Source organism: Rhinolophus sinicus, linkage group LG02 (genome assembly GCF_036562045.2).
Source record: "Rhinolophus sinicus isolate RSC01 linkage group LG02, ASM3656204v1, whole genome shotgun sequence".
Classification (NCBI taxonomy): Eukaryota; Metazoa; Chordata; class Mammalia; order Chiroptera; family Rhinolophidae; genus Rhinolophus; species Rhinolophus sinicus.
The window spans coordinates 188,452,839-189,522,562 of NC_133752.1; the positions used below are offsets into that span (position 1 = coordinate 188,452,839).

The 1,069,724-nt window shown below is 44.3% G+C and overlaps 1 protein-coding gene, 1 non-coding gene and 2 pseudogenes across 6 annotated transcripts; all 4 read right to left on the reverse strand.

The window, feature by feature from the left end:
- Positions 1-14,325: 14,325 nt before the first annotated feature.
- On the reverse strand, positions 14,326-501,291 carry LARGE1 (LARGE xylosyl- and glucuronyltransferase 1). 5 transcript variants are annotated; one of them, XM_019728420.2, is made up of 15 exons: positions 501,140-501,291; positions 368,657-368,844; positions 284,540-284,841; positions 269,955-270,037; positions 254,520-254,643; positions 220,492-220,663; positions 120,295-120,399; positions 84,447-84,559; positions 82,482-82,607; positions 62,578-62,733; positions 47,387-47,550; positions 36,435-36,713; positions 21,086-21,232; positions 18,230-18,425; positions 14,326-15,841 (listed from the first exon to the last, which is right to left on the reverse strand). In XM_019728420.2, exons 2-15 carry the CDS (start codon positions 368,760-368,762, stop codon positions 15,644-15,646), a joined length of 2,271 nt encoding a protein of 756 aa, XP_019583979.1. In that variant the 5' UTR covers positions 368,763-368,844; positions 501,140-501,291; the 3' UTR covers positions 14,326-15,643. The 5 variants fall into 5 exon arrangements, with proteins under 5 accessions (XP_019583979.1, XP_019583978.1, XP_019583976.1 ...); XM_019728419.2 differs by lacking the exon at positions 501,140-501,291 and adding an exon at positions 498,595-499,450; XM_019728417.2 differs by lacking the exon at positions 501,140-501,291 and adding an exon at positions 458,047-458,182 and having other exon boundaries at positions 36,459-36,713.
- Positions 332,382-332,519, reverse strand: LOC141570297 (small nucleolar RNA SNORA76). Its single transcript, XR_012494302.1, has one exon. It is a non-coding gene; the product is annotated as a small nucleolar RNA SNORA76 (small nucleolar RNA).
- A 139,227-nt stretch (positions 501,292-640,518) lies between the features above and the next one.
- Positions 640,519-641,090, reverse strand: LOC109445807 (mediator of RNA polymerase II transcription subunit 28; annotated as a pseudogene).
- An 82,697-nt stretch (positions 641,091-723,787) lies between these two features.
- Positions 723,788-723,856, reverse strand: LOC141570326 (U4 spliceosomal RNA; annotated as a pseudogene).
- Positions 723,857-1,069,724: the final 345,868 nt, after the last annotated feature.

A 1,069,724-nucleotide genomic window follows, 5' to 3' on the forward strand; every position in this document is an offset into this window, starting at 1 on the left:
TGGTTCAAATGTCAACATTAGCCTCTATGGCCTGCTCACTTTCTTCCAACTGCTGTCCCACCTCGGTGACAGGATCCTGCACATTTTTTTTTACCTCACTTCTCCCCACCATCTGTAAAACAACATATCTGGTCTTCCAAAGAAGCTCAGACTATGGAAAGACTGACAATTAACCTGCAGTCTCTGTGTATGGTGATGTAACCAGTTATGAAAACATTTGACAACTACCAGCCAGTCCATATATCTCTGTCTTGTCCACAAGTCACGTCAATGCACTTGCTGAAATCTAAATGCATCCCTATATTCTACCAGACTGGCAAAAATACCAAAAAAGAACGTGAGGCTAGTTTGGTCTGTATTTTTGTTAATTTTCCTTAATGCTACCAGATTGATGGTAAAGCTAAATCTTATATATTGTTATAAACTCTGCATCTGGCATGTAGTGCATACTCAATAAATGTTTTGGCAAATAAATTAATTAATCAAATATACCTTTGTTAACTTCTAATAATGATATTTTTAAGTTATAACTTTGTAAACCATTTTTCAAATGATAATTCCTTCAAGTTTTCTTTTTCTTTTGCTCTAATTTCAAACTCATTCATACATCTTTCTTGAATCCCTCCTTTTTACCTCGTTGGTAAAACAGAACAATATTCTCCTCCCCCGTCTCCCAGTCTAACTTTCCTTCTCTATCATTTCTTAAAGAGCAGAGATATCAACTCCATCAACATAGACACATTTTATTAATACATTCTGTGCCCTGAGATGTAATTATCCTGGTCCTGAGAATTTAAATTCATTTAGAGCCAATTAATGCTCTATTATCATTATCTTTTATCTTTAGGGAAGTGTCCTCTTCAAGACAGTTTTTCTAACATTTATTGTTAGGAATTATTTCCCTTGGCAGTAAAGCAAAGTAGGAATTGAGTCATTTACTTTTCTCTTTCATAGATTCACATTCTAATTTCTGCCCAAAGAAGTGAGTCTGTGCCTTCCTTTATTTCATTTGTAGTATTATTTACAACTTGGCTAGCCCCTGCTCTTCCTGGCAATATTCTTTTGGATTCAGTAATTTGTTGTTGTTTGGCTATGATTCTTTTCTGTATTTTGTACATATGCTTTTACTTTTAAAAACAGAGGCGAGGAGAAACTTTTCGAGGCACTCCCTTTCTCTGAGAGTGCACAGCCAGGCTTAGGCTTGGTACAAGGTCATCTTCCTTCTTCACCTTGAACAGTTGATTGGACAAGGGATGGACACCTGGGGAATCAGACTCTCCCAGCCGTTTGGAGCTGACACTGAAATGGTGCTTAGTCTAGGTTGGCCACTGAGTTGAGAGATTAGGACCTCGGAAGTTGTGGAATGGGGCATAACGAGACTATACTCCATCCAGCAGGTGTGGAGAACGAAGCAGTGACAGCCAACCAAGGAGATGAGCTCCTGATGGCTTTTCAGGTCCTAGAAAGTCATGGCAGGATAATTTCTCGAAATTTCAATTTGTACTCTCTGCTCCTCGCTGTTCCCATTATGGGGTGGTCGCTGGATCACGGGTCTTCCCTGGCTCGATGTTAACACAGAGACAGCAAAGGCTGCTTAAAGACAACACAGAGAAGCAAAACAGGGCTGTGGGGAGGATCAAGAGTTCTCAAGCCAGGTCGTCTGGCTTAGAAGAATCGTATGTCACTTCTTGGCTATGAGACCCTGGGCAAGTGGCTTCATCACCCTGTTGTCCCAAGTGTAAAACAGGGTTAATGCTGCCTGCCTCGTAGGGTTGTTGTGACAATGAAATTAACTAAAAATGGAAAGTCCTGAGAACAATGACCATCGTGTCTTAAAGGAAGTTATAAGTGCATGCTATTTCTATTATCTTAGTTTTTCTTTCTTTTTTCTTTTTTTCTCCAAAGCCCTAAACTAATTGAAGAGCAGTACTACGTGTCCCAGAGAGTGAAATAAGAGAGAGGAGACCTCTGAGGACACGGACGTGTCTTGAGAGGAAGCAGACCAGGTAAAGAATAGAGATTTAGAATGGCCTGGAAGAAGGGCAGCTCACGCCGTGCTCTGAGGCAGTGTCTAGAGACAGAGCCCAACCTTCTGAGTCTGAGAAAGCAGGACCTGGCTCCCAACCTTCCTCAGATGTCCTCATGCCCAGAGGATGGTGGGATGACAGACTGCTTGCTAGCTGCTTCCCAACTTCCATTCTTTCTTCTTTAGTAAAAGAATGCCAAATGTTAGCTGGCCACCCATGTAAAACGTGGATGGATTATTTTGTATATATATATATGTGAGAGGGAAATAGACTTCTATTTCCATCGAGCCATTGCTATTTTGTTTTTAATTTTTCTGCACAGCCAAATCGAATCCTATCTGATACAGCAAAAAAGTAGAGTTTCCAGACCTGAAGCATTGGTAAAAACACTGAGACCGAGAGCCAAAGATTGGCTAGGCCTCCTCTCTTCTCTGGTGCCCCTCGGACAAAGGTGGGCAAGAATGTCCCCCAAGTAACCAAGTTTTTATATCCCTTCAACTTGGAAAAATGGGAGACTTAAAACATGATATAAGTTGATGGGATTATGTTTGTATATCTGAGTTTATTTTTTAGATTCACAACCACTAAAGAGGCTTAGCTGCATCTTGGGTTTTGTGATTTATCTCAGAACCCTTTTCATACATTCCTCTTCATTTGGTTTTTTAAAAGTTAAATCAAAGTGAAGTTTTACTTGCTCCCAAAAGGACCCTCCCTAAGACGCAGACCCTACCTATGTAGCCACATCAATTACTTAAGGCCTCTCTTCCATCTCTGGCTATCGTAGGAGGAATATTTTAAATTATATTGTCAGATTTCATATTTAGGGTCCTTCTATCGTAGGCGCTTTGCTTTTCTGAAGACTCAGTTCCTGGGATCAAGTCCATTTCTTTGCCTGGTCCTTGACCTCTGCATTATCACAGTTTAGAGCCTGGGGACGTGGGGTGGAGACTTCCTCCCTTCACCCCCTGCTGATTCCATGCTGACCTTTTCTTTCATTTTATTGTCATTCCTAGACAAGCAGTCAGGTGTTTCTTCTTGATCTAAGTCAAGTCCAGAATGGCTTCCTCTACCAGCTGAGCAGGGAATTGTCAGGAAAGGAAAACCAAGAATTTATCAGCAGTAATTCTACCAGCTAAAGATGTGTAGCACTTTGGATCTTTCAAATGTGGTTTTTACCTCTCTGGAGCACATTAGAAGAGATTCTTAGGCACGAGGTGGATAACTCCTATGGGGACCGCCTTTGTTATTTAAACCACACACAGATCCCAGTGTTCTTTGAAATTGGTTGACTGTTAAAACTGAAGTCAAACATTGGTGAGGATTAGCTGGAAAGGACAGAGAGAGAAATGGGGACTAGGAGTGTGAAACTCAAACCCCCTGCTTTGCTGCTGACTCAGTCTATGATCTTGTACAAGCCACTCCAACTTGCTGGGTTTTACTCTTTTCATATAGAAAATGAGGATAATTACCTCCCTTCTGGATAGCTCATAAAACTGTCTGCTACAGTGTTTGGACACGTAATTAAGTTCTGTTCGAATGTGTGGTCTTTTCAGGATCTGAATGTGCCCCAAATCCAAGCCTCTGTATTATTTATTTGTTCAGCCATGCAAAGGAAGGAGAGGAAAGGAAACCAGCATCCATTGAGCAGCAAGGATGCAGCAAGAACAATGCCAAGGACATGGCCTGTGCATTTTTAGTTAGCCTTCCCACCAGCCCAAATATATGAACATATATTTCTGCGTTCATTTTGCAGACAAGGTTCTGGGAATTTACGTGATTACGTGCTCATAGTTAATCACTTTCAGAGACATAATTCAAGTTTTAGGACTACTCCAAAGCTGGTGTGTGTTTGTACGTGCCATAGACACAGAAGCCATTGGACAGAGAGTGAGGGAATGGAGAGTCGGAATTCCAAGGCTATCTTACTTTTTTAAGGCATGTATTTGTTTTCTTGAGTAACTGCAGTATCTTTATAGCATGACATGAATTTATGGAAATGGAGCCCCAGAAAATGTACACCCTTTGGGAACAGAAACTCAGTTTACAATAGCTCATCTTTTTACTGCTGTCCAGGAACCCGCTGAGCTCCTAAGTGCACGTCACTCTTCTGGTCCAAGCCCTCCACTGGTTTCTCATCCCCCTCTGAGAAAGGTCAGTCTTAAAGTGGCCTGCAGGCCCCACGTAGTCCGTCCCCTCCCACTCTCATGTCTGGGTCCTCACTGCTCGTCATCATTTCCCAGCCCACCCTGCTCTAGCCACCCTTGCCTTCTCGCTAATCCTCCAGGCTGCCAAGCATTCTCCTGCCTCAGGACCTTTGCATCAGCTGTTTCATTCTACCTGCACTGTTCTCTCCCAGATAGCCACACGTTTCACTCTCTTACTTCCTCCAAGTCTCTGAACTTATCTTAGGGGCCTTCCCTGACCACCCTTTTACATCACAAATACCCTCTCTCTCCACTGCCGTTTTGCCTTGAGGAGAAAATAGACCTCCCTAGGAGATAGCACCCCCTCCCCATAGGACACAGAAAGCCTTTTCTTTTCTTTCTCTCTCTCTCTATTCTTTTCTTTTCTTTTCTTTTCTTTCTCTCTCTCTCTCTCTCTCTCTCTCTCTCTCTCTCTCTCTCTCTCTCTCTCTCTTTTTTTTTTTTTACCGGAAAGCTTTTAAATGGCCCTTAACCGCACAGACACAGGAAAGGAAACGGCCCTTAACCGCACAGACACAGGAAAGGCTTTAGCAATCATTGCAAACAATTCTCCCATATTACAGATGAAGAAAAGAAGGCTCAGAGAGGGAACTGACTTGCTCAAGAAGGAGAAGCTGTGCAGAGACGGGTCTGGGAAGAGCATCCAAGTTCATCCATTTATTTATCCATCTAACAAATGTCTATTCCAGACCCATGACATGTTAGGATCTTGCGCTATCCTGATGCATAAAAACAGTGTTAGTTCTTACCTACCTCCAGAGTCCACAGCTTCATGAGAGACGTAGCCATTGAACAAATCATTACCTAAACAAATGGGAAATTCAATTGCAATAGGTGTTACAAAGCAGAAGTACTTGTGCTATGAGAGCATAGTTTGGTTTGGACAGAGAGGTCAGTGAGCACTTTCTTGATGGAATGATGCTAAAGATGACAACCAAAGACTGACTGACAGGCAGCGGGATGAAGGAGCAAAGGGTATTACAGGCAGGCGGGTAGAGTGTGGTGTGAGATGAGGTTAGAAACAGAGGTAGAGGATAGAGTCTGTACACCTTATAAGCCACGATAAGAAATTTTATCTTTATCCTAAGAAATGCTGGAAGGTTTATCTGATTCCTAGTTCCATTCCTTACCTTTAATCGCACTGACAAATAATGTTAAGAGTAAGTAATAGAGGAGGCAGATTCAATTTCTATTTATATCCATGAACCATCCAAAGGGCAAAAACTAAACTTGGAAAAACAGTCCTTCTGTCCCTTGCCACATTATACTTTCCTGGCCAGCTAGCTAGTCAAATGCCTTCTGTTTCTCTACAAGCCTGATTCGTGTGTGTACTGTATACACACACACACACACACACACACAAACACACAGACACACACTTTACACGCACGTCTTCATTTTAGCAAATAATGTCTTGACATTCCTGATACAGGGATAACAGAGCTTATTTTGATTAATCTCATTTAACTCCAATTAGTTTATCCATGTGGGCCATTTGATCTGCAATTACTTGCTGACAGGGTGCTGAGAATAATGACCATCCTGACTTCTCCAAACGATGGTAATTCATTTGAGAGGTCTCTCCTGGTGTGATGAATGAAGTTCCACCCTCTGGTTTCAGAACATAGAGAAGACCCAGAAGCACCATGGTTGGCCACTCTGGGAGGTTGGTGATGTAACCTGTTTGCCTGATTGAATGTTGCTCTTCTGTAAGAATCATGCAGAATGTGTTGACTCTGGAGAGATTGCCCCACCAAGGGCTCGCCTTCCATATGGAAATGAGCCAGTCCAAAGCTCATAGCTGCTACCACCTCCTTCACGGAGAGACCTTACCCTCTGGGCCACTACCGTGCTCCAATCATCCCAGGGCTAGGTACCAGACACCTAGCGACAGCCCCTCTTCTGGAGCCCTCTGAAATATTACAACTAGCTGAGCCTCAGCCTGCTCACCCTGCCTCCACTGTGCCTTCCCGTGGAAACCATACTAAAGGCTCTTGCCCATTTTTCTCCCTCTGACTCTTGACCCACCTGGTGCTTCCCCACTTGGCCCTGCCTGGTGTGGTGTGCCCGCTCCTCTTGGACACTGTAACACTATCTTTTCAATGACCGTCATCTCCTGACCTATTGGCTTCACCATCTCTGAATAGTCACATAAACCTACATTTTAAAACACCTCCCTAGACTCTCTTCTTTCAGTCCCTTCTGAGAAGTTCCATGTGAAGTCCCTCTGGTCACCTGGGCGTGTGCTAGTGGAAAGGCAGGGACTCCAGGGCCTGGCTGACCCCTTACCAGCTGCAGGACTGCCTGCCGTTTGCCTCACGTCCCTGACACCTTACTCCCCTGGGCACAGCCATGTGGATCTCAGCATCGATCTCACAGGGTTGGCTGAGGATGAGATAATACAGGTTGTCCGTCTAGTACATCGTTGCTGCCTAATACACAGTAGTTCCCATCTTCCCTCAGTCATCTGAGAGCCTCCTTTGCTGTCTGTTTTCTGCCTGCCAGTTTCATTGTTCAGTCAACCACGCAGTTTGAAGAAAATCCCTGGATGATTTATTGTCAGCTTTTCAACCTTTGCTTCCTTTATTTCTTCACCTCCAGCCAACCAGTGCCTTTTATTTTCCCCTTCATAAGCCCCCTGCAAACTCTGACAGCCTCTGAGTGTGTTTTGATGGACTGCTTGGACCCTGCACTCACTCTAGCTGCTCTCTTGCTGAATGCTCCCGAGAACACAGAACTTGGAGTCAGGCCTGAGTTCCAGCTCGGACTCGGCTTCTTACGATGTGGGGCACACGGCTTAGCCATGCTAAGCTTTCACTCCGCTCCCGCATTTGCACATCGGCACACACATGTGCACACTTCCTGTATCTCAGCGCTGATTTGTGAGGCAGCGGGGACGGTGACCATGAGAAGTGTAAAGTGATGTAACACAAGAAGGGGCCACAATGAAACACAACGAGAGGCACTGGAGGCGGGCCCTGTGCTTTTCCTCCTTGGTGTATCTTGTACTTCCTGGTATCTCTATGTCCTGCCCCTGGCCTCACACTGCCCAACACTTCCGTCTCCCTGCCGTCCCTCACCCCCTGGGACCTCTCAGAATCCAGCCTCACAGACCGACCTTCCTTTCTCCCTTCTCTAAAGGATTCACAGAGGAAACATTTGTGAAAGGGGTCGAGAAAACTACAGGGAAGATAAAAGGAAAAGGATCAAGTGTGAGTGTGAGTGTGTGTGTGTGTGTGTGTGTGTGTGCATACCATGTCCCAGATGCGCTCCCAGATAAACTTCTTAGCCCTGGAAGGTAGGAATCCTTCATGTCATCACGTGACAAATGAGGAAATGGAGGCTCAGCGAGGTGCAATAATTAGCTGGGCAGTGGCTCAGCCTGGATTTAAAATGAGGACTTTCTTGAGTTTGAGCTCTTGACTGCTATGGTATCTTGCTCTCCAGGCAATAAATATTTCTTGTGCATCTCCTATGGGCCGAGCACAATGCTAGGTGCTGGGGACGTACTTTGTTTCAAGAGGAAAACAACTTCCAAAAGACCACCCTTGGGTGCTGTTACAAAAGTGGTCCCATTCAGCCAATCACAGGAAGGAAGCACTGGAAGGAAACAGCCAGTACTATTCCCGGTGTTCACCTCTGTTCTCCTACCTGACTCTCATGGCTTCTGTGTGTTCATCTTCTGCGTGAAGCAGTGAGCTTCTTCTCTGGGTCCTCTTTCAGTGTCCCTGGGACTAAAGCCAGCACACACAAAAGGTTCTCACTGAATGGTGCGTTTAATTAAAGACAAGGAACATGGCTGCCCCACTGTAGGAAGAGAATGAACACAAGGGAACTAAAGATGTCTGTCATAGAACGGAGAGACCTCGCCTTTCTGAAATGTCGGTGTTTTCAAAAGGAAATGTTAGTGTCCAATGCATGTTGGTAGCACACCTACCGTTGCCCGAGCCTGGTATTACCCACCGTAATTTACAGTGAGTGTGTACGGAGTGCCCGTTGTTGCTGGACAATGTGTCAGTGATGGGACACCATGGCCACCCCTCTCTCAAGGAGTGCCCGGTCCAGCCTAGAGAGATGGGGTGATGGCAATCCCTTGGTTTGTGGCAAAATTCTAAGGTGGCCCCAAAGATTCCTGCCCCTTGGTGACTACCCCGTATAACCCTCTCCCCTTAAGCATGTGTAGCACCTGGGAGTATGATGGCACATTGCTCCCGTGGTTATGTTACGTGATATAAGACTATCTTAGCAGGATAGAGGGAGAGGTTGTCAGGTTGGCTTTAAAGAAGTAAACCACTGTGCTGCCGAGAGGACCATGAGCCAGGGGATGGCGGGTGTCCTCTAGGGGCTGAGAATGATCCCAAGCCTCCAGCCAGCAAGAAAGCAGGGCTCTCAGTCCTACAAGCCCATGGAACCGAGTTCTTCCAACAGTGAACTTGGAAGAGGACCCTGAGCTCCAGATGAGAACCACAGCATGGCTGGCACCTCAACTGCAGCCTGGTGACCCCAATCAGAGGACCCAGGCATCTCATACCTGGACTCCTGACCCACCGCAACTGTGAGATAACAAATGGGTGTTGTTTTAAGCCACTTAATTTGTGGTAATTTGTTACATTGAAATAGAAAACTGATACACCGCCCAAAGATATTAAATGCACAATGTGGGGTCTGTTATAACGGCATGCCATCTCATTCCCCATCAGGGAAGCAGCAGAGCAGAGTGGGTAAGGTCACTCTGGGGTCAACCTGCCTGGGTTTAAATCCTGCTCTGCTACTTACTGTGTAACGTTTGGAGAATCCCTTAACCTCTCTGGGCCTCAATTGTCCCCTCTGTAAGATGGGTCTAGTAATAGCACCTACTACTAAAACTAACTGGCTATTGAACTTACTAAACGTAAAACACAGAACTGTGACTGACGCGTCGCAGGTACTACCCAGGTGCTTCCCAACTTTATTATATCAAAAACAAAATGGAATTTGTGGCTAGCATCACAGAAGATAGATGGCCTCATAATATAAACAAAGAAAGTGAGCTTCACAGAGATAAAATGCCTTGTTCAAGGCCAGAGGGTTAGTTCTAAGTTCACAAACTACACTTAATCCTGAAGGTATTGGTGCTTAAAGTGCAAGGATAAAAGTCATATTCTAACCCACTCATGGGGAAATCAGGCCTAAATCATGGTCAGGAAAAACGGGGCAGTTTCAGGCCTTTCCATCCTGGTGGGACACTTAAATCAGGTTTGAGAATCCCCCTTCTCTTGATGTCTCCTCTGGGTAATATTCCAGCCCTACCCGCCCCCCCCAACTCTGCTTGTTGTCTATAAATCTCCTGGGGCGCTCTGTATCATTTATTATATATGATCTTAATATTCATGGGGAAGGGAACCAAGTTGCCCAGTTCTACCTAAGTATTAAATAATCTTTGGGGAGGGTGGAAATATTAATGAAGTAGCTAATGTGGGTCCATATATCATGAAGTCGGAGAGAAGGTAAGAATTCCCTCGTTGTTTCACCTTTTTCCTGGTAGGTCTGGGAAACGAAAAAGGTTCACATTTACATCTACACAAAGTATATGTCCAACGTATTTCAATTAATGAATGTATCTTAAAATTTGCTACAAAACTTTTAAGCAGATAGAAAATGATCATTTTTTATTGTCTGGTGATAAGGCAACTATCGGGTTAGTGATATGTCCTATGATAGCATGTACTGCTGTAGGGTCCCACCTGCTGGACTGTCCAACCAATTCCTACGCACACACACGAATGGTGAACCTTCTCAGTCCTGGCTTCTTTAACACGATCTGCCATAACATTTTATGTTACATAAAATGCTGTAATATTAATGCACTCAAAATTCACATGTACATACATTCCTAGCCAATGACTTGGCCTGTATATGTATCCCTATTTCTCATTCAAAACACTCAACTAGCAAAATAACTGTCTACAATCTTCAAAAATGTCATTGTCAGAAAGTGCAAAGGAGGACCAAGGACTTGTTCCTAATTAGAGACAATAGGCAACTAAATGCAATATTTGATATTGGACTGGGTCCTGGAACTGCGGGGTGCAGGGCAGGGTAGAGCTGGTTACTGCTATACAGACAGTATTCAAACAACTGGCAAATTATGAAAGTAGACGGTGGATTAGATGATAATATGGTACCAGTGTTAACTTTCTTGAATTTGATCATTGCATTGTGGTTATGTAAGAGAATGTCCTTGTTTTTAAAAAATAATACATGCTGAAGTATTCAGATGTAAAGGGGCCTGACATCTACAATTCACTCTCAAATGTTTTAGAAAAAATATTATAGACAGAGAGATATGAGGCATATATGGCCAAATGTTAACAACTGGTGAATCTAAATGAAGGGTATACAAAAGTTATTTGTGTTATCCTTGTAACTCTTCTTTTCGAAACTATATATAAGTTTTAAAATACACTACAATTGTTTGCACAAGCGCAGTAAGGTGAACCCTATCTTAGCATTTTCTGTTTACTTTTCAGCTATCTAAGTAACTGTACCTTACAGGACAGGTGATGTGACTGGTTCACTTCTGTATTCAGTGCTCGTCACAGAGATGTTCAATAAATATTTGCGGAATGCAGAAGGAAATAATGAGTGCAATGAAATTCTGGTGCTACTGCAGCCCTCCCTTTAGAATCAGCAGCATCACTTACCTAGGCATCGGTTGAAGAGTTTTGTTCTGAGCAAACCCTGCCCATCATTGCATGATATCAGCCAGCTTCCCTGATCAGATGGTCTTGGTACCACACCTTGGGAACATTTCCCCAGAACTTCATTCCAGAAGACATTGTCTTTCAAGATGATCTGGATGTGTTGGAACAAACCAATGACCAACTCCATTTAAGATTCACAATCGGAAACCCTCCATTTTTGTGGCGTTCCCATTATCTCCTTTCAGATATCACCAATCATTATTTGAAACTGGAGGGCACTTACTAAAAATGTTTTTGTTAAATGAATGAAAACAAAGACGCTGGTTTCTCTCTGACATTCGATTATATGGATCTGAAACTACTTAGAATGCATCTAGCAGGTAACTGATACTTCATAAACGTCAACGGCATTTAAATCGGAAAATTAACCCTTAGGATTAAACAGCGTTAACTACAAACTACATGAAGATATGAACCATGACACAGACTATGAAATGAACTATAAACTAAGACATTAACTATGAACTAAATGAGGATATGATTGCATAAGCTGGTTTCAGTATCATAGGAAGAGACAGCAGCAGATAGTGGCAAGAGAAGGGTTTTTGAAGTCAGCCCGATTTTGATTCAAATTCTGGCACCTCCATATAATTTCCCTGAGGGCTGGTGCCATTAGCTTAGTAATAATACCTTCCTTATATTAGAACATTGCTGTGTGTCATCAGTGCCAGCTACCAGAGAAGTCGTGGAGCCGTAAATGGTAGCTGTTATTATCTTCACCAAGAGTGTGCAGAAGCCGTGTCAGAGGGGATTTTAATCACATTTCTTCCACTAACACAGAGTTCCCTAAAGGCCTGGTGACCACAAATGAAGCCTTAACTCAAAGACAGTAGAGGCTTTGAAAGAAACAGAATTAAAGTAGGGTCTGTCCTTTCATGATGGGGTACAAAGAAGCTATTAGTCGACTCTGCAAATATGTGCTCTGTGAATCAGCTCCGCACATTCAGAGGGATTATGGTGAAGCAGTGTGATGAATTGAGGTCCAAGGGGGAGCTTAAAATGCAGGGTCTCTACCTGTGCCATGTAATCGAGGAAACCACCCAGAAGTATCCAGGGAATCAATGACTGCCCCTTAGAGTTGATCTACCGTGTTTCCCCAAAAATAAGACCTAGCCAGACCACCAGCTCTAATGCATCTTTTGAAATAAAAATTAATTTGAGACCCGGTCTTATATTACATTATATTATATAAGACCCGGTCTTATATTATAGTAAAATAAGACTGGGTCTCATATTAATTTTTGCTCCAAAAGATGCATTAGAGCTGATGGTCCGGCTAGGTCTTATTTTCAGGGAAACATGGTAGATTGCCCAGGTCTATTTTGAATGAATTTCCAGCAAGTCCATGAGCATAGCAAGACTTGGAGCATCTAGGAAAGGTCACTGTCTAGACTGTGTGTTATTGGATGGATATTAAAGGAAGACTAGAAATCTAATATCTTGCTAGTATGTAGGTTCAAATCCTTCTGTCTGCCAATATTTAATGTGTTTCTTTTTAATTGGAGTAAGGAGCAGCATTGCAGGCTATGTGGCTTTGGATTCAAACAAGTCGGCCTGGGTTTTAAATTCTGGTTCTGGTACGTATGAACTATGCGAATTTGGGGAAGTTACTTAATTTCCCAGCGCTCACTCAGTTTCCTCATCTATAAACAGTAATTTATCTATAACAGTAAAACAGCCGTCCTGCTACAAGGATTCAATGAGCTAATGCATGCAAAAGGTCCTTTCACGTAGTGATTACTCAATAAATCTTAGCTCTCTCGGACACTGAGTATTTTGGTTGCTAAATGAGAGAATCCTTTCTTTCCTCCCAGCCAAAACCCAAGATGGTATTAGCTTATAATTAAGTACGAAAACACCAGTGTGACACATTTACAAGCTTGTTCTACCCTAAGGAACTGATATGAAGGAATGAACATGCATTGCAAGTGCCTCTGCCCAAATGGCAGTGGTTCCCCACACATCAGCTGGGGCTGACATTGAGCTGCTGCTCCCAATGATAGTTCTGGGAATTTGTGCTGTTGGCTCTGCAGACCTCAGCCTCCATGTGGAAGTTGGGCATCAGTCAACATCTGGGCTCTAGCCTTAAGTATCTGGCATCTGTTTTGGGGGAAATAGGAGTTTTCACTATTGGTGTGGAGTGCCAGTGTCTGACTTTTATAAATTCAGTGTAAATGAAGCTACATTGTCTTTCCATTTATACCAATTGTCTCAAAGTAATTAGCACTTTCTTTCATGCCCAGAGGAGATCCAGTTTGGATGATAAATTATATGGTCACCACTATACCCCTAGAATTGCAAGTGAAATCAAGGTAGCTGGGCAGGACTCAGGTATCATGAAAAGTTAAAAAAAAAAAAAAGGTTTTAAGGAATTAAAAATTGATTTTTAACACCAAGGAACGAATGCTACCAGCACATTTTCACTTGGCTCAAGTAGCCGGTAGTGATTAATTCAAAAGCCGTACCAATACATCTATTACAGTGGCTTTCTCTAGAGGAGGAAAATTTTTGAGTGCCTGTGTGTGTACCCAGGGAAGAGGAAAAGGCACTGGTGTGCTGGTAAATGGTTAACACCTGGCTCTTGGGGTGGTGGAACCCTGATTTCTGGTATTTTCTGATTTCCATGGTGTAACGACTCCCATCATGGCCAATTTCAAGCTACAAATGCGATGTCACTGAACACAGAAGAAAAACAATACACACAATAAGTTCTTGGGAGCTGATAGGAGCTGGCCCCACACACCAACGGAGAAAGGGGATTTAACATGTACTTTGCATACTTTTGTCACGTTTTCCTTTTTACAATATTCATGTATTAATTTTGTAATATACATGCTGCATATATGCTATATGTGTATTATATGTACATGACATAGACACACAGAGACACACATATACATATACAGACATATATAAACTTATTTATATCTGTATATGGATTAGTTCTAATAGCTGTTTTCCTAATTTTTAAAAATAAACCTAGTGAAATATCCACGAGAGCATATAACATATTAAGGGTCGCATTGCTGTGGGGTTTCATTTGACCACTACGAGAAGGGGATGGGGGGTTCACTGTACCATCAGTTACCATGATTTACCTTGCTAGCCCACATCTGCTACATAAAACATCTGGCTTCTGTGTTGAGATAGAAACTAAATGGGAAATGTGAAAGTGCTCTGCTGGGTAGAAGGTAAAGTAAAATCTAACCTTAGACAAGGAGAAAAAAGGTTAAAGATCAACCGATGAGAAACATAAAATAGGAGGACAGAAAGTGTCAAGTTGCCATTTATCAATTTTGCTCTCTACCCTGAAGTGTGTCTCGGTAGCATCTTACAAGAATGGGAAGGGTGTGGGGAAGAAACAGTCCGTACTTTCATTTATTGAATGCAGCGTTCGCTGGTCACATTGCAACTCAATACAAACAGCCCAGCAGAGTAGGGCACTGACTCTTATTCTCATCAATGTAAACACAACATTAATATTGAAGATTCAAGAAAATGGGTAAAAAGTCCAGTGTCTCCTCAATCTGTGTAACAGTGAAGGTGCTTGCCTACCCTCTGAACAGGTCCCAAAGGGAGCCTGAGGCGGTCACCTCATCCCAGCCACAGTCAAGCGGGCAGGAACACAGAGGAACCCGACACGTTCGTTCATGCCGAAGGTCTCCAAACGGACGTGTGACTTCAGAATCGGGTTCGCCTGAATTATGAAAGTTCTTCTAAAGGCCTGAGAGCTTCGTACCTTTCATGTGCACTGACACAGTCCCCGCAAAGACCCTTCCCCAGGAATCAGTCATTGCCAATAGAAAATGTGACTGGTTGTAAAACAGTTGGTTTTTGAATTTCCATCTTAGCCCCTGGATTCTGGGGAGTAGGGAATTCAAGGTCATGGGCGCCTCAGTGATAATCCTGAAGAAGGACGCCCATATTTAACTATTGGCTGAAGACTCTTCCTCCTTGATGGGCCACTGCTGATTTACAGGGGTGTTGGTTGGGGCAGCTGCTTTTCCTTCAGTACCTTAAAAGATCAGATTTTCTATTTTGGATTCCCGGACCAAAACCAAACAAACAAAATCCCCCAAAACAAAAACAAATCAAAACAAAATAAGAGTGACCTTGAGGATAAGAACCAACCAACCCCTCCTCCATGTCCCGCCAGGTACAATGTCCCCACTGAGTTTTTACAAATGGTTGGTTCCAATCATTGGTTTGCTCTCCCCTTGGATACCCAGCTAGATGGCAGGGCTAAGAAGAGTTTTCTCTCAGTGAAGAGACATTTTTGCCTTTATTCCTAGGAGGGCTGACCTCCAGCACTCTGACTTCCCTTTCTTAAAAAGCAACAAAAACATCCTAAAGACCTGCTTGGTTTTGCGGCTTTGTGGTAGGAAATCCCATTGCTCCCTCTCATCCCTCCATTTCCCATTCTTTGAGATTCTATGTGGATGAACTACTTTTCCACATTCTGGAAATGCCAGGTCGTGGGGCCCAGAGGGGCTGGCTGGATCCTTGTCTCAGATCTCTGTAGTGTGGGGAGCTTTGTTGGGCCAAACAGACAAATAAAAACAAACCAAAAAAAAAAGCACTGCTCGATTTTGAGTTGGAAGGCTGGGCCCCAAACAGCAAGTGGCTCTCCCCCTGCAGAACGTCTCTCCCTAGTGGTGGCTTCTTGATGCTAGCTGTTGTTCTCGGCCGTGAGATATTTGAGGGCGGCAAAGCCATAGCGGCGGGACATGTCCTGCTGGAATTCTTCCTTGAGAGTTTTGAGACAGATGCGGTATTGCTTGTTGGACCGGAACTTTGTGATGTCGAAGCTGGGGGCGTGAGGCATGTGGATCATGTAGGCATTGGGCAGCACGGTGAATTCATATTCCTGGAAGAAGATAAGAGCAGCCTGAGCACTTGCAAGAACCTTTGGTACTGGACGATGAATCCAAGCAGATGGCCGAACGACTTAGTGAATGAATGAAGTGGGGCACGACCTCAACAAGGAGGTCAGCACCATGGACAGCAAACCATGTTGTTTCCATGACCTTGGGCAGATTGCTTGGCTTCTCTGAGCCTTAGTTTTCTCAGCGATACAGTGCAAGGAACACTACCTACCTTGAAAGATGAGTAACAATGTATGGAGAGTGCGTGCTGGGCAGAGCTCACGGGCCATGGAAGGTTCTTGATAAGCGTGAGTGCCTACCCATGTGCTTGCTCTAGAACGATGCAGACCATGAGAGATTCTCTTGCTCAACTAAATGACGTCAGTTTATGCGATTTCTCCTAGTGCTTGCTGAGATCTGACAGCCTCAACGGAGAAGTGCAAAAGAGGGGACAGAAAAGGAAGAAAGAAAAAAAAGGTTCCCCCGGATAGAAGCTCATGAAGAATAAAACTCTCACCTACACGTCTTATTACAAGTCACACCATCATGTAGCATCCTCCACATGGCAGCATACAGACAGGAACTCAGACAAAAAATAAAATGCTTCCGAATAGCCAAAACAGGTGACGTAAACTTAGGACATGTAACTCAAAGGAGAACTCAGCACACCTTCACGCAGAATCTGTGTGTGCTGATTTTGGACATAATGTCTGTTAAGCTTTGGTCATCTAGTTTCCCAGACCAGAGCAGAATAAACTCAGAAAGGGAAAATCGGGAAGGGGGAAGGTAGCTGTTATAGACGGAGGAATACTGACGGCAGCAAAAAATGAGAGTTGATGGTGGGGAAGGAGTGAAAAAAATCATGAAAAGAAAACTCAAGAACTCCCAGAGTTCAGCTGTCTGAGACATTTCAGGTGGTGACAAAGAACTCTACCAATCCCACCAGCCCCGACAGGTGTGGCTGGATTACCTGTCAGGTGTGTACTCAGGATTTCCTTAAATTGCTGGAAAGGGTAAAATTAGGTTTGGCATGTGCTATTGGCAAAGAAAGGAAAATAAGCAAGACAATTTCGAGAGTTCTGTCAAAATTGCCTAAAACAAACAAAGCTCAGGTCTCAGTGCTGGAAAATTCGCTTCATTTGAACCAGTGCACCTCACCACCCTGCTGCATGCATGGATAGTACCACCTTTCTTTTCTTTCAAGCAGAAGCTGAGGCAGACTAAACATTTCTGTCTGTGAACAGAACTGGACTCAAGTATTATTGAAAATATGGCTACGAAAGGTCAAACTTTCTGCTGTTAAATACGCACACCATTCTACCATCTTCTATCTCTATCAGTGGTTCTCAGACCTAATGTTTATGAAAATCACCTGGGACTGCTACCAACATACTGGAACTGTCAGAAAGCTCTCCAGGTGATTCTCTGGGCGGCCAGCACTGAGCATCCTTGCTTTTCCTGACTTTGGGGTGCTCTTGGTGAGAAATATTTACGCTGTGCTCCATGAGGAGGAGACTTGGAGAACAGCACACAAAAAGGGTGGGGCTGAGGGGGCCAGGTATCCCTACTAACTTAACCGGATTAGCTTTGCTTTCCTTTGTTTAAAATAGAACTGACCAACTGCAGCACGTCGGGCCCACTGCATGTTTTTATAAATGAAGCTTTCCTGGAACACAGTCACACCCATCTGTTTAGATATTGCCTATGACTGAACTATAAGACTAGAGTTGAGTAGTTGAAAATGAGACTGATAGGCTCCACAACCCACCCCCCTCCCTGCCGCAATTGACTGTCTGGTCCTTTACAGAAAAAATCTGCAGATTCCTGGTCTGCTTTAACCTATTAGAATTCTACAGGAGATTACGTTTGAAGTAGGTGCTCAGCAAGTATTAGCTGAATGAATGAAAGGGTTTCATGACTAAAGACAGCAGAAAAATGTCCAATTTTTAGTTATAGGATAGAAGAATCAGTTCCATCTTAACTGCATGCTTTTGTATCATTTACATGGAACTCCTAGAATTCTTTGTGTCGATTATGTGACTCTCGGGCTGAGAGATGAATGGTCATCACTTGCTTCTCTTCGTCACTGGATTGATTAAGGATGAGGGGGTGAAATTGTTGGTCACAAGACACCCACATTTGCCTGGGGCTTGGCCTGGAACCGAAGTCTCATCCAAGGGTAGAAGAAAGAGGAACGGTTTGGGAAGCCACAGCCTGGAGAATTAGTACTGCCATGTTCTCATTCTAGGTCCCTGAACACATCTTATCCCCTGTGAGGTCTCTGCTTTCTAATCTCCAAGGCCCCTTTCAGCTTTCAGCTTGAGGTCTCTCGTCCCCGCCCCTCACCCGCCCCTCCCCCTCCCAGGTCCATGACACTCCACGCCTCTCACCTGTGCATCCAGTTCCATGATGTGAGCCACCTTGTTCCAGCCAAAGCCCACAAACCTCCGGTCATACTCAGGGCAGTCCCGTCTCACGACAACATACGGCTCAAAATCAGCTTCCCATTCAACCCGGTAAGGCGTGGTGGCGGTCCGCCACTTGGCGAAGTTTGTGGGCGCATGGCCTTTTGTCCAGACGTGGTACCTGGGACACATGGAGAAAAGCCACTGAATGGGAAGAAGGAAGCTGAGCTTTCTAAGTCTGCTGATTTAGAGGAAGGATTATATGCTGATATAGTTCTCATTGCGGGTTGAATTGTGTCCCCGCAAAAAGATACATTCAAGACCTAACCCCCAGTGCCTGTGAATGTGATCTATTTGGAAATAGGGCCTTGAAGGTGTAATCAAGATGAGGTCACAGTGGAGTAGAGTGGGCTCTACTGCCAAGGCTGGTGTCCTTATAAGAAGAGAGAAACTGAATACAGAAACACGCAGGGTAGAGGCCATGTGAAGACAGAGGCAGAGAATGCAGTGAGACCACAGTGATGTCAGCGGACGGACAGTCATCTCATTTGCCCTCCATCTTTGGACTCTGAACCTCTTGGACTATTGTAATGTGAACTATGAGGGGAAAAAAGGGGAAGGAGCAGGGACTGCTGGATAAGGTCTGTCCCCCTGGGTGGGGAGGCAGCTTCCCTTAGCCCAGCCTGGAAGATGGACAGGACGTCAAATAGCTGGTCAGCATGGAACCCGGGGGAGCCACAGTTAACCTGCCATTAAAACAAGCCACAGCCTGAAAATGAGCCGAGGAACCTGCTGTCAGACGAGTAGACACTGGACCCTCGCTATCTGAGACGACCCGCACCAGGCAGCCTCCCGGAAAGCAGTGATGAGAGAGGTTTCCTGAGCACCCCTTATAGGATGCTGCTTAAAAGAGACTTTGTTTCGAGCAGTGGTTCTCAAACTTGAGTGTGTATCAGAATCACTCAGACGACTATTTTCTAACAGTCCGTTTTCTGATCCAGTAGATCTGGGGTGGGGCTTGAGACTGCATTTCTAACCCGTCCCCAGAGAATGCTGATGCCACTGGCTCAGGGAACACACTCTGAGAACCACTGCTCTCGAGGACTGGTGGGGGTGGGGGTGGTTTCCCATCCCAGGGGCTGTGGGACGCAGGCTTCAGCTGCTAGGAGGCTTAAGAGTTCATCATTTGGAGAGGAGGTGACAAAAGCAATTTCTCAGAGGGAAGTTCTGTAATTTAGCACGCGGCACGGTGGCTTGCAAGCTGTTGGCCAGTGCAGCAACCATGGACCCAGCAGGACAAACCCCAGCTCTTGTGGGAGACACAGACTAAGGTTTGTTCTTGGAGTCTCAGTTTTGCCTGCAGCTTCAAACACTCAGTGATGAGAACATTCTGGACTTGAGCAGTGGTCCGATGGCGTTTAGGTTAAGAGCAGAGGCTCTGCAAATTCGTCAGACCCAGGCTGGATCCAGGCTCTGCCACGTACTGGCTGTGTGTCCTTTAGGCAAGTTACTTAGTCTCTCAGAGCCTCAGTTTCTTTGTCTGTAAAATGGGGATAACAGTACCTGCCTGATGGATTTGTTAAGAGGATGAAATGAGCTGGTCACAGTGCCCACTACATGGTAAGCACTCAATCAATGGTAGTTGTTATTATTTCTTTCTGAAAATAAAGAAGGCTTGCTTTAGGGGGATAATAACTCTTTCAGGCCACTTTCTAAAATTCTGGACAGAGGAAGAAGGCTGGAGTTTGAGTCCTGGCTCCACCAGGCGTCCCTCCACTCCTCCGTTTAGTGATCTCTATAAAATGTGAAAAAGGATCATCTCTGATTTGTTGCATGAATAACCTGTCTCATAAAGTTATTGTCACAAAATAAAGTTTGAGAAAACCTTCTAGAAACTTCCAGTAACTCGACAGTGGTATGAAAACCTGTTGCTCTTACAATCTTTTCAATAAAATTCAAACTGCCTACAAATGTATGTTTTCTTTTCAGCTCCAAGGAAGTGTTGGCCATGGGTACGTTGTTCAAAATGGAGGCTTGTCTTTAAAATAGGAGCAGAAGGACGCAGCGGCTCTGTCTTCAGACTGCTCTGCCAAGAGACCCAGCAGGATTCCTATTTGTCCCCGGGGTACCACCCTTAATGCCGCAGCCTGTCCCTGGGGGACGGAACCCACTTGCACCTGTGCAGTCGTACAGACTCCCTGGGCATGTTGGTAGGGGGGAGGGTAGGTCCCCTGAGATGTTCCTGCAGGACTTAGGGGCCTAGGAGACCAGGAAGGTAGGGCTTTGTCTGAAACTATCACTTGGGCAACAGGAAAGTCAGCTGCCACATGTGCTATGTCCAATCTTGGAGTCATTTTGGTGACTTTAGTTAATGGAGTTACTGAGAACCTTGGAGAACAGACCACTCACAAAACCACACACACACACGCAGAAAAACAAAAGACAAAAAAGAAAAAGGGAAGCAACAGCCATGGTGCTAACAGGATGAAACCCACTGACCAGATGAATGAATGAACAAGCAAACGAAAGACAGAATCCGGAGCCAGCAGACAGGAGCAGGAGCCTAAACTGAGTCAAGTATGTACAGAATAAGCTGACTTTCCCACTCAACATTCCTATCCTTCCATCTGGACGCCTAAGGCCTATCACCCATGTTCAAAACAAAGTACATGCATGTGGGAAGAGAAAACAGTCTAAGGATACAGTATGGGGCCAGGGATCCTTTTGGGGGCCTTAAAATTGTCTAACGCTAAGCAACAAACTTTGGGGCCAATAGCATAGGAACCTGGGTTTCCCAGAAGCGAGCAGGCCTTCAGGCACCCCCAGGAGGCAGCGACTCACCTGAATGTGAAGAGCGTCCCCATGTCCAGCATGGACAGCAGCTCTGCTTTCGACTTGGGGAAAGACAGCCGGTAGCGCAGCGTCTCAAATGCAGGGATGATCATTGCTTTCTTGGTGTTGGCGAGGTCGAGCTGGATGACAGACTTCCTGAAAAGAAAGGGCAGGTGGAGACCGGGTCCCTGTGAGGCCAGGCAAAGGCCTTGCCCACACGAGGGCAGGGAGGTGGAGGAGAGAAAGCCCAAACCAGCCTCTCAGTGTAGAGATGGGGAAACTGAGGCCCAGGGAGGCCAAGCAGCTTGCCCAATACCACTCTGGAGTCCAGAGTAGAACTGCTGTCTCTGAGCCAGAAAGTGGAGTCTTCCTGGGGAGTGAACAGAGGGCAGGCTAGATGGGAGGGGTCCCTCCCTTTTGTAGTGCATGCCCCTGTCCAAGCCAAGTATGGTAGGCAGGTCTCCAAGGAATCACAGGGATTGGAGCCCAGCCTGCTGGGTCCACTGGGCTGGCCACACACTCCTACTGCACCACTGGCCACATGGGGACAGCTGGACACACAGTTGACAAGAGAATCACTAACTGGGGCATTTCTGGGTCCCATCTCTGTGACTCCTCAACCTCTTGAATGCTCATCCTCCAGACCGTGAGCCTTTAAACGAGCCACACCCACCCCATGGAACCAGTACAAGAGTACTGGTGTCCCATGTACTGGTGGAAAGTTCTCCAAGTTCTCCTTCACTTCGACCTTTGAGCCTGGCCTGCTCTACTCCTGGGAGACCCAGTCCCTTCCCCTCTGGATTTGTCTGCCAATTCCCAACTCTGTGGCCATCACTTGGATAGGGAGAAAGGTCCCTCTCCAGAGGGCCACAGAGCAGGAGGCTTGTAAACAACACAGACAGAACTTGAATCCTGGCTCTGTCGCTTTGTAAGTCTTGCCATAATTTAGCTTCTCACTACGTCAGGTTTCTCCTCCCTGAAACAGGGCACTGCATCTGCCTCCTGGAGCTCCTGGGAAACTGAACAAGGCAACATGCATCCTGGCTGGCACACATGGCACGTGGCAGACTCATGGCCACAGATGGTCACTACTGTGCTGCAGTGCTGTCATCATGCCCTGGCTCGACCTTGCCCGATCTCTTTTGGCCATGACCTTGGTACTTCCTTCTGCCTTCCTGCTCAGACCACTGATGAAGAGCAGCATGGGCTTCTGCTGTACTCTCTGAAGTAGAGAAAGCTGTCTACTCTGGGTTAATGCAAGGCATTGGAAGCCATTTTGCAAACTACTGGAAGCAGCAGCGCTCCGTAACAATACACCTGTACTGTGAAAGTACCTTGACGCAACAGACTTCCACCCTGTGCGAGCCCAGGCCAGTGTGGGGCAAGAGCAGAGCGCCCGGTCAAGAAGGACGTCAGCAGGTTTGGTATCAGTGAATGAAGACAGGGGCCCTGGACCCAGTCAGAACAAGGAAACCACCCGTGGGTCAGGGGTTGCACCAGTTCCCAGTGGAGAGGGGATAGTTACGAGATGGACTGCATGTTGAGGTTAGAATCCTCTGATTATCATTCATAGGTCACTCTTTACAATTATGTTTAAGTTAACGATATACCAAATGACACATGGCCCTCGTGTCATTATTTCAGGGGAGAGTCATAAAGGATAGACACCAAGATAGAATCGGGGTGTGCTATACTCGGCCGGTTGGAGGGCCAGAGAGTTCTGGCTCGCACGCTTTCCCCATTTGTCTCTCTGATAAATGACTTCACCATTTTCAGACATCCAAGAGGCCCTCATCTACGGCCAGGCATTCTTTTTCACATAATCCTTCACTCAACATAGGCAGAGTTGGGGATTGTCACTTTTGCCCCAGGGAAGGTGTGTACCTCATCTATTGATTCTGGGTGTTGGGGACAGAACACATGTATCTAAAGAATATTCCTGGACCAAGATGACCAAGCCCGAAGAGTAGGGAGGGAAGGTGTCCCGGCACTGATGGGTGGCTGCTATTCATTCAACACTCGCTGAGCACCTACTATGTGCTGGGCACCGTGCTAGGCACGTGGAAACACTGAGTGAGCAAAACAGCCAAAGTCTTTTCCCGCCCGGTACTTACATTCTTATCTTAAATGTGTCAGGATGTTAAAAGCCTACGATTGCATATGCAGCTAATTAAAGACATGAATGCTATGGAAATAGAGTGGGAGGTTAGGAGGGCTGAATTATAAAGGGAATAGGCAAGTGTCTACACACATGCACAACAGAGATGTAGCAACGTGGAAGTCTCTATCTATAAAAGCCTCAAATAACTATCACAATCACGGTTATTATAGTAGCTCCTTCTTCGAGTGCCCTGCTCAAAGATAAGACCCCTTCTCATGGCCCCTGTACATAGGGGCAGCTCCCAGAGTGATGCAGTCCCCCGGGAAGCCTAGGGCAGGGCAGACTGTTCAGGAGAAGAGAGCTGACTCCCGCTGAACAAATCCATTTCTCACTCTCGGAAATTTGGACGAAGAAGCAGAGACTGGAAACCACGGGGCTGACCTGCAGTAATACGGGCCAGCACTCCAGAGCCTTCTGCAATTCTGCTGCAAAGGGGTCCAGAGCTGCGTGGGTTAATTAAGGTCTCAAGTGTTGGTTTTACAAATCCTACGTTGATCTTAAAAGATTTACCAGTCAACCATTTTTTGTTCTGTTTTCCTTGGATTCCGTTTTATTTTAATTAAGCTGCCTACTGTTGGTTTCTGTTGCTTGCAACCAAACAATCCTGAATGACAGTGCGAGGCCCAGAGTAAATTAGACCCGGTAAGCAGCATGCCTTATGTGGAGTCCTAGAAAGCCTCATCTGCCTTCTTCACAGACAGCATCAGACTCTGGAGTGCTTTCTGCAAATTCCCTTTAATCTCACTGGAACACAAACTGCCAGGAAGATGGATTTGTCACTAGATAGGTCCATTTCAGACTCAGTTGAAGGAGGTTTCGATATTGATGTCCTGAACACGTCTCATTATAAAGTTGTTTCAGCAATAAAGTGGATTCGGGGACCAGCCTCTGAGCACATCTGCTCATTGAGATGGTAATGGCAGCCCGGGCCCTTCTGACTCTTAGTACACCCCACCCTGGCTGGGGCTGACCACCTAGGGTTGCATAATTAGCTGCCACCATTGATCTGGAAAGCGAGTCCTGCAGGCAATGGCGTGTTTCAAACGCAGAATCTTCTGGGAACAGAGGGACAGTCTGTAGTCTGGTGAGGTGAGAAGGTTGGACTAGGAGCCAGCCCTGACAAGCTGAGTGACTTTGGGTCACTTCATTCACCCCTCTCAGACTGCTACATCTAGATGATTAAAACGGAAAGATTTTGGAAGGCAGTCGGGCATAGTAGCAATCAGACTAACCTGGTTTCTATCTCTGGCTCCACCACGCCTCCTGGGCAAGTCTCTTTAACCGCACTGAGTCTCAGAGTTCACGCTCTTGTTAAACATTGTGACGATGAAAAGCGCCAGAGCATGTGGAAGTGCTTGGGGCCACGCCTGGCGCACAGTGAGTGCTGAGGACATGATGGTCACTACCTACGATGGCTAATGGTATGTGTCACCTTGGCTAGGTTATGATGCGCAGCTGTTTGGTCAAACACTTGCCTAGGTGTTGCTGTGAGCTGTTTTGTGGATGTCATTAACATTTACAATCATTTGACTTTAAATTATGGCCCTTAGCTGCCATCACGCGAGTGGGCCTCATCCAATCAGTTGAAGGCCTTAAGAGCAAACACTGAGCTTTCCTGGAGAAGGCGGCATTCTGGCTCAAGACTGTAACACTGAACTTCCAGCCTGCTGGCCTCTCCTATGGATTTCTAACTTGCCAATCCCCACAATTCCTTACAATAACCATCCATCCATCCATCCATCCATCCGATTGTTTCTGTTTCTTTGAAGAATCCCGAATGATACATTATCTTTGCTTCTTGTCCAAGAATCCGTCAGAAATATTTACAACCTACCACAGCATTTTTGGACTGAATAGCTCTTAAAAGAAACTCTAGGTATCTACTGAAGTAATGCAGACCCCTGCTGCTGTGATGGAAGGTACAGCGAACACAAGTGACTTGGAACCAGCCAACACTGGGTTCGAATCTTGCCTGTCACTTTCTCTTATGACCTTGGGCACGATGCTCAAATTCTCCTGGCCACAGGTTCCCTATCCGTAACATGGAGATGATAACGTGGATCTCTTGTCAATCAGGGTTGCTGTCAGGATGAAATGAGAATTGCCCTAGAGCCTGACAACAGCGTCTGACTTAGAATGACGATGACCAGATGAGCCCCCTCCCTCTTTCCTGGGTCAGTTTCCTGGTGGGCCTGTTGCAAGAGGAAGAGAGGGAGCAGAGGACTCAGAAAAGGCAACAGATTGCTCTAACAGGACAGATTTTTGGCTTGCCAGCCTGCTTGTCTATGGAAACAGTTTATTAGATCGTAGGCTCCAGCCAGCTCTCCGAGTCTTTCCTCGTGTCAATCACAGTTCCAGTGTCCCTGACAGAGCAAATTCACTGCATCCCGTCTGTGGAGCTGACCAGGGGAAAAACTGTCAGCTGGGCAGTGTCTATGTTTGAAATCCCCCGGTCTCCTCTCCTCCTTTGGCCTCTCCTTTCCACTTGCCCAAGTGTGGAAATAGTTCATCGCCTGTTTGGTTCCCCCTCGGGAAAGCTGGTAAGTCAGTACCTGGCTTTCCCTGCCAGCCGAGGGGGTGGAGGTGGCAGAGCCTGGGGGCTCTCATGAGGCTCAGTGTTAAGTCAAAGAAACAGCATGAAAGGGTGGACTGTTAGGTAAATGCGCTTCCTGGCGCTTGAAATTACCCAGCTGGTCCTGGCAGTTGATCCTGTGCACACACACTAATTGTGTAACACACATACAGACACCCTTCCTCCCTCCATCTCTCTTTTAACCCCATCCTTTGCCCCAGAGGCAGGTTTCTATCACCAAGAAAACAGCCCAAGTGTTTGAAGAGATTATGGGAGATTGTGAAGAGATCATGGGAAAGGATCTCAGAGAAACAAGAAACAAGGACATACTGCGTAGCTCTGACGAGTTCACCTCACCAGTGGGGAGGGCGACGGCCAGGCTGCGGAGGTTCACACCTGGCTAATTACTTAACCTCTTTGTTCCCGTTTCCGTATCTGTAAAGACGGGGATGGCGATAGCGGCACTCATCTCAGAGGGTGTTTGTGAGCATCAGATGATGTAAAGGAAAGTGAGACAGCAGAGCTGAGTTTCAGCAGGAAGAAGAGGTGTTGGAATCATTTCCTGTTTGGGTCTGTCTATACTGGGAGGTATAGCCAACGCAGATGGCTGTGGGGCTCGGCCAGTGCTGGAAGGGCCGGTGTGGGCTTGTGGAGAGGCAGGCAGGCTGGTCGAGGCAGTGGCCACAACGCTTCAGGTTGGGGAGACGAAAGGGCAGTGAAGGGCGGGGACGCGAGACCTGGGAAGCTGTGCCAGCATCTTTACGCGCTTCGACTCCAGCCGTGCGGCTGCCACGAGGGTCTCCACGTGGCCCGGTACTCGGAGGTTTCAGGAAAAGCCCACTAAAGTGCTTTTCAACACATTTGAGGGCTGGCTGTCTCTCAGGGGATGCCCGTTTGAAGGGAGGCTGAATAGTGAGAAAAAGAACATAATCTTTGAAATCGGATGATGTAGAACCTCTCTTAACTCCACCGCGTCACTAATTGTGTAATCATGGGTAATTTTCTGAATTCTCTTTTGTTTCCTTATCTTGATAATAATAAATACTTCATAGATTTGGTGATTAAGAGAAGCAAGATAAGATATTCATTGATTAATGAATATTTATGAAGCCAGGCATAGCTATTGGGTACAGAGCTGAATGAATAGATATAACCGCTGTCTTTACAGAGCTCAGTGCAGGGAGGTGCGGAGGGAGGGAGACGGGCAGGACTCGGGTATAGTCATGGAGAATTTCCCACCACCGAGCTGTGTTCTGACTAAGAAGCAGTGGTTAGCCAGGTCAGGAGAGGGGGTTCTAGGTATTTGGAAAGCTCTGAAAAGAAGAAAGCATATAGGGTTTGGGGAAACTGAATTTCTTTGAGCATGCCTGGTACATTGTAAGAAATGGTCATAAAAGTGCTTCCATGTATTCAATATTCACTGTGCTAAGTGCTCTGTATATGTTCCTTCTTTAATCATTGCAACCTACGATATAGGTACTGGCCTTCCCCGTTTACCAAGGAAGACATTCAAAGCCTGAGAACTTCAGTAACTTGTCTTATAACCGTTAGTAGTTATCACCATTATCATCATTGCATTCATTAAGGCTGTGCCAGCTTAGAAATAAGCTGGAAAGATAAAAAATCATAGGGTCTAATTGAGCCCAATCTGTTATGCTGGTGACTTTACAGTTGGAGCCAGAGGCTTTTTGGAGTTTGTGGAGACGGTGGGGATGGCAGAGTGGCAGGGGAAGCTGCTGCCTGCACGCTATACGTCTTCATTGGCAATCTCGTCCCCATGGCACATACCACCTCGGAGCAGCTAAGTGGGGCAGAGGCCAGAACACCAGCAGTGTTTGGAGATGTGGAGACACGTGCACCAGCCTATTGGCTTACTGAGTCTCCTACACTAGCCATTTCCTTTTGTTACCCGTCCCCCTGTTGCTTCTCAAACTACTAGAGTCTGCCGTTAACTCCCTGGATCTAGCCAAGGTCAGTGACGTCCCCCTCATTGTCAAATCGAACAGAATTTTCTCTCCATTGTCATCTTTCTTGACGCCTCTTTCTATGTGGTGCTAAAGACTACTTCCTCTGTCCTTAGCTTGAGAACACCACCCCACAATTCTGGGGAGCATCTCCCCACTCTCTCTGGCTTAGATCAGGGTAGCTGCTTTGTGCATCAGCCCTCTGGATGCTGGTTACCATTCGGGTACCTCTTGTTGTCTCTACCCCTGGGGCAGGCATAGGGGACCCTCACGCTGTGCCCATGTGAGCTTCTGCTCCTGTAACAGAATTGGCTGAGTCGATTTCTCTGTGGAGGTGCCATGAATGGCTAGGCTGATGCTGACAAGTGACAAACTGCTGGGAACCATGGTGCTGACGGCCCTGGGGCTGCTGTCAGGACTCCAGGAGAGAACGAGACTTGTTGCCTCTGAGAGTCTTGGATTTCCACATTCCGGCCACAGCATCAAATGTCAGGGAGCTCATTGTTTAATCAAACCCAAGTTGTAAGGAATCCAAGCTTCTCTCGTCCAAGTTCCCAGGGACTTATATGAAAGTTATATTCAAGGGGGATGGGAGGAGGGAAAGACACTTGTGCTGGAGTGTCCATCTGTCCCAGAAATGGCAGAGCAGTGTCACTCTTTGCTTAAGGCTTTGTGAACAGCCAATGAGCAGCCTGCCGCCCTGTGTCTCCCTTGACCACCTGTGCTGGCCTGGATGCGTCCCCTTTGATGACGGGCCTTCTTTAGGATGCGTACATCCCAGGCTATTTATGTCACTGGGGATGGCGGGTAGTGATAACATGCAGTTTGCCTGTGTAGGTACCTGTCAGCTCTCCTAGGCTTGAGGTGAGGGAGAAGCCTCCTTCATGGCTTTGTTTCTAAGTCTGGTCCACTGCCAGGCACACAGGCGGTGTTCAATAAATACACAGGGAATGAAGGACTCAATCTGTCATTGTCATCTGTGGCAGAGGGGATGGTACTGTGAAGAGGGCCTCCTGGAAATGAGAGCTGGGTTGAAATTGTAGTTCTGCCACTTAAATACATAGGGCCTTTGGGAAAATTGAGCTGCATTTTAATCTTCTCACTTGTGTAATGGGAACGAAAGCACTTATTGTTGACTAGGTTGTCATAAAAAGGTAAGGTTTGTCAAACGCCTAGCATAGTGCCTGGTACACAGAGGGCACCTGTAAACGTCTCTTCCGTCCTGGGTCCTTCATGGACTGCCTGTGCGGAGAGGTGGGCACAGCTGGGTGGTCCCTGTGTGAAGAGAAAGCTGAGGCCCGGGCCTGAGATTCACCCGTACTTTTCGGATTTCAGCTTTTTCCTGGAACTGGCATGTGGGCCTGGTGCAAACTGAACCAGGGAGGGAGCTGACATGGTGAGCAGCAGCGGGACGAATGTGGCCACAGGTTCAATCAAACAGTGAGGGGCAGGGAAGGGCATTCCTGTGTGCATGTGTGTGTGTGTGTGTGTGTGAGTGCACACGTGTGTGCGTGACTCAGGGAAACTATGAGAAACCCTGTTGTCGTCAGCTGCCCCCTCACCCACCCCTTTAAATTACCTTGATTCCACAGTACTAGATGCAAGCGTGGCTTTCAACCACAGCAATGGGAAATCACCTGAATAACACCTCTGGGGACTCAGCCACTCACCTCAGGGTGGGGAGGGAGGAAGGAGCAGAGTTATGCTGGGCTCATTAACTGCTCCGGTAATGGTGGAGGCCCATCCCACCCTTCTTCACACCCCTGAACTGGAGGCCGGGTAATAGGGTTTGCTTGGATTCTATTACAGCTGCCTGGAAAATGAGCTCCTGACAGACAGGCTTCCCGGAGGTGTGTGAGGACAAAAGCCAGGACTTGCAAATGAGGGAGATAAGGCTGCCCACAGAGTATATAGGAAAACGCAGGCATTATGGGAGAGGCCAGAGCCGGCAGAGTCAGCTGGAGAGTCCAGCAAGAGGTGAGCCTAAACTGACGGCATTAACATACCCAGCAGGAGAACCTGTCCCTCAGGGAGGGGCAGGAAAGGAACAGGAGCTAGGAATGAGCTTTGGGGGTACATGCAAACACACACACAAAAACCAGCTCCAGTTTATGGTGCCACGCTCTGTGCTAGCGACTCTGTGTTCACTATCTTATGTAATTCTCAACCTCCTGAGTCACCCCTGTGTCATGGCCCCCTTGCCCAATGTTTACTGTTAGCCACCATGGCTAGGCATCGGGAGCGCTTTCTCTGGGCTGGCACTGCACTGTGGCACATGCTGGCTGTGGGTCACGGGAGGGGTGGGCACAGCTCTGAAGTCAAGAGGACGGCCCTGGGGCGGACTGTCCGGATGTGGGTCCTACCTGGACACCACCACCAGCATGTGCTCTCCAGCAGGTTGCATCTTTGTGCCACAGGGTCTGCACCTGGGCTGTCAGGTTTGGGGAGGAATAAAGGAAATATCTCATGGAAAGGTTAAGACAGTTCTCCAGTGCACAGAATGCAGTTGATAAACGTCACCTGTGCTGACGATCATGGCCATCATGACGATGATGGAGACGGGCCCCACAGGCAACTGGGTCAATAAACAGAATAAACACAGACCGCCTCTGGATAAGCGTAGGAAAAGCTCGTCCACTCGGTAATGCTGTGCTTAGGGGCATGTTAGTTAAGCTAAATGTCCTCACCTGTACCATGAATGGTGCTGTTCAATGACAAACTACACGGGCATGTGCTTGTAACAGCCTGGCACATAGTAAGTGCTCAATAAACATTAAATGCTAGATGCAGAATTAAAATGATGAATTAACCTACGGAAATGCCACCTGGTAATGTTTCTTGGGAGGCAGCCAGCGGGCCTTGCTCAGTGCCACCTCTACTGGCCTTGTCTGAATGCCTCACTCATTCAACAAGTGTTTATAGAGCAGCCATTATGTGCCAGGGGAAATGTGATGGGGGAGGGCGGTTAGACGTCATCCAGGAGAGAAGCGAACAAAACGGAAATGTGTCACTCCTGTGCTCTCTCAGAATGTAGTCTCCGCCCAGGGTGGCACGTTAGTCCCCTGGAAAGCAAGGACAATATCTGCAAAGCACAGCAGAGACGTTTTAAGCTTTAGGCATTGAACAAAGATGAGGATTCTGCAGGGTTGGTGAAAGAGGTGAGAAATCTGCCCCGTCGGACGGATGTGGAAGTCCCAGCTGAGGGGAGCAGTTTAGGCTCCCCACTTTTGATCCCTCTGCCATGCTGGAACATTCCTCAAACAAACCACGATACTTCATGCCTTGACACCTGTTAATACTTCAAGCCTGAACTCAACTACCACCTCTTCCGAGCCTGCCCTGCCCATTCACACTGGGTTACCTGCTTATGAGTCTGAGCTCCTGGATCTTTTCTCTCTGTATCTGTACTGCTGACAAAAACAGCCCCAGCAGCCCCTCTGGGGGGGGGGCGCCCCCTAAATGTAAACCCCAAGAGGGCAGGAATCGGGCCTGCTCTGCTCACTGTGACAGCCCCAGCACCTAGGACAGCGCCTGGCCACAGCAGACATGCAATGTACATTCGTGCTATAAGGAATGTTCCAGGCATGGTGGTCGGTGCTTTCTGAATATGACTGCATTTAATCTTCCCAGAACCTTAAGAAGGAAGAAATAATATGAAAAAAGTGAGAGGAGTGAAGTGCCCTTCCCAAGGTCGAGTAAGTGCTGAGTAGAGTACTCAGCATTGAAATGCAGATCTGAAGGACTCCAGGGACAGCACTGTCACAAAGCAGCACACTGCCTGGCACACAGTAGGTCCTCACAAAGTATTTTTTTTTGAATGCATGAATATGAGTATACAGTTTCTCACTGTATAAGAAAGAAAATCGAGAAGGTTAAACAAAGTGACCCAGGCTGTACTCGAGGTGGCAGGGTCTGCAACGGTAGGGGGTGGGGGTGGGGGCCTGGCAAAGAAGTTCAATCCTGAGTGCTGGGAATAGGTCAAAGGACAGAAAACTCACTTCTGCTGAGTACCTACTATACCCCGCAAGAGGCTATTAGCCGCTTTAATAATTGAGGAGACAGAGGGTTGGGGGACTAAGTACGCTCCCCAAGTCACATACTTGATATGTACGCCAGAATCTGAATTCAAAAGCAGGTCTGCCATGCCCTGCTGAATTTCACTTGACATTTCTGAAATCAAGAGTGAAAGCTGCACACCTCCAAGCTCGTTCTTTAAAAGAAAAGGTGAAGGGGTGGAAGAGAGATTTTCGTGAAACTCTGTAGCTATGCCCATGCATATAACGGATTTCATTATTTTCCAATTGATCTGTTTGCTTTTGCTGTGATATTACCCGGTTGCTAAGCAGCTGCTCAGGGAGCTATGATGCTGAACTTTTTTGGTACCCAAGCAGGCCCCCAAAAGGGTGATATGAGTAAGTGTTTGGGGGTCCAATGAGAGAATGCCAGTCGGCCTGCTCTGGCATCCTGGGGTCTCATAGTGATCTGGCCCCTTCCATAAGGGAGCAGGTTGCTGCGGAAGGCAGGCCATCTTCCTCCTCTGACACTTACAGTTAACTGCTCTGGGGCCTCACTTTGGTCACCTGTAATAGCACGTAACCTCACACACAAGTGTGAGGACTACAGGTAATACATACAAAGCAGCTGGAAGAGTTGCTGGCACGTGATAAAGATTCAATAAATTATAACTATCCTCATTTTAAATAATAATGGTTTAACAGTACTCAGGTATTATATTTTGTTGGACATCTATGCTAAAGAAGTCAGTCTCCAGGAGGGTCCACTGGCCTTTTGGGGTCCACGACCACGTCAGTAAACAGTACCCTTAAACACATCACGAACCAATGCAATAACGCTGGTCACGAAGCACATCTACTTTTAGTGTTTGGACCAGAAACAAATCTATCCCACCCACTGGAAAAAATTTTCCCTTAAGCCCATGGCAAGTCAATATGCTTAGCTTCATATGAAAAGGACAGTGCATGCTTATGTGGGCTTCTGACAGAATCATATCCCCTACCAGTTCTCAAAATTCCAGTGCCTAGGAATTACCTAGGTCAGAGGTCACAAACTAGTGGTCTGGAGTGGGGTGGGTGGTGCCGCTCAGTCCAAGGAGATGTTGGTCTGGTTTAACAGTGTTCGGTTTTGGTTTTTTTTTTAATTAGTTGCCAACATTAAAAATTAAAACATATGAAAATCTAGATTTCTAGCTCCTCTTGGAAAATATGAAGACCTCAGCCCTGCCCTCCACTCCCTCCAGAGCAGTAATTCCACAATTGAAATGGAGAGACGCCAGCTGCCTGAGACGGGCGCTGTAGTCTCCCTAGTGTATGACACTCAGCATTCTTGGCTCTTTTACACCAAGGTCCAGGCCCCTGTGGGCATGTGAGTTTGTGACTCCTCATAAAAGTCCATTCATTCATTTTTACAATGAGGACACAGGCTGAAAACAAGAGAATTGCTGGAAGTCACACAGTTTGCTACAGCACAGAATCCTTGCTCCAGCTCACAAACTGCAGCAAGGATTCCAGGGTCTCAGCCAGTGCCCTGCCTGCCGTAACACTCAGAGTCAATGCCACGATAGTCTCCTCAATCCAGGAATGACATGGGTACACAGACCAAGAGGGGCCAGCAGGAGAAACGTGCCAAAGCAGGAAGGACTTCTGGGCAGTCGGGGCACCTCAGAGGAAGTCCCACGTGGCAACATTTGCAAGAGCTTCCCTTTCAGAGTCCAGACTCCTCTGCAGACTGTCACTGACGTCAGCAGCAGAATCGCTCCCTGGTCCCTCTACCTGTCTCCGCTGCTACTTCTGATCCCATCACTGGGCCTCCATCATCTCTCTGTCTCTCACCTGGTGAACGCAGCAATCCCCTAACTTATCTCTCTTCTTCTGGTTCTACTGATTGTGATGCTTCCATGATGGAACCGGAATGTTCTTCCTCACATGCACACCTCATCATGCCATTCTCCCAGTGATTTTCCATTGCCCCTGCCTCATGAAGTCCAACGTCCTTAGCGTATTTTATGAGAAGTCCCGCAGGACCCACCCTGGCTTACATTTCTGGCCATGTCATCAGTGGATATCTCCCTTTAGCTAGAACATTGCTATCTCTACTGGCTAACTCCAATTCAGCCTTCAGGCCTCTGTTTCGATCTAACTTCTTCAGGCCATTCTTTCCTAAGCTCCCTCCAACCCTCAGATTAGCTTAATAATACCTGGACACCCTCATCACAGTACCTAAAGAACTTGCATCTTTAGTTTATTCTTTTTTCTGCTTTCTATATGCTCTGTGATTCCTCACTGAGTGGTTCACAGATCTGGGAGCACATAGTAGGTGCCTTATAAATGTTTACCTACTAGATGAATGAAAAGATGAATAGATACTATGGACGGGGGAGAAGAAAAATCAGGAAGGTCACACTATCTTGTCACTTGGGATGGGCAAGTCCCTCCAGTTCTCTGGCCTCCGTTTCCGCATGTGTACTAAAAAAGGACTGGGCATCATCAGCTGTTCTCAACTCAGGGTCTCTGGACTTCTAGAGGGCCTGTGACGAAAGGAGTGGAGTTTTAGGAGCAATGTGCAATATTCCAGAACCCCTGAGCCATATACCCTGTGAAGGCGGCTCAGGGCCAACTAAAACGTCAGCATTGAGTAAGGTCTCGATTAGCATTTAGTCATGTCTTTGATCAACACAACATAGGAAGACAACGTAAAAATACAATTTGCTCATGTGTAATGTTTTTCAAAATATGACGCCATGAGGTAAAACAGTACCACAGTGCTTGCATGGGGAGAGTAGAGAACACAGGCTTAAGATGGCGTCAGTTCACTCTTCCTGCGGAAGAGCCCCAGAAGGGTGGAGGATGGGCCACGGTCCAATCCTGAAGCCTCTTTCTTCTTGGTCAAGGCGGTCCTCATCCCCACCATCTGTTCCTTTGAGAGCCCTGCCTGACACCCAGAACCTATCACCTTGCAAGGCATCTGAATCTATTAGGAATCCGAGGCTGGAAGCCCTATCTGGCCACATGAGGGCGCCCTCATTCCACACACAGGGATTCCAAGGCCCAGCTAGAGCAGGAGCAAGACAGGGCCATTCCCAGTGCCCTGAGTGGGGGGCAGGAGTTGGGGTTCACAGGGCTCTGTGCCCCAGCGCATGCTGTTTGGGAAGATGAGTCCCACGCTCCCTGATGGAGAGTTATGTTGCCAAGCTGGCTCACGCTGCTGTTCTGACCAGAGAGGCTGGAAGCGGCTCCTCCTGCTCACAGGGGGGGGGCTCTGAGGCCATGAACCCCCAAGCAAACCCCGGAAGCAAACCTGGTTCAGAAGTGGACAGAGAACCCAGCTGCCTTCCCTAGAGAGAGCGGGGCAGGGAGGGTGCCCACACCACACGGACACGGGCTTCGGTACAAAAGGTTTCAACTCTTTAGGAAGTTATTTTAAGAGTGAGAGAGACAGAGACAGCAAGACAGAGAACGACTGAGAGACAGACAGACAGACAGACAGACACACAGAAAGGGAGGGCAAGAGGGAGAGAGCAGATTCTGCCCCGTTTGGGATAGTCAGAAACCTAAAACAGGCAGATACGCATGACGCAGAGCGGCCTTGTAGACTTGGAGTCTGGCAGATGCTGGTTCAAATCCGGGAGAAGCTATATGGACTTGGACGGGCTACTTTACACCTCTGAGCCTCACTATTCCCGCAGTAAAAGGAGGTCACCATGCCTGTTTTGGACTTGATATGTGGATCCAGCCAGAGAATTAATGCGCAAACTCCCTCTCATAGTGCCTGATGCAGAGAAGCACTGACTCAGTAGCAGAGACCAGCCACGCTGACTGACTACAGTAACAAAGGACAAAAAAACTATTTGACCATTTGCACCTGTGACTTTAGTTTCCTCATGTGGGACTGTAGGGCTATATGAAGTCATAGCCCCGTTCAGTTCAGATCGTTTGTTATTCCATAAAAATGTCACTTCCCACATGGCCACGTAAGCCTTTCATGAGCCCAGTGCTTTCTCCAGCCCTCTGCCCGGGGACAGACGGGGAGGGTCACTGGAGAGTCAGAGAGGTGGCCGTGGTGGCCAGGGAGCACAGGCCTGGAGTCAGGCTGGCCGTGCTGTATCCTCAGGTCCCATTTTACCTGGTGTGTCACCTTGGGCTAACGGCTTTCAGTCTCACTCCTGCAGTCTCCCATGGGGACAATGAAGATAAGTAGTCCCCACGGCAGGGACTGCAAGGGGAGGGACGCAATCCTACTTGTCAGTCACTCAGAACAGTGCCCGACACTCTGCAAGCCGTCATCATCACTTTGATTTGTTTCACAGAATAGGCAATGATCTTTCTAGAATGGCTAGAGGAAGGTCGTCTGACCCAAAACTAAAAGACAAAAGGGATGCTTCTCAGACCAAGCTCTGCCACTAACCTTTCATGAGGCAAACTGGGGTTCCAGTCTGTTCATTAGGAAAATGAAGATGATGGATTGCCTAGAGGTACCCCCAAGCCCGGCAGTCAGGAGCTCTATGTCTGGGTGGATGTGGGCAGGCCCCGCCCCTTTCTGGGTCTCCGCGGACCCATCTACAAGAGGAAAGGGATGGACTCGAGGATGCCCCTCAGGGGCGGCCTGGTCCTGGCAGGCTCGCACCTGTGCCCCGCGGGCCCTCACCTGAGGTACTCATAGAGCCCGTACATGGGCAGGAAGTCGATGTCAGACAGGAACATGTAGGGCGTGCCGACGTGCTTCATGGCCACGTTGCGCAGCAGGTTCACGGGGTAAAACTGGCCCTCCTTGTACACGATGTGGTAGGCCACGTTGTGACGGCCCATGAGCACCTCGGAGCCCTGCGCATAGCGGAGGAACTGCTGGGCCTCGGCGTCCGACAGGTAGAGGGCCAGGCTGATGGGCCCTTCCCAGTGCTTGCAGATGGCCTCCAGCATCTGGAGCCTGGAAGAGACAGGGAAGGTGAGCTGCGGGTTCTGGCCCCACCCACACATCGTCCACCTGGCCTCCTGGGGGGAACGCCACCTCCTTGGACATCTGGTCAACCCGCCTGAATCCCAATCACTGTGCAACTGGGGTGAATCGCCAAACCTCTCCTCCTTTATCTATAAAATGGGCACAGGGACACTTACCTGTCTGCGTCCAGCTGAGTGAATGGTATTGAGTCACATCCCACCATGAGCCTTCTCTTTTCAGTTCCCCAGAAGGTTATACTAAATGATATATTAAAGATCCCCTTCCAGCTCAAAACTGCTACGCCTCTCCTCTGTCAGCAGAGATCAACAGCTCTGCTGATCTCCTGAAGCAGTGACCAGCCACAGAAGATTTAGCCAAACCGAGGCTGTTACAAGGAGCACTGAAGCAAGCAGTACAAACAAGAGTAATAACAACTACAGTTACTTGACTCATTACTATGCGGCAGGCACCTTCCAGACTTCTCTGAGCAACCCTGGACACCAGCTACCCTTCTCCCCATTTTCCTGATGAAGGAACTGAGGTGCCAGATGTCTAGTCAGCTCTGGTTCTTGGACTTGGACCCAACATGGGTAGACAGGTACCTGGACAGGGCCTTGGAGACGGTGAGAAATACTGGGTGTTTGGCAAAGGGAACGGAAAAACACATGTGTGCTGGGCACAAAAGTGGGCCTGGGGTGCCGTCTTCATTTTGCAGAGTTCTTATTGTCCTAGGGCTGGAGCCATTTTTCAAGGTTACCTGAGAGGCACCAGCCAAGGAGAGCAGGAGAAGAACAAGGAAAAAAACAAAAGGGGCTTCCGAGAGAGAGAGGGCTCTGTAACAAATGTCTGAAGGGAAATCTATTAAGATAGTTTTTTTGTTGTGTTTTGTTTTGTTTTCCCCAAAGGCATTAGAACTACCTGTTACATAAAATCTATGGTTAAGAAAGAGCGAAAGCCTATTTCAATTTTTTTCCCTACCGAGCAAGAGGTACATAATCAGCAGTCTCCCTCCTGTTCAGAATGTCCACTTTATTCGGACAATTACCAGGAAATAGATGCGGGGCATTTCTATGCTTCTAAACAAAAGAAGATGGGTACACCTATCTTATGTCAATGGCTTTCTCGAAGGACTTTCAGAGCTTCCTCTCAGTAATTCTGTGAATTGGTATTGCCCGGATTTGCTTCCTCTCTCTCTTTGGAGGATTAAGATACTCATGGGGTAAAATGCCATCCAGTTCTTACTCTTTATGACACTTGCTAATCAAATTGACCAGAGCTAGGTTTTTTAGAGGCATTACATTCTCCACAATGCCTGATCTCACTGAAATTTGTGCTCGGCCTCTGCTGCAGGCCCCTGGGCTCTGCTGGGCTCTGTGAATCTAGGGTTTTCAATGATCCTGCCTCACCTCAGTTTCATCTTCTGCAAAAGGCAGGGGGAGGGGGGCCCCCTCTGCACTTGGAAGGGAGAGGTCTTTGTACAAATCCTTTGAAATTTGGGGAATAAAGGGCAAGAATCATTCCTAATATGTGGGTATAAAAGCTGCTAGAGGGAGTGGGGTGTGGGAGGCACGTTTGGGTGTGCAGAGAAGCCAGCTTCTGCTGTCAATTCTCCGACTGGCTTGGTTTTTGATTTTTTGACTCTGTGTCTGAGTTTTCCCAGCAGGATACAAGCCCCGCCTGGACAGCCCTTCTTCCCAGCTCTGAGAAGAGTTTAGAGTGAGAACAGAGACACAAAATGCTTAAGGTTCTCAGGAGAAAGGTGCTGCTGGTGTGATACATGTCACGTCCATGTGGGCTTTACAGGAAATGGTGCTGGGTGTTCCATTGAACCTCAGGGAGCGAGAACTAATGATGACACAACCCACTTCTGTTTCTCTGCCACCAGCCCCCATCTCTCCCAAGCTTTTCTCACTGAGAACCAAGCTTTCTGACAAGACCTCACCAATGGTGGCAAACTGAGGTTCATCGTAATGATGATTAACATATAAAATGTGATAATGGTACAATGAATCTCTATCATTCATCTGTTACTTACAATGCACCGGCCCCATTTTGGCTAGTATCCTGTCACAATCACAGTAACTGTATAAGGTTGAGAGTCTCAGCACAGTTATCCTGGCGAGGAAGCTCAAGGAGGCGACGGGACTTCTTTCAAGTCATGTCGCTATGAAGTAAAGCAGCAAAATTCATACCCTCATCTGTCTGATCCCAGTACCCAGGTTCCAAATCATTATTCAATATGGACTAGTGTTAAGCTGAGAGAAATGTCTCCCAAATATCTTCTCACTGCCTGTTTCCTCAGACAAGAATGTGTTCTTCCTTTGGTGTCGTCTTCTCCCTATTCCTTTCTTCTCCTCAGTCTCTCTTGGGGTCTGCTTCAAAGAGCCACCATCTTCTTGACCCCTCTCATGGCTGTCTCTCCTCACACCTGTTCCCAAGGGTCGTCCCTGCGCAGCTCTTTCTGATGCGAAGTTCTGTGCTGAGTCTTTCTTTGGTCTCAGGCACATCAAGTACCTGGCACAGTGGGGACCTGGGCCAGCGGAGAGTGTTTCAAGGGACAATGATTAATTCTAAAACTATAGAATCGTCGGCTTGGGAAGAATCTCAGAGATTCTTTTTATTCTGATTATATCATTTTTATGATGAAAGAGCTCAGCCTCAGAGAGGGGCATGACTCGCTGAAGAACAAACGCTGGGTGAGCGAAGAGCTAACTCTAGGACCCACAGGCCTGACTGTTCCATGTTTCTCCAGTTCCCCATAGAGCCCACCATCGCTTCCTGCTGGGATGAGGAGGACAAAGGCTCAGGGATGGCCAGCGAGATGTCTGGCAGAGGTCACCTCAGGGAGTCCTAAGGCAGGAGGCCTCATGGTCTGTGTTGAGATAAGGGAGTCAGAAACCTCAAAGACCAGGGTTGGAAGGAATTCGAGAACGTCAGTTGGCTAAAGCAGTCCTTGCAGGTGCCACTCAGCAGGAAAGGGGCACTCACTCCGTACAAGGCAGCGGTTCCACTCTGGTACCCCGGAGCCAGACAGGCTGCATGGTGCGAGCTGCCACTGTGGGTTCTGGGGCCAGACACTCTGGGGTTTGAACTCTCAGCTGTCAGTATCCCTGATGGTGGGTCTTTGAGCTTCCATTTCCTCAGATACATAGTGGGGAGAATAATACCTTTGTAGATTACAAATGGCTGTAAGTCAGTCCTCTCCGTCTATGCACACCCTGTGGTAATACCCTTCACTGATTCTGGGCTGGCCCTGTGACTTGCTTTGGTCCATGGGACATTAGCAAATGGGACACATGCAGGGGTTGGGACTGTCGCCATATGAACAAGCCTACTTACGACACTACTACGAAGTATTTGATACAAAGGTAGCTCTGCAGCAGGAACTTGGTATACGCTAGCTGTAATTTCCTCCCACGGTTCTATTTCTGCCTTTCAGATACGCAGGCACCCCACGGCTATTTATTGAATGTCTACAACATGCCGGCATTGTGTTGGGTCCCCAGAATGAATAAGAAAGATAAGGTTTCTGCACTTCTGGAGCTTCTTTCTAGTGGGGGGGAGAAGACAAACACAGCAAGATAAATTCTGAGTGAAGTGAGGGCCAGAGAGGCAATAGACAGGACACAGGATAATAAAGAGTAGTTGTCAGGGCTTGTCAGGGAGGCCTGCTGAAGAGGCCACATCTGAGACCTTGATCATGAGAAGGATCTGGCCTTGAGAGTGTCTGGATAGAAAGCTTTCCCATATAAGGGAACAGCCCTTGGGATAAAAGTGAGTTAGGACACTCAGGCCAGAAGAAACAGGACCAGTGTGGATGGAACATGGGAGTGAGGAGCAGCAGGAGAGGACATGTAGGGAGTGGCAGGGAGCTTGTCACAGGGGGCCTTGAGGATCACAGCAGGCCCCTGTATGACTAGTCTAAGCAATGAGCAATCACCAGCATTTTAATGATGTCACCTGCTATATATTTTTAGAAGATCACTCTGGCTGCTATGTGAAGAAAGAATTACCTTTCATTTGCTAGACTGGTGCTTGTCAGGCTGGAGCACGCTCAGCATCACCTGGGAAGGTTATTACAACACAGGTCCTAGGCCCCACTCTAGAGATTCCGGTTTCGTAGGTGTGGGGTAGGGCCTGAGAATCTGTATTTCGAACAAGCTGCCAGGTGATGCTGTGCTGCTAGTAGGAGCAGCGTGGCTCTACGGTGTGGGACCTGGGAGCCGAGCTAATGTTCTCTTTCCTCCACTGGCAGAAAACAGACAGAAGACCCACCAGCCACATGATCTGTAGTTAGTATTCACCAACTTTGTCAAAGGGACAGGTAAGAGTAGGTGTCTCCTGGCCAGGTGGCAAGGATGCTGTGGTCAGGATCCCTCCTGGTCATCCCACTCTGTCCTCCCAAGCATTCATGTCCGCTGCCAGGATGGGAGGGAAGTCTCCTGAGAGGCTGGGAGAGGAGCGGACCTGCCAGCCCCACAGCTGTGGCTGGCGACATTCATTCTTTCTGAACAGAATTCCAGGGGGAGCCGGGCTAGGGAGCCCGCACACCGCCTCCCCTAATTCATTGTGGCATGCACGTAGGGCCTACTTCTGACTCAAAGGTTTACAAACACACCCGAAATGTTTCTTAAATTAAAAATCAATCCAACAGGCGCCAGTCAGCCTGCTGCATCATAATTGGATGTGTAGGATGGAGTGCAAGGAGGGATTTCTACCGTCTTCATCAGCTTGCGGTTTAGCTTCCATCCCACCATGCATCTCTCGTTAGGGTGTGGAATTCCTGGGTTCTCTGAGGTATTGTCAGGATGGTGATACTTGTCACTGCATTAGGGGGGACCATGTGTTTGCCACACAGGGGGATGTGTGTGGTTTGAAGGAAAGGCCTCTGTGCTCACTGCTTGCAGTGGATGTGAGAGGTGCTGGGGCTTTCTTGGGAGCGGGCTGTGAAGAAAGGTCCTGCAGGGTCCCTTAAAGCCACAGCCAGGAGGATGTTTCTGGCTGGCATAGGAAGAGGGGCTCTATTTTGCCTGTATTCTTTTGTTGATAACAAGTGTATATAAAAGGACAGATTTGGGTTGTTAATCATTGTAAAAAATTCTTTCTAATCGTAAATTACAGATAGCAAATCTCATAGCCAGCATGGAGGTAATATATATATATATATATATATATATATATATATATGTATATATATATGTATATGTACATACACACACACACACACACACACATATATTAAGGGAAGGGAAACTAACATTTGTTGCACACCTACAACTCACTGGGTACTTTCTGGACTCTTATTTTATATAACACAGACGACGGTCTGTGAACTTGACAATATTACTGCCACTTCATAGGTAAGTAAATTGAGGCTCAAAAACCCTAACTAACTTGTCCAAATTCACGCAGCTACTAAGTGGTGCAACTGGACTTTGAATCCAGGTCTCTCTCTCTCTCCTCTTTTTTTCCTACATCATCTTACCTCTCCTACATACCTACCATGTGCATGCAGGTACTGTGGTCAGGGTGTTCACATCTAGCAACTATTTCTTGAATGTATGTGCCAAAGGCTTTCACAGAGAGTCACTCATTCAACCCTTTATAGAAGGAGAAAGATACACAGAAGTGGTAAGTGACTTGCTCACCTGGCCATAACAGATCACCAGGTAAAAAATAAGAGAGCTGGTGGGATTTGAACCCAGAACTCTTTGCAAGTCTAGTGTCCTTTTGTGCATTAAGGTTAAGATTTTGACCAATAGTGCTGGGATCATTTAGGGAGCCTTTGAATGGGTGCCAGGGCTAAGTTCCAGGCATGCGTGATTGTATCTGATCTTTACAATATCCCTACGGGGTAGCTACTTGTAGGGTAGATGTTGAGGAAAACTTGCCTTCATTGGTTGATGTGAACTTTTGTCTATTAGCTTTTATCTGTTCCTGTATGTGAGGTGATTTCTGTGCTGTGATCAGGGGTTGAGTAAATTCCCCCTTTGGTCTCATCCTCTTGAGCAGGGGAGATATCAGATGATGTTTGTTGTTCTGTGTTGTGAGGTGATGGTTAACCTAGGGTTAAAGAAATTCTTGATCAGGGGTTGAGAAAATTCTCTCTTTGTTCTGTCTGTTTCGCCCACATCAACAGATGAAGTGAGGAAGCAGCTAAGTTATATCAGGACGACGTGACATGCACGTTGCCAGGCTTTGGAAGACCTTGGGCTGATGGTCCCAAGCAAGAACAGTAGATATTGCTTGTCCGGATGAACTAGCCCTTCAGCCGGATAAGTAATAGATTTTCTTTTTTTATCATTGACTGCCAGACCCTCCCGGAACTGGTGATTCCCGGAGGGGGAGGCAGGAGCAAGAAACTTGGCTGTAAGGTACGTCTGAGAGAATATATAAGTCAGACCTCAGTTGGCAGTGTAATAATTATTTCATCATTTGGTCATTTGTCATTCGTGATTTCTCATCATTCTAACATTTTGAAGACTTCCAGCAACATGCAGCTTACAACACCAGGGGGTGTCCTGACTTCCAGCTGCGAACCTGGTGAGGTCTGGCTGGTTCCCGGCCTCTCCTGTGTTGTTTCCCACAGTTACCCTTCTTGAAAACTTATTAACACCTTGAAAACTTGTATGCAGCTTGCAGCTTACAACATCAGAAGATGCCTTGATTTCTAACAACAACAACGCCAACAGCAGCAGCAGCATTCTGGGGAACTAACAAACAGCGGTGTGGGAGACGCCTGAGTTTCTCTCAGCTACAGATGTGGCAAGGTTTTGATTTATGACTTCTCCAGTATTCTTGTCCCCTGGCTTGGTGAGCTTTTGGCATCTACTGTAATAGTTACTATCCTGTAGAGCTTATTACTGCTTTTAGATACTCCTTACTGATGTTACTTGTGTATTTAGCCAAGTGACTTTTGATCAATAGTAAACATGTGTTGGGATCTCTTAAACCTGTATGTATGTGCACTCCTTTGACGTGACATTGTTATCAATGTATAAAGTTTAGTCTTAACCACCTTTACTTTTTGACATCAACATGTTCTATTAATTGCCTTTATCGTTTGCTATTGCATATTGCTAAATAAATTGATTAGATCTTGCTACATAAATTAATTAGCCCCATTCTAGCCTGTGTCCCTCCTCCTCATCATTACGCCGCTATAATTATCCTCCTCAAAATTCAGATGAGGAAACCAAAGCTTAGAAGGTTAAGTGACTTGTCCAAGGGTTGTACTTAAAACGTGGCAGAGCCACCAAGACCCCACACTGTCTGAGTCCAGGGACCAAGCTACTCACTGTCAGGCCACTTTTTATTCTGATTAGAAAGGATGTCGGAATTCTTCGTTCCTTACATTTTCTCCTGAGCGTGTCGGTAGTCACTGCCTGCTAATTTTGAATCCGAATATTTTGCTGACAAACGGAATGCATTAACAGGAGGCATGAGTGGGACCAAGGAGAGCCGGGGATGCCCTGGGAGATGGGAACCTGGGATTATCTGGAACTCACTCACCTGGGCAGATTATAGGACCTGAGCTTCAGGTACCTCCTCTGAGGGGCCTGAGGTGTATTGATGCTGCCTGGGTAATAGAAGACCAATCTGGACCATCACTCAGCATGAATAGGAAGGATTAGATTTTACTGCCATTTAAAAAGCCATAGAGAAGGAGAACGAGAGAACTGCTCTGGCCAGGTGACTTACTACTGTGTTGCTCGGTGGGGGAAGAGTGTGGGCACCCAAACTGAATGCTGGGTGAGAAGCCAAAGGGACACCAAGGATAGGGGTGACTCTGGGACACTGGTCTAAGTCAGTCCCTTGTAGAGACTGACTGGGAATCTGACAGGTTTGAGCCAGAAGGGCGGGCCGCCTGCCATGGTTTCCCCAAGGCCCTCTGGAATCCAGCCCCTACCTACCTGGCTACGTTCATTTGTTCTCCTCTTCCTCGCTCCTGCACCCTAAGCTGAGCCACACTGAACCCCATGTGCTCCCCAGTGGGCCCGGTATCCTCTCGGTCCCATGAGTGTGCTGCACGCTCCGCCTTGGCGAGCCCTCCTTCTCTCTCCATGTGGCTCCTAACGTCAGTCTACTTAGACTGACAATTTAATGCTGATGACACCGTCCCTCGGACACATTCTGGGTTGTCTTTTCTCCACCCCCCCACCGGGTGGGGGGCTCCCCTCCTGTGGGCTCTCACAGCATCTCTCTAGTGTAAGAACCTGTGACCTGTCTGTAGCAGGCAGAACTCTAAGGTGCTCCCCAAGACTCCTGCCCCCTGGAGTACACACGCTGTGTAATCCCCTCCCTAGAGTGTGGCCAGGACCTGGGAATAGGATGGAATGTCACTTCTGAGATTACGTGATACAACAGGCTGGACGACTCTGCTGCTGGCCTTGAAGGAGTCAGCTGCCATGCCATGGCAGGACCACGTGACCAAGACCTGAGGGTGGCTTTTTAGGAGCTTAGAAGAACCCTGGCCAACAGCCAGGAAGAACACCGAACCTCAGTCCTGGAAGAGAATTCTGCCCAAACCGGAACGAGCTTAGAAGTGGACCCCAAGTCCCACAAGAGCGATCACAGCCACAGCCAAAAGCTAGATTTCAGTCCTGAGACTGAGCAAAGGACCTTGCTAACATATATGCAGATTCCTGACCCACAGAAACTGTAAGATAATCATAAATGGTTGTTTGTTAAGCTGGAAATCTGTGCTCATCTGTTACACAATAATAAAAAACTAATACACTAAGTGCTGACTACACTGCATCCTCCTGGAAGGCAGGAATAGGGTCTTATAAATATTCCCAGCCCCTTAAGAGCCTGGTACATGTAGTGATAGAGGCTTAAGGAAGATTTGCTGAGTGAGCACATGAAGTTTGGAGATGAGAAACTGAGGCCACGAGGAGGGAAATACCTTGCTGAGATCACGCAGCAAGTTACGGATGTTGCTGAGGCTAGAATCTGAATTTGCCCCCTGCCCCCTCTGCTTCATTTTGTCTTTCCCTGTTATCTGTTAGTCAGCACATTCTCTGTGTTTGTGCACAGGGGACCTGGAGGCCGGTGGAGCTCCGGGAAACCACTAGCCAATGAAACCATTTAACTCTACGAGCAGTCATGTGCTTACACGACTCACAAAGCAAGGGACCTGCTTCCATGAGCCATGCTCCATATCAATCTTTCCCAGATACGTCTGGATGCAAGGTTCCGCTCACCCCACAGAAACCCCAGGTGACTTTACGTAAATCTTTTCATGTCTAAGTGCTTATTTGTTTGTTCATTCGTTCATTCACTCATTCATGACTAATAACAACTGACATTTATCAAACATTTATTAAGTGTGCCAGGTACTGTTCTCAGCACTTTATAGGCTTTAACTCATTTAATCCTGAAAAGGATCCCATGATACTGCATCCATATACTGAACAGACATGTCTGAGGTGGCTCAGAGACAGAATCTGCCAATCAAACTCCATTCCTAACTGTGGGAGCTGAGGGGGGATAACATGCAGAAAGCTGGTGCAAGAGCAGCCACTATGGTCCATGTGTAAATCAAAGAGGAAGCTGATCAGCTGAAGTGGGAAGGAAGCACATATGGCAGCAGTTACAGAAAAGGGGGGCCCAGAGTGACTGACTGTGGGGGCTTTGAATCTGTTTAGCTCCTGGCACCCAGAGACATGCTTTCAAAACCATAAATTACATCAAATAACTTTGCATAAATTTATTCAATAACTTCTTACGATGTTTACAGTAACGTCCAAATATTCTGAGTTTCTAATGTCTCATCACCTTAATCTCAAGCACTTTCCTCTTGATCCCCTGCGATGCTGCAGCCGCACTGGTCTCCCAGCAGGTGTTTGAACGGACAAGCCCCTTCCCACCACAGCGCTTTTGCACCTGCTATTTCATTTGCCTGGAAAACTCTCTCAGCAACGTGCACGCCAGACTCCTTTTCTCACTCTCCAGGTCTCTCCTTAGAAAGGCCTTCCTGGACCACACCACTGAAAGAAGGTCCCTCACTGGACACTGTTATTGGCTGTCCTGGTTCGTTCAAAGCTCTTACCACAATTAAAATCATTTTACTTAACTGTTTACTGTTGCTCATACACCAGCCCCACATTCTCAGCCCTGGCGGATCATTGCAAACTCAAAACAATTCCAGGTCTCCCCACCACACACACCAAGATTCCTACTTAACGGGGCTGCAATGGCGCCTGGACGTGAATTTCAAAGCTCCCTATGCAAGGCTGAGAACCAGTGCATTAGCCTGGGAGCCACGTAAGAGCAGGGATCACATCAGCATCGCCTGATAAAAGCTGGAGGGACGTTTGTTGCATCAGTACATGTGGAAGGAAACACAACAGGAACTGTTTCCCAGCGGTGACTGTGGTTGCAGTACGTGATCCCCCATAATGCACCTCCGTTTCCTTTAGCAAATCTCAGTACAGCTCCATTTCCTAGAATCAATCCTTCCTTCCATGCAAAAACCACCCCCACCATGGAAAGACTCGAGTCCTTGGTTTTCAGTGCTGGGGCGGGGGTGAGACCCCAGCCCCACCACGTCAGGCGTCCATCACCTCACCCACAAGGCCATCTCTCCCTTCTCCATTCGACCAGGGGACGAGCCGCAGTGAGGGGACAGTGTGCAGCCTGGGGCCCGTCTGCCGTACCTGTCCATGGAGAGCTGAGCGACGAGGGTGACATCCGTGTTGTCAGAAGCGGACTCATACTCATAGTGCAAGAAGTACAGGTGGGTCCGGTGGACGGTGAAACGCTCTCGCCGAAACTCGTAACATAGATCGTCCTCATCCAGCTCTGAGAGCTGCTTCTGGAGCTGAAAGGTAGGGGGAGGAGAGAGAGGCTTGGCAACAAGAAGGAAAGCCCGAGGGGCCCAGGAGCCTGACCCTCGTACCCTGTCCCCCCGAGTTTGTCACCATTGGATGTTGTTGATGGTCAAACACAGAAGGGCAGGTTTGCTGTTTTCAGTTTCCTCCACTATTTAATTTCCAAAAGGCGCTAATGATGGACAGCTCTGGCATTACTTTTCCAGGTGTGAGTGATGGCAGATGACGACATCCGTCGCTCCAGTTCTTCACCCCTCCCCTTTGTCACGTGACTTCTAGTGCCTTACTTACTGAAGAAGTGCATTACTTCCAGAGCCTTATTTCCAGCGACTTACTGAAGAGGCAGAGCCTACTTCCCTAATGCTTGAATCTGGGCTGGACCTCAGGGGGAGGACACGTTTGCCCTACCTCCACCACTGCCAGGACAACATGCCTGGGTTAGGCAGCTGGGGGATGACACCTGGAGCAGGCCATGGTGTCCTCAATCGGCCCAGACATGGGATGGAGCCCAGCCAAGATGCACAGAGCTGCCTCAATAAACAATGCCCATACACCACTGAGGTTTTATGGGTTGGGAGCAACAGGTAACTAACTGATAGGGTGTCATTGGCATTTTGTGTGAGGCGCTTCTTCATTATGGGAGCTGTCCCACACATGAGGGGACGGGTAGCCCCAGCCCACTAGCATTCTTTGGATGGCCGCGTCCAACTCCAAGGGCATCCACATATTCCCAAATGCCACTTGGAGAATCACTGAGATCCAGTGACCTAGGAGACATTCTCAGCTATCTAAAAACTTTTAATTTAAAAAGGATGTCATCAGGAGACTCTTTAGCTTTACAAGTCCACTTCCACGTCCTTGCCTGTCTGGAGACTGCCACGATGCCAGCCCTGTAAGGCCAGGACACTGGAATTCTCATTCCACCTAAGATCCTATGAGCCAAGTGGCCCCTTCTGCTCTGCAGGATTCAACCTAGATCCTCGCTGACCCTACTCTTTCTCTAATTCATCGCCCCCCCATAGTTACATGAGTGACGTTCTCTTTGTCCCCCAAACCTGCCTTTCCCTGCACACCTCCACGACTTTGCACACGTTCTTCCCTCTGCCATGCATGCCCTCCCTCACCTCACCCAGTCTTCTCCACCTGGTTACCTTTTATTTATTCTACCAGTCAAGATTCAGCTTAGATGGCACCTCCTCTGTGGGACCTTTCCTGGCCCTGCCAGCTAAAGCGGGCCCACTTCCTCTCTGCTCCAAGAGCACTGAACTCGTAAGTCCACGAAAGCACTTGTCAGCTTGAACTGAAATTCTCTAAGGACAGCTTTCCCGGCGAGGTTGTGACACCTCCCCATGGCCCCTAGCACCGTGCTGAGTATATGACAGGAGCTCAGTATTCCTGTGTTACATGCGTGAGCAATACCTGCGGCACTCAGGAACCCCTGTGAGGTGAAAGCCTGGCCTTCTAATTTTCCTTCTGGATGCTTACTGTCATGCATAGAAGGTGATCATTCTTAAGCCATTATTGGGTCCACTATTTGCCGTTCAAGGGTCTGTGATGACGGACAAGGTTTTGGACAGCAAACAAGCATATGCCCGGCTCCGAGCAAGGTGCTGGGCACACATGATTCCCTTTCCTTAGAGCTTCCCGTGAAGCATGTGAAGCCTCATCTGACAGCTGAGAAAGCAGTTTCGAGATCTCGAGGTCACTCAGGGAGGTCAAGCCGGGGTCTGTGTCCCTCCACCACCAGCTGCCTCTCCAGGAAAGACGCTCATTCAGTCACCGCAGCACAGTGGTGAGGTTACTGTGCAGTACCATCTTGGGTGCGCACACTAGTGACTTAACCCTTCTGAGCTTCAGTTTCCTCCATTGTCAAAAGGGGATAATGATAGTCACTCCCCTAGGGGACTGGGAAGATTCCAAGAGACTCTGCACATAAAGAGCTCAGTGTTTGGAGTGAGGTAAAGACTCAACAGACTCCATCTATTAACATGGTTGTTATTACACGTAGCAAAGGGAGACACCTGGGCCCCTGAAGACACCTAGGTGGGTGCTCTCCATCCTCAAACATCACCTGAAAGAGATGCTGGCAAGGGTCTGGAGGGAAGGGAAGGCAGGGGCTGGCTGGGCCCGGTAAATCCCTGTTTCATGAGTGTCAGGGACAGTCCCCATTCTTTCTCCTTCAGGAGCCCAAATATGCCTGGAAACCATAACGCATCCTAGCAGGATGGCTAACCAGCTGATATCCTCCCTCCCTTTCTCACCCGCACTGCAAAAGAACACATGCAATTATTCTCCTTTAGAGAATAAACATCTGCAAAGTTCTTTGCAAAAGCAGGGTGCTTTTGGGGGGGGGAGGGGCGACAGTTGTTTTGTGTTGTGTTTTTAATGTGTTGACAGCAGTGCCCGGCTTCCAGTTCCATGGAGAGAGGAGTGGGAATGTGTGAGGATGTGTGCACGTGCGTGGCCAGGCACACGTGCGTGGAGAAAAGGGTCTTTCTCTGATAAGGCTTCAAAGGAGAAGTTTGTCATCACGTGAGAAAGAAAAAGAGTAACCAGAACAGGAGGCATGCACGTGTGTATGGGGTTTCGCTTCCCCTCTGTACATACACAGGCACGTACCCTTGAGTTGGGGGAAAATGATATTCCGAGGTAAATGGCCCCAACAGCCATTTTCTGAAAAGTACCCCTATAGTGGGCTCCTAAAGGCAGGCGCTGTACCCCATCCATCTAGGCAGCCTCCAAACCTAGAACATCTAGAGCATCATGTGGGCTCAATAAGCCTGTAATAGATGTCTCGTAGCCACTGCATGTTAAGAAAGGGAATAGTAACCAATGAAAGTGCTCCCGAAACTACCAAAGTATGGTCCGCCCTAGGGGGGAGGGTCTACCAGAAATCCTGGGGGGATAAATAGCCTGTATCTATGAACTTCATGGTACCAATAATGAGGTTCAGTGGCATCCACATCCCAACGTCACCTGTGGCCATCCCAGTGCTTAAGAGGCAGGGTCTAAGGAACATGTTGTCTACCAGCCACACTGGATATTGTGGAAAGCACATCAGGTAAGATGTCAGACATTCGACGTCAGAACTGTGGGACTCTGGACCCACCAGGTACCTTCCTTGAGCTTTAATACATTTATTATCAACATGGTGGACTGCATCTTCGCTTAGCTACTCTGGAAGAAGGACCTACTATGTGCCAGGTGCAGTGCCAAATGTTTTCAAGTGCACTGCTTTACTAATTTAATCCTTCAGCACACATTTCTGTTTTACAAAGGAGGAAACTGAGGCTCAGAGCATTTCAGAAATCTGCCAGCTACATGGCTAGAGAGATACAGTCTGGATGGAGAATCGTCTTCAGACCTCAAACCAGGGAGCTTTGTACAACACAATTACTTCTCTCCCGGGGGATGGATGTGAGGATCAAATGAGCTGGTTGAAGATACATAATGCTCGCCGAACAAAGCAGGCCATAAAAACGTGTGTGCAGTATGGTCCCAATACAGCAAAGAGAGAAACAAAAAAACCACACACGGAGAATAGACCAAAGGGAACACATTGCAATGGTAACAAAGCTTCCTCCACGTGGTGTATTTGCAGATGAATTTTATTGGCTTCTGTCTACTTTTCTGTATTTAACCAAGTCCCTGTAATTTTCTCAAAGGAGCAAATGCATGGAAACGTGCTTTGTAAACTATACCGTGCTACACGGACCTAAGCAATGTCGTCAGGATTACAATATGTACATTTTCAAGTTCTAATAAGGACTGCTTATTGCCGACTGCATGGCTGATGTTATCTCAAGCGGAAGACTCGGAGCAGCTTAAAAACTGCCTCCTTTCCACCCAGGTTACTGGTAATTTCTCCAGGGAGACATAGAGCCAGAGTGGGGCTTTCGTGAACAGGACCTGAATTCTACCACACTCCACACTCCGGCCACGGGGGGAAGCTGGGAGCTCCTGACAAGCAAGTCACAGAAACAAAAGACTGATTTCTCCGGAGATAAAATACATTTGCTAAATTGCTTCTTTGGGCAACCAGCTGAGGCAAAGGGAGATTTGGACTCCAGGGAAAAATGATCCTTGAAGCAGTTTGCATTTATTTCTTCCCGTCCTTAAGGACAGCAGCCGAGATGGACCTCACAGCTGCCTGAGACGATGGCTGAGGATTCAGAGGGGTTGGGGGGTGTGTCCCTGGGCTCTGGCCTCACCGACTTCTGTTCAAAGTCAGGAGAAATCACAGAGAGAGTTTACGGGGATAACTGGAAACTGAGACTGGTCCCTCTGACACTCATGTTCTATGTGACCTTGAGCGAGTCATTTCTGCCACTCCAGAGCCAGACAAGGCACTTAGGCTTCATAACACAGCTCTCGAGGATCACGTGCTCACTAGGCCAGGTAATGTGCTGTGACAGCTTTGCAGGCACGTTCTCCTTTAATACTCTCACCGACGCTATGGGTGAGGGACGACTATCAGCCCTGTTTTACAGATGAAGGCATTCATCGCCTGGAAGGTGTAGCTCCTTGTTCAAGGTCAGATGATGAGCGAACTGAGCAGCTGAGATATTTCCTCCAGGCGTACGTCCTCCGAGGTCTTGTCTGTAATGAAGGTAATCTCCGGGGCTCTGTCTAGTTCTAACACTAGATGGTTCTGTGACTGTAGAGGACTGAACGCATGTATTTGTCTCGGTGGCAGAGACCTTCTGTGTCACCAATATTCACGTTCCCCTCTCTTCCTGGGGGCACAGCCAGGCTGTGTTTCCAACGTTCCTACAGTTTAGGGTAATTGTGTGGTTGAGCTCCGCTCAGTAGAATGTGGGCAGATTCTGGCTGCCACAGGAGCCACATTTAAGGCTGTCTCAGGCACCATCCTCTCTCTGTCAGGCAGAGCAAGAACATCCAGGACAGGAGACCAAAGCTCCATGGAGGGCAGAGCCACAAGATGGAAGGAGTCTGGGACGCTGTAGAAAAGCCACCTGCCAATCAGGAACACCCTTGGCCTGTATGTAAGTCATATGTGGCTAGCAGGCTGGGCCCGTCTTGTAATTGCTCACGTTACCTTCACTAACACACCCACTTGAACTATACAGTAAGTGATGGAGACAGAGCACAGTGGACCAAGTAAGGCGTCTGTCTGAAGCCACCCATTTCTCCTTGTGACACTTCTCCTTCTGATGCCTCGAAACAATGGGTAGAACTATCTGGTGGGTAAAATAACACTAGAGAATATTGCTTTGTATGTTCAATTTACTTTCACTCTTCAGTGGCCTTGACAGCAATGACCTCATCTGTTATCTCTGGATCTGTATGAGACACACAGGGCTGCCTGTTGCTCTTAGCTGACGGATAAAGAAACTAGGCACCAGAGATTGGCTCAGAGAAGCAGGGGTTCTAACTCACATCTCCTGAAACTTACTTCAGGGCTCTCTCCTGTGGTTTCCACGAAGCAGTTATGTTTTATTAAACCACACAGGTAGAGGGCGGTGGGATGGGGTTACAGAGCACGCTCTGAACAACAGGGTTGCAGGTTCGATTCCGACATGGGCCAGCGAGCTGCGCCCTCCACAACTAGATTAAAGACAACGAGCTGCTGCTGAGCTTCCGAAGGGGCGGCCGGATGGCTCAGTTAGTTAGAGTGCAAGCTCTCAACAAGATTGCTGGTTCAGTTCCCGCATGGGATGGTGGGCTGCACGTCCTGCAACTAAAGATAAAAACAGCAACTGGACTGGGAGCTGAGCTGCGCCCTCTACAACTAGACTGAAGGACAATGACTTGGAGCTGATGGGAGAAACACACTGTTCCCCAATATTGCCCCCCCCAAAGAAAATTAAAAACAACAACAACAAAAAAATAAAACACACAGGTAGAGAGGGATTACAAACTCATTGGTTGCCTGCTGTGTGTATTAACCAGTGAAAGTTTCAGGAATCCAAACCACATTTTTTTTTCAACAAAAGAAACCCAACCATGGGCCACTTTCATTCTTTCGTGGGATAGGAGAGGTATGGGTTTAGGTTTGTTCAGCAAAGGTTCAGCTCTGCCCAGTTCCGACCTAAGCTCTGAGGAAATAAAGAAGAAAAAGGCCTTGTCTCCCTCCCGGGTATCAGTATTAATTTGTACCTCACACACAATTATTAATAAAAGGCCCTTATTTTATGCTAAGCCCTGTGCTAAGGATGGGGAAGGTATCCCAGTTTCTGTACTTAAATTGTTCATATAGTCTGGGTGAGGGAAACAAAGAAGCAAATTTATAATTATAATACTGTGTATTTAAATACAAACAAAACTTAATTTCGGAGGGCATGTGCTATGACCCACACTGATCTAAGCTCCTGACCTGTCTTACCTTATTTAGTCCTCACTGAGCCCATGAGGTAGTACTAATTATGTAGGATTCCCATTTCATAGATGGGAAAACTGAGGCACAGAGCGTTTAAGTAAACGGCCTGAAATCCCATAGTTAGGATACTTAAGATTTTTACATGAGGTAGTTTTGCTCCAGAGCTGCCCTCTGACGTACGGCATGAGGAACCAGTTAGTGGAGGAAGATCCAGCCGAGAGGAGAAGAGGACAGGAAGCTGCTGTAAAGACACAGGGGGCAGAGCACCTGGTGCGTTTGGAGCCGAGGGGCGTGAAAGAGGGATGTGTACAAGCTGGAGCTGGACAGGAACACAGCACACAGGTCACAATGGCGCCTGTGGTGCAGACATGTCCACTGAGGACCTTGACGCTGGGTCCTCTTTTCATCCCCTCCCCGGGCCTCCCAGCAAACACTTTGATCCTTCAGGCTCCGGAATGTAGCACGCCGGAGGAAGGTCACTGGAGACCGGCCTTGGGCAGCAGCCCGTCTTGGGGCTCTGGGCTCTGCTGCCCACCGTGTGATTAAAGAGCTGGTGACATGCGGCTCACACGTGAGAGCAATAATACATTCTGGTTTTCCTCTGGGGTTTCTCTGGCATACAGCTGTTTCCACAGAGCCATCTGTTCCCTGGCACTGCCGTGCAGTGATGCTGTAAAGTGTTTATAGAATCTGTTTATATGTGTCTTATTTTTAACTTCTAATTGAGTCATGGTGATGCTGTTGTCTTTTCTTCTTAGTGAGCTCAGTGTCAGGGGACGGGGCCCTTCAGGCAGCTCACAGCCTTGGAGCAGGAGGGAGCTGAGCTTGGAAGCCCTCCTCTTAGGGGGTGAGGCAGGGATCTCAGAGCAGCTGGAAGGGAAGGCAGCCAGGACAAGCTTTCTGGCCAACGCTGGTAACAAGACCGCCTATGGCTGACAGCACTTGGCATGCCTTAACCCCTTCTCCCCTCAGCCTGGCCTAGGTTTATCTATGACCATTTGGTAGGTGAGAAAACTGTGAGGCTGTGGAAGGTGAAAGTTATGCCCAGTGTCATAGATCGAGTCCTGGAGCCAGGCTTTCTGATTTCAAGTACAAGAAACTTTCTAGCACACCACAGATGCTTCAAGAAAAGCTCTTGTAATAGTTCATTTGTTCACCGAAATTTGCTGAGCACATTTTAGGTGCCGGGCATAAAGATCTATTGATAAATAAAACAGACAAAAATTCATGTAGTCACAGAGCTTTCATTCTAGTGGGGGGAGACATGATGGACAAACTAAGTAAGTCAAAAATATATCAATTGGTGGTAAGTGCTATGGAGAAAACTAAAGGAAGGAGCCCTAGGTGTGCCGGGGTAGGTAGGGTAGGGGGCAGGTATTGCAATTTTAGGTGGGGGAGGAATACTGCTCAGCGGTGGGTCAAGCTCAATACCAGTTCCAGTGCTGCCACCAGCCCATTCCATGATTTCAGTTCTCTGAGCCTCCATTTCCTCCTCTATAAAACGGAGATGATAGTAACCACCTTGCAGCGTTCAGGAAAGAGCAAGAACGATTGATTAAACACATAAAAACAACTGGGAGAACTGCTGAGTGACTTGTCGTTACGATGATGTTCATTTTCAATATGGCCTTGGTTTGTCACTTCAGAGTTAGGTAGACCCGGTTTCAAATGGTGGCCCCACCACCTAAGCGTTGTGTGACTTTGGGCAAGTAACTCATGTCCTCTGAGCTTGGGTTTCCTTTTCTGTGAAGGTGTGATGCGAATGCCCCCCACCCCTCTCGGTCGGTGAAGACTGGAGTTATATTTCCCTTTCTCTTTCTCTGCAGGAAATTTCCAATTGTCAAAGGTTAGAAGACGCAGAGACAGGCCTTGGAACAGCACGGAGAGCTGCCCCCGTGCGGGAGAGAACAGAGTGACTCGTGCCTAGGACACAGCTGCGCAACAGGCTATAGCATCTCCACTGTCATCGCTGGGAGACTGGTACTGGTTCCTGGGGTACTGTCTCTGCGAGGATACTGGGGTAGGGATGGAGCGTAGGTGGAAAGAGTGGGGCCATCGATTAGTGATGTCTGCTGTGGTCATGGTATAGGGGAGCTCTAAGTCTGAAGACACTGTCTACTGACTTATAATTCCATATAAAAGCAAAAACTATTTGGTGTCCAGTCTCCCCCCCACCCCCCACCGTTTTTCACGCTTTTTGGATATTTGCAATTTTTCCTAATTTAACTTCTAACACGGGAGTGGATAATTTCTTTACCATTGGTTTTTCTTTTTTTTCCTTCTTTTCTTTCTTTCTTTTTGGCTGCCAGGGGATGGATGAATGGGGAGGTGAGCGCAGAAAGGGTTGTTCTGAAGCTGATGCACTGAAAGTGACAGCCGTCAGAAAGGAATCTGCAGAATAAGCAGCAAATAGTCCAAGGCCATTTCCTGCCAGGATAAACAGCCTCTTCCCTCCTCTGGCCAATTCCTGCCTTCTCAGCCTACTCTATGCGACCGTAGTCATTGAAAACTGTAAATTGAGTTGAGCATACTTTGGTGACTGAAGGAAGGGCATGTACTTTAGCAAGAGTCTCACCCCAATTGGTTAAAACATGTATGCTTTAATGGTTTTGCACTTAAAATGGTGAGCTTCCTCTATCTGGAAAATTCCCTTAGGTGGAAGAAGGCTGCCTTAATGATGAAGCATTACTCTATAAATACAGTGCTTAGGGAGAGTTGCATGTTTCTGAATAATACACTGAATGGAGACATGCTACACTATCTGCCAGGCTGTCACAGACAACAGGGGGCGGCCTCAGTTTGCTCCAGGGACAGGACTCAGATTAATGGATTTCTTACAGCAGGGAAGATTTCAACTCAAGGTGGGGGAAGAATGGCTTCGCTCTGGAGCTTTCTAGCAGTGGAGTAAGCTGTTGGAGGTGGTGAGCTCCCTGTCTCTGGGAGGATTCCAGCAGAAGTCAGATGCAAGCCTGTTAGGGATGCTGGTAGGGGGTGAAGAATACCCGTGATTATCCAACTGTGTTCTGTGGAGTCCCAGGGTTTCTCGGATATGCTACAGGGGCTGGGTTGCTGAGGAAAAGGGAGAAAAATGCTAAGGTATAGAATTCTAGCCTCCATCACCATGTCAATAAAATAATAATAACTAAAGTCTATTGGATGCTTTATTGCTTTACACAAATTAACTTACTGGTTCCAGGGAGAGAAGCCTGGACGCACCAGGTCCCATCAGCTACCGTGACGCTACAACACTGTCGGGGCCTGAGCTCCTCCAAATCAGACTCTAAAACAGGGGCTTGCTCATCACATCTCAGCTCCTCGCTGAGGGGATGAATCCTCTGACTTCCTGAATTTATTTCTTCTTTTGGCAGCACGTCCCACCAGGGGTCCTCTCCTTCCTACCTGCAGTCTCCTAATTGGAGGAGAACCTTCTGGGATTATTTGACCTAGAGCAAATGTGACATCCCTCACGGCCTCAGAGACAGAGTTCTAACGACTCTCTAGGTTCCTCTCTCTGCCAGGCCTTTCTAGAAGAAAGGCTAACAAAACCTGAAATCCATTGGTGGTATAACAGACTGTTATCAGATGGGAGGGCACGGTGGCAGTTGGGGGGGGGGAACATAAAACCAAAACAAACCCCAAAATGCATCCGAGCGAACACAGTGTTCCTGGTGCCGAGTCCCTGTTTCTCGGTGATTTAACATAAATTAGCCATGAAACGCTATGACAAAGACATCACTGTCCCATTTATCAAGTGGTCACCTGAGGCTCAGAGCATTCCTATGACGTCCCTGAGGTCATGTGACTCTGAAATGCGTGTTCTGGGATGACCAGAAAGCGCACAGTGAATAAATTATAATAATGCAAAAAAGAACTTTCCAGCTCTTTCTGTTCTCACCTTGTCTTCATTTGAATCTGAATGGGCCATGCTTGAATTTATCTCTGGTCTCCACTGTTTGTGCTGCTGCCTCCCTCCCACTCAGAACACTTTCCATACCCCTCCCTCCTCCTCAGTTGTCCTCTAAATCTCACCTCCTCCAGGAAGTCTTCCCTGATACACCTTCACGTTCCTAGTGTGTGCAATGCCCTTCCGTGTGCTCTCAGAGCACCACTTCCATCTGAGCACTGATCACACACCCCTGGCTTGTCTGCATCCCTCACTAGACAAGCATTGTGAGAGCCGGGCTTGGATCGGCAATGTTCCCTCTGGATCACTAGCCCTGCGCTTGGCAATGGTGTGAATCACTGTACGTCAAGTGGCTGAACGAGTCTTGAGACTTCGTGCCATTGGAGCCTGTTCCCATCTGGGATCTGCAGTCCATTGAAGAGGTTCCTGACTTCATTTCTTCGAGATTACCACCATCTGTGCACTTATCACAGCGCTAATGACCTGTTCCCACAGAGCTGGGGCATCCAAGACCCTGCCCTTTCTCTCTGGTTGTACTTGCAGATAACGCTTGATACGCTGCAAAGGACCAGGAGGTGAAACTCCCGACAGAGACGTGGTTCTGGGGGTGTGATGTTGCCGTCCCTCTCCTTGCCCTGTCCCCTGCCCTTGCCCCTGCCGGCCGGCGCAGCCAGAGGAGCTTGGCTAGAGCAGGGCGCAGGGACCTGCTGTCTTATTCATGAGTGTCAATGGCACCTGCTCCCCTGTTCTTGGTGCCCACAAAACAATCCATTTCTTCTTTCTGTCCCCACTGTTGCTGCCCTTAGGTCACAGGTCCATTGTCATCTTTTTGCCTGGGATGTGGCAACAGTCTCTAAGTGGTCTCCCTGCCTCCAGTCTTGTCCCTTTCATTCTATTCTCTACACAGAGCGATTTTTCTCAAAGGTAAATCTGACCAAGATTAAAGCCCTTTGGTGGAGTCTAAATTCCGGAGCACAGCCACGGCCCTTGTGGCCAGCATCACGCTTCACCCCTCTCCCAACGGGCCCAGGTGCTAGTATCCACACTGCCAGCAGGTTCTCTCTGCAGACTCTACTTCTTGTCTGCTCTGCCTTTACCGGAAACTTTATTCTTCCCTCTTATTTATTCAATTCATTCAATAACTATTTATTAAGGGGTTATTATGTGCTTGCTTCTATCCTGGGGGAGGGGACCCCAGAGGCAAACAGTATAGGCAGAGTCTCTAATCAAATGGTCTTATATTTGGGGAACAAATCCTAGGGAACAACTACATGAACTGAAAAAAATGTGGACAGTGTATATACTCTGATGAAAAGAAAACAGGGCACGTCATAGAGTGACAAAGGGTTCCTTGAGGCTGAGGAGGGTCAGGGAAAGTTTCGGCAGATGTCACATCTGAGACGTTTGGACACGTAGGGGCAGGGTGGGGCCGGTGGTGGGGAAGTAAGCACAAAGGGCCTGTGGTGAGTGGGAGAGCCTGGGAGGGAGAAGGAACAGAAGAGGCTGTGGGTATGGCTCCTGCAGTATCAAGGGCACGGATGTTTGGGGGGAAGATAGCTGTGGTGAGCGCTCAGAGGGCCGCTCTCTCATTCACGGGCCTCCCTGAAACTGGACCCACTGTCCTCTTGGCATCTCTAACACTTGTTACGTGGCAAGCAACTCACATACAGGGACAGGGGTCAGCCTCTAAGTTCAACCCCAGTGCCCTTTACGGTACCTGGCAGACGGCAGGCACACACGCATGCTTACTGAGCAAACAGACGCAGTCACAAATTCCGAGAAGGACCACGAAGGACTTCTCCCCCCTCCCCGACCCACCAGGGAGAGCTGGTGTTAGAAAAAGCCGGTGAGTCATTCATAAAGGAAGTCCCACTTTGGAAGACACTGACAGCACATCGGGGAACCCCTTGATATGACGACTAACTGATGGCTTCATCCTGCAAGGCTTTTTATGAGCCTCTTCCATGGAGGAAAAAAAAAAAGAGGCAGGAAGGCAGTCTTTATGTAGCGGTTGGAACCCTCCAACGTTGACGATAATGACAAATACTAACTTGAGTAAAGAGAACTGAAGGAAAACCCGAAAGAACACAGTGTTTGTGGCAACCTCTAAACGCTTCCCAGCATCTGACAGAGTTCAAGTGCTTAATGGTTTTCTTTCCTCTATTGCCAGTGGTATAAAAAAGGGCAGACACTGAGAAAGGCATCCGGGGTGACGCAGAGAAAAGGCTGGAGGAAGAGGCGACTCCGCTGTGACTTGGGGGGCCAAAGGCTGGGTGCTCAAGGACAGAGCGCAGAGGTGGCCTTGTGACCAGTCATCCTGGTCTTTCATCTTGATGAAGGTCAAGGTGAGTGCACACCTCCAGACCCTCCCCTGCCATTGGGAGCCTAACAGCTTTCTCATGACATCCAAGATAAGAATATCAACAATAGCAATACTAGTAACAAAACAAAATTCTGACTCTCTAACCCAGCTCACAACATCCTTCCAGTCTGATTCCTGCCGACCTGCCGCTCAGCTTCTCCCACTGTCCTCTTCCCTCAGCCCCCGGGCCCATAGGCAATCATCCTTCAGTTCCTCACATCAAACCTGCCCTGCCCCAGGGCTTTTGCCCCAGCTGCGTTCTCCACTAGGAAGTACTTCCTTTGCTTGTCTCCTTTTTCTCCTCAGCTTTATTGAATTATACAATTGATATTCAAAAACTGCAGGTAGCTAATGTACACCACATGGTGAGCTTGGACATATGCACATATCCATAATTGCATCATCACAATCAAGGTAATAAACATACCCATCCCCGGCAAAAGTGTCTCTGTCTTCTCGTGTGTGTGTGTGTGTGTGTGTGTGTGTGTGTGTGTGTTAAGAACACTTAACATGAAATCTACCCTTGGAAAAAAATTTTTAAGTGCACAATACTCTGTTGACTATAGGCGTTTACTCACCTTGTATATGTAATTTTACGCCCACCGAACAACAGCTCTCTATACCCCTGTCCCCAGCCCCTGGTCACCAGCCTTCTGTCGTCTACTTCTCTGTGTTTCCCTACTTTAGACGCCTCACGTATGAGGAATCACACAGTATGTGTCCCTCTGTGGATGACTTGTTTCACTTAGCATGATGTCTTCCAGGTCCATCCATGTTGTCACAAACGGTTAGATTTCCTTCTTTTTTAAGGCTGAATACTCTTCTATTGTGTAGATACCACATGTGTTTTATCTATTCACCTGTCAGTGGACACTTAAGATGGTTCCATGTCTTGGCTATTGTGAGCAATGCTGCAGTGAACATGGGGGTACAGATATCACTTTGAGATCCTGTTTTTGTTTCCTTTGGATATATCCCCAGAAGTGGACTTAGTGGATCCTAGGGCAGTTCTAGTTTTAATTTTTTGAGGAACCTTCATACTCTCTTCCGCGGCTGCACCATTTTACATTCTACTGACAGTGTACGAGGTTCCAATTTCCCCACATCCTTTGCCAACTCTTGTTATCTTTTGTTTTTTGATAATAGCCCTCCCAACAGATGTGAGGTAAGCATCTCATTGTGGACTTGATTTGTATTTCCCAGATTCTGTGTCCTTCCAAAGCTGACTCTTTCTTACAGTCAGGTCTCAGATTAAAGGGCACCTCTTCAGAGAAGTCCTCCCTGGCCCCCCAAACCAATGGAGCTGCCCAGGGGCTCACTGATATGCTTGTGTAGGTATTAATTGTGTCTCCCCGGTAAAATACAAGCACCATGACAGCAGGGACCACTGTCCTTTCTAACTGATGAATGGTCGGTGCTCAGCATAAGACAACCCTCAGTAAATGTCGCTGACTGAGTGAATAGACCAATTTCTTCTGTGTCTCATTACTAAGGGTCAAGGAGAGGGTAGGGGACAAATATTTATCAAGTATCTAACATGCGGCAGACGCGGAGCTGGTGCTTTCCATGCAATTTCTCACTTAGCCTCAAAGCCTCCCTGTAACAGTGTTTCATCCTCATGTGACAGCTGAGGAAAATGAAGCACAGGGAGGTTGAGTAACTTGCCTGAGGTCACACAGTGGTAACTGGAAGGGATTAAAGCCAAACCCAGGTCAGCCTGACACCACATGCCCTGCTTTTTCTGCTATGATGTGCTGCTCCTCAGAACTTCAAATCAGCCTCAGCTTTGCTCCTTGCTTGCTGTGTGACTGTGAGATAAACCTGCTTAACCTCTCTGAGCCTAAATTTCTTCAGCTCTAACTGGGGGAAAACAGAGGATGTCTCTGAGCATCAAATGAAGTATAGCATATGCAAAAATGGGAAATAGTGAAAACACAGGAAAGTACTGATGTTGGCTATGCCTGTGACGGCCACCTAACACTCTTGACTCATGCTCACCGCTACAGGAGTCTGCTACTTGCGAAAATCTCTGGTATCACCCCACGCACGGACCACACTGAATCCTGGGTCTCCTGTGGGGGTGCTGTATCCACAAAGACCCCAGAGTTTCCTGGCTATGCAGAGCCCCTTTATCGTCGTTTCACTGGTGATTTTGCTCATTTTGATTCCTCTGCTTGGAAACCCCCTTCTGACGTCCCCTAGTCTAGGCCAAGTGTCCCCCCTCTGAGTCCACAGCGACGAGCACAGAAGCCATCTGCCTATGTGCCCGTCTCCCTCGCCAGATGGTGGACTCCCAGGGCAGGGGTGGGGTCTGGTTCTTCCCAGGCAGGCCCCGAGCCTGGCACCTGGGAGGCCTTGGCAGACCGGCAGAGAAGCTGCCCCTGCGCTGTCGAGCCCCGTGAGCCACTTACGTTTTCACTGTTGACGTCCGCTTCACTGGGGCAGCCAAACAGTTCCCGCCGCAGGAGGTTCCCATCGTACTCCAGGAAGGTCAGGTAGAGGTTGCGGAAGAACTCCACGTGCTTGTTCTTCACCCGCAGCTTCTTGGGGGAGTTCCAGTGGATGACCTGGCAGGGTGACAAGGAGGCTGTCAGGCAGGGCTGACCTTGTGCTTGCAGGGAGCCACTGCTGGGCACTGGTCGAAGCGTTATTTGTGGGCTTGCCCATTCATTCATTCAACATTTACAGTAGAGGGGTAGAGAGCAAGGGTGCCGAGGCCAGGCTGCCTGGGGTCATACCCTGCCTCTTCTCTAGGTCACTTAACCTTGGGCAAGTTCCTTAACCGCTTTGTGCCTCAGTTTCCCCATCCGTGCAATGGGACTAGTAACAGCTCCTCCCTGTGCCAGTGGATAAGCTTTTGTATCTCAGCTCCAAAGCTGCTTTGTGATGCCGAAGCTGGGACTCTGCAAACCCTATTTCTGCTTTGCCAGCTGCTCCATGAGGCGCTGCCAATGGGGGCCATGCGAGGGAGACTGAGAGTCTGGAGGAGGAACAAGGAACTTGCTCCTTCCTGTTGCTTTCTGTTTCTGGGAGCACCACCCCACCTCCTTTCTTCACGGCGGTGCTGGCACGGCCTTCCTTTAGCAGCAGCTAAAATCCTTTTTTGCAGTTTTTCCAACACTCAGAACCAGCTTCATCTTCCTCCCATCCGGCCCAGGGCTACTGCCTCTGGGGTTGCCTGCAACCTCAGCCCAGGTCTCAGTTCCAGCCCCAAGTTACAATAACTGCCACTGCTTCCCTCTGTTCCTGCTGCTCCAGGTGTGGTAGCTGTTTCCAGCAATGTTCTGGTTTTGCTTTTTTAGGGACCAAGTGAACAGTCTGTGCCTAGTTATCATTTTTAAAGATTAAATGCTCTATTCCAATAATTGATATGGTTTCTGCCTCCAGCCAGGACAGAAGGAGACACTGTCTCATGGAGCTGCTAGGAAAATCGACTAGTTAATACCTGTAAAGCATGTGGGTTGTGTCTGGCATAGGGTGGGTGCTCAATAAATGCTGACTCTGGCTATTAAGTGCCTGCAGTATACCGCGTTGGGACATGACCAGAGGGCCCTGTTGGCAGTGCCTGCCCTCGGCCCGTTCATGGTCTGCTGGGGAGACGTGTCTGGATGTAACAATGGAGGGAGGAGATCTGGAATGCTCAGAGAAGCATCGCAGGAGAGGCCTGTGCTGGGGCCTGCAGGGTGAGTGGGAGCCTCCTGGGGGGACAGGGCCTGAGGCAGAGGGGATGGTGGGGAGACAAGCCAGGCAGGGGGAGGACCCATGAAAGAGTGCGGCCCATTTGGGACAGGAGAAGTCATGAGTTGCCGCTGGAGCGCAGCAGCATGGGTGGGGGATGTGGCTGCAGAGCTGGGCAGGGGGACACCCTTCGAACGTGGGGACATGTTCAAAACTCAGACTGCATCAAGAGAGATGTCTAAGCACGGGGAACTTACTAACTCTGGGGTTTAGGAAGATTACTCTGATTGTAATGAGACGAGGCGAGTGGTGGGGTGGGAGGGCCGCAGGTGGAACCAGGGAGGCCAGCTAGGCCCAGCTGCCATTTCCAGCGGCACGGCTCACCCTCAGCCGGGAGCTCATCTATTGGACACATCCACCATGGGCTACACATTCATGGCCTATTGCAATCCTCACAATGACCCGGACCAGGAAGGCAATTTGAAAGAAAGAACTGGGGAGATGCAACTTGCCCAGGACCACCACGCTGGCCCGTCAACGCTGGAACTGGCATTTCAAACATGAGTGGGACTCAGTGTGATTCCCAAACCCCGGTTCCTTCCTCTGTACAACCGAGTACAGGAGAGAGCAGGTTTCAAAAACTTTCCTTTCCTTTTCCTGCTCTGTCACATCACAGAGGAAACGAAATAACGCTCACCTTTCCCCTCGTCCTGGCTTTCTCCTCCCATGGTGATGAGACTGAGGAAAGGAGCTGGGCATACAGAGCTCAGTTGCTTCCTGGCTCCCTCCTTCAGCACAGTCTGTCTGTGAGAGCCTGAGCAGGCCCCAGGGCCTGTGGGCTGAGAGGTCTGGCTCCCTCAGGGGCCCATGGCTATATGGCAGCGACAGCCCTTGCAGCTGGCTGGGTATGTGCCGCTCTGCAAGACCAAGGCCCTCTCTCAATGAATAGCAGGAAACCTGTTTGGCCCAAACCGTATCCCTGCCCTCCCACACCCAGCAATGGTGTAGCTGCAGAGAAGAACCAGGGCCGTCAGACCCGCTGAGGTTCAAATCCCAGCTTTGCTCTTCACTAGCTGTGTGTGTCCTTGGGCAACTTGTTTCTGGGGCCTCAGTTGGCTCAGGTGCAAGGTGGGGATGAGTCACCCGACTTCACAAAGTAGTTAAGAGGGTTAAGCAAATGCCTAGCACAGTACCTCAGTGTCAGGGTGGCCCCACATGTGTGGGTCTCTTCTTCCCTGAAAGATGGGGCCACCAGCCTGCACTACTAGTGTCAGTCCTCCTTTCCCGGCTGCCAGCGTGAAGTCCGCTGTGGCAGCGAGTAAGGAAGTGGGCGTTTAGCCTTCAGGAGAGAGCAGAAAGGACCTGCCAGTCCTTTGGAAGGAGGCCACGTGGTGGCACTTGCATTTAAAGGATGAAGCACCACATTTGCGGGTCTCTTCCTGTGCCTTCTGAAGGGTGCGAGAGGGAAGGAGAGGGAAGCCTCTCCCCCGAGAATACACCTAACCCGGACATGAGAGGATCCTGGGCCTGCATTACAATAATTACATGTGAGCCGGTGTCACTCACATACAGTAGGGATCACGTCTTTGCTGCCAAAGAGTTCGGTGCTTGCCAAGTGCTGAGGCAGCGGGAAGGCTGATGGGTGGGCACATGAGCCAGGAAACACGGGCTTCCTCAACAGGGGGGAACTTGATCCAAGGGAAAATAAGGGCTGGCCGATGCACCACCAATCTCAGCTTATTGTGCACCAATCTGCCAGGCACCTGGGAGACACTGTGTCACTCACTTCGCCACATAAACCCAACTGAATCCCACTGTCCAGTTTCCGGAAATGGTACTTGACTTGCCTGTATCCCACAGCTGGTAAGTTGCACAGCAGAGATACCAAGTCAGCTCTAAACCTGAACCCCAGGTTCCTAACCACTGTTGAGTACTGTGTTAATGGACGGAGCACTTGACAGATGAGGAGAAGTGACACGTATAGACGAGAGGTGGCTTGTCCAAGGTCACATGGCGAGTTTGGACCAGGTCGGAGCTGGGACTAGGGCTCTGGTGTCCGCACCCACCCGAGGTCGTCTCTTATCCCATTCATATCTCCTTCTGTTCTGTGTTTGCCTGGGGAGCAGGGTTTGGGTATCACCTACAGGCAAATTACTGGGGTTATAGAAAAAGCAGCAAAGGTTAACGGAAGGGAGGAGAAGACGGTGGGGTCATTGGCAGGCCGAGGGGGTTTTAGAAAACCCTTTACGACTGGGCTTCCCAATGATAGGTCAGCCCACTCAAAGTCTATTAATGGATATTTAGTTACCTTTTTTACCTTAGGTTTTAATTATCAGAACACAGAATGCTCCATTCGCCTGTGCTAGTGTTCAGAGAAGTAAATAATAACTATTGCTTATCTAATACCCATTATATGCGACATATTAGACCGTGTGTGTGTGTGTGTGTGTGTGTGTGTGTGTGTGTTCACATTCAATCCTTAAACAACCTGGTAAGGCCGGTTCTATTATTATCCCCATTTTACAAACAATAATCTTGAATCTCAGACTAGTCCAGGCCAACTCAGTAAGTGGCCAATCCCAATACAAAATCAGGTCTTCCTTGCTCCCAAATCTTTATCTTTCTACCACATCATTCATTCATTCATTCATTCATTCAGCAAATATTAAAGTGAGCACTGACTATTGCCAGGTGCTGAGAGGGGCTGTGAATGCAGAGGTGAACACTAGAGCTCATGCTCTCTTTCTGGAACTTACAACTGAGAGCGAGAGGAAGACACTAAATAACCGTCCATGTTAAATTGCAAGTATGATACGTGCGTTTAAAGAGATGTGAAAGGGAGGCCGGGCTACTTCAAAAATAAAGGAACCAAGGCCCAGAGAGGGAAAGGGACTTGCCTGGAGTGACACAGCAGAGGGAGCACTCATGCCTCGCTTGTATCTCCCGGGCCACTGCTCCTTCCACTAAAACCGCGTGCCTGCCTCTGAAAATCGGATTCAGAGTCACTAGTGCTGGTAATTTTGATCAGTGCTTGTCTGACTACTGAGAAATGTCATTTGCTGGTCCCCTGAGGGACAGAATGACCCATCATTGCTGGCTTGGGGACAGCAAGCTGGTGGTGTAGATGACATTTACTGACAAGCTTTCACACATGAGATGGAGTGACACTGGAGAATGTGTCCAAAATAGATTTTTACGAGGAGCTGGTAAGTACACGTGAGTCTCCGAAGCTCATAGTGAAAACCTATCATAACTTACTCCACTTGCCGAGGCACGCTAGCACGCCGGCATAGTAATAACAATAATTATTACTAGCAGCGAACATATACTGCATGCTTGCTATGCCCAAGCCCTGCTCTGAACATTTCACTTGTCATAGCTCACTGATTTTTTATTCAACACGCTAAGTGATATTCTCATTATGCCTTCTTACACGTGAGAAAAGTTCAGCAAATCTCCCCAGGTACACAGCTAGAATGTGGGAGAGTCAGGATTTGAATCCAAAGAGACAGAGATGTTAGGATTCTATCCGTCTAACTTCTGCCATGTCTGTAATCATTAAATGACTCCGTTTGTAGAAATGAGCATGAGATTTACAGAAGATTACAGGAATCAGAAATGAAACCTACGTTCCCCTCCCAAATACAGAGACCCCAGGTATCCCTGGGATACTAAGGTCGCAGGTGATTTAGGGCTTCCCAGAGATGCAGGGTAAACCTCCAGCTCAGCAGGAAGCAGAGGAGGCATCCAGGTTGCGTGCCAGGTGGGCTGTGGAGGCTGTGCCAGGCATCAGCGCCCCATGGGTGTGATCTAATTGGATCTGAAATATCTGTAAAGGCTGAGTGTATGTGCAGACTTGGAGTCAGCCTGTAGTGAGCCAGAAAAATTGATGGAAATTGATTACTGTCCAGGAAACTTAAACATCATCTGGGAAGACAGCAGAAGTCAACAACATTAAAAGAGAAATAAGAGACGCTATCACCCCCAAGGACACAGGAAAAAGCATTACCAAGACAGGAACAAGACCTCGAAGGACATGGCTATGGGAAGAGGTCAGCCAAAACTTCAGCTTCTTAGAACCCTGAGGGTTCATAAAAATAATTCATGGTACAAAAGTGCCATGAATGGCACAAAAACAGGAGCCTGTGTGCAAAATGCCAGGTGACTAAGAACAAGGGTCTTATGTCTTCCAAGTCATTGAGGTAAGGGGTTTCTGGAAAACGGATCTCTGCCTCAAGACCTCCACTGACTCTCTATGACCTACAGAATAACATCTATGCTCCTTAGGCTGGCAGTTAAAACTGGCGTGAACTGGTTCCCACTTACAATCCCAAGTCGATCTCCAGGCTAAAAAACTTCCTGGCATTTCTTGAAACTGTCTCTCATGACTCAGAGCCTTTGCATATGCTTCCCCACCTCCCTAGAATATCCTTATTTCTTCTCTACCATGTGAATGCCTGCTCAGCCTTCATAGCTGAGCTCACGTGCACTGCTTGTTTCCCAGACCACCAGTGGCAGAATGTTGCCTCCTAGTATGTCTCTCTCTCCACGCCATTATTCATTTCTAAATTTTATTCACTTCTAATTTTATTTAGAGTTGCAATGTCCCCAGCCCCTGTGAATAGCTCATGATCCCTTTATAATTTAGCCAGTCATGATCCCACTCTCTGATTCCCCAGACTCCCTTGCAGCTAGTCGTGCCAGTGTGACCCAAGATTACCCAAAAAGATACACGGGGAGGCATGATTCTGATTTCCCCATCATAAAGGGCCATCCTCCTCCTACCCTACCCACCTTTCTGACACAAATAGAGATGTGATGACTGGAGCCACGATAGCCATCATGTGACTGTGAGGGAGAGGGCAACACATTTGTGTCTACAAACCAATGTCTACAGCTACCTACTCCAGAATTCTCAGCGAAGAAATTCAAACTTCCTGTTTTAGTTTCAGCCTCTGCAAATTGGGTATTCTGACTGTCATTGTAAGCATTCCTAATATTAACACCCGAGGCAATTGCTGGGCCCTTCCTCATGTTCTAGACTCTTGCATTTAACCCTATTGGAGAAGTTATCATGCGCTCTTATAATGATTTATTGACAAGCCTGCACCTGGCAGCATTGAAATGTGAATTTCTGGGTGGGCAGGGAGCATGACTTATTATTATTCACCCTGAGTGCCGCAGTGCCTGGCAGGTAGTTAGTATTCAATAGCTGCCCTTTGGTGCAAGAACGGAAATCATGATGATGACATTCTCAATAATCTTCACATTCTGTCTATAGCAAATCAGTCATAAAAGCCCTATTAACGTGGGCTTTAGGATGGAGAAACATATTCCTTTGCTTTGTCTGAGGGCCAAACAGCTTGTCATTTCTCTCTTGAAGGAGTTTAAGCTCCCTGTTTTCATCCTTGTTTGGTATTTCAAGAAAGACAATAGTCTCACAAGTCCCTTTCCTTGCCATTTTCAGGATTACAATGCGTGGTAGAAAGGGACGAGTAGACGGACCTACGAGCCAGCTCCAGCTCTTATCAGCTGGGTGGCCTGCAGTAGGTTGCCTAAAATCACAGAGACAGTCCCTCATATGTAAAAGGGACGTAACAGCAACTGCCTTGCAATGTGTGGTCAAGACCAGGACCGATGGAGTGATGGGCATGAAGGCACATCACACGTGTTCACTAAATTATGCAAGAAATCTGGGTTTCGACTTCATGAAACAGCCATCTAACCAACTAGGGAAGTTGGATGAAAACAGAGTGTCTGTGTGTAAAGGAGGAATAAAACACAAGGTTTAAAACGAGGGACTGCAGATTGTCACAGCCTGGGGCAGAAAGGTAGGATGGGTACAGACATACAACGTGGCCCAGAGAAGAAGCTGGGCCAGGGCAGGCTCCTCCTGGCTACATCACAGGAGAGGCTCGAAGAGGGGGCTATTCAGGAAGGCAAACACTTGCCCGTGGGTTTCAGGCACTGAGCTGAGATGGGAGAGTGCTACAGGCAGGGAGGTAAATGTCACCCTGCTTCTCCCCAACTCTGTTCCTCAAACAACTTAATGTATTTGAACCTCTGTTTTCCGACCTGTTAAAAGGGAATAACAATACCTGCTTGGGAGGATCAATGAGACAAGAGAGGTATAAGTGGCTACCGCGGAGCCTGGAACAGACTGGTGCCCAGTCCACGTGAGTCTTGGAATATTGCATATTCCATTCCCATAGGATGTTCTCTAAAGTAACACTGTCCTTCAGTCTCTATTTAAGACCTGGATTGCTGGCTCCTTGGATGCAAGATCCGTGCATTGTCCAGCTCTGCACTCAGTGTCAGGCTTAGGCAATGTTTGCTGGCTGCCAAAGGGATCCACTTCAGCTTTTTATTCCCCCATTGACTGCTGAAGATTCTGTTCCAACTCCCTTCCTTCTTTTTTCCCATTCCTGACAATACCTGGTGGCAGCTATTAAATAAAAACAGTATCCTTGATTTGCAGACTCCGAGCACAAATGCTCTGTGACTCTTTCCTCCTTTTACTCAGCTTTTTATTGCTTCTTGGTTTTTACAACTCCCGGGAGGCGGGAGGGGGGATGTTCTCAGACAAAAATGTACCATTGCTCAGGAAAGGAGAAGAAAACATACCAAACTCAGTGATTATTCAGTGCCCTCAGTTGGAAAATGTAGACACTTAGGCCAGTGCGTGGATCCAAGGCCCAGTCCTGTATCTTATCATTTCTTGTTCTGTCATCTGTAACATTTCTTATTTTTCCCTGTCTGAGGTAGAGGTTGGGGAGAGGAGAAAATTGACAACAGGAAAATGGATACCTTTGCTAATACTCAGGGCTCTTGGAGGATCATAAATCCATCAGAAGATCCAGCTATGTTCTCTAATGTTTGTTATGTTCAATATTTTGGGTTCTTTTTTGGTACAAAATGGGGGTAAAAATCCAATTTGAATTCTGGTATGTGTTGAGAATTCCTGACAGACCACTGATAGTGGGAAATGGAAACACGATGCAAATGGTGTAAGACTCCTCCGTGAATGCTGCCTCAGTGTGGCTTCTCCTGTGACACCCTACATACGACCTGTGGGTGATAACCCTCCCTGTGTTCCTCCTGCCTCTACGGAAGTAATTACTACGACTTGACTCACGTCATAGAATCCACGTAGTGTTCTCCTGGGGAGTGCCTCTGTGGATCTGGGGACAAGCAGATTCCACCTCTAGAGATGGGCATGGAGTCTTTAGCTGAGGAATTCTACCAAGGCTGGTGGAGGAACTGCAGGGGGTGGAGTTCAGTAGGATTTTGCCAATTTAGCAGAATTCGGTACTGCCCTTGGGGGTGGGCATCATATGATTCACTGCTTGGCAACTCTGGGAAGGGCAGCAGTGCTTTCCGTTCCCAGCGCACCGAGCCGCACCTGCCATAGCGGCCCACTATTGCTTCTCTGTGCTCTGCATGGTTCCTTTGCAGACCAAGACCCTGCCTTCTTCCTACGATCCTGACAGCACCATCAGTCATGCCCGACGTGCCTGAAGCATGGGCACAAGACTCAGGGTGATGAATGAGTCATTCTGAAGAACACCGAGATGGGGTCAGGCATGGGCATGTGTCCCATGAAGGGTAAACACGGTCTTTCTGCAGAGTCATTGAGAGACAGGGGGCCTCTCTCTTCAGCCTGGGATCAGGAGTGCCAGTCACTCTTCCCTTACTCTGCTCTGATTTCTTCACAGCACGTTCACCACCCAAAACGACCAATTTCGTCATTTTGATTTCTTGTTTCATATCTGTATTCTGCATTAGAAGCTCAGGGAGAGCAGGGTCTGCACTGTGTCGTTCAGTGTATAACCAGTGCTTGGAACAGTGCCTGACTCATAGCCAAGTATGCAATACCTACTTGCTAAATGACTAAGCTCTATATACTGGCAGAAGGAAAGGGGGGAGAGGGAGGGAGGGAAGGGAGGGGAGGGAGAAGGGGAGAGAGAGAGAGAGAGAGAGAGAGAGAGAGAGAGAGACAGAGAGAGAGAGACCTGCTATAACATTTGAGCACCCATATCTGTGTCGGTGAAGAGGGTGTGATATGGTGCCTCAAATACTGAGATGTACTGGGTTTCAATGTGCCTGGGTAACTGTTCTACCAATCATACATGTATCTATTTTTAGTGCATTTAATAATATTAACAGTAGTAACATTAAACTAAAATAACCCTCACAAATGAACACATGGCTCAAAAAGAATCCTATAGTATAACCCAAAGTATAAAATAAATACAAATGAGTCCATTTGGATACAAATGGATAAATAAATAAATGGGGGAAAGAGACAAATCTCCTTACAGAAGAATCCCAACAATATATACAGGGTGCCAAAAAAGTATACACATTTTAAGAAAGGAAAACTATTAAAATTGTAATAATATATACTGCTAACAAAAGAAGAATACAAGTCACGTTTGACTTCTGCAATTACAAGAGGTGCTCAGAGTGGTTACCATAAGTGTCCAGACACTTCTAATTATGGCGAACTGCTGCTTGAGCAACATTGACCAAAGTGTCCACTTCTATACATTTTTTTGGCACTCAGGTATATATTCCACCTCCTTCCAGTGTGGGTTGGATGTAGCGACACACTGACACACCGCTAAACAATGAAGTATGAAAGGGAAAAATAGTAACTTTATAGTAGAGAAAGCTGGCAAACATCGCCTTAACCAAGGGAGGACAGTTAAGCCTCCAGAGTGATGCCCTGTGTAGAAATCAGGCCCCTCCGAATACAAGTGACAATAAGTAATTTGCACGTCACCTCTGTGATAGTCTTTCCAACCACCTGTGACCTCAGTCTAATGATGAGAAAATACACCATACAAACCAAATTCGAGGGACATTTTATCAACTACCTGACCAGTATGCCTTAAAACTATCAAGGTCAGTCATGGAAAACAAGGAAAGCCTAAGAAACTGTCAGAGACCAGAGGATGCTAAGGGAACAACAGCACCTTAATGGAAAACCCAGTAAACTGAGACTAAATCCTCAGTAGTTGATAGTAGCACACCATTTTGGGTTTGGTAATTTTGACAAGTTCACCTTGTTATGTAAACGCTAACATCAGGGGAAACTGAAACTGGATGAGACGGATAGGGACTCAGAACTACTTTCACAACTTTTCTGTAAATCTAAATCCTTTCAAATAAAAGTTTATATGAAAAACACAAAAGGAGCCCTACAAAGCACGGACAGATTGAGAATACCAATAGGACCAACTCACATGACTGACAAGAAAACAGCTGAGCTGACAATTCTGCTCCCATATGAGCTCTTCCTGAGCTCCTTTACCAAGTACAGACATGCCCAACTAATTAGATCTGACAGGAAGTTGGCAAAAAAATTTAAACTCTCAAGACTATTTCAAATATGGATTTACAATCACAATCACTAAGGAAAAACTTCACCCCAAGTGTGTATTATGCCTTCAGATATTACTTAATGTTCAGTACAAAAATGCATGATTAGCAAGACATTTAAAATCTGAGTACCCAGAAAATGAAACTAAGCCTCTAAATTTTTAGATGACATTTAAAGTCTTGTGATACTCCAGAACTTTACAATGTTTCACTAAATCCCACAGAAAGAGAATAGCAGTGTCTTTGACAATTTCGTACATAAAAATGAAAGATAACGAAATCCAATAAGATAAACACTTGTTTTTCCTGCCTTGACAAAAATGGCTGAAAAAAATACACAAAAAAATATGGTAACAAAATGAAGTAAATCCCTTTGTCAGCAGATACTGTGGGAAGAGTCACAGAATACAAACGCTGAAGGCCTGAGGACACTAGTATTAGAACAAATTATACGTGAGATTTGATACGGAGTTAAATCAAAGGATTTAACTCCCAACGTCCTCTTGAACAGAGGATTTTTGACACGTGTCCGTCATGCTGTTTGCCAGATTCTGTGTAGATAACAAAATATACAAAGAACAACTTTTCAGTGAGCACTAAAGGAAAGGTGTCCCGGAGAAGTTATATCCTGAACAGTAAATTCCTACTTGAAAGATGGCAGTGTTTTACGGACAGTATGTATGTGTAATCACCGAAGGTACAGTTCCGTTAATTGGAAAAACGAAAGGTTTCCAAGTAAGGTTACAGAGCGAGCAGCCATATCGAATTCCTTTACCGGATCACTGACAGGCATGTTTGCAACAAAGCCCTGGAAGCCAGCGTGCTCAAGTGCCATTGACTTGGGTTATTTCATAAAGGCAAGACTGAAAACATCAGAGCAGTTTTACAATAACTTTCTAAGGACATGAGGACTGACCATTCAAGTCTGGGCAACATAGAGCTTCCCTGGTTAACTCACGGCCGAGGATACACGGCATATGTGAAGGTGATTTACACATTTCTGTTTTTATGAAAAAAGTGGATGTTAGTGGTATGCTATCTCACACTTTTGAAAAAAAAAAATAACACACTTTCAATCTGACCCTTCCCTGTGAAGGTGGTGATCGGGAGAGCGCCTACTTTGAGAAAGAACCTATGATGTCGAGATAGAGCTTTGAGAAAAATGAATATATGAAATTGTTTCCATCGTTATGGGATTTTGAGGTAAAAAATGATGCCTTGCCCTCATTTCTACATAGAAATGTCAGTGTTTCAACATTCATAACCAACATCCATTGGTACTTCCCTCTTTCAAAATTCTTAATAGATCTGATTCTCCAGGGAGGTTTTTCTGACAATGGGCGTCTGAGGAACCCGTCCCACAGGTATTCCGTGGTCAAAGGGGTCTGTGCTGGGTGTTGACATAGAATACGTGTGGGAAAGGCTCGGGATCAACAAAATCGATCATGTTTCCTTGCTGTAGCACTTCACAATACAGTATTTGGTATAAATAGTACACAGAACTCCCCTCTCCCCCAGCTCTCCTGTTTTAAAGAAATCCCATTAGCACTTCTCTTAGAACTGTTTGGATACACACACCAAAATGTGCTACTGTAGAGTAAATTTTCCAGCCATCCCTTTCCTTCTAGGAATCTTGATAGTTCCAGGAATCATGGCGTCTGAACTTTGTCAGCCATGGGTAACACAGCCAGTGATGGATAACTTACGTCACTAATGCCCAAAGGAGTTAAGTTCTGAAGATCACCCAATGAGCAGAGGGGTGACTATTGAGGAAAGACAAAAATAAAGGTAAAATTATCCCAAGTCCCCTTGGCTGAGCATGCCATTTTCCTGCACAATATTGCGGCACAAGATGACGTGCCACAAAGCAGTGCTTACCCTTGGGTGAGCCACTTCCTGTCTTTGGGTCCCTACTTCTTGTCTGTGAAATGAGAGCACTAGAACGCATGAGGAAGAAGATCCCTTGTTACACGTTTTGCCCACCGGCCAACTGCAAACTACTCTGAGAGAGTGGTAATAATACTGATGTATTACTAATAATATGAACGGTAGGCTTACTACGTGTCTCACAGCCCGGTACCAACTCCTTCTAATCTTTACATCTCCTCATCTTCTCAGATGAGGGTTCTTGGTCAAGAGGGGTTAAGGACCCCAACGACAGCCCTATAGCCTGGCCCGTGGTGGGTGCCCTGCAGTGTTTTCTGGGTGGAAGAGTGATGCCAGGCATGAGCCATACAGCAACAGTGCCCAAAGACAGGCTACTTGAACAGGGGCCAGCTGCCTCATATTTAATCCCGGGACTCCTCGAGTTTACAAGCTGCAGCAATGTGCAGAGACAATAACATGCTCACAGCCCTTGAACTTGGATCATGCAATGAAATTAAACAGGCGCTGGCCTGAAGTCAAGAGAGGTCTGGCTAGGAGGTGGTAATTCTGGATTTTAGATCTTCTTCCCCAAAGCAACCGGTTTTCCTTCCTCGTTCCATCCTAATCCGCCAAAATCAACCTTACCATTCATCATTTTTATTACCCTCTCTCCGGTTTCCCCTGCCTCATTTTTCACTAGCGTCTGCTTAGCTATATAACATGTTCAATCTGCTAATATATGGCGGCCCCCCATCTTCCTCAAAAGATGTGAAAACTGACACCTCTAAGTATTATAAAATGTTTTAAAACTTGAGTTATGTGCTACTCCTTTTATGCAAATACTACAGACTGCCTCTAGGAACTTACATCATTTCCCCATATGGATGGTGTGTCTTCATTTGGTTTTTCTCTTCTCCTTCAGGATTTTTTTTTTAAGTGCGCTCAGTTCCCAATTTATGAATGGATGACATTCAAAAATTCAGTCTCTGAGTCTGTTGCTTAAAATTTAAATGTTCTTTCAAGGAGACAATGTTATATTTAGGGTCTCTGTTCTGAGGTTAGGGCTTCAAAAACCCAATGAACCTAAAGAGGGCGCAGATAGAATAATCCTATAGAACCATTGTCTCACGTGAAATGTTTTCCTGGGAAAACATATTCAGGTAGTACCTCAGCCCGGGGTCAGAGCAAAGAACTCTGGACTTTGAGTCAAATTGATGTGAGTTTGAACTTCATTGCTGTCGCATGTAGCTTTGTGACTCTGGGCAAGTACTTGACTTATTGCATACGATCCTTAATTTTCTGATGTATAAAACAGACCCAATAATATTCACCTTGTGAGACTTTTGTAAGATTAAGTGAGGCCACGGTTGGAACACAATTCTCATCCAACCTGCCTGGAAAACCTCATCTCATCCTTTGGGGGCTGGTCACAGCTCACTTCCTCTGAGATGTATTTCCTGTCCACCCCAGGGAGGCATGTGCATCCTGGGAAGACGAGTTTGGAGCAATGGCGTGGTGCCCGCTGCTTGCCTACCAGGGCCCAGTTTCTGTTTCCAACTTGCATGTGGGTCTCCACTCCTTTCCACTCTCCACAAGCAGGGGAGGAGTCATGGTTTCCACAGGTCTGGGGAGATGGGGGGCAAGGGTGTTTGGGGGCTGAGGAGTGCGGTGAGGGCCGAAGACAAGTTTGGACGTCAAGATTCAGCTCAGATGTCCTACAGAAATCCCTCCTGGACACAGACTGTGTCGTGTCCCCAGCCAGGGGTCTTCCTCCGGCTCTCTCAGCCCCTTTACTTCCTTAAGTCACAACACTGAGCAGTCTGCATTGGAATTTCTGTTTACGCACTGCCTTGCTGAGGGCAGGAACCTTGGTTTACTCAGCTCTGGGGCTCTAGTAAGTCTTACAGACCTGAGGACTGGACCCTCTGGTCTGGCCAGGGCTTGCTTCTCTAACAGTCTATTGAAGACGCAAGGCCTAGAACACAGTTTTATAGACTCTCGCCCATTTCCCCTTCTCTAAACCAGCAAACAGCCCCGTTGCTGGTCCCCTAAGAGTCTGTGCTCCTGGTGAAGAGAGTCAACAATGGCCCTTTTTAAGACTCAGCCAGGGAGGGCAGAGTCATCCAGCTTTAGGACGGAAGGCAAAAAATGAAGGTCTTTGAAGCACAAAAGACTGAGGTAAAGTCAAGTGCATTTCTTCAGAGCACTCAGGGGGCCTGGCTGAGAAGGGGGCCCAGAATGACGGCCTCCATTTTATGGAGGATGTAACTGAGCATGGGAGAGGTTAAGTGATTTACTCAAGTCCTTCAGCCGGTAGCAATGTCAGGGGAATTTACAGGGTTCCTTGGCTCCAAGAGGAGCCTAAGCAATGAAACCTCAATGAAACCATTTCTCCCCTTCGACATTCTCTTACCTGACCTATACTTAGCACAAAGTTCTCTGCTGACGCCCACGGCCAGAAGCCCCAGACCAGTGAGCTACTCTCTAGTAGGAAGTGGGAACATGTCTGCTCCTATACATAGTGAACGCTATGCTCACCGCGAGGGAGCTGTGTTTATTACCAAGTGTGTTTTTGTGCCATTTGTATTTGCCATGTATTTGGAAGTGTAACTAAATAGTTGTGTGTGTGTGTGTATGTGTGTTCCTGTGATGGAAGGGCGTTCTGTCCAGCGTGGGTTCCTGCCTGGCGCCCTTAGCTGTCAGGAGAGGTTCCTGTCATCCACAACCCTGCACGGGAATAAGCAGGTTGGAAAAGAATTATCTTGCTTGTTTGTAGGAAGCTTTCTTAAATGTCTGTATAGCTCACATTTATTTCAATGTTTAATATTAATTAGAAGTTTGGTGATGTTTTTATGTCCAGAAATATGACCTAGGAACTTCTATTTGCGTCAATTAGCCTACGGTAAGATTCGTTTTGTTACACGTTGTTTTGCTTCAAGTCACGGTTTCCAAGATCCCATGGACAATGTGAAGTGAGAACTTACTACATTCCCCAGAACTTATGATAGTCTCAGGAAGGAACATAATAACTAGAAAGTAGGACGTCCTTCATAAATGTTGAACATGATGGACAAAATAAAATGAAAAAGGGGAGGAAGAAGAGAAGAAAGGTAAGGAAATGACAAAGATGAACCTCTACCTGGAATCTGAGGGGCAGGCTGGCCTGGAGGGACCTACAGAAATGCTGTCTTGTTGGACTAGGCCTTCGGGCTCCACGGCAACGTCCAGGCCCTGATATGACCCAGAGGGTGGGGTTTGGATCCACCAATCTCGCCCCCTCACCCCTTGACCCTCTCCCCACCTCCAAGGCAGCTCCCCTTTAACATATTGGCTATATTTTAGGGTTCTGTGTAAGATTTTGCTAGAAGATATGAGTAGGTAAACCGATTTCCGGGTTCTTTTTAGGTTTATCTACTTGATAAACCATGACTCTACTTCATGGCTTTGTTGAAGCAGAAATTCCTCTACTTACACAATAGGTTGCCAAAGGTCACAAATTATTTTGTTTTATAGGATCGAAGTGACAATAATTAAGCGACTGCTAAGAAATGCCAATGTGGTGTAGCCATTGCTGCACCAACACGTAAGCTCTCCATGACCAACGGCTTGGTTCTGTTTCCCACAGCACCACTAGGGCCCTAACAGTGCCTGGTACATAGTAACCACTCCATAAATACCAACACAGGCATGTGAATGTGTAGGTATGTCTGTGATGGGCAGACGTGACACATTTGCACTTGGAGACCTAGCTCTGTTGGCATCTATAAGATGTTGAAGCTGAAAGTTCACAAATGAAGAGTCTCCTCTCATTTATGATGCCTTTTCTTTACTTTCCTGTGGCTGCCAATTTTGAGACTCTCAGATATCGTGCCCAATATCCTGGCACAAGAAGACCTGCCTGGTTTCTTTAACGAATCTCATACTAAACCTCCCAAGAACAATCAATTTCACAAGATACATGACCTGCCATGTCCCCCTTCCCTGCCTTGCTTTTATTTTTTTTTTTACTGAGGTAAAATATACATAAAACTTACCATTTTAACCATTTTTAAGTGTGTAGTTCAAGTGAATGACACTAAGTATATTCACGTTGTTATGCAACCATCATCACTGTCCACCTCCAGAACTTTTTTTATCACTCTATGCTGAAATGCTGTACCCCTAACTCCACCTTCTCCCCGACCCCGGCCCCTGGTAAACACTGTTCCACTTTCCATCTCAGTGAATTTGACTATTTTAGGTATCTCATATAAGTGGGATCATACAATACCTCTACTTTTGTGACTGGCTTATTTCACTTAGCACGTCTTCAAGGTGTGTCCACATTATGGCATGTGTCAGAATTTCCTTCCTTTTTAAGCCTGCCAGAATTTTCAGTTGCACTGATTTTTGTGGAAGTTTGCTGTTTTTATTTTTTGATATGAAGATAAGATTTGAGACTTTAGAAGTCTCTCGTGTCCAGGGTTGGTTCCTGCCTGGCGCCCTGAACTGTCGGGAGAGGTTCCTGCCATCCACAACCCTGAACTGGAATAAGCGGTTTGGAAAAGAATTATCTTACTTGTTTTTATGACTCTTTCTTAAATGTCTAGTCAAGAAATGTCATTTATTATGAGGACACAGGCATTGCTTCAATCTGTTGTCATTTGCCCACTGAAGGTAAAACAGGAATACTTTCTCCAGAAAGTCATCCACTTCTCAATTTTTGACCAATTACATCCAAGCCCTAGATTGTAAAATATGCACTGTTTCAATTTATAATACAGGGCTAAAGTGTTAGTTACGTCTCTTGTAAATAGCATATGTTGGGCATTGTTTCCTATACAATCTGACAATTTGTCTTTACTTTCCCAAAATTAGTTTATTTGATAATTGATATACTTAAACTTATTTCTACCATCTTGATTGCTTGATTTCTACTTTCCCCCACTTTTTCTGTTTTCACTTTTTTCTTGCTTTTTCTTTCTTTTTTTAAACGATTGAGCTATTTTGGTTGTTTCGGTTTTTCTTATTCCATTCACCATCCCACTCATCATGGACTTGTAAATTATGCACCCTTTAAAAAAATTATTTTAGAGCTTACCTTGAAATATTAGCATGCCTATCTAGCTTAGGAGCTAAAGTTAATATCTTGCCCCCCACAACAAAACAATGATCTCAGAATACTTTAATAGTAATCACTTCCCTTCTTATGTGATGTCACTGTCTGATATTTTAGGTATAACCTTTTTAAACCTACAAATTATACATTATTACTATTATTTGGAAATTGTTATTTGGACTTCCCACATGTTTCTAGTTTGTTTGTTCAACATGCCTTCCTGAATCTGGACTCACATGCCTTATTCCTAACGAATGTCCTCCTGACGTGATGCCAGGGTCCTCTAGTTGTCCTTCTTCCTGTAGGATCCTAAGTTCCCATGCACAACCTTTCGATAGAACAGTTATACATGTGGTTTGCCTGACTGTGGTTTAGGCCTATTATTTCAGTGTAACTCATGGCAGCATTACCTCATTTGAACAATAAAATACAGTCACCTACCTTTAAACCAAGCTCCCAGCCACCGAGGAGAAGCAAATGGCCCCAGTAGCAAATGCCACATCTAACTGCTTTTGGTTTATTCTTTCAATTCACACTTTATCATTCTTCTTGGCCTTTACTTATTTACTACATGGACTGATCAACTATGCTTTCAAAACATTAAAATAAAAAATTTTATCCAGCATTTTAAGGTGTTCTCTACAGGGCTGGTTTTATTTTCCTCCCCTTTAAACTTCTAATTCATGATATTCTTAGACACATTCCTGTGTATTTCATCTGTTTTCTTTACGTCTAACAAGTACATGACATAGTAAAGGAATTTCATACATGCGGATTGAAAGAATGAATGACGCAGGTACTTCTGTTTTAAGTAGTTTCTAATATTTTGCAGTAAACTTTAAGTGCATTAAAAAAAAAAGTTCTTTCTTTTTGGCTGTGATTTCCTTGCTGGGAAGGTTTGCATTTTATTTAAGCTGTTCATGACAACACAGTCTGTATTTGTGAAAATTTGGGAACTAAGGTAACAGAAATGGTAAGTAATGGAAGAGCACACAATCCCATATGCATTAGGACTCCAAATAAGATAAAATATGCACATGTGGATGGGCATGGACCAGAAACCAATCAGAAAAGACTGACTTACTAGGAAAGCAAGGTTTGCACTCCTGTTTTCCTTTTTACACTTGCAATTCTCATTACTGTAGTGTCACATGGGCAATGAACATAAATTTTAAATGAAATAGACTCCCTATGAATGCATGTATCTACTTCCTCTTTGATACAGTTGGAGCAGCAAACACAGTTGATGTCAGACAGGCCTGGGTTCAAATCCTTGATCTGTCATTTAATAGCTGAGGTCACTTCTTCACTCCTCCTAGTGTAGGTAGCGAATTCTGACACACCTCTTAACTCTGGGCTCAGCCATACGGCTACTTTGGCCAACAGAACGCTAGCAATAAGGACCCAAAGTTTCCTTGCATGCACTAGCCTTCCTCTTCCAAATCTCTGCTTTGCCATGAGAATAAGCTGGACAGGCCTACTGATGGGCTACGGGAGACCCTGGAGGACAGCCAAGTTGCCTCAGCCACCAGCCATCCTATCTGAAGCTGACCAGAGACCCTTGGTTAAACCCGTGAAAATCAGACAACCATCCAGCCAACCCATAGACTCATCAACTAAATAAATGCTTGTTGATTGCCACCACTATTAGCACAGTTTGTTATGCACCATGGTCTGTGGCAGTAGATAACCGATACACCCTGTCTTCTTTGTCTTTCTACTGCTGGGTCCACCACTGTTTGGTACCTAGAGACCAGTGAGGAAGGCTTTTCTGTTATGTCCTTTCTCCCGAGGTAGAATGAGACATTTATGCTGCATCCACCCCCACCCCCACACACACCTATCCTAGTACCTGTCTTTTTTTTTTTTTTTCCACTTTTCCTTCTTCTAAGTCATTGAATGACTTGAAAGTAGGAAGTACGTTATTCATATCCATATCTGCAGCATCCGGCACAGAGTAGGCCCTCAATAAATGTTTGTTTGAATTATACGACTGGGTTTTGGGAGCTGACATGAACCAAAACAGCTGGCAGCAGGTGGCAAGAATAACCACACAAGCGGGTTCTTATGCTGGGAGGCCGTATGCTTTTCAGAAAGCCCAAACAAGAGGAGGGGAAAAAAAAGAAGAAGGAAAGCACATTCTTTCTGCTCTCTGCACCCTTATCGCTCTCACCACACTGCACACAAAGCTCAGAGACATTCATCCCCCTGAAGGGTGCGCCCCAATCCAGCTTCCCTCTGCCGTGGCAGGGCACCTCACTCCCCTCCGGGGACACGTCCCTACTGTACCTTTAGATCAGACACGTCTCTGTAGCACTGCTCAGAGCGGGTGTGGTCCGACAGCTGCACGTTCCAGAAGCAGGGGAGCTGATACACGAGGAAGGGGTTCTGTTTGATGACGGCGTTGAAAATATCCTGGGGGATAAAAGCCAGAGACACAGTCAAAACGGTCAGGTGAGCTCCGCTGATGACGCTGGCTCTCTAGGTGCTGTATCACCTATGCAGGAGAGGATTCCTCATGAGCCTCCTGCCCAGAACACAGGCTGGCTTCCACCATGGGGCACTTCCCTTGCCTTTTATCTCTAGGAACCAAGGAATAATGTTTGGATAGAGACGGGGGAATGCCCCATGCTGCCTTGGAGCTCATGGGTCCTGCTGGTCTCATTACGTGCCACATGGCATGTGTATGTGGGGCTGATAAGGGAGTGTCTTTCCCATCGGAGCCGGCGTATAATAAATGAAGTCACTTTTCCGCCCCTCTTCCCACCTCATCGAGGAGCCCCGCGTTATTCATCCTGAGCCTCCTGGAGAGGAAACTGCACGATGGATGACAATTTGCTCTGCTCATTCTGGGGCTGAGACAAATTATAGATCCTGTTTCAGCAGCTCTTCCTGGGGCTTTTGGCGGACTCAATGATGGATGTGCCTTCGCTTCCTGTGGGCCATGGTTCCTGGGTAGGCACCCCCATTTCCCAAGCCAACCTGGGCTTCTGCTAAAGGGGCTTTACCTCTCTCGAGCTCTTCTCCGAGCTCCCTCACCAGGCCGTACTTATTAACTAGCTGCTGACAGGAGGTGCCAGGAGGTGAGTCATGGGCCTCCGCAGCAGGAGATGGCTGAATAAACTATCCTCATGGGGCATGGACATCTGATTCTAGCTTTTGGGGACATACTCAAGTCATTGTGACCTGACTGAAAATATGATGATGGAGGACGAATTTCCCCTCAGGTTTAAAACAGCTACCAGGGTAATTTTTAACTCATTCATTATACCATAGCTCATGTTTGAAACAGGAAATTAGTATCTGGCTACTTGGGAAATACTGCATAATAACAATGCTAAAACAAAAAAATAGTAAAGTAACCCCAAAGATTTTCTTGTTTCCTCTGCGTTAGAAAACTTTGCAAGAAATCAACGACTCAGACAATTGAACACTGAACAGAAACACAGAGAGGGAGCTTGCTTCTTGGATGAATAGGAAAGGATAAAAAGCAGACAAGCCAGAGAAATCACCGTTACATCTCACGATGGCCATTTACACCATCGGAAACTCAAAGTCTAAACATGTGAGCCTGGGACATCCAGGATCAAAGGCTCGGGCCCCCGCATTTCCTAGCAAAAATGAGAAACAGGGTTTTTATGATTCTATGTTAATAGTTTGGTGGAGTTTATGGACTTTTTCAGATTGCTTGGCTTAAAAACTGGTTCCTCCAGCCAGGCGATTTGTCCCTTCTATTTAAATGCATTTCCCTTAAGGATCGGGTCTAAGCAAAAGGCTTTGCTTTAAAAGTTAGACTTTATTGCCAGAAAGACAAATGAAACCTTGTCTGGGAGATATGCTGTGGCATTCTGGAGTCGCAGGGGGCAGGCAGGCAGGGTGTTCTCTACCCTGAGATGAAGATGGCGATCTCCTCATAACACATCAAGTGATCATTTCCTTATGTTTGCCTCCATCAACTATGAGCTCTCGGAGGCCAAGGATTGCATCCTTATCTCTGTAATCCTATTTCTGAGCACAGTCCCTGGCATACACTTTGTGCCATGAAAGTCTGCTGAATGAACAAATGAATGAACGAAGGAAATAAACTGGTAAGTTGAGCTACTGGCTTAGACTGGCTGAATAAAGCAGAGCTATCCAAGTGTATAGTCACACAATGGGCAGAAAAATAATGCAGGCTCAGCTACTTTCAAGTTTCTTTGAGGAACAGAACCAGGGTACTCAGGAATAACCGTATCTTCTAACCTGGCCACTTACCTGGTCAGCCAAGGACGTGGAAAGCATGCCCATCAGCTCCCTCTCTGCAGTCAGCCTCCACATCTGCTCCCACTTCATCTTCCGCAGCTTATCCAGAAGCAGCAAGATCACCCCTGGGCAACAGCATAGGAGGGAGGATGAAAAAACCAACAGTAAGACAGAGCTAGGCTCACCTGTCCACCTGTGTTGGAGATTAACACACCTGGCTTCGATTCCAGGCTCTGCCAGTTACTCATTATGAGACTTTAAACAATATCTCGGCAACACCTCATTGTATGGAGAACATTCATGCAGACGTCAAAGGCTGGTGCAAGGACTAAATGAGATGGACAAAGCAGTCTAGCATTTTCTGGAGATGGATAGTGGTGATGGTTGCACAGCCATGTGAATATACTTAATGCCACTGAACTGTAAGCTTTTAACAATGGTTAAAATGGTGTACCTATGTGATGTGTGTTTTATCACAATAATTTTAAAGAAAGCCTAGCATTGCACCTGAAACTCAGGACATTCCATATGCATATGAGGTTTTCTGCTATGTTTTCCCCCAGAGATATGATAACCTACCTAGGTTTAGCTGATGGATGGTATTTGTACAATACATGCCATTTATCTTTATAGACAAAAAGCAGCTCCTCTGAGACTTGATTCTGGGTGAGTCTTGCTAATTTGCTCCATACTTACTGACAAGCAATAGGAGCGCATTTTCGTGTTCCTGGTTTTAAGACTCTTCTTTACGTAGATCAACACATACGTAAACTATGGTGAAGGCAGTACTGATGTGGGATCTCGAAGATGAGCTCCGAAAGCCTTCGGTGTCATGAAAAATTGATAAGAAGAGGTTGTTTCCTCTTCCTCTCCACCTTCTTTGTTTTTGTTGGTGTTCGTTTTTATGGGGAGTGACTTGGATGAATGGGGAATTGTGTAGTCAGGGAAACTGCCATTGTATACCCTTTTGCATTTTCCAACATGCTAAAACAACTAAATGTATTACTCAGGCTAAAAAAAAAATGAACTAATAGAAGTCTAACAAGGAAAGTGCATTCTGGCTTAGCTAAATGGCTCACAAGCAGCTGTCTTCCACCAGGTCAGTTGGAGCAAGTAGAGAAAGCACAGAGCACAGCATTTGGAAGCCAAGAGAATTTCCCTGGAGGCCACTGCAATTAATTTGGTGGATGGAATTGTCGCACCCATGGGCTCCCAGATCCATCCTCCTCAGGATGCTTTGCTCAGCGGAACGTTCCAGTCAAGGGAGAAAAAGCCAGGTAGTTGAAAAATGATCTTAGTTGATACCTAGTATATACATATTTCTAAGATTGCTGGAAAGAAACTGATTCCCCAAATCACACATAAATGTTAACACAGAGACGTTTTACTTATTCTAGTGGCACATATTTGGAGAAAAAGTATATTCACCATTTCACCATTTAGTGAAAGGTGTTTGGTCAGTTAGAGTTGAAATTTTAAAAAAAGTTACACACACACACACACACACACACACACACACACACACCATGTTTCTCCCAAAATAAGACCTAGCCGGACCATCAGCTCTGATATGTCTTTTAGAGCCAAAATTAATATAAGACCTGGTATTATATTGTATTAATTATATTATATTATATTAGACCCGGTCTTATATTATATTAAAATAAGACTGGGTCTTATATTAATTTTTGCTACAAAAGATGCATTAGAGCTGATGGTCTGGCTAGGTCTTGTTTTGGGGGAAATATTGTATATACATATATACGTATATACATATACTCACACACACACACACACACACACACATGGTTATGAGAAGAATGGGATAATACAGAGATCTGAACTTGTAAGTCAGAAAGGCCAATTATACTTATTGCTTATCTCCTTTGTTCTGTTAGGTTTTTTGCACATATTATTTCACTTAACACTCACAAGATGTGTACAAACTATATTTTGTCATCCTTATTCAATAGGTGGGGACACTGAGGGGCTAAGTCAGAACTTACCAATTCACAGTACAAGACTAGCTATACTAGACTCAAACTCAGATCTGCCTGACTCCAAAGCCAGAGGTTCTCTGACTACACCACGCAGATGTAAGGCCCAGCAATGCCTCTTTGGGGCTCGGTGACGCAGGCCACAGACTTTCTCCTTTTTGGTTTTTGCATGTATGTTTGCCCTGTACAATTCAGAAAACTGTCATACCCCCTCGCAGGAGGCTGGTGAATGTTTAACCACCAGCTCTCCAAGCAAAAAACAAAAACAAAAGCTGGATTTGTAACACTTGCCCATTTCCATGGTGTAAATACACCCATCATGGCTGATTTCAAGCTACCAATATGATGGCACTGAACACCAACTGGGAGGAAATGTGTATAGTTGGCCCTCCTACGTCAGTGGAAGCTAGCTTCAGCACACAAAAATTGCTCCCCAAACAGGAAAGCAATTTTGGGAATAGTGCAATTCACCACAAGCATATTATCTGATGGCTTCTTCTGGTGGGAATGGAAAGAAAAATTTACGAAGTTACAAGCAAAGAGAATATAGTGATGGAGTCAAGCAAAGAGATTCCAGTTAAACAAGTGAAAGAGAATTTCATTAAATCTTATTGCAGAAACTAATTCCAGTTAGGTTGGATAGATGCTCCAATACTTAGGAAAGGATGGGTAATAGAAGCTGTAAACAATGGTGAAAGATATTAATGAACATTTGGAAGCCTCCAAAGAGGTCCAAGGTAGATCTATTCATCTCTGGAGACTGAACTGAGAATTGGTGCTTTTAAATCGTGTTAAGACTTGGTGAGTTCTAAGTGGCAGATGGAATTCCACTCTGTTTGCCAGGCTAGTTGAAAAGAGGGGGGTGTCCAGAACAGAAGACTAAATACAGAAATCACTCTGCCAGCGATCCAGCCTTTTCTTTTGTGATTTTAATTTAATTTTAAAAGGATGAACTATTTCAAACCAGCCTAAAAGTGCAGAAACTAATAACAAATCCACACCACCTCGATTTAATAAATGCTAATATAGTGCCACATTTGCTGTTAATAATGAAACATTACAGACAAATCAAAAGCTCCTCTATTTCTTTCTAGTCCTCCAGTCCCCCAGGGTAACCTCTATCCTGAGGAGGTTGGGTTCCGTTTCCATGTGCACTTTCATACTTTTATTCCCCATGCATATATTAATAAACAATATTTGGTGTTTTTAGAGTGTTTTGTAGTATGTATTTTCTATTCTAACTTACCTTTTCACCCAATGTTATGCCTTTAGGTTTTAACCATTTTAAGATGTCAATATCTAGTTTATTTACTGTAAGCACTTTACTCATCATGTAAATATACCACAATTTACTTCTGCATCCCCCTCCCAAGGGATATTTCGCTGTTTCCTCTGTTTCTGCTGTTATAAACAATGCTGTAATAAACACCCTAATCCCAAGGTACAGCTTCCAACGCTGCATGAGGACTGCTGTGTTGATGGCACTACTTGTCTTGAAACATCTAGAATCACTCCATCTCCCTTCTCTCGTGCATTCAAGCCATCACCACGTCTCAGGGATTCTCCATGAAAACAGCTTTTGCGTCTCTTCTTTTACTCATTCATTCAACAGTTGTTCACTGAGCACCTATTGTGCGCAAACTAAGTGAAACAGACTTGTGCGCGTGTTTCTTCCCTACGTTTTCTAATCTCATGGGTTTTATTTGACGTATAAATTCAGCATGTACTTCCTGCGTGTATAACACAGAGTTGTTGCCAGGCCCGCCTGTGGGAGACATGCAAACCATTGCGATTCAATGAAAGGAGTGCAGACACTGAGGATGTGTACTGGTTATTAAAGGAACACAGGAGGGGCATAGGTCAGGCTGGGCTCGGATTAGGTCAGGCAGACAAGGTGGGGACGTCTGCGGAAATATGGGCGAAGGCAGGGTGGGGACACTGGGCTATGCAGGAACGACAGTGCATGACGGCTAGATGGCTTAAATGGAATACTTTGGGGCAAATGCCAGGATGCGAGTGTGAACAAGTGAGCAGGGAACGGATGTTGAAGGGCTTTATATCTATGCAAAAGAGATGCTCTCCAGCCATTTTCATGGCACTTCCTAAACAGAAGATGATATGCTTACAACCTATTGGGGGCTAAGGAGGAAGCTGCTTGTGGCTGGAAGGGCTGGTCCAGGGGTTCCAGATGCCCCAAGTCCCACTCAGGTGCCCCCCGGTTGAAGGCATCACTATTTTGGCACATCTGTTACCCATGACTGACACACTAGTTGGTAAGTGGTACTGAGGAGAACCGGGAGCTAGTGAAGGATTCTAAGCAAGGGAGCGACCACAACCGAATCTGTTTCAGAAAAACCAACCTAAACCGCTGCTTTGTCAGGTCACTTCACAGGCTCAAAGGCCTCCAGTATCTCAGCTGGTCTAAAGAATAAGCCACACATGTCCTTTGCCTGGCATGCCAGGTCCATCTGAATCATTTCCCCCTTTCATCAGTCCATTCCTTCCAGCAGAACTGGCCCAATGGCACTCTGCTACGTAACTACCTCTGTCTTTGCAAACTCGACAAAGCCCATACTCATCCTGGTTCCCTCTTCAGAACCCCAGAAAGTTTACTAAATATACTACTCTCGATTCCCCGATTCAACCAAGAATCTGAATCCAAAACGAACATAAAAATTCATGAGCAACCATGTCACAAATCTCACGGAGTTCCCGCTCCGCTTCTGCATCCCTGAGCTTCAGTATCCTTGTCTCTCCTGATGTACAACCTCCTTAGAAAGGAGGCAGGCTCGTGGTTATCGTGGCCTTTCGATGGATACAGGAGCTGAGGTGCTAAAAAGACTGTTCCAGTGTCATCGTGCGGGCAAGTGATTCCCACTGCTCCGTCTGCAAAAGGGTCTTCCTCTAGAACAGGAGTGTCCAAACTTTTTTCAACGTTTTTCACCAAGGGCCATATGCAGTAAAATACACAAACAGCCGGGCCACTCACTCGAGGCGAAGTACGTATTGCCTCACCTGGTTTATTTAAGTAAACTAAATATATTTTTGGAATTTGCTGCGGGCCAATTAACAATGGATTGCGGGCCGCAGTTTTGACACCCCTGCTCTAGAACATCAGAACCAATGAAGGCTGTGTGTCCCATGCCAGCAAGGTCTATGGGATGCATTTCCTTCGTGTCTCGATGTGTTGAAAGAATGCTTCATGCTAAACATGAAAGCCAAACGTGTACCCAGCCAGCATGAGGTCATGGAATCAGGGCTGCCAGGACCCACCGCTTGGCCATATGCAAACTGCCCTTGACATTGTCCAACAAACCCATGGGGACCCTGTCTGGACTTCAACCACGTGTCCTCATTCAGAAGTGATTTCTTCTGTAATTCATTTCAGAGGTATGTTTTGAGCACCTCCTAGGGTTCTAGTCACTAGCTTAACTGGGGACTTAGTTTATAAAGCACAGTCCTTGTTCTCGGGGAGTAAGGCTTAATAGAGAAGGAAGACGCGAAACCCAGAAAATGCCAAACACGGTGACAGATCCGAGATGTGGTAAGAACCATGGGAGCCGGCACAGGCAAACGGACTGAGATCTGAGTGTGTGTGTGTGGGAAGCATTAGAGGAAAGCTTCCTGAAATAAACGATGTCTAAACTGAAACATAAAGGATGCAGAGGATTATGTGAAGGTCAAACCAGACAGGCTTCTCCCTCCAGGGCTCTGCATGCCTATCAGGTAGCAAATATTTTCCACCACATTTGAACAGCAGACCTTAAGAGGTAATGACCCAGTTCTCCGTCTTCTCCCCAAAAAAGAAAATAAAAAAGAGGCTGCGTCAACTTGTCTACACGGGTGAAAACATTTGTCTTTGCTCCTAAACTTATAAGTAACCACAGGGCATTTGTACAATAAACATCCTGGCATCCTCATGCTGCCGATGCAGTAGAAGGAATTCTGGAACTCCGGCATTTTTGTACCTATCACGGAAGAGGAAGCCGCATGTAACATGACAACTGCAGTGGATTTGGAGACGAGAAACCTCGGCTTGCGTCCTGACCGTCTCACATACTAGCAATATTTCTTAAATAAAATCACTGGGCTTCTGAGCTCCAGTTCCATATTTGTATAATAATACGGGCAACCCCAAATCAACTTTAAGATCACTACGACGACTAAAAAAATGTATCTTTAGAAGTAGCTGGTACATGCCGTGATCTATTGTTTCTTACCTCAAAGTAAAAATCCCACGACATAAAAACAAAAAGTATCTGGTACAGTAGGACCAGTACTTACTATTGCTAAACTGAGAAATGTTAATTGACAATAAACGTGCATACCTAGTAATTCACTTACTAGGGTGAATTCACTCATCTTTCTAAAAACCTTAAAAATCCCGTGTGTGGAATGCATTAGACACTTAAAAATTGTGAACTGTTTCCAGGCTCGTATTCCTTCTCAGTCTTCTGTCAGTGGACAGCTTGTGGTGTCACAACCAGTGTGATTATGATGTCCCTTGGGGTTATTGCAAGTGGCATCTAAGGGATATAACCCACAGGAAGAAAAAAAATGTTAAAGGAAAGAAAATCCACCACAAGGAAAATTATGTGCATAAATTATGCTCTCAAGCAGCTACGGCTGTTAAATATAACCACACAGATAGATGCTTATAAAAGAATCTGCTGGTTTCTTCAAAGGTTAAAAGTTTGCACCCAGATTGTACAAGAGCCAAAAAACTACATTTCTAAGAGAAGCGTAACCCTATCTATTGACCTTACTCCTATGGGGCTGGGGAGATACCCTAAATACGATTGTCAAGGGCTTTGAAAATATGAAGTGGTACATGAAAGCTCAGATAAATAAGGACGACTAACACCATACATTTCCTCATTAAGGTGCCTAATTATCATTTACTCAACTTGCGTAACTCCCACTAGAATTAATACAGATTCTGTGCATGCGTGCACTGGGGGAGCAAGCTTTTTAGGTGAACACTGGTTCAAATGACAAAAATGGTTCCTTCCGAAATGGGGCCCTTTCAAGCTGACACAACACAGATTTGGCTTCGGAACGCATGTCCCAAAGGCAGCCTGTGACACGGCTTTCCTGCTGTCAGGGGGAAGGTGATGCCAAAAAGCTTGACTTTGGCCTTTGCCTGGCATTTGCTGCTGCCTGGCCCACCCATCTCCATCCTGGCTGTCAGGGTCTGGGTGGGCGGAACGAGCTCTTGGTCCTGGACACCAGTGCTCTCCACAGAGGCAGGTGCCTGCCGTGTGACAGGAACTCCCCAGGGAGCTGGCTGGGTGCTCCGGGCGGGCAGGGCTTTACTTTCCGCGGTTGTGCTGGGAGCCTAACAGGCCAACACTAAATAAATAAATGAATAAATTAATTAAAAATCAAAGACTTCTCCTGTGAACATCTGGTTCAGTGGTAGGGTGTTTCATCTGTGGATCAGAGGGTAACGTCTCTTCTTCCCTAAAGGAATATGTAGCAATAGCTCAGAAGCCAAGATGGCAGGGAAAGAAAGGTGGATGTCAACGCAGAGAGGAGAGAGGAGTCATGATTTTTTTACGAGCCAGATAATGATTTTTAACCAATGCAACTGCAAAGGGGAGAACTGCAAATACACCTAAAATGACAACCATGTTGATGATACCGTCCGTTTATCAAGCAACTGCTGGACACTGGAAACAAGGTGCTTGACCTAGATGGCCTCGGATTCTTACAACAAACCTGCAAGGTAGATGGAATGATCTCCATTTTAGACATAAAGAAACGAAGGCTCACGCATGGCTTGTGAATGGCAGGAGGAGTCTCACTCTTTGATCTCTGGTCTTCCAACCAAGCCAGGCTGCCTCCTGGTGTCTGTGGACATGCATGTTATTAAAAATGGCAAGACCTAGTTGAATCAATGGCTTAAAGCCAAAACAAGTCAGGTAATTCCTAGAGGGACAGTAAGTAAATGTCTGAAGGACTCCGAGAAGACCACAGGCCATAACCAGAGAGCCTGTGCAAAGTTCCGGAAGGGAGACCAAGCATTTAAGGCCAGTAAGGGCAGGGCAGTCCTGTGTGACACTGAAGCTGCATACATAAGGTGGGGCCTGACCTGACAGACATGAGCTTGGGTCACCAGCTGAAGCCAAGAAACATTCAGCACACTGTTTCAAAGCTACCTTATGTCCACCTTCCCTCCTGCATGGCACAGAGATCGCCTTTCTTGGGCATCTGAGCTCATCAACTAATTTCTCAGCATGTGTCCTACCACAAGCAAGGAGGACCCATGAAAATTTTTATTTTAGCAAAGGGAATACCTTAAGCTTGCATTATGAAAACCTCCTTTTTAAGGGGAGGCTCTGCAACTACTCTCATTCTCTCTCTCTCATTCTCTCTCTCTCTCTCCCTCCCTCCCTCCCTCCCTCCCTCCCTCTCTCAGCAGCCTGCTTTCATTCTTTAGCCAAGTTAAAGAATACAGCTAGAATTGGCTTGGCCAATGCAGACCACGTGCTTCCTTAATTCAGAAGGAGAAACTGAGGTTCAAAGTGACAATGAGCCTCCTTTGGACCAGTTCAGAGCCGGTTTCAGATTAAAGTTTTTATTACTAAACTCGAAGTTTCCCCCAGTGTGTTCCACGGCTTTCTGCAGAATGCTAATAGGTGTTGTGGGAAGCAGGGTTAACTTAGTTAATTAACTTTAGGAGATGCTGGTTAAATAAAGTTAAACAGTGTTGGAAGTATCAATGCGCATGACCCCTCTTCCCCCCAGGAGTCTGGTACCATATTGCTTCTCCCTTTATGTTTGAGTCCTCACTGGCTTCTGTCTGCATTTTCTCAGCTCTCCACCTGCCCTGCAAGGAACAATCCATGCAAAAGGAAATTTGTTTCTTAGTCCTTTAGTGTTTCCTGTGGCTTTGCTGGTTTGAAGCAGGGAAACCTTAGGTGGGCCCTGAGCAGGCTTCTGTGGAGGAGTCTCAGAACACCGGGCTCTCATCCTGGAAATGTTTATGAGAATGACCCTGCTAATCATGATTATTTTCCTCTGTTCTGCTTGGAAGTTCTAGAATTCTCATGCATGACCCAATAGAAGGTGAGTTTATTAAAAACCACTTAATTTAAAATCCTCTGTTGATTTCAGTTGGGGCTCACTTTTGATCATATAAATTAAATGTTCTACTTTTTGCTCTTTACATTTTTTCCCCTCCTTCCCAAAAGTTCTTTATCAGAGAGAGAAAATGGAAATCCTTCCACCCGAAGCCTTCCGTGACTTGGCTGGGATTTTTGAAAGTGTGGATGGATGGAGTAAAAAGGACTGCTCAGATCTGATAAAAGGCTGGTGCTCGCTCACGCCTTCATTCCATAAATATGTATCCAGTGACTTCTACGTGTCAGACACCAGATATACAGAGATGGGAAACACAGCGGATCCTGCTCTCAGGAGTTTGGAGGTGCTATGGGCACTCAAGCAGGGAGGGGTGCTCCGGACAGGCAGGGTTGGTTCGAAATGGGCGGGAGTCAGCTCTCCCGTCATGGGGTGTGGTCCTTTAAGAAAATAAAACTTCACCCTTCCTCTTCTTTCACTGGCCAGAATGTACTTGGCCAAGACTGTGACAGGACTAAGAACGTAAAGGGTTTGGTAACTGGCAAACGCTTTTTAATCAAGACTTGCAGAAGATTTGTATTCTTGTGCTTCTACAGGCAAACTTCTTATCTAAGTATAATATACACTCAGAAAAGTACAGAGACGATAAGCGGACGGCTTGATGAATTCCTACAACGTGAACTCACTGTTGTAACTAGAACCCAGACCAAGACACAGAATGTCACTAAGAAACTAAGAGTCCTGTCTCGGTCAAGGGCCTTAGACTTACACACGAGCCACTAACCTTTTATCCCGGATTCTCACACCATAGTTTAGTTTTATCAGTTTCTACATTTTACGTAAATCGAATGGCCTTTTGGCCCACAGCTAAGTCTGAAATCCATTCACATTTTTGCATGGAGTTGTAGTTTGTTCACTTAATGCTGTGTAATAACCCATAATATGACTATAGCTCACCCTAGTTACCCACTACATTGCTGGTGGATATTTGGGTGGTTTCCAGTTTCAAAGCTGTTATCACCATTCTCGAACATGCCTTTTGGTGTCATATGTATGCCATTCTGATGGGTGCACACCTAGGAGTGGAATTTCTGGGTCACACAGGGACTGCATATGTTCAGCTTAAGTAGACATTGCCAAATGCTTCTTCCTATTTCTCCGTTCTAGTAGTTGTGTATGTGAGGTCCAATTGATCCGCTCTGAGGAATACTAGTGCTGGCCTGGGAGTTTGCATTTTAGACCACTGGGTAGGTATGTAGTGGTATCACATTATAGATTATAATTTGAATTGCAGTGATTAATGAAGCTTAGCATCTTTTCAGATGTTAACTTCCCATGCGGGTATCCTCTTTTAGGAAGGGCCTGTGCAAGTCTTTTCCTATTGGGTTTTCTTGCCAGTTTGCAGGAGTTCTTTGTATTTATTGGCTAGAAACCCACTGCTCAATGCTGCTGGACTTTCCCGGATGGGTGGTGCTCGCTGCCCACTTTGCTGGGTTTTTTTTTTTTTTTTTGTGGAATCAAAGAATATTATGGTAGAAGAAACCTCAGAGGTTCACAAATCCATGTCCCGCGACCACCCTCATTTCCCTGAGGAAACTGAGATTCAGGAGCTAAGGAATAAAGCTTAAAGAAAAATAATGAACATAAGAAAACCAAGCTTAGGGCCCCCTGAGACCCTCACCTTTTCCCTGTGCTTTATTTCTCTTCCTCCTCTCACTCTCCACATCCCTCTAATAATCATCCCAGTTTTCCTTCCTCCTTCTAGACGCATTTGTCCAACGAGGGGGAAAATTCCTGGTCAACTGTGCAGACCGGAGGAGGTTCTACAAACAGTGCCTCTTAACCAGAGGGACTGGTTGTTTGCAAACAACAAGGTGAGGAAAAGTGCTACTGTGGACTGCGCTGGGTACCACCACAACCTGTGTTCAAGTCGCACTCCCAGGACCTGTGAATGGGACCTTGTTCGGAAATCGGGTTTTTGCAGATGTCATCAAGTGAACATGAGCCCTGCTAAATTAGGGTGGTGCCCTTATAAGAAGAGCTAGAACCAGATGCCGAGAGAAGACGCCACGTGAAGATGGAGGCAGACGCTGAAGTTAAGCTGCTATCCGCGAAGGGACATGTGGGGGGTCCCAGAAGCTGGAAGAGGCGAGGAAGGATTATCCCTTAGAGTCTTCCGAGGGAGTGTGGTCTGGCCAACACCTTGACTGTGTTCTTCCAGCCTCCAGGACTGTGAAAGATACATTTCTGTGTATGCCATCCAGTGTGTGGTACTTTATTATGGCAGTCCTAGGAAGTTGACAGAAGCGACAACACCCCAAGTCTCCTCTGTCTCAAGGAATCACACAAGGGTACCGTGATTCCCAAACACCCTAGGCTGTTGTTTTAGGCCAAAATTATTATTGCCATTTTCCAGATTTGGACAATTTTTCAGATACTTATTAAATCATAGAAGGTAAGTGACTTTGCCCATTTCAGGTGGCCAGCGGATAAGAAAAACCTAAGGCAGGAGCAGTGCTCATGGGGCTGTGGTTTTGGGTGTCCTCCCACGCAGGGGCAGATCAAATCTCGTACAGGACCCGCGCTGAGCCAAGACAGCCTGTCATAGTAGTCCACCAGAAAGCGGGAGATCACAGATACTGAACAGACATTCTGGCACCCCCAGGCCGCTGTAGTTAAAGTAGTTAGTTATCAAAGGCTCTCCAGTGCGTCTCCCCAGTAATATTTTCTGGAGCTGTATAGGAGAAAAAGACATAGAGTCCAAGATTCTGGTCTTAAAATGAGCACTAAACGAAATGGAGCATGTTACGATGCTTAGAAAAGCCAGAGGCAGATGCAAGAGGTGAGGACAGGCCTGCAAAGCCCTCCAGGGGGTGGGGGGTAGGGGTCTGGAGCCCCACAGACCTTCTATCAGGTACTGAAAAATAACTACTCTCTGAACAGAAGTGAGATCTGCTGACCAGCTTGTTGGCATGGAGATTTTAACGTTTTACAAATAATGAGCCTGTCTCTTTCAACTAGTCTGGCTGGATGCTCTGCTGCACGAGATGATGTCTCATTTGCTTACCAAGAAGGGCGAGACGGCTGCAATGGCCAAGCAGTTCTGACCAGCTGAACGTGAGCTGGAGCCTGCATGAACTGCTGAGCTAACGGACTGCACAAAGGGCAAGCAGCGTTTTGCAATTTCAAACTTAAACAAAGCAAGCCCACACGGAAGGGCATACTATGTATCTTTTCATCTTTTACTCGTTCACAGGCTCCAAGAAAATGCATGCACGCACTGCAAAAAATCCAGTGAGGAATGCAGAGCTCACAGCCTTCTCTGCTTTCACCCCTTTCAGCCCCCCATTTATGACGTGGACAGAACTACCACTTCAGGAGCGCCTCATTTGTGCCCGGTGTTATGCTGTGTATTCTCCGTCTGTCTACCTCAGGTGCACTTTCTGTCCTTCTCTGCCTCCCTCTGTGCCCCAGGAGACTCATCCATTCAGATCCAATCACCTGGGATCCCTGGGGGCTGCTTCCTGGTTGGAAGCATGAGCCAGACTAGTGCGTGGGAGGAAAGGGAGCGTGCACTACCAAGGTTGGCGGGGTTTCCAGAGTGCCTGTGTCCTTTCCCACTTCCGTTTCTGCTGGGCAGCCCTCCTCCACGCTCCCAGCTCTCACTGGCTTCTGGCAGCATTCTCTCTTCCCTTTGACTCTTGTCATGGGCTGAACTGTATCCTCCCCAAATTAATATATTGAAGTCCTAACCCCTCCCCACCCAGTACCTCAGAATGTGACTGCATTTGGAGACAGGGTCTTCAAAGAGGTGTTACTTTAAAATGAGGTCATGAAGGGGGGCCTTAACCCAGTATGACTGGCGTCCTTATGAAAGAGGACAGTTGGACAGACACGTACAGCAGGACGACTATGTGGAAACACAGGGAGAAGACGGCCCTCTTCCAACAGGAGAAGACAGACCTCAGAAGAAACCAACCCTGCGAACATCTTGATCTTGGGCTTCCAGGCACCAAATTGCAAGAAAATTAATTTCTGCTGCCTAAGCCACCCTGCCTGTGGTACACTTGGTTATGGCCGCCTCAGGAAACTAATACACCGCTCTTGGCCCAGAGCTGGTAGCAGCTGGCTGCCCCTGCTCGTCTGTGGTGTGTCAGCATCCCTGTTCACTCGGGCGGCCCATTTACCTCAGCACAGTGCCTTTGTTCAAGTACCTTGAATTATCTGATGAGACCTATTCCTTGATGGAAAGCTGACTACTCACTACGTAAATGTTATTTAATTCCTTGGACTCTCCCACGAAATTGGGATGATTACGCTTATTTTACAAGTAAGGAAACTGAGCTAGTGAGTGGCAGAGCTGGGATTTCAGCCAAGGTCATTCTGACCCCAGTGGGATGGTGTGCTGACTCTGGTAGAACTGCAGCTGAATGAACGAGCCGTCTCACACAATCAGAGGCCCACGGAGTGGAAAGGACCCTTGGCCACCATCAAGAGCAATCTGTTCATTTCCATAGGTAGGGAAACCAAGACTCACAGACGTGAGCTCAATGGGCTAAGGTTAGGAAGCTTACGCGGTAGCAGAATTAGGAATTGCGTGCAAGTTTCTTGACTCCAGCTTTGGTACTTTTTGTTGCTTTCCTGACTGGTTTGAGAATGGTGACAAGTATACAATCACCTCTCAAACCCCACACTTGGATTCCTCTTAAGTCACCAAGATTAAGAGTATTACCCCCCATGTCAGCTCCATGCTTACTAGCTGCACGACCTTGAGCAAGTGACATAATTACTGCTCTTTGGTTCCATGTACTCTTTTGTAAAAATGGGTTTTAATAATGCCTCACAGGACTGTTGTGAGGAATACATAAAACATTGAGCATAGTGACTAACATATTGACTAGTCTTAATCAAATAATAAACTACTGTTATTACCTGGCATAGATTTCTAAACCCAAACTACGTTGTTCTGATTGACCTGTAGGCATTGAATTCATTGCTCAGCCGCTGAACGACAGTGACAAATGATGACACTGATAACTAACAATGATGGCAGCAGCCCCCTACTGGCAACTCCCAGGACCCACACACGGTGCTACGTATGTCCATTACCTCTACTGCGTAGAACATCCCAGAAAGGCTGAGGAAGTAACGACAAATAAGTAAGAGGAAGCCAGTTTCATCTGGCTCCCAAGCCCACGCATTTTCCGATACCATTGTCAATGAGTTGAATTAGAACAAAAGGAGTACAGGTAACTGGCTGCAAAACAGGACTATGTGACTGACACTACACTGGGACTTTAAGATTTAGTTATTGTAGATGCTTTGTGCCACCAAGCTGTGAGCTCCTGGAGGGCAGCTGTATCTCTCATGGGCTCTGTACCCACGGCTTCCGCCACAGTGCGTGACACACGGCAAGTCTGCTCAACACAAGTAGTAGTAGCAAGACCTGCATTGGTGTCAAACTGGAGTGAACGCTGGACAGTTGGCTAGAGCAGAGGGATGAGAGACAACCTGTCGATTAACGTGAATCTGTTACACTGAAGCCAACCTCCAGGGAACATGCTAATGGGATGAAGAGGCAGTTTTGTCTCCTTAGTTCCCAGCTCGGCCAAGTGCTGGCAGTGGAGCGTTGTGAAGACTTGGAGTCCTGAGATGCAGAGGAATTCTGGATCCATTACTTGTTTCCCGTGTAACGTGGGGCACCTTAAGAATTTCTGTAAACTTCTCTTTCCTAGCCTGTAAAATGCTTACGGTAATATTACATTTATTTTTGTCTTCAACCAATATCTGTTGAGAGTCTCCTAGGTGCTGGACGCCTTTCTGAAAACAGAAGTCTTTGTCTTTATGGAGCCTGTATACTAATAGGAGAGGAAAGACAATACACAGAGGAAGTGGGGCTAAGTGCACAGTCTTATATGATGGCAACAAGAAGGCAGGGAAGGGAGATAAAGAGCTCAGGCGGGGGACCTGTTGCAATTCGAAATGAGCAGTTGCCGAAGGCTTCTCTGAGAAGGTGACATTTAAGCCAAGACCTGCAGGAGGCAGGGAGCATGTCACGCTGATACGGGGGAAGGACTCGGGCAGAATCAGCTATACGTGCAAAGGCCCTGAGTGAGCTGATATATGGCAGGAACAGCAAGGACTGCCTGCCTTCCGGGCTGCTGTGAAAGTTCAATAAAATAATAATCCGTTCGAAATATCACATTCATAACAAGTGTTCCATAAATGTTAGCCAGGACTATTAACATTATTTCCATAGGCACACAAAGGCCCCTATTTACGAGAAAGTGACTCCAGCAGTCATGGTAACCCTTTGGGGTCTGAACCTGTGCTAATGAATGAGCCTATCTGCTCTGGCAGCCTGGCTCGGGCAAACCCACAGGCTGTCTTGTTTGTGGGAGAGGACTTCTTACCGACTGGATTAACAGGAGCTACGCCACCTAGGTGTTAGAAGGAGCCATGAGGGGCCAGAGCGAGGGGAAATGAAAGGATACAAATATTTCTTTAAGAAATACTGATTGCATAATAAAGGCCACTAGCACCCCCTTTTGCGCCAGTTATCCAAGTCCTCAATCATGACTATTTGGAGACAGAATCAGAGGTGTGTGTGTGTGGTTACTCTTACTGTGCTTACCAAGCAAAACGAAACGCATTAATAAACAACTTACTGAATTGCAAGGTGGGGTCCTACAAAATTAGCATTGGACAAGGAATGATACATAGAAATGAACTGTACAGTAGTCACAATTGCTGCTATATACTATACAAAAGGTCCTCGATGTTCTCAGCCAGGTGCTGTCTTGACTACGTGTTACAGAATAAGATCCAAACCACATAATATCATCATGAAACAGCCCAGGAAGCCTTTGCCTAACTCCCCAGTAGCCAGTTCAAGTAACGCCTGCCCCTGCCCCTCCAGTCAGTTCCAGAATTAGGAAAGCTAGTGCCCACATCTTGGCTGTTGTGTTCTTGATTCCAGGCTAGGTGTATGGCTGGCTCCAGTTTACCCTTCAGGTGTCAGCTAACATGTCACCTCCTCAGAAAGGTCTGTCCCTGATATGCTCAATCACAGAATCCTGGTTATTATTTAGGGTGTAATCACAACATGTAACTCCCTCCCTCCCTCTCTCCCTCGTAGGTGGGGAGTGACGATTTAACAGATCATATACATAAAGCACCACAGGGTTAGGAACCATCTGCTTTCAAGACAGAAATATCTGTGTTCCAATCTTGGCTTTGCTTCTGATTAACAGTGAGATTTTTTAATAAATCATGTAATCCTTACAAAGGTCGGAGTAAGAATTAAATGAAATAAAGCATGAAATTTCATGTACTTAGCATAGGGCTTGGCACGGAGAAACTGCTCAAGGCCTGACAGTTGGTGATATTCACACAGCACTGGGCCCTCGATACATGTGAATTCCTCCCATTGCCCTCTGTGAAGATGGATGGTCCCTGTTACCCATCTATGGTTATGTGAACCACTAGATTAAATGAAGACCAGTAAAAATCACAGTGTAAGGAGTCTTTGGGAACATTCATTACTTCAATAGGAATGAATCACCATTACTCTTGCACATATATTTCCCTGGCCTTATCCAAATACAGATGCTCCTCGTTTTAGGATGGGGTTACGTCCCGATAAACCCATCAAAATTTTAAGTTGAAAATATCGTAAGTTGAAAATGCATTTGATACACTACACTCACCTACCGAACATCGTAGCTCAGCCTCGCCTCCCCTATGTGTCTCAGAACACATACAAGCCTACACTTGGGCAAAATCGTCTGACACAATGAATATACGGTAGAGTGCTGGTTGCTTACCCTCCTGATCACGTGGTGTTTTGCACCTCATATCGTTAGACTGAGAAAAGATCAACATTCAAAATTGGAAGCACAGTTTCCACTGAATGCATATCACTATCACACCATGGTAAAGTCGAAAAGTCCAAAGCTGAACCATCATAAGTCGGGACTGTCTGTGCAAACTCAATGGCTTGTCCCCCTCTATAGGCAGGTTTTCCCAACCCATTCTTTTCAACAGCCCATGCGTCCACTTCCCTGAAGACACAGCTCATAAAGCTGCCCTTAAATTTTGACTCCTGCCACTACGCCAGATTTGCATCTTGGAATTTTTCTCATATTCTTTCCCTTGTCAGACCCTGCTAGGGTGTCCTGCTTACCACCACACCAACAAGACAAGATGTCAGATGCCTGTGTCTGCAAACGTCAGTGTTCTGACGTGGGACAGAGGTCATGCCTTGCTGAGTTGTCGTGGCTTCCCTCCTTTGGGTCACAGTTACCTGGCACGCCTTCAGTCTTAGCCATTCTTTGCAACAAGCCCATGCAATCTTTTCTCATTACCGACCGGCATGTCTTGTTTTATTGCACTTCGCTTTGTTGCACTTCACAGATGTTGCATTTTTTTCTTTCTTTTTTAAACCAATGGAATGCAAGACCTTCCACCAACAAAGCGATTAAGACCCATTTTACTGCGATGCTTTATTGCGGTGGTCGGGAACTGAACCTGCAGTATCTCCGAGGTTGGCCTGTACGTGCATTTTCAGGTGAGGCCATTGGCACAGAGAAGTTGGTGTGCCCAAGGTTATGTGGAGGAGCGGAATTTGATACATAATTCTGAATGCCTGATTCCATCAGCCAAGCTTTGACAACCATGCCTATTACTAGGAGGGCTAACTGTGAAAATGCATTCCTGTATTCAGTAATATTTACTGAACCCCCACCACATGCCAGGCACTACTCTAACAGCATGGTAAGACTCGGGTATACATAATGCATCTAATATGGGGTGACGGGCACATGAAAAATATCCAATCAATATATCAGTTCCATTCGTTTTCCCTTTATCTTTTGTGCACAGCTCTCTCCAGTTAAGAGCAGGATTCAGTTTCCTGCGACGTTGTCCTTCTTTTAGCACCTACATAGGAAATTATATCTGCATAGAATCGAGGTAGGTGAAAGCAACCAATATTTATTGAGCCTCTATCCTCGTCCTAGATCACTGGGTGTTAAATTATATTTACAACAGCTTATTTAATCCCCACAACAGCCTAGTAAGAATGTATTATTTCTATTTTCCAAATGTGGGAAGCTAAGTGGCACGGGAGAGATTCTACTTAACCCAGGGTCTGCTGGATTCCCCAAGCCATGTACTTTCTGCCACGCTGCAAACTGTGGTTGGTCAACTTTTTCCTACAGGGACAGACAGTGTATGTATTTTTGGCTTTGCAAGTCAAAAGGTCTATTGCAACTACTCAGCTTCTGCCATAGTGGTCCCCAAACAGCCATAGACAAAACAAAAATGAATAGCGTGGTGGGGCGACAAACTATTAATGGGCCCTGGGATTTGAACTTCATATCAGTTTTATGTGCCACACAATATACTTGGCTTTGGATTTTTTCTTTTCTCAATTATTTAGAAATGTGAAAACCATTCCCAGCTCGACACGAACAAAAGCAGGTGGTGGCCAGATGTGGCACGCAGCCAGCCCTGCTGTAAATAGTTAGACCTTCATTAGGAAGATATTAAATCGACTTTGAAAAAGATTAAGAATTAAATGTGTCCTTAATATATTTGCATGGCCGCTCCAACTTGATCCTAGGTCTGTTGAAGACAAGGGCCATGGTTTCTACAAGGGCCATTATTTCCACTTCTTTTGCTGCCTGCGTTAAGCATAAAGAGTGGGCAGCGTGCACTGCGCTGGGCAGCCGGTGCCGAACACAGGTGGGCTCGGTCCACAAAGCCTGCCTTGTGGGCTGGGCGACTTCTCGGATAACTCGGCGTCCTCTGTGCCTTTCGGATTCAAACACATCTGACCCGCTGTGGTGAAATGTCAGCTCTAAAAGGAGATCCAGAAATTGAGATCTCAGAAGGTTAAGGGGTGGGGGGAGGGGGTGTTTAAGAATAAAGGTGGATGACTCTCAAGGAGAAGGAAAGACTAGGAGGCTGGTGTCTCTCTGTCACTGGCATTTTTTCTGGGTTGTGCCAGCCCCAGGGAAAGTACAGGATAATGGGTCTCAATCCAGGCAACAGGGGTGCACATAAACCACTGCAGGAGACACCTCCCTGCACCCTCTTCTTCTCTGTAGCCCCCAAACTTTCTCCATCTGGGCATGTATGCATTACAATTGTTTGCAATTGCTTGCTCCTGGATCTTTTATTTTAGAGTTATTTTATCTAACTTTATTGAGGAATAGTCAACACATGTATCTGTATATATTTAAAGGCTACAGCATGATGATTCGGTATACATACGCACTGCAGAATGATTACCAAGATCAAGACAATTAATTACCACATCCATCACCTCACATGGTTAACACAGGTAACTGTGAAGGAACTGAAGTCAGTGTCTTTTTCCCCCTCCTCCCCCTCCCCCCGCTACTTCGGTTCAAGACGTTGTTTCTCAGTCTGGTTGTGTAGGACACAGCTCCCTGGCCCATGCTGGTGTTATGAGCCTTGCGCCCCACTCCCCCCACTCCCGGCTGAGGCAGTCAGTCGCCAGTTGGCACTCACGGCAGCTCTCGCCGGCTGCTGGCCGCTCATGGCAGCACACGGTAGCCCACGGCAACTCACGCAACCTCCAGCTGCTCATGGAGACCTTGGCATTAGGAGCATGGCGCTCCAACCACCTGAGCCACCGGGTCGGCCCTGAAATCAGTATCTTTTTGGAGCAATATTTGCACACCTATGTTCATTGCAGCATTATTGTCAATAGCCAAGATATGGAAACTTACATGTCCTGTGACAGATGAAAGGATAAAGAAAATGGATGGTATATACACCATGCAATATTACTCAGCCATAAAAAAGAAGGAAATTCTGCCATTTGTGACAGCATGGATGGATCTGGAGGGCATTATCCTAGGCCTGTCGTGCAGTCTGAGGCCAGGATTGGGGTTTCCCTCGAGCATCCCCACAGCCTAGCATGGGGTCTGAAATTATCCACAGCTAATACTCAAAATATCTTGCTGAATGAATGTGCACAAATTCAAACAGCTATGCAGTCCCTGAGTTGGTTAGGAAACCAGGGAGAAGGGAGAGAAAATAGAGATAAAGAAGGTGCAAAGAAAGGTACTAATGTGCCAGCGGGTGTCTTTGTAATGCAGATTTTGGAAAGATAAGAGAGAATTCCTATCAGGTGGATAGGGTATCTAGCAGACAGCAATCACCTACAGGATTTCAGAAACCGCTGACGGAGGGGTCTCATATCAGAGGTTCTAATCAATTTGAGGTGAGCCATGGACATCACAGTTTTTCAAATCTCCCCAGGGGATTTCAGTGTGCAGCCATGATTCTGAAGTACTGTTCTGAAGTAAGATTTTGACTAATCATGGAAACCTTACAAGGGATGTAATGAGAATTAAATGAGATAAAGCATGGGGCTTGGCACAGAGTAATAAAGCTCAGTGAATGTTAGGGGCGACAGCCACACAATACAGGAACCCTCGATACATGGATGGCACCAGGTTAGAAGATGGTGCCCTGCTGCCAAGTCCTGTGTACTGGGGAAGGGCTGGACTAATCCCCTCAGTAGATCTCAGCAATGCTCTACCAATCTCAAGCACTGAAGCCCCAAGAAGAGAAGGGAAGGCCTCCCAAGCACTGGGTTCTGTCATTGACTGGCTCTAACTTTTGAAATCATGAAGCCTCTCTGGGCCTCTATCGGCTCCTCTGTGAAGTGGAGATTACGTGAGCTCATGCACATGAATGCACAAGTCCAATCTAAGAGATGGATACCGTGACCTTGAGAGACCTCCAAGAAATGAGATGCGTCTTCTCATCATAAATACGTCTTCAAGGAAACTGTGCATTGAATGAATGCCAGGTTAGTTTCCTTATGGCAGGACGAGTTAGGATCGCACCCCCCTTCTTTCCCTTCCACTGCACACTGAACCGCACAGGTGTCTGGGTGGCTGGGTCACAGCTCCTGTTGGCTCTTGCTGCGCTAAGACCCAAGTGAGTGACACAGAGATCACTGACCTTGAATGGGTCAGCAGAGCGGGGCAGAAACATTTTCAGGAAATGGCCACCCGTGTCCACTAATAGGCCAGGTCAATTCACTTAGTTCCAGGGCTGACATGCTAGAGCCAGGAAGTTACCCACAGCAAGGAAAGGGCTCTGTGTCCCTTGGCCACTGGTCCACGCTTCACGGCTTCAAAGGCCTGGCTGGACCTTTTAGTCAGAGATCAGCTGCCTCATCGAAAAAAGCTGAAATTGCCTTCTGGTTAGGCGGCTCAGGTTGCTATAACAAAATACAATAGGCTGGATAGTTTAAGCAACATAAATTTATTTTCTCACAGTTCTGGATGCCAGAAGTCCAAGATCCAGGCGCTGACATAGTTGCTTTCTGGTGAGGGCTCGCCTGGCTTGCAGATGACAACGTTGTCACTGTGTGCTCACATGGCAGGGAAAGCACACGCTCTCTAGTGTCTCTTACAAAGGTGCTAATTCATCAGGAGGGCCCCTCCTTCCTGACTTCATCTAAACCTAATTACCTCCCAAAGGCCACATTTCCAACTACCAACCATCACATTGGGGGTTAAGGTTTCCACATACAATTTTTTTTTGGGGGGCACAATTCAGTCCATAGCAGGTTCCTATTAAGTAGACACTCTGCAGAATACTGCTTCTGCAATTTAAAGACTGTTTCCAGCAAAGAAAACAAAGAAGCAAAACACACACACACACACACACACACACTCATTTAATTTTAAAAGTTTACTTTTAAATATTAACTTTAAAATAAATATCAAACTTGAATTAATCTGTTAGAATTTACTAATTTAGTTTAAATGTAACTAATGTACAATAAATAAATATTGCTTTGAAATTTGCCAATCTGACCTCTGACAAATTTGGCATTTTCTAATCTATAAAATTCTAAAATATCAATAGTTTGATATGTCAGTACCACTTCTTAAAATCCACTACATATGAAACTTGCATAAGCAAACAAACATGAATGTAAAGGATGTTTATGTGTGGTGTTGTTTATAATTGGGCAGGAGAGAACAAGGAACAACTAAACTACCAATTAATAGGAAACAAAATAAACAAACTGAGGTACAATCAGCTAATGGAAAAACTATACAGTTCTTAAAAAGAAGAAAATACATTATATGTATCGATGTAGAGAGATACTCAACATTTTATTTTAATAGAGCACACGACAATTAAAAAGGAGATGGGTATATAGAGAGAAATCGATAATTACATCTATGGAAAAAGGAAAGTCAAGAATATACTGCAAATTGCTAAAAGTGTTTAACATGGGGGAACATGATGAGGAGAGTGGATTTCATATATTACTACATTTCAGTGGCATGCTGGTAAATGTTTAACAACAGGATCTACAGAAAATAAGAAAGAAAAGCCCTGATTTGTAGTGTGTGCCAATTCCCATGGTGTAAATAATCTCACCATGGCAGATTTCAAGCTACTAATGCAACGTCACTGAGCAGCTCGAGGGAAGTACAGTAGCACATCATTTCACAGTGTTTCCACCAGATACTGCAGACGTAAATAACCTTACGAGCAGTAATACGATTAGGAAGTAATGACTTTTGAATACTCATTACCTTTGCTTTTAAAATAATTTATTGGTAAGTTTATATAATTTGATTTTTAATAGTAGCTGTGTTTAACAACCAGATCTTATATTTTCTGAAAATTTAACAATAGGCTCTCCCAAGCCAGGGCCCCAGTACAGCATTTCTATACTATTTGTCCTTTACAACAAATGTCCACATAGACATTTAAAATTTTTTTAAATGTAGTTTAAAAAAGATCTTATTGTTTGGCACTATTGGTAATCTAGCACTGTTACAACACCTGGCAAAGTCTATAACAGAATTTTAAAGTAACTGAAACACTTTCTGAAGGGCCTACCGTGTGCCAGGTAGGTTCTCCAAAACAGCTACAGTTTATTAAGTGCCCAAACGATGGACTTTTTATACATATATATTATATTCTACTTTACAATATCTCCACTTCTCCCCAACACACTCTAAGGGAGGTATCGTGACGTGGGGCTTTTTGAAACTGCTCACTGCCCTCTCAAACATCAAAGCATTGCTGATGAAGGGTGAATGTCATATGCCTTGGGGACAAAGTTTCCAGCTGCAGGTACAATGAAGACAGGCTGAAGATAAGCTGAAAATACAGGTGGGATCAGGTTGGAAGGAGCAAGTGGTAGTAGGCAATGAACAAAGTGGTCGTAGGATTGGTGACGTGTGTATTCGGATGTTAAGAAAATGCTGCTGGTATATCTGTACCCTCTTACCTTCTCAGCAATATTGTGACATTTCAGGGAAGGCATTTATGATAGACTGAATGTTTGTGCCCCCCATTCATATGTTGAAGCCTAATCCCCAGTGTGATGGTATTTGGAGGTGGGGCTTTTGGGAGGTGATTAGATCACGAGGGTGAAGCCCTCATGAATTAGTGCTTTTATCAAAGAGATCCCAGAGAGCTTTCTTGCCTTTCCACCACGTGAGGACACAACAAAAGATGGCCACCCATGAACCAGGAAGTGGGGGGTCCTCACCAGACCCAAATCTGCTGACACCTTTGATCTTGGATTTCCGTCTCCAGAACTGTGAGGAATCCATTTTTGTTGTTTACAAGCCACCCAGCCCGTGGTCCTCTGTTATGGCAACCTGAACAGACTAAGAGCATTATTACATTCAGCTCACAGGAAAGGACACTGGGGCTGGGAGAGGTTGGCTGGACTACCTGAAGTTCAGGTTGCATGAGCAGGTAAGTGAAAAACTCAGGAGGAACAACCAGCACACTGTTTTGTGGTTTGACAGATGAGGCCATTCTATTATAGTTCACCTGGATAGCTGCAGGCGAGCCCCAGCACAGTGGAAAAGTTTTGTTTTTGCTTTTGGTTTCCATCTATTCAGCACATGCAGCAGCTTTGTGATTTACTTAGCAAGGAGGGAGGAAAACCATGAGACTTTGTTGTCAGAGTTATCCAGGAAACAGAAAGAATCATTTATAAGGAAACTAGTTGAAGTCAAAAGGTCTCTTAGAGCAAGAGGAGAAGCTGGGAAGCACTTCAGGCCAGATTCTGGAAGCCTCACATTAAATGCACAGTGTCTCCTGTGAAGCCACGTCTGGGGAAAGAAGTGAGTAATGACAGAGTAACTCTTCTAGAACCCTGGCTTTTGCAGGCGGCTGGGTGATGGGAAACCTTGCCAGTTTTCCAGGATGCAGATGGGTAACTCTTTAGAGGTTCAGTTTTATCAGAGGCCCTCCCACCAGTCTGATAAGCAGGAGGTGGGGGCTCTCGCCTGGCTGCCTTGCTGGGGTACTCAGAGAACTCCAGCGCCCCTGACGGCAATGGGGTGGGTTAGCGTCCTGGGCCTGCCGATAGGTGCTTTTGCAGTTTGACTAGGTGGCAGCCACGGTGGGTGTTCAGATGAAAATGTGGCTCAGGGACAAGACATAAATGGAGAAACTAAAAAAGGGAAGAGGAGGTTGGGTGAGGATGGTTTCTTTCTAGGACCGGGAGTGAAGCTGTGTATTGTTTAAAATCCTCTGAGCCTGCTGGATACAAAGCTGAACTGCCTCCAGCATTCAGACCGGAGCCCTACCTAGCGCTCAGCCTCACTGCTCACCCTGCGTGTCCCTCCGACCCCACACTCTCTACGGTGGTGCCAGGAGTCTTAGGTACCATTTACTGAGCGCTTACTGCTTGCCAGGCATTTTTGAGCAATCCTGTTGAGTCTGTATGGATACTGCCATTTCATAAGAAAGGGAAAGTTAGGCAAAAAAACAAACAAACAAACAAATAAATAAAATGAAGAGATTTGCCCAAGGCCACTGTACTTGAAAGGGATGGAGCCAGAACTTGGGCTCCTTACATACATACTGGGCATAGAGCCCATGAGTAACACACCTTTGATTGAACTAAAAGCCCAAACTGTGAGCTCTTTTCTGATGGGCCCCAAATCCCCTCATCTCCCAGCCTGAGTCTGGGGGCTTGCTGCTCTGTTGGCCTGGAAGATCCTCCCCACCTCTAGTCCTCCTGACACTCAGACCTTTCTCATCGCTTCCAAGCAGTCCTCTACTCCAGCCGTTAGTCCTGTGCCTGTGGGCATCTCCCGTGCCTGTGGGCATCTCCCGTGCCTGTGGGCATTCCCCTCCATCATGGCAGCAACCCCAATTCATTTAATGCCCTTCATCTTCTGATCTTTAAGTCTATAGCGGACCACCTGGGGGGAGGGGGAAGTATGGTGCAAGCGGAGACTACATCGTATTTTTCATTTCTGCTCCTAGTGCAGGGCCCAATGCCAGGCAGCCGGCACATGCTGAGTGCTTGCCTACTGAACGGGCACAGAGTGAGACTTGGTAACTATGTTTCCCACCTGCAGCTTTTCAAGCTCTTCCATGCCCAGAAAGGCAGAAGTGAGGGAAACCGGAATTCACTTATTCATTGAACAATTATTTACTGAGAGCATTCCATATCCTGGAAGGGGACATCGGAGTACACAGAACAAGATCCTGGCCCTCAAGGAGCTCGATTCTTGTGGGGAAACACAGAGATGTCAGTTTCCTAGTGCTGCCATAACAAATTACCTTCGCAGCTTACAACGTATAAATTCGTTATTTTGCAGTTGTGTAGGTCAGAAGTCTATGGGTTGGGTTCTCTGCTTAGGGTCTCACAAGGCCAAAGTCAAGGTGTCGGCCAGCCTGGATGTTACCCGGGGGGAGAATCGACTTCTACCCTCATCACATTGTTGCAGGAACTTAGCTCCCTACGGTTGTAGGACTGAGGTCCCTTCTCCCCCGCTGGCTGTCAGCTGGGAGCCTCTTGGCTCCTAAAGGCCACCTGCATACCTTGTCACTTTGTCCTCTGCGTCTTCAAACCAGCAATGGCATAATGACTCCTTCTCGTGCTTCACGGCTCTCTGACTCCCCTTCTGTAACATCGGTTCTGTTTCCAGGTGTTGGAGGTTCTGAGCTTTTAAGGCTCCAGTGATTAGACTGGGCCCATCGGCTACTCCAGGCTGATCTCCCTGTTTTAAAGTCTGTAATTGCAGCTACAAAGTCTCTTTTGCCATGTAACACGACGTAATCACAACTTCCGGGGATTAGGGTGTGGACATCTTTGGGGAGCATTTTGCCGAAGAATCAAAAACGTATTTTATAACACTGACAGAAAGTGCAGTGAAGAAAAATAAAGCAAAAAAAAAAAAAAAGCAGAGTGGGGAGATGGAGAATGCTCCTTTGGCTAAGGTAGTCAGGGAAGTCCTCTGTGAGGAGATGACACCCAAGCTGAGGACAGAGGAAGTGATGGGCTGAGCTGGGAGCAGCTGCAGAAGAGCAGTCCACGCAGAGGGCTTGGGCGCAGGGATGGGGTGTCTTTGGGCAACAGACAGGAGACCAGCCTGGCTCCACAGGACTGTGCAGGGACGCGTAGGGGCCATGAGTCTGTGTCTGGAGAGTTAGCCAAGTCCGGATCAGGATGACCCCCTGCCCCAGACGCTGCATTTCGCCACGATTTACTCTGGGGTAGTGGGGATCTTTACAAACCCTGGAGATACAGCAGGAGGACAGAACCCGATGTACGGCTCTAAAGCCTGTTAATGTGAGTCGGAGAGCTCAAAGCACATGGAGGAAGGACTCTGATGGCATTCGAAACACTTGGAGAATCTGCTTTGAGCATTACTAGGCTGTAGGCGAGCGGGGCAGAGTCTGTAGGGTCAGGGATGGCTCCGAGATGGGCTAATCGGCGGAAGCTTGGTGCAGGCCGATTTGACACCTCTGACACATCCAAAAGGGGAGTGTGGGACACGATCACGTGAGGGGGACAGAAACATCCAGGTCTATTCCTCCTCAGATGCCTTTGCACTTGCCGCTCTCTCTGTCGGGAACGCCATTATTCTAGATCTCAGCGTGGCTGCCATCTCCCCTTCCTTCAGGTCTTTAGCTAAAATGTCACCTTCTCAGAGCATCCTTCCCTAAAGAATGGCTCTTTCTAGAAGAGTCCAATTCCCTTCCATGATTCCTGGCATGTCCCAGTACGTGAGGGTTTCTCCAACTCAGAAGTACTGACATCTTGGGCTAGATAACTCTTTGTGGTGGGGGACTCTCCCCATTGTAGCACATTGGCAGCATCCCGGGCCTCTACCCATTAAATGCCAGGAGTGTCCACCCCTAGTTGTGCCAACCCAAATGGCTCTGGACATGGCCAATGTCCCACGGGGCACCAAGTTTCCCACCAACTCCTGTTGGTAACTGCTGCTCTATGTTATTATCTTCAAAACACTATCTTTCAAAATTATTTCATTCCACAACAAATACTTATTCAATGTCTACTATGTGCCAGGTATACTTCTAGGTACAGGAGCTAAAGCAGGGAAATTAGTAGACAGAAATTACAACCCTTCCGGGACTTACATCCTCATGAACAGAGAAACTTTAAAAAAAGAAAGTGAGCAAAATTACTGTAGGTCAGACGACGATGAACACTATGGAGAAGAATAAGGTGGGTGGGGGGCGGGTAGAGTGAGGCTGTCGTTTGCAGATGGAGGACCCACAGGTTTAAACAGGTGTGTTCAAGGAACAGCAAGGAAAGCGGAATGTCTGGAGCTGAGGGAGTGTGGGGAGCACCGGAAGGGGCTGGCGTCCCAGGATGCAGGGAGGACTGCTTCCCTCCCCCTGATAACAAGCAATAGGGCTCTTCCCATGAACAGGGCTCCCTTCTGTCGTGTTCTATGGCAGCCCCTTGGCCTAGAAAGGAACCTGGCAGGTCACAGATGCTGGATGCACGATGAATATCCCTAACAGATGAGTGAACAAATGGAAGAACAGTCCTGGAGAGGGAGCTCAGCCCCAGGTATCCTCAATGGACAGAAGACAATTACAGTCACAAGATGCTGAGGAGGTACCACGGCCTTTCCCATTTGGGCGACAGTCAGGAGGCCAGCGGAACCTCAACTATAAACGGAAAAGGAAAGTACTAACAGCTGATGTTTACTAATCCAGACATTGTCCCAAGAACTTTACAAATACTATCTCATTCTCTCCTCAAAGCCACCCAGTGAGATGGAAACTCTGCTTGTGCCGATATGATAAAGATTGTTAGTTGCCTGTAATTATGAAGCTAGTACCAGATGAGGGCAGGACTTGAACCCAGGACTGTTACTCTCCAAAACATAAGAAATATGTCTTTTAAAAGGAAAAATGAAACAAGAGCTCCAGGAGCACAGGATGACTGATATGGTAAGAGGCCAGATGTCCTGCGGTCCCTTAGCCTACCTTTTAAACAGCGACAACAGGCGGCAACGACTACATTCACTGAACACTAATTATTATACATACTCAATCTGTCTCATCATATGAAATTTACATTCTTATCTCATTTACTTCCCACGACAATCCTTTGTGAGGTAGGTACTACAACTGACCCCATTTCATATATGAATAAACTGAGGTTCAGAGAATCAGTAACGTGCAGTGAGCCAGGGGCGGGAAGACCACGGGAGAGGCGACTCTTTCATGTAGATTTCTAAGGGGTTATCAGGTGGCGGAGGGAGCAGATGTAGTCCATGGGAACCCACGAGGGGGAACTAAGTCCGAAGGAGAGTCTGGTTCAGGATATGAAGTGGACAAGTTCTGGGTAACGTGACTGAACCCCGATGAAGCTTAAGTGGAGAGAAGTGGCTGGATGGCAGCACCGCTACGTAGACTCCAGCTGCCTGAATACTCAGAGCAGGGAGCGTTCTCTTGTTCACTGACACCAACCTCGGGGGCGACCTTGAGGATATCATGGCTTTGCATTTGAGTCGGCCTTTGGAACATCTGTAACGCTTTGGACTCATGACTCTCAAAGGGGACAGTATCCCTTCTCAGGACAGTCTAACACAACGGAGAATATTCCCGCATCCCACATGGGTCCCCCTGAACATTTCTGTTTAGAATTGTATGTAACTGTTACAACTAGCTAAGCCTGAAACTAACACTACTTACCAAAAAACGCCAAGTGCTTTTTCTGCACTTTTTTAAATAGACACTGAACTTGGGAGTACAAATCAAGGGAAGGTGGTATTTCCTATTACCTGATACTTTACAAAGAGCCGTTCACGAGTTTGGAAAAACCTCTCACAGATGGCCAAGACCACTCACGGATGTGGGTTACCTGGATGCCATTGGTACCATTCAGCATCGGCAGCGTTCCCACAGAAGACCATTCTGTCCTGAACACAGGTACAGAAGCACCTGACTACTTCGTCAGGTTGTCTGATTGCCAAGCCTGAGCAATTATATGCTGAAGTCAATGTTATTTTATAGTAGATTAATTTTCTTTTATTTCTTCTTTCTATTACAGTCAGGCACTATATTGATTTTCTTGAAATTATATTTGTAGACCGGTAATCTCTGAATTTTATTCCAGGATTGTAAAGGAGGCATTCAAAACATGTGTTACAAAAATGGGGCATGGCCACTGGCTGAATGAACAGAAGGCATTTTCATTATTTTTGTGGATGACTCTAAGTTGAGAACTAAAATGAGGTCAAATAACGTGACACCAATGTTGGCCTAAATCATATAAAACTCACCAGAGATAAATATAAAGTCTGTGCTTTAGGCTCAATAAATCTACTACAGAAGCACAGAATGGGGAACCTTTGGCTGAATAGTCATTCATGGAGCTTTCAAGTTGAACTCAAGTTCAACTTGAGCTTGATGTGCAAATGGCAATAACAATGTGTACTAGGAGGCTGGTTCTCACACATTGGTACGCATCAGAAGCATAGAGGGAACATGTTTAAAACAAGTTACCTGCCCTGATCTCTGTAGAAATTCAGAGTCACCTTCCTGGGTTGGGGCATGAAAGCTGACATTTTAAACAAGCGTTCTGATTCAGAAAAGTGGGAGGGAGTGCCCAGGTGAAAGCACAAACCTCTGATCGTTTACTAACGTCCAGAGTGTATCGTTCAGGTCAGAGTGTCACCCTCAGAAAGAGAAACGGGAGCTACCTAGAGGTGGTTAACCAATCAGGATGGCAGACGGTCCAGAGGCCATCTCACTTAGCACTACTGCACAGGGAAGGCAGGTTTTGGAGGGCTGCTGGCTGGTGACTGGCTTCAGATATGCAATGACACACAGGATGTTGGCTAAGAAGGTGCTGTGCTATGGTGTCTACGTCCTTATGGAGGAAGATGAATGAGAACCCATCGTACAAAATAGAGTAGACATTTCTATTGTGTGGTGTCAGATGCACCATGCTTAGATGACAAGCATCTTTCAGTGGGATTATTCTACAAAGTCCATTCAAACACTCCTGTGCCACCAAGAGCCTGGGATACAAAGCCCCAAAAGAGGTACTCCCTGACCCCAGACTTGGTCTAGGGGCAGTTTTTTCCAAACTTGTTTTCAAAGCTCTAGATCAAGTTAAGAGTGGGCGATGCTGCTGGGTTTACCAGCTTTCTCTACTTCGGGAGTTCTCAGGAGTTCTCAGGGTCTCTACTACGTCAACATGCCATTTGAATCTCCAAGGGAGGAATACAGTATGCAGATTTTTCAACCTTATCTTCCACACCGTCTAAACACATATTAATGTCTCCTGCAATGTCTTCTGGAATTAAGTCTAGAAAATGCTGATCCAGGGTTAATGCAGAGCTGACGTTCAACTCTATAAATCTCAGTCATGCTAGGGGCATATCTACAACTTTATTTGTAGATCTGTAAACTCTCCTCTACTAGACTATAATCTCCGTGGAGGAAGGTTCTTGGTATCATTCATTCTTTAAAAATCAGGGGTATGTGCTGAATGAATGAATGAATGAACTACATTTAAATCTAGTTTCTCTAGATGCAGTTATTACGGACAGAAATCATCCAATCACATTTCTTCAGAGCATGAAGTGATAGTTCTTGAGCCAAGAGGTGGTGGAGGTGGTGGTGGTGGTGGTGGGGTTCAGAGAAATGAATGCATGTGTCTAGGCCCGAAGAATGGTGGATGGCAGAGGCAGAGTGAAGGGTAGACTTATATCCCACACTTCTAGTTGTCTCACTAAAGTTATTTGTTTAACAGTTCCTTGGCAAGTTGTCAAGTGTTTGCTGCTTTTGAATTCCCACCATGGAATCCACTGTGGTGTCCGACTTTGCCATGTGTCGCCTTCCACTTCTTCCCACTCCAGAGTTTGCTCCAGCCTCAGAGGTGAGTCAGTCCTTGAATGTCCTAATTCTGTAGTTCTGCGAACAAGGATTCCTAGAGAAATGACGCCTCCCTCCCTAGAGAGCCAGGTCTCCATCTGCCTGTCTCTGGCCTACTTGGGGGACTGAAAGGAACAGGATACATTTTATTTTTAAATTGTTTCTTAAAGCACATGCTCTAGTTAATATTATGTCCTTCATCTAGGGGAGGACCCACCTTCTCCTGGAGTAACCTTTGGGATCCTACACAAACAAACCTTTCTGTACACCTGCCCTCTTGGTTCTACTTTGCCTAACCTCACTCTCCAGTCACCTGCTACTTTTAGCTCTCCTTTCCCAAGTTTGTTTGTAAGATAGTCACTGTCAGCACAAGAACTGAAGTGGGTTGAATCTTAATGAGCCTGTAAGAATCCTTTTTTTTTTTTTTTTTCAAGTCCTACAGACAGCTGAAGGCTGAATGGATGACAGTTTCTTACACCTAGGACATGATGACCAGACAGAACAGTCAGGAAGGAGCCCATCTCTGTGCAAGGATGCAGGAGTTGCCCTGTTTGTCACCTGAACAGTAAGGCAAATGCCCTGGGCTGGGATCTGCTGGGTCATCGCAGCTGCTGGCTGTGGTTTAGCAGCTCTCTGAGGATGGATTGAGTTGTAAACTGCTCTAAAAAGAATACAGGGGGTGAATGGGAGATGGTAGACAGATCCGTCTCTAACCTTATAGGGCAAGCTGTGGGTTTGTGCAAGCTGACTTGGAAAGGAAAACAAAAAGGAAGGGGGAAGCTGGCTGGCTCTTTCAAGGGGAATGTCAATCTATGAGATACGTAATTCTATGAATTAGCAAAGATAATGCATGGTAAGGTACCTGGAACAGTGTCTGGGGAATGCAGTTGAACTCCATAAATGTAGCTGAATCAAAATTACTCAAAAATACTTACTCAGCGAGGCTGTGGTCAGGGGGGGAAATAAAAACGACAACCACCTTCCGAAAGCACTTTGATTTACCAGCCCTTATAGCTGGTAGTACAGAGGGCGTAGGGTGGAATCATCATACGCAGTTTACAGGGCACCTCAGGCTCAGCGAGCCCTGGGGAGCTTTCCAAAAGGCACCAAGGAGAAAAGCGAGAGTCAGGTCTTGGAGACAGATCTTCCACCTCAAACATCTCATGCTTTTTCTGGGGATTTTCCAAGTAAAACACAGTCAGGAAGCTGACATATGAACTAAAAATCATCATTTTCTTTTCCTGAAATAATATGAAAAGTTAACCTTTTTCCAGGTCATTGAGAGAGGAGAAAAACTGCTGGGTGATTGCATTAAAATTATGGAATAGCAAAAAACGTAGTGGTTCTTTCTGCCTCGAGTGCTCAGGAGTCCTTAGCAAACCTCAGCCAGTCACGTAACCACCATTTTTAAAGCAGGTGGACCCTTTCCCTGATACAGCAAATGGCAGAAAAATGCAAGAGGACACAGATGAAGATTTACTGAGTACCTATTTTGTGCCAGATACTAGGCTAGACTCATTACCCAAGTTATCTGGTCAATGCTCACACACTAGGTGCTGTTATTGTCCTATTTTATGGGGAGAAAACTAAGGCTCAAGTAGGGCAAGCCACCTGGCCAAACTCACAGAGACAAAACAGCTGAATTGCCTCAGTTTCCCCATACAAGCTGGAGGCTCACACAGGGCTTTGCTGGAGCTCCTTTTTCTGGAGGCTTGAGATGGGATTCTGGGCTCAATTTCCATGAGAACCTAAATGTCTGGATGACACATCCACCGATAGGAGGCACAATCCTTAGCGTTAAAAGAACAAATCCCCGTGACGAAAGCCAATGCATTTCGATGTCGCATATAAATCCTTTCCTAACGACTGCTTGCTGTCACTGGCTTATTGAAATGGACACATCACTTCTAACAGAGCTTTTTACCATCTGCTCTGTCCTGTCTGGATCAGCTAGAAAGGAAGTAACTCATTGCCTGGGCATATCAAGTAGGCGCTAAAAGTGGTTTAGACACTTGTCTGTCTCCTGACCTCACATTCTGAGGCAAACGAGGAGGGGCGGGAGAGGACACGTCATTTCTGTCATAATAAATCCCCCAGCGGGCTACATTTTTCTTCTCCCTGCAAACCCCCATTGATGACCGATGGTTTTTGTTTTACGCAGATAGTCGTGACCCAGACGTCGTGTCCTCGAGGTACTGCAGTTTATCTCCACGTGACATTTCCTATTATTCTATGTTCCGGAAGATGGAAACGACACACATGCCAGGGCTTTGCTCTGATGTCCCTGCTGCCAGCGACAAACATGGGTCTCTCCAGCTTTACAAAGGCCTGGAGGGACGGGCTGGGAACCTGGGCAGCAAAGGCTAGCTGGGGCTCATCATCTACTCACAGCAGGAAAGCACAGGGCACCCTCGCACTAGCCCACTGTGGGCTCCTCAAGGGTCCAGTCTCCAAGCACTGAGAAGATGGCCCCCGGGAAGGTGTGCTGGGAGGGGAAGCACAGAGCCACATTCTGCCAGAGCCGACCCTTAAATTAGACATCCTGGGGGCTCCTTATAGGGCAGAACCCAGGGCAACACCCCTGCGAGACCCTTTAAGGGCAGAGTCTGGGATTCGCGGTGTTTTAAAAAACGATTCTTGAGCCTGAAGCTACTAAAGTTTAAGCTAGGAAGGTTAGGTTAGTAGTTAGCACCACAGGCCCTTCCTTATCAGTAAACTCTCTAAGCATTAGCTTCCTGTGTATAAAACGGAGATAAGAATAGCACCTGCCTCCTGGGGTGAGTGTGAGGAGCAAATGAGCTTAACGCCTAGGAAGCAGAGGCACAGTGCCCAGCCAGTACTCAGCTGGTATGCAGAGGCACTCCCCCCCCACCATTATCAAAATCCTGAATACTTCCAAACCGGCTAATAGAGAGCTGCTGCCCGAAGACCCATCGGCCCCCTTCCCCACCTCGGCCCCTCAGGGACTCCTTAGCATCCCCCCCATCCCACAACTCAAGGGTTAATGCCTAGCACAGCAGGAGAGCCTCCCGCAGGTGTGGGAAGCGCAGGTGCTTGGATTTCTTCACTGGTCACCTCTGCAGATGATAAAGCCTGACAGGAGGTACAGGAACAAAATTAGAGCGAGAGCACCTCGCTGCTCTGGCAAATGGCGGCAAAAGAACGGCCCCCATGTCAAAGCATGGCCTTCAGGACAGGGCTCCCTAACTGCCACCTGTGGCCGCTCAGGACACTGACCCTGGACCTTTCTTTCCTTGTCCTGGTCCAGCGTTGACCCTCCTCTGAACTCTTCCCTCTGGAAGCTTGACTCTCATCCTTTTTCCTTTGGCCTCCGGGGCCCTGACCTCTCTGGAATCTGACCCTCAGCTCCCAGGTTGACTCTTTGGCCCTGTCCCCCACTATAGCCTCCAGGACAGGTGTTCCCTGTCACCTTCAGGTGGCGCCATCCCCTGAAGACACTGGCACCAACCCAGTACAGCTGGTCTCAGACGCCGGGTCCCAGCACTTCTTGGTCTGACCCACCCTCCTGTTCCCTGAGCTCCACGTTCTAGTCCTGACCCAGATCACGGGTCTGCATCCTCTGAGAACAGGGTACCAAAGCAGTGGCAAAGAGGATAAAGGGGAAGAGGCAGAAAGATCCAGAGGCATCTCAGAGATAGGACCCTGGCAGGACCTGAGCCTATGGAGAGGGGCTGCTCTGGCTCCCTGTTTATGCTCCTGCGGTCACACACAGGCTGTGTCTGGCCCACTTAGCCTGGGGCCTAGTACACAGGAAGCATTCAACGGACAGGAGGTGAACGATGAATGAATGAGTGAATGAATGATACTACTAACGGACACAGAAAGAAGAGACACAAGTTTGGGGTTACAGCAAGGTGGAATAATAGACTTGATTTTAGGCGCATGGTGTTTAAGGGCTCTGGGGCTCTCCTAAGCACCCATTACCAAATATTTCTGCCTTTTTTCCTTACTGGCACATGGTCAGGTTACATTTGCCTACAACCCCTGAAGGTAGGCATAGTCACATGACATACATTAGCCAATGAAATATAAGCAAAAACCATGTCACTTCTGATCAGAAACATTCAGAGTCAATAGGATGGATGTCTGTTACTTTCCTCCCTAGACAGGGAAGTATGCATCCCAACGAATCCTGAATGCCTACGGTGAGCGCAGGTCCTGGCACGCCTAAACTGGACGCGGAGTGTGAGGAAAATAAATTTCTGTTGTGTTAAGAAACTGGAATATTGGGGTTCTTTGTCACTGGAGAATGGTCTCTAGTCTATATTAACGGAGCCAAGGGGCCCACAGGCGATACTCATACTCTGATGGGAAGGTCAGTCAGGAGAGTGGCTTTGTGGTGAGACCGCCCCTGACTGCCAGCATCCAACAGCTACTTTGCCTGTAGCTGCAGCACTAAGAAAGAACTGGAAGGTGAACTGCCTATACCGTCCCCTGCAGAACTCATCCCACCAGATGGCCTTCTCCCAGCTTTGGCTTACCTCTTCTCCCAGAGGAAGGAGCATGGGTCCTCACATCGCCCTTTGTAACCCCCATCCCACCCGGCCCCCGTCATGACTTACCTGTGTTGTAGCCTCTTCCAAGAGCAGGCCAAGGGCGGTGATTCTTCCACAGGTTTCCAAGGTACCAGTCACTCTGGTTCTCTACCAAGCCCAAAACCTGCTGACCTGTGAAGTACAGAGAATGCAAAGGTCTTAAAAGCAGCCAGTGTGGGTCAGTGAATACTGAAGAGGAGACAGAGTCACGGCAAATCCTAACCACAGCTTTCATTATTTGGAGCTTTTATTAAGTGCCAGCCTCTGACTTAGGTGCTTAAATGGTATTAACATATTTAATCCTCACACTTAGGCAGCCCATCTGTTTTTATTATCCCCATTTAATGGAGGAGAAATGAAGGCCGCCCAGAGTAGTTAGCTAACTTGCCCAAGTTCACCCAGTTAATCTGTGTTAAAGCCAGAATCCCAAACCATCCATCCATCCGTGCATCCATCCATCCCTTCCTTACCACTCGCAACATATATTTATTGGCTGACATACTCTTCTTCAAGTGTTCCGGTTCTAATATTCCCATAGTATAGTAATTTACTGGCTTTCTAGGCGTGAGCTGAGACAGTTTTCTCAGATCAGAGAGGAAGAAATGACCCTTGTTTAATGAGATGGGAACCCACAGAGAAGAACCATCTTTTGGCCACATTCTCACAGTGTTTTTACTCTCAGAGTCACTTTATCTTGTGGTGACAAACATCATGTCAGCACCATATCAACTCAGGAGTACCTTGTAGAGAACAATTGCTTCTCTGTCCCCAGAGCAAATCTCTGGGCCTTCTAAATAGGGTAGATCAGGTATCAGATCCAATTGCCTTCCACTAGATAGCGCTATCATGCCACGCAGACAGTATTCTCTTGGAATTATTATCAATCCCATTTTATAGACTAGGACATTGAGGCTCACACAGGACTGTAATTTGCACAGCGACTGATGGAGCCAGCATATAATTCTCTTTTTGTCTGACACCCAGATCTTTCCACTGTCTCAATGTATTATTACTTACCTTTAGGACAAAGGTTTAAGATAGAAATGATAAATCCACATTTTATAGAAAAGAGAAACTGAAGCTTAGAAAGTGTAAATAATTTGTTAAAGGTCACACAACTAATAATCACTGTCTTCCACAGCCAACCGATGCCTTCTGGAGCTCAAACCCTTCTATTGTTGGCTAATTTGAGAAATAAAGACCTTTCTGACCCAAAGAAAACACAGCGGTTCTTCTAGAACAGCATACTGGGTGACAGAGAACCTCCTTGGGTGATGACAGCTCCCTGAAATGATGCTGTGTGGGTTTGGTATAATTTATTTGATCAATTTATCGAGTTCCTATCTAAATCAACACCCCAGCACAAATACATAAATTAGAGGCATGGAAAAAATACTACCACCCACTTTGTCACTGTGGACGATCACATCCAAAACTTGTAGAATCTCCCAGAAAAACATATCACCAACTCAGGAAGTGGAAGAGCCAATCAATCCCACACGCAACAAAGCCTGGGACATTCGTGCAAAACAATTATAATAGCTCTGAAAAGCATGGTGCCTTCAGCTGAGAAAGCTGTATGCCAAGTCCTGAAGCTGTGACCTCATTATACAGCAAAGGGGATGTGGAGTCCTTGGCGAGGCTGGTTTATAATTACTATTGACCTCAGGTTGGTGCTACCACTTTTTTTGGGGGGGTGGGCATGATGTAGGGTGTCATGAGCTCAGAAATGACAAAAGGGGAACAATCTTGCATTGAATGTAGGGTGGCCATCTGCATTTCCGGTAAGGTAATCTTCAACTATCTGAAAGTCCAAAGTCTGTATGCTGGCACTCCATGAGTTATCTTCTGCCTCAACTTCTTCAGATGGATTCTCTATTACTCACACTTCACTCCTGACACATGCATAGGTAGTTTTGTTACTTGCACCCTTACCACTGTGTCTTGTTCAGATGGCTCTTGCTCAGTGGGAATTGCCTTTGCCCCCTGCTAATCCCCACGGGGCATCCTTTTGGGCCCATGTTTAGCAGGAGGTCACCCTAAATACCCCGACATCTAAATGATCACTTTAGCATCACTGCACATGAGATGGGCGACATGAGCTGACTTACGCCCTCTAGAGGACAGAGTGGGTGATACCCAGGCACGGCTGGCCCCTCATCTGTAAGTACCCATCTCCTACATTAGGTCCAAGGGCAAGGGATGCGTAGTAGCTAACAACACAATGAACACTAATCAATGTCCGCTCAATAAATGATGTCTGGTGGGTAAATCTCTCCCGATTTGGAGACCACCGATGTTAGCGTATGAATGTCCCCACTTTTCTGAAGGTACAAAGCATTTCACCTTCTCCCCATTTACCAACATGAATACATTCCACACTCAGCTCTTAGCACGCTGGCATCTTCCTCACCTGCATGAAAAACTGCAGAGATGGGGTGGCAGCCCCGAAAACAACTCTTACATCCGATGCTCTACCGAAGGCCTGAACTCAGGTCTTCATCTCCAGAGGAGTCCTTTGCACGGTTCACCTTAACTCACGTTATCACAAAGGAAAATATCCAAATTGCCCTTCTCTCAGTTAGCACTTGAGCTGCATTTCTCATGCTGGTGGTCCATAGCCCTTTCATGCTAAGCCAGTTGTCTTTAAGGTTAAGAAAACTAATATCCACTGGGTGAGAAAGCAAAATAGTAAACCACCACTAAGACTTCTTTTTGCTTTTTTAAGGTGGATTCATTAACTGTTCAGTTGACGATTAAAATGGTAGCTGGGTTTTGCACCTGGCCTTGTGAATCCTGAGCTCAGTGTAAACCCCAGCCCCCACCTGCCGCCACCAGCACCAGAGCTTCCGTGCACCAGGAACCATGTGCCCAGTGCAGCCAGAGGTAGAGAGCAGACTGGAGTCACACCACCTGGTTCCAGTTCCTGACTCTGCCACTTTCTGGCTGCGTAGCCTTGAGAAAATTACTTAACCTCTCTCTGCTCAGTATCTAACTCTAATGGCTATTGTGTGTGTTTCAATGACTTCATATGTATTAAGTGCTTAGAACTAGGGCCGGCACATACTAAGCACTATATAAAGTGATAGCTATTTTTAAATATCATCATCCAAGTCGTAAGCTTCTGAAAGAGAGCAAGCCCATGCCTGTAGTTTTCTTTGGAGGTCATCTAGCACAACAACTGGGTCATTTTAGAACTGTGTCTCTAAGTGGGGTCTGAGGGTAATTGGCTTCGCAAACACCTGGGTTCTCATTAGAAGTGCAGGGCCTCAACCTGAAAGTGAATTGTGACCAGGAGGCAGCTTCCCCCAGGAGGCAGCTTCCCTCTATGGGTCTGGTTTCTAGGAGAGATTTCCAGGCTTCTTGCCCCAACCCTTTCTCTGTCCCCATGGGCCAGGGACGAGTTACCTGACTGCTGAGTTTCAGAGAGAACAGATTACTGGTAGTTTATCCCTCTCCCATCCCTCCCCTGAGGGGCCAAGTCTGCCAATTTAACTTTTCTCAGTAAAATAAGGTGACATTTTGCTCTCATTCCTTCATCTTATCTCTAAATCAGTTCAGTATATGGGGATGAGGGACTAATATCATATTTAATTCCCTGGGACCCCAGCACTTCTAAATAAGAATTCTGGCCACTGAGTCTAGTAACCTGCACTTAAAAAAAATCCCCGGGTCATTGAAGTGTACATTAGAGTTTGAGAATTACAGATTCTGGTCTGAAAGCTCTGTCCCCGCCTTAGTCAGGGACAAGCTTCACTTGTGGGGTCACTAGCACTCAATAACCTCCTCTGGTGTCTAAATCAAGCTCATAAACCAGCAGAATTCAGGGGTGGCGTCCAGAGTTACACTTCTTAAATAAGTGGTGAAAAAAATGAATGCCAGCACCAGATTACTCAGGTTCAAATCCCAGCTCCTCCACTTATTAGCTGTGTGACTTTGGACAAGTTACCCAACCTTTCTGTGCCTGTGTCTTTATTCATTTGTAAAATGGAGTTAATAAGTAGTACATGCATCAGAATTATTTTTTTTCCCCTCTAGGCACAAGTTCATTTGTGAAAATAAAGCTGTGTTCTTTGCTTATTCAAACATTACCACTGTCAATGTCTACAAAACAGTAAAATGTTTAGTAGGTATTTGCTGTTATCATTACACCCAGAATTCCTCGGTCCTATAGTCTGTCCCATCTACTTGGATTTCTGGCGTCCGCAGTCTCGGCCATCTCCTTAGCTGACATGATGTTCACTCTGCCCAGACTTTGGTTCAGTTGAATATCGATTGAGAGTTTGCTTTGTGTCAGACACCACACAAAATACTAAGGAATCAAAGACAAATAAAATATAGTCCTTGCCCTAGAGGCAGAGCGAGAGGAGAAGACAGATAAACAATTCAGAAGCAGTGTGGTACTACTTGCAGTGACAGAGACACTGATAAGCCAGAGGAGTGGGGGGCAGGTTATAATTGATTCTGTGGAGGAAGGTCAGCGTCTCTGGTGGAGCCATCTACCATATCCCCTCCTGCATTGCAGGCCACCTCTGCCCCTTCCACACGGACCTCCCAATTCCCAAGCTTCCCCCAAACCTTTTCTAGCAATGGTGCTGTCCTATAACACCTTTCTAAGCAGAGAGTGTGTCCCCTGGGGCCCCAGTCACAGTGCATGAGACAGGTCATCTTTTACAGCTCGGCCAACCCCAGCCCATCAGCCAGGTGGCATCTACACTGCAGCCGGGTCCGCAAAGGTCCAAGTCTAAATCCTTCACCTTGATGATGCAAACACATCCTTGGCCTGACATCCCATTAGGAGGTAATATCCCAGGGGATTCCTCCTGGGGAGATGAGAGGGGTTGCCTGTGTGCTGCCTCCCTCAGCATCTCAGCATTCCGCACCGACTGTCTCATCTTCTTAGGAGTTATTATAATAAAACACCGTGACTAACAGAAAAGGCTTTGTCATTGTTTTCTGTGCTGGCCCTGTGGTTATGATTAAGTGCACTGTTGCCTGTATTCCTTACTCTAGGCACAAGTTAACTTATGAAAATGAAGCTGTCTTCTTTGCTTATTCATACATCACCACTAACAGCCAGACAAGAGCCAACAAGCTTGCTATTCTGCTGGGGCCCTGGTGTCAGTGTCACCAGCCAGCAGACGGATGGCTCCAGGCTGGGAACTCCCCTCCTCCCGCCTGCCCCAGCTTGGGCTCCAGGCGGGGCTCCTGTTGTTCAGAAGCTGAAGCCCCAGGAACAGAGACTGGTGCTGCTTGCCTGTGGCACAGGGGCGTGGGAGGGGCAGGCTGGGCAGTCCCTTACCCCACCCCCAGGTATGAGGATTAGAGAGACAAAGGGTAGATTAGAGAGACAAGCGTTTTTAATCCAGACAAAAGAGCGCCCTAGCCCCAGCTCCATATGGCTGGACCAGGGCACCACTTCTCTGAGCCTCAATTTCCGTATCCTAAGCGGGCAAGAATACAAGTCACCTCCTGCCTCCAAGAAGGGATGTGCCGATCAAATAAGATACTATAGTTTAGTGGTTACCAGAGGGTAAGGGGGGTCGGGGATGGGAGATGAGGGTAAAGGGGATCAAATATATGGTGATGGAAGGAGAACTGACTCTGGGTGGCGAACACACAATGGGATTTATAGATGATGTAATACAGAATTATACACCTGAAATCTATGTAATTTTACTAACAATTGTCACCCCAATAAATTAAAAACAAAAAGACACTGTATGGAAAGCACCTGGCTCGTGGTAGCTGTCCAACTGAAGGCATTTCTCTTGCTCCTTTTAGCCAGTCATTACTCATAATGTCTGAATCTCCCTGCGTGCTGACACGAGCTGCAGCGACTGCCATTTTGCCCCCAACCCTTCCCTGCTGGCCCTTGTCCCCACCGCACTGGACCTTTCTGAGCCCTTTAGCTTCTGTGACACCAGTCTCTTGTTTTCCTCCCTTTGAACATTCTCTCCCTGCCTCCCCTTCAACGCTGGGGCTCCCCAACTCCCGTCCTTGGCCCCCTCTTCCTCTTGCTTTACATTTTCTCTACTGGAGCTACTCTAATGGCTTCAAACACCACGAGTAGGAAGATAAGCACCCATCTCCATCCCCAGCTGAGATGACTTTCCAGTGCTTCGGACTACAGCCATCTGCTCCCCATCTTTACTTGGCTGTTTCACAGTGACCTTTAACTCAAACTGACCAGGACCAAATCCATCACCTTCTCCCATAAATAATGAGCTGAGCCCGGCCTACTCTATTCTTTGGTAGCACCAAGATCTAACTTGTCACCGATGCTAGAACCTCTGAATCAATTATGTCACCTCCCTCTCTTCATTCTCCACACGTTCGCTATAACCAAATCCTACAGATTTTACTGACTGTTTATCAAGTTCTCCCCCCTCCCTTGCTCTACCACGTCCACATCATGTCTCTTTCCTAGGTCACTGTCATGCATGGTCTCTGGTCCCGCTCCCCGCACAAGAACGCAGGATGGCCAAACAGGAACACCCACGGAGCCATAGGTAGGGGAGTCATACCACTATAGTCTCGCTGGCGGCTGGGCTGGAGACATAGGAAGTAGGGGCCGCAGAAGCCGCAGGAGCCACACTATCCGACCCGCAATCTGCAGTTCGCTTCTCTGCCAACCAACCAACCCCACTTGTTTTCCTCTCCGCTTGCTAGCATAGCCACTGGCAGTTATATTCGTGGCCAACAGCTAACTGGTAACAGCTGATGGCCAACTAGTTATAGCTGATGGCCATCTACTACCCGAGCCAGCACTTTCCACATGAAGCCGAGAGCCTGGAAACTGCTCTCCTGGCTCTGTCCCCACAGTTACCTTGGCAGATTCGTACTTGGTCACCTTTCCCCCAGGTAAGCCCCCTTGCCATTCATCTTGCCCAGCCAGAGACATATTTTTAAAGTGAAAGCAGAGAATTTTGCTTCCTTGATTAAAAACCTTAATGCTCTTGAGGCCCAGTACAGTGTGACTGGATGATGGATGGATAAATGAATGGATGATTTAATGACAAATAAATATTATCTAAAACTCACCATCCTAGCCCACCTGGAACTGGCGGACTCTTTCAGACTGGGGTGGGAGTGGATGCGTTAACCTCTCCAGGTAAACACCAGGAGAAGGGGCTCCAGCTCTGATCACGGATGCTTCCAGTACAGTCTCCTTTGTCCCATTCCCAGAAAAGGTCCTGGGTGCACAGAGCGAGACTGCCAATCACCACTGCCTCTCAAACCAGCTGTGGGTTCACCTTATCCCAGCAGGTGAACAAGACAGTGTTATCACCAGGGGCCATTCTGAGTATCAGCAGACAAAGCAACGATGCCCTTCCGGCCTCACATTTATTCTAATAAGCTAATTTAAAATAGCAAAGTCTTGAATAGTCATACCATTCTGTGCATGTCTGAGGGCAGGATGGCTATAATAAGGAAAACATATAGCATTAGGTTACCATTTACAAAACATCCTGAAAGAATTGCTCCACCGATGCCTCTGGTTAGTGGGTGCAGAAGAATGAAACATTCCCTGAGGAGATGCAACACAAAAAGGTATTTAAACAGCCCTGAATGGGTTGAGAGGGATTGTTTCTGAACGGTGCATGTTTCACAGAAGTTCATGAGAGCTGCCAAGATGTTCGTGATCACTCTGGAGCCACCTATTTTCACAGGTGAAGCCCAGAGAAGGGGGGTGAGGTGTGTAGGAACATACCGTCTGTGAAGAAGCTGGGACTCCATGACTGACGCTACCTTTGGGGATTTCTTCCACGTGCAAGCTTCTCCAAGCTTACCCAGGGTTGACTGCGTACCCTTGAGATGGAATCCCTGTGCTCTGGCTGAAAAGGTTCTTTTGCCAATCATTTTGTTTCAGTGACTGGAGGAAGGAAGTTGATTCATGTTCTGCCAGCCCTGATTTCATTTGGAGATAAATACTCTGTCCTTGTTGACCTGCCCAGCTGAGGGATTATCCCTTCTAAGGAGAATTAGAATCTGTGTCACTCTAGAAGGTAGAATTAGGCTGAATGAATGAAGATGGAAGGAAGACAGATTTTGCTTATTATAAGCCAGCACATAAGCAACCATTCGAGTTCACAGGGAGATGAGCTGCTTTCCTGGGGAGAAGCGTCTAAGCACGGGAATGGCTCTGGAAGAGGCTGTGTGAGTCAGCCTTCCTCCAACAGGAATTCACCAAGTCCCCACTGGGCACGAGGCTGTGCCAACTGCTAGAAACACAGCAGTGAAGAAGACAGAGCCAGTTCCTGCCTTCTGCATGCATGCTCTACAGAGAGCTTCTCAAATGGCTTGGCTAATGTCTCCCAGGCCCCACCCCGAACCGCACTGAAGCAGATTCTCTCAGGGTCAGGTCTGGGGATTTCTTTGCAGAGGACAGCCCCATTAATTCTGATGCACAGCAGAGTTGGGACCTTGGGAGTGGGCGGTCACCTAGCAGGCATGCTGTGGTGTGCGGTTCTGCACCAAGTAGAAGGCTGGATCTGATGCCCTTAAAGGTCCCTTCCAAACTGACTGTGAGATCTCTTTATTCTAAGCCAACGCCGAATTTTCTTCATATCGTCCTCATGCTGAACTGCCCCCACACATTCTGCAGCTACGTATGCTGCGTGTGTATGGGCATGCCTGCCCTTGACAGGCACCTACTTTTCTGAGGGCAGCCCCCTCTGACACAGGTTAGTTAACATGTTGTTAAGAAGACAGGAAGGTCCCTGGTAGAATAAACAAAAGATAGCCATAGCCGGAAACTCCAGATTCTGAGATAAGACTTTCACTCCAGGACACAATGTAATGGAGCCTTGAGATTAAGAAGTTATCTCGTAAATCCCTTTTGGCTGGACAAATAGAACAGATCTGATAGATAGAAATGGATAAAAATGGGTTATTTCTCGTTAATCCCTTCAGGATGGGCAAACAGAAGAAACCTGACACGAATTCCATTAGAAGGTGCCAGCTCCCTTCTCCAAGCAAGCAGGGGAAGGTATAAAAATAAGAGCCCTTGCCTCAGTCACGGGGCACCCAGTCAGGACCCACTTCTGCTCGGGAGCTGCAACCCTTTGCTTTAAATAAACTATCCTCTTTAACAACTCCTCGCCTCTCCTTGGTCCCTGCTCCCATTCTTCGGTTTCATAAGACACGATCCCGGCACTCACAGAAATTTCCTATGTCACCTCTTTCCAAGCACTTTGCCCAAGCACTGGACGACGTGTCTTCCATGCGTCGTCGCAGACTGCCTTACAACAATCCCATGAGGTGGGCACTCTGCTGAGCTCTATCTTCTGGAAAGGAAACTGAGGTTTAGAGACGGAAAGTCACTTGTCGAGGACAAATGGCTGGGAACCAAAGAGCTGGGGCTTGGGTTCAAGTCTCTCTGTTGCAAAAACCCATGTTTTCACACCTAGACTCATGGTTAGGAAAAATGTGCAAAAGCCTTTCTCTCCCCAGGGGAAGGGCTGTCACTGGTACCGTGTGGACAAGGCTCCCAAGGACATGAGAGGATGTGTAGAAAGGCTGGTCAAGGCATATGTGACCAGCCCTCCTCCTGTTCCTGCTTGCAGGGCCACCTGGGGCTGCAGGCAGGGGTCCAGGACACTGCAGAGTCCTCTGGTCCCCATCAAGGTGCTGAGTCTAATTTCCTCGACCACTAATCCCAGGGCACTGAGCTGAGAGCACATCCTACCCAGGGGCATGTAGGGAGAACAGAAAAAAAATGCGTGAGACTCAAAAAATGCTCTGCAATCCAATAAAGGTCCAGATAACAATTCCATCTGCTGAGATGCACAAACAACACCTTCCCCCACCCCCCCGCTGCCCGCCGTCAGCTCCGAGTAGGCCCATATTAATTTAATTTACGGTTTAAAAACTCCTGCTCAGTCTTAAATAATGATTTCTCTCTGCTTCTTTCTGTGATCTTTGGTCTTTGGAAATAGGAAAAACCAAAAAGGAACGCAGAACCAGGTGCTGGGCTCTCTTCCAAGGCTGTTTTTATCACATCACTCCCAGGACACTCGCTACCGTCACCTCTCAGACGAGACCTCTGCTAGGGAGAAGAGCTGGCCTGGGTCCAGCTACAACCCCATCCGTGGATTTCTGGATGTGTCTCTAAAAACACAATTTATTGGCATCTTTCAGCTACTTCACTCACACACACCCCTTTGAACCTCTAATAACAGTGCCTGGGAGCAATCGTCTAGTAAGTTTTTCTACCGGGGATGCAAAAAAAAAAAAAAAAAAAGCACGTGTTTGCAGGAAGCTAAGGACAACATTTAAATTCTGGCTTTTCCAATTATGAACTGTGCCATCCGAGCCCACACGACTTGATTTTTTGAGGGTCAGTTTTCATTTCTTTAAAATAGATGATGCTAAAGTTCACCCTGTTTTCCTCATAAGGTTGTTTTAAGAGGGACATGAAATGTAAATGTAAAAATCTGTTCAACTTTAAGTATAATTATTATTACCAAACATTTCTGGGTCTTATGTAGCTATTAGGTTGGTGCAAAAAAGCCATTGCGGTTTTTGCCATTATTTTTAACCTTTTAAACCGCGATTACTTTTGCACCAACCTAATATTACTTTTTTTTTTTTTCCCCTTTTAGGATTTCTTAGGTCATAGCATTATTACTCACTGAAACTATGCAGAGACCAGACGTTGACCAAACTTGATTCTCTCTGAAACAGTTCAGAAGGTGGAAGTTCCCAGTAGAGGCCCCTGCAAAGCTGAGAGGCGTCAGGAAGCTTAATCACAAAATCTCTCTGTATTATTAAGTCTGGTCCTGGGGCAGACGAAGTAATGCTCATTCAACGAGGAAAGACAGGGAAAAAGAACTCAAAACAGAGGTACTAAAAGGCTAAAGGATCACTGGCCTGGGAGTACTCAGTACAGGGTTGATGAAACTTCCATGTTTCCAAAATCTCTGTCATCACTGTGACATAAGTCACTCATCCATTCGACAAGTATTTACTGGATACCAATGAGCGTCAAGCTGCATGCTGGGCTGTGGGGGTGCCAGGATGGGTGATTCCTGAGACGGTCTCTGCCCTCACTGGAGCTTACACCTTGTAGGAATTAGTCTGCTAGGGCTGCTGTACCAAGGACCACAGACTGGGTGGCTTCAAACTCCGAAATACATATTCTCACAGTTCTGGAGGCTGGAAATCTGAGATCGAGGTTTCAGCAGGTTTGTTTCTTTTGAGGCCTCTCTCCTTGGCTTGTGGATGGCCGTCTTCTCCCTGTGTCCTTACATGGTCTTCCCTCTGTGGCCTCATCTCCTTCTTACAAGGACACCAGTCGTATCCGATTAGGACCCATCATAATGACCCCATTTGACCGTGATTAACTCTCTCAAAGACTCCATCACCAAATACAGTCACATTCTCAGGTATTGAGGGTTTGGACGTCAACATCTGAACGTTGGGAGACACAATTCAGCCCATAACATTGGGTGGGGTGAGTGAACCATCATGGTAACAAATGTGGACCTGTGACTGCACGGGCTGAGAGGGAGCGGTCCCAAGTGACCACAGCGTCCACAAAAGGGGATGTCAGCCAAGGAGGGTCTGAGGAAATGCAGGTTAATTCAAGGCAGGGGAAATGGTGTGTGTTAAACCTGACAGTGGGAAGCGTGACAAGGATTAGGCCTGTGGTGTGACACAAAGATACTTCATGTTTGTCCCTGGTTCCTGGCACACAGTTCCTAAAATCACTGGAATTTCCTTAATGATAAGAACACCTTTTGTTCTAATAAGGAAACTCTTGGAAGGACCTTGGATACATACCATGTTCCACCGAAAATAAGACTTAGCCGGACAATCAGCTCGAATGCATCTTTTGGAGCAAAAATTAATGTAAGACCTGGTCTTATTTTACTATAAGACCGGGTATAATATATAATATAATGTAATGTAACATAATATAATATAATGTAATATAAGACCGGGTCTTCCATTAATTTTTGCTCCAAAAGACGCATTACGGCTGATTGTGCAGCTAGGTCTCATTTTCGGGGAAACATGATAGTCCAACCTTTTCCAGGTGTAACAGATGGAAGTGAGTCACAGTGAGGGGAGATAATAGTCTCAAGATTACAGCTGAGTAGAGGCCAGAACCCTTGTTTCTTAACAAAATTGTGCTTCCTACCACTTAATAGCACCTTGGAAATGAAAGCTGCTGAAATTAATCTCTGGAATGGTGTATACGGACGGACCCTGGCTTCCTGCAGACCCTGACGGCAGACTTTTCTCACTTAACACTGAACAGCAAGCATGACACATAAACCGCTGGGGTAAAGCAGATGGTGGTTCTGCTAGCGAAGCCACCCTCTCTAAGCCAGCTCACCGCTGTCTTCTTTGGAGAGAGAGTCCTCTCTTGGCAAACCAAGGGCAACACACTTTATAAGTCAGCTAGTCGCCGGCTCCTGGCAGGGTATTAAATCACCAATAATAACAATGCATAAGACCTTGTCTTTTAGTAGTTTTGATACCTTTTCTGATGGAGACTAAAGGGAGGTTTCCCAGATCAAGGTAGACAACCATCTGATCTGGCAAAGTCACAGAGACGGGTGGGCAGTGGTGGGAGAGAGGAAGAAGGGAAATGCACGTGTGTGTAGAGGACCACTAAGAAGTTATTTTTAACAGGATGTCAGAGACTGCATTCCAGTCTAACTTTGCTCGTCCATCCATCCGTTGTTCATTCATCTACTCATTCATTCATCCAACAGTTATTTATGTGCCGGTTATGTGCCAGGCACTGTTCTGGGCTCTGAGTCATAAACAACAAGAACAAAGCCAAGAAACAAAAGTCTCTGTCTGATTGGCACATTCACTCTAGTGGGGAAGCTAGACCACAAAGAGAAAAAATGAAAAGTGACGTAGAGGAAGGGCTAGCGAGTGATGGGAACGGGGGAACTACTAGAGAAGATGGGCGGAGCTGGAAAAGCTTTGCCGAGGTGACATTTGAGGACTAAGGAAATTTTCCCTTGCTCAGAGGAATGCCAGGGACAGAAGAAAGAGTGGCAGATGAACAGAAATCTGTGGTCCGGAGGTCCCCAGGAAAGGGACTGGTGGCACCTCTGACACGTCTGTCCCAGGTGAACTGGCTGCATAAAAAAGCTGTTGTCGCAGATTTATCTGGAAAAGGTCACCGATTTTGTAGCGAGCGGTGAGGAAAAGTAGGCCTGGGATGACATTCTTTACTTATTTAGGGCTCGAAACTGCTTGAAAATGGACGGGTTGGGGAAGGCATCTGGCTGCGCGGCGGCTATGTCAGAATAACATTTCAGAGTCATCAAAAGAGGGAAAAAAAATGCTCATCTTGGGTAGAGCAGGAGAACTGCATAAAACCGACAGGTTTCGGTGGCCCAGGGGTTTAGGGATTTAAGATGGCTGCAGCTTCCTGTTCTCTTTTCTTACTCAAAATTATTACTATTTCAATTAATGTGCACTATAGCTTGCCAAACGCTTCTTCCTTTTGTCACAAGACATTGACCCTGATATATCGGGTCTTGCTATTTGGGTCTTGCCAAAAGCCCAGTAGAGGTGTCACAGTGATGAATGCCAGTTTGAAGGCCAGTGAGGGAATCGCACAAAGCTGTGTGTTTCAGCCACACGGCCTGGGCTTGTGTTGAAGTCCCATGTCTGGCCTCCAGCTTCCCCCGAAGGACACTGAACAGAAGAGCTTCATAAAACTCTCCATTGCATTTATTGTAGGGATGTCACTGAGAACATTGTTCATTGTAGCACTCGATCAATATTCCTTTTAGGAAGTCCCAGGTGAGAAACTCCATTCAAAACTATTAGGTTGGTGCAAAAATAATTGTGGTTTAAAAGGTTAAAAATAGTTGCAAAAACCGCAATTACTTTTGCACCAAGCTAATACATATATATATATATATATATATTCTTTTGAAGCAAGAATCCTCTAACTGACCAAGTAGACTTTTCACTTTGGCTGCCAGGAAGCTCAGAGCTCAACTTTAAAAACAGCGCAGGATCCAATAACCCTTGTACATAAATTATGGTATCTTTTCTTATAAGTTGCCTGAAACCTTTTGTAGGATAAAGTAGGCTTTAGTGGAACAATAAATAACAGTGTTTGTACAAACACAGGGCCTGTTCGACTCCTGTCTGTTTATACGCCTTGTGTAGCCTCTGACTGTGATTTGTTGCCCATGAGTTTTTGAACATTACTTCCCACTTTCCATTTTCTACTAGTGGACCAGGGACAAGCTGATTGCAGATGCTGTCCTTTCCCTGACTTACAAACTTGGACAGCTACTTATGCTCAGTGTAGCCTGTCTCCCAGAGAGCAGCCGAAATTACCCCATCACAACAATCGATGTACAGAGTCAATTACAGTCAACGAGAGGAGAGTTCACTTTTATCACTGAGGGGCCGGGTGACCTTGATCTGGACCACCTCTGACCAGCAGCCTGCGGCCAGTCCATCCTCATTCTGTCTGTGTCTGTCTTTGGGTCTGCTTCTTTCTCTCTCTCTCTCTTTCCTGGATCCTGGTTTCTCATTGGTTTTGGCTAAACTCACAGAGGAGTAACTTTGTTCTGACCACCAGCTGCTATTACTATTTTACTTCCTGTAACGTCTACTACATGTCTGGGTTCTCTCAAAGTTTTCTCAGAAACCTGAGACATGGAAAAACCGCTCATTTTTATCCTTTTCCCATTGTATTTTGAACATACAGCAGAGGCTCTCTTCATTGAACTAGCCCTAACCAATGCACTGGATGAGGCAACTGAGATAGCACAGAGGGCCAGACCCACAAGAATCAGAGTTCCTACCTAACGTCAGGTAGTCATGAGGCACAGGTAAAGCAAAACAAAGCCAGGGCTGCCGATGTCATGCCCGCATTCCTTGCCACACTGAAAAGTGCTCTGGGCCAGATACAACACACAGGCATCTCCAAGGTATGCATCCATTGTCACTTACCCTACAGGGAGCCGTGTCCACCACGAACCATCTCTATTTTATCCTCCAACAGTTACAAAGTTTATGTGCTACTGTCCAGGGAGCCATGCCCCATACATCCAATGATCACCTTTATTTACCATATGCTAGAGACTGAATATTTGTGTACCCCCCCAAATTTCTATGTTGAAACCTAATCACCGATGGGATGTGAAGGTGGGGCCTTTTGGAGGTGACCAGTTCATGAGGGTGGGGCGCTCGTGAATGAGATGAGTGCCCTTATCAAAGAGACCCAGAGGGCTTTCTTGTCTGCTGCCGTATGAGGACACAGCAAGAAGTCTATGAACTAGGAAGTGGGCCCTCAGCAGACACCCACTCTGTTGGCGCCTCTCAGGCCTCCCAGCCTCCAGAACGGTGAGAAATAAAAGGGCTACTTCTAAGCCTCCGAGTCCATGGCGGATTATAGCAGCCCAAATGGACGAAAAAGCCCTGCCACTCCTAGACAGACCAGGGACGTACTGCTCAAAGCAATCCAGGTAAGAACGCTATCCTAGAAAATACTATTCGTGCGTTTGAGAGAGGGCTGTCATTACTGTAAGACTTGACCCGGTCACCTCTCTCTCTTTCCTGGGTCCATAAAGGGAGGGAATGCAGTGCAGTACAGCGAGGGTCTGCGGCCAACACCTAGCTCCTTTTCCAGAACTGTTTTTATATTGACGGATGCACAAGGCACGCAGAAGGAAGCCGGGAGGTCTGCACACGCCCGTTTCTGCCCATCTGCCTGTGTGTTTAGCAAGAATGAGTTGAGGTTGCCTCCAAACCTGTTTATGCCAGGTCTTGTTGTTGCAATTAAACATGCTAAGTAAATATTATGTAAATTGACTAATTATGAGTGTGAAAAGCGTTATTTCTCTGAAAACGAAATTGAATTCTTAGGAAAGATTTGATAACGGCGAGTTGCTAAAAAAAAAAAAAAAAAAAAAAGCGATGGTCGTAGACAACTCAGAGGTAGCGAAAATCTAGTCGGATTCTGCATTCCTGTGCTTGAAGAATGTCTAAATACGAACTCTGCTTTAAATAGCTGAAATTGGAAATAACATTATGGGTGTAGGCTACATAAGAAAAATGACTCATAACTCTAATCAGTGGGCTCTTAACTCAAAGAAAAGGCTGTGGCTCTATAATACCTCTGCGATTCTCCCATCACACAGCAATGATTTGTGGATATGTTTCCCTCCCTATATTATGGCCAGCTTTGTGACAGTCTGAGCAATTACTGCAGACAGTATTAGAAATAAGCAACAAGAGGCCTGAGTTCTAAGCCAGGCCCAATTGTTCTGAGCCCTGGACCTCTAGTCCTGTGAAATATTTCCTCAGGACAATCCCAAAGGCTCCACCAAGTTCTGACACTCTAGGAGTCTATGGCTGTCAATTACTTTACAGCTGCTTAAAACCTAGTACACCCAATCACCAATCCACCTATACCCAAAATCTCCTATATGATCTAAGGACTCTGAACTACCTTATATGCTGAACGAATGCTCCCCACGTTGGGTACTTTGAATCTTTCTTAGACACAGGAAGATTTTAGATGTATCATTGCCTTAATGGTTTTCAAACAAAGTTTTTGTTTTGCCTGTGACTTCTAAATCTATGCTTAATCAAAGTGTAGAATATGCCTAAACCTCTTATGAAGTCTTTTTTTTTTTCTTTTTGGTTTTGTACTTGGTTTTCTATTTCAATTAACTTTCTATTGAAGTGTCATTGAATGAAAGACATCAGGGAAATGGAAGAACCCGTTATAGATGCAACCTTTAGCCCTTGAGAGTTTCTAATTCCATTCCTCTAATGCAATTTTGACTGATGGTGACCCAGTAACTTCGGTATAAGGTTCCTCCTGATGAATCATTTTAAAGAGCTTGTACCTGGGGGCAGCGGCAGCTCTGAGCTAATAGAACTCAACGTGCTGTCCAGTTAACTTTCACAGATTTGGAATCATCTACAAGTGAGAATAATGAAGTCAAAAGGGGCCAGAGAGAAATACTGGCCACAGGAGACCTGATCAAGTCAAATAAACTTTCACAACGTACAAAACTTGGGTAGACAGAAGACCCTTTACTCGTGTAATTGCAATTTGGGAACTTCCGTAGGCACCAGGGCAGAAGTATGTCAGATTTGTCCTTCTGCAGGCACTTGTATAGCATGATTAAAGATTTAAGGGAAAACAGACCTAAGAATGTAGCTAGTAAACAACCTTTCTGGATGCAATTTTTATTCTTTAACTCAATAAACATTTAATGGACATGGATGAAGTGTAATGCATGGTTCTCACTAAATAAAAAATGAGTACAGTATAATTGCTGACATCAAACATATTACAAATAAATACAGGAGACATTTATGTGCATGACAGATAACACGGTAACAAATGTGCAAAAAAAATAGTACCTAAGGAAAATCCCATGAACATATAGCAAAAACAATAATTCTTTGTGACTGAGGGATCAGGGGAGGGTCCACAGGGAAGGTGGCATTTATATTGGGTCTTAAAGGATGAGTAAGATTTTGGTGGGCAGAGTAGGAGATGGAAAGCCATTCCAGGGTGAGGAAAGGCCTTGGGCAGAGGAATCATGATAGAACTCCGCATGGAGAAGGGAAGGCTGGATGCATATTTACAAGAGTACAATCCTGGTTTAAAGTCCCAGCTGAGCCACGGGCCACGTAGATGACACTGCAGAGTCCTTTATGCTCAGAGCGACAGTTTGCTGTTTCTCAAGTGGGATTCATAAAACCTACTTGCAGGTTACTGTAAGGACTAGAGATAGCATGCGTACAGTAGCTTTAGTGCCTGCTCCTTACAGCTGTTCGATAAATTCACTGTGATTTTTACTGTCATTATTGGGAATTGAATCGAGAAAGCTAGACTGGGGTCAGTGTGTGGATGCAGAAGTCTGGTCCTGACATGGAATAGGCATCAAATTTGCTAAACAGAAGAACATGAAAATGATCCTCTTCCTGGTCATCCCTTAGGATTTTTCAGAACCATAACAACAACAGTAAAAATAAACTAAAGTATCCACTAGACATTGTACAGGACATTTAAAATACATTGCATCATTTAAGTTTTCCAATAACCTTAGAAGATGCATATTTTTACCTTCCATTTAGCAGAAATGGAAACTAAGGCTCAGAGAAATGGAAGTCCCTTGCCTGTGGCCACGCTGCTAGTAAATTGTGGGGCTGGGGTTCAAACCCAGGTCTTCCTGACTCCAGGTAAGGGTCTCTCTCTCTCTCTGTGTCTCTTAATTCATTTATGTTTTTCAATTACAGTTGACATTCAATATTATTTTATATTAATTTCAGGTGTACAGCATAGTGGTTAGACATTTATATAATTTACAAAGTGATCCCCCTGACTAGTCTAGTACCCACCTGGCACTATATATAGTTATTACAATATGATTGACTACATTCCCTTTGCTTTACTTCACATTCCCATGACCACTTTGTAACTACCAAATTTTACTTCTTAATCCCTTCCTCTTTTTCACACAGGCACCCAACTCTCCTCCTGTCTGACAACCATCAGTTTATTCTCTGTACCTATGAGTCTGTTTCTGGTTTTTGTTTGTTTGTTTGTTTGTTTATTTTGTTCTTTAGATTCCACATATAAGTGCAATCATACGGTATTTGTCTTTCTCTGTCTGACTTTTTTCACTTAGCATAGTACCCTCCTCTAGGTCTACTGATGTTGTTGCAAATGGTAAGATTTCATTCTTTTTTATGACCCAGGAATATTCCATTGTAATGTACCACATCTTCTTTATCCAGTCATCTATTGATGGGCACTTAGGTTGCTTCCATATCTTGGGTATTGTAAATAGCACTGCAGTGAACATAGGGTGCATATATCTTTTAGAATTCGTGTTTTGGATTTCTTTGGATAAGTACCCAGAAGTGGATAAGCATGTCTCTTGAACTATTTAGCATCTCCTCTCAAATGGATCTACGGAGGTGAAAGTTGGTACACGCTGGTGAAGGCAAACTCAAACACATCTCTTTCGACATGACAGGGTTTGGTATAGCTCAGAGTCATGAAACAAAGGGATCCGACCTCCTGAGAGTTGTTTTCTGCACAGAATTCCCCTTGCCCAGCCAGAATAGCTGCAATTCTCTGACTTCTAGGCCACATCTGTCGGCGCTGACAACCCTTGCCACGCCCTCCCCAGGACCAGGGGACAACGCAGGTAGATTCTTGCTCAGTAAGCCGGACGACTGGTGGCTCTGAACCCATGTGATGGGCAGACGTGTGGATGGGTATCAACAAGGACCGGGGAACCTAAACCACGAGGTGGTCCAGGTCACATGATCTTGTTACACACACAGTGAAAAGATGGCTGCCTTTAGACATTCCCCAGCAGCTTTCAGATACATGGACTGATGTGGACATTGGGTGCTCACATACCATAGAGCTAAGGGCAGCAGTTAGAGGATGGGAATACACTTGAAAAAGAGGTAAAAAGTAATTTCTTTTTCTATAAAGTCTTCCACAACTTCGTGGACCAAATCTCATTCTTCTACCGCACTTCACCGCTTCTGGACCCCGTCTTCATTATAATAATTATCTCGTAGCGGTGGCTGGCACCAGGATCCTCCGGGGAGGTTTTTGTTTTTTTTATAAAAGATGTACTTGGCCCCATCTCAGGAGATTCTAATTGACTAAGTGTGGGCTGCGCCAGGGAATTCATATTTTTAAAGAGCTCCCTCGATACATCGGATTCTGACACCATGGAGGCGAACATATCAAGAAAAACAAAACAACACCCCAGTAGAAAACACCTAAAAATTCTAGATCCAAAAAATAAAAATGTATATATGTATGGGCATGTGTGTGTATGTGTGAAAGAAAAAGACAAGTAGACAAGAACATAAGGCAAATCCTCAGAGTCAGTAAAGAAAATGGGTAAGAAAGCACAAATGCAGCGACATGAACAAGCCGAAGACAGTATTTGAATTAGGGAACCCACCTAGCACTAACGTCATTAAATATTGGTTTCAATGAGCCAAACAGGAAAAGGAGACAAGGCAAAACAGGAAGAGTAGGACTATGCAACAGCAGCCTAGAGAACAAAACCTAAAGCCAGGCCCTTCCCAAAGTCACACCTTTGGTGGGTGAAGTAGCAAAATGCCAGCCCTAAGGAAACTTGTCTGTCGTGGCTTTGAGCCTGGGGAATAGAAACTGACTGATGATAAAGAGGTCTTTACTGAGAATTCTTCCCTTTAGGTCCATCCTCAGGTCAGAATTCATAGCTACCTTTTTGGTCTAAAAACCACGGTAGAACTTTTTGCTTGGCAGAAGCAAACACAAATCCTCTCTAGAGGACTGTATTTTAAAACCTGGCATTAAAGAATTCCCACAGATAAATTTCCAAGGAACATGAGCCAATCCTCCCCTTCCCCCCCCCCACCCACACTTACAAAAATCTATCAGGAAATAAACCCTGCATTAGTAGCAAGGAATTTGACCCCAAAAGATGCATCAGTGGAAATATTTTATGTAGAACATAAGATAGATCTGTCTAATATACTTAAAGAAATAACAGGAAATAGGTGCTGGTTTAAAAATAGATCCCCAAATTCTCTCTTTCCCTAAAAAGGTGGAGTTCTAATCGCCCTCCCATTGAGTGATTCATTTCATTCCTCCCCACCTCGTTGTTTGCTCAGTTTGAGAAAGGCAGGTCTCCGTGTCGTGAGGACACCCAGATGCACTGTGGAGAGGCCCCTATGGAGGAAACATGGAGTCACTAGCCTACAGCAGGCACCAGCTTGCTACCTATATGTGAACATACATTAAAACTCAATTATCTAGTCTCTCTAATAGATGGTGTTGGGAAAACTGGATAACCACTTGCAGAATGAAATCAGACCCCTGTCTTATATCACTCACAAAAATTACCATGAAATGGATTAAGGACTTAAATATAAGAACTGAAACTCCAAAGCTCCTAGAAGAAAACATTGGGCAAAAGCTCCCTAATGTTAGTCTTGGCAAAGACACCAAAAACATAAGTAACAAAAGCAAAAATTAATGAGCGGGACCATATCAAACTAAAAAGCTTCTGTAGAGAGAACAAAACAATCAACAAAATGAAAATGCAACTGAGGAAAAAGGAAAGGGGAACATATTTGCAAGTCATATATCTGATAAGGTTTAATGTCCAAAATATATTTAAAAAACTGATACAATTCAAGAGCAAAACACAAACCATCTGATTTAAAATGGGCAGAGGAAATAAACAGATTTTTTTCCCCAAAGAAGACATACAAATAGCCTACAGGTACACGAAGAGGTGTTCTAAACCTCTAATCATCGGGGACATCCAAATCACCACAATGAGATATCACCTCACATCTGTTGGCATGGCTATCATCAAAAAGACAAGAGATAAGTGTTGGCCAGGATGTGGGGAAAAGGGAGCCCTTATGCACAGGTGGTGGGGATATAAATATGTGCAGCTGCTATGGAAAACAGTGTGGTAAAAATGAAAAACAGCTACCATATGATCCAGCAAGCCCACTTCTGGGTATACATCAAAAGGAAACGAAAACAAGATCTCAAAGAGATACATACACCCCCATGTTCATTGCAGTATTATTCATAAAAGCCAAGACATGGACATCTCCTCAATGTGAATGTAAATGTCTATCTACAGATGAATAAAGAACATGTGGTGTATATACAACGGAATATTATTCAGCCATTGCAAAGAAGGAAATCCTGACATTTGCAACAACATGGATGGACCTGGAGGGCATTCCGCTAAACGAAATCAGTCAGACAGAGAAAGACAAGTACTGTAAGATCTCACTTATATGTGAAATCTGAAAAAGCTGAACTCATAGAAACAGAAAGTAGAATGGTGGTCACCAGGACTGTGGGGTGCGGGGAACAGCAAGATGTTGGTTGAGGGGTGTAAATTTCCAGTAATAAGATGAATAAGTTTTGGGGATCTGCTTCTAGTCAACAATACTGTGGTGTATACATAAGAGCTGCAAAGAGGGGATATCTTACATGTTCTCATCACATAAACATAAATATAAGAATGATATGAAGGAGGTTTTAGCTGATAGTATAACGATACCCATTTTACAATATACGTGTGTATCAAGTCAACGTACTGTACACCTTAAACTTATACAATGTTATATGGTAATTCAATCTCAATAAAGTGGAAAAAAACAAAAGAAACAAAAACAAAATACCAACACCATAGCACAATCAAATATCATTTTTTGTGTTAAAAAAGTCAATTATCCAGCTCAAGCTGACCTATGATTGCAAAGCATGAGAGTTCATAAATGAAAATTGCCCTAGGTGAGCCCTTCCAGAATTTCCATCTCACAGAACTCAGGAGACATAGTGAGTTGTTTTAAGCCATTAAGTTTTATTGTAATTTTTTATGCAGGAGTAGATAACTATACAGACTAAAAAAGTCTGATAAAAGAACAAGCAAACTGTCAAAATGACCAGGCATATTTGAAAAGGAACCAAGTAAAAGATGCAGAAATGAATAATGACAGACAGTTGATTTATCAAAAGAAAACAATGTAAGCCTTAAGAGAGTGGAGTAAAATCTTCGGGATGACAAGAGAAAACAACTGTCAACCTAGAATTCGAGATCCAGTGAAAACATCCTTCGGGATGGCAAAATAAAGACATTTTTCAGAGAATCAAAAACAGATTTTACTGGTAGCAGACACTCACTAAGGGAAATTTTGAAAGATATATTTCAGAAAGAAAGAAAATGATCTCAGATGGAGAGTTTGAAACGTGAGAACAAATTGTGAGAAAAGAAAATAGCAAACTTAGAGAGAAAAATGTTAAACCAGACTAACTGAAAATCAACAATGCTATCTAATTCAGGAAATCAGAACAAATACGAAATAAACAAGCATACTTTATAACAGACATATAATTCAAGAGGAGGTGATTATGCATAAAGCATTATAAAGTTCTCACATCGTTTAGGAGAGGGAAGATATTAATTTTAGACTTTAAATATTCATGTTATGATTTCCAGTATATTAACTTTCATTCTTGTAGAGGTCAAAATCGGAATGAGAAATAAACACTTACAGTCAATCCAAAGAAGGTAAAGAAGAAAAATGAAGAAATCTAAAAACTGGGAGAAATAGGAAGCACAAAATCAAATGGTAAAAATAACACCAACCATATTGGTAACAGCAATCTACATAGACTATACTTTTAGGGTGAAAAGCAGATTTTTATAATTCAGCTATATGTCATTTAAAAGAAAAATGTGTGAAAATAAAATGATGCAAAAATATGGAAACGGCAAATCTGTAATATGCCGAACTGAGGTCCACTGATAAATTATTAGAATCAAAAAGAGAGCTTAGTAGGCATATAATATCAATATATAAAAGTTAATGCTAAAAAATACACTAAAACATCATTTGCAATGGCAACAAAATACATTAGGAACTTAAGAATACATCTAATGCAAGATGTGCAAGCCTTACGGGGACCATTGTAAAATGTTATTGGAAGATATTAAAGAAGAAAAAAACCAAAAGAATAACAAATCATATTTATAGATAAAAAGACTCATTATTATCATAAAGATAATTCTCATCAAATTGATTGATGGATATTTAAAATCCCAACCAAAATCCCAATGTGTGTGCACGTGTGTGTGTGTGTGTTTGTGTACATGCATAGAACTTGACAAGCTTATTCTAAAATACATACATTTAAGAATAGCTAAGACTGTGATAATTGATTGAGCTACACACCGATAAGCATGGTAGTTTTTATAGTTCCCTTTTAAACACAGTTTAAAAGGGAGAACAGGTGAGGGGACTAGCACTACTAGATATCACGATTTACTGTAAAGGTAGAGTAATGTAATGTGGTACTGACATACAGATACACAAACAGACCAATGAAACATAGTCATGTATATGCAGGAAATAAGTGAAGGAAAGATAATTTGCAAAATTATATCTGAACAAACGATATCTACACAAAAAATAAACTTTATGTTTGTCATGTATGACTCAATTCCATATGAATGAAGAAGTTAAATGTGAAAGACAAAACTAAAAAATTTAGAATAAAATATGGAGAATATTTTTATGACCCCAGAGTAAGGGTTTTCTTAAAACATGGGAAAAGATGCAAGGCATAAAGGAAAAGCCTGATACATTGAACTATATCACAATGAAGAACTTCAGTATATCAACTGAAACCATAAAAAACTGGAAAGACATGTAATAATCTGAGAGATAATATTTTCAGCACATAAAATTGACAAAGGCTTAGTATCCAGAACATGCAATGAGTGGCTACGAATCAATAAGGAAAAGATGAGGAACTCTACAAAAAAACAGGCAAAACATATGAACAAATATTTCTAGAAAATTTAATCAACCAATAAACATATTAAAAATGTGCAACCTTATGAGTAATAAAAATGCAAATTAATACAGTGACATATCATTCTTCACCTACCAGACTGGCCAAGATTTAAAAAAGGAAAACAATAACGAATAAATACTGGTGAAGATGGGTGGCCATGGGAACTGATAGTCAGAAGGTGGGAGTGTAAATTTTAACAACCACTTTGCAAAACTCCTGGCAATCACTAATAAAGACGAGCAGATTTACTCCTACGTATAACTTCTCAGTAAAAAATCCAGGAGGTATGTACTCTAGGAAACATCTGAATACTAGTCATAAAAATAGTATTGGAAATAGCCCAAAATGGTAAGTGATCTGTGATCTGTGACAAAAGAATGGGTGTATTGTGACTTATTCATACGTGACAGTGAAAATAAAAGAACTGGACTTACAAGCTGCAACATGGATACATCCCACTAATAGCACGTTAGCAGATAAAGGAAATCTCAGAAGTATATATGTAGAATGCTTCCAATTCTATAAAGTTAAAAGAGGCAAAATAAATAGCATATTGTTCAGGAATGTGGATGTTAAACCACAAAGAGGAGCATGGGAGGGAGAAATCAAAAATCCAGAATAATGTTTCACTCTGGGACAGAGTATGCAGGGCTTCAAAGCGTCTGATGAAGATTTATTTCTTTAGCTAGATGGTGATACATGGATGTTGGATTTATGATTCTTTAAATACGACATAAATATTATATATATTCCTTCCCATGGGGAGTATGTGTCATATATTTTAAATATATAAGCAAAAGCAAAAATGAAAACAATTGCTAGAAAAACAAACAAAACTGGAGGGGGCAGGAAGGTAAGGAGAATGAATTTCGCAGGGGACTCTGCCAAACACCTCCAGTCCTGTATCAGCATGTATTGTCCTAGTAAGTGTTTATTTACACATCTGTCTTCCTGTTTCAACTGTGAACTCAGTGAGGGCAGGGACTGCATTTCACCCAGCACAGCTGATGTGCCATAAACACCTGTTGGAAGGAGGACTAATCGTGACCACATCCTCCTTGCGTTGCTCAAGCCAGAAAGCTGGAAGTCACCCCTGATTCTTCCCTCTCCCTCACCAAACACATCCTAGCTTCCGAAATGTATGGAAGATCTAGACCCCTCTCTCTGCAAATGCTGCTACCATGTACTAACTGGCCCTAACTGGTGCTCCCATGTTTGTCTCTTCCAATCAGCTCTCCACATTTGTGCAAATGAGTTTCGTTTTTGAAATGCGAATCAGATAGCACCAATCTCCTCTAAGACAACACTCTATTTAAATGTAAAAAGCAAACTCATTATGGGGCCTCCGGTACCTACAGGTACAAGCCCCTGCCCATCTCCCTCTTCCCTCCCAGGACGGCCCATCACTCACCACGCTCCAGGCGCATGGGACTTCCCAATGGCCATCAGCTCTTTCCCACCTCAGGTTCGGCACCCTCCCCTACTCTTCTCCAGTTCAGCTCCTTTGCACTCTTTCAGCTTAAATTTCTCCTCCTCAGAGGAGACCTCACGTCCCTCTCTCCAAAGTCGTCCCGCCCCTGACCTTCTTCTCCAATTCTCTGTCATGTTTCCTTCATAGCACCCATCACATTTGTTTTTCTCTTGCTTGTTCTCTTGCCTCCCTCTTCTCTACTTGGACATAAGCTTCTGAGTGAAGGCCATGAGTTGTTATATATCTAGAACCCAGTAGTATCTGGAATATAGTAAGTGCTCAATAAATAATGATTGGGGGGGGGGAGGAGGGGAGCCTGGATTAAAAGTGAAGATATGGCTTGAAAGAGCTGTGAGCCTTAACTATGATTCCAGATGTTTCTCCTTTCCTGACCCCCTTGCTTAAATTAAACACTCACTTTTCCAAAGAAAAGATACTTCTCTGCAGGAAAGGGCAGCAGAAAACCTCAATCTCTCTCTCTCTCTCTCTCTCTCTCTCTCTCTCTCACCTCTTAAGAGGTACTTCTCTCACAATGATCCTATTTTTCAACACTTCTAAAGGAATGGCATTATTCTTTCAATGGTATCTTATGTTCTCCAAGGGGCAGGTGCCAACTCCAAGGAAAAGACTAGAGACACCCGCCCTTCCCTCGGCCACCGGTCTTTGCTCACCCACATGGGGGCTGTCCCCACATCTGTACAAAATCCTGACACTCAGCTCAGTGTGCTCAGTGCTGAGACGATTCTCAAAAGGAAAGAACAATTCAAAGGAAATGATGGAGGCTCACTAGGGGCCCTGTGATTATTAGAAAAGGTCCTCTAATCTCATGAACCATTTTTCTAATCAACCAGTCACTTTTTCCCTTAACTGACGCATATTCCAATTTTTTTTAAAATTCTAGTTCATTTCATAAAGAGGCAGAATCGAAAGAGAAGGCCTTCTGCATTTTGTTCAAAGGATTCAAGTTTAAAAGCAAACAGGTGAAGGATTAACAGAAGGTTCAAGTTTCATTAAGTAGATGTGTTGATGTTCCGGAAAGTGAAGCACAGAGGGCCAAGCCTTTCCATCCCTGGGAACAAAGCGCTGCCCGTAATGAATTCTGTACAGCATCGCTTTCAACCCCGTGATATTTCATTCATTGATTTTATTGTCAAATGAAAAGGCACTGGTTCCAAGTGGCATTTAGTAAGACAGACGGGGAGTGACCTGGACTTCATTACTCGGTACTTGCTCTCTGGATAATTTTCATGCTCCATGGGTGGAAAGCAACACAAGAGCTGGGTGCACTAATTCCAACATCTGGAATTGCTTTGCTTGAGTTCCACGCCGCCAAAAGCCTCGCTCTTTAATTCCATCTGTCTATAGAACAGACGTAGTTCAACCCACACTGGGTACCAATGAGGTGCCTGGCGCAGACCTCTCTCCTGTCACGAGGAGGCTCTGAGGGGTGACCCGCCCGTGTGGCCAATCGTGCTGGCGGTGGCAGCTGATGAGGAATCTGCAGACGCTCAGAACTTGACAGTAACATCTGGGAAGTGTCACGTCAAATGGAATTAAACGGCCCGTTTCCTAAAATGTGGCGATGCTAATGCGTGCACTAAGCACGTTTTGAACTTGTCACTCTTACATCGGAAAGTTTGTTTTATGCTGAGGACTCGTCACATCAACGTCTCCAGTGCTACTCATGCCTATCAAATGTCATCTGCGTTTCAGTCCCTGATCACCAACTCTATGGCAGATATTTCAATGAGGCTATCAGTCAAATTCAACACGTCAAAAACCCAAACTCCTAATTTTTCTAACACCGTCCCCATTTTTAGGCAACACTTCTGGGGGCTTGAATTTAATTCATTATCAAATTCTGATCAATAATTCCTTTGAAAGAAAGGACAAAAAGCCCTAACATTTGCTGACTACTACCTGGGAACAGGCAGTCTACACTTATTCTCTATTCCTTTTCCCCACTAACTCTCTGAGGTTCCTATCTTAATCCCTGTTATTCAAGATGAAGAAAGTGAACCTGAGAGTGAAGCTACTTGTCTAGGGGTGCACAGCTAGAAAGTGACAGAGCCGGGATTCAAACCCAGGTCTGTGTGAATGCAAAGCCCAGCTCGTTCTATTATGTAAGGTGCCTCCTGAAATGTCTCATAGAATCGCATCTCTGCTCTTCTCTAGCGGACGCCTCGTAGGCTCAGACCTCTGTCAGGACCTGCCTATGATTTAGAACCCTTTTCCAACCTATACCACTGCCAGATCACTCTTCTTGTAATACCACGTTCACCATCCCCCGGGAGCTATGAGTTTCATTAATTAGAAACCTCAGTATTATTAATTGGCTCATAAAGGAAGACAGGCCCTCTCTTGCTGACAGCTTCAAGCCTAAATTCCTTGTGGTTTCGACCTGCCCATACAGCCTTCCCGTGAACATTTCTTAGACACCGACGTCGTTTCCCACATCTACGTTCCAGGTCCTCAGAATATAAACATAAATGGACAATCTTTGCTTTTTTTTTTTTTTTTAAGTCATATATATATATTTTTTTATAATGCAATCTTTTTTTGGGGGGGAAGGGGAACAGGACTTTATTGGGGAACAGTGTGTACTTCCAGGACTTTTTTCCAAGTCAAGTTGTTGTCCTTTCAATCTTAGTTGTGGAGGGTGCTGTTCAGCTTCAAGTTGTTGTCTTTTCAGTCTTAGTTGTGGAGGGTGCAGCTCAGCTCCAGGTCCAGTTGCCGTTGCTAGTTGCAGGGGGCGCAGCCCACCATTCCTTGTGGGAGTCCAACCGGCAACCTTGTGGTTGAGAGGACGCGCTCCAACCAACTGAGCCATCCGGGATGCAGCTCAGCTCAAGGTGCCGTGTTCAATCTTAGTTGTAGGGGGCGCTGCCCACCATCCCTTGCAGGACTCGAGGAATTAAACTGGCAACCTTGTGGTTGAGAGCCCGCGCTCACACTGCCAGACCAGAGGACAAGGAGAGGCTGAAAACATTGGGATGATTGTAGGATCAATGAAAGGAAAGAAGTAGAGCTTCCGCTGAGTGCCAAGGGAAGTGATGGAAAGACCACCTCATCAATTCTGCTAGTTAGAAATGAGCAGACATTCCTGATTCAGGGCCATGGGTCATTTTGGAGGGGATCCTTTGGGTTGGTTTTATATGCCCAAGCATCCTTAAAGCTGTTTGGAGACAAAGATGGTATTTATCTCCAGACTTTACCAAGCACTTTGGAGGATGAAAGTTTCATCCTACAGGGAAAATTTCAACAGTTTTAGTTGATAAAAGAGGAAAACAAGAGAGAAAAAGGAGGGTACAAGAAGCATCCAGCTGTACCTTATCTCTTCTTAAAGATTTATTTCTTCTCAAATAGCTAGTATAGTGGTTTCCAACAAGGGCAGGACTGCCTCCTAGGGGGTATATTGAAAATCGGTGCAGGTGGTTTCTGTTGTTGCTGCAGTTGGAGGATGCCGTAGGCTAAATTCAGCCAGTGAAATCAACAGATAATAAATATTCTGCAGTGTACAGGGCAATTCCACAGCACAAGAACGTTCCCAAACATCTCACCAGGTATTCACTTAAGTTAAAAAGATGTCAATACTCATCTGTGAATAAAATCTAAATCATATTTTACATTTAAACTCCAAGTGTTTCTGCACGTGTTAATATAGGCTGAATTTTCTAATGATGCAACTGGTATGTAAATTGAAGGAAGAACGTACTTTGTTTTGTTTAGAGTTTTACCAAGAATTCTTTATGATTTTGTAAAATAATACCAACAGCAGTATCACTTGGAGTATCTGAGTCACCAATACAGCATACGAAGTGTGATCAAGCGATACAGTGAATGGTCAAATAAAAAGAAATTATTACAGTAAAAGGCACATTGCCATTAATCCCCCTCAAAATACTCCCCCGTGCTCTGAATACACTTATCGCATCGTTCTTGCCATTTTTCTGAAGCAGTTCTGGAAGTCCTCTTTCGTGAGTGGCGCTGTCGTGGCTGCCTTGACATCCTGAATTGATTCAAAACGTTTCCCTTTCATGGCCATTATGACTTTGGGGAAGAGCCAGAAGTTGCATGGTGCCAGATCCAGTGCATAAGGTGGATGAGGACACACCGTGATGTTTTTATTTGACAGAAATTGCCGTACCAGAAGCGATGTGTGACATAGAGCGTTGTCATGATGGAGGATGAAGTGAAGACACTCACGAAAGAGGACTTCCAGAAATGCTTCAGAAAGTGGCAAGAATGATGGGATAAGTGTGTTCAAAGCGAGGGGGAGTATTTTGAGGGGGATTAAAGGCAATGTATCTTTTACCATAATTTTTAAAAAATTTAGACATCCACAGTATCTTTTGATCACACCTCGTACCTGCGTCCTTTTGCATTTCTGGCTGTCACACACAGAGAAATTCTACCTGTTGATGCTAGCACATGACCCCTCCATCATCACTTCTAGAGTAGTCATTGCTCAGCAATGACTGTCCTGAGGGGGGTTCTTGGATGTAGGACATTTTATGTTAAAATTGGGAAAGTTCTAGGTAATCTGGGATGAGGTGGATACCCTATTGAACACGAACATATTAAAATACACTGTACCTTCATCATACGACCTATTCTTTATATGCTCCACACACACTGAGTGCCTGGCACATGGAAAGTGCTGGAAAAAATACTGTTGGATGAACAGGAGGAGAGGGAGAATAAAAGAAGAGGTCACTTCCTCAGAGTTACAAAAATTAATTCACTTCCATATTCATGCTCCTTAGTAGAAACAGGGGGCTGATATCAAGGCACACCTTCCTGTCACCCTACAATTTGAAGACATGTCCTACTCTTATAGTTTCACAGTAGCAACTCAACATTTCTTTGGAGGGGAAGGTAGGTTGGCCTGGCCTCTGCAAAGGAATCATGATATCACAGGATCACACATTTTCAAGGGCACTTTGTGGTCATTAGACACGAATAATCTTTTTGTATCCAAAGGGTCTTCAACATGTATTGGTGGCCACTGGGTTTAACCTACTTTGAAAAAAGGCAACATACCTTGACAGGTGACACATTTGGTTAAAATTCCTGAGACACAATGCCTACCAACTGACACTTGGGAAGGTTTGTGTATTGATTTACCTGTCTTCTGCCTACATATGTATAAGTTTGAGACCTTGTCCTATGAGTTTGGAACACAGATACATTCTATATTTTTCTAAGTGATCCGGAGTCTCACTTTCAACCTCTGCTTTGAGATAATAAGGTATAACTGAAAAACTGGTCTCTGTTAGAGTAAGTTGTGGTCACAAGAGGAAAGCAACTAAAGCTCACAGAAAAATAAGGTGTGCAGAAAAAGAGCAGGGGCTGTGGCTTAGCAAAGGCCCCAGAGAAAACTCAGCTGTCAGCAAGATGCTACAGCTCCTGCACCCAAAACACAGCTGCTCGTCTGTAATCCTGAAGCAATTTTGTTCAAGGGAGGCCTCGTTGAAAAAGAAGCCAGGAATCTCAGTTTCAAGTACTATCAGGATATGCTGAGCTCTAATGTCTTATGTCAAACCTCTCTGTACCCCCCACCCTCCTCTGGGAACCACAAGCAGCGTGACTAGGTAAGGACCTGAATTTGGGGTCAGGGAATGGTAGAGTCTTCTCACTGGAACAGAGCTTTGGGGTGCAAAACTGTGTTTAGAAGTTTTCTTGGTAATGTTGCCTAATCCAACATAAGAAGGTGGGTTCTGGGTTCCAATGCCTGTTTCATCTCTTTGTATTTGCATATTCTTACTAGTCAAGGACTTGGCCTCCTCATTTGGTAGGTAAGTATGATAATGCAATGAACATTGTAGAGATTGTTACAAACACAAATTGAGGGTGATAATTCCGAGAAAATGGTCCAGGTCCTGGTCCATTTTGGATACTCATTACCAGTTCGCCATTATTTGTCTCAACTTTATGGAGGTAATTCTCATACCGAACAATTAGCCGCTCCTTTTTACCACATTTCTGTTGCCTATACATCATCCACAGCCCATAGTCTGGATTGCAGTGATTAGAGTACGTTGTCACTTACATAAGGTAACATTTCATTCCTATTCTGTTCCACGCCGCCACCCCAGGGGAATAATTGGGTATTGATCATGCAGGCCCCAAATGCATGGTAAGGTCACGAGCAACGAAGGCAGATCAGAGACCCAAATGGCAGTGATGGGGTATGGGAAACACAGAATTTCCTACATCAAAGCTGACATCAAGCTTTAGTAACATTACTCAGAAATGCAGTATGTGCTGCTCTGCTGTGATATCCCAAATTTTGTGTGTTGAAGCCCTAACTCCCAACGTGATGGCATTGGAGATGAGACTTTTGTGAAGTAATTTGGGTTAGATGAGGTCATGAGGGTGGGCCCTGGTCTGATGGGTGCTGTAAGTGCCCTTATAACCCTCTAAGAAGAGACACCACAGAGCTTGTGTGCTCCCTACCCTCCCAATGTGCATGCAAAGGAAAGGTCACGTGAGCTCACAGTGAGATGGTGGCCACCTAACAAGCCAAAAGAGGAGGCCTCAGAATAAAACCACCTTGACCTTACCAGCGCCTTGACTTTGGACTGCTCAGAACTGTGAGGAAATAAATGTTGTTTAAGCCACCCAGTTCAGTATCTTGTTGTGGCAGCCAGCGCTGCCATAATACACCTGCTATTCCCCAGCTTAGCTCACTTTAAATGAAGAGCAGTGGGAAGGCTCGGGGCTGCCCAGGACACAAAGAAACAATTTCTTGTAGAGGCTGCCTTATGAGCCTGTCACAAGTTCTCTTTTCTCAGGTCATGCAGAAATAACTTTCCTGGAAAAAGTGTTCAAAGTGATGAAAAAGAAGAGATAAGCGCTGTACTGCAACTCACAGTTTTCAAAGTGCCACCGGTGACAAGTTGATTCTGTAAGGAATGTTCTTAGAAAAACCCCTACCTGGGGCTTGAGAGATGCTGATACTTGAATGCATAGATTCTTCCTTCTTATGCGAATCAGGAGGAGACCCACAGACTGTAATCACCATACTTAAGAAAAGAGCAGGCCAGGAAAATGGGTCCTTTCCAAGAAAGCATTTGCTTGTCAGTTGTAAGGAAAGGGGAATTTTGCAATCCCTAAAGGGCTCTTTGTTGAAAGTTTCTATTTAATAATTATGCCATCGAAAGAGTCTTTGTCAAAAGTCCCTCTTTGTTTGGACACCATCAGGCTGGCTCTTTTGTGTTAAACAAAAGATTAGGGAAATTTTTGTCTATCAGTAGAGTAAGGTAAAAGAAAGCTGCTGGTCTTCATGGAATCTTAATTTTATGTCTAAGAAAAACCGTAAAGGGGTTCAGAAGATACCCCCGGAAGTTTGTGCATGGTCATGGACAAGCCCCCCTACTCATAGATAGACATCACCACCACCGAACCCCAAAATGCCATGAGCTCCTCCAGTCCTAGGACTTGGCTGAATCACCCCACCTTCAAGCAGTGAACTAGAAGCAATATGGCCGTGACCCCAGTAATACTAAGAATTTCAAAGAATCAGTAATAAATGGAGAATGAAAGCCTGTGACTGACATTTGTCTTTTGATGTCTGGCGAAGTCCATTTCAGTGCAATAAAAAACAGTCCAAATGCCACAGAGTCTAAAATACTCACCCTCTGCCTCACCCAACACCTCTTTAGACATTTTCCCAACATGTAGCACCTCCATTTATGCATCTGAGTCACAGGTGACTTCTTTATTCTGGAAGCTCTCTTCTAAGTCCACAGCTATTTCTCCTACCTTCTTGGTCAAGGTCAGGGCCATTTCACTTACCCACTCAGAAACCGGTTAAGCTGTAATTATGACAAGTTCAATGGACCCTGGGGAAAGGGAGAGGAATAAGCCCAAATTTCTGCTCACAGTTTGAAGGGAGGTAAGAGTACAAACCACAGGTACCATTCTCGGATAATAATCTCATCAAATGATCAGTAGTACTCCCCGAGGTGGCTTCCACGGGACACTCGTGCCACGAGACTCGGTGTGTTCACCTGTGCCTGCCACACTTCCTCTTTGAGCATCACTGTACATGCAAGTGTACTGAAGGTGTTCCCTACTTACAACCATTTAAATCCGCATTTTCTCAACATGTTTATCCATGGGGGCTTTTTCTGGCTAGAACACCTATTAACATCTTGTGTTCTATAAAGTAGTCTGGGAAACAGTCCTGCATTGCAAAGTAGGATGAAATAATCGCCAGGAGAGAACTTCAAATAAAAAGTGACCAAGGGTGAGCCCCCTCCATGCTGCTTTCCTAACTGCAGAAGGGTGAAGCGGTCAGACAGCCCTGCTCGGGAACTCAGTTTGGCAGTTCGCTACCTGTGACCTTGGCCAAGTCAATTAACCTCTATGAACCACAATTTCGTCATCGGTGAACACAGAATGAACTGTTTGTCACAGGATTTCTGTGACAGTTAACTGAAACAGCACATGGAAGCAGCTGGCACAGAGCCTGGGAGGACTCAAATAGTTGCTCAATAAGAGTGTGTTTCTCCCCCTCTGATTTCACCAAATTCCTGTAATACGGACAATCCAAGTCTGACTTGGCAAGCACTGCTAGCTAGCTTCTCCAGGGGACGGCTCCTTAGGGCTGGACCCTGGGGTCTTCGGAGACTTACACCTTCCCTTGAACCCCCAGAACAGAGCAGGTGGCTCAGTATGTGCTTTACAACATCAAGGATTTTACCAAGACAGTGGCTATTTCCTCAAGGAACCTTACTGTTCACCACCATGGTCCTGGTAGCCAGTGGCGACTCTTGATTTCTTTATGCCTGATTTGTGAGGCCAGTTTTCTTCCCAGACCAGGGGAGCTGCAGAAGCACGAATCAGATAAGGACAGGTACCCCGGTGGCCAGGAAAGAGGTGACCTGCAGCTGGGACAGGGTGGGGTGATCCCATGTACCTGCTCCCATCCCAGTCGGCGCCCTTGAGTTCTGCCTGGCATAGCACTTACTGGATGGTCCTTCCTGATCGTGTCTCATTTCCTCACTGGTTCCTAGGCTCTTTCAGAACAGGAACAGGGTTTTGTTTTTTTTTTGGTATCCTCCAATGCCTAGCACAACATTTGGCACCTGATAAGCACCCAAGAAATGATGGGTGGATGGATGCACAGACGAACGGAAGAAGGAAGGAAGGGTGAGAGAGAGGAGGAAAAGACGGAAAGAAGGAATAAATTGATCTCAATTCTACTAGAACATAAACTCCATAAAATCAGCATCTTTGTCCCTTGTTAGCTACCGCTGTATCCATTATGGCCAGAATAATGCCTGACACAACTAGAAACTAAATAAATATTTGTTGAATGAACAGATGAATAACTGAATAAACTAAGCCAAGCTACCATTAGGAAAATTGACCATAAAAAATTGCTAGTCACTGGCAAATCAGATTACTTCCTGGTCTGTTTATTCCCCAAATTATTAGGGTATTTTAATATTCATGCAATTCAAAATGAGTGGTGAGAGAGATTAACAAAACTAAATGTGTCCTACAGACCGAGCAACATACAAAGTTCAGGGGATACAACAAGATTCTATCTCTGCCCTCAGAAGCTATGAATACCTAGAAAGCAGCCTAAAGGGAACACAGTGGGGTGACGGCTGCAGGAGAAGGAACAGGAACACTCAGTGGCTTCCAGGGTTGCCAGCCAGGACAGCACCAACCCAGCTACAGTGAGCTCTGATAAAAAGGCAGAGTGACAGTATCAATTAATCCCTTTGTGATCCTAATGTCAGAAATGTAAGCCTTTTATGATGCAGTAAAACATTTTTTATGGGTTTTTCCATCCGTCTCACGTCTTGGTGTATCTTTTAATCAAAAAGGATAAGAACAAGAAGTCAAGTGGGTATAAATCTCCTGCTCATTTTTCTGGTTCTCTGCCCAGGGAAGACTGCAGAGGCCTGCCGTGCTCACAGATTTCACAGTAGAGCCTGCCCTCCCTGGGTGCATTTTTCAGAAAGAAGTCTTATTCCAATTGTGGACAGCGGGACCTTGCTTTAAACAACAGACACATTCTCAGAAGGCTGCATATAAACAGAATCGCAGTAAATCAAATCTCTTTGTCTCCAGTAATTTAGATGTGTCTTATCTTTATTTCTGATGAGAAAGCAAACAACAAAAAAGTGTTCCTTGCATGAAATGTGCAAAACAGAAAAAAAGCACAAACAAGAAAATAAAAATTACTTACAGTCTTATCACCTAGAGGTAATTTTAGAATGTAATCGCAGACATGGATTCCATGTGTAGATATACAAAAATATATTTTGACAAAAGTGGGATAATGGTAGAATTATCATGCAGCGTACTTCTCAGCTGCTGAGTAAGTATGTTGTCAACATTCTACATTTTATTTACTAGTTCCGTACAATTCTGTTATGTGGATGTACCAACATTTAACAAGTCCTTGTTGTTGGAAGTTGGGTTTGTATTACATTTTTTATCATAAATAATGATAAAAGCTCCTTCTTCTCATCTGCAATTTCCTAGAAATGAAACTGCTATGTCACATACATACATATTTTAAAAATTAGATAGTTTATCAAACTGTCCTGCAAAAATGCTTTTGTGATTTATACTCCCTCCAGCAAGAAGTGTTTACATTTTTCTTATCTTTACTATAACTGGCACTATGTATATAAATCAGAGCCAGTGTTTAATTCCTGTTTTATTTTTAATTGTTTGGATTACTTGTGAAGTAGCATTTTTTTTACATGTATTAAATGACCTTTTTGTTTTCTTTAGGGATCTAGAAACTCTGAGTCTCTTGAGGGACTTGAAATTCTTGACCCTGTGAAGAATGTCCATGTCCTTTGCCCATTCTTGTCCTTTTCTTTCCTTATTGATTTGTAGGAACATTTTACATGTTGAAATACTGGTCCATTATATTCCACCTATGATGTACATTTTCCCTAGAGTAGTTTGTTTCCCCCTCTCTTCATCTACCTTCCCCATTTTTAATTTGGCATTTCCCTTGTCAAAAAATAATTGGTTGGGGCGGCCAGTTAGCTCAGTTGGTTGGAGCGTGGTGCTGGTAGCACAAGGTGGCTGTTTCGATCCCTGCAGGGGCCACTGAGAGTTGTGCCCTCCTTAAAAATAATAATAATAATAATAATTGGTAAAGTGACACTTAGGCAGAAGGGATTAACACCACCATTCACTCCAGCCATGAGGTGTGATTAAAGAAAATGGTGAATGCTTAAGTAAAGAAAAAGTATTACAGTAAAAGACACATTGCCATTAATCCTCCTCAAAATACTCCCCCTCGCTTTGAACACACTTATCCCATCTTTCTTGTCACTTTCTGAAGCAGTTCTGGAAGTCCTGAGTGTCTTTAGTTGCGCTGTCATGGCTGCCTCGATGTCCGAAATCGATTCAAAACATTTTCCTTTCATGGTCATTAAGACTTTGGGGAAGAGCCAGAAGTTGCACGGTGCCAGATCCAGTGAATAAGGTGGATGAAGACACACTGTAATGTTTTTATTTGAGAGAAACTGCCATATACCAGAAGTGATGTGTGACACGGAGCGTTGTCCTAATGGTGGATGAAGTAAAGATGCTCCCAAAAGAGGGCTTCCAGAACTGCTTCAGAAAGTGGCAAGAACGATGGGATAAGTGTGTTGGAAGAGAGGGGGAGTATCTGAGGGTGTTTAATGGCAATGTGTCTTTTACTGTAATACATTTTTTAAATTTAAACATTCACCATAGTTTTTGATGATACCTCGTACACCATGCATGTTTCCCTGAAAATAAGACCTAGCTGGATAATCAGCTCTAATGTGTCTTTTAGAGCAAAAATTAATACAAGACCCATATTATATTATATTATACTATATTATATTATATTATATTATATTATATTATATTATATTATATTATATTATATTATACTATACTATATTATACCTGGTCTTATTTTATAGTAAAATAATACTGGGTCTTATATTAATTTTTGCTCCAAAAGACGCATTACAGCTGATTGTCTGGCTAGGTCTTATTTTCGGGGAAACACGTTATCACTAATTTACCTATTGGATGATCAAAGGAATTTTCTTCAAGGTGGTAAACCTTGCCCTTTAGAGCAACCACCAACCCAGGCAGAAGCTGGCACTTATGGAGCTATTGGTCCCAGAGAAACCTACCAGTTCTTTTCGCAAAGTCAGGCAGTGGCAGCCTCATTTAGGGCAATAACATTTTAAGTGACATTGAGGTCACAGAGAGGGTCCAGAAGTTGGAGTCCTTCAAGAGACTCATCGAGTTTCTTGATCCCTAAGGCCACTTCCTGCGTGTAAAAGAAGGGTCTGGCCAGCAGGGAGATGTCAATCAATGGGTTACTTCCCCTAAAGGAAACTTCTTCCTTTAGAAGGGGCACCAGACTAAAAGACCCTTGTCTCTATTTCAGGGTGGGGAGGCAAAAGGGAAAGCTGGCTCTATTGCTCCTGGCAATGACCTTGCTGAGACCTTGAGCATTGGAGCAGCTCCTGGATAGGAGGACGGGTAGGATGCCCTCCCCATGGTGCTGAACGATTAGCAAAGCAGAGATGGCAGCACCAGAAACCTCCACCCATTCATCTTCTTTAGGTTGCTGTCAAGCTTCTTGTGTTCATTTATGAATATTGTTTCCACCCTACTTTCTAATTATAAAATTTCAATCTTTTTGAGAGTCTTGGCTGCATTAGATTTGGTTCACACTTGAGCCAGAGCCTCGGGGTGAAGTGGTATCATCTGAGGGCCATCAACGCGGCTGCCGCGAGAATGGAGAGAAAGGCCCCATTGCTGAAGGTCAAATTCAGAGGCCGCGTCTCTCTCTTCTTAGAGAAAATATGGGGTTTTTTGTTTGTTTTTTGTTTTACCTCCAGAGCCACTCTGGAGATCCAAGATTTCGCTTTATTAATGAAAATGACTTCCTGCACAACCAGCAGTCCAGCAAAGCTTGGGAATACATTGATCTGCTGGGGAGGACAGGTCATATAAAACGAGCTACTGAGTTCCCAGGTCCAGAGGACTATGGTGAACAGATGGGGGAGGAAAGGATGGATGATAGGAGGATAAGGACAGTGAAGAGGGAGGTTACAAACTGTGAGACAGACGCTCTAGGCACTTAAAGAATGACAGAGATGGGTGAGAGTGGGCCAGCGAAGTAGCCATGGGGAACTAAAGAGGGAGGTGACTGCACCAGGATAATGGATGCTTATAACTATCGCTGACGCTCTTAATTATAACCAGGAGGCACTGAAGATCCTGCCTCGTTAAAGAACAATTAAATTATCTTCACTCTGTTAAACTGATGGAGGCAGGACAGGGGGCCACCGGGTTTTATAATCCTCTTCAGGAACAGGGATGACACACTCCAGGGTTGGAGGTCTAGAAGGGGTAACGCGCTAGGAGAGAAAATCCTGTTAGACAGTGCAGCCCATTCCTTGAAAATTTCAGTCTGCTGCTGAGCATGGCCTGGTGGTCAGCGCAATCATCACGGTGGTTTGTCAAAGTGACACCCACAACCAAGACGGCTGGAAGTTGAGATTTTCTGCTAATCCTTGAGCATCTGAGGAGGCAGTGGGTGCAAAGAGTGGAGAGCAGAGGTCTGGGTTGATGAATACTGCCTCAGTCCTACAAATATTATACACTTCTCTCTCCAGGCTGTAAACAGGACATCTTTCAAAGATGCTCTTCACCAAATACACAAAGAAATTGGGGGTAATGGACAACTCAGGGAGATTTTGATGCCCTCGGTGTTTAAAAAATTAGTTAGCTACATTTCCATTGTTCTTCTTACTTTATCAAACCCTCTTTTCTAATAAAATCTATAATATTTATGGGGCTAAGTGCTATGGGCGATATAAAGAAAAATGAGCCATGGTCCCTAACCTTGAGGAGTTTCAAGTTAACGACTATTTAAGAGTCATTTTGCCCCCTTAAACCCAGCGCCATGATTTAAATGCAGGAACAGGACTTACTCAGTAAATCTTATTGTGAATCATACTTGGAAAGGAAATAATGTTTCTGCACAACAAACGCTAAAGGATGATAAATTCCTCTTTTCTCATGTTCTCAGAGTTTCTGCATCTAAAGGTGGTAACAATGTTAAAGGGGCCGAGGACCCTCCCATCTTAAATCGAGGCAGGAAGGCTCTGGAAGCTTCAAATGGGGAGCACAGATATAGGAGAGGGCTCAGCCCTACTCTCCTGCTGATGGTAAATTAAGGGTCCATCCTAATGGTTGCTTTTCTTTTCCTTCTCCCAAATTCTTTTAGTTAAACCTGTCAACAGCGGCAGTGCCAGGACAAAAAGCCACCCCCGCCCCCAAATCTGTTGATTCTTATCCAGTCTCTCTCTTTCCTGACACACCCACGCCTCTCACTCACCCCCGTTTTGGCCTCTTACAGTGAGATCCTTTCACATATTTCTCACAGGAAATATTATTATCATTATATTAATTACAAAAGTAATCGATATTTCTCATAGGAAATTCAGGAAATAAAAATATAGAAAATAGAAATCATTGCAATCCCATGAATAAGAGATTGGCACTATTAACATTTTAGTGGGGGCATCCAATGGCCTTCTGTCAGATGCTCAGTTTTTTTGTGTTTTTCTTTAAAAAAACGTGTCCCAATTTCCACCAAATTATTACTTAGAATTTGGGTTTTAAGTTAGACCACGACTCAAATTCAACCATCAGATGCTACATGGTCAGTGAGGTTCCCTGGCCCCACCCACCGCCAATCACAACCCCTCTCCCCGGGCATCCTGGGGCTCTAATGCCCCACTAGCCGCCAACGCTGCTTTAGTTTCCACCGAGGTACCTACCACCATCTACATACTATATAGTCATGTGTTTCCCCAGGGGAGAATATGAGCTCCCAGAGGACGGGGATTTTTGTCTGTTTTGCTTGCTGCTGTATCCCCAGTGCCCATGGACCAGGGATGCTGAAGGAATCAGTCTGAGTTATCTCAAGGACAGCAAACGCGTCTCTTTTCTGGTAAAGAACTGTTAGGAACAAGGACCGCGGCCGTAGATGATGGCCTTTGTGGATCTGATTCTCAGAACTTCCGCGAGAGGGAAAGACGGGATGAGAACAAGAAAGAGAACATGCGACACGGCTGCCGGGGTTGGCTCGCCTGCTCATTTGCTGGCTGAGCCTGGGCATGTGGTTTGTCTACTCTGAGCCTCACGTTCCTTTTCTGCAAGGAGACGGCTGGGTGGACACGATGCCCAAGGCCCTTCCCTCTCATTGTTCTTTGACATCACACAGACCATAGGGAGGAAATAACCCGAAACAAAGAAAGCAGGTGCACGTCCACCCACTACCGAGCAACCAACCCACCTCCTTCCACGAGCACAGAACTTGATCGTTTACAAAGTGCTTTCATTGAGATGATCTCATTAATTTTACCTATTGGCTGATCAGTGTGAGAATCGCAAACAGAGAATCAAAATCAAGCATGGAGTGCACACAAGATGCCCTGACAAAGTCAGCAGGACGGAACAGAAGAGACAGGGAGAGGCAGCCAGAGATACTGAAACTCTCCATCAGTGAGATTAAATGTAACTTGGGAGAAAGAGAGCACCAAAAGGCAAGGGAGCTAATTTTCACACAATTCACCCAGATCTTATTCAAATACTCCTCAGAGAACTGTCAGACTCCACCAACCCAATGGGGGTTGCACAAACCGGTACCAAGCCAGCGGTTCTCATTTACTTCTGGTGCTTCCTCCTGCACTCCGCTGATGGAGAGGGAACTGGGGAGGGGGGTGTTTCCCTAGCCCCTACTCCCTAACTTTGGCTTGAGATTTGTAGGTGCCTTACAAAACTGCTGCTAAAACTTCTGGAACTCGTTTTAGGAGAATATATCTAGAGTCCTACCGAACCTGTTTACTGGGTTATATAACTGTGCTCATATTGCAATTCTGTGACTTTTATCAAAAGGCTAGATCTGAATTGCAGACGCAAAGATTCCTTTTTACATTCTCTCCGGATGAGTGACTGCAGCCCGAGTTTATTCTCCAGTCCTTCTAGATTGCTGTAAGCTTGCAGGAGAAAACACCGTTTTCTGTTGTTGTTTGTATATTTGTTCGTTTTGTTGGGTGTTTTTTTTTAGGAGTGCTTTAGGGCAACAGTAAACTTATGCTCATCAAATTATTCATTCATTCACCTGTTCATGCACCTGACAGATAATTACCGAGCATCTCCTATCCATAAGATATTGCTCTAGGCAACGAGGATAAAGAATCTCATTTAAACTGGAGAGAAAGCTGTAATTCACCAGCACCAGGCGTGAGAAGGTGCTTCCTATGTCACAAGTCTGCTGGGCTCTCTGGCCTCCACTCCACGTTCGGGATGGAGACCATCAATTCCTCTGGCTCTGATTTCCATCATTCTGATGGGTTTCTCTGCGGCAGCCAAAGCTTTCTCCTTTTCCTTTCCCCCAGTACACACCCCTCTGGCTGTTTTTCTGGCTCATGAGGTACTCCAGTCGGGACCTCTGGAGAGCATGCTGGTGCTAAAGGCCTTTCCCTCCAGCTGCCAAGCTGAGTAATCAGAGAAAGTGCCTATCCATCTCACAGGCTCAGCATACGTATCGAACAAGAGAGATGGGAGAATATGTTGCAAAGGATGCAGAGTTTTGCAGTTGTAAACAGGTGACTTCATTTAGCAGAGTAAAGGGATAAAACTCACCGAAATCTGGAAAGTAAGTTTGCTTTCTGGCCTAGTGTACAAGAAAGCACAGGCAATTTTGGGTGAGGAACCTCTGTTCTGTTACTGGCTGCAAGACCGTCTTGGGCACTTGATTTACAATTCCGTGTTTCAGGTTCCCTATCTGCAAAAGGAGGTAGTGCAATCTCCCCCGTAGGGTTACTGCGAGAATTAAATAAATGCTCCCTACACCGAGCATTCCCTGTGAGTCAGGCAGCATGTAAAGCACTTTTTCAAATAGGGTCTGATTTAATCCGGTTGCTTTAACTCATGTGAGCCTTAGATCAAGATACTGGGGAAGGATTTGGACATTTCTGCTTCCTAGAAAGAGTTTTTCTGTTTTTGTTTTCCCCACCCCTGGAATAACTGGGATAGCTATGCTGGGCCTAAATACTTCAAACGGTGCATAAAAGACGTGGTGCAATTTCAGACAGAATTGACCCAAACGTCTAGAGCTGTGCTGTCTAGTACGGCAGACACCGGCCACGTGTGACTACTCCAATTTATCAAAATCAGATTAGATTAAAATTCAGGTCCTTCGTGACACTAGCCACATCTCAAGGGCTTCATGACCAACGTGGCTAGTGACTCCAGTATTGAACAGTGCAGATGAAACATCATTCCATCGGTGCAAAAAGTTCTACTGGACAGAGCTAGGAGACGGAACGTAAGTTACGGGAGGAGAAATCAAAGTCAACACAAGGGCACGAGGGAAAATTCCACGGAGGCTGGTGAAATTTCGGCCTGTTTTCAAGAATGTGTCAGGGCTGAGAGGGTGAGGTTGTTCTCAGGTGTGAGCTGTCCTGACAAAGTACTTTTGGGGCATTTGGATGGATTTATAGGGCAGCTTTGCTAGCTGTGCTTACTTCCAGTTCAGCACCATTCAAAGGTATTAACATTCGCAGATCTTTTACTTACTAGCACAGATCAATTAATGCTTAAGAAGTCACACAGAATCTACTCCCACAGGGCAAATTGCTCCTTACCATTTGCCCTACAATGTGAATAACAGTAACCTAACACTAAGGAGCCGTTTCCCCAAAATAAATCGTGCACTAATCATCGTGACCTGGGAAAATGCTCTGCAATATTCCCAGACACAATGAGACATTGCTGGTGCTTTAACCTGCTCCCCTCTCCCGTGCCACACCCTATGCTCCTTATAAAATGCACATGTGATCACCCAGCTCCAAAGTTTTCACAAAGCACTGATTCCCCAGAGTACCAGTCAAAAGCCCTTGGCTTGGGATGGACTCCCCTTCACAACCCAAGTATAGTTTGCCAAACCCAGCGCAGTGCCCTCACGCACCTCTCCATTCAATCCCCCCACGTCGTCATTCAGTCAACAAATAATTATCAAGCTCTGTGATGTGCCAAACACTATCCTAGGTACTAGAGCGACAGCAGTGAAGAAACTAAGATCAGATTCCTACCCCCATGGAGCTTACATTGCAGAAGGAGAAGCCCGACAACAGAGAAAGATATTACAGAACACCAAATGGTGACAGGTGCTACCGAGACCAAAAATGGGTGGTGGCGGTGGTGGTGCAGGGGGAGGAGGGGTACTTTCCTTATATTTATACATTATATTAATTATTGTCATAAATCCTTTGAAGCTGTCATTTATTCCTTCATTCACTCAGCACATTTTTCTTGAACACTTACCATGGGCTGGGAGGTATTCTGGGCTCTGGGGTTAGAAGCGTGAACTCAACAGACAAAAGCCCTGACCGGATGGAGCTTACTTTCTAGTGGTGGAGAGAGACAATAAACAAGATGCCAGTGCAGTAGCTCAGATGGAGGTAAGTACCAAGGAGGGGAAGGGAGACAGCAGTGCCTGGCGGGGGCTGGGTGGGTGGGGTTCCGTCTATAGAGAAGGCCACTGCACCCAGACACACAGGGATTGTACCTACATGTCTTATTGTTTGCTGAATGTGCTTTCCCCACTCTGCACACGTGCCACTTCCTCCTCCTCTGTTTCTGCCTCCAAGCCCCGAACGCAATGGTACTTTCTGGAGTTTTTCTGATTCTCCCTCAATGGGGCCTCTCCTTGTACACTGTAAATACCTTGATTTCTCTAGTATCGGTCGATATTACATTATCTTTATGTCTTTAGGTAAATGTTAGTCCCACTGGGTTCAAATTCCGGAAAGGAAGGGATTGTGTCTTATCCATCTTCATTTATTCATTCCAGAAGCTTCCATGGAATGCCAGTTGGGAAGCTTGCCTCGCTTCCCTACCTCAGAGGATAAAAGAAGAACCCCTGCCATTCTGTCCTTATTTGGAAAAGACCTGCTTTTTTTCCCACCTCATCCATCTATAACACAGGACTGATGTGCCATTTCCATGAAACAGTGCATGCAAAAGTGTTTAGAAGAGTACCAAGAACACAGAAATTGCTCAGTAAATATGAGTTGTTGCTATAATTATTATTGCGACTCTAAATCAACTTTTGTACGTCTGCTATAATCCATGTACTGTTATCCAGTAGGCTGTTGAAATGCTTCTGATTTAAGTCTGACTGGAGTGAGATGAACCCCTAGCACGCCCGCCCCATCCATAGACCTGACGTGGGCGCTACATGACACCTGGGCTCCTGGACAGCGTATCTGCCCACTAAAGGGACAGTTCATATTTCAAAGCATTGCACCACCTTAGAGGTGGTTACTGACCCTCTACATCATTTCCAACACCCCCAATGCTCAACTATGGTAGAGACTCTGTTTTCAAAGCCCACGTTACTGACGTTTTGGTGGCTTCCCCCCCCCACCCCGTGCTGTCTGAGTCTTCTCTGCCGCTCACCTCTTCAAACCACTGCCACCAACTCCCCAGATGCTTTTCCTTCTTATATCCATGTGTCTTCTCTTATGTTGCCTGTATATTGTCTGTGAGACATAGAAAGAACCTCAGTAGCTCAGGTAGACAAAACTGCACCTTGTACTCATAGGTCCCACTTAAACGGCTGTGGGACTGAATGAAGCAGGGCCCGGTTAGGACTCCCGTGGGAGAGGCCTTCCCCGTCCCTGGACTCACCTTTCCTTGACCTGTAGCTTAATAATAGATTGTCCTCCTCCAAATTGAGCTGATTGTCCCCTGTCCCAGTTCTCTACTTTAGAAAATACCCAAAAAATCTGAAAACATTTAGAGATAAAGACACGTGTGCTCCAATGTTCATTGCAGCTTTGTTTACGGTGGCCAAGACATGGAAACAACCAAAATGTTAGATGAATGGATGAAGAAGTTGTGGTATATATACACAATGGAATACTATTTGGCGGTAAGAAAAGATGATATAGGAACATTTGTGACAACATGGATGGATCTTGAGAGTGTAATGCTGAGCGAAATAAGTCAGACAGAAAAAGCAGAGAACCATGTGATTTCACTGATATGTGGTATATAAACCAAAAGCAACAAAAGAAAATTGCCCTGCAATTTACGATTAATACCTTTAGGCTTATTGATCACCATCTCTATGGCCTAGCATTCTTTCCAGGCTCCTCCTATCATTGTTGCTGGGTTGTTGGAGAGCTGGAGAGCCACGTGGCCAGAGGGAAGGCTGCATGAAGCAGAACAGAACCCTGGAACTCTCACTTGGCCTCTGGAGGAATGCCCAGATTTCCCCTTAAATACCCCAGCCGGTCTGAGAATGTTAAGGCAGTTTTTGGAGGTGTTAACACACTGCCATCTCTGATCACTGGTGTCCGATAATAAATGCTTATTCTATGACTCAACTCCTGTGTCGGTCTATTGGCTGAGCAGCGCAGGCAGCATGAGCCCCAGACTCGGTTGCCCTCTGACTTCAGGACCAACTCGGGCAGGTAAGTCACTGGGTCTCAGAATGTTCTCTTGTACAGAGGGGACAGCACTGGCTTTCAAGGCAGTTGAGAGAACATCCACAGCGTAATACAATTCCCAGCCTCGGGTTGCTAGTGCTGAGGTTGGTCTAGGTCTCACTCCCAGTTCTGAGATGTTCTGGAAGCTGAGGGCACAAGAATGCTCTTTTCTGAATAGCTGGCCATCTGCTACAGGAGGGTATGAAAGACACAGTTCAGGACCTAAGGCACGAGCAGGAACCACGTGTTTATAAACAGCCCCACGCAGGGAGGGAGACAAGGACGTCATCAGACCTGCATCCCTGGAGGGTCAGACAGGACCGCTGATCAAGGTAAAGAGATGAATGTTTGGTGGGGCTATCCCAGCCAGCCAGGACTCAATAATTTAAAAGACAATGTCAGATGCTCATTTCAAGGTGAGAGAAAATTCTGACGATGAAAGAATCTTCTCAAAACTTCCTTTTAATTAAAGTGTTGGTTGGCTGCATTTCCGCTGAGCTTAGCTCTTTGTCTAGGAAAGGGAAACTGTACAGGGCTTTGTTGAGACAAAAAGCTACTTAATCTGAAACTGGAACACCATACAAGCTTTATAGCCCATGTATGTGCCGAGCGTTGGGTGGCTTTGAAAAGTCTCAATGGCATATATTCATCAGTCTTTTTTGGCTCGTGCTACCTGCATAGCTGAAAACTAAGCAAAATTGTCAAATTGACACAGAAAAGAGGAGGAATTCAAGATGTGCCTGAATTACGGTGAAAAGCGGACAAGGTCAGGGGCCAAAGAAAACCGCTCCAGAGCCAGCTGTAATGCAAAATTTCTGCTGCGGTGTAGGCTGACCCACCGATGGGGGCTGCAGAGCTCCCTACATGACAGTAAGAGTTTCATGGAACATTTGAAAACTGAAATGATGCAGAAGATGCTGTGTTCTGCATAGAGTGAGTGCCAGAAAAGTGCCGAATCACTAACTGGGTGATGACAGAAAAGAGAGAAAGGCGGGCAGATGACTAGGCAACAGTAAGACTGATGAGGGCTGGCCGGCCACTGGCAGGTGACAGATGAGTGAATGCGTCACACAAGAGAGATACGAGGGAAAGGCATCGAAACACTCCAAGCTTCTAGATGAAGCCTCTTTAGCTAAGAGGCACAAAGAGCCAGCAGCTTGGGCTGCAGAGTCCAAGGCCTGGGGACAGAGGGGACCCACCTTGATTCCTGACTGCCAGGTGAAGTCACAGGAAGGTGCGAGATAACACAGGGTACCAGCCACCTGCTGGCCACTGGACTCTACACCTTCACACATTACCTCCTTTGGTGCTTCCCCAAATCCCTGAGTACAAAGCAATGTCATCTTAATTTGACAGCAGAGGAAACCGAGTCTTTAAGTAACCCCCTCCGGTCACACAGCAAGCAGGAAGCACAGCAGGGACTTAGGGCTCGTCTGTCCGAAGGCACAGGTTATACACTCCCAGAGCTTGGCAAATACTTCCACTAACATAATTCCTAAAAAGCCCTGGGGAAAACGAATATACAGCCCAAATGAGCCTGCCAGTAAGCGAGTGATTTCTATGACGTCTCAATTTTTACCATAATCATTTGTGCACACTTAAAATTTTCTCTCATAATATACTTGTGTGTGTTTTACCTGAAAGGTGATGTGTAATGTTTTAAATTCCTTACTGTATGAAGGACATACTATCCTTGTCGTGGGGGCTTGGGACAGTGGCTAGCACAACAGCAAATACCCAAGGGGAGAGGGGAGGGCAGGGGGTGGGTGATCGGCCCCCTGTCTAGAAAGGCAACATATTCTACCATGCTGCCTCCTTTCCAACATCCCATTTCAGGGCAAAACAGGAAGTATCAGAGTACCTCATTCAAATCAAACTTATTTTTAATGGCTGGGTAAGTGAGGAGTAGCAGCGCTCTGGCAAATGACTTGTGCGTCCTCTCAAATGCAGAAACAACCTATCAGTGTCACCTTCCTGGTAAGAGTTATCTCTGTCCAAAGGCATCTGCCTGTGGGCGGGGTGTTTTCGTACACATGTCCATGTTGGTCAGTGTCATTTGTGGAGGTGACACGGTCATCAACCTAATGGTGATGACAGTCGACTCTGAGTGCGGCTCCAAGTCCGGGCCACAGGGCTGTGTACATGGATTGCCTCCCACGAAACATTCTCAACAACCCTAAGAAGTAGGCAGTATGATGAGTCCCATTTTGCAGATGAGGAAACTGAGGACAGAGAGGTTGAACCGCTTGCCCATGTTGACCCAAGGATGTCTGGGGTCTCGGATTCCATTCCATAATTAAACTCAAGAACCTTCATTTTTAACCAGTGGCCCCAGGCCTCTGTCAAAAGACCATTCAATTTAAGCTTTGAAACATGTTTAGGCAGCAAAGGAAATCGCATGGCACTTACTTCAGCTCAGTCTCCCCAAACCCCGAATCTTAGCTGTCCGACTACAGGTACAAACACTCTTTGAGGACCATGATGTTGACCATTAAAGCGAGGGAGAAACATGATTAAAGTGCAGACTCTCTCATAGGATCCCATTTGGATATAAAACTTCTAGTGTGTTTTTGTTAATAAATCTCTAAACTTCCTGGTTTTGAAGGTGGTTGAGTGCATCACTAACTGCAGAATCTCTCCTTGCTGACCCGGTAGCTTTGGGCAAGCTACCTAACCTCTGCAAAGCTCTGTGTCCTCACCCATAAAACGGGGATAATAAAAGCACCTTTTCTTACACGATTGGCAGGAGGTTATATAAGGCAATATGCACGAAGCCGTGAGTCTAATGACTGGCATTCTCAATAAAGGGAACGTAGCATTATTACTAGTTATTGCTATTGTGACTATTACTGTAGCACTTGCTACCACAGAAGCTGATCCAAGCAAGTAGCTTAATGGAAATTCGCAGCTAAACTACAGGGAGCGTTCCCATCCCCAGAAGGAATGGAGGAGGCGCGTGTGTCCTCAGACAGGTGTGTCACTGGAGAGGGACAGACCATCAGCGCGGGACCAGGGAGAAGACGGAGGCTTCTGGCACTTCCACTGACAAGCCTATAACGAGGAACCAAGGGAGTGGGGAAGGATGGGGGCTGGGGGTTGCAACACTTCAAAGAAGCCCCAGGGCTGTGTGTGAGGCACAGGATTGAAAATGATACATTGGAGAGCCAGACTCAGAAAGCGAGTGGATTAGAGCCACTCTCCAAGTCAGGGACGAAGCTAATGAGGCTTTTCTTGTCACCATCTGTAGAAGTTTATTACTTATACTTCAAAGGCAGCGAGCAGCAGAGGGGCTGGGGACGGGAGCTATGCCTCACAAGAACAGGAGCAGGGAACAGAAGATGCTGGCTTGGGAAGAGGGTGGGAGGTCGCCCTTCATCTTTGCTGCGAACAGAGCCCAGCCCCCGGGGGCGTCAATCTGGATGCCTGCACCTGTGAGGTTCAAAAGCTGGCTGTGGTGACCAGGTGGGAGGAGGATGGGTAACAGGGAGGATTCATCACCTGGATTATGGACGCGGAGATGGGCTGCTTTCCCTGAAATGGCCCTCGCAGCCCTCGATTCTGACGTCACACACTCGGGATTTCTTTCCTGGAACTGGTAGGAAAGGCCCAAAGTCTTTCTTAACCTCAACCTGATTAACACCTGGCTGTCCATCCACGTGTGTTCTAATTGAACTCGGTGGTCCAGATGGGGTGGCAAACAGCCTGAACAATGACGCTTCACTCACCCAGGCATGATATGGATGATGCCTTCCTTCAGCTCAAAGCAAGTTGCTTTCGATAGTTTGTAGTTACAGGGAAAAGGACGCTATTCGTTCCACCATTAATATTTATTGAGTGCCTGCCTGCTTCTGTGTGCCAGATTCAGGGGATACATGGATGAACAATGGCAGCCCAGGCCCTGCCCTCCTGGAACTCAGAGCCTAGTGGGGGCCATGGACATTAGTTAGAGAACCATGAAAGTGCATGCAAATAAATGTAAAAGGACAGCCCTGATAAGTGTTATGAAGGAAAATGCATGATGCTTGGGTAGGTATGAAACAGGAGGAAGTGACCTGAAGAGGCGGGGCTCTCCTGAGGCAATGACGGCAGGGCTGAGGCAGGAAGGACATGTAGAATCAACAAAGCAAAGGTGGGAGGTTGTCCTAGAAACACAGGGAAGAAAATTCCAGTACAAGGGAAGAACATATGTAAAGGCCCTGGGGTGGGAGGGAGAATGATTCACTCCAGAAACACACAACACCAATACTCCTAGAGTGAGCCGGGGGAGGGAGGTGTGGAGAGATGAAACTGAACAGACAAGCAGGCATGGACTTCTGTCTGTGTTATTCACGCCTTACCCCTCCGGCTCCTGCTCCGTGCTTATCTAGTGCACAGTAGGAGTTCAAGTACAAATGCTGAGTGAATGAAAGCGTTCCTACGAAGCCCTAGGCCTTGTGCCAGGCTTTTATATACTGTAGCTTGTGGAATCCTTCAACTCACGGATTCTCACTGAAACAACTCGCTTTGCTGATAGAGGAAGCCTAGTCAATAAACCCAAGGTTACAGAGGTGGTAAGTCGCAAAGTTGTGATCCCACTCAAATATGCTTCAGAAACTTTATAGCCAGGCTGCTTTGTGCAATGGAGTAAAAATATCCCCCGGTGAGTTACTGAGCTAGAATAATGAGGTGGGAGGATGTACCCAGAATACCTAAGACATGATTCCGTCACTCAAAAATGCACTCAAGAACAGTGACTAAGACAGCGCAGTCCTTTTGGAAAATGGTTCGGCAGCTCCTCAAAATGATACACGTGGTGCTAACACTGACCCAGAAAGGCCACTCCGAGGTACATACCAAGAGAAATGAAAACCTGTGTCCATGTAAAAACTTGTGCACGAATGTTCACAGCAGCCTCCTTCATAATAGCTAAAGAGTGGTATCAACCGAAATGTCCATCAGCTGGTGAGCGGATCCATAAAACGCGGCATAGCCACACGATGGAACATTATGCAGCCAGGAAAAGGAACGGCGTTTGGACACACACTAGAACACGGATGAACTCGGAAACATTATGCGAAGTCAAAGAAGCCAGTCACAAAAAGCAATATACTACGCAATTCTATGTATATGAAATGCTCAGAATGGGCAAATCCATAGAGACAGAAAGGTTAGCAGTTAGGGCTGGGAGGATGGAGGAATGGGGAGAGACTGCTACTAAGTACAGGTTTCCTTTTGGAATATTGCAATCGTTCTAAAATTAGAGTGTGGTGATGTTCACACAACCCCGTGATTATACCAAAAGCCACTGAACTGTACACTACAGATGGGTGAATTTTATGGTATGTGAAAAAAGAGAATACCGACTAAGAGTTCAAATATTAGAGTCCAACAGATGGGGCTTTGAATCCCAGCCCTGCTAACCGCTGAGCCATGTGAAATCGGGACAGGTGAAATTTTCTCTCCAAGATTTAGTTTCCACATCTGTGCAAGACGCATACCACCAACTCACAGGGCTGCTGTGACTACAAAATGAAATAGTTCCCGGGAAGTGCTAGCATCCCATCTGCTGTAAGGAACCCACAGTTAGCAAAACTTAATCGCGTATGCGGACGCTGTGATGACTGAAACAACCCAATGGCATTCAGAAGCACAATTAATCCCATTTCCAGGCAAGCACCTCATTACCCAAAGGTTTGCCATCTAGCCTCGTTTGGATGTGGAGACAGAGCTCAGGTGGTTACCCCAGGTGAGAAGGTAACCGGTGGCCAACGGCATCAGGTGTGAGGAGGCAACGAGTGGCCGGCGGCCAGAACCAGACAGAGCCATTCCATTTCTAACGGCTCACGATTAAAAGTTTGAAATGCTCAGAACACAGAGTATTCCTCAAGAGCTATGTGTGTCGAGATTGAACAGGTACACAGCTTCAAGGGCCTGTCCGTGTCCTGTCGTGCCCTGTGACTGCGATGCCCAGACGAGCCCTGGAACTGGGCAGGGACGACAATGAGGGGAATGAGCAGCCTGCAGGGGCAGCTTGTCCTTCCTGAGGCCCATCCAGGAGCTGGGCTGAGCCAAAGCTTCGGGCTGTCAGGTTTTCAGAGGCATTCCCGCCTTCCCACTGGAGTGTTGCTAATAACATTATCATAGCAGACAAAGACGGGAGGATACAAACGAGCTTTACTAATCCCATGCCAGACCACATGTCATCCCCACCCTGAGGAGGGCGGCAGGAACTGATGGTCTTCCTGGAAGAAGAGCATCCTCACCAGGTCCATGATACATTCCCCAGACATCTGAAGGGCAGTGCTGGGCAGAGGGGTTTATGCTGCACGGTAAGGGATAAAACCCGGAACAAAGGAAGACGTTATAGGAGGAGACCTGGGGCTGAATAGGAAGACCTTTCACAGGCCAGAGCTCTCTGGAGGCACAGTGAGCTGTGGTGATAGGTAGTGAGTTCCCCGTCACTGGGGCTATGTGAGTGCCCTGGCTGACTGATGACTTGGCTAAGGTGAGCAGGTATCCTAGGCCGTCAGGATTCCTTGTTATGCTGCAACTGTGTCGTTTTAGGCATCACCTCTTCGTTCTTGTCGTTTTGAATCAATTTCCCTTCTGACCCCTCACTTACCAATGCTTGATAAATAATGGATCTGACAACAAGTTCATTCCCAGAGCAACCTGCACTCTGCTCTACAAAGCACTGACCGTTCTATGGTGGATAGAACTGTCATGCCATCCTCCTTGCCAGGGGCTGCCCTGCTCATCCCAGACACCAGGGCTCTGAAGCACAGTGGGGACTGAGTGCAGAGGTCAAGGCAGCAGCGGCCCTGTGCTTCACTATTACCAACAGCGCTCACTCAGTGATTATAATATAATGTACTCACTGCCTGCTTTCTCCTGGACACCTGCCTGGCTGGCTCCCTGTGAGGTCAGGCTTCCCTGAAGGGAGGGGGCGGGTCTCCCTGCAAACCTTTTTGCCTCACATGGTGCCTTGAATATAGTACGTGCTGGACAGCATACATATGCATTTTTTTTTTAATCAGAGAAAGATATTTTTCCTCAGGGCCGGCGAGGCAACTGCTGCTTCTCGAACCATTTTCCATTGAAACCCAGTGAATAAATGACTATTTCTGGACCAGACACAGAAATCAGCCAGCTCCTGGGGCCAGAGAGCAAGACCCCCAGAGATGGCCTCCGGCACCGGGGAACTATAGCTGCTGATGTGTCCTAGGGGGACCCCTCCTCTTTGGCTACACTAGACCCCCACTTGCAAAATTGCACGTGGGGAGGTGCTGAGATAGTAATGGAGCGAGATAAAGTATCTGTGTGGCCCCCAAAGGGACCTGCTTCTTTAGTGAAAATTCTACTCCAATTTCTGGGTTTCTGGCCTCTGTTTAGCAAGCTGCTCAAAATGATGTGAGCACAACCCTGTACCAGGGAGATGCTTTATTTGGGAGATGCTAGGTCACGAGTCCCTGCCCTCAGGATGCGCACAGGCTGAAGGGACCGGGAGCAAGAAGTCAGGAAGAGATCAGGGACTGGACGATTATAACAGTGCCACGTGCCACACTCCAGGTAAACAGAGGACGGTGAGTACCGAGCCCAGGGTGACACCCAGGGAAGCCTTAAGAACGAGCTAGAATTTAGCAGGCTGATGAGATGGCTGTCCCAGGCACAGGGACTAGCTTTTGCAAAGGCATAGAGACCTGAGAGGTATGAGCTGTTTGGCTCGGTAAACTGCAAATAGTTCAGTGTGGATGACAGAAAGGGTCTGCGTGGGCACCTGGGCTGGAAGCTTACCCTACAGAGGGGCCTGGAACACCTGGCTAAGGATGCTGCCCGTCGTTAGGTATATGCCCAGAGGAATGAGACTGTGACATGTGTCACAGCATGGATGAACCCCAAAGACATTACACTACGTGAGGTAACCCAGGCACAAAAGGACACAGATTGTGTAATTCTATTCACATGATGTACCTAGAGAAGTTAAATGAATAGAGACGGAAAGTAGAATGGTGGGTGCCAGGGCTAGCGGGGAGGAGACAGGGGGAGTTATTGTTTAGTGGGTACAGAGTTTCAGTTTGGGAAAATAGAGAAGTTCTGGAGATGGATGGGGGGGATGGTTGCACAGCCATGTGAATGTACCTAATGCCACAGAACTGTGCTCTTACAAAGGGTTAAAGTGATGAACTGTGTTATGTGTATTTTACCACAAAATATTTTTTTAAAAAAGAAAGAAAAGAGAATGTCCTGGAAGCGTGGTGTTCTGGGAAACACATGTTCAGGCCCATCCTTCTCTCATCTGGAAGTTCTGGAATCTCAGCTTGTTCCACACAGACGTGGTGGAGCAGGAAGCACACACCTGTGGAAACGGTCCCAGACTCACCCTTTCCAGGTAATCCAGCAGTTTTAAACAGCTGCCAGCTCCCGACAGAGGGGAACCTTTCTATCACACCATTTCTGCCTCCTCCCCAAGTTTTTAACAAACTTCCCTGATTTTACACCTTTGGGTTGAGGGAAGAAAGGAGACAGAACCGAAACAGGCAGGCTTCCCTTTGATGACTTGCTGCCTCTCCTAATTAACAAGAACCCACACAACTAAACATCTGCCAACTTCAAAAACTTTCCACGATGAGCTTTGATCACGGCGGAGCGCAGTGCCTGTACGGAACAGGAGAATTCCACACAGCAGAGATCTGACACCGGTCAACGCAACTCCACTCAACTCAGTCCAACTATGTGAAGACCGTTGGGGACAGTCAACCCTGGGCCAGGCATGTGGCGGGGTGCGGTGTGTGTGGCAGAGAACGGAAAGAAGATACAATCATCACCAAGTGCAATGAGCATCATTGGCACCAAAGCAGGCTTTCCCCTCTTCCAACATCCATCATCCTCCCGGAGAAAAGCATGGGAGGGGCGTGTGACCCCTATTCTGGAACATGTCTCAAAAGAGTTCTCTGAAATCAACGTTCGGTAATTGAGCACTGACGTTAACATGTTTGACGTTCAATTTGAAAATGATCCTTTCTTGGTTTCTCTCCTTTCTCTTTGGTTCTCTTCCCACAAAGTTTAGAGAGAACTGTCATTGGGTGAGCTCATCCAACAATGTCTGTCACACCCATAAATCACTGTCGGCTTCCCAGAGAAAGTGACAATGTACATACGGACATCACTATATGAATTACGCAGGTGCATCCAAAAACTTGATTCACAACTTTCACCTCCTCCCCTCAAAGGAATCAGCTCATCCTGGCAAGCATTAAAAACACCACCACATATTATTACTTCTTCTTGTCTCAAGAGAAGCATCCATCCAACTACGATGGTGTTCGCTGTCCGCATGTACGTAAAAGACAAATGGGCAGGAAAATGTTGAAAAAACTCCCAGTGAATTCAAATAGTGGGGATGTCTTTGAACCACAACTGTTTTCCTCTCTAGAGTCATTAGTGCTAATTACTAACAACTACCCTGGTGACAAGTGCTGGCAGTATTTAGCTGCTAATTGGCTTCAATTTACCGCTCTGATTGTGTGGTCACAGGTATATACTTGCTTGGGGAGTGAGGCAAAAAGAGAAGATATAGCCTCACAAAAATGCTCAGCCTAACCCAATAGGTCGCAAACTTTCCCACGCATCAGACTCAGCTGGAGGGCTATGACAGCACAGAGTGCTGGGCTCCACCCCTGAAATTCTGATTCAGTAGGTCTGCGGTGGAGCCTGAGAATCTATCTAACACGTTCCCCCATGATGCTGCTGCTGCAGCTCGCAGGCCACCTGTTGAGAACCAGGGGCCTCGGGGATACTCTGCTAACCTGAGCCCAGGTTTTGCCTCTTTCGCCTCAGGCGCTCCCTCTGCAAAACAAAAGCAGCGGACCAAGAACAGGTGCCACGTAGGTCTCAGTGCCATGTGGAACAGGACATCTTTTTACATGATTTTTAGTTTTTCAATTACAGGTGACATTCAGTATTATTTTATATTAATTTCAGGTGTACAGCATAGTGGTTAGACATTTATCTACCGTGTTTCCCCGAAAATAAGACCAGGCCTTATATTAATTTTTGCTCCAAAAGACGCATTAGGGTTTATGTTCAGGGGATGTCATCCTGAAAAATCATGCTAGAGCTTATTTTCCGCTTAGGTCTTATTTTTGGGGAAACACAGTAATTTATGCGTGATTATCCCCCCGGTAAGTCTAGTGCCCACCTGGCAATATACATAGTAATTATAATATTATTGACTATATTCCCTGTGTTGTACTTTACATCCCCACGACTGTTTTGTAACTACCAATCTGTACTTCTCAATCCCTTCACCTTTTTCACTCACGTCTCAAAGCCCCCTCCTACCTGGCAAACATTAGTTTGTTCTCTGTATCTGAGTCTGTTTTTGTTTTGTTTTCTTCTTTAGATTCCACATGTAAGTGAGATCATATGGTATTTGTCTTTCTCTGTCTGACTTATTTCACTTATCATAATATCCTCTAGGTCTATCCATGTTGTCGAAAGATAGAGATTTCAGAAATGAATTATTTGTCCCCCCCCCCCTGCTCCCCCATCCTATCCGGCTATTTTACAGTTTCTCTATTCTGCTTTCCATTTGGACAGAAGATATCACACCGAGAGTAAAGGAAAAGTGAGTGATGCTTATTTACCGAGGCTTTAGCTAGCTATGACGACTTGGCAATTCGAAAAAAGTCCCATGGTTCACTGCTACGACTCATCTCCACCCCTGGTCTTTATAAACATTTTAGACCTAAAGATCTAGAATGTGTGAATACAATAATAAAATAAAGATTCCAGCCCCCTGCCTAACATATTAGACTGCAGGGGTGTCCAAACTTTTTTCAACGGTTTTCACCAAGGGCCGTATGCGGAAAAATACACAAACAGCCGGGCCACTAACTCGAGGTGAAGTACGTATTGCCTCACCTGGTTTATTTAAGTAAACTAAATATATTTTTGGAATTTGCTGCGGGCCAATGAACAATGATTGCAGCCGCAGTTGGCCCGCGGGCCGCAGTTTGGACACCCCTGGATTAGAGAATCAACCTGAGTGAGCTCATTCTGCCATTTACACTAGATAAGCAGGCAACGTGCTGGGAGTTAAGGACAGAAGCATGAAAATAGTAACTACCGTTTATTTGCGAAGGCCCACCTCACACCCCACAGTGTCACGGTATTACTCCTAATAGCTTGCAGCTCCCTGGGAAGGGAGTGGCAGGGTGGTGCTACCAGCCAAGGGGCACACAGTGCCTGCTAGGTCCTGTTTTTTTCCTCAAAGCGCTCTGCACATGTTTACTTATTTAACCACCATAACAACCCTGTGAATTAACAACTTCACAGATGAGGACGCTGAGCCACAGAGATGAAACAGGTTGGCCAACGCCACTCTGCTAATAAAAGGTGGAGGGAAAATTTGCCCCCCCCCACCCCCCCCGGGTCACCTGGTCCCAGAGGATGTGTTCATTACTATGCTATGGTCTACTGCCTCTGCTGGGGAGTGACAGTCACCCAGGTTTCAACAGATGAGAAGACGAAAGCCCACAGAGGTTACAAATGGACTTAGTTTTTGAAGGTGAAATCTGTGCTACATGCCCCGGCCTCTCTGCTGATTGGCATGTGGCCCCTGTATTGTGACGAGGCAGGAACAAAACAAATGAACGCAACTCACGGTGGTGGGTGCCACAATAGTGCCATAACGTCAAGCGATGCATCACATACAAAGAGACTTTTCTTCCTGTTCCACTGATGGGCTATTAAATGACGAATGCGACCGATCTGGGGCAGCCAGATTTTGTTCCCATTTGGACAGATGTTTCCACATGTGGCAGCTGTACTCGGTGTCTCCAAACGCTGCTTTTATTGCCATGTCTTCATTATGTTGCCAGTGTCACCCCCATGAGCCGTACCTGCAGATGTACTACCTGATGCCTTTATGTGGAGTGACCTGCCAGCTTAACGTCCTGTGTGGTGACATTTACTGAGCATCTTTTAAATGATTAAGGATATGTGAAGGTTTTGACACAGATGACACGGGCGGCATTTCCCTGGCATTTAAAGAGGTTTTCTACATGTTATCCACGGGACCACGGCAGAGAGCAAAGCAGGGATCAGCTTTGCATTATAAACCCCCCAGCATTTCCGGCTCTCTTATCATCTAGTTCCCAAATGTTCTAAGGATTTAGGTGAACTAAGCAGTTCCACCACTGAGATTAACCCCACAAAGACAGGACGACTCCAGTCTAGAAAATGAACTTCTCCAAAGCTGGGACGTTTGCAGGCCCCTGGGACAGGGTTGGAATGCTTCACTCTAGAAAAGGACTCTTAGAAGAAATGTGTTTAGGAGGAGGAGAGTGTTTCATCTCCAACTGCCTCGATTGCATCCTGCATCTCTTGAGAGGCATTTTCTGCACACTCCATCTTGAAGACAATGAATAAAGTCAAGGTTGCTTTTCCCCCCCATGAAACGAATGTCGTTTTTCTACTTAGTGGTTAATCTTTCCTCCTTTGGATGGAACCCACACATATGGATGAACCATGGTGTATCATCTCATCTGATCGCTTTCTTTCACAGGTAGGAAGATGAAGGCCCAGGAAAGGGAACCATTTCTTTGTGGGTTGGCGGGCAAGTCATACAATTAAAATAATTTTTTAAAAAAGTGCCACTACTCTTTCTTTAGAATCAAAAACGTCCTGTGAAAGAAAAATCACAGTCATGGGCAGAACTTCATTACAAGCTAAAACCTCTATCAGGGCCTCTCACATCGCTCGTTTCGTTATAAAGTACATGCCTTTGAAAAAGAAAACTGACAATGCAGATTAAGAACCTTAGGAAAATTCAAACCCTTTGACTCAGAAATCACACTCTATTAATTTATACTAAAACATGAATCAGAGAGAGGGAATGCTCTATGCCAAAGAAATGTAACAAAGTCTTAATTCAAGCTTCAAAAACTTAGAAACACCCTAATTGGCCCCAAATAGGAGACTGTCTTAAAAAAATAATGATGATATATCACTAGATGGAACATTACCCAGCCAGTGGAGTGATAATTCTGGAAGATCAATAGTGATAAGTGAAAATGAAAAGCAGGCATCAGAATTGCATTTAGAATGAAGACAACTGTCTTTAAAAATGCAGAGAAAAATAAATTGGAAGTAACTAATCAAATAATGATGACCCCGAGGTAGTAGGAGATGTATGATTTCTGTCTCCCCTCTTCTAATTTTCTCTAGTCTCCGACGTATTCTGGGACGCACAGGCTTCATTCCATAATGAGGAAGCACATTCCCTGTTATCTTTTAGTGTCACTTTTATATGCCTGGGTCAGATGTATTTTATCACACTGACCAAGGATTTTGGAAAAAGCGGGACCTAATACCCAAAGAACCTAGAAGATTGCATCCATGGGACTTTGCTGGAGAAACTCAGGCAGAAGCATGGCTGTCAGGGTGTGCTTTGGTGTGACCATTAATCAAATGCTCAAATATAAGTAAGGAAAGTAAAAGAAAGGCACTGCAGGAGAAGAGCCTTTCTACAGAAAAGAAATCATGTGCTGCCTAGGAAAAAAGATTTGTAACGAATGCAGCCAGTTAGTAAGATTAATGAAAGGAGAAATCACTTTGCATGGTGGTCAATCTGAAATAATTTAAGGGTAATCGAGACTAATTCCAAGATAATGGGAAAAGCTACCCATGTCTAAATTTTGGCTGAGATTCCTCTGTGTGTGAAATGGGCTAACCTTTGTGAAATCAGAGTATTATTGAGCACAGAGCAAGACAAGTACTTACTGGTTCCCATTCCAGCCTGTTACATGGCCAGGGTCCGAATCTTACAAATGGCATACAGATGATGGAGACCAGCAGTGAGAGAATGTTTCTGCCCAAGGAAATCAGGAAGTGGTAAGCAGTTGATGAGGAGATCCAGGAAGGAAGAAAGGAGAGGCAACTCTTAAACAGAAATAAAACAAACACATGCAAAAAAGGGGAAATTAAGTAAAATCTCCCTGGATTGCAACAGGACTGATAGAATCTTTTTAGTAGAGGGGCAGGAATTCATTTTTCTGACCTTGGACCACTTTCACATATGTAAAAAAGTAGCATGTCTCAGGGGCTGGAAGAGTGGCTAAAACATTATTATGACAGATGTAGAAAGCTCGAGAGATTGAAAAGCTGATGTCCATTTATTTATATATCCAAATGATGGTGCATCTACATCTACATATGCCTATGTATATGGACGCATAGATTTATGTTACACAGATGACATATCTAAATAGACAGCTCATGTAGCCATATTTCAGTCGGCCAGTCTGTATGTAGAGGAGAGACCATCATCCAAGTTCTAATACTACTTAAACTGAGCCAGAAACACAAACCTATACAGAGCTGGAACAAGCACTCCATTTTATACAAGGGGACAGCTAAGGTCCAAAGAATGTAACTTGCCTAAGTTCACTGAAGGTGAGGATAACGTACATGAACAGAAAGCATCCTGAGAGCAGCACCACCCAGGCCCTGGGCTAGGTGCTTTCGGTGCAGTACGTCCTTAGAGGCAGGTGGTGTTCTTATCCCTATCTACAGATGAAACAACGACAAAACAAACTGACGTTGAGGTTATCTGCTCAAGGTCTCAGCTGACAGTAGAGCCAAGATTGGACCCCGTGTGGAATGGCTTCAAGACACAAAGCCACTCTTAGTGGGGGTGAGGCCTGGACATTTAATCCAGGTCTCTAGCCTTTGAGACCAAACACTCCTGCTTTTACACTGTTACCAGTGGCTTTTCCAGTGTTAACTGATGCATGAGATCTGAGCAGATGGGAAATCCATCCATGCCAGGTCATTCATCCTGGACATCTAGGAGATGGTAATCTCCAGAGGCCAGAGGTTTGGTTTATTTTCACTGCTACACTCTGAGAGGCTAGAAGAGTCATCGGCATGTGACCGGCACTCTCTCTATGTGTTGAACACACTAGTTAACTTTGACAGGGAGAGAAGGAGAAGAGAAAGCCAGATTGTCTTTTCTAGAATGTTGGAGTTGGACGGAAACTCTAGGCTCACCCAGCACACATTTAATAGTAAAATTATTAGAAAAGCTGCCCTTGTTTTATAGATTGAAGAGCCCAGGGAGACAGCCTGGTGGTCGGCCCCTTGACTTAATCTGCCTAGAAGCTTCCAGACGTGCAGGCCAGGGCGTTTCCCACAATTCCACGGTGTCCCAAGGTGTACCGCACAGATGAACTGTGCCCTGCTGAATCAGAGGTCCCCGTGGCCACATAAGTGTGTAAAACTCAGGGCGCATGAGCCTATGAAGGGCTCTGAGCAGTCCGCACATCAGGAAATGAGCGCTTACCTCATTTAACCCTCACTCCCACCAGCAGATTTGACCTCAGCACCCTCCTACGCAAGAGCTGTTAACATGCATTGGAAAGTGGTGCATTTTAGCATATTCTCAAAAATCAGTGATGAATGTGGCCTCATTCACACCAAGGCCTTTTCTCTGTTTCATGGTCAGGTCCTGAATCTTACAAATGGCATCTAGAATGATGGAGAACGAGAGGAAGACAATGCTTCTGCCTGACACGAGCAGCAATAAGCAGGTAGCATTGAGAATGCACCCTCACTCTTCCCTGAACTCTCACCCTTGACTTTGAGGGATGGCAAAGAGCATTCCCACCTGTGCATTCCACAAATACTGGACAACAACCTGTGCCTGGCCCTGTGCTGGCCCTAGAGCGTCCAGGGGTGAGCTCGGCCCTCCAAGACCTCACATTTCACTAAGGAGAGGACGGCAATAAATGATAACCACAGAGGACCACGTCTTTGCCACAAAGGGTGCTGGGAGATTGTGAAGGGCGTACTGCTGGAAAGAGGGCAGTCAGGGAGGCCCTTCTGCTAAGGTGACATCTGAGCAGAAACCTAAGGGAAAGAAGGGCGTGAGCTACAGGGGATCTGGGACACAGACATGAAGGCAGAGGGACAGCACGTATGACACCGTGAGGCAGGCGTGTGCCTGGCATGTACCCGGTGTGGTGATGGCGCAGTGAGACGCCCAGTGGGTGGGAGTGAAAATAGGGGAGAAGTCCCTTGTCCCTGCATCCTTGCCAGGGCCAGCTTCATGGTCCTGTGACCTGGGCAGTCACACAGCGCCCCAGGCTAAGAAGGACCCTGCACTTAGCTTAATGCTCTGCTGTTGCTGTTTTGCAATTCCTAAGAATTTTTGTAAAGGGGACCCCACATTTAATTTTGCAGCGGGCTCCATAAACTATACAGTCGATATGCTCCTTGTCTTATCATTCATGGAGGACGGGCCAAGAACACCCTCAAGGACAGTGCACTGTGTAACGGGGGGAAGTATCCCATTTCCTCCCAGGTAAGCACCTGTGTCCCTTGTTTGCTGGAGAATGATGACAAGAATGTCACAGAGATGCCCTCGGGGAATGCCATCACTATCTTTTTAAATGTTTACTGGAGCTTTAAAAAAAACAACACTGTCACCCCAATAAATTTAATTTAAAAATAAATTTAAAAAAAGAAAAAGAAAAAAGAAAACAAACATGCTTGTGTTGGGTCCTGGGCCTCAAGAGGCCACCAACTCTCTATTATCTATCTTAATAAAGGGAACGAAGAGTGTTTAATAATTCAAAAGAGCTGACAGAAATCCCCAGCTCTGGAAGGCAGCACGTGGCTTTTAATTCCTGCATCTTCCCCTGAATTGTGAATAATCATCGATGGGTAATCCTGAGGCCTTACAACCCCGTGGGAAAGTGGACCCTAGCGTACTTAGAGAAGTGGGAAACGGCGACAAGCTTCTTTCCCTCACTACCAATTCCCCCCCCCCCCATCACTACCCATTAAGTGTTAAGGACACATTCTAACCTCTAGGACAGTTTCCCTCTAAGAAAATGATGACATGTGTAGAGTAGTTCCAACAGCAACAGCAAAAAAGCAAGCACCTTATACACAAAAAGTTTTGGACGCAACTTCTGAGGGGGTCTGAGAATCGCTAGGATCTATCTATAGACCCCAGGTGAGAACCCCTGACTCAGGAGTGGGGGTGTGTGGCAAGGGTCTGGTGGGGGGCAGTGCAGAGAAAGTGATGTGGTTGTGACTGCGGGCAAAGGTTTAGAATCTGGTCACATTCTGACACACCCAGCAAAAATCACATAGATGCGCACACAGAACACTCTATTTGGTCAGCTAGTGGTAATGCTTTTTAGGAAAAGGAAAACTAAAGGGTTCACTTGCGGCAGCCCAGTACCACGGATCAAAGGATATTTTGGTTTTCTGCAGGAACAAGGAGATTCCCTGGGGATGCTGAGGATGGTGAGTGTGAACCGAGACTGCAAAGTCGTCAGCAGTGATCTCCAGCAACAGTCCCAGGTCCCTGAGCTGCCTCCATGCCAGGAGGACGCGGGTCTCCAGAGAGGAGCTCATCCCAAACAAAGGACACCTGCTAAGGCATGGATTCTGCCCCAGGGACAGAGCAAAAAAAAGCTCCACTGGGCTCAGGATTTGCCAAGTTATATTTGAAAAAAACCTCTATGTGCCAGAAGGGGGCACTGTTACCTCTAAAACACACCTTCTGCTCCAGGTCCAGAGGCAGGTTACCAGAGCTGATAAAATAAAGCATCAGACCCTGCAGAGGCTGCCTGCAGATCTCCAGGCTTCCATATCAGACCCCAGTCTCCCCCATGTCCCACACCCGAGGTGTTTGCTTCTTACAATTATAAAAGGAAAAAAGGAAAGATTCCTTCCCAGATTTCTTCACAGCTATTTGGACATGCTCTACTGAAGAAAGTCTGTCATTTAACCAAAAGAAGAAACTTAGCATTTTAGAAGTGAAGAACAAGGGAGAAAAATGAAACATCCTTTTGGAGGCCTGATCTGAATGGCTACCCCACCAAGCCCACAGTCTGTTTTTAATGTTCGGCATAAAGGAGGCCATTTCCATGTCATGTTACGGAAAGGGGGATTTGTTTCTTCTTGACATTCATTAAAAAAGCACATTCTTCTCCTGTGAATTAAAAAGTTGCTCTGTCTGGCTTCCCGTCGTAGAGAGGCTAAGAGATTGTCCAGATACTCCAGTGGTGCTTAAGCTGCGTGGTGCCTGAGACGCATGCGGGGAGCTGTCCAAGCATCGTTTCCTGGATCCCACAATCGTGCAGGGAGGAGCCTCCAGGCTCTGTGTTTCTAAGAAGCATCGCAGGTAACTCAGCCTCTGTCAGCTGAACACAGCAGTTCTGAACTGTGTCATCTCTCATTCACAGCCCCTAACACATGCACACACTACTTCCAGGGCAATAGGCTGCACCGTGCTCAGTTCCCCAACTGCTTCCCCAGTCCTAGGGGTGCTCTGTCTGAACCCCAAAGTTCTCTGCATCTTCTATCCTGCTTTGGGTACCTCTCTGTGAAACATGGTCCAACAGAAATTCTCAGGATTACGGTGCAACATGCAAGCTTTCGTTTTATGACTTGTTCTGTGTGGGTCTCTCTTCCCTCATTTGTAAAAGGTGAGTGTTGAGTTGCTAAGCGTCCAATCTCTCTCCTTGGTAAGGCATACCAACCTTCCCGCGTTATTCTCATCGCTGAACATATCAGTGCTTGAACTAATGTTTCTACTTGTCTCTTGTGTGGTTCACACGCATCCCTCTTTGTTGGAGGGAGGGTAAGCTCCTTGAGGCCAGGGCATCTGACTTTCCGTCCCCAGCACTTGGCAAAGTGGGGTCTTGATGAGTATTTGTCGGTACTGCATGCCTGACCAAAAAATGAGATATTCCACTGGCTTTGAACTATGTGCTATTTCAGGAATGACGATGGCATGGTGAAAAGAAAGCATGGAGGGGGCATATGTGGTTTTTAGAAACCTTGTTCCAGAAGTTGCCCACTGTATCAGTGAGCACTGTTGTGTAACAAATCACCCCAAAACATAGTGGATTAAAAGCGCAGGTAGGCCATTTGGCCAGACTCAGCTTGGCTGTTCTGGTTCAGGCCCAAAAAGATGGCTGTGGCCCATCTCTTGGCTGGGCTGGCTCAGCATCTGTAGTCAGCTGTGGATCGGCTGGGACTGACTACTACACAATGACCTTGATAGCTCTCAGAGGACAGCTCAGATGACAGGGGTTTCACTCTGCGTGCTCCCTCATCCTCTGGTAGACTAGCCCATGCTTGTTTAGATCATAGCAGAAGGCTTCCAAGAGCAGCAGAAGGGTGAACTGCAATGCTCGAGCACTTTCAGGTCTCTGCTAGGAGGTGGGTTTGCTACTGTCCCATTGGCCAAAATAAGTGACAAATAGGCACTCCAGATTCTGGAAGTTAAAATAGACCCCTCCTCTTAATGGGAGGGGCTGCAAAGTCATGGCACAGGTCATTGGTGTAGGGAGGATGGAAACTTGTGGCCATTTTTGCAAACGTGGGCGTGTGTACGCATGCACACACACTTTTATCTATTCACACGCCACTGGAAAGTATTAACATGTCTGCTAGAGGAACTGGGAAGTGTAGCCCTTAGTTGCTTGGCCACATTCCAGCTGTAACTGTGTTACTGTGAAAAAGGAAAACTAATTTTGGAGAAGTCAGCCATCGCTGTTTCTGCAATTTTGTCAATATTGCCCAGTCACCGTCTACAGAGGCTGTCCCCATGTGCGTTCCCACCAGCAAAGCCTAAGAGAACCTCTTTCCCACAGCCTCACCCACAGAACATGTTACCAAACTTCTAGATTTTCACTAATCTAAGAGTTAAAAAATGGTGTCTCAGTATATTTTTTATGTGCATACTCTTTAAAAAATTTTTTTTGACATGAGGAAATGAAGTCTCTTTCTATATTTAAGAACTATTTGTATTTCCTCCTCTGTGAACTATGTATTCACATTCTTTGAGCATGGCTATTGATCTTCCTCATATTCTTTTCTAAGAGTTGTTTGTATATAATTTTGAGATTAGCCCATTGTCTGTGACATGAGTGACAAACATTTTCCTCTTGGGAAATCCTAATGACGGTTCCTACATTAGCCACAGTATGGCGGCCCTCCTGTTTTAAATGTCACCATTTGTCAGACACCTATTAGAGGTTACACCTACTTAGATGTCCCACCATTATTTGCACTATCATATCACTTACATTTTTTCTGTTTGCATTACTATTTCTTTTTTTTCCTTCCAGGTTACAAATAAAACTTTTATTTTGAAATAATTACAGGAAGTTGCAAAATAGTACAGAGAAATCCCACGTACCCTTCCCCAATGGTGTCATCTTAGATAACAGTAGTACAATATCCAAACCAGGAGACTGACACTGGTACAGTGTGTGGACAGTCCTATGCCACTTTATCCTGTATGTAGAGTCATGCGACTACCAATCAAGATACAGAACAATCCCATCACTACAGTGATCTCCCTAACGCCACGCCTTTCAAATTCAGAGCCACTCCCTGTGTTCCCCACCCCCACCATCCCTCACTCCTGACAACTGCTAATACGATTTCCTTTCTGATGCATTTGTTTTTGCTTCCTACTTTCGTCATCTTATGAACTATCCTCTAATGCTCCATGTATAGGAGCAGATGCAAAACTTGTTTACTTGAGCAGGGAAAACTTCGGACTCAGTCCTGGGGCCACAGGTCATCTTGCCCATCATCTTTCCTGGGCCCTCCCATTCTGTCCACCACCCCTTTCTGGAATTACCTCAGGTGCCAGACAACTGCCTCCCATCCCAGCGGTCTTACAGTCAGCTCATCTCTTTTCACATTTCTACATGGGTGGAAGGAAACGGAAATGATGTGACCCTGGAGGTCTAAGAAAGCCACTTCTCTGTCCCTGGGTGCCTGAAGTCAGTGGTCTACCAAAATTTGCCAGGTAGAGCTCAAACAGAAACCATAAGTCCAATTCACTGCCTTAGGGCACTGGAAAAGACAGAGGATGGGTGGTGGTTGGGGGGCTTTCTCTCCTGGTATATTTACTGAATTTATCTCTGGTTGGTATAGGAAGTTTGTTGTGGCGAAGACAGCAGGCAAAAGGGACTCCTGAGAATTCTATCTGTAATGTAACAAGGTTGCTACCACCGAGATGGTTTAGTATGTATTCATTTAATGCAAAGATCGTCTGGTTTTGGAAGGGCCTGAATCTTTTGTTGAGAATCTTTCCATTAGGCAATGTGTTGTCATAAATAATAATTAGGGCAGGCAGGAAGGAGGACGAGCGTCAAACCTGACCTCCTTCCGCAGAAGGTCTCATTACAAGCTCTGCCACCAAGAACAGAGGGACCCTTGACCTTCTGGCAGTAATATGCTCAGCTTGATCCTTGAAGATTGAGGCCCAGAGAAACATGTCTTCAAAGAACCTGTCTCCTATGCAAATTCTACCACTACCCCAGAGCCATAGGATCAGGCTGATTTGCAGCATAGAAGGTGTGACCTCCCAGAAGAGATTGGCAGTATTAAGAATCTTGATTGTGGCTACTGTGCAAAGTAGAGAAAGAGCCAGACGCAAGCTGAAAGCTGCAAAAAATAACCTCTCAAATAATTCTGTTGCATGTCACTGAAAATAAAGAGAAGCAAAAGCAAGTGATACATGATATATGATTAGGATGCTGGCCCCAGACATGGAAATGTAACGATCAAACATCACCCTACCTTGAGCGTTCATGGTTAAACAACTTGATCTGTTCCTAAGGGACTACCTGAGCCCTGCATCCTCTGTGTCTCCATCCAGCACACTGGACCCCCTCATTATTTCTGAATCGCTGCCCAGAGTGGCTGCAGGGATGGGAAGATTCTGCAGTTCTTTGCGCCACATTCATCACCTGTGCTTCACCTGTCCTACGAGCTGGCTTTCAGTGAAGACACATGGTATTGGTATTCTCAGCACATGAATGGCCACGTCTCAGGTACCAGCTTGCAAATGCAGTCATTTTGGAAAACAGTTTGGCGGTTCCTCAAAATGCTAAACATGGAGTCACCATAGGACTCAGCAATTCCACTTCTCAGTATGTCCCCAAGAGAACTGAAAATACAAGTTCACACAAAAACTATGTATGCAAATGTTCCTAGCAGCAATATTTATAAGAACCCCAAAGGGGAAACAACTCAAAGGTGAATCAGCTGATGACTGCATTGAAAGATGTGGTCTATCCATGCAATGGACTATGATTTGGTCATAAAAAGGAGTTAAGGCCAGTTACACGCTACAACATGGATGGATTCTGGACATTATGTCTGGTGAAAGAAGCCACAAAAGACCACAGATTGCATGATTTTATTTATAGGAAATATCCAGACTAGGCACATTCTAGGGACAGAAAGTACATTAGTAGTTGCCATGGGCTGGTGGGGAGAGGAGTGAGGAAAGTGACTGCTAATGAGGAAGACGTATCTATTTGGGGTGATTAAAATGTTCTAAAATTAGGAAGTGGTGCTAGTTGTACCATCCTTGGAATATTTGAATATACTAAAAATCAACTGAATTGCATACTTTAAAAGGGTCAATTTTATGATGTATGAATTATTTCTTAATAAAGCTGCTTAAAAAAATGCATTTACTGAGTAAAATGCTTGAAGAACACCCAGTAAATGGATGCCTGCTAAAAAATTAGTATTGGCGGGGAAAGAAACCAAAGCAAAGTTAACTGACATCTTTACAACTTTGGAGGATGAGCCAAAGGAATGTTTCCCTACTCTACGTATTTTAAATGATAAAGAAAGACCCTCCAGCCCACCCGTTAGTATTTCCTCCATTCACAGCATGATCCACTGCTTAACATTCATTTTCTGACACTCAAGAAAACCAGATGTAGGCAGAGGAACTCAGATAGTTTCTAGAAAGCAGTGCTGATATCAGAATCTGGTCACTCCATGAACCAATTGTTCCAGAAAGATTTCTATGCCTACTACGTATTCATGCACAGCGCTTGACATTCTCTGCCTAAAGAGTTTCTAGAATAATACGGGCAATACACCTGTGAACATTTTAAATCAGTGCAATGCAAAGCCCTTAAGGAGGTCTGTTGAAGAATCAGATGACACTCAAATAAGGGAGAGAGGGACCCTGCTTGGCTTTGGGGAAAAGAGTGGACTTTGGAGAGGAGACGATGCTTAATCTAGACTTGGGGCCTTGGAGGTGTTTATCAGATGATTAAATCCAGCATAGGCATCTGCTCACATTTCAGTTAGGTTCCCTGACTACGGGTTTGGCTTGAGATTAAAATTCTGCACAGTAAGATCCGAAAAATGCAGTCGCAGTGTGCGTGACTCAGGGGTACACCTGCGCCGGATGGGACCCTGGGAGGAACTCACGCAGGAACCCTGAATGTAATTCCTTAAATTGCAAAGGCCATTCTGACTTTACAGGGCAACTTTGATTTATTCTGTTTTCCCTCAGTCTTAGGAAATTAGGCCTTTCCATTTCCTGGATTTCCTCCTGTTCTCTTTGTATACTAATTAATCAAATGCTCAATTAAATCCACCACTTAATTAAAAAAATACACCAGGAGAGGTGCTGATAATGCAAAGATGCAGCCACAGCTTTCCTCCCTGGCAGCACAGGATTGAGTGCAGTGTTTCTCAAAGCATGGCCCAAAGATCACATCCGTGTCACCAAGGAAGTTGCTCAAAGATATGGAATGGATCCCAACCCCAGGAGGTCTGGGGAGCTACACCTGGAAATCTGCTTTCGCGAGAATTCTGCTGATCCTCAGAACATACCTTGAGAAACACTGGCACAGTGACAGTGACACTGTCATGCAGGGGCTCCAGAGGGTCAGGCAGGTGATGCAGTGGGAGCACAGCGCAAGGGCAGGTGAGAATATGTTCCCAGGAGACATCAGTTCTCAGAGAAGTCCCTCCTGGTGGGTGGTGTTGGCATAGAGATGAGTTCAGAGACCCCCTTCAAAGGTAAGTGCCAATTCTAACCACGATTGTCATCTTTCTGCCCCTGGATCCCATGTGACACCTTCTGACCCCGACTCTGAGTGTCACAGGGTCTGAGGCTCCCTGGCTCCTTTTGGGAAGGTACCACCCTCTTGCCTGATGCTGACCTCATTGAAGGAAGGTGACAACACAAAGAGAAAGTGATTGTCTGGCCACTTGGCCAAAAGGAACTAGAACAGCAAAAGGAAAAAAGTAATTGGAGAGAGAAGGCCCAGGAGAGAGGAGGAAGAGTGAACTGGTGTTCGTAAATGAAAATCTACTCTACCCTGAGCAGGCCTTAGCCATGTCTTAGCAGAGGGGGGTTTCCTGTATGGAAGAGCAGAACAAATATCAATGTATTTCTGGACTTCAACAAATTTTTTGGGGTCTCCCATATTTTCTGCTCTCTGAAATCAGAATATTAATATAGATCCCTGAGGCTGTTGGAAGGATTACATAAGGAAAATAAGTGTTCTAGTAACATATCCCTGTATAATTGCTTTCTTCTTCAGCAAATCATGGGTTCTAGAGGGTCAAATCTTGCAAAATTTCCAACATTGATGATAATAGTAGTTAATATTTATGGAATGTCTATTAAGTGCCAGGAATTGTTCTAAGCATTTCACACACTGGCCTCTCATTTAGTCTTTAGAACGATCCTGAGAGCCAGTTACTGATTTTTCAAGGTGGAGAAACTCATCAACTATAGTAATTATCGTCTACCATAAAAAAAGCTGCAAAGCTCCACTTCCCTTAATTGACTCCCTAAATATAGAACGACATTTTTTTCTCTACCTATTGTGTCTCTCTTTTCCTTCCCTAGTATCTTTCTGATCAGCCATGCCTTGCCAAAAAAGAACTCTCCAAAGAGTTGTAGGAAGAGAAACGTCCAAAGTTATCTTACACATTTACAGAAGAAATGGTGATCCCCTTCTAAGGATATTGCTGGATGTCTGCACAGGCCCTGGACTCCCCGTCTCCTTACGGCTTAAGGCACTGTCACGTGCAGGCAAAAGCTCTCCTAACTGACATGACAGAAACGATATTTGGCCCAGAATGTGGCAAACCAAAGATGTACACTTGCTACTGTGAACAATTGTTCTGCTGAGGCACTTTTTAGGCTACCAGACCAGCATCCTAATGACACTGTTTTTACATTTTCCCACTACACGAAAGATGAAAACAAAACAAGCACGTGGAAGGTTTCATTCTTTTCCAGGAACTCTGCCTTCTCCGGCCTTCCACGATTCAGCTCACGTAGGCACTGAGAAGCTAGCTGTGTTTGCCTCTCGTGCCTCCTTGAAGACAACTACGTTGGTTTCACAGGAGAACAGGCCCCACTCCAGTACCTGTGGAATCTGACTCTTCAAGGACGGAGAGCATATCTGAAAGTTCCCAAGGGACAGCTTTTGATGCACATTTAAATATGAGACATACCACGACGGGATGGACCCAGGATTCTGATGCAATCATTTGGTTACCTGGCCTTTCTATTAATATTATCGGAAGGATGGTGTCTTCCTGACTGGCCACTAAGTACCACACTGTGCACACCACGTGTTCACTACAGAGACTGACCGCCCACCCTGTCATCCAATGGGGACAGAGCACGGATATCTGGTATCACTCCTGATCTTCTTGCTAACAGATACGCCACTCTGGGAGTCACTAGTCCTGACTGTACTTCAGCCTCCTCGTCTATAACCTTGGACCTGACCACACCGAGCCAGAGCACTGCCCCTGTGGACAAATGGAACCCCCCACGCCACACTCAGCACTCTTATGTGAAATTCTGTCAATGAATCCTCCAAATACCCATGGCTAGAGAGCACCGTGACCTCCACTTCCTTTTGAGGAGCCTAAAGGAGATTAACTCAGTGGCTCAAGCCAGTTAGCTGATTAACTCACTTGGCTAAGAAGATGGCAGAGTGGAACGTGAATAAATTCCTATGCTGGCTTTGTGATTGTGTGCTGCTGCCCCCAGACGGAGATTCTGGTGACTGTGGAATCCCTTCTCCCAGAGGAATCCTGACTGTTTTGCCTGGAGGAGAGAAATCTCACAGGCAGCTGGGAAACCAGCCTTCCATTACCTGAAGGACAGTCATACAAGAGTCAAGCCACCTCGGCTGTAGGGTCTCAGGGCCAGAACTCAACTCAGGGAGAGCAAGTCCGACCGACATTGGTTTAGGCTTATGCAATGTTTGCTCAAGATGCCCAGAAACAGAGAGAACTGTCTGGGCTGGTGAGCGTCCTTCCCATGGATGTCTGCAATGGAGGCTGCACAACTGCGAGGCAGGGACTGCAGGGAAGGGCTGGAAGCCTTACGCGCACCAAAATGATCCATAAAGATTGTCTTCCCACAATTTTGCAATGAACTTAGACACAGCAGTGGTATGTAACTCTGACATGCCCAGCACATAGTAGGCATTTAATTAATACTTGCTGACTGAATGAGTGAATGTAACAGAGACAAGGAGGACCAGATATATCTATTATTTTATCTCCATCCTGAGCTAACTGTATTAAGCTCTCTTTCTTTTCGTGTACAGTGAGATCCATGGGTTTGTTAATCTCTCAGTGCCCCATTTCCCCCTCTTATCACACCTGTCATACTTGTCTCTGACTCCACGGACTTTAGGCTGTGTCTGTGCCTAAACAGGGGACGGCATAGATGTCCAGTCCTGCAAAGGGGGAGACTAGGGAACAACCATTCACTGAGCCCCTACTCTTGGTGTCAGATGCCAATCTGTGTGTGTCACATGGATGGTCTCAAACAATCTGGACACGAACAGTCTAAGGCAGGGGTTTTTCATTCCCAATTTACAGGTATAAAAACTGAGGCGAAGAGAGGCTGACTGCCATTGACGCGACAGAAGACAGCTAGTGGGTGGCATAGTTCTTGTTTGCAAATGATTATCCTCCTTATTAATAGTTGCTTAAAGTCTAGGCTTCTTGGGTCCTCCTAATAATTCCTAGATACAACATTCAGACTGTGCTGAGTTATTAGAATGAAAGAAAGAATTCAGTCCTCAGAGTCTTTTCCCTCATACATACAACAGGTGTGTGTTCATTCCTCCATGAGTTTCAAGCATTGTGTTAGGCACACCTGGCCTAAAAACGACTGCTAGATAATGCTCAGTTATTGGTTCACTGGAAATAGCGTCAGAGTGTATGAACTAGCGTGCCGGGCGACCAGCGCAGAGCAAGACATATCACAGGATAGCGCTCAAGACATGCTCGCTGTACCTGATGCGTGATTCCAAGGTCTTTCAGTGGAAGTAATATAAAAAGGTAAACATATTTATTTTTTAAATAAGGTTTTACTTTTTCAATTACGGTTGACATACAGTATTATACTAGTTTGAGGTGTTCAACAGAGTGATTAGACATTTATATAACTTGTGAAGTGATCCCCCCGATTAGTCTAGGACCCACCTAGCACCATATAGTTATTACAATATTATTGACTATATTCCCTATGCTGTGCTTTACAACCCATGAATATTTTGTAACTACCAGTTTGTACTTCGTAATCCCTTTCCCTTTTTCACCCGTCCCGCTGAACCTCCTCCCATCTGGCAACCATCAAAATGTTCTCTGTATCTATGAGTTTGTTTCTCTTTTATATGTTTGTTTATTTTGTTTTATAGGTTCCACATATAAGGGAAATCATATGGTATTCGTCCTTTGCTGACTTATTTCACCCACTATAATACTCTCTAGGACCATCCATGTTGTTGCCGATGGCAAGATTTCATTCTTTTCTACAGCCCAGCAACACTACATTGTATATATGTACCACCTCTTCTTTATTCATTCATCTATTGATGGACACTTAAGTTGCTTCCATATCTTGGCTATTGTAAATAATGCTGCAATGAACATATAAATGCATACGTCTTTTCAAATTAGTGTTTTGGGTTTCTTTGGATAAATACCCAGAAGTGGGATTACTGGATCCTTCTTTGTCTCTTGATACAGTCTTTGTTTTAAAGTCTATTTTGTCTGGAATAAGTATTACTACCCCAGTTTTTTTTGGGGGGGGTTGTTTGTTTGTTTCCATTGTCATGAAATACCTTTTCCATCCCTTTACTTTCAGTCTGTGTGTCTTTCCATCTGAAGTGAATCTCTTGCAGGCGGCATATGTAAGGGTCTCATTTTGTTATGCATTCAGCCACCCTATGTTTTCTGATTGGAGCATTTAATCAATTTACATTTAAAGTAATTGTTGATAGACGTGCAATTATTGCCATGTTATTATTCATATATTTTATCTTTTTTTTTTTTTCCTTCTTAAAGAAGTCCCTCTAACATTTCTTGTAATACTCACTTGGTGGTGACGAACTCCTTCATCTTCTTCTTGTCTGGGAAGCACTTTATCTGTCCTTCGACTCAATATTTGGAACAAAGAAACATCAAGGAGATGTCTTTACTGTGGGGACCATTTTAGAGAAGAAGGTAAAAACCCGATACATAATTGCTGATCCTAGGAGGAATGAGGGACAGGTCCAGCCAGCCATGGAGCTGGGATATCAGTCTTAACAGATTTTCGCTTTATTAGCAAAGCCAAGAGCTGTTCGGCCTTTTTAGGTACCTATACAAATTTGGTTAATTTTAAGCTATTCCGACAATTTTGTTAGTATTGTCAGCTGCTGGGTGGCCCTGTCGATGCTTGAAAGAATGAGGCCTCACTTGGGACTCTTCATGTCAGCTGAGTTCTATTCGGAACACCTTCCTGTTTTTAAATTAGCTCCACGGTGGAGAGGCTGTCCGCCCATCTGGCCCCTCCGAAACTGCAGCAGACGCCGCCTCTGCCGGCAGGCGATTCCCTTTCTCAGAGGTGGAGAGGCCAACGGGAGTTCTGAAATCGGGTATGTTCGTCAAGCCTCCGTTTCACGATACGATGGATGTAAAACACCCACATCGTGTGGATCTTTATCAATAATTTATCTTGTAAAATGAAGCGCAGAAAAGTTAGCCTGGAGAGTGGCATTTGCTGCTCAATAAATGTCAGTTTGTGTTTCTTTTCTCCTGAGCCTAGTCATTTAAAAGAACGTAGACTGTAAGGCTCCCTCCCTATTGAACAGTAAGATGAAGCTAAAGAAGCTTCTGGATAATAATGCTCTTTATTCGTGTTATTAATAACCTGTTCATGTAATGCTGTGTCAAGAACTGTACTGAATGTTTGTATGTATTATATGATCTAAGCTCACATCAATTCTATGAGGGACTATTTTCATCCCCACTTATTTACAAGAAAATAGAATTCCAGAACGACGTAGTAATTTCCTGTCATGCAGGGTGTCATGTGGGGTCTCTAGTCCCGCTCCCTGCACAAGTGCCCTGCAGGATATGGCGAGGCCGGAAAGGAACACCCACGGAGCCATAGATAGGGGAGTCATACCACTATAGTCTCGCTGGCGGCTGGGTTGGAGACACAGGAAGCAGGGGCCACACGATCTGCAACCTGCCGTCCACTTCTCTGCCAGCCAACCCCACTTGCTAACTGCAATCGTGCTTGCTAACTCAGCCATGGCAGTTACATTAGGGGCTAATGGCTAACTGGTTACAGCTGATGGCCAACTAATCACAGCTGATGACCATCTACTACCCGAGCCAGCACCTTTCCACGTGAGACTGAGAGCCTGGAAATTGCTCTCTAGGACTCTGTCCCCACACTTCTTTAGGAAAAAAGTCGGTTAAGTGCCACAGTCAGAATTTACCACTATCGTGCTGAGGGTTTGGTGAGCCCATTGAATCTAGAAATGCATACTTTTTAAAAAAAATATAAGATTTCCTCATCTCCTATTAATCAGATGTGGGAATGTTTAATTGATCCTCTAATGATCTTCCATCTCCTATTGTTTAGATCGTTGTGATTCTGTGTCATTTTAAAGAGAACTGCCCAACCTTGTCTTCTAACTTTTGACCTTTTTTTTCGAAGCAGCAGTTCTCATATCTTTCACTTCCTTAGGGCTCTTCCTTGTTTTACTGAACGTTTCTTTATGTAGGATCCTATTCAGGGTTTATGACTGAAATAGCGGTGTTATCTCTCTCTGAGGACATTAATTTCAGCTTTCTAAAGTTTCCTGCTCCTCTGTGCCTTATCTCTGTTTCTTACTCCTTTTTTTCAATTTGTCAAAACTGACCTCTGACTTTCACATTAAGAGTTTTTCCTCCAATGTCTCCTGACCCTTCACAATACACATGAATGAGGCACGTAAAAATGACTTGGCAGCTTTGAGTTTGTGGGTGGGCTTTTTTAAAAGAATTTTTTTACCTTAGTTTTATTGGTATACATTTGACACGTAACACTATGTAAGTTTAAGGTGTACAGTGTTAATCTGATACATTTGTGAATTGCAAAATAATTACCACCATAGTATTAACTACCACCTCCATCCCATCACAGTTACCATTTCTCTTTTTGGTGGTGACAACATTTAAGATCTACTCTCTTAGCAACATTCAGGTAAGTATATGACACAGTATTATCAGCTATGATCACCACGCTGTTTGTTAGATGCCCAGACTTGTGAATCTTATCACTGGAAGGTTGTACACTTGGACCAATATCTCCTGTGGGTGCGCTTTTGGGTTGTTGGCCTTCCCTAAGGGGTAATGAAGCAAGTCGTGGCCTTTTACTGGGTCATGGCCATCAGGGGCCAGTTAAGAAAGAGGAACCCCATGAAGGGATTCTTAATAAAGCGTTGCTAGCCAGGTAGAAGCTGAACAGGAATACTGAGAAATCTCGTCAATAGCACCCATGTGAAAACTGCTATTCCTATGGCTGGGAAAACAAAGGGAAAGCACCAGAATTGCTAGACTTTAGGAGCTTTGAAGGGGGACCCCCCCCCAGATCAGAGGCCCAGTCCTCTGAGAAGGTGGCACCCCAATGCGGGTGTGGGCAAAGACTGGAATGAATTGTACAATGAGGTGAGGAAACACTGCTGGAATGTTTTGCCAAAAACAGAAAGTAGACTAGCAGAAGCAAGTGCCCTCTTCCCTGCAGCCTCAGTTTCCCTCTAATGCCCTATCTGTAGAACCTCACAGGAGCCACTGGAAATACTGAACTGTTAGCAAAGTCCTAGCCCGAGTTACTCAGAGCCAAGTCCAGAGGGTGGGGTGGAAGCTGAGAGTAATACTTTACAGTTACTTCACATGAACACAGTGGGCTGTCCCAACATCAGTGCCAGACTCTTGGTCTGGGCTGTTTCCCCACAGACATCATACAATTTCTTGTCTGGAAGATACAAAACCGGCCTCAAGTCTTCTGAGCTCTGAGTACAGGAGGGGGCTACAGGGGCTGAAGGGTCTTCCTTGTCAGGACACAGACTTCCAAGCAATCTCCCTATCTTTACTCCAGTGCCTTGCCCCGACCCCATCTGTGCATGATGAGCTGTGTCTAGAGCCGCGTGGGTACCGTGTGTCCCAAGAGCAAAGGGGGAGGAATGTCCACCTGCTCCATGGGCTGTAGGAAGGGGTACGGTTCCAGTTGTTTCTTATATAGATTATTGACCAAACGGCTCATCCTCAGACCCAGTCCACACCAGGTTTGCAGGTACCTGGAGCCTCTCGTGGCTGAGCCTCGTCTGGGGTCAGCAGACTCCAGCAGCCCGTTTGCTATCTTGCTGCCGAACTGGACCACTGCTCGGTGACGCCAGCTCCCCCTCCTCCCTCTGCATCCTGGCCCCCAAACTTATTGCGGTCCCTTGTCTGCTGTACTCCTCTCCACTTTCTTTGTCCTTGTAAATATGTGTGTGACTTTTTAATTTAATTTTTTATTTTTTTATTCCTTTCCTTTCATTTTAGTGGACTTTGGAAAGGGGTGGAAATAAGCTCATGTGTTCAATCTGCCATGTTTTATAAATCACGTTGCTGTTTTTAGAGAAAGGATGTGTGGGTCACTTCAAAACACGTGTGCAAGCCAAATCTGTCCTCTGGGCTGTCGCCTGCAACATCGGCAAGGCATTACAATACTCTGAACAACAGAACGCCAGGATAATTTGGGTCATTTTGCTTGGAAAGAGAATGCTGAAGAACAAATTAATGGTAGAGAAGAGACCATTTGAGGACAGTGTGCAGCTGTTCTCTTGCTCCGAGAACAGAATGAAGGGGCGCGAGCATAAAAGCGCCATGTGAGGGATTTTAACCAAATCATCTCTCGCCTGGGATTATGGTGGTGGCCACTCTGGCCTCCCGACCTGTAATCTCTCCCTCTATAAACGGCTTTCTGTTGTGTTCATTCCCTTCCCTGATTTACAACCTCTACATACAACACAGCATGCATTGGATCGTTTATCAATTAATTATGGAATGCCAAACATGCTGGGGCCCGTGCTACTGGGGAGATGGTGATAAACAGGACAGATATGGTCCCTTGTCGTCAGTGCTGAGAGCTTAGCTAGAAACAAAGACAAGCCAGCAAGCATTTCTGATAAAACATAAATCCGATCTGTGACTATTTCTCATCTCATCTTTATCTACTCCTATAAACAAATCCGGCCTTACTACATGCCAGGGAGTTGGTTAAACCCCATGTTCAAGTATTCATACACAATTCTCACCACAACCCTACACAGTTACGACTTCACATGTGACTATTCCCATTTATCCCCAGTTTTTACACGAGGCTTAAAGAAGTGAAGCAAATTCCAAAGGCTATTTGGGTATCAGTTTCCTAATCGCTATACCAATAACCACAAACTCAGTAGCGTAAAACCACACACACTTATGATCTTACAGTTCTGGATGTAAGTGTGAAATCTTACTGGGCTTAAGCGGAGGTGTTGGCAGGGCTGGTTCCTTTGGAGGCTGTGAGGGGGGGATCTGTTTCCTGCCCTTTTCAGCCTCTAAGCGCTGCCTGCATTCCTTGGCTTGGGGCCCCTTCCTCTATCTTCAGGGCACACCCCTCCCTCCAGTCTCTACTTCTCTCTGGGGTCAGATCTCCCTGTATCTCCCTTGTATAAGGACACCCTCAACTGTTTTTACTCAAAACACCTCGGGCCCCAAATTTGTAGGATTTTCCTCACACCAACCAGTTTTCCTGCTCTCTGGACACCAACTGGGTGTCCTACAATCTAATTCAATTCTGACGTTAACTTCCAGAGTTAGCACAGACCCCATCGCTCTAGGGGCACAGGTCCACAAGACCGCCTTCACTTCAGACACCAGTTGCAAGTATTGGGTCCTCAGGTTACCCCCACTCTGTCAAACTTGGAAATAACATCAGGGGTTCCCACAACCCTCACCTTTCAGGTTTGATAATTTGCTTGAACTCACAGAACTCAGGGAAATGCTTTACTTACCATGTTTCCCCAAAAATAAGACCTAGCTAGATAATCAGCTCTAATGCATCTTTTGGAGCAAAATTAATATAAGACCTGCTATTATATTATATTATATTATATTATATTATATTATATTATATTATATTATAATATTATATTATTATATTATATAAGACCAGGTATTATAATATAGTAAAATAAGACCAGGTCTTATATTAATTTTTGCTCCAAAAGACACATGAGAGCTGATGGTCCAGCTAGGTCATATTTTCAGGGAAACATGACACTATCACCAGTTTATTATAAAAGGTTCAACTCATAAACAGCCAAACGGAAGAGAAGCATAGGGCCAGGTACATGGGAAAGGGTCACAGAATGGCCATGCCCTCTGGTGTGCCACCCTTCCAGCATCTCCAAGTGTTCACCAAGCTGGACGCTCAAAGAATCCCCTCTTTAGAGGTTTTTATGGAAGTTTCACTATATAGGATTGATTAAACCATTGGCCAATGGCGATTACCTCAATCTCCAGCCCATCTCCCCTTCCTGGAGTGGGTGGGGGTGAAGGGGAGCTGAAGGTGCCAACCCGCTACTCATAGTCTTTCTGGCAACCAGCGCCATCCTACAGCTATCTAGAGGCCCACCAAGAGCAGCCTTATTAGAATCAGACACACTCCTGTTACCCAGGAAATCCCAATAAGTTCAGAGACTCTTTGTCAGGAAACAGGGACAAAGACCAAATGCATATATTTTTTATTACATCACAGACACTCATTACATTTAGGGCTCACCCATATCAGCCAGGATAATCTCCCCATCTTAAGACCCTTCACTAAATGCTTCAGTAAACTCTCCGCGTGAGCAATGACCACAGAACTTTGCCGTTGCGTCTACTTCTAATCCTTCCCTGTCTCCCTTTCTACAGGAATTCCTTCAGAACAAGAATCCCTGCCCTTTCCTTTGCATTGTTTAGCATCTTTCACGTCCTACATTACCTGGCACAGCGCAGGCATTCGATACATGTTCCTGGGTTGACACGACTTAAAAAATAAATGAATGGCTTTATCAAAGCAGACTTTGCAATCTTCCCCAAAGGTAAAAAAAAAAAAAAAAGAAAAGAAAAAAAAAGAAGAAGAAAGCGAGAGAGAGAATTGAACCACGTTTTTTGTGTTTTTTTTTTTTTTCCATTTTTTCCCCTATTAATTTACTGAGCCCAATGCTGAGCATTACACTAGCTGCTAGGAATAGAGATGAATTAATACAGGATGCCTGCCTGGGAAGACAGGAAAATGAGACACATGGAGCCCCCTACTATGTGCCGGCCACTGTGCTTGACAGTGCCACACAAATGTTAGCTTATTTAAGTGAAGAGCTGCCAGGCAAGAGGGAAGCGGCCTACGGGAGATCCCCATGGCCCTTTCCAGCACATGGATTCTAGAAAATGAGTGTACGATCTCTCTGATTACTGGCAGCCTTGCTGAATTTTAGAATGCTAATACAGAGTCAAAAGACAGCTTAAGAGAACTTCTAGTCCAATTTTTTTTTGAAACTAGAGTTTGTGATGCATTAGGGGCTATGAAAATAATTTTGTGGGTTTTGAATAGCATTTTTAAAATGAAAATATGCCAAATAGGTGAGAGACATATAAAACTTCATCGACCACAGTAAGGTTAAGTATTCTTTTAGGAAGCTACTGATTTAACTGTTCATCTACATAGTGTGTCTGTATAGATGTGTGTATATGTGTGTATAGGTGTATAGGTGTATGTGTTCACACACATCTATTTTTTAGATTGTGATGTAAAATGCATTTCTTACTATGGGATACAGTTAAAAGGTGTGACGAGAACTTATAGCCCTACATCTACACGTAGACACAAAGCAAGGCCTGGCAATGGATTCCTGCCAGCTCTTTGAATAAAAGGCCTTGCAGGTAAACTCCCCAAATCCGTGGGCATCTATACTTCACTTACTCCACTGCCACCCCTGAGGACTGAAATGTTCTTTGATTAAAGGAGCCAGTGAGGTTCCCATGTGGGCCCACTGAAGGAAGTAACCCGCTCAAGTATATCTTGTTCTGTTACTTAGGCTGGAATTAGGTGGAAAGTTCCTTTAAATAGCCTACAATGGGATTTCCTTCTGATTGTCACAATCAAGAACTGGTCACCCAGAAAGGGTCTAATTAAAGGCCCTGAACTCTTAAGATGTGTAGTCCTGAGGAAAAATTACAGGCTTTGACGTTCTGCTGACTGGGATGAAATTCCCACCTCTGCCACTGCTGGCCATGTGACCTCAGGTCTCTCGGCTGTCCTATGGGCGGTGGGCCCGGTGTGAGGGGACAGTCCTCCCATCCCCTCTGCACAAAATAGGAGCTCAGGAAACATTAACACCTCCCACCTTCTACTCCCCTTCTCTTTCTATGAATATTTGCAGAGAAGTTACAGAATAACCACATGCCAACTACACGAGAGTCAAGGACAATGACTGCTGAGAAAATGGCATTTCTCCTCCTTCGGCAAAGGCAACAGAACCATGTGAGCCTGTTCTGGGGTTGGGGCACCCTACGCCAAGTCCTCCCCCTAACCCACCCCCCCGCACTGTGTGGCAGCGAAAACAGGAGACGACCAAGTGCCACTCCCAGCGGGGTTGCGTGCGCCTGATCCCACGACCATCCCCATCCTGACCTTTTCTGGTATTTACGATGTCCGATTGGATTTTGATCATTGTTTGAGCTCTTGACATAAAACAAACAGGTCGGCACATTTCCCTGGGAGGCACAAGTGCCAGGATTTTAATCCTGTCTCCAGACACTTCTCCCAAATCCTACCCTGCCCCACCAGCCCCGTGACGAAACAGCCAAGACACAATGTCTCTTTTGTTGCAGGAGCCAGCAGATCCCGGGTCAGTAACTTTTGAGTCTCAACCCCGACTGCACTCTGCATTCCATAGGAGCTCATAAAAATATGGACGTCCAGCGCCTAGACCAGACACTCTTTGTTGGTAAGGGGTGGGCCTGGGCATCCTTCTTCCTGAAGGATGGTAGTAACTGGAAAACCACTGCATTTGGGAGACGTGACGGGAACAGAACGCTACATGATATGGTCCAAGCCTGAGGCCAGCCTCTGAGAACTGCTAGAGAAGGTGCCCAGTTTTCCCTGTACAGCAGGGAGAGATTGACTGGCACATCCATGGTCACACAGCCATGGCTGGGACTTGAACACGGGGCTATCTGATCCTTTTTGTAGCCATGACCCTGCACTGTTGAGCTCAGAGCGTCTATACACGTCTGTACGGGAGCAGCCTTAGAGGCACAGCCTTACAGGGTTCAAAAGACGGGGCTTGCATGTCGCTCTTCTTTGAGAATACCCACAACAGCTGCAAACAGCCTCAGACTCTGTAACAGAAGGCCTGACTTCTGTTAAATAAGAACACAGCCACGCCACGGAACACCAAGAAGCAGCAAAATGACACAGTGCCGAACATGGGAAAATGGTTTCAATATGTAGTTAAAAGAAAAAAGAACGAGTATACAAACAGTATGATAATATGACCTCAATTTTATATTAAGAAAACAATTTTATATGCACAGAAAAGTGCCTGGAAGGAAATACATTAAAAGGGTAACAACATTCAACTCTAGGCATTAGAAATACAGGAGTTTTATTTTCCTCTTTGTGCTGATATGTACACGCATTGTTTTATTCATGATACACACGTATCAAGTGGATCAGACTCCCAAACCTTAACGGAATCCGTGACAGAGCAGTCTATTCTTCAAAGCGTCTAGTAAATTCTTGTTTTTGCCTCTGGAGTTAAAGCTCTTTACCTTTTATGCTGCCCCACATCCCCCTCCCCATCCACCACCCCATCCTGTCTGGAATTCTCTTCTTCCTGTTCTACAAGGAAAACATATTTCATTCCCCCATATTATTATTTTTTTAAAATTTAGAGCTGATTTCACGGACTATGAGTATATCTCTAAAAGCCTAAGTCAGAATCAAACATTTAGGGATGTGCACCTATTGGGGGCTGCTACGAAAAGCATCAAGAGGTATTCAAAAGCCCCCCTCCCATTGCAATGGCTTCCACACCTCTCTCCAGAGACAGAGATTTGGAAGCCAAATGTTACGTTTTGAGATTCTCGCCGGGCTGAGCCAGCAGGGCACCGTTCATTCTTAGGACGTCTAAATTCTCTTGGGATCATCATTCCCTTTTACTCTGTGTCACCACTGCTGCCTTAGATAGTATTTCGAGCCTATGTATAACCTCAGCGTTGAAGTTCCGCTGGTGACTCCAGGGCATTGGTGATTTGCTACTTGACAGGAGCAGAAAGGGAAAAAAAGATTGTAGAATCCAAAACCATAGAGGCTGACAACCTAATTTTGTTGACTCTAGAACTAATTTTTTTAGCATCTACTAGGCTTGGATTGGGCTATACTTTGAAGCCAGAGCCAGCAGGCTTTACTAGCAGATAAATGCAGTGTGTGAGGGCAACAGAGGCATCAAAGACGCTCACTTCATGTGATTCTGGCTCTGACTCTGACAGGATAAATTTGTATAAGATTCATAAACCCGAAAGGAACATTGCGATCACCCCGTCGAACCCAATTATTTTACAGATTCATTCATTCCTTCACCAGTCATTCAATACATACTCATTGAACAGATATCCTTGGATCCAAAAGGTAGAGTGACTTGCTTAAGGCCACTAATGACACAACAGAGTCATGCATCACACAACATAAAGACCTTCTGGACCTTTCCTGACCTTGGCAACACAAAGCACTGAACTAGTACAGATCCCTTCCGGGTCGTTTTTCCTGCATGTGTGCAAGTCAGTGAAACCACTACTTAACTTCCTTTATTTCCTACTGCCTCTGTGCAAGACTACAAAGAAAATTTGTCTTTCAACATGCCACCTTTCTACTTTGACAAGCAGTGATTTGTTTTTTAATGGATGTCCCAGGAAGGCACATACCTAATCTGCTTGAATGATGATGACACAGTTAATTAGGCCAAACCAGGACAGAGCCCAAGCTGCAGACACTGTTTCCCATGAGCAGTGGCCAATTTCTCAGGGAAGAGTCATTTGCAAAAGGAAGATCAAGGAGATATTCAGCTAGGTCAAATTTTTAATTTAGGTTACACTTGTGGCTGAATAGGCTCCTCCATCCACCTTTATCTTCTAGACGGAATAATCCTCTAAAATGCTAAAGAAAATTTATCCATGTACCAAAAATTTACAAATGTCTATTCGCCAGTCCCGGTCACTGAAGAGGACGCCCTCTGTTTGAGAAGGGCAACGGTGATGGGGACGTGTGGGAAAGAAGTTAAAAGAGTACACTTGCTTATTTAGAATATTAGCCAGCGTGCTTCTTACGGGTGCAAGTGACAGAAATTTAAACTGACTTAAGAAATTTTTAAAAAAGCGAAATTTTCCTTCCAGATGGCTGGAACTAGGGACTCTAACACAATATAATTTGGCATCTGTCTCTCCTGTCAGGCTCTCAGGTTTGCATTCACTCTCAGACAGCGTAGTTGTGCAGGAAGAGTTAACATAGCTGGCCTGAGACCACTGTCCTTTGAAAGGCTTGCTTGCAAAGTTGGCCCTTCATTGGCACGTGCAAATTTGGGTTCCCGGAAGGTTCTGACGATTCCCTGGTAAGAATGGCCCGCCATGTCTAAATTGTTTGTACAAACATTATGGTTTATGATGAACACTCGCTTTCCTTCTGGAAGTCTGTGATTTGGTATATGCTAGGTAGAGGGTGCCTACGGGACCAGCCCCCAGTAAAAATCCTGGGTGATGATTTTCTAATGAGCTTCCCTGGTAGATAGCATTTCACACGTTGCCACAACTCATTGCTGGAGGCAATAAGTGTGCCCTGTGTGACTTCACTGGGAGAAGACTCTGGAAGCTTGAGACTGGCTACACAGGGGCTTCATCCTCTGCTGGTTTTGCTTTCTGTCCTTTTGCTATAATAAGTCATAGCCATGACCATGACTCACACTGAGTCCTGTGAGTCCCACTAGCAAATCACTAAATCTAGACGTGGTCTTGGGGACCTTTGACACAGTGGCAAAAAACTAACGGAGGTTCCAGTCTCACATCCTCAGAGTTTAGCAACTGCAGTGGAAAATTTTTCCAGCAAAAAAACCTTAGCCTAAGGCTCATTCGTTCTGATTGGCTTAGCTTGGGTCACATGACCACCCTGAAGCAATCACGCTAGCCAGGGGGGTCCTGTTGCTGGCTAGGACTGGGTCATACCTTTTTTGTCCTTGTACCCCCTATGTACACTGAAAACCAAGTGAGTCAAGGAGAGACATGCTTTTTAAAAGAAAAGGAGATACTCTGATGTTTGTGGAAAGGAAACATGAATGCCCAGCAGACAAAACAGAATTTCTATGACAGTGGAGCACTAACATAGTATATTATAAAACAGCCTTTGTTATAGTTAAATATCAACCACCGCCACAATAACAACAAAACCACAGAGGCAGAAGAGCTCAGTGCATTATCTCACCCTAAATCAATGCTTCCTCTTGCATTCCGCACCCAATCTGCTAAACTGAGAAATAAGGGTCGTCTATAAATCTTTCCTCTCTGGTATCATATCTTATCGGGACATCCATTTCGAATTGATGGTGTTGCGGCATCCTACCTCCACCTTAGTTCAGGCAGTGATCATTTCTTTCTTGGGTTACTGACACAGCCGCCGAATTGGACTCTGTGTTTGGTTTTGCACCATTCAACCCATTCACCCACTGCAGCACAATCACCTTTCTATACTGATGACTGACTGGTCTGACTAGAGCGGTCTTCTCCTTGGAGACTGTCCATGGATTCTTACTGTCTTCTGGAAAAGCCCAAACTCCTTGGCATAGCAGACCTTCCAGGACCTAGCTCCTGCCAACTTTTCAATCTTCCAGCACCTTCCCAATCCATCCTCTCATATTTAACACTTTGTATGAAATACACCAGCCACAGGGGATCCCTACGCCCTGAAGTTTGGGCACTATGACATGCTTTTTCATGTCTTCATCACTTTGGCCCATTCTGTGTTCCTGCCTGGAATGGCCTGCTCCCCCTTTTCCATATCTCCAGCCAACGTACACGACCAATTATCTCCTGTTGTAGGTGATGTCGTTCCCAGTCCCCAAAGTGAGTAACTGACTCCATGGTGGAACCACTGTGCTTGGTACATACCCCTTGTCTCTCACAATGGTCCTTTCTCAGTATTGTGTGTCCTTCTGAATTCTCAATTCCAGTGTCATTTCTATGATGGTGGATATACCATACCTCACCCACATTACAGCGCAAGATCAACTCAAAGATTGACAAGGGGCAATCCTTAAAAACCTGCGGACTGAACAAACAAAGGAAAAGAGACAGGCCGGGATCCTGGCTCTGCCACTTATTAGCTAGATGATGTGGATATATTATGTCACCTTTTTAAGTGTTGGGTTTTCTCTCTTCTAAAGTGGGGATTGGACTATCCATTTGTCAGGATTGTTGTGAGGATGAAAGGAGCTAATGTATGGAGAACATCCAGACTACATGCCCAGTCTGGGCTGCAGCAGACATCTTATGAAAGCAAGTTTCCCCCCAAATGTACTATAAGATATTAATAATAAGGGAAACGGTGCAAGGTATATATGGGAACTTGGTACTATTTTTTAATTTTTCTGTAAATCAAAAATTGTTCCAAAATTTTAAAGTTCACTTAAAAAAGAAAGTAACTTCCGTCGCTGCCCCAAACCCCTTCCTTCTCTCCTCCCCAAGTCCCTCCAAGTCATGGGCTGCCTCCTTTCTCTTTTTTTAATAGCCTACTATCACATCATTTCAAAAATAAAAAGAGGATTATTGGCTGGGTTTAGGGAAATCTTATTTTTAATCTTTAAGATTTTTTTGCTATTATGGGGTCTCTTTGGATATCTGAGCAGCAAAGAGAGGCCCCAAATTGTCATGCTTTCTTTGTCCCTAAGACCCATCAAATGGCAAATAAGAAAACAGAAACCAGAGCTTCCTTGTCTAATGCAGATGACTGTCAACGAAAAAAAAAATACATATTATATATATACATATTATATATGTCTCCTTTTGCTTCTAAGGAAGCTGGTAATTTCACCTGGTCCGACGCTGGCTGATGGTGTTCCCTTAAATGGCCCCTCCATCCATCTCAATAAGGAATCTGCACATTCGCTCTGCCCACTACACTCTTCCAGATGGGTAAGCCCAGTGCACTGCACAGGGAACAGAGCAGCTATTTGTCTTCCTTGACAGGCCACGTCCGTCCTTGTCATATATTAGATGCTGCTAATAATCTATGTATATGCTCTTAGGAGGGAAAAAAAACTGTGTCCTTGTGATAGAGAATGCCCTGCTCTGATTTTCTCCCTTCATGAGTTTGTCGATGAGCGGCAAGGTGGTCCCTCTTGCAATTTGGAGGAAAAGCTCACACATTCTAGTGGGTTCTCACTGAATCCATAGTCTTCTATGCATATGAATGCTTTTGAGTCTGGTTAATTCAATCATACTTTCGCTTGGTATCACAGATCCTTCCAGGTACAGGGGCATGAATACACTTATTTATCTTTCAAAAGAAGAACTTCACTACTGCCTGTTTCTTTTTGGCTCTAGAAGTGGAAATTCACAGTTCACGCATCCATGAGGCTAAGGTAGAGTAAAACGGAGAAGGAAGAGGTCTGAAGGACACCCAGTAGGAGCTTGGACACAGGGCTGATTCAGAAAGTCATGCAAACAGTACATGGTTAAGGAGTCGCCACCTTTTAAAGTGATACACAAGCTGTAGCAGGTTCAGATTCCATTTCTTCTTTGGTGCCAGCCATTATCGACCACTTGAAACTACCACCATACCACACCTGACTGGTCATATGGATTTTCATCAGTAACAATGATGGAAGTGGTTCTCGACAGGCAACGATTGTGCCCCGCAGGGGACGTGTGGTGATGCCTTGACATAGTTCTGGTTATTGCAACTGGGGAAGGGGGTGCTACTGGGTAGAGGGCAGGGACAAAACTAAACATTCTACAATGTATAGAACAGCCACCCACAATGGAGAATTATACAGCCCCAAGCAAGTGTCAACAGCGCCAAGATAGAGAAACCCTGCACTCAAGCACTGATTCTCAAGTCACTGGTGGTTCCAGGCTGTTGTTGGGGGGTGGGAGTGGACCTTGGACTTGAGCAACTTGGAAAGACCCAGCAGGTAATTCCGATACTGAAAGCCAACCGCCATCATGCAACTCAGAATTACTGCTCAAAGAACACAGCTGTAAATGGTCAACAGGTTGTGGCTTGGCTCTCACATGCCTATTCATCCAATTAGATAGGCTGCTATTGACCAGGAGTAGAACTAACCTGTACGTAAGACCCCTTTGGCCAAGATACTTGTAGAGCAAAGAAGGAAAATAAAATGGCTTCTATACTGAGCACATGATTCTAAAGATGGGCTTTATCTTTGTCTCTATAAATTCATTCAAAAGTTGTTTGTTTCCTGTCTATTCCCACTACCTGTCCCGCTCCTGTCTTTCACTGTCACCTCCCCTAAGTCCCCCAGGCCTTTATTTGGTCCCAACCTGCTCTCTCTGCCTCCCTCCTCTCAGAATGACCTAGGACAGCTCTGTCCCCTCTATGCATCCACAGCAACTATGTTCATGATCAAAGTGTCCTTGACACAGGCAGCTGATACCACCTCAATGTTAGAAACGCAACCTAGCAAAATAATTCACATTCATGGTAAGCAACCCTAAAATGCTCCCAGAAGTTATCTGATTTTCTCAAAGACGGATGAGTCACGTGCATGTCTAATGGACTGAGAATCAGAGAGCATAACTCGTACATCTGGTACCAAGTAGTTGTTCAATACATATTTACTGAATGTCTGAATGAGTGAGGAAAGACTTCTGGGCAGAGCAGCTTCCTGCAGGTCTGGGTTTGATGCGTTAAGCTTCTCGGTATCTCTTCCTGCATCTATTCCGTGACTCCAGGTCCCTTGAATTCCCCTCTCTCCAGGTCCGGAATACATGTAAAGATTCACTTCTAAGAAACAAGCTGTTGGTCTCCACAATGGGAGGGCCCATCAGGAAACGGTAACCATTCCAACATGAGACACAAGTGATGTATTTACCAAAAATGGTAACAGCACAAATGTCAGGACCCTGTGGTCATACAATAAAAAGCTAAGACCCTAAAATACTTCCCTTTTACCGACCTCATCAGCCTCCCAATTCAGCTCTTCTTTCCTCAGACTAGAGCCCTCCCCACCCTGCAGCTCTCCTCAACCACTCCAAGATAAAAGCAAAAGCTGGAGAAATAATACTTATAAAAATAATCACACCACATTCTCTGGATTCTAGGAGGCCACTGATTGTAGAATATATCAAAACATTTTCCAGGAGAAAAAGACCACCTGTCAAGTTGCTTTTCTAAGTCACATCTCAACTTCCGAAACCGTAAAATGTGAAAACCCTATGTCGGAGTACAGAGCTAATATAACAAATAGCTGCAAAATACTAGGTGAATTACAGTATTTTGCTTCCAAAATATTATTCGTATTGAGACTGAGAAACTGAAGTGTAAGTTACAGGGACAGGTCCTGGGACGGTCGCATTTCCCAGCCTGTGCTCTCCCCACTGAGATGGACAGCCCACTCTTCCCAATTCGGACAAAATCCTGACTCTGACTCTTACAAGACCCTCCTCTCAGGTCCTCCTCCTCCATCGTGATCAAGGTTGTTTGGGGGACAGCCTCTTGCTCCCAGAGGACTAATACTGTCTCCTCTGCTATCAAAGCCCTCCCATCCCCAGGCTTTTAAGGACATAGACAGGTGCCTTATTGCGATGACAAGAAAATGACTCTTACGTTATGAACAGCGGTGGCTAACACTGTCGGTGCTGACTCTGTCAGGCGCTGCACAAAGAGCTGTCTATGAATCCGCTCACATTACCCTCACGGCAACACCCTGTGAACGTTATTGGCTCCATTTTGCCATTAAGAAAGAGAAGTTCAGAGATCTGAGCAGTGTCAGGGTTATAAAGATGATAAGAGGGTGGGGAGCAACCCAAAAAGAGCGCCTGGACTTCTCTGTCCCCCTACCCCACTAGTGGACACCTGAGCTGGGTAAAGCAGAAGGGAAAGACACACTTCCCAGCCACTTCTGCAAATCTGGTTTTCCTCGTCTTCCTGAGGAGCCACAACGTGCCCTCGCGCTCACGTCGCAGAGAGCCCGGCTCCCTGTGCATTGAGGCGAGCCACACAATTGCCAGATGTCCCGTCTGCCCAGTCGGGGATCCTAGAAATGTATCAGTGTGGCCGCTCTGCCCACCCTGAGAGCAGCACCAGGACACGGCTGGCTTGACGATGTGGCTGCGATTTGAGACCAGAGCCATCATCACTCCTTGGGTATAACCTGCACAATCGGGGCTCCTGACACAATTAGGGTGAGTTCAGTGATCCTTCCTCTGATAAATCTGCTGGGCATTGGCTCTGCTCCTCCTCCTCGCTAATCACAGCGCGCCTATCACAGCTCGCCAATCACAGCTCACCAATCACAGCTCGCCAATCACAGCTCGCCTATCACAGCTCGCCAATTACAGCTCACCAATCACAGCTCGCCAATCACAGCTCGCCTATCACAGCTCGCCAATCACAGCTCGCCAATCTCACCTGGCCCCGCCTTCGCACTGGCTGATCACACTCTGCCATGGCCCACTTAGCCTTCTATTGGAGACAGCAAATCTAATCACTCTGCCTTCCAGACAAGGAGGCACAGGATTACCACCCCTGCTCTCCACACTGGGACACACCTGGAAGTCTAGAAAAGGAAACTAGTCACCTGGTCAGAACATCTATTTTAATTCCACAAAGCTCTATCTTAGTTCCAAAAAGAAAACACCTCAAGTTACCTCCAGCCCAGACTTTTTGTGTGAAAATACCGACCTGCTCATCTTATGTCCAAAACTGGACTCGTCACCCAGTGCTACTCACACCACTTCCAGTTCACCTCTAATCCGTGTCTGTTGCTTGGCTCCAAGGGCAATATCCTCCTATATTTAGGCCACTATCATATCTGGCGTGGACTGCAGCAGTAGCCAACCCCCTACCTGCTGACAGAAATTTCTTTTAAGGAACAGGTTTCCTGCCTCACCTTTCAAATCCCCCCCCCCCCCCAACTTCAGCCAAAAGGATCTGTTCAAATCCGAAAATCTGAGCCTACTTCTCTGCACCTGAAACTCTGAACTGTCCTTCAGTTACCTTTGGGTAACACCTAAAGCCGTGACTCATAAAACCCTTCATACTTCTCTTGCCTTACTTTGCACCCTCAAATCACCTAGAATCATATGCTTTATTTGTTCATTTATTCAACAAATATTTACTGAGCACCCACGCTCTGCCAAACATTGTTCAGGTGCTAGGAATGCCCCAGAAACAAGATGACAAAGATCTCAGTCCTTGCGGTGTTCATGTATTAGCAGGAAAGACACACAATGACCAGGTAAAGCAGCCATGTCTGGTACCTGGGTCCCTGCTACTTACTGGGTTGGGCACAGCAGCCATCTTGGAAAGTAATTATAAACCAGATTAGAAGATGATGAGTCCTGTTAAAAAATGAAAGAGCAGGGCTGCAGGATTAAAGGGGACAGTCAGGGAAAAGCTCACTGAGAAGCTGAGATTTGAGCAAAGACTTGAAGGGAGTCACGACAGCAAGACAGGGAGAGGTCTGGGGGAGAAGTGTTCCCGACAGGGGGACAGCAGAGCAAAGGGCGAAAGCAGGAGACCGCCTGGTCTGTTTGAAGAGCAGAGTTCATGTTTCTTTCCATTCTTGTCTGTACTGTTCTCTCTCTGGACCTCAGGCCTCTGCATATGGCATCCCCTCTAAGTAGGACCACGGAAGATAATGTCTCCGTGCCTCCTCCCTTCAGAAGTCCTCCTGACCCCCCAACCCTCCTAACCAGCACTGTGTTCCCTAAAACACGATTCTACCTCACCCTAAATTCTCCTTTTTAAAGTACTTTCCACAATTGAATGCAGTCATGTGTTCACGGGGTCTAGAATCTAGTGGTTTAACAGTGTGAGCTCTGGGGTCAGCTTGAGGTCAGCCTGGCTTCGATCCAGGCTCTGCCATGAACTTGCTATGTGATCTTGGGCAAGGTACTTAAAGAACTACGAGGGCTAAATGCGACAGCCCAGTGCCTGACACACAACAAGCCTTTAACAGAAACTAGCAACGTGAGGGCAGAACTGGGCCTGTCTTATTTACTCTTGTACTCCCAGGGTCTAGGGCAGGTCCATGCGCTCAAAGATAATGAATTAATGAAAGAATGAGTGATTGAATAAATGTGGAAGGCAGGGAGGCAGGGCAGGAGGCAGAAGGGAAGCAGGGACAGGAAGGGGGGGGTAGAAAGGGACGCAGGCAGGCTTCGGTTCCCCTGACTCTCAGGAGTTCCAGCTTGAAGAAGAAGAAAACAAAGATAGAGACGGAAAGGGCGGGAGCTCTCATTTATTAAGTACCACGCAAGGCAGAGCCATTTCCTGACTTCCCACCAAAATAAAGCTTATAGGGGAGTTATTCCCCCAGTTTTATAGAACAACAAGAAAAGAGGCTCAGGGAAGTTAAATGATGTTTCTAATATAGTAAAGGGAGGCAGATCCACTTCAGAGTTAATCTGAAAATAATTAAAACCTCTTCACCAATTTTGCCAGGAATAAAATTCTTGATGTTCCCCCAGTGGTGAGCATCTTGGCTTGTCAAACGGAAGAACTGGGAGCATCTAATGAGAGACTCAAAGTGCTACTTTCTGGATTCTGAATGGGAGGCAGCGTGGATAACAGATGTGAAGAAAAAGCAGGAGCAGATGAGGAGGAGAGAGGCGGAAATAAACGAGCAGGCCATCGGAATTTTCCAAGAGGGAAAGCAACTAGGAATTAAGAAGTTAAAAAAGAAAACAATGAACACTGGCGGTGAGGAAGACGCTCCATCCATACTAGGAGGGCAGGAGAATGTTTAAGACCACAACACGGATGAAAAAGAAACGTCCGGCCTTTTCTGGGAACCTCGTGATTGATGTCGAAGACCACAGGCCCAGCCGCCCTCTTTCCCAGCAGAATTCTAGCACCTTCTGTAGTAACAGCGCGTCGTCACCCGTGCAGACACTAGCTGCCGGAGTCAGTGTAAAGCATTTTATTTGAGAACTGATGTCTTTCTAAATTTCCGTGTTCCTTCCCTGCGGCAAAACAGTCTCTCAGGTTTAGGAACTGTCAGAAGCAGATGTGAGGTGAGTGGAACCCTGTCTGCAGTGAGCCCTGCAGAGGTCACACCAGGCCTGGCCACGTAGGCATGGAGTTAATCAGGGAACTTTGACTGGCAGGAGGTGATAGGCTCTTCCTGAAAGTCCTTCTTTGATTCCTTTCAAACCAGCTAAAGGGGGGGCCTGGAGGGGGGAAGAGGGAGGGACAGACGCAAAGCTTCCTTTGGAGGTAGGTGAAGGGAGGAAAGAAGGAATGAAAGTCAAAGGGAAAGAGATAAATGGGGTAAGAACTAACACAGGAGAGAGGAGGAAGGAAAAGGGGCTCCCCTAGCGGGATCAGTGAATCACCCCCCCAGACCTCACGCCACTGTGAGAAGATGTGGGTACGTTCTTTCTACCGGTGTGGGAACAGGAACAAGGCTGAGGGAAGTTCAATGAGCACCCCCAAATCATCCCACCGATCAGACCAGCAGGGATCTGAAATCTAGTGTCTTCCTTTGCCAAGCTTGTCCTACTCCACCACTTTCACTGTGAGACTGAGAGATGGAGAGAAAGAGAAGGGGGGAAGGAGGGACTTAGAAAGAAGGGGAAGGGAGGGAGCGGCAAGCCATGGCAAGGTAAAAAATAAAGACAAGACCTGAAGAAATGTCAAGGAACGTTTAAAACTCCTTCAAGGCAGGTGATTATAATATAATCGCCAAAGTCCTACAGATGTCTTTTCAAGAGTAATACTTTCAGGGTTCTTCACATCCAGCTTTCCTACATTATTTTACACTTATAGCCACCCCAGCCCCGACGGCTTTATGGACAAAGCTCCAAGGTAATGGAGCAGACACACATTAATGACCGCCATTATTTCATGCCCTCTGGGGGGAATCCTTGGAGAAACTGGAATATGGGAAGAACAATCCACGTTATTTTGTGCATTTCTCACAATGACCCTGCTGGTATGGTTCATAGGATATTTAGGCTCAGAGAACCCACGGGTCATGATGGGGTGAGCTCCGATTCTGGCTTACGCTCCTGAGCCATGCTGAGTGCATGGGCAGAGGTCTTGAGGCTCACAGCTACTTTAAACACATGTCCTAGGAAGGCACAAGCAGGGCCAGGATTCTGAAGACTGTGGCTTTATTTTTCAAATCCAGGGGAAACCACACTTCCCTCTGCCTCTGATTTTGCCTGTTTTCTGAATGCCCGGATCACCGAGAGACTGCCTTCTCTACAAACTGGCATATATGGTTTCCTATATCTAGCTCTGGTCTCTCCAAAGAGACTCTAAGCTCCACCATCTCCTCCTCTAGGGAGTGTGGGGTGCAGGGGAAAGAGTATTGCACGGAGACTTGGACTACTGGAGTTCAAATCCCGGTGCCACAGCTTAACAGGGAGACACTGACCGTGCAAGCTTCTCGGCCTCCCTAAGCAACCGTTCCCAAATCTTTAACAGCGGACCACTACCAGTAACGCCTTCATGGGGAGGATTACATGAGTTCACCCATAAAACGCTTGTTGGCACGGAGTAAAGGACTTAAAAACGTTAGCTATAATTAATCCATAGTGAGTCCATTAGGTTCTTAAAAAACACCCCCTGATGTGACACACTGACCCACACGGTGGCACTCTGACTGGATTCGGAGCCAGAACTTTACACTATGGCAATATGCTCTTCCTAAAGGGAGGGCACTGTCCTTAAGAATAACCATACTATCTTGAATATTTCCATGGCTTTCTTCTAAAAGCTCCCTATTATGGGCGAGCATTTATTACTTATGCCTTCAGAACAGCTTCTCCAGATTGCGGAAGTCAGACATTATGATTTCCAAATTTTTGTACAGTGTACTTACAGCACTCAGGGGTTGTGGGTGACCATGATCAGCAGTTGCACCTGAACTAAATGCAGACCCTGCCTCCCAGGTGGATGGGCAGCCCCTCCCCCACCCCATCAGGACGCCTGCAGAGGAGGCGGGAAGTGGCAAAAAGAGCACAGACTCCAAATAAAGCCAAATGATTTGGGGCTCATCTCTGCTGTGAAACACCTCTCTTTAGGCACAAAAAGTTATTTAACCTCGCGTGGGCTCAGTTTATGTTGCTTTTCAAAAGTGCAAAGCTTCGAGCTCAGGAACTGGAACAGAAGTCGTACTTAATATTAGTTACTTTGCTTTACAAACACCCATTTCTGTGCCTGCCTCCCACCATGTCCAAGTTTAAAATGCCCCCAACCAAACTCCTGATCTTCCCCCATAACCTGTTCTTCTTGCTGTCTTCCCCATCTCACCTGTCCAGCCACCTCGGGTCATCTTCGATTCTGATCGCTCTCACTTCCTACATCCAATCCATGGAACATCCCGCTTCGACCTTCAAAGCGTATTCCTAACATGATGATGTCTTTCCCCTGCCTCCACTGATCCACTCAGGTCTAAGCCAACACGTCTCACCTGGATGACTGCAATAGTCCCCTAAATGGTTTCCTGGTTTCCTCTCATTCTCACAAGGGCAGCGGGATGATCCATTAAAAACACAAATCAGATCACATCACTCCTGCTGAAAGGCAGACAATGGCTGTTCATATCCCTGAAGGGAAAGGCAAAGGCCCTGTACGTGAGGCCCCTGTGATCTGACTTCGTCAACTCCACACCTCCCTTCCGGGCTTACTCGACTGTGTTCTGACCTCCATCCTATTCCCCCCAAAACTAGGCCACATTACTTCTGAAACGTCACACTTCCTTATGTCTGGGGCACTGTTCTACTCTTCCTAGACACCTGGCATGCTTGCTTTCTTAGCTCCTTCAGGTTTTTGCTTAAATGTCACCTCTCTTGTAAGGCTTTCCATTACCACTCTATTTGCATACTAAACAATGCACGTGCTAACGCACACGAGCTCGCAGACCTCTTATCTCCTTTCTCTAATTTCCTCAAGAGCACTAATCACTGTCTCCCATACTATAATTTCACTTGTGTGTGTATTGTGCGTCTGCCCCACTCAAACATACACGCACAGGGTAGGAATTGGACTTGTTTTATTCTTGCAGCATTCCCAATAATCAGAAAACGATTTGGCAACCAGTAAGCTCAGTAAATATGACTGAATGTGCGACTCCAAATTCTAGCCATCTGATTCTGTCTGCTAAGAATTAGTGCCTCTGAAAATACCTCCACTGGTTGGAACAGGCCTGATAAGCGCATAGACCACTGACGTAGGGAGGGAAGCATTTCTATTCAGGTGGAATCGAGGCTCAGGGACTAGGAGGACATTCCCAAGAGGCTCCCCGAAAGCTGCACCCCGAAAGCTGCCACTGGTAGAGGCTGAGGGTGAGTCTAAGCCCCTCCTAACAGGCTTCTCCCTAGAGTCTCCACGCAATGAATTTAGGTACAGGGGATTGCACAGTACCAGTAAGGAGTCAGGGCTATACAAGATCTGAGCATAAGAACTGCAGCCCCAGATAAGCAGCTGCTCCAAACCAGATAAATGAACAAGGCCAAATCGCATCAATGTCACTTAAAACATTGACAGTGAAAGATGTCAACTGCAATTGCCTCTAACAGAAGGGAACTCCCCCTCTTGGATCTTAACATTCTGTGTTTATGGGTCTGTCCTAAGGGGCTTTCTTCCTGTTCCATGCACTGGTTCTAATTGGTCCAGTTTAGATAAAAAAGAAATTTCACACACCCATGAGAAACCTCTAGAAACAGGTGCCATATGGAGAAGAACTACTTATTTTCTTTTCACCTCCATATTTTCCCAGAAAAGTGAGGGTGGGCCTGGAAAAACCTCGGATGTTTTCATACACCTTGGTTGGTGCTAGATAAAAATGTAACGCAATCTGCCGTGTTTGTGAGCTCCTGGAAGGCAGGTGCCGCGTTCGCGACAGTTTTAGACAACACCACCACCTAATATATTCCTCTGCACAGTGGGGAACTAACAAATGCTAGAAATAAACCTATGAAAGGATGAACAAATAAAATGCAGCCTGTGATCTCAGCTCCTTGCCTTTAAATTCCCCCTGTCCCTGTCCTGACCTTGGCTCATCTACTCTGCTCTGCTCCAGGAACAGCTTTGAATGGCAGAACCCTCCACATCTAAATCCTTGGACCGGCCATGGGAGCAGCAAGAGCCTTGGTAACTCTTCCTTCCACAGATGACATCTGACCACCATGATTATACTTACTATTGTTATTGGCTGCAGAATCCCACTTGGTCTATGTCAGGTCCTGGCTGGGCCAGAATAAATGAGTTCTCCTAGCTACCACGCCACAGTTACCATTTTCCCCAAAAATAAGACTGGGTCTTACATTAAGTTTTGCTCCAAAAAACACATTAGGGCTTCTGTTCAGGGGATGTCATCCTGAAAAATCATACTAGGGTTTATTGTCTGGTTAGGTCTTATTTTCGGGGAAACACGGTAGTGACCACCTCTTCCAGCGATTTTGCTGAGTTACCACTTGTACAGGGAGACTTGTAGCTCTAAATGCACACTGCTGGTTGGATTTCTCTGGGAGCAGACTCTGACAGTGGGAGTCAGCACGCAGGAGGTTAATTTAGGGAGAGCTCTTGGGAACAGCACCTGTGAAAGTGAAGAAAGCAGGACTGGGCAGAGGGAGAAATCCAGCTGCAAGGCAGTCTCTAGGGAGTGCTATAGCTGATGTTGCAAGATTCATTGCAGGTGTGGGGTGCACCAGGAAGGGGTGTGGCCACGGGCACGTGACTTTCCTCACCTGAGGCCACCCCCAAAGGAGGCTGAGAGCTGAGGGCCATCTGCAGGCAACACTCTTCTCAGCTGGATTAACAAGACACTTATTCCAAAAGGGGAATGTGGGCATCTATTGCACACCATCACTGCTCCTATCTGGCAGGACAGAGCATGATCACCTCCTCTGTGATGCCCTCCCAGCTGCCTTCTCCAGCCCCTTCAGGAGAGGTGGGAACTCTCACTCCCCTTCATGGCAATAAACTCAGTCACTGCCTGACACCCAGCAGGGACGCAAAAAGCAGCTGTGGAATAAATACATCACTGAACAGCAGCACAAAAATATGAATAGAAATCCACCTGATTATTAAAACAAAACAAAACAAGACAAAAAAACTTGCCCCCAAGGAGTTAAATTTGATAAGAAAATCAAGCAGAAATGATTGAGGAACTTGCAAGGAGACACAGAAGGATGCTAACATCACCTGTATTCTGGCCTCAACTCTGGGCACCGCCCTGCATCCTGCCGAGCATCAGTTTCTTTATTTGTGAACTAAAAGGACAGACCCCAACATTCGATGAAGAAGAGATCAGAGAGCAGAGAGACACGTCAGTAGTTTTGCTAAGTGATGTCTTTATTGACACAGGAAAGGAAAATGAGTTTTCATCTGACAAGGGGAAGAGTCTCAGGGTGCCTCCCCATGATCTACTGAGGACTTTTTCAGTTAGTCCAGAGCTAAGTGTTTCCAGGAAGGAAGGAGGCAGAAACCAGAGTGGGTGAGGAACTTAATCTTCTGTCCATGAATGGAAACAGAAAGCAACGGGACTATCCTGTGATTGATGAAAATGTCATCATTGAAAAAATCACTAAAGGGTAGCTCACCTTCATAGAATAAGGAGCTGGAGAGGAGGCGGGAGGGATTTTAAACACAGAAGCCAGGGTGCAATTTAAAAAAAGAAAACGCAAAAAATAAAGAAAAAAAATCTCACTGCTAAATTTGTCTCTCATTGTATTTACTTAATATAGAGAAGAATTTCAAAAATATTGCAATTTTAAGGACGACACCTGGGAGACGGGTGTTAAAATAATAGCCAGAGTTTTATGCTAACCTTTCACTTCTCTCAGAGTCAAGGACACCTACTGGGCTCATCATTTCCCACCAGATACTCTCACATACGGTGGGGCCGAGGCAAGAGCTACAGTAACAGCTAAGCAGAAATTCACCAGACTAGAAGGAATGCCTCATAAAGCTAAACTTACATACCCCTTTAAAATGACACATCACACCATGAGGGAAAGCAAAAGCCATTAAGAACATTTCCAAATGCTCTGTAATTAATATGCATCCCCACCACCTCACAGGCTTTCTCGGCAATCAAAGTATCATTTGATGAAAAGAGAAAACTGATAAGTCAACACTCAATTATCTGCATACAAAATATACACATTTCATACTTATCGCTTACAAAGCATCCTAAATCAGATTCTTCCTAGGAACACAGACCTTCACTCTTCCGTTCCTGAAGAAATGCGAATTCCAGTTTAACCTGGCTCAGGTGCGAAGAGTGGATGCTTGACCGCATGTGTAATTACTTATCCATTTCATTAACAGGACCTCATTAAGAGTTAACCTCACATTGAAAAACACATATAATCACTATTCTTGGCATGACGACACCTTCAAAGAGACCAGGGAAAAAATGGGCGACACGTACCTTTGAACTTGTGGAACACAGCCCACAGCTCTGCAATGTCGGTTGCAAAGGTGATGTCCGTGTCAAGGACGATGACCCGCTCCAGGTTGGCAGGAAGAGTCTTGGTCAGGACGAGCTTCATCAGACCGTAAATGCCGGAGTAATGTTTGTTGGGGATCCAGGAAACTTCAGACTAGACAGGGCAGCGAAGAGAGGGCGTAGGAAAAGAAAAAGAAACTAGATTCATGTTTCGCACAAACATACAAATAATGCCTGGTGTGTGTAAAAAGTATCTAATAAAAATGTGTTGAATGAATGAATGACTGTTTTCTTAAAGATACGTTCGCATAATTTTCAGTTTGGCATGTGAAGTTTTTTTGGGGAAGAAAATGTATCTGAACCAAGGAAGAGGAAAAGCCGGGTTTATAAAATGACGATTACATGCAAACACTGTGCTCGGATCTTTTAAAATAACATTTTTGTGATTACAGAAATTGTGTAGGCTCATTGGAGAAAATAAGAACATGCACAAAGGAAATAAAAGTACAAAAATTGTACCAGATTATATACTATGTATTTTGCAAACAGTACCTAATTGTTTCTAGGTAAATATATTTCTTTAAATCATATTCAGCTTCTGTGTGTTAAAGATGGCCACTTAATGGTATTATTAAAGCTTACGTTCACTTATTTTTTAAAAGCAGTAATTGGACCAATTAGTGTTGCTGCCTTCTCTTGGTTCTCAGATAAGCACAGGAGGCAGACCTAGTTATAACCTATGCAACACTCTTCACTGGGTACGCACACATGCACACACGTATGTGCACACACACACGTGCACACATGGAATCCCTATATGCTATAATAGAACAACAAACATCCTGCAGGTGTGTAGAGTCCAAAGCCAAGTCACACTTCTTGGTGCCACCTGGCACACAAAGTCAAAGCTAAAAATAACACATCACACCAGCATGATGAAAGCTTTCAAAGGTACAGGTTATATAGGAAGGTCACCGTGGGTGGGGGCCCCACCCTCGCTGCCATGGGGAGTCTGCATGTAAGCCAAAGCACACTTCGTATTTTCATAAGTTAACACGTGTAATGGAACTCTTTAATGGAAAATTGTGGTCAACTTATCAAGATTCTACAAAATATCCATCCCTTTTGCCTTTATCATTCCATTTGGAGGACATTATTCTAAAAGAAAAAATAGTAAAATTTAAAAATGAGAAAGCAGAGCTTTATTCTGAAACACGTGTATCACCATGTTATACAAGTAACAGAAACAATCCAAATACCCCCAAAGTGAACAGTTAATTAAAACACGGTGTTTAAAAATTTTTTTTCAATTACCGCTGGTATATTTTTTCTTTGATAGCACACTATACAATCTACAGTGTAGATTAAGATGTACTTAAAAAAATAACTTTCAGGTGGCTGGTTGGCCAGGGGTTAGATCGCAGTGCTCATAACACCAAGGTCACTGGTTCGATTCCCACATGGGCCAGTGAGCTGCGCCCTCCACAACTAGATTGAAAATAACGACTTGACTTGGAGCTGATGGGTCCTGGAAAAACACCCTGTTCCCCAATATTCCCCAATAAAAAAAAGTAACTTGCATATGCTAAAAGAAAGAAAGCAAGTTTTAAAGTCGCTTTTGTTTATTAACCCCTATGTGCAATCAAACAACATGAAAAGACATCCACACAAATTTATGCAGACAAAGCAGAAATGAAAGCACAGCTTCAAATTACTAATGGTGATCATTTAGGATGATGGGTTCCTCTCTCTCAGAAAGAAATGTACAAACATATGTATATACACACATACATCTATTTAATTAATCCATATTTTTCAACTTTTTAAAATAAACTACTGTGGTAAAGAAAAACCTAAGCATTACATTCCTTTTAACGTATCACGATCTGGTGCGTACGAACACAGAAGCTGACTTAGGAAAGCTGTGAGGAAGGATACCCTGCGATGACTCACCCAGACCCATTCCATCTCGCCAACCCACTCCATCTTAGGCTTTCATTTTCAGTTTATTTGAAAATACTATTTTAGCTGCTCATTTTTCTCAGTTTTACAACGTCCTTTGCATTAAATGAGTACAATTTTTACCAGGAGAAAAACAAAACAAAATTGACGGATTATACTATTCACCACGCGTCAGTCTCAAGAGAAAGAACCTTGAACTCTATGCCTGTAGTCCCTGGACAGCATGGAGGAAGGAAAAGTGGCAAAAGTTAAAATCTGGATTCCGGCCCCATAAAAGGTGTTGCCTTCTCTACGCCTCCGTTTCTTTACCTATAAAATAGAGATGCTGCCCATATCACCTGGTTGATGTAAAAATTAAAGGAGGTTAAAGGACTCCAGTGCTTCGTACACAGAAGACTCTCAACGAAGCCCCTACCTGCTTCCTGATTGCCCCTCTTCATTTCAAGTATTTAGGGAGCCATGTCTCTTTAACTGCTTCCTTTTGAGGGGGGGGGTCTCTGGGAGACAGTACAGCATGAAGCCTTGGGGTCTGGCGTCAGGCACACCTGGATTCGGATTCTGGCCTTGTCACTTAACCGCCATGTCACCTTGAACAAGTTTGCTTGCCCTTTCTGAGCTTCTGCCGTTTAAAAAAGGCAGTGACTTCTACGTGCTCACTGCACTGTGTCAGTCAGGCTGTGGCTGGGAACAGCACGCGCCAAATGGATCAGCTGAGTTAAATGGAATTATCAAGGGCTATGTACTGAAGTGAATGCAGAACTTCAGGGCAGTAACAAGGATGGTACAAGCACCTGGGGAGGGGAAGCGTGGGGGGCGTCACCACCACGGCCTGTAAGGTCAATGCCAGCAGCTGCTGGAATCCAGAGGGAAAGCCACATGAATCAGCCATCTGACAGGAGCAGTGACCTTCACTACGGGACGTGGCCTGTGTGTGTCAGTCCCACAGGATGGAACAGGAAGCGAGCTCTCTGCCTCTCACTCTTTCTACCTACCGGTCTGCTGCGAAAGCGCCCCTGGACAAACCCAAACGGAAGCCACAGGGGCACTGAGCTCGGAGATTCGGCCCTCATGCATGGTCCTTATGAGGCATAAACCAGGGTGAAGGGACAGAGACGACCTGGAGGGACTAACCCAACACAACCAGCCCCGTCATCAAATTAAACGAATGGCAGCAAGATCAAAGCACAATGCCTTCCTTATACATTATAGATGCAAAATGCATATCTGTGGGATGGTGGGTGGGTGGATGGAAGGAAGGAGGGACGGACAGAGGAATGGAGGGACGAATGGCCCAGGAAGGTGAGTGATGTGTCTACACAGCACGCAAGATACAAAACCACAGATGCAATCAGCCAGGGGAAGGTCGGTGTTCTTTCCCCAAACCACGGTATCCTCCCTTTGGAGTGAGCTTTCTGACTAGCCATCACCTGAAGATCTGAGGCCTCAGGACTCCGCCCGTACTTCCCTCCGGCGGACTTTATAAACACTCTTCCTCATGAAAACCCCAGCCTTTGGATCTCAGCTTGGTTTCTTCTCTCCCCTGAGCATTCGCCTGAACTGAAGCTTGGCAATCATCGCTTCGTGCTGCAGAGCCACGCTGTTTCATCAGACCTTTGATTAACTTCCTCACCTATTTTGGTTTCCATCAAAGCAGGAGCGCTTGGTAAAGACAGAACCCCAGAGCACGGGGTCACGCCAGCGAGTTAAATAGTCCCGACTCCCGGGTGTATTTTTAACACGTGTGTGAGACACCCGGACGCACTGCAGGACAGAAGGACGACAGGGATGAATTAATCTCAACCTGAGCCCAGGTCTGAATGTCGCCCCACGTCCCCAACTTTATACGCAATCAATTAAGTCAGACTGTCCAATTAGAGGTAACAGAAACATTCAAATGAGCTTGTATTCAGAAAGAAAACTGCAGAAAGAAAACTGAGGAATCTATGGGAGCAAAGAACGTGTGGTGAGAAGCAGATCCATTTATTATGAATGGCTCATGCTCCTAGAAGTAGCATGTAACATCTACCCCACCCCCATCCTCATCCAAATCCTGAGCTTCCCTCTTGTCTCAGCTTAGAAGATAACCAATCACCCTCTGGTCCCCACAGTCCCGCGGCCCCAGGCTGGGCGAGGGCTCCAGACATGAGCTGTTTCTCTTCCTCCAGCACAGCACTGCTGTCACGCTGTTTCTAATTTTCCATGTCTCTCTCCGGCTCTGGGCTGGAACTCCTTGAGGCAGGGATGATGCCATTTTTACTCTGGTAACAAGTCATTGCTCAAAAAATGCCTGATGAATATGCATGACCGCAGAGTCAGCCAGGCCTGGGTTCAAATGCTACCTTTGACCTTTTCTGCAACTAGGAGCAGAAGCATCCATATTTGCTGAAGTCCAGGGTCATACGGTACAATGAAAGAGGCATGGTTGGTTGAGCCCCAAAGCCTGGGCTTCGGAACCAGTTCCACTTCTAATAAGTTGTGTGACCTCAGGCAAGTCACTTAACCTCTGTGTGCCTTAGTTTTCTCATCTGCAAAATGGGGGCTTAGAACAATCACTTCAGCTTGATCAAAGCAAGGAATTATGGTACCTTTGACAGTCCCGGGGAGGTTGGGAATAGAGATGGTTTTGTCAAGGGAAGTCAGTCCCCCATCACCTTTTCCTATATTTCGACAGAAAAGATGAACAAAATCACAAGTGGAGATCTACTGGGAAACTCAAAGTCTCCTCTGGTGCGTCTCCAAATGAGACAGCCCATCTTTGGTTTTCGGAGGAGGAAAAGTGGGTGGCATTGGTAATCCATGTAACCTTTTGGGGCAGACTATTGGTATAACCTATTGTTATAATTGGTATTGATCCCATTACCACCACACAATAAATGTCAATCCAACCAAGCACACATAGTAACAGGGTCAGCGGAGAGAAGAGAAACCCTGGAGGGCACCAACAGGTTGACCCCAGACTATCCTACAGACATGCCAGCACCTGGCAGGCAATATCCTCGTAATGTTCTTTATCATTACAAACACGCCAAAGGGTTCATGTAATTAAAATGATAATAAAAATGAAAGTTAGGCTTATTTTAATGGACATATTATCCTTGCAATGGCTGTTAATAATTCTAAGCAGCATGTTGTAAGATTTAATTAGCAAAAATGCAATCGTGCTAAAGAACACCATCTAATGCACTTACATAAAGGAGCATATGCAATCCCAGGTTCGAAGAGTTTCGGTTTAAAGCGGCGGGGATTGAGAGATGCTCTCGAGAGGAAATTCACCTTGCCAGAGTGGCGAGGTCCTTGACAGATGGACCCGAGGGGAGTTTCTGTGAAGCACTGCAAGTGACTGATCAGATGCTGGGTGGTCCACAGGCAAGTTACTCAGGGAATCTGACCAGGGCGGTGACATAAGCATGGAAGCACAGGTTTGGACAGAGGACACAAATCCAAAGGTGACTGCTTAAAACACAGGGCATGAAGGAAAGTGATGTCTCAATGGTGATGCCAGGTATCTGACCTCTGATGGACAAGGAAAATACTGGAAAAGAGGCGGGTTTTATGAGGTAATAGTGCCCATTTCTTCTTGAAGATGTTATTTTCCGGAGGCACTGGGATGCCCAGGAATGGTACCAATAGAAAATACCATCCAGTAATTTTTGCCTACTGGGTATCCGGTATTGTGATAACAGCTTTCTACGGGCTACCTGAAGCCCTTCCCAACTAGTTGAAAGGTCAGGGGTTGTTATCCTAGTACCTGAAGTTTGGGGGATGAGGACTGAGTCCTTTCCCGCACCCCAGCTCTCAGGCCCCCTGCCCTAGATATTGGCTCTGAACTAATACATTTCAGGTCTAGTCATATGTGCTCTTCATCGCTCTGCATTAATGTTCAGTCATAACCGAGCCCGACTCTAGCCAGACAAATCCTCATTCACCATGAAGCAGTTTTTCACGGCAATTGGGTACAAAGGCCTTGGAGTTGGGCATTCCTGGCTTCTAAGTCTCTCTGAGCCTGAATTTTCTCATCTGTAAAATAGGGATAACAATAGCATATCCTGCTCCCGTCCTAGGGAGTTCTTCTCTTGGCAGTCTGCAAGCTTTCCTCTGTCATCCTGGAAATATTTATTGCCCAAATAGATTTCTTACCCATATCAACATTTTCCTGTAGATTACAAATCACCTTGACATGTTTTTTAAAATTTAAAAAAGTCATCCTAGCTGCAGAATGTTTGAAAAGTCATTTACCTTTCATGTTGTCTATGAGTGGTCGTCTTGGCAACCAACCTGTGTGTTCACAACGTAATTGTTGAGCAATGGAGGGTGAGGCGCTCGGGTGGGCGGGGACTGTGGGAGGTGCCAGGGAGGGGGGATCATGGAAAGAACACAAGCCCGAAGTCCGACTGGCTGGAATCCAAACCCCGACTCCAACACCTCTGCACTGGCAAGCTCGTTTCCTTGAGCCTCAATCTCCTGACCCATAAAACAGAGAAAATAATACATAGTGCACAAGACTTGGAAAAGCATTAAATGAGACAGAACCAAGGCACCTGGCACAATGCTTGCCACACCGTAAGGGCTCAACATTCGTTTTTAAACTGGTTAACAGCACACACTCTGGAGTCTGCCTGGGTTCAAATCCTGGCTCCAGCGCTCACTAGGCTGGGTCACCTTGGGCAAATAATTAAACCTCTATGTATCCCAGTCTTCTTCATCTGCAAAATGGGCCTCTTTATAGCACATACTCCATACGTTGTGAAAATGTTGGTGCTTTACATAAGTACTGGCTATTATTGTTAATAGTTAATGTTATTGCTAAGGATGTTGAGAGCAACAGAAAAGATGAGATTGGTATCTATTAGATAAAATCATCTGCATTTGTATTTACCCTTGCCAGCAAAGCAAAACTCCAGTTTAGCTCAGTTGGGATCATTTACATAAGCATTGATGAAACACTCGATACAGGCCAGGTGCTAAGGAGGAGCTAGGGACCAGAGTCCATGATGAATAAAACATGGCCGATGCTCGGGAGTCTAGGGTCTAGTGGATATTCATTATCCATTACTGCATAACAAGTTACCTCCAAACACAGCAGCTGGAAACAGCACAAATTATTTATCATCGCACACAGTTTCTGCGATTTCTCATGAGATTGCAGTCAAGACAGCAGTGGAGCCTTCAGACTTCAGTGCTTGGGGTCTGCTTCTAAGATGCCTCACTCTCCATGCCTGGTAGCTGACGCTGGCTGTTAGGAAGCCTCAGTTCCATGCCATATGAACCACCCCATAGTACTGCTTAAATGTCTTGACCACGTGGTAGCTGGCTTCTCCCAGAGCGAGTGATCCGAGAGAGCAAGATGGAGTCTGGGATGTCTTATGACTTGACATGGTGTCATTTCCTCAATGTCTTCTTGTTATAGAAGGTCAGCCCTAATGCAACGTGGGAAGGGACTAGACAAGGGTATGAATGCAAGGGATGGGGATTATTGGGGGCCATCTTGGAAACTAGCCACTGCATCGGTAATTATAGAATATATGAGCTGTGTTATGCTCAATTCCAAGTACGTGTATAGCAGCAGTCTAACAGGACAATCAGAGGGCAATGTTGGGAAGGGAGTGAAAATATTCCCTTAGAGATACCCGGAAGAGATGAGCCTTACCTTTGCTGTGGAAAATTGAGTTTCTCAATTATTGGGAGGAAGGGAGAGGTCTGAGTGGCAGCATTTAAGACACAGAGCTATAAGAGCAACTATGTGTGAGTGTGCATGCGTGTAAAGTAACTGCAGTCTGATACACTGAGGTATAGCTTAGAGTTGGAAGCAATGGAGAAGAACGTGGAAAGGCAGGACAGGGTCACACATTGGAGACTACTGCATGCCATGGTAAACATCACTGAGCAATATCCTAGAGAGCGGGAAGAAACCAAAAGGTTTTCATTAGCAAAGAAACAATCTCAATTTTGGAATATACTCTAGTAATCCATGAAGGGAAAACATTAACAGAAGGCAGCCGAGAGGCATGGGAAGCTTGGAGGATGCCCACAGAGAATACAGGTTCCCAGGATCATATCCAGAGGTCATGATTCATCCGCTCTGGGGCAGGGCTGAGAAAACAGTACGGTTAATCAGTACCCCATGTGGTCCTAAGGCAGGTGTCCCAAGACTACGTTCTAAGAAACACCAAGTTAGGAGATACAGAAAGCACTGTGTCTCTCAAGGTTTTGTTGGCTGAGTCATTTACACTGAGGTTTTGTTGGCTGAGTCATTTACACTGGGTCACCAACAAGCTTCCTGTTCAGAAACAAGATATGAGATAGCCCCAAACTTAAGGGTCCCACTTGAACTTGACACACAGGGAAAGACCTTTGGATGCATAGGGAAAGACCTTTCTCAAAGATTAATAGAAGACAGTGTTGATGGACAATCAGGAATTCTTCAGCCAACCCTACACCTCATGGGCAGTTTATGACTGTGAAACCGAAAACATTTCCCTGGCTGTCCTTTTTAAACATAGAAATCCCATTAGCTCTAGGTCAGCTACTAGGAATTCGTAAGGAACCAGGATCCACAGGAGAGCTGAGTTACATATTTCACATCTTCTTGGAGGGAAACCTTGTAAAGGCCCCCAAGCTGGTCTTTACAGGTGCCAGCGATCTACGCTAAGCATCAATGAACATTTATTCAGAACAAACAACCCCTGTCTCACATAAGTAGCTGCCTTCTATCTGAAATGCTCATTATTCAGAAATCTACTGAGAAACCATCTTTCCCAAACATAATTAATTCTAGAATGATGACAAAGGTACAATGAGCCGAGAGGAACGTGGTCACGGATCAAAACCCACATTCCTCCCCCTATCAGTGGCAACCAAACCCCTTCCTCTAACATGCCTGGCAAGAAGCATCCTCCACGTAGCTTTGTGAAGCTTGGAGGGATCGGTCGCTGGAGCATTACGGATTCCCTGAACGTCCCTCAGAACTTTCTGTTATGAAATGAAGCATTTCAAAGCACTGGGAGTTCTGATTTGTGAACTGGACTGTTACAGTGGTTTAATTTCCTGAAATATAGCTGCCTTCTTAACTAATAGATTTTTCAATGCACCGAGGAGAAAACTGCATTAGCTCCTGCTTAGCGTGGACTTAATATTTTTAGAAGCTGCAATTCTTCTTATTACAGAGCGCAGTATGTATTTCTGCACGTATGCTTAGCACAGTATCTGACACACAGAAGGCACTCAATGAATGGTTTTGAAAAAGTAAAATAATATATGTACACAAGCAACGCTCACTGAGAAGCATTCCTTGTGAGGGAGACATACTGGAGAACCTACTTTATTCATTCTCTCATTCTTCACTCATTCAAACACCAGATGACTACTTTGCGGGAATTAGAGTACAGTCTGGGTACACATAAAGACAAATAATTTCTAAAAGCATTAGTGCAGCATTCAGGATAGTGGTTTCTCTTGATGGGGATTGGAAGAGGTGGGGGGATGGGATGGGATGGGAAGGACATCCCGGGGGCTTTGGGGATATTGGTCTAGTTCTAAGTTAGACGGGTGATGTTTTATCAATGTGTATCATATAATGTGTTTATCTGCAGTCTTCATATAGGTGTCCAGAAAGACATCATGGGTAACCTAGGGGCAAGAATGTGACCTAGACAGAACACAGGACTTGGAGTTAGGGGGACTCAGCTTAACAGCTAAAAGTAACACACACACACACACACACACACACACACACACACACACACTCAAGTCCTGTGCCAAGAATGGAGATAATCATTTTGCTAGTAAATGCAAGGGGATAAAAAGGAAAACTCTTATTTCCCTGTTACTATAAAGTTACTCTTCATCATGCATTCTTAATAGGGCAAAAATTACTTCGTGTGGGACAAAAAAAAAAAAAAAAAAATCCTGGACATTACTATGATTTGTTACTAAAATATCAGGGGAGAGGTATTATTAGAAAAAATATATCTGAAAAGGCTCCTGGGGAATAGAGTGACAATATATTTTTTAAAAGGTTGAGAAACTTTGCTCTGCAGGATTATACGACACCAAACTAGCCATAAATCAGAGAAGTGTGCAAAAGCCACAAAACCCAAAAACCTGAACCCAGTTATTAGCATCTGCTCAATCCACCAGTTCTTCCCGTCTCCCTGAATTTCATCGGAAGGCAGTCAAATCAGAAAACATTATAGTGTGCTGTTCTCCAGTGATCCAGCTCACCCAGAGATTTGGGGGGGCACCTGGCCCATTCTCTGCTCTCACCCCCATTCCTTCTTTTGCACTCTCACCACCTCCTTTGCAGGGAACCATCTAAAAGGCATCTTCATCCCAGAATTAAGGAGGAGGCACCGAACTGCTCTGCATCAATGAGGTGTTTCTCATTTTCAGAGGGCTTTGCAATCTTCAGGAGGTGAAGTGCTTGCCTCTGACACTCTCCGTTCCCAGCTTCCCAGATCCACCCTGCAGGTCAAGTTAATTCTAAACACATGGGAGAGCAACCCAAGCAGATAAAGAGGGTCAAGGGGGATGAACCAAAGGTGCCACTTAATTAATTTCTGGTTGGTTTCAACACCGTTTTCTTTCACGAAACACGGAAGGTGAAACTCTCTTGGTGTAGTAAAGAGATCCAAAGAAAAACCTTGTCAATGACAGTCAGAATTTCTCCTGGGTAACGGCCAAAATGACCCTCTTCACCGGTCACCCCTGAAAAGATGATGCTTTGACTCAGCTCTTGCAATATGTCTAACAAACATTAACCAAGGGTCTTAATTGTCATTTCAAATATTTTAACCTTGATGCCTTGTTTCAAATGCCTTGCACTGTGGTTTTACTGACACTCACCCCCCCACACACCAATAAGAGGCCATTTTATTAATATGAAGGGTTGCTAAGGAAACCAGGTACTGAGGATAGCTGTCTAACTTGACTAGATTTAGAATTTATCATGCATGAGAATGCAGACAGAAAAAGAATGTCACCCTTAGAAAGTCCGATAGGAGATGGGATGAATGGTACAAGATAATGCCACTAAGCCTTTACTTCCACTTGGGGATTTGGTTACTGATCAAAGGAATCCCTAATGCACTCCATCCTCCTTCAAAAAAATTCTGAAAGCGACTCATTCACTTAAAAACATGCATCGTGTGTGCCAAACTCTGAACTAGATGCTAAGGAAAGAACAGCAACCGTGGAATGCTCCTAGTGCTTAGATCATAGTTAAAAGGGAAAGAGGATCATTATATTTATAACAATAATATCATAATTGTTGAATGCTCACTCTGTAACAGACACTCTAAGCAATTTACAAATACTGTCTTTTAAGTCACATCATAACCCTATAAAGTAGACATCAAGGAACTCATACAATATGAAAAATTTATAGGAGCTGGGACTGAAAACCAGATTTGCCTCATTCCAAAAATTTAATCAATTTGGAAATGGACTCAAATAAGATATTTAAATGATGGGTAGGCAGGGAGAGCTCTATATGAAGTCTTACTAGAATTCTGTAGCTGGAGAAACTAAGTGAACCTAGAAATAAGAAGCGGAATCAGAGAAGGTGAAGGGGTCTGTTATATTGAGCACGTACTTTTAGCACAAAGGAACACTCCAGCATAGTGAGTGCAACTAGGGAAGAGGCACGTGCCTTTTTAGGACAAATGTTTCTCTAACATCTACAGGAGGGCAAGTGGCCAATGCAATTCTACTAAGAAGACTGTTCATAACACCAAAATCAAAAGCAGAAAGGGAAGCTTGAAAAATAAGTCTAAATCCAAAAGACTGTCAGAATGGATTCATAATTTCTGTTCCTTAGCACCTAAAGAGTGTGCCAGAGAAAAGCTTAGCTTCGGGCTCTCAGCCTTTATGGAATAATGTCATTGGGGGCCCAAGGCAAAGGGCAGCTGGATGCTGGGTGTCCTCCTCCAGGACACAGACGAGGAGCAGCGGGAGCCAAAGCCCAGCGCTGGCTGCACATTAGAATCACTGGGGCCCACTGATGGGTCCGCCCCAGAAAAAACGAATTTGGGATACCTAGTGGTAGGGCCTGGTTTGGTAATGATTAGAAGATACAGCCACTAAGGAAAACAGTATGTAGAGTACCCCAAAAATTAAGAGTAGAATTACCGTATGATCCAGCAATCCCATGGCTGGGTATTTATCTGTAGAATACAAAAACACTTAATTCAAAAAGATATCTGTACCCCATATGTTCATTGCAATAGTCAAGATCTGGAAACAACCTATGGGTCCAACGATAGATGAATGGATAAAGAAGGTATAACTAACACTAACACAGACATACACACACAGGACTACTACTCAGCCATAAAAGAAAACTGGTGAAACCCTGCCATTTGCAACCACATGGATGGACCTTGAGGGTACAATGCTAAGCAAGTCAAATACAAAAAGACAAATACCATATGATTTCACTCGTATGTGGAATATAAACACAAAAAGGAAAACAAAACAAAAACAAACTTGTAGAAGCAGACAGCAGATTGGTGGTTACCAGAAAGGCAGGGGAGTGGAGGGAGGGCGAAACGGGTGAAAGGGCTCCACTGCGTGACGATGGAAACTAGAGTTTTGGTGGTGAGCATGACGGAGTCCACACTGACGTTGATTTATGATACACACCTCAAACTTACGTGTTGTTACAACCAGCGCGACCTCGGTAAGAACTAAGTTAAAAGAATTAAAGAAAAAGCTCACGTGTGTTTCTTATGTGCATCCAAGCCTGGGGACACGGCGGTTGGGGAAACGAACCAACCAATCACATCTAACTTCTAGCTGGGAAAATCGAGCCCCAAATTCAATGGCACAGCTGTGTGACTTCAGTTCTGTTTTTGTTGTTCCCATATAGATAGGAACAGACAGTGTCAAGTTCATACATGAGCCTGGTTAATTCCCTTCTCAGAGTCTCCATCTGAAAACCAGAGACAAAGCCACTTGCTTGTTCTGGGAGGCTGAAAATGAGCTGGTGGGTGTGTGTGGAAACACCTCTCAGAGGGCCTGCCAAAATCTGCACTCATTAGCTGCTAAGCTAATTCCGAATCCGGACGTAAGGATTATTTCATTACATGACAAGTAGACTAAAGGTCTGATCACGGTGAGTGAGCTCGAAGTGCCAGTGCTTTGCCATATGGGCCACCACTGGCGGCTTCCATGCTTCTTTGTAATGGCTGGCTTTGGAGGGTAGGCCTTATATAGTATGTATATATAATGTAAAAGTGACAAGCCCACTCTGGGACACAGTGTACATTAAGTAATAACACCACATTAATAATAATAGGGGGTGGGAAAGGGGAGTTTTCAGCAAAGCTTTTACGCCTATGAATAAGATGTTGGTCATCGCATGCTATTTTCCCTTCAGACCTATTATTTAGCCAGTAGTGAGCAGATTTAAAACTCACCGGGGTTCTTCAATTCGGCCTGGCTAAGTGGTTAAATCCAAGGAAAATATCCAAGGTAGATGAGTTTTTAGCCAAGGGAGTTGCGTATATAAAAGGATATTTAACAGGTCAGCTTGCGAAACATCCATCTTTTGAAAAAATAATTGGAAGGATGACAATAACCGTGTATGTACAGCATTTTCTAGGTTATAATAGTTTCCAATCTGTTATTTTATTTGATTGCTGAAATAATTCTGTGAATTAAGGAAGGAAGGAATTCACATCTCCAGTTTACGTGTAGGGGAGTAAGACTTTAAAATAGCATTGTCCAAAGTTACACAGCTAGTAAACGGTGGGCTTGAAACTCACCTCTTCTGATCTTCAGGAAAACCACTTGTGTGAGACCCAGGGCTTTCTGATGCCATGTAATGCTTTGACTTTACCATGGGAAGCAGATGGAATTATTAGACTGTGAAGTACTGTCCATTGTTCTTCAGCAAGAAAACTCACATTTTGACACCTATGTGCCCCTCTTCCCAAAATCAATTTGGTGACGTGATACCATAAGGGATGAAAACTTGAAATGTTTCCAAGTTTCCTATTCAGTGTTCTTTGTGTGAAAATAACTCTGGCTTGCCTTCCAATTTTCAATTAGGGAACAAAAAGAATCTGGCCTCTCGGTGTCCCGAAGGAGGTTAGAGTTATGAATGGCTAGCACCACGGGACCCACAGGTAATGTCTGGATATTGCTCACGTTTCATGTGCCTGGGAATAAAAAGATGTAAGTCCATGTGGCTGGTCTCTGACTCAGTGGCTTGCATTTTCCATCTATTGCCTTCAAATACATCAGAGCCAAGGCTTTGTAAACAGTGGAGTCGCCCTGAATTTGTCAGATTCTAAGGCGCTGGTTCTGAACCAGGGGCGACTGTGTGCTCCGAGGGGAATTTGGCAATGCATGGAGACCATTTTTGTTGTCACGATTTGAAGGGGAGGTGCCACTGGCATCTAGTGGGTAGAGCCCAGGGATGTTGTTACATATCCTCAGAGAGGACGACTTTCACTACAAAGAATTATCAACAATAATTGAGGCACTTCATTTGAAATTTCTAGTGACAACTCTGGAAAACTTATATGGATGAACAAGCAGAATTTTGATTTGATCCTCGTACCAGAGGACAAATCTGTCTTAGAATTGACCTACTGGAAAATACTGCATTATTCAGAGGTGAGAAAGTATCTCGGAGGAAGCAGGAGGCAAGGTTTTCTACTCCTCTGCATCATAACCTAAAGAAAAAGTGACAACTCCATACCCCTACAAATAAGAAAGAATCAAATGAGGCTTCTAAATGAAAGAATATAAAATTTAAACAAGCAAGATTGCCCAGTGGCAGATTCACAGAGGTCTCTCTTGGCCAGTGGCAATGAGCTAGCCTGGCCCATGGCTGCTCCCAGCAAAAGGAATCCACCTTTGCATTGCACCGAGAACCCACTTCCGCCCAGCAGGTAAGCCTCATCCTAAACTCAGCTTCACACTGAACCAGGGATTCCAAGCTCCAGCTGCTGGACAGCTGTTGTCGCTTAGCATTCTCCAAAAGACTCCCACTTAAGCTCTGCCTCCCTGGTGTCTGAGCTGCAAATGTTAACTTCACCAGGTCAAGAGCTCTCTCCTGCCTGCCCTACACAAAAGGAAGAGGAGATCCCAGCCCCAGGATGTACCTAGCTGTGCCCCAACCTGGGCTCACCTCTAAGTTGGATGCGTAGAATGGCACACTTGTGTACCTGCCGATGCTGCAATGCTGGAGTTACGTAGGGGGGAAATCACAGTAAGTATAAGCACTTTTCCACGTTGGACAGCTCCCTGTCTGCCATCTCTAGGTGAATGTCAAGAGGACATATAGAACTCTTGCCATTCCCCCTAAAGCTTGCCTCTTCCTCAGTTTCCCCCAATTTGGAGGCCATCCCCATGCACACACCAGTTTGTACCAGAATTCTAGATGTTGAACTTGCTCCCCCTCTGCTGCCGTATCCAACAGATCCAAAAAACCCATCGAGTTGGCTGTTAAAATCAATCTGCCTTTCCAGGTCGTCACCTGGAGAGGGTGAAGGCAGTCTATGGAGGAATCTTTGAACCAAAACATTTCTGTGGCTTCTCGCGGGGGGAACTGCCATCATGTAAACCAGTAAGTAGGGTGCAAACGAACCAAATCTATTCTTTCTTAATTTTCTACTCATCTACCAAGACCTCCCTGCTCCCAGGATCCATACTGTCACTAGCTCGCTGACCCCGAGGACCTTACGACCAATGTCTTGGACTTCTCTGTTCACATTAGCAACACCCCACAGGGCATACAGCTGGCAAATAAGAGAAACAGAACCTCAGGGAGAATTTAACCATGCTTGCCCTAACCAGCTCCCTTTTCTGCCCTCGGGTCAGGGACACTGCTTTTCAAGGGGATTCTGCACACTTTCAAATGAAAGTTCAATGTTCCAAACCTGAGGCCAGTTAGGTCTGCGCCCATCCACTACTAAGCATGCTTCTCTCTGCCTTGTTTTACTCGGTGGCTAACTCGCTCGGGTGCCCATGCGTTTCCTCCCCCTCCTCCCCCCCATGAGCGTCATTTGTGGTGGATCCACTCTTTTTCACCTCAGAAACTACACTGGTGCTTTTCGAGATGCTCTGTTTATAGCAGGCATTCAATCTGCTTGTTTTAATTCAAATGTGTACCTAGTGACGGTGGGTCCTGAAGACTAGAGGTAAAGATAATCCAGGTTTTTCCCTATGGGCATCTGGAGCAGTTGTGGGTGATAAGATAGTTTTAGTGATCTGGTTTATTAGTTTCTTCTGCCATCAAAAGGTGTAGCCTTTGTGAGTGAAAAACAGAAGGACAGTGCCGGCAGATAAAAGAAATGCATTTCCTTCTTTTCTGACGAAGTGCAATGATAAGGGTATTAACTTTTATAGCTAAGCTCAGCAGATAACAAGCAGACACAGGAGTTCTGGTTGGGAAAAGATATTCTCTTCTTTGGGCAACACAAGCCTGTCATTAATACACAGAGCAAGGTAGAAAGCTCGATGCCTTCTCTTCACACTCTTCCCAAACCCTCTGTTCCAGATAATGAGGTACCTTGCTCCCTCTCCCCCCTCCGCTTCTGGAAATCACACTAGTCCCCCAGGCCCAGCTCCAAGTCCCATTTCGCATGGGAAGCCATCCCTGATGCTCCAGTTGGTAACTGACGGATATTGCACTGTAACCAATTTCATTAGTTTTCACTAAATTCTTGGAGAAGACATTAGCTTTTCCACATCTGAATTCTCCTGGAATAGTGTGCACTCAGCAAGTCCTATCTATTGATTTATTTCTACCAAGGACAGACCTGAGTTGCTCCCTCTTAATTAGGAGACAATTCAGCTACCTATTAATTAGAGTTAGCACCAGGTTTTCCAAACCAGCCAGTTTCCCTGTGCTACTGAGAAAATGGAAACTATTGGCAGTCCTTCCACCTTGATCTTGGAAGGACTGGGAACTCCCCATTTACAGACTAAGCGCCTTGGAAAATCTCAACAAATCTATCCAACCCCAAGTCCAAACTAGTTAACTCAGAAGCCACAGATTAAAAAGAGAAAGTGCGGGGAGGGCATTACTTCTATTGATTCTCCCTGCTCCCTAAATATGGATTTCCTTCTAACAAACCTACAAAGGGAAGTGTGAGAGACACTGGTGGCTGCCTACCTAGAGTCACTCTTCCAATTTTCTACAGTGAAGACAGAAAACACACACACACAGAGACACGCGTGGGCACAAAGAAACCGTCACTTGCCTAGTCTCCCCTGTAGACAAGACATGGGCATATGACACAATCCTGCCCAATGCACCTGAGGGGAAGGATGTCTGCTGGGAGATTTTAAGGAGAAGATGCCGAGAGACAGAAAAAGAGAGAGAGAGAGAGAGAGAGGTAAAGCTTTCTATTTCCTTTCCCTGTCCTGTGAGAAGATGGCTGCTGGGTTTGCCATGACCACTGACCATGAGGAGCCCAAGAAAGCACCCAAGACGACAACCACCTCTCATGGAAGTGCCAACCTTTGGCCTTCTAGCTATGTGAGAAAAATGAATAGGTTGGTCAAGCCATCTTTACTGGGTTGCTTGTTTTACTTACACCAAAAGCAAACACTTATGTTTTAACGAAAACATTTGAGCACCTTCTTCTTGGGAACTGTCATCGTATAAAATGGTAGTCTAAAAAAAGAGGAACTAATCCTATTCTGACCACACCAATAATGCAAGAATCACTGGGGCTGCATGAAAGGGTGTGGCGTGAATCCTCAGTGGCCTCTCTCTCCTTCACCTGTCCTCCAGACACCGCAAATATGATGTGTTTTGCTAACGCATGCAAAGCTCCAAGAAATTCTCGGGTGCTTTTCCAAACAGATTCTCACCCACAAGCCTTTCGTGCAGAAATGGCAATGTCCCTGACAGCCATGATTCACACACAGCCGCATTTACACCCAAAACACGCAATGCTGCCCACCTCACTGGCAGAACAAGGTTTCTCTTCCGGTTACCTACCTGTCTGAGGTCACTATTTTCTCCTTCCATCTTTCCCTTCCTTCTCTCAGAAGGAAAAGCATTTTTTTAAAAACTGTCCTACTATGGAAATTGTGTAAAATGTAATAAAAAGGGGGGGAAAAACTGCACTAGAATCCATTTATCCAGAGGGAACCTACTGTCATATGGTCTTCCTTTTGAAATAATTACAGAACTATACAGACACCGTTAAATTTAGAGGAAGTAGCTTTGTATCTTTTTTTAACACTTAATATTACATGAAAAGTATTTTCTCTTTTCATTTTTTCAAGCAACATTCAACTTTTATATTAAATCAATAAAAATCTTATTTTAAAAAGCGATTTTGAAAAGCTTTCAATATCGGTTTGCAAGGATGTACCATAATCTCTCTACCTTTTTCCCACTGTTAGGATTGAGGTTGTGTCTAATATTTGCTATTGTTAAAAAAAGCAAAAAACAAACCATGATGAAATCCTTTGACTTGATCTCTATTTCTTGATACATATTACTAAACTATTAAAAAGAAAGACTCTTTCTGACATTCATTTACAATAGACACTCTCATGAGAGTTGTTCCCAGTGGGTATTTGCCAATATTGGCTAATAATTTTTTAAAAGCCATTACCATTTAGGTATAAAAATCTTATTCTTCTATTTCTTTGAATACTTAGTCACATTGTTGTATCACTACTTATTTTTTTTTTTTTTTTTTTTACCATTTGCTTTTCTTCTTTGGATAAGAATTCCTTCATTCTTATCCTTTGGCCATTTTTCCATTGGTTTATTTTTTCCTGCCTTGATTTGTAAGAGCTCTTTATGTGTGGTATGTTATACCCGTTTCAAGTATAATTTTCCCAATTTATCACTTGCCATTTAAATTTGTTTTAGTTGCTTACTGACATTTAGCATTTTACCTTTTTTCCTCCCCATTTCAATTAATTAAATCTACCGAAGTTTTTCTTGGACAATTTTTTTTCATTTCTCTTGTGCATATGCTACAAGCTTTCCTCAACATAAGATGAAATTTTTCACATTTTTTCTACTAATTTTGTTTAACATTTCTATTTTAGAACATAAGTAATCAAAAAAAAAGAGAAAGAAAGAAATTTTGTATCTGGCGACATCTTATTTGATCTTTTCCCAAATGCTTACTCTTCACAATAATGTCTTTTCCTGAAAAATCCATTCTTTCTTTACATGTTGGAATTCTTCTTTAAGCAAAGGTTGATAGATACTTAAAGATATCATTCTTCCTTTTTCATATTCACAGAGATAGAAGTAAGGCTCCTGGGACTCTTCCCTGCTGAGTAGAGAGAGGAAAAGCCCCAGCATCCTCATCAAGACCTCTTCATTCAAACATTTCCTTAGAGGAAATCACGTGCAAGCTCTGTGCTAACGACAGGGGGTGGGGCTGTAAAAAGCAGGGGGTGTCTGTCCACAGGGGCTTCCCATTGTAGGGATGAGTCAGACTTATAACCCATACTCAGGCATCGAAGGTATTTAACAAATAATTATGCAGGGAAAGTGTTTACCAAACAATTACACAATGAGTGTTACGAAGAAGGAAACAGAGTAGCATGGCCACCTATAGCAGCGGAACCCAAACGTTAACAGAATGGTGGGCCAAGAACAGTTTCCTTAAGATTGAAACTGGGCTCTAAATGACAGGTGGGGAGGGTAGACTTCTATTTCAGGTAACATGGTAAATTAGAAAACCCAAAACCCTTCTCAGTGAAATGTAATGTAAGCACACGGTGGAATATTTGCGAACATAATCATCTGACCCTGCGCAGATGCGTGCATGCGTGTGTGTGTGTGTGTGTAATATAGGTATATATAATACGTACATACAATATTATATAGTATCTATAATACATAGAGCATTTATTAAAATGTGTATTATATATTACATATGCATACATAATACATACGTATATATAATTATCTATACTGTATACTTTATATATATATCATATATATAAAACTTAAGTTGGCATAAAAGCAAAATTACAAATACGAGCAAGTCAAAGTTGGAAAATTCGACTATAAGTAATTCCTGAACCCAAGTATTGCCCTGAAGGAAGGAGCCCTTGAACGTCCCCTTTCATTGCCATGGGTTGGGGTACAGGAGAGAGAAGGCCCGTGGCCTGGATTAACTAGGAGTCAGAGAGAAGACATGGCATAAAGTTAGGACCCCAAACCCTATACGCTCTGCCTAAAGGTGATCAAGAAACAACTTCCACCACACAGAAGAGAAAGGCCAGGAAACACACTGGTCCTGCGCTTGATGGTGAAAGGTGGCTGGCTGTGGGGGGAGGGAGACTTTAGACCTTGAAGCTACACCATGACACGGTGTGTGATCTGAACTCAAGCTACCTGTTAGAACTGAGAACGTCAAAAAAAAGAATTTAATTCAAAATAATTAGGGATGACGGTGCCTCAGGCGCTTGCAGCCTTACCTGGTTTTACTGCACTTCGTTTTACAGCACGTCTCACCCGTTGCATATTTTACAAATCGAAGGCAAGACCCTCCACAAGCAGAGAGATTACGACTCACTTTACTGTGGTGGTCTGCAGCAGAAACCGCAAAATCTCCGAGGTGGGGCAGTGTGCAAATATTATTTTAGGCAACACAGGCGTACACCTCAGTGCTTTCATAAATCAGCGCGGATTTTACACAATGGTATGTGGCAGGTCTCCGTGCCTGCTTCCAGCCCTTCCTAACAGAGATGTCCTAGCCAAATTGTCTCTAGTCTCAGGTTCCTCATCTGCCAAGTTGGATCATAACAGCACTACTTTCAAAGGGTTGTTGTGAGAATTAAATGAGATAATCCATAGTAAATGCTTAGCGCTGTCTCTGGTGCGTGATAACAAATAAAGGTTGGCTATTATTTTGTGACCATTTTGTATGTATGTTGTTGTATACCATCTTATTCATTGTTCAGCTTGTTAATATTTTCACCATGTTCATTGTTAAATTTGCCAGAGGTTTCCCATTTTCTTATACGTAGAACCAGCATTCAAATTTTTTAGTTCAGTTTTTATTTTTTTTTTACTTCATGAACTTGTGCTGTTAACTTTTTTGTTCCTTCGGCTTTCCTCAGATCCACAACATTGTTCTTGTTTAAATTACCAAGTGGAATGTGAGATTCATCTATCATTATCTTTATTTTTGAATAATGAAGGCACTGAAGGCTATTAAGACATCTTCAACTGACAGCTTTAGGCACATTCCATAAACTTTAGTGTGAAATGTTCCTCTTCTGCTGTTTTCAAAATAGGCTATAATTTTTTTTATTTCTTTTTGGATTAAATAAACATTTAGGAAATCTTCACAACCCCCTAATATCTGAATATTTTTGAACCTCCATGAAAGTTTGTTTCTGATATGTAATTTTATTGCATTGGGATCAAGAGGGGGGCCTATATAATTTTTATGGTTTGGAATATAATGAGGTTTCCTTGTGTCCTCGATTTACATAATTTTTTTCATGAACACTTGGAAATCCATTTGTGTTCCATTTTATGGATATAAAACTTGATAGCTATTGAAATCGATTGTATTTTAAAAACTGTCTTCGTCATCAACAATATGATTTACCTTTTCAGTGGCTGAAACTCCCGATATAGCCTGTATTTCTATTAGTTTGCTTTAAATATTGAAAGCTTTAGGCTTGGGAAATAGCTTGGCTATTATATCCACTTATGGATATCACAGGGTGTGTGGCGCCAATTCAAAATTGTTAATTTTATCTTATTAAATCTATTTTATTATATTTAATATATTTGTTATGTATTATATTAGTATACATTATTTATATTGCATTATATTTATAGTATGCATTACACATTGCATAAACATTATATATTTATATATTTTATTATATTTATTATCTGAAATTAAAATATCCACACTATATGTGTCTTCATATGTCTGAGACATCCTAATATAAATTTTATTTTTAAACTTTACGAGTTATTTTAGTTATGTTTCAGAAAGACAGTAAGCACACAATTAAGATACTGCTATTTAATCAAGCATCAGTTTTCATCCAATAGAAGAATTTAAAGCAGTTATATTTACTAAAATAAATGATGCTTGGCTTTGCTTCTGTAACAGTATTCTTGTGCATTATTTTTCAGCTTTGAGGAAAGTGCACATACATTGCAATCACCAATTTTCAACGTGCAATTCGACAAACATATCCAGTCTGCAACCACCACAGCAATCACGTTATACGGCAAGTCCATCACTCCCCAAAGTTCCCTCCTGTCCCTTTTCAGGCAATCCTCACCACACCACCCTCTGGCCCTAGTAACTTCTGTCCTGCTTTCAAGAATTTCATATAAAAGGAATCATAAATGCAGGCTTTATTTCATGTAGCATACTACTTCTGAGTTTCATTCACATTGTTGCCTATATCAGTTCGTTCTTTTTCACTGCTAAATAACATTCCATTTAATGGAATACCACTACTGTTTACCAAATCTCCAGTTGATGGATATCTGAGTTCAATGAATGTTCACGAATAAATGTTTGTCTGCCCACGTTTTTATTTATCTCGGAGGAATACCCAGAACTGCCTGATTTCAATTGCACAATTCCTAGTGGAATTGCAGGCCATATTTTGAGTACGTGTTTAACTTTTTAAGAAATTAACAAACTGATTTCCTAAGTGGTTGTACCATTTTACCATCGGCAATGTCAGAGAGTTCTGGTTGTTCTGCATTTTCACCAACACATGGGATTGTCACCCTTTTCAATCTTAGCCAATGCCGTGTTTGGAAGTAGGTATCTCATGATGATGTTAATTTGCATTTCCCTGATGACTAATGATGGTAAGCATTTTTCAGGGATTTACTGGCGATCCCTATCTCTTCTTTGAGGATGGGTCTCTTAAAATGTGTTGCCCATTTTTCGATGGGGTCATTTGTCATATTGTTACTGTTGTATGAGTTCTCTACATATTCTAGATGCAAATCTTTTATCAGACAAGTGCTTTGCAAATATTGTCTCCCAATCTGTGGCTTGTCCTTTTATTGTCTTATTACTGTCTTTGGAAGAACAAAAACCATCAGTTTGGATGAAATCCAATTTGTCAATATTTTTTTTTCTTATTTTCTTTTTGTATCCTAAGTAATCTTTGCCTAGCCTAAAATTGCTAAGATATTCTCTGTTTTCTTTCTCCTCTGTTCTACAGGTTTAGTTCTCACATTTAGATGTAAGATTAATTTCAAGGTAATTTTTATATATGGTATAAAGTGAGGATCAAGGTTCACTTTTTTCCCACATGGATACCTAATGTTCCAGTACTATATTTTTTCTTTCTCATTTTCTTTGCTTCCTACGTAATTAAGACTTTGCTTCATTTGCAATAATCATCTCTAATAACTTAATTTTAATTCTATTTATAACTTTACCAGTGGTCACATTTGAGCTTCTAAGAAACATTTTATCTTTTTTCCCTGATGATCAGAGTGAAGCATTAAAAATAACACCTGAGTTACCACACAAAACACAAGAAACTTAACAACTTTTAAACCCAGCCCACAGTTCCCAGGTTGTTTTGAAATGTGATCAGCTGGCTATTTGTATGAGGTTTGATCAAACAATACAGTGAATGTTTAAATTAAAAAAGTAATTACAGCAAAAACATATTGCCATTACTGTCCTTCAAAATATCACTCCCCTCGCTTCAAACACACTTATCGCATCGTCCTTGCCACTTCCTGAAGCAGTTCTGGGAATCCTCTTAAGTGTTTTTAATTGTATGGTCGTGGCTGCCTTGATGTCCTGAATCAATTCAAAACATTTTCCTTTCATGGTCAGTTTGACTTCGGGGAAGAGCGAGAAGTCGCACGGTGCCAGATCTGGTGAATGAGGTGGATGAGGACACACCATAATGTTTTCATTTAACAGAAATTGCCATATACCAGAAGTGATGTGTGACATGGAGCCTTTCCGTTGTGATCATAACATATGGTGAACACTGCTGCCGAGAGCCATCCAACGGAAAGACAGGGATCTTAAATATGGGAAGCAGTGCATCGAACCTTAGTAACAGTGTGTGAAAATTTCAACTTGTTTGGTGCAGTCAGTTGGGTGTGAGCTACGGTTGAGAGAGGGTGTGTTTTAAAGTGTGCTGTAAATCCTCCTCCATCATGACAATGCTCGTGTCACACATGGCTTATGGGACGGCAATTTCTGTCAAACAAAAACATTACGGTGTGTCCCCATCCCTTATTCACCGGATCTGGCACCGTGAGACTTCTGGCTCTTCCCCAAAGTCAAAATGATTCAGGACATCACGGCAGCCACGACACCGCAACTAAAGACACTCACGAAAGAGGACTTCCAGAACTGCTTCAGAAAGTGGCAAGAATGATGGGGATAAGTGTGTTCAAAGCAAGGGAGACGTTTCTCTTTTTCTTTTTTTCTTTTTTTTTGAGAGGGATTAATGGCAATGTGTCTTTTACTGTAATACATTTTTATGTAAACATTCACTGTATTGTTTGATCACACCTCGTATGTATTCAAGAACAACTTTTGGTGTCTGCATTCAGCATTGCAACTAACTTAAAACAAGTAGCTGCAGGTCATTCCATGTGTAACTTCTTTCAGTACAAACTGCCTGCCCCTTTAGGGCAAGACCGCTTCATTCTTGAATATTCATTTTAATTACATTTTCTGGTTGGCTGGTTAATGACTTTTGAAGCTTTCTTCAAGAAGTATACACTGGTGTATATTGTGTGACCGCTTGCATAGTGCATCACTTTCTCTGTTGTTTTTATACATGAGAGACCTTGGCTGGTTGTCTTGGGTCTCTTGTCTCTTTTGGTCAAAACTCTGCAGGCATTTTATTAGGACTTTTATTATTCTAGTGGAAAAGGCTGTGGTAGTATTTCCATTCTTCAAAGATGGTAAGTTTCTCTCCACCCCTTACCCTTACATTACAGTGTAGCCTTAGCAAGCAAGTTCTACATCCCCAAGGCCACCAATCATATGTGTCTATTGAGCACCTGAACACAGCATGTCCAAACTGGAGTGTGTGAAATATATACCGGATTTCAAAGACTAAGTACAAAAAAATAAAAAGGTATGAAAAAGGTTATGTAAAATATCTCATTAGTAATTTTTAAAATACTGATCACACGTTGAAATAATAATAATTTGGATATATAGGATTAAATAAAATATATTATGAAAACACACTTCCTTCATTTCATTTTGCTTTTGTAAACGTGGCTACTAAAAAACTTAAAATTACCGGATTTATCATTATATTTCTATTGAACAACTGCTCAAGAGTTGGACTATTTGGATTCATATTTTGATTCCACAATGCTTAGCAATTTCAAGTCTATTTTAGAAGCTTCCATTTCCTCATGTGGAAATGGGTGAAAATAATTATACTCACCTCAGTGCTCACTGTGGGGACAAAATAAGATTATGCAGGTAAAGCTATTATGTTGGCACATAATCAATTCTTACTAATGAGAGTTATTATTATTCTCAATGGAAGGATTTTTTTAATCCTTATAATTCAAATATTTTCCTAGCATGTACCCTGATATGGACAACTTATCAGTAATTTTACCTGGACTGCAGGTGCCCTCCCCACCTCCCTTTTTTTTTAAGGAGGGCACAGCTCACTGTGGCCCATGTGGGGATTGAACCGGCAACCTTGGTGTTATCAACACCACACTCTAACCAATGAGCTAACTGGCCACCTGTAGGGGCCCCTTTTGATCTGCATGCATAAGATTCTTTTCAGCTCTTGAAAATTTTTCTTGTATTACATCATCTTTTGGATGGACCATCCAACATCTTGGCATTGAAATGCCTGGAGCCCCTAATATTTATTAATTTTTCACTACATTTCTATAGCTACTCCATCCCAGGACAAAAAAAAAAATGTATCTGATTTAAAACACAAGTGCTCTAACATTTTACTCCCCAAACCTAGCCTTTTATCCTTTTCAAAACATTAGGACGAAGACTTCTGTTCTCACTGCTACAATTTCCTAACCTCATCATAACTTGTACTTCACTCTGCCCATTACTTTCTCCAGACCCATGAAATACCTCTGGTCTTTCTTTTTGCTTTTGTTTGGTCCAGCTTACATTCCAAAATCTATCACTATAGCAAACATACCCTTGCATAACTTAAGTTATTTTTAAAGTCAAGTTCTGGAAGGGTAAGATTTGGGGTACAGAAACTACCCTGATGGCCTGAAGAACTAGATTTTAGCATCACTTCCCCCTGGGATTAGCAGTACTCTGCCAATTCCTACGGTAAAATCCTTAGTAGCAAAAGAAAGTACGTGCTGTTTCTATAGCATGGGATTCTTGAGAGGACATGATGAAATAAGGCACATGAAAGCATTTCCTTCTTTATCAAGGTGAATGAACCATGAATGAGAAGATCACAGCAATGAAAATGGGAGGGACCCATGCTCAAGATGGGGAAAAGATGGGTCAGGGGACACTTAACTGCTTTAAATGAGTTTAAGTCTCCGAGCTGAGACCAATTATAGCTCCTGGTGGGGCATGTCAGTTATGTATGTCTGGAACAACTGCTGTATTGTGAAGAACTTCAGAGAATGGTAGATAATATGAGACAGAGACAAAAGTGAGCACATTCCAAAAGGGAACTTGGAAACCATTTATGATATAGGACATGCCAGAAGATACATGTAAGTATCAAAGTAGGCTGTGAATATCGAACTGCCATTCAGGACATGGGGGAAGGAATGGGGATGATGAGGAGAGAACTCAGTAGATACGCCAGGTCTTCAAACACCTGGATGAGTCACTCTGTAGCCCAAAACACAGAACCCATGCACGTGTTAGGGGCCACTACTGGCCAGGTCTTGTCCTAAAAGCTGGGTATAGTGATAAAAGTTACAGGCCTTTACCTCCTGATTCTCAGTCTAGTGGGGAAGGCAGGTGAGTTAACAAATAATCATATGTACAATTGCATTTGGTCCTTATTAATGCTCAGGACCAATGGAGAGACTTGAAAAGATGAAGATTTCAGTACAGCACAAGGCGAATATGTCTAATAGCGTCTCTAAATATGGAACAAGGTCCGTCGGGAGGTAATAATCTCTTATCTCTGGAAGCATTCAAAAGCAGAAGATTAATGACCATTTATATAGAATATTAGAGAAGAAAGTGAAAGGTTATGCCGGACGAATGCCAAGTTCCTTCCTAATTAAGATTCTATGACTCTCAAAAGGGGACAGGGCCCATTCATTAGGACACTCCATTATATAAAGAAACATTTGCCAGTGTATAAATTGAATTGTAAAACTGACACAGATTCTTTTCTAATGCAAATTACAATTTCTGGCGGTTGTCTACAATTTTCCATGTCAAATATTTAAAAGACCAGTCTTCTAAATACAGGCAGGTATGTTTTCAAATGCACTTCATTTATCCATGTCAATTCTGTGATCCAGCCCTTGCTAACCGAGAGAGAAAAGTCTACTAAGAGGTCGGCTGGTCTTAAAAAAACCAGCCCTCATATTCACTAACCACATGGATAATACAGGAACCAGTAGAGCAATAAAGAAAATGGCAGAATGCTAACTTTTCCAGAGTTGGACATAATATTTAACCTCAGCTAGCCCTCCTGCATAATATGAGACCCAAAAGGAGAGAAGGAACGAGAGCATAAATCCATAAGCTGTTCTAGAAACACAACCCAAAATATGTACTCTCTTATGAGAGGTAAATAGTCACTTGCTCTTTTGTCGGAAGGAAAGAAAAGGTGCGTTGGTTGACACAGTGGGTTTAGAGAAGATTTAAGAGGTTAGTCACTGCCATCCTTGAATATACGACAGGGAAAGGGAAGGAAAGAGAATTTGTTGAGGGCCTACTACGTGTTAAGTACTGTGCTTTCCATTATAAGACCTCATTGACTGCATTTAGTCTTCACCAATAAAGGAGATCTATCCAGAGCTATCAATTTTGAAAAACAATTAAGCTCTGTGTGTTACTATCAGTATTACCATACTATTAGTGAAATTGCGCAAGGCAATTCTGAAGGCCACACAGAGCTTACCTTCCTTCTCATTCTTCTGCAGGGCACCTCACAGCAGATCACGCCCTCCCTGAGACGCGTCCCAGGTCTTCTGTCTTTCCTCCACAGGCCAAGTCTAACCGGACCTGCTCCAGCCCCACGGGGATCTTGGATCCCAGCACTTGAAGCTCAACCGTTGTCAAATGTGGCCCCTTGGAACTATACCCTGGGCCTGACAATCACAAAACCCAGACCCAATTTTGGGAAGAGGACTGTGTTGGAAAGAATCACCTGTGAGGTCTTGGGCGACGTGCTTAACCCTTCTGGGTTTCATTTGTTCATAAAACGCTATGTGTACTGGGTTCCCTTCCGAGACAGAGACTCTGATTTCATGGTACCATCAGGCCCTCTGAGCGGAAAATGTCCATCACTCAGAAAGCATATCTTCCCAGGACACAGACAGGGTAGTGAGTGTTCATCTAGCTCCCTTAGTGAGAAGGACAACGGGAGTTTGTCTCCCGAAGGACAGCAGGGTGCGGGGAGTTTGCCGTTAGCTAACGAGAGCCTCTGTAATACTCTATGGGGACCAGTACAAAGGCAATTGAGTATGAGCAGGAAGCCAATCTTTAGAGTCAACCATCAATATTTTCTGGAACCACAGTCTTGAATCCCACTTCATAATCTTCCAGATGTTGGTAACAAGCAAGCCTCAGGCGTAAGAGAAGAGGAGATAAATTAGGGCTCCCAGCTGGATAAGTGAATCATGAAACAGCCCCTCCCCGCTTCAGAACTCAGGAACATCCTCACCCCAACAGTCTCACAGGGGTGACTTTCTGGGCCAACCGGGGACAAGATCAGAAGGCTGACAGGCAATGGAGGGCCTCGTCAGAACCCTGGCATGAGATGGATTACTGATTTCAGGTAAACTGTCCAGAATAATGAGTTTCATTTAGAAAGCGAACCTTGGACGGGGGTCATTGGGCTGTCCCAAATTCAGCAGCAGCATTAGTGCGGTTCACATTTGTCCCCAGCAGGAAGCTCCATGCCCAGCAAGCCTTTAAATGGAGGGGTCATGTTTCACGCACATGTTCTCCATAAACAACCAAAGAACACCATCGAGAGCTTAGTAGACCCTTGTCTGGATACAACTACAGTATCTTAGCTTAAAAACAGGGCACAGAGAAGGAAATATAACATAGGAGAAAGACCATGGATTGTGGAGTCACATAGTTTTGGGTTTTAATTCTGGCTCTGCCATGCACTACATGTATGTGGGTTTTGGGTTACTTAACCTCCCTCATCCTCAGTTTCCTTATCTGTATAATGGGGATAATAATAAGACAAGCTCCATAGGACTGTTGTGAGCATTCCAGGAGAGAACCGCATGAACTAAAACAAAGTCTCTCATAAATAAAAGATGTTACACCACAGCCTGTGGGCTCCAAAGTCACTGAAAACAGGAATTTGGAGTTCGAGTGCCACTCAAGTGCGGTGGCAACTGCATTCCCCAGGGGCAGCAGCCCATGTGTCCCTCCTTTTCATATCTGTGTCCACTGAATTACACAATCCCATGTCTCCTACCATTTCACTCGTAAAGGAAAAAGTCAAACATCAGCCTTGCCATTCATTAGCTGCCTGAGCTTAGGCAAACACTCTCTAGCTCTGTGCTTCAATTTATACATTATCTGGGGGGTGGAGGTAATAACACTTCTCCCTCCACCCCACGAGGTTGTCGTGAGAAGTGAGTGACAGCCTGCTACCTTCTACAAAGCTCTATGCAAAAAATAAGTCCCCTTGTCCCCCCTCCTCTGATGGTGGGAGCTGCATGTCTGGCATGGAGTCTGCAGCGCAAAGATGGCCTCAGTCCTGGTGGCCTGTTGATACGGGGACTTGGAGGCTGGAAATGAACGAGCCGTGTCAACAAGAGGAAGGCCAAGGAGCATGTCACAGGCTGCAGAGCGATGCAGGCTGAGCGATCACTGTTTGCAAACCCGCACTAATTGGTCATTACGGAGAGATGCGCCTAGGTCCACCGCAAATTCCCACAGTTCGTTTAGAATCATGCACCGATCCCTCATAAATTTCCTTTTCCCTATTACTCCATTCTCTAGCACTAATAGATATAACAAAGGGCCCACAGGAGTACTTCTGAGAAATGTCATTCCCAACCGCTATACAAAGCGATTCTTCGGAGCTGTACTGGGGAAGGCCATCACGTGTGTCTGCTGAGGCTTCCGACGGACACGCTTCCCGAAAGCGACTGCGGAACCCAGCGCCCATCCTGTTCTCCCTCCTCCTCCAACGTCAACACACGAATGGATGGTGTTTTAGTGCGTTCTCCTCCTGGTGTACCTGTTATGGAAAACACTCACCTGTCCTGCTCTGGGGACTTGATGCCAGTGGAACAGATGGAGCTGCCTCATTTATGCCCCTGCTGGGTCACTGGCACAACAGGACTCAGGAGCGTGGGGGGCCCTGACAGTGATAAAGAAACCCCTTCCTGATGACTTTATTACTCTTGGGGAGCCAGCTCTGAGTTTACTGTGTACCATTCACTTTGCAAACATTTTCATAAACCGGCATCACACCAGGCACAAGGATATGAGGGTGAGGAAAACAGACATAATGCTGGCCCTTTGGGAGCTTCCTGTCTAGGGGAGAGACAGATGTTTACCAGCTCACCACACAAAGGCATAAAAGATTACACTCGGCAATGAGTTGACTGAAGAAATGGATGTAATCCTATGAGGACATATAACAAAGGACCCCCGACAAGATGATGAAGGCAGGGAAGGTTTCCCCGAGTACAAGCATATCTCAGAGATAACTGTGGGACCGGTTCCAGACCACAGCAATCAAACACGTATTGCCATCAAGCGAGTTGTAATATTTTTGCGGGGGGAGGGTCTTGCCTTCAGTTTGTAACGAAAAAAAACAACACATTTGTGAAGTGCAATAAAGTGAGGCACAATAAAAGGAGGGATGCCTGTCAATGCAGCTTACGTGAAAGAACTCGGAATTTATTAGCCATGGGGAGAAGGCAGGCTAGGGGACACAGTTTAACAGATAGAATGATCTGGGCAAAGGCCCCTGAGGGGAAGGGAAGGAGCAAAGCCAATGTGAAGGTCTAGTGAGTGAGCGATGGAGCAAGTGGTGTGAGATGGAGTCAGAGGAGGCAGGAGCCAGACTGTGGAGGAAGATGTGACTCAGTTTAAGGACCACTGACGGTTTTATGCAGAGGAAAGGGGACGGCATTGGTTGGGCTTGCTTTAGGGAAAGCTGATTCATGCCACTGACGGCGAATGGATCTGGGGGTGGAGAAGTGAGCAGAGCAGAAGAGAAGAGACTGGCATGGGAAAACACTGCATTGTGCTGGGGAAAGGTCGCAATGCTTCAACTAGGAGGCTGGTAGGGGAGATGGTGACAAGCCAGGATGTGGAATGGTCGGATGCAGGGTAAGCGAAAGGGCCCTATGTATCAAAGACGAACTCTTGGCTCTGGATGAGCAACAACGTAGGCAGACGGTGGTGCTACGAGCCAGGAGAGGTGACAGATCATGGTTTTGGAGTTGTGGGGCAGGGTTGCATGTAAATTATTACAGTTATGATCAATTATGGACAAACGATGTTTTATAAAAAACCTTCGTACTCATTGTCCTTACTGGATTCTAATCACAGCCTCCTGGGATACAGGACTGTGGGAGATAGGTTCTCATTGATGGGGAAATCAAAATGCAAGTGCTGGGGACCTGCAGGATGTAGTCAGTAGCAGATGTCAGGCTAGAGAACAGGACACTGGAGACAATATCCTTCAGAACACACCAGATTGTATTCCTTTTTTTAAATTCTTATTTCTTAAGCCACAGAGACTTCAATTCAAATGGATAAAAATCCAGTACATAAAATAATAAACAGCAGGTCCACCGAGATTAAAGGGGGCATGAGAGAATCAGAACACCAGTCTCTTTCTCCCACTCCCCTTTCCTCTAAGACCTCCTAGGGTCCCCAGGAGCAGGTTATAGCTAGCACTTTAGTGCCTTGCTCCCCGAGCCTCCCAACTGTCCCCAGATTTCCTCACAGGCCACACCAGAGCACGTTAATTTTAGCTCTGTTGCTTTGGCTGCACACGGGAGTGGCACATTTTCAAGCCCCTGCTATGTTTCAGGCACTGCCAGGCCTTCACGTGAGTTATCTCATGGGGTCACTTCCTTGGCGCCTGGCACTGCCCCACCCATTTGACACCTGATCGAGCCGGGGCTCAGAACCCAGATCAGATAGGTCTCCAGGGGCAAGCCAGGATATTAACTTGGGGCTTTTCCCGCCACTCTGTGTTTTCTTAAAAAGTAGAAGGTACGAGCTGGTAAAGGACAGGATTGTCAAAAGAAAAGAGTGGGGGGAAGCGGGAACAGAAGCATCCTTCTGTGCCAGATGCCGCCCTCCCCTCCCGTTGCTTTTCCCCACGGAGTCGTAGCTAAGACCCTGGGAGACAGAGTGGCTTGCTTTCACCTTAATTAGTGCGGCAATTTGCTAAATTTTGTTTTTCCCTTTTTAAGAGTGTTAATCAATTTTAGCTCAGAATAGACTGGAATGGCACACAAATTACCACGACAATCCCCAAATGCTAAATTCTGACTATCTCCATCAACCTCAAAGCCTGAAATATGGGAAAATCAGAAACTCTGGCCAGCATCTCTGTGATCTATTTAAAATGTTACGGCTCTGAAATGAAAAGATAATGGCTTTATGAGGTTTGGAACAAGCAATTTGCCAGAATCAGCCTCATGCCTAGGTGTTTAGTCCTCCTTCCCAAGGTGACTGGAGATAGAGCATCACGTATTTCTGCAAAGTTACATGTTCCTCTAATAACAGCAATTTGTTAAATCCACAGGCATTACAGGGTAACAACTATGCACCAGAAACACAGGAAAGGGTAACACGTGCCCCTTGCCCCCTCCCCCATTAAGATGGTTCTCAAGTAAAACAGTAGACAGACAAGTGAAGAGAAAATGTCGTCCTCCTTCCTGGGGAAATCAGGAAAGGTTCTCAGACAAGGTGGCAAAGCAGCTGAGTTCTGAAGGATGAGTAGGAATTGTGACAAGGTAGGTGGAAGGGCATGTCAGACAGAAGGAATAGCATAAGCAAACACTCCAACACAGGGGAGAAGGCCGAGAGGACCAGAAGTGGTTGCTCACAGCTAAGTAACAGAGTCAGCTTGCAGGAATGACAAGAGAGTCAAGAGCCAGCACGTGCGGGACTTCTTAATCAGACTGCGACTTTCAATCTTGAGGCAAGCAAAGTGGCATCACAGAAGGATTTTAACCAAAGGAGTGACATGACCAAATGGGTCTCATCTGGTTGAAACCCTCTGGCCCAAGATAGTCCTTAATACCGTGTTTCCCCGAAAGTAAGACCTAACGGGACAATTAGCCCTAGCATGTTTTTCAGGATGACATCCCCGGAACATACGCCCTCATGCGTCCTTTGGAGCAAACCTTAATATAAGACCCGGTCTTATTTTCGGGGAAACACGGTATTTATTCAGCACAGTCTTTTAAAACACATTGACATATATTCTCTCATTTAACCCTCTTCATGACCCCATGTGTTTGGCATTAAAATCACCATTTTTACTGGTGAGAACAGTCCCAGCAAAGGTATAGCTTATTTGCTTTGTCTTTATGACCAATAAATAACAATACATGAATTCACCCCAGGTCCACTGGACTCTGAGACCAGCATTCACCTCCCGGGGTAACAGAATTCTCTAGATAATAGTATCATAGACCTCTTTCGGGGAGGGAGGTACCAGGCCAACGGCCTCCAGATGCGACAGAAAGCCTTGGTAGCCAGAACTGCACAGACCATCGCACGTTCTGTGCTCAAGAACGGGTCACTTGCACGCTTTCAATACTAAAGTCAGATTCGGATTGAAATCCCCTGATGACGCCCTGGGCGCTTCCAGCTGGGAGCTGAGACTTCTGTCCTTGCTGAGGCCTACTGCACCACAAACCATAAAAGCTTCCAGCTCGAGACCAGGGAGGCTCCTCGTGCTTGTGTTTGTACCTTGAGCTCATCCGCATTGTAGAAGTCCACGCGCACGGCGGGCACCATCCAGGTCTGGAAGAGCGTGGCCAGGATCTGCTCTGCGATGGAGTCGGCAATGAGGTGAAAGTGCAGAGGGTTCCGCCTGTGGGACGTGAGAGGAAGGAGAGTCAGGAGGGACCGTTCGGCCTTAGAATGCCAGCCACGAAACACACTGCTACCAATTCGTAACATGTGGCCGGCTTCTAACAGCGATGGTGAAAGCAAATCAGGCATGTTACCCCATCAGTGCTTACTGGTGAGGGTGGCAGAGCTGAAAAGGAGAGGAGACATCTCACCCAACCTCAATATGTCATCGAGGTGACAACCAAGGACCAGAGACGACAAAATCGTTGGTGACATGCGATTCAAGCCAACCAGCACACGTGCTATTAAGACATCTGTGTTTCCAAAAATCTGAACTAGAACACGTGTAACAATTTGACCGACCATTTATTTCTATCCCCTAGAAACACAGCCATTAGTGCAGAAGCACATCAATAGAAGTGTTTAGACTGGCTGTAAGGCGCTGGCAAGACATTCCTCCCACAGCCCAGCACTAAGTTCTCTTTTTTGGCTTGTTCTTTTCCTGAAGAAAACCAGCCATCCAAGATGGAGTCACGTGGGGCTCCCATCAGCTTGCCCTCACTTGAATACGTTGATAGCCTTGATTCATTCCACCTCAGTCAACCAGCTCTTACTGAGGCAGCACCCCAAATACCAGCCAGCATTACACAAGGGCAAAGCTCCTGGATTCCAATGGAAATGGGTTCAAATCCCAGGGCTGGCATTTATGAGTGGGGACTTTGTGCATGTCGCATGTATCTCTGCACTACTTCCGTCTGTAAAATACTGAAGAAAACCTCATCATCGGGCTCTGCTGCTTAAATAAGTGCATATGTAATGCGTATTAGTAGTAGACATGGTTAGGGTATCAGTAAATAGCAGATATGCCTTCTGGAGAGACTACCAGGAACAAAGCAATCATTCAATTCAGAAGCGCTACTATCATAAATACTATTGTGCTAGAAAGAGAGAGAGAGAGAGAGAGAGAGAGAGAGAGAGAGAGAGAGAGAGAGAGAGAGAGAAAGAAAGAAAGAAAGAAAGAAAGAAAGAAAGAAAGAAAGAAAGAAAGAAAGAAAGAAATCATATAATACCATGAATGAGCTCCTCTGGGAAATCTACAGATGAGAATGTCCTGGTGCCCCTGACCTCAAGAAGCTCATCCTTTTTAGAGAGGCGATCCACAATTAAATGCTATAAACATGCAACAGAACGTATAACGTGACAGTGATGACAACAGAACACAAAGTTCTGTGGGAGTAAGGAAAAAGAAGGGCTAATTCTGACTGGGTCAGAAGCATGTGTAAGAGTTGGGGGAAGCCGTGCCCTAAAGGGCTTTGACAGGAGGTCATGGGCGAGAGGACACCATCTGAGGAGAATAACAAGAGCTTACGGCCAGAGCACAGGGTGTGCTAGGAACGCGGTGGGGAGAGGAAGTGGTTAGCAGAGACTCCTCCATGGTTGGAGTAGAGAAGGAGAGAGATGAGAGGCCATAGGAAGCAGTGCAACGACGCACAATTACACAATCTGGGCTTCATCGGCCAGGCATGGGGGGGCAACGTGACCTGTCTCTTAGCTCACAGCCTCCTGTGCCCTGTTCTAAGTTCCAGACATACAGACCGTCCCTCAGTTTCCCATGCCCCCATGCCCTCTTACTGCCTGGGTCTTCGCATGTTGTTTTCTCTGCAGTAGACCCTCTTGCACTTGCTCCTTCCATCAATATTACACTTAGCACATACAATCAGCCAGGCCATGAGCCGGATGCTGGGAACATGGTGGTGACTAAAGATACCCCATCCCCATTCTCACTGAGGTCATGGTCTTGCCTCTGCTCCCCCTCTTCCATCCTTCACCTTCCCCATTCAGCATCTGATTATCTCTTCCCAGTCTTCTGCTCTGAGGTCTGCCATCTCTCACTCCCAGAATCCTTCCCTGACTACTCACGGGTAGGTCAGGGCCCTTCCTAACAGACAGGCATCTCCGCACCATGTACCCATCCTTAGGTAGCAATCACCTGTGTACGTGTCTACATCCCCACCTGACTGTGAGCCCAGAGAAGTACAGTATCATCCCAATAATGGTCACCTCCATGATCCAGCTCAGGGTCTGGAATGCAATAGGAGTTGAATAAATGAATTGAAGGGATAGATACGTGATGGGTAGGAGAAGATAAGGGGACTATAGGAGGACAAATCATTTAAGAGATTAAACCGTGTGGGGGTGAAATGAGGATCAGTGAAGGCACTCCAGGGAACAGCAACAAGGAAGCTAAATCTGGGGGGATTTCTGGAGAACAGCTCTTAGATATAAGGGGAAACTGGACAGGAAAAAGCAGAAGGTGACAGAGAGTCCTGGGTTGGTTGTAATGTCTTCATAACGGGTGATATAAGAAGACACATTGGAGGAAGGTGACTTGGGCATTGGGTGACCAAGTTTAAGGTGGGCGTGGCAAGGCCAAGTGGAGCCGGATGGATGAGCCTGGACCTGAAGAAAGTTATTATCCAAGGCCAACTTGCTATACACATAACAGGCAAACAAGGGTAATACATTAAATACATGAATTGAAGAAGCAATTAGCACTGCAGAATTTCTCCATGGGACCATTGTGTGGACACTGCAAATTCCGCCATTAAATGATCTATATATCCAAGGGGAAGAGCATGCCTGAGTGACGCTTGGTGGCCTGTGGAGGTGATGATGTGCTTGTTTATTGGCCAGTGACTTACCTGAAGGCTAAGTCAGAAGCAGCTTGTCAAAATCACGAAGACAGATGGTCCATTTTAGACCTCATTGTAGGGACACCCACTCTCCTCTCCCGAGCCACAAGAGAGTCTTATGTATCAAGGATGGATAAAGGTAAGCCTGTATCATTGTCAACTGGCACTTTTATCCACAATAGAGGGATGGCATAACTTTATACATGGGGGGACAATACCAAACAGATCAAGCTGCTTTTATCTGCTCTAACACATCATGCTTTCCACACATCTGTGTGTTTGCTCGTGCTGTTCCTTCTCGTGGCATATTCTCCCCCTTCTTGTTGGTCCTGTGAGTTCCTGTTCACCCTTCAAACTCCCCTTTGTAAGTCACCTCCTCTGAAGAACCTTCTTGGAGCCCATCCTTGCTGCGTTCCTGATAACTCAGCACCTCCTATGAAAAGCAAGTCTACCACTTACAGTGAGGCGCTGATACACATTCAAAGACCTGGCTCCTTGGCTCTACTGTGAGACACCCGAGGAGAGGAACCATCTTCTCATCTCCATCCCCAGTGCCCAACAGAGGGGCTGGCACATAATGGGTGTTCAGCAAACACTGGGCAATAGGAAAAGAAAGCCAGTGCCCCTCCTTCTGTGTCACCGTTAACGTCACCATAAGAAGGTAAAAACAGCTGATGGGACCCTCCACGTCAATGGTTCCGAGCTGGAGCTCTGCTCCAGAATGTCTGAGGTGGAACCCTGGCTGCATCAACTCCTAACTGAGTGACCCTGAGCAAGTTACTGCATCTCTCTGGGCCTCAGTGTCTTGATCTTCCAAACAGGAACAATAATGGTAAGTAAGCAATATTGCATTGGGTAATTGTGAGGATTAAGTGATGAGATATATATATATATATATATATATATATGGTACTTATTAAAGTGCCTGGTGTGTGGTAAGATTTCAATACGTGTTAACTGTTGATATAGTCTAAATGTTTGTGGTCCCCCCTTCCCCAAATCCCTATATAGAATGCTAACCCCTAAGGTGATTGTATCAGGACGCGGGGCCTTTGGGAGGTGATTAGGTCATTAGAGCAGAGTCTTTCTGGGGGATCAGTGCCCTTATACCAAAGCTCCAGAGAGCTCCCTTCCTCCTTCCATCATGTGAGGACACAGGGAAGTCAGCAGTCTGTAACCAGGAAGCAGCCCCCCCCACCCCCCCAGAACCTGACCGTGCTGCTGCCATGACCTTGGACTTCCAGCCTCCAGAACCGTGAGAAATAAATTCCTGTTGTTCAGAAGCCACTTAGTCTGTGATATTTTGTTATACCAGCCCCAACGGATGAAGACAACTATTATCAACATTAACTTATGAAAGTGTTATTTTCTCTAGGCTTTTGCATCATTTTTCAAATAAAAGATTTCAATTAGTTCCACCATCCACAGACAAAAAGAAAAAAAATGAGTTGAACGATCAAACATCCAACAAAGAGCTATCAGGCAGAAAATACACGTAAGGCATAGCAGGGACCTATGCAATGAACGAGCTCAGAGTCCTTTCTTCTGGCAGCTGTCAATCTGGCAGAGACAAAGAGAGACTACAACTAACTACATAAATGTTAGAACAGGGGTCTTCCAGGACACTGGGCTGCCACACACAATTGCGAAGTTCAAGAATGGCACCCGTCCCAAGGAGCCATTTGAATACACTGACACAGATAACAAAGTGAACAACCTGTACTACCGTACAGGATGCCTCTGCAAGAAGGAGCACAGAAGCTACAGGAAGGTGAAGGCAGAAGAGACTTCTCACTAATGGAGACTCCAGGAAATTCGCACGGACTATGTGCCAATTAAACTGAACCTTTGGATGGGGAAGGATGGAGGATGGAGAAGGGCATTCTGCAGGATAGAAGAGCCTACGGAAAGGAACAGAGCATGTCTGTGAAAGAACAATAATCTTATTTAGATGGCTGATACGATGACACTCAGATGGATACCTACAGCATGCCAGGAATAGGGAGGGTGAAAAGGGAGAGAGAGAGGCAGTCTTAATGGCAGGTGGGGGTCAGAGGATGCGTCACTTACTTCCTAAGAACTGTGAATTTCATTCTCTAAGAGAAAGAGCCAGACAAGGGTTGGGAGACCTGGCAGTCAGTACATCAAAGGTGTAATTCAGGAGATTAATGAGGTTACAGAGCAGAAGATGCACCAGCGTGGGGCAAGAGAAACAGACTCTTAGAGGAGGACTCTGAAAGCATCCCTGCGAGGCTCTCCCCTCCCACGATCTTCCTCTGGTCTATTTCAAGTATCTCACTAGACGGGAAGGTAAATCGAGAAGGACACTTAGCTCATCTTTAAGGCAAAACTACGTGTTTGCACTGTCAAAGGTGTCAGTGTACCTCAGAAGCCTCCCTCATTAGAAGACTGAAAATGCATCACCAGAGGACACACAGGGCTCCCAGCCCAGGTGACCACGGAGGCCCTGGCAGTTTGCTGATGCCGACTCAGCAATCAAATGTGAGAAGCAGCAGTGGCTCGGATCTCATTCTCGGAGCTGGAAAGCCTGGAGGGGCCCTGCTAATGCTTCACCTTTGGTACCACCATGAGAAGGTGGGTCCTGTCCACTGCATCTCTTAGTGACCATGGGGAAAGCATCTGAAAACACTGCCCAGATCACTTTTCTGAGAGTCTCCATGGAAACCAGAATGTTTCCCTTGTGTTTTCACTTGTAAATCCAACTGCCAACCAGATGGTCCCACCTTCACATCCTGTAGACTCCTGAGAATCAAGACAGCACCAAGACACCCTCCTAACACACCAGGTCACCAATTATTTAGGGAGTGTTTAGCACCCATTTCTTCTTAAGAACATAAGCTCCATGGGAACAGAGTGTCTGTCATTTCACTGGTGTATCCGAACTCCTGAAACAACGCCTGGCATATTGAGTGGGGGCACATGTTGTCCTCTTTTGTCCCCTCACACATGTCTGTCTTCTGGAATTCTCTGCCAGGGCCAGAGGTACACCATTCACCACACCTCACAAGCCAGAAATGGGAGCATCACGTGGGCTCCTTCCCCACGCATGCCCCCCCCCCATCAATCCCAAGCCCTTTAGAGACAGTTTAGCCTAATGGTGAGAAGCCAGGTCTCTGAAGCCAAACCATCTGGCTTCTTCTTATCTTGGTTCTATCACAAACTAACGATGTGACCTTGACAAGCTTCTTAGTCAGTGTGCCTCCGCTTATGTGTCTATACAATGGTGTTCATCATAACAGCTCCTACCTCATGGTGATTGTGGGATTAAAATATGTGAAGCGTTTAGAACAGTGACTTGCAGGCAGTAAGGACTAATACATGTCGGCTGTCATTGCCCCATCTGACCCTCTGTGATATCGCATGTATATATTCACCCCTTCTCTCCCTGGCTCTGGGCTTGATCCCTCCTACCTTCCATCCTGTAAACCCTATGCTCCCTTTACAGTCCTCTGCTCATCTCACAGTGTATCAGCTCCAGCCTCCTGCATGGACGCTAGATGCTCTCACCCTGTCCCCCTCTCCAGGCTCATGTCTTCCTGCCCTCTCCTTGAACCCTGCACTCCAGCCATTCTCCGTCCCAGGCCTGCATACAACCCGCTGCTGTTCCTGCTTCAGAAATAAACTCAGGTGCCACCTCCTCAGGGAGGCCCTCCATGGCCACTCCACCCCCAGTGCCTCGCTCCCTCCCCCATCACTCCCAGCCCCACTACCCCATGTGGTTTCTTCCCAAGAGTCTTTAGTATCAGAAATCTCCATAGTCATCTGCAGGTCTGTCTCCTACTCTCCACTAGAATGTGAGCTGTCTAGGGTGGGGTTTCTCTAGTGTCACAAAGTACCTATTCCCTTGTTCACTCTCTCCAACCCCAGTGCTTAGAAAGTGCCTGAGTCACTTCCAGGGAGTAGCCCTGTCCTCCAGGGGGCTTGTGTTCATGCCGTGACCTCCTGGCCCACCTACACACTGCTGCCTCGCTCGCTAACTGCTTCTAGCCTTCTGTTCTCAATTTAGATGTGATAGTTCCGAGGAAGTCATCCCACTGGGTCAGATGCCCTCCTTAGCGCCTCCCACTGAATTCAAGGCTCAAAACTCAGATTTCTGCAATAATCTGATGACTATTTACATCTCTATTCCCCACGAGATAATCTTGGCACCAGGAGCTGCATTTTGTTAATAATCTTATCCTCAGATTTTAATAGTTCCTTGTAGATATAACCATCCAATAATTGTTTATGGAAAGAATGAATAAATGGACAAATGAATAATTACCAAAGAGATTCAAATGCCCTCACAGTTTGACACAATTACCTGGAGGTTAGGTATAAAGACACTTAGAAGAAAATATAGGAGTGAATCTTTTAGTATTGGGTTAGGCAATAGTTTCTTAGCTATGACATCAAAAGCACAAATAACAACAACAAAATAGGTAAACTGGTCTTCATCAAAATTAAAAGCACTTGTGCTTCAAAGAACACCATCAAGAAACTGAGCAAGATAATCCCAGAATGCAAGAAAATACCTGCAAAGCCTGTATCTAATAACATGCTTTAACCATAACCTATAAAGATCTTTTACAACTCAAACACGGCAAAGACAAGAAAGCGGATTAGACACTGAGCAAAAATTTGAAGAGTCACTTCTTAAAGATAAACACAAATTACAAATGGCAAATAAGCACAGGAAAAGATGCCAACAGCATTGCTCACTAGAAAATGCCAGTGAAAACCATGAGACAGGACGTCACATCCCTGAAATGACTAAAGAAAAAGAGACAATAACAAGTGCTGGTGAGGATGTGGAGATACTGGAACCCCCACTTGTTTCTTGTGGAATTGTAAAAGGACTATAGATGCTTTGGAAAATAGTTTGGCATTTCCTCAAAAAAAATCAACATAGAGTTACTACTGTTGAGTTATTCCACTCCTTGTTATGCACAAAAATTATCTGAACACATATGTACACACAAAATCTTGTACAAAAACCTTCATAGTGGCATTATTCAAAAGAGTCAAGAAGTGGAAACAATCCAAATGGCCACCATCAACTGACGAATGGATGAACAAAATGTGGTGCACCCACACATTGGAATATTACTGGGCAATGAAAAGGAATTACGTATTGACAGATGCTACAATACGGATGAACCTTGAAAATATTGTGCTACGTGAAAACCAGTCATCAAAGACGAAATAGGCTATAACTCCATTTCTATGACATGTCCAGAATAAGCAAATCCATGGAGACAGAGAGTAGATTAGCGGTTGCCAGGGGGTGGAGGAAGGGGGAAACGGGGAATTTGTTTGAGGAGATGAAACGGTCTACTATTAGATAATGGTGGCTGCACAACTCTGAATACACTAAAACCCAACCAACTGTACACTTTTAAACAGTAAATGTTATGGTTTGTGAATTACATCCCAACACTCCTCATCTGCCTGAGGCAGGGGTGACAATCTGACCTATGACTCTGGGAGAGGGAATTGGACCTGGTCTGCTCAGTGGTCTCCGGGTGTCTTTCTTAGGGAACTGTGTCACAGTAAATGGTTTGCCTATGGGACGAAGGCCGGCAATTGTGCAGGTTGGCCTCTCACCAGAAGGTAAACCCAATTCACAGGGACAAAAACAGAGTCTGGTTGGGCCTGCATTGAAAGAACACCCCAGAATTCAGGACGAATAGCAACAACAGTGACATTGCATTCTCCACGTGTGTCTTCTGAGGCTTATTCTGCATTTGGTTCCAAACTAAAAAAGGTAAGAAATTGTTTTAATGATGGGCCCTACAAATTCCAAAACCAGCCAAAGGCTGTGATTCCCCATCCTATTCTCTTTTGTTCAGAGGGAGATTAGCAAGAGTTTGACAGATATTAAGGATGTATGTACACCAAAGTGAGCTTCATCCACTAAAGATAGTAAGAACTCATGCACAAGAACCAGAAAGGGATCCATTTACTCCATATACAATTCAACACTATTTAATTTTACATCCGTACAACACCTAAATGAGTCTTTTACACCTGTCATCAGTTATCGACGTATTTTGGGAGCACGGCTTTATACCCATGAGAACAGGGTTCTTCTGCCTGTACTGACTAGCTTGGGTCCACCTCTTAATATACAATGGGTCCCACAAAGCCTGCCTGGGTTCGAACACACAGACACTACCGCAGGCATCGGGCCTGTTCTACAGACAGACAAGACCACGCTTTTACAACATAGAAGGAAGCAAGTGCATGCCTTCTCCTCAGCAGAGCCTGCAGACTTTGCTCGTAATGAGCAATGTTCCTGCTGCCTCTGGCTGCCTTAACTGCTCCCCTGTTTCAGGTTGGGATGCAATAAATATGGTAATGCAGAGGCAAAGATGATTAAACCTCAGCGTTCTCCTTGCTTTCCCTTCCTTATTTTGCCTGGAATGTACCACAGCCCCTCCAAGGCAATGCGGGGTCTGTTTTTATTAAAATATACAGGGACATCTGAGCTGAAATAATCCTTCATTATTAAGTTTGGAATGGAATTGCAATTTTTGAAAAAGAAAGAGGCTGTGACAGCAACTTGAATGCTCATTGAATCTGTTACTCTCAGAGATTGGATAGAACTCATTACAGAAACACCCAGTCGCCAGAATGAGGGTTTTCCAGTGTGAGTTCTTGGTTAGAGGGAGGACGGCAGGCCTTGGTAATGTGGGAAGATTCAAGGACAAGTTAGTATCATGTCAGAAGAGCTCTCCACTGGAGGAGAACAGAGCAACTTTCCAGAAAAATTAAAAAAAACCTCCCGGTGTGGTAAAAAGCAGCATAGATTCTAGGGTTTGCAGAGCCAGGACTGGAATCCTGTGACCTCGAACAAGCTATTTAACCTCTGCAAGTCTCAGTTACCTCATCCATTTGTTGGGATAATAGCATCTACCGTGCCAGGTTCACATGAAGGTAAAATACAATGGCCTGTGTGACGCTTAGCATCTGACCTACAGAAATTAGTCCTCTTTGGTTTCACACATACGTACATGACTAAATAGAATAGCTCTCTCACCTGTTCAAAGATATGACCTGTCCATATTTTCTTTTTTTCAGCTTTACTGAGGTATAACTGACAAATATTGTACTTATTTAATGTGAACGTTAAATATATCATAAACATTCCAGGTGACGTTTTCATGTGTGTACAGTTATGAAACAGTCACCATAGTCAAGTTAATTAACATACGCACCCTCTCTTCTGGTTACCATTTTGTTTTGTTTTTCCATGCTATCTTCTTAAGTCTTACTGGAATACTAATATTCAGGCCTTGAAAACCTCTGTTTATTTTATACTCAGCACCCCAAAATACATACCTGGGAGGATGAAGATAATGATGGAGACTCACAATGATACCACTGTCAACATGGTCGCCCCAAATGATGACCAAAAAGAAAAGAATAACGATACTCAAAATGGTAACTTTTTTTTCTGGTTAAGAGCTCAGACTCTGAAGCTAGGTGGACCGGGTTCAAACCCGGCCCTGCCCATCGTCTCTATGTGACCTTCGGCCTTGACTGAATGTCTTGATCCTCAGTGGCATCATCTGTAAAATGGGGATAATTACAGCACCCACCTCAAGATGGCACATGAGCAGGAAATGCGGCAATATCTGAAAAACGCTCAGAACAGAGCCCCATGCAGAGTGAGAACTCCATTCCTATTTGTTAAATAAATAAAATGCATACATGTTTCACATAGATCATGGCTTTTGATATTCTAAACAGGGCTCTATGACAGGTTGGGGAGCAAGTTGAAGCTCCAAAAGATACAGTGCTGGGCTGGGTTCACCCAGCTCATACGTGGCAAGATCGGATCATGACCTAATACGTATCCTAGAGTCTTTAATTCACCTCCTAAGTTCCTCCCTTCACAATCTGGAAACTGTTTCTATAATAAGTTTAAGCCTGAATAAGCAATAAGACAATTACAGGCAGCTACCAGTCACAAATATGCTGTTTTATCCTCCATGGTCTTCAGGGTCACAAGTGAAGTTAGAAACAAAAGCAACCCAGCTACTTGATATGCAAAGTGAGGGAAATCACCCAGCTTCTTCCTGCCAACACGGCTGGAGAGTGTGAGAGTAAGTAAATCATTCTAGAAAACAAATATTACATTTTTACAAGCTGGCCCACCTTCCTGCCCAGGAGGTAAACACTTAAGTTACTAAATAAATATTTTCTTTCTCTGCTCACTAAAAGCTCAGTTTCCTGGACGAACAAATCTATTTCCCACTTTATTTGTAGTTGGGATTGGAATTGCGGGTATTCTCCAAATTTTCCTTAAACATCTTTCCATCTAGGCGACAAAGACACATATCATGCTGTCTTCTATCAGATAAGCCTTCGCTCACATATAGTTTGTATTTATATTTTTCATCTACTTTTTCCTTCACCATATAGGCTGCATAATGAGATGACCAAAAATAGGTGTATGAGAAAACAAAAACAAGATCATCGTCAACCACAACAGGCAAAAATTTCATTTTTAATGTATTTTCTGCTAGTCTTTCACCTCCCTGTATTTTCACTATATGTGTAGCTATATGCACGCAATGCTTGCACGTATATGTTTATATAGTGGAATGACATTATGCATATGTTTTTGAATTGTCACTTATTTTGTATCATAAAATATAATTTGTCTACATACTTTTTAAAAATCCACCAAAGACATGGTTGACTGTGAGAGATGCTCCATTTATTTAGTCTTATTGTTTTTAAGTGTTATTTAAATTTTTATGATTTTCAGTAATATTTCACCAAAGCCGTTCTGTAGTTAGGATTATCTTTTTAAGACTGAGCCCATCATGTAATCATATAGGGTCATGGCCTTGGGCATAATATTATGACATTTCTTTCCAAAAGGTCATAGCAATTTTCAGAGCGGGCATCGGAATACATGAGTGTCTGTATCACTCTTTCACGATCTTTCAAAATATAGTGTGCCCACTGTCACTGGCATAACTGCAGAAGTAAAATTGATTTCACGTAACAAAGCAAGCCTTAAATGAACATTTGCTGAAAACCTTGTCTTGAAAATAAATCTAATTACTGTAATTCATAGTGAAAGCCAAAAGAAGCATCTTGTACCTCTATTACATTACTATTAACATTAGGAAGGTACTTCATTTGTCAAAGTATTTTATAATCATGTGTTAGCTTATCCCCATAATGTGCTTTGGAAGCAATGAAGCCATTTATAGCTGGACTTTCTGAGCTGAAAATCCTTCACCAGTCCTGTTATCTTGACATCTAAACTCATTATCACCAGCCTATCAATTCACAGAATCATTTTCATTTGGAGAGTTTCATGGATGGGAGAAACGTAAGTGGTTATTTGGTCCAAAAAGACCAAGCAGTCACTGATGGGGGGTGCAGACTTTTCATAACACGGAGGAAGAATGTGCTTTCTTCCCAAATCCCTATGCCTCCATGCAAGTGGGGCAAGCCATCATCGGCTAATGATAAAGCTGCTGCTATTTTTAAATTTAGCATCTTTGTGGGGCACTGTCACTGTAGGAGTAAAAGTTTATACTCAACAGGATTCATACATTTTCAACAACTATTGGAATTATTTGATTTGTAGCTAAACCAACAGCAATAATATTTACACCCAACAACGACACCAGAAGTTTTTATGACCATAAAATTTTCCATAATGGAGAAATAGGGTAATTGATCGTCTGTAATCACGCAAATACTCTTCTCTAAAAAGTGGGCTTTTTTTTTTTTTTTTCAATTGGAGAGGGTCCGACTCATCTAATTCCATGCTTAGCCTATGAAATGCCTGGTTTCTATTGCCAGTTGAAGGCTGCAGGACCACAGGGAGTCTCAGAAACTGCACAGGACGTATGGTGCTGTGAAAAGGGCGTCTTCCCTCAAGTCAGAAGATGTGGCCACTCTTTATTTGGCATTGCCACTTCCTCTGGAGATGTGGAACTGAAATCAGAAGCCAACTGGACAGAGCTCTGAGGAGGCACTAAGAGCCCCCATCCCTGATAGTATTGGGATTATTGGTTGCTCACTCCTCCCAATCCCCTTCCCCACACCAGGGGGGCAGTGACTCTGATGTTTTGCTAACCCACTAGCTGACTGCAGGCACACAAGGGGACGCAGCAAAAGAACCACCCAGGAGGACGCAGTACAAATAGCCAAGCTAATAAATAAGTGTTATTTTCAATGACATAAGTTGTGGGGTGAATTCGTTTGCAGCAAAAACTAACAGATATAAGAACTAACAAAAGTCTAAATAGTTAAAATGACCTGCTGAAGGTCATTCAGCAACATAGTGGGATGAATGTGAAAGGGAACTAGGTCTGAGCCAGGTATATTAGTTAACTAGTTGATTAAGTATATCTTTAGGTTATTGATTAATGAAGTCCCCCAGAGTCATGTGTTAAACAAGTAAACATCTATGCATAGATACATAATGCATAATACATAATGCATGTTAAGTAAGCACTTTGCTAAGAAACTGGGACCACAGAAAAATAAGGCAAGGTTTCTGTTCCCCTGAAGTCCCACGTTCTACCTCAGAAAACATAACATAGATATAAAGAAAATACACTGCAATAAATCTAATGATAGAAGATGCACAGGGTATTACAGGCTGGTAGAAGTGGAGCCCCAACCCAGACAGACAGGAACAGGCGGGCTTCCTGTCAGAAATGCTGCCTATGCAAAGTCTTAAAGGATAAGAGGAGTTTGCCCAACTGGAGTGGGAAGAGGAGGACAGAGGGCAGAAGTGGGCAGACAGAGCAGCATGACGATAGACAGCATGCAGGGTACACTTTGGAGAGAGAGGGCTACAAGCAGGTCAGTTTTGCCAGAGCATGAAGTATCCGCAAGTAAGGAGAGAGAAAACACTGCTGAAAATGACACTGGGCCCCAGATGGGAAAGAGATTCAATTCTCTCCCCTCAACAAGAAGCCAATGAAAGGTTTTAAGAAATCAGATTTGCCTGTCCAAAATGTAATTTTGGCATTCCAGAGGATAAATCTGGGGAGACGGGAAGGAAAAGTGCAGGTGAGAAACTATGACACACCAGTCACAGTGGAGATGGAGAGGAAAGGGTGGATTTGAAAAACATGTTCCAGAAAAAGTGTTGAGGCACTGCTAGTAGATGGGTTGGTCGGGGGACTCAACCAAAGATGAATCCCCATTTCTTGCAGGGTTGGTAGGTCCTGGGTGTCCACCATTTCTGCCATCTCTGTTGATGCCACTAAGAACTGGATTCGGGTATCCAACTTTACACTGATCTCTGTTCCGTTGAAATTGGAGCTTTTCATGACTGTTCCTACTGCTGAGAACCTTCTGGATCCTGACTTGGTCATCTGATCCATTTCCATACTGTTGGCTACAGCTTTGGATAAGCTTCATGCAAACTCGTAGTAAGAAAGTCACTGAGAAGACAGATGGTCCATTTAGCCCCCAGTGTCGAGACAACCATGCTCATCTCCCGAGCCACAAGAGAGTCTTATGTATCGAGAATGGATAAAGGTAAGCCTGTATCATTGTCAACTTGCATTTTTTATCCAGAACAGGGCCAAGGACACTGGCCGGAACTGGAGATTCAATTCTGGATATCCCCTAACTATGCCAACATATCAATCAAAATAGTGATGGCAATGGACAAAAAGTCCACGAAAAAGTAGAAGCAAACAGCAGGAATCGAACAGGGAAAAACAATGATGTGGGACAGGCAGTATCACTTCCAGGTGGAAGAGGAATCTATACTTTGTATGACTGTTTCCATGGGGATCCACTAGGAACCATGGATATCACCTACAAGTTAGGAAAATTCAGTTTCATGTAAGGCAGGCGTTCCTAATGGTGAAAAACACCCAGCGGCAGGCCAGCTGCATTAGAATAGTGTAAGCAACTTGCTGTAGTTTGCTGGGGCTACCTAACAAAATACCACAGACCAGACAGAAAATACCACAGACTGGGGGACTTAAGCAATAGAAACTTATTTCTCACAGTTCTGGAGGCTGGAAGCCCAAGATCCAGGTGTCCGCAGGACTGGTTTGTTCTGAGGCTTCTTCTCCTGGCTTAGAGAAGGCCATCTTCTCCGTATGTCTTCCCATGGTCTCCCTTCTGTGTGAGTCTCTGTCCTAATCGCTCCTTACAAGGACACCAGTCATCTGGATTAGGGACCCCACTATTGACGTCATGTAACTTAATCGCCTCTTTAAAGAACCTATCTCCAAATTCAGTCACATTTTGAGGGACTGGGGGTTAGGGTGCCAAGAGACAAAGTTTAGGGGGGACACAATGCAGCCCATAACCCAACCTGTCGACAGGGATGTGTGAGCAGAAAGGTCTGATGCCTGTCAGGTAAGGGAAGCCGATGAAGAAACTGAGGCATCAAACTTGGGGGGTCCTTGAAGGTCTCTTCAGGCCTAAGAGCTGCAATTCTACATATCGTGACACAGTACTTACGTGTTGCTGCTAAACATCACCAACACAATAATCTCCCCAAGATTTCAACAGAAATTACATTTGGTGACACCTGATGAGAAAAGGTGCTCTGATTTAACCCTTCCCCGCGGAAACGCCAGCAGGCGGTCACACGCACAAGCCGGCCGAGGACAGCAGTCACGCTTACCTGTGAAACAGGACAGACTTCACCAAGGTGACGACATCCCGGCTGGCGTTATATCCGGCACAGACAATAGCAACGTGGATTGTCTGGGAAGCAAACAACAACAGGGTGAGCAGTTAGACAGATGGAAGAGGGGCTTCCTGGCGCTTCCGACCACATGAAAAAGAAAAAAGGCCCTTATTTCTTGTTGGGATCATTAGAAAACAAAGGGCACAGGCTGCAGCTATGCAAAATAACTCCAGACAGTTTTATTAAGGTCTTTTTAATTGGTTTATGGAGCTATCATCATTTGGAAACCATTAAGGCTCTTTTCAATTACATTTTGGGGACCAGAGATACGGCGGTGGTTCACATAGGCAAATAGTGAGTCCCCTGCCCCCAAGCTAGGAGACAGTGACATCTGGAAACAAGAGAGAAGAAAGCAACACGCCCTGAAAGGATGAACTGGCAATCAGGGATCTCAGATGGAGAAGGGATGGCTTTTCACAAGGTGTCTCAGGATGGAGTCAACCGGGTAACACAGTAAAGGGTCCAATACACACCTATGGGCCACAGCTGGGATGACACTCAAAAAACTGAAGCCTGGCAGAATTGACGGGTCAGGTCATCTAAGTAGTCAAAAGCTTGGGCCCCAGGCATGAATGAATGAACCCTGGCTCCATCCTTCAACCCAGAGTGACTCTGGGAAAGTTCCAGTGTCAGATGACTCGTTGTGACACAAAGGTCATAAGACACATCCTGAAGGCCGGCCTGGATACGTGAGGAAACACAGGCTTAGAGAGGTCGGGGTCAAATTCTGAACAGATTCTGAAGCCTGCTGGTACATCAGAAACATGCAAAAGATTTAAAAAATATTCCCATGTGTCCCATCCCTATTTCAGACCAATTCACCCACAAGCTCTGATACCCAGAATCTTAAAACACTCCGCTGGAGGCACTGGTTCTCAACAGGGGGTAAGTGACTCCCTGTCTCCCCCACAACATTTTGACAGTGTCTGGAGTCATTTTTGGTTGTCACCTCTGGGGGTGCGCAGGGCACTGGCATCCAGTGGGTAGAGGCCAGAGATGGTCCTCCACATCCTACAGAGCACAGGGCAGCCCCACAACCAAGAATTATCCTGCCCGAAAGGTCATAATTGCTGCCGTCAGAAACCCTGCTTGTAGGGAGATGAAAGGGGGGTGGGAAAACCTCAGATCCCATGGAGAACCAATGTTACGTTCTCTCAGTCTTATTTATGCATGTGTTCATTTCTCCACCTGTAAACTGATGTCTCCGAAAGATCCAGGATGAATGACTGTAATATGGATGGAACTGTCACCATTTAAATCATGAAGAACAGGAAATGAATAGGAAAAAAATGCCTGCACGCGAGAGACATAACCAGGAAGGGGACCAGAATGGGGGGAAAGCACATTAAATCAGGCTCTTTGGAATCACAAATATTTAAACACGAGGCCTTGGAGATATCAAACTTTGTCTTGGCGTCAGGGTTCAGGGACTTTTAAAAATGGGCCCATTAAGCATAAGCACAGGCATGCACATTCTCAAACATTTTACATAATTTTCCAATCTCTTTCGTTTCATCCAATACACCTGCCACCATGAATAAATTCATCATGTAGAGTGCTGCCTGCTACCCAGGAGAGCAGAAAATCGGAGTGTTGTGAATATGCTTTTGGGAGAGTTCCAGGCAGACCACAATTTTGTGGGGACAGAGGAGAACGACAGGAGGGGGGCAGGGGTTGGGGGTAGGAATGGGGAGCGTAGGGGGCAGGGATGAACGGTCCTTGGAGAACAGAAATGGTCTCACCATGGTAACTTTCGATTCTGAAGCTATGAAGTCTAGGTTTTCAAGTTTCTGAATGTGGTGGCTTACAGATGGCCACAGCACCTTGGACACTCCCCCCATCAAAGGGAAGGACGGGTCTTAACATCAGACTGTGACCACTGGCCTGCTCATCAAGCCTTCCTCCCTATGCTTATAGATGCCATGCTTGCCTTACTGGCCACAAAGCCTGGATGGATGGGGGATGATGTTCTTATTTGTTCCTCTGGATTCTCTCTCTACCTTCTACAACATGCTCTGTGCCGAGAGGCTGACCTTTATAGACTGAATTTCTGGGTTCCCATTACTTCTGCTTTCTGGTTGAGTTTGGTCAACAGGAGGCCCCAGGGGGCACCTTGAGGGCAGGAGGAAGGAGAGGTCAAGACCCACTCCCCCCATTCTTGTCAGGGACTCTCTCCTACACTTCCAGTTCTTGCTGGCTTCCATAAGGCCCCTCAACTCCCACCCCTCAGGCCCAGGGGTTTCAATGACTCCCTCCTGGGAGCGTCCCATCCCTCGCTGGCTCCTCTGCACCCTGCCCATGTCTTTGGTCTGTATTAAACCCTTTCCACCTCTTTGGAGTGTGCCTTCTGTTTCCCACTAGGACCTGACCAATTCTGGGGGCCTTTCCTCAGCATCGCGTTTGTCCTGATGGCTGAAAGGGAGCCCAGAAGACTTTGAAGCATTCACAGATATCGCCCTTATCCCTAAAGTGAAACAAGGCAGGAGGGCACCAATGTGCCGAACTTGACAATGTATAAATTGTATTAATACAGTTTAAGGAGCCTGACAAAGTTCTAAGACACACGGACCGCAAGGCTCTTTCTAAGGAAGCCCATACAATTTCCTGCTCACTCTTTATAGTCCTGAATATGGGCCTCTGCGCGTCTCATATACCTGCAAGCTGCTCATGAAGAGTGAAGAAAGTGCCACAGCTATGACCTAGGGTTCCTCCCTGACGCCGCTGGGGTGACCTTTACTTTTAGGACTTGCAGGAAGGATTCAGGCATGACAAGCGAGTCTCCGACGTGCCAGGAAAAATCCCCAAGGGACTGTTGTCCCATATATGAATGCGGGGGGCAGGGGGAATAATCATTGTCCCAAAAGACATTCAGACCAAACTGAGGGATGGCAGGAAGCTATGGCCCCGACAGAAGTAAACACTCCGCCCAGCCCTGCTGCCCCAGCAACACCCCTAGCAGTGACCCTGAGGCCTCGTGTTCCCTTCAGGGCAATTTAGGGACACCATCTCATACCAGGAAGACTCTGGGAGTGGGAGTAAGGGGGAGAACTGATTTGAACGCTAGCGTCCAATGTGCTGTGAAGTCAGGCGCAGCCCGGATTCTGGACTGCAGCTGCAGACTTCTATGTGTGGGGGGTGGTGGGGGGGAGACAGGGCCTCCCAGAGGACAGATACTGCCATGTGGCAGCTGGGAGAAGCGCACAGCTGGGGACAGAGGCAGGGATGAATTAGTGGGAAAAAACCCACAAGAGTAAAGGAATCTGGGTTGGAGCCGCAACTTGAAAGCTAAGCTGCTGTGTGACCTTGGAGCAGTCGAGCCTCACCGGCTCGTCTGTAAAATGGGAATAAAAATGGAGTCTAATAAAAAAAAAATTAAAAAATGGACTCCCCGTTGGGCTGGGGTGAGGATCAGACAAGTGAGCGCAGGAAGGGGCACCTCCTGAACTGACGCTTACTCACGTTTACTGCATGCACAAACATTCCTCATCTGTATCATGGGGACATACTGCTCTTTACCCACAAGGGGTTGTTGAGGACCTGGAGTAAGTGGTTCTCAAATTGGAACATGCATCAGAATCCCTGGAGGGCTTGTTAAAGGAGTGCTGGGCCCCTCCCCCAGAGCTCCTGACTCAGAAGTTTGGGGAGGGAGCCTCAGGATTTCCTGCATCCAGGTAATACTAGTATTGTGGGTCCAGGGACCACACTTTGAGAACCACAGCTCTATCTACAGCACTTAAGGAGTGTCTCCGGTAAAAACTCGACAGATGTTAGCTGCGATTATGGGGAGAGGGTACGAGGAGGGGTGTTCACAGAATCTATTGCCAATACCTCTCCTGTAGAGAGCACCTCGTCCGCCTTCACTTGTGTAAAACAGGTAAAGGCAGCACTCATCTTCCAGCTATTATCACTCTCCCAGGCCTTGGAATTTACGAGTCTTCCGGGGGAGGAAAAAGCAAAGGAAAGAGAACCGGGGATGCAGGCTTCCATGGTGGGCAATGAACGACGCCCTGGAAATCCGGAGAGTTGGATGATGACCCCAGCTCTGCCTCTGGCTGGGGGACCTTGGGCAAGTTACTTAACCTCTCTGATCCTCAGTGACTCCTCTATAAAAGAACGGATTCAGAATTTCTATACAGAGCTTTCCTAAGATCCAGGGGTTTCTAAAAACCTAGATGAAGAAAGTGAGACACAGAGCAGCTAAGTACCAGCCAAGTTTGCCTGGCTCAGCGAGTCGGTGGCCAAGGGGTTGAATTCAGCCCTGCCTTTAAACCCACACTATCCTGTCTCAATAAAACACATCTTTAACTATTAAAAAAATTTTTTAAATGTATTGCTAATGCGACATTTAAAATCACCATACAAGCCTCTAGGGCACCTCTACTCTCCTGGGAAACCACCGATCGAATTCTATCTATTTGCTATAAATACTGAATCACAGACCCAAAAGACAGTTATTTCAACCCTGCAGGAAACAGGAGACACCTCCTGACTATAATGGAAGCCAAAGTCATCAGGGGCTCTGCAAGGGGCAGGTAGGATTGCAGGGGTGATGGGGCCCCGTGTGAGCACAGGATGGGCCAAACCTCCAGGGGTGGCCCCGAGTGCCTCCTCCAGAGTCAAGTTCCAAAAAACGGACAAGAGACGAATGACCTATCGGCATTCCCCATCCTGAATATCTCCAGCCTGGATTGGGACTGATTTGCTTGTGTTACGAAGAATATCATAAACTGAGGAATCCGGAACCCAAATGTTTCAAGGAAAATGTATGAACTGTGAGACCGATTTGGGGTGGGTCAACAGAAGTTTAATTGGTAGGGTAGACCCATGTTTGAGGCAGGTGGGTTGTCCAAATACTGCCTGATATTGCCCCATGGCAGCTGCCATGTGTTGCACTCTGACATACGGGGCCTCTGGATGGCTGACCCAAAAAGTCAACACACATTCAATCATTCTACAAATGTGGACTGAGCGCCTACTGTGTGCCAGCTCAGCTGTAGGTGCTGGGGGTACAGCAGTGAGCAAACGAGATCAAACCCTTGCCCCTACCATGGGAGCTGACATGCTAGGAGGGGGGCACAGATAACAGACAAACAGATGTATATTTGATTAAAATACATAGCATGCTGGGTAATGAGAAGTCTAGGAAGAAAAATTAAGCTGGGGCAGAAAAGGGTCTGTGTGGGGGTGGATGAGTGTAGGGCTAAGCTTTTAAAGTGGGGTTGTCTGGGCCACTATCACTGAGAGGTGACACTGCAGCAAAACTCTGAACTCAATGAGGGAACGGGTCCTTAAGGTATCCAGGCGGATGGAGCACACGAGGCAGTGGACAGAACCCTGAGATACCATTCGTTCAAACTTGCCTTTCCCTTTCTGTGAGGACAGAAACCATGGGCGGGCTCAGAGCTGAGCAACGGCATGATCTGACTTTTATTTTAAAAGTCAGATGCCAGTTGAGAACACATTCTGTGTGTAGTGGGTGGCAGGCAGGGGTGGGGGCAGGGAAGCAAGGAAGGAAGCAGAGAGAACAGTCAGGAAGCCACTGCAGTATCCCAAAGTGGTGGACACGGTGCCATGAGGCCCAAATGCCCCTCTGACGAGGTACGTGTTGCCTGCGTTGCTCGGAGTGCTGTCGGCAGGTAGCCATGAGCTTTCACACCTGCAGGAACTGCCTCGTGGCGGAGATCCACCCTTTGAGGTCTTTGCCTTCTTGGGGTGGCCACATCCAATGAATCCCACAGCATCCTCAGGTGCTGGCCCCATGGGCACGCCTTCACAGTCTACACGAGAAGCTGCTTCATAAGCACAGTAAGCATGAGGTGATATGGGACAGGGAGGTCGTGGTGGAGGTAAGAAAGGGCCAGACGATGTAATGCTTTCAAAATCCTTTGGGATCAGTAGTTGGCAGTCAGCTTCTCCGGGGGAGGAAGCACAGTACCACATGTATTGAGATTCACAAACTGTGGCGAGGAAGTGGAGAAGTTGCAATCCTTGTGCACTGTTCCTAGGAGGGTAAAATCGTGTAGCCGCTATGGGAAAAAGAGGATGGTGCTTCCTAGAAAAATTAAAAATGGAAGTATCATAGGATCCCGCAATCCCACTTCTGGAGTATATATATATATATATATATATATATATATATATATATATATATATATATATATCCAAAAGAACTGAAAGCAGGATTTCAAAGAGATATCTGCACACTCATATTCATAGCAGCACTATTCACAAGAGCCAAGAGGTGGAAGTAACCCAGTGTCCATTGTCAGATGAATGGGTAAACAAACTGTGGTCTGCACATACGGTGGAATATTATTCAGCCTTAAAAAGGAAGAAAATCCTGTCCCCACGCTACAACATGGATGAACTTTGAGGACATTATGCCAAGTGAAGTACGCCAGTCACAAAAAAACAAAGGCTGTAGGATCCCACTTACATGAAGTATCGAAAGTAGGTAAATTCATAGAAACAGAAACGTGGGTGTTTGCCAGAGATTGGGGGAGGGGGCAATGGAGAGTTAGTGTTTAATGGATACAACGTTGCAGTTTTGCAAGATGCAAAATTTCTAGTCATCTGTTGCACAACAACATGAACGGTACACTTGAAAATGTCTAAGGGGGTACATTTCATATGCTTTTGCTTTACCACAATTAAGAACAAATGAGATTTGTAACCTGGGCCTGCGCTTTTTAGCCATGTGGCCTCGCTAAGCCTAAACGTTCCTATTTATAAAATTAGGATGATTAAAATGACTTCCTGAGCCAACTAACATATGGAAAGTGCAGTGTCTGGAACTTAATACTCACACAATAAATGAGAGTAAATGTGATTTGTATCATTACCATCAACAGCCCTGCCCCCGTCTTCATGGTGTTCATTGATCAAGCTAGATGACTCAGCACGCTTTCTTATTTCTGTAACGTGCCCTTAGTTTACGAAACCCTGGTGCATCACTCCATCTATCAAATTCCTCCCCATCTTTGAAGATATACTGTGTTTCCCTGAAAGTAAGACTGAACCGGAAAATAAGCCCTCGCGTGATTTTTTTCTGGATGACATCCCCTGAACATAAGCCCTAATGTGTCTTTTGGAGCAAACCTTTATATAAGACCCGGTTTTATTTTCGTGGAAACACGGTAATACCAGCTGTTGGGACCTCAGTTTCTTCATTTATAAAAAAGGGGTAATAAGTATGTCAACTTACAGGGTTGTTAGATTAACTGAGAAGATTCATGTAAAGGGCATGGAGCCTGGTGTCCTGCAAGTAGTAAATGTGTGTCAGTAATCACTACTAATATTATTGTAAGAGAGTTTATAATATGGTAAGGCTCTACGCTCAAGGCGTTAGGCCTTCAATACTCCCAAAAGTCAGACATAAGGTTCCTTCGTTCTGCCCACAATCCCACTCCCCTTCACGTCAGAATTGGCATAATCTTTCCTTCATTGTTGAAAGGAGAGCTTTCAGAGCTGCACAGCCCCTCTGCTCTGCGAAACGTGGCTGCCTCTCTCCTCTTCACATACAAGAGGGCAGAAGACACAGGAACAAGGAAACAAGCCACCAGAATCCATCACCTGGGCCATGGTAGCAACTACACAAAATTAGGAGACCCTTTATTTTTCTCTGCTTTAGTTTCATCATCTTTAAATCGAGAAGGCTGCATCTTGCTGGTGGTTGCTGTTGGCACATTTTCCAAAATAAATTTTATGAGACAGTGCAATATATAAAGCAGATCAAGGGGTCTGGATAAGCACAGGTCTGTTCTGGAATAAGCACCGACAGGAGGCTGCCAGACACAGAGCCCCTTCTCCGACCACAGTGTGGAAGCCGCCACCAAGACGGTCTCAAAAGATCTCTGCCAGCTGGTATTCACGCCCTCATGCAAACTCTCCTACACCATCAGAGCTGATGAACTTGGCAGAAGCAATGGTACATAAAGTCCAAGGGCAGGTCATACAAGAGACTGGTTTCTCTCAACAACAAAAAAACAAACAAGCCAATTGAAAAATGGGCAGAGGACCTGAAGAGACATTTCTCCAAAGAGGACATACAAATGGCAAATAGACATATGAAAAAATGCTCAACATCACTAATCATCAGAGAAATGCAAATAAAAACCACAATGAGATATCACCTCACCCCAGTCAGAATGGCTATCATCAACAAGACAAATAGTAACAAGCGTTGGAGAGGCTGTGGAGAAAAAGGAACCCTCATACACTGTTGGTGGGAATGCTGACTGGTGCAGCCGCTATGGAAGGCAGTGTGGAGGTTCCTCAAAAAATTACGAATAGAATTACCATATGACCCAGCAATCCCTCTCCTGGGTATCTACCAAAAAATCTGAAAACAGTTATACATAAAGACACGTGTGCTCCAATGTTCATTGCAGCTTTGTTTACGGTGGCCAAGACATGGAAACAACCAAAGTGTCCTTCAACAGATGAATGGATAAAGAAGTTGTGGTATATATACACAATGGAATACTATTCGGCGGTAAGAAAAGATGATATAGGAATATTTGTGACAACATGGATGGATCTTGAGAGTATAACGCTAAGCGAAATAAGTCAGACAGACAAAGCAGAGAACCATGATTTCACTGATATGTGGTATATAAACCAAAAACAACAAAAGAACAAGACAAACAAATGAGAAACAAAATCTCATAGACACAGACAATAGTTTAGTGGTTACCAGAGGGTAAGAGGGGTGGGGGGTGGGAGATGAGGGTAAGGGGGATCAAATATATGGTGATGGAAGGAGAACTGACTCTGGGTGGTGAACGCACAGTGGGATTTATAGATGATGTAATACAGAATTGTACACCTGAAATCTATGTAATTTTACTAACAATTGTCACCCCAATAAAAAAAAAAGTGACTGGTTTCTGCCTTGTTCTGCTGGACACTTACTCTGGGGAGAGCTAGCTGCTATGTTATAAGAACACTCAAGCAGTCCTAAGGAACTGAGGCCCTCAGCCCTGCCAGTGGCCACCTTGGAATCAGACCTTCCAACCCCAACCCAGCCTATAGGTGACTGCAGCCCCAACAGATACCCTAACTACAACCTCACACGAGATCTAGAGCCACAACCCCAACTAAGCTGCTCCCAGATTCCTGATTTTCAGAAGCTGCATGAGATAATAAATGCTTCTCGTCATGAAGCAATAAATAACAGCCTTGGAGAGGGCACCTAAGATGCCACAATGGGAGCCAGGGTTCCCTGAAAAGTCACTGCGTATAAGAAATCTTACCAGCCTCCTTCCATCTACAACATTCCCTATTTCCGAGCCTGACATTTAGGGAAGATATTTTAGTGGATCTGCATCCTTGAAGGAGCCCCAAAAAGGACATATGAAGTTAACAAAATGTGAGGCCAAATTCTGCAAGAGTATCTTCCAATAGCAACGTGGTGTATGGGAAGCTTGCAGGCAAACCCCTCCTCTACTGCTGAGTTATGTAAAATCCTGGAAGACGAAGTAAAAACAAGGAAACAGATCACATAGCTCAAAATGCTGGGGGTTAGTTGGGGCCCGGAAAACGCAAGTGAGAGGTGTCAAGTTTTATAAACATAATGCTTCAAGCAAAATGGTAAAAACCCCTACAGAGCTAACGAATTCTGCCACAATCTGGAAGGCAACTGAAAACAACCCAACTTCTTTTAAAAGAACAGACACATCCTTGCTTACACCTACTGAGAAATGATAATGTTTATGGGGTTGCTATGACCCCCAAGGTGAATGATGACCCCCAATCAGGACTGGTCACCCTGAAGCCTTCTGAGGTGAGGTACCTGCCAGGTACAGATAAGGACTGGGCTCTGCAGCTGATGGGACTGTGGGTCCCAGGAGCATAGTTCACAGGGCGTTTAGCACAGTGATTCAAAGCAAACTGCTTAGATTTAAATGTGAGGTCTACTCTTCCTGGCAGTGTGACTTTGCAATAATTATTTGACGTTTAGTAGTTTCCTAATCTGCAAAAGGAAGCAAGTATGTTGTAGGGAAGAAATGAGATGTTTTATATAAGTTTTAGCACAGTGTCTGCTATATTTTTAAGGTTGAGTTAATGTTAACTTTTATTACTATTAAATTACTACTAAATAGTAAAGTTCAAAGCGTGGAGTAGAAGGAAAAAGCTACTTCCTTAAAGGTGGGTACCATCAGGGTACCATTCAACCTGACTTTCCATAGTAACAATATCAGTTGTTGCCATTTTAAAGTATATCCACAAATTCTTTGACATTCCTCCCATTGAGGGATGGGGTGTGTGTTTCTACCCCCTTGGTACTAGGTGGGCTATTGTAACTGTTTCAACTAATAGACTACCCTAAAAGCACAGGTGAATCTATGTGATTTCTGAGGCCAAGTCATAAAAAGCGCTTCCATTCTGCCTTGCTCATGCAGGGTTACTTGTACTTAAAGCCGTCAGCTGCCAGAGAAGCAGCCGACTGCCCCAGAGATGCCACGCTGAGAGGAAGCCCAACTAGCCATGCAGAGAGATCCCATGAGTCTACAAAGGGAAAGAGATGCTGGGCCCGCCCCCACTGCTCCAGTCCTGCACTGTTCCAGCTCCAGCCACAAACTAAGGACAGCTGTACGAGGGCCCCCAAACCAGAACCGCTCAGCTAAGGTCTTCCCAAAACCCTGACCCACAGAAACTATGAGAGCTAATAAAACGACTGGTGTTTTCCGTCACTAAGCTTTAGGTGACTTGTTAGACAGCAATAGGGAACTAGAATATCCATAATAAGTATATGTGACACTCATACAGAGTTAGTTTCCCACCAGCTATCTCATTTGATCCTACCTATTGCATTGGCAAAAACATACTCTCATTTTATAATGATGAAATCGACCCCAAGGGAGTACCTGAATTGCCCGAGGTCACGTGACAAGCGAGTGGCAAAGCAAAGATTCCTGGTCAGAACTCTGACTCCAATTCCAGTGATTTCTCCGCTGTACCATCACTGACCCCCAAAGTAGGCCAGAACCAGACACGCAAGAAAAATACACATATCTATACACACAAAGGCACAAGGAGAGATCACAGAGGATCGTTCTGCTCCCTGTCTCACAAGAACCAGCCCCTCCCGGAAGCAGCAGTGTCCTGACAACAGCGATGCAACGAAAAGATGGGCAGCTACTTGAAAAGCACATAATTAGGAAATGATAAGAGGGCACAAGGACTGGCGAGGGCCCGTTGTTTCTGTCACCAGATAGCTCAGCTGACAGTCTGGGCATCATTACAGAAGAGGTTTCAGAAATCCTTGTCATACCCCTGAGAAGTTTCAGGGCAACAAGAGATGAGGGTGACATCCCTGGCTACGAGGCCCTGCAAGTGACATTGTGTCAAGACTGGCTCCAGCACTTGTAACCATGGAGTGTCATGATGAAGGGAGGCTTCTGTTTCGACTCTCCATGGACTGACATTTCTTGTCTGCCTCTACGGCTTTTTTACTAAAATCTTTCCAGACACCAAATGATGGAGACAGACGAAGTATACTGCTACTGGGTATGAAGCCAGCATCTCAAGGTAAATGTGCACCCAAAGTAGGTGCCAGCAGATCAAGATTTTCAAATTCATTCATGGAAGATCTGAACAGGACCAGGAGTTTTTCACAGATATTTTTTTTTTTTTTACCAACAATCACTTAAGGATCTCAGAAGTAACATTATCAATTAATAAAGAGAAAGAGAAAAACAAGTGAAATCTAATTCTCAGGTGTAAGTCAAAAGACTAAAAAATATGTTACAGTAACAGTCAGGCACCTTAAGATCTGAATTCCTATTTTGCTACATTATCTTTCAAAGAGCTGACATAAGGAGAACCCCATTCTTTACTTATATGTACATTCAAGCAGTGGTTTCCAAACAGTCTCCATGATCTCAGAAACACTTGGCTAGATCTTTTTTTAATACTCATATTTATTCTTGGGACCCATTCCCAGAGATTCTCAATTAGTAGGTCCCATGGTTATGCATTTTTGATATGTAATTCTAATGGACCACCAAGTGTGGCAATCATCCAGGCACAGAATGTTCACTGCAATTGTAATATCTGTTCTCTCCAGTAGCAGAACTCCACCATGTTAGTGGAGAACCTGGCTTCCTTGAATAAAATCTATCTTTTCCAGGCTCCCTTGCAGCTATCTGGCAGTTGAGGTAGTCTTGCAACAAAGTGCTGCCATGGGGTCCTAAAAGAAACTGACTGTGAACTGTATAAGACATGTCCTTCAAGGAAGGTGAGAAACCCCACCTTCATACTGTTTCTTTCCAGCCAACTGTCATGTGAATGACGTGAATGAAGCTCTGTCATCTCACCGTCCAGTCACTATGGACGGTGAGATGACCTTGAGAATATCAGTTAAGGAGACTGAGTGAAAGATAAAGGAAACCTGCATCCCCAACACTGATACCCCTACACTAAAAGGCCTCCAGATTTATTGAACATAAAGAGAAATAAGATGCAAAGCCATTTAATCCCTGTAACACTCATCCCCCTCCCTTTTTCTTTTCCCTCTTCCTTTCCTATTTTTCACATCAATTCTTCGTCCGTTCTTTAAGTAGGCCTGAGTCATAACCATGTAAATACACTCAAGGAAAAAGAAATTCTCCCTCTGGGCCTTCCCACCTAGTCAGCAGGGTTCCATCACTCACCCAAACTGACACCATGACCCTAACCTGAGAGCAGAGAATCTGCACGAAATCAAACCTTTATCGAGGCAAAGATAGAAGCCCCCCAAATTAGAGTTCTCCCCAGACGAGCCTAGACCAAGGGAATCTGTTAACATGGCTGAGTCCCCATTTTCAAAGATGTAAAATAGAGATGTTTAATAACCTAGGCCACTGTCAGTGGTTATGGAAGATTAAAGGAGATTAGGCCTGGCTTGTAGTCAGGGCTGAATAAACACGCAGCACTGAACACCTCCTGATATTTGCACTTCTCTATTTGTTTGTCATTGCTTCCTCCAATTCCCACCTCAGAATACAAGCACCAGAAGAAAGGGAGTCAGTCTCTGCTTCGTTCAGTCCCATTTCCCAGCACAGAGAACAGTGTGAGACACATAACACAGGCCCACTGAGTATTTGTTGAATGAATGAATGAATGAATGAATGAATGAATGAATGAATGAATGAAACTTCAGTGCAACCACTTGCTGCCCAGGTTCCCTGCGCCTGCCTAACTAACCAACTCACCATGTCCTGAATGCTTTCCTGCTCTGACAATGCTTTGCTACATATTTTTCCTACTCACACGTACATTCCTGAATGGATGTCCTCCATCTACCTTTCTCCAACCTCTCCACCACTCCACACTTCAACCAGGTTTGAGAAACCATGAGAAACCCTACTCCTCACTTGCCACTGACCTTCCATAGAATTGAGTCTACATCAGTCAACAAGCCCTACCCATGTTACCTTGTGACAGGCAGTATATCACCAGTATTAGTAACAATCCCACTCATGTAAAGAGCAGATTGCAGTTTGCAAAGTGTCTTCTCTTCAGGGAGTTTGAAGTCTGACATTCTGAGTATGTGGCCAGGAAATGCAATCAACCGCAGGTAATACCTGTATCTAACTAAAAATAATAAAAGTTGCCCTTAATTGAAAACATACTATGTACCAGGTACTATTTGTGGCTTTATACGGCCATCCCATTGAATTCGCACAATTATTTTGCAAAGCAGGTAGTATTTTCTCAAGTTTACTGGTGAGACATCTGAAGGTCCAAGAGGTTAGGTAATTCGCTCAAGCACTTGCAGTAGAACCCACCAAAGCTGGGCCATGAACTCAGGCTTGTGTGTCTCAAAAGACCTTGGTTTTAACAGGGATGCTGTCATTCCTGTCCATGGGAACTGGAAGAAGCAGGAAATGAGTGTGTGTGAGTGTGTGTGTGTGTGTGTGTGTGTGTGTGTATTCAGTACACACATGAGCACTGCTGAGAGGCGTGAGGGGCTATGGGAAGACGGGGTTGGTAAGTTTTCCAGATGTCTAAGGAATTACTAAAAAAATAAAGCATACTCTACAAGGGGGAGGGGGCGATATTAAGTCATAAAAGTTCAAATCACTGCCTTAGATAAGCAACAAGTCACTGGTTCTGAATTTCAGAAGCTGTTCATAAAGTGAGAATGTGGCCCAAGGGAACTGCCCAACGGGGCCACAACTCCAGGTGCCACACTCACTCTGTAGTTAAAGAAACAGGGCTCCCCAGGGTGACCCTGAGGCGTGGAAACCCTGAGCGTGTCCAAATGAACCACAAAAGGAACAAGCAGTACGTTGCATCTGTTGGCTCCTCTCAGTATCTCTATGATGTAGGCCTTCTTATCCCCATTTTTTGGATGGCAAAACCGAGGCTCGGAGAGGCTAAACGATTACTCAGGCCATACAGCAAAATCAGCGGCCACCTCAGATTCACACCCAGGCCTGAATCAGGAATGCAAGCTTTTTCTAGGCACCTGGCGGGGCTTCCAGGTGGTACTGGCAAGGGGTGGGGGCAGTTGGGCAACAGGTTCTCTTTACCTCACACTTTTCCACAACCGGCTGCTGTCCACACTCGGAGCTGTTGCCCGCCACGATGCCGGCGCGAAGGTTCTCGCTGTCCCCAGTACCCTCCTCCATGGAGTAGGTCTTCGAGTGGTTGCCCCGGCGATGGCCTGGGGCCCGGCCTTGGGCCAGGCTGAGCTGCCTGCGGAGGGCACGGTTCTCCTCCTCCACCTCGCGAACACGCACCTCCAGGCTCTCCCGCTCCCGCTGACTGGAGGCCGTGTACCGGGGACTGTGCGGCTGGGATTCCAACGGAGACAGAGACACTGGCTTCCCATCTGAGGGTATGGAAAGACCAGGAAAGAGTTAACCAGGAATGAAACACACCTCAGCCCCTCCACGTACCCTGACATCCCTGCAACATACATAGACAGGTTCCTTTCACAGTCCTATGTACAAGGGAAAGCAGATGGAAAGTGAATTACAAATAAATGCATCCAGACTGAACTGGGAGCAAAGCTGCGAACAGAATGACTTATTACGGTGATAAAAACTCACATGCTGTTTAGAGAAGACAATTATAATATAATTTTTCCTAATTAAATGCACTGTCTTCTCTTCCCTACTTGGCATGCGACTAGATATATTCTTGTTATCAAAAGCATTATGGAGATGAAGGGAAGGAAAAGGACGAGGAGGAGCAGGAGGAGGTGGGGCAGGAGGAAGACGGGAAGGAGAAGGGAGGGAAAAGCAGTCGGAGGAAGTGGAAAAGAGCAAAAGGAAATATTAATAATGACTAAGTTTATTCAGTTCTTCCCACGAGAACTCCTATTCAGCCTTCCAAACTGTTTCAGAAGTGCCGCCTCCCCGGGGAAGCCTTCAAATTCCAACAGAATATCCTTCAGCATATTCCAAGAGTATTTTAACACATAAGTGCTAAAAAAAAAACCCTCAAACAACCACGTACCTGTCGTACTGTATTTGGTAAATTGTTTCATCACATGTTTCCTATGAAGATTGGGAGTTCACTAAGAACAAAGCCTGGGTCTAACTCGTCGTTGTGGTAACATGTCATAATGTCTGATAAATGCTGGAAGGGTGGCTGCACGTGTCTATGCCAAGAGTAAAATAATTGAGGGCAACAAGGAAGAAAGTCAGAGTGCCATCAATCTCCAAGTTTTCCCAGAAAAGCCGTTACCATTAAACTGAGTGCCAGCAACACTCCATTGAACGATCATACACGGAGCGGGTGAGAAGATCTCCCAAGGTCACACAACCAGAATGCAGTGGTGTCAGAATTCTTGTGCCCAGGTCTTTCTTATGCCCAAGCCTATATACTTTCTATTTAAATGCAGTTTCGTAATAGCCTACATGGAGCATCACGAATTAAAAAAAAAAAAAATTACTAATGCAAAACCCCCATCTCCCAAGGGTGCTGACGTAGCATACTACCTGTGTGCGCTAGGCGCTCGATGCATGCCTACTGTGGAGGAGCCCCAGCGACAGAAGACACACCAAAAGCTATTGTCCCTCTTTTCCTACGCTACAGAAATCCCAGCTCCAGCTACCCCACTACCCAGCGGCTGCCTCAAAGACTACTAAGAAAAAAAATTACATCTCCTGCAAATTGCCCTCTCAGCCGCCTGCCAAAAAACACTCCTCTTTTTTCGTACTTGGAGTTTTTCTCCTTCCTGCTCAGATCCCACTGAGCTTCCAAACTGTCCCAGAGAGTGTGTGACTCACAAAACTTGAGGATGAAAGAACGTGGTGACTTACACCCTGCAGGTTTCCCCCATGCTGCGTTCTGCACCGCCACTGCCCAGGGCTTTTTGATGTGTCTCTGGGCCCTTCGCAAACACGACTCCTTTTTTCCCCTCTTAATCTCACCTCAGGGTTAAACTCCCCAGCTCCTGGTCCTCTCCTATCAATGCAGCAAATATGACTCACTGAATTCTACTGCCCAGGACGACAGATCAAAGGCCAAGCCGAGTGTGTAGGGACGTGAAATCACACAGGTTGATTAGTGCACTGTCACTAAGCTAGCCAATTACAAGCCCAACTGTCATGCAAGGTGTCAGGCGGGGTCTCTGGTCCCGCTCCCCACATAAGAACGCAGGATATGGTGAGGCCAAAAAGGAACACCCATGGAGCCATAGATGGGGGAGTCATACCACTATATTCTCGCTGGCAGCATCTGCCTCTCACAATCCACGCTTGCTAGCTCAGCCACCATCTTCTTGCTAGCTCCCATCTGCTGCTAGCGTAGCCACAGCAGTTATATTAGTGGCCAATGGCTCACTGGTTACAGTGGACGGCCAACTAGTCACAGCTGATGGCCATCTACTACCCAAGCCAGCACCTTTCCACGTGAGGCCCAGAGCCTGGAAACTGCACTCCTGGCTCTGTCCCCACACCCACCCAGGCTGTTGAAACCAGTCTCCCTGTTTGGTCAAATCAAATCAGTTCCACCGAGAATGAAAAAGAACAAGCAGCTAACAGCAATTGTGTTTCCTCAACTGGCATCAATCTATGAGCATGGGATGGGAAAAGATGAGCATGTAGCCCTGGAAGTTGGCAGAGTCGTGCTTTGTGTAGCACCTGTCATGTACCTCTGCCGTGCTGGGGGCTTCACGCTGCGGAGGTCCTAGGTTTTCACAGCACAAGCAGGTGGCATTCGGTGTTCCTATACGGATGAGGAAACTGAGGCTCTGCAAGCTTAATCTGTGTTCCCATTATGGTGCAGTGGGATTAGAATCAAGGTGAGTTAGAGATACAGGTGCTCTGGGGTCCCGGGGACCCTTCTTTCTCATGAATGGATTTTGGAACAATTGGATAGGAGCCCAGGAAACTCTGGAAGCCCACCAAAGGGATCCCAGAATATCTGGAAAATTAACAACAAACAGGACCTCTAAGTTTGTTCCTCAGAGGACTTACTTACATACCCTGAGCTTCAGGTTTCCTTTCTGTGAAATGGGAACAGCCTGCTGTGTAAGGGGTCAAGAGTGATGGGAGGCTTAAGAAAGAAACCAAAATGCAAAGCACTGAGCACTATCTCCCTGGGAGGCACTCAGACTAAGGAAATTCCTCTAAACCGCTTTCCAGTGGGGCTGGGTGATATTATAGCTAACATGAGTTGTTGATGTTAAAAAGTTTTCTAAACACCGGTCTATTCTATGAGTGGTCTGTGGGTGCAAGTGGCCAAAAAACTTTGGCTTCCTTTGAAATGTGGCCTCTGAACCGTCTTGCTTTTAGCCTTAGGCAGATCCAAGTTCATCCAAGGGGAAAATGGAGGCGGAGGCAGGCTTCCCACGGTGGCCCGAGCACCTCCCCAGCTCCTCTCCAGAAAGCCCCACATTTTACATGTTGGTGAGAGAAGTAAATCATAAGTCTTTGCTTATGTGTTTATAAATAAAGGCATAAGTATGCAATCATACTTCCAGGGGTCATGGAGTGGAAATGCTATCCCGTATCCTTTTCTACCCTTCTTAGAGCCCAAATGGTTTTCACCAAACTTAGCTCTCAAAGACTTCCAGGGGTTGTCTGCACTTTAAAACTCTGTAGATTTGTCACCCATGAAGACACACAAAATAGTAAATGCCAGGCCTCAAAGAGAGGAACCCATGTTGGAAAAGACAACACTTGTGCTGTGCCCCATACCTGGCTCCTAAGAAATGCTCCATACATGGTGGAATCCTAATTTCTGGTTTGTGTGTTTGTTTTAAAGGTACCTGATCTTGAGCTGGCCCCTTCTTCTTCCTCAGCCAGTTCCCGCTTCTGAAAGGCGGTGGTGTTGATGTGCTCCAGGCCCCTCTTAGCCCTAACTTTCCACGCCCACTGTACAGATGGGCCCTGCGTCTCACCTGGCTGAGTGACCCCAATGCCGCAGGGACAGAAGTTGATACAAGTGGGGCCTGTTGCTCTGTCATGTTTACAGCTCATGCCACTTTTATTCATCCTAACTCTCACCTTTGTTCCTGGACTACTCATCTCTCTGGTTCCAGACCTCTTTGTTCCGCCTTCTCCTAGCCTACTGGGAGTGGGGGGGAGGGGGAAGGTAGGGAGCGGGGAGAGTTAGGGCAGCAAAAGGCCGGCCCCCAGATGTGTTCTGTATTTCTCTGTGACATCTTACGGGCTCTGGTCTCTCCCAGGAACACTTCCCTGCTCTGTGCACAGATCGCCATTATAAAGCCCATCACACGGGATTTTTGGCCTGTGAAAACAACTATGCCTATGCCAGTATTTCTCAAATAAACCGTGGTGAAGAAAGTTGCGCCCCCCGCCCAAATCCATCATGGTTAAAAAGTTGACCTTAATACACATGTCAAGTACATCGCCTTGCAATTTTTCACTTGAATTCAACAAATTCATCTATACGTTGCTCATCAAAAGCAAGTTTACTGATCACATGCTTGACGCATGTCCAATTGCTCTAGAAGATTCTAAATGTCTACTCTCAATTTCCATACTCATTTTGTTGTAACTCAATAACAGTTTGAGGACTGTGATGGTTCAATTTATGTGTCAATTGGACTGGGCCATGGGGTGTCCAGATATGTGGTCAAATATTGTTCTGGGTGTTTCTGGGTGAGAGTAACATTTGACTCAGTAGACTGGGTAAAGCAGATTGCCCTCCCTAATGTGGGTGGGCCTCAACCAATCAGTTGAAGGCATGAACAGAACAAAAAGGCTGACCCTGACCCAAATAAGAGAGAATTACTCCTGTCTGACAACCTTTGAACTGGGACATTAGTTTTTTTTTCCCTGCCTTCGTCCTTAAACTGAAACACTGGCTCTTCCTGGATCTTGAGTCTGCTGGCCTTCAGACTAGAACTATACCATCGGCTCCCCTGGGTCTTTGGGTCTCCAGCTTGTCAACTCAGCCTATAGACCGTGAGACCTGACCATCTGCATAACCAAGTGAGCCAATTATTTATAACAAATCTCTTACACACAGACACACACACACACACACCCTATTGGTACATTTCCTTAGAGAACAATGGTTAATACGGGGACCAACAACAATCTGTAGGTCACACAGAGTGCCCTGCCCCATACCCGGACTCTTTATTCCCAGGGCCTGGCACACGGCCTGTACTTAACAAACATCTGAATAAGGGATGAAGAAAAGGACAAGCATCTAGAGGTAAAAAAAAAAAAAAAAAAAGTCTAGCAAACCTTAAACTATCAGTTCCTTAAAAAGTAACCTCATTATAATATTCAATGCTGGGGAAGAGGGACGGATAACAACAAAAGCAAACAAATCAAGCAGAGTCATAAGAGTGTGGGATTTGGAATGAGAAAGACATGAGTCTGAATTATGGTTCTGCCACTTACTGATAAATACCCTGAGGCAAAGTACCTGATTTCTCTGTGACTCAGTGTCCCCACGTGTAACGTGGGGGACACTGGTGCGTGTGCAAGCGCCAGACCTAATCAGAGTAGACACTCAAATTTCCCCTTTCCGCCCACGTCACGCCACCAATTCTGAAGGCAGGACCCATAAAAACAACAGCAAACAGGCCCCCTCATTTCTGAGCCCTTTCACCTTTGCTTCTCTATTTCCTTTCCTCAGGGTTTCTGTTTTGTTCGCTATATTAGTCAGTCTATTTGTACACATGGCCCCGCTCGTCACAGAATGCCTACATGTGTTGATCTGCAGTTCAGCCCACTTGGGAGTTGAAAACGTCAAAGGAGTCATTATTCAAAACCGTAGTTTACAACATCTTCCTCCTCCCTCCACATCCTCTTAACAAACATTCATTTATCATCGTGTTCGAATCTTTAAATCCACTCGAGATGAATGCTCTGAATTAAAAATCAAAACATCTAAGATTCAGAACAAAACAGGTCAATTGAAAATCACGCTCCGTGCAGTGCGGTGACAGAGATGAGGGCTGTGCCGTCCAAAACGTCCAACGTGGGGGTCGGAGTCAATGTGTGTGCACACTGTCTATGGCTGGATCTCTTGGGCATACTGGGGTTCGGCCTTGTGTGATGTCCATCCATTGCAAGTGGATAGAACTGTGGGGCTCATAAGTGGAGGCAGAGCCAGGACCCGGGTGGGCCTCTCAGCCCTGAGGCCACCCACGTAGGTAGGGCGCTCTTATAAGCCCCTTCCAGTGGCGACAGATCTAGACATACACAGGTCTTCCTCGCGAAGGACAGCACGCTCCTGCACTCACGCCCAGATTTCAGGTGAGAAAGACACCGCATCCCCTAACCTTTATCCGGCAAAACCCCTACGTACAGTCTGTCACCAGGGCCTGCCAAGTCTTCCTTCCTGGTGTTGGAGGCACTAGGTTCTCTCCTTCGATTTCAAACATTCCATCCCAAATCAAGCCTTTTAATCTTATCCTAAGACAGGGGTCATCAAAGTTTTTCTGTAAACACCCGAAGAGTAAATATTTTACTTTCCAGGTCATGTGACCTCGAATGTAATACGCAGCTCTGCCACGGCAGCACAAAAGCAGCCACGGAAAGACGCAACACACGGCATGGCTGCGGTCCAATAAAACTTGATTTTTAAAAACAAGTGCTGGGGGTGGCCAGTTATCTCAGTCGGTTAGAACGTGGTGCTGGTAACACCAAGGTTGCTGGTTCGCTTCCTGCATTGGCTACTGTGAGCTGCGCCCTCAGTAAATAAATGGATAGATTAGATTAGATTAGATTAGATAGATAGATAGATAGATAGATAGATAGATAGATAGATAGATAATAAACAAGTGCTGGCCGGATCTGGCCTGCATGCCCTAGTTTGTAGCCCTTTGCTCTAGAGCATTGGTCTCCTTGGTTAGTCTCCCTACCTCCGATCGCTCCCTGTCCCTGCCAGCCTCAATCACAGGTGCCAGGGAGAATGTTCTTAATAATAATCTTATGTTCACCACACTTTGCAGTTTGACAATGTACATAAGCATCATTCCATCTTCTTCCAGGTCACCTATCAAATCCCACAAACACGTGCTGAGTTCCTACTGAGTACATAGAGCCTGGATGTATCATCCCATTTAGCTTGTACCAGACTTTAAAGATGTTGCGCGTTCTCACTATCCTTATTTGATGACCAGAGAGGGAGCGCGGGGGAGAGGAGAAGGGGGGAAACGGGGCGGGAGGGGACAGAGAATGAAACAGACATGATTTAATTTGTTCAATGCCATCCCAGCAACAAATGGCAGTAGGAGAGTCTTGAATCCAGGCTCACTGGCACCAGATCAATTGTTCTTTTTGCCCCAAACCACAATGTCTGCTATTTGCCCCACTCCAAATAAATCCAGTTTGATTTATTGTTGTTGCTACTGCTCCATCCTCTGGCCCCTTAGGCTGGTGGTTCTCAGTCCCGGCTACCTTGATAATCCCTTGGGAAAAAATATTAACGTGCACAGGGCCCATCTCAGATTAATTAGCTCAGAATGTGTGGAGGTGGGGGTCTCATTAGCAGCATTTTTAGAAGCATCCACCCTCATATGTAGTCAGGGTTGAGAAACATTGGCTCAGGCACTTCCCCCAATCCTCTGGTTGAGACATCATAAACCCCATGTGCAAGCACATCTGGTGGCTCCTTAAGGCAAATTTAAGGAACTGGCTTAAATTCAAAGGAGTTCTCAGCATTTCAACCCTGAATCCCAGTGCTGCTCTCATGCTGGGCCCAGCCCCCCATCCTAAGTCGCCTATTCTTAGCACAACTCCCCTCACGTAAGGCATGACCTTCCCGACTTCCTATCACCGAGGCTGTGTGGTATTTTAGCTCCTACAAGCTTGGGGCCGTTTTGATCCTGTCAAACCCTCTTGTTCTAGGATGAGAGCTCTTTTCAAAGCAGGGCCCTACTATCCCAGCTGCCAGACTTTCTGGCTTCCCTGGTTCCAGACTCGCTTCTCTCGGCCAACAGGTCACTTCAATGCAATGATTTCTCCAATTTCTCACCTTCCACGTTAGGCTGTGCTCATTAAGTGATTACTCTAATTTTTTTTAAACACAAAGCCTTTCTTTCATTAAAAAAGTCCTCCTTTGATGTAGTTGCAAAATAAATTAATTATTGTAGTCCAAATCATTTTAGACCAATTTAGAAAACTAAGTTTGATCTTCAAAGTCTCAGATACTCCCATGAAAACCGAGTCTGCTGACGTGTCACAAGCTGACGTGTCACTAACTCTAAGCAGTTTAAAAGTCAGAGGAAGACACAGGTCCAGAGTGAGCCATTTTCCTGAGTTCCAGAACCGTGGAACCAGACTGCTGTGGAGAGGAAATGACACGCAATGCTGCTTACTTGTTATGGAGTAATCAGATAATGTGGTACCCACAAATTCCCCCAGTGATCTTCGGGAAGTTATCTTTGGCATCCCAAGCAAACTTGAGTTCCAGCAAAGACCTCAGAGATCTTCTGGCAAAGACTGAACAACAACAGAAAAGCATTCCTCACAAGCTTCTAAAAAGAATTTTGAAACCACAGGGCCAGGGAAAGAAACCAAGATTTGTTTCCTCCTAATAGGCTAAATGTGACTTGACCTTTTTCCTCCATGAAATTATTTCACAGAACCTTGTCTTAAAGAGCTTCTTTAAGTCAAGAAAATGAAGACATTTTTAGCACCAATTTGCTCTATCCATAGCTGGGTTCTGGCTGTAAGTGCTGAAATGTACCCTAATGAGCAACAACGTCAGTGTTCTGCCCCTTGCAACTTGAGGTTCAGTGATTTCAATGCTTCAGGGAGTTTTTTTTGTTGTTGTTTATGCCAAATATCCGAAGTTCTGAAAGTTTGAGGCAGTTGGATCTTTGAACTACTGTTGTCACAGCAGAGCAACTGAGTCTTCCTGCTTCTAAATCTGGCCAACCAAATTTCTGTTGGCTGTCCATGGAGTCTAAGCAGGGACAGGGCTTGTAGTAGCATTGAAATCGTCACCAAGCGAGGCAGAAGGTAATGCCTGTAGTGTTCTATTTTGTTTCTATAATTAAACAACGGAACAACTGAGCTGAGGTCTTCTCTTAGATCCGCAGCCTGTTTAGCAAACAACTATCGGGGGTGGGTAACAATACTGTGCATCCCAGAAAGTGTGAGTAGACATTCACTCCCAATCTGCAGCATCAATCAGTGTGGTAAGAGCATAATAAACTCACATTCCAATGATCTTTGATCACCTGTGCCCCCATTTAGCTCATTAACTTCAATCACTTCTTTTTTGCAGAACCTCAAAGACACCCAGCGCTGGAGATGGTCTCCAATGGCTGAACTTGAAAAAGCAGCATTTCCCTTTGCATCGTAGCTTGCACAGTATTTCATACACATGCAACCATCGGACACAATCCTTCACTGGTAAAGTCCAGGCTAAAAGCAAACCGAGAATGATGATCTTATCCTTTGCACAGCATGAAATGGACATGCTCAGCGGCGTCCTCGACACGGCCTTTGGCTGCAGAGTCAGACTCAGAAATATTCTACAATTTCTTCTTAATTTTCTCTTTGGCAGCACTCAAGATGCAATTTCGTAAGTGTTTTCCCACTGATCTATTTTTTTAATCTTAGCAATAAGTGTGTTATTTTATATGAAATATTCATAGCCCTTATAAAATCCCACTAATATGTTCCAAGAGTGGCAAGTCCTACGTGCTGAGGAGAATCACGTTGTACAGTAAAAATTTCTAATGAGGTCTGATTTTTTTCTTCAAATTCAAATCTTATTCAAATCAAGAGAGCCACATGGGATGATTCTTTAGCAGAGGTTTTCAATTTTCTTTTACATTTGTTATTCAAAGGATGTCGAACACACTGTCCTTTTCTACGTATGTGAATCCATACTTGCCATAAACCACAAATTGTCATCCTTTGTGACCATGTTCATTTACCAAACAGGATTTGGGTGATTTATTTGTTCCCCATGGGGAGTGTTGACAATAATCTGGTGTGGATTACAGAGGAAGGAAAGACATCAATGCCTGGCGACAAGTGTTTCACGACTCCAGGTAAATCAGCACAGCTCTGGCCCATCCATTCCCGTTCCTTTATCTTCCCCCAGTGCATCCAGACCACCCTATTTCAGGGGTGGGAGAGCGCAGTGAAATTCAGATCTATGGAAGAGAGTTAGGGACTCTTGTATAAAGGAGCCAAAAGAACAAATGCCTTATACCATGTGAATGTCTTTCGTTGAAATGCATCAGACTTGACCTATGGTGCTTTGCTCTCCTAGGAGGGAAGACAGGACTCTCACCAATGCCCTGGGACCATCCGAGGAAAACCGAAAGCAAAACATGGCTAGAAGTCTAGAGAGTGTTCATGTTCTCTGTCAGTGATAGTGGTCAGTCTGCTTATCTGCCCCTGCACCTGAAATTATACACCTGCCAAATGTGGGCAAAGGTCTCCTCTTCCGTGCTGCAGGGAAGTGAGGAGTAACACAGGGGAAACACCCCTGCTGTGTGTTTCCGGCCTAGTGTCAGTGAGAAGTGACTTGATTTACATTATATTTTCTGGGCCTTCTGACATACCTCATTCTCCACTGCAGTCACCTGGCTTTAAGACAAAGCCACTCCAGACAAAGCCACTCCCCTTCATCTAAGCCTTCCACTCCTTGCCCGGCCTTCTGTGGATGTCATGTTGCAGGCAGGGCACACACCACCAGGAGAACCCCGCTCTGTCTGCAGGGTTCACAATATAGTTAGACCTGATGAGATACTAAAAGGAAGGGGCTGGATGGAAGAGGGATCAGTAGAAAGAGCTGGTTTTCAAACGCAAGTGGGGCTGTTTATTTGCATTGATTAAAGTGAGCGATGTAAGAAGCCAACCAACAGCACGAGTTGCTACCATAAAGAATATTCTAACACCTTTCAAAAAGAAGAGGAAGCAAGTATTTTTGTGAATGTGGCTGATTCCTTCAATCGCATCCCTTCCCTGCAAACGGCCCGCCACCTAAATCAATGTTATCATCCTCAGCTCAATTGCAAATTAAAAGCAAGAGAAAACAAGCAGGAGCCTGCCTGAGCATTTCCTTGCCCACAAATGACTGCCCTCCTCTTCTCTACTTCTCGCCCCTTCTTCACAGTCTCCAATCCCCCTTTATCAGTTTGAATGACTTAAAGTTATATTCCAATTCCTAGGAGTCACTATATTGAAACAAGGGGGGGGGGGAGAAGAAAATAAAAGCCCTTATCATTCCCTTTTTCACCCTTTCCTGACAAATCCAAACCATCCCTTAGGAGCAAATCAGAAATGAAGAATCAGCTTTATCGGGATAGATTTGGAAGGGAGAGGGGAGGAGAAAGAAGATCTTATCAGGAGCTTAGCTTGACAGAAAAAAACGCTTTATCAGGACAGGCACTTGGCAAAGATAAGACATTACCAAGAGCAAGATAGATGTTTGGATGAAATATGGTGCTAATACCTATTAAGCAAAACCTGCTGTCTCTACTTTTGACAGGTTGTTATTTTCTTCCAAGTCCTACTCCAGGGATGATGGTAATTTTTTTTTATCAGGTGCTTCCAACAGTATCACAGAAGCAAGAAGAAGAAAACTACGGACACCCCACTCCACTGTGAAGCAAAGCCGGGCTTTTCCTTGGCCAGTTGAGAAGAGGTGAAGGCTGGGTGTAGGAAGCACTCACTGAGGACCCAAGAGCCACCTTGGTGGTGGCGCCTCCAGCACAAGATCCCAATTGCTGGCCCCCAAGGGAAGAGACCCTTACAGCACGCTGGCCCACCTGAGGCTTTACTAACGGGAATCACCTCGGAGGTCACATCAGGATGGGGATGATGGAGCAGACTTGTCAAGAGAAAACCCTGGCTCAAGCCTTGCTGGACTTTCTGGAACTGCTATGGAAATCTCTTGCACTTGATAAGTCCATCTTCTGGCCCTGAAGAGCACCCGGAGAACCAATGATGTCCACCAACGAGTATTTCCAAAGCCATCACACGTGCCAGCTCTGTGCTAAGTTCCTGGCTGGCACGACTGGCAATTTGAATAAGCATTAAGTAGCTGTGCTACTTCCTTTGCAGGCTTTGCCACCTGGTGACTTATCAGTGACTCCTCAATATCCCTTCTGGGAACCCTTCTCTATTCTGCTCAGGGTGAGTTGGCCACTTCATTCTCCTCACGGTCCCTGGATTTCCCACAACTTCCTACAATACGAATTTAAGGTAGTGGCTCTTACTACATTTGTAGTTTCTGCATCCTTTCCATTCCCTCAACACCTGTTCAGGGCAGACATTATACTGGTGAAGGCACGGACCACAGCGAATCACCTTTGCTTCCCAAATGTCTCGCATAATGTCTACAAGCAGTGGGCATTCTTATGGGCTCTCTACACTGTGGACAGATGACTCAGGAGTCACCTGTGCCCACATCCAAGGGCGAGCCCTGGATTCCTACCTCCCAAACCTGCTCCCCCTTTCAGCACATGACATCACTACTGTTCCCATGGCACGTTCTGCCAAGGAACAGCTAGAACAAGTGAAACGGACAAAGCATCCCCAACATGCCATGTGACGTCCAGGAGGGCAGGTGAACACAGAGAAGAAAAGGAGAAGCAGAAAAGAGGAAAGTTCCCGATATTTTCATCTAGACATTCCGGGTCATCCTGTGTCCTTTTGAAAAGGATCCCATGGGTCGCCTAAGCAGGAGACCTACAGCAGGGAGTACACGAGGCCGTTACCTCTAAAGCAGTAAGCAATCCAGCAGCTGCAAATAGGGACAGGGCTATCCTGCCTTCCTCAGAAAGGAGGCGAGGGCAGGGGAAAGAGGCATACATGGTAATAATGGCTCCTGAAGACTCAGCTGCCAGACTGCGGCCCTACAGAAGTAGAAAAGTAAAGAACGGAGCTGGGGAGGGCGAGAGAATCAGAGACCTCTGTCTGCAATCACCATGGTATTCAGAGGTGGGTTGGAAGCAGCAGTATCTGGGGGGGGGGGGGGCCTAGAAATGGTTAACTCAGTTTCTCTCCTGATGAGTAGCTTCAGCTGTTCATCAATAGAATCTCCAGCTGATAATTATTAAGTGAAACTTGGGGTTTGCATTTGCATATGTAAAGCACGCTTCCCTCTTCAGCCACAATGGGAGGGAGAATGCATTTCCTGACTGTGCTGCACTGGGGAGGGAGGCAGGGGTTTCGGTGGGGTGGGGCTAGCCTGCTTTGCATGTGCTTCTCCACACTAATCAAGCCAGACATTCAGCAGAAATAAACCCACATCCCAAAATACGCCATTTGTCAAAACCCAGAGCTCAAATAAGAGACCTCTCTCTCCAGATCTAAGAAGGATGCATTCTCCCACAATATGTGTCTGTAAGAAACATGATTACCCAGTTGGGTTGCACGCGGGCACGTGCACACACACCTGGGTTGTTTTACTGGATGATGGAACGGTTATTAGTTTCTCCGAAAGGCTGGCTTCTATCCTCCTCACATATTCCTGACACTTTTCAATCTTTGCACCTGACACTGAAGCGGCTTCAGCCCTGAAGCAGCAAGAAGGAAATGCAAACAGCATCAAATTCCAAGTATCTGATGGCTTATCTCTGTTATGACATTTATCTTGGCTTCGGAGGAGGAAAAAAGTTACTAAGCATGCTCTCCTCCCAGAGGAAAGGATGCCGCACAGAGAAAAGACATCACCGCAAGGAGTACAGCGAGGACACTCCATAGCATGGCTGAAAGAAAGATCAGGGACTTCAAAATCCCAAAGCCGTTTGTAGACACTATCACCCAGTTGTAATAAGGAAGCTGCCAGAGCTGTCTAAATTTACAGAGTGTCTAAAATCATACCCGGGACATTCTAAAGACAAAAGCAGACAACAGTATAAAAAACAATGTAAGTCATTGACTCTGGGTCTCTTCATTCTTGCTTAAGTCCGCAATCTTCTTGGAGCCTCCGTTCCCTCATCTGTAAAATGGGGGAGTAAAGATTCCACTGGAATTCTCTTCCACAGCACCATCAGGGTATGTGGGTACTAGGAAGATTTTATCTTCATTTACAACCTATGAATATGCATTTGCTTGACTATCTTTTCACATGGGGTTAATTAAGGCCTTTTGTATAAGAATGTGCCCACTGTGTGAAAATCTACAATACCTGTCTTGCGCCCATATCAAATGGCGTATTTTGGGATATGGGTTTATTTCTGCTGAATGTCTGGCTTGATTAGTGTGGAGAACCTCTAAGAAACTACCAAACACTTTCAGGTTGGGTACCTTTAAAACGTAGGGGAAAACTTTAAAAGGTATTCATGAAATAATCAGAATACAGAATTCCTTTCACATTTTTATCTTTCCCCCCATTTTTTGTCTTGCTTACGTTTAATTTGACAGCTGTTTTTAGAATTTGCCTTTCAGTCATTGTTCCAAAATATACAACTTAGTTTTTATGTAGAAATGCTTCCTCCTGCACTCCTATTTCGCTGCTTTACGTAATAATTATATTATTTAATTATATGGTGAACATATACCATAACAGGCTTGGGACTATAATGAAGTGACTCTTGCTAAACACACAATTCAACTGGTGGGAATGACACTACCAAACAGTTCTAGAAAGCCAGCCAATCGCCAGGAAACCCCAGATGCGGTGGGCACTGAACAGTACTTTGAAAGAAAGAATGGAGGAATGCTAGGTTAACGGATGTGTTCTCACATGGAGGTGAGTTAAGAATCTTCCACCGAGTGCTTACCTTGTGGTACTGTTGGGAAGAATAAATGAGATCACGTACAGGAGGCCATTTAGCTTCCCATGCTACCGTGTTTCACCGAAAACAAGGCCTAACCGGAAAATAAGCCCTAGCATGATTTTTCAGGATGACATCCCCTGACCATAAGCCCTAATGCGTCTTTTGAAGCAAAAATTAATGTATGATGCAGTCTTATTTTCGGGGAAGCATGGTAGGAATGTGATAAGGGCTTGGTAAAAGTTATTATTTATCTTATACATCAGGCAAGCCACTTTCCCCATAAACCACAGATGCTGACTAGGAAATAACCTCCTGTGTGCTTCTGAAAAAGATAATATACCTTTCCATCGCCAGAACACGATGGGACGAAATTGGACCATCTGTGGATGTGCTACTCCATTGACCTTTCACATGAATCGATGTAGGTAGAGAAGGGATCGTCACTGTACCCACTCCACACGAGGCCAGTGAGAGCCAAAGACCCACAGGCACCTGCCTGGCGTCTCCGGGAATGTTGGGAGCAGAGCCCGGGGGGAGAATGGAATTCCCTCTAGTATTTCACTTTCCCTGAAGTTGATTCTAGTGCATATTTTGTTGCTTATCACTTTTGTAACTTTGGAAGTAGTGTAATTATCTAATGACGTGTGAAGGTGCATAGAAACAGACCTTCCCTTGAAATAAAGGCCACGAGAGAGTAGACTTGAGGCATCTATGCAGGCCCCTCAGCTGACCCTATCCTTGTGCATGAAGCATTTCAATAGACCTCAAGTCCTGAAGCCTCAGGCTGTGTTACTACAGTCTTCAAGGCCCACACAGTCCACAGTCACAGAAGTGACACAAGTCTCCCCTTGTAGCAATGGAACCATTATAGAGGAGGAAACAGAAGGGGTACCAGCTCTACTGACCCTGGGCAAGTCATTTCACACCACTGAGCCTCGATTCACAGGGAACAAACTTTTCTGTCTCTCTTACAGGGTTATTTTGAAAATACATTAAAAACAACAACAACAATAACAAAAAGCTTCTGAGAAAGACCTAGGCCTAGGTAAGGAATCTTACAGGAATGGGACATGAAGTCTATCCTGACACACAGGACTTCACTGGGACTACTATTACTGTGATTAACCAGCGTTCGTGTGCCATGTTATTTTATCTAGTAGTAAAAACAGACATCTGTGGCATTATCATCTTCATATTGTAACAATAAGGCAAAACTGAAGAAAAACAATGTCCACAGAGCTCTGAAAAGGCACGTGAGTTATTTTAGCCAGGTGGAGGAAAATGACCACCCTTCTTCCTTGATATGCGTCACATTAGAAAGCTCTTGGATATAGGCATTAGTTCCAGAAACAGACATCGAAAATATATAGGACCAGTGTGCAGGTACCTGGGGGACCACCACCTGCTAGCTGAGGCCTAGAGACCTTTCCCTCCTGCTCTGGCATGAAACCCACGTTTTGCTCCCTCGGATAAGAGCGGTGCCCAGTCCCCAAGCCTCCATCACCTATAGATTAAATGACTGCAGCACAACTGTAGTTTCCATAATGCTACAGTAGGCGAGGAGTTTGAGCCATCAGGCAACTTAATATATTCCCCTCTAAAGGAGAAAACAAACACATTTGAAGCAAGTTACACCTACAATTTCTGAACCAAAGAAATGTGTATATGGGTCAATGCTTCCCAACATGAATAAATGCAAAAGGATCAAAGTGACCTCCGCTGTTATTTGTATTATAATTCATGAGGCCATGTACTTGTATCGGGCCAGGTCTGTATGCAGCCAGGGAGCTGCAGAGGTCAGGAAGGACAAAAGACAGGGCATGTCCATGTCCCCAAGGTCAGGCTTTTAGAAAAGATATTGTCATACAAATGAAAAGAGCCCTGTCCTTGTCAACCTATCTGTTTGGACCTGTGGTTTTGATTTCCTCCAGTCTACAGGCTCATTAGCTCATTCAGAACCAGCTCCAATAAGTCAGTTATTCATACAATTCACACGTTTATAAAGCATTTGCAATATGACAATCCCTTTCCATGGAGCAACCTAACGCCCAATGTGTGTGTGTGTGGGGGGGAGGGGGGAGAAGGGGAGAGTCAGTCAACATAAAACTGCATTGCAAAGAGATAAAGTCATAGGCTCAACGAGACAGAACGCAAAGGAGGCATGGAGAAGCTCAGGCTTAAACATCCTAAGCTGTCTTAAAGGTTCAGGGAAAACTTCTAGGAGTTTCCATATCCATGCTGAGAGCTGAAGAATGAGCACCAAGCAGCTGGATTGAAAGGAGAAGTATTCAAGTAGAGGAGACCGCACATGCAAAAGCTTAGGACCATGGTTCCCAACCTGTGTGCCAAGGTGCCCCCTGGGGGCCTCAGTAAACCCACAGGGGCACCGTAGGATATCTTTAAATTCCCAGAGAAGCACGGCAATTCTCAGTTCGTGCTGGGCACTGCTGGTACTACCTGCTCCATAGCTCACCGTTGCAACACTGGATTGTACTCCAGTCCGTATATATAGGCAAAGCTGCGTTTTCAGAATTTGCTACGATAAATAGCAATAACTGCATGAAAACCAATGTACACCAGGTGTCCAGTTGACTCCCAGGTTTGAGAAGCTGTGCAGTGCCCAAGAGGTAAACAAATCCCAAGGTAAGTAACTGTGGTATTTTAAGAGTGAAATAAAAAATTGTTTCCCTTCACTTGATGTGGGTTCTCTTGTCAAACAGCTACTTAATAGTTAGAACATAAACACTCATAAATGGAAGCGTTATTTCATTTGACCGTGGGTGGGGTGAAAAAAACGACTAAGACACCGAGGGCTCCAAGAAATGAGAAAACGGAGGAACCAGTGGTTTAGAGACCAGAGGACTGCTGCTTACAGTGGACCTAAGCTACTTCCGTCTGAGTAAGCCACTGAGAACGAGGTGAGGACAGGTAAAAGATGGCGATGGAAAGACAGAGAGATGGGGCAGATTACAGAGGGCCCTATAAGCACATTAAAAAAAATAACCTTGGCTTTCATTCCGCGGCCAGTGGGAGTCACACAAGAGTTTCAAACTTCCCTGTTGCACAAAATGCAAAGCCACCAGAGTTCTGCGGGACTCTGAGAACGGCAGCTTTTCACCACTCATTGTACGGATACCACACGTCAACTCCATAGAGGAGTGAAGACCAAAGCCAGACCAGTTCGGACGAAAGCCGATCTGCGATCTCCGCAGACTGGCCTGCTATTTCCACTAAGCCATTGACTCTAAGTAGAAGCTCGAGGTAAAATGTAAAACGCTTTACAAACAAAACTTATTATCTGGCACTTACATGCTTCATATTCTAAAATTAGTCCTACAGTGAGTGTGAGTCCTACCTTGACCCCTCATATCGCAGGCTGTCAATGTCTCCTTTCCTCATTCTATATTATTGCCAAAGCTTATGCTCGATTGTTGCTCTAATCCCTGAAACCACCTCTGGACACACAGAGAAAGAGCTATATGGTGAAATCTGAATTGTTTCACTTCAAGAGTGTTAGATATGTTCAGGCATGCTGAAACAATCTTTGTTGTCATTTCTCTGAAGTATCATCTGAGATTTTTCAGAACGCTGACTATTCTTATCTGCATGTGTGATATGCTTTACAATAAAATAAAGGATATTGAAAACATAGCTCCTAGAGCATTTTATAGGAAGGTATTTTTCCTTTAAAATGTGATATTTAAGAAAAATTTCTTACTAGGCATGGAAAAGCTTTTATCAATCAAAAGCTAAACTGGTAATCACCTAACGTTTCCGGCAGTTCCGAAAGTTACAAAACAGTGGGGTATTAGCTAATCCAAAATTAGAAGGTCCACTGGTGTCTTACAGCGGAGAAAGAACGGAGATGTTGTGAAGGCTGGCCTAGAATGAGCACACAGCAGAGGAGACAGGAGCCCATGTGCATCTCACACTTGCTCTCTTATACAGATGCGACAGAAAACTGTCAGGGGGCTTGGGCCAGTCCCGAAATCTCCTGCAGAAAAACCTGCTAGCTCTGAAAATTGCAGGAAGAAAACCTACCCTGTTTTTAGCCCTTCCACCTCTCTACTCAGGGTTCCATGAGTGAGCTGTACCAGAGCCACCAGCCCAGCTTCTCACCCCACCCGTCACTCACTCCCCCCACCCGTCAATCACTCCTCCCCAGGGGAGAGGAGTGCATATATCTGCTTGGTAAGGACTTGCGCATGTTCACATTGGCCTTGCTTCCCTGTTCTTTCAGGGGCTGTCTGCCTACGCAGAGCATGTGGCACATGTCCCCAGGGAGAGCACCTAATGATGTTTGCTATGCTGCTGAGACTGTCTAATCTGAGGGAGGAAACAAGTCTACCTTGTTGAGACACATTCTCCACATGGTTTTAACAAAAAAGTAATAATTTTACCTCTTGGTGCCTGGTTCTGTCTCTCTCAGTCTGTTCTCATCTCAGACATAGAAGCAGGATTATTGATCGCTAAAACCTCAACACTAGAAATAAGCCTAAGAACCACATCAGTTAGTGGAAAGGTAGGTTTGACAGACCACAAGTCATTTGCACTTCACAAATACCTCTGAAGTACCTCTTATGGGCGAGACATTATGCCGGGTGCTGGGGACACTTGGCGAAAAAGCTATAGTCTCTGCTTGTGTGCTACTCATAGCTCACCTGGAAGACAACTGATTGCCCAATGACTTACTTAGTGCTAAGTGGGGTAAGTATACAGCGCTGTGAGAATCGAACAAGATTCTCTGTCTTGGTGAATGGCCCCACCAGTGGGCAAGCCTGGGATGCAGGGACCACTTTCAACACCATCGTGCTGTCCCTCACGCCCAAACCGCACCGCAGCTGACCCATCACCAAGGCCTCACCGTACCTATCTCACCTCCCCTTTCTCCTCTTCGGTCACTCAGAGTCTCTCTATCCCACCAGCAAGTCCACACTTCAAACTTGCAGCTGGTGTCTCTCCTTGATGGCTGCAAGAGCCTTCCCGTTGACCCACTTGGATCCCTGTTTTCAAAAATTATTTTCCTGTTAAGATACACATAACCTAAAAACCACCATCTTAACCATTTGTAAGTGCACACTTCAGCAGCACCCAGTGCACTCACACTGTTGTGCGACCATCACCACTTCCATCTCCGGAATTCTTTTCCTCTGGCAGAACTGACACTCGATGCCTGTTCAACAATAACTCCCCACTCCCAGCTCCCCTCCAGCCCCCTGCAACCACCACGCTACTTTCTGTCTCTGCAATTTTGACTATTCTAGGTGCCTCATATAAGTGGAATCATACAACATGTGCCGTGTTATGACTGGCATATTGCACTTTGCGGAATATCCTCGACTTGAACGTGTTTTTCTTAATTTTCATTCTATCTGCAGTATCCAGCACAGTTGCTAGCATCCGGAAGGACCTCCAAGAAGTTTTGTTTCTTTATTTCATTTAACAAATTCACACAAGAGCAGAACCTGACTTGGACTGGTTTAGAAAGGGTATGTCCAGGAAAGTGAGGTTTGATCCGAGACTGAGACAGGAGAAAGAATTCACCAGGCAAAAATGGGAGAGGTGGAATATCCAAAATAGAAGGGCAGGAAGAAAGCTCTAAAGTAAAAAAGGGGTGGGTATACTTAGGAAACTGGGAAACAAACACTGCAAAATAAAACAGAGGCCAGTGTGGGTGGAGCCGTGTGGACCACGTGGGGGGGCGAGGGGCGGGGCAGGGGAGGGGCTGCCTGATTGGCAGGACCTAAAGACGTTGGCAAACTGATGCTCTCTGGTCCGAGGAAGTTCTGGTATAACTGGTACCTTCGTTTTGAGGGACTTTCCAGAAGAAGTGTCTACATCTTCAAGACCACTCCCCTCACACAGGATTGTATGCAGGGCGATGACTAATGTCCTCTATGCATTTGTTCAATTAATCCCCCAACAGGTCTCTGAAGTAGGTATTGTCTCCAATCGAGAAGACACTGAATTGAAGCTAAAACAACGTACGCAGGTGGCCCACCGCTACTCGGCAGGTAAGTGGGAAGGCCTGAGTTGCGCCAAGATCTGTACAGCTTCACCACCCTTGCTCGCGTCACAGAACCAGGGCTCTTGTAAGGCCTGGCAGCATTTTGTTTTTCTAATGCTTACGTAAATTCTTGCAGGAAAAGCCAATGCTGTGGGTTTTATGCGTTTCAGACACCAACAGCCGAAGTTGTAGGGTGGTATTTTGGTAACAAAAGATATTTTTGCACAAAACATCAAAAGTGGTTCGAGCAGATTCACTACTCACTATACCTGCTGAGAGAATCGGGTCACAGCTCTGAGCTTCCCCAGAAGAGGTCAGATTGTGGAGATGAAACCATGGGAGTAAAAGCCAGTCAGTTACAGGTGGGAGAAGCCTCTGAAAGATATTACTGCCCACATGCATTTTGTGGCGTGTGAGAGAGTACGTCCAGTGGGTTAAACCTACATGTCATATGGTTACAGATTAAAGAGGGGAAAAAAAAAAAGAATAGCTAGCCAGCTAAAAATGGTTTATAAAGAAAGACAACGAAAGAAATCTGAAAATGGCATCAAATGTGCTACACAAGTGAAAAGCCACAACACATTACTAAAGATCAATAAAATTTTAAAGCAAGAATCTGCAATAATGTACATGGATATTAAATGATATTTTATTAATTCCCATCAAGAATCTAAGATCCTTGAACAAGGGTTGAAAAACTTTTCCTGTAACAGTCCAGATGCTAAATATTTTAGGCTTCTTGGGCCACATGGTCCCAGTTGCAACTACTCAATTGTGCCATTGTAGCTCCAAAGTAGCCAAAGACAGTACAGAAATAAAGCTGTGTTCTAATAACGCTTACTTATAGAAACATACAGTGAGCCAGATTTGACCTGCAGGCCATAATTTGCCAACCATTGTCCCTGAAGGTCAAGAACAAGTCTTCTTATATCCTTCAAAGCAAGAGAGCTTGGCAATCACATAAGAAGGGGAATGAAAATGTTTCCCAAAGTTTTGTTGAATTTTCATAAAACCCTACTCTGTGAAACAAATATCATTTGTCCCCATTTTTTACAAAAGAAGGAACTGAGGCTCAGAGACCTGAAACAGCTGGTAAATGGCAGGGCCCAGGGGCAGAATGTAGCTGTGTTGGGCTTTTCGTGCTCAGGTGCTTTTCGTCATGGCATGGGGCTACCTGCTTAAGAATGGACAAAACAAGTACAGAGAAAGATAAGGCAATGGTCCTCAAGATGTAACAGCTCCGAATGGGATTCAGTCTGCAATCTTTTGGGGGAAATGAACAGACACACTCGCTCCAATTAGCCCCACTGGAAAAAGGACAGTTCATCGTAGATGGAAGGAGGTTGTACAGGAACGAAGTACTCTGAATCTGGTAGCAACTGGAACCCCCTGGAAATCAATGCAGCTGTGTCTCCTTACCTACCTCTATGTCCATCTGCCTCTTCCTCCCTCTCTCCCTATCCCCTTACCCCCAGAAGCCCAAGAGTCTGTCATCTGTGCTTTCCTTGGGGTGTCTGCCACATTCTCCCTCTGTCCTAACCGATGCCCTCTGATGGCTCACTGGTGCCCGCACTGTCATCTCCAGCTCACGTGTGAACAATTACACCTGCCAGCGTACTGCCACTGCCCTGATGCCCTGTGCTCCTTCTGCTCTAGACCCAGAGCGTATTATGCTCGGTGTCTCTGTCCAAATTCTGGGAATGCAGCATTCAGTTGTTCACAAGCAAACAGAGGGGTGAATGAGGCATGAGCCACAGGCATATTTTTTATTAAATTTATTGGGGTGACATTGGTTAGTAAAATTATATAAGTACATTTCTATAATACACCACCTATATATTGCATTGTGTGTTCACCACCCAGAGTCAGTTCTCCTTCTGTCACGGTATATTTGACCCACTTTTCCCCTCTTCTATCATCCCACCTCCCCACTTACCCTCTGGTAACCACTAAACTGTTGTCTGTGTCTGTGAATTTTTGTTTGTCTTGTTCCTTTGTTGCTTTCAGTTTTATATCCTACATATGAAGTCATATCATTTTTTACTTTTTCTGTCTGACTTATTTTGCTGAGCATAATAATCTCAAGATCCAACCATGTCGCTGCAAATGGCAGTATTTCACCTTTTCTCATGGCCAAGTAACATTCCATTGTGTATATATACCACATCTTCTTTATCCAACAATCTATCAAAGGACACTTTGGTTGTTTCCATGTCTTGGCCACCGTGAATAATGCTGCAATGAACATCAGGGTACATATATCTTTATGGATAAATGTTTTAAGATTTTGGGGTTACATACCCAGGAGGGATTGCTGGGTGGTATAGTAACTCTATTTCTAATTTTTTGAGGAACCTCCATACTGTTTTCCATAGTGGCTGTACAAATTCACATTCCCACAAGCAGTGTATAAGGGTTCCTTTTTTCTCCACAGCCTCTCCCACACTAATTTGTCTTGTTGATGATAGCCGTTCTAACTGGTGTGAGGTGGTATCTCCTAGTGGTTTTGATTTGCATTTCCCTAATAGCTAGAGAAGTTGAGCATTTTTTCATATATCTGTTGGCTGTTTCTATGTCTCCTTGGGAGTAGTGTCTGTTCAGATCATCTGCCCATTTTTTAATTGGATTGCGTGTTGTTTTTTTATTGCTGAGTTGCATCTTCTTAGTGCCATCAGCCACAGCCAAAGATGGAACAGACTGTGGTGACAAACATTTTAAAAGGCCAGAGCCACAGTAAAAGCCAGTTCTTCAAGAGAGAGGCATACGTTTCAATATGTCTAATATCAGAAAAGAGAAAAGATGATTGCCCTCTACAACCCAAGAGAAACAGTGGACAGATTGGAGAAGCACAAACACAAGGTGAAATCAAAAAACTACTTACAAGAAGTGGGATAGGTTTGCTCAGTTCAGGAAGAATCTGGAGGACTCGGAGAGAGACCAAAAGAGAGTGATAAAAGTAATCTCACAGATGAAAAACCCAACATGCAAAATTATAAAAATACAATTGTGGGGAAGGCCGTTCTTATTTTATGTAAAGGGATCATATCCAACAGTTGTGGAAAGCTGCTTTTCATCCCCATAAAGGGCACAGTGAGAGCGAACAAGAACGACTCAGGGGCTTCCTGTTTGACTTTAAGAAGTGGAGAGTAAATTCTCATCGGGGTTGCTAATGGATACCACAAAGTATCTGACTCCACATAAAAAACTCAGCATAAAGCATCACCTGAACGCGGACAGAAGACATTTGGGGGAGGAGGGATGACTGACACTACAGAGAATTCTTCACTTTATGTCTGATTTCAATACAGAGATGTCAGACAAGGAAATCTCATTATTTCCTTTGATTTCTCTGTCCAAATGGTCCTTGAGAAATGAGAAGATAAATGTCTGCTCAAGTTCTGTTTTTAGCACCAGCATCAGAACCAGCTCATTCTCTCTTTCCTGCTTCTCCACGCTGACCCAGATCTCTCAGCATTTCTTAGTGATGTGTTGAGATCGGAGGACAGCATGTTTATTATGTGATACATCCTCCACGAGTCATGCAATAGAACCCGTCAGAATCACCATGAGGAAGAGGCACATCTGAGATGGTTTTGTTTCCTATGGCCAACACCCTGGGAGGGGAAGAGAGGTGACATCCCATCCAATCCCTTTTCTCAATGGTCTACCAATCAAAGAGTTGACCACTGGGGAAACAGTATGACTTTTTAGGACAGTGATCCTTAATAGCAGAATTAAGAGCTTTGTTTTTTAAAAAAAAAAAGAAAAGAAAGAATTTGCCAGGCCCTTAACCACAAAACTTCAATTCAGCAAGTTTGGACCAGGATCTGGGAATTGGCCATCTGCAGACTCTTCCAGATGGGTCTGGCATATAGTCAGCCTTGAAAACCACTGGTTTAGGGCATGAGACACTTCCACCAGGATACATAAAACTCAGAGGAGGAAAGGCAGAGAAGCAAAGGAGCTCCACGGCGCAATGAGCTAAGTTTGGAGCTGCGTGTCTAGCAGTGGAGTAGGACATCTTCAAGAGAGCCACTGAGTTACACATTCAAGAGGCGGCTCTGAATGCACAGTCTCACTGGAGATGTCGGGAGAGGAGGTTATTTCTGCAGGCGGTGGGAGGAAGGTCTGAATGAGCTGCGAGTTTCATTGAGACCCCATGAATCTAAGATTCAAAGAGGGAGAGAATGTCCAGAGGCCTCTGAGATGGTTTTCCAGGCCAGTGTTCAGATCAAATGTGACAGAAGATTCTGAGACTCTACCACACTGCTTTTCCTTAATGTGCTTTCCCATCTCTTGGTTATCAGAATTCACTCCCAACAACTCCCAGGGTGTTTTAAAAATAAACCCCCTCCCCAAATACTTTCTTGAACTGACGCTGCAAACATGTACTATGCAATGTACCACTTGGCACTCATCTCTGTCTAGAACACTCTTTCTCCAGATCTCTCCATGGCTTTTCCTTATTTCAATCAAGTTTTGGCCCAAAGGCCACCAGCTCTGAGACACCCACGTTGACCACTCTAGCTCAGCCTCCCACGCCACGTGCCACTTGTTATCTGCCTTCTTATTTTTCATTGCACACACTACAACTTGACATTTCTTTACGTAATAGCTACCCACCCCCATCAAGATATAAGTTTCCTGAGAGTCTGTTTCGCTCACTGTTTTATCTCCAGTGTCTCGGACAGTGCCTGACACAAAGTAAGTACTCAAACATTCACTGAATGAACGAGGAATGCATGAGTCAATCTCCTATATGCCAGCCACACTGCTGGTTACAGGCTGCTATGGGTTGAATTGCAACGATGCAAAATTTGCATGTTCAAGTACTAACCCCAGAACCTCAGAATGTGACCTGATTTGGAAATAGGGTCACTGCAGATGTAATTAGTTAAGATGAGGTCGTACTGGAGTAGGGTGGGCACCTAACCCAGTAGTACTGGTGTCCTCACAAAATGGGAAATTTGGAAAGAGATGTGCACACGAGAGAATGTGATGTAAAGATTGGAATTACGCCGCCACAATCCAAGGAAGAACCAGAAGCTGGAGAGAGGCCAGCTAGCACCTTCAGAGGGAACATGGCCCCTGGCCATGTTGGTCCCTGCCAACATCTGCATTCTGGACTTCCGGCCTCCAGAGATATCAATCAAGACGATACATTTCTGTTGTTCAAGCCCCTTGATTTGCAGCACTTTATTATGGCAGCTCTAGCAAGCTAATACACAGGCACTCCAAATCGAGGAAGTCTAAAGGATCCCCATGTGAGCCGCCCAAAACAATATGCTGCAGGTCTTGCATCCTGTTTCAAAAAATGGGATTTCCGTGAGGTCACTGAATGCTGATAAATGGTGGTAAGTACTAGAAGTGGACAGGTAAGTGAGATGACCACTTCGAGGGGAAATACACTCAGATGAATTCAGAGGTACAGGTATGTATACAGTAAGATCAGTAAGCATTGACATGCCTAGACCTTTCCAACTCCAGAATCAAGTGGGATCTTTGATAAACAAACATATATATTGATCGGGCTTTACAGTAACTATTGTGGAGGGCAGCTCTCACCCCATCCATACCAAGGCTTGGGCAGGACGTGAAATACAATCTCAACAGCTGTGCCAGCCTCCTGGTTCCCCATGAACAGACTCTTGGCTTTTGGAAAGGGCAAAGCCCACCCATGAGTGTGAAAGATGCAGATTCTTCTTGTGTTTCGCAAAGAGAATCCTGACTTTCAGATGTCTCAATGACACATTACCCAGAAGGCAAGTCATTATTTCAGCTCAGATGTCTTCTCAGAATACCCCCTTGTCATCTGCTTTCAAAAGAACTGAAAAGATGATGTTGTTAGAAATGTCATCTGCCTGTTACACAGAAGCGAAATCAAAGTGCTCTTTGTGTTAAATGTGACTATCATCGCACTTGAAATCCAGAGCATAAATGTTACTAATACCCTCTGCAATCACCCACCCCGTCATCAGCTGGAGGAGGCTGTAAAGACAGATTCAGCTTTCTTGATTTTGCCCCTTATTTTTTTCCCGTTAATTTAAAAATATCACAGTAGTTTAATTGCACTCGATTTAATGTACTATACCTGCCAGTTCCAACACACTTCATTATTTATATTGCTGGAAAGGCACTTAAAAGTCAAATTGCATAATTTGTACTTGTACGTCTTTAAGGTAGATTTATATCTGAAACTGTCAAAGAGCTGAGGGCAGCATTGCTCTGAATATTAAATGTGAACAAGTTGTCAGCCCCTGAACACGTGCAGACAATAATCAGAAAGGTCATTAGTTATTTGAGTAGGTAGCTATTAAAAGAGGAGTTGAGCAGTCAACTCTTGTCTGTAGCTATTAAGAGCAAGGGGTCCAGGGCCGGGCTGCCCGGGTTCAAATCCCAGGTCTGCTGTTAATTAGCCTTGTGTCCATGGGCCCATGACTTCGACTCTCTGTGCCTCATCTTCCTCCTCTGTGAAATCAGAGTGATAATAATACCTACCCTCAAAGGCAGGTGGTAAAGATTAAATCCAGATGACATACGTAAAGCTCTCAGAATAGCATCTGGCACACGACAAGCACAATTGAAGCACTTATTATAATAAGCATTTCCTATAATAATAACAACTACCACTGTTCGTACAATAATAATTATTATTCCTTCACTCTCTATGAGAATGATTCTGTCAACTAGACTTCCACCTAATATTCTCCTTGGCATTTCTATTTCACTGATGTAACGGTGGGTGGGGTTTCCTGTATTCTCTCAAAGTGTTTGCTAATTTGGAATTTTCACTCTGATAATAATCTTGTAAAAATTTTAGAGAAGCACATTCAGGATCATGTAACAGCCATCTTCGAGCAGAGCCCAGGGTCATGGACAACTTTTGCACCTGTGTGTATGGTCATGCCTGCCCCAGGTTATACCCACTACCTTAACTGTCCCAGGCAGAACAAAGAAAGGGTAGCCACAAAAATGATGCAGTTACACCATACAAAGGTCACGAATCTGGCATGAAGTGGTTTGGAGCTCTCTGGTGGGAATGAAGGAAAGTGACAAGGAAAAACAAGCCATCACGTGACACATGGACATTCCAAATTCCATACCACAGTGGTCCATCCATATTCATGCGGGGGGAGTAACACAGCATCACCCAACATATTAAAATCATGTTGGTAATTTGAACCTTCTGTTCATTTTGCAGTTTTGGTAGAAATATTCCATAAATGTGTTGTACTCTTATGATAATTTATTCAAGCTATCTCTGTACAGAGAGTGCACCAAGTTGCACAAGTCATATTAGAATGAAAATGATTTCTGTCAACACAGGGGTCTGTGAAAATTATGTTCCATAAGAAAGGGATCGCAAAATACTCAAGTTGAAGAAACTTAGCTCCGAGAGGTACACACGGAACAAATGGCCTGCAATCTGCCCTGGCCTCTCTCTTCTCTCCCCTCTTCCACTTCATCCTTCTGAACACTCCATGCTGTTCCCTGTCACCCAGGCCTCTTATCCTTTCCCCCAAAATGGGAAATCCCTACTCAACATCCATCCATGGGAGTCTTCTGACTCCCACAGGCAGAAGTTAGCTCCTCTTTCACTGGTTCTGCTGCCCTTCGTGCAGTCTTCTATTTCAGCAATTACCTCTTTGTATGAAATCCTCTCTGGCCACATCTGTGTTCTCAGGAAACAGTAGGCTGCTTGAAACCAGAGACCTTGCATGTTTGAATTGCTGTATCTGCAGCATCTAACACACATGGCAGACGCTTGGCAAAAATACGCGGGTGAGTGTACCACCTACAGTGGGCCAGGTCCTGCAGTGTGCTTGCTGCTGAGTTACCTAAACCCAAAGGAACAGCGGGACCCTGGGGATTTGATCTCACTGGGACCCAGGAGGCCAATCCTTAGCCCAAAGTGGCAGCGATGGCAGGAAGGAGAACCGGAAATTCAAACTCTGGTTTCTTGGCTCCGACTCACGATGTAACAGTAACACAGCAATGATGATGACAGAGATAATAACAGGTCACATATTATAACCTACATCACAAGTCTGGTGCGTGGCACTTTGCAGTTTTCATTTGTCTTATCTTTATCACACCATAAGACATACACTGTTTTTAGCTTCATTTTAAGGGGAGGAACAGAGTGATCAAGCAAGGTACCAGTTACATAGCTATTAAATGGTGGAGATGATATCGGAACCATCTTCCATGCCTGCCTCTCTTCCCAGCAGTTTGACTGTACAGAACAGTGGGGGACCCTCTCTGCAGCCCTTGCTGAAAAGCCCAAGCATCAGAGTCCAGAAGTACTAGCGTGGAACTGAGGGTTTACTGCAGGGAAAGCCGCAGCAGCGCCTCGTACATGGCTGCCCTGTCTGTATCACTAGCGGTGGTGTGACAGTAGCAGCAAGACTACTCCAGCCTGATGGCTGCCCTCTGCTTGGAAGCTGGTAGGGCAGAGAGGTGTGAGGTAAACCATTCCGAGAGACTAACTTAACAGTTTTATAGTGAGAAGCTCTTTAATAAGACACGAGGCACGATTTAGTACCAACTGGGCTTGCCCTTACGTCAGTAGCATCAGAAATCACGGCGGGTGATGTACCCGGTGAATGTGGAATGCACTCGGGGAAGGAGCGTGATATGACCCTCTCTCTGGAATTCCTTCTCTGTGGCATCTGTTCCCTTCTCTGCCCAAGCACCCCACCACTGACACCTGGACAACGAACTTACTGGGAACATAGAGAACCATGATACAATTATCGTGGCCATTAACACAAACACCTAGAGACTGGCCCAGGCGACCCACACGTTTTAGACCCTTTACGTCCCTGGCACCCGCAGGGTGCAGGCTACCCTCAGGAAACAAGATGGATACAGGGGAAAAACTCAGAAAGGACCCCTCAAGAACCTTTCGTTTGAGGACTCATCCAGTGTTTCTTTGGCTTCCGGATTAGCATTGCCTATTAGCAAGGGACAGCCCATTTAGGGACAGTTAATGGCTACACCGAACCCCACAGGAACTGCAGAATTTTGGGACGTAGCTCATTGGGGGTCACTGTGTATATAACGATAAGTTCCTCATTAGTACACCCAGGGATGAAGGGAAACGTTGCCAAGCCAGCTAACATGCGGCTAAGAAGCAGAGAACTCATTATACATCGCCACGCTCTCTGCCCTACACCCCCCCACACCCCCCCCCAGGATGCCACGCCAGTCCCATCTGTCTTCCCACAGCTACGGTCTTCCCTTTCTCCCTCAACCCCTCCACTTTTTCAGCAAAGGCTCTGAACTTTTCCCTTCACTTCCTCAAGCTGCTGGATGATATGTGCTGAGATTCCACGTCACCTTCATTCGGCGACATCCAGGGGCCTGAGGTGGAACTGCCATACTTTTCCAAGATCCTCACAGCAGAGGTTCCCTTGGGATGAGCACGTAACCAAAGCAGAGCCAAGCCACATCCTTCCTTCAAATGTGCACACAGGGAGGCGGGGAGAGAGCACCTGGCTCAGCGATGTGTGTGGGAGCAGCTGGCGCAGGTCCTGGAGAGTAAGAGTAAAGGCAGAAGGATGGGGGCCTGGAAACCCGTGGTACTAGGGGAGGTGTCAAGCCAATGGGAAAGGGCATTAGATGCAAAGGAAACCCAAAGTGATTCTACCTGAAAGGCTGAAAGCAGCTCTTCCTGGAGGCATCTATCGAAGCATGTGGGAATTCCTGGAAACATGAATATGAGCAGCACATGCTGTCAAACAGCATTCAAAACTGCATCCCTCACCCCCAAATTGTGGGATCCATGCACGCCTCATTGGGGCGTTTGGGGAACGGGGGTTTACTATGCTTGGCCTAATTAAGGCAGTCACATTGTGTTTCGTTTCTCAAAGCAAATACAGGAATAATGAACTCAGATCAACTGTGAGGTTTGTCCTAATGCATATTCCTGGGCTGCACACCTGGTCTGATTGAACCCGAATCCCAGGCATGGGCCTCAGGAATGTGCATTTGTAACAAACCCCCAGGTGGTTTTTACTCCCACGAAAGACTGAGCACCGTGCTATATAAAATTGTGGAACCAGAACCGGGTTCTGATTCTGGCACTGAGGATTAGGACAGTTTGGGAAGATAACCCTCATCCGAACGATGTCCCTGCTGAGGGCTGAATGTGGGTCTGGTGCTCATGTGCCCCCAACACTGTAGGGAACAGAGAAATAATCCTGTCACCAATAAAGCAAAGAGCGTGCACACTGCATTCTCACAGAGCCTCGATTTCCTCAGCTGTAAAATGGGATGATCCCAGCATGACCCCACCTGGTTGTGCGAGAATCACACAAGAGGAGACAGATAGATGTGGAGAGCAATTAACCAAGGGTCCGGCACAGGGTAAGTGTTTAAAAGATGACGCATTCACCTGACCATATCTACCGGTCCATCTACCTCTATAGAGTGCATATACATTTCCTGAGTCTAATTTCTCCAAAGAGGACATACAAATAGCAAATAGACATATGAAAAAATGCTCAACATCACTAATCATCAGAGAAATACAAATAAAAACCACAATGAGATATCACCTCACCCCAGTTAGAATGGCTATCATCAACAAGACAACAAGTGTTGTAGTAACAAGTGTTGGGAAGGCTGTGGAGAAAAAGGAACCCTCATACACTGCTGGTGGGAATGCAGACTGGTGCAGCCACTATGGAAGGCAGTGTGGAGGTTCCTCAAAAAATTACGAATAGAATTACCATATGACCCAGCAATCCCTCTCCTGGGTATCTACCCAAAAAATCTGAAAACATTTATCCATAAAGACAAGTGTGCTGCAATGTTCATTGCAGCTTTATTTATAGTGGCCAAGACATGGAAACAACCAAAATGTCCTTCGATAGATGAATGGATAAAGAAGTTGTGGTATATATACACAATGGAATACTACTCGGCGGTAAGAAAAGATGAAATAGTACCATTTGTGACAACGTGGATGGATCTTGAGATTATAATGCTGAGCGAAGTAAGTCAGACAGAAAAAGTAGAGAACCATATGCTTTCACTGATATGTGGTATATGAACCAAAAACAACAAAAGAACAAGACAAACAAATGAGAAACAAAAACTCATAGCCACAGACAATAGTTCAGTGGTTACCAGAGGGTAAGGGGGGTGGGAGGTGGGAGATGAGGGTAAGGGGGATCAAATATATGGTGATGGAAAGAGAACTGACTCTGGGTGGTGAACACACAATGGGATTTATAGATGATGTAATACAGAACTGTACACCTGAAATCTATGCAATTTTACTAACAGTTGTCACCCCAATAAACTTTAATTAAAAAAAAAATTTTCCTGAGTCTAAAAAATGCAGGAAAACATGGCAAATCACTCTCCTTCCTGTGGGCACCTGATCCTTAACCCGTCAAGAGCTCAGGTACACAGCGGGCTACTTGGCCTGTAACTGACCAGGTCCCGAGACTCAGTGTTTCCTCCTGTGAACTAGAGCTTAGCAGCAGCCTGCCTTACTCCCCTCTTTCCATACATATCAAATCCATTACCAGGTCCCACAGGTGGCACACTATGTACCCTGAACCCGAACACCTCTCAGCACCTTCATTTAGACCATTCTAGCTCGGACCAACCCCACTTCCGTCTTGGGGGGACAATGGCCTTCTTCCTGGTCCCGACTGCAAAATTCCTTCCAGCTGACACTCTGTCCACACAGCAGGCCCTGCTCTGAGCCCATCGATGTAGGGTTGCCAGGTTTAGGAAATAAAACTATAGAATGCCCAGTTATGCCCAAACTAAACAATTATCCGTGGTTTATCTGCAATTCAAATTTATCTGGCCATCCTGTATTTTATCTGGCAGCCTTATGTTAATGGCTTCTGACTGCATTTAGAATAAAAACCAATCTTCTTGCTAGCATCTGTAAGCCCCACACCACTGGCATCGGCCTAACTGTGTTCCCGTCTTCCTTGCTGGCCTTTGAGCACATCAGTCTTGTCTGGCCTCAGGACAGCTACATTTGTGGCTCCCTCCATCTGGAATGCCCTCCCCCCATCTGTGCCTGGCTCCACTCCCGTGCTCCATTCAGGCCTCTGTTCCAAGATGGCCTCTACACAGAGGTCCTCCCTGACCTAAAACTCCACTCTTTACCCAGTCCCTCAGACTCCAGTTCTTTACCTTACTTATTTATTTTTTTATTGCCAGCTGATAAAACGTCTCTCTTATCCACTGCCCCACTGGCAAGGTAGTGTTCTGAGTACAGAGACTGTCTTACTCATCATGCGGATATGAACGTATCCCCAGAGCTAAGAGCAATGGGAGGCACACAGCAGGTGCAAAATAAACATTCATGGAATGAATGCCTGTTCTAGAAGGCAGCACAGTCCACTCCACTGCAGAGAGCCACACCGGATGCTGCACCAGTCCGAAACACCCCGGCAGGTGTCGATGCCTCAGGTCCATCGTGTGCTGGGGAAAATGTGGAAGGCTTGGAGGCCAGCAGCACGGGAGGCTAATGCTCCCGCTCCCATGGAGGACGGAGAAAGTGGGAGGTAGGAAGAGATCTGTTTGTTAGGTAGGCCTGACGCCAGATGGGTGCAGCTCACCTAAATAGTAAAAATACCCCAATATTAATTCTTGTCCTATTCTTCCTCAAACAAGGGCCCACACTCATCTTCTCTCTCGATGGGAAACCATAAAAATACCCTGCCTACAGAGATCTCCCATTTGCTTGTTCTTTATTACTGGCCTCGTTTTAGAGGGGAGGAAATCAACGCTCAGCAAGGTTAAGTAACTTACCCAAGATAACACAGCTAGTAAGTAACAAAGTCAGGATTACGTGCAGAGAAACGTGGCAAGTGTAGGGACTCTAGAGCCAGGATGCCTGGATGACATCCTAGCCCTGACCCTCTCTTTACCACGATGTCCCTCTATAAGGTGGTGACAAGAAGAGGACTTGCCTCATGGAGAAGTAATGAAGAGTTAATGAGTGAGTCCTGACATGCTGAGAAGAGTACCTGGTGGACCGGAAGCAGTACCTCAGTGTTCATTTCTCTACGCTCAGATTTTTGGAGTCCAAACCCCTTGCGTGTTGCACTGTTTTGAACCCAGACCTCCGGTTCGAAAAGCTGTGCTCCCTCAGCCTCCTTGCCAGCCCTGTCGCCCTGTCTCCCTGGACCTTATTTTTCTCATCTACAAGCCGATGGAAGTAGCCTTGCTGGTCAGTAAGCCTCCCATGCTGATGAGCTGGGAGCCCCAGGATTTGTCTACTTCCCGTCTGATAGTTACGGGTATGTTCTTTGGCCCCATTGCACCTCATTTTTCAGCCCCCCACCCCAACCTCTTCAGTGATATCCCCAAACACTGGCCCTAGCTTTACAAGGTTTTATACCTTTCCTGAGCACATATCCAAATGTAAAAACACTACATCAGGCACCAAGCCCTGGTTCAGAGCTCCAAGCCAGTAAATTAAAAATTATAATTCCCACAGTAACCATCTCTCTTCCTACCGTGCCCATATTTAGAACTGCGTGCTACTGTACAGGCTGACAAATTCACTGCCTTCGAGTGTAAGTGTGTGTGTCTGGCTAAGTTATGAAGAATGCAAAAATTCCATCTCCGAACTTTTCTGACTTTGGGGAGATTAAGTTCGCAGCCCCAGTCCTGCGGCAGCCATCTCCCCCGCCAGTGGTGTGCTTCCTGTCACAGAAATAAATACGGAGCACATCCGATGAACGTTCAAGGAGCCACATGTCACCCTGTTCCTGTAAACCCTGGAATGCCTGGGAGGCCCGGGGCTAGCACGATTCCTGGGGCTCCGGCCACGCTGTGTGGCAGGGGGCTGACTTCAATCCTTGCTGGAGTTCGGGGATTTGGTTTGGCAAGTATCAAGGCAGATAAAAAACAACAACAACAAAAAACAGGCAGAGAGAGATGAGATGGAGGCGATGGAAAGCTCGAAAAAAAACAAACAGGCATGGAGCAAGGGGCTGGGAAAAGAGATTCAGAGAGACACACAGGAAATGGGTATGAAGAAGGGGGGACATACTGGGGAGTCCAAAAAGTAGAAAAGACCAAAATAAAGAAGGAGGACTGGGCCAAATTCCCAAGAGAAAGGGAATAACTACAGGTGCGAAGAGAAGGGAAAATAAAAAAGAGGACGACTAAAGTGGAGAGAAAACGTGACACGAATAAATAACCTTTTAAATACTTACAATGTGCATCTCTCACAATGCACGTTACAAAATTTTCACCCATAGATATTCAAGAAGTGTTATTAGTTACTTATGTCCCCACGTCCTAGGTGCTTCCATAGGTAATCTTTCCACAGGGTGGAGCCAGGCAGGCTGGGTGCAAACACCCACCAGCTTCCCCAGATTATAGCTAACTGACCTTCAGCAAGTTGGTTGGTCTCTCTGGGCCTCGGTTTCCTCATCTGTAAACTGGGGAGAACAGTCTGGCCTCATGGGTGGTCCTGAGGGACGAGGGTACACATGTAGAACCAGCAAGTGCTAAATAAACGTAAGAGCTCCAAGAGTTTCAGCGGTCTCTGCTATCATCTAGTCCTCCCAACAACCCCAGACACAGGTGTCTGCATCCCGTTAACCCCTGAAGGTGTTAGCATCCAAGTTCACACACCTAGTAACCCACAGGAGGCAGAGTTCAGACATACTCCATATCCCTTTTGCTAGAAACCACAGGGGTGAGAAAGGAGGGATGGAGAGCAGGAAAAGAGTGACAGAAAGAGAGGGAGAGGCACGGTTTCCCCTTAAGTGAGAGGGGAGAGAGTGAGGAGGCAAAGAAACCAGAGAAGAAAGAGTGAAGAGAAAAAAAGACTGGAAAGAGAAATCCTGAGAGCTTCTTGACAAAGGCAATCAACTTGGAGTTCAGCTTTTGGACCATCTCCCTTTGGCATAGTAGGTCCCTCCAGCCAGTGAGGCCAGGACTAGTGGGGTTGGGGGGGGTCCACACTCCCACCTCCCCGTAGGCCCATCCAGGCTGGTCCTTCCACATAGCATCCATCCATCCATCCCTCTTCTGGACTCACCCAGCACGGCAGAGCCACTGCTGCTACAAAACCAAGAGCTCACGTGTACCTTGCCGTAGAACCTCATCAAGCATGACAGTTCCCTCCTAGTTCCAGAAGCTGCCTTATAGTCAGTGAGGTGCAGGCCCCAGAGCTCTGGCCCCAGGAGGGCCCACGTTGAGGGTGCAGCCCTAGCAGTTGCCTGAATTCTCCTTTGGCTTGAGAGCAGAGTCAATTGGCTATGGAGATCGTTAAAAGAAAATAAATACAGAGACCCCACAGAGGTGTCATGCCGTTGTTTTCCAAAGTCCAGCCACGCGCTATAAGCAGATGTGGAGGCAGCCACACTGCGAAATGTTAATCTAATTGACATTTTGAGGGAGGGTGGGAGGCAGGGAGGAGGGGAAGTGGTTGCTGGCCAGGAAGAATGGTTCCATCCTTTTCTAAGAGGTGAGAGGAAGGAGGGGATTAAAAATAGATTGGTTGTCACCCTAACACTACAAGCCATGTACATGACATTGATCGCAGAGAGAGTGAGCGTGGCTGCGTATTGGACGTGGTGGTGCCGGTGGACTCATTTCTCACCAGCAATAATTGACTGCACAGTAATGAGAAGCTTGTGAGCCCAAGACTGGAATATGGCTCTTCACAGACCAGGAGGCGGCAAGGCGGCAATCAAGCAAAATCCATGCCTCTCGGCTCACATCCATACATCTCCATACAGGCTCAGACATAAAAATTGGCTAAGCCCCATTAATCTTGCCTAAGTTCCCAGTGTGTCCTGGCCCATCGCGGCTTATGTCTCAGGAGCATTTGCAAAGGCCACGACTCCTTTCAACAATTAGCTCCCTCCTACTGTCTGGACCAGTCCCTTCAATGATTCTGACATGGAGACAGAGGGAGACCCCCCCTAAGGAACCAGGAAGAGGCCTGGGAGGGATAACCCCTATTCTCCTCTAGGCAGCTCCAAGAACTGTGAAGGGAGCAAGTCTCTTCCTCCCTCTGCTCCCATATTTCATCCTCTCTTCAAAGCGAGAAGTTTTATAGTATTATAATATACCTTAAAAGGCAAGCATCTCCCATGTTATTTCCATAATTCATTCCTGAAAATATAAGTGTTTTGTGCCGAGAAGCTACCACGGAACCAATTTCCCATGACTTTAAACAGGAAAATTTATAATTAAAATTATAAATTAAAATTACAATTAAAACTTAGAATGCAGTATATGGTAAGCCAACTCCCTCCTCCCAACCAATTTTCCTAAAATGAAACAAAGGCATCATACACATAAAACACCTGTACAGAAGTGACAAATACTCTTGTTAGGATGTAAAATGCTTGAAACGCTGCTTCTTGATCAGCAAACTATTCACGCGGCTGTCAGCAGAGCTGTGTGTGCAACAGAAGAGCCTTCTGTCAGCACCAGCTAGAACCACACCCCATCCTGGGGCTTGGGGGTTCCTCAAAATCTCCATACTTGATTCCGATTTTGTACCATTTACGTCTGGTCTGTAACTTCATACTTACTGCAATACATTATTCTGTAAAAAGTATTATATAGACCTGAAATCTATGTAATTTCACTAACAATTGTCACCCCAATAAAATAAATTCAGCCTTAAAAAGGAAGGAAACTAATTTTTTTAAAAAAGGAAATTCTGACACGTGCTATAACGTGGATGAACCTTAAAGACCTTATGCCACACGAATAAACAAGACACAAAAGGACAAATATAGTGTGATGTTACGTATATGAGGTACTGAGCACAGGCAAATTCGTAGAAATAGGAAGTAAAATAGATGCTAACGGGTTGGGGGAGGGGAAGTGGACAGTTACTGGTTAATGGGTACAGAGCTTCTATTTGAGGTGATGAAACAGCTCTGGAGATGGATAGTCGGGATGATTATATAACTTTGTGAATGTACCTCGTGCCACGAAGGTGTACACTTATAAATGGTTAAAATGCTAAAGTTCATGTCATGCATATTTTGGGACAAGCCTCAACCCAAACACATGCTGTTGGGGACGTGTTATCAATATCGGGACCTAATGAATTTTGGGAGGGGGGTTTCTTGGTGACGTAGCGGCTGGTTACATGACATGTGGAATGTTAGAAAAGAGCTCTCATTGGTGAGATAAGGTTTTCAAGAAATGTGGACAGGCTAAAATATTTCAGAGATACTCTCCACCTTTTCATGAAGACTGAAAATCTGGTGAGACTGGAATCCCCATTCTTAGGGATGGTGTCTGAGGGGTGACCCCTAAGTAGTCTTGTTTCCAGTCACTGTTTGGATAGACTTCTGTTTGCCTGGTGCCAGCTACGAGGGTGATAGCACTGGTCCCTGTAACACTGCCATGTGTGCCTCTCATGAGCCTGCCTGCAAGATGGTGGCCAGAGCGTGAGAAAGGACAGGAGACAGAGACGTCATTGATATTTTTACAGCTGTTTGAATCACGTGGTGACCGCCAACTAAGGAACGCAGTGAGCTGGTGGTGGGAAGCTAACCCTCTTCCACCTCAAACCTTTTGGTCACTGCTGTTACCTACAAAATCAACTAAGCTTTATGCATGACCCAAATATTTTAGGTAAATTCAGAGAGGGAAGGAGGAAGGGGAAGAAGGGAAGGAGAGGGGGAGGGGGAGAGAAAGAGGATGAGAATGAATTAGGTTGTCCCTCCAGGTCTCCACCAACTATAGAAGTTTACACTTCACCTTATCTCAGAAATGGATAGCTGTTGTCTTTGCATGGCTGGCACTGACTTTGGAGACAGTCAAGAAATCAGAGTTTGGGATTTTCATTGCAGAGTAAGACAAACAGATTAAATAAATGCTTACTGGGCATCTTCTGTGGATGGGTACTCTCTCCAGACTGTATCCCAATCCCAGCTATTTCAGTCAACTGAATTCTTTGTGCCTTTTATCCAGTTTAGCAAAAATCACCTTGTCCCATAATGTAGTGACCAGACAGCTGTAGTGATTTTTCTTAACAACCAATGGCTGCCTGATGCAGGAGAGGAAGGGATCACACATCCTAGTATAATTTCACAACACTTTGCCCTAACATTTTCTTATGAACATTTCCAAGGACACCTAAAGGTGAATTTTACAGTGAACATACATATCCCTATACCTACTTTCTACCATTAACAACTTATCGTATCTGCTTTGTCTCATCTATCTGTCCTTCTATTCATCTATCAACCCACGTTTTTTCTTCTCTTTAATGCATTTCAAAGCAGTAAGTTAGTCATCAGCACATCACCCCCTGGGTACTTTAGTATGTAAACCACTAACTAGGTAGGGTCAGAAAAAGGTGTATACGATGAAATGCACAGACCGTTGCAGGAGTTGTGACAAATCATACGCCTGCACAGTAAGCCCTCACTTAACATCGTCCAAAGGTCTTGGAAGCTGCCACTTTAAGCAAAATGACATATAACAAAACCAGTTTTACAAGCTAACTGATATAAACAAGAGTGAAATTCCAGTGGTGTATTTCTGCTCACAAAAACATCACCGTATTTCTAAATAAAGACTCAGAACACTTCTAATATTAAGCATTGAAATAAATGTGAACCATCCAACCATTTAAGAAAGATTTCTCAAAACAAGTAAGGTAGTTCCTTTCTAACCGGCTTATGCCAGTTCTGGGTTGTGTTGGCCAGAGCCTATCCTGGCAGCTCAGGGCACCAGGTGAGACCAACCCTAGACAGGACATTCCATGGCAGGGCTGCTCACACACCCGCACACTCTCTCAGACTGGGACAACTTACGATACATCAAATCACCTGACATGCACATCTTTCGGATGTGGGAGGAGACCGGGAGTCTCTGGAGAAAGCCTGTGCAGACATGGGGAGAACATGCAAACTACACACAGACAGTGGCCCCAGCTGGGAATTGACTTTTTAAATTTCATCAATGTTATAACAAAACAATGTTATTGGAGGACCACTTGTATAACCCAATCCCTTTGAAGATACAGAACATTTTAGGGTGATGATGTGATTCATTCAAACCCCTTCCCATTCAATCTCCACCTGCACTCCCCATAGGCAACCACTTTCCAGATTTATTTCCATGATACATTGATTCTTCCTGGACAAAAATGTGATCTATTAGGAGTCACAAGTATACACTCTTTTGGGTAAGCTATTCGCAGCGTAACATTTTGGTGATTCATCCATGTGGTAGCATGTATCAGGTGTCTGTTTCTTTTTATTGCTCCATGAATATAATACACCATGGTATTACTATGTCACAATTTATTTATCCTTTCTCTTATTGATGAACACCGGCCGGTTTTCAGTTTTGGCAATGACGACAATTGGAACTGAAGAATCGGAATGTAGGTGTCTGTTTAGTTTTATGAGAAACTGTCAGACTTCTTTGCAAAGCGGATGAACCCTTTCATTCTCCCACCAATAACGTGTGGAATTACAGTTGTGTCACCTCCTTGCCAACATCTGATGGTGTTCAGTCTTCTTAATGTTAGCCCTTTCTGTGGGTTTGTGATGGCATCTCATTAGGGTTCTTCCTGCTTTCCTGTGAGGTCCCAGAACACTGTTTAGAATTCTATTTTGATTTGCTTATGGTGTTCTTTGGTGTGTCTCATTGTATGGCTTTTTGAGTGGGTGCTCTAAATATTGCATTATACCTGCATAATTTACCAACAGCTACCGGGGCTGACATTTGAACAATTTGACTGAATTGCAGAAACCTTTGCAACCCACCCTTTACCCTCCCCCATTTCCCACAGGATTGTTTTACTATTTCTCCTGCATACGTGGACGGCCATGTCAGACATTTTCCAGATGCCTTTCCATCTAGGACCCCGATTGTGAAACTTAGTTCCCACCAAGCCCGCACACCCGTGTGAGATTCAAGAAGCAAAAATGAACATCAGGAGCTGGAATACCTCTTCTTTTGCTTCTCCTCTTTCCTGGCAAACACGAGCAAGGGGCATTTGTTTCTTTCCGAGGCATCTGTAGTTAGATCCCTGACTCTAATCCTGGACTTCAGGAATATCAACAAAGATGGCGGCTGTTCTGAAGACACAGCTCCCAGCAGACGCGGTGCGGCCCTTACAGGAGGAACCGTCCCAAGGGCTTCTTACTCACAGTTTTCTCGGTGGTCTGGTTCTGTGTGGCTCAGAGAACTGCTCCTTGCAGCTCAGCCTGGAGCCTGGGCCTCTAGCTTCTCCTAGAATCCTGCAAGCTACGGAATAATAACAATGAATCTTTTTCTGTTTAAATTCACACATTCTCTTGTCGGTCACTGAGCTCTAATACATATAGTCCCATAGCTAATTATTAGCAGAGCTGGGATCAAAACCCAGACCTGTTCTTTCTTCTACAGAGTGCTGCCAGGGTCTCCCTCTCGACAGTGTTCTTCAAAAGAGGAAGAGTTGAAAGTTCCATATCCTATTTTAAAGACATGCACTGGGAATAAAATGTTTGCATTTCTTTGTCATTCCCTTTGCCCACTTTCGCACACACGCCGTTATCTTTAGCTGGGTTGGTTAAAACACTGCTCAGGAATCAGACACTGTGGGTACTTACTTCCCAGGCAGCAAGATGGTGACAGCAGTGAGTCTATTTTTCTGCTGTGGAACTGCTGTTGGAGCTGAACTGATCAAGACGTCTGTTTCTTAAAAAATTAAACTCACCCAGTAAATAGAAAAGGATGTAATCTGCAGTGGCGTCTCACACTTACCCGCATGCAGACAAACCCTGGACTTGGGACCCAAAGATCTGGCAATTTCAGCTCAGCTGCATTTGAGCACAGGCACCTCTTTTGAGTGCCCACTGCTCCAGCCCAGTTGGCTTCCTTGCTAAACATATGATAAACATATATTTTGGTCTTTGTCCCCAGTTCCTAGCCCGCTGCTCCTAAAACCTTTGCAATCTCTGGAATAATAAGAGTGTCTTGTATATGCTAATGAGACGACCGGTGGCTGCAACACCTAAACAGCTTCAGGATGGGAACTGTCACCAGAAAGACCAAGGCACGGTTAGAGGGTTAAAACTTTCAGCCCCACCCCCACGCCTGACCTCCAGGGAGGGGAGAGACTGGAGATTAAGCTAAGCACCAATGGCAATGCCTACGTACTGAAGTCTGCTTAATACCCCCTCAATAATAGGGTCCAGACAGTTTCCAGGTTGAGGAACATATCACAGTCCCGGGAGGACAGCATACGCCAAGGGGGCACGGGCATAACCCCTGCCCGCACCATACCTTGCCCTGTGTATCTCTGCCATTTGGTTGTTTCAGACTTGCACCCTTTCTAATACACCAGTGCTGTAAGCAAAGCACTTTCCTGAGTCCCAGAGAAGGGGACTGGGGGAACCACTTGTATTTAGAGCCAGTTGGTCAGAAGGACAGGTGGCAACCTGGGGCTGTGACCACAGTCTGAAGTGGGGACACTCTTGTGAGACCTCAACCTGTAGGATTTATACTAACTGGGTAGTTAGTGTCAGAATTGAACCGAATTGTAGGCTACCCAGTTGGTGTCCAGAGAATGGGAGAATTGGTGCGGGGGGAAAACAAAAGAAAACAAAAACATACATTTGGTGTCAGAAGGGTTGGAAGTAAAAACTGAACAGACTTGCTGTTTCTCAAATAAGACGGCCCCTTCCTGCCACGAGTCCTTTGCATTTGCAACTTGCTCTGGTGGGGAGTCTGCATCCTTTTGATACCTGTGCGCTGTGTACCCTCACTTCACTCCAGAGTCTACTCAAAAAACCTTCTCTAACATCTGGGATACCCTGATTTACTTTTCTTCCCACAGCACTTACATGATTCAGTCTTATATGCCTGTTTCTTCACTGAATATCCCCCCAGGAAATTTTCCACTTCAGTATTCCTAGTACCTAGAATGACTGGCACACAGAAGCTCTATAAATATTTGGGGAGTGCATGGATGCCTGTCTAGATGCCGAATGGGGACCCAAGGTCCTCATCTATAAAACTGAGGTCACCATACTGACCTTGAACAACCATCATAAATATTAACTGAGAGCAGTAATGTGAAAAGCCATGACAAGGAAAACATGTGCCTGACATGCAGTGGACATAAAAAAAACTGATGCTAAGAAAAGCCGTTTTTCACATTCTAAAGTCTTTGAAATCAGGAATGCTCCGGCAATAACTGGCTCCAATAAGTGGAAGCAGTAGCTGCCACTGTTAGCACACTCACGAATTTGCAGAATGCGTGTCAGCGGCTTCTGTGAAAATGCTGGAGATAATGGAAGGGATCGCGCTTTTAGCCATGAACCAAATGGTTGTGGGAAGCGCTGGAGGAGGTGGAGAATCAAAGGTGTTAGTAGCAAGGTTTCTGAAAGAGGAGCCAGGGGTAGGCAGGCTCCACAGAGCTGCCAGGGGGCCTTGAGAGTCTTCTTTGCAGGATTCTTATAAGCAATCTGGTGCTCAGAAGGGTGACACCATGTAGAAAACACAGACGGTGATGACACTGAGTAGAGAAGGGATTCTGAAGAGTGAGGCTCGTCGTGAAGAAGCTTTGGGACTACCCGAACCAATATTATTTGCTGGTATTTTTCCTTCATATGTAAGCAGTAAACCCATCTAATTAGGTCTAAAAGCGTTGTTTCAATAAGTATAAGAGATTCAAAGGGATAGGAAAGCACTGTGTCGTAGCTTAATGAAAAGCCCTTATTAATTTCTTGGCTTTATATAAAATAACAGTGCATCTTACAATTGGCAGCATTAAGATTAAGTGAAACAGGGAATTTGTTCGGGGGAAAAAAAAATTGGGAAGAAGACTCCGAAGTACCCTTGACCCCAAATATTTCTCTACTGGTTCATCCACTGACTTAACTATCTTGTATTTAATTCCCACGTCTGTTTTCAGGCCTGACTTGCATTGCAGGTTCCCCGGGGGGGAAAAAAGAAAGAGAGAAAAAGAAACAAATCTATGTGTTTCTCAAGGACAGTGATCTCTGGAAGGACTGTCCTGGAAACACAGCATCAGTGCCTTCTGGGAACTTGTTAGAAATGTACCTTCTTAGGCCTCCCAGACCTACTAAACCAAAAACTGGGGCGGGGCGTGGAGTTGTACAGCCCTGCAGCGGATTCCGAGGCACACGGGAGTACGAGAAGCACTGCTCCAGGGAAAACACCTGCATCATACACATCCGCTTCATCACTCAAATTTACTCCCTGAAGTGTAACTAAAATGTCCTGGAAATTCATCGTGTACTAGGCACTGTGCTCGAGACCGACTGCTGACACACAGTCTAAAGAAGAGGACGAGGTACAAATGACTGAATTAAAATAAAAAACAGAATGACATGAGGGTGGGCGGCGGTGCCAATGCGACACTCTGTTTAAGAGATGGCAGACTGATTCTGATTCAAGAGTCCTGGTGGGCTGCTTGGAGGAGGTGGCCATGGAGCTGGTTCTTGTAGGGTAGGAAGGATTTGGACAGGCTTTCTAAGACAGAGGAATCCGACATTCACACTAAGGAACTAGGGCAAGCAAAGGGCACAAGTAGATTCAGAGCCCCATCAGCACAAAGGCCTGTCACTAAGAACCTGATCAACTCAACACTCCGCCCCTTTTAAGTTCTCACCAGGGATTCGACTTATGGCAAGGGCTGCCAAGTTGCCATCCCATATCTCTCCTCCCATTTCTGTGTAGGAACAGAACCCTGCTTACACTCAGGGCAGCAAAGCATCCCGAGGAAAGACTAGACCTGACAGCCCCTAGGGCAGCCAAGCGTGGCGGTGGGACTTGAGAAAAGCCACAGAGAGGCAGTTTGCCCGCTGAGTCATGTGCCCATTCTGGATTTCCTGCTTCTTCTTGGCTGCTGGCCACAACAAGGACGTTGACGCCATGTTGGACGTGGAGGTGCGTCGGCCGAGAGGTGAGGTTGGCAGAGATGACAGGATTCTGGGGAACTGAATGACACCCTCAAACCACCTCGACACCCCATGCTGCCAACGTCCTGACTTCCTGGATGTGGGAAAGACAAATTTCCTTCCGGTTTAAGCCATCCTGTCAAATACTGCTGAGCCTAACTGTAACGGAAACACTGCTCATTTCCATCGGTCTCTTTTTCATCTGCAGAAGTCCAGGCTGTGTCTTCCTTCTCCTTGACTGAACACCTTTGACCCCACCCATTTTCCTCTCCATCCACTGCCATTCTTCTTGAGAACACAATCACAGGCCCACCTGACCCTGCCCAAAGCAGGGCATTGTTCCCAAGCCTCTTCACCCACACCCCCCATGGTGCCTGCCGTCCCCTCTGCACCCTCACTCAATGAGGGACCCAGGTACCAACCACCTCTATATCACCTGGGAGCCTGTCAGAAAAGCAGACCCGCAGGCCCACCCCAGGCTTACAAATCACAGTCCGCATTTGCTCGAGATCCCAGCACATTTGTAAGCCCACCAGTTTGAGAGACTCTGCTGTCCACGTCATCGTCCTCACTCGCAGCTGCTCACCTCCAGACCACACACTAGGAAATCCATTCACTAGCTACGCCCTCTTGCCCCTCCTGTCTTCCCAGGTCTCTGGCTCCTTGCCCATCTTTCCTACAACTTTAAAAGCAATTGCACTTGCTACTCACTCTTGCCTGAACGAAGTAATTATTTCCACACTTCCCTGCTTTTGTTTTATTTTCCCCTCCGCCAGGAATACCCTTCAAAACTCTTGACTACCTGTGGACGTCCCACTCAGCCTTCATTGCACACTGCCAGTTCAGATGCCACCTCCAGACCATAAACATTTGGGGGCAGGGAAGGGGACTCCCCCATCAGCAAGATGGTAAGCAACTTCTCTCTGGCTCAGTTTCTCCCTCTGTGAAACTCAGATTATAATGGGCCCTACATTTCAGTGGGCAGTTCTAAGAAGTCAAGAAGATGGTAAAACTAAAGCACTTGGAACAATGCTTGGCACATAATAACCACTTAATAAACTCTAGACCGCACAGCAAGACCTGGCAGGGGAGTACACACAGAGTTGGTACTCAGTGTACGTTTACTGAATCCAACTTGCTGTTTCCGCATTGACTTCTGTGCCTTAATTTTTCCTGGGCTCATGAGTCCACCACATCGATGCTTCTGGACAGCCCAGGAAAAAACGCTGGAATCCAGCCCCCAACAGGGACATTATTCAGATGAAAGAATATTTTCCGTAGCCATCCCCGTCTTCAGAGCCTCACCAAGAAATAGAAAAGAAAAGCAATATAAATGTTAATAGGAAATTGTCTATTTGCTTTCACTTAGGCTAATGTATCACAGCACAAGAAAGAGGGAATTAAGACAGCTTGAAGGGACAGGAAAACACAGAACCTGACACGCTGAAACCCAGAGGGCTACCGTTCCCTGGAGGACATGCGATGCCAGGCCAACACGGCTGTGTGGAAATCAGGACAGAGAGCTCCCCCTTGAGATGTCTCCACAGTGGGAGGCACAGTTCCTGCCTTCGTCTCCGTTTTCCTGGGCATCCATCAATCAGTGCTGAATGATATACAGCCCTGGGTCGACACGGTAGGGACGGGAAGGCGACTCCAGTGTGCTCCCCGTCCCCAAGGGTGACCGGGACAGGCAGATAAATAAGCCTACAATTACAATACTGGGTTTGATGATGCTACAAAGCAAGAGAGGGGGCAGCTGACCAGATCAATGGGCAGGAGAGGAAGGATGTCCAAGGAAGTCTTCATACAGAGAAGACTGAGACGAAGTTCTGAAGGGTGAATAGGAATTAGCTGGACAATGAAGGCAGGAAAAGGTGTCCCAGGCAGCAAGAATGCTAGACACAGAGACCGGGGAACTACACTGGGATAGACTGAATAATGGTCCCCCAAAGATGTCCACGTGCTAATTCCTAGAATTTGTGACTGTTACATTAATGGCAAAAGGGAATTTGTAGGTATGATCAAAGATCCTGAGATGGGGAGATTATCTTGGATTATCTGGCTGGGCCCAATGTCATAACAAGATCCTTATAAGAGACACGCAGGAAGAGTCAGCATCAGAGGAAAAGCAGGTGCGATGACGGAAGCAGAGACTGAAGTGATGCGCTTCGCAGATGGAGGAAGGGGCCACAAGCCCAGGAATACAGGCAACCCCTAGAAGTTGAAAACACACAAGGAAGTCCATCCTGCTCTCAGAGCCCCCAGAAGGAACCAGCCCTGCTGACACCCTGACATTAGCCCTGAGAGCCAGACATTGGACTTCTGACCTCTACACGTTCAAAACAATAAATCTGTGTTATCTTCAGCAACTGAGTTTGTGGTCATCTGTTACAGCAGCAACAGGAAACTAATACACAGGTGTTGTGTGAGGTGCATTTTCAAGAATGTGAAAGAAAACAGAAACAAACTAAGAAGGCAGCCGAATCATGAAAGGATTTGTGCACCAGCCGGAATGTCCATTTCATCAACATGGAACCGCTGCTAAAGGGTAGTAAGCAGAGGGGTGACATAAGATTGTCCCTGCAAACACAGTGAATTACCAAGTTTTTAATCTTAAATCTTAGAAATGACCACATGTCTAATTCCCCATTTTATGGACTCTCATTTCTTTTACCATTGACTATAATGACTTTCTGAAAAGAAGGAATAACCTACTGAAGTATGTTAACTCTGTTTGCGGCCCTCCAAATTCCATTCTAATGTTTTCAAAGATACATTACCTGTATTTGTAGACCCTACCTTGAACCTACCGGTATTTGTAGGTTCAAGTGTGCATGTGAGGACAGCTGTATTGTACTGGAAATTGGGAGTTTGTCCCCAAATCCTGGCCAGATGATTGCTACATGCCTAGAAAAGGCCACATTCAAATGAATGCTGTCCCCACTCCTCATCCCTCCACGCTCGCCCCCAGGAAGGGGAAGGCAACCATCACTTATGCAGCGCTCACTAGGGGCCAAAAGCTTTGTGAACAGTCCCTTATTGAGTCCCCCGAGGATCCTTCTGGGGTGCCAGGAGAGCCCCAAGTCTCCAATGACCTAGCCCCATTATTCCCAGAGTGCTGCAAGGCACAGGGGCCATCCGAAAACCCAGGTAGAGAAGCCATCTGCCCACGTGTCCACAGACTTCCACCCCATCTCTGTCTACCCACAGAACGGCCTTTAAACACCCAAATCCAGCGGCCTCCAGGCTCCTTGCCCGTCCTGCACACCACGTGCACCACATCCTGCCCCCTCAGACCTCCTCTTCAGAGCCTCTGCCAGCCATGCCCTTTTGCTGACTGTCACTTGCTGCCAAAGGAATGGCTTAGGTGGCATTTAAGCAGCTCTGGATATGAACAAGCTGGGTTTGCTCTGGCACTGCCACCAGACCCCTGAGGCCACAGGCCAGGCACTGCAGTGGTTCCAAGGCAGTGCCTTGGCAGTGGCTGAAGCAGGGGACCCACAGGGAGGGGTGCTCAGCAGACTCAGGAACTGATTTCACATTTCTCTAGCCTTCCTTGGATCTCGGTTAAAATAATGGACTGTTGCTTTCACCATCGCTCAACTCTCTCCCAAATGGGACCGCCCACAAGTTGAAAGCCATGCGTCTGACCTGCCCCACGGCCACTGAGGGCTCTGTGGTATTCAAACACCAAAAACGCCGGACAACGTTGGGCACGTGTGGACTTTTGGATTTGGAGCTATTTGAAACAGCACTGCTAATGAACCCGACCGGCCCCGCTCTATCCCACCACCCCCCTTTTCTTTGGGAATCTGTATTTGGGAACAGTACATTCCTAAAATTAGAACCCCTGAGTTAAAGGGTATGCACAATTTATAGTTCTTGTAATGAACTGGCAGTTTACTCTCCAGAAAGAGCGACGTTGGTGTCGCCAGCAATTCCGATCCAACAGCCACCAACTGAGTGTACACTTTCCCTCATCCCTTTTCAGTATCACACAATGCTCAGTCAGCCCCAAGTGACTGGTGAGGAAAGTGAAGTCATGTAAAGGAATGCCACTGGGCCGAGGCAAGACAGGAAGTTTGAGACAGGACAGGAAGACGAATCTACGTCCTGGAATCTTCCAGGTCTATTGTATCTGCTGAATTACTCAGATCTTTTGAGTTACCCCACAAGCTGACAACAGCTTTCATTTATTAAAGAGAACCATTGGCCGGTTCTGGACTGGGTACTTTATTATACACACGACCACATCCATCCGAGTCAATGAGGCAATCATATGCTAATGCTGCTGATGGAGACTCCACCTACCTGCCCCTGGATGCTGAGTATGTGTGAGGCCTTGTGCAAAGCCCTGTACATTCACATATTCACTCTAAAACTCTAGACACGAGGCATTAATATGCCCAGTTCTAGATGAAACAAATGAAGCTCATCAAAGTGACTTCCCTCAAGAGCGCCAGGGATTATAAATGGAAAATACACCCATCAATAAACGGATCTGAACACAGGGCTGTCTCTGAAACCTAAGGATTTAATCGCAATGCTAGACTGCCCCCTGACAGGTAACAACATCAGGTGGGCAGCCAGGAAGAAGGTTTCTAAGGAAGATGGTGAGAAAATCAGGGATGAGCCCACATCCCGGCACAGGCCTCCTGCAAACACCTCCAGAGGCTAAGAGGGGCATTCTCATCAGAGGCCGGGAGAGACAGTGGAGGCGCCCTCTCAGGGGTCCCCTCTGCGGTACAGAGGTGGGAGCAGAAACATGTGAGCTCCTAGAAAGCAGAAGGAGCTCAGTATAAGGGGAAGAGCATCAGGTTGGAACAGAAGCCACCAGTTCAAGACCCAACCCTACCAATAACTCAATGGGTGACCTGGGGTAAGTCAGTTTGGGCCTCACGAAGACTGATAAATTATTAAACAAATAATGTGATGTAATTTCAGACCCCACTCTGAAGGGGGCAGGGGAGATTCTAGTAAAGACTGAACAGCTTGAAAGAAAGGAAGTGATTCACCAAATCAAGACAAGATACGCAGGTCTCAGATCACTTGCACAACTAACCTGCCCTCTTAGAAGTTCTTTCCCTCAACGTGGTTAGACAGAACGCTGCGCACTGGCCCTTGTCTGCCCTAAGGCAGCTACCATCACAGATGCTTCCAGCACCCACACCAGCATTCAGCCCGGTACTACTGCAGATTCGAAGCAGCCTGGTAAAGAAACCATGACCTCCATCATCAAGTAAGAATGCTATCATCTCCAGGAGATCCAGAACTGGCACACGAGACCAATTCCAGCTGAATGCGGTTATGCCTAATAAAGAAAAGGGAGGGAGAAGGTTAGGGGAGGAAGCCACACCGCATCCCTTCCTCATTGTCCTGACCCTGGCTGGAGGTGCCTTTTCCTTGTCATCCTCTGCCAATTACTAAAGGGAGACCTCCTGGGACCCCACGTGCCCTCTGGCACAATCAGCCTGAACGCTTCTCTATGCGTCCATCAGTGAAATATAGGGAGTGCCCAGGTGAGTAGGAAAAGCATTCAAGCTCCATAAAACAAAAGTCAAGTTTGGCTTGCCAGACACGCTCTTCTCATTGTAACTTAGAAAGTTTCCAGGTGTTCCCAGCTGGAAATGGTTAGAGGGTTCCTCTTGCTAGGGTTTATGGCCACATTTGCAGCACACAACCGACACGTTCCAGGCACATATGCATTATGGCCCCCCTTGCTCTGGCTTGCCCACCAACCTGAGTCCCTGCTCCCAGTTCTTTGGAATCAAAGGAACTTTTTTAAAACCTCAAGCTGCTTTGGGAATTAAAGGGTCAATCTGTAAATTCCATATTTGGCCCTGTCTACCTGCAAAGACACAAAAAAGTCTGGGGGGAAGTGAAAGAAGAGGGTTTTGTTTCTCTTTTTAGTTTCCACATGGAGCTGCCTCCCACTAGCCACCCACACCCCCCAAGTGGCTGATGTCACTATTGTGATTTTAGTAGTACCGTGCGGACCCTGGGGACAAGTGCCCCCCTAAAAATCAACAACACTGAGCACACGTGAGAAAGCCAGAGCGAGAAAGGAGGGAAGCAACGTGTGCTTGGCTCTGGAAGCGTCTGCAGACTCACCAAGCAGAGACCAAATGGACAGGTGTGCACATGCCAGATGGGCTGAGCAGGTGTTTTAGGTGCCGAGAGTCTGAGCTGCTGAGAGTGATGAGGCCCCAAATATTGCCCCCTAACATCCTTAGACTCTTGGTCACATCCTAGGATGAAGGGCTCAGGATTCATCAACTACATGGTCTGGAGGAAAAAAAAAATGATTTAACGGAGCCTGGCACTGTCTGGTGAACCGCCCCCACAAACTGAGAAGTGGCTGACAGTGGAGCTGCCATTTACAAAGGAATCTAATGAGCATTACTGTGCGCCAGGCACCGAGTCTGTCTACCGGACAGGAGGTGCTGGTGCTGGTGAGGGTGGACGCGGACACCCGGTGAAGGCTCCAGCCCGAACCTGTTTCACTCGGCCGAGCCAGGATTCCCTGCCATGGGCCACACCGTCACCCCCACATGACAGCACACACCTTCTGAATCACTGCAGTTCTTCAGGTGACTGTCACTGTAATAGGTTGCTAGGGCTGCCATAAAGTACCACACATTGGGAGACTTAAACACTAGAAATTAATGTTGTCACAGCATTGGAGAGTGGATGGCCCAGGTCAACGTGTCAGCAGGGTTGGTTTCTTCTGAGGCCTCTCTCCTTGGCTTGCAAAGAACTGGCTTCACACGGTCTTTCCTCTGTGTGTCTGTGTTCTAATCTCGTCTTAGAAGGACACCAGTCACACTGGATTGGGGCCCACCCATATGACCTCATTTTACCTTAATCACCTCTTTAAAGTCCCTCTCTCCAAATACAGTCACATTCTGAGGCCCTGGGGGTTAGGACTTCACCCTGCACATTTCGATGGGGATGCAATTCAACATATAACAGTCATTACCATCTTTATACCACTAGGGACCATGAGACACGCAGGAAGGTTCAGTAGCTTACGAGAGGGTCACAGATCAAATAGAGTGGCCCGGGGACTTGTACCCAGTCTCTCTAACTCTACCCCAAGCAGCTGTCGTCACTGAGAATGCTAAGACTGCTCTAGGGTGAAAACTGCTTCTTGTTCAGCCAGTAACTGCTCACCATCATAATTCATTCTTCCTGATCCAGCGCTGTCCAGAGCTACCTGTGCTCCATTGCAATGTACTAATTTAAAAACAAACCTTCATTGCAGGCCATTCAACTGTGGGTGACAACAACTTTCAGGGAGCCCCCATTTGATTGACTCCTGCTCTCCAAACTGGATCTGATGCTTCCTAAGCGTCTCTCGACGGTGCCCAGTGGGAAACCTTGCACATGGTAGTTTCCTGAGGAACACAGGGATGTATGTACGAATGCATGGAGCGCTCCAGGTAACCTCAAAAGACCCTTCCCAGTCTTAAGTTCCATGATTCTGCTCTAGGAGGTGACACTGGGACTGCCGCTGGAGGGCTGAGGACTGCATCAGACCCAAACCAGTACTTTTTTTTCTCTATAGCGTATCAGCCTCCCACCCAGCCAGCGTGTCAGGGCTACGTCTCCCAGGGAAACGACGCAGTGATAAGAAACGGCCATTGAGAATAATGGCCTCTGACCAGGTACAGAATGATGGAAAGCCCTGGGACCAATTAAACTTTCCCCTTAGAATTAATCTCAACACGACTTTGATGTACTCTCCTCTCTTGCCAGACAGACCCTTGCTAGGTGGAAAAAAAGAAGAAAAAGTTCACTGTCATTATCTAACTCCACTGTCCCTGCTATTCTATACTCCTACTAGGAAAGTGCCATTGTCATTGCACAAATGTCTGTGTGACTAGCTCTACGAGCAAAGGATTAGCATGGGCAGATTCTAAAGCAGCAGAAGACCATCGCTCAGGACAGCATGGTGTTTACAGGTAATTTAAGGGGATACGAAACATTCAAGAATGCACAATAATGTAACGCATATTGTATTAATACACGCTAAGGCTTTGAGGAAGACCCAGTAACCAGTGTAGGGCTGGGATTTTAAATAAAGGCTTCTCCGAAGAGAAGAGACTGTGAATTGATGAATCAAATAGGAGACGAAAGCTGGAAACCTTGGCCTTGTTCCTGAAAAATAGCTCGGTCCGGGTCTCATGGACATGAACTGGCAGTTGTACTCACAGGTGTATCATAAATATTTGTCCCTGGTGACAATGACAGCTACTCATTTACAGGCACCTAAACTGCCTAGCCTCGTGGCTCATTTGTTTTGGGCTCGTTCTCGAAATCTTCCCTTTATGAACCTCTCCATCTTGAGAGCAGAATCACATCACTTGAGGGATGAGATTTACTAAGCAGCTCAGAGCTTCACTTCATTCTGTTTTCTTATAATTAATCAGTTCTATTTAAAAAGGAGGAGGGGGACAGATATATCTACAGACCAGGGAAATGGATACAGCTTAGAAAACAATTATATATAACAGTCCCAGGAGGTCTAGATGATCATTAAAGAAATGGATAGAGTTGGTTATCAAAAAGGTTCCAGCTGCCCCTGCATCCCCCACATCAGATAAAGAAAAATTAGTGCTATTTCCACTTCTGGAACCACATTAAAATGTACCCCAAATAGCCTTTCACGAAGAATCTCCCCACCTCTAGTTTATAAATACAAGGCCATCTCTGGCTGCTGTAATAGAAGCACACGGGTCACAGTCTGGGGTCCATGACTGTGGTCGTCGACGCTGTATGTTTAAACGCACCTGCCCGCACACACAGTGGGCACAACAAAGCAGGCTGCCATTCGAGTTAATCTGGCAGCTCCTTAACTGTCTCCTTGGTGGTTCTCTTTTAGGCTTTCTTATCCCCCCTCAGGTGTAAGTTTCTTAAGTCTTAAATGGTCAGTCCGTGTATTTGGTTACTCCTCTTTGATATTCAGCATTGAAAAATGAGTCCCCACCAACCATTTCCAGCAACATGGATGGACCTAGAGGGTATTACGCTAAGTAAAACAAAGTCAGACAGGGAAAGACAAATATCGTAATCTCACTTATACATATGTGGAGTCTAGAGAACAGAGTGGACGAACACACGAAACACAGACTCAGCTACACAGAACAGATGGGTGGTTGCCAGAGGAGAGGGAGGTGGGGGAACTGGGGGAAAAGGGTGAGGGATTAAGAAGTTCAAACTGGTAGTTATAAAATAGTCATAGAGATGTAAATACAGCATAGGGAATATAGGCAATACTATTTAATAACTATGTGTAGTGTCAGGTGGGTGCTAGATTAACAGGGGGATCACTTTGTAAATTATGTAACTGTCTAACTACTATATTGTACACCTGAAACTAATACAAACACTGAATGTCAACTGTAATTGAACGTTTTTTAAAATAATTCAAAACATGAAAAAAAATAAAATGCAGATCAAACGTTCAAAAAACAAAGGAGCCCCCACCAGTCAGCAATACTGGACCAGATCAGCTTGCATTCTGTCCTATCACGGGGGTGATAAACAGGCCAGAAATGGTCTCCCTACTCCATCACATGATGGCATAACTCCAATGAAAATGAAAAAGTCGGTCTTCGCCTGGAAAAATTGGAGAGCTGGCTCTGGAATCGTCAATACGGCTTCCAATCTTGGCTGGTCTGCTGTGCACCACGCTCCCTCAGCAAACCTGTGGCCTCACCTATAAACTGGGATGAAGAATTCTACCTCTTTGTAGGATTAAATGAGCGAAGTCAACATTGAGATAAAAGACACCACACACACACACAATAGACTGGAGACAAAGGCACGTAATAACTGATCTAACCACGTAAATGTTCCATTAGGCACTAAGATATAAATTTACCTGAGTCACAGACCAATCAAAGAAAGGAAAACCAAAATAAAGTGGCAGAATAATCTGCAGTGTCCAGGTAAAACACGTGACATCGTCCCATATTGCCACCCGACCTGTCCTCGCATAGGCCGGTTTGCGCCGTGGTCTCGCTGGCTCCAGCTCCTTCTCCAATAACCAACTGCACACACATCTCTGCCCCAAGCAACCCTCATTCTGGCCTCGTCGGCACCCTGAACTCCCACTGAAGCCACTTCACGTTATGGAAGGGTGCAGGGGGACGGCCAGTGTGCACTGAACGCACGCCTCTGAAGACGCAGAGGTGGCACGAGTGATGTGCAGGGGGACGGCCAGTGTGCACTGAACGCACGCCTCTGAAGACGCAGAGGTGGCATGAGTGACGGCTCTTTTGGATGATCCTCTCAGGAGGGGCAGGAGGGAAGGGTAGGAGGGCATCAGCCAGTCCTCGTGGAGTTTGGGCTCATTAACCCTTCACTTAGACCGAAAAAGTGAGGCTCCAACAAGTTAATGAGCTCGTGCAGCATCGCCCGGTTTGCCCCCTACTTTAGAAAGGGGAACTCAGCTCTGAAGGTGTCTGAGCCCCGCCCCCCATTTCACTCCAGGCTGTCCTCTGGCATTCAAGTCACAGGCAGCTTCCTGTCACGTCCTTGACAGGCTTCCTGCCTGGAGGACCCGTCTGCAAGCCATGGAGAGACATGAGGAGGGTAGCAACACGAGAGGAAAGAGCCTACATGGGAAGCAGGAAGACCTGAAGTCAAGCTCCACTGAAGGAAACCCTTGAGCTTCTCTTCTCTTTGTCTTTCGCATGAGAAGCTTGGGCCAGAAAGAATCAGTATTAAGGCTGTTCCTCCGAAATCCTCCTCTTACATAATCGGAAACTGAGGTCTAGAGAAAAGCAAGCAGTTCTAGGAGGTCCCTCAGCAAGTTCCTGGTCAGGTCAGGATGAGAACCCAGGGTACCCACCTACCTATCACCCAGGGCTTTCCCACGTCTTAACATTAACAGGAGACATGTCACCACCACCATCGGGGTCCTCTTCTCCTAGTCCCACTGTCCCTGGCGGCACCCCAGATTCCTGCCATCCTGCTTCTTTCAGTTAATGTTCATAAGGGCAGGTTGCTAACCAGATATTGGGGTAACACCTGGACAACTAGCCAGTCTCCAAGTGGCCTCCCCGGCTGGCTGTGCTCACGTCGCCCATGCTGCACGCAGCCCTTTTTCTGTCTGGGCTGCAAAGCAGACATTCTTCGAGAACTCCTCCACTGTCTAGAGTAGCGGTTCCCAGACTTAAGTGGGCGTCAGAGTCACCTTGAGGGCCGGCTGTAATGTCAGAACGCTGGGCCCCATGTCTCCAAAGCATCTGCAGTGCTAAGTCTGAAGTGGAGCCCAGGAATTTGTATTTCAAACAAGTTCCCAGTTCAGAAATTCTCTCTCTCTCTCTCCCAAAATCCCCGATCCAGGGACATGTAGCAAGAACTGGAAATCAGACCCCCACCTACAACTCCAGCTGCCTCCAGCACACCAGGCGAACGCTGCTACTTTTCAGACACAGCTCAGATCTCTTGTGTGATCACAGACAGATGTCACTGAGCAAAGCACGCCCGCTCCCATGCTGTGGCTCCCAGCTGACAGTGGTTTTCCTCTCACTGTTCTAAAGCCAACACTACGAAGTCTCTCTAAGGAGTTGCAAACCATCCGCAATTTATTTAATTTTCAGTTAATTCTCCATCACTAACTTCTAATTCCATTTTCATGTTTCCCTCTAGATAAATTGTTCCAATTCTTTGCACAATCTCCACTCAAATCTCCACCTCACTCCATATGCTTGCGTAGCAGAAACACAGGTAGCCCTCACTTTGTGAAACAGAAGCAAACCTGCAGCTCCATCTTCATAAAGTCACTCCTATGTCCTAGTGTTGCCAGATTTAAGAAATAAAAATACAGTACAGCCAGTCAGACGCGAATTTCAGATGAACAACTAATTTTTTTTTTTTAGTATAAGTATGTCCCATGCAATATATGGACAGACTTATACTAAAAATTGTTAGCTGCTTCTCTGAAATTCTAATTTAACAAAGCGTCTTGCATTTTATCTCGCAATGCTACTACACCAGTGCACTCATTCAAAACAAATATATGTTGAGCCTCTGCTATGTGTTACTTGCTACAAATACAAGCCATACAGGCAAGGGGTACACTGTGAATGTTTAAGAACTGACTGTTGGAGAGAAGATGCTTTTTAGTGTTTGTTTATGCTTGGAGTTCCTGCAATCGTCTTGCAAATATGAGGAGACCCAAAGACCTGCAGACGTGCTCATTCAGAGCACCAACAATGAGCCACGGAACCAACAATGGAGCCACGGAACCAATGGTAACAACCACCTACCTCCAAGAGCTCATATACTAACACAAATATACTCTCGTTTGTTTAAGCCACTGTTCGTTTTTCTGTTACTAGCACCCAAATGGTTCCCAACCGATACACAATAGATACTGCTCTTAGCTATGTATCTTATATTCTGCCTCTCCAGGTAGACCAAAAGTTGTGTCTGTTTGGTGGTCATGTTGGTGAGTCTCTTCTTTCCTCCCCTCCTTCTCTTCCTTCCCTCATTCCCTCCCTCCCTCCTAGTGTGCCATTTATTTATTCTATCGTAACATTCAATGGTGCAGTACTCTAGAGCTACAGTGAGATATCACAATTAGTGCCTCTGACTGACTCTCTGAGCGTCAATCACCATGTTTTCCACCAAGGGCCTCTTTTGGAAGTGTGTTGTAAGGCTGCTCTCAGCCACGACCACGAAGCAAGGGCTTTTCTCCTTCCTTTCTAAGGGAAGGCCCCAGACCCTCTCCAGACTCAGCTCTTCTCCTCACCTACTCAGTACTTCCTTGAGGTCAGGTTACAGCCCTGTCAAATCCAAAAAAGCCAACGAGGAGCCCTTGAGGACCAATACATTTGCTCTAGGATATTCAAGTACCCACAGTGGGTGTGACAGGTGTGCTCTTGGCCAGAGGTTATCTGAGAAGGCTGTTGACCCCACAGACGCTTCTTTTGCAAGCAATCCCAGGCACTAATGTCTGGACTTCAGAAACCAACTGGCATTTCTTTTTCTCTCTGGTGCAACCAATGAAAAAGGAAACTTCATAACGTGAAGGATGAAGAATACCAAGACCATACATGGAACCACGGAACCAACCATTTCTTGACGTTTCTTTCAAACGTATTTCTCCAAAGTCACGTTGTCTCAAAGAGCCAGGCTGCCCGTCTCCATCCCAGCCCTGCTGGGTCTCTCCACTGCATTCACCACGAATTGCCACCTCTGAGAGATCCTTTTATTGGAAATCACTCTGCTTTTATTCCTTCTATCTCAGCTCTAAAGATTTTTCGCTTTCGAATCTCCAAGCTCCTACAATATTTTGTGATATAAGCCATTTGAAAAGGAGGCTCAGTGACAACACAACAGTGTTGACAACCTTTTCTGTCTCACTGCTGACAATTCTAGGTACTCGCTATACTTTTCCTCCAGTCAAGCCAAATGTGCTGTTATTTGTCAGCTCAGTCTCTCATTAGCATATTGACTGTGCCCAGAGAGCAAATGTCAATACCTTGAGGTATCAATCCAACAGGCAGATCACAGCAGAGGCCCACTTCCTGCTCTGAGGACCCCTGGCTACGTGTGGTCCATCAGAACCACAGCTGGCCCACCAGAAGACAACACAGTGGCTCTGATGCTGGGGAGAAATCTAAGACAGTGACCAATTTATGAGGGGACTGAGGTTGGACAAATGGGAAGGCACAGAATGAGGCTAAAATAATAAACAGACAGGAGGCTTTTTAGAGGAAATCTGTTCACACTGAGGATAATTAATTAATGTGTTGACTGGACTCCCAGAGGCAATCACAGAAGCTGAAGCACGATTATTTTTAAAAGACTTAAGTTCTTATATGGTGGAAGCAACAGAAGTCAACAAACAGCTGGCTGGTCACACGGCCAATAGGCTGATGATGCCTTTCCATCCTGACCTACAATTATTTTACTGAGAATGAAGTGAATACCCCACCCCAACCCCAAGTCACCGTCATTTATCGCTCCAACGCAGCCTGGGATTGTACCATTTGGAGGGAAACACCGTATTTCTGAAGGTCCTAACTGGTCCTTCATTGCTGTGTGTCCCACCTGGCCTGTGCACTCCCCTCTACTGATTACACCGGCCAGGGATTCCTGATCCAAGACGGCAGCTGGGAGCTTCAACCAGCAGTGCTGAGTCAATCATATTTGTTCTCAGGGAAATTTTAAATACGGCACACACAAAGAGAAGTTCTCATTGACGGGAGGTACCTGAGCTGGCAGTCACAGAGTTGGGACTGATGGACCCTACTGGGTTGTGCAAAGGAAGAAAGAACAGAGAAAGCTGGACAGGAGGAGGGAGAGAAGAACTCAGCTGATGAAGGAAGAGAGGCAGAGAAGGAGACAGTGTGTGAGGCAGGGGAGCGAGAGAGAGGAAGACAACAAGAAAGTCAGAGGAAAAGAAATGGAGAGACGGAGACAGGAGACAGAGAACTATAGAGACCCTATGGCTTCCCACATCCCGAAGAAAAAGCCTAGATTCCAAACTGTGCAGGTAAAACCTGAGATGTGCTTCCTGTTCCTGGGTTTTGGGCATGTACCTATGTCTCATAAATAACACAACCATCCCTTTTTTTCAAACTTGAGCAGATCTGTATGTCTTGCAACTAAAATATGCAGGATTAGAACTTGTATCAACATGAAACACTCCTCTTGAACTAAATACAAAGTTACTGTCCTTTTAAAGTCAAAACATGCTTTCATTCAACAACATTTACTAAACACCTTCTATGTCACTGACCTTGTACCTAGTGCTAGGTTAGAGAAACGAACAAATGCAGCTGGGACCCAGCCACAAAGTGCAGGAAACAGAAGGGAGAGGTCCAAGCACATACAAACATGAGAGTCTGGGAAGTGCTATTTATAACAAATGTTAACAAGCTGGCACGTGAACCAGAGCTTCTGCCACGCAGGGGACAGGTGGGTGCTGGTCAAGAAAGATATCTTGGAAGAAGCAACATCCTAACTAAATCCCAACACCAACCAAGAATCAGCTGGGTAAAGAGGAGAGACAGGCATTGTAGGCAGCCGGGCTCCATGGTATGATGGAGCTGACTCCGGGCTCCTACTGGTGGGAGCACTGACACCACAGCCATGGGCCACAACTGCATATCAGGCCTTATTTAAAAATTATTCTTCTATTTTCGAAGAGTTGGTAGAGTAGCCCAGACCTGAAGGACCAAGGCCCAGAGGCTGGAGAAGATGGTTTGTGGTTCCACCAGGTTGGAATGTAGAATGTCAGAGAAAGAACTGACCAGAGATAAGCCTGCAAACGTGGACAGGGGCCCCCTGAACAGATCCTTGTGGGCCACGAGAAGTTTAGGCTGTTCCAAGCCACTGGGGTGGCAGAGAACGGAAGTTTTAAGTAAACGAGTGAAATGATTGGTTGGCGTGATCTGGCTGCAAAACAGAAGTCGGTTGCTAAGAAAAGCTGGGGCAACTGAAGCGAGAAGGCTGCTAGAAGGAGAACAGCCTGGTCCTGGAAAGCCATCCCCAGGCAGAGCACTAGAGCCTGCTCTGGGAGAGATATTCTTGGGTCCCCAGTGTCTATGTGAGTTCTGGGGAAGGGAAAGGAAACCAGAAATTCAGAGCATTAAAAGCAAAGCAAATCTTCTTGATGGGAAAACAAAACAACAGGGCAGAAGGGAGTGGGCTTCAGCAGCGTGGTGCCAACTAAACAGTGTAACAACTGGGCTTTATGATTAACAACCACTCATATGATTAAATAAGATTATCTAAGTAAATGTGACTTTGGAATCAGGAGTCGAGGGGAAAGGGGACTGAACTTAGCGTGGCTATCCAGCTGTGTGACCCTGGGCAAGTCGCTTAGCCACAGCAAAACATTCATTACTTCTGAATTTCAATGGTCTCATTTGTAGAATGTGATGAAAATACCTATTTTCTCAGGTTTACTATGAAAACTGAAAATCTGAATATGCAAGTGTCATAAAAGTACCACGCTTGGTGATCATGGGGGACAGCTATCGATTCACATAATTTGGGGGATTCCCCACTCCACGTTGCAGATGAATTAGGGGAAAGAACAAGAAAGGACAAAGGTGTGAGCACAAAGAGGAAATGCGTTCATGGACATTTCCATGTAGAGCCTTCAAAGGACATCCTTTAAGTCAAATCTAGGCTCCCAGTTGAAGAACGACATACGAATTTGACAGATGGAGGACCAGAACCGAAAGGTGGGTGGAGCTCCTTGTACGTGTATTGGTTAGTGCACGTGAAAGGTATGCTAGAAAAACTCTGAGAGGCATATAACCAACTGCTCTTTTCACAGAGGCCCTGGGCTTCATACACTGTCTGCACACTCACAAGCTGATCTGAGCTGAGCCAGCTCTTCCTTGGTGCTAAATGGGAACACGAGAAGCCTTGTGGGCAACCCGGACACCATTTTGTACTATTTTGTTATCTCTATCTCTTGGCATGCTATTTTATAAACAGCAGTCAGAAGTACAACAGAGAGCCTGGATAAGAAGTAACTTGGTCAATTCTAAGTCACTACGAAGATACTGATGACAATGGTGGGGTGGGATGATGATAACAGCAGCAACAACAAATGTGACAAAGACCACATTAAAAGTTCTTCGACTGAATGCTGGCGTGTTGGGACATCTGTGATGTGCGTGGCTGTAAGCTGGACATTCTGGAGCTACACCATGGCTACCCTTGGAATTGAGCGGATGGACAAAACCGTCACTAGCATCACACCACAGTATCTCCCACAGGGGAGGAGGTAAGATGGCAACAGTGAGGAAGGAAACAAGAATTGTCAAGACAGACAGGGAACAGTATCAGCAAAGGAAACGGTTAAGATGGACTCTACAGAGAAGATGAGTTGACCTAGGAGAGAGGAGGGCACTGCTTGAGTAACAGCACTGAGACAAAAGCGGGGCACATCTATTTTGGGGAGAAACTCTGATGGCTGACGCATGGGTGCATTGAGGGTTGGGGTTGTGCGTGGGAGCTGAGATTGGTGCTTGGGGGGAAAGTGCTTTGGTAGAGCTGGAAAGGGAAGTTAGAGGAATTTCCTGGAAGGAAGTAAATGTGAAGCTAACAACATCTGGCCTCTGTTATTCTCCAGGTAATAAGGAGCCACAGAAGACGTTTGAGCAGGGAGGTGTACAGTATTTGAGAAAGATTCCTCTGGAATCTCTAGGAAAGATTGGGGGAATAATAGAAAACAGAAGGCAAGGTCTGAGGGGGTCACATCAGAGCTAACAAAGGCAGCCACGAGGGCCAATTACAAGAAAGAAAAGGTTCAAGTTTAAAACAAAAACACTAATTCGAAAAGATGTATGAACCCCTATGTTCACTACAGTATTACTAATAATAGTCAATAAATATACGGACGCAACCGAGATGGCTATCAACGTATGAATGGATAAAGAAGAGGTGGTACATGTGTACAATGGAATATGACTCAGCAGTAAAAAAGAATGAAACCTTGCCATCTGCCACGACATGGCTGGACCTAGAGGGTATTGTGCTAAGTGAGCTAAGGCAGACAGAGAAAGACAAATAACATGATTTCACTTATATTTGGAATCTAAAAAAAAAACCACAAATGAATAAACAAAGCAGAAATAGACCCATAAATATAGAGAACAAGCTGATGGTTGCCAAAGAGGAGGTGGGTGGGGGAATGGGAAAAAAAGAGCAAAAAAGTTTCAAGTTTAAAAGAACTTCATGAAGCTCTCATAAAAGGCGAAATGCATTAATGAATTTCCAAGCGGGTTGCAAAGCAAGCCCGGAGTTCTTTCATGGTGAAAGAAGCACAGCCTTCAAGGTACAGAGAGAAAGGGAGGCATGCCATCTCTGAATCTCTCAAGTCAAAGAATCAGGGTGTGGGTTATGTGCAATAAATTCTACAGACTACCACCCCCATGCCACCTTTCTTCTACCCTGTTTCCCCGAAAATAAGACCTCGCCAGACCATCAGCTCTAATGATGCGTCTTTTAGAGCAAAAATTAATATAAGACCCGGTCTTATATTATAGTAAAATAAGACCGGGTCTTATATTAACTTTTGTTCCAAAAGATGCATTAGAGCTGATGGTCCGGTGAGGTCTTATTTTGGGGGAAAAACGGTACCAGTCACTTCATTTCTAAAGACACTTTCGGAAGTCCTACTATGTGCAGTGTTCTGTAAGGTGGGTGGAGGTGGAAACAAGAATGGAGAACGCAGCTGTTGATTCCAAGAATCTTACAGAGACACAGACAGACGGACATAGCTGTGATACCAAGCAGATTTTGATAAAGGGTAGTATGCAAGGTTTAACCAAGGATCCTGGTAAAGCAGGTGAAAAGGTGTGGAATTCAGAGAAGGACAAAGGCACTGCTGGAAGATGGTATTTGTGCTGGACTTTAAAGAAAAAATCCTGTCTGCCAACACCCTGCCATCCATACAGCCATTCTGAGCCCCTCTGCTTCTCCCCCCCACACCCCCCGCAATGCAGCATTATGGTGTCTTTGGGGCACCTCGCACATGCCCACAGCTCCCAACACCACCTTCAGCCGCCTGAGCGGGGCCTGGCTCTGGATACCAGTGCAGCTGGGACTCATCAGAGCCTAGCCCTTGGTGGTGGCCAGTACAAGCAAGAGAAAGACAGAGTCTGGAGGTACCCAAAGGACAAAGGTGGGGCCACTGCAGAACAACCCAGTTCCCCGCTTCCCAGATGGAATGACACTGACACAGCAGCTGAAGAAGACTGCAGGATCTGAGGCAGGAAGGGGCAAAGGAAGCTTCGTGGAGAGTGAACCAGGGACGTGCCACCAGGGACCGCATGGCAGGGTGGGGGGCAGACAGGCAGAATGCCAGGTGACAGGGACAGAGGGCAGCAGAGTGGAAGTGTGCACGGCGACGGGCGGGGAGCAAGGGGCACTTGGGTGACGGAGCATGCCACCGAGACGATGCTGAGTGGAGATCAACCAAGTAGGGAAGTGACAATGACGAAACGTACGTTCTCCTTTCCTCCTAAAAATTCTGCATGCGTAGATGGGAAGGAGGAAAAGAAAGGGCACTGAGGGGGGGTAAGCAAAGCAGAAGGGGCGGTGAGAGTCCCAGGTCAAAGGGCCTAGAACACAAAGATGGCGGGCCTTTCTCAGTGAGGCTGACGATGCTATGGAGTCAGAGGTATGAATCCAGGGCTGTCAGCCATGGTCACCCTTCAAGCCCTCATCTGTATGCCCAGGTGGGTGATTAACCAGGAGACAATTACCTCAACATAGAGAAGGGAAGGGCTGACAGAGTAGACCTGACACCACTCAGAAAGTTGGCGCTCAAATTTCAGTTGAGCACCTGAATGAATGAGTAAATTAGGTCCACAGGGCACTAAATGGCAGACCCGAGTCATTAATTCCTGGTCTGGACTCTTGGGTATAAAACAACTCTTCTATTTTTAATGTACCCCACATCTCTGAAGACGACACTCCTGCAAAATGACAGAAAGGCAGTCAACAGTTTATAACCTGCAACACACTCAGCAGCTCAAAATGACAACATTAATTTAATGAACTTAAACACTCGTGAACTTTTTAACACATTCCAAGTTATTTACACTGCGAAATGCCTGCCTAAACATGGCTTGCCAGAGAGAGACTCAAATAGAGATGACACATATATCTTTCAAATGTTAATTTGCATTTCAAACTTTGAGCTTTGATACAAAGAAGTGGGCTTTTCTGTTTTAGAATTAGGAAATCAAGAGAGATTGACTGACCCTTCCTTCCTTCCTTCCTTCCTTCCTTCCTTCCTTCCTTCCTTCCTCCCTCCCTCCTTTTCCTTCCATCCATCCATCCATCCATCCATCCATCCATCCATCCATCACTAGGCCTTAAGAATGCAGAGATAATCCCTATTTAGAGAGACAAATAGAAGCAAGTACAATGTAGTATGTTAAGTATACTAATCAAATGACAAAGTGCTCGGGGACACAGGCAGTGAATGGTTTGGCGAAGAAAGGAGAAAATCCCAGTATTCATGGAGACGGTGTGTGGCAGTTCCCTAGGGCTGCCATAAACTAGGTGGCTTAAACAAAAGAAATTTATCCTTTCACACCTCTGGAGGCCAGAAGTCCAAGATCACGACATCGGCAGGGTTGGTTCCTTCTGAGGGCCATGAGGGAGACTCTGTCCCAGGCCCCTCTCCTAGTATCTGGTGGCCTCAGGCATTACTTGGCTTGTGGATGGCATTTTCCCTGTGTCTTCAGATCACCTTCCTTCTGTATGTGTCTGTGTGTTCGAATTTCCCTTTTTTATAAGAACACCAGTCATATTGGATTGGGGCCCACCGTAATAGCCTCATCTTAACTTGATGACCGGCAAAGACACTATTTCTAAATAAGGTCACAGAACAATTCAACACATAACATGGTGAAAAGCTAGATCTCAAAGGACAAACACGATCTCACCAACAGGACAGCACAAAAGAGCACTGGCCATGGTCAAGGGAATGGAGGTATGGGACACCATATGACAGGTATGGGAGACCAGGTGACAGGTATGGGAGACCATGTGACAGGTATGGGAGACCAGGTGACAGGTATGGGAGACCAGGTGACAGGTATGGGAGACCATGAGACAGGTATGGGAGACCAGGTGACAGGTATGGGAGACCATGCGACAGGTGGTGAAGCAGTTCAGGACATGGAAAGGGGGTCAGGTCACTACAGGCCTGAGAAACCAGGGATGGATTTTAAGGAAGGAACCATAACAAGAGTACTGTGTTTTGAAAGACTCTTTGGAGCATTTGCAAGCTACTTTTATTTTGTCCTTTGGTTTCTCTTTGTCTCGAAAACTGTCTGGAAAGCCCCATTCAACCTTGAGGGAGGGTTCATGTTTTTCCTTCCTAACAGCCTTTGCCTCCACTCTGGCACAGGATTGATCTGGAATCTAAGTGCCAAGTCATCACGGTAACTTCTCCCACTGCTGTTTAGACTGAACGGCTGGCGGTCACACCCCTTTACAGCCATGGGGTCAGGGACAGATGGAAAAAGACACATCTCTATGCTTCCTCTTGCTGCCATGTGAGCCCTCTATCGGTTTCCTAGAAACAGGCGATGTCCACGTCAGAAGGACCACGTAGGTCCTTCAAAATGTGTACCGTGGAATTCTGAGGGCATCTCAGGGAACACCGTGTGGGGCGAGGTCAAGAGAAAGAGCAGACGAGTGAAGCCAAGCTTCTGGTACTGCTTTATTTACCTTGAGCAGCTCCATTTTATTGTTATTTAGTTTTTTAATACGACCTTTATTGAGCTATAGTCCACATGCCGTAAAATGCACCCTTTTAAATTATACAAATCAGGGGTCTTGAGTGTATTCACAGTTGTGCAACCATCACCACTACCTAATTCCAGAACAATTTCATAACCCCAAAAAGAAACCCTGTACCTATTCACAGTCGTCCCCCATTTCCCCTCCCCCAACCCTTGGAAATAACGCATCTACTTGCTATCTCTAGGGACTGGCCAATTTTGACATTTCGTATGAATGGAATTATACTTCCTACGGCCTTTGTGTCTGGATTCTTTCACTCCATGTTTTCATGGCTCAAGCATGCTATTATACAGCACGTACCAGTACTTCATTCACGTCTGAACAATATTCTGTATCACATTTGGTATATCCACGCATCAATCATACACATTTGGGTAGTTTCCACTTTCCGATTATTATGAAGAAGCCATCAACACTGTGTATAAGTTCTTGCTTGAGCACCTGTTTTCAATTCTCTCGGGCACATGACTGGGGTAGTATTGCTGGGTCATATGCTCATTCTAGGTGTAACTTTTGGAAGAACTACCAAACTGCTTTCCACATACTCTCCAACACTTGTTACTCTCTACCTTTTTGGTCATTGCCATCCTACTGGCTGTGAACCCAGTGTGGCTTTGATTTGCATTCCCCATGACCAACGATGTTGAGCATCTTTTGCTGTGCTTATTGGCTATTTGTCTGTCTGCTTTGGAGAAATGTCTATTTTAGTCCTTTGTCCATTTCTTTTAATTGGGTTATTTGTCTTGCCATTATTGAGCTATACGAGTTCTTTATCTACAAATCCCTTATCAGATATATATGACTGCAAATATTTCCCCCTCCGTTTTAGGTTGTCTTTTCACTTTCTTAATGGGATCCTTTTACACACAAAAGATTTAAATTCTGATGAAGTCCAATTTATCTATTTTTTTCGCTTGTGCTTTTGGTGTCACAGCTAAGAAACCGCTGCCTAATCCGAAGTCACAAAGATTTACTCCTATGTTTCCTTCTAAGAGTCTTACAGCTTTAGCTCTTATGTTTCTTTGAGGTTTACAATTCATTTTCAGTTGATTTTCATGTTTATCCTTTTGAGAAGATGGCAATCCACATAAACTTGGTTTAAGTCTCCCACCACTAAGCCATCTGATTTTACAGATTCTAGAGAAATCTGTCCAGGGCCACACAATAAGTTTCGGGCATGGTTGGACTCAGATTCAGGCTCTCTGCCTCGATGTCCACAGGTGACTGGCTCCCCCTGCCAGCCCCCAAACACTGTAGAGGCCAAACCTACCCAGGTTCACCCAAGTCACCCACATTGTGTAAGTCAGAAGGGACCTCATCTTCACGGGGGCCGTGGCGCCCCATGAAAACACTCAGACAGACGTGCAGCAGCCTGAAATGACCCTGGGTGTTTTGAAAAGACGTGCCCACGTGTGTCATCTGCTTCTTCTTCGACCCAGCATGTTTTCTGATTAATCTTAGGTTTTGCACCCACCCCCAAACTTGCCCCCAGGTATTAGGAGAGTAAAATATCTTTCTCTAAACCTCCCTTCCCCATGTGGATTTTCACTTTCTTATTCAGTCAATTGACCTCATTGAACGCTTACCATGCACGTTGTATCTGGCCCTGGGGAGACAAAACTGAGTAAGATGACATGGCCGGGCCCTAGAGGAGCTGTGACTTCATTGGGGGAGACACACACTGAGTACTGGTGCTTTATCACCTTCCCAACATTTAATTACAACAAACGTAATTGCTAATATTAATTACTGTATGCCAGGTTCTGTTCCTTGTGCTCTACGTATATTATTTAACCCCTTAACGTTATGAGGTAGTGACATCAGTGCCCCACCTTACAGAACATATAAAGCATCAATTCTGCACAAAGCACTCCACCAAAGACACAAAGAAAACTGAAGCAAAACACCATGAGTTGGGGACAGCTTCAAGTACAAGGGGTCTGCGGTTGAGCTTGGACAGTGGAATTTTCCTCAGGGAAACAGCGGAGAGTGGGGCAAAAATAAAGGCATAAAAATATCTGTCTCATTGGACAAAAAGTGAGCAGAGTGACGTGGCTAGATTGGAGGGAGATGGGGCCCCGCACAGGGACAGAGCACGGCCTCTGTCTGAATTCATATTCATGGACCACAGCCTGGCGAGCCAGCAAATTGCATGGGGAAGGGCCACGTACAAACTTGCCTTGTGCTGATAATGTACTATTATTACACTCTGTGCCTTGGAGACAATCTGCAAAAAAAAAGATCCAGGACTAAGGATGTGGAGATGAGGTTGTTTGATTCCTTACAATAAATACTTGTATTTCAGGTAATCGAGTTTGGTTCTTAGCGCTAATGTCATTTTCTGCTAATTTAATGTCCCGGGAATCCCTCTGAGTGAGAAGATTGCTGGTGGAATGCAAATAGAGCTCATTCTCGGAAAAAGAACCATTTCCCCAACCCAGGTGTGCTCCAAGGCTGACAAAAGGCCAATCCCACTGCGTAGAGGGAGTTAAATAGATGCTGGGAGGTGGTCCGGGTCTGAAGGCTGCATGCTGAGCACAAAGAGCAGTGGTTATTTGAGATGCTCCATGGCAGAAGCGAGCTAATCAGGCCCTCGGGTACCAGGCTTGTGGCAAGGCAGCAGGGCTCCGGGCCTTGGCTGACTCCTGCTGGGAGGAGAGGTGGGAGAGACGTGAGGAAGAAGGGACCATGCTCATCCTGTCATCTCTGCTTCCAAAGGGAGCGTGGAAGCACCCTCTGCCATCAGGCTTCTTGGTTTCCCTGGATCAGTGTCCATTTATGCCTGCTGTCCCGGCCTAATTATTTACAGCATCCTCCTTCCTTCTTCATAGCATTCTAGTTTGGACAAGAAATTATATAGTCCCCCTCGGTGGACAGAGTATGAGAGGAGGAGTCAAGAAAGCTAGGGTGGAACTAGGTTCCCTCCCTGCTTGCCTTGCAACCTAACTGCCCCGGCCTCAGTTTCCTCATCTGAAAAATGGAACAACAATACACTTCCGGCAACTTTGTTTGTGAGGATTAAATGAGGCAATGTGTCTCACTGACTGTACTGGCACATAATAGGATCTCGCACAACAAGCTATTATTGGCAGTCGGTTCACAAAGCACAACAGCCTGAGATGCTGAGCTTTGGGAAAAAGCTCCTCTCCATCTGAATCCTCTGAGTGGTCCTCAGCGTCCCCGCCTCTGGCCCCTGGCAACCAGCATCCTCAGCTCCCAGCTAATCACAGAAGCATAGCATGAAAAAGGCACTTGGGTATTAGCGTACTTCTCCGAAGGCTGAACAGGATGTCATAAACTGAAAAGCCTACAGCTTCCAGTGGTGGTACTGCCCTGTTCTCATTTCCTTAGCAGCAGTGAGGACAAGGAAGCTGAGAGTTTCCATCCGAGGTGGCCTTTTTCCCTTCCCTCCATCTCGTGACAGTGGTCTTCAATTATACTGTGTGATGCTTGGACGCAGGGAGGCTAAGGGAGGGAGGCAGAGAAGTGACCCCCTGAAATGCATTTGCAGAAGCAGATTACAGAGCTTCAATGGGGGGAAAAGGGGAGGGGAAGGATGAGCCGAAAAGAAATTCAGCTCCTCCCTGAGCCTGATGAAGATGAATATCTCCTCCCTGACAAGATGAGGCAGCTTAATCGCTGCTATTAATACAGAATCACTGAGGGCTAAAGATGGGGGCGGAGAGGGAGGTGGGGGAAGGGACGGGAACGCCTCACAAATACCCTTGAATGTAGGAAGGCAGGATTCCTGCAGACTCAGAAGTTAATACAGAAACCTGCGAGCTGAGGTGACACATGACACCATGCGGTTTCAGAAGCACTTGGTGCTACTGTCCTACCTGGTTACACATGCCCACTACAAAGACCACAGTTGGTATAGATGGATGATCTCAGTGGATAGGCGGACCATCCAACTCATGATCCCAACCAATGAAAGCTCAGGTGTGGCCTCCAGGACTACTCCCAGTCATCCTTCAACACACAGCCCAAGAGGCACCATCACGAAGCTTCCCTTGACCTCCCCAGGGGGCTGGTTATGTGTCCTTCCTTTGGGACTCCCAACAACAGGCATACAGACTTCTGTCACAGTCATTATTTTGGATTGCAACTGGGAGTCACCTCAAAAGAGACTGCTACTCTTAGGCTTAAATTCTTGCTTCCTACCAGCCTCTAACCTCCCTTACCCATTAAATAGTGTCTCTCTCACCTCATCTCTTGGTTTCCTCCACAGACCCGTTATTCTCAGGGAAGGACCACATGGAGAAAGATCGTTATCACCTAAACCCAACAAGAGAACTTTTCTTGAGGGCAGAGACCATGGTTTAACCTTATTTGAGTCTTTCCCAGACTCTAGACCAGTATCAAACATATGCTGGGTACTTGATAGAAACTTGCTCCAACATTTAACAGGAAAGCAGGAGAGTAGTAACTGGGGCTCCAAAGTCAGCTGGCCACTCAGAGGCAGCCTCAGCATCCGTGAGGAAACGTGCAAACACATCAGGGGTGGTGCAGGTCTTCACTGCACAGGTCTTACCTGCTCAAAGTATTCGATCTTTCTCAAAGGTGGTCATTAAAAGGGGGTGTGGGAGCCCAAGGGGTATCTCCTGCTCCACTCCCTGCTAATCCTCACTCTGGGTGAATTTTCTTCTCTAAGCAGCTCAGGATCCCCAACTCCCCAGATCCCACACCATCTGACATCTGAGGTTCAGGGTTTAGGAACTGTAGAACTGGCAACGGAGAACCCCGGAAAGGCAGGCCTTGCGCAGGGCAGTGTTTGCCCCCATGGGTCACAGAATGAACTGGAACCATTTCATTAAGTAGATGAAAACCTTCCAATATGAAGGGGACTAGTTTGGGGTTCATACAAGACAAATCATCACCCAAATGTGTCTGATGAACACACATAACTGTGAGTGTATAGAATAGCCAGCGCACAGGAAGACAGAAGTACACACGTTTGAAATAAATGCCGTAGCATTACAAGTGCTGAGGCCTCGTTGCCTGGATCTTAATTAGATTACAGTCTTGACAATACTGCAGCTCACCTATACTTTAAAAAAGTTGATATTATCATGTCCTAACATGCCTCCCTAGGCAGGTTAAAAAGGACAAATTTAAAAAGGGGCTGTGAGATAGGACCACCATCTCAGCTACTAAATCACTCCCACAGTGTGCAACACACAGTCGGGGATTTAAAGAGGCACAAAAGCCAGTCTGAGTTTTCCAGGCACTTACAAGCTGATAGGAATCTAAATAGCTACACAAAACCCAGCAACGGAACGATCAAATCTTAGTCACCTGGGGTTAGCTGCAAACATCTCCAGTGGAACGGAGACCTTCTGAAAGTCACCAGTGTGCTGGTGCCAAGTGCAAAAATGCTGAGCCAGCATGTACACCCAAGCCTGCTGGGCTTGGCATCCTCAGAGCAGCGTTATTCTGGTGGAAGCACGGGCACACGCCCCACACACCCGGAACTGCAATTCCTCACCAGGGCCGGGGCAGGGGAAGAGCCCGTGAGAGGGGCTGCCATGGCATAGGGAGGCCCAGGAGGCATAGCGAGAACACCTGGAATTGCAGCTGGAAGGGAGAATAGAGCGCTGAGGGCCTGTGACAATCTTGCAAAAAAGTGAACCTTTCCAAAACCCAGGGCCAGAAGGAGGGCTCGCGTAAAGGGAGAATCTGAGCCTGGATCCGTGACACTCCCCTCCAGATGGGGCCTCTGTTCAGCACGATGAGCTCCTCCTCCTGGGCTGGGAGTCCCAGCATTTAAGCCTCCACAAATGAGAAATGTGCCCATTGCCACCGACCTGCTGTGTTTTGTAGAGCATTTAATCTCCTGGTGCCTCGGTCTCATCTGTGAGATGGGGATAAGGATGGTTCCCCTCTACGTGCCAAGACAAGACAGTACAGCAATTAAACGCATGGGCCCTGGGGCCCCATGGCAGGCTCCTGACTCCCACCTCCCCTCCTTTCAAGCAGAGTGACCGTGGACAAGTAATTTAACCTCTCTGTACCTCCCATCTCCTCACCTGTAAGTGCGGATAATAACAGGATCAACTTCAGGTGGCTGTGAGGATGGAACGAGTTAATCTGCGTGAACCTGAGAACAGTGCATAGCCTACAGTAAGTGTTCAATAAATATTAATTATTATCATTGCAGACGGTGTTGTCGTTCTTTCCCCTCCATTTCCCTTAAAGGAGGCCCACACTTACTGAACAGAGTGCAGGGCTCCTGCCGCATACTAGCTCATTTCACTGTTACATCCGCTCCCTCAAGACTGATGAGGCATTGAGTGTCGGCGAGGTCAAAGAACTGCTCCAAGGCTATGCAGCTGGTGAGCGGCACAATCCGACTCCGAACCCAGGTCTCCTCATACCAGAACCCACGCACTTTCCGCCCTAACACACCTAATGACTCATAAAGCCACCTGTGGCACGCCAGCTTGATTTCAACCACACCTTTCTTTACGCTAAAAATAAATTATAGTGTCTGCTTCACACTGGACATGAAAAAAGCCGTCCCAATTTTTCGTTCCATACGATGTTTTCCTCCTAGCAAAGATTATTGACCCCAGCATCCTAGCTCACCTCACTCTGGGTGTCCCTGGTTCGTGGGTCCCAACACCCAGGTGTGAGCAGATTGGGGGCACTCACTGTCAGATCTTTATTCCACTATCAGTATGTCCCAAATCAGCCATGGGTCACTTGCCCCACATCTGCTCTTCCTCCAGGCTTCTCCACCAGGCACTTTCACGCAGGGTAATACCTGGGAGTCACCTTTGATTCTTTCCTTCTCTCACCTTCACAACCTAAGCATCACCAAGACCTGGAATTTCTACCCCAAACCTCTCCTCAGATGGCCCCTTCTGCTTCATCTCCACCGCCACCATTAGTTCAGGTCAACTCACCTGGTTGACTCCATTAGCCATCTAGCTGGGGGCCAGGCCCAAATTCTTGTCCCTTCAGATCATTATACAGACGCCACATTGACTGTTCAGAAATATAAACCTGGTGTGGTTGGCTTAGTAACATTTCCCAAAGATGTCATTTGTGACTTTGTGACTTGTGTATCTCGATGCCATCCCCACGCCCAGAAAAATAGCATGACCACCTCTGTTCCCCAGGGACAGGCCCAGTGCTCAGCACAGAGGAAGAATTACATACATGCTACTGATGATAATGGAAGGAAAGAGGAAAACAGGGCAGGGAGGCAAGCAAGGGGCAGTGGATGGGCTCTGGGCCAGACAGGCTGAGTCTGCACGGACTGGCTCTGTGACCCAGGCTAAGTGTCTCAACATCCTACACTTGATCCATAAAAGGGGGGTGATGGGAGGACCTACCCGGTGTGCAAAGTAAATGCCAGTGCTAAGAACAGTACATACAGCAAACGTTGGCCAGTGTGAATGTTCACCATCCTCCAGTGAGAACGGATGGCAGGAATTGCCTCAAAGCCCGCAAGGGCCCAGCTTCCTTCACCTGGGTACTGAACAAGGGAAGAGGCAGAGGCGACATGCCATTCAAGGGTCTCTGCTGACTACCTGTCGTGGGAGCATCTGTAAAGCAATGCAGAGATTATGTGGGGCAGAGGGGCAGACCAAAGGGAAAAGCAGACTCCTCTCTGTTCACCAGAGAGACATCTGAGCGGGACTCTATTAAGTGAGACTGGTGAGAGCAAAACATAAAAATTTCGTAAATACTCACACTCAGAGATCCTTACTTATCCGCCCCTTCATGCCACTCACCTCGGAGTGTTTATCCAAAACATAAAATTAAGCTGTGGGTGAGATGCTTTTCTCTCTCCAGACCTGTCTCACCCATTGCCGCCTCAGCACAGGTTCCCGCACGCACCCTGCCAATCTGGGCAGGGAGGTGTGCCTGTGTTCACTTTGTGACTACTGCTTTAGGAAGTTCAGGAAGCCCGGCTGCCCCAAATCTCTCTGGAGCGAGCCAGGCACTGCATTCTGGGAAGCATAAATCACAGGTACGGCTTCTGGGAAGGGGAAGGCAGAGGGCCCACTTATCTGTACTTCTCAGAACAGGGTGACCCTTATCTGTGCCCGAAGGCTGGATCCAACCAACCATCAACAACAGCGCAGAGGCAACTGGCACAGGAGCCCAAGAGGCAAGCAAGGAAAATGTCTGGTTTGAAAAGTAAGAAAGGTTAACATAACTGAGCCCACTTAGCCTGGAGAAGTTTTTTTTTTTTTTTTTAAAGATTTTATTGGGGAAGGGGAACAGGACTTTATTGGGGAACAGTGTATACTTCCAGGACTTTTTTCCAAGTCAAGTTGTTGTCCTTTCAGTCTTAGTTGTGGAGGGCACAGCTCAGCTCCAGGTCCAGTTGCCATTGTTAGTTGCAGGGGGCGCTGCCCACCATCCCTTGCGGGAGTCAAAGAATCGAACTGGCAACCCTGTGGTTGAGAGCCCACTGGCCCATGTGGGAATCGAACTGGCAGCCTTCGGAGTTAGGAGCATGGAGCTCTAACCGCCTGAGCCACTGGGCCAGCCCCAGCCTGGAAAAGTTTTGATCTAGTACATTGTCCAAGACATATGGGAAGGGTCATTCACCCATGAAAATGATCAACTTTTCCCAGTTTCCACGGAGAGTAAAGCAGGAGGAAGGGGCCTTACATAGAAAAGAGAAAGCTCTAGAATCATGTCGATTTCAGAGGTAAAGATCATAGGAACACGACTGCCTGGGTTAAATCTTAGCTCTACCACTTATTAGGTCTGGACCCTGGAGCAAATTATTGAACTTTCTGGTGGTTTGATTTCGTCGTCTGCGTAATGGGAATGTGAGTACATACTTATACAACAGTTCTGAGCAACAAATGAGTTAATACAAGTTAAGGATTTAAATGCTCCACAGAGTAGCTAATGAAGAATACGAAAACACTCATTTGAAAAGATATACGCACCCCTTTGTTCAATGCAGTGTTATTTACAATGGCAAGACATGGAAACTTAAGTGTCCACTGTTAGGTGAATGGGTAAAGAAGATGTGGTACATATATACAATGGAACATTACTCAGCCATAAAAAAGAAATGAAATCTTGCCACGTGCAACTGCATAGATGGACCTAGAGGGCATTATGCTCAGAGAAATAAGTCAGACAGAGAAAGACAAATGCCATATGATCTCCCTTATATGTGGAATCTAAAATAGCAAAACCAGAAGCAGACTTGCAGATACAGAGAACTGAGGATTGTCAGAGGGGAGGTGGGTAGGAAGGTGAGTGAAAAAGGTGAAGGGGAATAAAAGGTACCAGCGTCCCAGGATAGAATACATGCGCCATGGGGACATAACATACAGCACAGGGGACATAATCAATACCAGTGTAGTGACTGCAGTGACAGATGGGTACTGCACTTATCGTGGTGAACACACCATACGATATATAAATGTTGAATCACTATGTTGTACAGCTAAAACTAATAGAATACTGTAGCCCATTATAGTTGAATAAAAACTTCTTTTGAAAAAGACTACTGATTTCATGATGACAGCAGAAGGGCCAGCGTGTAGAAATCACAGTGAATACTGGCCGCCACAGTGCATCCGGCACGTTGCTAAGCAACGCGCGCCATTTGCTTAGCCTACGCGACTCGGAGAAGGAGGGAAGTTGTGTCAATGAGGTGCGATGTGACACAAGAAGCGATTTTCAGGAGCACAGACAACACGGTCGGTGGCTGAGGATAATGCCTCCCTCGGTGACGTGCTGTGAGGACTCACATGTCCAAGGATCTGAAGTCCAAAACCAGGCTGCTGTGTAGGACACACAGCAGTGTCCTCAATCGGCACTGTCCCCACCAACCTGATCACTGACGAGTCCAAGACCTGGGGCCCATTACGACCCTCACTGTATCCGGGTCAAACACCCCACATTTGCCAGAACAGAAAGGATCGCCTGAGGCACTTGTTAAAAATACAGACGCCTGCCGCACCTTCCCCACAGAATCCCATTTAGCAGATCTGGGCCCGGCCCTGGGAATTTTGTTTCCTAAGGGCCCCAGGTGATTCTTAAACAGAGATCTAGGTGACCTCCTTACTGGCAGGAGAAGGAAACACTCGCTCAGGTTCTTCTTATGTTAGCGGCAGAGGCAAGACCAGACTGCAAGGAAAAGGCTTCCCAAGGACGAAGAAGTCAGAACCCAGGGTTCCACATTCACATCCCAGTCCTGTGGAGTGAGCCCCTGCCTGCCTTTCCTGACTGCATCCACCACGCCCGCTTCTCCCGCGTCTCTCTCCAGCCAGGGTTTCTCCTTGCTGTTCCAGGAAAGCACCAGGCACTCTCCCTTCCTGCCATTCCCTCTGCCCGAAATGCTTTTCCTCCTCACCCCACCTGTCTCAGAGAGGAGCCTGTCTAGACCACCCTGTTAAGAGAGCACTTTCCCTCCGCACTTCTCATCAAGCCTCTCCCCCACCACTTGCACTGTCATCTCACACTGCTTTATTTCTCTTGGTACCATTTATGTCCACCGTAGTATGAATTTGTTAGTTCTCTCTTTCTCTCTTTCCCCCTTTCCCTCCCTCCACCAGGAAGTGAACTCCACAAGAGGGGACATGCAAATGGACACCTTCCCTCCCTTCATGGGGTTGTGGGAGGATTATTTAAATATGTACGAGAAAGTTCATGATCAATACCATGCTACCGTATCGAAACCACTACCAACTGGTGCAACGGACAGGCTTCATGTTCCGGCTGTCACTACAAAGGTTCTGAACACTGGCTGTGCTCAGTAGTGAGAATTCACGGATTGGTAGGACACGGGGCATGGAGTGCCCTCTGCTGGAGCAAAAATGACAAATATGCATTATCTAAAGGTCCTATCTACCGTGTTTCCCCGAACATAAGACCTAGCGGGACCATCAGCTCTCATGCGTCTTTTGGAGCAAAAATTAATATAAGACCCGGTATTTATATTGTATGTTATGTTATGTATGTTAATGTTATAAAAGACCCGGTCTTGTAATAAAATAAGACTGGGTCTTACGTTAATTTTTGCTCCAAAAGACGCGTTAGAGCTGATGGTCCCACTAGGTCTTATTTTCAGGGAAACATGGTAAAAAGGAAACTTGCACCCTCAGGGTTCTTCCTAACACACTCACATTGACTCCTTGAAGGAGTTTTTGATTCAGAGAGCATAGTAAATGCAGCCGAACACAAAATGACTCTGTGAACCTCCTCTATGCTAGGCACGATGGACTCCTTTTCATCTGCACAAAAACCCTGTCCAATGAGGGACAGCACCACCAATTCTGGAGCAATGTGGGCTCAGAGAGGTTAAGTTTCTCAGCTAAGGACACACAGCATGTAAGGGGAGGTTGGGGAATAAGAATCAGATGTGCTAACTCAGCCATTGTCCCATCAGACAAATCTGTTAGAGAAGTGATTCAACTTTGGGTCAGAGGATGGTCCTTTCCTTTTCGTTACTCTTAAGCTCTTACAACAGGTCATTTAAGTGAAATGATTTAATTTTCTCCAAACATAGCCACTGGGTCCACAATTAGCTGCAGGTACACTTATGACCATAGCTACAGTGTATTTCAGTCTCCTCCTCCCCACCCCTGCCCCCAACTTTCTAACACCTAAAGGGTGTGTTGCAAATGTCTGGAAATAGGACGGACAGAAATGAACAAATGTGACATGCATCTTTATGAAGTCAACAACAAGCAGTGAACCAGGCGTTGGTACAGACATTCTGGGTTGGGTTCCAACTACACCCCTGGCTGAGGCTGTGAGATTAGTCCTGCCAGTTCTCTAGGCCTCAGTTTCCACACGGGGCCTTCTTTAAACCAGGTGAGTGATGTTTTGCATCCCTCCCAGGATGACCTTAAAACACCCTAGGAAAATATGGGAAGTAGACTAACATTTATTGAATGACTACCATTCTACGACAAGTACTTTATAACAAGTGTATGAGCTACATATGATAGTCCCCTTTTCATGGATAAGAAACTGACCTGCAGGGATGTTAAGTAACTTGTCTATTGTCACTGTGACTTAAATATTGTCACCCGCCATTCAGGGACACGTTCACCCCACCATCAGCCCCTGTCCTAGATCAAGTCCTTGTGTAGTTTTCAAAGGTTTTATCTGCTGAAGCTTAAGCCTGCCTAGATGGTGCCTAACGTCCATTCCTGCTCTTAATTGCATGAGTCTCTGGCACAAACAAAACGCAAATTGCATTAAAAGGCTAATCAAATTTTCTGCTTATGTTGGCTTATAATAATCCTGCTAGCCACAGAACATGATTTGCATTCTCGTCCAAGATGGCCCCTTTTCCCTCGTCTGGGGATTTGTCTTGTCCTTATCTAAAATCTGAGCAAGTTGACTTTGAAATGTCATCTACCAGTTGTTTCAATATGAGGTGTGATGAAAAAATACGATGAATGCTGCTGCCAATTGCCATCCAGCAGAAAGGCAGGGATCTTCAACATGAGAAGCAGCGTGTCGAACCTTAGAAACAGTGTGTGACAAGTTTCAACGTGTTCGGTGCAGTCAGTTGGGTGTGAGCTACGGTTGAGAGTAGGTGTGTTTTAAAGTGTGCCGTAAATCATCCTCCATCATGAGAACGCTCTGTGTCATACATCGCTTCTGGCATACGGCAATTTCAATGTGTCCTCATCCACCTTACTTACTGGATCTGGCACCATGTGACTTCTGGCTCTTCCCCAAAGTCAAAATGATTCAGGACATCGAGGCAGCCATGACAGTGTAACTAAAGACACTCATGAAAGAGGACTTCAAGAACTGCTTCAGAAAGTGGTAAGATCGATGGGATAAGTATGTTTGAAGCAAGTGGTAAGATCGATGGGATAAGTATGTTTGAAGCAAGGAAATTTTTTTTGAGGGGTATTAATGGTAATGTGTCTTTTACTGTAATACATTTTATTTAATTTAGACATTCACCGTATTTTTTGATCATACCATGCATATGCAAGTTGTAGGGAGACGTCGTCGGTATGCAGGGTCTCTTCAGGCGAGGCCTTGATATGAATGCTGACTCCCTTACTTACTGGCTGGGTGACTTTGGAGAAAGAGCCCAACGTCCCTGAGCCTCAGTTTCCTCATCTATGAAATGGGACAAGTGTGACGTTGTTTGGAGGAATAAATGAGCTCTTTTTGGTAAAATCCCCAGCCTAACACATGGCAGAGAGTAAGCCAATCAAAGTCTAACTGAGCCAGACAAGATCAACAAGCAACTAAGCAAATGCCAGAAGTTCCTTTTTCTCAGTTCAGCTCTGCGTAAAACAACAGTGCATGGAATGACACAGGGACCAACAATGAAGGATGGGACTGTGACAAACTAGAGCAAGTGGCCATGCACTCTGAAAAGGGACAGCTACTACTCAGCTCCAGCTAATGACTGCTATGACGATGTGAGGGTCTGGTTTGCTAAAACGTTCCATTTTCCTAAGGAAAGCCAGAAATCCTGATTTTTATGCACAATCTCCCAATTTTTAACTAATAATAATAATTTCAAAAATGGTAAAAGCAGTGGGCAGGCCACGCCCAATACAACTGCAGGCCCGAGGCAGCCAAATTCTGTTTGACAAGCTATAAACAGAACCTATTGCTAAACAGAACACAGCCTTTCTGTGTTTTCATATCATCTACAGTACAATACCAAAAGTCTTCTTTCTTTTCCAGGCACACAGAATTTATGAAGGTGCATGTTTGTTGACTAATGTAGATGGGAACATTTATTGAATGTGGCTTGGTCTCCATATCTAGAAATAATATTGTTTTAATATTCATTGGAGCTGTGCCATTGCTAGAGTTCTGGTACGAATGTAGGCATAACTTGTTCTATTGTGCTTCCCAGATAGTGCTTTTTTTTTTGCACATTGAAGGCAAGACCCTCCACCAGCAACATGAGTATTGTGACACTTTACTGGTATACTGGGGTACAGGGGTCTGAACTCAAATCTGCAATATCTCTGAAGTATGCCTATACTGGTCATGTTTCAAATTGATGGAAACAATCTTTCAGAGTTAGGGTTCTATGAGCTAATTTCAGATCTTGACGTCTATGCTGTGATCAGACCCTTGCAAGGGGAATATGTGTCCAAATGGTGAAATGTATCAGGAAGGAAAAAAGGAAATGTGGTTAAACAGAAATGTTCAACATCTATCCCAAATGAAAAGTTTCATGCTTAAAAATCATTTGAATTTCAAAGTTAAACAGTGACATAGATTCAAAAATCCCAAAGGTTGATAAAACTCCTCTCGTCTGAAAAGAATGCAAAAAATGTCTTCAAATTCAGGTGCTTACTTAACTACCAAGATTCGCATAGATTTAAAAAAACAACAACATGCAGAACAATGAAATCATAAGTGATAAAACGTGGTCTTCGACAAACAGTTCTGGGAATGGGGGCATCTCATCACTTTCCCAGATGGTGGACTCCAATACCTGGTAAATCTAATGTTAGAACAAGCGTTCTTTCTCACCTTGAGAACAGGCCCACTTTCCCATCACTTTTATGCCTTGATCCTGGATCCACAGCCAGGAACAAATCACAGGAAGTCCATTCTCTCATCCTATCATATTTCCCATTAATTGGAGAAGATTCTGGCCATCTCCAACTCACTCGCATCAGATGCTTTGAATCATAACCTTGCAGAACGTCAGTGCCCCCTTCATTTTTACGTCATTTCACGTAGGAGGTGAACTTCTAGAAAGAGGGGTGGTTGCACCCCACATCACCCAGCTACTCTGGCTAATTTTAGGGCCTGAGACGCCTGACCCCACCGGTCCTCCCTTAACATACGTGCAGCGGCAGGTAATCTAAGTCCAAAGACTTATGCTGAGAGCGTCCGTATCTCAGTGAGAATTCTAGGCTCTGCTCTCAGGAGATCCACTGAAATTAAACAGGGTTGAAAAATAAATAGACCCACATAAAGTATGAATAGCATTTCCAAGAAAGCAGACAGCAACTCTGTACCTTATTTATGGCTCCACCGGCGTTGACACAGAAAACTCAAGGGTGTCAATAAATGGATTGCAAAGTTGTGTTTAACTACAGAGAAGAATGTCTCCACAGGCCTTTCTGGAAGTGCCCTGACATCTGCAGCAACTGGCAGGAACTCCATGCTCCACGGTGGCCTTTGTCTCCTGATAAATACTCCGCCTTTTCTAGAGTCCCAGAATCTCTGGGTCAGGAGGTGAGTAGGTCTTCCTGTGCAACTGCCCCAATGCTCCCCTCCCTCCCCTCACACTGCACTTCTGTTTGCATATCTCTCGTGTCTAGTATTTCACTACCTCCCAGAGCAGCTGCTTCCAGCCCTGGACAGACTGATCCTCATTATGAGAAGCTTGACCTCTGGCTCCCTGGCACGTCCCCCCATAGCTTCAAGAGCCATCAGAGTAAGCCTAACCTCTCTGTCAGGTGACCGCCCTTTGACTGTTCACTGAAGCTGATCAGGTACGCCTGCAGCCTCTGCTCCTCCAATGTAAACAGCCCCGATTCTTTCCACGATTTCTAATGGAACAAGGTTTGAATTGGCCTTGGCATTTGTCTAGATGCTTCTAAGGGTGCTGACTTGTCCAGATTGTTCTGAAAGTGTGGCGTCTAGGAAAAACACGCAGTGGGCCACCTGTGGACTAAATGATACCCAGTAAAAGAAATCTGTCACCTTTATCATTCTGGCTCGAATACTTCTGTTAATACACCCACATCCCCCTGCCCCTATTGAATGCAGTGTGAGTGGGTCCCAAGGCTAGGATTTAGTGTTAAGCATCACATTGATAGATAAGTACCTACCCAGAGTCTGTGCATGCTGCTAGAGAGTATTTTCTCAATCCTCCGTTTCCTAGAATCTATCTGCCAGTCTCATGAAATCATTCAGGCAAAGATCACAGTCTCTCCATCAGCCAGGTCTGGGCCAGAGAGCATGATGCTGGAAAGCAGCCTTCAAATTGACATCAACCCATCACTAAGCACAGCCAGTTATGAATTCTCCACAGCCCATATCAACTTCTAGTCTCGCCTCTGGGAAACCATATCATTTAACTTTGGGGGGGCCACACCACCCCCAAACTTACTCCATGTGTTTCAGGGAACTCCTCTCTACCCTATGACCAAAAACAGGCACAAGGCTCAGGCCGGCCCTCACCAGCCTCCCCCAATCACAGGGACTGGTCTCCGGACCAGGAGTGACCAGAGGGAATCCAATCAGAGGCCATCCTGGGGACCTAGGAGAGGATAAACTCTTTCAACAGGCACTGGTGAGGATAGGTTAAAAGCTAAGGCTCCTCGTGTATAGAAAAAGCTACCCTGAAAGAGACCACAGCAGAGAAAAGTAGAGCAAAGGGATGGGGAGAAACTGAATTATAAAAACATCATCTGTGCCCCTGGATCCAAGCCTACCTGAAGCCTGTCCCACCTGTGAACTTACTAGTTTCATTAGCCCTCAAATCCCCTTCTTGCCCAAATCACTTGGGGATGGGTTTCCATCAATAAGCACAAGTCAAAATTCTACAACCTCCATCACCGGCACCCAGAAAGGTCACGAGACACCTTTTCAACCTCCTTGCCCAAGTCTGCTACCTCCCTGAAGTCTCAACCTACAACATGGTACTGTGCTTAAAACCCCAGCCCTCGAGTCCAGTAATTCAGGCCCCATCTTGACTGGCTTTGGGGCTGTGGGCAGATCACTGAAGCTTATCTGCTTCCCCTCCTCGCTGCACCTACTACATATTGTGGAGAAACAGTTAACGTGTATAAAGTCCTTATGACAATGCCTGGCAGGTAGAAATGCTCAAAATACTAGTAGTTTATATTGTCATCAACGTCATTACTGTTGTTGGTATTATTATTACTACCAATTATTATTATTATTATTATTATTATTACTACCAATTATTATTATTATTATTATTATTATTATTATTATTATTACTACTACTACTACCAGCCGCGTTATACTATCAAAGTCAATGTTTTAATGTGTTAGACCTGGATTAGCATGGGGTGCCCTTGGCTTTCTTTCATAAGGGCTCTTCCATCACCCATAGGAGAAGGCTTCTCTATATCTCTTCTAGGATCAACACCAACTCACCTTTCTCCCACCATCCCTTTGCCAAACACAAACCATCCACAGCACCGTGGCATAATGTACTCTGTCTAGCTGTGCAGATGAAAGCTCCACTACTCCAGGGATGCACCGGGCAGGAGAGTAACAGGGGTGTGGCACTTGGCCTTTCCCTGCCATGCAGGCACATAGTTCCATCTCGTTTATATTCAATCCAGCTCACTCGAGGCCAATCTCAGAAAGTGAAGTGGAACTCCTAATTAAAAGGTAGCCTTGAGCTGTCAATAAAATTATGCATAAAGAAAATGTTTAAAAACACAGTAGTGACTTCTTTGAGATGGCTTTTCATTTGAGTTCATTTTTCTTAACTCAAGTGTGGGGGTAAATAAAAAATAAAAATAAAAAAGTGTGCTTGTCAACACTGCCATTCCTTCCGGCCCCAAAGCTCAGAAAACCACCTTTGACACGCAACACATTACAACTGTATTTACAGCTGCTGGCTGGAAAAATGTGAGTCTTGTCTTGTCTACTGATTTCTGGAGAGCAGCATGGATTAGTGTTTGTTTTGATTTGTTTGCAGAGGGCACCTCCTCTGTTGCCTTCCTGTGCTTGGCCCATCAGGACAACCGCTCGAGCATCTGTCAGAGCCAGCCCATCCCCCACAGCACTGGGCTTGCCTCGTCACACCACACGCCACCATGTGCAGCAATCATGCGTTCACCTGTCTGTCTCCTCCGCTGTACTGTGAAGGTCGAGACCCAGCACCTCCGTATGCCCAATTTGCGGGCGTATGGGCACCTGGTTTACCATCGATGTTAAGTAACAGCCACCACAAAAATAACAACAAAATGTTGAATGTGTGTGAATAAATGAATGAATAGATGGAAGAATGAATGAAACGTCGGGCTCCATGAAGAAGAGCTAAGTAATCCCTCAGGAGCCCAACCTTTTCCCCATTATCAACACAGTGCTTGGTTTGCAAAGCTGGTATTTAACATTTGTGTAACCTCCACCATGCCGCAGCGTCCACGGGCACCTGATTTTGCTTTCACGTTTATCTTTTTTCTTCTTACATTACTGACTCCCTCCAGCTCCTGTGTAAGCGTAAGCATGTCTTTTCCTGTGACTGGGCACCACTATGCCATTGCTTTACACAGCGACAAGCTGGGGTTAGATGCCTTGGAGTTCTCCCTGGGACATTGGGAAGCTGGTGTTCTTCCTTCCCTCCTTCCCTCTCCCATTGGGAAAGTGTCCTCCTTACCTTCATAGCTCCCGGCAAATAAGTAAAGCCAGGTGACGGCTGGGATGCAGAGAAGAGTCAACGAGACAGCCAGGAATTTCCGTCTCCCTCTACAGATTCCCAGCATCCTCTCAGAAGTGGCAATCTCTAATCCCAGCGCCGTTTCTCTGCCCGGAGCATGGAGTCCTCGGCTACCCTCATAATACTTTCTGTAAAGGAAGAGCAGAGGGGAAGGCTGAGTTTTGGCGTTGTAAATGGATGCAAATTGCAGACGAGAAATATCCTGTAGATCCTGAATGAAGTTTGGCTCATCAATGATTTTTCTGCTAACCTTTTTTATCCCCAGAGAGGATGCTGCAATTTTGCAGTCCATCAGAACTGAGATAGTTCTTTAAAGAATAAATAAAGGATGGTAAAAACTATAAGGTGTCTCTCTCTCTCTCTCTCTCTCTCTCTCTCTCTCTCTCTCTCAAATGTACACACACACACAGACACACACACACACAAATATGCACGCACACATTTTACAGTTTTGTTTAGTTTTAAAGCTTGAACTAACATACTTATTACAGGAGCATTTAGTTAGCACACTCTATGTATCAAGCACGAAGCAGGTGATGTGCTTTGAAAGCCTAGAACAAGAGTTGGCTTCAGAGAGCACAGTCTAACAAGAGACGCCAACATGAAACATTCCCAGGAACTCTGAGAATGTGAGGGCTGAGACTTGGAGGAACCTCTGTGGAAAGACAATGAAGCTGCTGATGGATCCACGGGCTGTCGAGATGGCAGAACAGTCCCCGTGTTCCAGGCATGCGGGCTAACTGGCAACACACTCAAAGGAAAGGAGGCTGGATAGGCCACCACATCATCTGCAGGAGACTACATCTCAATCACAGCTGAACACCTAAAAACACTCAACAGGGACTGCCTTAATCGCTTTCACATTTAAAATGGAAGATTCCAGAAAAGCATGGAAACACCTAAAATGGGCAAAGAATGGGGAGGAGCATAAAGATGACCTATAAGTCGCCTGCAGAGGGCAATCTTTACACCACGCAGAAGACTGGCTGAGACGTGCTAAGAGAAGAGGGAGATGGTCAACCAGGAGTGGGTGTATATGAAACAGCTAGTTTGCGTGTCCCGTTGGATATTCCCACAATGGGTCCTGCCCTTTGCTGTCACCCTTAAACCACGGATGACAATGGTCTGGTTGAACTGTCTCCCTTCCCCATCAGCCTTGGTGTTTCCAGAAGACAGGCGTTTGGAGGGATTCACGTGACGTTCCCTCAGACTTAGCACACTGCCTGTCATCTGCAGGTGCCTGATAACGGTCTTCTGAACAAATAAATGGAATCAGATTCTAACCAAAGGCAACCTTTTCAAGCTTCAGGAGTTTGTGTTCAGTCAGTTGCCAGCAATAAACACCTAATGGAGACAATCTCAACTGTCAATGCCAGGCTTTCTTCTGCAACCACTCTTGACACTTTTCTAAATGGCCCTCTTTTGAAACAGATGCCAGACCACAGGGCTGGAGGGTGTGCACAAGAAAGTAAAGCCAAAAAAAAAAAAAAAAAGAAAAGAAAAAAAAAAGAAAAGCAAAATCCCTTTAAACGAAGACTGCTGATTTGAGAAAAGTCCCCCTCTAGGGAAGTTTTTCATTCTGAAGGACAGGAAAGAAACCCTACAAACAGACTCTGCTAGTCACTAAGAATGAGAATCATGGAGACGCTTAGAAAGAGAGAAGGTTGGGGGAAGAAGGCTGTGCAGCCAGACAGATCTAGATTCAAATCCACATGCCACACTTGACTAGCTGTGACCTTGGCAAGTCCCCATCTCTGGGTAAGTTTCATTTTGTTCATTTACGCAGTGAAGCCACACCCTCTGGGAGGATGGTTTAGAGGCTTAAAGGAGAGAATCTTTGGCTAAGGGACTAGCAATGACTGATTAGGCACATGGCAGGGTGAGCCCCCTTTTCCTTTTTCTGCTTATGTTTTTCTCTCTCCCCACCGCCACTCTCCAACCCCACCGTTGAGCAGAAAACAGATCTCAACAAACAGGTATTGACTGACTTCCAAATGGGGGATTTAAACCTGAAGGAGCGACCTACTCAATTCTCCTTCGGGATGTAGATTCAAGTCACTTTTTTTTTTTTTACAGTTGATTTATAATAATAGTCAAGACAACAAGCAGTAAGTAACACTATGTATGAAGCACCTTTCTATGTGTTTTGCTTGTTTAATTCTCAAAATAACCTATTTTTCATCCCCATTTTATGGATGAGAAAACTAAGGCCTAGAAAGATTAATTAATGGGCCATGGGCTACACACACCTATGGCAGAGGCACCTTAGGCTCTGCTTTCCCTAAGTAATTGATTCTAATAACTATCCAAGGAGCCTTTGCCTTTTGATCTAACTTCAATCCTTCATATGGAAGTTTATGACTATTTTCATTCCCAGGGTCAAATATATTACCCCTACTTGCTTGCATTCCAAAAGAAAAAAAAAGTACAAAAGACAGAAATATAATTGGAAAATTATAGATGAATTTAGACTTTACAGGAAAGCAAGAATATATATATATATGGAGCTGAACTCAAGTGGCATCTACATTTAAATAACATTTTAAAAAACTGTTTAAAACACTGATTTTCCTCCCTCCTTTTCCTCTCTTCATCTGCATAAGTTCATTTTAACTGGCACAATTTGCCCAAAGTTTTAAAACAGAGTCTAGTGTGGTTTGCATTTTATGATAACATTGGGACCTGAAATTAAACTGAGCAGGTAAAAATAATAACCCTTCATGGATTTGACTTTTAAATGATACCTCAGTGCACTTAAAAAAAACTTTAAAGAAGAATCTCAATTTTGATCGGAAATTATTCCAGGAAGTCAATAAATCAATACAGGAATCAACACAAGAAGAAAGGAAGGAAGAAATTGAAGGTGACCTGAAAATTTACATCCCAAACATGTGCAAATGACCTAAGAAAATCACACTCTAACCTGCCCTTGCCTGGGGAAAGGGAGGCTGTCCTACCTATGAACCCGGAGGGTCTAAGAGCCATCTCTTATGCCCTCTCCCTCAAATCCAACATCCAGTTTCTCCTCCTGAACATCTCTCTACTCCATCTGTCTTCTCCCATTTGTCTTAACCCATGACCATCACATTTATAAAGACCATTGTATGAGCCAGAAAAATTATCATGATCTGTGAAGCCACAAAAGCAGGATTCAAAGCTGAACATAGAATGTAACTGAAGTATCCTTCAGTCCAGTACAGTAAACTGTAGGTACATATACAAATCTCTCCGTAATTACAGATAGGAAAAAAAGCACTGAAGGTTATCTCTGGGTATAGAATATGGGTCATTTCAATCACATGAATATATTTTGTTTCCTAACTCTTATACAAGGAGTATGCATGGCTTTTGTAATTTAAAATATTTAAAAGCTTGTCACATCTTCTTATTATATTGCTTGTCACTCAAACTATCTGTTCAGACAGTCTTATACAGGTGTTAGTTTTAATTTACGTGCTAGTTGTGCTGAGTTAACAGCTGCAGGATCCTAACTGGGAATATACCCTCCAGGGGTGGCTGGTTCCCATTTGAAACATTCCAGTCAGAAGTGGATGGTCTAGAAACATTGCACATAAAGAGGGAATAAAAATCTAAGAAACCTCCAAAAAAGAAGTCTAAGGAACCGAATGGCCAAAACCCTTCTGAGTCAGTCACTCAGGATCCCAAGCTGATCCCATGGGCATATAAGAGATTTGGGCCACAGGCTGTAACTAGAAGATTGGCTGAATCCAATGTCAGTCACATGCTGTTGCCCTAGTCTCTAGCGAACCTTTCTTGCAAGGAGCTGTCCCAGTTCCTAAGAGGGCAAAGAACTGGCCTTCACTGAGCTTATAACACAGACCCTACAGCAGGACCATCAACAGACGTTAGCTTTGCTGCCGTCATTATTTGTGGTGACGTGATGTAGCACGTGACTGTACAGAACTCTCCAACAGTAACATGCACTCCAGTCACCCCCTTATCATGTCAAGTCCACGCATCCTCAAATCCTGCCATCTTTACCTCTAAAACATGTACTCTCTCCAATAATACATCCAGCTTTACTGCCACTATGTGAACCCAAGCCACCACTATCTCATGCTTGTACCTACTGCAGAAGCCTCCTAACTCAGATCACACTCGAAAGTATTAATGTCTCCCCTCGGCTCTTAAACCCTAAATGCTTTGCCGTGCCTTACGAGGATCTACATGGCTTGACTTCCAACTACTTCTAGGGTCTCATCTCTGATCACTCTTGCTTTCATTCTGCTCGATTCCGGCCACCCTGGCCCTTTCACTCCTGGAACACGCCTCAGGTCCTTTGCAAGTGTGTTCCCTCTGCCTGGAATGCAGATCCCTCTGCTCTGTGCTTGACTGAGGGCTTCTCAGAAGGGCCTGTGCATGAGTATTCCCCCCACCCCGATCCGCTTCACTTTATCCACCACCATACTCTGGCCGTTTCCTTCAGGTACTCATCATGTTTTGGAATTATACAGTCATTTGATTACTTGGTTCACGGCTCCCTCACGCACCAGATTTCAATCCTCCCCTTGGGCAGAAACTATGACTGCTTTATGTTCAGTGCACACCCAGGCACACAGGAGGCGTTCAATGACTGAATGAACAAATGAATGAATGAAGGTGCTGAGAGCCATGGCCATCAGGGGTCTTGCTGTCACTCTAGTAATGTTTCAGTAAGACTTTTTGAAACTAAAGCCTGCCAACCAGCTGTCTGACTGTACGACACCTGTAACAGGAGAAACAAACCCTCACAACACCTCAAGTAGGTCCCTGCAGCAATCCCGGGTTCCTCAGACACCCTTTGTTACCCTGGGGGTCACTTGCACAGTTCACTTTGGTACCTTCTCTCCTTCCTCTGCTCCGTGAGGAGGAACACACAGGAGGTATTGGCCTCTCCTGCTGGGCCTGGAGCGACCCTCCTGAAGCTACTTCCTCCCTCCCTCTCTTCTCTGCACATCAGGCCCCAAAGCATCTCGCTCCTTCACGCGATCCTTTCGAAGGTCAAACGGACGTTCCTGATTCTTTCTTTTCATTTGGAGAACGGCATTTGGCCTCGAAGGCACTGTTTCAAAATTGATCATGTGAACTACAAGAGTAAAAGCCACATGCAACGTGCTTTGGAACAAACATCGAAAACCTGGAGTTCACTGTGTTTTAAGGGCTCAAAGGACCATTCCCGCCAACTTAAGTTTGTCTTGATCCCGACAGGAAGTCAAATTCTCTTGCTTTATGGAAACACGCCCTTTTGCCCTCAGAACCACTGTGATGTCCCGGATCAAGAGGCAGAGGTCTCACTATCTCCAGTCCAGTCTTCAACTACCTATTTCACATAACCCGCCATGAGGATATGCGCCCGGCAGCCTGAGAGTGTTGCCCATCTTGTTTCTGTTATGTTAAAAACAAACTCTAAGGCCCGTGGGCCTCACAGTATGTAGAGAAGATAGGGGAGTCAGGGCCTGGGCTCTGCACGTCGGCTGTGGGGTCTTAGCCAGTCATTCAACACCCTGGAGGCTCCCATCTTTTTCTGGAAAAGCCCAAGCACGAAGGTTGCTGCGAGGATTGAGGGAGCTCCTATGAGGTCCAAACGAGGATTACACAGGAACGTGAGAGGCTGTAGCAATATTAACAACATTAAAAGGAATTACTTGAATTGTGGCTGCTTGACCAATCAAATCCTAAGGATGGCATCGGCACTACGGCTTCCTAGCTGTGATACCCACAAAGCAGGCAGAAGGGTATCTTAGTCCATTCGGGCTGCGATAACAAAAATTCCACAGACTGTGGGGCTTAAACAAGGAACATGTATTTCTCACAGTCCTGGAGGCTGGGAAGCTCAGATCACAGTGTCGGCAGATTCCATGTCTGATGAGGACCTTGTTTTTTCTGGTTCAGAGCTAGCCATCTTTTTGCTGTGTTCTCACATGGCAGAAAAGGTGAGGGAGCTCTCTGGGGCCCCTTTTACATAAGGGCACTAATCCCATTCATGATGGCTCCACCCTCATGACCTAGTCACCTCCCAAAGGCCTGTCTCCAAATACCATCTCCTGGGGGGTTAGGATTCAACATACGGACATTAGGGGGGGTACATTCAATTCATAACAAAGGGGGAGAAGAAACTAGCATACGGGTGTGCCCTGCTCCTGCCTCAAAGCGTGCATATTTGTAAAGAGAGAAGTATTAAAAAGGAAATAACATGCTAACATCTACCAAGGGAAAAAAGTAAACTGTGCTTTATTTATTATTATAAATGGTGCAGTTTTCAATATATTACTCCTCTTTGTAAAAGAACCATTTTTGTTCTTTAAAAAAAGAATGTCCCATGAAATAAATTATATATCAAAATTTAGCACCAGCTAAGGAGTCTCTCATGAAGAACCAATATGCTTCCTTGGACAAGACAATCGCTGCTCTTACAAAACTCATCCTGTTTTCCATTCCCACTTCTAAAACGGTAAAAAGAAATAAGAGAAATTAATTTTAATAACATTTTATGTAACCCACCTGAAATATTAGCACTGCACTGTGTAATCAATATAAGATATTATTGAGATATTTTACACTCCTTTCTCATACTGTTTCGAAACCCAAAGTGTACCTTATATGAACAGCACATCTCACTTGGAACTAGCTAGATTTCAAGTGCTCAAGAGCCGCAGTGCTGAACAGTCTAAGTTGAAATACCTTCTAAGCCTTCACACCATCCTGTTTAGGAAAGTAAGTTTGGCCTCAGGTGTGACAATAGTGTTGAAGCAGAGAACCCAGGAGGCTGTGCAGTGATACAGGCTGGATAAGCAGCAGCCTGAGCTGGTGGCAGTGGAACTAGAGAGAACTGGATTTAACTGGATGTGGGAGCAGACAACATGCATTGGGCAACTAGGATACCAGGTACCATACCGACACTTCCGTGTGGTCTTAATTCACTCAGGCTTTACACCCAATCTACATAACTCCACTTTCCAGATAGGGGCACTGAGGCTCAAAAGGCTAAGTGACTCAGGTCACACAGCTGGGAGGAGGGGCCCTGAGTTAACCCCAAGACTTCTGACATCAAGTCCAATGTGCCTTCCTTGGTGTGGCATTAAAAGCCTCCGCGATCTGACTCCTGCCGCCTCATCAGTCCACATTCCCATGCTGGACCACCACCTAAATCAAGGATGCCCTGTCCGTCCACCTGCTGCCTCCTCTTCCTCTTAGGCCCGCTCCTACTTGTCTACACAGAGAGCTTCTAAGAGAATGGTTCTCAATTGGGGGTAATTTTGCACCCCTCCACCCCAGGGGCATTTGGCAGCGTCTAGAGATATTTTTGGTAGTCAAGACTGGGCAGAATGCGATGCTACTAGCATCTAATGGGTAAAGGTCAGGGATGCTGGTAAACATCTAACAAGGCCCAGCACAGCTCCCCACAACAATTATCTAGCTCAAAATGAGAACAGGGCTGAGGTTGAAAAACCGTGGTCTAAGACCCCACCATCCCTCAGCGCACGTTTCTATGGGGTACCTGCCAGGAAGAACGGCAAATTCACGGAGGAAATAGTTTCCTCCTAAGTCATCTCCCTTGGCCTGGGCAAGTGGAATGCATTGATGTGCATCCCAGGTACTTTCCTTCATTTCCGGTCCTTTCTATTATACCATATAACCCACATTCCACCTTTTAAGGGCCGGAAGTCAAGTTTAATAGAGATGTCAATAGGCAGGTGGTGTGAATGTCCCTTCCAGCACGGAGCTCTCTTTGGGGTGACACAGGTGGAGAAGCAAAAAGGGAGAAAAGATCGAGAAGCAATCAAAAATTTCCACTTACAGCATTAACCTCTTTCAACAATGCATTGCCGACCAGATCTTTAATGCAAATTGATCTTTCCTGAGGATGTGCACTTTTCCTGGGGTCAGACTACAGCTCCGGAAGGCTGATTTTTGTTTTTCTTCTGCATGTTAAATCAGCTCCTAATCACATCCACGAGGCCACCCGTTGGAGTGTTTTGGTCTTCATTCTTTTGATTTTCATTCTGGAAAGGGATGACTTAAGCAGGCATGCCACACATTTCCATTCTGCTTAAGCAAACACTCGCAGGCATTTAACAAGGCCCGATACTGCAAAACGCACTTCAGTCTTCCCGACTATGGGCGGATTACGTGCCTCCTTTTCCTCTGTGTTCCAAGGCCTATGGAGATTTTGTGTAAACATCTCTTGTAGCAAATGGTAAAAAGGAGGCAGCTATGTCTTTCCCTTTTCTCTACTCCTTGCCATTCATCGCACTCCACGAGGCACGTGTTCACCGGGCACACATTCCATTCTGGGCATGGAGCTTGGGGCTGGGGATACAGAGATGGATACAATCTGCCCTTGAGGAGCCTTGGAGAGCACAGGGGACAGACAGACACACACACAGACTCCATGACCATGAGCACAAGACCGGATAGGGGGAGACATGGTTCTCAGAAGAACACATGTGAGCTGAGCCAAAGAGGATGGCAGGATTTCAAAAGGCTGGGGAGGAACAAGAAGTCCTTCCTGGCAGAGGGAAATGAGGGAAAGTACAAGAGCACGCCTGGGACCAGGGAATGGCCTCTAGCCACTCCTCCCAGAGTCCAATAAGGAGTGATGGATGGAAGGGAACAAGACCAGGATGACCTTGAATGCTGCGTGAAGAACTTGAACTTCATTCTACAGCCCCTGAGCAGCCACTGAAGATTCCTGAGCAGGAGTTAGAGCTTCTGTGTTGAAGAAAATTAACAACTCTGAGAACACTGTGAGCACTGAGTTAGGTGTAGAAAATATGCGGCCCAGAGACCAACCTGCATACTTCTTTCTGGTGGCTGACCCACCTGTGGATCACCCGAATAGCAATGGCCTTGTTTGGGCGACACTTCTTGTTGCTGCAATGCTCATTTGGTCCATGCGTGGGTGCAATGGGCTGAATGTTTACATCCCCTCAAAATTCCTATGTTGTAATCCTAACCCCCAATATGATGGTATTGGGAGGCGGGTTCTCTGGGAGATAATTAGGTCATGAGGGTGGAGGTCCCATCAACGGGAATAGTGCCCTCATGAAAGGGACTCTTTCTGCCATGTAAAGATACAAGAAATTGACTGGAAGACGGTTTTCACCAGAACCCAACGATGCTGGCACCCGATCTCAGATTGCCACGCTCCAGAACTGTGAGACATACATTTCTGTTGATTCTAAGTCACCTGGGCTATGGTATTCTGTTACGGCAGGCTGAACAGTGATGTGGCACTGTGCTGAGGGAGGGGACCTCGAGCTGCAGGAAATACATCACCACTGGTCTCGGTGTATTAGAGCGACACTGTTGTCCTTTGCAAGGATTGGTTTGGGAATGGCCTGTGACCCAGTCCTGGTCACAAGTTGCAATGAAAGAAAAAGTCACAGTGTCACCAAGGCCACACACAGAAGGGAGAGTATTATGAAGGAAATTCCTCATTTAGACAGACAGAAACATTATTTGCCTCGGGTTATAAAAAGTATCTAAGAGTAAAGATTGCATGCTGAAGGGCCTTCTGATTTCAAGATATTTGAATTATACTGTGTAACGGTTCCCAATAGTCATACACTTTAACCTTTGTTCAATGTTCCCTTGATTTAGGTCACATAAATATCCCTGCAATTAAACAAAAATGGCTTTTTCTTTTAATTGAGATGAAATTCACATAATATAAAATTAAACATTTTAACATGTACAATTCACTGGCATTTAGTGCATTCATTATTAGATAGCGTGCAACCACTGTCTTCGTCTAATTCCAAAAAGTTTTCACCTTTCCAAAAGAAAGCCCCCACACCTATTAAGCAGGCACTGCCTATTTTCCCCCACCCCAAGCCCCTTTGCTTCCTGCCTCTATGGATTTGCTAGTTCTAAATATTTCATATAAGTGATCTCATACAATATGTGGCCTTTTGTGTCTGGCTTCTTTTATTTACTGTATTGTTTTTGACGTTCTGCCATGTTGTAGCATGTATCAGTATGCCATTCCTTTTTATGGCCAAATAATATTCCGTTGCATGGACATACCGCTTTTTTTTTTTTTTTTTTTAATTTTTTGCCCTCCCCCCCGCCCCGTTTTTTAAGCCATTGTTTCTCAGTCTAGTTGTAGGGCACAGCTCCCTGGCCCATGCTGGTATTGTGAGCCTTGTACTCCCCCAGCTGAGGCAGTCGGTCGCCGGTCATTGGTCGGCTGCTCACAGCAGCTCACAGCAGCTCTCGTTGGTTGCCGGCCACTCACGATGGCTACCGGCCACTCACGGTAGCACACATCAGCACAGAGCAGCCCACGGCAGCTCACAGAGGCCCATGGCAGCACACAGCAGCCCACACAACCTCTGGCCGCTCATGGCAGCCCAGCTCCGGGGAGAGCTGTTGTTCACAATCTTAGCTGTAGAGGGCGCAGCTCACTGGCCCATGTAGGAATGGAACTCGGCGTTAGGAGCACCACGCGCCAACCGCCTGAGCCACTGGCTGCCCCGCATTTGTTTATTCATGGTTGATGGCATTTGGGCTGTTTCCACCTTCTGGCTATTGTGAATAGTGCCACTATGAGCACTTGTGTACAAGTACTTGTTTGAGAAGAATGCTTTTTCTTAAGGTTATCTAAATCCCTATGCTTTATGCACATAAAGATGTATCTTTCTTATTAAGAATGATTTTAAATGTCTAGAACCTGGCACCTAGGGAGCTCAGGGAACAGTAGCTATTGAACCTACAGTAGCAATACTCTACTATATGTTGCCTGGCTGTATCGGGGGCACTTGACAACATTTACATGTCAGTTAATCTCATTTAATCCTCTCAACACTCCTGATATGTGGGTATCATTTTTCCACAGATGAGAAAACCACCACTCAATCTGGATTAAATAATACACCACACATTGCACACAGTATGGGGTAGAATCCACACTGCACATGGTAAAAAGGTGCCCAGCATGTTATCTGGTACAGAGCAGTTCTACAATGAATATTAATTAATTAATCAAGTACTTAATGACAGTTTGATAATTAAAAAACAAAAGAACTGGAAGTGGGGAGGAAGGTACAGTTGACCTTTTACTGTTTCCTCTCTTGTAACTAACTGTACTTTCACGGTATGAATGCTTTGTGGGTTACGGCATCATTTCCTAGGACTGCTGTAAAAAAGGACCACAGACAGGTGCCTTAAACAGCAGGAATTTATTCTCATAGTTCTGAAAGCCAGTACTCTGAGAGCAGGGTGTGAGCAGGGCTCCCTCCCCCTGAAGGCGCTAGGGGAGGGCCTGTTCCAGGCCTGTCTCTGAGTTTTGGATGGTCCCCCACTTGTGGCAGCACATTTCTGATATCCACATGGCGTTCTCCTTGGGTTCTAGGTCCCAATTTCCCCTTTTATCAGGGCACCAGTCATATTGGATTAGGGCCCACCCCAATCCAGTAGGATCCCATGTTAACTAATTACATCTGCTAGGACCATATTTCCAAATAAGGTCACATTCTGAGGTACTGTGGGGGCGGGGGCAGTTAGAACTCTAGCTTATGAGTTTTGGAGGACACAACTCATCCTGTAACAGTTAACTTCACCATCATGCAAAAGTCAAGAAAGCAAGGCACCACAAGGCAGAGAGTGAGAAGGAGGGCTTTCCGTTCTATGGGGTCAGGGATACTCAGTCCCCAGAGACCACCTGTCAAAGAGCAGCCGGACTGAATCAAGGCAGCTGGGGAATGGACAGGATGGTATGAACGCTACCACAGGTCTCAACATTCTAATGGCATGAAAGCAAGTATGAAACCAGGCTTCTGGAAGTCTCGTTCTAATCCTGCTCAGCCAGCAACTCACTGTGTGACCTTAGTGGACACTCACCTGCGCTGCCCCTCAGCATCCAATTAAAATCAGTACAGCTTCCATAACTGATCTCTAACACCCAAAACACAGCATCTGCTTATCAGTTCCAAACTCCATTAGGAGATATATAAATCCCTCCTCTGCACGGGTGCAGAACTATTCCTGGCTCTGACAATCTCTTACGTTTCTAGCTCTAGGTAAGATCTTTCAGCTCACGTCCCTACTACCTTCAATGTTAGAGATTAAATAGCCGGCACCCAGGCTTCTGTAAAAAGAATCCAATTGTTCAGCTATATCTCATGCACACAACACATTAGACAGATGCAGCACGGAAAGTAAACAGCCTAGTTAATAAGTGCAAGTTCATTAGTTGTGGGGCTGTCAGGATAACCCAATAGCTCTGATAACACACAAAGCGGTCCCCGTCTTAGAAGTTAAACTAAATGCTTTCAATTTTTATCACCCAATTCATAACCTTGCTGTCTGGCTTTAAGAATCAATGGCCTGGTGGTTTTGGTATCCAATAAATTTGTCTTAGTTTGGACGTTTTTCATTTCCCATGCCACTTGAGGAGAGCAGGATCAGGCGAATTGCTCTTCTCACAGCATTTGTTTTTCCAAATCTTTAATTTCACACTGACATGTTTCGCAAACCAGTGAAGTCAAATACAGAAAGAAAGCAGACATCAGAGGCTGCATCCCAATATCAAGAAAGCGTCCAGCTGGGATCATTTGGGACAATCAATTTAACAGGTTTCACATGCACAAATATCAACTGGTCTACCCCGGGGGGAGGGGGGGGGGAGAGAGAGAGAGAGAGAGAGAGACTGAGAGAGAGAGAGAGATGCACAACTTAAGCCTAAAAGTGAGGTTGGGGAGACAGCAGTTCTCTAACCGAACACAAATTATCTGAATGAGGAAAACTGGGATTCGAGAAAACGAAATAGGTGTCCAGAGTTATCCAGAAAGCAAAGGACAAAATTAAGTCTAGACTGAGTTCTTATCTTCTTGCTCTGCTTTCAGTTTTATTTCCTTCTTCATCATCATCAAATCAACACATATTTTTGAAATGTTTCACAGACCTAAACATGGAAAGATTCGTGATTTGGAAGCATTCAAGGTGAGAGAGAGAGAAACCTTCAAGGACCTCTCAATTCAAATCCATAGAAATACAAAGGGTATACCAGGGCCTCGTGGAAATAGAAAGGGTATATACCTGGGAAGAAAAATGTGGGGAGTGACCACTAATGAGTATGGGGTTTCTTTGGGGGCAAATGAAAATGTTCTGGAATTAAACAGTAGTGACAGTAACACCATTTTGTGAATATACTACATATAAATATACATATATACATATATAAAACCACCAAGTATAAAGGCCATTGAATCGTACACTTAAAAGGGTAAAATGTATGGCATGTGAATTATACCTCAATTTAAAAAACAATCAGTGACGTCAGAACAGTCAGGGCTTAATAATACAGATTAGTCCCTATCAAAATAATCTTTTTTTTTTTTAAGTAAAAATATTCTACTAGTTGTCTTATTTATCCTGAGCAACTTCCAGACATAAGCATGTCAGGCAAGACATGACAGTGCTTTATCTGATTTAATTTACACAATAATCCTGTGACACAAATGCCATTATCTCCAGTTTACAGATAGAAAACTAAGTCTCCCAAAAGTCAAGAGTTTCCCCTCAAGATAATACAAGGGGTCAAACCCCTGCCTTCCAGGTCTCCTATCAGAGTGTTAAGCAAAATATATTTAGTGAGTTTGGCCTGGGTCCCTCTCATCAGAGTGTGAATCCCTTTCAACAATGACTATACTTTTTCAAGAAATGAACAATTTTGGAAGAGCAGTTGGAGATTTACGGGAAGCAGCCTGGAGCCAGGGGACGGGAAAAGAGGAAAAGGCTGAGAAATGCGTTTCTAAGAAAGGAAGAAGAGATGTGTAACCAGAGATTCCCCAGGCAGAGGGTTGTGTCTTTTAACTTAATGCAACACCCATTTCAGCCTACGGTGTATGAGAGACGGCACTCACAACCTAGCTGGGGACAGGGGACATGGTCATGGAAGAAGACAAAGGCAGTGTCAGTGCCCCTGCATGATGCTGACCGTCTGTGTGGAGAAACGGTTCTAAATCCCCTGGTGGTTATTGATCATGGGGGATCCAGGGCAAGAAAAGGGGTGCAGGGGTGCGGACTAGGGTCTTCTTTCATCAACGGATGAAAAAAAGGATTTACATGCTCAGAAGGAACTTCGAAGTTGGTAGAACCAATCAATACAGAACCACTAAGACAATCCTTCACTTTCTTCTTCCTTTTTTCCCCCCTTCTGTACATGATGATTCAGGATAACCTCCAATCCATCCTCGGGGACCACCTTCTCAGTGAGGTCAACCCAGACTTCTCTGAGCCCTCACAATAGCCAGTTTATGTACCGTGTTTCCCCGAAAATAAGACCTACCCCGAAAATAAGCCCCAGTGAAGAGCGTCAGCCAGATAGACGCATTTAGTACATTATGACGATGTTCCAGAAGAAGATGACATGACTGTATTTGAATAAATGTAGATTGTTGTACATGAAAAAATAAGACATCCCCTGAAAATATGCCCTAATGTGCCTTTTGGAGCAAAAATTAATATAAGACCCAGTTTTATTTTCAGGGAAATATGGGATGAGACCTGGTCTTATTTTGGGGGAAACACGGTAGAAACCTTTTCCTGTTTTGTCCTGTATAACAATTGCAGTAATTGCTTTACTGCCATGAATAAAACAATAATATTACCAGTAGTAGTATCTTGTGTCATATACTGAGCAGCATCTTCGTGTCAAGCACTGTAAGTGCTTTATATTTGATGTCTTACTGAAATCCACCCCAGTAAATTAGCTAGTACTAGTCCCATCTTGTAGAAGGGGAAACTAGGCAATTTACCCAAAGTCACACAGCCAGCAAGTCTTAGAGCAAGAATGTAAACTCAGCCACCTGACTCCTGAACGTCTATTTCCCGCCAGACTTCCTGTTTATAGAGTGGGGACGCCTGGCAGGTAACGAAAGAATTTCTGAATTTTCTTCTAAATTGGAGGGAACAGAAATTGAAGGTAAAGATGTCTAATGCCCGAGTTTGCTTTTTAAACTACTTCTGAGGGTAGGTAGGTACTCCAAGGCAAGATTAAATAAATACATTGAAAAGTTACAATGAAAGTGACACTCTACCCTCAAATCTTTCCTTCTGCTTTCAGGGGATAACTGTAGGCACTAATAAGCACAAAATAAGTATCTTTTTAAATATATACATATATAATATGTATGTAATATATATATTATATTATATATATACGTATATATGTATAGTTTATATTTACACCAATAATATGTGGGGTAGATATAGTATATATACGGTACACATACTATATATAATATAGACGCGGTATATAGACAATATATACAGAAGGTGCCAAAACAATGCATATACATTTTAAGAAAGAAAAAAACTGTATTAAAATTGTAATACTCAATATATACCAATAACAAAAGGTGTATACAAGGCATGTGTATGCATTGTTTTGGCACCCCTGGTATCATATATATTCATCATCTTCCCTAAGTTTACTATCCATTTTATGAACTTGGAAACTGAGGCACAAAGACGTTAAAAACCTCAGTAGTCACCTGACTGATGAGTAACTGATCAAATCCTATCTCACGAACACACCTGCTAGAATTCTGCCGAATACACAGCGCTACTTAACTCTAGAATGGCTGCTGTGTGTGAGGTCCACACCCAGTCTGACCTCTGACATAAATGGAAATAGCCAAGACATGATGAAATGCAGTGCTTTGTTTCTACAAACTCTAAGATGCTTAAAGAGAAAACAACAACAACAAAACAAAACAAACAAACAAAACCTCGGAAATCTCTGTATACTGATCACAGGGCCAGTTGGAGGGGGAAAAAAAAAAATACATGCCCCAATTTGTTCTTGTTTACAAACAGTTTTAAGCTGTGTGTCAAACAAAATGAGCTTGTCTGCCAGATGAGATCCCAATTTTCTAAGTTCATTAGTGGCTGATGAACAGAAAGGGTCACCCTGGTGATTTAATAATTTGGCCCTGACTCTTGTCAAAGCCACTTAAAAAAAAAAAATTCCAAGCTGTCAGGAGAGAAAGAAAATACGATTTAATCCAATCTGTGCACTATTTCCGTGCAAACAAGGAGTAGATACTTACACACATGTTGTATTAAGTCACCAGCCAGGGCAGGATGGGTAGGGAAAGAAATAAGAGAATGGCAGGGAACATTTAAATGTACCGTGTTGGAAGCCACCGGTAGCATTAATTGCCTGGAGGCCAACTCTGACAGCTGTTTTATTTATCTATTTTTAAATCCTGTAGGTAGCAAAAACATGGTTTTGAATTATACAGCTCAGGATCATTAGGAAATGAGGAATTTCTCAAGAAGCCTGTCATCTGGGGCCCTCTGGGTTGCCTAAGCAGAGCAAACTATTCAGATGCTAGGGGATGATGGGGAAGGGGGCTTTCCAAATTCTAATAAGCCCCTAGTTCGGAGGGAAACTCTATTTTTTCACTATTACATTCATTTTATAATGCAAAAGAACACCGAGGTTCTTATCCAAGTGTGTTAACTGGAATAATAAAGCATCCCCAATACATTTCAACTCCAAATTGCCTCACCATAGTCTCTCAAGGTAAGATTCAATATTGCTCCTTTATAGCCGAAGGGCACTTCTTTTATGAGGAATTAGTCACATCCAGTCAGCATCGCAGCCTCTGGAATTCCATTTCAGACTCGCCAACGCTGGGAGAGGTTACCGGAGAAAAGGTGGGTTCTTCTTTCCAGGAGACAGGAAATAGTATGAAATATTCTGACCTAATAAAGTGGCACCGTGAAGGGAGGTCGGGGCACTCACTTTTTCCACACCCGTTAGAGGGTCTCTGAGTATTCTCTTCCTTCTAGATCCTTTTCTCTTTTATCCCCTTAACATAACCCTCAGGTCTCACTTCTCACATCTTGAGGAAGAGCATTCTCTCCAAATACCTCTCCTTCCCAGCACTCATCATCTTTACAACACACACTTAATTGCAAGGTTATTTTAGTGTTGTTTTTCTTCTTTTAGGAATAGAAGTTCCATGAAGGCAGGGCCTTGCTTCTTTCTAAGTGAAGTAAATGACACACTTTACTTTCAATTAATGGATGATCCTAGGTTTTACCCAATTTTAAACAGGAACTAGAGATCTTTGAACCCCCCGACTCACTTAACCCAAACCTCTGGAAAAGCACTTGAGAGGCAAGTGTCAGGGCATGAGGGGTACTAGGTGGGCTGGGATCTTAATCCAAGAGGGGAGATTGTTCATCCTTAGCAACAAGTGAGGGTAGGTGGCAACTGAGCAGGGCATTTTTTTTTTAACGCTCTTCCAAAAAACAGGTCTTCATCATGAAGTCTCAATATGCTTCTGAAATGTCTTTTAATTTCTAGAATTTCAGACTTCCACATTTGACACCAGATATAAAATAATGTACATTTCAAAACCAAATAAAAACAATGTTATGGCTGGTTTGTTTGGAATGTCCTTCCTCTAAATTATCTGCCAGGCCAACTCCTAATTGTCCTTTCAGACCCTACTCAAAGGTCACCTCCTCTGTGAAGCCTTCCCAACCAGGCAGAGCTCAGCTCCATCAGAGTGAGAAAATCAAGTATTTAAGTAGGTTTTTGAAAATCTTCTGAGTTCAAAAGGACTTCGTAAGAAACTTATGTCCTCTCTTTTCCACCCTCAGTGTGGTACCTGTATGTGCTTACAACCACCAGCCCTTGACAAAGTGAACTGAAAACTCCCATTCAGAGAGCTTTTGGCTGGCAGCAGCATCTAGCTGAACTTTAGCACAGTTTTTGGTTCCTCTCGTTATCTGCTACTTAAGGGGGTGGTATAAGTTTCTTATTACCATAGATGTATTTACACAAATAACAAGGTCCTCAGACTATGTGACCAAACACTGGACAGGAAGATGGGAATGCCAGAGTTTGCGAAGCCCTGCCCAGCCGTAAACTCCACGAGGGCACGGACTGAGTGTCCAGCTGGTCCTCGGCCATGTCCATGCACTTGGCACAGCACACGGAACGCAGCAGCCACCCAATACCTAATTGTGGAGGGAAACCGAGACTCGGGGACTTCAACTGAATCAGGAATTCAAACCATGTCTTCTTACTCTAAGCCCAAAACATTTTCAACTTTGGAACTCTATACCAAACTGCTTCAAAGGCCAATAAATACGTAAGTCAATAAAAAGTAAACTAAGGTGGTTCTTTTCCATGAGCTATTTATAACTCAAGAGAATCACTTAAAATCCATACCACTCAGAGATATCCAGCTATCATTTTTACCTTCAAAACTATGATGAAAGACCAAGCTATGCCTCTCTGGAAGCTGACGGAAGTTTAAGTTTCTCCTGCCCGTCTAAGAGATTGAAAAACTCCACATCCAGAGGATCTACTAATGTGACATGCTAACTTCAGCCAAATATAAGCTATAATTGACAGGTATTTCCAAAAGCTGCCTTGAAATATTTTTTCATAGCAATATCTATCTATCCAGAACATCTACTTAGATCACTCCAGAAGTTTAGATTTTATTTTTTCTTTCTTTTCTTCTTTTTTTTTGCTATAAAATGCCCACCGGTATTGTCCTTTCAAGGTGACTATCAGGTAAAAATTCTACCAAAAACAGCAGCAACAACTTTTCTTTTTTATACACCACACACAAAATCTCCTTAAAAGACCACAAAGGAAAGAGCTCTGTCTTGGAGCTTGGATTAGCTATGAAGGCAAGATTTTTAAATGAAGAAAGAACCCCCTTTTCTAGAGGTAAATGAGAAAAGCTCAGGAGTGATGATATAAATAGTTCAAATTACAAAGCCGATGTGCTCTATACTGAAAAAAGCTGTAACCACCTTCAAACTTGCACCAGGAAATTCAGGTGTGGTAAGGATGGGCTGACAGCTGACAGCAGTGCTGCAGAAAGAAGACTACGAAGCAGTCACGAGAACTACAAAAGCGGGATGATTCGGGGCCATTTACAGTAGGGACAAATCGGCTTTCCCACCTCGGCACTTCCCATGGATTACAGTATGGCACGCAAAGGGGCATGGGGTTACACTATGAAACGTTTAAATAACAGTCTTTTCTGTTTGACAAGGTAGAACAATACAAGTTTGGAACATTTTGCCATCGTTATATGTTTCGGTTTTTATTTTGGTTTAGGAAATTCTGCTTCTTAAAGGGGAAGGTATCCTCTCACCTGGCAACTCACCTGTATGGAATATTTTATTGCTAATCATGCATCATCCCTAGGCCAATGGGCCTTTTGAGGCTAAATTTCTGTAGGAATAATCCTGCCAGGTAGCATTATTATTAGCATATTATTATGAGCATACTATGTCAACAATACTAAATATTAATACAATAATCAATGATATATGAAAATGATCTATTACTATATTGTTTTTAATATTAGCATTATTTTATTTTTCTATTTAGTATTATTATATTATTTTTCTAAATAAAAATCTGACAGATACTTAGATAGAAATCACTGTGGCCTTGCATATGGAAGCTAAACCAAAGTCTTACTCCTATTATTACCACGAGTACTAGTACTACGACTGCCACTAGTACTACCTCTAGTAACAACTACCACCATCATTCTACGAAAAATGCTGTAACTAGTCTTTGTGTCTAAGGGCAAAGGAACCCTTTATTGAAGTGTCTTATTTGTGAAGTGCCTACTACACGCTAGGGCAGCCACAGGATAACACTATCGCACTCAATCCTCACCACAGCCCTAATGGGTGGACTGTGTTATCACGTGTCGCCTTTTCTGGTTGAGGTATGTGGTCTCCGGAGAGGCTGACAGGAGCGCCGAGACCCTGCTGGCTGGTGGCAGGGCCGATGTTCGGGCTCAGGTACACCGACTCCAAAGCCAGTGTCACTTCCACACCATCTGACAGGACATACGATGCCAGCAGACATTCTGGGATCAGAAACATGAGGAAGGCAAAGGTGTGACCAGGAACATCTGTTCTTCGGCAGCCCCACCCCCACCTCCAGAGGATGGGATGTTGGGAGAACAAGAAGGAACGGGGACCATCTTCATGCCCAAAGGGCAACTTTACCAAACAGACCAACAGAGTCACATGCTCAAAAACAAACAACAAAGTGCACAAACAAACAAAATCCCAAGTTTTGAGACATTTCCTCCACGCAAAATGCAGGTGTGGCCAAGCCTCCTGCCCCCACTATGCACACCAATCTCTCCCTCCCTTTCCCTATCCAGCAGTTTCCAATTCCCCAGAACACAGACTTCCCTTCCCGAGATGTTCAGGGGGGTTCCCTGAACCCCATCCATGAAAAAAAGAAAGGAAAAAGGGGGACGGGGTGAAGGACAAGAGAGGAGCCTAACTCTGGCCATCTAGTCTTTGGCAAGTACTATCTTATTTAATTAACATGTATGAACAGCTTTTCACAAAAGGAACAAGAGACCCCTGCGTGTGTCCTTGGAGGGAGTTCTGTGCCTGGTTGGCTCTCACAGCCACGCCTCCAAGACTCACGAGATGCTCTCCACACTCTCAAGGCATCTCAGGATAGGTGTTCAATACGGCATCGTTCCTCACATTCGTGATCCAAAGAAGGGCTGGAAAACATACTCTGGAAGTTGAAAATGTCAGTCTTTCTCTCACCACCCCGGATGGCTACAGGGCTGTCCATGTTACAAATATTAACAGCTGGGTGGGGGAACGAACCACCCATTTGCAATAAAAGGCTACTACACTTTCCCAAGTTTAAACGAGGAAGGGCCAAATGGGTCTCAGCCCTGCCTGCATATGTAATGCTTCACCACAACTGAGTAGAAAAACCCTCCCAATCAGGGGGCAGTGGCTTCCAACCCCATGTTTATTTGGAGTAGGACATAAATTTAGTTTTATTACAATTCCATCACAGGGAAATAAAAATGGCTCAGCCGCCCACTTCCCACTGGAAAACCTGAAGCCCAGCACAGGCTGTGTGCGAGAAAAGAACACCACTTCTCTCAGGAGAACGACTTTTATTCCAGAATACTGGATGGCTACTGTCACTTTCAGAGTCCCTCCTGCCTCCCCCAAGTGCACGGGGATGAATCCTTCTCTCTAAACACAACATCTTCCAACTTGCTTCCTGATCTCGGTGGCAGGTTTACTTTATTTCCTCATAACCGCAGACCTCGGCTTATTTAAATAAGGCAGCACCCCCCCCTTTTTTCCTTTTATTGCCTCCCTGTTATAATCATAAAAAGAAAGGGGTGGTGTGAGAACCTCTTGCTTCCGTGCAAACAGGTCTAAAAATTAAAAAAGAAAAAAAACTAATAAAAATGAAATTGATAGAGGTAGTTTTTGTTTTGTTTTGTTTTCGGTTTTCTTCCAAAAGAATTTATTTTGGTTTCCAAAGGCCTCTTTCTCCTACAACGGCACAGAAAATAAAGACATGTATTAATGTTAAGGGGGAAATGAGCTTGGAGGTTGTAAGGCTGAAAGCATGAAGATGATTAAGTGTAGGCTTGATGTGATGCCCACCCTCCTCATAAACTCACAAATCCGTGAGCTTCCCAGGACCCACATTCAGGTCCATGACGTATGTGATTAGACTCTATGTGTCTGTACGGATCGTGTGTGATTAATCTGCAAACGCTGATGGAGACTGTGCCGCTGTCTTTTCCCAGATACTGGACCACAAGAGACAGTGTTTCTGTTTGATTCTTCACTGGGGGGTAGAGAAAGGAGAGGAGGGAGGGTGGGAGGGGCCAAAAGCCCTGCATGTCCTGGCACCAGCAGTGTCAGCTGGGCCTGGAGAACTCAGGCTGGAGCATGGAGCGTCTCTGCCCACAGAACTAGCCAGAACTGCTCTCAGGAGGATCCTGGAGACAGCAATACTCAGAGGAGCCAGGTGGTTATAACAGTCGAGAGCCTTAGCTCTCTGGACAGGTAGGTCAGTGTTCAAACCCAACCCGCCCTCTTATTCTTGTTACTGTGTGGCCCTGGTCTAGTCACACAGTTCTCTAAACTCAGTTTCCTCATCGGTCCAGCAGCCAAAGACTCAATGATCTAAAGTGGGACATATTCAAGAGTGAAAGGGAGGCCAGAGCATCAGAGGATGGTTGACATAGGACAATATAAGAAGAGTAAGTCCTCATTTATAGGTTCTGCAGCTTTAAGCGAAACGACATATAATGAACCAATTTTACCACATGCTAATTGATATGAAAAGAGTTAAGTTCCTTTGTTATAAGGAAACGACACTGAGCAGAACGACAGTACTTGAGGACCTGTGTAAATCTTCCTTGGTCTTTAGCATACAACAGGACTCCATGAAGGGTAACAGCTGTTGCTGATCTGATTTTAAGAGAACTGATTTTCAAAGAGGTTGAAATTCAGGCTCCAACTTTGTAAAAACTGTATCATCGTGCAGAAGTGACTTCATCTCTCAACCTCAATGTCTTCACCTAAAAAGTGGAATAACAATAGTAGCAAGTTGTAGGGCTGCTGAAAGCTCAACCTGGAATACTTTGAGTGAAGTCATTAGCACAACGCCTGGAATCCAGCAGGCACACAGTTAACTCTTAGCCATATAAGTAGCCATCATGCCACTTATTTATATTTATATTGATGTAACCAATTTGATTCTTGCCGTAACCATGACTACGTAGTCGTATATACATTAATGGATATATGTATTTGGAGTTGTATAAGTGTGTGCGTGTGTGTGTGTGTGTCTGTGAACATGGCAGACATAATGATTAAAAGTATCAGTGCTGGAGCCAGAGTGTCTAGGTTCAAATCCTATTTCTACTACCTACAGGCTGAGTGACTTAGTACAAGTGATCTGGGCCTCCATACATAAAATGTGATTTAAAAAAAATTGTACCTACTTCATAGGGGTTCTGTGATGACTCAATAATATATGTATAATGCTTAAAACATCTTAAGCGTTCAAATATTACACAGTTGATATGTACATAAATGCCTGCTTCATCTATTTCAATTTAACATGCTATTGGAACCTTTTGGAAGAGTCGGTTTTGATGAGGAATAAAGAAAGAACAACTAGGACTCTGAAACATCAGAAAGGGAGGAACCAGGAGGACACCAAGACTTCTAACACACTTTGACCCCCTCCGATTGGGAGGACGGCCGACAAAGAGGCTGAAAAGACCACCATCTTTAGAGATCCCTACAGACCCAAATCTCTAGGGCCAACGGGGAGAAACATTCCAATTATCCCAAAATTCTAATAAGAAAAGCAAAATAAACCTTACAAATACTAAATGAGAGGAGGAGAGGTGTTAGGAACATTATTTTCCTTGTAAAATTATCATGTCAGGGAAGAACACCGTGAAGGAAACTAGAAAAAAATAGCAAAATCCCTCTTGTCGAAGACCCGGGGGGAAACACAAAGAAACAGAGACAGATGGAAGAGGAGGAGAAATTTCTACCATAAAAGCGATGTGTAGTGACACGTGGGCTCTTCCAAAAGCATCTGGAAAGGTGATGATTAGAGTGGAAACTGAAGAGCTTCAGAAACAGATGGGGGTGAGTGGGTCCGCAGGTGCCTGGATTTCCAGTAAATCCGGAAGCAGGCAGATGAAGAAGGGGATGAGAGAAGCCCCTCCAGCCAGGCCGCCGTCACCTCCCTCAGCCTGGGCCTCCTAACTTCCCAGCTCCCCTCACATTCTCCTGACAGAATCCCCAAAGCTCCACCTTCGCCTGGCTGTACGTGACATCCGGGACCTTCAGACATTGTTGTCTGCTTGTTCACACCACAGACACTTTCTCCTCTTCTCTTCCCCAAAGGACCCAGATTACCCAGCTGTTTGGGTTTGGGGAAAATTCCCACCACCTCAAGTGTTACGGTTGGTTCCAATCAACCTATACAGTGAGTCTCATCAAAGCCCCCAGGTCACCATGATTGAACATAGGTATGAAGGGCTCTGATCACTGCAGCACGGTGGTGCGAGGGCGAAGAGACGCACGTGGAAGGGACACCCAGTCTCACCTCTAGTCAGCCCGACCTCTGGAGCTGCCAGTTACGGGAAACTTGCAGTACATTCCCTGAACTGCTCAAGTGGGTTTGTACATCTGCTCCTCACAACCCAAGACACCCTAACGGTCACAAGTCACTGAGCGCTGGGCTCCTCCTTTATTTGTAACATGGTTCTGAAGATAAACCATAAATAGAGAACACCAGCTCTGAAGACAAACTGATCTGAGGCTTATGCCAGTTTTGTCATTTACAAGTGTGACCACAGAAAAGTTACTTAACCATCCCGCCCATCCCCGCCCTCACTTCATTTTGCCCATCTGAAAACTGGGAATAATAATCCCGACGTGCAGGAGTGTTGCATGAATTATAAAAGTCAATAAATGTGAAGTGCCCAGCAGTGGCTGACAGGGTGAGTATAGATGCTACACGTGCATGTGTGTACACACACACACACACACACATACCACACAGCGTTTTTTGCTTCGGGAACATTCCACACTAGTAACTGCTGCTCCAAACCCTGGATGCATGCTCTTGGCACATTTTTCAAAGGTCTAATCTGGAGGGGATGATGTAATCATTCAGGTCCCTGCCACCCCAAGCTCTTTTCCACACTAGAGGGAGACACACAAAGGGAAACTGGCCCCAGGCCAAATTCATGTGGTCCATGACACACAGGTGACAAATGCAGACGCCATGACACCCTCCCTAAATCCTCCACCAGAAATAATCGTCCACAAGGGCTTTCCCTACTGTTCTCAAGTGGAGCCAAAGAGACTCTGAGGTGAAAGGAACTGGTGTTTTATGAACTGTGCTTTGGGTATCCCACTTTATTTTTTTTCAATCCAAAATTATTAGAGGCACTTGAGCAAATTCCTGAGCCCTCCTATGACTCCGTTTCCTCATAAGTACAATGGGGAGGGTAATGCTAGCACCTACTTCATGTGTTATTTTAAGAAGAATTAAACTACATAAAGCACTTGAAAACAGTGCCCGACACAGTTTGCTGTTATTATTATTTTTGCTCACTCAGGAAAATAATACCCTCTTTCGCTCAGACCACCTTATATCAGTCCTGAGAGGAAATGTCTGATAATTCACTCTGGAAAAAAAATGCAGGGTCAACAAGCATCTGTGTAGAGGAAAATTTGGTTGAGGCAGAGATGACTAAAGATTGCCCTGAACACAGGAATCAGGCCAAGTTTCTCAAACAAAAGGTAAATCAGAAACAAAAGGAATTCTGACCCCAGGCAAAGCCAAAAATAAACGCAATAATTTGGCATCTTCATCTCACAATTGCTGACTCCATCACCATTTACTCCCACTGCAAACGGCTCAGAATTACAACGAATGGGTCAGGGAGGGTGGTTCCGATCCATTGTCATTTAGAGAAGAGTTCTTAGGCCCTGCTGAAGGTTCCAGGCTATCAACTTGGGTGTCTTCCTTTGACTACCACTGGCAGGTGAAGGAGGGTAGTAACTGCCATGTGCCCTTGGGAATGGCTGTGTCCCCGGTTTGCACAGAAAGTGGCTCTGAGTCATCTCAATGCTAATTGAATGACTCTCTGGGAAACTCCCACAGGAAGTGTTTTGCTTCACTCTCCTTTGCTTAAATGGCCATGAAAGCAAGGACAGGGGCTACACCTGCACTGGTCCTTTTGTTCGGATGATCTCTTTGGACGTACAGGAGGGTGACGACCTCACCTGTTCCTGCACCATTCTCCCCACCAGAATGAGTTAGGCACATGCTCCTGTGGGATCCTAGAGAATCTGACGCTCATCACTTTCCTCCAGAAGTATTTGTTTCCATGTCTCCCCCCACCCACCCCTAGACCACACCCCAGGAAGACAGGGACCCTACTCATCTCAGTCTTGTACCCCAGTGCCTGACACATAATGCTCAGTAAGCCTGGCAACATTGGATGGATGGGTGGGTGAGTGGGGAGACAGACAGATAATTGGATGGACAGGAAGATGGGTGGGTGGATAGACAGGCTGATGAAAACTGAGAGGAAGGAACAGCAGCGAAGAGCAAAGTATTCTTTCTCCAGACCACTAAACTCCACCGATGCCTTTCAGTAACTCCTGGGAGTCCCCCAAGACAACTCATAGGCCTCTGCTTATTACAAGTCACCCTTACATCATGGAAGTGGCAAAGCGTTTATTTCCCCAAAGTTCTAGGGCTTCTGCTTTTATGGAACTTACACTTTTTCTCTCAAATTGAGATTCTGTCTACTGGGTCTGACAATTAAGTTCGTGAACTTGTTGCAACGATGTTGTTAACCTTTTTTGATACCAAAGGGATTATTCATTATGAATGTGAACCAACTGGACAAACAGTTCACCAAGTTTACTATGTGGAAGTGCTGAAAAGGCTGCATGAAAAAGTTAGATGACCTGAACTTTTCGCCAACAATTCATGGCTCTTGCATCACGACAATACATGGCACTGTCTGTGAGGGAGTTTTTAGCCAGTAAACAAATAACTGTATTAGAACACCTTCCCTACTCACCTGATCTGGCCCCCAAAGACTTCTTTCTTTACCCGGAGATAAAGGAAATATTGAAAGGAAGACATTTTGATGACATTCAGGACATCAAGGGTAATACGATGACAGCTCTGACGGCCATTTCAGAAAAAGAGTTCCAGAATTGCTTTGCAGGGTGGACTAGGCGCTGGCATGAGTGCATAGCTTCCCAAGGGGAGTACTTCGAAGGTGACCATAGTGATATTCAGCAATGAGGTATGTAGCACTTTATCTAGGATGAGTTCGCAAACTTAATTGCCCGATCTCATATGTCTCAATCATCTCTGTAGCTTACCCAGTGTCCTATATATGGAAATGTCTTGTGAACAAGTCCCTTGTGGAAGCATGTGGTGGTGTAAGTTGGTTTCTAAAGAAAACCTAGCCCAGAGAGATAGACAGTTTACGGATATAATATGTACATAGTGGGTACCCAGTAAAAGCTAATGGTATTCAAAGGTCAGTGAGGTGGTAAGACTGATTGTTTAATAAGACAAGCAACCAAAAAAAGGCAGGGGATGTCAGAGGACCCCAAGACCAGACCCACTTCCACGGCTCTCTAGGAGGACTCAGCATATGCTCACACATACTCATGGTTATGACTTATTAGAGCAGAAGGACACCAAGCCAAATCCACAACTGGTACAGGTGCAGGGGGCCGGGTCTGGAGGAGACCAGGCACAAGCTTCGAGAGTCCTTTCCCAGCAGAGTCATCCAGCACACATCTAATTCGCCCAGCAATGAGTTGTGACAGCACATGCAAAATATGCTCCACCAAGGAAGTATCTTCGAGACTCAGTGCCCAGGGATTTTACTGGGGACCAGTCAGCCATCTGTAGCCTCACACGTAGCAAAATTCTAGACTCCCGGAAGGAAATCAGGTGTTCGGCATAAACTGTATTGTTGGCACAAAGTTGAGGCACAGTGAGCCACCCTTATCAGCTTTGGGAATGGCGGGAACCCTCCTAAAATCCAACCTCTCAGACATGAGCCAAGGGCCAACCTTGCAAGCAGGCCTTGCTATAGATAGCAGTCCGGCCTGTTCAGTAGACTCTCTCCTGCACAGGGGGATACACCTACACAAATTCCGGCCAGAATCTTCTTGGAAACTCATTTGCTGATTCCAATAACGCTGCCTTTGATCACAGCGGGTTGGGATTTCTCTTGGGGAACTGCCACAAAGCCCTATACGCAAAACGTGATGAATCTTCAACCTGTGAGACAGGACTTCACCTCCAATAATCAATGTATAGACAAGCCTCTGGTTCAAACCACAAGTTCATAAAATATGAAACTGGATCTTCCTACCTTGGTCTTTAAGCATAAAGGCCAAGGACCACCCACCCATTCGTAACACAAACATGTATTTGGTGCCTTCTGAATACCAGATGATTTCCTGGTTTCTGGGGGCACACGTATGAGGAAGAGGGCTGCAAGAGACCCACAGCCCAGCTCACTGCTGTTCGGTACAGTAAACATTTACCATGCACACACTGCTTCCCACCAACACTTTGCAGAGAGCCAGCTGTGTATCTGTGTGGTTTGGATACCTTGAACAACCTACTTTTATATTCCCTTGGGAGTAAAACTGCAACACTGTGCTTTAAAAAAAAAAAAATCTGTTTTTAAAAATGACTAAACTAGTCCCCAGTGTTCCCAGTGGAGCCCAGATGTTATTTTCCAGAGCATGGAGAGAGTGTGGCCAAGTTCAATTTTATCTTCTCTGTTTGCACTCGTTTCCTAGCTGATCTCAATCGGGCCCATGGCCTTAAATGCCACCGAACTGCTGGCATCTCGTCTTCCCCTCCTCATCCCACCCTTGCTCTAGAACCCCAGGGTCATATCCAACTGCCCAGCTCAATATCTTCACCTGGGCATCTAAAACGCACCACCAGCTCAATAAGACTAAATAAAACCACACTACTAATATCCTTTCCCAAGCTGGTTACTCTTCTGATCCTCTCCATGACAGTAAAGGGAAGTCCCCGCCCTTCCTTCTAGCTGCCCATTGAAGAGAGATTCACCCTCAACTACTTCCTTTCCGTCGTTAGTCTCTGTGTCCACTGTGACAGCACACCCTCTTGAACTTCACCTTACAAACACAACCAGCCTCTCATTACTCCCCAGCCCTGTCACTATGGGACTTCAATTGTGGTCCAAGCCACCAGCATCTCTTGCCTGAATTACTGGCACTAGTGTCCTCACCGATCTCCCTACCTTGATCCTTGTCCCCAGTTTCTTCTGGACATTGTGGCCAGATGGGTCCTTTTGAAAAGCCACATCTCTCCTGTGCAGCACCCCTCCATTGGTTCCCATTTCACTTAAAAACCCAACCTGTGATTTTCCCTGTCAGACCCCAGCTCTTAGCAGGGCCACCACGTGACACCTGCATGTTGTGCCCTGAACCAGGTGGCTGGGTAGACAGTACTGAAATCCAGTCCACCCCTCTGGAGAGCCCGCACTTGCTGGCTTCCTTCCAAGGGGGTGTCTTTTCTAATTTGCACAAAGGCACGTGGGGCCAGGGGCAGGACTGCGTCGCACTTATGCTCACTCAGCCTGTGCCTGAGCACATGAACACTCTCTCCGCCAGTCCCCTGCCGGGGACGCCCTCGCCCTCACCTCGCTCGCCTCTCTTAACCATCGCCTTCTACACCCTTGTCTGAAATGACACCACGTCATTCCACACAGTGTGTGCCATGTCCCTTCCATTCCTTTGCTTCCATTTCTAAAATTTTCACCATCACTATGAGCTGTTTAACATCTATCTCCCCTCACTACAATTTCTTATTATTTAAAAAAAATGCATTAATGTAAAATGCAACATACCATAAAATTGACTGTTTTAAAGTCAACAATCCATCGCTGCCACCGAGTGCATCTACGATGGTTTTCAACCACCATCGCTATGTGGTTCCAAAACCCCTCCATCACTCCCAAATAAAACCCCTCCCATTGGGCAGCTTCTCCCCTGCCCCTCCCCCTAAAAATCCTGGGAATGACCAATCTGCATTCTAGCTCTATAGATTTTCCTAGACTGGACATGTCATGTAAAGGGAATCATATAATATGTGGCCTGTATAGTGGCTGACTTCTTTCACTGCCCTCACTAGAATTTAAGTTCATGACAACAGTCTTTCTTTTACTCACCACTGCATTTCCTATGCCTTGGAACACTGCCTGGCTAAGAAACAAACAAACAAACAAACAAATCAATCAATCCATCCTGAATTTGGCTAAAAACAAGCATTTGATGAATGAATGAATGAGTAGGTGAGGGAATGAATGAGTGAATGGGCCATTTCATTCAGAAGGAGAAGGAAACAGAAAGCTAAGGCAGATTCAGGCAAGGTTTCCTGGATCAGACAGGACTGTGAAACCCAAACCGGGGGTGGCGGCGGCAAATTCAGCTCGAGACATGCCTGAGAACGGTGCCATCTACGAGCCTGGCCTCCAGGACAGCCCAGAGCCTGATAAATGAACCTGGCACATTTTTGAGACACAGTGCTTACAGGACCTTCTGCAGAAATACCTCTTTACATAATCACATACTGGAAGAGGACAAATAACTCCTCGAACGCTTTCCAGGAACACGGCTCTATCATTATATTGAAATTATCTGTCACGTGACATCTCCTCCACGATAAGCTCCTTGAAAAGGAAAGACAGCTTATTCGTCTCTGAATTCCAGCCCCCAGAGTCGTGTTTGGGCCTCTGAAGGTGCTCAGTGAGCTGCACTGCTTGGAGGGGCGCAATGAGACTCAGAGCTGACCTCAAATCCTTTCCTTGTACTTTCAAACTGTGGGATTTCCAGAACCCTAACTTGATAGGCAGTTTGGTGCAGCAGGAAGACTACAGCAAGTCATTAAGAGTAAAGCCCCGGGGACAGCTTGCCTGGATACAAATCCTAGCTCTGCCACCTACAGGCTGTGTGACCCTGGGTAAATTTTTCAACATATCTGTGCTCAGTTACATCACTGCAAAACCAGGAATGACAGCAATGGTATCTGATTCATAGGACTCTTGGGGATTAAGTGAGGTAATTCATATGAAGTGCTTAAAATAAGGACCAGCATAGAATAAATGCTTACTAAGCATTCGCTTTCATAACCAGGTCTCTACTTTTTAAGTTCCTCCATCTTCTTATCTGGAAAAAGAAGAACGAAGCCTTGCCAGATGGCTAGGAGGAGTCAGCAGTCCCTTCCAGCCCCGCCCCCCATCACAAAGATGCTGGACACAAATCACTGGGCATAACCCAGATAGCAAGCCTTGCTCAGTAATGGAGGGATTTAATCAACCAGTAGTGGGTGAGTGTTTACAAACTGCGAGGCACTTTGCACAACTCTGGGATGGTAACACATACGTTAGACCCAGAATTCCCCCATCCTGAGGATGCTTCAGATCTGATGTGGAGAGAATTCGGGTCCAGAGAGTGAGGCAAGCACTGGAGTGAGACTTCTCTGTCGATGCAGCAAAAGGATTCTTTGGTGCACACATTTTTCAGGAGACCATCCTTTCTGTATTTCCCCATGAAAATGAGGATGAGACGGCGAGAGCTTCAATGTTGACGGTGGGGCTGACCCTCAACCTCGGGGCCTACAACACGCCTCTCCAAACCCAAGACCCACCTTCATTCGATCTCCTCCTCCCCCTCCCCCTCCCCCTCACGCTGGGTTTCAGGACATCCTTCCTTAACCCCGCCCACCGACTTCATGTAGTAAAAAGATGAGGTCCTCTGACACGTGCTTTCCCAGCCCCCTGCTTTGTCCCACATGGCACACAACAGTTTATGCTTATGTACATGTGTGATCACAGTTAGCCCCCATCCCCCCACTCTCTGAGCAGTGAGCTCCGCGCACGTGTCTGTTTTGATCAGGGCTGATTCCCAAGAGCATCACACAGCACCGGACACCTAAGAAGCTGCCAGTAAATATATCATAACTGGATGGATGGATGGATGGATGGATGGATGGATGGATGGATGGATGGATGGACAGATGCACAGATGGACAGATGGATCCTCAGACTGAAATACCAATGAAGCCTGGACCTCCCTCTCTGTATCTCTAACCAGCGCTGTCCCCACAGAAACATAACGCTAACCACATATGTAATTTTAAATTTTCTAGTAGCCACATGAAGGAAAAGTAAAAACCAGCAGGTGAAATTAATATTAATAATGTATCTTATTTAAGCTACTACAGACAAAATGGTACCATGTCAACATGTAATCAATATAAAAATAATGAGATAGTTTGCATTCTGTTTTTTCATACTAAATATTCAAAATATTTAAATGTGTACTTTACACTTACAGTACATCTCGATTTGGATGCTAAATTTCAGTGATTAACGTGAAATGGAGTCCTTCCAAAACAAAAAAACTTGTGTTTAAAGGAAAAATATTCTACTCAGCTTCGTTTTTAAAATGTAAATGATTAAGATTAAATGAAATTTAAAGATCAGGGCCTCCGTCACACAGCCCAGTCTGAAGAGCTCCACAGTGACACGGGGTGTGGTTCGCTTATGGGAAAGCACAGATAAACTGTAATAGTCTGCACACAACATATAGGGGACCTTACACTCTGAATGAGATCCAGCTTGGGGGTGGGGGGTGGGAACAAGAGCTAACATTTACGGTGACAAAATTAAAGATGCTTTCCCATCCATGTCACATTTAATCCCAAACAATCCTACGAGATAGATTTTGCTGTTTTCATGTTACAGATGATGAAACTGGGGTTGAGAGAGGTTAAGTCCATTCACCCAGGTCTCATAGCTGGTAAGTGGTCATCAGGCTTTGAATCACAGACTGGCTAAATCCCAAGCCGGTGTTCTTCACCGCAATACTCACTGAGCCTCCGATGGGGCAATAAAATCTCTGTATTGACACCCTAGAATCAACCTACATAAGGCAGCTAAAGGTGCCACTGGACCATGGCATGGTGGACGCCAGAGTGTTGACAAGTTTTCCAGCTCTGAGCACATCAAGAGAGAACTGCTCTGCCCAGGCATGGCCACGTGGCTTGCACTGGCCAATGAAATCAGAACACAAGTGACTGAGAGGAGGCTGGAAGTACCAGTGGTGTGCCTTTCCTCTCTCTGCCATGAAAACCGTCCCAATAGAGGCTGCCTCACCATCCTGGATCCCAGAGTGATGACAGTATGGAGTAGAGCCACAGGGGACAGATCTCTGATGAACATGCAGTATGGGGGGAAGCTTTTATTATCGTATGCCACTGAAATTTGTTACCCAGCATAAGCCAGCCTCCTGACTGCTGCACACATGGCTAATTTGTGAACGAAGCTGGGTGGATTTGGTGGCCGAGACAAAGCGGGTGACTCAGAGCTCGTCCTCATTCTGGCTGCCTGACTCCTGCAGGCTGCTCCTCCCTGAAGCCAGGCAAAGGGAGATCACACCACCAGCTGTGGCGGGGTCTGGTTTCATTCCTACTGGTATCACTGTATTTCTTACAAATAGCTCATTAAGGCAATTATCAGTTATTAGCACAGTAGCCCGAGCATCGTGACCGTCATACACATTAATAAAACACAATTTAGCAGAGCAAGTGAAGACATGAACAAACGAGGCTCCCTTGTGGGGGGTGCGGGGGGGGGGCACTGCTGGCACCAGCTGAAGAGAATTTCCACTAAACTAAAGCCATGCGCTCTGGAGAAATCTAGGTTGCTGACCTCAGTACCTCCTTAGTCATCGTTCGCATGCAATTCAATTCAAACCTGAGCCTTCAAGGGTAAGTAGGAGTCTGAAGGCGGAAAAGGAAGAAAAGAATTCCCAAGTCCTGGAAACATGGGGAAAATATGTTAAATTTAGAGAGTGGTAAAGTTGAGATTTGGTACACAGAGGTAGAGCCCAAGGCCAGAAAGGCTGGAGCCCGACTGGGAACAGCTTTGTGTATCAGACACATTAAGGTTACTGCCGGTCGGACTTTTTCTAGAGGCAGTGAGGAGTAATCAAAGAAGCTTACGCAGGGACTGCTACGAGCTGTCCTCAGCTTTAGGAAAACCACTCTGACAACATGAAAATGATGGATTAAGAGACACAGGAAGGAGGAGACCAGGCCGGCAGCTCACGCAATGCTCCAGGCCAGGGCTGATGGGACCCCGGCCCAAGACTGTGACAGATGGACATGAAAAAGCCGGCTGAAGACATCAGGAGGAAACGCACAGAGCCTTAGTGCTCACTGGGGTGACCTATATGAAAGAGGGACAGGAAGAAGGGAAATGGAATAGAGACAGAGTTTCGAAGGACGATTCTGAGATGTCAACCTTGGGGACATAGTGATGTTATTAAAAGAGACTTTCAGAAATTATTTTGATAGGTTTAATCTGGTGGGTAAATACAGAAAATGATTAACACATGCAAATACAGACATTAAAAACTCATTTCTTTCCCCACTCCAGGGCACTTAATATCTGCAGGTCCAGGAGCAGAGGTCCCCGAGTGCTGGACCTGAGGTCAAGGCCATGCTAAGCTCCGACGTGCTCTGAAATGGACTGAGAATTGTGCCTGCCTTACTACTCTGCCTTCCTCTGGTTCCAACAGAGCAGCTCGCCCACCCGTAATTTGTGACAGGCAGTTTCATTCTGGACAAGGCTCTTTGGGCATGTACCTTCTTTTCCTAGTCACGACTTCCCCCAGCTGTCTGCTCAAGGGATGGCTCTGCATACCAGCAATCCCATTCCATTTCTATCCACTCACGTCTCCAAGGGAAACTGGGACTCGAACCAGAGATATCCAATGTGCACTTCCCAGCCAGGGCGAGCTGTCATTGGTGAGACCTCCCCTCCATCACGCATTCGTCTTTGATCCACCGTATTGGAGGCACAGATGGCGTGGGCCTCGCTGGGCTGTCCTGTCCATCTATCAGACCCTCTGAGATGTCCCCCATGGGACCGTGGTCCATTACTGAGTTTCCCTTTGTGTAGAGTATTTCCATTCCATCAGCATAGTCAAGCCTCAACAGCTGTCCCATCCAACAGTACAACACGGATCAAGAAGTTCCTTCCCAGTTTGTTCCCTCGTCCAAACACATACTACACCCTGACAACATGCCAGGTCCCGGGCTAGATAGACAATAAAGCAGAGAGACAACCATCTGTCCTTCATGGAGTTCACACACTCCTGAAGGAGGCAAAGGAAAAGACAAGTAAAATACAGACATGGTTAATGTGACAGGTCTGTTTGCTTCTGGCTTGTCCCTATGAGGTATACCTAATTAGGATATCAATACAGACTATTCCTTTCGCTTTGGTGAAAGTGGGAATCGTACTTCAGGCTGCTGTAACAAAGTACCCTAGACTAGGTGGTGTATAAACAGCAGAAATTTATTTCGCACAGTTCTAGAGGCTGGGAAGTCTGCGATCAGGGCGTCAGCATGGTCGGGTTCTGGTGAGAGCCCTCTTCTGCGTTGCAGACTGCTGACTTTCGTGTCCTGTCCTCACGTGGGGGCAAGCATATGGGGGTGACTCTCGTACGGGCACTCACCCCATTCACGGGAGCCCCACCCTCATAATCTCATTTAATCCTAATCGCCTCCCAAAGGCACCACCTCCTGATACCCCCACACTTGAGGGTAGGATTTCAACACACGAATTGAAGGGGAACACAGACACCCCACCACGACCATGGCAGTGCTGTCACTACATACTCTCCTACACCCACCGCATTAATGAAGTTCCATTTTAAGAAGCAACAAGCTTTCCCAGGTAAGGATGTCAAGCTTAGGGAACTATACCAGTATCACAGATTCTTTTGTTCACCTTCTGAGAGTCAAGTACCATGGGACGAGAAACAAAACAGGGTCTACGTCTACCACTGCCCCACGCACACAAGTTGGTTCAAGACAGGCATGTCCCGAACGTAGGATCCCCTCTGCCCAACAGCCCAGGAGACACACGAAACAGGATCGAGAATGGTGACTGTTCCTTTTCAGAAGTAGCGATGGGTCGACATTCCCATGTGGGCATAAGCCCTGGGAAACCACCCTCCGTTTTTGTCCCACCTCAGCTCTCCGCTCCGACGACAAAGCACGGCTTCAGGATGTCCCACCATTTCTGCTCACCAACCATCTCACGGTGAAATGCACTTTGATTGTGAATGCAGGAAGCCTTGGCATTGCTGAACACCATGCTCTATTTCATTGCGACAGATATTTCCAGCGCTCCCAACTCTCTCACATTCTGCAATGTTCCCAATTTTAAACTTCTTATAGGAAAATATTTAGATGAAAACAAATGTCACATTATAACAACTCCATGAACACTGAACAGACATACAGGGAGGAAAACAATTCTTTGCTGAGTGTTTAAAACAGGCCAGAGAGAATCCATACTCTTGAAGTACACCTAAAAGAGAAGTATTCTTTTTCCCACTTTAAAGGAAAAAATAAGACAGAGCAACACTGAGGTGGAGTGACTCGTATTACACTGGGGGACGAGGAAGAGGCTATGTCGAGGCCAAGATGCTAAGTCAGCCCTGTCTGGCCTCCAAAATTAATATCCTCTTCACGACACAGTGTTCGCTCTCATTCAATCATCACAACTTCCAGAATGGTCTTCTGGAAAGGCTAGTCTAATGGACGGTCACCCGCCTCTAAGTGCCTCTATCACTCAAATCATTCTCCTCAACCTGACCTCGCCCACCACAATCTGTCCCCTGAGCTGAGCCACTGTGTGCTTGTTGGGCCAGCAAATGACGCTTTTCCAGTTAGTCCTCAACAGGGTCAAATACACTACAGTTGGTCCTTGATCAACGCAGGGTCAGGGAGGCCAAAACCCTGTGTAGACAAAAATCAGCGTATAGCTTTTGACTCCCCCACAACTTAACTACGAATAGGCTTCTATTGACGGGAAGCCTTACCAATAACATAAACAGTGGATTAACGCACGTTGTGTCTGTTAGATGTATTACATACTGAATTCTTACAGTAAACTAAACTATAGAAAAGACTGTCAGAAAATCATAAAGAAGAGAAATGCATTTACAGTACTATATTTATTGATACCGTAAGTTGATGTCAGTTGTACACAAGATTATAAAAATCCAAGTGTAAGCTGGTTCAAGGTTGAACAGTACCTGGTTCTTGAAATATCAACAACAGTGGAAATGGCTGTGATGCAGAAAGCTATTTTGCTTAAACCACTCATTTTGGGGCAATTGGAGAACCGAGCAACACTTTGCATTCAAATACAAATAAAGTTACTGTCGTTTTTTTTCTTTGTAAAGTATCCAGATTATTTAAGGAAAGAAGAGCCTGGTCTGGTCTGCCACCAAAGATGCTAAGAATGTTTCGAATTCCTTTTGAAAGAACCCATTTAAAACATTTTCAATAAAAAGAAGACTCTTGAAATGAAAAGAAGAAAGAAAAAGGGATGGTTAGTTTTATGTGTCAACTTAGCTAGCCGAGTGCCCGGTTATTTAAATCAAACACTACTCTCAGCGTCTCTATGAAGTTATTTTGTAGACGTGGTTAACATCTACAATCAGTTGACTTAAGGAACGGAGAATTACCCTCAATGCTGAGAGTGGGCCTCATCCAATCAATTGAAGGCCTTAAGAGCAAAAACGGAGGTTTCCCAGAAAATAAGAGATTCTGCCTCAAGACTGCAGCGTTAACGCCTGCCTGGCCCAGGCTGCGGCCTGCCAGCTTGCCCAACCGATTTCAGACTTACCAGCCATGGTAATCATGTGAGCCAATTCCTTAAAGTTTCCAGGTATATGTCTATCTCTACCTATACGTAAGTTCTCCCTTAATATCGACAGGCCCTTGGAACTGTGGTGAAAGGATGTATAACAAAACCAGTTTTACTACAGGCGAAATGCTATAAGCAAGAGTTGAGTTCCTAGGGCATCTCATCAGCGTTGTAACAAAATGACACTGAACGAAACAACATTAGTTGAGGACCTGCTGTACATCTATATGTGTATCTCCTGTTGGTTCCATTTCTTGGAGAACCCTGATGGATACGTGGCTGACATACGCATAACGTAATTTCGTGGAAACTATTTCGTCAGCTCCTCATGACCGTTCACTGTTGTACAACTGTCTTTTGTACAGATGAGGAAACGGGGAGTTCCCTGCAGCTAAATAAGGAACACACAGCCACTAAATGACAGGCCATGACTCAGGCTCAGACCACCATACTCAAACGGCAGGCTGCTTTCTCCAGGACACAGGGTCCCCCCCAAAATCACCAAAACCCCTAATGAGAATACCCGAGGAAAGAAGGAGATGGAACCATTTGCCACAGGCTACGGTTTGAGCACCGTCCAAGGAAGACGGCGCCCACCGTTGAACCCAATGGGTTCTTCTCCCTCTTGGTGGGGGAGGCACAGGCTGGCAGCCCGGAGCCTGGCATGTTCAATGTCTCCCGGTACAGTCATAAGACCAGGGCAGCGCTGAGGAAGGGGCCAACCCAAGCCAGAGTTTCCCTTGGACCTTGTCACCGTGGCTAAGCTGTAGGCCTGCCCAGTCGGCTCCTTTATCAAGCCGTCCAGCTGTTCAACGGGAATGCTGACATCGTTGCTCTTCATGAATTCCCTGGAAGCCTTCATGTAAACCTCATTAACGGGCACAGTAATTGCTCTGAGAATAACGCCCCATTCCCAATTATGTTCCTCTTCCTCATGCCGGGAGGAGCTGCCATTGGAGGAAAAGCACTGAGGTGCCTTCATCTGTTCTACGACAAGTGACGGGCTCTTGACAGTGGCTTTGACAACCGAAAGAAAAAAAGAGAGAGCGAGAGAGAGAACTCTTTTCATCCAAGACCCATGCTTGGGAATTTAACAGTGTGTAAAGGGCAGGTACCTACCTGTCTGTCAACTCAGCCCAGGGACTTACAGAAGTTGCACCTGCAACCTCTGGGGAGAGACTGGCTGGCCATGAAAAACAAAGCTTCAAAACAGAGTTGCAGCAAGGATCTGAACTCCTCTGCCTGTCCCACAAGGGACGTCACAGGAAGGGGTATGTTTGTGCATAACCACACAGATGCCCTGTAAGTGTTCACACATCTGCGAAGGGTGAACCCTGTGAGGAAAACCTCAGGGAAAGGCTCTTTAGAAGCAAGGAATTCAGCGTCTGAACCATTTGTACATCCTCATAAGCACTTCTTATGAGATTATCAACTGCTCATCACCTCCTAAAAAATACGAAACCCTCTTGAGTCCAATTATCTCCAAACATCTCCTCTTTTGCATTCAGTTTTCTCATTAATTGAGTATACAAAGACGTGGCCTGCTGGTTGGACGCCTGCACTGTTTTCACAAACAGAAAGGGTCTAAGTGATGGAAACTCAAGACCTGACTCCGCAGAAGCCCCCTGTGGCTAGTACAGGAAAGAAATGAGGAGCCAAAAACCATCAATGAACAAACAATACAGTGCAGCACCTGGATTCTCATGCCTGGTTCAGTCCTCAAGAAGAAGTTTGGCATCGATGGATGGATGAATGGATGGAAGGAAATAGATGGATGATAGGTAGGTATGTAGATAGATAGATGATTGATAGGTAGGTAGACAGATAAATAGATGAATGGAAGGAAGGAAGGAAGGAAGGAAGGAAGGAAGGAAGGAAGGAAGGAAGGAAGGAAAGAAGGAAATAGATAATGTTGGGGGCCAAGACTCTTAAGTCAAATCTGTCTGACCTCCAAAATTAATATCCTCTCCAGGATAGTGTTCACGCTCACTCAAGCATCTCAAATTCCAGAATGCTCTCCTAGGAAGGCGAGTCTGATACACTGTCACCCTCTTCTAAGTGCCTCTATCACTCAAGTCATCCTCTTCAGTCTGACCTCACCCACAATCTGTCCCTTGAGCTAAGATACTGGATGAATGTGTGTGTGTGTATTTTGGGTTGTACACACACACACACACACACACACACACACACACACACACACACACACACACAGTGTCAAATATACACATCTGAGGTTCAATAGTTTCCCTATAGTTCTTCCTTGGCCAAGTACACAAGGGCCTCACCACCTGGTGCCTGCCTGCAGCCTGTCTCCCACCTCCGCCGTCTGCTAGCACACCCCGTCTACAGGCCCTCGCAGGTGCCCTTACCCCTGCCTGGAACACGCGTGTGCACACACATGCTCACACATTTAAAGTACTTATGTATTATCAGATACTGTTCTAAGCCCTTTGCGTATATTGGTTCATTTAATGCAGGCGGTCTTGCCACCCCCATTTTATAGCCATGGAGAGAGAGTGAACACCTTGCCCAGGGTCTACCAGCCAGAGAGCAGCAGGTGGGCTCCAGAGTTCAATCTCTTGACCCTGTGCTGGATTGTGGCCTAAACTCAGCAGGTGTCACCCCTCATGTAAGGCTCCCCTGAGTGTCTCCGTCCTCCCCTACAACCACAGCCCTCCTTGGTCAGGTGTCCCTTAGGCCTTACCACCACTTGTCACCACACTTGGTCACTTACTTGTCTCTCTCCTCTCTGTAGATCAGGACATCCTTGGGGCAGACCCCACAGATACCCAGCATGGTGTTCACCGTCCTCGTGACCGCCAAACCCAATTCATAGCACAAAAGAGCTCTCAAGCTGAGTCACCAAATCCACACATGGAAAGGCCATGAAAAAGCAACAGAGCAAAAGCACAGATGATGGAGCTGCTGGAGCCAAACACAGCTTCCTGGTCCAGTTGCGGGCAGGAAGAATCCTGCTGCTAAACATCTGCCTAAGAAATCTGCCTAAGGAATGTGCCCTCCCATCACGGAGGGACAGGCTCCTCCGTGAATTAGCATTCAGTAGCACACCTTCTGCTGGCAAAATGCTCCACTGTCATTTTGATTAGTTATGCCTTACAACCTTCTGCTAGGTCAGTATTATCAAGGGGGTCAGCAGTAAGGTAGGACAAAATCATTGTCTTCCTGTGACTGACAGATGGGGGGCGCTGAAGGAGGGAGGGAAGCAGGAACAAGGCAGCACCGTGGGGCGGGTGGAAGATGGGCCAGTACAGGCAGAGGACCCAGCGTGGGATTCCAGCTCCACAACTCATCGACTGTGAACAGCTCTGTGCATTAGGGTCTCACCTATACAAATGGGGATAATATTCCTCTACTTGCTCATACTAGCACAAATTTTAAAACCACCCCATGACACAGCGGCCAGTTCCTAACAGTTGAATAAATGGCATTTCCCTTCCGACTGAAGGTGGAGTACAAGGCAGTGAGGCCTCAGGAGTCCAACCTGGGGCCCCTGGGACTCCCGGGGCTCATTCAGCCAACCAAGGGTGCAAGGTCAGAGGGCCAGTTCACAAGATTTGTTCATGTGTCTGCATTAGTCGTCTTTATGTCACCAGGGCATTTTTATGCGAAAAGTGGAAGAAGGTCTTTTAGGAAAAAGTTTTGCCTTTGAGGGATCCAGAAGAAAAGGCTGGAAGAGTCAGCCGGGCAAGGAGGGATTTCAAACCACGGTATATTAGGTGCACTCACACGTTCATAAATATTTACTGAGCATCTATTATGTGCCAGGTACTAGTGAAGGAAGGAGTCCAATGTTTCTCACGTGCCTTTCAATAGCCAAGCACTCTACCTACAGCATCTCTGAGTCATCCACCTGCCGTGGTCTCTTTCAGTTTCTGCTTCCCACAGGCTGGTTGGGGCCTCAGCCCTCCTGTTAGACGCCCCCCAGAGTCACTGCTGCTCCTTCTGCCTCAACTCAGCTCGCTGCCATGGCTCAGAGAGGCCTGCACAGACCTTCCCACCCCACGTGACCCCCACAAGTCACTCTCCACCACACCGCCGTCCTCAGTTTATTCAGGGCACACATTAAGATCTGAAATCGTCTTGTTTGCTCATGTGCAGTGTGTCACTCCAAAGGGAATGGTTATCCCATGGAGGCAGGGACCCTGTCAACTCCTTCATGGTTGTCTCCCCAGAGCCTGATAAACGGTAGGTGTTCGACAACTATTTTCTGAATGAAGAAAGGAGAGAGAAGGAGAAGCGTGAGATACGTAAGGCAAGGAGTGAGCTCAGGGTGGCTGAACTGGACTGTAGCTGACCCGAGAGCAGCCGGGAGACGGGGAGGCTGCCGACGGCCGTGGCTCTGAGAGAAGAGCCGTGAACAAGGGAGGTTCTCATGAATACCTGTCGCCCGCCTGGAGAAGCCTGGCTTTCCCCCCAGCATGCATTAAGCGTGTTCCTTCTGCTTTTTGAGGGCAGCAGGTCTGCGTGCTACCCTTCTGTGTCCCATGGACCTGAACAGATGTTACACAGCAAACACTTACTGAATAATGAAAACAAAGAAGCCTTGCCCATGCTTTTTGGTTTACTGTTAAACACATGAGACGCCCAAAGACCAGTGAGCCCAGGGACTTGCCAAAGGCTCACGGAACTCAGCGGATGAGAATCCAGGTCGTCCCACCTTCTTCTGGGGCTTGGCGCATCTGGACCGCCATCTCCCTGGGGCGGCTAAATGATTTGTTAGTCCCACAACCACACTCTCCACAGCCAGATTCTGGCTGAGGCTGAAGGTGATACCTCACCCCTACTTCCCACTGCCATCCTAGGAACTGGTGCTGTAAATATTTGGGCACATGGTACATGCTCAATAAACACCACGTCGATAGATTGATGAAACCCCACGCTCAAAAGCAACTTCAAAGACCGCCAGTTTGAAGAGCGCTGGACTCATCGATTTCACCAGCAGCCTGATCCCAGGTGTCAAACAGCTTCACAGTTCACGTGGGCTCCTGTGGGCTTTGTAATCCAAAAGTATTGATCCCAACAGCCAATTTCTGTCAGTCTCATCATCACATCTCATTTTATCTCCTCCCAGCAGTATGTGAGCTCAAAGCTCTCTATCAGTCTAATATCTTACAATGTGCACGGCAGGGCTACATAATAAGTCATGCGGCAGATATAAACGCTCTGGGTGACTTTTTTGAAGTTAAGGCCTTCTGGCCACAAACTCTGTATCATCCCTCCACTGTCCTCAAACAAATCTCAGGTTTGCCTCACTTTACACTTACACAGGAAATGCTAGCAGGAGCTGTGACTATTCGTCCGTACCACGGGTTTACCAAGTCCTTCATTTTCCTGATGCCAACAACCTTCGCCACCACATGTCCTTAGTGCCAGCTCCCAGCCCTGGACACCGTCTAAGAGTTGACTCAACTATCTTGACTTTAAAAGTCCCACCTTTATTAATTGCTTAATTTTATTAATTACTTAATCCCACTAAGTCCACTTCATTTAAGCCTCACACAATGCCAACCACCCTCTACATTTCCCACGTGGGGGATGGGGGGCTGACCTGCACATGAATCATGCCTTCCCTATAAATACGCGATGTGCCATTAAGGAAGTTTATTCATTTCTCAGTAATTCAGTTTCTTCACCTATAAATTGGGCCATTTGTGGAGAGTGGCAACTGTCACTCAACCCTGGGCATGGAGTGAGACATTCCCCAGCCTTCAGGCAGAGAGATGTGACCATGTGACTAAGTTCTAACCAGTGGGACCTGAGCAGCAGGGATGTGGGTCCCACCCTCACTGCTTCACACTCTTGCCCTTTGTTGGCTGCATACCAGTGTCCAGAGCTCAGAAACTGCATGTGGACAAGGGCAGAATTCCCTTCAGCCTGAGTCACTATGTGGAGCAGAGACACCCACCCCTCCTTTATTCTCACCAACGTACTCTCACTCCTTCGAAGGCGAGAAATAAGCATCAGGCGTCATTATACATTCTTGGGACCATTCAGCCTGAGGTAATGAACACACCATTCTTACAGCCTAATGGGTGGTTACCATAATGAAATGAAGAAAATTTGCAAAATGCCTAGGCTAGGCCCTGGCAATATCACAGGCGTTCAGTTAACTCTTTCCTCCTCACTCTGTTTTCTCCTATAGCATTTTGCCCCAACTATTGAAGATGAGAATAGAGGTTACATCATCCCATGGTACAGAGATTGTGGCTAGAAGGTCTAAACTTCAAAAAGCATCCAGAGCACTTAAATAGCTGGTATAACTTATTTTTTTAGCCCTGCCATGCACAGTGTAGGATATCAGCTATTAATTTCACCATCACAGTAAAATAAACTTTATCTGTAGTCCTCATCAGTTATTAATAATTATCAACAGCCAGCATTTACCTTTACATGTCAAACCTTAAGTGCTTTATGTGCGTGATTTCGTGTCATCCTTATAAGAATGCTGTCAGGTAGGCACAATTAGTATTCCCATATTACAGGAATCTAAGACTCAGTATTCTGCCCAAGGTGGAAAAGCTGACATAGAACCAGAGCTTCATACCAAAGCTGATGTTCTCGTCCTGTCCAAACCAGGATTATCCTGTCCAACACTGGTCCTCCTGCCAGCCCACCACCACCCACCAGGTGCCCACACCGAGAATGTGCAGGTCCTCCCAGACTCCTCCCTCTCTTTACTCCCCACGCTTAACACCCCTTAGGCCAAGCACTTATCTCCATCCCACTGCCACTGTCTGAACTTGGCCCCTTCACATTCATACGGCATACTGATGGGGCTTGCAACCTCCATACTTGCCCCTTCCAGGCTTTCTCCATGCTGCAGCTCAAGAGACGCATGCTGTCTAAAACCCAGTCACATAATGTCGCACCCCTGATGAAAACCTTCAGTGGCTTTTCAGGCGCTGCATGTGATAACAACCCTCCTCTGTGCTGTCGTCCATGGTAACTGCTCACCTGATGAATTTACTTGTCAGGTTCACGGCTCTGGACTGTATTGTTCTTGAGGGCAGGAGCATGTATACCAGGCTCTCATCTAGTCACCAGGAATACAGCGGTGAAGAGAACAAAAACCTTTGCCCTCCTGAGATTCTGCTCTCCATGTAGAGACCTCTGATTCCTCCATGTCGGCGGGTAGATGTTTGCTGTAGCAAGGGCACCGACTGGAGTTAATGGAGAACCCTAGCTTCACATACAAAAGCTGCCGCTTACTATGAAGGCATGACAAAGTGAGCTCCTTTCTTCAAGTTTCAACACGTGATCATAAAGCAGAAAAAAACCAGCAGCTATTGAGGGCTAGTGTAAGGTTAAATGAGATGACATGACCAAGAAAGGCTTGGAACTGTCTGGCACGTAGCAGGCAAATACTAGTTTATCTCCCCATCTCGAAACCACAAATGCCAAGAGTGTGGGAGGCCATACCTTACCCATCGCTTTCTTTCCCCACCACACCTTGGGACATAAACCACGTCTGATAAATGTTTGTTTGTTTGATTAGGTAGTGACGATCTCCAGGAAAGTGAGCCAAAGATATCTAAGAAGCTTTCTTTCCAGCCACCTGCATAAAGGATGCCTGAGAGCAGAGAACGGAGCAGAGATAAGAGGCAAGACTACTTCAAAGTGATGTCATGTACCCTCTCTGACCCCAACCCCTGAGCTGCTACCTGCTGAAGCCTGTATTTCTCCTGACAGAAAGATGTGTGTGCGCGCATGTGTGTGTGCGCACATACACATATATTCTTATATCAGAGTAGCTCCATTTTCAATACATTACTGGAAATTCTGAACAATCATGAGATGATAAACAAGGAAAAAAAAAGATGAGCACAAGGGAGTCAGACTGAAGTCTGCCCACAGGATCCAGCGCTTACAACCCACACATGAAGGAAATCAACTATGAACAGCAATGCCCCAATTACCCAGGTTCCATGTAAGTGACGTTTGTAGGTAACATGAAGCTTTCATTACTAAATTGTTTAGTTTTAAGTGAAAAGACACTTCCCTGGACTTATAATCAATATAATAAATCTATTCTAAATTTTTCTTAATAACCCCGGTTAATTATGCATCCCCAACCTTGGCACACTGCCTGGCAAAGGCACCATGTAGCACTAAATCTTACTAGGCTTCAACAGCAGTATGTGTGTCCTAGGGAGCCACACAGGTGTCCTGGCAATCGGCCCTCCGCAGTGGATCAATGTGGCCTTACGGCTGGGAGACACGGCCGCCCTATACTTCTCCTGGAGGTCAGACTGTCTTTTCCCATTCATGTTTCAAGCTCTTCTTTCAAGACCACTGTTCTGTTATATCCTCTAGGTTAGGAATTCAACTGTGCAGGTGGTCAGAAGAATGTGGAGGTCTTTACGACTGTCAGGGACCCTCTGGTTCCTCTTCTCACCATCACAGGGAGACCTGATCTTCCCCAGCTCCCGGAAGCGACCAGTGACTGTCTGACAACCTTTGGCGAATGAACTGTGAGCCAAAGCCTTTAAAAGCCTGAACATGATTCCCTAAGTTCTACCCGCCTCCGGCCACTGTGATCTCTGACATTCCAGGTGGTGAGACCTGCCCGGGTCTCAGCGCAGGAATAAAATGGGTCAGGACCCCTACTTCCACATACACACACACCGACCACAGACGAATGTATACCATCAGTAAGAAATAAATCTTTGTTATTTAAACCACAGAGATTTGGGGGGTGTTCATCAAGAGCATAACCTAATCCATCCTGAGGAATACAAATGATATATTAAAAAAATAACAAGTTCATGAGTCATCTGTCAAGAGGCTTTCCAATGAGAAAAATGCATTAGCTTATACTCAGACCATGTCACACTCCTTGCTGCCCAAAGGCTGTGTGTGTGTGTGTGTGTGCGCGCGCGCGCGCGCGCGCGCATGTGAATCTGTCCAGAGGACCAGGGTACACCTGTTATTGCTGCTTCCTTGCAATGGAGTCTCCTATGAGCTGTAAGCTGCCAACAGGCAAAGACCATGTCTTTTCCTCCTGTCTCCCCAGAACCTAACACAGTGCCTGGCACAGAGCAGAGATGAACACATAGTCATTACATTACTCATCTTGGCAGATATCAATCAGGAAAACATAACTACAATAGCTTGCCCAAATCCACATGGACCTTGTAACCGGAAAAGGAAGTTGGCCCAGCCATCCTTCTAAAGCAGAGCTCCACCCACCCCACCAGTTAGGTCTGATGACATGGTCAGCTCCCTGTCCCTGCCCTCCACATCTGAGGACAGAGCCAGTGACTCACGCCCACAGACAGTGTGACTGTGGACAGATGCATCAGCGCATCTGTCTTGACAGAACAGCTTCTTCTGCCCACTGTGTCTTCCCCTTAGACCAGGAGGAATGTTCCGACCAGGCCTGTGGGTGAACAGAGCTCATTCTGCTGCCCTTTGGGGTCAAGATTTCCTTGTTCAAATGGAGTCATCAGCACTTCACGCTGCCTGTCCTGTTTCAAGGGCAGACCTCGGTCCAGGACTTAACGGTTATCCCAAAGCACCCACAGCCCAACGGCAATGCATTCGTCATTTGCCTGTTATGTGCACAACAGCCAACAAAAACTGCAGCCATTGATTGAGTGTTCACTAGCTTCGGGCCATTACGCAGAGCACTGAGTTAGGTTCTTTGCTTATATTACCCCATCTAATCCTTAGAGCAATCCCATAAGGTAGATATTATTACCCTCATTTTACAGATGAGAAAATGATAGAACCAAAGCTTCAAGTCACGTGCCCAAGCTAAACACACGGGCCCCTGGATTTTGTTAACATTACTGACTGTTATTTCTTAATTCCATGTATTTCTCTGAGTCCATGACTTGTCTGTTCACCTACTTGTTCCTTTCACCTACAGACATTTATCGAGGGCCTGAGACACTACTATCCCCATTTGACACAAGGTTTAAATTTAACTAGCAAATGATGGCTCCAAAATTTAAAGGTTTGACCAACGATAAAGTCTAAACACTTTCGACAGATTATAGCACCTACCTCGTAGGGTTGTAATAAAAATTAATGAGTTAATATGGTAAAAGGGCTAATAGCAGTTCCCGGCACATAGTATGGATTCAATAAATGTTAGGTGATTTATAAAATTAAATGTAATGAGAGCTACTGCCCATCAATACATTTTAGCACAAGTTTGTTGGGGATAGGGGGCGGGGGGAGATGAAGGCAGGTGGGGGGCAGGCCTAAGCTACTGTTATATTCTACTTTCGCCTACCCCAGAGGCAACTCTTTGGGCCTTTGTTTTCTAATATGCAAGATGAGGAAAACGGATTAGGTCATCTCCAGGAATCAGCCTTACCATGCTCTAATTTGTGATTCTCGTGGTTGATCAATAAATAAACGACGTAGTAACTAAGCATCCCAGACAATTCTCCAAGTCCACTCTGCAGAGAACACGGGCCTTTACTACAGAAAATATGGAGGGTCCCCAAATGACTGTGCCATCTCAAAGGAACCACTTCATAAAGGAACATTCCAGAGGTCCGTTTGTTCACTTCAGAATAGAAATATTTATCAAATCCCCAAATATGGGATTGTGACAGAGAGAGATAGGGGAACAAAGCACACATGATTTTTCCCAGCACCCATCAATCTCGACTCAGAGACTGGATGCTGCTAAACTCCCTAGCTGCAATTAGTGAGAACAAAACAGCAGGTGTGGATGTGGGAGGGCACTAGGATGGGGAGGAAGCGGCTGGGAATGAGGGAACGGGGAGACAGACACAGCCACTCATGTGTAAGCAGAACAGGAGGTTTAGGAAATCAGCAAGAGTTGGGAGGCGGAGGGGGCAGCGACGAGGACACAAACCTCACCCACAAATCTGGACACCAAAGACTGACAGACCCTCTATCCAGGATGCATTTCAAACACCGACTTATTGCCTTTTTTTTTTTTTTTTTTTTTCACAGTCTTGTGTGAGTGTCTGTCAGGGGGTTGGGGGGCAGGGGGTAAAATTCCCTTTGTCTGCTGTAACACAAACTTGGTGGCTTAAAACGATATAAACTTATTCTCTAGGAGCTTTGGAAGCCAGACATCCAAAATCAAAGTGAAACAGGGCCGTGCTCCCTCCAGAGGCTCCAGGAGAGAATCTGTTCTTGCCTTTCGCAGCTTCTGGGGGCTGCCAGGATTCTTTGACTTTTGGCTTCATTCAGGACTCCAATCTCTGCCTCCAAGGTCACATCACTGTCTCCTTTTCTGTGAGTGAGAATCTCCCTCTAATGCCTCTGCATTTAGGGCACCACTTGATGAGGCCAGAATTGTCTCCTTGTCTCAAAATTGTTAACTTAATCACAATCGCAAAGGGTTTTTCCCCATTTTCAAAAGTAACACTTACAGGTTCCCGGGATTAAGACCTGTATCTTTGGGCAACATTTCTCAGCCTACTATATTTTTCTTCTTACCTAATCTTTCAGAACATCAAGAAATAGTTAACCTTTCAAAACAGATAAATAAGAATGACAGACCTGGACAGTCCAAGCTGGAGGCAGCCTTGGAAATCAGCTAATTCCAGCCTCTTCCATCTGAAAAGAGGAGGCCGGGGGTGAAAGTGATTTGCCAGGGATGATCCAGAAAAGGCCTGGCCTAGCAAACAAAACCTGCTTCAATCCATGACTTCTCTCTCCATGGGCCTTTCAACAAGTTCACTGCCAAGAATAGTCTATTACTCTCCTACCCCACCCCACCCTGCCAAAAAATAAAACTAAAAAGGCCACCACATATAAATCTTTGGCACATCTACTGCTTGAAGTAAGCCCCATCTCTACAAAGGGATATAATTTACCAAAAAAGCAATGTCCGAGTTAACCCAGCAGACTAAAAATAAAAAGCGTGAGTTCTGGCCTGGGTTTAGGCCTGGACAGTGTGAACTCAGACCTGTCACACGGTGGCTTACGCAGGAGCCACAGGAGGAATGGGACAAGGAAAGACCGGATCAGGGCTGCCCCTGAGAAAGATAAAGCTGGCATCATGGTGTACAGCAGACTGGAGCAGAGAGGAATGAGTCACTGGGACTGGGAAGGAAACTGTGGGGACAGAGTCCCAGAGAGCAGTTTCCAGGCTCTCAGCCTCACGTGGAAAGGTGCTGGCTCGGGTAGTAGATGGCCATTCAGCTGTGGCTAATTGACCATCAGCTGTAACCAGTCAGCCAATCAGCACTAATATAACTGCTGCGGCTGCACTAGTTGGTCGGTTGGTTGGTTGACAGGCAAAGAAGCGGACGGCAGGTTGCAGGTTGTGTGGATCCAGCGTCCAGTGAGATATAGTGGTATGACTCCCCTACCTATGGCTCTGTGGGTGTTCCTTTTTGGCCTCACCATATCCTGTGTTCTTATGTGGGGAGTGGGAGTAGAGACCCCGCAGGCCACCTCGCACAACAAATGACAAAGGGAGCAGGGTCTCCCGCATGACAGAAGCTAATTTCATCTCCTCCACCTCTGTAGTTTTCACATCTCAGGCAGCATCAGAATCACTTGGACAGCTATTGCTAAAGCACAGATTCTGGGCCCTGTCCCCAGAGATTCAGGTGTAGGGAGGGGAGGGTGCACGTGCAACGATGTGCATTTCTTACAAGCTCCCAGGTGCTGGTGACCCTGCGGGTTTGAGGACAACACATTGAGAACCACTGTTCTCTGGAGGACCTGTGGGAGGGGAGAGAGGGGAAGGGGGAGACAAGTGGTAGATATGGAACACAAGGGATGGGTATTAGACAGTACTGGAAGAATTGCTGGTGTTTTGGTAGAGGAGAAGAAATGAGGGGGCAGAAAGGGACAAAAAGTGGTATTTGCCAAATAAGGGAGTATAAAGGGAGAACGTTTAGGAAGAAGAGAAAGAATTCTGTATTTGACATACTAAGTTTAAAGTTGCCAGCAGGACAGGTGGGAAAACATATCCACACACAAAGCGGGCGGGTACATGAATGAGAAGCCACAGGACCTGGAGGTGACCCGCTTTTGAAGGGCAGGCGGAGAGCACAGGTGACTCCTGAGCGTCGTCTTCCAGAAAGAGCAGAGAGGGAGGGCTCTGCAGAAGGAGGTGGCCAGTGGTTGAGATCTGCTGCCAAGTTCAGGAAGGATAAGGATGGAACAGAGGTGCTTAGATCTGACAACCAGGTCACTGTCAGCACACACGGCAGCCTGTGGGACGCAAGCCAGATTCTGAGGGCCAAGCGGAGAGAGTGAAAGCCTTGGCCACAGGCTCTTCTTTGAAGCCTGATGATGGAAGATGCAGAGGGAAGCCGTTTGAGAAAGAAGGGGTTTTATATTTTACAATGAGGGACCACTCTCTAGAGAGGTAAAAGAGCCATCTAAAGAGAAAGATGGACGAGGTACGCAAAAGAAGTGACATGCTATGGCCTGAGGTGACAGGGATCTTACCTAATCATTCAGGGATCAGTGAAATGAATGACAACTCTGAATGTGCCCTCAATGCCAGCACCCAATATCCCGGGGGTTTTGCCAAAAGGAGCACATCATCTGCCTCTCAATCCCTGTCCCTAAGGTAGTGCTGACATCAATGGATCCTTAGTAAAGGGTCACTGGATGAATGAATGAGTGAATGAATGAATGAATGAATGAAGAAAATGTAATAATGCTAGAACGAGAGAAAGAAAAGAATTCCCATATATATTATATAATGAATTATATAACGAGTATAAAAACTATACAAAAACAATAAAGACAAAAGTGGAAGGAAGGATTACAGACTAAGGTGGGCTCAAAGAAGCTCTTGCTTACGTGGAGTTCTAGCACTTCTACTCGAAAACCATCTCTTTTTAAACTTAATCCAGAGATAGAAAGCATATCTGCCACTCTACCCACCTTATGCCAGCCCTTCTCTTCACCCTGAGGAAAGAGGAATCGCTAACCAGATTGATAAGGCTTGAAACATTCATTTGCCCACACGAAAGTACCAGAATTCAACGAAAAATAAACAAAGAATGAAAATAATTCTTCGCGTATGAAACTGGTGTGGAACTCGCCCCACGTTTGACTCAGCTCTGGGAGCCTCCTCGTTAACTGCTTGCTCAGGGCCCTTGGACTTGTTCCCTCTCCTCAGAGCTCCCCGTGTATCTCGGTGGCTTGCTTCCTCACTTCTCTCAGTGCTGTGATTACTCGCTACCTTTTCTGAGAGGCTGTTAATAATCTTTTTCTAACACAGCCTCCTCGCCTCCCCTGTGGCCCCGTCACCGCCTGAGCCCTGGCTCGGCTGACCTGCGTGAGTCTCCCCTCCCAGCACTCCCTGCACTTGACACATTCCAAATCTATTGGTTTACTAGAATATAAGATCCCCGGGAGTGGGGGCTTTGCTTGCTCATCCCTGTATCTTCAGGGTCTAGTGTCATTCACAGCACATAGTAGGTGCTCAAAATACTTCTTGAATGCATGAACAACGGTACCTCGGTGGAGCTCTCCCAGCCCTAACAGTGCCTCGCGAGGGTTCTGGAGGAATCGGCAGGAACAGCAGCGTTAGAGCAAGCAACTCCTCCTCACACCTGCACGGCAATCGGACGAAAACTGATGACTGGCACAAACATCCAGCCACCATCTGGCTGTTCAAGGACCCCTCCCAGGTGCTGACAGCATTGTCATTCAAGATAATGAACGTGAAAACCAACAGAGATCCAGGGGGACAGGTTCCCAGGAGGCAGCCTGGCTGGACTTAACTCCTTCCTGTCTAGACAGCCTGAGAGAGAACCGCCTTCCCCAAGGGTGAAGGCAGGAGACAGAGGAGGTCCCCGCTTGAGAGATTACGGATGACCTGTCCCGGCGTGGGGGTGGGGGTGGGGAGGAGATGGGATGGAGAAACTCTAGCAAAAGTGCTTTGGCAAGATAATGGCTGTGAGAAGGTGAGGAACGCTACTGCAATGACAGATTAACATACCATTTGCCCATCAGTCAACAAAGTCCTTTGGGCTGGGAGCCAACTATGCTTTCATCTCATTTATTACAGCCATGGTGTGTGCTCCCCGCCCCCAACCAAGGCCTGAGACCAAGGACCACTTTGTCTTCAAGGGATACTCCATCTCTGTAGTTTACAGAAAGAGGTTGCCCAGTTTAATCAATTTCCATGAGCAAGTGCTGACCGAGCTTGATTACAACGTAACTTAGGGGAGAAGAGGAAACCAACACCATACAGACGCCAAGGCAGACGGGACTGGCTGCTTGCTGTATACGTCTTCCTTCTTTCCAGCTCCCGGGTGAAGGAACTGTCAGGGACATGTTTCCTCTGTGAGAGGCAAGAATGCTTCACACTAGTGCCAGATGGCTGCATTCGGAATCCCGTCTCTGCCCCTTATCAGCTCTATGATCTTGGACAACTTACTGAACATCCTCACGCCTCAGTTTCCTCAAAGACAAAACGAAGATGACGACAAGTAACTAATCCCAAGGTTGTCATGAGAATTAAGTGAGGTTATTTACCTCAGCATAAACAGCAAGCGCTGGTGCAAGCAGGCATTCTAGAGGGGGAGGGGGGAGGAGGAGGGGGGAGGGGAAGAAGAGGAAGTATGGTGCTGGTGGTGGTGGTGGTGGTAGTGGTGAGGGTAATAATATTGCTCACATGTTGGCAGAGATTCTGGGGCTACACAGAGCAAAGGAATCATGAAAACTTCATTAAGAGATGAGTTTTATAAAAATGCAGTATTTGATCTTGTATTTGGGTGTGGATGAGCACCATTCCTCTGCTTTTCCTTCTCTATTCCTCCAGAAACATAGCTGAAGACGAAGAGACAGGTCTGGAGAACTGAAAAGATGCCGAGTGAGAGCAGGGAGAGAACTGCAGTGAGGGAGAAGCTCAGAGGTAGCCGACGCCTTTTCCTTGCTGCCTCAAGGCCTAATGCCTGCCCAAGGCCTCAGGGGGCCCCTGGGGCCCACAGGAGCATTCTCAGGGTTGACAATGGCCCCACCCACCTAGCTGTTGGATGCTAGGTTAGCTGCAGCCCCAGATTTGCTTCTGGGGCTTTCCAGCTGTTGCCAGGCTCAGCACCCTCTTCCCTATGGTGCAGGCCAGCAAGGCTGAAGGTCCAGTAGACCCTCGCTGGGAGCCAGTATAGCTCAGCAAGTAGAGCAAAGAGCCCAGAGGAGACTGCCTGGGTTCAAATCTAGACTCCGGACGCATGCTGTGTGATCCAGGGGAGTTTACCAAAACTCTAAATGGGGGTTCTCTTGGAGCTATGCCTGGCATACATAAGTGCTGAATAGATATAATCCCTGTTGTTAGACAGAGCCTTGCTGGCACCACAGAGTGTCCAAGGTATGGCCCTGCCCTCAGGTGGGTAACAGACCAGTGATTCAGTAAGCGGTGGGGCACACATGTACCTCCCCTGATGTTCCACTGCAGGGGTGGGGTGAACCCCAAAAGCACTATGCTCAGGAGTTTAGGATAATATATCATCCTATAGAGTTGGCTTTTATGTTGTTTACATATCTCCTCAATTAGATTTCAAACTCCTCAATAACTCCTAAACATCTGAATAGCACTTTATCAATTACGAAGTATAATCAAACCCCATGTCATGGGCTAAACTGTGTCACCCCATCCTCCCCCCACAAATTCATATGTTGGAGTCCTAACTCCTGGTGCCTCAGAATGCGACTGTATTTGGAAATAGGGTCTTGAAAGAAATAATTAAGGTAAAATGACATCATTAGGGTAGTCCAACAGGACCGCAGTCATGAAAAGAAGAGATTGAGACACAAACACATACACAGAGAAGACCAGGTGAAGATACAGGGAGAACACAAATCACGGAGAGAGGCCTCAGAAGGAAGAACCCTGCAGATACCCTAACGTACTACCAGGCTCCAGAACTGTGAGAAAATGAATTTCTATTTTTGAAGCCATCCAGCCTGTGGTACTTTGTAATGGCAGCCCTAACGAACTAACATGTCCCGTGAGGTCAGTTTTCATGTGTGATTATTATAATTTTACCATGAGAACACCAGAACTCTCAGACTTGCCTGAGCAACTCAGCCACTAAGTGGTAAAGCTGGAATGCAACAGGATAAAGCCAGGCCCCTTCCACCACTTACTGAGGACACTCACTCAAACATATTTATTGAGTATCTACTATGTGCTAAGATCTTTTTAAGTAGTGTTCCTTTGTGCATGCACTACTATGTGCCTGCACAAAGGAACACTTCTGGGGAAGAGGCCACATTTGCTCAGGATACTACAGTGCTCAAGAAGTCCCTTCCCTAGGGGAGCTTATGCCTGACCGGGGAGACAAACAATAACCACAATCCAATAAATATAAAATACCAACCTTTGGAAATAACTGGAGAGTGTTGGGAATATAAGTGGGTGTTTTTTTTTTCCTCATTCGAGCCTACAGTTTTTACTGTAAGCATTTCAGCCAAACATTCGAGTTTTCTTTTAAAAAAGCTAAACCAGAAAAGTAAATATTCAAAAGAAAAGTGCTGGGGAAAAATAGAGCACTGTTCATTCATTTCGTTCTTCTTTAAGTAAACAGAAAAGAAAAACAATTAGGCAGGAGCCCAGTCATGAGCCTGGAGTAAAAGTTTCTATCATGTTAATAAGCCTCAGCAACAAAGCTACAGCTTTAGAAATTATGTCGTTAGCATTTCCTATGCAGGTAAATTTTTCCTTCTCAAGTTTGAGGCCAAAGCTCTTTTAAAGAATTACCTCAGAAAATGGATTCTGTTCTTCACCCAGGTGAGAATTCACACAATGGCGAGACCGCTGTCTGCCAGGCAGAATTCTTGCGTAACTGGATGGGGCTGAATTTCACTTTATAGCTCGTGCTGAAGCATAAATTAGGATAACATGTTTATACGGCTTTTATGTTGGTATAATATGTTATTGCTAGAGAAGTATTTATTTACACACTATGTGGCATCTTTAAGTGTTGCTTCATTTATAGTTCTGCACTTTGGGGTCTGGAACGGCAGGCAAGCCAGTACAAACGCCTTCTGACTGTCAACCCCCTGGATGGCTCGGAGCTGTCTCAGCAGGGATTAAACTGCACTGCTGCCTGCAAGAATTCCACGTCTCCACAACCCTCCCAGAGTGTGAGGTGCTTTCAGAGTCACATTAATTAATGCATCGGATGGCATTCAAGACGAAACCAGAAATTCAATAGCACTCCCCAGGCTCGCGGATCTGCTCTGCTCACAGAGGCAGGTGAGAAATGACATTTGAGGACCTGGCAATATCTACAGGCACTCGTTTATTCGTGCTAAGAACATGCTGACACTACCGCGGCCCGGCCACTTTGGGAGTCAGTGAGACTAAGACTATAATTCTAAGATTCTAATAAGTTAGAATCCAGGCTCCGCAGTTCATCTGGCATGGATAAATCACTCCAATTCTGAGCTTTGTTCTATCATCTTAAAAATAGAGGAGATTACAATACCCACAACACAGGACTGTGGGGATGTTGAAATGCAATCAAGCATGTGAGCTCTTGTTTCCCCAGCCTGGTACACACCAGGCACTCAAGTTATACTCTTCAGATGAACAAGGTCACTGCTTATCGGGGAGAAAGATCCAGACAGAGCCAGCAGTTCGGAATCGCTCTCTTCCTCTTCCTCCCAACTGTGTTAGGCCTGGTCCAACCTGACTTTACAGGTCAGGAGCAGGGTTCTGGACTCAGAGAAGGGATTCAGTAAAGCCCTTCAACATGCGTGCGTGTGTGTGCATGTGCGTGGACAAAGGAACACTTCTGGGGAAGAGGCCACATTTGAACAGTCTCTCAAAGGGATCCACAGTCAGGATGGGTTGACAATGACAGTGCGGAGTCCAGCTCACTCAATTCACTAGCTTCCCGCAGGCTGGACAGAGGTGGTATGATGGACGGAAAGACCGAGGAGTCAGACGGTCCAGAAGTTCAAATCCTGGCTCTGGGCCCTACTCGCTAGGTGACCTTGGCAGAGCTCTCGACCCCTCTGAGCATGGTGCCTCCCCAGCAGCACAGGGTCAAGACCACCTCCTCACAGGGTTGTTGGGCGGGGAGGGGGGGTAAACACGATGATAAGCAGCTGACATGCAGTGGTGCCAACTAAATGTTAGGCTCCCCATTCACAATCCCTGCTGGGAAAACAGAAGGTCCCCTTTGGCCAACAGGACCAGGTGTAAGTCTTGCCCTATCTGTCGGTCCCTTTGTTGCTCTGTGCGCACCATGAACCCCGGCCACCTCTGCTCTTCCTGCTCAATGTCACCTGTCTACCCCTCCCTACAAGGCAACATTCGCTCTATTCCCCCCAAGTTCCACCTCCCGCTTAGCTCCACAGCGAGGTGACTCCATTGCCCTTTTTGGTTTCACGTGGCAGTACCGGGGGGTAAAGAGTACGAGATTCAGAATCAAGCGACCTGGGTTCAAACCCCCGCGGTCTCACCTCCTCGCTGGTGACTTGAGAGCAGTAACTTAACCTCTCTGTGAATCGGGTTCTTAATCCGTCACATGGGGATGAACATACTTATTATCTACCTCATTAGGGGGGAAATGAGTTGATCCATGCAAAGTACGAGGACACTGGGCAAAGGCCTCCACACTGGACGGACTCGCTGGGATTGGGATCTGATGGCAAGAAACAGATTCAATAAGGCCAACTCAGAAGATGGCAGCCTACTGTGAACACTCAGAGGACCAAAGGGGAGATGGGTCCTTCCATGGACCCCCGAGCAGCAACTGAAGTACAACCAAGCGATACGGAGCCGGCAGCTAGAACCCAGGCAGCACAAAGACCTCAGTGGGGACGGGGTGAGCTCTGCCACGAGCTGATGAAGCTGCTCCATGTGTCTATAAGAGCTGGTTGTGTCTTCTCCAACCTCCTACCCCACAGCTACATCTCAGCCACAACAGCTTTTCTCTATCCTTTGAACAAGCCAAATCTATGTGTATTAGGTTGGTGCATAAGCCACTGCGGTTTTCACAATTATTTTTAACCTTTTAAACCACAATGACTTTGGTACCAACCTAATACCTCAGGACGATTGCAACTAGAATTCTCTGATGCCCTGTCTTTGCATAAAAGCTTTATCACAGCCTTCAGCGGTCCCCTCCCTGAGAGGACTTCCCTAACCACCTAACCCTTCCCTTCCACCATTCGCTCTCTAGTCAATCAATCAAAATTTCCTTCACAGCACTAACCTTTCAAACAATTTTTTTCTCTCTATATTCCCTTGCCCTAGAGTATAACATCCCAGAAGGCAGAAACTTTTGTTTCCTCTTTTCCCTGGATGAGTGTCTCACCCATAGTAGGGACACAACTCTTTGTGCCATAGAAATGAATTCCTCTCTCTGCGTTTCGTCCCCTGCTACCAAGCGGCTGGTTCTCTCTGTAATTCCAGTCAAGATTCTCAAAAAGATGCATGTACCTGATCACTGTTACCGCATTAGGACACAGGTTCCTATGCCAGCCTGTTGCAAAGGATGAAGCCCAGAATCTGGAATGCCAGTGTGTCAGGGGCCCACGCGCAAGCCAACGAGCACAGATTCCTAGGACAACACCACCAAGGGCAAGGCCATTTCCATGGGGACGTGGCAGGTGCAGTAACAGGCACATCAAAGGCATCTTTGTGCTACCCTCGATTCCACACACGGGCACAGTACTACCCTCGATTCCACACACGGGCATACCTTGGAGATAGTGTGGGCTTGGTTCCAGAGCACTGGAATAAAGCAAATCACAATCTTTTGGCTGGTGGAGGGTCTTGCCTTTGATTTGCAAAAAAAACACACAACATCTGTGAAGTGTAATAAAGCAAAGCTCAACGAAACAAGGCGTGCCTGTTCATAAGTACTGTGTCCCCCATCATGAATTTCTTAACAACACTTTCGTACCTGCCCATAACACCTTCAAGAAAGGCTAATTCAAATGGAGGACCAAGACCAAATGGGTTGTGAAGGGCACAGTGGAGAGTGAGAAAAGAAGAGGAAAAGATAGCAGCCTAAGCAAAAAGCATTTGGAAACTGTAAAGAGTTTTGTGAGAAGTCATGTAGATGACTGTGCACATCTGCGTCTTGCGGCATCTTCAAGAAGCCACAGGGGAGGAGCTGACCCGGGGGGAGAGTGTCCGTATCCAATGGCCACAGGTGGGACTGAAGCCTCGGGCCAGAAGGTGTCTGAACAGGGGTGTCAGATGTGCTAAGGCACTGCTCCTCCAACCCACGGCCAGCAGGGCACCTCCATGTATCCTAGGAGAATGTGCAAACGTTCTCCTTTTCCATGAAGCATCAGGGTGAAAAGAGTCAAGAAGCTCAACTTCAGGACAGATATCAGCAAACTTTTTCTGTAAAAGGTCAGACAGTAAATATTTGAGGCTTTGCGGACCATATGGTCTCTGCCGCCAGCGACTCCACGCTGCCACGGTGGAAAGCAGCCAGGGACAACAGGGAACGGACAGGTGTGGTCGTGTGCCAACAAAACTTCATTTGTGGACACTGACATTTACATTTCATGGAATATCCCATGTCACAAAATTATATTCTTTTTTCCCCCCATTTTTTGGGGACCATTGAAAAATGCAAAAGTCATTCTTCGCTCATGGGCTACATGAATGAACACAGGCGTTGCCGATTCCTGTTCTGGACCATTCCCCTTTGCTTTCTCTTATGATGGGGTCTGAACATCAAGGTCTTCCTGACTTCTGTGCTGGGACTAAGGCCGCTGGAATCTCCTCTATCAGTCTTCAGTGACTCAGAGAACCACTGGAATCTCAAATAAAGTGTGTGAAAAATGTCCTTTGGCCTGATGACACACCTTTGGTGATAAATCGCAACAGCATCCTGGAACAGCCCACCCTGCTCTGCTGGTGGACGGCTCCTGAGGCAGCTCCCCAGGGCTCCTGTGTCTCCCCGATGGTGTTCGCAGAATCTACCCAGCCCATCTTCCCCATGACAGCTCTCCGTACTTTCATTAAAATAAAAGAAATGGACGACTCCCATGACAGCAAAATCTGCCCCAAGAGAGGGAGCAAACATGGAGTTTTGGGTGGAACACACTCCTTTTATCTAAAGCATCAACTTCAGAAAGAGCCCAGTCCACAGAAGTACCAGGAAGTCACGAAATGACTTAGGAGTGGAAGCTGTTTCCCCAACACCTGGCAGAGAAGGTCCCCGTTACACGTTACTGGGATGAATGTAAATGAACACAGAAACATTTTCTAACATGCCTGAACAGGAACACTCTCATCATTCTGCCAACACTGGTCCAGGTCACAAAAACAGAATAAGATTTAGCAGCTTAAAAGAATTAAAAGATGAATGCTATCGGGACCAATTGATTCTTTAATAAAAATCCTTAGCTTCCCTAGAGCCAGAGTGATTGCCTTAAAATATCTCATTTGCATGAATAAAACAATAAGTGATTACTGACTACCTACGAGGTGAGAGGCACTTTCCCACACACATGTGTTGCTTCATTCAGGCGTCATTACAAACCCCCTATAGGCAACCATCCTTCTTCATTTCTCCAGATGAGGTCACCCAGACCCGTGGAATGGGGGCTCAAGGTTTCAAACCCAGATCTGCCCAACCTTAAAGCCAACGCGCTTTCGGCAGCTTAGGACATAAACTGTTTATTCCAGTCACATATGGATTAGGAAATCATTATAAAATGACCCACAGGCCAGATCATTGGAGAATATGCCTCTAAAATACCTCTGAATTGCAAAAGAGTTGGTACAAACGAACAGAGGAAAATGTATAACATGGGAAACATATCCATACGTGTAGGTTTGGGGTTCTATCCTACTTCATACTTAAATACGAAAGCATTCAATTTAATAATATCATATGTAAAACAGGAAGCACAACACCAAACATGCGTCCCCGAAAGGGACCACCCTCACTTAAAAATCTAGGAAAATTAATAAGAAGCTACATACACTAGATCAAAAAGGGATCTGGTTCAGGAAAACACAAATGGTCCTAAAAACAAATAAAGAATCCTTTTGAAGTTTCACCCGCAGTCCTTAAGAATGGCTGTTACATATATTCATTTAAAATTATATTTGGAGGCCAGCTCACTGAAAGTGTTATAATATAGTCTAATCTCTTATGCTAGCTTTGATCCCCGAAACTAAATTGCCGCTCCCTGCCTAACGAGCACAAAGTCAAAATTTGGTTTGAAAGGTTATTTTCCCTTGCAAATGTCTAATATCTGAGCATGGTTTTTACCACTTTGAAAATGCTTTTGGATATATTACCTCCCTTCAATTTTTTTTCCCTTTCATAAATATGCAAAAAAGGCTCACAGAGACTGTAAGGGGACTTTTCCAGTCGCAAATGAGAGAAAAACTAACGATTCTAAATGAAACAAAGAATTTAATGGCTTATAATCTACAAAGTCCACAAGCAGACAGGCAAGGGTTGATCTAGAGCCAAAGAATGACCTGGTCTCTCTCCATTTCTCAGCTCTCTGCTTTCATCCTTACTGACTTCATTCCGAGATGCCAAGCTGTGGAGAGAGAGCTGTGAGGCAGGATGGAACCAGAACGTACACAGCTACCCCGTCTATGACCAGTGGAAAAGAATACACACACCTCCATCCACAGTCTCATCACATCTTATTGGCTCTGACCAGGCCCTGGTCCCGCCCAGACCACTACGGCCAGGGGGAGTTTGAGCCCTAGGTCTCACCCTGAGGCCAGATACAACATCATCTCCACCAAAGGGTGCAGCTGAAGGGTGGATTTCCAGAGAAAACTCGAGCAGGATGAATGCCAAGTTGGAAAACCAGGAGGTACCCACTACAAGCTATGTGACTTGCCTAAAGTCGCATAGATACTAAGAAACAAAATCAGGACTCAAGCACAAATCTTCTGAAACCAAGCACTCCAAAAATAGCGGCAAATTTCTTAAAATACAGGGAGCGAATCACAAAAAGCCCTCCCAACTGAAGTGCTTGGTCACAAAAATTCTAAAATATTGATCAACTGCCTACAGCACTTCAAAGAAAGCCAAATTTCTTTTACAAAATATAAATTTTGCAAAATTACACAGGGTGACCATTATCTAAATCAAAATCCCTTTATAGCTCTAAATGGTTCCTCACCATCTGGAAAGTCAGAACACTGTACTCAAAAGTAAAAAGGAAAAGCTTTTTGACCTATTTTTGTCCCTACACCGAATCCTATATATGAAGTATCTTCAATGGAAGCTATTGCACTGGCTATTTGCAACTCTGAAACGACACCTATTATTATTCAGTTAGAGATTAGGATCTCAAGCAGTGGGGTGTTTTTTAATAAAAAATAGAATTAAAAATAGATTCGCCATTGCCTTTTTAATGAAACTAGTAGCTCTCCTGGCTTAGAGAGGAAATGACACATTTCTTGGGATTTTTATATATTGATCTGAGCAGTGCCCAAAAAAAAAAAGTTTCCAATTTCATCTCTTGAGAAATTGTATGCTGCCTCTCCTCTGACGGTACCGATACCATCCCCCGCCCCGTACCCCACCGTGCACCTCAGCAGCCCACCCATGCTCTTCCCCCAAACAACACAAACCCTCTGAAACCGGACACATGCAGGTGACACAGAACACCAGGTACAGCTTGACAGGGGTGTGCCAAATAAGAAGATGATTTAGCCCAGCAATGTCCAACAGAATTTTCTGCAGTGATGTTAATGGTCTCCATCTGTGCTCCCCAATATGGCACCCACTTGCAGCATGGGGCTATTGAGACCGTGGAACGGGATTTATTTTATTTGAATGAATTTAAAGTTGCCACATGTGGCTAGTGGCTACTGAATGGGAGGGCAGCACAGATGTTACCCTTGAGAATTTCTCCAGCATGTTGTGTATTGGCTCTCTCCCGACTTGCATTTTTCTATCCCAGCCCAAACCACCTGCTGTTCTCCAAAGAGGGCATCTATCTGTTTGTGCCTCTGGGCTCCTGCACGTGCTGCTCCTTGGGGCCAGGCTGTCCACTCCTAGCCTGCCTGGTAGACAGACACCTTTGTATCCACAGAACTCAGCCCAGGTGTCACCTCTTCTGTGACGCCTTCCCTGACTTTCCCTCCTCTTCTCCCCACTCATGAGAGTGGGTTAACTCTGCTTTTCCAACAGCTCTGTGCTTATGTGTATTTCTGCGGCCATGTCCCGCATACTGCAGCGGGTTGTGAGCCTGTCTCCTCCCCAGTGAAGGGTAGTAGAGCATGGTGGTGAGCTCTGCAGAGATTGAGTGCTCCGCAGACAGCTACCTAGTGTCAAATACTGCCTCTAGCATTTACTACTAGCTCCGTCACCTCAGGCAAACTACAGGACCTCTCCGAGCTGGATGACCCATCTGTAAAACGAGATTTTCAATGGTAACTGTCCTATATGTCCTATATGCAAGGACTAAATGACTAAATGCAAGTAAAACATTAGGCTGGTGCCTGGCGAGGAGCAAAGACTCAATAAAACTGAATTTTCATGTGCTACTTTCCATTAAATTCTTCGACTATGCATCTTTGAGTGTGTACTGGGTCTTAGCCATCTCCGTAACCTAGAGTCAGAGCATACAGTAGGCACTCATTAAAGATTAAAATTATTAATTATGCCTCCGGTGGATGGATGCCAGTCGTGAGCTCAGTTCTAAGTATACACCAAAATGCTAACCGGCCTTGTTCTAAATGCCAAACAAAGAGACAAAGAAAGAAATCTCAACAGGATGGAGCAAGGGCAGAGGGTGAGGCAGCAGGTCCATCCACGATGTTGTGAGGGCTTATTCAGACTGTACCCAAACTCACTACCACTGCCACCATCCCCAACCTGGCCAAAAGTCTACCGAAATGTTCCTGATGGAAACACGCCTTATCCTGCAGGTTTGGGGGACAGGAACAAAAGTTTAAGGGCCACTGATGTAGCGTTACCATAAAAGATATGTAAAAGCAACTCAACGCTCCAACAATCTGTCTCTGCCTCTCTCCCTTATGCCTCCAGCTTACCCATTACTCCTTTTTTTCCTAGGTGGGCATCTGGATAAGGGGGGAAGACCACACTTCAACTTACTGCAACAGTCCTACAAAACTAGATTCCAGTTGCACTCCACCTGTGCACCTGGCCTGAAGGATGGGGCATCTCTGGAGTCCCCCTGAGGCCTCTGGGTTTTACTGAAAGCAAATAAAGATGAGCAGCAGGTGAAACAAGCATTAGAAATGATTAAGTGTTCAATATACAGGCTTTCCAGCCTGTGTAGAGTCCCAGTGAGACTGTTCATTTCCCAAATTCAATGTCTTTCTCCTGCTACAAGGCTCCCTGGCCCAGGCACTCAGCCAGGAGTTTACTAAGAGAGCAAGTCAGGGAGCTTGGAGCACACAGCAGGCACTTTGCAAGCGGAGAATGATTTCAGGCCAGCTTCCACGTCAAGGGAAAGCAGCACTGGAAACCAGAATGCAGGTGCTGTCTTCTGGGGGACCCAGCGCAGAAGGTTTCTAGAATAACCAAGAGCACGACCGAGTAAGTAGTGCAAGCATCATCGGGGCTCTGCAATTTGCCTGCTGTGTGAACCTCAGTACATCACCTTCCCTCTCTGGGCTTCAGCGTCCTTAACATTAAAGGAAATTTAAAATCAAACCTTTTTTTTTTTTTCACCAGCAGCAAAAATACCTTTCTGTTTCAAATGAAACCTATGAGGAAACTCCGGGATATAAGACACGCAAGTGAAGCAGCTGGGATGGAAGTGTGTCTGTGGGATTGTGAAGCCCCACCTGCCTGAGCCTCCCTCCTGCCCCTCTTCCAGTCCCTAGGAAACCCAGAATCTTGGAGACTCAGGGCGCACACAGTGTTAGCAAACAAGGTCATCTTGCTAAGATCACATGAAGTTGGAATAGTTCAGGACGGTACTTACAGTGGACCCCATGATGCCTGTCTATAGCCATGGAGTGGGTAAGAAACAGAGTAGATTATTACTTCATTTAAAATTTTTATTATGAAAGATGTCACACATATTCAAAACAAGAGAGAACCCCTAATATACCTATGACCCAGCATCAACAATTATCTAGTGGCCAGTGATGTTTCATCTCTGCCCTCTCCATCCCCACAACTCTGAGATTATTTTGAAGCCAGTCCCCATTCTATGATCATCTAGTCAAAAATATTTCAATATAGTTATGTAAAAGATAAAGATTTTGGAACATGAGACCTCAATTTCATTACCACACTCAGAAAAAAAAACGACAATTAATTCCTTAACATCATCTGACATCCAAGGTCCTTGCTCTATCATTTTTCCCCCTTACAATTAGTTTAATGAAGAACTGAGTCATTTGACTACAGTTTCCCACTGTCTGGATTTTCATGACTGCATCACTGTCATTTAACATGTACCTCTGCCCCCTATATTTCCCAGTGATTCCATCATTAGATCACAGGCCTTAACCAGCTCCAACAGGAGGCACGTAACGTGGCGGTTTCTCATTTTGTATTGTTGGCAGCCACAGACGATCAGTTTCTATAGGAGACAGCTCATTTTGCAGCTTCCTAACACACCTCCCAAAACACTTCATACCTATATGTGTACATAACGTTGTATCTTTTTATTTTTACCCAAATGACATTAAACCCCACGATTTGGAAACTTTTCATTGAACAATGTGAGACTGTGACGTTTTTTAAAAATTAGACTTCAGTAAGACACCCTTGACATGTTAACAATACTGAGTACGGTTTAAATTCTAACCATTTCCAGTTTAAATTCTGGCGTTTGTCCAGAACAGTACGTTATACATAGTAGGTTGATGACCACACAGACGCTCTATCAGATGACGATGTGACAGTCTTCTAAAAGCTCCCAATTGTCTCCTCAGATTATACACTACAAAAAGCCAGGCAAATCCTGTTGTTTTTCACATCACAGTTTGCCTTTTCTTAAACAACTGCCTTAAAAAAAGTAAAAAATAAAAGTCACGATTCCATCTTTGCCTGCCTTAACTCACACAGTCACCAGTTTTCTGCTCCCCCAAACAGCCTCTTACCCCAGATCAATAATCAAACCAGTAATTCCTGCTGCCCCCACTAATGCTCTATGTAGCATTATGTCTCTATGTGGCAGAGTCTTAAGGACCCCAAAACCATCCATGTCAGTGTTGGGTCTCATGACTAGGAAGCTGCTGAGCTGAAAAGCAGTCATTCCCTACAGTCAATTAATCGTCCCAGAAAAGACGCCAGAGACACGAGCAATCAAAACTAAATCAGGCAGCACAGTTTTGTTTTGTTTTCCAAGTCCTCCATCGGTTTTTTTACTAGCCTGATACTCACACCAGTATCTGTTGTAAAAGCTCAGATTATAAACAAGTGGGTGCTTATCAGGAAAAGACGAATAAAAATCTCCTACCCAGCTTAGCTCAGCCACCCCAATATTTTTCATTACAAATATATTTACATCTCAAGTGCAGCGTGTATAAGGATGGAAGCAAGATGGTGGCTAAGTGGTTTTTAAACGAGGCTCATGGAACCAAGGAGACAGCAGCGTAAGGAAGGACAGGCATTAAGAGTTTGCAGCAGAATGAAAACCACAATGAGATATCACCTCACCCCAGTCAGAATGGCTGTCATCAACAAGACAAATAGTAACAAGTGTTGGAGAGGCTGTGGAGAAAAAGGAACCTCATACACTGTTGGTAGGAATGCAGACTGGTGCAGCCGCTATGGAAGGCAGTGTGGAGGTTCCTCAAAAAATTACGAATAGAATTACCTATGACCTAGCAATCCCTCTCCTAGGTATATACCCAAAAAATCTGAAAACATTTATCCATAAAGACACGTGTGCTCCAATGTTCATTGCAGCTTTGTTTACGGTGGCCAAGATATGGAAACAACCAAAATGTCCTTCAACAGATGAATGGATAAAGAAGCAGTGGTATATATACACCATGGAATACTATTCGGCGGTAAGAAAAGATGATATAGGAACATTTGTGACAACATGGATGGATCTTGAGAGTGTAATGCTGAGCGAAATAAGTCAGACAGACAAAGCAGAGAACCGTATGATTTCACTGATATGTGGTATATAAACCAAAAACAACAAAAGAACAAGACAAACAAATGAGAAACAGAAACTCATAGACACAGACAATAGTTTAGTGGTTGCCAGAGGGTAAGGGGGTGGGGGTGGGGGTGGGAGATGAGGGTAAGGGGGATCGAATATATGGTGATGGAAGGAGAACTGACTCTGGGTGATGAACACACAATGGGATTTATAGATGATGTAATACAGAATTGTATACCTGAAATCTATGTAATTTTACTAACAATTGTCACCCCAATAAATTAAAAAAATAAATAGAAAAATAAAAGTAAAAAAAAAGTTTGCAGCCGGCATGGCTCTGATCCTCCTCCCCACCCAAGGGCCACTGAATCACTCAGAGTAACAACCACTCCTGAAGAGAAGAGGCCCATTATAACCTGTCCCCATGCCAGGAGCAGCCCCCCACCCCCCTCCCCAGCCTGATCCAGGCTCTGCCTCTGCCAAAGAAGGGAAGGGGGCATTTCTAAAGCCATAGAGACAAAAATGCCCTACTGCCAGGTACTGGACCCTTCAATCCTAGGGGTTTCACCAAAGGCATGCCCACCAACTAAAGATCTCTAATTCTGAATTAACTGGTATTCCACTAATGACTCAAGGTTAAATCCCTTAGGTTCAGACCAGAGGGACTTGGGTTCAGGTCCTGATCCATCTCTAATGAGCCCTGGGCAAATAACGTGTCTGAGACACCTCTGCTGGTCTCCAAATTGGAGGGCCATATTCACTACCTCCTAGGGTTTCTAAAAGGAATAAAAAGGCTAATTTCACGATAAAGGCTAATTCCTTTCTACTCCACTCTACCCCACCTCTTCTCACTCACCCTACTTCCATGTCCTCCATCCGATTACCCCACCTACTTTGTCTGCACCCAATCACCAAGGGACGGTTCCTGGCCCATTCACTCAGCAAGCACCACCCTCTCATAGGGACGGAGCACAGACAGACGGGCAGGATACAAGCTCTATATCCTGCGCCATGTCTGGTCGAGGGCGATGGTGTGTCATGAGTCTCCATCCTCTGGCAATGCCTTTGCCTCTCTGAGTCACCCTACGATGGGAAGCTGCATCAAAACACACCTGTCCCCTAAACTCCAGGTCCAACAGATACAAACACACAGACCCACTTCACAGACCCCACGAACCATCTGGGTGGGCTTGACAAGAAATGCTTTTTCATGAACCTGTGCCTCTCCACCCCACCATTTGGCCTCCCATCAACATCACTGTATCTTCAACATCTTAATTTCCAAGGTGATCTGGGTCCTGGGGGGTGAGGGCACTCCAGCATACCGGAACAGACTCAAATTAGGACTAGAACCTTCAAACAAGCAGTGGGACACATTATCAACAGGTAGCACTTGCTGACAACTCACTGTGTACTTGGCACGGGGCTAAGAGTTTTACATGTATTAATTCTTTAAGTTCTTATTACAAACCCATGGTGTGGATATGCCTGTTATCTCAGTTTTCCACAGGAGGAAATAGAAAGGCGTACAGAGATTAAATAACGAGTCTCAGGTCACATGGGACCAAGGAGTTTGGCCCTGTCGACTTAGGTCTTCCCCGACTGACAAATAAAAGGGGGACCATACTTGTGTCTGAGAAACCACGCCGGCCACAACCACACATATTTAAATCCATCAGGAGAAAAGGCATATGAACTCTCTAGACTGATAAGGAGATCCAGGCCCTAACCCAGGCCCCACCAACATGAGGGACATGGCCTCCAAGCAGGGACAGATGTGTCACCTCTTCTAACCTCCATTTTCCCACCTAAAAGATGATGGTCCTAGGTAACGGCTCTTGTATCCTAGCATTGTCTGTAAGAACATCAGAACGCAACCTTAGAACTTCGGGACCAAGGTCAGAAGGACCTAGTTCGAATCTAGCTACAAGACTTGGTGATTGTGGGGGGGTAATTTAGCTTCTCTATGCCTCCGTTTCTTCACCTGCGAAGGGGGAAGACAATGAATTTGTTGTAAGAGGCCTTGCATGCAAACGCCGAATACAGTGTCTGGCATATAACACCCAACAAATGGCAGATAGTGGTATTATTACTGCCATTAGTATTATCATCATTATTAGCATTAGTCATCGTGATCTGAAATGCCACAGAAGAAACACTCATCCTCTTTAATACACGCAGACTCTGTAACCTTATTTGGAAGGATAATCTAGCTAGCTAACACATTTTCCTATTTAAATCCTTGAACAGTTAAAATTAAGGCTGACTCAGAATGTGTGTGTGTGAGGGGGGGACAGATTAAAGGGAAAACCTGGACCCTGATGGAGGGCGGGGCCTTATTGGCTTCCTTCCGTATTATTTCTACCCTGGCTCCAGGCCCTCCCACCAGCTCCCAAGACCCTACATGTAACCTAAAGGGTCTTTAAAAAACTACTCCACCCAACAAGTCTACATCTGCTGAATGATAATGATAAGGTTCCTATGGCAACCCTGCTTTCTAAAGTTTGGGTAGGGGAAGACAGAGGGACCACTTAGCACCTGGATGTTTCATGAAATGCCTTGAAACTGCATGTTTGTTTTTGTTTTTTTTCTCCACAATTACAGCCCATGACCATTTACAAAGTGCTTTCACAGGTGTTACCTACTATGTAAACCAAGGAGGAGTGATGACTATTTTTTATAAATTAAAAATCTAACAATTAGAGTTGTTAAAAGAGCTCTGTGGGGACAGAGCCCCAGAAAGCAGTTTCCAGGCTCTCGGCCTCACATAGAAAGGTGCTGGCTCAGGTAGTAAATGGCCATCAACTGTGATTGAGTGGCCATCAGCTGTGGCTAGTTGGCCGTCAGCTGTAACCAGTGAGCCATTGGCCACTAGTACAACTGCCATGGCTACGCTAGCAGCAAATGGGAGCTAGCAAGAAGATGGTGGCTGAGCTAGCAAGAGCGGATTGCAGTTAGTACGGTGGATTGCAGCTAGCAAGTGAGGTTGGTTGGCAGAGAGAAGTAGTTGCGGATAGTGTGGCTCCTGCCTCCTGTGTCTCCAACCCAGCCACCAGTGAGAATATAGTGACATGACACCCCTATCTATGGCTCCGTGGGTGTTCCTTTTTGGCCTCACCATGTCCTGTGTTCTTATGTGGGGAGCGGGAGCTGAGACCCTGCAGGCCGCCCCGCACGACCAGCTCATATGTATAGAAAAGTCCAGATAAGACCTTGGGTCTCCTAACTTCCAAACCTGCACTGTCGCTTGGAGTCAGACCTTCTCTCTATCAGCCCAACCCACTAGCCCTTCCCCTTTCTCTCAGCTGCCATGCCTTGAAGTGTGTATAGCCCAACCCCTTCATTTTTGCTTTCTATCACATCTTGGTTTATTTCAACAACCATGGAGCATGTGTATGACTTAGCGCTCCAATGAAACCGTGCACGCTTTAAAGCAGGGTTCATCCTAAAGGCTGTTGGACATCTCTTAAGCAGCCATCACTTTAGTTCACAAAAGTGTTGTGATGAAGAGTCAGAGCGTGGACGTCACAATATGCTAATATGTGACTTAATATGACAAAGACCAAGGTTTGAAACCCAGCTCTGAGGCTGCTCAGCTGTGTGATCTTAGGAAAGCTACTTAAGTTCTCCGTGACTTCATTTCCTCGTGTGTTTAATGGAGTAACAGCACTTATCTCATAAGGTTACGATGAGAATTAGTAAGAGCTTGACTCAGGTAATAGCGCAAGCTCTAGGAAATTTTGTTATCATTAATATTATTATCAATGTTATTAATCAATATCATCACACTTTTACAGTTAAGAAAACCAAGTTTGGGATCCAGTGTCTTGCCCAGGGCTACACACCAAATAAGTGCTGCAGCCCAGGAAGGAATTCTGAAATACCACCTTCTACTTCTCCTTCTTTTGTAGTCCTCACAATGTACAACACACAACGTGCTTAGTAATACTCAGGAATTACAGGATGTGACAACTGTAAGGAAACGTAAGCAGTCATCTGGTCGACCCTCGCATTTTGCAGGTTAGAAAATTCAGGCCCAGCAGAATAACACATCTGTTCAATATTGTTCAGCTAGTAATAATAACCTACACATTTGTATAGTGATGCCTCCCGTGTTTCCCCGAAAATAAGACCTAGCCGGGCAATCAGCTCTAATGCGTCTTTTGGAGCAAAAATATAAGACATAGTCTTATTTTATATTATATTATATAAGACCTGATCTTATAGTATAGTAAAATATATATAATGTAACATAATATAACATAATATAATATATAATATATATTATATAATATATATAATATAATGTAACATAATATAACATAATATAATATATAATATATATTATGTAATATATATAATATATAACAATCTTACATAAGACCGGGACTTATATTAATTTTTGCTCCAAAAGATGCATTATCGCTGATTGGCCAGCTAGCTCTTATTTTGGGGGAAACACGGTAATTATGAAGTTTAATTCACCATGAGACACAAAGCCTCCAGGCAAAGCCCACCAGGAACACATCTGAGGTCAAACAAAGTTGGGTTTATAACCACGCCCCGGAGTAGCACGGGTGTCTCAGTAAGACGATGCTAGGAGGTATTCCTTATACAATTTGGGCTTATTCAGTGATTTGGGGGAGGGTTCAAGGAAGCGCAGTTTTCCTCTAGTGGGTGTTGTCATAAAGCAGGAATTCTATGAGCAGGTGTCCTTATAACATGTATCTGGGGAAGCGAGAGGCACAGAGCAGGGGTGGAGCTGTAATCCGTAAAGAAACTGCAGTCATTCATGTGGGCTAGCTGAGAGAGAGGCATGTTTGGACATTTTTGTGGACTGTACAGTGTTCTTGTTTTCATCTTCATTATGGAGAGGTCTTGTTTTTGTCTGGTTCTATCACCATCACAGCGTGACCTTGTCACGTATCAGTGGGCTATGAAATTCTTCACGTCCAATAGGAGAACACCAAGTCCTAGCCATCAGAGCCAGGCCGGCTCCAGGCTGTCAGAAGTTGCTGTTGTTGTTTTCTTTTCTTTGCTCAATTTGTTCAACACGTCACAATACGTGCTTGTGTCAGGCAACGTCAAGGGGTTTAGATGCAAAGTAAATAAGGATCCCAACCCATAATGAGCTTACATTCTAATGGGGGAGAGAGTTAATTAAAAATAAACATGATACATGAAAAATATAAAATCCTACAGTATGTGAGAAGGTGATTAAGTGCTATGGAAATAAAGAAATAGCAGAGCAAAGTGGATCGGGAATGGCAGGCAAGGGTAGCAGAGATAAGCAAGCCTCCTCCGCAGGAAACAAACAGAGCCTTGCAGGAAGGGAAGGAGGTGACCATAACAAAACATCCAAAGGCACATCAGCCTCTTTGTCCCAGTTCAGAAATGAGCAAAATGAGACTTGGAGAGGCCAGGGAATGTGTTCAAGACCACCCAGCAGTTACATGGTAGAACCAAGGAGCACAGGGGTCTCCAGACGACCTGCCACAAGCTGCCTCTCTGTCAACAAACTAGATCACAGGCCGTCCTGGTGCAGGACTGAATCCAGATTTATGGGTAAAAGTGTGGGCTCTGAGACTAGAAAGAAGAGCCTCTGCTTTCTCACACCCACCCAGGTTTACAATACGTCTGTGTATCCATACTGTAGGGGAGCAGAATATGCCATCTCAAAATATACCACTCTGCATGAGGACTATTTCGAGCAGAAGGCATCGAGAAAAAGCAGACACAGGAGGAGTCTCTGTCTGCCTTCTCCCCATCGGCCTGAAAGCAGGGCAGAAATTCCCCTGAAGGTGTCCCGCTTTTTCCATACCAGGAAGGGGTGCAAGGGGAGAGCAACCTTAACATCAGAGATCAAGATGGCACTGAGAAGCATCTACATAAACAAACCTGACCTTCCCACAATTGACCCTCCCTCAAAAGTCCAGAAACCTTTGTCTTTTCACGTCTCTACAAATTTACCATCCTTTGTCAGAAGACAGTATAAAACCTTTCCATCCACGCTGCTTCTGTGGGGGGTTTTCTCTCCTTTCTATGATGCCCCTCCACTCACCCCCATGCCCCATAAAACTTTTAACATCCAGTGAAATGTGTACACTTTGCTCTGTTAATCTGTCAGCTTATTTCACAGACCCAGCCACTGAATCTAAGAAGGTAAATGTTTTCCTCCTCTGTTAGAGTCCCACCTACCCTGTGTGGCCAGGCCATCTGCTAAACACTTCACGCATTATCCCAGTGACCACAAGACATAGGTCCAACCATCAGCCTCTTTTAACAAAACAAAGGCGGGAACAGGCTTTGAGCACTGAGGTCCCTGTTCAATATCACCACATTTGGAAAGCGGCAGTTTGTTTTCAAACGCAGACTGCATTATCTCCTCAGCTGTAACTGGTTGGTAAAACATCACACACCAGTATCGTAATGTTTACAGATATGTGTATGTGTAGCTATAATCCCTAATAATATCTACCTCACAGAGAACTGAGAAGCCTAGATAAATACGCCTAAGGTAGCATACTCCTGCATTCTCAGAACCTGACTCAGGGTAGATGCTAATCATGGATGGATGGATGGATGGATGGATGGATGGATGGATGGATGGAAGGAAGGAAGGAAAGCAAACTTCCTTCTGTTTACACTCCAGAGAACCCCCAAGAATACCTCTTGGCTCAGCTGTGGACAAGAGAAAGCAAGTTTGAAAGAAAAACTGCTCTCAGCACGTCATCCCCAACTGAGTCCCAAACTACCAGGCAGGCAGGAGGGGGGCCGGCTGGATGCCCAGCCCAGCCTCACCGGACACTCCGTTAGGACGCTGAACAAGACTTCAGTTGCATAAGAATTTGTATAAGAATAATATACAAATTCCATTTGTATAAGAATTATAATAATAAAATAAATAAATACACAACTAAACCATCACACTCAAATAGATAACATCAAGTTATAGTTGATGAATGCAATTATTGATGTGTTTTTAAAAAACGAACTTGCCTTGAGCATAGGAGACAAGCCACCAGGGACTGGCCTGGAAGCTTTGTCGAATATAACACGAATTCGAAAATAAAAGTGACTATTAATTACTGTAGCAGTCACCAGCAGCTACAATAACAACAACAAAAATCTAGTCCGGGGCAGCGGGGGAGCAGCAGTTTCAGTTGCTCCGTGTGAAGGCCCCTTTTTATAGCCCAAGAGCCGACCTTTCACCCACCTGCGTCCGTCAGCCCTCTCCATCAAGCTCCTTCTGTTTTAAGAAACATGAAGTAAATCCCCCAGCGCTCTAATCAACTGCTCTTACTCATTTGAAGGGTAACCTTCACAGAAAAGAGGCCACTTGATAAATTCCAGGAAAATAAAACTAAAACATAATGGAAAAGATAGTCTAATCATCAAGGCTAATTATAAAGAAAGAGTAAAGCGCTTCCCCTCCCCACCTCCCCAACCCGGCAAATGTCTCTGGTTTATTTAATAAAAGACCAGTCTTCTAACAAAGATGTCCTTTTTTACTGGTCTGAATAAGAAGAGAAGGAATTCTGGAGGAGATAGTTGTCACTTGTACTACATATTAAACCGCAGCCGTTAGCTTTTGAAACAGTCATTCATATATCGACTGGTGACATAGTAAAATATATATAATGTGCCAACTAGGTACGAGAGGCTGGGGAAAGCAGGGGGGGGGCGGGGGGAAGGGCACCACGTTGCATCAGGCAAGACTCTGCATTCACCTAGCCCACAGCCTGATAACGAAGACGGGTCTCATCCCAGCTGATGATAGCATCACAGAAACCGAGGAGCATTCAACAGAGAGGGGTGCTTTCCATCGGAGGAGGACGGAGGACGGGGAGTCTTCCTGGAGGGGATGTTTGAGCTGGGTCTTGAAGGATGGCTGGGAGGTGGATGGGTGGCATGAACACTGAAAAGACCCTGAAGACTTGCGGGCCACTCACGGGCCCCCTACCTGTCCAACACAGAAGCAGGCGACAGACCTCAGAGGCCAGGGAGCCACACATTCCTAACCAGAGCTGCACAGGAGGATCATCTGAAAACCCTGTTTTCAGAATACACATGTCGAGCCGCAGCCAAGACATAAAGAGGCAGATTTTCAGGAGCAGGGCTTGATCACGTGCTCATGGGAATTTCTGACCAGCAGCCCTCCTTAAGCACTGACCAACACTATTAACTCATTGTTCAAAGGGGGGCAAATGAGGCTTAGAGAGGGCATGTGTTATTCTTTCAGTCACTCAGGGACAGTTATTAAGCATCCACCTGGCAACACAACAGTGAATAAAACACAAATACCCACCCTCATTAAACCTTTTTTGCTCACTGAGACTTTGCAGCAACACTATGGGGTATTACCTTGTTTTCAAAGACAAAGAACCTGAGGCACACCATGTGAAAAGAACACAAACAATACATGATGGACTCAGGATTCCAGGATCCAGCCTTAGCCTCTGAGAAGCATCTCCTACCTCAGGGCTGCCTACTGGCGGCCTCCAGTGGATCTAGCCCCTGGGTGATGAGTACGCATAAGGAAGGCCTCTGTTTTTAGAAGCAGGGACACAGCCAAGCTGGGAAGTGAGCAGTGGAAGAAAGCCCATGCCAGACTGCCAATGAAGAGATTCCAGAATGTTCCATGGGCAGAGTCCAGCTGCAGTGCGTGCTGAATCGTGGCTGTAACGGCTCTTGGTGGCCATGCAATTCTGGCAATGTTCTCCATCCAGACAGCCTCACACGCCTCCACGGAAGGGGGACAGGAACTCTTCCTGAAGGAACTCTTCCTGAAGGAACTAGCTGGGGGGTGCGGGGGGCTGTCTAAGCAGTTACTTCCCACTCAAACCAAATTCAGAGACTCAAACAAAGCCTCTGAGGTCTCTGCAGCAACTAGGAGTGATTAAATAAAGAAACCTACCAACCACCAGCGAAGAGAACAAGACACAGAGGAAGAATCCCACTGGACCTGGACTTGGAAACATTTCTGGGTCAATGTGAAGAAGCCATTATGTCTTCCATGGGGTGAGAACCAGAACTCAGCCCTGAACTTAGAGACCAGTACGGAGCCCAAGGCCAGACCTTCCACTTTCAGTCCTGTGACAGGCAAATCACTTACGCACAGTTCACCCTGCTGAGAAACGGTGACTTGCAAAGGTTTCTGCACAGGTTTAATAAACAGCTTTGAAAACATTTCACATCTTACCTGGCACATGACAAGTGCCCTACAAATGGCTGAGACATCTGAATTTGTTTCTAAACGTAGGTTCTGAAGAATAGACAAAGCCCTTCTATGGTTAGCTGTCAGATGAACCTGTCTGTCATTAGCTTTTCTTCCAATTTTTGTTTGGCCAAGAGCAAGAAGAAAAGGCTAAAATAGCACTTTACATCAAGGTTTATGGGGCAGACAGAGCCTGGCGACCTCTGGGAATCCACCTCTTTGCCCACATGCCATCACTGTTCTCAGCGGAAAGCTAAAAGAAACAGACTCGAGGGCAGGAGAAAATGCATTATGAGCTTTTGATACTCAAATAGCAAGTTCAATGGATGTAAGCAATAAATATTCCCAATGGACACGCAACTGTAAGAAACAATGGGGGGGAAATGCAAAAACAATAAACTAATAATAATAAGAATAATAAGAATAAAGAAATGATGGAGTCAGAGAAAGAGAAAGCTAAATAGCATTCCACTACAGTTAGTTAGTTTCTTCAGGAAGATAATAAACAGTTATTCACAGGTTTCTTATGGTTGTTGATGTGTAAATTTTAGCAATTGGCAATTAACACTTTCCTATTTAAATAAAACGCTTATTTTAAACAGAAGATGATGACAGATTGGATTGGCCGAAACTCTGGCATATCCCACAGATGGCACCTGTACCACCAATAAGCCCATAACTATGTTACCCATTTGTCAGGCCCTGGGCTTGAGAAAAAATTACCAGCCTCCAGGGAGCAACCCTTGCAAACTCAAACCTAGGTCATGATAATAATGTTATATTACCACACTTACTAATTTCAGAATGGCATCTCAAGGTAGTGCGTTTTAAAATATGAAAAGAAAGGCAAGAGCTTTACATGAACCCAACAACCTGGGATAGTTAATACATTAAAAAAAAAAAAGTACACTTTGGGGAAATAATGGCACCAACGGAATACAAACAAAAACATTCACCTATGGTTTCAGTTGATATAAATGGGGGTCCCCACAAGGCTGCTGGGAAAAGCACTGGCTGAGCAGGGACTCATAAAGGGTCCAAAGCCATCGCAGGCTTAACGAGAGCCAGGTGAACGTACTTCTCAAACAGCAGCACAGACAGGACCAGGCTTCAAAGGCACGTGAAACCGCCAGGCACTGGAGGGCATTCAGAACTTCACTCTTTAGATGACAAATTGAGCCCATGACAGTGGGTGGACAGTCCCAGGCTTACCCTGTGAGGCAGGGCCAGGGCCAGAAACCAGGCATCCTCTGCTCTTTCTGCTTCACGCCCCCCCTTAAACTCTTGGGGTCTCTTCAGAACCGTCTGCCACACCATTTGCAGAAGCTCAGGTAGAAAAGAAACAGCACGACAGCAGCTAGGTTTCAAGGGGAGCTTGAAGAACCTCACTCAACATTTCTAGAACTTTCTCCACTGGACCCTTTATGAAAAATAGCATTCCCTCATATATCAAAATTCTTCTCAACTCCTAGAGCTCCAAGAACCTTAGACGTAAAAAGAAGTCAGCAGTCCAGTACTAAACAGAGGCCTGGGTTTACATCCAGCTGTGTGACCTTGGTCTCAACTAATACAATCAAGAAATCTTAGGCAAAAAAGGTGGAAGCACCCCAAGTGTCCATTGACAGATGAATGGAAAAACACAGTGCCGTGCAGCCGTCCCCGCTTATTCATGGGAATATGTTCTGACACCCGCAACAGACGCCTGAAACCACAGACAGTACCGAACCCTGTATATACTGCTTTTTCCCTATGTATACATACTGTACCTATGATAAAGTTTGATTTACAAATTAGGCAATTCCGTGGATACAAGATTCATTCTTACTGTAGATCTTAGCAACCAAAGATTGTTTTTTCTTTCCATTAGTCGAGAATGTTCACCTTGTTTCACTTAAAGGAAGCACGTCACAGCTTCTCTTTGGCATATCTGAATTGCCAGCATCACTACTCTTGCGCTTTGGGGTCACAATGAAGTAAAATAAGGGTGACTTGAACACGAGCTCTGCAATAAGGTAAGAGTCGATCTGATTGTGAGCCAGAAGACTCACAGGCAGGGAACCCACACAGCATGGAGACCCCGGACAGAGGATGGTGGAGAACCCGGGAGGGGCGGGAGCAAGACAGCTCGAGAGTTCATCACGATACTCAGAATGGTGTGCAATTTAAAACGTATGAATTGTTTATTTCTGGAATTTTCCATTTCATTTTTTCAAACCACAGTTGACTGACTGTGGGTAACTGAAACTGCAGAAAGCGAAACCTCGGAAAGCGAAACCACAGATAGGAGGGGACTACTGTACGTATGTATGATGCAAGGGAATGTCATGCAGCCATAGATAGCAAGGAAATTCTGCCACATGCTTCATACGTCATGGATGAACCTGGAGGACATTGCGCTAAGTGAAATACGCCATCACAAAAGGACAAACACTGTATGATTCCACTTAGAGGCGCTATCTAGAGGAGTCAGATTCATAGAGACAAAGAGTCTAATGGGGCTTGACAGGGCTGGGGAGGGGAGGCGAGAAGGGGGTGTTGTTTAAGGGGAATGGAGTTTCCTTTTTACAAGATGAAAAGAGTTCTGGAGATTGATTACACAACAATGTGACTGTACTTAACATTATTCAACGGTCCATTTTAAGATGACAAATTTTCTGTTATGTGTATTGTACCACAATTAAAAATAAAAGAAAACATAATTTGTTAAAAAATCAACAAAGTGCTATTTAAGCCCAGGGCTTGAAACAAGACTTAGGTAAGATAATGTTCACAATCTAAATATAGGCCCTGGCACACAACAGGCATTCAAATAAATGCCTGCGTCTCCCGCTGCCTTCACTTTCAAAATAAGAAGTAAAGCTGTGGCCCAAACAGGTTAAGTGCCTGGAAGAAAAAACCACAGCAGTTAGAAAATCTGAAGTCAAAATGTCCCAGTGCAAAACTGGTTTCCCAACTCAATAGCAAGGGTGGCCTGAGGAACGTCACCCAACCAGCCTCGTCCTCGTCGGTCAGTGAGCAGCCGGATTGTCCAGAGCTCAGACAGGATGTGCTGAGGATAAACGTGTGGAAAGGGCCTGTCAAACACGATGTGCTCATAAACAGGCACTTCACGGGACTCAGCAGGGCAAAAAGCAGGGACAAAACCAACACAGCCAGGTTGCCAGGCCACTGGCCAGATCCCCCTGGGCCAGCCTGTCAATCAACTGCCACAACAACTGGAATGCTGTGTCCGTTTCCTTCATCCCGAATCTCAGGGTGGGCGAGGCTGGCAAGCGTCTTAAGCCTGAGTGTGCAAGGAGGCGGCATTTCTCAGGCAGCCGCCCCCTCAGCTTCCTGGCCTGTCTCCTCCCGCTCATCCCACACCCCTTATTCCTGTCTGTGAAGCGAAGAAAAGGTCAGTAAGCACAGCCCCAGCTGGCTATTATCACCCGAACGCCACTTTAAAGGGACACGGGCTCTGCAAGGAGATAAGAGCTAACTCATTTTCCCCTCGGTTAACCCGGTGGTCAAGTGTGGTCACCACTGGGGCAAACGATGCCAACCTTCACCATCATCCACTCTGCACAAGGAGCCACGCCCTGCAGTTGTGCTAGATGTGGGCACGCGCGCGCACACACACACGCACGCTTTAGCCTACAATTCTCACAACACAAGAAACCAGGTACAGCTCATGGCAGCAGACCGTCAGCACAAGTCAGGCCTGCCCTGGAATCCTGGCTGTGGGACTATGGACAGGCAATCCACCTCAAGAAGCCCCAGGCCCTCACCTGAAGAACGGACACCCCCTGCCGAGGGTCAGCAGTCATGGCTCCCAGACCTCCCCCACCGTGGGTCTGGTACCGCCCCCTACTCCCACTCCCACCACTTGCTCCAGCCCCACTGGCTCTTGCCTCAGTAAATAAATGTTGTAGCTAAAGTCACGAAAGTCACTTCTACTCACCACGTTTCTGGCAGGAGGAGCCATGTGGCCCTGCCCGACTGAAAAAGGGCAGAGAAGGGACACAGTCCTCTGTCCCCATAAGAAGAGGACCAGGCTGGGTGAGAAGCAGAAGCTTCCCGCACAGTCACTGTCCCATCCTCACAGGCTCAAGGCTAGTGAAGCAGGTAAGCCACACACACCCGAGAAGCAGCACCACGGCAAAGGCTACATCAGAAGTTCATACCAACTGCTACCGGAGCAAAGAAAGACTCCACTCACTCTGCCTGGGAGCCGGCACTGCAGGGTCCAGGGATCAGGGAAGGCTTCTCTGGGGTGGTGACACCTAAACTATGCCATGCACGACAGGACTTTCCAAGGGAAGGGGCTAACAGCAATCACCAAGCACGTACTCAGGTGCGGCACGAAGACACAGCAAGGCCTTGAATAACACAGCCGTCTTGGGTTGTCTCTCCACATTTCCAATGTTGAGTTTTGGGCTCCCCCACAACATTATAAACTCACTCACAGGGGGCCTATGTGACACTGTGGCTGCCAGAAAGAGTCACCAGGAGCACCCGAGGCGAAGCTGAGTGTCAGACAGGACACGGGGGTCTCAGGAGAGGCAGTATGGGGATGTGGAGGCCAGACAGGCCTGGGTTCAAATCCCAGCTCTGCTATGTGACCTGGGGCTACTGCGATGTCGTTGTGTGTAAGCTGGAGGTTGTAAAATATAAGCTCCTCTTATGAGAGCTGAGTCTTCGCTAATAAAACAACTCTATTAACAAAGAAGGAACAGCCCTGTAACACAACGGTCAAAACTGTTACCAGGAGTAAAAAACATCAAAATAATACTGATCATTAATGTTACAATGTTAGCTATTTATTTGTTAGAATTAACATGTATGAGTATTTATGGTGTGCCAGGCTTTACTTGAATAATCTTATTTATTCCTTATTAATCCTACACGATATTACTATTATCCCATTTTGTGGGTGAGAAAACTGAAGCACAGAAGTCAACTGAGTTGCCCAAGGTCATGGGAATGTAATCCAGAAGGTGGATTTCCTCCATAATGAGCCTCAGTAAGGAATTCATTGTCCCCACCTTTGCACACAGCACTGTGGCAGATGAGAACACAGGAGCCAACATATTAGGGTTTAGGTCCCATATCTGCCACTCAATAGCTGTTTGACCTTGGGCGTGTCGTCTCTGTAAGTCTCAGTTCCTTCATTTCTAATGTGGGGATTAATACGGACTCATTGGGTAACGAAGACAATTAAAATGAAACAGCATGCGTTAAGTCCTTGACACAAAGTAAACTCCCATAATGCTCGTGTTCTTCTTTTAGCCGTAGAGGGAACGTGTCCTCTCAACTAGCTCAATGACCTCCTGCCTCACGATGGGGCCGGTGGGGCAGCAAACCTCACAATGCCTGGACAACGCCAGGCCATTTCTAGGAAACTGGGCCAGTCCTTGGACTTTGTTCTGGGCTCAAGTGAACTTTATTAAAAATAACGAGGGGATAAGAGTGCTTTTATTTTCAAGATTTAAATTGTGGTCCTTAACTTGAAGACACCAAAAGCAACCTGCAGTGTTTGTGTAACCAAATGAGTTGTCTAGCATGCATGTCAAGCATTCAATTTCAGTTTTAACTGAAGGCAAAATAAATATGTGACATCCACGTTTCGTAATCTGGCAAAACTAATCCCTCACATGTTTCCGGGTGACTGAGAAGTGTGTGGAGGTGTAATGGGCTTCTGTGAGTGGACTTGTTTTCAGGGTGGCGTGAGGCTTCCCTTTCTTCCACCCACTGGCAACGGCTCAGGATAGAGCCCATCCTGATGGGGCCTCATCTGAGAGAGGCAACGAGGAGAAAACTGGGAGTGACCTTCACATCACTGATGCCTGCTAAGGTCCCTTCCAGGTTTAACGGGCTCTGATTTACCTCAACAATCTTGGAGTCCCTGCCAGTGCCTGAAATTGAGCTGGGTCCCAGGGAAGACGTGGAGGCCCCTTCTGTCAGGAAAGTTACAATAAAGATGCGATAAAGTGCTACACCGAACATAAGTTAAATATCCAAAGCACAATACCCATAAGAAGTACATGGATGATAAAGACAAGTGGGGATATAGAGAAACCGATGCTGGCGTCAGGTTACTGGGCTGCAGGGGCAAGATTCAGTCGGCTTGGGGGTGTGAAGCATCCAAGCCTTCCTTCACTTGCTTCAGAAACACAAGCCTAAATACATGTTTCCAGGCAAGACTGTGAGCTCCTTGGGGGTAGGGATGGTGCTTTGTTCACCGCACTATCCCCAGAACCATGATGAAAAACAAGACTCCAATGCTGGCTGGCTGGCTGGTTAGAAGGATGGATGAGTGGGTGGGTGGGTGGATGGATGGATGGATGGATGGATGGATGGATGGATGGATGGAGAGATGGAAGGATAGGTGGGTGAATGGTTGAATAGTTGGGTGGGTGGATGGATGGATGGATGAACAGAGAGATGGAGCTGCTTTGGGAAGATGCATGACTGCCCTGAGACAGCAACAGGCAAAGGAATGTGGATTTAATTAGTCAATCCAAGCCCTCAGAATAAGGCTTTCCCTGGAAGCCAGTGGCCATATTTCTCCTATTCCTATCTGCAGAACACAAAGCGCTCCTGGCCTGTGGTCCCTGGGTTTCCCAATCCCTCCCTATATTTGGACTGTGTTTCTGAGGTAGTCTCATCCGTCAGGCCTATCTCTCTCATTCTCTCTCCACGTGTCTCTCCTGATCACCTTTAGCCCAATTCTGCTCCTAACCTCGATGCCCAGCCCTGCCTGTGGGTTAGTTCATAGTTTCTAGACAGGACACAGGCATGGATGACAGGCCCAGGACAGCACGCAGAACACATTCGGACGAAGTTTTATCACAAAATACGGCTGACCTCCACTGTGGGACAAAATGCAGTGGCCTCTGCTTTCTCTTCTGTCCCTCTCCCCTGCCCACAGACACAGAGCTCATGTACCAATCCTCAAGAAGGGAAAGTGCAGCTGGGAGCAGTAAAATCTAGTCACTACGCCTGCTGGCTGAAGCCACGTGTTCCACCCAACACGAGAAGACTGCAGATAATTTCAGCTCAACTATTTTTTTTCCTTCCCAGCCAGACCTTGAGATGTTATCACCACTACACTACAAAGTAGGTTTTGTTCGGTTTGTTTGTTTTCCTTAAAGAACATCCTGGTTCCTTAGGACCCAGGAATATTGACATCTTTTTCAGAGTGACACTGACACAACTCCACTTCAAATACATAAATGTTTTCAACCTAAATGAGTCATTTGGTGGCAACAGTGAGTTCACAAGACTGCATATGGGTTGATCCCTTTACCAAGGAGTGAGTGGGCAGAACTGAGTTTGAGGCTATAAAACTTAGAATAATGAGGTCTTGTTTTTCCTGGGGATATCCGTTGCTGTACACACGAAAAATAGGGAGAAAAGTAGAGAGACTGTTTAAAACTGAGGTCAGGCTGAGTTCTCCCTTGGGTAGAATCCAGCTACACAGATCTCTTGCTATCAAATCTTGGGGAGGGGAGGAGGTACTTAACCTCCGACCCCCATTAATTCATCTGTGGTTATGAGGATTAACTTAAATCACTTACTACATGCAAAGCATTTGAAAAATCTGCGTGTATATTAAGCACTCAGTTAATGTGAGCTGTTATTATTTAGAGAAAGCACAGTAGGGAGCTATGCTGTCTAATATGGTAGTTGCTAGCCACCTGTGGCTATCTAACTTTAAATTAATTAAAATGAAATAAAGTCAAAAATTCAGTTGCATTAGCCACATTTCAAATGCTCAATAACTACCTGTGGCTAGTGGCTACAGCGGGGATATAGAGGATTTCAATCACTTACCAAGTTCTATTGCACAGTACTGGTATGCAGGTCAAGAGAAATAGCTTGAAATTAGAGGGTCTGTGTGACCCTGGGCAAGTTACTTAACCACCCTGTGCCTCACTTCCTCATCTGTAAAATGGGGATAATAGTAGCTACAGTCAAGACGAGGATTATCTGCTGTGTAAGTGCTTACAATAATGGTAAGTGCTCACCAGCTTTAAAAATGGGGGGCAGACATAGTTAGGGTGCAGGATGGGTTGTTGGGAGAATTAGAAAGGTATGTAAAGCACCTTCCACAGGGGCAAACACACAGCAGACACTCAGTTCACTCACTCTTGTGTGACTGTTTATGGAGCACCTACTATGTGCCAGGCATTCTTCTAGGCACTAGAAAGCTAGAAATGAACAAAAGCCCTGCCCTCACGGACCAATCTCCATAAATGAGGGAATAGCTATTCTGATACAGAGACAGTCAACTTCCATTTTTACCACATGTTAAATATTCCTAGCAATGAAAAGGGAATGTTGCCAAATACAAAAGTACCCCCAAAGAGGTGCCTAATAAAACAGCTGGAGGGAAGGAAGGAAGGAAAGAAAGAAGGAAGGGAGTTGGGAAGACGCTTGATAATACACGAATAGTGAGCAACGTGAGTTATGGTAGGTAGGCCCTCCGTGAGCGATCCAGGTAATTACGCTATGATGGGTGTGGCTAACTCAGAGAGCTGTTGCCCGGAGACACTAATAAATGCTTCTAAAGCAGTCTGCACATAGTGTTATGTATAAAAGCTTAATCATCTTTAACAGAATGACTGGGATAGAGATGGCCTTCACGTACATGCCCTCTGGCTTCTATTCTGGGCTCCGCTCTGACTCACCCGGTCAGCTGGGGCTGCTCACTCCCCTCTGTAGTACCCAGGGGGAACCGAGCGTGTGGGAAGCCAGCCAGCATCCCACCTGGCAAACAGCCTTTCCCTGGAGCTGGACAAGCAGAGCCACCCAAGAGGGACGCATCCCCGTGCCCAGAAAACTCCTACCCAGCCCTCAGACTCGCCTGCTGGCCTGAGCTACCTGCATTCTGGCCTCACTTCTATTCCTCTCTGGACAGAACTTTCCCAGAAGGGGGCCCATGGCACCACACCTCTGCACGTGTTTCTGTTGCCAAAACCTAAAGGCTCATTTTGGTAGGTTTGCAGCTCCCCGACTGAGTTAAACATCCTGAGGGGGTTATGTGGAGTCATTGGCTCTCATGAGCCTCGGCAAGTTATTTCACGTCCTCAGTCCAGCCCCGCCTTTGTTGGGTAGTAAGGAAAAACAGTGTTTGCTCCTCAACGTTGTTAGGGGAATTCAGTGAGATAAATAAAGTGCCCAAGTATTCAGTAGGAACTAGTTTACAGCCTATCTAGAATGTCAAGATGGGGAGACAAGAAGAAGAGACGTGGTTCCAGCCCCAAATGCTGTCACTAGCTATCAGGGCCATCTGGTCTACCTAGGCCTCACCCTCCTCGTCATTCCAAGAAGGGGGATAAACTAAATTGGTGCTGCTCGCCCTGCAATCTCTTGCACACTCCCTTCCCAATGGTACCACAACCATGCTGCTTTTCAGCCTGCTGAAAGGAACACAAGGTCTATCCTAGAAATTCAGTACAAGAATTCATACCAGCAACCTCTTCCATCTACATAAGCCTTCCTTCCAAGTGGCTACGACAGGATGTCTGTTTATCACAGGTGTCCCACATCCATGGGCAGGTGGGAACACCAGTATGTAATCCCCGGGGTCTGCAAGAGAGCGCTCCCATGACCTGCCTCACCCGAAGCAGTAATACCAGAGAAACGACAGGTTTGAAACACTAGTTATACATGGTTTACATAGATACATATTAAAATAAATCCATAAGTATTCCTGTAAAAATGCTTGTGTTGAATATCACACTTCAAAACACACGGGAATGGATAACGTCTAAGGTTCTTCCTGTGTTTGATATTCTACAACGACTTCTGCTAGGAGCTGACCTAGCCAGGAGGACAGGGCTGACGAGAGGGAAGTGATATCCCCTACAAGGTCTAAAATGAGCTCCATCCATTTCTTCCCTCGCCCCATCGCACCCAACACCCACCACACCACGCATGGCCTGCTCTTGCCTGTAGCCCTCCCCCACACGTGCTTATTAGAACTACAGGCAATTTCCATTGCCATCCAAGAGGATTCTTCCCATCAAACGTGTTCCTGTATTCTTTCTTATACTTGCACTTTTAACGTCCCTTTCTAGTAGCTGCCCAGCCCTGGGATTGAGCAACAGAAATTACCAGCCATGTCTCATTCCACTTGTTACTCATGTTCTGCACGGCCCCTCCATGGCAACTCAGCTTACAGACACAACGCTGACCACGGCTCACCTTGCGGGGCTCAAAAACAAATGGGGGGACCGCAAGGTACATGGATGAACCTCAAAACTAAATGTGCTGCCCTTACGTGCTTCGACAGCGTTATAAAAGGTGATGGAAATTCAGGGCAAGAAGTGGCTGATTCCAAAGGTGAGGAAGGGGAAAGAAAGATCTTGAACAGGGCTGAAAATGAGCAGCATTCAGACGGGGGGCGGGGCAGGAGATGAGGGAAATTCATTGGTTCAACATACTCATTTCTGATACAAGCTCCTCTCTCCAGGCCCCCCTCTGTCAGACTCATTTTCTCCTTGGAACCAGCCCCTTTAGCTTTAAGCCAGCCATTCAGATCTCTGCAGCATCTTCCCATTGTTGGTTGGTCAGTTGGCTACTCCCAGCTTGTTCTGACCCTTTCAGGCCTGCGGACCTTCCCCATTCCCTGGGCCCTGACCCAATACTGCACTCTCCAAGTTGGCATTAAGTGTGGCAAGTCTAAAATTAGGACTGTTTCCATAGATATCTAGACGTCTCTGGAGCAGATCTGTTCAGTTCCCAAGTAGGAAAAAAAAACAAACACAGATTTTTTTCCCCATTCTGACTGCAAAGCAACTGGGGGTCTGGAAAATCCAAGCTGGCTCATGTCTGGACACACCTCCGAGGTTTCCTGGCCCCGCGGGAAAGGCCAGAGGAGGCATCTCTGTTCTGCAGTGGCACTGATGGGGGCTTGTCCTCACTGCGCTAAAAAGAACCAGCAGGAAAGGAGGGACGGCAAGCCTGGGCACCAACGCGTCTGGGCCACCGGCACACACTCATCCTCACTTCGTCCTGGAAGGGGGTCCCTTCTTGGAGGTGGTCCTACTTCCTCCCATTTCAGAGACAAGACAACGCAGATTCGGGAAGTTAAGAAACTGGCTCGCCCTGTAAGATGGCCCACACCATTCACAGGTAGCACACAGTTAAAACATGAATTACAAAAACGTTCAGAGAACCCTTACGGCCACCTAGCAATGGGTAGTCATCGTGATAATGATGACAGGGGAACAATAATACAAGGCACAGCTAATATTTACCGGCACGGTTTTGTCCTGTGTTGTTCTCTGCTCAATGCTTCTCATGGATTCTCTCATTTCATCCTTGTATGGGTTGAATTGTGTCCTCCTAAAAAAAGATCTGTTGAAGTCCTAGCCCCAAATAACTCAGAATGTGACCGTATTTGGAGACACAGTCATTGTGGATATAATTAAGATGAGGTCACACTGGAGGAGGGTGGGCCTCTAGTCCAGTATGACCAGTGTCCTTGTAAGATGGCCATGTGAAGACAGACAGACAGAGAGAACACCATATAATGACCAAGGATTGGAATGATGCATCTACAAGCCAAGGAACGCTAAAGATTGCCAGCAAACCACTAGAAGCTAAGAAGAGGCAAGAAGGATTCCCCGCCCAGGTTTCAAGGGAACATGGTCCTGCTAACACCTTGATTTCAGACTTCTAGATTTCAGAACTGTGAGATAATAGATTTCTGTGGTGTTCAGCTACCCAGTTTATGGTATTTCGTTATGGCAGCCACAGGAAACTAATACAGCCCTCAACACAATTCTATGAAGACTTAGGTACTAAGACAGTCAGGGTTTACACAGGAGGACCTGAAGCTTAATTAGGAGCAAACAATAGCAGTAACAAATATCAACATGGTACTAAGTGCTTTACAGATATTAACTTGTTTAATCCCCACAAAGACCCTAACTGCATAACAACCCCATGAAGCGGCCCCACTTTAAAGAACAGGGGGTGGCCGGTTTGCTCAATGGTTAGAATGCAGTGCTCATAACACCAAGGTCACTGGTGTGATTCCTGCATGGGACAGTGAGCTGCACCCTCCACAACTAGATTGAAAACAACGACTTGACTTAGAGCTGATGGGTCCTGGAAACACACTGTTCCCCAATATTCCTCAATTTAAAAAAAAACACACACACAAAAAAACCCCGAAGTGTTAAAAAGAAAAAGAAAAAAAAAGAGGCCAGTGAGGCACAGAAAGGTGAAGTAATTGGCCTGAGGTCACACAGTTCATAAGTGGCGGAGTCAGGATTCAAACGCAGACCCAGAACCTGTGCTCTTACCCCTAACACCACCTAAAGCCAGCAGTCACTGTCTAATCTGCACTTGAACTCCGCTGGTCTGGTTTCAAAGCCCACATCCTTGGCTTTTCTCTCAACTTTGTATTCCACCTGCCAGATAGAACGCTTTGCACTTAGTGGCCCTTAAAACGCTTATTTGATGACACAAACCAATTAATTAAATGGGCAGTGACTTACATACATCCCATTAGTTCACATTAAATTCAAATTAGTTCATTTTCGCAGTTAAAACTGACCCAGGTCCATATGGGCGATAGAAATCATGACAGGACTAACTAGGTTATTTAGAGTACTCGGCAGGCAGAGGAAAATAAAGCTCCTCTCTCACAAAGCTTTTCTGCACTAAGGCATTTTAGTAAACACTGAATGAGCACCTACGAAGTGCCAGCACTGGGTCAGGTCACGGGAGGGCAGAAGACACACAGCCCCAGCCCTGAACAGACATGGAAACGGCCACATATATCCTGGGAAATACCAACAATGAAATCAGAACGGAGGTGCTATTGGAGGACCGAGGACAGGTACCTAAATCTGCCCAGGTAAATAGCCCAAGGCTTCAGAACAGGTGACATCTGAACTGCATCTTCAATTCCAAGCTTATTTCTTATTTTAGGGCTAACCAAAACACCTCCCAAAACACTCAAGCACATGACTTTCTTTCCTCCGTCCTCCCTCCTTTTTTTCTTTCTGCAACTTTTCACCTGCAATACTAGACTTTTCACAGCATGAACCACACTGGTGGCTGACAGGATATTCAGTAATATTCAATTTTCATGATTACTAATCCATAATGAAGGGACGAGAGTTCATTGTTCACCTTAAGAAAAACATTTTTAAGGTCAACGCATTGAATAACTAAAGTGAACAGATAACTAGTGATGATTATTCGTGTTCACTCAGCTAAACTATCCCCCATATTTCATTTCTGTATCAACGAATGAGGAGGAAACAGCACGAGGAAAAGGGATGGGGGCAGGGGTGAGGGCAGTGTGTTGGGGATGGGACGAGGGGTTCTGGGAGCCAAGGAAGAAGGATCTAGAATAGAGATGTGTCCTGGCACCACCTCCCAGCCAGTCACTCACCCACCCACAGGGTCACTCCACACACAGCAAGCTGGCAGGGTCATCAGGCGGCATGTGGCTTAGTGGAAAGAATGCAAGCTCTGACTTAACCCCACCTCCGTCACTTACACTGTAAAAGGGACTCCGGGATCTGCCTTACGGAGTCGTTCCCAGTTCTCGTGCACCACAGGTGCTCAGAACCTTGCACGTGACACAATAAATATTAGCAGTTTTGTTCTATACACAGTCTTCACTGCCCCAGAATTTAACAGGAGGCCTGAGCAAAGAGCAGCTATCCTCCTTCATCACCACTGTCACCATCCTCACCAAAGCTGTGTCCAAGTCTTTTACATCCCTGGGCTTGACTTTCCATATCTATGAAACCAGCTCTCGGGGTACATAAGGAGCAGACAGACTCAGGACCAGCCCAGCTCACACTGGGAACAGGTCTTCCTCCGGTGAATGTGGGACCCTGGTAAAGAGTCATGGAACTGACTTAGCTGAGGAAACAAACAAACAAGACTTTTCCATGAAAATCAGATCCTTTTCTGATTTTGGGGACAGAATATTAGGGACAGAAAACGTGTCCACTCACCTCTGTCCTGCAACAGGGTGGCCCTTGAGGAGGGTGGGACTGGCTGTCTCTCCAGCCCTGACCATCTCGAGCTGGCAGGACCTGGCCCCGCCAGAGCACACAACCTCGCTTCCGCAAAGGCTTGACTCGTGTTTGGGTTTATTATTTCTGCACCGCCCACTAAAAGCCCTTGGATCAGGTGAGAGTCGTTCTTTTTTTAACCCCCCTGGCATGAGCAGCGCACGACGGAGGAACGCCTCGATTAGCTCAAGCTGTTCCCAGACAAACGAGCCACGCCATGGAGTTTATTTGTGTGGTCTCTTCTGAATGGTGTCCAGTGGTGACCCCCTGCTGCCCGCTCAGCACTGAATGAAGGTCGGGTGTCCCCGTGCAGGCCTTCCCCGGGAAGCTCAGATGTAGGAAGGCACCCAACACTGGCCTGACCACAGGTGCCCCCACCAAACCACTGAACAGATTAGATCAGCAAGCTCCATCGCCCTCTGCCCTTCCCCCACTACCACCTTGAGAGGTGACAGGGAACACTCAGCAGACACAACCAAGAAACACTGGATTAGGAGTCAGGAAGCTTCGGGAGGGATCAGCTGTGTGGCCAACGGTGGGTGGGTCTCAGCTGGCCGGTGGGGGGGGGGGGGGGAGACTCCATCAGGTGGCCTGTAATAAATCCTGGCACTAACATCTACGGATCCCTGTGCCATTCTTTACCCTCCCTCAGCCTGCATCTCGCGTTCCCCTCCTCCCCTCCCACAAGGCCTGGCATCTGCCTCCCATTCCAGTCCTGCCCGCACTTCTCAGGTCACAAATACAAGTACAAGTCACCAATTTCACCTCCCTCCTCCTCTGCCTCAGCGTCTGTCCCACCTCCTCCCCTCACCTCCCACCCTGACGTTTCTTCTACGTTCCCCACCCGTCACTACTGTTTTAATCTGTCCCTCCTTCTTTACGCCTCCCTGGTCCTCTGTTGTCCTGCCTCCACTCAGGGAACTTAAATGAAAAAATGGTACATTGTTTCCACAGACTGCCCTCTGCCACCCTACCTCTCTCAACCCCAAAACCTCATCTTCCCTGAAAGATTTGGTCCTTTGTTAGATAGAGCCATAAGGATCCGGAGAATGGACCACAAGAGCGGCTCAAGGTCAGAAGGTCGCAGCCAACTGGGGCTCTAGGCACCATTAAGGACACAGGGAACAGACAGAGATTAGCACGGGCCTTCCCTCCTCCCAAGACTCCACTGTGACCATCCTCACAGATCCAGGCATCTTTCAGGAGCATGTCAGCCATGGAGAGAAAAGAGGCGTCTCTAGTTTGATCTGACCTCAAACATTTACGCAAAGGTCTCAGGACACGGCCCAAACAACAGGGCAAGGAAATATAGCAACAGATATGGGTCAATTCACTCAACAAACATTAGTTATGGTTATTGTTTTAAACGGGTCATAAAATAAATAGCATATGCCCTGTTTTTACTGGAACTCCTTTTTGGGGGAAGAGGGCCCTTTTCTGAAATAAATTTAATCCTCAAGCAAGGAATCCTGGGTAAGCCAACAGTAATGGCCGAATGGCTTTCTCCACCATCCACTGGAAAGCCTGCAGTCAGGCAGCTCTGGGTTCAAATGCCACCTCAGCTCCTTATCGGCTGTGACACCGTAGGCCAGGAACTGAGCCTGTCTGTGCCTGTTTCCTGGTCCGTAAACTAGGAACACTAAACTCCCTAGCACACACCAGACTGCGCAGACTATAAACTGACTCGTGAATATCATCTTCATCATCATCATCTTCTTCATACTTATATGAATGTTTATTGAGACTCCAACATGTCAGACAGTCATCTAAGCGCTTTACTTAACACACCTCTAAGAGGCAGCAACTGTGGTGCTCTGCATTTTACAGATGCACAGAGGAGGCGCGTAACTGGCCCCAGGTCACACAGCTGAGCAGCAGATGCAAGATGCCCCCCTACACCATTCGATATCTGATGTCAGGCCCAGGGGCCAGCAAAAAGTAAACTGTGCCGCAACGTGCTCACTAGGATTATTATAATAATGCTGGCTTTATTTTTGTAAGAGCCATTGCTCAGAAGAGTGATTTTATTTTGCCTTTGCATTAAATGTCAGTCCTACGGGCACTGAGCCTAGTGTAATAGCTTATCTTTCTGCCTGCTATCCACTCTCCTCACACTGGAGAGAAAGCCAGGCTGAGGAACTACCGACACACAGCTTTATGGGTCAAGTTGCGTTCTCTGGGCCAAAGAGGCTGGGGGTATCTCCATTCCAGAATGGTTGGCAAATCTCTCTGTGGCCGGGGCCAACTGCAGAATGACAGCCACCACCTGTCCCTCTTGACTGGGGAACGGTGGGGGCAGAGGGCCGTGCTACAGAGACAGCAAAGCTCCTCAGCCTGAAATCCATATGCCCACCTCCAACCATTCCAAGTGGCCTCCAGGCCAGGCAGAGGCTGCCGTTCCCAGCCTGTCACTCCGGCCCCATCCCCTGAGCGTTCACTGGGGCTGAAGTCCAACGTGCTCACAGGCAGCTAGCTGCCCAGCCCCAGAGTGGGAGACCGGTGATCGCAGCTGGCACCTGGCAGCACCCAGCATTTTCACTTTGGTGGGAGCGAGCTGTTTGACTTTGTTCAATTGAAAGCTGCCCTCATCAGAGCCCGGGCAAGCAGAGGTGGGAAGCAGGGTGCAAGGAGGACCCTGCCCGTCCTGATGCTGAAGCCTCCTGCAGCCCCACCCTGGATGGGCTCTGCCAGCCAAGTCACTCTGGCAGCTGAGCGGTGGCCTTCAGTCCCCCTGGGTTCCAGGAGCTTGCCTTCGGGATAAATCCAGCACCCTGGGCTCGAATGGGGTGGCTGGCCCTTCCTCTGCAGCTTCACAGCGGCCACCCGCAGATATTACTCAGTCCAGCAATGTCAATCTCAGCATCCCAACCATGGGATTTTAGACAAAAGGTCACAGAAGAAAATAGATTCAACTGGCCGAGAACACAGGCTTAGAAGCACGACAGCTCTGGGTGTGAATCACTCATCTATTCTCAAGCCATAAGACCTGGTCAAGCTGCACAACTTCTGTGCGCCTCAGTTTCTCATCTGTGCAATGGACACAAATACCAGGTTAGCTAGAACCCCAACCCTGGAGACCATCAGGGATGCAGGACTGAAACAAACTGGGCCCAAAATTCCAACCCTTAGGACTTGCTCGACAGCCAGGGTACACGAAGGCCATGTGTGGAGTCAGGAGAGCAGACACCCTTGGGAGGGGCAAGGAGGCACTGAGAGTCTGGGGCCCCGGGAATGCCCTATTTCTGGCTCTGGGAGCTGGACAGATAGGTGGACTCCCTCTGTGAAAAAAAACATCAAGCTGCACACTTATGCTTTCTGTACTTTGCTCCTTGTATAATATGCTATCTTTCAATTTTAAAAATTTACTAGAAAAACCAATCAAAAAAAGCTTCCTCATGGGACACATAAACTGGTCTGTCTTTAGCTCCAAGTGAGAACTGTAGATCTGAAAACAGTGGTCATCTTCCCGCGCGAGCCCCCTTTACCCAGGGGGTGTATGTAGAAGGCCATCCCATATGGCACAGTCATATTTTCAGACCCCTGATGGACTCAGACGTCACCCTATCCAGTAATGCCAACACATCCTAACTGACTTTCATAAATATTTACGGAGAAGCTACTGTGTATAAGGCATGGATCTACCGTGTTTCCTGAAAATAAGCCCTAGCCAATCAGCTCTAATATATCTTTTGCTGCAAAAATTAATACTTACAGTAAAATAAGACCGGGTCTTATATGAGACTTGGTATAATATAATGTAATATAATATAATATAATATAATATAATATAATATAATATAATATAATACCAGGTCTTATATTAAGTTTTGCTCCAAAAGACGCATTAGAGCTGATGCTCCGGCCAGGTCTTATTTTCGGGAAAACATGGTACACATGAACAAAACTAAGAACGTCCCATCTTTAAGAAATATAAATAAAGCTTATTTTGTGGGCCGGAAGGGAACAGGTGCCCTTTATGGAGGCCCTGCTGTTAGAACAATGGTGTCCGGGTGATGCCTCTACTACATAATCTGAGCACTGCTGCAAGGTTCAGACTTGTGCAGGCGATCCCCGAGGCCTTCCCACACCCCAGACCTCCAGGGCAAACCACTCAGTGCATGCGCCAAACAGAGGCCTAAAACCTTCGCTAAGATTTTTTTTTCCTCCGAGATTTTTTGAGGCAACTAACACAGCTGAGGGCAAATTATCTGGGTCCGAATTTCAGCTGTGTGACTTTAGGTGTCTGAACCTCTCTGTGCCTCCGTTTCCCATTTTCACATGGGAGAAATGATTCTCCCTTAGGGTTCTGTGAGGATTCAATAAGACAATTCAGGAAAATGTTTAGAATAGTGCTCGGCGTATCCTAAGCACTCAAGGCACTTGGGCTGCTACCGTTTCCATGGTTTCTGAAAATTCCTGGTGACCTTCCTGCCCCGCCCTCTACGTCCTTTCACGAAATTTACCCCCGTCTTCCTTTTCCACAAAGCATCCACTTGTGGTCTCCACTGGTCCTGTATCTTCTCCTCCCTCTCAGAAAGAGGGAGACTAAGAGAGAGAAAGATGGGTAGAAAGATAGCGGGATGAGAAAGACAGAAGAGAAGGGAGGAAGAAAGATCGCTTTCCTTGTGCAGCCGTTTTGTGGCTTTGGCTCTTCCCCAGACCGATGCTGTTCAATACGGCAGCCATAAGCCACCTGTGGCTCCTGAACACTTGAAACGTGGCTCGTCTGAATTGAGTTGTGTTACAAATGGGTAGTATACACCAGATTTCAAAGACTTAGTATAATAAAAAGAATGTAGTAGACCTCAATCGTTTTTACAATATATTTTGGTTATACTGACCTAAATACAACATATTATTAAAAATGAATTTCACCTATTTCTTTTTACTCTTCTTTGAATGTGGCTACTAGGACATTTAAAATTACCTATGTGGCCTGTATCATATATAGTCGGCAGCGCTGGTATAGCTTATCAAGGTATTTTCCTACACAAACGCAATCTCGCCTTCAAAGGAATTTCCATCCCAGTTCTTAAGATAAATGTTTCATCTTGATACATAAATACAATTTAGACAAAATTCCACGCATGTAAAAACTGGGAGTGATGAAGTCACTTGCCTCAGGACATGTGTCAGAGCCAGAATCTGACTCCATGTCTAATGAGATGCCAAGCTGAGTTCTTCCTGATACTGGACACTCCCTCACCCATAGCTCTAAATCTGCTCCTTAGAAAAATGGCCTCTTCGTGCCATCACCCCAGGAAAGAATGAAAAACTAACAATTACTTGTCACTGTGATTGCCAATGGGTGGCTGTGTTTTAAAGGGTAGAACTGATACCTCGAGGGGAGACATGGCTTACACAAGGTGTGGGTGACCTTTTACAGAGATAAAATCAGGACGCGTGACATTGCGGAGCCTTTCATACCTGGCCCTACGTGACATTTCCAGTCTTAGCTCCTTCTTATGCAGAGCAGTCAAGGAACCCGAATACGTCAGGGGTCTAATTGCTACAGGACAGGTCGCCAGGGGTCAAGTGCACTGTGCTTCAGATGAACTAAGAAGGATTCCTCCCAATACCCTATAAGACATGGATTCTTTATGCCCATTTTACAGATGAGGAAACCAACTCCCAGGAAGGCTAGTGATTTGCCCCGTCACCCAGTAGTAAGTGGCCTCGGGCCTTGGCTCCTGCATTCCCCTGAGCTAAAATGCCCTTGGCACCAGCAAGGCCTGGCTCAAATCACCTTTTCCATAAGTACTGCGCTCTCTTTACATGACACCATTCCTTCCTTTGGTCACCCATGAACTTTAAACACCATCTCTCTATACTTAGCACAAAATGTTAGATAGAATGTGTTGCTTGTGTGTCTATTATCTCCACCATCAGTCAAAACTTCTTCATAAGAGAAGTTACAACTTATCCATATATGTACCTTTGATACCTGGCACAGTATCAGGCAAAATAGGAATTACTCAAAAAATATCTGTTGATTGAATGAAATAATCAACCAACCAACCCATCGTGACACCCTGTGTTTTGTTGAGTGCCTTTTCCCAACCAGCTTCCCTGTTCTACAACCCCATGTGCCTCCTCACAGGTGGTTTCTCCACCAATCTGTTTGCGTGGAGACAGGCCAAGTGCATCGCTTTCGACGGAGGCTTGGTAACACCACTTGTCACCTCTCCACTTTTATTAATTGCTGGGTTAATCAAGCACTCCAAACTGCACCCACCCACGGTAAATAACATGAAAGCATTTCTGGGCCGCCAAAAAAAACAGGTTTAACCTGAAGCAAAAGACAACATCTCACAGCCTTTTGGACCATGCACGGCTGCCATACTCTTCAGGATATTTGGGTCTAAGTCAGATCCAATGGGAGAATAGTCTTGACCAAAATCTCAGCCATCCATGGCTTCTACATAGCAGAGAGGTATCAGAGTGAACTTGGACGTACTTTCTCATTGAACCCTCTCACAATCCTATGAGATTGCTGTTCTTATGCCAGCTTTCAGATAAGGAAACTGAGGCTCAAGGGGAAAATACATCACAGCGTTGCCCAGGGTCACCGAGCTAGGGGAGGGGGGGCGGGAGGGAGAGAGGGAGGGAGGGAGGGAGGGAGAGAGAGAAAATGCTAAGACTGAGACCTGTCCCTTCACACTGCCCAAGTCCCACCTAGTCCTACCACCATGACCTGCAGATCACACTCATCTCTTCCTCGTGGCGTGGCTCACCTTCCCAGGCATATTCTGGTCACTTCCGTGAAGCAGGCCTGCCAGACGCAATGGGAGTTTTCTTTCCTCTGTGAAAGTTTTACCAAACCTCGTAGACATAACAGGTGGAGATGCTTTCATCTGAACTGTCAGCTAGATCTTGCTTTCAAATTCTGGAAAAATTCTTCACAAGAACGTTTTTGGTTTCCCTCTGCTTCTCTTACGTATGACATAGGCTTGGATGCAACTATATTCCCCTCACTCACACATGCCAGCTAAGCCCCATTTTGTGGGCAGTAAACTCACAAGCAAAGGGACAGAAGAAAGAGGGAAAGATTTATTTTATATGTTAATGTATTTTCCAGGCTTCTGATTGCAAAGACTAAATGTTAGCCTCCAAATTGTCCCCTTCTACTTCATAAGCAGCATTTTTTTTCCACATTCAATAAAGATGCCACAGGGGCCGCCAGGCCCACTCGCAGTGACATTCCCTGACAGGCTCCCATATGGAGAGTCTAACGTTCCAGATGCCTTCTCATGTACCAGGTTTCCAGCAGCATAGTGACGAGGTCCCCTGGGGCTAGAAAATTAGTTCCATGCACAAGACACGTTGCACGCCTTACTGTCCAGCTTAACAAGCAAAACAGCTCGAAGCTTGCAGCAGACCCAGGAGCCCCCAGGGATCCCCGTGCTAAGTTGCCAGGTGCAGTCACCTCCGGCTCCCCGAAGAAGCAGGTGTAGAACTAAAAGGGAAGGTGAGGATCTGCGTGGGAGGATGGATCTGAGACTCACCACCTCGACACGAACTGAGAAACAGAAGGCAAAACAATTAGGATTATTATGAAGCTTCTCAAATGTGGGGAGTAAACTGACCCCTTTCTAAGGGGAAGGGGAAGCTGGTTAAAAAGCACAGGTCTCATTTTATTAAAATATATTTCAATTGCAAAAGATCACGGCAAAAAAATTACGACAATGTTCTTCTGTTTGTTTGTTTTCAGTTTATCATCAAAATATAAACCCCCAATTGAAAAAGTTTTGTGGAATTCTCATACAGAATACAGACCCAGAGATCCCGCCTTGAGAAAGACCCATCTACAGTGTCTGTTTCACCAAGGTTAAGCTTGAGGGTTCGGGAAACCCGTTTACAAGGAGCAGTTATTCAATGAAAGAACAAACCTGAAGTGGGTGACCCTCTCCTGTGTATGAACATGTCAACACTGACCTCTGGGGCTTGTTCTCCAGGACACGAGACTGGTGCTACAAAAGCCCCCAGAGCAGTAACCAAGATGGACAGAAAAAGTCTCCCACATTTGTCGAGGAAGTGCTAACACCCTTTCCACTCCAGCAAACTCACCTCTGTCCTTCTGTTTCATAAAAAAGGACAGTGACCTAATGTAAATGAAATGGCTGTGTTTAAAGCCAGTCTAACTTGTATCCAGATCTTGCCAAGCGGCTATCACTTGTCACCAGCAATTACAAAGGGGTAGGTGATTGAAGCACAGGCCAGCCAGGGGACCTCCCAGCAGGGGGCGCTGTTAAAGCTTAGGGAAAACACCAGTGATGACATTCATCCAGGAAAGCTCGGGCCCTCTCATCACTGCAACCAGAACAGCAAGGCTGAACTTTGTCCTATAAAATAACTAAAGACGGTAAGTAATGCGCGTGGCAAATAAAAGTTCCATAGATCCCACAGAGCAATAAAATGCACTTAATTACCTCAGTAAGCATTTTTAGTGAACTCCTGAGATTCGATCTTGCAACGAGAGGTGCACATTCCCTGCTCACGAAACTGAGCAGAACTTTTCATTTTCTTCCTTTGTTCTCCCACTTTCTTTGCTAGGATTACCTTGAACTTCAAGAGCCCCGAATTATGGAGATTTTATCAGACTGATCGAGCACTCTTTTAATTTATCGCTCCATAATCCAATTTTCCTCACACTGGACCACAAATCACCCTGGCCTCTTCACAAATCCACAGGGGCCGTGAGGCATGGCACACAAGCTGGATGAATTATGTTGAAAATGCAAAAATCTCGTCCCTTTGAGCTCCAGTTTCCGAATCATTAACACAAGAAGGTTGGGTCAGAACATCTCTAAATATCTCCTCGGCCACCAGCACTGGAGGAGCCTATGCAGCGGGAAGTGGCTGTTATTTTAATGTTTCAGCCTCAACAGCTTCAGACTCTTTCCATGTTAGATGATGGAAGGGGCCACGCATAAGCCTCCAGGGCGGGCTGTGGCGAGGGAACTGCCACTCTGGAGCCAGGCCCATCGTTGGCTACCCAGTTGCAACCGCCTGTGAGGTAGGTTTTATTATCTCCATTGTAGAGCTGAGAAAATTAAAATTCATTGACAGCAAATAACACTTCCGGGATCACAGAGAGTGTAGGCAACAGAGACCCAGAATCAACGCTTTCTCAACCCCTCCCATCACTCTCACCCTGGCCCAAGTCACCCTATCTCCTGCCTGAATTAAAGCAAGCCCCTCCTCCATGACCTCCAGCTTCCATCTCTGCTCCTGGTGGGCAATCCTCAACACAAAAGTGGCCCAAGTGACCCTGATAAACGAGTGGGCTCATGTCCCTCCTCCAATGGTCCCCAGGTCCCCAGACCCTGAACAACTGGGCCTCCACTGCTCTCTGACCTTCTCCCCTATTACTTTCCTCTGTGCTCCCTCCCTTCTACTTACTGGGCCTCCTTGTGGTCTCTCAATTAGCAGCTGAGAAATGGCCTCAGGACCTTTGCGCTGACCTCAGCCTCAGCTCTTTCCCTAGATATCCCAATGACTCATTCCTTCACCTTTCCAGGTGTTAGCTCAAATCACCTCTGAGAATCCCTCCCTGAGCACCTTAAACCTGCAGAAAACACATACACACACACACACACACACACACATACACACCCCACCCTCCACTTGTGCTTTTTTTGTCTCCGTGGCACTTGTGAGAAAGTAGCATGGAGAATGATGTACTTGTGATGCCATAAAGATTCGATATGTATTACTTCTTTTGTTTGTTAGTCTGACTCCCTCAACTAGAATAGAAGCTCCCTGAAGACAGGGATTTCTATCACTCGGCTTACGAACAGACCCCCTGTACTTACAGCAGAGCCTCGTATATAGTCGCGCTCATTAAATACTTGTGTGATAAGTCAAAAGGAAAAAAAATGAAGATCTGAACACAGGTCCGCCAGAAGGTAATCTCTACTCACCACACCAGCTCACTCACCCTCAACTAGAGTGTAAGCTCCCTGAGGGCAGGCACTGAGCCCACACTACAGGCCTCGGTCAGCACTGCTTTCCTCCGTTTCCTTGTCATTTTGGAGCCATCCACCAGGCTGCTGGGAACACATTACTTTAAAGCATGCATATATTTGCAAAGAACATCATCCCGGGTTACCATACTAGGACCTCTTTCCTCGGATGACATTAAAGAGTGTGGTCTTCAAACACAGCTACGGTGTGGGGTGAGTCAGCCCCAGAAAAAGTGGCAACTTATCCAACCCCACATTTTTTTTTTGAGGCTCTAACCCTGTGCCAGTCCAAGCGAAGGGCCCAACACAGGAACTTGCCACATCCGAGCAACTGTTGAGTTTGGCTGCAATGTCATGACTGAGCAAGGAATAAATCAGTGGGAGGCCAGGCAAGGCCATATGGGGGAGGCCCTGAAAGGCTAGATGCCACTGTCCCACAGAGCTGCCAGATTCTCGAGGTCACCACTTACACTGCTGAGGGCTGGCTCCCAGCCTTGAATCTGCCTGCCCAGGATAAGGAGGCCTCCCACCTCCCGCAAATCACTGTCTTAGTGGAATTTACACACGGACTCCAAAAGCCAAGCCTTGTCTCCAAGGGACAATGACAGGAGCACCTCTAGGTTTCAAGACTGACTGCTCAGATCAGCCTTCTTCCTGCTCCCTGAAGCCCGAGTTCCCTGCAGCTTCTAAGGTGCCTGCCAAGCATAAAGACAGTCACTCTGAGCCTGTGATGGCACCAACAGCACCCACACTGGTGAGGCTTTCCACAAAAAAATAGTTTTGTTATTAAAGGGGCACCAAGAACCTGGGGGAAATAAGAATCACCACTGGCATGTGTGTGAGTGCCGAGCTAGGCAGTTTCCAAATGCTAATTCCTTTCATTGTAACGCTCTGACTAAACATTAGTAGTCCCATTTTACCCATTACAAACTGAGTCTCAGGTGATGGGAAGTAATCCACTCAAGCTGGAAAGCGCCCGAGTTTGTGTTCAAGCCCAGTTTGATATGACACAAGTAAGAAGTGTCTGTGTTCCACAAGCAACACTGTCTTTCATGGAACCAAGCAGAATCGATCCCTTTTTATGTCTCTGAAAACAGAATTAAGTTGCTACTGATCCACTTTATCGCCAGCTGGTATCCTAGGTGACCAGATAAAGGTAGGTGAACCCCAGCCTCTGAGACATGAGCCCAGGAGCCCAGTGGAAGCCAGAGACCCTTCCGTTACATGGCCAAATGACACAGTGGAGGTAACAGGACCAGAAGTCTTAAGCTCCAAGTTCAAATCAACCTTCTCTAAGCCTCGGTCTTGCTCATCTATGAAATGGGAATGTTTATCCCACCTTGCCATCACATGGTTGCAGTAAGGACAGAGCAATGCAAGTCCTCTTCATGTGCTTTGCAACCTGCGAAAGGCTGTGAAAACAAAGTTATTATGATGAAATCTACTGAGTAATGCCCACTAAGTGGTGAGCTTTAGGCGTAAGTAACTCAGCTCCTCTCCAGGAGTCACTGGGGTCTCACCTGGGCTACGACTTCCTATGAATATCCTGCTCCAGCTCAAGTCTCTCCAAATCATAAAAGCCATGAATGCAGCCTTTATAATGACCGTTCCGGAGGTGCCAGACCCAGAAAAGGTGGACCTGAATTACAAACCGCCCCCACACACACACCAGCATCTCAGGTAAGGAAGTGGCCAAGGCGAGTGGCAGGCCGGTCCCTCTCCTCGGATCCACTGGAAACTGGCTCAGGGCAGCCTTGGCCCCTGGTGCTCAGCGGGGCACTGTGGGCCCAATACATTCCTACTCCCTGCTTCCCTTCACCTCAGAGCTCGGTCACCAACCTTAGGCGACCCGACCCCACTCACAATGTTCCTGGAAACGTGAGTGACCAGGGCCACTTGTATAAAAAGAAGTTGGCAGGAACCCTAGTTTTAGCTTAAACTGTTTTTATTCCAATGCTATTCAAGCATTAAAATGTAAAACATTAAAATAAAAAAATTTAAAAATTATATATATATGTACATATATATATTTCAGTAACATATTTATTGAGTGCTAAGTGCTGCAGGACACAGGGGTGAGGAGAGTAACAGAAAGACACCCCCTGCCCTCATGAAGCCTCTAGTCCAGGAATGAACAAAAGAAAGAAATACACTAAAATATCCCAAAGAAGCCATCGAAATCAGCTGGGAGAATTGCCTCGAAGATCTTTAGAAACACAGAAAGTAAGGTTTGACCTGACCTTAGCAGGGTGTTGAGAGAAAGCAAGAATTCCAGGCAAAAAGAAGAGCCTATGAGCATCAAATGAGGGTCACATGCTCAGGACTTGTGGCTCTAAAACCATCTTGAGAGCAAAACAAACTTACAAGGTACCTTTGCAGTTCAACACCAATACAAGTTTAACTTCATGTGAACCTAAGTCAGTGCTGAACCTAAGCCACCATGTTCCCGACTGAGTATGATTCGCTCTGCTCAGGTGGGCGGGGTTCTTTTGAGGTTGGTCTCCCCAGCCCTGTACCTTCTTGCTGTTGGAAAGGCCGATGCCCCCTTCAAACAAGGAGTGCCCTCTGTCCCTTCTTTATTAGCTTTCCTCAATTGAAGAGGAAAGTCGTTGGTGCCAAAGCAATGACTCATTGGTGCCAATCCAGGGCCAGTATTCAGTGATAAGTCATCAGGCAGATGACCCAAAAGTTACCATGTTTCCCCAAAAATAAGACCTAGCCGGACAATCAGCTTATAAGACTGGTCTTATATTAATTTTTGCTCCAAAAGGCACATTAGAGCTGATTGTCTAGTTAGGTCTTATTTTCGGGGAAGCATGGCAGTTATACTTATTTGATATAACAAAATTTTAACTAAAAACTTTTAAATGAAAAAATATTCAGTTTTTTAAAAAGTCTCAAAGAACACAGGCAAGCTCACGAAGGAATGCTGTTTGAGAAATGAACTCCTAGAGACTGAGTTGCCTTCTTCCTCCCACTTTGTCAGTATCTTCTATAATTTCCACACACAAAACATTCCCTCCCTGCTGCATTTTCAACTGCCTCTCCATTTTCCCTCTAAGCCAAGAAATGATGTGTGTATGGTGGATAAATGTAGTAACAATGCTTATGATGTACTCATATCACAGATGGGGGTGAGAAAGAAGATGACACTAAGCCCTTCCTACCTAGAAAGCACTGTCACAAATATAACCTCACACATTACAGAAGTCTGGTAAAGTATTGTATGCATTTTAGAGACGAGAAAACTGACGGTTGTTTTCAGAGCTTACGCAGTTGCACCCTTAGTCAAGTACCCAATTTAAATCAAGGTCTGCCTAACCCAAAAGCTTAGGTTTCCAGCACCGTACCTCATTCCCCCAAAGAAAACCCTGTACTTTGAAGCAGACTTTGTACATAACAGGTGGTATCTGCCTCTAAAATTCTAACCGCGCTCCCTCCAGAAGCTCCATGGTTCTCCTTTTAATTGCATGAGCTTTCCCTCAAGTCTCCTCATTCAATATAAATGAAAAAGATTCTTATTCAATTGTATCATCTTGCCATTTTAATTGTCAGTTTGCAAGTGTAACTGTCTGACAATTCTCCTGGAAGAAGTCCAGGAATTTCACTCCCTCCTGGGCCAGGCAGACTTTTGTGCACGGACCAGCATGCCTCAGGACCATTTGTGACATCTCTTTCAATGGCAAAAAAGAAAACACACCTTCTGGAGTCCATCCACTCACAAGCGTGAGATTTTAGAGCTCAAATAAAACATATTTGGAAACTCTACAAAATGATTTTCTTAAATAAACATTTTTTTATTTTTATTATTATTATTATTTTTTTTGGTCCCCTCTGAAGTCCTGGCAGAGGAGAAAGTCAGACTCTCCTCAAATACGGCCTCTGTTCGATCAACTCATGTCAACACCATTTACTGAGAACATTCGACATGGGGCGGTGAGCTCTGGGCCTTGGTGTTTGCTGGGGGTCCTGCAGGGGCTCAGTGGAGGTTGGGGGAAGGAGACTCCACCAATGCTCACAGAGGCATGTACATAAAATGCCAGTGGAACGGACAAGTTCAAGCTGCTGGTTGAGTCAACTGCTCAAGAACTGCGTTTTGACTGAAGAGTGCTCTCCAGTGACCAGCTAGAGGAGAGGAGAGCTGGGAACAGAAATCCATTCATTCGTTCAATACTGACTGAGTGCTAGATGCGGAAGAGGTACCAAGCTCTGTGCCAGAAATACAGTGGAGTCCAGAAAAACAGACATGCCCCTGCCCCTGGTGAACTGTGCAATCTCAAGTTTTCATAGTTTTATTGGTCAGAGAAACTCAGAAGTTTCACTGCCAGTGCCTTCCTCACCCAACATTTATAACTGAGCACCTACTGTGTTCCAGAAGCTATGCAAGGGACCTGTGTATGGTTTCTATCAACTCGCGTCTCCTCTGCAGGCAAGCCCCTCGTTCCTCCCTTGTCTAATCCAGACTCCTCGACTAAGACTCATTTCAGAGTTCACCACTTCCCGAAGGTGTTACCTTTCTAGGTTGTATCGCGGGCTCTCTGAAATACCTATGATATTTCCAGTATCTCCCCCACTGACCTCACCTCACTGTTTTATAAGGATCAGAACAGAATTCTGTCTCCTGACCAGGCTATGACTTCCATAAAGACACGAATGAAGCCACTAATCCTCTTTTACAGACTTATACTTCTTTTTTGCTTGAACAGACATCTTTAGAGCGTCTATTATGTGCAAAGCATCACTGTAAGTGCTGGCGATACAAAAATAAAGGGAGAAGATGTCACTCTAACAGGAGAGACGGGTACAGGGAGTAAAGTAAGCCTTTGATGTTATTGCATGGTTTTAGCAAGGAACCTACCCTCTCTGGCTTGGTTAATTTAACTAGCAAATGGAATTAACATTAGTATCTATTACTCTCTCTTAAGGCGATGATGACAATTGCATGAGAGCATGCCTATAAAACGCTGAGCAATCACATCCCTGGTACTCAGTAGGTACGCCCAATACATGGTGGGTAATTCTTTTCGATAAGCATCATAAATATTGTATGTTTACTAACGGAGCTTCGATCTCTGACACCAATGTGGCTTTAAGTCTTAAGACTCTTCTTTGGGTCCAGTGAAAGCAAAGTCATTGAATATTCAATGGGAAATGGGCATCAATGCAATTGGCTTTGATTAGAAATCAATTTTAAAACATCACATATTTTAAACTCAGAAACCTAGTCAATGCTGAACTTTGATAACACAATCTAAAAATGGCTTTAAAAAGCCCCCCCCCCCCCACCGTGAGTTTTTCTCTGACCACTCACCTGCAGACTCCCTCTTTAAACTTTCCTCTGCAGGTCGGCTGGGACTCAGCTGATCTACGGTGGGCAAACCTTCTCAAATGAAGGTTTGCGGGCTGGGGCTGGGCAGCTCTGCTCCAAGTGTCTCTCATCCTACTCTTCCTCAGGCCAGCAGGCTCCCAGAGCACGCAGTCCTCATGATAAAGGCAAAGAGCCAGGGAAAAAAAGCAAAAGCAAAACACTCCATCTTCTAAGGCCTAGCCTCAGAATCAGCACACTATCACCTCTGACTCACCCTTCACACCAAAGTAAGTTACACGGTGGAGCCCAAGAACTGGGGCCATTAATGAAAACAGCCTATCACATTCACCCCCCAGGTGCCTCATATAAAATACCCCTCAGGCACTGAATGAATGAATGAATGAATGATTGCTGAGTAAATTTCAGAGCCTTGTCAAGGCACATGACACGTTACCAGCAGCCACTGCAAACCCTGAATCTGGCACAACTGTAACATCCTCGTTAAATATTAGTTTCCTGCAGGTCCCTAGATCCCCCATCCATTAGCTAGAGAAGCAGAATTTCAAAAATGTGTACATACACATTGCTATTATTTCATGGATCACTGATTCTGAAATAATCAGTATATCCACTCACCCATGGGAACCCACGTGCACGCATGCACACATCACGTCACACCCTGTCACTAAAAGAAGGAAAATACAACACTGTTCTGCATACATGGAGTGACAGAGGGGGTGAAACAGGAGAGGGTGAAGAGGTGACTTTGAATGAAACCCACAGTGGTTTAATTTTCATTTAACTACCTCGCTGAGACTAGAGGTTCAGCAGAAACACATTAAAGTCTGTGAACTTATGAAACGATGCATTATTGAAGCCACAGCAGGGGCAAGGGCGTGGTTTGGAAGACATAAAAGAAGAAAGTCTGCAGAAGTGTCTTTTCCACTACAAGGTACCTGCTCAAAAACAACAACAAAAAAACAACAACAAAAAAAGGCACCCCGTCCATGAGGGTAGATAAAATAAAATTAACCCAGAGGTCTTCATCCCTCCTGCCCCAGGAAAACCTGCAGCTCCTCCCAGAGCTCAACCAAAAGAATAAGTCTTGGATTAGTCTGTTTGCCCCTCTGGATCCCACTGACACCAGCTATAAGTCACCATTTTGTTCATTCACTCAACAAATATTTATCAAGAGCCTTCAATGTGCAAGACATAAGGAGACAGAAACCCCTGCCACCACCAGCTTACAGTCAAGAAAATTACACAACGTATTAACTAACAGTGATGCTATAGGGAAAAAACAGAGCAGGGTAAAGAAGGCAGTGGGTGGAGTTAACAGAGCTACAAATTTAAACTGGGTGAAAATCACCAAGGTTTTCACTTTCCTAAGTGACATACATAGTTCTCTGCCTTAGGTTCTCTGCACTTCAATTTTCAAAAACTTTTAAAAATCAATCACCAAACGAAGTTGTACAAAACACCCACAACGAATCAATTATCACGCCATTCACTCTAGCAGACACAATTATAGAGACCCTACCCACGAGGCGTTCGCAATCTAGTGTCTCTCATCAAGAGGTGAACTCAAGCGACCTGGGAAAACCGCAAAGCCCAGGTTTAACGGCTACCTCTAAGCAATGACAAAAGGCAGTCTGTGCAGAGGCAAAGAGACCACCTATAAGGCCTTCTGGGTGTACATCCAGACCCCTCTGTCTCTTCATTGTGTTAAGCAGGAAGTGAGCTGATGACACTGGAGAGGTGGGGGTCTATTAAATCCAAAGGAAAGCAGGATCCCCAAATGGGGCTCCAGGAAGCCAGTGTCTTCCTCTAAGCGGGGAGGGAAGGGGAGGTAGTCGTGGTGGAAAGGGCCACGGCCCCATCCTTAGCCTCTGTCTTCTCTACTTCCGGCCCAAACTCCTGCTACATGGAGGCCCTCCTGCCCGCGCGTTCTGACTCTTGGCAGCACATGCTAACCTCCTGGGGAATGTTTGATCCCAGTGCCCGCCTGCACTCCAAACCCGCTGAATCAGTATGTCCAGGGGTGGGGCCCAGGCAGCAGATGTTAAGCTTCCCAGGTGGTTCTAGAATGCAGCCAGGGCTGAGAACCACTATTGGAACCCTCCCACTCCCCACCTGGAACCTCCATTCCTGACCAGCTGGAATCCCTCCCAATTTCAGCTTAAGGTTTCAGCTGTGTCCCCTACCCCACATTGTGCCACTGTGGTCCATCAGGAAGGACTTATCAGGTGACCTGTGTGTAACCACTGTATTTTCCAAGCAAAACTGGGACATGGTGCCTGGCGGAAACACCCCCATCCTCCTCCGAGGCAGTGAGCCCAGGCGAGTTACAGCAGTTTGCGAGTGCTAATCCCAGTGTAGCCACACACGAGCCCCACGTGCCCTTGGACAAGAAAGCGAACCCCACTGATCTCCATGTGCTCCCCTGTAAATCTGGCATCATGATATGTACCTCCTTGGGGCTGACGGGAAGACACAATGAGAATCATTAATCCAGTGTTTGACATACGGCAGGTGGTCCAAAAGTGGCAGTGCTCTTATTAGTTCATAGCAAGGGAGCCAGTCCAAAGAGTTTATACACCAAAACAGAGTATCTGGAACAGTTTCAGGGTTTATGGGGCCAACAAATGGGGCAGGAAATTTAAAATTAGAGACACCTCAAATTAGATCCAAAATTTGGATGTAATTATCCAAATTTTGTGTTGTGAGCATTGTCACTGAGAGGCAAGATGTAGGGTTCAGCCAATGGGAAAGTGGGTGGGGCGGGGAGGGGAGGGTTCACATGCAGAGGTGGGCGGAGTTGGTGTGTCAGTGCCTTGGTGACCTCAGTCATTGCACTAAAAACCACCATTCTTCCCACCAACAGGGGATGGGACACACCCCTCAAACCAGAAACCAGGAGAGAGTAAGAAGGAAAGGAAGGACAAAGTGGTCCTAACAGTGAATGTATCTGGGCATAAATAGAAAATAGAAAAACAGGCCATCCGTACCCTCCCAGTGGACAAGAAGGGGAGCTGGAAGCCCACGGTGACTGGGGTGGAAAACGAGGATGGAACAAAATCAGTCTCCTGTGAGGCTCTGTATTGGTTATCTACTGCCGCGTAACAAATCACCACCACATTGGAGGCTTGAAACAGCACACATTATCTCACAGTTTCTGTGTCTCTGGAGTGTGGCGATGACTCAGTGGGGCCCCAGCTTAGAAAGTCAGCAGGCTGCAGTCAAGGTATCTGCAGCGGCGTCTTCATGTGGAGGCTTTCAGGGAGAATGCGCCTGCAAGTTCACTCGGGGGCTGGCAGAATCCATTTCCTTCAGTGACGAAGGACTGAGGGGCTTGTCTCTTTTGCTGATGCCAGCTGAGGGGCACCCTCGGCTCCTTCCCACGTGCATTTCCTCAGCATGCCAACGTCAGCCAGCCAGCAAGGGCAGCCTCCACAGCACAACAGCCAGCAAATGTAATCACAGAAGTGACATCCCGTCACCTCGGCTACATCATGTTGGTGAGAGTGAGTCACAAGCCTTATGGGGACGGGACTGCCCGAGAGCACAAACATCAGCAAGAGGGGATCACAGGTAACCAGTTTTCTTGTTTGTTTTTCATTGTAATAAAACATACAAAACAAAATGTACCATTTTGTTCTTTTTTTTTTTTTTTTAAGATTTTATTGGGGAAGGGGAACAGGACTTTATTGGGGAACAGTGTGTACTTCCAGGACTTTTTTCCAAGTCAAGTTGTTGTCCTTTCAATCTTAGTTGTGGAGGGCACAGCTCAGCTCCAGGTCCAGTTGCTGTTTTCCAGTTGCAGGGGGCACAGCCCACCATCTCTTGCGGGAGTCGAACTGGCAACTTTGTGGTTGAGAGGATGCGCTCCAACCAACTGAGCCATCCGGGAGCTCAGTGGCAGCTCAGCTCAAGGTGCTGTGTTCAATTTTAGTTGCAGGGGGCGCTGCCCACCGTCCCTTGTGGGACTCGAGGAGTTGAACCGGCAACCTTGTGGTTGAGAGCCCACTGGCCCACGTGGGAATCGAACCGGCAGCCGTCGGAGTTAGGAGCACGGAGTTCCAACAGCCTGAGCCACCGGGCTGGCCCTTATTCATTTTTAAGTGTACAGCTCAGTGCAATTAAGTACATTCACATGGTTGTACAACCATCACCACCATCCATCCCCAGAACTTTTTCATCTTCTCAAACTGGAACCCTGTACCCACTAAACACTAACTCCCCATTCGCCTCCCCTCCCACAACCCGACAACCACCATTCAACTTTCTGTCTCTGAATCTGACTACTCCAGGTACCTCATATAAGTGGAATCATAAATATCTGCCCTGTTGTGATTGATTTATTTCACTTAGCGTATCTTCAACGTTCATCCATGTTGTGGCATGTGTCATAATTTCCTCTTTAAGGCTGTATTATATTCCACTGTACACATATGCCACATCCTGTTCATCCACTCACCCATTGATGGACACTTGGCTTGCTCCCACCTTTTGGTGACTGTGAATAGCTATAAGCTGGGTGTACAAACAGCAATTCAAGCCCCTGCTTTTGACTCTCATGGGTACATACCCAGAAGTGGAATGCTTAGTCACAGGGCCCCACAGACACTTTGGAGGCCAAAGTGTACCTGTACGGAGGCAGAGGGGCTTGGGCGCCTGTTAAGACTCTTGACAGGGGCAGAGGGACCGTAAAGGGTGCATGAGGACCCGGGAGCAACACAACATGCTGTCTCCCCTCAACAATGCTGTCCCTCTGTTAGAAAGTACAAGCATAACTGTTTGCAGCACCCCACATACCAGGGCCCAGAGATACCGACCCTTCCCCATACACACCCTTAGTTTGCTCTTGTCTTTCCTGATCATTCTGCACTTTAAAGGAGTCTTTTTTTCTGAAAGGCTGTTTGCATTTTCCGTAATTAGATACTTACTTGTTCTCTCTTGGTAGTCAGACAAGCCCACAGTGAAAGCGACAGTCTCTCCCAGTACTGCCTTAGGGGCCAAGTAGAGATGCAACATAGCAGAAACACTTTCCCCTCCTACCAGACCTGATGGCAGAACACCAAGAGAGATCCTCAAAGACAGGAAACCTGGAATTAAAGAGAGACTTGGAGCCTCTTTTCTAGCCATTGGCCCCTGCCTTCGCAGGTATGGCGCAGTTCTGCAGAAAGGAGGCCAGTCCTTTGAGGAGCTCCCTTCCCCGAAAGCCCAGGAGGAAGCTGAAATGAAATCCTCAGGTTGAGTCACTCACAACTGCTGAAGGAGACACACCCTTCTTTGCAAAGCAGCTGGCCGCCACGATCAAAACACGCTACACGGTCTTCAAATCAAGCCCATTCTTTTGGAAACCCGCCCACGCCCAAGTCCCCTGCTTTAATTTTTGCTTACCCAGAAAACTGCAAGCAGCAAACTCTCATTCGCGGTTCAGGGATTTACTATCATGAGCAGAATACGGGGTTCCTTCCTGCTGTCCCAAAGGAGCATAAGTGAAAGAGGGAGACAGGCCAGGTCTGCACAGCCACCCAGTGAGCCTAGCTCTGGGGCAGGAATCAGGATGGGTGGCATGATGGGAATACACAAGGGTGCCAAAGAAGCCCTTATCTGGATCCAACCCATCTCACCAGTGAAGGTGAAATCGGAGGGGGCATGCCCATAAAGTCTGCAGATCTCCAGACAGCCAAAAATGTGGTGCTTTATTACGGAGGCTAAGTGACTGCAAATAGGCCATTATCAAATCTCTTCAGTGACAAAGCTCTGTGTTGAAAGGGACAAATAAAAATAAGTACATTAAGCACAATAAATCACAGGGCCCTGTCATTGAGACCCATTACCCCTGGGGGATTACGGGACTGTTTTCCTCCCTGCCTTTCAGCTATTGGATCCTGGTTTTTCTATCATTGTTTTAATATTGCAGCCATTACTCTCTGTGCCATGAAAAGCCTGCTGTTTCTCTGTAGTTCTGGGTGGCAAGGGCATAATTTGTTTTATGATTTGCTTGGGAGGGTAGCTGTTTTATATTCATCTTTAAAAGATACATTCAATAATCGTAGCAATAAGACCCCGCTTAAAAAACAAGACCCAGCCCTGTGATTGCTTCCAGTATCAATGTGGCCATGGCTCTAGCCACCCAAAAGGCACCCAACCATTCCCAGGAGGGCTGAGCTGTTTCTTGGAGGGGCCCACGTGCCCAATAACAATGTTAGTCATGCTTAAAGAGCCAGTGAATCCTGTGGAAGGCAGCCTGAGCTGGAGCAAGACTGCAAGAGGCTGGAAGTCACGGAACCTGAGTTTTACCAATAAGTCGGTATGACCTTGGATAGGTCCTTTGACCTCCAGGGCTGAAATGTTCCCATCTGCCAAGGAAACCAGTTGGTCCACATGCCTCTTTGGGACCCTAAAGATTCTGCATTCCTATAAGATGCAGAGGGAATGTGAAGAACCCTAAGCCAGGTAACAATACTCACATTTCCTCCTCTCTCTCAACAAGATCATTACAAGATTCCTCTTCAGATAACACCAACCCATTACGCAACTGTCCAAGACATCTTCCACCAGCTCCTTCTTCTCCTGCCCCTGTGGAATCCTTCCCTCCTGCCCCCCCTCATTCCCTGAGAAGTTGTTTTCCAGGACGGCTCATGGTCAATACTATAAAGTCCGTCCATCAGGAAGTGGCTGGAAGGATGGGGACGTCAGGACAGAACGTGCTGGGGTGCACTGCCCGCCACAGCAGGACTCGCCGAGGCGCTTCCCCGTCAGAAATGAGCAGGTGACAAACCCCCCTCGCTCTTGCACAAGATGGCTGCCACCTCCGCGTGCAGTGAGGAGTCACCAACAGTCTTTCCACGTATTCCCATTTCAATTGCCACATCTCGGTCTCGCCATGAAAAGAACACGCTTGTGATAAAATGCTTCCAAGTAGGGCCCTGCGCGAAGCAGCCATGGAACAAAATTGATCCCAGAGCCTCGTCGCCCATCCGAGAGGCACTGACATAAAACCCGCCCGGTGGTGCCCAACTCTCAAAATATTCTATAAATGACTCAAATTTGGAAAAGGCAAAAAAAAGTTACAAGCTCCCCCATGTTAGCAATGGAGCTGGATTTGTACGGATCATCGAAGCCCAGTGAGCAGCCTCTTGGGAGAGGCATAACGAGGATTCCTTCTAACCACACAATTCCTCTGGCTTTGCAAAATTGGGTGCAGCAGCCCAATAACTACCAAGCGGAGGTAGAGATAGGGCAGCTTTCAGCCTAGATTGCAGGTGGCCAAGGAGGTAGCTTTGCCTGCAAACAGGACGGTGAGCTGGGAGACAACCTACCCCGGTCACAACGAACCAGGTCATCCAGGATGAGAGCCCCAAGCAAGCAGGGCCTTGGGTCTTGACTCCTCACCCCAGGACCCAGCACAGGGCCCGGTGTGTGGCAGACGACCAACCACTGTGCGCTCACTGAATGAGTGACGGAAGGAATGAGACGGAGCAAAGCGATCTCGATGACCTGCAGCCCCTGGAAACGCAGGTCCAGTTGATGGGAATAACGCAAAGACCTGTTTAACAGAGAAGTGGAATTTCTGCAGAGCCCTGAGCGTCTCAAAATATACACTGAGACATCCACCTATTCTGACAGCAACATACACTATGCTGTATGCAAAAGGAAGTTAAAGACCCCAAGTCCTTTCAAAGTCAGTGCAAGGGATTGGAGGGCCCATTTGGTTTGTTTTGTAGCTTTCTTTCTTACCACTGCAAAAGGAAAAACACATTCTGAACACACTCTTAGCCTCTGCCCCAGTGAGACGCTTTCGGATTTCAAAATACAACTCAGGAAAACAAACCAATAAAACTACCCTATAGCCCCACGCTCCCCATGAAAGATTCAAGAGTGGGGACAGATATCTCAGGATTTACATCCACGTTGTACCACAGGGCAGCAAGGAGTGGCCAGCAAGTCAGGACGAGGCAAGTGACCAGCAGTCTCCCACTCTGAGGGGACACAGCTCCACCCTCAGGGTGGCCCTCCCTTTACAAGTCTGCTGCCAACCTGCTCTGCGTTTCTGGTGAGCCGCAGCTCAGGTCACACTTCCCAAAGGGATTTTAATTGAAAAATCACATGGAACATGTTGTGAGTTAGATCCAAATACTCATTAAACACCATATACCAGGAATAAGAGACACCTAACATCCCTAGGGCATTCTGCCATCACCCAGGGGATACATTGTCTAGAGCACTTTATCACTTGATTGTGTTTGAGCCTTAGTGAAGGTGGGAACAGGTGATGGGCCTTGGGGGAAGAAAAGTAAAGCTTAGGGCATTATAGATTGAACTGTGTCCCACAAAGAATGACATGTTGAAATTCTACCCCCCAGGACCTCAGAACATGACCATTTTTGGAAATAGGGTCTTTTTCTGAGGATTCAAGGGAAAATGAGGTCAGCAGGGTGAGTCCTAATCCAGCACGACTGCTGTCCTTATCGACGGGAAATTTGGACACAGAGCTATGTACAGAGGAAAGATGCCCATGTGACCTGCGTGACGCATCTCTAAGCCAAGGATAGCCAAGGATTGCCAGGAAACACCCAAAGTTAGACGGAGCAAAGCAAGATTCTCCTCTAGAGCCATCAGAGAGAGCATGGGCCTGCTGACACCGTGAGACAGCTTGATTTAGGACTTCTGGCCTCCAGAAAGAATACACTTCTGTTGTTTCAAGCCACCCTCTTTATGGTGCTTTGTTCCAGCAGCCACAGGAAACTAATACAGAGAAGGTAAGCACCTTATCCAAGGTGAGCTGGCAAAACATGCAAACGACAATAAATTGTGCTGTCAAAACTTCTACCTCCTGGGCCCTATTCTCACAGAGACTGTGACCTGCTTGCAATGAAGACCACCTCTAAAACAGTTAACACAATCCACACAGCATATGAAGAAGTGATTAATATGTGGATAGATTGTTTTCAAACTTCATCCTCCTCCCAGGTAACATGTATGTATTTGAACCTCGTCCTGCCGGAAATAGCTCTCCAAAGCACTAAGAAATTGAAATTTTTGGATGGTAGGTAAGCAAAATTTGAGTGGGGGTTTTTAGTTTTCGACATGAACAGACTACAATTTGACAAACTGCTACCTCCTCCCCACATCTCCTCAGCTGCTATGTTCCATTACAAACATTGACAGACCAGACAATGAACACACAAGCCACATTGAAACAATAATTAACGCAGGTGCAAGAACAATGACAACTGCTTGGCAAAGTAGAAAAATGGACAGATCTGTCATCTTCAGAGCTTCAAGATGAGCTCGGGCTGAGAATGGAAAGCGATTTCTGACACCACAGCGGCCCTTGAGGACCTTGGGTCAAAACGTGTCACAAAACCCCAAACTTGCAAACTCTGGGTCCTAAGACACAACATACAAGATCCTCTTCCACACACACCAGCCCCGGGACAAGGAGAGCTCAGTAGAGCTTTCAGCCAGATAATCCACTGCTCCAGTGGAAAGAGAAGAAGATTGGCTTTCATCCAAGCTGTTGGTCTCCTACTCCTCACTCCCACCTCCCCCCACACACAAACAGTCATAAAACTCATTTCACAACCAAGCCCACCCTCAGGGTATGTCAGGGAAGTTGTTACTGCAACAGTGGCGGCACTGAGCTGAAGGAGGCAGAAGGCCTGATTTTTGACAAACACGCAACCTGTTTCTATCTCTACACGCTTGTCTTTTCTCTACTCCTATTAGAGGGAAGGCCATACCCAAACTAACAACCCGTGTCAACCTTCCCATCCCTGAAATGGTAACTTTGCTTTCGTATACATGAATCTGTGATTCATTTGTATCTCAAACAAGGTTTGTACATTAATATGATTTTTCAAAACATAACCCATTCACAGCATTAAAACAACACATGGTTGTTATAGGCTGAATGGTGTGTCGTCACCTCTCCCCCAAATTCATATGTTGAAGCCCTTACGCCCAGCACCTCAGAATGTGACTGTATTTGGAGACAGTCTTTCAAGAGGTGATTAAGGTTAAATGAGGTCCTTGGGGTGGCAATCTGACTGGTGTCCTTATAAGATAGAGGAGATGAAAACACGGGGATGACCATGTGAAGACACAGGGAGAACACAGCCATCTACAAGCCAAGAGAGGCCTCAGGAAGAAACAACCCTACTGATACCTTGATCTTGGTCTTCCAGCCTCCAGAGCTGTGAGATAGTAAATCTCTGTTGCTTACGCCTCCCAGGCTGTGGTACTTTGTTGTGGCAGCCTCAGTAGACTAACACAGATGGAGTGCCACAATTTTTATTTCTTTTTTTAATTGTTTCACTAATGAGAAAAAAAAAAGAAAGGAAGGAAGGAAGGAGGGCGGAAGGAAGGAATCACAAACTACACCAAGTGAGGGATTTTTTTTTTTTTTTTTTTGACATTTCCTTACAAGTCTTGAAATTACCAAAGCATAGAATAGAAGGTATCACTTGTGTCACTGTGTCAATGAGCAGATTGGTATCATAATTGCCAAAGTGTTGGGCTGGTGGTGTGTATAAAGGAAGGGCATCCAGGAGAATAAAAGGGTTTTGGAGACGAGACCTGTAATCTGTCTGATAAGACTTCACGATGTTCAGGTTCATCTTCCTACTGAACATTGTGGGGTTTTCTGTTTGCCCAGCTTCTCTTCAGGAATCACCTCTTCTCCATTCTCCAAGCAATTCAAATACGACTGATCCCTTCTCCCCAGACCAGGTCCATGGAGCTGACCTTGGCCCTTCTAACCAGATCGTGACCAAGACTTTTATCAGATCCATTGGGGACAAGATGCTCTCCTTCAGCTGCGATGGCAAGATGGGCAGGATGTGAACCCGGGGCTCCTAAGGACCATCTCTGCCATCCATGGGGACATTCTGCCTGACAGTGAAGCCAAGGCAAAAGAAAGCAGAGCCAAGAGACAAAGTGACAACTTCAGGATCACATCTGAGGACCTGGATCCAGCACTGCCTGACGCTTCCCTCTAGTTTTCAGTTACTTGAGCAAATAAAGTTCATTTTTTCTTTTTTTAATTTAACATCAGTGTGAATTAGATTTCTACCATTTATGTCTGAAACTATCCTCATTGTGTCCCTGAGGCACTCTGGTATGCATCATCCCATGTCTAACTACCTAAAAGTTTCTAAAAGTTTCATCAAAATTTAAAGTATGTTTACGTTTTACTGAAACCCCATGTAACTTCAAGGGTGCTTAATCAAAAGTGCAATGTATGAGGTTTAAACAGCATTGATGCCCTTGAAACGCTATGAAAAAAATATTTAGATGTATAAAGGGTCTGTGGCAGAAAGCAACTTAAGAGTTGCTCAGTCCAAATTTCAGTATCTCAGGGGAAAGTACAGTACAATGATCTTCAAGCTTTATCTGAATTTTGAAATTTGAAAAAGTTGTACCGTCTTGCCTATTTTTAGGCTGACATCTAAAGTTTTCATCATAAACTGAATCGTTTCTGAGGATATAATTTTCAGCATATTATAAACGTTAACATTTTAAAATAAAACTTCACGTCACATTTTTAAATGGGATCTACCAGTCTGATACCCATCATTCATTTTAAAAATTCAAGCAAGTTATTTTTTAAGACCTGAAAATTTTCTATCATTACTGAGCATGAGAAAGGGGCCCAACTGCCCTGTTCCTAACACTAAGTTTAAACAGGGAAAAGAGAGTGTGGCAAGAGGCAGCCCTGCAGCAGTACCTTGATCGGAAGATTCCCGCACACCAGTTTCAAACAGTTCCTTTGTCTGGTGCCTCTTGAGGTTTTTATACCCAGAGCAATCAACCAGAGTAAGAACAGTGTTGGGGAAGAGATGTGCCTTTTTAAGATGGGAAAGGATGACTGTTGAAAAGGTAGGAAGGAGGAACCATCAACTTGGTGGGGGTGGACTCAGGATAGTCGATTTCAGGGAAGTGCCCGTATGTGAGGTCAAAAATGTGGAAATTGATTCCTTTAAAACTATCCACACCTGCATACGCCATAGAAAGTCTTCATGTATCCCCAGAGGTCTATATATTCCAATGTTAAGTGACCTAGGTTAGTAGATTATGAGACAGAAGAAATAAACTAGAGTCAGAACTGGGTTCCACTCTGGCTTTATCACATGGGCTAATAACCACCTCTCGGAACAGCCATTTCCTCACCTGCGAAATGAAACTGCTCAGCTCAGAGGGTTCTAGTGAGGCTCAAAAGGCATCATGCATGTAAAGACATCTCATCTTCACATAAGAGGCATTCTATAAATGGTAACTATAGCTGTTACCACCATCATTACTGTTACTGTCATTTTTAAAACTGTTCATTCAAAACTTGCCAAGAAAGAGTCCCTCCCTATACTATTCATTGGCTCTCATCTCCCTTACCTGTCAGAGCCCAAATTTCCAATGAGAGAAAGAAGCAAGGCAGACAGAAAACTCCTGAAAAATGGCCTCAGAGGATTGGTGGGCAAGCATGTGCCTTTACTTCCGGGCCTCTGCAAACTTTCTGACACTTTTGGACAGAGCTGAAAAGAGAAAAATGGTGGCCTCCTCCTCATCCCCAGTAGCCATTTGATTTCTTACTTTCCCAAGTACAACCACCATAAGGGGTAAAGAGCAAGTAGTGGGGGAGAGAGGAGAAAAAAAGGAGATCTAAACAGTAACAAAAATTACAATAGCTTATATGGAGTGTTTTCTGTGTACCCGCACTGTTCTAAGAATTACACACACATTAACAGATTTAATGAGCTCAAAACTGATATTTCAACAGAAGTTAGGGACAAACCCAAGCAGAAGAAACTGGAAAATGTCAAAAATTAAGACAGAAAAAACACACCCCTTCGTGTGTATTAAGTCAGACCCCTGCTGGAAAAGCAGCAGGGCTTCCTCAACCATGGAACCAACACTCATGCCAAGTGCAAGTTCATAAAAGTTTTGCCTGTTCCTGGATCATACAGACCCTCTGATAAACCCAGGTTCATCAATCACTCCTCCGTGATTCACTAAGCAATCCCATTCATGTAGCACCAATGCCTGGGGTACAACAACAGTATAATAAAAACCCAAAAGTACCTCACAAATACTAGAGTCAGTACTAAATATTCCAACAGAAACACATTGTTATCCAGAGACGAGTCTCTGGGCACTGGTACTGAGCTTGTACAAAATGTCTCCGATGCTCCCTAGCCACTCATCACTGTCTAATTTCTCAATCAATTATAATTGCCATTCTGCAACAGGTTCTCTAAAGAATGTGGCACGGTATTAAGCCCAGTAAACAAAAAACACAGTCAAAGGCACCACCAGCATTTGGGACCTACAGCGTTGCCAGAAAGAATCAAACACTTGAGGTATAAGGCCTGCTGTGACTTGAAAGAAAGATATGCTTCAGATTGTCTGCTGATGACTCCCAAGGACTGATCTTCTCCATCAGGGTTTTAAAAAGCCTAAGAGGAGTCTGAAGATCGGAGAAAATGGAAAGAACAGAGAAAAGCAGAGGGTTAAAACAGCAAATAAAAGAGGGGTGAGGGTGGTAGCAATAGAGTGTTCAAGACTGCACAAACTGAGAGGAGGGGGAGTGACATGAGGAACAAAGGGTCTTCAAGCTCCCCCTAGCCACCTCCACTTGAACATTCAGTCTTGAGGGCTTCATGAAGACACTTCTCTGTCTAGAAAGACAGCAAGGGCCCTTTCTCCACCACCACCACCACCACCACCACCACACCACCTCCACCTCCCCCAGTGGCACCGCCACCACCACCACCACCACCTCCACCTCCACCACCACCATCACATTCCTTGAAGGCATCGGTGTGCCCCAGGGAAGGCCCACCACCATTCCAGTCACTGGCCAGGGAGCACACATTTTTTAGATTTGGGAATACCTTGAGAAGCTAATTCACATCCCATGTTCCCCTGCAACACAGTGTAATAATGAAGGTTCAGCAGGAAAGGGTTCCATTCTGCCTGGCCAACAAATTCAATGAAATCCAAAATCACCACCTCCACCACCTCCAACAGCAGCATGTGCTGCGTAGACGGAATGTTCCAAGCATATGGTAAAACACGGAAGAGCTCCCAGAGTCATAAGACACAGTTTTACTGAAAGGCTCCCACACTCTGGCAAGACAATCAGCTGGAGGAACTGGGAATATAGTGTAGGAAGTGCAGCAGCAGAGGCCAGAACAAGGTTCAGACACAGTTCAGCCCCCCAGTATCAGAAAAAGCTTGGAGGAAGGACTGCATGAGCTGGGTTTTGAAGGAAAAATAGAAGTGTCCCAGGCAGATAACAAGGGAAACAGCTTATCAGGCAGAAAGAGAGGTTATTTGCACAGCTTGGCAGGTTTGGAAAAAAGAACCAGTAAGGAAGAAAAATAATGAGTTAGAAATAGATGGGGGTGGGGGGAGAAAAGATGAGGCTGCAGAGAAAGGGAGGGGCCAGTTCATAACACGTCCCGATAAGAAAGCAGGATGTTTCCCAGTGGCTGACAGTAAGCCAGCAAGGGCAAATACACAGAACATTCTAGAAAAGCCCTCGTTCTTTAAAGATTAAAAACAAAGACTCTATCTATAAGGGATTGGACTGTCCAATTTGAAAAATTGTGTTATCCAGAATGGCTTAGTCTATGATTCTGAAAAGTGTGGGTTGTCATCTGTCAGCAAGGCTCTCCTCGGGCAGAGAAACACCACTAGTCACAGGACGCACTGTACAGTCTTCACTTTTAAGGTGAATCGGGAGCCCAGATGTCAGAGGACCAATCATTTTGCTCTCAGTCCTCCACAGCTGCTTTGGGGAACCCCTCATGAGAAGAATTTTCTCTATTACGTCCTATATTGGGTGTCATCCAAGGCTAAGAAAAAGTTTGCTCTATAACCCTGGGTTCATTTGAACACACTCCCAATACGAGAGGCTCAGGAGAGTGTGTTTTCACCCAAACCCCATCTCCATGCCCAGCCAAGCCAAGAGAGAAAGTGCTCTTTTAAGACTTGCTGTTACTGTCAGAAGCGGACCTTAGTCCAATGAGGCCGCTTTTCAGTGGGCAAAGAAAACCACCTCAGCCATCGATACCAATGACTGGGATCGAAGCAAAATTTAGACGCTTCCCTCAGCTTCCATCCTACTGTAACAGTTCTAGTCCAGTGACCTTTAAAAGTTCATATATGAACTTGTACAAAGCCTGTTCTATGACCTCCCAGCTTCCATCTCTCCCACTCCAATCTGACCCCAATATTATTACTGGCTTCATCATGTTCCTAAAGTAGAGCTTTCAATAATTAATTATACCATCCTCCTGATCAAAAGTCACCCTGCCTTCCAAAAGCCCACAACCCCAACCTAGCTTGTCCACTTCATCTCCAACTCCTTGCTAACAGAAATCCAAGCCGGTTTATTCTATAACACAAAAACACATACTGTGTTTCCCCAAAAATAAGGCCTAGCCAGACAATCGGCTCTAATGCGTCTTTTGGAGCAAAAATTAATATAAGACCCAGTCTTATTTTACTACAAGACCAGGTATAATATATTATAACATAATATAATACAATATAATATAATACCAGGTCTTATATTAATTTTTGCTCCAAAAGATGCTGTTTGTCTGGCTAGGTCTTATTTTTGGGGAAACACGGTACTCGTGCATTGTCGACCAAACCTGGCCCCTCTACCTCCCTTTAATTCTTCAATTCAAATTTTAATTATCCTGTGTCCAAAGCCTCAACTCAAATCCTCCCTCCCTTGAGTTTAAGCAGCTAAAGTAAGCTCCCACCTCTGATTTCCCATCAAATTTCGGCTTCAACAATCCACCACCATTAATTGTACTGCCACACCGTTTCTATTGTTGCTCTGAGCTGTTCATTTGAATCGTCTATTGTTGCTTCACTTATCACACAATTTTCTACAATCTCTCCAACTATGTGGGAAAGGACAGAAGGCTTTCAGTTTAATTTAATAAATGTTTATTAAAGGATTCCTAAGTGCTAGAAGCATAGCAGAATGCTCCCATAAATACGGTGCTTCCCCGAAAATCAGACCTAGGCGGACCATCAGCTCTAATGCGTCTTTTGGAGCAAAAATTAATGAGACCCGGTATTATATTATAGTAAAATAAGACCGGGTCTTATATTAATTTTTGCTCCAAAAGACGCATTAGAGCTGATGGTCCACCTAGGTCTTATTTTCAGGGAAACACGTACAACAATGGGTGGAGCCCAGTCACAGCGCTTAAGGAGCTGATGACACATAAGTGAGAGAAAAAGAAATGTCTATAGATAGTGACAGTGCCACAGAGAAGATGACAAGCACAGCTTTGGGGACTTGGGGGTCATTCCTCCTCTGACCCTATCCTTCCATCTCCTACTCGCTAAGACCCAGGTCTCGTATCGTCTTCCTTGACCTCCTCAAACATGATCTACCTAACACACGGAGCCCACCACCTTGTGTTAGCATTTCCCTCCCTCACCAAGACCAGGCAGGTGATCTCCTCACCTCCATGTTCCTGATGCCAAGCCAGGACCTGCCCACAGTAGCTCGGTGGATGTTGGCTGAATCAGTGAAGGTAATGCCATCGCAGAGACAGACTGCACAGAGCCCACAGTAGGAAAAGAGATTTCGACCAGACAGGATAGCAGAGAGGATGGGGAGTTTAATCCAGCAGAGGGAATAGCAATAAGAAGCCCATTTAGGAAAACAAGGAGCATTTTAAGGCAATAACCAATAGGCCAGAAATAGAGATAACCCACAGAGAAGTCACAGGACATACAGCTAGAGAGGTAGGGGAACCGGGGCGAGGTCAGCACTGAGGTCAGCAGCAGACAGGAGTCTGAACAGCTAAGAGGCGAGTCCTGGCTCCATGCTTTATGGCAGCGTGAGCTGGGCATGCCTCAGCTTCCACATCTGTAAAATGGGAGTGTAGGACCAGCCTCTGCCTCAAAGGGTTGTTATAAGGATGAAATGACACAAAATGATCAAATGAAAGACTGCCTGGCTTAAAGGAAGCACGTGAAGATTGCGCTTTGGGGCGTGGAACAGATTAAGTAGAGTGTGCCAAAGGGAAGGGGGCAGAGGACAGATGCCTAACACTTATGGGGTATGAGAAGGCAGAGCCAAGGGCTGCACGAGGTGCTCAGTAAGCCTGGGTTCTGGTCCTGCCTCCCGTCTGGATCATTCTCTTTACCTCCCTTGCCTTAGTTTCCACAGCTGTGAACAGAAGCTGTTGGTCTAATGGAGCTCAAAGGTCTCTTCCAGCCCTGAGGTGTCTCAGTTTTGCAGCTATGCCATACACAGAGAAGCCATCAATGAGTAGTTACAATATTGAAAAGTCCAGGTGGGAACACACCACATAGACAGAGAAAGGGGAGAAGACACCAAGATGGCAGAGGAGACTCTTTCTACAGCAGGCAGAGTGCTCGAGGCCCTCCCTCCTGTGTCTCCATGCACTTCATCCTCCTAACTCGGAAGCCATGCCTGCGGTCTACAGCTACACCTTTTCACAATCATCACCAGCGCTGGAAATCCTATCATCAACAATCCATCCTAAGGTTTGTTGTATTTGAAATGCTTTTTCCAAGGCGCTTTCAAGGCAACCTGGCATGTCCATGGGAGCCAGCTTTAGAGCACGCCCCTTCCTCTCGTGCCAGTGAAGTCAATATCCCTGCAAATTAGGAGGAAAGGAACACACGACACATTGCGGTATTGTACTTCCCTTGCCTTTTTACAAAGTCACCAGCGTTTGAAACATGACAGTGATCCCTAAGAAAATTCATCTGCTGATCTAAAATGTCCTTCACATTTTTTAAATAACTGCTTCCTAGAGAGGCCTCAAGGAGTCCAAGTCTGTAAGTCTATAGGTATTCACTCACCTCTCCCTCCACCATCACCCCACCCCAGTCCTGAAAACATCACCATTTAGAATTCATTCAGGAAACAAATCATTCCCTAAAAACTACTTGTTTAGTACAGATCTACTAAGCACTAAGCACCAAGCACCATGCCCAGAGGCTGCAAAAGTCCCACCCTGCTTATCACGGCCCGCTCTCCGCTCCTGATACGACCACGAGATGCCATTCCCAGATGAGAGCTGCCATCAGTCAAGGAGGCTGGTACACAAACACTGTTGGCACATGAAGGATCTATGCAACTGTTCTGGAAACAAAGCGGGGAGAGGATGGTTCCCAATTAAGCCACAAAAATGTTAACCTTACTCAGTAATAACAAACGCGCACTTACGAAGTAATAACAAACAAATGTAGCCAAAGCAGAACTAAACACAGAGTAACACTCAAGAGCCCATGATTCCCTGCTGAATTTAAATTTTTTAAAAAGAAAGGGGAAAAAGGAATCTCCACGTGCCCAGGTTCTGCTATAAATCCTATCAATTCGAATGCTACCATGGAGAGCTGGAAAGGTCAGCAAGCCCTTTCTTCCCAAATGGCCTCGGTACTCTAGAAAAAAACTACGTTAAGAGCAAAATCTCTCCCATCAGTCAGGGCTCCATCTCCATCTGCCTTCGCTATCCGTGCAAAGCACAGCCTCATGATGTGACAAGAGAGGCTAAAATTATGGGTGAGACTGCACTTTCTGTTCTAGCCCCAGCCTGTGGTGATCTACAACTCCAGGCTGCCCAAAATTACCTCTGGAGCCTTAAACGCCTTATATTTTATTTCATTCCTAGAACGAATTCTTTTTTTGGAAACTTTCCTAAGAGATAAAGGAACAAAAAAGAAAAACAAAGGCCCTAGATATTTCAGCTGCGGGAAAGGAGGAGCCAGTAAGCAAGCAGGATTTTGATTTTTCTTTTTTAAATGTCTCATGCATTATCACCTCTGTATCCTTAGGCAGAACAAAATTAATTCCATGTCTCTGCAATTACGAAGGCATGGGAACACAATCCTGGGAACACTTACTGAATTTACTCTTTAAAAACCACTTCTGGTCTTGATACATTCTTAGAGGTAGAAAGAGAGCTGGTTAAGGGACTCCTGCAGATGGGTAGTTGTAACTGTATCTTCAGGAAGAACAGTAGTGAAATAAGCAATCTGCCCCAGGGAAGTAAGTGAAGTAACACTACGGGGTAGGTTAATGGTTACAAAGTTTATGTTACTACTGTACTTCTTTCTGTGTGTAATACAGTTAGATATTAGGCTTTTAGGCAGGTGAACCTAGTGAGTTATTTGTTAATACACTTGAGAAGTTGATATTTGAAAAATGCTTGGCTTTAATGGAACAGTGAGGCTCCCAAAAGCTTCCATCATGATTGTATTAATCAAATAATTTGAAATACAATAAAGGAACTAACTGTTTAAAAAAGGCTTGCTATGAATCCCTTTTGTAAAATAATCTTTCTGTACACCAAACAATTACTTATCTTAAATTATTTGCTTTTAAGATCAGATTTTATATGCCAGGTTCACCTAAAATAGGGCACTCTTATACTTAGCTTCAATATTGAAATAATAATGTAACAAACCTTATATTTACATTGCACTTAACTTCAAATCTCCTCTTTCCAATAAGCACTGCCCTCCATACCCAGGAGGCCAGTGCCAGAGTGGTGAGGAGCCGTTTTTCTAGCTATTCACAGATTTGGAGGCATGAAATTAAGTTGGTTTGCATTCTTCCTGACTTGTACTTACTTCTGCAAGATTGCTTTTCTGTGTCTATTCTTCCAAACATCTCCCGCTTTATACTCACCCAAAAGCTCCCCTAACAAGGTAACCTCCCTGGGCCAAAGGGCTCCCCGTTTCCACAGTAGAGTCCAGGCTTTGCAAAATCCCAAAGGGTCCACTCAGCTTTTATCTCCTTAAATTGGAAAAAATTAAAATTTTCAGCATTGCTTTTTAACACAAAGCATTTAATTGTCAACTCAAGCAGTTCTCAAAGAATAGTGTCACATTCCAGAACCTACAGGTTTGCACAATACATAAAATGAGCAGGCATGGCTAGCTGCTTATATGTGAATGACCTTAGTATCAGAGAGGTTCTAATGCAGTCTGCAATATACAGAATCTACATCCGACACAGCAGACTTTGTGACTCTTTTCTTCAGCATTGCATACCGACGGTGTTTGATGTTTCAATGCACAGTACACTTTTGAACTGGTCAGACCTCTTCCCATTTCAGAGGTAGAAAGCTAGAAAACCTAATGAGTAGTCTGAGCTTTGCCACTCAATAGCTTAAGACCGTTCCCTCTCCTGGCCTCTAAATTCCTAGTAACAAAACAAAAACTCACTTATGTATAGAGACTGGCCTGATGCCCTGACAGGTCAAGAAGTACTGTAAGGTCACACAGTAAGTTAGCATAGAATGATGCAACACTGAAACCTAGATCTCCTAATCTCACTTATAACCCTTTGCCTCCCACTCAACACAGGGAAGAATAGGAAAGACAAAACACACACACACACACACACACACACACACACACACACACACAGGCTTCTTTTACCTCCACTGTCCCGGCTTCTGTTTCTGAAAACCTAAATATACTTGGCCCTGCAGATTGCTGTGATTTTCCATTCTCTCCAGTACCTTCTGGTGGTTACATTGTTGCTTTTCAGCCTCACTTACATAGATTCCTCATTCCATGAAACACATGGCATGCACACACACCCATCCTCAATAAAATAAAACTCTTACTTTTCCAACAGCAAAAAAAGTTTAGGCTAGAGCCAAAGGTTCAAATCCCGGAACCTTGCCCAAGTGTTAAACACGACCATCACTCTACCCAGAACACATCTGACAAGATGGAATTTGTTCTCACAGAGACGGATTTTCCCCCCACAGTATATCATTTGTCAAGTAACATTGTCATTGCTCCCACTGCTGCATAATCACATAATGGAAGCCCCAGATATAATTCATGTACACAAGAGGGCAGACTCATGGCCGATCAGGGGACCTTTTTTCTGCATTGCTAATAGTTTGTTAAAGAATAGGCAAAATTCTCTATGTGGACGAATAAAGGATAAAAAAGAAATTTTCTTTTTCTGTTTTTAATAACCATGTGGGATGATCCACTAGTACCCCTGGATCTTATCCAGCAACTGTTCTCACCACCATTTAAATACACAGAGCACGCAGCTCAGAATCCTATTAAACTATGTCCCGTCTAACACCAAGCTTCCCGCTTCCTGAACAGCCCATCTTCCAGCCACACTAACGACTGACTGTTCTCCATTCACACTGCATACTTTAAGGTTTCCATGTGGCTCTTCCTGCCCAGGATTGCTCTCCTTTCTACTATCCTGGCAATCTCAAACTCATCCTTTGCACAAATTTGTACTATAGTACTCAGCTCGTAGAAATGGTTCAATGTCTGCCTCCCCCAAAGGACTATAAACTAAACGTGGAAGCTCTGCGGCCTCCCCAGAGAACATGCTCTCTGCTACAGAATAGGTGTTCAATTATTACCTGTTAAGTTAAAAGAAGAAAAGCCTTCTACAACGCATTTAATTAAGCCTTAACTTTACTGGCTGCTGCGTACTACTCTCCAAGTGCCAGCGTGGTCAGAGGGGAACTGAGTACCTCCCTGTGTCAAATGCCCCCGAGTGGAGCCGCAACGCCTCCTCCACACGAGCGGATCCTGTGGGGTGGCAGTATTGCAAAGGTGTGTCCATGGCAGCGTGCCTGCAGCTGGCAGGCCCTACGGAAGGCCAGTATCCTGCCTCAACTTCTTACTCTACCTCCGCCATCCGGCTTCCCTGAAATTCGCAAGACTTCATTTATGCCTTAGGACCACGGTATATATCTTCTCCAGGACCAGTTTCTACGAGTTGATGCTCAGTGGCAAATTTAATAGTGTTTTCCTGTTACAATCTCTTGCCCCTTGGCTAGACTGCGCCTATGAGAATCAATCTATAAAGCCTTAATAGCAGAAATAAAGCTTTATGCTGACCATTTTCCCTAGACCACAACAATAGCTCCCCTCAAACTACCTAAATATGCACTATACATATGGGTAAAGCATCACAAACACAATCGACCAGACCCCAGAGTTCAGGGAACTATAATAACTCATGCAGGACCTCAGGTTCATATAGTGAGTCTAATTCCTTACGCCGAGTTGGGTCCTTTAGAATCCAGCAAGACCTAAATCTTGGCAACATTTGCCCCTTTTTCGTGCCAGTATTCTCAACTGAGTCGTCTCTTCTTGGACTCTACCTCTCACCTGTCCTGTCTGCCCACCTCTGGAGTCAGCTTTGACAAGAGTTGGCCGCTGTGGGTAAGGTGAGCCTGGGTAAGCCGAGGCTTTGTTCTTCGGCAAAATAGAATTATCTTCCAATTCTGCTGGAAGAAACCCAGACACTAATGATTTAATACTCTGAAAAATGCAAACCTGGACATTAATGATTTAATACCGTTAGAAGTGCAGAGAGCATCTGAAAGTGCAACTACATTACCAAATGTTAAGTTACATCTGTACACAGTTGACCCTTGAAAACAACACCGGGGTTAGGGGCACCCATGCCCACGCAGTCAAAACTCATCTTGTAACTTTTGACTCTACAGCCTGCAGTTCGCATCAGCAGATTCAACCCACCGTGGATTAAAAATAGTATTTTTGATCCTCGGTTGGGAATCCGCAATCCGGAATGTGAAAACACTGTTTCCCATCCGGGGTTTGCTGAGTCCCCTGATGCGAAACCTGCGGCCAGGAAGCGCTGACTGTATTTGTTGGGAAAAAAAAAAAAAGTACGTAGAAGGGGACCCGTGTAGTTCAAACCTGTGTTGTTCAAGCGACGACTGTAAATACAAGGTATGTACATTTAACAGAATGATGGTGGGAAATTTTAAGTTTAATGGAGTCAATTCTAGACTCCATCTAAAACAGAGGAAGCAGGATTTTATGAAGACTGCTGAGGGTGTGCTTTCCAGAAACCAAAAAGGGGAGTTTTGATTACAAACCCTTAAGGAACTTATAGTTAGCGTGATCTCATTGCCCAAAGGATGGAGTCTGAAGGAGGGTCTGTCTCCCAAAAATGTATAGCCCTCATACATTTAGAGATTATAACTGAGTTTGTCAGAGTCTCATGGAACACTGTGCAGTTAACCTGTTCTGAGTTGTCCAAGTGAGGCTTGAGACGTGAGTAGGCCCATCGCCTCCCCCTACGCATCAGGAATCCACTCATTAGGGCACAAATGCACTGGGTACCAAAAAGTTAAGTCCACGAGCCCTACAAAATAAACCACAGTTTTTGTAACATAGGTCAGTCCTTTTGTTTCCTTCATCAGTAGTGGAATAGAAAACGAGTCCCCCCTAGTGTCCTGCCACAGTAGGTGGCTGCAGATGGAGACATTCCTGCTTTCAGCATCCAACGTAAAACACAGCTCAGGAACCCAGACCCAACCTTCGCCTCCCTCCAGAGAGAGGGAGGCACTTCCGGGACCTCCGGTGAGATGAAAACCTTTCATTTCATGTCCAAGGCCCTTCCAGGTACAGTTTAAAAGGCAAAGGAATCTGCATTTTCTCACACCGAAAAGTTCACCTCCACATAGGGAAGAGGGCCCAAGCTTGTTAGTGACTTCAGTCCACTCCACAGTGATGGATCTTTTCTTTAAAAATCTCTCCATCCTCCTAAGGAGATTTATTTCCTTTCCCCCACCACTCTTGAAAATCCACTAAGATCTAAATCTTGATGACTTTTGCCTCTCTGTCCCAGTGAGTTTTCTTCCCGGGATGGGATTAACAGGGCCAGGCTGGATAAATGTGTGTTCTCCTCAAGCAATTTTCACTGAAGTGAAGTACTCTTGAGAAATAAAGGTACACTAAGAGATATGTGAAACCTTAAAGCCAAGAGGTGGGTTTTTTTTTATCCCCGGTGAGGACTCAGCATGCCTGAGAGTAATTCACTCATGTCACCCATTTGGGAGAGATGAGAAAAGAAACCAGCACTCCATCCCTTTCCTCATTTAGAACCTTCCCTTATCTTAAGTCTATCAAAGCTGACTCCTGAGGTAGGAAGACTGGACAGCTGAGGAGGAAAATCCACCTGCGGTAACTGCCTCCACAAGTGAATCAGCACTCTGGGTTCCACCTGTGTCAGAGGGCTAGCATCTGTATTTAGATGAGGCGAAGCCCCCCCCCCCACTCCCCCTCCCGCAGTCCCCCAGGAAAGAAACAGGAGCCTGAGGTCTCTCCTGGGGCACTTACATAAGACCCTGTAAAACTTCCTGTGACATTCACAGAAAATGTAAGCTGCTATTTTGCTCCCTCAGGAGATTATTTTAATGGACTGAGTGACAAAATTCGCGGATTCGGAATTCAGCAGAAATCTGCTCAACCGAGGTATATCAGCTCAGGGACGAAAAAAATCCATCCCCATTAAACAGGGTCACCCAGGGGGAAGGATTCAATGTAGGAGAGACAATCTGTTCCCTCAGAAGTGACCCATTTAAAATCAGATTGTTCCAGAGGAAGCTCGTAGGTTTAATAAATTTCAAACAGGAACCGGCAGGCTTTGCAGAACTGAGGTTCCTTAAAAGAAAATGTAAAGAAGGTAGTAAGACAATGTACGAAATAACCTAAAGAGGCACAAAGTTTGGAGTCACTCACTCCACTTCAGAAACAGTGACATTCACAAGAATGTCTGGGTCGCTGTGTATTGATCCCATCACTCATTACAAGCAGTTTTGTCTCACAGAAGTGACTCTGGTTGGGTTTCCTCTCTACAGATACCGCTGCCACCCAACCTCTCTGTCCTACAGAGGGACTCGCAAGCTGTGGCTGCACACCCCAAATCTGGCTCCACTCTGCAACAAGGAGCAAAGAAAAAAAGTTCTTCACAGCATGACGCCAGGAAAGGCAGGTGGGGATCGCCCAAGAGGGATGGACCCTTCCAAACACAACAGGTTCCCCCAAAGCACAGGTGCGGGGGAGCAGACGAGGGAAGCAGTGTGGGGGTGCGGGCACATCACCTCCAGGTGCTAACGAGAAACTCCTCTTTGCATGCTCCGAGTTAGCAGCCTGTGTGCCTAGGAGCGGGGCAAGCTCTGGGACGGGTCCCGGGGACAAGAGTTTCGAGGACTTCCACCTCCAGCCTCTCCAGGGCTCCCGGCCCAGGCAGCAGGTGTGCCCACACTCTCCCTTTCTGTCAGAATCCTGAGTACAGTGGGTACCAGCTACAGGTTCGGAGAACTTGTCCAGCGCCGCTAACCAGGGCGCCCCCGCGGTGGCTCTCTGGCACCCCCGGGCTCTTACCTTTGCCGTGACTGCCGCCAGGAAGAGAAAGACCACGGAAGAGCTGGGTGGCACGGCGGCGGCGCCTAGGAGGTGCAGAGGGTCCGAGTAGGGGTCCCAGCAGGCAGAACAGCTGTACCAAGCATACAGTTCGGGGCGATCCCAGGCTTCAAACGCTGCGGGGAGGGTCCGAGCCGCCCAAGCTGACCGCTCTCTCTTCTTCCTTTGCCTTCGGCGCCGCTGCCTGGAGCTGCTCCCTGCCTCCGGGACTCTTCCGAGCCGGGGGTGCCCCTCATGGGCAGGGGCCTGGGTCCTCCTGGGACTGCGTGCGGGGAGGGGGCGTTGGTTTGAGACGCCGGGCAGCCACCGGGGCCAGCTCCACCTCCCGCGCTACCCGCCGCTTCACCCCTTCAGGGCAGGGCCTGTCCGCTCCTGGCCCGGCGAGGCGAGCGCGGCCGCGCCCCCAGCTTCAGGAGTCCCGGCTCCCGCGCGGCAGCGGGGCAAAAGCAGTCGGGCCGGGCGCCGAGTGCGGCGGCGGGGGGGGGGGGGGGGTTGCAGCCAGCCGCGGCGCCACCTCCCCCAGGGCCTGCGCTGCCCGCCCGCGGCTCCGCGGGAAGGAGGCGCTAGAAAGGGCCTCGCCCCGGCCTGGGGCTCGGGACTGGGGGCGCGGGGCCGGGGGAGGCGCCCCGGGAAGGTCACCGGAGCGGAGGCGGGGCTCAGCACGGTGGGTGCGGGGAGCCGAGGAGGACGGCCCCGCTGCCGCCGGGAGCGCTCGGCGGCCTCGGCCGCCGCCGCCTCCGAGACGCGCCTGCTTCCCCGAGCGCCCGGCGCTCGGAGCTGGGCGGCTGCTGCAGCCGCCGCCGCTGCCGGGCGCCGCTGGCCGAAGCCGGCGCGCGATCCCCGCCTCCCGGCCGGGGCCAGGCGGGGACCGCCGCGCGGAAGCTGGCGGGGGGGGCGGGCGGGCGAGCGCTGGGGTCCGGGCTCCGGGCTGGCCCCACCGCCGCGTGCCCAGAGCGCGGGGATCGCTCAGCAGCTGCAGTGACTGTGTGTCTGTGTCATGTCTGTGCAGCTGGGGGGGACCGCGAACCCGGACTGGGCTCCGAGCGGAGGCGGGGCCAGCGCCCGCCTGGGCGCCCACCCCCACCCCGTGATGGCGCAGCCGGCCAATGGCTGGCGCCGCAGCCCCGAGAACTGAGAGGCCACCCCTGCCTAGGCTCCGCCCACCAACCAGGCTCCTCCCTCCGACTTCTTCAGCCTGCTCGCACGCAGGCGGAAGCAACACCCGGATCCGGGATCCCGGCCCGGGTCAGGATGAAAGGGTGCAAGCTGGGAGCTCCCCGCCCTTCTTCCCCAGCCCGGCCTCTCACGGCCGCTTTGGGCTTGGCGAGCCTCGCGGAAAGAGGGGGAAGGGAAGCGGGGCGGCTCCGCAGCTGCGGCCGTAGAGATGCTTGCAGGCTCGCAGGGCCGTGCTGCCTGAACACTCCCCCTTGTATAAAACAGCCGTCGTAGGAAGTGGGAAGTTTTCTACCGCTTCCACCTCCTACTCGGGTCGCCGCTTCTCTGGAAGGTGAGCAGAGTATGGGCACCCTGAGGCGGCGAGAAGCCACGTTGAAGGGCTTTGACAGCATCGTTTACGGCTCTTTATCCAAGATTCCGGTCCAAGGCTCCCTGTTCTTTCGGGGAAACTGCACTTCTTTGCACCCCTCACCCCATCCACATACCCCATGCGCACACAGCACTCCCCTTTCCGTTCAGGTTTCATTCCTGCTCTTTCCCTCCCAGCACAAGAGCCCCCACCGTGCATACCATCCCTCTGAATGGACTTCCAGCCTCCCTGTCCTGAAGACGAGAGTGAGGCGCCGAGAGGCCTCTCAGGATACGGAAGGAGTGGGCAACGGGGGCGGGAGTATGACAGTGGAGCAGGCCTGGAGAGAAAACCCCGAGGAGGAGAACGCAGAGCGGCAGGGACAGAAAAAGGACGCAGAAGGATGGACAACTCTGGGAGACCGGAGCTCCGGCGCGCGATCCAGCTCCCGGGTTTTTTCTCTGGTCGGTCCCAGGGCTTCTGGGGTCCCCTTCCCCCCGGGTCCCCACCTCTTCCTAGCCCGGAGGGCTGCAGGGTCTCTGCCTCTCCTTCACGCGCCTCTCTCTTAGCCCTTGGACTCAAGATGAGCCCACCCTAGTTCTTGGAAGGTGCAGGGGAAGGATGCAAAAGCAGAGATAAAGTGCGATGGTGGGGTTGGGAAGGGGGTGCGTAAGAAAAGGACGCCGCGCTTGGGCTGCGGCGCTGACCCCACTCCCCAGAGGTCAGGTTGCGAACCCCAGGGCTTTGGAGGTACCGCCCCTTGCTCCGCTCCGGACCTGGCTCCTACCTAGGTAGCCTGACTCTTGGCCTTTAGCTAGACTCAGCTGGGACCCTTCTCCCAACCCCTCCCTTCCCTCCAGCTCTTTAAGCAAAAACCCCCACCTCCTTCCACCACCACCGCCGCCGCCACCACCACCATCACCACCACCACCACCACCACCACCTCCACCGGCTGTCCCGCAGCTCTGGAGTGCTGTTTACCTAATCTCAGTGGCAGACCGAGCCTAGGAGTATGCGAAAAGGAGGGAGCGGTTTTCACAGCAGCGTCCCCGGCGAAGAAGTGAAAAAAAAACACAAAACGTTTCCTTTGGAGCTTTGAGATAAGTTAACTGCGAAGCTAGCTAGGGTCCTGCTTCTTATCTCTGCGGTAATGAGTTTCACTCTGCACGTTTACAAGGATTGGAGATCGTATCTCGTTTTGATGCCATTACAGTGTCCGAAAAGAACATTATATGATAAAATATTATCTAATATCCTAGAGACCATTAGAGTGTCAAAGTTTAATGCCAAGCCTTTTAGCTGGAATGCTGCTTCGTTCTTCCTCTGATGTTCAGCCCTGCTCTGGAACGCGCTGAAAACAGGAGGATCGTTTTCATTTTTTGCGGGCAGACTGTCCTTCCTTCCTGTTTTCCTCCTCCCCTACTCCAGCCACCACCCAGAAGCGGGTAAAGTTAAAGGAAGAATTTGGGCTTTCTTTTTATTCATTGCTTTGATTCACTTCATTAGTGATGCAAAATGCATTATTACAATATATTAGCATATTAATAAGGGTATGGTGACTGAGGAAGGGAAGGAAGACCTGAAATTTACAAGCAAAAGGAAATAATGGAATAACAACAGAAACTAAAAGATAAGCAAGTGGAAAAGAAATATCTCCATTGCAATTGCCCAAGTGTAGAGCATTCTCCAGATTGGATTTTAGAAAGAAAAATATGACCCTAGTGGGGCGGCGTGGGGCAGGGGGCATTATTCATTCTGGTCAGTAAGGTACATGAAGACATATTTATTTCATTATTAGGGGATTTCACAAAAATTACTTGCATGCGTTAATAAGCACCTTAAAGGTGTAAAAGCTTAGCTCTATCAATTCAGTGTTGCAGTGTTATAAAGTCAGTAGTATATCTAATGTTCTAAATGATAGGAATGTTATCAGACTGAAATAATTACACAAACTGCACCCTTTTGTTATTTAATATGGCAAGACCCACCCAAGCCCCACATTTAAAGAATTCTTTTGTCGCACCAATAGGTAAGCTGTACTTGCCTGTGAATTACAGTCCTTGGACACAAACCAGGATATGTCTTAAGTTTCAGCTGTGACATAATACTGTATGAGGAATGCAGAATAAAGTAAGGTGATATATCCGTTATTTCTAAGGAATCTGAACTGCTTCTGCTGAGAACTGATAATTGAAAAAATATTGAGCTCTCTAAACCAACTCTTATCTATTTATCTCCACAGGGTTACTGTACCTGTCACAGAAGTTTTAGGAAGGTCTCTTTAATCAGGGTCAAGGAGACTTAATCCTAAAAAACCTGTCTTAAAACGGCCACTAGGGGGCCCTAAAGGCATCTCAAAGAGGGAGCAAGGAAACGTGCTCTGACCTGGGCTTCTCCCAGTCTCATTTTCTGTGCACCTGATGGAACTGGGATCTAAAGTTAAGAGCAAGGTGCAAAGTCTGGAGGCTAGTCGGGCTTTATGCTTGTGGGGACAGAGCCCCAGAAAGCAGTTTCCAGGCTCTCGGCCTCACATAGACAGGTGCTGTCTCAGGTAGTAAATGGCCATCAACTGTGATTGCATGGCCATCAGCTGTGGCTAGTTGGCCGTCAGCTGTAACCAGTGAGCCATTGGCCACTAATATAACTGCTGTGGCTACGCTAGCAGAGAAAGAAGAGAAGGAAAGAATGGGGGCTAGCAAGAAGATGGCGGCTGGGCTGGCAAGCGTGGATGGCGGTTTGCGGTCAGTGTGGATCCAGCCTCCAGTGAGAGTATAGTGCCGCCAGAGAGAATATAGTGGTATGACTCCCCTACCTATGGCTCCGTGGGTGTTCCTTCTTGGCCTCACCATATCCTGCGTTCTTGTGTGGGGAGTGGGAGCAGAGACCCCGCAGGCCTCCCCGCCTGACAAATGGCGCAGCGAGCAGGGTCCCCCGCACGACAATGCTTTAAAAAAGACCGGAGTCCCATTTTAATTCATGTCAGGAACTTAGTTTCCCAACTCCTCTCGCCTCCAAAAAACCACAACAGAAAGGAATTTCGCACTCAGAGATGAAGGTGGTCTGCTACTCCTCCCATCTTAAAGTCAACCCAATTATTTTTATTATTGCAGATAGAGCCCCTTTCTAAGATTATAGGGCTGTTTCTTGAATATTTTGAATGTTCTTCAAGTGCTAAGTAGCAAGATGAATCCTCACAGGGGTGATACGAAAAATATTTGCCAACCAACCCCCTTATGGGAATTCAAGTCAGCCATCAGGTAACTCGCATACCCGGTAGGACAGGTGTTAATTTTTTAGTGCTGGGTTCCAGTGAAATGGTGGTTTGAGGACAGGGTGGTTTGGGAGGGAATCGTAGTGGCAAGTGGGGTGACGAGGCTGGAGTTGTGGTGAGGGAAGGGGAACTTATTACAGGGGACACTTAACTAGCCAGTGTGAAGGTTTACAATATTTTAACAAGTGATGGTATGTATTTCAAAACACCTGAGTAATATCAGGCCTGATCATACATAAAGCTAACCGACATTGTTTGTAGACTTTTAATATCTAGCAATCACATTTTCAGGGCTTCCAAATCCTTAGCAGTTACATATCTTTATCTTCCTCACATCCTACCAGTAAATAAGGTTAAGATGTCCTTTAAGAGCGTCAAGAATGAAGCAGCTCTCAGGCTTAGTTATCCTAGTTATCCTTCCACCAATGCTGAAGAAATGTCTCCAAAAGATGTCCTATCTAGACATATTTCAAGTGAAAATTCAAGTGCCAGCCATGAAACATTCCTCTGTCATTCAGGCCAATAATCAGAAGATATTCCTGAGCAAAGCAAAATGCCTTCATCTGAGCTAAGCAGGGAAGAAGCCACTGGATAGTTGAAGAATTAAAGAAAATATTGCAAAAGCCACCAAATTAACACTACTAGAAGTGTGATCAGAACAGAATTTAACTAAAAACAAAGTGAGTCTAGAATTGAAACATGAGATGAGGAATGAGGACAAAGTCAGTGGAATGAAAAACAGTTCATGTTCCCATCATCATGTTCGTGAAGCAGGCAAGATACAGGTGTTCTCAAAATAGCGTTATTAACTTTCAGAAGACTTGCCACTGCAAACCTCAGAACCAGCTAATTAGAACAAATTTGGCTTTAAATGGAGAATCCCATTGTCTTTCGAAAAGAGTATATTCACTCACTGACTATGAAAGTCTGTCAGAATAAAACAACCTGTCAGGTATATGGATCCCTGATCACCTTATGATAAAATGCTTACCTGGGGACCCATAGGCCTTCTGGAGACCGGAAGGAAAAATCAGTGTTGATGAAGTTAATGTGAAGGGCAGAGCAAGCTTTTCTCCTGAGGTCCTGGAACCCATGAAGAAAAAGGGGACCTCAAGCTTAGTGGACCACAAGCCTCAAGACAAAAATGAAACAGAAAAAAAATTCAGACATTGGTAAAGCCATCAAAGTCCTGAAATAAAGAGGGTGGCATATACCTTTTGGAGCTCTTAAGCGAGAGAACCTGTTTAAATGGCAGTCATAGTTAGGTGGGTATATTTTATCACTTCTTGCTTTTTTCCCGTCACTATGGAAGGGACCCATAGAACAGGACATCTGAAACCTGATGTGCACTCAGATCACCTGGGAATCTTGTTCAAATGCAGATACTGACTCAGTAGGCCTGCGGTGGGGACCAAGGTCCTGCCTTTGAACAGGTTCCTGTCTTGGACCTTGGACTACACTGAATAGCAGGGATGTAGAGGACATTTGTAGGTAGTCAACGACATCCTGTTCTCCCACTCCTGTTCCAAAGAATGTGGTGTTAGTAGGATTCCCCAAGAAGTATACCCTGAGACAGAGAGTCGGTGGGCAAGAGACTTATTAGGGAAGTAATTCCAGGAAGCACAGTGAGAGGGTGAGGAAATGAAGCAGGCAAGGGAGGAAGGCCAACAAGGGGTGAGTTAATAAATGGTCAGTGGGTACTCGGTGCTGATAAGGACCCTCTGGGAGACTGTAGAAGGGCATTGTCCAAAACAACCTTGTGTGATGGAAATGTTAACTACGTTTGCGTGGTCCAATATGGTAGCCACGCACCACATGTGATTGATGTGCTTCAAATGAGGTTCGTGTGACTCAGCAACTGAATTTTTTATGTTATCTAATATTGATTGATTTAAATTTAAGAAGCCACATGTGGCTACTGGCTGCTGTGTTGGAAAGTACAGATGTAGAACAGAACTCAGAATTGTCCCACTAATGGCCAAGAAACCTAGAAGATTATTTCTCCACCAGATCCCTTCAGTTGTCGAGGGTTTCTCCTGGGAATTAGTCAGATCCTAACACTTTCTTCATGTTCTTCTGACCAGAGAATACCCATAGCAGAGAGGAACTGTTGCTTAGGGGAAGAACCCTTCAGTGTATGTGTCAACTGTCCATCAGAGATGGAAGTGGTCACCAAGGTGGGTCTAGGGGACATGAGCAAGGTACTGATAGCATTTACTAAAAGAACCCAGGTTTTATTTTGACCTACCTCCAGTTCAATGAGCAGACCCTGAATAACATAAGTTAAACAGTGCGTTCCATATGCCTGACAACCATCATTGGTGCAAGACTGAGAAGATAACCTCGGCTGGTTCAATCGAGGTGACTCTTAGGACTCTTGTTTGGAATCCTGGACTACTAAACGTGTTCTTTCTCTTCTGGACCATGTGATCAATAGATACAGAGGTTAGTACTTCTGCAGCCGTTTTGCTGCTCCAAAAGGTAAGACTGATACTGAGACTAGCATGGCACAGGGAGACAGAAAACCTAACCTGTATCAGGATTGCTTTGAGCCCCAAGTACAGAACACCCAGGCAATAGGACCTTAAACAATAATCACACGTAATAGTCTCAAGAAATCTCAAGTAGGCAAGGCCAAGTTTGGTGCAGTAGCCCAATGGTTTTGTCAAGGACCCAAGATCATTTTATCTAGTCTGCCGCTCTGCCATCCTCTGCATATTGGATTTATGTGTGGCCTTATGGTCACAAAATGGCTGTGATAGCTCCAAACATCCTGTTCTCAAACCTACATCCAAAGCAGAAAGACTGCTAGATTTCCCTGCTACGATGGACTTCGGCTAGTCATAATTCACCTTCTGGAAATGGAACATTGTTAGATTTTTATTAACAAAGAAGAATTACAGGAGGCAGCCCTTGGGTATCAACTAGTAATGCCTACTCTAGGACACTTGATAACACCATTGAAACACCAAAAAGGACCAACCCTGAAATTTATCCTATCTCTGAACTACTTTATGTAAGCCAATAAATGTAACTATTGTGTAAGTTTTAGTTGGGGTTTCTCTTACATGCATCCTCAAAACATCCTAAGCAATATAGATAAACACTCAGACTCAGCAATTCTAATCCTCCCTACTCCTGGATGCAATGACAGCTGATCCTGGAAGGATACAAAAAACTCCCTCTCCCCCAGAGAGTGAAATTCGGTTTGGAAATCATTTGCTATTTTCTGTTTGGTATGAACAGATACCGAGATGCCCGTGAGAATCAACCTGCTGCTCCCACACTGCACCCAACACCCATCACATATGGTTGGTCTGCCCAACTACAACTTCCCTTTGCCCGAGGATCCATTCATCATTCTAATCTCCTGCTGAGTCTGGAGTCAAATCCTGAGACCCAGCCTCCTTGGTTGTTTATTTAACCATCCTCACCCCTACCGTATAGTTTCTGCCAGGATTTCTGTCATGGGAGATGGAGCCTGCCTCCAGAACCTTTGTTTTGACCTTTGCAGATCTGCATTCCAAAAGAACCCGGCTTGAGAACTGCCTGTAACAGCTCCTTTCTCCAAGGGCAACTGGACCTTTGGCTTTTCTTTCTGTATGTTTGGATTTGATTGTGCTGCGGTCACAGAATGTGGAGATTTGGCTTGATGACCCCTGTGTGGTGGGGGCAAGTCACTGTATCCCAGTTAGACTCCCAAACCCAAGCCTCAAATGGGTCTCTGCTCTCTAATAGGAGATTTTGGGATGCCTGGAAGCCTCAGAAGAGCTGTTTCTAACAGTGTTTTACCCAGTCCTGCCAGAAAGTCAGGAATTTCCCATCTTAAACATTATTTTTAAAAAAGGAGAAACTGCTCACTTAAAAAGATTTTTAAAATGTAAGCTGACTGTTTAGAATCCTGTGGCCCATGGTTTACTGGGTAGCTGCTATTCACACATAATTCCCGTGCTGTGCATTCTATGGGATGGGTGTACTGGGGAGAGTGGGATGAGGGAAATGTGGAGGTGGTTCCTACACTTAAGAGTCTCCAAATCCAATTCAGGAGACAAAGCATTTACTTTGAAGAGTTAAATGACTGCAAACATTAGATAAATACAAAGAGTTGTCTTTGAGTCTTCTGACAGCGTGCAGTAAGGATACGCAGCGCTATGAATCTGGCAGAGAGATGACCGTGGTCCATCTTGGCTTTGAAAGATTTCTAAAACCAGGCGGTTCTTGTTGGGCTTTGAAGATCTGGTCGTTATGTAAAAGGAAAGAGATTCAAGCTTTGAGAAACAACAAAGATGTTAAACAGAAGGTGTGACTGGTTAAGGTGACACGTTTATTTCAGGGATCAGAGACTGGAAAACTAATTTGGGTCTAGACGTGTGTGACAAATCGTCTCTGAATCCCCACTGTGTGTCAGTTACTGTGCTGAGCATTGAGGATTTTAATAAAATCCTTGTTCTTTTAGTTACTGAGAGCCAAGTGGATAAAGGAAACAAACGTTAAAAGGTGACGGATTACATTCTTAGCTTTCCATTGACTTCATCTACTGGTTTTCCGCAGTCTCCAGGCTCTGTGCATCCTTCAAATCTATTCCCTCTGCTTCATCCAAACTGTTACTGCCTTGGCTCAAAACTTTGTATTTCTCACCTGGAATCTTGCAAAACCCACGTGGCTATCTTCAAACCTTTCCCCATTCCTACATGCTAATCAAATGACCTTCACAAAGTCAACCTGAGCATATTTCTTACTAACGCTTTACTTCTGTCTTATTTATTCTAGTTCCTTCAAAAAATATCTATAATTCTAGTTTGCCACCTTTTTGTGCAGATCTGGGGTACCAGCCCCAGACTGGGAAGGATAGGATTTCTCCACGGCCTGTCAAAATGAGTCCAGAGCTTCACTTGAAAGCCTCCTGTGAAGTATCGATCCTGAAGTATTAATCGGGTTTGAGTAGAAAGGAAGAAACCAGGGACAATACAAAAAAAAAAAAACTTGAGTAATGATTTTTCTATGGATTTGCGATCCATTAGGCACTATTCAAAACACTTTCATGCATTAGCTCATTTAGTCAGACTAAACCCTCTGAGGTAGTTACTATTATTATCATGCCAGTTTACAGATAATTAGGACATAAAAAAGTCAGATACTGTAACTATCTGAGGTGATGGATGTTAACTAGACTTGTGGTTATCATTTCACAATATATACAAACATCGAATCATTATGTGTACACTTGAAATTAACATAATGGTACCGTGTTTCCCCCAAAATAAGACCTAGCCAGACCATCAGCTCTAATGCGTCTTTTGGAGCAAAAATTAATAAAAGACCCGGTATTATGTTATGTTATATTAGACCCGGTCTTATAGTAAAATAAGATCAGGTCTTATATTAATTTTTGCTCTAAAAGATGCATTAGAGCTGATCGTGCAGCTACATCTTATTTTCGGGGAAACACGGTTTATGTCAAGTATAGCTCAATACAAAAAAAAGAAAAAGTCAGGTAATTTACCAAAGGTCACAGTCAGTAATAGTAGGTCTGGATCCCCACCACACAGTTATTTCTAGAATCTGTGCTCTTAAGCACCAGGCCATATTGCCTGTGTGAAATGTGAGCACTAGGACAAATGAAGGAATTCTAACAAACACTTAAAGATGAGTTTGGAGGTACACCTCTGAGCTGCCAGCACTGAGCTGCAGGGGCTGCTCACAACCTTGCCTGACAGCTGGGGAGGGAGCGGGTAAAGATCCAGGCTAGCTTCCTGTACTGTCTGTCTATATGTGTCATCACTATAGCTGCCATTTACCGTCCCATTGTCTAAACCCGTAATCACTTCTGAGCGGGCTACCTAGTTAGCACCTAGCACTGATCCACACATTTCCTTCTGTTCCATTCTGCTCTTCACTGCTTCACTGTAGATTTAAATTTTTCTGCTTATATTACATGTTTTTGTTTTCCTTACAATTCTTACTGATGTCACCTGTCCTCCTTTGATTTCATTTTCTTTGTCTTGACATCTTGGCCACTCAGCTCCAGTTCTATAGATGTCAAGCAGATTCTCAAGTATTGCTTTATTTCCTAGGGTCGATAATTTTGAGAGAATTGCTCTTTCTCATATCTTTAGGATGTGCTTCCCTTCCCCTGGCTCTGCAATTGTTTTGGTTGGCTTCATCTGCTGGTGGTTTCCTGCTCATTCATCTCAAATGAGAGCCAGTGCCTCTACACCCCACGTTTACCGACACGCTGCGAATGGATTTCCCTTAGCTCCGTTCTCAGGGTGGTAGTTCTGAACTGTTTTCCAGATCTATAGCTGGGCAGAGATTGATATGCACAGATAGCTCCTGGCCCAAACTCCCCTCCCCGGCTGACTTGTGTCATGTCTGAGAATATATCTTTTTCCCTGCCACCTGACTCTCTGATGCTCTGAACAAGAGGAGAGTGCAAAACTACAATTCCCTGTTGTTTCTCTCACTGTGCTTCCCACTGCTACATTACCTGGGAAGACTACACCTTTCAGACTCTGCTTAGTAGACACCTAGAGTTTCTCAAGCAGAGGCAGGTGGCAGAAGTGATGCTGAAGGGAGTATCTATGAATTTCAAGGTTTCGCTGCTTCAGTGGGCCCCATAAAGGTGGCCCATGACTGTGAGCTTCTCCATCCCCATCAGCAGCCATGTCATTGGTAGAAATAATAACTCAATCAACGAGCCCTGTTGTAAGACATGATGTTACTGGGATGTAAGAAGTGAAAACAAGGTGTGATCAGCCAGCTATTTCATGTTCATGAGGGAGAGGATACAGCTTATTACATTTTTGTGCCTGGCTCGTTCTGGGGCCTTTGCTTATGAGCGTCACTGTCTGAAGGATTTGCTTGCTGCTGTAATTTTAGTGGAAATTTCCAACTCCCCAATGGAAGCAGCCTGTGGTTGAATGAGAATGCGGAATTCAGGTACTGCTGCTTCTGTTGGGAACAAGATGTAGTGGTCCGATTGGCCAAATCAAAGCCACCAGATTAGCCTAACCAAATTGTTGCTTTGAATTTACCCTCCCATTGAGGCTAATGGGGTATTGAGTTAACTCTTTCCTGCCCAACATAGATAAAGTACATGCTGAAAGCTAGTGGAAAATGTCTCCAATGGAGACATTAAATTTTATTTCGATGTGCACGTGTTCAGCCAGGTTTTTTGAGGGCCCCTTCTTCTAGTCTTGTGCCCAAAGTGAATGGAACAGACCTGTTCCTTCTCTCATGGAGGGAATGATGTAGTTGGAAAGACAACATTAAGCAAACAAACACAAATGCATACATGATCGTTAATCAAGGACATGGTACAGAGGAAAGAAGGAAGTATAATGGGAAAAGGACCAAAGTTAGAGCTCAGGACGCTCTTTCCGAGGAATGGACATTCAGGCTGAGATCTGAGGTAGGAATAATTGATGAGGCAGGAGGATGTAGCAAGTTTGAGGGATTAAAGGAGGCCAGTGTAGCTGGAGCTTAATAAGTAGAAGAGAGAGTCTTGAAGAATAGGATACGAACAGCTGTTGAGGGTACTTAGGGGAATCAACAAGAGATGAATAAATGGATTGCTGAGTAGCAGTGTGGTCCCTTGAACTTAGCATGAATTAATGCTTATCCAAGTCAGCACAATTCTGGGACTTTGTCCAACAACATTCTATCACTCTGTTTGTCTTCTAGTTTTGCCACTGTTAAAAGAGATTCAGAGAAACCCAGCTTTATCCTTCATGGTGGTCTTCCCGGTCCCCTTACCTCTGCATTTCTCCAATCCATGCTGAAGACCTACGCAACCCTTTTATGTAGGCTGTTCTTAAACCACATTCTAGGACCACCCTATTCAAAGCAGGGAGCTGTCGATGCTTCCTTGACTCTACATTGAGTTGGTTTGTGATGTTCTCTCTCATCCCATCCCCTTCCCTCTCCCTCCAGTGGAAAAGGGATGGCCTTTCAGTGATGAGGGATTTGCTGGCACTGTCTCCAATAAGGTGCTTGGCCCTGAGTTTCCATTTTTAGGAACTCATGCCCCAGCTTCCCTTTAGAATAAAAGTTATTCTTATTGTATGAACCCCTGGCCCTTTTTTATCCAAAACATCCACCTGGGCTCTTCATTCTGGAAAGCCCTAACTGTTATACAAATAGCACTTTCATATGACACCTTTAATCCTTCCAATAAAATCTCTGGAGGTGTTTCTTCGAGTTAACCTAATCTCTTCCAGTTGCATTTAGAACTAATTTCCTACTGTTTAGACCTTGGTAGAAACCAGATGATTTGGTCACAACCCTCCCTGTGGAGACAATATTCAAGTTACAAAAAATAATTAAATCACTCTGTTCAGCTTTCCTTGTGCCAGACTAAATTAAGTCCCTGAAACTCTTTTTTATTTTTATTTTTTGATCACATATTTAGATCTTGCTTACTTGAAGGTCTTTCAAGGGCAAGTGTTATGATTTACCAGGGTAAAAGCTTTCCAAAACAATAACAGGCGCCAGGACAATACCTTGCAACTTTATAGCACTTAACTTTTTTTCCCCAATGCTTTTTCTGCACATGCATTATCTTATTTTGTCCACTTAATGACTCTGTGAATTAGGGAGGGTGATGTTATTATATCCCTGGGGGAAAAAAATAAACAAAAAGCCTTGATTCACTCTGGTAGAAATTCAGGAGCAAGTCGGACCAACAGCAGGCTTCGACCACGTCACTGCAATCTCCCTCAGAATCCTTCACTGCTGTGCTCCACTGTGGAACACCTGTGCCTTTTATCAAAGGTCACCCAAGGACAATGCTAGCCAACCTTTGTGGAACATTTCATGTATGTCAGACACTGTGCTTCCTATGTGCTTTAGCTGCATTTTGTCTTTCAACCCTCATGACAGAGGGGATGGTTCTCTTCTTATCCTCATTACTCAGATGACTGCGATGAACCTCAGAGAGCCTAAGGGACATGCCCAGGAAGTCCCAGTTCAAGGGGCGGGGCAGAGTTCAAAGTCAGCTGTGTATGGCTTTTGGCCCTGTGTTCTTACATATCATGTTGTGCTGCCTCAAGAACAAGCCGAGCAAATCCCCTCTGTGTTCCTGCAAAATTCTTGGGGAGGACGCTGTCACCTGCATACGGAATCTTCCTATAGAATGGCCCCCTTTAAAAATAGTTTTCAAAATTCACTACCAGGGGTAACGCGCTTTCCCTAGAGAAGAGGGCTTATTGTTGATGTTGGCTTTTGTGCTTTGGGTAGTGCTGTGTTTTCACTTTCTGTGAAGGAAAAGTTGTGTCCTAGTGGAAATAGCACAGAATTGGGAATTAGATCCGACGTAGAACGCTAGCAGAGAATGAGGACTTGATGGGTTTAGGTGCAGCCCAGCCATGGACCTGTTTGTGTGACTTCATACGGGTGGCTTTATCGCTTTGAGCCTTCATTTATTTCATTTCTAAAATGAGAATAGTAATAGCAAATGTAGGGATTATTCTGAGACTTGCAGAGATAACATATGCGAGAGTACCTTTGTAGTATTTTTTTTTTGGGGGGGGGTGTTGTTTGTTTGCTAATTCTCTTTTTTTTTTTTTTTTTTTATTAAATTTATTGGGGTGACAATTGTTAGTAAAATTACATAGATTTCAGGTGTACAATTCTGTATTACATCATCTATAAATCCCATTGTGTGTTCACCACCCAGAGTCAGTTCTCCTTCCATCACCATATATTCGATCCCCCTTACCCTCATCTCCCACCCCCCTACCTTTGTAGTATTAATGCATCCTTTTTTGTTGTTGTTTCCCAAGGTAAGGGTACCACTCCCTGTGGGGGAAATCCCCATTATTTTGGTGTCGGTAGGAGGAAGGGTCCCAAATTCTGACGCGCAAGTTGAAGATGGATACATTATCAGCTCGGGATCTGGATTGTGATGAAGACAGAGTGATTCTGGATGACTAAGCAGAAGAGGGATAATTTACAGATCACTGGGAGGGCTGTAGAAATGGGCTCAAGAGATGAAGAACAAGGCCCAAAACCATGCTGGGGAGCTGTCCCGATGAGGAAACTGCAGCACTGCCATTGAGCACTAGATACTAGAGCCTGTGCCCTCTGAGGAACGGCCTGAATGCCGCTTCTGCATGGGGAACTTGACCTTGCAAGCAGTGACCCCACAAAATGGATGTTCCACATAGAGCCTGTTTCCTCATGTTGTCCTCTGCTGATGGGTGGAACCAAGGTCACATGTCTGAGCCCAGGCTTCAAAGGAACCTGGAAAAATGATTTTTCAGATTTCTGTCTTGGGAAGGTGGGGCCCATGATGGAGGGGGTGGATTACCCAGAGATTCCGAGGTGATCAGAAGGTACCGGGCAGCCAGGAAACGTGACAAACATCCAAATGTCTATTACAGGGCAGATATGCCCTCTCTGTTCTCTCTGGCAGCTAAGGCATGAGCATGTGACCTAGACTGAGCCAATCAAATGTCCCCATCAAGGACTTTGACATCTGAGAGAACAAAGCAGACATCTAGGTCAACTGGACATTGCTCCTGGTTGCCCTGTTAGAATTGAAAATCCGGGGTGGCAGCAGTGGTTTTCCAGGGATGACAGTACCGACAGTGGCATCCTAACTCGACTCTTTCTGAGGCACAGCCTTAATTATGGTTTTGCTTTCTTAGCTTCCCTTCTGAACCTGCTTCTCCATCCTGTTCATAAACTCCGTTAGCTATGCAGTACCTTCCAATAAAGTAATTTTCTATCTGACGTTTGCAACACTCATTGGCAAGACGTTAGTGCTAGCAAGTAGGTTGTGGGCAATAGTAAACCAGTAGGGAAAAGGGAATAATCCATAATTGTTTCTGGATTAATTAGGGCTATGAGAATTTGGCAGCTTAAGGTGTATGGTAGGTAGTCTTTTATGTTCCTGAACCCAGTTGCAACATGTGGGGGGTATGCGGGGGGAGGGCCTTTCCCCCACACCACCAAGCATGTCTCCAACACCAGCTGGGTGCCCATTCAACTCAATTTTGACACTATCCAACCAGAGAGAGCATCACATTCCACGTTGAGGGTGCAGTCCTACAAAACTGCTATTCCCCCAACACGCCACACCTCAGGTGCCAGTCAAAAGCCCAGATGGTTGCCTGTACTTCTGACCAACTGGCTATAAATGAGAGGTCCTCATAACCCCATCCTTCCTTGGGTTTAATTTGCTAGACTGGCTCACAGAACTCAGGAAACTAGTTTACTTCCTAGATGACCAGCTTAGTCTAAGAGGATATAACTCAGGAACAGCCAGATGGAGCAGATGCCCTGGGCCAGGTGTGGGCAAAGGGTGCCGAGCTTCCACGCCCTCTCCAAGGGCGCCCCTCTCCCAGCACCGCCACGTGGTCATCACCCTGAAAGCCCTCTGAACCCCATCCTTTTGGGTTTCTATGGAGGCTTCATTACTTAGGCATAGTTGATTAAATCACTGGCCTTTAGCAATTGATTCACCCTTCAGCTCCTCTCTCCTCCCTGGAGCTCAAGGAGGGACTGAAAATTCCAACCCCTAATCACAGGGTTGGTTCTCCTGGCAATCAGCCCCCATCCTTAGGTGTGAGGTCCAGAAGTCACCTCATTGACATAAAAAAAGACCCCTTTATAGCTGTCGTCACTTAGGAAATTCCAGGGGTATTTGGATCTCTGTGCCAGAAACAAGGACAAAGACCAAATATGTATCTCTTGTTATAAATCACGATCTGATGGTCATACAGTGAACTAATGCAATACACTGCATCAATGCAGTGCCCATTGGAGGCATAGGGAGTGTTCACTGCCATGGAGCAGTGAATGGCAGGCTGTTACTGAAGTAGCCTGCGGTGCTTTGTTTAAGTAAGAACAAGAGGCAGAAGTTTCATTTGTTTGTTTGTTTGTTTGTTTTAACCTTCTTGTAGGATAAAGAGAGGCATGTCAACACAAGTCTGCTGGTTTATCAAAGATACTTTTCAAGTATTTTTAGCCTTTATAAAGTCAGGACAACCACTGTATATATTATTAATACATTAAGCAACACATACTTAAAATAACAAAGACAATCGCAGCTTCTTCAGAGGTGAAAAGTAACTTGCCCAGGCAGCTGAAGTCAGTGTTTTAAAGACTCCTTTGTTAAGAAAATATATTTGCATGCACAGCACCATTAACGCAAAATTATATCTGATTTTCTACAGCTGAAGTAAGAGTGAACATTTATCTTTGTGTGTGTGTGCATGAGATTTCTTTCATCAGAGGTTAGAAGGGTCTGCGGCTTCAAGCTAAGCAATAAAATCCTGTCAGTTAGTAGTGAGGGAGGAAAAATAGGCTGAAAAGCTTAAAGCTTAAAGTATGGAAAAGAAAAGGGCCTGAAATTTTTTTTTTTAATAATTATTGTACGAACGTGTCATATTTTGTATTTACAAGAGCGTGAGGACTTCATGGAGCACAGGTGGTAATGAAAAGAAATAGAATGACATCCTCAGATTTCTAAAATTTTGGCTCAACACTCAGAAGCCAGGGCCTTTCAGTGACCAGAGTTAAATAATCTCTTATCTATTGTATCTGAAAACCAAAAGCAAATTTTTATCCTGTGGATTGCGAGAGCAATGTTTGTTGTATTCACAGCATTATCAAATGTCTTTTGTGTAAGTTAGGTTATTGTTAAGAAAATAGTGGGCCCTCAAGAGTCGGGATATGTGGGCAGAGTTGGGATGGGGATCTATGGGAAGATTTGGAACCCCCAACCCTCAGTAATTCTCCTATTGAACCCCAGGAATAGCAGCCCTTCTTCCCTATGTTTGATGAGGCCCATTTTTTGTTGCTTGAAGATAACTTTCTTGTCTAAGGACATTATCTTTGAAGAAGAAGCTAGTTCTATGCATGGGTTCCATACTGATAAATAGACTCATACCCCAGTGTTCCTTGAGCTGGGAGTCCAATTAAAAACTTGAGCCTTGGTGGAAAAGGATCAGCCACAAAATAATTTTGATACAGGTTTCCATGCTGGAAACTCTGAATTCAGTGTGTTAGCTCAAACAATTGGAATTAGTTCTGATTGATGGCTGATTGATGGCTTGATTGAAATGGACACACACACACACACACACACACACACACAGTGCCCACCCCTCTGCTCCCTCCCCCCCCACTCACCCCGTTTGCCCAAATGGTCTTGAAAACACAAATGATTATAGGAACACTTGCCCAAATTCCAAGTATCCTTAATCCTTTTAGTTTGCTGCTCTTCTCTCATTCTACACCTATGACATCATGGGATTTTCCAATAGCAGAGGGCGAAACAATGTGAGTTTGGCATAGGGTGGTTGTGCACAGATGCGTAAGCAGGACTCTTCCTCTGTGGAGGTGCTCATGGGTGGTGCTGTCGGATGATAGAGGAGGGCAGCCCTGCAGTGGACAGGGCTTGCAGCAGAACATCTGTGGACCATTCTTAGTTGTATGAGGGGTAGTTGGACTGCACCTGTTAGTGGAGAGCAGTGTTTGTTTGTTTTTTCATGTAAGAAGAAGGGGTATAAGGCTTTTGCATACCCAAAGGGATAGACTGCAGGGGACTTAAATTTAATTTTATCCATCTTATTTTACTTTATTTTAGTTTTTGACTATTATGGTGAAACTCCCCATTATAAGGACCTTGGTGGGCTACAGTCCCACCCTCAAGAAGCAAACTCTTAGGAGGTATTTCCTCTCTCTGACAGCTAAGATAGTGGCCATTGATCCAGGTTGACCAGTAAGAAGGGGCAGCAACCAAGGAAGGCAGATTCAGTTGTTCAGATGTTCAATTGTTCTAACCAGACTCACTCTGATATACGTTCTTGCCTGTGGTGTCAGCTCCTTGGGCCCCTTTTTTCCCTGCCAGTGTTTAGTTTGAAGTTCACTAGCATTCTCAGCCATACTGGACACCACCTTGTTTTCTTCCCAGAATATCCTCTACTGATCTTCACCAGAAAAGGTTTCTGCTGTTTACAACCAAACCCTGCCTGATATAACTACTCACCTCACAGCATGATGCCTGGCACGTAACAGGCGACCAATAAATGGTAGTGACGGTTGTTTTACTTAACCTTTATGATTATTTATTTATTTATTTATTTTATTGGGAAATATTGGGGAACAGTGTGTTTCTCCAGGGCCCATCAGCTCCAAGTGACTGTCCTTCAATCTAGTTGTGGAGGGCGCAGCTCAGCTCCAAGTCCAGTTGCCGTTTTTCAATCTTAGTTGCAGGGGGCACAGCCCACCATCTCATGCAGGAATTGAACCAGCAGCCTTGTTGTTGAGAGTTCGCGCTCTAACCACCTGAGCCATCTGCCCCCCCCCCCAACAAACTTTATGATTTTATTAACTGATAGCAAAAGCCCTTAAGTCGCTTTCTAGCAAGTGCAATTATGTTTAGTCTGTTCTGGAATAATTTTTGCATCTGCTTAACCATTCTAGTTGTCTCCCTTTAGAAGCTTTCTTGCTCCTCTCTGTCAGTCTGTGAGATTCACAAAATTGAGTGGTTGTTCTTTTTAGTGAAACCTGAGGTTTCAGGACTACCCAGTAATAACTATTGATATTGATATTTTGGCTGCAGATTTTTGGCTGGAAAGTGTAAACTGATCTACCTTCAGCTCTGACATCCAGAAATTCTACTTAAAATTGCAAAAATCATTTTGCTTAAGACTTGAACAAGTAATAATATATTTTTTAAAAGATCACATCGCATTTTACTTTTGTTTGTTAAGGATGTGTGCTTAGTTGCTTAATTGGTTAACTTATGAGAACTAATTCAGACACGTTGTGATTGGTCTAACACTATAAAACAATCATTGTTTAAGGGGGAGCTATTACTTAAATTACGTGAGCAAGAACCTGACTGAAAAACTTTCATGATCATCATGGAAAAACCACTGTTGAGCCAAGTGCCTAATCTGGTGGTAAGGCCCCTAAAAAAACTCTAGTCTAGTTCCAATAGACATGCTATTATTTGTACTGTGCGAAGCGTTGCCCTGAGCAGGAAATGCATTGTTACTTGGGCTTTCAAAAGGCATGATGGCGATTGACAGTAGTGAATCTCTAACTCCGCAATTCTCTCTTCCAGCCGCTCCTGCACCTCTGGAATGCCTCCGCGATTTATCCTGTCGCCTTTTTCAGGTAATCTCTTGCTACTTGATTTCCCAGAGAATCAATCAGGGAGAAGAAAAGTGGGGCTCTTACTGCTGTGGTTATTTCATTTGTTTGGGGTTTATTTTCATGAAAGACATAAATGTTTGACTGTCTCTTTTGGGTTCCTGGACTCAATTCCAATTCGTGAGGGTGGGGGTTGAGATGGAGCATCCAGGAATTCAATTCAACTCAATTACGATGCCATATACCTGGAGATAGCATCAAATCGCACAGGCTAAGGGCTCAGTCCTACCAGACTGCCCTTCCCACACTTCAGACGCTAATCACAAGGCCAGGTTGTCATCACCTGTACTTCTGACAACCTGGCTGTGGATCAGAGCTTCCCACAATCCCCTCCTTGGGTTTGATTAATTTGCTAGAGCAGCTCATAGAACTCAGGAAACTAGTTTTCTACCTAGATGACCAGTTTATTATAAAAGGACATGACTCAGGAACAGCCAGATGGAAGAGATGCACTGGGCCAGATGTGGGCAAAGGGTTCAGAGCTTCCAGGCCCTCTCCAGGGGCGCCCCTCTCCCAGCACCTCCACGTGTTCACCAACCTGGAAACTCTCCAAACCCCATCCTTTCAGGATTTTAGGCATGGTTAATTTAATCAGCCAGCCCCTCTCAGTTCTCCAGAGAGGTTGGGTGTGGGACTGAAAGTTCTAACCCCTAATCTCCCTGATCACGTGGTTGGTTCAACCAGCCCCCTTCCTTAGGTGTGAGGTGGGATGGTCACCATTAACATAACAAAAGTTACCTTTATGACTCTCACTTGGAAAATTAGGAGGGTTTTAGCAGCTCCGGGCCGGAAACTGGGAGGAAGACCAAATATGTATTTCTTATTATAAGTCACAATATCACTCCACCCAAAGTCACTAAATTTGTAGTGTAACTGACTCTTCGGGGGGGCTCTTAAGGAAAGTTTGACGTACCCATTATTCATTTCATGTTTTCGGTCAGTGGCAATAAATGCAAGTCCTGCAGGAAATAGCCAGAGGCAGTGTTTCCAAGACCAGTTGCCTTATCACCTCTAGCCCAGAACACCAGCTCTTTGTTAAATATTTACTTATAAAACACTCCTAGGCTACTCTGTGTACCCCTCCACCGAAGTGATGCCAGGAGGCCTGATTATTCTCTACTTCCTAAAGCAAAGCAACCAGTCTGCAAACTGCTCAGATGCTGGTTGTGCAATAATTCCAGGGGACAGACCATGTGCATCGGCAAAGCCACCCTCCCTTCATCCTCGCAAGCAAAGCCCCTAGCTCCAGGGGAACATTCTAATTAATCTCAATCTACCATTGAAGCACATGCCCCTGGCTAGAAATTGGTATAGACAGGACTTAACGCAGTTCTGGCGAATGCGATCTGAGAAATAAATGTTGCAGCTTTGGGGGATAGTTTATGTTGCTGACAAAAAGGGACAGAGCTGGCCCCTTTCCTTCCTGTGGACATCGCCTGGAAGGCCGTCCTATGACCATGACTTCACCAGGGACAAAGCTAGCCCCGTGGTACAGTGGAAAATGAGATGAAGTCCTGGAAATAATAATACTGGAAACAAGGCAACGAGCACGTGTCTGTGTTTGTAACGTTACTGATACAGTTCTGGGTGCTTTACATCCTGTGCGTTGAGAAGTTTTGCTGTTAAGAAAGAGAGAAATAGAGCCGTAGCTTGAGGGTCAAGGGAGGATTTCATCAATAGTACTCGTAAGATTGTCTCAGCACTAGCCCAATAGCCACAAAATTTTAAAACGTGTCAATCCTCAGGCCTCGGAGCATCTACTCCAAGCAACACTGTGTTCTCAGAACCTGGCCTCGGTCTGAACTCATCGTACAGCTGCCAGAGGCCATAGCGGAGACTCGGTGGGAACTGAGGACGCGAGTGTGGACACAGGAGGGGAAATCTTCCTTGGTGAAGCCTTGCTAAGATGACAATCGTTTTGTTCAAGGAGAACAGAATTCACATTATTCTGAATTTAAACTCCATCAAAGGCATTTCCCATCACGCGGTTAATTTGGGCACCACCCATGTGCGGTATCTGGGGGAGAAGGGTTGATCTCTGTTCAATGTCTCTTCTCTAAGAGTGAGCAGTTCAGATACATTTGCCTTCTTGAAAAGTGTAGAAACACTCAGTCACTCTTCAAACCCTCCAGTAAAGTTTCTGATGGGATTTCCTCATGGAAAGTGGCTCTGGCTAAAATCAGTTGGGCTCCATCTTGCTGGCTCCGATTCTCATTTTATATGACCTCTTCCCAGTGGGGATGGTGTCTACTGCGCTTACTTAAGTATTCTTGGTACTCAGTATACTGTCTGGCACATAGGAAGTGCTCAGTAAATATTGGTGAATGAATGAATGAATACTGGGGGTGCCCCAAAAATGTACACATTTTAAGAGATGTTCTCTATGTATTACTTTTCGAAGTTGAATTGAATTACAGTCGCAATGTGTAGTACGACGTTCGCTCAAAAGATGGTGTTCATCAAATGAATGCTAGTGTCATTCATTATACTACCATTTTAATACAGTTTTTTCTTTTCTTAAAATGTGTATACATTTTGGGCGCACCCTCTGTATGTGTTCCATGTCACATGATGTGTTGGTTGAGGGCAGAGTCAGGTCTCGAATTCAGATTCCAGAGTTCTTGCTATTAAAACATACCCTGACTGAGCTGTAAACAGTAAGACTGGGGCGTATAACATGTACATTTTCTAAAGAATGAAACTAAAAAAACACTGTTGCTTCCTTGTTTCCATAAACAACTAACTCCAGAAGTACATTGAGCCCACAAGTCACTTCCCTTTGTTAACGTTCTTCCCAGCACATTTTCTTGCCCAGCAAACAGGAACATGATGAAATGTTTTCAGAAATTTTCTCACAGAGGCATCAGTTTTATTTTGAGTTCCACACCTTCCTTCAACTTCCTCAATAATGCTCTGAAAGAACAGTTAAGCCCTGAAAAAAAATTTTTAAACATCTTTTAAAAATGTTTTTATTAGGGAATATTGGGGGACAGTGTGTTTCTCCAGGGTCCATCAGCTCCAAGTCGTTGTCCTTCAATCTAGTTGTGGAGGGCGCAGCTCAGCTCAAAGTCCAGTCACTGTTGTCAATCATTAGTTGCAGGGGTGCAGCCCACCCTCCCATGCGGGAATTGAACCGGCAACCTTGTTGTTCAGAGCTCGCGCTCTAATCAACTGAGCCATCCAGCCACCCCAAGCCCTGAAATTTTGACAAGGGGCCAGGGGGAAAACAATCTGTCTTAAAGCTTCCTTATCAATCACAGAAACTGCCAACTAATTATTACAATGTACCAAATAGCCACAAGTGATGAGTATCTTTTGTAGAGGTGGCTTCAACAGCCATCATGGGTGGGCCAGAAGATCCAGTAGGAAGTTTCTGCTGTTCTAACCAAGGCAAGCAACATGCCCACGTACCTTCTAACTTCACCACGTAGGCAGCAAATCAGGTGTTTGAAGGTTTTTTTGTTTCTTATATTTTCCACTGAACTTCGTGAAATCTCAGACAGAAATAAAGGCAATAGACTTCATAGCTTCCTTTGAAGGGAATGGCCTCATGCCATTGCCAGTCTTGATGGGAAAAACAAATGTTAGCTTATTCGAAAGAATGACTATGCTTGGGTGTCCTCTTTTTGTAAAGGTGCCATCCTGGTGCCCGTAGCCAAAGAAGAACTGGGAAGGTATTTACTCAGAGCATCCAGAGGCAAAGTAGATAGAGAGGGCTTCTGAATGTCAGTCAAGGTCATAGTTTAGTAAGAGGGATGGCACATTAGGCCTTCAAGATGAACCAAGGCCATCAACAGGAAAAAGAATGGTGGGGTTGGAAGCCCGGGGGATTGGGTCCAGGTTGGAATACAATGTGCTGGGTAGATCTTGGAAAGAGGGTCAGAACTAGGTGACACTCAGTATTGAATTGCAGGTTGATGAATCAGGGAGACATCTTGAAATATTGACAAGATGCTTTTATGCAGCCAGCCCAACGTTGCCCACTCACCTTTGCAGGCTTCACTTCACTACAGAACCAGCAAAGGAAGACAATCTGGTGTCTGTTCCAGTTATGTATCCTGGTTGCCTTTGGAATAAAACAAAAAGTCTGCCTGATACTCACCAGTGACATTTTACCTTTTGGGGGTTATTTTCTCTCTGACGGACAAATATACCCTCCAACACATTTCAACCAATTCTTCCAATTTCCTCTACTCTGTAAACACTATGATAACCGTATAGCAGCCAGACGTGGATATAACAAAGTCTGAAATTTAGGGTAACAAAGTAGGACATTCCAAAATCAGGCATCTTCTGAATTAATAACCTATTTTTGGTGATGCTTTTTTTTTTATAGTGACCTCTGTAAGCTAATCTTGTACTTTTTATAATAAAGCCGGGGCTTTGGGGAACGCTGAACATTCGTATTTCCTATAGATTAATACAGCCTTTGGCCTTGAGGTTCCCAAGGAAGAGGGAAAACACAAGAGTTCCCACGATGATGATGGACCAGGCACTTAGGAGGAGTTAAAGGCTGCTATACGTGAGGGTATAGCTAGGTGTGCCTGGTTTCTTAGTCACACCAGCGATGGTGACAGAGAGTGATGAGAGAGAAATTAATTTCACTTGGGGTGGGGGGTTGGGGCATCTCCTAGTGCTGAAGGAAGGATGAGGCTTCATACCCAAGTTCTCCGATCCACAGTGACCACCCCAGGGCTCAGGTTCCCGACAAATGTGTGGGGTACAGCTTTGGCAGTTTTCGACATGGCAATACCCAGATATCCAAGTAGATCGTCGCTTTCAAAGAGGTCCATGAGCAGGTAGTCAGCCTCTGGCACAAGGTGGGGCTCAAAAGTAGGATGTTTCGTTCTTCAAGGGCAAGGATTGTGCTTAATTCATCTCAGAACTCCCAGGGAATGTTTGTGAGCAGACAAATGAGTGAATGGCAGGGAAATGGTCCATAGCAGGCCTTGCCCCCATCACCCCATCAGAGGTTAGGAATGCGATACTAGGCATATTCTTGGAACAGAAGCCTATTGCAGGGGACGAAGGGTGGTTATAGTATCTCAATGTAAGGTCACTCCATGGGGAATATAGCTTAAGAATAGGACTTGAGCCCAGCTCTCTGGCAGAAATCACTAGTCCAATTCAGACATGCAGCAAAAGGGCCTGAAGTCAAGTTCCAGACTAGAGCGCCCAGCGCGCTCCTGAGAGCTGGACCACAGGTGGGCCTCAAGAGGCTGCAGCTGTGGGAAAGGGGGCAGGGTCCCCGAGACTGGATGGACTCTCCCCCGGCATGAGGAGAAAGCTTCTGGTTAGTGCTGGGATAGGTCTGTGTCTTACTCTTTCCCAACACTTTTTTTTAAATCTCTATTTCTTTCTCCTCAATCATAATTTCCAACCACTAAGATTGCTCTTCGATATTTTCTGTTCAAACAACCCAAAAACCTATGAGCTGAAGTCTTCTAAAGGCTACATACAGGCCTGATGTCAGAAACACACCAGCACCGCCCTCCCGATTGTTAAAACACTGACATATTCTGCACTGGTCAACAAGCAGCTGCTATGCTGAGACCCCTGCGTGCCCCTACCGATATCCTGGCCACCCCAGCTTCTCCCCTAAAGACGGCCGTCTCATAATCCAGCAACTTCCTGGCACAGCAGAGTCCGAATCTGTTCTGGGGCTAAAGGGGTGTGCCATGTAGATTATTATAGGTTTCGAATATCATCCTTAGATACACTCGTGTTCATCCCCGAGGTAAAGCTAACCACAAGATCACCAGTGGATTGAGGGTGTGTGAGAGAGATTTTAAAGTAAGAAGTCTTACGGGGGTTGGGAGGGTTGGTAAAGAGAGGTCAGCTACTCAGTTGTTATTCTCTTTACACCCTGAAAATCCAGACCAGTCCAACAAGGAGCGAATCCGAGGACTCGGCATTATCTGAACAGCCTGATGCACTGACCACCTCTCGCCCTTGTTTTCTTAGAGCTACTTGTTACCCAAGAACTCAAAGAAAAGCAGATCTGCGTCTTGGGCCAGAGCGTGTGCTGCAATAGGGGCTACATTATAGAATGTGAAGAGTTTCTTATATGGAGTAACAAACCAAACACTGTGTGGGAGGTATATTTTTGTTTTGTTTTTGTTCTTATTTTCCCTCCCTCTGGTTACGGGCTCACTTTCACAGTATCCTGCTCACCCACCCTTGCAGGCGGACACATGTCTCTATCAAGGTCAATCAGATCTTCTCTTGAGGGAATAGGTGATAGTAAAATGAATCTGATTCTGTCCCCTAGCATGTATTGTGTCCCTGTTCCCCAAATCCACCTGCTGAGTTACCCGGCTTCCTGGCTGTTCAGTTCTATCCCTGATTTGTGAGTGACCTCATTGTCTTTCTAACAAAGCTCCCTTCCTTACTTCTGTTGCTCACATCCTGAGAATCCTGACCAACACACCCCAATAGTAATGAAACCAGAGGCCAACCGAGTCAGGGGCTCGTGCTGCCTGCACCGCTCAGCCAATAGACCAACACAGGAGTTGGGTCGTAGAATAAGCGTTTATTACCAGAGCATCAGTGGTCTGAGAAGGCAGCCAGTTAACACCTCCAAAACCTGCCTTAACATTCTCAGACTAGCCTGGGATATTTAAGGGAAACTCTGGACATTCCTCCAGAGGTCACATGAGGGTTCCTTCCTCTGGTGATGTGCCTCTCCAACATGGTCGTCAACCAGGAGCAGTGATGACAGTAACCTGGAAAGAATGCTAGACCATAGAGATTGTGATCATAAGCAAGGGGTACTGTGATCACAAGCAAGGGGTACTGTTATCAAAAGCAATGGGTACTGTGATCACAAGCAAGGGGTACTGTGATCACAAGCAGGGGGTACTGTGATCATAAGCAAGGGGTACTGTGATCACAAGCAGGGGGTACTGTGATCACAAGCAGGGGGTACTGTTATCAAAAGCAAGGGGTACTGTGATCACAAGCAAGGCGTACTGTGATCACAAGCAGGGGGTACTGTGATCATAAGCAGTGGATACTGTGATCACAAGCAGGGGGTACTGTGATGATAAGCAAGGGGTACTGTGATCACAAGCAAGGGGTACTGTGATCAAAAGCAGGGGGTACTGTGATCACAAGCAAGGGGTACTGTGATCATAAGCAGTGGATACTGTGATCACAAGCAGGGGGTACTGTGATCATAAGCAAGGGGTACTGTGATCATAAGCAAGGGGTACTGTGATCACAAGCAGGGGGTACTGTGATCACAAGCAGGGGGTACTGTGATCACAAGCAAGGGGTACTGTGATCACAAGCAAGGGGTACTGTGATCACAAGCAAGGGGTACTGTGATCATAAGCAAGGGGTACTGTGATCACAAGCAGGGGGTACTGTGATCACAGGCAAGGGGTACTGTGATCACAGGCAAGGGGTACTGTGATCACAAGCAGGGGGTACTGTGATCACAAGCAGGGGGTACTGTGATCACAAGCAGGGGGTACTGTGATCACAAGCAAGGGGTACTGTGATCACAAGCAGGGGGTACTGTGATCACAAGCAAGGGGTACTGTGATCACAGGCAAGGGGTACTGTGATCACAGGCAAGGGGTACTGTGATCATAAGCAAGGGGTACTGTGATCACAAGAAGGGGGTACTGTGATCATAACCAAGCACAAGTTTCAGGGTAATTATCTAAAGCAGGGAACTGGGCAGGGGACATTTCAAGCTCAAACTGCAAGGAGGGGGTTTTCAATTATTAGGCTCTAGGGCAGGAAGAGGGGAGGCCAGGGACAGTGCAAGGCCTATTTGTGTGCGTCCCAACCAGGCCCTGTCTCAGTAAGAAAACAAATTTGCAGGAAAATACACAAGTGGACTATCATTAAAAGCCATGTAAACAATTATTTTACACTGTGTAGATGCAGAGACTTAGGACCAGCCAGTACTGTTTGTTGAATTAGAACTTCAGAGACTATGAAAATGAGTGTTTCTGCATGCAAAATACTGTCAGCTGAACATTCCTTAGACACAGTTACACTTAAAATTAGCTTGACTTTTATTCCGTGTTGCCATTGTCTTTGTGTCACTTCGTCAGAACCTTAGGAAAAGAACATAAAGGGGGTTTGATTGAATGGCTGAACGTAGATAGATGGAGCCACAGTGAGCCAGCCCGTGTCTGACACCCTTTCACGGAACTCTAGCTATTTAGTAATTCATCTCCTGCAGGAACGATTTCCTTCGAGCTTTTCTCTAATCCTCAGAAGAATTTGGGGGCGACAAGCACCTTCTGAGCTAACTCTAGGGCCTCAAATCCGGAAAGAAAAGTCTTAGGAACAGCAGTGGGAGAAATTAGCAAGGGTGAATAACTCAAGTTTACAAAACAGTAAATGGAGAATTCAGGGTTTTAGGTTGCTGATCATTTATTTTGACAGGTGTAGTTTATCTCTGCTCATTTATAATAATTATGCATTGTGCAGACTCACTATCCTGCCCCCCGTCTGTCTCAGTGCTGAGAGCAGTTAAAAGTAAATTCGGCAAGTCTGTGGGGGGGAGTGAGATAATGGGTGTTAATGACCAAATGGGAAATCTATACTTGAGCCACTTCCTGTGAGGCTGGCACACTGATCATTGAAAGGGTGCAGTCAGGCTTCGAAATGACATTTCTAAACCCTTGGTATTTTTCCTCCCATCAATGCTTCGTTGGGATTAAATACATTCAAAGACTCACATTCCCACTTCTTGTTACTCTCCCGTCTCCTAGGAACATAGGATCTTTTGGATTCAGGGTTTAGAATGATACTGGTTTTGGGATGAGATCAATTGGGAGCTTTAGAAGATCCTGAAATGTTTATTATTTTGACTGGAGAATCTGGGGAGGCAATATAATTTATTGGTTAATTACGTGGGCCTTGGAGCCAAAGAAATTCTAAGCTCTGCTACTTCGTAAATGCGTTACCTACAACTTAGTTCTGTTTTCAGGAGCATTGGATAATGACAGTACCTACCTCAAAGGTTTGTTAGGAGGATTTAATTCGTTAATATAAGTAACAGTGCTGAGAACAGCGCCTGTCACATATTAAACACTATGTATATGTTGATGATTACTTTGTAGGAGGGAGGAAGTTGCATTATCTCCGTTACAGATGATGTTGTGAGGCTTAAATGGTATAATTCATAAAGCGCTTTCAATAAAAATTAGTTATTTTTATTAGTATTAAAGTGCTGAGTTCAGACTTTTGAATGGAAACGTCACATTATTACACATAGCATGTTGTACAGTTAGTTCAACAAGCATATTCTGAGCGTCCACTCATGGCCGAGTCCTAGGAATACACACGTGAATTAGATCATGATCCTAACCCTCAGAAAGGGAAGGGAAACACAAAAGCAAATGTGTTACTAGAGCTAGAAGAGAGGCCTAGAGACTCCCCACTCCACACAGGACTGAAGATAAAATACCGTGAATTGTGTTTTGGGGAAGACCAGTTCAAAAGGCTGTTCTCCAAGAATCCTTAGAACAATTCAGATAACTGGGTCCCTTTCCCCACCTTTCACCTGAATCTCTGTTCCCACGCCTGAGGTCCTTGACACAGATGATGAGTATTCGGCTGCCTTGTGGACATGTGCTCTGGTTTTGCTTTCACGTCTACTGACTCAGGACTGCCATTTGCCCCAATGGTGGCTGTGTTCAAATAAGTAAATGGTTCTCCCTGTTCTGGAGGCCTTGGTGCAGAACTTGAACAGCTGTATGTGACAGCCCGTGAATCTCCACTTTCTAACTACTTTGTTAAGGCATCTGAACTCCGGGGAGCTCTGCAAACTGAGATCTCCTTTAGAATCTAGCTTATGGACGACCACCGCTGCTCAAGGGAAGCTAAAAAAAAAAAAAAAATGGCAAATTTTACATTGTTTTTTAAAGAGAGGAAACAAGAAGCGAGTTATAGAGGGGAAGATTCTGCAAAGAGACTAGATATTGGAACTGTTGATCCTCTGGCCTCATCCATCCATGCTTATAGGATGGGGTCACTTCACACTAATGCCCAAATTACAGTGACTCTGAAGCTCTCCATGATTTCTCTTGTCACAGAGGAATATAGGTCATTTGGGGGTAATCCTTAAAAGGGTGGTCTTCTTCTGCTCCAGCTCTCATCATTCATCTTTACCACCCTGCAATCTGCTTTACAGATCCCACAGCTGTCACCATTCCACCTTCCCATCATGAGGACACCTAGGTCTGTGCAAGGGTGGAGTGACCTAGTACTTTCCAAACTGCCATGACTTGGGGTGTGAGCTTCTGGAAGAGATAGGCAGAGACATATCATGATGTCACCCCCCACGGTTCTTAAGGAGGCCCTCAGGAATTTGTGAGCTCTTGGTATAATGGTCTCCCCACAACTATCCACTGGGCTAATTCCTAAAGGGAGTCCGTAATGAAAATTGATCACTCACCTTCCTCTATAAGACCCCCAGCGCTGATTCTGCTATGCTTTCCATCCCTTAGTACCTCAATGACCACCATACTCTGAAGCCGCTCTGGACACCCCTGGCCTCCTGGCGTATCCCCAAATTGTCCTGCACATCCCCTAACTTGACCCATTTCACACCCTTTCCTGTTCCCTTTCACTTCATCCTCTGTGTTGAAAACAGAATCTGCATCTGTACCCCTTCTCTGTGTGTCCCCTTCCCCTCATTACTGTAGCACCACCTCCCTGGTAACCCTATCAAGAGCCAGTTGCTATTCTCACTCTTCAAGGCTCACCACGCTAGGAGACAAGGTATACGTCTGTGAGATTTCTCATTGTCTCTTCCAGACACAACGTCCCTCCATTCTGAAGCTACAGCCGTGGACCAAAGCAAATCAAATCCTTGCGTTCATGGAGGGGGATGGTGACAAAAAACCAAATATCTGTACGTGTTGGCTGGTGATAAATACTATAGAAGAATAAAACAGGAGAAGGGGAAGAAACAGCAATGATAGGATCCTAAGAGAAAGCTGGTCTGACAGGACGTGAGCTGGGCAGATTCTCTGAGAGAGGGACAGTGTGCAAAGACTCGGAAGGCAGCATCTAGGTCAATGAGCCTTCCAACATCCAGGTCTCCATCCTGGATTTCCAGACCCTCCCACTTCAAACAATTTATTCCTCCACCAAATCTCACGCATCTTTTCACACAATTATACCCTACACTATATCATTAGCAATAGCCGAACCATCTTCAAATTCTTGATGTAAGCATCCTACTCTACTCGTTGGTAACCACTTTCTGTTTTTCCAGTTCATTTACTCGACTCCCGCCCCTCCCTCAGCCCCCACACACTTCCCTGACCTCAGTAAGGCCTCTACTGCAGACACTGTTTTGTTCTCCATCGCGTCCCTCTTCGCTCAGCTTAGATAACACGATCCATCTCTGCAATGAATATCTTGTGTATGTATATATATCCCCTGCTTTCCTTGCCTCTCATATCACTTCTGCTGAACCAGCATGCCAGACGCCAACACCGCTCTCCATGAGCTGTGCTTCTCAATCTGAGTAGCGGAACATGGAGATAGGGCAATGCACCTCCCTGCTGATGGATCGCACGTCAGATTATGACAAGTCATGGGCCAGACTTTAGCACTGCCTGGCAGTCCTACTGGGCTTGCCTAGTCCATTCATTCTCTTCCCTCTACGACTGCTATGTCATAACGTCCCCTCCCTCCTCCAACTTCCAGCACTGCTCCAGCCTCTTCAGCCTCACTGAGGACCTCATCTCTCCTCTCAGTGAGATGATGAAATCAGGAGTAAAAGAACTGCCTCTTCTCGCCGCTTCCTAATCTGCCCATCAACCTTCATCACTTTCTCTGTAACTCTCCTCTCTCTGCCGAGACAATGACAAATCGCTCCAGCTCCTGAGTCAGGCCCGTCCTTGTGGTTGTGCGTGGGGTCCCATCCTGCCCCATTATTCGCAGACTTTGCTGCTCCTTTACGTATCCCATCTAGTTCTTGCGTCAACTTCTCCCTTTGTACTGATGCATTTCCAGCAGTATATAAACATGTGGGAAACACCTAAGATATTTAAACAAAACTAAAGAGCCTTCATTTTCTGTCTCCAGCCTGAGTAATTTCTTTGCTCTTCTTGAAGGTAAAACTTGTAATAAAAAAATGTGTCTATGTTTGCTGTCTCCGATCTGTCATCCCAGTCACTCTAAATCTTCCTCTTAGTCAACCTACTCCATTTAGGTTCTTCCCCCTGAACCCCCATCTCCCTGCATTGACACTGTTCTTTTCAAGGTCACCAATGACTTCCTGCCAAAGTCCATGGTCAGTTTTTGGTCTTTCTCGCAGTTGGCCTCTCAAGAGCCTGGGGCCAGCGAATCACTCCCTCTTTCTCAGAACCCTTTCTTGCCCTGGCTTCTGAGCCACCCACGCCTCCTGTTTTCCTCTTACCTCACAGGCTGCTCCTTCTCAACATCCTTTACCGGCCTGTCCACCTTTTCCTGACTTTGCATGTGCCAGAATTCCCCGGAACTCAGTTCTCTTTTACTCTCACTTCCTCTGGGAACTCACCTAGCCCCATTGAATCCCACTGGTATTTTTTCGACTTCCAATTTTTCTTCTCTCTTCTCACCTCTCCTCTGAGCTCCTGAATTGTATCATCTGTTACCATCCTAACCAGGATGCTTTGTGGCATCATGAAGCAGTCTCCTAGATGATTTCCCTATTCTAGTCTTGCTGCCTACATTTAGTTCTCCACACAACAGGTGAATGATCTTTTAAAACTATGAATAGTTCATGGTGCTTTTTTTTTTTTTTTTTGGCTAAAAACTTATTCCCCAGGGTACTTGGGATAAAATCCCAGACTCCTTACAATGGCCTCCAAAGACTTAACATGACCAGCCCCTGGTTATCTCTTCAAACCCGTCTTTTACCACTTGGTACCTAGGATGATATTTCCTCTTACTTTTGCATCGCTTGCTCCTCACTTCATTTAGGTTTTTACTCAAATGTTATCTCTTCCAGGAGCTCTTCTTGCCCCCTCTGTTTGAAACAACACTTATTCCCTTTACCTTGTTTATTGTTCTTTATAGTACTTATTCTACAACTTTTTCTATATATCTGTGTTTTAAAATTCAGTATAATTCAGAGCATTAACAGAATAAATAAGAAAAACCCTATGAACATATCAATAGGTGCAAAAGCATATTTGACGAAAGTCGACATGTAATCATGATGAAATCTCTCTGCAGACCAGGAATGAAAGGAAACAGCTTCAGTCTTTTAAAGGATCTCTATAAAAAACTTCAAATAACATCACACTTCATAGTGAAATATTGAACTTCTTTCCCTGTAAGATGAAGAATAAGGCAAGAGTGTCCACGGTCACCACTCTATTCAGTATCGTACTGGACATCTTAGCTTTGGCAGTAAAGCAACATAAAGGAATGAAAGGCATAAGGAAGAAGTAAAACTGTCTCTACCTGCAGATGTCGTGGTTATTTACATAGAAAATCTAAGGAATCCACAAAATAACTATGAAGAATAGTAAGTGAATTTAACAAGGTGGCATGGTGTAAATTTAATATAAAAAAAAACCAACTGTATTGTATACATTGACGGGAATTAATTGGAAAATGAAATTTTAAAATTCTATTTACAATCGTTTTAAAAAACATCAAGTACTTAGAACTAAACATAACAAAAGTCAAGATCTGTACACTAAAAATTACAGAACATTGTCGAGAGAAATAAAATAACTAAATAAATAGAAACATATACCATGTTCAAGGATTGGAAGACTAAAACTTATATACAGTAGTTCCCCCTTCTCCTTGGCGGATATGCTACAAGACTCCCAGTGGATGCCTGAAACCGTGGATAGTTCCAAACCCTATATATACTATGATTTTCCCTATACATACATGCACTTTAAAGCTTCTCTTTGGCATATCTGAATTGCTAGCATCACTATTCCTGTGCTTTGGGGCCATTATTAAGTAAAATAAGGGTGACTTGAACACAAGTACTGCAATATACCAACAATAGATCTGTAAACCTAGAAAACACTAAGTGACTAACTAACAGGTAGGTAGCATACAGTGCAAGGACACGCTGGACAAAGGGATGAGTCGTTATCCTGGGCAGGACAGAGCAGGATGGTGTGAGATTTCATCATGCTACTCAGAACGGCGTGCAGTTTAAAACTTACGAATTGTTTATTTCTGGAATTTTCCATTTAATATTTTCAGACCATGGCTGACTGTGGGCAACTGAAACCACAGAAAGTGAAACCAAGCATAAGGAAGGCCAGTGTGTTTGTGTTTGTGTGTATTGTCTGTGTCTCCCACAAGAATGTAAGCTCTTTGAGAACAGTAATTTTTTTCCTGTTTCATTCCCTGATGTATGTTTGGTGTCTATGAACAGTGTCTGGCACACAGTAGTTGCTCATTAAATATTTACTGAATGAATGACTATACTAGGATCCAAAACAGTTTGCATTTTGCTCAGAGTCTCACAAAGTTTCTTACAAAAACAAGCCTATCTGTCTTATTCCTCAGCCATAGGGACCAACACCGGCTCCGGTGGCCAGCCAAATGGAGAATATCCTCTTCATAGTCTTCATATGTTTTCTGATGAACTCTAGTCTCCACCACTAGTCTCTGAACAGAAGCTCCCAGAGTAAAAGAGTAAATGGCGTGCAGACACTCTTTGCCAGCCCAACTCCTTATTAGATCAGGCACTTGTCTGTCAAGCGTAGAGAGCAATAGATTCAGGTCTAGCTGCGGGGTTGGGCAGGGCTGGATAGTTACCCTAAAATGACAAGGAGCCAGAAATCTGGCCACAAAGAGGGAAGTTAAATTTTATAGTGGTTCCCAAGGGGGAGGGTACAGGCTAGAGCTGAGAGACAGAACCAAAGAAACAGTCAGAAACTGGATAGACTTTGGAATGGAGTAGGCGGGAGAACAGAGGATAATTTTTAAGACCAGGATTGTCCCTCTCTCGGGGAGCAGAGGATGGCTCATCTATAAAGGACTGGGAACCCCAAAGGATTTGAAGTTAGATATGGGTGCCAAACCCAGTTATATGTGTGGGGAAAGGCCTTGCATTCCCTGCGGCTCACTTCCTTTCTCTCTAAAATAGGCATTTTAATACCTGCCGTGCCTGTGCTGTAGAATCCTGTGCTGATCAAAGGAATAAGTGCCATAGTGGGATTATTATTTATAAGCCAAGACTTATTGTTATAAAAGTGCTGAAGAGCGCTCAAGTTGAAGTCTTCATGGCTCATTATTTAATTTGAAATGAATCCCCATAATCTGAAAATCCTTGCATATTCAAATAGAAATATAAAAATCCATCTTGCTGCCGCATACAGGATTGTAGGGAAGATAATGCATGCATCGGTCACCTGCAGCAGTGTGCAGCTCTGCAAGTGACTGTGTGCCATCTTCTTATACAGTTGAACAGCATCTCTTCCACGCTTGGTCTTGTTTCCAGCTCCATAATCTCTTTCAGAGGCTCTTTTGTAAATTATCCGACGCAAAAAAAAAAGCATAAAATAAATACAAGATTCCAACAAAGAAGCATCCAACCCCTGGAATAAAGACAAAATTAACTAAAAATAATTACATAAATCTTCCATTAAAAGCCTACAACCTCAGGTTTACATTTAGCCACAATGCTACTAAGTAGTTGGACCATGTTCAGCTTGTTTTTGTAATGAAATATCCTTGGTAAATTCAATTATTAAGAAAAAGGAGAGATGTCCTCCTGGCTTGTACGATAATAAGCACAGCATAACTAGAAAGCATTATTAAAATTAACTATACACTGTGCTGAAATAGAATACTTCATAGTATCGAGTGTTTCGTCATTTATTATACAGAAGAGCTGTAAGCCGGTCAAATCAATGACAAGAAATGTCACATCACTCCAGAGCTTCACAGATGGACATGCGCATGTCATGACATCTCTTCTGTTTTGCCTTGAACTGGTTGTTTCTCATCATTGTTTTTTACCTTAGCAAATTTGCCTGACCTTAGATTGGTGTGTGCCCTTGTCTACAGTTGTAAAAGATAATTCACCAATATGGATTCTCAGGAAATGTTCGAAACTATTGTTTCTGTGGAGCTGAGAGGTAGCCAAGTCAGACTTAGACATAGGAGTGAAAGGAACAACCTGTTTCTGACCTGTCTAGATTCTGCATGATACGGAAACATGAGTCGTATGTATGGCTGGGGCCTCAAAGCCAGGAAATGGCCAGCCTGGAATTTCAGCTCAAGTTTGACTCTACACATTGTTCTTTTCTACACAAACAGCACTATCTTTGGTGGGAAGAATCATACAATGCTTATAAAGGATTTGGATGGAAACTGGTGACAACTAGAAATGTTACAAAAAAGCTATTTCATACAATCGTTTGAAATATTCTGTCACCATTTGATATAGGGATTTCTGATGGTCTTCATGACCTGTCACATCAGTGACAAAAATAACCATTGACCCAATTGCTTAGAGCTTGAAATAAATCAGAGAAAGACAATCAATCAGTCAAATATTTTTCAAGTGTCTTCTGTTTGCTCAACACTATGCTAGACTCTGGGAAATGATAGCTCACACATCAAAGTTCTTTGGCAAGTAAGAAGTGAATGTGAAATAGTATTATTAGAGGAAAAGCTACATGAGGTGGTTTAGCTTCAAAGAACTTAACATCTTAATGTGGAGGAGGTTTTCAAATGACAAAAGATTCTCATTATCATAAACAGCACATAAATGTATTTAATTGATGATTAGATCAGGGGCGGGTAAACTGATTCTGGGAAGGGCCAGATGGTAAATATTTTAGGTTTTGTGGGCCATACTGTCTGTGTTGTAGCTACTCAATTTGGCTGCTGTAGTGTGAAAGCAGCCTTAGAGGGCAGAGTAAAGGAATGAGCATGGCTGTGTTCCAGTAAAACTTTATTTACAAACACAGGTTGCCCACTGTTTTTGATCCACCGGTTGTATTCTGCTAATGCCTCATTTAGGTTGAATGTGAGAGAAGGCCACAGACAAAGAGATCACTGTTGAACAGTCAGAGAAGCCTTAGTTATAACCTTTTATTCAGGGCTGACCATTCTTCCAGACACTCTATGTATTGAATTCTGAGGCCCCCAATGTAAGTTGCCCAAGATTACACAATTTAGTAACAGGCTGGCCTAGACTTAAACCCAGGTCTACCTGACCTGCATTCTCTACTCTCTCACCGCAGTAAACAACCACTGTTGGCAGACCTGCCCATGTACTCAATTGCTTTACCTCTTAGAGAACATGGGACTTGAAGCTGTTAATAAGAGGGCCACGTGTTGCACAATCCAGGGCTCAAAACTCACACACACAATACAATGGACACTTGGAGTCAGGTCATCAGTTAAGGAGGAAAAGTGTTCCCCTGGGCATGACCTCAGTATGACAGCGGCAAATAATGAAAAAAAAAAAAAAAAAAAGATGGAAGACGACCTTTCATTGACAACCATTTGCCCACCGGGAAGGCTTCATTCCAGAACTTTTCCTTATTCACAGCTTTCCATCTGCATGTTGGATTAAGCAAGGAACATGCAGAATCAGGAGAGATGGAGAGGAGAATCCTTTCCAGGCTCAAACGCTACCATTTCAACGAAGAGTTCCTTTTTCTTCCCACTTTCTCCAGCCATCTAAGACAAAATGGGTATTTCTCTCTGTTGAGAATCCAGAGCGCTTTAATGTGGTCCTCGTTGTGGCTGTTTGGAATCACTATTATTATTTGTTGACTTCTCTGCCTTCCCCATTACTCTGCAATCTTTCTAGAAGCAGACGTAATGTGCTGTAGTGAACAGTATTATCATAAGTCTATCCTCAGCCTAGCTTATGGTCAGGCACAGAATAGGTGCTCAATTAAAGTCTGTTGTGTTCCAGAGGCGGCTATACTTCGAATGTCTAATAATGATTCCTTCCAGTTACTGAGTGCCATCTGCGTGCCAGGCATTGTGACATGCTCTTTAAAGACTTAGTTCCTTCATCCTCACAACAAGTTTGCAATATTTTGTATCATTATTCCTATGAGGGTATTTGCTGTTTTGGTGCTCAATTTCCCTTTGGGAATAGCTCAATACGCATGGTAGCACCGCACCACTCCCAATGATGAAGGCTGAAGAGGTCTCTGTCATCCTGGCAGAGCTACAGCAGCATGTGAGTGACGCAGCACTCATAGCTCAGGACTTTGAATCTGGAGCCAGTGACCCAACGACATGAGCCAGTTGCAAGTCCTGTTCACACCAGCAGCACTGATGGCCTCTATCCAGGCCACTGCTGCTGCATGGTCTCTCCGTGGTTCTCTCTGCCTAGCGGTCTAGAACCTTCCCAAACCTTTACCAGTTTTCCAAACTGGTCTTTCAGTCTCCCATTGACTCTAAGTGTCCCAAGCTTACTTCTAATAAACTGCTATCTTGGTTAAGATGGCCGAGTCTGTTCGTGTTGATGGCAACCATAAGCCCGATGGACTTACCCATTTTGAACATGAGACAGTAGGTGATTTTCCTGTGGTCTCACAGCAAAAAGGTAGAAACCAGATTCGAGTCCTCTTCTGTCTGATTCTAAAACCCAGGTTCTCTTAATCTACGACTGTGCTTTGCACACACAAGGTGCTCAATATATGTTTGCTGTCTGTGGTGCTGCCAAAGACATTCCAGAGTCAATGCCGTTCTCTCTTTTAACTCAAGAGCCATTTAATTGCTTATTGCTCTGGTGTTGTCCTGTGTCTGAATACTTAACCTAGTGCCTGACACTTTGAAAGTATTTACATATAAGGAGGTGATTCTGTTGTTTCTTTATTTCTAACCTTTGCTATTTGCTTACTATGTAACCTGCATTGTGTTAGGGGTTTTGCCTGCGTCACCTGATTTAAGCATCTAAATAATCTGATGAGATACAATTCATTTCAATGACCCTCATTTTACAAATGAATAAATAGGGGCTCAGAAAGACGATGTATCCTTTCCAAAGGTCATGCACTGCTGTATGTTGGATTCAGGATTCATTGAGGACTGACTCCCAGATGGACGCTTTAACCTTTAAGCTTCCTTGAGCTAGTAAATTTAATCCAATGTGCATTCCAGAAAGAGTCTGTTTATGCTATTTCCGGATTAAAAGGAAAACTGAGAGGTTATTACTCCTGCAGATATTTAGCCCATGCCCATTTGTAACTCATCCGTGCAACAAATTCTGGCCTGATAACTTTAACTTCATTTCAAAGGTTGGAAGAAATTGCTTTTAGGACAAGTAAAGTCTTGAGTAAATGGTTCTTTCTCCTCTCGAGTGAATCAATGACAGTAGAAAAGCACTATGCAATCATATTTTACATGTCATTTTATCTATGGATTAGTTTCTTGATGGTGTTTTTAATTATTTAAACATATTGAGAACAAAGTACAAAACGACAGGTTTTTTCCTTTCTCTTGCCGGTTTCTGTCTGTTATGGGCTGTCCAATAAAGTCACCTGGGATTGGTTACCTAGGAAATGGCTGGCAGACGGGGGCTTTTAGATTGATCACCAGATTTATGGCAGGAAGGTGCGCCATGTGATGTGAATTTAGTTGCTTCTTAAGTGGAAGAGTAGAAATTGCTGAGCATTAAAAAAGTATCCCAGGAAGCTTCCCCCACTTCTGCTTAATTTTCAAGATGAAACAAATGATCTTCTTTCAGGAAGTCACGGAGATCTAAATTTATCTCCAGGAGGAAGGGAGTCTAATGATTCCATGACCATCTCAGACTTCATGGTTGTAAGGAAACACGGCATTCAAGGTGTGTGTGGCCATGATATAAGCAACCTCAGCCATCTTTTAAGTCAATGAAAAATAACGTGTTTCCTACTTTCTTCACAAGGATGAGGATTAATATACGTGCAGCTTGCTGAGTTCCTTCAGAAGCACATTACTTTATCCTTACAGCATGTCGTTGTTCGAGAATCTCTAGAATAGAATAGAGTAAGTATATTCAGTAAAACCAGCTCAGTAGCTAAAACGCAGTTATCCACATGATAAAGAGAGGAACTGAATTTCATCAGAATGAAAAGAACTGATCAAATTTGGAGTTTCTTAAAAGACGCCAGGCACTTAAAAAATAACGTGTGGATAAAGAAAACAAACATTTGCCAACTAGCAACTATGAGCTACATATTTCTACTGTATATCTCATTTAATCCCCAAGAAAGTAGATATTTGTATAAAACTTTTAGAATTTTCTTCCACAAACATGTATTGAGCACTTAATATATGTCTGCACCGAGGTTCAGAGATCAGTAATTTATCCAGGATTAGAATCCATTTTTGTTCTGCTCTGAAGGCCATGCTTTTCCTGCTTCAGTGTGTTATTTTTCTCTGGGATATTTTTACGTGAGAAAAGAAGAGTGGAAAGTTAACCAATCTGGAAATTTTATTGTGAGAAGTTACCTAATTTGCAAAACACACACACACACACACACACACACACACACACACACACACAGCTTCCCTTTGGTCTAAGACTTTCTCTGGCAGGTTAAAATCACCTTGGAAATGGCCTCTATCTTGTATTTGCCTGCAGTGATACAGGAATGGTTTATTAATAAAGGCAGCAGCTTTTTATTAACCATTTATGTGTGCCTAATGCATAATCTCCTTTAATCCCAACACAATCCAGTGAGGGAGGAACCACAGTTCCCTGTATGTTACAGACGACAGCATTAAGCTTTAGAAGAGTGAAATGCCCAAGGTAACACAGCAGTAAAGTGGCTGATTCATTTTGTCAATTTTTCGAATCAAGGTCTAACTCCAGAGCCCGTTCTCATAATCGCTCCAATATTTTCCTCTCTATTGAGCTACAACTGATTTTTTCCAGCCAGCAAGGGGTGGTGAACAGCAAAGTTTTCAAAAAAATAAAATTATGGGAGGGAAATGGAAAATCCTCCTCATTAGCGTATTTCTCTTGCAAATGAAGAAATTAACATTTTTCAGTGTTATCACAGGAACACCTTGATTCAGGGTCTAAAATGTCAATGTTGCACTGCAAAGGGGTTTGAAATCCCCTGGATTTGATGGACCCAGATTTAGTGTGGCATTCTCAGGTGTGCTCTTCTCCCCAGGTGACAGGGTTCTTTGTGATCCCTAACATGGCGTCAGGGCAGGTGCCACTCATGGGGGAGGTGAGAGGATCGACACTCCATGTAGTGATAACCACCACCGTATATAATATAACTCATTTCTATAATAATGATATACACACAGTGTTATAATGTCAAGACTTCAGATAACCACTTCTCCCTCACCCCCTAAAAAAACAAACAACAAAAACCGAAACTGGCTCTGAAATCCCACCCTCAATGCTTTATTCCTTTCCCTTCAAGTTTTGATGTTGTCTAAAATGCAACCACTGCTGCAGAGTTGTCAGTCACGTATACCTCAGAGAAAGTGAAGGATTTCAGACATGGCTTTAATGGAAGGGAAGGGAGGGAGGTCGCAGAAGCAGAATCTTAGAGCAGGGAGGGCCTCTCAAAGCACAGAATCTCACGTCCGTATCACCTGATGGATGAGGAAACTAGGACACAGAGTTAGCAAACTGATCTTTCTTCTTTGACATTTGCTCCACTTCCTGCCATGGGTGAACATGCCTTTGTATGTGTGCACTTACTTGTTATATGTATGGGGAGTGTTTCAGTCACTAATGCTGCGTAACAAACCACCCCACATTGTGTGGTATAAAACGATGACCATTTTGTTCAGCTCACAGATTATGTGGGTCGGGAATTCAGGCAGGGGGCAGAGGAATGTTTTGTGGTGACTCAGGCACCTGAGAGCTGGGATCCTCTGGAAGTGTTGTCTGGTACTTGGACTGGCATGACTCATCCAAAGCACCAACATGGCCTCTCTGTGTAGCATGGCCTTCTCACAACATCATTTCCCAGAGGGGTGGAGGATTAGAGACCCACATGGTTGGACTTTCTTTGGACCCCCCGTGGCAGCCCTCAAAGAGTGTGTGGAACCCACGGGCTGCATGAGGCTTGAAAACTCAGTTAGTAGTATCTTCACTAGCTGCCAAACAAGACATTATAATTTGTCCTGCAAGGTCTTTTTTCATATGCTACCCTGGGGGCATTTCCCTGTCTTTATCCATCCAAATCTTGTTGACACTTCAAACCCATCTTCCAGGAGGCCTTCCCCTGGATTCATTACTTTGCTGTCTTTCCATTCTTTACCTGGAAAATCTATAGTAATTCCATGTCTACTAACCTCCATGTAATAATGATTCCTCAGTTTAGAACATCAGTTCCAAACGATTTCAGATATCAAAACAAACAAACAAACAAACAAACAATTTCAGATATCTGCTTTGAGTCCCTGATTTGTATATCTAAAATTCTACTGGACATCTCCAGATGAATATTGAGTAGGAATGAAAACTCTGCGTGTCCCAAATAGAACTCTTGACTCCCCATCCTCCCACCACGCCCACATAAGCAAACCTTTTCTTTTCCGGGTCTTCCATGTATCATTGATCGTCCTTGACCATCTTGAGATGATTTTCAAGAACCAAGTCCCAAGGAAGTGGCTAAACTTCATTCTCAGTCTGAGCATTCTTCAGTATCAAATGGCTAGAATGGGGACAGCAGATAATAACTCAATGTGAGGTGGGCTGTGGAGGTGATGAGACTCAGCAATTAAAGCAGGACTGGACCCCTCCCTCCTTCCCAAGCTGGCTAGATTCCTATAGATTCCTAGTGAGAAAAGGGGTGTGCAGGAGCCAGAAGACTCAGGCCCAATGTTCCCAAACACATTTCAGCAGAAGTTAGGTACCCGTGAGAATTCCTGAGATCCTGACAGTCTGGGCTCCCCCTTAACTCCAGGAGACATCAGCATCATTGTCACGACTAGTTTGTTCTCAGGTTGAATGGGGACTTCCCAACTAAATTTAACCCTCTTGATGGTGGAGGTCATGACATAGTCTTATCATCCACTTTCATGCCTTGTGTATTGCTCCACAAATATCTGAAATTGACTTGATCAAGTAGTCATAAACAATTAGTGAAGCAAGCTGCAATTGGTGCATTAATGAGTTCATATTTGTATATACATTTATATTCTTTAAGGATATGATATCTAAAGGGACTGAGCAATTCACATATCCAGATCTCAAATTTCTATGCCCTGGTTGCATTGCTTGTACATTGCCCGTACAACATATCACAGGGAAGAGGAAAGAAACTAAAATTTGTGAGGCCCCTTGGTGCTGTGGTATTTATACACATCATTTCGTTTTATTCTCACAAGCATCCATTGAGGAAAGCAAGGCTGAGAGAGGTCCAGTAACCTGTGTAAGTTTGCCTACCTAGTAAGCAAGTCAAAGGGCAAGGAATTGAATTGAGAGTTAATTGATTCCAATGTATAGGTGAGGAATCTAAGGTTCAGAGAGTCAGCAATGTGTTCCCGTTCAAGGCCAAGATTTATGTCCAGCTCTGTCTGCTTCCTGCCTGTGTGATCTGTAGCTGCGTTCCTCTGTATCATACCTCCCAGCAAAGGCAGCTTCATCTCCGACCACAGTGACTCTGGTCAGATGAACAGTAAGATAAGCATCGGACCCACTTCTCCTGACCTAAGGCAGAAATCTGAGAACGAATCTTTGGTGAAGAAGTTGCTAAGCAAACTTGACATCCCCTAGGGATATTGAAAAGGGAGTAGAGTCGAAAGCCCTGGTAAACACCTAGTATAATTTGTCTAACATTTATACCTCCTCTTAGTTACCTTCTCGCTGGAAATTTTGTTCTTCTGACATACTGAAAGAAATATTTTTATAGTGGAAATAACAATTCATTTCCATAATAGAAAATTGACTATGTTATGGATCAATATGTCCCATCTGCCAAGTCTTCCTAATTATAAATTTGAAAGGTGCTCCCAGCAGCATAGCAACTGTCAAACAATTATTGATGGAAAGCTGTTGTTATAAGTCTTGATATGGGTCCCTCTAATGACAGACTGATATAGAATGAGATACCAAATTAAATATGTTTCATTTACTAAGTAAAATGTTTTTGTCCAATTCTGTCTCCTAAGAATTAATTAACAAAATAATATTGTAAACTCTTTACTCCTCAGGAGACATTGGACCTCAACCAGTGCCAGCCCCAAACCATGCTTACAAAACTGGTATCTTACGTCCCAGATTAAATGCTGTTTTAATTTTTAAAAATTGATTGGTTTAGATAGCCCTTTATTTTTGTGATTTCTTCAGAGATTCTTTAATCCCCAATCCACTTCACTATGTGAACAATAATTTTCTTTCTTAAATGTCAACATCTCCAATAAATACATTCAAATATTATCCAAAGAAATTGTTACGTGAGATTTTTTTTTTTTTTTTTTTTTTTTTTTTAGCATTTTGGACATTTTATATGCAGTAAAAGAGCTCAGAGATGGTTCCTTATCTTGGTTGTCTCTCTAAATTGGCAGGGATTAAAGCTTTAGGCTGTCACAGGCCAAGACTGTGTCAAACAGCATAAACTTCTGATGAACACACACTACGGAGACTAATAAACTCCAATGACACCACAGGCTTCTTCTGAAATGGGCATTTCCAATTCCATGCACCACAAACATTGGCCCAGAATCAAGGATGAATTCTGAACGAACGCGTTTTTTGCATTTCAGGTAACAGAGAAATTGCACTGAAAATGAGAGCAAAAGGAGGCTGTCTCCACACAGTGATACGCCTCGTATAAATGTTGGGGGTAAGGGTGGGGACCCCAGTTACGTCTGAGCACCTCATGGGCTAGGTACCCAAATTTGTAACATCAAAATACTGTGTTTTTCATTCAAACTGTTCAGTATTCTTGTGCCTTTTGAGACTAGAATCTTGTATCTTTCTTTAACTCTGGGAAATGTCTTCTCATTCCTGTCATGATGATGTCCCCTAAATTTTCTCCATTTTCTTTTCTAGAATTCATTGGAAGGTGTTCATATCTAAATCTTCTTTATTCCTTTCTACCTTTTGATTCTTTTGCACAGAAGTCTAGGAGAATGTCTAGTCTCGGTCTACCGATTTTCCACACTGTTCTCCATATAGATCCAGCCTGCTCTTCAGACTATCACATTTGCTTTGAGTTTTAGGATTATATTATCTATGATGGCTAATTGGCCCTATTTCTTAAGAGCCTATTTTTATTTCACGGCTATCTTCCCTTGTCCCTCTGAAAATATTAACCTTTCTTTCTTTTACACGTTTTCCCTTTTTCTACTCTCTTATATTTCCTTGGGCATTAGTTTTCCATTTGTCGAGCTTGGTGTTCCTGTCTCATATTAGTTTCCTAGGGCTGCTGTTTCAAATAGCCACAAACTGGGTGGCTTCAAACAACACAATGGTACTCGCTCAAACTTCTGGAGGTTAGATTTCTGAAAACAAGGTGTTGGCAGGGCCATTCTCCCTCTGAAAGCTGAAGATAAGAATCAATCAACCCTCTTTCCCTCCCTCCCTTCCTTCTCTTTTCTTCCTCCCTTCCCCTCCCCACTTCTCCCCTTCCGTCCTGCCCCCTCCCCTCCCTTCCTTTTCCCTCTCCTCTCTTCTTCTCTCCTCTATGTAAGTAGAATCATGCAGCGTTTTCCTTTTGTGACTGGCTTGTTTTACTTAACGTAATGCCCTCAGGGTCCATCTGTGTCATAGCATGTGACAGAATTTCTTTTTAAGGCTGGTGGTATATACATCTCTCAGGGTGTTGCTTTTCCTCACATGTTCAGTGGTTTTAGGTTACATGTGTATCTTCATATCTGAGATTCCCTACTTTCCCGTCTGTGGCTTCTCTGTTTGTTACCACCTGTCTCTAATAGTTGTAGGACCACAACAGGACATGATTTCAAGAATGGCCTTTCAGTAATATTTTTCCTTAATATGTAGGGGCTCCCCATTCTTTGTTGGTGTTAGCAAACATCTTCGGGCACTATCTTGGTTCTTAAGTCAAAACACCCACACTCGTTACTCCAGCTTGGATGGCGTGGGGTGGGACAGGAACCTCTGCTGCCCACTGCTTGGCATAAGAGGATACAATAGGGGCTGAAGTGCCTGGATGCTTAAAATATGGGCTCTTCAATCACCTTGGTGTTTGTTCCAGAGCCCTTTCCTGCAACGCAAGGGGTGCATTGTCTCAGATCTTGGGATATCCCCAGAACCTGGCGAGCCCCTGCGGGTGTTTTAGGCCATGTTTTCCTCCCTGCGTCTGATCCAATTTTCCTACAATCTCTCAGATATTTCTCTGATCCACTTGCCCTTTATTGATTTTTATCCCCGCTATAGATGTAGTCTTTTTCAGATATATTCTACCAGTTATAGGGTTTGGGGATGAAAGCAGGATGTAGGACCATGTAGTTGATCTTTGCTCTTGTCCCAATTTTCGAAAACACTGCTTCAATGTGAAAGCAAAGTGCTTGGTGGGAGATGAAAGGGCAGTGGGGAATCAAACAAAGTAATGGCTTCCTTATCAGCCTTTTCCCCAGACCGTCCTCTCTGTAGGCCAGAGCCAGTCCCTTCATCTGGGAAGTTGGAGAGTATAATAATAATTAAGAACGAGAACATGTAATCGGACAGACCCAAGTTCAAACTCAAGTTCTGCTTGTTACTGATGGTAGGACGTTGAGCGACACACTCAATGTCTCTGGCCCTTAATTCTTCAACTGCAAAACGCAGAGGATAAGAGCTCTTGCTTCTTAGGGATCTTGTAACTGTCAAATGAGATAATCCATGCAATTACCTTGTGCACGCTGTGGATGTTTGATAAAAGAAAGCACTACCTTCTGTGGCTCAGCCACTAGCTGCCCCTTCGATCTTATTCACCGGCTTTGAGACGACCTTCCTGCAAAGATTGGCTCTTCATTGACCCACACCAAACTCAGTTGTATGGTGCTTTTTGCAGTTTGGGCAAATTTTCTGTGGGAAAATAGTGGAGAGGATGTACTATGACCAGCAAACAGCTTAGCAAACTCCCCATGGACCTACCCAGGATGTGTTGTGACTGGATAGGCCTGGAACACCCATGTCTACTCAAACTGAGTGGAGAGAGCCACAGATTTTAATGACTACACAAAGGTGTGACCTTGGTACACACGGGCTCATGCTACCTAACTCTTGTGAATCCCTTCCCTAGGGGCGAGGGTGAATCTTGCCTTGTCCTTCCCAACAGAGGGCCTTCTGTGACCCATCACATCACTGGTTTGGGATGCCAACTGCCATTGCTTATTTGTTGGATTGGGCCTGTTTTGTCCCCGTAAGTGACCTGTGGATCTTTCAATATTATGTACCACACTGTCCTGCTGTTCTTTTTGGGCCTCCTTTTCTCCATCTGTAAAATGGGGATGATGGCAGGAATTATCTATCACACAGGGCTATTGTGTAGTGTAAATGAAATAACATGCAGTGGACTGGAAGCTCCATGAAGGAAGGGAGTACATCTGACGTGTTTTAGACAGGACTCAGCCCACTGTAACTTCCGTACAAATATTTGCCGAATGAATGAATAAATATATAAAGTATTAAGGTGGCTGTATTAGTTCGCTAGGGCTGCCATAACAAAGTACCATAGACAGGATGGCTTGAATAACAGAAGTTTATTTCCTCACAGTTCTGGAGGTTAGAAGTCTGAATGTAAGGTGTCAGTGGGATTCATTTCTTCTGAAGGCCTCTCTCCTTGGCTATAGATGGCTGTCTTCTTCCTGTGTGACTGTGTCCTAATCTCCTCTTCTTGTAAGGACACCGACCATATTGGATTAGAGCCCACCCTAATGACCTACTTTTATCTCAAGTACCTTTTTAAAGGCCGCATCTCCTAATATGGTCACATCCTGAGATCCTGGAGGATTCCAACATATGAATTGTGGGGGTGACACAATTCAGCTCCTAACAGTGTCTGACAATAAGTAGTTATTCAATAAATATTAGTTCCTTTTTCATATCTACTGCTCTCCTTCCATCACCTCCTTCCCTCCCAATTATAGCTAGCATTATGATGAGAATATGATGGGTGACAAGTAAGTTTTTATAAAGAATTTGAACCAGAAAAAGTATGAAATACCTTCATAAAAGGAAAGAAGGTAGTCTTTTACAACACATTGGTAAAACAGCTTATTTAAATACAACATTCCTTTAAGAGCTAAAGAAATGAAAACTTATCAAGTAGCTTCTACCTACTGGATGCAGGCTTATCTCATGTCATCAACCCTGCTAGGTGGATATTGTTATTTTCATGTTGAGATGAGGAAAGTGGCCCTCAGATGACATCAATAACTTGTCTCAGAACTTTCTGCAACACTACTTGCCTCCCAGAAGCACTGTGCATGAGCAGGGGGCGAAGCCAACTGTGGCAGTCCCCAAATGGGGAAGACTCACGTATCACTCATAATATAATGACAGGGACCTCATTCTGCAGCTGACTCAAAAGCCAATCAGAAGGTGACAAGTGTTATAACTTAGGTCAAAACCAAGGTTTTTGAGGGTACACACATAACACAGAATTTTACTCTCCCCCAAAGTATAACCAAAGTATAACTTTCCCATTACATCCTGCCTTGCTAAAGATTCTGCAGCCTTCTGGAGGATCCCTTCTGAGCTAACGCAGACACTGGGCGATGAGTGGAGAAGGATGGGCAGAGTGGAAGGTGGTGCTCAGTCAAGGTCACGGAAGATTAGTAACTTTTCCTTATCATTAAAGGCACATGTATACATAAGATGGGGGTACGTTACCCATCCACAGCATGGCATTTACCCAAAAGGGAATAAAATAAGAGGCAAGCAAAGAACCCAGACTACAAAATGCTCTGCAGATTAATGAGGAATTTAAACATTTTATATGAGTGAGTCATCCCATATTGAGCGTCTGACAATTAGGAAGGTCTGAGAAGAAAGAATCATTTCCTAGTTTAGGGTTAGAGGTAGTGTAGGGTCGCGGCAAGATCCTGGGCTTCGGAAAGGCCAGACAGACCTTCTGCCTCTATCATAGGCGTGGCGTGACCTCCAACAAACCACTCATCCTCTCTAGGCCTCGGTGTCTTCATCTGTAAAACAAGAATGCTGACACCTAACTTGAAAGGCAATTTGGAGTAAATGAGATGAATGATACAGCCACCTCAGAAGCTGGGGAGTGAACCTCATCTTCTCACCCAATGTGAAAATTACTCACCAGGACTGTCAAGTGTACCTCCGAGAGCGCTCCTAAATCTCTCGGTTACTGCTGTTACTGTCCCGACACAACTCATCTTTCGTCTGGATGGATGGGGTCACCTCCGAAATGTTCTTCTGTCTCCGAAATGCAAATTGAGTGATGTCCTTTGTCTGTGTCGATTCCTTCTGTGGATTCCAATGACCTGCAAAGTAAAATTCACACATCTTTGTGTGCTACTCCGCCACTTCCCTGTCTCCTCTTTGCCTGCTTCTCCCTCCCCCTCTTTCCTTGTCCCATCTGCCTCTTCTGTTGGGGAGTCACCTGCTTCAGGGAAATACCACACCCTTTCTATTCCTTCTCTCTAAAATGTCTCTCTTCTACCCTGAGTCCACGTGGCCATCTCCTAATTTTTGAGTGTGTGCAAAGCCTTAGCTCAGGTCATGTGAAATGAAACCACTAACCTATCCAACCTTTCTTCTCTTCGTCTGTAAACTGGTCAAGGCCAGTTTCCCAGAAGATGGGATGCACGTGCTAAACCTTAAAGTATAATAGTAGTTCATGAAGCCAATAAGAAGGATTGGAAAATGAGGAAGGACATTACAGGTAGGGGAGTGGAATAGGCAAACTCTCAGAGGTGGGAATGTGCACGGTACCTTCGGGAAATGGAGAGAAGACGAGTATGCCTGGAATGGGATGCAGCAGGGGGAAAGGAGGCCAGTGGACTTGGGGAGAAACCTGCCTCAATCCTGCCCTTTTCCACCTCCCAACCATCTTCACTTTCTCCTCCCTCAGCATGGAATGCCCTCCGGCTCATCTTACCCAACACTGGCTGTCACTGTTCATCTAACTCTATCCCATTTTTACAAGGTCCAGGTCTAATAGTATTTCTTCCAGGAAGACTTTTTGAGTTCTATCATGGCAGGACCATGTCTGTTTTGCTCACTGTTGTATTTTAAGCGTCTACCATAGTAACTGGCGTGGACTGGGTGCCCCTTCCTTCCTTCCTTCCTTCCTTCCTTCCTTCCTTCCTTCCTTCCTCTCTCCCTCCCTCCCTTCCTTCTAATGAATTATGGAAAACCTTGTTAGTTACTATCGAATATCTTACCCCCGCCCTTCTCCTTGTTGACAGGATGCCTGTGTAGTTTAACGTAGCAATTTCCCAGCCTCAGGCGGCAGATCACGATTAGCCTAGCACAGTGCTGTACAAGAGAAATAGAATGAGAGCCACAAATGTGAGGCATGCACATAATTGAAAATTTTCTAGTAGCTACATTAAAGCAGTAGAAAGGAACAAGTGAAATTAATTTTGATAATTTATTTTATTTAACTCAATATATCCAAAATATTAGCATTTTAACAAGTAATCAATAAAAAAATTTTGAGCTAGCTTATTTATTTTTGTATTAAGTCTTTGAAATCTGATGTATATTTTATACTTACAGCACATCTCTATTTGGACCAATCACATTTCAAGAGCTTAATACCACATGTCACTAATGGCTTCCTTATTGTACAGTTCAGGTCTAGCCAATTGTGACAATCTATTTCCTACTTTCCCAGACTCCTTTTCAGCAAGAGGAGGCCACGTGACCTGGTTCTGACCAGTGAGGTGAGGCCGTCTGGGAAAGATTTTGCTTTTCTGACTGAAGGGGTACGTGTGGCTTGCACCACCTCTTTCCTCTTGTCTTACAATCAAATGTGCTACTGGAGGTATGACCATTAGGAAATGGTCAAGAGCAAGTGTTGGAAACCTTTTTTTGCAAAGGCCAAATAGCAAATATTTTAGGCTTTACGGGCCATATGGTCTCTGTCACGACTACTTAGCTCTGCCATTATAGTGCAAAAGCAGCCACAGACAATATATAAACAAGTGAGCATAGCTTTGTTTCAATAAAACTTTATGTGCAAAAACAGTTGGTGATCTAGATTTGGACTGTGGGCTGTAGTTTGCCAACCCCTGGTGAAATGAATCACAGAGATACCAGGCCTGACATTGTGGATTCACTTCTAGACTTCTTGTTATATAAGAAAAAAATCAATCCATATTCTTTTAAGCCACTGTGAGTTGGTTTCCTGTGACTTGTGGCTGAAAGCAACGTAATGGATATTTAAAAAATAATCAGTGTGCCAGTTATAATTAATCTTCTTCTCTTCCAAGGTACTATGTCTTTTAAAAATATTAACGTTAAGCTAATACGATGATCTTAGTAATACTAATGCCATCGGTTGAAAAACCACTTGTTTTATAAACTTTGATCCTCACAACTGTGATTATGCCAGATTCATCGATAAGGCAACTGAAGCTGAAAAAGGCGTTGTCCTAGGTCACATGGCTGATAATTAGCAGGAAGAGGACTGGAATCCAGACTCCATCTGAATCAACATCATTCAGAAATATTTGTGAATCACCTATGACATGCCAGCCACTGTTTTAGGTGCTTGGCAAGATCAGTGAACAGAAACAAAGGTCCCACCCTTGAGGAGTTTACCATCTGCAGAGGGGGCAACAGGTAATAAGCAACCTGCAGTGGGTTAGGTTGTCTGAACCCCCATGTTTGTTGCAGCATTATTCACAATCACCAAGACATGGAAACAACCACGTGTCCTCAAACACATGAATGGATAAAGAAGATGTGACACACACACACACACACACACACACACACACGGGAGTATTATATATATATATTATTTAGCCTTAACAAAAAAGGAAATCCTGCCATTTGTGGCAACTTGGATGGACCTTGAGGGCATTATGCTGGCAAACTAAAGACACAAAAAGAAATACTGCGTGATCTCACTTGCATGTGGAATCGAAAATAGTCGAACTCATAGAAGCGAAGAGTAGAATGGTAGCTGACGGGCTGGTGGGACGAATAAATGGGGTGATATTGGTCAAAGGATACAAAGTTTCAGTTAGGTCAGATGCATAAGTTCTGGAGCTCTAACAGATAGTATGATGGCTGTAGTTAAGAATACCGTATTGTGTGCTTGGAGTTTGTTAAGACACTAGACCTTAAATATTTTCAACACGCACAGACACAAAGGTTAACTACATAGAGATGATAGTTGTGTTAATTAGCTTGATTCTGCTGATCATGTTACAATGTATATGTGTATGAAAACATCAACTTGTACAGCTTAAATATATACAATTTTTATGTCCGTGATAGCTCAGTAAAACTAAATATATAAAGGAGGAAGTGAAGCAGACATTCTCCCGCTGTGCTGTCGGCCTCTGCACTTCTCTGCGTTGCATTGATCACAGGCTGTGCTATGTAAGGATGACGCGAATGCACATTTGCATTTCCCCCTTGACGATATTGTCTTGGAGAGGAGGGCCCCTATTTCACTGATCTCGATTCAGCTACAGCAAACAGCAGGTACTCAATGCTTGTTGGATCAACATCCAATTGAATTCACTTTGGCATCAGCGATTAGGTTGGAAGTGGCCCAAGAAACATACAGATATTAGAGAGGGTAAGTCCAGTTCAAAGATTTAACAAATCTTTTGGTGAGTGCCCACCAAGTACGGGGCACCGTACTGGGCTCAAGGCTCCCAGCGGGCTGTGGGCAGTTTAAGGCAGCAGATGTTCAGGAAAGCACCCAGCTTGCCAGCAGCAAGATAAACAGTCCTGGGCTTGGTGGCTCAAGTGCAGGGACAAATCCCCAGTGGGAGAGACCTTGCGAGGGACTGCAGGTAGTACCAGCTGCAGCTGGCCTCCCAATTCTCACACTCACTAAAACGGTATGTTTATTCTCCTGTCAGCTGACTGTTCCCTGGGACAGGGGCATAGGCATTTTTTTTCAATGCCACCAGTGTGTACAACCTCTGTTTACAAACCTGCCGCAGGGAGAAAGCACATGCAGAATGCATTTGCATTTTTTAAAAATTAATTTCTGGTGTACAAAATACGAAAGGCAGTTTGGGGAATATAATCAATACGGTTGTAAAGATTTTGTAGGGTATCTGATGGACACTTGTCTTATTAGGGAGACCACTTCAAGGACGGTGTAGGTGCCTGACTACTGCAGAATGCATTTGCATTTTGTTAGCTACAGGTGAGTGGCTTTGAGGAGCTGACTAAGGAGGTCACCTGATCACGCAGAGTTTGAAAAACTCAAGCTCGCCACTGGCATCCGTCCAACTGAGTGAGGCAATCAGAGATGGTGGGCAAAATGTTCCTGGGAGACATAGAAGGAGCAAGAGACCTGATTTCAGGACCCACTTTGCTCAATACTTACAGACCAATACAGGAAAATGAAAAAGTCCACAGGATATATTTTCCCCCCATTCAAGATGGAAATCACTTTATGGAGTCTTACATGGTGTGAGAATGCCTATTCTTATGGCTTAAATTACCTGCTTTATTGGATAGAAGACTCTAAATGAGAAACCTGGCTCTGCTTTTTAGACATTAAAAAGGTTAATATTCAAGTGTATTTTAGTGGTGCCAATTTGATCCTGAAATGAGATCTGGGGCTATAACTCAAAGTTACATGGGGCACAGTTAACTCACTCTGGGTCCAGGAGCTCAGACAGGTCACATCTCTCCAGGACTCAGTTTTCTTATCTGTAAAATGAGGGTCGGACTAAATGATCTCTGAGCCTCTGCCAGTTTAGAATATAAAAAGATTTATAGTCACAAGGACTCAAGGATTCCTAAGCCTGGCTGTGCATCAGGGGCTGCTGAGGGCTGTGTTAAAAATAAAGATTTTCTGATCCAGTCCCGGAGAGTCTGATTCTCCAGGGGCTTAGAAATATGTATTTTTATTTTACTTTTTAAAAGACTTTTATTAAAAAATATAGACAACGTACACTAACATATGAGTTTCAGGAGTATACTATAGTTGTTTAACATATATGTACCTAAAGAAGTAATCACCATGATACGTCCAGTAACCATCTGACACTGTACTATGCTATCACACTATTATTGACTATATTCCCCATGCTGTACGTTACATCCCCATGGCTTGTTTTGTATCTGTGGGGCCCTGGCACAATCTCCCTGGTCACCTGCTCCAGGTGCTCCAGGAGTATCCCTTGTGTGGGTTGTGTGTACTCTCCTGTTGTAGTTGAGCCTTGATTGCTATTGGCACATCAGTGGTTGGGATTGGCCCTCAGACTCACTGGCTGTGGGATTTGGCTACATCCACAGCTTATGGGCTGCTATGGGGGAGGAGGGCGACCCCACTGAGGGATTTGCCCCAGCAGGCTCTGGTGCCTGTTGAGACTGCCCTTTGTGAGTGCCACTTGAGGGGCTAATTGGGCAGGGCTCTGCTGTGGTCTGAAGCCAACCTCCAGGTATTTTGGTTCTGGGGTCTCTGGGGAGAGGCTTCAGTGCAGGCCCAGGTCACTTACTGCCTGTGGACCAGCTGGTAGGAGCTACTTAGTGAGAGTTACAAAGTGATCCACAATTTTTTGCTGCCTGTGCTAAACTTGGAGGCACGTGGGAGAGGCATGCTTTGAACTGAGGTCAGCTGCCACCAGTACCAGGCCTGGGGTAGCGCTGCAAAAAGCCAGGACATCCCATGTCCTGCTACCACCTGCCGGCTCCCTTAAAGTTCGACTGCTGATAAAACCTCGTGGGGTATGCAAGTTGGATGAGGCAGGGTCTCAGGGAATCACTACAGGGGGAAGCATTGTGGTCACCAGGTCTGATGCCAGTGGTGAGCCTGGAACCACTCAGCAAAAGTTTCATAGCACACCGAGGCCAGTCTTTGCCCACCTGCGGCCTGTGGGTCCCATAGTTTTCCAAGAAAGAGAGCAATGAGGGTTGGGCTGGCTGCTGGAGGAAAGTCTGCCTTTGGCATTGGGGGAGTTGGATGGGATGGGCTCTCAGTGAATCAGGAGGGCGGAGCTCAGGAACTCACCGGACCAATCAGATTCAGATTTGGCCGTAAGAGTAGGGGGAGGGCTCAAACACGTTAAAGATGGCAGCCGCCTGCTGGCTGCGTGGGAGACAGACCCCTCACAGGGAAAATGGGACTGTCCTCCAGCCCTGGCCTCAAAGCCACAACCTCAGTTTGCTCCCCTCATGTCGCTGACGCTCCTCCTCCCCCAAATCATCATCCCTCTGCTGGAGCCCAAGGTGAGTGACTACGAGTGAGTGAGTCTGTGTGTGGGCCCTTTAGGAGGACATCTGGGTTTCCCACAGCCTTACATGCCACCCAGATAGTTGGAATCCCTACTGTTTTTCACAGCCAGATGTTTTGGGGGCTCTTCTTCCTGGCACCAGTACTCTGGGCTGGAGAGCCTGGAGTGGGGCTGGGTTCCTTCACGCCTCCCGAGGGAACCACCACACAGAGGTTTGGGACCAGCCTGTTTCGCATCTCCACCCCTCCTACCAGGCTCAACATGGCTTCTTCTTTCTATTCTTAGTTGTAAAACTTCTGTTCAGCCAGACTTCAGATGGTTCTCCATGTTGATTGTTCTATAATTTAGTTGTAATTTTAATGTGTTCATGGAAGGAAGCAGGCACAGTGTTTGTCTGCTCTCCCATCTTCGGTCTCCTCAGAAATATGTATTTAATAGGCTTAGGTGATTCTGCAAAATCTGTCCTTGAGCTGCCTGGCACTGGAGAACCACTAGAAGATTTGAAAGCCCTTTGCAGGCAGCCCAGATCAGGGTCACTCTTGTTAGTTCAAAAGGTCTCATTGGTTAAAAATACAAACCTCTCCCTGGTACCCATAGCTCTTATCCTGGATTCTGAGCCTCGAAACCAGCCTCCACTTGTAGACATCTTCCAGACTGCATTATTCAAAGTCATTCGGGGGCCAGGGAAGGAGTCTTTGTATTTTGTATTTTTTGATTCCCTCTTTTTAGAAGATAGCCCCAAAGAGGCGGTGGGTTTTAGGAAGGGAATAAAACCCTCTAACTCTAACTTAACTTACTGTTTGATGCTGGACCAGGAACTTAGCCTGGTGTCCCAGTTTTCCTGGCCTGGAAAATGGGGAGTGTAAGCGATGGCCTGTCACACATGTCACATGCCACTTGCACAATCTTCTAAAGCTCACGAGTGCTTTGAGGATTAACAAGGTGCTTGGACAAAGGGCGGTTTCTAAAACCGTGGTGTTTGGATTCAACATTGATAGGGAGGCAGCGGTGCCGTGTGTGCTAGAAAGAACACAAAATTAGAGATGATCTGATTTGATTCCCAAGGACTGAAATATCTAAATTCAAAATCCAGGTGAGACCAGCCCTGCCAGAAGACAGACTTCTCATTTGAAGCATGGGACAAAGGTCCAGAGCCAAGGGAAGTGGGGGGAGAGAGGGGGGAGAGATTTGGGAGGTTTGAGGAATGAAGGAAAGGAGTGTGGGGAAGAAACTGACATGGGAAAACTTGGTGGGAGGATAAGGCAGGATTAAGCGTCCATGACTTTCATGGACATGAATTTAAGGAGAATGCTGTCAGCTTGGGTGTGTGTTTTGCCCCCATGACATCCAACACCCTAGAGCTGGCACTGAGCAGGCTGAGTGTTGAGTAAACCAGTATTTGGGTTTTGTCAGACAAGGACCGTGGAGAAAGGGCAGGCAAGGGGCTTGATGGGATATGCATGGACGTGACTATGGGGACACATTGGGACAGAGTGGCCCATTTAAAAAGCACATCATGGGAGGCCAGAGTGAAATGCATTCTCCTCAGGAGATGGAAGAGAAAGGGGCTGGGCCACTACTTTACCAAGTGTTTAAATCACTCTTTCCATCCCAGGGAGGAAGTATTAACCAAAATGGAAAGTCCTTTACTCGAAATAAGGAAAACAGCAGGAGCAGGAAGTGTTGCAGGGCTGAAAGGGACGATGATGTTACCTGAGTGTGCGGTGGAAGTCTGAGTTCCCTCCTCATTCAGGACAACGTTTACTTATAAACTGTATGTATGTGTATGTGTATTCAGTATCAATCAACTAAACACATCCTAAAACCTACACAACTATCAGACATTAGAATAAGTATAAATAGAATTTGTGGGGACAGAGTCCCAGAGAGCAGTTTCCAGGCTCTCGGCCTCACGTGGAAAGGTGCTGGCTCAGTTATTAGATGGCCATCAGCTGTAATCAGATGGCCATCCGCTGTGGCTGGGTGGCCATCAGCTGTAACCAGTTAGCCATTAAGCCATTAGCCACTGATGTAACTGCCATGGCTATGTTGGGGGGTTGGTTGGTTGGCAGAGAAGCAGATGGCAGATGTCGGATCACGTGGCTCCTGCTTCCTGTGTCTCCAACCCAGCTGCCAGCGAGCATATAGGGGTATGACTCCCCTATCTGTGGCTCCGTTGGTGTTCCTTTTTGGTCTCACCATATTCTGCATTCTGGTGCAGGGAGTGGGACCAGAGACCCTGCATGGCAGAAGTTCTAATATTTTCTTCCTGTGCCCCAGGAGATCATTGCCTGCGTTCCCTGTGTAACACTCCTCCTTTTGGAGAACCCAGGCCTCCATGAGAATCAGCTGCAAATCTTAAAATGCGTATTCTGATTGATTAGTTCTCGGGTGGGGACCCAAGAGTCTAACAAGCTCCTCCACCCCCAAGTCGATGTGGTTGGTCTAGGACCAAACTTGGGGCAGGAAGAGAGTTCGGACTGCAGCTCCAGCTCCAGTCACCGGTGACAGATAAAACAATGATGCCTTTTGAAGGTGAAGGTGGGAAGCAGAGGGTAGTAGTGGAAAAGAAGTAAGGAAAGGGACCTAATATGTTTTGTCACCAGGTCTGTAACTGCACTGAGCTCTCTGTTTAGTACAGAATATCGTAGTGCAATCTGACAGTAACAAATATTATACCCATTTTATAGATGAGAAACTTGAACATCAACGACATTAAGATACTTACCTGAATACAGCAAATAAGTGTGGAGTAACAGGTATCACCCCAGGACTATTTTCATACTAAAAATAAACACATGCCATATTGTAGAAAAAATTAGAAGAGCACGTAGGCAAAAAATAAACTCCTTTGGAGTTTACCCAAAAATAACTGCCATCAACATTTTGCTTTTTATTTTATTTTGTTTTTACAAAAGATTGGATCCTTTCTTATGGGATGTGTAAGTCTGAGTTTGAAACTTAGCTGCATCACTGATTAGTAAAACTTTGGGCAAGTCACCAAACCCCTTGCCTCACTTTCCCCATCTGTAAAGTGGGAATAACAATAGGACCAAAATAAAATTTTTGTGAAGATAAAATTAATTATATGTGCAGTACCTGGATCACTCCTTAGCAGATAGAAAGTGCTCAGTAAACGTTATCGATTATTATTTTTATTATCACTAATACTGAAAAGGAGGGAGACCCATTTACTACAAAAGCTATGCAGATTAGATGTAGCAAGATTCCAGCAATTCTCAGATTCCCTATAGCAGTTTGTTATACATGCATCTCACAAGCCCTCGCCCTGCCCTCCGGGGTTCTGAATTGGTAAATCTGAGGGTGGGCGGTGGAGAGAAACCTGAATTTTAAATAAGCTCCCAGCTGGTTGTGTAGCCAATGGCCTGGGAATTACGTTTTGAGGAAACTTCCCTGTTCACGTCTCAGTCTTCCTCTCCAAGGGCGGTGGGGGATGTGTGCGTATCCGTTCTTCCTCTTGTTTTGGCCTTCGCCCTACAAGCCTGGTAAGCCTCCTGGACACCAGTATTTAAATATCACAGTATCATTATTAGGCAGGTGTTTTGAATTCGCCTGGTCCGAGCCTCTTTTATTGCACAGCTTCCAAGCTCTGATTCAGCGGGGCCTGGCTCCCCAGAGCAGTCCTCTCACAGCTCTGCTGCCGCTCCTCACCCGGACAGAGGGGGGCAGTGTCTGCTCCAGCTGCTTCTGACAAACTCACTCTGTGGGCCAGCGAGGAATGCCAGCGTATTAAGCTCTGCGAGGGCACCTCCGTGCCTCTTCACTGCGGGACCCCGAAGCATCTCACATGGGTTCTGGAACACGGTAGGAACTCAGTAAATGCTTGCTGAATGAGTGAACTCAATTGCATTAAATAACCTGTGCAAATCAACTTTCCTGTTTATAAAACCACCAAGATGTGTGGAGTGAAATGAACCTGCCACACCCATTTTGTGCTTGAATACAGATCGGAAACCAGGGCACTGAAGGCATTTTTCAGAAGCTCAGATTAGCATTGGTTCTTTGACTTGCAAAGGAGAAATACTTAGCTGTGGGTGAATGGGACAGGGTGTAATCATGGGCCAGGCTCACTGTAGGACTCAGTCAAATCTCATTTCCTGTCCCCTTTCTTCTTCCACTCAAAGAGGATTCCAAATGGTGACAGCCTCCCTGAGACGGAGGTTTATTTACAGATGAGAGAACCAAAGTCCAAAGCCCAGAGAGGTTAAGCCACATGCCCAAGTAAATGACTCAGTAGGGATTTGATCAGAGTCCTGCTTTCTAACTCCAGAGTCCTTTCTCTTTTCCTTTAATCAAAGTTTCCAGAAGTTGATTCACTAGCCATTTGCGTCACAATCACACCTAGGGCTTGCAAATTGCAGGGTCAAGCATTCACCCTATTGAATCACCTTCCTGGATGCGGGGCTAGGAATCTACATTTTTTATAAACCAGGCAGGTAAATCATATGTACACTAACGAGAGGACAGCAAACTCACATCCTCTCTAAATAACTAAAGTTATCCCTAAATTCATCTCAGAAAGAATCAGACAATGAATCCCACCCAGTTATTTAAAAAAATTTTTAAACTGTTGCAGCAAATGCCTCCTTGAAACCCACCATGAGTTCTGGTAGCACCAGCTGGTAGCTGGCGGACCCTTGTCTAAAACCTCACCTGGGTCAAACTATAACAACCGGCTCTTGCCAGGCCCTAGAGAGCTCTGCCAAATTTCTGAAATTCAGACCCCAGCGTTGTTGCCTAGCAGGGTAGGTTCTGCAAGGGAGCCGGGCGTGGATTAAAACATTTATTTGTAGGAGGAGAAACTGAAAGCGGAGTCCCTGGTGTGTTAACCTTGGGGAGGAAGGCGTACACCAGACACTGCCTACAACAGTGTCTCTGGACAGCAAAGACCAGGACACAACTCGCTCCCCAGGAGGCTCAGCAGGGCACCTTCACCTGCAGTTCAGCTACCAGTGCTTCCCGCCTTCGGTGGCTATCAAATCTATGCCTTAAGAAGTGTCAAAAGGGAAGCGCTGCTTCTCCAACACAGCAGGACATTTCTTGCTTTTTTTCTCTTTTCTTTTCTCTTTATTCTTTCATGTAATGCCTCCTGGAGGATTTTTGCAGCCCTGGATAAATATTTCTCTGTCAATTCAAACAGAAAAGAGCTTATAACTTCTCAAGAAGAGCACCGTTGCCTCTTTCTGAGGCTATTCTGCAAAGCAGATGAATTAGGCATCCTGCTGTGTGCCCAGCTGAACGTTTTGCACCAAGAACACAATCACAGATACCTTTACCTGATTCAGTTAGCTGGAGAAAAAAGAGAATGTATTGCTGTTATTAAACAGGCAGAGCTTTCTTTTCTTTGCATGATGCCCAGCAGCTTGACTGCAGAGACAAACTGGAGACAGCTGTTTGAACTCAAACTGGTCTCTGAGTCTAAGCCATCCTACCCAGGCTACACCTCCTCCAGGAAGCCTGCTGGGATTCCTCCAGCCCAATAGTTGCTTCCTAGGAAATCTAACATGTCCTGCGTCACTTGACCAGTTGTATTATAGCCATGGTCTCAGTTCCTCCATGCAATCCTGTGAAGTGGGGATTATTAAACTCAGTTTATAAACATGGAAATTGAAACACAGAGTGTAGGTTGAGGAGTTAAACTGACCTGGCATGAAATCTCACATCCCCCACTATTTAGCTGGGTGATGTTGGACAGGTTGTTTACCTCTTCTGACCTTAATGGCCTCACCTATAAGATAAAGCTCATACTGTACTTTCCTCGAGATTCATGAGAATTTGTCATTGCAATGACGTATATATAGGGCTCAGCGCTGTACTTGGCACATAGTAGGTATTTCGTAAAATTGTGGCTATTGCTATCTCTATTACTCTGGAAATCTAAGATAGAGAGGGGGCAGAGCAGGAATTTGAACCCAGGTCTTTGTGGCTCCAAACAAAGCCCAGGGATTTTCCTGGGTGTGCCTTGATATTTGGACATGTGAAGCTTTATACTGTTAGGTTTTCATACTTATGTGGTTTTTTCTGTCCAGTCTCTCTGAGGACATGGCCACACAATAGATTTCCTTGACATTTGCTGCATTGCTGGGTGCTGGTGTGCAGGAGACACACAGTAAACAGCTGCAGATGGTTTAACCAAAGTCCCCCCAGTCCTTTCTCTCCAGGCATTGCCATCAAAGTAGTGAGTAAATAAAAAAAAGTAAATAAATAAAACCATGTTGGAAGATCTATGAGTTTTCTTGAGTATAAAAAAAAATCTCGATAGATGAAGGTAAAGGGGAACAAATATATGGTGATGGAAGGAGAACTGATTCTGGGTGGTGAACACACAATGGGATTTATAGATGATATATTACACAATTGTACACCTGAAATCTATGTAACTTTACTAACAATTATCACGCCAATAAACTAATTAAAAAAAAAGAGTACACCTGATAAGGTCACGCCCACCCAGGATGATCTCCCTTTTGATGAACTTAACTGAATAGGAAACTTACTGACATCTGCAAAAATCTGTTTTGCCGTGTCATGTCATATAGCCAGAGCACTGATGTCCTATCGTATCCCTGGTCTTGCCCACACTCCAGGAGAGGGAATTACACAAGAGCACGGGTCATTGAGGGTCATCCGAGAATTCTGCCCACCACCACGCGTTAGCTATAGGGGGAGAATACCGTGTTTCCCTGAAAAGAAGACCTAACTGGAAAATAAGCCCTAGCATGATTTTTCAGGAGGACATCCCCTGAACATAAGCCCTAATGCACCTTTTGGAGCAAAATTTAATATAAGACCCGTTCTCATTTTCAGGGAAACACAATAATAATACCTTATAACATTGTTTGGAGGATTACATGACATGATATAGATTTAAGGCCTGTCACGGAACAAGTGCTCAATAAATGTAAGCTATTGTTTTTATTGTTCTAGGAGTCTAATGGGAGTCTTCTGTGTATGTACCCAGACTATCACCCACACTCTGTGCTTCCGAACTGGCAGAGAACCACGATCAACTTCATTCAAGTAGGTCCTTTGGCAGTAGCTCTGTTTCTCAGATTTTCTCTAACTTTCCAGACAAGAGTATAAACACGTACTCTTGAATGGTCTGGGGTATATCTAAAGGAACCAGTCACTCCTTCAAAATTTCTCAGAAGTCTTATGCTGAACTTTAAACTTAAAAAAAAATCATGTAGAGTTAGCATTCAACTCCAAAATATGTGTGTTTGTTTTAATGATAATGGAAACATCTTTGGAAAACATGGATACTCCAAGAAGACGCACCAAATTTATTCTGCAGCTTCTTGAATCTCCTGACACATCAATGTGTTTCAATATCCCTAGAGCAGAGGCCTCCCGAACTTTTTATCTTCTTGATTAGGTACCACGATCAGGAATGTTTTTGAACCTATTCTTGAGTACATGTATAGCTATTGATAAATTACATGCATGTACTACATACAGTACTATATATGAAATATGTGAGAAAACATCAAAATAGAAATTTTCAAAAGATGAGATGAAAAGTTAATATGAATAGAAATTCTACCATTTTCTCCCTGTGCCCTGATGGATCATTTGGTAAAACCCCTGGTGTAGATACCTTCTTTTGGAGACCACTAACCAAAAGGGGGTACTGCAGATTCTGCTGGCCCTTACCTGTCTTCCTACCCTTACCCCATCTTCTGAGGGAGGCACCTCGATATGTGACAAAAGCATAAAGGAGCTGCATTTTCTTTAGCACAAGAAGCAAATTCTATGGGAGAAGGATCAATGGAATAACACAACCCTCTCTTCTTAATCTCTCTCTCTCTTTCTCCCCTTTGCGCCTACTCTTTACTTGCTTAGGAGGGCTAAAATGCCCAGAGAATAGACTGGGGGAGGGCTGTAGCGTTTATTGAGTACTTACTATGTGTCAGGTTCTGTGCGAGGCACTTTCGAATACATTACCTGTTTCTATCAGTGCAGCAAGCCTGCTAGGTAGCTGTTAGCGTCCCTGTTTTACACATGATGGAGATGGAAGGTGACAGAAGTAAGTAAATGGAGCCCAGCTCTGCACAGTGGAATTTGGGTTTTAACTTCTGTTTTATTCCAGTGCCCAAGTTTTAGCCCCTCTGATTTTTGAAGAGATTTTCTTACATATTTCAGTGCTGTTAAAGAAGTGGTTGCATATGTGGGGCGAAGGTTAGGATGAAATGGTATAAATTATATTAACTCTTTAAGAATATATAGGAGCTAGAGATATCAAAGATACATCACTCTGTCTCACTGCAGTTTGTAGGTTAAGATTAACCCAAAAGATCCTCCTGTTGAAAGGATCTTCAGAAATCACCTAGACCAAACATCAACAAACTTCTGCTTGCTTGCAGGGCAAATCCAGCACACCACCTGCGTTTTGCAAATAAAGTTTTGTTGGAACACCTCAGTGGTCATTTTTTTACGTGCAGTCTATGACTGTTTTCATGCTACAAAAGCAGAATCGAGGAGTTTTGATAGAGACCATATGGCCTCCATAGCCTAAAATTTTTTACTGTTTGGCCCCTCACAGGAAAAGTTCACTGACGCCTATTTAGTCCCGACGTCTTTCAGCTATTTAGATCATACGGTCCTATTAAAAAAAAAAATTCCTTTGACCTACATATATATGTGTTTATTTATAAAGGATTTAAATGAACTATCATTTAATATATTTTACACCATAAAACATTTCCCCAAAAGAGAGATTTAAAAATGATTTGAAAATAAAGGCACATTTCAGTAGTTTTCCAATACCCCTGTGGTCATTTTGACCTTTCTTTGGTCTAGAGATTTGAAGGCTAAGCTAGATAATGATTTTCAAACATAATGCCTAACGAGGGGCTATAAAGAGTTCCATAAATAATAAAAGAATGGTGTCCAACAATATGGGTGTAAATTCAGGGAAACCTCAAATTTCTCACATTTGTTCTTCTGCTATTTCACGTTTGTATGACATATTTCATTCAAAGAGAAATTTGTGGCTAAAAATCGTTTTTAAAAGGACCAGACTCCTGTTTCTAGTCTTGACGGAGTCACCGGGACTGGACTTGCCCTCCCACTGTAAACTAGTAGAAAACGGGATTAAATATATGAAACTGTTTTCAGACATGGACAGCAGACCGTGTAGAATATCCCCGAGGAAATGAAACAAAAGTGTGATCCTTGCTGTTGCCCGCTTGGAGGCGCTATGTTGCCTGGTGGTCTTGCTGAGATAAAGAGACAGGGATTGGAGTTCAGGGAGGCTGTATTTATGGAGCATAGAGTCAGAGAAGAGGGAATATGCAGAGAAAGAGAGAGAGACAGAGACAGAGATGGAGACGGAGACGGAGACGGAGAGGGAGAGAGAGAGAGAGAGAGAGAGAGAGAGCACTAGCTTTAGTAATCTACGTAGGAATCCATTCAGGTCGTGTGCTGAACACTAAGGCATGTGTGTCAGGGGAAACTCCATGAGACTGGGCAAAGGGTAACTGGTGAGCTATAAGCTGGAGAATTCCCAGAGCTCCCCCAGGGCTGGAGACAGCTGGATTGTGATCATCCAAAGTAGAAGAGTGCTTTGAATCCAGGGCACTTTGTGGAGACCAGAAGGGTCATGCCTTAGTAATGAGACTACTAGAGTAACTCTAGATCTGCCCTGACACAACTTACAAACAAGCCTCAAAAGAATGAAGCTAAACTACAAGTAACATATCTGCTTGCCAGAAAACATTCTTTAAGGGAAGACAATAAAATCTAATCCAATGAAAATCTCTCAGGCAAAGAAACAGAACAATGTGACCAGGAGAAAAATCAGGTAATCTAAATAGATCTAGGAATGACAGGGAGGATGGAATAATCAGCCAGACATGAAAAAAGCTATTTTAAATATGTTCATGGATTTAAAGGACAATGTGAACCTACGAGGAGCGCAATATATCAAAATGAGCCAAATGAAATTTCTGGAAATAAAAAGAAATGAAATAACTGAAATGAAAAATGCACTGGGTAAGGTAGAATTAGGCATTGCAAAAATACAAACACTTGAAATGTAGCAATAGAAATTATCTAAACTGAATCAAAAGAAAAACCACAATAAAATGAAGAGTATTGGTGATATGTGGCTCTGTACATTGTGAGGCAACCTCAACTGGTACAACATAGGTACAATTGGAATTCCAGTAGACAGGAGCAGGGATAGAGACGATATTTGAAGAAATAATGATCAAAACCTTTCCAGTCTGTTGAAAACTATAAACTCACTGATCCAAGAAGTTCAACAAACCCTCAAGCAGCCAGGGGAAAATAAAAGCATCTCCAGGGAAATCAAGAATAACAGCAGACTTATCAATGGAAGTGGAGCAAACCAGGAGACAATGGAATCGCATTTTAAATGTACTGGGAAAAAAGCCCACTGTTATGGACTCAATGTATATGTCCCCCTCTCCAAATCCATATGTTAAACCCCTAGTCCCCCAGTGTAGCTGTATTTTGAGAAAGGAGGTAATAAAGGTTAAATGAGGTCATAAGGGTGGAGCCCTAATCCAATAGGATTACCATGTATCCCTGAAAATAAGACCTAACCAGACAATCAGCTCTAATGCGTCTTTTGGAGCAAAAATTAAGACCCGGTATTTATTCTATTATGTATTATATTATATTATACTTGGTATTATATTAATATTATATTATTATATTATATAAGACCCGGTCTTATAGTAAAATAAGACTGCGTCTTATATTAATTTTTGTTCCAAAAGATGCATTAGAGCTGATTGTCCAGCTAGGTCTTATTTTTGGGGAAACACGATAGTGTCTTTATAAGAAGAGACACTAAAGAGTTCTCTTTCTCTCCACTACGTGAGGACACAGAAAGAACAGAAAGAAGGCAGCTGTGTGCAAGCCAAGAAGAGAGACCTCATCAAAAATGGACCCTGCTGAACCTTGATCTGGGACTTCTAGCTTCCAGAACTTTGAGAAAATAAATTTGTATTGTTTAAGGTACCCTGTCTAAGGCATGGGAGCCTGAGCATACCAATATACCTACCAAAACTCAAAGCTTTCAATGTAGAATTCCATACTTTATGAAAATGTTTGTCAAATACGAAAACAAAATAAAGACACTTAGACAAACAAAAGCTGGAGAATTTATCACCTGTACTACAAGATTTAATAAAGGACGTTATTCAGGCTTAAGAGAAATAATGCTAGATGACATCTATACAAAGGAATAAATAGCTCCAGAAATGGTAAGTATGTGGGTAAATTTAAAACACTTTCCCCCCTCTCTGAAAAATTATCTTGAAGACAGAATTGACTATTTCAAGCAAAAATTAACAACAATGTGTTCTAGGGTTTATAATATACGTAGAAATAAAATGTTTGACAATTATAGCACAACGAATGTGAGAAATAGAAGTATACAGTTGTCAGGTTCTCATATTATATATGAAATAGTATAATATTTGAAGATAGATTGTAAGAGAAGGCAGAAAAATATATGAAGAACAGATGAGACAATGGAAAACAAATGGCAAGATGATAAGTAAAAAACTCGCCACATTGATCATTTCATTAAATATAAATGGTCACTCAAAAGGCACAGTATATCAGAATGGATAAAAAGAGCAAGGCCCAACCAGTGCTGTCGATGAGAAATTCACTTTAAATATAAATTCAGAGATAGGTTAAAAGTGAAAGGAAGGAAAATGATGTACCATATAAACACTAAGTATGGGAAAGCTGGCGTGGCTGCATTAACATCATACTAACTAGACTTTAGTAGGAAGAATGTCAACGAAAATACAGAGGCACACAATACAACATTGTCATCTATAGTCACATTGCTGTACACCAGCTCTCCAGAGAAGGTAGATCTTGGGTGTTCTCATCACAAAATAGGAAAAAAGATAGAAAGAAGGAAAATGGTGGTTATGAGGTGATGGGCATGTTGATTGGCTTGGTAGTGATGAGTATTTCACAATGTATATGTATAGCAGGTTAGCGGGTTGTACATTTTAAATATATACAATTTTTGATTGTCAGTTATAACTAATGAATCTGGAGACAAAAGAATAGAGAGGCCATTTCATAATGGCAAGAGGGTCAATTCATCAAGAAGGCATAATGATCGCTGTTGTTTACATACCTAGTAACAACTTAAAATACACGAAGGTAAACCTGATTAAACGGAAAAGAGAAATAGGCAAATCCACAGTTACAATTAGACATTGCAGCACTCCTCTCAGTAACTGATAGAGTAAGAACACAGAAAGTCAGTCAGGACATGGAAAACATGAACAACACTATCTGTCAAGCTGACCTCATTGGCATTTATAGAACAGTCTACATATTGACAGCCAACTCCACACTCTTTTCAAGTGCACATGTAACATTCACCAAGAAAGGCATGAATTCAGTCTCCATATGTTCTCTGACTTCGAGGAATTGAGTAGGAAATCAGTGCCACAAAAATATCTGGGATATCCCCAAGTACAAAACATGCTTCTAAATAACCCATGGGTCAGAGCAGAAATCATAAGAAAAATTAGAGAGTATTTTGAGTTAAATGAAAAAGAAAACATAATCTATATAATGCAGTTAAAACAATGCTCAGAGAGAAATTTATGAGGTCTGACAATTAAGTTCGTGAATTCATCCTATAAAAAGTGCTATATACCTCATTGCTGAATATCACTAGGGTCACCTTCAAAGTACTCCCCTTGGGAAGCTATGCACTGATGCCAGCACCTAGTCCACCCTCCAAAGCAATTCTAGAACTCTTTATCTGGAATGGCCATCAGAGCTGTCATTGTATTACTCTTGATGTCCTGAATGTCATCAAAATGTCTTCCTTTCAATATTTCCTTTATCTTCAAGTAAAGAAAGAAGTCATTGGGGGCCAGATCAGGTGAGTAGGGAGGGTGTTCTAATATAGTTATTTGTTTACTGTCTACAAACTCCCTCACAGACAGTGCTGTGTGAGCTGGTGCACTGTCGTGATGCAAGAGCCATGAATTGTTGGTGAAAAGTTCAGGTCGTCTAACTTTTTCACGCAGCCATTTCAGCACTTACAAATAGTAAACTTGGTTAACTGCTTGTTCAGTTGGTACAAATTCATAATAAATACTCCTTCTGATATCAAAAAAGGTTAGCAACATCGTTGCAACAAGTTCACAAGCTTAATTGTCAGACCTCGTACAGCTTTAAGTATTTATATTATTATAAAACTAGTTCCTATGCCTCCATTTTATAGGCAAGAAAACTGAGGTTCAGGTATGTTGTAATTTGCATAAGGCTACATATCGGTTAGAGTAAGACAAAAGGACTCTTTGGAATTGGTGTCTCAGTGTCTCTTCCACTGTCTCTTGCAATTTTTTTTTTTTTTTTTTTTGCCCCTTTGGACTTTGCTGGATGTTTTCAGGGCAATATATCCAGTCACTGTTTTGTCACCTCACTCCTTGCTGTACTCTAACCCTGAGTAATTATTCTGTAAAGAATAACTCCTCCAAGAATGCTACTCGGGAGCATGCTGGAAGTGTTTGGTATAAAGCAGATGCTGAGAAGTCTCAAGTCAGGAGGAGGCAGACAGGTAGCGTGGAAGAGGTAGTCTCTGTTGGAGGGTGTCAGAGCAAGGGAAAAAGAAAGCAAAAGAAAGCGACTGTGGAGTGACTCTTGGGTATTCTGATCTCACAGCATCCTGACACGTGTGCGTTACTTGCCTAGTACACATCATGCAACTCTTGCTGGTTCTGCCATCTGAATTTAGGTCTGTACAACCTAAAAACCCATGCTCAAGGCTGGGCGAGTCATTTCTCCTGCTATTTGGCTTACACTCGGTTCAGATTCCAGAACTCGTATCCACTGCTGTGTGTTTACTCCACTTTAAGGTAGGGAATGAACACAGTATGCTTTTCCTTTCTTGACAGTTAACCAGATTCTACTGGTTTTTATATTTAAGTGTGTGCTCCATGGGTTTTTAACATCAGGAATCCACCCTGCCCATTTCTGACAAATGCCATAGTTACTGCAAGTCAGAGTTTTTACACTGCATTTCGGTAAGAACTTTTATCAATCAGTAATCCTTTCCCTTGGGGAGTTGCCCAAAGGGCCATAATCTCAATTAGGAAAAGCAGGTGCTGTCTGTGGGGCTTAGCGGGCGGGGGCCCTTACCAAGCTGAGCTTCCCGCATGCTCACAGCAGCTCGTCAGTGGGTGCATCCGGCCCACTTCCCTGTAGAGCTGAGTATCCTTAGCTCTCCTGTCTGGGGTTATCCCCCTGGAGCTGGTCTGATGTCTCATAAGACACAGAAAGAGGCCAGTCCAATTTCTCTTCATGGTTTGTCTACTAATACTCCGATCCCCTCACGTGGACTTGAACCTGGTGAGAGCAGTAAAACATAGTGGCCTGTTAATGCTCAAGCACCAGGCCTACCCCTTCTAGCTGTGTGACTCGGGCAGGTCCTTAACCTTACTGGGCCTCAGTTTTCTCATTTGTGAAATGGGCACAATGAAAGCCCTCACCCCATAGGGTTGGTGTGAGAAGTGAGTTCACATATATGAAGCATATAGAAGAGCGTTATTGGCTATGGTAGTGCCGTATAGACGTATAAATGGTAGCCTGTAATCTTTAGCAAGTTTGTCACTAGGAGTCTGAGGAACACGACCAAGGGCTCCTTCCTGTACTCTATTGGCCAGCGATCTTGGTTGTAAGTGGCAGAAACTACTCAGACTGGCTTAGGGAAAAGTGAAAGTTCAAAGGTAGGTCTAGCTTTAGACCTTGTGTAACATCTAACATTTCACACCTTGCTTAGCACTTGCAAATGTGAAGTAATAACCCCGGGAAAAACTGAGCGAGCAGTCTCATCTAGAGATTTTATAAAGCTTTAAATATGAGATGACTGTTTTTCAGGCATAGTTTTTTTTTTGGGGAAAAGAACTTGCCTTGTTGTCAGGCATATCTGGAAACATGTAAAAAAAAATCTTCTTCTAATCTTCATTTAATCATTCAACAAATATTTACCGAGCACAAGTATATGCCCTTCTCTGTTCAGGGTACAGGAGATAAGGCACTAAAATGCTAGACAAAAAGCCGTGGACTCATGGAGTTTATATTTGAGTGCTGGTAAGAGGAGAGAAACCATCAACAAATCATGAGTACATAATAGACCACATAAAAAGATCTGAATTGTAAAGAAAAATAAAGCAGGAATGGGGTTCATGAGTGCCAAGATTTATTCCACATTGAAGTATATGTATATTTCAAAAATCCCTCACGGAATGGGATGGGTCAGAGAGGCTGTTCTGCAAACTGCAAACCTGCTTAATGTTCAGAAACTGATGACAATTCCCCTTCCCTTGAGGGAGACACTTAAAGGGCAGAATTTGTGAGAGACCTTGGACTTTTAAGGACTTCCACAATTGCTCTTTACACCAGCATCTCAAAGGATGCCAATGACCCTGAGCTTTTCCAGTTAACGATGTGCTAAGACAAAGGGGTACCTGCAGGGAGGTTGTGGGGGCCCGGGTGAGAGAGCATAAGCGTGGTGTTCCCATGAGACTGCCCAGCGTGATGCCGGGGCGGAACAGCCCACGTGACATGCGTGGAAGAAAGGGAGAAGGGCTCCTCACTTTCATCGATGACCCAGACCTGGGCCTTGAACGCTCTGAGGGCTGTTGCATGAAGACATCAGCTCAATGTGCTGTGGAATACAGGATGGCCTGGGCTCGTGAAGGCCGGTGTGGGAAGCAGGGCAGAAAGCAGCATGTGGGTCTCAGACACACATCGCCTCCATGCCCAGCAGCACATCTCAGGCACCGAATTGCCATCAGGAGGGAAAAAGGACATGGAGTTACTCGTCGGACCGTTTGAGGTCTCTCTTACCCACTGCGCTATGCTTTTCTAGAAAAGTAAGGTCACTGTGGTGACAAGGTATGAACCGCAACATCCCCACCCCCTTACCCACGTGACTGCGCGGGTAGGTGGGCCCAGGGGCCCTCTTACAGAGTCAGGTCTTGTCTGTCTGTCTGTCTGTCTCTCGCCACACGCCTGCTTGAGCCACGTTCACCTCCAGTGTCAGAGGCAGTAAGTAAGATGCTTAGACGTCACATCTGAGCCACACACAGCGTCTTACCTGAACTCCACAATGATGAATTTGGCTCAGAGGAAGCTGTGGCTAAAGTGAAGACTTGACCACCATTCTGTAATTGTCTCCTGTGTGAGCACGAGGGGTGGTTGCTGGGTCAGGGTCCAAGGTACCCTTCGTGCCTCATCCTTTACTGCTAAGAACCATGATTAAGAGATTGAGAGTGGGGACCCACCTTGTAAGAAGAGAGTAGAGTCGAGAATGACATTTTGGAGTCAGGCAGAAGTGGGTTCAATCCCATCTAGTCTATGAGTTATTTCATCTGAATCTCTTTTTTCTGTTTAATGGGAACAATATGACTTAGCTTGCAGGGCGATTGAGTGATTTTCAATATATAATATCAGATGCAGTGTAGAGCGATGCACGTCTACGCATTTGCAAGGACTATGAGTAATAACAACAATGGTGTCATTATTGTTACTCAACTTTGCAGTATTAACCAAGGAAGGTGCTCATGTCTGCTCCCCGGATATCCCTGTCACACACCATAGCTGTTGGTGACATGTGACAGACACCAAAGAGTAGTGGGAGTGGCACCAGATTTAGAATCACAAAGTCTGACATGAAGTGCCAGGCAGCTCTGCCACAGACTAATTTTGTAACCCTGGGCAAACAAGCTGTATCTTAAAATGATGATATGATAAATTCCTACATGCAAATAAAAATGTAGAATCTAGTTATCAAGTTAAGCACAAAGAACCAGAGGCAAACACTCTTGTGCTACCGCCCAGACCCTCACCAATGCCTCCAAAGACTCCTGTGAATCCTCTTCTCTCTCTTATCGCTCCCCTTCTGTTCTCTATGCTATCCCCCAACCCCTATTTTCTCCTGAGTTTTAAATGTATAATTCCTTGCAAGCAAGCATTTTAATGTCGTGTACATTTGCTAAGAAGGTGGAATGAACCCTGTGTGTGGACAGTGCAATGCAGGGGCACATTATTACAATTGCCTTGTTTTTAAATCTTCAAACCTTACATTGCTACAGACTGGACATTAGACACCCACTCAAGAGGGAGACAATTATACAAGGCTCATACACCAGGAGCCGGGAATCTTGGGGACCATCTTAGAAGTCTGCCCACGAAGGCTTGCTAGAGGAGGTGACACTCAAAGTTAGTTTCAAAGGACAAGTGGAATGAGCTGACCTAGAAGGTGGGAAGAGCATGCGAGGCAGAAGGAACAGCATGTGGAAAAGAGAGCGTTGCATAGATGCTCCCAAGATGCAGACGCTATGTCCAAACTCATCAAATTGTGGCCATGAAATCTGTGCAGATTTTTGCATATCAGTTACACCGCCACAAAGCTACAAAAAATAAAATGATCCAGATGCTGACTTCCTTTACTTTGGGGTTGCATCCTCCACTTTTGATTGGAGACATTTCCTCAGGAGCTTACTTTCAGGATACAGCTAGCTAGCCAGCAAGAATTAAAATGAAAGGACTCTCTCCGTGGACAGAGAGAATCTTGGATTACTAGTTGTGACTGTCAGGATATCTAGGTCAGTGGAGGGGATTCTCCCAGTGAGCACTTATCTTGTATTTGTGATGGTTGGGTGGATGGCTGTGGTTGTTTCCTTCCAGAAATGTCGCCCCCTCAGCTCTAATGAACTAAAGCTTTAACGACATGGTCTTTTTGTTGTGTCTCTTCAATTCAATCTTGTTAAGCAAATCTTTCCCTTATTCCTACCCCAAACAAAAAAGTTTAAAACAAAACTGAAAAGCTCTGACACCTTTCTTTTTCAATCTGGGAAAAGAAATTGGGGCAATTATTGATTATTTCCCTTTTGTAATTATATAAATGCCATTCTTTGCTTGGACTGTCATTTTCCCGGACATTTTTTTATCAAAGATGTTTACATTCCTGCAACACACTTGGAACAAATGAAGCAGCCAGGCTGCAGGGAAATGGCATTGACGGTTGCCATGGGAACCGCGTGAAGTCACAGAAAGTAGATTATCTCATAATGCATTACCCAGTGTCAGAAACAGGCGGCCTGACTAGAGAACAAACTACCAATTAACGAGTGACTATTCAGGGCCAGAGAATAGGAACAAACAGAAGACTGCCTCTGAAAGGTCATGTTCAAGCTAATTTATTGGTTACTTTGCTCTTCTCGAGCCAATTATTGGGATTGCCTTCCACCCATATAAATCTACTTCAACCGGTTCAGGCTTCTATATGAGGAAAATCCAGAAAAATGGAATTTGACATTTTTGTGACATGCTCAGGATTAGTTTTTAAAACACCCTCTTGCTCAGCCAGTGAAGTTTTTAAATGACTATTTAAAAATTTATTTCTGAAAGACTTTGGGAGGCCGTAAGCTCAATGACTAAGGGTGTAAGTTTCTAGTATCAAACTGCTTAGGTGTAAATTCTGGCTTTGCTTCATTAGCTTTTTGGCCTTGCACAAATGACGTCATTTCTCCACGCCTCAGTTTCCTCATCTGTAAAATGGGAATAATAATCGTGTCTACCTCTGCACAGTTTCCACCTCATGGGCTTGTTTTGTGGATTAAATGAAATAATTCATACAAAGTGCTCAGCATAATGCCTGCTCATATTTAGTGTTTAGCGGTGTTCATGTGAGGAAAGTACCCAGATTTTCTTGCAAAGAAGTAAGGAATTCAAAAAAGCTCATCTTTTGGTGAAAAAAAAGGAAAATCTTTATCGCAAAGGCTACCTTGGACTGGCATCAAAATCACTTCGGAAGCTTTCTCAGACCATGGATTTTAGGGCCTACCTACCGTGGACCTACCGAACCAGAATTCTCCTATATGAGGCCCAGATGTGTGCAGTTTAAATGATTTTCCGAAGTGAGTGTGAGTCAGTGTAGGAGCCTCGTAATCACTTGTGCTCACAAGAGCCATTCTATTGTGTTCACCAAAATGCAGTTTTCTGAATCCCATCTTCTGAGTTTGATCGGCACCTGTGAGGTATTGTCACGCTAATGAAAATTTTAACAAGCCTCTCAGGGGATTCTGACACAGGTGGTATAAAAACCACACTTGGACAAACGAGACCCCTTCAGAGTCTCTCCAGGTCCTGTCCCACCCCCACCCCCCCTCAAGCCTCACTCTCCCACTTGGAAGGAGGGGCTCTTATAATGTTCTTAGCTGCTTTCAGGATGGAGTGGAGTTTTCTGTGGATGGAACAAAGAGGAGAAAACCACTTTCTTCCCTGTGGCCAGCTGCTGTCCTCGGTCTGTCCTGTAACCCCGACTGCTTCCTGTTTGGGGGCTCTCCTCCCCTTTCCTAGAAGCCAGCTGGGGGTGGGGGATCCTGGGATGGAAGCCTCCCCTGAGTGGCTTAGGCCAGTTCTGTTCTGGGGGAGGAAAGCAACATTCCCTTTAGGCTTGTTTCCCACTTTTTCCCTAGTTGCTGGAACTGAGAGAGTCAAGAAAGTGGGGGTGATGGTTTCACAACTGGCTCTCAAAAAAAAAAAGGCCTGAATTTGTAGCATTTGCTGATCCCATGGCATAAACATTTCCACCGTAGCTGATTTTAAGCGACCAGATGAATTCACTGAAAGCAGATTTGAGAAGAGAGAGGTACGATTCCATGGGACATCCAAGGCAGCTCCAGTGCACCTCTGGGCCAAGTCAGAAGGTCTGCCTGTGGACCCACTGGAAATTAAGACACAAAGGAATAAGCCACCTGGCTACGTCTAGCTTTGGCCGTAAACCAGACGATCAAAGGAGGGTCCTCCTACCTAATCTGTGGCCACTCATTTCACCAAGGTGGCAGACCCATGGGCCTCAGAAGGGCACATAGTTTTCTGTGCAAGTGCCAGCTTCACTAAGTGGCTGTGTGTGTGCACCGCTGCCTGGAGCGCGGTGGGGAGAGGGTTCTGAGGCTGTCTTGGTTTCGCAGGAATGATTACCATGATCAGTTAATGGGGTCTGAAATGGACGCAAAAGAGAGGAATGAAGGCACATGTGCTTGCCATCCATGTTGTGAGGATTCCATGCATTCATTCATTCATTCATTCATTCAGAAAATACTGAGACCCCATGAAGTCCAGGCACTGTTCTAGGCATTGAAAACAGCTGTGAGCAATTTAAGAACTTACATCCTAATGTGTGTGGGGTGGGGAAGGGGGAGAGAGAGAGAGAGAGAGAGAGAGAGAGAGAGAGAGAGAGAGAGAGAGAGAGAATAAACAACTCCAACTGTAATATGTCAGGCAGTGTTGAGACTATGACGGCAGCCAGTAGGTTAAGGCCACAGAGAACGATGTGGGGAAGAGTGAATCTGAGACAATGTGCTTCGCAATGGCATCTTGATAAGCTGACATTTAAGCCGTGACCTGAGAGAAGTGAGGGAGAGCGATCAGGCAGAGGCAGCAGCAAGTGCAAAGTCCCTGTGATAAGAGCAGCATAGGTTCATCCAAGGACCAGCAAGGAGCCATGGTGGTGGGAGCCCAGTGAGGGAGGAAACGAGGGCCATATGCTGCCTCAGGGCAAGACCATGTTGAGGTTCGTAGGGTTGGGTCCCGAATCAGTAAGAAAATGAGAATTTCCTGTCTGTATAGAGTTCTCAAACCTAAATAGGAAGTTTGCCAAGAATTCAAGGGTCTTTTTCAAACGTATTTCCGTGAGAGACATGATTGCATCTACTGGGAGTTGCTCTTACTCAGGGCCCCTCTCTGGAAGCAGGAAAAGGCCACGAGAATACAAGTGTACGAGAGGAATAAAAACTACCGTACCGTCACTGAAGATGTATTCCAGTGATACTTCATTTTCAGGAGGGGAGGGAGGAAGAGACAAATAGCTTCATGGATTTTCCGTCTTGGGCCTTTCCTGTGCCAGGATGCAAACTCTGGTCTTACACACACACAGAGGTTGGTTCTGTGGAAACATGCATGGATGTTTGGAAACTGTCAGGGATGAATTTCAGTTCCACTTCTGCCATGCCCTTAATTTTCCTGCAGTAAACACATACTGGATGCCCATTTTCTGCCAGAGGAATAAGATACTGCCCTCAAGGAGATCATAGTCCACTTAAGAGCTGTGTGAGTGACTATGGCAAGATATTTAACCTCACTGACTTCACAAGTGAAAGGTAGGTAAGCCCCCCCACGCCTGAAGGGTACAGGGGATTACATGAAACAAACAAAACTTACCCAGTGTCTAGAGATGCCTGATCCATATTTGGCTCTTTGTCTGTCTTCCATTCCTTGTTTCTTCTAATGTTGTTTGGAGGTCAGGGCCACTCACAAGATGTGTTTGTTATCCTGTCCATTCCTCTAATCTGGTCCAAGCAAAACTCAAGAGCAGGCTTGAAGGGAAAATAATTCACCAAAATATGTCATGATTTAAGGCAGTGAAACTACTCTGTATGCTGCTATAATGGCGAACACATGGGATTAAAAAATTTCCAAACCCACAGAATGTACAACTCCAGGACTGAACCCCAATGTAAACTATGAGCTTTGGGGGATGATGTATTCATGTAGGTTCATCGGTCGTAACAAATGTGCCGTCCTGGTGAGTGATGCTGGTAGTGGGAGCGGTGCATGTGTGGGGCAGAGAGTATATGACAAATCTCTGTACCTTTCTTTTAACTTGGCTGTGAACCTAAAACTGCTCTTTAAAAGGTATATCAAAAACCGCACCACAAGGTTGGAGGGGTGACCCTAGAAATTGGAGACTTTTTCTCACCTGATTTGCTTTAGCTAGTTTGAAATCTACATACATGACAGCCATAAAATGTACTCTAAAACCATTCATATATCAGTTGTTTAGAACTTGAAATGGGTTGAAGAGAAGATGTTTTCAATGGTTTCAGGGCAAACCATAAAGGCACATTAAACCCACGTGTAACTTCAACAAAATTATGAGTCCCAGAGTTTCCCTGAACCGCAGGCTTCCATGAATCCTGACTTCTCAGAGGATACTTAGCTGAGCTTCAAGAAGCTAGAATTGGGTAGCAGGGGTGGAGGCCCCATCTGCTGTAGCCAGAGATGGTAGTGCCGATACACTGGTTATCAACATAAAAACACGTTAATAAACTTGAGATTTCCATATAAGCTTCAAACTTCTTGCTGTCTCTGTTTTAAAGCAGATCCTCTTCTCACAGGGATGGAAAGGATAGGAAAGGTAGGTGTGTGTGTATGTGTGTGTGTGTGTGTATATGTGTGTGTGTACTTGAGTTATCAAACATTAAGAAAGCATTTTTTATTAATTTTTATCTCCTCCATAGAGATAGAACATGTGGGTGATGGGCTTTTGGCTTGCATGGCTTCTTTCTAATACCCCATGTGAAAGAACAGACTCTAGGGTTGCCTGGTCTCTGTCCAGTGGACTGAGCAGATTTTCAGCTGGCTGTGTGTGTGCATATATTTAGACAATCTGGGCATGTAATTCAGAGGAGACAGACCAATGTCTCTATACTCTAAAGCCTTTATTTATTTATTTGCACACGACATATTTAATTCCAAGGTGTTCAAGGTATTTTGCAAACATTAAATTAACTGTTAATCCTCTTCATGTCTCTCTAAAGCAGTGAAAGAAGTCTTTTATTATAAAACATTATGAGCTAAATCTGAAAAATAGACTTAACAGGAATGGGGATAATCAAGAGGGATGAAAAGAGAAAGGCGCAATAGGAAAAAGAGCCCCTAGATGAACAGAAAAGTCTCCCGTAGCTCCCAGCCAACTGGGGAAAACCTCTGGCAAATGTTCCCTGCAGCTGGGTCCCAAGCCAGCTGTCCAGTTTTCCATGTGGTCACTCTGTATGTGTGCTTCCAACTTGGCTACTCATTACCTTAGTTACTCTGGATGTGTATTTCTAGGATTCCTACTGTTTACTTTAGTAGATAACCTTGAGTAAGGTGCCTCCCCGCTTAAAGACTGAATTTTCATATCTGTAAAATGGGGGATTACAGCAGTATCTACCCTGTAGATTTATTGTAAAGGACACTTGTGGTAAGTGTTACCTTATCATCATCACCATCATCATCATCTTCATCTTCATCATCTGTAATTATCAAGAAAATCTCTCTCTTGCCGGTAAAGAGATTATTTTGCTTCAGCCAAAGCTGTGTCTATAAATTCCCTATGGTAGATCGACTGCAGATATGCCCCCAATTCTCTATCCTCCCCTATGTCTATGACCTTAACAGTGTGACTTTTCAGCTCCTCCCATCTGTATCTCCTTATCTCTCAAATTTGGGGTGGTTTTGTGACTTGTTTCGGCCCATAGAATACAGAAGAAGTGATGTTGTTCCACTTCAGAGTATAGTCTTCAAGTGGTCTTTCATCCTTCTGTTTGCTGTCTTGGAAACTTGCCTCGCCACCACGGGAACAAATCCAGGCTAACATGCTGGATGGTGAGGGACATATAATCCAGGGGACCTCATCACCCCAGCTGACAACCATACGTGCTCGGTCAGTCCCCAATCACCTGCCAGGTAACCACAGACACCTGAATGAGGCCAGTCCATACAGGCTACCCCTTGCCCACATCAGCACAACCACTCCTCTGGCCTGTAAATTCATGAACACTAAACAAAATGGTTGCTGTTTTAAGTTACCAAGTTTTGGGAATGGTTTGTTATGCAGCAAGAGCTAACTGCTACAGCCCTCTTTTTAGGTTTACCTTTCATGGATTTTGCCAGAATCTTTCTTTCCCAACTTATAAAGATGAGTCCATTCTATGAATTTATTTACAGCTAATTGTGATCAGGGTCAGTGACGGGAAGACAGATGAATCAGTCAAAGTCCCAGTCATCATGAAGCAACAGTCTGGTTGGGTAGGTAAAACATGGCAGATAACTATAATGAAAGGTGAAAATAATAAGGACCATAAAGGAGTTATGAATATAAGAAAATGGCATTCTGAAAAGAAAACCTATTGCTAGCCCACAGTGGGGGCAAAATGGGAGAGTTAGTGGTAGTCACATAAAAAAATTCCTCCATATCTCCAGAATCCATACCTCTCCCTCCGTCTCCATCTACTTCCTCAACCTGACTTTTGGACAGCTTGCAGTAGCCTTCTAACTCATCTCCCTTTTCCAGTCTTGACATTGCTCTAATCCATTCTTCTGTCAAATGATTTTCTCTGAAACGCAAATCTGGCTGTGTTATTCCCCTACTTTAATTCCTTTGGTGGTTTCCCATTGCCCTCAGGAAAAGCTCAGAACTTCAAGGCATGGGACACAGTACTCTCCCTAATCAGTCTGTCCTTGTTTCCCACCCAGTTTTATATCTTGCTGCACCTTCCATTCAACGCTGAATTATTCATAATTCAACCCTGAGTTTTTACCTAAGATCTAGCTGTGGTTTTTGGCGCCTCTGAGGAGAATGGTATTATTCTTTCCCTTCTGGATTTTGAACAAATTGAGAAAAACAACGCAAAGAAGTCAGAATACAAAAATATCACCTCTCTTTCTAATATGAACTAAGTTAGATGGCCCAGCTTGTATAAGTGGCATGGGCCTGCTGTCTGACTCCCTGGAACTAGGCAAGTTACCCATCCAACCACAGGCAATCCTGGCTCATGGAGTCTTAAACCAGCATGCGTGACTGAAAGTGCATGGAACGCCTGCTCTTTGTATGTACTTTGCTCCCAAGAAAATAAAGGAACTCTATTTCATTCTTTCCAAATGTACCAATCAGATAGGTCATTCCACCTACTCTGGGATAGAGTAGATAAAGGGGTCAAGGGAGGCCACATGGAGGGCATCAAGAGAAGGGAAGATGTGTCCCTGTAACAATATTGAACATGTGTTCAATATTGTGAGCACATTCTGCTGCTGGTCTCATACCTGTGTGTCTTTGCACTTGCTGCTGCTTTTGCCGGGAACATTTGTAATGAAGGGGTCCACAGGCCTCACCAGAATGCCAAGGAGGTCAATGGCTTAGATAAGTTTAAGAACCTTTGGAATAGCATTTGAGAGCGGTCACTTTGGAACCAGTTTTCCTGGATTATATCCCAGCTCTGCCCTTACGAACCCTGTAATCATACAGTTATTACTTAACCTCTCTGAGACTCAGGTGTCTCGTCTGTAAAAATGGAAGTAATAAAAGGGCAAAACTTTTAGACTTGCTGTGAACATTAAATGAATATAATGAATGCTTAAGACAGTACCTGGCTCAACCTACATATAACTTGCATCGAGCCGTAATAAAATATTATTCATGCATATTGTTTTAAGGGTAAAATAGCTGTACAAAGCTTTTACACAAAACATCAGTTCTATGTCTCCTGTGTTACACTTTCTTTTCCCCAGAATCAATAATTTGAGTTTCCTTTAGATCATAACGTTGATGTTTATTTCTCTGTTATGAAATACCCAGCTTTATTGCAACTTGTTGATTTTTTCCATTTTAGATATTATCTAAGAATTCCCACTCGTTCCACTACACATGCACTTTCTTGCCATCTTTCTATCCTCCTAATCCTCTTAACTATCACAATTTCAGCAAGATAAATATTCTGTGTTTACATTATCATACTTGTAAATGCCACGTTATCATACTATGTAAGTGGTATTCACATCTGAGCAATGATGTAAATTATAATTACTTTTTCTTTTCTGTACAACTTTTGTTTTCCCCAGAGCTATTACCTGTCTTGTTTTTCCTTTTGTTTAGCTTTCTGTTCTTACCCATAATTCAACCCTGAGTTTTCCCCATTGTCTAAATCTTCTCTTTTCTCAAGATATACAGACACTTTATGTATTTTTCTATTTATTTTTTGTAAATAATACTCTGAACCTTTATCCCTGATCCACTTGGACTACTAGCCCTTTTATTCCTGGTGCATAGCTCTCATTTGGGAATCTTCCTTATTAGTCATTCTGGGGATTCTTTCCACTTCTCTCCTGGGGACCATCTCCTGTTTCTAATATTCCATACTTTCTTTCTTGTATTATTTCATCTATTTTGTTGTTCATATTCTCCAGCAGCTTCCTGAGAAAGGAGTCACTGAAGGACTTTGTAGAAAAAGACTGCATATCTGAAAATTGATTAATTCTACACTGACTTTTGATTGAAAGTTTAGCTAGGTATAGAAATATAGCTTGGAAATAAAATTCCTTATGAATTTTAAAGGCATTTTTCTAACCATTGCCTTCCAGTCTCTAATATTACTATTAAGAAGTTGAAACCTTTTTGATTGCTTATCTTTTGTATGTGTGTGTGTGTGTGTGTGTGTGTGTGTTTCTTTTATGAGAGCTTTAAGGATTTCTTTATTCCTGGTGTTCTGAAATCTCATAATGATGTCACTTGATTTGGGTTTATTTTCATCCATTCTGCTGAGTAGTCAGTAAATTTTCAAATCTGAAAAATCATGTCACTTTTTTTGTATATTCTTGAATTATTTTTTAATGTTTCCCCTTAATTTTCTGTGTTCTCCTTTCCCACAATCTGTGTTACCTCAATGTGGGCAATTCAGGACTGGTACTTAAATATTTTTACATTTTCATTTCCTATTTTCCTCTGAAAAGACCCTTCTAGGAGATATGAATTCCAGCATTCTGGAAGGAAAGATGCTTTGGATTTTCAGCATCTAAAATATATATGTTCACTTAATCTTCTGTTGTTAGTTTGCTAAACCTGCCCTCAGATGGACCTGATGTCTTCCAGACCAGAGACCCTCTATTTTACCCTCTCTTGATAAATATACCTTTTGTCTTTTTTTGAGGTGGAGGGCAATCACTCAACTGTGTGAAGTGGGGAAGGTGATCTGTACATCTGAAAACTTAAGCAAAGTTTTTACAGTATTGTTTGCTTTGATCTCCTTGTCTCCTACTTGTAAAATATTTAATGCCACTAATTTATGAGCCTTCTGAGGGTTCTGTTATCCAAATCAGATTGCTTCTCAGATTTTCCTACTTCTAGCAGATGCATTAGTTTCTCAGATATTGTAAGTCATTAGTCACTTATTCAGAAAGTTTATACTCCCTTGTTTTCTCCATTGTTTTGAGTGTATGCCTTAAAAATATCTTAACTATAAGTTTAATGACATTTCAATAGGGAAAGAAAATAGATGTGTGTGTTTGTGTGTGTGTGTGTGTGTGTGTGTGTGTGTAAACTGTTGCCTTTGCTCAAGGTCCTTATAATGTATTCTTCACATGGGAATCAGAATGATCTTTAAAAAATGTGAATCAGAGTGTTTTGCCCTATAGATGAAACTTTTAAATGGCTTATTTTAATACCTAGAATTCACGCATATTCCTAACCATGGTATTACAGAATCTGGTGACTTCCTATATTTCTACACTATTTTTATATCTCTCTCTCTTTGACTCACTGTGCTTTGGCCATGCTGGTCTTCTTTCTGTTTGTCAAAGATTTTAATGTGAATTCAAGTGTTAGTAATTTGTTCTTGCTATACACCCAGGCTGGAATGTTTTTTTCCTGGTCTTTTTCATTACTAGCTTCTGGAGTCGTTTATGTCTCAGCTGAAATGTCTCTTTCACAGCAAAGCCTTCCTCACTACTGAGAACATAATTAGAATGGAGGTTATTGATAAATATGTTTTTATTAGTGTGTGAGTGAAGGAAACTGTTAACCACTGCCTTCTTCTGGAAACTTGCCTGCTTCATAGAGGAGCATCTAGCAGTCTAGGGACCAGGAAGAGAGAGCCAGAGAAAAGATATGAAGGTGATGGGATGGGTAACTCCTGTACTTTGAGAAGCTGTCATGTCCATGTGGAGACTCCATGCTTGCGGGACTGGCTTCCAGTTTCCTTCTATGTAGCATCATCTGTCTCTTTCATTTTTCTGTGGATTATCTCCAGGACGTGAACAAAATCTCCACAATAGCTGGAGAGGAGCAGATCCTTAAAACTAAGCATAGACTTAAAAAAAATTATTATTGAAAAGTTTTGCACCTCCAGATTTTTATTCTATCATATCTTTTTTGTCTAACAGCAGTTTCCAAGTGTTTTTGCTTATTACCTCTAAAAATAATTTTGGAAAATAATGTGCTGCATCAAAAATGTTTGAACTGACATCTAAAAATTTTCATCTGAAATTTAAATAATTACCAAGAATGTAATTTTCAGCAAATTATAAATATTGACACTTAAAAATAAAACTGCTACATTGTGATGTAAATGTATCCATTAAGACGCAGCAATTAGAAACTCACCATCAAATATTAAAATATAAAGAATAATTTATTTTAAAATAACTGAATATTTTATATTCTGATGTAAATATTTTCAGGCCTGAGTCAAAATATTGCATTTCTAACACCCAGTTTTGCTCTTATCAGAAATGTTTACAAGACAGACAGAAAGTCACTGGGTTCTGTGTTCCTCACAAAGATTGGACAGGAAACCATGGAATTAAAAGGAAAAAAACAAGGATGCTTCCAAGCCATTGACTTTTCAAAGCCATGGACAGAGGTGTTCCTCAGATGTGTCCGCCATGTTGCTCTTAAACCCAGGATGGATGTGAGCCCAGTTTAAGGATGACCCTTAAAAGGAGGAAAAACAGGTGGGCTGAAGGCACTGAAGGAAGCCCAGGCTAGGATGAGATACTGGCAACTCTTGAGTGAACTGGAACCTGCACACTGGTGCTTCCAGTGTCCATTCCAGGCTGGATTATCTAAGTGCTGTCAATGAGTGTCTCCAAGCTCCTGATGCTGTGCTGAGGCTGGGCCATCAGCCATGGAATTTGTCAGAGCAGAGAGGAAGAAACAGCACACTGGCTTCCTAAGTAAGATTCCCTTGGGCTATGGCTTAAATTGGCCTTTTCCCTCAGCAAACACTAAGGGACAGACAGGCAAGAGTGGCCAATAGCAACTGGTTGAAAAATAAGGGACATTTTCAGATAGACAAGCAAAGGACAAGCCACGCCAGTTAATTCAGAGTGGGGAACAGCCAGAGATGAAGTGCAAAAGGATTTTAAATCCGGCATGAACTGTCTTTGCAGGCTTGCTAATGGAATTTATGCCGTGCCCCAGACAGGAGGCTTGGAGAAGAAATGGAGACATGTCAAGATAATCTTTTTAACATTCTCTTTTCCTTCTCTACTGATCTGAACACTAACCTGATTTTTCAGCTATCCCTATTTGGGTAATATAGTAAGTACTTATGGTAGAATGTGTTTAGAGGTTAAAAGCACGTATTTAGATGTCAAGCAAACTTGGATTTAAGTCATTGATCTATTATTTGCTTCTTTATATAACGTTGGGCAAGTTACTTAATTTCCCTAACCCCGCCCCCTAGTCCCACGCAGTCCTTCTGGATGGCAGCCCCCAGGTTGGGCATGCACAGACCGCCTGGCTGTGCCTGGTGGCCTGGACTCTCCTCCTCTCATCTGATAATGGGGACAGTATCTTCCTCATGGCAATATCGGAAGAATTAAGCAGGTTACGGTGCATAAATTGTATAGCTCGGCATGCAATAAGTAGTGCTTATTAATACGATTATGTGCTAGGGGTTTTATAGGATTATTGCATTTAATCCCTACAACCATCCTATGAGGCAGACTTTGCCCAAATTCCCATAGCTAGTAACTGAAACACCTTGGATTTAATTTAGGCAGTCTAACCCCAGAACCTGTGCTCTTAACTAGCATACCTTGAATAATATGTACATTCCCCCCCCCCTCCTTTATCTATCAATCGTCATCTCTATTATTTATCTGTCTGGCTGCCAATCTCTATCAATTACCTGTCATTCTCTGCACACATGTTTGTGTATACATCGTTAGCCCAGTAATACAGGGAACAAAACAGAGGCTCAGAGAACTTAACAGACCTCAAATAACAGAACTGATTTTCTGTAGTCGAGAACTGCCTGACTCTAAAACCTGTGCTGGGTTTTTTGTTTTTTGTTTTTCCTACCTAAAGATTATGAGATTATGGTTACAAGTAGTCAGCAATTCTTTTTCCGTAGTTATTGTACATTTTACTGTTAAGAAAGAAACATACGAAAGTGTCAAGTATCTCCCTCAACCATTTGTGCTCCTAGCAAATACGAAAGTACATTTTCATAGGAGGAATCAGAAGCTGGTGTTTGGAGAGTATGCATTTTCAGGAATGAGGACAGTACACACGTTATTCTCATACTGTCAGAGGCTGGGGAGCCCTCCTGTCTGGCTGGGCTCTCCTTCCAGACACAACCACAAGTACTACTGTTTGAAAGGCAACAAGCTGGCCTGCAGATTAATGGCACCCAGGAGAAGTGTGACACGCCCTGCACGTTTATATATAGAGACACGCTATGGAGCTGACACAATTATCTGCTGTAATAGAAGAGAGTTGGCAGCATACAAGATCCAAAACAGCAAGCAGTTTTCAAATCATAACTCTTTAGCTTTGGTATACATGGAATTCTTTGGGATAACTCAGCATCTGATTAACTTTCCTAATAAGGCTTCCCATAAACCAGCATGACCTCCTCAGCATCTCTTCCAGAACATATAAACCCTTCTGCAGTCGTTCCTAATAATCTGGGAGATGACTCCTGGTTGGCATCCTTCCCCATCTTTGTGTCAATTGGTCCAACTCATTCCCTCTCTCACAGTTCCATACTTTACTCTCAGTAGATGACCTTATTTCAACCCCACCAAGAAAATGGAGACCCGCTGCCATGATTTCTCTGAACGTCCCTCACATCCATCTCCAAAAAAGAGAGCTAAGCAAACACACATCAGAGCTCTCCTGGAAACTCCCAATTTCGATGATTCTCTCTTATCTTCCCAGTAAACCTCAGAAATACAAGGAAAGGCCACTCTTTTTGAATTCAAAGTAAATATCCCCAGATTGCCTCTCTTTGACCCCAAATGACACAAACTGCTCTGCGTTCAGATATTTGCTCAAAAAGTATGAGAACTCACTCACGTTTATTGCTTTTCTTCCTACTTGGAGGAAGAAGCGGTCCCCACTCCTTTCCAAAATCAATCCTGCTCTTGTGTCTTGGATCCAGTTTCTTTTTACGTGGCAATGCTATTGATTCTTCCCTCCTCCTCTACTTTCAAGCTCTTTTCGGCTTGAGTCTTCTGGTAGCCTTCAAAGATTCTTTGGTGGCCTTCGTACCAAGATAAGAACAAAGACAAAACAAACCAAAAATTTTCCAGAACTCAGCCTTTCCCTCAAGCTGCTCCCTGATGTATTGTCTTCAGTTACTCGTATTATCTTCATCTTTCACTCATTATCTACCTGCAGCTGTCTTGCTTTTGCTTTTTGTTTCCCCTAAAAGCGTACTTTGTAAGGAGACCAGTGACATCCATAAAAACATTTTTCCACACTGTATTGTCAAATTTTGATGTCTATTTTCTCCCGCTGGTCTGTTCTTTGCAATCAAGAAACCTTATCCTGTGTCCTAGCATTCAACAGAGGGCCTAGTGTATTGTATCTTCTCAAAAAACATTTACAGAATGAATGAGTTCTGCCAAATCGAATGGACCCTTTTTGTTGTCACTCAAATGGTCTTCTCAGATGCCTTTGTTGCTGCTGACTATCCATCCTTCTTGAAAGTCTCTCATACTCTGGATTGTAGGGTGTAGTTTCTCTCTTCCTGTTTTCACCCTAGCCTGCTGCTAGAAGGAATGGCTAGGGTCTTATTCATTCTTGTGTCCTGATTAGCTTACACAGGATCATAATAAATTTACTGGGTTAGAATGGGTGCATCGCACTGGATATATAAGAATTTTCTCTACTCTGCTTTCATTCCATGGCAGCCATTACCTAAATAGGTTTTTAATTCTCAGAAATCTCAGGTCTCTCCAGTGTGTGCTAGTTTGAACTCTGCTTTATTTATATCCATAAATCATAAGACACTTGCTGCCAATAACTATGGAACATTCTCTTTGTATTTAACCTTAATTTTTTTTTGAATTAAGTAGCCTAAAGAAGTTTTAAATCTAATTTCAACTAAGAAATTCTGATTGAAGGTCAAGTGTACCTTCTTTCTTTTGCAAGAAGAAGCAGTAAATGTGCCCAAAACTTCCTGCAAGATGAGTGGTTAATAGGAAATTGAAAGCTAGATTTATTGCCTCAAAGGCTTTGGGATAGATTCGTTATAAAAAATTGCCTCAATTTTTTACTGCTTTGTGCATTCTTGCCTTTTGCAATGTGATTTTTCAGTGACCCTTTCCCTCCCTGACCTTGAATCTCAGCTGACGCTATGATCTGCTTTGACCATTTGAAAGTGGCGGAAGTGACTGGGCGCCATTTTCAGCCTTGGTCTCATGAGGTCTGGCAGGCTTCTGTTTATTCTCTTAGAACCCCACTATCTCCATGTGAACCAAGCTGGGCTAGCCCATTGTAGAAGAGAGTATGTGAGGCAGAATGAATCACTTTAGCTGGACTATCCTAAACTAGCCAACTCCCAGCCTAAGGACCAGCTGACTGCAACATACTAGTTAGCCCAGCCAAGATCAGCCAAGTTCAACTCAGCCCAGCCCAGCAGCACCGCCCAGTAAAACCACAGATTTTCTTTTTTCCGTTTTTTATTTTTATTTTATTTTATTAAATTTAGTGGGGGTGACAATTGTTAGATGATGTAAAATCACAGATTTTTGAGCTAAATAAATGCTGGCCCTTGTGAAACACTGCATTTTGGGACAGAGGAGAAGACTGGTTCAAAAATGTCTGGTTGGTATGTCTGACTATCTTAATAATGAAATGACAATGGTCTGACTGAACTAGTTGATTGCCTTGATTGATTTCCAAAATAGCTTTATTGAGAGCTAATCCATGTACCATACGATCCGTCCATTTAAAATGTATAATGCAATGATGTTTAGGGTATTCAAAGTTGTAAACCATTACCAAATCAATTTTAGAATATTTTTATAGCCCCTCAAAGAAACCCTGTACCCATTAGCAGTCATTTTCAACTTCCCATCACTCCTTCCTCCCAGCCCTAGGCAACCACTAATCTACATTCTATCTGTATAGATTTTCCTATTATGGACATACCATATAAATGGGATCATATGATATCATCTTTAGGGACGGGCTTCTTTCACTGAGCATAATGTTTTCAAGGTCCATCCTTGGTGTAGCACCTATCAGTACTTCATTTCTTTTTATCACCAAATAATATTTCATTATATGGATATACCACATTTAATTTATTTATTCATCCGTTGATAGATTTGGATCATTTCTATTTGGGGGCCATTATGATTAATGCTGCCATGACCATTTGTGTACAAGTTTTTTGAGGACATATACTCTCATTTCTTTTGTGGAATTGTTCAATCACACTGTAACTCTGTTTAATCTGTTGAGAACTACCACACTGTTTCCCACAGAGGATGCACCATTTTTTATTCCCACAAGCAGCGTATGAGGGCCCTTTCTCCAAATTCTTGTCAACACTTGTTATTATCGTTCTTTTTTTAATTAGCCATTCTAATGGGTATGAAGTAGTATTTTATTGTGGTTTTAATTTGCAATTCCCTGATTGCTAAAGATGTAGAGACATTTTCATGTGTTTATTGTGTTCATGTGTGTATCATCTCTGGAGACATGTCTATTCAGATCCTTTGCCCTTTTTTAATTTAGTTGTCTTTTTCTTATTGAGTTGTATTTTGATTAATATTTACCATGTAAAAAGCTAAAATTTCCCTGGAAATACATTACTCAGTATTTTTTAGTATACCCTGACTTCGTTGGCAATTCCCAGCAGTACTAACTGTCAGATATATTTGGGACGCCTCTTAGAAACAGAACATCTTGGGTCCTACTGTTGGCAATTTCAATCTACAGGGATGGGGAATGCTCAGGAATTTGTCTTCAAACAAAAGTACTCAGGTGAGATACTACCAGTCAGCCAAGTTTGGAATCACTACTTTGGCCCATCTATTTTTAGGTGAAGTAATGTTGTGAAACAAGGGGAGACTTACTTGGAAACTACAGGTCAAATCAGGGGGAAACAAAGGCTTTCAACTTGTACCTGGTATATGCTTTTCACCATGCAGGAAGGCTTCATAAATGCTGTGTTTGAATAGCAGCAATAGACGAAGGATGCACAAGGTTTAGCTGAACAGTTTATTAACTACTCTTGAAAAGCACAGCTACTTTCTGTAGATTGTAACGCATGGGCCCCAGAGGAATAAACTAGCAAGGACTCAAAGGAAAAAAACAAGCACTTACTGTCCCTTGCTATGTTTAATAGTATTAATAGTTATCCAAATCGACCCCTAATTGGGAGACGTGGAGGGCAGGCAGGGGGAAGAAGGTATTGAGTAGAGTATGGAGGGAGCTCTAATGCTAGGGATGTGGAGCACTGGAATGTTCTGGAACATATAACGTCAGGGCACAGGCACTAATTAGGCATCATCAGCTTCCACATTCCAGGTTCAGACTCTAGGGAGAAAGCTCTGCCAGAGTCCCTGTGACCAAAGGGCTGGAAAGGACTATAACTTTCGGGTTGGGCACCCCTACTTGCAAGTAATGAATACCTTTTTTTTTTTTTTTTTTTCACTTGGCAAAAATGCTTTCCAAAGAGATTTGTAGCAGAGTGAATTATGTGACCAATTTCTTTAAAAGAAGACCCTTGTCACTCTGGATGTCAGCTGTGGTTATAATCTTCTTAAACAAGGTTAGAAAAAAGCCTAGAAGGAAGTAAACCAAAGGACTAACATTCTGTATGTTCCAATTTTCCCCAAATAACCACGAACTCTTTTTAATTAGCAAATTTATTTTTTGAGGTGGGTAATACATTTAGATTTATGTGCACAGAATCGAAACGCAGGCTGCCTGGGTATAAATTCCAGCTCTCTGCTACTTATTAGCTGTGTGGAATTGGGAAAATAAGTACCCTTTTCTGTGCCTGTTTCATCACCTCGAAGGCAAGTGTAACAACAGGACAAGTCCTTGTAGAGTTGATGAGAGGATTGCATGAGTTAATCTATTTAAGGTGTGTGCTATGTGTAGCTGGCATTTAATAAACACTATAGAAGTGTGTGATATTATTATTATTATGGTTTTAACTTTGTTGATTTTGCACAGATTTGTTCATTTATTTATTCAAACATTCTTTGAGCATTTTCCATGTGCCAAGGGCTATGCTACTGGCGTTAACAGTACAGAGCTAAGAAGATGGGTTGTCCTAGTTCTCAAGCTCCTAGTCCAATAGAAAACCACTCTCATTTTCTTCTTTACCTCCGGTTTGGTGTTCACAGCTCCAGGCTGTGCCAGGTCCAGAGGACCCACAGGGCTGGTGTTGTGCCCATTTTCTGAGCACTAGTTCCTTCTGTTTCTGTTCCCCATTGTTCACGTACAATAAGGACTTCCACTCATTGTTCGCTTTTCACGTGCCAGGCGTCATGCAGAGTGTTTTCCAGACATAGTATTGGAGACTAACGTGCCCTTTGGTCTATTCTGATTTCCATTCTATAGATGAGGAAAACTAGTTTCTGAAAGGTCAAGTAATTCAGTCAAGGTCATATTGCTACTAACTGGGATCCCCAAAGCAAGAGCTTTTAAGGACTATATGATTTTTCCTCTTAAGTTCCAGTTTATGCTTATTGGAATAAGCGTTTTCATCCACCTCTCCAGCAGTAGCTCCTAATGGACTTGGGTTCCACATGGAACCAGGCTTGGAGAGGGGGGTGTGAAGGAGGAGGAAATGCCTGAGTCAGAGGGAAAGCATTTATCAAATGACTCATCAGGTTGCAGTCCCAGAAAAGTAGTCAAAATTCCCCACTGACAGAATCAAATGTTGATAAATCAGAATCCTGTGTCTTTTAAACCCTTCCCATCCCCAAACTCCAAAGTAATAAACCATTCAGATAAAGCTCCGTATTCTTTCAGGCATGAGGCAGAACCCTCCTTTTTGTAGGAAGTACATACTGGAGCTCTCTGAAGACAGATGGCCTCTAAAGCCATCTCAAATGTAATTTGCCCCACACTGGGAGATAAATATCATTTCTGACGTTGAAGGTTAACCCTGACCAAGGGAGTGTTCCTAGCCAAACTACCCTCCCTGTGCTCTGGAAGCCGACCATGTGCCTCGCTAGCCACAGCTTAAGTGGGTGGTTAAAAAGGAAACCAACCTTTCTTTTGTGGTCTGTTGAATTGATGTTTGGAGAAGGTGATCAGGAAAAGCTTCTATTTTCTGTTTTGTCTCAGTGCATTCGGTACATATATTTAACACCCGCAGAGGTGTTTAACACCCGACACTGCATATGCTATATTTTGGCTATCATCATTGTCATGGAACTTGTTTGGAAACTGTAAGGTAACAAACAAGCAATACAGGACTTTGATTCACATGGTTGATTCCACATTCTTTTCTTTGGACCTTTTTACGCACTAATGATTGAGTTCATTTGGTATTAACTTGCTGCATTCATAGAAGCTCTGAAAAGGAGAACGCCTAATTCTCTGCACTTCTGAACCTGATCTGTGTTCCTGGGAAAATTGTACTGTAGTAGGAATTATCTCTTATTGTCTATTTCCTGTACCTGATCCACTCATGCGAAGATTCATTCTTTTATCCGTCTGTCATTCTGGTGGATTTGGAAAGTGGTCTGGCATTCGCTGGTAAAAACTTACGGTGTTGACTTTACCATAGGACTTGATTAAAATGATGTCTATAGTGGACTTTCAGGTGGTGTGACAGGTCAGGAAGAAGATATTACAGGTACTTGATTGTAGTTTAAAGAAAGATTAACGATTGAGCTCTGCCACCAATGGTGACTGAAAATTGTCTTAGTGAATCACATTTGAAGATGTAAATGTAATGTTTGTAAAATCAGTGGTGATTATAGATTCAGGTTATGGTGGGTTCCATTTCCAAGGTTTCTGGAGTCCAGCTGTGGGTGGAGTGACGTGGGAAGGGAGAGTGCCTGCTGAGTCTTGGGTACCTACCAAACCAAGCCCAGGTTTCCGGGTGGAATGAAGACATTCTTTTTATCTTGTTCTAGTAAGGTAAGTGGAGACCAATGTCATTCTAGCTCTAGGAGCAGGACAGCAGGTTGAAGAGAGAGAGTTCAAAAGAACCATCGTCCTACCCAGTAACTATTTCTTGTTTTATCACCTTTAACAGACACATTTGTTTATTCTCTCAAATATCTTCTGAAAAATAAGATTCATGGATGAGGCTACGTTACCTCCCCAAAGCTCCATAGTGAGTAGTCGGCAGGGCTGGGTGTGAATCCAGGCAACGTAATAACTAAAATAAGGTGTTGCGATCAGGAGGAATGTTATACTAATTAGATAACACACCTATGTAAAATGGGGGGCATACTCGTGACTATAAATGCATTTAATAAGACGCACTTTCTGGTGTTCCCGATAATATCATGGAGACGTTTAATTCCAAATAGAAAATGTTAGCGTTGGATGGAAACTCCCAGGGCATCTAACTCAATTACTTTATTTCATAGATTAATAGAAAAGAATAGCGGGAGGCAGAGGAGAAGTGATCTACCAAACACAACTCATCTCCTCCCACCCCCAACACATACAAGTTAATAAGATGCAGAGATGGACATTTCCCATGTCCAAGTGTGATGGGTCTTCTACCCGCAGGGATTTTCAGAGGCCAACACAGGAAATGATTTAAACTTAATTCTGGAGCTCAACGTATTCTAGAATATGCATACTACAAATGTTCTTGGATATAAAGTTGGGATCACTTACTTGACCATCGAGGAGTTGATATAAATACTTCTTCATGGACGACAAGGAAAAAATATGAGTTATATTTTGTCTAAAACAGAACTGAGCTGCTTTATATGCAAACCTGTCACTCATCCATTCATCCATCTGTCCACCCTCTGAATTTCTTCCTTTCCCTCTCCTATGTCCAACCAATTACCAAGTTCTACATTGGGGTTGAATTAATTCATTAATCTTCAGTTAATCTTTTGCACCTACCGTCTCGCCTCCATCACCCCTGCCTCCACCCACACCCCCACCCCTGCCCCAGCTCAGGGCAGCCTCTCCCTTCCCCTGATCGCCTACCATGTCATAACTGGTCTCCCAGCCTCCAGTCTGACTGTCCTGTACGTGAGATCATGTGATTCCCTTGTTTAAAATCCTTCCAGGTGCCACCGTAGATTTCAAGGTAACACTGGCTTCCGTTGTTGAGCACTGTAGGCCCTCCATGGTTTCCCATACGCAATTTCTTTATTTCCTCTCGTGGCCCCTGCCTCCCTCCCTGACCTCTTCCTATTACTTTAGAACACGTCTGATATGCATGTGCTATCAGTAAATGGTTGCTGAATGGGTGAGTGAACAGCCGCTCCAATCCACTTGCCCTTCCCGGAACATGTCGTTTTCCCATTATGCTCACTAGTCCATCCTTTAGAATAAGCTGGTCACTAGTACTTGAAATCCCAATCCCCCTGATTTTCTGGTCCAACCAACTCTTACTCAGCTTTTAAATCCCAGATCAAACATTATCTCTTGTGACCCCTCAATGTCTTCTTTTTGTTTTAGTCCCACGAGGCTCCCTTCTTCATTTTTTCCAAACATTGACTATCTACAGGCAGCCAACCCCCATAAAATTGGCTGAGATGGTCCAGTCTCTTCCTTTTATCAAAGAGGAAAGTGAGGCTCAGAGCAAGGAAGGGATTCGTCCATGAACACATATTTGGAGAGAAACAGACTCAGGATTAAAACCTAAGTCTCCCACAGCCCAGTACATTTCACCAGTGCACAGGACTTTTCCGTATTCTTGCTGATTTTCATAGCAGTTCGTAAAATTCTTCTCTCACATAGTAGCTGTGTGACGTTGGGAAAGATGATTAATCTCTCTGAGTCCCACTTCCCTCATTGGAAATTGCACACAATAGTACTGTTTATACAAAGGTTTGTTGTGAAAATTAATTGAGAGAGTTTGTGTCAGGTGTTCAGTACACTGGTTGGCACATAGACGAACCTTCCATATTACTCAACACCAGGGGTTTCATTCCCATTGTATTCCTACATGATTGTCCTGTTCAATAAATATTACGTATGGTCATTGTTGTTATTTTCTGAAAGATGCTCTGATTTATACTTTACCTTCTAGCCCAGGTTGTTGCACCCTTCCTCACCCCCCCACCCCCACCCGCCGTAGCTTCTTGTTTCCTGTAGGAAGATGGGAAGACTTGGGAGCTGGCAGAGCTATTTAAAATTTTACGCCCCTGCATTTTGACCAGCAGCCCGGTGAGAACGCCAGTCAAACCACTGTTCCCACCTGCAGTTTACTCAGCAAAACTGATCTGGACTTTTGAACCCATACGAATTCCCTGTGTATCTACTGACTGAGAAAGTAAGCAGAAATTCAGCAGCCCTGAACTAATGAAAGCACTACAATGTCAGATGACTTTCAAATCTAAAGGGCAAATGCCATTGTGAAGAAAGGTTTCTTTGTGAGGTTGTTCTTTCATTCAGAACTGCATGCAAATGCAATCGTCTGGAAAGTCAGGAGAGAAGTATTGGCTGTGACGATGGCTGTCCTTAGATTTTGGGGGTTATTCAGCATTTGTGATTTAGGGTTAGGCAATATTATGGACCTGTAGCCAATGTGAGTTTTGGATTGGGATGGGGGCTGGGATGATTGGCTGTTACAGTTGGAAGGCACTTAGAAAGTTCATGCTAGACATGGGTTCAATCCAGATTCCCCACTTTCTGCTTTCATGTGTTGAACAAATTAGTTTCTCCAATCCTTAGGATCGTCACCTATAACACGGGGTATTAACAATATCTGTGTTAGAGGACTGTTCATTCATTCACAGGAAACTATTTACCGAGTACGTATGATGTGTGTATCCCAGGCATTTGGGTGACATGATTGAACAAAACAATGTAAAGAATCAAATGAGATAAGACAAACCCTTCACTCAAAACAGTTCGCTTAGTGCCTGGCGTGCAGTAAAATGCTCAAAAAAATGACAACTGCCTGTATCACATTTTCTTATTCACTAAACAGAACCACGTTGTGTACTCTTTATCTTTAAGGCTGTCCCTTACCCATGGGTGATATGTAAAATCTTTGTAACTTCGATATTTTGCCGGATCCATTGAACCAGGATGTGGAGGAAGGGGGAGAAAAAATCCAGACACTAATATGCTGACCTCAGGGTCACATGATAGCCAGAGCTTTCAAGGGAATGACTGACAGGAGCATGTCTCCTGAGACACACTTATCTGAATTAGGGTGCAGCTCTCAGTGGCAGGCTGATTTCTTCCATCTCTCAGTATCATGTTTTCCACTTCCTTTTTATAGACTGTGTTGGAGGAGAGCTGAAATGGGACCAGAACCAGACAATATGCAGGAAAGGGTTTTTCTCATTCTTTTAATCAACCTTGTTCAAAATGTCCATTCTCTAGAATATAGTCTGGTAACATAAATTCTACCATTTATCTATACCTGTGATAGCCTGGTAAAGACAAGTGTCTTCAGGTCCCAAGGGTTGTGCTCCTGTGAAGGAAACCCTGAGAAGGAGACAGAAAGCGTCGAACACACCACACATCCATGTTGGGATTACACTGCAAGACACTAGACAGGAAAACTCATACTGAGTTTGCTCTGTACACCAAACAACCTGCTAGAGGCTGGCATATGAGGACGATAAGCCAGACAAAGTCTCTGCCCTCAGGGAACCCTGTCAGGTGCAAGCAGGGATGGAGAGGAAACCACTTTAGATGGGGCATCACGGAAGCCTCTCTGAGCAATGAGACCCTGAGGACTAAAAAGAAGCAACATGAAGAACAGCGGAAGAAGTTACCAGAGGACATGATGGTATGTGCGAAGTCCCCAAGGTGAGGAAGGACTTTGAAGCTTGGTGTTTTCTAGGAACCGGGAGGAAGCCACAGAGAATGGAGCAGGGGGAGGGGGAGAGGGTACCAAGAACTGGTGTACAGGAAGGACTCTGAAATTCAGTCCAAGTCAAAGGGAATTCTCTGGAAGATCAAAATACATTTTTTTTGGGAAATAATTTCAGATCTAGAGTGGCAAAGAGAATACAGAGAGTTCCCTTATACAATTTATCCAGTATAAGCAGGGAGATGACTTAATTTATGTTTTAAGAAGATGGTCCAGGCTACATGTGGGAATGAATCAGAGTGGGGTAAGACTGGAAATGGAGGACCAGTGAGAAAGCCTTGGCAGTGAGCTAAGTGAGAGATGGTGGGATGTGTTGCTGGCAGTCAGGATGGAGAAAATGAAAGAATTTGGGACTCGGGGTTGGATGGGAAACAAGGAGGGGGAAGATGAAAGAAAGGAAAACCAAAATGCCTCCTAAACACGTGGTCTGAGCAATAGGATGGATGCTGGTGACACTGAGCTATGGAAGGGTGGCAAGAGAGGGGAGCGTTTTGGGGAAAATCAAAGCTTCAGTTTTGTTGCTGTTCATGTGAGATTCCTGGAATCTGTAACATTCTATATAAATATAATTTATTATTATTACCTCTGGAAGAGAGCCTCGATTAGGGGCGTATTTGGATGAACTCTTCTTTCCAACTCTCAACGTTCACCCTTATAACTAGAAAAGCAATAATACTGAATATTACTGAAATGTCAGGTCCTTGACTGGATTCCCAAATTCAATTCATCGGATGGGTTTGAGCCATGGAAAAGATACATCAGTACGGCAAATACTTGAAGAGAGGAGCTCTCTGGATTGCACCCTGAAAAAGGAAATCAAACAATGACACAGCAATCACTGTCCCGAAAGCAAGCCCCCAGCAAGACTCTGACCTTGGGGCTCTGTTTCTCATTGGCTGGATATGCTGGGTTCAGCTGACTTACCTGGAAAGTGGAGACAAGATACTTTTTAAGGCCTTTGTGCCAATCACATGACTCGATGTTGATAAAGTGCCCTGCACAGTGCTTGGCATATAAATGTCAGTTCCTCTTCTACCCTCCTGTGCAGATTTCCTTGGTTAACAAAGGAATCTCTTGCATTTTAAAAACACTTTACAATTTTCAAAGCGCTTAGATGCAGTCTTAGAGCCTAGTGTAATTCTCAGAAATCAGAATAAAATAGAAGTGTTTTTTTCTCTTCAAACTGAGAAAACTTCAGAACAGTTCATTGACTTAATTTAGTACAGAATTAAGGGCTCTCAGCGTGGGCTGATATCCTTGGCCATCACATTAACCTGCATGGCCCCAGAATCTAATTATTCCACCACGTCACCACCCAGGCTGAAGGTCCTCGCTGACTTTGTGCAGTGAACTCTCCCCGTTTACTGCATCGTCAACTAGTGGCTTCTCACTCACTTTGGGTACAGCTTAGTTCAGGGAGTGTTACATAGTTCCACGCGGCCTTTATTCTCTGACAAGCTGGTGTGGGGCTGCCGTCACGGCCCAGGGCTCCGCTGCTACTTTTACTTTCTGCTGGTCCTCTCTGCACCTCCACCCTTCTCTACCCTTCCTCCTGGACCCTCAAAGCCCAGAGCTGCGCAGGTTGGTCTTGCCACACATTCACACCTTATCTTATTCATGCCTGAGTCGATGCTTGCTAAACTCTTCTTGTCTCCAGAGCACACACTTCCACTCTTTGCCTCACTCTCAAGCACTTGATATTCCTCTTAATGTGACTGAGGAATTGGAGGCCATGCAATCAGACTTTCCTCAACCATCTGATTCCTCATTATTGATTCATTGACTTATAACCATTCAATCATTCATTCAGTCATTCACTTATTCACAAATAATCATTCAATTATTCACTAACCTGCTTCCCTCCCTTCGTCCTATCTCTACGTGGAGAAGGAGGCAAGCAATCTTTAGAGCTACAGTTATTGGAAGTGTTAGGCAGATGGTCGGTGACTGGTATTTCTGGGTTGGGTACTATTATGGACTGCATGTTTGTGTCTCCCCCAAATTCATGTTGAAACTCTGCCCCACAATGCGATGGTATTAGAGGTGGAACCTGTGGGAGGTGATAGGATCAGAGGCGGTCATGATGGGATCCCTTATAAGAGTCACCAGAGAGTTTGCTGCTTCTCTCTGCTCTCTGCCATGTGAGGAGACAGCAAGAAACTGTCATCTACAATCCAGAAGAGGGCTTTCACCAGAGCCCCGCCATGATGCACCCTGAGCTTGGATTCCAGCCTCCAGAACTGGGAGAGATCAATTTCTGTTGTTTATAAGCCACCCAGTTTATAATATTTTGTTACAGCATCCCAAGCCGATTTATACAGATCCAAAGCAACAAATCCCCAAGGCTGAGGGTCACTCCTTCAGTAGCTGCACTCCCCTGCCCCCACCCAACAAGTACAATCACTATCAAATGTAGAGTTGGTTAGGCTCCAACAATGGGGCCACAGAAACTATCTTGTGCATCCTGTCCCGTCTCATGGATGAAGAAATGGAGGCCAAGAAGGGTGAGTTGGCTCTGTGACAGTAGCAGTGGGATGCAGTGAAATGGACCCTATAGAGTCAAGCAGGCAGGTATTCAATCCTCACTTTGCCAGCCTCTACCTGTGTGTCCTTGGGCAGGTGACATCTCTCTGAGCCTCACTTCTCATTGCAAAATGGGATCATAGCAGAGTTTTTGCGAAAATTCAAAAAAGTACCTGTAGAGAGCCTAGCTCAATTCCCTTACAAATAGTAGTTGCTCAATAAACAGTGGCTATTATTAGCTGAGACCCAAACCCAGGAACCCAAATCCTTAGTCTAGCAGTTTTCAAACTCTAAAGAAGATTGAAAATCATCAGGGAGGCTTGTCAATTTGTGAAGGCTACCTGCAAAGGTTCTGATTCAACAGAACTGGTCCATGAATATGGATTTCTACCAAACAATCGAGTGATTCTGACGTACGTGGGTCACAGCACTCTGGGAACTACAGCTCCTCCACCTGTGTTAGCAGCTTGCATGTACTTCGTGCTCCTGAAACCTTTATGAAGTAAATTATAGTCAGATTCTCTGTATCAATTCTCTATTGCTAATAACAAAACACTTCTAAAAAGTAATGGTTTGTTATTTTTCACAATTCTGTCGATTGTCAGTTTGAGTGACTCTGGGCTCACCTGGGTCCCTCATGAGGCTACATCCAGCTGAGGCTCGGCCAGCCGGCCAGGCCCCCTGGGCTTCTCTCTCCGAGGTGTCTCTCATCCTCAAAGAGGCTAAACCCAGCTTCCTCACATGGTGGCAGCAGCATTCCAAGAAGATTAGCCTCATTGAACAAGCACTTATCAAGTTTTTAGTCTGTGTTACATTTGTTGACATCTCATTGGCCAAAACAAGTCACATGACCAGAATCAACATGAGTGGGTGGTTCCTGCAGAAATGTGGCTGCTGGGAGGCATGATTTATTGGCAGGGTTGCAAGATAAAATACAGGACAACCAGTTGGATTTGAATTCCAGAGAAGTAAAGAATAAAAATTTTTTAAACCTAAGTATGTCCCATGTAATAGTTGGGAAATACTTACACTAAAAATTATTCTTTGTTACTTTTTTTAGTATAAATATGTTCTATGCAATATTTGGGACATACATATACTAAAATTGTATTCTTTGTCTATCTGAAATTAAAATTTCCTTGGTTACCCAATATTTTTATTTGTGAAGTCTGGCATCCCTATATTGGAAACCATTAATGAAATAATCTATCACCTGCACTATTGTGCAGGTGATAGGTTATTAACCTTTACTTTTTTAACCTTTACTATAAAATTGCTGCTTTGGGCTTTTTTGCCTCAGATTATTTCAAAGAATGAATGCTTGCTTCTTTGCTGTTCCTGGGTACTAAGAGCTCAAGTATTTTAAGTTCTCCTACTCAATGTTTTCTGAATTTTCTAAGAAGCAGCTCCCACTTAGCTCTAGACTCCTCATGTGTGGTATCTTACTTACGCCTTGAGTACCTTCTCTTCTGAGTCAGGTTTGCCTCTGGAGTCACCCCACTTCTCCATTTTTCCTGAAGCAATTCTCTCCCACTGGGGCCATCCTGCCTTCTAGACACAGTCTCTTCACCTTTTCTGTATCATGGATTCCTTCGGCATCTGGCATAACCTATGGACCCCTTCTCTGAGTGATGCTTTTAAATGCGTAACATAAAACACAAAGGAATAGCAAGGATTTATATCGAAAACTCAGTTATCAGAATATTGATAAAACAAAACAAAAAAGCATTGCGATGTAGTAACGTATGTACCTCCTTATGAACAGATTAAATAATCGTCTGGAGGCAGGTCTCCTTCAAATCAGTAGGTGAGGGTAAACAATATTCCAAGTTATCTGCAACAGCTGTAATATGATATAAGGTATCTTGATTCTCTTGATGACAGATTCTAAGGTACTGAAAGAAATGCCAAATATCAAAGGTTAGTGAAAATAAACATGATTTTTTTTTTTTCCATCCAGCTTCATAGACCCTGGATTCTATCACAGCTTCCCAAGGGATCCAGGTTAAGGACTTTTGCATCTAGAACAATCTGAATCAATCCTCTATTCTCTGGTCCTCTTCTACCTCCTCCCTACGGCAGAAGCATCTCATTTCACTTTGAAACTACAGCTGATTAGCTACAGGTAAAAGCATTGCAAAGCAATGATAAGTTAAGCAAGTTCAATGTTCTGACCTTCAAAAAAAATTAATGGGCATTTTGGAGGCATTATCCAAGGGACGGAGTAGAGTCCTTCATGATATTTCTGTCCAGTTGGTCTTCACCTGTTTTCGGGACTGGGGCTTTCCATGTTATGCTCCCAGAATTAATTCAAGCCATGATCTGTGATTTTAGCTTGTAATTACTGTTTGAACCAAATCGTTCTTCTGCCTGATCTGATTATTTATTATCATAGACTTGTTTACCTAACACCATTTCCTCGGTAAGTGCTTCGCCATCTTCACTGAGATGACATCACTGATGGAATGTTCTTCCAGAAGGGGTGATTGATTTAATCTCTTCTATCCTCCTCTCCTCAGGGACTGGGCTTCTCTTTGCATCAGGATACTACCCTTTCTGCTTTCACTGCTCCCTCACTGGCTTTGTCATTCTCCTCTGCTTCCTTGCTATCCTCTGTCTGATTTTGAAATAATGGAGTGCCCCTGGGCTCAGTCCAGGTTCCTTTTCTCATGTGTGCTCTTGTCTTGTGTGATCTCATCTCATCTATCCCATGCTTTTATAGACCCTGTATTTGGTGATAATGCTGCAATTATTATCTCTGGACCCGACCTTCCTCTGCCCCAGATTTCCACGGCCTTTATCTCTTCCACATCCAATTCAGCATCTTATGGACATCGCAGGTGTAACATGGGCAAACTTTTCACACTTTTAATTTCCAAATCTGTCTTTCCACTAGACCTCTCCATGTCCGTAAATGTCAGCATTATCCAGCCAGTAGCTCAAGCAAAACGACTAGAAGTCATTCTGAGGTTCTTTATTTCCCTTAACCCTCTGCAATGGCGAGTCCTGTTGCCTAACACTCGCCCCAGTTCTGACCACCTCTTAACCGTCTCCACCATCAATACCATTGTCTCTCATCACCTCCTACCCAGATTGGTGCAATATCCTCCTAATCAATCCCCCCGCTTCTCCTCTTGCCCCCATTATCTACTCTTTACAAAGAAGCCAGAGTGATCTTTTCAATTAGATTATGCCATTTCCATGCTTAAATCCCTCCACTCACTTCCCATTGCTCTTAGAATAAAATCCCCACTCTTGAGTGGCCCATACATTTCTATCCCGTTGATTCTTGCAAACCTCTTGGGCCTCAGAACTTACCACGTCCCTCTTCACTCACTGAGTTCCAGCCACACTGGTTGTCTGTCTGTCCTTGAATGTCACCCACTCAGGGCCTTTGCACTTTCTCCCCTGTCTTCCTGGAACCTGACGCTCTCATAATTGTGCCCCCTGATGCTTCCCACCTGCAGCACGCAGCTCATAGACCACTCACTCCCTCAGGGATGCCTTCCACGGCCTTTGAGCAGCCTTCTCAGTCATTGCTATTGAGCAAACTGCCCCAGTCACTCAACCTTCCATTGTCCTGTTTTGGTTTCTTCACAGCTCTTAGAACTCACTAGAGTTCCACTGCTCATGTATGGGCTCACTTATCTATTCACTGTCTCCTCTCCAGAATGTAAGCACAACAATTGCAGAGCTTTTGTCAAGGGAAGCCCAGTCGTTGGGTTTGGAACATGCTCTGTTGGGATCAAAGCGGGTTTCTGGAAGCAGTAGTGTCTGGGGAATTCCAAAGCAGTAGCTGGAGGAAGCCAGATACAGGGCTGGGGTGGTGAGTGGGGAACTTTTCTAGGTGGAGGAAGAAGCACATGAGGGTGTGGTGTTTCCAGAAAAGTGTAAGGAGCTCAGCAGGCCTGGAGTATAACCTGGAAGAGGGAGTTGTAGCAAGAGACAGGGCCAGAAAGGCTGGCAAGGGCCAGGTCATGAAAGGTCTCCTGTAGCATGTAGAGGAAGGTAATAGGGAGTCATCAAATGTTACAAGTAGGAAAACAAACAAACAAACAAACAAACACAGTTCTGTTTGCATTTCACAAAGATCGCTTCTAGTTGTTGGAGAATGGCTTAGAGAGGGTGATGGGTGGAAATAGGGAGGCTATATTTTCAGGACTAAAATTTAGGACAAGAGGTAGGAAAGAGGGACCTTTGTCTCAGTTCCTGGAATAAGAAGCAATTTGACACCTGTAGTAAAGACACTAAGACATTGGATGCTGACCTCTCTGCTAAGTGTAGCACCCCCCCGTCTTCAAAAATATAGATAATTTCCTTCCTTCCTTCCTTCCTTCCTTCCTTCCTTCCTTCCTTCCTTCCTTCCTTCCTTCCTTTCTTTTTGTCTAGATGACTGCTATGGTTGAATTCTTTTGTTTTTCATATACTTCAATTGGATTAAAAGATGGCAACTGCTGAGTTTCTAGATTTTTCTTTTCTAGTTTAGTTACCTCTGTCAGTTGTGTCCTTTCGTGCCATTGAATGACCCCATAGGGCAAAGTTCTGTGGTCCCAAATGCTTTTACTGCCTGTCTGGCTGGTCCCTGAGTAACCACCCAGTCTGCGACGGATGGATTTAGGGGTTTACTGAAATCCTAGCCATTAAGCTGTTCTTGTGACAGTTGGATTATGTCCTGTAATTGCCCCAACTTGAGACCAGGTCCAGGGTGGAATGGGAGTGGGTATGTGTAGGAGGGAAGTGTGAAATAGGACAGAGAAAGGACAGACCCTAGTGCTGGGGGCACAGCACTGCTCAGCAGGAGTGGAAACAGGACAGCCTGGTAGGCATCCAGGGCACCTTCCTTCCTTTAATTGCCAAGTGTCAAGTGAATGAGCCCTTCTACCTGCTGGGAAGTGTACATTCAACAAAGAGCCTCTGGACGGGGAGGAAGAATTATCCCGTGCAAGGGAGCAAGGAACTCTCATGAGTTCTATGGCTGAAAGGCTTTTGAGATTCACCTGTGTAGACAATCCCTACTTACCTTGCTGCACTGGGGAAAACAATAGGACTGGGGGAGAAACGAGCATGGTCAGATTCACAGAGCTGTTGAGGAACAAGCGTAGATGGGTCTCCTTGGTTTCATTTAAGAATGTTTTTGCCATTCCTCTCTTGAAGTACGTGTCACTGCGACAGTGGCAATGGGGTAGGATGTTGACTGTATTCCAGAAATGGTTAGGATGTCTGGCTTGGCGTGAGTCCTAGGCATCCGGGGATGAATTCCTGGACCACGTTCAGATCTTCGTTCAAATCCCAAGTCAGCCCAGAGCCCCTGCCCGAGTCACAGTTGCATCTCTCCAGTTACTTTCTTATCATTTCTCCTTGGCTTTCTCACAATTACTTTGAGATATATGTGGTGATCTGGAACCCAGAATACATTCCAAACTCCTTCTCAAGTTCCTTCCTGTAATATTGAGGTTGGAAAGCCAGCAGTTATATTTCCCAGACTCCCGTGGAGTTCTGGATGAAAACCAGGTTCCACCAATTACATTCATTTCCATGAAATTTGGAAGGTGGAGGCTGTCTTCTGCAGTAGCCAGGATGTTGGATTTCTGTGCAGCAGAGGCCCAGGCTTCAGTCACGGACTTTCTGGATGTGGAAAGGCAGTCGCTGCTGACGTGGCAGCACCAGTGGCTTCTTGATCTCTGGGTCACAGTGACAGCGGTGTATTCTTGAAATCAGTGGTCCTGGGGTGGCCTTCCTGACTGTGGCAGAGAAAGAAGCTCCCTTGGTGAGCAAATTATGACTGATTTTTAGAGGCTCCGCGTAGAATATTTTCTGCTAATCCTGTGGTAGATCATTTGCAAAAATGCCCACATTCTCTTATTCATCCCCAATATCCAGGCCTCCTTGCAGTGAGACTTCGCCATTCATCCCATCAAGAGATGGAGTCTGTTTTCCCACTCTTATCATTTGGACTTGCCTTGAAACTTGCTCTAACTTGTGTCCATTCTGAGCCTGCACCTTGAGAGGACTTATATGCATTTTCTCTTTTGCAACCCTCCCAGCAGCCATGTGACAAGCTCAAGGATGATAAATAAGTGGCTCAGTGTCCTCATCACACTCAGCCAACAGCTGGTCAGTAGCCAGAGGCAGAGCTGCTTAACTAATTCGCAAGTGACCACAGGCAAGAGTGAGCCAGCGAAGCCCAGAAGAACCGCCCAGCTAAGCCCAACCCAAATTGACAGCCCACAGAATCATGAGCTGAGCTAAATGGCTCTTGGTTTAAGGGAGAAACTTTGAAGTGGTTTGCTACACAGTAAGAGATAACGGAGAATATCTAATTCCAGGAATTAAATCCATTATTGCTTAAATAGCTAGCGTGGTTTTCGTTGCTTGTGATTGAGCTTGGACTGATAACACTTATATTCAACATTTCCACAACCAAGCTCATCATATTCCCTGACAAAACTCTGGTTATCTTCTGGAGTTTCCATCTAGTCATTTGCAACTCTCCCTTCTCCTTGACCCTTGCATCTGATCGATCACTGAGATTTATTACTTCCCAAGTATGCATTGTTCTATTCGCTGGCCACAACACCAACCCACATCATCTTCATTTCTGGCTGGGATACCAATTGCCTCCCCATTGGTTTTCCTGCTTCCATCCTTGGCCTCTCCCTATCTCTTCTCTACAAAGCCGCTGGGCTGATATTTCAGAAATGCAAATTTGATCGTGGTGTACAAATCTGTCCATGATGTGCTTCACCAGCCTCATAAGGTACCACTCTTACCCTCTGTCTCCAAGCTATAGACCCTCTCCTTTTCCTTCCGTTTCTAGAAACTTCTTTTCAACTTTCCATCTCAAGGCCTTTCCACATGCTATTCCCTATGCTTGCAACAGCTTGCCTGTTTACCTGGTTATTTCCCACCAACCTTCAGAACTCAGCAAGAATGTCATTTGGTCCTCAAAATGTACAATGATTTCTCCCCTTCTACACACACACACCACACTCACACACACACACACACTCACACCCTACAGACAATGTCAAATCATCCATTGTATGTTCCAACAAATATTGGTGTGATCGTAAGTAAATGATGGCCTTTTGTAAATACTTGTATATGGTCCTTTTCCTCTGTGAGGTCCCTTGAGGAGACAGGCATCGGTTAGTGTTTATTCTGAGTGGTTAGCAAGATGCATTTTGTACAGGAGATGCTCAAGAAATCTGTGAAATGAAGGAGTAAAGGATAGGCTTGTCTCCTGTTGGCTGCTGTTCAGCAGAGTAGACACACATACACACAACTCTCACTCGGTGCTTCTCAGTCCGCAGATTCCTATGCTTCGTTCCCATATATTATTGCTTTCATTGAAATTTTTATTTTCTTGTGATTAATAAATCACTTAACAAATTTTATTTTAATGTACCGTAAGCGTCAGTGCAGTTGTTTTTTGTAAGTACTTGGGCTTGTGTGTCAGTGATTGCTGTACATGCTGACTTAACAGACTTTTAAGTGTATGAGACATTCTTGTTCACGTAGGCACAATGTTTTACAGTGGCTTTCTAGAACTCACTCACCTGGGATATCGAAACTTCATACCCTCTGACCATTATCTTCTCCCCCGGTCCTGGGCAACCGCTGTTGTGCTCTCTGTTCCCATGACTTTGACTATTCTAGGTACCTCATATAACTGGAATCATGGAGTATTTATCCTTCTGTGACTCGCTTTCTTCACTTAGCATAACGTCCTCAGGGTTCTTGCATGTTGTCACATATGGCAGGATTTCCTTCTTTTTGTAAGGCTGAATAACATTCCATTATAACATATGAGTTCTGACAATTAAGTTTGTGAACTCATCCTAGAAAAAGTGCTACATACCTCCCTCTCATTGCTGAATATCTATGGTCACTTTCGAAGTCCTCCCCTTGGGAAGCTATGCACTGATGCCAGTGCCTAGTCCACCCTTCAAAGCAATTCTGGAACTCTTTTCCTGGAATGGCCATCAGAGCTGTGATTGTATTACCCTTGATGTCCTGAATGTCATAAAAATGTCTTCCTTTCAATATTTCCTTTATCTTCAGGTAAAGAAAGAAGTCATTGGGGGCCAGATCAGGTGAGTGGGAAGCGTGTTCCAAGATAGTTATTTGTTTACTGCCTAAAAACTCCCTCACAGAGAGTGCCATGTGAGCTGGTGCATTGTTGTGATGCAAGAACCATGAATTGTTGAAGAAAAGTTCAGGTCGTCTAACTTTTTCACGCAGCCTTTTCAGCATTTCCAAATAGTAAACTTGGTGAACTGTTTGTCCAGTTGGTACAAATTTATAATGAATAATCCCTCTGATATCAAAAAAGGTTAGCAACATCATTACAACAAGTTCACGAACTTGTACTTGTCAGACCTTGTATATATGTTCCAATATAATATATATGAAATATATATGTCAATACAAATATTACATATAAAGAAATGTGGCATATTAAATAGTATATATAATAAAATTATATATTGTGTATAATAAAATGATATAATGTATTATATATATATAAAATATTCCAATGCCACATTCTGTTTATCCATTTATCCCGTATATTCTGATTCAGTAGGCCTGGGCTTGGATCTCAGCCTCTGCCTTTTTAGCAGGAGTCTGAAGGAAATCGCCATTGACCACACTTGGCGAACAGTCTAAAAGAGGGCTTTACAGGTGCGGAACTCAGCCTACAAGTGTCCTATTTTAACAGGGAGTCAAGCTTTTCCTGCATGAAGTATTTAAGTGAATGGCATGGAACGAAATTTCCCGAGAGCAGCTTTCTTTTATGGATCAGGGATACTTGTGGGTGGGAGAAAACAAAGCTCATGTTAATGTCCCACTTGAGACGTGGGAGGCAATTTGGCCACTGGAAAGAGGGAGCACAGGCTTGGAGTTTCTTTGGTTTTGAGTTTCCTCTTTTCAAACTAATTATATAACCTTGTGTGAGTTATTTTACATTTTCTGAGTCTCAGTATCTTCATTTATCAAATGGAAAGGATGATGAGAAAATAATCCCTATTGTATCGTGTTCTGTATTAGGAATATCACAGGCAATATACTTAGCCCAGGCTTTGGGTTCCTGGTGAATACTCAAGTGGTGAATTGTATTAGGAATGTTGAATGGTCAAGCAGTACGTAACTATTGTTTTTCCTAACTGAAACATCAGGCTTCAGAGGGAGAGTTGACAGACTAAGGGAAGGCGTGTTGAATTTGAAAGCTCACTCTACCTTTTATTAGCTGTATGACTTTCAGCATTTTACTTTCTGAACCTCAGTTTGTTCATCTTTAAATTGGGGGTAACACTATGTATCACATATTCTTACAACCCAAGTTAAGTAAGTACATAAATAAAAGCTAGGTAAAGAACTAAGCATCGTGGCTGAACATATTGGGTGCCCAATACATATTTACTTAGCAGCTTCCAGCATTGGGATTCAAGGAGTGCTCTTAGCTATGGGTACCCACCCACTGTGGAAGAAAAGGGCTTAGGAATCACAGGAAATAGAGGAAACTAACATTGACCAATGGCCATATCTCTGTGAAAGTTGTGAGACTCTGGGAACTTTGTCAGTTAAAATACAAGATTCATTTGCTGCCATAGATGCAAAATCCAATGAAAATATGCTTGAGAAAAAATAAAAAAGCATAGTTTATATAATGCATGTCATGTAATTGACACAAGTTCACAGGTGGGCCGGTTTCAGACATGGCTGGATCAAGTGGCCATTAGGCTGCAGTCATGCTCTCCCATCTTGTGGTGCTGCTTCTCCCTGTTAGCTCCATTGGTGGGCTCTCCATCAGTGGTGGCAGAGTGGCTTCCAGCAGCTCCTGACTTTTATCCTGTCCTCCCCTCCATTCAAGCAGGAAGAGCATTCCTTGTCCTGAAATTCTTCAGCATAAGCTCTCAAATGAATGATGGTTGGATTGATCTGGGTCATTTGTCCATCTACAAACCCATTACCATGAACAGAAGGATGGGTACCATGGTTGGCACAGGCCTGGGCCATGTGTCTACCGCTGAATCTGACATGGCTGAGGCGAGCCATAACTCACATCTCAAGAACTGAGAACTACGGGGGGTGATGGATCCTGGCCCCCCAAATGTCAGTGTTATCAGAAGAGAGAATGGATGCTAGATAAGTAAAAACAATAGATCCCACTGTATTTATTTCCCTCGTGTGCTGTTTTCATTCACTCCTGACTATTTCCCAGTCCTGACACCCAGGAAGAAAGTACTGTGTGCTCGTTTCCCACAATGAAATGTGGGAGCCAGGACTCCATCCTAATTTGAAACCAGTCTTTGGTGGGAGACAAATCTGAGTGAGAGAGACCGTTGTGGCAGCAGTGAAGAGAGATGGGAAGCAGGGGAAGTCCCTGAAGGCTGTAGGGAGGGGGAAAGGACCCATGGAAAGTCAGCCTGAGAGAAATGGATGTACTTCAACAGGCACGGTTGTTGGGCACTGACCATGCCATCCAACTTCTCCCCTCCAACCCCCACTTGCATCACCAATGCAGCTTAGGGGGCAGGGCACCCTGCTCTGGCCTGAGTCCTTCCTCTTTGCTGACACCATCGTGCCCTGTGGGTCATCTGCTGGAGGACAGTCACCCTTCTGGTGAGGCAGGGCTGTATTCGGTGGGTGGCCCATTAAGCTGTGCCCCATGGGGGCCAGAGTTATTAAAATAGACTCCATCCCCAGGAACTGAGCACAATACATTGACTAGCCTCTACCTCAAAGGCAGCAGCCAGACTGCAGCAGTACCAGGCTTCCTGCACTCAGCATTTTCCTCGTAGAAAACAAGATCCCTAAATGACTTTCCACATCCTCCCTTCATCTGCACACCCTAGAGATCTCCAGCAGCCCTTGCCAGTTGGTGCATTTGCTCCATCTCTGTTCTCATCCATTTTTCTTCTTGTCATGGAAAAAGACTTAACAAAACACTCTCATTAATAATTCTGATTCCCTGTAAATGGCCAAATCCCCAGGGAAGCCCCTTGGCTGCGCTGCCCACATTGCCTCCTCCCCCCCACAACCCCCCACCTCCCTCACTGGAACACACAGCATCTCGTTCTGTTCTGTCAGTCCAGACGTGGTAATAACGTGCAGCTTTGTACATCCCGGCTCCCCAGTTAGTAATCACTCCCTCCTGATAACACTGAAGTGCTTTCTAACTTGGGACTTTTCTTTCCAAAACAATACTGACATTTCTTAAAGGAGCAATTTCATCCACTTACGGAGGAGCCGACCCCAACGCAGAGGTCACCGGTAGGTACAACTACGATTCACTAAGAATCTGGAATGACAGTCTTTTGTAAAAGCTTGCTGTTTAATTTGAAGCTCCAAGGGCAGTGCTACAGCATGTAGACCAGTGGTTCTCAACCCAGTGAATTCCTGCCCATTGCCCCCAGGGGACATTTAGCCATGTCTGCAGACAATTGTCACACTTTGGTGGTGGTGGTGGGTGTTACTGGCACCTGCTGTGTAGAGAACAGAATAAACATCTGCCAATGCACAGGACAGCCCCCTGCAACAAAGCATATCCAGCCCCAAAAGGCAATAGTGCCAAGGGTGAGAGCCCCTGATGCATTCTAAGGAGGGTTATGATTGAATCATTAGTTCTTTGATTCATTTACCCATTTTGCACTTGACTATGAAGCATCCACGCTGTGTCAGACACCATTCTGTATGTCAGGGATTTAATGGTGACCAAGACAGTCAAGGGACCTGTTCCCATGGAAAAATTTTCTAATGGGAGATTCTGACAAAATGTACATAAACGAATAATGTAACTTAAAAGGTGATATACGCCACTAAAAAAAAAAAAAAGAGTGACTTTGAGATGGGACTGAGACCCTGTGAGATGGGGAGACCCTAGAATGCCTCCCCGAGGAGTCAGCATTTGATCTGAGACCTGAAATCTGAAAGGAAGCCAGCATATGAAAATCATGAGGCAAGGTGTTTTGGACAGAGAGGATGGCAAGTACAAAGGTCCTGAGGCAGAAAATCTAGCCTTGTTTGGGGAAGAGAAGAAAGACCAATGTGCCTGGAAAAGAGTGACTAGAAGGGAGAGCAGAAGAGATGAGAGAAGGGAGGCGTGGACCGATCTGAAGAGCAAGGTCAACAGATTTGATCTGTAAAGTACCAGATAGTAAATATTTTCAACTTTGTGGGCTGAACAGTCTCTGAAGCAACTCCTCAATGCTGCAGTGCAGTGTGAAAGCAGCAATAGACAATATGCAAATGAGTGAGCATGGCTATGTTCCAATAAAACTTTATTTACAAAATCAGGTGGAGGGCTGCAGTGAGCTGATCCCTGTGTAAGACGTTGTAGGACACGGGAATGGCTTTGAACTTTAAGTACCTATGGATAGTTTCATGCAGGAGAATAATGATCACGTTTAAATAATGTCCACAAGAATAACCCAGTCACTAGCTCTGTCACCTTAGACATAGCAAGTCACCTCTCAGGGCCTAGAATGTCCTCATTTGTAACATAAAGTTGTCCAGTTTCTCTCCTAGTTCGTGAGGACAGGGTGACACAGATGGAAGGAGTGAAGCATAGTTTGCAAATGTGAGTCATTGTGACTGTTAGAAGTGTTTCCGTCTGTGGAGGCCCCTCCAGCCCTCACAGGCATCTTTGCAACCTTCTAGTATGAGGGATGGCTCCATCTCAGAGCTGGAAGAGCTCCCTGAAACTCCAGGAGGCAAAATTACTCATTTGCGATAGCATAAGGCAGAAGCAGTTGTGTTGGGGCTCCCGCCCGCCTGTCTGCATGTTTTTCAGCTCAAATATAGACTCGGTGCTCACTGCCTCGTGGGTGCTGCTTCTCCCCTATGAACTTTATTTTCTTTGCAGAGGAGTCACTTCTCCATGGGGGAAAAAAGAAGCCACTTCCTCTGCCTTGTTATCCTGGGTGAATGCACCCTGCGGTCTGGCTGCTCAGTGACCAGGGGAGCTCAGAGCAAGTGAGCAGGATAGGAAGAGATGACCAGGAGCTGGGTCCTGAAAGGTGGACAGGTCTGCAGGGAAGGAGCAGGCTCTTGAGACACAGTGGGAAATGCTGCCTGCGGGGAGGCTAGCATGTATCCGTGGCTGCCCATTTCTTACAACAGGACTCGGAATCCTCGCCATGGCCGGATAGGATCGGAGCCCTCATTATTTTTCTGCCTCACCTCTGCCACTCGGTCTCTGCCTTGTGCACTCTGCTCTGGCCACCTGGCCTTGCAGCTCTGCAAAAATGCCAAGCACGTTCTTCTCTGGGCTCTTGTGAGCTGCTCCCTCTGTCCGGGTTAACTTTCCTCCAGCTCTTTCTTTGCTTACTCAGTCATTTCACATAAGTCTCTGCATCGATGTCACATCCCCCAAGTGGCCTTCCCAGACCGATCTATTTAAAATTGCACCCCACCCCACACATTGCTCTCTATCTTCTTATTCTGCCTTCTTTATTTCTTACAGCACATCATATAGTCCAACCTGATGTTACCGTGTTTCCCCGAAAATAAGACCTAGCTGGACAATCAGCTCTAATGTGTCTTTTGGAGCAAAAATTAATGTAAAACCGGGCCTTATTTTACTATAAGACCGGTCTTATATAATATAATTAACATAACATAACATAACATAACATAACATAACATAACATAACATAACATAACGTAACATAATATAATATAATATAATAAGACGGGGTCCTGTGTTGATTGTTGCTCCAAAAGACGCGTTAGAGCTGATGGTCCCGCTAGGTCTTATCTTCGGGGAAACTGGGTAGTAGGAGATTAATACATTAGTGTTGAATGATCGAAGACCTTCAGCGAAGATAGGACAGATGCCAGGTGCTGCCAGGCAGATGGTCTTTAGTGGGTTAGTCTGGTAGAAGTTGAGTTCTCTGGCAGGTGGCAGGAACACAGTAGTACGAGATCTGGGCACGTATAACATGCAGACTGTATTAGAGTCCACCTGGCTGCTAGAACAAATAACTCCCATATTTCAGTGACTGAAGACAATTGTTATTTCTCGCTCACATAATGGTCTGTTGTGGATTTTCCTGTTAATGGGAGGCTTCCCTCCAGTGATACAGAAACCCAGTCTCCTTCAGTTTTGTGATGCTGCCATCTCTAAGGGTGGTGACGTCCTCGGTGTCCAGCTGGAATTAGGGGGGAAGAGGTAGAGAAGGGATACCCACCTTTGCTTGGAGGACACTCTCCAGTTCTCGTCCCTTCCATTGGTGAGAACTGATCACATGTGTCTACCTAGCTGCAAGGGAGGCTGGGAAATGTTGCCTCTCACTGGGTATTGCTTCCCAACAACAGCTCTGTACTAAGAAATGCCTGCACTCTCTACCCCAAATGATGGTGGCTGTTTAGTTAGCTCTGTCAGATGGTCCACTTTCATTTTCTTTGCCGTCTCCTGCTTGGTCAGACTTGTCCAGCATTATTTCCTACAAACAGCCTGTGGATATATTCATGCTTCCCCTCCTACAGATCCTTTCTCTTGACTCTAAACATGACACGCCACCTTCTTCCCTTTACTATTGCCAAAGTATTTGAAAGAACTCTCGACTGATTTCCTGTTTCTCACATTTTACTTATTGCTTAGGTTACTGAAACTTCTGTGACTCAAAGTCATCAATGACCTTGTTGCTAAATCTGGTATATTCTTCTCAGTCTTAATTCTGTATGTCTACTCTACAAAATTTGACACTGTGGAACACATTTTCCTGCCTGGAGTTCACGTCTTTCCGAGTTTCCACTCTCCCAGGTCTCGTCTTACCTCTCTGACTGCCCTCTCTCAATACCATTCTGTTTTCTCAATGTTGGTGTAACCTGACTCCTGTCCTTGGGTCCACCTCTTTCCTCCTTCACTGTATTCTAGAACTGAAAATGCTTTGCATGGCTGAAGCCCTCTCTATTAGTTTCCTAGGGCTGCCATAACAAATTGCCACAAACTGAGTGGCTTAAAATAACAGAAACTTATTTTTTCACAGTTCTAGAGGCCGGAAGTCCAAAATCAAGGTGTGAGTAGGGTGGGTTCCTTCTGAAGGCTCTGAGGGAGAATCCATTCTATGCTCTTTCTTCGCTTCTGATGACTCTGACAAGCCTTGGTCTTCTTGGCTTGCAGATGTGTCACTCTAATTTCTACCTCCATCTTCACATGGCTTTTCCTTTGTGTCCTCTGTGGGTCCCTCTCCTCTCTCTTATACGAACATGAACTCAGGGCCCACTCTAAGTCCAGGATGATTTCATTTCAAATTCCCTAAAAGTTAATAACATTTCCAAATAAGTTCATATGCACAATTACTGGGGGTTAGGACTTGGACATACTCATATCTTTCTGGAGGAGGCTAGTCAAATCATTGCACCTCCCAAATTTGTACCTCTGTCACCAGCTTTTCTCCTGGGCTTCATCCAGACAAACAATTTTCAACTTCCGACCACACATCTCCACCCACAGGGCACAGAAGAACCTCACATGCACATGTCCACATTGACACTTATGATTTTTTCTCCTTAACTCTAATTGTTCTTAATTTTCTCCTGTGGTGGATGGCTCACCATTTGTCCATGCTTACAAGCTAGAGGCATAAGACTCACCCCGGATTCCTTCCTCTCCTATCTCCCACCTCCAATCAGGCACCAAGATGTATTGATCTGACTGGGAAATACCCCCCAAACCTCTCCATTTCTAGCATTTCCTTCTGGGTGCAGCTCTCCATACTTTTCACCACTGGTTTGCCCCCAGCTCCTTCATCAGCTTCCTTCTCGCCTTCCTCCAGTTTATCGCGGATACGGCTGCCAGAGTTTCCCACCTACAGGTTATGAATCTGATCATGTTAGAGGTCCATAATCCTTTATCGAAAACTTGGAGTGTTCCAAGAATGCTTTGTCTTTGCATTTAAGAAAAGCAAGGTGCAGCATGTTACATAGGTCTAGCATGGGCCGCCCCCCATAATTAAACACAGAAGAGTAGAATGTGTGACTATTCACGTGAAGAGGGACAAATAAAGACTATAAATAGCCTCATGTGAGTCAGTCGAGTCAGTGTTCGCTGCCAGAAGAGTTTCGCCAAAGTGATGAAACGGAGCTTCAGTTGTCAGCGTTTAGAATTTCAAGATTATGGACAACGGATTGTGGCCTTGTACTCTTTGTCTTGAAATTCTGTCTGCTTCTGATTGTCTCTTTTAGCAGAATTTGAAAACTGGTGGCTTACAACTGGCCTATGGCCTACAGGCATGTTGTGTTTGCCCGTCACAATATTTTCAAACATCTCAGATCGAAAACCGTTAGGAGGAAACATGCACCTAACAGTTTATCAAGTTGGCCAGCTTCCGACCAGCACATACCATCTCAACAACCCATGGCTTCACACATTCACCTTTTCTTCTTATCCCTACAGGTATTTAACCTGAGTTGCCTGGTCTCTAAGCTAATAGCCACATGCATTGTGCCATGCAAGAGTCTGCAAATCAGAGTCCCAGGTTACTTCTCCAGGGTCACCCTGATCCCTTCCCTCATGTCGCCCTCAACCTCCGTCCGATCCTGGGCATAGCATATTATCCAGGTGGGTGGAAATCCTTGGAATAGAAACTCCTTGCCTTGGCGTATGCTCTTGCCTCTGCCTTTTTTTACCACTATATTTCTGGAATTCAAAATTCATTTGCTCTATGAAAAAATCTGTGGAAGACCTACTTACCAGTCCCTTGGAGGGTTCTAGGGCTACAGCAAAGAATCACAGACAGATCTCTGCCTTCATAGAGCTTACATAATCTACCATATTTAGCCTGCTCAAGTCATCGTAGTAGTCTTATATTAATGAATGTACTACTAATGCCATGTCACTCAGATGGCTAAGAGTTTGTTCTCAATCTACCATGGCATTTGTTACCCAATGTATTGTATTTACTTGTTTACCTGGCTGTGCTCTCCACAGGGTGTGAGTTTCTGGAGGCCAGAATTAACCTCTTGTAGCTCCCATGAGCCAGTCGCCACATCCACAGCTCTTTAGCAGTCGTATTTCCTAGATTTGCTGTGTCCCTATATTCCCAGGGCTTGTTCTGCCTCAACCTAATTTTGGATACCCTGAGTCACCCACTGTCCAACTGCTAGGTCAATGTGACAGGCTTACATTTTTGTTATGGCAGCCTCTCACTTTCAACTACTAACTTCTGTATTAGTCAGGATGGAGCAGGGTATGCTCCTATCATAACCATAAGATTGTGGTGCTTCAATACAACGCACGTTCATTTGTGCTAATACTGTACAGAGGGTGCCAAAAAATGTACACACATTTTAAGAAAGAAAAAAACTGTGTTTATTGTAATACTCAATATATACCGATAACAAAAGGTGAATGCAAGTCACGTTTGACTTCTGCAATTACAAGAGCGTCCAGACACTTCTGATTACGGCGAACTACTGCTTAAGCATAGATAACATCTCTTAAAATGTGTATTCATTTTTTTGGCACCCCTGGTATGTCCCACATGGATGAGAAGGAGGCTCCCTCTTTACAGATGCTTCCACATTCATGGTGGAAAACAGAGAGAAAGAGAGAGAGAGAGAGACACTGGCTCTTAAAGCTTTTACCTGGAAGTGACACAGGCCATCTCTGTTTACAGTTCATTGACTAAAGCAAGTCAGTGATTACATGAAACTTTCAGGGCATGAGGAAGTACTCAGAAGGGGGAGGCCAGGATGTTTGTGATTCTACCCAATCACTGCCATCGCTAGCCTCCATTTGTCAGCAGCTGGCACATAGCAAGGCCCTCCCTTCTAGAGGATCAGAGGCAATAATCCCTTAGGTTTATGCCCTGAGGTTTACATTTTGAAAGACCCAGGGTCTCAAGCTAGGTTATTAAGGCAGGGTAAGGCAGGGTTTGACCCCTTAATAAGGATGAAGCTTAAACATAATTCATGGAACTGAGGTGCTAGGTGGGAATTCAATCACAGGAGCAAAGTGAGAGTCTTGTCTCTAGACCTGGTGGCACACATACAGCTAAGCAAAGATTCTGGAACTTTGGTTAAATTATTTGGGTAATAACGTAGAGCTCCTTCAATTTCCTGTGACTGAACCATAATTAATTAATTGAACACTTACTATGTGCCAGGCCTCATCTTGGATTACGAGGCCCACTGCCACCTGATCCCTGCCTATTTCTTGCCCTGAGTTTGCATCATTCTCTCTCTCCTTCCTCTTCCTTTGGTCCCACCCCATGGGTGACATTTCTGTTCCTGAAAGCACATGATCTCCCCTTGTCTGGACCACCTTCCCTTTTCAGCTTTTGGTGACCGGTTCCTTCTCATTCAGGCCTCAGCTTAAATACCACCCTATTTCAGCCCTCCTGTTAAATGTGTTCCCACCTCGTCTTAGAGGAGGGCTTGGCAAACTACAGTCCGAGAGCTTTCCCTATTTCTGGAAATAAAGTTTCATTCCGTATTCCTTTACATATTGCCTGTGGTTGCTTTCATCCTACAACAGGTGAGTTGAGTTGTTGTGACAGAGACCCAGTGGCCCACAGAGCCAAAATATTTCCCTTCTGGTTCTTTACAGAAAACATTTGCCAGACGCTGCCCTACAGTCACTCTCTAGCAATCAGGGATATTTTCCTCATGACCCTATTCTGTGAAATCCTCTTATTTGTAATTTCAGCCTCCCTTTCCCCACCTGAATGTGAATTCCATGAGAGTAGGGACCTTGCCTCTCTCTTGTTCATGGCTGCAGCCCCAGAGTATTTGGAGGCATTCAATAAATAAATTTTGTTTGCATGACTCAGTAAATAGATGCTGGGTACACATTGTTAGCAAATTGGTCTGAAAACCTGGGAGGGGCTCAGTTTGCCCAAATGTGCACCAATGGAGGGGGAGGGAAGGGAGAATGGGTGGCGAGGTGCGGTACATAGCCCATCTTTGGGTGTTGGTCAACCAGCCACCATCACCCGCCCCCCCCATCTGTTATTTAAACTATGAAAATAAAGTACAAGAAATCAGCTTCACTGCCCAGCCGAGGATTCAGTGGTGTGTGGTCTACCACATGCTCTTGTAGTAACGAGGCTCTCAACCTCCTCCTCAAAGGGCTCCAGCAGCCATGAGGCCAAAAAGCGTGTAGTGGGCTCAGGCCACTTCCATCCAAGACTCAAAATCCCCTCTGCAATCAGCACTTCACTAAAGTGTCACAGTCTCCCCCACCCCCCCATGCCCTGGCACTATTGACGCATACAGTGCTTTACCATCCCCGAGATGGGACTGCTTTGGGTGGAAGCCCTCATCCCCACACAGCGCTTTCCTGTGTACATATGGCCACTGACCTTTCCTGCCAGCTCCTCGTTGTCACTCAGGTCTCAGCTCAAAGGTCACCTCTTCAGAGAGGCCACCCTGACCCTTTGTCTAGAAGAAACCCCAGTAGCTCTCTTATACCCCCCTGCATCATTTTCCCTGCAGCACGCATCACTATCGAATACATCTTGTTTCTTTATTTCTGTACTTGCTTCTTATTTCTCTTGCCTTGTTCAGTGCCTTGGCCCCAGGGCCTCGAACTGAACCCAGCGCAGAGAAGGCTCTTAAGAAACAGCCATTGAATGTCTGAATGCTACTTATTCACAATGATACATCTTTGTTAAAGACCCGGACACATCCTGGTCATTCATTCATTCATTCATTCACTCAATAAATTTCCTCAGTGTCTGCTAACTGCCAGCCTCTGTGCTCGAGGCTGCGGGTAGAGGCAGGACGACAATCCTTGTCGTTAGGTAACCTTTCCCGTGGGCGGAGGATAGATACAGCTGTGTAGCAGGCAGACTGTTCAGCCTGGTAGGCACAAGAGCAGGCCTGTGAACAGCAATAAAAGTCCTGCAGGAGCACGGGGAATGGGTACTTATATTCCCTGATGGGGTGGAGAAGACTCTGCAGAGGAGGGAACATTTCAATTGGGGTTTGAAGGATGATTAGGAGTTAGGCGATTGTTAGCAGTAGGGTGGGGGGCATGGAAAAGATATGATACCTAGTCAAAAAGCAATTTTCCAAAAGTAGAACTAACAGAAAGGAAAAGGAGGAGGGATGGGTTCCAAGGCTTTGGTTCTGTGATCTGCCCAGTAAGGAAAAGAGGGGGAGGGGAAGAGAGAGAAGTCACGAGGAAGAAAAGAGGAGGAACAGATATGAATGGCCATCCCAAGTGACATGGTCTGTGATGCTATTTTTCTTCCAATCAGTTACTCAGCAAACACTGAGAACCCAATGTGCCAGGTGCCCGGGAGAAGTCATGAACACAACGGGTAACTCCCTGCTCTTGGGTTCTTCACAGTCAGTGGAGGACAGATTTGAGGACAGGAAGGCCAGTGTGAGTGAGATCCATCTGGGCAGTGCTTTCTCTGGGAAAGGCACCCTCTATGTGCTAGCCTACGTGGTGTAGTGAGTGGCAAAATGCACAGGTTCTGGAGCCAACTAGACCTAGGGTCAAATCTGCCTTAAGCGAGTCTCAGTGGTCAAATAGGGTTAAAAATGAATGTAGGTGATGAATGGAAATAATGCACGTACAATGCTTAGCGCTGTCCACACGTTGCAGATACGCAGCTCGTACCGGCAGTTGCTACTATTGTAGCCTCTATTTGTTGAGCCCTCATTATGGGCCACGTCATGTGCTAAATGCTTTACTTAGAGTGTCCTGGTTAATCCGTACATGTCAACGACAGAGGTAATATTACTATCATTATTATTGACATTTTACAGATGAAGATGCTGAACAGAGTAGTTAAGTAACTTTCTTGGGGTCACACAGCTTGGTGTAGGTCACTCCCAAGCATTCTGGATACCTTGTTCCTCCCTGACAGCCACAAAAACCCTGCTGGTCCCCTAACCAGGTCTAGGCATCTAGTTAACAGACAACTGATGAGACATCAGACCAAAATGACTGAGACTTTCTTCGTAACCCTCTGACCCCTTTTCCTGACTCTTCTGCCTGTTGGTTGTTACCTTAGGCCTGCAGCTGGCCACTTTCTGAGCCTCAGTTTCCATACGTGTAAGTGAGGGAGCTGGGCCAGGCACCCTGAGATTTGAGTCCAGGCTGTTTACATGAAATGAGCAGCGATGACAAGCCATTCTAGGCCCCCCACCCCGAGAGGCTGAGTGTGTGGACAAGGGTCCTTGAGGTCACCTTTGCGTTTTGTTGCTGGCCTCAGGAACAGCACGTTTGGCTCTCCTCTCCACGCTCCAGTGTCCTCAGTTAAGAGTCGTTCCTAGTGACTATGGGATTTTCTTGCAAAGTTTGGGTTCACAGGCTTCAAGGGGTCCTTGAGGACAAGCTTCGGACAGAGAGGGAGATTGCTCTGCCATCCCAGTAAACAGCCAGGATTCCCACCAGGCAGCCACGAAGCAGGGACCTGTGGTGTCCGGAGGCTCCTCCACAAGCAGGGGGTTGGAGGAAGGATGCCCTTTGCCCCCTGTTGAGTTAATCGCAGTCAGCTGGGGTCAGCTCTCTTTCATCCCAGGAATGCATCTCTGGGAGGCTGGTTCTCTTCTCTGTCCAGACAGGACCCAGCAAGAAGGTCCGGGGCTGTTTCTGACCAGTGAGTCCGGTCTCAGGGGGGAGGATCTGTATTCCAGTTTTGACTCTTCCGTTGCCAACGGAGTGGCCTTGGCCAAGTCTCGCCTCCGCTCAGCTCCATCTGTAAGGTGGGAATCAATCCTATTTTCCTTGCAGAGTAAATCTGAGGAATGTACAATGATGAATACCCTGTTTCCCCGAAAATAAGACCTAGTCTGACAATCAGCTCTAATGCGTCTTTTGGAGCAAAAATTAATATAAGGCCCGGTCTTATATGATAAATGACCTGGTCTTATAGTAAAATAAGACGGGTCTTATATTAATTTTTGCTCCAAAAGACGCATTAGAGCTGATTGGCTGGCTCTTATTTTCGGGGAAACACGGTAGGTGAAAGCTTCAAGTTAAATGCCTTGTGATTACGTAGGTGCTCAGTGCATGTCGGGAATGAGTGAAAGACTCATTTGTTTCAATGGCGCGAAGAACCGTATAGAAATCAGACCTGTCCCAGAAGGGCTGTTCTGGCCCCAGAGGTCACGAGATCTCATTCACTTATTCAAACTAAGGTAGGACAACCACTTGGCACTTAAACGTGAGCTCCATGAAACCAACGATCTTTGCCTTTTCTTACTATTCTGTTGTCAGTTCCTGGTACACAGCAGGTGTTCAAGAAATGTACATTGAATGAATGAATGATTTAACAGACTAGATGGAAACATGGGATGGGGCAGGGAGAGGGGCAGGATGGTGTTTAAACTCACTTCTAGTTCTGAAATTTTGTGTCTCTCAACTTCTTATGGGACCTTAACAACAGTATTCTCTGTGATTCAATTACTTAACCACTGCTCAGCCTCAAACGTATCAGGCAAATCATGGTCTGAGGAGGAAAGGTAGACACATCTGTTCCTTTGGGTTAATTGGAGAGGGACTTTGGGGAAGGAAATGGGTCTCTTTGGGGTAGAAAGTCCCTTTTCTGCCCTTTGTGCCACCTGGCCACCTCCCACTTCTGAGCATAAGGTCTTAGAGATGAGGAGGGGGGAGTCTTTCCTTATTGGACTCACCTGCCCCTCATCTTTTAATTTACTCGGCTTTCTGAGACTGTCACACAGCTTCCACCTACCCCCTAGCCAGCGTTAGGGTCTACGGTGAGGAGTATGGTGGAGGAGATTAGAGGGCCGGGATACAGACAGGGGATGCAGGGAACACAACTGCCTACTCATTTCCATAAGGCAGAATCATTTCCAGCCAGGTTCTTCCTCCCGGATGCCCCAGTCTCCCTCAGTTCTCTCCCAAGCTATTTACTCTGCTTATCTACTGGTTCTCAGGCGTAGGGAGTATCTGAGAAGGCAGAGCTGTAAATTACACTGTCAAATTGGACAGTACAAGAAGTGGCGAGGAGAGGAGAGCCAGGGCCCTCCCAGAGAGCAGCCAGATGAAAATGGTTATAAATAGGCATGGGGCCCACCATTCGAACACTTTGTCCCTGACATTTGTACACAGGCTCCATGACGTTGGCAGCCAGCCAAAGGCCTGTCTACAGATTTACTTCTTCACCCTGCCTCGCAAGGAATTGTCCTCCAGATAGCACCTGTAAGCAGCCCCGGCACGTGGCCTGGTCTTTTGAGCCAGTTCTCTTTTTCCCTTTGGTACATGAAAATGATCTGCAAATGGCGACTGGACTGTGAGCGCCATGAGGTTGGGTCTGGTGTATCCTTGAAACCCTTGGTACTTAGTCCAGTTCTTGGCAAAGTGTGGTTACACAGTAAATATTTGTCAAATGACTGAGTGGACAGATCAATATTTTTCAGGCAACTGCCTAGCCCCACTCCTACCTTTCTCCAGAAGTTCCTGATCTCCTTTTACTTTGTGTATATGTGAGGATGTATCTGACTGCAAGTGAAAGAAAATCTGCCTGATAGTAGGTGGAACCATTAATTTTTTTTTTTTTTTTTTAAGGAAGACAGGAGATAGATAGTCCCATGATTGGTTTATTGTCTCAACAATGTTATCAGGAATCCAGGTCCTTCTGCTTCTTCTATTTTGCCCTCCTTTGCGCATCTCTTGTGCCTTCTTTTTTTTTTTTTTTCATAGAAACTTTCTGTCTTCTACAGATTTTTTTTTTTTTTTTTTTAGGATGAAGATGTGTCTTTAATGCATTGGTTGTACTCTGATGACTTTGTAACATGTTTGTTTAGCTTTCAGTATTTTTAAAAATTTAGTTTCCAACATTTAAAATTTAGACTAGCTCGTGTGAAAGTCCAGATTTTTGAGTTCTCTTTAAAAATCATAGGACCTGGAAACACTGCATGGCCCCAGCAAGCGAAAGCTGGTGGGAGCTGCCCTCTTCAGATGAGGTGTCTATCATCCAGTTCTTTGAGGTTCCCACCACGCCCACTGATTACACCCTCTCACTGTCACTCATTCATACCACTTACCTCAAGGCACCCCTGCTGGTATTTGAGTTTGTGCCCTACTTGGAAGATTTCTCATTCCCATGGCCTGCAGTTATAGGCTACCTATTAAAAAGCTTTTGCAGCCATTATATTTTTCCTCTAAAAATTGCTTTAGTCTGCATCATTCAATCTACCATCGTTGGTCCTTCCTGGATTTCACCCATTGGCCCCACATAAGCCTCCAATTCTCTCCCACCCTTTTGAATACAAGGCTGCTCAATTGAAAAACAAATCTCTCAAATCAAAACAGCATTACGTTTTTGGGTGTGTGTGAGAGCATAAATTAATATACTGACATTGCAAAAGATTCGTACAATGCAGAATCATATAAAGCAGTGGGAAATGAGCGTTACCCTGCGACTCAGTTAACATGATCATTGCTTGGACTTACACGATTTCTTGGCGTTTCCAACAAGGCAGTCACTGTTCTAAGTGTTTCACATGCACTACTTCATTCAATCCTCCAAATAACACAACGGATATTGTTCTTATCTCCCTTCCGCAAATGACAGAGTTGAGGCATAAAGAAGTTGGATACATTACCTAAGGACGCACAACTAATACAAGTTGAAGTTTCAATTTTAATTTAAGCAATCTGGTTTCTAGGATCCACGTCCTTAAAAACCATACCATACTGCTGAGTATGTGCATATATGCATATTATATGTATAATTTGCTGGAGATTGTATCACTCACCCCAGGAAAGCGTGCAATGGGAATTCCCTTTATTGAGTTTTTAAGGAACTCACTAAAATGCCCCTGAAAGCCCAGTATTTGGGGAAGTCTCTCCTATTACTCTATTTCAATTGCTATTCTATCTTAGTTTTCTCCCTGGATAACCAGGTTCCTTGTGTGGTTATGTCTTTTCTAGCTTAGGTATTTCTTATTAGTAATATGGAGTGGTCATTTTTTTTTTTTTTTAATACAAAGGATCAAGGGAAAGAAGGTAAAGGGGTTAATTGTTATTTCAGAGCGGTCATTTGTCTGGCACTTGATATAATCTCACGAAGCCTCATGCAGGTAGACATTATTATTTCCTTTTTTTTTTTTTTTCAGATGAGGAAAAAAGTTGGAGTCACATGTTCTAGGACATACAGCTGGAAACGACAGACTGAAATTTGAACCCTGTGAGTCCAACCTTAGAGTTCGTTTCTTCTCCACTATTTTATACCATTTCTATGGATAATGTCACTAGTTATAATTGGAAGGGTGACCATCACATAATTTTGTCAGGAGAATGATGCGCTATCTAATGAGACTGCTCTGTGCCCTCTGTTGTGTCATTGTGAGCTATATGTGCATAATGTAAGTTGATTGATTTATGGATGTATTCACTTTCTGTCATAGAGCTGTCCTTGACAAGGTGAGTGTGAATTAACGTTTTGAAAATAGGATAATTTGAAAGCACATTTCAGGGGAATCAATGTGAAAGAGGAAGCCTGTTGTATTCCTTCATAACACATGTAATATGGCTGCTCTGTCGACTTCTCTTTTGTGAAAATCTGACTTTCTCAAAGGGAGTTCGTGAGCCCTGTTGTGATGGTGACTGTACACAGGTGTAAACTCATGATCGATGTGCTAATCACCTTTGATTAAATGGAAATGCTCCCCCCAAATTTTTTACCTTCATTACAGGACCATTTGTGGATTTTATTCTATTATATGATACCTAGTTTTAAAGGTCTAAATAAGTGTCTTTTAAATGAATGAAATCACTGAGCAAATACTATATGACAGTGTGCGGGAAAGGAGAAGATTCGGAGATGAATAAAATCCAGCTCTTTAAGAATCTCAAGATCTGAAGGGACAACAAGTATGTAAACAGATACATACAATCGTGTGATCAGTGCAGCCAAAGAAATGTTATTTTTCTTGTTTCTATCACCCACTTATTCAAAAGTATTTAATGTTTAGCTCCTGTTATGTGCTGTGCTGTAAGCTAAGGGCTGGATATACAGTGGAGGGAAAAAAAGAGTTATGAGCCCTAGCTTCCTTGAACTTCTGGCTTCCCCACACATATCTGCATAGGAGACAGTACGCAGGATAGTGTAGTATCCTACAGCATCCAAGTGCGAACCTTCTAGCCCCATACTACCTGGGTTCAAATCCTTCCACTTGCTAGTTCTTTGACCTTGAGGAAATTAAACATTTCTGTGCCTTAGTTTCCTCTGTCCTATGGATCTAAATATTATACAGTACCTACCTCATAGAATTGTTATGAGAAGCAAATGAATTAATTTTTAAAAACACAGGTTAATGACCCTCTCACCATAAAGGCAGAATGACATCCATCGATTAAGCAAATACGTATAATAATACGAATTAAACTTGGGTTGTTCAAATTTTTGCCAAATCTACATTCTCCCTATACTAACATTATCTTTATTTAATTTTATATATTTTTAAATTAAAGTTTATTGGGGTAACAACTGTTAGTAAAGTTGCATAGATTTCAGGTGTACAGTTCTGTATTACATCATCTATAGATCACATTGTGTGTTCCCCACCCAGAGTCCGGTCTCTTTCCATCACCATATATTGGATCCCCTTTACCTCATCTACCATCTCCCTCCCCGCTTACCCTCTGGTAACCACTAAACTATTGTCTGTGTCTATAGTAACATTATCTTTAAATGACACATATTTTAAACTGAAGTGTTCCTCAGTGAACTAGCAGACATCACCACAAGCTATCCGGGATGTACTGGCCTCGATGTAATGACTACACAGGACACCCCTTTGTGACGCCCTCTTCTTTCCTTGGGCCAGATCAGCAGCTCGATCCTCCGTGCTCCCACAGCACTTTGTGTCTCACGGCATTAAGTGCTCTTCCGAATGCCTAGAATCCATCCTCATTCTTGGCCAGTTGGTCAACATAAGGCTGATCCTTTGGTTCAACCCACCCCACAAGCCCAGGCTTATGAAGATTGAGAGTAAGAAAAGCATCCACTTGTTAAGCCATGGGAAGTACTTAGAAACACTCATTGCACAAAGCATCCCACAAAGCATCATTATATGTGCATCCGTGTTCCTATAGGTCAATCAAGAGAACACGCACGGAACTGACGCTTACCAGAGAAGGAACACACCCGTTCGCACTTGAGAGAGCTTTGGGATGAGCTTGGGGCAGAGCTGGGGGAAGCTGTGTCTGTGGTGGTGGGTGAGGAACAAACAGTCATGTTCTGAAGCTGTTTCTGACTCTCCATTTTTACAGAATAGGAAAGAGAGGAGCAGAAACTCATCTCTAATGCCCAAGAGGCCAAGAGTAGGGACCGAACTCGAAAGTGTTACTGCAGAAGAGAGGAGATGAATAACATTCTACCTGGGATAAGGGGGTTGGAGAGAGGAGTCAGAAGTGGGTGCAGGGAAGTCATGCTCATTTTACAGTTTCAAAGGATATAAGAAAGGGTTCTCCAGGCAAACAGTGACCAAAAAAAATCATTCTAGGCAGAGGGAAGAGCATGGAAGAAAAGACACAAAGGTTTGGTTGATTATTGACATTTGGACAGTATTTGAATGTGGTAGGTCAACTGAAAGTTTCAAGAGAAGACGCACAGGTAAGTAGGGGGCTGGTCATTCAAATCCTCGAGGGTCCCAAGCACACCTGGATATCTTGGAAAGGTTGAAAAAGATGGAAACGTTCTCCCTGCTGAACCAGTACTGCCGAGGGCATCCTGAAACAAATTGTTTCAAATAGCCTATCTTTTTTTCTTTTTTTGGTACTTCTACAATAACCAGTCTGAAGAATTTGGCATTTAAAGACACGAATGTTTCTGAAATATCCCACCATAGCAAAGTATCTGAAAATGTTCCTTAATTGCTAGGAAAACTATTTCTGTATGTGCTTGAAATTAGTTTTTTTTTTTCTTTTTTTCTTTTTTTTTAACCATCCATCAAACACACCATCATTTCTGATCCCAAGTGGCTGGGAGGATGACAGTGTTAAGTGGTTTACCAGAGATGTGTTGTGTCTCTTGCACGTCACGCCACCAGCGCGGTGCATACTTTTAGTTATTTTTTGCTGGGTCAGTGCCTGACAAGGTTGCCGTAGGTGTACGGCCCAGCACGAGAAAGGGTACCAAAGGATTAGTGCACGGCCTCTCTGTGACCAGCCTGGCAAGGGCTTCTGTGAATCCTTTGGCCAAAATGTACTTTAATCTGTCCAGTTTGAATGTGCGCCATGTTCATTTACCAAAGTCATGGCCTCTTGAATCTGCCTCAAGCAAATACAAGTCCCCACACAACTTCCTGTGGAAAGCGAACTTCTGCAAAGGGGATGAGAAGAGAGAGGCCGGCCATGCTCATTGCACAACTGAATGCAAAAATGGGAATGTATTGGATTTCATTCTGGGCCTCGGGCCAGTGCCTGTCCCCTCTGCTGCCACACTCCCTCTGAGAAGTCCTCCCTGCCCCCGCCCCCTTGCCCTCTGGGTTCAATGATTTTGCCCTTCCTCGAGGGCACATACTAACTGGTGTTGGTAGTGTGCGATTAGCTCTCGGGTTGTCTTGAACTTCTAACGGTCACTGTTACCTCCTTTGTAGCACCAGTAATGTGGGGACTGTGCTCTTCCAGCATCCAGAAGTGTTTAGCGCTCCCAGGGCAGGACACGCTCTCATCCCTCAGGGACTCTGCCTGTGCTGCTTCCGCTACTTAGAATGCTTGTCATGCCCTTGGTTATTAATCTGCCTGGGCTGCTAGGACAAAGTACCACAGACGGGGGGCTCAAACAACAAACATTTATTTCTCACAGTTCTGGAGGCTGGAAGTCCAAGATCAAGGTCCCGGTCCATTCAGTTCTTGGGGGGGTGGGGGGTGGGGCTCTTCCTGGTTTGCACAAGGCCACCTCTCTGTGCTCTCTGGTTGAGAGAGTGATCTCTCTCCCTTCCTCTTTTTAGAGCCACTAATCCTGTTACGAGGGCCCCACCCTCAGGACCACATCTAACCCTAATTACCTCCCAGAGGCCTCACCTCCAAATACCATGACATTGGGGGTTAGGGCTTCAACATATGAATTTCGAAGGGATACAATTCAGTCCTTAACATAGACCCACTCTGTCCTTCAAATCTCGAGTCAGATGTCAATTCCTCCAGAAAACCGTTCCCAATTCTCTCAATAGGTGTTGCGTTCTCTCTGCAAACATATCTCATCCAAGCACTCATCAGACGGAACCACCATGGACCATTTATTTGTCTTTCTTCCTCATTACGTTGTGAGCCAGGTGAGGGTGGGGGCTTGCCCGTTCCCAGTGTAAAGAGCATGTGTAGTAAGAGAGTAGAGACAAGCAATTACTTTTAAAAGCGGTACATAGTAGATGAGACGGTTGTGTACTCCTTCAATGGGTGTCACGAATGTCGGTTTATACTCCAGACACCATAAGGTATCTTTTATTAGGGCTTGTTGCTGGCCAGCCTCCTAAGTGGGGGAGGGGAGGAAACGAACTCTCACATCTGTGCAATGGGAGCCTGACTTTTCAGCCAATGTGTTCAGTTCCATCCTAGTTTGATCACTTTTCTTTTTCTTTCTTTTTTTGTTTTTAATTCACCAGGTTAAGTCAAAGCTTATCTCTGAACTCAGGAAGGCAGGTCCTGGGGGCAGCGTCTCAAAGACTGACTATGCATGGAGCAAGGTGGGAGAACCCTTTATTCATGAATCCTCTATTGCTTATAATTTTTTGTTCTTGTTATTTTTTTTTCTAACAATCTTACGTCTTCAGTCCATGTGGATGCTTCTGGCAGGAGGGGAGGAAGCTCAGATGGGCAAAGGGAAGCACAGGGAGGAATGCTTGTGTTCTGTTCACTGCTCTATCCTGGCACGTAGTAGCTACTCAGTAAATATGTATTAGGTGGATGAATAACTAAACATTTTCTCCCTATGTTTCTTTCCTTAGCCAAATTTTGCATTTCCCCTTTCCCAAGAATATTCAAGTTTGTTTAGAAATCCCCTGTACCCCACACCAAATAGGGGAGGGTCTTCAGGGGTTCAGGGAGCTGAACCATATCTTTTAGTCCTGGAAGCATTTTGCTTTGTGGATGGCACACTCACCAAGTGTGGTTTTAGTGTGTGAGACTAGTTTCCTTTTTTGGGGAATCACTACTTGTACATTCTGTACTGGAGCCCATGGTCTTAACTCTTTGGGGACCCATATACTTCTAGATTACTCCAGATGTTTTGACTCTCCATTCTTGTACACTGAAAAGTCCCAGAGGGTCCATTCAGTAGCTGAACTCCTGGAATCCTGCAATTCAGATCGCCCCACACCCCCATTTTTACACTTGACTCTCTTCTTTACTGTTCTGTTGTCCTAGAGAATTAGGGTAGCAACAACCAATTTCTCCTTGGATGGCTGTTTCTGCCTATTGTCTGGTCAGACCCCATCAGACTCCATCTCCCTCCCCGCCGCACACACACACAATAAGCTGTCTATGGGCTATAGCAGTGGTTCTTAGCCCTGTAGACGTTAGAATTTCTTGGCAGCTCTTGCAAAGTACCAAAGATGCTGGGGCCCCCACTCAGACTAATTGAATCAGAGTCTCTGGGGAAAGAGACCAGGGACTGGTGTTTTTAAAGAGTTCTCCATATCAGTGCAATACAGAGTGTGGCCCCTGGTGCAGCAGTCAGTATCAACTGGAAGCATGTTAGAAATACAAATTCACGGACTCCACCCAAGAGTCAGGGGGTGGGGGAGAAGGGTGGGAGTCACGGGGCTCTAGATTGAGTTTGGGGTTTACCCTGTTCTGCTCTTCCTCTGCACTTGGAACTTAAGCAGGGTACAAGCTTCCCAAACATGAGTAAGGGAGTAGGTATTCTGCCACTGGCTGTACTTTCTCATCCAGTGTTTCCTAGCAAGCCATGGTTTGCCATCTGGTTGAGGGAGAGTATGTTAGCTTTCTTTACTGTAAAGATCCCCCCGCCACCCCCACCCCAGACTCCACCTTCTACACTGTCCTCTTTGGAAGGAAGTCGCTGTGCACAGCCCACAACGGATGAGTGGGAAGCTGTGCTCCACCAGCTTGAGGGTGGACTTGCTACAAGTATTATTTGGAATTCTTCACACAGGAGATTTGTCTCTTCTCTCCCATTTTATATTCTTTAAGGAAGAGAGAAAAGTTTCTTGTGAGCCCTTGGCCAGGTGATCAAGGTCAACATCAACAGCGATAAATCATATTGATAATGTGTACTCTTGTGTGATGTGACTAAAATGGCACTTGACCTCTGTGATCTTCCTCCCCCAAACCTACAGCCCCCCGTCTAACCATGAGGGTCTCGATTGTCTTCCACTCAAAATGATCCACGTGCCAAAGGAGCACGTCCTGGGGAGGCCTGTTCTGAACCCCTTCAAGATGAAGCTGGAAACAAAACTGTAGCATGATCATGGAGGGCATTCTATGGCAGGCAACAGCAGCTGCAGTTGATGCCCTAAGTAGGCAAATTCCACGGAAGGTTTCTAAGTGGTGAAGCAATATGTCCAGGGCCCGTTTTAGAGAGATCAATGCTAATAGTGTGTGCGTTCGATTGGAAGGTGCAGGGTTGAGATTAGAAGCAGGAGGATTTGCCAGGGGGTGGGGAGTATTGGATTTGTTTAGATAAACAATGATGAGGAACTCGATAGCAGCCATGGAGACAGAGAGGTGGGGATGAATATGAGCGACACGTGAAAGACTGGCTCGGCGGAAGGTGGAGTGTGATATAGAGGAAGGGATCAGACAGGTCTGGGACACTGAGTAGATCAGAGTGACATTACCCACGACAGAGAGCAAGGAGGAGGGACTGGATTGGAGGCGGGAGGGAGGGAGGTGATGACATCCATTTTGGATCTATTGCATGTGAGGTGTTTGTGATGTATCAAGGTGAAGCTGACAATTAGACCTTTAAGTTTGCACCTGGAGCCCAGGAGAAAGTCTGGGGAGGAAAGCCTAGGATTGGTTGACATTCAGGTGACCGCTGAAATCATAGGTGTGATTGACACTATGTCAAGAGGAAGTATAAGACACACACACACACACACACACACACAAAGAAAAGCAAAAATGAAAGGAAAAGAGGGCTAAGGATTGGGCCCTGGTGGACACTAAGAATCTACCTTTATGGTCCCTTGTCCCCATGATCAGAAGCATTGCCTGGGACCACTGTTGCAAAAGAAATTGACAAAGTTAAATGTGAGCAGAGGTAGCTGTGTCCTTGTAGGAAGTCCTTTCTGACTGAAGTGAGGTCAGCGACCCCGTCTGCCCAGCGCTTGGCACGGGGAACTCCCTCCTTCTATCTCTGCTATGAACGACTGAAAGTTCACTGTTGTTACAGAACCAGAGACCAAGGGGACACTTGACAGCTGTCTCCAAAGATCTGAAAGATGGAGCTGACACAGTGAGAAGCTCACTGGTTTGAAAGCTTAAAATCATGATGTGGATGTTACAAGGAATTAAATTTCAGCTCTCACGTCAAAGAAGAACTCTCTTAATAGTAAGAATGAAAAATCAAACAGTGGTACATGAGCTGGATGTCCCTGGAGGTGATTCAGCCTGAGGCTGAGTGGTCATCTTTAGGGGTTCCCTATTGCCTAAAGGTTAGCACCTGTGAGAGCCCTTCTGCTCGGAGTTGAGAAATCACTTGCAAATTAATGGAAAAGATATATATATATATATATATGTATTTAACCTGCCTTCAAATACTAGGTTGGTGACTTTTCAGCTGTGCTGTTGGGCAAGTCATTCTTTCTGCGGCTCAGGTACTTCCTCAGTCACGTGGGCTTCTAATACCCGTGTATGAAAGCTGAAACCCGCTCTGTGATGATGTACAGGGAACAACATCACATGGCTGCTCCAGCATCTGGACATGGAGGGCTGGCCTAGGCCATTCAGGAGATGCTTGGACAGGTTGTGTGCAGCACAGCGGGTTGAAACAGTTCGCTACTCGCAAGGTCCAGAGTCCAGGACCAGGGAACGTGGTGAGAGAGGTGATGTGGCCCAGAAAAGAGCCCAGAATCCAGCCTGGCTCTGCTGTGATTTGAGAATTTTGGGGTCACAATGATGGAAAGGTTACAAGAGACAATGAGAAGAAGCAGTGGGCAAGATGTAGGGATGTGGGAGGTATCAGTCCTGGATGCCAGAGAGGATGATGGGACAGAAGTAAGCCGGCCGGGACGAGGAGCTGCCTCTGGAAATGTTGAGTCAGGGGCATCACTGAAGCACCAGGTGGCATTATGAGTTTTGGGAAAGAAGCAGGGATGATCACCGCAGTGTTGGGAATCACAGAGGAGGAATTTTAGGTCACAATAAAGACTTTTGCAGCCTAGTAAGCCCTGGGACACAATGATCTCAGGCCCTAAGGTAATAACTTAACTAACCCACATCTCAGGCCAGCACTTCACTATCTGAACACAGCGAAGCTCAGGCAGTGGAGCTCCGGCTGTGGGGTCAGGAATAGCAGGGCTGTGGAGGGCTTGGCTCTCTGCAGCGATGCAGGAAAATCACTTGCTCCTCTCAATGCACCCTCCTGGGCCACTGACCCCTCCACCCTCTCGTACCCCATTTCTCTTGAGTGTTAACTGATGGAAGGCAGACCATTAAGCCACAGTCCAAGTACTTCATCTGCTGTTAGTTTCCTTAATTGTATTTCCTACACATTCTTTATAAATAGACTTAAGCAAGACACTGTGTTCTTTAAAGTGTGCATTTCTGTTGCTATGGAAACAGTTGCTTTCCCCCACCCCCAGCTTAGCCATAAAATAGAAGTTAGCACCTGTTTTTACAGGCAGGTGAATTATTCTAAGACGGTCTCTCTGAGTGGGTCAGAGTAATCTGCTGATGGCATCTCTTTAAGAGAAGCATCAGGTGAGGGGCTGCAGTTTCCAGAAGGTACCGTCTATCCTTGTTAAGCCTTCAACTAAGTGACTCATTCCATAGATTCCTAGGCTGTTGGAACTGGAAGGGATCTCTGAAGAGAGAATTCTCCTAATAGTGGGAAACCACCTTACACTATGCGTTCAATGCGTTAATTAGTTTCTAAAGGAATCCTTTTATTCAATCATTTATTCGAAAACATTTCCCGAACACTAGTACTGAGCTGGGGCATCCCAGAACATTGCAGGTGTCTGTCCCATGGAGGTGACACAGCAAATATTTCTCAGTGAATGAATAAAGCTGCCCACTTGTTCAGCCCATGAGGGATACGGACATTTAAGGGGTTATCATGTTCTCTACCACACGCTGGATATATAGGTGTGTTCAAAGCATCATGGGAGCTATGGCGGCTCATAGATCTACCGGCCTCATTTTCTGCAAGAGGTGAGAAAATTAAAAGCAGAGGAGTAGAAGGGAAGCTATTTGGCAACATCACATGACTACTGAGTGGCAGGACCCAGTCCCGGACCCAGGTTTCTTGCATCCCAGTCTGCAAGAAGCTTTAGTGGGCAGAGGAACCACCTGGGGAGTTTGTGAACGTGCAGATTTGGACGCAGTAGGTCTGGGGAGGGGTCTGCTTTGCGAACAAGCAGCGGGGAGGAGCTGACGCTGGCCTGAGGACCACCCCATGATTAACAAGGCTCCAAAGCACTAGCCTTAACCTTTGAAGATCCTGCACCCCTTTGAGAATCTAATTAAAGCTATGAATTCTGTGCTGCTTAGGTCATTTGGTTGATAACAGAAACTTGAACTAATATATAAAGCATAACATAGCATACAACAGCATGGCATAAATACATAACTATATATAATATAATGTCACTGTCTATATGTGAATGTATATATGTAGATATCTGCATATGTGTAGATGTGTGGATATTCATGTATGTACATGACATATATGTGTATATATTCATATCCACATGTGAATATCTATGATAGGGTAATGCAAACAAAGAAAGAGTGGAACTTCTAGCCATTGGGAGAGAAGGGGACCTAAGCAGCCCCAGGGGCTGGCCAGCAGAACTCATGGGCAGTGCCTTCAGGGGACCACTCACGGTGAGTATGTTCCCATTTCAGACCTGGGTCACCTCCTGAAGACACAGATTTTCAGGGAAGAGAGCCTCATTGACTTAGCTGAGTCTGAGGCTGGCCCCTCCGCCAGGGGATGTTTGGGAACCCCGAAGGACAGTTCCAGGCGACTGTGTCAATCGAGGCAGGGTGGTTGACCAAGTGTGGACATGCTTTCACCAGAAGAGGCGGGAATGCATGCTGGGCTATCAGGAGAAACAGATGGCCAAGAAAGACCGTCGCTCCAGAAAAATGCCCATCCATCCACATGCAGTCAACCACCAAACCCGCTTCTCACCTTTGCTTTTGCCACGTGTGTGGTCCAGGCCATCTACTCTCACAGCTAAAATGATCTCCCTGCTCCACACTGTCCCCTTCAGTCTGCTCTGCACACAGCAGCTCGAGAGAGCCGTTCAAAACCCACATCGGATCATATTAGATGTTTGCTCACCGTCCTCCCGGAATCCCATTAACCTCACAGTGAACCAAATGCAGAGTCCACACATTGCTCTGCAAGATTCTACGTGCCTAGACCCCTCCCCTCCCAATCTCTCTGTCCTCCTCTCCTGCCATTCTCCCCGTTGCTCACCACGCTCCAGCCACATTGACTTCCTTCCCATCTCCTGAACGTGCGGAGATCTTCTCATCTCAGAGCCTGTGCTGTTTCCTCTGCCTGGACCGTTTTCCTCCAGATGGTTGCACTGTTCGTTCCCTACGCTCCTCAGACCTTCACTCAAGCTTCAGTATCTCAAAGAGAGCTTCCAGCTTATATTATCCCACAAAGCTACCTGCCAGCCTGGCTACACTCTTTTCAGAATGGGGCAATGCCCATCCACTTTCCATCTTTGAGTGACAAAATTGAAATGACAGAAGAGTTACGGTAAAAAACAAACAAACAAACAAACAAAACCCAACAACTGATACCTTTTCTATTCAACAACAACAGGGCACATAATGAAATAGGTTAACTATAAGGGGCCTCTAATATCGTTTGATAAATACAAGGTTAGAACAAAATTTCAATGCTACTTAACAAAATTTCAGTTCTCTTTATCGAGCCCTCACTCCTTGCCAGTCAGTCTTCTAGGTCCTAGGGGAATGGCAGCAAAAGGGTAACAACGCGTCGTCACTGGGCTTATATTCAGGAAGAGCTGGCTCGACAATGACATGGAACGAGGTATGCTGGCCAGAGTGTGCTAGAAGGAGAAAAATAAAATCAGGGAAAGGGGATAGGTAATGCCATTGGTGAGGGGAGTTGCAATTATCAATGGGATTTTCAGGGAAGAGCTCTCTCCTGGGACAAAGAGTTGAAGGAAGTGTGGGAGGATATGAAGATATCTGGGAAGAGTGTTCTAGAAAGAGGAAACAGGAAGTGCAAAGGCCATGAGGCAGGAGTCTGGTTAGCATGTTTGAGTCACAGCAAGGAGGGATGTGTGGCTGGGATGGAGGGAGCAATGAGAGATGAGAAGGAAATGCACTGAGACCAGAAAATGGGGGGCCTCATTAGCCTTTGGGAGAACTTTGGCTTTTCCTTTGAGCGAGACAGAATTCTTTGGAATTCTGCGAGCAGAGGAGTAAAATCCAACCTGCATTTTAACAGGATCATACTGGCTGTTGTGTTGAGAGTCAACTCGAGGGAGAAGCAGGGAAACAGCAAGCAGGGTCCATGAGGAAGGTCAATGATCATCAGCCAACAAACAAAACCCACCTTTATTCTCTCACCTGCCCCGGTGGGTCTGGCCCAGAGCCAACCTTATGGGAACTTGGGAAGACTTCATTGCTGTCAGTGAAGAAAGTTACCCTGGGGAGAGAATCGCCATTTCCTCTAGGTTTGCCCCAAACCTCCCAAACAGAGAAAATCAGGAGGTGTGTGTGCTCCATCAAGCTGGACCGTGCCCTGGAGAGCTCTCGCAGCTGCAAGATGTAGGATAATCAATCTTTCTGTGGAGTACAGCTGGCAAAGAGCTGGGTGAGAGGAAAAAAGGTAGAAAGGGTGTTTAAGTCCGGACCCACCCCACAAATTGCCTTCAGTTAAATTCAGTCAATCTCTGACTGATTTTATGTTATGGGAGTCAGATGCTCTAAGACTCAGTCAATTGAAACCCTGTTTCAGGAATGAGCTTGTTATGGATGGATCTGCTGTTCTGTTGTTAAAAGGAATGGATCTGTTCAGGGTGTGCCATACATAACAGTGTAAGAGTCCGCCTGGTGGGTGAATGCACTTGTTCTTTTTATCACTGAGAACCTGGGACTCAATTCTGGAGAAAGTCAGACACCTGCAGAGTTTTTAATGACAGGTCATCTTAGAAAACACATGGTCACCTTATTTTACTAATCCGGAAACTGAGGTTCAGAGCAGGCCCGTAAATGGCCCAAGGTAACCTACTTACTGTAGTGAAGACGCCCCCAATTTTAGCGGCTTACTGCAGTCAAGTCGTAATTCTCAGTCACATCACAGTCCAGCAGGGGCAGGCAGGGGCTCTGTTCCATATGGCCCCGGGGAAACCAAGGTCCCTTCCACCATGCGGCTTCTCCCTGCTACAAGGCCTTAGAGACATCTGTGCTGAGCTGCAGAAAGAGTGTGAGAATTACACCGAGGAGGTTTTTTGGGGCTGGATGGACTTCGAAGTGACACATGTTACTTCTGCTCACATTCCATTGACCACAACTCAGTTTTCTGGCCACAACTAGAAAGCGTCGTCTAGCCATGTACCCCTGCAGAAGAGAACATGGGTACTGGTGAGTACTGGTCACGTCCATTAGAACCACCAAGGTCGTAATAGAACTGGGATCTGTGATACAACAGAAAACGGGAAATCCTAAAGCCTCTTGTATATGTTTGATTCCTTCCTTCCTTCCTTTTTTTTCTTCCTTCCTTCCTTCCTTCTTTCCTTCCTTCCTTCCTATCCCCCTCCATCTCTCCTTTCCTTATTCCTCCTCTTCCTCTGCTTTTCACCTCTTTCTCCTTCATGGATGCTTGGTGAGCGTCTACTAGATGGCACCAGTGTGTGGAGATTCCAGCTGAAACCGGCATGGGCCCTCAAGACGTTTTGGTTTATTTGAAGAAGAGACATAGACTTGAGTACTTAGGACCGAGGCAGAAGTGCTAAATGCCATGATGGGGGCAGAGCATGTGGAGAGAGCGCGAGGTGAGGAGCAGGAGAGGGCTGGGTTGAATTCTGACAGCATCATGTGCTCAGTTGCAGGCTGTTCGACCTTGACCTACCTGTCTGCCCCAGGCTTATTTCCACACCTCTAAGGTGGGACAATGAAACCCTTATGGGGCTGGTGGTGGGAATGAATGAGCGTTTCTGAAGAGGCTGCTATATGTAGCATGTTGTCGTGTTTCGTACATGCTCTCCTCTTCTTTGCCCAAGAGGAGACCAGAGATGCCAGAGGAGAGAAAGACAACTTTCTCTAGGTGATGCAGAGAAGGTGATGATGTAGGTGGCATATGAACTGGATCCTGGCGGCCATGACAAATTATTACGAACCTGGTAGCTTAACAAACAGAGATTTATTATCTCACCGTTTGGGAGGCCAGAAGACCAAAATCAAGGTGTTGGCAGACCTGAGCTTCCTATGAAGACTCTAGTGGAGAATCCTGCCTCACCTTTGCCAGCCTCAGGTGTTCCTTGACTTGGAGGTGTATAACTCCAATCTCTGGCTTCCTCTTTTTATGGACTTTCCCCTTCTGTGTCTCTCTCTCTTCCATAAATCTCTTTCCTTTCTCTAAGGAGGATTCCAATCACTGGATTTAGGGACCCGCCATAAACCCAGGATAATATCTCTAGCTCCTTAAGCTAATTGCATCTGCATTGATGCTGTTGCCATCTAAGCTCACATTTATAGGTACTGGGGGTTGGCACTTGAACATGTCCTTTTGGGGAACATTCTTCAACCCATGACAATCACCATCTTGACGGATAATCTCCTTCACTGCAATGGGAAATCTGAGGGTTAGCTCTGGGCTGACTGACAAATTCTGCGTTAACAAGGGAGTGGCTTGAGCCGTTCTGTATCAGTTTGCTGTTGCTGCTATAATGAGAACACCAACATAGTGGCTTAAACAACACACATTTATCTTTCAATTCTAGGAGTCAGAAGTCTGAAGTGGGTTTCACTGGTCCAAAATCAAGGTGTCAGCAGGGCTGTGTTCCTTCTGGAAGCTCTAGAGAAGAAGTCATTCCCTTGCTTTTTCCAGCTCCCAGAAGCCACCTCCATTCCTTGAATCACAGTCCCTTCACCCAGCTTCCAAGCAAGCAGCACAGCATTGCAATTCTTTCTCTGACACTGACCTTCCTGGCATCCTCTTATCAGAGCCCTTGTGGTTATGTAGAGCCTATATGTATCACCCAGGATAACCTTCTCATCTCTGCCACGTTCCTTTTGCCATGTAAGGTAACATATTTACGGGTTCTGGGGAGTAGGATGTGGACATCTTTGGGGGTGGGGGTGGGGCATTACTTTCTATTATACATGAATCTGTTTTTCATGGAGTTCTCACTCTGTGCATTGCCTTGTGCTGACTTGGGTAGGGAGGAGAGCATCTTGTTCTGTCTTGTTTGCTATCTTCACGATCTCTGCTGGGCACCCTGCAATGCCCTGCAAGATGACGTTGTTTCTCTAAAGTCCACCCAGGGGCAGGAAGGGTAGATCTTCGTACACTGCAGATGTATGGCTACCTGCCAATCATCCCTCCCCCCAGTTAGCTAGTGCTGGACATTCCATATGGTACATCTTCCGTCCTTTAATTTAAGGCTTTGATGCTCTTAAAAGAATGTGTGAGAAAAAGACATGGGGAAGAGAGAAGGAGTGAAATTATTAGTTTTTATCTGTTGTTTGGACTTCAGAATGAATCAGTTTTTGATTATTTCTGTTGTTGAGAAAAAATTGGATGGCGATAAGAAGGGAGCAAAAGGATTTTTAATGTGTAGTTGAGTAGAAGGAATGTAATGCATCAGACAGTGTGTGTGTGTGGAGGGGGGAGAGGGGGGTTGGGTACGGATAGAAGTTCCACGAAGAGAGCTTAGAATGTGAAGCGGAATGGCAAAAGGGGAAATACCATTTTCAAACATGGTCTCTACTCACCAGCCTGTTTCTCTGGCTTTTCCGGTCAGTGTTTTGTCCAGCATTTCTCCCTCGGTTCACACAGAATTAGTATATGATTGTTCAGAGCCTACCATTCGAATGGCTAAGGTGGCTCTTCTCAACTGCGATGCCCATTTCCATGGAAAGCCCTCTCGTGGAGAGGGTCCCAACAACTCCAAACAAATATTCTGGTGTCTGGAACCATATTCAGATTGGAAGGGATGGACCCTCGGGTACAGGACTCTTGGGGTATCCCCCCACAGTCTGTATACCCAGGCAAAGGGACCTAAGCTACCACTTCTGCACCCCTCAGCATCTTTATGTGTCTGCAGTGCTGTGGTCCAACCTCAGGCCTGCACTGATGGGGACAGGGAGCTCATTAATGATCTGGTTTTGCAGGGCTAGAGTTATGGAGAGCTGCAGGCTGGGGGATAAAGTGGACTAAGGACAGTATACGCTCCCCAGCACAAAAGGGAGCCGTCGGCCAGTCTAGCCTTTCTGCTTCTGTTGCATTAGACCTCAGTGTTCACTGTGGGGTGAGCAAGAGCTGCCTTTGAGGGACCAGCAGAAAGTGGCCTAAAGGAGGGAGCTTAATGCTGTTTTCAGCTCCAGCCACAAAAATATGAAGTACTTTGGACTGTATTTGTTTCTCGGGCTGCCATAACGAAATACCAGACTCGGTAGCTTTACAAATAGAATTGTCCTCACACTGCTGGAGGCTGGAAGTCTAAAATAATGGCATCATCTAAAACAATGGCCATCAGTAGGGTTGATTTCTCCAAGGCCGCTCTGTGGCTTGCCGATGAACGTCTTGTCACTGTGCCCTCACGTGGCCTTTGCTCTGTGTACACACACTCTCCTGGTGTCTGTCTCTCTTCTTATAAGAACACTTATCCTATTGCATCAGGGTCCCACCCTGTGACCTCATTTAGCTCGAATTACCTTCTTAATGGTCCTATTTCCAAATACATTCACATTAGGGGTTAGGGCTTCAATATATGAATTTTGAGGGGGACACAATTCAGCCCATAATGGGGATCCCACTTCTTGGGGGAAACACCGAAGGAGAAACCTGTAACTTCTAGGGAAAAGTGCCTCTTTGGAAAAATAACTACTGGAGACACACGTCTTCTAAAAAATGTCCCATGGAAACATATACTGTTGAGCAAAAATACCCAGCAGGAAGAGTTCTCACTAACAATGTTCCCAAGGAAAAATATCCTCTGGGAAAAAAAATCACACCTAGTATTAAAAATACCAACAGAAACATATCCTGAATTGCACACATACTCACTGGGAAAATTAATATTCATGGGAATATTATATTCGTCGGAAAATGGACTGTGATGATATACCTACTGTGAAAACCAGGAAACTATCATTTATTTGCATCCATCACGTGTCATGCATTTTTCTGACAACTTCATGTCTATTTTTTTTGACAGAAAACTTTTGAATTTAATAACGAAATGACAATAACTGATACATACATTGCTCCACAATATTTTCACTAAGCACTAAAGAGAATAATAGTTCCTGAACTTTATCACCAAGAGCCCCTTTATTATGGAAAGACTGCCTAAAACGTAATCAGTTTAGATTGTTAATCAAGAAATCTATAGCTGCCCATCAGAGCTTCTAATTAGCATGAGATGACCAGGTTAATGACCTTGAAGTCACATAATGTGAGAAAAATAATTTTAAAGGCTTTGTTGAACCTCTACATTCTCACTGAGGGGACCTGTTGGCCTCAACCTGTATACTATACACACAGAAACAAAATGGGTAGTAAGTATTATATATAAAAGAGAAATAATACAAGGTCCCTGTATATTCAGAGGGAAATAATGCCTAATACCCACAAGGGGCACAGAGACAGATACAAATTACTAACCCTCCAGGGAGAACCAAGCGAGGTTGGTAGAGGACAGGAAGTCCTCCTGTGTCCTGGGGGTGTGGCAGCGAGGACACTCGGGGACTTCAGGGATAGGGCGGCATCCAGGCCAGATGCACTGTGAGTGGATGGCATGTGTGTGGGGAGGGGCCTTCGAGGCTGGAGAAAACAAGTGAGCCAAGAAACCAAGCCACAGAGGCACTCCTGCCTCTCCAGGAGACAGTGGAGTGTTTGTTTTGGGAAAAGGGATGTGATCTAGTAAGAGACTAAGCAACAGAGAAAGGAAAGCCTCCTGCAGGCAGAGCCAGACACAACGCCAGTGGGGAGCAGCAGATCAACAGACCACGTCGGCCTGTGTGACCATCAAGAGGAGGCCCAAACGTCGTCCCAAATGCTGAGGCTCCATATCCTCTTTGTGGAGGGTAAGAGGCCAAGAGTCACCCCCCAAGCCCCTCCCCAGCCTGAGGCCCCAGCCCTCAGAATCAACACTGTCTCCAGTAAGAGCCTTCCTTCATGGAAAGTTTCTGCTTCAAAAAAGCGAAACAAAAACAACACAAGCAAACAAAACTCAAAACAAAAAGAGACATCCCAGTGACCTTTAACCCTCATACATCACCTCTGCCCACATGGAGCTATTACGAACAGGGGTGTCCTGTTCCTTAAACTGATTCATTACTGCAGAACAGAACAGAATTTCGCATATCACTGCTCCTACTACATCCCCTCCCAACCCAAAAAAGTAAAGATCACACAAAATATAAACTTACCCCAATAAAAGCCAGTATCAACTTAAGGATCCTCCTGTAAAATTACCTCTAACCTAGGATATTACAATCCTCTTCCGACCTATTTTCAAAATATCCTCATTCTGAGAGCTCTGGAGGCATTATAAACATTGGTCGCATTAGATTCCTGTTCTTGAGGTAGTTCCAAGTCTTGAAACACAGCAAGTTTACGTATTTTTACATACTACCACTGAGGGCTAGTTAACATAAAGGCCTTTAACAAGTGTCCTCACCCTCTGATTCACGGTCAGATAACAAACTGGGTTTTCCTCACATGATACAATCTAATCTAAAACTAGAAACACACAGCGATTAAGTTATACACACGTAAAAAATAAAAACAAGCAGAAAAACAAAACATAAAAAGGAATCTGTCCGTGGCGTCACACTAAGTCTAAATTTCGCTACAACCAAAAAAAATTTACTTGGTTTACAAAAGCTATAGGTATTTTATAAAGTACTAAAGAAATAACAGCTTATAAAAATAGGGGGAGATTTTCATATGGGAGAATGAAACTAAAAGCATCTCGTTGTCTGACAACGAGTTCGTCTAAAACGTACCGTCCTCAATAAGTGGTGTTTGGCAAGAGGTTTGCTTCATAGGCGCGGGGCTGTTAGCAGACGCCTGCTCCAGGTGGGCCAGCGAGCCCTGGGGGACGTCGGCCGGCTTTCTGTGCTGCCCGCTGACGTCCTCCAGCAGCTGATGCCGGGGCCGCAGCTTGGTCACGTGCTTCTGGACCAGAGCATCCTTCCGCTGTAGCTCGTCCCTTAGTTCCGAGACATCCTCTTTGATAACTTGCTCTGGCTTCTGGACAGATAACTGCAATCTTTTCTGTAGGAAGAAACACTCTGTCTGTCTTGGAATAGCCAGAAATTTCTGGATACATTGATCAATACCGGTTTGAATTTCTTCCTGGTCCCTGCCATTGACATAGCCCTGACTCACTGAAGAAGCAAAGCAAGCCTCGAAAGATGACTCCCACTCATCCACCAGGTACTCGGAGAAGATCTCGGGGCACCTGGCGCGGCCTGAAGAAGCAATGCCTGGCCCGGGAGTCCCGGCGGGGGTGGCCCAGGTCCGGGTGGCTGCCCAGGGAACATACCTCCCAGCTGAGCCGCCATTTCCCTCCCCTGTGAAATGGGGGGGGGGAGGGGGGAGAAACAGCTTCGTGTCTATTAACTCATGTATTCTTCATAAGAGATAGGTACGATTCTATGCCTTGTTTTACATATGGGGAAACCGAGGCACAGAGAGTTAAGTGACTTGTCCAGAGTTGCACAGGAAGTAAATGACAGCTCCTGGCTTGAACTCAAGCAATGATTCATTCACTCAATTACCGAGCACCTACTCTGTGCCAAGTGCTGTGTTAGGCACTGGGGGTGAACACCGAATCAGACACAAACCCCAGTTATCAGAAATTAACGTGAGAGACAGATTCATCAGTGGACGATGAACTTATAGTGAAATGAGGCTTTATCAGTCATATCCACCTTGGAAACTGAAGCCAAAAGTTTCCCCCAGCCTGAAGTTTCTTTGTGTGCTTATGAAAGAAGCGACTGTCCTGGACTTACAGCAAACCACAGGGCCCCTGGGAATAATAGCCCCTGGGGAAATATTAACACGTGGGAGAACCCCCACCAGTGCATTGGGGAAACACATTGCCAGGGGATAGGTCCTCAATATGTACCTGTGGGGGCACTTGTTTGGAAGCTAATCTTGTGGGGAGGCCTCCCTTCACAGTCCAGTGGGGTTTCACTGTTGGCTCTCGCAGCTGAGATGATCGAATCATGCCTGGCTTGACCTCGCTAGTGAAATGGGCTGCAGGGGCCTTGTTGCAAGGGGGGGATTGGTGGGAGTTCTGAGTTCTCTTGATTTTTTAAAAACCATTAATTGTATACGGTCTCATTCCACCAACGTGTTAGCTCCATTGAGTTTGGGCCCCTGCCTGTGTAGTTCATATCAGCATCCTCAAGGCTAAGAAAAGTCAGTGCTAAAAAAATAAATATGCCAAGAAAGAATGTTGACCGTTGGATGGCAGAGATGTTAACTGCATAACGCTGGAGTCAGATGACCTCATTTCAATCCCGACACTACCATTTCCCGGCTGTGCAGCCTTGATTAAGTTACTTGCTAACTCTGAGCCTCAGTTTCTTCATCTGTGTAGTGGGGACAGTAATTATTCTCTCCTATAGTTACTGGCGGGAGTAGATGAGGTAATAATGCCTGTTAAGTACTTAGCCTGGTGCCTGAAGCATCGTAGATGGTCAAGAAATAATTGGAACTGGTCCCTCCCTTCACAAAGTTTATAGACAGGTGGGTCATCCCACAGCCACTGTCCCTCCTCCAAAAGTTCCAAATTGGAGGCAGGGGCCCTGAAAGGCTGTTTATTTAAGCTGAGAATCTGCAACTCAGGTTTTCTTTCTCCTCTGTCATCTCTAGAGAACATGTGTGCTGTAGGGTTCCATCTGCTTCTTAATAAAACATAAATTATTAAAACCATAAAATATTGATGAACTGTTTTATAAAACAGAGGGACTTTAATGTATTGATTATGAATTGAGAAAGACTTAATGAGCTTCAGGAGGAGAAATAATGGGGAAATGATGGTGAGTTGATTTCCTCCTAGGCTCCTGAACTGGCAGCAGTTATGAGCATAAGTTCCCTTTGTCACCATCATCTTGCATTTTTGCCACTATACCTTTAAAACCTACACTTCCATAGACATTAAATGCCACCCAAAGAGAAGGAGAAAGAGGGGGACAGTGTTCTTGTTAAAAAGCAACAATGTATGTTGGTTAGAAGCTTACTCGATTCTGGTTGGTTCCCATAGATGAGAAAACTGGTGGTTAACGTTGCAGCTGTTTTCATTCTTCTGTGATTTATCCAACAAGGTTCTCTCACTAAAGGTCAGGAATTCTCTGTCCCTTTCATCTTAGGAGGAAGGACCTCCTTAGCCAGAACTTGGTATAAGCCAGCCCAACACTCGCATTTTACAGATGAAAAAAACTGAGGTCCACAGGAAGGAAGAACAGCTGACACAGGTGCTACGACCCACCTCACAGTCGAAAATCCATGTGTCAATTTTGCCTCTACATCGGCCCATTGCATTGGCCGAGTTAATCAACCGCAGATTGGAAACAGTATATTATCCCTTTGTGGTTGGGAATCTGCGGCTGGGAATGCAAGGATACTTTCTCGGTTAGCGGTTGGTTGAATATGCGGATGCAAAACCTGTTGGTTGGGAAACCTGCGGATGCAAAAAAGCGGATAGCAAGAGCCGACTGTCTTTATTGAAAAGATCCTCATATATCCGTGGAGCCGTGCAGTTGAAACCTGTTTCGTTCAAGGGTCAGCTGTAGCTTGTCTAAGATCTCCCAAGTAATTGGGGTGAGGACTGGGCCTGACACCCTCTCCCGACTTCCATGCTGGTGATTCTTCCCCACCCTAATGGAGCGGGCTCTTGGGGTTTCGTCTTGGTGAACGGTGAGACTTTCATCCCCAGCAGAATGGAACCGAGGTTGTTTAACCTCTTGACCTCTGGGAAAGGGATTTGAAGTTCATTGGTGTGATGCCATCGCTCACTCAGTCATCCACACTGGCCTGCTGACCTGCACAGTCTCCAGGTAAGTGTCAGGCTGGCAGCTTTAGCCACAGCCTCCTCTTTGTGACTCTCAGGAATGTGGAGGGGAGGGAAGAGTCTGCTTAAGCCCTTACATCCATTGTATGAGCTGGGGAGATAAGTATCGGTGCTGATGAGGGAGTGGGGCTCAGGGAAGTCCATGGAATTGCCCAGGTTCACACAGCCCATTGGGGCAGAATCAAGGGCTAGAACCATTATGTTTGGAAAACTGGACTACCGTTCCTATATAAATACTGTTGTGCAGGGTGTCATGCAGGGTCTCTGCTCCCGCTTCCCACACAACACAGGATATGGTGAGGCCAAAAAGGAACACCCAAGGAGCCATAAGTAGGGGAGTCATACCACTGTGGTCTCACTGGAGGCTGGGTTCACATGACGTGCGACCTGCTGTCCGCTTTTCTGCCAACCGACCGACGACTCTCCTCCACTCTCCTCGACTCTGCTCTTCTTCCCTCTGTAGCCGCAGCAGTTATATTAGTGGCCAATGGCTCAATGGTTATAGCTGACGGCCAAGTAGCCACAGCTAATGGCCATCTACCACTCGAGCCAGCACCTTTCCACATGAGGCCAAGAGCCTGGAAACTGCTCTCTGGGGCTCTGTCCCCACAAATACCATGCTGCTTTTTCATTATATGTGGCAGATAAGGCTTATTCACATGGAATAATCAGAAAATAAGATGAGATCCATGATTAGGGGTTCACTGTGCTTCCTGAGCATTTTCGGAGAAGGGCTGAGGCTTACTTGATACCAGAGTTCACTGCAAGGCTAAGAATGATGAGTTTGCAATGAGACCAGGTGAGGTGAGGGGCAGGTCGCTTACTTCATTTTACCTCCACATATGTGAGGTCTGATTCTTTCCAAGAAAGTTGGCAGGAACGGCACTGAAATATAAGCAGCTAATGTTTACCGAGTACTTTTTGTGTTCCAGGCAATTATGCCAAGTGCTTTACTCCCATTAGTTCAATTTTCTTTCATGGCAACCTTTGAAGCAGGGACGATTATCAGCCCATTTTACAGATGAAGGCACTGAGGCACAGGAGGTTAAGAAGTTCATCTGAGTTAATAGTGAAGCCTGGATTTGAGCCCAGTGAGATGGACTTATAGGCCTTTGCTCCTTTATTTCTGATTGAGATATAACGGACATATAATACTGTGTAAGTTGAAGGGGTACAACATATTGAGTTGATACATTTATATTGCAATGAGATTGCCATTGTAGCTTTAGCTAACACCTCTGACCCATCCCACAATTATCACTTCTTCTAGTGGTGGGAACAGTTCAGATCTATTCTCTTAGTAAGTTTAATGTTTATAATACCATTTTGTTATCTATAATTACTGTACTATGCATTAGCTCTCCAGGATTTATATATCTACTATTTGTAAGTATGTACCCTTAAACAGCATCTCTGCTATTCCCTCACCTCCCAGTCACTGGTGGCCACCATTCCACTCTGTTTTTTTGAATTCAGTTCTTTTTAGAGTCTGGATATCAGGGGTGTTGGACAATATTTGTCTTTCTCTGTCTGACTTGTTTTCACTTAGCGTAATGCCCTCAAGGTCCATCCACGTTGCCGCAAATGGCAGGATTTCCTTTCTTCTCGTGGCTGAATAGAATTTACATTCCCACCAACAGTGTAAAGGGTTGCCTTTTCTCCCCATCTTCACCAACACTTGTTATTTTTTGTCTTTTTGATGATAGCCCCTCTAACAGGTGTGAGGTGATATCTCACTTTGGTTTTGATCTGCATTTCCCTGATAATTAGTGATGTTGACCATCTTGTTATGTACCTGTTGGCCATCTGGATGTCTTCATTGGAAAAAATGTCTATTTAGATCCTCTTCCCATTTTAAATCAGATTGTTTGTTGTTTTGCTATTGAGTTGTATAAGTTACATATTTTGCACAGTAAGTCTTTATCAGACATATGATTTGCAAATATTTTCTCCCCTTCAGTATGTTGCCTTTTCATTTTGCTGATGATTTCCTTCGCTGTATAGAAACTTTTTAGGTGATGTAGTCCCACACATTTACTTTTGCTTCTGTTGCCTTTACTTTTGGTGTCAAATCCAAGAAATCATCACCAAGACAGATGTCAAGGAGCTGACCACCTATGTGTTGTTCTAGGAATTTTATGGTTTCAGATATTACATTCAAGTCTTTAATCCATTTTGAGTTAATTTTTGTGTGTGGTATAAGATAGCAGTCCAGTTTCATTCTTTTGCATGTGGCTGTCCAGTTTTCCCAACACCATTTACTGAAGAGACTGTCCTTTCCCCATTGTATATTCTTAGATCCTTTGCCATAAATCCATCAACAATGTACATGTGGGTTTATTTCTGGGTTCTCTGTTCTGTTTCAATGGTCTATGTGTCTGTTTTTATGCCAATTTTTTATGCCAATACCATACTGTTTTGAATACTATAGCTTTGTAATATAGTTTGAAATCAGGGAGAAGATGCCTCCAGGTTTGTTATTCTTTGTCAAGTTTGCTTTGGCTATTTGGGATCTTATATGGTTCACACAAATTTTAAGGAGTGTGTACAACATCAGTATGTTGTTGGGTGGAATGTTCTAGAAATATCAGTTAAATCCAATTGGTTGATGTTATTATTCAGTTCTTTGATATACTTGCTAATTTACTGTGTATTAGTTCTAGCTATTACTAAAAGAGGAGTTGTAGATTTATTTATTTCTCCTTTCAGTTCTGTCAGTTTTGCTTCATGTGTTTTGAAACTTGTTAGGTTGCATACACACTCAGATTGTTCTGTTATCTTATTGAATTGACCCCATTATGTATTGTCCCTCTTTACTCTTGGTAATTTTCTTTGCTCTGAAGTCTATTTAGTATAGCTACTCCAGCTTTCTTTTTATTAGTGTTTGCATGATATACTTTTTCATAATTAAAGAAAAATTAACCTATCTATATTATTATGTTCAAAGTGGGTTTTATATACACAGCATATAATTGCAACATAGTTTTTATTCATTCTGAAAATCTTTGTCTTTTATTTAGTGTGTTTAGATGTTTACATTTAATGTGATTATTACGTTTTGATTTAGATTTATCATTTTATTTTTAATTTATGTTCCCTTTGTTTTTTTGTTTCTTTCTTTCTCCTTTCCTACCCTCTTTTTGGTTATTCTAATTCTTTTTTTTTTCAGTATTCTTTTTTTACTTATTTAGATTTTGACTATATCCCTTTTTATTATTTTAATGTTCAACAGAGGGATTATAATACACGTACTTAATTTTTTGCAGTCTACTTATAATCAATATTTTATTATTCCAAGTAGAACATAGAAAACTTATTATCATATAGGCCTTTTTACCCTCTCACCTTTATGTTTGTCTTATATGTTACACCTAAATTCATTAAAAACCCCATCAGAAAATATTATAATATTTACTTTCAACTGTGAAATATATTTTTAACATCTCAAGAAGTGAGAATTGTCTATTATTATCCTGATATTTCCTATGTCTTTGCTTCTTCCTTCATTCTTACTATTCCAAGTTTTCTTCTGGTTTTATGTACTTTCTGCCTGAAGAAACTGCTTTAGAAATTCCTTTAAAGCATACGTGCTTTCAAGATGTTCTGTCAAGCAATCCTTTTTGTTTATCTCCATTTGAGGATGCTTTTATTTTAACTTCATTCCTGATAGTAGATCACTAGATACAGACTTCTAGATTGGCAATTTCTTTCTTTCAGCACTTAAAAAATATTATAGTACTTTTTTTCTGGTATCCATGATTTCTGTTGTGAAATTCATAGTCATTTAAATAATTGCTCCCCTTTAGGTAACGTGTTGTTTTTCTCTGGCTGCTTTTAGGATTTTTTTTTTTTTAACTTCAGTTTCAGCAGTTTGCGTGGGATGTGTCTTTGTATGTGCATTTGTTTGAGTATATCCTGTTTGGGGTTCACGGACCATTGTCCATCTGTAGGTTTACTTCTTTTGCCAAACTTGGGAAATTTTCAGCCTTTATTTCTACACATATTTTTTTCACCATCATATTCTTCATTGCCAACCTTTTGGACTTTGATGACACAGATATTAAACCTTTGGTTATAGTGCCACTGTTCTATTTGAGGGTCTGCTTATTATTATTTTTTTAATCTTTTTTTTTTTTTTCAGATTGGATCATTTCTATTACTATACCTTGAAGTTCACTGAATACTTCCTCCGTCATCTTCAATCTGCTGTTGAGCCCAACTGGTGAGTCTTTAAAATTTTTTCAGTTATCCTATCTATGTTTCAATTTCTGTTTGATTCTTTGTTATATCGCCTATTTCTTTAATGAGAGTTTCTGTTTTTCCATTTCTTTCAAGATTGTTTATGATTGCTTGTTGGCCTTTACATAATGACTGCTTTAAAGGTATTGTCAGGTAATTTTAGCATCCATGTGATCTGGGCATTGAATGGAATCTGTTGACTGGTTTTCCTTCAGGGAGTTAAGAACTTTCTGGTTCTTGGTTTGCTGGGTGATTTTGGATTCGATTCTGAACATTTTGAAATACACAACTCCGGGCCTTCTTTAACTCCTATGAAAAAAATTTTTTTAGCAGTAAGTCCATCTGGTTGGATTCAGGTGGCAAGGTCCAACCTCCCTTCTGTGGACTCTGGTTCTAATGTCAGTTCCGTTTCGAAACCTCTGTGGTACTGTTTATATTCACCCATGTCTTGCACCACCTCGTGGACAGTCTAAGTACATGAGCTGGGGTATATTTGTTGGTCCAGTACTTAGGGATACCGGGTAGGATCAGACCCAGGCAGGCCCAGCGTGGATGTGAGCACAGGAACCTTAAACCAGGTTATGTAGTCACTTTCCTGAGAGCCTCCCTCTCCTGTATGTCTCCAACACTTTATATTTGCCCGGACTCTCCTTTCCTTTCCCTTGTCTAGAAAGAGGGGGCTTTAGTTACCTTGCTGCACTAAGCACTGAGCTGTGCCTGAATCCAGGGCCAAGCTGTGGGAAGAATGAGAAAGAGGGGTATTGTGATGGGAACAGTAGGAGAAGCTGGGTCGTGTGTTATATGGGAATGGTCTGTGCTATCTTTACAACCTGTCTGTAAGTCTAAAACTACTCTAAGATACAATAGTGTATTTAAAAACAAAATCACTGTTTGCCTTACCTTCTTGGGGTTCCAGCGGCGCTGATCAGAGCACCGGGTTCCCTCCCTCAGACTTTGGCTCCTGGGGCCTCCTGCAGGGGCTTTGGCAGCTGCCATCACAGGATTGCTTGGGGACTGGGTCTGAGAGGACAGAGAGAAGGAAAAATGGGTGTTCCCACACTCCCTGTGATTGTTAGCAGTTCCCTGTCCTGTGCCTGGAGCCACAACTAGAAGCTTCTTCTGAAACGCTCCCTGTTCTCGTTGATGCTCACTTCCCACTGGAGGAAAAGCAGTGGGAAACTTGCCCCCCCTTTGGGGGTGCAGATGCTCATCCTCCTGCATCCACCTGCCACGGTTTACTTTTCAGAGTCCTTAAGTAGCTCTCCATGTGTTCTGCGCTCAGTGAGAAAAGGAGATTGAGTCTGTTTTCTAGACTTTTTTCTTTTAATTTACCTTTTTTAAACCTTCTTATTATGAAATATATATAAGGTAAGAACATAAAAGAAAATAAATATATGTATATATTTATATTTAAATGAGTATAAATTGATACCTATTAAGCAGCAACCCAGGTTAAGAAATAAACCATGAATATTCCAAAAGCATCAATTACCTCTCATTCCCTTCCCTGCTAGAGGTAACCATTATCCCCCAACTTTATGGTGACCATTTTCAGACTTACCTTTTCTGTACTATCTATACCACAGAATGATTTAGTGATGTCTTCTTGGAACATTATATAAATTGAATCACACTTTGTTCTTTTACGTTTGGCATCTTTTGCTCACCATGGCTTGTGAGAGTGTCTGTGTTGCCGTGCGTAGCTGTCATTAATTAATTTTCACGTCTGTATTTCATTGTATAGATATACAGCAACGTGTTGATCCATTCAAATGCTGATGAACATTTGGATGGTTTCTAGTTTGGGGCTGTAATGAATGATGCCCTAATTTTTTTATACACTTCTCTTGGAGGACAGGCGCATGGGTTCTCTAAAATACACACCTAGGAGTGAAATGGCCGGGTCATGGAGTATATCTTCAGCTTTAATAATAATGGCAAACTGTTTTCTCGAGAGTTGCCCCCATTTATACTCTTACCAGCAGTATATGAGAATCCCCGTGGCTCCATGGGGGTCGTTCTTTAGTCGTGTTTGTTCTTATCACGAATGGCACAAACCACGTTCAGTATGCATTTGTCAAGCCACTGAACTGACAGCTGGCTATGACTGTATTATGTGTGACTGAGATGAAATCCTTTTGTTCACATTTTGAAAAGCCTCCAGTTACGCTCCACTTTCATTAAAAAGGCATTGAGGACATGTCACAACAATTATCTCCAGTGGAAAATGTGCTCAAGAAAGCTAATGATGATTTGTGAAGGGGAACAGAGGAACTCAGTCCTTTGAAGACTAAAATTGCATATCAAAGGCCAGCACCTCCCCACTTTAGTGTTAGGGTTGGTGGCAGGCTGTGGGGAGGGGGCTGGAAGTCCTATAAAAGAGGGATTATTTCAAGAACCACAGGGCAGGGAAGAAAAGAGGAACTGTGAAAACTCCATGGTTGAGAAATAGTGTGTGAGTCATTTGTTGTGATGTGTCAAGAATCCCAATTCACTCCATCAAAGGGATGATATTCAAGAGTAGGTGGGAAGAATTTGACCTATTTGGTCTTAGAAAGATGACACCACTGCATTTCGGGACTCCAATTTTGGGTCCTGACTTCCGCCCTTAAACTATTTTAAACTATTAGACTTGAAAAATCTTTGGAACCAGGGAGACAGATACTGTAATGTGTAGGGGTGATCTCATGGATCAATTACAAAATTCATAAAATCCTTCTGAATCTGGTACAGATGAAAAAATTGCTAGGAGAAATGGAATATTCTGAATTAAGTGAGAATTACTATACAAACCCCCTGAGGGATCAGTTTCTGAATAACAGAATAAAATCAATTCAATGTAACAACTGAACTAAGCTCAATAAGAGTAAGCATCTTTTATTATTACATTTATTTTATATGCCAAGCTTTGTCTGGACGATTTACATGCATTTTTCTCAATTAAACCTCATAAAAACTCTATGCGGTAGAAAATATTATCTCCACTTTACAAATTGGGAAATTGAGACAAAGAGAGGTTAAGTGACTCACTGAAGGTCACACATCCAGTAAGAGTTGCAGCTGAGAATCAAATAGGTAAAGTGACACAGGAGCCTACCTTCTGGTTTTGTTTGTTTTTAATTTATATACAGTAAAACTCATTTTACTTTGTTGTGCAGTCCTGTGAGTTTTAATACATGCGTAGATATGTGTAACCACATTTACAATCAGGACACAGAACAGCCCCATTTTTTCCAACATCCCCTCCTGCTGTTCCTTTGTAGTCCCACCCTCCCCCACCCCTAGCCCTGGGCAACTCCTATAGTTGGGTCTTTTCTAGAATGTCATATAGTCTCATACAGTATATAATTATAATCTTTTGAGATTGACTATCTTCGCTGAACATAGTGCCTTTGAGATTCACGTAAGTTGCTGTGTCTACGAGTAGTTTGTTCCTTTAATTGATGAGAAGTGTTCCACTGTATGGATATACCGCAGTTTATCCATTTACCTACTGAAGGACATTTTTGTTATTTTCAGTTTTAGGGGGAATGATTTTGAATAGAGTTACTATAACCAGTTGCACATGGGGTTTTGAGTGAACATGTTTTTATTCCTCTAGGATAAATATAAAGAGTGATTTTTTTTTTTTTTTTTTGTCATGTAATAAGTGTATGTTTACAACTTTGTAAGAAAATCACCAAACTGTGTTTTCCAGAGTGGGTGGATCATTTTACATTTCCAAGAGCAATGCATGAAAGATCCAGCTGCCCTTTGTCCTTACCAGCACTTGGTAGTGTCAGATTTAATATATATTTTTAAATTTTGGCCATTTTAATAGGTGTGTAGGGATATCGCATGATTTTAATTTGCATTTTCCTAATGACTTAAGACGTTGAACAGCTTTTCATGTTCTTATTTGCCATCTACATATCTCCTTTGGAGAAGTATCTGTTCAAATCTTTTGCCCATTTTATATATTGGGTTATTGGTTTTCTTACTGTTGAGTTTTTGCCATTCTTTATATATTTTAAATACAAGATTTTTGTTGGATATGTGATTCGCAAATATGTTCTTCCACTCGCTAGCTTTTTGTAAAGCATGTTTTTAATGAAGCATAATTTGTCAATTTGTTACCATGGTTTTGCTATCAGTTTAAGAACCTTTTGTCTAACCAAAGGTCACAATGGTTTTCTGTAATGTTTTCTTCTAAAAGTTTTATATGATTATATTTTCCATTTATATTTGTTACCTATATTGAGTTCATTTTTTTTTTTTCAAGGAGGGCGCAGCTCACAGTGGCCCATGCGGGGATCGAACCGGCAACCTTGGTGTTATTAACACCACTCTTTAACCAACTGAGCTAACCAGCCACCCCTTGAGTTCATTTTTATGTAAGGTGCAAGATGTAAGTTGAGGTTCATTTGCTTGCACATGGATACCCAATTTTTCCAACTCATTTGTTGAAAAGACTATCATTTAAATTACCTTTATAATATGGTCAAAAATCAATTGACCACATTTGTGTGGGTCCGTTTCTGGACTCTCTATTTTAGCAGTTGGCAAAACTTACCTTAAAGGGCTAAGTAACAAATACTTCAGATCTATGTTCCATGTGATCTGTTTTGTGTGAAAGTAGACGTAGACAAGAGGGGTTGCCCTCGGTGCGGCTGGTGTTGGAGGTGGAATGGGAGTAAAAGGGAAGAATTGAAGGTGACCTGCAGACTTCTACTCTGCAATCGGAAGGTACTTGAACTGTCGGTTGCTAGGATTCTGGATGAGCGTAGTTAACTGTATTAGATACCTTTTGTATTCTGTCCAAAAAGTCTATCGACCAGTGGTTCTCAAGCTCACATTTCTGTCGGAATCACCTGGAGGGCTTGGGAGGACGCAGACTGATGAGCCCATGCGCAGAGTGTCTGACTCAGGGGGTCTGGGATGGGACTGAGACTTTATTTATAATCACTTCTCAGGCAATGCTGACGTTGCTGGGCCTCCTTTTGTCCCGGCCTGTATAGAAGCAACCTCCTCTGCCCAGGTGAACCCGTTTGTAATGTTCTCTTCCCTGAGCCTCTCAGGATTTTCAGCAGAGGAGGCCTGTGGGAAGCTGCCTGGCACTCACACGTGTGCTACCTGGAAGTACAAGACAGGGAACAGCTCATGGTGAATCCCCGAACCCTAGCAGATCAGAGCTGGTAGACAAATGATTGTAGACAATTCTGAGATGCATTCTAGAGGGTTCCTCTGAAGGCCCTGGGGAAATAGTGCTCCAGTTGCCCACTGTGGTGACCAACTTGATATTACACACCTCACCCTTAAATTGGCTTCCCCTCCTTCCAGGTCTCACTACCCACCGTCTCCCACTCCTGTGCCCAGGCTCGCTTTCCAAAACAGACTACCTGCGTGCGAACCCTCGACTCAGGCTCTGCCTTCACGAGGGACCTCAGTCTAAGACAGCTGCTGTGGTTGTCTGTCTCTTCCTCTACCTCAATCAATTAAATGGCCTAATTGATGTTTACTTGGCATGAGAAACACAGAATTGCCTGGACTTTGTCACCAGGGGCTATGCATTACTTATTTTTGTACCCACAGCACACATGCCAGTGACTGGCACATGGTGGGTGTTCAGAAAACTATGAATAAATGAATCAGTGCAAGTATTTCTACACTTGTTATGTGACAGTGGGTGGAAGGGATGGGGCAGGAGGAAATGGCAGATGCTGCCAGTCTGGTTGGAGAGAAGGCTAGCTTGCACACAGCGACTGGAGCCCAGGGCAAGACTAGATCACAGAGAGCTAATTAAGGGTTTAGGGTGTGGAGACCTCAGCGGGAATATAAACCCCACCATTTCCTAGCTGTGAGACCAGAGGCAACCTTCCCTTTCAAGTGATATCCTCCCATCTGTAAAGTGGGGGAATAACAATATCTACCTCACTTCTGTCTCAGTAAAACACATGGTAGGTGTCTGAAAAATGGTAATGCCCTCTGTGGTCGGCCACCTACCCATTCAAGGGATGGTGGCAAGAGGTGGGAATGCAGCACCTCTAAGATTGGCTCCACTTCTAAGATTTCAGGAGACTATGGCAATACTTAGACATAAGTTATTCACATTAATCTTGAAAATAATGATGCTTATTAATAGTAGCTAATGATGATATAGTGCTTGCTATATGCCAGGCACCATTCCAGAACTTTTGTACGTTGGCTCCTTTGATATTCAAGCCACTCTATGGGGTCGATTCTATTATACTCCCAATTTTACCCATGATGAAGCCAAAGCACAGAGAGGGTAAGTGACTGGGTCCAAATCACACAGCTAGCAATAGGTTGATCTGGGCTTTGAAGTGAGGCTGTTTTGCTTTTAACCATTGTGCCATATTTCTGGGACTTGAAATAGGATATCCTGGTCTGACCCTGGGGCCCCTGAATCTTGGCTGCCGTCCCTCTCAGCACTTAGAATAGTACAGTGCGTGATTACAGGTGTTACAGTTTGTACAGCAATTTCACACGTATTGAGCATTTCAAGTGGGGAATGGGAGAGTGTTCCAGTTACCTCCATAGCTGGTGTGTTCACTCTCATCTGCCCCATTTCATGCTATTAAGTAAATTCATGTTTAACAAGCCGGGTACTGAGCTATGTACAGGTAAAGACATAGTCTCTACCAGCAGGAAGCTGCCTCTACCCTTAAACAGTGTGGAAGGGTAGAACACACAGACAAAGAAATGCCAGACGTCATTCACAGTGTCAGGGGAGCGCAAAGGAGAGGTGGTCAGCCATGCCTGGGAGCTCTGGGCCCAGTTCCCAGAGGAGGTACCACCAGGCTACCTTCTCCCACGCCACCCCTCTTCTGCTGCTGCTCTCTCTGTTATGGAAATCGCCTTCTGAGCCTCTCTTCTCCCAAAGGAGAACAGGTTAGGAAAACAGATTACAGCTAGAACGTGTCAATATGGAAGAGGATAGGATGAGAATTACTGGTGTTTGCACAAAGCGTTTGCCTCCTCTTCATCCTGGTTGTTTATTTGAAAAGTTGCCCTGCAGAGTGTCAGGTTCTCAGGACCTGGAAGGGGTAAGATTGAGCTGCCCAGGCATTGCGTGTCTCATTTCGTGGTATTCGTGCACATGGGAAATGCAGAAATCCAGTGCAAAGTCTTTTGTTCTAAATTGGTCTGTTTGGTGTACCTGAAGTTGATGTATTACACTGCTGGCTTAATAGAGACAAAAATCTCTTGTCTCCACATTCCACTCACACGGGCCCAGTGTCATTGTTTCCTTTTCAGCGGAAGCCAGGGGGCAGATGACTGGACACTGTTGGGGGAAATCTCCCCCTTCCCCTGTTTTGTTGGTGGGGATTTTCCCTGTAAGAAAACAGCCCTCCTCTGCACCCCTTTATACTCGTGGTACCTCTGAAGAGGTGGAGTGAATCATTCGGCCTGTGATCCATCCTCACTTCTGTTTGGACTAATGTAGCAAAGGGGGTTTTTTGGTCCTTTTTTCCTTCCTCCTCCACATAACCAGTAGGAGGTAATGGCCTGGGGAAGCATATCTGCTCTGCAGATGCAAACTTCCTACCTACCGATGAGCTGGTTTTAGTTCGAGATTGGAAGATAGTGGTTCCGTTTAGCAGCCCCCCCTAAAGCCAGATATCCCAACATGGGTTTTGTGCTGGATGACTTTCGTTTGCCCCTATAGGTCCATAGTCTACCCTTCTCTGTTCTCAGCTGCGTCCCAAACTGCATCCTGCATCCACAGGCATTCTTGCCCTCAGGTTACAGCCTGGGGAGGTCTGGAATGAGAGGAACAAGAAGGAGGAGAGTGAGGTTGGGGTGGTTATTTCCTTGGTGCTTTCCCTGTGCTTTGCCGTTGGCTGGTTGTGTTTCTAACTGAAGTCGGTGATTCTGTCAGGCAAGCTCCCCTTTCCGTGTCCCTTTAGGCCAAGGTACAGTAACAGGTCTAGTTGCTTTTTCTAAACCTTCCACACCCTTGTAAATAGATGCTTTATGAAACCCTCCTCCATAACTTAGCCTGACTGTGTAGCCTCCATCACTGGGACACCTTGTAGTTTCCAAAGATGGCTCCCTCAACATCTATCTCATCCTGCGTGTGTCTTTCTTAAAATGTGATTGATACCCCTCCGTCAAGAGGTGGGAATCCATGCCCACCCCCACCCCACCCCGCATTAAATCTAGTGGGACTGTGAAAATGGCAGAAATGATGCCAGGTGGATTCCAAGGCTAAGTCATAGAAGGCAGTGTGTTTCTCCCGGTCCTCTGGGGTGATCGCTCGTGGCACCCAGCCAGCCTATGGAGAGGACACCTGTAACAGTTCTGGCCACAGGTCCCAGCTGACAGCAGCATCACTTGCCAGTCGTGTGAGTGACTGAGTCTTCAGGTGATTCTAGCCATGGACTTTGGAGCGGCTCCAACCGATGCTGAGTAGGGCAGCCGAGCTGACCCCGTTTAGCCCTGTTCAAATGGCAGCTTCATAAGCAACGTGAATATTGTTTTTAAGCCACTACATTTTAAGGTGGCTTGTTATGTAGCCGCATATAATCAGTAATAAAGTTGATATTTGACCTCTATCTTTACTCTTGTGGTTTATTTCTATCCTTGTTTAGAAATCTGGGTAGGGAAGAGAGGTATATCTGCTTTACCTGCTGTATTCTAAACACTTCAATAGGCATATGTAATGTCCCCTTATGTGTCCCGCACCACAAACCTAGGTAGAAGGTATTATTGTCCACACTCTTCTGAGGAAGAGACCTTAGATGCAGGAGAAAGCCACAGTAACCAAGAAAGATCACTCTGAGTCAACAGGAGAATCTGAGACGGAACCTAGCTCAGCAGAACTCCAAACCCCACGCTCCTAAAACGGTGCCAGGCTGTTCTATCTTATTATGATGTTCATACAGAAAGCTACTGTCATTGCGACTTAGGTCACCAGATTTTTTGGTCTGTGGGGTCTACATTCTTTTTAGTTTGAAGGAAAAAGAATACTTTCTAATGTCCTGGCCATGCTTTATTGAATCCTGTCTCACCAGGTCACTGTGACACTCTGGGACTGCATTACCTCCTGCTCGGTCAGTTTGCTTCTCATCTCTGCTTGTTCTGCAGGAAGGTGCAGAGATACCTGGGCATGTTTTCCAAGGTCTTCCCCACATGACCCCCGGGACCTCCTGCGCTCAGTGTGTGCTCCCTGAGCAGGCAGTTTGTTCAACTTGTGCCCCCATTGCCTACCGTTTAATAAGTGCTTCATTAGCGCTTGTTGGATGCTGAAGGCATGCTTATCTTCCCAGGCACAAGGTTTTATCCGGGCATCTCCCTGCTCCTTCTTCTTTTATAGACTCCTCCATTCCTGAGTCTGACCTCTACGCAGACAGTCCTCTGTCTTTGTGAATTTCATTCTCAGACCAGAGAGCTCATCCTGCCTAGTGTGTAAGCTACAGTTGGCTGACACCAGGCTCCTAATCTGTCACTCACTCGCTACCTAATTCTCAAAGTCTATTTCACCTTTTTAAGGACTCGGTCCACTACCCTGAACTGCTCCTGGAAGAGTTTTCCTAAAATGTGGCCAGTTTCAGGGTGGCCGATCGCTCAGATGGTTGGGGTGTGAGCTCTTAACAACAGGGTTGCCCATCCGATTCCTGCATGAGCCAGGGAGCTGCACCCTCCACAACTAGATTGAAGACAGCGATCTGCTGCTGAGCTTCCGGAGGGACGGCCGGATGGCTTGGTTGGTTAGAGCGCAAGCTCTTAGCAACAAGGTTGCGGGTTCAATTCCTACATGGGATGGTGGGCTGCACCCCCTGCAACTAGGGATTGGGAGCGGTGACTAGACTTGGGGTGGAGCTGCACCCTCCACAACTAGATTGAAGGACAACAACTTGGAGCTGATGGGCTCTGGAGAAACACACTGTTCCCCAATATCCCCCAATTTAAAAAATGTGATCAGTTTCTTGACCTGTTTAAACTGCCACTCATTGTGGTTTCTACAGGATGAACCCCATAACTTGTCATACATAAGGCCCTTCATATTCTGGTCCCAGCAAAGCTTTCCATGCACAACTCTTACTGTTCTCTATTCATGTTCCACTGGTTAAAGGCACACTGGACTTTTCAGCATGGCCTGGACAAAACGTACCCTTTCATGATTTTATTACTTTGTACCCACTGCACCATTTGCTTGTTCTGACCGCAACCCCCCCCCCCCCCGTTTTTTCTCTGCCTGGTAAGCTCCTCAGCTTACATATTACCTGCTCTGCAATTCTGTTCTTACTCCACCAGAGAGGTAAGCTCTTCTCTCCTTTAGATAGTCACAGCATTTGTCTGTGACTCTATTCCAATACTTAATGCGCTGTTTAGTCACTTATGTGTTTACATGCCTGACTCCTCCATCAGTCTGCAAGCTGTTTGGAGGCCAGGATTGTGGTTTAGTTATCGATGTATCCAGATGTTCCTGCTTCTGCTGCTGACCATGATACTTCAGTAATTAAGACTTGAGACTTGGAAATCAAATTACCAGAATTTAAAACCTGGGGCCGGCCCGGTGGCTCAGGTGGTTGGAGCTCCATGCTCCTAACTCTGAAGGCTGCCGGTTCGATTCCCACATGGGCCAGTGGACTCTCAACCACCAGGTTGCCGGTTCAACTCCTCGAGTCCCGCAAGGGATGGTGGGCAGCGCCCCCTGCAACTAAAATTGAACATGGCACCTTGAGCTGAGCTGCCTCCTGGATGGCTCGGTTGGTTGGAGTGCGTCCTCTCAACCACAAGATTGCCGGTTTGATTCCCGCAAGGGATGGTGGGCTGCGCCCCCTGCAACTAACAATGGCAACTGGACCTGGAGCTGAGCTGCGCCCTCCACAACTAAGATTGAAAGGACAACAACTTGACTTGGAAAAAAGTCCTGGAAGTACACACTGTTACCCAATAAAGTCCTGTTTCCCTTCCCCAATTAAAAAAAAAAAAATCTTTAAAAAACCAACACCACATTAAAAAAAAAAAAAAAAAAAGGAATTTAAAACCTGGTTCTAGCCTGCACTTGCTGGCTCTGAGACCAAGGAAAGAAACTTAACTTCTTTAAGTCTACATTTTCTTTTCCTTCAAAGTAAGAACACCTATTTACAGGATTGTGTGTATGAAATCAGATAACCCATATGAAACACTTGGCACATAGTAAACACGTAATAGATATCACCTGTGATTATTGTCATTCCTACTGAACAGTTACTATGCACCAAACATTAATTCTTTAAATCTCATAGCACTTCCATTAAGTGGGCATTATTATTCCCATTCTAAAACTAGGGAAATGGCCCAGAGAATAAGGATCTCTCCCAGGGTTGTGTGGTTGGGGTGTAGTGGGACATCTCGGGCAGGGTGCTTACCAGGGGCTCCAAAAAAGCTGAATGAATCTATGTGAGCAGCCTGTTTAGCCTTTGTCTCTCTGGTGGTCAGTCCAGACTTCAAATCCCTTTGCCACTGGACCCAGAGTTCAGCCCAGGCGGGTTCGTCCAGGTTGGGGTCAAACCTGGAAGGTGGTTCCTCCCCTACCACCTTCCACGTTGTCTGAGTTCTGAGTCAGGCTGCATGTGGGCTGGTGTGTTTGTTTTTGACTCCACCAAAAAGATGTGTTCAGGCCCATTCCCAGGCCGATATACAAACTCATTCCATCTGCCTTAGAATTAAGATTCAAAAGCAGGCGGCAAGCAATTCCTCCCTGTGCACCAATTCCAATCAGCGATTCGGCTCTTAATGACCAGCTAATAAAGAATTCACAAAAGTAAACCACACTATTAAATATAGAAGTATATTGATGCCGACCTGTTGGGAGCACTTTCTCTGCCTTTTCCAGAACAATGTCTGATACAAGACTATAATCCTCCTTCCTTGAACATTTTTTTGCCCTTTATAGTAGAGACGTCTCTAAAATAAAGATCCATAAGGAGGTATCCATTCCCCAGAAGCCCATAAAAGTCTGTTTTAAAAACACAGTCCGGGACACATCATGTTCCCTGTGAATTGTTATAACACGACGAGGCTCCAAGTTTGCTCCTTCACAGACCAGCCGACTGGTCATTAAAACATGGCGCTCTCAGATGAGCTCTGCTCATGCCGGTGCATTACTGGGGAAGTGGAAGGAGAAACTAAACTAGAGAACAACGCCAAAACATTCTAATGGCCTTGTTGAGAAACGTGGTGGTGGGCCCGCCTCTATGCTGAGAGCTGTATGTGCTCCAGCCATCTCACTGGGACCCGAGACGCGTCCTGGGTGGGAGCCACTGTTAATTGTTCCTGTTTCAGACGCGAGCAGAGGTCAGAGAGGTGACTTAACCAAGGTCACCTCATGATGACCTAAGGAAGTGTGCCCAGGTGTATCTGATCCCAGGTGTATCTGACACGCTGACTCTGAGCCGTGACTCACAAGAGAGGCCCTGAGTCCTCTCGCTGTGGTGATGGGAGGTGTTATTTCTGTGTTTTGACTGAATGGACACCAGGCCTGGTATTAGTGCTTTCACGCACAATGGACCAGTATCGCCTGAGGAGCAGTTGTTAGGTTTTGCCCATTTTCCTCCTTTTATTGATGGGGACTTGAGGATCCGAGAGATGAAGTGACTCTCAAGGTGACCCTGAGGATAACTGTGCAACAGCTGCGGCTTTTCTCACTAGACTGTTAGTTTGGGAGGGCTGCCGTCACGAAGTACCACAGACTGATGCCCTAAACAATAGAAATGTATTTCTCACTGGAGGCTGAAGTCCAACATCAAGGTGTTGGCAGGGTTGGTGTCTTTTGAGGCCTCTGTCCTTGGCTGGTAGATGGCTGCCTTCTCCCTGTGTCCTCAAGTGTTCTTTCCTCTGTGTGTACGTACGTCTGGGTCCCAATTTTCTCCTCTTCTGACGTCACTACTTATATGGGAACTACCTTAAGGCATGCTTTTCACTTAATCATCTCTCTGAAGACCCTTTTTCCAAATGCTACCACCTTCTGAAGTATTGGGGATTAGGACTTCAACATATAAGTTTGGGGGAGTGGGGACTCAATTCAGGCTGTAACAGACACACCCAGAAGGTGTTTGTTTGTTCTGTTTATTTTTGGTACCATATGGCGTCATCAAACATCCAGTGTAGGTCTGTATGGTGAGAACCCCCAAACCTCTCTGTCCTCAGGTTTCACATATCTAAAACTGGGGGGTTGTTGTGAGGATAAAATGGGATAATACATTTAAAGCATTTAAAGCATCAGGCCGTGTAGGTGCTCGAAGCATCCGTCTCTACACTGCTGGACAAACTCTTCTCACACCACAGCTGTAGCTAAATCCTTACTCTTTCCAAAATGTTTCTGGCCACTTTGTAGGGGTAGGAGGCTAGGGCCAAAAGCATTTCATTTGGGGGAACGTGCAGCTTGGGCTTGTGATGGGGACCTTTTCCTTACCTGCTTTCTCTGGCTGTATCTTTGGAGTGGTGGCGACAATGCTGAGTGTTCACAAAGTCTTGTTTTATTTTCCCCATCCTGTGGTTGCAGGCAGATGGCAGTTCCCGGCTCCCCTTACAGGTGGGGTGGGGACATGGGGCTAGATTCCAGCCAATCGTGTGTGGTAGAGGTGATGTGATCTACCTTCAGGCCAGGCCAGTTTTGTTTTTCTTCAGCTTCTATGTATAAGTGATACCATATAATATTTGTCTTTCTCTTGTGGCTTCTTTCACTTAGCATAGTGCTTTGAGCACCCTTGGTTTTGTCTTGCCCTAGCTTTCAAGCAGGATTTAGTACCTCTTTATAACCCACCCCCCTACACAATCCTCTTTTCAAAACGTTATTGAGCAATGTCTATTTTATAAAAGATTTTGTCGAGGGACGTTAGAAAGTTTTGAATGTCATGCTTTGCAAATAATACCAATTTGTTTGATATTTCTAGATACCTCACCAATTTGTGTGTATGTGTGTATCTGTGTGTGTGTGTGTGTGTGTGTGTGTGTGTGTGTGTGTGTGTTCGTTCTCACTCAAGGCTCCAACTTCTAGGTCTTCCCTTCCAGCTCCTGGATCTTCCTGTCTCTCTTTTCATCACCTTCCTCCTCTGATTATAGAAAATAATTTTCCTGTTTCTTGCAAGCTTACGTTCCCCACAACCATCACGTTGCTCAACAAACCAAAGACCTGTAGTCACCACCAGGATTTGCCTTTCTCAGTATGTAATGCCTATAGTTTGTATCACATTATTTTTATAACTTCATACAGTTTGGTGTGACAGCTACACAAATGAATGAGGTCATGTATATGAAGCCCTTTGCACAATAGCTGGCATATAATGAATTCTAAATAAGTTACAGTTTTTGTTATTGTTATTTTATTACTACTACCGGTAAGAGAGTGCTACTATAGGAAACTACTGAATAAAGATGTATTACTTAGATCTCTCACAGCTTGTTTTACTTATGACAAGAAAAGAGGTGACTGGAAAGAGGCCTTTTCAAGTGTGGAACTCAGAAAGACTCCAGAAGTCTTGGAACCCTACCTCCAAAGCCAGTGCTTGAAAGCCCTGATAAAGTTATTATTGATTAATGTTCCATGGTCTGTCCACCCCAGGGGCAAACGCTGCCTGCTTACTAAGGAGAAAAGCTGCTGATCACCAGCCTTGTCAGACACGGCTGGGTTTGGAGAAGTCAGGGAAATCGCCTTTTCTGGCAAAGGTTGAGAAGACGGAATGTGCCCATCTGTCAGATATTCTGCAGGTCTGGCCCAGCTTGGAGGCAAGGGCCAGGTACGTGACCTGGGAGGGGGCCCCGCCCCGGGAGGGGCCTTCGCTCACATCTCTGCTCTTCTGATACCCGCCGTCGGTGATGAGCTTCTGCTTCGCTCACTGTGCGGCTCAACTGCTCAGAGTGTATTTTCAGTCTTGCTTGATCCCTTTTAAATTATAGCCAAAGCCATCATCATCTTCCCTTTCAATAACAGCCTTCCCCTCTTCTCCCAGTGCTCCCTTTCTTAGTAATAGTAGCGCCATTCATACCGGCACCCCCGGACTTGACGCATCTTTGCGTCTTTCTCGTCCTGAGGCCCTCTCTTCATTTTCTCTGTCCTGTGGATTCTGCCTCTCCAACATCTGTCAGCTCTATCACTTCCCAGTGCCTCTGTTCTGGTTTATACTCTCCTCAGCTCTCTTCTGCAAGTCCAGCTTTTACTCTACTTGCTCTGGCTCAAATAAAACAAAATGAGACCCTCCTAGCTCCCTCTGTCCGGCGATGCTCCGTTATGGTGTAATAATAACAACTCCTGAATCTGGGTGGTGTGCAACGACAAAGGGTTTTTTTCATGCCTATGCTACTTACTCATCACTGATGGGCTGTATTTCTGATCCGCCTGCCCTGGGATGGAGCAGCCGCTTTCTGGAAGAGTGTTGGTCTTCCTGTCCTAAACAAAGACAGGGCATGTGGCACGTTGTCTCTTACAGATTTTCCTGAATGCGGCACAAATGATTTTTCCGTCATATTTAATTGGCCAAAGTAAATCATATGACCAAACTGATTTCAGTGAAAGGATAATCCACCATCGAGGTGGGGAATCAGATGTTGGTAAGCAGTCAGATAGTCTCCTATTATCGAAAGTCCTTAGCTTGGCGTTAATTGATAGTCATGCTCGGTCTTTGGCCTCAGGTCTGGCATCAAAGCCTTCACCAATTTGATCTATGTTTCCATTTATTTGCACACAAATTAATAACTCTGTATTTCCATCCATTTATCCATGAATTTTCAACCAATGTATTTTCAACCAAGTCCTGTGCAAATAACTGAGGATGCAGGGATACATAAAACACAAATCCCATCTTCAAAAGATTCACAGATGGGGATATCTGAAAAATAAATGTATTTAAAACTATATTATAGAAAGTTACAAACACATACAAGTAGGAATAAAATAGTGTAATGAACTCCCTTAAACCTGTCACTCAGCTTCAACAGTTATCAGTTCATTGCCAATGTCATCAGTCTTGTTTTGTCTATAGCACCACCAACATCCTCCATATTATTGGGTTTTTTAATTGAAAATTTTATTGGGATCTTTGTAGAGTCACGTGAAGAAATGACATACAGAAATCTGTGTCCCCTTAACCCCGCTTCTCCCAATAGTAACCTCTTCCAAAACTGTAGTGCAATAGCACAACCAGGATATTAACATGGGAACAACCTTCTGGGCTTACTCAGATTTCTCCAGCTTTACCTGTGTTCTTGTACTGATTTGTGGTGTGTGTTTTGTCCATGCTATTTTGAAGCAAATCACAGACATTATATAAATGCCCCCAGAATGATTACAGTTACATATTTTTACAAAATAAGGAATATTTTTTTAGAAATCACATGATATAATTATCATACCTTAAACGTTAATAATAATTCTTCAAACATTAAGGTAGTGTTCAAATTTCTATTTTTTGTTTCACTTTTTAAATAACTTGCTTTTGAATAAGGTCCATACTTTGTGAGTGTTTGACATATATTTTAAGACTTTTAAAATGTAATGTATACTTCTTCTGTCTCTCTTTATTTATACATATTTAATGTTCCAGTGATTTTGGTGAACTGACGCTCACACTCAAGTGGATACTTACAAGGGACTCATGGGAACAACATTCCCTGAGTTATTTCTTTTTTTTTTAAATTTATTTTTTAAATTTATTGGGGTGACAATTGTTAGTAAAATTACATAGATTTCAGGTGTACAATTCTGTATTACATCATCTATAAATCCCATTGTGTGTTCACCACCCAGAGTCAGTTCTCCTGTCATTACCATATATTTGATCCCCCTTGCCCTCATCTCCCACCTTATTTCTTGATGAGAACCATTTGTTAGCTTTTATACTTGAAGGTCAGCTTGGCTAAATATAAAATCTTTGACTCACATTTTCTTTATTTAAAATTTTTTCAGTTACCAGCTTTATTGAGATATAATTTACATATCATAACATTCATTCTTTTGGAGTGTACAGTTCAGTGGAGTCTTTTTAGTATATTCACCAAGTTGTGGAACCATCACCACTGTCTAATTCTAGAACATTGTCATCACCCCCAAATCAGCAGTCACTACACATTCCTACCTTCAGCCCCTGGCAACCACTAATCTACTTTCTGTCTTTATAGATTTGCTTATTCTTGACATTTCATATAAATGGAATCATACAAATGTGATCTTTCGGGACTGGTTTCATTCACTCAGCATTCACATTCTCTTTCACTGAGTATATTAAATGTGTTATCCATTGTCTTCTGGTATAAGTTACTGCTCTCAAAATATTTGATGACAATCTGATATTCTTTCCTTTATAAGTGAATGAGCCTGTGTGTTTGGAGGCCCTAAGACTCTTTTTTCCCCTTTAAAGTCAAGTAATTTTATTAGAATATTTTTCTATATTGGTTGGCTTGAGTTAATGGTACTTAGATATATAATGTGTGATTTTAAATACAGTTTCAAATTTTAAAAAGTATTATAGTACAGTGTTTTTGAGTTATAGCTTTAGGATTTGTTCTGATGCTTTTATTTGGGTTCTCTTTGTCCAAAACTCTAATTATACATGTTGTACCATCTTTGACTCTCTTCTATATTTGTTACTTTCTCTCATGAATTCTCATTTCGTTTTATTTAAAAATTCCTCCTTTTGACCTATTTCTTTTAAAGTATTATCTGTTGTGTCATTACACTTCTGTTTTTTTCTACTTGAGTCTTCACTGCTGAAATGCTGTTTTTCTTTTGTTTTTTATGTTTTCATGAGTTTTATCATTGTGTCTTTAGTATTCTGATTTATTTCATTTGCTCATATCGTCTATTGTTTCTAGTATCTTTTAGTTCATTTGGAAAAATTAGGTCATAAACAGTTTCATCTTTTTCTTTAAAATAATTTTCTGTCATTCTTTCATCTTTGCTATTTTCATAATAATTTTATATGGGATTTAACAAAAATCTTTCTCTGATGCTCATTTTTACATGAAATTTATTTTTCTGCACTCTTTGGAGGTGGAGAGGTGGGTCAGGATAGATTTCCTCACTGTAGAGCTCTGGAATTCTCTTGTCATTTTTGTGAAGTATTAGAAAGTCAAGGCCTTACGAATGCTGAGGTCTCCCGGCTTCTTTTCCTCCCTTCACTTTCATCTGGACTTTTTTGTCCTTTGCTTCTATTGTCTCTGTCCTGCTCAATTTCAACTCTATTCCCAGAAATTCTCCTCAGTATGAAACTTGATTTTGAGAAGGTATAGCATGTTGCCCAGTTAGTTTTGAGTGTTTCTAGGGCACAGACTGTGTCAGCCTCTTCTGGCTTTGTGTGAGCCCCTGGAAATTCACTAATAAATTATTGGGGAAACCTCTCTCACTGTCATTTCTTATTCTCATGTTGACTTACTGCACTTCTTGATGAATATATGGTGTTAGTTTGGGGGTTCTTCTGGTCTCAGTCAGTGAGCTTCCTCACTGCTTCCCTCTTCTCCTTAGATACAAATGCTGAGGTCATGCAGCGTGAATAGCAATGGTTTGTCTTCACGGGGTCTTAGTATGGTGTTCATGAGGGTAGCTTGTGATCTGGTTGTGTTGTAAGTATTGTCTGTGGAATTTCACTTTTACTATCCTAATGGTCCAGTATGTTTTCATGGGAATGGATTGACACAGTATTATATCACATTAGCCATCTTTCTATGACTCTAAAATGTATTTTAAAAATGCTAAAATGGTTTAGATGTCTGAGATTACCTAGAGGAGGTAACTTCCATACGAACTGAGTCCCAGAAGGAGTCAGTTGCGGAAATAGGGGGGAGCAAGGTATTTGAGCAAAGGGACCAGCCTGTGTGAGTGGTCAGGGCAATGAGAAAGCAGGTTGCATGTGAGGACACAAGAGGCCCTCGCACTTGCCGTGTGCTAGGTGGGTATTTGGTGGATGTGGGGGTGTAGCACCTCTTTACTTTTGCACTGGATGTAAGACTCTGTCGTCCTACCCTGGCAGGTTTGTTTTCCAGGATGGATTGGTTTTTATATATTGCTAGTTTTCATCTTTCTGATCCCTGTGTAATTTCTCATTATTCATTGCTATTTACAATCCTCTCAATTTAGAGACATCTGTGAAGTTAATTTCAGTGCTGTTTGCTCTTTTCTCCCAAATCATTAATGAAGATCAAACATTCAATGGAATTGTGTTTTGCAGCCATTTTTGGAACTCCACTGAGGCTCACTCTTGTTCCAGATACAGTGGTCCCACTTCATTCACTAGGGATATGTTCTAAGACCCAGTAGATGCCTGAAACTAAGGATTATACCAAACCCTACATATACTATGTTTTTCCTATATATATATACATACATACCTATGACAAAGTTTAATTTACAAATTAGGCACAGTCAGAGATAAGTAAGAATAATACTAAAATAGAACAGTTATAATAAGATACTATAATGAAAGTTACGTCACTGTGGTCTTTCTCTTTCTACTTCTCAAAATATCTTATTGTACTGTACTCACCTTTTCACTTAAAGGAAGCACTTAAGCTTCTCTTTGGCATACCTGAATTGCCAGCATCACTACTTTTGCATTTTGGGGCCATTATTAAGTAAAAAGGGTGACTTGAACACAAACACTGAAATACCAAGACAAGACGACTCGATAGCCAAGAAGGCTATTAAGTGACTAATGGGGCAGGAAGTGTGTACAGGGTGGATACATGTCCCAGGTGGGACTGAGCAGATGGCTCTTGATTTTGTCACACTACCCAGAATGGCTTATTTCTGGAATTTTCCATGTACTATTTTTAAACCATGGTTGACTGCGGGAAACTGAAACTGGAAAGTGAAACCACAGATAAGGAGGGACTATTGTAATCATCTTTCATTTGAACATGTTATCATCCCTTTGGTCAGTTGTTCATGAGGCTATTGAGTTAACATTTTTTATTTAAATTCAGTTTTTCACAAGGACTCCATGAGGCACCCCAACGTTAGCCTTCAACAACAAATAAAGAAGCTTCACTCTTGCTAGCAGTCAAAGATATGCAAATTAAATCATTATTGAGGAGTTCGTGGTTTTCACTGATAAAATGTGTAAAAATTTAGCACCCACCGCTAGTGAAGTGTGCTGAAATTAGTATTTCCAAACGCTTTTATAAATCAATGTCAATTAAGCATTAAGACTCATAAGAGAGTTTATCATTGTTACCAGTATTGTGAATTTATCCTGAGAAAATACTTCTAGGGAAAAAAAACAATTCGCATGAAAATGGTGGTGGAAGTATCCATGTTATAAAATGGAAACAAAGCAAATCCACCAGCAGTAGGAGAATGATTAAATCAAGTAGGTGCATCAACTGAATGAATGGAAAGTGTAGGCACATAATAAGTCTCAACAATTAATAGCTGCAGTTACTATTGTGATTAGTAGTATCTTTACTGTGCTCTGACTCTACGGAACGAGTGGCTTTTCCCCAGATACTATGACAGCAAATCCAGGTTCCTAATGAGAATGTATTTTGTCTTCTAAACTAATTATCAAGAAATTGAATTAGGACCAATTGTTATAATGTAGGGAGTGCCACAATGAGGTTTACTATGAATAAGAATTTTGTAATAGTCAGAACTCTTCAAAGATAAAATAATACAGGAATGTTCATCGCAGCCTTATTCATCATAGCCCCACACTGGAGTCAACTCAAATGTCCATCAACTGATAATTGGATAAATAAAATGTGATCTATCCATGCAGTGGAATATTATTTAGCAATAAAGGGAAGTACTGACTAGATGCTACAACATGGATGAACCTCAAAACACATTGTGCTAAGTGAAAGAAGCCAGTCACAAAAATTCACATTGCCTGATTCCATTTTTATGAAATGTCGGCAGTGGGCAAATCCATAGAGTTAGAAAGTAGATTAGTGATTGTTGAGTAAGGATGGGGGGGGCGGGGGGGTAGGGAGTGACTGCTAAAGGGCATGGAGTTTTGGGGGGGACATGATGAAAATGTGCTGTAATTGTGTAGCAACAGGTGCAACAACTATGAATATAAAAAGTTTTGAATTGTACTTTTTAAATGGGTAAATTGAACAGTGTGCGATTTATATCTCAGTAAAGTGGGTACCAAACAAGGATGAAATAAGCTGACTACACAAAACCCAATTATTTAACCAGTCTCTATAATAGGCGATAATTCAACCTATAATAAGATCTAAAAGAAATAGAATGCCTCAATATTGGTGTAAACAACTCTTTCTTAACAATATCCCAACTCCAGCTTAGTACAATTCTGATTTTAATTTCCCTCCATTTTCTCAGTTTTCAGTCCTTGCAAGCAGTTTTAGGAAACTTATAAGACTGACAAACCATCCAAACCTTTACAACTAAGATTTCACACTGATTGGTGTTCTTGTAAGTTTAGAAACCACGTCAGTTAAAATTGGGTTTGGCTGAAAACAACAGAAACCTCAAGATAATAATGAATGAAATAAAATGAGTAGAAATTTATTTCTCCTCCATGTAAATGTAGGTAAATATAGATCATTCAAGATGAACAAGGCAGTTCCTTGATCCCTGGGTCCCAACTTCTTCCTAGTAGCTAATCCACTATTTCAAAACAGCCTTCACCTTATACTCCATGATGGCTGCTCAGGTCTTGCCAACACATCAGCATTTCAGCTAGGAGTGAGGAGGACAGATAGAAGAGAAGGGCACAGGTCTTCCATGTGTGGATTCATTCTACAATTAGACACACCCCTCTGCATGTGTCTCTTTGTAGAACTTAGTCACATGCCATAATTAGCTGCCAGGGAGGCTAGGAAATGTTGTTTTTATTTTGGGTGGCCACATCCCTCGCTAAAATCTGAAGGGAAGAATGAATATTAGGAGATGAGCATTCCCTGATGCAAAGTGTCTCTGCCCCTGATTTTTCATGTGCAAATGTAGGGGAATACGTAATCAGAATTATTGTGTTTGGATCCCTGACCTGGAAAATCACTTAACATCCATGAAACTATTTGTTCTCTTACAAAGCCAGAAAAATATTCCTACCTCATTAGATGGTGGGAAGGGTTAAACAGGTTAATACATGGTGGAAGTGTTTGTAAACTATAAAGCAGTGCACAAATGATAGCTTTAGCTTGAAAAAGAGTACACATAGGTAGGATATGATAGCTGTTTTTCAATGTCTGAAGGAATTACCAGGGAAGACGGAGTGAGTTTTTTTAAACCTCTGTCATTCCATAGGACAAAACTGCCATCCAGCTGAGTATCAGGGAAAGCATTCCTCGTTACCTTGCAGACTGGCTTTCTCTTTCTTCTTCTTCCTTTCCTTCCCTGAATCCAGGAACCATGGTAGACAATTTAGGTGGTTTGCTGGTACATTGGATATCTGGGTTTGGAAGCGAAGTGTGAAAGAAATAATTGACACTTGTGTAAAGTGGAACTTCTGTGTTTCTTTTTACAGTATGTACAGAGGAGAGAACATGGGCTTTGAAAGCTGAAAGCTCCTCAAAGGTAGATCTCATATCTTCTCTAAGTTTATATCCACAGAGCCTCACTGGGCTGGGAGCAAAAGGCTGTCTCAGTGAAGATCTGTTGAACTGTCATTCAAGATGAGCCTTGTTTTAAATCTCAACTCTGTTACTGACTAGCTATGAGACCAACATCACTTCACTTCTGCGTGCTTCACTTTTCTCATCTGCAAAAATGAAAATACGACAGGTTGCTAGGATTCAATGGGATTAAACCTCTATGTATGAGTTTCCCGAGGCTGCTATAACAAATTGTCACAAACGCGGTGTCTTAAAACAGCAGAAGTTTATTCTCTCACAGTTGTGGAGGAGGGAAGTGCTGTATTTCCTTTGGAGGTCTAAGGGAGAATCCTCCCTTGCATCTCCAGCGTGTGGGGTTTGCTGGTATTCTTTTCTCTGTAGCCACATCACTCCAATCTCTGCCTCCATCTTGGTGGTATATTTTTCTCTTCCATCTGTTTTAAGCACATTGGTCATTGAATTTAAGGCCCAGCCGGTAATCCAGGGTGGTTTTATCTCAAGATCCTTAACTTAATTACATTCTCAAAGACCCTTTTTCCAAATAAGGTCGTATTCACAGGTTCCATGGATTTGGACTTGGACTCATCTTTTGGGGAACGGGGGACACCATTCAACTCATAAGTGCCCTTCACCAAGTTTGTCTTCCCAGCAGAAAGAGTCTAGCATTCTATGGAACCCAAGGGGTTTCATGTGCAACTTTTCACTTTAGAAAAATATACAATTTAAAGTATTGCTATTGTTCTCTCATGTAACAAACCTTTACTCCTCTGTCATGAAATGTGCTGGTTCCTTGCCAGGGAAACAGAGATGAGAGAACACCTGACCTCTTAGAAACTTAGTCCAGTGGAGTTAGTTCACTCATTTTGAGTTTGGGTTCTAGAAAATCTGTAGAAGAATAACATATCTGCCCCTACGGAAATCTTAACAATTCACTGACTTATGCATTCTCCAAATACTTACTGAGTGTCTCCTATGTGCCAAGCTCTTTGCTAAGCCCTAGGGGAGGCTCAAAAGTGGCTAAAATACAATAACGACCTTCACGAAGCTTACAATAGACAAATGGATTTGAAATATATGAAAATAATGATTGCTCATAGTAGAAAAATAAATAAAGTGAGATTGGACTTTCGAACCCTATGCAATGAAAAGAACATGTAAACACTGGGAATAAAGACTCTCTAAGCCTGTACCTTTTTATATACACCACACAGTTTTTAAAACATTCATTGAAGGTGGAATGCCCTCACCTCAGAGACAATTGAGAGAGGGTTCATTTTCAAGAGTGCAGTTTTTCAGAATGTTCTGAGAGAGAGTGAAGGCTCCAAGGGGAGGAGGTTAAAGTTGAAATATAGTTAGGGTTTGAGGGAGGGGAAGGGTGTAGAAAGATACCAATTGTATTAGTAATAAAATTGACCCAAGTTAGGCCAGTGGAAATAGAAGGAGGAATTACATCAATAAGACAAACGGTACCTCCTGTAACCCTGAGCTCAGTATTGATGGAAAGGTGGATTGGGAGATTTGGGGGAATCAATGAAGTTATCTCTAAAATCTCAAGGCAATTGATCGTAAGAGAGTAGAGAAAACAGGCAAACAACAATTTCAGCCCTTCATCGTGGCAAATGAGGCCATTCTGTGGATGACCTGCTCTTAAATAGCTTCAGGAAGGGAAAAAAGGTGTCACGTAACCTGAAAATAGGTTAGGCTGCTCTGTTGTATTTATAGGAAGAGAATGATCTAGTTCATGCATTCTAAGTAGTTCAACTTTTATGTATGAAATCAAATCAGCCCCATTCAGAATGATGGAATTTTTTTTCCTTTATCTTATTAAATGCCCATTCGTATAGTGCTTGTGTCAAAAAGGACAACAAAAATATTCAGTCAGCGTGTTCTGATGCTAAAATGAACTACACGATGGAGGGCGGTGCCGGGCAGCTTTACGATGGCAGCTCCTGTTTCCTTCTCCACAAATTCCTCTTTCACTTTTGAACTTCTTAACCGAGAATCTGTATAGTCCCAACCTTAGCCCTGTATCAACCTCAATAGTCTTTCTAGCACATAAAATATTTAATAAATCTAGTATTTTGAATGAGTTCGGAAAAGGTCGGACTCTTACATGTGGTACCTCTTAGTTATTGGGAATTCTCAGAAAATGCGTTAATCTGATTATCAGATATTTTTATGCAGGGATATATTGTGGCCAGCACCTGCCTGACATTCGTATCTCCTTATTTCCGTAAAATCATCCTGATTCTCCACTATCAATTTATTCTTCCCTTCAACCAACATTTACTGAGCTCCTCCCGTATGCGTGGTTCCATTACAGATTCTACGGAGAGAGTGGTGAGCCAGGTGGGTGACATTCCTGCCCCGATGAAGTCCACATGCTAACAGGGAAAACGCAAAATGAACACATAAATAGACGTTTTATAGAAGAGATAAATATTATCAAGAAAAATAAAGATTGGAAAAGAAGACTATGTGGCAGGAAAGTTTGCTTGGAGGAAGTTAAAAATGGAGGTAGAAAATGGAGTAAAGTGAAGGGAGCAAGCCATGTGTTAGTCCTGGGGGACACATGTTTCAGGCAGAGTCCCTGTGGTGGCACCTAGCTTGGCGTTTACAAGAAATAGCAAAAGATCAAAGGGGCTGAAGTCAACTGAGTGAGGGTGAGTGGAATGACATGAGAACAGAGAGCTGAAGGTGGGGGCTGTATCCTGTAGGACCTGGGCGTCCCAGGAAAGAATTTGGATCTTACCTTGAATGAATGTATGCCACTGGCGGGTGTGAGTAGGAGAGGGATTTCTGGGTTTCGAAGACGACTTGAGCTGCTGTGTGGAGAATACCCTACGGGAAGCAAAAGAGGAAGCTGAGAATTCAGTTGGGGGGATACTGAAAATGTGAGAAGTGGTGACTTGAGGGATGTATTTTGAAGGAGGAGCTAAAAGGACTTGCTGATGGATTAGACGTGGAGTGTCGAGGTTTCGAGAGGTATGAAGGATGATCCCTGAGTTTCTTTCTTGGGCGACATGATGGAAGGTGGTGCCATTTTGTTTTTCCATTTTAATATCGTTTAAAGAGTTCAAAATGACGACAGCCGATATTCTAATTAACTTTTAGTTTTCCAGCAGTTTCTAAGGTAATGTGAAAATATTTTATGTAAAATTCATATTCATTATGTAAAATGAATACTGTAAAATATTCAAAAATATACATAGATTTCACATTTTCTTATGACCTGGATTTTTTATGGATTTTCACTTTAATTGCTATTCAAAACGTTGGAATTGTGTAATTATATCATCAAGAATGTAGTTAATTTCCCCTTGTCCTTGTTTCATTCACGATTTATCACCTGTGACGGCTGGAGCAGCATGAACGTATGGGTTTCCTTCTCCAAGTTTCTTGCAACTTAAATTTTGAACTTTTTATTTCTTATAACTTAATTGTCTCTCTGAAAAGCTTTTTTTATTGTCTGTTAGTGGAAAGAGCCTGGTCTTTGTTGGCAACCAAATCTAGGTTCAAAACTTTATTAACAGTGTTGCTTTGATTTGCTTAACCCCTGAGCCTGGTTCTTCACTCTTAATGTGACAATTTGACTTCACTTTGGGCTTGATGTGAGATACTAGTGGAATCGTATGACAAGTGGTACCATTTAATGAAATGGGAACGACTAGGGCAAGAGGGGCTTGGGATAGAAAATCAAAAATTCTATTTGAAAACTTAGGTTTGAGATGAACAATGGACATGTGTGAAGTAGGCCGTTTGATACATGAGTCTGCAGTTCTGGAGAGAGGTCAGAGCTTCGGGATACAGATGATATTTAAAGTTATGGGATCAGATAAAATCATTTAGGGAGGAATTACAGACAGAAAAAAAGAGGGCCAAAGACAAAGCCCAGAGGTCCTCCATCAAGTTCAAGGTGAGCAGACTGGCCCTGCAGCTCCCAGTGTAATCAAGTAACTCAAAACATCCGTCAGAGACAGTCTTATAATTTCTGAGATTATTCGGAGGAAGATGCTCTCTTGTGGGCTGGACTTGAGCCCAGGAATGTTAAGCTTGGAATTTATGAGGGCCACCGGTTGAATGGGCCCTATCTGGGAAGGAAGCCAACATAAAGAAAAAGAGAGCCAATGGATGGAGAAAAACAGTCTTGATTACATCACCCAAAGACTGTTCTGGTCTTCGTGACACAGCTGTACCCAGTCCCAAGCCTCCCTTGTGGTCCAGGGTTCTTTTTTACTACATCTTCCTGCCGATTGCTCGCCCTTAGGACTGGACCACTCACTGCCATATCTGTCTTCCACAGCTTCTGTGTCAGTCTAACTTAGGTGACATGTTGATGACTCTGGAGTGGTGTGTGTTGTGTGTGGGTGTGTGTGTGGTGTGAGTAGGTACTCATCCCAGGATCACAAAAGTTGAGCACCACCAACCATACTCACTCTAAAAGAGGCGACTGGGAATGGAGAAAGTTCGGGGATGGCTACCACCAGCTGGCATTCCACTGTAAATGGCTCCTGCTATGAGCACTTATGCCCACGGCTAGGACCTCTCTTCCCATCAGCAGTATCTTTAGGGCACGAGGGCAACCATTCGAGATCCAAACTCTAAGTCTCTTGGGCTGAAAAATTGCACTGGCTGTATAGTATAATTGCTATGAGGACAGCCAATGAGTTACCATCTCAACCATCATCCTTTCCCTGGGCACTCCAGCAGGGAAGTACCCCAAGGTCCAGAGATCTCCTCATCCACTTCCCATTTATTGAGTTCCCTCGATGGTCCACACAGTGTACTGAGTACTGGAGAAATGAACAAGGCTAGGAGCCTGTCCTGCCGGGACTGACAGTCTAATGTGGGAAAAGACATACAAGCATAATGGTTATGTGATGAACTCTGTGATGGAGTTAGACACACGTTGCTAGGGGAGCAGATAGGAAGGTTAGGAATGAGTCCATCAGAGGGACCTTCATGGAGGTGGTGATACCTTAAACTAGGCTCACAAACTCATGTTTCCAGGACCATGCAGCTATAGGACAATCAGGAGATGAGAGGCATCATGCAAGTGGAGAATATCTGTTCTCTCCCAAAGCATTTAGATTGAACCTTTCAGACAACACTGTGCTGACAAAATAAACCCATCTGCAGAATGTCATGCTTGCCAGTTTGCAACCTCTGCCTTTGAGCCAGTGGTGAGAATGACTGAGTCAGACAAGGCAAAGCACTCCAGGGAGTACTTGAGAAAGACTGAGGCAAGGACCCTTCTCAATAGGCAGTGGACAAGTGCCCAGGCTGAGGCAGAGGGCTGACACAGTATGGACGTTCTCCTGGCTGGTGGTTCTCCTGGCCGGGGTCGTGACCCCTGCTACTCAGACGGTCTTCATACATTCTGGACCATCTGCCTGCTTTGGCCTTACATAGTGATTTGATCCTTCAAGTTTTAGTGAAATGTTTTGGACTCCGACTCAAGTTGTAGGTTCACTCACACTCTTTGTACACATTCTGACCTGAACTTGCCTCCCTTTGGAAACTGTCTCCTGGAATTTCGAATCTGGCTGAATGCATTGATTGTATTTCATGATAGCACAGTGATCATGAGCGTGGATTTTGAATCAAACGCTTAGAATGAAATCCTCACTCGTCACTTACTAGCTGTGTAACTTTGGGGGAAACTCCTAAACATGTATATTTAATCTCTCTGAGCCTCAGTTTCTTTTTCTATTAAGTGGGTATAATAAACCGTACTTTATTTATATAAAGCATTTGGCATCGCTCTCAGGAAATGAATAGGCACAGAAATACAATCTACATTTCTACTCGGGGTCTTGTGCAGGGTTCCTAACTTTGCCTCCATCACCATATTCACTCTGGATTTTCCCATTGCTCTGCTGATTCACTATACTGGCCTCTTAGACTGCCTTAGCTTTCCAGGTCTTGCATCCCCCCTCGCCTGTGCCCTGACTTGTTTTCACTGGTCCTGATGCTGCCATGAGTAGAGCCAACTGTGAATACGATATTAAATTTGTCCATCAGGAACTAGTCAGTGTGTGTTCAGTACAAGATGGAAAGCACTCTGGATCATTCTGTTCAGACAAAAGAATCCAACTTTTACCTCTGATGACCCTCTTGGTCTTGCCGCCAGAGTTCACTCTTATTTTCCTTGACAAATATTGCTCCCTACTGGCAACAAGACATCCTGGGCTCTATGTTTCACTGGGAATTGGTGAACTTCTAAAGTCACTCAGCCTGCAGCCCTCGACTTTACAACACCCCCCACGGCGCTCCATAATTGCCTGGAAACACATGGTGTCTCCCATCTTGTTGCTTAATTAAAATTCACTTCTGTTCAACAGAGTCACAGTTAAGAGGTGCTTTTGTCTGCCTTGCTCCTGCTCTCATTTTAGGACCCCCGATCGTGATGCCTCCTTGCTTTAATGTGGAAATTGTCTGAAATATTTCCCTGGTCAGTGTGTCACTGTAGCAACTCCTAGAAAAGAAAGGCACTATGTTCTGTTGAGAACATATCAATCGGTACTTTTTGTTAGTTGCTTGATTTGATCTTCATTTGGCAGGTCATAGTATCCTCTTCATCCTGAGAGGGAATTGAGGCTCAGAGGAGTTAGGTAGCTTGCCTAAGCCTGCACAGCTTGTCAGGGCAGGAGCAGGAATTGAAAACACAGAGTCAGCTGTCTTTGCCATGTCATGGGAAGAATACTAAAAGAGTGAGGGGTAGGTTGATGCAATTGACCCCATAAAGGATGAGTTCTCAAGTATCTGAAGGCTTTCAGGAGCAATTAACAATGATGACTGGATGGGGGAAATTAAAAGTCTGCAAACCTCAACCTCTAAAGGTTTTGAGACGAAGTGAAAGAATTGATATGTCTTATTAATTTCACTACACTCAACACCCAGAGTGAGTCAAAACAGTGTAGTCAAAAAGTTCTGTGACCCTAGCATGAATAGGTACCTAATCAATTCTTGTTCAATTAAAAAATACTTTGTAGATTGACTTAAAAATCACTCATGCTCTTGAGAAAAATGGCTGTCTCTGAAGCCCTTGTGTTGACCCCATTCTCTGTTCAGTACGATTCTCTAGGAGCTGAATTCTGACGTGGAGTTAGCATTCTAAAATTATAAAATTATGTCCTTGAACTTGTCTCTTTCCCTGTAATCCCAATGCTAAGGGAGGGTTGACCCTGGCTCCCCTTCCCCATCCCCTCCCAGCATAATTATCTCTCCAATTAAAGAGCAACTGAGGGACAACTGAACCGAAGGTTCTGCTGAATTACCACTAATCACACTGCTGAGGAATCCTCTCAGCTTTGATCTCTTATCTCTGCACACACAACCCTTTCTCTGTAAGGCCGGCTGCTCCCAGAATCGCTGTGTCTAATCAAACGTGTCACACCTCCACTGAGGTAAATTGGGTTTATTGGAGAAGGGAAATTGAATTAAGTCTGTTTAGGAATTAATTGTGACTGTCTAGGTTTAATCTATCATATTATCTCATTGTGGGGTATTGGGATCAAAATCCGACGACCCAGTTTAAAAAATATATATACAACTTTTACAGATAGAAAATAGACATAGTGTTTTGGACAGCAAAGACAGCAAAAGAAAAATGAAAATTTAGGAATTAAAAGGCATAGAGTCCTCATGATATTAGCTCATTTACTTTAGAAGAGAACGTTGTCACAAATGTTCCTATATCATCTTTTCTTACCGCAGAATAGTATTCCATTATGTATATATACCACAACTTCTTTATCCATTCATCTATTGAAGGACATTTTGGTTGTTTCCATGTCTTGGCCACCGTAAACAAAGCTGCAATGAACATTGGAGCACACGTGTTTTTATGTATAAATGTTTTCAGATTTTTTAGGTAGATACCCAGGAGAGGGATTGCTGGGTCATATGGTAATTCTATTCTTAATTTTTTTGAGGAACCTCCACACTGCCTTCCATAATGGCTGCGAAATAAGTCAGACAAAAAATGCAGAGAACCATATGATTTCACTGATATGTGGTATATAAACCAAAAACAACAAGCGAACAAGACAAACAAATGAGAAACAAAAACTCATAGACACAGACAATAGTTTAGTGGTTACCAGAGGGTAAGGGGGGGTGGGTGGGAGGTGGGAGATGAGGGTAAGGGGGATCAAATATATGGTGATGGAAGGAGAACTGAATCTGGGTGGTGAACACACAATCGGATTTATAGATGATGTAATACAGAATTGCACTCCTGAAATCTATGTAATTTTACTAACAATTGTCACTCCAATAAATTTAAAAAGAAAAAAAAAAAGAAGAGAATGTAAAGTGAAGTTATGGAGATCAAATACTGGACTTAGTTTGCCCACAAATGAAGGTATGGTGGCTGGTAAATGCTCAGTAAATATTTATTTAAATTGATGGAGAAACAAATGGATGGGTGTAGTCATCAATTTGACCGCCATGATCCAAATGTCTTTCTTGGGTCACCACTGAACCAGGTTACGTGGTAGGTACTCTCCATTCCAGTGCAAAACAAGTATTTATTCTAGGCCTTCTGTATACTAGGAAATGTGCTCAGTGCTAGGGACGCAAGAGGGACCTCCTTCCTGCTGTCATCTAGCAAATGATCTAGGGGAAAACGCAATGACACCAGCAACTATGATAAAGTAAGCCTCTGTGACATGAGGCGTTTGATGGAAGCACAGAGTAAAAGTCATAGTGGGAACAAAGCCATATCTCAGGGAGGGGCTTGATCACAAAACCCAATGGCATTTGAAAACCGTGGACAGAAGTTAGGGGGAGGAATCTAAAAATTCTTAAGTCAGTCATTGAGCGGGACGGTCCTAATTGGCACTGTTTTCCTGGTGTAATTATAATAGCGCCTACTTCAACTTTCAAAAGCACCCGCATTTGGATGATGTTATACAGTCTCTCTAGTTACTGAAAATCTCGGGGAGCTGCTGATGTGTTCAAGAGAGTGGTGGTTGGTAGCAACGAGCTAGACGTTTCGTTCGTACAGTAGAGCACGAGAGCTGCTGTTGCGCCAGGATGGTCTGATTGAGAAATCTTGTGCTAAATGAGCTCTAGGCTTTGAGAAGGGTCAGCTCAAAGTGAATCCTGCTTCTACACCTTGAGTACATTGATCCTCTAAGAAACCTATATTTGGTGATAGTCTTTGTACTGTATGGTTTGAGTCTTTGTTCTTAATTCCCTAATAGGGTAAGAGAGAGAGCGAATCAGCAGATTGTCAGTATTAGATCAGAGGTCAGTGGAGATCAGCAGTCTGGCTTAGGTAAGCATTCACTGGCCACCTGCAGGTAAGGATGCCTACAAAATACAGGTAATTAGAAAACTCCTTGTAATGTATCACCCAGCTGGAAACTAATGAGTGATGGAGACCCAGTGAAGAAAAGAGAGAGCCTAATTAGACTAAGTGGGAATTCCTTCTGGAACAGGAAAATGTCAAGAATCAGGGAGAAATCATTTTTTTTTTTTCCAGCAGAATTTGAAACCAGATAAATCTGTTTATCTTTTTATTGCAATCATATTTCTTTTACAAAATGAAATATCAATATTTCCTCTGTAAAAAGGGAAAAGACTTCTCTGATCTCTAACACTCACTCATAATTTAAGCAATATTCACAGAGTAAAAAGAATGAAGAAATCTGGACAAAGATTAGATCTCATAACTTAAAAGAAGTTTGCAGATGGGATGCAGGTACTAAGGATCTATTATTCCTTGGTGAGTCAATCTAGGCATCTCCTCCCAGATTTTCTCCCCTCCTTCCTACTAAAATCATTATCAGTGAGTGCTAGAATTATTAGTCTTCTGAACAAATCAGGGGGTGACGGTGGTGAAGAATGTGTAATGTTTCCCTGTTTTTTTTATCCTAATGGATGCTTGTCCATTCATCCATCCATCCATCTATTTATCATCTATCTGTCCATCCATTCATCGTCCACCCATAATCCATCATCCATCCATCCATCCATCCATCTATCTATCCATTCATCTATTCATCATCCATCAAACATCCGTCATTCATCCGTACATCGATCTACCCATCAGTTTATCCTTCCGTCCATCCATCTATCCACGGAGGTACTATGTAGTGTGACAGATCTAGCTTTGAGCTTTGGCTCACCTACTTAGGAGTAATATAATCTTGGACAAGTGACCTAACGTTTAGAATATTCAATTTATTCATCTGCAAAATAGGTATAATAATAGTACTTACCTCATAGAGTCACTGTGAAGATTACAAAAGTAATAAATGTAAGGTATTATGATAATAAACAACTCACTTGTATATTTTAAAAAGCATTAAATGATTACTATCTGTACTGTGATATTTTTACTCCAAGAACAAATCAACCACAATTTCTGCTTCCAGGAGCTTGTGTTCTAGTCAGGGAGACTGATCTTTATATGATATGTAAAATTAAAATTAATTTGTGATGAAATGAAGATCTGAAATGAGGTATTAAGGGAGCCATGAGAAGGAACAGTAACTCCATATGATCAGGAAGAGATGGGAAGCTGAGTAAGATTTCACTGAGAAGATGGTCAAAATGAGATTACTTAGATAATGGGTAGGTAGACTATTAGTATCACTCATTTTAAATTTCAAGTTGACTTAGATTTAATCCCTTGAGATACACTGTAACTTCCTTTGGGTAAATTGCTAAACAAGAGTGAGTCTTGTATAAGGTAGGTACTTCTATTATATTCATTCATGCATTGTATTCAACACAGATTTGGAGGGTGCCTGGCACGTATTCTGATGGCAAAAATTTGACACGAGTAGGATGTGGTTCTTATCCTCCAGGAGTTACTGTCTGGAAGACAGAGAAACAAGCACATATTTATTATGACAAAATATAGTGCATGTCATGATATACAGCAAGGGGCAAAATGGTGGGCAGACAGCTGTGGATCAGACATTCTGGATGAAGCAACCTGTCTGTGTAAAGGAACAATGGTAAGAAAGAGAGCAATGTGTAGGGGAAACTCAACTGCATTTGTGTTAGTAGCATATAAAGTGGGGATCACACGTCATGGGTAGGGGTCTGAGCTCTAAGGACGTTATCAGGACCTTGGATTTAACCCAAAGATAAAAGGAGTCATTAAGGGATTTTAAACAGGAACGTAAATTTTGAAAAGATCGGTCTGGCTGCAGTGTTGGGGATACACCAGCAGGTCAAGACAGGAGCTAGAGAGGAGACAAAAGAAGACCTTAGTAGGAGTCCGGATGCAAGATGCTGAGGACCCCACCTAGGGACGCAGTGGAAGAGTCAGGAAGAAATACACACATTCCTGAAATATTCAGAATCTAAAATCAGTTTCTAGACACCCCAGTGCAGAAGAACCTCTCATCCTCGAGCTGCCTGTGCTAGAAGGCTAAGGGCTACACCTCCAAAAGCAGCCTGTACTAGACCCCGGGCTAGAGAATTCTGTTTCCAAAGATCGTCATCCTCTGAACACCATGGGTCTGAATTCCTTGCCAACCATCCCTGCTTCTTCGCAGATTTCAGTTCCTGGAGGACAGATGACCTGTATTGTAAAACACCAATCACTAAACTCCAGCTTTCAGATGTTTCTGAGTACATGCTGTGGTGGTTTCATCTTCGCAGCCGAAGCTTCCATATTTCTTATTCAGTGAGCAACGTGCTTGCAGCCGAAAGCTCGGTGTCTGTGTTCTTTTGGAAAGTACAAGTAAAGCAAAGGGTCTTAAATAACTTAGAACCATCCTAATTTTTTCCAGCTGTCTCCCTTCTTCCATCTCTCCAAGGGATGTAGAAAGCGGCCTCTGGCACTCTAAAATGTTCACATTTCTAGGAGCTCTGGGAGAAAAGAAGAAAAACCGCAAATGCTCCCGCTTTCAATCTTTTCTTCTATCCTATTTTTTTTCCCCTCCTACTGAATGATGGCAGGTAATTGTCACAATTTTAGAGAAAAATTCGTCTAGTGAAAAGATCTTGCATTTTTGCCACAGTTGCATTGAATTATAGCATGTTAGAGCTGAAATTTGAATTTAGAAACAATCTACTTCCAAGGTGGAGAACACCTGGCATGTGTGGTGTAATTCTCGCCCACATCCGTGGCGGACATGGCTAATCCATCATTCTAAGAGTGCAGGTGTAGCCTCAGATCCTTGTCAATACAGTGCAAAAGTGACTGCCAATTGATTGGAGTTGGCAGGCAAAATGAAACTCATTCGTCATCCCTGATATAGTCCCAGCAATTGCACAGGGGAAACCAAGTGGTGGAAACGGCCCAACATCACCTATCTGTAGGTTTTGTTGCTAAGACCTGCCTCTAGGTTCTTTACGTCCAGATCCGTGTTTCAAGGCCCTTCTACTTCTGACTGAATCTTTCTCTCCTATGTTTCTGCGTCCCCTGGAATGTGTCTTTCGTTTTCTTTGAATCTCCGAGCATCAATTTGCTTTCTTCTTGTTTGTTTTGCTTTGAATACATTTATTGTAGTTTTATCGATAAGTTTTTATTACATTTTGCAAAATTAGGGAGATTGATAAATTTCCCATGTTCTCTTTCTTTTTTTATCTCTATTAAATTTATTGGGGTGACATTGGTTAGTAAAATTATATGGGTTTCAAGTGTACATTTCCATAATACGTCATCTATACGTGTATATTGCTTTGTGTGCTTTCTGATTGTCTCCTAGCTACTGTCTATCGCTGGGCACTAAACTCCTGTGTCTCAGCTCAGTATTTCTCAGCTTTCCCACCGAGCGGCTCTCGGCCCTAGGAATGCTCTTGACCTCTCCACATGTAAACTGGGAACTGTAGTTTTCTGCTCTGCGTCAGAGCATTTTTAGAGTGTAGTTGCTAAGAATAATGGGAAAGAGAGAGTAGGAGGCACAAAACCAAAGGGAAAGATAAAGCAATAGTTTGAATTGTGATCATGAGGAAGAAGGTTTCTCTGGGACACCAGAAGTATTGAAGCACATCTGTGCATAAATAACCACCGTTTAATTAGCCTCAGGAGAAGTTTCCACTTGTGGGGGTGGAAAAAGGTACCCAAACGGGCAGGATGAAAATGAAAGTACACTGTTTAGAGGCTGGTGGTGGGCAGGGTGTCTGCCTTTTCATTTTGGTTTGTTTTTCGAGGGTAGGGGACACCTTCTTATGGTTTTACTCCGCTTCTAGGAAACTGTCTTCCTCCAATGGGTGTGACCAGAGATTGGACTTTGGGGAGTTCTCATAGCATCATCACACTCAATGAGAAGGGTTCCTGGGTCTTGTCACCTCCAAGCTTGTATCTATGTCACAGGCCCATGAGAGATTTCTATTTAAAAAGTATAAGCTTCATTTCCCAATGATTTCTTGGTTTCTAAGCCAACGACCCATCCCAGTAATCAACTCATGACCTTCTCTTCAGACAATGAGCTGACTTTTTCAGTGTATGAGTTTACTCAAAGGTAGATGGAACAGTCTCAACATCTGTCACCTACACAGCAGCGGCATTTGCTTTTAAATCAAAGGACGTCTTCAAGTTGAGGCATGTTGTGAAGATGGCATCCCAGCACGGGCTTGCTGGTTCTGCCAGATCACCACTCTGCTCTGCTAAGCATTTCCTTTCTTCTCTGTCTCCTGGATTCTTCCTGGATCTCTGAGCACAAGGTTTCCTTTTCAAGACAGGGAGTCAGAGCTGTGATTCTGTAGCACTAATACTCAAACTGGGTTGCACATTGGACCACCTGGGGAGTTAAAAAAATGCTGATGTCTAGGTCCCATGCCCTGAGATTATGATTAATTGGTATTGAATGTGGCTGGAAGTATGGGGGATTTAAAAGTCTCCCCATGATTCTTACATGCAGTTTTAAAATCGCTGCCCTACGGTTCTGAACCCTGACATACGGCACCCGTCTCCTCCTTTGGATTACTTTTACAACCTCTACCAAAATGGGAGCTCAGAGTGTCCCGCTATCATGTGGGTCATCTGTCAGTTCCAGCATGGGATGCAGTTATCCCTGGAATTGCTAACAAGAGAGAAGCAGGGGGTGCAGTCAGTAACTGGCCGGATTGGCACGCACTGGGAACATCTGTATTTACTGTTACAGTTGCCACATTGGGGGGCATTCTGACGGTGGGAAGTATGTCACGCTCAGAGAGTTGAGGTTATATGTGTCATCAGAAGAATAGAAAACATACCTAGTGGGGAAATACACCCTTCTGTTTCTGAGCTAAATGACCAGTATCTCTTTTGTGTGGAGAACCAGACAATTACCTGTATAGAAAGGCCCTCCTGAGGCAAAGGAACAGAGCCTGAGTGACAGGTGAATCACTTCACGTGGCCAATGTCATCTGGTGTTTGTGTAAATGTGCACACCTGTGCTCATACTTGAACCACTCCTTGAGGACTGCTTCAAATACTATAAAGTTGTTTGAGTATAAACACTTCTCTAACCCTACGTGTCCCCTCTATAAGCTGGGTTTAATCAAACCTACCTAACAAAATTATTTGGAGGATTAAAATAAATTATGAATTTAAAGTTGATTGCACAGATTCGTCCTAGAGCTCTTACAAGTCTGCAGGGAAATATAAAACCTCAGTTCAAAACATTAGTAAGAACAGGAATGGGCAATTTGTTACAGACAAATACACTTGGCCAGTAAGCAAAGGGAACCATAACATCACTAATAATCAAAACATTTCAAAGAAGATGAGAATACTATTCTTTTATCTTAATAAATTGCCTTTGATTTATATTGTAGTGAGGAAGGTTCTCTTATATCACACTAATGGGAGTATAAATTGATTTAGTTTTTCTGGAAAGCAATTTGGCAATAGCAAAAACCTTCAGAAGTTTTCTTTTTAATCTATCTTAAAGAACTAAATAAGGTTGTTTATAGCTGTTGACCTCAATGTATTTTTTAATAGTGAAAAATAGAAATAATCTAATTACCCCCAAATATTTGAATGGTTAAGTAAATTATAATGCATTTTCAAAATATAATAATGTCCCTATAAAATTAAATTTGTAAAGATTATCTACTGACATAGGAAAATTCTCTTGGTAAGTGAAAAAGCAAGAAAAACTTTATTTTCAATATTGTAATTTTGTTTTAGAAACATATGACATATTTATTGAAATGCTTTTAGTTTGCTAGTATCAGACACTGACTCAAACTGTCTTAAGTAATAAAGAAAATCTATAAGCTCATATCGTAGAAAATATTAAAAAACATGTCAGGTTTCCAAATTGATTAATTTAGGAATTTAATATTTTTATCAAGGATCCTGAGTCTTTCTAAATCTCTCCTCTACTATCCTGGGTGCTGGCTTCATCCTTATGCTGAAGGTGTCATATTCAGACCCAGAGAAGAAAAGAGATTACATCTCTGTCTCCTCTCTGTCCTCTCCTCTCTCCCCTTCCCCCTCTCTTTCTTCTTCTCTTTCCCTTTCCCCTCCCCCTCCCTCTCCCTCTCTCTCTCTTTGATTAAGAGTGAGGACATTTTCCTCCATATCCACCTACAGAATTCCCATCACATTTTATGGTCCTGAATTGGATAGTGCCCATTTCTGAACCAAGCCTCGGGGGTGGGTTTCCTGTGGCTCATGGCGTGTGGAGGAGGAAGAGACAAATGGATGAATGGATGCTAACAAGGCACCAATTATGTCCACTATGGGTTTGACCTTTCATTGATGTGACCTTCCAGTGGATATGACCACCAGGTGGAAGTCTGATGGAAACATCCTCTAAGACATGGAGGAAGCTTTTAGGGCATATAATTTGGGTTAAGATTTTTGTCTCAAGTCTGATTCCATGTGGAACCCTTTCACAGCTCATGGGAAAGAGAATCAGCTGCAGAAAGGGTGTGATCTTTCTGGTTAGGATGTGACGCCTGATGACAAGCCTTCTGAAATGAGGAGAAAGGCTGCACTGTCTGGCTGGTTCATCTCGTCTCTCTGTGTGCTATGCCTGTTGCTTATTATGGGGGTGGGAGTTAGGTAGAAACTGCGAGGACCGGGAGGCATCAGAGAAGGAACAGATGTTTTGTGACTTATATAAACCTCAGTTATAATTCACCTCGTGAACCAACCAGGCTGGAGATAGTCATAGCCTTGTTTCCACAACGTCATGAAAAGAATGATTCCGATACAGTCACCTAAGATTCTGCAAAGCAGATCCCTCTCTGAGTTCTTTTCATTCCTCCAGGCTCCGCAAAGCCCTAGAAATCCAAAGGGGTGTCCAACGTGCATGACTTCTTGTATTAGGGAGCATTGTAACCAAATAATATTAGTGATCACTAATTGTTTTCATTTCTGTGGATTGCCATGGCGAGGTACCCCACACGGGGTGGCTTAAAACAACAGAAATGTATTGCTTCATGGTTCTGGGGAGTAGAAGTTCAAAATCAAGGCATTGGCAGGGTCCTGCTCTTTCTCTCTAGGCTGTAAGGGAGGACCTTTCCTTGGCCCTTCCCAGCTTCTGCTATTTGCTGGCAGTCTTGCGTGTTCCTTGGCTCGTAGAGGCATCCCTCCAATCTCTCCCGCTTCCCTCAGATCGTGTTCTCCCTGTATTTTTATATCATCTTCCCCCTGGTGCACATTGGTGCCTGGTCCAAATTTCCCTTTCTTATAAGGACATCAGTCGTGTTAGATTGGGGTCCACCCTGATGACTTTATTTTAACTTGATTACATCCGCAAAGACCCTAGTTCCAAATAAGGTCACGTGAACAGACCCCAGGGATTAGGACATCAACATATCTTTTTTGGGGGGAGGGAGGGCACCATTCCGCCCATAACACTGGTAATGCTATGTGCAGATACTGTTTTCATATATTTACCAATGTAATTCTCACAGAAGCTCTATGAGATAGTTACTGTTATTTCCTACTTTGTAGTCGAGGAGACTAAGTCTCGGAGATGTTTCTTACCCAGGGCAAGTTCACACAGTAAGTGAGATGTGAAACACACCTGGGTAGTCCTAGTGTAGAGTCTAATAGCCATAACAACTACACCACACGGCCTCTTTCCCATGCCCTATTTATTATGTGCTTCCTTGCTGTGTGATATGTGCTACGGATGAGACCTCGTTAAGTAGCCAGTGCAAACTAGTGCCAATGCACATGAAAAGGAAGGCAGAAAGAAGAGAGGGAAGAAAGATGTAAATTTGCTATCATTCGTTTATTGAATTATTCATCTAGAAAATATTTACTGGATCGCCACTAGACATGAGGATACTGAAATGACTCAGAAGAAAAGTATTCACCAAAGGGTCCTATAAATAAAATAAACCCCCATGGATTCATTTAATCATTGGATACACTGGATATCTTCTTCTCTGTGCTAGAACTCGCAGGGTTCTCGAATGAATGGTTGATATCATTGAATCATATCAGTGACACGGGAATCATACCAATCCTGAGGGAATGACGTGACCAAAGAGAGAAAGAAAAGTAACGTTGATTCTTTGATGGGGCTTTGCTCCCCAAACTCAAAGTTGAAACATGGTAAGGTGGGCTGGGTCATGTAGGTGAGGGGACAGCAACCTTTTGCAGTAAAGGAAAAGATAATAAATATGTGAGGCTTTGCCAACCCATGTCTCAGTCACAAATACTCAATGCTGCCATTGTAGTGCAAAAACATCTATAGATGATATGTAAATGCATGGCTGTGGCAATGTTCCAATAAAGCTTTATTGGCAAAACATGCCATGGGCCTGATTTGGCCCAAAGGCTGACCCTTGAAGCAGAAGAATCTGTTTGTTTCCTGTAAAGAGAGTTTAGCAACCAAAACTGGTGCAGCAAAATTCTATATCCTTTAAGCTCAGACCAGAGTGTCAGAACACGCCATACTGTAAGGAGACCAGGCTCCTCTCCTGCCCTGGAGGCTAAGGAGTTGGAGAGATGGAGACAAAGACACAGCATGGGCCCCAAAGCCTGGAACTGCCTGCCCCAATCTTTCTTAATCTAGACCAGTAGCCACCAGGGGAGACAGAAGGGGAGGGGGCAGGGCAGAGGGGGAGAGAGAGAAAGAAAACGAGGAAATGGGGCGGAAGGGAGGAAGGTGGAAGGAGAGGAAAAGAGAGGAGAGGAGAGGAGACAGGATTGGGTCCCTACATTCAGAGGCAGCCCAGCCTACACCCTGAAGAGATGGAAGAAGAAGAGACCCGGTGCATCTACACGGTGCTGTTCACCCCTTCGGCAGTGAGACCTTTAGAATACTAGGCCAATTTGTATCTTGGAATCTGATTCACCAGCTTGGCACTGCTCCGTTTAGGGAGGTGGAGGCATTTGTCTTAGATCCTGGCACCCTGGAAGAGCTGGAATGGAGGCACCAAAGGAGTGGGGACCAAAGAGTGATGAGCAGCCCCTAGAGCTCAACACAGGCGCTATCTCACTTAATGCTCACAGCACCCCTGGAAGGTAAATATTACTGCTCCTGTTTTACAAGTGAGAATACTGAGCCTCCTTAGAGGCTAACTGCACTGTCCCAGGTCATGGGCTACTAACTGGTAGGTCCAGTATTATCATCAATGCCTCCAAAGCACATGCCCCTTCATAGGGCCCCAAACCTTCTGAATAAGCAAGTAGGCAGCCCGCTTGCTGTTGAAATGCTATAATCAGTAGGAGAGGATGACTGACTTTCCCCTGCCGTGTTCAAAGCCATGCTGGCTCTTGACAAATCTGAGCCCCACTGTTTCTTCTTTAGAGGATCCCAGCTGCTCAGGGATGAGGCCAGTGCGAGAGCCAACAGCTGCTCACCCAGGAGGGGTCTGAGGTGCTAAAGAAAAGAGAAGTGGGTCACCCTGTAGGCTGAGTCCCCAGATCTGCTTGAAAGGTACCTGTGCGTACAGGTCACACATGTGTATGCGTGGTGCAGGGAGTTGTATTCAGTAGCTGGAGCTTAGCTTTGGGGTTGGAGATCTTTTAGGAGTCTACACAGGAGTGTACAATTGTTCAGTCCTGAGGAGGAGACGGAAGCTGAATGAAGAGATGGACAGACTGGAGACGGTCAGAAGGGAAGAGAAGTGATGGCTGGTGGGTGCCTTTGGGGGTCTTTCCATAACAGAAAAGAGAGGAAAGGGGGAGGGGGGCTCCTGATGCTGGTTGCATTTGCCTGCACGTCTCCATCCTCTCTTCTTCTGGTATCAGCTCTCTGTCCTACACCTCGTCCATGTGATTTAAGGGGGGGGGGGGCGGGGCGGGGGTAACTCCATCCCACCCAGATCCAGAAATGAGCACAGGAGTTAGGCCTGGCTAATCCCGGAAGTGCCCCTGGCCAAAGGGACCGGCTCAGGCTTGAACAGCCAACTTTAATAGACCCAATCACCATGAGTTCCAGAACTTTTTCAGGAATAATTGGGAAATCATATAATTTTCCTCCCACAGGATTACCTGTAAAAAATCATTTCAGCTGGGAGATGCAAGACTCTCCATGTGAGGAGGGCTTATTCAAGGATGAAGCTAACCCAGCAGGAAATAAGGCCAAGGGGTGGGAAAGGAGTGGGAGATGAGGGAGGGGAGAAAGAAGGGAGGGAGTGAGGAAGGAAGGAAGAAAGGAACAAAGGAAGGAAGGAAAGAAGGAAGGAAGGAAGGAACTAAAACCAGCTGGACCCAACATGACTGAAATTAGCAACCATCCTTTTCAGTTACATGAGTCACTAAGTTTTTACTAGGCTAAAATTTCCTGTCAGTTGATACTGAAAACGGCCTGGGCTTGGACAAGACGTGCATGATGTGTAGAAAACAGCATGCCATTTTCAAGATGCATGACCTTGGTCAGGTCCCTCCATCTATGCTAACATGAGGAATACTTGATATTGAAGGTCACTTCCTTTATGAATAATTATAATGATTTTTAATATTCATCGAACACTTGCTATCTGCCCCATACTAGGCTAATATATATATGGTATTTGTTACTCATAAGAATCTTATGGGGGTGGGTCTTGTAATTATCCCCATGTTACAGATTTATAAACTGAAGTCTAGACAGGCAAGTGAGCCTCCCAAGGTCAAAGAGGTGGTACGTGGCTTAGCTAAGATATCCTTGTTGTCTGTCCCTCAAAACTGTGCTGGTAACCACTAAACTATTTGCGTAGTGTTTAAATAAGAACAAAACATTCTGGCAGACAAACAGCAGGTGATGGGGTGGCAAGAGCCCTGATGGGAATCAGGAGACCCTCATTCTAATCTCAGCTGTGCCACTAAGTTGTTTAGTTGTGGACAAGTCACATCCCCTTTCGGGACCTCATTTATTTTCATTTGTTCATTGAGAGAGTTGGCCTAGATGTTCTTTAAAGTTCTATCTAGTTGAACATTCTGTGATTCAGGGACAGAAGCTGTTAAATAGCTCACATTTATTTTCCTCTCCTGGTAGTAGATGTATTCATACCACTGGCTACTGGGCTCAGAGCTGTTCTCACGCACATCACAGTTGGCAAGAGCAACTAACAAACAACTTGGCTGGAACTTCTTTCAAAACCTGCATCATTCAGGATTTCAGACCAGTGGAGCACACAGTTCCATAACAAGGGGCATACTTTGGGGAAAAGAATAGAATCAATCAGGGGTTTTGGTTGCAAGCAACAGAAACCAACACTGAATTTCTTAGGTGAAAGGGGCTTTATTGGAAGAATATGGGGAACTCATAGATCTAGAGAGGCTGGAACTGGATAGGGAAATGGGGAGAAGACAGAGGGAGCTCAGGCGAGCTCAAGGAAGGAACCCCAGCCATGGTTCCCAACCAGCAGGTCGGGATGTGCACATTCCTGTATAGCTGAGCCCTTCTTTCCATCGCTCACCTGAGTCCTGGAGAGCGCAGCCAGTCGGGTCAGCTTGGGTCACAAGTGCATCCCTGGGCTGTGCTGTGGCAGGGAGAAGTAGATCTTGTAAGTGGAGGGATTCTATAGTGAGAGAACTAGGATGTACACCGCCCCAAGACACGTGGGTACAGGCGCTCCCTAAAAGGTAGTCAGGTGCTCTTAGGAAAGGAATGACTGCTGAGCGGTCAGAATGATGACATCCTCTTCAAGGGTGTAAATCACAGTGACACTTAAAAATCTCAATTACAGAAGTAGAAATCTTTCTTTTTTTTAAGTACAACAAAAATCATAGAACTGTGCCTTATTTTCCCTCTTTTATCTCTCCTCTTCTCCTGTTCATCCTCAACTATTTTCTCAAACATCTGTGATGTGATTGGATGTATTGCATGAAGCCTCTACAGCCAGGCTGCCTGGATGCGACCCCATCTCCCCTGCTACCTCATTATGTAGCTTTAGAGAACTTCTTAACCCTTGCTGGGCCTCAGCTTTCTCATAGGATACCTAGTGAGCATCCTATAATGTTTAGATGTTGTCACAAAGCCATACACAGGCTAAGATAGAAAGCTTGCCTTCTGAGAGTGCACAGTCTAGGAAAAGAGATGAAATTGCAGTGATGGGTGCTTTCATCTGTTCCTGCTGTATAAAAGCATCAGCGAAATCACAGTGGCATGTGAAACAAGGCTGTGTTTTTCACTCATGCATGTATTAGACTGTCTGGGATTTCGTTGATCTGCGTTAGGCTGGGCTTGGTCTCAAGCTGCAGTTTGGGTGCAAATCTGCTCCATGTGCTTTCATCCTCCTTGGACTAACATCTACCCTCAGGATAGTCTCTTGGCAAAACGCAGACGTGCAAGAAGACAGGCTCGACTCTACAAGTACATTTCAAACCTCTCCTTGTATCACTTCCTCCAACAATGCCATTGGCTGAAGCAAGTCACATGTCAAAGCCCAAAGCCAAGCACTCCTGGCCATGCCAAGAATACAGAGCTATAATATTACCACAGGGGAACAAAAGGTTTGCTGCCAGCGATTCAACCTGAATTGTGCTTATTCAATACCCAGTAGAAAGTCAGGGGTATGACATGAGAGATAGCAATAGAAGTGCCAACACAGCTCAAAAGTAAAAGAACCCACTTCTAACGATGGAGAGCTCAAGGGAAACATTGTGGAAAAGGAAGTGAGTGAGATAAATCTTGCAAGACAGGTGAAGAGTTGGATACCCAGGCATTGGAAAAGAGAAGGGTAATCCAGGCAAAGGCATGAAACAGGGGCACATCCAGAAGGAAGGCAAAGGGTGCCTTGGCCAGACTTGTGGAGGGAAGTTACGGTTCAGAGGGAAGTTGGGACCAAGGACCCCAGTCAGTTTATGGATGAACCAGTGGGTACTTTTCAGGAGCAAGTGACCATCGGTAACTTTTACCAGTGAAAGAAAACTGGATGAATGATCTATCCAGGCAAAACACAGCAACCAGCAAGGTGGCAGCCCTTAAGAAAAGAGTCATGTTTTGTGTAGCCCTCAGCCAGGCTGGCAACAGAATGAACCATCTGGGCATACAGCCATGAGGGGTACAGGTAAACAGGTCCTCAGAAAGAAATAGTGATTAAGAAAACTATTTGTTTTACCTGCTCAGAAGAGGCTGTGGCCTTCTCAGTTTCAAAGGGGACATAATGAAAGTAGTCCATGGATTTAACAGACAGAAAACAAAGGGGTTTAGAGTTAGATCGTGAGGCTAAGTCCCAATTCAGTCATTTATTGACTGAGTGACCTTGAACATATTATCTCATCTTTTATGGGCCTCAGTGTTCTTGTCCGTAAAATGGGGGTTATAATAAGCAAATGTGATAATATGTGACATAGAGTAACAAAGATATCTGGGGGAGAGGACCGTGGATTACAGAAAGGGGTTGGAGAGAATTAATGCTAATAGCAGCTACAGTGTGAGCTCAGAAGGAAGGGTAGAAAGTTGGGCCAAAGTTCGGTAGTCTTGCTCATCGTCTGTTCCAATTTGTTTCTTATGTGCTTTTCTATATCGGACAGTTTGGGAATCTAAAAACAACCTTCTCAGGTGAAGGTATAGTTTCAGAGGTAAGATTTTGTCAGCCACACATATGTTAAGATTTGGCTTCAGAACCAAGATGAGTGGGAAGAGACAGCACACATGGGGCGTCTGTATTGCCAGTGTCTGGACCCCCTGGCTCTAGGAAGGTCCCCATTCTGATGGCTGCTTCCTGAGCCCACCTTACTCTTAGGGCGAATTGTTCCCCGATCAGCTGCAGCGTTGGGCTTCTCAGGCCCAGATTATGGCTCATGTGGCGTGATCGTGGAAGCAGCTGGAACACCGGCTTTGATTCTCCAAGAGCCTTTCTGTTGCAGAGCTTCCCTTGATAAGCTGCTTCTGGGATGGCTTCTAGAGTTATCCCTAGTCGTTCCCTACCTAGAACTTACTTCTCTGGACCGTTTGATGATTTTATAAGTATTTGATTTCCTGCCTCAAATACCTTTCTTAAAAAAATAAACAAAACAGCATTAGTGTTTGTTATCTCCAGTTGAGCCCTGACTGGCGCGAGGGAGAGGCTGCATCTCTGACAGCACCGAAGGCTCCCACCTGCTCAGTCCTTCTATGGCCTAACTTGCAGGCTCTAACTTCCAACAGTCTCCTGGACCCTCTCTTTGGACCGTCTGCCTTTACTAAATGGTGTCCCTGCCTGAGAGTTTCCTCTTCCCAATCCACACTAAATACTGTCATCAGATTTCTCTTCTTCAAAGCAGATCGCTCGTCACATGCCTTGTGATTTCCAGTTGTAATGTGGTAGAGAGAGAGGTTGCTTCTCCTTTCTCTTCCGGGAGATGGCCCTCAAAGCATCAGAGATTATGTTGAAAGAAATGAATGCTCCCTCGCTGATGAAACCAGGAGATATCTGTAACTCTGAACCACAATACAGAAGAATAGCTATCAAAGCCATGAAGCTCAAATAAGGTGAGGGAAGGAGCAGAGAGAAGGTGCTCACAGCTGCAGATCTCGGGAGAAGATGGCCAAACACATTTCTTCAAAGTACATGGCACATCCAGAGGGCAAACCCCACAAACGCCTTTATTTGCACTGGGAACAGGTGTATGGATAGTTGGCAGGAGCTTCCCTGGACCTAGTTTGGCTGGAAGGAGAAGCAAAGAAGATGGGACTAAAAGAGAAGTTCACGAAGACAGAGCACACATTCAGGGAGCAGTCTGCAGGGGAGGCAGAGTTTTGCCTGAGCATTTGCTGGGAAACGAAAGGATAGCGATGAAGACCCATTGGATAAGGTCAAGAGCGGATGGTAGGTGAGGAAGTACGGAAGTACAGCATGAGTTTTGCTATAAAGGGGAGCAGGGTAATGGGGTGGTAGCTGCAGAAAAGTGGGGTTGAGTGTGATGGTTAATTCTATGTGTCAACTTGACTGGGTCACGGGGTGCCCTGATATCTGGTTAAACTTTATTTCTGGGTGTGTCTATGAGTATGTTTCTGGACGAGATTAGAATGTGAATTTATAGGCTGAGGAAAGCATTGTCCTCCCCATGTGGATAGCCATCAGCTAATCTGTTGAGGGCCCGAACAGAGCCCAAAGTTGAAGGATGGGACGGTTTGCTTTCTCAGCCTGACTGTTGGAGCTGAGACGTCAGTCTTCTCCTGCACTCAGACTGGGACTTATGTTATCAGTGGTCCCGATCTCAGGTCTTCAGACTTGTACTAGAACTCACTCCATTGGTTCTCCTAGTTCTCAGGCCTTTGGACTCAGCTGAGAACTACAGCCCCGGCTTTCTCTGCTTGCAAGGTCTCTAGCTTGCAGATAGAAGACTGTGGGATTTCTCAGCCTCTCCATGATTGTGTGAGCCAATTCCTTACAATCCCTGGAAATAAATGTGTACATATTTCTTTCTCTGGAGTACCATAGCTAATACCAGGAACGTAAGCATGCTGGTGTGCTTATGGTAATTATGCAGAAGAGAAATATTGAGAAGGGGAGAGAAGGGGGGGCAGATGTGAGAGCAGTAATCTTGTGGCAGCGAGACAGGATGGGATACTTTGCACAGGAACAGGAGTCGACTTTTAATATCAGTTCAGGTGTGGTTCATCCCTGGAAACAGCAGCGAACACCATATATGGGAGTAAACTTGGCAGGTTCACCCGTGTGGTGGAGGGAGCCTTGTTGGAATCCTCTTTCTCATTGCTTCTATTTTTCCAAAGTAACAGAAGGCATTGTTACCAGCTGAGAGTAAAGTGAGGAAGGAGATGTCAGAGATTTGAGGAGAAAAGAGAAAATGTAAAATGATTGTCTAGCACAGAGGGAGAATGAAAGAGCCAAGGAAAATTCTTACGATTATTGACTGTTCCTAATTTAGTGATACAGGTTTAAATGAAGCCCAGAAAAAAAAGTGTGTGTGTGTGTGTGTGTTTTCTGAATGTGTTCACTTGTTTGGGTAAGAAGTATTTAACCAAGGTTCTGGTGCTTCCCCCAGGCCAGCATATTAAAGAGAGAAATAACAAGCAAGGTATTTGAAGATGTATGTGAGGGAACGTAAAATCTGAGCTGGATAAGCAGGATGAAATGGGGGACAGTAAAATGGTGGTAGAATCAGTATGTTGACGGGTCCTCATTGGATTAAATAATTATTGGTGTTGGGGAAATAGAAAGAATGATCTGGACAGTTCAGACGAGGTAGAACTTAGGATGCTTGAAACAGTTCAGCCGTGCAATTAGTATTAATGATAAGACCTATATGTCGTGATATGTGATGCAATGATAACACCTATAAGAATGAGACACTATTAGGTGGAGAATGAGATCGTTGAAGTAGAAGAGACAAAGCAACTCAGAGCACACGGTACGGGAGGGCTCCTACAAAAAGATATTGCAGTAATTCTGAGTAGGCTTGGAAGGAGTTGGAATGACCCAGGTACTAAACTCTTGAGGAAGGAGGCGGGATTACTCAGACGACTGCAGACAACTACAAGAAGGAAGGGTAGTGAGTGATATAATTTGATGATGGAAGTGTCAAGGCCAAGGTTTTCAAGGAGAAAGGAGTGAAAATTGTCTGAAAAGCCAATGATGCGTGAGGGGGGCAAACACCACACTTCCAGGTCCAGCACGTGGTACAGACAAATGTCGGGAACTCAGCCAGCTCTGCAAAGCTCTGTGGGCGATGAATTGCCCGTAGTTAGGGTCAGGCTTCACTTAGAGGAGACAGATGAAGGGATCATTCAGAGATGTGAGAGTATAAGGGATGTTGCCGATAATGGATTGTGAGTTCCAGAGGGCAGAGAAGAAAGTTTCCCAGAAACGAAGCAAAGTAGGTGAGTGCTTAGATTAAAGAATATACTTTGCCATGTAGGAGTGAGCGTCCAAGTGATGCGTGATGACCAGAGAGCCTTAGAATTCTGGTGGTTCTGACAACAGAAATACAGGCATGGTGTGGTTCGTCTTGAGCATTTCCAAGACATTTGTGGAGGTGAGGCTGTGTGTGTCTTTTTTGTGTGTGAGTGTAGGTTGGTTGAAGGATGGGGTGCATTTAAAGATCAAGCCAAATTCTGGGGCTTCATCATTCTTTCTGTAAAGTGTACTATAAAGCAGACTTTTAAAACTACATATTTTATTACCCTGTTCAACGAAATACCTCAATGGAACAATCACCTCCATAAAATTAGTCTATAGTGGACATACAATAGGTCAGGGAAAACAACAGAAGGAGTTTAAATGTTAGCTGGCAGAGATCAGGGAAAAAAAAAAAGATAAAAATACTCCATCACAGGAATGAAGGTTTTCTATTGGACGAGGCACATAAATAAAACTATGCAAAGGCTGAAAATATAAGAAGGGACCTGGGAGCGAGATTAAGAAAAGTGAGTGAAATAAAATGGCCATGGACAGAGGGTTAAAATGGCTTAGACATAAAATGATAGCACTGGAAAGATGGACAAAGGGAGCTACAACACCCATAATGGATGGTCTACATTTTTAGTTGCTTTTTAACAAACTGATAAAAATATATCTTTTTAAATAGGACAGAACAAAAATCAAAACATAATTTATAAAAAGCTTCTAGAAATTATACACACACACACACACACACACACACACACACACACACAGAGTTTAAAAGGGACAGGCTCATCCTGGAGACATCAGCCTAGAACAATCAACACGGAGACATAGAGTAATTAGTCCACCAGACTCTAGAGGTCAGAAAACAATACTTTGGGCGATCAGGAAAGGTATCAGGAAAAGGATCTAGTCGCTGGCGAGGGCTTCGTCTTCTCCCCGGCCATTTTTCAGAGGAAGATCTCAGTGGAGCAATAATTACAAAATCCATAAGAAGAAAATGTGATAAACTAATTTTCTTACAGAGCTGAGTTGTTGTTTGTGTGTAGAAGCTGAAGGCTGATATTCTTGAGCATGCGATAACTCAGAATGGATTTCCCGAGAGCCCTGCCTGAAGAAGTCACTAGAGGATGAGCGTCAGGATGACAAGGGGAATCATTGGAAGGATTCACGGCGAGTGGGGAATCCATCTGTGGAGCTAAGACTCCTGTAAACCAAGGGATTATGATTGCAGTCCAAAAACCTGATAAGCCTTCCCAATGTAGAAATGATTTAATTAAGAACAGTTAGAAGAAGAAGAGGGGATAATGGAGGAAGGCAATGTTTTCTATCTGCTTTCCTCATCTTGCATAGCCAGAAGTCAAAAGGTGTTATTGAAAGCTGATAAATCATGTAATAGAAATGTGTTTTAAAGCATAATCATCAACGAAAATTGAAAAAGAAAAGGCAATGGAAAAGAAGAGGATGTGGGAGGAAGAGAAAATACACTTTTGTCATAGTTCATGTTAGGGAGTTGATAGGTGCTGGCTAATGCGTACAGAATTAAGTACCATACACAGTCATATCACAACCAGTAGAACAACAACAAATTCAAACTTTCCCAAAAATCAGCAGAAAAACATGTCCACACATTTAAAAAAAAAAAAGGAAATCAGACTCTTTAAGGAAAGATTTTAAAAACGTAAAATGATAAAGACAAAGAATAATATTAAATGTGTTTTGGGGTGAACGGTGCTTTTTCTGTTCTTAATATTCATTTCCATGTGAAAAGCTGGTTCTACTACTCCTGACCTCTCTCTGCCTCTTTAGACGCTCCGCCCTAGAGGAGGTGATGTGATTTATCTATTTGATAAATTTAGAAGAGTGAAGGAATCACTCTCATTTCCGTTCTTTCTGGTTTCTCCTTGGAAGTCAGCTGCTCTTGGGGTAAATGGGTTCTAAGCTGATCCTTAGGGCAATGAGTCTTATCCTCCCTTAGGGCTCCAGGCCTGTCTTGGAAGGCTTGCTGGTGTCTGAGAGGGTAAAGCTGTTTGATTCTGGGGTTCCGTTGTAGAGAACTCACCTAATCCAAACTCACATAATCCAACCTAATCTTCCTCAATAGTCAACACGGTGTTTTTTGGCATGTTATTTTTGTCACTCAAATTATTCTGTCCACAGGTATGGGAAGGGATGCCATGTAGTGGACCCTCACAAAAGGCCCTAACAATGATGATTTGTGGTTTTCAAGAGGCCCAATTCCATGAGTAAATATTTGTAGAGTGCTTAGAACAGTGTCTGGCACATAGTAGCTCGGTACTTCATAAGTGCAGTTAGATGAGTAAGTGGCAGAGTCTTAGAACTTCTGAGGAAAATGGCAGTTGGTTAATCTCTGGTGCAGGAGAGAGTAGGGAGGTGGAAATGCAGGAACTGGCATCATCCTTCCTTCTGTACCCAGAGCAGAGACAGCAAGTCTTCAGAGGAGAATAATCCAGATAGCACGGAGGTCAGCGGAGATGAGAGCTCAGGGACCCAGAGATTGACTGGGGGCATCTCACTTCCTGCTGGCTTCGCAGTTTCAGGTTCCAAACCCTTATAGGGCCCCGCGGTGCTCTGTTCCCTTGGGTTCTGTAAGTCACCCATGTATCCTAGTAAATCCACCACCACCACCACCCCTTTTAAATTTTTCCTGCTAACACTCATTTGAGGTGTGTTGTTTTTACTTTCAGTCAAAAGACTTGACAAGCACATGAGATGCTGTGATCCAGAGCACTGGGAGGATGCTCCCAATGTTTACAAAATTTTTAAGAATTTTGAGTCTGGGCCAACAGCCAGAATACTCTGTGGGAAGAGCGAGGGCACTTGCACGGCAAGGAAACAACCATTGGCTTTTCCTGCCTGTCTTGGGTGGATCTGAAGTCAGGCTATCGTAAGGCTTGTTAGAGTTGGAGAGAAGCCATGGGCAGCCAGGAATCTTTTAAAAAAAATGAAAAAGCTAACATGTACCAGTTAAAACCCCAAACTTCCCACCTCATGAGTGTAGAGCTCCTGAATGCTAATGAGTTGGGAACTCCATGAATTCGACTCTGTAATTCTCTCAATTCTACCAGTCTCACAGATGGAGTCCAAAAACAAAACAGCAGCCTGCTCCATTCTGATTCAAATTCTCATTTGCCTGTATCCTGCTTTCCAGAGAGCCCAGGGTGACTGATTGCAGCCCCTGAACTTCTGCGTGCTTAAATGAATAGGTACGGCAAGTGTATTTTATAGGGTGGGGGTAACCAAGAAGCCAGCAACGGGATAGGAGAAAAATTCTTTACACAAGCTGGGAATGAGATGAGCTTCTGCCTTGGGGGTTAAATAATTCCAGTTAATAAAGAGATCCAAATCCTTGCAGCTCAACACCCACAACAGTGTCTGACACACAGCGGGGCGCAACAGATAATTTGTTGAACATTGAATAAAGCCTGTTGAACCTCTCATGTTCTCATATTACATGTTTCTCTCTTTGGTAGCAGTTGCCACAATAACATTTTCATTTACTTACGTATTTATTCGATCAATGCCCATCTTCCTAACTAGAGGAGCAAGGGTGCCGGGACCATGTTTACATTTGCTCACTATTGTTTCCCAAGTGCCCAGAACTGTGTTTGTATACTGTTTGAGCTTAATAAACATTTGCTGGATGAATAAACGACATCTTGATTTACAATGTGTAGGCTTGGCAAAGACTGGGCTCAGCAGGCTGAGTGTTTAATTTGGATGGAGGTCGGCAGCCCTGCCTGTGGTCGTCTGAATGATCCCTTGGCAAGGCCACGCGTTTTCTCTCTTCTCTCCTGCCCAGACGCTAAGGGGCTGGCCCCTTAGTAGTATTTGACATATCTCTCGTCTCCTGCCTGGAATGAAAGAGTCAATCTTTATCAAATCGGGATCTGCCAAAACTAAATGTAGCAATCCCAGCTGTCTGTCACATCAACAAGAGGAGATTTGTTATGTAGAACCAAAGGGACACGTCTCATTGCAGGGATACTGTACCGATGGGCAGCAGGTAATGCCATCCAGGGTGCTCTCTGGCCTCTGAGGACATTACCCTTTGCTGTCACTCTTGTGTGGTCAACTGGGTCTTCTCGTGAACCCCTGCAGAGAAGTCAGAGAAGGGAATGAAAGACTGGGATTCTGCTGTTTAGGGAACCTGCGGTACCCAGCCCGAGCAATGCCGCCTGTCTCTTCGGACGCTCAGTTGAAGTTCCTACCGCAGCAGGATGGGGTTCTCTGCCTTCGCCTTCACCTTTTCTTCCCCCCTCTCATTCCTTACTCATGGCTCTTTTTTATTTATTTATTCATTTATTTATTTAAAGGAGGGTGCAGCTTACAGTGGCCTGTGTGTGGATCGAACCTGCAACCTTGGAACCTTGGTGTTGTCAGCACCACGCTCTAACCAACTGAGCTACCCGGCCACCCCTCATCCGTTACTCCTGATTCAAATAATGTGACGTTCAATTTATGTTCTGACAAGTGATTGATCGGTATCAGCACAAGAGAAGTTTCTTTTGTCTCGTCAGCGCTTCTCCTGCATCTTGATGGGACTTAATGATGCCAGTCCAGGGGTGACAGCTGAGATGTCTGGCCTGAACACAAAGGGCCACGCCAGAATGAAACAGGGATCCTTGGGGGCCGTGGTAGGAAGATGAGGAGGGAAACCGAGAGATGGTGGACTTTCCGGTGTTCATGAAGAAGACAAATTGGCACTGACTGGACGGTGACTCGCGTTCTCTAGAGCCCCTTCATTTGCAAGTGGCAAAACTTAATTTTTAAAAGTTTAGAAAAGAAAAAAAGAATTTTATTGCTCCAAATTACTGGGAAGTCCCAGTGGTGAAAGAAGCATTTAGGCACTCAGAAAATACCGCCAGGAATCAGTCTTTCTATCTTGGCTCTGCTTTTCTCTAGAAAGACTTCATCCTCCAGCGGGCTTTCTCCATGGGGTGGACAACATGGCTGCTGGCAGTTTGAGGCTGATGTCGTCAAGTTGCCAGATTTGGCAAATGAAAATACAGAAGGCCTATTTCGATTTCAATTTCAGATAAACAACAAGTAGATTTTTTAGTATAAGTAAGTCTAATGCAATATTTGGGACATACTTGTACTAACACTGTATTAGGCATTCTGTATGTTACCTGGCAACCCCGCAGTATCTTCGTAGCCAATAACTTCAGAAGAAAAAGCACGGCTCCCTCTGTCACGCAGCTGATCCTTTAATATGGTTGCGATTGGCCAGCTTAGGTCATACCCTCATCCCTGTGGTTGGTGAGTTGGGTCCATGTAATTAAAGACCCCAGTGGGAAGAGGCAGTTCAGTCAGCCAGGAAATATTTGTTCAACATTATTTTGTGCCAGGCCCCACGCTAGGTATGGGAGATTCAGCTGTGCACAAAATAGACAGGTGCCCTGCTGTAAGGACCTGGTTGATGGTGAGAGTGGGCAGATAAATAAATAGGAGAATTTCATATATTGGTAAGCACTATGAAGAAGATAAAATAGGGCACTGTGGGGGGAAGTGTCTGGCACTGGTGGGGGTTGATTTGTGTCCCCCCAAAAGATATATCGAAGACCTAATCCCAAGTACCTAGAAATGTGACCTTATTTAGAATGGGGTCTTTGCAGATGCTGTCCAGTTAGGGTGAGGTCATACTATGTGAAAGAGTGCCCCAATCCAATGAGGGACATGTGGACACAGACACAGAGAGGACAGTGCCCTGTGAAGATGGTGGCAGAGACTGGAGAGATGCTTCTCCAAGCAATGCCAAGGATTGCTGGCAACCACCAGAAAAGAGGAGAGAGGCATGGAACAGATTGTCCCCTAAACCTTCAGAGAGAGTGGCCCTGCTGACGCTTTGATGTCAGACCTCCAGCCTCCAGAACTGTGAGAGAAACATTTCTGTTGTTTTAAGCCATCTGGTTGTGGTCATTGATTTCAGCAGCCCCAGGAAACTAAAGGGGCAGAGAGCAGGCTGAGTGAAGCAGCATTTGAGTGGAGACCTGAATGACAAGGAGGGCCCAGAACACTTAAAAAACAAAGAACAGAAAGTGCAGAGCCCTGGAACTGGGTGCGGTGGCATGGCATTTGGGGGCCAGCTTGGCAGAAGCAGAGAGGAAGAGCAGAGAAGTGCACTCAGAGGGCTGGGCGGCTCCCCCAGGGTGGGGAGGCTGGGAAGCACAGGTTGGGTTTGCATTCCAGCTGGGCTGCTCCTCACTGTGTGACCCTCCTTCTTAACTCCTTGGAATGCAAATGTGAGTTTCTTCAAACACAGAATGTCCAGGGAAATGCTTTTGAATCCGTGAGCTAGCTCCCAGGCCTTCTTGGTGTGTTATTTCTGTGACCTTGGATGTCCTATGAAAATTTCATTCCCATTCGAAACCCACGTGGACTCTCCTTGCTTTTGTAATTATTTGCACTCTCTCTCGACCATGCCTCCTAACAAGCTTTGGCCTTACAGACTGGTGTTCTGCGCATGTTCTCCTGGCCGCTCGCAGTAACTCTGTCCATTCTTGGTTTTGCTTTTGTTTCTGGGTGTTAATAGCTGAAGGCCGCAAGCCCAGCTCCGTGAATGAGCAAGGATATTGCAGTAGTGACTAAGAGCTGCGAGTCAGCCTTGAGCAGGGGGTAGGTTTGTGCCAGACCTCCATAGCCTTAGGACTAAAGAGTCTACAATTGCCCAAAGCTAGGCTTAGGGGATTCAGTATATGGGAGAAAAACATCCCTCACCTGGAAACAAGAGGTTGTTTCCATGACCTTGTACTCATAAGCAGCACATTGCAGTCAACTGGCCCAGATTCATGGAGAAAACGCTTTTCTGATACTGAGTAAGAGTAGCTTTCCTTTAAGCCGGTAGCTCTGGAACTTGAGTGGACATTGAAATCCTCTGGAGGGCTGGTCACAGCAAACATTGCTGTTGCTCAGCCTCCGAATTCCTGATTCTGTAGGTTTTGGGTGGGGCCTGAGAATGTGCATCTCTAACAAGTTCCCAGGTGGTACTGAAGCTGCTGTTCAGGGGACCACCCTTTCCAAAACACCAGCCTGAACTAACAGAGAAAGAAGTTGAATACCAGAAAACCATTGAAACCAGAGGCCAACCGAGGCCAGGGCTCGTGCTGCCTGCACCGCTCAGCGAATAGACCAACACAGGAGTTGGGTCGTAGAATAAGCGTTTATTACCAGAGCATCGGTGGTCTGAGAGGCAGCCAGTTAACACCTCAAAAAACTGCCTTAACATTCTCAGACTAGCCTGGGATATTTAAGGGAAACTCTGGACATTCCTCCAGAGGCCACGTGACGGTTCCTCCCTCTGGTGATGTGTCTCTCCAACCTGGTCATCAGCCAGGAGCAGTGATGACAGTAACCTGGAAAGAATGCTAGACCATAGAGATTGTGATCATAAGCAAGGGGTATGTGATCACAAGCAGGGGGTACTGTGATCACAAGCAAGGGGTACTGTGATCACAAGCAAGGGGTACTGTGATCATCAGCAAGGGGTACTGTGATCACAAGCAAGGGGGTACTGTGATCACAAGCAACAGGTACTGTGATCACAAGCAAGGGGTACTGTGATCACAAGCAAGGGGTACTGTGATCACAAGCAAGGGGTACTGTGATCACAAGCAAGGGGTACTGTGATCACAAGCAGGGGGTACTGTGATCACAAGCAGGGGGTACTGTGATCACAAGCAGGGGGTACTGTGATCACAAGCAGGGGGTACTGTGATCACAAGCAGGGGGTACTGTGATCACAAGCGAGGGGTACTGTGATCACAGGCAAGGGGTACTGTGATCACAGGCAAGGGGTACTGTGATCACAAGCAGGGGGTACTGTGATCACAAGCAAGGGGTACTGTGATCATAACCAAGTACAAGTTTCATTCAGGGTAATTATCTAAAGCAGGGAACTGGGCAGGAAACATTTCAAGCTCAAACTGCAAGGAGTGGGGTTTGCAATTATTAAGCTCTAGGGCAGGGAGAGGGAAGGCCAGGAACAGTGCAAGGCCTATTTGTGGGGGTCCCAACCAGGCCCTGTTTCACCATCAAACCGATGGGGAGTGAGAGTGACAGCCTCCTTCCTGGGAGACGAGGCTCAGTCAGGCAGGAAACAAGTCTGGATGGGGAAGTCAGTTAAGCCAAGTCCCTCCAGGAAAGAATGGCGAGAAGACCTGAGGAAGTCTTTGTGGAGGGGGCGGCATTGGAACTGAAGAGGTATAGTTGGGGAAAGACATTTCAAGTGCTAGGATCAGAGTGGGTGAAGGCATGGAGCCTAGAAGTGTGGGGGACGACTGACGGGTCCCTCGGTTTGGTCAGAACAGCGGGTTTCACACATTTTGACCAGAAGCCACAATAAGACACATTTTACCTTGTGCACTCAGTACAATAACACATTTTCTGTTATGCTTGTGTGTATACATTTATGTTTATCTGCAACAGACCTTCATGAAACAGTTCCCCTCGTGTATGCGGTGCACCCTGCATTTTCTATGCTATTCCACACAGTTCTGGAGTATATGGAGGCAGTATAGTGCAGTGGTTAGGAGCATGGCCTCTGATGCCAGGTTGCTTGGGTTCAAGCCTGGCTTAACCACCTTTGGCAACTTATTTACCCTCCCTGGGCCCCAGTGTCCTCATCTGCAAAACAAGGATGGCAACGGTTCCTGTCATATCAGTGTGGGAAGTCTGCGAGTCTATGTAGAGTATTTAGCACGAGCCTCTGCATAGTAAAAGCCATGTGTTTGCTCTTTTGCTATAAACCTCATTAAAAATGTTGGCCGCAAACACTCAGTTGATTTCAGGACCTCCTTAAGGAGCCACGTGAGCGGCTTGAAGAACTACGAAATAGAGGTGTGCGAGGGGCGAAGCCCAGAGTGGAGGTGGTGATTTGGCTCCATAGCAGGGAGTCTCTTGAATGCCAGAGAAAGGACTCTGGTCTTTGGGAAGCCAGCCGGGCATCACAAAGGCTTGGTTTGGACACAGGGGTGTGATCAAAGCTGCATCGAGGAGGACCACAAACATGGCTGTGATATGAAAGCCCTGTAGGAATGGAGACCCTGGTGAGGGGACGGAGCGTGGAGATAGACTGGGGTCTGGGTGAGAGGCGCTGCAAATCCACATGAGGGCAGAGCGACGAGAATGCAAAGAGGGAAGGAATATGAGCCCCAGGGGCCACACTGAGGGCCTCCACCACCAAAGCTACACTGCTCCTTCCGGTTGGTAAGTGGCCCAGAGCTCTGTTCCATCTCTCCTCCATGGAAGCCCCTGTTTCAAGATCTGTATCTTCCTTGTGACCTCAAGTGAGAGAAACTCAAGAGTGGGGGGAGTGAGCTTCCTTTTGAAGATGTAAATGGAATGGGCAGGAATTCTAATACAAAAGAGAGTTCTTTTTAGCCTGGTAAGAGCTAATCTGGGGTCTACTCCTCAGGAGGTCCTTGGAGCTGGCAGCACTATTCAAATGAGATAAAATTTCTCAAAGGCCCAGGAAAGTAACTGAAGTCCCTCTGGATGCTGAGGAATAATCCTCAGAGATTAAAGCAGCATCTGTGACCAAACCTTCACAAAAGATCTTAAATCTGAATTCAAGTTGCTAATTAGATCCTGTTTATAATGTTGGATTCTTTCAGAGGCATAGTGGGGGGTAGGGAACTTGTGGGGGGGTGTTGATGCATAAGAAAGTCAGTAATTAATCTTCTCTAAGCCTCCAAGCCTTAATCACATCCTGACAATTTAAATGTTGATATGAGTTTCAAGTTGGTCTTTTCAGGAGCCTGTACTGTGGCAGGATGGAGCAAAACCTGAATTTAGGCAGAGGAAACATAAGGCATTTACCCCCATCTGCTATGCTCTGTGTATTCAGCAGTGGTTTTTATCAGATGCTTGCAGAACCTTTAAGATGGCTGCAGAGGGTGTCCCGGACTCTATGAGCACACTGTCCCAACAGCACTCTGTCCAATGAAGTGAAGTCACAGTACCTGTGTCTCCTCCTTGAGGTCTCTTACTTAGTCCCCTGTTGACACCTGCTGATTCTTCACCTTATATAAGCATAAAAAGTGGCAAAGATTGAGTGTAAAACACAGTAAAGCTGTTTTCTACACAATAGTGTCTTTTCTATTTTATAATTCTACCACATCTCACTGTAACTGTCACATTGCATCACAGTTCTTTCTATTTCCTTCCTTTCCTATCATTTCACATCTTCCCATTCCACTCAATTCCACTCCACTCCAATCCATTCCTTTCCATCCCATCCTATTCCTCTCCTTTCCATCTTTTTTCACCCACTTTAATCCCATTTCATTCCATTCCAAACAATATGACTGAATCAGGAGGCAGCAGAATGAGTGGAAAAATTGCAGGGCAGGGAGTCAGAAAGACGAACATTCTGATCCCTGTTCTACCATTTAATTACGTAAGACCTTGAGAAATTCACTTCCGCTCTCCGCTCTCCACAGTTCCTCCGTTCTGCATCTGAAAAGCAAGAGATTTTGGTTAAAACTATGTTTTCAGTCCTGGCTGCATGGTGGAATCACATGGAGAATTTTAAAGAAATACAGGCCCAGCTCCCAGTACTTGAATTGAGTTAGTCTAAGGTGGGTCCTGGGCATTGGGGTTTTGTAAAACCCTTCCCACCATCAATCTGAGCTACAGCTGAGGCTGAGAACCACTGTGGTAGATGATCTCTAACTATTCAACAAATATTTATTATGCACTAACTACATAACTGTATTATACTGGATTTGGGGTAGATTCAAAACTGAATCTACAAAGATCTCGTCCACAAAATATTTTTGTCTAGTGGACAAAAACGTAAAAGATGGAAATACAGTGTGGAAATCACGTCTCTGAAAGTGGCTCAGGTAAAATGTATAATTTTCAGGTGTGTAGTCCTGTTCTGTGTCTTTGTGTGGTCAGTAGTCATGTAGCTAGGACATGATCTCTAGTCATGTAGCCAAAACCTACCTCTGGGGAAGCAACCTTAAGTCATACTTTCCCACCAATAAGAAACAAGGATAGTTGGACTGGTAACTGCAAAAGAGATGTAGTCAGATTTAGGAAAGGTCCCCCAAACCGTGCCTGCGCACAAGTTAGAGCTGTTGTTTGAGTGACCTGCCCTAATTATCATACTAAACGCACTCACCAGTGCTGTAACAGGTCCTCAGTGGCCCATATAAGACCAGAAAGAGGGTGGCAATCTAATTCTCTGCACTCCCCGTCCCATTCCAGGTGTTGACAAAAAACCATCCAGCCTGAGAGAGAGATTATAGGAGTTTATTTGAGCCAAACTGACGACGATTGCCAGGAAGCAAAGTCTCAACGAATTGAGAAGATGCTCTGGGAAATGGCTGTTGTGCAACTTATTTTATACATGAGAATCAAAGGAGGAAGGTTATATGAAATCCACTGGTTGTAGATTAAGGGGGTGGGAGAAAGCAAAGTGAGGAAATCTCCGGGATTAAATAAAAAGCAAAATGGAGAGACACACACTTCTTTTACATTGGTGGGTACAGGATAGTTAATAGCATTTTACAGCATATAGAGATGGTATCTGGGGAACAAGATAAGAGTGAGAGATCTTGTAGTTTCCTGCTCTGGTGTGGTGGGTAGTGCCCCCTGGGGGGTCTGGAAAAAGGGATTACTCAAAAAGACAGCAGACAGGCTCACTTAAGGTAAAGATTGACCTTTGTCAAGGAAGGTACAGGCCAAGGATATGACTTTCTGCCATTGCCCACCTTAATTAGGAATTTTTATGTTCACACCATCCTATGTATGTAGTTAATTTCAGTCTCCTGAGCTCGTCAGGTTTAACATGTGGCCCCTTTTCCATCCACTCAGGGAAACTAACGCAGCTCCTAACCCCAAGAGCCCATAAAAAACGCTATGCCCATAGATCTTGGAGAACCACATCCATGCTCCTTCTGAGTGTGCTCCCTCGGTGCATCAAGCTTTTGCTTTAATAAACCTTTCTCTCTGCGAACTCTCTGCCCACTCTTTTGATATCTGTCCTGAGATGGGCAAGGCCCCTGCTGTGGTAATCTCAGTACACTATTCAATATCACTGGGCTTTCCTCATCTTCAAAGTGAAAATGATACTTGTTCTGCCACGAAGATCTTGGGTTAGTGAGAATGATGAGAAGCCACGCCTCCTTGGGCTTGGGAGATTTTAAACTTAATCCACAGCTGCGTGGTACTGATAACCCTTCAAGAAACTGAACAAGTCACACAACTTATTTAAGAAGTCTTTGTGTGCTAGTCTCCCAGATGATGTCCTGGTCTGGGCACTGAGTGTTTTGCCCCACTCTGGCATCTTGCAGGAAGCATCTATCCATTTTGCTTGGGTGGGCTGAAGACAGATCATTTTGGCTCTGCTGGGCCATCTTACTACCGTGTTTCCCTGGAAATATGACCTAGCTGGACAATCAGCTCTAATGCATCTTTTGGAGCAAAAACTAACATAAGACCCTATATTGTACTATATTATATTATATTTTGTATTTATATTATATTATGTTTATTATGGACCTGGTTTTATAGTAAAATAAGACCATGTCTTATAGTAATTTTTGCTCTAAAAGATGCGTTAGAGCTGACTGTCTGGCTAGGTCTTATTTTTGGAGAAACACGGTATACCTAAAATGATAGACATGGTATTCAGCTTATGTGTAAGCCCCATTGTTTCATAGTTAAAAGAACAGCTTATTATAATCCTCTATGAACTATCAACATGAACAAGTTGAAATAAGTGCTTTTAACACTCACGCTTTTCAGACTGAAGTCTATTTATTAGATTCATAGTAGCTATTTCCCCCTCATCTCCAGTCCTTGGTGTCAGGACATCCATCACAAGGGTTAGAATGTCTGCTCAGGTAGGGGTGTGGCTAGAGGGTCATGTGACTGTAATGAGTGCTTTGGGCAGTGCCTCCTCCCTCCAATCCGCCCCCATCTAGCAACTATCATTCTCTGTGTCTTTAAGTCTGTTTCTGGTTTGTTTATTTTGTTCTTTAGATTCCACACATAAGTGAAATCATATGGTATTTGTCTTTGTTTTCCTGACTTCCTTAGCATAATACCGTCTCGTTCCATTCATGTTGTTGCAAATGATAAGATTTCATTCTTTTCCATGGTCCAGTAATATTCCATTGCATGTATGTACCACCTCTTTATCCAATCGTCTATTGATGGGCACTAGTTTGACTATTGTAAATAATTCTGCAGTGAATGTAGGGGTACATATATCTTTTAGAATTAGTGTTTTGGATTTCTTTGGATAAATACCCAGAAGTAGAATTGCAGAATTGCTAGGTCATAAGGTATTAATAGTTCTATTTTTAATTTTTTGAGGAATCACCATACTGTTTTCCATAGTGGCTGTACCAATTTGTAATCCCATCAACAGTGCACAAGGGTTCCCTTTTCTCTGCATCCTTGCCAACACTTGTTGTTTGTTGATTTATGCTGATTGCCATCTTAAGGTGTGTGAGGTTATATCTTATTGTGGTTTTAATTTGCATTTCTCTGGTGATTAGTGATGTTGAACATCTTTTCACATATCTATTGGTCATCTGTATGTCTGTCTTCTTTGGAGACATGTCTATTTGGGTTCTCTGCCCATTTTTTAATTAAATCATTTAGGTGAAATATTTTTTTTTTTTTTTTTTTTTTTGGTGTTGAGTTGTATGAGTTCTTTATAAATTCTCTTATCGGTGGTACTCTGTTGTTGTCTGAGTCTGTCCCCCAGGTGTGTTGGTTCTGGGGCTTCTTCGGAGGGGCTCTGGTGCAGGCCAAGGTCAGCCACTACTTGTGACTGGCCTGGGATACCTGGCCTGGGATACAAAGCAATCTGCAGTATCGCATGGGAGAAGCCATGCTGCAAACCAAGTTTGGCTGCCACCAGTACCCAGCCTTGGGCAACTCAGAAAAAGGCACAGGGCACCTCGAGGCTTTCTGCCCCCCTGCCAGATGCCTGGAAGGCTCAGCCAGTATAAAAGCCTGGGATTGATGCTCAAGTTGGGTGGGGTGGGGTCTCAGGGTGTCATCAGGTTGAGTGAGCAGAGTTCACTAGGCCAATGCAAATTCAGATTTGGCAGTGTGTGTGTGGGGGGTGCTCAACAAAGGAAAGATGGTGTCTGCCCACTGGCTGCATGGGAGGAGGGCTCAACACAGGGACAATGGAGGCCATTCCTCCAGCCCTCACCTTTAAGCCAGGCCACTCAGTCTCTCCCTGTATGTCTCTGGCATCTCCCAAGACACTGTCTTTCTGCCGGAGTCCAGGGTGCAAGACAGTTGTTCTCGGGCCCTTTACGAGAAAGCCTGGGTTTCCAGAAGCCTTCCATCTCACCCAGATAGATAGGATCCCTGTTGATGTTCACAGCCAGATGTTGTGGGGGCTCCTCTTCCTAGTACTGGTTTTCCAGGCCGGGGAGCCTGGTGTGGGGCTGGGTCCTTCACTCTTCATGGAGGAACCTCTGCAGATGAGATATCCCTCCCGATTTTCAACCACCACACGTGTGTGTGGGGCCAGCCCATTTTGTGTCTCTGCCCTCCCTACAAGTCTCAACGTGGCTTCTTCTTTAAACCCTTAGTTATATGACTTCTGTTTAGCTAGTCTTCAGATGGTTCTCCAGGTTGACTGTTCTGTAACTTAGTTGCAATTTGATGTGGTCATGGGAGGAGGTGAGCACAGCATTGACCTACTCAGCCATCTTGACTGGAGCTTGTATCTATTTATGAATAATTTGAGAGCAAGTTAGAAACTTGATGTCCCTTTGCCACAACAATACTTCAGTGTGTTATTTCCTAAAAAGATATTCTCTTGTATAACCAGAGTACCATGATTATTGATTTAAGAAAATTATGTAATCTATAGACCTTATTCAAATTTCACCAGTAGTCCCAATAATGACCTTTACAGTAATATATACTGAGTCCCAATAATGACCTTTACAGTAATATATACTGAGTCCCAATAATGACCTCTACAGTAATATATATATATATATATATATATATATATATATATATATATATATGTATTTGTCTAGAACCCCATCTAGAATCAGGTGGTGAATTAAGTTGCTGCTGTCTTTTTAGTGTCTTAATCTGGAATAGTTATTCACTCTTTGTAGTTCATGATCTTGTTATGATTGAAGAGTACAGGCCAGTTGTTAGTAGAATATCCCTCAATTTGAGGTTGATGTTTTCTCATGATTCCATTCAGGTAATGAATTTTTGGCAGGAATACCACAGAATGATGCTGTGTCCTCAGTGTGTCATGTTGAGAGGCATATGACATCAATGTATCCCATTACTGAAGGGAGGTTCATTTCTTAATGGCTCAGTACCTTTTTTTTTTTTTTTTTTTTTTTTTAAGCACACCATGCAGTAACAGAAGAAATGTACAGTTTTGCAATTAGCCATTGCTAGTAACTCCAAGCTCCCTTTGGCTTTCTTAAGAGACTTTGCCCAGCCCCTATCATAGCATGAAGCTTACTGTTTTCTTTATCTTCCGATGCGAGATAATCACAACCAGACTTTTAAAAGAATTTGTTTTCTTGCTCTGCTTGCCTGATGAGGAGTTGGTGAGAATCAAATGATTCAGTAAATGAGAAAGTGGTTTGTAAACTGTGATGAGTGTCAGAGATCTGAGGGACCCCGATTGTGATGAGGATTATTTTCTTGTATTTCACCAAGAAAAAGGATTTCAGGTGGCAACCAAGAGGGAGATCCCCCTGGGAATTGTCACTGCACCCCAGGGAAGAATCTATTTCATTTCCTTTCTCCAGGTCCTTCTGCCTATGATCCTAGAAGCTCGGGTCTTCCAGCTCTGTCCTTGTTTCATCTCCAGCAACCTTGGGGGTGTGGCTGAGTCAGCAGGTTTTTCAACCTTGTTATTTGCACCCATGTCCAGGTTGTTAATATATATACTTGCACTGCGTTCTGCTTGCCTCTGAGTGCCGGAGGGCATAAAGATATTAACTTCTGTTCATGCAGAGATTTTGCTATTAACTCCAGTGCTTCATTTTTTAAAAATTCATTTATGGAAACCCGACAAGATTTTTCACAGCTTTTCCAGTTTATCAATCTGATTAAAATATCATAGAGGTTATTTTATCTTTTCTCACCCTGTAGTTTAAGGATTGTTGTAAAATAGATTTTTCCCTGATTAAAAATAAATCATTCTCATGGTAGAAAACCTGGAAAGATTAGAAAAGTATGAAGAGGAAAATATTCCTTAAGTCGTAACTCCCTGAAGCATTCACTGTCATCTTGTTTGGATCTGTGATTTCAGTCTTTTTTTTTTCCCCCCTTTGCTACCTTTTTACAGAGTTAAACTATTCAGCAGTTACCATTTGGAATGTGTCTTTCCTTCACAATTAACTAATTCTGCCTCTACTTCAAGGTCCCATTCAATTCTCTGCTTATCTTTGAAATTACCTGCTGGTCCCAATCACATGGAAGATAAGCACTAACCTTGCCCGACCTCAGCCTGAGCAGGACGGTGCTTGCTATGTTGGTGGGTTTATAAATGGTACAATGGAAGCAGAACACCAGGGCGTAGGCACTTTGGGATGAGATACAGTCATGCTCGAGTCCCCACAACTCTACTTTTCAGTTCTGTCATGCTGGGGAAAGTTTCTTAATTGCTCCAGGTCTCAGTTTTTTCTGTTGTGAAGTAAGGATAATATATCTACCTCGGAAGGTGGTTGTGCAGATTAAAAGATACAATCCATGCAGCTTTATGGGCATATAATACATGCTCAATTAATGGTAGTACAACAACCTTCCTTATCTGTAGAAGAAGTCTGTTTGTTTCCTCCCAGGGATTCAGGCTCCTTCTCCCTGTTACAGTGTCCTGATGTCCGTCTGGGGAAACACTCGTAGTCCACTCAGTCTGTGTGGTTCAGGTAGAGCTGACCTCACTTCTAGCCCAGGGAAGGGTACGTAGCCCTGGTGAAACTGGCCATTCACAGCTTAGCCTTCCTTTTGCTACAGTAGTTGCTTCAGGATGGGTGTTATGGACCGTATGTTTGCATCCCCTCAAATCCATATGCTGAAGCCCTAACTCCCCAATGTGATGGTATTTGCAGGTGGGGCCTTTGAAAGGTAATTAGGTTTAGATGAGGTTGTGAGGGTGGGGGACCCCATAATGGGATTTGTGTCCATATCAGAAAAGGAAGAGAGACCAGAGCTCTCTCTGCTATGTGAGGGTGTAGTGAGAAGGTGACTGTGTGCAAGCCAGGAAGTGGGCTTTCACCAGAACACAACCGTGCGGGTGTCTTGGTCTTGGACGTCCAGCCTCCAGAACTGTGAGGAATAAAATGTTTGTTGTCTAAACCACCTAGTCTCTGATATTTTGTTATAGCAGCTCGAACTGCCTCAGACAGTGGACATATCACCCAAACTTCGCATCAGTGAGATATGGTAATAAAACTTTGAGGTGATATCTGGAAAAGAGAAGCTCTCTTTCCACTTGTCTTGAAACTGGGATCAGGCAAGCATGGAGCTTGTAGGAACTTTAGCCTCCATCTCCACCTCTTGCAGCAGCGTGGAGAAGGTTTCGGTGAAAATTAAGCCAAATAAATGGAAAGTGGAGTTCAGGGTTAGAGACTGATTTCTGACCTACTGGATCCAGCTTACCTGAAGCTAGAATACCCAACTTCCCTTTGAATGAGCCACAAACAGCTACCCCTCCACCATTTAAAAGCTAGTGTGAGTTGGGTTCTGCCATTTACAATCAAACGAGATTTGACCAAGACACTTTTCTGGCCTCTGCTTTTCACAAATGGAAGGTCCTGCTAATCTCTTCTTTAGAGCAGATTTATCTGTGTCAAGAGCGGCCAATTCAGGAGCTTATGAGGGCCAAACAGTTACTATTCACTTGGGGTCAGGGGCCACCTCCCAGCCTGGGTCTGAATGTACATCTTCTGCAAATGGGGAGAAACGTACGGTGCTTGATAAATCACAGTGCAAGTTACCTCCCGCTGTTCTGGGCAGCTTGGTCTGATGGCATGGGGTAACAAACGTGAATGAAAATCAACACACAGCGGACTTCTTTTCTTATTATTCCTAATTAGTATAGAAGCAACCTTTTTACTTATCAAGTATCCCTCCCTAAATTTTCCTTTCTCACTTAGGGTACCCTACTGTACTTCTGGAACCATGTTTTCCAGTCATTTAATCTCTTCTTACTTGAGGTTGACAAGTTATACATTATTTTGTACATTACTTTTCATTGTTGTAGTACTATTTATATATTATTTTTCTTAGGAGCTCATTTCAGGTCTTCCAAACATTATTTTGTTTCTTAGTATACCATTGTATCACTGACATAATACATCTGAATATAATATACAACTGAACAAAATAGAAGGATTTTGAATCTAGATATGCCGTAGTTTAGGTATTAGTCTACTTGGGGGTAGATATTATTAAGAACATACAACCAAATCCACAATTAAACAACACCCACTTCCTTCCAACCAGGAGTTTGTTGTTGTTATGATTCAGCTGCTGAGGAATGCCACCAAAGGCTGTGGATCTTTTTGTCCTGCTGTTCTACTATCCTTACCAGGTTGGCTTGTCATACTCATTACCTAATAAATGCAAAATAATTGCTGCAGCTCCAGACACCACATCCACATCCAAGGAGAAAGGAGAGGGGAAGGAGGAGCTTCAGCAATCTGTCTCTTTGATCAGGAAACCTTTGTGAAAAGTTCCCAGCAGACTTCCCTTTTTACCTCTTTGGAAGAAACAGAGACGTATAGTTCAGAAGAAAAACCTAAGCACACTCACGATTCACCACGTGGGGATGGGCATGTGGCCACCCAGAATAAAATCTGGTTCTGTTAGAAAGGACGAGGGGAGAAAGATGGCAGGTGGGCGAGCAACTAATAGTATCTGCCGCAGGGACCTATTTCTGAATAAATAGGTTTCACTTTATGGGGTAAAATGGATGTATGTGTCTGTGTATAGTCTTTTATATTTTTATGTGTAAATATGAAAATGAATATTTAGAAATGAAGTAATATAGGTAAAGTGTTTAGAATAGTGCCTATTACTTAGTAGGCACCATATAAAGATTTGCTACCATTTTTTCACTGTTTAGGTATCAATATGTTTATATATACAGAGGATGCCAGAAAAACGTATATGTGTTTTAAGAAAGGAAAAAAACTGTATTAAAATTGTAATACTCAATATATACCGATAACAAAAGATGAATACTAGTCATGTTTGACTTCCGCAATTACAAGAGGTGCTCAAAGTTCAGCATAATTTTAATACAGTTTTTTCCTTTCTTAAAATGTGTATACATTTTTTTTGGCCCCCTCTGTATATATGCAGACACAGTTTCTAAAAGTTCTCCTTCTCTCCACTGGGATTACCACCATGTCTTCTAACTCTGGGATGGGACACAAGTTAGCCACCGGGAGAAATGCATCACTCTGCAAATCCACTGTGTCCATCACTGATTCCCAGTGATACCCTTTGTGTGGTGATGCTTCAATGCTCATTCTCTCTGGGATCATTGCATGGGTTCTCAGGAGGGGCCCCTACTGCGTGGCTGTGATGCCGCACCTGTCTGCAGCTCATGCTTTGTATTCCAACTCCTAGACTATTTCCAAGGCAGCTGCCACCCCCAGTGAGCAAGTCCCTGGTCCCAGCCATACACTAACCCACAAGAGACCCTTCCTCCTTGCCACGACTGTGAGAATGCAGCTTTTTTTTTGCTGTTTCTCCCTCTGTGCCCTGGTGTGTCTCCCCAGTTCTCTTCTCCCTCTTCTCAAATAGGTACGGAGGAGGGGGAGATCAAACAATATGAAGCATAACCAACATCCCACACAAGAAATGAAGTGCTGGACTCCAGTTCTTGCACGTGGCCCCGGTCTTTCTTGGTGACGCCCTCAGAGCCCCCCTTTCATGTCTGCTGTGGGGAGGAAGTGACAAAGCCATACCCACACCCTTGAGGACTACTGGTGTGTCTGGGAGTTCTGTCTCTTCCCCCAGTCATCTGCTTACATAGATTAGAGATTTGGGGTTCACAGGGGTGTGTGGCCTCTGATATTCTGTTCCCTTTAAAATGGGCTCCTAGATATCCAAGTGCCCTTTGCTTTGAGTCTTAATATTAGGAGTTGGTGCAAAAGTAACTGCGGTTTTTGCAATTATTTTTAACCTTTTAAACCACAATTACTTTTGCACCAACTTAATAGCTAATTCCGGATTAATTATTCTAAAAGTTCTATCTGGCATCCTGCTACTCTTGTTACTTTAACCTAATTAGAAATTATATAAGTGATAAAATGTGCATGTGAAAGGAAATAGAGCAGCATTTTCATAAAAACTGAGTTCAGTTGTTCAGACAGACTTGAAAAGCTATGCCATGTAAAATGCTGTTCGATCAGGTAAACGTGAGGTAACCACGGGCCGCGAAGGAACAACGGCGGAAACCGAGTGACTCTTCTCTCAGGTTGCTTCCCAAGCATCTCTGCGTGCTCATTCCACTTTAAAGGATTTCAAACTAGACGTTGAAATGTAAAAGTGGCTTATACAAGAAGATTGGAGTATCCAATTTGCAGGCCCGTACTGAGAGAAAGATGTGGGCCCTGCGGCAAAAGGCAAACAAACACGTGTGTGTTAATATGCGTTCGGTTGAAACCAAATCTTTAAGTGCGAGTCTTTCATGTTTAAGGATTTCTCTTCTTGAACCATCTTTTCAACTATCTGGTTGTAATCATTCTGGAGCAGAGGGCTTTTACAGCAGCTCCTAGTACCAGCTGTCAGCCTCCGGGCGCCCTGGCAGACAATTCCCCAGCCAGTGACACGTGTGGAGCAGATCCCTGCCTTTCTCACCAAGCGCCCTCCCCTCCTTTTCCCAGACTATCATTCTTTGCCACTAGCAATGATCCAATTTCCAGCCTCCCTTTGCATCTCAGGATTCTTGCATCTTTTTCTGTTGCTGGATAGGGGCAGATAGAAAACCATGGAGGTGAAGTGGGGTCAGGGAAAGACTTGGGGACCATCCGTCGTGGGTTCCTTCTTGACTTTTTATCCCCCTGTTTTTCGTCAGTAGCCTGGAGTAGCAAAACGTAAATAAAATAAATAAATAAATAAGCAGATACCTTGTCCTATAAGGGTGAATACAATGTTAGGCCAATAGTCCTCACCCAGGCTCCATGTAAGATTCCGGTTTTCACACTAACATACTTTTAAAATCTAATAAAAGTACCCATTGTCTCTTTCATACCCCACCTAGACCTTTTCTGTTAACTTTAGAAGCACTTTGCCCAATTATGGCTCTGAAGTCATTAGGTTTATCCCCTTAGCAGAGGGAATAAGCAGACAGTCCTGCTATCTCTCCACCTACTTACCTACGCTTAGCTGTGTGTACGCAGCTGTCTATCCATCGTCTATAAAATGTTGTGCCTTCTACACAGTAAGTGCCTCCTAAGTGCGTGTCGCTGTTACCAGTGGTGGTCACTGATCATGTTGTCAGTTGATCATGTTGTAATCAAGGAACAATGATCATGTTTTCAATTATTATCAAGTAACATTGATAACAACGTTATCGATTGATTGATAATTGGTAATGTTCAATAGCTGATGGTTTGGTCCAATCTGTTATTGGAGTTTTGTGGTTTTTGTCCTTCAATCAACTTCCACTTCTGGTATCTTCCTGTCCTCATCCCTAACTCCAGGCCAGCTCTGATCTCTGATCTTCACGAATTCCTATTTCTCCTGGCTTTGGATCTTCCCAGAGAGCTCTAGTCCTCTGCTTTGCCCAGAATCTGGACCAAAAAAATAACAAACATGACTGCCCTCTCTGACCTGTTCCTCTATTCTTCTGCTCTCCAGTCCAACAAGAAGCTCTTGAGACAAATTCATTTCAAAATTTCAAAAACTGAAAAAGGCAACCCATGTATCTGTGACAGGCATTAATGATCTAGTCCACGTCGGTTGGCTATTGGGCCATGCTTGGATGTGTTACCCACAACAGAAAGTGGAAAGCAGCTTTTGCCCCAGTACTCTGGCTTCCTCGACAGCCCAGAATGCCCAGCTCCTGCTTCACTAAGGCTGAATTTTCCACGTACTTCTCTGCTGGACCCATTCGGTCTTTTCAAGGCTGCTGCCTTTGTCAGAAGGTTTTCAGACTTCAAAGAGCAGAGACGGTATGTATTTTGGGTTTTGGCAGCACGTACCGCCAGGATAAGCCTTAACTACAGTATGAGAAGTTTGGGGGCTCTGCGAATGCTGGGGAGCACCATATGTCGGGGCCTGAACTCCACACTACGAATGACATAAAGCGGAGAGAGCCACTTCTTCCAAACAGTACGAATCACAACATGGTTCGCTGTCCTGGCCCACTCTGCCCTCTGCCTCCTGTGCCATCTTTAGCTCTCAACACTCCTCACCTCGCCCTCCTCCCCGATTCCGGGCCCTTTGAATGACTTGCAGGTCCCAGGACAAACCTCATTGCCTCTTACCTTAGGGTCTGCCCTCTCCTCTTTCCTACAAGGCCTTCTCACCCCCACCCCCAATCTCCTTGGCCTGAAACACCCTGCAATTTAGATGTTGCTTGTCCCAGAAACCCTTCTCTACTCCCCAAAGACTAGTTAAATGCCTGCCTAGGTAGGTGTCCTGCTTTGCTCAAAGCATTTCTCAGACATCACAGGATATTTAATCGTCTTTTCACTCATTGGTCTCTCCCATCCGATAATTATTTCTAACAAATTAAGAACCACATTTATCACCATATCTCCATTGCACTCGGGAGGAGCCTGATAAAAATTCATGGAAGAAGTGACTGTGAATGAACGAGAAATTACAAGGAAACCTGTGCTGGCCTTCGTCACTCCAAATTAGATCCAGCCCAGAGGGGCCGCAGAGGAGGACTTTCCAGATCAGTGCCGGGGGCGCCTGCCAGCTTTAGCAAAGCTGTTCATCTGGAAGAGGCTCCATCTGTGGGGCCAGCTTACCCACTCTAGAAAGAGATCCGAAGTTTGGGAAAACGTGCCTTACCAGTGACTGCTGCCTGGTTTTAGCACAATAGGGAGAGGAGAGGGAAACACAGAACTCATCACTACAAGGGTATTAGGCTTTGAGACAGCAAATTTTAGGGCATTAAGAAATCTAATCAGCCTGGTGCACTAGGAGGGACTTGGCAAATTTCTGGGCATGGAAGCAAGCGGGAGTATCCTGAGGGAGATCCTAATTAAAGCACAGCCGATTACAATTCCTCTGAAAAAGGAAAATGAAAGGACTAAGAAACATCTGCTGCGGATTCATGAAGGACTGCTCAAGGATGCAGCGTGAGAAAAAGAAATTCTTGACAGTGCTGAAGACGCACAGAGCATGTCTGCTCTTCATTGGACAAAGATGGTGGGGATGGAGCTTGGCAACACAGAGGAGGTGATTTAGGATTATTTTGGCCCGTGAGGCAAAGCAGGAGAGATGGTGGTTTGGTGGACATGAAAGGGAAAGGGGGCAAGGTACCCTGTTCAGACACAGGGGCTGGAATGACACCCTCTCCCTCCCCCAAGCGCTCTTTGAGTTGCTTGGCAACCAGTGAGCTTGGTCTAAGCCCCGCCCTCGAGTGGGAGGGGCCGTGCCAGACACCCACTTCCCAAGGCCTGCAAGCTCTGGGTCATCCCCAGGGCTCCTCTCAGTATCTAGCACCAACGCTCAGTCTGCTTCGTATCCGAGTCCAAAATGTTTATTTCCTTCTGCAAGGCCACTTGGATGTTCCACCCATAAAAAGGCAAAGCCACAGGTGGTGTCCCTTCGCTGGAGCCCAGACCCACAGGTTGTCGGAGCACACCATGCTGCAGGATGCAGAGATGACCCGAGACCCAAAACCTGTTGCTTTTCAACCTGTGCATCAAGTGACCCTCTGGGGTTTGCCGCAGTCCCTACCTCTGATAGATCTAAAGAGAAGTTTAGACCTGACTAGAGTAAGTGCTCAGATGTCCTAGATGTAACCTTGGAATTGCTAAGGTCGAAGAGAATTTGGAGGTCGTGTGGCCCAATCTTCCACAATAACATAAAAAGTGAAAACCCAGATAAGATTTAAACAACAATGTTAAGCAATAGTGTTGTAAGAATTTCCAAAGGGTGGCACAGGAAATGCACTCGAGTGACAAGCAGAGGTGGAAGTACTGGCTGTGGCCTGCAGAAGTCTAGAAAGGCCTTTCTTTGGGGGGACAGGAAAGCTTGGTCTAGATACTGAAGGCAGAATCTTCCAAGGTGCACAGGAGCCAGGAGGGACCTCTGAGAAAAAGACAGGACAGGAAAATTCTAAGACGACCAGGAGAGAGATGGCTCTCAGGCAGTGGCACCCAGAGACATGGATGGAGCTTACCTCATTGATGACATCTCCAAGTGTTCCAGGAATCTGATGCTGTAGAAAAAACAACCCCAACATGTGGTAGCTTAAAACAAGCACCGCTTTATGATATCTCATGACTTCCTTGATCAGAAACTCACGGTTCCATTAGATGGTTTTTCTGCTCCACATTGCAGTCACTCTTGGGATTCAGCTGGTGGCTGGACTGGGCTGTTGGGTCCAGTATGGCTCGTTCCCATGCTTGTTGCCTTGACAGTGAGAGCTGGAAGGCCAGTCTTGGCCAGGTCACTCTCCTTTTCCATGTAGTCTCAGCGCCTGTCTCTTTACATGTTGTTTTTTGGAGAGCAGTCTGTGTACAGAGCTGCAGGACTTCCAGACAATGTTCCAAGAGTCCCCAGCAGAAGTTTTCATAGCTTATGTCCTAGCTTCAGAAGAACCCCACATATCATTTCTGTCTCTATTAGTCAAGTAAGTCCCTAAGACCTTATGGGTTAAATGGAAGGGGAATTCCAGCCTACCTGTCACATACTTACAGAGCTCCCCCTGAGGGGTGCAAAAGTGCATCCGTCATGCTCCTCACCCGGAGAAGTCTGTGGTCTAGTTGTAGAGTCACGTGTGCATACTGACAATGCCCATAGAGTGTGCTAAGGTCTAAAAAAGGCAGGAACTAAATGGAAAAAGGACATGGAAAAAGTATCCCACCTCTGACATTGGCAAACTATGGCCTGGGGGCCAAATGCAGCCTGCTCCCTGTTTTGAAAAAGAAAATCTTATTCGCACACAGCCACGCTCATGTATTTACTTATTGTCTGTGGTTTCTTTTGTGTTGCGGTGGCAGAGTTGTGTACTTGGAGACCGTATGACCTGCAAAGCGTAAAATATTTATTCTGTGGTCTTGAACAGAAAATGTTTGCTGACTCCTGAGCTGCCTTAATAAGTGTGGCTCAGTGCCAGGAACCAGCATTCCCAATTTGGGACAATCATTCAGAATTTTCACTGTGTTTGCTACTGACCCTTAAGTTTCTATTTTCTTTCATTTTCTTTTTCTTCTTCTTTGTATTCTTAAAGAATTAAGGCTAATTCAAAGATAGCTGTTCACATCATTTTTAGTCTCTTAATATATATTATATTTGATACTGTTTTAAATAAAAACAGAATTAAAGGGTGTTGGTAGCTATACTATAAACAATTACTAGAAATGCCATTGACTCCTAAATCCTGCAAACTCTTCATTTCAATGAGGAACTGTAGTTTGGGGATATTGTATATGTTTTGTATAATGTATATTATATAAAATTTTATTTATTCAGAGTGTATACAAACTTTGTATTAGGTCTTGCTTGTGAAGGACTTACAGTCTAGTACTGGAAAAGTCAAGTATAAACTTAACTATAGTACAAGGCAAAAGTCTAGGCAGGAATGTAGGAAAAAACAAGGTTGAGATCAACCACGTGCCAGGCTTTCTGTATATTACTCATTTAAATGCCCCAATGACCTTGGTGAGATAGCTATTAATAGACCATTACATAAGTGTGTAAACTAAGGCTAGAAGAAATAAAATATCTTGCCTAACCAAGGTTAGTTAGTAGGTGGTAGAAGTGAAATTCAATGACAGATTTACCATTTAACCTACACTGAGGTTTTGTTTATTTCCTATCACTGTATTTTCCATTTCCACAATTTGTGTTTTATTCTTTTTCAATCTGTCAGTAATTTTGCATAGTTATTATATAACTAACCCTCTCTCTTCCTTTATCTCTTTGAATATTTTTTAAACATACTTAACTTGAAAACCCCAGTCCCTGATATGGCCTTGGCTCCAAAAATGTCAGAATGCTGGGTAAAATGGACTATAGTGAACGCTACAAAGACAGCTGCACTTCACTCAAACCGAGTGCTGTATCTACAGAATACTGTTATTTGTTTACATTATTATCCATGGTTTTGTGGTATGACTCTGATTTTGCAGTATCTGCTGGATCTCATTGACGCTTCTTCCTCATGTAGTTTGTAATTTTTACTGCAAGCTTGTCTTTAGTGGCAGCTGTTTTTCTCTGTGAAGCCTACATATCTTGACTTCTGGAGACATCCTGTTGAGGTTTCTTATTTGCCCCTACAGAGGACCTACAGCATTTACTTGTTCTGGACCAAAGGGTTCACACATTTCGCAGTTTGGGGGTCCCTAAGCCTCATGGACAGTGTTGATTTGGGTCACATAGTTCATGGCCCAGGGATTTCTCTTCCTCCAGTTCAGGTGATGGACTAGTTTTCATTGCTCCTTCTCTCTAAGCAGCGGAAGAGAGTAAAGATAATATTTTTTATATTTGTTTGCTGTTAATTTTTTTGTCTCTATCACTTTTATCTCCTTTTGTGCTACCTTTCGGGTTAAGATCTTTCATATTACATGTTTTTTCCTACTACTAGTTATTTCTGTTTTTTTCAGTGGTTATCCTTGAAGTTTTAACATGTATATTTAACTTTTAAAAAAATCCAAAGTTTATTTTCCTGAACAATAAAAGGATCATAAAATAATATTTTTATGCAGCTAATTCTCTGATAATAAAATGATGTCTGTTTTTTTTTAACCTTACAAATAAGACATTATTTTATTGCTTTATACATTCCTGGATTATTTAGATTCACCTACATTCCCAGTTTAGTTTTATTTTATTTTATTTTATTGGGGACTATTGACAGACAGTGTGTTTCTCCAGGGCCCATCAGCTCCAAATAGTTGTCCCTCAATCTAGTTGTGGAAGGCGCAGCTCAGCTCCAAGTCCAGTCACTGTTTTCAATCTTTAGTTGCAGGGGGCGCAGCCCATCATCCCATGTGGCAATCGAACAGGCAACCCTGCTGTTCAGAGCTCGCGCTCTAACCAACTGAAACATCCGTCCCCCCACCCCCTTTTTTAACCTCACCATGCTTACTTCAATCTCATGCCTTTTTCAATTAGCAATAATCGCGCCTCGGATAAACCTCATTGGCTACGATACTGCACCTACACAGAGCTGCCTTTTTCGAGGCTTATTTTTCTTCTTTTCAAAGCACATATTTTATGTACTCTCAGTAATAAACACATTTTGTGTGTGTGTGTCTAAAAATGTCTTTAGTTCACTCATGTTCTTAAAAGATGGCTTCTCTGAACACATATATTCTGGACTGACAATGATTTTCTTCACTACTTTGAAGATCTTATTCCATTTTCTGGCTTCCATTTGTGTGGATGAGAAGTCAGCTGTCAGTCTATAGCCCTTTGACAGCATGCGTTCTGTTTTCTGGGAAGTCACCAGATTTCCTGAACCTATGGAATCATGAGTTTCAGTCATTTTAAATATGGCATCCCCCTCGTCTTTCTTGGGACTACTTTCAGCTACATTTTTGGTTTGGGGTGTTTGTCTGGATTATACCTCACATGTGAATTCTTGACCCAAACTCATGCAAGGATAGGCTTGAGATCTTGGCAAGATTTTAATCTGCTTACCCAGAGATGAGCAAACATTTCAATCTTGCTTTTTGGAGAGCAAGATTTTTGTGTGTAATTTATTTTTCCTAAAGCACTTTTGAGAGTCTTGTGTTTATGTAGTGTTCCAGACTCCACTTCCATCCTGAGCAAGTCGTAGGTTTTGTCTCCTGTCCCCTGGGTGCTTTATTTGTTATTAGCTAAATTCAGAATCACTAGGAATTGACAGATAGTCCTATGGAAAACAGTAACTTCCCTTCCAAACCATCTTTCTTTCTTTACCATCATTTCTGACCTCTGGAGAATTTTCCTTTTAGACTTTATTCAGAGTTTTTGGGAATTCTATGTCAGGAAGTTTTCTCAGGTCACCTAGTAACTAAGGTCTCATTTTCTGTTCCTGGATGGATATCAAAACCCTAGTCACAGCTCCTGAATCCTATGTTTTGTTCTAATACCAATTTGTATATTCCCCTCAGCCCCTGCTTACCTCTTGGCTTTAAACTCACTCTTTGTGTCGCCTGGGAATCGTTTCTATTGCTTTCAAATGCAACTGCATTTATATTCCTGTCGTCATTACTTTTATCCAAGAATTCTATACGAGAAGCACAGTGGTTAAGAAAGCAGTCTCTCCCTCAAACTGCCAGGGCTGTCCAGGCTCCACCACTCTCTAGGTATGCAAACTTGGGACGTGTAATTTAACCTCTCTGTGCCTTAGAGATCCTCAGTGACAAAGTAGACATAATAATCATGCTTACCTCACAGAGTTTCTGTGAGGACTCAGTCAATATACATAAAGGACTCAGAAGGGTTTCTGGCGTATGAACTGTGCTATAGAAATGGTAACTAGTATCAACAGTGTGATTTAGACCAGGGCACACTCTTCCTGCTTGAGCTCAGGTTTTCCTACACAGACCTAACTCCTTCCAAAGTCTCTGTTCTTTCCATTACTCGGGGTACAAGAGGAGCTCTGTGAGCCTGGGGGGGGGGGGTGGTAAGACCGACTCCTGCTTCCTAAATCTGGGATACAAAGTAGAGGCTTGGCTGTTGAATAATAGAGCAAAATGCCACTTCATATAATCCGGGGAATAAAAGCTAAAGCAAGGGGCTGGGCAGATTTGGAGGTCATTTTGTCATGTGCCCTTTACTCAACGAATAAAAATTTGTCTCCATGTTTGTGGCAGGATGGACCTATAGGGAGGTATTAATTAGCCCGCAAATTTAGGTTAACGGAAGGGCAGAACCTCAGCAGCTCAGCACAGGTGTCCTGGTGTCGCTGGCAAAGGCTTGCACAGAGTCTCACATGTCATGGCAGCTCAGTAAGTATTTGCCAATCATATATTAAACACCATTTGAACCCTTTCCTCTTTTCTAGGGGCCAGATGGATTTTTTTCTTCCTATTCTCAGATCCTTGTGATTCATTAGAACACAAGCAGTTAGGTAGACTGGCTTGTGAAATTCACCTGGCTGTGGAAAGGAAGTCTGCTACTCAGTTCCCCCAATGTTTGCCATCTAGGAAATCTACACTTGGAAGTGACAAACAACAGGGTATCTAGTTGGGAGCCATTCTCTCCTTGAATGACACCAGGGAAGGGCGGGGTGGCTCTCTCTTAGCTTTCTAATCATGTGGAAGGGGCATTAAGGAGTGCTACAGGAACTTGCAGGTGTGTTTTTTCAACCCCTCTTTTTTTTTTATCTCAGTCACCACCACCATTAGTCGTCTTCATTTCATAGCTTCTGTGGGCCAGACCCTATTCGAGGAGCTTCACAGATATTTTTAAACTTCAAACAGTCCCACAACGAAGATATTATTATCTCTATTTTGCTGAGTAAGGAACTCAGAGGTCCACTTTGCCCAAAGCTTTGGAGCTCCTAGGGGCCAGACCTGGGGATGTAAACTGAAATCCTTCTTATTGCAAAGCACCTGTTTATTCTAAGCGGCGTTATGGATTCAGAAGACGGAATCCAGAGACACACTGCTGGGAAGTGAATACTGACTGTCCACTTTGGACAAGTTATTGGACTTCTCTGTGTCTCATTTTCCTTATCTGTAAAATGGGGACCATAAAAGTGCGTACTTTATGGGCTAGATGATGATACACTAGTTAACATAAGTAAATTTCTTAAAGACAATGCTAGGCGTATAACGGGTACTCCATAAGCATTAGCTATTGCTGTTTTTATTAAAAGGGGACTAGACATGTGAAGAGGGAAATTAAAGTGCCCTGGGCAGTGTGGTGTGCAGTCCTTCTCAGCGGCAGGCAGTTTTGCTCCCCAGGGGACATTAGAAAATGTCTAGTTATACTTTCTGGTTGTCATGACGGGGGGAAAGGGGCAGCTACTGACCTCCTGGGAGAAGGCTCCTGAGTATTCTGCAAAGCACAGGGGAGCCTCTAGTCCATCCCAACAAAGAACTACCTGGCCCTAAATGTCAATAGTATCAAGGTTTAAAAACACTGTTGTAATATTTTGCACAATGAGGAAGCGCATGTCAGCCACGGAGTGATGGATTTGCGCTCAGTCAACTCATGATTTAAGGGCGAAGATGGGATAAGAGCCCCCTACCTGTAGGTCCATACCCTGAGTTCTTCCTTCTCCCCAACACTGTGGCAGGGACACCGGTGAGAATGATAGACTCGGTGATGGGACCTGCCCGTGCAAAAGCTTAGCAGCAGGGAAAACGGAACACAAACATTTGGTCTGGGACAGGACATCCTAATTCTTTTGACCTGGACGGTCACTTGGTGTGGGGGAGTCAAGAGGACCAAGTGAAGGAGGGCAGAGGCGACAGGGAGCCATGCTGGGTGTTTGCACAGTGGGACGGTGCCTGGCTGTTAGGACCGGGCAGGATCTGTGCTGGAAGAGCCTGGAGTCTGGTGGGTCAGCTGGCAGGTGACTGCAGCACTCTTGCTGGACAGTATGTACAAGGGGAGGACGAGGTGGCCCTCAGAGACCGGGTGGAGAGGCCCCTGTGGAGCTCGTACACGGCACACGCTCTGCCTTCCTCCATCAGAGACAAACGGGAGCGCCGGCCAAGCGTGCAGACCTTCCGTGCATAGCCCCGGCGGATCTGGCGCCTGCTAATGAGGTTTTCTGGAGGGCTGTTAAAGATCATTAAAAAGCAGTTTTTGTAAACCCAATATTAGTTTTTAAGTAGTTAACAGGGGTGAGCCCTCACTGCTCAGAGTTAACCAATGCGAGTGATGGGTCGCCACTCAAGAAGCAGAGGGAGGCAACGGCATTCCCTCAGGGCCCGTGGACAGTGCGGGGTGCTTCTGAATCAATTCTATCCAATTGTTTTCCATTGGAGTCACAGAATGCTTTTTGAACACTCTCTCCTTTGCCAGAAGTGTGCTAATCGTTAGAGAATAACACTGGTGGTGATAGCAACAATAATTATAATATAGAAATTTATTGAGCACTTACTATAGATTAGGAACTATGTATGTGCTTTATACGAACATAAAATATTCTCGCTAATCCTGCAACTCAGCTGCAAAGTAAGTTTTATTAACTCCGTTTTACACATGAGGATTTTGAGATGAAAATAACAAAATCCAGAACCTTAGAATCTCATGATCTAATGCGCCAAATGCTTAAACAAATGAATGTTATATCATATGATAAGACTGGAAATAGATAATAATAATTGCTAACATTTATATTTATTCCTAATGTACCAGGCACTTCTACCTTCTTTCCAGGTGAGTGCTTATTTATTTCTCAGGAAACTCGATGAGGTAGTTGCCACAATCCCCACTTTTCAGATAGGGAAAGGGAGGCAGAGAGAAGTTATAAGAAATTTTCCTAACATTAGACAGTTAGTCAGAGGAAGAGCAGGATACAAGCTCAGGTATCAAGTTAGTTAATCTAACTGACAGTCATTGGGTTCACCTATGCAATAGACTTAGGAAAATGTTAATTTCAGAGGCTTCTTGCAAGGATTCAACCATCTGATCGACACAAAACATTCAGCTGAATGACGAGTATGTATTGTATACTGCATACCAGCCTCATTCTGTGCCCTGTTCACTCCTTTAGCCTCGGTGCCTAAAACATTGCCTGGCACTAAATAGGTGATCAATACATTTTTGCTCAGTACATGTTAAAATGTCAGCTGTCAAGCTATTGTTATTGTTATTGAGGAGAGATGGAGGGTAATTTTACATCACAATGTCTGAAGGAGTTGATATGGCAACGAGTAAGTTGTGCGGGGTGGAGGGGAGGAGTGTGTGTGTGTGTGTGTGTGTGTGTGTGTGTGTGTAACCAAGAAGGTGGCCACAGAAGCCAGCACATCGTCAAGCTGAGGAGGTGGACACCTGGGAATGGGAAGAAGGGCTCTGTATACTCAGAACAAAAGCCGGGTTTCCTCTGCAGCTCTTGTTTGTCCCTGTGTCCTTGGGAGAAAGGAGATTAGGGAGTTTGTTTCAGACAATGAGGAACTCATCTCAGAAGTCCAAGGTGAAGTTTTAAGAAGGAGGTCATCTGCTTGTCAGACACAACAGAGTTCTGTTTCACACCTCAACTGGACAAGGATGAACTCACAATACCTGGTCCAGTATGAGCATCCATACAGGGTGAGTGAACTTGCCACAGATCAGAGTGTAGTTCATCACCCAGGGCTTGGACTCCGGTGTCTGACCACCAGCCCTCACCATTGTGTCATCTGTATGTCACTTCTCAGCACTTCCATTTGCGCACCATGAGCTTCACCTTGTACCTCGAGCATACCTTCAGTGTACCTGTGTTCGTGCCCTTAATTCTTCCCTGGATGTCCATCCTCCTCTACATTGATCAAAATTTGTGTAATTTTTTAAAGGATCCAATCTTCTTCCATTATGAAGTCATATCTGATTCTTCCCAGCTCTGCCTCATCACGTTTTTTTTTCATCTTTTCACCTATAATTCTCTCATACCACCCATCTTATTCTGCCTATTATTACATATTATTGCCTATTGTTTTTCTGACCCACGTGGGGCCCTTTAGGGCAGGATGGGTCTCTCTATTTTGGTGTCTCCCACTACACTTAGCACAGTGCTTTCGACATAGCACAGGATCAATAACACGTGTTAAGTTGAAATAACATGTAAACGGTGTATTTCTCTCCATCTGTTACCTCCAAACTGGTCTTTGGAGAGTCCCATTGTCTACAGAGCCAAAATTTTCATAAAATTTAAGGGAGAATATATAAATACTTTGGGACTAAAAGAGAGGCGCATGACAGAGTGGGAAAACTAAATATACATCAACAGAGCACTAGTTGAATAATCTGTGGTATAGCCACCTGGCTGTAGCAAGGACCATATTTATAAGCAGCGATGGAGTGATCTCTGGAATATATTCTGAACTAAAGCAAGTTAATTAAGCAAAGTGGAGAAAAGCATGTGTAACTTAAGAAAATAGGGGTAAGGATATAAATTGTATGTGTCTATATGTGTATATTTATAATAATGATGGGAAGATAAATAAAAAACACAAATAAATGTTACATGCACTGTAAAAGCAGTTAAGAAACAAGATGAGGCAGGTAAGGGGGGAGTTAAATATGCTGTGCTTTATAGATGCTACTCTACAACCAGGATGATGTCTTACATAATTACAAAGCAAAATCAAATTTAGAAAATAGCAATCTCTAAGTATTGAAAGCAAAGTGAAAGAAATGAATTTAGCTGTGTTTTAAATAACCAAATAGAGAATTATTCCAAGTGATTTCAAAACACAATAATTTGACTGTATCTCTAGTGGCATATAGTCTATGTATAAAAACATCTCTAAAATAAACTTAAACATCTGCAGTAATCATAATGTTGGCGTGGTGTGAATATGATTATTCTGAGATTTGTGTGTGTACAGGGCAGGACAAATGAAGTGAGTGTTTCTATTGGTATCATTGAGAACCAGACTTTTAGTGTGGGGGACAGATAGAAAGGTGTCAGACTGAAGGGATTAAGTAAAAACTCCTTCATTCTGAATTTGATTTGGAAGTTTGAATATGACTTATAATGAATTTTCTCATATGAAGAAAGAAAACAAACACCTTCTTTCTTGGCGCATTGAAAAGGGCCAATGAGCAACCCTGTAACAGCTCCCGTAGGACCCACAGTGTGGTCTCCAAATTCCACTTCCCAATAGAAGAAACCAGGGCTCACTGTAGAAATGTCTGATTCCAGATCTGGGACTGATGAAAAAATAATAATGTGAGTCTGGAACCATCTTCCTAGAATGCAGGCAGCTATTATAACTTAACGGGAATGTATCCAAAAGACTTGGAAGCCACTTTTATGAGATACCTATTGGCAAGAAAAAAACAACTAGAAAACAAATTTAAGTCTCTGTTCATGAAGATCTTTAAACCCAAACAAGATTTTTATTTCTGGTTAGGATGGAATCCCTGGGACTAGACTAAGCCTCCTGCTGTCAACAGCTAGAAAACTGGACAAAATACATGGGAAAAAACAGTTTTCAGTCATTGGACAAGAGATAGTACAGAGTCTGGTTCTTGAGAGATGGTGAGCCAGAAGTGTGCCCTGGATTCCTTCATGGAATCTAGAACCAGGTGCGGTGAGGGGGAGCTCAGGCAGAGCATGACGGCCATGCCACGTTCAGAAGACAAAGAGCAAAGTTTGAGGAGCTATAGTGGCTGGACTTTGCAGGGCAGAGAACCAGAGAGGAGGAAGCTATGAAGAGAAAGCTCCAGACACCTGTACACGGGTTGTGTTGCGTCTGTTAATGAATACTAAATCACTGGTACATTATACAAGAGCATAGGATATAAGTACAAGGTTGGGCAAAGAAGAACCAGGGAGCTGTAAGTTACAATAAATAATTCCCAGATCCCATACAGGGCTAAAGACATTAGAGTTCTGACTGTCTTGAGTGGAGAGTCCCTGTTGAACGTTGGGCCTTCAAAAGAGGCCCCAGATGAGTGACGCTTCAGTAGCAGGGATAAACTAGCCCACATTCAAGGCTGTTGTAAACACAACCTAACAGAATTTCAAAACACACCTCAAAAGAATTGTGGAATCATCTAGTAACTTACATCATCTAGTGCTTGCTAGAACAAAGCCCAACATTCTTTGAAGGAAGGTTATGGATATTTTCACAGATGTACATATGTCAAAAGTTACCAAATTATATACACTTTAACCATGTGCCATTTGTTGTATATTTAGAGTTCAATAAAACTATAGATTTGAACAGATATTCCTCAAAGGAAGATGAATGATGGCCAATGGTCACATGAAAAGATGCTCAACACCATTAGTGATGAGGAAAAGGAAAATTAAAACCATCTGAAAAGAGCAGTCCCCAGTTGTTTGCATCCCACCTACTTGGTATGCGGTGTGAGTACCACACACCTAGCAGAATGCCTAAAATCAGAAAGCTTGACCATACCATGCATGTGTTGGCAGGGATGTGAATCAACTGGAAATCATACACTGCTGATGGGAATACAAAATGCTATGACTGTAGCATTGGAAACGTGTTTGCTGGTTTCTTAAAAAGCATAGACTTACCACCCAGCCATACCACTCCTAGACATTTTCCCAAGAGACATGAAAACGTATGTCCACACAGAGACTTGCAAATGAATTTTCGTGAACACTTTATTCATAATAGTTCAAAATTGGAAACAACCCAACCATCAACTGACGACTAGATATATACATTACCCTATCTCCATACCATGGTGCTACTCAGCAATAATGTAACTATGGATACAGATACCAATGTGGATGGGTCTCCAAAACGTTATGCTGAGCAGAAGACACCAGACACAAAAGAGCTCATGCTATATGTGATTCCATTTATAGGAAATGCAAATATAATCCACAGTGAGAGAAAGTAGGTTAGTAATAGTCTGGGGACAGGCCAGGAGGTCAATTGGCTGTAAATCCTGGTGGCAATACCTTCAAGTATATTTAGGACCTAATTCTTTTTCACCACGAGCCCTGCTACATCTTGATCCAAGTCACCATGATCTCTCCCCTGGATTGTTTGCATCGCCTCTTACCTGGTCTCCCAGTTTCCACCCTGACTTATCTTTAGCTTATTATCTTCTTAGAAGATAGAACGATCCTGGTGAAATGGAAGTCAGATCAAGGAACTCCTCCAGTCAGAACTCTGCCGTGGCTCCGCCTTACACTGAAAGTAAAAGCCGAACTTGTTATAAAAGTACAGGGCCTCATGTAACCTGGCTCCCACTGATTTCCTGAACTCGTCTTCCACTGCTCTCCTCACTCACTCTGCTCCAGCCACACTGGTCTCCTTCCTCATTCTTGGACATGCCAGACACGCTCTCATCTGGGAACCTTTGCACTGGCTGTTCCCTAGGCCTGGAATGGTCTTCCCTCCAGATATCCACATGGGATGCTCTCTCACCTCTTTCAGAGAAATATCATTGCATTCATTTCCTGAGGACGCCATAAAAAAGTGCTACAAATCGGGTGGCCTGAAACAACAGAAATGTGTTCTCTCAGGGTTCCAGAACCAAAATCAACCTGTCACAAGGGCTCTCCTCTCTCTGAAGGCTCCAGGGGAGGATTCTTTCTTGCTTCTTTCTACCTCCTAGTGGTTGTTGGCAATCCTTGGTTTTCTCAGCTTGTAGTTGCATCACTCCAGCCTCTGTCTCTATCATCACATGCTGTCCTTCCCGTGTGTCTTTCTGTGTCCACGTGGCGTTCTCCTCTCTGTGTTTGTGTCCAAATTTCCCTCTTCTTATAAGGGCAACAGTCATTGGATTGGGGCCCCCTTAGCCCAGTATGACCCCATCTTAATTTGGTTGTATTCCCCAAGACCCTATTACTAAATACGGTCACATTAATTGGCACCAAAATGGAGGACTTGGAGATACCCTTTTGGGGGAGATACAAGTCTGCCCACTACCATCACTTTTAAGTGAGATCTTCTCTGTTTACCCGCATCTAAAATTGCAGCTCCTTCCCCAACACCCCCTGCCATTCTTTCCTCCTTGTTTCTTTAACACTTACATTAAACATAATATGTATTTTGCTCATTTTAAAAAATTCTGCCTTCTTTCACTGGAATATGAGCTCCATGAGGTCGGAATTTTGTCCTTTTTTTGACAGCTCGATTGCTAGTTCTACCAGACACTCAGTAAACATGTGCTGCATGAATAAAAACATGTGTGGACTCCGGTGCTTTGGCCACGATGCACAACTTACTTTCTCCTGACTCTTTGAAGCGTCATATTGATCTAAGCACAGTTCTTCCTACATGAGAAACAACCTTATTTGATATAAACTTAAGAGTCCCCACAAATAACAAAAAAATCATCTTTAATCTCTTCTCCCAGGTCCGTGTGTTTGGTTCCTGCCTAATGACCACTCTTGTTCTCCATCCATTTTTCCCAAGAGTTTTTTGTTACCTTAGGGGATGACGACATCCGTTAGCCATTCATGAAAGGAAAAGGACAATCGTTGCTGAGGCAAGAGGAGGAAACGGGTCTCATTACATCCTCTTTGTGATCAGCAACAGTCGCTGGCCCTCACTACAAAGAGAAAAAGCCCCCCAGCTCCTACTGATTCTTGTCTACCATCATAGCCGCTGCCCCCACCACCCTTCATTCCTCTGCACCAGTGCTTTTTGCGATCATTAGTGGGTGCAAAAAACCAACTTACTCGAATGTGACCAGGACTCTTAAAAAATATAATCGAAGAGGTAGAAGATATTCTAATTCTGTCAGGAGGTTTTAGTAAGTATTGTTTCCTGAAACTTTAATTTCAGTTAAGTGTGTGTTTATGGCTGCGCGTGTCACGTCTTGATGTAGAAAGTGTTCTGTACAGGCATACATCCATTCTTGTATTCTCGCTCTCTCTCTCTCCCTCCATCCCTCCCTCCCTTTCTCCTTCATCACTGAAGAAACTTGCTAAGAATGGATATTTGATGCACTCTGATTCCTCACTTCTTAAGTCCCTTGACAGTGCTGTTTCTCATGGTACCACAAGCCAGCACCTGACCTACCCAGGGTGCATTTGGGGCAGTCATTGAGAGGAGTGTCCCAGGCCCCACCCACCCGGGGGACACTGACTCGCTACATCTGGGTTGAGGCTCAGCCTCCTATTTTCAGCTGGCTTCCTAAACACTCTGATGCAGAGTCCAGAATTATAATTTTAAAATATGCAGGATGCAAGAAAGACAGATTAAATCGATACAAGTGTTTATTGATACCAACAAACTACGTCTGATGTATTCAGTGGTACCCATTCTTACTGGGATCACAAGGGACTTGAGGCTGACAAACTCATGTCTGAGGAGACGAAGAAGACTCCTTGCATGGAGGCAGCTTCCTTTTTTCATGGAATTACCGATTCATTATTTCTTCCTCCTTCTCTGGGGAAATTGCCCCCCCGTGCTGGCTTATGGAGAACTCATTCCCATGTTTTGTCTCATGTAGCAGTGTCGTGGCTCTACCTTCAAAGATGTTTGTGTTGCTTGATTGTCCAGGGATTCGACAAAGGTCTTGTGAAAAGCAGAGCCCGCAGACCACATGGCAGAGTCTATCAAGAAGGTGGGATGCAAACACCTGGGGATGCTCGTCTCAGCCTTGGCCTGCCGTGCAGGTGGTGCACAGGTGATTTCTTGTTTTCTCCACGCAGAGAGGTAGATTCTAATAATAAAGCACAGCACTAATGTGGAAAAAGTCGCCGACCCATTTTTAGGCTTAGAACTTAGCGGGCAGGTGGCAGAGCGGGGTGAGATAATGGCTGAAGAACACGCCCAGATTCTCAAGAGGAAAGCGTTGCACAAGTGCCTATACTGCTAATGTTGTGACTACATTACGTCTGTTCACTGCCTCACCGTCTAATTAACCCCTGGACTTCCCCCCATCTTTGATTAATAGTTACTTATTTATAGATGTGTTACCACTCAAAGCTCTAGGAAGTGAGGGGAGTCCAGCGTTGAGTAAGACTCCTCTTGGACCGCAAATAATGGAAATGGAAACCCATGTCACTTGCTGTTAACGTATACCAGGCACCATTGTAAGCAGATAACACATGTTGATTCATGTAATTCTGCCATAGCCCTGGAGACCAGTACAGATGTTATCCCTATTTTAGGGCTAAGAAAATTGAGTGCAGTGAGGTCACATGACTTACTCAAAGTCGCAGAACCTGTAGTCTTGTTGTTGGGAGTTGAACCCAGGTCGTCTTACTCCAAAGTCTGTGCTAGTAACCGCTATGCCACATTTCCCTGTGAAGAAGTTTACAGTCTAGTTAGGGAAAAGGGGAGACTTCTCCACAGTAAATAAAGGGGGAAACATTGTTTTGAATGGAGGAGAGAGAGTGGTAAGTCCATCGTTTGGGAGGAGCATGTAACTAACCAGTCTTCAGGTTTCCCAATTAGAATATGTATTATATAATGTATGTAGTCATAGGTATTTAGAGGGGTGTCAGCCTTTGCTCACTTCTCTGATGGGTGGATCTTCGGGGCTGCTTGGACTCTCGAGCTCCGCAGAACTTGCTCATATGTTACCATTCACTAGGAAGGTTGTTTGGTACTGGCATGCTGGCTGGTTCCAGATGACTCGCCTCAAAAGTCTGGTGGTTCTGGCTAGGAGTGGCAGGGGTAACTTAGCCACATATCTGTCATCATCCAGCAAACTAGCTCAGGCTTTTTCAAATGGCAGGCTAGCCCGTGCTCATTCGAATGACAGTAGGTTTCAAGAGAAGCCAGAGAGGGAAAAATCTCAGGGTATAAGCCTTTTTAAAGGAAAATCTGTGGCTACCTTTACTGTCTGCCTTCTGCAAAATTGTATTCCACCCACATGCAAAATACGCTTGTCTGATCTCTGAATCCTCTAAAATATCATCTAGTTTTAGCATCAGGATTAAATTCTAGGATCTCCTGATTTATATATCAGGTCCAGATATGGATGAGATTTCTTGGGTGTGGTTCTTTGAATGTGTGTCCCCTTGAATTAGACTCTCATACCCTCACAATACCATACAGACAACCATAAAAGTGAAATAATGGAAGCCACATAGCAATCATGATCCATAGCAGTTATGAAATTTCTCCAGGCAGATGGTGCCTGTGCACCTACTGTGGAGAAAGGAAATGTTTCTTGACCAGAATTCAGTTAAACTCCTCGAGAAGGACTCTAAATCTGTTGTTTTCCAAGGGTCCTTTATCTTGGCTCTCGAATCTACCTTTTGCGATGTTCTTCCTGTTCCATAAGAAGTGACTGATGTTGGCAGCTGAGTAGCTTTTTCTGCTTGTACACATTACGTACACATTAATGTGAGAGCCTAAAGGTCTTTCTGTAATTTGAGCAATATCAGTCTGATCCAGTTAAAGCTAATGGTCCTTTGTATTGAACTGGAGTATGGGGGAGTGGCTAAGGAAATGCTGAAAGGCGAGTGCGGAAGTGGAGGTGGGGAGAAAGCCAAAGTGTTGCTGAGACCAGGAGGGGGTCAGAGTGGGCAGGCGGCTGTGTGCCAGGCGGTGTGCAGAGAACTTTGTCCAGATCCTCTCATTTAAGCTACACAAGAACCCTATGGAGATATCCCACCTCACAGACGAGAAGACTGGGGTCTAAGGAGCAAAACGAACATTGAGATTCTGGTCTATGGGATGCCAGCCCAGGAGGGGCCCCTCCCCTGGATGGCTGACAAAGCATTGCCTAAGGAATGGGGACAGGCATTCTTTGGGCAGAAAGGACATTGGGGACGGGATGAGAGAGATGTAGAAGCTATGCTATGCCACCAGCTAACTGCATATTTACCCCCAAAGCCGATGGCCAGCCACATGGAATCCATCACTCCAGGAGAACGGAGACTGAGTGGGCAGGCATAGGCGGGGAGAACCACGGGGGGAGAGGGGGGAGGTCAGTCCAGTCCAGCAGGTGATAGGGACCGGGGCCGGACCCTCCTGGTCCAGACAGCCCAGACAAACATGGACAGTTTCATAGGGTTTGAGTTGACGCGTTGATATATTAGTATATAATAAAAAAAGTATGTTTTATAGGGAAAAAAAGAAAAAAAAGCTGATGACGCTTTTACTGATACAAGTCCCTTAACACTGCAGGTTTTCGTTTTTCCTTTTTTTTTTTTAATTAAAGTTTATTGGGGTGACAATTGTTAGTAAAGTTACATAGATTTCAAGTGTACAATTCTGTATTACATCATCTATAAATCCCATTGTGTGTTCACCACCCAGAGTCAGTTCTCCTTCCATCACCATATATTCGATCCCCCTTACCCTCATCTCCCACCCCCCACCCCTGTTACCCTCTGGTAACCACTAAACTATTGTCTACGTCTACGAGTTTTTGTTTCTCATTTGTTTGTCTTGTTCTTTTGTTGTTTTTGGTTCATATACCACATATCAGTGAAATCACATGGTTCTCTGCTTTTTCTCTCTGACTTATTTCATTTACCATTATAATCTCAAGTTCCATCCATGTTGTCACAAATGGTCCTATTTCATCTTTTCTTATCGCCGAATAGTATTCCATGGTGTATATATACCACAACTTCTTTATCCATTCATCTATCGAAGGACATTTTGGTTGTTTCCATGTCTTCACCACCGTAAACAAAGCTGCAATGAACATTGGAGCACACGTGTCTTTATGTGTAAATGTTTTCAGATTTTTTGGGTAGATACCCAGGAGAGGGATTGCTGGGTCATATGGTAATTCTATTCGTAATGTTTTGAGGAACCTCCACACTGCCTTCTGTAGCAGCTGCACCAGTCTGCATTCCCACCAACAGTGTATGAGGGCTCCTTTTTCTCCACAGCCTCTCCAACACTTGTTACTATTTGTCTTGTTGATAATAGCCATTCTGACTGGGGTGAGGTGATATCCCATTGTGGTTTTATTTGCATTTCTCTGATGATTAGTGATGTTGAGCATTTTTTCATTGTCTATTTGCCATTTGTATGTCCTCTTTGGAGAAATGTCTCTTCAGGTCCTCTGCCCATTTTTCAATTGGCTTGTTTGTTTTTTCATTGTTGAGTTGCATGAGTTCCTTGTATATTTTGGATATTAGCCCCTGATAGGAGGCACTGTTTGCAAAAATCTTCTCCCATTCAGTTGGTTGCCTCTTTATTTTGTTGATGGTTTCTTTTGCTGTCTTCAGGTTTCCTATGTATCAAATTGTTAAGTCCACTACATTTAACAAAAGCCTGTCTCTAGTCTGGGACAATTGCCCTAAGATTCTTATTCACCCTTCTCTCTAGCTATGAATGTCTGACAGCCAGCTCATTAAGTCTGTCAAAAGTCTTCACAAAGTTTCTTAGAGCTACATCCTTAATTTATCTTCACTAAGGCCATTTCGTATGTTGAGAATCTTTTACTGGCTCAAGAGACTAGGACTGAGAAACAGACTTGTGTTATAACCCAGCAAATCCTGACCCTTCCCATGCCTTCTACATTCTGCTTGCAAACGGAACAATTTTGCCTTTACCCCTTTTTTCCTCTATCTTATCACAGGTACCTAACAAAGCCAATTGATTGTTTTCAACATTATACCTGGAAATAATTTTGCCAAGGTCCAAAAAAATTAAGTACATTTGCTATCACATATTACCGCAGATGGCAGTGTTGCTAATTGTTCCATCACTAGACTTGTATAGCTCCACATTTTGTCATATTTCTATTGTAGTTTCCTCTCTGGTTTTCCACTTTCCACCACAGTTTGCTCAGCATTTCCTAGTCTTCACTTCCATTTTCCTTGTCTCTTCTGCAAGCTGTATCTTGTGGTGCCAAAGTCAGTGCCGCATGTTTTAGGTTTTAATGATGGCAGTACCCAACTTTCAGGTATCATTACCTATACCAGTTAGCTTTTGCAGTGTAATAATCCACTCCAAAACTTACTGGCTTACAACAGCAACCATTCCTTCAGCTTCTGATTCTGAGGATCAGTTATTTCGTTTGGTTTGGGCCAGCTTGGCTGAGCGCTGCTGGGCTTGCTCATGAACCTGTTGTCAGCTGGAAGGTTGGCTGGTGACTGAGAAGTCTCTGACCTCACACATACACCTGGAAGTTAGCAGACTGTCATTTGGGGCCCCCGGGATGATTTGGCCATGGGTCTCTCATCATCTAGCAAGCTAGACCAGGCTTTCTCACATGATGGCAGAGTTTTAAGAATAGCTAGAGCAAGCCCCAATAGATAAGCACTTTTCAAGTCTCTGCTTGTATTGCATTTTCTGATGTCCCATTGATCGATCAAGTGATAGGACCAGACCCAGAGTCAGCATGGGAAGGGGCTACCAAAAGGTGTGGTTACAGGGAGGGTAACTATGGCAGCCAGTTTTGCAAATAACCTACTAGATATGAAAATGGAGAGGAGAAAAGATTGAAGGATTCATTGAAAATCCTATTTGAAGTTCATTGTCACTGTCAGAGATTCATCTCAGTGCCTCGATGGCAACAACAAGTTTGAAGAGAGTGACTTGAAGAGAGTGAACACTTTGAAATTTTGTCCCAGTGGCTTAGCAGATCGTACTACTCACTGTCACTTACTCTTAGGAGGAAAGATGCACAAAGCAATGGAACTCTAGTTACCTGAGATTTAACACTGACCTCTGGATGCAAAATATTTGAGTCAGTGCCCCTTCAGGGCTCCCTGCGGAGTGACTGGTCTAGAAAGTTACTTTCTCTTATGCAGACGCACAGAACCGATTTCAGTGTATGTAGTGGCTGCGAATTACAGGGACCCGGCTGGAATATGTAGCTTGTCTACCTGTGAAGGACTGCAATTGACAAAGACAGTGAAGGAAGAGGTCACGTGTTTGCAGTGCAGGCAACCTCTTGGCATCCAGAGCTGGATTTGGGAATGCGTTTCCTTGGTGATGCAGATCAGCAGTGGTGACATGGCATAAATGAAATCAAAGCCAACACTCCGTGTACCGTGTTTCTCCAAAAATAAGACCTAGCTGGACAATCAGCTCTAATGCATCTTTTGGAGCAAAAATTAATATAAGACCTGGTCTTATTTTACTATAATCTAAAACTGGGTATAATATGATACAATACAATATAATATAATACTGGGTCTTATATTAATTTTTGCTCCAAAAGACGCATTAGAGCTGATTGTCTGGCTAGGTCTTATTTTCGGGAAAACAGGGTATAACAGAAAGTTAATAGATTCTGAGGAAGTCAAATCTACAAATCATTACAAACATTATTTCTCAGGGTAAGTGTATTCTCTGTTCTAAACAAATAAATGGAAACTAACTTCTAGGTAGAATAAGGTCCTAAATTGGTGAAAGTCTGTTCTTAAATGTTCTTCTCCGAAGGAACAGGATATTAAATTGTCTCTTTCCTAAACAATGGAATGTCTAATTATTTCTCTTCCAAACAGTTTCATGCTCAGTTGTTCCTCTCTCAAGCAATGGAACATTCAGTCAGTCCTCTCCCAAACAATGGAGGACACTGAATTGTTCCTCTCTCAACAGTTGAATGCTCAATTATTTCTCTCCGAAGCAATGAACCATTCAGTTAGTCAGGTACACACTGTTGAAACGCCTCCATTCCTAGCAATAGAGAGCAGAGTTGTGACTAGGGCAGTGTTTTGTGCCCAGCTTGCTTCCCTGGGATCAGGCAAGGTCATGATTAATATGATCCTTTGGGATAAGTTTGAAACGTTCTAAATAGGTTATTGTCAGTAACCTATTGGATTTTCACATTCTCTTGCCCGCCATGCAAACTGGACAGGAACGGTCTCTCCCTTTAGCATTTGAGCTTGTGACTGTCGATAAGGACGTGTCACAGCCACGGTGAACTGAACAAAATGCTTTAAAACCTGATTTGTATTAATTGAGCTCCTGCTACAGAGCTCAGGACACTCACATGCTAGATGCCTAGGGACAAGCATCAAGAGAAGACCAGTTGGGTAGTTGCCAACTGGCCTGGCAACTCAGAGGATAGGGGACTCCACGCTGCCTGGAGAATTGGGAAAGGCTGCACAGAGATGACAACCCACTCAGGCCTTGAAAATGGGAAGTTTTTTGACAAAGGCAGAAGACGAGGAAGAAGCTGTTTAAGATTCTTTGTGTTTAGAAGGTAAAAGCACAGGGTGTGAACATTCGCAGCATGGGATGGAAGACAGCTGTAGCCTAGTGTGTTTCAGACATAGGATACCTGGAGCAGGATGGTGAGACTTGAGGCTGAATTGTGAAAAGCCCGACGTGACGTTCTGGGGAGTTTTGCGTTCCTCCTGAAATCATACAGAAGGAAAGAGAAGATGTGATGGACAGCAGAGGGTCCAGAGGTCTGGATAGTCTCAGAGACATCCCACTAAACCCTGATTACACAGGACGTGGGGTGAGTCCCCTGATGTCTCCGAACTGGTTGTCCATACTCAAAAGTGCCAAGTTTGTCCATACCTGACAGGAGCCAACTTTCTTACCTGACCCCTGTTTCCTTGAACTTGTGGTCTCTGGGTCTCTGCTGCTTCTCAAAATTCTTCACAATGCAGGATGTGAAACCAAGGCTCCAGGGAACATCCTTACTTGAGAATCCTCGATCTGCCTTGGACACACAGACAGTTTCCGGGGAATAGAAGCAGTGCACGGAGATGGCATGCTGGTGGTCTCTCCTCCTGGAAGGAGAAAGGCACTTCCAGTTAACGAGGAAGTGTCAACAGGATATTAGGTACAGATTAGCGCCCTTAAACACCACAAATCATCATTTCAGGGTGAAGCTTATAATAATAACGCATATCTTTTGTCAAAATTGCGAAAATGAGCAACATATCAAGACAACCATCACATATAATACCATCACCCAGAACTGACCAGGTTAACGTTTTTTTGCTCTTGATCACATCCTTTCTCTTCTATGCATAGATGTACATAGATCTTAAAAACATTTCAAGCAAAATTGGAATTACCCTGGTAATGCATGGTTTTGTGTTCTGCATTTTCATTTTTACCTTCTCTCACGAGTATTTTTACATGTTAATATACTTTGAAAATATGTGGGACCTTTGTTTGCAAAACAAATACCACTTACATCATGCTTACTATGTGCCATTTTACATATGTTAACTCATTTCTCATAGAGATTCTCTGAGGTAGGTAATTTATATTTTTATTTTTTATTGTGGTAAAATACACACAACATAACATTTACCGTTTAACCATTTATAAGTGTACAGTTTAGTAGCATGAAATACATTCACATTATTTGTGCGACCATCACCACCATCCATCTCTAGACTTTTTCATCTTCCCAAACTGAAACTCTGCATCCATGAAACTCTAACTCCCCATCTTCCCCTTCCTGCAGCCCTTGGTAACCACCATTCTACTCTCCGTCCCTATGTATTGGACTATTCTAAGTACCTCATATAAGTAGAATCACACAGTATTTGTCTTTTTGTGACTGGCTAATTTCAGTTAGCAGTGTCTTCAGGGTTCATCCATGTTATAGTATGTATGAGAGTTTTCTTCCTTTTTAAGCCTGAGTATTTTATAGTATGTGTATACCACATTTTGTTTATCAGTTCATCAATAGACACTTTGAGTTGCTTCCATCTTTTGGCTATTGTGAGTAATGCTGCTATGAACATGGTGAACAAAAGCTTGTTTGAGTCCCTGCTTTCAAGTTTTTTGGTACATACCTGGAAGTGGGATTGCTGGATCATATGGTAAATCTTTTTTTAAATTTTTTGAGGAATCGCCTACTGTCATTTTCTATTAGGTAGAATTCTCCAGAGAAACAGAACATATACAGAGGGGGCCAAAAACATGTATACACATTTTAAGAAAGGAAAAAACTGTATTAAAATTGTAATACAATGAAGGACACTAGCATTCACTTGATTAACGCCATCTTTTGAGCAAACGTCATACTACACGTTGCTACCGTACTTCAATTCAACTTCGAAAAGTAATATATAGATAACATCTCTTAAAATGTGTACATTTTTTTGGCATCCCCGTGGTATACATATTCTGTCTATTTATCTATCACTCATCTACCTAAAGAGATCTATTAGAAGGAGACTGACAAGTCCCAAGATGTGCAATCGGCCAGCTGGAGACTCAGGAGGGCCATGTTTCAGTTGGTTCTGAAGGCAAAAAACCGATATCCCAGCTGGAAGACAGTCTGTAGGAGCAGTTCTCTTATCTGAAGGACTGTGAGCCTTATTTGTTTTATTCACGCCTTCAGTTGATTGGATGAAGCCCACTTCAGGGAGGGCAGTTTACTTTACTCAGTCTACACTCACCCAGAACACCCTCTCAGAAACATCCAGAATGATGTTTGACCAAATGTCTGTGTACCCCGTGGCCAAGCCAAGTTGACATAAAAATTAGCCATCACGCGTTTTGAGGTAGGTAATACTATTATATCCATTTTACAGATGAGAAAACCGAGGCAGAGAGCTATGAAGTGATTTGCCTGCAGTCGTGCAGCTAGCGGTTGGCACAGCGGGGATTGGAGCTGATCTAAGTTAGACCAAAAATCACTGCTCTTGGCCTCTGTGCCACCTTGAAAGCATTAGAATATGTGTAGCCCCTCTCCCTCGTGTGTGGGACATTTACGTGTCATTTCCGGTTAGCTTTTCAACACGGAAAACAACACTGCCTCCAGCAGCATTGTATATGAATGTGTGTGTTTCTATTTATATTAGTAGGATTAACTTTTACAAATAGCATTGATAAGAGAAAGAGGCATGAATAGTTTCAGGATCTTGATATGGACAGTATTGCTATGTCACCCTCCAAAAGGGTTCTTACCAGTTAACCAACTGTAAATGATGGCACTTATTTCATTATGCCCTCATCAACACCGAGCATTTGATATTTAACTATAGCGTTGACAATTTGAGAAGTTAATATGATTGTAATTTTTATCCTTGAAATTATTAGTGAAGTTAAACATTTTCTTCCTAGTTATTGGACAAAGGTAATGCTCCCACGTGTCAATGATCTGCTTTATACTTTTCTACACGTCTCCTGCGCTTTCGTCAGGGACCTGTGCACAGTGACACCTTTGTCAGTAGATGACAAAGTAAAAAGAAAAGGCAATTTCTGGTGATAAGCCTCCTCAGGATGGACCCAGATGCCAAGGGCACCTTCATAATGATATTCTGTCACTTGGTGGGGAATGACGCTTAGGAGACAGGTGTGGTAGGGTAGGCAGCTGTGGTTTGACATTTTCTGGACCAGTGCCACCCAAGTGTGGTCTGTGGACCAGCAGCCTCAGTACCACCTGAAAGCATGTTAGAAATGCAAATTTTACTGAGTAAGACTCTCAGGGGGGTGGAGCCTGGTAGTAGGTCCATTAACTCTCCAAATACCACTCAGTGAAAAAGAACTGAACTACTGGCAGATGCTACATCATGGATGAACTTCAGAAGCACGCTGCTCAGTGAAAGAAGCCAGATACAAGAGACCATATAGTGTATGATTCCATTTATTTGCAATGTCCAGAAATGGCAAATCTGTAGAGAAAGACGGTAGATTCATTGTTCAGGGTGGGAATTGGAATTATCAGTGGGCACGAGGGATCTTACTGGGGGACGAAATGTTCTAAAACTGACTTATGGTGCCATTCAGTCAAGTTACTAAAAACCATTGAATTGTACACTTGAAATGGGTAAATTTTATGATATGTAAAATATACCTCAATAAAGCTGTCAAGAAAAAAAGAAAAAAGCTCTCCAAGCATCTGATGTTCACTATAATTTTACACGCAACCGTGTTCCAAACCTGACCAAAGATAAGCATGGCCTGGAGGGCGTGGCAAAAGCGGTTCTGGTTTTAGAAACAAAACAGATTCCTGGGCCCCCAGCCTAAATCCACTGAATTATAATTTCTATTGGATGGGCATGAATGGGCATAGAGACTCTCATCATTCATTGGACATTGTTTGGGAAACACTGACAGGAACTTAAAATAGTTAACTCTCAACTTTGGCCAGGTAATATTAGGGAGCGTTTGAAAATACAGATACCCACAGGCATTTTAATTTTATTGTTTGGGAGTTTTAAATGCTGCTTGGGGTGGGGGGTGTTCTAATGTGCAGCCAAGTTGGGGACCACTGCTAATGGCCATTTTCCCCTCAGTCTTTCTAATTCTCGTGTCTGCCAATCCTCAGACAGACACAATCCTTATGGTCTAGGATGGCTGTTTGAATTCCAGCCATCATATCCATGTTTCAAGAGATAGGATGGAGGGACAGAGTGAAAGGGCAGACATAGCCTTTCACTTTCAAAATAAGGTCCTGGGTATCTCATTGCATCATCCCTCTTACATCTTCACTAGATAGGACTTACTTACACAGCACACTTTCTACTGGGAAGATTAGAAAACGTAGTCGTGTGGTTCAGCAGCTACATGCTTAGCTACAAATCAGGGTTCTGTTACCAAGGGAGATGAAAAGGATGGATATTCAGAGACAACTAACACACTCAGCAATATTAATGTACCAGGCAGTTAGTTACTTTTACCTTATCCATCTTTTCAGATAAGAACACTGAGGTGGGATTGCTTGATAAAGCATAAGCTGCCCAGTTAAATTTAAATTTTAAAAGAATTTTTTTTTTTTAGTAAAAGTATGTCCCTGATATTGCATAGGACATACTTAGTATGCTAAAAATTATTCATTGTTTATCTAAGACTCAAATTTAATTCAACTTCCTGTACTCTTACTTGCTAAATCTGGCAACCGTAAATGGAGGTTTAGAGAGTCACTTCCTTAAGACCATTTCTCAAATGCAGAGGCTGACTCAAGCCCGGGTGTGTTTGTCTCTGGAGACCAGGCTCTTAGCCACCATGTTCTAAGTAATATCCACCCACTCTTTGTAGTTTTCAATATGCAGTCAGTTTCCTGATATCTTTATTTTGACATCCTCCCTCTGAGATAGAGGTCCTTCGCTAGCTTCTATAAATGGGAAACTAAGGCTCGAAGACCCAGAATGATTCCAGCTCTAGCACAAGCTACCTGACTCTAGACAAATTATTTAACTTCTTTGTTGAAGTTTCCACGTCTTGAAGTTATCCACAAAAAAATGAGAATAATATTACTAGTTTCCACCTTATAAGATTGCTGTAAGTTAAATGAGAATGCTTCTAAAGCTTTTAGCGCATGGCTTGGCACAAAGCTAACCTTCAATAAATGTTAGGAAAATTGATTGGGTTTCTCACTGTCCCGCTGTTGCAGGCATCTGCTTTGATCCAGGTCTTCCCACTGTAATGCTATTGTTGTGTTAGAATAGTTAGATGATTCTAGATCCTCTTAAAGGGAGGGAGAATTCAATCACTGTTTAAATGGTGGAGTAAGCGAAGTTTAACTCCTCTTCCAAACCCAGATTCTTAGGACAATCTGTTACATCATTTGGCAGTTCTTTCTTTCTATGGGCTACTGTCCCTCTTCCTTCCTGTTTTTTGTTTTTGTTTTTTGGGGGCGTTCAATCTTGCCAGAGGTTTGTTGTTAATTTTTTCCTGTAATAAATCAAAACAGCCACTGAATTAGATTGGTAAATGTTTTGTTTTTGATTGTTGCTTCTGTGTTCATGAAGGATATTGACCTTAATTTTTGTTTCTTATAATGTTCTTGTCAGGTTTTAGCATAAGATTATACTGAGCTCAGAATAGAAGTTAGCAAGAGTTTTCTGTTTTTCTATTTTCTAGAAGAGTTTCAAAAAGATTTGTATTATTTATTCCCCAAACGTCTGAGAGGATCTACCAGTGAAGCCATTTATTCATAGGATTGTTTACATTTTCTGTTTCTTCCAGTAAGAGTTTTGATAAATTGTGGTTTTCAAGGAATTTGCCCATTTCATTTATTTAAAAAATCTGTTGGTATAAAGTTGTACATGGTACACTTTTATTCTTTAAATATCAGCAAGTTCTATAATAATGCTTTTTATTCCTGATATTAGTAATTAGTTTTTAAGTAATTAATTCTCTCTCTCTTTTTTTTACTTTTATTAAAGTATAGTTGGTATACAATATTATATTAGTTTCAGGTGTACAACATAGTGATTCAACATTGATATACCTTAAAATGTGATCACCATACTGAGTCTAGTAACCTTCTGTCACCATGCTAAATTGTCACAATATTATTGACTATATTCCTTCACTTTTTTCTTCCATCCACCTACCCCCATTTATCAGTTTGTTCTTTGTTTTTGAGTGTGCTTTTGTTTTGTTTGTTCTTTTTTTTTTTAGATTCCATGTTAGTGAAATCACAGTGTTTGTCTTTGTCTGACTTATTTCATTTAGCATAAGACCCTCTAGATCCGTCCATGTTGTCAAAAATTGGGAGATTTCATTCTTTTTTATTGCTGAGTAATATTCCGTTGTATATATGTACAACCTCTTCTTTGTCCACTTATCTGTAGATGACACCTAGCCTGCTTCCATATCTTGGCTATGAATAATTCCACAGTGAAGATAGGGATGAATACTCGTATATCTTTTTGAATTAGTGTTTTGGATTTCTTCAGATAGATACCCAGGAGTGGAATGTCTGGGTCATAAGATAGTTCTATTTTTAATTTTTTGAGGAACCTCCATACTGTTTTCCATAGTGGCTGCACTAATTTGCAATCTCACTAACAGTGCAAAGGTTCCCTTTTCTCCACATCCTCTTCTCACCAACACTTGTTGTTTGTTGACTTTTTGATAATAGCCTTTCTGATAGGTGTGCGGTAGTGTCTCATTGTGATTTTGATATGTGTTTCCCTGATGATTAGGGAATTTGTATCTGCTCCATGTAATTTGTATTTGCTCTTTGTTTTATTTATTTGTCCTGTTACAGTTTTATTGATTTTATTTTCAGGAATCAATTGTTGGTGGTTAATTTCTCTATTTTGTGTTTATATCTCTGGTAATTTTTTTCTGCTTCTGTTTTTATTATTTCTTTTAACTTCGAGCTTAATTTGTTAGGGTTGTTTTTTTTTTTTTTAAGTTTGTTGAGTTAGAAGCTTAGATAATTGATTTTCAACTTTTCTTCTTTTTCTAATATATGCACTTCAATACCTACTTCCCCTCCAGGTTCCGCTTTAGCTTAATTTCACAAATTTAGATATTTAGTATTTCAGATATTTAGTATGCAGATGAAAATATTTTCTAAATTCCATTTTGATTTCCATTTGTACATGGGTTATTTAGAGTTATGTTATCTTAATTTTTCAATTATTTGGAGATTTTCTAGTTATCTCTCTGTTATTGGTTTTAATTTAATTCCACAGTCATGAGAGTATACATATTAAGTAACTTCCTTCCTTGGAAATTCTTTGAGACTTGATTTATGTGCCAGAGTGTAGTCTGTTTTGACAAATGTTTCATGTGCCCATGCAACAGATGTGTCATGTTGCCAAACTTCTGTAGCCTCACTATTTTTTTCTGATTGTTCTGTGATTTACTGAGATACGTGTGTTGTAATTCCTAACCCTTGATGTGTCTAAAGTTTTATGTATTGAAGCTATTTTATTAAGTACTTTCTGCTTGTAGGTAGCTATATGTTCCAATTGAATTGACTCATTACATTACGCATTCCTCTTTTTCACTCATGATAACTTTTTCCTTAAAGTTACCTTTATCTGATATTACTATAGCCACTCCTGCTTTCTTTTGCTTCAAGCTTACATAGTGTATGATTTATATTTTGCATCCTTTTTCTTTCAACCTGTCGTCTATGTTTAAAAAGTGTTTCTTGTAATCAGCTTACTGGCAAACCTTGTTTTTTCTTACTCCAGTCTGACAATCTTTTAATTGGAGTATTTATTTTAATTTCATGCAGCTACTGATATAATTGAGGTTAAGTTTATCAAATTTACCGTCTTGCTGTTTCCTTTCTGTTCTTTGCTCTATTGATTTCTGTTTACTGTCTTTTGGGGGGTATTTATCATATGTTTTCATCAGTCTGTTTTATCTCCTCTAATTTTTTTGTTTTATTTTTTAGTATAATTTTTTGTGGTTATCCCAGAAATTACAAAATGCATTCCAAACTTATAGCCTACATAAAATTAATACTTTCATCACATCCAGAATACTGCTACATCTGTACTATAGTTTAACTCTACTTATCTCTTTTCCAATTTTTTGTTATTATTATCATGTGTTTCCCTGAATGTATGTTGTACTTTTCACAAGGCATTATTATTATTGTTTCTTTAAACCATCAATATATTTTTTTAAGTGACTTGTATATTTTCCCCATCCAGTGCTGTCCATTTCTTCTTGATCTTTCATGCATCCATCTGGAATAATTTTTCTTCATTCCAAAAAGCTTTATTTCTTGTAGCATGAACCTGCTGGTTATTTACAAATTCTCTCAGTTTGTGTTTGTATGGGAATGTCTTTATTTTACGTTTATTTTTGAAGGGCAATTTTTCTGAGTAGGACTCTAGACAGGCAGTTATATTTTTCAGAGCTTTAAAGAGGTCACTCCTTTGTTTTCGGGCATTCCTGGTATCTGTTGATAAGTGAGTTATCTTTCTCATTTTTGTTTCCCTGAAGGCAAGTTGTCTTTTGTTTGGGATTTTTAGATTTTCACTACGTGTTCAGTGTGGTTTCGAAACAGGCTTCAGGTGAGTGAAGAAGACCGTAGAGTAGCAATATTTCTTTCTTTCTCTCTCTTTCTCTATGTTTTTGTCCATGTCCTGCCTGTTTCCTCATTATGAGTAATGGGATTAGCCAGATGGTCTCTCACTGTCTTCGTAATTCTAATATCTGTGAGTCTCTGGCTCAGCAGGATGGGGGAAGGAACCTGGACAGAAAGCCCTGGAACTTGGGTTGAAGTCTGAGCTCTTTACCTAATTCCACCTCTGTCCTTAGGCAATTCAGTTCCCTCTCTGCACCCCAGGCCCCCTGTCTGTAATAACTGAAAGGTAGACTGTCGCGACCAGTGTCCCGAGCTCAAACCTCCTGTGGTCTGAGGTTCAGATCGTTAGAGGCATCAAAGTGACAGGGGACTTTCTGCAGCACTGGACCAGGAATCATGGACGCTGGATTGTGGTCCTGAAGTTCAGGAACCAGAATAGTGATGAAGGTAATGGTTGCTCTCACTGAATGTTTCTGCTGTTCTAGCCTCTGCTGTTCTAGCTACACACATTGCCTGCACTGTCTAACTTAATCCTCAAAATAAACCTCAAGGTAGCTTTCATTGCTTTCCATTGTACAGGGGTAACAATGGATCCATGAGGAAATTAAGTAATTTACCGTAGGCCACAGAGGAGAAAGAGGAGGAGCAGAGACTGGATCTTGGGGAGTCTGGCCCCAGGGTGCCTACTGCCCTTCCCGCTTCTACTGACACTTCATTACTTCAGCGTGAGCCACAGTTTCATAATAAAATCATTATACGGTAATCCTCTGTGTGTAGATCCATGTGTGTAGTACTTTAGAATTCATAAACTATTTAGAAACTATGTTCCTCTGATCAACTCGTCTTAACATTGGTTTTACTGCCTTGATTTTGGAGCTGAGAAAACCGAGGACTGAAAAGGCTAAGTGGCATGGCCCGCTTTCACGCATTGCTTAGTAGCAGAGATCTCCCGTAATTGGACGGTCTGGATCCAGAGCTCAGGGATTTGTCTGCAGCATGGCAACTAACTCCGTGAAAAGAGAAATAATCACCTTCTCATGGCCTGCTTCCCCTGTGAGAATGTGAGAACGTGTTTTGGAAGGTGTAAAATGTCCTACAAACACGTGTCCTTATGGCTGTAAGTTCCAATCAGGTCCCCATCCTCCTTATGTGTGCCTGTATCTGTCCACAGCACCTTCTGCCGCTCTTCTTAATGTGCAGGCGGTGGGGCTGTGATGGAAAGTGATGCAGGCAGCCCGTCCTCGTCCCCTCCGGCAGCGCTTCAGCTGCTTGAGACCCTGCCACCCCGCGGGTCCCCAGGGTGGGCGGACATGACAAGTTAATTTTGCAGCAGGCTGGGCTGGAGCAAGCCTGGCAGCCATGGAATGAGAGGGGCCCTTGCTGTTGCCGGCAGGAAGAGGGAAAGTCAGATATGACAAGCGGATTATCCAAGACAAATTGTGTTAGGAAGGGAGGAGAGTGATCTCTCTCGGTTCCTCTGGAGAACTGTTCTGCCCACTTGGCATGACTGGGTAGCAGAAGGAGAGGCTGATTGGGAGGTGCCAGGCAGGCTGGTAACTACTTTGTCAGATGAAGCATTCCGGACGGCATTTGAGGTTGACGGTTGCACAAAATAAATATCTGAAATGGTTACTGCTCTTGTCTGCCCTGACCCTCATTCTTTAATCCAGCCACCCTCCCATCCCTGTGACCCATACAAGCAATGACACGTCAGGTGGAGCTGAGGACTTGCTATCTCCCTTGGTAACAGTCGTTTCTGGAAGAATCAGTCCAGCTCACCAAAGATCGCGTGGCTGTCAGTCTCCCTAGAACCTTTCTTTCCTCCTGCCCCACTCCAGTTCTGTTCTAACTTGTACCTGAATTTTGACTCAGATCTTCATCTTTAGACTTGTTGGTTGACGTTGGTTGGTCTGGGTTGGCTAAACCATAACTAGTCCAAAGGGCTTTGCTTTGAACTTGCCTGTTCAGCTGTTCTCTCTCCCATTTCCTGTAATGGGGCATCTCAGTCTGGCTGTTACCCCTTTTCACCCAGATCCCAGCACACTCCCCTTGACTGACACTTCTCTGAGTCTCCCCTCCCAGGCCCCTCTTCGACCCGGGGCTCATTCTCAGACTTAGGGGATGTTAGATACAGTGTTAACTGATCTGACTGCAGACACAGAGCAAGGAAGAGAATGAAGACATTGCCCCGAGTTACAGTTGAGGGTAAGAATACCGCTACCAACGCTACTGCTGCCACCATTACTATTACTACTAACAACATCAACAACCAGCACTCGTGTACTGGCCCCGGCACATTACAGGTGGTGGGCCTATTATTACCCTGTTTTACAGATAGTGAACCCGACTGCAGAGGTTGTCATTTTCCCAAAGTCAAAGTGCAGTTGGCACTCCAGAAACTAGAGAGAGTGGTGTGGAACGTGCACTTCCTTGTGGGGGACCCCGTTGATCCAAAGTGGGAGCAGAGCAGGAGGAATCTCTACACAGTAGATCAGGAAGGAGATCAGACATTTCAGGTAGTGGGAAATCTGACTCAAACCAGCTTTCTGGCACGGACCCAGAAAACCAGAAGTAGAGCAGGTTTCGTGGCTTGTTTCATTTAGGGGCTCACGATGGATGCGGGGCCGCAGCTCCATTCCCCCTCACACCTCTTGGCTCTGTTCTCCTTCCTGGTTTGGCTTGGATCTCAAGCTGACTTCTGGTGTTAACAGCATAGATGCTGACAGTTCCCAGGGCTACTAGGTTTCCTCACTCGTATCCAGAAGCAGGGAGACGACTTTTCGTCCACCAGTCACTGAGTGAAAGTTGTGAACCTCGTTCTCTTTTGACAGAAAGCCTTGGGCTGGTTGGTGTCCCTGCAGGGCGTGGGCTGCTCTGGCTCAGGGACACGGAGCACAGGATTGAGGTGACTGCGTTTGAGGTAGCAAGCCCTGGATTTTGTGGTTTCCACGGGCCCTTTCAACTCTGGCCTTGTAAACACCCATAAAGAACATGTGAATCCCTGCTGGATGCAGCTCCTTCCTAGCCATCTTGTCCTCTGTGCAGCTGTAATTCCTAGGCAGTGACTGTAATCTACCCACCTTCTCTGTGGGAGGTGGGAAGAGGAATGGAGCCAACTGGCAAGTGGGGAGAAATGGGCTGGAAGTCACGCGTTGCTCTCTCTATAGACACTCAGCCCATCTTTGAGAGGTACTCAGATGGGGATGCAGCTGAGATCTTATCCTGCTTGGTTTCTTAGAGGTTGAGGGAAAGAATAGATGGAGAAGGTAGACAGAGCTTGTGGCTGCACCCAGGGTCACAGGCCATCAGTAGGACTCAGTGAGTGGATCGATAGAGCACTTCAAAATCCCAGGAAGGACATTAGAATCCCCACTTACGCTCCAGCCACCTGCTCCCTGTGGCCACCGGGACAGCCTCAGATCCCAGGGGAACTGATCCCATGTCTAGGCCTCTGTCCCCGCAGGGAAAATACAAGAAGGCAAAGGTTGGGGCATGACATGGTCTCAGGTTGGCATCTTTCAAAGACGGGGGCCTCTTATCTCCTCTTTGTTCTGTGCTTCTGCTTCCTACAGTTGTGGGGATTGAATCCATTGCCGGGAGTTGACTCCAAAGTTGACTCAATTTTGCCTTTTAGTTCACTTGATTCAGCTCATTTTGCTCGTCCTTGATTTCTGAGTGTTAATCCTCAGCTGTCGTCACTACTGATGGTTTTCGCCACGGGGATGACAACTGGCACCATTGATGGGATCCCTACTGTATGCCTTGAGTTTCACAGACGTTATTCTAACAACATGGCAAGGTTGGTTATTGTTATTTTCCTTTTATCTATGAGAAAACAAAGGCTCAGAATGGTTAAGGAACTTGCCCGAGGTGTCTCAACTGTGAAGTGGTATATAAGGGATCAAAGTCATTTCTATCTGGCTCCAGTGTCCTTTTTCTTTCCACAACACTCTATCTCAAAGAGCGAGTAGGAGCAGAGAACTGTTGAAAGACCGTCTCCAGGTGGAAGGAGACAGGTGCAAATGTCCCCCAACCCCATTCCCCAACGTTTTACCTCCCATCTGGGTCCCCTCCTGCTGGTTCCTCCTGTGACAGCATGCCAAGTCCCTCAGGGCCACAGCTACCCTTTCAACAGTCGGTCGCAGCTCTCTTTTCATTTCTCCCTTTACCACAACAGAGACCGGCTGGTATTGTCAGAAAGATTTTTACTAAACACTAAGGGAAAGTGAAAGGAAATAATTGCAGCAAATACAGGAAGTATAAAAATAGCTAACTTTCCAAATACACATTTCTGGCTCAAGAATCACAGTGGAAACAGCAGAGAGCTTTGCTGTGGCCCAAACCTGAGGCGAAGGAAGCTGTCTCTTTTCCCCCCAAGAAAGCTGCTTCAGAGTTCTTGTTCGCCGAGCTCAGCATGTTCATGCCATGTCTATACATGTGGGAGTCCAGGGTCTGACCAGGGGAAGGACGGGGCCTGGCTGCAGAACCCACGTGTCCCTGCATAATGTCATCTGGCCCCACGGTCTTCATTACCAGCCATATGCTGAGGCCTCCAGCCTAGACTTCTCTCTGGAAACCGAGAGGACGTCTCTACTTGGATGTCCCATGGCTCACTGAACTGCTCTATACTTAAACCCATCGCCTGTCTTCCCTCCAAACCCCTTCCTACTCCCCAGTAGATGGACCACCATCTACCTAGTTGGGCAAGACAGATACCAGGAGGAAAGTCATTCCTGACGATTCTCCCATGTCCAATTGGCCGTTAAGTTGTGATGGCCAGGTATTTCCCTCCAACACCCCTGTACTTCTTTCCATCACCTCCACTACTACCCACATTCAAGTCACTTTTATCTCTCACCTGGGCTGTTGTCGCAGCCTCCCTCCTAACTAGTTTTGCTACCTTCAGTTTTCCCTCCTTTAATCTAGTCTTCATGCTGGGGGTAAAACTTTTTTTTAACACAAGTCAGATTATGCCACTGTCTGGCCTAAAACCTTCCAGATGTCTCCATTGCCTCAAGACAAACTACCAAATATAACCTGACCCTGCTCATTTCTCCAGGCTTGTATCTCAGACCCACTCCCCACTTCTTGTACTTGCTAACTTGTCCCTGGTCCCTACTCCTGTCATTCTGAACCATGTTGATTTTCTCTAATGTGCTGCTCTGGCACTGGGCCTTTGAAATGTTTTCCTCCCTACATGGAGCTCCCCTAGCCTTGCCCCAAGCCCCCTGCTTGCTTTCACCTATTAGGCCTTAAGTTAGATGTAACCAGCTCTAGAGTGTCTTTTTTTAATATCCCATAAAACTAGGTTTGTGTACCTCTCCTCACTGAATACTTATCCTTTATAACATCTTCTAGCTTGTATGAATGTCTCCCAATAGCAGGGGGGTGTGGGGAAAGTGACCAAGTGGTCTGATTCACTGTTATCTCACCATTTATTATCACAATGTCTGACACAGATTGGACAGCACTCAGTAAATATCTGAGGGATGGGTGAATCCAGGAATGTGTGAATGAAGAAGGGTTGACCAGAGCTGTGGAGGGGGATGATGTGATTAAACACTGGTGTAGAAAACAAAAGGCCAATTCATTTAACAACCATCTCCAGATACCTCCGTTGTATCATGCTCTGTGCGAGGCATATGGAGCTAAGAGACAAGGATCAGACTTCTTTCTAATCAACAGGACCCTGATCTCAGACCACTTGGCTCTTGTTACATTTTCACCACCATGAATCTCACCTTTTAGCAGGACTAACTATGCATCCTGGGCCTTGTCTGGCCCAGTTTACAGTAATAGAATTAACTTTTACAAGAAAAATTACCGGTGGTTCCATTCTCTTTCCTCTCTCTTTGTTTCTCACCTTTGATCTTCTCTCTCCTCCTTTCCTATTTAAATGAAACCCCACACATGGCCTCTGTGTTCCCCACTTATGTCTTCCTCTTCTAATTGATTTGTGATGCTCCAGGTCTCACTTGTATTGTGATTTATGTAAGAGGGTGTTGGTGGGATCAGGACGAATGCATTTTCGAAGGTGGCGTGTTAGCATCTTAATTGATTACCCGGGATCCTCTGTGACTGACGTATTCCCCATGGAGCATCCAGCCCGAGGAGAGGGCCAGTAAGCCAGCCACTGAAGAGTTGGAATGGGATTAGTGTTAATTCCTCCCAGACACCTGCTTGTGATGTTTCTTAGTCAATAAGAGATTAGATAGGGGAGAAGGTTTAAACACAGTCATGCCTCTGCTCATCTCCTGCTAATCCCCGCCTCTCCATCCCCACAGCAGGTCCTGGTTAGGGGCCTCAGGCATGCATCTGCTGACACATGCAGAACCCTCAAAGGCCTTCTTCCCTGCTCCTGGACCTGTCAGGAGGGCCCTGAGCAGCCAAGGCTTCTGGTGTTTCCAGGCAAATGGGACCCTGAGAGACGTGATCAGAAGCTGCCGCATGGTTAATAGGGCTGGTGGGAGGGCAAAGCGAGGAAAGAGTGGGTGACACATACAAGATGGGGAGAGAGGGAGCAAGAACGCAGGGGAGGTTCTCAGCAGCATCTTGTCACTGCTCTGTCCTGCAGTCTCAGTGGTGGCAGACAGACTCCAGGCTGGTCCCTGTGACCCCTGCCTCTGGGTGTTCACATCCCTCTATGGTTCCCTCGTCTTCAGTGTGGAAGGGACCTGTCACTTGCTTTTCACCAATAGATACGTCAAAGGTGATGGGACATCAGTCCTGTGAGCACGTTATGTAAGGCTCATTTTGCTAGTCGACTTGCACTGGACTCTTTCTCTCTCTGTGGCTGGCTTTGGAAACATGAGCCACTAGGAATCCTACCACTGCAGGAAACTGGATGCTGCCAGACACCGGAATGAGCGGGGAAGTGGACCTCCAGCCTCAGATGAGAACCCTGCTCTGGCTGACACCTTGCGTGCACTGCAACCCTAGAGCCCCCAGGCAGCAAACCCTCAGCCATGCTGGGATTCCCGATGCACAGAAACTGTGAGATAATACGTGTGTGTGATCCCTAAGTTTGTCATAATTTGTTCTGCAGTGATAGCAACCTACAGCATAGAAAATGAATAGGGTGGCCCCTTTTCCTCCTGCCTTAGTTCCAGGGCCTGGATGCTTTTATCTTCTTCCATCATCCAAATGATTTTTTAGGCAGGTAGAGTAAACCCATTTATATTATAATAACATAAACTTGACAGACCGCAGGTCTGGTTGCTTCTCTCCCAACTGAGGAACCCATGCACTGATGAGCGTTTACAGCTGCGGCTCCTAGTAAGAAAGCCTGTTGGATATTAAACCCCTTATCAAATATATAAGGATCTCGTATAATTCTATAGCATAGAAAACAAAAACGAAACAACAATCCAATAAAAAAAATGAGCAAAGGATGTGCATAGACATTTTTCCAAAGAAGACATCCAAATGGCCAGCAGATACATGAAAGGAAGTTCGGTATCAGTAATTATCAGGGAGATGCACATCAAAACCACAGTGTGACATCAGCTCATGCCTGTCAGAAGGGCTGTTCTCAAAAAGACAAGTGATAACAAGTGTTGGTGAGGATGTGGAGAAAGGAAACCCGTGTGCACTTTTGGTTGGAATGTAAATTGGTGCAGCTACTATGGAAAACAGTATGGAGGTTCCTCAAAAAATTGAAAGTAAAACCACCATATGATCCAGCAATCCCACTTCTGGATATATCTGTATATCTGAAGGAAATGAAGAGATATCTGCATCCCCATGTAAACATTATTTACAACAGCCAAGACATGGAAACAACCTGTGTCCATGACAGATGAATGGATAAAGAAGATGTATATACGCAATGAAATATAATTCAGCCATAAAAACATTGAATCCTGCCTTTTGTGACAACATGGATGAAACTTGGTGGTATTATGCTAAGTGAAATAAGTCAGGCAGAGAAAGGCAAATACTGTTATGTAGTCACTTATGAATATATGAGGAATCTGAAAACGCTGAACTCATAGAAATAGAGAACAGAACAGTGGTTGCCAGGGGCCAGGGGTGGGAAAATGGGGACGTGTCAGTCAAAGGGCATAAACTTCCAGCTATAAGATGAGTAAGTTATGGGGCTCTAATGTAGGGCTCTAGCTATGGAGACTATAGTTAATAATACTGTATCATGTACTTGGAAGTTGCTGAGAGAGTGGATCTTAAATATTATTGCCACAAAAAAACGGTAATTACGTGAGGACACGGAGGTCTCAACTACCCTTATTATAATAATTTCACAATATATACAGCTGTACCACATTGTACACCTTTTATTGACATGTTATATGCTAATAATATCTCAGTAAAGCTAGGAAAAAAAGTTTAGTGGTCTTTTCTGACTATTCAATTTACCCTGTTTCCCCGAAAATAAGAGCTAGCTGGACAATCATCTCTAATGCGTCTTTTGGAGCAAAATTAATATAAGACCCGGTATATATTATATTATATTATATTATATTATATTATAATATATAAGACCGGGTCTTATAATAAAATAAGACCCGGTCTTATATTAATTTTTGCTCCAAAAGACACAATAGAGCTGATTGTCCAGCTAGGTCTTAATTTCAGGGAAACATGGTAGATAGTTCCTACTGAATTATTTTCCCCTTTTTTTGGTGGAGATGGGTTGTGACAACACTGTAAAATTCTCCTTTCTTTCTTTTAAACTATTGCTTGACAGGCTTTGATGCTCTGCTATTTCAGTTTCATAGGGGAGGGACAGGAGTAATTATTTTTATTGGCAGCTTCAAAACCCCTTTTTCAAAGCAAATCCCCTTTGGGCCAGGGTGGCTTGCCCCCGGCCAGAGGCTCCCAACTCACTGATTAGGATTCCAGTTAAAAGGCAGCCCGGGGGCCACAGAGCCTCTGCAGGTGGAAGCGGGCTCTGAGAGGGAGCAGGTATGTCCATCTGGGTGAGAGGAGCCTTTACTCTTTTCACTTAATTTGAAGGAGCTCTAAAATCAGGTAGAACTAAATTTCACTGAGAGCCATTTACTGGCTGTGAATTATTCAACCTCTCTTGGCCTATTTCCCTTTGAACATGTGATTACTGTGAAAATTGAATAAAATAATGTGGAAAAAATTTCTCAGCACAATGCCTAGCCCCTAAGCGTTATCCAATAAATGTTCATTTTTCCCCCTTTGTGTGTGTCGAGGGAAGTGAGCAAGAGCAGGGACAAAGTGATGCTTCTCAGGGTGAAATGCTACACCCCCGAGCTGCGGGGCCTGTTTCTCTTCAGTCTCTCTTCCTCTGATCCGTCCTGTTTTCCTTTCTTCTTTCTCCTGAGCAAACACGTGCAAAGTGCTTAGAACGGTGCTTGGCCATAAGTGATAATTTTTTTTTGCAATTGTCGTCGTCGTCATCGTCGTCATCATCATCATCATCATTTCCTCCCTCCCAGCCCATTTCCTTTCTCCTGTGGAGCTAATATACCTGTACCTTTTTCTGTAATGCTAAGGCTGGGAGCTTGTGTAAATTACATTTCCGGAACTCCCCTGCCGTCTGGCTCCTTGTTCAGTTTTGCCAGTTAGGAGATACTGTCAGAGGGGGAAAGGCTTATATTTGCTTCCCCTCTGTCTGCTTTTGGCACTGTCTCCAGAAAGGGCTGCATCCCTTTGGGGTGATCCCAGCTTTAGCCACAGCAGCCCCCTTTTTGGTGATCACGGTATGTTTGGAGCTTCTAGTAGCCACCCTTCTCCTGGTCTGAGCACTTCCTGGAGACACCGCTCCTGGGCAGCTGTAGCGCTGACCAGGTGGCATGTCAGTGGTGAGGGCACGCCTGGGCTCTGCTAACACCATCTCTTCCCTCTGTTCCTCCAGCTCTGGGATGGTTGCTGCTTCCTGCAGTTACTCATTTCCAGGTTATCACACCTCCTTCTTTTTGCGTTCTCAGCCTTGGCAACACTTTCGTAACTAGTTCCTTGTATTACATCTTCTCTATTTGAAATACTCAGTATGGCTCCTGTTTTCCTACATGAGCACCAACTCCTAAAGGCAGCGACTTCTATGTGTTCGCCCCATGAGAAGAGGGATTACAAGTAATTTAGAATCAGGGCCTTTAGGGTTAACTGCTTTCTAATGGCTTCCCACAGTAGAACATTAGCAGATGGCAATAGAAACCACTTCCAAAGTCACTTTCTCAAAGTTACAGAAGGAGAAAGTGAAGTATATACATCTCCCTTTTCCCGTCTCCAAATCACTTCTGGGTACATACGGAGATCCCTGGAGATGATCGTTTCATCCACTTCTGTCAGCATAGGTCTTCAGAATGCCAAGAATTATTTTACCCATTCTTGAATTCTGTATGACCGTTTATATTTTCCCCCTCCCTCCTTTCTCAGCATCTACCTCCTCCTCTTCCATCATTGTCAAAATCATCGTGAAGGAAGGTCCCTCGATATCCAATAAACTAGCTTCTATAATGATTTTTGAAAAGCTAATATTTACTGAATATTCTACTTCACGATGCAGGTAGTATTTTTCAGATAGGAAAACTGTGATGTGAAAAAATTCTATCATCTGCCCATGATTACGGAGATAGTAAGTGATGGACCAGGGATGCCAAACCATTCTGCCTGATTCCAAAGCTCAGAAATTTAACAACTATATTATTCGACCATCCATCTGTCCATCCATCCATCCATTCATCCGTCCATCCATCCATCCATTTATCTAACAGTTAGTGAGAGTTTAGCACATCCCAAGTACTATGACAATCACAGTAATCGAGACTCAGAAGGCTCAGCTTATGTTACCTAAAACATTTCTGGAGCCAGCCCTGAGAGAATGAGGACTAAGATTCAGGATGGAGTGATTGATGACTAAGGGGTGATGGAGGGCTGAGGAGGTGATAAGTAGGGAGAAGGAACAGGATGAAGACAAACTCTGAGGTGAGAGGGGGATGAAAGCAGGAAGGCCCGGGCGGGGGGGGGGGAGGTGCGGGGAGGGAGGTACTGGTCTCTGCTTTCTGCTCTCCAGGCATCCTGGGCAGCAGCCTCCACACGTGCTACAGGAGACTGAAACTGAGGACCGGTTCTGTTTGCTGTGGGACCAAAGTTCTCTCAACTTCTAATTTCTCTGTTGTCCTCGGGCTCTTGTTGCTTTTGCAACCACAATGAAATAAACCAAATATATAAATAGAATATCTTCAAATTTTAAATTTCTTGAAGAAATACTGAAATTGGTCCATCTTGATTCAGTGTAGAGTCACTTAGAGGAAACAGGAAGTGTCCCTCTGTTGGGTAATGGAAGTCATTAGGGAGCCATTTTGAGAAACCTAGAGAAACATTCCAGAGGGTTTAACTTCTCGAGAGTGGGAACTCGCACTCATCGTTCTGAATGTTGGCAAATGCTGACACATGACAAGTAGTTGGGAGATTTAAGCTCCAATCTGTCTGATTCCAAGGCCCCAAAGTACCTTCTGCCTGAACTGCTCTTTTCCGGTAACTGTACAGAACTGGTTTATTCTGCTCTGTACCAGTCACAGCCTCCGTGCCGTGATTGTCAACATGTGGTCCCTGGATCGGCAGCATCAGTATCACCTGGGAACTTGTTAGAAATGCAGGTTCTTGGTCTCCTCCCCAGACCTACTGAATGAGAAGCTCCAAGGATGGGGCCCATCGATCTTGGCTCTGCTGAGCCCTCTGGGTGTTTTTGGTGCACACTGAAGTTTAAGAACCACTGTCTTAGAACAAGAAAGATTTCTCTCTCATTCACCTTATAAGAGCACTGAGGGTTTTCTGTAGCTCTGTTCTATATCATCTTACTTTGCCAGCATATGGAGTCGCCCCTGTTGGGACGAGAGAGAGAGAGAGAGAGAGAGAGAGAGAGAGAGAGAGAGAGATGACCCAAGCGCTAGTTCTTAAAACTGCTCAATGTGACACGTGTCACTTCCACTCCCATTCCATTGTCCTCGGCAAATCTAAGGGGAATGGGGCAGAAACATAATCCTGTCACAGAGAGGGGGGAACATAAAAAAGGGTAATAGGATATTGGATTAGCTTTATTTTTTCATTTCTCTCTAGATTTACAGATGACAGGAAGAGTGAAAGTGTTTTGACAGACATTTTTCAAGGTCATGGGACAATCATAATTTTTCTCATTGTTGAGCATGCACAGTGTCGATGACGATCCCGCACAACTGGGCACAACGAGGTCTGCTCGTATTTGGAAGGACGGGAATGCAACTTACGCCGTCTTTTTTTCCTATCTCTGCTCAAGTGTTGCTCCTTAGAAAACTTCCCCCATATTAAACTGCTTCATTTAATATGGTCCTGTCCCCTATCCTCTGTCACTCTATCACATTACCCTATTTAATTTTCTTCACAGCAGTTACACCAAGCTGAAGCTACTTTATTAGTGTAATTGTTTTAAAATGTATTACCGCATACACTTCATGAAAACGGGCACTTGGTCTGTTATTATTCACAGCTGTACCCCAGAACTTAGAGCAGTACCTGCCGTGAACGTGTTCATTCAACATTTTGGGATATGCCTGTGTTGCTGCCCCTGAGATGGACCAACTAAACTGCTATTAAAATGTAGCTGCTCTTTAAAATGGAGCTGGGCCTGTCCTGAGCCTGCGCCAGGATCTGGAAAAGGAGGATAAGAAGTTTTCCAATCTGATGCCCAGACGGCCCAATGTGGGTTCGGGTGAGCTGGCGGAGGGGCCCTGACCAACAGGAAGCTGTAAATGTTCAGCTCAGGATTCCATGAAACTGCTGTCTAGCTTCTTCCTTCTCAACTTGGGCAATACCCAGCATTTGCAGGGAGGCTTCTCCTATGTCTTTTTAATGAGAGGGACCAAATATCCTGGGGAAATGCCTTATTCCCATCTTGAGAAAGGATAACGTTTGGTGAGATTTGATTGTTTAGGGTAGAGAATATAACATGGAAGTGGTATACTAGAAGTCAACTAGGCATTTTGCTCCTTCAAAGGGTTGTAATATGATAGAATATTGTGGGCATTGAAAATTAATTGATCATTATTATTATTGCTCGTCTATTTTACACACACACACACACACACACATTATTGAATTGGGTTCCAGAGAGAATGGCAGGAGATGAAGGAGAAACAGAGGGCATGGAAAATTATTTTGAAGAGTCTCACTGTTAACGGGGTCAGAGAAATGGGGTAGTAATTGTCAGGTAGGATGTAACTCTTACAGCTGTATCTTCCAGCCGTGAGGGAAATGCCAAGAACACGTTTGAGAATTTGGCCAGAGACTTTCCATTGATGAGGTGCTGACTTTATTGAGCAAATAATAGCTATTCCTGAGCTTTAAGCTGCTCAGTCAAGAAACAGTACTTGTAGCCCAATGTGTCCTAGAGGAAATGGCACCAAATATATGCTTTCATCAGGCTCCTAGGCTCTTGGCATCATGGCAGTACCGTGTGGGGTGTGCGCCTTTGAGCGAGTTTCTGATGGGCTGTTGACCAGCTGTGTATATTGGGGCAAGTTATTTAACATACATGAGCCTCTGTTTCTTCATCAAAACAATGGGTTTTATCATCGTTCTGAGTCCATAGGATTATTCAGAGGATTAAAGGAGATCATCCTTAGGAAGCACTTGGCAGTGCTTTGAAAATTGCACATGTTCAACAAATATAAATTATTGTTACTTTATAGAACCTTTATTTAACAGCTCTGGTTAAGGAAAAGCCCTTGAACACACCCCGTCTTTGGAAGATTTACAAAAGCCTAGCTCTCCTGGGCCTCCCTAGTAGGGCAGAGACATCTGAATTAAAATGACCTTGAATAAACTTCTAGGTCAGGGCTCAGGGCTCAGAAGAGGAACTTTTGAGCTCTGAGTCCTCGATATTCTTCTGCCAAAACAATAGGGCAATTCCCGTCACAGCTGTCTCCATCCCTCCGCCCCCTCCCCCTTGATAGAGATACTCAGTTGTTCATCACGCCACAGTGGCCCACAGAGTAGCCAAGTTCTCCATGAGCCTCCTCAGTACATTTACTGCTCAGCAACGCTGCCTCAGAAGAATTAAATCAAATGACAGTTGTCAAAAGTGTTGGCAGTTCTTTGGCCTGTGATTGCCAGACTCTACTTCCTTTGTAGGTTGGCACCTGGAACCAGTAATAAATAACCTGCCTGGCTCCCTGTCCCCCTATTTCCCTGACCTCCTACAGCACAGGCAATTGACTCCCCAAAGCAGGCCTGGCTTGCCTCAGCCTCTGAAAATACCCAGCTTCATAACCGGAGGAAAAAACCCTTGGATACATTGCCTAGCTGAGGATTTCATCGTGACCTCTATTCCAGCCCTAGAGTGAGCCTGGCTCTTGTTTCTTCTGATCCAGGAATTCCAGTTCTTGTTCCAGTTCTTGCCTTGTCATCCTACTCCTGAATCCCTCTCAGACCAGCACCCCCCTCACTCTGCTCTCCTTCTTTCTCCCGCTGGGGCCATCTGACCTCCATCTTCAGCTCAGACTTGCCCCTAATCTCTAGGGCCTATTTTCATCTGGGCTAGGAAAGGCACCACCTCTGTTGAATCCAGGCATTGCTCTAGAACCTTGATGTGTTTTGTTCCTGTTATTGCCTGTGTCAGTCATATGAGGATGGTCAAGTCAGAAGGACCAATGGCTTTCCCAAAGGCACGCAAATGGTAACAAATATGTGCCCCTTTCCCAAGCGCACACAAATGGTAACGGGGAGGTGTGTTTTGAGGGAGGATAGATTGTTAGAGTGCGCGATGCGTCCAAATGATTTGCCTACCCCCACCCTCAACTTTGCTTTCCTTTCATCCTTTCATCTGACAGGTAAATTCTGGAAATCTGATCAGGTGTGGTACACTCGTGGGCAGGGTGAACATACATACAAGGGCAGCGCTAGGATCATAATAGATTCCCTCTCTGTTTCTCTTTCTCCCTGTCTCTCTGTCCTCCTCTCTCTCCCTTTCTCTCCCAGACTTGAATGTTGTCATTTGGTAAGTGTGGGGCTTTGGCCTGTGGGGTTGGAGTGGATCCCTCCCTCCCAGGCACCTCTTCATACTCCAGTTAAATTTACCAGCAGGCTCTGCACGTGACTTTGGGCACATGCCCAACTAATAATCAAATTTTACTGAGCGTCCCCATTTGTCATCATGCCCTGTGAATGTCTCTCCCTTGGGATGAAGCCAGAATAGCTGGATCTGAGTTTCTTTTGGGTTCCAAAGATCAAAACCTTATGATGAATTCCTGAACATCACGTCTTTTCAGGCTTCACATCCAGGGCTCTGAATATACAAAACTAAGTAAAACACAGGGCATTAAATGCAGCACCTTTCCACCACCTAACAGCCCCGGCTTTGATGTCGTCTCCTATGTATACTAAAATGCTAAGCATTTGCTCAAACATGCCTTTCATCTCAGACAGAAAATTCCATCCACAAACTTCCTATGGATAGTCTGCAGCGCCTTCAAATTTCTTATGTTTGGCTGAATAAAATCCCGTCACTTCAATAAAGGGAAAATGCAAACGCTTTTCAAAGGAATATGCAATACTAGAAGCATCCTTTATTTATTTTTTAATGCCAACAGTTGGCTTTTTAATATCTGATGTTTGAATTTGTTGTTAGGGATTTTCTGATGTTGGGTCCATCCATTTCTGTGGTAGGGGTATTGCTCAAAGAACAATAATGCGTCTTTGAGACTTGCTCTGCGTTGGGTTGGTTGTATGGAAAATGAGGAAGCCGTAGTCTGAAAGGGGTTACTCCACAACTCAAAGACATCTCCCTTTGCAGAAACCAAGGAGTTGCCCATCCAAGTGGAGATTTCCCTCCAAGTATGGCTCCGAGCTCACCGTCAGGGGTGAGCTGATTCATCCAGTCTGCGTTTCCAGAATACTCTGTCACCAGTCCCCCACCCCCACCCCTCAGTACTTGCTTGTCTGTATCACATCCATCAGACTCAATTTCCTGAGAGATTTAGGATAAGCTCTGTTCCAGCCAAATGCTTATCTTGATTCTGCGACAGAGATTCTACCCTGAGTCCAGATCCCGCTCGCTTCTATATCTTGGAACAGAAAAGTATGGTGGGAAGAATGTGGGGCTTGAAGGGAGATTTTAGTCATATGTCAGTCCTCCCATTCCATGGCTTTGGCTAGGGCATTGTTAAGGGTAATGGTATTACTATAACAAAGCCCCACGCCTAAGTGACAAGGTAACAGATGTTTATTTCTTGTTCACTTACTTTGACGTTTGTGTTCCTTATGATTGGGTAGCCTTCCATGCGGTAGATTTAGGGACTCAGACTCTGCCTATTTGGGGTCTTATCCCTCTCCTGAACCCCTAGAGTCCCCTGCATTCAGTCTGTACATGGGGAAATAAGGATGGAGACATTATAACTGCTTCTTAACCAGCTCAGCCTGGAGGTGACACACATTCCATCAGCAAGATTTTGTCACAGGGCCCCAGCTAGATGAAGGTGAACTTGAAATATACTCTTTGGCTGGTGAACTTCTTTCAAGCAATAACCTCTACTATGGGAGAGATAACAAAACTCTTTGGTGAGTCGTTAGCTGTTCTAAACCCCTCTGCACCTTCATTCCCTTACCTGAAAAATGAAGCTCCTAGAGCAGTTAAATAAATTATCCAAGGTCATAGAGTTAGTACATGATGAGGTGAACACTAAAAGCAGTATCTCCCAGCTTATATTGCATCTTCTTACTACCACACGGCCCAGCATCATAAAAATGTTTCAGATCAGTGGAGACCAGGTCCTCTCCCCTTTTTCCTCATACCCTAATATGAAGCTTAGGAAAGTCTATTTTGAGCTGATCAACGTCTAGGTGTCTTTATACAACGAAGAAATAGATGATAAGGGGCAGTCGTGGGTTGAATAGTATCTCCCAAATATTCATGTCTACCCAGGACCTCAGGATATGACGTTATTTGGAAATAAGTTTTCTGCAGATATCCCGGGAGTGCCAAAAAAATGTGTACATGTGACTTGTATTCATCTTTTATTATCGGTATATATTGAGTGCTGCAGTTTTAATACAGTTCTTTTCCTTTCTTGAGATGTGTATATATTGTTTGGCACCCTCTGTATTTAGTGAAGGATATCAAGGTTAGACCATCTTAGATTTTGGGTAGGCCCTACATCCAATGACTGGTGTCCTTATAAAAAAGAGAGGACACAGAGGCCCAGGAAAGAAGGCCACATGAAGACAGAGGCAGAGATTGGAGTTATCCTGCCACAAAGCCAAGGGCCACCATAAGTTGGAAGAGGCAAGGAAAGGTTGTCACCTAGAACCTTGAGGAAGCACGGCCCTGCTGACACCCTGATTTTGGACTCTTGGCCTCCAGAACTGGAAGACAATACATGTCTGTTGTTCTACATCACGAAATTTATAGTAATGTGTTGTGGCAACCCTGGGAAACTACCACTGGCCCTTCCCAGGAACAAAAGGGGAGAGTCTTCCATTTTATTTAGAGGGAGCTGGGAAGAGGAGTTCTCAAAGCAAGAGGCTTTGGCCTGAGCAAAGAAAGAGCGGCACATATGTTCAATCTGTGCTAAATCACATCCATCTGAGTAAAACTCACTATCAAAAGAATTTGCTTCAGTAGGCACCACAAATCTGGGGGCCAATCAGCTCTTGGGGCTCTAGATTCAGCATCGCAAACATGTCTTCATACAGTAGCACTTCTTCTATAGCTGAGAGAAGACACGCTCAGTGTTAGAGCGGGGTTCAAACCTCAGTTGCCTTCATACCCTTTACGTGATCTTGGGCCAGTCAGTTGATTGCCTCACGAAGTGGCACAATCTCCACCCCTTCCTTGTAGAATGCAATGATGTAGTTGCATATATAAAGCACCCTCCGTGGTGTGGGCACCTAGCAGAAACTCCAGTTAGTGGAAGAAGCCTTCAGCTTCTTTCCTGTCCTCAGCATTTATCTGGGCCCCTGACTTTAGCTTTGGGTTTCCTCATTACCTATTTTCAATAGATTTTTAGATTTTAATCTAAATATAAGTATCGGTAAGGACCGTGTCTGTCTGGATCCGTGTTACCTCTCTAGCACCTGAGGGTAGTGGTACGATAAATACTTGAATTTGCCTCTGCGCCTGGTCTAAGTTCTTAGAGAATAGGGGCCCCATTCTCTTATGTATTTTGTATCCCAGCAGGGCTTTCTTAGAACTCGATTAGAAAATATGCTGACAGAGGACTGTTTCGATTGAATTATTGTGAGAATGAGTGAGAATGGGAGGAAAGGTCTGTGGGTCCAAAAAGGGAAGAGTTTGAGGTGAATGCACGTTGGGTCTTTTAATTGTCAAGAACTGCTGGTTCTCAGAATCAAAGTGCTTCATTATCTTTTTAACTCGTACATACGGGGTGCCAACAAAATGTATACGTATGACTTGTATTCATCTTTTGTTATCGGTATATATTATTACAATTTTAATACAGTTTTTTCCTTTCTTCAAATGTGCATACACTTCTTTTAGCGCCTTCTGTGTATAGATTTAGGAGTCTGTTTCAAGGAATGTAATTAGGATCATTGACTCAAAAAGAAAATTGTGACGCACAAACCATTTTCTTTTTGGAAGGACAGATTAAAAGGTTAGTGATGTTCAATTCAGTAAAATAATGCTTTTTCTCTCTCTCTCTCATTTCATTTCATTTTGCTTATTGAGTTTTGAAAACTTTCTGGGAAAAAGGTCCCAGAACTCACTGGGACAGAGTGAGCATTGCAGCATGCACTGTTCCCAGAATCTCGGGTTCTGACTCACGGCTCTTGGAGTGCTCTGCCAGCCCCCCGTGTCTGCCCTGCCCTCTGGGCGATGTGCCCCACTGACTACTGTGGAACATGGCAGCAGCATGAGGGGGAGGTGACTGCATGGTAGTAGTCACTGGTGGGGAAGGGTGTGGGACTTCCTCATTGGTCAACCAGGCAGATGCGACAGTAGTGACAATCCCTGAGTTGGTGCCAATTGGGATTTGTTTCAACAGCATCCTGCCACCTTGGAAATAATGGGTGTTCGTTAGCTTAACTGTGCCAGTCATTTCACAATGTATTCAATATCAAAACACCACGTTGTATACCTTAAATAGACGCCGTTGTTATTTGTTGATTATACCTCAGTAAAGCTGGAAACAAAATAATGCATTAGCAAACCTCTACCGAGGTCTTAGGAAGGTCAGACAATTAAGTTTGCGAACTCATCCTAGAAAATGTGCTACACACCTCATTGCTGAATATCACTACGGTCACCTTCAAAGTACTTCCTTTGGGAAGCTATGCACTGATACCAGCACCTAGTCCACCCTTCAAAGCAGTTTTGGAACTCTTTTTCTGGAATGGCCATCAGAGCTGTCGTCATATTACCCTTGATGTCCTGAATGTCATCAAAATGTCTTCCGTTCAATATTTCCTTTATTTTCAGGTAAAGAAAGAAGTCACTGGGGGCCAGATCAGGTGAGTAGTGAAGGTGTTCCAATACAGTGATTTGTTTACTGGCTCAAAACTCCCTCACAGACAGTGCCGTGGGAGCTGGTGCATTGTCGTGATGCAAGAGCCATGAATTGTTGGCGAAAAGTTCAGGTTGTCTAACATTTTCACGCAGCCTTTTCAGCACTTCCAAATAGTAAACTCAGTTAACTGTTTGTCCAGTTGGTACAAATTCATAATGAGTAATCTCTCTGATACCAAAAAAGGTTATAACATCATTGTAACAAGTTTGCAAACTTAATTGTCAGACCTCGTGTAACGTGTCAAGCATGATTTGAAACATTTTACATCATCCCTTTCATTGAATCCTCATAATTATCCACTACATTAGGTGCCGTCACTATTACCTGTCTTAGTTTTACACATGGGAATCTGGTCTCAGAGAGGTTAAGCAAGATGCCTAGTGTTGCACAGCTCAGAAGGGCAAAGACAGACCTTGAACTTAAGTGTTGGTACAACGTAAGCACTGTGAGGAAGAAAGGAGAATCTCAGTGCCAGGAGCTAAATCCATTGCCCGAGAGGCCTCAATTCAAATAGTTTCATGCCCCATAAAATGGTAAAAGTGGGAGAATGAAGGACCACTCTCTCCGAGTGTCCTGACAGCAGTGGGGTAAGGGAATAAATCAGCACAGTAGAATTGATCAATCACTTCACTTCTCTACTTTCTTACTGGCCACAAGGATTGTTCCAAGATCCCCATTTGAAGGTCAGTACACCATATTCGGAGGGTGTCTTAGTATCTTCTCCTCACTCTCTGTTTCCTACAGCTGGGGCCACTTCCACCTCGAGCCTGACTCCAATAAAAGAGGACACAAGGGTCAAAGTTGAAAACTCAGGGGAATCAGCCTCGTCTTACCCCTTCTCTCCTATCAGTTTGGAGTCCAAGTTCCAGGACGCTGGTTTCTAATTTAGTCTGGAGAGGGGGGTTCCTAGAGCAGTTGCCCATGAAATGATCTAACCAATTCTGGGAAGGAATCGTCAAGCCATTTACTTTGACTTTCCTCAGTGATGTTTCTCTACCTGGGTCCAAACTCGTCCTTGTCCAAATTCCTCTGCCAGCGTCCGTTCCACCTCCCCACAAACTGGAATGCAGATTAAGGACTCTGCTCCCTTCCATGGGAGCTGAACTTACATCATGGTCGTGAGATCTGAGGTCCAGCTTTGGTGTTAAAATAGAGCCGGCCTCGAGTCTTGTTGGGGTGAGAAGTATTTAAGTTTATCTCAGGAGGAAGGCTGCTGTGTAGGCCACATCCATCTTGCCAGAGGTCTCTGCATTGGATTTTCAGCCCAAGTCCCAGGTAATAAAATCAAGGGTTACTTTGCCTTTGATTAATTGGGCGTTGTCCTATGCACATTTCTCCATCAAGGACTTCCTGAAGTGATTATTGATCATAAGCAAAAACTAGAAAGTCATGACACAGAGGTTAAGATCATGAATTCTGCAACTAGACTGTTTAGATTTAAATCCTGGCGTTATCACCCACTAACTGGGTGACCTCAGTTTTTCATCTGTAAAATGGGTATGAGTACCTATGATGTATAATAGAATGCCAAAGCTTTCTTCATGGTTTTTTGTGAGGATTAGGTGAGTTATTTCATGTAAAATGGGTTCAAGCAGGGCTTGGCACATAGTAAACATTCAACAAATGTTAACTGGGATTATTGTGGGCATGATATAATATCCAGCTTGGGTTTGGAATTGAAAGTTGACCTGGTTCTCAGGTTAGTTCTGCCACTTAAGAGCTGTGTGATATCGGCTGAGTTGCTTAGCCTCTCTGAGCTTCAATTTCTCCCTATTTGAAAAATGAGGGTGAATACTACACCCTTGTTGCACTTTCTCCCACCTATCCTGCCCTTGGGTTCTTTCTTCATTTTCCTCTCTCTTGGGTAAAATTTGCCTGCAGTAAATACTATATCATAAGCTGACACCAGGGTGCGAGGCCCTGACCACCTCTCCTAGACGCCTCCTTTTACTACCTGGCTCGTCTCTGGGGAATCAAGGCCTGTGCTTCCAGGCAAATGCCTTGCAGAGAGCAGTGTGCAGTTCTGGTTTTTTCTGGGGTCAGCCCTACCTAACACCATGTGGCCAGTTGGTGGTGAGATTGAGTGGGATGGAGGAGACTCACAGGTACTAAAGAGAGGTAAGATATTTCGAAACAGGAGTGGGAGGGAGAGCGTGGAGGCTAAGAAGGGAAAGAGCTGTTTGGTACAGGAGGGGCAATTAGCCTTTTGTCCATGTATTTCTCAAAGTCTGTGACATAGTTCCTTGCTATCCCCAACCCTGCCCACTGGTTTTGCTTCTACTTCTTTTACTCCGTTTTGAAATACTCATACAGAAGTACTTGGGACCCCTTTGTTTCCAGAGACATCAATCATGGTCATGCATCTTTCTGTGGAGATACTCGGAGTCAGGTCCCAAGCAGGCATCCAAGAACAGCCAAGCACAGCTGGTGAAGCCAGCCGGTCTTCCTTTGTTACGGCTGGAGGACAGCACTCTGGCCTGGGATGGCACAGGCATCCTGCTCAGCCAGGCTCGCTTTACTTTCCTGGCCATTCCATCTTTGAAGGGATCCTAGCCTGCGATCTGGTGTTCTGATCTCAGAGACGGAGTCTCGCAAAACCAGAAAGAGGTGGTAGCCCTCGAGCCTGTCAGTATCCTGACTTCTCTGGGACCACCCAAAATTGTTACCCCGGCTTTGTTCCTCTCGTGGAGTCTGGAGCAGCCCGACCCCACCCAAATCCTTCCATTCTTGTCTTCGGGAGTCCCTGAGGATGCCACATAGGGGCTCACCAGTGGCTGCACCCACATTTCCTCCCACCTCCTGGCATCTGCTCGTTACTCCTATCTGAGATACAGATCACCAAGTGACCCTTTAGCTGAAAGGTCACCCTCTTTCTGTTGAGGCGAGATAGCACTCTGCCTCCTCAACACCTTAACTGAGTACTTCTGCTGCAGCCATTGTCAAGGGAATACCTGGGGGTTCGTGTCCACTTTACCCACAATGCCTTCTGTCCGTGGGTTATAAAGCTTTGCTTTCTAGCAACAGACTCAGAGTGACAGCTGTTTCACTGGACTCAGCCTTATTGTAGTATTGACCCATTGCTGCCCTGTCATCTCACCCCATTCCTGAGGACTTTGGTTCCAGCCCCCAGACTAAAAGCCATTGATGGTATCCTCACAAAGCTTGATTCCGGCTTCTCTTTGACCCTCCTCCATTTCCTTACTAACAGCTTCTATGAAATAAATCTCTCTCAAATTTATTTTCCTACTGAATGCCGGCCAGGCGTCTGTGTTCGTGTCTGTGGTGAGGAAGTTAGGTGTGGTTTCCATGGAGCAGGGCTGTGTTGATGTCATTCTCTGCCATGTCCCAGCGCCTCGCAGCGGCCCTGGCACATAACATAATCTCAGCAAACGCGCGCTGAGGAAGCTCAGTATTCCCCCAATGGCCTTCTCCCTCTTCATCATCCAGTGGCTCCGTTCTCACTCTGCAGGATTCCGCCGAAGTCGCATCGCTTCCTGGAAGCTTTCCCTCACTCCCAAGTCTGAGTCACCTGCTTCTCCTGAGCCCACCTGGTGATGTGCTTGCCCGTGGCGTGGCACTCCGCTCGAGGAACGTCATCGTTTATTTACATGTCTGTTTCATGGAAGCGGCTTCAAGTCAGGGACCATCTTTTACTTGTCATGTTTCATAAACGAAAAGGAAAACAAGTGAATTAATGTGTGGCTTTGGTCCCTGATCACACCACGTGTTTAATTGTCAGCCTCTCATGTGCTCCTTGGCCTGTCATGTAAATAGATCATCAGAGTCTGGAAACGTCTGAAGAGGCAGTGGACACAGGCCTCAGGCGAGGTGTCCAAGACTCCATCCTAACACACGTGGGCTGACACTTAAGTTCACGAGCTCATCCTGGGAACAGGGCTACATACCTCATTGCTGAGTATCACTACAGTCACCTTCCAAGTACTCCCTTGGGAAGCTATGCGCTGATGCCAGTGCCTAGTCCACCCTTCAAAGCAATTTTGGAACTCTTTTTCTAGAATGGCCATCAGAGCTGTCATCATATTACCCTTGATGTCCTGAATGTCATCAAAATGTCTTCTTTTCAATAGTTCCTTTATCTTCGGATAAAGAAAGAAGTCATTGGGGGCCAGATCAGGTGAGTAGGGAGGGTGTTCCAATACAGTTATTTGTTTACTGGCTAAAATCTCCCTCACAGACAGTGCCGTGTGAGCTGGTGCATTGTCGTGATGCAAGAGCCATGAATTGTTGGCGAAAAGTTCAGGTCATCTCACTTTTTCATGCAGCCTTTTCAGCACTTCCAAATAGTAAACTCAGTTAACTGTTTGTCCAGTTGGTACAAATTCATAATGAATAATCGCCGTGATACCAAAAAATGGTTAGCAACATCATTGCAACAAGTTCACGAACTTAATTGTCACACTTTCATACGCACATCCCATCAGTTATTTAAACATGGCCACAGCCGGCTTCGACGGGTGACAGGTCTCTTTATCCTTTTGTGGGACCAGGGCAGGCGCAGGACCCAGGGCTCCCAGGGAACTTCCTGACCTCCACCTGGAAGAGCAGCCTGGTCAATTCTGAAGCTTGTACAACTGCTCGTGAGGTGTTCCAGCAGCTCAGCATCTGAGATTTCGCTCCTAGACTTGCCCTGGCCCTGCGCCTCCATTTGACTTGATGTGACTAAGAATTTCCTGATAGCCTAGGTCCTGCCCATGGCATGACACTTTGCCCATGGAAAGAGTGACCAACTTCTTTTCTGCACAGAATTTATGTTTTTTAAAAAATGGATTTCTGATCATGAAACCCACTTTTGGGTTTTTGCTGCCTTTGCTCAGGGTGCCCAGATGCTACCCGTGAGCTGTGAGCTTAGATTCCTGCATCGCCCCTTACCCCTGCCCACTGCGGATCCACAATGCCATGCCCATTGCGACCCCTGCCTCTTGTTGACCTGCCAGAACCCTGACCCAGGCTCGTTTCAGTACGTGGTCCTTTTTAGGCTGGCCTGAGCCTGGCAAGTGTAACCTTCGTCTTCTGTTCTGACACATCTCAGCTCTGTGGAGAGGAGGAGAACAGACATTGCATTAGCCAAGTGGCGAGGGAAGGACTGCTTGCCCTCAGCGGTTCTGATGACTGCATCGCCAGGTCAGGACATTCTGACTGGGAGGGCACCCGGAAGTCTTGTCATCTCCCTGGTTGCTGGGAATGCTTTAACAACCCTTTATGTTTCTAGGGAGCTCTGCTCTTTCTTCAACATTTTCTAGGTTCTCTCGACCCCCATTTCATTCTCACAATAGCCTTGAGTGAAAGGAAAACAGGTGGTTTACTGTGGAAATGTGGTCCAGCGGTCAAGTCGTACTGCTCTCTGCTTTCTGAGTCTGAGTGTACCCTGTTGTCTGGCACACGCTGTTCTCTCCTCACCTCTCCTCCTTGAGCTTCGTCTCTCCAATCCATTTGCGCCATTCTGCTCCGCCCCACTGTGCTCCGCCGTTCCACGCTGTTCCATCCCATTCCACACCAAAGCTTCCTGGAAGTACAGCAGTGGAGTGGAAAAACCATGAGCTTCGGTGTCAGACTTAGGTTCAAACCCTAGTTCCACCTCTTGTAAACTATATGACGTCACATCTCTCAGCTTCTGTTTCTTTATTGTAAGATGTGGAGAGCAATGAGTGATCCAGAGGGAGATGGTGAGAACAGAATGCTGGGATGCAGGTGAAATGTTGTTATAAACTGCAAACCCACATGCACATGTTACGACTCTTGTAATTATTCTGTGGAAGGCACTATGCTCACCACTGGGGCAAACTCAAACACTAGAACATGGGGACTTGCAGTTTATAAAAGGGGGTGATGTCAGTATCCTTGTCCACTGTGTGTGGCAACATGTGTTGAGTCTCATGAGAAGTACAAGATATAGCCAAAGAAAATATGACATCTAACCTGAAGGGTGTGTGTGCGTGTGTGTGTGTGTGGCACCTGTGTGCACGTGCACAAGTGTACGTGTATGAGAAAGCCTCATGAAGAAGGGAACATTTGAGCTGGGCCAGGAAGTAGGATGACATTTTGTCAGAGGGACAGGAAGTGGCAGCAGAAACTTTACATAAGCTACTTCATTTTTCTGAGCCTCAGATTTCCCAAGTGTGAAATGGGGAAATAATGTCCACCTTGTCAATTAAATGCACAATAATAATAGTGAATGCCTATATAGCACGTGTGGGGGCCGGCCCGGTGGCTCAGGCGGTTGGAACTGCATGCTCCTTACTCCGAAGGCTGCCTGTTCGATTCCCACATGGGCCAGTGGGCTCTCAACCACAAGGTTGCCAGTTTGATTCCTCAAGTCCCGCAAGGGATGGTGGGAAGCGCCCCCTGCAACTAGCAATGGCAACTGGACCTGGAGCTGAGCTGCGCCCTCCACAACTAAGACTGAAAGGACAACAACTTGAAGCTGAACAGCACCCTCCACAACTAAGATTGAAAGGGCAACAACTTGACTTGGAAAAAAGTCCTGGAAGTGCACACTGTTCCCCAATAAAGTCCTGTTTCCCCTCCCCAATTAAATCTTAAAAATAAATAAATAAATAAAATAAAACCATCTTGGGGATATTTGTTTAAAAAAAAAACAACAACTTGTGCTTGAGCCTGTTCTCAGTGAATCATATGCATGATTTCATTTAATTCTTACAACAACATGATGAAGTTGGTACCATTTTAATCATAATTTTACAGTCAAGGCAAGTGGTTAAGTAAATGTCTATGGTTGCAGAGTATCATGGAGAACTGGGATAAATATGCGATGTTTAACCTAGGCTTGGGGGCTCCAGACAACCACGCTGTCTTCCAGCAGGGAGGAGATAGAGGCGGGGCTCTGAGTTCCTTTGGGCTCCCGGAATGTGTTCATGTTTACTCTGCTCACACAAACGGTTAGCCTCCCTGCCCAGGAGTTCTGAGACCCTACTCCAGAGCCTGGTGTGTTATCTTAGTGGAAGGAATAGCTAACAAAACATTTTTGCTCAGTCCTTTGTAAATGTGCAAAGGCTTCCTAAATGCTAATTTGTAAGTAGAATGCCTCTAAGAAAGAAGATTCATCACTGCACCTTAAAAAACACAGGTTCCGTGAGCAATTCTGCAGCAAAGTGGAAGAAGGAAGAAGTAGAATCCACAGCCCCACACCCATTCCTGTCATCCCTATCGCAGGGACAGAAAATGGAAGCCAGTGGGAAAAGGGATGAAAATCAGTGCCCCTGCGGAAGACTTCTGCTTTGTGGTCAAATACTCACTTGGGCGATTATTTCCTTTCCTCCTGTTCCTGAGAAAGAGAAGAATGTTTATGGCGTGTGAGGTTGGGAGTTGGCTCGATCAGGAATCAGGTGCACGTGACAGAGACTGTGGCAGATGTTTTCAGCAGGACGTGTTTTAGACAGAGCAGTCGGATATTTCAAAATCTTTGGGAGGGCTGGAGCAGTAGCCATCAGTCTGGGGCTCCTAGAACCCCCCAGAATAACACTGCAGAATCAGCCCACCCATGGAACTGCTCCCTCTGCCACTGTCGACAGTTTAGTCGATAGTGAATCAGGTCCAGCAGCAGATCAACTGAGCTGTTCTCTGGGGATCTGGACACTGGCTGCAGCCGCTGCCTCTGGCCTGCTCCGAGGAGCCATGCCTGGTGCTGGGCACGCCTGCCTTTCAAGTTCTGAAGCCCTGACCCTGACCTTGACTGTCCTGCTCGCTCTCTTACGGACACCCATGTGAAAGTTAACCTCTCCAAGCCTCAGTTTCCCCATTGGTGAGATGTTGACGGGTTTTGGGGAGACTTCAATTTGAAAACCGTGGACAGGGCACGTCAGGATGCTACCTCTGCTGAGCCATTCCCGTCTGGGCCTGGCAGTGCCATGTGGTTTCAGGTGTGTGGAGCTGTGCTCCTGAATCCTCAAATGCTCCCCTCTGCCTGTCAGGAGGCTTGCAATGTTCACGATGCTCACAGATTGTTAGAGACAGAGGGAATTAGTTAGGATTGCATCATTTTTAACATGCAAGGTCCCCTGTGGCTATTTCCCTCCTGGGAGCTAATGTTTTAGAAGGCTATGTCTAAAAGAGTGCATCTGCTAAGCAATAATTAATTTGTACTCACGCTTTTTAAAAACCAAAGGCATTGCACAAGGGGGAGACCTTCTGAGGGGCCTGAATTAATCAGTTTTCCTACATCGAATGAGTATAGTTTGCGTCTTAAGTTAAAAAAACCATCTTCTATGAGTTTTTGTTTCTCATTTGTTTGTCTTGTTCTTTTGTTGTTTTTGGTTTATATACCACATCTCAGTGAAATCATATGGTTCTCTGCTTTTTCTGTCTGACTTATTTCGCTTAGCAAAAACTCATAGACACAGACAATAGTTTAGTGGTTACCAGAGGGTAAGGGGGGGTGGAGGGTGGGAGATGAGGGTAAGGGGGATCAAATATATGGTGATGGAAGGAGAACTGACTCTGGGTGGTGAACACACAATGGGATTTATAGATGATATAATACAGAATTGTACACCTGAAATCTATGTAATTTTACTAACAATTGTCACCCCAATAAATTAAAAAAAAAAGCCAAAAACATCTTGATGTTTCAGTTTGCTTGAGTGGCCTCACCTTGGGTATATGTACAATTTCCATTTGGCTTTTGTCCCTACACGTTCTCCCTGGGAGAGCCTGAGGCTTTGGGAGCTGGGTTCATTGACAGACTTGGAGCCCCTTGAGCCAGGTGCGGGGTGCCCCCTGAGACATGTGAAAGGGACGTGGGGGAGGAGGAAGTTCCTCAGAGGATGTTGAAGTGTAGTCACCCAAGGAATGTAGGAAGAGTGCTCCTCTAGAACTTTCCATTCAGTCTTCATAAGAAACTTGTGAGGTTGGCACAACGTAATTGCCATTTTACAAATGAGAAAATGAAGGCTTAACGATGTATGTATTTGCACAGCAAGGTCCTTAAGAGGTCCGCATTTGCACAGCAAGTCAGCCGCAGAGCCCGGCTCCCGGCCCTGAGGCTAGTGTTCCTTCCATGGGCAGATGATGCTCTTCTGGCCGCCAGCCTGGTCTCCTGCGGCCCTTTCCTGCCTACCTGGAGTCCCTCCTCTCCCTGTCCCCCTTCACCTTTAGGCTCAGCCTTTTTTACCAAGAGAATCCTCACAGTCCAAACTGCTTCAGAAGAGGCACAGTCCAAGTAGAGACCCTTGGAATCCACGATGGCTATAACCCAACAACTTCCCACTGTGGGCTGGGACATAATTATTGTCAGTAATTAGAACTAAATTACTCTTGTCAAAACACACAGAATTGCAATACCAGCTCTGTGGCATCTTCAATCCCTTTTGTCCCAGTTGTCTCCCTCCCTCCTTCTGGCTTAATTGAGACCCATGTGGCCCCAAGATATCCACCCTCAATTGTGGTTTCCAGGTGAGGCGGGATGAAAGCTGGTGATAATAGTAGCGGCTCATGGCAGTTACCGTAGAAGGAAACAAAAATGCAGCTTGAAGTGCAGTGAAATTCCAGGAACTTGTCTTCCGTGAAGGCATCCTGCAATTACAGACGTGAATAAAAACAAGCGAGAAAGGAAGAGAAAGAGAGAGAGAAAGAAGACAGGGGGTGGGGGGAGGAAGGACTTCGACTGTTTCCTTTCTGATTGTGGTAGTAATACATGTCAGTTTTAGAAATTTTAGAAAATAGACAAAAGTATAAAGAAAAATAAAAACCATCCCAAATCCTAATATACAGAGGCAGTTGGTATTCATATGTAGAGTATTTTCTTCTAGTTAGATGTTCTCTCTCTCTCTCTCTCTCTCTCTCTCTCTCACACACACACACAAACATGATTGTTTCCTAAGCTCATTAAGAAGAACTAAGCGGTGTATTATTTTGCTTCTGTCCCCTGGCAAATGGAAGGCTGAATTTCACTTGCCCCCAACAGGGAAAGTATGAACATTTTTCCCCCAAGGGTGGATTTTAACGCTGGAATTCCTGCAAAGGAGGGAGGCTCCCACCTCTGAAGCAGAAGCTGGGAAGAATGGGCCTGGCGGGAAGAAAGAACAGTGTTACCTGCAATCTTTTCTGTACTGATTCTGTCACTCTGAGTTCGCAGGTGACCTGCGGGAGATGGCCCTGGAAGCCAGATTCCACTTGGGTCAGAAGAAGAATGTATTCTGAAACATTTTTAACCTTGAATTTGTGGAATACATTCATACTTGGTACACGGCTGTTCGCCTTGGGTGGAATGGTGCTGAATGTCCAAGATTGTAGAGCTGGCTGGCTCCCACTGACCTGGCGCAGTGCACACTTTCTCATCCATTCCGGCACCTCTCCAGGTGCCTCCGGTGGACCGTGTCTCAGCAGGTTGGCTGGGCAAGGTCAGGATCAACAACCGTGGCCTCAGGAAAGAAGGGGCCCCTGGGAACCTCTTGGCTTCACTGGTTTGGGTGGGAACTGCCTGGGCTAATAGTAGATTTGCCGCTAGAGGGAAGGCCCAAGATGGATGCCCCCACAAAACACGGGTGTCCTTTGTATACTTGGCTTCACACTTCCTAGTGGAGCGACCTTGTGAAGTTTGCTTGACTGCTCTGTTCCTCCGTTTCCAGAAGCAGGAGCTAAGTCATCTCCTTTGGGCAAGAGAGACAGGCAAGAGGAGGAGGTGAGGAGCTGCCAGGGAGAAAGTCACGGCTGGCCCCTAATGACGGTCCGTGCAGACTCCTGCTGCACACTCCGCGTCCAGAGGTCCCCGGCAAGGGCTCTCTCATGGCTCGTGATACAGGTGTCCTTGCCTTCTGTTCACGGGAAGCTGAAGGTTGTTATTGGCAGAAGCACAGCTCCATGAGGCATATTAGGCTGGTGGAGACTTCACTGGATGGCAAATTGTGCCCGTAGTTAGGCAGCTGCTGATGCAAGGGGCTCAGAATCTAGTTTCCAGGCTTGCTCGGGCCAGAAACATCTTCCAGTTGTAAGTGGTCTGAAATGATGTGGGAAGGAGAAGGAAGGGGCTAGGGCTGGGGAGAAGTGGAGTGGGGAGATTAAAGGACAGAAAGAGGGGATGAGAGGGAGAGCGAGAGGAAGGAAGAGATAAGGAAGGAAAGCAGGAAGGAGCATTTCAGCTTCACTGTCTCTGACTAGAAAGAGCACCAGACTTCATTTCAGAAGGCAACTGTCCTTGGTGTCATAACTGTGCAAAACTGTTTGGCGTTATCTACTAAAGCTACATCGACGAGGACTGACAATTAAGTTCGTGAACTTGTTGCAGCGATGTTGCTTACCTTTTTTGATATCACAGGGATTACTCATTATGAATTTGTACCAACTGGACAAACAGTTAACCGAGTTTACTATTTGGAAGTGCTGAAAAGGCTGCATGAAAAAGTTAGATGACCCGAACTTTTCACCAACAATTCATGGCTTTTGCATCACAACAAAGCACCAGCTCACATGGCACTGTCTATCAGGGAGTTTTTAGCCAGTAAACAAATAACTGTATTGGAACACCCTCCCTACTCACCTGATCTGGCCCCCAATGACTTCTTTATTTACCTGAAGATAAAGGAAATATTGAAAGGCAGACATTTTGATGACATTCAGGACATCAAGGGTAATATGACTGCATCTCTGATGGCCATTTGAGAAAAAGAGTTCCAAAATTGCTTTGAAGGGTGGACTAGGCACTGGTGTCAGTGCATAGTTTCCCAAGGGGAGTACTTGGAAGGTGACCATAGTGATATTCAGCGATGATGTATATAGCAATTTTCTAGGATGAATTCGCAAACTTAATTGTCTGACCTCATATGCCTAATCTGTGACCCAGGCAATCCACTCCAAGATTCGCATTGAAGAGAAATCAGTATACATGTCCACCAAAAGACATGTCCAAGAATAACCATAGCAGATCTATTCCTACTGGGGCCACACTGGAACAATCCTTGTGCCTATCCACAGGACGATGGTGAACATACAATGGGGTACCACACAGCAAGTTTGAAAAGAAAACAGCAAGAAACTACTAATAATTGCAACTACATGCTGTTTTGTTGAGCACAACAAGCCAGGTGGAGAAAAGCCACATTCTGTAACATTCCATTTTTTTTTTTTTTTTTTATCAAGTTCAAGAACAGGCAAAACTAAACTATGGAGATAGATGGTCAGAATGATGGTTACTTTTTATGATGGGAAATTAATTAGGAAGAAGCATGATGGAAGCTTCTAGGGGGATATAAATATTTTATACCTTGACCTGGGTGTGATTTATGGATGTAAAAACTATGTAAAAAGTAAGCCAGCTGTACACCAAACGTGTACATACTTTATGTAAATTATAACCAATAAAACATTTTTAGAAGGAAAAATCGTGTTTACTAAAGCAATAGGTGAAAAGCACTCACTGGGAGTTCAAACTTTCATTTTTTGACTAAGTCAGGAAGAAAAATCTTTCATGTGTTTATCTGACCCAGATTCCAATGGGGATTTTTGTTCTTATCTCACTAATTTGAAAAGCCTTGTTAAATAGCTGTGTACTGTAATCTTTGTCTAGTTGTTGCAAGCCCTTTTCCAATGTATCATCTTTCATCATCTTCTTCATGGTGGTTTTTTTCAATGGTGATTTTTATGTAGAGAGGGCTTGAAGTTTTAAGTAATCGAATCCATCAATCTTCTGTCTCAGCTGTTTCTTTCATTGCCTGTTTTTGTTTTCTTTCCAGTTTTCTTACTTCTGAGGAACTGATAGGCAATCTAGCTGGAGCAGCAGAGAGAGTGAGGGGAGGTAAGCAAAAGTGGGATTGGAGAGGCAGTGAGGGATCAGACAGCACGCGTTTTTAGACTTTGGAATGGATTCTAAGTGTTATTAGTGGTCAGGAAGAGACACAAGCAGAACAGTAAGGCAAATTAATCTGTGTGTGACGAAGGTGACTTTGGCTGCTAGGTGGGGAATGGATGGGAGGGATGCAAAACCAGAAGACCTGTGGAGACAATTTCAGTGGCCCAGGGGAGAGTGGCTGGGATTGCTGAGGTGCCACAGAGACGGAGAGATGGGGAAGCATCAGAGACATGGCTTAGTACTTGGTTCCATGGGACACGTGGTCTGGACATGGGGGGTGAGAAGGGAGGCGGGGCTTGGCACGGAAGTCCTAAGGAGTGGAAGATAGCTGACCCCTCACCTGTATGTTCCCCCTAGATTTCTGATTTCTGAGTTTGGACATTTGTTTGCATTTACTTTTATCTCTTTATCAGCACAGAATTTGTTTTTAGTGGTTCAGTTGAGGCTGCAGTTTTATTCCCCTCACCCAATAGTGAATCCCTCTGTAAAAATTTCCTGAATAATCTCTCATTTCCTCATTGACTTATGAGGTTTCCCTTCTCAGTAAGGAACCCGTCCTATTCCTCAACCACCTCCCTCTAATGATCTTTCTCCTTTTACTGTCATCACACAATTTTGATGGTTGTATGTCTTGATTCATTTATTTGTTTGTCAGAAAATTCTCTCCTAATCACTCTTTTTAAAAAGTTCTCAGTACTTTCCTTATTAATCTGTTTTGTTTACATTATTGCTGTTCCTCCAGGTGAACGTAAATATTTAATAAAATCCAAACAAATACCATTAGGAATATAATTGGGATTTCATTAAGCCCATACATTAATTTTAGAAGACTTAGTGTATAAATTTCTCATATATGAATATTTTTGCATATAGATTAAAATATGTTAATGTTTATTATTATTTTTCAGCACATTTTTAGGTGTATCTCATAGATCCTATTTATTCTTCAAAAAGGTTTTTTTTTCTCTCAGAATTTTATGTTTTAGTTGCTATTGTAAAATGTATTTTTTTTGTCATTCTCTCATGGATTATTATTGATACATGTGAAATATACAGATTTAAAAAATACCTTCTATGAAATTACATTATAAAACTAACTTAAAAGATATGTTTCAAAAAATTGATTCTCTGGAGTTTTATAAGAATATAATTGCATTATTGTACAACATGATAATTTTGTACAATCTTTTCAATAATCATATCCCCTCTTCATGTTTCATGCTAATTGCATTGCTGAGAATTTTCAGAATAATGCTAAATAATGATGAAAATGAACATCTTGTTTTCTTGCTTTTGCCTTTGGTTTTAATGGAAATTCTCTTCAGTTTTTCACTTTGAAGATAATGTTAGTAGTTAGGTTAACATATAAAGTCTTAATATGTTGGGGAAAAAAGAAAGATTCCTAATTTCCCCCCAAAAAACTAACTTTGGGAGTATACAATGTACTTTAAATGTTATTGACTATTTTTTCTTCCTCTATTAAAATTGTTGTTCCTATTTTCTTCTTAAACATATTCACATGAAATGTTGCATTAATAGATTTCCTTATAAGAAATGATCTTTGCATTTCTTGGGTAAGTCATGTTTGGTCCTTGTAAATAATGCTTTTCATTTTGTTGCTGGATTTGGTAGCTTTGCATTAAGTTTTGAAATCAGGAAGTGTAAGCCCCCTACTTAGTCCTTCCTTTTCAAGGTTGTTTTGGCTATTCAGGGTCCTTTAAGATTCCTTATGAATTTTAGAAAGAATTTTTCTTTATTGTTTTTGTTTTAATTAAAGTTTATTGGGGTGACAGTTGTTAGTAAAGTTACATAGATGTCAGGTGTACAATTTGTAACACATTATCTATACCTCACATTGTGTGTTCACCACCCAGACTCAGTTCTCTTTCTATCACCATATATTAGACCCCGTTTACCCTCTTCTACAGCCCCCCTCCTCCCTTATCCACTGGTAACCCCTAAACTATTGTCTGTGTCTATGAGTTTTTGTTCTTTCAGTTGTGTGTCTTGTTCTTTTGTTGTTTTCGGTTTATATACCACATATCAGTGAAATCATATGGTTCTCTACTTTTTCTGACTTATTTCGCTTAGCATTATGTTCTCAAAGGATTTCTCTATTTTTGCAAAATGAAAAGTCATTGAATTTTGATAGGGATTGCATTGAACTGTAAATCAGTTTGATTCCTTTGGCTTTAAATAAGTTATATATCCAATTATATATTGTTTATCTGATCATTTCTGTAGCTAGTCTTTGGTTTCTGCTGCCTTGCATTATGGTGGGTTAATTCCTCACATAGGTCCCGTGGTTTATGATTATGAGGCGATGTTTTGTGAAACATTATTTGGGGGAATTTTTAAGGTACGAATTTAAGGTACGGTTCTCCAAAGAGAAAGAAACACATTTGCTACTGCCAGTGGCTTAGGGAGGATTGTCATTCCAGGACACTTTAAACTATATATTTTATTTTATTTTTGAGGGTAATGGTCAAGGTTGTTAAAACTCGTGTGAGTATAAAATTAGTGTTAAGGATTCCCTGGGTAACATCTTTTGTCTTTTGCTTTTTTTTTTTTTCACATGAGCCTGAGCCAAGTCCATCCAAGTCCAAGAGAGACCAAAATCCATATTGTCTATTTCTGAGGGTGTTTGTGTGTAATTTTATTTCACCAAGGATGGCATTCATCTTAGGGGGTTTTGGCTTTATTCAAGGGTCTCCATCTGTGTGTCCAAGGTTGTGTCTTCTGATTATGTGTCTTGTCCCCATCACACATGGGATCCTTTAAAACACACTCTAAGTCACCAGACAGTGACCTAAGTCCTGAAGTAAAATTGTGCTACCGACTCACTTAGCTTTCTGCATTCATTCTTTTTATTTGGTTTTTGGCCTTTTAAGATTTGTATTACTTCCTAAGCAGCAGAACTATGCATTTAAAAACTCAAGCCCCATATTTTATCCAGTATTTCATATATTGTTCTGAGAAGTTTCTGGACATCTGGTGTCGTCAGTCTCATCATTAGAATCCAGGAATTACTTCCAGAGTGTAATTAAGAATTCTATTTTATTTATTTGTAATTCACCAATATCTGCTTTTAGCATTCATTTCCTCCTTTCTTGATGTTGATTTTGATGTTAGTTTTAAAAAATTAAATGCTTAGTTACTCTAATTGCAATATTTTCTATTTAATAATGGAAGCTTTTAAGGGATTTGACTTAGGTAAATGGTAGCCTTTTCCCATTGATTTTTAAAAATATTGTTCTAATTTTTGCTATTTTCTAAATAGCATGTAATTATAATTTTTATTCCTTCTTTGAACCAATCCTTATTTAATAGAATGTTGTTTAATTTTTAAGTGGTTTTCTCATTGTTTTGATTACATTTTATGATTAATTTCTAGCTTTAATGCAATGTTGCCAGAGAACATGGCCTCTACAATTTCTACTACATAATTAAATTCTGTAAACATCACATGAATGCATACAGAGGTGTTTTCTGTTTGATGTTAATTGTGTATATATATATAGATATAGATATATATACACATATATATTTTTTAATTTTATCATACTGTTTAAATTATTAAGTTTTCTATATTATTCTCTTCTTTTTACATTTTATTCTCTCAAAGGTGAAGAAAGGTATATTGAAATCTTTCACAAAATTGTGCTTTTATAAATTTCTCATCTAATATATAAAAGTTTTTTCATATTTTGTCTTATCTTTAGACCTTTAAAATGTATGATTCTTTTATTTTGATTCTGGAATTGCTATTTTATCAGTTTAAAATAACTTTTTGAAATGATTTTTGCCTTGAATTTTTTTCTGTATCATTATTAATCATTCTTGAAGCATAAATTAGCTCAAACTTTTCTTTTCCTGAGATATAATTTACAATTAATAATTTACAATATAATTTATAATTTACCATACAATTTACCTATTTAAAGTATACAATTCAATAGTTTTAATACATTCAGAGTTGTACAACCATTGCCACAATCTATTTTAGAAAATATTCATTAACCCCCCCAAAAAGTCCTGACCCATTAACAGTCACTTCCCATATACCCCCTAACTCCTGCCCACCTTCCACCCCTGAGCCCTAGACAAATATTTACCATGTTTCCCCAAAAATAAGGCCTAGCTGGACAATCAGATCTAATGCATCTTTTGGAGCAAAAATTAATATAAGACCTGGTCTTATTTTAATATAATATAAGACTGTATCTTATATAATGTAATGTAATGTAATATAACATAACATAACATAACATAACATAACATAACATAACATAACATAACATAACATAATATAATATAATAATACCGGGTCTTATATTAATTTTTGTTCCAGAAGACACAGTAGAGCTGATGGTCCAGCTAGGTCTTATTTTCGAGGAAACACGGTATCTACTCTCGGTTTTTATAGATTTGCCTATTCTGAATATTTCATATAAATTGAGTCATACAATATGTGGTCTTTTGTGACTGGCTTTTTCACCTAGCACAATGTTTTCAAGGCTCATCCATGTTGTAGAATGTATCTTTACTTTTTATTGCCAAATAATATTCCATTATATGGATACCACATGTTGCTCATCCATTCATCGGTTGACGGACATTTGTGTTGTTTCTACTTTTTGTCTAGTACGACTAACACTGCCATGAACGTGGTGCACAGGTCTTTGCACATGATTTCATTTCTCATCGTGCATACCTACCCAACCACGCACCCCTTACCATATTGATTTCATCAAGAAGGTTTGCTCTTTGCTGTCACAGTTATGATTTTCCTGTCCTTGTATTTTTGGTTACTGTTTGTTTATTGAAGCAACATCAACTTTTACTGAGTTACTACCATTAGCCCCAACCATTAGTCCCATGTTTCTCTGGTTCTTTTTCTGCCACATTTCTTCTCCCATGAATATTTTCATAAAGGACCTTTTAAAAGCAAACACTGTGAAACCTTAAACACATAAGAACATATTGTATATTCATTTTAACCTATAGTTTAGTGGAATATAAAATAAAAGTTCAAAATTCTCACCGTACCACACTTTAAAATATTATGCCATTGTCATCCAGAATCTAGTGCTAATTTGAAAACTTTGATATAAATAATACCAGTAAACATGACATATCACTTCCTATGTGATGGTGTCATTCCAGGCACTCACTGTGTGTTAATCTGTTCACTGCTCATAAAGACTCTTCTTAAAGTGTGTATTGTTATTATTAGCTCTTTTTATAAAAAAGGAAACCATGGCACAGAGAAGTTAGATAACAATAATACAATGATATGTTGCTAATAATTGGTCCAGCTGGATTTGACTCAGGCAGTCAGGGGCTAGAGTTTGACCCCTATGTCACATTGCTTTAAAAGCCAATTATTATCCATTTGTACTTGACCTGCTATTTCTCTCTATAAGCACTTATATTTTCCTCCTTGTCTTTTAAGCACTTCCGTTTCACTATATGTATCTACTGAGGATTCTCTTTTATACCTTGTTCGATATTCTATGAGGGTTTTCAATATTATTCTTTCTTTACTTTGGGAATATTTTTTCCCATTGTGATAGCTAATTTTATGTGTCAGCTGGACAGGGCCATGGGGTTCCCAAATATTTGGCCAAAAATTATTCTGGGTATGTCTGTGAGGGTTTTTTTTGGACGAGATTAACATTTGACTGGGTACAGCAGATTGCCCTCCCTAATGTGGGTGGGCCTCATCCAGTCAGCTGAAGGCCTGAATAGAGCAAAAAGGCTGAGCTTGTCTTGAATGAGTCGGAATTCCTCCTCATTGACTGCCTTTGAGCTGGGACATCTTTTTTCCGCTCTGCCTTCAGAATTGAGCTGAAACACTGGCTCTTCCTGGGTCTTGAGTCTGCCGGCCTTCAGACTGGAACTACACCATCGGCACCCCTAGGCCTCCAGCTCACCAAATGCAGATGGGACTAGTCAGAGCCTCCATAATCACGTGAGGCAATGCCTTATAATACACACACACACACACACACACACACACACACACACACACACACACACAGTTGTTTCTGTTTCTCTGGAAAACCCTGACTAATGCACTCACAATTTCTCCAAATGTTTTCATTCTTTGGTTTCTTTTTTAATCTCATTCTGGGATTTCTACTATTCCCCTTGTATTAGTCAATGATTACTATATTAATGCTGCATAACTGTCCACCCTAAAATGCAGTGGCATTTAATAATAAGCATGTATGTCTCATTCCGGTGTTCATAGCTCAGCTGGGATGGCTCTGCTTGGGGCTTCAGGTCTGAGTGTTGGTCAGATCAGCTCTGTTCCACATATCCCTTTGGGGGCTCCCGTTAAAGGGTCATGGCTTCTTAAGACATGTTCTTTCTATAGTGATGTGGTTCAGAAGCACACGAGGGAAAATCCAAACGGGCAGGCATGTTTTAAATCTTGCCCTCGTCACATTTGCTAACGTTCCACTGAGCAAAGTCAAGTCAGGCAACGGGAAGCGCTGTCCATGCAGCTCAGTGTCACGACCAGGCTGTGGGTACATAACACTACAGCAAGGAATGAAGCCTCTGAGCTAAGGAGTCCCTCGATCATAGCCAGCCTCAGGTCACACATGTAAAATGCACTCCCTCTCATCCCAAGACCCCCAAAACTTTCATCCCGTATAAAATCAGGCTCAAAGTTCAGAAAATTGTGTTCTCTATTATCAGAACTTGAATAGTACCTATAAATAACACTTTTGTCTTCCTCTTCTGAGCACAGAATCAATTGAAAAATCGTCCAAGGAATCAGAAGTGTGAACTTCATTTCAAGCACAGCTGGACTGGGAAATAAGGATTTAATCTAAGCTTTTTCGGGGGGTTCTCACTAAAAAAAATTTCTCACCTCACTATGGCAGCGTCAGAGTCTGTCTCAAAGAGTTTACCACAGAGAGAGATGTTGGCCAGAAAGGCATGTCTCTGTACACTCGCAGGACTACAGAGGGGAGAGAGGCAGGACTGAGCCTGCAGGCTGCAACCCCGTGGTTCTCAGAGTGAGGTCCCTAGACACACAGTATCAATAAGAACCACCTGGCATTTACAAGTGAAAATGAATGGGCCTCACTTAGACCTATTGAGTCAGAAACTCAGGCGGGTGGAGCCCAGCAATCTGTGCTTTTAGCAAATCCCCCAGGTGATTCTGCTGTTTGACACACCATTTAGTCCAGTGGTTCTCAACCCTGGCTGCACATTGCAATCACCTGGGAAATCTTTAAAAGCATTTCCTCCTATCCTGTGAGACTATGTTTGGGTCCAGCCTGATATTTGTTCTTCTGTAGGTGTCCAGTTTCTTTGCTCTCCATGTAGGCAGTTAGGCTTATCACTGCTGGGGAAGGAGCCCAGAACATGGTTCCTAGGTCCATGAGTCACGTGGGGACAGTGATGGTGAGCAGATAGGGTTCTGGGTATAGGATCAGATGTTCTAGCCCAACTTTGCCCCTCCCTGCCAATGTGACCACATGTAATTCACCTAACGTCTGTGCTTTCATTTCCTCTTCAGTAAAATCTCAACTGCCTACTTTCTAGCGTACTTGAGAGAAATCAAACGTGAAATAACATAAGGAAAGTGCTTTGCCAACTAAAAAGTGTTTAGACCACGTGTAAGCAGTTATTCTCTTTTATGCATTGAATTTGTCGAGTCAGCATCTTCCATGCCTGCACAGGAGGCTCGACCACCCAAGACCTGGCCCCCAGGGAGTTGCTTGTTTGTTCTGCTAATTGGAAGATAGCCCCAGGATAGCTTCCGCCCACCGTGTCACAATTCACCTTTCCCCTTATTACAGAATCCTCACTGGGGCGTTTAATTACTCAGCCTCCTTCCATTCTTTGCCGGCATTTTTAGCTTTATCTCTGGCTGGTTATTTCTGCTGGGTGGAGTCCCTAGCCATAGGCTCCAGTCCTCTCTGAGCCCTTCTGTGTGGCTGTGCTGTGTTGTCTCGTGGAAACTCTCTGGCCTTACCTGTTGTATGAGTGGGTATGGGGGGGAGGGGGCACTGAGGGTGTGTTGTTCTCTAAAATCACCCTGTCCTCTAAGTGACGGCAGGGACATCCCCACTTGCACAAAGCTCAGACTATTTCAGGACAAGGGGGAGTCGAGGGTGCCTTTTCATAGCAAGAGGAACTTTTCGTCAGATGAATATTAAGCGATTAGCCAAAGGCCCACGGCCAAGAATTGAGCTCAGGTATTTGGCCCGCAGAAGTCCGTGTTCCCTACTTGACACCTTCCTGTTGCACTTACTCTCCAGGCCGAGGATTAGGTGCAGAGACCAGGTCCACACACCTGCCCACTGAGTGTTAGGAACATATTGCCCTCGCAGGGTTGCTGTGTAAATGAGCCGTCATGTATGACTTTGGTGATGTTGCAGGTACTTGACAATGAGCATCTGTTAGATGCGTAAGATAATCAACATCTTCCCACTCAGCAGGGCGAGAGTTCCAGTCACGATGGCAGAGGCATTGTTTTTCATACATTAGATCGAATTCATGAACGACTTGACTCAGAATTATGACCCTAATATTTACACAATGGAAGGTTTTGTAGTTATAGATCATTGCATTGTCGTATTTCTTTGTATTTTAAAGTAACTTGTGTAATGGGCACCATAAATATTTGCTTTTCTATTATTTTCGAAGACGTTATTAGTGGCTTAACCAACAACCATTTATCCCCTTCCTCTTTGCCAATAAAACCGTACTTTTGTTCAAGAAGAAAAAGAGTAAAGCACTGGTGAGGAAAGAAGTCAGGACTGTATAAGAAGTTCCCCCGCCCTCCAAGGGTTGTTGGAAAATATGTATGGTAAATTAGTGTCTCTCTCTCTCTCTCTCTCTCTCTCTCTCTCACACACACACACACACACATACACGTTTATATGTATATGCATATGTATGCATATTAGTGGTAGTTATGTTCTCTCTATATACATACATAATATATACATACACGTATATGTGAATGTGTATTCACATATGAGAATTGACATGTACATATGTATGCACACAATAGATTCTCATTATTCACAGTAATTATGTTATATATACACACAAATAATATATACATACTATATATGGTAAATACACATATGTGTGTATGTATATATATGCATGTGTGTGTATATACAAGGTGTGATCACAAAATACAGTGAATGTTTGAATTTAAAAATTTTATTACGGTAATAGACACATTGCCATTAATCCCCCTCAAAATACTCCTCCTTGCTTCAAACACACTTATCCCATCGTTCTTTCCACTTTCTGAAGCAGTTCTGGAAGTCCTCTTTCGTGAATGTCTTTACTATATCCTCCATTATGGCAACACTCCATGTCACACATCGCTACTGGTCCAGCAATTTCTGTCAAATAAAAATATTACGGTGTGTTCTCCTCCCCCTTAGTCACTGGATCTGGCACCACGCAACCTCTGGCTCTTCCCCAAAGTCAAAATGACCATAAAAGGTAAATGTTTTGAATCGATTCAAGACATCGAGGCAGCCATGACAGCGCAACTAAAGACACTCACGAAAGAGGACTTCCAGAACTGCTTCAGAAAGTGGCAGGAACGATGGGATAAATGTGTTCGAAGTGAGGGGAAGTTATTGAGGGGATTAATGGCAATGTGTCTTTCACTGTAATAATTTTTAAAAATTTAAACATTCACCATATTTTGTGATCACACCGTGTATATATATATGCCACAGGGTGAATGGATAGATATTACATTGGGATTTTTAGTTACCAGTATCTGAACTTAGGAGGCAAAAAGTGGAATTGTGGCTGGGGTACCCTGGTATCAGCTAAACTACAAATGGCAGGCAGTGGAGAGATGCAGCAGGCCTGGGCATGGAGTGTTTGAGTACCACCAGGGTTCCCTTTGCTTCAGTCTGTTCCAGTGCACGCTGCTTCTCCACGTGGCCACCAGTGGGTTCTACAGTTTGAACCCTGTTGCTTCCACTTTCAGAGTCTCTCTTTTGCTTGTTTTACGCCTGGACCAATCAACTGAGAGTGGAGACAGGATAAGAGATGTGGTGCCCTGACTGACTGTCTCGAACTTGATGTAGTCAGGGAGATTGGGTTTGTGAGAAGATAGCAGCACCCATTTGAGCACCGTGGCTGGACTTGCAAGGGGAGAAGCTTCAGGAAAAGAAGGTGCTGTTCCCGGTGGAAGGGAGGGACTCTGGGAAGACCATTATAGGAACCAACAAAATGCTTTAAAAAGAGCTATTTTTATTTTATTATAATAATAAAATATTGTTCTATTTCATTACATTTGAGGCCGAGGGGATGCCAAGATTCCTCTAACTGACCATAACCCTGGCATGTAAAGGGTAAAGCGATGTCACATCTCGTTGGGGTCAGAGGCAGCACCACGGAGGAGGTAGCACAGGGCTTCTCCTTGGTTGACAAGCAGGTTGATGAGTGGGCTGTGTCAGAGGCAGACCCTCTTCTTGCAGGTTAGAAACGTGACAGAAGGAGGCAGTGCAGCAAGCCAGTCTCCAGGCTTGAATCCCATGTTTGCAATCTATTAGCTGTGTGCCCTTGAGTATGTATTTACTAGTCTGAGCTGAACTTCTCCTCCTTGTAAAGTAGAGGGTATCGTGTCTCCTTCCTGGGGATTTTAAAGAGATGAAATAAAATCATGCACTTAAGGATCTGGCAGAGCACGCGTTCAATAATGCTCGTTTCCTTCTGTTGTCAGGGTTCAACCAGCTAGTTAGTGGCAGACAGGTGACTTGAGCCCAGAACTCCTTACTTGGAGGCCATTCCCCTTGCCACCGCAGTTCCCGGGCCCTCTGAACTGTCATGCTCTTAAAATCACAGCTTCCCCGTGACCTGATCTGCTCTTACGTGCACCGTGGCTCCCATGGGCTCACGGACGCGTACGTGCCTTGAAGAGCACATTAGGGCCTTCCCTGGCTCCTTGCCTCCCTCACTTTAGACACAGTGATAAGAGCGAGAGGTAATGGAAATGCTGACCTTTGGGGACTATGTAATTAATTGTAGGCTGGTGCCATTAATACCTTTACCAATGAGCGCAGAACTGAGCAAGGACTTGTGGCACACGGAGGTCCTGTCTCTCTTGATTAAAGACGATCACTTTGAAAAAATGATTAGGACTCTAACGACATTCACATGAAAGGGAGACCTGTCCACTTAGGCTAATTTGGCATTACACTAACAACCGGATGAAAGACGGGCGAGATGTCAGAGCAAACCGATGCCAAGTTGTGAAATGAGTGTTTGCAGGTGATGTATTCATACAAACCCACTGGGTCTCATTGTCATTATGACAAAAAAAGTAACAATGTGAAATCAAAAGACGACAAGGAACTAACAAATGTAGATAAACTTTCCCGAGACCTTTCGAGTGCCAGAAACTGAGTACTTTCCATCTAGTATCTCGTTTTATCCTCCATTAACCCAACGAGGTGGGGAGCTCTATTACCTGTTATCCTCATTGCACAGGTGAGGAGTGTGTAGGCCAGGGAGGTACCCAGTCTGTAAAATGGGTCAGTAGAGGACAGTTATGCTCACCAGGGGTGTATGGAAGGGTCTTAATTCTTGTTTGGCAGTAATGTGATGATGCTGGGTTCCTGGCTGAGCCCTGAAAAGAAGCCAGGATTCGCTTCCTGCCTCCCACATTTAGAGGAAGGGATGTGTGATAACTGGGGTGCGCCTTTGTGCTCCATCAAGGGAACCTGTGTTTGCTCCCTTCCCTTAGCCAGTGTCTGCTCACAGGTTAGAAAATGGAAGTAGTTCTAATTGTCGAGGGTTGTTGGTGTAAATACATACTCGAGTCCCCCCTTTCCCCTGCCTGTGCTCTGAATCAATTGAGAGAGGGAAAGGAATCCAGCAAATGACGAGTGAGGTATTACTGTTATTAAAGCTAGATCAGTAATGTGGCTGGAATGAGTTGTCACCCTGGGCTTCCTGATACTCAGGTTCAGAATGAGACAGACTTCATCCACCAAAGACACAGGCAGGATTGGAGAGTTCTCCCCAACAGGAGGGGGGACTCTACAAATAAACTACCATGTGGTTGAACACAGGTCAGTCCCAAAGAGAAAACAGGACCAGAAGTGTGATCTATACACACTTGGTTCTTTTCCCAAGCGCACCATCAGAGCAAGCACTGCCCCCAGGGGAGGCGTGAGGGAGGTGTCAGCAAGAGGCAGGGGAATCACACTGGGGGATTGTAATTCATGTGCAAGGACACATCTGATTATAGGAAAGACTTCCTCTCTCACATTTCTTCCTCACAAGTGGAAAGGTGTGGAGGAGAGCTGCTACTGTGGGGTGTGTGTGTGTGTGTGTGTTGCACATGGGCACACGTGAATGTGTACCTACATCAATATTAATTGATAAATACTGACACTATCCAAACAGTAGCTTTACTAATATTTTGCCTTGACAAGATGCAGAAATTGAAATATCATCACAAAAATGATCTTTAAAGAATAGAAACTCTTAAAACTACAAGTGTGTGGGTCAGTCATTTGGAAGACCAAAGCCTTCTCAGAATATAAACATTTCCTCTCTCCCCACCCCCACCCCAAGATTTAGCATCAGCCAACATTCAGTTGAACTAATGTCCAGATAAGCCAGCTAATGTTGCTATCTCTAAGAGTTTGACGTAGGCCTTCATACTTTTGGCAGAGGTCGTTTAGAAAGAACAGTGGACTCCACAAGAATCAACAGGGGTGTGAAAAATTAGTTGAACCACAAGTGGAACAGATTGGGTTATAGTGACAGAGCTGGGAAAGGAAAACACTATCACCCTCTCCCCTCTCATCCTGCATTCATGGAAAGAAGGCTGTTTTGTTCCTATTCTTCTTTGAAATGAAAGAGAATAACAAATACACACTTCCAGCATCTTAAGATGGATTCTTAGGAGGAGAGAGTCCAACTGAAAAACTCATTCATTTCAATTAAGTAAAAAAAAAAAAAATCCATAGTAATGCAATGTTAGCCTTGCAGTAAAGCTATCGTTTCTAGAAAAAGGAAAGGACTACTCCTTAAAGAAACACTATCTCCCTCTTGACACGGCTTCTAAGAGACTTATATTGACCAGGCAAATGGAAAAGCAAAGTTCTATCTTTTCAGCAAGCTACAAGGTAGGAGAAGGATGAAACTTAAATTTATTTGTCTTGAATTTTGCTCACATTTCTCTGTGTCAATGCTTGGTGAGGAGGTAAAGAAGTTAGAACTGGGCTTGAATCCTGGCTCCTCTTACAACTTTGTTACTGGGCACTCAGTATCTAGACTCTTTGAACCTCAGTTTCCTCATTGATAATATGGATGTAGTGATAATAGTATGTTTGAAATAGACAGATTTCTAAAATAAAAATTAACCAGGATCCAAAGGCTAAGTGGTTGAGAAAAGGAAGGAAGGAAGGAAGGAAGGAAGGAAGGAAGGAAGGAAGGAAGCTTTGCTTTATTTAGGCAAATACTTAATGATGGCTTGAGTTGGATTTCGCTCTTAAAAATATTGTTGAGAAGAACATTACAATGGAAATGTATTCATTCTTCGCTTGACAGATATCAATTGTGCACCTACTATGTATTTGGCAGATGGTACGATAGTGACACAATTTAACTTCTAAGAGGAGCTTAGGTTTTCCTCCACTTCATTTTACTCCAAAGGAGAGTTTCCTGTGTGTCAACGACCGTCTTGAGCTGTGATCTTGGGGAAGTGGGGGGAGTGGAATTTGGAGATGTAAAAATCCACTTTTTATTGCATTGGGTACCATTTTATTTGGGGATTTCTTGTTTTAAATTTGGGGGATTTATGGTGCTCCTTTCCTTGTTCTGGTTTGGATCTCTCTGTCTCTGTCTGTCTGTCTGTCTGTCTGTCTCTCAACTGGAGTTTTTTCTTTTTTTCCTTCCCATGTGGCTGGCTTGATAAGACAGGTGAGAGGCTGCATCTTCTTGGAAGATGCCTCATCCTTAGTGACCCAGGTAGGAACTAGGGTGTGGTTCATAGAAAAGGGAGCTCAGTTCAGGCCATTTAGACCTACCCTCTGGTCTAGGATAGAGGAACCAATGGACTAACCTTGATAACTAGGATGGAGACCTGAAGACCTCAGTAAGGTAATTCCCTGGGCTTCTGACCTTGTAGGGAATAGAGTTCACATCAAGCTCTATCTGGCTTTAGAACTTATGGAGGATGGGAAGAGGATTAATTAAAACTCAGTGCAGCTCCAATGGGCTCCATTACAGATTTTTAAGCCTGGAAGTGACTGGACAGAAAGCAAAGAATGAGAGAATGCTTGGGAAAGGAAAAAAGAGAACTTAGAAATGATTTAGTCCATCAACTTCTATTCTTTCTTATTTCTCCTGCCATTTTACAGAAGGGGGATTTGAGCCCCAGGGAGATGAATTCACTTTGCAGCAGTCAGTGATTGGCAAGACTAAGACACGGAGTTTCTGGAATTCCTATCTATGCTCTCCATGGACTGGCTGCAGGGTATTTCCCATTAAGACTTTCTCACTGGCTCTCCTGTGTGTCCCTTAGTCCAAGCCATCCTGTGAAATTGGGTTTCTTCTCCAGAGAAGATTGTGAGGGACAGGATAATCATTGATGAGACACAGACAGGGTGAAATCAAAGTTGATTCCCAAGTTGGGTGGTTGAGTGAGTAAATGGAGGGGCCACCATTTGAGGCTGAGTACAAGACAAACAGGTTTGGAAGGAGATAAAAAATATTATGAGTTCAGATTTCGATATGTTGGGTTGAAATCACAGCGGATGGCTGAATTGGAGTGTCCAGCAGGAAGTTGCGTACCTGAGCTCAAGCGAGAGGACCCATCTAACAGGCTCTCCTCTTATCTGAAATCTTTCAAAATCCTAACTAATTTCTCAAGACCCAGTCTGTGAAGTGGTCCCTAATTTCCCACCCCCTCCAGCTTCTCCCTGTGTGCACCCATGCCACATTGCTTGTACCTTCATTAAAGTCTCCCGCCATTCAGCTGTGTGAGAATTGTCTTCACAAATTGTCCCTTGAAGCAGACTCAGCAACAGAGGCCATGTAGCATTTTGAGTAAGAGCACAGCCTCATAATAGAGTTCAACCAGAGCCCTACCGATGTTTTTAACTTCGAGTGATTTATTTCACCTCTCAGGGCCTCAGTGTCCTCATCTGTAAAGGGGGATGATAATCACGTATTTGACCAATTGGGTTGTGACATTTAAGTGAATTTATAAGTGAGAATTTCTTATAACAGCACCGGGCACATAGCATTTGCAAGAGTGGCAGGGTTCCCTTCCATTTCTAATTCCTTAAATAAATCTCTAGGTTCTCTGACCTCTCATCCATTCTGCAGGCCTCAATGCAGCATCTTTTCAAGTGAGTAAGTTCCTTAATTCAAAACCATTCTTTTTTCCTTTGGCTCAGCAAGGATCTTATGCCCTTGACCAGGATTCCCTGGAGGCTGTGTTTGATGTTTGAAATTTTAAACAATTCCAGAGGGAAAAAAAGTCTGTTTGAAAAAGGTACCCATTAAAGAGCAGGAGGGCAAAATGCCCTTCTCAGTGACCTGAGCAAAACCTTGGGGGATTTCCCTGACCAGTCCGCACACACGAGTCACACATCACGCATCGTGGTAACTTAAGATTCGCTTTGGAGAACAGTGGCTGAAAAGTATCTTTTTTTTTTTTTTTAAATCCTTCCCTGCCAATTCTGACTGACTGAGTTGGGGCTACAACAGAAAGGGTTTTGAACCATAACTGGCATGTCTGTAGCTGCAAATTCAACAATAATACACTTGTTAAACTGAAGGAGAGGTGTGAGTTGGCAGCTTAGAATAGATTTCATTTTCACTCTCGTCTGCTGCCAGGAACACGGCTCACCTGTCTTCCATGCTTTATTTCCTGGTGGGATTCAAGGTAGATGGCAGTCCACTCCATCTGCTCCCGCTATTCCAACCCAGAAGCTGATTTCCTTAACCCCTCTTTGGCCACCGGAAGGTTTGAGCAGGACCTTTGGTTCTAGGTGTGGTTCATCAGGAACCAGCTGGTTAGCTATTTCTTGGCACTGGGGTGCTAGCAGTATGGAGTCGGCAGGTGGACATTTTGTGTTACTTTTGATGTTGAAGAGGTAGGGCGGGAGGGCTGAGCATCACTGCTGTTTGGAGTCTGACCCGGATTTGAATGTTTGTTCTGCTGCCTTGAGCAAGTGACATAGCTTCTCTTTGCCTCAGTTCTTCTTCTTTGTAATGGACATGATGGTGAGAACCACTCTGGATTGTGTAAGGATTCGAACAATCGTCCAGTTCGTTGCCTGGCACTGGCGATGCCCTCAATCATGGTTTCTGTGAAAGGTATCCCAGTTTCTTAACAGCAAACAGCCTTGCAGAGAAGATGCGTGCACTGCTGCTAGTTAATACAGTACTTTGTGCAATTATTGAAAAAAAGAAAGAAAGAAAGGGTGCAATATGTGGGTGGATGCTCCTTGGGCCAGGGCCCCTGGTTTAGAGAGATGTGCAGCTGGATTTCAGCCCCCCCTCGTCCCTGCAGCGAGGTGCCTGTGTGCAGTGCACAACGTCAACAGTTGTGCCCAGTGACTCTGAAGGCTGATGTGCATTCTGGACTCATCATGGTTGAGCAGCGTTGCTCTCAGGAAAACAGAATCAAGTCAAGTCCAGACTCGCATGGCATTGAAGGGCTTCTAGAGTGTGACCTACAAGTTAATTTTTCAGACTTATCTTCCACTTCTTTCCCGTAGGAACATTTACTCCAAACAAACAGGGAATTCTTGTTACCATGAACTTGGCACATGACCATGCTTTTGCATGTGATGTGCTTCAGCTGTCATGCCTGATTGGCCATCAGGGGGCAGTATAACATAGTGGCTAAGAGAAGAGCCCAACTTCCTGTGTTTGTAGTTGCACCTTGGTGGTAAATGACCTGTGTCATCTTGGCCATTATGTAATCCCCTTGTGCCTCAGTTTCTCATCTGTATAATGGGGAGAATAATAGTACCTATCTCAGAGGGTTATGGGAAGGGTGTATATGGTTAATACGTGCAAGGTACTTTGTGAGTACTCAATTAACTTGAGCTATCATTACTGTTTCCATCCATTGCTGCCTCCCATGATATTGTTTCTTTCTGTCCTCCATAAAGCCTTTATAGATGACCCTATGCAGAAGTGCACTGTCCCCTCTCTGACATATGCCGCACTTAACGTTGTTAATATTCACGGAATAATCAGAGCTGTAATGGTTGTATATGACAGAAACCTAATTTGTACTAGCTGAAGCTATAGAAATGTCCCAGCCTAGGGAAGAACATGAATGTCTAGAACAATGGATATAAATGCTAATAGGATACTCCTTCTCTCTCCTCTCTCTCATATCTTTGCTTATTCTCTTCATATCAATATTATCCTCTCAGCTCTGCTGTATCCATGAGACTGGAACCACGGTCTCAAATAGCTATAGGCGCATGTCTTTCCAAATGGGAAAGACCCTCTTATTCCAGGTATAGGCATGAAATCCCCAGGGAAGCATTCTGATTGGCTCATCTGGAGTCAAGTTTTTATCCATTAACCAATCTTTGTGGTTACAAATATAAAGTAAGCAGATAGCAATTCACATTAGCACTGTGTGGTGTGGAAAATGTTTATGGAAACAGTTCGGATGACTGGAGAGATGGTAATGCCATCAGCTGAGGCAGGGAGCACGAGAGGACTGAGCTGGCATGGGAGGCAGCACATGATGAGTTCCATTTTGGATACTCTGAGTCAGTAGGACAATTTAGGTCGATGGGTCTCAGGGCAGTTGAATATATGAATGCAGGGCTCAGGGGAGAGCTTAGGACTAGAGATATAAATTCGCAAGTCATAAGGACATAAAAAAAATCATTTAAAAATGTCCAAAGAGGACTTTTACTTCTAAGTAATATGTAGTAGATTGTAGCAGACTCACATTCCCATTGCATCAACTAGAAAAAAATTTAGTAAATTGCAAAACTCACATTTTTAAAGACATCTGAGAGAGAGCTGTGAAATCAAAGAGGAATAGATGAATGAAAATTCCAAAGAGAAAAGAACCTTTTCTAGGTGAACTGACAATTACCAGCCACTTATTCCCTCAGGGTCCTGCCATTCTGAACACAGGCCGAGGGTCAGGCCTGGCATACACACACCATGGGCTCTCCTGGGGATGAAACCCCCAGAGACTGTGCTAGTCACGCAAGGTTAGTACAGTGGATTGGAAACTAGAGAAGCCTCAGAAGAGAGGCTAATTCTTCTCTATGAGATAGACTATTAGAAACACATGATGAATAGAAATACAGGAGTCTATCCTGAGACTCTTAACTACAAACCTACACTCACATGCAGTAAAACCTAAGTATTACTTAAGGGGAAGCATAGTTTTATTGCTTTTGTCTAGGATGGATGGAAAGAAATGAAATAAGCATCCCACCAAAGAAGTTACAAGTAGAATAGGTACAAAACCCCAAAGAAGTAGAAGGAAGAAAATAGTAAGAGAACAAGAAGAGATTAAATAGAATATAAATGTATAAAAAAGAAGATATACTCTGTAAATGGTGCAGTAATTGTCAACTTCTAGCAAGGTTGACACATCCCCCCCCAAAAAAAAAGAGGAGGCAGAGATAAACAATATTGTAACAAAAGGGAGCCATGACCAGAAATAAAACAATGATTAAAAAGAGAATATTATGAGTAACTTAATGTTGATAAATTTTAAAACTTAAGTGACATATCACAAATTCCTCCTAAAATGCGTATTATCAAACTGACCAAAGGAGAAACAGAAAAACTGAATGTTCTTATAACTATTCCAAAATATGTGGGTAGTTAAAATCTACGCACAGAGGCTCAAATGACCTTGCATGCTAATTCTACAGAACATAAAGGGACTGAGCCTTCCGGTATTTCATAAAAACTCTCTGAGTATAAAGAAAAAAAAAAAATCACTGACTTTTGGTGCAGGCTGAGATGGAATTAGTTCTTTGTAGCCTGTGTTTCCAATGGGTTATAACTAAAAATTTTATATAAAAAAATTAACTACCTGGGGATCCTGAAAGGTAATATAAGGCCAGTTGGGGCAAGAAGTCAAAACTGAAAGAATCACCACTACTGTAAGGGTAAGAGAATATTTGTAAATCACATATCTGAGAAAAGACTTGTATCAAGAATATACAAAAAAAAAAAAAAAAAAGAATTTTTAAAACTCAACAATAAGAAAACAAGCACTCCTATTTTTAAAAATGAGCAAAAGATCTGAACCGACACCTTACAAAAGAAGATTTATGAATGGCACATGGAAAGATATTCAATACCATGAATTATTTGTTGAGATATTACTGTACATCTATTTCTATGGTGGCCGAACTAGGAAAAATATATACTTCATGTGCATCAAAAAGAATGAATTTTACTATGTGTAAATTTTAAATAAATTTTTGAAAAAGTAAAATAAAATTATTAAAAATGTCCCAACTCTTTTAAGTTTTCCATACCTAGACATCAAAACTGTACCAGGCTATTATAATAACAAAAAATTACAGAACAATCTCACTCCTGAATATACACATGTACCCTAAATCTAACAAAACATAAAAAAAAACACAACCAAATCGGGTTTTTTCCAAGGATGGCTGGTTAGTTCAAAATTAGAAAAATTTATTATTATTTTTTTGATTCAAGTTTATTAGGGTAACAATGGTTAGTAAAGTTACATAGGTTTCAGATGTATAGTTCTGTAATACATCATCTACATATCACATTAAAACTTTATTATTATAAGAATTACATTCCAAGTTAAAATTATTAATAAATGATCACCTCAATGTATAAAAAAATGAATTTATCAAAATTTCACAGCCATTCATGATAACATTAAAACTCTTCACAAGCTTAGAGTTGAAAAAAATTATTCCTATATATACACAAAAACCTTACAGCAAACATCATACTCAGTCATAAAATATTTAATGCATTCCCTTTACAATCAGGAAAAAGAAGAATGATAGCTATCACTGGTTATTTTCAGTATTTTATTGGAAATTTCTAGTCAGCAAAATAAGACAAGAAAAGGAAACCAAAGATAAATGCATTGAAAACCAAGAATCAAAGTGTCATTGCTTAAAGATGAGATTTTTCTGTATCAAAAATTTCAGAGACTCTATAGAAAATTATTATAGTGCATTAGAGAGTTTAACAAATAAGCTTAGCAAAGAGAGTTTTCCAGATAAAGGATCAATATGCAAAAGTCAGTTGCAGTTCTATACATTAGCAGTAGTCAAATTGAAAATGCAACAACAAATAACATTTACAAAAAATTGAAATCACCAAAAATACATCTAAGAGAAGTTGTCCAAAAAATTTTTGTAGTGGAATCATATAAAATGTTACAGGAAAGGCATAAATGAAGATCCAAGTACTAGGAAAGAGGTCCGATGCTAATTTAGGACAGGAAAAGTCAATGTTATAAATATGTCAGTTTCTTCCAAATTCATCTCTAAATTCACCAAAATTCCAATCAATATTTCAAGGAGAAGTTTCATGGAACTTGATAGACTAATTTGAATAATCATAAAGGCTAACCAGGAGCTAATTAATAGTCAAGACACTCCCAAAGAAGGAGAACCAGACAAAGACTCACCCTCCCGGATATCAAGACTCTAGTTATAAAGCTATTATAATTAGTAATCTATTCTCCTGGTGCAAAAAGAGGCAACTGCTCTAAGAGAACATATAAACATTCCTTTGCCTATAATGAGTCATGATATGTTTCAAATCAATGGAAGTGATGGCCTATTTTTCAATAGATGCTGATTAGTGGTAATTCATATGAAAAAAAAAGTCATGGATTTCCACACGTCACACATAAAAATCGCTTCCAGATGAATCTAAGATTTAAATGTGAAAAGAAAATTTTGAAATTGTTAAAAGGCAGTATAAGAGAATATCTTTCACTCTCAAAAAGGGTAGGATTTTTTAACAAGATACTAAAATGTGCAACCCCTAAGGAAAAGTTGGATAATTTTGACTGCATTCAATTTAGGAATCTCTACTCATCAAAAGACACCACTAATACATGCGACAAACTTGGAGTAGATATTTTCAATATATGTAACAGAGGAACGATTAGTCTCCAGAATGTATAGTGAATGCCTATGAAACAATAAGAAAAGGCAAACCACAAAATAGAAAATGAGCACAAGACAAAATCAGGCATTTTATAGAACAGGAAACTTGATTGACCAACAAATACATGACAAAAAGTTCTTAAGTTCTCAAATATATGGTGATGGAAAGAGAACTGACTCTGGGTGGTGAACACACAATGTGATATATATAGATGATGTATTACAGAACTGTACACCTGAAATTATGTAACTTTACTAACAATTGTCACTCCAATAACCTTTAATAAAAAAATTTCTTAACTTCAGTATTAATCAGAGAAAGGCAAAAATAACTATTAAATTGAAAAAATTTTGAAGTCTAACAATACTACAGATGTGAAACAATAGGAATCCTCATTCATTCACAGAGGGAGAGGAAATGAGAACAACTGTTTTGATAAACAACTTGGCACCACTTACTAAAGTAGAACATGGTACATGCTATTGGCCAGCGTTCTACAACTAGTATATGCTACGTAATTGCATATTTATGAGCACTGAGAGACATGTAAAGAATGTTCACTGCACCATTATTATTTTAAAATTACAGAAACAATGGCTAAAGTGTCTGTCTACCATCAAATGGGTAAATAAACTGTGCTTCACTCATACAACATAAATAAATAAGCAGTGAAAATAACTACAGCTACAAGCATCAACATGGATAAATCGCAAAAAGCATCATACTGAGGGGGGAAAAACAAGTGGCAGAAAAATATGACATCTGTTTGATGTCATGAATTCAACTTCCAAAAACAGATAAGACTAAATAATAGGTAGTTTAAAATTATGTAATTTTCTTGTAAAATTATGAAGAAAAGCAATCAAATCGACCTTGCTATCACAGAAGTGAGCAAATAGCAGGAAAAACACACTGGCACAAGAATCAAATGCAGGGAACCCTAATCTAAATCGAGCTCTGACATGCTCAGTGCCCCTCTTAGTCTTCCTTATTTGTAACAAGGGTGTTTGTTGTTCGTCAGCTCTTCATTCGGTCTCTTTCCAACTGAGTAGCTGCCATCTGGGGCAGAATTTTGCCCACACTCAGCTACCGGGGTAGGCCCTGGTTGGTCCAAAACAATCAGGTTGATTCCACCTTGCTTTCCACCATGATTGGTTGAGCATATCACAGGTCTAAGCCAGTCGGCAGATGGAATTTCCCTGGCCACCTGGATTGGTACAGAGATGGCCCAGCCACCACAGAGTTCAAGATAATGCTTAATAATAGTGAGATAGAGCTCTCTGCTTTTCACTGGACATGAGATTGCTGCTTGTCACCATGGGGTGACCATGAGGTGGGTCAGCCCTCGGATGCGGCTAACACAGGAGAGCAGAGCTGAGACCTAAACAAACGAGGCCTTTTGTGTTACATCACTGGGCACTGGATGAGCCCGCACTGAAGCCCCTTTCCTATCAGATGAGCCAACCATCTCCTCCATTGATTAATCTGGTTTGAGTCCTCTATTCCTCGAAATTTGAAGAACGCTTACTGCTTCGTGGAGATAATAACATTTGACCAATTTTTTTCATGGGTTACGAAAGGCTCCGAGGTAACACCAGGAACGCACATAGAAGAGCGTGTGCAACCATATGTCTTTGAATACGTGTAGCATCTATTTCTTTTCTCTGATCATTGGGCAGGAGTGAGAGGTAAAGATGGAGCCAGAAAAGGACTGGAAGCAACAGAAAGACTAGGATTTAGAACACTTACCTCGTCATGCTGCTGTCACTTATTTTACTGATTTTATTAAATCCGTCTTGAGCAAATCACTCTATGTCTCTGACAGTAGGTCTCCCCTTCTGTAAAAAGGTCATTTAAATGATATGTAGAGTCCTTGAGCTCTATCCATATATGAATTGCGGACAAGATGCGTATTCATTTATCTATTATTCGTTTTATCATCTATTTGTAACAATGACTAACAGTTATTGAGCACATGAATCTCATATAGAAGAAAACCAGGGCTAGTATGTTAAATAGCATGGCTAAGGTTCCAGCTGTGTGGTGGAACAGGGATTCAAATTTGGCTCTTTCTGCATCCAGAGCGTGTGCTTTTAACTGCTGAATAAGTAAGTTGTAGTTCCATGCATTCGTTCAGCAGGCTGTGTGGAGACCTGTTCTATGCCAGGCCATGTCTTGCACCATGAGGATAGAGACATGAGCGTTTGACTTAAATGATTTCAAAATTGACAGAGGGAGACAGCCTAGAAAACAAATATATATTCATAAATATTCATGTCTTGTATTCCCCCACTTAACCGCAGCAGCCACTTAATATATATTTAATGAAAAAAAATGAAAAATGAATACATGACAATGAAAAGTTCCTGAAAATATAATTAAATTTCTGAAACAAAACTCAATCTTGAAAGGGTAACAGAATACTTCAGAGCCAGGGGCTCTGACAAGATTCTCTTCATGATGTTTCATGGTTTCTCTGGCTTTCTGCCCAAGACGACTGGAGTTCTACCTCTAGGGATGCTACTTGGTTATGCAGAGCTCTGGGTGGGGGATGTAGGTCCCAGGGTGGCCCGGAGTCTCTATCTTGCTCTTCAAAAAGCCAAAGAATGGATGGAGAGAAGCAGGTAGCCAGTGCAGTCTGTGCTGCCTCAACACGTTTCATTGACATGAGTTAGTTTGTGTGGTGGGTTAAGGACATGGGTCTGTGTAATGCACAAGTTCATTCACAATGTTTCCTAGCGCCATTAATGCTTTGATGTGGTCAGGAGCACATTTTCCAGCAATTAACGAAGACCCTGCAATGGAAGACAAACTTGTCTCTCGTACAGGCAATGGTTAGTTTGATGTCTTCAAAACTACTGTGCTTTGCATATATTAAACTTCTAGAGAATCTGGAAGGACTTTTCTCCCATATTAAAGCAGTGGATTCAGGAAGAAAGCTACACCCTAGGTGATATTTTTAATTTTACTGACATTGTTAGTCAAAGGAGACATAAGCCCCAAGGTAGAAAGCTGCTGTTGGTTGACCGTGGTCTACATGATTTTGCTGGTACAAAGTTAACTCCGAATTTGTACTAGGGTTGTTGCTGTTTTCTGAGCGCTCTGGCTACAAACAGTTTTGAACAATCTTCCCCGACCTATTCTTCCAATGAATGCTTTTATTTTTATCATGCAACTTTTACAACTGGAAGGCATTCGAGCAATTGTGTTTTCGTGGGTGTTTAATTTATAGGTCTCCCAGATTCCAGCCAGTCTTCCCGCCTCTTGTGATCTAAATGAGATGTGTTTTGGCCTCCATCGTAGTTTTCAGAAGTTCAAAGTCTTGTCCTGCATTTGTAACAATTCCCAGGGGATTTACATTTCTCATAGCTGTCTTTGGCGCTGGTCTTTGGCTTCCTTACTTTACAGGGTATGTCGCCCTCTACTACACGGTGTCTCAGTGGAATACATTCTCAACCCGCACAGGAACTCAGCCTCTTACACACATACATTCACACAGGAGGCTCTTTTTAAGCCGTCCATGTGTTGATTGACTTTCCTGAAGATGTGTCCGTCAGAGGAAAGTTGGGGCACAGTTTACATCTCAAGCCCATCACTCTCGAACCACCTCTCCCTTCTAGGAACAAAAGAGATTTCCTCTCCTTTATAGCCTTCTCTTTTATCTCACGCAGAGTGGCTGATTTTTTTCTTTGTGGTCAGACTCCTGCCACCATCCATGCTTTCCGAGGCCCACCTTCAACTCCAAGAAATTTACTAAGGTATTTCCCTTAAAAAAAAGACAGTTTCCTCCTTTAAAAAAAAATGTTGTGCCAGCTGTTAAGATAATGCATTTTCACTTCCACTCAATTTCCCAAGACTTTTGCCTTCTAGAAATTGTACAAAAGATTCAGATCCAGGGGCACTGGCTCAGATCAGAATCCAAGACTGTTTTTCTCCCTGAACTACTGTGTGTATGATTCTCCGTGCCCCTCCCCCTGCTGCTGCAAACCCTAAAGTCTTGTGTTGAGATGGCAGCATCACGAGATGGTGGAGCCTCTGTTAGCCTGGTGTCTGGGGGATTCCAGAGAGCGGAGCTGCCTGTAGGTCAGCTCTGCATAGATACCAAGAGCAGAACTAAAACATCATTGCTCCAAGTAGTGAGTATTGTGCTTTCTCCCCGACCATGCAGTCTGGCTTAACCTGTCTGAAACACATTCACCTGGGCACCACAACTGTTTCCTCTCTGTGTTTTCAGAGGCTGTTACATGGAAAGCCCCTTTATCATAGAAGATTTATTGGATGTTAAGTGTTTACAAGAACAAACATTTTTCTGGCATTTTTGCACGTGCTTGGCAATTGCATTTCGTATTTCTATTGCCCTTCCCCCCAAAAGCATCTTTTGCTCTTCCAAAAGGTATTTGTTATCTATTAGAAGCCCCAAAATTATGCTAGGCCCTGGGGTTTTAAAAGAAAACGTGATAGATATTCTCAGAGGGGTCTGGTGTCACTTCAGTGTTTGTTGAAGATTTTAAACTCATTGATCGATTCACTCATTATTCAAAGTCTATTCAGTCTTTCATGTACCCTGCTAAGCAGTCATAATTTAGCGGTAACCAAGATAGAAACACTCATGAACCTCTTGGAGTTTGAAGTCTAGGGGCAAATGCAAATATTGAACAAATAACTCCAAGTGTCAAGAATGCAATAAAGGAAAATCATAATAGTCATGACAATAACTGACAGGTATGGAATTCTTATCATACGGCAGACTGTGCTATGTGAGTGAGATGCTGTAACGTAGCTAACGATCACAGCGTTACTCCCCCAGTGTGATATTCAAAAGGAACATGATGCACAGAGAGGTCCAGTAACTTGTCCAAAGCCCACAGCTAGTACGTGGTAGCCGAGGGCACAACTTCAGGCCTAGGGATCCCAGTGCCCACACTCTTAGCCGCTCCAGTATTCTGACGGACTCTTCGGGGTTAGGGGAGGCTTCCTGGAGGAAGTGACGTTTTGGCTGAGACCCCAAGTCTGGGCTGGAATGGCTTAGGGGAGGGCATCAGGAAGCACATTTTGAGGATGAGAGCAGCGAATGTGGAAGCCTCTTAGAACGGAGAGAGCAGAGGTGTCTGAGCCTCTGGGAGAAATCCAGAGGTCCTAGCGCGAGGGGCCTTGTGGCCACCTCACCCTACCCAGCTCCCTCCACGCCCCGATACCAGCTCTTTGGGGGGACTCCATGATGTTCTCCGTAAGAAACCCAATGCTCCGCTCAGCCCTAGTCTTGACAGCACGCGCAGAAGCCACTGATAGAAGAGGACTCTGAGCCCCCGTCACCTGCGTCCGTAAGCCGAGGCTCTGCCAGGCCCGGTCACTTCTTCCAGTGACAGTGAAGGCTGCAGGGGGCTCCAGGGAGCATGTGGAATACAGTGTAATTGCTGAGGTGACAAGATCAAGTCTTCTCTTGGAAAGAGCAATCCCCAGAGGGGCTCCCAAGCTTCTGTTGTGAACTATAGAGAACCTCTTGTTTTTTTTCCACTTCAGCGGATATTTGATAGTTCTGTGGGAAAGAGTTTTGGAAGAGCAGAGGGAGGCAAAAGAGCTGTTTTATTTCTTTTCGGATTGGAGAAAAATGTGTGTCAAGCCAAAAAGATGAACAGAACACAGCCAGACTGTCAACTTCCTCCCCTCTCCTCCCCTCCCTCCCCCCAACCCTAACCCTCATTCTTCATCAGCCAAGTGACAACTTGGGGACTGGGGGAGGGGGCACCCGAGCTTCTTGCTCCTCACACCGCAGGCACCTGCGTCTCGTCAGGGCTTTGCAGTCCTATGGCATCTGTGGGTGTAACACCATCATGTCTCACTGCACAGTGAGGCTCCACTTGTTTGTTTGCAAACACTCACCTAGTCATTCTGTGGATGTGATTTGAAGGGATGTCTTTGATCAAATCTCAGCTGGGTGCCACTTCCAAATTGTGTGACTTGGGGCAAGCCTCATACCCTTTCCAAGCCTTGGTTTGGAAGAATGGAGAAAATAATAGGACCCCTGAGGATTTAGGGGAGAATTCAGTGACATAAGTTATGTGTGCCCATGTTCAGTCCATTAGAGGTAGCGTTAATATTAGAGTTATTATTACAATTCAATGCCAGGTGTTAAGACAGTTATCAATTAAACAATTAATTATTAAGCAACTGCTTTTGACCAGTGCTATGCTAGGCCCCGTAAAGATGAGAAAAAGATGGTTCCTACTCTTCAGAAGCCCCCCTGTAGTGAGAGAGGTACCCCACTATGGTGACAAGCATCCAATAGAATTGCAAGAATTCAGTCAAGCTTGCTGAATGAGATATAACTGGAAAGGGAAAGAGGAAGCAAGAAGCTAAAGGAGGGGCCCAGAAGCTGGGGCCGCCTCTCCAGCGGGGTGCCTTCCCCTATGGAGGACACTGAATGTGCTCCATAGAACTAGGAAAAAAACTGCCAAGAATGATGCAAGTGTCTGCTAGATGAGCGTGTCCCAGGGACTGAGTTTCACCCTTTGGGAAGGCTTTCACTGCATGGTGAGAGAAGGGACAGGCAGGGGAGAAAGCACATGTGCTGAGCCAGTAAAGAAGCTAATGTTGGAGAATTACGCCAGAGGCTTCATTTGGCTCCTTCTATGGAGATTCTGACTCCGAGAGGGAGCCCTTGACAGAGGGGAGGCCAACCAGGGGCATCTTCAACAGCGCTGTTTCTCGGCTAGGAGGACAAAGGCGTAGGGCGTATCAGGCAACGGCAGCGATGTAAAGTCTACAGATAGTTTGAGTATAGGGAAATTCAGCCTCAGTGTGGGGGAGCCAAGAGAATGTGGGCATAAAGGGGACACTTCTGGAATAAATCTTTCCATTCCTTAAGCCATGTATGTCTTCATCCATTTATTCAGCAGGTGGCATCCTGGCTGAACGTCAGGGAGAGGCACAGAGATGAGGTTAGGGTTCCACTTGGAGAACAGTAACAGGTGGAGGCCAAGTTATGGAAACATACACTTACTGTTACCTTTTGCTCGGAATACCTTTGGGAGGACCATCCTTTAAAGAGGTAACTACACCTCACTGTGATGGATGTTGTAAATCCCTACAAAGGAGACTGAGGGACTCATTTGGCCTGAGGAAAAATGAGAATCTGGAATTCATTCAAAGACAAGGAGATACTTAAGCTGAGGCTTAAAGGAAAACTTAAATTTGCCTCGTGATGTTTGATAGCGCAGAGTGTGGCGACATCGAGGATGAAGGCATGAGGCTGTAGAAGAGTAAGGCACATTTGAAGAATTGGAAACATTTTGGTAATGACGAAGTTTACCATGCTTTGGAGGAAGTAGAGAGAAAAAAGAATTGAGAAGTAAAATCAAATCTTGGAGGCCTATGTCCTTATCTGAAGAACGTGGATTTAATCCTGAAAGTGATGCAAAATACTGGGGATGCAAAGGAAAAAAAAGAAGGGTCCCTGCTTCTGAGAGGCCCACAGTTGAGTAGGAAAGAGGGACATAGATTTTAGGCAGGAGAATAGGGTGACCAGGAAGAGCCACAGCCCATGAGTTGTTGAGACAGCCCGTGGTGGTCTCTGCTCTTGAGAGAGGCTCAGCTTTAGCTGATTTTAACTCTCAAATCAAACTGAAACCAAGAGACCAACCGAGTCCGGGGTTCATGCTGCCTGCGCCGCTCAGCCAATAGACCGACACAGGAGTTGGGTCATAGAATAAGCGTTTATTATGAGAACACCGGTGGTCTGAGAGGGCAGTGGGTTAACACCTCCAAAACCTGCCTTAACATTCTCAGACTGGCGTGGGGTATTTAAGGGAAAATCTGGCTGTTCCTCCAGAGGCTACAGGACAGTTTCAGGGGTCTGCATGGAGCCTTTCCTCTGGCCACAAGATTCTCTGGTGGAGTCAGGAACTCAGGAACAACGATGGGAACAGCCTGGAAAGACTAGACCAAGAGACTGTGATCAATAAGCCTAAGGGTATTAGTCACAAGTTTCAGGGTAAGTTTTTCTGAAACAGGGCACTGAGTGGGACAAGGGACAGTCTGAGCGATGATCTATTGTTAAGCTCTAGGTCAAGGGTGGAGGGTGTGTGTGTGCCAGCCAGGCCTTGCTTCAAAACGACAAAAACATTCAAAAACAGATTTTACGGACGGTGTTGTGGGTTGCACATGGCACAAAAAACTTCATCAAACTTTTCCATTAGACATTTTCCCTATTTATGTCTATAAATATAAGATCTTTATAAGGTGGGAAAAAATCTTTATATCTTAGCTGTTAAATCTTTTCTTCTCCACCCCAGTAACATGCCCAGGGAGCATGTTAGAGTGATTGTGTGTGGTAGGTAAACTGCTTTCTAAGGAGAACAGTTCAAACTCAGGAAGGCCAGTTATATGCCCTCAGGAAGGGCATATTAACCAAACATGAACTTGGAAAGGATGGAAAAACGCCACATCTCAATATCCTGGGCTTGCCCAGCTCTCATGCCATCTTAATGCAAGAAGCAAACAGACCACTTTCTTCTACTCTAGATAACTTTTTTTTTTTAACTTTTATTTATTTAAGTGTGTTTTTCAATCTAGTTGTGGAGGGCGCAGCTCACAGTGGCGCATGTGGGGATCGAACCAGAAACCTTGGTGTTAGGAGCACCGCACTCCAACCACAGAGCCAACCGGCCGCCCCTCTAGAGAACTCTTTTCTTGGGAAGTTTAGAGAAAACACATTTGATGGGCTATGTTCACAGAAATGGAATTCTCTCCTTGTCCAATGAACATGGTTCCAATCCTTATAAAGCTCATAGTCTGGTGGGAGATACAGATAAGCAAACAGATGAGTTCCATATGTCATATACTGGGACAAGAGTCGAGTGCCATGGCAACACATCTTAGGAACAGTTCACATGGTCTCAGAAGATTGGCAGAAAAGCTTCTAGTAGGAATTTTCATCTACTACTGAAGGACGACCAGCAGTTTGTCATGAGAAGCAGAGCAGGGGCGGTGATAGTGAATAAAAGAAATCCAAGGCTGGGGAGAAAGCATGTGCAAAGGCCTGGGGGTGCAAATAAACATGGAGAAGAAGGGAAATGCAATCAGTTCCAGAAGTCTAGATCATAAGACAATGTTGGAGTGAGGCACATATGAGGTCTGACAAGTTCGCAAACTTATTGCAATGGTGTTGCTAACCCTTTTTGATATCAAAGGGATCATTCATTATGAATTTGTACCAACTGGACAGATAGTTAACCAATTTTACTATTTGGAAGTGCTGAAAAGGCTGTGTGAAAAAGTTAGATGAAAATGACCTGAACTTTTCTTCAACAATTCATGGCTCTTGCATCGCGACAATGCACCAGCTCACACGGCACTGTCTGTGAGGGAGTTTTTAGCCAGTAAACAAATAACTATTGGAACAGCCTCCCTACTCACCTGATCTGGCCCCCAGTGACTTCTTTCTTTACCCGAAGATAAAGGAAATATTGAAAGGAAGACATTTTGATGACATTCAGGACATCAAGGGTAATAGAATGACAGCTCTGATGGCCATTCCAGAAAAAGAGTTCCAAAATTGCTTTGCAGGGTGGACTAGGCGCTGGCGTCAGTGCATAGCTTCCCAAGGGGAGTACTTTGAAGGTGATGGTAGTGATATTCAGCAGTGAGGTATGTAGTGCTTTTTCTAGGCTGAGTTCGCAAACTTAATTGTCAGACCTCGTAGGTGGCCGGAAGGAGGAGATTTAGTTGGGAAAGGCTAGCTAGAGATAAAACCAGAGAGGCTAACATGGCCCCAATTCATGCACGGCCTCATAACCCATGACCTTCCCACATTTACTCTGGGCTTGATCGTGTGACTTGGTTTGTTTGGGCCAATGAAATGGCAGCAAAGGCATGGAAATCACTTCCACATTAGGGCTTGCTCTCATTTTCTTTCTGCTCTTTGAACTTAGCCATCATATTAAGACATTCAGACTAACTAGCTGGATGGAGAGAGGCATGTGACCCGGTTGCCCCCATCACTCCTGTCCATCACCAGGCATCCAGGGTCAGCCATCCCTCAGCTGACCTACCAACTGAGCACAAAGACATGAATGAGCCCAGATGACAGCACATAGAGCAGAAATGAGCCCTCCCCGCTGAACCCTGTCCAAACTGCCAATCCACAGAACTATGGGCAAATGATTGGTTATTGTTTCAAGCCACTAGATTTTGGGGTGGTTAGATATGCAATAATAGAAAATAATACAAATCTCATCTCCACCAAGTCCCTAAGGAAGCAACACATGCAAGAACCAATGGGAGGATATGTCCCAGTTCCACTTGATCCTGAACAGACCCAGTACCCAATGACCCTAATATATTCACCTATGGTAAACACTGTATTGAGCTGTTATTGGGTTTAGCCCTGGAGGCCCAAGTGCGACTCCTGTTTTTCTCTGAATCAAAAATCTTAGCAGCAGCATGTTTTCAGTTGTCTATGGGGTGGGGCTGGGGGTGTGGGGAGGAAAATACAGCTAAATCCTGAAAAGGGTCTGATTCAGTACAGAGTGGAAGGGGAGATGCAGAAAAAGGCATGGCTCTTGGGAATCCTGACCACTCAGGAACGGTGCAAAGCCAAGGTGTTGGGTGCTGGCCCATCAGATCTCCTTTCAGGCAGTTCTCCTTTCAGGCAGACTGTGAGAGTTAGGAAGGGGAGGTCAGCAGTGACAGAGAGAGGGCAGCGTTGCTGCTTCTATAAAGGAAGTGTTCAGAAGACTTCGTTTGAATGACCTCTGTTCTTTTTTTTTTTTTAATTTTATTAAATTTATTGGGGTGACAATTGTTAGTAAAATTACATAGATTTCAGGTGTACAATTCTGTATTATATCATCTATAAATCCCATTGTGTGTTCACCACCCAGAGTCAGTTCTCCTTCCATCACCATATATTCGATCCCCGTTACCCTCATCTCCCACCCCCCACCCCCCACCCCCCTTACCCTAGGAATATTTGTGACAACATGGATGGATCTTGAGAGTGTAATGCTGAGCGAAGTAAGTCAGACAGAAAAAGCAGAGAACCATGTGATTTCACTGATATGTGGTATATAAACCAAAAGCAACAAAAGAACAAGACAAACAAATGAGAAACAGAAATGACCTCTGTTCTTAACAAGCTCCCTCCAGTAAGAAAGATGTAAATAAATACCTTTAGTCAGGGTCCAGTCAGGACACAGAAGTGACACTCAATATTTCACCCAAGAGACTTTGATCAAAGGACTTGGTGACACAGATGCTGGAGAAGTGAAATAGCCACAAGAGAACAGTGAAGGACTACAGAGATGGTAACTGCAGGAAGCAGCCACCACCGCTGGGGTCGCGGGAACAGAGGGACATGTTGGGGTCACCAGAACCCAAGAATTGGGAAGAGGAGCCATGAGGAGCTGGGCGCACACCTCTGGGGAGAGAGTGCTGCTCAGGTGATGGTGATGCTTCAGCAGTTCAGAGGCCCCCATGGACGTGGGATGCAGGGGAGGGCACTGGCCGTTGCCAAGGGCATCCCTAAGGGGTGTGATGAGGCCCAGCCCAGAAGTACATGAAAAAGCTGGAGAGTGGAACCAGTGCCCGTGGCAGGGGAGAGGCCCTTACTGGGGCAAAAGTGACAGAAACTGCAGACAAATATAGAGAGAAGCAAGTCCTTCTGTTTCCTGCCGTGCAGGACCCCAGGAATACCCTCGACTGGCAGAATCTAATGAGAACCCCTGTGGTCAGGGAGACGTGTGGTTTGCAAAGCTCCAGGCTCAGCCTCAGAAGCACAGTAAAGAGTAGTGGGTTTGGGGCGGAGACACAGGGCTTTCCTGCCTCACAGGCTGGGTGTGCGGGGAAGCATATACAAGGCTTGTCACCTACATCTGAGGCTTCTGCCCAGGTCTGCGAAAGGCCAGCTCGTTAGAAGTGGCTTTCCTGAAGTGGGGTGCTCGGTGCTGGTGGAACTGAGATGAGTTGAGGTGGTATGGGAGACGCATTTAGGTGTACGCGGCTGTGGAATTAAATAACGTTAAGCATTCATGTTATTTACTGAGCTATCTACTGAGATAGTCGTTTTCCAATTTCCATATTTCGATTACGGCAACGAGAAGGTCCCAGTTTAGTGTGAGTGTATCTTCACCAGCATTCATTCTCACTCTTGCTGTATAATACGTTTGTTTGTTTGTTTGTTTTGTTTTGTTTTTTGTAAGGGGATCAAATATATGGTGATGGAAGAACTGACTCTGGGTGGTGAACACACAATGGGATTTATAGATGATGTAATACAGAATTGTACACCTGAAATCTATGTAATTTTACTAACAATTGTCACCCCAATAAATTTAAAAAAGAAAAAAAATATATATATATAACGTTTTAACAAAGGGAGAGAGCAGGCCTCAGGCTTAGAATTTCTAGCAGGAAGCACTGTAGGGTTTAATACTATTGTTTCGTCTGTGTGGCGTTTATTCCCTATGCATACCTTCTGGTTTGTGGAAAGGAGTTCCAGTTTTTCATTTACTAGAGATTCTTGTTTAAGTAAATTTATTTGAGTAAAAATGTAAGTAGATATAAACCAATGTAGTGAGTAAATAGTAATAATGGAGGTATAGGAATATGACAACAAAATAATCTCGAAAGTGGCAGGAAATGACCCATGCTTAGGAAAAACTACCCCGAGACCGTCCATTAGACAGCCTTTGACTGCACACTAAGCAGGGATACAATTAAAGAGTGGAGAGCTGTGAAGTCTGCATATTACAAAGAGAACGTTTGTCAGGTAACCTTGAGCAGGGGCTTCTTGCCCCAGCTCGGGGAAGGAGGTCTGGACCAGCCCCCTGGAGCCTATCTTTCCATTTGGCAACTCTCTTCCCCAAAAGCAAATGTATTTTTGGCCAAGTAGGCACAACTTCTTGAGAAACCTGACAGAGATGTGGCTTCCACACTCACATTTCACTTGTTCCCCAAGTGGCACCCAGACTTACTGGTTTCCTTAGAGCCGGTTCCCTAGTAAAATAATAATCACTTTCCCTTCTATTTCCTTCCCGGTCTTGCCAGCATTGTCCCATCAGAATATGGCCTCATGAAGGTCAGGACTTTGTCCTGGTTGCTGTTATATCTCCAGGCTCCAGGACAGTGCCTGGCATATAGCAAGACAGAATAAACATGAGTGCATGGATGAATAAATGAAATCGATTAGGGCTTTTCAAACTTTTAAAAATCTTTGAGTTCTTTCTTCAAAAGAAATCCTAAACCAATATGGAGCTTCTTTGGACATTATTGAGTAAGAGGCCCCAGCCTTTGTCTTTCTTTGGTTTCTTTCTACCCTCCTCTCTGGCAACACTGTAGTGATTTAAGGAACACATCTTTTAAAGATCTTTTTGTGGGGGGAGGGCAGTTTTGTTCATAGCAAAATTCAGAGGAAGGAACAGAGAGTTCCCATATCTCCTTGCCCCCCCACACATCGCCACCCCCATTATCACCACCCCTCACCAGAGCGGTACATTTGTTACAGGTGATGAAGCTGTATTGGCCCGTCATAATCACTCAAAGTCTATCGTTTGCATTAGGGCTCACTCTTGGTGTTACACATTCTATAGATTTGGACAAATGTATAATGGCATGTATCCAACATTAAGGTATCATACAGAGTATTTTCATCGCCCTAAAAATCCTTTGTGCTTCCTCTGTTCATTCCAACCTCCCCCCAGCCTTTGGCAACTGCCAATCTTTTTATTGTCCCTATAGTTTTGCCTTTTCCAGAATGTCATATAGATGGAATCATACAGTATGTAGCCTTTTCGGATTAGCTTATTTCATTTAGTAATATACATTTAAGGTCTCCTCCATGTCTTTTCATGGCTTGATAGCTCATTTCTTTTTAGTGCTAAGTAATATTGCATTGTTTGGATGTAACACAGTTTATCCATTCACGTACTGAAGGACATTTTGGTGACTTCCAAGTTTTGACAATTATAAACAAAGCTGCTATAAACATCCCTGTGCAGGTTTCTGTGTAGACACAACTTTTCTATTCCTTTAGGTAAATACCCTGAGTGTGATTACTGGATCATATGGTACGAGTATGTTTAATTTGATAAGAAACCACAAAACTGTCTTTCAAAGTGGCTGTGCCATTCTGCAAGGAAACACATTTGAAAATCAGATCTCCATTATACTTACAACAGCTCTACAAGGTGTTTAAAAGTTCAGTCCTATTTTGAAGATGAGGAAATTGAAATTCTAGGGCATGTCATGAATAGCCCAAGGACCTATAGCTATAAGAGACAGAAATGGGGCTAAAGCTTAGGATTTCACCATGAAGCTTGCTTTCTCTCTAAGAAAAGGAGGCAACAGCAAGCCCAGGACTCTGCACTATTCTCCGTCCCTGTAATAAACACTGACGTCAGTTCAAATCTATTCACAGAGAACAAGATCTCAAGCCATTTGTTTTGGGGTCGGTCATGTACATGAGCAACCATTCTGTTGAATACTTTTTACTGTTTGTTTTTTCAGTTGACAGTTGTAACACTGTATCTTCTCCATTTTTACACACTAAAGCAGTTCACGTGAGGATATTTCAAGGGGGTGGATGCCCCTGAGGTTAAATGATGTCGGTAGAACTTCCTTCCCATAACCAAGCTCATATTCTAGGACCTTCTCTCTCTGGGCCACAGGGGAATCTCACTATGGACTCCTGTGGATAACTCAGTGCCGTTAGAAGCATCTAATTTATCTGTTAAGGAATTTTAAAAATCAGAAGCGACTTTTAAAGAATCTTAATGTCTTTGAGTTTAAATGGCATTTAATCCAAATTCTTATTTCATTATCTTTTAAAATGGTCATAAAAGTAGATTATTCAGTCTAGGTTTGAATATTTCCCAGCAATGGCAGGAGACAACAGGCGTTGGAGGGTCAGCGTCCTGGGAAGCAGTCTATTCCATTGCTGGGAAACCCCAGAACGGGGAAATTTTTTCGTAACATGGAGTGAAAATGTGCACTCCTGTCATCTCTGCTCATTGATCCAGGATGTTAGAGACAAGGGATCTAATATTTTTGAGCACTCACTATCTGTTATTATGGTTATGATTTATATTCCATCTCCCACTTACTCTTCTTGGAGATAGTTACCATGATCCCCATTTTACAGATGGAGAAATCAAGGCTAAGCCCACTTGAGCAACCTTTCACTCCTTTAATAAAAGATGTCATTGGGGCTTGACTGTTACCGGGCAAGCATGTAAACTTGTACCCTTTCAACTGCCTCACTTCCGAGAGCTTGCCAAAGCTCTCAGAAACACTGTAATCCAATAGCTCTTACCATTTCCCCTTACCTATGCTATTCATATTCCTATAAAAACAGTTCTCGTTACACGTCGCTGTGCTTCTCCGTAATGGGGCCAGGGGAGAGGGGGGTGTTACACCATTTTCCTCTTCTCTCCCTCCTGTAGGGAAGCAACTATGAGAATCCCTAGGTTGGAAGCAAGCATACCCACCCTAAACATATTGACAACTCCAAATCCTCTCTCCATGCCATATATTTATTTTCATTAAGAGTCTCTGATAATGTAAACTCTACATTGTACCAGTGAGAAAGTGGCTGCCCAGATGGGTACATTTCAAAAGAAATGTTTGTAAATGGGTGTTCGCTTAAGGTGAGTCTACAAGGGGGGAAGTTTGAGTGTCTCAGAAGGGCAGCTGGGTTAATCCAAAGTCATCTTGAAACTGGCACCACTTCAGGTCACACAGATATACACTTTGGGACTTCAAAAGCAACTTGTACAGGATTCCAAAGGCTGCATAGCCAAGGTGAGCTGTCACAGTTAGTGCAACTTCAGCACCACGTACCTACATGAAAGGGTGCTGGGATGGATGTGTCCACGACTCAAGTTTAGGGTCAATTTGGAAGACATTTTCCACAATTTTCAAATCTGCTTAGGCAAATTAGTGTCTGGATAAACCATGACTCATCTATTCACTGGACGAATTCCTTTTGAATTCGGAAAGTTGCTTTTGAAGTCCCAAAGTCAGTTTGTTATTTTTTATTTTTTATTGGGGGACAGTGTGTTTCTCCAGGGCCCATCATCTCCACGTCGTTGTCCTTCAGTCTAGTTGTGGAAGGCGCAGCTCAGCTCCAAGTCCAGTCGCTGTTTTCAATCTTTAGCTGCAGGGGGCACAGCCCACCACCGTTCCATGGAGGGAATCGAACCCGCAACCTTGTTGAGAGCTTGTGCTCCAACCAACTGAGCCATCCGGCCGCCCCCAAAGTCAGTTCTTATTCAGATTTTCATCTCTGAAATCTATTTGACAAAAATCCCCAATGTGTTTTCTCTTGTTGGGTTTACATTCTTATTCGGGACATAGGGAAGAGTCACGTTGGCTGATTCCTACTAGAAGGAAAAGGAAATCATTGCCTCTGTTCTGTGTGATAGAACGCTTACAAACATTATTGTGTTAAACCCTTACAGTAACCCTTTGAGATGCATATTGTTGCTTTTATATTAGAGATGAGGACAGTGAGGTTAACAGAGTTTCGTTATTTCCCCCAGATTAAATGGACACCGAGGGCCAGAACTAGGACTTGAATCTTGGCATTTGAATCTCGTTGATTAACACTAGACAAAATCCCCCAGAGTCTAGAGAAATTCCTTGGGTCTAGAAAATTTTAAGCTGTGATCTAATAGTTAAGATATAACAACATCAAACATATGGCCATGAAAGGAGAACTGACTCTGGGTGGTGAACACACAATGTGATATATAGATGATGTATTACAGAATTGTACACCTGAAACCAATGTAATTTTACTAACAATTGTCACTCCAATAAACTTTAACTAAAAAAAAAGATATAACAACAAATAACATTATATAGCTTTTCCCATAAGCCAGGCCCTGTTCTAATTAGATAGATAGATAGATAGATAGATAGATAGATAGATAGATAGATAGATACTTAATTTAATTCAGCAAGACTTTAAGGTAGGCAGTTATAATATATTATCCTCCATTGTAAACATGAGGAAATTGAGGTTAAAAGGCTTAAGCCCACATTTTAGGTCCTACAACTAGTCAGTGGAGAGACCATGATTCACACCCAAGCAGTCTGGCTCCATGCCCTTAATTGCGAAGCTCTATTGTGACTGGGTTAGAAATACGATTTTGTTAAAGGAAACAGGTTATGCCCATGGAGCCTGGACTATTTCCTTCATTCCTAGAAGAGGAGTGGGGGTACTTTGCCAAATGACGATGACAGGCCAACTGAGTAATGAACCAATGAGGTGAGGTGGGTATTCTTGATGGATGTCATCCAAATATACTTGTTCTGACATCAGAATCAGCAAGCGATTTCCTGGGAGAATTTGTCTTCACATGTGGCTCCCTAAAGGCAGAGACAAACTCATCCTGGCACCTCCTATCACTATCCTCTGCCTATCAGCCGAGTCCCAACTCCAAGTATTCGTGGTCTTCCCTGATGTGGCATCTACCTCTCCACTTTCAACTTCAGCTTCCATTACTTGCATCCTACCTTTTTGTGGGGACACAGCTAAGAGTGCAGTTTCCAGGCTCTCACTCTCACGTGGAAAGGTGCTCACTCGTGTAGTAAATGGCCATCAACTGTGAATGGACGGCCATCAGCTGTGGCTAGTTGGCCGTCCACTGTAACCAGTGAGCCATTGGCCACTAATATAACTGCCGTGGCTACGCTAGAAGAAAATGGGAACCAGCAAGAAGATGGTGGCTGAGCTAGCAAGAGCGGATTGCAGCTAGCAAGCGAGACTGGTGCAGAAAGCCCCTTGTTGGGGTGCTGGCGGATGTTTGCTTCCTGTGTCTCCAACCCAGTCGCCAGCGAGACTATAGTGGTATGACTCCCCTATCTATGGCTCCGTGGGTGTTCCTTTTTGGCCTCACCATATCCTGCATTCTTATGTGGGGAGCGGGAGCTGAGACCCCGCCTGTCACCCTGCACGACACATGGCACAGCGAGGAGGGTGTGGTGTCAGCTGAAACTCTCTGGAAGGTAATGGAGCAGTTTGTGCGTATGAACAGTCTCAGGAAGACCAGGAGGAGCAGCTGCCGGAGAGCTGGACCCCCGTGGAGGGGTGGGAAGAAGTACACGGTTCCCCAACCAGCATAGGCTGGAGAAAGGGAAGGTCATTGCAGCCCTGTGGGCTGGGAAGTGCTTTCTGAGGCAGCCCAGATGCAGGACCTGTAGTCCCAGGAGGAAACGCTTGCTGAGTCCTCTGTGGGAAATGAGGATGAGGTCAAGGTCGTCCCTCATCCCCAGAAAAGCCCTGGTGAATGACTATGGACTATGGGGAATTGCCTTCTATCCCTAATTTAATGACCGCTTGACTGTTTGCTTGAGAACATACCAAACAAACAGTGGAACTGGCAGATGTTTGCTTTTGTATCTCGACCAGCCACCATGGAGAATATGTGAGAAAAACTGGCTGTGTCCAGGAAGCCGGGCTGTGCCCAGAGAGAGTGGCAGTGTCCTGAGAGCCCTGGCTGAGTCCAGGAAGTCTGGCTGTGCCCAGAGAGAGTGGCGGTGCCCTGAGAGTCCCTGGCTGTGCCCGGGGAGACTGGTAGTACCCTAAGAAGCCCAGGAAGCCTGGCTGTGCCCAGAAGGACTGGTGGTGCCCTGAGAAACCCTGGCTGTGTCCAGGATATTGCATTCACCTCCAGGGTCCTCACACAGGGCCCCTCGTGGAAGACACTTGTCACATAGATTGTGAGGCGAGACCCTGTAGGGGTGGAGTGTGGGGACAGAGCCAGGAGTGCAGTTTCCAGGCTCTCGGCCTCACATGGAAAGGTGCTCACTTGGGTAGTAAATGGCCATTACTGTGATTGGATGGCCATCAGCTGTGGCTAGTTGGCCGTCAGTGAGCCATTGGCCACTAATATAACTGCTGTGGCTACACTAGCAGAAAATGGGAGCTAGCAAGAAGATGGTGGCTGAGCTAGCAAGAGCGGAGTGCAGCCTTCAAGTGAGACTGGTGCAGGAAGACCCCTTGTTGGGGTGCTGGCGGATGTTTGCTTCCTGTGTCTCCAACCCAGCCACCAGTGAGACCATAGTGGTATGACTCCCCTACCTATGGCTCCGTGGGTGTTCCTTTTTGGCCTCACCATATCCTGCATTCTTATGGGGGAAGCGGGAGCTGAGACCCCGCAGGCCGCCCCTCACAACACCTTATTCCCACTAACCTTGTTTCTTGAATGGGCAGTCCCTAGATGAGCCGGCTGTTTTCATGCCTCCATAGCTTTGTGGGTGCTGTTTCCTCTGTGTGGAGTGCTCTTTCTCACCATCTCCATCTGGTAAACTCCTGCTTACCTTCCAGACCCAGATCAAAGCAGGTGCTACTCTCAACTCTCCTGATTGCCTCCAAGCAGGGTCAGCCTCTCTTCAGTGGCACTGAGGTTTTCTAGACTTGGAGTTTTGCACTCATCTCTTGCTTTGTACGCATTTGTTTGCACGCCTACCTCTGCTAACAGACGGTTAGTTCCTAAAGGGTAGGGATAATTATTGTTCATCTCTGTAGTCACGGTATCTAGAATATAATGAAACTAAGCATTGAATGGATGACTGAGTAAATAAACATAACATACTGAACATTATTACCTATGAATCAGGAGATTTGCTAAAAATATATTAGTTCCTACATTATAGATCCGGTCTCTTGTAAATCTGGGCAGTGTTAATCTGTCCTGTTGAGTTATATCTCCTGTAGCTATTGAGACAAAATTGAGGGTCTAATTCTGCAAAACTGGTAACTAAACTCTAGACAAGAGTAATTCTGACAAGGCACTGCTGTGCTCCGAGCAGTCAGCCAGACTCCTGGTTTGATATTTCTTGTCTATAAGCAAAAAGGGAATCTTCCCGAGGGTCGATGGTATCCTAACTGTCCTGTGTAATAGTCCTAAATGTAGTTCTTAGACCCTTTTATTAAAGAGCATTGTTGCCAGTAACTAGATTTGGAATCAGTAGCATTTATTGAGCACCTGAGCTGTGCTGAGGTCTTCTCTTATCCATTCTCCTACTAATCTGATTTGATTTCATTTGACCTGATCTTAACAACAGCTCTGAGATACGCCCAGTTATTTTCATTTCAGAGATGGGAAATCTGAGGCTCAGAGTAGTAAAGGATTTAGTTGAGGTGATATAGGAAGTCCCTGAAAGAATTGCCATTTAAGTCCAGATATCCTGACTCCAAGCGCTTTCTACCACCACAGAACAAAGTATTTGAGGCAACAGGCCCAGCTTTGCCAATTCAGCTGGATTGGGACAAGGGGATCTCCCTCTTGTATCAGGGTGTATTGTTTACTGAAGAAGGAGTCAGCCTGCCGGCAGGGCCCCCCAGACAAGACAAAATGTAAGAGTCTGGTGTAGAAGACATCCAGGTGCTCTGACCCAGTCATTCTTCTCTCCAGTCTCTCTCCGGCCCTTCCCAGCCGGTCCCCCGAATGAATCATCTACACTAGCAGCCTTTTCTTTTCCTCTCATTTTTTTCTTTCCTCCTCAGAATGGAGTTTCACTAAAAAGCAACTGCCCTGTTCTCTCTGCCTCCCGGTGGATGGATAAACTCATCTGACTGACGCTATTGGAAAAAGGCTAAAGCTGCTTGTTCCACCCTTTCTTCCCCTTCTTTCAGGCTTATCTGTTCATCCATGCACTCAGCGTCCTTGGCACGTTCTACTTTACAACCAAGAGAACTAAACTGGGGAGGGAGGTCAGTTCAAGGGAGAAGGAAGACACCCATGTGGCCACACTTCAAAGCCATAGTTTGTTTTCCCCTTGATTCTTGTGTTTTAATTTCTCAGTTGGTTCTGTCCGCAGGCTGGGAAGGTAGAGATGCTATTAACTGGCTCCCCAAAATTGATCACACTTAATTGCAATCACGCTTCTCATCTGTGACCTCCTAATTGCCCCCTCCAAAGGATTCTTTTCAGTCCTTACCTGACTTGATAGTAATGACCACTTCCATCTGGAAACTTCTCTCTTCTTTGTCTTCTCTTTCCTGGCCATTCTTTTCTTAGACTCTTTTATCTGCTCTACTTCCTCCCCTTTCCCTTAAATCTTAAGTTTTTGGCATCCATTGCTAACTCCTTTTATCAGTCTCTAAATTATCCTTGAGCAATCACACATGCTTCCGTGGTTTTAACTATTACCTCTTGTCTGATGACACTCGCCTTTATATCTTCCCCGACACAGAGACTTGTGGATGCCGCTACTTAATAGACCTCTCCATTTTGATGTTCCGTGAACGTCACAATCTCACACATGTCCTAAATCAAACTCACTGTGGTCCCCATTAAACCTGCCCCTTCCATTTCGGCGAACTCATTTGATGGCCCCATCTCGTCCATGGTGTCGGAAGCCTGTGAGTTATTCTTGAGTCTGTCCTCTCCCTCAGCTCTGCAGTCTATCAGTTGCCTATCTGGCCCATTTTACCTGCAAATATGTTTTAATTAATTCTCTTCTCTCATCCCTACTAGAGCTCTGTGTTCCTTCAAAACCTCATTATCTTTCACCTGAATTACTGCTCTCGCTTTCTATTTTCCTATGCCCGGCTCACACCTAATACATCATCCATGCAGGCACTATAAAGATATTTCTGAAATAAAAATAAGATCGTGGCGCTCCACTTAAGGTCCGTCAGTGGCCCCCTAACAACTGCAGGATAAGGTCCATGCCCCTTAGCACAGACCACATGCCCCCAAGATGTTGCCTCCTCAACAACCTCATTTCCACTTCACACTTGACCCTCTAGTCAAACAAATCTTTTCATAATCTCTACACATATTCCGTGTGCTGCTTCTCTTATTTCTTGACCACAAAGCGGTCTTCCCACATTCCTTTGCCTGGGTAATCCCAGCTCCGCTCAGTGACCACCTCCTTTAGGAGGCCTTCTGGACCTGCCTCCTTGGACTGAGTTTGCCACCCTCTTCTGTTCCTCCAGTTTACCTGTGCTTATCGTACCTGCCGCCCCCACCACACCCTACTCACCTACATGGCTCCTGGGGACGGCAGGAATCAGGCGTTACTCATCCTCAAACCCCAGATCCTAGGACAGGACCTGGCAGAAAGTAGGGACTCGGTGAATTTTAATAGAACAGCACTGAGGAACACTATTGGACGTTTAGAGGATAAAAATAAAGTATTTCAGTTGAAGCAATGAATGAAGTGGGATATAGCCAAAAGCAGGGCTGCTTTTTCTCTCTATCCGGCAGGACACACCAGGTAAGATTAAATCCAAGAGTCGGGCTTAGAAGACACCCAGGTACTGCGGCCTAATCCTTCAAACCCTCCTTTCCCATCTCTCTCTCCCTGCTCTCCCTGCCATTCCCAGCTGCCCTAAAGGAGGTCTGGACAGACCAGGGCCATCCAGGGTTCCCTGACTATCGGATAATCAGATCCTAACAATAAGCTCTGTCTTCCATAGAGTCTTTGTTTTGTTGGAGTCCTTTCATTTTTGAGCTCTTCCCAAGGGAAGTGAAGTGGAGGCTGTAAGACCAGCGTGATATAGCATGATCCCGAGAAGATGGCATAGCTGAGAAATCTTGAGCCTGGTCTCTCTCCGCTTCAAGTATCCACTAAAAGACCCCGGCATCAATGGCTGTCTTGGGCTGCCTGCTTCTGGGATTGACCACTCCAGAGAGTTCTGTCTCTCTGACCTTTCTACCTGAGGCCTTGGAGCTGCACTGCTTCATATTGGGGGGAAATTTCAGCTCCTAGCTATTTGCACTTTGCACATTTCTCCTTCTACTGTAACCTGGCTTCATTACTCTTACTGTTTTATTTTTTCTCTTTTTTTATTTATTAAACTTATTGGAGTGACACTGGATGGTAAAATTACATAGGTTTCAAGTGTCCATTTCTATAATACATCATCTATATATCACGTGTGTTCTCCACCCAGAGTCAGTCCTTCCATCACCATAAATCTGACCTCCCTTACCCTCTTCTACCACCCCTCCCCCCTTACCTTCTGGTAACCACTAAACTGTTGTCTATGTCTATGAGTTTTTATTTCTTTCTTTGTTTATCTTTTTGTTTACTGCTTTTAGTTTTCTATGAGTGAAGTCATATGGTTCTCTTGTGTTGGCACACAGTTCTTGGGGTCACAAAGTACTGCCACATATTGTGTTTCTTTCACTCCGCCTAGCAGTGGAAACTATTGCATCCGTGAGCTCATAGACCATATCCTAATAGGTCATATGAAGGGTGATTAATAAATACAGTGAATGTTTACATTAAAAGAAATTACAGTAAAAGACACATTGCCATTAATCCTCCTCAAAATATTCCTCCTCGCTTCGAACACACTTATCCCATCACTCTTGCCACTTTCTGAAGCAGTTCTGGAAGGCCTCTTTTGTGAGTCTTTAGTTGCACTGTCATGGCTGCCTCAATGTCCTGAATCGATTCAAAACATTTACCTTTCATGGTTATTTTCACTTTGGGGAAGAGTCAGAAGTCGCAAGGTACCAGATCCAGTGAATAAGGTGGATGAGGACACATCATAATGTTTTTATTTGACAGAAATTGTCATGTACCAGGAGTGATGTGTGACACAGAGCATTGTCATGATGGAGGATGATTTACCACACACTTTAAAACACACCTTCTCTCAACCGTAGCTCACACCCAACTGACTGCACCGAACAAGTTGAAACTTGTCACACACTGTCACTAAAGTTCGATCTGCTGCTTCCTGTGTTGAACATCCCTGCCTTTCCATTGGATGGCATTCAGCAGCAGCCTTCACTGTATTTTTTGATCATAGAGGGGAGTTCAGATTTGAACACAGGTCTCATTATTCCAGAAACTGTATCTTTCTATTAGTCAATGTGGGAAGAAAATTCAAGACAAGGTCTCATTCATCCATCAGCTATTTGTGGACACAGGCAAATTATTATTATTGTTATTAATAATAATAAAGAAGAAGAAGAAATAATAGTAATATTTACTACCCCTAAGTTAAATGCTAGGCATCTCTAAATTTATATAAGAACTTTTACTTTACAACACAATTTCCTAGTAGTTATCTCATGGTGCTTATAACACAGAAAAGGAAACAAGTACAGACATCTCTTCCTTTTATCTATATAGCACCCATTTTTCCACTGCACCTCATTTTCTTGTATCTCTCTTTTTATAAGAATGTCCTATTTTCCTGCCAAAGTGATTTATTTGGGGATATAGAAATATGGTCCAAGCTGAACCGATTAGATCTTCCACAGAGACTTCTGCTGGAATTTTTGGAAAGACTTATTTCCCTTGGAAATAAACTGTGACCCCTGGGTTGCCGGTCACCATCTTTTCCTTCACGTGAAAAGACCCTGTGTGTCTGAGACCTGGAGAGAGTAACAGAGTCTCGACTATTTTGACAGAACCCCAGGATCTGGCCTTGCCTAACTTTTGTATTTTTCTAGACTTTTTAGTGATGTGAGTCAGTGAATCAACAAATTCTTTTTCTCCTAAGGCTTGGTTACTTTGGGTTTCTCTCACTTGTCCCCAAAGCACTTTAGGTTCTATTTAATGGAGAGGTTATGTAAATCTATAAAGGTTTTGTAGCTTACAGTGGTCTAAACAATTTTGAAAAACACAATTTGTTTAGAAGAATCTTCTTTCTACAAATGCATAGGTGCCTCTGTAAGACTATATATGCCCAGGCCCCACACTTTGCCTAATGTATTATATATCACCTGTCTTCACTCAGACAAGGGACCTTGAAATGGAGTCACTCACCCGGCTCCTCCACCCACCTTGGCCCAGACCCAGCATTGATCTTCTAGTTTGTCCTTCATCACGTAGGTGCCTTTTATGATTGATTCAAGATTGGGCGGCTCCTCTGTCAAGGGCTTTGCACCCCCTTTCACAGCAAGGCTGGTGTTATTTATATCCGGTCCTTCCTGGACATTCAAGAACCTATTGATCAGTCTCCTTTCAGATTGAGCAGTCGACTCCTATTTCTCCTGGATCGCTCCTGTCGGTGGACACATTTCCCAGAGACCTTGATGAGCCGAGGGGTAGGTCATTTCACAGCTGTAGGGCAGTTTGTTTCAGGGCAGGCTGTGGCCTGACACATAACTTAGAAACTGTATTGAAAGCATTCATTTCCAAGTCAAGTCCAGGACTGTTCCTGCAAGGTTTCTAGAGAGAAATTCTTCTGAAAAGTGGATGCTTAGCTTTAAATATTTTTCAGAATGAAGAAAGAAATTGAAAGATGTTCCTTTCGAGTCTTTAGTTTTCCTCACTTCTTGAAGACATCATACCCGCCCTGCTGTCATACCACGTGGGAGCTACCACTTAAAAACAGGCCCCTGACGCCCTGGCCTCTTTTTCTTTTTTTTAACCACTTTAGTGTTGAAGCACCTGTCAAAACTCACCCTGCATCTTTGGACTTTTTATGTGATTCTCCTGGTCTCTTTGAGATGCCCATCATTATGCCACTTGCAAGCTGTTTTATGGCTCGCTTCTCATTCTGTGGTGTTTCCTGAAATCATCTGGATGCATCCTGATGCATTGCAACATAAGACGACAAACGCAGACCCTCAGGTTGCAGCTCTGTGGTTTATCTCGGCATGGTCGGGCATGTTTCATTCCATCAGCTGAGGTTCCGGTAGTTGCCACGGCCCTGGTTTTGAGGACTGTTCTGAGGTTTCTTGCTCAGTAGAAATTTGGACAGTGCCTCTGGCCTTGCTGTTCTCCCCAACCTAGCCCCCATACATACACCCAGTCCATTCTAGCCACTGTGCCTTGTACCTGCCTAAGTTCCCCAGAATAGCATTTCTTATTCTGTTCGCCATGGCCTGAATCTCAGTGGAAGCTTCCCAGAGGGAAGAGTTCCTACATGTTGGCCTTTGGAATAACCATGTTGTATTACATGTTGTATTAGTCAGGATTCTTCAGAGAAATAGAACCAACAGAATGTATGAGTGTGTGTGTGTGTGTGTGTGTGTGTGTGTGTGTGTATGAGAGAGAGAGAGAGAGAGAGAGAGACAGACAGACAGAGACAGAGAGAGAGAGACAGAGACAGAGAGAGAGACAGAGACAGAGAGAGACAGAGAGAGAGATCTAGATCTTGCTAGATCTAGGTCTATCTGGATCTAGATGATAGATAGATAGATAGATAGATAGATAGATAGATAGATAGATAGCTATAGAGACAGATATAGAGACAGACAGAGGTAGCAATAAGAGACAGGTAGAGAGAGAGATATAGATATAGGAGATTGATTTATTATTGTAAGACATTGGCTCGTGTGGTTATGGAGGGTGACTGGTCCCAAGACCTGCGTTGGGCGAGCTGGAGGCCCAGGAGAGCTGGCGGTGTTCTAGTCTGAGGCTAAAGTTATAGCCTGAAAGCTGCAGGCTCAAGACCCAAGAAGAGCTGGTTTTTCAGCTCAAGTCTGAAGACAAGGAAAGCAGCCGTGTCCCAGCTCGAAGGCAGTCAAGCAGAAGGAGTTTTTCTCCCCTTGTGGGAGGGTCAGCCTTTTGATGATTGAGGCCTTCCGTTGATTGGGTGGCGTGCACTCACATTGGTGAGGGCAGTCTGCTTTACGCACTCTCCTGATCCAAATGCTAATCTCATCCGAAATGCTCTCACAGCCACAACCAGAACCATGTTTGGCCAAACGTCTGGACATCCTATGACCCAGCAAGTTGACACACAAAAGTAACCACCATACATGGTAATGAGGATAATAATGTTTCCTTCCATGTACATTGTACAATGCAACCTGCAAAGACACTTTCACCTTTTTAAATGCTATTTTATCCTCAAAAGCCATGTGCTGAGACAGAACTTCCTGTCCCCTTTTCTTATATGTGGAAACTTAAGCTGACAAAACTCTAGGGCAAGGCTTATTTAGTCGTTTGTCTTCTATATGCCAGATACTGTGTCAGACATTAAAGATTCAAAAATACAGTAAAAGCCAATTCACCATCACTCTACCAATAGTGCCACAGGGGTTCGGGAAAAATTGGCTCTGTGTTAGTCTGGGCCTGGCTAGACTAGAGATGGCAGAACACGAGCTGTATGTTGAAGAATGGTTAGTGAAGTATCCGGACAAGTTGGCTGGCAGATCAGAGGTGACTGAGAAGCTTGAAAGGGAGCAGTGAAGTCATCTCGGTTTGCGATAGTGATGGAGGAAGATGGAGGAAGCAGTGGGTGTGCTGGTATCTGACGCACGTTTTCAGAAAGTTTCAAGAGGAGCTAAGTTGAGATTCTGGACGGGAGGATAGCTGAAAGTGAACTGGAGAGCTCGCAAAGCTGTCATTTCTGCCCTGACAGCTCAGAGTCTGCAGATTAGACCTTTCCCCACTCACTTTCAATTAATAAATCCTGCTCATGCTGTCTCCTAAATATCTCTTCAATCTGTTGCCTTCTCTTCCTCCCCAGGGCCACTTCTTTAATTCAGATCCTTCTTATCTTGACTAATGCAATAATATTCTGCTTCCCTTTCTACCTCCTCCAAGCTTTTCTCTACCCAGTCACCAATAAATATTCTAAAATGTGGTTGAAAATTTTGCCTATTTTACTATTATGTATTATGTTACTTACATACACACACGTGTGTACAGTTTTGTGATATGTATATCTCAACGTTTTGGTAGGGTTGGGATGATTTCCTAGGCAGGATCCAGGCTTCCTGGGCCCCTAACTAATACCGTATCATATTATAAAAAACTCCCCTTTCATCTCTAACATGAAATGTATGCAGGGTGCTTAGCACAGTACCTGCCACATGACTTTGTGCTCGCTAAATGATTGTTGTTTTACTTACCGATTTCTGTTTTGCTTGCTCATTAGTTAATGGCTCCTGAACACCTATAGTTTGAAGCCCTGTAGCCTTTCTCGATGAGGCTTCAAACCAGTTTTCCACTCTCATCTTCCATCTGTCAATCCCATGCTCCCTGTGTTCTACCCTTATTGAAGAACTAATAGGTACTTGGTCCATTGTGAAGGTGCAGACCTCCATGTCTTTACACATGTTATGGGGTGTGTGTGAGAGAGAGAGAGAAACAGAGACAGAGACAGAGAAAGAGAGAGACAGAGAGACAGAGAGAGAGAGGGAGAAAGAGAGAGAGAGAGAGAGAGTCTGTGTGATGCTTTGGGGAATGTCTGGAAGTCTTGTACTGAGTCTCAAAAACACAATTCAAATGTTACCTCTCTAAGAAGCCTTTCCTGATTGCTCTGAGCAAAATTAAGGAGTCTCCTCTGTCTTACCACTCTACCTAGTGCATACTGTTCAGATGCAAGATTGTTTTACCTAATGATGTTTTCTGTATCTGATTTGATGTCTACCTGCCCTCTTACTTGAGCAACTCTGCATAGTAGGCAGTATGGCTCACAAGGGAAATGTTTTACATCAGATGAGGACAATGTATCAATATTAAGGGAAGATACGTAAGACACATGAGTGAAGGTGTGTGTGTGGGGGAGTATATAGGCAGATGGAGCATCAGAAAATAAGGAAGGGAAACAGCCCTGTTTATACCCTGTGATCACAAAAGTGAGATCAGACCTACATGTGTACTGAATTTGTCCCAATAAAGCAGGAGATACAGATGGAAGAAAGCTGTATCCTGGTAATAGAGCCACCCCATGATAATGATATTGAAATAAGGAACCCATCCATAGTTCATGAAATAAATCTTAACTAGACACGAGCTCCTAAGGTTCTGCCCAGATACATTTTGGAAGCAGGTCCAGGGAGGTATTTGGCAAGGATTTGTGCAGCAAAGAAGGAACTCAGGAGGAGAAGAATTTGAACCATGTGTAAAGTGACCGACATTTTAATAACCTTCTTGGGTAAACAACCGATTTTTGTTGTGGTCAGTATAAATATCAAAATAAATGTATTGGGAATCCTCATATCACAAATGCGTCTCCCAGCACCACCATATGTGGAGGGACGTTGGGCTGCAGGGACACCTTCTTCTCGTGGCCCATTAAGTGGCTTGGGACTGGAGACATTGGAGTAGCCTGTGGTTTATGTCCTCTCCCAGCATCCTGCTTGTAGGCCGAAGTATATGGACCTCTTAGAAGAGGTAGAGAGAACTTTAGAAATGAGTCAAAAATTTTAATCTTTACATCTGATTAACAACTCAAAAACTAAGTCAGAATAGCTCAGAGACATGACTGACTGATAACATGTACTGTCAGGAAGGCTAAAACCCTAAATATGTGGCATCTTACCTAAAGAAGTATCTACCCTATGTAGTACACCTGAAATTAGTATAAAATAATACTGAATGTCAACTGTAATTGAAAAACTACAAAAGGAGGGAAAAGATAAAAGGGAATAAGAGGTCTAAATTTCCAGGTATAAAATAGGTAAGTCATCGGGATGTAATGTACTACACGGGGAATATAGTCAATAATATTGTGATAACATGGTACAGTGTCAGATGGTTGCTGGACTTATCATGGTGATCACTTCTTTAGCATAGGGAATATCATAAATAATGTGGTAATATGTAACTATGTATCGTGCCAGGTGGGCGCTGTTGAATAACTATAATGTACACCTGGAACTAATATAGTATTGTACGAGGTCTGACAATTAAGTTTGCAAACTCATCCTAAAAAAAGTGCTACATCTCTTATTGCTGAATATCACTACAGTCACCTTTGAAGTACTTCCCTTGGGAAGCTATGCACTGATGCCAGTGCCTAGTCCACCCTTCAAAGCAATTTTGGAACTCTTTTTCTGGAATGGCCATCAGAGCTGTCATCGTATTACCCTTGATGTCCTGAATGTCATAAAAATGTTTTCCTTTCAATATTTCCTTTATCTTCAGATAAAGAAAGAAGTCATTGGGGCCAGATCAGGTGAATAGGGAGGGTGTTCCAATACAGTTATTTGCTTACTGGCTAAAAACTCCCTCACAGACAGTGCCCTGTGAGCTGGTGCATTGTCGTGATGCAAGAGCCATGAATTGTTGGTGAAAAGGTCAGGTCGTCTAACTTTTCACGTAGCCTTTTCAGCACTTCCAAAAAGTAAACTTGGTTAACTGTTTGTCCAGTTGGTACAAATTCATAATGAATAATCCCTCTGATATCAAAAGAAGTTAGCAACATCATTGCAACAAGTTTGCAAACTTAATTGTCAGACCTGGTATGTGTAAAATCCATTAGTGTAGACAAAACTGGTCAGTGTTTTTAGGCTGCAGTATTCTTAGCGTTTAAGAGAACAGGTGTTAGGTTCTAGGAGATCTAAATTCAGACTGTGCCCCTACAATTTCCCAGCCCTGTGAATTTGGGTGGGTTATTTCATTTTTCTGAGCTGCAGTGTCCTGACTGACTCACTAGGTCTCTCTCTACTTTGCAGGATTGTTGTATGGATTCAAGTTTGTAAAAAACATGTAACATAGTGATATGTACTATGGACCATAGAAAATGTTCTGTATGAACTTACTATGTTATAGTCATGATGCACGTTGATACCTGTAGCAGGCAAACAGTGCCTTAGGAAATATTAATTAAAAAAAAATCAAGATTCAAAATTACATACACAGAATGATTAAGATTGTGCAAACACCAAAAATGAAAGTAACTGCATAGAAAAAGACTGCAGGGAAATGTATCAAAATTGTTTTAGAGTTCGCCTTTAGAGGGGGTGTCCCTTTTCACTCTTTGGTATTTTCTAAATCTTCTGTGATCAGCACGTAATATTTTATTAACGGGAAAATTTAATTTTATGTACCCTTTTAAACTGTATGCTTCTGTTGCCTTAATCCTTACAGGAAATGAATAGAAGTATTTGGGGGGGGGGGGAATTTGCCAGTAAAATGTCAGTTTTACTAAATATTAGCAAATTTGCCTGGCAACTACTTCACTGAGTAGTGCAGGTTCCTGAAAGCACCTCAAGGTGAGGTGGGGAAGATGACGAGCTGGGACTCCAGCACATCCTAAGGGTTCTAGAAGGATGCAAAATGTGAATTCATCTTCGTGCTCAATCCCGTGATTGAACTAAGAAATCTCCAGGCTCTGATGGAGCCTGGCAGGTGCCACCTCCTTGTTCCGACGTAGTTGAGTCTGGAGGAAGCAGAGCTCCCTGAGCAGAAACAGTCCTGCTTTCTCGGCACTGATGGCTCCAGCAGCCATTAATTAGGCCGAGATTAGCTTAAGTACAGTAGTTAGTTAATTGTGAGTTTGACACAGAGCTCCCTGTGTCACAGCATGCAGCCTAGGATCTAAGCCAGAACAGTGGGATGCTTTCCAGGCACATTGCAAGCACATCAAGTGGAAATGAATATACAGCAAGGATGTGGAGGGGGAGGGTGGTCCATCCTGGTTTGGGTGTCCCAGCTCAGCTTGGCTTGAATTCCGGATGGCTCTTTTAAAGCATCTGGGTTGGTTGTACTTGAAAACTTGGTGGAGGGTGTGATGCCAGACACAAATTCTGAAGATTGAGTAGGAAAGAGCCAAATAGGTGGCTTAGAAGACTTTTGAGTTCACAGGGATCGGTCAGAGAACCGCAGATGCAAAAACAGCATTTGGGAAACAGGAGGTAGGTCAGAAGGTCAGGTATAGAGTACAGTGGGGGAGGAGTTGGGAGTGGTGAGAAAGACATAAGTAAAGAGGAGACAAGATATTCAAGGACGAAAGATTAAGAACGATTAAGAGAGTGACACCAGCATCCCCCAGGGACTAGGACAGTCAGAGGAGAGAGAAGGGAAGGGAACGGGAGCTCAGGAGTCCATCCAGGAATTGAAAATATTGACCCATCCATCCATCCATCCATCCATTAGCACTGGTTTAAGCAAGCAGGAAGAGGAGGAGACAGACTCAAAAATGGGTTACACACACATTGTGATCAAAACTATAATGAAAGTTTGTACACGATGCTACGGAAGGGAGGAGGAAAGAGGCAGTCGGGAGAATGAGGAAAGAATTCATAGGAGAATTCAGAGACAAAAGGCAGAACATCTCAGAAAGAGAGAAGAGAGGAACAAGGCAGTTTTTGTTTGGCTGATGAAGTAGATGGTGGGCAGATGAAAGCACAAGAGAAAGGAAAGGGAGGTAGGTGGGTTGGGATGGGAAGAGTTTGGAGTCCTTAGCTGGGAACTGGAAAATAATTCTATAGGCCAAACGGTCTCTTTTCATCGTGCATATTATCAGTTAATAATTTTGAGTAATACCCCCAATAATGCTCATTTATTCATTCAGTGAAACATTACTGAACATCTACGGTATCCGTCACTGCTTCCCATGTCTCTAGATCAGGTTAACTTTCCTAGGTATTACATATGGAGAATCTTTTATCTTTTTGCCATATTTTCATATTCAGTATCTATACATACATACATAGGATAAATATAGAAATATATGTTATACTATATAAATTTTCAAGGACCTGTTCTGTGTTAGAGACACTGTTGTTTATGATTTTCCCCTTTCAGTGGAGCTCAGAAGCCACCTTCTAACTTCATTTCCTGCTCAGTCAATAACCCCTGCCTGTTTCTAATCCCTTTCTCTAGGTATTTTATTGGGGTTTGATTTGACCATCTTTGCTTCATGTCTCTGATGGAATGAGTTTTGTGTATATATGCAGTGATCTTGTGATGTGATAAAATGCTCTTTGCCCCCAAAAGTAGATACTTTTTAGAAATTAAGACAACATAATGGTTATTCAATCCTTATTTAATCCTTTTTTTTACATTATCCTTAGTGTTTTGCATGTGCAATGACTCAGTTAGTCTTTCTTTAAAATTAGTTTCAGGTGTACAAAACAATGTACTAGACATTTACAACCCTCACAAAGTGATAACTCCCCACTCCCAATCTACTACCCCTCTGACATCATATATAGCTGTTACAATTCCATCGACTCTATTCCCTATGCTGTACTCCACATCCTGTGATTATATATACATATATTAAATCACAATTGACATTCAATATTATTCAACTTCAGCTTCAGGTGTACAGAGCAGTGGTCAAGCATCTAGACTCAGTTAATCTTCACAGCAACCTCCCTGAAGAAGATTGCATTGTTATCACTGTGTCATAGGTGGGCCAGCTGGATGCAGGGAGAGTGAGCTGTCACCTAAGGTTGCTTACTGCACTCACAGAACCAGGTGTTGAGCTAACTAAGTTTGGTTCTGGAGCCCACACCGTTGATCAATGCATCTTACATATAATGCACCATTTTAAACCACAAGTAGTGCTTGTGAAGAGTTTACTGTGTGCCAGGGACAGTGTCAAGGGCACAGAGTGCCTTAGCTCAGTAAGCTCTCATAACTCCCCAGTGGTAGAGGCACTGTTACAATCGCCCATTTCACAGATGAGGAAACTAAGGCTTCAAGACATTAACTAGCTTGCTGCAAGTCATTTAGCAAGTGGGTGGTTGGGTTGGACTTAGGTAACACATGCCAAAGCCCATGTGCAGAGCCCATTGGATGCACCACCGGCACCACCTGTGGGAGGCCTTCCCTTTTAACTGAGTTTCTTGCAGAATGTGCAGCGATGACGTTTAGGGTCTGGTTATAGGTATATCGACTTACTACCATTATTGGTTTAATTAGAATCAATTAAGGAGAGAAAGGGCTCGTTCCCAACAATTGCTGAACTCTACCAGATGCCAGGCACAGAGCTAGTATTTTCATAAACATTATCTCACTGAATCTCCCTGACAGCCTTGCAAAGGAGATATTATTATCATCCAGTTTTCAGGTGGGGAATCACCCTTATCAGTGCATTGCTTAAAAGACATTAAGTGATTTCCCCAGGACCAACAGCTGATAAGGGGAAAGCCCAGACTGAGACCCACCGAGGTTTGTCTAATTCCAAACCTCATTATCCCTCGGAGCTTCTGGCACCAGTCCCTGGGTTGTCCCCTCATCCTCCACCTGAGGAGAGAACACAGAATTGCTCTTGTCACTCATGAATTATTCTGTTCCTGAGCTGCTGGGGCTCCCAGAGAAGGCGTCTGTCAGTGATGTCCACAGTCCAAGTGACGGCGTCCCTCTCGTCCGCTTGTCAGCTGCACTCTCTCAGGAAGAGCGCTTGCTCCCGGCGGCAGGATTTATGGCTTCAGCTTCACTCACCTGCTTCCGAGACGCAGCGCTCTAACCTAGCCTCCTTTTCCCCATTTATCTTCCCCAGGACGAGCAAAGCTTGTAAATTCACAAAGCTTATGATTAAGCTGTAAGAGTTACTTCCTCCCCCATCTCTGCCAGACATGCAGATGCGCAGACACACACACACACACACACACACACACACACACACACACACCTACTCATATCTCTTAATTGTGGCTATCTAAAAACACAGGGTTTTTTCCCACCATACTGTAGTGGCCAAAGCTATGGATGGACTCTGCGACCAGACTGTCTAGTTCAAATACTGCCCCTGACACTAACTAGCTATGTGATCTTGGGTCATCTGTCTGTGCCTCAAAATTTTTAGTAAAATACATATACAGATATATATATATATATATATATATATATATATATATGTGTGTGTGTGTGTGTGTGTGTGTGTGTGTGTGTGTGTTGTGTGTGTGTATGGGCACCAATCTCACAGGGTTGTGCTGAGGATCAAATTACCAAAGTAAAGAATTTAAAACTGTGCCTGTAGCATATTCAGTGCTCCATAAATCTTATTTTATCATCACCTCCTCGCCCCGCCCCCTCATCACATTGTTATGCATGGCTTCTCAGTAGTTTTACTTCTCAGGAACGTGCTTGTTCCACTAAATCCAGGGACACCGTCCTGGAAGGTGACTTTGAGCCTGATGGTGGGCCTTACACCTCCCAGGTGTTTTTCCCGCAATAATAATAATTTCCACTCATTGAACAACCTATTTTATGCCAGGCACTGTACATCTACAATAAGCTCTGACGGATCTGTGCCTAGTTCCACCTCCCTGCTCCCATATCCTAATCCATTCTTCACTCTTCACTTGCTCATCTCAGTCTCATGAGGAGGCTGTATATCCCCAGATCCTGCTCCGCGGGCTTCTAGCTGCATGTAGCCAATGGGCAGCGTAGGTGGAAGACCGGAGGGCTGGCGGGAGGGAGAGGCTAGGTGCATCTGTCAGCTATTGCTATGTAATAGCAAAACTCAGTGCCACACTATGGTAAGCTTTTCTTTTGGGCCCCCATGACAGTGGAACAGCTGGGGTCACGCTGCTTTGAGCTGTAGTAGCTGAAGGGAGTATATTCCATGCTTTGATTTTGCAAGTTACCTGGGGGATCGTTACTCTATGTGTCTCTTATTCTGTAGGGATGCATTGGCTACCCAGGGCATATTCTCCCCCATTACACAGTTGCCAAAGTGCCAGTGAGCAAGTCTAGCTGGGCAAGCACATTTTAAGCCTCTGCTCATGGCATGTCTGTTAATACCTCTGGGCCAGGGCTAGTTAAGCGTAATGGTTAAGCGTAACATCAATGGAGTGGGAACATTCACTTTGCCCATGATGGTGGGGGCAGGGAGTATATAATTTTGAATATTAAGCAATCTATCTCGCCAGAATATTTCTTGCTTCATCCTCTGCCTTCTCTCTTCTTGGGGATTTATCTTCAGAATGACTCCGGCTTCCTCTGACAAGCATGTTTGGGTCCCAGCTTCTGCTGATGACTCCGGCCTTTAGGCTCCTGTCCTGCCACCCCTTCTCTTTTCCCTCCCACTGGTAGCAGCTTTCTGTCTGCTTTTTCCCATTTCTGCTTTGCCTCACTTTCTCTTAGTTTTATTTTTTTGCTTTATTTATTACAATGAAAGCTCACACAAATTTCAGAAAGTACTAAATAATACACAAGGAATGTGCCATCTCCCTCTCATCCCAACTTCCAGAATTGGTCCTGTCAAGAGTTTTTGGCATTTCATCCAGAAAATTTCCCAGCAACTCTTGTAATTTAAAACTCATCACAGTCCTGTGAGGGATGTAATATTATTCCCAGTTTACAGATGAAGAAAGCAGTCATTGTGCAAATTTGGGAAAGTTGCTGAATCTTTCTGAATCTGCATGTCCTCGTGAAATATAGAAATGATAATAGTACCCAGGTGTAAGGCCCATCAGTATACAGAGACAATGCGTACGGGATGCTTATTAAGCACATTATAGGAAATATTTTAATGTTTGATAAGTAACAATAATAATAAAAGTATTACTATGGTAGTAAGTAGTAGTAGTAGTATTTCTCAAGGTCATTCGCAGACTTCGGGGCAGAACTGGCCTCAGAACACACATCTTCTGCGTTTTCATATGAACAGGAGCCATACTCATAGAAAGAGTTTGGTCCTTCTGAGAAAAATTTCTGAAGGCTTCTTCACCGTCCCAGGCCACTGAAGGAGACATGAAATATGTTTTGCCAACCCTTTTGTTATCTGGGTACGTTGGCCTTTGTCGGATTCATTTTCAAAAAGTCAGATAATAACTCCTCTTTCAAGATGCTTCCCCTGATTACTCCATTTCACCAAACTCTTCTTGTCAGTACTAAATTAGCCATCTTGCATGTGTGGTTAGAAAACTTGAAAGTGAGAATTCCTGGGTGTCTTGCAAAAATGCACATTCTTGGGCCTTGCCCCATTCTACTGAAACTTGGGACATTCAGGTAGAGCCCAGGGTTGGCATTTTCAGCAAGCGCCTTGGGTGACCTTTTGACAGGATTTTAAGGACACAGTTTAGGCAAAGCTGCCCCAATCTGACTCATGTTCATTCAGTCTCTCAAAATACGTTGACTGAGTGCCAGCTCCATTCTGGGCACTAAGGGAGGCTATGAAGATAGAGGTAGAAGTAAGGCAAAATCTACATTCTCAAAGACTTGGAGTTCATTCTATGGGAGGGATGGGGACTGAATAGAAAAACAATAGTTTATAATAGAGGGCAAGGAATGCTATGGCAGAGTACAGCTGTCTGTGGAAGCTTAGACTTTGGAAAGTAAGAGAGGCATCGGTTGTTACTTATGTAAAAGTAGGACAAATGATTAATCATAAGCTTTGTGAAACAGGTCTGGATACCCACCAAGAGGGTTAGAGATAATGTCTGAGACAGAACACCTTCTGTGAGACTCGCACTGTTTCCTCACCTACTATAGTCATCTGGTATATGAACAGCTGTTTCTTAATTTCAGTTTACATTATTAGTAAATGGGACTGGTAGAAGCGTTTAAATCATGGAAGGTACTGAATGCATCATGAACTGACATCGGAGATACTCTACATTTAGGAAGCAGGCTTTTTTTTTTTTTTTTTTTTTTAACAGGATGCTATAAGGTTAAAGCCAAAAAGAACCATGCACAAATACTGTATTCTTATAGGGTATGTGCTACAGTTCTGTTATTGCACGTATATACTTGTTACACAAACAAGTGAATACATTATAGCTAATGTGAGCCAGGTATCTTGTCGTAGAAAGAAGTTACAAAGAGGGGAAGGAGAAAAGCTAGAATGAACTTAGTGGCATTGGATTGGAATCGAAGGTATCAGTATGAATTTATGGTTCTAAAATATATACAGATAGAGATACAGAGAAGTAAATAAGATATGTATGCATACATATATTTCCCAACTCTGGCCACTGAGAGAACTTAAGCAATGTCAGTCTCAAACTAATCATGAGAAAACAGCAGATAAACCCAAACTGAGCAACAGTCTACAAAATAACTGATCAGCACCCATCAAAAATGTCAAAGTCATGAAAAACAAGAAAATAACAAGGAACTGTCACAGATTGAAGGATACTAAGGAAACATGACTAATAACTACATATGGAATGTAGGATTCTGGATTAGACTCTGAAACAGGAAAAGGACATTAGAGAAAATCTGGTCAGACTTGAATAGTCTATAATGTTAATTTCCTGATTTTGATCGTTGATCTACGGTAAAGAAAGTTGTTAATATTGAAATGTAAATACTCTGTGCTATTTTTGTTGCTTTCCTGTAATTCTAAAGTTATTTTTTAAAATGAAAGTTTTGAAAAAGGATAAAAAGACACTTAATCTGATTGCTTCCTCCACAGTACTTGGCTTACAGTAGAGATTGAATATATGCCTGTATAATTGTTTTGCCACCATATCCTTGATCAATCATTTTTCCCCTGCGTGGGGTGCTGTTCTTTCATCCTCACACTTCCTGGTTCTTTTCATGACATTATGTGTGACCATGAATTATTTGACGTTGATGGGAACTGTTGGTCAGTGCCATGAGCATTCTGGGGGAGGCATTAGAGGAGAAACAGAGGTACATATGGGTATTGAGAGGACGCTACAGTATTCTTCAGGCCCAGTTCAGGCATTGCTGGGGGCTTCGGGAGCAGGGACCTAGCTCCAGTATCTTATAGACACATGCACTGCCCCGCACTCCTGAGGTAGGGGGCAGCAGGCCACTGAGAATGGAGCATTGGAAAGCTCTGCTGAGTTGGGGGCTGGTAGGCTCCCAGGAGCTGTCCGTGGTTCTAAAATGTTGCCTGTACCAGACTGGCCAAAGCACTGCTGTAGGTGATCTTAGATTCTGCCGTGCGTTGTTGGTCATTGAATATGACACTTAGGCTACCAAGCATTGTGTGGGGAGCGTGTGTGTGTGTGTGTGTGTGTGTGTGTGTGTGTGTGTGTTTCAAAGCCAGGCTCCAAAGACTGCCTCATTGTGAAAGACAGAGCTGGCTCAGGCCAACGACTTGGACCTGGAGTGACTTAGGCCCCACGTAATCAACACTTTCTCTACAACACGTTTCATAAAGTGTAGTTTCAACTATATATACAGTGTAATTTCCCAGGGCTTATCAAAAATGCAATAAGCCTCTCAATAAGCCTTGCCTAAACCAGACATTTTACATCAGAATCTAAAGGAAAGATTGGAGGGAAGGAGGAGGGGAGAGCTGGATGAAAATACTCATTTTTAAAAAGCTTCCCTGGTGATTCACATTCATCCTGATGTTAAAAATAATTTTATATCCATTGCAAACAGTCCAAAGGTAGTAACATTCTTGGGGGGTGGGGGTTGGGAGGAAATCACTAGACCTACTATTTGTATTTATTTGTATCTCTTTCTTTAACATTTTCCTTTTTACAATGTGCATTAACATTTGCATAATATTCCACTACATGAATATACATTAGTTTGATACATGAATATAACTCATAAACAAATATACATGTATATGTGTGTATGTGTGTGTGTGTGTGTTTATTATTTCATTCAACAAATATTTCTAGATCACCCACTACGCCCCAGGCACTGTTCTAGGTGCTTCAGATAGTATTGAATAAGACATCTTTGTCCTCATGGAGCTTATATTTTCCTCATGGAAGGTGAGGGAGAGACAGGGGCAGATATATTGCTGATGCATGCGTAGTTTTTTAAAATGTGTAGAATAGCTGATTTTTTAAAATTTAGAAATCACTCATTTAGGCTTTCAAAGTATCACAATCAGGTTCATTCCATTTTATACAAACCCAGCCTAAGTTTTGAAGTCAGACTGGACATGCTTTTCATCCTTTCTGATGGTGCTATCTGTCCCCCAGAACTTTACTGGTCCCGAGGGATGCCCCGTTCCTACGTTCTGGTCCCCGCTCCATCTTGTTGTTAGTTTTCAGCAGCTCTCCTGTGGCTCCATTTTCCTTCCTTAGCAAAATAGACATGGGGAGCCCCTGCTGCTCTGCTGCTGTGACAATAAATGAGTGTGTGTTTTTCCAGCACCACCTCCTTCTCCTATGCAAGGAGCTGAACAAAATGTGAAGTGATTCCTCTCTGAACATGCATACTTCTTTCAAACAGCAAAAATGCTGTTTTGTACTTATCTGGTGCCCTCATCTACAGAAGAAGAATTTATTATTAGATCGGCAACCCCCTCACACACTGAATAAAAGAATAAAGGAGAACTACTCGCACTGCATCTCCTTATTGGAGGCCTCTTGACATAATGTGGGAGCTCCAGCGTGTCACCATAGTTTGCAGTCACACTGATGTTTTTTCACTGGGCGCCTTGGAGTCAGGCAAACAGAACTCATATTTCAACCCAGACTCAATTTGCATAGCACAGATGATAACATCTCATCGTTCAAAGCTGCCTGCCCTCTTGGGATTCCTCACATTTTCCAGTTCCCTATACAAAAGGATGTTCTGTGATTAGTGTAAACAGCTTCTAAAACCCATTGGAATTGTTGGCTGTTGTAGGCTCAGCAGGCAGAGTGATGTCACATCCAAGTCCTGACAAAGCAGATTGGTCATGTATTGTCACCTCTTCACCACTTGGGCAGCAGTCACTCCCAAGTCAGGGAGTACAGATGGTTCAACAATTTGGCGTGGAAATAGTATATCATGCTGCTAAGAAATGATGTTGGAATGGTGAAGCTGTAATGCTAGGGTAAGAAACCAAGAAGAGAGATTATTTATGTACTAAGGGCTCCCTAGACAGAGATCAGTCATTCACTCATGGAACCACTCTTTACTGAGCATCTACTCTGTACCAGGCACTGGGCTTAAAGCAGCGAAGATCCAGACCCCTAGGTCATGGAGTTTATAAGCCTGTAGGAAACAAGGACAACGAACTCAGTGAGTATAGGAGAAAATGGGTTAAGTGCCACCGTATAAAAAGCTTGGTGATATTGGGGAAATAACTGAGGGCATCGTACCTCATTCGTGGCCCTCAGAAAAGGCTTCCTGGAGGTAATGTTTACACCGAGACTCAAGGAGAAGTCCCAGGATCCGGGTTCTAACAGGCACCTTGACCCCGTTGCTTTATTTCACTTCTTTCGGCATTTAAAAAATGTGACTGTATTCCAAGTCCTGTACCAGACATCCAGGACATAGAGCTGCATAGACCTGGTGACTGACTTTAGGGACCTACCATGGAACATGGGGGTGGACACACAGAAAGGGGGTATGAACCAGGTGCTCTGGAGAGGAGCGCAGAGGAGTGAAGAGCCTCCTGGAGTAGGTTTCATTGACAGGGTTGAGACTTGAAAGGAAAGGAGGGATTCCCCACATGAAAATGTTGAAGAGTTGACTTCAGTTCTATTATAGCACGTGCAGAGGTACGAAGCTGTGAGAAGTCCAGAAATGTCCAGGGACTGGTGAGAAGTGCTGCCTGAGTGTGTATGATGCAGACGGGAATGGAGCAGTAGGTGGGGGCCAGGTGACATACCCCAAATGCAAGAGCAGAGATGGACTCTTTCAGGCAAAGTGGAATTTGCAAAGGATTTTGTGCAAAAAAGTGTCACATCAGATTTGCAGTTCGGAAATACCCTTAGAGCTGGTTTTCTAGGGGAAGGAAGTGTAAGAGACAAGCAAAGCAGTCTGGAGTCTGTTTTAGTTCAGGTGATAGGTGGTGAAGGCCAGAATTAAAGCACTGGTGTTCTTGGTAGAAGGGAACCGTTTGAAAGTTTTCTGTGGGTGATTTTTTCTAGATTCTGTTGTCTGAGTAAATGTGCGATGGGGGAGGGGATAAGAAGACAGAAATGTTGAAATTTTATGTACAAGGGATCATTGGTTCACCAATATGACTGTATGCTAGAATCACCTAGGAATCTTTTACAAACTATGCATGCCAGGGGCCCCAGACCAAAACAAATCAAAATCTCTGAGGTTCAGCCCATCCACCTCGTTTTAAAACTCCCCAGTTGAACCATATGATCTCACTTATCTGTGGAATCTAAAGACCAAAACAAACAAACAACAACCAAAAACAAAACAGAAACAGACTCATAGATACAGAGAACAAATGGATGGTTGCCAGATGGGAGGAGGGTTGGAGGACTGGGTGAAAAAGGTGAAAACATTAAGAAGTACAGATTGGCGGTTACAAAATAGTCACAGGGATGTAAAGTACAGCATAGGGAATATAGTCAATAACATTGTCATAAGTATGTACAGTGCCAGAGATCAGAGGGATCACTTCGTAAGTTTTATAAATGTCTAAGCATTATGCTGTATACCTGGAATTAATATAATATTGAATGTCAGCTATAATTGAAAAAAAACAACCAAACAGCTGTAAAAACATGAAAAACAATACAAAACAACAACCCTCCTACATGATTTTCAATGTGCTTCCAGGGTTGAGAAACATGGTCTAGCTCAGGGGTCGACAAATGATGGGTCACAGACCAAGACCAAATACGGCCCACCACCTGAGGGTTTTTTTTCCTTCTTTTTTTTTTTTTAAATTGAAATGTTTCTTGAGATAGTTTGTAGATTCGCACGCAGTTATAAAAAAAATAACCCAAACCTCGTATAGTGTGCCATTTTCCTTCATGATAACATTTCGTAAAACCGTAGTATAATTTCATAACCAGGAAATTGACCTCAATACGACCCACTGACCTTATTCAGACTATTTCCGGTTCTACTTGTGCTCACTTTTGGGGGTTTTATTAGGTGTTGTACAACGTTGTCTTCTCTGTAGGTTTGTGTATCAGTCACCACAGTTGTCAAGTTCATGAGCAGGTCCAATACCACCACGCTCCCTGTGACCACATCTACCTGCCTCCCACTGCCGATCTCGTGACCCGCACCGTTAATCGAGCCTTCATTTCTAAAATATTGTCATGTCAAACATGTTATGTAAATGGAATCATACTGAATGTAACCTTTTGGGATTAGTTAAAAAAAATATATATATATATATATATATATATATATATATATATATATATATGTGTGTGTATATATATATATATATATATATATATATATATATATATATATATATATATATATATATATTGCTCCAGGATGAATTTCTTGGAAATTAATCCAAGTTATTTTGTATATCAATAGTTTTATTTAATTTTATTTAATTTAATTTTTTAGCTGAGGAGTATTCTATCGTATGTATATACCACAGTTGTTCAACCATTCACCAGTTGAAGGACATCTGCAATAATTCCAGTTTTCTGCTATTACAAATAAAGTTGCTATAAACATTCATGTACAGCTTTCTGTGTGAAGTTTTCTTTACATGCACAAGAATAAAATTGCTGGGTGTATAGTAGTTGAATGTTTAATATTATAAGACACTACAAACCTGTTTTTCAGAACAACTATACGGAGCATTGTACATCCCCACCAGCCATGTCGGAATGATCCAGTTTTTCTGCATCCTCACCAGCATTGGGTGCTGTCACTATTTTTTTATTTTAGCTGCTCTGGTAGGCGTGCAGTAACAGCGCATTGTGGCTTTAATTTACATTTCCTGATGACTAATGATGAGGAAGATCTTTTCAGATGCTTATTTTCCATCTGCATATTCTCTTCAGTGAAGTGTCAGTTTAGGTATTTGCCCATTTTCTAATTATATTGTTTGTTTTTCTACTGTCCCGTTTTGAGTATTCTCTACATATTCTGTATACTTGTACTTTGTCAGATATATGGCTCACAGCTATTTTCTCCTACTCTGCAGCTTGTCTGTTTTATCCTCCTCACATGGGATTTCACACAGCAAAAGTTTTTATTTTATTTTAATTAAATCCAGTTTATCAATTTTTCCCTTTGTGGGTTGAGTTTTGGGGTCAACACTAAGAACTCTTTGCCTCACCCTAATACCAAAGATTTCTCCTGTGTGTTCTGTAAAAGTTTTATAGGCTTGCGCTGTGTATTTCAGTGAATGGTCCATGTGGAGTTGTTTCTACCATATATACGGTATGAGACTTACGTCAAGGTTTTGCCTAGGTTGAGGAGTTTTGTGTTTATGTTTATGAGAGATATTGGCCTGTAATTATCTTGTACTGTTTTTGTATGCTTTTAGTATCAGGGTAATACTGGCCTCATAAGATGAATTGGGAAGTACTCCCTTCTCTTCTATTTTTTGGAAGACACTGTGTAAAATTAACGTTAATATATACTTAACATTTTGGTAGAATTTTCCAATGAAACCATCTGGTCCTGCATATTTGTTTTTCAAGAGTTTTTAATTACAAATTCCATTTCTTTCATGGTTGTAGGGCTTTTCAGATTGTCAGTTTCATCTCGGATGTGTTTTGGTAGTGTGTGGTTTCTGAGGAATTGGTCCCTTTCTTCTAAGTTGTCAAATTTATGGGCATAAAGTTGTTTGCAATATTTCTTTATTATCCTTTTACTGGCTTCAGGACCAGCAATGACATTCCATTTTGTTCCTGATATTGATGATTTGTGTTTTCTCTCACTCTCTTTTATTTTGTCAGTCTACCTAGAGGTTTTGATAGATTTGATAGATTTCTTTTTTGGAAAAAACTTTTTATTTCATTGATTTTCTGTTGTTATCCTATATTAAATTTTATTAAATTCTGCTTTTATCTTTATTATTCCTTTACTTTGGGCTTATTTTATTCTTTTCCTAATTTCTTGAGATAGGAATTTAGGTTATTGATTTGCAATCTTTCCTCATTTCTAATGTAAGCATTTAGTGATATTGATTTCCCTCTTAGTACACTTTAACTGCATCCCACATATATTGACATGTTGTGTTTTCATTTTCCTTCAGTTCCATGTATTTTTTTTCATTGACTTTGAGACTCCTTCATTGGTCCCTCGATTATTTAGATGTATTTTGTTTAATTTCCACATGTTTAGAGATTTTCCTGTTGCCCTTTCACCAGTGATTTCTAGTTAGGTACCATTACTGTCAGAGAACATACTTTGTGTGACTTAAATTTGCTAAAACTTGCCTCATGGTCTAGATATGGCATCTCGGTGAATGTTCCATGGCCACTTGAAAAAATGTGTTGGTGAAGTGGTCTGTATTCTCATATATCAATTAGATCTTGCTGGTTGCTTGATTGTTCAAATCGTCTATATCTTTGCTAATTTTCTTACAGTTCTATTAGTTCCTGAGAAAGGGGGGCTGGAATCTCCAGCTATAACTGTGGGTCTGACTATCAGCTCTGTCTCATTTTTTGCTTCATCTATTTTGTGACTCTGTTGTTTGGGGTGTACACAGTTAGAATGGTTGTCTTTCCTGTAGATAAGATACTTTTATCATTATGATATAATATCCCTCTTGGTCTCTAGTAATTTTCTTTTCTCTGAAATCTACTTTATCTAATACTTAATTATGATATGTTTTGGTGTGGATTTCTTTGGGCCTATCCTGCTTGGTGTAAGCTTAGCCTCTTGGTTTCATAGGTTTATATCTTTCAACAAATTCATGAAGTTTTCAGCCATTATTTCTTCTAATATTGTTTTAGCCCCATTCTCTCTTTGCTTTCCTGCTACAACCCTGACGGATGAATATAGGATCTTTGTTATTGTCCCACAGATCTGTTCCTTTTTTCCCCCCGGTCCATTATATCTCTGTTGTCCAGATTGGATTCTTCTGTCCTTAAGGTAATTGATTTTGTCCTCTGTCATCTCCACACTTCGATTATTGAGCCTATCCTGTGACCTTGTTTTTGTTTGTTTGCTTTTAAAATTTCTGTTATTGCAGTTTTCAGTTCTGCAATTTCCATTTGGTTCTTTTTAAATAACTTCTTTTTATTTGCTGAAAATTTGTATTTATTTTTTTTATCTTTATTAAATTTATTGGGGTGACATTGGTTAGTAAAATTATATGGGTTTCAAGTGTACAATTCTATAATACATCATCTACATATCACATTGTGTGTTCACCACCCAGAGTCAGTTCTCCTTCTGTCACTATATATTTGACCCCCTTTACCCGCTTTGCTGAAATTTTTAAAATTTTGTTTCAAGATAATTTATAATTGATATTGAAGTATTTTAGTGACTGCTACTTTAAAAATCTTTTTCAGATAAATCCAATATTGGACGCCAATCCGTGTTGGCATCAATCGATTGTCTTTTCTCACCCAAGTTGTGATTTTCTTGGTTCTTGGTGTGATGGACGATTTTTTAAATCGTATCCATTGTATCTATTATGTTGGGAGACACTGGATTTCATTTAATCTTTTATTTTAGCAGGCAGTCACCTGTTTGGTTTTGCCTGTGGGTCTTGGCTTACTTTTGTGGACTGTGGTTCCAAAGGAAGTTTAATTTTCAGAGACTTTGCAGTGTGAATTTTGGTCTGCCTGGTTTATCTGGTGCTAGTAGAGTTCCCATCGGGTCTCTGAGATGCTGCCTAATGGGTGGAAGGGATTTCCTCAGCATTGGGGAGGGGGCTACTGGATGTCTGTGTGGGGAGGGCTGTGGTGAGAGTTTCCTACTGGTGTCGCTCGGTTGCCCCGGGGTCTCTGGGCAGGTGAGTAGAGTGTCAAGCCCATGTGTACAAGGAGGCTTTCTGGACCAGGTGCTTCCTACAGCTGAGTGTCCCCTGTCAGTTCTGCCTGCTTACCTCTGGCCCAATGAGACAGGAGAGTGCTTCGCCTGTGGTAGTGTTAGCCTTCCCGGGTGTTGTCAGAGGGTCTCCTGGGGTTGACCTGGTGGAGGAATGAATTGATGTGAGGTACCTTCTCTTACGAGGCCAAGGTTCAAAACACATTAGGTCTGGACGGCCGTCTTCTGTTGGGGATGGGATACAAGATGCCCAGGCATTATCCGGTTCCTCCAGTCCTGGGGGTCCCAAACCTGCTTGCCTTCTTCTCACTACCTGTCAGGTTCTCCTGGGCTTGTCTCTTGTGTCATTTTCAGGGTTTATAGTTGTGCCTCATGGGGAGGTGCAGGGGCAATCAAGCCGATGTCATCTCACCCGGACCAGAAGTTCTACCTCCTATTTTTGTAAATAACGTTACATTGGAACACAGCTACCCCATTCATTTTCTTTGTCCTCTGTGGCTTCTCTTGTGCTACCACAGCAGGATCGACTAACGACAGAGACCACCTCCCCTCTTTCCTCTGAGCGATTTTGAGGTGAGTGGGGTAACATATTTATTATCAGGCCCTTTACAGAAAAGCTCACCAACCCCGGGTCTGGGTGAGCCATTGACCAAGAGCTCATGGTTGAGAGATTTCAAACAACTCCCAAGCCCTTTGGCTGAGTACCTACTTAGGCAAGATCTTCCGATCTAGACGAGGACTTGAGTAATAACCGAATACTTTCCAAAGTGCTTTCCCATTTGTTATCCCATCTGAGCCTCACAATAGCCCTATGAAGTGGAACGTTGGTAGATTCATAGCACCCCTATTGTATAAATTAGAAAAATGAGAACCTGGGATGATGACTCCTGGAATCATCCAGCATGTAGGTGCCAAGCCAGGACGATATCTCTGATCTCATGACCCCCGGTTCAGTGTGTTGCGCTGACTTACAAGATAAAACTGCTGATTCTCTTACTAGGGAGCTTATAATATATAAGCAGCTATAGGATAACACCCCTACAACAGACGAAGAGGGCATAAAAACTATGCGTGTGACATTAGCTATATGGTAAGACCCTAATCTTGCTGTAATAGGACGGCAGGAATTCACATAACGAAGCACTTTTTTTTTCCTGTGCCCTGTGCTGCATTTTGCTTGTTTATTCTCTACAATTTCACTTTTTACAAATGTAAAAAAAATGATTCACCCCCCAGTCAACCAACAGCTGATAATTTTAGATTCATTATGTCTTACAGAGCATTTTCATAATCATTATCTCATTGAATTCCCCAGTAATCCTGTGAGGCAAGTGTTAGTTCCCCCTTTTACAGAAGAAAAATCTGACGTTTCATGAAATAAGCAGCCGAGCTAGAATTTGAATCCAAGTCAGTCTGGTATTTGTTCTGAAATGAAACTGGCTTCCACAGGACATGAGACATGGAATGGAGGCAAGAGGCTTCTAGTATGAGTTCATTTCATTCCATTAGTAGGGAAACTGAGTCTTGGGGGTGGTGAGGAGAGAACCATGCCTTAAAGCTGGAATCTCTGTGGCTACAACTTTATTTCTCTCCCCTTGCATGAGCTTTTAGATTAGTGTAAAAATCCACTGGCATTTGCTGTGGAATGAAACACGGGAAAAAAATGGCATTGTTCTTCTGAAAGAAAACAGAGATTAGTAGCCTTCCATTGGCTTCCTATCCCCAGCTTTTCTGCTGAAGGGTATTGACAAGAGAGTTCATTTTGTTCAAGGCAAAGGGGGAAGCCTTTTCATACCTTTCCAGCTGGCCAAGATCACCTGGTTTCCAATTTGGGACATGTGCGTAATTGTTTAGGTGACACACCCATGCTCCTAACTAATCCCCAGTCCCAGGGGGCCAGGGAATGTGGTGTTCCATGTATTTATAGATGGGCTTGTGTGCAAGCAAGGAGCAGGTTTCCTCTGATAAGCACAGTGTTCCCACCTGCTCCCATGTGTAAGGGGGGACAGAAGTGGAAGGACCAGGTTCCTTTTGACTCTAAATCTGAAGAAAAATCAGGCTGGCCGGGCATAGATTTCTAATGATAGTAGTGGTCAGTAAGTAGTAGGTGTGTGTGCACACTGATAAACATGCCTGTTTCATGTGTGTGCATGCATGTGAGTGCATTTGTGTGTGTGTGACTTTGAAAGGGCATGTGCATTGAATATTTGTGATTGTGCAGGAGAGGGGAGATTTTAGGTGTGCTGAAAGACGTGGTGTGTGTTCCTAAGCTGTGATTTTGTGTATGTGTTTGCTTGTGGGGAATGTAAGATGTATAGATGTCTTGCTAATTTAACGTGTACTATGAATGTGAGTCATGTAGCACACGTGTATGAGGTATGGTCATGCTTATGTCAATCTACGTGTGGGGATTGTCCTCCTAACTCCAGGTGATTCATTCTGCAAGAAGAGGGGAAAATCTCACTGTCTCCTCCTGTGGAACTTAGGTCTGGAGTGAGATCAGTCTCAGATCCAGGCCAGAGGGGAATGTGAAATAGATCTGAGTCTAGTCTGAAGAAGGGTTTGTGCAATATCCCTGAGCCAGCGTCTTGAGGTAGGACTGTTTACCCAAGAAGGAAACCAAGCCAGGAGTCAAATCAGAGCTCATGGACTTGTTCCACTGTGCCTGGGATGACCTTGGATAGAGCTATGAGGAATGAGGCACTGGGAGTCTTATTTCCCAGAGCTGGCCAGAGAGAAGAGAGGGAGTTCTATCATATATTCTCTTTCTTTGGCACCCTTGTCAAAAATCAATAGACCACAGACGTATAGGTTTGTTTCTGGACTCTCAGTTCTATCCCAGTGGTCCATATGTCTCCCATGGTATAATCTTTTGAGCAGACTAACTCTGCATAAATGGAAACTGTTCTAGGGATACAAGGAGACAATTATGCAAATGTTGAAAGGGAGCCCAAGTCCATCCTCACCCACAGATGGGATCCCACCACAGCTTCCTCTACACAATTCCCCCAGCCTCTGGTTAAATGCCTTCTGTGGGGACGCAGTGTAAATCCATTGTCATACAGCACCTGACTTCCTAGGAAGTTGCTTCTCCCCAGGAGACCAGTTCTGTCCCTGTCTGACTTCTACCTCTCTCTGTCGTTTGGGCTCCTGGTGAGTAAATGACTCTCTTTCACTTGAGGGTAGTGTATTGTAGTGGAAAGAACACCAGCTTGGTCCTGAGCTTAAATCCCACCTTGTCACTGACGAGTTATGAAATCCTAGGTAAGGGGCCTTCCTGAGTGCCAGTTTCCTAATGTGAAGAATGAAAGTGAGGGCAAGGCTCCATGCCTCACAAGGGTTGTTGGACAGATTCAACAAGATAATGACTTTAAAGTACAATGCATTTCCTGGATCTTCCCAAAGGTCCGCTTCTTCAGTCGAAGCTGCCACATTTTCCTCAGTGGTTCTGTACTTCGTGTTATTTACAGACCCTCAGGGTTCTGTTTTCCATCTGCTCGCTGTACTTCAGTTGGTTGATATTGTTTTGAAAGTGTAGTTCTCAGGTCTGAACACAGGGCTGTAGCTGTGCTCTGAGTATCCCAGAAGGATCAGGATACTCACCTCCTTTATAAGGAAACAACATCATTCTCCTAATACAGCGCCAGCGTTCCTTAGTTCTCCATAGCTATATCCTGCTGTTGCTATTCTGACTCATGGCACAGTGCGATCATTACACCATTATGGAAGTTCGTGGTCTCTCCCTTTCTCCCTCATCCAGTATTTGAGCAGGGAATTTTTGAGCCTGGCAGGGTGGGGGAGATTAGTACACTTTAAGTCACAAGAATGAAAACTCATTTTCCATACCCAGGCCCTACGCAGTCTAGTCCCTGCTTCTGTCTCATTTCCTACCACTCTCGTCCTCACTTCTTTCACTCCGGTCCCTCGGGTCTCAAATTCCTGCAGCTTAGGAACATGGTACAAGGCACTGCCTTGGCCAGGAAAGCTCTCCCCACTCCCACAGTTTCTCATGACTGACTCGTCATGATGCAGGCCCTTCCCGGACTCTAAACCCCAAACCTCTGTAGAGCCCCTCTCCATCTATCTACACTCCATTACAGCCCACTTCATAACACTGATCACAGTTGGTCATTACCTTGTTGGTGTATTTGTTTATGGTTGGTCTCTAGACTCAATACTCGACAGAACAACAGGAGCTGCCTTGTTAACCTCTGACTATCCAGCGTGTAGCACAGTGGCTGACATATGGTAGACAACCAATAAATAATTGTGGAGTGAAAGGATGCATGAATGAGTTTATTCTTGTTGCATGTAATCTGATGGATTCGGTCACTTTGATGCAACCTCTCAATTGGATGTTTTGAATCATACTTGCTCATCTAGCTCTCTCGGCACTACACCATCTGCACATTTGCTCAGTGTGCTAAATCTTCATTGAAATTGTTGATGAAACTCTTGATGAGGGTGAGTCCCAGGGTGAGCACACAACAAGCCACTAAAGACCCCCAATATTTTGGAATATGCTCCAGGGCGCAAGGAGGATTGCAGTAGGATGGGGAGGATGACCCGGTGCAAATTCAGCCCCATGAAAGGAAGAAGAAACCACCGTACCTGTCTTCCGTTGCAGTTGGTTTTGATGGGCTTCTGTGAGTTCAAAAATTGACAGTGTATATTGACAGCAACAGCAACAACAGGAACAATAACCAAAATTATTTTTCAATCTGTAAAGTAGGGATCTTATTAGATACAACAGTATAATATGGGCAATTTTATTTGGCTCAACCTAATAATCATGATTGCCCACTAGGGTTGTGAAGATTAAGTGAGGGTGTACACAGGAAGTGTTTGGCACATGTTGCGCTCTCAGTAATGCTCATGATTATTATTGCTATTATTTTTGCTGTTATTATTGTTATTGGGTGTCTGATATGAGACAAACACATCACTGTGTATTTTGTTCTCGGGTCCTCTCACTTATCTGTGAGGATGGAACATTTCTTTCCTGCCCCTGCTGTTCCCTTCCATGTGGAGGGACATAAATTAGTGTGACACTCCTCGCCTCTCACCTTCCACCCCCGTTTGCGTGTCAGCAGAAGTTGAGATTTTTCCCCTGGTGACTTGGGGAGGAGCAGCTACTCCTGAGTAAGTCAGCCCTTGCTCTTCCTCTCCTTCTTGACAGGAGATGCCCATCAGATGCACGTGTGTCCGCCTCTGCTCTCCGAGCTGCCGTCCTCACTGTAGCTCCCTTTCCCTGCCACCCTGTTTAAGAGAGCGTTTCCCCATCTCCCTTATGTTGTTTTATTTTTCTCCACAGCACTTATTCCATAACATTTTATGTATGTGCTATTTTTTTAAATTCTCTAGTGAGCCTCCCCATCAGCATATGGTCTTCATTTTGTTAATTTTGTCTCTGGTAATGGTATTCTATGTCTTCAGAGCCTAGAACAGACCCTGGAAATGGCAGGAGCTTTATCAATATGTGTTAAATGCATGTGGCTCTCCTCATTTGTAATTTGTCTCAATTCAAGTGAAGAAGCCAACAGACAGACAGACATAACTATTCCAAACTCAAAGCTTGGTGGCCGTCCTCCACGCAACACCCTCAGAGCCCTGAGCAGACCACTCAGCCCCTGTGCTGCTTCTGCACTCAACTCAGGGAAGCTCCTGCTGCCACAGCCACAGACACTGGTTCTGGACACTGGCAGTGAAGTGACATTAGGAACTGCGGACAGATGGCATATGACACAGCCCTAGATGAGTGAGACGGGGCGATACCCTGGCCCCAGGAAGAAGCGTAGGAGGCCCTGTTGCCTCTTCTTGTGAAGAAATGTTAATGCCAGAATGTTTGCTTCTATGGGTTTTTTAGATTAGGTCCAGGGAAAACAATATAGCCCTTCAAAACGTGTTGTTTTAGTTTATATTCCACTGTAGTTGGGGGCCCCCCTGATTTGTGATCTGGTCCTTCATTTATATTTTATTCATTCATTTAGAAAATATTTATTGAGAACATATTATGATCCAGCATTTAGCAAGGCACTCCGGACATGATGATGAGAAGAAAGAACAGAAGGCAAAAAGAACATTACCCAGTCCGCCTTGGGACTCACACTTCTCCTCACTCCCCCCTCCGCCCCCCAGGATGCTCGTTTGGCCTCCTCGCTCCTTTTCTCCCTTCCACTCAGTTCTGTGCCCAAACTACTTGGTACCATTTTACTGCCTTTCCCCGCAACTGCTCAAACCTCCCCCTACGTAGCACCTCCAAGCTTCATTGCCCACACAATTTGCTCAAGAAAGTATGTGTGTTACAAGTCAAATGCTGCAGTGTGTGCTAATAGCATAATTACTGACACACCTACACCCTGACTTTGATGAAAAAAATAGTAAACAGTTCTTAAGTGTAATTGTACTTATTGTATTTCCTGATTTTATATTTAAAAAAGAGATCATTTTAATGTGGATGATATTTACTTTTGTTTTTATCGTATTGGTTTGAAGGTAGATATGTCTGCTCACTCTTCCTGTGTGATCCCTCTATCCAGGATGCCTTTTCCAGGGTTTCCGTGATGGGGAGGGAGCAGTGGAGGGCCAAGCCTGGGCGTGGGTCCAGTGGTCTCAGTTCAGCCCAAGCCCAGCCCATGTTGCCACATGTTGAATAATAATGTGGGGGGGGGGGGAAGTGACTCTGGAATTACTGATACGGGGTACCATTGATCAGTGAGCTCTTTTCCTTTGAACTTCTGACTAGAGACGTTTCATTTATTTGGAACTATGGGATGGGAGTGGGGAATTTTATAGCTCAGGGAAGAAATGTTATCATTCATTCTGCCTCTTGCCTCTGACTTGTGGAACTCAACTTCCTCAAAATAGCAAGAACTATGCCTTGTGTTTAAACTTTTCACTTTGCTACCAGCTTATCTCATTGAATCATTCATAGTTTTCATTGAGGCAGATATTATTGTTATCTTTATTGCGCATATGTGGAGACTCTAGTTCAGAGCCAGAATTGTGCAAGGTCACCCAGCTTGAAAGTGGCCGAAAGGACTATTCACAAATAACAGCTTTTCTGCTGCCAAACCATGAGCTCTTTCCAGGGCTCATCCTCAATATTCCGCCATCCACCCACTGCCTTTGGCAGTTCCTGGTACTTTCGCCCCAGGCAGAAACTCCTGAGTAAGGAGTTTCTCTCTGCTGCAGCTTCTAACTTGCCTGTTAGGAGCAAATGCTTGGCTTTCTCAGATACTGTGAGAGCTCCCACCCACCAGTTCCCCTGCTGGAGTCAGAGGAGCCATTTTGCTAGCTTAACTAGATGCTATCATCATAACACAATTGCTAATTCACCTCCAGAGTCCCTTAACAGCCAGTTTAGTGGAACACAGGGGCTGCCTTCCTTTTATCTTTCTAATTTTTATAAAGAAAAATGCAGAAACAAAAAGAGAGAACCAAACTTAGATCTGCTTTAGAAATGCCTCCCAGTCTTCTCTGGCTTCTTCTTATCTAATTCTGGGCCAAGGCAGAGTCTCAATGTCTTACTAGAGGTAGCCAACTAACATTAAAACTTGATGAAAACCAAAGATGCAGTGTTGGCACTGAGCCCCATGAAGCTGAGGGCATGGCACGTTTGTCTTCCGGCCTCTACCATCGAGTTCCCAGACAGATGATGACACCTGAACTTGACTCTGGCCCATAAACCCCACCGGTCTACACGTCCCTGGCATCCCAGGACACCGTTCATGATTTTAGTCCTTCTGATTCCTCCATCCTCTTCCTCTGTCAACCCCTTACTTCCTTCTATTTCCTCTTGCTCTCCAACTTCTCTCTTCCTATTATAGATGGTTTGCAAAAATGGTCACAATTCCTCACTCTTCCCTGTACTTGTATAGCTTTTCCCATTGAAATGTAGAATCTTATTTTCCCTCCCCTTGAATCTAGGCTGTCCTGTGCCCTTCTTTGATAAATAGAATATGGCAAAAGTGACCTTGTGCCAATTTCGAGCCCAGGACTGAAGAAGTCTTATACATTTCTGTTCATTCTCTTGGAACCATGCTGAGCCATATGTCAACCCCCACAGGCTATGCAGCTGGATGATGAGGGATACATAGCCCCATCTCGCTGGCACCCCAGCTGAGCCAATCAACTCCCCAAAGCAGTGCCAATTATTGACTGGCAGCTGACTACAGATTTAGGAATGTACCCAGCCAAATCCATAGAACCATCCAACTAAGCCAAGACTAATTGTCAACCTACAGAATTTTGAGCTAACTAAATGGCGTTATCTTAAGCTACTAAGTTTGGAGGTTGTATTTTATGCTGCATTAGCTAACTGGATACATCTCCCTTTCATCCTTTTCCAAATCCTCCCAGTAGAGCCGTTTTTCATTGACACAATTTTACTTGCCTCTCTAGCTCCAATCATGCCTCCAGGAACCATGGCCGTGGCCGCCAGGGGAACAGCTCGTGCGCCTCTTCTTTCTCTAGACCCATGATCCAAAGAAAGAACTGCCGTTCTCTTATTAACGCCACCTCCTTTCCAGGCCAGAGATGAGTGTATGGCCAAATTTGGACAAAATCAGAGTACTTTACACCCCAATGACAGTGACTGTTAGTCCCATGTGGGGAGGGCATATGAACCAAACCAGGGCAATCAGAGTCCTTCTTGGAACTTCTCAACTAGAGAACTGAAGTAGAGTAAGAAAGGTTTCTTTCCAAACTAGAAAGCAGATTGTAAAGATGGTAGCCTACCGCTTGCCTAACTGCCTTTTCAAATGGAGAAGCTGAGCTAGGAGAATGAAGCTGGAAGACAAGTTCAATCACCAAAGAGTGACTCTGCAGATGAGCTTCGAGTGCCTAGTGTCAATCTCCCCTGACCTTGGTGTGGGCTGGGTGTGCGTGGGTCTGTTGTGAGAGATGGATGGCACAATACTGTAGATCCATGATGCAGTGCCTCACTCATAGTACATACCTAATAAGTGACGGTGCTTGTTAATATTTTCTCTTTTACAAGGACCCATAGCCCTGAGGCAGTTATCACTGACCCTAGTTTGCAAATGGTGCAACTGAAGCTAGAAGAAAATGTGTGTGTGTGTGTGTGAGCATCTATGTGAGTATGTGTGTGGACATGTGTGAGAGCACTGTGAACATGTATGTATGAGTGTGTGAGAGGAGGCGTGTGAGTGTGGGTGGAGTGATAGGACCAGAAAAATAACCACTTTAGTGCTAGACGGAACAAGTCAAGGTAAGCGAACGAGGCAAGGGAATAATGTCAGGTTGTCATTTTTATGGACAAAGAGAGAGAGTCCGGGCCTGAAATAGGTTAATTGTACCAGAGACAAGAAAGAGCAAATGCATAGAGAGATGCTGTGGAGGGAGAAGCAAGTAGCTTGAATGACAACTTGACTGTTGAATTTCAGATGAGTCAAAGATGACCCTAAGATTTCACATCTAGACAATAGAAGGGAGAAAGATGTTGATGATGGCCAGGTTTCTCTTTGTGGAGGCTGAGTGAATAAAGAGATGAGGGAATGGGAGATAGGACAGATACGTTTTGATGAGAAACAAGTGCTCATCAAAGATGCAGATTGTAGGCAACAGGTGAAGAGAATAAGCCCAGGTGATAGGTAGCATCGTGGGCAGTTTCCTAACGTCTGTAGAGGTAGGAGGCTATAAGGCAGGGCTGTCCAAACTTTTTTCAACGTTTTTCACCAAGGGCCATATGTGGTAAAATACACAAACAGCCGGGCCACTCACTGAGGTGCAGTACGTATTGCCTCACCTGGTTTATTTAAGTAAACTAAATATATTTTTGGAATTTGCTGCGGGCCAGTTAACAATGGATTGCGGACCGCAGTTGGCCCGCGGGCCACAGTTTGGACACCCCTGATATAAAGTCTGTGAGAGATCCTACTGATGAGGGAAAAAGGTGTCAAAAGACATTCATTAAAGTTTACAATTTTCTCAAGTTCAACCCTATCCACTACTTAGTATCGTTGAAAACACTAGAGTAATCCAAAAGGCAAGTCACATTTTGAGAAAGAGATAAGATAGAGAAAGCTTCTGTCTGAATTTATCCATCCATCCTTCCACCCACCCATTTATTTATTGCTCACTTGTTCCCATTACAAACCACATATTAAAATATGGATTTCTTTGACTTCCAGAAATTCATTCTAACAGGAAGCCTCTTATATGATTCAAAATTTAAATACAATTTGTAATTCTACAATATAGATAAGCATCACAGTTTCATGCAGATACTCTCTGGGAGCTCAGTGGGGTCTACTCAGGATTTTGGCCTTGGCTCTCACACTGTCTTGCTAGGAAGCGCCCGCTATATATGGAAAAGTCATAGGAAAATCTCTCCTTTAAACCTTGGCTTCCACATATGTAAACAAGGGAGGGTTGGAAGTAGCAGACCTGGGCGGTCACCTCCAGCCATTTGTCTCTAAGAATTGTGTTATGGGAGACCCTTCAGTCCCGTATCATGGAGCCTGGGTGAGTGATTCCACTTCCCCCATCCTTCTCTCCCTGCTCAGAGCACTCACTGAGCTCTCAGTCCCAGGATCACAGGAAGAAGACTTTTAGGGGAACAGGGCTGTGAATAAATCTCAGGAAGTGGCTGACATGTGTGCACAAACATACTCTGTAGTAGACCCGAGTAGAACCTCTCTGGCAGCCCCTGTGGCTTGAGCTTTGTAATTTATTGAAGTGTAAGGGCTGCTGCTCAGCTTCCTGACTTGACTTCTGTAGCCCAATAAATCTCCTACCTCTTTTCTTCAATGCCCCAGAATGGGGAAAGGAAGGCATGGAGAAGAGAGAAATTTCACCTGAAAAGAGGATGGTGTCTTCTTCTCCTGGATCTTGATTTACTCTCATTCTCCTTAGGATCCTGTGTTGTCCACAGATGTTTTATGGAAGCAGCCAAAGTGTACAGCCTGGTGAGGGGTCCTGGGCACAGTCCTTATAACTCACTTCTTTTGGTGATGTGAGCAGCTACCACAGTCTCCAATCTAGGCAAACCAGCCTCAGCATGTCACGGATAGACCATCGCTCGCCCTCTTTTCTATAGACACGTTCTTTCTCCTTCATGGAATGCCCTCTCATATGCTTTCTTCCTGGGTGAATTCCATCCACCCTTCCAAGCAGTATTTCTGGATTCTGTCCGTTCATTCACTTCCATCTTTCCAGTTATCACCCGTGTGCTTGGGAGGGTGAGCTCTGGGGCCAGACTCCATGCATTCACTGTCAGCTCTACCACTTACCATCAATATGACATTTTAAAAATCAGTTCATCTCTTTGTGTCTTAGTTTTATCAGCTGTAAAATGGGGACCATAAGAGTACCTGCTACTTAAGGTGACAAGGTTTAAATGAGATAATATGTGTAACCTGTTCAAAAGGAAGTAACCTATTCAATCAGTGTTAACCCTCATCTCTTCCCTGGGCTCTGCCTCCTGGCTGGCTTCACACCTCCACCTTTGACCCACCCATTGTCCTCTGTGCTCCAGAATCCCCACTCCTGCCCTCATAACTTTCCAATGACTTCCCCTGGCTGTTTGGATAAAAACCATGATCCTTACAAGGATAGAGCAGAACTTGTGGGTGGCCCGGGGTCTTGCGTCATCTCTCTCTCTCATGCTCTGCTCTTCAGCCACACTGGCTTTCTTTGTGTTCCTCACGTCTGCCCGTCTGCCTCCCACCTCACGGTCCTCGAGCAAGCTAGTCCCTCTGGCTGGAATACCTCCACAGCAACTCCTTCCCATCCTTCAGATGCCTGCTCACAGGTAATTTCCTCCAGAAAGCCCCTGCGGGACTTCCGTGCAAACCATCGCAGGCTGGGTGGCTTAAAGGAACAGAAATGTCCTCTCTCCCAGTTCAGGAGGCCGGAAGGCCAACCTCAAGGTAGCAGCAGGATTGATTCCCTCTGGAGGCTCTGAAGGGGGATTTGTTCACGCCTCCCTCCCAGCTTTTGGTGGTTGCTGCCAACCTTGCTGTTCCTTGGCTTGGGGCTTCCTAACTCCAATCTCTGCTCTGGTATTTAAATGGCCCTGTTCTTTTCTGTGTGTCTCCGTGTTTTAACTCTCCTCTCTTGTCTCTTATGAGGAGACCAGTCATCGAATATCAGTCCCATCCTAAATCCAGGATAATTTGATCATGAATTCCTTAATTTAATTACATCTGTAAAGACCCTATTTCCAAATAAAGTCAAATTCGCAGGTACTGGGGTTAGGACTTGGACATATCTTTTGGAAGGGAACTCAGTTCAGACCTCCACACTACCCCTTCCCTCACCCCCGCCCACTGTGCCTCCCAACAAACACATCCATCCTCCCCTCTTGATATGCACACTCCTGGCACCATGCATTTTGGCTATTTTATAGCTTTTATGACAGTTGTCAGTTTACATTTATCCACGTGATTATGTGATTATCTCCTACTAGATGGCAAGTTTCATGAGGAAAAGAGCCAAGTGTATTTTGTCACCTTCAGCTCCGCCACAAAAGTGACACCCGAATTTAAATATTTATCAATGTAGGCGATTTCAAATATATTTAATGATAGGGGAAACAACTCACAATAGAGTGTTAAGTGAAAAAATACAATCCATAAAATATTTACACACATTTATACAATATATGCCTATATAGATATATACGAGCGAGAGAGAAAAAGAGAAATACATACACCAAAATTTTGACAGAGGTTATAAATGGATAGCGCACAATTAAGGATCATTTTGCTCTTCTTTATTCCCTCTTCATTTTCTGTATTTCATATAATGCATTTGTCATGCTACTTAACTCATTACCTCCTACAAATATATGGTAGCAATAAAATTTAAGAACTCTTAGGAAAATTACTTTAGAAACATCACCACATGGCCTTAGTGGTTTATAATATACAAGGTTATATAATAAACTGCAGTTATTTCTCATTCTAAAGTATAAGTCCAGTGATTTTGAGCAGATCATTTTGTGATAATCAGAAAAATTATGCCTGTTTTCCCCTGATAGACCCGAATTGACCAGAACTGGATTCGCTATAATATTTTTGTGCACGATACATGTATGTCTTCAGTCTATGCATGGCCCAAGGTCTTTACTTTTTTAACAACATACCTCCCCATGAGCCTGCTCTTGACCACCAACCAACTCGACCCTTCATTGGCATGTGTGCTGCTCCTATCCTGTCCTCCTGGCTACGTGGGCCCCTCCCCCACCAGGCACAGCATTTAAAATCCAAACTCTCTGGGTACTTTCACTTTTCTATACCTGGGTGGTAAACCTCCACTGAACCCCAAAGCCAGGATTACGGTGCCCAGAGTGAGCAGGACCCAGAACAGGGCACTCCTGTACATGCTTTCTTGGTGACGACTGTTGTCCCTCAACTGGCTGTTCCCTGAGAGCAGTGTCTGACTCATGATAGGTCCTAAATAATCACATGTGAGGGAATAAGTGATTGAAAAGAGGAAAACATTGCATTTGGTGATGGGACCATTCTACCTGGCCCAGCCTTCGTTAATGGCAGGCCTTGGTTGAAAAATGAAACCAGGAAACTCTTGGATCCTGGGTTGTCTTGGCTGGATTGCCAGTTGGTTAGAACAGTGGTTCCCAAGCTTCCTAAACATCAGAATCACCTGGATAATTAAACTCATTAAGAGTTTAAGTGGGAGCCAATTCCTGGGTCCCACTCCAGATCCACTGAATTCTCCCTTCAGGGATTCTGATGCCCAGCAATGTTCGACAGGCCTGACTTAGAACAGGGTGGAGGAGGCCACAGGGCTGAGACTGAGCCCACTGTGTGTCAGGATGAGTTTTCCAGAGAAATCTTGATGCTCTTGCCACAGGAGACTTCAGCAGTGTGAACCCCTGTTCCCATGCGAACTGGGCCAGGAAGGGACCTCTGAGCTGAGAGAAGAAGCCTGGAGAACCTTGGGAGGACAGAGTACCTGGGCTTTGCTCAACCAGAACCTCCAAAGTAGGGGAAGTGGGGGGACGAGCTCTGACTGCGTGAAAAATATAGGTCTCCTGAGGGCAAGGCATGACCCTAATTTTGGAGAAAAGACTGAAACGAATGAGCCTTAGAAGTAGCAAATGGGTCAGTGTCATGCAGGGAGTCACGCAGGGTCTCTAGTCCCGCTCCCCACATAAGAACACAGGATGTGGTGAGGCCAAAAAGGAACACCCACGGAGCCATAGGGAGGGGAGTCATACTGCTATTATTCTCGCTGGCGGCTGGGTTGGAGACACAGGAAGCAGGAGCCATACGATCCACAATCCACACTCCGCCACACTACGCGCTTGCCAGCCACCATCTTCTTGCTAGCCCCCCATTTTTGCTAGTGTAGCCACAGCAGTTATATTAGTGGCCAATGGCTCACTGGTTACAGCTGATGGCCAAGTAGCCACAGCTGATGGCCATCCACTACCTGAGCCAGCACCTTTCCAGGTGAGGCCAAGAGCCTGGAAACTGCTCTCTGGGGCTCTGTCCCCACAGTCAGGTTGGGCTAACACACATGCAGAAATGGGCTTTTGCTGTCGCTGAGCAAATGTAACTCAAATCACCTTTTTATGTGACTCTCACTTTAGAATAAATAATATAAAGAAAAGACATGTTGGTTAAAATGAAATAAAAGACATAGAGAAGGAGAAGCTGGAACTGCCTTAGACATTTATTCCATACAACATGGCTGAGTCTTATGGTGGCCGGGTGGCTTCAGGGGGGTATAAACATGTCTCTCACATTCAGAAAGAAAAACGTAGGCAGTTGATTCCATCTCCACATAAATGTGATGCCCCAGCACAGGTTTTGGAGCTTGGAAAACTATTGGCTCCAATGTTTAACTAGTGTGTGCTGTTAGGCACATTTCTTAGCCTTCTAGAACCTCCGTCTCCTCTTTAGGATGTGGCAAACATCCCAGATTTGGCCCAGAATTTGTCTGGTGTGGGCAGCCACAAAGGAACGTAGGGGAGACACTCCAGGGTGCAGTTTTCACAAGCTGACTTAAGGAGCTTGATGGAGGGAACACGTTTTGTGCCTGAAGCAGAGGGCAGGGGAGTTGGGAGAAGCAAATGGTATGTACCTCACAGGTTGTTCTCTTAACCCGGATGTCTAACCCTCTATCCAGATCCTAGAAAAACAAACGATGCGGACAGAAGCTGAAGAAACGGTTTCTGCTGTTGTCATTTCAAAATCCCCTTCAGATATTGGTGCTCAGGCAGCCCTGTGTGGGGGCTGAGAGGATCAAGTGAGATGCCAGGCTGGGGAGGGAGAAACTTTTCTCTATGGAGCACGTCATGCCTTTGGCCCTTTGTGAGTTCCTGGGAACAGAGTGCCATTTTGGGACGTCAGGGTTTGTGGTGCGTCACCAAACAGGAGAGGCTGTCACAGGGGCCAGCAGAAGGGTGCTTGGTGGTGAGCCTCCGAGGCAGGGCCGAGGTAGGCACCTTTATGCAACTGCCCAGGGGTTCGCTGTCCTGGCCAGGACACCTTTCTGGGGCGTCTGAAGTTCAAGAGCTTGGTGGGTGCCTTGAGACGCAGAGAAAACTGTTCATGAGCTCACACGAAACAACACTGAGGGGAACTGAGTCAGTGCAGCTTGGGGACGGGGAGGGAAGCAGCCTGCACAACTAAGAGATGGTCACTCTTGTTATAACCCAACTTGCCTAAAAGTCTGGCGTAATCATGGGGACACACAAATGGGGGATAGTAGCCTGTCACTCAAAGCCAGGTTTCTCCACCTTGGCATTCTAGGCCAGATAATTCTTTGTAAGATGTGGGAAGCATCCCTGGCTTCTACCCACTGGATGCCACTAGCACCACCTCCACCTCCTCCCCACCCCCCATTTTCATGACAGTCAAAAATCCAGACACTGTCACGTGACCTCTGGGGGCAAAGCTGCCCCTGTTGAGAACCACAGACTCAAGACTTATGATGCGCATTGAAAATGTTGTAAGTTAAATGCCCCGTCTGGCACATGGTGTGGGCTCAGCCAACATGCGTTTCCTTCTTCCTTCCTGTCACTGGGACCAGAGCTCCTGTGCTGGTCTGTGGGGTCGGAAGATGGCGTGTCTTCCCCACCAGGGCGCGTGGCTCACAGGTAGCCAGGGCTGCTGTTGTTCTAACAGCCCTTTGATGGTGACCGGGGGCAAACTCGCTGGTCACTTGAGCTTCCCTAACAGCAAAATGGCAGACTTAGACTTGGTGACTTTCCAGTGCCATTTCAGGGAGGACTTTTCACACTTCTTCGAGTACACGGGCCAGGGTTGGGAGAAGGAAGACTGTCACGAGTGCCTTATGAGGGAAAATGGAAGGCCCTGGCTTTGGGAGATACAGCAACATGGTGGCTGAGAGGGGTGTGCTAATGGTTGCCAACTGCTTGGGGGCTGGAAGTATAAAGGAAAGTGCAGTCTTAGGCCTCAGCACGGTGATTAGTTAAGAATGGATTCAAGCCAGGAGTTAACATCAAAGTGGAAATGGAGATGTCTGGCTAAGGAAGGGCCCCAGGAAACCCCGCAGAAGTGAACTGTTTGTACAGGCCAGACACCAACTGCCTGGGTGTGGTGGGCAGAATTCTGTGATGGTCCCAGTATTCCCAGCCCATGGTTACACACACCTTTTCCCAGTTATCCAAACGCTGATCTATGTACTGCTGGGAAGAGAGTTTGCAGATTTCATTAAGTTGACCTTAAGATAGAGAGATTATTTTGGTGGGTCTGACCTAGTCATAGAAGCCCTTTAGATCTGAGTCTAGATCTAAAGTATGGAGATGGAGGTCAGAGATACCAAGTGAGAGAGGGGTTTAAAGGAGGCAGATAGAGGGGATGGAGTGTGGGGGCTACTAGGATCTGAGAGTAGCTCCTGGCTGACAGCCAACAAAGACGTGGGGTCCTCAGCCCTGGTAACTGCAAGGAACCGGAAATCCAGGCGTGAATGAGCTGGGAAGAAGATCCTTCCACAGAGCCTCCAGACGAGAATCCTGGGCTTGGCTGATATGTTGATTTCAGCCTTTGAGACCCTAAGCAGAGAACCTTGTTGCAGCCCCTGATCTGCATACCTACAGAGAATAAGTGGACGTGGTTTTAAGCCACTAAGCAATAGAACCTGTGATGCCTGTAATGGCTCTGAATCGTCCCCTTGGGCCATCCACTCCCTTTCAGCCTCCCCAGCCTAACCCCTCCAGCTTGGTGGGCAGAGGTACCACTGAGTATGTCACTCATTGCAGAATCAGCCGCATTCCTGCATTGTTGGCTCCAGTAGATCTCTGTTTGGAGCCATCTTTGTTTACTAGTGGCCAGTGGCAGCTAAGAAACTGCAGAAGCAGAGGTGGGGGTGGGAAGGAGGGGGCAAACTCCCTAAGGCTTTGACTTGGGATAATGGAAAAAATGTTTTTAACTCGGGTCTCACCCTAATAAAGTTTTGTTGTTTCCTTTCCTATCACTGTTTACAGAGATCACCTAGTGTGAGATCAGAGAAAGTTCTGTCTTCTCCAAACAGAACTCCCCACTGACCAATCCTGGGGCTAGTGGGGGGAGTAATAGCAGTTGTAGTGTTTCTTAAAGTAAGTTAGTGAACACAACCGGATGCGCTCCCTCGTGAAGCAAAATGAGCCTAAAGATGCAAGATCTGCTGTGTGTTTGTGGGTAAATGAAGTGTGTGAATGTGTGACATGAAGACAGAACGTTCGATCTGTGGTTACCAGAGTGTTGTGATGTGTGGTACGATGGAGTCATGATGCAGTCGGTGAAGCTGAACTGTGGTTGTGGGGAATTAGATGTACGATTATCCATGTATAACAGTGTGTAATGGCTGTTGATGGAGGGTAGTTGGGATGGGGACAGGGTGTGTGTGAAACTGTGACTCTGATATATTCGTATGTGATCAGGTAAGTGTGTGAGTGGGTGGCGTGCGGCACAGCATGGTAGTGAAGGCGTTATGTGTGTAGTTGATTGTCTGTAGGAGTGATGGGGTGGTGATGTGGTGTGGCAGAGGAAGACATATTCACGCACAAGTGTGGAAGGTATATACGGGGGGGTGTTTGCAGTAGAAGGGTCTGAGTTGTCGGGGTGTGGATTCATGGATCCTCCTCAATGTATCTCTGTCCTTGTGCCATTGCCTTCTTTAAATTTCCCCCTTGCACTTATGACTGTCTAAATCTATCTTATTTATATAATTGCTCATTAGTTTATCTGTCTACTGGTGTGTAAGCTCTATGAGAGCAGAGCCCTGTCTATCTTATTTACTGATATAATATCAATCATTTAGAACAGTGCATGGCCTATGAATAAATAAATGGATGCGGGGGTGACGTGACAGTTGGGGTGTCTGCATATGAGTGTATGTAAGATGCTAGAAGGGAATTTACTATGATAGTGGAAACGAGATTAGGTAGCTCATTACCTGAGAGTTAGTGAAGGGGTGAAGTAAGGTTGAATAGAGGTGATAAAATGTATGTGTGATTGTTTACTATGTGTGGAGGAGTATGTGGTGAAAGTATGTGTGAACCTGAAGGGTGTGTGGTTGGTGGCGACGTGGTGGAGAGAGAAGGCAGGGATGTGTTTATGTATTTATGTTTCACCGCATGTCATTTGCGATCTCTATTGACTCACTGGGGTGTATGTTGCCAAACACTGACTCCTCCAGCTTCCAGGGGCCCAAAGCTGAATTGTGTCTTCCTAACGTGTCTTCCTGTCTAACAGCTGGGTCTCAGGAGCCATGTTTGCCCTAGAAGGCACAGGTGCAGTTTAGGGGAGATAGAATTCTGTCTTCTTATGTGCTTCCCTCAAATGAGCAGCAGGTCTTCTTGGAAACCTGTAAGACATGGCAATGAAACATGACAGCCTGAAGTCCGGGTGGCTTGGTTTGTTGGCAGTGGTTATGTGCTGTGGCGTGTGTGTGTGTGTGTGTGTGTGTGTGTCTGTGTGCGCACACACATGTATGTGTGTTCTTTTACAGAGCCGAGCTTTACCAAGTTCAGTTCTTGTGTCTTCAACTCGAGGCGTTCATCTTTCCTCATTATTTTTAAAGAATTATTCTTTTGCTTGACGGTGTAGTTTTGCTGCTAAGAGCCCTAAGTGTCTGCTAATTGTCTCACTCAGCTCTGGGACCAGCTTTGGGCACCTTCCTCCTTGTCTGAAGGACCTCAAAGCCAACTGGAATGACCTCCATTCCAATGTCTCTTGAGTTCTATCTCTTTTCACTGCTCTGGGAACGTCTGAGCTTCTGGGTTTAGGGTCCATCTCTCTTTTTCCTTCTCCTATGTCTCTGATGTAGCTGGAGGGTACTTGATCTGCTACGAAGAACAACTGAGTTTCAATGGTAGTATAACGCTAAAATAGAATTTGAAAAAAAAAATTTTCCTGGAAATCTTCAATTAGATGGTTTGACCTAAAATTTACTAGGTGGCAAGTGCTGCAAAAAGCACCTTCCCTGTCCTCATTTTTTTTAGCTTACTATGTGAAAGTCATTGTCTTAGAACATGAAAGTGGAATAAGAGAGGACAGAGAGAAATTCTAAGGAAAAATAAGTAAAACATAGTTCTAGTTTAGGAAAAAGAATTCTTGGAAGAGCAGCATCCAAAAGACAAAGTTGAACCATCACCGCCGTCAGCATCTCTCTGACCATCATCCTCTTCCTGACCAATAGCCCTGTACAAGTTACAGAATAGGAATCGTCAGGCTCTCCTCGTCTTCTAGTCTCAAATCCACATTAAAAGGGCAAAAGATTATTGGCTCACCCTAAGTCTTGCCCCCCCCCAGAGTGGTTTTCATAGAACACAAACTTTATGGGGACCCCTCCTCTGCCCAAGATCATTCAACTCCCCCATCTAAATTCAGATCCAATCCAAACTCTTCTGACAGCCAATCAGTGCTCACCACGCCCCAGGCCCATTCGGTGTACCTCTTAGATCCAGTATGAATTTGTCAACTAGTGCATATACCTCCTGGTACCAGGCTGTGTGAACTGTGGATACAGAGCTGGGTAAGAGATACAGAGCCCTGTCTCTGACCACAGGTAGTTCACAGTCCAGTGGGCGAGGGAAGGTGTAGCAGAGCTGAGTGCAACCAATCCTGGGCAAAGGGTGGTCATGAACGGGTTGAAAAAAGGGAGATGCTGGAGCTGAGCCTTGGAGGATGGTGCAGGAGTGTACCAAGGGAATAGTGGGTTACTAAAAGGGATGGTGTCCTCAGCGGTGCTCCCTGGCTTAGACACAACACGTGTTCTAACCTCCAGGCTTTCACTGAGGCATTTCTATTCTTAGAAATGTCTGCCTCCTCTTTCCTTACCTACCCAAGTCCTGCCTACCCTCCAGGGACCACATCTAATCTCACCTTGGCCACGAAGCCTTCCCAGACCACTCGAACCCATCCTCCCTCTCCCCTCACTAAACTCCTGTAGTCCGTTCCAGACCATTGTGCCCAATATTGCTTTGTGGGCGAAGGTCTTGCTTTTCCACCAAGGCGGAAAACTCTGAGGGCACTGGGTCTAGTGCACATTCTTAAAAGCCAGACTATGAGAGTTGAGACTGTGACTCTTGTGCTTACCAAATATGCAACTTTCAGCATGTTATTTCGATTTCCAGTGCCTCAGTTTACTCATCTGTAAAATGGGAATGATAAAAGAGGTTTATTGCCAGAATGAAATAAGTTCATGAGTGCAAGGCCTTTGAACAATGCCTGGGAAGTAGTTAGCACTAAATAAATGTTGCCTATTATTATTATTATTACTATTATTATTATCATCTGATACAATCATATATTAAAAAGAGCAGAACCCTGCTGCTCTTTTAAAGATGAAAAGGCACAGAGAGGGGAAGTGACCTTTCTAAGGTCACCCAGCTTGTGAGTGGCAGCACTGGGACCAGAACTTAAATGTCCTAACTCCAGGCCAGGGCTCTTTTGGCAGCATCATGGCACTTTTTGGTTTGCCCACTGATGTTAGCCCAAACCTTAACAGACAGCTCCATACGTGTTTGTCAAGTAACTGACTGACCACTGAACCCAGCCAGAAGTCACCAGAAAAACCGGCTGGGTATGAAAAGAGAACAGCTGAACTAGTCCCAGTCCTGGGGGTCTGAGCTCCTTACCCGGAGAAACGCTAACCCACCCTTCCGAGAAGACAGGGCCTGTGAGCTGGAAGAAAGGAAGAATCCAGGTAGTTGAACATGAATGCTCTTGGGTTGGGCTTAAAAGCTCCACCTTCCTCTCTCTCGATCTTTTATTACAACCTGGAGGCAACTTGGCTTATGCCAGTTTAAGAAGCAGCTCCATTTAAAAGCCATTAGTTTTTTAATTGCAGAGAGATTGCTCTCCTGCTGCCGGCTGCAGGCTCTCGCTTAGTCCCAGGTACCCGGGAACTGAAGTTCCAGGCAGCCAGCCAGCCATGCCTCGATGCCCCGCAGGGCAGAGCTGGCCTGCAGCTCTCCCTAACCCGGCCCAGGTCATCCTCCTACCTGAAGGTTCCCCTCCTGGCGGCTTACACAGGTGGGTCGCTGGGGAGGCAGAAGCAATCCTGTACTCTGTTCCTTCCTCCACCACAAACTTGCTGGGTGACCTTGGGCAAGTTCATGTGAGTCTCTGGACTGTAACCTCTTCATGACAGTGAACAACATTTACCGAATGTCTTTCATGTATTCAATTCGGGCCTGTCCTAATTCATCTGACCACTCAGGACAGAAGGTTTTATTATCCGTTTCATATGCAAGGAAGCTGGCTCAGAGAGGTGAAGTGACTTGCCCAGGGCTTCAGTGGAGGCTGGATGGGAGGCAGTGTGGCACAGTGGGAGGAGCTAGGAATACCTTTGCGTCCGTCCCGATTCTGCCAAGACTGATGGGGTATCCTTGAGCAAGTTCTTTTTGGAAAGTGAGAAAGCCTTTTATATGAAAAAGAGCTTTATATTTAATATTCTGGGATGCAGACATTCCCAAATGTGCCTACACATCTGAGTCTCCACTGGAAGCTTGATTGAAAACAGATTCCCAAACCTTGAGCCAAGCTTAGAGCATCTCGGATCTCTGTGGCCAGGACCTGGGGATCTGAAGTAGGTCTGACACATGGAAGAACGTGTCAACTACTGCTTCTCACATTCTGAGACTGCCTGCATTCGTCAAGTTCGTCGGGTTAGAGCAGTACCAGACAAATCCCAAATTGTTTTGCGTGACTTCACACACCGAAAGTATATTTTCTACTCCTCTAACGTCTGTTGTCAGTGTGGGTATCTCTCCAGAGCAGCTGCCCTCTACCTGGTGGCTCCCAGCCAGGCTGTCATGACCTGTGGCACCTTCCTGGCAATATGTGCTTCTGTCAAGCGGGAAGAGGGTCATGGCAATGGGATCCTTCTACTTCGAAGGGTCACATACCCCTTCTGCTTCTATCTTATTATTCAGAGTAAGCCCCGCGGGCCAGTTGGGAAGCTTTCCATTAGGCAATTAAGAGCAGTCATCCTTGGGTGCCCCAAAGTAGAAATGAACTGGAGACTGGTAACCAGCAGAAATGCCTATCGCGGTGACCGCATGGAGATGCTCGGATCAAGTCTCATCCCCCTCCACCTGGTGGTGCCGGTGGGGAGAAGAAGGAAGGCCGACGGGCCAGGAAGGGTTCTTAGGAGTTCCCATAGCCACTCATCCATTGATTTGTTTATTGATTCATTCCAAAAATGCTCTCTGAACCCGCACTATGTGTTTGGTACTGGACCAGGGAGTAAAGAAACAAAAATGAGTCCAACACAGGCTACTGAACTGTAGGCATTCGCTCAAGTGCTGAAGGAAGATATATATGCGGATGATGAGAATAAACAGCCACAAATACCAACTGGAGATACGAGCAGAGAGCATTTTCCAAATGCAGAACAGCATGGATGGAGCTATGGAGACAGGAAAGAGGTTAGGTGCTCACCTGTCTGGGAAAACTTTGTATGGCTGGCGCTTTGGAGGCAGATAAAGAAAAGGTTGAAAGATAAGGCTGGGTGGGGTGGTGAAGATAAAAATCAGGGGGGAGTGACAACACTGGAGAAATAGTGAGAGAACCTCAGAGGTGCTGTACCTTTTCATCCACTTTGCTTCCTTTGTACCCTTTTAAGCTGGTGGAAAACATTTTGGTTTTGAATAGACCTGGTTGAGGATAACAACTCTCTCAGTTCTTGAGTGACTTTGGGCAGGGTACCCAACGTCCCTGGACCTTGGTGGCACCATTTGTGAAGTAGGTATTTGTGCAGCTGTGGGAGTGGCGCCCTCAGATCTCTAATCTCAATCTAAGAGAGAACCTGCTATAAGGTGTACAGTTAGTTGGCTGACAGCACCCCCATGGTTAACCTTCAGGACCCATGGCAGAATGTATGCCCGCACTCGCCCTGTGCTGTTCCCCGTCAAGGATTGAGCACATGGGGAGATAGTAGTTGGGTGTCGCTGTCTGCTGTGGGACCCCTCTAACGGGCCCTCTCTGCTCTGGGGCTCCCAGCAGCCTTGCTGTGATTTTCTCAGAGCTGTACCACAGCCTGAGGCTCTTCCTGCCCAGCGCTGCTTCCTCCCTCCCTTCACAGATGTCAGACCCGCATTTTGGTCTGAGGCTGTCTCCATCTACTCCTGCTCACTCTCCCTTTTATCCTCCATAGGTATTTACTCCAATAAATGCCTCATGCTTCTAATTCCATTTTGGCAACTTCTTCCTAGAGAAGCCTCGCTGACACAGTATCATAATGCCAACACTGTGAGCTTTGAAAGAGGATTAAATGATATAGAATAGCGGTGCAGAGTGGGTGGACAACATATGCTAGTCTATTTCCTCATGTGCTCTTTTTTCCTTGTACCTTAGAGGAATATATTATAGTAAAAAGGACACTAGACTTGGAGTCCTCTGGTTTTGGTTTCAAATTCTGGCTTTGTCACTTTTTAGCTCTGTGATATCATACAAGTTACCCATTTTGAGGCTCAGTTTCCTTATGATGGAAAGTGGATAGTGTCAACCTTCAATATCAGTTCTGAGTGATTAAATAAGGCCCATATTAAAGTGGATTGTGAAACATTATTATCCATCATTCCTCTGAGCTCTTTTTCTCCTGAAAATGTCCCTTCATCTTTCTCTGTCTCCATTTTGAACCACTTTCCTTTCTACTTGAAGGTCATACACACACACACACACACACACACACACACACACACACACACGACCTGGAGAATCTGGGCTTTGAGTAAGTGGTTGGGCTTGCACTAAAATATACACCTTCTTACTGGCAAACCATATATCCAACTGTGAAATTTGCTCAAAAGTTGGTTTGGACTTGAAGCCTGGGCAAGGTCCCCTAAACAGAACACATTGGTTTCTTAAAGGTACTTGAAATGTGCACCTATGTTCTGCCAAGCGGAGGGTTGGGGAAATTGACATGAAAGGGACATGGTTCCTTCTTTAAGTACGGTCCAGTCAAAGGAAAGAGTTTAATTATTACCATTGATATTGGCTTCTTTTCTGCCCTTCACACCTGCCTGGTGCTTTGCACCTGCTTTACTCTCTTCCTGGAATAATCCATCTTTTGTTGATTGGATGGTTGATTCCTTTTTCCTTCCTACGTCAGTTCATATGACGTCTCTTGAACAGACCTTCCTTGATCACCAAACCCCAGGTAATCTCAGTCAGACTGTGCCATTTGTTTTCTTTATAACACTTATAAGCCACCTTGGAAAGATCTCGTGTGTTTATTTATATTTTTGCTTCATAGTCGCCCCCAGCCCTCAAACCTCACCACTACCCCACTGCCTCCCACCCCTACAACACAACATAGGTCCTTGAGGGCAAACATCACGTCTGTCTTGCTCACCTCAGTATGTATTTTTAGAAACTAAAACAGCGTTAACATCTCAATAAATATGTATTGACTAAATCAATTCGTTAAAGAAATACTCTTTGCCAAACACATTAACTCATAAACACAACAATATTATTTGTTGCCAACAGGAAAATATACATGCTCCTATCACATGGGAGAAGCTGACTTGATGGGGACAAGTGTAAATGCAGCTTAATTCTTTCTCCCGCTGGCCTCCAAGCCACCTCCTGTGGGTTCGTTCTTACCCTGACTCTGGAGGAAATCTCATGCAGGTACCATAGCTTTTTGAGTTCCTTTCATTGTCAAGAATAGTTTCGTTTTGGCGATTAAACTATGTAATCCAATATAGATTTTTAGGTTGAACCACAAGAAATTGTCAGTATTTGATCATTTTTGATCCACGTAAATGATCATTTCATGTGGTTCAAGCTAATAATGAGTGGAAAACCAAAGATAATTCAAATTTAAGCTCCCCCCCTCCCTCAGCTTGGAAACTGGCCCCCAGTGGGGACAGAGGGTGTGACTGGCTTCTTGTTTTTCTCTTAACTACGTTCTACTCCACTGGCAGCCTGCTGCTTCTGTCGTCACGAGGGTCAGCCCAAATGAAGAGGTGATTGGAGAGGGGTGTCGTTTCATGAGGCTGACGCTGTGGGAAGCTGGTGTTGGGGTTTAGGCTTGGTGAACAGTTAAAACAGCTGCTTCATTCTTGGACCACTGTTGTGTGTTTTCCTTGGGATCTTCAAGCAGGGCAATTTCTTTTCTTTTTTTTGTTTTGTTATTAGTTTCAGGTGTACAAAACAATGCAATAGTTCGACATTTATCGCCCTCACAAAGTGGTAATTTCTTTACTGGAATCACTGCGTTCTCTCGGGGACAAGCTGGTGTGTCCCGGCAGCCCTTGGGCTCCTGGCACTCCATCCTCTGGTTGGGGGCCTCCAAACATCCTTGTACACAAAGTCTTTCCAAGATGCGCCAGGGAAGCTGTCTTCCTTGTGGCTCATCTCCAGTCCAAGAAAATGACACCTTGGCCCACTGGATGGCTGTCACCTAGTAGAACTCTACTCACCGTTGACTCCAAGCTTCTCATACTAGGCCTAACGCTCCCTCAATCCCCAGAGACAACAGGCTAAGTTCTCTGTGTGGTCCCATTAACCCTCCATCATCTAATCTAATGCCGAGAGGTGCAACCCCTTCACTCCACCTTGAGAAAGAGGAAGAGTGATCCTATAGCCCTCCAACGGCTCTCTATTAATACCTCCAACTCAACACTTTTATAGGCTGGAGGTAAGTGATTTTGCTGGCAGAACCCGCTTAATCACGTGCTTTTCATGTCCTGTACAGGGGTCTGGTATCCCATTTTAGGATAAATATAGGGATACCTATTATACATTCTAGGCCTTTGGGACCTCTCTGTTGAAACTCAGACAATAGGAAGAGCTACCTTTGACATCCGGTTTCATTTATGTACAGGTGTGGATCAAGTCCCACCTTCCCAGCCATTATAGTTCAGAAATGACAGGCATAGCACAGGCAATTCTGCAGCTTCTGAGCCCATTAGATGACGATTCAGGAGATAACTTGGCTGCCTGTCAGAATAAGGCCAGTGTGTGATCACTATTGTGCGGGAGACCTTCAAACTCAGTTTTTTGCTAGGAAACGTTACTTGAAAGTATATCGACTGACCAACCACTCACAGAACTGGATGATTTAAACATGGCAGCTGCTGACAGTTTGACAAACATCAAACCTCATACCTATTTTTTTTTCAACTAAATAAGATGCTCTTTATTTAGTATTATCCATGCACATTTAAAAAAAGTTTTATGGAAGTATAGTTGGCATACAATATTATATTAGTTTCAGGTGTACAACGTAGCGATTCATCATTTGTACACCTTACAATGTATACAAACTCTTAAATCTATTTTTTAATGGTATTCCACAAAGAATATGGACCTTGTGTGGAGCAGTGAATAGCACAGGAAAGTTCTAGGATTCCTGCCTTTGCCACTAGCAGGTAGATAATGTAGTGTAGTCGCTTAGGGCCCAAGTTTTGAGGTCACACAGCCCCAGGTTTGAAGTTCTGCTCCCCTCCCTTACTAACTAGGTTCTATTGGTCATATTTTCCTCATCTGGAAATAGATTTATAGAGTTTATGTGACCATTACACAAGGTAAGTTACTAGCACTGAGCCTTGGACATATTAAATACTTAATATATATTAATTATTATCACCAAATAGTTATTATGCCCAATGTCGTAACTTTAGGCTCAAGAGTCAAATGACCTGGGTTCAAACCCCACCCTTCTCTGGCCTTGTCCATAAACTGTGGTATGATAAAACTTATCCCCCAGGGCCGTGGAAGTATTCACTTCAGTTCATAAATGTAAAATACATAGAATAATATCTAGAACACCGAAGACTCCCAGCAATTGTTAGCTGTTACTATGATTACTGAGCATTCTTTGTAGTCCTTTCCCCCCAGGAATCCCATAGATAAGAAAATGCGGTCTATTCAATCATGTAAGGAATGCTTAATTTCTTCCCTCTCTCACCATTTCATTAAAATGGATCAAAGACATTCATAGCTGCAAATCAGAATCTCTGATTAGAAGGGGTAGGGGGACCCAACAGTGTTATCAGGCTAATTCCAGTCAAAGCAAAAACTTTGAGCATTTTTGTTAACCAATGAAGCATTATCCCTCCAACTGCCTTTTTAAAAATTTTGAGACAATCCTAAACTTAGAAGAAAAAAAAAATTACACACACTGTAAAGACACTTTTTTCCTAAACCATTTGAGCGTAAAAGTAAGTAACCTGATGTCCAATTACCCCAGAACACTTTAGTGTGTATTTTCCACAAGAAGTGACATTTTCCTACAACATAGCCACAAACACATCCCTCCAAACAGGAAATTTGCATTAAGACGTCACACCATCCATTCCACAGACTCATGCCCATTTCAACAATTGTCCCATAATTTCCATTATGGCTAAAGGACTCAAATCATAAATCATGCATTGGACCTAGTTTTATGTGATTTTTATTTCTTTTAGTCATTTTTCCAGTTTTATTTGACTTTCATAACCTTGATGCTCTTAAACAATACAGGTCATTTGTTTTGTAGACTGTCTCCCCATTTGGTTTCAGATTTCCTTATGATTAGATTTAAGTTGTGCATGCTTGGCAGAAATATTGCAGAAGAGACACTGTGTTCTCCCCATTGCATCCCATCAGGGGGTGGATGATTCCATTTGTTCACCTTGATCTCTTGATGAAGGTGCTGTCTGCCAGGAGTCCCAACCATAAAGACATTTCTCTTCATTTTGTAACTAATACTTTGGATACTGTGTAAATATGCCATTGTCATCAAACTTCTCAGTTATTTTTATCAGTATGGATTCACAGTTTCCTATTTTATTCAGTGTGTTAAAAGCTGTTATTATCATTCTTTATTGGGTTACTCAAGTTGTCCCCAGTTTGGCCAGTGGGGTTCCATTCAAACTGTGTTTGTGCCCCTTTAATATGCTCCTACGGTTTCTCTCTGTTGCAAAATGTTCCAGTCTCATCTTGTACTTTCCGTGCCCCGGTCCTGAAATTAGCTGTTTCCTGAGGAGTTCTGGTTTCCCTTAGTGGAGAACAGTATTAATATTAAGAAAGCAAGACATGAGCTCTAGGTGTGTTCTTTGCTGTGGGGATGTCACTACTCCCAGGTTTCTCAGTGGACAGGACTGGGGAAGGTATGTCTGCATAGTCACACATGTACGTTTATTTCTATCTATATTAGAAACCATGAATTCATTTCTATTGGAATCCAACACTACAGTTTTCATTCTTATTTTCCGCCCTTCCATATTTGTATCTTCCTTCTCCAAATGGTTCCCACCATCCCTACTTTATTTACTTTTTCAATCAATACCTTGTATGTAACTAATCTCCACACTCCACTGCCTCCCCCAGAGCAGATGCCGCCCTCCTCCGTCTGAATTCCAACACCCCAGGGCAGGCCACGACACTGGGGACACCCTCCTCACCCTGTTGGGTCTTAAATACCCTGCTCTGGGCTGCCCCCTGCCCCCACATGTGGGTATATACTTGAGGATCCTACTTGGAGCTTGGCAGCCCCTGCCAGGCACCCCTCCACTTAGTTCCTGCTCTGTCTCTCCACTAATCCCCCACCCGCTCCCTTATGACCCTCCCCACGGACTGCCCTTCCTGGGGGTCATGCCCTTCATCCCGCTCAGGTTCTGGTTTCCCAGGCCTGGCAACTGCCCCTTCCCACCTGAATAGACACCCTTCTCACACCACGTGGGCTGTGAAGGATGCTTCTCTTTGTGGATCTCCCCCCTCTTCCCCGCCTTAGTGCACTTGGGATGACTCTGCCCTGACATGGACAACCTCCCCACACGCTCCAGACCCTAACATGTTACACCCGCTGCTTGATGGGTGCCGTCCTCACCTGGTCAGGCTCAGGTTATGCTGCTCAGGGCAGCCCTCACGTATGCCCCCCCCCACTCCCTGGGCATAGCCCCCAACTCTGTAAGTGCAGGTGCCTACCCTCTTCTCACCTAATAGATGTAGGAAGGACTGAATTATTCAGCAAGGAAGGAAAAACAAGGGGAGGGGAGGGAGGAAAAGGGGAAGTAGAAAAATGGAGAAATATTTGAGGAAAACATTGATCTTTCACAACTGAGCTCTGTTTTCAAAAAATATGTGCATAAATTAATAAAAAGCCTAGTTCCTCTAATACTTTTGAGAAGTATCAGTTAAAACAAAATCATAGGCTTTAAAAAAGAGTTGTTTCAAAATATTTTCACATACGTTTTCAAATACATAAAATTGACCTACGTCTATTGTTTTATCTTTCAAATAGGAATGAAGTCCCATCCCAACTAATGTTGCTGAGGTGCTATAAGGATCAAATAACATAATAATGTGAAGTCACTCTTCAAACTGAGAAGTGCTATCTAAGGAGAAATAATAAAATGCCCAAGATAGCGCCTCCGTTTGCCACACACACAGGCACAGCATTATTCCCGTAACAGTTATTGTTTTCTAGGAGACAGAGTCCAGGGCCCCAATCCACCTCCTTCCTTTCCTGTCTTTGATGTTCCCCAAAGATCAAGCTTCCCCCATCAAAAAGGAAGAGTTGGAAGGATTCCCTTATTCCAGCCTATTTTATGGGACCATGTTCCCAATGGGTAGAGTTTTCAAGGAAATGAAAGCATGGTACATATGTCCTTTTTCTTCCTTCTACAAATCGGTGATGGATCAGTGATGGTACAGATTCACCTCTTTTCTTCTCCCTTTTGTATGCTCTTTTCTTCCAGGAGACAGTGTGGTCCATATGTGCGGCCCTAGACTGAGAGGTCTGTGCTCAGCCTAAGCAAGCTTGGCCGCCCATCATGGGGCAAACATTGTTTTTTGCTCTGGATCATTTTTCTGTGGTGCCTCAAGGTCCCTTGAAGTAATTAGGATACATATTTGAACAATGGGAAGGAAATAGACATGGTGGGCCTTCAGCTTGATTGATTCAAGGCTGTATTTAGAGCTAACAAGTACAGGAAAAAAGAGACCCTACAACTGACTGAGTGTTGCTTATTCGAGTTCAACTCTCATGTAAATTCCTTGCCTTGTTCTTCTTTCTTTGTGGCTGGTTCTTCTAAGACCTATAGGAAGGAGTTGTGGCTGGTCCAAGCTGGGGCTTGGATATTCTTGGCTTTTCTTTGTTCACTCAGTAACTACTTGTTGAGCTCTTAGGTACAAGGCACTATTTAAAGATGCTAATATATAGTGACACATGGCTCTTCTCTTCTAAAACTTAGAGTCAGATGAGAGAGATGGACCTTAAACTAGAAAACAACATGTATTATGACAGATTACACCACTGATGCTCTAACATTTAAACGAAGTAGAAATTAGGCAGGTGGAGTTTAAAGAATTATGTTTGCAGCAGAAGACACAGCACGTGTAAAGGCCCTGGAGCGAGAAACGATTTGATAAGTCGAAGGGAATAAAAGGTACGCTGGTTAGAGAGCAGTGAGGTAGGGGGGCTGGAAGCATAAGACTAGAGAGACAGGCAGCTGCCAGCGTGCTGTCTTTCAGGCTGGTAAGAATTTCTAGTTTGATCCTAAGTACATGAGAACGAATGAGAGATTTTAAGCAGAGGAGTAGCATAATTTCATGTAAAGATATTGGTGCCACTTTGTAGAAAACGCATTGAAAAGGAGCAAGATTAAAAGGCAGCAGGTCGTTAAGGAGGTATTGCAATCATCTGGGTGTGAAATGATGGTGGAGTGCAGCCGAAATGCTTCGAGCCTTCATCCTCCGTGGTCCCAGGCCAGGCCGAAGGAGGTAGGCCCACAGGTGGTTTGAAGACATGACCTCCACCTCATGAGACCAATCTCCTAACTTTTGGCTAAGCCAGCCATAGTGAAACAGAATATTTCCCCCGTCATCTGGGAATGAAGCTCATTATGCTTTGTAATTGTTGGGGAAAGTCAGTAGTTCCTCATTCTACACATTATAGAGGGCATCTGTGGTATATGGCCTCTAAGATGGCCCACATGAGCGGCACACACCTCTGGGTATTCATGCCCTGTGTCCGCGCCCCCCTCCAAGCCCACCCCCAAAAAGTTAGACTTACTCATTCTCTTCTAATGAACAGAATACAGGAGAAGGATCAGGGTTTCCTCAGATAGTAGAACCCATAAAGATTGTGGCTTGTTCACTCTGAGGGAAGCCAGCAGCCCTTTGGTGTGCTGCTCTATGAAAAGACCACATGGCACAGAACAACTGTCTCCAGCCAGTAGCCAGCAAGGACCTGAAGTCCCACAGCAGCCACATGAGTGATCATAGAAACAGATCTTACCCTGGTCAAGTCTTGACTGTGGTCTGGTGAACACCTCGAATGCAGCCTTGTGAGAGACGCGGAGCCAGTGGCACCGAGCGAAGGTGTGCCCCGTGCCCTCACTCACAGGAACTGTGAGGTAACAAATGCTTCTTGCCCTAAAATGCAAGTTTAAGGGCCATTTTTGCACAGCAGTGAATACCTCATACTGCAACATAATGAAATACCTCACGTATTTGTCAATTGTATCTAAAAAGAAATCTTGTATTTATACCTCGGTCTTCTACAACCACGTGAGTGGGTCCATTCCTATCAGGAAAGTAGTCACCAGCCACAGAGTAAGACATTCCTGGAGACTTTGGTTACAGATCTAGAAGAACCCTAGAGACCCATGTGCAACCCTCTCCAGAGATGGGTAAGTCAAGATTCAGAGAGGAGATTCAGGAGGAAGAGCTTCTGAGCCCACGGTTTTAGTGTGGGGAGGACGCGTTTGGTCTTGTCACTTCCAGATTGATTTAGCATCTCAATATTCTAGCTTTCAGGGCAATGAGCCAGAATCTCTGATCAGAAACTTCTAGGTGATATTCAGAGTGTTGGCACTGTATTATTTTCCTATGGTTTTTGTAACAAATAACCACAAAATTAGTGATTTAAAACAGCACAGATTTACTGTATTACAGCTCTGGATGTCGGAAGTCTGAAATGAGGCTCATTGGGCTAAAATCAAGGTGTTGGCAAGGGCTCAATTTGTTTCTGGAGGCCCCAGGGGAAATTTTATTTACTTGCCTTTTCCAGCTTCTAAAGGCTGCCCACACTCCTCAGCTCTTGCCCTGATGCCCTCTTCAAAGTCAATAATGGCAAGGTGAGTCTTTCTCATGTTGTATCACTCTATGCTCTTTTTTCTGCTTCCTTCAAAAAACTCTTCTTCTACAAGTTACTGTCTCAGGTCCGCCTGGATAATCCAGGATAACTGACCCATCTCAAAGGTAGCTGATCGGCAACCTTACTTCTATTTGTAACCTTAATTCTTTGCCACATACAGTATCATATTCACAGGTCTTAGGAGGTGGACATCTTTGGGGTGGGGGCGTTATTCTGCCTGCTTCAGGCACCTTCCCTCTACCTTCCTCTGCACCCTGTTGATTGTTGTGGAAATATTACAGTAACATCATTATTTACCAAACATATATGCCCTTCCCTCTCTCCCTTTGAGTTACATCTTCAACCTGCCTCTTCAGGCTCCATTACCTTGTGGATAAGCCTTTGACCGTATGTGTAACCAGGTTTTCACTACAGGTGTTTCCAATCTCAGGTACTGGGTCAATAGGTGGTAAATGGCCCAATGAGACTTTTATGAAGACTGAGAACAACACTTGGAAATTTAAGTGCATGCTGGCATATACATAAGGCTAGATTTTCTGTTGGTATCATCTGATGCCTGGTGTGGGAATGGCCACGTGTCTTGCCATCCCCAGGACACATCTTGTCTTTATTTTCTGTGGGGGTCTTTGTTAGTGGCTGAAGCTCCCTAGGCTTGTGAGACGAAGTATTAGATGGGAAAGGCAGAAGAAAAATTTCTTGTTTCTGGTGCATAATTCATGAAGCCTGGATATTAATATTAATGATCGCGTCCACCAAAGTCAGGCCGATGAAATATGCAAAGGAAGATAAACTTAGAAGCTCAGAAACTTCAGGTCTTTCAGGCTTAGTTCCCCTGAGGGTGTAGCTATAAAAGTATAGCCAGATTTGTGTAGTAAAATTTAGCTTTCTAAGAACCTCGACATTTCTTAATTTGCATTACGCCCACAATAACCCTGTAAAGTAGGGGAGCGAGGGAGGAGCTTCCATTTTATGGATGGGAAAGTGGGGCCCCACCAAAATCCCATCGTTTGACAGGGGCCGAGCTTAAGCTAGTGGTCAGGTGACTTGATTCCAAATCTCACGTCCCCTCCATGTCCTCACTCTGCTGTTAGTTGTTACCTGATATAATTAAGACGACACACAAAGCCCTCTTAATGTCAAATAAAGTAACAACAATAACAAGGAAAAGCCACTGTGCCCCGAACATTTTATAACCTCTCTGTCTCGTAAAATGCCTGTGTCTATAAAATGAGATATAAGTAGGGCTCATTGCGTAAGTTTTTTTGGTGATTAAATGAAATAATGTACAGAGAAACGTCAACACAATGCCTGAACATCGTAAGCATTCAGTGAATGGCAGTTATTACAAGAACTAAGTAGCTAAAGAAAATGGTATTTCAGACAAAATACTCTTTGTTTACTTATCCATTCATTCATTCAACAACTATCTATTGAATTTTTTAACAGCTTTATTTAGGGGTAATTGATATACCAAACACTGCACACATGTGATGTACACAGTTTGGTGAGTTTGGACACATGCACACACCCGTGAAACCATCTCCACAATCAAGGTAACAGAGACATTAGCTCCCCAAATTCCTCGGGTCCTCCCCTCCACATACGCACACACACACCTTTTTTGTGGTAAGAACACTTCACGTGAATATTAACTGCCGGGTTTGCACAGAGCTTCTGCCACATACAGCATACCTCTTCTTAACACAGGGGTTATGATCGTGAACAAGAGGCAAAGACCATTCTCTTTCACCTTTTAGTGCAGGGGGTTGACAACTCACAGATAAGAGTGGTCTCCACCTGGTAATAAAGTGGAGATGAATAGCTTGATAAGAGTATACCCAGAGTACCAAAAGGGTCACGAAATGTTCATTCACTTCAATTCAGTAATTATACTTTTGGGAAATTCTTCCAAGTAAATACAAAGAATCTAGTCAAATATTTGAGTGTAAAGGTACCCTTTTCAGCGTTATTTATATTAGTTGAAATTGATCATGGTCTATATGCTCAGGGAGACAGTAACAGTCTGTAAATTATATTTCTTCCTTTCCATTCACATCTTTCTCCTCCTCCTCCCCTTTATCCTCATTCTCATTCTGATCCTCTGGTCTATTGTCTTCTTTCAAAGAAAGCTATACGTAGCATCCAGGACTCAAATGAGCTTTTTCCATTTTGAAAGATGACAACTATCGAGTTGAGGGAGAAAGCTAGGCTCAGCCTACAAGAAAGCTATGCAAAGTTAGTTTACTGAGGTATGCATATTTTCCTGGAAACTTTACCTTTTGAAATAATTTGAGATGGGTTATTCCAGAGAGAAGATGTACCTATAATTTCTGTCAACTGCCTGGGGACAGGGTCTACCAGACTAGGACCATTTTAAATTAAGTTCTTAGCTAGACGTTCAACAGGTAAAGTGAATTTTGACTGCCACCTGTATGGTGGCTTGTTTGTAATTTCTCGTGAGACATTTTTCTTCTCCATTCATTGCCAAGAATTCTTGGGCAAACTTATTATTACAAGTTTCTTTGCAGTCTTCCAGGATGTGTATTTCTGATTCTCCTGTACACTAAAGTGTATTAACGCTCCATAGAGTCTGGCTTTATTGGGGAAATTCAGTGCTAGACATCATTTTGTCTTGCGTGGACTCTGGGTTTTGTCTCCTGTCTCTAAGTCCTGTAAGGCTTCAAAATCTTAAACTTAAGTTTCACAAAGATCAGAAAATGTCCTCTAGGCAAAAGGCTGCTTCAGTGCTATGCTTGCATCTCTAGGTCTGTATCATGAGCATTATTTAACTTCTTCCAAGTTCGTAGACGCCTTCAAAAAGATTTTTTAAAAAACAACCAAAACTGTTTTATCCAGCATTGCCTATTGTTTTCAGCAGGGCCATGGGGGATGTTGGGAGGAGGGACCCACTTTACCGTGTGACCAAAAACAGAAGTTCCTCACTAAGAGAAAGGATTTGGACGCAAACCTAGATTTACTTGCCTCTGAGGACCCTTACCCATTCTATTGTATAGCTTCTGAGCTGTATTACATCTAATACCGGGGTAATGAGGGTGTCACCCTATTCCAATTTTGTCAGACTCAAATAGGTAACTCTAAGAACTTCTATGACTTTTCTCCATGACTTAGCTCTAGGATACAACTTTGTTCTGTTCATTCCAAAGCAGAGAAGGCGCCGAGCTTTGGTGGCAGGCGTGCAGCAGAGAGCAGGTTAAAGGGAGCAGGTAGGGTTTCCTTCCTGGAATGTTCACAAGTGACGAACTAGTCCCTGAGTGGTGAACGTGTCCATCTTCCTGCTCCATTCACCTCCAGCCTCTTCCTTCCCTCTCTAGTCAACGTGGGCGCATTATTCTCAGAATCCCAGAGGGAGGCACGTCAAGATTAATGGACTGTCACCTATTTATATAAAATCTGCTTTTGTTTTCCTCTTCGGTGAGATACTAAGACATTATGATGGGTGGTACAAATACCACAATAGGTAACCATTTTACTTGCATTTCCTCAGACTCCATCTAAATAAGGCATCAACTTTGTCCTGATGTCTTCTAAGAGAATTACCGTGGGAAAAAAATAAAACAGGAAAATTGTCCTAGCTGTATATTTCACTTATACAAGAGGGAACTAAACTTCAATACTACCTGAACAAAAAAGATGTCTTTTAAATGAATTAAGTTGAGTCATTCATCTACCCATCTATCCATTCACCTGTATAGCTACCAATTCAGTAAACCATCCATCCATCACACTATCACCCATATAATTATTCCCCTCCATCCTTTATTTGCATCCATCCATCATTCATCCATTCATTCAACCATAATTCTATCAACATATTTTCCATCCATTTATTTTCCCACCTGTATATTCATCCATTTACCAATCTATTCATTCATCTATATTTTTGCCTTACCTTTACCTATCAATCCATCTCTTGATCCATCCATCAGTCTGTTTAAAACTATTTTTAAGTGCCTGATGTGTACAAGATGCTGAATGAGTCTATATGTGAATATAAAGATTAGTATCATTATAGTATAAGGCAAGTGTGGCAAACACTTTCGTATGAACAAAGTTTTCAGGGAAATCTGAGAGTGGAGCAAGGAGTGTTTCACGGGACGCATCCCCCCGTCTGGTGAGTGGCAACATGTGTAGTAATGAAATTCTAAATCAGACAGAGCTTTGTTGAGGGTAATAATTAATGTCTCATGATGTTATCAGATACGTGCGTATAAACGTGCTCACTAAATAGCTCTTATCATCATTCTTTGCTTTTTATGTGAGATCTTCAATAAGTGGTCATGTAGCCTTTGAATATTCTAAAATTAACTCTGATTCCATCTGCTGTTTATTCTAGAGTTGTATACCGCTGGCCCTAAACACCATTACCCCCATTTATTTGTTGAATAATTGATTCAATAAACATTCAATGAATACCTACTTTACGACCTATTTTACAGTACTGTGCTCTTTACATATGATGTCTTTTCATTCCAGACCTGACCAGAGAAGTATTGTTACCTCTATTCTAAGAATAAAGCAACTGAAGCTCAAGGAGATATCTGAAGTCAAGTAATTAGTGAGAAGGTGGAGTTGGGATTCGAATTCATGGGTTTTTTTTTAATAACCAAGATAATAGTACCTTCTCTGATGTAGTCTCTTGTGTGTCAGGCACTGTGCTACAGTTTTTCCGTCCCTCATCTTATTTTAGCATCCGCAACACCTATGATGCAGAAGTTAGTACCGCCATGTTGGAGATAGAGAAACTGAGGGTCGGGGAGGTTACATAGCTTGCCTGAGGCCACAGAGCTGGCAAGTGGCAGAACCAGCATATGAACCCAAGTCTCTGCCTCCTAAGTCCATGCCAGTACCACAGTGCCTATTTCTCCTTCCAAACCTTGGAGGAGAGATGGGAGGTGTGCATCATACTTGGAATACAAGGTTGAAAAGGGCTAATTGGGCAACAAAGGACAGGTATAGGGAGAGGTTTTGTCTGGCTAAGAAGGATCAGGGAGACTTCGGACAGAAGGAAGCATTTAAATTGAACCTTTGAGATGAAGCAGATGCGGATGTACCAGAGGAGGTGGCACTGGGCATCCAGGCTTTGGGACAAAAGATGAAGGGTCAAACGGGCAAGAATGCAACTTAGGGACAAAGGGAGAGCAAGCCGTGAGGTTGGAGGTGGGCATCCAGGAGGCAGGATCCCCCTCCTTCTGCTCACGCATTTCACAGATTGCTCTGCACAGTAGACAAAATCCTGGCTGTGGAGATGGGTGATCAACTAACCAAAAACGGGAGGAGGCGGGGCAGGGGGGGAAGGGCAAGATAATACAAGGTCAGACAATTAAGTTCAAAAACTCATCCTAGAAAAAGTGCTACATGCCTCATTGCTGAATATCACTACGGTCACCTTCGAAGTCCTCCCCTAGGGAAGCTATGCACTGATGCCAGTGCTAGTCCAACCTTCAAAGCAATTTTGGAACTCTTTTTCTGGAATGGCCATCAGAGCTGCCATCGTATTACCCTTGATGTCCTGAATGTCATCAAAATGTCTTCCTTTCAACATTTCCTTTATCTTCGGATAAAGAAAGAAGTCACTGGGGGCCAGATCAGGTGAGTAAGGAGGATGTTCCAATGCAGTTATTTGTTTACTGGCTAAAAACTCCCTCACAGGCAGTGCTGTGTGAACTGTTGCATTGTCATGATGCAAGAGCCATGAATTGTTGGTGAAAAGTTCAGGCCGTCTAACTTTTTCACGCAGCCTTTTCAGCACTTCCAAATAGTAAACTTGGTTAACTGTTTGTCCAGTTGGTACAAATTCATAATGAATAATCCCTCTGATATCAAAAAAGGTTAGCAACATCATTGCAACAAGTTCTGAACTTAATTGTCAGACCTCGTATATGTATTACGAAAGGTCAAACAAAGCTGCCTCTCTCCCAGCCCTGTACTTTCCTTTCTGTGAAGCATGAAGCCCAAAGCTCCTTGGACTAAGGGGATGAGGGTATTAAAATGAAGAGTCAGAGACGGCCTTAACAAAAATGACCATAGAATGGTAGAGTTAGGTGATAGATTAGCACTGATAGATTTAGACTGCTTGGGCTTTAGCCCCAGTTTTGCTGCTTACTGGCTATGTGCCCTCAGGCAAATGCCCTCAGCTTTCTGAGCCTCAGTTTCCTCATCTTTCAAATGGGGACAATAATGCCCGCCTCATAAGAATGTTGCGGTCATCATAGGCACGCACCTAGCACGTGGTAGCTATTCATTCAACATTAGCGTTGTCCCCAGCATTGGAGGAAACGAGAAGAAGGAAAGAGAGGGGCTGATGTAAAGGGAAAGCAGAACAGGAGCACCAGTGTGGGTGGCAAGCGTGGCCAGTGCCTTCCTGGGGATCGTGACCTCAGTGCTGTCTTAAGTGCTTTCCCCAGTTCTGCCCACACAATTGCCCACAGCTCTGCCTCTGTTTGGAGTTGGAATATCACACATCTGGAGCCTTTATTACAGCAATGAAGGGCTCATACAGTCATTCTTAAGAGTGTATAATGAACAGGCTACATTTGGGGTTGCCCAAGTGAGATTGCCACGTGGGGAACTGAGTGCCCACCACTGGAAAGGTGATGGGGAGGCAGCGGGTGTGAGGAATGCTGTGGCTGTTCTTCACAATGGGTGGGGTGAGGGGGACAGGAAGGCTATAGCAGGGGGAGGCTATTGAGGACATCCACGGTGTGCCAGGGGCCTGGTTCTGGTCCCACAAGCTCCGTCAGCTCCACTGAGCGCCCAAAACATCTCCTCACATAAAATGTTCATTTCTGTTCTATTTTTTGAGGGACCTGATCTATAGATTCAACCAAAACCTAGGGAAGGGATGCTTCTACTACACTTCAGATTGGCCGTCTGTTGAGGTAGGATGGAAACGTGCAGTTTTCCCCCAGCTCCCACTTCAATACCAGCACCCCAAGAAGACACCTGTGCTGGACGAGGTCCACTGTCGCTCTCTCTGGGGCTCTTCTCTACCCCTCGCATCGTTCACCCACATAGTGGTATTTCTGCCAGGAGACTCAGTAAATGTTTGCTGGAGAGAAGGGATGGATGGAGGGAGGATAAAAGTAGGAAAGAAAGGCAGGAGGAAAGGAGGGAGGGAGAGAGGGAGAGACGAGGGAAAAAAGGAAAGAGAGGAGGAGGGACGACACGCATGGGCCTTTGCTTTAGACGTCATAAACACTCTCTGTCCCATGTCCACATGGCGGAAAGAAAACAATTCTGAGATAGTAGAGCTCTATGGTGCAGGGAAGTCGGATTCCCAAGTAAATACCACCTGATGAAGGGTTACCCACTTGATCCATCTGACATTTACGGGACTCTGAAGGAGTGAGAAACGAGCTTCTGTTGTGTTGAACCAATGAGATTTAGTTTGGGGTTTGTGGTTTCAGCGACTAGTGTTAAGTATCCTAATTAAAGCACTTACAATGTGCCGGTTTATGCCCAACGTATTTTGGAGAGTCACAAAGTGTAAGAGGTTGTTTATATACTGCCAGTAATGAGCTGTGAGATAGTCTCCCCCACCCTCTTCCTCCTCACTTCCTCATCTCTAAGAATCTAGACTTTTTGATTATGAGTCTTCTAACTCAGTAGTCCTGAAACTGGTGTTCCCAAGGGTGCATTCCCCCTATAGCCTGGTTCTGCCTAGTGGCCATTCGATTATAAGAATATGCAGTCTCCCTATTAGTTCTCAGACTCCTCAAGTGCAGGGTGGCTACCTTGCAAATCAGTATCTCATCACAGTTGCCAGTACATTGCTGGGAATATTCTGGGTACTTGAAAGCTCGCGTCATCACATGGAAGTACAACCCTTCTCACTCCAGCCTCTCCTGTGGTACGCCCTTACATTTGTAGGGGTTTTTATAGTGCATGCATTCCGCACATACATCTCCCAACACCCTGATCAGGCAGGCCTGGCAAAGAGCCTGCTCCATATTACAAAGGAAGAAATTGAGGCACAGCGAGGGGGAGGGACTTTTCTCCGATTACTCAGGGTATAAATGGCAGAGCAGGTGTTACCTCCCCCACCCCCACCCCAGCCTCTCTCACTAGTGTTATTCTTCCTCTGGCCACTTAGCCTCAGTCTGTGTACAACCTGACCCCAACTGGTTGATTGTAAGTTCTTCATTGGGTGAGGGATGAAATTGAATAATCTCGAAGGCAACGGTCCCAACTGCTGTCAGGACACATTTATGTAGTGTAGCAGATAACCCTGAGGGTAAAGAACATATGGTAGAAATCCTGGGAATTCAACCTCTTTTCTAAGCAGTCCTTAAGTTTTGTTTTGTGTGTGTGTGTCATTTTTGAGCCAAAAGCCAAAATGTCAGCCACCTGTGGGGCATTGGAGACCCGTGCTCATGTCTTGGAATGCCCACCTGACTCAGCCAAGATCAGAAAGGCTCTGCTATGGGAAGCCACCACAGAGAGAACAGGGTGGAGACTATGGCGGAGACCATTCTCACCAGATGCCACGTGCCTCCCTGTGTCTCCCACCCTCCACTGCGGTTGTACTGGAGCGATAAGTTCTGGCACCTGGACGGTGAGCAAAGGCGACTCGTTAGTCTGTTGCGATACGGCTTCCAGTACCTCCCTGGGGAGAAGTTCGTCTTTCTACCCCAATGATGTCAGCTTTGGCCAATGGAATGTGAGCAGAAGAGGAACGTGCCACATTCAAACAGAAATCCTTATGTCGTCATGCAGTCATTGCTGTTTTCCCTCCATAAGGGTAATGGCATGTCCCACTTGGGGGCTGCTCCTTGAGGCTGCACCCTAGAATAAAAGAGACTTATGGAAGACAGCCCTGGTCTACCTGCAACATGTACTGGAGCCTCGCAGCGCTAGGGAGAAATAAGCCTTTGTTCTTACAGGCTTCTGAGACCTTGGGTTATCACACTGTAGCCTGGCAAATACTGACCGATACACCAGCCAAATGGCAGAAGGCTTTGCACAGCTGGATGCGACTTCACGTCCAGGGAGCCCCCCTGCTCCCATTTTCACTGCAGTCTTCTAATGTCCCAAAGGCCTGGTGTGTGGGTTCTTTGTGGAAGAGACCCCAGAGGGGGCTATTCCATATGCTAGTGGATAGTGGGGACATGAAACCAGGACCCAGGAGACACAGGGGCTTGCAAACCGAAGCTTCTACCTGTATCACCGACACTATTAGCAGGAATCGGGGCCTTCCATGGACCATGCGATTAGAAGTCATCAAGACAACATTCGTATAAACCTCAATGGCTGGGAGGAGGCCTCACTGACACCTGCACCACATAAGGAATTTGCTGTTAACTAAACAACACAGTGTCGAATGATTCACTTTTCTGAAACATTAGATTCATTTCAGTGTAATCCCTATGATAATATAACTTTCATTCTCGTGCATTCCTGCATGCTTCCTCAAGGGGGTGAGACAGGGTGGAGGTTCTAGTCCATGGAACTGTGCATAAGCCCCAGCCAATCCCAATCCCCAGGGTGTGTCTAAGCCGTAGCCTCGGGGACGATGCTGGATTTAGGAGAGTCTTTAGACCAGTACTGTTCCATAGAAATATAATGTGAACCGTACATGTAATTCCACATTTTCTAGTAGCCACATGAGTAAAACGCAAGCAAACAGGTGAAATTAATTTTGATTATATATTATTTAACCCAGTAGATCTAAAATATTATCATTCCAACATGGGATCAAAATATCACGCATGAGAGATTTTGCATTCTTTCATCACATTAAGCCCTTGAAGTCTAGTGTGTATTTTCCACTTAACGCAAGCACATCTCGCTTCAGCTACATTTCAGGTGCTCAGTAGCTACCTGTGGACGGCGTCCACTGAACTGGACATCACAGCTCTGAGCTCTGTTTCTGTAAGAAATAGTCAGGACAAAACGATGTGACTTTCTCCAGTGGGTTCTATGTGCTCTGGTTACTACGTCTGACCTCTGAACTCTCCTACTATTCCCTTATGAGGGCAATGTCCCTGTCCATGGAAATGGACCCGACCTTATCAAATACCTCACAGAGGCCTGACCAGGCCTCACGGAACAGCTGCTGGTTGGAGGAGACGTTTGGGGGGGTGGGGATACCGGATGCATAGTCCACCTGTTGTCTGCTGAGCCTGCACGTTGCCTGAAGGCAGTTTATTCGCACTGCTTCCCCCATCTGCCCACTCTCTTTTGCACATGATGGCTTACAGTCCTTCCCCCTCAAGTTCCCCTGGAAGCTCACCCTCTCTTGTCCACCCCCCTCCATGCATCCCCTGTTTGAGCAGAAGCAAGAGGAAGGAAGGCCCTTGTTATTTCAAATGGGGCTTAACGCGGCTTCACAAAGCACATAAAATCAAACCATTTTCACAGGCAATCTCACCCGGGTAGTTAAAACAAACTGAGAACTCAATTACAGCCCATTACTGTCGGATCCGGGGCTCCCCATCTCTCCACATCCCTTGGCTTCTGGAGAAAGGGTTGGGAAAGGGGCAGAAGATACCCACTTTTGTAGTCTGTTAATATGCTGGGCCCACTGAAAAAGGCCTTGATTTTGCCGGTCAAACCTAGTAGGAAAAGACCAGTGAACAATTCTGCAGCTGTTTAAACAGCTGAGAAATAGATGATGATGTTGACAAGCTCTAAGCAAAGATCCTTCAACACTTGATTAGCAGTACGGACCAAATAATGTATCTACAGTGTGTGCGCATGTTTGCGTGTGTCTACACGTGCCTGCGTGCATGTGTGTGTGTTCTCTTTCTCACACCCGTGTAGTGGATGCAGGCTTCCAACTTAATGGTAGTGAGAGAGAAAACAAGAATTCAATTTCGTGTGGGCCTCCTGAACATATCGAATTAGTGCCTCTTCTCTAAGTTGGGGATAATAACACCATCTACCAAATAGGTTGTTAGAAAGAGCAGACATCGCCAGCCTTATCTAAGTTGCTCTCTGGTTATTTATTTATTTGCTTATAAATGGAGGGAGTGTGGTGTGAACCAGATGGGCCTGGGTAATGGAATGGTGGAAAGCGATGAAGATCCCTGTGGGACAATCTGAAGATGCGGGCACGTTCTGAAACGCCTCTCTCTGACTCGATTGCATGGAAATTAGAAAATGTTTTCTATGATAATAAGAAGGACTAAGGACGCGGCTGTGTCCAAAAGCGTAAGCATATAAAATAAAATAGATAATGGCGAACCTGGAGTGGTACGCCTAAAGCTTAACCATCATGAACTGTGGGGTTTGGATCAGACATAGGTAGTTGGGGTTGGGAACCCCTTTCTCAGAGTGCATCCCATGCATGGAAAGAGCTATACCTCTGTCCACCACGTGAAGCCAGGGCCCTGGACTGAGGCTTTAATACCTTTGGCTTCCCACCTCCTACTGTGGCCAGGACTATGCCAGCAAGAGGTGGCTGGTGGCAGGTGGGTCCCATTTTGAGCCTGGTCCCTCATTTGGCAAGTGGACCCAGGATTGTACAATACAGGGCAAGGGGGAGACCGAAGTTTTGCACTTTCTAGCTGCATGTTCTGCACTCTATTCAACTTCTCTGTTTAAAGAAAAACTGAAACAGTTTCTCCATCTCTGTGTTATTCCCACAGTGAAAAAACAATACTAATCGTTCATTCATTCATGACAGGTCTTCTATTGTTAGCCAGGTACTATCTTAGGGAAGCATAGTCAACATACACCCAGTCCTTCTGGCCAATAATAATAATACACAGCCAAGTATTTGCAATTCACAGCCTCCCTGAGTCCTGCATTAACCCTGTGAAGGATAAACAAATGAGGAAACTGAGGCTCTGCCAGGTAAAGTAGCCTCTGACAGATCCCTCAGTTGGGATGCTGTGGGCAGACGCTGCAAGTCAGACCTTCTGATGCCTTGTAAGAACCCAGAAGACGTCCCTGCAAAATAAAAGATCTTAGTCTGGAGTGTGTGAGGACCACAAGGTTTCTAGAAATGGCAAAGCTCATGTTGCCTTGAAAAAGGCAAAAATTCTAAAGAATGAGCCCTTTCCAACTGGAGAAAAAGTGGGAAATGGGGTCTAGGGAAAATGATGGATAAGGGGTGAGGTAGTATTTTATACTGACTAGGATAGCTACAATTTCCAAAAAAAAAAAAAAAAAAAGGAAAATAATTAGTGTTGGTGAGGATATGCAAAGATTGGAACCCCCTCCCATGCGTTGCCTGTGTGAACATAAAATCGTCCAGCCACTATGGAAAACAGTTTGGTGGTTCCTCACAAAAGTTAGTGATAGAATTAACGTGTTTCCAAAATTACCGTGTTTCCAAAAATAAGACCTAGCCGGACCATCAGCTCTAATGTGTCTTTTGGAGCAAAAATTAATATAAGACCCAGTCTTATATTACATTATATTATATAAGGCCGGGTCTTACATTATAGTTAAGTAAGACTGGGTCTTACATTAATTTTTGCTCCAAAAGACACATTAGAGTTGATGGTCCGGCTAGGTCTTATTTTGGGGGAAACATGGTATCATATGACCCAGGAATTCCTCTCCCTGGTATATACCCCAAAGAATTAATAACAGGTACTCAAACAAAAACATGTACATGCATGTTCATAGCAACATAATTTACAATAGCCACAAGGTGGAAACAATCCAAACATCCATCAATGGCTGAATGAATAAACAAATTATCGTGTGTATATAAAAAAGAATATTATTCAACTATAACAAAGAATGAAGTACTGATTCGTACATACGTAAATTGTGTATGAATGAACCTCAAACACATTTTGCTAAGTGAAAGGCACCAGAAACAAAAGGTCACATATTATATGATTCCATTTAAATGACATATCCAGAATCAGAAGCTACATAGAGACAGGAAGCAGATTGGTGCTAGAGGCTCTGGGGAGGATAAATGGGGAGTAACTGTTTAATGGTATGGCGTTTCCCTTAGGTGATGAAAGTGTTGGAGAACTAGACAGAGGAGGTGGTTGCACGACATTATGAATATACTAAATGTCACTGCATTTTTAACATTGAAATGGTTAATTGTATGTCATATGAATTTCACATCAATAAAAATAAAGAACAAGAAAATCCCAGCTACTTTGGCGCCAAAGTTTGCAGTCATCTTGTTTGACCAAGGCCATGGTGCTTCTCTCCTTTGGTTCTGGTCGTGGAACCAGCACCAAAATTGGGCTATCTATGCCAGAAAGAATGAAAGTTAAATGCTAATGACCTCAAGAGTGACCTTGAAACAATCAAAATAACAAAATTCTTTTAAAAATCTTTTATTTCCCCCCCCCCCGTGTGTGTGTGTGTGTGTGTGTGTGTGTGTGTGTTTAACCTGGGATGAGAAATTTCTTTCTTTGTAGAATTGCTGGTGCAAGTCAGGGGGTTGGGAGTGATTTAGGAAGAAGAGATAAAATGGAGGAAACATAGATGAGGAAAGGTTGGGTCAGAAGACATGAGGGAGAGAAACAGAAACACCTGTGTGCATAGCTACGCTCCCTGATGGAAAGTAAACTTCTCTCAGGCCGAGGAGCTTGTCTTATTTATCACCAACAGAACCTATTATAGAATCTCATTTATAGCAGGCACTCAGTAAATATTTGTCTAATAAATAAACTATAAAGGAAAACACGTTTGGGTTTCACCCTGCTGACCTAACTCATGAATCATCACACTAGGAAAAGGCAATGCTTTTTATCCTGTAACTAACTGGATTCTTTGGTTCACTTCACTCATCCATCCATCCACTTTCCTTCCATCCAAAGTTCTGCAAGCTTGTACTGATTGCTTCCCCGATGCCAGCCACTATTCTAAGAAGCTGTGGCTACAGATATGAGTCAGATGCCATCCCTGCCCTCCATGGGGGGTTAAGAGCAGATAAGACGGAGCTGGAGAGATAGGCTGGGCAGTGAAGATCTTGGAGAGAAAGAAGTGTGAGGAGAACTCAGGCAGGTGGAGAGGTTTCCTGGACTGGCCGACCACGGAAGGAGCCTTGTCATGAAAACCAGGCGAGGCTGATTCTTTATTAAGCCCAAGGGACAAGGACAGAATTAGAAAGGGGGGATAAAAACAAGACCAAACTCCAGGCAAATTCAAGAATGAAGTGGGGAACCCACACCAAGGGACAAAATTTCAAAATCAACAAAAACTCATAGACACGGACAATAGTTTAGTGGTTACCAGAGGGTAAGGGGGAGGGGGGTGGTAGATGAGGGTAAAGGGGGATCAAATATATGGTGATGGAAGGAGAACTGACTCTCGGTGGTGAGCACACAATGTGATTCATAGATGATGTAATACAGAATTGTACACCTGAAATCTATGTAACTTTACTAACAATTGTCACCCCAATAAACTTTAATAAAAAGAGAAAAGAAAAAGAAAGTTCAAAATCATAGGAATCGTTGAGTTGTGACACCTCACCCTCATCATTTGGTGTCGGATAAGGGATAGGTCTGCGCGATATAAAGGCCCAGGCCATGATGAAGAGTCATGGTGACAGGCTGGAGAGCTTGCAGCCTTAAACTGCCTGCAGAAGACAGAATACCCCCCCACACACACAGTGTTCAGGCTCTCATCATTAGATTCTGCAAGTGAATGTGTTTCTTGACGTGACAAGAGGAACTTTGCAGTTGTAATTAAGTGTATGAACCTTAAAAGAGGGTGAATATTTTTGGAGGACTGGCTGGGCCCAATCTAATCACAGCAGCCCTTAACGGCAGAGAAAGGGCTGAAGTAACAAACCTGCCATGGAAGGAGACATCAGGGAAAATCAATCACAGCAGGACAGGGACTCACGCTGCTGCTACTGGAGGAGGAAAGCAGGCAGCTTCTAGGAGCAAAGACGTGTCCCAGAGGACAGCCAGCTAGGAACCAGAACCTCAGCCTTACAACCGTAAGGACCCGAATTGGACCAGCAACCGGAATGAGTTTGACAGTCGATGAATCCCAGAGGCTCCAGAAAGGAACCTCCGGAAAGGAAGCCTTTCTGGTGCTTTCATTTCAGTTTGAGGCTCTAAGCAGAAGATCCAGCAGAGCCACGCTGCACTGGACTTTTGACCTACAGGACTGTGAGGTGATAAGTGGGTGTTTTTTAATATGCTCCATCTGTGGTCATTTGTTAGGGCGGCAGTAGAAAACCAGTCACTGCCTTGAACAAGAATGTGTCTCACATTTGATAAAATCGTGATTTCCTCCAGAGTAGGGAGTATCTTTTATTATCCTGGAGGTTGAGCATACACTCTGGATGGAGTTAGATGGCTGCGCTCAAATCCTGCCTCTGACAGGTACTGCTGGGTGATATTGGGTCATTCTTTTAATGATTTTGAGTGTCCTCAGAAATAAAACTTCCTATAGGGTTGTTTTAAGGAATAAAACAAGTTCATATCTGTAACTTGGAACTGTGCCTGGAACAGAGCAAATAACCGAATGTATTTGGTTTTATTGTGATGAAGTGTCTGGAACACAGCAGGAGCATTGAAGAAATGACAGGTTTTCTCCTTGTAGATCCCATCTTTGGATCGACACTCCCGTTGCCCCAGACACTGGGAGTGTTGACTAAGGGGAACTGCCTCTTCAAGGTCACGTCTCCCTGGGGCCAGCCTGCATCCAGTGACTGGTCACTGCTTGAGATCAGGGTTTGGCTTCCTTTCTGTGGTTTAAGTCAAGTCTCAAGGACCATCTCAGCTTCAGAGTCCCGTGGGGACTGGCCAATGGCTCTGTTACAAGTTCACGGCAGTTCATCTGCTCCCTCTGTCCTCTTTTTGCGTCCCTCTCTCAGAAGTGTGGGTCCCAAGATCCCTCCCCAAGAAACCTCCTGCATGCGTATCTCTGCCTCAGAATGTGTTTCCCAGCGAACCTGATGTAACACTACACTTCTCCTTTTCCCTTTTCTTCCTCTTCTTGCTGTTGGCCGACGACGCACTATGCCTTATGTATGGACCTCAACAGCTATAACTCAAGGCAGATATTACTACTTGCTGTCTCAGGATAAGGAGGTTGAGACATTGAATGGTTACGTATTTGTCCAAGATCAAAGAGCTGGCAAGAGGCAAAGCCAGGTTGAGAACTGCGGCACATAAGGGAATTCGAAGCCAAAGGCACCCTGTTTATTGCATTGAATTGCCCAGACTGCCCTGGGATCTGCCCTTTGGGCCTTAAATTCCATGTTCACTTGGGCTTGAGTTGGCACTCCCCTTGGATATGGAGTCTGGAGCTACTTTTGCTGCCTTGGAGGGCTTTCCCTGTTCCTTGTGCAACCCAGTTCTGGTTTGTCACCGGCATTCTCCTTTCTCCTGAGTGGGAACTGTATGTGGTCCCTGCAGCTGGCGCCTCACCCGTCTTGAAGGAGGTTAAAGCTCTTGTGTGACTATGTTTTCTCTTTAAGGGCAGGATGTGATATCCTTCTGGGACCAGAGCCCCTCCTCTCATGACCAAGGACCCCTCCCACATATATACTCACATAACCCCATCACCTGGGGGGTTGGTCAGGTAGGTCAGGCAGTGGCCAGTGACCGGGCTCGTCCTTGTTCGTAGGTCCTAGGGCCTAAGATTCTCCACGATGTCAGTACAATTCATAACATAATTATGTGTGTGGACTGCCGTTTGCAGTAGTGAGATGAGGCAACACAGATTCCAAACTGGTCTGGACAATCAACACAGTCCATAAATTTATACCCACACAGTCTCTGGGCGTGAGAGTTATAACCTTAAAACATTGACCTGCTGCTTCATGCGAGTTAGTACTGAAGAAACTTTTATGTTCCAGGATGTGAATCACAGCATTGCTTAGAGAAGCAAAAGAACAAGGGAACAATCTAAATGTACAAGAGGAGTACAGCCAAGTAACTGTGAGCAGATCGTATTGTCATAAAACTCATGCCTTCAAATAATATTTGATGCCATGAAAAAATCTCAAACGATAATAAGTGAAACGAATACTTTTATTTTCACTTTCATTGAAATTTACCACCAATTTTTAATATGATATGCTAATAAGAAAAAGGACTAGAAAAAAATCCATCACGGTGGTTATTTGGGGGAACATGGGATTGTATGTTTTGTTTTCATTTTCTTCTTTATACATTATGGTATTTCTCAAGTTTTATGCAAATAGTGGGAACTACCATTATCAAGAAAAACAGCTTTTTAAAAAGATACTGTAAGAATCTTTTTTTTTTTTTCCCATTGCTTTCCTTAGGCTGGCAATAAAACACATGTGGGGTCTTATAATCTATCTCAGCAGAGGTCTGGGAGTGAAGAGCATGTGTAGTCCAGGTGTTGTGTTTTTTTTTAATTTATAACCTGCTCTATATGTCTGGTATGTTTTGTGCCTGGTTGTCAGTCAGTAGTCATGGCATTGGATGGCTACCTATCTAAAGCATCCAGAGGATTCTGATTTCTGAATATTAGGTCTTCTACGTGCCACTTTTTACCAACTTGATATTTTTTTTTTTGAAAGGAAAGGAAACAGTGCAGTCGTTCCAAGAAGACTTCATGTATAGCTCATGCCAGCAGCTGCCTTAGACAGTGAGGATACAGAGATCCTTTCAAAGAGATTATTTCCTTTTTCAAACCACAGTAAGTTACATGATGTGCTGTCATTACCTTATGTGCCAAGAATTATGGGAGGACAGAGTGGAATAAACATTTCTAGGGTTGTCAATCAGTACTACAAGGAGAAAGGGATTTTTGAACTGGGTCTTGAAGGATAAGTAGGAGTTATCTAAACTGAGAAAAAGGGGCGATGGCCATTCTAAAAAGAGGCAATCATATAAGCAGACGTATAAAGTTATGAAAATATATTCTGTGTTAGGAAAAATATGTGCAAGTGGTAAAACAGGTGGCTGGGAAAGTAAGATGGGCCAGATTGGGAGAGTAGTTGAATGTTGTGTTAAGGGATCTTTACTTTGGTTTTTAAAGGAAATGGAAATGTTGGATAATTCCAGTGGCGGTATATAGAGCGTGAATGAATGGGGTTAGATGATTCAGCGATTCAGCATAAAAACACTTAGATTCTATCAGCCTGATGAACTGAATGGGTAGAAATACCCTAATGAGTCACAGTACAATTATTTATGATTTTATTTAGCATATATTCTATGTGCGCAGCCCTGTTTTAGTCACTATGAATAATATGTAAAAAATTTTTAAATCATTTTTTTTCTATTAAGTACATTTGCAGCTTGCCAAATATAGGCCACAGAGTGGGAATGACGATACTTTAAAAATAAATGTTACTGGGAGATAAGACCAAAATATGTGACTCAGCTATAAAAAAATAAAAGAAGTGAGAATCCTAAGATTCTCTACGATGTCAGTACAATTTGTAACATAATTATGTGTGTGGACTGCTGTTTCCAAGAGTGGTAGATGAGGCACCACAGATTGCCCAGCAAACATGGAGGGAGGTGTGACCCAGTGGCCCACTGAGAAATCACGGTGGGTTTTCAGAGCTGTAGCAAATCCTCTGTCAGCCTTTGTCGGCACAAAGGAGTGTTTCTACAAAGCAACCTGCTGTACCTTTAAAGGAAGAAAAAATACGTGAGGTGTGTGTGTCTCTGTGTGTGTGTGTGTGAATAACGCAATGGTTAAAACAACAGACATTGCATCCAGACCGCCTCAGCTCAAATCCACGCTTTGCCCCACATACCAGTTATGCAACCTTTGCAAGTTTAATTGTCTCTCTGTGCCCCCATTTCTTTGCAGAGATGAAAATAGTACTGACCTCACAGGATTGTTGTGAGGATTCACTATGAAGCGCTTACAGTGGTGTGAGGCACATAAGAAACGACTGATAAATATTAGTGATGACTATTACTAGTGTCTGTGATCATTTCCTAATTATCTAGGGAGTCAGAAAGGAAGAGGCTTAGGGAATTGTGACCCTGAGGAAAACACTGGGAGGGAAAGCATCCGGAAGAAGGGGCCTTGGGTCTGAGAATCATCCCTTCCTCCCTTCATTCTTTCCTTCCTTCTTTCTTTGCATAATAATTTATTGAGTACCTACTATGCACCAGAAACTCTTCTAGATACTATGGAAATTACAATGAATAAAATAATTACAGGTCTGCCCTCAGGGTCCTTAGGTTCTAGTGAAGGAGAAAGAAAAACACACCAATTTAATGCCAGGTAGTGATGGTTGCTGAAGAAATTGAATGAATTGGATGTGGGCTGTGTTTCCTTGGAATGGTCTTAATATTGGTTGGGATAGAAAAAGTGCAACGCCAGTAGGGAGACAGGTCTTTTGTGATGGGCAATATGGGGGTGTCCAGGAGCTGTCCTGGGTTGGGAAACCAACTAGTCCAAGAGATGTCTCCCTGGGCTGGTCTCGTTATCCAGAGCCGCAACGCCCTGTGCTCTCAGGTCTTACACGTGGAGCATCTGGGACTCTCAGGACAAGGAACATCACCCTGGGTACTGAGGCAATGTCTGCCAACCATCTCTCACTGAGTAAGTGAGAGCCCTACACGCACTAACATCTTCACACACCAGATGACCAGCCACCATGTGTGGCTACCGTCTAGCAACACCCAGGTCCTTGGGGAGCTAGTGGACAGGACCACCAGCGGCCAAGGGAGCAGAGCAGGAAGTACCATGGTTTAGTCTGAAAGTAAGACCAGGGCATGCTACTCTACTCTGTGTTTCTTTGTTCATAGGGGACAGAGCGTATGATGGTTAATTTTATATCTCCACTTGGCTAGGCCACAGTGGCCAGATATTTAGTCAGTCATTAGTGTAGATGTCGCTGTGAAAGTACTATTTAAATTGAGATTAACATGTAAATAAGTAGACTCCAAGTAAAGCAGGTGACCTTCCATAATGGGGGGGGGGGAGCCTCATCCAATCAATTTAAGAGAACAAACACTGATATCTCCCTTCCTTCTCCCCCCCGGCCCCCCACCCAACAGTCTGCACTTGGACTCAAGCTGCAACATCAGCTCTTCCTGGGCTTCTATCCTGCTGTCCTCCCCTACAGATTGTGGACTTGCCAGCCTGATCTGTCTAATCTATCCACCCATCCACCCATCCACCCATCCACCCATCCGTCCATCCGTCCATCCGTCCACCCGTCCATCTGTCTACCCGTCCACCCGTCCACCCCTCCATCCGTCTACCTGTCCACCCGTCCACCCGTCCATCCGTCCATCTACCCATCCACCCACGCATCCATCCATCCATCCATCCATCCATCCATCCATCCATCCATCCATCCATCCATCCACATAAATACATACATGTACATTTATTAGTTATCTTTCTCTAGACAATCCTGACTAATACAAAGGGGAATGGAGACCTCAGTCACATTTGGAGAACTCCTAATCTCCCTTCAAGATATAGTTCAGATGTCACCTCCAAAGTAATGTTTTCCCTGGTGTCTCCATCTTGGGTTTAGATGCGTTTTCTCACTATGTAATAATTGTTCCTATATATTTCTTAGAGAATTAAGGTCACGTCTTACTCATATGTATAAACCTACTACTAGTGCCCAGCAGAGATCCAGGCTTCTAGGGAAGAGCTCACTAAAGACTAAGACAGGAACACAATTATAGTTCTGGGCAGAGCCCTGCCCCAGTCATCTCTGAATATACTTAGCGTCTGATGGATTGCTAGGTTTACACTAAATGTGAGTTGAACTGAACTCAACTACCTCATCGTCAACCGCTATCATGGCTGGTTTTGCCTGAGAAGGGGTTGAATTATCCCTACCCCCAAATTCATATGTTGAAGACCTAAGCCCTGGTACCTCAGAATGTGATTTACTTGGCAATCTGGTCTTTACAGAAGTAGCCAAGCTCAAATGAGATCATCAGGGTAGGCCCTAATCCGTTATGATTGGTGCCTTATACAAAGGGGAAATTTGGACACAAAGAGATGCATAGAGGGAAGTTAGTGTGAAGAGACACAGGGAGAAGACAGGCCAAGGAGACAGGCCTGGATCGGCAACTTCCCTCACAGGCCTCAGAGGGAACCAACCCCGCTGACACGTTGATCTTGGACATCTGGTCTCCAGAACAGTGAGACAGTAAGTTTCTGTTGTTTAAGCACTCAGTCAGTGGTACTTTGTTACAGCAGCCCTAACAAAGTAATACAGAGTATATTCCCACCAACGAATGCATCATTTTCAGTTTACTCGGGCATCTAGCTACCGTGTTTCCCTGAAAACAAGACCTAGCTATACCATCAGCTCTAATGCATCTTTTGGAACAAAATTAATATAAGACCCGGTATTATTTTTATATAATATAAGAGCAGGTATAATATAGTATAATATAATATAATATAATACTGGGTCTTATATAATATAAGACCGGGTCATAATATAATATAATATAATATAATATAATATAATATAATATAATATAATATAATATAATATAATATAATAGTGGGTCTTATACTAATTTTTGCTCCAAAAGATGCGTTAGAGCTGATGGTCCAGCTAGGTCTTATTTTCGGGAAAACATGGTACCTATGAAGCTTCTTTCAAATCTCTAACATTTGAGGGAGAAGCTAAAAATGTAAGTCACTGAGGTATCACAAAATCTTGACTAACTCACTTCCTGTCCATTTCCTTATTTCTTATTACAGCTAGAAAGTAAATTATCTCTAGAGCAATTCCTGGCACATAGTAGGCATTCAATTGTATCTGTTGAAATCAATGAATAAATAATGAACATGCGTGATGCCACTGCCTTCCAGCACAATGAAACCAACCTCCCATGTCCTGTTTGACTCTCTTAGATCAGCCTCTGTATGCCAGTCTAGCCCCAACCCCCTTTGAAGCTGTTATTTATTCCTTACCAGGTGCTCTGATTCATTAGTGGTTTCCATTAAAGCTATGGTTGAAAAGGCACTTTCATTTGAAACCCTCAAGCGTGGTGTTTTTGTTGGCTGGCTTCTCCTGCTCTGAAATAATTACTTTTTCTGAGGTGCTGAACTTTCTCATGTTTGTCTCTCCTCTTTGACAGCCTTTTCTTTGATCTTTTCTGGAAGGACTTGCCCAGGCCCATTTAGTAATGCCAGAGGATCTTAAAGGAAAATAAATCATGGGCTATTGAGGCGGAAAAAGACCTGGGGAGATACTTTCGTCCAAACCCTTTACTTCCCAATGAGGTCACGGTTTTCAAAGTAAGTCGTGTGCATGGTAGTAGTAGCCGTAATAAAAATAAAAAAAGCATTTGTCATTTGCTGTACCATTTGCATATAATGCTCATTCATGTGATTTTTATTTCATACAGTACCTTAAATAGAGTGAGGTAATGTGGAGAGTGAAAATGATTGTTGACCCTGGTGGAAAGCCCCGATAAGCATTCTGGCACTGCCACTTTTGTTCTGTCATGACTTTGGGCAAGTCACTTCCCTTTGTGAGCCTTTGTTTCCCCAACTATAAAATGAGGATAAACAAGTCTCCTCAATAAGGTTGCTGAGAGACAAAGAATATAAAAGATCTTGAAAGTTCTACAAAAACATAAAAGGAGGTGATTTTTTTTTAACTCCAGCTTTTCTTCATCGATTTAAAAAAATCGTTGTTATCAGCGAAACAGGGACAGTTTTTTTAAAGGAATTTTATTTTTGAGTGAGAAACGAGTAAATGTGTGCCAACTGTAGAGAGTGCCAATTGAATTCACAGTGAGATGCTTAATACATCAGAGATGGCATTCATTAATATGGTCCTGATATTTCAGATGCGTTTGCATGTGAATATCTCTCTCCACCACTGCTAAGTTGCTTTTTTAAAGGAATACTTTCTTCTCTAGCCCTTTTTTTTTGTTTTTATTTACTCTTTCTGGTTACAAAAAAAGTTCACTTGTTCATTCACAGAACAAATATATATTGATCCATCGGGTGGGTACAAGTTGAGGCACTGGAGAATATAACCAGTAACAAACCTAAGTACCTGCCCTCTGAAGCGCACATTTTAGATGGAGGAGATAGATGGTAAACACAAAGTAAGTGTATAGTATGTCAGATGATAGCATACATTATGGAGAAAAATTAAGAATGGTAACAAGCAGCTTGCTTAAAGGTAAATGGTGGGACATAGAAACACTGCACTCACCAGAGGAAATGAGGGAGAAGCCATGGGGAAATCTGAGGGAAGAGAAATTAGGCAGGGGGAACAGCAAGTGCAAAGGTTAAGAGGCAAGCTCTTCCTTGGCATGTGTGGGGAACAGCAGGGAGGTCAGTGTAACAGAAGTTCAGTGGGTGGGAGAGAGAAGTGGGTTGTGAGGTCTGAAAGACAGTGGTGCTGGGCATGGACGTGGCAGAAATAACCCTAAAGGTCACACAAGACCTTGTAAAGAATTGCATGACGATGTTGTCCTCTATTTTGATGAAGAAGAGAAGCCGTTGAAAGGTTTTGAGTGGAGGGGTAGCGTGACTCAATTTATGTGTTTGAAGGATGACTTCAGCTTCTATGCTGAGAATAAACTACCGGGCGGAAGAAATAGAAACAGGGAAGCTATTGTATGCTCACTTCTAAGGTTGACGAAGGCTTGGACTATTGTGGTCACAGTAGAGGTGAGGAGAAATGCTTTGTATCAGTCACAATAGGTTGTATACGGCCATCACAAAAGAGCCGCCCGTGTCTCAGTGGCATAGATCAACAAAGGCTTGTCTCGTGCTGAAGTACTGGTGGCTTCATGGATTGCCTGTGGCTCTGATTCATGTCATCTTTACTTTAAGACCCTGGCTGACAAAACAGCTTCCGTCTGGAACAGGGGCAGTGGTAAGAGAGGCATGGGCCAACGCAAATCACAGGACTGCTCCTGAGTTCAGCAAAGCACAGATGAAAAATTCTGCCCCCAGTAGGAGCATCTCAGGGAAAGAAGTCAGGATAGTTGTAGAATAGCCACATAATCGACCACATGCTAAAGTCAGGTTGTGTTTTGAAGGCAGAGGCAACACATTTGCTGTGGATTGGACCTGAGCTGGTGATAAAAAGAAATGAGTGAAGAATGACCAATGGAAAGACAGAATTGTTCTTTCCTATGAGGAATCTGATGGTGGGAGGAGCAGGTTTGTGGCATGCTAGGTTTGATATGGTGCTATTAAGCGTCCCAGTACAGAAGTCAAGGATGCAGTTGGATATCTGAGTCTGAAGTTCAAAGAAAAATTTTAGACTACTGATACAAATTTGGCAGTCATGCTCAGGATAAAAAGAATGGAAAATAGAGAAAAGTGTTAAAAATAAAAGGACACCTACAGAACAGCTTTGTTGAGGTAGAATTGATAGAGAAGGAACTGGACATAGTTAATGAGTACAGTTTCATGACTTGGACATATGCAAACAGCCCTGATACCATCACCATCAACGAGGTAATAGACATAGCCGACACCTCCCAAAGTTTTCTTGTGTCCCTTTGTTTTTGTTTCGTTTTGTTTTGTGGTAATTACACTTCATATGAAATCTGCCCTCTTAACAAATTTTGAAATGCATAACACCATATTGTTAACTATAAGCTGTATGTGCAGCAGGTCTCTAGAACTTATCCATCTCGCATAACAGAAATTTTTCACCCGTCGTGTAATAGGTCATCATTTCTTCCAGCACCTAATGACCATTGTATTCTCTACATCTATGAGTTTCACTATGTTGGATACTTCATATAAGTGGCATCATACAGTATCTGTCCTCTGTGGCTGGATTATTTCACTTAGTATAATGTCCTCCAGCTTCATCCATGTAGACATAAATGGCAGGATTTCCGTTTTTATGTTTTAAGGCTGAGCAATATTCCATTGCATGTACATACCACTCATCTTTCAAAGGACACTTGGGTTATTTCCACATCTTGGCTGCATTGAATAATGCTGCAATGGACATTAGAGTGCAGGTATCCCTTTGAGGTCCCGATTTCTGTTATTTTGGATATATGCTCAGAAGTGGGATTGCTGGATCATATGGTAGTCCTATTTTTCATTTTGGGGGGGAACTTCCATACTGTTTTCCATAGTTGCTGCCCATTTTACACTACCATCAACAGGGTATAAGGGTTCCACTTTCTTTACATCCTCATCAACACATATTATCTTTTTTAAAAATAATAGTCATACTAATAGGTATGAGATGATATCTCATTGTAATTTTGATTTGCATTTCTCTGATGATTAATGATGTTGAACATCTTTTCATATACCTGTCGGCCATTTGTATGTCTTCTTTGGAGAAATGTCTGGTCAAGTGTTTTGCTCATTTTTTATTTGGGCTATTTTTAAATTTTTATTTTTTGTCTATTGAGTTGAAGGGGTTCCTTACATACTTTAGATATTAACTCATTATCAGATATATAGTTTAAAAATATTTTCTCCCATTTCATATGTTGCCTCTTCATTCTGTTGATTGTTTCCTTTTTTATGCAGAAGCTTTTTAGTGTAGTTTCATTTGACTTTTTTGCTTTTGTTGCCTGTGCTTTTTTGTCACAGCCAAGAAATCATTGCCAAGATCAATGTCAGGTAGTTTTTCCTTATGTTTTCTTCTAGGAGTTTTATAGTTTCAGGTTCTATATTTAAGTCTTTAATCCACTTTGAGTTGATTTTTGTGTATAAAGTAAGGGTTCAGTTTCTCTCTCTCTCTTTTGCATGTGGATACCTAATTTTCACAACACTGTGGTTGAAGAGACGATCTTTTCCCAATTGTATATTCTTGGCACAATTGTCAAAGATCATTACCTTATGTACATGGGTTTATTTCTAGGCTTGTTATTCTGTTCCATTGGTGTAGATGTCTGTTGTTACGCCAGTACATGCTCTTTTAATAACTGTAGCTTTGTAGTATATTTTGAAATCGGGAAGTATGATGCCTCCAGTATTTTTCTTCTTTCTCAATATCCCTTTGGCTATTCTGGGTCTCTTGTCGTTCTATATGAATTTTAGAATCTTTTTTTTATATCTGCAAAAAATGCTTCTGGGACTTATGATACGCCCAGCATTAATTCTGATACTGAAGCTGGAAAAAGATACTACAAGAATAGGAGGTTACAGGCCAATATCCCTGATGAACATAGATGCAAAAATCCTCAACAAAATACTAGGACACCAAATTCAACAGCACCTTTAAAGGATTATGCACCAATGTTAAGTGTTATTTATCCCTGGAATGCAAGGATGATTCAACATGCACAAATCAATAAACTCAATATATCACATTAAGAATGAAGGGGGAAAAAAATCACAGGATTGTCTCAATAGCTGCAGAAAAAGTATTTGACAAAATTCAACACCCTTTCATGATAAAAACACTCAGCAAATTAGGTATAAAAGGAATGTATTACAACATATTAAAGGCTATATATAACAAGGATACAGCTAACATCATGCTCAATAGTGAAAAATTATAAGTTTTTCATCTCAGATCAGGAAAAAGACAAGATGACCATTCTCACCACTTCTATTCAACATAGTACTAGAAGTCCTAGCCAGAGACTTTGGCAAGAAAAATAAATAAAGGAAATCAATCAAAAAGGAAGAAGTAAAAGTACCTCTGTTTGCAGATGAGATGATCCTCTATATTTTGGAAAACCCAAGGACTCCACGCACACACACACACACACACACAAAGCTGATAGAACTAACGAATTCAGTAAAGGAGAAATGAATTCAGTAAAGGATACAAAATCAACATATTAAATCCATACACTAATAACAAACTATCTGAAAAGGAAATTAAGAAAACAATACCATTTAAAATAGCATCAAAAGTAATAAATTACTTAGGAATAAACTTAATCAATGAGGTGAAAAATTTATACACTGAAAATTATGAAACATGGATGAAAGAAATTAAAAGAGACAAATGGAAAGATATTTTGTGATCATGGATTGGAAGACCTTATATTGTTAAACTATCGATACTTCCAAAAGCAATGTAGATATGATTTTTAAAAGCTACCTCTGGCCAGTCAGCCATGAAAGAGAAGGAAGGTATCACTTGGGAATTCCCAAATTGTGACCATAGACTTGATTTATAGTGTTAATATAATGACATCTATATACGTGTTTCTGCCTTAGAGGCTACCCAATGTAAGCCCCCTTTACTTCTGGCCTCTCATCTGGATCCTTTACTTCTACTTTGGTGCTAGAGCTGGTCTTAGGACCCAAGGCCAATCTAATGCACCAACCTGTAAAAGTTTCCATTATAATCTATCACTTTCTATTATCTCATCTAATTATTACCACAGCTTAGGTCTTTCTGACACCCAGTGCAAACTCTTTCCATCATTCCAGATAATCTCAATTTCTCCTATCAATAAAAACTACATCCATGCCTTTGGAAGGTTGGTTTTATGGTTTAACTCTTACTAGAAGTTCGCAATATACTTGACCCCTTTCGAAATACAGAAATAAGCCCCACACTTCATGTCAAGGACGTTTAGATAGGGATGATTTAGAGCTTGTGTAGTGTTATGACCCATTTCATGCAGAAAGCTCCTCTGGAGCCTTCTGAGTGGCCTTCTGGCCTTTGTGGTGATGTACTCAGCCCAAATTCAACAAACAATTCCTCAACACTTGCTTCACAGCAATCCCTGTGCTGGATATTCTGGCAGATACAGGGATAAGGAAGGGTCCGTGCTCTAAGAGAACTTGTGCTGTAATAGGCAGCCTGTTCCATTTTGGAGCAGCTCATTAGAAACTCCTTCCTAAGACTGATTCAAAAGTTCAGCTGACTGCAGCGTCTACTCATTGGCCCCCTAGAATCTAATGCAGGGGTGTCAAAACTGCAGCCCGCGGGCCAGCTGTGGTCTGCAATCCATTGTTAATTGGCCCGCAGCAAATTCCAAAAATATATTTAGTTTACTTAAATAAATCAGGTGAGGCAATACGTACTTCACCTCGAGTGAGTGGCCCGGCTGTTTGTGTATTTTACCGCAATGGCCCTTGGTAAAAAACGTTGAAAAAAGTTTGGACACCCCTGGTCTAATGCATCCATTAAGTGCCAGAGGGAGAAGGTTCAGGCAGGAGGGGAAGTTTCCTCTCCGCTTCGCTGCCAATCCTTCACAAGGACAGGGGAGTAACCAGCCTGATAGGTCACAGCCCAGACCACACATCATAGCACATTTGCTAATATACCGTATCACCGTACATCAAAATGATGCATAAATGCACATAGGTCTTCCCTCCGTGCTTCCTTCATGCAGTTGGGTTGGAAGCTGAGCTAGAACCCACATAATACACAGCTATTCTGAACTCCTTTCCTTTCTTCCTTGCATGCACATCTGACAAGCATATCATCATTTTGTTTTTGTGACCAGTGCAGCAAGCCATAGAACGTGTGATTTGAAGATCCACTGGGGCTTGAAGGAAGGTGGAAATTCTAATGGGGATAGAGATGAGGCTTTTGTGATCTAGTGATATCAGATGTCTTTTCTTTTGGGTGGAAACACACTGGCCCTGTCAATCATAAATTATTCATTCATCTCTTATTTGCCATTGTTCTTCGTAAGTAGTTTCCTCAAGAACTTTACAGGGAAGGGGGTGAGGCAAAGATTTGTGTATTCCCAGGTTTCTTGGCTCTAATGCTATCAGAACCTTGTGCCAGTTGTAAAAGAATATCTATTATTAGAACAATGTATCTATTGCTTGAGTGTTATCTTCAACATCTGGAAACATTCATGCAAGCTGTATTTATACACTTCCAGTGACAGGGACCTTTCAAAGCTACTCTTTCCATCTTTGAACACTTCTAATGAATAAAAAGTTCCTTTGCATTTCAAGCCAAGTGTGACCCCTAGTAAGTTCCATCTCATGTACCTATTTCTATCCCTCAAAGCTAAAATGGGATGAATTTAACAAGCCTATTTCTTTTATTATTATTACTATTATTATTATTATTAATTTCAGGTGTACAAAACAAAGTGCTAGTTAGACATTTACACCCCTCACAAAGTGACAACTCCCCCCCACTCTACTGCCCCTCTGATATTGTATACAGCTGTTACAATTCCATTGACTCTATTCCCTATGCTGTACTCTACAGTTTGGGGAATATAATCAATAATGTTGTAAAGCCCATTCCTTTTTAGTGTAACAGCTCTTCAACGTGACTACAATTCCCTCTGGTTATGTTAAGGTCTGATAACCCGCGGGAAGGAGATATTCCCAAGTGTTGGCTGTTTCTCTATAATTGGCTTTTCTGCTTAGTGCTCAGCACACACAAGCCACTGTTGATTAGCTGATCTGAGATCCCCTCTGTGTACACAGCCAAATGGAGTGCAACAGCTAGGGTACAGGTAATGGCTATGGGTGAAAATCATGGCTCCTGGTACATCTTCATTTCCTTTGTAATGAAACAGCCCGTTCTCAGGGCTGTAAAGGAGACCTGGCTTTGATACCCAGTGATCCTAACACTTGCTGAATGTGGAGTTCTCATGCAAATAACACCCTTGTTTAAGTGCCAGATGGGTAAGTGGTCCTTGGTATATCTGGGACATCACTGTGTACACACAAAGGCAGTGTTTGTACATTACAACAGGTAAGAAGCCTGTCTACTCATCTAAGAGTGAGAAAGCAGTAAACACACAAGAGCAGGAGCTACAGAACCAGATGGACCTGGTTCAAATCCCACCTCTACCACTTACTATCTTTCGTGCACCTGGGTCAGCTACTCTATCTCTCTGGACCTAATTTTCCTCCTGTATTTGCATACCAGAGAAGAAATAGACTCCCCACAGTGTTGTTGCTAGGATATAAAGCAAGTGAAGGGTCTAACATAATGCTAAACACAGAAAGATGCTCGAAGATGTGAGTTATCCTATATTTGCAAACCAGAGAAGAAATAGACTCCCCACAGTGTTGTTGCTAGGATAAAACAAGTGAAGGGTCTAACATAATGCTTAACACAGAAAAGATGCTCGAAAATGTAAGTTATCTTTTTCAGTCGTTCAGTTTTATATATATATATATATATATATATATATATATATATATATACACATATATATATCTATACATATATACACACACACATATATATACATATATATACACATACAAACATATATGCAGAGGGTGCAAAAAAATGTATGCACATTTTAAGAAAGGAAAAACCTATTAAAAAAATAAAGTGCTTAAAAAAAAATTGTAATACTCAGTATATACCTATAATGAAAGATGACTACAAGTCATGTGTATACATTTTTTTTGCACCCTCTGCATGTGTGTGTGTGTGTGTGTAGAGATATCTCTCTATATATAGATACATGTATATAGTTTAGTGATACTTGGATTCATTTGATCTAATTTTCAGCCTTTGGGCAGGGCCATTGCATATGTAAATATGTTCTGTTCTAGGAAGACATAAAGAAACTTCAGAGGGAATTGTGCAACCTCATCCTGGAAAAGTTCTCTGTTCTTCCCAGCTTTCATTATTCATGCTTCCATCTTTCCATCTATAAAATGCTTAGGTTGAACTAGATGGTCTCTAAGGCCTGACACTCTATTCTTACTCTCATCTGTTATTCTTATAGCTGTCTACAGCTATTTTTATTCTGTTCTTGAAGGAGAGATTAGGGGAGAACTCACAGTTCCTACAAACCTTCTCACTTCCAGGGGCTCTATTGAATACTCTTTGTAGTATCGCTTTATACTTCCACTCTGTGACAGAGTTATCTCTCCTTTCTCACAGACAAATGGAAAAGGTCATAGAGATTAATAAATTGGCCAAATCACTCATGGAAAGTGGCCAACATTCCTAATTTAGGTGAGGACATGGGCTTGGGGAAGGGGATGCTTCCACTAGGCAGTGACACAAGAGCCCCCTACATGACGTATTTTGCCGTGTATAATGTGCACTCACATTTTTGGCCCAAACTTTTAGGGGAAAAAAAATCATTTGTTTTAATTTTCTAATTCAACCATTTATTTGTTTACATTTAAGTACTTGTTTTTGTATTATAAAGGAATTTCAGCATTTATTTCTTAACATATTATGGTACAAGAAATTTTATGTAACAAATAATTACAAAACACAGGAACAGATACAAGGTACATGAAATTTTATGTGCCGGCAACAAATTTATGATATTTACACATCATAGAAGGCCAAGAACTCTTTTTCGTTCCAAGTTTGTCATAAATTCAACAAAACCGATTATCCTATTCCAGGGTATTAATTTGCATATGGATTTCATTATTGATTTCTAGAGTTACACTCTTAACTCATAAGCATAAATAAAAGAATTAAAAACATTTCTATAGATATGGAATTAGTACTACCCATGTATAATGCACATCCTTATTTTTCCCTCACAAATTTGGGCAAAAAAGTGTGCATTATACACGGCAAAATATGGTAACTCGGTGCTCTCCTCCCCAAGAGAGGACATCATGGAACAGAGAAAGAATACATAGTTCTAAGAGTTGGGAACCAAACGTCTGGCTTTTGCTCTACCTCTACGTTGCATCCTGAATCATTGTTTCCCAGAGGCACTGGAAAATTACCTGCTAAACCTTCCTTTATCTTCATGGTCACCCTGAAAGGTGCATGAGCAGGATGGAAGAATTAAAGACAGGGTCCAAAGAACTGCAGATCTGGGCTGTAAGTTTCCATTACTCCCTGGGTGGCCTTGGGAAGCTTGCTTGCATCTTTTGACTCTCAGCATCTTCACCAGTCAAGTGAAAGGGGTGGACCAGCGTCTTAAACTGTGGTCCCCAGAAGCAGCAGCAGCAGCAGCAGCATCACCTGGGAACTTGTTAGAAATTTACATCTCAATCTCCACCCCAGACCTAGCGAATCAGATGTCCTGATAGCAGAGCCCGTAATCTGTGTTTTATTAATCCCTCCAGGAGGCTCTGACCATAGTAATACTGGAGAACCATGGGGAGAGCCACATGCTAAGGACTGCAGGTTCTGGAAGGGGTGAATAAGATGGTGCCAGCCCTAGAGAAGTGAGTGAGGCTGAAACCTGAGGGAACAATCAGTTGACACAAGGCAGGAGGCTAGTCAGCTAATCAGTGTCCTGTGTGTAGTGTCCTGCCTGCAAGTTGAGCCTCTAGCACGCACTCGTTATTTTGTATCCCTTCATACCGGTAGTTCTTAACCTCTTTCACTCTCAACTTCTCATCAGCAAAGAGCAGGGGAAAGTAAAGCTCTTAACTGCCTAATTTTTCTGGGAATTGAATGATGTCATTTGTGGGAAGTAACTGGCACATTAGTAGGTGCTCGATAAGTGGTTACTTAGCCTCTCTGGGTCGCCATCCTTGTGGTAAAATGTAAAAAAAAAAACTGAAAAATAAAGGAAATTAAAGAAAACTCTTCCGTTATCTGGATGACATGGGGGTTGTCTGAGTGAACTCATGCAGGTCAGACCTAAGGAAACCTAGCCCCTCAGAGGGGCCGTAACCCACAAGACAGATTCTGAGTCTATTTTCAGAACTTCCGAGTTTGTCTCTCGAGGAAGCTGTATCTCTTCGTGATTGACTGGAACTTCTTTAGGGTGTGTGAACAGTAAGGGCGTTTTTTAAACAGCAGGAACCAACTTACGCTTTAAGCAAAATAAAAGTAGAAAGTATTCTGATACAGGCAGGACATGGCCCACGATCCCAGGGCAGGAAAGTGGTCAAGTCCTGGTGGGGACAGTTGGTGACAGACCCGTCTGCCTCTCTCTCTGCCGCTCTCCCTTCAGCAGTCTTCCTTTCCTACGCCCAGATCCCTGGGGAAGAGAATCTTGTTGGCTGAGGCGAGTCAGGTCCCTCCCTCTCCTTGGTCTGATTCCCTGTGGCTCGCGATATGGGGTCACCTGACACACTTAGTTCCCCGGGGCCCTCCCTGGAAGCAAGAGGGCAGTTTAGGAAACGCTTAGAAATTGGGCAAACCATCAGAGATGTTCATTTTGACAAAGATGGGAGAGAAATCTAGCAAATCCTCAAGAACTAGGGTCTGCTGATTGCTGACCATTGGAGGATGTGATCAAAATCCTGCCATTTTATGTCCCTAGTAAATGGTCACAATTGATGATGCTAGATGTTCTTTTAAATTTCACTGACAGTAAAGGCTGACGAAGCAATCCTGGGATATGGAAAATAAATGTTTTGATTCTATAAACACACGGAATTTTAGTGTAAGCCAGGCAGTATGGCGTAACATAAACGACTGTTATCTTCAGTGCATGTCACGCTTAATAGCAGCTTATTGAATCTCTGTGTTATGTAAGGCAGTTCTGCTATGAGGACACAATTTTTGTTTTTCATTTTACAAGAGGTAATTGAATACAGAAAAAAAAATTATTTTTACTTAAGGCGAAAAATGGGGGTAATGTTGCGGAAAATACTCTGGGCTAAGAGTCTTTTCTCACTCAGCCACAGGTGAGCTGTGATGTGTGGGCTTCCATCTCTCAACCGCAGAGTGACTAAGTTCGACCTAACGATGTGCAAGGTCCTCTCACCGCTGACAATATTTAGGTTTCCTCTGACCTCCTGTTGGCAGAGATTCCATAAGTGGCCCCAGGATGCTGGATCTACCTCCTGCAATCCTGAGAATGGCCTCCTTTCCTGCCCTGATCTGCCCTCCCTCTCTCAGATGCCTGCAGTGCGATCACCATCTCCCTAACAGACCCTTTTTTCAAGTGTTCATGCCCAAAGTACCCTCAGGCACAGTTGTTTTCCTTTTATACCCCTTCTCTTGGAAGTTTCCTTCTCCTGGGCTGAGCTTCCTTCCATCTCCCTGAAAAACAACACTGCTTCATCTGAGGCTCTCGGTCAAACCCGACAGGCTCAGAATCACCTCAAATGGACGTGAGCTCTCCTTCCCTCGTCAAACAGCTTTGCCTTGTATCTAAAGCTTTCGGTTCAAGGAGAAGTGATGGTGCTACCCGAGCCCAGAAGTTGAGACCCTCCAGTGGGAGCCATAGTGGGGACTTCCCTGCGGAAGAAACGGTGCTAGAGTTGGAGACGCTCCCAGAAACCTAGAGAAAGAGGGAGAAAAATATCCCGGCTTGTCTCCTCTCCAGGCTTCTGCCAGGGTCTCCCATGAGCTGAAACCACTTGGGAGCCAAAGAGCAAAGGTTCCTGGGAAGTGAAGTTCCCTGCAGTGATGAGCACAGCAGGAGATGACCTTGGAGTGGATTTCTGTGAACAAGCAAGATAAAGGTCAGCTAAGGTAGCAGTGATGGAACAGGAAGAGAGCTTAAAAGAAGCTCCCAACAAACGTGCACTTAAAGAGAGGTACAAAGGAAACACACTTCTCCAGAGATGTGGATGAGGTTTTTAAAACAAAGAAATTAGAGAAATTAGAGAAATGTGCTGCGTTGGAGACCTGGAAGTGCTGAGGCTGATAAGAAGGGAACAGTGTGGCAGAGGTGGAGGCAGCCGTGACAGTGTTGAGATAAGCAGCTGCATCCCTCTAATAGAGATTCTTCCCCAGTTCTAAGAAAATTCTACCTTCAGAACCTGTCAGGGGAGACGTAATCCACTTGGGAAGGACAGGTGGGAAAGATAAAAGATATGGGGGTGGGGGTGGGGGCGGAGGCAGACAGAAGGGCGCTGTTGTCTTAAGGACATTCTGAGCTTTGGCGGTCACCTCGCTCCTGACCTCCACACAGCCTCCTTTTTACAGGAACTGTTACAAGTGGACACTTATATTGCAGATTCATCACTACTCTTCAAGGAAAATACTTCTGTACCCAGCAAGGAAGACAGTCACGGGCCATTGAGTTTTAAAACTGCTATTTCCTCTCCAAAAGCCATCAAATGAAGAAGCTTCCCACAGTCCACCTCTCTCAGAGGGTGACAGAGACATAATCTGTCTTTTGGGAGTTTCAGACGCAGCTGGACTTCGCCACACACATATCCAGTGCCAGGTGCCAAGCCTCGGTGCTGTCATGTCTCATGTACTCTTCCCAACCACACCCCGAGGGGGATTTTGCTCTCTTGATTTAATAGAGGAGGAAACCGAGACTCAGAATAGAGAAATGACAGGCTACGGTCAAACAGCAGAGAACTGGAATCTGAGTCTTCTGGTTCCAGGTCAGGTATTAATTCCTGAAGTGGAGGACGGAGGCATGTACACTGGTGACATACAAGATGATTGTAGGTGTCACATATAAACCTCTAAAACAAAATTTTAGCACTTGTGGGTTTATTTTATTATAAATTAAAGTATTTTACATATAAACCTATAAAACAAAATTTTAGCACTTGTGGGTTTATTTTATTATAAATTAGAGTATTTTAAAAAGAAGCTTGTATATATAACCAGTACACTAAACCTCATATATTACCAGCACATAGATACTATTGCCTTAGAAGGAGTTAGATACATGTTTTATTTGATTTAAAAAAATAGTGAGTTTATAATAATAAGGCTTTATCAATATAATAATAGCAAATATTTTATGGTACTTACTGTAAATTGACCATAGTTTAAGCTAGACATAGTTATAGATTTCTGTGTATAATTAATTCTTATGAGTTAGATAGTATTATTATTATCTTTTTGCATTTTACAAATGTAGCAACTGAGGCACAGAGAGCTCAAGTAACCTGTCCAAAGTCACACAGCTAGTGAACAGCATGGTTTGGATTTAAACTGAGGCAGCCTGGCTCCACAGTTTGTGCTCTTAACTGCTGGTTATGCCCTGATGTCTGAAATTTGGAAATAGACATGTATGCGGAACTCCCAGACTATGGCAGAGACTTTGTCCCCTAATATACATTCTGCCTTTCTTCAGAATGCCAGAATTTGAGGTCCGACACACGGCCACAGATTTCACAGCCCAGATGTGGCCTCAGGACTACGTCCTGGATGGCAGAGGGCAAGCAGAGTTACAACCACAACTTCCAGTTCACAGCTTCCCCTTTCTCTTTCCCACTGCTCCCTGGCTGAAATGGGGTGGGGGGCGGGGTGAGCCACCTCGGGACACGGCAGATGTTGGCTACAACCCAGGGAGGCCAGAGGAACAAAAGAGAAGGAACCTGGTCTGCTGGCTTTGTGGAGAAGTTATCCCAGCCTTTATGTGAGAAAGAATAAACCTGCATCTTACTTTTGGTTCTGTGACATGCAGCCAAACCTATATCCGAATACTTCTCAGAGGCCTGTAGCGCTCTTGCAAATTTGGAAGTGCAGTCTGGTATCTGAAGAATTTGTCCAATAGGCTTATGTGGAAGCAATTTAAACTTAAAGGTATCCTTACACATAATAGTAATATCATCACCATCATCACCATCATCACCATCATCATCACCAAGAACACTTACTGTGTGCCATGCACTTTTCTAAGTACTTAACACATTTTAACCATTTATCCCTCACTGTGAGGAAGATACTACATTTGTCCCCATTTTACAGAGGAAGAAGCTGAGCCACAGGGAATATAAGGCACTTCTTCCCAAAGCACACGTGTGAATGGCAGCAATGTCATGTATGGACTCTTTGAAACTTAAAACTAAACAGAAATTTAATAGTGAGTGGAGATCACCTTCTCCTGACATTACAGAGAGTTGGAGGGAGAATAGTTTCCTTTCTTCAAACTCAGTTTGCATAGGGCATGTCCAGAGCCCATGTTAGGTGAAGGGCACCCTGCATGACCTTAGCCCGTTCCTGTGGCTTGACTGTGTGGTCCCCAGTGGGTGGCTCATCACCGCTCTGCATTCCAGCGGGAGAGCAGCAGGAGACAGGACAGAACACCCTGCGCTGAAAAGGCACTCATCCACTCTGCCTGTCAGCAGAATCCTCGCTTCCTGCTGGTGTGCCTTGCCCCACTGATTGGGGCCCCATGGGAATGAGGGAGCAAGGCAGGGCCAGCTTTGAGGAGCCAGGAGATAAAACGAACATCAGTAAATCAAAGGGCACTTGAGCAGGCTGAGGGCAGCAAGCCAAATTCAAACTGCGCATGCGCTGCCGGCTGCTGGGGTTCCAGTGACAAGGAGTAAGGCACCCCTGCACCGAGGCCAATGTTGGGCCCTCTTCTCTTCTGGTCCTAGCTACATGTTTTAAAACTCAGCATGTATTCAGCACCTACAAAGCAAGGCGATGAGGAAGGAGAAACTCAGTGACTGCGCTGAAACAGAAGAGAAAACTGAATCTCAGTGTTTACTCCTGGGCAAGTTAACACTTGGGGGGTGGGGGGGTGAGCTGGCAGGTAAAGGAATGCAAGCCCAGAGGGGACTGAGGTCAACTCATACTGTACTTTTTATGTCCAGTTCAGGACTTGTCAAGGACAGTGGGCATCACTGATGGAGGTTAAGGGAGTACAATGATCAGACCTGCATGTTGTAAAAGAGATCGAAGGGCAGCTTTCCTGTTCTTGCTGCCTTAGGGCGCTGCCACAATAGGTTGGGATGCGTCTGTTCCAAAGCGCACCACCCACCAGCACGCTGCACCCTTTAAACCTGCTCCAATCAGGATGCGGTCTCCGCTAATGTGCCGGAGCTGTCCAACTCCCGCGTTGCCGAGGACACGGGCCAATGGTTTCTTCATCTAAATTGTTTATCAGCGTCATTTGACACACGTGATGACTCACTCCTCACTGAAATAGTCTCTTTACTTGGGTTCTAGGATGGCAGAATCCAAAGGTTTGCCTGCTGTCTTCCTAGACACACTTCTCACTGTCCTTTGTGGGATCTTTCATCACTTCCTGAGCGCTCCATGTGGGGGCACCGCCCCACCCCCAATGCTCAGTTCTAGTTGCTGTCTACATGGCCTTACTCCATCCCAAAGCGTTCAGTACCATCGATAGGCTGTTAACTCTTAAATGTCTGGTTCCATCCCAGAGCTCTTTTTCAAACTGCTAACTCCTATGTGCAATGCTTACTTGATTTCTCCACTCAGAAATCCAGCAGGCATCTCCAACTCACACGTCCCATCGCTTAGTTTTGATTCCATCCCCAGTGCTACACTTTCTGTATTCTTCCTCTTCTGTGTAAGTGGTACCTTCACCCTCCCAGCGGCTTACGCCAGAAGCCTTGGAGTCTCATTGAGTCCTTTCCTTTTCTCTCTCTGCGTTCCCACACATCGTCAAGTCCTGTCTGACCCATCCTCTGACCACGTCTCACCATCTCCACCACTCAGGACTTCTGAAACAGCCTCCTCCTCACGCTCCCTGCTTCCATTCTTTCTTTCTCAGCGTCTAAACGCTACACAGCAAGCAGAGCGATCTTTATAAAATTTTTGTTAGTTGATGGCACTTCTCTGATAAAACATTCCTCTGACTTCCCATGGAGCCTTCAGGACCAGATTCCCAAATCCTGACCATGGCCTAGAAAGAAAAGTGTGCTGTGGCGCCTGACCTATTTCTCGTTCCTTCTCCCCTGCTCTGTCCCGGCGTCACCCTCCTCCAGCTGCACTGGCCTCCTTGCTGTTCTCGAACACAACGCGCGCTCTCCTTCGTCGGGACACTTTCCCTGGCTGCCTCAGGGTTTGCTCCATGATCCCAACCCAGCCTCTGCTCAGGTGTGACTCCCCCAGAAAGGCCTTCCTGCACCATCTTATATAAAAGAATGCTTTTCTCCATCGCCCTTACCTCGTAGTACTTCTCACCATTGACATGTTACATACCAGTTTATTAATTTACGGTCTGTCACACCTGACTAGGACATAAGCTTTAGGAGGGCAGAAACTGGCTTTTCTGTTTACTGCTGTTTTCCAGAATCTGGAACAAAGCTTGACATCTAGAATTGGCTCTATAAATACTTACTGAAAGAAGCATTGTTCGCCCTCACATTCAACTTCCGTGCAGACTCAAACATGCACACACGGCAGTTCTCACATGCCCTCTGGTGTAGACTCACTCTTTCTCACTCTCATATTTACACACCTACAGGGTTTCCATAAAGTCCCTATGCCTGTGACTCCCTGTCAAACCAGGTGAAACCTAAGACCAGCTCTCAGGGACGGTTGCCATAGAAGAAGATGGCCAGAATAAAACTTGAAATCTACGTGGAGAATGTAAGGGAGCACATAGGAATTTTTAACTAGTCTGCATGAGGACTTTAAAGCCAGGCAACATGGTCTGGTACATACCCATGTGTGTACACTCAGACCCATATACATGCTCGCACACCCCCTGTACGCACACATTCACACACAGAGACATACACACACAGACACACATACTTGTCCCTACTCACCTGTTCATACATACTCAGAACGCATGTCCCTATGGGCTCTCCATTGAAAGCCACATACCGCGCACACACACAGGCCCAGGCACCCAACTTTCCCTTGGTTACACACCATCAAACACACTCAGACCTTGAGGAGATACACTCACTTGCTGTCTCTCCATCTCCACACACTGGTGCGCAGAAATGACTCACATAGTCTTGCCAGCCTTCTTATCCCAGCCACATGCATAGTCTTAGCACACCCACTATAATACTCTTAGGTACTCCGGTCCTGACCCTTGCTACAGTTGCTGGAACACTCACATCTGTTCATGCACATGTATGTGCGCACACAGACACACACTTTAAGAACTAATCTAAAATGCTGCATCCTGTTGTTATGGCAACAGAAGCCCTCCAAGTGTCTGGGAAAGGACAAGGACACACAGAGACAAAAGCTCAGGACCAGCTCTGGGAAAGGAGGTGGTTGTGTGGTTATAAAGAAGTTACTCTGGCGTGGCCGGTTAGCTCAGTTGGTTAGGTAGCACTAAGGCTATTGTTCAATCCCCGCGTGGGCCGCTGTGAGCTGTGCCCTCCATAAAACAAAACAAAACAAAACGAACTTACTCTGAATGGAGGCCCTTTCTTCCCACCTCTCTGAGAAAATTAATGGTGTCAGATAGCATGTCCTGGTGGACGACCTAAAACATACCTTTCTCTGCACTTTCAGCTCCTTCCTCCTATTCTCAGAGGCAGCGGTCTTCTCTCTTCCTTGTGTGGACTTTCTCCACCGGTGCTGTTGGTCTCATGCCCGCCTATCTCAACCCAGACCCTGCTCTATCTGTTTCCAGCCTTTCTTTCCCTCTTGACTGCTGCCTCTCAGATGAGAAGCCTGCTCAAAGGTCCTCCGTAGTGAGAAATTCCTCCCTCAGCCATTCATTCCCCTCCAGTTGCTTCCCTCTCATTGTCAGAGCCACGCTCCTCAAAAGAACCACCTACGCTTGCTGTCTGCACTTCCTCTCTCATCACCATTCAATCACTCCAATCATCTTCATCCCAGTCTATTGACCGGCACTGCCCTTGGTACACTCAGCACTGACCGCTCTGTGAATAAGTGGTCAATGGATAGAATACTTCTCCCCTTCTGGGCCCAATCACTTAGCAGGTCCTTGAGATTACAAATGCTTTTCATCTCTCAAGTCTGTTTTTTACTGCCTCCTTTCCCATACAAAATATCCAAAAGTGTGTTATCTCCCACCCACCTATTTAAATCACCTTGTACCTAATCCTCCTAGACATGCTACTTGTCATTTAAAACCCTTCGTTAGTTTCCTTAGCCCACAGGGTAAATTTGGTACCCAGATAAAGACTCGCCTTGCCTCTTGTTCTCCTGTCCCTTCTTTGTACATGTCGGTCTTTAGTTCTGCCCGTATGGATATTCCTGAATTTCTCTGATAATTCCAGGCTGTTCAAGCCTTCATGACTTAGTTCCTGCTGCCTGGAATGCCCTTGTTCCCCATGGTCCTTCCACGGTTTCACCTGACAGGTGGTCATCTATTCATCTTTAAAGACTCAACAGTGTCTGCCTCCTTGAGGCCATTTCCACCCCTCTCCTTTGTTTCTCCATCCTAAACGGGCTTCTATCACTGCAACTGTAAAACTTAAGTACCATTAGCATAGGACTATCTCCTTACTATGTTGAAGCTTTAGGAAAGCTTTACTCTCTGAGGCACCACGGTATTGCAGGTGTTTGGGCTCGTTGCATGTGTCTGAGTTAACAAGCTGCTCGGCGTTATCATAGACCAAGTACTAAGTATTCAAAGGCTGTGGGAGCATCAAAGAGGGAGTGACGAACTCTGACCTCTGAGATGCATTCAGAGCAACACTGCTAATTGTAAACCTCTGGACTGAAACCAGCAGAAACACGTTTTGGTTGACACATATATAGTGTTTGTAAGAAAACTGGCAAGATCCCTAATCTAGCACAGCCCTACTACTCCCTTTCTTTTCATCTAATACCTTCATGTATTTTTGTTACCTGACTGGTTCCTGAATGCATTTAATTCACCACCCCTCATTTAGACACGGACAAGATCTGGGGCATATAAGGAACAGAAAAGGGCCCTTCTCTGTTTACAGTGGTTACAGAAGAGATGCTTTAGAATCAATGGCCTGTTGCGGATTCTGTTAGGAGATTGTGGGGTGATCCAGGAGAGGGGTAACAGGGGTAACAGTGCAGAGGAAGGGGGACAGGTGGGCCAAGCGCTTGGCGTGCAGGAGGCAGGCAGCTTTATGAAATAGGGCAGCATGTGTAGGCTACATTGAGATGGAGGAATTGAGCAAAGACATGAAGTAGGTCAAGAGTTAGCTAAGTGGATAAATACTGGGAGAGCATCCTAGGCAGAGAGAACAGCTAAAGCAGAGGTCCTGAGGCAGGAGCACATCTGGTGTGTTTGAGAAAGCAGCAAAGAGGCCTGAGGGGCCGGAGTGGAGCAAGGGAGGGGAGAGTGAGAGGAAGACAGAGAGGCAAGAGACTGGGCCATGGAGGGCACCGAGGGTCATCATAAGGAGGTCGCTGTCACTCTGGAGAAATGAGGACTCATTGCAGGGTCTTGAGCCAAGGAGTGACATGGTCCAACTTTTTTTAAAAAAGGATCTCTCAGCTTCTATGTTGAAGATGTGACGGTGAGTGGCAAGAATGAAAGCAGAATATTATTAAAAGGCGGGTACAAGATAATGATGGTACAGCCTGGAACATTTGCTAGGGTCTTGGAGCTAAAACAAAGGAGAGTGACTAATTTGTGAAGACGAACGGGTCTATTCAGATGTGGCCAATTCTAGTAGGTCCATGGGCTTACATTATCCTGATCCTTTGCTTTGCTTCCTTCTCTCTTATAATTCTCCCAACTCTAGAGAACAATAATAATATCCATAACAACAATAACCCATTAGAACCTGATATTTAGGTCGCATGTAGTACAAGCTAAGCACTGTTTTAAGTGCTTTACTTATATGAACTCTTTAAAAAAATATATATGAGGCAGGTTCTCTTCTTACCCCATAGACAGAAGTGGGCAGTGAGGCACACATAGGCTCGTGACTTGTCCAAGGTCAAATAATTAATAAGCGGTAGAGCCAAGATTTCATCCTGGGCGGTGTAACTCTTTTACTCTGTGCCGCTATACCGTGCTATTGCCCTAGTAGTAGAAATGTAAATTCAAGGACTTTATTATTCAGTCTTTATTCCACAAGTATTTTTTAATTCCTTGCTGTCACTAACTCTTATAAAGTGAGTCGGGCACAGGAGTAGGCAATTGAGTATTTGGGGCTACTTGAGTTTTTGAAGAGGCTACTTACATATAGTCATGATACATAAATTACATAAATGTCATTAGTACATATCTTTAGATTTGTGGAACCATTCAGTTTTTAATTGTGTCAATATTTTATTATCCTCCCCCCCCATATTACTATCTTTGCATGTTCTTGTTCTTAAGATATTTCCTCAGTTTGGGGTTGTGGGGGTAAGGTTGGATTATTGCTAATTATTATAAAATAAGCAAAATAGTTCTGCTCCCTGTTCCCAAGAAGTGTCTTGGCATCTTCTTGGACTTCTGTGGGGAAAATCTTTCTTCCAAATTTTAAACCAAAACATCTCAGAGAATCCTACGATCCTGCTATTTTTTTACTCATTTCCTGAAATAATTGCAGTCTTTAAGTTTTTAATGTAATTATTAAAAGCATGCAAAATTGCTTAGAGTATCTTTAACGAGTTAAATTAACAAAACCAATTTAATCTTATAAATTCCAGCTTTTATCTACGCTTAATTTGTTTATTCAGTCATAACATGCATCGAGGCAGTGCCATAATTAGATGGTTTCAATGAAAATGGATTTTCTGAATTTGAAATTAACATTCTTTAGCTTTGAAATATTTAGAAATGGTGGGTGAGAGGGTTGGTGGTGATGAAGTGTGTGTATCTATGTGTGTCTGTGTGAATATTAGGGTTTCTCAATCCACCGCTGCTATGTTTCCCCAAAAATAAGGCCTAGCCGGACAATCAGCTCTAATGCATCTTTTGGAGCAAAAATTAATATAAGACCCAGTCTTATATTATATTATGTTAGATAAGACCCGGTATTATAGTAAAGTAAGACCAGGTCTTATATTAAGTTTTGCTCCAAAAGATGCATTAGAGCTGATGGTCCAGCTAGGTCTTATTTTTGGGGAAACAGGGTATTGATATTTTGGGTTAGATCATTCTTTGTTGGGGAGTGGGGGCTGTCCTATGCATTGTAAGATGTTTAGCAGCATCCCTGCCTCTGCTCACTAGATGCCAGTACCACCCTCCTCAGTTGTGACAACTAAAAATGTCTTCTGATATTGCCTAACACCTCCTGGGGGAGCAGAGTGGGTCCTGGTTCAGAACCACTGCTCTGTCTCATAAGCCTGTTTAGCAATAACCATCGCTTGACTTGTTTGCATATTTACTTCCGCCCCCTCAGGCCTCTTTGCTGCTTTCTCAAACACACCAGATGTGCTCCCGCCTCAGGACCTCTGCTTTAGCTATTCTCTCTGCCTAGGATGCTCTCCCAGTATTTATCCACTTAGCTAACTCTTGACCTACTTCATGTCTTTGCTCAATTTGTCCTTCTCAATGTAGCCTACACACGCTGCCCTATTTCGTAAAGCTACCTGCCTCCCGCACACCAAGCGCTTGGCCCACCTCTGGTTTATCTTCTAGACACAAAAGCTGTAAGTTCTGGGATTCCATGCTGTCCACGCCACTAGGATGAAGCTCCACGCAGGGAGACACTCCTACCTCTTGTTCGCTGTATCCGAGTACCCGGCACAAAACTGACAACCCATCAGTATCTGTTGCATCCATGAAAAAAATCTTTCAAAAGAGGTAAATCTGAAATGTCACTTATCGGAGAGCTTTTCGTGCCGTTGGTTCAGTGACTTAACACCCTAGTCCTCAGTTTCTGGTTTCCGTGTCTACAGAATGGAGATAATACTAGTCCCTACCCCGTGGGTTTGTTATGGAGTGACCCCATGTTCTGAGTTGCTTGAATCAGTTTTGTCTGTGATTTGTCTATGATTCCCAGCAGTTACCAATATGGATGAGGAAAGGGTTCCTATGGAAAGTAATCAGGGTGATCTGATCACAAATTCCTAACTGGGAAGGTCACGGTGGGTAGTCACCCCCCAGGCACATAACTTCTTTAGTAAAAGACGTAGCTTTGCCTTAAGCAGCCCTGTCCATTGTTTCCATGCACCTAGGTTCACACATCTTTGAAATGCCCCTTTCAGACCCCTCCTTCTAAAGCATGAGTATAACTGTCCTGTAATCCAATCCCCACCTTGCTTTCTCCCACCATCATGTAAGCTTCCTTACGTGCCCTCCTTAATCTCAAATGCATAAAAGAAACTGCAAAACTGTCACTCTCCAGAGCATTTGAGATCTAGCTCCCCAGCAGATGTTGTCAGTTTGACTCAAATAAACTCTTAGAAAAATTCCCTACAGGTTTGGACATTTCTTATGTCGACATTAGTAATGCCATTTTCACTCTCAAAAGTGTCCTGCCTGGTTTGACTGATAAATCATAAGGCAACTGTTTTGTGTCAGTCTCAGCCTATTGCTATCCATTGTTGTTCCTGGACCTTCCCTTGTGGCTCTTATTATGGTTGCAAGATGCCCTTAGCAATAACCATCAGGAAACTTGGAAGAGAAAAAAAAGGTTTATTACCTACAGGTCCTGGAAATTACATGGCACACCTGGGGCCACACAGCAAGGTTACGGGTAGAGAGATTTGCGAGAGCACAGCCAGGGATTTGGCTTTTATTGGGGTTGAGGATGAGGCCCTAGGGTTTCTCTGGCTTACTTTTTATTGGTGAATTTCAACTTAAGAATTTAAAGCACAGGAAGAGAAAAAAACAAAACAAAAAAAAACAGTGGCCCAAAAGGTTACTTATGGAAATCAACCAAGATGTCTAAACCAGAAGAGCCTGGGGATTGGCGGCTGGCTCTTTCTCTCATCCTGTGGCTGGCAATTTGTTTATTTGAGAGAGCCACCTTTGAAGTGGATGCCTCTTTGAAGTGGCAATCAAAGCTTAAGTCAGGCCCTTGCCTCAACAATCAAAGCTTTAGGTCAGGCACTTGCATTACAAAAAGAAAAACCAACTGTCGGGGCTGAAGAAATCGGGAACTAAAGTTTCAGGCCTGTACACTGCTGACGAGTGCCTGGCACAAAGCTAGTAGGCCATAATAGTCCCGAGTTATTACTCAGGCTGTGTTCCTGATAGAACCTTCCCAGTGGCTTCCCATGGGGTTAGCATGATGTCCCACGTTGTCCAATGGCTGGAAAGTTCTTTGAGGATCTGACTGCTGTTGATGCGCCGGCTTTGACTCTCAAAACACTCTTTCCACTCTCCCCCCTGCCCATTTTGAAAACAGGTTTCTCCAACAAGTCATGGTGTCCTCAACTCCAGGACTTTGAAGCAACTGTGTTTCTGCCCAGAAACCTCCTTCCCTGACACAACTATCTAACCCTGACTTGTTTTACAGATCTTGAGTTAAGTGCCACTTCTTCCAAGAAGTCAGCCCTTAATCCACAGACTAACTTCCTCGGTTCTATGGTGCCACAATTCCTAGTAGCCCAATTATTGTAAGTAATGCTTTGTAGTCCATCTTTCTGTGTTGGGCTGGACGTTGTATGATGCTTGTGGCTTGTGACTGTGTTTTTCTCTCCATTGTATCCCTGGGATAGAACTGACAGTAGGTAGTCAATAATTCTGTATTCAGTGGATGAATAAATTAACTAATGTAAGATCCAGGCTCTGACACTGCCTCTGAGTTTGTACCATTTACTTATGCTCTTTGAGACTCATTTGTCTCATTATAATAGTAACCACCTCATCATGTTAAGGACAAATGTAATGACGTTTGTAAAGTTTCTTGCACATAGTAGGAGCTCAACTTATATAAGTAGATAGAAGCCACCTCTTTTAAACCGAACATCCGCTCTCAAACACAGCTGCCATTATTCATCCGGGTCTAACTGAAGGAATGGAAGGCAACTTCCAAGTCTTCCTGATCACACTTGAAGGATGAGATTCTGCTAACGATAACGAATGAAAGACGCTTTTGTCTTAATGGGGTTTCATTTTCATAATGCTAGATTTGAAGCCATTTAAAGGGGGGGGGAAGTCATGTGTCCTACATGGTTAATGATCCCCAGCAAGCAATCTGTCCAGCGTGAGGAAGATTTCTTTTGCAACCTGACAGCTTATCTATAACAAGGTTCTGCTCGGTTGCCATCCTGAGCCCCTCCCCATGGCTTTCCATGGGGCTCAGTGAACACCCTATGGAAGGAAAAAGCCCACACCTTTTGTTACATGCATTTCTGATTTCCCAGAAGCTTCTCAACAGAGGGAGACTTGCAAAATGCCTGCCAGATGTGGCTTTCTCTTGTGGGAGGGGAATGCCTTTTCCAAGTGTTTTGGGGTTTAAGCTTGGTAAAATTTTAGAGCTGATGTATTCTTTTCCTTTATCCATTCAATAAACATTAATTTGGCAAGTACTACCTCAGGGACTGTGATTGCAAAGATAAGCAACATAGTTTCTGCCACTAAAACTCCCAATTTAATAAGGGATATAGAGCAACGAGGCCGACTGTTACAATAAAGAATAATTGCTGTTCTGAAAGGAAGTGCACAGGGAGATATAGGAACCCAGAAGAGGGGTTCCTAGTGCATTCTGTACTGGTGTCAGGGAGGGCTTCCTGAAAGAGGTGTCAGGAAAGATAACCACAAATTAGAGAGGGGAGCAAAGGTGTTTTAGGAAGAAGGAACTGCATATAAGAAGGCATAGGGATTGAAGTAGCCTAACATGAAGAGAAATTAGCAAATTATCAGGAGAGGAGTTTTAAGTGCCAATCAGAGTAACAGAAGTGAGGGCAAACAGGTAGACAGGATCCAGGTCACGAACGCTTTAGATGTCACATTTAAGAGATTGAGTTTATTTCGAGGCTATTGGGACCATAAGAAGTGTTAAGCAAGGATGTATTCCAGTCCCGAAAGACCAGACAAGGGATCGAGCCTACCACTCGCTGATTAACAGACACAGTGCTACCCAGAATCCTCATCTCCTTGGTTAGCATGCAGCCAGGTGTGGCCATGTGACAGAACTAGGGCCGAAGAGATACACCCACAAGCCATTGGAGGAGCTCTAGGAAGGTGTTTAGAAGCGATAGACTTGGCCAGCATATACACCTTAAACCCTTTGTCTGTCTTTCTTCTCCCTCCCTTGCTGTCAGACATGAAGCCCTAAGGTACAGCAGCCATCTTGAGACCATGAGACAGCCAGCAGATGCTGAAAGACAAGAGAATCATTTTTGGTTCTTTGTATCTCCACGTGAATGTTAGAATCCACTACAAAAAAATCGGGGGAAATTTTTACTGGGGTTATATTGCATCTACAGATCAATTTGGGGGGAAAACTAACATTTTTTGACTGGCTGGAATTTTAAATCTATGACACATCTCTTCAGTTATTTAGGTCCTCTTTATACTCTTTTTGCAAGATTTTATAGTTTTCCATGCACACGTTTTGAATGCCTTCTGCTAAATTTATCCCTAAGTATTTTCTGTTTTTGATTCCTTTGAAAATGGTAGTTTCTCTTTTTGATTGTTCATTGCTTGTATATAGGAATACAGTTGATTTTGTATATTGATGTTGTCTCCTGCAACATTGCTAAATTCACATATTTGTTCTGGTAAGTTTGGGGCGTGTTGTATAGTCTGTGTGATTTTTTAATGTAGGTGATCATGTTGTCTGTGGATTCAGTTTTACTTCTTTCTCATGACTGGGATTCATTTTATTTCCTTTTCTCACCTTCTTACACTGACTAGAATTTTCAGTATAACGTTGAATACAAGAGTGAAGAGTGGACAGTGTTATCTTGTTTTAGGGGAAAATCATTTAAATTTTTCAGGATTAAATATTCTTTATAGGTTTCTCAAAGATACCATTTATCGGGTTAAGAAAGTTCCTTTTCATCCCACCTTTACAGAGAGGTTTTGTCAGAAATGAATGTTGTTAGATTTTGCAGTGCTTTTTCTCCTTTATTTTGAGATGATGGTAAGATTTTTTTATATTTTTAATCTGTTTATATGGTGAAATACATTGATTTTTCAGATGTTTAAGGCCAGCTGATTAGCAATTTTGATTTCATCTGTAACCTTAAGTCCCCTTTGCTGTATGTATTAGTTTCCTATTACTGCTGTAACAAATTAACCCAACTTAGTGCCTTAAAACAAAACAGAACAAAAACCTATTCTCTTACAGTTCTGATGTCAAAAGTCCAAAATGAATCTTAAAGGGCTAAACATCAAGATGTCGGTAGGGCTGGTTCCTGCTGGAGCCTTCAGGGAGAATTTGTTCCATGCTTCTTTCAGCTTCTAGAAGCTGTTGGCATTCCTTGGCTCCTGGCTCCCTCCTTCTAATCTGTGCATCTGATGTCACAGCACTTTCCCCTTTGCTTCTGCCCCTCCTGTGTCCCTCATGTAAGGATCACTGCCAGTTCGCAGGCCCACCTGAGTAACCCAAGACAACCTCCCATCTCAAGGTCCTTCACTCAATCACCTTGGCAACGTCCCTCTGGCCACAGAAGCTCACATTTGCAGGTTCTGAGAACTAGAATGTGGAACTATTTGGTGTGCCATTATTCGGTCTACCACGTTACATAACATACTCACAGGTGTTGGAGATTAGGATACAGATATCTTTAGGGGACCACTATTTCTCTAGCATACCCCTTTTACCTAGGATTGTTCCTTCTGAATATATTAACAAACATACTGGAAATTCGGAATCTATCCTTCACACCTCTTAACTCTCTCTCACTTCGCATCTCTTTGTCTACTGCACTCTACTCCTAGGCTGCTTGCTCAGGTCAGGCTTGTAGCTGATTAATTGATTCTTTAGCTCTTCACATTCTACCATTTATCTGTTAATCTATTTTTTCTAATTATCCTAATTTTCAGTTCCAGAGCTATGGTTCTGTTTCATAGCAGATAGTTTTTTAATCTCCCTGGGGATATTAACTATATTTTTCTTTATTGTTTTTAATAAATTTACTGGGATGGGGTGACATTGGTTAGTATAATTATATAGGTATCAAGTGTACAAACATAATATATCATCTCTATATTGCATTGTGTGTTCACCACCCAGAGTCAGTTCTTCCTCCTGCACCCGCCTTTGACCCACTTGTACCCTCTGCTACCACCCCCTCTTACTCTCTGGTAACCAATAAACTATATTTTTTTGAAGTATTTCCTGTATATCCTCAATTTATTTGGGTTTTTGTTTGGGGGGAATAATTTTTCTGATTATTCAGTCTGATGCCTCTAGGTACATGCTTGTTCAGATATTTGATGATTCTTGGCTATTTGTGGCTAAAGGCTAGAGTGAACACTAGTGGAAGCTGGAACACACTTCGTTAGCTCAAGCACACATCTCTGCTTACCTGCCAATGATTCTGAATTCTGGACACTAACGAGCATTTTCTTAGTGATCGCACATGAAGGGAAGGGTGCATAGCTAAAGTTACTGTGCTTTATCATCTGGGTGTCCTGTTTTGTACCTCTGGACATGGACCACAGTAAGTCTCCTAAGTTAAAACTATACTTCTGACTACTTTGTGGGAGACCTCAACTGCAACGAACTCTTTCAAAAATAAAACTTTCTACGTGTACATATGTATGGATCTTTTTACAGATCTGCCCCAGACTCTGCTATGTTTATTTCTCCAGTGCCAACACTCCTGTCAAGAGCCTTTTAAGAAGTCATTTGCTTTGTTTATTCACTTTGTTTACATATTGATTCTCAGGGCTTTTGCCCAAGGGCAAAGCCACGGCCACCGAATGTTCAATGTGGAGGAGAGAGAGATATTCAGTATGAGCAGCTATTCCAAATTTAGTCTGTAATTAATTTCTCTGATTATTTTCCCATGTTCCCTCCAGATTGTTGTACCTGACTCTGAGCTTGGCAGTTCTCTGGAGAGTCTATGGGAAAACCAGCGTTAAGATCAGTAGTTACCTCTCCCCAAAATTGAGTTTTTCTGCCCTTGCTTCTACTTTAGAGCCATCCAATGTGCTTTACTTTTCTTTCCCTTTGATATTTTGCTTTTCTGGGATTCATAACCATAAGCAGAATTGCTGAGTCATCAAGTATGTTCATCTTCAGCTCTAATAGACATTGTCACGTTGATCACCAAAGTGTTTAAAACCATTTCCATTCCCACCACAGCATAGGAGAGTTCCCATTTATCTACATCGTCACAATACTTAGTATTGTCGTACTTTCAAAATTTTGCTTAACTGGCAGGTATGAAACGATATCTTCTTGCAGTTTTAATTTTCATTTTCCTGAACACTGATAGTGAGATAGAGCATCTTTTCATATTTTATTGGGTGTTTTGTAATCTCCTCTGTGACTTGACATTTTATTGGTTAATTTACCTTTTTATGGATAAGGAGTTTCTTCTATATTTCAGTTAGTTATTCTCATTGATCACATTGAATTGCAGATATTTTCTCGCAATTTGCAGTCTGTCTTTGTACTTTAATTACACTAGCTTTGATTTGTCAAAGTTATTGACTTTAATGTAGTCTTTATATGTAACTTTTCCTTATGCTCTGTGCTTTTGTGTCTTGAGTTCACCGGTAATATATTTTTATTTATGTATGAGTTTGGGATCCATCTTTCCCTTTATGCATAATCAAATATCCCTCACCTTTTATTCAATAAACACTCATTTCCCCAGTCTGCAATGCCTGTTTCATTTGTTAATTTCTAATTATATGATTTTGTTCCAGAGCTTTTTATTGTCGTGTTGCTTAATTTGTGTTTTCCCTTTAAAATGCCATATTTTGTTAAATACTATGTATTTATAGAAATTATTCTTGATATCAGATAGGGCATGCCCCCTCACCATGTTTTTCTCTTTCAAAAAGGAATTGGCTATTTAGGGCCCATACATTTTCTAAATAAGTTTCAGAATCAGCTTGTTAACATCTACAAGGAATCCTGGTGGGATTTTAACTTGAATTATTGGAATATGTAGATATAGTTGGGGATATGTGATGGTTTACAGTCTTAACTTCTGTCAATGTGCACAGAATATTTTTCCATTTTTTGGTATGTCATTCATAACAGTGTTTGAAAATATTCACCCTAAAGGTCTTGCACATCTTTTTTTAGATTTTTTTCCCCTCTATGTATCTAGTTACTTTTCTGCCTTATAAATAATCATTATCTAATTGTTCATTGCTGGTGTCTAGGAAAGCAACTGTCTTCTGTATGATTATCTTATTTCCAGAATCTTTGGCATATGCTCTTATTAATTCTACTAATTTGTTTACAGATTCTCTTGGATTCTAAATAAGAAAGCATAGCCTTTGGGAATCAGGACAGTCTTCAACCCTAACAATTTTGTTTCTTGTCTAGTTCTGTTAATAAGACCTGTACTGCAATGCCATAAAGGCCGAGTTCTGTGTAACTCTAGGGAACAACAGCGACATAGTGATGCATGCTCTGTGATGCACTGGGAGGGATCTCCAGTAGAAACAGTGCTGGCAGGCAGCTTTATCTTATTTTTAATTTGATAAGGAGTAGGATCTAATGCTTTGCCTATTAATTATGATATTTTCTACAGGGTTTTTTTTTTTGTAGATTCACTTTATGGAGTTAAGTATGTTTTCTTTTAATTTCATTGCTAAGAATTTTTGTCCCTGTGGGTATTAATCTTTATCAAATGTTTTTTTATTCCCTTTTGAGACAATCACATGCCTTTTCTCTGTATCGCTTAATATGGTGAATTGCAATAATGTATTATCTAATGTTACGTTCTTGTGTTTCTAGGGTAAGCCTAACTTTATCATAAGCATGTATATACGGAAAGGAGGTGGAAAAAGAGTGTCGTGTTTGATTTGCTAAGATATTTTGATAATTTTTGGCCTTTCAGTTCGTAAGTGTAATAGACTTGCAATTTTCTTCTCACAGGATTATTGTCTGGTGTTACTATAAACATCATACTTTTTTCATACAGTGAGACTATAATGTTGCGTCAATATTCTTTGACTTCTCTATGAGAATTTCTATAATAGTGGAATTCCCTGTTTCTTGTTTTTGTTTTTTGTTTGTTTGTTTTAGTAGAACTCAACTGCATATCTGTGGTGATATATTTTTAACTCATATTCAATTTGTTTAGTGATACTGGTCTATTCTGATTTTTTTCTTTGTGAAAGTTTTAGTAAGGTACGTTTTGATTATATTTTTAAATTTGTCCATTTAATATAAATTTTTAAATTTATTTACCTAACTTTTTAAAACTAGCATTCTTTCATTTAGCTTTTGAATCTTTATTCCATTTATAAATGTGTCCTTCTTTTCCATACTATCCTCAGATTATTTACTTAGACCTTTCCCTTTTGCTCTTGGCAATCATACCAGTTTATCTTTTTTATTACTTAAAAAAAAACTATTAACTTTGGTTTCCTGACTATTTTGTTTGTTTTCTATTTTATTGTTGTATGTTCTTATCTTTGTTGTTCCCCTTCTCAATTTTCTTTGTTTTTACTCCATTTTATCTTACTCTAAATTCTTAAATGAACATTTATCTCATCAATTTTCATATTTTTAGCACAATTCTGAACGAACATTAGTTTTGTTTGAATTGTGCCTTTAGCTGTATCCCATAAAATATAATATGTAGTATTTACATTACTCCATCCCTTATTCTTTCTTGAAATACTTAAACTTTAAAAAAAAAAGTCAATTTAAATTATTGTGTGTTAAGAAATATGATGTATGTGATAATAATTTTTGGAAATTTGTTGAGACTAGCTTTATGATCTGATAGTCAGTAATTTTCAGAAACATTTATTGTATGCTCAAGAAGAATGTGTATTCTTTGAGTTGTGAACAAGGTTCTATTAGGACCCTTAGATCAAGCTTGTCAATTATGTCACTCAAATCATTTGTCACTTATGTTGTCCTGTTCTTTTACATACTCAGTTTTTTTGTCTGCTATTCCTATTGAATACTGAGAGTGGTATATTAAAATATCCTGCTGCTATCCACTGTGATTTTTTAAATTTCATTTTGTAAGTATGTTTCTTTTCTATCATAAATTCTGCATGTATGTATGTGTGTACATGTATGTAAATACATGTAGCTATGTAATACGCAAGAAAGTTCAGAATTGCCGTATTTTCCTGGTGAAACTTATGTTGTATCATCATAGAGTTTTGGTTTTTAGGTTAATTTTTTATTCTAATACAATTATCATGTACCAGGTTTCTTTTTTCCAGAATTTAGCTGATATAGCTTTATTCTAATTATTTTACTTTCAACATTTGTTTGTCCTTATCTTTGAGGTATGTATGTCTTTTGTAAAACACATAGAACTGAGTGTATTTGTTTGCTAAGGCTGCCTAACAAAGTACCATAAACTGGAGGGCTTAAACACAGAAATTCCTAATTTCACAGTTCTGGAAGCTAGAAGTCTAAAACCAAGGTGCTGGTAGTGTTGGTTCCTTCTGAGGGCTGGGAGGGAAGAATTTGTTCCAGGCCTCTCTCCCAGCTTCTGGTTATTTGCTAGCAATCTTTGGCATTCCTTGATTTTTAAAAACATCACCTCAATCTCTGCCTTCATCTTCACGTGTGTTCTCTCTGAGTCTACGTCTCTGGGTTGATATTTACCCTCTTTCTAAGGATAGTAGTCATATCTGATGTGGACCCACATGCTCCAGTATGACCTCTTCTTAACTATTCACATCTGCAATGACCCTATTTCCAAATCAGGACACATTCTGAGACACTGGGGGCTAGGAATATAACATGAATTTTGGGCGGACCGAGTTCAATAGTACTTAATTTTAAAAATCCAATATAAAAATAGATGTCCACGTGTATATATATTTATACTTGATTGCATTATATACAATATTGCAATAATTGTATATACATATATTGTATGCAAGTATAATGTTTTGTATATACATATACCGGGGTGCCAAAAAAATGTATACACATTTTAAGAGAAGTTATCTGTGTATTACTTTTCAAAATTGAATTGAATTATGTAGCAATGTGTAGTATGACATTCGTTCAGAAGATGGCATTCATCAAATGAACGCTAGTTCATTCACTGTATTACAATTTTAATACAGTTTTTTCCTTTCTTAAAATGTGTATACTTTTTTTGGCACCCTCTGTATATTTGAATTTATGTTACTTTTTTGCTTTTTATTTTAGCTATTTTATACCTTTCTCTTTTCTTGGCTTGCTTTTGATTGATCAAATCATTTCGTTTCTTTTTTCTTTTTTTTTCTTTTTTGTAAGTTACACACCAAATTCCTATTTTTTTGTCCTGATCTTTAAAATTTAATTAAGTGTATAATCTCCTTCAGAACTGTACAAAAAACTTAAGACACTTTTGCTATCATATACTCTTACTATTTATGTTTATTATTACCCAGTATATTTTTATTTCCCACTTGTTTTTAACACAATTCCAAGTTAGCTATTATTATCATCATTATTTCATATAGGAAATGCTTTAAAAATCTCCACAGCACTTACCTGTTGCTAACGCTCCCTACCCTTCTTAGATCTAAGTGCTTCCTCTGAACCTGAGTTTCTCCTTCCTGACATATGTATTTTAGGCATTCATTTAATAAGGGACTTTTAGTAATAAACTCAATTTTGTTTTCCTGAAAAATAATGTTATTAATTTTAGACTGAAAGCTGGTTTTCTCTTTGCCTTGCCTACTTTAGCAAATTTCTTCTATTTTTGTGTTCTTCAGCATTATAACAATGGGTTCAGAGGTTGATTTATTTTTTAAAAATGATCTTGATTAGTATTCATTGTGCTTACTAAATCTGAAAATATGATTTCTTCAACTGTAGAAAATTCTTACCCATTATATCGTCAATATTTGCCCCCACCCCCACCCCATTCTCTCAATTTCTTCCCTAGAAATCTGATTAGATGTGTATTATAAATTTCTCATTCTACTCTCTGTGGCGAATATGCTCTCTCTTTTACTCTCTGTGCTGCATTCTAAATAATTTCCTAATTTTTGATCCACTTAAAACATTTATCTATCCTTTTTTTAAAACCATTTGTTCATTTGCCAATTTCAATAATTATATCATATTTTTAAGATCTGTTTGGTTCTTTGTCAACCTTACTTGGTACTTTTTATTGTGTAGTTTTTATTTCTCATATTTTCAATTCTGTTTTTAATTTTCTACATATTTGTAGTCTGAATCTGCTGATTCTATTTGCTGAGGTTACTGAGGGTCTAATTCTTATGTTTATTCTTTCTGCTGAATCTTACTGTCTGACTTGATGTCACGAGTATTTATGCTGGAAATATGTAAAGTTAAATTAGATGTCTTCTTCAGCACATCTTCAGTTGGAAAACCTTGTCTGAATTTCAGAAGTTGTTTCTCTCCAGAGAGGATTTTCATTCGCTATTGGGGCAGACCCAAATGTGCCTCAGAACCCCACTCCTCATGAGAGGCAGCCTATGGTTCGCTGTAAATATGGAGGGAAGGCCTTTTCCCTCCCAAAGCCAGTGCTGAGAATGACACTTTGCCTTGCAGTCTCCTTTGTTAGAGGAGATTTTTTCCCCCTAATACACTGTTTTAACTGCAGTGTAGCCACTCAATGGCCTCAGGTTCATTCAGGGCTACCATTCCAATTTCCACCTGTAAAAAGCCAAAGGCCCTGCTTTCTTCTGTGACGGCCACTAAAACGCAAACCTCCTGGTTCATAATAAGCATAGCAAAGGCTCTGAGGACAGTCGCTGCATGGATGGCAGCTAACAACTTGAATTTTCATGTCTGCCTCTGTGTTAGGTCCCTGAAACGTATCCTCCTCTCTCAGAAGCTCAGCTATGCATTTAAAAGAATGGTTGTTACATTTTCTCTATTATATCCAAGAATGTTTTTATTCAGAAATTTTCCCAAAAGTTTCTCAGGTAGTCAGATATAGAGATATTCTGACTGCTTTCTATATTTTAAATATACATCAATATTATGGTTCACTGGTGACATCATCATTTTACAGTGCTGTTCAGTATTTACTTACTTACTAATATGTTTTCCATCATTCAAAGGGATTTTTAAACAAAAAGTATAAAAAGCACGTGAATTCAGTCTACCATCTTGACCCAATTTTTGAACTTTGTCTTGAAAGTTGAGTAGAAACTTGCCAGGTGGAAATGGCATCCAAAATCAGTTGATGCTAAGGCCAGACAGTCATGAAGGCAGACACTTGCCTTCGGGAACAATGAAAAATTAAATCGTGTCCATTAGGACAGAGATACAAGGTGAATCTAGAAGTGAGGCAGATTTACCTCATGTTTAAAAGGGTCTTACCTGATAAAATAAGGAGTCTGAGTTCTGCTCTATAATTCAGAAAAACCAGTTGACATTTATTTGTTACTTACTAGTGGTAGGCACTGTACTGGAGATTTTGCTTAGGGTATGATTATTATCTACATTTTATAAATAAAATGGGCGAAGACAGATTTACTTTCCTAAGGTCACTCAGATGCCAGAGGGTGGAACTTGACTACAGAGCTCATGAATTAAGTCACTTTCTGCAGTTTCCCCCAATAAACAAAGTCAGTAAAAACTGGTTGCTTAGGAAGATTATTCTGTTGGCCTGGCCAGCACAATGAGTGAGAGCATTGCATACAACTCTCAGCTGTTCATTGTCCAGAGAAGGAACTTGGAAAGGAAAGGAAAGGACAAAGGGGGATGGTAAAGGCCTTTATTTTTACTCTCCATGAGATGGGAGGTCTTTGGAGGGTTCTAGCCTAGGAGTGAAATCTTTACAAATTTTAAAAGGAGCACTCTTATGGAGAATGGGTTGTGGGAAGGCAAGGGTTAAAACACAGAATTATGCGTATTCTGTTGCCTTTATTGACAAGCATAGACTGTTTGGGCCTCCTTGATTGAAAAGCAGAGGTGAAGCATATAAGACTATTTAAGAGACCAGCTTTTTGGAGTAACAGCTGACTAGAGTGGTGCACGGGTGCCCATATTGTTTTTCTGAAGTAAAAAGGGAGTGAGGGGCGAGCTCAGAAAGATATGGAAATGAGAGAAATAACACAGGCAGGGGGGCAGGGGAATATCAGTGATAAGAATGTAAATCACATTTCTGGTAGTCAACGTTTGTATCCCCTACTTCAGAAATTCTCCAGAGAACCCTAAAAGAGAAAGGGGCTTTGCCACTTGGAAATATTCTATGTAAATGAGAAATGATTGACAACTGCGGCTTCACATTATACAAATACTCTCTCATTTAATACTTTAAACAATTTTGAGGGACAACTATTATTACCCCCAATTTATAGAGACTCAGCGATGTTAACTAACTTTTCTAGAGCCAACCACTAGTAATTGGCAGAAATGGAATTCAGACACAGAGTTTTATGTCCCTAAAAGGTGTACTTTTTGAGGACACCATGCTGGGAAGAAAACTTTGCCTCGATCAAGGTGAGAATTATTCTGCAGTGGCTTGGAACTCAGAGGGGAGCCCAACAAAATTGCAGTGGCAGCCCAGGCAGCGACATCCTGGAGGTGGCTTTCACTTTCTCTAATGTTTTCAAGTGTGTCACCCTGTGTTAACTCTCCCTGGTCCTGAACATAGTTCCTCCTCCCAGAATTCAAGTTCAGTTCTAATTCTTGAACCCCTTCCCCCTCCCATGGGTCAGAAGGAAGCCAGAGCTCCTGAGGGTACCCCAGTCTATTCTTATCAAGGCAGCTCCACACGCCCCAGGGGCCCATGCTATTCCGAACCCTCACCTGCCCTTGCTGCTTCCTAATTGTGGGACCTGCTGATAACCATTCTGGGCAGAATGCATTTAGGGGGCATCCTGGGGATTTGTCAAGTAGCTCTGCTTTTTCAGCAGGCAACCTGGGGCAGGACTGGGGAAATCACTCCCTTTCCATTTTCACTCCTTTCCATCACCATGGACCGTGTGTGTGTGTGTGTGTGTGTGTGTGTGTGTGTGTGTCCCCACTTCTTTAGATAAAAGTATCCAACCATCTTTTCTTTTGCTTCTGTTTGTTCTAAAACCCAAAATTCACCATCTGTGCATAAAGAGAGGCATCAGATTGGAACAAGAATTCCATGGGTCAGGAGAATAAGACAAGAGAATAATCAAGGAAGGAAGGGTTGCGGAAAATGTTTAAAAGAGGGACAAGCAGATAAGACAAACTTCATCAGCTGATGCTAGAAAGATTTAAGATCACATGCAAAGCCTATCAATTTCTGCCAACAGGACAGGTTCAGTTTACCCTGACTGAGTGCCTGCTCGGTGTTGGGTATGGAATACTCAGCTTTTCTTCTGCTTTTCCTCATTTAATTTTCATTTAATTCATTTCATTTAATTAATTTCAACCTAGAGAGGAACTCATTATTAGCTGCCTTTTACAAATCAAAACAGTGACATGCCCAAAGTTTAAATAATGTGTCCGAGTTTGTTCAGCTCTAGGAATCAGAGGCAGGAGTCTAACCCGAATCTATCTGATATCCGAGTCCAGGACTCTTCCCACCACATGAACCTGCAGCCTTTTCCAAGAGTGGCTGGGAATTGGAAATGAATAGAAGGAAACTGAGTTGCTTTGGAAGGAAAAAGGGTGCAGAGAAGTGGTTGAGTCATGTTCATGTATCTGCATCTATCTTGACTCTAGGCCTGGCACAATGCCCCTCAGCCATGTCTACTTTGTGCTTTTGCGCATTCTCCCCAGTGTCATACTCTGAAATTGCTCCCAGAGACTCTGTTCTGCTCTCTTTCTGGGCCCCTCTCCAGTTTACCAAGGCCTTCATCATTCAATTCTATTCATTAAGCATTAAGTGCCTACCATGTGCTGGCAACTGAGACACCAAGGAACACAATTGTGACCGCAGCTCATAAGGAAAAAGAGGTAAGAGATGGGATCAGATCTAGATTTCGGTGCCTACTTCCGGTTTGGTTGCCAGACACGTAATGGATATATTGACCTATTCAACAGATATTGGTTGAGTATACACTAAGTACTAGGCATTGTTCTTTTTACTAGGAATATAGCCAGGAATATAATAAAATAGCTGTTCTACAGAGAGTTTATGCTCCGGTGGGAGGAGTTATATAATAAACAAACAACTATAGCATGTCATTTGGCAACAAGTGCAATGGTGGAAAATAAAGCAGGTGACAGGATGACAGAGAGTGCAGATGGAGTTGTTATTTTAGGGTGTTGTGAGAAGACCTCTGTGGGGAAAACCATATGAGCAGAGAGCTAAATGAGGTGAGAGTAAGCCCTGTGATTATCTGGAAAAGAGCATTGTGGTGGAGGGAACAGCCGGTGCCAAAGCCCTCATGGTGATGCATGCTTGATGTGTTCAAGGAACGGCAGAGAGCCCCGCAGGGGCAGAGCTCAGGGACAGAGCTGGGGAATATTGGAGGTGAGGTCAGAGAGCTAGCAGGGAGCCAGAATAATTGAAGGCGCCTATTGTAAAGGTTTTGGGTTTTCAGGAGTAATCTGAGAAGCCATCCGAGGGTCTTAAGCAGAGAAATGAAATATTCTGACATATTTTAAAAGGATGTCTCTGGTAGTTATATAGAGAATAGATGATGGGGAACTGTGCTTGGAGTGGGAGGGCCAATGAGGAAGCTGACGCAGTATTCCAGAAGAGAAATGATGGAGCCTGGGGGCCAGGGTCATATCAGTGGGAGTGTTGGAAAATGTTTGGATCATGGATATATTCTGAAGTTAGAACTAACTGAATTTCCAGACAGATTGGATAGGGGATCTCAGATGAAGTGTAAGGACTGACTCCCACATTTGTGGCCTGAGCAGCTGGAATAATGGAGTGCTGAAGACTGGCCGTGAAGGTCAGGAGTTCAATGTCGGACGTGTTAACCACGAGCTGTCTATTAAAGAAACAAGTGGGAAGGCCGAATAGGTTGGGATATGAGTCTGGAAAGGAATGAAGTCTGGGGTGGGATTAGAACTGGGAATATGGAATGTGGGGACAAAGTAGCTATAGCGTGAGATGAACTGAGATCACCCAAGAAATGATTGCTGTTAGAGAAGAGGTCAAGGAATGAGTCCTGGAGAATAAAGCTAGCATTTTATCCCCAGGAAGCTAGAAGAAACCAGCAAAGGACGTTCAGAATAACTGGTGAGTGGCCAGAGGTGTACAGGAATCAAATCAAAAATTGTACTCCCAAAAGGAAGACATGTCTGCTATGGCACTGAGCCACGCTGTTCGGACATCCTGAGGATCGGGACTTGAGAGGATAGAAAGACAGAACTCTGGCATGAGTGTTGGTGTCTCCAGGGTTGACAGGGATATCTGTCTCTATGTGGCTTTCAGAAAACAAATGACATGGCAGGAAAACAAGAGCAAAGCCCAGAGGGATTTGAGTTGACAGTGGACCATGAACCCCTGTGAGACATCCTTTCAATAACACCTGAAATAATTAGGGACTAGCTTGAAAGGACCCATTTATAGTAATCAAGCCCCTGGGGATTAATTTTGGAATTAAATAGAAATGTAATGAAACCCTAAAATTATAAATAAACAGATTTGAATACAGAAAATGTTTAGATTTTCTGCATATTTAAAAAAAAACCTACCCCCCAAAAAAAAACCCCACAGAGAATGTCAAAACAAAACAGTCTGTAAAACACTTTGCAAACCTATAAAAGGAAAGGGTTAATTTCTTTTACCATAACAAAGCTGTACACAGGAAAAAGACCAACAGTTTGAGAAATGAACAAAGGATAGCAGCACACAGCTATAGAAAAAAATATAAATGGCCAATCAATGAGAGGAATGCTAAATCTCATTTGTCACTGAAAAATGCAAATTTAAACAATGAGGTATTTGTCACCTTTCAAATTTACAAATATTAAAAGGATTGATAATATCCACTTTTGTCAATGGTACAGAGACACAAACTCTCATATGTAGTTGGAGTTGCTGGAAGTCTATACTGATGCATTTTAATGGAGTAATTTGTCAGTATCAACCCAAATATTCAATAAATTTTTAATTTTAGAACTCTTTTAAATTTATAGCAAAATTGATAAGATGGTAAAGAGGGTTCCCATGCACCCTCATCCGTTTTCCACTATTATTAACATCTTACATTACTACAGTACATTTCTCACAATTAATGAACCAATAATGATCCATTATTATTAAATAAAGTCATTCCTTCACTCAGATTTCCTTGGTTTTTACTTAACGTGCCTCTTCTGGTCCAGGATTCATCCAGGACAGCACGTTATATTTACTCATAGTGTCTCTTCAGGCTTCTCTTGGCTGTGAAGTTTCTCCGATGTTTCCTTGTTTTTGATGACCTTGACAGGTGTTTTTTTTTCACCTTTTTTTTTAAATTAAATTTTATGAGGGTGACAATTGTTAGTAAAGTTACATAGATTTCAGGTGTACAGTTCTGTAATACATCATCTATAAGTGCTGGTCAGGTAAACTGTCCCTCAGTTGGGATTTTCTAATATTTTTTCTCACGTTTCTATTGGGATTATATGTTCTTGGGAGAAAGACCAAAGAGGTAAAATGCCATTCTCATCACATCATATCAAAGGAATATACTATCCTCATGAATTCCCACTGTGGATGTTGACCTTGATCACCTGGTACAGGTGGTATTTATCAGGTTTCTCCTCTTTGTTCTCTAGTCCCTTTTTCAATACTGTACTCCTTAGAAGGAAATTACTACGTACGGTCCACACTTACGTGGTGAAGAGATAGGCTCCAACTTCTTGACAGTGGATTAGCTCCATAAATTATTTCAAGTTTGTCTGCATGGGCGATTCGTCTCTTCTCCTCCATTTGTTTATTCAATAATTTATTTACATCAGTATGGATTCATAAATTTTTATCTTATACTTTGGGTTACAATTCGATACTATTTTATTTTGTTACATTGTTCCAACTTTTCCTTTGGGAGCTCTTTTAATTGGTTCCTCTGTCCCTTTGACATACTCCCATCATTGTACTGTTTTTCAAAAACACTTTCTTACTTTTTGAAACTACAAGATGAGCTGCAGGCTAGAATCAGCCATTTCTCCAAGGATCCCTGGTTCCTTTCATTAGAAAATGTAATTAGAAAGCAAGCTCCAGGTACAACTATTCTGGTTGCTGCTAAGGTGTCTTTCCTTCCAGGTCCCCTCAGCTGATAGAATGCAGAACGATATGTGTGTATACTAATCATTTTATATACGACATCGGACAATTAAGTTCGCGAATTCATCCTAGAAAAAGTGCTACACACCTCACTGCTGAGTATCACTACAGTCACCTTCGAAGTACTCCCCTTGGGAAGCTATGCACCGATGCCAGCGCCTAGTCCACCCTTCAAAGCAATTCTGGAACTCTTTTTCTGGAATGGCCATCAGAGCTGTCCTCATAATACACTTGATGTCCTGAATGTCATCCAAATGTCTTCCTTTCAATATTTCCTTTATCTTCGGGTAAAGAAAGAAGTCATTGGGGGCCAGATCAGGTGAGTAGGGAGGGTGTTCCAATACAGTTATTTGTTTGCTGGCTAAAAACTCCCTCACAGACAGTGTCGTGGTGATGCAAGAGCCATGAATTGTTGGCGCAAAGTTCAGTTTGTCTAACACTTTCACGCAACCTTTTCAGCACTTCCAAATAATAGACTTGGTTAACTGTTTGTCCAGTTGGTACAAATTCATAATGAATAATCCCTCTGATATCAAAAAAGGTTAGCAATATTGTTGCAACAAGTTCGCAAACTTAATTGTCAGACCTTCATATGCATAGCTGTAAATATTTCTCTGCAGGTGAAAAACCATATCTATGATATGCAAAACATTAATTGATACTGATGCCTCCAATTCTAATCCATTACCACCTGGGTCATTCTAGCCTTGTCATCTTGTTTGTTTGTAACCTCCCACAACAGTAAGAAGCCTGGCTCCCACAATCCACCACTCATTTACTTAATTATTCAATCGCAGTTTATATGTATGGAGGTTTCAGAATTGTTACCCCACATTTCCTGAGGAAACACCTTTCTCAGCTAGAATAGAAAAGTTAGTTATGTGCACTTTATTTTGCCTTCACTCTTAACAGACTCCATTTATTTCCAGAGTTACTTAGGTTGGCACTTCTTTCCTCCACTTCCTTCAGTGAGTGTGTTTCATACACTTGTAATACAATTAGATTATTTCTATCACATTCTGCATTTCATTTTGGGATGTTCTCATCTCCTAAATTATGTTTTTAGTTTGTCTACATTTGACAAATGCATAGTGTCGTATACTCACAATTACAGTGTCAGACAAAATAGTTTCCCCATCCTTAATTAGTCTCCTTTTGTCACCTAATAGGCTCCGCCCCTGACCAAATGTCTGGTAAGCACAGATCTGTTTAGCATATCTATAGTTTTGTCTTTTCTAGAATGTCATATAAATATCATACAGTTACATAGTGTTGAGACTGGCTTCTTTCACTTAGCAATAGGCATTATTGACATTTATCCACATTATTTGTGTGGCTTCATAGCTCATTCATTTTTATTGTTGAATAGTATTCCATGCACAGATAGATATATCAGCATTTGTTTATTGGCTCACATAATGAAGAACATCCTGGTTGCTTCCAGTTTGGGGCTATAATTAGTAAAGCTGCAATAAACATTTGCATTCAGGGTTTTGGGTGCACATGACTTTTCAAATCAGTTTTGTAAATACCCAGGAATGTGGTTGTTGGATTACTGGTAAGACTGTGTTTAGTTTTGTAAGAAACTGATTGTCTTCCAAAGCAGGTGGGCCATTTGGCATTCCTACCAGCAATTAATGATTGCTCTGTTGCCCTGTGTCGTTCATAACAATTGATATTGTCAGTTTGGGGATTTTAGTCTTTCTCATAGCTACTTGTAGTGGTATTTCATTGCTGTTTTAATTTGCATTTCCCTAATGTCAAAAGATATTGAGCATCTTTTCCTATGCTTATTTACTATCTATATGAGTATATCTTCTTTGGTGAGGTGTTCAGATCTTTTGTCCATTTTTAATTGGATTATTATTATTTTATTGTTGAGTTTTAAGAGTTCTTTAAATATTTAAACAATTCCTTTATCAAATATACATTTTGAAAATACTATCTTCTATTTTGCAGGTTTTCTTTGTATTCTCTTAAGAGTGTCTTTCACCGAGAAGTTTTTAATTTTAATACAGTCCAACAGAACAGTGTGGTCCTTCATGGATTGTTCTTTTGATGTTGTAGCTAAAAACTCATCGCCAAAGTCAAAATCACATTGATTTTCTCCTGTATTTCTTCTAAAAGTTTCTATAGTTTTGTACTTAACATTTAGGTCTCTGATTGATTTTGTGTTAATTTTTATTTAAGATTAAGGTCTGTTTCTAGGTTCATTTGCTTGCATGTGGATGTCCAATTATTCCAGCCACAGTTGTTGAAAAGGCTATCCTTTCTCATTTGCGATGCCTTTTCCCTTTTATCAAAAATTAGTTGATTATATTTGATAAGATTATATGATTTTTCTTCTTTGGCCTAATGTGACTTTGCTGCTTGATAAGGTAGATTACAATGATTAATTTTCAAATATAGAACCAACCAATTGGTCCTGTTGTGTACTTCTTTTTATATATTATTGAATTCAGTTTCCTAACATTTTATTTAGAATTTTTTAAAATTATGTTTACAAGTTATATTGTTCTGTAGTTTTCTTTTCTTTATTATTGTTGTCTGGTTTTAGTATTAGAGTAATGCTAACTTTTAAGAATGAATTAGGAAGTGTTCTCCCTGCTTCTATTTTCTGGAAGAAATTGTGAAGAATTAGTATTATTTCTTTCTCACATGTTTGGTATAACTTACCATTGCAAACATCTAGTAATCATCTTTTCTTTTTGGAAGATATTAATTATTGTTTCAATTTGTTTAATTGACATAAGGCTATTCCATTTATTTGTTTTTCCTTGTGAGAGTTTTGGTACTTTGTGTCTATTAAGGAATTGGTCCATTTTACTTGTTACCAAATTTGAGGGGACACAATTGCTTGTAGTGGTCCTGTACTATTCTTAACCTTTCTTTCATTTTTGATATCAGCAGCTTTATCCATAATTGCCAAAACTTGGAGGAAACCAAAATGTCCTTCAGGAGGCAAGTGGATAAATAAAATATGGTACATCCAAGGTGAGACAATTAAGTTCCCAAACTTGTTGCAACACTGTTGCTAATCTTTTTTGATATCAGAGGGATTATTCAGTATGAATTTGTACCAACTGGACAAACAGTTAACCAAGTTTACTATTTGGAAGTGCTGAAAAGGCTGCGTGAAAAAGTTAGATGACCTGAGTTTTTCACCAACAACTCATGGCTCTTGAATCACAACAGTGCAACAGCTCACACGGCACTGTCTGTGAGGGAGTTTTTAGCCAGTAAACAAATAACGGTATTGGAGCATCCTCCCTACTCACCTGATCTGGCCCCCAATGACTTCTTTCTTTACCTGAAGATATGTGTAATATACAAGTATAATACGATGACAGCTTTGATGGCCATTCTAGAAAAAGAGTTCCAAAATTGCTTTGAAGGGTGGACTAGGTACTGGTGTCAGTGCATAGCTTCCCAAGGGGAGTACTTCGAAGGTGACCATAGTGATATTCAGCAATGAGGTATGTAGCACTTTTTTTAGGATGAGTTCACGAACTTCATTGTCTGACCTCATATATGCAATGGAATATCACTCAGCGCTAAAAACAAATGAGCTACCAAGCTATGAAAAGACATGGAAGAACCTTAAATGCATGTTACTAAGAGAAAGAAACCAATCTGAAAAGGCTACATACTGTACGATTCCACCGATATGCTATTATGGAAAAGACAAAACTGTGGAGACAGTAGAAAGATCAGTGATTACCAGGAGTTAGGGGCAGAGAGGGATGAATAGGGGCTCACAGAGAATTTTGAGAGTTCTGAAACTATTCTCTATGGCACTACATTGGTGGCTACATGTCATCATACATTTGTTAAAATCCATAGAATGTACACCGAGAGTGAACCCTAATGCAAAGTATGGACTTTGGGTGACACTGTATCAGTGTAGGTCCATTGATTGTAACAAATACACTAAATGTTGATAGTGGCCATGTACATGTGAGGGACATGAGTTATATGGAAACTCTTTATTTGCCATTCAATTTTGCTGTGAACTTAAAATTGTTCTGAAAATATTAAGTCTATTAAACGTATTATATTGGTAATACATATAATATTAAATATATTATAAATATGTACATGTTAAATATGTAATATAAATGTGTAATATACATGTATTACATGTGTATTTACATGTCATAAAATTTGAATACATGTGTACACACACACGATATAGCAATGCAGCACTCCATATTTTGTTTGCTGGAAAAAGTAATGGACCTTAGGGAATATAAAATATCCTAACCAAATTTGAACTAAAATCTTTGCATAATAATAAAATCATCATGAGTTAGTTAGCCCAGCCAATGACACAATTTTTTATTTGAACTTTGTGTCATTTGGTTTTGTAATTTTCAGTTATAATGACAATGAAAACTAGGTATCAAAATAAACTGGATTTTGAGCCAGATCTTCAAATTGTTGTATCACATTGTGATCAACTATGATTTCCAAAAGTAATAAAGCATATTCAATCACACTGTCCTCATGAAAATATTAATATTGAGATGATTTAGTAAAAGAAACAAGATTTTTGTTGTGTTGTCATGTAAAATAAAATTATTATCAAAAATTGTATCTTTAACTCATCTCTCCATATTATTTTGTGTAGGCCAGATCTCTTTTAATAAACTAATACACATGTGTAATTTAAAAATAAGTGATATATGTTTTGGGGGTGTGATCACATTTTTTACCCCCTCAGAAGTGTGTGATCAAAAAAGTTTGTAGGCCACTGGTTCAGAGAGTGAGACACACTAGTAAGTAAATGGTTTTATTGCCCAGATCAGTTGCAAAGGCATGGAACAAGGGGCGTTAGGAGCCAAAAAAAGGGACACTTCTTGCTTTTGTTTTGGGACTGTCAGCAGCGTTATCACAGAGCATTTATTTACTTCGTATTTCAAATAGAAAATGCTCATGGGCCTCTAGAAAAACTCATTTGCCTAACAGTTTGAAAATGCCCACATTATGGAACCAATGCCCTTTCCCTGTAAATTGTTTCCTATATTTTGTAACAGTATTTAATGCAAAATTAATATCTATCCAGGGGACAAAATTCTTTCACCCATGCCTTCTTGGCTGGTCCATTCCCAGCCTTCTGTGGTACAGACTTTACAATGTATTCCTGTTTCCTACCTTCTGGTTTTTTTCATTTTCCCAGAACTAAGTTGGAAAATCTGTGACATCCTGCCAGACATATATAGGAGGAGCAGCGGATAAGGTGTTAGGCACCCACTATCTTATTCTGAGAGAGGAGAGAACAACAGACTAGAAAATGGTATCCCCGTGTGGAATAGCAATGAGTCATCTTTTCCTTACCCATTGAGAAGGTTGTAAGACACTAAAATCATAGAGTGTTTGTTAGCCCAGCAAGAGACCTTAGAAATAATCTAATACACCCCTCTTATTTTAAAGATGAGGAAATTAAATCTTTAGTGGCTTAGCCATAGAATCATCAATATGAGTAGCTCATAGAAATACTATAGTCTACTACGTCCATTTACAACTGGGGAAACTGAGGCTTAGAAAGTTAAAGCACTTCTCCAAAATTACACAATTGAGATGGGGGTCTAAGAGGAGGGCCAGGTGTGTGGACTCTCAGAATCCTATGCAAGGTAGGCAGCATAGAATTCCGGTAAGATCACTCAATCTGAAGACAAAGGTTGAGAAACTTTTGTGATGAAGGTGAAATCCATTAGATTATATGTCAAGTCTGAATCTGAACGTTCTCATTGTGTGGTGAAGAACTTGGCTGGCCTTTGTCTCTACTCCTGGAAAATGACCTCTAAATCCCTGGAATTTCTTGAGCACTAGAAGGGTTTTTGATATTCACGATGGGCCCCCAGGACCACACCTTATAGTTTATGTTGACTGTGATCATGATGGAGCCCTACATATTTTATGCTGATGAGATGATTCGGTATGGGAGCTGGCCATGCCACGAACACCAATCAGATGATTAGAGGAGCTTTGTGCCCGGAGATATCAGCTCTACCTCCAGGAGGATAGAGCAGCTGGAAATTGAGTTCAACTACTTGGCCAATGATTTAATCAGTCGTGTCCATGAAACCCCAATACAAAACTCCATTGAGCTCCCCTGGTTGACAGTACTCTACAATATACCAGAAGGGTATCCTTCCTTGAGCATGACAGAATCTTCCCATCTGGAACCCTCACAGACTTCACCTTATACTTTTCTCCTTTTGTATCTCTTTGCTATAATAGCATTGCAGTGATAAGCAGAGCATTGTCCTGCATTCTCTTAGTCATTCTAGTGAATTATCAAACCTGAGGCTGTAGTAAGAACCTATGAGTTTGCAGACAGCTGGGCAGAAGTGGGGGCGGCCTGGGAACGCTCCAACTGTGGCTGATATCTGAGGTGAGGGCAGTCTTGTGGAGGACCATGCACTTAACCTGTGAAGTTCGGCCTAACTCCAGGTAGTTGCTGTGAGAAGTCATTGCACTCCTGTTCCTAAGAGTCTATAGTCTAGGGGATGAGGACAGCAATGCATTTGGAAAACTAAGATTAAGAGAATCAGAAGGAAAGTAATCCCTGTTTTACTGTCAGAAACACCCATTTTCCCCAAACTCTGGCCCTTGCCAACCCATGCCAGTGGCTCTCGCTATAGTTTCCCAAGGCTCCCAGCAACCCCTTCATTGAATCATCCTAGAAATATTCTCAGTGCAGGAAATAGCAGAGCAGTGCTTTTTTCTTCTGTGCCAAATTTGGTTATTTTAAAAGCAAGATAAAAATCTTTCAGTCATTCCTCTCATGTATGCAATAAAAGCAGACAAGAATAAAAACCACTTTTCTTCTTGTCTTGGTAATTGCTGGTTTGCTTTTTGTAAAGTAAATTCAGGAATCACTGAATACTAGAATGAGTGGGCAGCCAAGATGGCTGCCTCTCCTCCCCAATTCAGGAAATTGGGCTCATTCTGCTTTATTTTTCCTCTTTGGAGCAGCAGGCAGTTTTTAGAAGTCTTTTCTTGAGTCTCCTTGGTACCCAGGCCTGAATTCTAAAAGACAGAGAGAATGGAATGGCTAAAGAAAAGTTGAGCTGTAATGCTGAAGGAAAGGAAAATGTAGGTGTGTAGCAAGAACCATGTCTTACATTCAAGATGCCAAAGGTTACTATTTCCTTTGCTTTTTATGGTAGTTTGTTTATTTGTTTGTATTTTAAGAGCACCTCTTGTGGCCACAAGGTTTAGAAAATGCAGGAAGAAAATGGGGTGAAGCTGCTCCAGGCTTCTAGAAGGAGGGGAGGCTCTGACTTCCTCAGCCTTGCTCAGATGAGCTTGCTGAGCAAGCATCCGGGAGTTCCCTCCCCTCCAACCAGTGGGGCACAGAGGTAGTACTACTGCTCTGGTCTTAGAGCAGGATTGCTGGAAGAGGACCCTGCACATTTTGGGAGGCTAAATGGGTTTGTTCTTCCAGAAAAGAATGGGCTGAAAGGGAAATTTTCTTCTCCCTCACAATTAATGTGAGATGTAACCTACTCCACATAAGAAGCATGGTTGATCATTAGAAATGTAGGAATTTAATTAGTTTCTAAAAGTATTTATGGAACAGGTGCTATGTAGACCTGACACTGAGCTGAGAACGGGGAAGAATCAGAAACTTCCCAAGCAGGTCATCGGTGAACAGACGAGTAATTACTGTCTCATATGGTAAGAGCTATCGTCGAGCGACGTGGAGCAGAGGTGAGTACCCAATTCCAGAATGGAGCCAATAGAGACGGAAGACCAGGGAACGTCTGAACTGGAGGTAATCTGACAGTGTGGAAAGGGCAGGGGTTTTCAAGTCCGTCAGATAAGGTTCACATTCCCTTATCCAGCTCTGTGATCTTGGGAAAGTCACTTAACCTTTCTGAGCCTGTATTTATTCACTATAATAGGAAGATGGTACCCACTTCATTGGGTTAGTGTGAGGATTAAAGGAGACCTGTTACACGAGTCATCTAGAGCAGCGCGTGGCCCGTGGTAAATCCCCAGCAAATGGTAGCTCAGTGGTTGTAATTAAGGTCCAGTTGGAGCTCTCCATTTCAGTGGAACAGCTGTAGGGAAGCAGATGGTGCAGGTCTCTCCCTTGGACAAGTAGGCAACACTGAGGAGAAGCAGAATTCCATCTAAAGAAAGAAGCTGGGAAATGAGTATGGTGTGGAATAAGTTGCAGCTGACATGCCCGTGGGACTTCAGGGAAGGAGGATAATTAGGAAGGGAGGCAGAGGAAGGAGGTGGGATTGCTGACTGCCCCAGGGGAACTGGAACCATCGGACAGCTCAGCCCCTTCTCTGCCTCCATCTTTGCAATTCTTATTAGTCAAGCAGAGGATCCTGTCTCTCCAATGACTCAGACTTTATTTTGCCTCATGTCCTTGAACTCATTGAGGACAGTGGCAGTTAGACATGAGCCCTTATTTGACTCATTCTTTTTTTTTTTTAATTCTGTAAATATATTTAGGTACCTACTCTATGCCAAAAGCTGATGTAGAATCTAAACAAACTATATTGAATGAAATAGTTGATTTCCTTGCGCAATAACATTAAATATACTTATGTGTATTTAAATGTTGGGTATCTCCATGCCCCTCGTTACTCACTGACAGTTTAATACCAATAGAGGAGGACGTTTTTCCTTTCGCAGCAACTCTGGATGACTTTGTGGCAAAAAAGAAAAGGAAACAAGAAAAAGAAAAAGATCTTGGAATATTTATTGAATGTGTGTTAGGTACCAGACGGTCTTATTTTTTTCAGATGAGTAAAAGAAGGCTAAGAGCAGTGTTATGGACTAAAATCCATACATTGAAGCCTAACCCCCAGGATGTTTGTATGGGGAGATGGGGGCCTCTAAGGAGGTAATGCAGGTTAAATGAGAGCATAAGGGTGGGTGCCCGATCTGATAGAATTAGTGTCCTTATAAGAACAGACACCTGAGAGCTCATTCATTACAACCCCAACCCCCTACGCCTACCCCCACCCCACACCTGCCCTTGCACATGCCCTGTGGGAAAGCCATGTGAGCACATAGGGAAAAGGCAGCCATCTGCAAGCCACGAATAGAAAAGAGAGCTGTCATCAGAAACCAGCACCTTGATCTTGCACTTCCAGCCTCCAGAACTGTGAGAAATCAATTTCTGTAGTTTAAGCCCCCCATTGTATGGTATTTTTTAATGGAGGTCCAAGCAAAGACAGGCAGGTCAAACGCTTTGTCCAAAGTCACCAGTGAATATACGCAAAGGCCAGTGGATTCGTTTGCTGTTGCTCTATAACAAACCACTCCAAAACTCAGGAACTTACACCTCAATCATTTATGATTTATAATGTAGCTGCAGATTTTCCAGGGGCTGACCAACCGAGGCTGGCCTCTGCTATGGAAAAGTTTGTTCCACATGTCTCTGACTCTCCTGCTGGGATCAGCAGACTTTCCTGGGGAGGTCCCTCACCTGGCTATAACGTAGGTGAAAGAGAACAAGTGGAAAACCGACCATGGACACTTCTGTCTCATTCTGTTGGCCAAAGCAAGTGTTAGAACTGGAGTGTGGTTACTTCTACTTCATCCTATTGGCTAAAGTAGGTCAAGAGCCCATAGTCATAATAAGAGGAGAATGTAAAGTTTCATGACGAAGCATGTGGATACAGGGAAGGATGCAAAATTGGGAGCATTACGGCAATCTGACACATCCAGGACTCAAATCCAGGTCTCTGTAGGCCCTACTTGGGGTTGTTTCCACAATTGCTAATTACTTTTGGTTTTGATACGAAACACACACACACACACACACACACACACACACACACACACACACAGGGACATCTTTCCTCTTTGCTCTCTGTCAACCCTTCTAACAAAGCCGGAAGTTAGACAAAGCGCCAATCACAGCCAGCCCTTGCTGTGTTCTTTCCCCCTTAAATGTCACTTGTCACCTCCTATGATCCACTCTCTATGCCTGAGGCTACCACTTCTGTACTATGACTTGGGTCTTCTTAGACTCTCAAACCTGGGATCCTGAACCTTTCTTTCCTCTGCCTACTTCATAAAAACCTGCTCTGAGAGGGGGCTGAGCTGTAAGAAAAACGCTGATCACTACACTGTGATAACTTTCGTTCACTAGAACAAATAGTTACTGAGTATTTAATCTATATGTGGCTCTGTGCCTGGTGTGGGGTTGTCGGTCTTAGAGATGAGTCATAGATCCAATTCTCAAAGAGCTTGCACTCTGGTGGGAGAAATAATACATGTACATAATTAATTGTTTTCATCCCAGTGCAAAAGATTATTGAATGGAGCACCAAGCATTGTCCTAGAAAGCTGGAGCAGAACGATAAACAAGAAATACTCACAATCTCTCCCCTGACAGAGCTTCGAATCTATAAGGACCTGGGGTGGATCTGTGTGGGCAGAGCAGCAGGAAGACGGCAGGGCTTCTGTGAGTTGAGGGGAGTGAAATGAGAAATCAGATAAGGTTTGGGGATAAGGTAACAGTGACATGGGTCTGTGCAGAAGGAACTGGGGTGTTTCTCAGCAGTGCTGTTTCTCTAGGAACGCAGTTAACAGTATGGACTCCAGAGGTCGTGGCCTGGGTCTGAATCTTTGTCTTCACACTTAGGAAGGTGGCTGTGGGTAGGTTACTAAACATGTCTGTTCAATGGTGTGCTAAAAGATGTTTAACAGGCAGCTTTCCAGAAGGGAGGAAGGAAGGAAGGAAGGAAGGAAGGAAGGAAGGAAGGAAGGAAGGAAGGAAGGAAGGAAGGATCCAAGCTAACTGGTTAGCACTGCGTTGTATGTAGCACCTGCCATCTCCCATGGTGTACGTTCCCTGCCGTGGCCTCCTTCAAGCTACTAACACGATGTCACTGATAAGCGATGTGAGTAGCACACCATGTTATAGTTCTTTCATCATGCCAACACAATATAAATGGCCTCAAAAGCATAGATAATAGTAAAACGTCGTAACATAACTAGGAAGCAATGAGTTTTGAACACTCTGTTTTAAATATAATGTATTTTAGTGTCAGTTTATAGAGTTTGATTTGTAACCATGGCTGTGCTTAACAGTCAGGCAGACGGGATGAGAAGGAGAGGGAAGGGCATTTCACGCAGAGAGAACATGGGTAAACGAAATAGTCAAGTAAACATTTTATTTTTAAGAATAAGCCCCAAAGTAGAAAAGTGAAACATCTAACAGAGACGTGGCTTCATCGTGAGGATGGAGGGTGGGTTAAATATACAACAGGGGCTAAACTAAAGAGTACCTTTGAGGATGATGCCAGTTATAGTAAGGATATTAGGGATGTGAGAGTGTGGGTCATCTGGTCTACCCCTCTTGGTGTACAGAGGGTGGGACCAGGATAGAGGAGTCAGTGATTCACTGTCCTCGTAGAGCCGACATTTGAACCCAGCTCTTCAGATTGCCGTTCCAGTGAATTTTTTGTTTTCCTACAACTTAGAGTTGAGAAAAAGGGGCTCACATCCCGAGTTCTAGGAAATCTGGAAGGCATTTCAAATGGAAAGTCTATTAGAGATGACAAGGTCACAAATGGATAAACAATTAGATTGTTTAAGAAATCAAATTGATTTCCAACTGTGCACATACAAAGACATTCCCAGAGGAGGGGGCAGAGGCTGATGAGTTCAGGGGGCCTGCTGATGGGAATATAGCAAGTCACCGGCAGGGCTGGGATTAGAACTTGTGTCTCCAGACCCCCAGCCCAGCACTCTTTCCCGAGAATCGGAAGTCCTGATAATTTCTTTGTAGCAGATGTCCTTCTAGGTCTGGGAACTGCCCTCCCATGACTCATCCTTAAAGAAGAGAGAATGCTCTACAAGAGAAGTTAGGGTCCATCGAAACTTTCCACATGATAAAATGGGAACTATCCAGAGTCCAGCTTTGCAGTTACAAACGGGAAGCGAATGGGCCGTGGTGTTTGCACAACAGGTTATGAAGATGGGTGTCTCCAAGCTCACTTACGCCCAGACTCCTGCTGAGAAGGCACTCCCCTTTCCTCCCATCCACCTAAAATACACCAACCCACCAAGTACTGGGTCAACTTACACACTCCTCGTGACAATATTCCTAATAAGTCCCTCCTGCACTCATTACTCCTGATTTTGGCCTCCCCATGGCAGGAATGGGAAATTGTAAGAAAGCCGAGCCAAGTTTGTAGTCACTTGTGTTTTTTCCTGTTTTATCTTCATGACAGGAGAACACATCCCTGGAACACATGTCTTCTCTTTATTGTGTCCCCTAATGATGGTTCATATATATAGGCAATGCTCAGAAAATAAATGCTCATTTGGTAAACACTGTCATGGCATCTGCTAGGCTATGCAGGTAGAGAGGTGAACCGGACACCATCCCCGCCCTTACAAAACTGCTACGCTCCTGGGAAACGGATTTTTTTTCAACTACAATTGACATACAGTATTATATTAGTTTCAGGTGTGCAACATAGTGATTAGACATTTGTATAACTTACGAAGTGATCACCCCAATAAATCTAGTACCCCCCTGGCACTATACATTGTTATTATAATACAATATTATCGACTGTATTTCCTGTGCTGTATTTCACATCCCCATTTGTACTTCTTAATCCCTGCCCCCTTTTCACCCATCCACTCAAACCCCCTCCCATCTGGCAACCATCAAATGTTCTCCGTATCTATGAGTTTGTTTCTGTTTTGTTTGTTCCTTTATTTTTGTTCTTTAGATTCCACATATAAGGGAGATCATATGGTATCTGTCCTTCTCTGTCTGGCTTATTTCACTTAGTCCATACATGTTGCTGCAAATGGTAAGATTTCATTCATTTTTGTGACTGGGTAATATTTCACTGTATATATGTACCACCTCTTCTGTGGAGTTATAAATGGGAAACTAATGGGCCCAAACCAATCGGCTATTGACAGGCACTTAGGTGGCTTCCGTATCTTGGCGATTGTAAATAATGCTGCAAGGAACACAGAAGTGCATATATCTTTTCAAATTAGTTTTGGATTTCTTAGGATAAATACCCAGGAGTGGAATTGCTGGGTCAAAGCATAGTTCTACTTTTAATTTTTTGAGGAACCTCCATACTGTTTCCCATAGTGGCTGCACTAATTTACATTCCCACCAACAGTGCATGAGGGTTCTCTTTTCTCCATATTTTTGCCAACACTTGTTTCTTTCTTGTCTTTTGGATGATAGCCGTTCTAACAGGTGTGAGGTGGTATCTCATTGTGGTTTTTATTTGCATTTCTCTGATGATTAGTGATGTTGAGCATTTTTTCATATGTCTGTTTGCCATTTGTATGTGCTCTTTGGAGAAATGTCTCTTCAGGTCCTCTGCCCATTTTTCAATTGGGTTGTTTGTTTTTCTGTTGTTGAGTTGCATGAGTTCCTTGTATATTTTGGATATTAGCCCCTTATCGGAGGCACTGTTTGCAAAAATCTTCTCTCATTCAGTTGGTTGCCTCTTTATTTTGTCGATGGTTTCTCTTGCTGTGCAGAAGCTTTTAAGTTTGATATAGTCCCAGTCATTTATTTTAGCTTTTACTTCCATTGCCTTTGGAGTCATTCATAAAATGCTCTTTGAATCCAAGGTCCATAAGTTTAGTACCTATGTTTTCTTCTATGCAGTTTATTATTTCAGATCTTATGCTTAAGTCTTTGATCCATTTTTTATTAATTTTGGTACATGGTGACAGATAGCAGTCCAGTTTCATTCTTTTGCACGTGCCTATCCAATTCTCCCAGCACCATTTATTGAAGAGGCTGTCTTTCCTCCATTGTATGTTTTCAGTTTCTTTGTCAAGAATTATCTGTCCATATTTATGTGGTTTTATTTCTGGGTTCTCAATTCTATTCCATTGGTCTATGTGTCTGTTTTTCTGCCAATACCATGCTGTTTTGATTATTGTAGGCTTGTAGTACAAGCTAAAGTCAGGGAGTGTGATACCTCCAGTATTGTTCTTTTTTCTTAAGATTGCTTTGGCTATTCGGGGTCTTTTGTGGTTCCAAACAAATCTGATGATTTTTTGTTCTATTTCTTTAAAAAATGCCATTGGGATTTTGATGGGGATTGCATTAAATCTGCATATTGTGTTGGGTAATATGGCCATTTTAACTGTGTTGATTCTTCCAATCCATGAGCATATTTTCTTTTAAGGTGACATTTACATACAGTACAAACACCCAAATGTTAAGTGTACATTTCCTGAGTTTTGACACATATATATGCCTGTATTCCCCAGGCGCTTGTCAGAACACAGCACAACCATCACTCCAAAGTTCCCAAATGCCTTTTATCAGGCAACACCCCCCACTCCCACTGCCAAGGCAACTCGTGTTCTGACTTTTTCCCACCACAGGTTAGATTTCTCTGTCCTACATATAAATGAAATCACACGATATGTACTCTTTTTTGGACGGCTGCTCTCACGTAGCATGCCCTTGAGCTTTGCCATGTCATTGTATTAATCAGTTTATTCCTTTTCATTGCTGAATAGTATTCCATTGTTTCAGTAGGCTACCGTTGTTTATCCATTGTCTTATTGATACACGTAGACTGGAGTTCTGTGCTATTATGAGAAAAGCTGTAACAACACTTTTATACAAGTGGCTTTATGAGCATATATTTCTCTTTTTATTAGAGGTGTTGCTGAATCATCGGGTAGGTACATGGTTAGTTTAGAAAGAAACTGCCAGTCCTTTCTTCAAAGTATTTCTTTCATTTTATACCAAGATTGATGAGAGCTGGGTTTGCTGCATGTACTGGCCAGCGTTTGGTGTTGTCAAATTTGTATCCCTTTTTTTCCCTTCCTTTCTCTCTTTCATTATTTCTTACATTTTAGCCATTTTCATTATTGTATAGTGGCTTCTTGTGGTTTTAATTTAGATTTATTACCCATTCATATATCTTCTTTTATAAAGTGTCTGTTAAAGACTTTTGCCCTCCTTTTCAGTTGTTTGTTTGTTTGTTTTGTTATTATTGAATTATAGCAGTTCTTTCTATTATTTGAATGTAAGTCTTATGCTTGATATATGCACAGTGAATTTTTTTATCTCGGTTAGTGGTTTACATTTCGATTTTTCTTAACTGTCTTTTGAAAATTAATTTAAGTTTTCAAGGTTTCTCTTTTATAGAAAGTGAATTTTTGACATCTTCACAAAGAAATCTTTGCCTGCATCAAGGTCATGAAGATTTTTCTTTTTTCTTTTTTCCTAGAAATGTTATAGTTTTAACTTTTAGACGTAGGTCTATGGTCCATTTTAAGCTTCTGTAGAAGGTACAGGGGAAGAGTGTGGGTCGTAAGCTGCTCATCGTAATGAAATGCATTAATAGAGAAAGGACATGGGAAGCGCTTGCAAGTTAAAGAGAAGGAGTTAGAAAGTCAATTTTCCCTGCTCCAGCCTCCCGCCCTGTAGAATAAGAGAAAGTCCACAGCAGTAAACGCCTTCTGGTCTTACCCAACTGTGACATTTACAAAGTTACAAAGGCTCACCACCACTCTATTGATGGTCAAGGCAGTGCTTCCCATTTTACAAATGGGAATACAGAGGCTCAAAGAGGCAAGTCACCTTGCCCAATGTCACTGTATTCAGTTAATCATTGTGTTAATATTCTGTTCATTGTTTTGAGAAGCAGGCTCAGGTCCTGAATGGACCACCATCCATTCAGGAAAATGTTCCCCAAGGTACTAAGGAGACATAGGTGATGTTTGTTTATCTCAGCAGTGACATTTTTAGCCTATGCATCTAATACTTTAGACACTATTCCAATTGTAGCAGCTAGGCTATATTAGGATTCATAGATAAAGCAATATCGTTGGAACATATTGAACCCAGATTAATCAAAGGGGTAACAATGCTGGAAGCACGAGGGTGTTGTGCTGGGGCCACCCAGAATAAGGAAAGGATGACACCCAAGGCTCCTGACTCAGTGGCCGGTGATGCACAGCTCACACAGCACCTTCTACGTGATCTTTCCTCTCCTCCCCACTAGAACTGTCCATTTCCCTTTGTGTCACTGTCTCACGCAGATTTCAACGAGCATTTGTAACACTTGTTTACAAGCCTGTCTCCTCATGGTCAGGAAAAGTATTCTTCATGCCTAGTATGGTGTCTGGCACATAGTAGCCATCTTTCTGCAGAAATGAGACCTAGCCGGACCATCAGCTCTAATGAGTCTTTTGGAGCAAAAACTAATATAAGACCCAGTCTTATTTTAATTTAAGACCAAGTCTAATATATAACATAACATAACATAGTATAATATAGTATATAATATAATGTAATACTGGGTCTTATATTAATTTTTGCTCCAAAAGACACCTTAGAGCTAATGGTCTGGCTAGGTCTTATTTTCGGGGAAACATGGTAGGTGCTTGACCTGCACACTGTATAGCATCATGCTTAGGATACAGGAATCAGGAATGAGGGTTAGAGTCCCCACCGCGCTGTTTATTAGCTGCAAAGCATCGGGCAGGTGACTCACCACCCTGTGCCTCAATTTCATCATCTGTAAAGTCATGCACATTGAAGTCTAATACATAGTAAGTGTTCAGTAATTACCTGTTATTACTACTAATGATCAGTATTGGTTGCATATCACCTTTAAACAAACATGCTAAAACCCAAAAGACACAGACATTTAGTGATCCTGACTCTCTGGCCAGAGTCCCAGCTGGACTCATGTTGAAATGAAGTTGGAGGAAAAAAGAAATTACTGGACCATGCATGCTAACACGTGGGGGGCAGAAATAATTCTGCCTTCTGCAAGTGAAATTAATCATCTTGGCTTTCCTCAGCAGGCAGGCGGCAAGAATGCCAGTTTGCCCCCTTCCCTGCCCCTGGAGGGATTATTCAGGAAATGAAGAAAGAAGATGGGATTGTGGGAGGAGGCAGCCCCACGGACTGTGTCCTCCGCATCAGATACAGGCATTATCGGCTCCCTCCTTCCTCTCCATTTTTGCTTACTTAGGCACCCAGCACAACACCCTCGTGCTTCGAGCATTGTTACCCTTTGATTAATCTGGCTTCAGTATGTTCCAACGATATTGCTTTATCTATGAATCCTAATATAGCCTAGCTGCTACAATTAGAATAGTGTCTAAAGTATTAGATGCATATGCTAAAAATGTCACTGCTGAGATAACCAAACATCACCTATGTCTCCTTAGTACCTTGGAGAACATTTTCCTGAATGGATTGTGGTCCATTCAGGACCTGAGCCTGCTTCTCAAAATGATTAGCGGAATGCCACTGTGCTTCTTTACATGTAGGCAGAGCTTTTTAGTTTTTGTCCCAAGCACCCAGTGATGTGCCTTCGACCCCGATTCTAGTAATAATTGTGTGGCATGGCTTGGGTTCATAGCACTATGTCTATTTTACACATGAGGCAAAATTAAGACACAGAGACTTTGTCTGACTTGGCTAAAGTCATAGCTACACGTTTTCCTGTCTTTCATACCCACAAGTGTTCTACAGCGATACAGTAGACACGTGTTATCTACACAACATCCATTATCCCTTTCTTCTCAGTAAGAAAGAACAATTAGATGTCCAGCTAATAATACCCATCTCTCTGTATTTTCCTGCAGCTAAATGTGGCTGTGTGAAGTATCTGGGAAACTGCTTTAAAGGGTACAGTCTCAGCATGCCCTTCAGCTTGTGGGCCTTGCTTGTCGTTTTTGCCTGTGATATAAACATGAGTCTGGAAGTGCGGCAGCCATCTTGGGACCATGACGGACAAACATTGGGATAAAATGCTAAGGATGGAAGAGGGAAATGATGAAAAGAGCCTGGTATCCTTGCAGCATTGTGAAGCCCTTACACTAACACAAGACTGCCCACTCCAGCCTGCTTCTCATTGCAGTAAGCCATTGTGTGTTGGGTTCGTTCTTAGCGATAAACATGATCCAGAACATAACATTTCCCTTTGGATTAAAATGCCTTTTAATTTCCTTGTCAATCAAATAAACTTCTGCTCAAGGAAATTATTATTAAATCTCATATTATTAAATCTGCTCAAGTGTTCCCATGTCTGTTAAAGCTTCCCAGAGCTTCCCAGAGTAATTTAGGGGCTCCCTCCCCTGGGCTTCTGTAGTACCCTGTAGACATCTCCTTTATCACACACATTATGAGGTGTGATCAAACGGTGAATGTTTAAATAAATAAATAAATAATTACAGTAAAAGCCACCTTGCTATTAATCCCCCTCAAATATTCCCCCTCGCTTCAAACATACTTCTCCCAATGTTCTTGCCAGTTTCTGAAGCAGTTCTGGAAGTTCTCTTTCATGAGTGTCTTTAGTTGCGCTGTCATGGCTGCCTCGATGTCCTGAATTGATTCAAAACGTTTATCTTTCATGATCATTTTGACTTTGGGGAAGAGTCAGAAGTTGCACGGTGCCAGATCCAATGAATAAGGTGGATGAGGACACACTGTAGTATTTTTATTTGACAGAAATTGCTGTACCAGAAGCGATGTGTGACACGGAGCCTTTCTGTTGTGATCAAAACCTATGGTGAATGCTGCTGCCGAGTGCCATCCAACGGAAAGGCAGGGATCTTCAATATGGGAAGTAGTAATCGAACCTTAGTAACAGTGTGTGACAAGTTTCAACTTGTTCAGTGCAGTCAAGCGGGTGTGAGCTACGGTTGAGAGAAGGTGTGTTTTAAAGTGTGCTATAAATCGTCCTCCATCATGACAATGCTGTGTCACACATCGCTCCTGGTATACAGCAATTTCTGTCAAATAAAAACATTACGATGTGTCCTCATCCACCTTATTCACCGGATCTGGCACCGTGCCACTTCTGGCTCTTCCCCAAAGTCAAAATGACCATGAAAGGTAAACGTTTTGAATCGATTCAAGACATCAAGGCAGCCATGACAGCGCAACTGAAGACACTCACGAAAGAGGACTTCCAGAACTGCTTCAGAAAGTGGCAAGAATGATGGGGTAAGTGTGTTCAAAGTGAGGGGGAGTATTTGAAGCGATTAATGGCAATGTGTCTTTTACTGTAATAATTTTTTTTTATTTAAACGTTCTCCATAATGTTTGATCACACCTCGTATATTGGGTAGTTGTATGTCTGTTCTCCCCCAGTAAACACCTGCAAGGACAAGGACTAAAACTAACAGCACCAGACTTGTCACTGATTGGTACTCAGTAATATTTCAGACAATTAATTGCTTCACCTGTGTGGTATCAGCCACATGCATCCCTGAATTTTTATCTTTTTGAAGCTCTCCTGGCCCATCTTGTAAATAGTGATGTTTTCCAGAGCCACATACTCAGCCTTCTTCTACTTTCCTTCCTTGAATGATCTCACGCAGTCTAATCGTGTGATGAAGTTCATCGTGTTATGAAGGTGCTGGTGCCTCTCAGCCCAGATTTCCGATTCAGAATTTGGGTTCTACCATCACCTTATAGCTTATGTTTGTATGGTCTAGGGGTGAGGAATACTGTTTTGGAGCCCATCTGCCAGTGTTCACGTCCCACCTCTTCCACTTATTAAATATGTGACTTTGGGCTCATTACTCAAACTCTGTGTGCCTCTGTGTCCCTATCTGTAAATGGGGAGAGTAACTGTACCTATATAGGACTGTTTCGAGGGTTAAAGTCCTATGATACACTTAAAACAACTTAGAACAGTGCCAGGCTCCTAGTAAATGTGGGTTATTATGATTGCTGTCACCAGACAGGACCACCTGGATGCCCATAAACACTTCTCAACATGCCCATTCTCAATTCATCTCTTTCCTCCCATACAGACCATGTTTCCCCGAAAATAAGACCTAGCCAGACAATGAGCTCCAATGCGTCTTTTGGAGCAAAAATTAATATAAGACCCAGTCTTACATTACATTATATTGTATTATATTGTATTATATTATATTATATTATATTATATTATATTATATTATATTATATTATATTAGACTGGGTCTTACATTATAGTAAAATAATTTTTGCTAAAAAAGACGTATTAGAGCTGATTGTCCGGCTAGGTCTTATTTTCGGGGAAACACGGTAGGAGCCTGCTTGCCTTTCTGCACTGCCAACTCAGTTAATACCACCATCATCTCTCCAGTCCCCTTCATCCAGAAACCTAAATTAGACATTGCCTTCTCCTTAACCCCTCATCCAGTTATTGAAAAAGATCTGTCAAATGTGTCTCCTGAATCTTCTTGATTCCATCTTCTTGTCTTATAACTGGTCAGACACAAAGCGTCTTCCTCATCTATTAGAATTGTCTCTAACTTATGTCCCTGCTGTATTTTTATACCGATTAAATTCTTCCACCACCCTTTGGCCACAGTCACTTTTCCCTTGTACAAATATGATCATGCCATTTCCTAATTAAAACCCTTCGACAGCTCCCTGTCACCACGAGGATGACAGCCCCTCATCAAGCAGTGTCTCTTCCTCGCCTGTTCTTCACTCATCTGTGCAGCTTCACAGCTACCAGCCTCTCCAACATGGCAGCCCTGCCGCCATCTTGAATTGTCTGCTCTTCCTCAGATTCACCCCGTTAGTGCGGTCCTCTGTGTCTTTGATTACATTATTATTTTCACCTGGTGTGTGTTTTTTCTAGCCTGCTCCCCCCTGCTCCAGTCTACAGGTCAGAATTCTGCTCGTTCTTCAAGTTTTAGTTTGGATGTCACCACTTCTGTGGATTCCTCCCAGATTTCCCAGACAGAACTGTTCAGACATGTCTGTCAAATTGCAAATCTCATTGGATTATAACTGCCTTCTTGCATGACTGTCTTCTCTAGATTATAAACCAAAACTAGGCTGTTTTTGTTCATCTTTGTAGTCTCAGTACATAGCCCAGTGCCTGAAATAGTTGATACTTTATAATTATGGAATAAATAATTCCCTATCATTAGGTAACACTATTTTATTCACAGTTGACCCAGGCCTGAGCTGGCATTATTATCTCTCATTCTACCTTTTTAACTTCACAAGAAAAGACCTGAGGTTCAGAGAGGGAGAGTGACTTGCCTAAGGTCATACAGTAAGTTAGTGACAAAGTTCGAATAAGAAGCCTGGTTTCCCAGATTCCTACTTACAAGTCATTTCTGCTATACTTCTATTTTACGTAGGTGATATTTTGGTAAGGATATAGCTTCATTTGTATCAAAATCTAAAATAATAAGGATATTAAAAGATAAAGTTAATTTTTCTCCCATAACAGCCTGCCAGTAACAAGTCCAAGTCTGGTACAGCTCCCCACGGTGACAGAGACTTAGGCGCACCTTCTGTCTTGTGGTTTCAACCATCGCTCAGGTATTGCTCTCAGCCTCATGGTCCAAACTAGCTCCCGACCCATTTGCATTCCACTCAGCAGGGAAAAGGGGTGAGAGGAAGGGGAAATATACCTCTTCCCTTTAAGGGTATGACCATAAATTGCATACACTTCTCTTTACATAGAACTTAGTCATGTGGCCAAACTTAGGTTTAAGGCAGGGGTGTCCAAACTTTTTTCAACTTTTTTCACCAAGGGCCATATGCGGTAAAATACACAAACAGCCGGGACACTCACTTGAGGTGAAGTACGTATTGCCTCACCTGGTTTATTTAAGTAATCTAAATATATTTTTGGAATTTACTGTGGGCCAGTAAAAAATGGATTGCGGGCCACAGTTGGCCTGTGGGCCGCAGTTTGGACACCCCTGGTTTAAGGGAAGTTGGGAAAATATTGTCAACTCCAGGTACCTGTGTACACAGCTGAAAATTAACACTGTTTTTATTTGATACTAACAGTGAACCGCTCAAAAAGCTAGGGTTATTTAGTTGTTCTTATTTCAGAGATCATAAAACTAAGACCCTGAGATGTGATAAAAATACTGGCTTTGGTGTCAACAAATGTAGGTTTAAATCCTGGCATTTAGTGATTATTGGATTTGGGGCAAACTATGTATCCTTTCTAAGTTTCAGTTGTCTTGTCAGGTGACATCTTCCTTTCTCATGGGGTCATTCATTGTAAGTGCTAATTACATGGAAAGTACTTGACACCAATCCTTGAAACAGAGTCATCCTTGCTATTATTATGGGGCAAGTTCATGGCCTTACCTGAGAGCAATGGCCTCACCTGTGTGGTTCAGCTCAGCACTGTGTCCTCCTCACACCTAGCACGGGCCCTGATGGAGAATAAGTCCTGAATAAATATTTGTTGAAAGAATAAATTAAGTTAATGAGTCAGAACTGGAACCCAGATGGCTTCAGCTCCATGCCTCATGCTGTTTCTGTGCTGCCAGGATGCCAGTCTTCCTGTGATGCCTCCCTCTAAAGTCGAGCCACATAACGCACATCGATTCTGTCTGGACCCAGGAATGATGCTTCAAAACCATGTACCAGCCAGCAGCGCCCGGATGCTGGAGCAAGTGTGGGGCTCCAGGACAGACTCAATGCCTTTCCCTTGGGCCCTGATTGAAGCAAAGAGCCTTTGAGAATTCGCCAGAGTTGGGTACCCCAGTTATCTGCCATCATCAGCGAAGCCCACTGCTAACCCTGTACTGCATCGGGCTGGCGGGCTGGCCCAAACCAATTTACCTTTCCTCTTCCAAATGAGAAGACTTCTCCATGGCTCTTTTCATGAAGACCCTGTTCATCCTCTTCTGAGGTTCCCAGTGTGAGCCATTCCTAGGATGGGCACACAGTATCATCCAGTTACAGCCAATGCTTGCTCTCAAAATTAATCAGCAGCTGGCAACTGATCCTAAAATCAAAATGCTTGTTTTGGGGACTAGGCATAGGCAAAGGGAGAGCAGGCTCTTAGGAAAAAACAAACGATGATTTGATATAGGTGTATATTGCGAAATGATGACCACACGAAGTTTAGTTACTATCCATCACTTCACGTACATTTCTTTTTCCTTGTGATGGAGACTTTTATTATCTTACTCTCTTAGCAACTTTCAAGTATTCAATATGGCATTGCTAACTATAGTCACTACACTGTACGTTATATCCCCAAACTTATTTTTGCTGGGAATGTAAGTTGGTACAGCTGCTATAGAAAATGGTATAGAGCTTCCTCAAACAATTAAAAATAGAACTACCTTATGATCAGCAATCCTACTTCCGGGTATATCGCCAAAGAAACAGGATCTCAAAGAGATATCTGCACCCCCATATTCATTGCAGCATTATTTACAATAGCCAAGACATGGAAACAACCTAAGTGCCCATCGGTGGATGAATGGATAAAGAAAAGGTGATATATAGGTATATATATAATGGAATATTATTTAATCATAAAAAGATAAAAAGAAGGAAATCCTGACATTTGTGACAACCTGGATGAGACTTGAGGGCATTATGCTAAGTGAAGTAAGTCAGAGAAAGACAAATAGTGTCTTATCTCGCTTATATGTGAAATCTAAAAATCCCGAACTCATAGAAATAGAGACCAGATTGGTGGTTGCCAGAAGCAGGGCGTGGGGGTCAGGGGAAATGGGTGCAGGTGGTCAGAGGGTACAAACTTCCAGTTAACTAACAACTTTACATGCCAGTTGTTAACCTTTGGTGGCTTGACGTCAACCATGGCAGAAGCATTCGTGTCACAGAAATTGGCATATTAGGGTTGTCGCCATGGTCTTTAAGAGCTATGTCACAGACCAACCTGGCTGCACGGAAGGCTGGAAATAGGAATTATTTGCTGAGCACATTGCCTTTCTTAACAGACAGGAGCTCTGTTTGCAAGGAAAAAATCAGTGGCTATTTGAGAGGGAATGAGTCAGATCTTCTACCAAAAACTCTGAGAGGTTGTTGTATTTTGTGTGAGCTTGGCTAGTTGGAATCTCTTCAGTGCATGTGATTTCCTGTCCCAGTTGCCCAAGTCATTAAATTGGAGGAAAGAATCCTGCATCAGTGAGCTGGTGAAGCACAGGGTTGAGGGAGGAGGTTGGCATCCATGGGTTTAATGCACCAATCTCTGTGATTATCCATATACTGTTTAGGGAAACCATCATCTTTCTGCAGCCTTTCTGAGTCACAGTTCAATGATCTGGTCTAAGCAAGGAAAGGGTACAGGGTCTCTTCAACAGTGGTTTTATTCAGGGATAGTTCTCACCGGGCATCCAGATGTTAAAACGAATTCTAAAGGAAACTGTTCAACAACCATCCTAGTTTACAAGTGCACACATCTATAGGCAGAATTTTTAAAAGGCTGACAGAAGGAAGGCCAAATAAATTCCTGATTTGACAAGGCCAATCTTAACGTCTTTTTATACCTGAGGAGCCTCCAGGTGCAAAGCTTCATCTGGTGATGGGCTTTTTGTAAAAACGAATCCATCTCACTTATGCCAATGAATGCCTAAAGAGTCTGGGAGATGGAGTACTGATGAGCTTTTTGACTTAATGGGTATAGATCAAATCACCCCAAGCATAACAGACTAATGAAGAGGTCGATACCTAGCCCCAAGGAGATTGACCAGGACCAAAAGATGCCTGACCTGCTCATAACACGCTGTTCCACCTCCATTCCAAGTTATTGAGACTGTCCCATGTCTGTATATCTAGGTGAGGATATCGTGAGGTTGTTTTGATTTTTTTTGTTGTTTATTGCTTGTTTGTTTATTTTGTATTCTGTCCTGTCTCTCTGCTGTGATCAGCGTTCCTCTAGAAGGGCTTCTGTTTCCATTTGATTTGCTTGCAGAACTAAGCTGTAGGACACTTTGCACTTAGTAGGAGCTCAGTGAATGTTCACCGCCTGACCTTTTCCTTCCTATATAATAAGATGAAATCAGTAGGAAGGTGAGCCAGTCTCATCAACCCGCATTCTTTGACTTTAAGTGGTAAGCAGAGAAGCTAGGATTTGAACCCAGGTTTCCTGAAGCCAACCCCACTAATCTCTCTCCTACGTGATGACACCTCCCCAACTGACGGTGCAGCCTTTTGCAAGAACCAATTTGGTCTGTTGCTGGAGTCAGACTCTATTGCTGGATCCATACAAAAGAAAACATCAGCTGTCCAGGTATCCCCACCACCAAACAAAAGTCCAACACTTACTTGAGTGGATACGAGAAAATCTCATTTATGACTCACAGCAATACTTCTTTAAAATCCCTTCTCTTCCTTAACTTTTTCACGTTCTATAACGGCTCTAAGCCACATGGTCCAAAAGCACTTACTGTGATGACGGCAGTGCTCTGACATGTCTGCTGTCCGATGCCATAGCTACGACCCACCTGAGGCTGTGAGCATCTGATCTGTAGTGTCTCTGAGGATACGCAGTTTTACTTTAATTTGACTTAGCTGAAGTTTAACTTGCATAGTTGGGTGTGTCGAGTGGCTTCTAGATGGATGGCGCAGCTGTAGAGTGTCCCACCCATAACCATCCAAATTCTCACCTGCATGTCATGTTTGCTGTCTCCCCTCCCCCACCCAGCTGTCCATTATGTGGATTGCATTAGCTCTCCTAAGTTTTCTCCTTGCTTCACCCATTGCTCCCAATAAAGGAGCTCCTGGGAACTGCACTTGACCACAAACGTCTCCTTTCCCCCACGCCCCTAGTCCTCTCTTATTCTTTACTCAGATTCCCCATTCTGCACAGCACGTGTGGGGACCTTGGAGCAAACATAGAACTCTCTTAAAGGGCGGGGAAGGAGAAAACGGTGGATCAAAAGAAAACAGATTCTCCTAAGTGAGGGGCGGGAGTGAAAAGGAGGAACGAAGTGCTGAGAATGCTCAGAAATTCATCAGCCACACCGTATCGTATGGCACCCATAATAACACTAATAAGCCACCCAGCCTCCAGTGATTCAATTCTGTCCTATAGTATTCACCTTTTATTTTCACGGTGGCAGTGGTGGTTTCAAAAAACCCACTGGGAAGAAAGTATAAGCAGAGCTGAGAAAGTGGACACTGGGTGGATCGACAGGCGAGCAGCCACATTTCATGAGAAGTAAGTGAGTCCACAGGCTGCAGCAGGGCCACCGGCAGTGCAAAGAAGGTCAGTGAGAGCTGATGCTGGGGACACGTGTGACTGATTGGGTAAAGTTGTGATCAGTGCATTCTGCTATGGCAGAGGCCCTTTTGAAAACTTGGGCTCTGACACCTGCCCTCATTAGCCTAACTGGGCCCAGCTTCTGAGCCTGGCACACCTGTTCTGCGCCAAGCGTGGTAGAGGGGAATAAATGTTAGGCTAGCGACCACAGGAGAGATGTCGGTGAACAGCTGGAGGTGGCATCACCATAAGCCCTAATCCTTGGCACAACAGGACAGAGCAGGAGCGAACAGCAGCCCCCACCACCTGCCGCGGGTGCAGAAAGGCAGAGGGGGGCATGTCTCAAAGGAAGACGCGGTCATTAATATTAATGATAATTCAACTGGATGTCTTTTTCTTCTTTTGCTTTCTAGTTTAACCTCACCCATCTTCTAAGTCCCTTTGTCTCTGACTATGTCCAGGTAGGGCATTAAATTCTACTCTGTCTGGGTAACAAAAGAAGAAGAATTTGGAAGTCTAGAGTTGTTTTTGAAGGGAGGAGCTGACGGTCAAAGAAAGAAGGGGGAGACAGAATTTTGCAAAAAGGGCAGTGGGAGGTTAAGCGGCATGAGAAGACAGGGCGGGAAGAGGCCGTGGCGGCGTTGGGACAATGTGGAATAGGAGATTTTGAGTCGATGGCTCTGTGACACCCGCCCGTTGACTCCAAAATCTCCAGCGAAACCTAAACACATGTATTTTTTCTATTTTATCGTATTTGGGGTCGATGACAAACTTAATGACAAGGGGTTATGTCCCACATGCACATGAATTCTGGGGGTGGAAGAGAGAATAAAAGAAGATAAAAGTATAGCTGCAAAACTGCAAGAGTTTAGAGGGCCATGGGAGACGTATGCAATGGGAAGTCATGGGAAGAAGAAGAGATCAGAGAGCTGGTGTGAGGTCGCGGCTCTCGGTGGTGGCCGGGACGGGAAGCCAGGAGAGCACCCGTTCCTTCGCCCACACTTCTGACAGGTCCAGGCACAGACGCGGGGCCCGCGGTCTGAGGAATAGGGTGAGCAACTCCCAGCGTGGTCCAGCCCTCCTTTGCTGGCCACCCGCAATTGTCACACACATGTTCTGGCTGTCACTCTGCGGGACTTTCCGGTTTATTATTTCGGTGTCTCTAGGCAGCGACACTGCTGTGAAATGGGGATAGGGTGTCAGGTCAGATTATTCCCAGGATGATGTGAAGAGACAAGCGCTGGGGGAACGTGCTACTTCCTTGGTTCCGGCGTGCAGCTCACCACTAGCAGGTTATGCTGCTCCATCGGCCCTGCCTTCCTGTTAGAACAGGCCCAGCCGTGCTGGAAAGGCGGACGTGCTTCACATTGACAGGCCGTGAGTCTCTGCTGGCTGCAGCAATGATCGAAAAGTGAGGTACAGAAAAGCAAGAGGAAGGGGATTTATCGTCCCGCTGTGGGCCAGGTGCCACGCGGGGTGGTTCACCTACCTCGTCTCAGTGTAGTGTAGTGGCCTGGCCTTTGGGTTGGCAGAGCTGGTTTGCAATTCTGAGTCTACCACTCAATCGTGGCCATGAGCAAGTTACTTAAACCCAGGTAGCATCAATTTCCTAGTCTGTAAAACGGACGGGAATGGCTACCTTACAGTTTTGTATAGGACTGAATTAAATCATTCATTTATTCACCCAACAAATAGTCAGAATGTATTTGAATAACAAATATATATATATGTGTATATACACATATATAATAGAATCTGTATATATATATATATGATCTACATAATCTGTATATAATCTATGTTTATATCTATATCTATATCTATATCTATATCTATATCTATATCTATATCTATATCTATATCTATATCTATATCTATCCTCCCCCCCAACGCTGCCCCAGGATATTGCAGTAAAGAAAACGGACAAAATCCCTACCTTCACAAACCTTATATCCTATTGAAGGGAGACAGAACACAAAGCAAACAAATGATTACAATGTGTATAAGGGACTTAGCAGAATTCCTGGCACATCGTAGACTTTGATAAATGGTACAATTAAAATTTTATATCATTCCTAGGAAGCATTGTCAGTCCCAACGAGGAACCTGAGGCTATTTGAATAACTCGCTCAAGATCCTGTAGCCAGATCTTTGTTCAATTAGGAACCCCGAGGGGATGAAAAACAAGAGGGGTACACGTGCACACAGCGTCCCCTTGATTCTTGAGTCAGCTGAAATCATGACCTACAAATTCAAAGTGAAAAGTTTCCAGAGAACCACTCACAAATTGTTGAATCATCTGTGAATACGTGGGTTGAATTTGCTCATATTCATGAAGGTGGCTCAGAAACAGTTCCCCTGGGTTGACCAGCTGTCCTACTTTGCCTGAGACTGAGGCGTTTCTCAAGGTGGGGGACTCACAGTGCTAAAACCAGGACAGACCCAGCCAAACTGGGTACGTTGGTCACTCTCGCTAAGACCAAGGCCAGATAACGTTTCTTAAGCCACATAATGAGGCTAGTGTGGTTACAAAGGCAAAATAAGTAGGTAGGGAACACTGCCAAGCTAAAGAAAGGTAGTAAATCAGGCAGGGAAGGCAAGAGAGCTGAGGAAACATACACTCTGAGCCAAAGCTGCCAATGCCTAAATCATCTTATCTTACCAGTTTCTCTGTGGGATTTGGCTCCGAAACACGTGGGCAATGAATAGTGACCACCTGGTTGAATACCCCATCACCATCGGAATGAGTGTGGATGGCTAGTCAATAAGTGTTTGTGCACTTCTTGGGCTGTTTGCGATCTGTATCAATAATCCGTCCTTGAGCTCAGGCTCAGTCCTTTAGAGTAACAGGCACCACAAACTTGGAAAGAGTGTGGAACTTAGCATTAGACACCCCAGCTCTGCTTTGCACAAGTTGGGTGCTCTTGCCAAGTCCCTTAATCTCTGTGAGTTTCAGATTCCTCATTTGCAAACTGGAGATAAATTGTTATCTTCCCTATAATGATAATGGATTCACATGAAAATCAAATTCAGCGATGTGTAAGCTTTGACCGCAGTTTTGAATTTGAGGTCCTAGGGTCTGCTGAACTTGGGCCACCTTCCCACATATCCAAACCAAACTTTGATCCTTGTTGTATTTCCATAAGAGCTAAAGTGCATTATTATCCCCTGCCCTGTCTCACTCTCCTTTGATTTCCTGTCAAATGCAAATGCAAAGCATTATCCAGGTATGACCTGCACATTACTTGCCCTCTGCCTGCAGTTGTTGTTTTTTTAATGTAACATTAATTTCTCTTATGGATACAGCCGAACATTAGCTGAGAAGTCAAATAGTTCTCTAAGACATATTATGACACACAGCACCTGCTGCCCTGCCCTGTACTCGCACCCAATCTCATCTTTTCACTCCCCAGAGGCAATCGCTTTCAAGTCCTCTAGTTGTGTTTGTTTTTGTTTTTTTTTAGGATCAATCTCCATATCTCAAAATAATATATCTATATTACAAAATCTTAACCTTCCCATTGTGGTCATCATATATTGACTTTCAACTCTTAGATGAGAATTTACCCTATGAATATATTACTATGATTGTGTAACCGCATTCACAAACCGAGCCAGGTAGTATACTGGGAATTCACTGCCTTTCTTGTTTCAGGCCCCCACTCTGCTACCTAGGAGTCAGTTTATTTTTCATTCAGTGACGTAGTTTCTTATGTTCCTATCACGAATCTCTAAACTCATATCATATGTAAAATAAGTCTCCCTTCAATATACTCAAACACCTTGGGGTTCTATCAGCTTCATCATGGAGAAATCTTTCCTGGAACTGCTGTCCTCTTGCTTCAGTCTCGGAGACCCTCACAGTCATTTTGGGGACCTGTTTTTCCTCTCTCCTGCATTGGTTCGTCTGTTTCTTAGCTCTCATACCTTCTATCTCTTGGTTCACTCCCTTATTTTGGGAGAGCGCCTCTCCAGTAGCTTCTTGAGAAAGGCTGCAGAGGGGGTCAATCTTTAGAAGCTTCCATATCTTATATTGATTCATTTGTCTGCGTATAGAACTGAAGGTTGTTCAACATTGTTACAATCCCGTCAGAATCATAAAGGAATTCTTACTTCGTCCTGTATCTTCTTTTGCTAGTGTTGTGCAGTCTGATGCTATTCTGATACTAAGTCTTTTGACTGTGATTTATTTTTTTCTCCAGAAACTTTAAGAATCTTCTTTTTGTCTCCAGAGTTCAGTAATTCCATCATGATTTGCCTTTGTGTTCATCTTTTTCATCCATTAGGCTGGGCATTCGGGAACCCTTTCGTCTAGACACTCTTGACCTTTGGTTCTGTAAATGTTCCATATATATTTTTTCCTCTCTATTCTGTATTTCCTAGAACTTGTATTAGTCTATCTTTTTCATTTCTATCCTGAGCTACTTACTCTCGTTGATCTTCCATATTTGATACTGCGTCTTTCATTTCCACTATCATATTTTTAATTTTCAAGAATTCATTTTGCTTGTCTGAATGTTCTTTTTATAACATCTTGCTTTTGTTACATGGATACAATATGTTTCCTTATCTGCCTGAGCATTTAATTTTCTTGGTTGTCTTCCTTTGAAAAAATCTCTTTTCTCCAAGTTACTGTTTTGTTTCATTTCTTTCTTTTTCTCTTTTCTTGATTCTCTTTCCTTTCCTTTCCTTTCTTTCCCTTTTATGTCTCCATCTCTGGAGACCTTTTTCAAATGTCTAGTGACATTTGGCTCTCTATTCATATAAAGAGAGTGAGGCATCAAAAAGTTGATTGGAAGCCCTGTGTAGGGGGGTGAGGTTTATTTACTGGGGAGCTTTATTATGAAGTAATCCACTTGACCACCTGGTTAGGGGACCTGCTCTAGTCAGAATTGTTAAAATGAAATAAAATAGAGACTGGGCTTGAAAATCCCCCAAACAAATAAAACCATTTAAGCCACATAAGCAAAACGAAATCTGCTTTATTTCATGAAAATGAGCAAAATTTAACCTAGATTATATTTTGTAAATGTCTCTGATAATTATAAAATAAACTTCAGTCATCTTCCTAAAATGGTATAACCAATCCCTTGCCAGTGGGACACCCCCCTTGTGATAACCAATCCCTGGAAAGGTTTGACAACTTCCTCACTTTCACTTTATAAGCCGTCCTATAACAGCATACCTTTGAGCTTCATACCAGTTTGGGGTTTGAAATGTCCCTGTGTTCACAGTCTGTCACTCAGTAAAATATTCATATCAAGTAAAGCTCTCTGAAATTTTTCTTTTGACAGTGTCTTTAAATGTTTCTCCTGGGCTTCCCGGATTGCTGAGACGGATCATTGCATCTCCTGCTCTGGAGTGTAGCATGGCCTTGCTTCCAGGGTTACAGGTCTCCAAAGTCAGACCGGACTGGAGCTCGTGACACAGATTCTCACTCAAGCTCCCGTCTTCCTAATAGCGCCCACCCTCTACTGAGCCTTGAGGTCCATGCGCCAATAGCTCTCCACCTCCCTCTCTTTCGTTATCCCCAGAGTAGAAACACCACACCTCAGCCAGGATGGGGGGACAGGGAAGGGTTAACTCCGTCATCCATAGACTTTCATTCACTCTTCTGTTTGCAGCCCCACACTCACCCCCACATTTGCTTGGACCCGGCCCAAGTTCTGAGCCGTTCTGAGGCACTGCAATTGCTTTCACACTAAGTTTTCTTGGGTCCATCTGATTGCCAGATCCCCAAAAGTCCTTTTCCATTCTTTTGTTCTTCTAGATTTAAGTTTTAAAACAACAGCCACCCTACTGCTGATTGAGTGTGGTGATGGAGGGAGCAAGAGGAAACATATGTATGTGTTCAATGAACCATTTTTACCAAGATGCCTTGTAAGTGGCAGCGTCCCAGAGCTACCATTGCTCACTCAGCTGCTAGAGGAAGGGGATGACAGCCTGCAGATAACCCAGCCCCTCAGAGACAAATCACTCCTTCTGGGAAAATCCATTCATAATCATCTTGTTTTACTTGAGTTCCAGTGGGACACATCTCGCGTCCTAATGTTGAAACAAACAGAACAGACGAGGGAGCCTGCTTGCAAACCAAGGTGCATTCAACAGGAGGTTGCAAATGCTACAAGCTTTCCCCCCAGGTGGCAAAGGGGTGGGGCATCTCTGAGATGGGCACCCAGACCTTGAGGTGCCCTGCTTAAAAATAATTGATAATAGCCACAGTCTGTGTGTCTTGTCAAAAACCCAGAACCAGTAAAATTTAAAACCAGATCAGGATAACGATATTTAGTAAGAGTTTATGGTGCACAGAAGAATAGTTCACAAATGGGAAGTTTTCAAACGCAAAATTGGAGTGAAGCTCAGAGGCATGGCATTACAGAACTGCTTATAAAGTGAAAGGGGGGAAGTCATCCAACTTTTTACAGGGATTGGTTATGACAATGGGGGTTACCAGTTGATAGGGGATTGATTAGAAGTGATTAGCTTATATGTTTTTAGGAAGATGACTTAAGTTTTGTTTATGACTATCAGAAGTATTTACAAGAAATAACGTAAGTTAAGTGTCACTCATGTTCATGAAGTAAGTTAGATTTAGTTTTGTTTATGTGGTGTAAACGGTTTTGTCTGCTTGGGGGATTTTCAAGCCTGGTCTCCATTTTATTTTAACACTCTCTTCTGCTTCCTGAGAAGGAAAAACATTACCCTGCAGCTTTGGTGGAGCGGGGATGGGGTGGGGATGGTGGGGGAGTTGTCTCAGGCTCCAGGTAGGGAACTTTCTGGAGGGTCTTCAATTACGTTTGATATAAAGGTATAGGTTTGGATTTTAAACGTACAACTCACCAGTCACACATCTTAGAGGAAATAGTTTGATATCGGAGTCTTAGTTTCCACATCTTGAAAATGGGAGTAAAAGACACCAAGGTGCACAGTTACACTGGTTAAATGAGTTATATTCCAACGACATCAGTAAATCTGCATTAAGTCTGATTCACACGTTAATTTCCATGACTGTTTCCGTTCCCAATCACTCCTCTGATGGCACAGCCCTGACAGGAGTGTTTGTCATTCCCCACATATTACTCATTTTTGCAATCATACATTATTTACTAAAATAGGGAGGAAAGAAGTTAGATTAATTTTGAATATAGCTGAGGTTAAGATTTATTTATTTTTTCAGTGTGACATTTTTCATGGGAATAATTTTTAAAGGAAGTAATACATACCTCCTTGGCTTTCTTAATGTTCAGAGTACATTTCACTCTTCTTGGATATACTGAGGTTCTTTGTTCAATTCCTATGTATTTTGTTTGATTTAAAAATGATTTCTTTTGCAAAACGAAAACAAAATAACACAAGGTTTTTCTTATTACCAATGCAATATACACTCACTGAATAGAAATAAAAATTGCCACTTAGGAAAAAAAAAACTACCAACACAGAAACAATCAGAGCTTTCATACACACACACACACACGCGCGCGCGCGCGCACACACACACACACACACACACACACCCAAGAGGCTGAAAGAAAATGATTGATAGCTTGACTACATACAAATTTAAAGTTTCTCCATGTCAAAATCCACATAAACAAAACAAAAAGCAAATCGCAAGCTGACAAAATATTTGCACTAGCATGACAGATAATATAGTTAATACCTTAAATATATAATAACTCCTTGCTTTTGAATCTTGTCTCTCCAGCCAGACTTTGAGCTCCTTGGAGGTAATGGGGACGTCTCTGATCTTATAGTGACTCCCTCTCAGGGTTACCTCCGCCATCCTTTCCAAGTTCAACTGGGCTGAGTTGAAGAAGGCTGGCTTTGAAGTTCATTTCTAGGTCTGCCTCATAGCACCTCCTGCAAAACTGATGTTCAGTAAATATTGGTTGAATGAATGTGTAGAGAATAAAAAGTCATTTATTCCTTATGAAGTTCTATCGTTACATATTGGCTTTGTGTAACGAATAGAGCGATGTCTCTCTCTTGACCGCTCTGCTGAGCCATCAGCTGTTGCATCTCCTGCCATCACTGTACCCCCCGCCCCCATCTAGGGTGTTGTTTCTAATCTCTTGGCCACAGGAAATGAGAACACTTATTATGTACCAGGCGCTTTGCTCGGTCATAGGGATACGGAAATAAACCCTATCTGCGGGTCCTTAAATAGTTCTCCGTCTTAGGAGGGCAGGTGGGAGGCAGCTCCATAATCACCGCTGACTCGGATGGCCACTGTGCCAAAGGGATGCAGAATGTGAGGAGTGTAAGTCAGAAGGCTGGGTGGTTGAATGTGGCCTGTGGGAGAGGGCAGGGCTTCTTACCTTCCACCGCATACCTGGCTTGAAAAACATGGGGTGGAGGGGCTGGGCGTGGTAAAAGAATGATATATTCAGAGATGGCAGTCTAGGCTCAGAGCGGTGACCTGAATTATAGACAAAGGGAAAAGAAACATCATTTATTGATTGCCTCAATATCCCCAGCATGTTGCCAGGCACTTCACATATGTCCTCTAAGTATTCTTCTGATGGCTTCTTTGACAAAAGAGGAAACTAAGAGGTCAGCAATGTGATCAATGTCCTACATAGCCATAAAAGAAGGCCTCTGGATTTGAATGGAGTACTGTCTGTCCCCAAAGCCTTTATGTGCCATTGTTTTCTGGGTTATTTTTTTTCGGGGTTGGGGGTGCTTAGGGGATTCCTCTCACTCAGCTCAGATATGTCTTGACAAGATGTAGATATTAGGGACAAGTAAAGTGCAATCTAATGTCTTTGTTCTAGTAGGAGGTCCCTAGCTGGGGTGGGTGGAATGCTGGTTGGACGCTACACTTGTAACCATAATGCTCTTTGCAGCGTCACAGTCAGACTAACTCCTTTCTATAGAGAAGAGACCGGAGTCACAAGTTGCCTGCTGGAGGCAGGTTCAGCTTGCTGTGGGAAGCTCTCTTCCTGTGAGCGCTCAGGGGAACCCAATATTTAATGACTCCTTAGATCTGAAGGTGCCTCTAATCTATTATCACCCTCAACATGACACTGGGGCTGTTTGTATGTTTTTCAGAAATTGGCTGCATCGATTCCTGCCCAACGTTAAACGTTGCCCGGCTGTCTGGGAGGCACTGAGGCGAGAGAAGACAAGAACCCATCAAAGACAGTGGAGTTTTTCTATGCGGGCGGCAGCCTTTGAGGAGACGCAGACTGTCTGCCCCACTTATTCCTTCTCTCCCCTGGCCTAGCACAATGCCTGGGCTTCCACTGTGAGCGACAGAGACCTTTCCGAGCCTGCGTAGCCTACGGAGACCATCCAACACCTTGGGCAGCAGCAGATGAGCCAACTGAGATGCCTGGGGGGAAAGGGCTTCATGAAGTCATCAGACAGGTACTGGCAGCTTTTTCAGCCCTTTAGCCCCAGGGCCAAGCACCTCCAAATTGCTCACTAAATATTTCTATATTTATTGATTGAGTCTTAAATGCACACTTTCAAAAGAATAGAATTGTGACACGAAGAGGGGAAGGTAGGAATTCTTAGTAGAGGGAACAAGTCTTAGAAAAGGTCTTAGAGGCAAGAAAATCGAGGCTGTGTTTCAGGACTTGGAAGTGGGAGGCAGAGAGTACAGGGTTCACGTAGGGCACTAATAAAAGAGGGACCCAAAAGACAGGTGAGGGCCACTTGCTGGAGAGCCCTGAATGCCAGAGTTGGGGCACTGTGCCTCTGCCTCTGCCCTGTCATCTGGTAGCCCCAGACCTTTTGCTCAGGATGGCATGCGTGACTTGACTTCTCGGGATACCTGTCATCTTCCTTGAATATGGCAACGTGTTTCATCCGTTCATTCATTAGCAACCGTTTTATGAGTGCCTACAGCATGCCAGGCACAGGACTAGGCTCTGGGGACCCAATAGGGATCGACACAAACAAGGCTCCTGACCTCGTAAAGCTTACATTCCTGTTGCATTTAACACCATAAACACAAATAAGTGAACAGCGTAATTGCAGATTGGGCTACACGCTCCGAAGTAAAGAAGCAGAATAACGCTTCTTTCTACCAAGTTGTGGGAGGTGCTTTAAATATGATAATCAGGGAAGGCTTCTCTAAGGAGGTGACCTGTGAACTGAGACTTGAAAAAACGAGATAAGCTGGCCATGCAGAGAGACGGGAAATGCCTGGCTCAGCTGGACAAAACTACATTTATTCGTATAAGACTCTAGAGAGAAAAGAATAAGATGAAAGAATCAGAAATGACCCAGGTTATCTCCGTCATGGATAAAAAGAAATGGGAGGATTATAGGAAGGGGTCTTGGGCACTGGACAAATAAAAAACATGAACAATCCACGCTACAATGAAAGAATAAAGTCCTTGCAATAGCTACGTTAAGGTCAACAGTTCTCAGACTTGGATGCACATAAGACTCATCCAGACAGTCTGTTAAAAAAAGCACATTCTTAGGCTTTATCCCAAGAGATTTGGAATATTTTTAAACAAACACCTCCGTTGGCTTTGAGGTCATCCTCAGAACACATTTGGAAAACCACTGAATTAGACGAGAAGGGAGGCCTGTGCAGCGGGGCACAGGTGGGGGATGACAGGTGTGGGGTGCCAGGGGAGGATGACTCAACGTCCTGCTTCCCTACTTCACCATGACCTGCTTGTATCTGGCTTTGTACCCAGATTGGCACGCTGAGTCATAATGAGAGCAGTGAATGCTACCACACTCGATTCTGGGAACCCTAGAACATTCCTGGGGACATCAGGTTGAAGAGTTGTTATGGGATGGAGGAACATCATTGCTAATGGAACCCCAGTGATACTCATCCCACCCACATTTCCCCCCGCCACATCCTCTCAGCTTCAGGTTAGAGATCGGTCCTGGCTTTTCTGGGAGGATAAGAAGTGCAACATAACGCATTTTCCGTGGGCTTGAGGTCCCACTGGACCAGCTGGATGTCATTGTTAGCAAGGCGTGGGCTGCTGAGGAGCGCTTCAAAGTAGGGCAAAGGCAGTGGCAAGACAATGGCTGTGTCATTCCAAACCCATCCGAGCAAATTACATGGGAAGCAAGCAAGCAAGAGTCATTATGACTTATATAAATATATGTTGCAGATTTCATTAAGATTAGGCCAGCTTTGCAGTTATCACTTGCTGGGTTGTTTGTCTGGTCCTTAATCTTCATTTGCAAATGCTGATTAGCCTCATAAAAGACTGCCGGTGGCAAGGAGTAACCCCAACTCTCACCTTGCTTTTTTTCTCTCCAGGACCTCTGCCAAGGAGACGCAGACCTGGGGACACAGCCTGGAAAAGACCTCAAAACGGATCTTCTCAAGGTACCTAAAGACCAAAGGGGTATAGACACCCCAGTACAAGAGCCTTCTCGAATCAGAGTCCTTCTTAGGGTGCCAGGCACGGCAAATGACCAGATGCCCACCTGCAGATGGGCACTCAGCCAGGGTGGTGGTGGTTTCCATGTCGGTCGGGCAGTAATTCAGCAATTCATTTAAATTCAGTTACTAAGCCAACGATGGCAGGCGGTAAGACAGACATCAGGGATACAAAGACAAAAAAATTAAAATGCTGAAATTCCTTGCCCTAAAGGAATTTACTCTGCCTTAAAGACTGGTGCACAAGCTTGATCTCAGGATAATGGTGGTGGTGTTGGGGGGGATGAAGTCATAATGCTTCTGCAGTTAGCGCAGGGATTTGGGGTTTATCAAGCAAGCTGAAGGTTTACGAGTCTTCTAGAAACACCATCTTCTGTTTTTCCAAATGAGGTCTCATTCAGAACCTCACACAATAGCTAGTGTCATCTTTCTAAAATGTCAATCTGACCATGTCACTCCTTGACTTAGGGCAAGGGACAGCAGACTCTCTATAGATGGCATGTGTTTTACAGTTTGCCGGTCAGACAGTCTCTGTTGGAACTAGTCAGCTCGACCCTTGCGGAGCTAATGAAGCCAGATGCAACGGGTAAATGAATGGTCACACCTGTGTTCCGTGAAGTTGTATTTACCAAACCAGGCAGCCTACCAGATTTGGCACGTGGCTTGCAGTATGCTCGGCCTGGGCCGAGAGTCACTCAGCGGCTCCCATCTCCTTAGCATGAGACCCCAGGCCTTTCACAGTCTGAATACCAGCAGCCAGTGGACCACCCTGTGCCCTCTCCCACCACATCCTCTGCCCCAGTCAAGGGGGACTTCCCCATGTAACCTGTGCACACCGCGGCCGTTCCCAATGCTGTGTCTTCGTATATTTATTCACCCAACCTGAACTGTTTTTCCTTTAAATCATCAATGAAATTCCTATTTGTTCTTCGTGTTCCAGCATCAGGGTCCCCTTGCTATGTCTAAATGTTTTGTCCCTCTCCATTTCCAATGATGAAATCAAATGCCCAAAGTGATGGTGTTGGAAGGTAATTGGGTCATGAGGGCAGAGCATTCATGAGTGAGATTGTGCCTTCAATACACAAAGCCCAAGAGAGCTTCCTTGCCCCTTCCACCATGTGAGGAAACACTGAGACGTCTGCAGTCCAGAAGCTGGCCTTTGCCCAACCATACAGGTACCCTGATCTCAGACCTCCACCCTCTCAAACTGTGAAAACTAACCTTCTGTTGCTTATCAGGCACCCAGTCTACGGTGTTATATACCAGACTAAGACATCCCTTGTCTCATTTTTGGGGGGAACACATGATTATTTTAAAATATTGATTACTTCTATGCTTCCCTACTCGAGCAGAGTTTGAGTTCTCGAAAGTAGAGACCATGCCTTTCTTCCTCTCTGGATCCCAGCTCCCAAGGCTAAGGAATGTGTGTTCAATGAAACACACCCCAAGAAATGGGAGGCAGTAGACTAAGGGCAAACACAGCTCTACCCCTGTGTCTTGCTGGTTCAGAAGTGTATGGTCCATTATAAGGAGATGTCACCGTCTTGGATGAAATGCACAACCTCTAATATTTAGCCCTGGTGTAAAGGCAGCTCTACCAAATACCTCATTTGTCCTGTAGCGCTGAGAGTTAGCCATTCTCTGATGTCCTGTCACTGTGGCTCCTGCTGCCCACTGTATTTCTTATCAGAGCTGTACATCTGCCTCCCAGCTTCCAAGCTGGGACATCCTCTCCCGGGAGCCTCCCTGTTTCCAGATTCCTCTTTCTTTTCTTTCTCCTCCATTTCCTCTTTCTTGTTTTCTTTCTCTATCCCACCTCAACTCCTCAACGCACACAGAATTATGGTGGGTCATTCAGTGCTTTTTATTTAGTAACTGGAAGTTTGGCCCAACACCATTAATTCAACACATATGTTTAAGATCCTTCCATGTATTTAGGGTATACCAGTAAAAAGGTAGAAATATTCCCACCTCTCAAGAAGCTCAGAGTTTATTGGGAGTCAAAGCAAGGCTATGGATTGGTAAGCGGTGCCGTACAAGGTATGGGTCATCGAAGGAGCAGCTTCTAAACCAAACCTGGGGTGATGGGAGGTAGAAAGTCAGGTCTTTCTCCCTTGATTTAGTGATGTCTGAGACAAAGCCTGAAGTAGGAGTTAGCCAGGTGAGCAGAAACAAAGAAAGCACTAGGCAGGAGGACAGAAAAGGCTAAGAGCTGAGAGGAGGAAAGAGCATGCATTCAGGGAACAGAGTAGTAATTCCAGCTCAGGGAAAACTAGAGCATGTTCAAAGTCCATGGCACGTTGGATTGGGGCTAATGTCACTATCCCAGGGGTGGCATCTGGTGAGTGGGGCCCCCGCAAAAATCTCAGCAAGAGGCAATACTAGGAGTCATTTAGGTGGAAGCCGTATAGTCCCAACCAACCTGGGTTAGAACGGGATGGGCTACAACCCAGGTCCTAAGCAGAGAGCCAGCAGTTCATGTATTCAAGAAATATAAGTGCGCCACTGTCGTGTGGAGGCAGATATAATGGTGAGACAGACGGACAGGGACAGGTAGCTGTACAGAAGCCCATCAAGCAGGCTGCAGGAGGTGTTGGGGGTGGGGAGCTCAGGATCAAGTTCTCGTAGCAGCGAGGGCACTGAACTGCCAATGAGAAAGTAAGACAGAATGAGGAAAATAGAGGAAAGGAAGACCCCCAGTGGTGGGAATCAGGGTAACAAAATTCTAGTTCCGGATGCCCTCACTGGTGCTCTGCAACCCATCTCTGCTCTATCCTGCCCGGCTTGGGTACTACCGGTTCTTGAGGTCAGGGGTACTCTGCATCATCACTGCTGTTATCTCAGTCTATAGTCAAATGGCCCTGAAGACTACAGCAGCTTACCTGGCCCAGGTGAGGGACCCAAAGCCCCAAAACAGTCTGACGGCAATGGGGGTTGATTTTGCTAGTGACATGGCTTTCCTTTCTTTCAGCATGTGGCTACCATTTTATCCTTTGAATTGGGGAGAGAGAAAAAAAAAATCCATCCACCATAGTCAAGTCCTTTTCACAGAGATTCTTTTTAACTTTCTTCTTTAACTTTCACTGTTCTCTCCATGCACACCTCGTAGAGCCCCCTTCTGAGACTTTTGGGCTCTGGAGTTAGAGTTCAGCCCTTAATTGGGCCTCTCCACACCAAGAACAGACAACAAAGGCTGTCTGCCAGAGAAGATTTACATATTCAGCAGCCCAGCTTCTCTTTCCTCTTCTCCATTCTAGACAGAAAGGGGGTACAGAAGCTTTGATGTCCTAGTGGTCTGTGGCCAGGAGGTGGAGAGATAAAATTGCTTTGTTGAGGACCCAAGGGAAGACCACGCTATGGCTGCCTGAGTCTTATCAAAAGAAAAACAGTTACAGCACTTTTTATTTTAATAAGTAATTCAGGGGGAAAAAACGTGTAAGTAAAACTATGAAATTAAATTTGCCAAATATGCTGAGAGTTGGTCCTTGGAGAAACTTTATCTCTACTGCGTAGTCAAACACATCAACTTTGGGGGTGCCTGGCAATTACCACGTGGCATAGATTGAATTTGTTCTCGTGTAGACAATATTATCTGGCACCAGGAATAGGAAACCGCAGTACATAGTTTAGTAAACACAATTCCAAATTGTGAAGAAGGCCTTCTGGGGGCCCTTCATGGATGTTGCAACAGGACCAGGCCAAATCTCCCCACTGATGAGCCGTGTGGAGGAGGCTGGGGAATAGGGGTGTGAGATAAAGAGAGCAGACATCCTCTAGTGCCTTTGATCAACTGGCATTTCTCGAAGTGGGGCTGGACAGATTGTGGAAAAAACTGAAATGTCCTAGTGTGCCATATCAATAAAGACCATAAAGCCAGTTTCATTTTCCCTGAAATGAGTTTTAGTCATTTGGGGGAATAATTTTCATTCACTTGCATGTATAAGGACAGACATGCTCACCTATCCAAAACTAGAATTCCACTTGGAAGAATGATATGGCATCGTCATGCAGCCTTCCACCAATTGCAGGCAAATGTCAAATGCTGTTAAAGGGAGGGTAATAGGGACGTGCAAAAAAGTTGCCCTGTAGGGAGAAGGTAAGACAGAAGGCCGGGACCTACTGTTCCTTTCATTGTTTTAGTTCACTATACTTTGGCCAGATGCCAGGTGCTGGGCATTGGCAGCCACCGCTCCGTTTGCCGAACTATGCCTTCAATACATGCTTCATTCCAGATGTGCACACATGGTCATTTAAGTACTGTGTTGCTACTCTGTACTGTGGACTACTAGTTTTCTATTCTCTAATGGTCACCAGGCCTTTGCTACCTCCAGCCCAGCCAGGTCAGAATTCCATCCTTAGGAGTCTAATGCCTGTAACAATTTCAGATACCAAATATTGTATTTGTCGGGATTTAGTTGCAAATGGCAGGGCTCCTTTAACAATTTTTTAAGAGATTTAATGCAAGGAATTATTGGAGGAACTAGAGGAACAGGCTGTAGAATTGGCTTCTAAGATTGATTTCTAGATAATACTGTAGAATTGGCTACCAGAGAAACTACTACCTCTATCCCAAAACGGATGCTGGAGGGCAAGAAGGCATTACAAGGACTCTTATGCCAGGGTCATATTGAGGCTGCAAGGTCAATACCAGCAACACAATGCCTCCGACGTTTTAATCTTCCCTGCCTACTTAGGTCTGATTCAAGCCTTGCCAAGTGTGTCTGAATGCAAAACCAAAACTGTATCCGAAATCTTAGCTGCAAGGGAGTCTAGGAAATGTCATTTTTAGTTTTCTAGTCTCTATAGCACAGAAGAAAGAATACTTGAAGGAAGTGGCCAGCAAATATGGAGGGAGCAACCCATAGTATTTACTTCCTCACCACCATGATTTTAATCCAAGTCCCCAAATTATGAATCAACTGACCAAGTATTTGTTGCGGTCTTTTTGGGCACAAAGCACCTTAGAGGGTGCAGAAATCTATGAGGCATGTCTAAAGTAAGATGTTCACTGATGTTGGATTAATGCACTGGAATGAAAACTTCCCTTTAAAGGGTAATTTTTTTGTAGCAGACATGGTAAGTCTGGCCTTAGACATTTTCTGGACCTCCTATTAGGAATGGCCTGTAGTTTGTGAACATACACTAATATGTGCATTTGAAAATCAGATTCATAATTTTAAACTCTTATCTGTCAGAGTACCAGCTTATGTTTACTGTGTGCCAGGCACTCCGCTGTGTTCTCTATAAACACTATCTTATTTCAATTGCACAAGAAATTACATTGTGAATTAGGTAACATTACTATTTCTCTTTTACTACAAGAAATAGAAGCTCAGAAAAATTAAGGTAGTTTCCCAATGTCGTACATTTCCTAAGTGTCAAGTAGGAAATGGGAACTGAGGACTTTGTGGGTTCGAAAACCATTCTCTTCCCATAACATTGCATTCCTTTCCTTAACGAAGACAATGGCGTTTTTCTCCTTGCCTCATAACTCCCCATATCTCTCAGGCTTGGATCCCAGGGCTTTTGACTCTTTCCAAATAGGGCATCCTCTCTTGGTGCCCAAAGATGTCTTTGACTAGAAGAAATTCAAGTGAATATCACCTAGGATCTACAACCACTCCTAGAGAGAGGAAGCAAGAATGTTCCAAATGATAGCTTTATTCTCTCATGCACTCAAAGCTTCCCCAGGTGGCTACTTGAGAAGGGGGTAATGATCAGCTACGTATAATAATCACAGGATGTATAATCAATAATTACCAAGATTTGTAAGGGAAAGTATGTTTGTTTAAAATTTAGACATGTTACTTCATTTGTATACCTTGGTAATATTTGGTTCCTGTTTGCATGTTACGTAGAATTTGTTCCCTCCTTCACTTTCTTCCTGGTACAATGTAACGTGGAGGTTGAACACATAAGCTCAGTTTGGTTTGGATTCCTGGCTCAGCCACTTATTAGCACTGGGGACTTGAACTAGTTACTTATTCTCTCTTAAGCCTCATTCTTCTTATGAGCAAAATGTTGATAATAATAGACATTTACCTGGCAAGGTTACTTCCAGAGTTTTGAACAGATTAAATCCGATAATCCATTGACATCATTGACATACTCTCTGGTAAATAGCAAACACTGAATAAATGTGAGATATTAATTTTTAATCATTTTCAAAACTCTGCGTTGAGCGCCCTGGAAGTTCTCACCTGTGCTAATTCAATAAACATTTTCTGAGTGTAGAGAATGAAAAAGGAGTCTGACATGGTCTCAGCCCTCCAGTGGTGGAGTTGACAGGTGTGTAAACAAATCCGTGGAAGTAAAAGTCTATAGCATTTATCTGCGGGACATATCTCTCCTGGCTATAGTGCAGGCAACAGTGAGTGGATATTTCTATTTGGCTCTATTGTCTGGGGAGACTTCAAAAAGGTGATGCTTGAAGAAACTCTAGAAAGATGGCTTCCAGAGGGTAGAAAGAAAGGGAATTCCAGGCAGAAAGAAAGTAAGAACCAAAGCAAGCTGGCATGAAGGGCACAGTAGGCAATGGGGTGTATCTCCAGCATGGGGTGGGAGGCAGGATTTAGAGTCTGCTGGGAAATCACCCTAAGCAGTCACGTACAATGTCAGCTAACATTGCTGTCAACCGTGTAAATCCAGTGCTCGTCATGGCCCAGTCTCTGCACAGAGTCACATTCCAGGAAATAGTCTAACTGCCAAGAGGTGATAAATGGCAATCAAATCTTTCCCAGCTGTCTTACTTCACAATGGCAAAGGGTAGGAATAGGGTTGACCCCAAGAATCCCTAATACTCTTTTCTAGGTTTGTGTCTCTCCCCAAAAACTCACCCGAGACACTTGCAAAATACCGTCTCTCTCCTCTCCAAGTCCCACCACGGAATTCCTTCGGTGCCGTGCTGCTCCTCCCCGCCCCCAGCCTCAGCCATCCCTCAGCACCTGCTGTGCTCACCCCTTGCTGGCCGGTCCACGTGGGGCTAACAAAGTTCTCCACCTCGCTGTGCTGTGGGACACCACAGAAAAGGCACTGATGTGCAGATGGAAATCCCATGGATTCAAGGCTCATAGAAAGAAGGCCTCGGGCAGCAGATGGTCCATGAGTTGGGCTTATGCTGTTTGAGAGAATTTGAACAGGTGGAAGAGGAGGAAGAGGCTATGTGGGGGGAGGAGGGTAGAGGGCAGCAGACTCAACATGGATACATCATCTCTAGCGTTGGGGACGGTTGTATTCACTTTCTCTCAGCATGCCCGTGGGGCAGGTTTTCTGAGAAATCACAGCCATTGGGAGATGGTAGTGGCCTTAAGTATTCTGTCATCTTGCCCATGGCTTTGGAGATGAGGTTAAGGCCCAGAGTCAAAAAGGATAAACAGATTTAAACTTCCAAAATTTACTTACCTGAGAATCACTTTTTTGACTGGTCTTACAATCTAGATTCATCACCGGCAGGAAACTGTCATGTGACCAGACCAGTCGTGGGCATGAAGGTGCGAGTACAATCACAGAAACGTACGCAATAGGCAGGTGTGTATTTGTGTGTTTTTTTAAAAGGGATTGACTCCTGGGGTAGGTGATTCAGGATTCACTTTACCAAGGTTGGAAGGGGAGGGTGGGGGGCAGTGCGGAATGAGAGTTTTCAGGGCTGGGACTATTTCTCATTCTACCTGGGCTCTGCCACATGCAAGTATTGTGGTGTTGGTCAAGTTACTTAGCCTCTCTGATCCTCAGCTCCCCAATCTGTAAAATGGAGTGTGTATGTAATTGCACCTTCCTGCCGGTGTCACTGTAGGGACTGATTGAGATAATGTACACACTGTACTTAGAAGCAGGACTGGCACTGAGTCCCCGCTTGGTCAGCGGTAGCTAATATTATTCGTTTTGTTGAACAAACAAATTTTGCAGGCGCAGTGCAGCAAAAACATTCTAATATGCTCAGTGTCCACTTCAATTTTATCTATTGTGCTTATCGTGTCTTCTGGGCCATGGTCAGTATTTACAGGCAAAGGGTTCTGTTGGCAGCACCAGCATTGATTGTGGGGCCACCTGGGGCCATTAGGCTGTCCCTCCCTCAAGATGGCCAAGCCACTCAGCCCTCAGAGGGACAGCAGGGCCCTGCCAAGTGTGCCTGGTGGTAGAGCATGTGGGCAGCAGGGCTGGCACAGCCTCCGTGCTGGCTAGGCAAGGTAAGCTGGCAGATGTTGGCTCCAACGCAGACGTTGCCCAGGAGAGAAGCAGCCACTGGTGTCAGAATTTGCTAATTGCATTGCCTCTTGGCCCAGCATTCTCACACAGCCCTGGAATCGCCCTTACAGTTAGAAAAGGACCCTTCCTGCTTCTCATTTTGTGGCAGTTTCTTTCCCAGGGACAAAGCCTGGCTCAGGGACGAGATTTGGTTTTCAGAAAAAGGCTCTTGTGCTCTGCCCAGTTTTCCAGCTGGGCTGCTCTGTAGCCTAGAAAGAAAATTAACTTGGCCAAGTTCACCTGGGGAGCCCACACGCTCAGTGGGACTGTTCCTTCCATTCGACATCAGCTTCTTCCATGAAACCATCTCTCTTAAAGGCACAGCACACTGATCCTTTTGTCCATTCCCTGTCAGAGAACTCACAAAAAGACATACACATCCTTTAATGCAGCATATTTAATATTTCTCCCTCTGTATTTCAAGCATGGCTATGTTTCACAGCAGGAAGGGATAGCCTTTGTATCAGAAATCTTGATTCCGAGTACTGGCTTTGCCACAACCATTTTGTGACCTTGGACAAGGGATTCCCCTTCTTGGGGTGCAGTCACCTTGTGTGTAAACTGTGGATAAGACAGCCTACCCCGACTCATTGCAGAGTTTAAAGGAGTTCAGTTATGTAAATTACTTGATGTTATGCCTAGAGCATTATAAATTCTCATTAAATGTCCCTGCTATTACTCCATGTAACTAGTTGCAGAATAAATAAAGTCACATCTCTTTTAATAATACAATTAATTTCTCAAGCTTTCCAAGAGGCCCAGAGTTTCCTACGAGGGCACCTCCGCTGCCCCTGCATGATCCAAGAATGCTTAATCAGCACAAAGGAGGCAGCTCTGCTGAAAAATGCTTCCCAGTGAGCCGGAGAATCCGTTCAGCGGGTGGGCCCCCATTTCCCATTGTTGCTCCATGCAGGATCGACATTGAAACCTGGGTGGCATGACCCGGTGAGCCTGTGTCTTGCTGCTCTGATACCAGTGCTGGGCCGGCAGCAGTTTTTCCAGGATGCAGAGATGGAGGGCAAGGCGCGCTCCATCCCAGTGGAATGCAGATCTGTAGTCCAGGAGGCCGCCATGGGCCTATTCTTCAGTTACAGGGACACTTGAACTGCAGTACAGTACTGGTAGTGATCCTTGTGTGGGGGGGCTGTAGCTGCTTAGCTCAAATTTATTGGTACCCGAGCTGGGAAAACATAACAGAGTCAGGCTGAGAGACTCAGAACACTGTAGTGAGGAAGTGTGCAGACTCAGAGGCCAGATGGCCTGTGTTCTAATGCGGATGCCTCCTGTGCACCCTCAGGCAATTTACTTGACCTCTCTGTGCCTCCACGGCCCCATCTGAAAAAGGGAGGGAGGGGTCCTAATGGTAATGCCTAAGGCAGTAGGAAGCATTAAATGGTTTGAAACATGCAAAGCACTGAGAACAGTGCTTGGCATATACAAAACACCATAAATGTGAGCTCTGTAAATATGATCTAGCACTACTTATCGGTGTGGCAGGTCATTCCGTCTCTCCAACGTGGGCTTTCTCCAGTGTAAAATGCAACAGATGGAAGTACAACCCTATTCGTCGTCATGAGATCAGGTTTCCAGTCCCAACCTGCCCCTAATTAGCTCTGGGAATCGTGCCTCCGGATTTTCTCCCACAAAACAAGAGGGCGGGATCAGATCATCTTTTAATCCTGTTAGTGTAAAAATAGATGTTTCCGTTGTCTTAGTGTATTGCTGAGTACAACTCAGTACCCGTGATCCTTTAAATCCGGAATGTCCTTTTTATCGTTTCCATATGATTACGATTAATTACTTCATGGGGTTGTATCAAATGGGAACATGCATAAAGTCTCAACAACCCTGTGAGGGAATATCAGTGACAAGAACCGCTAACATTGTTTCCATATTTACCATGTGCCAGGTCCGTGTTAAATACTTTACAAGCTCTACTTCATTTAGTCTCCGCAGTGGCCCTTGGAGTTAAATCTTAGCCTTATTCCTGTTGTTCAGATGAGGAAACCAAGGCTCAGAGGTGTAAGGAACATGCTCAGTGCTACACAATTAGTGAGGGAGCTGGGGCTCAGGGATGGGCCTGTCTGACCCGTAGGACATGACTGCTTTGTGGACAGGCAGTTACTAATGAACGCGCCTCACAGAGGGTGATGCTGAGACTCAGCCAGCAAATCATATGCCCAAGTTCACGTATAAGTGAGCGGCACGGCCAAGACAAAAATCCAGACTTTTTGTCCCCCATCTGGAGTGTGCTGTACCCTGCAGCCTCTCACACCCGCTTGCTTGTGCAGTCCTTGGATACAAATGAGAGTTGATTCGCATTCATTTCCAGCTAACCAGTGGATGTACGTGCTCTTTGCTACACACTTCTAACAATAGCATCCTCGTGCATATATGGTCCAGGCTTCGGGGACCTCTCCTCTCTCTCTGACTCACTGTCTGGCCCTGGGAAACGAAGATAATACCCCGTCGGTGAGCATATCAGAACCAACACCAGCGAGGGCCACAGTGAACGCTGGTGGGATGTGGCAGATGTTACCGCTTAACTAGTAGCGAAACGCGAGACCGAGTTCTCTAAGTGCAGCTGACACAACCACCCAAGATGAAACACACCACAGTAAATCTCAGGGTCGGCAGCAGTTTCACGAGGCTCTGAAGAGAATTCTCTAGGCTAATTAAATGTGGAATGATACATAAAATGAGTGCTACCCCATGGCAGGGAGGGGAAAGGTACTGTGCCCTCTCTTTTTAGTGGATCTGCAGTATTGGAACATCTGTCATTTTGGGTACCAAGTCTCAAGCAATGTCCTTGAAGGAGAAATCCAGGTAGGAGGCTCTACTGTGAAATAGAGGATAAAGATTTTGTTGGAAAAATTAATGACTTCATTAATGAAAGATAACTCATAGAGCTGAAGGGCCAAAGACGAGGCTTAGCACATATCTTGTTTCCCCCATAATAAGACCTAGCCGGACAATCAGCTCTAATGCATCTTTTGGAGCAAAAGTTAATATAAGACATGGTCTTATTTTACTATAAGACCCGGTCTAATATAATATGATTTAATATAATATAATAATATAATACCGGGTCTTATATTAATTTTTGTTCCAAATGATGCATTAGAGCTGATTGTCTGGCTAGGTCTTATTTTCGGGAAAACACTCTCTAATCCTTAGTTTTCTTGTGTATACATTTATTTGCAGCATTTTTTGAAAATTAGGTGAAACCTACATAAAACAATTCAGTAATTACCACATCCATTTTGATACATTTATGCATTTTGACCATCCAAATGCAACACACAGAAAAGTTGCTTTAAACCATATGTATCATTTCTTCATGCTTTCCTTCAACGAACCTGAGTTTTGGAGGAGCAGGGCTGGTCTTCCCGTCAGATTGAAGGGACCATGCCAACCAGCCTGGAAAAGCAGGGTTCAGCCTGAGCACAGGAGGGCATTACTTAAGACTGAACACCTCTGCTCTGGGGAACTGTACTAAGGTGGGAATTTTCCATGTTGACGTTAATTGTCATCTTGGGGCCAGAGAGTAAAGTCACATTCTCTGGATGGGGTAGGGTTTCCCTGAAACGAAGTGACAGTCCAACTGCCAACCTGATGTGAAGAGGCAGAACTGAGGTGGAAAGTGAGGATGCAGAAAGTGGGCCTTGATCTGGGTGGGAAGAGAACGTCTTCTTCCCTCTGAACCACCAAGCACTTGGGACCTCAGGGCTGGGAATGGAGACACGTCCAAGGACACGCTGATGGAGGAAAGTGTCCACGGTCCGCTAACCTGTGGAGACAGCCTAGAAGCTAGTCCAGGAGGCACCCAGTGAAGGGTTTCATTGGGTGGGTCTGGGCCTGTACAGCCACATCTCATAGGTACAAAGTCCATAACATGCTAGTGAAATTAATGTAGATGTGCGTTTTGCAATATTAATGTAAATGTGATGATAATGTGATTCCTCAGCTAGGAAATCCAGAAAAGCTACCACAGATGCTTACATTTCTTTTTATTTCATGGGAGTTGAGAACTGTGTGACAGACACAGTTTCTGTGATCACACTGACTCCTTGAAAGCTCAGAGGAAATTTTTTGATCAAGTGCAATATTCATTGAAAAATGTTTACTGAGTGCCTACTTTCAATGTCTGTTTCCTTTTAGAAAAAAAATTGTTTCTAATTTCTGCTCTCTGCTCTCCTGTAAGATGCCTGAAATTCTTTCTGAAACAAGGCAGGCTGTAATGAAACTGTGTGATACCACTGTCAGAGGATGCTGACACCATCTTAAGATGCATTAATCATCATGTCTCACATTCGCATAGTTTTATAGTTTACAAAGAACTTTTACATCCACTATTTCAAAGTGTTGCATAGCGTGGAATTTACCCAGGGCTCGAGTGGTTTTCCCAGAGTCACACAGGCTGCACTGTCCAGGAGTAGACACATGAATAAAATCTGGTTTCTGTTGCAGAAGTGGAAGGATTGTAGGGCAGCCAACAGGATTCACTACAGCCCCCTTCCCACATCCTAACAGCGTTGGAGCCCTGGACGTGGGCTCAGTCAGTCACCATGTTTCATCATCCTGGAGCCATGGATTGTTAGGTTGTAATCCTGTCCAGTCAGTGTAAGCCTCATGACTTTTGCTCCGCTGACTGGAATAAAAGCTCTTTCTCTCTTCCTCTATACAAGGGTGGTGTGAGGCTGGAAGGCTCTAGAACTGCTCTTGCCATTTTTAATAATTACAAAGGAAAAGCAGTCTTTTCCTTTGTAATTACTAAAAATTACAGGAGGGTGCTTACACCCAGAAGGTGTCAAGGCATAGAGCATTGACAAGAAATGGGACAGAACTCTAATGACGCTATGGATCCCTGACTCAGACTGTACCTGGAACTCACCCTTACACTGAACTTTTCAATTACTGAGATGATCAATTCTCATTATTTTTAGATACAACTTCAGTCGTGCTCTCTGTTTCTTGCAATATGAAGAAACCTTACTGACATAGCAGAATCCAGTTCAGTCAATTGAAAATGTCCCTAGTCATCAGAGCTGTCTCCAGAATGAAGCAACCCTCCTCCTGTTCACTTGTGTCTGCCATCACTGGAGGTGTTCATGCAGAGAGGGGCCGACCATCTGTCCAGGATGCTTAGAAAGGAATTCTGCATTGGTGGGAGGCTGAAAATCCACCTTCTAAGAACACTTCCAATTCCAGTATGCTTATTATACCCCGATCAAGCCAAGATGAAAATAGCAAGTGCACTAAAACCTGTATAGGAGAATCTAAATCAAAGTCACATGGATGAAAGATGAGCGTCTTTCCTCTGAAGCAGAACTAGAGAAGAGGCATGATTCATTTATTTGTTCTTTGATGCATTCATTTATTCTTCCATTTACTTATTTATTTAACAGACGTGCATTGATGTCCAAATATGTGATAAGCACTAAAGATACAGGAACAAAGAATAAGCAAGAGCCTGTTTTCATGGAACTTCCGTTCTAGTGGTCATGCTATAGTGGAAAGACCCGGGCTTTGGATTCTGAGATATCTCAATGGCGGTCATGGTCTCTACTGCACATGTAACCATGGGCTGGCTTCTCGCGATCTTCAATTTCTTCATTGGTTAAATGGGAGCTCTAACACCTACCTCATACAGTAGCATAAAGGTTAAATGAAATAATACATATATGTAAAATATCTAATAAAGGCCAGGAACAAAGCAGTTAGTCAATAAATGGTATTTCCCTTGTATACTTAGAGCACTAATAGCCATGGATTAAAGGGAAAACACCAACATTTCACCTTCTGCATGACCTTCACAAAGTTCAGACATAGTTCAAGTAGAAGGTCATGCAGAACTCTGGAAGAAATTGATCTAAAATGGATCAGGGCAACATAATTTGAATGAGAGACGTGCAAAGTGTCTAAGCTCATTTATTTATTCATTCTTTCAACAAAAATGTATGGAGCATCTTCACTGAATTAGCAACTGTTCTAGATGCTTGGGACCTAGCAGTGACCAAAACAGAGAAGTTTCTTCCCTCACAGGGCTTAGGTTCTACTGAGGATAGAAATGCAAGAAATAAAATATAGGGGAATTGTCATCATGCTGCACGGCACGAACTGCTACATAAGTGGTGTTGACACCGGGTGCTGAGGAAGTAGGGAAGAAGGAGACGGATCCAAGGGTTTGGGTAGCCAGAGAAGACTTGAGGAAGAATTCCGGGAGCTGGAGCTAACGGAGGACGTGCTAGCCTCCTGTGGTGCTCCTTAGCAAAAGGGACACTGCGATGATGACATCCATATTTGAAAACTCTGCCAAGTGATTGCAGGCCAGGAGGATGTTGATGAATTAATGCATAAAATTGTGGGGAATAGTGTCACCTTATAATTGAGTCAAAGTATTCAAATCCAGACTTTACTACTTAGTAGATCACTAAGGGCAAGTTGTAACAGGTCATAGAGTTAAAGTGAGGATTAATTGAGAGAAAGCCTGTAAAGTACTCAGCCCATAGCAAGCTTGCAATAAACAATAATAACAATAATAATTATTATTACCATGATATCAAGGTACATTTACCAGGTGTATTCATTTTCTATGCCTTCTATAACAAATTACCCAAAACTTAGCCACTTAAAACAACGCCCATTTATTAACTCACAGTTCTGTGGTTCAGAAATCTGTATGCACGTAGCTGAGCTCTCTGCTCAGGATATCACAAGGCTGAAATCCTGGTGTCGGCTCAGCTGAGCTCTTATCTAGAGGCTCTGGGCAAGAATCCACTTCCAAGCTCACCTAGATGTTTGGAAGAGTTCAGTTCTTTGTGGCTGTAGGACTGAGGTCCCCATTTTTTTTGCTTCCAGGGGCCACTGTCTCTTCCTGGAGGCTGCTCACATAGCCCCTCCATCTCCAAACCAGCCACATTGCATCACGTCCTTTTCACACTACGAATTTCTCTGATTTCCTCTTATGCCACCAGCTAGGGAAAACTGTGTTCTTAAAGGGCTCACGTGATTATATTAGGCCTACCTGAACAATCTCTGATCTCAAAGTCACCCATAATTATACCAACAAAATCCCTTTTGTTTTGTAATCTCACATAGTGTGATACCTCATCACATTAACAGGGGAAGAAATTATCTATGGCAGAAGAGCTTTGGGAACCATCTTAAAATTCTGCCTACAACACCATGTAAGGACTTCTCAAGGAACTAATTTGTGTGATTGCAGAGGGTGGTGGGGAAAAGAAGCAAACTAGAAAACGGGAGAGCTAGGATTTGGGTGGCCATGTTGAAGTCCTATTCAGTTAGCGCCTAGCCTTTCTCAAACATGTCTCTGGACAGCTGCCTTATTTTATAATAGTACTTGAGTAGCCTATAATATTCCAAGTCAGTTATATGGGTCCACTGATCAATCTGCTGAGATTGACTTGGGTTCCTAGTATATCACCAATGTACTTGTTATGCTTCCAATGTTAATTTCAGACATGATAAATGTGGCTTCTTTGTCTCCATCCAAGACATTGAGGAAAAGATTATGTAGAATAGAAATAAAAGGGAGCTGGTCGTCTAGCCCTGGGGACTTCCTCCAGGTTCACAGGAACTATTCATCACCATCCTTTGGTGACAGTTATATACCTCCATAATCATCTTCTGAATTTTGCTGGCATCAGAACCTATGCTCTGCCTTTACTCCTTGAATATCCTGAAGTATGTGATCCATTTCTTGATGAAGTCTAGTTATCTCTTTTCACTGCCGGTCCCTCATCTCCACTTCCCCAACCCTGACTCCATTTACTTCAACATCAGACATCAGCAGCCTTGGACTGGATGTTGGCAAGTTTTAGCAGTATTATGGTGTGTTGGTAAAACATTGTCACAGATGGTTGCAGCAGGACAGGAGGTAAATTGTAAGATGTCACCTGGAGATGAAAGAACTAATTACAGACCACACCATACATGCTGTGGGTTCCACTGGCTTATGTGGAAAGAATGTGAAGGCTACTGTGGTTCTTATGTTGCCACAGCAGATGAAGCCAGAGAAAAATTGTTTTCTGTCTTTTTTATTGGGAGTCTGTTTTGAATCCTGGTTGGGTTGCAGAGGCCCAAGAAATTCCGGGTATATGACACATAAGGATCACAGTATGTGTCCCACAAAGAAATTATGTGAGGATAAAAAAAAGATCATGTGTTTAAAGTTCAGATACAATTCATGGACCACGAACAATAACAGTAACTTACTTAGGCCAAGAGACTTATGCTCATTTAAAAAATGAAATGTGTTCTTTTTGAGTAACGTTTTACCCATTTTTAGTTTCTAGTACCCTGTTGACTAATATTTGCCCTTTCTCTTTGATTGAGATATTTTCTTAAAAGAAAATAGAACAAAGAGAAAAAGTAAAGAGTATGGCTTCCTCATTGTTACCTCAAGATTTTACAATGGTCCTCAAATGCTCAGGTTCCCTCTTCCTTCCATGTCTTCTTATTCCAAACGTATCTAAAAAAGCCCCTTTTGGCGAGTGTGATGCTAGCTCAGGAAGAGACAGACAGATCGATGGAACAAAATAGATGGTCCAGAAATATATTCCAGTATGTATGAGAATTTAATGTATGATAAAGGAGACATCACACATCAATGAGAAAAGGAAGGATTGTTTAACAAATGGTGCTGGGACCTCTGGGTAGCAATTTAGGAGGGAAAAAAAAAATCAATTTTAGGCTCTTACTTCATATCATGCCGAGAAATCAATTCCAGATGGGTTAAAGAATTAAATATAAGAAATATCAAATCTTTGAAAAACTAGAGAAAAAGGAGAAGTGAATAAGAATTCAATCTCCAGCGGAGTAAGAACTTTCCAAGCTTACAGAGATAGAATAAAACACAAAGGAGATCGACAGATTCAGCGACTTACAATTTAATTTTTTAAATCCTGACACACAGACATGCAAAAGCTAAAGTCAGACTTGAAATAACAGCTGCAGCAAATATTATCAAAGTGTTAATTTTTCTATAAATGGCTCATATCAATCAATGTAAAAGAACACTAAGACCTAGATCAATAAATGGGCAAAGACACAGAAGATCACCCATGAGGAAAACATATCCGAATAACAAAAGTGGGAAAAGATAGATGCTCACTAGAAATTAAGAACACAGTATATTTTAAAAATAAAGTATGAATTTAAAACCACAGAATTGGCAAAATTATTTTAAAATAAGAATATCCAGTGCTGGTGAAGGTGTAGAGAAATGATCACCCTTCCCTACTGCATGGAGTAGTGTGAATTTGGGTACGACTTGTGCGCAACATTTTCACAATTTGTCCTAAGACACTTGCAAAGATTTCAGATCATCTTAAGCTGCATTTTCAATTTTAGGAATCTCAGCTAAAAGTTATTTTTAAATGTTAGAGCGAGGAGAGAAACAGAAGAAGGGGAGCCATTAACAAGAGATTCTCTGCAGCACACTTTAAACTAATAAATAAGTAACATTAGTAACAAGAGGGAAACTGAGTTCATTATGATATATTCACCCAGGCTGTAAATGGTGTTACTAGGTATGTCAGTCAGGGTTCCAGCAGGAAACAGACGATGAATTCAAATTAGAAAAATGTGAAGCAGGTTCAGGAAAGAAACTGTTCACAGGGGCATGGACAGCGGATAGGAAAACGTAGGGTATGGCGTTAGTAAAAGAAGAGCTGTGGCTAGCTACAAGCCGAACGAGGCGAGGGAAAGGCAACGGCCAGAATTTGCAAGGATTGACTACATGAACTACCCGTTCATATGACTATATAAACAGGTACACCTTGAGAGGAGCTGTGGACATAGCCATCCTGAAGCCACCCCACAGGGGAGGGAACCAGGGTAATAAACGTTCTAATAACCTTCCCCTTCAGCTCCCCAGGAACTTTCCAGAATCCCCCACTGGTTAGCGCTAGTGGAAGCTGGAGGACAAGCAAGCCGTTTGATGGCATCCACACAAATCAGCCTTTCAAGAAACAACAGAGGGAAAGGAGGCATTAACAGATCAGGAGAGATCGAATGAAGACATCCAGTACCATGGAGAAAAGCAGGGTATAAGTTTGTCCTTATGGTATGAACTAAATATTAATCTTTTTAAGAAAAAGAAGAGGTAAAAGAAATGCACTAGAATACTAAATTTCATGTTAGGGCCCTAAGACTATTAGTAAATTGTCCCTTTCTTCCTATTTTCCAAATGTGGGGGTTGTTAAACTAGGTAATGAACTATTTTCTTCAACCTTTGCATCTCGAGCGCAGAGCATATTATCTGGTACAGGGCAGGCATTTAATAAAATTTACAATATCAGTCCTATTGTTGTCCTGTTGTTGGAAAAATTTTATCTCCAACTCAAGAGATGCACAGACCCCATCCCTTATCACATCATTCCATAGTGGTGTTAACTCACTTTCACCTAATATTTAAAATGTTTGCCATAGCCAGCATCTTTCATATTGAGGTATCTGGGGTCAGGGAGGAGGTAAAAAGAGAAACACGCCATTAACTGAAACATACCTCATTTCCTGCCTCTCACTGGCCAGTTGGTCATCATAGACACCTTCTTCCACCTATTTTTCCATTTCCCTTACATTGTATCAGTACCTTAGGAAGAGGGGGACCCTGACCATTTCAGTGGGATCTGAGTCTTGAGAGGTCTTGTTTTATTAGGTTGCCACAGTTTTCCACTGACCAAGAGTACTGGGCAAGGAAGTTCTAGGGTGCATCTCAGTAATTCTCCTGCATTTTAAACATGGCCTTATTGTGTAGCAGCAACCCAATTTCCTATGGGAATTGAGTCAATCATGCTTGTAAGTATAGGGATCCCTTCTTTTCCTGTTGGTCTCTTAACATAAAGAGTCCAAAAAAGCCAGAGAACAATCTTGGCTTACAAATCATTAGAACCATGGCTGTACTTGCTGGAAGCATTACTCCTTGGGTAGTGGTACCTACAAGCCCACCAGGCTGAAGGTTGCCAGGACAAGAAAAAGTTCTTCAAATGGGTTACTGGGCATAATAGTATGAGAGTCTGTTCCCACCTTGACCTTGACCTATGCATTCTGGCTATGTGGTTTAGCTGCTGGTTTATGGTGTTTATCACATCCTGTAGGATGGTACCCCCACCCAGGGCGTGGCTCCCACGTGGTGTAATAATTGAGACTTTAATAACCATCATTCTATCAAGCCAGTTGCTTCTGTGTAATGGAGAAACTGGCAAGAGCAGTGAAGATCATGAATGTGAGTCATGAATACACTTTCTTTGCTATCAAATGAGTTTCTCAGTCAAAGGACATGGTGTTTCAGGTATCACGGTTTAGATAAAGCAGAATGTAATTTTGAACTAAGAACATTGGTGCTAACAAGGCAGTTGGGGCAGGGAAGCCAAATGTAAACTTGGAATTTGTGACACTCCCCCTTAGAACAAATGGTCACCCTATCTGTGAAGGGAGGGATGCCGTGATACTAACATTTTAACAAATAGCTGACTGGTTCCCCCTGGAATGATGCCATTTCCAGGGCTTAGAGTTGGCCTCTGAGCTTGACAAGTTAGACAGTCAGGTCAGCATCGACGAGAGGAAGTCCTTGATGCTGAGGACCACCGCTGCTGCCACGCCCACTTTGCATATGGACCCGCTGAGCAAGCCCCAGGGTGTCTGGGGACTGACATCCACAAAACATTCTTGACCATTTGACTTCTCAGAGCTTCCTCAGCGACGGATGCCCTCAAACAGGAATTGATATAAGATATAAATGTCTCCACTCTCTTTACCTATTCGGGAGGCCCAGGTCCATCCCTTCCTTACAGATCTCTTTGTCCCAGTCTTCCAATCCAGTTCTTTCCCTCAAGCAGCCACCCAGCCACCAGCCACTGCTTGTGTACCTGTGTAGATTGGCAGCTCAGACCATCTTTCCTTCCCTGTGAGTTGGACAACCAGATGTAGTGCCTGAGGTTCTTCCCCTGGGATACTTTCCTCCACTGCTCTCTTTTAGAGACATCCCAGAGTAAGACTGCAATGCCGCAGCCATCCACTTCCAGCTTAGGCTCTCACATTTTGCAGATCCGTCATTAAACCAGGCCACACTTTTCCCTCCACCTCACACTGGTCGTAGGGACCTCTTCATGAAGTCAGAGGTGTGAGTGGAGGAAGAGGCAGCAGAGCAGTAAATGAAGCTTTAGAGCAGTCTTACCATCTGTGAGTGCAGTTTACTTGTATCTTCCAGAACAACTCAGGCGTGGTCCCATATATTCCACTTATACTTTGTAATGAAATACTACTGTATGTGCCAATTTTATGCTTCAGTGTATCAAGTAACATCAAGGTCATGATGAGCAGGTCAGGTCTCACAGTACTTGGTATCTCGTGGTTACACATTAGGTTTCTACTGGGTTCCAGTAGCTGCTATTCAGACAGAGAATAATTGTAACAGAAGAAGTCCTCATTACAAACCCTAGGAGTCAAGCACCTTTTGGGGCTTGCCAGAGGCTTCATACAGTGTCACTGTTTGCTATAGATGTTTCTCATACCACTGGGCCTGCAACATCAAAAGGCTCTGTAATGCTTTGCATTACAGACTGGACTTGACACAGAGCTTGATTTGGCTCTAAGTCCCATTCGAAACTGTCATCATTATGAGTTACTCGATCAATGGGTCAAAGGAGCATGACCAAACATGATGTATGTTGTCTACAATAAGCAAAAAGACCCACCAATAGCTGTCCTTCTTTCTTTGGGACATGCTGAAAGTCAAGGCAACCAGGCTCTGACTTCAGTGGCCTAATGCTGATACGCATAGAGCTTTCGGACCTTAGAAACTCCATCCGTGTGACAGGCATTGGAAATGTAACAGGATTTACTTTCTACCTTCTGACACAGCCATGTCTTAATAAGGTATGTGGGGTGTTTGATGTTTCCTGCTAGCCATAGCCAGTTAACATAATGCCATCAATGTGACAGGCCAGGGTGATATTTGGTGGGTTATGAGAATAACTGTGGCCCCTCCAGATACAATGACAAAGGCCAAGAGAGCTGACGTAGCCCTGGGTCGAGGCAGTAAAGGTACCAGCTAAGTACACACAGGCTGACTGTGACTCTGCTTACTACCTGAGATGGGGCAAAAAGCACTTGCTCGGTCATATCTATGTGTGCTAGGGACTGGGTTGGGTTGTTCCAGTAAAGATGCAATTTCGAGAACTGTAGCCGGGAGTAGCAGCACCACTTGATTAAGTTTGTGATAACCTGCTGTCATCCTCCATGACCTAAATGCCTTTGGAGCAGCTGAACAGATGAGTTGAATGGGAATCGAATAGGGATCATTACTCCTGCAATCTCTGAAATCTTGGCTGGAAGCAGTAATTTCTGCTGTATGTGATATTGCTTTGGTTTTCTATTTTGTTCTGAGGGTAGATGTCAGGTCACGTCAGTTACGAGCCTTTCACTTGACCTTGACCCTTCCAACTGCCATAACCCTTACTCCAGCAATTCTGCCAGTTTCTAAATGTCTAAATATATATATTCTATTATATATATTATATATAATATATAACCTAAATATATAGTGTGTAAGTTTGCCCTAATTATATGATTAAGATTAGTAATAGATATTGGGGGGGGGATGGTATAAATAAAATAAAACATCTGTTTTTGTTAGATTACAGATGGTTTTGCTACCTTCATAAACCTATTTTTCGAATTGGGGTAGGAACTAGATCATAAATTCATTAAAAATAGGCACTGTGGCTTTTAAATAAAGCTCTTAACCCCCAGTGTCCAGTATGGTAACTTGGAAATAACAAGTACTTACTTGATTTTAGAAATAATAAAAAATACAAAACGTGCACTTGGAAAATGCAAAATGCATACCTTTTCAAGGGCATACAGAAACAAAAAAACTTCAAAAATTAACAATAGGCTGGACCATAAAGAAAGTCTCCACAAATTTAATGGGCTGAACCCATACAGAGTAGGTTCTCTGAGCACAGAGGAAATGAACTTGATATTAGTAATAATAGGACAACTGGAAAATCTCAACATGATTGGAAAGTAAGCAGTATGCTTCTACATAACCCTTGTGTCAAAGAAAACATTCACAATGGAAATTAACTGAATGATAATGAAAATAATTTCCATACTTAGAGGGAAATTTATAGCTGTGAATACATCTGTTAGGGGGAAAAAAAAAACTCTGAAAACCAGTGATCTCTACATATCCTTCTCAAAAGATTTACCCAAGACCAGATTAAACCTAAGAACACATAAAGAAGAAAATAATATATAAACTTATGAAATATATCTAATGTGTACATGGTTGCGATTTGGTGTGGTCTACATTATGAAGGGATTCCCATATCTAGTTAACTAACACGTCCATCACCTCACATATTTATCTTTCTTTGTTTTGGTGAGAGCATTTAGGTCCTACTCTCTCAGCAAATTTTAATTATATAATGCAGTGTTATTAACTATAGTCACCATGTTTTACATTACATCTTCAGACCTTATTTATCTTGTAGCTGAAGGTCTGTGCCCTTTTATAAACCTCTCCCTATTTCCTCCACCCCCAGACCCTGGCTACCACTTTTCTACTCTCATTTCTGAATTTGACTTTTCTCTTTCTTTCTTTTTTTCTTCCTTCCTTCCTTCTTTCTTTCCTTTTTTCCATCCTTTCTTTCTTTCTTTTTTTTAGATTCCACATATAAGTGACATCATGTAGTATTTATCTTTCTCTGTCTGGTTTATTTCACTTGGCATAAAGCCCTCAAGTTTCATCTGTGTTGTCACAAATGGCAGGATTTACTTCTTTCCCATGTCTGAATAATATTTCATTATCTATCTATCTATCTATCTATCTATCTATCTATCTATCTATCTATCTATCAATCAATCGATCTATCTATCTAGAGCTCACATCTTTTTTACATCCATCAATGGACAGTGAGGTTGTTTTGTGGCCTAACATATGATCCATCCTGGAGAAGTTTCCATGTGCCCTTGAGAAGAATTTGTATTCTGATGCTGTTGGATTGAATGTTCTGTAAATATCTGTTAAGTTCATCTGATCTAATGAACAGTTTAAATCCAATGTTTCTTTATTGATTTTCTGTCTGAATGATCTGTCCATTGTTGAAAGTGGGGTGTTAGAGTCTGATACTACTATTGTATTGCTGTCTGGGTATGTTAATATTTGCTTTATTTTTTTAGGTGCTCCTATGTTTGTGCATAAATATATCCTCTTGTTGGATTGATCTCTTTATCATTATATAATGACCTTCTTTGTCTCTTTCTATATTCTTGGCTTAAAGTCTATTTGTCTAGTATAAGTATAGCTACTCAGCTTTCTTTTGGTTTCCATTTGCATGGACAATCGTTTGCCATCCCTTCACTTTCAGTCCGCTTATGTCCTTAAATCTGAAATAAGTCTTTCATTGGCAGCTATAGTTGGGTCTTATTTTTTTATCCATTCAGCCACTTTATGTCTTTCGAATCGAGAATTTAATCCATTTACATTTAAAATAATTATTGATAGGTATGGACTTACTGTTGCCATTTTGTTAATTAAAATCTGGCTGTTTTGTAATTCCCTGGGTCCATTCTTCTCTCTTGCGCTCTTCCTTCGTGATTTTCTAAATTTCTGTAGTATTATGTTTAGTGTCCTTTGTTTTTTGTCTTTTGTGTGTCAACTATAGGTTTTTGCTTTGTGATTATCACAAGGCTAAATAGAACACCTTGTACTTATGATAGTCTGTTGTAAGCTGTTTACAGCTTGACTTCAAACGTGCACCAAAACTCCACATTTTAACTCTCCTCCCCCACATTTTTTTTTTTTTATGTCATAATATACATCTTTTATCTTGTGTATCCATTAGCAAATTATTGTAGTCATAGTTATTTGTAATACTTTTCTCTTTAAACTTCATCATACATTTATAAGTGATATACCTAACACTATTACATCATTAGAGTATTCTGAATTTAACTGTATATCTTACCAGTGAGATTTATACTTTTATGGTTTCCTGTTACTAACTGGTGTTCTTTCCTTTCAGCTTGAATAAGTCCCTTTAACATTTCTTATCTGGCTGGTCTAGTGGTGATGAATTTCTTCAGCTTTTGCTTGTTTGCTTGTCTGGAACACTACCTCTTCAATTCTGAAGGACAACTTTGCTGTGTAGAGTATTGTTGGCTGGCAGTTTTTTCTTTCAGTGCTTTGAATCATGGCACTCTCTTCTGACCTGCAAAGTTTCTGCTGAAAAATCTCCTCAGAGTGTTATGGGGGTTCCTTTGTATTAGGTTGGTGCAAAAGTACTTGCGGTTTAAAAGGTTAAAAATAATTGCAAACACCTCAATTTTCACCAACCTAATACATAAAAAGTTGTCTTTCCCTTGCCACTTTCAAGATTCCTTGTCTTTACATTTTGACAATTTAATTATATTATGTCTCAGTGTGTGTCTCTTTGGATTCATAATTTTGGAACCTCAAGAGATTTTTGAGAGGGCAAGACAATGCTAATATGTATATCAACCAGTAATATGTATAACAAACAATACTAGATACTGTGGCAAACCCATCACTGATCACTTGTAAACTCTGGATAATATACTAATATCTATATTTTTTATTCCATCAGATGTTATCTATCCTTTTTAAATCATTCTTTCTTCTTTTCTTACCTGTCAACATTTTTATCTTTATTTTACTTTTATATTGTCAAAAATAATAATATTTAAATTTTTAAATTATATTTATGTCTTCAATGCTTTGCCTATAGGTTGATCCTAAAATACAAAAATCAATAAATGTTTTTAATATTTCTAGGACTTTGAAAATATTTTTCACTACAGAACTAAAAATTATTGTGATTACATTTCTTTTTCATGGTGCTTTTACTTTCTTATCCTGGAATTTTTACTTGCCTGTGTTTCTTATTCTTCCGTATTTAAAACTTCTCAATTCCTAATTTTGTTTCATTTCTCCTTCCTATAAATGTTCTTACCAGTCTTTTATCATGTTTTATTGGTTGCCACTTCACCCATGTTTCTTCAATTCTTTCATGACTAATGAGCCTTTTCCCATTTTGTTCATAGTTAAGGGACACTTTTCATTTAGTGGGACATTGAAAATAGGAGATAAGTATATCTTTAATGCCAAATCCCTTATACATTAAAAAATATTTAAAATCATGTTTTCTCATCATCAATTTCATAATGAAACCATGATTACTCCCTTATATAATGAAGATATAAGCATACTTCCCTCACTATAAATGCTTTTACACCAATATGCTTATTTCGCTTTAGAATTTAGAGTTGAGTCCTGGATTATTATTAAATACTTCATCTATTTTTAAACTCTTCTCACTTTTACTTTTTGTGAAAAATTTTACATTTAAATTCTCTTTTGCAATTATATTAAGAAAAAATCACTAAGAGTCATTTTGAATTTTAATTGGTTTTAATCTCACAAGTCCTTCTCGGGAGAGGGGCTATACTCCATCATTGCTGAAAACCATGCAGAACCACCATTCTCTTCATGGAGATGAGAAGAAAGGAAAGTGCAGCTCCCACAGATGTTGAGTCAGTATGGTATCCCACCCTTGAATATATTCCCTATCATTTCTGTTTTTTTCTACATCAGGCAGTACAATTTCTAGTAACAGGCCAAAGGCTGAAGAGCATGGACTTTGGAGTCAGACACTCTTGGAGCCAAATTCACCTCTAATACAACTAGCTGTGTGAACCAATTAAACATTTTCCTCAAGCCTCAATTTCTTCACCTGTAAAATGGTGATAGTAGTGCCTGCCTCAGAGGGTTATTGTGAAGGTAAATTAGATAATGCCCAGAAAGTATTTCCTCTGATGCTTGGCACATAATAAATCTTTAATAAGTGCTGCTGCTTATTATTATTAATTGTGGTTGGAAAGCATCTCCTCCATGAACAGATATGCTATATATTTGCAGAAGGAACAACCACACTCTCCTCGTTGGATCAAGATCCGACCAAGAAGGTCTACATAATACAGTTATAAAGGAGAGAATGTAAGACCCACAACTGCGGATGCCTTGTCTTTCTGATTCTCTGGTATCTCCTAAGCATCTAGAACAGTGTCTGACATATGGTATACTAAGTAAATACCTCTGGAGTAAAGAAAAAGAAAAAGAATTTCTAAATAGATGTAATTCTGCGTGAATCCTGGCTCAACCATTTCCTAGGTGTGTTAACTTCATGCAAGTCACATAACTTGTCTGTCTGAATCTTCTCAACTATAAAATGAGAATATATGATCATTTCTAAGTAGCAGAATTAGTCACATATAATAACACATGTTAAAATTCTTTATAAACTCTGCATCAAGATTCAAATGTCAGTGTGACTGTGGCTGTGGTCACAAGAAATATCAAAAGTTCTTCCAAAAACCGTGATCATTCTCTCTGTTTTTGGCCCAGTGTCTCCCCTTATGAGCCTTCTGGGCACAACAAAAGCACTGTTTGCGACACTAGGATTCCCACCCCATCCTCCTCTTTTTCCCATTCCATCTCAGCCACGCTGTCAGCTCTTGGCTTTGAGAGCATGTCTTTGTCGTTGCCTCTGGAGCCCTAGGCTTGGGGGTTTGACTTGGTGTGGCTGGTGTTTGAATTTATGATGTCCTAAAAAGACTCTGATTTTACATGACTCTTTTGTTCTCAGTACACTTGGGTGAATCCGTTAGGAATTCCTCACTCTGGTTCCTGTCCTGTGGCACCAGCACTCCTGTTCAATCCCCTGCCCCACCCCCAGCACCCCATCCTCCCACACACACACGGCGAGAGTAAATCAAAAGGGTGAGTCCCATTTGGTTATGTTTCTAAAATCCAGACTTATGTGGAGCTGCATGTCTTCTGGGGGGGGGTTAAAATCACTTGGAAAGGAAGATGATGAAGACCCCTAGAATTTTTTTTTAATTGGTAATTACCCAATACAGCAGACAACAAAATAGGACATAGACAAGTGCTTGGTAGAGTGTGCTGGAAGGAAATCGGTAACTCTTTGTACATGTTGTAATGGGCTGACTTAGTGACAGTGTCCTGAGGGAGAGTTCAGAGCCATCCCCGAAAGTTCAGCAAAGACATCTGTTCTGATGAAGACATCTGCTCAATGAAGACACCACATTGGGAGTGCAAAAGAAAAGAGAATGTTGGAATGAAATAAAATAAAAAGCAACTGAGAAAAATGAGTAGAAGAATGAATCTCTTATTCAATGCTGCTGGCACCCCTCATTCTATCAGCTCTATGTAGATGTAGCATATACTGTACTTAGCTCAAAGGCACAACCTAAAAGCGAAGGTCCAGTAGAGAGCAGTCTATCCACAAACACCACTACGTCTTCAGTGTGTGCCCAGCTCTGTCCTAGGTCCTCCAGCACTCTTCTGGTAATAACTTCTGGCATAGAATCAAAATGGCTTGGGAAGTGCTAGAAATAAAATATAGAGATGATAGCAAGGGACCTGATCCATAGCAAGCATTTGATCAACTTTGCCAGAGTAATTAGTGAATTGAGTCTTTCACAAATAGTTCCTGAGCCCCTGTGGCACTCTGGGCACTGGTAGAGGCCCTGGAGACAGAGACATGAACAAGACATCCACCTACCCTTATGGAGCTTCTATGCAAGGGAGCTGAGATACACAATACACAGATGGTGCTACATACAGGATGAGAGGATAGAAAGAAGGGGGATGTGGCTAAAGGTGGCCAAGGGAGACCACTCAGTGGAGGTCTCATTTGAGCAGGGGCCCGCATGAAGTGACTGAGCCATGTAACAATCTGAAGGACGAGTGTCCCAGTTAGAAGGGACAGAGAATACACAGAGGACAAGGCACCTCGAGCGTGGCATCTGTGACCCACTGCATGGAGCAAGTGTGGCTGGAATGGGATGTGCTGAGGGAAATTGATGGATAATGAGTTTGGAGAGGAAGCCCGGGTCTGACTTGCAGTCTTAATAAATTATGGTAAGAAACTTGGAGGTTTGGAGAAAGGGATTCAAGTGTGCATGTTCGCATGTGATTGAATATTGATTGACAGTTTTTCTGTGGTCTCAATATTTGACTAGAGGCCCAAAGTTAAAAACAATAGGATCAAAGTATTCTCATCTTCTAGAAGCTTCCAGATTTCCCCCTTACAGAGTTTGCTAAAAGATAGAAGACTTGCTCCTTTAATCCTCACCTTCATTATCGCAATCAGCCGTGTAAGAGAAGACTGAAATTTTGGGAAAAGTATTGGCCTCAAAATTTTTGAGTGTGGTTGCATTTTCCTGCACTCAGGGTGGGAGGGAACCCCTCCTACTCAAGGGAAAGTGAGAGACTTTCTAAGAGAACCCCACTAAGATGTTGGCTTTGCTTCCAGGAAGGGAACTGACATCTAACTCAGTTGGGGCACTAGCTGAGTTGTAGGTGTTCGTATTTTCGTCTCAATCTGCCACTAGAATAAAGGTGGCAGGAGAACTCTTGAGGAGACTAGAGACTCCTGGAGCATGTATACAGAGAGTAGCAAATTCTCACCAGAAGATTTCTGAAAGAGAATTGGTGACTTGACTTGTAGATGGATTGGACGGACAAAGAGTGAAAGGGACTCAAAAGCTATGTTCCCATAATTGTTGACACTCTCATTAACTCGTCCTCTATGGAAATTGCTGGTTAGTTGTCACAGACACGTGTAAGCAGTCCCCATCTACCGATCGGTATGAATCAGTGGGACACAGGGGGATTTTTAGGGCAGGTAAACTATTCTGTATGATACTATAGCGATGGCTACATGACACTATGCATTTGTCAAACCCATAGAACACAAAGAGCTCACCTTAAAGTAAATTATGCACTTGAGTTAATAATGTATCAATATTGGTGCATTAATTTTAACAAACTTACCACACTAATGTAAGATGTTTCTTTTGTTTGTTTGTTTGTTTTTATTATTAAATTTATTGGGGTGACAATTGTTAGTAAAATTTCATAGATTTCAGGTGTACAATTCTGTATTGCATCATCTATAAATCCTATTGTGTGTTCATCACCCAGAGTCAGTTGTGCTATATGCTCAATTTTCCTGTAAATGTAAAGTTCTTCTTAAAAAAAATAGTCTATTAATGAAGAAGTAAAAAATACCCAGAGCCATGAGATAAAACCACAGGGGAGAGGCAAGAAGAGGTTGTGGATGATGTTGAAATATACAAGACTACAGTCTGAAATTCATCAATGTGTAAAGGGGGGTTGCGAGGGTACCAATAAGTCTTCTGAGACTGACTTCAAAAGTCCATCTGGCTGAGTATGAAAAATGAATCCAAGATGGGCAAGAAAAGACAAGGAGAGACCATGAGAGCATTTCAAATGAGACACAGTGATTCTTTTTTTTTAATCTTTATTCTTTTCTTTTTTAAAAAAATTTTATTTTATTAAATTTATTGGGGTGACAATTGTTAGTAAAATTACATAGATTTCAGGTGTACAATTCTGTATTACATCATCTATAAATCCCATTGTGTGTTCATCACCCAGAGTCAGTTCTCCTTCCATCACCATATATTCGATCCCCTTTACCCTCATCTCCCATCCCCGACCCCCCTTACCCTCTGGCAACCACCAAACCATTGTCTGAAGACACAGTGATTCTTAAGCTAGTGTGATAGCAATAGATGTAGAAGAAAATAGAAGGAGTTGAGTGCTGTTTAGGATTAACAGGATTGGTGATTTCCTGGTTGTACAGCAGGAGGGAGAGGGAAACGTGTAGGATTATTCTCAGCTTTTTGGCTGAGCAATTGGACAGGGAGTAGTGCCACTGATACACGGGTTTGAGAGGAAGATCATTAGGTCCCTTTTGGATCTGTTGAGCTCAAATGTTCCTAGAAGACTTTCAAGAAGAGATGTTGAATGGATCGTTAGACATGTACATCAGAAGCTCAGCCGAGGGGCCTGGGCTCAGACGCAAAGGCCCTGGAGATTTTCACACACAAGTGCATCTTGGGTCCTAAACTAATATTAATGCAGCTAAGCTTTCTAACTCTTAGTATGTACCAAACATTATGACGAATACCCTGTACTGATGGCCTTATTCAATCTTCAGTCCCTGTGAGGCAGATGCTATTGGTATCATCACTTTAGAGATAATAAAACTGCGTCTCAGGAAATTTAAATAACCTCTCCCACATCACACGCCTCGGAAGTGACAAAGGCACAACTCAAAACCTAGCTTATGTTTGCCAGTCTTCCAACTTTGAAACCCTATGTTTTCATGTATCCATATGTCAAATATTCAAGTACGTTTTCAAATTATCTTCACAAGCTTTGATGGGGATAAGAGTTCTCAGCCTTTATCAAGATTTTCTTCAGGAAGAAATGTCTAATACTGCTTTGTTATTCAAATCTTTGCATGTTTCTTTAATTTCTATATTGCGATGAAACTGGAAAATGTGATCAGATAGATTTCAAGTCTCATTAGTCAAATTAATGTTTGTACTACAAGCAACCTGAAATTTTAGCAACTGCAATGAAAAAGGTTTAGAGGAATTAGTGACAAAAATTGCTGTTGGAGGAGAAATTAAATAGATATTTTTATTTAGGAAGAGGAAAACAACTTTCAATTTATAAAATAATGTTTTGTTCTGTTTTTAAGATTCCCTGAGATGAAATTAGCCCAAGGATGGGAAACCCAAATCCAGACATTCAGTGGCTCTGGGTCCTTTGATAAGTCACTTCTCCACTGTAGCCTTCAGTTTCTCCATCTATAAAAGGAGAGGAAGAGCATTTTCCCCGGTTACCTCACAGGTCCGTGACTGAGACACAGGTGAGATAATAGATGGTGAAGTCTCATGAATCGTACAAAGTGCTAGACAAATACAAGAGTTCATTTGAATAATGATTGTGTGGGTATTACAGCCGGACCTACAGGGGCGCAAGAGAAGAGGGACCTTAGCGATTATCAGGGTGAAGACTCTCACTTGACAAGTGGGGAAAATGGGGCAAGATAAGGTTGGTGGCTCATGCCAAGTCAATGACAAAGCTGAGACTAATGACTGCATTTCTCCTCTGGTCTATTGGTTTCTCTCTCTTTCCTTTGGCTAAGACACATCTTGACTATTTGGAGGGTCATTACTATCTCCTGCCAGGAAAGGATCTGGAACAATGAAAAGAGAAAAATCTGACTGCCACTTTGAGTCCTAGTAAGATAAATGGCTTAGCCCAGGAAGGAAAATGCGCTAACCGAAAGCTTACAAAGGCTTAGTGGTTCCACATTTCTGAGAGCATAGGTGAAACCACAGCAATTCACATTCACTAACTGCTCAATATGTGCCTGGACCATGCGAAGCATTTAACCTGCATCTGTGTCTCATTTTATCCTCCCAACAGTCCCGTGAGTTGTGTGCCATTATTGACTCCATTTTATAGATGGAAACACTGAGGCTTGCAGATGTTAAAGAAGTTGCACCCTACCACAGGCTAGAAGAGGTGAAAGCAGAGATTCACCCCAGCCAATGTGGCTCTTAAGTTTCCAGATTTTAACCACCGGACACATTACATTCTACTAAATCCTCAAGTGCTTGGAGCTGCAGTTCCAGGCTCCTCACGATCTCCTCAGCCCAGTTTTCTCTCTAGCTGTAAATCTGTAGAAAACTTTGGGTCTGACCGTTCACTTCTTCACACAGTAGGGATAACTCTCTGAATGCGTGTCCCCACATTTTGCCCCCACTAGTCTCCCTGCCCAGGCTCTCTCTCCTCTTCTCTATTCAGTTCTTACTCTTCTGCTGAGGCTCCCCTGACATTCCCCCACTATCAGGTCTTCCCGGCCACTCAATCCACAGTGGCTTCTCTTGTTCCATTGATGGGTATACATAAGAGTTCTCAGCACTTACTCTCCGTATCTTCTGTGGGATCTTACAGGGCTTAGCCGTCTGAGAACCTTTTTTTTCATTTGCTGTGTAGATCTTTCGGAATGGTCATCTTATGTCTTCAAACACATTAGAAGCTCCTCAAGCTCCATGTCAATGGCTCTCTCTCTTGCGTCCTCCACAGTGTCTAGAACATGGCTAGTGGGTCAGCAATAGTCAAAGTGTTAAATGAATAAAATAAGAACAATAGGAGTAAGCAACTGAGAGGCTAAATTGAAGGATAAATTCTCCATTGGCAACGTTTTTGTTTTTGTTTTTGTTTTAACAATGGGGAGAACATCCTTGAGATGTCAGTATTTAGCTATCATTGGAGGTGTTTGCACAAAGGATTGCTCAGGGATGTTTTGGATGGGATTCTGCTTAGGGGGAGTTGGTGAAATAAGCCTCCAAGAGCCTCTCCAGCTAGTTATGAGTCTAGGACGCCATGGCTGAGTGAGCGAGTGAGTGAGTGAGTGAATGTGCAGACGTGGGTCACTCATACTCGGGCTCTCGCCCACAGCAATGAATCATGCTATGCCACATAACTCAGATTTTTATATATATAAAAAGTACTCACGTGAAATAAGTGGAGAGCAGATCTTATTTTCTGTTTTCCAGATGAGGAGACAGACTTACTGAAGTAAAACTAATTCGCCTGAAGTCAGTAGTTGGCTGCTGACCCAAGCCAGCCTTCACAAGCCTTGGCCACTTCAGTGTTTGCTTCAGAGCCTCAGCCAGCTCACTACGGCCCAGCTGCTCTCCTTTGTGACGCACCCAGGGAAAGCTAGGAGAAATCCTAGAGACACCTCTGCTCTCCCTGCTCTGAGCCCTCACAAAGCCATTTGGGTTTTACCTTTTGAGTATTGCTGTGTGGTCCCCTTCTCTATATAAACATTGCAGTGTCTTCATGTTCTTAGATACAAAGGAAGGCACTAGAGTTAGGCAGGCTGGATTCTCTTCTCAGCTCTGACTTGGCCACGTCGCTTAACCTCTCTGAACCTCTCTCAGCCATAATTAGAGCCTACCTCACGAGGACAACATGAGGTTATACGGAAATAGGTGACTAGAGGACGTTTGGAACAGTGCCTGGCACGTAGTACAGACTCAGTATATGTTAAATTGTGTCTCTTTATTAGTGGAGGAGGGGGAGAGGGTGCTTTTTTCCTAAGTGTATAACCTTGGGTAAGTGGCTTAACCACTCTGTGACTCAGTTTCCATATCTGTAAAATGGAGATAGTGATAATAATAATCCTTGCCTCCCAAGGATTTTAATGAAAAATAAACACGTTAATGTACATAGAGAGCACTTAGAAATTGCCTGGTAAATTACAGGTGTTCTAAGTGTCGCGATTATTGACTTTCCTGATGAGTGACAGTTGCACACGCCCGGCCTCTTGCATGTGCTTGATGGTGTGTGCTCTTCCCCTTGGATCAGCTCATCACTTATAGACCATCACATTTATTGTTTTATCACCACAATTGTTTTAGTGATTTCTACTTTTATTCCTTCCATAATCATGCTTGCTTTTTTGCTAGAAACTTCCACACTCTGATTTTTCCCTAACCAGACATGATGGTGTCAGTCATGTCTGTAAAACACCTCAAGACTAGACGGGAACACTGAAAGCACGCCATAGATACTAGCAAACAATTCAGTGTAGTCTAATCCACAAGGATCCCCAGAGGAGGCAAGCAGAGGTGCTGGCCTTGGTCCTGAAACAGAGATCTGGGGGTGCCTGGGAAAGCCAGAAGTTGGTAAACAGAGGACTTCAGGATTAGCTCACATGCTTCATATTGCGAGGTCTGTGGGGGTTGTTTACTGAGATCCCATCCCAACCATCTTTATCCCTAGTGTCTGTCTCAATCCCTGCCTCCCAATGAGTGCTCACTAAAAGTTGACCAATTCACACACACACACACTTCTCCATTTTATAGATTTGGTCAGAAACTGGCATAGAAAGGATGAGTAACCCTTTCCAGTGACATATCAAGTGTTGCTCAGCCCCTTTCCATTCTTCAAAGTCAAGTTCAAATGCTAACTCTTCCATGAAGACTTTATTGATGTACCCCAAGCTGAAACACAAATTTATTTTCCCCTGAACTCGTTTAACTCCTTTAATTGAATAAACCAAAGTACTGAAAGAGTCCATATGACGATCATATCATTACTGCAGGACATTAAGAGTCCTTGAGGGCCGCGTCCATGTCTGGAATTTAGGAAATACTAGAGCAAACCTTTCTGCATGAATAAATAGATGAGAGGTGGCATACTGAGAACCAGAATCTGGGGTCCTGTCTCTTCCTAGGAGATCACACTTCCTCCACTAAAATCAATCCTCCCGATCTCCTGCCCGCTTAGGGCCCAAGCTGGGTGGAACTGCTTCATAAAGATATGTCTCTGAGAATGCCATTTATGCTAATGTGCTCTTTAGCTAATGAGGGTTATCCAGGGGCTAATGGTCCTGTGACAACTGAGGGTGGAAGAAGTTTGGGAGACAGAGAGGGAGGAAGGGTCCTGACCCAGTAACTCACTGGGCCTTTCGCATGGCTCAGATTTACAAGAGGCCAAACTGAGATGTCTATTAAGCACTTTTGGAGAATCTTCATTCTAGCAAATAAGCATAGCTATAATGGGGTAAATGAACAGGTTCCTGCAAGAGAAAATGCCCGTCATGACCTTGGCGCGCTCTTAGCCAGGTTGATTCTGAACGCAAATGCACTAAAAATAAGGATGTGTTTCTCTTCAGTGTTTTTACATTATCTTGGAACAGCCACTCGACCTATGCACCAGCCTCCCATCTTTAAAATTTCGCCTTTCCCCCAGCCCCCTTCCCCTCTGAAACTTCTCTAAGACAGGATGAAGCCCAGGTCCTCCAGGGCACCCCCTGATTTCCAGCCCTGAGCTCTCCACGGGCCACCCAGTCCCCATTTAATGTCAGTTGACCTTCACCTACAGACTTGGGTATCCCTGTCCAGGCTCAGGCTATAGTAGCTGACCCACTGCCTAAGAAGGAGGAGGGATGTTGTTTCAAGAATCTCTAGATTCATTACAAACTAAACATGCCCTTGCTGCTTTTCTTGCTAACCTGTGTCCTAGTTCTGGACACCAGGCCTCTGCCTCCTCTTGTGTCCTGGGCCCCACCTGGTACCTGAGCTTTATCTGTGTAACTGCCGTGTCCCAGCTCCTTGAAGACGCCCTGCTTTCTAGCCTGCCATTCAACTTAAGCCACCATCCCCATACCTACCGTTGCTTCAAACCTGTCGGTAGGTTTCCCAATTCTCCTGGGCACTAAACTACTCTACAGGAAGTTCACGGTCCTGTAAGAATTGGCTCTAGCTCACCACATCTCACACCACATCCTTCAGGGTCCAGCTGCTCTGACCTTCCTTTAGAGCATCTCCACCACAGCACTTTGGCATGTCACGGTCCTTCTCCTGGAGCCTTCCCTTGGAAATGCCAAGCCAGGGTGGTGGGAGGGGGAGATGTTTTATAGTCTAGGAAAGTAAGGTCAAGTACTTACAAAAGGCCACATGTTTCATGTACTTTCTTCCCAGGATCAAATGCATCTTGGAGGTGGAAGAAGCATGGTTAAAAAATGGAGGCAGAGTAATGGACCTATTAGCTGACATAAGAGAATGCACAAGGGACAGAAGATGGGGAGAATAGATCTCTGGGTTCTGATTGTCCTTCCACAAAGCAGCCATTGAGCCTCACCTCTGTTTTGGGATGAGGTGATATGTAGGAGTGCCCCCCTTTTAGCTTTTGATATATGGGGATTGAGAAAGGCTGTTTCCAGCTATAGCAGGTGGGAGGGTAAGTTTACTTACAGCCCTATCTTGCAATTATTTTAGCCAAGCTCTTGGCTTACTGGAGATTTATAAGCTTTCTCTCTGTCTCTCACATTTAAAAGGCGCTATGAAGAGAACAAAAACTTTTAGCTGCAATGGGATAAGTGTTTTTTGTTGTTGTATTACCTCTTCTTTCTGATCTAATGGAATGTAGAAGGAAGTTATTTCTTAGCAAAGCAAAGGATGAAAAATGTGGAATGTCCCAGCTAGAAGGATCCATCAAGCCCCTAGTCTCCCTTATTGTGCAGAAGCCCAGCGAGGGACAGTTGCTTTCCGAGTAACACACAGCACACTGACGGCAGAGGCAAATCTAGAGTCAAGCCAGAGATTGTTGGCTAGAAAGCCCTTGCTGGCAGTGGGTAAAACTCCTAAAATCGGTAGGTAATACTTTGCATCTATGGGCCCAGTGCATCTGCAGGGCAAAAGCCGCCACTATTTTCATCAGATTCCTGAAGAGGAATCTGTAACCCAAACCAGCTTCACAGCAACCAGCCTCCTAATACGCAGTCCTTACTGCTTAGGTGTTTATAAACTGTCACTGAGGCAACCAAACTTGCCCAGAAGAACCAATCATAGAAAAATACCAGACAGCCCATGGTTTGGTGTTAAAATGTATTACGTGGATTATGAACATCTTTAAGAGGAAGGAAAGAAGGTGCTGTCTGACCCCTAAGCGTAATAATGATGCAGAGCGTCTCTGGGCCCAGTACCAATTCATGTCTTTGTATGTTTAGACTGTGCTCATCCTCACGGCGATATATTAGGTATACACTATTATCTCCCGGTTTTACAGATGAAGAAACTGGGGGAAGAGAAGCTACGTTATTTGCATAAGACCAACGGCCAGTAAGGGGAAGAACCGAGACTGGAATCACCCTGTGACATTGCCACCATGTAGGAACCCATGCAGGGCGTAGGGCACAGAGGAGCACGTGTCACACAGCTGCTGCCTCTGGGAGTTGATGGTCTTTTGGAGGAGGCACGTGCGAAACCACTGGTGATGCTTCTAAGGGCGCAAGCTATAAGCAACTTCTAAAGAGGCAGCAGATGGGCAGGGTGGAGGGGAAAGCCGGACAGAACCAGAAACCCACCAGGCAGGTGGCAGGGAGGTGTGACTTTAAAGCCAGTCTGCAGGAGAGCCTGGCCATGCTCTGTGGGTTCTGTCCATGCAGACAGATGAGCCCTAATTTCAGAAGCAGACCATATCCCAGGCGATGAGGTGAGCCAGGTAGTAAGCCCAGCCAATAGCCAAACACCTGGGAGCTGGCGGTTCTGTTCTCATTCCAGAACACCTGTCTCTGCTGGCAGCAGGACTGTGGGACTAGCCTAAAGACTGGCAGTTGGGGTCCTGGGCCCCACCCAATGATGGCTAGTGATAATGAGTGAGTAGGGGAAAGCAATTTTCCCGGCTTAGAATGAGGCAAGAAAACTGAGCACCGCTCCAGACCTGCCCCTACTGGCTGTGGGACCTTTGGTCATGTAACCTGCACCCACCTCATAAGTTTTTTTATCTGTGAAACAGGATACTCTCGTCACCTCTCTTGTAGGATTGCTGCAGCGCTTAAGTGAAATAGAGCATTTTTCACAGTGCCTGACATGAAGTAAGCACTCAAAACACTTACTATTGCATTCACTGAACAGAGGTCTGTTAAGTACCTACTATGCGCCAGGTTCTGGGCTCGATGCTTGCAGAAACACACATTGACAAACCCGTGTGGCTTCTGCACTAATGGATCTCACAGTCCATTGCTCTTCTCACTGAGGACTATTATTCATGGAAGACGTAATATTATCGTCATCTTTATTATGAATACTAAGGAGGCCTGGCTTTCTCCCCTGCCGCCCGTTCCCTCCATTCGACCTTCAGGAGTGCCCCCATCACATTGCAGTTCTTTTTGCTTTCATCTGGCACTAGAGCAGGCCTCTTATTCATTCTTATTTATTCCTATACTCCACATGCTGCCGCCTACTCATTTCTACATCCCTCAGAGGCTGACCCAGATAAGCCCCAGGTGTGTGTGCTGGCCTGAATCGGATCGAGCCTGGACAGAGGCCCAGACCCTTGAGCAGTCATTTTGGCAGGGTATATGGTACATGAGTGGCACGCATGAGTGGCTGTGGAGGTGGGGGGCTGCTGCCTTCCAAGTCTTAGGGTTCACCTCTGCACTGCTGGCTCCAGACCTGGGTGAGATGCCCAGGGGCTCCAGGGACAGCAGAAGACCCTAGCAGTCATGCTGGGACCCAGCCCAGATCTGAGAGCAGGATTGGACCCCAACTCCTGCACACAAGAGGAAGTGAAGTGTGAAGCGGTCCTGCGTCTGCTGAGATTTGCTCAGGAGCAGGTCTGAGCTGCAGGCGACTGTGGGAGGCATCAGTGGCCGTAACTGAGATATCGGACGGATCCAGGCTTCATGGGCTCTGAGGCTGGTATGATTTGGGCTCTCTCTAAGAAAAAGAATGCAAAATTCGGTTTAAAACAGAATTAAACATGTAAAAAAAAAATTTTTTTTAAAAGATGGCATACCAAACAATGACAACTTCAGAGAAATAACAATATTTTTATTAAGTGACCACTTTGGCAATATACTTGTGTCCTAAAGTTTGGGTGATCAGCTCGCCGTGTGACAGCAATTTTGTAGTATCGTTTTATAGAAAGAATAAGGAGATACTTAGGCTTCTCTCTATTCTCTCTAGTTAATTTTATGAATAGTTTATAAAAAAGGGTTCTTTTGGCATCACAACTCAATATTGGTAATATCATGGAAATGTTTATGATCAGAGTCAAAATGTGATGTCTTCTACCACCTGTGCTTCCCCTGTGAGCTGTTATGGATGTGCTCACTGTTTGTGGTTTGTGGTACTGCTATACGTGTTCTCCCTAAAAATGTCAGGATTATGATAAACCCTATTTTCCACAATTCCCTTCAAAAAAGATATGCCACCTTTAAAAAGCCCGCGGTGTTTATAATTGCACATGCTGCGTTATCATGTATATTTCTGACGAGGGAGCTTTCATGTTGAGAAGGCATTGATGAGACGTGAATCAATCCCTCACTTACGAATTTACATCCTCTGATGAGGAGAAGAGCGTCCCACATATTAATTTCAGGTTCTGGACATTTCACACTGTGTTTTCTCCTACTCCCCATGCTCTTCCAGCACCAGGTGCTAGAAAACATACTGATACCACAACGGACCCCCAGCTCTGTTTTCCGGTCACACTGCAAAGTGTTGACACAGCAGGAAGTCATTCCTACACCAGGGTAACATCTTTATTAGATACAGATGCAACACCTTGATTATATACAGAAATGGCTGCGACCACATAAATATGTCTCACTAATTCCAAACCAAATATCTTTCCCATCTTAATTTTCCCTTTGCCAATCCCAAAGAGGTCCTGGGTCCCTCCAAACCCAGCATGAGGGGACATCTGTCTTGGCCAATTGTGGTTAATACACCTTACTTCTGCAAACTTTACAACAAGGTGGTGGTATGGACTGAATGTTTAGTCTCTCCAAAATCCATATGTTGACATCTAATCCTCAATGTGATGGCAGTTGGAGGTGGGGCTTTTGGGAGGTAATTAGGTCGTAAGAGTGAAGCCCCTATAAATAAAATTAGTGTCCTTCTAAAAAGTACGTCAGAAAGTTAGCTTGTTCCCTCTCCATCACATGAGAATATACCGTGTTTCCCCGAAAATAAGACCTAACCTGAAAATAAGCACTAGCATGATTTTTCAGGATGACATCCCCTGAACATAAGCCCTAATGCATCTTTTGGAGCAAAAATGAATGTAAGACCCAGTCTTATTTTCGGGGAAACATGGTAGCGTGAAGTCAACAGTCTACAACTCAGAAGCGGGCTCTCACCAGAACCAGGCCATGCAGGTTCCCGGATCTTGGACTTCCAGCCTCCAGAACTGTGAGGAATAAATTTCTGCTGTTGATAAACCGCCCAATCTCTAGTACTTATGGCAGCTCGAGCAGACTAAGACATGCTCCTGTGAAGACATTGTTAGGGATTCCCCCAGAGCCTCAAAAGGACCTTGTATATGTGGATGTGTATTCCTGAATCTTCAGCTTCACTTATTGCCTTCAAGGTGCGTTCACCTTGGCAATAAGTCATGAACCCTGAGGAGGAGAGAGGCCTGGTGGCACCAGTGAGCTGTGATTCCGTAGCATGCTGGCACTGGGCAGGGGCTGCCCAGGACAGTCTGTGCCTTTTGTCTGTTGTGTCCCTATCTGGGGCCATCTGTCCCCATCTCTCTGGGAGAATCGAGGTAATTTTGAACCTCCCTAAAAAGGCAGGAATCGGGGAGGCAGGTAGGACCACCCCTGCCCCCACCTGCCCCTGATGAATGGGCGCAAGAACAGGACCTAGCAAGCCTGGCTTAGCACCTTCAGGGGCACTCAGCACTGAAAAGGACATTGACAGTGCATCCTGAGCGCCCTGTGTGTTTCTTACCTTCAGAGCATTGTATTAAATGTCAAAGAATTCCACAAAGTTCTGATTCTGCCTCATGATAACAGCTTAGATGCATTTGTTGAAATACTAAAATATCAAATTATTTGCAAACAACACTTTTTTTTTATTGCTGCCCCTTCTTTGCAATTGCCCTGTGTGGGCAGTTCAGCTCATGTATTCAGTGCCTGAATCCTGGAAACAAGGCATCTGCCAGAAACCTTAGAAGTCACTCCGTCCAATGTCCCTATTTGTACATGGAGCGTAAGACTCACAGGGGAAAAATGACTCGGCCAAGATGACGCAATAAGCTGGCAGCAGAAATGGTATAAATACTCAGAGTTCTAATTCCTCATCCAGGACTTGACCTGCATTATTTGTCCATCTGCTTTGCCAGAAACAGAGTTCCTTCCAAAGCCCGGGCCTCCCACACAACCTTCCAGACAAGGCTGTGATCTCCTGACCAGCAGAGAGCCCCTCGGCCTCTGCCACATGTTCCGGTGCCTCGCCCACTCCAAAGACACCTATGCCATAGGTCCTCCCTGAGACTTGGCTCCCAGCTCTGGCAGAATTAGGAAATACACGTTTACCTGCTCAAATCCCAGCCTGCCTTTTTGTAGTGTTCATTTCTCAGCCAGAGCACCAGGGCATTGAACATTAGCCAGAAACGGCTGGGACCTGGGGACAGTGGTGTCAGGCGGGGGTCCAGGGCTGCTGTGCAGTTAGAGGGAGGCTTCTGGGTGGTGCTGGGAAGCAGGGTAGTGCTGACCACCCCTCTGATGCCACTTGGGTTTAAGTCTCCTCTGAAAGCATCTCCAGCTCGGCCCTCTCTTGACCTGGACATCTAGCCAGCAAGCAAATTGAGTTTTGTCACTTTTCTCTCCTTCTCTCTCAGTGATCCAGTGGAGTCATTAGACTCTCCTGCTAGGATCATTTCCTAACTAAATCCTCCCCTCCCATAAGGTATCATTCAGCTATCACCTCCCGAGTGAGGTCTTCCAGGAGCATCCTCTTAGAGCGGCACGACCCCACCCCATCTCCCATCTCTTTACTCTCTACCCTGTTGCCCTGTTTGGGTTTCTTCACGACACTTATTCTCTGAAATTTATTTATCCTATTCGTGAAGAAGTAATGTGGCCCTGTTATGAAGACCTTCCTCTCTGGAACCAGGCTGTCTGGGTTCAAATCCTGCTTCTGCCACTTGTTAACTATAAAACCTCAGGAAAGTTCTCGGGAAACTTCCATCGCTATGCCTCACTTTCCCATGGGTAAAGGGAGAAATAATAATACCTACCTCACAAGGTTTTTATGCAGATTAAGTGAATTCATCACAGGTGCTTAAAGTGGCACTTGGCACATTGTTAAGACTCAATAAATGCCAGATAGTATTATTGTTATTATTTGTTTTTCATATTTTAGTTTGCCTCTTTCCTCTAATGTAATTCAGTTTGTCTACATTAGTTTGTCGAATGTAATTTCTGGGAAGCCAGGAGACCCTGCCGGCCTGTGCATCTCTGTCTCCAGTGTCCACAAAAGTACCTGGCACGTGGTTGGTGTTCAATAGATGTTTGTCAACTAAAGGAATGAGCAGCCTTCCTCAGTGCCCTTCTGCTTCCGTCTCCCCCTCCTGCATTCTATTCTTGAATGGACACCTACTCACTCCCCAGGTATAATTAGCTATCCCTTCCTTTGATCCCCGTGGATCCCTGTCCAGTCTTTAACCATAGAGCCTGGGATTCTTTATTACAAGTTCTTTGTACTTTATATACACACTATGGATTCCTTAAGGGCAGGGACCATCTGTTATTCACCCCTGTCATTCCCAGGCTTAGCATGTTGGCAAGCACATGGAAGGTTCTATGTAGAGGCAGGAGGGAAGGAGAACTAGCCCACATGCCTGGAAGGACAATTAAGTTTGCGAACTTTCCACCGTGTAAGTGCATAAGAACTTAATTGTCCAACCTTCATATAGGTCTGATCATACCACACTCTTCCTCCTCAGATCGCCAGTGACTCCCCAACCTATGCATAGCAAAGGCCCATATTTCTAAGAAAGCATTCCTTCCCTTCCATGGCCGGGTCCCAAATACTGTTTTTACTCTTTCCACCCTCTGTGCTCCTCTCCCACTGTGTACACAAAATCTCAGCATACTGTGCTTCTCTCCTCTCTTTAAGCAGTCTCAGTAAGTCCCGTCTGGGAGCCTAGCGTCCTGGCTTACCGCTGCCTGGAATACCCGTTCCCGATCTCCTCTCTTAGAGCCCATAATGTCACTGAGGATACCAGACAACATGAGAAATGTCTACAAGACAAAAGAAGCCACCACATTGGGAGCACAAATGCATGAAGCACCTACTAGATGTAAAAAGAAAATAAGATGTAACTGCATTAGTCCTGCCCCTTCACCTAACTTATCTCATAAATACATTTGAAACAGTCAAAAGCAGCCTTAGAGATTATCTTACCCAACCCTGCCCCCCACCCATTTTGTAGATGAAAACTCTGAAGTCTAGAGAAGAGGGCATGACTTGCCCTGTCTCATAAACTGAGTCACGGCAAAGGCAGAATGGCAGCTCACATCTAATACGCTTTCTACCGCTCCTGCTCCCTTCTCAAACAATCAGGAAAATTAAAGAACATCCCAAATCTTCTTTGCAATAGGATGAAATGTTACATTAATCAGTAGGTAAAATACCACATATGGGCCACGATGCTAAATGGAATGAGAAAGTACTATGACAGTCTATTGTCACAGAGGAGGCGGGACCTCACCTGGGGTTATGGAAGTAAACATCTAAGATGTGTCATTTAAAGAAAGTATTGGGACGGCTTCCAAGGAGCCCTCCGCACAAGCAAAACCAGCCATGATTCTGACTGTTTCCAGGACACCGAGAAAGCGTAGTGCCTCATAGTTTGAAGGGATCTATCTCATCCATGCCACCCTTTCCACATATACCTGGGGAAGAAAACAATACCCTCTTTGATATCACAGAATGAGCCAGTTCCTGATCTAAAACCCAGGATAGTTGGTCAATGACAACATAAAGAAACGGAGAATGCACAAACATTGAAATTAGACCGAGCGGCATTTGAAAACTCACTCTACCAATTACTGTCTGTGGCAGTTGCAAAACATGGCCACAAAGTTGTTAATGCTTCTTCTAGCAATATGAGGTGGGCCCAGGTGCTTTTATCTTCCTTCTGTGTCCTGTAAGTTCTTCGACCGATGGGATGCAGTGGGAGTGATGCTGAGCATTTTCCAGGTCTGTGCTTTGAAACTGGCAGTTTCCATTGCCTGTACCTTGGAACACTTACGCTTGGACCCAGCCACCATACTCTGAGGAAGCCCTCCCTCCCTCCTTTCCTTCCTTCCTTCTTTCCTTCCTTGACCGGCTAAGTATTTACTGCTATGTCATGCGCTAAACACCAGGGCTTAGCAACTCCCCGTCCTTGGAACAGCCACACTTTCATATAGAGAAAGAAACCTGTCGACGGTGTGATAGGTACTGGGATGAAGGAAACCCAGAGTTCGATGGGAATCCTATGATGAGACATTGGTCCTGCGTTGGGGAGAGACAGGGGTGTCAGAGAGGGTTTGGCTCAGGAGGTCTATTCAGCCAGGACTTCAAAGAAGAGGAGATGTTTTCAAGAGGACAGAAATAATCCTCGGTCCCCTTGAGACCAAGCATTCTCTTACACAAGGCCAGTGGACAGGTCAGAGGCAGACCTGGCCCCGCTTCAGGTGCCCTGAGAAGGCCCAGCTCCTTAGCACGGCAGGTCAGGCCCTACATGATCTGGTCCCTGAAGAAGAACCACCATTCACACCACAATTGCTGTCCTGATAAAAAGAGGACAGAACACAGAGAAATACACAGAGGAACAAAGGCCATACGACAACAGAGCCAGAGATTGGATTGATGCAGTTACTGGTCAAAGAACAGCCAAGGTTAATGGGAACCACCAGAAGCCAGGAAGAGGCACCTTTCCTGGCACCAACAGAGAAAGCAGACCATGGCCACATTTTGACCTTGGATTCTAGCCTCTGGAACTGTGAGCGAATAAGTTTCTGTTGTTTCAAGGCACTGGGTTTGTGGTAATTTGTTACAGCAACCCTAGCAAACGAATACACCTTCCCTAACCCATGCCCTCTCACCCCACTTGTTCAGAAACACCCACCCCTTCCCATGCACACACCACTTACACACTGACCTGGCAATCTAGCTTCCCTTTGGTATCACTTATCACAGTTCGCAATTATGTATTTATTGATGTGATATTTTAATTGATGGTTGTCTCCCCACTTAATTATAAATCCTGTTATGCTAGGGAGGCTTATTTGTTTTAAGTCACCTTTAAACCGTCTGTTTAGCCTGATGTGGGGCCTCCATAAATGTTATCTTATTCAATAATTATCAACCTATCCCACACAAAGGTTAATAACTAGAAGAAATCCATGAAATACGTGCCATGAGAATGGGAAAAAAAAGAGGTACCGGGGACAGAAGGAAGAGAGACCCTGGTGGTGTGGAGTCTACAGAGAAGGCTCGGGGCGAAGGGACTGGAGTTGTATCTGCGATGGATTTAAACACAGAAAGGCCTCCACGTGATAAGCCTGAAGCCAGGAGCTTTTCAAACTCTGTTGACTGTAACCCGCAGTGAAACCGACATCTTTAGTCACAACCCAGTATACACGGGTGCCACAGGAGGAATGGTTTAACGAGGCAGTTCCCACACCCACAAGGTGGGACGTACGCTGACATTTTCTATTTTACTCCATTTGATTCCATGTTATTTATTCCTTCTCCTCTTCTTTTTCTTCTCCTCCTCCTCCTCCTCCTCGACAGTACCCATTAAATGTATTTCACAGCCAACTAATGGGCTGTGACGGTATGTTCTAGACCATAAGCTCCATCGAGCTGTTTCTTCACAGCTCTATCCCCAGAACCTAGCGCAATCCCTGACATGGATTTACTACTTGATAAAACGTTGTTGAATGAATGAATGAATGAATGAACGAATGAATGAATAGATCGAGAGTTTCATATTGTGGCATCTCCCAACAAGGTTTCTCTTTTCATAGTCGAAGCTCTAAGACCATCCCTGTCTCTTTTCTGCCCCTTTCCAAGTCCGCTGTCCTCAAAGCTAAGTAAGGTAGATTGCATTTTATTATTTATGTTCAGTGTTCCTTTCCATGCCATTAACCATTCAGTCAGTTCTGAGCTAGAATGTAAATCTAATTATTTAACTCCTCCATTTAAACCTCCTGTCTATTTATTTGCTTCCATAACTCACATTTATGTAACTCGTACCACGTGTGTAAAGGCAGACACTATTTACATATTCACACTGCCAGCCTTACCTTGGGGTCCTTTCTTTCTTCCTTTTAATTCAACTGCACCTTAAGTGCGTCATTCCCCTAAATACCTGTGGTACCCTTTCCCGCCCATGCCTCTCCCAAGCTTCCCCCTCCACTTGGAATTCTTGAAAAGCCCTTTGCATAACTCACTCAATTGAAGTAGAAACTTCTATACCTTCTAACAGGGCCACTTCATATTGGAACCATCCCCCATGTGCACATAACTCTTTGTATAGAGTTTCACAATTTGAACCCAGATATATCATTTCTTACATTACTTCTTAGGGATGTTTTGCTATTTTCTCCCGAGGCTGTGAGCTCCTTGAGGACAGAAAGGAATGGAATGTTATTAATCTTCATCAGGTATCTCTGGCCCCAAGCACAGAGTGAGCAATTGGAAGGAAATAGGAGAATGGGAGGGAGAGAGGAGGACGCAAATAAAGGTCCTCCACTGCCTTATCACTGCGCTGTTTTCTGTCCATCACTGTGCAGTTCGCAGCGTTCCAGCTCCTTCATTCTTATCCCGGCTCCTGAAAATTGAAATGCTTATGAGGCTTTTACAACAATTTATCAGTTGATGTGTTTTCACAGAGTTAGACCTCCAGCAGATGTCTGCCTTATTGCAAATCCCACTGGTAAAAGATCTTAATTCTTTGCAGACTTTGAAATCTGTATATTTAAGAAAGGCATCATCTGTTATTTTATTTTGAGTCTGAAAATCTCTAACCCCCTAACCTTCTTTTCCCATTGTAATGATGCTTTAATAACTTGCATTTTTATCATATCAAGTGTTTTGAGAACATTCCATTCCTTTTCTAACAGAACAGAATGCAGCGTGTCCTCGCTTTCCTCTGGTTCTGAAGGCTGTTCCCTCCCTGTGGGACTCTTCCCCGTCTCCTCTTTCCGTCCTCCCCACCTCTTCGCCTCACTTGCTCTTATTCATTCCTTGCATCTTGGTTTGGCCAAATGAGCTCTTCCAGATTCCTGCAAGACCTCACCTGTTCCTTCTCGCCTTGAACCTCACCCAAAATCGATCTTTTGTTAAATCACTTATTCAATCAGTACATATTGAAGGTCAGTATTGTGCTCGGTGTAGTATAAACAGTAGACAAGACACAGCCCCTGCCCTTCAGGAAGGTGGAATCGAGTCCAGAGGTGGGCAACATGTACATACACACAACACATTGAATGCAGATGCAGTTAACCCTGGAATGGAGATGCAGAGGATTTACCAGAAAAGTAACCTTCAGGGTAAGACGTAGAATAAAGAAGGAGCCTGTCACATCACAGGCCCTGGGAGCACTGCTTTTTCTCCTATAAAAACTTACAAGTTGTGTTCTTGAGAAACACTTTTGTTGGGAAATTGTGTTGCAATAACAATTGTTTCTTCAGGAAAGAAAAGAACTTGTAGTGAATTTCAGGCTCAAAATAACAAAGTTGTTTTTCTTCCCCAAAATGTCAGAACTAAAGGTGTTTATAATAGCTCAAAGTTAGTCTTTATTGCAAGCTAAAAATAATAACTTGGGTAAAAAATGTTTCAAAACCGAACCTCAATGCAGTTTTGTTTGCCCTTCAATTTATAGGTAGTCTCTCCTATCACCCTTGACCATGATCTTGCAGTTTTGCATGTAGCATATACCTGAGCAAACTCGAAGACTAAAGATGACAAGAATTAAAAAAAAAAAAAAAAAGGAACAAGAGAAACTCAGCAATTACTACTTTGTACTCCGCATTCCTAATTCTTAATTGTTACAACCTGTAGGGGTCTACGTAATGCAAATCGTGTATCTAATTTATTAGTTTATGGTTTTATAACCAATGAGAAGACCTGGAATTCAGTAGGATAAGACTTTGCTTCAGCTTGCAGGTTTGAACTCTTCCCCTTTGCGTTCATTACTTGGATGCATCAGCTATTCCAGGATCCCAGCACTTTAGACCTGTTTTATTTAAACAAGTTGCATCCTTGTGTTTCATTTTTAGGCACAGATCCCACCCTATGAAAGCCGGAAGTCCTTGCACCCCTGAAAGCCAGGGCCCCTTCTGTGGCCCAGGCTGCTCAGGTGCTTCTGGCTGCCTCACCACGAGTCCCGCAGCACCTCTGGCCTTAGGCATCCGTCTCCCAAAGTCCGGCTGGATGTCTCTCCTCGCTCTCCTCCTGGATGGTTCCAAAGATAAACTCACAGAACTTTGCCTTGTATGGATTTCACTACTAATTATTATGGAAACAAATGGAAATGGAGGGAGAAATTTGAGGAACAATACATTATGGAAGACTATTACAAATGTCCCAGAATTTTCCAGCTCTCAGACCCATGGTGGGGAATTTTCCAGTTCCCAACCTCTTTGCCAAGAGGCCTTAGACTCCATGCTGAACTTCTGATCTCGTCTTTCGCTCCTAAGGACATTTGTAGCTCACTGAGGCTTTTCTCTTTTCACATGGAGACCTGGACATGCGGTCAAGGTGCGTCCATAGATACAAACTCGAGTACACTGAAGTATTTATTCCTCTTAATGAGCTCATTGGAATTTCTGTGAGCACACAGGGAGACATAGTGCATCTCACAGATTTGTGCATTTGGCAAATACTACTCACTGAGCACACACAATGCACCAGGCAACGTGTCAGGCTTTACACCTCCGTGAGCTCACTCTTGCTTCCCTCTGTCTGATTTCATTCCATGGTCACACAGGACATACACAAAAGCTGCCCAAAAAATGTATACATATTTTAAGAAGGAAAAAAGGACTATATTAAAATTATGCTGATGGCAACCACTTTGAGCACCTCTTGTAATTGCAGAAGTCAAACGTGACTTGTATTCATCTTTTGTTATCAGTATATATTGAGTGTTACAATTGTAATACAGTTTTCCTTTCTTAAAATGTGTATACATTTTTGGCACCCTCTGTATATCATTCAAAATTCTTCCTCACTAGTTTAACTTCTCTTCCGGTGAATGGGGAACTTGTGATGGAAGAACACACGCTCATGTATTCGTAATGCTTCCTCCCCCCCTTCACCCTCCCCTTCCTAAAGTAGAAAGCACATCCCATTGGTGAGTGTCGGAGAACACACTGGCCTGCAGGACAAGCTGCTCACCAGCATGGAGTCTGGCCAATTCTCAGCCAAGCACGGAACGTCCCCACTGCAGAGGACTGCATTTTTCCCAGAGTTCCTCATGCCAGAGTGGATTGAGTTCACTTTAGGAAGTGCACATGTTATCATGACAAGGTACCATGACAAGGTACCACAGACTGGATGGCTTAGACAGCATCACAGTTGGAGGCTGGAAGTCCAAGATGGGGTACCAGCATGGTTGGGTTCTGGTGAGAGCACTCTTCCTGGCTTGCAGATGGTGACATTCTCCCTGTGTCTTCACAGGACAGAGAGGGAGAGAAAGAGAGAGAGAAAAAGAGTGATAGAGAGAGACAGAGAGAGAGAGAGACAGCTCTGGTTTTTCTTCTCATAAGGGCACTAACCCATCAATGAGAACCTCACCCTCACGACCTTTTCTGAGCCTAATTATATCCAAAAGGCCCCATCTCCAAATACCATCACATTACGTGTTACGGCTTCAATATGAACTTTGGAGGGACACAGTTCTGTCCATGTCACCACATGACTAAAGGACATTAATTAAGCCACATTCTCCACCCAACTTTGATTAGAAACAAAGCTATTCCTAGAAGTCCTTCTTTCTGACTTTCCTGTTCATCTCTAAAGCACTTCCCAACTCTGGCTGAAAGTAGAATTTTATGAAGCTCCCTCAAATGCTAACTGATCTACTGAGAGATTTGCCGAATTCTGGAAGGAGGTGGCAGGGTTTCTCTAGAACTGGTACATTCCTCTAGATCAGTGTTTCCCAAATGGGCGCTATGGACCACTAGCTTTCTCATGACGCATAAAGAGGCGTTGATGGGGAAAAACAGGTTCTGTGGTCAAAGAAGTTACGGGACACTTTATTCTCTCACCCCTTGTGAAAGTCACCATGCAGGTTGGTGTGAGACATCCTTCCCTAAAAGACACCGATTAGGTTTGTGGAACCCGGGATTTTTCACTCTTCCTTCATCAAAGGACCCTTTTTAGCTAGACAACAATTAAGCTCATGGAGAGCTGGTATTCCCACACTCGGGAATAGTTGTTCTGCATCATGCCCTTGGTTCTCCATTGTCTCCTGACATCCTGTTTTGTCTGAGTCCTTCTTGAATCCCTCTCAAATTTCAATTTCAAGCCTGCTTGATCAAGGGAGCAAGTTTGCTTTTACCAAAACCCTTTCTTCCCAATGGCCTCTAGCAGTAGCAAATTTGTTATTCTAGTATCTCAAAGCACAGTCCAGAAGGCCAGGGCTCATTTCTTTGAAATTGTCCACAAGAGTCACTCCACACCCCTTCCTTTCTCCTCTCAATTATCATCCTCTAGTGGGGGAGAGAGGAAGACATATCAACATCGTGTGTCTTGAGGGCCTCCATCTTCTTCAGCAGACGTCAAACTATTAATACTAGAGGCAGGTGTCAAGCTGCTTGAGGTTGGATCAATTTTACCCACACATTCTCTAGGAAGTGGATGGTGGATTGGCAGACACACAGTCACTGCAGGAAGTCAGCTCCCTGGCAGATCAGGTGTATCCAATCTGCCCACAGACGCCCCCATACAGCTTAGCAGCCTTCCAGACCACCCCTGGAGTCTCTTTCTCTTGGAGCAGTAGTCACAAGACACCTTGAACCTGCTCCTTGATGGCTCTCCAAGCATGAGCGGTAACCACTCTTTCAAAGGGACAGCTTTACCTTCTGCAGCAGAGCCCCCGACCCACCAGCCCTCCAGCTTCAAAGCCTTTTCCTTCCCTTCTTCTTCTGCGCTGCATTCTTCTTCTGGCCAGCCTCGTGTCACTGGGCTTAATTCCTTCTCTGTATCCCTTGATTTTCTTTTACTGCCTTATTCGATCATGTCTCCCAGCCAGACAGGGACTGTTTCCTCCTCACTAATAAGAAGGAGCACAGCCAGGAATCCCTAAAGCTCTTCTACCTTCTCCCCAGCAGGGCGCCCGGTTTACAAGCACCCGTAATTGACAAGCGAGTGCCTTCAGGCAGGACAAATGTAACTCATTCCCTGCAGGTCACTGGAGCTCTGTCCACACCTCCTGGGCAGCAAGATAAATGACAATCTTTTGTGGCACCTCCTGAAACTCCCACACTCTTAACTTCTAAGCAGACGTGGATGGCTCATCCTCCGGTCCCAGCAGGGACTCATGGGCACACAATTTTGAGACAGCCTGGCCAGCCCCACCCACTCCCTACTTACCTGCCTCCATTCATCTGATATCGCAGCATTCCCAAACTTAGGAAACCTTTTGACACTTTGAACTCTGTCACAACTTTTGTGGGTTGATGGAATGACGACAGGGGCTCGTGCATTATAAAGAGCAATTGTATGTCCTCACTGGGAATTGCATTCTGAGGTTTTGTTTGATTCAGACACAGTGTGAGGAACACTAGATTCCAGAATTGGTTGAAAGTGTCCCTCTTGCGGCCACAGATCCATGGGGAATAAGGTGGAGTCCTATAAATATTTACTGTGCAATGCAATTTGAATATTACCACAAAAGTGTATTGAAGTGATAAGACAGTTGCATAACCCAGAGGCCATTATGTGGCAGTCAATTGGTACGGCAGGATGCATTTTAAAGGTAGTTCATCACATCATTATATAAGATAATTAAATAAATAGATTTCGTTTCTTGTGTGAAACGGTGATAAGAGCTCATCTTAACCCAGAACAAAAGTGAATTTTGTTATTGTCTTGCTGGATGAATGGGGTCACGATTACACACGAGTGTTTGGTGGTGGAGCACCCCCTAAAGGAAATTAACAATTGCCTGCAGTCATCCTGGAGAAGTAGTTAATGTGGGGTCAGGAACTGGAGTGGCTTTGGGAATAGAAGAGAAAGGGGTGTCTTCCTCTCTGGGGCTGGAAGCAGTGCAGACACGTGGAGAAGGCTGGCGTGGTCCAGATGGTTGAGCTGAATGGCCCCTGGATATGTGGGGACAGCTACAGGTAAGTGGCACCATGGAGCATTCTGTTTTGTAGGCACTCTCAATGGGTGGCAGCACCAATACCAGAAACACAAAGAAGTAGCTAGCGCCTGAAACAGGCAGCAGTTGGAAAAGCCCCGTTTCAAGGAGTTAGAACTGCTTCTGTGTTCCAGCAAAGCCATCTGAGCAGCCAAGACTGACAGGGTCTCACTGGGCCCAGGGAGGGGTCCTCAGCGTCAGCCCAGTGGAACCAAGAATCTACCCGTTTGTCACAAGAAGCCACAACCGAAGAGGCAGCAGACTGCAGTGAGAAAACTGAAATGGTAGGACCAGGGAAACTTGCTCCTCCATGGAAGGTTTGCGACACCCAGAAAAAAACTCAGCAAGGACAGGAGGGGACGCTGGGATGTGAAATAATCTCTAGCAAGTAGGACCGGTGGGTGCTCATTTGGGGATAATGTTGGAAAGGAGGTATAGGGGCAGGTTATCAGAGGCTGAGCCCAATCGCTAAGATGTTATACTTAGAGATCCAGAATCAGCCAATTAAGAGAGCCAAACTCGGGAAGATGTGAGCAGAAACTGGGTTCTTTGGCACCACTTTTCTTTGACCCGCGCCTTGTCTGTGATGAAATCTCAGGAAAATCTCCCAGTTTCATCACTCTGTTATTAAACAAATAGCCTTTGCCTTGCTATTAAAAAATCTACTCCAGTAAATGTCAAAATTCCACATTTCAGACAATTAAAAACCTTTCTTTGCCCCCAGTTCAGGTCCACCTGAGGCTGAGAAGGTGAGATGGGAAGGGGGGGTGAGTCCCCTTTTCCCTAGCCCCCCCACCTTCTACTGCCTTCTCCTCCACTTGCCAGCTGCTATTTCAGATCCCTGCAGGTTTGAAAGAGTGAGGAGTTCTGAGATGACAAGTGTTGTCTGAGTTGCCTGTTGGGTAAGAAGGATGTCCAAAAATGTCTCTTTCTTAGCGCATTTTTGTGGGGGTTTTTGTAAACGCCCCAGGTGACTGGATCTTCGCAGCTTCTATTCCCTTGATGAATTTCCCTTCAGCTCCTTGGTTGCAAATGGCCCACTTGTCTATTCTAGTTACCTCCCCATCCCCTGCCAGGAGTGAGTCCCAAGCGTCATGCCCTTCTTAGGCGCCCACATTTGACTCTCCAGAAATATGCATGCGTTCTTGTGTCAAAAACCTCTAGAAGTCAGGACCCTTCCCAGAGCAACTCTTTTTGCGCCCCTGCCAACTGGGGAAGCGTCAGCCTCAGCTCTCATTTTCAGATTTTTCAAATGTGAGTCAGATACCAGGTCCTGCTCTTCTCAACCTCAGGGAATGCATGTCTAGTTCTTCCGATAGCTTCTTGAAGTTTTTCGTGCTTGGCTGGAGCTGTGGGTAGATCACACCCCTGCTCTGTGTGGAGAGGGGAGTGGGGACTCACAGCGTCCTGACAGCTCTTTCTCAGAAAAGTCTTCATTTTTCAGTCTCTCCAAAGCCGTTTATTCCACCCAACTCCCCTAATACCGGAGCTGGAAGAGGTGCTGGGCTGGTGTGAGCAGGGATGTGTTCATATGCTTGGAAACACATCTCTTTAGCATGTGGAAGGACTAGACACTGTTGTTTTTGCCCTTTGAGGCCTCTGAGAAAATAGGAAGCACCTCATTTAATATTCTTTTATGTATACTTCAGAACAAATTATTAGTCCATCATTTATGTGTGTATATGTGGATGTGTGGATACAAACCACATCAACATCTACAGAACTCAATTTGGGAAACCTGGAGTAAGAATTTCTGATGAACTTGCACCAAATAGAAACAGCCCCCCTTCCCTCTGAGAACAACACTTCCTCAGAGTATCTTAGGCTGAAGGATCCCAAACACCTATAATGTTTTGCTAAAATCAAACTTGAAGCTGCAAAGTTGCCTCCGAGCTTGGCGTGTCTTCCTAGCAGAGGGGCTTGGATTTGAATCGTTCAGCTCTATTTGGATGCAACAAAGCACAATTATACAACAGTTGTTCTGGACTTCTCAATGGTGGCAGAGGGTGGAGAATGTGCAAAACACAATTGTCCCATGTAGAGAAATTACCTAGGACCCCAATCTCACCATAGGAGGCTAGTCAGCTTCCTCACCAGCTCCATATTCTGAGATCCCCCTAAGCTTTACAAAGCCTCCTTGAGAATTAGAAATTAGCAAGAGGCAGGTGTACCTGCAGAGCTGGGTCTGGATTTCTGGCCCACCTGACCTCTCCAGCCAGGTGCCATGAGCAGTGTATGAGTTCTGCAATTGCAAATGGTGACCCAAAGCCTAGTTAAATACAATTAATATTTCTACTATATGTGCAATACATACTCTTTATAAAAATTGTTTCCAAAATAGTCTATAAAAATTAACTCCTTTTATCGCATTCACAAGACGTGTGCTATTATATTTCCTGTGTCTATTTTAAGTGGTTGAGATCATGCTAGATAAAATATGGTTTGTACAGTTCTTTCTTAATATAACATTATAACATCAGCTCTTTTCATGTTCTACAAATTCTTTATCAATATCGCTTTAAATGGTTCATCCATGCATACCAATCAGAAAGACATCCCCAAATCTTAGGGAACTCAGAGAAAGGCCAAACACAGCTAAAAATGAACAAAGAACTCCAGGGATTATCTTTCTGGAAAAGATTAAAAGAGAGGAACATATCTGTAGATGGAAACTTTAAAACCCAGATTTTGGCTGGTACGTTCCCAGGGTCAGAGTGCACGTCTTGAAGAGACTTACGAATGAGGCTCAAAAAACCTGGTGCCCACTGTGGTCCACCGCTCTCTCCACTTGAGGAAAGCTAGATGAAAAAGTACCCTGAAACCTGTGTTACTTTACTAACAGTTGTCACCCTAATAAACTTTAATTTAAAAAAAAAAAAAAAAAAGTGCCTTGCTAGCCCAACTCATGCCAGCTTCTCAAAGGACTGCATTTTAGCCAAATATGTTGCTTTAAAGTCACCTGAAAGTCACGCCTTAAAAACAGTCAGAAGCATTTTGCAATGCTAATTAGTCCCCTCCGAGAGGTTCTGATGGACATTGAATACCCTCAGCCTTCACTTGGCAGACAGGAAGTGGGAGGAGGGGAGTGAAATTACCAACTTCTGAGTTTCCAGTCATGGGAGGGCCAGGCTTTGATGGATCTCAGGGGGCAGCAGAGTCACCCCCCTCACTCATCTGCTTGAGGGAGACCAGAGTTGAAGCAAAAAGGAGAGCCTTTTGCAGTTGTCACTTGCAGAAAGCTGTGTTTAGCTTTTATCCCCTTTCTGAAAGCACCTCCCCAGAGAAGGACCTCGTCCCCCATGCCCTCTCTTCTCCCTATCAAAACACATTCTGTAAAGAGCCAAATTTAGTCAGTCCCCATTTTCAGGAAAATTCAGAACAGTGCCTCCTATGACTTGAGTTCTCCAAGTCATTGAATCAACTCTGGCCAGTCACATAAATCCCTCTAGACTCTCACAGTGACTTGTTATAGTTGAAAGTTCCTGAACTTCTGTTTTCATGAAAAGAACGCTCATGGAGATTTCAGGTCACAACTCATATATTCCATCCAGCAAGTGTTTATGGAACATCCTTTGTGAAACACAAAACCCGTGTTATAATAAACTATGCTAAATAATTCATGAGCATGGCCTTAAAGTGTCTGTATTTTCTGAATGGAAAAGGAAAGCAAAGTTGTTCATAAAAACTTCCAATGAGTCACTGTAACTGAATTGATTGTGGTCCCAACATGAAACAGATGGTTCGCACAAAAGAGAAAGAGTTTAAAGAAGCAGCTATTTATAAAAGTGTGCGCAGGCTTCAGAGAAACCCACAAGGGACCGTGAGGCACCCTGGGGCCAGCAACAGTGGAAATCTTTTCTTTCCCCTACACCAGAAGGGGCAAGGAAAGAGGCTGCTGCCAGAATTGACGAGAACTGTAGTTTCAGAAGGACATGGCCTCACAGTTGGAACCGTGGTTTTCATGAAAAGAAAGTACCCACTGCCAAACTGTGACCCAGAAGGGGACACAAGAAGGTAAATACTTAACCTTCCACCCTCCAATCTCCTGCCAATGACGCTCATTGACCGAATCCCAAGGAATCCAACAACCCTTCGAAGGCAATCTCTCGGGGCTCAGGAGAGTGATGGGAAAGTGTAGGGAGTGGGTCTGGGACAGCACGTGAAGAACATCCAGCAGCATCACCCCCCTTTGTCCCTTTGCCTTCACTTTTATGCTTTGGGTGGAAAAATTCATGTTCATAACAGATGAAACACAAAAATTCCTTCAGCTGTTATATCATCACCTGATAATGCCAATTCAGTCATATCCCTACCTTAAACCTAAAATATTAACACCAAGACCGCTCTTCATATAAATAAGGTAGTGGGGTGGGGGTCGGGGGAGAAAGCAAAGGAACAATTAATTCACCTAACGTAGCTGCTATAGTTCACATTTCTGTAGCTAGTCACAAGGCATGAATTCATAACCATGGCTTTTTTCTACCCTGTTACAGTTACTATCTACAGAGCATCTCCTGCATCTTTACCGGGTGGGATAGCCAAACCCTCATTTCTGTAGATCTTAGTCATTGATCATTTCTTTATTGAACTGTAATGGTTTTCCATTGACCCAGGACTATTGGACAAGGAAGTACTAAGAGGGACCTAATTGAGTCCTTTCGGGTGATAGGACACAATGGATATAAGACCATTGCTTTAATTCCTTCATCATAAAATAAATATCTTGGGGTATTTATAATCTCTAACTCCTGGTATTCACCTCCTTGTGTAAACCCCTCCCCCCTGAGTGTGTGATGGAGGCTAGACTTGATTCTAATGTACAGAATGTGGCAAGAGTGATGACATGTTACTCCTGAGATTCGGTTATTAAGGATTTTGATACGAGTATCTCACTCTCTCGCCGTCGCTCTCACTCTCACACTCACTCTCAATCTTCTGGTGTATATGCTCTGATGAAGCATACTGACATGTTGTGAGGGGCCCTATGGAGAGGAACTGAGGGTGTCCTCCACAGCCCCCAGCCAAGGAATTGAGGAACTAAAGCCCCCAGTCCAACGGCTATTGCAGAACTGAATTCTGCTGACAACCATGGGAGTAAACTTGGAAGTGGATCCTTCCCCAGTTGAGCCTGCAGATGAGATGCAACCCTGATAGATCCCTTGTTTGCAGCCTGGTGAGAAGCCCCGAAGCATAAGACTCGGTTAATAAATGCTTATTGTTTTAAGCCACTAAGGTTCAGGATAATTTGTTACACCATAGATACATAATACAATCGGTGATGTAACGTGGGCTGCCGTAGTAATGGATAAGACAACAGACACCATTCTCCTTGTAATTAGGACCCAGGCTTCACAGTGGCCACCTTCTCTGCCTATTGGTTCAGCAGGATAAGCAGTCCAAAATGGCCAGGGGCATTCTCAACTTCAAATGTAACAGAATGCCTGTGTTTTCTGGTAGAAGCCGCCCTTCCTTGGCACCAGAAGCTCCAAACACTTTAAGGGTAAGGTTGATGGTAAAGGAAGTGAAAATGTCTAAAGTGTACTTTTACTCCCATTTCTTCACAGGGAAAGGCAACACCATATATGGGCCCCAGTTTAAGGCATATACTGGTCCCTGTAAGTTGTGACCTCATAGGGTGTTATCTCCCAGTTGGCATCATATGTGCTCCAACAGGGCATTCCATCACTTTGTCAAGTCAGTTTCTCCTCAGGGATGGAACTCAATGGATCTGAGCCCAGTGGTATACTTCTTTCGCCATAAAATAAGTTCCTTTGTCAGAGGCATCCAGTATGGGATACCATGGCAATAGATAAAGCATTTATAAGTTCATGACCGGTGGGACTGGAAGTAGCATTGAAAGCAGAGAAGGTTAGTTTATATTTAGAATATCTATATCTATATCTAAATAATTTCTATATAATCCATATCTATCTATCTGTCTCTCTCTCTCTCTCTCTCTCTCTCTCTCTCTCTCTATATATATATATATATATATATATATATATATATATATATACATTTACCTATCTGACTACACACACACACACACACACACACGTTCCCTTGAAAGCAAATGGGTGCCACCTCCACAAGAAAAGAATTCTAATGTAATCTACCTACATTAAGGTGGATGACTTGCCCCCCAAGGAAAAGCCCATATCACAAGTTCAGCAATGACCTCTGTTGCCAGTACATGGGGCACTCACAAGGGGCAAGAACCAGATAAGACTTCATGAGACAAAGTCCTTGGTGTTGAACCCAAGTGTCCAAAATTGCCCACCAAATTCTGTGCCTCTTTTTTTGTTGTGGGAAGGGCGAGATGCGGCTGCTTGTATCTTACTCTTAAGGGAACTTTTTCCAGACCAGTAGACGCCTAGAAACTTTACCAATACATCAGGCTCATGAATTTTCCATTTTTTCTTATTCTCTGGCAGGTATGTGTCTCATAAGGCATATCAGTTGTTTGGTATTTGGCTCACTGAGTCTAATTAGCGTCATGTCTCTAGTGTAACAGACTAGCACGGTACCTCTAGGATCTCAGCATAATCAAGTGCCCTCATGACAATATTAAGACAATAAGCAGGAGAGCTGATATAATCCTGACATAATCCTGTGTTAAGACAATGGACTCCTTTCTTGGCCACTTGAGGCCAATTGCTTCTGATTATCTGTATCAATGGATATTGAAAAAATTATAAAGCATTTGCTTGATCAACAGCTGTAGACTAGACACTAGAGACTTGATTTCTTCCAGTAACCATCCCTCATGTTGAGCCACGGCTACAGTTGGTGTCACTACCTACGTGTATTTGTGATAATCCACTTATTTATCAAGGCTGTTTGGATTTTACACTGGACAACAGTGAAGTTAACAGGGAATCATCACCCCTGTATGCTTTCTATGGTGGCATTTATGTCCCTAATTCCCTCCAGGGATACAATGTTGCTTCTTTATTTGGAAGACGTGGTGGGCAATTCCTTCCTATCAAAATCTCTCTCACTTAATGGGTCAGTGAACCATAGGGATTCTGCCAATTACTAGTATATGTGCCTCCAATTGTATTTCTAACTTTCTGTTGCTGAGTAACAAATTACCATAAATTTAGCTGCTAAAAACAACACCGGTTTATTATCTCAGAGTTCTGAAGATGAGAATTCTGGGTAGGCTAGACTGGGTTCTCCGCTTGGGGTCTCACAAGTTCAAAGTCAAGGTGTTGGCTGGGCTCTTATCTGGAAACTCTGGGGAAGAATCCACTTCCAGGTTCATCACATTTGTTGGCAGAATTCAGTTCTTTGCAGTTGGAGGACTGAGGTCTTCATTTCCTTGCTGGCTGTCAGCCAGGCTCTACTCTCAATTTCTAAAGACCCCCTGCATTCCTTGGCATGAGGCCCCTCCATCTCCAGCCAATAATGACACCTTGAATCCCCTCTGGGCTTTGAATCTCTGACTTCCTCTTCTTCCACTAGCTGGAATAAAGCCTCTGCTTTCACAAAGGGCTCATGGATTAGATTGGGCCCATCCAGAGGTTAGCCCTCTTGCCATATTATGTAACATAATCACAGGAGTAATATGTCATCATACTCTCAGGTCTCGCACACACTCAGGGGAGGATGTTATATAAAAGGACAAGAGTCATTGGGAGTCATTCTTAGAAATCTACCTGCCCCACGAATACACATTTATGGTCTGGGAAAATAACCACAGTGCAGGTCCCAGCCCCCTGGTTCCCCGGGAGTCAGACATACGCCACACCTTAATCCATCACCTGGTTCCATAGGCCTCCATTCTGAATGAGGAGACCATATGGTATGTAGGTCTCTAAGGAATAGGCTTCAGGTTAAAACCAGTCCCAATAACTTCTGGGAAGTTCAGATACTTCCCATCCCCTAGTTCACCATCACCTTGGCAAATGGCAACAGGTCCCTCAGAGAGAGCCTTGGGAGAGCCATCAAGTAAGCTTTTCAAGGGTCTTGTCTCAAAGGGACCTGGCCTCCCCCTCAGTGGATGGGCTATGGATGGATGAGCAAGCATGGGTCTAGAAACTGAAAATGAGGTCATGAATCCCCACTATGGCAACTTGAGACTGGTACCCACAAGAGCTAAAGCATTTTCACTTATAAGTCAAGCATCTCCTTAGTAGGCTGCACATCTATTACTAGGGACCCAATGATCAATTAGCCATCACCACAGTTTCCTGCAGGTCAGAACACTCTGATTGCCACTCTTTCTCTGGGGCTTAGTTTGGAATTGCTCTCACTTATCTCTGACAATTAAGTTATGCCACCAGGCCTGTATAACTGCTGGTTTCCATTATTCCCACTGAAATCAGTTTCACTGCAGCATCTCCCACCATTATCATGGGCTTAAATAGTATATACATCACAGAACTTTTCAAGGACTCCCTCCTCTTTGCCAGGAAACATCTAGCATTCAAATCTCTTTGGGTGCTAGCGAATCGAGGCTTCAATTACCCAATCTAGTAGGTTGTTAATGCCATTCCCAACTGTTTACAGCAATTCATTAAATCTTAAGTCTTAGATGAAGGCCCCCCCACTGACAGATTTGTTCTGATTTAATCATATATTGTGATCTCCTTGATTTATTACTCTCAGAATCAACTCCCATAATCTCCAGACTTCTGTTGATAAAATTCAGGGAGACTGTACAAATCTAGCAGCTTATAGATCTGGTAAAGATGGCTACAAATGCTTTTGCTACAAATGCTTTGCTATTTGTATTCGTTTTCTAGGGCTGCCATAACAAAGTTCCACAGACTGGGTGGCTTAAACAGCAAAAAATTATTTCCTCATAGTTCTGGAGGTTGGACGTCCAAGATCAAGGTGTTTACAGGGTCAGTGTCTTCCTATGCTTGTAGATGGCCCCTCCTTGGCTTATAGATGGCCATCTTCTCCCTATGTCTTCACATGACCTTCCCTCTGTAAGCGTCTGTGTCCTAGTCTCCTTTTCTTATAAGCACACCAGTCATATTGGATTAGGGCCCATCTTAATGACCTCATTTAACCTTAATTACCAATTTAAAGACCCTGTCTCTGGTCAGATTCTGGGGTACCGGGGATTAGGACTTCAGCATATGAACTTGGGAGGGGCACAGTTCAGCCCATAATACTCTTCTTCCCATAAATAGGGAAATCGATCATTCCTTTCCTTGAATCTTAGCTGACCCTGTGTTCTGTTTTGGACAACAGAATGTGGTGGGGGGTGATATTGTATAACATTTGAAGTTGGACCTTAAGAAATAGGCAGCTTTTGTCCTCAACTTGGCAGAAGCACCCACCAGGTAGGAAGCCGCACTACCGAGAAAGAGAGAGGGAGGCCTGAAACTGTCTTGGATGTTCCAGGTCCAGCTAAGTTCCCAGCAGAAAAATGACCCAGTTGAGCCTTGGCCAACCTATAGAATCACAGGAGAGAACATTCTATGGTTAGTTCAAGCCACTAAGTTTCAGGATGGACTGTTACCCACCCTAAACTAACCTAAAACAATAGGCTAGCTCCGTTTGGAGCCAGCCTTATACTTCTCTGTCTGACTGAGCAGGACTGTCATTATGAGCCTGGAGGTCAAGCCATAGTGGAGGTAGATCCTGAGAATTCAGCAGCTGCTGGGGTGAAGTTCACGTTTATACATGGGAAGTCTTCCCCGCAGCCGAGGACAGCAAGGGATGGATATTCAACGGGAGTTCTCAGCTGTAGCTATGTCCACCTAAAAGCCCCATCCCGTGCCTCGGGGTCTCACTCTATCCTCCAGTCCCTTACATTAGTATAAGAGACAGCAGCTGTTGGCTCTGCAAAACCATGGCCCTTACAATCAGGCTTGAGCTTGACCCTCAGCAACTATTATGGACAACAGAGACTCATTGAAAATGACCACAGAGGCTTTCTGATTTTACTCCTGTGCCTTTTCAAGGACAATCAAGTTTTGCTATTTATTCTTTTCTCTGTGTATACTCTCTAACGCTACCAGATGCAACCTGCCCACATGACATCTCTGAAATCTCTATGGTTGCCATAGTGACTGAGTATCTCAGTCCTTTGATCTCCCCAAATCCTGACCTCCACCAGCATGTTCTCCCATGCTACCGCTAGCAATAATTTAAGTAATTGACACCAACACGTGGCATGGATTACCAGTGTCTCATATTCCCCAGCAGGGAGGTTATCAGAGCATTCATTAGATATCTGAGCAAACCAATCCCTGAATCCTATTTCACTCGTTCTGGAGCAATCACTGTATCAGCCAGGGTCCTGGCTAAGAGTTTAAGGAAGGAACTGTTTACAAATGCATGGGCAAAGGTAAGAAGCAGCAGGAAGGGAGGAACAAGCACCTGGGTCTATCCACAGCAAGTATACCCAGTTCTGGGTCTAGAGGGACAAGGAATGGGAGTAGTTACCAGAGCCAGCAAAAGCTGAAGCTGTAGACGAGACCCGACCAATTAGAGTAGTAGCTTCCACGAGAGGAGCATAGCACTGCTAAACCGAGGCCTGGTAAGAGGAATCCAGGGCAATTAATACCCCAACCTCTCTCTCCTCCAGCCCACTCATCTCATCTCTCCTGCCAGCGACTCCCTTCGGCCAGAACCATCAGGAAGCCCAGGGGCAAGGGGACCAGACAGACGATGTTCACAGAAGTCAGCCTCCTGGGCTCCGAGCTGGCGGAGAAGGGTGGGGAGCAGACCTGGAGAGGCACAGAGAAAATTCCACGGCTCAGATCTCAGTCTTTTCTGCCAGGATGTTCTCCACAAAACCTGAACTGACCATCACTTCATTCTAACTGAGGCCCTAATGAAGATCTGGTTTTCACCAAAACGCAGATATAACATCCTCCTGTGTGGGTCACTGAATGTTTGGGCAAGACCCTTAGCTTTGCTTTTGTTGTCCTTACTACCTGCGTTTCCCTGAAAATAAGACCTAGCCAGACAACCAGCTCTAATGTGTCTTTTGGAGCAAAAGTTAATGTAAGACCTGGTCTTATTATAATATAGTATGATATAATATAGTATATATGATATAGTATGATATGATATGATATGATATGATATGATATGATATGATATGATACCAGGTCTTATATTAATTTTTGCTCCAAAAGACGCATTAGAGCTGATTATCCAGCTAGGTCTTATTTTTGGGGAAACAGGATAAATATATTTTCCCCTTTCTTGATTCATTTACCCTTTTCTTTTTAAATTTCCATCCCCAACTCACTTTGTCCACCCTCCCGAATAGCCTCTCTGAGGTGTTCATTAGCTGTTCTTGAATTTATGTATGTCCCTGTTTTGTGAGCATTGATGTCTTTAACGTACAGAAATGGTGTTGCACAGAATCATTCTGTTTCCGACCTTTTCACTCAGCACTACATTTTTAAGATCCATTCATGTTGCTATGTATATAACCAGTTGGCCGTTTCTAACTAGTGTTCTATAGTCAGTAGCCAATCGTTTCACTTAGCCATTCCCTCCAGTGATAAATGTCTAGGTGTCTTCCATCTTCCGGATACCGCAAGTAACACTCTGACGAATCCACTTTTCCCTGCGTCCTCATGGACCGAGTGAGAATTACTCAGAAATCTATATTCAAGACTGGCTTCCTGGATCCAAAGGACTCTTACTTTAGGATCTTCAGAATGTGAGTTCTAGTTCTCATTTTAAATGTTGCTCAATTGTTTATGATACTTTCATTTGATCAAGATATTTTTTTTAAATTATAAACTCTATTTTAGCATTAGCTATCTCAATCTATATGAATTCTTTCACAGGGACTTCTTAATGACCATCGTAACATAGAAAACCAGAGCGACAGAAATGAGAGGGACCAAAGTTGGCCAATCTCCTCATTCTTGGAATGAGGGCGGTGGAGGCTAGAAAGGACACTTCTCATTCAACTGTGTCTTCTTTTTAGTTCAGCCGCAAGTAACTTGATCGAATACGATATTTCTGATGTGCCAAGTGTCAGAGAGTAGGTCTGTATGACCAGGGCTGCAATTTGGAGAGGCTGGCATGACTGTTCCCACTTCATGGATATATAATAACTGAGGCACAGTGAGTGCCTAAGATGTCAGAGTATGTGAGCAAAGAAGCTGCCTTCTAACTCCAATCTCCTTGTGTTTGCCTGCAATACACCACTCTGACAGATGGATGGTTGGGATGCTTCTGCTAAAGTCAAACCAACAAAAAGTAAGATGGGCTGTGTTAGGATCCAGGTGTGTCTGACCATGCTTCCACGTGTATCCCCAAACAAATAGAGTATCTCAGACTTCTTGCCCTCACCAAATGGCTATAATTGCACTGCTGGCCACTGCTTGTACTTATGGCTTCACCTCTGCTTTCCTAAAGCATGTTTTTTTTACAGTTGAATTTATTTGGTAATAAGGAAAAGTTTCTCCATACAGAAGTAGGTTTAAGAAAGCACTCACCCTGTCTATGAGAGCATGAGCCTAGGTCCAATATCGGTCATAATAGTTCACAGCTACTGTACATTGAGCTTTTTACTCTATACTGGGCACTGTAAGGCTAAGTGTTCACAGGTGCATTATCTTTCACCATGTGACTTGCTGGAGAAGTGGACTCAGATCCCCTCCATCCCTACTGCCCCTAAGACAGGGGTCTGGGTGTGAGGTAGGGTGTCTCGCTTGGTCCTGGGGTTGATGCTTCTTCACTCCCCAACGCCACCCTCACCCGGGAGTGCGAGCTCTCAGTAAAACAGCCCCCTGGGTCTCAGTTCGTTCTTTCTCCCTGTGTGCACATTCTTTCCCAGAAGAGAGGAGAGATCACTGTAGAGTACTTGAAGCCCCACGCTGAACGCTGATGCTCGTAACCACCCATGTACGTCATTTGCATGGCAGACATAAGTAGCAGGCTGGGAGATGTGACGGGACCTTCCCAAGTCACCTGAGTGGGCTGTCCTGTGCTTCATTCGGGTGTGCGTTAGTGTCAGTCTGTGGGAAATGCAAACAATTGGTTTCTTTCTAAAAGACAAAATTGTAATCCCTGGCACCGCCGCTGGGAAATGTTAGTACGGAGTTTTGATGACTAGATTATAGGTTTGCTAACGTTGATGCTTGCTTGCTTGCTTGTAAATAAAATTTACCCACGCTGTAATTCCTTAGACTCCTGTCCTCACTTTCCCAATTAAATCCAGCGTACCATCCGTCCTCCTCTGAGTCTTCTCGCCATCAGCAGTAGGAGAACTTGAGATCTAATTCCAAGCCACTCAGTCTGCCGAGGGCACGCTCTTACCCACTCGGACAGTACAGCAGGCGAAGCAAAGATCCAGGGCTCAGAACCTTGGCCCCCACTCTTTTGCCCTCCTGGTATACCCAGTTTCCTTTCAGAACCTCGGGACCCGCCAGTTCTTCTCCCTCACCCTTTGTAAGTCAACAAGCTCTCAGGGAGGCATCAGTGATTCTTGTCAAACCTTAGATGAAATGAGGATGTTAAAGATTATCTTTTGAAATGCCCACCGGAAGCAGGGATGCTGTCCCCAGCACATCGGCCATTGACCCCCGCTTCACCGGGAGAACCCTGACTTCTCCGTTGTCCCTTGGGTGACTCCCACGTTGGGGAGGTGCCAGCCTGGCTCTGAAATACCTTCCCGTGTACCCTCCACGTTGTACAACCCAGCTCCCGGGGCTGCCCAGACCGAGGTCTTCCTTCTGTCTCTTGACAGCTATTTGGGCATTGCCAGAGAGTCACTGCGGCTTGTCTTCTCTAGATAAATGGCCCCATCCTCTTCCTTCTGTATTCTTTCACAGACAAACTCAGGCCAAAGGACTTTCTCTCTGGGGACTATTTCCCTCTTTACCCTTAGGCCTTGTGTGGAATGAGGGACTTGGACTCTGAAAAGGCACCTCAAGAATTTATACGAGTATTTAGGGTGAGGCTAGGGGGCTGAGAATGCTTTTTATTGTCCCTCAAAGGACACCAGATAAGCAATCTCATATTCCCTTCACCCTTTGTATGCGGTGGAGTCCAGAGTGACAGTCACAGGATGACTGTAAGATGGGACGAGCCCCCCTGCTTCCCCAGCACACACACAACAAGCACACACAGGATGGGTTTGCCCTGGGCAGGGGGCTGAGATCCCTGCCAAGACGACATTCAGGAAAAATAAAGTCTGTGGTGCCACGGAAGCCAGTTGAGGCAAAACCATCCTGCAAAAGGCAGAGACATGCAGAAATGAAAGGGGCAAGAGGCTGAGGGGTGGAGAACCGAGCACTGCATAGTGTTGGACCACCTGACGACACGGAGAGGAGCTGCTTCTGCCGAGTCCGTTGGCCTTGACCAGGTTCAGTCAAGGCAGTCAAGTCAAGTCTGTGGCCCTCTGCTTTCAGAAAGGAACCTCAACAGCCACAGGCTGGCGTCCCAGACAAGACACATCGTATATCCCAGTCTGTTCCTCCTTCCTCTGAAACTAGCTAGAGCGGCCTAAAATCTCTTCTTAAGGGAGCAGAGCCTGATGTGCTTGGAAACTCCCTTCCACGCCTGAGGTCCTCACAAGGCAAAGGCTTATTGTCCCAAAGGAAACTTAGCAAGGATTCATTGTGTGTGTGTGTGTGTGTGTGTGTGTGTGTGTGTGTGTGTGTGTGTAAAAGATGGAATGAATTAACCCAAGGAAGCATATGAATGGTGGAACAATAGCTGGAGAAAGCATTTGCCTTGGAGGCAAAGCAGGTTGCCCCTGACTTTGCTTAGAGCTGATATGACCTTTCCAAACTGGAGATTTCAGGGTCCCCTGAGGCCGTGGTTGAACTGTGCAAGTCTGATTTCATTCAAAACTGTATTTAAATGTGTGGATTTATGAAACAATAATTAGTTCTATAATCCTTGAAAACAAAATGCAAATACAAGTATATAGGGTCAAACTCTTCTGGAAGAAGGCTGAGGATAAATATTACAGCAGAGTTTTCAACCCACATCCACAATGTCAGTAGCAGAAATGCTACCTCCTCCTCCCTTAAACCTCTGGCTCACTGCTAACAAGCCCATCCAACCACCAATACTATTCTGCGAGAGTCCTCGTCAACTGGCTTGACAATCCAGTTTTTAGAGTCTGCCACCCTTTTGTGCGTGCTCTAGGCTGAAGCTGGGGCCCCCCGGACGACCTTTTCTAAGGCTGTATGTAGAATCTCCAAATGAATTCAAAGTGTAACAATTGATCTCCCAGCTGGGTGCTACTATGACATGTCTGTCCCATCTCTGGAGCTCACTGGAATTCCCGTAGCGGGTAGACATGGCCAGTGGTGCCACGGCCTGCCCACGCCATTCCTCACCAATGTGTTCTCTTAGAGCCAGGCCCCACCTCACTCCTACACCTGCTAGGCCCATTCTCAGGAGGCTTCAGAGAAGTTAAAAATAGCTCCTCATCAGAAAAAGTGCAGGCCCCCCTGCTTTAACACGAAAACCTTTGAGAATGGCCCTTTTAGTTTCAAAGCCGCCATGGTGGGCAAAGCTTCAAAGACAAGGCAATGCTAGCCTTTGATGGTCTGGCTCTTTAAAGCAGTGGTCTTAACCTTTTTCTAGGTCATAGACCCCTCTGGAAACCTAATGAAAGCCATGGAGCCACATGCCATAAAAGCACACAAGCTCAATGAAAAGGTTGCCTGCAATTGCAGTGAGCTCGTAGACACCCTGAATCAATGGCTAAACCCCAGAATAAGAAATCTTCTCTAATACAGACGAGACATCCACATCAAGATGTCTTTTCCAAATCATCTCTCAAGGATCCCAATGGGCATAGATCCCTCTAATTTCATTTCTCAATATTTTTACTTTTCCCTATTTCTCAGGGCTGTGCTACATTCATTCATCCATCCAGGGCTGACATTAAGTAAGAACATAGGATATGGGCTGTATTTTTTTTTTCAGTCAGCATCTATTCTGATTGGTCGGTGTCCTTGTCTCATAGGTTCACTTTGACCATTACTCCTGTATCCATCATTCATCCATCCATCTATATAGAACCTTCCATCCAACCATTCATTTATTCCCAGTCAGCCATTTTTATAGAAACTTCTATGTGCCAGGGGCTGTTCCAGGCACTGGGAAGACAGCAGGAAACAAGACACAGATTCTCTGCCTTCATGGAGTTTACAGTCGAGTGAAGAGGGGGACACATAAAACAGTAATTACAAAGTAAAGAGATAAATGCACTAGGGGAAAAGAACAGGACACTTTGAGAGCATATAGAGGGGGAATTTAGCCCAGATTTAAGAGCAGGGGGTCAGGAATGCTTTCTGAAGAAAAGGACATACTTGTATAGTTAAGAATACGTAAGAAGTAAGAGTTACCCAAAGACAGTGCAAGCGGAAGAGCAGATAAAAGAAATTACAATCCTCTAGGGTGTGAGCTTTACTCGAAATGCATGGAGGGGTATGCAGAGTTTTAAGCAGGATAACCATGAGCAGTTTGAGTTTCCTGAAGATCACTCCAGCCCTCCAGAGGCGAGCATGGATGGAGGGATCAAGACTACAGGCAGGTTACCAGTTAGAAAGCTGCTGCAGTGTTCCAAATGGCGGCCTACACTTGATCATGGCAGCAGGGTTGGAAGAAAACGGGTGCTTTGGTGAAAAACAAAAGGGCAGAAATGATTAAGATTGTGGCTGACGTGGTGGGTGGGGCTGAGGGAGAAGGAATAACCAGGGATAATGCCCTGGTTTCCGGTTTGGGCAACCGGGTAGCTGGGTGCACTGCTTATGGGACTGGAGACTCCAGTTGGGCAGGGAGGCAGGATGATAAGGTAACTGCGGCTTTAAACATTTGGAGCTTGAGTTGCCCGCAAAGCATTCAAGTAGAGGTGTCTAGCAGACAATTAGATGCAAAATGCAAGAAGAGTCCAGCCTGGCCATACAGATTTGGGAGTCACTGGGTCACACGTGGTCCTTAAAGCCCGGAATAGAGTGTGCAGAGCAGAGCTTTCCAACAAGGGAAGTGTTGCAACCCCCTCTCAGGGCACATTTTGGAGATGGGTACAGGTGTTTTTCAGCCGTCACTCTGGGGATACTGGATGGCTTTTGTTGGATGGGGACCAGGAATGTCAGATGTCCTACAACATTTGAGATGGTCCCCAAAGAATCCTTCATTTTGCATGACTCTCTCGCTGTTTACAATGACTGAGCTTAGAGTCTCATTCTAAAGAAACACAAAATATTTTTTTTACATCGCTTTACTGTACATTGAGTTTTCTAGGAGCATACTACAGAGTGAGGTGGGAGAAGATTTTTCTGTAAAGACAATTCCTATGTTTTTATTTCCAGCCCAGACTTCTCTCCACTTGCATGCTCAATGTCCCCATTTGGATCTCTAACAAGCAGATAAAACCTAAATTGTCCAAAATTGGGCAGCAAATCTGCCCCCGCCCCCAAACGCTGCCCATCTGCATGGATAGGACCTTCGAGTTGCTTACGCCGAAACCTTCCAGTCTTCCTCAACTCCTCTTTTTTCCTCGCATGTATCCAACTCACCAGGAAATCCTGTGGCTGTACCACCAAAGTATCTCCAGATTCTGACCACGTGTCCTCATCTCCAAACCGTCTTCTCGCTCTTGCCTGGTTTATTGCAGTTGCACCTAACTGCTCTCCCTACTTTCATTCTTGCTCTTCTGTAGTTTATACTCAACAGCCGTCAGAGTGATCCGATGAAAGCCTGGTTCACGTCATGCCTCAGCTCTAAACCCGCCAACCGCTCTCCATTGATTTCACTTAGAGAAAAAGGTGAAATCCTGACAGTAACTGGCAAGGCCCTCCAGAATTCCTCCTCTGGGTCCTCCTTACGCCTCTCCTTTTGTCTCCTTTACTCGCCCCTTCACTTGCTTCTTCCAGCCTCAATGGCTTCCTTACATTTCCTTAACACAAACATGGCAAGCACAATCTCGAATTTCAGCTTTGACCTTGCCTGTTCGCTCTTCCTGAAACACTATTACCTCAATTATCCAAATGGCTGACTCCCACATTGTCAAGTTTTGGCTCAGATCTCAACTTCTCCAAAAGGCCTACACTGACCACCATTTTTTAAATGGTAATTCTCTTCCAACCAGCACCCCGATCTCCCTTATCTTTTTTCCCATAGTTCCTCTCACCTTCTGACATACGAGTAGTATACCATTTTTTTATTATTCAAGTTGTTTTGTCTATTTTTTTGCTATCTGTCCACCTCTTTTGATGTAAGTTTTGTGAAGGCAGGGATCTTCTGTTTTGTTCACTTTTATCTCCAAAGTGCCTAGAATCAAACCTGGCAAATAATAAGTGTTCAATAAATATTTAGTGAATAAATAAATGAATGAACGGTGATAAAATAAGTTCTCATATCATCATGCATTCCTCCCAAACTATTAATTCTGGTTCAAATTCCACGAGAGGTTTTCTTCTTAATAGTCAACAGTTAGCATTAAGAATCAACAAACAAAAACAAAACTTTCCTTTGTCTCTCAGAATAACCACAGCAGTAGCAGCAGCAATAACAACAACAAAAGCTTTGTTTTTCAAGACGGCTGTCTTTCCTAGGAGTTCACATCCATTCAGAACATCAGCTATAGCCTTGGTTTTAAGCCGTGATAGGGTTGGAAAATGCGTCTGAGGTAGTTCAAGGCGACTGGAGGGTCAGAGTCAATACCCCCCAATTGATATCTCTACATACTACCCTCTACGTATCTTTGAGCAGCTCTGATCTTTGGGACATTCTTTGGTTAAGCCTTACTCTTACGCCCTCTGACCTTCATCACTTAACCTTGGTTCTGCTTTCTAGAAAGAAAAAGGATGAGACTCTACCTTTTCCCGTGTGGAAGTCTTCCAGAGGTTTGAAGATTGAGGTTAAGCCCTCAGCCTTTGCGTTCCCTATCACTGCCCCATCTCTAGTCATTTAAACATCTCCTGGTGTTTGAGCCCTTCCTCCTATGACAGGAGTGTAAGTTTTTTTCAATGTCCTTGTTGTATCCTCCGCATGGGCTCAGATTTGTCTGTTTCCCGCCTGCACTTCAGGTCCCATGATTTGGACACACCATTCCTGATGGAATATAGCAGGTGTATGGCTAAGCAGGAACAGGACTTCTACTCCTCGGGATACTTACTTATTCAGGCAGCTGCTTTACATTTGTCCAGAGGTTTGAATGTCGTTGTAGAGGCAACGGAGGGGAACTGCAGGGTTTTAAGCAGGAGAGTAATGATCGTAATTGCGTTTCTCCAGGATCACTCCAGCTCTCCGGAGAAGAGAATAGACTGGCAGAATCAGACTAACGGCAGGAAAGCAGTTGGAACGCTGGAGCTGGGTTTCAGAGGGTGGCCAGTTCATGTGAAACCGCTGGCCCCTAAATTCTTTTAACACTTGTTCTGTGAGGCTAGACTACCTCTATCGTATGCTTTTGAACTTGGATTTCAGTTTGCTTTATTCAGGGCTTGGAAGACAGCGGTCCTCATTTTCTTTCTTATTCTTTTAGTGATTCCTTTGTGTTAAGTCAAAATGCTTCCTCTTTGTGCTCCGATAAGCACGCTTTAAACATTTCACTCGGCATCATTTTTCTGCGTATTCAGGTTAGTTGTTTACACCCCAACGCCCCCACCCCCAATCCCATCCAAGAGCCTGAGAGCCCTTTGAGGAGAGACTCTGGGCCCCTTTCCCTTCCGTCCCCAAAGCACAAGCCAAGTGCCCTGTGCATAGCTACCCGCCTTGTATTTGTTGGATTAAGCTGAAGTGAATGGAGCTGAATTAAAAGCTGCTGTTAAAATGCAAATATGCTATCTGGGCTCCACAAGACATTAAGGTACCCATTAAAACCTTGACACAGAGTAATTTATTAGATCGGTGAATAAACCACCCAGCAGGCAGAGAAGGGCTGAAACACGGGAAAGTTTAGGCTTGAGAGAGCTTCTCGAGAGAGGGTTGTGGGGTACACAAAGGAGGCACGAGCCTAGCCTGGCTAAAGGGCAAACGGTTTGGGATAGATAAATATAATACAATGAAGGGAGCCTGGACTTTGAGACAAGAATTAACTGAGTCCTAGTTCCAATGTTATGGCTTACGTGCTCTGTGACCTTAGACATGTTAATCAACCACTCTGGACCATGGCCTTACACAGTCAGGTGGCAAAGATTTGTCCAGCCTATCGTTCCTTCCAAAGGTTGGACATACCGCGATCAGTAGCACGTGTCTCCTGGATGTGTTGTGGCACACAGTAGGCAGCCTGGCACACAGTGGGCACTCAAAGAGTATTGGTTAAATGAATGAAAGTGACAATGGGACATCGGCCTGACGTGGATATGAAAGTCGGCGCCACCATTCTCTACCAGCTTGCTCTAGTTAAGTACTTCAGTCACACTGCTTCCCTTTTTAAATCTATAATATGGGAAGTTCAATGCCTTCCTCTCGATTTATTGCAAAGATTAAATGAGAAGGTATGCAAAGCGCTTTGCACATAGGAGTCGAATAGGTATCAGTTCTCTCCATTTCCCTTTGTTAACGCACCTAATGCCATTTCCACACATTTCTAGACAAAAAAGAAATTGCGTGGCATCTGGCTTAACCTGAAATGTTCCCTTCCAGATGAATTTCTGACCGAATAAGACATGAATTGTGTGAGGCGGACTCTCTCAAACTCTCCATGTGTGAACTTGGACTAAGGCTTTATACACTCAGGTGCCTTTACTTGCTCTTTCCAAAGAAAGAGACAAAATGTGCGTATGTTCACTCACCCTCTCTGAGCAATAGCAGTGAGCAACCAACAGGCTGCAAGAGCCAAGCGCGGGGCCCTGTGTGGCTATGAATATCAAATAAATGGGCACGTGCCCCCATCAGAGCGGAGAGTTTACAACGCGCAGGTGCAAGACAGCTTTTTAATTAGGCGTAATGTTGTTCTTCACCACGGTTTTCTGGAGCCTCGTGGGAGAAGGGGCTCCGGCCAGGTGGGAACACAGCCCCTCCCTTATAGCTCAGCAGTCTGAGACGTGTTTTCCCAAAAAGCTTCTGATCTCATAGCTTTGTCATGTGAAAGTCCATGGTGGTGATTTGCTCCACTTGAATGAGCGGACAGACTCAGTGATAATCTTTTTTTTTTTTTTTGGCTTTAAATTAAAGTTTATTGGGGTGACAATCGTTAGTAAAGTTACATAGATTTCAGGTGTACAATTCTGTATTACATCATCTATATCTCACATTGCGTGTTCACCACCCAGAGTCAGTTCTCTTTCCATCACCATATATTAGACCCCGTTTACCCTCTTCTAGAGCCCCACTCCCTTCTCCCCCCTTACCCTCTGGTAACCCCTAAACTATTGTCTATGTCTATGAGTTTTTGTTCTTTCAGTTTTTTGTCTTGTTCTTTTGTCGTTTTCGGTTTATATACCACATATCAGTGAAATCATATGATTCTCTACTTTTTCTGTCTGACTTATTTCACTTAGCATTATAATCTCAAGATCCATCCATGTTGTCACAAATTGTACTATTTCATCTTTTCTTACTGCCGAATAGTATTCCATTGTGTATATATACCACAACTTACTTATCCATTCGTTGTAATCTTTTTTCCAATTTCTTGCAAATGTATGCACTTATTCAGAGACCCCTTTCTAGCTGATCAAGCCAAACTGTCCTTTTGGCTCAATTGTGCCACCAAATCTCATCAGTTTTTTCTTTTCATGTTTCTTCTGTCCATCTGATCCACAAGGCTTTGCTCCTTCCTCCTGAGGACAAACAGAGAACGGTAGTGGAGCTTGCGTTCTCCCTGAAAGAAAGGAGGGATTCAGGGGAACAGAGGGCGGCGGGCGGGCGTTCCAGGTCGGGAGAAGCATGTGGGCATGCGCCTAGGTTGGAGGAAAGACAATCAAGAAACCAGTGCGTGTGGCACTGGTGGAGGGGTGGTTAGGGTGCAGAGGGAGATAAAGGTGGAAGCAGGTCAGAGGCAAGTTGCTGGGAAACTCGATTGCCTTATAAATTGTTTTTGACTATTATGGAACGTGTGGGGAACTACAGAAGGTTTTAGGGAAGAGGAATTTTGTCACCTGTCTGGTGTCTGTGCCAGGGATTGGAGCAGAGACTGGCAGCAGTGAGACTCTTTAGGTTTATTCAGGTTTCTTATTTGGGGGAGCAGAGGGAATGTAACTCAACCCAACATGTTATAAGCCGAGGGGTGTGACAGGCACTGTGCTGAGAGCTGTGGGGGGCTGAGAGGTGAGTAATACCAAATTTTACCCTCAAGAAGCACAATGCCAGACAGATTCCCATTTAGCAAACATTGATTGGTATCTACACTCTCAGGTAACAGTGCTTTTGACCACAAGTAACAAAATATCCAAATAGGGGTCGCTTATGCAATACATACATGAGTTAGCTCACGTGACAAGAAGTCTGGAGATTGTCATTAGTGTGATAGGTAGCAAGTGGCCAGATGTCACCTCCTCCCAGGTCTCTCTCTGGACTCAGACGGTCAGCTGTCCTCTGCCAGCCAGTTAGTTACCATGTAGTTGGCAGCCCTGGCTCTCAGCCTGCTGGGAACCTGCCATTGACTATTTTGTTGTTGCTTTCCCAGACTTGCCACCTTTGCAGCTACCTTAATTCACATCCATAAATCTGGCCAGCATCCCCAAGAGGAAAATACTTTGTCCTATGGGCCTTCCTCTTGCCCAAATGCCCAGGCGCCCTCACTCCTTTCATATCTGAAATTGCTTCCTATAGGTTTCAAGGGCAAAGACTCTTTTATAAACTAAAACATAAAATGTAGCCCACCTCCTCCCTCATGGTCGAAATCATATATTTAACATTCACTAATTATGAAGGTGCATAATGGCTGAAATCTATGGGGAATGTAGAGATGCTTTTAAAGAAATTTATGCTTTATTAATCAAAATAGAATTTTACAGGTACAGTGCTGACTTTTCATACATTTAATAAAAAGACGAACATGTGAATTTGTGAGACACGTTATCTAGCTACAGACAATTCTGGAACATCCGTGGATGTGAGAACACTCAACAATAACCCCGTAGCTTCTGGGAGCTGTCTGACCTCTGGTTTAAAACATTTGGTGTTCACCACAGTTCTACAGGGTTTTGTTGTTGTTGTTGTTGTTGTTGTTGTTATTTTTTAATGAGGAAACCAAGATGAGGAGATAATTTAAAAAAACAGATCTGCCAAAGCAGAGACTTCAGCGTCAGGCAAATATGTGTTCAAACCTGTGCCCATACCAACGTGGTTAGGGAGTTCTTTCTTTTTCCCTCCTACCCCCGGGACCCTTCGCCTCACTGCCGAAGCAAAGCTAACCTCTGTTTTTTCACATCCGACCCTTTCCACACCCACACGCTCCACTCAGCACAAGGTTCTGGCCTGGAGTGTACAGGGTGATTTGTCATTTTACAAAACAAATACAGCTTGGGTGAGAAGAGAGCCAAGTGATAAATAATCTCAAACCAGAAAGCTACTGTGGAAGTTTTAGAGCAAAAGAGAAAAACAAAAACAAACCCCAAGAAAACAGAAAGGCTCAGGATGATTTATTTCATAATTTAAAAATCAAAATTGCCTTCGGGTGGTAGGACTTGTTTGCCCAGTTTTACCCTAGAGTGAGTCATAATAGCTAAGTTATATACCCTCGGAAAACCAGGCCTTTTCTAGTGGGAGTACTGAGATGTCATTAAGCTTGGAACTGTGTGCGGCCGTGCCAGAAGCAAATGTCCTTTGAAATCGAGGCCAGCGGAGAGAAGGCCTCGGGGCCGGTGCTGTGTTCCTCCAGACAAGTCTGGTCCCCACAGTCTCATCCGGGAGGTGGCAGGGAAAGAATTGTGGGGAGCAGAAAATCACTTTGGCCTCAAGGCCAGGGCCCGAGAGAGACGTGAGGGAGCCTTATACATTCAGAGCTGGGTGGGTAGCAGGACATTCGTGACATGGGGCAAATTGAATTCTGTCTGCCATAGGGGCACAGTCGCTACAGCCAGCAGTAAGTCTAGACCTGTATCAGTTATCTACTGCCATGATCATGCATCGTAACAAACAGTCCCCAAGCCTCAGAAGCGTTCAACAGGAAGCACTGGTTTCCTTCACAAGTCTCTGAGTCAAGTTTGGCTCATCTCTGCTGCTCTTGCTATTATTATGTCTGTGGTCAGCTGGGAGCTGACTAAGCTAGAACACTTCCGCTCACGTGTCTGGCAGTTGGCTGGCAATCAGTTAAAGCAATGAGGTGTGAGGGAAGGAAACGTTTTCCTCGCCTTCCTTAGGGTCCCTGGCTGGGCCTGAAAATTAAACTGACAAAGGCAGATTTGCAGGAGAAAATCATACAAATCTTGAAGAAGAGGTTAGACCTGAGTATTTTTATGCTAGGTTTGATGAAGAGTGGGCAGTCATGCAGAAATATGAGTAAGCAAAGAGGACGGGGTAAGTGTAGTCACCTGAGGGACATACTGTAAGGCCTCTTTGTTCAGATTCCTTTTGGCTCTCTTTTGTCTTCAGAGATAAGGACGCTCCTTTCCTCTCGGTATAGAGAGGGCACCTCTCGCAAGAAGGTTTTATGACTCGCTCAGGGGAGAAGCGGGCAGAGGAAAGCAACTCTGACCTTTTGAGGTAGCAGGTCCAGAACCCCATCAGAGATAACTGGCCCACACATCTGCCATCATCCCGCAGGTGGACAGTTAGATGGTGGTGGCAAAGTTCCAAGAAAGAATGGAAGCACAAAAGGCCAAGTCACAAAGCCACCTCAGATTCACGAGATGGAAAAATCAATTCTCAGTCTTGACGGGAGAAGTTGGACAGCAAAGGGCACAGATATGGAGAGAGAGGTGGAGACCTGGGGCCATTTTCACAATTAATCTGCCACGAGACTAGCCCAGCTGGCGATGCTGCAGACGATAGCCTAGGAAGCCACAGAGAGTGGGGTGAAGTCCTGTTGGTTCAAAAGCAGATTTCATCCCAGAATATGGGGCGGGGGGAATAGTCCAAGCTGTCCCACAATAAAACAGGCTGCCTTAAGAGCTAATATATTTATATCATAATAATTATTAATGTTTATTGTGAACTTATTATGTGCACCAGGCAATGTCCTGAGTGATCACAGGAATTAAGCACGGCAATAATGCTGTGAGCAGGCCACTGTGACCCATTCTGCAGGCCTGTTCTGCAGAGAGGCACCCGCCTGGCAGAGGGGACATGCCGCCTGCTGAGTCTTGAGCCCAGGTGTAGAACTGTGTCCACTTGGAGGAAAGAGAACCTTTTTTCTAATTCATATCCAGGTGACACATGCACTGGCATTCGCCCTGCCTGCTTTCAAGGTTAATATAATATTACTCTCACTCTTACTTTGGAGCTAAGCAAACTGAGGCCTAAGGAAGTTTAAGTACATTGTCCAGGAATATCCATGTTTTGAGCAGAAAAGAGAATTGAACTCAGATGGTCTGACTCCACAGCCCATGCTTTCAACCACAGAACCATCCTGCCTTAATAGATCCTTACAACAACCAGGTAGCAAGAGGATGACATTTCCATTTGACAGGCGAGAGTTCTGAAGCCCAAAATGAAGAAGCTTGCTAAAGCATCGAGGGACTCAGGTCATGGGTGGCTCAGGAGAAGGATTTGTTCCCACGTCCATCTGATTCCAAAGCCTATTTGCTGTTGACCACAAACTATCTCTCCATCAATAGTCTAAGAAATCCTCTATTCCTGAGGGCACCCAAGACGAGATTGGAAAATGTATGAATGTCAGGGACGCCAGGAGAGATGAATGTATCAGCTAGAGAATTATAATGTCATGTCCTTTCACCCTTGCCATTCTGTGAGTAGGGTTGGCTGAGAAGGTTCTCGGGGCTATCCCATGCTTACCCTGGCCCATCCCCGGTGCTCAGAAATAAGACCAAGGCAAGGAGCTCCCTTAGATGGAAATAAGAAATAAGTATCCAAAGCTGAGAGAGAGATGAGGATCTGGTCCGGACATTTATTTTATCTTTCATTGTTTACCTGCTCCGGGCTAGGGGTCAGAGGTCTCACCTAGATCCTACGAACCGCCTGTTACCTACAATAGGCCCCTGCAGACACCCTTCCTTCTGGGGAGCCATCCCCCAACCTGCCAAACTGTTCTGAGGCCATAATTATGTCAGATAGAGAATCATTTAAAGTAAAATGTCTCTGTGTGTGTGTCAGACTCACCAATGTGACCCTAGAAAACTCATGAGACACAGAGGGAGGCAGAAGCTGGGCCACCAAAGTCCAGGATATCCTGGCGGCACCCCACTCCCCCGGGGTCCCTTTCTTGCCTCTCACTCCCTGGCTCTAATTCCAACCCTTCTTAATGATGGCTTAGCAGCCTGGGAGTCCTTTGGAATTGGGTACCTAACCCACCCCACCCACACTAACTTGATGGGTTTCTTCAATCATCCTGATTTTAACTGGCCCTGCACCATCACCTCCAAAGTCAACCTGCCTTGGCCCCTAAGTTCTGTCCCAATGCAGTTTAGCATTTGATATAGCAAGACCCATGCTGGGTGGACCAAGAGCACCAATGCCCACTGCTCCACCCAGAGTTCCTGAGTTTGAGACCTGGTTCTACAATTGATTCATTGCATGACCTTGGGCTAGTTTCCTAACACTGTCTACACCTCAGTTTCCTCGTCGGTGACATAAGGAAACATTATCTCCCAGGTCATGTTAAGAACTCTGTGAGATGAAGTATATAAAATGCTTGACAGAATGCTGACAATTAGTAAGAGTCCCATTAATTTATATCTCCAGGCTGAGCCTCCTGCCCCCACACACATCAAATTCTAGGCTTGCATAAATAACTGTCCACTCCGCTTCTCTACTCCGATGCCTAATGGGCATTTCCAACATAACGTGTCCAAAATGAAACTGGTGATTTCCCACTGTAACCTCTCCCTCTATAGTTTCCCCAATCTCAGTGGATGGTAACACTAGCCTTGCAAGGACTCGGGCTGACATCGTCATCCTCCTTTTCTGTCACATTCCACATCTAATCCATCAGGACAGCTCACTGCTTCTCCATGTAGAGCATACCCAGAATCTGACCGTCTCTCACCATCTCCATGGCCCAAGCTGACCCAGTCACCCTCATCTCTCACCTGGGTTAGGCACAGCCTCTCACCTGTCTCCCTTTTTCCACCCTTGGTGGGATTTGAGAATAATCCTCTAATTGTGAGATCACATCCCTCCTCAGCTCAGAACTCTCCAGCAAGCTTCCCATTTCACTGGGAATCAAAGCCAAAGTCCTGGCAATGGCCTCCAAGGCCCTACATGCCGTGCCCATCCCCCTTTCCTCTTTGATTTCGTCTCCTATTTTCTCTTTGCTCTCTCTTCTCTAGCCCCAGGGTCCTCCTTGCTGTGTCTCAAAAGGCACCAAACCCACTCCACCTCAGGGCCTTTGCACAGGCTATTCCCTCGCTTCAAACATGCTTTCCCTAGACATCTACATTCCTTGTTCTCTCCTTCATGCTTCCCATCACATGCTTCTTCCTAAAAGATATCTACCCTACCTCCCTATTTGCAGTTGCCACCCTCCCTCTCATCCTCAGCACTCTCAACCTCTTTAGCCCTATTCTTTCCCCCCATTTTCTTTGGCATTTATCAGATTCTAACATATTGCATAATTTACTCATTTGTTATGTGTATTATTTACTCTCGCTCTCCCCTTGCTAGAATGTAAACTCCAACAGGGCAGGGGTTTTTGTCTATCCTTTTTACTGATTGATTCCAAGTACCTGCCACAGTATCTTGCTCAGAGAAGACACACCACAAATAGTTGTTGAAGGAATGAACTGACGAAGAGTTATCAGCGTTCTCTTGCTTGGAGCCCCTTCCTGTCTGTATCCTCAGCCCTTACCGTGAGCCCAGCACTGCCGAGATGCTTGGCGTACATTTGCTGAATGAATGAAACCGAGACACTTCCCCTTCCTGGAGACAGGAGATGCCCATCATTGAGCCCATATTGGCTTCCCTGAAAGGACAAGGCCTCACATCACGTCCAGAGAGGAAAATTGCCTCTGACATGTAATTTAAAACCTGAGATGCCTGGATATAAAGTGTTACTCAAGTAAATGGGATCAAACATCAGGGCATTTCCACTCTGCCAAACGGATATTTGGAATTTACTATGGTCTCCTGTTCCCTCCCAGGCATCTCACGCTGCTCCCCTGGGGGCTGGCGGGCAGATGACTTTGGCAGAGTTGCCATCTGGATGTGGATGGTCTTACTTCAGCCAGGTAACCCCAAGTGCGCTCAAGTCTCACTTTAATATCTGATCAGTAAGAAGTCATTGCCTCCCTGAGTTCCATTCTGAGCCTCCTCCATCAATCCCAGATGTGTAAGATCCCACAGTCTTCTCATGACACTCTCAGTCCTACAGAATGTGGGTTCCATCTGAGGCTATAGGCATCCTCAGGCCATAATATCACAGTTAATCATGTATATGAAGCAGTGGGAAGAACACCAGCTTCAGTTCAAATCTCCTATCTGCTAATTTCTCACAGTGTGTGACCTTGAGCAAGTGGTTTAACCTCTGTGAGACTCAGAATCTTCATCTATAAAATGGGCATAACAAAACCATTCATTATTTTTGTGGGATCTAGATGAAACAAATGTTCTTTTCCTATTGGACCCTGAGCTCTCCAGGACAGAGACCATTTTTCCCATCCTTTTATTCACTCATATATTGAGCACCTACATTTATCGAGATCCATATAACATCTCAAAAAGATGCATATTAAGGTATCGTTCCTGCCATGGAAGAGCTTACGCTCATGTAATAAACCATAATTACAACCGACTGTGGTAAGTGTTAAAATGAAACTATGAACAAACACCCTGAAAACACAGAGGAGAGAGTAATTATACTTGGAAGCATCTGGGAAGACATCAAACAGAAGCTGATGGGGAAACAGAGTTTTGAAATATCAGTTAGCCAGGCAGATAAGGGAGTCAGGAAGAAGGTACTGAAGGCAGAAGACAGAGCAAAGGCATGGAGGCCTGTGTTGTTCAACATGGCAAGAGTGACTCTCAGTCTCTAGTGTTAAAATCTACCTCATGGAGGTTCCGAGTAAATGCGTGTTAAATGAACAAATCTGTGGTAAGGACTCCATGAATTCATCACGGATGGTTGTTGGCATTTGAGGAGCCCAGATTTGATTGACATCCAACCTTTTGGTAGTGGAGGGGGATTTGCACTCAACTGTCCCATCGCTGTTTTCTTGCACTTGTGAAATGACAGGAGTTGGGAGGACAGTGAGTGGACAATGAGAGACTATGCATCTACGTGAGCAGTGGGCCTCTGTCTTCTTCTCTGATCAGCTGTGCTGGGAGATACTGTGGCATTTGTTTATCCAGACGTTTGGCCTCCAAACTCTTCCAGTTCAATTGTCCCTTTACTAGCAAAGGAAAGCTTACTACTCAAAGGCAAATGCTAGTGAGAAGTATGGACTGGCTTCTGAGGGAAAGAGACAGGAAGTGACATCTCCTGAGAAGTCAAGTATCACTAAGAACTGCAACGTAAATGCTCATACCCCCACCCCCACTTTATAGAGGAAGAAATTGAGGTTTGGAGAATGTATGTTTCTTTGCTAGCAAATGGCAGAGCTGGGACTCTAAGTTGGGGTGTGAAAAAAGCAGGCCTATTTTTGTTGTTATGGACGATGTTTGTGTCCTCCAAATAGTTACATGTTGAAGCCCTAACCCCAAGATGATCGCGTTAGGAGGCGGGGCCTTTGTGGGATAATTAAGATTAAATGAGGTCATAGGGGTGGGGCCCCACGATGGGATTAGTGTCTTTATAAGGAGAGGAAAAGAGACCAGAGCTGGAGCTCCCTCTGTCATGTGAGAACACAGCAAGAAGATGGCTGTTTGCAAGCCAGGAAGAGGGTTCTTATCAGGAAGCAAATTCGTCAGCACCTTGATCTTGGACTTGCTAGCTGTGAGAAATAAATATCTGTTGTTTATGTCACCCCTTCTACAGTGTTTTGTTATGGCAGCCTGAATAGACTAAGACACTTGTCATCACAGGATATACATGCCTGGCAGCTTCTGACCAAAAGCACCTGTCTCACCTTGTTCCACTGGTGAGAACTGAGAGCTTCTCTGGTTTTCTGGAAATGAGGAAATTACTGGGTCTCCTCTGTCTATCTCTTGTGCCTCCTTTAAACTTTCTCAGTCTTAGTCACTGGGCCACTGAATCTTCCAGAGTCCCAAGTAGTCCTAAGGAAGGTGACCAGTCTGTAAGATATCTGAGCATATCAGAAATGCAGAAATCAACCCCGACTGGGAAGTCGGGGAATGGCCTGGCCAGGGATGCTGTTCCCTGGGGCCAGGTCTGAACAAGCAGCTCTCACAGGAACCACCAGAGGAAACCTAACCAGAAAGAGCAAAGAAAGCAAAGCTGAAAACTTGTGTAAGGCATAGCCATGAAAAACAGAACTTCCCAGTTGTGTGTGTGTGTGTGTGTGTGTGTGAGAGAGAGAGAGAGAGAGAGAGAGAGAGAGAGAGAGAGAGAGAATAGATTAGATAGATAGATAGATAGATAGATAGATAGATAGATAGATAGGGTATATGGTCACACACAGTAGAAGAAATAGATTATCAGGGTGAATGTGAAGAGAGAGGATATGAGTGGGGTAAATGTTTCCAAAGGAACCCTGAAAGAATCATTTCTGCAGACACTTGTAATACCTTTATATACCATATCCATTACTTCCATCAAGACCCTCTAACATGCTTTAATTTTGATTAACTGAACTGTTTGCTTCACCAAATACAAGATAATTATTCACACCTGTGTTAGAGAGTTAAAAGCTTTATAGTGACTATGACATAGGCTTTTTAAAACCAATCACTACATATAGTAATAGTCTTAGTAACGTAATTCTCAAGGTCAAGTAAGTCTTTTCCCTGGTATGAAAAATGCTGTTTTTCATGCACATTAACTAAATTCGAGATTGGGGATAAATGACGTGGTTTGTGAGTGGCAAACTAAAGCTATTATTCTTTAGAGGCTCTCTGTCAAAATGACTTCTGTCTCTCTGTAATTTTCCTGGGAGGAAATATTGGCTGACAGAATCAGGAAGGGACAACTTCGACTGGACAGTGTGGGAAACTAAATGTCATTGCATGAAATTGTACAGGGATATTTGTCAGGTCCTGAACTTGTGTTCCCAAAATCATTTGCTCTTTGTCCCCACGGGACATTGAGGACAATATGACAGAGTCACCCACATGAGGCTCAGAGTAAATCAGCCACCCTAATCATAGACTCCAAGCTCCAAGCATCCTTAAACACAGAAAGAGCTGGATAAATGTTTGTTGAGCTTAATATCAAGATGAAGGAACACGAGCATAGAAATGAGAATAAGAATAGCTATCCTGTTGTTCTCTAATTTGGGCAAAACGCATGTGCAAGGTTGGGGTCTGTCTTGAGTCACTATGCTTTGGGAACAGCCTGGAGTATGATGGGGAAAATGGTACTTGGATCTCAAAACAATGTTCTATGAAAACAGTTAGAGGAATGGAGAATATTTAGCCCAGAAGAGCACTTCTGGGGATGAACATTGTCTTCAGATAGTGGAAGGCTCTGCATGTAGGAAGGGAGTCATGATTGCTTTATGTGGTGTTAAGGAGAATGGGCCCCTGCATGTGAATTACAGAGACATGTTTTACCTTAGAATTTAAATTTTAACAACTCTCTAGTGGTAGAGGTTTTAAAGAGAGAATGGGCTGACTCCATCGGAAATAAGCCATTTACAGCTAAAGGTCTTCAAGAGATGTTCTATCAGGTGATGGATTCAAAAGTTAGTCTGGATTACCTTTAAAGAAAAAGCTTCTTTGAGTCTATGAAAGGGAAAGGAAATCACCGAACTGGAATAAGGGATAGGCTGCCATAACAAAGAGACTCAAAAATCCAGTCACCTGAAGAGCAAAGAAATTTATGACTCTCTCACCTCACAGTGTAGAGCTTGTTGGCAGCCCCTGCTCCATAAAATCGTCATGGAAACCAGGCTGCTGTGGGTGTGGGGTGTGTCTCTGCCCTCAACATGAAGCTCCAAAGGTGACCCCAGTCATCATATCCAATCAGTGCAGAGGAAACAGGCAAAGGCCAGGACTGATGCTTCATGTTAACCAAGGGATACAGGAGCTGCACACATTATTTCCAGTCCTGTTCCATTGGTGTGCCTGGTCACATGACTATATGTCACTGCAAAGGATGCTGGGAACTGTAGTCTGAGCTGAGCAGCCAGGAAGGAGGAAAATGCATTGGGAAGCCAAAGCAGACTGCACGATAATCATCTATCAATTTAATTATCTGTCAACTCACATGTTTATTAACCTATTAATAGTAATAATAAATATTATGTTACTATTACTATCAATACAGTTAAAAACACAGGTTCAGGGTCAGTCTTGCTGGTTTCCACATCTGTCTCCACCATTTAATAACTGATAGTGGAGAAGTTAACCTCGGTATGCTTCTGTTTCTTTATCTATCGCATGGGAATAATAAAACTACCTATTTAATAAGGTTTTCATGAGGATGAAATAAAATAATGCAACCGAAGTGCTTAGAACAGTGCCTGGCACCCAGTAAGAACTCAGTAAGTATGATTACTTATTACTCTGTAAATGTGGGAAGGAAGAAGTACATTTTTCAGAGCGTCCTCTGGATACAGATTTCCCACTGATGTCTGTGTGCAGAATGTGAAGTATTTTCCCGGTATGTACCCGAAAGGGATGATTTGGCCTTTTTCACTTTCAGAAATGACCCACTCCAATCCTCTGGTCCCTACTTATTTACCAACTCAGAGAGAAATGATTTCTCTGTAACATTTATTTTCCTTCTACCTTCCCGCATACTTAGGAAACGGAGAGCAGACTAGGAAAACTGCAAGGTGCCGTCCCTGACTGTTCTATAATGTAATTAGATTCTAAACAAATAAACTCACCCACTTGCTGAATGGACTCCAACCCACTTGCTGAATGGACTCCAATGGACTCCAACCGCCTTTAGAAGAAGGATTAAACACATCATCGCAACAACAAACACCTACCCACAAATAAACAAATGTGTCACCTCTGTCTCCAAGCCGGCTTGCATTAGCAAATGGGTAATCAGGATTTTCAAATGGAAACATACTTTTGCCATCTCATTTGGCTTTTTTATGATGAATTTTGCACGATGCCCGAGGCTGCCTTATAGGGGACCTGAGAAGGCCTTCTCTGATTAATGGGGCTGATGATCCCCTCTGAGAGGTTAAGGCTGCTGGAAAATTCAACCCATTAATTAGCAAGAGCCCTGGCTGCCTCGGGTGGTCTAGGCCGTATGGGGAGCCGTGGAGTTGGCCACATGGGAAGATTCACGCTGGAAGCTGCGGTACCTTTGGCAGGGGAGAGGAATAGGAGTGGAACAGGCAGTGAGGGAGATGAAATCTAATTGTTTTGATCACCTCCCTGCACTTTAAATGGAATTGCATTTAATCCTCACAACAAACCCACAGGGAAGTGTTTTAACTCCTATTTTTATGGATAAAGACGCTGAGGTCCAGACAGGTTAAATGACTTGCCCAAGTTGCACAACTAGTAAGGGAGTAGAACCAGGTATCAGGTTCACCTCTTCTTTCCTCGTCCTGCGGGTTGCTTTTTCCTAATACTGATATAAAGCCAGGGCCATGTCCTATAGACATTCATGACCCAGTGGGTATTGTCTGTCATCTGAATGCTGAGAGGTGACCCCAAGGAGCGCATTTACAATGTGTGGTGCAGGTTACAGCACACAGGGGCTCTGAGAAGGGACTCTGCAAGGTCACATAGCTAGTAAGTGGCAAAGTCAGGACTGCAACCAAAATTTATGAGATTCCAAAGCACAGGCTGGCAGTTTATTAGAGTGGGAGGTGGGACTTTGGCTGAGTTTCAAGAGATAGGTAGTGTTTGGGATGAAGGAGGAAGCATTAGAGGTGGGTGATGGAGACCCAACACAATCACAGGCTGAAGTGAGCGTTTCCGTGTACATGCTGACATGCGCCTCTCCCCGTTCTGGCTACCAACCCTCATTCCTTCCCTTTTCCATTATCCTCACGCCCCACCTGCCGTATTTCTCCTGTCCTTCTTTGCCTCCACGCTTTTGCCTACACTAATGCTTCCTCCTGGAATGCCTACCGAATTCAATCTCATCCATCTTTCAAGGTCAGCCCAAGGTGAACTACCTGCTGGAATCCTTTTGTGTCATTTGCCTATCATTTAGCATGTTTTATGTGCCCAGTGCCCTTGGAGGTGCCGGGGATTCAGCAGTAGACAATATGAAATCCCTTCCTTGATGGAGCTTACCTTCTAAGGTAGGAGACTGAAAATCGACAAATACAGTTGGCCCTTGAACAATGTGAGTGTTAGAGGCACCAACTCCCACCCCCACCCACATCCAGGCAGTCAAAAATATGCATCAACTTTTGACTCCCCCCAAAATTTAACTGCGACTAGCTTACTGTTGACCGAAAGCTTTAACTATAACTTCAACCGTTGATTATCACGTATTTTATATGTTATATGTATTATATACTGTATTCTTACAATAACATGAGCTAGAGCAAAGCAAATGTTATTAACATCATAATGAAGAGAAAATACATTTACTGTATTTATTGAAAAAAAATCCACATGTAGATGGACCCACGCAGTCCAAACCCATGTTGTCTGAGGGTCAACTGCGTATAAATAAACACCCAAATTATGGCAAGTGGTGATAAGTGCTGTAAAGAAGAAGAAACAGTGTGTGGTGTTAGGGAGTGATGGGGTGGGGGAAGGGCAGAACTACTGCAGGCAGGGTGGTGAAGGGAGACGTCTCTCTTGAGAAGGCTGCCATTTGAGTCGACACATGAGTGAAATGAAGGAGGGACCCCCACAGATGCTGGGAAAGTGGATCCTACCAGACATGTTCGGGAAGCAGCAAGGAGGCAGTATGCGCGGACAAGGGAAGGGGGAAACTGGTAGGAGACGATGGCCAAGAGAGAGCAGGGGCCTGGCTGCCCCCAACCAGAACTGACCACTCTCTGGCTTTCCCCGTTTTCTGCACAATCCCCAGGACACTTGTTTTTACCTCCCTGACTCTGCGTCAAGCCACACCCTGATCACCTGAGAACCTCTCGGTCTTCCATGAGACTGTGACCTATTGGGGCTAAACCCCTTGTTTTCTTCATCTTTGTGGCTCTGGTGCCTGGCACAGCATGGCTCTCATATCTTTGACTGGCAGCTGTCACAGATTAGGAGGAGGACTCCGCTGAAAGGCGTAGGTAGCAGGGAGGCGTGGAGTTAGCCATCATGGCACCCTGGGGTCCACAACACCAGGGACTCCACTATCTAGTCTAACGGGTCTGATCCCATGCGTGTTTGATACTCAGAGCAGGTGGTATGTCATGTCTGATCTGTGCATTACTCATCAGATGGGTCCCAGCAATAGGGACAGGATCTTAAGGGACTCCTATGAGGAAGAGAAAGGAGTCGGAGGCTGAGACTCAGGGCCGACATCCACTGCAGCTGGGAAGTGATACATTCAATAGGAAACTGAGGCGGAAAGCCTGCCCATGAGACTGGGCTGGCCCAGCCAGGTGTGGAAAAGGCTGTGATTCAATGTTCCATAGATGCCCAGGCCCATCCCCCAGATATATCCAGTCTAGACCTGTAGCTGCTACAAGAGCAGAGACAACACTTCTGATGGAATCAGCGTCTGGGAGGAACCTCCATCCAGCACACAGAGACTGAAGATGCATTCGTTTCTGGCCTCCTTAGATACACAGAGACCACACCGCAGGCTTGGATACAGAACACTCCCGATAATGCTAACTTCTTGCTCTCCCATCAGCATCTCTCATGACCTATCCAACAGGTCTCTCCTTAGAACTAATTCTGAGCCTGAAAAGCAATTTGTAGCTGCAAATGCCTAACAACTCCTGGACCCATCCCTGCTTCGCATCCTCCCTCCAGTGATTGATCGAAGGGCTTGTAATGAACTCCTTTGTCTCTCCTGTGCTTCCCCAGGCTTGCTGCCAAGTCTCTGGTAAAGCCCCACAGTCCCTGAAGGTGAAAGTAGACTCTTCCAACTAACAGTTGACCCTCACCTCTGCCGGCACCAAACACTCCAGAACCCCATGATGCAGCCCCTGCCTCACAGACCAGGCACATGATGGCGGAGCTCAGAAACACAGACAGTCCCCTAGGACCTCCTAGTTCAA

Bases quoted from the DNA above. Each gene is read 5' to 3' on its own strand.
- LARGE1 (XM_019728416.2), bottom strand. From the start codon at position 458,111: ATGGTCAGGGCTGGAGAGACAGCCAGTCCCACCCTCCTCAAGGGCCAC. The intron at 254,644-269,954 runs GTAAGCGTGACT...CACGTCCCACAG, and splicing joins AAGTCTGTCCTGTTTCACAG to GCGGAACCCTCTGCACTTTC. The intron at 84,560-120,294 runs GTAAGTCATGAC...GCTGTTGCCCAG, and splicing joins TGGAAGAGGCTACAACACAG to GGGTGATCTTGCTGCTTCTG.